At 47.3% G+C, this 978,233-nt stretch overlaps 2 protein-coding genes and 1 non-coding gene across 4 annotated transcripts; 1 reads left to right on the forward strand and 2 right to left on the reverse strand.

The window, feature by feature from the left end:
• Nucleotides 1-1,344: 1,344 nt before the first annotated feature.
• VAMP3 (vesicle associated membrane protein 3) lies at nt 1,345-10,936 on the reverse strand. The gene is made up of 5 exons (XM_065935841.1): nt 10,832-10,936; nt 8,566-8,647; nt 4,746-4,904; nt 3,950-4,001; nt 1,345-3,149 (listed from the first exon to the last, which is right to left on the reverse strand). Coding segments are annotated over exons 1-5 (315 nt in total). The 5' UTR covers nt 10,834-10,936; the 3' UTR covers nt 1,345-3,129.
• A 1,539-nt stretch (nt 10,937-12,475) lies between these two features.
• On the reverse strand, nt 12,476-956,065 carry CAMTA1 (calmodulin binding transcription activator 1). 2 transcript variants are annotated; one of them, XM_065935842.1, is made up of 23 exons: nt 955,946-956,065; nt 951,507-951,576; nt 946,526-946,644; nt 680,824-680,891; nt 514,389-514,524; nt 300,024-300,095; nt 141,794-141,947; nt 119,018-119,158; nt 115,508-117,357; nt 108,877-109,003; nt 101,805-101,939; nt 45,018-45,169; nt 41,527-41,723; nt 41,076-41,154; nt 40,509-40,824; nt 39,554-39,738; nt 36,224-36,411; nt 35,494-35,740; nt 34,347-34,418; nt 32,834-32,854; nt 31,059-31,252; nt 29,538-29,612; nt 12,476-15,770 (listed from the first exon to the last, which is right to left on the reverse strand). In XM_065935842.1, exons 1-23 carry the CDS (start codon nt 956,027-956,029, stop codon nt 15,707-15,709), a joined length of 4,746 nt encoding a protein of 1,581 aa, XP_065791914.1. In that variant the 5' UTR covers nt 956,030-956,065; the 3' UTR covers nt 12,476-15,706. The 2 variants fall into 2 exon arrangements, with proteins under 2 accessions (XP_065791914.1, XP_065791915.1); XM_065935843.1 differs by lacking the exons at nt 32,834-32,854; nt 101,805-101,939; nt 108,877-109,003; ... (7 more) ...; nt 951,507-951,576; nt 955,946-956,065 and adding an exon at nt 73,929-74,097 and having other exon boundaries at nt 39,554-40,080.
• On the forward strand, nt 358,690-358,762 carry TRNAR-UCU (transfer RNA arginine (anticodon UCU)). The gene has a single exon. It is a non-coding gene; the product is annotated as a tRNA-Arg (tRNA).
• Nucleotides 956,066-978,233: the final 22,168 nt, after the last annotated feature.

Raw genomic sequence — 978,233 nt, forward strand, 5'->3', positions numbered from 1 at the left:
CATTTGGGTGACAGGTAGGACTCCTTTCCACCTCTGAGGTGAGCCACGGTCAACTAAGTCACTTTGGTCGATGAAAGTGAGCAGAGCTGCTGGCTCCATATCCAGACGGGGGCTTTGAGAGCCAGTGCACAATTCCTGATGGTTCATTCCTTCTGCAGTGATAAACTAAAACCAATGTTTACAGGAAGTTCCCCACCCCGTCTGCAGGAGTTGATGATAGCGCCTTCCTGCTGACTGGCATCAGACGCAGAGCACAAGCGAGGAAAAAACTTGAAGCCATTGCAATTTCGGGGGTGTCTGTTACACAGCACACTTCCAGCACATTGAGTGATGACAGATGGTGACCAAAAATACCAGCAAGTCCAGCAGATGTGTCTGGAGTGACCCCAGGGTGGGTGATGGGGCCCTTCTCTGCAACAGACAGTTAATGACAGGAAGAGTGTGAGGAAGGAGGGGTTTCCTTGTCTGGTAAACACTGAGTCTGAGAGGCTTCTATCCAATAGGCCAGGAATCATCAGCAGATTCATGAATGGAGAGATCAAGAGCAGAAAGATTGCCTGGAGGCAGGTGGTTAAGTAGAATGAAAAGAAGTTGGCTGAGGACCCACCGTAAGGAACCTTGACATTTAAGGGATAAGCAGCGAAAGAGGAGCCCATTTATGGTAGATTTTCCTTTAAAATCTTGAAAATGATACCAAGGGTTCATATGTATTTCACTCTCTCAAGGTCCTGAACAAAAGGCAGAATTCTCAGTGCTTTTCCAAGGACATGACTGCCTGTTAGACAAGAAATGCAGTCACCATCTACCTGAGGCAATGGAAAGAAGTCAACCTCTTTTTCACTGGATTCTACTGAAAACTGGCACTTCATTGTAAACATAAGCAAGTCTCCTTCCACCCATATTATATTGTTCTGTAGGGGTTGTAGAATAAGTGTGGAAATATATTCAAGGGGAAAGAGATATGCCGAATGAAAACAAGAGACACAGCTTGGAGATATCTATCCCCCACCTGGGTCAACTTCCCCACGTCCCACGTGGGCAGCTGTCTGATCCAACACATACTGGCCAGCTCTGCACAACTCATTTCTGAAAGACCATCTATTTAAGAAACTCAAAAGCCAAATCCTAAGTGTTTCAGTGACCATAAGGAAGCCAGTTCCCCAACATCTCCTCAGCTGAAGAGCACTTTTTTACACAGGGAGTGGGGTGTGAGGACATCAGGGTCCTCAGGCAATGAGGAAGTGGAGTCAGGGTCTATAAGGGAGGGGGGTGAGCAGTAGGGAACGCCGTTTCTCAGGACTTGGACCACACGCTACTCCTCTATCAGGGACACAGGCACCAGAGTTATGTTTATAAACACTTTATTCAGTTCATTATAGCAGGTGAGTTCCCAGCTAAACACACAGATACAGGTGGGGTATTCCTGGGTTAACGCAGCAGCCAGTGGGTTACACGGGGCCAAGCACCAAAGCTGCAGAGTCAGACCTGGCAGGGACCTGAGACGAAGGTGGGCCACTGTCCAGACACTGACTGCTGTCCCCTTCTCCCAGCAGGGCACACCGCAAGGCACGTCTTCAACTTCATACCATCGCACTGACGTCAGGGGAGCAGATGTTAAAGAAGTGGAACCCGGGTCCTGATGCACCTTAACTGCTGTCGCTTTGTACGTCACCAAGTAGCATGTGACCGAGACTTTGTGAACATTCTGGCCACGGTAAGCCCCAGGGTGCTAAGACTTCTTCCCCCCTCGGTGCCTCCTCGCCTGTTTTCATTCCTACCTGACTTCTTGACCTTAAGCCACACACCCTGGTGTCCAAAGTCTCACGTACACAACAAAAGTCTCTCAGCTGACAACACCTCTACCCAAAGCAGCGTCTCATGCAGAAACTCTGTGACATCAAAGAAAATGTCTCTTGTTAGCTGTCCCCTGGGAAGAGGGTCATCTACCCTGACCAACTGCCTAGTAGAAAGTGAAATTTACAAGACAGATTTAGGGAGTGGAATATGGATCACAATTGGAAACAAACTCCAAGAAGCTGTTGTCCATGGGGACTGGACCAGAAAATGACCCGTCCACAGATGGTCTCAAGTGAAGGCTACACAACTGCTGCTCACATAATTATTAGAAACATACTGGAGCTTACAGTTGATAATCTGCAAACTGCTGAGTAAAATGCTGCCCACAGGTAGGAGACGGTCAGTATCAAGCTCAAATCCTCTGTAAACCTCAGGAAAAATGCTAGATTGGAAGGGAAGTTGCAAGATCTATAGCCTTTCAAGGGCAAGAAAGGCCTGCCAGGATGTCAGAGGTTCACACACAACATTACAAGTTTAATTCTGAAGGGCACCTTGAGTTTCACTCGTCACTTTTCTGAATTTATCTGTCAGGAACAAACTTGATGTCTGACTGGGATTTAACTTTTTGGCAAGATAGAAACTTTGGTCATAGCCATCGTTCTATAAAAATGTTTTAAAGAAGTTATTATTTCTGATTAAAACAATATTTTTAGCAAGTGATACATAACAGTAACAAGAAAGTAAACATCTTCATATCTAATGTAAGAGCAAAAACTCTTTACCAGTATCTTATTTTAAAATACAGCAAAGGAGTCAGTAGTGTCTATAAACAGTAGAGAGTTCTGCTATAGGGAATCAGAAAAAGAGCAAAATAAGGCACAGCCTGTTATTGTCACAGATTTGTGTTAGGCAGTAGTGTTCTTTCTGGAAGGCACAAATTGGAATCTGATTACCCAGAGGTTTAAAATGAGGGTAACGTCATATGATGAGGACAGTTAACTTGGAACAAATTTCCTTAACTGCAGTCAATGGCAATTAACCAGACAACATTACTGCTAGGTTATAACACTCTGCAACTGAAGAAGTCCTCTCCATCAGCCCACTTGTAAATCTGAAAAGGCACTGTGCAAAACGGAGGCTGGGCTGACCATGCTTCTAGTTTGGAGTGCATATTACAAAACAAAGGCACATCTAAGAAACAAACTTTACAGTCACTAACAGAAAAATAATCATTTTAGATAGAACAGTAGGCAAGCTTGATAATATAGCAGGTTCTAAATCAAAAGTCTTGACGAGGTTTCTTGAACAGCAGGCTGGAGTTTCACTGGTTCTTCAGGAAGAGATACTCCACACTAGTAAGCAGAGAAGATTAAAAAAAGGAGGGGGGAGCGGGAAGAATATCTGTTTAGTCTTTCAGTGCAAACACAGAATAAACACCAAACACTACAGTCTAAGTGTGAATAGAAATTCAATTTCTGGCCAATTTCCTACTAGTGGTTTCTCTACATCTTGTGGAAGATTAGAGGAGGCTGCTGAAGAAAGGATCCAAGACATGTTTCTTTAAATAGTTCTCATGTACTGGGCTACTAATGGCAATGGGCTGTTCCGATACTGTCTACAGTAGTAGTAATGGTTATGATGATACTGTTAATGATAGTGTGGGTGTATATATGTTTCTTTATATAACTATTATTATTATATGCCAGGTACCATTCTAAGCACATTTTATATATTAACAGCTTTGTCCTCATAATAAACATATGAGGTAGGTAGTAGTATTATTGTCCCCATTTTATAAATGAGGAAATGGAGGTTCAGAGATATGAAATACTTGTTGAAGGCCACACAGCTGGATTGTAAAGTAGAGTGATCAGAAGTAGTCCATGCTCTTCATCACTAGGCTATACTATTTCTCATGAAAGGAAATATCTGATGAAAGTATATTCAGAGATCAAACTTATGGATCAGGATAATGTTTATATTGAAAATCTCAGATTCAGCACTCAAGTATTTACAACACTTACTAACGAAAAGGAAAACCTTTGGGATACATTAACATCTCCAAGGGAACTTTTATTCTGAGCTCTTGTACATGGAGTCAAATGTGAACAGACAAGACTTTCTGCAATGAGTTTGGAGCAGGAGAACTCACCGACGATGATAATGATGATGATGACCACAACGCTGATTCCTATCGCCCACATCTGTAACCAAATATACATCCACTTCACATTCAAACCCAGAGATTAATGTGCCCACTGAAGAGTATCATTTAGTGTCATTCTAGTCACAGAAGGAGAAGTTAAGGTGCCCACCCATCCCAAATAGTCATAATTATTAAGGCCTAAACTTAATGTTCTTATTAATGTAAATATATGTGCTGACGCTCACCTATCTGCTTTTTTATAACACGTTCAAATGATTTATGGTCCCTAGATAGGCATGTCTGTGGATACATGGATTGAGCCTGTGTCAGGTATCAGAAAGTGTCACTCTTCCAACCCAGGAAGGGATGTGACTGCGGTCCACTTTGGGCCCTGCTCCTCATGTGGTGCTTCCTGTTTTTCTGTGGAGCATGCTGCAGCTCTCCAGCACCTCTTTCCTTTTACCCTGGAGCCATTTGCACCTGTGTGCAAACTGACCTTCCTGTTCCAGCCCTCTCCTGTCAGTCTGTGTGCAGGGCTGGAAGGGGTTGCTGTCTGTGACTGATTCTGGACCTGCCTGGTTCTACAAACTTCTGAAGGTCAGCCACAAAGCATGGAGCATTCTCAATTGTGGGGGCAGAAAAACGATATGTAGTCAGAGTTTTAGATTCAAAGTCAATGCAAATTTCTGTGTGGGAAGTCAGATTCACCTCTAAGGCTCATGAAAGTCCAGTATTTGTAGCCTTTGTCTACCCCCGAGACAAGACGGTGACTTGATATAAAGACCAGTTAAAAGCGAAGTACCTTGCAATTCTTCCACCAGTATTTTCTCTTCAACTTGGCAGCACTTGTTTCAAATTGGGAAGCTCCTGCCTGCAGCGCATCTGCACGGTCATCCAACTCAGAGAGCTTCTGGTCTCTTTCCAACACTTTATCCACATTGACTCTCATGATGTCCACCACCTGAAGAATATGGTCACATTCAGGTACAAGGAAAGGAAGGAAAAACGCAACTCCTCAATGAAGTGTACTGGCATTTTTTTTTTTTTTCAGGTCAGCTCTTTACGCTTTTGAGTCAAACTTTCATTAAAAACAAAAAGAAAAAAGGGTTGACTGTTTCAGGATAAAAACACTCAGCCAATTAGGATAGAAGGGAACTTCCTTAACATGTTACAGGTTATCTGTGGAAAACAAACAGTTAACATCCATGCTCAATGGTGAAAGACAAGGAGGCCCACCTTCACTACTGCTGTTCAACATTGTACTGGAAGCTCTGGCCAGGTAGGAAAAAGAAATTAAAAGGCATCCAAATTAGAAAAGCTTCCTGGTGGCTTCCCTGGTGGCTCAGCTGGTAAAGAATCTGTGTGCAATGCAGGAGACCTGGGTTCGATCCGTGGGTTGGCAAGATCCCCTGGAAAAGGGAACGGCTACCCACCCCAGTATTCTGGCCTGGAGAATTCCATGAACTGTATAGTCCATGGGGTTGCAAAGAGTCATAAACAACTGAGCAACTTTCACTTTCCTTTCAAATTAGAAAAGAAGTAAAATGATCTCTGTTTGCAGATGATTCCATGTACAGAAAATCCCAAAGAATCTACCAAAAATCCCTACTAGAGTTAGTAAACAAACTCAGTAGTTTTAGGGTACAAGATCAACAGCCATAAATTAGTGTGCTTCCATAATTAGCAATGAAAGGGAAATTAAGAAAACAATTCCATACAATAGCACCCCAAAAAATAAAATACCCAGGGATAAATTAAACCAAGGAGGCCAAAGACTTGCACGCTGAAAACTACAAAACACTGCCAAAAGGAATTAGACCTAATGAAATGGGAAGACATCCCACTTTCATAGGTTGAAAGACTTAATTAACAGTGTTAAGATGGCAAAACTCCCCCTGGTGATGTACACATGTATAGATTCAATTCAATCTCTATCAAAATCCCAATGGCTTTTTTTTTTTGCCTAAATGTAAAAACTAGTCCTCAAATTCATATGGAATTCCAAAGGGCCTTGAACACTCGACACAATATTGAAGAAGAAAAACAAAATTGGAGGAGTCATACTTTTGAGTTTCAAAACTTGGTGCTTAGATAGCCACATGTGAAAGAATGAAGTTGGACCCTTACCTTACCTCACGTGCACAAATTAACTCAATATGGATCAATGACCCAAATATAGAGCTGAAAACTATAAAACTCTTAGAAGAAAACATAACTCTTTACAACTTTGGGTTTGACTGTGGATTTGACCCCAAAAGCGAGAGCAACAAGGGAAAAAACCAGATATTCTGAATTTCATAAAAATTAAAGTCTTTTGTGCTTCAAAAGACATAATCAGGGATATGAAAAGCCAATCCACAGAATGGCAGAAAATATTTGCAAATCATATATCTGACAAAGATTTAACACCCAGAATACATAAGGAACTCTTTATCAACAACATTAAAAACAGCCTACCCATTTAAAAAACTGGTGATGGTCTTGAACAGACATTTCTACAAAGAATTTATACAAACAGCCAACAACCACACGAGAAGATATTCAGCATCTCTGATCACTAGGAAATGCAAATTAAAACCACAAAGAGTTACTAATCCATACTCATTAGGATCAGTTCAGGATGGCTATAACCAAAATAGTAGAAAATAACAAGTGTTGGTGATAATGTGGAAAAATAGGAACTCTTGGACATGGCTAGTGGAAAGGCAAAATAGTGTAGCCACTGTGGAAAAGTGCGACAGTTCCTCAAAAAGTTAAATATAGCATTACTATGGTGGTGGTTTAGTCACTAAGTCATGTAGACTCTCGTGAGCCCATGGACTGTAGGTCACCAGGCTCCTCCATCCATGAACTTCCCAGGCAAGAATACTGGAGTTGGTTGCCATTTCCTTCTCTAGGGGATCTTCCCTACTGAAGGATCGAACCTGCATCTCCTGAATTGCAGGTAATCTCCTCCATTGCAGGCAGATTCTTTACCACTGAGCCACCAGGGAAGCCCTTAGATACATAACCAAGAGAAATGAAAATAGATGTCCGCATAGAAGCTCACGTGCAAATGTTTACAGTAAGATGATTCACAACAGCCAAAGGGGGAAACAACTCAAAAACCTACCAACAGATGAATGGATAAACTGAGGTATCCATCTGCAATGGAATACTATGCAGCTACAAAAAGGAATGCTGTACTGATGGACGCTACAACAGGGATGAATGTCGAACAAAAGATGGTTAAGTTCAAGAAGCCTGACACAAAGGCCACGCATTGTATTATCCCTTTTATATGATATATCCAGCACAGGCAAAACCATAGAAACAGAAAGTCAATTAGAGGCTACCACTCTGGAGAAGAGGGAATGGGAAGTGATTACTAACTGCCTATAAGGTGTTCTTCAGGGGTGATGAAGAAACTGGAGCTAGACAAAAGGCATGGCCACAGGGCATTGTGAACACACCACATGCCACTGAATTACACAGTCTAAGGCGGCTATTATGCAAATTTACACATTGTGAATACATCACATGGCATGAATTACACACTCTTAAGGCGGCTATTATGCAAATTTCCACTTCAGTTAAAAACAAAACTCTCTGGTAAAGAAAAAGTACCAAGGGGATCCCCTTGGTATCCCCTCCCGGGATATGTGTATACCTTTGGCTAATTCATGTTGAGGTTTGACAGAAAACAACAAAATTCTGTAAAGCAGTTATCCTTCAATAAAAAATAAATTAATTTTAAAAAATGTAAAAAAAGAAAAGGGACCCAATTAGAGTTCGTAAGTAAATAGAAGTTTCATGGAAGATGGAATTAGAATGGGTTTCTTAGCATGAAAATGTAAAAAATTCAGAATTTAGTTCATAAACAAAACCATCGGACCAAAATATTGCCATAAGATTTAACAACGGGATCTAACATTAGTTTAACTCTGCTTTTTAAGATAGGTAAATGCAGAAAGACCAAGACAGCCTTGCTCAGCTATGATGGCTTTTAGGGCTAAGGAAATATGAGCCTGAATTTCTCAAATAATCTTCCATTGTAGGTCTGCATGTAGAGGGCAAAAGAAAAGATGCTCTGAGGGCCTCCCAACCTAACATTTCCACAAACACAGATCTGCTGGGTTAGAGCAGTTTGCCAGCACCCACCTCCTGCACAGCACTGGATGGCAATCGATAGAGATTTGCTGGGCTGGGTAACTGGTAAAAAGCATCCTGATGAAAAACTTGTTCAGAAGGATTCATCCTAACTTCTGCAACCTATAGACCTCATCCTTAAAAATTTTATTATTTTATAAAGCAGTTCTTTTTTCTTCTCTAATGTTTAATTTATTGTGGCAAAATATACATCACCAAGTGATTCTTAGGAGGAATGTCCTGAGGGAGAAGAGCCTGTTCTTTAGGTGTGTGATTCGGTTTAAGGAAAACAGGCCTGAAACCAGGAGGATGTGACTTCTCAGAAGCTTAGAAAAGGGCTCCCAAAACAGTAGGGGTCAGATTTTTGTTACAGTTAGGATAGTCCAAATTTACTTTACGTTCACACTTCTATGATACTGTTCCTAAACAGAACTATTCCCAGAGTGTTTTCATGTTGGCTTATGATTCAGGTTTTCAACATTTCAGAGCAATACCTCATCCACTTGATTTTGTGTCTGCTGAAGTCTTCTACTACTGCCAGCGGCAGCGCTTGAACCTGCTGGTGCACTTGTAGTCCTGAAACATGTAAAGACAGGCAAGAGTAAGTTAGGATTCCAAACACATTTCTGTTAAGTATGTGGATATTTTCCAGGACTCTCAGTGTTAGAAATTTCAGAACTAAAGCTGAAAACGAACATCCTTTCTGCAGCAGTGAACAAAGGTTCTAAAGACATCTCTTCTAATTCCTCTAAAATTTCAAAGATTCACCCACATGTTAAAAGTGACCAAGGTCTAAAGTGAAGGTTTAATAGGTTCTCCTTTGTATCACTGAAGCATCTGATCCTCACATGAAAGTCAAAGTGTTAGTCATTCAGTGGTGTCTGACTCTGTGACCCCATGGACTGTAGCCCACCAGGCTCCTGAGTCCATGGGATTCTCCATGAACTGAAGACAAGTTCTTCAGAGTGGTGAACAATTACAGAACACCCTTTTTCCAGTACAGAGAAATAGACTCACTTAGAGAAAGAGAGTCACGAACACTAGGATACAGGGAGTGGGGGCAGTCTGAGTGGCAAAGATAAGATGAAGCAAGGCTCCCTCTCTTGAAAGATACTTCTTTTATTTTTTTTTTCATTTATTTTTATTAGTTGGAGGCTAATTACTTTACAATATTGTAGTGGTTTCTGTCATACATTGACATGAATCAGCCATGGATTTACATGTATTCCCCATCCCGATCCCCCCTCCCACCTCCCTCTCCACTCGATCCCTCTGGGTCTTCCCAGTGCACCAGGCCCGAGCACTTGTCTCATGCATCCAACCTGGGCTGGTGATCTGTTTCACCCTAGATAATACACATGTTTCGATGCTGTTTTCTCAAAACATTCCACCCTCGCCTTCCACAGAGTCCAAAAGTCTGTTCTGTACATCTGTGTCTCTTTTTTCTGTTTTGCATATAGGGTTATCATTACCAGAAAGATACTTCTTTTAAAATCCTCATTGAATGCTTTACTTTTCCCCCAGACAGATATTTTTTGAGCACTCTGGCTTGGAAGTCCTAATTGCTTCCATGACCTGGTTGGCAATACTTTTGATTTTTCAGAGATACCTATATACAGTCTTGCCTACAGCCTTGCCTTCTCCTGAAGATCCTTCCTGTATCTTAGAGAGGTCTCTTCCCTGTGTCTTTCCTATAACACCCACTGATTCATTGATTCAATAGACAGTTATTTTATACCTACCATGCTTCAAAGGTCAGGGATGCAGCAGACCCCGCCAGGCACTCAGAGTTTATTGTCTGATAGATAACAGTAAAGGGTCATGTACTATGCATTTGCTGCAAGCATTTTCTCATTTAGTCCTCAAAACTCTTTGAGGGGGACACTGCTACTATTAACCTCATTTTACAGAAAACTAAAGTAAGGTTTAGAAAGTCAACACCACCGGCTGCACTGGAGCCTGTGTTTAGACCAGGTTCTGTATAATTCTACGGATCTAGACTTTAACCGCTGCGATCAGCTGGCACAGCAGCCTCAATCAGGAACCCTCCAGAGGAAGGGTGTCCCTAGTTCCGGGAGGAACCGTGGGAAAGCACCCATTCCTTTCTCCTCAGTAGGTGAGCGACGAGCAGTTTGAGGCGGTCCTTGTGATTTCTGACCCTTAGCGTTCTCTGAAATGTTACCACGGGAAATTCCTGTTTTCAAGGGCCACTACAAGAATGCTTCTATTTAAAAGGAGAAGGCCCACAGTTCTGCGCCTGAGTCCTCTCAGACCACAGGTGCTTCAAGCCAGGGCGGAGGTCCTTCTTCCCCTTGCAACTTCCGGAGTCCAGCCCAACACCAGGCGAGGAGCGCGCTCCAGGACGAGGGCAGTGGTCACAGTACCCCTCAGTGAACTTGGGGGGCAAGAAGGGGAAGGAGGGAAAGAAGGGGAAGGGGGTCGGAGACGAAGCAGGGGTGGCGGTGGAATTCTCCCTACCTCTGGGAAACCCCGCCGCCCCGCCCTCACCCCTTCCGCGCCCGCACGACGGCCGTGGGGCCCTCCAGCGCGGCCGGCGGCGCCGCCGACCTGGCCCGTATGCAGCCCGCACCCCCGGGGGCCGCCGCCCACCCCTAGGCCTTGGGAGCCCCCGCGCACAGCCGCGCGGAGAGCACCCGCGTCCGAGAGGCGGCAGGCGGGAATCGGGCCGGGCTGGAGTCCCAGGCGCGGGCCGCGGTCCCCCGGGCCAGAGGGCCCTCCGCGTCGCGTCCTGTCACTCACATTTTGGCAGTGGAGGCAGCTAGCGTCTCAGGATCGGCTGACTGACACTGAGGAACCGGGGGCCGGGGACCTGGGCGGGGCGCCGGCGGCGCAGGGGCGATGACGTCACCGGGAGGGGCTGACGGGGTGGGCGGGACGTGCGAGGCCGCGAGGGTCGCGCCGGAAGGGGGCGGGGTGTGTTAGGGGCGGCTCCCCCCACTGAGCGCTGCGGCCGGTTGCTGGGCGACTGCTGGCTGTCGGTGCCCGCGCCAGTGCTGACCTGGGGCACGTGAAAAGGCACAACGGAGATAAATGAGGGTGTGGGCGTTTTACGTTTTTCTGGGCCCGTGAGTTATTCCTCTGACCGTGACAGCATTGGAGACAGCCCTTGGGCTTCTGCTTAAAGTTCCACATTAACCCAGTGGTCCTGGAGACACATTTTCGCAAGAAACTTGTTAAAATGGGAGAGGAGGTTCATTCGTAGTATTTGTTACAGGCGTTGATTGGGTTAGGTTTCCTTTTCGTGTGTTCATTTGTAACACAAATATCTGTTATTGCACAGACCTTATTATTAATATAATCTCTTCACGGAATTCTTGATATCAGGGACTGTACTTTATACCTTTACAGGTCCTCAACTTCTGAATTTCCGGTTGAGGCTGAGGCACAAATCTGAATGTAGTGATTTACTGTGCAAGGAATTTCAGTTGTACTAAAAGCGTTCCCACCAGCAAAGGCAACTGCAGCGTTAAACAGAACACCAGTAGGGCAACTGGAAAAATAGATGAGAAATGAAAAAAATAACATCAAACTGTCTTTTCCAACTCTAAATGGGATTTGAAAAAGAAAATATTATTGTATGTTAGAATAAGAAAGAGAGTGTCACAGAGCTGAAATTCGGATTGGGTTAAGTAGGTAACGAGAGAAGTTTCCAGGCATGGGAGGAACAAATCATGACCCAAGTCATGACCTGGACACGGTTTGAACAGACCAACCAGAGGGTGCAGGTTGGGGCACAGATGAAAATAAGACTGAGTTGAGAGTGAAAATAAACAAAGGAAAATGTCATTTCAGTGCGGTGGGCTCTAAAAATCAGTGAGGCTTCAGGAAACTGGGAGATCTATCATGCAAAACTTGTCTGACAGCAGCTCCAGAATGGTTTAGAGGGAAGAGGGACCGCCAGGGAGTTGAGTTTCTGCAGTGAAAGGGAAGGAGACTGATGCCAGGGTTCCGGGAAAGAAGGCTGGGCTTAGTCAGCTGAAAGGTGCATTTTTAAAAACATCAGAGGATTTTAACTGAAAAGGTGAATTTCGATCCATATTTTTATCTTTCCCGTAAGTACACTTGGGCTGAGAAGTGCCTGAGGAGGTATATCAATAACTCAAGGACAGTGAATATTGATAGATGTAATATACACATAATCTAAAGCTTTTTGAGATCCTCCTTGAATCCAACAGTGGACAAGCAGGTGTTCTAGGAACAGTGGCTCTATCAAGAAATGTTCTCTTTCCTGGACAGACCTGAAACTATGTAGCATTCCATGTCAAAAACACTGCATCAAGAAGGAACTATTTGAAATGATTTTGTAAGGTTTAAAACCTGCTGATCACCTTGGACTTCAGTATCAGGTGAAGTTAAAGCAACACACACATAGTATGGGGAAATTTTCTTCATTTTTAATTTACAGCAGAAAGAATATAAAGCATTCAGAAAACATTTTCCATATTTTAAGGGCAATTCAAAACATTTTGCATGGTTTCCAGCAGCTGAGTTCTTCAACAGATCCATTGATTCAATGATGCTTTACATGCACAATTACAAAAATAAAACTTACAAAAAAGAAGACATCTAGACTAGTTTTACATGCAAGTCTCAGGGACCCCCCATTGGGCGCCAACTACTGTGTGGAACTGCCATAAGCGACCGTGCAGCCAGAGAGGGGTTCGAGTTATTGTCTCGATTTCGTTCACACAGTACAGCTGATTTCAAATGGGTAACAAGTGTAGCAATTAAATCATCAGGAGACAGAATAAGATTAGCTATTAATTTTATAATGAAATCCTACTCCTGGCACTTGGGAATTCAGATTATCCAAGAAAGCTGCGCTTACCTATCATCTTATATTCGAAATTAAGATTCACAACCAAGAAAAAGCGGTCAAAAATGTTTCATTTCAGTGGAAGTGCATTTGTACCTCACCTGGGATTCACAGTTGTACTGGTAGATGACACTGGTAGGTTTTGAACCTACTTCTATCCTCTCCGTAAGAACGCTCCTAACTCTATGTCAATCTTTTATCTTCCAGATTATCTAGCTTACTCAGCTAATAATGTAGCATGTGAGACATTAAAAAAAAAAAAAAAAAAAGTGAGGGTTTAAAGCAAATCCACTGAGGTCATTACTCCTGTCAAAAGATCGGCTATTTGTACCACAATGGAATAAACGTACCTAAATTCAGTATTACTGAAGGATATTCTGAAAGAGCTGGCTTTCACATTCTCTTCCCATTGATGAATGCAATTGTGTGTTTGTAAATTACTCAGTGTACTCCTGTAGGTCAAATTGTGGGAAAATAATGGGTATTTGGGGGAACTGCAACAGTTGCAACAAAACCCACACATTTAAAAACAAAATTGAGTCAGGTCAGTTTACAAATGTACAGGTGGCTGCTAGCTGTGGGGCTGTCACCGTTGTCAAAGCTGATCACAAGCAGTAAGACATATACTGTACAGTAATTCGAGGTTGGCAGTGAAAGGAAGTAATTAAAAAACAAGTACAATTATAGAAAAGGCACCAAGAGCACTGACCCCAGTTGTTACCACAACTTTTTGTATCTACCTTCCTTCTAAGACACCAGTTTAAAAGCTGATTTGTGAATATTTTTAGGCTTCACAACAAGCCTTGAGTTTTCACTTACAGTTGGCAGCCAGAACCAAGGGAAAAAAAAAATACCAAAACTATTCTCTCAGCTTTACACCAACTGATCCTGAAACTTAACCTGGGAATTTTAAACTGGCATCAGCAAGTGCGAACTTGATTCTCTCAATTTAACATTAGTAGTTGAATTGTTAAAAAGCATCAGATTTCTTTGGCTCCTCATTATGTGGAAATAGTAATATACCATGACATTCCTACGAGACCAGTTTGCATCCTTTTAATTTGTAGTTATTTTGTGTGCAATTTTCATTACATTTTCTGATTTCCAGCAGGAGATATGAAAACGTGAGATATTTTTCTATTTTTCATCCTATTTCTTTTGTCATGTTTTGACCATTCTAAGTGTTCTTTGTTGGAGTGAGTGGATGGTGTTAAGCTATATACTGATTCATCTTAATGATTATCTGTTTAGCAAAAGTAACTTAATTTTCTTAAGCAATATCAGCATTCACATTACTTGGCACCATTGGCAAAAAAATCATTTAAATAAAATAAAATAAACTCCTGGTAGCCAAAATTAAATGTAAACATATCCTTTTTTAAGTAATGTTACTCTGCCTTTTTTCCTAAGTCTTAATACAGTAGCTCTTTTTTTTTTTTTTTTTGCAGTTTAGTCATGCTTTAGCAAAATGTTCTTCTAAAGAACATTTAAAATAAAGTACTCTTATAGTGAAATAAAGTTTTTTTTTTCATTTTACAGACCATAGCCACTAATGCTTTGCTTTTTTCATTTCTTTTTTCTTGATTTCATGCACATATCTCTTTGTTTTAATATATACAATATATACAAACAATACATCCACAATTTTTTTCTCGCTCATTCAGACAAAACTATACAAATAATTTTATCTTGCCATGTTATTGACCTTTGTGAATAAAATATTTAGCAATTAATATAATCCCTTTCAAATATTTTCTCACTTTCCATTTCTACCTTCTATATATACACAGAAACTGCTCAGGTTGGATGAGATATAGCCAAAAATATGGAATTTACTGGCCAGAACGCAGCACCACACTGATCTTTTAGGTGGCAAATGTCCAGGCAAGGTTCATGATTCCTTAGAATGACTACAGTTTCCAAGGCTACTAAAAAAAGCTACATGCTTTACCAACTCTCTAAGTAATTCTCATTGCACAAGAAAGTAAGGCAAAAAAATTAAAGTGCTGAACATGAGAAAAGGGATAAGATGATGACTCTCCTCGCAGGTTCTTGGGAGGTGGTGGGGACAAGAAAATAAATTTAAACTGTACGCTGTTCCTCATCACTTCCCATGCATTACCCGTGTACCACGCACCCGCCCCCTCTGCAAACTTCCACAAAACACTAAAAACCTGCAGATTTTTAAAAGTTGCATTAAGTGTGCTGTAGAGATTGAAACGCAAACAGACAAACAAATTAAGATCAAATAAACACAGTGAAGGAAATGAGAACACACGGACCCAATAAAGATTTATAAGATCTAAGCCCTCCACTGAGAATCAATCCCAAAAATTCAGCTTCTTGGAAATAACCGACAGGTGCAGGAACAGCATTCTCTTCGTTGCTAGTGCATCCCCACCTTTTCTTATCTATATTTTTGGTATAAATATTTGTACAGTTCCACACGATGTTTGAATACAGCCCTATGTGAGAAGGAAGACGGCTTCTTCCTAAGAGGAGGAAAGCCTCTTTCGATTCCTCGTGGTGTCTTGTTTGCCCATGATCCAACAGAAGATTGAGTTCCAAGATGTCTTTGCTGATCAAATTAAAAGTTGTCCATGAAAGTGCAAATGCAATGACCAAAACATTCCTGTTAAAATCCTGCAGCTGATCTCCCCAAAACTGCAGAGGGATTATGTGTGTGTGTGTGTGTATGTGTGTGTGTGTGTGTGTGTGTGTGTGTGTGTATGTGTGCATGTGTGTGTTGTTGCATGTCTCTGCTAAAAACAGAAATGAAAACAGTCTGAAAAGCAGTGTCACATTGCTAAGGGATGCTGTTGTATGTCTTCAAGTTCCTTGGCCTTTTTCAATTCTTTCACTCTGGAAGAGAAACAAAACAAAATACCAGGTGATAACTATAGAGTGAAATTGTCGCCAGATAAAGGAAAGGGTGTGGCCATTTCCCCAGGAAGTGAAAAGCCAAGACAAAAACCCTTCTGAGGACTGATGGCTAAGGAAACTCCTGTGAAATTGCTGGGGAAAATATTCAAGAGGAAGACTGCAGCCTTCCTGAAACTCTCCTCTATATCAAGAGCTCTAAACAAAAAGCAAAACCAAAGTTGAAAGCATTAAATCAAGTCTAACAATAACGTGCTCCTTCTAGAAAAAGTTAATTGATCAAATAACTCTTTTTAGCCTGGTCGACCCCCATGAATGCCCTGTGATTCCACAGGATGCAAGCTAGGGAGACTGCACACACATTTGTTCATTAGCTTTTGATATACCTAGGGCATGAGTTCTTGCTTTGCTCACAGAATCAAGATCCTGAGCTATCTTGAACCTGATGGGCTTCCTTGCACAACTCTGATTTTGCCCAGGTATTATTCAGTCTTTCTGATTTTCAGAATTGCTTACTTTCCTCCCATTCCACATTGTAGCTTTGAAAGATGTTTGGGTCACTTCCCACCCCCTGTCCCACCTTGCCCCTGGGTAGACAGCACCAGGGTGCAATACCAATAAGGTACTTCATTCTGTTTATCAAATGTGTTGTGGTAAACAAATTTAAATTGCTATAAATAGAGTCAGGGAAAGTTCACAGCAAATTATTTGTTGATGACTATTTTCAGTTGAAATTTTTTAATATAAAACTTTGCCTTGGCTTTTGAATGAATATGGCCACCAGATGCAAATGGGGACCTGGGAAAGAGGTTCTAAGCTAAAGAATATATTTCTCTTTATTGTCGGATAACTAAGAGCTTGCCTGACTACTGGATTGGTCAAAGGCAAGTGTGACTTTAGGATCTAACTTCTGAAGTCCGTGTGTGCTGTGTTAGGTCACAGATTGTTTGCAGCACTGTATGCCATGTGGTAACATTTGTTTACTAAAAATGGGTGTGAGAGGATGATATTAGCCACACAGAAGCGGCAGTTTCTCTAGACACATACATTCTACCTCAATAGTATGACAAGAAAAAAATTTGATTTTTTTTCCCAATATGGTCCTGTACAGAGCTAATTCCCAAATACCGTTTTCTCATTCTCTAAGAGAAGGGCCTCTCCTGTTATCTCAAGTTATATGGATAAGTTTAAATTTTAAGGCGACTATTAGTTCCCTTTCTAGAGAACACTCCAGTGGAAAGAAAACATTTTGAAAAACCAGTAATAAGTTATGGCTCTATTGACGTTGGCATTCAATGAAATGGCACATGTGCTATCATAGCGATTGAAAAAAATTATATTTACCACCTCCAAGCAGAATCATTTCTGAGTATTCTGTCAAGTTGATATGACCTCTTCAAAGAGAAGATGCTCTCTTTCAGAAAAAAAGCTTTGTCATTTTATCATCACCAAAAAGAATTATAATGTTTGAAAACGTACTTCTTTGTCTGATTTATTTACTAAATATACCAAGCCCAGTTTGCTCAAACAGTATATCTTTGAAACTATGAAAGCCTTCTTTCTTAACAGATACACTTAGAATACCCTGCTATATTCACAACTGCATCCAGGTATCACTTGAACTTTACGATTAAGTACATTATAGATTATTAAATTTTGGGGTACTGTGGGTCATACTGCAGTACAAAAATGCACATCATTATAGGTCCCTAATTTTGGACATGCATACTTGATAAATAAATGGCTTTTTAAAAATTGAAACATGCCATATTCTGTGTTCAATTTTTAAACATGCAATATCTATACTAACAGTCCTCTGGCTGGAAGAATGCAAGGCATGCACCGATGCCACCTTTCCTTCTGGGCATGCAATGTACCCGGCCTTGTGCAGACCTCCTTGGTGAATTACCGCAATGTGCATGCTACTTCAGATATGACCCCTGACTTCTGCACTAGCACAGAACTCATTCACAAATGTGCAACAGAAACTCCATCACCGGTGAGACGTCTAGGATTGAAAGAGCTCTGAACTCAAAACCTGAGAGCGTAAACACAAAGATCTCCATTCACCATGTCTCTAGTGGGAACAGGAAGGCTTTACAAATCTTTTCTTTTTAAGTAAAGTGTTCAAGTTTTTATTTTTATATTTTTATTTTTTGGCCACGCCGCCCAGCATGTGGGATCTAGGCTTCCTGACCAGGGATCGAACCCAGGTTCTCTGCAATGAAGTGCAGAGTCAGGCTCAGGTCCTTTATCACTGGACCACCAGGGATGTCCCACTTTACAAATCTTAAGTTCATCATTGGGATGAACTAAAAAGGAACGTGAATTATAGACCAAAAATGTTTTATAACAAATGTTCATACCAAAAATCTGTAATCAGTTGGTCATGTGGGTATACTGCAAACTTTTTTAAGTTAAAATGGTCACATTTGTTTCTGCGGCATTTTTTTTTTTTTTTTTGGCTAGTTTCTTTTTGAGCTAATTAAAGTGTCAACTAAGTTTTTAAAGTTACAATGTAAATATGGTGCTATAAAACTAGTGCTGGCTTCACACACCATTGTTAAAGAGAGTTGCATGTCCACACACAGAATGACCACAATTATCAACTTAGGAAAAATGAGACATTGCTATTTCCAGATATATTTCCTAGGCTTTCCGAACTACTGAATTCTGGTGGAAAATTCAGTTTTTAGTTTCACGGTACAGTTTTCACAGTCTGCTCGCATTATAAATACAAAACATCAAAACGAATTAAATGGCAAAGGCATTTTTTAAAAGGAAGTTGTTAAAGGAGAAATTAGCAAAAAAGGAAGAGAATGCATGTTCCAATAGCTTGATGGGTTCCTTTGTGTGTGTTACCTTATTTAGTCCTCACAACCTCACCATCTTCTCCAATTTGTAAATGGAGAACTGAGATTTGCAGAATTGAGCAGCCTACCCAAAATTATACATAATAGTTAACGAATGGCAGAATAGTTAACTATGTTACACATAGTTAACAAATAGTTAACAAATGAGGCATCCACTCTGATGCCTCAAACAGTATCTCAGGGCAACAGCAACAAAAAATAAATTTTTAAACACAATTCTTGTCTTTTCCAAAAGTCTGTACAGAAAACAGGCATTTAGAAATTTCCTGTGGCATGAGGTGAATACATTGTTGAAACTGATGACAATTCCCTTTTCTCAATTCTAAGATGCCATCCTTTATAAAACCATGTGTTGATTTTATTACAGTGTTTTAGAGTGAAAAAATAGCTCCATGTAAAATGTACACATGGATCTGAAGCAGATCTGAAATGTGAAAGGAATGGGTCTAAGAATCAGGGCAGCCAAGGACTGTTAGCCTCATTCTCCAATTTCTTGAGCATATTGATTGTTAACATACCCCTGGAATTGGCTTGTACAGCCTGCTCTACTGAGATCATAAATTGAGGTTTATGTGACTCAAGGGTAGGTTATTAGGGTAAGACAGTGGTACCTAATTTTTTGTTTTGTTTTGCTTTAAGTCAAATGTCAATTGGATAAAGTATGTTTGACTGTTAGGCTGACTCCCAAAGAAAAACAGAAAACACTTATATCCATTGAAGTGAATGAGAACAACTTCTGATGCAAGGATTTTTAATAAATTCTAAGAGTTAGATGTTTCAAACCAGAGTATTTCGAATAGTCACAGAAATTTGTGTCTGCCTTGTTTCACTCATTCAAGACGTGAACTAAAAGGCATAGGTTAATTGAAAATACTTCTACCATGAAAAGGATGTACAATAAAAGTTTAACAATTATTATCTCTGGGTGATATCCCTTGCTTATTTGTATTTCCAGAATGTACTACAATGAGTATGTGTTTCCTTCATAATAATGATCTCTGCTTGTCATTTTATAAAAAAGACTTATATTTTTCTATCCATCAGTTACAACTACTATGTCTTACAAATATTGTAGTTATGTGACATTAAAGAACAACTGAAAAATTCAGTGGAGAGGAAAAAGATCATTTTTATAGACCGAAACCAAAATCAATTGATGGAGCTAGTTTTATTGATCCTGCCTATATTGTGAGCTTCTTTTCAGTGTGAAAATTTGGCAAATGTAGAGCAGAATTTTTGAAATTGGAAGTATACTTGAAATTTCAGTAACTGTAGTCATCACGGCTACAAAACTGAGAATACAGATATGCAAGTCACCACATTTATATAACCGAGAAAACACATGCCCAAGTCACCACATCTACAGAACTGAGAATACAGATGTCCAAATCACCATGTCTACAGAACTGAGAATACAGATGTTCAAGTCATCACATCTACAGAACTGAGAATACAGATGTTTAAGTCATCACGTCTATAGAACTGAGAATACAGATGACCAAGTCACCACATACAGAACTGAGAATACAGATGTTCAAGTCATCACATCTACAGAACTGAGAACACAGATGTCCAAGTCACATCTACAGAACTGAGAATACAGATGCCTAAGTCATCACATAAAGAACTGAGAATACAGATGTCCAAGTCACCATGTCTACAGAACTGAGAATACAGATATTCAAGTCATCACATCTACAGAACTGAGAATACAGATGACCAAGTCATCATGTCTACAGAACTGAGAATATAGATGTCCATGTCACCACAAATACAGAACTGAGAATACAGATGTCCAAGTCACCATGTCTACAGAACTGAGAATACAGATATTCAAGTCATCACATCTACAGAACTGAGAATACAGATGACCAAGTCATCATGTCTACAGAACTGAGAATATAGATGTCCATGTCACCACATCTACAGAACTGAGAATACAGATGCCCAAGTCACCACATCTACAGAATTAAGAATACAGATGTCCAAGTCACCACATCTACATAAATGAGAATACAGATGCCCAAGTCATCATGTCTACAGAACTGAAAATACAGACATCCAAGTTGCCCCATCTACAGAACTGAGAATACAGATATCCAAGTCATCACATACAGAACTGAGAATACAGACATCCAAGTTGCCCCATCTACAGAACTGAGAATACAGATATCCAAGTCATCACATACAGAACTGAGTATACAGATGTCCAAGTTACCCCATCTACAGAACTGAGAATACAGATGTCCAAGTCACCACATCTACAGAACTGAGAATACAGATGCCCAAGTCATCACATACAGAACTGAGAATAGAGACATTCAAGTTACCCCATCTACAGAACTGAGAATACAGATGTCCACGTCACCACATCTACAGAACTGAGAATACAGATGCCCAAGTCATCACGTCTACAGAACTGAAAATACAGATGTCCAAGTCACCATGTCTACAGAACTGAAAATACAGATGTCCAATAACCTTTGGTTACATTATGTTACACAAACTCAACTAAGGGTTACTAAGTTTTGTGTTCTCTTAAAGAATTACAGGTGTTAGACTCATTCAGGTTGAGGAAAGAAAAGAATCTAATAATGTCCATGTTAAAAAAACAAGGCCTGTGATAATTACACTTACTTCTGAATTCCCTTGCATGGAAGACAGGCAAAGCAGTCTTCCTTGAGATTGTGAATACAACCATACAAATAGAAACTGTAGCTTCTGCAGGTACAAAGAGATTGCTACTCTAAGGAGAGCTGCCAGGACCACATATCTGAACTTTGCACCCATAACTTGGGAAATGGTCCTCGTGTTACTGGCTTAGACTTATACAGTAATTAGAAGAGTAAGACTTTGGCCTGTGACCATCCAGCTATTAAAATTAAAGACAACCCTGAGATTACATCCCAAACATTCTAGGCTGAAAATAATCACTTTAGGGTATTGCTTCAGTCTCAACCCAAACCGCGTTGCACTGTAATGCACTGAAGTGAGGAAGAAAAGCAACAGCATTGAAAGCCAGCAGAAGCCCACGGGGTTTCTGTCCATCAGACGTCCCATGATCATTTATGGATAAATGAAGTAGGCCTGCTTCAGAAACTCGTAGCAAACAATGGCTCCATGGGTAAAGCATTAGGCAAAGCGGCCTCATTACATCTACTTGGTGATGCTCAGCCAGGGAAATGTGTCATGAGTCAGTGCATCTTGGCAGGTACATTCTTGCAATGCTGGACGTCAGAAATGTACAGGGCAGCCAGAGGCGGCTTTCTGCTTAGTTACCTGTTGTTCTGAGAGCTGCAATAGCTCGTGGGGGGGTTTAGGAAAAGAGAGGTCTTGCCATTTTCCGGATACCTCATTTGGATTGCAAAATGAAAAAGACAGAGAGGCCCAATAAGAACAACACAGAGCATGTTGTCTGCAATGTAACACACACCACTGTGTTCCCAAAAGATTCATTTCCTAAAAGAGGCAAGTAAGACAGAATTACTTTGGAGATTTTAATGAGATTCCACGTCCCACCTTCATCTCTCACTCCTCCCTGAGCCGACTGGGCCACTTGGAAATTCACCTAACGCCATGTTTAACTAGAGAAGTGAGACATCCGAATTGCTGACAGACTCTGTTACTTTCCTCAATTAAACAGCTCACTCGCAGGCATTGTTAAAGAGCTGCCCTTTGGACGAAAGTGGAGAGAACCACACGCAAAGTCTATGTGTGACCTGCAGAACTTGCTAGTGACCCACTGCAGATATTTGGCTTGACTGCTCTCAAGAATCTGTGCTGTCAACGCTACTTACCAAGATAACTAGCAGCATCTGGTTAAGTGTTTGGAAACTCAGCTGTCAAATAGAAAACCTGTCGTTTAAAAATCTGTGATCAGAAAATGTTATTTCTTCTTCCTCCAACCAGGGCTCTTTTCCTTCCAGTTGCATGGTTTCACCCACCTTTATCAAACATGGGTAGCTAGGCCAGCAATTTATAAGAAATTAGTTATTTCAATACCAGGAGTCCTGCTGTTTACAATACCTGCAGGGACTATAACAGGTTATAAGGCTCTCTTGCAGAAATCTGATCTCATCAGGGAAAGAAGAAATTTGTCTAAGGCAATTTCTATTTTAGTCTCAATACCTTGAGAATAAACCCGTTAGGTAATTCAGCTGTTTTCTATCTTCTTTTTCATCTGAAGCATCCTGGTTTTCTGCTGTAACACTGAATAACACCCTGTTCGAGACACTCAAAATCCAACTGGAATGCAGAATTATTTTCAACCTGTGCACTAAAAAATTTCTTCAAGCTTAGCAATCCTTCAGCCATTTACTGAAGTTGTATCACACCTCAAAGAACTAGGAAAATAATAATTAAAACTGTTGACTCAAATGTCTGTGTTTAATGCTTTCTCAAATAGATAGTTATTGTGTCCAAGACAAAACAAATTCCTCTGACGGCATTAGGATTTGGATGACTCCATTTTAAATTACTGGATAAATTAGGGGTGAAGTCTGGAGGAAAGACTTAAGTGAAAATGAGCTAGATTCAGTGAAGACCATTTGGTGCTTTTTCTTAGCTTTCCCCAAGACTGATAATTTGAATGGGTATTTTCTGATTGCTCAGCTGCTGGAATTAGCCTACTGGCTCCCAATTCTGATGGCTGACATCACTTCCCTTTATATTATCTTTCTCCTTCATTAACTTAGGAGTTGGGGTCAAACTGCCTTTTATATACACTATACCATGAAATTTCATTCTTTCACTTTTCAAATTATTATCTCTGAATATGTAAACCTTAAATGCCTTAACTATGGTCTACTTTATACATTAGTAAGTATATTATCTTCTTTGACATAAATTCCAGGAATATAAATCCTCCTCAGAGAAAGCCCTGCCTCCCACGGGCCACTTTAATCCAGGGACTCAGAGGAAGGGCCATCCCGACTTCTCCAGTGGACAGAGAGGACAGAAGATCCTACTGGGAATTAGACAAGACACAGATAAGCTGTTCCTCGATTCAAGGGAACAAACTTGTTTAGTTGCTCAGTCCTGTCAGACTCTTTTGTGACCCCATGGACTGTAGCCCACCAGGCTCCTCTCTGTCCATGGGATTTCTCAGGCAAGAATACTGGAGTAGTTCACCATTTCCTTCTCCTGGGGATGTTCCTGACCCAGGGATTGAACCTGCGTCTCCTGCATTGCAGGCAGTTTCTTTACCACTGAGTCACCTGGGAATTCATACGTCAGAGAAAAATAACCATGTTGGAGGGAACCTGAAAGCTTCTCAGTTCCTCTCTCTCCAGCCCCCTAAGACTTGAGAGGGATGGGGGTATTACGAAATTCCAAGTTTTCATGCATGAGGAGGAGTTTTAGGAACTCACAGCAGAATGGAAATGAAGGTGGGGACTCTGGTTGGCATGGAAAAGCACTTCTAGAAAATGTACTCTTAAAAACGATCATTAACATACCAGACCCTAACAAGCTTCCAAAGTGCATAAGCAACTGCTTTTACTAAACTGTTGGATCCTTGCAGCGAACTATATAAATTGCACAGAACATGCAAGATACTATCACTTATAATTAAATTGAATACTAGGGCATGCATTTGTTCTCTTGGGAGGTTTTTTTTTTTCTTTTTTTTAATGGAAAGAGATATTATCTATGTATGCAGAGAGTGAAAGGGAATAGAAAAAGACAGAAATGGAGATTTGTGTCCCATTTTTCTCTTGTATTTCAAACACAGAGAAATCTGCTCAAATCTCTGAGCCGGCTCCATCATGTGGGACCTGAAATAATTCAACTGTAAGCAGCTGCCTAATTCTAGAGAGCTCTGACTAGTTAAATTTACAATGGCATGTAGCTGCTTTACATTTTTAAAAACTAATTTCTCCTTCAGTGTCAACTTTTTACAGGGATAACTAATATATATATATATATACACACACACACACATATATATATTTATCCAGTTGTGTCCAACTCTTCGTGACCCCATGGACTATAGCCTGCCAGGTTCCTCTGGCCATGGGACTCTCCAGGCAAGAATACTGGAATGGGTCACCATTCACTTTTTCAGGGAATCTTCCTGACCCAGGGACTGAACCCAAGTCTCCTGCATTGGCAGGCAGATTCTTTACCACTGAGCCACCTGGGATCTTGATGTAGGAAGAACGTATAAAAACTCAATTCTCCTGTCAACCTAGGTCAGCAAACTACAGCCTGTGGGCCAAATCCAGCCCAATGCAAATGTGTATAGTAAAGTTTTATTGGAATACAGCCACGACTCTCCACTGATGGGACTGTTTGTGGCTGCTCTCATGCTTCGATGGTGGAACTAGATACAGTGATCCTCTCCTTATCCGTGGTTTTGCTTTCCAAGGTTTTAGCGGCTCACAGGTCAACTGTGGTCTGAAAATATTAAGTGGAAAACTCCAGAAATAAACAATTCATGAGTTTTAAATTGTGTGCTGTCTGAGTAGCGTGGTAAAATCTTGGTCCTGCCTGGGACTTGGATCACCCTTTTGTCCAGCACACCCATGCTGTATATGTGAACTGCCTGTCAGTATAGGCGAAAACCTAGTATATACATGTATGTATGTTTAGGGTCTGGTACTACCCATCCACTAGGCATCCATCAGGATCGTGGCATGTGTCCCCCATGGATAAGGGGAACTGCTATATTGCAACAGATGTTTATTACCTGGCCTTTTAATTAAAAGGCCTTTGAATGTTTGGATTAAAATATAATGAACAAATATTAGCATCAACACAAATGTGGTTATATGGGAAATAACATCTCCAAAGACATTAGAAGTTTGGGAATTTCTGAAGCATGATCTTTTCTCAGAAATCTTGTAAATGATTAAATACAGTGTTAGCATAAGGTAAGAAGGGAGGATGTTGGATGTAGTTGATAGAGGTAACTGCCATGTTTTATTTTACTTTATTTTTCTGCCATGTTAGATTTTTAAATGCATCTTAAGACTATCTCTAGGACAAAAGTTGTCTAGTTAACCTAAATTCAAGTCTGATTATAGTGAATTCAATTTCTGGCTTGTAAAAAACAGTTTTCTGCCCGTTACATCCTTTATTATAACTTAAGATGTGTTTGAGCAAACTCCAGGAGACAGTAAAGGACAGGGAAGCCTGGCATGCTGCAGTTCATGGGCTCACAAAGAGTTGGACATGATTTAGTGACTGAACAATAACAGCAAAGACTTGTTATAGTCATGTCTGCATACTTACAAATCAGCATCAGATTCTAAAAATCTCACTGACACTCACATGGTCCACTGAACTACCGCTATCATTTCTTTAAAACACACATTTTCTTGGAACATCCACTCGGGACCGTAATATAGAATGTACAGGTTTCAGACACTTCACACCACCCTATCTTTCTTCAGCACTGTCATTAAAGTTGGAGGTCGGGTTCACTCCCTTTTGGATAATGAACGTACTGGGCCGGTTCAGGAAGCGCAGCTCTGGGTACTGACTTGGCTCTGGGTACTGACTTACCTCCTAGCACTAGGAAAGGAAGAGTTAGAAAATGAAACTATGTAACTCTAAATAGGAAACAGATGAGTTAAACGAAAAACATCAGTATCACCTAGCAAGCCTTCTTGCTTTGGAAATTTCCACACAGAAGTAGTTGAATTTCATGTAGATTGTTTTCATCACCAATTACCACTTGCTTAAGGATTTCCTTCTAGTGCAGCCTTGTTTAGATTTAAACGTGTCCCACCAGCCACCGTTTTCATACGGAAGGCTTCTCCCACCAAGTGCTAGCGTGGCTTCAGGGCCTTTCACCTGCTCATGCATCTTTGTATGTCTGTATGTGACTGTTCTCCTGTTGTATAAAGTAGCAGTGTTAGTAGTCAGGGTTAGTTTTTATCTTATTTCATTCGAAATGGATGTGAAACTTTACTGGCATACCTAGGCTGCAGCCCCATGCAAGCAAGCAAAAAGCAAAATATTGAAAATGGAAGGTAAAGATAAACTGGCTAGCAGGCAGCTACACTCACCCTTTTGTACAGCCTATGGTCCACCAGGGGGCTTTAGACAGTAAAACAACACCAAAGAGCTATTAGCATGTGAGGGTCACAACAGAAATCTTATAAATAGCTTTATTTCAACAACAACCAAAAAAAGACTATAAAGTAGTTCCTTTTTTTTTCTGGAAAGAAAGAAAAGGAGAGTGGTGGTGGGAGATGTGAAATGAGCAGGTAGGAAAGTCACCAATTTATTTTTCGGTCTAAAAATGTTGAGGTCACATGACTTGGTAAAATCCTTAAGAAATGGGACACTTGCTGACTCCTGATGCCTCTTCCTACCTACCTTTTCTGAGAGGGCATCATAGGTGATTTCCTGTTTTAATGCTTCTAAGGGACAATACAGATGATAGTCTCTCTTAAGATAATATTCAATAACCTGGATGGAACAGCAACGAAGTGACACTTATTCTAGGGGAAGTGAGTTCAAACTTCCAGGATAGATTTTCAGGATTTCTTCAAGTTCCTTCATTGACTATATAGGCATGGAAAGTGAATACTGACCATGCCTAGTAGACAAAGGTTACTCCAATTTACCTGCACATTTTTTCTAACATCTGGAATATCAAGGGGCAAGTGAAAAAGAAAAAAAAAAAAGAGCCAAGAGAGGTCATTGTTTAATCCCAAATACTGAACAGAAATTCAGACCCAGAATCTGATACTCTCTTCATAACAAATCTTCTTGTTAGCTTCATGAGGTTATTCCTGGTAAAAAAAAAATAAAGGCTGAAGAAAGACAAAATCCTCATGAAATGCTTCTCTACCAGTCTGAAAAAGGAGAACTCTTAACAACATGAGTGAAACCATTCCTTCACCCAGGCTCCTATATGAAGCAGACTTTTGGGCATTTATAAGTTCTTACCCTCTCAGTTCACCCAATGAAAACACAGTAGGTTGAGGCCAAAAAAAAAAGGAGAAAATAGGACTGTATTGAACAGCTTTGCTCACATTCACCAAGGAGGCATTGGTTGTTCAGTAGCTCAGTCGTGTCTTAGTCTTTGCGACCCCATATAGCCCACGAGGCTCCTCTGTCCAAGGGATTCTCCAGGCATGAATACTGGAGTGGGTAGCCATGTCCTCCTCCAGGGGATCTTCCCGACCCAGAAAGCGAACCCGCATCTCCTGCATTGGCAGGAGGATTGTTTACCCCTGAACCAACTGGAAGCCCAAGAGGCATTACGTATGGATATTTTCAAAGTTTGAGGATACAGAAGAACCAAGGAGAATTCAACTTGAGAACATATTTGTCTGATGTGGCTTAAGGAAGAGCAATGTTGAGGGGGTTTTTCTTGAAGATCAAATCTGCTGGGAGAGTGTTAACCACAGATTCAGTGGTGCTGGGGAGAATCCTCCTGGGCTTTTTGTTTTGCGGGAAGAAGAGGGAGAAGGGAGCAGACTGTGAACACGCATGGAAAAAGGCACAGGGAAGGCCCTGGTATTGTCACCAAAGGAGGGGCAACTCCTTGATTTGGCTGCAAGTCCTCTAAGGCAGGTGTGACTAAATCATAAGGAAGAGACTGATTTTGGTAAGGCCTGGAGAATTCCTTTTGTTATGTCCTGGTCCTGCCCCATATTTTGATATGCATTCTCTAACAAGACTTGCTATTTCAGAGCATTGATACAGGATGTCTCATCACTTAGCTAATCATGGGGAGAACCCCCATCACCGCAGGTGGAGAGCAAATGCACTGCAGAGGAATATGGTAAAAGTGCCTCAGCTGCCCTGGCAGCAACCCTGGCTAGAGAGCACTGTATATATCCTAAAGAATGTTCCTTTTAATTATTACCGTGCATGTGTAGCTCTGTCCACTTTCCCTTCCGTGTTCATATGAACAAATTATTTTGTTAATTTAAGTAAAAGTGCACACAAGTAGCCCATTAACCCCTAGTAAGTTTCAGAGTTAAAATATTGCCAAAGTTAGCAAGCAGACAATTTGAGGAGGAAAAACACTAAAGTGAAACCTCTGAGGAGTCACACTACACCCAGAAAGCTTGGGCTCTGGGTACAATTAAATGGGAAGAAATCAGACATTAAAGAGCTTGCTTTCAAGTTTGGGTCTGTGAACTGCATGGCTCCTGATGGACGGAAAAACAACAAAACCACGTGGAGAGTCGTCTGAACACAGCTCAGACGGCCAGTGTCACAGAAGTGAGGACAGAACATTAACCCATGTAAAGAAAACAAACACGCGGTTCACCGGCCCCTGAAATCTGAGTCAAGGACCCAGTCTTCACCAAGGCATCTCAAGCTCGGGAAAACAGAGCGAAAGGTTTAGCTCTCAAGGTGCCTGTCCTTTCTTGCACAGTTTCCTTCCAACCACCTCTCCTGTTTCCCGGCACAGAATACTGGGAATTGATCGGTTGATGGAGGGTGTTAGGCCTGACACCACCAGCAGAGGGCACAAGTTATCCAGTGGAAACTACATCAGAAAACTTGGTACTAGTGATTTCCCATCTTTCCTTCAGAAGAGAACCTCTTTCGTCTTTTCTGTTTGGACACCCATTAGCACAGTAAGGGTTTAGAGTGAAGAGCACACTGCTGAAGAAAAATCTGGAATGAAAAGCTAGTCAGCTAAGTTCTCCTCGAACCAAAACAGAAAAACACTGGCACGATCCCTGTGATTCAATACACACACAGCATCGTCTGGAACAGAGAGCAGGGTCCTCACGACTCTGTCCCTAGATAAAGAGCTCTGTTATCCTGGTGTCGTTTTAGCCTGATTATTTGTGGGGCGAGGGGTTGGTTAGCTTCACCTAGGAGTTTATGAGTGGTTAAGGCAATGTGGGTGGTTTCATTCTTCTAGATGAAGAACATGTCAAAATGAGAGTGAATGTACCTGTGGCGACAACGGCGTAGAAACCTCATTATTTTTCGAGCAGCCTGGTCCTGCTTTTTGGTTAGCAAACTGCTCCTGAAAAAGCCAGAATATGAATTACTGTCACGAGAACGGTGCTGTGAAGTTTTGTGTGTGAAAGCTAAAAGCAAGTCAGTGGTGCGAGAGAATTTTTAACCCAACAGTTCATGTAGCAAATCCAACAGCACAAGCCTGTCTCACTGATTTGAGTCTGGGCATCACTGGGAGAGATGGAAGGAGGGGAGTGCAAATGCTTTCACCACTCAAAGGGAGACAACGGAAGGACTGAAAATAAGATATCCTGTTACTACTCCTCAAGTCTTTATAAGCTCGATTTGTTGAAAATGGAATTAGACAGACACTCATTTGCCTGTGTTTGGGCTTTCTCAGTTAAGACATTCATTCTCTCTTTGGGCTATTATTTTAAAACTTTTTTTTTTTGATGTGGACCATTTTTAAATTCTTTATTGAACTTGTTCAATAAAGAACCGAAGAGCTGACTCATTGGAAAAGACGCTGGTGCTCGGAAAGATTGAAGGCAAAAGGAGAAGGGGGCAGCAGAGGATGAGATAGATAGCATCACCAACTCAATGGGCATGAACCTGAGCAAACTCTGAGAGATAGTGAAAGACAGAGCAGCCGGGTGGGCTGCAGCCCATGGAGTCGCAAAGAGTAGGACACAACTTAGCGACTGAACAACAACAAACTGAACTGGTCACCCCGACTGCTTCTACTTTATGGGTTTGTTTTTTGGCTGCAAGGCATGTGGGATCTTAGCTCCCTCACCAGGGAATCGAACCCGCACCCCCTGCATTGGAAGGTGAAGTTTTAACTACTGGACCACCAGGAAATTCCTGGGCTATGGTTATCTAAACTTTTGTCACTGTATTTTCTAGTGCTAAAACTCTTTATGACTCTCTACAAAATGGAATAGCTCAGCTCTACCTACTTTTCCAAGGTCTTGGGTCTTGTGTGCACCCGCGCACTGTGTGCTAAGTCCTGTCCAACTCTATGCGACCCCTGGACTGCAGCCCACCAGGCTCCTCTGTCCATGGGATTCTCCAGGCAGGAATACTAGACAGGGTTGTCATTTCCTCCTCCAGGAGATCTTTCTGACCCAGGGATCGAACCCACATCTCTTTTGTCTACTGCACTGGCAGGCAGGTTCTTTACTACTGCGCCACCTGGGCGGCCCCAGTTGACTATATTAGGGTGCCACCTTTCTGAGTAGGAACTGTGGTCCTTGCAGGTTCTGATACAAATTAAAACCTGGTGGGGCATCAGAATTATTAGGTGGGGAGTGGAGAGAGACAGAAGGAGCTAAATGGACCAAACTGGGCAAAGGGCACAGGTGTAACTACGGTAACACAGCCTCTAGACTGCTCTGGGAGGAAATCACTGAAGGATGCTTTGCTCCCTGTACAGACAGACCCGCACATCTGCAAGGGGCTGCTCTTTTGCCCGAGTCGGGCTTCTCCTGGCTGCCTCCGGATCTCCACCCACCTGAGCTTCTGCTGTACGATGACTGCTGTCCGGCGCGCCTGCCGTCTCTTGCCACACTTCTTATAACTCCGGTAGAACTTCTGGATCAGCACAGCGGCACGCCGGCTCTGCTGGAATTTTTTTTGTTCATAGTAACTCCGGAATTTGCTCTGGATCAGGATGGCAGCCTGGGTCATCTTTTTGTAAAGTGCATACTGTGGGGGCACAAGAAGCAGAGCAGTAACAAGGGGAGCCACACAGGTGGGCTGTCCTCCGAGCCGCCCGGGTGAGGATGGCAAAAAGGAAAACTACTCTTCTCTTTCTTTTTGTGTTCTGTTCTGGTTTTCATCACAAAACAGGCAAATGAGGCTTCTTTCCACCTACCTTTCCAAAAGGCAAAATGTTACTTTAAAAGTCGCCTTCAGACAATGCACTGCTTTAAATGTGTTTTCCCCCACCTCAAATAGCAAAACTGCTTACCCTTCTTGCAAAAAAGTTTTAACAGCAGTAAATTGAGACACTTGAGTTGAAAAAACATATTTAGGAATTGAAATTTAATGATTTTGTTTGTTTGTTTTTTGCTTTGGCCAAACTGCTTGGCAGGTGGGATCTTAGTTCCCAACCAGGGATTGAACCCGTGCCCCCTGCATTAGCAGTGTGGAGTCTTAATCTCTGGACCACCAGGGAAGTTCCAGAAAGTAAAACTTTACATGTTGAAGATGAATATTTCCTATCCGATATGGAAACACTTTTAATCAATCCTTTTTGGATGCTTCCCAACTCCTGCCAAACACAAATCCACTTAGCAGGCATCTGACTTCTAACTAGCAGTTCCACACGACATATTTCTGAGTTACAAGGTCCCAAATACAAGGCTTATCATGAAACGCTGACACCTTTAAGCCACTTTAACCTGCAAAAGATTAATGCTCATCAGACCAACACAGGGGTGAAGCATGAAACCTGGAAGGTGGCCCCAGAGCCGGGGACCACTTAGGAGCCAGTCCCTGTGCCCTCTGGCCAGCCTGCCACAGAGATGGAAAGTGAGGCACGAAGGCATGCTCAGGGAGAATGAGTCCTCTTCCCTGCCAGGCACGAAAAACGCAGAGCTCTGCAGATGTTAGCAAAGGCTCTGTCCAGATTGCTAACCACTTTAGACTATGACTCCAGGGACCAGAAGTCACAAGCGAAGGCTCTGCTCACAAGAAGCCAACTTACCATGAGAGGGACAAGTGCTCCTCAGAACACCCCTGTGCCTAAGCTGCATGCCTCTCTCTGCATGTAGGAGGTAGAGTGAGGGGCAAAAACTGACTTCTCAAAAGGTTCCAGACACAGGGCCCTGCTGCAAGAACCTTCTTGAGTCTTATCTGATCCACTTGACATTTTCATCTGGCCCAAAGTCTTTCAAGACAAGGGCACTGCATCCCACAGTGTCTCCATGACCTTGGCCTGCGTGCTCTGCATGGTCAGAACCTTGCAGACACAGCGCAGCACAATGGGAAACAGGTAAACTTCCTCGGTGGTTCACTGGGTTCACAGTAATTATCTTGGATGGATTGCTTAGATGGACACTGGCCAAGAAAATGTCCAAAGACTGCTTGCTGAAACCCACTCCAACAGCATAACCACGTGGTCCCCAGAGGATAGATGTGCTGTGGTGAGGTGGCTGGGTGAGGGGGGGATATGCCTACTGAATGACCGTGCCATCCTAATGGCCCCTTCTTGTAGCTGGTGATGGGTGTGAGGTTTGTGACTCTGGTGGAATGGTTTGTGAGAGGACTAGGGTGTGTCATTACCTTCAAGGCTATCCATGTCAGCTTGGGGGAGAAACAGAAAATATAAGATTAATGTTAGATTGCTGAATAGAAGGAAATGAAAAACCAGAATCAGAACCAATGAAATGCCCAACCAAAGAAAGAAAGAAAAAAAGGCAATCTGACTATATTCATACCTTTCATCTTCCAAAATACTTGTCTTATATTTGCCAGTATTTTAAAAAATGCCTTCCATCTTTCTGGTTGTAGCCAACATTTCTTTGGGTGGGGATTAAAAAAAACACAACTAACAAACTCACATTTTGGAATAAACTCCTGCTGTAATCAAAGACTTGAAACTCTGATCCTGAGTATCGCTCTTGCTAAAAAGAAGTCCTCTCGCCAAACAAAAGCCAGGATGGTTCCCAACAGGGACTGTGGTGTCAGCGTTTACACAATAAACCTTCATTTTCTGGGATCATGAACTCAACTGGCTATAAGCTGAAGACACTCCCCCCTTTCCCTTCACAATTAAGGCTTAATCCTAGAGAAATCTGAGAAAGTGGCAATCCACATGAGGCATCAAGCAAATCTTAGAAATAATAGACAACAGAATCCTGATATTCTGTGTGGCTGGTATCTATCTCAGCATTTATTATTCCTTAAACAAAAGTGTAAGACCTACCAAAAGCACAACCTAAAAAATGGTTCTACTAATAGGACTGAACTTTACTGTATGAACCAGTCAAAATGCAATTCAGCACTTTTTTAATATCACTACCTAGGTGGTTAGAAAGGTCTAATGTTTACTTAATCTCTCTGAGTCTCAGCTTCTTCACCTGCCAAATGGAAATAAAATTGTTTACCTCAGATATTTTTGTAAGGAGAAAATGAAATGATGAGTCTGAAAGATCTAAGGCATATTAGGCGTTCTCTGAACAATTCCCTTCCTGTCTGATGGGAGCTCTGTAACCCTGCAGGTCATTTCACAAGCAGTAATACTGAACGAAAGAGTAATTCAGGTGCTCCTCTTACAACGCTTAACTAAGGAATGCTCAGTGTAAGACACTCTGGGCTTCTTCCCATTTTCAAAGATTTTTTTACAATTCTTCATTTTACACTGGGTAAGAAGAAGCCAAAAAGGAAAAGTGGCTGAAGGTTATGTGATGTGTATGATTCAAGGTCAACGATAACAACCAGCATTTACCTTCTCCCATCACCATACCAAACCTCCTCAAGCTCTTTAATTACTAATGACTCACATAGAGTCTCACTTCAGACCCAAATAGCCTCCTCTGTATCAGACCAACATTGCAGGAAGTGATACCACTAAGAGGTCGTCTGAACAAAAATTATTTTGTGGCAGTAGTTGCAGACAATTTTTTGTTTGTTTTTCCCTCTTTTGGAACATTTTCCTCCGGTCTTTAACCAAGGTGACTCGAAGCCAGTCTTTGGGTCAGGCATCGGATGCCGTGCTCTCTGCCAAACATCACACAGGACTCTCCATGCCTGATAGGATGCTGTGTGGGTAGGACGCATTCACAAGCTGTCTCACCTGTTTATATTTTCTGTAACAACGCTGAATGACAGCTGCCGCCACTTCCTGCTGCTCCCGTAAGGGTCGGCCCTTCAGGGGAAAGCAACGCAAGAAAAGAAAAAAATGATACAGTATAAGAAATGCAGCTTTCCCAAGACCTCAATGGAATGACCACTCATTTCATTGACTTTCTCAGAACTGAGACCTGAGGTTTACCAAAATATGACAAGTTAATGTCAGGATAAATTAAGAAAAATGAATTTACAGAATACCTCTCTGACTATTCTGGCTTCTAAACAGAACTATCATATTTGGATGTTAGGAGGACTAAACAACAGTCGAAGGATTTAAAGAACTAGGTATTGTGCTATTTGTCTTTATAAGTTGTTGCTCTGCCTGTCCTTCCTAAGATAACACTAAGTCCTCTACTTCTGGGTCAAAGATTGATGGCTTATAACACCTCTCTCTTGTTGTTGCTTAGTTGCTAAGACATGTTTGACTTTGCAGCATGATGGACTACAGCATGCTAGGCTTCCCTGTCCTTCACTATCTCTCAGATTTTGCTCAGACTCATGTCCAGGGAGGTCAAAGACTCCTCTGAGAAATTGTGGAAGGCTCTGGACATTGCCCACCAAAAACACACAAGACACTTCACCATAAAATTTTAGGAGTTCATGGGCAGCCAACAATCAGTCTCCAGGCCTCCAGCCAGAAACCCTCGCTCCAGGTCATACATTCCTTGTGGCAGCGATGTCAACTTTGTATTAACTAAATAATGGATATCTATTATTACTCTGACAGTAAGTTCAGATGGTAATAACCATCGCATTACTTGTTAGTTTTATTCCACTAAAGTTTCTGACAACTCTTAATAATCTCATGTGACCTAATTATAGAATCTTTATTTCAAATTATAAACTCAGAAAAAAAAAAAGAAATGGCATATATTTCAGTTTGAATGAATCTGACTTTTCCCTGATCACAAGAGGACTCTGTTGTCTGTTTTTTTGGGTTTTTTTAAGAAGTTCTTTATTTTTGGCTGCAAAGCATGTGAGATCTTAGTTCCCTGACCAGGGATTTGAACCCTCGCCCCCCTGCAGTGGTAGGATAGAGTCTTAACCACTGGATCACCAGGGAAGTCCCTAGGACTCTTGTTGTCTTTTACCTTGTATTTCCGGAAAGCTGTCTGGACAAGCCTGGCCGCTTCATAGAGTTCTCTCTGTTCGTGATCAGACAGGGTCAGCTGAGCAAATTCATTCTCCACCTTCTCACTGGTGGATGCACTCAGAAACTCAGACCAATCTGCTGCAGAGGGAAGGCTGGGCTTCTCAAAAGTTATTTCACTGACTGGTGAGCCTACAGGGCTCAGGCTGGTATTAGAAGAAGGGGTGAGAGGCTCATTATATGCACTTCTGAAACAAAAGAAGACATGAGGGAGAGGTTGGTGATTGGTCTGCAGGATTTATCACACACTGGTCAAAGAGACAAGATGGTACCCACTGTGGACCATAAAGGATACACCTCTACTCAGTCCAGAAAGATGCTAAGGAGACTCCGGGTGTCCTTCAATTAGTAACTTCATGCTGAGCACCTGTTATGAGTTCAGTACTGGGCTAAGTACTAAACCCAGTAAGTCCACTATCTAACTGTGAAGCTTCGGTTGAACTGGGGAGAACATGCTATGACACGTTACACTCTGCTGTGGCAAGAAAAATCACAGCAGAGGTGAGGAAGAGAGAGGTCCTTGAAAGAGGCAATGGAATCCATCCTAATGCTTCCTTCCTTCCTCGATAAGGGCATCCACTACCCAGATCTCCTCAGATCCAGTGGGTCTCCTGCGTCTCCAGGTAAATCCAGGAACTTGCCCTGGGGAGAGGTCCATGGACTTTACTGACCTGATTTGGGCAGCATTTGGCAGATGGTCTACGTCAGCCAGGTAACCGGCCAGCCAGCTCATGGTACTGCTAATGGTGGCCGCGTCTGTCCTTTCCAACGCTGGGGACTCCATGGGCACAAAGTTCTCCTGCTTGATCCGCTCAGGTGTGGCTTCAATGATGTGTTCTGCCAAGGTCATCATGTTCACCTGGAACCCAGAGGTCACAGAGCACTCAGGTTAGGATGGGGCCCTAGAAGCCAGCCAGGCCTACCTCCCACCCCCTACCTGGGAAAGAGAAATGAAGGAGGGTGAGCTTACATGTCAGTCCAGTGCCCTCTGAAATTACCTAAAGGCTTCACATGATTCACTCACATATGCTGAGATCCCAGATCTGAGGATCTCCAAAAATCACCTCAGTCCAAAACCTTAAGTCTTTGAGAATATCTGAGAATATCTGGCTTTCTTTCCTCCTTTCTTCTCTCAGTTAGGATCAACTGATTAAGGATACTAAGGCCTGGGCTGTTCTAGAGGACGTGGTCATGTAATTATAGTTATATGGCTGGTTACCTGACCACTTGTTGTTTAGCTGCTGAATCGTGTCTGACTCTTTGTGACTCCCATGGACTGCAGCCCTCCAGGCTTCTCTGTCCATGGGATTTCCCAGGCAAGAATACTGGAGTGTGTTCCCACCTGACCACTATGCTCACCCCCGCCACCACTTTGTCCTGCCCAGGGAACCCTAGTTTTGTAGAGAGCAGCTAAGAGCCAAAGCCCAGGGGACAGCTGGTGACTAAGATAAGCCACCCGTCCTGATCCTCTTCTGTTTTCCACCTTCCTGCACCAAGGCGGGGATCTGTGACCAGCCTCTGGACAGGGAGACTATATACAAGTCTGCTGGGAGATATGTAGGCAGAGCTTATGCTTTTCCCAGTGAAAGGTGCCTGATGCATTTGGCCCTGCCCCTCTTCTCCTGCTCTGACCTCAGCTGAGCTCAAGAAGTCACATTATGATCATAATGCAACAGGAGTGAAGAGAAAAGCCAAAAAGAACAGAAAAAAAAAAAAAAAAATCCAGGTCCCTGATGGCATTACTGAGTCACCAAACCTCTGGACTTGTACAAGAAAAAGAAATCACATTCTCATTAAGCCACTGGAGTCAGGCTGCTGACACAAACATCCCAAAATAAATTCCTAACAGATATATTTAGGAATCCTCACAATGAGTCTAGAGTAGATCTATTCGATTAGAATCAGAGATATGAGCTTGGTTTTAAAAGTTTTCTTGCACATCTCTTGAAAATGGAAGTTGAAATACAGCAGTTTTTAAGTGAACTGAAAATGTTCAGAAAGGATCTATACAAAAACGAGTAAATGCTTATCTTACAACATGCATGAACGTCACAAATATTATGCTGACTGAAAGAAGCCAGACACAGAATGTAACGGTTTATGATTCTATTTATATAACATTTCAAGAAGCAAAATTCTAGGGGAGGGAAATCAGATCCATAGGGCTGGAATGGGGTCAGAGGTTGACCGCAAAGGGGCACAGGGAACTTCTGTGGGGGGAAGGAAGTGTTCTAAATGGGACTTTTTTTTTTTTCATTTATTTTTATTAGTTGGAGGCTAATTACTTTACAATATTATAGTGGTTTTTGTCATACATTGACATGAATCGGCCATGGATTTACATGTATTCCCCATCCCGATCCCCCCTCCCACCTCTCTCTCCACCCGGTCCCTCTGGGTCTTCCCAGTGCACCAGGCCTGAGCACTTGTCTCATGCATCCAACCTGGGCTGGTGATCTGTTTCACCCTAGATAATATACATGTTTCGATGCTGTTCTCTCGAAACATCCCACCCTCGCCTTCTCCCACAGACTTTTGTGATGACTGTGAATTTTGTACAAACTCACAAACATTCATTATGTTGAACACTTAAAATAAATGAATTTATGGTGTGTAAGTTATACCCCAATAAAACTGTTAAAAAATATTTATCTTGGGTAATTTTCAATATTGTCAACAAAGAATTGTAACAGGAATACAAATGAAAACATTTAGGGAAGAAATATCACAGCTTTTCTTCTCCTATATTGACCGTCTTGATTGGTGACTCAAACAGGAGGAAGTAAGTCCTACCTTGATTCTTTTCCCATGAAAATATTAAAAAGTGGAATTTCTGGAGACTAAAGGTTATAACTATCTGTAATCACTCCTCTTCCAAATCCTCTATTTCATAAAACTGCGTTAGTATAAGAACACCTTAACATTGTAAGTGCAATACTCTGAGATACCAAGTAGATGATTTCTTAGTGTGACACCTACAAAAGGCAATGAAATTTAAATGACTTTAGGGCTTTTTATTCAAATGACATTGGAATTTTATTAAAATTCTCTTTGGATTCTAATATATGAGCAGTTTTCACAAATGTGCTTGGATATCTCAGAACAATGATATGTATATTTCCCATGTGTATTCAAACATTTACATAATTATACAATCATATGTTAAGTATATATACTAAATCAAACTTTCTAATTGTATTGTCAATTTTTTTCATTTTCTCTTCACATGTACCTCAGCTGACAACTTTTGAGATAGTTGCGTTAGTGTCATACTATGATTGTGGTTCTGGTACCACATTTCTTTGTATTTATTTGCTTTAATATTTAGAAACTACGTTGTTAGGTGCACAATGGTTCATTATGGTCATATCTTTTTGATAAATTGTATATATGTAATATTTGCCTTAATTATACTTTTTGTCTTTTTTCTTTTTATACTCTTCTGTCTGCTACATCTTCACCTGTCACTTCATTTTCATCCTTTCTGCTTCATTTTAATTCTGTCTTTTACAAATAGTATATAATACACTTTGCTTCCTTTTCTTTTTATCCAGTCTGAGAATCTTTTAAGAGAATTAACAGTTTCCAGAGTGGGAATGACTGATGTTTGAAAATATTCCTATAATATTATGTTTCAGAGTATTATTTTTGTTGTTGCTTTTTTCCCTTATTACCAATTTATGAATTTTTCCCAAGTGAGCCAAATTTTCTTTCCCCCCCCTTTAAGTGACTTAGAAACCCTGAGCCTGTTTTGACACTATCTACTAACTTGACATTTCTAATAAGCATATTTCAGTTCCTGGTTTTCAGGCCCAGTTCAGAATGTTTGATTCATGAGTGGCCCAAGTGAAGAAGACAGTCCACTCGTCTTATACATAAGCCCAGACTTTGAATCAGTCACTGGTGAGAAAATAACAAGACCTCTAGGAAACTGGCAGTAAAGGTCAAGGAAGTGCGGGTGGACGGCCCAGCCCCTGCAAGCTTATCTCCTCCGCGCTCACCTGTATGTCATCCACGGGCTGCGGGCACTCCTCACCCTCTGTGCCATCACGGTAGGACCCCAGCTCGGCGTTCACCGCCTCTCTGTTAGCCATCATCAAGACGCTCATGGGTTCCCGTGGACGCACCTGTGAAGGTGCTGCATCCTTGCCTACACTGGTCCCCTTCGGATTTCCAGTCACCTGTACTGTAGACACACCAATGTAAAGATCTTTGGGGTTCCATTTTACTACCGGCTGGGCTGCAGAGGCGTGGAGGAATCCTGCAGTCTCTGGAGTGGGAGGGGAGGCCTCCCGGCTGTAGTCCCTCAATCCTTCACTGGGGCTGATTGTCTCGGGGGCAGGCTGCTTAGAACTAGGGCTTTGCTTCCTGATATTTGGCTGTTCCAGACTCAGTGCAGTGGACAGCAGCTTCTCCTGCCTTGCCTGGAAGTACTCGGGGTTCAATTTATGCTTTTTGGGAGCTGGATAATCTTTGTGGCTCTCACTGCTGTAGTAATTAGAGGGTTCAGACCGAGGTCTTCTCAGCTCTGAAAAGTACAGTAGAAAGGACAGTCAGGACAGATGGTACAGTGAGGAATGCTAAAGAATTAACACGTTCTCTATGCCTGAGAGACACAGAGTGCAAAGCCAGAACTCAAGACGCATCCCTAACGTTTACTTATTCCCCAGCAGTATATACTGTATTCAAATAATCCTCCTCCAAAATTTGTAGTTCTTTCTCACATTAACATAGTTTTTTTTTTTTTCCCCCACAGTTTTAGGGGTGGGATGGGTGAACAGGGTTGGGGGAAGCACTAGGCATTCTAACAGCTAAAAGGAAAACTAGAAACACTAAAAAGAAAACCCCAAACCCTTAAATGTATGTGAACATCCTACAGACTTTTCTGAGCGTAGTGGCATGACAACAAAAGGGGAATCCGCCAAGTGCTGAGATGTCACCATTTAGGACTCTTACCTGGGTTGGTACTTGCGATGACAGTGACCCCTTTGGGTATTTCTGGGGAGTTGATGGCTTCGCTGTGCCACTGGCTCACCCAGCTCTCCGTGCTGGGCTCGTCGCCTGAAGGACAGTGAACTCTAGGGTTCTGTCCCAGCTGAGCCTGCTCATCCCTCTGCAGGTGCTCCAGACACTCTGCTAACTTCACGTGACCCCGCGACCTGGCAATTCCCAAAGGCAGCCTTCCTAGAGAGTCTGGAATAGAGATGGCCCGACGGTCCCACTTGTACAGCACGACAGCTGCTTCCAAGTGCCCGAGAGCACACGCCCACATCTAAAAAAACAGAGACAGAATGCGCTTCCTCAATATGAGTTAAAAAAAAAAAATCCTATTTGACTTCTGCCACTGCTGCCAATTGACAAATTGGTCCTTGGCAGCAATCTCAACGGTACCATAAAACATTTCCGTTACAAAGTGGCTCCAATATATGTCATGTATTAACAAGGGCGAACACAAAGGGAGCCAGGCATATCCCTATGCCAGCCCAGAAGAACAGTTTGGGGAAAAATGAACCCATTTCTTACCAGAGGAGTACAGGAGAAGTGGTCCACATTCAAGGGGTCGACCTCCAGTTCCAAGTCAATGCTGTCTGCATGCTTTGTGCTGGAACAGAGAGCATCACAAGTTACTGCACACAGAATCAAAGTTAAAAAATACCACAACATTATAAAACCCAGAGATGAAACCAAAGCGGACAGCCAACATTCCTGATGGGAAGAAACAAAGTTCCGGGTTTCCTGGTGGTTTGGATGCTCTGTTCTGCCAGGAGCCAGGAGGAAATGAAAAGTCCAAAGTTTACTTTAGCATCTCGCTCGGTACTTCTTGGGCAGAAGTTCACAGAACTTTGTGGAACTGTCCTCAGAGAGACTCCTTTGCTGTGAGGATCCCATCCTCCCTGAATGGCCAGATTTCCGTCCACTAGTGGACACACTAAGAGAAGTGCCTTCTGATGGGTGAGGAGGACACCGGCCTTACCGCCACTTGATGAGGGTCTGGATGAGGGTGGCATAACCCTGGGCAGCGGCCAGGTGGAGGAGGGTCATCCCACGGAAAGTCTTTGAGTGGATCAGATGCTTGGACTTTGCCCAGCAGGCTCGGCTCATCATCTTCTCACACACGACAACCACGCGGCTCTCGAAGCAGCTGCCCAGCGTCCCAGGGCCGGACGCGCACTGCAATGAGACAGGACGTGTTCCGATGACCGGAGGCCCGAAGGCCCACCACCACGTCAGCCTTCAGATGCCAGAGGGGAGAGAGACTCTTTGTGATTAGCAACTGAAAACAGGAAGCACAGAACTGAAGATAAGGAGACATCATGAAAGGGAGACAGAACATGCTGAGCCCAGCTTAGCGGCACCCACAGTCGGGCACACAGGAATCTTCCACAACTCTACGGGCATCAGAGTCTGTCTACTGCAGCTGACAGTGTGATTGTGAACTCCGTGCTGATCCAGTTCAGGGAAAGCATATACTATGAAACAACAAACAAAAATGTGGCCTAGCCTCCCGGGTGATGTAATTAAACACTGCAGACAAGAAACCGGCAGAGGAAAGAGAAGCAGGTAACTCTCTTAATGCTTCTAGGGAAGTGGGGTTAACGGGGTGCTGCCTGGACCGCTGACTCCCCAGCTCCTTCTGGAGAAGAACTGTCACTTTGGGATTTTTCTCCCTAAAGAAGAACTTTAAAATATCCAATGATATATTTGCAACTGCATGGATGGACCTTAGAGGCATTCAGTGAAATAAGTCAGAGAGAAAGACAGGTATATAATGTATATAATGTATGTCACTTATATGTGGAATCTTAAACAAAAACCAAACACACATACACAGAAAGCCTTCTTGACTTCATGGATCCAGAGAACAGACTAATAGTTACATGCAGAGGTGCAGGGTAGGAGGTGGGCAAAATAGTGAAGGAGTCAAAAGATGCAAACTTTCAGTTATCAAATGAATAAGTCCTGGGGATGTCATGTACAGTATGGCAACTAAAGTACATAACACTGAACTGTATATTTGAAAGTTGCTAACACAGCATATCTTAAAGGTTCTCATCACAAGGAAAAAATTATAAGTGTGATGACAGAAGTTAACTAGGCTTATCACGGTGATCATCTGGCAGTGTACACAAATGCTTAATCATTCTGTTGTACACCTGAAACTAATATGATGTTATATGTCAACTATAGCTCAATTGAAAAAATAAATTTAAAGAATCCAGGAATAATCCAGTCCTTTATAGAAAGCAAAAAGGAGACTGGGGAAGGTATTAGAGACTTCCAAATTCAAGTGTTATTACAGTACTAACAACAACAGAGGCACATGGGAAAGAGAAATTCACTCATTTTAGCCACCTGGCTTTCTTCTCTTTGTTGTAGGGAAGTTGTACAAGAAGAAAAATAAAATCAAAGTTAGTAACCTCAACAGTTTATCTGAGTCTCTGTGATAGGTTTTTTTTTTTAATGAAATTTTATTCAGAATCCCCAGCATCTAAACAAATGACATTTTACTAGCCTCAAATACCATCTGTGTTTGTCTATAATATTTTCTTTTTAAAAATTTGTTATTGGGGTGTATATTTTATTGGGGTATATTTTATTGTTTTACAATGTGTTGCTAGCTTCTGCTGTACTGCAAAGTGAATCATCTGTATGTTTATATATATATATATCCTCTCTGTGATAATTTTATGTTTCACACCCTCTCTCCCAAACAAATGGCACTCTGGTCCAATTCTCATTTCTGGTGTTTTTTAAAGATTTTTTTTTGATGTGGACTATTTAAATCTTTATTGAATTCATTTCAATGTTGCTTCTGTTTTATTGTTTTGGTTTTTTGGCCGAGAGGCATGTGGGATCTTAGTTTCTTGACCAGGGATCGAACCTGCACCCCCTGCAGTGGAAGGTGAAGTCTTAACCACTGGACCACCAGGGAGGTCCTGTCTCTGGTCAACATTTTAAGTTATTTTGTCCAGTAACGAACCCCATGAAATACTGTTGTTCCTCATTGTTTTTTTTTTTAATGTGGAAAACAAACGCCTATAAAAATTTTTTTAAATACCCAGAAAACAGCTATAATGTCACCCTCACTAGAAATGTCATGACATGTTAGAGGAATGTAGTCAGGCAACCCTGACCTGCTGCAGAATGGCCTTGACTCGAAAGACCGAGGCAGGGCTGCTCTGTATACACCAGGCAGACGCATTTGGGGCACGTGGAAGTCACCAGGTAAGGAACAAAAGGAATTTTTTTTTTTTTTTTTTGCATTAACAAGACCAGCTACATTTCTCTCACATAGAGTGGAGAGATATTCCTTGACGCCAACTTAAACTGATGAAAGAGTATTCAGTAGCAGTTAATATGGGATCAAATAACAGGCCAGGGGCCAAACAGCTGAGCTATACAATGGACATTACACTCCAGTCCCTTTCTGTAGCCTTTGCCAGTGAAAGAAAAAGGGCTTTGTGGGACTCTCTTATTTTAGCCATGAGATACATAGTACAATGATTTCTGAAGACAGGTGAGAAATAAGAAAATTTTCTAAAAAAGGTTGATATTTTTGGGAGGGTGGTGGTACCCTATGCTTTGTTTTCATCTATTACTAAAAATATTACTAACACTTGATATTTATAAGTCTCATAAAACTCAAAATGTTCACTTAAAAATGTGAGTGTTCAGGGAAAATCATCATCTTGAAGGGAAAGAGGGAGAATTAGGTAATGACTCAGTGGAGAAGGTGATAAACCCCATCGGTCCCTCTACCTTTATTCTAGAGTCTCCTGGGGAAAAAAAATGTCTACCTAGGAGACTTTCCCAAAATGAAGCTCCTACAAGAAATTGATATAAAACTCTCAAGACTACCGGGACTCTAGCATTTGGTGATTTCCCTGTACCTGACAACACTAATTCATCCCTCATGAAATTGATGAAAAAAGCATCTGTGACAGTGACGGAATGTATAACGTTGTTCTATTGTTCTCTACTGAAAAAGCACAAACACAGTGTCTCTGGGCCCTGTTCCGATTGAACTCCCGGAGTTTATAAAAGTCTTATGAATTACTGAATTCAATTACGGTTTCTATTTATACTTAAGATAGAGATAGAACACAAGATACAAAATAGGTCCTAACTGGACTCTGAGCCCAGCAGATCTGAGTCATCGTTTGGCCTCTGTCCTGTCGCTGGATGCCCTCCCTCCCGCTGGCAGGTAACTGCGGTGACTTCTGAGATCAGTAGGTGATTTAAAGCTTAGGAGGGTGAACAACCGAGAAGGCCCGCAGTCCAAGGCTCCTTCCCTGTTGAACAGACTTAACTACCCAGAAGCACAAGGACTACAGAGCGCCCGGCCCTGCCTTTCGCCTCCTCCAGGAAGCACGCCGGCAGAAGAGAAGCGGCTTGTGGCCGCCTGCCTCGCTCCCCAGGGCGGCGCGGGACGTCGGGAAGGCGGCGGTCCTCCAGGACTCCTACCTGGGCCTGGCCGCCTCCGCTGCTGCTCCCCGCGCCCCCACCGCTGCTGCCTCCGCCGCTCCCCTGCTTGTGCTGCTGCGACCCGGTCATCTCTGCCATCCTCCTCTCCATCTGCTCCAGCCGCTCCAGGATGGACATCCTGAACTGGTTATCTAGGGCAGGACAAGGAAGGGTGAGGCTGTGTTCCGAAAGAAGGGGCATTAACCCGTGGCCCAGTCCAGCCTATAGGACGGACATCTGAGACGGTCACCGACTCAACCCGATCAGCGGGGTTTGTCCAGGCTGGTAGTGACCCTGACACCTCACGCAAGACTGTACTGCTACCGCAGTCCAAGTTTTCAACGAAAGGGACAGAAAACCCCTTTCTGTCAATTTTCTGTCAAGGTTCTGGTTTCAGGTTCTGGGACCCCATTTCTTTGTCAAATTCCCCAGTGGAAACCCTGAAGATAGATCTGGTGGACAGGCCCCTAGAGCAAACAAATGAAATGAACACAATTTAAATCGGTAGAAGAAAGCAATCACTGGGACTTCCCTGGTGGTCCAGTGGTTAAGGATTTGCCTGGCAATGCAGGGGATGCTGGTTCAATCCCTGATCAGGAACTAAGATCCCACCTGCTGTGGACCAACCGAGCCTGTATGCCACAACTCGAGAGCCCTTGCATTGCACTGAAATGTCCTGCATGGCGCAATGAAGATCCCTCGTGCCGCAGCAAGGACCCGACACAGCCAAATAAATAAATAAAATTAAAAAAAAAAAAAGCTCAAGTTCTTCATTTAAAAATAAGAAAGCAAGCAATCACTGTGAGAAAGAAGAATATACACAAACCCACACACATATAGTTACATATTATATATATATATATATAAGTCATATCTGTTTTATCCAAACACTGAAAAAAAAATTTATTTTCTGATCCAGGCTCTAGCTGCACACACACATATGACAGCTGGGGTTAGGTAAGAGTTATGCAAAGCCCTGAGGCAGAATGTTCAAGGAGCAGAAACCATTCGACTGGACCACACCAGAAAGGACAGTAGAAGATGAAGTTGGAGAGGTGAGGAAGGACCAGACGGGAAACAGTTAGAACCCTGGCTGTGCCATATGATAGTTGTATAACTCTAAACAAACCCTTTGGTGCCTCAGTTTCCTTAACTCTTAAATGGGCATAGTAACGGTCCTTATCTCCAAGGGTTGCTGAGAGAATTTAATGAATTAACAGATTTGTAAATGCTCAAGACATGGTTAAGTCCCAGACAAGGGTGCCAGCCATCAGCATCATCTTGTGGCAAGGGAATAAAATATCTTGGGAAATTGATCAACCTGCTGTAACAATGCAGCTGTCACTCGAATTGCTAATGGAGGCGCTATTTCCAAAACACAGCCATCTGAATCATGAAAAGGAGTATCTTGGAGAAGACATCTTTTATCAGCCTCCCTTGTCATCCGGATTATAAGTCCTGACACCAGGGAGTAAACGGTACTGCTCCACAACTAAGCCTGTGCCCCACGACGACTGAAGCCGAGTGCTGCGACCACTGAAACCCATGAGTCCAGGAGCCCAGGCTCCACCACGAGAGAAGACACAGCAATGAGAAGCCTGCACACCACAACTAGAGAAAAGCCCCTGCAGCGACGAAGACCCAGCGCAACAGAAAAGGGCAGAGGGCACACTCCGTGCACTAGTCACCCATGAAATAACTTGAAAACATTGACCCGTGAACCCTCGTGACCATCAGGTGAGTCAGGTGTGCCGTTCTCACCTTACAGACCAAGATACTGAGGCATCCATGCATGCAGATAGCATCTGACTCTGTGACCCCACGGACTGCAGCCTGCCAGGTTCCTCTGCTCATGGGACTTCCCAGGCAAGAATCTGGAGTGAGTTGCCATCTTCTACTCCAGGGGATCTTCCCAAACCCAGGGACTGACCCATGTCTCCTACATCTCCTGCATTGGTAGGTGGGTTCTTTACTACTAAGCCACCTGGGAAGCCTGACTGAGGTATGAGAAGACACTTTATCTATCGGTCTCCATGACTCAGAGCTTGGCCACCAGGTGCTAAAATCAGGAAGGGAAAGTCATGGGAAGAGAAGACACACAAGAGTTAGCTGATCTTACCCCAGGGAACAGAACTTTTTTCTCAAAGTCAAAAGGTAGTAAGCACCTGTTTCAGGGGCAAGTTTTCAATACTAAATGTCAAATTGATCTCACTTTCCTAAACCACAGAAGCAGGACAAGGAAGACTGCTTTGCAAGAACCGTGGTATTATTTTCTTAGTAAGCTATTTCCAGGAACACCACGAAAGGAAAAGTCTTCCTCTTTAAAAGAGAAAGGTGACATCTTTCCCCCCAATTTCATACAGACTGAAAAACTCTTGAGACCCCTCTAAGCATCTCAGTGGCATGGTCACAGATGGGGGCTCAACCCTGAATGAATATCTGCTTGTGATGCACGGGACATGGCTCGTCATCCTGGGATCACTGATGGGAAACTTCTGAGTTGGTCCCAGAACCCTTTCTCTATGCCCTCTCCACTAGAAAATGGGAATTTTGCAGAATGCAGCACTCCTCCATCTGAAGCCAACAGAAGACAAAGAATTTTACCTTTTAAAAGACCGTGAACTCAAGCAGAGCAGCAACTATCCTTCAGGTGCGTTTTTAAACTCTCCTTGCTTCTTCCTGATCCTGCCAGCCAGATAACCACCCAACTCTGAACGCATGCAGAGAGCCTCACGCAGACTGCTGAACCAGCTTAAATGTCCTGATGGTTTCTTCTGCCAGCCTGCAAATCTTGTGTCTCTTGAGCATGTGTTTAGAATCTTTTCGCTTCTTTTGGAGCTTGGTTTGCACTGGTCTGGAGTGCGGTGGCCAAGATTAACATGCCATGTCATGCCAGCAGGGAGAAGGGCACGCCACGTGGCTGCGCTCTGCCTGTCGAGGTGGTTCTGTTTCAGCTGCATGGTGACAGTGCAGGCGGCCCTGGTTTGCGCCCCCAGCCCATCCCCTGTCCAAGTCCCTGCCAATGCAGCTGCCTGTCAAAACCGAACGACCTTGCAATCCCACTCCTGGGCACGGGGCCAGGGAAAAACATGATTCGAAAGGATACACGCACTCCAGTGTTCACTGCACCGCTGTTTACAATAACCAAGACGTGGAAGCAAACTAAATGTCCATCAACAGAGGAATGCATAAAGATGTGGTACATATATACAACGGAATATTTTACTCAGCCATTAAAAAGAATGAAGTAATGCCATTTGGAGCAACATGGATGGACCTAGAGAATATCATACTGAGTGAAGTAAGTCGGACAGAGGAGAAGTATCATACGACATCTCTGATATGTGGAACCTAAAAAGAAATTATACAAATGAACTTACAAAACAGAAAGACCTGCAGACTTAGAAAAATACCAACTTATGGTTGCTGGAGGGAAAGGATAGTTAGGGAGTTTGGGATGGTCATGCACACACTGCTATATTCAAAATGGATAACCAACAAGAACTTATTGTATAGCACAGATTGGGGGAGAATGGATACATGCACGCTGAATCCCTTCCCTGTTCAACTGAAACTATCACAACATTGCTAATCAGCTAAAACCCAGTAAAAATAAAAAGTTTAAATTTTGAAGAAAAAAAATATATTAAGGTCAGGGGAAAAAACACTAAGTCACCAGTGCCCTGTCTGCCCCAGGGGTCACTGGCTTCTGCTCCCAGACTGCGTGTGCAGTGCCGGCCCCACAGTGGACTGTGAGTCAGCTCTCATATTATCAAGCTGTTCTAAGAAGCACTTAGTGAAGATACTCAAAAGCAGTTACTTATCTCTTAAGAAAACTGTATCATGCAGAAGGGCATCGCTGAGCCTACTGACTCCAAATGGGGGAGGTGGTGATGATTAAAATAAAAAACAATTGAGCTGGCATCCTGGAGCATCAGGACCATGGTACCCCGTACACCAGGAATCAGATCACACTTCCTTCATCATCTTAAGATGATGGTCTACACCTCTCCATGACTGGCAAGTCAAGAGCAACAACATGATGCTAGTTTTGGCTTTATAGCTTTATTAGTTAAACCTTTATTGTAAGATACTCGGCAAATTCAGAACTATCTCTCATGTTAATTGTGCTGCTGTTGTTGGCTAGTCATTCAGTTTTGTCTGCCTCTCTGGACCACATGGACTGCAGCATGCCAGGCTTTCCTGTCCTTCACCATCTCCCAGAATTTGCTCAAACTCATGACCACTGAGTTGGTGATACCATCCAACCATCTTATCCTCTGTTGCCCTGTTCTCCTCCTGTGTTCAATCTTTCCCAGCATCAGGATCTTTTCCAATGAGTTGGCTCTTCACATCAGGTGGCCAAAATATTGGAGCTTCAGCATCAGTATTTCCTGTGAATATTCAGGGTTGATTTTGACTGGTTTGAAATCCTTGCAGTCCTAGCAACTCTCAAGAGTCTTCTCCAGAACCACAAATTGAAAGCAGCAATTCTTCAGCACTCAGCCTTCTTTATGATCAAACTCTCATATCCATACATGACTACTGGAAAAACCATAGCTTTGCCTATACGGACCTCTGTTAGCAAAATGATGTCTCTGCTTCTTAATATGCTATCTAGGTTTGTCATAGCTTTCCTTCCAAAAAGCAAGCATATACATCTTAATTGTGTATTATTGGATAAAGGTAATATAATTACTTAGAAGCAAAAGACTTCTGATTAAAAACTAGCTATAGATCCACTTATTCATGTGCAAATATTTATGGAACACCTACTGGGTACCATGAAATTAAAAGATGCTTGCCCCTTGGAAGAAAAGTTATGACCAACCTAGACAGCATATTAAAAAGCAGAGACATAATTTTGCCAACAAAGGTCCATCTAGTCAAAGCTATGGTTTTTCCAGTAGTCATGTATGGATATGAGAGTTGGACTATAAAGAAATTTGAGCACTGAAGAATTGATGCTTTTGAGCTGTGGTGTTGGAGAAGACTCTTGAGGGTCCCTTGGACTGCAAGGAGATCCAACCAGTCCATCTTAAAGGAAATCAGTCCTGAATATTCATTGGAAGGACTGATGCCGAAGCTGAAACTCCAACACTTTGGCCACCTGATGTGAAGAAGTGACTCATTGGAAACGACCCTGATGCTGGGAAAGATTAAAGGCAGGAGGAGAAGGGGATGACAGAGGATGAGATGGTTGGATGGCATCACCAACTCAATGGACATGAGCTTGGGTAAACTCTGAGAGTTGGTGACGGAAAGGGAGGCCTGGTGTGCTGCAGTCCATGGGGTTGCAAAGAGTCAGACACGACTGAGCGACTGAACTGAACTGAACTGACTGGGTACCAGGTACTGATGCCTTAGTGAAGAGATCCCTGTCTTTCTTTGCTGACCAACAAATAATTTCCGCAGCCTGAAAGCACCTGAGTTGTTGAATTAACGCAGTGTGGAGGCAGGGAGGAGAGAACAATGTGCGGATGGAGGGGGCTGATGACTGTTTGCCCCAGTCTCATCCATGATGTTTCAAACAAAGCCAATGGTGATTCAGTTCTGAGGGGTTGCAAGCCCCCTGTCCTTGGGACAGTCTGAGTGAAGTGATCAGACTGCTCCCTTGGGAGACCCCGGCTGCACGGAGAGCAAGCCGAGAGCGCAGGTTTCCTGGAGCATGTGAGTCTCCAGGGGTGTGTGCTTCTGCTCAGCCCAGTGGTTCTTGGGTGTTCGCAGGCAACAGAATCACCTGGAGGGCTTCTTGGTGGGCCCAATACCCAGTATTTTTTGGTGTTGGGTTTCTAAAACATTTATTTATTTATTTTTGGCTCTGCTGTATCTTTGTTGTCACGTGGGCTTTTCTCTAGCTGTGGAAATCAGTGGCTACTCTTGTTTGCGGTGCATGGGCTCTAAGGCACCACTTGGGCTTCAGTAATTGTGGAACACGGGCTCAACAGTTGTGGCTCCCAGGCTCCGGGACACAGGTTCAATAGTTGTGGGGCATGGGCTTAGTTGCTCTGTGGCATGCGGGATCTTCCCCATCAGGGACCGAACCTGTGTCTCCTGTGTTGGCAGGTGCATTCTTTACCACTGAGTCACCATGGAAGCCCCTGGTTGTTGGTGTTGGTAGTCTTAGGTGAGCCCAGATGTTGCATTCCAAGTAAGTTCTCGGGCGATGTTCTGGTTTGGGACCACATCTTGAGGACTGCTGCTCTAAGACCCCATCCTCCCTCCACAAGAATGAACTCTCTCTTTGCCCAGTGTTTGTTAAAGAAAGACCCCAGGACTATCTGCTCCAGCGGAGACACAGGTTCCCACCCAAGGTGGACACATGAAATGTCATCTCCTGTACATCATGCAGGGATACCCAGTGGCTTAGCGGTAAAGAACCTGTCTGCTCTGCAGGAGCCGTGGGTTTGATCCCTGGGTCGGGAAGATCCCCCAGAGAAGGAAATGGCAACCCACTCCAATATCCTGGCCTGGAGAATCCCATGAACAGAGGAGCCTGGCGGGCTATAGTCCATGGGGTCGCAGAGTCGGCTACAACTGAAGCGACTGTGCATGCATGTACACACATCATGGCAGGTCCCTCCACACGGCCTTCAACAGCATCAGCTGCACATCTTCTCAAGCACACGGCCAATTCACACCTGACAACACTTGAAAACGATTTAAAATACACCTCCTTGCCCTGCTTCCTGCAACTAATCAGGCACTACTTTCTCAACCTCACCAAACCTTACCTCTTCATTGCTCTCTCCTCTCTCAGTGGGATGTCTTCCCAGTGTGTTTTTGTCTCCCGCTTTTTTCTAAAGCAGTTTATTTACTTGGATGGCTTCAGGGGATGAAAAGGTTCAACTGCCATGCAGCAATTCTTTCCCACTACATTCAAGACACGTGCACCCACCTACCTGTACCCCAGATGAAAGATAAATGATGCTGATGGCTTTGTAGCCAGTCTGGCTCACGATTCATTCCAAGCCTCTTTATGAGCCTGTTGGACCTGTTTTTTTGTTTGCTTGTTTTAGCAGAAGCAGCATTTCTAGACTAAGCAGAGATGAAAGAGTAGAAAGAACACTGGAGTAGAGAGAAGGGCTACAGGTTTAAATCCTGTCACCGTGTGACTTTGGAAAAATTACGATCACTTTGCATCTCAATTTTCTCATCCGTAAAATGAGAATATCACTATTTATCTTATTGTTGCCTATGAGGATGATGAAACAAAGTAAAGTTTTAAAAAAGTGGTCAGGGGGAGGAGCCAAGATGGCGGAGGAGTAGGACGGAGAGACCACTTTCTCTCCTAGAAATTCATCAAAAAAATAACTGAACGCAGAGCAAACTTCACAAAACAACTTCTGATCGCTAGCTGAGGTCATCAGGCGCCCAGAAAAGCAGCCCATTGTCTTCGAAAGGAGCCCTCTAGCACTCCTTTTACTACGCCTTAATTTTCATTTTCAATCCACTATAACCTTACAGAAGAAAGAGAAAGGGAAGAAAAAAAAAAAAAAAAAAAAGAAGAGAAGCCCTATTTTTATACCAAACTTCATATATATTTCTAAAATTTCTTTTGTGTGTTTTGGTTTTTGTTATTAATATAGTATTTTTAAGAGTCTAACCTCTACTCTAGATTTTTAATTTTTGCTTTTCAGTATATGATATAAATTGTGAACATTTAAGAATCCAATATTCAGCTCCCATTTTTATTCACGAGTGTGTTGATTATTCTCTCCCAATCTTGACTCTGTTTTCTACCTCAGAACACCTCTATTTCCTCCTTCCCCCTTCTCTTCCCAATCCAATTCTGTGAATCTTTGTGGGTGTCTGGGCTACGGAGAACACTCTGGGATCAGACAACTTCGTAGATCTGTCTCTCTCCTCTTGAGTCCCCCTCTTTCTCCTCCTGCCCATCTCTATCTCCCTCCTCCCTCTCCTCTTCTCCATGTAACTCGGTGAACCTCTCTGGGTATCCCTAACGGGGGAGAAACTTTCCACCATTAACATAGAAGTTTTATTATCAGTGCTGTATAGTTGGAGAAGTCCTGAGACTATAGGAAGAATAAAACTGAAATCCAGAAGCAGGAGACTTAAGCCCAAAACCTGAGAACACCAGAAAACTCCTGACTACATGAATCTTTAAGTAATAAGTGACCCTACAAAAGCCTCCATACCTGCAACGAAACCAACCACCACCCAAGAGCCAATAAGTTCTAGAGCACGACATACCACGCAAATTCTCCAGCAACGCAGGAACATTGCCCTGAACGTCAACATACAGACTGCCCAAGGTCACACCTAACACATAGACCCATCTCAAAACTCATTACTGGGCACTCCATTGCTATCCAAAGAGAAGAAATCAAGATCCGCACACCAGAACACTGACGCAAGCTTCGCTAATCAGGAAACCTTGACAAGCCAATCGTCTAACCCCACCCACTGGGTAAAACCTCCACAATAAAAAGGAACCACAGACCTCCAGAATACAGAAAGCCCACTCCAGACACAGCAATCTAAACAAGATGAAAAGGCAGAGAAATACCCAACAGGTAAAGGAACATGAAAAGGGCCCACCAAGTCAAACAAAAGAGGAGGAGATAGGGAATCTACCTGAAAAAGAATTTAGAATAATGATAATAAAAATGATCCAAAATCTTGAAAGCAAAATGGAGGTACAGATAAATAGCCTGGAGACAAAGATTGAAAAGATGCAAGAAATGTTTAATAAAGATCTAGAAGAAATAAAAAAGAGTCAATTGAAAATGAATAATGCAATGAATGAGATCAAAAACACTCTGGAGGGAACCAAGAGTAGAATAACGGAGACAGAAGATAGAATAAGTGAGGTAGAAGATAAAATGGTGGAAATAAATGAAGCAGAGAGGAAAAAAGAAAAAAGGATCAAAAGAAATGAGGACAACCTCAGGGACCTCTGGGACAATGTGAAACGCCCCAACATTCGAATCATAGGAGTTCCAGAAGAAGAAGACAAAAAGAAAGGCCATGAGAAAATACTCGAGGAGATAATAGCTGAAAACTTCCCTAAAATGGGGAAGGAAATAGCCACCCAAGTCCAAGAAACCCAGAGAGTCCCAAACAGGATAAACCCAAGGCGAAACACCCCAAGACACATATTAATCAAATTAACAAAGATCAAACACAAAGAACAAATACTAAAAGCAGCAAGGGAGAAACAACAAATAACACACAAAGGGATTCCTATAAGGATAACAGCTGATCTATCAATAGAAACCCTCCAGGCCAGAAGGGAATGGCAGGACATACTGAAAGTAATGAAAGAGAATAACCTACAACCTAGATTACTGTACCCAGCAAGGATCTCATTCAGATATGAAGGAGAATTCAAAAGCTTTACAGACAAGCAAAAGCTGAGAGAATTCAGCACCACCAAACCAGCTCTTCAACAAATGCTAAAGGATCTTCTCTAGACAGGAAATGCAGAAAGGTTGTATAAACGTGAACCCAAAACAACAAAGTAAATGACAACGGGACCACACCTATCAATAATTACCTTAAATGTAAATGGGTTGAATGCCCCAACCAAAAGACAAAGATTGGCTGAATGGATACAAAAACAAGACCCCTATATATGCTGTCTACAAGAGACCCACCTCAAAACAAGGGACACATATAGACTCAAAGTGAAGGGCTGGAAAAAAATATTTCACGCAAACGGAGACCAAAAGAAAGCAGGAGTCGCAATACTCATATCAGATAAAATAGACTTTCAAATAAAGGATGTGAAAAGAGACAAAGAAGGTCACTACATAATGATCAAAGGATCAATCCAAGAAGAAGATATAACAATTATAAATATATATGCACCCAACATAGGAGCACCGCAATATGTACGGCAAACACTAACGAGTATGAAAGAGGAAATTAATAGTAACACAATAATAGTGGGAGACTTTAATACCCCACTCACAACCATGGATAGATCAACTAAACAGAAAATCAACAAGGAAACACAAACCTTAAATGATACAATGGACCAGCTAGACCTAATTGATATCTATAGGACATTTCACCCCAAAACAATCAACTTCACCTTTTTCTCAAGTGCACACGGAACCTTCTCCAGAATAGATCACATCCTGGGCCATAAATCTGGTCTTGGAAAATTCAAAAAAATTGAAATCATTCCAGTCATCTTTTCTGACCACAGTGCAGTAAGATTAGATCTCAATTACAGGAAAAAAATTGTTAAAAATTCCAACATATGGAGGCTAAATAACACGCTTCTGAATAACCAACAAATCATAGAAGAAATCAAAAAAGAAATCAAAGTATGTATAGAAATAAATGAAAATGAAAACACAACAACCCAAAACCTATGGGACACTGTAAAAGCAGTGCTAAGGGGAAGGTTCATAGCATTACAGGCACACATCAAGAAACAAGAAAAAAGCCAAATAAATAACCTAACTCTACACCTAAAACAATTAGAGAAGGAAGAAATGAAGAACCCCAGGGTTAGCAGAAGGAAAGAAATCTTAAAAATTAGGGCAGAAATAAATGCAAAAGAAACTAAAGAGACCATAGCAAAAATCAACAAAGCTAAAAGCTGGTTTTTTGAAAAAATAAACAAAATTGACAAACCATTAGCAAGACTCATTAAGAAACAAAGAGAGAAGAACCAAATTAACAAAATAAGAAATGAAAAGGGTGAGATCACAACAGACAACACTGAAATACAAAGGATCATAAGAGACTACTACCAGCAGCTCTATGCCAATAAAATGGACAACTTGGATGAAATGGACAAATTCTTAGAAAAGTATAACTTTCCAAAACTGAACCAGGAAGAAATAGAAGATCTTAACAGAGCCATCACAAGCAAGGAAATCGAAACTGTAATCAGAAATCTTCCAGCAAACAAAAGCCCAGGACCAGATGGCTTCACAGCTGAATTCTACCAAAAATTTAGAGAAGAGCTAACACCTATCTTACTCAAACTCTTCCAGAAAATTGCAGAAGAAGGTAAACTTCCAAACTCATTCTATGAGGCCACCATCACCCTAATTCCAAAACCAGACAAAGATGCCACAAAAAAAGAAAACTACAGGCCAATATCACTGATGAACATAGATGCAAAAATCCTTAACAAAATTCTAGCAAACAGAATCCAACAACATATTAAAAAAATCATACACCATGACCAAGTGGGCTTTATCCCAGGAATGCAAGGATTCTTTAATATCCGCAAATCGATCAACGTAATACACCACATCAACAAATTGAAAGATAAAAAACATATGATTATCTCAATAGATGCAGAGAAAGCCTTTGACAAAATTCAACACTCATTTATGATTAAAACTCTCCAGAAAGCAGGAATAGAAGGAACATACCTCAACATAATAAAAGCTATATATGACAAACCCACAGCAAGCATCACCCTCAATGGTGAAAAATTGAAAGCATTTCCTCTGAAATCAGGAACAAGACAAGGATGCCCACTCTCACCACTACTATTCAACATAGTGTTGGAAGTTTTGGCCACAGCAATCAGAGCAGAAAAAGACATAAAAGGAATCCAGATAGGAAAAGAAGAAGTGAAACTCTCGCTGTTTGCAGATGACATGATCCTCTACATAGAAAACCCTAAAGACTCTACCAGAAAATTACTAGAGCTAATTAATGAATATAGTAAAGTTGCAGGATATAAAATTAACACACAGAAATCCCTTGCATTCCTATACACTAACAATGAAAAAACAGAAAGAGAAATTAAGGAAACAATACCATTCACCATTGCAACAAAAAGAATAAAATACTTAGGAGTATATCTACCTAAAGAAACAAAAGACCTATACATAGAAAACTATAAAACACTGATGAAAGAAATCAAAGAGGACACAAACAGTTGGAGAAACATACCGTGTTCATGGATTGGAAGAATCAATATTGTCAAAATGGCTATTCTACCCAAAGCAATCTATAGATTCAATGCAATCCCTATCAAGCTACCAACGGTATTTTTCACAGAATTAGAACAAATAATTTCACAATTTGTATGGAAATACAAAAAACCTCGAATAGCCAAAGTAATCTTGAGAAAGAAGAATGGAACTGGAGGAATCAACCTGCCTGACTTCAGACTCTACTACAAAGCCACAGTCATCAAGACAGTATGGTACTGGCACAAAGACAGAAATATAGATCAATGGAACAGAATAGAAAGCCCAGAGATAAATCCACGAACCTATGGACAGCTTATCTTTGACAAAGGAGGCAAGGATATACAATGGAAAAAAGACAATCTCTTTAACAAGTGGTGCTGGGAAAACTGGTTAACCACTTGTAAAAGAATGAAACTAGAACACTTCCTAACACCATACACAAAAATAAACTCAAAATGGATTAAAGATCTAAATGTAAGACCAGAAACTATAAAACTCCTAGAGGAGAACATAGGCAAAACACTCTCCGACATAAATCACAGCAAGATCTTCTATGACCCACCTCCCAGAATATTGGAAATAAAAGCAAAAATAAACAAATGGGACTTAATGAAAATTAAAAGCTTTTGCACAACAAAGGAAACTATAAGTAAGGTGAAAAGACAGCCCTCAGATTGGGAGAAAATAATAACAAATGAGGAAACAGACAAAGGATTAATCTCAAAAATATACAAGCAACTCCTGAAGCTCAATTCCAGAAAAATAAACGACCCAATCAAAAAATGGGCCAAAGAACTAAACAGACATTTCTCCAAAGAAGACATACAGATGGCTAACAAACACATGAAAAGATGCTCAACATCACTCATCATCAGAGAAATGCAAATCAAAACCACAATGAGGTACCATTACACGCCAGTCAGGATGGCTGCTATCCAAAAGTCTACAAGCAATAAATGCTGGAGAGGGTGTGGAGAAAAGGGAACCCTCTTACACTGTTGGTGGGAATGCAAACTAGTACAGCCACTATGGAAAACAGTGTGGAGATTTCTTAAAAAACTGGAAATAGAACTGCCATATGACCCAGCAATACCACTTCTGGGCATACACACTGAGGAATCCAGATCTGAAAGAGACACGTGCACCCCAATGTTCATCGCAGCACTGTTTATAATAGCCAGGACATGGAAACAACCTAGATGCCCATCAGCAGATGAATGGATAAGGAAGCTGTGGTACATATACACCATGGAATATTACTCAGCCGTTAAAAAGAATTCATTTGAATCAGTTCTAATGAGATGGATGAAACTGGAGCCCATTATACAGAGTGAAGTAAGTCAGAAAGATAAAGAACATTACAGTATACTAACACATATATACGGAATTTAGATAGATGGTGGCGATAACCCTATATGCAAAACAGAAAAAGAGACACAGAAATACAGAACAGACTTTTGAACTCTGGGGGAGAACGTGAGGGTGGGATGTTTTGAAAGAACAGCATGTATATTATCTATGGTGAAACGGACCACCAGCCCAGGTGGGATACATGAGTCAGGTGCTCGGGCCTGGTGCACTGGGAGGACCCTGAGGAGTCGGGTGGGGAGGGAGGTGGGAGGGGGGATCGGGATGGGGAATACATGTAACTATATGGCTGATTCATGTCAATGTATGACAAAACCCACTGAAATGTTGTAAAGTGATTGGCCTCCAACTAATAAAATAATATTAAAAAAAAAAAAAAAAAAAAAAAAAAAAAGTGGTCAGATTCTCTTAAGTCTGAATTATTATTGGGGCTTCCCAGGTGGCTCAGATGGTAAAGAATCTGTCTGCAATGCAGGAGATCCAGGTTCAATCCCTGGGTCAGGAAGATCCCCCGAAGGAGGAAATGGCAACCCACTCCAGTATGCCTGCCTAGAGAATTCCATGGACAGAGGGGCCTGGTGGGCTACAGTCCAGGGGGTCGCAAGAGTCAGACATGACTTAGCAATTACACCACCACCAATTAACATTTACCTAAAATTTCTAAACAATACCAAAGTTTTAAACACATACACACAAAAATTTCATAAAGTCAGGTACCCACAGGATGCTCCAAGTTTAGGCTTGTGATTTGCAGCTGTCAAAGTGAAGAATCCCAAGTGTTTGGGCATCTAATGAAAGAAACTGGCTGTGTCAGGAACCAACAACTACCCAGACTCAGGCTCTCGGGATTCAGCCACACCTACTGTCACCTACAGATTTTGTACAACTCACTTTAAATCTGGGAACCGAATGGATTTTCACATTGAGCAATAAAACATGAAGCAATTTCTGACTTTATATCAGATAATCTGGTTTAAAAAAAAACTTGAATCCCTCCCCTGTGACCCACAAAATAAAAAGGTGTTTGGCAGGAATTGGGTCTTTGCTGACAACCTTGGGTAACTGTTCAGGGGTCCTCTCATTCTCACTGGTCTACAAAGCGACCAGGAATGTCATATGCTCTGGGGTCTTGGGGTGATGCCCATCTTTCTCCATATCCACTTGGCGACCTTCTTATTTTTCAGGGTGTGGCTCAAACATCCTTTCAGATTTATTATTCGTAGCTATCACTGAGCATCTACATGGGCTAGACATTCCACAAGTTTTATTTGTAGTCCTGGAAACAACTCTGATTTTCCTCTCCCTTTAACAGATGGGGAAGCTGAGGCTACGAAAATGTGTTATTTACCCAAGGTCATGAGCATCAGAACAGGGACCTGAGCACAGGTTAGACTCTGAACCCACTTCCTAGTCCACCCAGCAAGCCTCCATGTCCTGCTCTGTGTCCTTAGAGCACTCAGCAAATGAACCTGTCGTTCTTTATTTATCTGGCCGCATCGGGTCTTAGTCAGGTACTCGGGATCTTCCATTACTTCATGTGGCTGAGTTGCCCCAAGACACGTGTGATCTTAGTTACCCGACCAGAGACTGAACCCAAGTTCCAGGCACTACACGGCAGATTCTTCTCTTTTAAGTTTTTCTAAAAAAAAAATTTATTTTAGTTTTTTAAATTAAAGAATTCAAAAAACTATTTACGGCTGCACTGGGTCTTTCTCTAGCTGCGGCAAGCAGGGGCCACTCTCTAGTTGCAGTTCAAGGGCTTCTCACTGTGGTGGCTTTCCTCATTGCAGAGATGGGCTCCAGGCTCGTGGGCTTCAGCAGCTGCAGCACACAGACCCAGCAGTCGTGGCACATAGGCTTAGTTGCTCTGTGGCATGTGGAATCCCCCCGGCTCAGGGACTGAACCCGAGTCCTCTGCATGGCAAGGCAGACGCCGAACCACTGGACTGCCAGGGAAGTCCCTACAGGTACTTTCTCACATGTGTCATTTCTTCCAGAGCGAGCTTTCTGCAAGTCTTGTACCCTTGGTACCAGATCCAGAGTGGGTAAACCCTGTCAGCGGGAAGAAATATCATGTTCTAATTTAGGCTCCTTCAGAAGCCAACTGATGGATGAGGTCAGCCAAACTCTGGAACAAGGGCTCCAAGTGACCTCTATTCTCCACAGTGGGCTCCAGGGGGCTTTATACCCACTAGCCCATTTTATCCCTTATTCCCAGGGAGAGAAAGAGCATTCAAAATGACTGAAGCCCAGTGGAGCTGTCGTGCAAGCACGTGAGAAAGCTCTAGGCGTTTACCTGGGTGGCTGCCCTTTCCGTGGGGCTCAGGTAAGAAAGTTACGTAAGTGCCATGTGTTGGTGCAAGACTCTGGCAGAAAAGCTGAGGAAGACCTGACTTCTCCACAGACACAAGCCGGGATTTCACGGCAATGTCACTTTTCTTTATCCACTGAAATTCCCATTATCAATACGGATCCTCACCTTTCAGGTAATCCCACTTTCCCCAGGGAAATGAAGTATTTGGATCGTGGTGCCTGGCAGCACACCTTGATGAAAGGACTGCCTCTAGGTAGTTACACAAGTGCTTAACAGGTTTGGTTGTTGGAGAAACGGGACATTTTTACTGTGAGACCAAAGAGGTACTTTTGAGAACACCCTCAGAAAGTGGGCAAGGATTTGCACAGCCTGAAAATCAATAAATGAATAACATCTGGAACCCCGAGAGCTTGTTATGACAACTGCTCGACCTGGGTCACCGCTGGTCTCGCTGCCAGAGCAGGAGAGAAAGTTTTGCCTTGGCAGGTAAATGAATGAAGGCGCGATCATCAAATACCATCTGCTATTTTAAAACGCGTTATTTGTGGCTCTGGCGCACATGTGCCCTTCGGTTGCTATTTGGACCGAGGACCAGAGGCCGTGTCTCCTGTTCCGTGGTCAGCCCTTGGCCATGCTGGCAGGAAGGGCTGCTGAAGCATAGGAGGCATGACTCCGGCTATTTCTGTAGAGAACTGTAACTGTCGCTGAGGAAGCTGCCTGCATTTTGCAGAGGACCTCAGAAGGATGGGAAACACGAGGTCGCTTAATTCCTTCCCAGAATCGAGGGGCAGCCAGAGTGCCCAGAGCAGCTCCTCCCAGGAGAGCTGTTGAAGACATCCAAGTGCAGGGGAGAGGGTGAGGCCCGCCTGGAGATAAGGCACAAGCTGTACCACTCTGATTTTCCAAAGCAACGGCTAAATTTAGCCTTAGGAAAAACTGCCTTCCTCCACTTCTTCACAACTCCCCAACTCTACGGACCAAGACGCCAGAAACGGACGTCAGCAAGCCTTCTTAAGACCGTCTTCACTGGCCGGGATGGGGGATTCGGATTTCTTCCTGGTCTATGGTTCATACTGCTCACAAAGTCAGAGTCTCAGGTGCAACAGGGAAAAAACCCTTTAAGCTGATGAAGAGCGATGAGACGGACTTATGAGCAGTGCACAGTCAACCTATAAGGATGTCTCCTTTGAAATCTTTCAGTGCAAGGCGAGCAGAGGCCCAGCCTCTATCCTCTAAGCACATGAAGGCTCAGTGGAGCCCAAGGAGCTCAGCTGGATCATGACACGGCAGCCAGAGTGTAAGAGCACCCGGATTACGCAGGAGCCAAGCCCACTGTCGATCAAATGGCAAAGCAACTGCAGCTCAAGGCCACAGAACTGCAGCTAATGAGCATGAGAGCAAAGGAGATGGGAACTCTGACAGACTTGCCACCTACCTTCATCAAATCTACAAAAGAGGAGGCTCACTAATGTCCCCCAAAGCACCACACTTGGAGGCCACGGCCTCAACAATTTCACTACACGCACGATACGTACAGATTGAGACATTCAAGAAATGGATGGAGTGATGGAGGAAACCACTGACACCAATGGGGTATTTTTTTTCCAATTATAAAATGCAGTTTATTAAAAAGTTAAGGCTGATATTTCTTTCCTAATACATGTCTTAAAATTATATTAAACTTCAGAGGTAACCACTAGGCAAAATTTTTAACTTTTTATTTTGTATTGGAGTAGAGCTGATTAACAATGCCGTGATAGTTTCCGGTGGACAGCAAAGCGACTCAGCCACATACACATGTATCCATTCTCTGCCAAACTCCCCTCCCCATCCAGCTGCCACATAACACCAAGCAGAGTTTCCTCTGCTATTCATTTTAAATATAGCAGTGTGGACATGTCGATTTCAAACTCCCTAACTATCCTTTCTCCCCCATCTACCTCCCCCCCTCATCCCGCCACCGGTAACCATTACCATAATGGGGCCTTTAGAGGGAAAAGATGTTAGGATGTGAGTGAGTGCTGAACTTTAAATGTCTCGCCCAGATGAGGTGGTAAAGGAAAACCCTGCATTTAAGAACCACAACTGCCAAGACGGGAACTTGTACAAAACACATGGGAATTGTCAAGGGGCGAGCATCCATTAATTAACTGCCAGCAGGTTGTCCTGGGGTGCCCAGCTGTACCAAAAAAACTGCTCCGAGTCCTCAGGGAAGAAGGACGGGGAACCAGGGCCAGGACAGACTCCTGCTTTGAATGTCAAGTGCATACCATACCGTTGCTGGGCCTCCACTGCCTGGTGCTGGCGTGTCAGGGTCCGAGGGGTGGACTCAAGCTGTCGTGGTGGCCACGAGAGACACAAAAACCAAATGAGATGTGTGCCTTCATTTCCAGAACCTCATCCGGATGGAAATGGAGGGCGATGAAGAGAGACCTCGACAGTTCTATGGGGCCGGCACCTGCCTTAACTCTGCTCACTCATCTCCCTGAGGCCTGGCACACAGTCGGCCCTAAATAAACATTTACTGCACAAGGGACTTAATTTCCTCTGTTCAAAATAGAAAGAGTGAATTTCAAGCAGGACAAGGTAAGGGAGATTGCGTAGGACAAAATATTTGTTTCCTGTCATCATTTCCAGGTGACTTTCCTCCAGCCGGGTTATGAAAAGCAGTTCCTTCCTTTCTCTCTTCCCTAATCGCATCAAACAGGTTTGGGGACCAGGCGTGCGAAAACACCAAACTGAGCCAGACACATGATAACGCTTTTGCCTTAGCAGCAGTGCTCCACGACAAGGCTGGGGGACAGAGACGATGGGGGGGAAAAGTCAAATGTGCAATAAAAAGGAAAACTCTGCAAATGAGAAGTTTTACAAGGTACCTGGGGCAAAAGTTTTTGTTTTTTAAAAAGCCCTGGCTGCTTCTAGAGAACACTGCTAATCACAAGAGATGCTGTTTGCCCTGAGTTTCTGGTGATTTTCAGTATCTGAGTAAAACACCGTGTACTGTGCATTCAGGATTCTAGTTGAAAGAAGCCTCTCGCTCTTTCCAGCTCACTCCCCACACACTGCTTAGAGCTGCCTCCGCAAAGCTTTCTCCCGGGGCTAACTGTAGGAATGCCGGAATGCGATGTTCCCAAGCTGTCCTGCGACCTCTAGAGAGTTTAAGTCCAAGATGTTCCACAAATACACATTTTTTTAAACTCTGGATTCTACACAGAACTCAAAAGTGTACTAACTACAGTTGCTTTTTTTCCTACAATGCCATAAGATTCTGTAAAACCCTGGGATAAATACAGACGAAGAGGTCCTTTTCAAATCAATTGATTGAAATGTCTATATTTTAAAAGAAATAGCTATACTGCTTTAAAATACTGGATGTAGTTTTTTTTAATGTCAAAACAGATAAAATGATCTAGAGATACTGTTTTACAATTTATCATAGGTCTTTCTGACAGAGAAATAGTTTTAAAGATCAAAGTTATACCACTTTAACCATTTTATTCCAAAGTAAAATACTTCTCCAAGGGAACCACCAGACCCATAGAAAAATTTTAACCAGTAAATTCCTTTATTCAGCACTGCTGTGATCCCTGTGAGGGCCATTTTGTGTCCTGGCTCGAGAAAAAAAGTGAAAGTAAGTGAAAGAGTTAAGTTTCTTAGCTGTGTCCGACTCTTTGGGACCCCATGGACTGGGGTAGCCTGTCAGGCTCCTCTGTCCACAAGATTCTACAGGCGAGAATACTGGAGTGAGTTGCCATTCCTTTCTCACTGCTTAGAAACACATCAAGGGCTGCTCTCCTGTGTCTGCAGGCGACTCGCTTCCACACTTTTTGAGTTGGGGGGGGGGAGGGGCTGCTGATACTATTTGATATTACTGGGTTGGCCCAGAAGTTCTTTTTGGTTTTCCCATAAGCACGTACAGAAAAACCTGAACAAACTTTTTGGCCAACCCAATACATCTGCCATCAGCACTCCATCCCTAGATTTGAGTCATCTTCAAATTTTTACAAATTCCAAATGAGTGAGGCCTCAATGAATGTATTAGTGAGGCCACTATTCAAATAATCCTTGGATTAAGTGGAAAAGCTAAAACCTTATAGTGCTTTTCACTAAATGGGGATGCAACTTGACAGCAGGGAGATGTAACAGTTGTTGGGTTATCTTGCTATCCTCGTGGACGTCTCCAAATTGGGCTTCTTTAATCATCCTACAGGGGTTCTCTGGTGGTTCAGAGATAAAGAATCTGCCTGCCATGCAGGAGACTTGAGTTTGAGTCCTGGTCCAGGAAGATCCCCTGGAGGAGGGCATGGCAGCCCATTCCAATCTTCTTGCCTTGGGAAATCCCATGGACAGTAGAGCCTGTTGGGCTACAGTCCATGGGGTCACAAAGAGTTGGATATAACTTAGCGACTAAACAACAAAAATCATCCCACTCCAAGTATAGCTGGTCTAAAGGTTCAGGGAGCAGTTAATGATGGAACGAAAGGTGAATAACCAACTCAAAGTGCAGTGGGAGCTAACCCTGCTACACACCCATCAGAAATCCCTGACATGCCCCCCCCCCTTTCTTCCCTGCTTCTTCCCTTTCCCTGGTCTCCCTTCCCTGCCTTCACCTATCTCCCCCACCCGAACCTCTCTAACTCCCTCCCTCCTCACTTAACCTGGATCCAGGTATGTCTCTTTGAGACGACTGATAAAAACACTTATGCTTAACAAGAGATTAGGGAAAATGGAAATTCATGAAAAGAGTAAACTAAAGCTCACATAAAGCTGTTATATAGCTTTATGTTGTATACTAAATATCCTCTAACATGGCTAACTATGAGCCTCAAATTTGGCTGAACTTAGCAAACAAAGCAAAAAAAGGGAGGCAAGATCAAGATCAAGATCACTGTCAATTGCTGTGGACAGCATGGCTCTTCTAGGTACTGAGCGCTGAGAGAAGATACTAATAAGAAAGGCTGTGACATAATGCAGTGGTCCCCAAACTTTTTGGGAACCAGGGAGAAATGTTTCCATGGATGGGATAGAGGGATGGTCTCAGGATGATTCTCAGAAGGAGCACACAACCTAGATCCCTCGAATGCACAGCTCCTACTAGGGTTTGAGCTCCTACTAGGGTTTGAGCTCCTACGAGAATCTAATGCCACTGCTGATCTGACAGGAGGTGGAGTTCAGGCAGTAATATGAATGATGGGGGGCAGCTGTAAATACAGAGGAAGCTTTGCTCACTTGCCCGCTGCTCAACTTCTGCTGTGCAGTCGGGTTCTAAAAGGTCACAGACTGAAGTTGGTCCATGGCCCAGGGCAGGCGGGAGGGGGACCCCTGATTTAACAGACCTCAACATCCTTGCAATAAAGGTAATGCATGTGTGCATGCTAAGTGGTTTCAGTCATGTCCAACTCTTTGTGACCCCATAGACTGCAGCCCGCCAGGCTCCTCTGTCCATGGGATTCTCTAGGCAATAAAACTGGAGTGTGTTGCCATTTCCTCCTCCAGGGGATCATCCTGACCGTGGGATGAAACCCATGTCTCTTGCGTGTCTTGCAATAGCAGGCGGCTTCTTCACCCCTAAGCCCCCTGGGAAGTTATTGTGCTAATAATGTGCACTATTAACTACTGGTGGAGAGCTAATGGCAGGCGTGTCTTCTAACACTTATCTGATCATTTTTTGTGGTGGGGAGCATCTTATATGCATGTCTTTTAAGTAATTCCAACAAAAGAGTTTAGGAACTAAAACTAGTCCTAAAGGATACCTTGATACAGACACTCTCTGAGTGAGGAAGCTCCTGGTCCACTTTAACCTACCACAAATCCCAGCAAGGTCATGTAGGTTAATGGTGAATGTCACCCAGGAACTAGTGTGGGAAGCTGCTTGACCCCACATCTCTTCCCACTGTCTCCGGTCTTCCTTCTTAGGAGGCTCCTCCTCTCATTGCTTGTGGTTCAGTCAATTCTTCCTCAGACAACCTCTGACACACCGAACTACCTCTTTAGCCACATTTTCCTTCCCTTCTCCTTGTTCTAACTCTTGGAGATACAGCAGAAGGATTTCTGTCATTCTCTCTTTTGTTCAATTTAAGAATAAAATTATGACTGTAATGATCATGGATTGCCAAAGAATTGATGCTTTTGAACTGTGGTGTTGGAGAAGACTCTTGAGAGTCACTTGGACTGCAAGGAGATCAAACCAGTCACTTCTAAAGGAAATCCATCCTGAATATTCACTGGAAGGATTGATGCTGAAGCTGAAGCTCCAATACTTTGGCTACCTGATTGGAAGAACTGACTCACTGGAAAAACACCTTGATGCTGGGAAAGATCAAAGGCAGGAGGAGAAGGGGACAACAGAGGATGAGATGGTTGGGTGGCATCACTGACTCGATGGACATGAGTTTGAGCAAGCTCCGGGAGTTGGTGATGGACAGGGAAGCCTGGTGTGCTGCAGTCCATGGGGTCGCAAAGAGTCGGATATGAACTGAACTGAAAATCATGGATAATAATATTGTTAGGATTATCAAGAAACTGAAATTATTTACTTTCTCTGGGTTTATTCCTCTAAAAAGTTAGAAAGCTGGAGTCTGTAATTTCCGAGAATCATTTAGGGTTCCACCAGTAAATTAAGAATCTTCACAAATAAGTTTCCACTGACTGAAATTCTTTTATGTATACATTTATTATTATTCAAGAAGCTTCATTTAATATTCCAATGTGCAGTTCATTTTTCCATTTGTTTTGGAACATGTAAGTGTAGGCTATGTATATACAGTATGTAGATTAGGTAGTTCAATGTTTTATAGTTTACACGGGTATATGCATGCACACACATTATTTTAAATTTTTATTCTGCAAATTCTGAGTATCTATTATGGATTCAAAAGGTTTTTGTTCTCAGTCTAGCCTGGGAATCTACCCACCATTTACTGCACTGTTTGTCTGGGAACTATTACTCAATTTACCTATAAGCTTTTAGAATATCATCAACTTTAGGATGGGCCCTTCCTATTTTTAACATTGTTAGATAAAACATCTTTCACATGCACACACAAATGCCAGAGGCATCGATTCTGGCTAGAATGGAATGTGTGGTTTCTTTCACTAGAAAACACAAAAGTGTATTTAAGGAAATCTTTAGTGGATAAATCCAAACCACAGAGTGCAATATTAAGGACCTGAATCCTATTTTCTGAAAATAATCTTAGGGAATGTTAGTCAGTACCCATTTAAAGTCTATTGAAAGGTGATGATTCTGGGGAGTCTTCAGTTAAAATGGGACCACAAAAATGGGAGTATGGAATGAGCCTTGTTGTAAACTTCTGCAGTTTCAGAATGAAGGATGCTTTCTCAAAGAATATGAGACTCAATGGCGAAGATCAGCGCAGTATGCCTGCTCAGCATCCCTTCCCTGGACACTGGCCATGACTCTGTGCTTCTCCTCCGTTCAGGTGGTTCTAACTCCGATTCTTGTCTCCAGGGGTGGGTGAGTCAGGTCTCGCTAATGAGGGTACCACCCCTCCTTATTCAAGTGACTGGACAAAGGAGTCAAGGTGAGCCAGTAACAGAACATTTCCTGGAAGTCCTGGGAAAGAAGTGCCATCTTCCCAGAAATATCTGCTAAACTGGCAAAATATAAGCCTGGAACTCGAGAGGGCCATCGTGCTATGGCTTCGGGAACTTCTGCCTGAGAAGAAAATCAACACAGAGGAGAAGAGAGCCAAGAGAGGGACAGACAGGTTCCTGACATCACTTGAGCATCTGGAAGCAGTTGTACCTGAAGACAACTCCAAACTGGACCTCATGAGAGCCAATAAATAGCTTTTTTTTTTTTTTTTTTTAAATATAAGCTAGTTGGAGTTCTGTCACCTAAGGCTAAAAGAGGGGCCTGAGGTGAATCCATCAACTGAAATGTGGATCTTTCCACTAAATAAATCCTGGAAAAGTTCTACTTTCACTTACCAAAAAAAAAAAAAAAAAATCAGTTTCATTAAGCAGACCTTAGTGATAGTACCTAAGAATCACTCAAAGATCCCTATTAAACATGGGACAAATTTTGGCAGAAATAAGCTGTCATTCTCATTTGAAACATTCTGATTACCCAAATAAATCAGAAAAACAGAGAAAGGTACACTAAGCTCCTGCCTAGCTAGACACCTTCTGCTGTTGAATTAAATACTTACAGAAGTATTTTAACTCTATTGGGCCTTAACCTACTGCCAAACTGCCAGTCATAACAACAGACACATCTCAGAAAAGAGAATCACTACAAAACTGCTGCTGCTGCTAAGTCACTTCAGTTCATGTCCGACTCTTTGCAGCCCTGTGGACTGGAGCCTGCCAGGCTCCTCTGTCCATGGGATTCTCCAGGCAAGAACACTGGAGTGGGTTGCCAGGCCCTCCCCTCCAGGGACCGAACCTGTGTCTCTACGTCTCCTGCACAGGAAGGTAGGTTCTTTACCACTAGTGCCAGCTGGGAAGACACTGAGATTTAAAGACAATTATGAATGATCTAATCCAGGGGCTTTCAACAGGTTTTGGCTGTGGCCCACAAAAAGAAAGAGCTCAATACGTGCATGTGCACACACACACCCCTCTGAAACAAAGACTCCCCAAACATACTGACCATACTACATGCAATGCATTCTGATTTTAATAACTAATGACAGTGACCACTAAGTTAATTTCCTGAACCACTACTAATAGGCTTAGAAAACAGGTGAGGCACTGATCCAGGGCTATAAGGTGAGTTACCTAGGATTTCTCACTTACTGAGAAGTAAGCCAAAACAAAAACCAAGTATTCATCTTACCATATTATATTCAAGCAAACAGCTGTTACCTATGCACATTTCAGCAAATTTCTGGCCAATCTTATGAGCCCCAAAGATGACTCAGGTGTTAGACCCTGCTATTTAACATGGCACGGGCCAAGACTTTTACAGCCACTTCACGGCCACTTAAATGGAAACCCAAATCTACTAGGGATGGTGAATGAACCTGAATGGGAGACCCTGTGGAGTTTGGGTCTGAATTACCAGCAGGCAAGACAGAACTGAATGCACGAAATAGGATCAGAGTCATGTTTGTTTCAGAAAATTCCTCTTACGTTCTTCTCTCTCTACCTGAGGAGTAACACCAGGCATACAATTTTGTGGTCAATGACCAGTATTTATGAAAGCCCACCTCCCAGGTCGCATGATGCTAGGGTCAGTAGGGGAAGACACAGCTTCAGCATTAGCCTGTCCTGCAAACAGCCACTAGTCTAATCTGGGAGCTGAGGGTAAAGGGTTCATTAATGAGATCACGTGTGAGTTGGGCTCAGAGAATAAGAAGGAAGAATTTCAAATGGTTCATGCTGAGTAGCTGCTGGGGGAAGGGGGAGGCTGGGGGGAGCAGAGTGGGGGATCAGGTTTGGAGGGTGGGGAAGGTCAGAAGAAGGAAGGTAAAAAAATTAGACTGGTTCATTTTGGTAGTTGATAAATGTTCATTTAATATATTTGGAGGCACTTGTAACACAGAAAAGTCAGTCATTTGACTTCAGGGCAACCCACTTAGGCAGGGTAAAGCCCCTCACCGTGACTTTCAGGATCAGGAGCGCCAACGTCCTCAGGTGAGGGGTAACCCGGCAGGTTCCCAGGCACTTCCTAAATGTTCAAAGTGACTGATATTAACCTGCAGTCTTTAAGCTGATTCAATGGACCTCGTTTAGACTTTTCCCACCAACAAAGTTCAGCAATGGCTGTCAGAACTTCCATGAAATATAAGAAAACGAAAGGCATGTGAGAATGAGATGGCTGGACAGCATCACCAACTCAATGGACATGAATTTGAGCAAACTCTGGGAGATAGTGAAGAACAGGAGAGCCTGGCATGCTGCAGTCCATGAGGTCACAAAGAGTCAGATATGACAGAGCGACTGAACAACAAATGACAAGTGAGAGGTAATAAAGAGAAAATTAAGCCTGTGTCACTTCTACAATGGCCAGAGAGCTCAGAAGGCAGTACAAGGCATGCCTCTAGAAGGTGTGGAAGACTTTATGGAACGGAGATCCCTTCCTATCTTCATTAGCGTCCCCAACTCACTTCCCTGGACCCTTCTTTCCTTTGCCTACTCCCTCTTTATTTTACCTATTTTCACGACGTAATATGTATCTCTGTAACCTCCCGTATTGTTCAGTCACTAAGTCGTGTAAGCTCCCTTCAGTTCAGTCGTTCAGTCGTGTCCGACTCTTTGCGACCCCATGAATCGCAGCACGTAAGCTCCCTTAACCCTCTTTTTAAAAAAAAAAAAAAAAGGTGAGGTGTATGCAAATAAACCGTCACATGTGGATGCCAAAAGCTTTCTGGCAAAGGAATATATAACTGCAATAAACACTCAAATATTCAGCTTATGTAGTGTGACAAGATGCCACGGTTGATATTTAACAATGAACACTTGGCACCACTCTGAGAGCCTTCTGTTTAAAAGATCGATGGGATACAAATACTAACCCACTTTAAGTCAGAGAGCAAACCCTTTTAAGTGTAAGAAGATATGGCAGCCGCACAAAAACATTTGTGAAAGGGGTGGGGTAGTGGATACCGCTAAGGAAGAAGAAAAGACTTTCCGAAAACCACTGCGCCGGCGAGAGAATGGTGGCAACTTTAACAGGATGGTCTTTATTGACCCTTCTGGGTAAAACCCAAAGTTGAGTCTTAAAGGAATGTAAATATGAAAATAAAATATAAAAATAAAATTTCCCTTAAACATTTAAAACAGGCAGCCTACAAGCAGAGCTCTGCAATGTCAGAAGTTCACAATGGCGAGGCTAGAAAACATCAGAAAAATTATGATGGTTTCCAAAGACAATTCTCGATAACTGAAAAGGACATTTCCGGCAGTGCCAGAATGCACAGGATCGTAAGCCGAGCTGAGCACTGGAATTTTGGCCATCAGTACATGCTTCACACCTTTCTCACAGCAAACTTTCAAGGTCAACTGATTCTTTAATGTCACCATCTTTCTCCGGTGAAGTAAAAAATTTTCAGTTCCACCCATTACCCATGCTTTCTAGGACAGCCCAACATGAATGCCCTGCAACGGGGCCAGCTGCCGTAACAGGCAGGAAGGCCCAGCAGAGCCCTCCACAGAAGACTGAGGAAAATAATAAGGGATCTCTACATGTTTACCACAAAAGCACAAGAGTTAGTAAGAATCCTTAAGTGATACGATGTTGTTATTAACCACTGCACTAAACACTGAGCTTCCACTTGGGTTATTTGGAACATAATTAGGATGCCTGGGTCCAGGTCCCTTAGGAATTCGAGGCAGTCCTCTGCTTGTTTTCACCTAGCTAAATTTTGGGGAAATGCATACCCTATAAGCAAATGTTGTTTCTAGAACATTAAACATCGTTGTATTCCTGAAATCTAAAACTAAGAAAAAGAAAAACATAAGTTTGTTTGCTGGAGAAGGGAATGACAACCCACTCCAGTATTCTTGCCTGGAGAATCCCATGGACAGAGGAGCCTGGCGGGCTACAGTCCATGGGGTCACAAAGAGTCGGACACGACTGAGTGACTAACACACACACACACAAACACACACACACACACACACACACACAAACACACGCTTCTTTGCTATCATCTGATTAGAGTCTTAAAATAAGAAATATCTTTCTATAAACAAACACCATGAAAAGTGATACTGCTTAATATATTTCTTTTAATCAGGTTCTCAAGCAATAGTTCGTATGACACAGATTCTGTAGAGAAACTCTGAAAAGCTCCTTTAGACCGAGAAAGAAAAGGACTCCTTTACATGAACCAGCCATTTTATTATGTGTGATAAAACTTTGGCCCCACTGGTGGAAGAAATACAATGCATTCAAGCAAACAAACAGACGAGGCACTTCATATCTGAAAGCTCTTCTGTTTATTGCATCTGCTTTGCCAATTAGGTACTTCAGACTTACCAATAGTAATCATAATAAGAAACGGTGCACAAAATACAAAACGGGCTTTAAAGCTGCCATCGTTCCCTGGTGAAGCCACTAATTGAGAAGATAATTTGCAAGGGTATTATGTTTTCAGATATTTGATGCCTGCACAAATCTAAAGATTGAAAAACGGTCCCAAACATTTGAAAACCACCAGGGCCGCCTCTGACATTGTGCAAATACCAAGGCGACCAAAGCAGGAGAGATCTTATAAATGCAAGAAGGTTACGCTGAGCCTGGCTGGTGGAAGATAGGGTCAAGGAACCTCTCCCGTCCTTGGTCTGCAAGTAAGCAAAGCTCTCAGGAAGTTCTTCCAAATCTTTGGGTTCTGAACTCAACCAACTTTCCGCGCCGTGTTCTACGCACAGATTAATAAAACGTTCATTCACTCCATTGGCCTGCTAGCAAAAGGCAGCCTCCAACCGCCGGATCCGCAGAAGCGCCGGGGGCGAGAGCCAGGCAGTTCGGCCCCTCTCCCCGCGCCCGGTCGCGGGAGCGAGCACTCCGTCCGAAAAGCCCGCCGCCCGGACGCGATTCGCAAACAAAAACCAGCCGGCGGCCCACGGGCGCTCGCGCCCGCGCTCCCCCGACGCGGCCACTCCCCGTACGCGCGTCGCCAGACCGCCACTCACCCAAACACTCCCACTGGCTCGCGCGCACACTTGTGTCCGCACACCCACGCCCGCCCCCCACCTCCCCGCCACACGTGCGCGCTCTCCCGGACTCGTCCCTCCATCATCCCCACGCGCCCCCACGAACACGCGTGGGCCCACCCCACCCAGACACACTCGGTAAACACGCCGGGACCCACGCGCACTCACGCGTCAAAACACACCAGGCCCCTGCGCTCTCTCCATCAGCTCGCGCGCCCCCTCCACCCTCCCACTCACTCCGTAAACACCCGTGTTTGCACCCCCGCCCCGCAAACATGCGCACGCCCTCCCCCTTGTTCCATCCACACGCGCCCCGCATGCTCATCCAAACACCCCCTCCCGCACGCTCGCCCCGTAAACACTCTCGCTGGCCCCCACGCGCACCCGCCGTCCAAACACACTCCTCCCTCCCGTGAACACGCGCGCCCCTCCCACGCCCTTCCCCCGCGCCTCCACAAGCGCGCGTGTCCTCGCACCCGCTCCTCCGACACGCTCCCTCCCCCCAACTCCGCGTAAACACGCGCGCCCCCGCCGCGAGCACGGGTGCTCCCCACGCCCCGGGCGCGCGCGCGCGCCCGCCCCCGGCCCCGCCCCCGCGCGCCGGGCCGCCCCGCGCGCCCCCGTCGGCCGCCGCCCTCGCCCCGCACGCGCCAGGCCGACTCTCCCCTCGACCGCACGCACACTCACTCGGACTTGGTAAGCACGGCCAACGCTCCGTCGGGCTGGCGCCGAGCCGCCTCTGTCTTCCTCCTCCCGCGCGGCCCCGCCCGGCCCGGCCCGACAGCCCAGCCCTGCCCCGACCCGCTCAGCTCCACACGCCGCAGCTGGAACGACTCGGGCTCCGGGTACCGTTGTCTCCCCGCCACAGCCCGAGTGCACCGCCCGGGCCAATGGCGGGGCGCGGCGGTGAGCTCACCGGCCTCGGCCCCGCCCTCCTGGCCGCGAGGGCCAATCGAAGAGCGCTACGTCACCCGGAGCCGGGCAGAGGCAGGTGTGGGGCGCGGAGCCGCTCGGCGCGGGGACTGCGCCGGAACTGCGCCCGAGCCGCGCGGCGCCGCGCTGGACGGCGGCGGGCCCGGCCCAGAGGGTGCGGGCGGAGCGCGGCCCCGCGGCTCCAGGCGCGCCACGACTCTTCGCGAAGCCGCCGGGCACCCCCAGCCCAGGTTCCAGGAGACCCGCCAGCCGAGTGGCCGAGGTCCACTCGAGGGCAGGGACGACTCCGAGCCCGACGGCCGCGCCCGCTGCCCCGGGCCCACGGCCACGGGGGCCCGTGCCGCGCGGCGGGGGCGCTAGGGCTGCGTGTTCCCTGCTCACCGAGCCGCCCTGCACCCGGCCGCCGACTCCGGGCCCCGGGGCGCCGTCGGGTCCGCCCGGAAGCCCCGCACCCAGTGGCCTTGCGTGCCCGGGCTCCCAGCGCATCCCCGGCGCACCCTGCGGCGGCGGCGTCTGCAATGCAGCCCCGGGAGGAGTCGGCGCTGCGCCGCGAGCAGGGGAGCGCGGAGGGCTGGGCGCGAAGGAGGGGCGCGGCCGACGGCTGCGGACGCGGGACGGCGCTCAGGAGGCCTCCGGGACATTTGGGCGGGTCCCCGAGCCGCAGTGCAGAGGGGCTCGGGTCGTCTACCAGGGCGGGGCCGGTGCAGGACGGCTCCCGTGGGAGTTCAGGAGCATCCGAGACGCCCATTTCCCATTTCGGTGGCGCAGTGCCCGACCTCCTTAGCTGGAGTTCCAGGGCCTCCGCCCATCCCTCGACTCTAACCCTGGTGTCCAAAAGTTCTGGCTTCGGCTTTCTCACTTGGATACTTCTGCATAATATCCTCTCGTTTCCCGCCTCAAGCCCGAGTCACACCTCTCAGTCAAGATTCACGTTTCCAAGCAGCCTTCCTAGGCATCTCAGATGGATAGCACCACCCCTTCTGCTTTCATTTAAGTTAACCCCACCCACGGCCTTGCACAGAGAAAGTACTTGACCCACGCAGGCTTATGATGAGCCCATCTTCTCCTTTTTTCTTCATATTCTTAATTATCTTAAAACTGGTTATATCTCTTCTCTGCCATCTGGGTTAAAAAGAGTCGCAAAAGATGGGGGCGGAGTCTCTTTTTTCAGAGCCTACCCAAACACACACGAAAACAACCAGAGAAAATTGCACAACCCTCGAGACTGTGTGGGCTTCCCTGGTGGATCAGTGGAAAAGAATCTGCCAGCCAATGCAGGAGATCTGTGTTCGATCCCTGGGTCGGGAAGATCTCTGGAGAAGGAGATGGCAACCGGCTCCAGTATTCTTGCCTGGAGAATCCCAGGGACAAAGAAGCCTAGGGGGCTACTGTCCATGGAGTCCCAAAGAGTCGGAGACGACTTAGTGACTAAACAGCAGCAAAAACACACACAAAAACAGCCAGAGAATTTTGCACAACCCTTAAGACCATACAGCCAAAACAGAGTTCTCCTTTAGGGAGCAAGCCAGGATATCTTTTGGGGAGTGGGTGGGCTGGCTCCATCCTGTGCCACGCCTCTGAACCAGGAATGCTAGCAAGTGGATCATGGCCTCACTCTTGGGGGCTGACCACCGACTAAACCCCAGCGGGTGCCTCACCTGCCTCGGCAAAGTCAGAACACTCTTGAGCACTCACAGTCCTGCTCCAACAAGTCCTTCATACTGCTATCCCATACTTCCTCGCCTGCCCCCTACTCTCACCACACTGGACCCCTGTACTTCCCAACTGTGCTTATGCACATCCTCCCCTTTATCTGCTAGGTGCATTCTTATCCATTAAGGCCTGACTCAGATCCCCAGGCTGCTCTCCGCAGAGCAGCCCCAGGATCATTGTTATGCATCAGTATTTCAGCACCGGGTGAGCAGGTTCTATTTGTTTCCAGGGGAGGCAATGTAAGGGTAGTAGCTGTTAGTTAGATTTTCCTGCTTGCTAACTGTGCCTTTCTATCTGTGGGTGAGAATTAGATGAGCTGGTAGATGTAAGATACTTACATCAGTGCCTGGCACTTGAGGTATACTTATTAAAAGTTAGCTCTCTCGATGCTATTAGAACATCTTGGGGTGGTGGATAGTGACTGGAAGGAGAGGGGGCTTCTGAGTTTCTTCTGAGGTTCTCTTCTTGATCTGGACACTGGTTTTAGATTGTGAAAACTCACTGAGCTGAATTTCACATACTTATGATATATGCAATTTCCACATGTATAGTATACGTTAACACGTGCTAAGCCTGCTAAATTGCTTCAGTCATGTCCGACTCTTTGAGACCCCAGTGGACTGTAGCCCGCCAGGGTCCTCTCTTCATGGGGTTCTCCAGACGAGAATACTGGAGTGGGTTGCCATTTCCTATTCCAGGGGGTCGTCCTGATAATAAGTATTTTTTAAAGTTAGTTATTACTAGCTAAGAAAGAGACACCGCTCATCTCCGTGACAACAGAAATGGAATCTCAGCTTATCCTGGCGCCTTGCCCAGCATCATGCATACTGGAAGGACCCTGCTAATAGGTGTTGAATTGCTCTGAGTGAACTGGGAGCAACAGAGACCAACTGGGGAGGTGGAATCACAAGGGGCAACACCTGCCTTTATACTTGACAGTGCAGGGAACTCAGGATGTTGGGTCCAGGTTCAGCTACCTGGACCCCAACTAAAGAGAACGCCTCTAGTCTTTTCTATCTTTCATGTGGGGAAGTTGGTTTTTACTTCCCGCCCTCCTTGGATTTGCTTTTAAAAAGATGGAAGTTCAGCTCTGGTTCAGACCTGGCCATCCCCACTGCCTGCCATGACCCTTCACCCTTCCTGCAGCAGCCCGTGTCCACTTGGCATGAAAGAAATGTTATCCAAGTATCCATGTATCCAAGTATCCATGACTATGGATGTTTCAGCACATTGGCTGTGCCCTGGTGTCAGAGTCAGGGACAGCAGCCTGGAGCTCTCTTTCAGGCAGCCCGAGGTGACATTTCTACACTAGGAAAGTCCTCTTACTTTCCTCTGCTGGGGTCACCCACTTCCTGGAAGATCTCCCCCTCTCCTTCCTCTCTAAATCTCTGTCTCAAGGTAGAGGTCACCAGAGCAAGAGTCCTCCATGGGCCCATGCCTGGAAGGCAGGCAGAGCTGGGAGGTGGGGAGTGGGGTGAGCTGGATGCTTCCAGACCAAGCTCAGAGCTTGGGCAGCATACTGGATCCAAGTACCCACAGAGTATTCATGCTCCTCTGTTCCAGGTTAGGAAATGACAGGGTAAGACAGGCCTGCGCTTCAAACAAATTCTTCCACTCGGTTTTTATGGGGCTTACCTGAGTTTACCTGGAGTAAACCTGGAGTTTACCTGAGTCGGTTTTTTAAATATTGAAGAAGAAATCTTTGCTCAGTGATCAGTTCACTTGGCAGCATCCAGACCAATGCAGTTGTTGCATCTTAACACATTATATTTTTGCTTCAGTATTCTTTCTTTTTTAACATTTTATTGACCAGGGGCTTTTTACAGAAATTAACACCTGTGACCGATGATTTGTTATGTAAGTGAATATTGAAATGTCTCTGGTCAATAATGTCCAAGTAACAAAAGATTTATTAACATGTTTCTGGTCAATAAGTTGTTTAAGCAGAAACCTAACCTCTGCTCAAGGTCTCAGGAGGAACTAAAGGGGAACATCCTGCTGCAGCTGAGGATAAAGGGAACTACAGTTTGTTGGGTGCCTGACATCTACCTGCTATTACACTACTCACATACACTGCTGCTGTTTCTCCCGCAAGTTGGATATTGTCCAGAGAGGGGGAAATGAGACTGCAAGGAGTTAGATAACTTGCCTAAAGTCATATCGATGGTAAGCAGGAGATCTGGGTTTCAAGTTTTAAACCTGCACTCATCCTGTCCCTCTGATGGTTCTCCCAAGTACCTGAAAACTCCCGCCATCATTTAGATTCCTGTTAAGAAAGCAGTCTGGGAAAGTTCTAAGAACCAGGACCTGTTCATGACATTCTTTTCTTCAGCCCTGGCAGCTGTGAGAGCTTGTTTATGTCAAGAGGTAGACTACTGGGTCAGGTACCTGAGTGACTAGGGTGATTGGGGCTCTTCTTACCAATTGGCATTGAATTTGAGCATGAGAGAGAAATAAATCACTTTACCTTGGGTTGTCTGTTACTGCAGCATAACCTCACCTCTCCTATCACATCAGAAATCAAATATGTTTCTGTACATATCAACTTCTAATAAAAACAATCAAATAGGAGTTTTCCAAAATAAGTGACCACTTAAAAATAAGTACAAGATGCATAATCAGTGCATCTTTATGGCCTTAAGAAATAAAAAAGTATTTTTAGAAACCATGGGCAAGAGTGACAAAATAATTCAATGAAGAAAGAAAGCCCTGTATGTCTTTGCAACAAATAGGTCTGGGGCAATTGGATGTCCCCATATAAAAGAATGAAGTTGGGCTCCTACCTCACCCCATATGTAAAAATCAACTCAAAATGGAACAAAGAGTTACATGTAAGGACCAAACTACAAAATTCTCAGAAGAAAATGTAGAGGTAAATCTCCCAGTCTTTTGAATTTGGCAATGGCTTCTCAGCTATGGCATCATATGCCTGGACAACCAAAAATAAATCAATAAATAAATTGGGCTTCATAAAAATTAAAAACATTTGTGCTTCAAAAGACACCATCAAGAAGGTGAAAAAAATAAACTGAAAAAGACAATTCACTGAATGGGGAAAATATTTATAAATCATATATGTGATAAGAAAATTCTGTCTAAAATATAAAAAGAGTTCTTACAACTCAAGAATAAAAAGAAAGCCTAATTTTTTTTTTTAAATGGGCAGAGAATCTGAATAGACATTTCTCTAAAGAAGAAAAACAAATGGCTAGGTGAAAGAAGCCAGAACTGACACCTGCTCCAACAAGGATGGACCTTGAAGACACTATACTGAGTTGAAAGAAGCCAGTTCAAATGATATGACTCTAGAATAGGGAGGTTTATAGAAATTTGGAAGTAGATGAATAGTTGCCTTAGGCAGGGGGGAGGGTGGGGGCTTGGGGGAAGGACCCTAGGGGCAGTGGGACAGGACTATTATGAGTAAAGGGGTTTCTTTTTGGAGGAATGAATGGTTTCAAAAATTGAGTAATGGTATTGACTGTACAACCCAATGAATAGACTAAAATTTTTGAATTGTACACCTTAAGTGGGTGAATTATACAGTATGTTAATTATATCTCAGCAGAGCCAATTCATTGGGAAAGACCCTGATGCTGGAAAGATTGAGGGCAAGAGGAGAAGGGAGTGGCAGAGGATGAGAGGTTGGATGTCATCACTGACTCAATGGACATGAGTTTGAGCAAACTCTGGCAGATATGAAGGACAGGGAAGTCTGCCGTGCTGCAGTCCATGGGGTTGCAAAGAGTTAGATATAACTTAGTGACTGAATAACAAAGAGTTGTAAAACACAAACACAATAAAAGGAAGAGAAAAAGAATGAAGCATAAAAAGAATCAATGGGTTAACTTTAGAAGAGAAGACCAAGTGATGGAAAAAGGAAAACTGAGGTCAGGAGGGTCTGATGGCTGACCCTTGGTCAGTGGGTCCCCTCCTGCTCACCGAGTCCCCATATCCAGCCCTTGGTGGGATATGGTGGTGACGGAGAATGCGGATAGAGAGGCTGGGCCAGGTGACTGCTCAGTGAGGAGACAAGACAGACACAGGAGAGGCGCTTAACACCATGAGGAAGACCCCCCGGGGGCCTCCAAGGAGGACCTCAGAAGAGGGTTCATTTCTAATTGTGCTTCTGAAGGATTGTGGAAAGTCCAGGGGTGAGTCCATCCAGTTCCCACTTGCTTTGACTGCCTCCTAGACACTAGGGATCCTGGAGAGAACTGTGCCCTGAACTTGGGGTTCCTCCTGGAGAAGTCCCTTATAGACCAGGGTCTCCATCATGGTTGAGTGATTCAGAGGTGAAGGCGGGCTTTCAGAGAACAGTAAACACTTCAGCTGAGTTGCCAGTGTCCTGGCCCCTGAACCTTCCATAGGAGGGAGGCACTGGGGTGGGGGAAGGCAGCCTGGACTCTGGTTCCTGCCTCACCACTAAGTACCTGTGTGCCAAGCTCCTTACTCTTCATGTGCCTCAGTTTCCTCTTCTGCAAAATGAGATCTGAAGCCATGCAGATGGGGTCCTGGCAGGTCCAGCAGAACCTGACAGAGCAAGGGCCCCTGAGCTTCGACCGCAAGGACTGTTGGATTGGAAATGACCAGCCCTGTGAATGCAGCTGCTTGTGTGCGCCCAGGCAGCCCACAGCATGGAGGGCACTGATGCAAGCCTGCTTGCTGTTTTGAGCCACTCAGCTTTGGGGTGGTTAGTTACACAGCATTAGATTACTGTAGGGGACAGCTGTAGGAGACAAGATGTTTGCTACCTGGGCAAACCATGCTGCCACGATCAGTATTAGACCAGGAAGGCTGTCAGCGCTAATCTAGAGGAAGGAAGAAGTTCATTAGCCATCAGCCTAGGAACTTGGAGGTCTCTCTTAAGGACTGTGATGCAGGAAGAGACTCCAAAGAAGTTGGGTGAAAGAAACCACCTTCACACATTCTCCTTGGTGGCTTATACAGGCCCATCCATAGTTATACATGGATAATATATAATCCCTCTGTGCCCAGCCCCAGGATGGTACATGTGCCAGATGATAAATAGCATGGCTAGTCTATCAGAGTGGGGGGCAGGCAGAGATGTGCTCAGCAGCAGAGTCAAAAAATGGATAATCCGACGTACACTCAGGAAGTGATAACATGCAGTGATAAAGCACCCATTCAATGGGCTTTACTATGTGCAGCCCTGAACTGTGTGACAGAACAAGTCACCTGGAGAGATTCAGCTTCCTTGTCAGGAAAATGGGGATGAAACATCTCCTGGAAGCAGGGAGAGGATGAAATTGGATAATGAATGTAAAGTGGGAGCCCAGGGGCAAGAGGACACCCAGTGTGGGCTTCGGGATGAGGACCAAGGCCAGGGCTGGGACTGTGATGGTCTTCATGATAGTCTCCAGGGTCTTTTGTTGTGGCAGATTCTTTCCCACCACAGTTTACTACCTCTGTTATTAAAACGAGCTGGAGTGCATGGTTGGTGTATGAGGGGGACTGGCCTGAAAGCCTAAGGCACAGCTAGGAGTCACACACAGATGGAGGAGAGGGACCTCTAACCAAATCCTATTTTGTAGTCATTCAGGAAGAACTGAGGCAAGAGGACCCAGACCCCTTAACCCATGCCAGCGTGGCTCATGGTTCCACCCAGGCCTTCTACCTCACCAAGGTCCCATGTGCTCTAGGTCTCTGAGTGAAATGGTCCTCATGGACAAGGAGGTGCAGCCTCCATGGACGGAGAGTGAAGACAGCTCAATGAGCAGGTGCCACCTGGGGAGGGGAGAGACCTGGTTCTTCCTCTTGAGATGGGCACTGCCATCACCACCATCATGATCACCACCACCATCATCACTATCATCATCACCACCATCACCATCATCACCATCACCACCACCATCATCATCAAGACAATATTTACTAGGTACCAACTCCATTCTTTACACATGTTAATTCCTTGCATCCTCACACCAAGTTTGTACGGTGGGTGTTCTTATTACCACAGTTTTACAGAGGAAGAAACTGAGGCACAACGGGTTGAGTAACTTGCCCTGGACTATGCACTAGTGAGCAGCAGAAGCCCCGAGCTTCCACACTCCAGAGTTGGAGCTGTCAGCTTGGCCTCACATGGAAACTAGAGAAACAGCTTCCATGACAGTACAAACAGGTGAAGGGCCCCTCTTTGACCAAAGGATAGGTTTGGCGGCTTGGCTGGCAGGGCCACTGCCCCTTCCTTCCCCAGCTCACTTCCTGAAGCTGCGCTTGTTAACACCACCTTGGTGCCAGGAGTCTGGATGGCACACAGCAGACACACTCAAGGAGACAGGGTCATGTCTGGCCTGAGGACCCTCTAAGCAGGGCCAGCCAGGCCAGTCTGTGCCCGGGCTTTATTTTAACCCAGAACCCTAAAACCCCTAAAAGACAGAGTAGCCAAGTGGTAAGTGCTCAACTCAGGAGGCAGAAGGGCTGGGCAGTGTTTCCAGCTCTGACACTTTGGAAAGGCTCTCTTCTCTAAGCCTCAGTGTCTTAATCTATAAAACAGGGATGATTATAGGAGCTGTATCCCAGGGTAAGCTCGAAACCTGGTGCCCAAAAGGTGTTAGCTCCTTGTTGTAGCTAAACAATAGGGCAAGGTGACTTGACTAGTCCATATCTTGGCCAAGGGAGCCGTAAAACTCAAGCACAAGCCAGCAAAACTCCAGCTGAAGCCCCTGGCCTGGGGATCTGAGTGTCAGACCCTCCATGGGGTCTCAGAGGGCAGGCCTGGGGACTTGGCAAAGCCCTCATGGCAGGGATGAAATCCTCTTCATGCAGGATATCTCAATTTTGGAGAATGGCTCTTTTATGGGCTGAGTGGTGTCTTCCCCCTGCCCCTCCCCCACCAAATCCATGGATTGAAGCCCTGATTCTCAGGACTTGAGATTGCTACTGTAGTGTTTGGAATCAGGGCCTTTAAAAAAGTGATTAGATGAAAATGAGCTGTTAGGGTGAAGCCTAACCCAAAGTGACTGTGTCTTTACACAAAGAGGAAATCTGGACACCAAAGAGACAGCAGGGGTGAGCACACTGAGAAAGGCCATGTGAGGATACAGCAAGACGAAGTCATTTAGCAAGATACGGAGAGAGGACTCAGGAGGAACCAAACCTGCTCACACCTTGATCTCAAACTTCTAGCCTGCAGAACTGTGAAAAAATAAATGTCTGTTATTTCAGCTGTTAGGTCTGTGGTACTTTGTCACCTGGCAGTAACAAAGACAAACTGACTAAGACCATCTTTGTCTTCTAAGTTCAGCTCCTCACCTATCCATGCATCTCTTTACCTGGCTGAGGGATTATAGACCTTCAAGTGCAGAATTCTATGGGAATGAGATGATTAGATAGCATCACCAACTCAATGGACGTGAATTTGAGTAGACGCCAGAAGATAGTGAAGGATAGGGGAGCCTGGCGGGCTCCAGCCCTTGGGGCTGCAAAGAGTCCGACACGACTTAGTGACTGAACAACAACAACCATGTTCAAGGCCACCCTTGCCAAGTCAGGTTCCAACCCCACCCCCAGTGGATCTTTCCAGGGAGGATCTTGGGAAGTTCCAGGCTTTCGGGTCTCGAGAGTATCACAGGCACTTTCCAGGCTGCAGATGGCCTCTCTGCCATGCACCCTACTGCCCAGTGGAGTCACAATGAAGAACACGTATGTCAGGACTTCCCTGGTGGGCCAGTGATTAATTAACAGTCTGGCTTGCAGTGCAGGGGACACAGGTTCGACCCCTGGTCAGGGAAGTAAGATCCCACATTCCTTAGGGCAACTGAGCCTGTCCTGCAATGAAAGATCCAGCATAACGCAACAAAGATCCTGTGTGTCACAACTAACACCCAACACAGCCAAATAATAAATAAATATTTTTAAAAAGAAGAATAGGAGTGTTTACCCAGAAGGCACACTCAAAATACATTTATTAAAACTGCTGTGTTGTACTTTTTTTTGATGAACAAATACTATTCATTTTTTTTAAATGTGATAATCTGATTAAAGAGAAATGAGCATATTCTCTTGAAGGTGACAACAGAGTCAAAAGATTGGGTGTCTACAATGAAGACCACTTTGAAATCACCATCCTGACAACTGCTGTGACCAAACCCTGAAACTTCAGCATCAGTGGTAACAGGAGCTGGAAAGTCCCCCGTTTAGAGAAGCAACAAGCAGCTTCCTACAAATAACAGATCATTACCGAGGTCACTAGTGGAGGCTTGTCAGATCATGTTCTCGAATCATGTGTTACCGAAAAGAAGAAAAGGCTATCAAAAGGGAAAGCACAATGGTTTAAGCTGCAACCATCTCGGAGAAGCAGAACTGACACAGTGAACTCAGGAAGTTTTAGACACCTTAGGTGCTAAACGTTGCTACTGAGAAAAACAAAAACAGCGGCCAAGGAAAAGCACAGATGTGTTACACACACATGTGTTGCCCCCCCGACCCCCCAGGCTGGTCTCTCTTTGACACCCTGGTTGGTTCCTCACAGTGTGGCCATGACCCCACGCAGGCCTGCAGCTCACCAGCTTCTGGACCGTTGATGCCGAGTCAGCAGCCCCTGGTTTGGCCCTGCTGCCCACGGGCCTGAGAAGTACCATCCACATCAAAGTGAAATCCCCTGGGATGCTTTCCTGAGAAATGCAGCCCCACCCATAGATCCTCCACGCTTTAACTCGCTTTCAAGTAACTTAATGTCAGGGCCTTTCAGCAGATATAAAATGAGCTCCTCTTCACCTTCTTACTGGGAATCAAACCTGAGGATGCTGAGGAAGAAATGATGTCTGTGGGCGCAATCAGAGGACCTGGAGGTTCACATGTCCTGCTGCATGACTGCTCTCTGCTCTGAGTTTTCTATTTTCCTGCCACTTTTCCAAAAAAGTGAAGTGAAAGTGTTAGTCGTTCAGTTGTGTCCGACTCTTTGCAACCCTATGGACTGCCCCGCCAGGCTCCTCAGTCCGTGGAATTCTCCAGGTAAGAATGCTGGAGTGGACAGCCATTTCCTTCTCCAGGGGAACTTCCTGACCCAGAGACTGAATCCAGGTCTGCATTGCAGGCAGATTCTTGACCATCTGAGCCACCGGAAAGCCTCGTGAGAAATGCACCAGCCATCTCCAAGTTCCAGGGCACTGGGGGCTTTGAATGCGCCAGGCCCAACCTCATAGGGCCATGTCTACAGCACTTCTGGGAAGGCCCTGCTCAGAGTGTCCCTGGCTTTAGCTTATTTCCCAGGGGCCCTGGCCAGGCCTTCTGATGTCATAATAAACATCATCAAGCTTATAAAATTAGAGCATCAATGCATTTTTTATGTCTTGGAATCTCACTGAATTGTTAACATCATAGAGGATGGCTGAACGCTGCATCCATGTCTTCCTTTTCTCTTAACGGTGAATTATTGAGCAGGGATGATCTTTGCCCAGGCCCCCACCCCAGCTCTGAGATTCCTGTCTACACTTGGTTTGTCAGATCCATTTGCAAGGTCAGATCCATTTCTGTCAGTGTTGGGGGAGGAAAGGAGCATTGTTGGAGGAGGGGGCACTGGTGAGGGGGCTCCCAGCCCCCAGTACGGGAGAGGGAGATGGGGAGAGCTTAGGGGAGGGAGTTGACTGGGCAGCAGCTTCAAAGGGAGCCGCTCATAACCCTTCAGCAGCAAATGGAGCCACCAGAACACTTTAGTGAGGAGAGAACACTGCTGGAGCGGGGGGGTGGGGGTTGCTGTCTGCAGAATGGAGACAGGATGAAGGTTCATTTACAGAGCATCACGGGCCATGGCACAGGTGAGTAATTTAAAGAGGTAATTGAGATAATATGTCAGAATAATAACCTTAGCTGTCAAAGGCTCTTAAAATTTCTCATTTGATTTCACATTTAAGTGGATGGATCTGCAATCTAGTGAATTTCACATCCCTGCCCAGGAAATCTTGAGCTTTGCACAGTATTCTCTGCAGAAGACAAAGTAGTCGCCCAAACCATTTTTCATAATAAAATGTGTTCTTTGGGCCGAAAGACTTGCTGAGTGCTACACAAGATCTGCATATGGGCGACACTTTAAAAACAACAGCAACAACAACAGCAAAAACCATGTCAGACACATAGCATTTCTTCTCTCAACAAGAACAGCAGAAAGGAATTGGTCTGCTGGGGTGAGGAGCAGGGGAGACAGGCAAGAACCAGGTAGGGGCAGAGGAGGGGAGGTGCAGTTCTGCACAGTAGAGATTTTAACCTTGACTGAAGAGAAGACTGGCTTTTGTCCTTGCCTTCTGGGAGGTGAGCTCCATGCCCTTGAAACGCCACATCAGCTGGGAGTGGCTTAGTTTGCCTGAGTCACTGGATAGTCCTATAATATGATTTAAGGTAAGAGCTAGTTATACTGGATAGTTGTGGGGTTGGGGCTGGCCAGTCTAGAAGGATCAACTATGTGATTTAGGGTAAAGGCTTTCAGTCACATGGTATCAACCAACTCAGGAGAGACTGGAGACTCAAGCTGAGATCAGCCACATGGGCAGTTGCTCACATCTATGTAACTGTTTTTCAGTCACTCAGTCATGTCCGACTCTTTGCAACCCCATGGCCTGCAGCACACCCAGCTTCCCTGTCCTTCACTGTCTCCCACAGTTTGCTCAAAGTCATGTCCATTGAGCCGATGATGCCATCTAACCATCTCATCCTCTGTTGCCCCCTTTTCCTCCTGCCTTCAGTCTTTCCCAGCATCAGGGTATTTTCCAGTGATGTTCTTTGCATCAATGGCCAAAGTATTGGAGCTTTGTGATGGAGCTCCAATACTATGTGATGGAGCCCCAATAAAAACTCTGGACACCAAGACCCAGGGGAGCTTCCCTGATTGGTGATTCTCCATTAACACTGTCATACATTGATCCAGGGACATTAATGCTGACTATGACTCCATGGGAGAAGACAGGGGAAGCTGGATGTTTGGTGCCCTCTTGGATCCCGCCCTGCACACTTCTTCTCTTGGCTCATTTCCATCTGGGTCCTCTTAATGGAATTAACTGTAACTATGAGTATAACTTGGAGAAGGCAATGGCAACCCACTCCAGTACTCTTGCCTGGAAAATCCCATGGACAGAGGAGCCTGGTGGGCTGCAGTCTGTGGGGTCGCTAGGAGTCGGACACGACTGAGGGACTTCACTTTCCCTTTTCACTTTCATGCATTGGAGAAGAAAATGGCAACCCACTCCAGTATTCTTGCCTGGAGAATCCCAGGGACGGCAGAGCCTGGTGGGCTGCCATCTATGGGGTCGCACAGAGTTGGACACGACTGAAGTGACTTGGCAGCAGCAGCAGCATGAGTATAACTTCAGCTTCTTCGGCATCAATGGCTGGGACATAGACTTGGATTACTGTGATATTGAGTGGTTTGCCTTGGATACAAATTGAGATCATTCTGATATTTTTGAGATTGTACCGAAGTATTTCAGATTCTTTGCATTTTGGATTCTTTTGTTGACTATGAGGACTACTCCATTTCTTCTAAGAGATTCTTGCCCACAGTAGTAGATATAATGGTCATCTGAATTAAAATCACCCATTCCAGTCCATTTAAGTTCACTGATTCCTAAAATGTCAGTGTTCACTCTTGCCATCTGTTGACCACTTCCAATTTACCTTGATCCAGTTTCCTATGCAATATTGTTCTTTAGAGCATCAGGCTTTACTTTCACCACCAGACACACCCACAACTGTCATTTCTGCTTTGGCCCAGCTTCTTCATTCTTTCTGGAGCTATTTCATCAATCTTCCGCAATATTGTATTGCACACCTACTGACCTGGGGGGGGCTTGTGAGTATAACAGCTTTCAGGAGCTCTGTGAGTCCTGTCAGTGATTAAAACCAAGCATGGATTGTGAGTTGACCAACTCTTTGCACATTCTTTCTACCTATGAAGGGCATTTCTATGAACAAACATCGTTTCCATGGTCAGCCCCTATCAAGTGCATTCTCTTCCTGATGGAACACAGAGGGACTCCCAGGCCCTCATACACGCTCACCTAATGCTCAGAACCTGCCCCTATGGGGCACTCATCACACCAACTGTCCTGTCTGGCTTGCCTCATGTCCTGGGCCATGCCCTCCTGGAAGCAGGGGCATGCCCAGTTGACCCATAAGGCCCTGAATCCAGGAGAGTGCCCTTCAGATGGCTGGGACTCAGCAGGTACCAGTGACAGTGGGCAGGTGTACAGGTTGCCTTCTGCCAAAACTGCTTCTTCCAATGTGGTTTATGACCTGGTTGAGGGGTGAGGTGCCTACCTAAGAAAGCGGGGCCATAAGTGCCAGAGGAGGTGGGTATTATGAGGCCTCAACAGGAGCTTGAACATGCTCCAACATGAACATGAAGCTGCTGGCATGGGGCCTCGCTGGAATGGCTGTCACCATCATACCAGAGCATTTTGGTGCGCTGAATTCCATGGGAATGACTGTGGATAGGCAGGTTTTCATGGCCCCCAGCTCTGCTACCCACCTACCAACTCATTCATTCACTCATTCATTCACTGACAATGCTAAGCTGGGACTGAGTCAGGCAATGAGGAAGTCACAAGGGGTCAGATGAGGCTCTCCTCCAGACCCCAGAACTGTGACACACCATATGATGACTTGCCAGGGACCTGTTGGGAAGTCCCATCCTCTCTGAGGTCCAGAGGGGAGATGGGTCTGAGTAGCTCGGGGAGGAAATTTGCTTTTTATCTTTTCCAACTCCAGGGAGCTGAGCCGTGAATTCTCTGTTCTCACTAAGTGGCACCATAAAAGCTCTGAAGGCAGCCTCAAGGACACATTTAATAAAGGTCAAGCATCTGCATTCTTGTCTTAGGTTTTTTGCCTGAAGCTTGTCCAGTGATGGAGAGACCCAAAAGGGGTTGATGGTGCCTGGTCAGCTCTAGACACCTGCCCCAACCGCTTTTGACATCAGGGGCCATGCAGCCTAAAGCTGCAGTCAGTCAGCAATGAGGACGATGGTCACAAAGACATCACTGGCTGTCCACCGACCCATCTATCCATCCACCTACCCATCCATCCATCCATCTATCCTCCCATCCATTCACTCATCCATCCACTCACCCATCCATCCATTCACTCATCCATCCATCTATCTATCCCTTGAAGAAATACTTATTGGGCAGGTACTATGTTCATGGCCTCTTGGGGCAAGCTTATAATTAAGATAAAAACCCTTGGCCTTAGGACTCAGCTAGATTCTCCCCTTTGTCAATTTCATCCACACCCCTTGACCCACTTCTTTCATGCAGACATGTCACAGACATCCCCTGCCCACATGCTTCTCTGAGCTATGGATCCTAAGTCCACTTACTTGCTATTGACTTCTCCCATGGAGAAGGCCCTGCAAACTCAGCCCAACTCGTGACAGGTCTTCCTCCAGGGTGAATGACATGGAGCCCCCTTACCTAACCAATCTATAAGTCCTACTGATGCTACCTCCTGAATCTCTCTTGACTGCCTCCCTTCTTTCCAGAACCACCAAGTCCAGCATCATCTCAAACCTGGAGGATTCACTGGTCTACCCTCGTCTGCTCTGGCCCTCCTTCAATCCATTCTCTATCCAAGAGCCAAGAGCACTTTTCGAAATGCAAACTTGGTCATGTCTCTGCCCCTCCAACCCTCCATGGCTTTCCTCTCCTTGGGGATAAAGCCAGTACTTCTCATCCTGGCTGGTACTTGGGGATCCCTCTAACCTGTCTGGTCTGATCCCCACTCCCTCTCCACCTCCGCAGCCCTCACATCCTTCCTTCAAAGCTCCTTCCCACCACAGGGCTGTCTGTTCCCTGAGCTTTTCCCTCCCTCTTCATGGAGTTAATTTCTGTCCCTCCCACAGATCTCAGTTCAGGGGTGACTTCTTCAAGAAGTCCCCCCACCCACACACATCTCTTCCTAACCCTCCATCACATATGTGCATAAGCTTGCTTGTGCACAGGCTTGATGGTCAGTTCTGACTTTTTTCCTCACAGGGACCTCATCTGCTCTTGTTCATCCATTCCGTTGTTCCGATTCCAGCCCTGGCCCAGTATCTGGCATCCAGTGGGGGGTTCCAGCACCAGTTAGTGAATAAATGATAACACAAAAAGGATTGCTAGGGGAGGAATTTACAAACGGTAGTGGGAAAGTCAAATAAAAAGAAGGCATCCTGAGTGGCAGGGAGGAGGGCAAGGGGAGGGGAAGTCAGCCTTCAGAGCAGACAGGCCTTAGAGTAGAAATTTTCAATAGAGCCAGAGTTCTTTAAAGTGACCACAGGGGAAAAAAATCCTGAGGGGCCAGAGGGAAGAGCATGTGTGAAGGCCCAGAGGTGAGAAACAGTACAGTATGTTTGGGGAAGTCTGGGTATTTTGGTAGAGAAGAGGGGAGAGCCTTGTGTAGGGGCAGAGGTGGGAGAGCGGAAGATGAGGCAAGAAAGACAGGCTGAAGTCAGCTTAGGAAGGGTGCTGGGGTCAGATTGCAGAGTCAGGATTGACCCTGACCTTCCCAGGTGGCCACGCCCCTCCCCACAGGTGCTACTGGCAGCCCTGCCTCCGTCTCTAACTCGTTGTGCGGCACTGGGCTACAGTCACCAGTTTTCAGGTCTTTCCCTTCCAGGGGACAGCACCTTGCACTATGCCTGGCACACAGCAGGTGCCTGGCAATCTTTTCTGAAAACATCAGTGAGATGCAGCCTGGATGGGTGTGGTGGTGGAGAAAGTGGCAGCAGGAATGGAGCCCTCCCAATGGGGAGGCTCAAGCCCCAGGGATGTGATGCTCAAGGCCTGCAATATAAAAATGGCAAAGAAACGGAAAATGGGAGGAGGAAGCCCTGTGGGTTTTATAGGTCTTCACTTACAAACTTCTTGGCTTGGTAGAGAGAGGATCGTGGGGAAGAAAGCAGCAGGAACAAAGGCTGTTTCTAGCTTTGCAGGCCTCTGGCAGATGCAGCACAATTACAGCAGGGAGAAGAGGCCAGAGGAAGACTCCCATTGTGATGAGGTCAAGAGCAGATGGGTGGGTTGAGAGCCACGTGTATGCACTGCTATATTTAAAACAGATAACCAACAAGGATCTACTGTACAGCACAGGGAACTCTGCTCAGTGTTATGTGGCAGTCTGGATGGGAGGGGAGTTTGGGGGAGAATGGATACTTGTATATGTATGGCTGAGTCCCTTTGCTTTTGTTGTGCACCTGAAACTATCACAACATTATTAATCGACTGAGTGTGTGCTAAGTTGCTTCAGTCATGTCCAAGCCTGTGGCCCCGTGGACTGTAGCCCGCCAGGCTCCTCTGTCCATGGGATTCTCCATGCAAGAATACTAGAGTGGGTTGCCATTTCCTTCTCCAGGGGATCTTCCTGACCCAGGGATGGAACCCAGGTCTCTTATGTCTGCTACATTGGTAGGCGAGTTCTTTACCACTAGCACCACCTGGGAAGTCCCATAACTGGCTCTACTCCAATACAAAATAAAGTTAAAAAAATAAAAAATAAAAGGAGGGTTGATCCGGAAAAAAAAAAAAAAGAGCAGATGGATGGGGTCAAACCACCTGTGTATGATTCTTTCTACATCACGTGCTCACTACATGTCTAAGTCCCCATCTATATGATGGGGACTTTGTTGTTTTGTTCTTTAGTGACTAAGTTATGTTCGTCTCTTTGTGACCCAATGGACAGTAGCCCGCCAGGTTCCTCGGTCCGTGGGATTCTCCAGGCAAGAATACTGGAGTGGGTTGCCATTTCCTTCTCCAGGGAAACTTCGTAGGTCGTTGGGAAGTCTGAGTGAGTTAGTACACATAAACGCTTCATGGATAAGGCCTGGCAGTTGGTGGCACATGGATGTCAGCTACCGTAACCCCTGGCTGGACAGCTCTGTGCCAAGAGACAGGTTTTGCTAAAAGGGATAATCACATGGCTCAGAGGTCTGTCAGCTCTCCTTCACGTCTCAAAGCCCAGGAATGCAGCTTTGGTGCCTCTGACGTGACACAAGACATCAGCAGCGCCACCGAATGGGGTGAGGACCCATCTCAGACCCAGACAGGAGAAAGGACACTCGGGAGCCCTTTCCATCTTTCGATGGAACTGGCCCAGGGCCTTGACCAGCTGGTTTCTCACCTGCCCTGTATCACAGCTCCTGGAGTCTGTGAGTCTGGCCGTGGGATGGAGAAGGGGAAGTGGGTGGGGGAAGTCGGGCCCACTGATCTAGAGTCAGGAGGACGTCTGTCCTGATTCAACAGTGATTTGTGGCCAATCACTGCTCTTCTGTGAACCCAGATTCCTTCCACGAGGATGAGGAGGTTGGAGGATGTGACAGCTGCTTCTTTCAAGTTCTGTCTCTCAAAGATTCTGTTTTTGGTGTGTCCACTCTGCCACGGATTTTTAAAAATCTCTCCCATTATTAAATACAGAACATCTGACACATGCCTGCCTATCCGTTTTTTCCCCTCAAACAAGGACTTCGAGTTCACAAGTGGAGCATGTTGGCAATGGAGAAAGCTGGTCTCCAGCCTGTCAGACTATTCTGAAAGTCCTGTTTTCACAGAGGCAGGAGACAAGGTCTGTCACTGGGCTGCTTGGAAGGGATCAGAAACGTGTATTTTTAGGAGTTTTTAAAAAGAGAAGCCTTACGTGGGGCCCCAGCCAGAGGCCATTTTGCCTTTTCAGTCCTGTGAGGAGCTGAAAGGCTCGTGGGGGAGGCTGGGGTCTCATCTCACTCAGCTCCTGGACTCCAGGACCTGGCTTCCTCCCAGAGACCGCACCAGCACCCACTCCACTCCCAGCCCCTTCTCTTTGCTGACGGATGCTGTCCTGGGCCGCCCCATCTCAGGACCATGGTTCCTACTGCTGAGTCAGCAGATCCGCACCTCTAGTCTTTCCCAGGGAGGTTCATTCTGGGAGCCGGATCCCAGGAAAGGCCAAGGAAGCCTGAAAAACCCTGGCCCGAACTGGCCATATCCCCAGGCCTGCTGGTCTCTCTGGGATCCCAGCTTTACCAAGAGGTCTTTCTTTGAGTTTAGGCCCCCTGGAGGAGAGCTGACCCATGTCCAAATGATGTGGTTTGATAACAGGAGTCTGATGTAATGGATTTAGGAGCGAGGGTGCTGCTGCCTGAGCAGGCCTGTGGGGCAGCCATTGGGGCCACCTATAGGATTTCTGCTTCCAGCCACAAGTGGTGGGGGCAGAGAGGCGTCTCCACCGGGTCTGACATCTACACGCCAGTTGGACGTGAGTCTCATTCTGTTCCTGCCTTGGGATTTGCCTCCATTCCCACACCCCAGTGGAGAGTGACTGGGAGGGAGTCAGTCTCTGGGACTCGAGCAGGTGTGCATGCCTCCCTGAGTCCGGAAGACATCCCCAGGGACCACAGACCTGTGTGCTGGTTTCCTGGGCCAACACCAGAGGGCCAAACAGGAAAGGCAGGGCCCAGGGTCTTTTCTCTTGCAGCACGAGGAGGGGTAGAGGCACAAGGTCTCCTGGGCCAGGTTTTTCCTGTCCTGTCCCAGCCTGGGGAAGGCCAGGGCTCCGAGCTCAGAGACAGGCTCTGGGAGTTTTCAGCCACTTTTCTGGGTTCTGTAAACTCAAGGAGCTCCTTCCTGCCTTGGGGTCTTTCTGTATGTGGTTTGCTCAGCCTGGAATACCCGACTCCCCTACTCCTGGCATTGACAGGCCTCCACTTCTCTTTTCTCGAAACACCCTCTTCTCCTGGTCTCCCTATGGTCAAATCCTCCCTGTTTTCCTCCTGCCTTGCTGGGTGCTTCTTTTCAGCCACTTTGCTAGCAGCTTTTCCACTTGACATCCAACTACTGCAGGATGGACTTCCTTGGAGGTCCACTGGTTAAGACTCCTCACTTCCAATACAGGGGAATGGGTTCGATCTCTGGTTAGGGAATTAGATCCCAAATGCCTCGCAGCAAAAAAAAAAAAAAGAAAAAAGAAAAAGAATACTGGGGGTGCCCATGTTTGGCCCTATGCCCTCTCTTGTCCTTTATCTGCCCTCCTTCATGGCCAACCACACCCAGACCCAGGCTTCCCTTGTGAATCAGCTGGTAAAGAATCTACCTGCAATGTGGGAGACTTGGGTTCAATGCCTGGATTGGGAGGATCCCCTGGAGAAGGGAAAGGCTACCCACTCCAGCATTCTGACTGGAGAATTCCATGGACTGTATAGTCTATGGGGTTGCAAAGAGTCGAACACAGCTGAGCAACTTTCACTGCCTGTACCCAGACCTATGACTTTAAACTCTGTTGCTGAGCAGATGACAGCTAAAGTTTATCTCCATTCTGGACCCTTCCCTGACCTGCAGACTTTCAAACCCAATGGTTTGCCTGGTGACTCTAACAACCTGTCAAACATAACATAACCAAAACCTACTCGAGAGTCCCCTCTCTCCCACTTCACTATTTCTGCAAACTCCTCCAGCTCAGGAAGTGATTCCCTGAGTCCCCAACCCCTGTTGTTTAAGCTCCAAATCTAGGCAACATACATGCTTCTCCTTCTCATCCTCCATGTTCAAATCATCAGCAGGGTCCTTGGCTCTACCCTCAAATATCTCCAAACTGTGTTTCCTGTGATTTACCATTCAGCCTCACTGGCACCACCCTCATCCCTCGCCTGCATAGATGCAGAGCATCTGGAGTGGATTCTCTGCGGGTAGAGTCACAATTCAAGCTCCAGACGACAGCTGGGGGCAGCAGGGATCTTGACAACAGAACTGAGTGTGTCCCCTCACCTGCTTATAACTCCCCCACCCCACCCTGCTGTCCTCAGGATGAAGCCCCAGCTCCCTGCCTTGGCTGGTGGCCGCCCCTCTCCCAGGCTGGGTCCCTTCTCCTTCTGCTATGCCTCCCCTTACTCTGCTCAGAAGCACAGCCCCCTCAAGTCCCCCAACTCACCAGGTGACTTTGTTCCTGTGATTCCCTCTACCTGGGATGTCCTTTCCAGGATCTCAGCCTAGCTGGCTCCTTCCCGTCGCAGCATCTTCCCAGGGGGGCCTCTGCTGGCTCCTAACCTCAAGCAGCCACCCTGGCTGCCCTCTACCAGGCGGCCACCCGTTGTAAGTGCTCTGACATTTCCTCTGTGTGTGTCCGTTATCTTTCTCCCTCCTCTGAATGTAAACTCCAGGAAAAGAAAGGGCCGCTGGAGTCTGAGCAGTGCCTGGCGAGGCAAGAAGGAACGACCTTTGTGGAAGGAGCCAAGACGAGAGGCCAGAAGCCTGATTAAGATGTGCAAGAATATTTGGGACTGAGTCAAGGTACTGGTGGGTTTCCCAGGTAGCTCAGTGGTAGAGAATCTCCCTGCCAATGCAGGAGATGCGGGTTTGATCCTTGGGTCAGGAAGATTCCCCTGGGGAAGAAAATGGCAACCCACTCCAGTATTCTTGCCTGGGAAATCCCATGGACAGAGCCTGGTGGGCTGCAGTCCATGGGGTCACAAAGAGTCTTGGACATGACTTAGCTACTAAACAATAGCAAATTAGTTAATAACAAATCTAACTAGTTAAGACAACTTCACTGGATTGGATGGGGCCCTAATCCAAAAATGGGTGTCCTTGTAAAAGGAGAAAATAGAGATACAGATACAGAGAAAGAAGATGCCATCTGATGATGGAGGCAGTGATTAGAGTTATGTTGCTACCAGCCAAAGAGCACCAAGGATCGCTGGTGGTCACCAGAAGCTGGAAGAGGTAAGAAGGATTCTCCCCTACAGCCTTCAGGGAGTGTGGCCCTGCTGACATCTTGATTTTGAACTTCCAGCCTCTAGAATTCAAGAAACTATGCTTGTATTTTAAGTCCCCAAGTCTGTGGCCATTTGTTACGGTATCAATGAGAACCTCGTGCAACGGTCAAGGATAAGTTGGTTGATGTTGGTCGTCAGAAGTCGAACCTCCCACCTTCAGGCCTCAGGATAAGCCTCCTATGGCCCGCCACCTCCCTCCCCCAGGTGGCTGGGAAGCTGACCCTGTGAGAGTGGCCACGTCTGCCTGAGCTCCAGGGCTTCCCCCATGGGTTTTACTCTGCTTCCCGCCCCAGCAGCCAGGACAAGGATGCAGAGACTGCCTCCGGGCCTCTGCAGATGCTGGGCTTGCCGGTTCTCTGCGGGGCACCATTCGTCACTGCTGCAGGGAGGCGGCTGAGGCCCAGCCCCAAGGTGACCCATGCCTGCTACACAGAGAGCTCTACACAGATCTATTCGGTGGGGCCCCGGCTGTAAACCGCGGGAGATCACATCCCCTGGGGGCATCTGAGTACCAGGCCCCTTGGTTTCTGCCTAAGGAGGGCTAAGGATTGACACCTACCCCAGTCTGGAATGGCGCAGACCCCACAGAAAACAGAACACTGATGAGGAGGAGGGAGCGAGGCCCTGGCTGGGCTGCAGCTCAGACCGGAGGTCCTTCTGGCCACTGAGCTTCAAGACCCAAGTGTAAGACTGGCTCACAGCCTTACAGCTTCTTTCTGCCACTGCCATCTTATCTCTTAGGTCTCTGCTGTGCAAAGAAATACCCAGAGGCCCGAGAGCTAACCCACGTTGGCACGCCCCAGACCCCAGTGTAGGTGAATGCCAGAAGATTCTAGGCAGTGCTTCTTCTTACTTACAGAGCAGACCCCTGTGTCCAAGCCTCCGAAGTGTGTGCAGAGTGCTCCCAGAGGAGGAGGGCATGGACCCTCCTCGGGCACCAACTCAGCCTGTAATTCAGGCACTGTCCGAAGTCAAGACCATTCACAGATGCTCTATGTCTGATCTGAAAGACTTTTCCTGAATTTTGTATTCTACTCCATGAAACAAACCTTTGTTTTAGTAAAAAACAGTGGCCTTTCAAATTAGTTACAACTAGATTACTTACCCCGTGCTCCTCCCCTGCCCCCCAGCATCTGGTAGAAGTGATGCGTTTTCTGATAAGCTCTGTGGATGTTCTCCCTTGTTGCTGGTTTGTCACACAGTAGGCCCAGAGGAGGGTGACTGGGAGGTGGGCTGGTGAATCTGCAGGAGGGAGGGAGCCAGGCCAGGAGGAGCCAGCAAGGTATACACATCAGAGAGCCCTGGAATGTCCCCATGTGGGCAGGAAGCATCTAGAAGCTTCCTGGGGCCAGTCTCACAGCTGGAATGGCCCCTCCTGTTGCCCCTGGGCTGCGCCTCTGACCTCAGGGTCAGAGTGTGGTCTCCCACTCCTGGTGGGTGGAGGCTGCTATTAGAAATCAGCCGGCCGGGGAGAGGCTGGCAGGAGCATGGCCACAGGCCAGGGACAGGTGGCTGGGAGGTGAGGGGAGGTGGACAGAGCTGGGGACCATCCCAGCTACACACCTTCTATCTAATAGCAGTAAAGGTGTGGTCACAGAAGGCCAAACAGGGAGACCAAATCCTGCTTTTTCTTCTCTCCACCTCCTTACAGAGGGGCAAGGCTCGCATCTTCCACACTTCTAATCCGGAGCCTGGCTGCCCCAGAGGGCTGGCTTACTGGGTACTCTACTCTGGGCCTGGTGACCTGGACCAGAAGTTGCCAGGGTGTCTGCCCTGCCCCCGAAGCAGGCCCCTAGGGGATGAAATGAGAGCTACTGCTCACCGCTCTGCCTCAGATGACAAGGTCCTTCCCCTACTGAAGGTCAGCAGGAGACCTGCCCAGATGGCTGGCCGGCTGAACCCAAGAAAGCTGCATCCACGCCTCCCTTCAATCCTCTCACCCGGGCAGGAGGCTCAGCCACCCAGAGACAATTGAAAATAGAGTCTAAGAATAAGCTGCTTAGTGGGGTTTGGAGAAGGGCCCAGCAGGTGGGGGTGGGGGGGCAGGGCCTTGGGGAGCATCAGCTGGTTGCAGAGGAGAGAACCAGGCACCCCGAACTTCCAGGGATGGGGTTACTTAAAGGTGTCCCAGGGTCCTTGACCAGATGGGAGCCCCATCCCCTCGGTTCTAGAGCTGCAGGATCAAGCCACCTGGGTTTATGCTTTTTGCAAACACAGGCCCAGCTGAGGCCATCTAAACATACAGCACCTCTTCCCCACACTCAGCAGAGCCTTGGCTGTCTGCACTGGACCCGAGGCAGGCAGGAGTGACACTTCCCAGAGGCCTTCCCGAAATGGTCTCCAGGGTAAACTGGCTGCTTGACTGCCTCTAGTCTGGAAGAGGTCCCATTGCTCCCCAAATGCATGGCTGGCCCGCCCCAGAACACCCTGGGGTCCTGGGTCAAGCAACCTGTGGAAATTTGCTCTGAGTCTGAACCTCTGGGAGAGGAAACGGTGAAACTGGTAGCTCCCTGAGAGCCTTGGGTAAAGGAAGCGACTGTTGCACCTCCTGGGATCCTTGCTACTCCCCACCCTCCGCTCTTTCCCATTCCTCCCAGCCTGGCTGCCTGCTCAAGCTGGAGGTCTCAACGGAAGAGTCACTTCCTCCGCGAAGCCTTCCTGAGCACCGCGCTGGATGTAGCTCTCTTGATGTTTCCCGTGGCACTTCATTCACTCACGCAATCATCCCTAAGACAGATAGGAACCGTGGCCCGCAATCTGCCAGCCTGTTCTAGGCAGGGGGGCCAGGCACACGGGACCTGTGCCCCCTCCAGAGCTAACAGAGCGGGGCGGGAGTTGGGGGATGGAGGCCCCTAGGTCTGGGGGAAGCGATGCAGCACCCGCGACCCCAGGGGCTGCGCTCCCCAAAGTCGGCCTGGAGCCGGTAGATGCCGGCGGCTGCGGCTCTTCCCGGTTCTCCCCCTCCCCCGTTTCCATGCGCCATCTCCGCTTGGATGGCAGTGTCTAGCTGAGATTCGGGGGAAGCGGAGCCCCTGCGCAGATGACACCCTGCGGGGACGATCGCCTCCCACCCGCTCTGGCTGCTCAGACAAAGGCTGCGCCCCAGCTGCGGCCGCTGCGCGTGTGGATTCCGTGTCCACGTCCCCCACCCAGTCTTCAGTTTGGCAAGCAAATCGATATTTTAAACAAACGAAAGCAGAAATTCTCTTCTCAAACAACTCTCCCTCTCTAGGATGGGGGAGGGGCAAAGAGCGCCCCCGGGATCGCGAGCGGGGCAACTGACGTGGGGCGGGGGCTGGGTCCAGAAACGCGCGCCTCCAGAGGCGGCCGCCAGCACGGGAGCGCGCAGCCCTGGCCGCGCGTCCCCGCTCTCTCCCCGCAGCGGGCGAGGGCCGAGCGGTGCCGCAGTCCGCGGGGAGGGCGCGGGCGCAGCTTGCCCGCCGCTTCGCGCAGGGCCACTGCATTGCAGCTGCGCCGGGTGTGCAAGCGTGCGTGTGTGCATGCGTGTGTGCGCGCCCGTGTGTGTGCACGCAGCCGCGCCCCAGTTTGCCAGGCGCTGTGGTCCCCGCGCCCCTTCCCTTTCCGCCGCCGCCCCTCCCCGTCGCCGCAGCGCGCGCGCCCGCACGTCCCCGCGGCTCTAACAGAATTTGCCCGGTAACCGTGGGGGCGGGAGGGACTGAACTGAGGAGCTGCGGAACCCGAGGGGAGGGGAGCCGAGAGGAAGGCTTCACATAGCCTGGCCGCTGCGGCATCTTCTGCGACACACTTCTCCACTGCCGGGTCACAGGGTTGGCCAGAGCACCGGGGACCCCCACCCTCTGGGCTGTCCCAGCCGTCCTCTCTGCACTGAGAGGATTATGCCCCGGGCGCTGTGGTTGACCCCCGACCCCCGCCCTCGTTATTATTTATCGGGCTGGATAAATGAGGGTGGCTAAGTCACTTATATTCATTGAGGGGGTGGAGAACTAGGAGAAGGACGCTTTACTCCTCTACCCTGGCAGGATGGGGGTAGGGGGGGGGCGTCTCATGGTTCCTGTGCTCCGGACCCCTTTCACCTCCCACTATTGAAAGGATGCCTGGTCAAGCCTAAAGGGAAGGAGATTCACGGGGTCCTTCCAGGTCCCCATCTATTCTCTGTCTGAGGGTGGTCCTGCCTTCTCCCTGCCCCACCTCCTGTCATCTCTCCTGTGTATTCTGCCAGGGGCTGGGGGATGTTTATTTCAACCGGAGGCCTAGGGAGGTCAGAGCTCCAAGTCCCTGCAGAGGGGGCTGCTGAGGAGCAGTGTCCAGCTTGGCCGAGGACTCGGGGGTGTGCTTCTCATGGAGCAGTTAAGGTGGCTTCCCTTCCCCATGGTTCCTGTCAGAGCATCTTCCCCTGCAGGCACCCTCCTGGATAGCTGGCTCTCTGTCTTTCCCCCTGGGAGGCAGGGGGCAGCTGATATTTCCTGTGCTTCCAGGTGAGGCACTGCCTGGCTGGACTTGGCTCTCTGAAGTGCTCCATCTCCCAGGTGGGTCCCACACTGACTGGTCCTAGCATCCTTCAGTCACCCTGGAGGTGACCTGGTCACTGAGGGAGAGCCAGGGCTCTGCAGAGTTCCCTGTTCCCTTTCCCATTTGTCCTGCAAAACTGAAACCGGATTTCCTGAACGGGAGCCCCTGGTCACCCTGCCCTTCTCCGTTACATCCTGCGGGTCATCTGGCTGGCTGTGGCCGTGGCCAGGGTGGCTGCCAAGGCCAGCCTGGTGCTTCCAGGCAGCCACTGCCAGGCGCAGATGCCTGCTGACCCAAAGCCACCTCTGGGAACAGCTCAGTGGGTTCAGTGGCTGGGGTGGCTGCCAGGCACCCTGTCCCTTCTGGGGCCAGGGCTGCAATGAGGCTGAGGTTTACACCCTGGGTGGCTCAGGAAGGCTGCCAAGGCATGTACCCATGCCCAGAGATCCTCCAGTGGCCAGCAGCAAGGGGAGGTCTGAGAGGGGAGAAGGCAAAGGGGTGCTGTGGATGGGAAAGGGGAGCTTAAGGAACTGACCCTACAGAGGGCCCTGGGTGAGCTTAGCTGAGACCTAACACCTTGGGTTGGCATGGTCTCCAGCAAGGGATCCCACAGACGGGCACCTCTGCAGCTGCCCTGATACTAAGGGCAGGTTCGGTCATTCTTTCCATTCTGTCTCTGTCCAGAGAAGACCATCAGCTCAGCCCTCCAGCCAATTTCGGAGCTTCCCTTGAGCATGTTCAGGCATGGAAGGGCAGTCTCTGACCTTAGCGCCCTCTTCCCCAACCCCCTGCCACCCCTGTGGAGCAAGGCAGCTGCTCCTAGAGAAGCAGCCTCGGAGGTCACATCCAGCCTCCTCCCTTGGAGCCACCGGGGGCTCCCTGGCCCTCCACCCTCAGCCCTGAAGGTGATCCTGGGCTTGTGTCAGATGCTCTATAGGACAGTGCGAGCTCAGTCGCTCAGTCATGTCAAACTCTTTTGCAGCTCCATGGACTGTAGCCCGCCAGGCTCCTCTGTCCATGGAATTTTTCAGGCAAGAATACTGGAATGAGTTGCCCTTTCCTACTCCAGGGGATCTTCCCGACCCAGGGATCGAACCTGCGTCTCCTGCATTGGCAGGCGGGTTCTTTACCATTGTACCACTTGGGAAGCCTGTGCAGGGCAGAAGCCAAAGTAAAAATAGCCTAGATGCAGGAGTGATGGGTGGGGAAGAGTTTCCATAAGAAGGTTTGGCTTATGGGCTCTAAAAGGCAGAAGCACTGGGCACACAGCCCCGAAGTCCACCCTTGGAATCAGAAAGAAGCCCACCATGGGCTGCCTTCCCCCCGGCCTTGCCTCTGAGAGGCTCAGGGCTTGGTGATGGCCTCCAGGAGCCCCTCTGCTTCCAGGAACTGCCCTGAGTGGGTGGTGGGGGGGCTGTAAAGGATGCTTGGACCTGGCTGCTCCGGGGCTATTGAGAGAGGCTCAGCAACTTGGGGGTTTGTCTGGCTGCTCAGATCCCCTGGCAGCCCTGGGCCCAAGCTCACAGACTCACTGTGTCCCAGGGAAATGCCGAGATTAAGGTGAGTCTCGCCAGGTGAGACTTGGGCCCCGGGCAGAAGTCAGGACACCTGGGTGCTTCCTCGTTTCTCACGCCTTGTGCTCAGGGTTCCCAGGTGTCCCTTTCCCTTGGGGCTTGGCAAGGTGACCCGAATGCCCTTCTTACCGTCCAGTGACAGCCAGTCGTGCTGGGAGGACGGGAGTGTGGGCAGGGCCCGAGCTTTGTACTCAAACACCACCGAGTTGGAGATGATCTGGTTGTTGAAGGCAACTTGTAGGGTCACAAGACCAGTGTCATGGGCTGAAAGCAAAAGAAAGACCAGTCAGGGCGGGGGTGGGGGTGGGGCACGGACCGCCCCCCGCTTGTGTACCACCCCAGGGTCTGGAGGAGCCGCTTCCCTCTGTTCCTCATGGATTAGCCCTGTCTGGGCCTGCTCATTCCTCGAGGCCAAAATGCAGTGCTGCTTCTACTAGAAGGCTTTTCTGGGGGCTGCACTCAGTCATTGCCCCTTGATCACTCTAGTTTGTCATTGCCTGTTTGCTCCCCTGCCCTGTCGGGAGGATAGGGACTGGGAGCTCAGTACAGATTTGTTGAATGAATTAGTGAATGGATGAATGAACGGTCCTCCACTCCACCGCATGGCTGACTGAATCCTCCCCCTCCAGTCCATCCTGGGGGAGAGGTTGGGTTCATGTCCAGCATTTCCTTTGGGTTCCTTTGTGCTCATATCTGTTTGGTCCTTTCCTGCAAGCATGTCCTGACTCACTTAGCATGGCCTGCCTTGTATTTTCAGAAGTTCTGCCTCCCTAATGGAGGCAAGGGCTTCGTCTGTGCCTGTTACTCTGAGTCCAGTAGGGGCTGGGCTGGGGGCTGGCAGGAAGCTTGTGCCTCCCTATCAATGCCTGGACATCAAACTTTGGAAAGACAGGCCCTTATGGGCCTCAGCAGCTGTTCTGACCTCAGTACAGGGCCCAGTGAAAACTCCTGGTTGAGTAATGCATGGGATATTCTCACTGTCTCCCGGCCTCGGGCAGAGACCTGCTTTGTTTCTGGGGGAGAGGCTGCTGTTGAAGTCTTGCGGGCCGGGGGGACTCTGTGGGCTGCTCCACCCCTCCAGGCCTCATCCCCCCACCTCCACTGGGATACAACAGGGTTCTGTGCTCTCTGCCCTGCTTGTCTGGAACCAGCGATTGGGGCCTCCCCAGGACAGGTTTCCAGGGAGGACGCACCCAGGGATCGTGTTACTGTTTGGGCTCTTGGTTTTTCGAAGCTTAGCTTGGAGGAAGCTGTCCAAGTCAGCTGCTCCCGGGGGCAAAGGAAGGCTCTGGCTTCCCTGGGAGGACGGGTGGTGTAGGCTCACTTCCCGTGGGAACACCAAGTCATTCACTTGTGACAGCTCTCCATCCCAGGTGGAGGTGTTACATCATTGTCCCCAGAGTGGGTCTTCAGGAAGTCATTGCCCCAGGATGGCCCGCAGTCTTATTGTCCCCCCTGTGCTTTCTGCCCTGGTGTGGCTCCTCAGATCCGGGTCACAAGCTGGCTTTGTGGTGGGTGGATGGGTGGGGGGCAGTGTCTGCAGGACCTCCTGCTGTGCCTCTCTGGGCAGGGAGCCCCAGCCAAGTCCAGGCTCCAACTACATCCACGGGGCAGACCTCCGAGCTCGTGGTCACGCGCCTTCCCTGGTGATTTGCCTGGTTCACCAACAGAAGGGCGGGGCGTCAGTGCTCATCCGTCTGACCGCTCCCAGCTCTGCTCCTCTGAGCATGCCTTGCTGGCCCTGGGGAGTTCAAGGATTCCCTGCACCAGATGTTCCAGCTGGAAGGTCCTCCCCCTCCGCTGCTCATCTTCCACCATCTCCTGGCACCTGCACAGCCTGCAGTGACATTGGAATGGTGGCAGATCCAAAGGTGCCCTGTCTGTCCCCAGAGAGATGCAACAGAGAGCACCTGTCACCATCTCCTGGGTCTCAGTCTAGCGGTCCCACGCACACAGGCCCATCACTCAGGGTACTTCTTGGATTCTTTCCTTCCCCTGCATTCAGTCCATTAGTGTCCTGGGTCCATTGACTTCTCTCCATCTCAATAGCCACCATGCCAGCCTGGGCTGTCATCACTTCTTCCTGGCCAGATGCCTGGGCATTAGCCTGCCTTAGCCTCCTGCCCAGGGCATCCTCAGCACACCTGAGACCTACCTGTCCCTGCTGGGATGGTGTCGGGGGGCCACACTCGGGAGCCTCCACAGGACACAGGTGGGAGTGTGTTCCCCGGGAGATCCCTCCTCCTTAAGTTGGGAAGGATTACCCCTCTGCTGCTTCCTGTGGTTTCTCTGCTTCCTTCTATCCTCCTACAATCCATTCTTCCACACACCCAGAATAATCTTTAATTTTTTTAAGAAAAGGTTTTTTTGTTCTTTGTTTGGCAGCATTGGGTCTCAGTTGTGGCACATGCATCTGCGTTGCGTCATAAGGAATCTTTTGTTGCAGCATGTGGACTCTCTGTGGCTCACAGCCTCAGTAGTTGCAGCTCGCAGGCTTAGTTGCCCTACAGCATGTGGGATCTTAGTTCCCCGACCAGGGCTTGAAGCAACATCCCCTGCATTTCAATGTGGATTCTTAACCATTAGACTGCCAAGGAACTCCCCACCCAAAATCATCTTTCAAAGACATAATTTAGATCAGGCTACTCCCTACTTAAAACGAGTGGCTTCCATTGCAGATAAAACCAAATCAGACTCCTTCTTGTGACTCAGAAGGTGGGACATGATTTGTACCCTGCCATCTTCTCTACCCTAGCTGTCTCCCACCTTTGTATTTCTTCAACTTACCCAACCTGTTCCTGCCTCAGGGCCTTTGCACTTCCTTTGCCCACAGCCTGGAGGCTTTTCTCCTACTTTTCCCAGGACTGGGTGCATCTCATCATTCAGGTTCCAGCCTAATGTCCCAGCCTATGGGAGGCCTTCCCTCATCAGTCTGTCCAAAGGAACTTCTCTTAATGCATTATCATATTCTAGTGTTCTGGTATCATTTTCTCCAGTTACCCTGGCTATTTCTTTGTTTCCTTGTTTTGTTTTGTTTTGTTTTGTTTTTGTCTCCTGAAGTAGAATGTAAGTTCCAGGAGAGATGAGCTCTGGTCTGTTCTGACCTCCTCTTTATGTCCAGGGTCAAGGTCAGTGCCTGGACTGTTACAGTCTCTCAATAGGTGTTTGTTGAATGAATTGCTTAAAAACACAGTGCACTCGCTCATCTTCTTCTTTTTTTTAAGTGATGGGAGGAAAGAAGATATACAGGGGGAACATGGTTTTTTGTTCTGTTTTTTTTTTTTGGCTGTGCTGGGTCTTCATTACTCTGTGGGCTTTTTCTAGTTGTGGTGAGAGGGGGCTTCTCTTCGTCGCTATGGGGGGGCTTCTCATTGCGGTGACTTCTCTTATTGCAGACCATGGGCTCTAAGTGTGAGGGTTTCAGTAGTTGCAGCACTCAAGCTTCAGTAGTTGTGGCTCCTGGGCCCAAGAACACAGGCTCAGTAGTTGTGGTGTATGGGCTTATTTGCTCCTTGGCATGTGGAATCTTCCAGGATCAGGGATTGAACCAAGTCTCCTACATTGGCAGGCAGAGTCTTTACCACTGAGGGAAGCCCTGCTCATCTCATTTTGAACTTCATTTTGCCTTTGGTGCCTCCAAGGACACCAGGAGAGAGCGCCAAAGAATTGATGCCTTTGAACTGTGTTGTTGGAGAAGATTCTTGAGAGTTCCTTGGACTGCAAGGAGATCAAACTAGTCAATCCTAAACAAAATCAACCCTGAATATTCATTGGAAGGACAGATGTTGAAACTGAAGCTCCAGTACTTTGACCACCTGATGGGAAGAACTGACTCATTGGAAAAGACCCTGATGCTGGGAAAGATTGAAGGCAGGAAGAGAAGGGGACGACAGAGGACGAGATGGTTGGATGGCATCCTGGACATGAGTTTGAGCAAGTTCTAGAAGTTGGTGATGGACAGGGAAGCCTGGTGTGCTGCAGTCCATGGAGTCGCAAGGAGGGACTGAGGGACTGAACTGAAGAGATTGACTCCAAGGACTCCAGCATGGGGCTGTCAGAAAGTCCCAAAACAAAGTCTTCTTGTTGTTGGTAGCGAGGGTTGGGTGGGAGGGGACTCCGTCATCTTCTTCTGAGCCTGGGTTGCCCTTCCTAAGTCTCAAGTCCTCTTTCACTGCTGCTTCACTTGGGCTCAGTGGCCTGACTTGGTGTCTCCCTCCTGACCTTGGAACATTCCTGGAATCTTGCAGGAGGGTTTCCATGCCTGTGTCTTCTGCAGCCAGTGATGGAGGGGGAGCTGACCAGAAGAACCGTGTTCTTGGTCAGGGTCAAGTCTCTCCATCCATGTTGCCCGGCACATGCACCAGGCCGGTGGGTGGGGCCAATTTGCACCCCCTGTGCCCCCTTCTCCCATTCTAGTTCCTCAGGTGGCCTGGCTTGTGCTCACAAGCCTCTGAGGCCTTCTTGTCAGCAAGGCCAGTTTGGTTCTCCTTTCAAATGTCCTTCATTTAAGATCAGTTCCAATTTCCCTGAGCCTTTGGGAGACCCAGGGCAGAGGTCTTCAAGCAACCAGCATCATCCCCCAAGCCAGGGTGCAGCTTGTTTGCATGACCGACTCCTTTCTGACTGAGAGTTCCTTGGGGTCAAGGTCAGGGTTAGGGGCTGGGTCTTGGCCTCCATTCCAGGTACCTACCAGTTCCTGGCATACTGCTTGATGAATGAATGAGTGCAAAAACCAGGGCTATTTTACAGAGTGACATGTTTCCATTTGGGCCTCAAAAGAGGGATGTCTAAACGGGATCCCCTCTTTGTGGTCAGGGGTAGAACAGGGCAGGTCCCCTGGCTCTCAGGCTACCTGAGCCTCCCTGGGTCCAAGACGCAGGATGCTAGGGGAGCCTGAGCCACTGGGAGACATAGTGGCCTAGGCAGACTCTCCTGCAAGCTGCCTGCTCTGGGGACCCAGAGATTCTCTGGGTCCAGGAGAACTGCCTGCTGAGACCTAAGCAGCCATGGACCCCTCTCCCCAGTCCCCTGCCTGCTGCTGAGGACAGAAAGAGCAAGGCCTCACTCATGAGAAGCTTCATGAATTGAGCCTGTGAGCCTGAAACTTCCTGAACCTGCCCTCCTCTCAGCCCCTTTGCCATCTGGTCGGTGGTTTTTAGAGATGCAAAAGAAGGGGCTCAAGAGGTCAACCCCTGGGCTCAAGCCATCACATGGTAACTGGCTGATCTGGGATGTCTGATGTGACTGCTCCACCGCTCGGGGTTTGCCAGGTCCTGGCCTGGGACACCATCCAGAGGGCACACAAAGGCCGGTCTTTTTTTATTTTTTTTCGGAGGGGTCAGATAACTCAGGACAGGCAAGGTCTGGGTCCTCAGCCAGGCAAGAACCAGGTACAGGAAGTGGTATCTATTTATAGGTCGGGCCAGTGCCGTTCCAGCAGCAGGTGATAAGTGGGTAGGTTAATAACACACTGCCCCCTCCCCCTCCCTCGCCAGCAGAAGTTGGGGGCTGCATTAGCGACAAGCCGCCCCGAGCTGTGATAGGCTGGCCCAGCCTGGCTGACATCCAGATGGCTGTGTTCCAGCCCCAGGAGGGCTGCTGGGAGTCTGGGAGCAGCAGGACCGAGTGGGAGCCAGCCAGGCCGCCACTGGTGGGGGCAGGGCCAGCAGGGGAGGCCGCCAGGGGCAGCAGCCCTGGCTCCCTGGGTGTTTGTGGTGAAGAGGTTGCTGTATTCAAGTGGAAGCTGAGCCGGTGAGCCCAGCCCTGGAGCCAGGCATTCTGCTCTGATGGGCTTTGTGGGGAGATGGAGAGACAAGAATGTTCCACGTCAGCTCGGGAGCCCCAGGTTGGGGGCATGGTGGGGGCGAGGCAGACATCTAGGGTGGCCGGAGGTTCAAGCTGGACCACCCCAGGTGAACCAGGCCCCTGGCACCGACCAGTTCTACACCTGACTTGGGGACCCCCGCCCTCACTTCTCTTCCCCCCCACCCCTAGCTCCACAGGGAGCTCTCTCTCTCTCTCCACTTTTGTAGTCACCGTGGCTTCAGATGACATGGAGTGGGACTCTTCACCCTCACCACCCACCTCCTCCTCTGCCTCTCTGTCCGTCATCTGGGCCAGCCGAACAGGTCATCCCTGGGACAAATGGTATCTAGGAAGGGCAGGTCGAGGGGTCACGTCAGCACCAGCCCAGGGAACAGAAAACTATGAGCAGATTGGAGTAGATATCCATCCCCTTTCTGTGACATGCCAGGCACTGTTCGAGCCCCAGGGGACATATGACGTCAGCACCAGCCCAGGGAACAGAAAACTATGAGCAGATTCGAGTAGATATCCATCCCCTTTCTGTGACATGCCAGACACTGTTCGAGCCCCAGGGGACATATGGTGACCAAAAAAGACACAGACCCTGTCCTCCTGGAGCCCACAGGCCAGTGGGGAGGCAGTGATGACTGGAGGTCAAGGGCAAGTTGACCAGACAGGGATACCAAGCTATGTGGACGACGATGAGTGCCACCTGAGCGAGAGGAAGGTCAGAGCCGTGGGAAGAGCACACGGGGTGGGGGGCCACTGTCCCCCCAGAATGGAAGGAAACCATGTGCTTGTACCTCTGGCCACGGGGCGGCTGGAATCACCGATGTATAAAAAGGAGTTTGTGCGGATTACTCTCAGTTTGACGCCCCCTCTCCCGTGGCCTGCTGGGTCTTCTCCATCCCTCTTGGACCTGCTCTGTGTCCCAGGGGACTGGTCCTGTGGAGCGGATGGCCTGGGCTCTCTCGTTCTTGTGACTTCTGCTTGGCTTGGGCCATGGGAGAGGGCTGCGGTGTGGCCCCAACCCCAGAGGTAGCTCCTGTCTGGACCCCTCCACCCACCGTGCTCTCACCAGCTCCCATCACCCTTCAGGTGGAGGAGAGTGGTTAGAGCTTTCCGCTGCGGCCAGTCCTGGGAGTGCCCACCTGGCTCGCGGGTTGACTAAATAGTCCTCCATCAAGGTCTCTTCAAAACCCAGCCAACCTCACCTGTGCCCCCGTCTCACTGACGTTCTAATAGCTGATCTGGGACTCACTCCTTCACAGTGCAGGAAACTGAGGTCCAGAGAAATGCCACAACTTGCCCCAGGTCACCCTCCTCCCCCGGCTGACCCAGAGCCCAGCGCTCTGGGGCCCCATGGCCTCTGCAGACAGGCGGCCGTCTCTCTCACCTGGGCAGTAGCAACGCAGCACGCCGGGCTGAATCAAGGACGCAGGCACTGAGATCTGGTCGAACAGGCAGCTGTAATTATTGCTGGCTTCTTGCCAAGGGCCTGTGATGAGAACCTTCACTCCTCCCTGGAGGGAACAGAGGCCAGCAGGGGGAGGGGGTCAGCCACAGAGGGACACGGGCCTCCATGGCTGCACCGCTCAGACGGTGGTCCACACCCCAGCCCACATGCTTGTGGAACATGCAGGCTCCCCATTCCCATAAGCCCTACTTTATTTGTTTTTAAACTTTTGTTTTGTGTTGGGGTATAGCCGATTAACAATGATGTGATAATTTCAGGTGCAAAGCAAAGGGACTCAGCCATACATGTACATACATCCCTTCTCCCCCAAACTCCCCTCCCATCAGGCCGCCACATGACAGAGCAGAGTTCCCTGTGCTGTATAATAAGACCTTGTTTGTTATCCATTTAAAATGGTACAAATGAGCTTATTTATAAAACAGAAACAGACTCACAGACTTAGAGATCTGACCCATAGTTACCAGGGGGGATGAGTGGGGGGAAGGGATAGTTACGGAGTTTGGGATCCATATAAACCCCACATTTGAGAACCACTGTCTCAGGACTGTGTCAGGGAGAAGGGACCCAGTTCTCCTCCCCCTGGTGTACCAGGGTCTTCAAGACGCCCTTTGCCTTTCTCAGCTGGCATCCTGCAGGGGGATGGCAGTTCTAACCCCTGATCCCCTCCCAGAAGTGGAACTTTCAGCTCTACCCAGAAGGGAGCTGCTGCTGCTGCTGCTGCTAAGTTGCTTCAGTCGTGTCTGACTTTGTGCAACCCCATAGACGGCAGCCCACCAGGCTCCACCATCCCTGGGATTCTCCAGGCAAGAACACTGGAGTGGGTTGCCATTTCCTTCTCCAATGAAAGTGAAAAGTGAAAGTGAAGTCGCTCAGTCGTGTCCAACTCTTCGCGACCCCATGGACTGCAGCCTACCAGGCTCCTCCATCCATGGGATTTTCCAGGCAAGAGTACTGGAGTGGGGTGCCATTGCCTTCTCCAATGCATGAAAGTGAAAAGTGAAAGTGAAGTTGCTTAGTTGTGTTTGACTCTTAGCGACCCCATGGACCGCAGCCTACCAGGCTCCTCTGTCCATGGGATTTTCCAGGCAAGAGTACTGGAGTGGGGTGCCATTGCCTTCACCTAGCCAGAAGGGAGCACAGTTTGTCAAACCTTTCCCCTCAGGATGCAGCTGAGAAACTGGCCGGGGGGGACCTGTGGAAGGTAGAGGAGGGGAAGGAGGGGGCGTTCTCTTTCATTTGCTTGTGGACAGATTGCGGGAACTCTGAGCTGTGGAAACAGGCCTGGGCATCTCAGTGGCCCTCCAGGGAGTGGACATGGTGGTGGCGAGGATGAGGGGAGACCCAGGATGCCCAGGGTGTGGTGGGGAGAGCCAGGGAGATGGATGATGATGGCGATGGGAAAGACAGCAAAACAGAACATTGGGAGGAGCACTCTGAATGGGAGGGGCTCAGAGGTCACTCTGGGCTGGATGGGGGCTTCCTGCTGGGGGCTGGGGATTGGGTGAGACTGCGCATGGCCTCCTGACTCTGGGCTGAGCCACGGAGGGCACCCCTCTGTACCGCCCGCATGGCTGGCCGCCCCCTGACTGTGTGCACATCATACACGCAGGCCCCAATGTAGCAGGGCTGGGCTGCAGCTGCCCTCACAGGGCCAGGGTGGGGCAGGGGGAGGGAGGAAGGGGGGTGGCGGAGGGTGGCTCAGATGACCTTGCTCAGCTCAAGGGGAGAGGGCCCCAGAGGCGCCCAGGTGCAGGAGGGCGCAGGAGAGGAATCAGCACTCCCTGACCGCCTGCTGGAACCAGCCAGGGCAGACACACAGCACACGGATGGCCTCATGTCTCGGTCCCCTGGGCAGTCCTGTTTTACTGTCCGAGCCTTATGATTTAAAGCACCCTGTCCTGCCTGATGGGGGCAGCATGGTGATGGTGTAGGTACCCCACTCAGGGCTCAGACTGCGGTCACTGAGTCGGGGAGGCTTGCCCTGGGGGTGCAGAGGGTGAGGTGGCTGGCCTCTAGGGCTCCCCCGGCTCTCCTAGGGTGGGCCAACGCAGGCTCCAGCCTCCTTGCCCAGCAGGGGGCCAAGAGCTGCCCAGGACGGCATGGAGGGCACCGCCTAGTGTCCAGGCAGGAAAAGTCAAGAGGCGTACCTGCTGGAGACCAGGGTGGTGGAGGGCGGGTGAGAAGCGCCTCACTTCTCCAGGCCAGAGCCCAGATCCCAGCTCCCCTGCTGCTCCTAATGCCAGTGAGACACTCTCTCCTGCTCACTGACCCGTTCTTGGGTGACCTGTCCTTGGCACTGGCCCATCCATGCCCCCAGCCTCAACACAGCACTTGCTCTGGAGGCTCCCCACAAGGCTCCTTGGAAGCAGACCTGGAGCAGGACTGGCCTTGGGTGTCCGTAGTGAGAGGCCGAGAGGTGGGCCCCCCCACGGGCCAGCAAAGAAAGGAGATTCCCCCTTGGAAGGGGCTCTCCCAGACTGCAAGGGGCTCTCTGAGACTGGAAGGCATTTTCTGTGTGCTCTTAGAGGGGCCTTCCTTCCTCTGCCCGGAATGGCTAGGAAAATCAGCTTCCTGCTAGACAACCAAAGTTTAGAGGGTGGTAGAGAGATCTCAGGACCAAAAGCCAAAAGCAGGAGGCCCGCCCCTGCCCTCCAGTAGCTGTGTGTCCTCAGGCAAGTGGCCCACCCTCTCTGGGTGGCATTTGAACTCTAGGCACGCTCTGGCCTTAACAGTCTTTGGTTCTGACATATGGCCCCAAGGAGAGTTTTGGAGTTCTGTCAGCATGGCAGGGCTGGGGCCGCATCCATGGGTCCCTGGGTCTGAGCGTGGGTGCCTGGCTGGGAGTTGTGCCACATGACTCGGGAGAGCCTAACTTTGGGGTGTCTTGGAGCACCCGAGACCAGTTCAGGGTACAGTGGTCCCTGGATCCTGGGTAGAGGAAGTGCAGTGGCTTCAAGAGGCCACAGAGAGTTACTCTGTGAGAAAAAAGGAAAAATTAAAAAGAAACAATAACCCCAATCAGTAGCTGCTAGCATGAAGCCAGGGCTGCTGTGAGGAACAAAGGACTGCAGAGATTACTGGAGAACATCAAGCCCTTCTCCATGGAAACTGCTGTGGGAGGGGCTCAGCATCCATCCCGTTCAGGAGGGGGTTTCCATGGCAACATTGGCCTGGCTGGGCTGAATCACTGTGACGCGGGCACCTGATAGCTCTAATTGCAGACTCCTGTGCCTGGTGTGGCAGGAGCGTCAGTGGAGGGAGATGACGCAGAAGGGCTTGGGGGAGGAGAGACAGCAACACATGCTACCTGCGGTCTCTGTGCCCCTGGAGCCCTGAAATAAAGGCCCTGGACTTCTGATGCACCTAGGGAGGGTCCTGGAGGCCTGGGGGAACATCAGCATGTGTGTGTGTGTGTGTGTTAGGTGAACAGGTGGACACAGCAGAGGGGAAACGGGAGCAACCTGTGGACAGGTAGAGGGACACTCCAAGAAGAGACAGAAAGATAGCCCTAACCTTAGCATCCCTCTGAAGTGGGTGCTTAGACACCCTCAAATTTTAGAGCCAGGTGAGGACACTGAGCCACTGACTTCATATTTACAGACGAGGAAGCATCCCCAGGCCTACGTCTTGCTGCAGAGCCCTCCACAAGCTTGGCAGAGCCTGGCTAGAATGGTGCCCCTGACAGGTGGAAGTGGGATTCTTCCTGGTGAAGGGGTGAGCATCCCCTGCTAGCTGATGGGGGGGGGGCTGTGATGGGAGTGGGGAAAGGGGACAGTGGGGAAGATGCTGTCTCCTGCAGGAGAACCCAGGAGGGCCAGTTCCTGCTGCTGGACTGGGCAGGGGGGAGGAAATGGCTGCAGACCCACTGGGGCCTCTGCCAGAGGCCTCCCCACGCCCCCACATCGGGCTCCAAAGCGCCTGGCTGGGTGGCATCTGCCCATTTCCCAAATCAAATTGAGTCTGAGCTGCTTTTGTTTCTGGGTAGCTGGAAGCAGCGAGAGCTTCTGCAAAAGCAGGCTGGCTGCTCCCTCCCGACAGTAAAGAATCTGCCTGCAATGCAGGAGACCAGGCACCCAGGCTGTCAATCCTTTCCTGTTCCCGTGCCGCCCTCTCGTGGCGAGCTGCTGAACTGACCTTCTCCGAGATACAGTTCAGCGATCCGCAGGCCCGCGCTTGGATGTTGGAAGGAGAGGGCCAGGCTAGCCAAGGGCCCCTGACCAGTGCCCGCAGCTCCCAGGGCCTTGGGGTGTGTAGTCAGCTCACAGGCCGAGCGCAAGGGCAAAAACCTTCGCTTCCTTGGGCTCCAGGGAGACTCAGAGCATCCTGAGGACCAGATCCCAAGGCTGTGGACTTGGGCCTGGAGGCCACCCTGCTCAGCAGGACACCGAGGCCCGGAAAGCAGGTTTCAGAGTCAGGCTCAGGGAGGCAGCACCCCAACTCCCAGCTCTGACCCCCCCACACCCCAGTCCCAGGGCTCCCTCTTGGCTTCTCTGAATTGCAGGCTTAAGCCCCGCGGGGGGCGGGGGTCCAGCTGCTGGGCTGAGCTGACTTATCTCTCCAGAGGGACAGGGTCACACTGAGCCACACCGAGGGCAAACTGAGTCAGAATCTTGCAGAGTCTTAGAGCGACCGTGGGGATGGGGGGGGCCCATGGCGGGGTGCCCATGAATATGGACGGAAGAGGCAGGCACTGGTGAAGCTGTTCATTGAGTCCTGACAACACCCCAGTGAGGAAGACAGGAAAGCAAGCCACCTTGGCTGAAGCCACCACCGGCCAGCCAACAGGGGACAGGATTTTAATTTGGACTGTGTGCTCCCAGCCCCGTGGTCCTCACCACATAGGGGAGCCACCTCTGGACACCTGAGCTTTGAAGCGCCTGTTGCCTGTGGACCCAGAGCTGCTCTGATACCTGCTGTATCTCTGGGAAGCTCCTGTCCCAAGGTGGGGTCACTGCCTGGGCTGACAGAGCATCTGAGAGCTGGGGACATTCGTGCACAATGAGCAGCCTCTGCCATGACCACGGCCACGGCAGGAGGACACGGAGAGGAGCCTGGGCCTTGAGCTGCGAGGTCCACGGAGTAATAACCAATAACATAATAATGAACTACTGATTACTTGCTATGGACCAAAGACTTTACCAAGCCCTTCTGGCACCTCGCCTCACCCCGAGGCAGGCACTGTTATCACCTCCACCTGATAGGTGAGGAAACCGAGTCACAGGGAGGGAAAGTCACAGCAGAGCCAGGATTGACACCCAGAAGTGGACCCCTGAGATGTGTCCTTCACTCTGGGCATCACTGGTCCCTTCACCAGGGCCTGGGGGAGCCTCAGAAGCAGAGATGGGCTCTCAGGAGAGTTTCATTTCTCAGGAACCCCGTAAGCTCTGTCCCAGTGTGAGCATCAACCAGGGAGCCCCTACCAGTGCCTGGGTCTGTTTAGCCAGCACCCCTGCCCTGCCTGTGCTGGAAGATATTTTTGGGGTGTGTATCGCTGCCTTTTGGTACCCTTTGAGCTTCAGGGTCTTTTAGGAGCGCCCTTCCTGGTAGCAGTCCCTGCCCCGGCAACTAGGCAACGTGTCAGTGGAGCCAAGGGAGCCATGGGCACCCGCCTGCAGCCTGGGGAGAAAGTGCCGATCTGGGCCCCAAGGCGCTGCTCCCCAAGCACCTGGCAGGTGGCCTGGGAGGGGGCAGGGGCATGGCCTAGTGGGCAGCAGGGGGTTAGGGAAGGCTCGGGCCATTCTGTCCCTTTCCTATGCCATTCTACTTCACAGGAACAGCAAAGGTTCCTTCCTTCACTACCTGCACCAACCTGGAAGACCAGGGTTTCCTGTGGTCCTGGGCTTTGGAGCAGTGATTCTCGACATCAGATCTCAGCCCCCCAGGAACCAAGGACAGACCCAAGGAGGGGGCTGAGGCCACAGGCGGGAGAGCCTGGGTCATGTAACATGCCTTTGATCTTGTTGAGGCTGGATATACCCCCAAATCTCACAGATGACTCTTCAGAAACTGTACCCGCCCTCTCAATTTGATGGGAATTAGTTTTGTTGAAACAAATCAAAAGCAATGGATACAGACGGTCTATGGTGGTGATGGTGGATTTTCAAATGGTTTTCCAGCAGCCCTAGGATGCTTTTTCAAAAAAAAAAAAAAAAAAAGCAAAGCAAAGCAAAATATGGATGGAATCTTAACATATCAGCCAGGTGACAGTGGTGATAGCAAACACTGATCCTGGCCCAGCTGGGAGGGCCACCTGGCCTCCGAGGAGACCCCTGCTCCTATGAGAACTGAGAACACTCCTTGAGAGAGGTGGGGGTATTTCTAGTGCCATGGGGACAGAGGTAGGGGACTTGGCCTGCACCGCCCAAAACTTCAAAGGGAGGGCAGCCACATGCAGACGAGCATCTCTTGCTACATGCTGGCAGGTGGGCAGGTGGTGAGGCAGGTGGGGCAGGTGAGGCAGCTGGGGAGGTAGGCAGGTGAAACAGGTGGGCAGGTGAGGCAAGTGGGCAGGTAGGGCAGGTGAGGGGTGGTGACGGCAGCAGCAGCTTACCTCCGGGTAAGACCACTCTGGGGAGTAGTCGGTCACCATGAACACCCGTCCGCTCTGCTGCAGCATCCCCAGGGTGCCCGAGGCCGAGGCGGCCGAGACCACCTCAGCGACGTGCATGTAGGCCATGGTGCCGGCCCCGCCCTCGGCGCTGCTCAGCTGCAGGCCCCCCTGCTGGGGGCTACAGCAAGGGATGCACATCTCAGCCTGGGTGAAGGGGGCGCGGGCCCCGTCCTCCGACTGTGAGAGTGCTGTGCCATCCCCCGACACCAGCTGGTGCCCGTAGATGGTGCCGCCGCCCCCCTCCACGGAGATGAAGTCATTGATCAGGTCGGAGAACTGGTTGCTGAAGGAGATGTCAAAGTGGTCCAGGCTGAGCTCCATGTTGGAGGCGTTGCCAAGGCCGGGCTGGGCCACGGGGTAGAGCCCCTGCACCACATTTCCCGGGAGGAGGGGGACGCCCCCGGCACTACGGATCACCCCGGTGGGCTCTGGCTGCAAGTAGTGCTCAGAGCTACAGGCCTGCAGCTCCCCGGACTTGATCAGGCCCTCACCCCCTTCAGCCACCTGTGAGGTCTCCATGGTGACCTCTCCTTCCGTCGCCATGGCCTGGAAATTGGCCTGAAACTGCATGAGGTGGAGGGAGGATGTGGACTCGATCCGCGTCTCCACGTGGCCGCTGCAGGAGCTGGTCTGTGATGAGGCCTCCGTTTTCACTGTGGGCATCACGAAGGTGCCCCCAGAGTCACTCAAGCTGCTGTGGGCGTTCTGCTCGATGGGGAGGGGCTTGCTGGCATCCTGCAGGAAGAAGCTCGGGGAAGGGGTCTGGTGGACGTGGGGGCTGTGGCCCGTCTGGCTGAAGCTGGACGTGTAGTCCTTGTTGGAGTCTATTGCACTGAAGTCCATTTGCTCCAGCGTGGTGCTGGGGCTCAGGCCGCCACCCGACGGCAGGAGGCTGGAGCCGGCGGTCAGGGTGAGGGAGCTGGACGCTGCAGCTGCTGCGGACGAGGAGTAGGCTTCTTTGGCCATCTGCTGCTCAAAGGAGGTGTCCTCGGTCTTGATCTCCTTGGTCAGGACGGTGGTGAAGCCAAAGCCCCTCTCCACGGGTGGCGAGTGCCGGACGTTTGTGCTGACCATCTCGGCTTTCAGGCCTCCGCCCCCATACGTCTGGCCCTGCTTTGGGTTATTGAGGAAACAATCGGGGTCAAAGTTCATGGTGGTTTCTGGAATCTTCCGGCCCCCGTCGAGGGTGGTGGAGAGGACGAGCTCTTCGGACACGTTGGTGGGCAGCATGGACAGGCTCTCCGAGCTGCCCGTGGTGGGGAAGGCGAACTTGTGGCCGTCGGAACTCACAGCCAGGACGAGGCCCTGAGAGGCGTCGGGCGAGAGGAGGTGGTGGTTGGGGCCGGCGGTGGGGGACATGGTGTACACGGCCTCGTTGGTGACCTCGGACATGAACACCGTGGCGCTCTGGGACAAACTCCCCATCACGGACGCCACCGCCATGCTGGACACGCCCGTGACCACGGGGCTGTCCACCATGTCCGGGTCGCTGTTGAGCCCGCTGCTGATGGACACGGGGGAGCTCTGGGTGGTGTCGGGGACCTCCACCTGGTTGGTGGAGGAGACCTCCGTGCTGTTCTGATGCAGCAGCACGGGCTTGGCCACCTTGCCGTTCCTCTTCTCTCGACTCGAACCCTTGCCGTGGTGGCTGTGCTCCTGTTTGCCCTCCGACACGTCATTGTGCTGCACCTCCGCGTGGCCCCCGTACCCCCCCGCCCGCGGCTCCACCTTCGGCGAGATGATGCGGTGTTTGGCACTGTTACACTTGTGGTGCACGCTGCTGCCCGCTCCTGTGGAGATTGCAAGCACAGCACACACGTGCACACACACACGGGTACACATACATGCACACGCACCAGAGAGTCAGAGCAAGGGCTGCAGGGGGCCCCGTCCCTGAGTGCTGGGGTCAGGCAGAGCCCAGCCTGGGAGTCCAGGCAGGCCCTTCGCCCCACCCTGTCCTCGAGGCTGGCATGGGACAGACTCTCAGGGTGTCGGGCCAACTTACCCCACCTGGGTTCTCACATGCCCTCTGTAACCATCTTCCCGACCTGGACTCTTTGTCCCAAATGGTCTTTTCAAATAGTAATCGAAGCACCCCAGTGCATGTGTGGTCGGGAAGGAGGGGCTGGGAAGAATGTAATCCTCTCGGAAAATCCTTCCCACCCTCGGAAGCATTCACTCACTGAACTGGGCCTTGCTGGCCAGAGGGGCTCAGTCCAGGATGCTGACTGGGGCCCTCCCCCCTCCCAGTAAACGTTCCATGACTGCCCAGCAAGCCCCTCTGGGACTGAAAGCCAGAGGTTGATGGTGTGTGTGTGTTTGGTGGGGTAGGGTGGGGTGACTGGGAGGGAGGTGGAAAGCAATGAACTCTCCCTGGACTAGCTCTTAGGCCCCAGGACCAAAGAGGGTTCTAGACTTCACTCCAGAGGCAGAAAGGTTTTTGGGGCTACCACCGCCTGTTTAGCTAGCCTGAGCCTGTCCTTGGCTCTTTGTAGAGTGAGATCCCTCTAAGACCTGAGCAAGGACGGAGCCCTAGCTCTCAGTTGAGTGGCAGAAAAGAAAGAGCCTCGGGCTCTGAACATTTCTGAGCAAGCTGCACTTAGGGCTCTACCTCCAGGCCTCCACTCCTGTGTAATTTTCATTCCATCTGATAAGGGTGACTCTGCTTTTGATGAAAGGGTGGATTCTCCCCTGATCTTATTCCAGCCTCACTAAGATTCCTAAATGCATGAAGAGTTCTCAAAGAAGCAGCATGACCCTCTAATGGAAATAGCTAATTAAGGCAGCTAGGGAGTGAAGAACTACATTTCAAAGAGCAAACACCATTATCAGAAGCACAGACACTCGGGATGGGGGTGCAAGACACTGTGTTCTTGGAGGAGGCAGAGGTGAAAGTGAGAGGCTTAGCTTGAGCGGTCCTACTCACTCAAGGCTGACTCCCTGAAAAAGCCTGTTGGCCCAGTGCCCCAGGGACCTGGGCTCCTGCTTCTGATGCCTGAGATACTGGGGTCTGGAAGGCACCTGGGGCGGGTGGATGTGCACGGTGGCCCAACCCCGTGCACTCCTGACTGTACTGCTCACATTCCAGAAGGAGGTGTTTATCTGAAGACTGTTCTCTCCTGCCCAAAGGGGGCTGCCCTGCCAACCTCACCAGTCCCACCAGCCCCACCAGCTTCATCAACCCCACCAGTCTCATCACCTCGCCAACCCCACCAGCCCCACCAGCCCCACCAGCCCCACCAGCCCCACCAGCCTAACCAGCCTCACCAGCCCCACCAGCCTCACCAGTCCCACCAGCCCCACCAGCCTCACCAGGCTAGCCAGGCAGGATAAAGGAGGGTTGCCCTGCGTGCTGTGGCCTGCTCATGACTGACCCCTTCCCCTCCCAGACGTCACACCTGCTGCCTGGTAGCACCCCTCGCCCACATGCCCGCCGGTGGCCCGGCTCACCCAGGCTGCCGGTGCAGAGGCAGTTGTGAGTCCGCGGCGGCGGCTTGGTCTGGTGGCTGTCGAGGATCTGCTGCACCAGCTGCTCCACGGAGAAGCCCGAGCTGCTGTTGCCATTGCTGCATGTCCACTTGATGCCGTGGACTGTGGGGAGAGAGGCGGGCGAGGGGGGGGTGAGGTCAGAGGCCACCTGTGCCTGGGGGAGGTCCGGGGAGGGATGGGGCCTGAGCCTTCCCCGGAACGCAGCCCACCTTCTGCTGGCAGGCTGACTCCAAGCACCACAAAGCGATGTCTGTAGGAGGGGAGAAGGGAGGGAGGAGAGGGGAGGGCCAGGCTGCCCCATCACAGCCCCTCCCCTGGGGAGCTCTGTGCCCCCCACCCCTGCCCCCCGCCCTATCTCCCATTCTTGCTTCCTGTGGTGCCGCACGGGGAGGGATGGCCCAGAGAGTTGCTTTGGTTTTGCAAAGCTCAGGTGCATCTGGTGGTTCTTCAAGGGGTCATGGAGTGGAGGGACAGAGAGCAAGCGTGGGGAAGGAGAGGTCCAGGAGGCTGAGGGACCTCCCCAGAGTGCAGGCTGTGGAGATGTGGAGGAGAGATGTTGGCTGGGGGGTCCGGCTCCCAGCAGGATGGACGGCCAACCCTGGCGGAAGGGGCACTCCAGCTTCCTGCTCTCACCAGACTTTTCAGCCTCAAGGGGCCGCAGGTTGGGCTGGGGGAGAAGGGGCTGGACCGAAGGGCCCACACAGCTTGGACAATGGGTGCCCACTGATGATGACCGGCCACCTGGATGACCGCCCTGGAATTTTAGCTCCACCCTCCTCTACCCTGGACCGCTGCTGTCCCTGGTGTTGGAGTGGGGGCCCGGGATGGCTGAGGGTGGGCTCCCCACCTGCCTGGCAGGACGGGGCTGGAGGTATAAACGAAACGACCTGCCTGGCTGAGTGTGTGGACTGACTGAGCTTCACGCCCGCTTGCCCTGCTGTCCTTTCTCAGCTGGAGCAGACCCGGCCGAGAGGCGGCTGAGCCCGGGCTGGCACGCTGGGCACATGGCACATTCCAGCTCTCTCTGGTGGCTCCGGGGGGCCTGGGCCTGGAGGCAGTGAATTCACAGCCCCAGGGTTGGGGCTAGTACTGGGGATTGCAGGAGGGTCCCAGGTCCCTCTGAAGGGAGGATGGTGGGAGCTGGTAGTCTGGGAGGAGGAGCAGGGCATCAGGGCACAGGGTCAGAGTAAGGAGAGACCAGGGGTTTTGCCAGGCAAGAACTGTTTCCCTTCTTCATTGGTTAAGCTGGTCTCACGTGAACTCCAGGCAAAGCACTGTCACAACTTGCAAAGCCTTCCTTTGCTTTGTGAGGGGCATAAGGAAACACATAGGGAAAGTCTACACAGCAGGTAACTTCCCTGGTGACACAGATGATAAAAAATCTGCCCGCAATACGGGAGACCTGGGTTTGATCCCTGGGTCGGGAAGATCCCCTGGAGCAGAAAATGGCAAACCACTCCAGTCTTCTTGCCTGGAGAATTCCCTGGACAGAGGAGCCTGGTGGGCTATAGTCCATGGGGTCACAAAGAGTCAGACACGACTGAATGACTAACACAGAGCAGGTGGGAGCTGGATTGGATTCAGACCTGGATTGGAGCCCAGGCTGTGGTCTTTACTTGCAGTGTGAATTTGGGCAAGTCACTAAACTTCTCTGAGCCTCAGTTTCCTCATCTGCAAAATGGGAATACAGGAGTAGCCACCTCACAGGGTGGCCTGGGGGAAACCCCGATCTCCTGCTTGGCATTCTGTGTGGTCCCCACCAAGAGTAGCTGTTGTCATCAGCGTTAACGGTGATGCAATGGTGGCAACACAGAGCACAGGATGCTGGCCCTGCCCTGCGGGTCGGCTGATGCAAGGGGAACAGGCCGGGACATCCACAGATCGCTCAGCCTTGGGACGGGCAGGGAGAACTCCATGGTGCTGTCCATCTCACTGCTGCTCGTCAGTGCCTTCATGTAGAACTTGAGTGGTTTTTCAAAGAAATCCCGTGTGTGAGTGTTGTGATCTGCCGGGACTCCCTCGGGAGCACCGATTTTCTCCTGTGTGCACCTGTCCCCGGTGTTTGTCCAGCATCCTTGTCCACTCCATTCTGATGAGCCTCTGGCTCCTCTGCTCCTGCACCTTCGACAGCACTGGGGCCATGGTCCTGTGCCGGGTGGGTCCTGAATTGTGATGGGTCATCCAGACAGGGTGCTGGCTGCGTGGCTTCTGCTCCAAGCTAGCTCAGCTGCCTGGGTTTGAAGCTATGGGTGCCTGTTCAGAACCCTTTGTGATGGCGATGTTCAGGGGTCAGGGATTTACAGCGCACCTTTCTGCAGGTGGATGGTATCTCCCCTGGGGATCCCCTGGGAAATTCTCCAGCAGCCCAGGATGTTCGAGCTCCTGCTGACTCAGGCCCTCCTACCTGGCTGCTGGAAGGCACAGCCCAGGCTGGGGGTTTGTAAACCCATCATAGTCTTGGAGTGCTTTTCTCAATTAACCTCTGCCTGGAAATCCACTATGGGAAACGGATCATAGTGGAAGGGGCCTGGCTCAGGTGGGAATTGAGGTCAGGGCCTGACACCCATGTCTAGGATCTCCTTTGACTCAGGACCTTTTCCAGAATCCTCAATTTACAGATGAGAAAACAGAAGCTGGGGGGCACAGTGGGGGCCAGAGGGCAGGACTCAGGACCCCTTCCCTTGAACCACTGTACACACAGATGGCCTTTCAGCTGTCCATTCCCTGCCCCAGCGTGGGCATTCTAGAGGGGGTGCCCAGGCTTGTTTCTAAAGCCCTGTAGGAGTTCCTCCCTTGCAGTCAGGACGACAGTCACAGAGCTCTGTCCTAGACCCAGAGCCTGCAGGTTCTGCAAGCCTGGGACCAGAAACATCTCCAGAGCTCATTGAGGTGTGTCTCCCTGTGGGGGCGCTTGGAGCAGGTGCTCATTGCAAAGCCAGACCAGCTGTTCTCAGGGAAAACCTTCCATGAGTCTGAACTTGAATCTCTGGGGAGATGAGCTGGGCTCAGGCAACCCCCTCCTGGCATCTGGCCACTTGGCAACTCCCCACCCAAAGCTCTGAGGTCCTGGGGTTGGGCGGCTTCGCTAATCCCCAGATGGGCCATCACCTTTGCTGGAATGTTCTGGCATTTCTGACCAGGACCCCGTGTGCTGACAACTGTCACTCAGACCAGTCTCCTCTGCCCCCCGTGAGGGTGTGGCTCCCGAGTTCTCTCTGCCTCTTGCTTGTCTCCTTATGTTGTGAAGGTTATAAAATGAAAACCCAGTGAAGGGTGACAGATTGCAAGCAGAGAATTTCTGGATGCATAATGCAAATTGCCTACTGTCTTAGCACATCCAATATGCAAATTGTCTCCCTCCCACTCCGGTGGGGGTGGGGAGAAAACCCCCCTCCTTGGAGGTGGTGAGCTGTTAGTACTGAATATCAAATACTATCAAGATGGCTTTTAACATGTCACGCTCCGCTTCCCGACACGTAATGAATCAGCGGGAAAGGAGATTTCTATGGGGAAAAGAGAGCTCTGCGGAAGAAAGGTTAATACACGTGCACCGGCCCCTCCCCCTCCACCGCCCCTCCCCCTTCATAAAAGCAGCAGAAGGGAAACTGCATTGAAAGTACAGATGGTGAAAGGTAAGCTCATGACCTGGGGTGGGAGGCACAGAAAGAGGAGAGGGAATTCCCCCTGCCCCCCAAGTCACCTCCCGGTGGCTCTGGGCCACCTCGTCCCGTCTGCTCTCTGGAGGGCTCAGGGGTCCTGATTCCCAGACCACAGTTGGCAGCCCTGCCTGGGGTGGAGGAGGAGGCTGAGTGTTTCCTGCTGAATTCCAGGCAGAGGGGGGCCTCTATAGCCCCTCATACATGAGGAGGCCTGGGTGATACTCCCTGGCTGCTCAGGTGATGTGCTCAGGAAGGCTAGGGCGGAGAGGCACCAAAGATGGGGAAGGTGGGCGTGGGTGATTCCTCACAGGCCTGCACAGGACAGAAAGTGGCCAGAGGGCCACGCTGGCCAGTAGAAAGTGGGGCGCAGCAGGGCACTCCTGCAGCTCCGCCCACAGTCTTGCTGCTGCCCGGGGAACTCCACACTGGCTCTGCCGGGCGGCCTACAGCAGGCCGGGTGGGAGGACTGGTCTGTGAGCTGACAGCGCTGACCCAGCCTTTCCACAAGGCTCACCCTAACGACTTCCTGCTGCCAGGCAGCCGTGGGAACACTAATCTGAATAATCAAAATGAAATCAATGACAACAGCATGGCGCCATGCTCTGGAGGGTATCTTCTGATGAGCAATTCACCCGAGAGGTGGCCAACTGGCAGGAAGAGTGTAATTGAGATCTGGAGGCAGGGCTGGGGAAGATGTGGGGGTTACGCCCCGCCCCCAGCCCCGCCCCTGCCAGGGACTAGCTGATATACAAGGGCTATGTCTGCTCCTTTCCAATTTTGGGGGGGTGGTGGTGGAGAGTTTTGGCCAGGCAGGCTTAACTTGACCCCACACTGAGCTGTCTGTCACCCTGTTGTGGACAGAAATGTGTATCCCCAAATTCTTAATTTTGAAACCCTGACCACCAATTTGAGTATATTTGGAGATAGGGCCTTTCAGGAGTTCATTAAGGTTAAACGAGGTCCCGAGGGTGGGTCCTAGTCCAATGGGACTGGGGTCCTTATAAGAAGAGGAAGAGACAGTGGGGGTGGGCACACAGAAGTCATGTGAGGACACAGCGAGAAGGCGGCCTTCCGTCAGCCGAGGGGAGGGGTCTCACTGGAGACCAGCCCTGCCCACACCTTGACCTTGGACTTCTAGCCTCCAGCATGTGAGAAATAAATTTCTATGGCTCATGCCGCCCAGGCTGTGGTGCTCTGTTATGGCAGATGACCAATTAATACATTAATAGTTTCCATCAGGGCTTGGGCTTCCCAGGTGGCTTGGTGGTAGAGAAGCTGCCTGCCAATACAGACGCTGCAGGAGATGCAGCTTTCATCCCCTGGGTTGGGAAGATCCCCTGGAGGAGGAAATGGCAACCCACTCCAGTATTCTTGCCTGGGAAATCCCATGGACAGAGAAGCCCGGAAGGCCACAGTCCATGGGGTGGCAAAGAGTCGGACACAACTGAGCGACTGTGCACGCCCGTATGCCATCAGGGCTCAGGCCTCCCTCTCCCCAGGCTCCCTGGCTAGAGCTCTACGAGCCAGGAGAGATCCACCCTGTCCTTTCTGCTGCACACATAGGCTGTGTACATTTGAGGGACCCTGAAATCTTTTTGGAATGCCTCCCTTTGAGACTGAGTGGGACCCTGTGGGGCTCCTGGGTTCCCCTCTGTTCCCCACTCCTTCTTTGTAAAGGAGCAGACTCCAGTCTCCTCGACCTTCCCTGAGTCCCAAAGGGCAGAATCAAACAGTTGCTAATCAAGGGAGGAACAGCCAAGGAATGACCTGAGACCAGAGAAGAGAAATCAGAGGAGTTCATCAAGAAGATCACCTGAGAGCAGACTGGAGGGCCCGCACAGACCCTGCACACAGCCTGTCAGCAACCCCACCCTTGAATCAATGCTATAAGACTCCCCACCAGATCCTCCTGGGTGAGGATACACAGGTTTACAGGGCAGGAGCCCACTGTGCCCCCTTTGCCTGGCAAAGCAAAAAAACTATTCTTTTCTACTTTACATAAAACTGTCTCTGAGATTGGATTTGGCACTGGCGCCCAGAGGCTGAGCTCTTGACCTCACTTTTGCGGCAGACTTTTCCTTTTTTTTTCACTTTCTAAAAATTTTCTGATTTTTAATTGGAGGATAGATGGTTAGATAGCCTCACCGACTAAATGGATATGAATTTGAACAAACTCTGGGAGATAGTGAAGGACAGGGAAGCCTGCCATGCTGCAGTCCATGGGGTCACAAAGAGTCGGACAAGACTTAGTGACTGAACAACAACAAAATTGCTTTACAATACTGTGGTAGTTTCTGCCATACATCACCATGAATCGGTCATTCCATCCGTCTAGGTTGTCACAGAGCACTGGGTTTGAGCTCCCTGAGTCATATAGGAAATTCCCACCAGCTATCTATTTTACACATGGTAGTATATGTTTCAATGCTACCCTCTCAATTCTTCCCACCCTCTTCTTCTCCCGCTGTGTCCACAAGTCTGTTCTATGTCTCCACTGCTGCCTTGCAAATAGGTTCATCAGTACCATCTTTCTAGATTCCATATATATCCATTAATATACATTATATGTTTTTCTTTTTCTGACTTACTTTACTCTGTAGCTCTAGGTTTATCCACCTCACTGGAACTGACTCCAATGCATTCTTTTTTATGACTAATATCCTATTATATACATGCACCACAGCTTCTTTATCCAGTCATCTGTCCATGAACATCTAAATCTTACTCTTCCATCCAGCACATGCCAGCTCAAGTGTCACCTCCCCCTGGAGGCTCTCCTGGTTACTCCAGCTCTAGTCCCCACTACAGCCAGAGTCTGAGTCATGGGGACAGGATGTTGTTGAAGGGACCTGCTCTATTCCCCATGCTTTGAATGATTCCTGGCACATAGAAGATGCTCAGTGAACATCAGTTCAGTCAGTCACTCAGTTGTGTCCGACTCTTTGCGACTCCATGGACTGTAGGACGCCAGGTTTCCCCGTCCATCACCAGCTCCTGGAGCCTGCTCAAACTCGTGTCCATCGAGTTGGTAATGCCATCTAGCCATTTCATTCTCTGTTGTTCCCTTCTCCTCTTGCCTTCAATCTTTTCAGCATCAGGGTCTTTTCCAATGAGTTAGTTCTTCAAATCAGGTGGCCAAAGTATTGGAGTTTCAGCTTCAGCATCAGTCCTTCCAATGAATATTCAGGACTGATTTCTTTTAGGATTGACTGGTTTGATCCCCTTGCAGTCCCAGGCTCTCAAGAGTCTTCTCCAACACCACAGTTGAAAAGCATCAATTCTTTGGTGTTTAGCTTTCTTTATAGTCCAACTCTCACATCCATACCTGACTACTGGAAAAAACCATAGCTTTGACTAGATGGACCTTTGTCAGCAAAGTAAAATCTCTGCTTTTTAATATGCTATCAAGGTTTGTCATAGCTTTCCTTCCAAGGAGCAAGCGTCTTTAAATTTCATGGCTGCAGTCACCATTGCAGTGATTTTGGAGCCCCCCAACATAAAAAACAGTGAACATGGGTGGAGTGGGTGAATGAATGGGCAGTTTCTCAGTCACTCATACCCTCTCCAGCACTGCTCTCTTTTTGTTTTATCCATTCATTAATTCTCCCAATGAACTGGAAGCATAGCTCACATCTCAATAACAACAACAACAACAACAAAAAATGTTTACTGAACTTACACTACATGCCAAGCAATTTGCTAGGTTCTTTCTGCGTTAATTCCATTATAAAAAGAAATAAATCACAATAGTATCTACCCTGAGTTGAGCATCTACTGTGGACAGGTCACTGGGCAGTGGTTCTCAAAGTGTGGTCCGAGTCACGGTATAATCACTTGGAAATATGTCAGAATGCACATCTCCTTGCTAGCCTAATGATGAATCAGAGATTCTGAGGGGGGGTGCGGGGCTCAGATCTGTGTTCTATCATCTAGGGAAATTGATGCTGGGAATTTGAGGCTCATTGGTCTAGAGATTACATCTCTCATCTCTCAATGACCTTTGAGGCAGCATTATTGTTCCATGTTATTAACGTGAGAATCAAGACTCAAGAAAGTTATGTCACTTGCTCAAGGTCATAGAGCAGATAAGTGGGAGTGGCGAGGGGTTGTAGTGGTCTGCTGGGCCATCTGCCTCCCGTGGGTCTTCCCAGCCTGCATCCCTCCCAGACCAAGGAATGGCTGGACGGTTCAATATGGGTGGAGGAGGGAGGGCAATGCCTATCAGAAGGTCAGGGGTTCCTTCCACTGGCTTCACTTCCTAGAGAGATGGGTTCGGATTTCCTGGGGGCTGGTGAGTGTGCAGGAAACCCAGGCTGCCCCTGAGGCTGGGTCAGGTGCTATCCTCCCACTGCCCACCCTGGGGTCTCCTGCCCTCTCTGACTCTGGAGGGGGCTGGTTTTCTCAGAAGGGCCAGGTGGGCTTGGGGTGGGGAGAGGACAGAAGTTCTAAAGCCTCTGGCTCTTCCTTCAAGATCATCCTCGCCTGGGACCAGGCCAGGTGGGCAGCAGGGTGGGAATGTGCAGCCCAGAGCTGACTGTGTCACCCAGACCAGGACAGAGGAAGCCTGCCTTGGGCTCCTAGGGGCGGGGCAGGAAGCGGGAGGCAGGGCCTGCTGTTCGCCTGCTCTTGGAAGAGAGGGAGGGAGCCCGTGCAAGGAGAACATCTCAGCACCAGGACCTAGATGGCTGGGGCTCCTGAAGGGGTGCCTGGCCTCGTTTATCGCAGCCCACTGGAATGTTGCTGCACAGTCACTAAGTCAAGTCTGATTCTTTGCAACCCCATGGACAGAAGCATGCCAGGCTTCTCTGTCCTTCACCATCTCCCAGAGCTTGCTCAAACTCATGTCCTTCGAGTCAGTGATGCCATCTGATCATCTCATCCTCTGTTGTCCCCTTCTCGTCCTGCCCTCGTTCTTTCCCAGCATCAGGATCTTTTCCAATGAGTCAGCTCTTTGCATCAGGTGGCCAAAGTATAGGAGCTTGAGCTTCAGTTATCAGTCCTTCCAATGAATATTCAGGGATGATTTCCTGTAGGATTAACTGGTTTGATCTGCTTGCTGTCCAAGGGACTCTCAAGAATCTTCTCCAGCACCACAGTTCGAATGCATCAATTCTGCAGCGCTCAGCCTTCTTTATGGTCCAGCTCTCACATCTGTACAGGACTACTTGGAAAAAACCACAGCTTTGACTATACTGATCTTTGTTGATGAGTTTTGGGGAAATTTCTATGAAAGGCAGCGAGCCCAAACTCTTTCTGGAAAATGTGGGATTTATGGGGACAGCATTTGTCTCCTTGCTTGGATTTCTAGTCACTAGGGGTAGGGTGGGGTGGAGAAGGGATCCCTGGAGTCACAGGAGGGGGTGGCAGGTAGGGGTAAGGGTCCAGGGGTAGCCGTCTTGGTTGTCTGCAGAAGTCTCAAACATTTCTTCTCACTATGGGGACCCTGGGCAGTGGTGGAAATTCCCTGATGGGCCAGGAAAACCTGTGAGCTCAGTGCCCAGCCAGTTGTACACAAAGGAAGGGCTGGGATTCAGGGACGTCCAGAACCTGTGGGATGCAGGTCGGCAGGACCACGCTGGCCGGGGGGTCATGGGCCCCAGTGGCTGCAGCTGTTTTCCTAAATGCATGTGATCTTGGGCAGATCTTTGATTCCTCTTGGCCTCAGTTTTATTGTCTGTAAAATTGGTGCCTCTCATGGGTTCACCTGATGACACGTCTCTGTTCCCCACGGGACTTGAAGACAAAAACAGGCCCCCACACCCTGCATTCTGATTGGGTGGCATCCACAGGAGGTCTGAGCAGGACAGGGTTGATGGCCCTGAGTGAGGTGACCATTTCTGCTCTGAAATGTCACACCTGGAACACTTTGGAAAAGAATTAGAGAAGTCCTCTGGGAGTCCCCTCACCCCACAGTGGCACTCGGACCTGGGGAGAGCAACTGCCTGCCCGCCTTTGCTCCGTGGGGCAGTAACTTCTGGAAGGATACCTGGAGCTTGGGTCGCCATGGCAACAGCAAAGATGGCACCTGCTGGGATGGATATTTGGCCTTTTTTTACATAGGAGGAGATTGCTTGGTGCTATGGTGAGCAGGTGACAAGTGGCATGTTGGTGACAAAGAAAACCCTCCTGCCTCTTGATAGAGGCTTATGAGGAGGACCTTTCTCCTGGCTGCCATCAACCTGGGCTCATTCAATTCCTGCCCAGAGACTCAACTCTCCATAAAGACCCCCAGAGGCGACCATTTAACTGCTGTCCTAACAGGTCACCTTGGAGACCAAAACGGGCACTGTGATAATTTGTCTGGACAATGGTGTCCCCTGGAGGCTCCCAGGCAACCCAGAAAAGTGGTCATCCCACAGAAGAACCACGTGACAGAAGTGGGTGGGAGGGGGGCCCCCACGTGCCTCTCAGGGCTTGAATGAGCCCGTTCAGATGCCTCCCAGTTGTTGACACTAGAAGGCTGTCTCTATGGCAACAAGGTCAATGGGAAATGGCAGCCGAGTTGGTTTAATTTTCACTGTACTCTTGTTGACAGGATAAAGGCCCAGCTTCTGATTTCTTGGTTCAACTGGATAAAATTTTCATTAGATTTAACTGCTCGTATCCAGACACCCACATACGATTCAATTTGCCCATCTCACCCTCAATTCTCATTCTCCTACGGGTCCTGAGGACAACATTTTCAGAAATCTCATCTTGAGAGGTGTGGAGGCTGGGCAGGGCAGGGACTGGATGGCATATGTGTGTGGGGACACATGGGCTGTGTCCCAAGTGAGTTCGTAATTCCTGGTTCTGAATGTTTGGGGACATGGGGCACAAGATCCGCCCCCCAAGCTTTTACCACTTTCTACCAGGAGGCATAGGCTGTGTTCCGACAGTGAACAAGTCCAGAGAAAGGCAGAGGGTCTGGGGACTTCTTCCAGGTGGGAGGGACCTCGGGTGGGGGGTAGGGAGCTGGTTTGGGTTGCTCAGGCATCACAGCAGGAGATTCAGGCCACGGTGGGGAATGGGGCTTCCTCTATATCTGCACTTGACCTCACAGGCAATCTCCTAGGGGCTCTGCGACATTAAAAAGTGGCCTTGGCTGAGTGTTTCTGCGCTGGCTCTGCTAACTGGGCCAAGGATATGCATCGTGGAGCAATTCAAGGCTTGGAGAATCTCCTGACTTGCTAAGTGGCATTGTTGCCGAGACAGGGAATTCTTTGTGCTATAGTGAGAGCGTGAATGCCCTTGAGGTTCTCTGATTGTCTAGTGATATCGAATGGAAACCCTATTTGGCAAGGGGAGAGGAAGCTTGAGATTTTCTTCTTCACCAGGGAACCATGTGGGCCCTGAATCTTCTTTACTTTTGGGCTCAACTGCACCATCTTGTCCCAGGCCCTGCCCAGGGGCAGAGGTGGTGGGAGGGACTGGCCGTCCACCAGCCCCTCCAGGCCACTAGCAGTGGGGGCAGGGACCAGGTGGCGTTCTGTATGGTTTCCATCTTTCTTTTGGGAGACCCTTCTAGGCTCAGACGCCTCCTCCGTGTGCCCAGACATGGTGCCTGCAGGGAGGCAGGTGCCCTAGAAAGGGGGTAGCTGCCCCTGGCTCTTAACGATGTGGGCCAGAACCCTCGATCTTCAAAGAGAAGCTGAAAATCTGGGCACTAAAATGCTGGCAACAAATTCTAAGTTGAACGAAATCACCCCCCAGCTAGAGCAGGGCTGTGTCAGTTCTAGGAGGCAGTCAGGCACCCCCCAACACCACCACAGAGAGGCCCCCATCAAAGCTCATGGAATCAGTGGGTGGCAGAGTTGGAATTGGGGGAATTCTGTAGAAGCAGGGGGTGCATGGCGCCCAAGTGGCCTTGAAAGGCAAGTAGGCAGGGAGAGACAGGAAATCAAAAGAGCCATTTCTCTTAGTGCTTCGGGTTGGGGGCCAAATCAGCTAAATAAAATTTAGCCTGAGGGAGAAAGGCATATTTGCAAAACCACCTGGATCCTCCCAGCAGAGTTGAAGAAGAAAGTAAGCCCGTTTTAAAATCAGCCTATCCTATTAAGTGAAGTAAGCCAGACAGAGAAAGACAAATATCATATGGCATAGCTTATCTGTGGAATCTTAAAAAGAAAAGATACAAATGAACTTATTTACAAAACAGAGATTCACAGACACAGAAAACAAGCTTATGGTTACCAGTTGTTCTTTAGTTGCTAAGTTGTATCCGACTCTTTTGCAGCCCCATGGACTGTAGCCCACCAGGCTGCTCTGTTCATGGAATTTCCCAGGCAAGAATACCACGGGTTGCCATTTCCTTCTCCAGGGGATCTTCCCGCACCAGGGATCAAACTTGTGTCTCCTGCATTGGCAGGTGGGTTCTTTACCACTGAGCCACCTGGGAAGCCCATGGTTACCAAAGGGAGGGATAAATTAGGAGTTTGGAGATTAACATATACATACTGCTATGTGTAATAGCACACTTGACTCGGTATTTTGTAATAATCTGTAATGCAAAAGAATGAAATACACACACACATATTTATGTAACTATATCTATTGTTGTTCAGTCACTTAACTGTGTCTTAGTCTTTGTGACCCCACGGACAATAGCACACCAGGCTCCTCTGTCCTTCACTATCTCCTGGAGTTTGCTCAAATTCACGTCCACTGAGTTGGTAATGATATCTATATATTTATTTGTGTGTGTGTGTTTAGTTTCTCAGTCATGTCTGACCCATGGACTGTAGTCTGCCAGGCTCATCTGTCCATGGGATTCTCCAGGCAAGAATACTGGAGTAGGTAGCCATTCCTTTCTCCAGGGGATCTTCCTGACCCAGGGGTCAAACCCTGGTCTCCTGCATTGCAGGCAGATTCTTTACTGTCTGAGCCACCAGAGAAGCCCCTATATCCAAAGCCACCAGGGAAGATATCAATGTCGTTGCTGCTTAGTCGCTTCAGTCGTGTCTGACTCTGTGCGACCCTATGGACTGCAGCCTGCCAGGCTCCTCTGTCCATGGGATTCTCTAGGTAGGAGCACTGCAGTGGTTGCCATGTCTTCCTTCAGGGGATCTTCCCGACCCAGGAATCAAACCCAGATCTCCTGCATTGCAGACAGATTCTTTACTGCTGAGCTACCACGAGAGCTGAAAGATATCTATATCTGTTATATCTATATCTATATATCTCCATCTAAGTCACTGTGCTCCAATACTTTGACCACCTGATGCAAAGATCTGATTCTTTGGAAAAGACTCTGATGCTGGGAAAGATTGAAGGCGGGAGAAGGGATGACAGAAGTTGAGACGGTTGGATGGCATCACTGACTCCATGAACATGAGTTTGAGTAAGCTCTGGTGATAGACAGGGAAGCCCAGTGTGCTGCAGTCCATGGGGTCGCAAAGAGTCGGACACGACTGAGCGACTGAACTGAAATGAACTGAAGTCACCATGCTATACACCTAAAACTAACACGTCACTTGTAAATCAAATTATACTTCAATTAAAAAAAAATCAGCCTTGTGTCTCTCCTGTCTCTCCACTGCCTGCTCTCCCTCATGCCAGGCTGGGAGGTGCCAGAAGGCATTCCGGTGGAGAATAGTGAATATAAGGAGACCCATCCTGCCAGCTCCTCATCTCAGCAGCTCCTAACAACAGGGACAAGCAAGGATGGACAGGGAAATCCTCCCCTATTTCTGCTGCACTGAACCATTCCCCCTGTGAACCACTGAACCGCTCCCCCAGTAACTCTAAATCCAGCCAACACAGGCAGGGAGGGGGAAGAGCCTCTGGGTCTTGCAGGCTCTGTGCACGGATGAATGCCTCTGCACTTAGGACAGAGCCTAGGTCCCGGGCCCCGGGCCCCCCAAGGGGACACAGATGTGCTCCTCTTTATGGTGTCCTAGAGTTTCTCATCAATAGGGACCTAGTAAAAGGACAAAGTAGGTCACTAAACAGTTAACTCTACTAGGGGATTATAAGAAGAGAAAAAAGTATGAGAGACCCCTGTAAGTTAATGATCACTCAAGAAAACAGGTTTGCTTACCCACAAGGCCAAGCAGGGTTGCTTAGCAATAAAATTCATGCAGCAGAAGGAGGAAACATGCCCCCCCCCCAAACAATAAAACAATGGTGGCCTGAGACCCACATCCTGCCCAGTGAGCTCAGTAAGTTAATGACCCCTAGGACATGTTCTCTGCCCACATAAAAAACAATAATTTGTGGAAAGATGACATTTCACAGTAAAGACCCTCATTGTACTGAGACCTGAAATAATTTTTCCATAGTGTCATGCTGTCTGGCTTGATGGTGTGGGGACAAGAAAACTCTCCTGTGTTTGATGTGGACTCAAAAACAAGGAAGAAGGTGGTCATCTTCTCTCCCTCCCCACTTTTCCTTTGATTATAAAACTGCAGACCGGTAAGTTTTTAGGGTAGCTCCCTCTTGCCTGCCTGCTTGTAAGCCTCATGAGCGTTCTATTCTAATAAGTCACTTCTTATCTATCACTTTGCCTCTCACTGAATTCTTTCTGTGCCGAGACATAAAGGATTGGAGCTCTTTGGAGCCCCCTGAAACACCATCCAACAGTTTCAGAATGACTTCAAGTCCGTAAGTATTTGGCGAGACCCCATTATGTTCTTGGTCCTAACATCTAATTTTCAACACAAGGAAACTCCTTATGTAGGTACCATGTCTTAACCTAGAGTCTGGAAAGACGTCACGGGGTCCTAAAATAGCCAGAAATGATACACCATGTTCTTTGTGCAAGTTTGAGAGCAGCATTCCCTGGAGCCTCCCTTCTACCTGAATCTGAGAAACAGTTGATGCTCAAGGAGGCCTGTGGCTCCACCAAGGGGCCAACCCTGATCTCCATGGCAGGGCTCCTTGGCTGACCTTTTACCAGAAACTGTGTTAGACTGGAATCTTGCAAGAAGCAGGAGAATCTTGCTCCTTAGAAAATAAATGTTCCCAGGGCCCAGTCCCAACCTGTGGAATTAGAATGTCTTGGGGGCAGGGGTGGGGGTGGGGTACAGGAGTCAGCCTTCCAGCAACCTGCCCCAGAGGTTCTGATGGGGACCACTGTTCCTAGCACTGAGACAATGTCTGTGCCCTAGTGCTATGGGCCACAGATGACTGGCAGGGATAGGGTGGTGGGGTTGGGGGTTGAGAGGGAGGGAAGTATAGCTCCCCTGAGCCCCGCTGTTCCAGCCCCACCCCAACCCACAGAGCAGGTCCCCGACACCGGGTCCATGGGCACGCGTGCATCATGGCCCCTGCCTGCCCCAGGCTGGGGAGCAGGGCTCCTGCAGAGAGCTTGCATCCGCGCTGCTCTGCTGCTGCGGGCCACCAGGTGGCGCTAGTCGACCAAGAACCGGTTTGCCGTGGGGGCCCAGAAAGGAAAGCCTTTGTTGATTTTACTTCCTGATGTTCTATAATCACCAGGATTACAATCTAAGCAAAAAAGCAAAACAAATAAACACCACCCCTCTTACTGGGTCTTTGGTCTTTGTCTGGAAAATGATGAGAAAACAACAGACGCCTTGACTATACAACCCGAGGGTTGGTGTTACAGCAGTGAGGTCTCCCCGGGCAGGGGGAGGAAAGGGTGGGGGCTCTGAAGACCCAGGAAGTTCACTGTTGGTTTAACCTGCAGGGCAAGGAGCTCCTGGTAGAGGCCCCTGAGGACCAGCTTCTGTTCTTTCCAGTCTGATGCAGCAGCCCCATCTCAGCACGGGGGTTCCTGTCTCCAACTGCCTATCTTTGCAGGGTCCTTGTGGCCTGCTGCCCGGCCTCACCGCTGCACAGAGGCTAGGAATGCATGTGAGGGCTGACACCCTGGCTCCTGGAGACCCCAACAGGCTGAAGGTGCCCAGGGACCAAAGGCGATGGGGGTAATTGAGGATTGATTGTGGACAGCTAGGAGGGCTTATTTGATCTGCACACTCAACATGGCCTCCACCCTCAATGCCAACATGGCCTCCACCTCTCTCTACACACAACATGGCCTCCACTCCTCTCCACACTCAACATGGGCTCCAGCCACTATCAAAATGGTCTTCCATCACCTAATACTTGACATGGCCTCTGCCCACTTACACTCAACATGACTTCCACTCCCTACACTGAATATGGGTGGCCTCCTCTCCCTCCACACTCAACATGGCCTCCATTCTCACTGCCAGCATGGTCTCCACCCTCTCCACACTCACCATGGCCTGCACCCTCACTGCCAACATGGCCTCCACCCCTCTCCACACTCAACATGGGCTCCAGCCACTATCAAAATGGTCTTCCATCACTTAATACTTGACATGGCCTCTGCCCACCTACACTCAACATGGCTTCCACTCCCTACACTGAATATGGGTGGCCTCCACCCTCTCTACACTCAACATGGCCTCCATTCTCACTGCCAACATGGTCTCCACATTCAACATGGTCTCCACCCTCTCCACACTCAACGTGACCTCCACTATCACTGCCAACATGGCCTCCACCCTCACTGCCAACATGGCCTCCACCCCTCTCCACACTCACCATGGCCTCCACCCTCACTGCTACCATGGCCTCCACCCTCACTGCCAACATGGCCTCCACCCCTCTCCACACTCACCATGGCCTTCACCCTCACTGCTACCATGGCCTCCACCCTCACTGCCAACATGGCCTCCACCCCTCTCCACACTCACCATGGCCTCCACCCTCACTGCTACCATGGCCTCCACCCTCACTGCCAACATGGCCTCCACCCCTCTCCACACTCACCATGGCCTCCACCCTCACTGCTACCATGGCCTCCACCCTCACTGCCAACATGGCCTCCACCCCTCTCCACACTCACCATGGCCTTCACCCTCACTGCTACCATGGCCTCCACCCTCACTGCCAACATGGCCTCCACCCCTCTCCACACTCACCATGGCCTCCAATCCTACTGTCAACATGGACTTTATCACTTCATTCTTGACGTAACTTTCTCCCTCACACTCAACATGACTTCCTCAACATGTCCTTCACTCCCTTATACTCACTGTGACTTCTGCCTCCTCTTCATTGAGCATGACCTTTACTACCTCATACTTAACAGGCCTCTATCCCCATCCTTAACATGGCCTCCTACCTTTATGCTCACATGACCACTGTCACCTCAGACTCTGCATGCTTTCCGTCACTTCACACTTAATGTGCCCTTAAAGCCTCAAGCGTGACATCACCTCAGTATCACACCCATGTGCGCTGTTTGTTTCCTCCTTTGTGCTGTCCCACCCAGCCTCCCTGCCTCCTGCCCGTCCCACGTGTTCATCCAGGCTGGGTGACAGGAAGCTTCCTGACTGTCCCTGCCCCAGGTTCTCTGAATGTCTGGGTACTTGAAGGCAGAACCGTCGACTCTGCTTCAGCCTCCTCAGCTGGTCCAGCCTCTTGGATTTGCCTTCCTGAGGGCAGGGCCTCAGCGTTTCCCCGGGCAGCTTTCCCCCAGGGTTGGGCTCAAGGCAGAGGTTCTAGAAGCCTGTTCTGGGCTGGTGTTGGTGGTGCAGGAGTCCCTGAGGGATCATCAGCTGGTCTTGCAGAAGGCTTAGCAGGGGTTGAGTGCTGAGCACTCACCCTTATCCTGAGTCTTCAGGAAAAGGGACAGGCTTCCTCCTCTGGATGCAGCCCTGACGCCTACATTCTTTGTGTCCGCATTGTGGTTTGATGGCCATGGGGCTGCAGGGTAGAGGCCATGGCCCTTCCTGCCCTGAGGAGGACAATGCTGCTCAGAGCTGGGGTGACCTGTGCAAGGCCCCTCGCTGTCAGGGGAGGAGCAGGGCAGGATCCACCCCCAGCCCCAGGTCTGTCCTTCTGCACATCCTCCCCTCCCCCTCACTGCCGCCTCACCCACTTTCAGGGGGTGGGCGTGGGATGGTCATGTGCTCGCCCTGGCCCAGATGGTGCCGGTGTCTCCTCCTGAAGGCTGGTGGTCTTTGTTTCCAGCCCCAGAGGCAAGGTGGTGGTGGTGGTGGTGATGGAAGGCCTGTGGAGAAAACCGTGTGGCTGGAAGGACTAGAAAACCAAACACTGCCCCTGCTGTCCCACGAGCGTGTCCCTGAGTGTGTACCTGTGGGTGGTGAGGGCAACTGTGTGCACTCAGGAGTGTGTGGACATTTGCGTGGGTGCTCCTGTTTTGCCCACCCAGTGCTACTGAGACCTGGGAACCCCTGGGCAATAACAGAGGGGCTCCAGGAAGGCAGTGGGAGCAGAGTCAAGCCCAGAGGTGGCTGGTGGGGCTTCCAGATGGCCTCTGGGGCCAGGCAGGCCTGTGGGAAGGTCCAAGGTTGCTGGGTAATGCAGGGCTACCTGGCCAGCTAGGGTGCTCCAAGAGGAGCCCTGAGTGGGGACAGCTGGGGGCAGGGCTGAGAACAAAGCTTAGAGCTCCTGCCTTTATCCCTCACTCTGGATGGAACAACCTTGCCACCTGCTAGCTGGGAAGCGACTGGCATGCCTATCCCCTCCCAGGCTGCCAAGGAATGGGACAGGGCAGAATGCCATGGCACTCAGAGGTGAGGGTCCACTCCAAGGGAAGCGGCTCCATCTGGCTTCCTGAGGCTGGAGGGTATGGGCCAGCCAAGGATCACTGAGCAAGTTTCCTGCCAGGCTGGCGGGACTGAGGCGCAGGGCTCATCTGACCCGTCATTGTTCCCACTTAAGGTTGACCTAGAAGGAGCCGACCCTGTCTGCCCAGCCCCGCTTGGATTACGGCAGTGTGGGGGCCAAGGCGGGTGTTCTCTCAGATCAGCTGCACTGCAACAGACCCTGGAGTCTGCAGGATGAGACCTGCTGAGTTTTAGATCATGTTCACTTGAGTTCTAAAAACTCCAACCCTCAGGAGTTGGGGCAGAACCCAGGGCAGCCATCCTCAGGCCTTGAGTTGAGCTGAGCCAAGCTGTTCTCAGCTGAGGCCTTACAAGAGGCACCCTGGCTGTACTGAAGGACTCAGTACAGAACTGAGAACCTTATTCCCAGAGGAAGTGAGGATGTTAGTACTTAGAAAAAACTTCACTTCCCAGACTCCCTTGCCAATGAAGGGGTGATACCACTGAATTCTAGCCAATGACATATGAGTGGAAGCATTGTATGCCACTTCTGGTCCCTGTCTTTAAAGTTAAGAAAGTTGCTCTCCAACTTATCTTCTTTTCCCACTGGTTGGAATGCAGTTATGATGGCAGGAGCTAGAGCAGCTATCATGAAGCCACATGAAAGATGGGAATACCCTAGGAATGACAGAGCAACCAGCTAGAAAAAGCCAGGGTGGCTGATCTGATTCCTGTCCCTGTGAGGCTGCCCTATCAACCCTGAATGCTCTGTGAAAAAGAAATAAGATTTAAGCCACTGTTCCTTTTGTCTTCATCACAGAAGCAGGACCCATATTCTAAATACTGCTGCAGGGATTGGAAAAGACAGAAAGCATCCTTGGAAACATACTGGGAATTCCTATCAGATATCTGAACATTTTCTCTCTCCCTGTTTTTTAAATCTGGAGGAGGCATCTTTCAGTTTGCAAACTGAAGGAAAGTCCCCGTTTGACAAAAGGTCATCACTGCAAGAGTCAATGTGGAGTTCTTGGAGTCAGTCTGGCACAGGAGCTGGGGTCTGTGAGATCCTCCCACCCATCTTCAACAGGTGAGGCAGAGGCTGAGGAGCAGTTTCACTTCACCCCCGATAAGCACAACATTTTGATTAAACCACTGACAGCTCTGCTGTAGGGCAGGGAAATTTGGAAACATCAGGAAATCAAACTGTGAAGTCTTTGAAGGAATGTGATTTATGTGAAAATGTGATGAAGCTAATGTGTTTGGCTCCAGCGTTGGGTGGCATGCCGGATTCTGGAACCAAATCTGATGCCTTCCTGGCTCACAGCACACACCTCTGCTTTCCCCGACCACGGGGAGCTGGTGCCCTGTGTGTGTGTTCCAAGCCCGATCGGCATCTAAAGCTTTTATTGGAGCCATATTTCCTGGGCCGTGTTTCCAGGTTGTGCACGTGTAACCAGAGCCACACACACACACACACACGCACGCACGCACGCACACAGATATACACCCCCTGAGTGACTGCACTGTGCTGCTCCCAACCCTGGACACCACAGAGCCAAGTGTGATTAGATTTATGGGGAGGTTGTTGTAGTTTAACATAATTTCTAAGATGCACTGCAGACTTTTGAAAAGGCGTTCACAGTTCCCTCCAGTTAGGTATCAGAGTTGGACCGAGGTCTGGTTTCCAGCCCCTGGAGTTCATGGCTTAACCCCCTCCCCTGCTGTGGGGATATGCACTCCTATCGGGCTCCTGTGGGTTAGGGTGATTTTTCTGGGGAAGGGCCCCTTCTGAGGACGGGGGATGTTGTGAGGAGGTAGAGACAATGAGGAGAGAAGGAAGCAGCTCAAACAAGAGAATGGGGGAAGGAACTGGGGTGATGGAGTGACTTACAGGAAAGGGCCCTCTGTGTGTATGTGAGATACACTGGGAGGTCCCAGGCTGGAGCCTCTGACCATGGTGACCACCTCGAAAGGTGTCTCTTTCCTTGGGAACATCCCCTTGGCTAATCTCTGGCTAACTCGGTCTCTGGAACCTCCAAGGACATGGGATGAAATAATGACCTCAATGCCTTGGACCTGGGTCTGCAGAAACCCAGGAGCCAAGCCCAGCCCTGCGGAGCTGGCTGGGTGATGCTGGACTTGGTAGAGAGAACACTGGACTCTTTCTCTCACTTTACAGAAAGGGAATTGGGGTGCAGTGAGGGTGAGTGATGGGCTTGAGGTCACACAGTGGAGCAGTCACGGAACCAGCACACCCCACTTCTGAATGCCCAGCTCTCGCTCAACTAGCCTGACTGAGTGGCGCCAGTGCCCAAGGTTATCTGAGTCCTTGCTGCTGCCCAGCCAAGGCTCTGCCAAAGAGGAAGTGTGGGCAGCCCTGGGGAGGAAACCCAAGGCCAAGGGCAAGCCCTACACATTTAGACACCACTGAATGGAAGGGGTGGGTGGGCAGAGCTCAGAGTGGGGCCCCTGGCACCATTACCTCACTCTCCACCCTGCCTGACCTGGCCATGGAGGGTGCCACTGGGCAGCTCTGGCCCCCAGGGCCTGGCCGCTGGGGTCTTTGTCAGGTACTCAGGTCCCTGTGGGCAGTGGATCAAGTTGGGTCCGGTCACATTCATTCAGCGCCCCACAGATATTAGAGAGAGCCTTGCATGTGCCAGTATGTGAGGGGCCCCAAAGAACAGCAGACAGGAAGTACCCATGGGAATGAGCTGGGATGTCTCCCAAGTTTCCAGGTACTCTGCAGAGCTTTGCAGAGGCTCGTGTGATCCCTTCCAGTTAACTGTGGGAGACTGGCTTCAGTCTGGTGTCTCCCTGAGAGGTCTCAGGAGGCTCGGGGTGCTGGGGCTGTGAGGTCCAGCCTGGGTGGTCTGGGATGGTCAATGGAAGAGGCACTGTTTGGGCTGAGGTGGAAGGAGGAGATGGGTGAGCAGGTGAGGGTAGAGGAGAGCCAGGCAGAGGAGGGTTGAGAGGCCGCAGTTCCCGTGGAGGGACCCCTGGCTGGGAGCCCAGGAGGGCGGGGGCAGCAGCGTGGGACCTGAGGGTGGACGAGCTGTGGGCACACCTAGAAGCTTGTGCTCCGTCCTGAGGGCACCAGATGGCTTTAACACGATGGGTCTGGTCTGAGTTACCGCTCAGGAGGGTTCCACTGGACATAACCCGAGCCTGGAAGACCCTGGGCTTCCTGGCTTTACTTCTTGGTGGCAGCAGCAAGGGCAGGCTGGCCAGACCCTCACCTCGGGTCCAGAAGGACAGCATGGGGCAACCTCAGTCTTGGGGTCGAGCCCCTGAGGGGGCTAGCCCATTGGCCTACTGGCGTCTACTTCTCTATATAGAGGCTTCCCTGGTGGCTCAGATGGTAAAGAATCCACCTGCAATGCAGGAGACCAGGTTGACCCCTGGGTTGGGAAGATCCCCTGGAGAAGGGATGGCAACCCACTCCAGTAGTCTTGCCTGGAGAACTCCATGGACAGAGGAGCCTGGTGGGCTACAGTCCATGGGGTCACAAAGAGTCGGACACGACTGAGCGACTCACACTTTCACACTTTCTCTGCATAGAATGCTGTCCTTCCTGACTCCACCCTCAACCTGTGGCTGGTGGGGGCAGAGGCCATCCTCATCTGAATACTGAGGGCCTCTTTGGGTGAGCCGGTCACTGCAGGTGCCACCTGGCCGCGGCTCAGACACCCAGTGACCCAATACTGTCCCCAGGAAAGGACATTTCACTGGCTCTCTCTACATGCTTCTCCCCCGCAGCTCCACTTCCAAGGGGGCACAGGTTCTCAGGACCCCCTTGACCGGCTAAGTTAGGTCCCGTATCATGACTGGTCTTTGCCCTGAGCCTCAAGAGATCAGTGTTCCAGAACCCAGGGCCCTGTGCACTGGACAGCTGTCCTCGGGTCTGCTCTCCCTGAGCCCTGCCATGCGGGCAGCAGGCGAGGCCGCTGAGAGTCCCCGGCGGCTGCCCGTGGAAACGAGACACCGGCCGCGTCCTGGCTATCTGGACGCACTTGGTGTTTTGCATTCAGTGATCTGCACCTGACAGATGCTCCCGAAAGCATCACTCCGCTGACAAGATGAAATCCAGCTCAGCTCCCACGTCTGTGTCTCCGCGTCTGGGAGCAGGGCAGGCCCCGTGCCCAGGAGCAGATGGGTCGCAGCCAGAAGGCAGCCAGCCCGTCCTCAGCCCATGGGCCTCTCCCTCCCTGGACTGCCACCATGATCCTGTCTGCAGCCTCCAAGACAGCGGTCGGGGCACTCCCAGCTCTGCTCCTCGATATAGGTTTTGGGCTCTGGAACCCCCTTTCTCATCTGTAATGCAGGCTGACATCCAGGTCCTGGCTGTGGCTTAGGGAGTCCCCCCACAAGGACTGCGGGCTGGGCGGGGTCCTTGTAAATGCTGAGTTCACTGTCACCTAAGCAGAATGGGTCTCCCACACCTGGGTCTCCACTCCACGGAGGACCGCTGGCCCTGTTGGGGTGATGCTGGCCGGGCCCCAGTGCGCCCTGGCTGACTGGCCAAGCCTACTCACACATGGGCTTCAGCTGCCCAATGAGCTCCTCCTTTGTCCATTTCGCCCACTCCTTCTTGTCGGTGTTGATGGAGCAGAGGATGGGGCCGCAGGGCTTGCCGCAGTCCTCGATGGCCGGCACGTTCAGGTAGTGCACCAGGACGATGTCGGGGTTCTGGGGGAGAGCAGAGACACTTGGCAGCGTGAGGGTGGCTGGGAGCCCGCCCAAGGCCGCCCCGCCCAAGGTCACGCCAGCAGGCCCCACGCCGGGCTTTCTCAACCTGGGCACCCCTCACCATTAAACCAGCTCGTTCTCTGTTGTGGGGGCTGCCCTGCGAAATGCAGGATGCCCACCAGTAGTGTCCCTGGAGATCACTTGCCCGAGGCCATGAAGCACTGCCTCCTTCCTCAAATCTCCAGATTTTGCCCATTGCCCTTTGGGGCACCAAAATTGCCCCGAGTTGAGACCCACTGATCTGCATGTGAGCAGGTTCATACATAACTAAAGACCACATGTGCATGCTCAGTGGCTCAGTTGTGTCTGACTCTTCAGGACCCTGTGGACTGTGGCCCGCCAGGCTCCTCTGTCCATGGAATTTTTTAGGCAAGAATACTGGAGTGGGTTGCCATTTCCTCCTTCAGGGAATCTTCCCCAACCCAGGGATGGAATCCCAATCTCCTGCATTGGCAGGTGGATTTTTTTTTACCACTGTGTCACCTGGGAAGATGTAGTTAAGGAACACCTATGAGGTAAACGTATCTCCAGCCCCACATCTAGGACCTGTGCCCACAGCTGCCCAGCAGCACCGGCCTCTGTTCTGTGCTCTAGGTGCATTTCCCCATCACAACTCTCTGGACTCCCCCCTCATGGGCATCACCACCACCCTCCTTCTTCGGGGGAAATGGAGTTCCTGGAACTTAACACATAAGCATCATTTTCTTTTGGCCATCCTGTGTGGCACGTGGAACTTGCCCCACTAGGGATCGAACCCGTGCCCCCTGCAGTGGAAGCATGGTATCTTAACCACTGGGCCACTGGGGAAGTCCAAGGCACCCGCTTCTAAGAGTTGGATACCCCTCTGCCCCTCAGCCTGTGGTCTCCCTACACAAGCATCACCCAGGAAACAGCTGTCACTCAGAGTCTTTGGAAACTCCTCCTCAGAAATTTCTGGATCTTATGAGTGGAAAGAACTCTCTCCGTGAAGATGCTGAAGACACAGTTTTGTCCTCAAATGGTTTTATTGAGGTGGTTCAGCCTCTTCCCATCAGATCCAACTCAAAGTGCCCTCCATGGCTCTCTGCCCATCACCAGCTCTGGTAGCTACTTGCCAAGGGGGCCTTTGTGGGGGCAGCAGCTACACTGCAAAAGACCAAAGGCCCCTCTGTGGCTTTCAATGACCCCCCATCCCAGAAGGCCAAGCTGTTCATTGCGCCACGTTGGACCTGATAAGGTTGTTAAGAGAAAGCAGCTATGTCACTGAATAAACCCAGAAAGGCCTCCTACCCCAATCAGAAAGTATTTCTTTGCTTTCCTTTCTTTTTTCGGCCATGTTGTGTGGCAGACAGGATCTTAGTTCCCCAACCGGTGATAGAACCTAAGTCCCCTGCAGTGGAAGTGCAGAGTCTTTGCCACCGGACCATCAGGGAAGTCCCAGAAAGTATTTCTTGAAGCATCAAGAAACATATGATAATATATTAAGTATAGCAGGAAGCTATAGAAAAGTCACTTGGAAGACCCCATCCTCCGTTAGTTCCCAGATCCATCTCTTCAACTTTTCCATTCTAATACCCAACAAGAGGAGTCCTGGGTGGGTGGGTATAAAGACCCCCATCATAGAGTAGCTTAAGTCTGCCATCACCTTTTTGGATCTGATCAGAGCAAGAGTAATACATGACTCTGTGACTCAATCGATGCGTTAATAAATAAAGACTCAAGACGACACCACGACCGGTGCAGGAAGGTACACTGGCATCATTTTAAAAGATTTTCAATAAGGGTTGAAATGCAGAGTTTTTTTCTGGCCAACGCTCAGTTAACCAGGAAATTAAATCAACACGAACAGGAGCTTCTCGTTAATGGCGGCGTTTCTAGATTGCAGTAATCATGCTTCTTAATAATAATGATAATCCCTGACAACGGCACTGCACTTTCTTCTTCTCAAAGCACTTTCCATCCATTATCTCATTTGGTGGCTGTGCAAGCCGGGAAGGCAGGCTGGGCAGGGCAGGGCACCCCTGTCTACAGTGAGGACCCTGAAGCCCTGCGAAGTTGTGTGCCCAAAACTGTATGCCTGGCAACGGACAGAAAATGGGGCTGGAAGCCAAGGTTCTGACTCTGCTTTCAAGTCCTGCTGAGATTTGGTGGCCTCTCTTTGCCCGGTCTAACTGCTTTCCCATTTCCTGTTTTACTTCATCCTTGCAATATGCCCACGAGGCAGGTGGGCTGGCTAGATCTGCCATGCTCGTGGCCTGGATGGGGTAGTCCAGAAGGGGAGGAGCCATACACCCGCGTCCCAGCCCTGCGTCCTTCCTACCAACAAGCACGCTGGCCTCCCCAGGCTGGGAGCGCCTGACTGAGCCTGTGTCTGGCCAGACAGCAGCGCCAGCCGCTGAGCGAGACGGAGTAAAGATCAAAGGGACACAGGGACCCCAGGGCTTCCTCTGATCCCAGCCCCAGGAGCAGGAGCCCGGCCCTGCAGGGAGAAAGCCAGGATGCCAGATGTCTGAGAGATGAAAGGCCCACAACTTCCTGCCCCACTGCCCCACTGAGCACGTCCTGGATGCTTGGAAAAGCTGTGGGAGGGCATGGTGGTGGGTGGGCGGGCAGGTGGGGGCCTGGGGAGCAAAGGGCAACCCTCACCTTGCATCAAAACTCCCAGAACTTGAGTTCCTGCCCTGTGGCACTTGGACTCTCCTAACTCAGGAAGCCCCATCCCTTCCTTCCGGGTCCCACTCCATTTCTGCATAACTAGCTTCCACCTACCCTATAAGAACAGGCACAAGGCTCTCCTCCTCCTCCAGGAAGCCCTTCTGGACATCTCACCCTCTGTACTTCCACCACAGCAAGTGGAGATTTGGCTTGTGTCTTAATAGTCTGTGTGCCTCTTTATCTGCTCAAAAACAGAGACAGTGCCTGGGAGCTATCACTGTGTTGGACAATGCCTGCTGCTCATTTCATGTTTGTAGAATTGCATGAGGCTGACTTTGGATATTCTGTTCTTACTCGTCCCAGACTTGTGTTCAGCTGACACCTGGCTTTAGTTTTCAGTGTCTTCGAAGGGCAGGGCAGCTACTCTGAGCATGGGGTGTCCATAGAAAGCTAAAGGCAAGGCTGGTTCTTAACCTTTTCTTGGTCTAAGGCCCCTGCGAATCTGATGAAGGCTGGGGCTTCCCAGTTGGGAAAGAATCTGCCTGCTAATGCAGGAGACCCAGGTTCCATCCCTGGGCCAGGAAGGTCCCCTTGAGAAGGGACTGGGAACCCACTGCAGTATTCTTGCCTGGAGAACCCATGGACAGAGGACCCTGGTGGGTTACAGTCCAGAGATCACAAAGAGTTGGACACGACTGAACGAGTAAGCATGCACACACGTGGCTTCTCTACTCCCAGCCCCGAAGGATGCCCAAGGTACATCAACACTGCATTTTAGGAGCTCACACATCCAGTGGTCTGTGGATGCTCTCTGCCTGCTGCCAGTGACGTAGGGACTCAGGATCCACCATAGCCCCTTTCAATACACCCCACACGTACATCTCCTTCCTAGGTGCCTCCATTCTAGGCCTTATGCTTCTTGGCAGCCTTGATAGCCTCAGTCCCTGACGGCTGCAAGGAGGCTGGATTTGGGATTAGGAAAGGCAGAAGCGGGCTACGTCATGGTTTATATCTTTAACACAAATTCCATCCCAGGGCCTGGAGTTCCCGCAGCTGAAACTCCTGAGTTGAATTTTAAGTAATGACTTCCTGGCTTGAGGCCGGTTTTAAGACACAGAGTGATTGAGGTATTTTTGGAAATTGGGGGCACACATCACTTCTTGGCAACGCTGCGATTTTATTCATTAGTTGTACATTTTATTGGGTGTTTCTGGCAGAAAAATATATTAGGCGTAGAGCTCCAATGCTTCAGTTTCATGGGGGAGCTCATAACAGTGTCAGATCCTGAACGAGTAGGGAGCTGCCAGCCGGGTGGGGCTGGCTGGCTCCAGGGGACATGACTGAGGACGCACCCCACCAGACCACCCAGACTCTCGGTCCTAGGCCGCTGTAAAGCCAGCCTGCCTTCATCTCCCTGTCCCCACCCCAAGCAGACATCCTCTGAGGGTTCCCCAGGATTTACCACCCAGGTCAGACCTTGCAGGTCTGAGTTCTCATCCAGAGGCTCTGCTCTGGGATACGGAATTTCCATGAAGATGCTACAGGCCGACCCTGCAAGGTGAGGGTGGCCTTTGAAATGACCTCCCTGAGTGTCCAGGAGGCTTTTCTGCTGTTAAAGGCCTGGGGGAGCTCGATGGGGTGGCTGTGGAGGGGAAGCTGAGGTTAAGAGAAAATCTCAGAGAAATTTCACAGTATGGAGGTTCCTTAAGAAAACTAAACATAGAGCCATTATATGATCCTGCAATCTCACTCCTGGGCATGTATCCAGAGAAAACTATAACTTGATACATGCGCCTAGCAGCACTGTTCACAATAGTCAAGACATGGAAGTAACATAAGTGTCCATCCTCAGAGCAATGGATAAAGAAGATGTGGTACACATATACAGTGGTACATCCCTCAGCCATAAAAAAGAATGACATAAGGCCATTTGCAGCAACATGGATGGACCTAGAGATTCTCATACTGAATGAAATAAGTCAGACAGAGAAAGACAAATAGCATATGATGTCACTTACATGTGGAATCTAAAAAAATAAGGGTATGAATGAACTCACCTACAAAACAAAAATAGAGGTACAGATGTAGCAAACAAACTTATGGTTACTAGGGCGTCAGAAGGGGGAGAGATAAATTGGGAGATTGGGACTGACATATACACGTTACTATGCAGATGGCTCCAATCCTGGGGCCACCTGATGTGAAGAGCCGACTCATTGGAAAAGACCCTGATGCTGGAAAAGATTGACGGCAGGAGGAGGAGGGGATGACAGAGGATGAGATGGTTGGATGGCATCCCTGACTCAATGGACATGAGTTTGAGCAAACTCCTGGAGATGGTGTAGGGCAGGGAAACATGGAGTGCTGCAGTTCATAGGGTCAGACATGACTTAGTGACTGAACAACAACAACAAATGCAGTAACTAATAAGCCTGGCGAGCTACCGTCCACGGTCTCACAAAAAGTTGGACATAACTGAGCAACTAACATACACACACACAATAAGAACCTATGTGATAGCACAGGGAACTCTATTCAATAACTCTGTAATGGCCTATATGGGGAAAGAAGCTAAAAATGAGTGGATATATGTGTATGTACAACTGATTCACTTTGCTATATACCTGAAACTAACACAACATTGTACATCAACTCTACCCCAGTAAAGAAATTCTCAAAGAAGTTCCAGAACTTTCTGGGCGGAGCCATGAACTAGGAGACCCCCTTCCTCTCTTTTGAGCTCTTTACCTATGAGGGTCAGAGCCCCCGCTCTTCCGTTGTAGGGGCTGTGATGGGGCCTTTGTGACGTTCAAAGTCCCATCCTGGAGTATCCTGATCGTCTAACTACTAGTTGCCACCAAACCCCAAACCAAACAGAACCCTGGTGTTTTTCTGGAGAGAATGACCAGAGCAAGCATCTAACAGGCAGTTTACCCACTTACAACGCACACCTTCTCCACTGATCGTCCATCTGTCCTGATTTTCCTATTATGGCTGTCTTGTCCCTTCCTCCTCAGGCCTTGCAGCGGGGTCTTTGTCCCCTGGCCCCCTTACCACCCTCCTCCAGCTTCATGGCCTTCCACCTGCCATGTTCCGAGGAAGCCTTTATTTCCCCCTCCAGCCCGCCTCCCTGCTCTGCTCCCAGCTCACCTGTCCCATTTCCCATTGAGGGACCTCGGAATGCCCCCAACTCACGTGACCCAGCCTTATGGCTGCCTTCCCCACACCTGGTCCACCCCGGCTTCACCTGATGACTAATGGCACCACCTCCCCACAGTGGCCCCAGTTAAAGCCTTTCTCCTCTCTGTCTCTCCCTCCAACCCACCCATCACCAAGTTCCATCAATTCTCCATCCCCAGGTAAGCCTGCCCACCCCCCTACTCGGCCCCACACTCTGGAGACCACCCAGTCAGAGCCCCACCCCCTGCCACATGGACCCTCCTCCGCCTGCATCTCCCCACTTCCTCCCTCCTCTCCTCCCCATCCCTCTTGTGACACTAGCCGGTGGACCCTAGGGTTCTGGCACCGGCTCCCTGGCCCGAGAATGAACCCCACCCTCTGACTTGGTCACGGGGACCCACTATCTGTTTTCCTTTCCAGTCACTTGTGCTCCCCGGGGTCCACCCTGCTCCTGCTGCCTTCATTCTCTCCTGAGCTGTTCTCTCTGACTGATGTGCTCCTCACCACCCACGTCTCAGTGCCCCCTCCTCTTGGACACTGTATTCAGAGATGCCGCCAGACACGCATGGTGCCTCCCTGCCCCTGCCTGGGCCCTCCTGCCTTCTCAACCTTTATTTTCCTTACTGTGGCACCCACCCCAGTTCATATTTCTGAGCAGTCACAGCTGGGTTTGGCCTGTTTTCCCACCTTGAAGCGAGAACTCCAGTGGCCGGGCTCCATCCTGTTCAGGGTGGGCTCCCAGAGCCCAGAGGGGGGCTCTGTCCACCTGCTGGGTGCTGAGGGTGGGGGCCACTCAGCCGCCCCCAGAGCCCAGGCCCTGCTGGGGAAGGGGTTGGTGTGGGGCAGCTCCCTTCTCCTGGTCTCCCTTCAGCTGGTCCTCAACCCAGCTCTTCCTCAAGTTTTACTGGAAATGAGAGGTTTGGGATTGCTATAGACCTAGTTCCAGGCTGTAGGCTGGGCCTGCTGGCCAGATAACTGTGGGCTAGAGCTGGTGGAAGAGGGTCTCCTGGGGCCGAGTTAGGGCTTGTCCCCTAAGGCATCTTTCCTAGTCGGAGTCTTTCACCTGAGCTGGGGGGACAAACGGAAGCTGGCCCAGGAGGGGTTGTGAGAATGTTCCACAGAAAGCATGTGGGGATAAAGTGAAATCGGCTCCTTAGCTGCAGGACTTGTCAGAACCTTGGGGATACCCTGCCTGGGAGGATCTCTGGGAGGGCCTTGTGCGGGCAGGATTTCCAAGCTTATTTGACCATGCACCTGACCACCTCTTGGGACCCAAGTGTTTCCTGGAACACAGTTTGGGAACCACTGATAGAGTTCAAAGTCAAGGGAAAGTACCATTAGCTGGTACTGGAAGGCAGGGGCCCGCTGTAGTTTCTGGGTACCTTCCCCCTGGGGCCCATCCCTGGCCCGGCCTGAGGCTCACCAGGCATTTGAACTGCTTACAGGTGACACCAGGTTTCTAAGGAAAGCTGACCAGCTGGGTGCACTGTCCCCACAGCCCTCCCCTCTCCAGAATGCCCCTTTCCTGGCATCTATGACCACAGCCGTCTCTCCTGACCTGGGTACTCTGGGCTGCTGGGGTAGACATGGGCAGACATGGGACTGGGGTGGATTCCCTGCTCTCAGGCTAAGCAGGTGGGGGAGAGGCAGGCAGGAGAAGGGCATTGGACTGGTAGGGGGAAGTAGATTTAATCTTAATTACAGGTGATGGGGACTTCAGGAGGGGAGACTGTGGTGAAAAAGGAAGTACCCCTCATCCTGCTCTTCCACGAGGGTTAATGCTCTAGTGGGGTGATAGTGGCTGGGGCAGCAGTGGAGGGGGTGGCCGGGTGCCAAACGTGGCATCAATGATCTAAGTTAACTTGCAGTAGCTCTTGCTGCTAACAGGAGAGATCCCCAGACCCTGGTGGCCGGGGCGAGCTGGGTGCAGCAGCCCAGGAGAGCATCAGGTGGGGGACGGCTGCCAGGAGTTTCTCTGCTCGCCCCCACAGGTCCTTTTAGCACAGCCCCCATGAGGGAGAACTGAACTCAGTCCCCCACATCATGGTAGAATGTGGGCCTGGAGGGCTGGACCTCAGGCCAGGGCTGAAGCTGGGAGGGGAGGCGGAGGCAGTGTGGGAGAAGGAGAGAGAAAAGGAAATAGACCAAGGTGCTCAACAGAGATATGAGAAGCCAGGGAGGTGGCAGCCAGGGGGAACGCAGGCCTGGAGGGCTGGACCTCATGGGCCAGGAAGAAGAGGTGAAGGTAGAGTAGAAGAAGGAGAGAGAAAAGGAAATAGACCAAGGTGCTCAACAGAGATGTGAGAAGCAAGGGTAGTGGCAGTCAGTGGGTGGGGGTGGTGCAAAGACTGGGGGTTGGGGATGCCAAGCTCGCCCCTTGAGAGCTCTGACTTCTAACCTTGAGGTGATGCCCACAGCTCCTGGGACTTCTTGGCTCCGACTGCTCAGGGCTGGGGTGCAGAAGCATGCATCAAGGGCAAACACTTGAGCCGGCTGAGCCCTTGTACCTGCTCCTTAGGCTGGAGGAGATGCGTGTACAAGTGGTCTTAACCTTGTTGGCAGGGAGGCGAGGCAGGTAAGGGGCTCAGGAGGGGCCTGACCCACAGCTGATTAGAATGGGCGTTTGTGAACTGTTACTGGTTTGAGATGCAGGTGGGGACGCCTTCCAGTTTGCAGGGGGAAATGGCGCCCTGTGCCTCCTATAGATCAGGGCCGCTCCAGGGTTTGTGATGCAGGCCCTGGAATTGGCGGAAAGCAGCGCAATTTCACCAGAGACCCAAGTGGCCTGGAGTGAGAACCTTCAGGAGCTCATATCCTCCTGGCCTCAGCCAGTGGTGGGCCCCAGGTGCCTGGATGCCGTGGGTCCTGCAGCCCCAGCCTGGGCTCCTAGCCTCCGGCTGGGAAGCAGGAGGCGGCTCCCCTTTCTGCGGAGGAAGCAGGACGGTGGTGCAAGCAGTGGTTAAAAATGCAAAAAGCTGTTGGTTTTGATAAAGAAAAATGCAGCTGCAACATCTGTTTGACTCTTGTTTGCAGCTTCATCAACGCTAAGTGTTCAATAAATCAGGGTGGCATGGCGTGCCGTTTCTTCAGTGGCTCGGTCATTAATCTCGTGCCAGTTCTCATGAAAAATGAAGGAGAGAGGCCGTGTGATGGTGAAAATGTATACATTACCCAGAAAGTCATAATAGCATGTAATAGTGGCCACACACCTCCCCACTAGGGCTGGGGGGAGGGGGTGGGGGCCGGGACTGAGCGCCACTAGCCTGGGAGGAGCAGGGAGGCAGAAAGCAAGTCTGCAGCGTTCGCGAGTCCATTCGGTGGTTGCATTTGTTGTCTGAGCAGATTCTGAGAGCCCTCTGACCATCAGAGGCAGAGACTTCCCCATACCTGGGTGCTTCTTGAACGAAGCGAGGCACCGATAAAACAGGAGTGCAAAGCCGGCAGAAAGAAGGGCAGGATTTATTAGAGAAGGAATAAATGATGATACTAGGCAGCTCAGGGCCAGGGGTGTCACCACACTGCAAAGCAGAGAGAAATCCTCTCGCATGGGCTCCAGCTGCTCTGGGAGGCCTGGCACCTGTCCACAGCCCTGGATAAAGGTATGGGGTGGGACCACGGTCCCCATTAGGTCTCCAGGGGCCTGTTGGCCCCTGCAGCCTGCCAGGCCCTCCTTATTGTCTTTTCCCTACCTAGGGAAACCCAGGTGTTCCCTTGACTGAGTCCATACTTTACCACCATCTCTGGAGGTGTGCTGGGTGCTTCTGGGGGGGCAGGACCATGCCTGTACCCCTCAGAATGCACCTCCCAATGGACACCTCTATTTGCAAAGATTGCTTTCTGAGTGTCAGCGATGTGTGGGCCATACCTTCAAGCCCCATGAAGGTCTCTATTCACTGCCTTCAACAATCCACAGAAACAGGTGCCATTGTTATGTGTTTGAGGGCTGCAGATGCTCATGCTCAGGACTCCGTGATTCAACCCAGCCCTGAGCTCCATGCCAGTATCACCTCCCCTCCTCGGGGGCCCTGGGGCTCTAAGGGAGCTTGCCGGACAGCAGGTGGAGGGCTGCGGCCCCAGCCTTGATGCCCTGAGCAGCCACAATGAAGATGGTGCTGTACCAGAGCATAAACAGATCCAGGGAGCCTGGCTGGGTCCGTGGGGTGCTGGGAGCTGCTGGGAAGTGGGGGGGGGCGTGGCTGTGGCTCCACGGGGCACAGCCAAGGCGGCAGAGCCCCTGTCTCAGCGTCAAGGACCTGTGGTGGTCAGATCACCCTATGTGGTCAGGCAGGGCTGTAGAGTTGAGGGGGAGGTTGGGGACACCTGGAACTGAGCACATGGCAACTGGGCGGGGGACAGAAGCAGGTCCCCAGAGTTGGGGCCTGTTGAAGAAGCCAGAAGAGAAAGAAAGGAGGCAGAGCAGGATATGAAAGAGGTGCCCCTGGGGGTCCCTAGTAAAAGGCAAAATCAGCTGTCAGTTGCGGGCTTCCTGGGAGCCAGGCCCACATCCCCAGCTGGGTACCAGATGCCCTGCTGCAGTCCCAGAGGGCAGGGGACACAGAGAACCTCCTTGCTCCTCTGCCAGTGCTCAGTAGTGTGGGGACCTAGAGATGCTTGGGGGGCTCATATGGAGCCTCACCTCCTGCTCCAAGCAGGGAAAAGAGGCTAGTAGCCGTGGGGGAGCTCCCGCGGCCCCTCGGCCAGGCAGCCCTCATTAAGCCCACACGTGCACCAGAGGGAGTCGGGGGCCTGCAGCCCATCCCTGCTTTGGAGGGAGGCTGGGAGACTTAATTAGTTAATGTGGGTAAAGTGGTCTAAAGATGAAAAACCCTGGGTAACTGCTGAGTGCTGCGGCTGCTGCTGCCGCTGTTACACAATTACCAGAATTTTCCAGTCATGGGAATACAGTTAAACAATTTCCACCTGGTGTGGGCTTCCAGGAACCCTGCCAGCTTAGGGGATGGCCTGCTCGGTCCTCTTTCACCCACAGGTGATGTAGGGAAAACACACAAATTGTGGGAAATCGCACCTGGTGCCGTCCTGACCACCCAAGGACACTGAAGTGGAGAACGCGTTGCTCAGCCTGGGAAGATAAAGATGCCTGGCTCAAAGGATGCTGCTGCTCCAGACTTTGTGGAAGCCTCTGAGCAGGTTCCATCCAAAGGCCCCTGGAAGGTCAAGCAATCCTGGAGGATGCCGCTGGGAGGAGGTTTAACTGTGCAGGTGGACCTTGAGGCCCCACCACACCTGTGGGGTAGGAAGTGTGGGCACGTTTCTGGATGGACAAATGGAAGCTAGGAGATTCACGATGGCTCAGGGCCAGGCCATGTCTTACTTAAAATCATTATGATTTGGGGGAAGAAATTCCCAATAACATCTCCACATTTGCAGATGATGCTAAACTGTCCCAGGTGACGAAGCACTGCGTCATTTGTGATTGGTCGTGAGAGGACTTGTTTAGTGGGTGCAAAGTGACAGATGGTACCAAGTGCGGGGGAAGTGCAGGGCCCTGGAAGCTGTTTGAAACTAGTTTTTAATTAAAGAAATGCATTTTGTGCCATTGGGCTTCCCAGGTGGCACTAGTGGTAAAGAACCCACCTGCCACTGCAGGAGACATAAGAGACTCAGGTTCGATCCCTGGGTCAGGAAGATCCCTTGGAGAAGGAAATGGCAACCCATTCCAGTATTCTTACTTGGAGAATCTGGTGGGCTACAGTCCATGGGGTTGTAAACAGTCCGACACAACTGAAGTGACTGAGCATGCCTGCATTTTGTGCTGTTAAACTTTGTCCTGAGGGTGGAAGGTGGGGGCACTTTGAGGATGGGTTAATCCAGTCTGGGCTCTGAGCCTGGCCCTACCCTGTTCACCAAGGCCAAGGCTCTGGCAAGCTGGCTCCTGCTGGGTCAGCACGGACCCTGCCTGGAACCCTGCTTCTCCACACTCGGTTGTGGGTGGGTTTAATGGGCTGTGCCTCTGCTCACTGCTATCCCCAGGCCAGGAAGGAAAGCCAATGTCATGGTGGGAAGGTCACGGGAGTCACAGAGAGGGGAGAGCCTGGGAGTCAGAAAAGAGGGTTCAGGAATTCCCTAGTGGTCCAGTGGTTAAGGCGTGCCAATGCATGGGACATGGGTTCAATCCCTGGTCCCGGAAGATCCCACATGCCTCGGAGCAACTAAGCCCATGTGCCACAACTACTGAGCCTGTGCTCCAGAGCCCGTGCTCCACGAGAGAAGCCACTGCAATGAGAAGCCCCTGCTCACAGCCAGAGAAGCCTTCATGCAGCAGCAAAGATCCAGCGCAGCCATAAATAAATAAAAATTTTTATAAAAGGATGCTAGGAAGAATGAAATTTAAAAAAAAAGAATAACACAAATTGCCTGTGGATGCTGGTGGGCCTGTCCACTCAGGAAGACACCTGGGGTTTCTGGAAGCCGGTGTCCAGAGTCATGGCTGGGACCAGGAAGAACCAAGCCTGGACAGCCTGGCACAAGGGCTCTTCATCACAAACCTTGACCTGGGTCAGTGAGTGCGGGGGCCAGGGGCGGCTCCCTTGTGGAGGCGCGTGGGTGGCCATGGTGAAAACAAGATAAGGATCTTTCTTGCCAGAAAGACAAAATTGCTGAGAGGAAATGTGACTCAGGTCACATTTCAGGTCAGCGAAAGAAGAAGGTGAAGGCATGCTTTTCCTCTCTAGATTCCCGAATGCTAAGAATATGGGTCCCCGCCTGGAGCTCAGGGAGGCAATTTAAGCGCACACTCTGCACAGCGGGCAGTTAATGTAGGAGACTCATTATCTCCAGGGAGACATGGGCTGAAATAATATGAAATAGTTTTTTTTTAAAAAAACAGGCGACATTAGTTCCTGGATGGCTGATCCATAAGGTGTTACAGAAGGAGGAGAGGAGATTGGGGGTCATCTCTCTCTTGGAGGTACCGAGATGCTCAGTGTCTCCCATCCCCTACACACACCCCACCTCAGGAGGGGCGGATCCAGGCTGGAAGTGTCAGCTGGGGTGTTTACTGCCTGCTGTTTCCTGCCAGGCACTGGACTGGACACCGGGGTCTGGCAGAGCCTGATTCTGGATGAGATTACATTTCTGTCTCCTGTTTGTCATCTGATCGCACCTTGAATTCATTTTTGAGTTATTAGAAATCACTGCAAGGCTTGCTGCAACCACCCCAGGATAAAAAGCCCTGGCACTTTCACTGGGACATGGAGCTTGAGGGATGGGATTGAGCTCAGGGTGGGCAGCCCTGGCCCAGCAGGACGGAGGGTGGTGCAGCTAGGCATGGGGTGATCAGCTGTCAGCGGGTTGTAGCCCCTGCTCCTCTGACCTCCTCTCCACCCCCAGGAGCCAAATCCTTGGGCCACATGAACCCACCCTTCCCCACCAGCTTCAAAGAAACTGCCTGTGTCTTAGACTCACTGCGGCCTCCTGGGAGGCTGGAAACCAAGCCCACTGCTGTCCCCTCCCTGACCCTCCTGCTCTAAGGATGGCACATTAGCTGTACTCCCAGGGCTGATGAGTGTGCTCAGAATCCTGCCCCATTAGGCAGCGAGTCAACCTCATTAGGGGGCTTCCCAGGTGGCTCAGTGGTAAAGAATCTGCCTGCCAATACAGGAGACCTGAGTTTGGTCCCTTGGTTGAAAAGATCCCCTGGAGAAGGAAATGGTGACCTACTCCAGTATTCTTGGAAAATTCCATGGACAGAGGAGCCTGGTGGGCTACAGTCCATAGGATCACGTAGACTGAGACATGACTGAGCACATTGCCAATCCCATCAGATGACAATGACCCCAAACAGTCATCCAAGAGTCTCCAGAATGGCTGAGATGTTCTGGAGCCATTCCTGTCCATTGGCTCCTCACACCAGCTCTGGAGGAAGCTGAGCATTGCCACCGGACCCACCAGTCCCATGAGCCCCCTCTGACTGATATGATCTGCTACTGGGCTAATGGGAGGCAGAGCTGGATACGACTCTGGTACATTTGGTGTTCTCATGGTAAGAGTATCCAAGTGTTCTTTAGGGAACCAATCATCTCTTCCCAACTGAGTCCAGGGTCAGAGCATGTGATTCAGACTGTGCAATCAGAGCCCTGCATTCTCTGGGCCACAGTGATTGGCCATGAGTCCCAACCAGAGGCAATCAGAGATAATCCCTGGACTTGGGAGGAGTCCCTGGGTCAGGGGGTTGGGGGTGTATGGCAGAGATGATGCTCTTTCCCACCGGACATGAACCTGGGATGAGGAAGCCTAGAGCTCCTGGAAGCCACCTCTTGCCAATACATAGAGTTCAAGAAGGAAGACATATAGAAGAGACACGGTCAAAAGAAGGAGACCATAAGTCTCCATGCCAGTGACCGAGTACCTGGATCCAAATGTGCCTGAGGCCAGGCCACCTCCAGACTGTTCAGGACCTTGAGTGCCCAAATTTCCTCTTGTCTGGAGCCAGTTCAAGCTGAATTTTTCTGTTGCATCAACCGAGAGCCCTAACTCCAAAACAGATCATATGTCTTCCTTTCACTAAGTCTGTCCTCTGGTTACCACAACAACCACCATCACCATGGTTACCAAGAGCTACCAGTTATTCAGTATGTTCCAGTGGTGGGTGCTGAGTGTTTCACAGCTCTTAGTACATTGAACCTTCAGGAGGTAGGACTGGGTACATCATTTGTACTTTACACACAAGGAAAATGAAGGGATAATTAAGTAGCCTACCACCCCCTGCCCCTACCAGGTCTGTCTGATGCTAAAAGTGATGGTGAGGTAGGGTGGTCCAGATTTGTGCTCTGGAGACCACTGCCTGGGTTTGAGTCTGGGTTCTGCTGCTTCCCCGACATGAGCATTAGGCAAACACATCTCAGAGCCTCAGTTTTCTCACCTATAAAAATAATAATACCTACTCCACCAAGTTGTTGTGACAACTAAATGAGATAAAGCATTTGAACAGTGACTGACACATAGTAGACCTTCAACATTGCCAAGTATTCTCACAACTGACTTCTTGAACCTGTGTTACTTTGTCTCACAATATTGCTACAGATAATGTCTCCCTAAGATCTTTTGAGGGCTTACATATGGAACAAAACCAAATTGATCCAGACATTGCTTATTTGGAAGTGTAATTCTTAGGCAGGAGCCCATCTAGGCAAAGTCAAGATATTCTCTTCAAACACTGAAGAAGCATCTTTGTCCCCAGTGGATGCTCAAGTCATTGGAGGGTCTAAATGAGCTAAAACTGGTTATTCTTGTCCAGACAACAGGATCACTGAGACAATTCTTGGCTATCTTCCAAGCGCTGGAAAGAAACAAAACCACATTTCTTGAAAAAAAATTTGTAATTTAAATGTCCATGAATTTAAAGAGATATCTACCTCACCCTTATCCAGCCACATCCCCTGGTGTGTGGGATTCTCCTGGGCCTCTACAGTCATTTCTGGTCCTCAGCCAGATGATACAAGTGTCAGATGATTGGCAGGTCCTTGAGGAACCCAGGTCTTTCAGTCTCCTCCTTAACGATCACCAGTTATCTCCTCATCTGGTTATGGTTCTGTTGCTCAGTCATTTCCAACTCTTTGCAATAACATGGACTGCAGCACCCCAGGCTTCCCGGTCCTTCACTGTCTCAATGTCCATTGAGTCGGTGATGCCATCCAACAATCTCATCCTCTGTCACCCCCTTCTTCTCCTGCCCTCGATCTTTCCCAGCATCAGGGTCTTTTCCAACAGTCGGCTCTTTGCATCAGGTGGCCAAAGTATTGGAGTTTCACCTTCAGCATCAGTCCTTCCAAAGAATATTCAGGGTTGATTTCCTTTAGGATGGACGGGTTTGGTCTCCTTGCAGTCCAAGGGACTCTTAAGAGTCTTCTCCAACACCACAGTTTGAAAGCATTAATTCTTCATCAAGACATCTGGATGCTTTACATATTTTAATTTGTGCAGGAGAGATCCTCAAGGATTGGGCAAATCACAGGATTTGAACTGAACTTGTCTGCATATTCCTCTTGGAGTAGAGGATGACACAGGTGAGAGGAAACTTGGGGATCATCCAGGCCAACTGCTCCACCCCTTTCCGCTTCCAGTTGAGAAAACTGAGCCAAGGGAGGCTATTGCTTGTCTCGTATCTCCCAGTGAGGACACGGCCCCTCCAGCACCTCTGCTGGCATCCTGCTCTGCCCCTTCCTGGGGCTTTAGAACCATCTGACACCAACAGTCACACCACCCTAGCTTCACAGAGAGGATGTGCAGAAGGCCAGAGCTGGTCTGTTCACCCACATGGCACTCACAGTGAGACTGGCTTCCCGGCCACTGCCCTCCTTGGCAACCTTGACTGTGAATAGGCTCCTGAGATCCTCAGTGGCTGGAGTGGGGTCCTGGACTTATTCTTGAGAGCTTGTGCTTTTTGTTCACCATCTTCTTCTTGGTGGGAGCAATGGTGGGGCAGGTGCTCCAAGCAGGAAAATCTGGGAGGCTGAGACCTGGGCCACCCTCCCCCTATTCTGAGGGTGCACCTCAGGAGCCCCTCCACTAAATCCTGTGTGTGCCTTGCTGTCACTTTAGTCATGTCCGATTCTTTGTGACCCTATGGACTGAAGCCCACCAGTCTCCTCTGTCCATAGGATTCTCCAGGCAAGAATACTGGAGTGAGGTGCCATGCCCTCTTCCAGGGGCTCTTCCCAATCCAGGAATCAAACCTGCGTCTCTTGTGTCTTCTGCATTGCAGGCAGATTCTTTACCGCTGAGCCACCAGGGAAGCCCCCCACTAAATCCTAATAAAGATATAAACCCCAAGGCTCTCCCTTGACTGACAAATAGGCTGGCTGTGGAGGCAGCAGGGGATGGCTTGTGACTGGCCCACACAGCATCTGTAGGACTTTTATGCTCTGGCAACTGTAATGGTGAGTTGCCAGCAATTGTCTTAGAAGGAATCATGATTAAATTGAGCTGTATGTTTTTTTTTTTTTTTAATGTGTTCCCCAGTTTCTCTTTAATACCTTGGTAGGACAAGATAAAGTGTAATCACTGAAGTAAATGTGGCATTCAACAGTTGATGCCTTGAAAGAGTGACTGGGGGTTAACAGAGCCACGGCGGGGCGAGGCTTGGATTTGAAATTTGAGTTTTTCTTTGTGTTATTTTCTTTGGAAATCCTTCTTTATCTTCTTTCTTTCTCCAGTGGCTTCTGGAGCTCACTGATATAACCTGTAAGCCTCCCCGGGTAATAATGGGACCTGCCTTACAAACGACACGGGCAAACTGGGGGCCACCCCCTCTGCAGAGCTGCTGTGGCGGGGCCCGCCTTCCCCAGAGCCTGTGCCCTGGGAGCAATGCCGACGTCCCCTAAACTGGCAGGGCTCAACATCCTGGGTCCCAACACCAATCAAGACCTGCTCACTGAGTCCTGAAACCACCGACTGCAGCCAAGAGGCTGGGTTGCCCAGTGCTGGCCCCCGCTAGCTCACCAACTCTGACAATTCCTGGAATCATTCCCCGTCCTGGCAAATGTCAAAGGTGCCTTTGGAGCAGAGGGCTGTGGCCCTCAGGGGCCTGAGGACCTCTCCAGATGGCCTCCCCCAGCTTCCTCTGGGATCTCCAGGCATCTGCGAGTGGAAGCGGAACGGAGCCAAGGGACTGGGGAGTCTCAGAATGATGGGGGTCACCGTGGCCCCCACGGTGCCCAAGTCTGCAGCACCATGACACCAGCAGAGCAGGAGGGTGGAAACTTGGGACCGCTGAGGCTCTTCTCTCTGTCCCCGAGGCCATGGCCCCAGTCTGGTCCTCACAGCCTTAGCCATGCAACCTGGCCCAGCCCTCCTGTGGGTCTCTCCGCCTGAAAGCCAGCCCCTCTCATTTGCCTCCCAGAGCCCTCTCCCCTCATCCCAGCTCTGGTGGTGAGTCCACTGGCTGCTAAGCTTCCCTGGTGCCTCATTTCCTGTGAATACAGCTCACTCCTGATGACAAAGTCCTCACGGTGGGCCAGGTCTGCCTTTCATCTACGCCCCCTTGAGTACCGCCCTCAGACCCCCAGCTCAGTCCTCGGGGCCACTCAGCCCACTCTGCCCACCTGCTCTGCCCACCCTGTCCCAGGGCCTGGAACCTTCCACCCAGCTCGGCAAGTCCCCATTCCACCTGCTTGTCGAGACCCCGCTCAGATGCCACCTTGTCCTTGACGCTTCCCTTTATCCTCCCAACCAAAACCATCTGTACTCTCCTTGGACGCCCAGGTCGGCCCCCGGTGCCTCCCGCAGGGTCCTCTCGAGTTCCCTCCACCACACTGATCGTGCGCCGAGTCCACGCCCCTCTCCAGACACCAGGCTCATCTGCAGCAGCACGGTGGGCTTGGAGGGTGCTGTGCTCAGTGAAATGTCGGCCAGAGGAAGACAAATCCTGTGTGCTATCACTCAGATGCAGAATCTAAAAATACTCAACCAACTAGTGACTCTAACAAAAGAGAAACAGACCCACAGATAAAGAGAGCACTCTAGTGGATACCAGTGGAGGGGGGGAGGGAGGTAGGGGGAGGGGGTTAAGTGGTACAAGCTACTACATATAAAATAAATAAGCTACGAGGATATATCATACAGCGCAGGAAATATGACTATAAATGAAGTGTAATCTTTAAAAACTGTGAATCACTATATTGTACACTGGTAATTTATATAATATTGTGCATCAACTATACTGCAGTTTAAAAGATAAACAAACTCCAGGCTTCCTGAGAGCAAAGTCTATGACAGAAGGAAATCCATTCCTTGGTAGGTGACCAAGTGTTGGCTGAATCAAGGGCTGGTGGCCTCTTCTGCCCTGGGGGGTGGTGGTGAAGGGCGTGCACAGCCTGGACGGGCACAGGCAGGGATGCTGTGCCTCTGGAGGAGAGCAAGGATGTCAGCCGGTGGGTCACACACACCACACACAGAGAGACACACCCCGCCACACACACACACCCCTCCCATCCACACACACACCACACACAGATAGACACATCCCGCCACACACACACACCCCTCCCATCCACACACACACCACACACAGATAGACACACCCCGCCACACACACACACCCCTCCCATCCACACACACACCACACACAGATAGACACATCCCGCCACACACACACACCCCTCCCATCCACACACACACCACACACAGATAGACACACCCCGCCACACACACACACCCCTCCCATCCACACACACACCACACACAGATAGACACACCCCGCCACACACACACACCCCTCCCATCCACACACACACCACACACATATATACACACATCACACACATACACATACATACATATGCCCCACAGCACACACACACCACACACATACACACACCTCCCATCCACACACACCACACACATATATACACACATCACACACATACACATACATACATATGCCCCACAGCACACACACACCACACACATACACACACCTCCCATGCACACACACCACACACATATATACACACATCACATATATACACATACATACATATGCCCCACAGCACACACACACCACACCCATACACACACCTCCCATCCACACACACCACACACATATATACACATATCACACACATACACATACATACATATGCCCCACAGCACACACACACCACACACATACACACACCTCCCATCCACACACACTACACACATATATACACATATCACACACATACACACATATGCCACACACCACACACACCACACCCATACACACACCTCCCATTCACACACACCACACACATATATACACACATCACATATATACACATACATACATATGCCCCACAGCACACACACACCACACACATACACACACCTCCCATCCACACACACTACACACATATATACACATATCACACACATACACACACATATGCCACACACCACACCCATACACACACCTCCCATCCACACACACCACACACATGTATACACACATCACACCTATATACACACATGTGCCACACACCACACACATACACACACCTCCCATCCACACACACCACCCACATATATACACACATTACACACATACACACACATGTGCCACACACCACACACATACACACACCTCCCATCCACACACACCACCCACATATATATAGCACCCATCCACACATATCACACACACATATACACATATCACACACCACAAAAACACCACACACACACCACACACACACCACACTGATACACACACCTCCCATGCACACACACCACACACATATATACACATATCACACACATACACATATCACACATATACACACATACATGCCACACACCACACACACACCCCATACATACATACACCTCCCACCACACATACACACACATATGCCATGCACCACACAAATACCACACACACCACACACATGTACATATACCTCCCATCCACATATACCACACACATATATACACATATCACACATACATGCCACATGCCACACAAACACCACACACATCACACATATACACACACTGCCCATTCACACACATCACACACATATATACACATATCACACACATACACATGACACACACCTCCCACCACAAACATATATACACTTATCACACACACATATGCCACACACCAAACACACACACACACACGCACACACACCTCAGTTGTGAGGCTCACAGCTCTCCTTGTTTGTTTTCAGGACTCACGGCTGCTTGAAGCTGAGAAGACAGACGCCGGGCCGAGGGCCTTGGCGCCAGCCCAGGGTAACTGGGACACCCATGTTTGCAAAGAAAGCGTTTGTGAAGTGTGAAGAAATCAGAGCAGTGCTGTTCAAAAACTGTTTAAATTTCGCTCAAAATGTTCTATTTTGTGTAAGGAGAGAGTTCCTTTAGAAAAACACTTGCTGGCATTTGCGAACTGATGTTGCCATGGAGCCATTAAGGGGAGTTGCTACCAGGGATGGCAGTTAATTCTGTGTGTGCTAAGTCGCTTCAGCTGTGTCTGACTCTCTGCGACCCCATGGACTGTAGCCCACCAGGCCCCTCTGTCCATGGGAATTCTCCAGGCAAGAGTACTGGAGTGGGTTGCCCTGCCTTCCTCCAGGGGATCTTCCTGACCGAGGAGTTGAACCCACGTCTCTTACATCTCCTGCATTGGCAGGCAGATTCTTTACCACTAGTGCCTCCTGGGAAGTTAATTCTGTGGTTGTAGGTAAATTGAGCCCACAGCTCCTTTTGGGGAAAGCTGATGGGAAGGGGAAGCAAAGAGGCAAAAATTGAAATAGTAAATCTTGTGATGGAGGATTTTCAACTCACTGGAGCAAGGTGCCTTTTTTTTTTTTTTTTTTAAAGCATTTTCTGTATGCCCCCTTGCTGCATAGGAGAAAGGATGCAAAGCTTTCTCTCCAGTTATCTTGAGATGAGGGGTCCCACTCCCCCACCCCTCAGTGAGTGCTCTAGGGGAGGACTCCTCGCCCCTTAAAGGGACTGTTGCCTCCTCTACAGAGTGAAGAAGAATGCAGTGCTCACTCCAAAGGGCGCTCATTTGTTCATTCACTCATTCAACACATATCATACACATGTACTTAATGAGCTATGATGTATCGGGGCTGGTCCAGGTTTGGAGTCTGTGGTAAACAAGTCTAAGTGCCTTGCTCTTAAAAATCTTGGGAAAGGCAAACTAGAAATACTTGAGGAGGTGCTGGGACTTACCTGGTGGTCTGGAGGTTAAGACTCTGCCTTCCAATGCAGGGGACATGGGTTCAATCCCTCATCAGGGAACTAAGATCCCACATGCTGTGAGGCAACTAAGCCCATGGGCCACAATTAGAGAGACCTCGTTCCACAACTATAGAAAACCCACAAAGACCCAGTGTAGCTAAAATAGAAAAGAAGAGGTGCTTTGAATACTGCCGGGTGCTATGCTACGAGGGGCTTCCCTGATATCTCAGTTGATAAAGAATCCATGTGCAATGAAGGAGAACCCAGTTCAATTCCTGTGTCGGGAAGATCTGCCGGAGAAGGGATGGGCTACCCACTCCAATGTTCTTGGGCTTCCTTGTGGCTCAGCTGGTAAAGAATCTGCCTGCAGAGCAGGAGACCTGAGTTTGATCCCTGGGTTGGGAAGATCCCCTGGAGAAGGGAACGGCTACCCACTCCAGTATTCTGGCCTGGAAAATTCCATGGACTGTATAGTCCATAAGATCGCAAAGAGTCGGACACAACTGAGTGACTTTCACTTTCAGGTGCTATGAGCATAAAAAGAACCGGTAATGGGTGAAGGTGGGTGAGTGCATTTGACCAAGGAACTGAGGAGGTGACCTTGAACTGAGTTTGAAATGGTAAGAATCCAGCCATGGGAAGTTCTGGGGAAATAAGGGTTCAGCCCATGGAAGTGTGAAAGAGCGAGCCTGGGGCAGCTCAGGGACATTCAGGAAAAAAGGCTTTGAAAAGATGAAATGGAGGTTCAGGCCGAAGGCTGAGCTTTGGGGCTGAGGTCTACCCTCCATGATGGGGACGCTGCATCTACCCCATGTCCAACTGCTGCCTGGCCCAGAGCTGGGCTCGGTTAGTCCTAGTCGCTCAGCTGTGTCCAACTCTGCGACCCCCTGGACTGTAGACTGTCAGGGTCCTCTGTCCATGAAATTCTCCAGGCAAGAATACTGGAGTGGGTTGCCATTCCCTTCTCCAGGAGATCTTCCCAACCCAGGGATTGAACCTGGGTCTCCTGCATTACAGGCAATTTCTTTACCAGCTGAGCCACCAGGGAAGCCCCCTGGGTTTGGTTAGTATCTTAAATAAGCAACACAGTTCAGGAACATTGATGTTGGATGAGCTTCCACCTGGAACTTAAGAGTCAGTCTCTCAGCGGAAGGAAAGCCTGCACATTTTGACATCAAATCACCGGGAAAGACTCATATGGGCAGCCAAGATGCTGCAGAGACAAACATACGATTTTACCCATTACTAAGAAAATCTACCTTGTTCAAGGCTTGTTCTGGAAAAAAAAAAAGAGAGAACATTTTATTGGCTATTTGTTGAATGAAGACGTAAAAAAAAATGGGTTGTAATTAAGTCAGTAGTTTTCAGTAGTGGGAGTCCCTTGTGCAGCAAGATCAAACCAGTCCATCCTAAAGGAAATCAACCCTGAATATTCACTGGAAGGACTGATGCTGAAGCTGAAGCTCCAACACTTTGGCCACCTGATGTGAACTGCCGACTCATTGGAAAAGACCCTGATGCTGGGAAAGATTGAGGGCATGAGGAGAAGGGGATGACAGAGAATGAGATGGGTGGATGGCATAACCAATTCAATGGACATGAGTTTGAGCAAACTGTGGGAGATAGTGAAGGACAGGGAAGCCTGGCATGCTGCAGTTCATGGAGCTGTAAAGAGTCGGACATGACTTAGTAACTGAACAACAACAGAAACTAACTTTGGAATTACTGTTAGATAGAAAAAGCGTACCAATCTGTTATCTTGCCAACAGCCAGGAGATGGAAAAAGCTTGGACTTGAAACCAGGCCTTGGCTCAGACCCCACAAGGGCCACTGGAAATGCTGTGTGATCTTGGGCAAGTTATTCAACCCCTCTTAGTCTCACATCCCTCACATATAAGACACCTGACAGGGTGATTGTGAGGATCCAAGGAGAAAATTAAAAAGGACCCCCAATACCATTCCCAGCAAGTAGTAGCCACTCAGTCACTGATTGATGAATCACAAAGAAACCACTCTCTGCCCTTCTGCCCCCTCTACCTCTAGGGCCAGGGACTGAAAGAGCCTGGTCAACTTTATAGTGACTTTGGAGGCAAATAACTCCCTATCTGAGTCATTTCTGTAAAACCATAATTTTGATGTGACTCCAATGTCGCATGAGGTCACCCTGCAAAAGATGCCATGTTTTGTCCTTAGCTGTATTCTCTCTAGAGGTGGAGGGGGTTGGCTGGGAAGCCAAGATGTGGTGGAGTTGAGTTGAAGCCTAGAATTTTGCAACAAACCAAGCGAAAAAAATCAAAGAAGCAAGGGTCCCATCACGGCCAGTTGTATTGCTGGCATTCCCACCCTGATCTGAACTGCATGGATTTTCCCCTCCCTTTTCCAGCAAACCTCCAGCAAGGCCAGCATAGCACTGGACACCCTACCCCATCCCCAATTCCTTTGCCATTTAAATACACTCCCAATGATGGAGAGGTTTGAGCTGTCACTGCTGGGCAGAGGCAACTGACAGGAAATTAATTTCTTAGTTTCCTGTTAACTTTGAGGGGAGTATCTTTGTGAAGCAGCATTGCCAGGACAAAGTGGGCCAGGACTTCCAGCAATTTTAATATTGGAGATTGGCACCAAAGTGTGATGTGCAGTCTCCTTTGTCACCTTCTCAGGCTGGCACTGGGCTTAGCAAGAGTCTCTGGAGTGAAAATTCCTGGCATCTGAGACTGTAGCACCTGGTGGAAATTCTGCTGATGCTGACAGGTGACAGTGACAAGATATTCCAGCTGCAGCCTGTCATTCTGAAATGGAAGGGCCCTGGGGCTCTTTGGTGCCCACCAGGGTGGTCTTCCCAGAGCCCTTGGTTGCTCTTGGACCAGGGGCTGCACTCCTCGGGATCTCCTCCCTCTGGCCACCCCTCTTTCCCTTGCTTGGCCTTCGCCCTGCTCTCTCATCCTCCAGTCCCAATCAGGGCTTCACTGCCTCCTGTGGATTTTCACCTTCTCTGCTGGCCCTGCTCTTCCTGTGATGAGATGGAACTTTGACAGTTTCCATTTCTGGCTCTGACCTTTCCCCAGCTCTTCCTCTCTCCTCCCGCTCCACCTTCTCTGGCCCCATTCATCTTGCAACTGTCCTCGGGCTGCCTCTTCTGACCTCCCCACCTTCTCATCTCTCCTTCCCACCTTCTCTTGTCAAGGGACTCTTTGGTTCGGTCTGAACGGTCAGGTTCAATTTCTCAAGCAGAACCTTTGAATCTCCCTGACCAGCCATTGAATGTCTTTGTTCCCTAGCTGAGCATCAGCTGATCTCAGCCCCAGTCAAGGTTTGCCTTGAGGGCCTTGGCTATAAATCATCTTCTTTACTCAGTCCCAGACCTTTCCTCCCACCCCTTCTCTCTTCCCCTTTTCCTCCCTCCTTCGAAGCCACATTTGTGGAGTACCTACTATGTGAGTGCTGGAACTGATGCAGGAATGCTAAACAGGTGTCTACCCTTCAAATGCTTAAGTCTCCCAGGGAAACACTCATATGAAACTAAGCTGAGTCAAATATATGCTCTTTTTGCCAGAATTCAAAGAAAGCTCTGTGGGAGAAGGAGAAAGAGGGGTGATGGCTAGTTCTGTCTTCCAGCTTCCCATCACTTCTAATTAGGAAGCCATTTTCCTTTCTCCCCTCCCACAGGGAGCAAAGCATCATGGGAATATCCTGGTTGCAAGCCAGGCTTAAACACAGTTTTTCAATCTCACAACTGTAGACATTTGGGACTGTATGATTCTTTGTTACAGAAAGCTGTCCTATGCATTGGAAGATATTTAGAAGCATCTCTGTTCTCTAATACTAAATGCCAGTGCATCTCAGAATAGTGACAACCAAAAACATCTACAGACATTGCCAAATGGCCCCTGGGGAGCAAAATCGGCCCTGGTTGAGAATCACTGGGCTACACAATGGGCCCAGGTCCAACTCACTCTCCAGGTAACCATTTGGTCAGCATTCAAGACTCCAAGAGGGATGGGGAAGAGTCAGTCTGTCCTTAACAGTGCTAGGGCTGCTTCTGGTCTGTTCTGGTTTTAGTCTTATTTTTGGTTTCTTACATATACATTTCTTTGTGTTCAACATTTAATAGGAGTATTAGATGGTGGACACTGAGGGGTTACCTACCAGCATTTATTCTCCACCAAAATCCAACCCCCTCCACGTAACCATGAGTCTGGGGAGAGGGGTAAGTGGGGGAGAGGTGGGCCCAGCTGGCCAAGCGACTTTCTGTCCACCCCCCACATCAATGGGAATTACTTAGGAATGAGTATATGGCCCAGCTCTGGCTAACAAGGCAACAGAAGTGTGAGGGCTTCTAGGAGAGACTTTCTCACTGGCAGGTGCTGCAGGAGATCCCACCTATTCTTTTTCCAACATGGCTCGTGTGCCGATGTAAACTTGGGCTTGCTGTCATCACCTTGCTCCTAGCAGGAGGTTGAAGCCACCATTAAAGATGGTTGAGTAAAGATTTGGAAAGGACCTGGGTCCTTGGTGTCATGGCCAAGGCTCTAAACAGCCTCAGCCTGCCTTCCCTTTGAGCTTCCTTATAAAGCATCAGATTCTCTACTGATAAAGCCAGTTTGAGCTGGGGTGATACCTCTGGGGAAGGAATACCTTGCCATGGAATCATTTGGAAGAGAAGGTAGAAGGCTCAGTGGAGGAGAGAAGCTGGATCATGGCTTTCCCCCTAAACTACCAGATCTCCAGCCCCACCTCCTCATGCTTTTGTTGTCATCAGGCAAAGTAGGAAGCCTGATCCTTGTCGGGGGACATGAATGGCCTCAGCTTATTCCTCAGCCCCAGCCTCCCCAAAATCTGCAACCACTATTTGCATCAACTCGAGATGGAAATATCCTAACCAAATTTCAATGAATCCCGATTTCCCTTCCTGATTTCTAATCCAGGGTAGGCAAAGAGAAAATTAAAAAAGAAAAAAAAGAAAAGAAACCCTTTGAAATAGATGGTTCTAAATTGAAATCCACATAACATAACAGCTTTCAAACTGGCACTTGCAACTGGGCTGAGCAAACCTAATTCCATATCAAAGGAACAAGGAAGTATTTTAATTATCTCATTCTCATAATGGGAGAGGAAACTGGTTCCACAGGAGGTAAACACCCTAAGCCACAAGGTTTCCCTGTAAATTACAATGCTCAACTTGAGCTGACAAGGAGCGGGGACGCTTCTTCCTGTTTGATGGTGTTCCCTGACGTGTGGCCTTTTACTATAGTCATAAAAAGGCAGTAAATTAGGAAGACGCTATAAAATATCATCAGAACCAACTGGGATCAACCATGAGAAGCCAAATTTCCAGTCAAAGCCTTGAAAATGAGGGAAACATGAAAGGCATTCAGCCAGTTCCCAGGGCAGAGTCCCCGGCCATGGAGAAAGTAGGACAGAACTTCCAAAAGCGCAGAGTTGCAGGTCTGGAGCCACACACAGAGCAAGATGAGAGGGGCCCACGGAACTGGGAGAAGAGGGCTGCCCTCTCTTAAAACATTATTCTCTTGGGGTGAGGTCTGCTCAGGCTTAGCACAAGTTGCAGAAGCAGCTTGGACTGAGATGCTGTCTTCTTATTTACCACTCAGGTAACACTTTCTTGAGTTACTCTGTGCCAGGCACTATAGGCATGGAAATAGAAGAGGGAGCCTCTGTCCACAGGGTCCAGAAGCGGGAGACAGATGATGTATCAGCCACATAGTCTGATGAGATCAAGGTTAGCCGAGACAACAGTAAGGGATGCTAGAGCTGATGGCTGCAGTGGAAAAATGCCTGGTTGCTGGGCAAGCACTGCCTTTTGGAAGCAGCCTCAAGTCCACCTGAATAATTCAGGAGTACCTAGTCTATAGCATGGGGTAGAGCTGAGTCCCTGCCTGGCCAATGCTAATAAAAGTAAATGTTTATCTATGTCAGGCATGGGGCTATAGGCTATATAAGCCTTTCTCTCTTGAATCTGCACAAGAACCCTATCAGGCCCTGTTATGATGATTGGCTCCTCTTAAAGGCTTAGGAAATGGGCTCAAAGAAGTTAGAGAACCTGCTTTTGATGACAGTTTCATGCTAGAGGTACCAGTCATAGAACCCAGGGCAGTCTCATTTTGCTCTGACTGGTTCGGCTCCCATGATAAACATGTGAATGGTTGAGACTCTGGACTCTCCACTTGTTGGATGATTTCACATTTGAGAAGACTTCAGATCTAACAGCAAATCTGTGTGAGGAACATAGATTCTGGTCTGCTGGAAACAGTGTCTTGGACACCTTAAATAGTGTGTGTGTGTGTGTGTGTGTGTGTGTGTACGTGCATGTGCATTGGCCAACATCTTCAGGGTGAGCCCTACCAGCGGGACATTCATCCCTTGCCTGGGTACCCTGGGTATTGGAGTATCTGATTAGTGGGGGAAGATGCTACCCCAAGATCTGAGTACTGGTCAGCTTTGAGGCCTTATTTACTCTTCTGATATGCTAGTCTGAGAACCAGAGGGTAAACTCAGGTCCCTCCAGGAAACTCCCCAAGCTTTTGAAGTCTTCTCACCTTTCCTTGGTTCCAGAAAGGATTGCCTTGAGCAACTTCAGTCCAAAAAGTGGCTGTTGATAAGCCCTAAAGTTTTCTTCCTGCTTCACTCGACTCTGCTTCTACATTTTTGTGCCATCACCTCCTCCCCCACTGGAGGTGGAGAGGGTCCTATAGACAAGTCTTACTGATGTTTAAAGCCAGGATTGAGAGACCCCTCAGCCAAGAGTGGGCCCTCATGACCTATGTAACTTGGTCTCCTGGATTCCAGGTCATGGCACTGTGATCCAGCAGCCTCCTGGCTGGATAAGAAGGTCAAGGTCACCAAAAGAGCTCATAACTGAGCCCACAGGAGGCCTGGATATCATTCCTGGCTCCTTCTCTTGGCTCCTAACAGCCTCAGTTCCTTGTGGGAAGGGCTGTTTATAAAACAGAAAGAGCAGTTGCAGCCACATGTACCTAGAGAGCTCAGTCCTCCATGTCTTAGAGGGGAAATTTCACTGCAGCTGACACCTGTGGGATGGCAGGACTTATTTGGGAGACAGATTTATAATAAACAGCCTTATTTTATAGAGCCCCAAATATTTGCACAAAAATGAGCCCACCGTATAACTTGCTCCATTTATCTCCCCACTGTCACTGGGTATCTCTCTCTGTTTTATTACTTTATTTTCCAGTTCCTCCAGCTCTGCACTCACCTCTCTCTTATTCCCACAGCTGTCAGTCTGGTGGCTCCATCCTCATCTCCTTCATGCTTCTGTCTCTTTTAGTGACCCACCTCCACCACTTCAGGGGCCTTGACCTCCCCCAGACCCCTTCCTTCCTTTAGGAATCTGGGCAGCAACAGCGGTGTGCCCTGGAGAAGGAGCCCTCCCTTAGAAGCCTTTCCATCCCAGTCTGCCGGCCAGTCTTCTTTTTCAGCACCACGGACAGAGCTTCTGGCCACTGTTCTTTTAATAGACTTGGCCTTGGCCTTGAGCCTTCAGGAAGCTTCCTTGCCTTATCTCTTAGCATTCCTAACACTATACTATAAAGTAAACCCCAAGTGGTTTCTAAACTCCTACTACCCCAAGACACAGGCTCAATAACCGAGTGAGAAATGTATGAAAAAAAGGAGTGATTTTAATTTCAAAGTTCTGCTGACATGCGAGTGCTCTAAAGGTTTATATACACAGAACGCCCTGCTTGAAATATCACTTTGAATTCCATCCGTGCCATCGTGCCTCTAATGTGCTTCTGTTTTGGTTTCTCTCAGCAATGGGAGCTTTTGTGTTTTAATAATCGGAGGCACAAGGAAGAGGGAAAATTATAGCTGGGGACGCCCAGGCTTGGCTTTTCATCATGCAAGTTAAATTTGGCTGAATTGAGGGAAAACATCCTTTTAAAGGGGTGGTAAATGGGAATAATAATCTCTTACATTTACAAAACACTGTGTATTTTCAAAGCCCTCGTGCATTCATTAACTCATTAGATTTTTTTTCCCCAGCAAACCTGTTTCAAACATCCCACAAATAGGAGTGGGAGCCTGAGGAGGCTAGCTTGGCAAATGGAGAAACTGAGGTTGGGGGTGTGTTAGACTGGCTAGAGGTCATTCATAGTGGCCAAACTGAGCAGGTTGGACAAGGCCATGAGGTGGCAATGCCAGCCATCCCCTTTAACAGCCACCCACCTCTCTGTGCCTTATCCACTTCCCCAAAGTGATCTTTCATCTCTCCTCCTATCAAACAGTCTCTCCAAACAGAGATGTCACCCAAACCCATCACAGGAGTGCCTGCTTTTTTAGGAGAATTAAAGTCCAAAGCAGAAGGAGAAAAATCTGTAAAATCAGCAGTGAGTCTTTGTCTATTGAGCATTTACTTTGGGCTAAGACATGTGTTGTGGGATTCCCAGGTGGTGCAAGTGGTAAAAAGCTTGAATGCCAATGCAAGAGATGCAAGGGACTTGGGTTTGATTCCTGGGTCAGGAAGATCCCCTGAAATAGGAAATGGCAACCCATTCCAATATTTTTGCCTGGAGAATCCCATGGACAGAGGAGTCTGGTGGGTTATGGTCCATGGTGTTGCAAACAGTTGGACACAACTGAATGACTGAGCACACATACATAAGACATATGCGGTATCCTTGACAGGCATTATTTCATCCAGCCTCCTCAACAACTCTGAGGATGCTTTAGTCCCATTTCACAGCTACAAAAACTGATGTTCAGAAGATGATAGCTAGGTACTGTTTGGTCACATCCACACCCAGATAGCCGACTACAAAGCCCAAGCTCCCCATCTACTTTCTGTCTGTCTCCAAGGGCAGTTTTTAGCATCAGCTCCTGAAGGACTTGAGAGGGGGTATGAGGTCTGCTTTGCACATGTGTCCTATGAGTGGCCAGCTTCCTTGAGCTGCTCTTGGAGGACCAGAGTGCTGCAGTTTCTGACATCCCATGTCCTGAGGCTGCCCCTCTGACCTGGCATTGCTCAGGATGGGAAGTCCATGGACCACATCCTGAATGTGGCAATGACATTCATGCAGCATTGTAACATTTCAGAAAACGAGTTGCTGTGTGGATGGATGAATAAGTGAATGAATGAATGAATGAATGAATGAGGAAGAGCATCTGATCTTTGTAGGTGTGCAGACTAGGGGCCAGGCAGCAGAAAGGCAGTAGCAGTCAGGATATGTAACACCTGACCTGGCTCAGAGCCCAGATCCTGAATACAAGACCCCCTCACAGGGCCCCTGAAGCATATGTTCCTCCCTCCCCTGCCCAGCAGCATCAAAAGTGCCTGACAACCAAGGGGAAGTGAATGCAGCTGTCCCAGTTTTCCCAGGGTTCAAGGTGAGTGAGGAGGGCGGGAGCCTCAGAGTGTCAGGAGGGCCCCATCAGATAAGCCTGATATGACGGCGTTCATGGTCTAGCCAGGGTTGGGAAGGCTGATGGCTGATTGTTCCAGGCTGTCTCTGGGGCTGGTGTCATTTATAGGTTCTGGAAATTTGTTACTGTTGATAACAGTGACGAGCCATAAACATCTCAGAGTGAGGAATGTTAATAACATGGGAGGCATTTTTTAAGTGGTGGCTTTGGGGAGCCTTCGGCCTGTCAGAGCCAAAGGGGTGGCTGTTGTCACTGTCGTATATCTGGGAAGTTATTCCGGGAAGGTCGTGCAGGGCCTCTGTTGTCATTACGTACAAAATATTTCAATTTTCCAGAATAGAGTCAGTTCTGGCATCAATGAATCTTCATCTTTTCTCCTTTTTATGTCTCCCTGTTTGTCTCTGGGGTCTGGTTTTGTGTGAGTAGGAGAAGATGGGCATAAATAGGTGGCTGGGGCTGGAACGAGACACAGAGTTGTGAAGTAGGGGGCACGGTTAGGGATGCAGGATGAGCCCCCAAGGCCCTCTGGGGGGGTGGGGAGAAGCTTGACTGGCTCAGGGCCTGAAAGGACCCCCTCAAACAGCTTGCACCACAACTCATCTGCTCCAGACACACCGCTCCCTGATGCAGCCTGAGCTTCCTGCCCTTGGCCTTCTGCTCACAAGGCCATTTCTCCTGCTAGCATAGCTTTTCTGCCTGCCCACCCCCTGAGTCCAGCCTGCCCCTCCGCCTCCTACTCTCATCCCGTGGACAGCCAGTGCAGTCGGTGCGATTCACCCAGCTCCTAATCATGTGCTTCGCCATGTCACAACTCCTGTTCCCCACTTGGCAATGGCTCTTAACTCTCATCCTATTTAACTTGTCCTCAATTTGTCATCACCTCCTTGTGGGCAAGGACCATATCACACATGCTTCCGCAGACTCTGAAGGGAATGCCTGCTGTTTCTGCACCTCTGTGCATCCTCTCCTTAGGGGCCTGTTGAACCACTGCCAGTTCTCAAGACCCTGACTCTGGTTTTCTTGGCTCCTGTGCTGGTCTGGGTGCTTCGGGACCATATCACACATGCTTCCGCAGACTCTGAAGGGGATGCCTGCTGTTTCTGCACCTCTGTGCATCCTCTCCTTAGGGGCCTGTTGAACCACTGCCGGTTCTCAAGACCCTGACTCTGGTTTTCTTGGCTCCTGTGCTGGTCTGGGTGCTTTGGGGGCAGCCACACCGATCGTCTTCCAGCCTGCAACCATGGCTTAGGACTCTCTTCCCTCCTGGCCTGTCCAGCACAGTGCAGTGCTGGGCACACAGTAGGTCTTCACTAAATGAGTGGGTGAAGGACAGGACTTCATTAGGGCATCAGCTAGGATGCAGGGGCTTGGCTCTGCATTCCACTTCCAAGGGGAAAAGCTAGTTGCATGGCCAGAACTAGAGTTCACACCCAACCCCCGGGTTATCCATGGGTTAGACACTATTGCTGGATGGCTCCCAGCTCCCTCTCTCCCAGGTCTTTTAAGCCGTGGGTCATGGATCTGGTTGGGCACCTGCTGATGTCATGAGGGAGGGACATAAAGATTCCCCATCTGGGCCTCCGCCTTCAGGAAACACACACTTGGAGGGAGGTGATAAGACTGGTGTGATCAACAAAGAACGTGCAGGTGTTTAGAGGAAAAGAACATCCAGGGTGCAAGGGGGCTCTTGGACAGAGAAGGGGGTGTGGGGCTGGGAATCTTTGCTTCCCACAAGTCTCTTCCACTGCCTCATACTCCACCTGAACCTTGTCTTTGAAATGCCTTATTAAGCGACAAAGGGCAGTCATAGCCCCCTTAAGTCCCAGCAGGATGGCTCCAACCCTTTGAGCACTGGCCTGGCTTGGACTCTGGGCTCTAGAAATGTCAGGATGGCCACGCCTGGCCAGCTTCCCTCCAGTGCCCCCTCAGCGAGCTCCAAGCAACACGGGCTGGCCCTGTCAGAGACTGAGGTGGAGCTGGGGGAAGCACAGAGCCGCGAGGACCAGGCGGCCACACCAGGGATGGCCCTGGGGGTAGGGGTGCGGGTGAGGGGCAACCGGAGGCAACAGCAGTCCTGGCTCTGCCCGGGTGCCCAAGCGTCTCTGGGGAAAGAAAGGCACCTGACAGGTGAGGCCAGAGCAGTTTCAACTGCACACAGTTTTTGTAAGACTCTTGCTTGCGATTTGGACTCACCCATGGCGGGCCACCCTGGACCTCCTGTCACATTCCCTGTCGGGCACAGCCGGCCTCCTGCTCATTCAGGTTCGCCCTGATCAGGCTCAGGCCCTGGCACTTCTCACACCTTGCTCCTGATCATTTTAGGGAGAAAGCGAAAACCCACAGCTGGGCTTGAATCCTGCTTCCGGGAGCAGAGGTCAGCCCTGGAGAGTGCAGTCTCTCTGGCTGCTTGTGCCTCCTGTCCTTGGGGTCAGGGATTGACCCTTTGCTCCCTATGACACTGCTGACAGGCTCCCTGGGAGGGGCTGCACCTCATCACTTTAGAACCGCAGAAAACGGAGTGTTTGAAGTATAAGGGATCTAACCAGCTGGTCTCCGGCCTTATTCCCATGCCAAGGCTGGTGGGAGGGCTTGGCTAATTACGTCGGATCAGCCTGGTTCACTGTGTGTCCCCAGAACTCAATAGCTAGCTATAAATTCCCTTCATTTGACCCATATTTGTTAAGTATGAAGTGGGTTTCTGGCACCACGTGTTCATGAGTGGCAGCCCCGCCCTCCTGAGGGAGCTGGCTGTGAGAAAGGCAGATGGGGAGGTGGGCGGCAGAGAGAGCCTAGGGCTGGTGCCTCCTTGGAGCCCCTGACTTCACAGTCTCTGCCTGAACTAGCTCTGTAGGCATTCGAGAGTCCTCGGCTTGTCTGCTGATGCTGTTGTGTGTGTGTGTCCATGTGTATACTGTGTGCTTTTCTGTTCACACGGGTGCACAAGAGTGCCCACGCATGTCTGTGCATGCATATATGTGTACATGGGTGTACTGTGTACATGTGTGCTTTCATATATGTGCACATATGTATGCATGAGTGTGCTGTGTGCTCACACACTGCACATATGTGTCTGTGCATGCATGCATCTGTGCACGAGTATACTGTGTATATGCTCACTTTCATGTGTGTACATACATGTGCACGGGTGTGCCATGTGCATGTTCATGTATATGCATAGCACACCCTGCATGTATGCCTGCATGTGTGCACCGTATGCATGTTTACACATGTGCACACATCCCTGTTCACAACATGTGCTAGTGCACTTTCATGTGTGTGCACATGTGTGTATGCACACACATGCCTATTCACACATGTGCACACACATCCCCATGCGTGCATGTGCATATGTGTGCTATGTGCCTGTGCATGTGTGTGCACACACAACTGCTCTCTGCACTTTACACTCTTGGAGGGTGGGGCTGAGTCTGCACCTCACCCCCTGCCCCCAAGGGATCCCCATCCCAGTGTTTGTCAAGAAATGTCCCCAAGAACTTGCTTAGCAGCCAGAAGCAGCTCTGCTCTCTCTTGGAATCCACTCCCAGAAAGGTAGAAGGCCTGAGTTGAGAGCAGGGCAAAGAAGGCTGAGGGACCACCTGGCTTAACCCTCTTGCTTTACAGCCCAGAAAAGAAAAGAATAGGTGAGGTAAGAGTGCATCATGTCATGTGCCTGGGTGCTCAATCGTGTCCGACTTGGTGTGAACCCCTCGGTGTGAACAGTCCCCTGGACTGTAGCCCGCCAGGCTCCCCGTCCATGGGATTTCCCAGGCAAGAATATTGGAGTGGGTTGCCATAGTGAACAATAATAGCCACCATATTTTGACTGTTCCCATGCACCAAGAATTGCATGCCCACGAGCTCACTCATGTTCATGGCCACCCTGTGGGGGAGCTGCCTCATCTGGCTTCACAGGCAGGAAGGGAAACTTGGAGAAGCAAGCGACCTGCTCAAGGTCACAGAGGCTGTCAGTGGTGGAGGTCCAGCAGAAACTGAGGGCTGGAGCTCTGACATCCTCTGCAAGGATACTGGGCAAAGGGTGACAACCTGCACCCGACCTCAAACTCCATTCCCGGCTGGTGCAGCCTCCTGGCTGCATGCACCTCCTCTCCCTGGGGTCAGGGTCTGAGTCTCCGCTCCACATGGCCACTGCTGACAGGCTCCCTGGGAGGGGCCGCTCCTCATCACTTTTGAACTGCAGAAAAGAGAAGATTTGAGATACTAGGGATCTAACTGTGGTCTCCTGCTTTAATCCTACAGGGGAAACCAAGGCCAGGGGAGGTCTTGGCTAAATATGTCAGATCAGCCTGGTTCCTGTGTGTCCCCGGAACTCAATAGCTGGCTGTGAATTCTCTTTACTTGACCTGTGCTTATTTAACATGAATCAGGTGTCTGGAACCCCGCTCTTCTCCCTGTTTGCACTCGGCTTGGTGGGCGTCAAGCTAGACTGGGGCTGCAGGGATAGCCCTGAACATCCCCGAGGAGCTCGGAGGCCAGAGCCCAAACGCCCTTCCCACTGCCACTCAGCTCCCGTGCACAAGGACTTTGATTTTCTGTTAACACCCAAAGTTGATCGGAGCCTTATGAATCATTCATGAAGAGGCTCCAACGAGATCATTATTTTGAGTGTTGAGTGTCAGGAAAACAGTGTCTGACGGGTAAACATGATGTCTGATGACAGAACAGCCGATGGGGTCACCCGGCAGCCGGGCACCTGCCACGCTGTGGGGAATTTTTAAACATTAAAAAAAAAAATCCAAGCTAGGCTCAGGGAAGAGCAGCAGACTCATCACCAAGCCTTTGTCTGGTGGCTCCCCAGGCCAGGAGGAGGCGTGTAGCGGGCAGGGCTGAGGAGGGCACAGAGCATCCTCATCCAGGAAATGACTCAGCGTGGCCCCCGGTTCCCAGTCACTGTGGCTCCCGGCCCTGCAGGTCCCAGGCTGCGCTGCCAGCCTTCCTGCCAACACAAAATGCCAGCCTCTTAGTCAGGCAGCCCCTGCCTTTGCTCTCTCTTAGGATTTCCCAAAAGACCATCCTTTTGGAAAAAGCCAGGGAGGCCTCAAGCGCCTGTCCATCCACCTGGATCAGGAAAGGGTCTGGCCTCTGCCTGAAGGCTGTGCAAGCACCTGGCTGGACCAGCTCGGGCCAAGGCCCCCGGGGCTCTCCCAGGCCTCTAGCCATGTCGAAGCCACTTTCTAGCAGATGACAGTTTGTCAATAGCTTCACTACCTGCATTATTTAAGCAGAACAAGGTGAACCTCAGCTGTACCCTTGAGCACAGATCAAATTGATGGTCAGACTGAACGCTACAGGCAATTAGGTTTTCTAAAGAGAAAAAGGGCCAGAGGGGACCCTACTGGCTCCCTTCCCTGCTGCCAGCCCTTGGCCCTCCGCCCTCCCTGGTCATCCAGTCCTGTCCCCAGTCTGTCTTCTGCTCCTTTGGGCCCTGGATTTCATGAGGGGAAGAGTAGATGCTTGCTCCCAGAAAAGAGTTCCTTTGGCCCTGAGAAACCCCCAGAAGAAGGTCCAGGAGGCTCAGCCCCAGCTCTCTTCCCAGCATTTCTGCAGGGATTTTCCTGGCTGCCTCTCCTTGCCTCCCCAATTGTCTCCTCACCTCACCTTTCTCAGGACCAGGCTCATGCTTGGCCATCATGGGCTTTCTCTTCTCTTTACAGATCCCCTTTGACCAGGCTTATTCCAGGTGAGCACCAGGTATTGCACGGGTCCCCCTGCGAGGGTCACAGCCTGACCTAGAAGAATCGATGCTTTGATCTAGCTGAGGACTTGGTCCTAAGAGGGATCATGACAGCTCAGAGCTGGGAAGGCCCCCTGGGGTCATCCAACCCTGCCTCCAATGAGCATAGACACCTTTGACTCCACCCGGCAGGCTCCTCTGCTTCATCAGGGACAGGGGCTTGCTCCCTCACACACCATCTGTTCCACCCAAAGCACTTGGAATCATTATCATTAGAAAGTTCTTTTATAATGAGGCCAAATCTCCTTCCTTAAACGGTCTGGAATGATTCTGTCTTTCACATCCACACAGAATAGGAACTCTATGCCTTGAGATATGAGAGTCCTTCAAAGATCTGAAGAAGATTCATGTCACTCATCCATCCACACATTCATCCATCCATCCATCTATCCACCACCCACTCACTCATCCATCTACTCATCCATCCAATTTCCTTTCCATCTATACATTTATCTATTATCTTCCCATGTGTCCATCTATCTACCCAACTACTTACTGATCCATCTATCCATCCATCCACCTACCCCTCTATCCATCCATCAACCCACATATTCACCCTCCCATCCATCCATACACTCACCTATCTATTTTCACATCTACCTGCCTATCTACCTAGTCACCCACTCCTCTTCTATCTATCCACCTACCCATTCATCTACCTATATATTCATCCATCCATCCATTTGCCCACCCAATCATTCACCCATTCATCCTTTCTTCCATTTGACATGCATTGAGGAAATGCTGCTACCACTCTGGGTATTGAAAGATGCAGTCTCTGGCCTCAAAGAGCTTACATTCATAGTGCTGAGGCAGAATTACAAGGTAGCCTCTTGCTAGAAATATTGTTGTTCACTCACTAAGTGATGTCCAACTCTTTGCGACTCCATGGACTACAGAACAGCAGGCTTCCCTGTCCCTCACTATCTCCCACAGTTTGCTCAAACTCATGTCCATTGAGTCAGTGATGCCATCCAACCATCTTATCCTCTGTCACCCTCTTCTCCTCCTGCCCTCAATCTTTCCCAGCATCATGGTCTTTTCCAATGAGTTGGCTCTTTGCATCAGGTGGCTAAAGGATTGGAGCTCCAGCTTCAGCATGTCTTTCCAATGAATATTCAGGGTTGATTTCCTTTAAGATTGACTGGTTTGATCTGCTTGCTATCCAAGGGACTCGCAGGAGTCTCCTCCAGAACCACAATTCAAAAGCATCAGTTCTTTGGTCCTCAGTCTTCTTTATGATCCAACTCTCACATCTGTACATGACTACTAGAAAAACCGTAACTTTGACTATATGGCCCTTTGTTGGCAAAGTGAAGTCTCTGCTTTTTAATGTGCTCTCTAGGTTTGTCATAGCTTTTCTTCCAAAGAGCAAGCGTCTTTTAATTTAGTGGTTGCAGTCACCATCCACAGTGATTTTGAAGCCTGAGAAAATAAAATCTGTCACTGTTTTCACTTTCACTATAATAAAGGAATGAAAACAGCATCTAAGGCTTCTGTTGCTCAACGTTCTCAGTTTCCTCCCCATTGGTTCTGAGGACTCCAGACCCCTTCTGACCCTGAACAACCTTCTTTGATGACTCCTGGTTTAGAAACTATTCTCTTCGAGCTCAACACAAAAAAAACGGTGTTGGGCATTATCTGGTCTACAGCCAGTCTTCACTGGTTAGGGTCAAGCCAGGCTTGAGCCCGGGGAGTGACTCTTCAGCTCAGAGGGTCTGGCAGGATAAAGTCTCCTGCAGTTTAAGGGGCATTCTCATCACCAGGAGGGGGGAAATATTTATGCCATTAACACAAACATTCTCTTCCCAGCTCCTTTGTAGATCATGTCTGGTTGCTTTCCGACACACCAAAGAACATTTCAAATGAGTCTCTGGCAGGCTCAGTTGGGAAGTTCTTTCAGCCACTTAAAATCTCAGCCTCTGAATGTGAGGCACACTGGTGGTAATTGTTCAAGAAAATCAAATGAAAGCAGATATAGCAAGTTTCTGGTTATTTATTAGCCGCAGATATAGGCCACTTTTCATCATGCTGAGCCTCAAGAAAAGATAAAAGCAAGAGAATTGATCTGAGCTTCTACTGTGAAAGCGTCAGGCATTGCCGGTGTCCAAGTTCCGTCATAAAGGAACCACTTCCTGGTCTGTGAATTGTCTTGGGTGGCAGCTGTTGGGTCTCAGACCCTTCTCCAATCACTCCTGGGTGGGGGGGCAGTGTGGTAGACATTGACCTCTGGCATCACTTTTTCTGCTTCCTAAGAGCCCCCCAGAGGCACCTGTGAGCTGCAGCCTGGCAGGAGGGGCTAGGAATCTGGACCTGGGTGGGATCTTGCTTCAGGATCAAGGCTGGGGGCCTGTCCATGCTCCACTCACAACACTGGCCTCTCTTCTCCCAGACCATCCAGTACAACCTCGTTACTCTCTGCCCAAGGGCTTTGCTTGAGTTATATGACTCAGAGGGCACTGGAATTCTGATGCAGTGCCTATCCTTTGCTGAAGTCCAGGCACAAGCTACCCCTGAGGGTGGGAGGTCAGGGGTGGGAGAGAGGCAGACCGGGCAGATGGAGGGCCACCATGCCCAAGAGACCACAGTGTTGGTAGAGGACAGCCAAGGGCACTTGGCTCTTACCCCCCCCCCCCGCCCCCCCGTCCCCCGGGGTGGTTAATATCATGCATAACTCGTCCATTCCATGGGACATAATTATTTGGTCAAATACCTGTCGAGACATCACGATGAATGTATTTTTTAGTTACTTTGGGTAGGCAGATCAGCCTTCATGATGTGAGTAGGCCTCATCCAATCAGCTGAAGGCCTTAAGAGAAAATGACCAGGTGGCGCAGCGGTAAAGAATCTGCCTACCAATACAGGAGATGCAAGAGATGCTGGTTTGATCCCTGGGTCAGGAAGATTCCTCAAGAGGAAAGTGGCAACCCACTCCAGTATTTTTGCCTGGAAAATCCCATGGACAGAGGAGCCTGGCAGGCTAGTCTATGGGGTTGCAAAGAGTTGGACATGACTGAGCCCACATCCCAAGGGAAGGAAGAATTCTGCCTCCAGTTGCCTTTAGATTGAAGACAGATATATCAACTCTTCCTGAGGTCTCCAGCCTGCTGGTTTGTCCTGTGGGGTTTAGATTGCCAGCGCCACAAGCCTGTGAGCCAATTTCTTTTTAAAAAAGTTTTTACTGGAGTATAGTTGCTTTGTAATGTGTTAGCTTCTACTGTATAGCAAAGTGAATCACCTATACATATACATACAACCCCTCTTTTTTGGGTTTCCTTCCCATTCAGGTCACCACAGAGCACTGAGTAGAGTTCCTTGTGCTCTACAGCAGGTCCTCATTAGTTATCCGTTTTATACACAGTATCAATCGTGCATATGTGTCAATCCCAACCTCCCAATTCATCGTATCCCCTTCTTCCCCCTTGGTATCCATACGTTCGTTCTGTATAGCTGAGTCTTTAATTCTTAAGATAAATCTCTCTCCCCATATATATATTGCTTCTCTAGAGGACCCATCCACCCAGGAGGAGACTCGTACCATACCCCACTGATTCCGTCAAAAGCTCAGAAGTTTTCCTGTTTAGGCCAGGATCTCTCTTCTTTCCTGGGCTGCACTTGGGACAACAGTTCAGTTCAGTTCAGTTCAGTTCATTCGCTCAGTCATGTACAACTCTTTGAGACCCCATGAATCGCAGCACGCCAGGCCTCCCTGTTCATCACTAACTCCTGGAGTTTACTCAAACTCATGCCCATCGAGTCGGTGATGCCATCCAGCCACCTCATCCTCTGTCGTCCCCTTCTCCTCCTGCCCCCAATCCTTCCCACATCAGGGTCTTTTCCAATGAGTTAACTCTTCCCATGAGTTGGCCAAAGTTCTGGAGTTTCAGCTTCAGCATCAGTCTTTCCAATGAACACCCAGGACTTATCTCCTTTAGGATGGACTGGTTGGATCTCCTTGCAGTCCAAGGGACTCTCAAGAGTCTTCTCCAACACCATAGTTCAAAAGCATCAATTTTTCGGTGCTCAGCTTTCTTCACAGTCCAACTCTCACATCCATACATGACCACTGGAAAAACCATAGCTTTGACTAGATGAACCTTTGTTGGCAAAGTAATGTCTCTGCTTTTTAATATGCTATCTAGGTTGGTCATAACTTTCCTTCCAAGGAGTAAGCATCTTTTAATTTCATGGCTGCAGTCACCATCTGCAGTGGTTTTGGAGCCCCCAAAAATAAGGTCTGACACTGTTTCCCCTGTCTCCCCATCTATTTCCCATGAGGTAATGGGACCAGATGCCATGATCTTAGTTTTCTGAATGTTGAGCTTTAAGCCAAATTTTCACTCTCCTCTTTCACTTTCATCAAGAGGCTTTTTAGTTCCTCTTCACTTTCTGCCATAAGGGTGGTGTCATCTGCATAGCTGAGGTTACTGATATTTCTCCCAGCAATCTTGATTCCAGCTTGTGCTTCTTCCAGCCCAGCATTTCTCATGATGTACTCTGCATATAAGTTAAATAAACAGGGTGACAATATACAGCCTTGACGTACTCCTTTTCCTATTTGGAACCAGTCTGTTGTTCCATGTCCAGTTCTAACTGTTGTTTCCTGACCTGCATACAGGTTTCTCAAGAGGCAGGTCAGGTGATCTGGTATTCCTATCTCTTTCAGAACTTTCCACACTTTATTGTGATCCACACAGTCGAAGGCTTTGGCGTAGTCAAGAAAGCAGAAATAGATGTTTTTCTGGAACTCTCTTGCTTTTTTTCATGATCCAGCGGATATTGGCAATTTGATCTCTGGTTCCTCTGTCTTTTTTAAAACCAGCTTGAACATCTGGAAGTTCTTGGTACACATATTGCTGAAGCCTGGCTTGGAGAATTTTGAGCATTTCTTTACTAGCGTGTGAGATGAGTGCAATTGTGTGGTAGTTTGAGCATTCTTTGGCATTGCCTTTCTTAGCAACTAATCAACCAGTCAATAGTTAAGAGGAAATCATGGTGCTTCTGGCTACTTGCTGAGCACTCATTCTGCTGGACACAGAGCTAACTCTTCATTCTCATCACCACCTGTCCTTATGCCAGTCCTAGGAGGCAGGTGTGTCATTGCTCCCATTTGGGAGCAGAGGAAATGGAAGCTCAGAGAGGTCAAGCATCTTGTCCAAGGTCAAGGGCAGCTGGTAGCTGTAGACCAGACTTGAACCCAGCATTGTCTGAGGCCCCAACTCATTTGATGGATTCTGGTACTGGTATTTGTTGGGAGCAGATAGGTGGTATTAGAAATAAGCAGGCCAGGATCTCAGGGCAATAAAGAGGGAGAAGATGGGACTTCCCTGGTGGTCCAGTGGTTAAGGATATGCCTGCCAATGCAGGAGACATGGGTTCCATCTCTAGCCCGGGAAGTCCACGTGCCACGGGGTAACTAAGCCTGTGTACCACAACTACTGAGCCTGCCCTCTAGAGCCTGACTGCAATGACTAAGTACACATGCCACAAGTACTTAAGCCCGTGAGTCTAGAGCCTGTACTCTGCAACAGGAGAGCCACCACGATGAGAAGCCTGCACACTGCAATGAAGAGTAGCCCCTGCTTGCCACACTTAGAGAAAGCCTGCACACAGCAACAAAGACCCAGTGCAGCCATAAATAAAGAAATAAATACATTAACTAATTAATAATAAAGAAGGGAGGAGGTGACCACAAGGATGAAAGCCTGGGCTCCCAGGTGCCTAGGGGGACATAGCCGGCCCCTAGGGACATCAGTTCTTGTTGGGAGTTGCCAAGGGCTGTCACCTTGTCACTCTCTCCCACACATTGAGGTCTGGGTGGGGGTGGGTGGGGGGAAATAAAATCTAAATTGCTAAGTGATCCTGGGAAGCCAGACCCTCACTGCTCATCTGAAGAGTGAGCGCCTAGCATGTTTGGGAGCAGGCTGTGCATGGCCCAGGCGAGGGCAGTCCTGGAGCAGAGCTGCAAGTGGACACAGATCCTGAGGAAGGTCAGCCCATGACACACATGTGGTATGAGCAGGCACGAGGGGTAGGGAGATACAAGGAATATTCTGGGTCAAGGGCCCTAGAGGCTGTCCAGGTTTGTTTTAAGTCAAGCAAGAGATGATCCCTTGTTCCCAAGATCCAGGTGGCGTCTGGCATGGAGTCATTCTCTCTGAATCTGCCTTCATTTCCACTCAGACCTCAGTCACACAGCCTGGCTGCGACAGGACAGGCCCGCCCCTCCAGCTCTGTCTTGGATTTTGGCAGGTGTGACAGACAGGCCACCAGCCTACGTGGACTCCACAAGCCCACCTGCATCAACTTCCCCCGCCCCGCCCGCTGGCTCCTGGGAGCTGAACAACAGAAACAATAGTTGCTAAACCTGCTCAACTTCTTCTTAACCAGTCTGGCCCTCAGTTTTCCCATCTCTCAAATGGGGGAACATATATCACTGGTTCCCCCTCATGGGATTGCTGGGAAGATTAAATGTCTTCATGGTGGAAAGTGTTTGGAGCTCTTCTTGCACAGAGCATCCTTGGAAATGTCCAGGCTCCATGACACCAAATGAGAACCAGTCTCTAGATTCAGCAGAACCGAGGGAAGAAGCAGCCACCCACCTTCTTTGTATTAAGAAGAGCCAAAGGAAGGCACTAAGTTTATACATTCATTTTGCTACAGATGGGAGGATTTAAATAGCTTTCTAAAAGGTATTTTTAAAAACTGCTCTTCAATGCTCCATTAAAAGATTCTCTGCCTTGCCTTGGCGTCTCCAGGGCTGCCAAAAATACTATGAAAATTACTAAAATGCAGTCTGTGGTCGGCTCTAAAAGGGTTTGCCAACTGGCTTCAAATAATCTAAAACCTGATCCCATCTGATCTGGAACACAAGAGCTTGCATTGCTCAGAGCGATGATCTGGGAGCCTCGTGGAAGCACCTCCTTACTTAAGAGACCCACGTGGACCCCATGGGCCTCCTTTCTGAAGGGCTCTCTTCTTGGCTTATGGAACCCACAGCCGTCCGTTCTCTCCAGCTATCCTCTCCTCCTCCTTCTCCCCCTCCTGTCATTCCTAAATGTTGGGAACTCTCAGCCTCAGTCTCTGCCCCATTCTTTTCTTTCTGGCTGACCTTCACACACTGACCCTTGACTCTAATTCCTAATCCTGACTCAGATTCTGACGCTATCACCCAAATCCAAACCCACAGTGTGTGTGTGCGTGGGCCCAGTTGCACAGTTGTGTCTGAATCTTTGCGACCTCATGGACTGTAGCCCGCCAGCCTCCTCCATCCACAGGATTCTTCAGGCAAGAATACTGGAGTGGGTTGCCACCTCCTACTCCAGAGAATCTTCCCGATCCAGGGATCAAACCTGCGTCTCCTGCATTGGCAGGCAGATTCTATACCACTGGGCCACCAGGGAAGCCCCAAACCCACGCCTATTTGATAAGCGTGGACTGAATGTCTGTGTCTCCCCGAAATCCCTATGTTGAAGCCCCAACTCCCAGTGTGATGGTGTTAGGAAGTGGGGCCTCTGGGAGGTGACTAGGGCTAGATGAGGTCTTGAGGGTTGGGCCCGTGATGGGATTAGTGCCCTTAGAAGAAGGTGAGGCCAGAGGGCTCTCTCTTGCTCTCTCCGCCATGGCCCCCTTAGGACACCGGCAGGAGACAGCCCTCTGTGAACCAGGAAGCAGGTGGCTCCTTGATCTTGGACACCCAGCCTCCAGAACTGAGAGTGATAAATGACTGCTGCATAAGCTGCCCTTTCTGTGGTGCCCTGTGAGTATAGCCTGGGCAGACTAAGACAACATGGCATGCCACCATGATCAAAATACGGCCAACGTGGTCCTTGGGAGCCCACCTTGGTCCTCTCTTCTGAGCATCTGGCACCACCACTCACCTGGTTCTTCAGCCCTGAGTCCATCTGATTCCTCTCTTTGCCTTATCCTCATGTCCAAGCCTTTGGCAAGTATTGCCAACCTCACCTCGAAACGCTGATGCTGGGAAAGATGGAGGGCAGGAAGAGAAGGAGGTGACAGAGAATGAGGTGGTTGGACATCTCATCATTGACTAAATGGATGTGAGCTTGAGCAGACTTCAGGAGATAGTGAAGGACAGGGTGTGCTGCAGTCCATGGGGTCGCGAAGAGTCAGACATGACTTAGCAACTGAACAACACCTCAAAACAGATCCCAGACCTCATCCCTTCTCCCTTCCCCACAGCTCCCGCTCTGGTTCACCTGGTCATCCTCTCACCTCTCAGGATGCTGCCTGTCTCTTCCATCACCTCTTCTTATTTGCCTTCACCTTGGCTTCTCTACAAACAACCATTTAGCTCTTACCAGCTAGAAGAAGCCTCTAAAACACATCAGCAGGGCCTGGCACTGCCCCGATTTCAATGCTTCCAAGGCTTCGGCTGAGGTGAAATCCACACCCTGCCCTCCTTCCTGGTCGTCCTTGACTCCCTGCCCCCCCACCCTCGCCCCTCCCCTGGGCTCACTGTCCTGCTCCTGCCTTCTTTCTTTTCCCTTCTTCCCAGCCCAGGTGACTCTGCATTGACTGATTGTTCCCTCTGCCTGGAACATTCTTCTGGGTTACTCTACCACCTCCTAGGAAGAGAAGAAGTCATGGAGAATCCTCATTTTCCAAGGAAAAGGCCCCAGGGAATGCTGGCTGGCCTCAAGGAGGGCTCTCTAGGCCCTACATAAAAGGCACAGACTAGAACCCTTCTGACCGGACTCAAAGCTCCCAAAGGCGGTCCACACTGAAATGCCTGCATGCCCACTGTCCATTCTCCACTGGTGGGATGCTCACAGGTAGCCAGGCCTCTCACCTGCTTGGTCCTGTATCCTTAAGCATCCCTGCCTTGGGCACCAGGGGCGGCCCCCATCTCTGGAGGGGGTTCTGCCCCCTTCCAATGGGAAGCCACCCAAGTCTCATGTTGGAGCCATCACCAATGCAATCCAATATTGATGCTCCTGTTAGGAGGCGAGCAGGCCCTGTCCACTGTAAGGTCCTGGGGACAGCAGACCCTGAGCCCAGGGGATGTGCTGCAGGGGATCTGTGAGCAAGACAGAGGTAACCAAGGAGGACCATGGCTGCTGCTGAGCCTGTGCCAGAGCCAATGGGGCTGCAACTTGGACCACAGGCAGAGAAACTGCAGATGTAACATGGGCAGGTGGAAGCCCAGCCATGCAGGGCACATTTTGGCCAGAGTAGTAATCTGCATTTCTCCGTGAGAGCAGAAATCACAGGAGGGATTCCAGTGGCCTCTGATCCCTTGGACAGAGGAGCCTGGAGGGCTATGATCCTTAGGGTGGCAAAGAGTTGGACATGACTGAAGGGACTCAGCACGCACGCACGCATTGCTCCCTTGGACATCACTGCTGGGCCCAGGGTTTCCCACCTGCTGTCAGCAGCCCTCTCCCACCATTTGACTGCCTCAAACAATGAAGAACTGATTAGAAGTTTTAATTGTGTCTGGAAACTTGGAGGCCTTGGAGCTGTGTGAAAGGCCTACTTTAAATGTTTTACAATAACAGTCTGTTAACAAATTCCAGACTTAATTTATCCAAGAACTTGTTAAAATTCCCTCTGTGCAGCCACGCAAGGAATGCGATTTTGAAGTCATTTACTTACCAATAAATTACAATGGTCTGAAATCATTAGCAGCAAAGTAAATTGTTTTAATTGATCTGAACTTCCTTACGATCCAGGGACTCCGTTTCTTTGCCGCTGCACTTTCTAAAGGTCTAAAATAACAAATTAATCTCACTTGAATCCTGTCATCTTTGGAGCAGTCCTTCCTCTCAGCGACCAGGAAGCGGGAAGAATCCATGGTGGGAACAGGACTTCCTGCACTGGCCCAGGACTGCCCAGAAACAGTTCAGCCTTGAGGTTGAAATCTTGCTGCAGGTTACCCTTTCCACTGTGGGCAAGTCTCAGAACCAATTGGGTTTATGTTCCTTCTCTGGTCCTAGGCTTAGTCACATACTTTATTGTTATTTATCCAGCTATTCATTTTCATTTTGTGCAATTTTCTGTATGTCTAGTATGTGTGACTCGTTGGAAAAAACCCTGATGCTGGGAAAGATTGAAGGCAGGAGGAGACGGGGACGATCGAGGACGAGATGGTTAGGTGGCATCACCGACTCGGTGGACATGAGTTTGAGCAATCTTTGGGAGATAGTGAAGGACAGGGAAGCCTGGCATGCTGCAGTCCACAGGGTCGCAAAGAGTTGGACACGACTGAGCAACTGAACAACAACAGTATATATGACAGGAACAAGAGCAAATATAAAAATACATAAAAAGCTTCGAGTCTGCCTCGAGTGACCTTGATTCTCAGACAGGTCCTTGGGAGAGTCCTGGGATTGTGTGCTAAGCCATCAATACAGTGAAAAGCAACCCTCCTCTGGTCTTTTCCCCAGCACTTCCAGAGTCTGAGCCCTGTGTCTGGTCACTACAGGTGTGCAAAGGTGCCAGTCACTTCAAAAGTAGGACCAGAGAGTGACTAGGGCTGCATTTCAGGACTCCTCTGGGTCCTCTCGAAACCCATCCAACCTAACCCTGACCCTGACCCTGACCAGTTGAGGGGGAGGGAGCGGGAAACTAGGGTGACTGCTAGTGGTCCAATCCAAGTGCGGCCAGTGTGTGGGGGTCACCTCTAGTCATAGCCTCATAAACTACCTCCAAGGTTGAATGGGCCCAAGTCACGGTCCATTGTGCAGAGATGCCGGTCCGGAGGGCTGCTGTAGTGGCCCTGGTCTCCACTGCTCTTAATTTCCTAGAACCAGGGTTATACAGGGAGATGGGGTGGACCCAGCATCCATCCAAACTGCACCCCCCGCCTGTGCCTAAGTCCCTGTTCTGCCCCTGTGGAATACTTTGCTCTTTCTGCCTGGAACTATCCTTCTTCTTAACTCACTGCTCCCAAGTAAGGGGCTCAAGATGGGCCCTGGGGACTTCCCTGGTGGTCCAGTGGTTAAAAGTCCACCTGCCAAGGTAGGGGACACAGGTTCGACCCCTGGTCTGGGAGAATCCCACCAACTGCATAGGGACTAAGCCCATGTGCCACGACTACTGAAGGCTGTATGCCTAGAGCCCATGCTCTGCAACGAGAAGCCACTGCCACGAGAAGCCTGCGCACCGCAGCTAGAGAGTAGTCCCCACTCACCATAAACAGAGAAAGTCCAAGTGCAGCAACGAAGACCCAGCACAGCCAAAAAAAATTAATTAAAAGAAAAAGCTGCGCCCTGACCAGGCTGGATGATGCCCAGCTGTGTACGCGTCCTCCCAGAGGTGCACTGGTCCCCAGTGGTGGTGGTTACTGTTCCAGAGAACACCCCATCCCCACTCCCGGAAGATGGGAGCCCTAGGATGGTCTGCACAGGTGAATAGGGACCTCAGGGTTCAAGGTGGAGATGTCCCAGGACAAGAGTCCAAACCCAGTCCTGTTTCCAGAGCAGGTTTGGCGTGATGCCGCTGGCGAGGTGTGCAGAGGGCTGGCAAATCCCATCCGCACACAGCCGGGCCTCCTGCAGTCAGCGCAAGGGAGGCTGATCAAACAGGAGGAGGCCGGGGCTGGAGCCGCGCCCGGTGTAGACTATCACAACAGTTTATCTTGCCGAATTGACTGACGGGGGAGCCTCAGGAGAGAACTATGAAATCCACAAGCAGAGATCCATTTACATCCCAGAAATCGCTCCTCTTATTCCCCGGATGGAAGGAGAAGCCAAGCCAGGGCTCTGGCGTCTGTCCTGAGACCTTGCCTACTTTCCCGCTGTTGACAACACAAGGGCAGAGATTTCTTTTTTGGGCCCCACTGTGGAGCATGAGGAACTTTTCCGACCAGGGATTGAACCTGTGCTTCCTGCAATGGAAGCATGAAGTCTTAACTGCTGGACTATCCAGAAAGCTGAAGAGCAGATATTTCTTTCTTAGAATTCTGAGCAAACCTCGTGAGACTAGCCCTGTAGGTGCTGAGCGGCAGAGGCTGGCAGGGTGTCTGCCAGCTGGGTGGAGAGAACCATCGCCAGCACCAGGATACCAGGGGTCTGGCCTCAGGACGACAACAGAACGTGTCACAGACAACTCCCCACTGTCAAACCCAGGAGCACTGACTCTGCACCCATCAAAGTCTGTCTTCTCCTCATTCCCAAGCAACCCAAAGACGAACTCTGCTCCTTTGTGGGAAACAAGACAGAAATGTCCCAAGCCTGGAGAACATGTGCCTCTCAGTGTGGAGGGATGCGAGGAGCCCTGCCAAGGTGGTGGGAGGTCCGGAGCCCCTTTCAGAGCACCTCTCAGCTACACCGGGGGGGCGGGACAGGGTCTCCATCTCTGCTGGCTGACCGAGCCAGTGACCCAAGGATGGGCAGAAAAAATGGAGGAGGCAGTTTTGCCAGCTGGAAGGGAGGTGACCCCAACACTCTTAACCCTGTCATCCCTCAAGAAAGAGGCACTCGAAGGCAGGTTTCCTTGGCCCACGGAAGCGAGTGGGAGATACCCTCTCCACCAACACCCTCCCCGCACCCCAGCCAAACCCCAATCTCAGGCAGGAAACAAATGTTAATGGAAAGCACTTAAAATGGAAAGGGAGTCTATTTCTCCTTAACTGTCTCTGGCTGCACAAAATTCTGAGAAGCGATTGAAGGTAAATTGCTTGGTTTTCAATTTTAAGCTGCACTTATCCAAGCACGATCAGTCTTCCCTGATAGTGGCAGAAAATAATAAGCGTCTGATGCCGAGTTGCCCTGGTGCCCAATAACACGGGGGGATCGCATCCCCATTTCATTATGGGAAGACAGAGTGTGCCTTACGTGAGTTTATTGAGATGATAAATTGCCCCGTCACTTCCCTTTGGGTGAATCTCCTGCCTGGAGGCTGTCAGCCCTGCTCTGGGGGCAGCACCCAGTGGCGAGGCCAGGGGAGTGCCCAGGTCACAGCAGCAGGGGCCAGTGGCCCATCTGGTCAAGCTTGCTGTGGACCCCAGAGCTCCCGAGGGGCATGAACCACATGGCTGGGGCCAGGGCGTGCTCAGCTCCCAGCCCCAGCCCTTGCTCTGCCAGGTGACCTTGGGTTCCAGCCCCTCGATGTCAGCTATAAAGTGCAGGTTGCATAAGCAGTGGTGGGGTTAGGTAGAATGACCATGCAGAGCCACTAGTGTAGTTCCAGCACCAAACTCTGGAAGCTGGGAAGATTATGAAGCCTCTGGCAGCTCTTCCTTTTCCTTCTGTGCTGCAGAGCTGAAGGCTCAAACCCGACAGAGACCCCTGTCCCCCAACCCGGTAGAGGCTGGATGCTCTTGCAGGACTGTGCCAGCTGGGGGCGCTACAGGGTAGCAGCACTGGGGTGGGCTGTCAGGCTGGTCCACCCTGCTCAGCCTCATGGCCCTGGGGGTTGATTCTGGGCTTGTGAGGCCCAGGCAGCCAGTGTCCCTTTGGGCTTCCCTGTTGGCTCAGATGGTAAAGAATCTGCCTGCAATGCAGGAAACCAGGGTTCGATCCCTGGGTGGGGAAGATCCCCTGGAGAAGGGAACGGAGAATCCCATGGACAGAGGAGCCTGCTGGATCCATGGGGTCGCAGAGAGTCAGACACGACTGAGTGACTAACACTTTCACTTTTAGGGTGAGGCTTCTCCTGGCTCAGGGGACAGGAAGGTCCTCCAATAGAGCCCCAGATTGGGCTGTGTAGGTTGAGCTTGTGCCTTTCTATTGGGTCCTAATACCAGGGGATACTCCCAGAATGCCCTAGGGCCTCGGGTAGCGTTCTGGGCTGCCGGTAGGCTAGCCCAGGCCTACCTAGCACAGTGGAGGCAGGCCACAAGTGTTTGCATGTTTGAATGGCTGCATGCTGGCATGCATGAATGAATAAGTGAATGAATGAAAAGAGAGGGGCATGATGGGGGAGCAAGGATCTGTCCTCAGGAGCTGCTGTTTCCTGGACCGAGAGAGGAGGGAAAGTGTGGGTGCATTTTGTGTTTCTCCCAGGAACATGAAACATTTCACATCTCTGAGCCTTCTGGCTCAGCTGCCTCTGGGGGCCTCTCTGGTCCTGACGACCCTCCTCCGGGGGAGGGGACGCCTCCAGGTCCCTACCAGCCTGGGACAAAACCCTGGCCGTGCCTGCAGAAGAAGAGGTTCTTGCAGAAGCCGAATGCTCGGGGAGGCCAGGTGTCTGGGACCTGTCTGAGGTTTTCATCTCTAAACACTTAATGTGAAGATAAATGGGTCTGAAAGGAGCGTTTCCCCCTCAACCATGTAAACATGGAGCGGCAGCCGAAGCAGTCACATTAGGTCTGACACGTGGAAGCTGTGAGGTATTACTCACCCTGATAAGTTTAATGTATAATTTAGAAACATATCATCAAAATGGGAAAAAAGGGAAGAACCTCTTAAATAACTCTGAAAGATATTCAGCTCTGAAATCACGGGCGGTTAGAGCCGAGGGTGAGCAGCTCCCTCCCTGCAGATGCGCACCCCACGCCTGGAGTAATTGGATTTAGATAGATCCTCAGGCAGAGAGCCTCAGGGAGGGATGATCCACCCTGTCCAGAAGCGGGGAGCTGGGTGGGTGGGGGCTTCCTCCTGAGCCCCAGGGCTCTGCTGGGCCCAGCGGGACTGCCTGCAGGAGTCAGGCTGGGCATGGGATGGACTCAGCTCAGCTGGCAGGCTGCAGCTCCAGAAGCCCAGGAAAGGTGAGCGGCCCCATGAGGCTCCCCTCCCCTGCTTCTGCCTCTTCCCTCTCACTTGATCCTGGGGGGTGAGGGTTGAAGAGGTGCACACACGTGTACCATTCCTGCATTTCCTTTTCTCTCTGCCAGGGGAGCTGGTAGTGCCTACACGGAGCGGTCCTTAGGGAGCTGTATGCAGGTGTCACAGAAGGTGAGCTGCAATGGGGGGAGTTCAGGGACACCACGGGCTCCTGTCCCGGGAAAACCTGCCCACCTTGGTCACCCAGCCCCTGTGGGTGATGCAGTCCCATCCCCCAACAGCAGGGTGGAGGCAGCCCCAATTGGCACCACTGTTGAACCCCCACCCCGCCCCTGGCACCAGGTAGACATGGCATCAGGGGACTTGCTCCTGGTTCAGTGTCCACCAGCCATGACTTGGAGCCCCTCTGAGCCCATGTTACCTTCTCTGCAACATCTCTGGTTATTGACACCCCACCTGGAAGGCTGTGAGTATTGAGGGAACACCCCTGGGAGGCAGTGCCCGCCCAGTGTGCCCCAGAGGGCAGCCTTCTCTCCTTTCAGGTGTTTCTGCTCTGATGAGATCAGGGCAGAGCTTCCTGGGAGGTGGGCTTCAGGGCACACAGGGACAGGTGAGGGGCAGCTGGGGTGGGGGCTGCTGCCAGATCCCCTCCATGTGGGGTTTTAGGAAACACCCTGTCGGGGCCCTGCACCTGGGTTTTCAGGTCGTTGGTAGGGGTAGACTGCGGTGCTGGTTTGAAAGCTCCCAGGGTGGTCACCCAGGGAGTTTGAGCACACTCTGGGAGACGATGAAGGACAGGGAAGCCTGGCGTGTGCTGCAGTCCAGGGGTTGCAGAGTCGGACACGACTGAGTGACTGAAAACAAGAGGTGTCACCATGTTTTTAGCTTCAGAACTCCGGCTCAGAGGGTGATTGGAGCCCTTGGCCCATGGGGCTGTGTGGGCTTCATCTCAGGCCCTGGGAGTCCAAATAAAGCTCCTTCTCTGGTAAAGGGGAGGAACTGGTATTTGGACCAAGGATGTTTCCTTAGCATCTAGGGTTTTATCTTCAGAGTGTGTCCAGAGTCACCACTGGCTCTGCTTAAACACAAGTTACTGGCACCTGCCACTTGGGCCTAAGATGTAGCTGCAGGGCACAGTCGGCCATGAGGGGGGCAACGGGGGGTACCCTAGGGCCAAGGGATGGACGTTAAGATGCCTGGGGCAGAAGAGGACCTCGGCGAGAAGCGAGCACCTTCCCAGATGCCCCCTTCACTCTTCTAAACCCCCCTGTCACTTTGGTTCCTTTGCTCCAGGGCCCGTGGCCTCCCTGAGAACTGCCCTGACCACCTTGCCTCTACCAAATGTCTTGAGGACTTCTCAGGTTGAACTCCATCCTTGTCTCTGTGAGCAGCTCTGAGGAGCAGTGGCCGGGGTACCGGGAGATGCAGAATGAAGGCTCAGAGCTTTCTGACATCAGAGCCACTGCGTCACTCACAGAGGTAGTTCTGTGGGGGGAGGAGTGGGACAGGGAGTTGTGGCAGGGAGGATGGGGGTTGACTTGAGCAAAGGCCTGCAGGCAGGAGGCTCATGGTGGATTAGGGCCCCAGAGTTGGGTCTTGTAGCTTGTCTGAGCTTCAACACTGACCTGCTTCCCTTTACTTCTCAGCGTGAGCTCCCAGGAGGCATGAACCCGGGCCCCTCAGTGTCCCTCTTTGCCTTCTTTGTCTCTTAAGGGCACCTGTTCTTACATCCCCATAGCCCATTCTCCACTCCACAGCCAACACGATCCCAACTCCATTGGCCTCTGGATCCCAATCCACTGGCCTCTCTCCTTACTGACCTCAGAGCCCCAAGTCTTTGATCAGCTCTAGGCTGGGCCCATCTGTTCCCTGGTCACCTCTGCAGCCCCCCTGCCCACGTGTCTCTTTCTGGCATGTCCTATGGAGGTGCATAAGCCTCCTGGTTGTTGGAGTGTCAAACACTCCAAATTCACTCCTGCCTCAGGACCTTTGCACATGCTCTTTCTGCTGGGACTCATGGCCCATCCCCTCTGCTTCTTGCAGGTCTCTGCTCAGAAATCACCTCCACCAAGACCCCTTCCTGGCTACTCTCTCTAAAACCCTGCATTCCTCCCTCCTCACCTTCCTCTGTTTTCATTATAGCATTTATCACTATCTGAAATGACATTACAGGCCCACACTCCAATTCCAAAGTCCATAAGGCTCTGCAAACCAAAAGCTTTGTTCATAGCTCATTTGGTGGCAAAACAGGATCTGGACTGATATGAAGCTATTTATAGTCATGGTTCATCCCTCTTAGCGTGAATATTCATGTATTTTCCTGCAGAAATATTAATGCTTTTGATTACTGGGAGTTACTCCACACCCTGCTGGGGACAGACCATAATATATGGTCTATGCACCATAGCACGTTTCTCAAGTGCAAAGTCTGAATGCCCAAACCAGGCTGCTAAACCTGGGTGCTGTTGGTCTCATGCACCCCACAGTTCTTTGCTCTGGGAGCTGCCCTGTGCAGTGTAGGGAGTTGAGCGGCATCCCTGGCCTCCACGCATTAGGTGCCAGCAGCATGCCTTCCTCTCAGAGCTGTGACCACCACAGATATCGTTAGACGTTGCTCTCAGTTGAGTCTGACTCTTTGAGACCCTATGGACTATAACCCGCCAGGCTCCTCTGTCCATGGACTTTTCCAGGCACGAATACTGGAGTGGGTTGCCATTTCCTCCTCCAGGTGATGTTCCCAACCCAGGGATCGAACCCACGTCTCCTGTGTCTCCTGCACTGCAGGTGGATTCTTTCTCTCTGAGCCATATCACCATAGTGGGGGACCACTGACTGAAGTACATCTGATCCTCAGAGTTTCAGGTGATGGATTATGCACCTCTCTCTACTGGTTTGTTTACTTACTTGGAATGTAAATTCCACAGGGGCAGGAATTGTGCTAGTTCTGTTCTCTGCTATATCCACAGCACCTAGAGTCTATCTCAGGGCTGGCAATTAATAAATAGCTGTTGAAAGACATAAAGGATTCTATGGTTCCCGCAGCAGGCTCCTGTGGTCCTCAACCCATGGGTCCATCAGAATGCCCTTCAGGTGCCCCCTAGGAAGAACACAGTGCACACCCTACCTTCCATCCTGGTTCATCTCCAGGGATGCAAATGTACCCTGAAGGTGTGGGCCCCAGAGCAGCTGCCCAGATCCTTCACCTGATCCCACTGCCACTAAGAGGTCTGGACGTTGTTAACCTTGGATTCTCCATCCTTAGAGCTGGGACAATGATCTTTGCCCACATCTTGGGAGATGATGCCTTATGAATGACTAGACACTCATTCACTGTATGGAGTTGAACTTCCTCTATTTTCTTGTGTACCTGACACAGGTGTGGGGGGTTGGAAGGGCCTTGTGGACCAGGGCTGACCTGTGAGGGGACAGAGCCTCCAGACGATGCTCAGAATGTGATCATGGGCAAGCTTAGGGGAGAGGGAGGGTCAGGGATGGGAATCCTTGATAAGCCTTGGTCTTTGGTTTGTACTCTGCTTAAAAGTGCTCATGGGAGTTCACAGGAGGTGGGATAGGTTTCTGGGTCCCATACACATCTCTTTCCAGTGATAGTTCTTTCTTTATTTGATTACTCCCAGTGGTGGGGAGCTCATCCCCTCCAGTGGCAGCTTAGTCTACCAGAGGACAGTTCTAACAGTCAAAAAGACCTTCCTTCCATTGAGATGAAATCCAGTAGCCCCACTGTTGGTCCCACCTGCTCTGCAGAGCTCAGAGCCCCAGACCAATGCCCCCCAGCACACCCTTGTGTTTCTGGCATCCTCAGACTCCCTTATTTCCTGTCCACACAGGGAGGCCAATATTCTTGGTTCTCCCAGGACAGTCCCAATTTTAGTCTCCATGTTTTATTAACAGCAGCCCTTTCACTCTTCAAGGAAGGTCGCCTTTTATCCAGGGCTCCTATTTCACTTCTACCTTCTCACATGTATTCCCACATGATGTGGAATTGAGTTCCTTGTTCCCCACGGTAATGAGAGGATTGGGAAAGGATCCTCTTCAGAAGCAGCCAGACCTCCTACTACAAATAAAACCAGCCACTCTCCACCAAGGATCTGCTTGATCCCCAGTTTTGCCTTCAGATTCCTGCTTAGCTGATTTCCTCTGGAAGGTTCTGGGGAGTGTGTGCTTAGGGTCTGAGTGGGGCTCATTGACATCCAGCATATAGGGGTTTGGCAATAAAGTGATAATAAATGTAGAGGGGTGGGCAGATGGAAGGTGGCCAATGAGATGCAAGTGAAAGGGGCGTGTGCAAGTTCTGGGAAGTGTTCTTAAAGGGAGGAGCTGTGCCTGGGATGCAGGCATGATGACTGAAGTTAGAGCAGCCATATTGGACAAGAATGAATGAATAATGGAGTGAATACCAGAGCAACAGGATAGAAGTCTAGGTGCCCTGGAATTGTGGAACTACCATCCTAGCTCCTCAACCACTTCTATTTACAGAGAGAAATGAACCTTGATACACTGAGCCTAAGTTTAGGTTTTCTGACAGTCATAGCTGGATCAATCCCCAATGTATCCGCAGCCCAAACATGATGCAGATAATCATAGAAGAGTCATGCATGGCCACATGCAAGGGTGCAGAGCAGGGGCTGGCAAAAGTCAAGGTGGCGAGGCCCTCAGGAGTGGGATGGGGAGGGGATTTAGGAAGTCAGGGTACCAGTTAAAGCACTGTGTTATTAGAAGGACAGAGAGTTTCTGGCAGATCAACAGGAGGCAGTTTATTCTTTGGCTGAGCAGCTGCCGCATGGGTTGTCATTTATGGGAGTCGCCAGTTCCCAGCAAAGCGGGGCTTCACTTTCTCTGGAGTCAGACTCCTAGAGCAGGTGCTCCAGGTTGAGGGGATCACAGCCACCTCTCCTCCCATCACTGAGAATCATAGAAGCAATGAACGATGCCCTTGGTCTTCTAGGAGAAAGCATCCAGGAACTGAGAGCTCATATGACCAAGAAGAAGCCTGCTGGCAGGTGTACTTGTCAAGGATGTGGACAGAATCCCCGGCTGGAGTTGCTAGGAGGCCAAGGTCCAGGGAGACTGGGAGCCACACCCAGGGTGCAGGGCCGGTGGGAGGCTCTTCCCTGAGGGGCTGCAGCCACGTTGGGGCTGTCCCATCTCTGAGAAGCTGACCCATGGTCTGGTGGAGGATGGAGAATCCTCCCTGTGGCTCTTTTAACACCTGCCTCTGGTCCTCCTTGCCTCTTGTTTTCTGGCTCCTAGCCCGGCCATTGTTTCTGTACTTTCTCCAAATTAAAAACCCATTGCTGCCCCTTCCTAGGTAAAAAGAGTGAATTTTCAATTCGAGTATGTGGGAGGGTGTCCCCAGGGAATGGAGTAATGAAGCCGCTGGTGCTAGTTGCAAAACAAATAGATAAATCAATGTTTCAATTTTCTCCATGTGAGAGAGCGGACTGCGTTGCTTAGCAATTCAAAGAACATTACTGCGGGCTCTTGGAGGCAGCCATAAATGCTCCAAAAGTTGCTGGGGTTTGAGCCATATTAGAACGACAAACTAACTTATATTCTTAGAGCCGAAGCCAGTTGGAGCCAAGGATGCGGGCTGCTTCCAGGAGAAAACCCTTCAAACTCATTTTTTGTCCTCATGGCACCCAGCAGGATGAAGGCGGGAGCCCCCATGGGTGGGCAGGTTGGGCAGACCCAGAGCCCCCAGTGGACCAGTGGTACCAACAACACCCAGGCAACCCGCCTCCGAACCTTCTGGGCTGCCAGGGTACCACAAGAAGGGAGCCTGCTTTTTCCTGGGCCCAGAAACCTCAGCCCAGCCAATCCTGCCAGGGTGCCTCCTCCCTCAGTCCTGCATATGGAAACACAGCCAGCTGCCTCCCCCAGGTCCCTGCTTTCTGCTCCCACACCTCCCATGGCTCCCCAGCACCCTGCCCACTGAGGCATTGAGAACTACCTTCCGTATTGTATTTTATAAACACTGCACATCATCCCTCGGAGAAGGCAATGGCACCCCACTCCAGGACTCTTGCCTGGAAAATCTCGCGGACGGAGGAGCCTGGTCAGCTGCAGTCCATGGGGTCGCTAAGAGTCAGACACAACTGAGAGACTTCACTTTTCACTTTCATGCATTGGAGAAGGAAATGGCAACCCACTCCAGTGTTCTTGCCTGGAGAATCCCAGGGACGGGGGAGCCTGGTGGGCTGCTGTCTATGGGGTCGCACAGAGTCAGACATGACTGAAGTGACTTAGCAGCAGCAGCAGCACATCATCCCACCTTCTCAAGGACCTTTTGAGATAGCTTCCTTTATTATCCCCATTTTACAGGTGAAGAAACTGAGGCTTGGCAAGGTTATGTGGGTTCCTGAGGTCACAGTCAGGGCACAGCTCTTCCCACTATATGTCACTGAGCGCCTCTATGACTGAGGCTTGTGATGGACGCTGGGCTTGGGCACATTTTGGTTGGGGAGGGGAGACTCAGGCCCTCCCACCGCACAGAGCCTAATGCCAAGTTCGCCTCCAACCAGCCGCCTAATCCAGGAAGACAAAGCACAGGAGGGGATTTGCCCAGTGCTTGGCATGAAGTCAGCCCTCAGGCTCAGGTGCAGTGGGCATGAGTGACAGCATCGCCCCGACACAACTGTCCTAAAGATGGTATGAGTCTGTCTCCATCCACCCAGGCCAAGCATCAGGACACTGTGTGTTGAGGGCACTTTGGAGGTTGCTGGGTCCATGATGAATGAGGCTGGAAATGGGATCAGGAAATGAAACCCCAATCCCTCAGCCTGGATCCTGGTTCCCCTTGTGGCCTGAGCCCCCAACCTCCCCACCTCCTCCTCTTGAACTTCTCCTCCCCTCATTCTGTCTCTGGTCACACTGTTCCCTCCCTATGTGTCCCCCCACCTGGGCCTTCTGAGGTCCACCGGAATCCCATGTGATTCCCAAAACTGTGACTCACCAGCAGGCTGGGCTGTGTGACCCAGGCAGGAGGCTCCACGTGTGGGTGTCCTGTCGGCCACCTGGCCCCCAGAGGACAGCCACATGTTTCTGTGGCCTCCAGGGTGTCTGCCATGTTCCAGACAGGCCATGATGCCCATGTGACCCCACCAGGCTGCCCACGCCTGGAGGTCAGCTCCTGCCAGCCCCTCTGCTGCCTTGCTCCTTCCCCATCCCTCTCTGGAAGGCTCCTCTCTCTTTTCCACTTGTCCCACCCCCCAAGCTCCCAAGGTCCCACCCAGATGTCACTTCCAGCTGACACTCCCCCCACAGCCCCTGCTGGAACCGACATACGTCCAGAAAATTCTCTTGCTACCTCAGTTCACACATCTGCCTCCTCTCTTGGACTGTGAGCCCCCGAAGGCCAGGGCAGTCTCGTCTCTCCCAGATCCCAGCCCTGGGCCTGGCTCAGAAGTAGACCCTGGCTGGATTTAGCTATGCAGCCCAAGGCTTAGGGTCTTGCTGCCTCTCACAGTACATGCCTCTACTTGTTGCCACAACCCCTCTGCATCAGGGCCAGAGATGAAAATGAAGCCCATCTTTCTCCAGAGCACTGTCAAAAATTTAAGAAAATGGGCTTTGGAGTGGAACCAGCTAGCACTGAGATCTAGTGCTATCGCTGAGAGCGTGGAAAATTCCTCAGCTCTCCATCCCTCGTCTCCGGGTCCCCAGTGGCAGGAGGTAACTGTGCCGTGAGGCTATGGGGCACACTCTGTGATGTCCAGGCCCCGATGCCCCCACTGTGACCGCTGTTACTTCCTGATGGCCTTGAGCTTCATTCTTTCTGGAGGCTGTGCTGGCTTCTCCAGGTCAGAAGAGGGCTGTCAGTCACGTCACCAGACTGAGGGCCCAAAGACTCAGGCCAGCGGCCCTGTCCTGTCCTGGGAGCTGTGGTCAGCCCAGGTGCCCCCAGCGTATGCCCAGTCACCCCTCGGCCACTTCCTGGACACTCCCCTCCCCAGCCCGCACCCAGGTCTCAAGCTGGCCCCTTGATGGCAGAGTCTGGCCCTTTCTCCTGGTTCCTTCTTCATTGAACCTAAAGCTCTGCACTCTCCGAAGAAGGAGATTGGGCTAAACCTGCTGCCCATGCTCCAGGGTGGGGTAGGGGAGGCAATGGGAGAGCCCCCACCAAGGGGATGGTCTGAGTGCCTCAGCCCCATTTCCTGGGGGGCGTGGCCACCTGTGGCCATGGAAACGGGGGAAGCTTGGGTCCCGAGTCCGTGTGTTGGACACCTCATCAGTGAGGCTGAGGACAGGTGGGCAGCCTTTGCTGGCAGTGACTGTAGGACCACAGGTCACGGGGCAAGGCGCCCTCCCAGAGGGTTCACTGGAAGAGCCTGGGGCTTTGGATGTGGGGAGGCAGGCTCCAGGCACTCCCGGCTCCTCAGAGGACCCAGGGCTCAGGTTCTCCCTGTGAAACGGGGAGTTGGGAATCACCGAAGCAAATGACTCTGTAGCTGGGCCATGATGCAGGCCCTTCATCACCCCCTTCTACAGGTCCAGACCTGGAGATGACCTGGCTGTGACCACCTTGAATCCTCCAGGGAGTTCTCCTTAACTGCCGCAAGAGAGAAATAACAGGTGTGTGTAGGAAGATGAAAAAGTTATCTGGTCCAACTGGAAACAAGGCTTCCAAAGTCAGATAAGTTTGGGAAGCAGACTTCTTACCCCACTTGGGGATTCTTGATGTGATGTTAGCTTGTTTCTGGGAAAACCTGTCAAATTTGATTTATCCAGTGTTTCCCAAAGTCACCCGGTCATGGAACCCTGTTTTTGTGGGACAACAAATAACGGTGACTGTTATTTATATTTTGAAATACATCACTTGAAGATGATGATTTAGATCATGGGGTGGCAAACTACAGCCTATGGACTGAATCCAGCCCACCACTTGTTTTTGTAAATAAAGTTTTATTGGAACACAGCCAGCCCATCCAGGGGCACATTGTCTATGGTTGGCTTTCCTGCTACAACATAGACCAGAGTAGCTGTGAGAGATCAAGAGGCAGGAAATACCTACTATCAGACCCTTTAAGAAAGTCTGTTGACCTTTGTTTTACACCTTATGAGGGTATTTTAACAATGCAAATTTCTGTGGGTGTAAAGAATACCAACCTATTTTTATACCACCAGAAGCATTTCCAGTTAGGAAGGAAATCTGATGCTTAAAAAAAAAAATGCAGCTCATATTCCAAACAAAATCCTGAACCTATATCTGCTGTTAGAGCAAGGAAGGGAGGCCAGCAGTGAGACTGGCTAGAGCAGCTGTCCCCTGTGCCGTGACTGACAGTTAGGGGGCGCCCTGGTCTCTTGGTGACCAGGAGCTGAGGTGTGATGTCTATGCTTGCAGGCATCCCTCTGGGCTATGGTTGTGGGTGGTGGTGGGCAGCTGGGTGGTGAAGCCTGAGTATAGGCTAAGAAAGATTGGGGCTTCTCTGCAAAGCTGTAAATCTTAAATAATAAACACCACTGGGGGTGGTGGGTGGGGAGTTGGAACCTTCAGCCTCACTCAACACACCTGGGTGCATCTAGAGCATCTTGGGAGGCCTGGACAGCCAGAGGTTATAGGGATCTGAGGACAATCTCCTCTAGGCTTCTAAGGACACAGAAGCAGCCCTGTGGATCCTTCACGTTGATCAGTCCCCGGGGCTGCTGCCTGCTTAAATTCAGCCCCAGCCCCTATTCTCAGAGTGACAAATGGGGGCCTCATTGGCAAATACCCAGTATTTGCACCGATGAGCCCTTAACCCTCTAACTGCCTGCCCAGGTGGGAGCCTACCTCCCTACACAAGTCTCTCTAAAATGTGGCTTTCATGCTGTGATGCCCCCTCTCAAGGATTATCGCTGGCTCCCTAGTGCTGCTCCTCTAAACCGCAGCCAACTTGGCTTACTCTCCATAACACAGCCCCACTCTGCATGCTGAGGTGCTAATGTCCCTGGTGCCCCAGGGCTGAGCCTCCCTGAAGTCAGGCCCATCCCCCTGCTCCACTGCTTTGAGCTTTCTCCCCTTCCATTTTCCTCCCTGAAGTACTCAGCGAGGCATGACCTGGCAGGATCCCTTAGCAATCATGGAGAATGGTTATGACAAACACTTTGGCAAGTGCACCTCCTCGTCCCCTGCCTACTCCATGCCAGACATTGCTAATCGATCACAGCACTCTTCTCTGAGCTAGAACTCAGACTCTCCCTTGACAAATGTTACTAAAAGCACCAAACCCTCTTTACCATCATTTTCCTGGGGTGGAAATGGAAGCCTTGGAAGGGGAGGTGACTGGCCCAAGATCACATGACCATTTGGGGCAGAGTCAGGCTGAGTTCCTTCCTCCTGGACTGGTGTTCTACACATGACAGGCCATCTGCAAACTCCAGATCCATGTCCTGTAAGTTGGATCTTGCCTGAGATAAGCAGGAGGGACTAAGCCTAGCAAGGAGCTCAAGCTCTTGTAATGGGTTCTGACCTGCCGCCCGAACTGTCTGTTCTATGGGTGTGATTCTGATGCACCAGGAATAGGCAGGTGTCTGAGGCAGCGGGAAATGGAAGAGTTAAGTGCAGAGGCTCAGCCCAACACTGAGTCAGGTCACCTTGGGCTTGATCCCCATCTCCTGGGGTTGTGAGGCTCGGCAAAGCATAACCAAAAGAAAACTCACACTTACTGACAACGTAAGTTCAATCCTTGGATCGGGAATATCCCCTGAAGTGGGGCACGGCAACACACTCCAGCATTCTTGCCTGGAGAATCCCATGGGCAGAGAAGCCTGGTGGGCTACATTCCAAAATATGTCGCAGAGAGTTGGACACGACTGAAGTGACTTAGCACAAAGCACAGCATTGAGCATCTAACAACCACCAGGAATGGAGCCCAACCCTCCAGGCAAGTTATTTCTGTGCTCTTCCCTGCCTTTTGAGACAGCACTATGAGCCCATTATACAGATGAGGACACAGAGGCACCCAGAGGCAGAGTCCTGCCGGGTGGGGGAGGTAAGGGTTACACATGAAGCAGCAGCCAGGGAGCATCACATAAGAGCTGTTGGCATCATTATTAAGGCTGGATCTACACCTACGTTCTTCCCCAGGACCCCTAAGCCCAGGCCTCAGAGGAAGCCAGGAGTTGGTGGGCCTGTGTCTGGGAAATGGCAACGGAAGCTGGACACCAAGCTGGTTGGAGTGGGGAGCCTGGAGCTCTGGCGCCGACTCAGCCAAGTTGACCCCAGAACTCTTTCTGCCGACCCCTGAACATCCAGTGACCTTCCCCAGGATGGTGGCTGGACTGTAGCTCATGGAGGGCAGAGCTGGCCAGGGAGACTCATCCGTGGGGAAAGGGAGCTGAGTAAACAGCCCTCCCTCTCCGGAAAATGACCCTGTTGATCCCAGAATTAAAAATAGAGGCACATCGATTGGGCCATGCCCAGCAAAAGCTATCAGAGCTTCATTGGCAAAATGACTGGCTTAAGTCAACCCCCTGGGTAATTAGTTTTTCCGCTCAGCCACGAGGGCGCATCCCACGCACATGCTGGTCCGTGCACAGGAGGCCTGCCTATCCCCAACGCCACGGCTCTCTTGCCAAATGCCCCAGGGAGGAGGGGGGCTGCCGCTCCCTGTAGTTCCGTTCAGACAGCGCACCGGTGTAATTCATGACACCGGGAAGTCTGCTCAGAAGGTATATGGGACCAGCTTACAGCCCTCTGTGGGTGGCGCTGTCTCCTCTCCTGTCATCACCTGGAGGACCTGCTGCTGCCGCCTGGGTGGCCACTTACACTGGCGCCCCGAGCCCTCTCTGGTCCCTGGCAGTGGTCAGACCTGGCCCTGGCCTAGGTGGACTCTCCTGCTTCCCGGAGGGGCTCCCAGACTGTGGGTGGGGGCAGAGACCACATCAGTGGCTTATCCACTGATGACACTGGGGGCCACATGGTTCCCCATCCTTTGGGCAGCACCTGCCTTGCAGGTGCACGTTTCTTCTCTAAAGCAATTCCTTTCAGCCTTCCTCCTCCCCAGGGTCTCACCTAACTGGATGCTAACATCACCACGGAACTGCAGTGTCAGGTTGAATAGTGGTCCCATGAGAGTCACGTCCTTCTGGCACCTCCGAGTGTGACCTTATTTGGAAATAGGGCCTTGGCAGAAGTAATGAGTTAAGGCATTCTGGATTGGGGCTTCCCAGGTAGCTCAATGGTAAAGAAGCTGCCTGCAATGCAGGAGACATGGGTTTGATTCCCAGGTCAGGAAGACTCCCTGGAGGCGGAACCCACTCCAGTGTTCTTGCCTGGAAAATCCCATGGACAGAGGAGCCTGGTGGGCTATAGTGCAAGGGGCTGCAAAAGAGTTGGACACAACTGAGTGACTGAGCATGCACGCATGCACAGGGAGAAGGCCTTGTGAAGATGGAGGTGGAGACTAGAGAGATGTGGGAACCAGCCAAGTGATGCTATGGATGCCAGGAGCCATCAGATGCTGGGAGAGGCCTGGTGTGGATCCTCCCAGAGAGCTTGTAGAAGGAACCAACCTTGGTGACACCTTGATTTCAGACTTCGAGCTTTGTGAATTCAGAAATGTTTCTGTTGTTTTAAACAAAACAAAAGGGTCCTGCTGGACCTTAATCTGGGACTTTCAGCCTCCGGAGCTGTGAGAAAATAAAATTTCATGGTTTAAGCTGCCCTGTCGATGGTGTCTTGTTATGCCACCTCTGCTGACTGAGACACATCTAGTGAGTTTAGGATGACTGCCCCTGGGATTTCCCTGGTGGTCCAGTGGTTAAGACTCCAAGCTTCCACTGCAGGAGCCGTGGGTTTGACCCCTGGTCAGGGATCTATGATCCCACATGCCGCATGGCCAAAAAACTAAAAAATAAAAAGAATCACTACCACTGTTTTTCAGTTGAGGCAACAGGCTCAGAGAGGTTAAGGGACCTCCCTAACTTCACGGGGAGCCAGGATTGAACTCTCTTTTCTGACTCCGAAGCTCTCTTCTTCCTGTGACTCCCTGCCGCTTCCTCACCATGACACTGGTTTTCTTTCCTGGCCTGGGGTTGGTGGTGAGATGAGGCACCACCCATCAACCTGCCAATGACCAGACTTAGAGAAGCAGGGTTCTAGGCAGGGTCCATACTGACCCAGTAGAAGCCAGCCCATCAGGACCTTGGCCTTGGTGAATGGGACAGTGCCAGGCTCAGAACTCAGACTGGATTAACCCATCCTCAAGGTGCCCCCACCTTCCACCCTCAGGACAAAGTTTAATGGCATGAAACACATCTCTTTAATTAAAAACTGGTTGCAGAACAGTTTTCTGGGTCCTGGCTGAGGCCCCATGCAACCAAACTCACCCCCTGCTGGTAACAGCCAGCACCCTGGACTAGCCCTTAGCACAGACACATACCAGCAAGGGTTCACCCCCAGCTTCCCCTTCTCTGTGCTGCCTCTCTCTACTCTCCCAGACCCTGAATACTAAGTTCTTCCAACCCTCTCCCAAAGAACCCTAATTCATACTAGAGTGTAAATGACTTGCCGTGGAATGTGGAAGGTCTGTGAAGGAGGGTTATATTCCACCAAAGATCAACATGAGAAGCTCTCCTGCATGGACTTCAGGATTGAGTCAGAGGAAGGAGGCAGCGTGAGGGTCATGTGGGCCTGCAGGGAGCTTTGGAACCCTCAGGGAGCTCTGTTCCCCTGCCCAAGGTCATGGCAGATGGCTCTGAGGCCTCACAGGACCCCTAGTTACCAAAGCAAAAGCCGTTTTTAATTGATACACTCTTTTTAATAAGGTAAAGAGCTAGACACATGGTTTTAGAAAATTCTCCACTCAGTTAAAAGGATTAGGGGGTTCCCTGGTGGCTCAGTAGTGAAGAGTCTGCCTGCCAATGCAGGAGATGCAGGTTTGACCCCTGGTCTGGGAAGATTCCCCAGCCTTGGAGCAGCTAAGTCTTTCTGAAGGTGACGCCCCCACACCTCGTCCTTCTCACTCTGCCCACAGTCCTGCAGACCCTCCTTGTGAGCTAGGCATGCTGTCCCCCATTTTCACTCCAGCCACTTCCTCTGCGGTCATGACCATCAGTTTCTGGAAGGCACGGCCCCCCTGACCTCACAGCCCTTCCCCTGGTGTTTTCAGCGTGTGTGTCCTTCCTCGGTCAGCACTGACTGGCTCCTCCTCCTCCATCAGTCACCTGAATGTCACCTCCTCAGAGGGCCTCTGTGACCACACTACTGAAAGTTGATCTGCCCACCCCTCCCCGCTGCCCCTTATTCTGTGTTCTCGTGGTCCCCAACACACGGTCTCTAGGCCGACCTCATTTACTCTCTAACAGCTGTTTGCTCAGAGTCTTCTCTGTCCCAGACCCTGTCTTGGGTACTGGATGACCCACAGGAAACCGCACGAACCCGTGTTTTCATGGGTCTGTGGTTGCCCACATGTTTTCAGTCTTTCCCATCACATGCAAGGTCCTTGGGGACAGGTCCACTTTAACATCCCCGGCACCAGGTCCATGTGAGCAAGAGGAGCCTTAGGAAATCTATCTGGGTAAGGTCTGAGCGTGTGAAGTACTCCCAGTACCAACCACACAGATTTGGGGCTTGAACCGGTCTCACCGGCTCCCTAGCCTCGAACCTGGCCCCCTGGCTGTGGGAGGTCATGTATGGGCGTCCCACCACCTCCCCTTGTGGAGATCAGGGGGCTGAGGCCCAGAGAGGGCAGGAGACTTACTAAGTGCGACACAGCCCAGGGACCTGGAGCTCCTGTGGGGTCTCTGCAGCCTGGCTGGGCTGAGGTCTGGGTGTCACATTGGTTTAACCAGGTGTGCAGAGCCATGAATGCAAGATCTTTCTGAAGCTGGGCCCGCCTGTGTGCGGCTTAGGCCGTGCTCTCAACCGTGGGGAGAGAGGGAGGTAGATGAGGCCAGCGGGAAGTTTGGCAGGAGCTGGGCGGGGGTCTCTTTGATATTCTGTGTGTTGCCTGGAACTCGGTGGGTGTTTAAGAAATGTTTACTATTAATAATAAAACCAACTTTATTTACACTAGGCCTGTCTCCAAAGACCACTTTACATACTTAGAAGTAACCTTAATTACTCTCCCAGCAGCCTCGGGAGGTAGAATTGATCCTTTAAGGTTTGTAAATGGAGGGAAAGGCCCAGAGAGGGGCAGCAAGGGCCTGGGGTCACACAGGGGCCCAGCCAGTTCCTCCCAGAGGCCTTGTCTCCAGCTTCCAGGGAGCACGAGATACAGGAAAACCTCCATTTTTCTTTTAAAAGGGATTACAGGGACAAACTAAGCCCCAGAAAACACCAGTGGAGCTTCACGTGGTGGCTGAGGCCCCGACAGTGGCAGAATATGGTTCTCCCGGGTCCCAGCCAGACAAGGGGAGCTGCGTCCCAGGCTCTGCTGCCCTGTCCCCATCATGATGGCAGTTTTGTGCAGAGCTGGGCACCTACTGGGGCAGCTCCAGGCCCCTAGCGTGGACCCCAGCCCAGCCCTCTGCTCCTGGCCTCTCGCTCCAAGAGATGGTCTAGGAACCAGGTTGTCTAAGAAAGGGTTCCCATGGCCCTCATCGGCCCCTTCCCCCTTCCCCAGGGCCTCACTCCTGTTGTCCCAAAGCCTGTCCTGACCCCACTCTGTATGGTACTGTGAGAAGCGAGTTCAGACAGAAGGATGGACCTGCCTTCTACCTCAAGGAGCTCCCTACATGTGGGCGGTGGGCCCTAGCCAACTACATAGATGCCCCCTTGTCATCTGGTTTTATAAGAATGAAGTCACCAGTCACTGCAGTCACTGCCCTTCAACACTCCCTGGAAAGTGTTCAGGGTGGAGATCAGGAATGGGGTGCTCTGGGCTCTGGGAAAAACTGGCAGAATGGGCTTTTGAATAGTTAGATATTCTTAGGAGAAAATTGGATGAACCTAATATCTTGCATTTTCGCATACTTAACAAAGCACTAAAATTATTTATGGTGACATCTGCTCCTTGTGATTAGCAATAAGCATATGCCAAAATGTGTGCCTGACTTCACGCTCCCCTTCATCAAAATCACACAGACACTGACACCACCCCCCCACCAGCCTCTCTAAGAGGCTGTTTCCTGGGCCACAGTCTTCATTTTGCCCCAAATAAAACAACTCACAACTCTCACACCTCCCCAGCCTTTTTCTTTCTCCATTTCACTCTCTCCTTGTCTTTTTCTCTGTCTCTGTCCTTTTCACGTCATTTTTCTCTGTTCGTTGTCTCTCCTCTGCTTCCTTTCCCAATTCTTGCCTTACTGTCCCTCTCCCTTCCTCTCCCCTCCTCCTCTGCTCCATGAACCTTACAAGACTCCCCTGCTCCACCCTGGTTCCTGAGATCTTGCTCCCCCAGAGACACGGAGGGCAGTAGCTTTCTAGATGACGACCATGTGAGGTGGAGACCACACACACATGCGTGTGGACACACATCCCCGTGACCCGGGTATCTGCTCTGTCCTCTGACACGCGGGGCCATCCCAGGAAACAGGCAAAGGAGGATGCTCTCTAGCAGCGGCTGGGAGTCTAAGGAGCGTGTGACTAAAGAGCTCTCCACTGCCTGCCAGGGGAAGACGCTGTCCTCTCTTATCAGTTTCACAGAGTTCACTGTCAACTGCAGAATGGAAACCCCTAAAACCTGAGGTAGCTGTCCCTCCCTGGACTCCAACTCTCCCTAAATGTCACAGCAGGGACTATGATCCCCTCAGAGTGCCATCTCTAGGGAGGGGACCGTTAGGGCAGTCCACTCCAGTATTCTTGCCTGGAGAATCCCATGGACAGAGGAGCCTGGCGGGCTATAGTCCACAAGGTCGCACAGAGCTGGACATGACTAAAGCGACTTAGCATGTATGCACCGCATCTCTTGCCTTGGAAGCTGGTCTGCTGGAGGTGATGAGGGTGGCCCTGTCGAGGCCAGGGCTCCCCTCTCCAGGAGGAGCTGGAAGGACTAGAGGGAGGATGATGCTCAGAGAGGGAGATGGGGCCTGGCCACCCTGTGAAGCCTCTGGGGCCCACTGGCTGCCCACATGGCCCATCAGGTAGAAGACCTTTCTGTGGAATAGGATTTAACTTCTACCTGATCCTCCTTATTTGGATTCAAAACACTGAACACTGAAAGTATTACTCACTCAATCATGTCCTACTCTTTGTACTGTGTGTAGCTCACCAGGCTCCTCTGTCCATGGGATTTTCCAGGCAAGGAGGAGTGGGTAGCCATTCCCTTCTCCAGGGGATCTTACCAACCCAGGGATTGAACCCAGGTCTCCTTCATTGGCAGGTGGATTCTTTACCATCTGAGCCACCAGGGAAACCCGAATACTGAAAGGGGCCTTACAGACCAGTGATGCAACTTAACGCCTCCGTCCACACGCACTGCCTGCCTGGCCTGCTCTCCTCTGTCCCCGGCGCCCACCATGACAGAAGTCTCTTCCTCTGGCATGTCAGTGCCATGGGGCAAGGGGTCGGGTCTGCTTTACCCTCAGCATAGGTATCCGGTAGGCACCCAATAAATGTTTGTTGAGTGGCTGGATGAGCCCCCAGTTGTCACAGCTGTGACATCAGGCAGGTCCCTGAATCTCTCTATGCCTCAATCTCCCCAATGAGCCTAATGAGATACACGGTCCCCGGTGCTGGGGTGTCCCCATGGGTGAGTAGCATGGCCTTCCCTTCAACTCTGGTGATTCAACCTAGACAGTGCACTGGCTGCCGTCCAGTCTCAGGATGGAGGTCTAAGCTAAACCCAGACCAGGAGCTCGGAACTCTACGTGGGGAAGACAAAACTCCCTTGAATTGCTTGGGTAGGCTCCTCTCTATGTGACGAGGCTGCTGCCTCCTGGATCTTGCCACCTGCTAGCTTCAGTCCTGACTGTCACCCAGAATAGGCTTCTGGGGGTGCAGACCAGCCCCCTGAATCCACTCCCTCCTCTGCTCCTGGGTAAGGACAGGGGCCAGGTTGAAAACAGCTTCATTTCTAGCAGCCGAGTGGAAGGCCCCAAGACAGACCCTCATGTGGGCTCAGTAGCCTGTTGGGTCTGGCTGGACTCGGTGGCCATCAGCTCCCCTCACAGGTCCCCATATGCGAGGAAAAGCCCAGAAGGGGAAGTGACTGGGTGAGCCCAGCTGGATGGGGTGACCCAGACACTGTAACTCAGGACTGAGGTCACACTGGAGTGTGTATGGGGGAGAAGGGGCATATTCAAAGGTCACAGCAGGACAGTGGTGGGGGCACCCAGGAAATGTGTCTGTGATGGGTCTGCCAGCCTCAGGCCAAATCAGGATGTGAGCCCAGCAGGGTGGGCAGCCCCTGAACTCCAGCCGAGCATGGACCCAGAGGCATTGGGGCGATGTGGAAGGTGGAGCTTTGCAGCCCGTGGGTAAGTGGACTTGGAAGGAAAGGACCAGCTGCTGCCTCATGCAGACGTTTGGGGCCAGAAGACGAGAACCAGGAGGGCAGCTGGCCGGCCTCGAGAGGGTTAACGGCAGCTGCAGGAAACACCTGCCCTGCTCCATGAGAGCCTGGGTGCCAGCCTGACTCAGATAAGCCATCTGAGCAACATCGTCCAACAGCTCGGATATCGCTTCCAACGGCAGTGGGTGACGTCTCCGAAAAAGAGGAGATAACACTTCTGGGAAGCGCGGGTAGCATGACAGCCGGAGTTACGACAACCTGTCAAGGGGGTTCAGGAGCTGCAAGCGGGGTGGGGGGGGGGCGGGGGGGTCGGAGCAGAGGGAGCGGGGAGTGGGGGAGGGGGGAGCAGTTGATGCAGCCACGGGGATGAACAAGGCAGAGAGGGAGGAAGAAGTCCCAGCATCGCTGGCAAACTAAGCTTAAATTACCCAAACTGCCTCGGCCCTTCCAGGCTGCTGCTACCAGCCGCTGGTATCAAACTGAGTTATGCCTCCAAACTGTGCAGGAAAGCGTTGAATTAAACAGCTTAGTGCTTTTACATATTCAAACTGAGGCAAAACACCATAAAATACACTGAGTAACAGTTGTCTAATGCACATTCCTTCAAGTTTTTTTTTTTGGCTACAATAGCAGGTTTGGGGGACCTGGAAGCCTGGGGTGTCTGGACCTCAGGACAGGGTGGCTGTGACCCGCTCCTCTTAGCTTGGAAGTGAGTCCATAGGCAGGCAGGTGTGGGGTGGGCAGGGTGAACTCAGGTGGCTTTTCCTGGGGCACAAAGACATCCTCTAAGCCCCCTTTCTGAGTCATCATCTCGGCCATGACCCTTTGATGTTGTGTAGTCGCTCAGTCGTGTCTATCTCTTTGTGACCCCATGGGATTAGTAGCCCATCAGGGTCCTCTGTTCATGGGATTCTCCAGACAAGAATACTCAAGTAGGTGGCCATTCCCTCCTCCAGGGGATCTTCCTGAACCAGAGACTGAACCTGGGTCTCCTGTATTGCAGGCAGATTCTTTACCATCTGAGCCACCAGGGAAACCTTGACCCTTTGATGGGGGTAATCTAAACGCCCTTCCTAGGGTCTGCCTCCAGAGACCCTTCTGAGCCAGCACACGGCACAGGGGGGACAAGGAAGCAACAAAGCCAAGGAAGATGGGGGCTGTTGGGCCGGGCCAGGCCAGGCTGCAAGCCGGGGTGCCAGACCGGGGTGCAAGCGGGTCTTGCGTTTATTCTCTCTGACCCACAAGCCACTTCTGCCCTGGGCGGTAGGCAGGAGTCATTCTAGGACTGTGGCCTGGGGGTCCTGGGAAGGCAGTGGGTGGTCTCTGTCAGGCAGCAGCATCCGTGGGGCCCTGCATGCCAAGCTAACACCTGGCAGTCAGCTCCGCTTTCCAGAATGCTCTGTGCCAGTGGGCCTGCTGTCTCACTGCCCCCCACGAGGCAGCCCCTCTCTGGGCCTGATGGAGGGGCACTGCTGTCAGATGCAGACCATGTTCCTGCCGTTGGTGATGTCCTTCAGGGACTGGGAATCCAGCGCTCTCTGGTGCCAAGTGATTCCCAAGAGGAGGCCTTCTGCCCTGCTGGGCCCTCAGCCATCCCTCTGTCTCTCCATCACCCCAAAAGGGGCCTCTGGAGGCTCCTCCGAGGGTGCTGACCTCAGCTCTGGAGGCTGAGCACACGGCAGGGGCCTGAGGTGATTGCTAACCAGATGCTGCTGATGGGACCCGGCTGGGCCCCACCTGCCTGCAGGCATGGGTGGGGGAGGGAAGCCCTTACCCACCCACCCAGCTCCCCCAAACCAGCACCCAGCTGTGCCTGAGATGTATCTGGTCTCGTATGGGAGCACAAAGAAGAGGACCCTGTCAAAAGATGAAATGCCTTGCTGTGGGTCACAGCCCAGGTCCCATTCATTCTCTCCTGACCTCCAGCTGAGGGCCCCGAGAGGCCGAAGAGCGATCTGAGGTCATTTCATCCGCGAGTTAATGATTACCAAGGTGGCTGACACTGGGTCTTGAGCCAGCTGCGGTGCATACCTAACCCTGTGACCTTAAAACATGATCTATCAGGTCATGATCCTGCTGATGACACTTGGGCCACCTGGGCCAGCCTGACCACATGTGTCCAGAGAGCCCTAATGGCTGGTTTCGGAGGCCTGGCCTTCATCATGGCCAGACATCATGGCAGTGTCTGCTCAGGGCCTGATGGAGACACAGACCAGTGGGTTTCATCCACTGGCTGATTCACAGAAAGTGGGGAGCAGGGGTGTCTCATGTCTTGGGGTCCCTGCCTGAACGCCCACAGTGACCTGCACTTCTTTCTCCCTCCCCTCATCGTGGGCTCAGTGCTGGAGACCAGGCTGCAGGGGGCTTCCGCTCACCCTGTGATATGCCCAGCGCCCCGTCTCAGGGCACACGAGGGGTATGGGGCGGGAGGACATGGTGCAGGTCCCCACGCAGGCGCAGACACCCAGCCCCCCTTCGCCCCCTTGCTTTGGGGCTACAGGATCCCGGGTGTGGATCTTAACCCCACAGAGGGAAGGGGAGCGTCACCCTCCAGCCACTGGACCTCAAACCCTTACTTGGAGTCAACTGCACCCTGGCCTTGATCTCCTAGATTCACCAGGACTGTGGAGGGAATACATGCTTATCTTTGCTGGGAAAGATCAAAGGCAAAAGGAGAAGAGGGCGGCAAAGGATGAGATGATTGGATGGCATCACTGACTCAACGGACATGACCTTGAGCAAACTCTGGGAGATAGTGGAGGACAGGGAAGCCTGGTATGCTGCTGTCCATGGGGTCAGACACGACTTAGTGACTGCACAACAACACCATGTTTCTCTTATGTAGAATCCCCAGAAGGATGAAAACATCATGTATGGCCATAACAAGTGAGAACTGATCTCTCACCCAAGACCCTTGCCATGTTCCCAAACTCGCTGCATGTTCAGCTGTGCTTCCTTCTAGAGCTTTCCTCCAGCCAAGCCTCGAAACCCTGTCTGTCTCTTTACGTCCCAGAGGCTGGAGGCTCAGTCTAAACCCAGGGTGGGGGTGCTCACGCTTCAGCCAGGACCCTGAGTTCACAGAGCTCTGCTCTGGCCCCCAAGGGACTGTGACCATCCTACACCCGCCCTGTGACAGAGTCGGGCTGGCCCACCTGACGTCATAGGAACCCTCTAGCTCCGACCTCCACCACACTGGTCTGTGGCTTTAACCGCCCCTTCCGGGCAGCTCCAGCTTTTCTCTGTGCAAAAATATGAGTGCAGGCAGCCGGGCTCCCTGCCTCCCTCTGCTCTCTGATCCTTTAATCTGAGACTATTAAAACTTCATTCCACTCCTATTGGTAAACCATCAATCACCGTCACCAAGCGGCCTCTGGCTTCCAGAGCTCGGCAGGGGAGGGCAGTAGGGGGAGCGGGGGAGGCCACGGCTGGTCACTGAGGGCCCGGACTCAGGAGGGATGCCCTGCAGGTCGCTCTCCCCTGGGTGCAGCCCCGAGCTCCGAAGCTGCTGTGACCTTGAGAAGGACTGAGCTGCTGGGCGACGGGAGGCAGGCAGGAGGCTCATGTCCGGGGTGGAGAACGGCGCTCCATATTGGCCGCTCAGGGCCCATCGCAGTGTGGTGGTTGGCAGTGCCACGTGTGGCCTCCTGGGGGGCAGACTTCCGCAGCGGGGGCAGACGGCGCCATTAGCACCCGCGGCCTCCTCTTTCTTGAGCTGCAGACACACCGAGAACCTTGACCTTTCTTTCTGAGCGGCCCCCAGCTTCCTTTCCGGCTCAGACCCCAGGCTCCCGTGTCCTTCTTCCCGCAGTCACCCTGACCTCAGGCAGGAGGGATGGTGGTTCTGGGCTCAGCTCTTAAAGGTTAACTTCCGACCAGGCAGCCCCAGCCCAGTGCTTACAGGATTATGGGTCTTTTTCTTAATTAAAAAAAATCCAATTAAATTAAGATATCAGAACTAAATAACACTCGAGTCATTACCGCGACTTTTATCTTAATGACTACAGCTGCCGAATCCTTTTCCAGTCCCGACGGCCTCCTGCCACAGCGGAGGACGGTCATTCACTGCAGAGGGGGCTGGCCTGAAGATGTAGGGTGGGGTGGGCTCAGTGATCCCCGGGCCCCCTGCTTCTCCTCTGCGTCCCCACAGGTCCTGGAGCTGGGGCTTCCCTTCCCGTCCCAGCGACTGTGTTCCCTGCCCTTCAGCCTGGTGCATTAAGGCCGCACAGGCCACTTCAAAAGGAACAAGGGCGGGGGTCCCTGCACACGTTCTGATGACTCTCCCCGAGGAAGGAACAGAGTCCCCTTCTCTGTTCTGGCCCAGGAGCAGCTGTCGAGACCCTGCGGGGTCTCCTACTCTGAGAGGCAGGGTGGAAGGGCTGGCCCCCAGGCCCTCAGGCCCTCTCTGTGGAGAGGCCCACGCAGGGGCTCCTGCCTGTCCCCCTGTTAATCCCCAGGGCCTTGGTCCCCTCTTCCTGCCACGTCCTAAGGACCTGCTGGTTATTCCAGGAGTGAATCCCGCCCTGCTGGGAGGCATTGGACTATGCCCAGAGAGAGAGATCAGACCCAGCACAGGCCCACGTAGCCCAGGCGTTTGGGGCTGGGCAGACAGGGCCCCTGAAATGGGAGATAAAAGGCTGCTGGAGCCTGAGGGGCCTGGAGGGGGTCTGAGTCGCAAGCAGGGGATAGGGGGCGGAGGGTTATCACTTTGTCTCAAGAATTCCCAAAAGACAGGGAGAAGGAGGGAGAGTCAGAGAGCTGGAGGCCCCCCGATACTGCATCTCTACAGGGGAGAAACTGCTCAGTGGAGGCTAAGCAGACTCCCCGCTCCACCACCACCTCCTCCATGGCAGCTCCAGACGGTTTCGCCTCAGTTCTGTTTCCTCCTTTCAGAAGCTCACAGATAAAAAAGGCCCTCACTGGGACCCTAGACTACCACTTCCACCATAATGACATCAGGATCTGAGGCTGCAAGCCCCCCCCCCCCCCGAGGGCAGGTGGCAGTGTGACCTCACTCAACTGTTCCCTCCCACCCCCATCCAGACCAGAGTCTGGCACAAAGTAGGTGCTCAAGAGATGTATGGCACATAGTAGGTGCTCAGCACATGTGTCGCACATAGTAGGTGCTCAAGAGATGTGTGGTACATAGTAGGTGGCAAGCACTCCCTGAAAGCAACCATGATGAGTGATGGACCGGGTCTCCCCCCGAGTTCTCCCATCTCTCCATGTGTATTACTGCACCAATCATTTTAAAAAGCAATGACAATGATATCTTTCATTTGTTTTTTTACTAAAAGACAAAGACCTATAAAGAAAGATACTCTGGAGCATTCTGGATCTAGAACGTCACAGGTGAATTAGTGTTGTCTGTCAGTTGCTAAGTCGCGTCCGACTCTTTTCGACCCCATGGACTGCAGCAGGTCAGGCTCTTCTGTCCTTCACTATTTTCCAGAGTTTGCTCCAAATCATGTCCATTGAGTCACTGATGCTATTTAACCATCTCATCCTCTGTTGCCCTCTTCTCCTTTTGCCTTCAATCTTGCAGAGCTGAATAACAGCTGGGAAAACATGTGTTCCAAGTCTCTCTGTGCATCAAGGAATTGAGGGTCCTGGGGTGGGTGGAAGTGGGAGAGAACTGGTCCTGCAGCTTGCCAGGCCTCTGGACTCTTGGCCCAGGCCTTTTCTGTGAGATCATTCCTAGTTTGGACATAGTAGGACCTGATGGAGTCCAGGTCAAGGCCATTCAGTGTCCCAGGTCTTGGGGTACACTCAGGAGACAGGACATAGGGGGAGAAAATCCCCAGGGTTGGCTTGAATTGTATCTACCCTCCCCCTGCCTCAAATTTATGTCCACCCAGAACCATAGGATATGACCTTATTTGGAAATAGGGTCTTCGGAGCTCTAATTAGTTAAACTGAGATGATATGATAGTGAATTAGGGTGGGCCCTCATCCAGTGGGGCTTTCCTATTGGCTCAGAGGTAAAGAATCTGCCTGCTAATTCAGGAGACATAGGTTTGATTGCTGGGTCAGGAAGACACACTGGAGAAGAAAATGACAAACCACTCCACTTCTTGCCTGGGAAATCCCATGGACAGAGGAGCCTGGTGGGCTACAGTCCATGGGGTTGCAAAGAGTCAGACATGACTGAGTGACTGAACACCCTACATCAGTACGACTGGTGTCCTTATACGGCTAAGTTGCTTCAGTCGTGTCCAACTCTTTGTGACCCCATGGACTGTAGCCAAACAGGCTCCTCTGTCCATGGGATTCTCCAGGCAAGAATACTGGAGTGGGCTGCCATTTCCTTCTCTAGGGGATCTTCCTGACCCAGGGATCAAACCCACATCTCTTACATCTCCCCCATTGGCAGGTGAGTTCTTTACCACTAGTGCCACCTGGCTGTCCTTATAAGGGGAAGGAAACCTGGGCGCAAACACAGACACACAGGGAGAAGGCCATGTGTCCACAGAGGCAGAGATGGACATGATATATCTATAAGCCAGGGAATTCCTGCAGCTGTCGAAAGCTGAAAGAAGTCTTCGAAGGGAGCAGAGCCCTGCTGACCTTATACTTGGACTTTAGCCTCCAGACTGTGAGACAATCAATTTCTGTTGTTTAAGCCTCTCAGTGTGTGGCATTTTGTTACAGCAGCTCAAAGATACTAATACACCCCTAGCCAGCTTCAGCAGGGGGAAAGCCCCTCCCCCGTCAGACCCTCCCCACCATCCAACTTGCCAATCTCAGTTCTCTTGCCCAAAATAGAATACAGGAGCCCGAGAGGTGCGTTCAGTGCTGGCTAAGTCTCCTGGGGGCTGGGCATTGATTGTCCCCCCAAAGGGTATCAGCAACCTCACTTGGAGTGCTGGCTTGGTCCCCTTCTAGCTGTGTGTGACCTGAAGCCATTGAAGCTCCCAAGACACCATCCGTTCATCTGAAGAATAGGGGTAAGCAAGAATCTCCACCACCTCTCCCTCCCTTACAGTTGACAAGATGTTTAGAAATCCCTTTGCAAACATCTACAGAGTGTCTGCTGTGAGCTGTGTCTCGTTAGAGATGCTGGGGTCCCTAGGTGAGTGCAGCCTTGTGGGGAGATGCTTCCAATCTGGGGCTCACACCAGCAGAGGACCGTGCTGAGAGAGAGAAACTTGCTTCTGTGAGCATCTTCCTCCAGAGACTGGATGACTGAGCAGGTGTGAGCAGACGGAGTGGTAGGGGTGAGTGACCAGGCAGGTGGAGCATGTTTCTACGGAGCACATTTGAGGGCCTGCAAGCTGGAGAGGAAGGAGGGGGCATACGGTTCCCACTGGAACTAGACAACACGAAGGGACGTGGTGGTTTTCAGACTTAGAGGGAAGATTTTTAATCAGCAAGGGTGTGTGTGCACGTGTGTATTCCTGTATGAAATGACCAGATGAGCATTTTTTATTTTTTCATTTTTGGCTGTTGAATGGAGAGGAGTTTTGGAGGACCAGAACTGGGCAAGGGTCCAGGGGAAGGCAGATGATTAAACATGCCTTTTCATTTTATGAATTTCTGATGTGGGGCTTTCTGGGTAGTCCAGTGGTTAAGGCTCCACACTTCCACTGCAGGGGGTGTAGGATCGATTCTTGTTTGGGAGAACTAAGATCACACATCCAATGTCACATGGCATAGGCAAAAAGTAAAAAAAAAAGAAAAGAAAAAATGGAATTTCTGATGCTTTGACATCTGGGGTCTCCCTGACCCTGGAGAGATCACTCCTTACAGCTAGTTCCCAGAGCTGTTAGAAGACTAGCCCATGCGCTTTTATATGCAAACCAACACCTGCAGAGCCGCTCACCTCCTCCGGTATCAGACTCTCTAGCCACTATCCTCCTGCCTTACTCACCTGAGACTGGTACCAGACAATGAGGAACAGCCCTAGTGCCAGGACCCACTGAAATCTTCCAAACTAGCCAACACTAAACCAGTTTTCTTTGCCTTGGCTGTTCCTTCCCACCCATTGCCCATTGTTCAGATGCTCAGTTGTATCTGACTCTGCAATCCCCTGGACTGTAGCCCGCCAGGCTCCTCTGTCCACGGGATTCTCCTGCAAGCATACTGGAATAGGTTGTCATTTCCTACTCCAGGGGATCTTCCTGACAAAGGGATCGAACCCAGGTCTCCTGCATTGCAGGTGGATTCTTTACCACTAGTGCCACTTGGGAATAAAGCGAAAGTGTTGTCACTCAGTCATGTCTGACCCTTTTGGGACCCCATGAACTGTATCCCACTCTGTCCATGGAATTTCCCCGGCAAGAATACTGGAATGGGTTGCCATTCCCTTCTCCAGGGGATCTTCCTCACCCAGGGATCGAGCACAAGTCTCCTGTATTGCAGGCAGATTCTTTATCACTGAGCCACCAGGGAAGCCTACGGAAAACACAATAAATGTCCTGCCCACCTTCCCTCCCTTCCTCTGCCTCCCTGGGGCACCTCCCTACTGTGTCCTCCCCTCTGGCCTGGGGACCTGTGAGTCACCAACCATCTTTTCAGTAGCAGTCATCTCCAGATCTGTTGGCCCCACCCCACTGGAATAATGATAAAGCCTATGTGCTAAATCAGAAGGATTGTGGTGGGGGTTAGCAGTGGGCAGGCACCAGTGTTGGGTTTGAGTTGTTCAGAAGACAAGATGGACAGACTTGATGGTGAGTTGATGAAGGACAGAGAGAGAGGGGTGGCATGGGTACTTTCTGGGGTTTAGGCCTGGTTTGGGGATACTCATGCCAGGAGTTTGACTGTTGAGTTGGGACGCTGATACCATCTGCCCGGGGCATTGAGGAAACAGTGGGCCTGCAGGAGGGTCCAACCTTGGGTCTCAAGAAGGAATGAGAAGGCAGAGGAGAAGACTGCAGGTGGATAGTGGACCAGGAGTCCAGCTGACCCTGTGGAAGGAGATGGGATGGAGGCTTGGGATTGGGTTCCAGTCCCAGCTACCCTCCTGGGCCCTGCGGGTGAACCCCAAGAAAAGCATCACCACTTCAAAAATGGAAACACATGCTCCTTTGCTTTGGGGGGAGGTTTCTGTCAATCCAAACTGTCAGTTTCCTCCAGTTCTAAATAAGGGAACATTCTGTGGATCCCATAAATAGATTTTCAAAGATGCATGCCAATACAGTCCCCAGAACAGACCCCACCCCCCTGAGGGCCTCACAGGGGCTGCCAGGCACCACCCCTTTCGCCGGAGGGCCCCACGACTGCAGGTGCCTGGAAATGTCTGCAGGCTCACAGTTTATTGCGTGGTGCCAGCTTTCGCACCTCATTACCCAATGTTGACAGAGGCAGCTGATAACTCTGTGAGCCTCCTTCTCGCCTCCATTAGCAGATTGCTGGAACACAAAGTCTGAAAAACTCAGCTCTCAGATGTGGGCCCCACCATCTGGCTGGGGGAGTCAGCTGGGTTTGGATTCTGCCTTTAAAGAGGTTTGGCTCCTTCTTTGAGGGGGGATGGAGCAAGCCAAAGAAAGGGATCCTAAGAGTGGGGGAAATTCTGGAAGGTCAAGGAAGCTTAAGTCCTGGGGAGGAGGACAACCCCAACTTGGAGTCAAAAGGGGCTTCCAAGGAGGGAGCCCTTTGGAGAAATGTGTGCTGGGTGTTCATGTGTGGCTGAAGATGGGAGAAAGCAGAGGGCTAGAGGCCAGCAGGCTGGAGGCAGTGACAGGAGGGGATGGAGCAGGTAGGGCTGATCAGTTCCATGTTATTGGCCAGCCTGCCAGCTGTAGGGCCAGCTTGAGGATTTTGAGCCCACATGCAGGCAGGTAGAGCAGGAAACAGTGCTGTGATCGATTAGTAATGTCTGCCCTGGGCTTGGGAGGGGAACGGGGCAGGCAGTAGATTAGTCATCTCTGAGCTTAAGGCAGGTGGTTTAGAAGATGTGGAAGAACCATGTCACCTTCCAGGTGGCACCTGGAATGTGGGGCTGAAAGCCATCTGAAAGGACTGTTGGGCTCTGTGCTTCTTCTTCATGGCATCCTCTCACTTCTCATGAACAGAAACTCCCTGAGGGCAGCTGTGTCCATCCTGCTGACAGCTGCACTCTCAGCACCTAGAACAGTGTACTCAGTCATATCTGACTCTGCGACCCCATGGACCGTAGCCCACCAGGCTCCTCTCAGCGTCTGACACATAATTGTTGTTCCATCTGTTAGTCATGTCCCACTCTTGGTGACCCCATGGACTGCAGCATGCCAGGCTTCCCTGTCCTTCACCATCTCCTGGAGTTTGCGCAAACTCAAGTCCATTGAGTCAGTGATGCTATCTAACCATCTCATCCTCTTCCGCCCTTTTCTCCTTTTGTATGTAACAGGTCTCCACAAAAGGCTGTCGAATCACTGACTTAAAGAGTGCGTGATGTGGGGGGATGGAAGGAGGGTGGACCCTTCTAAAAATTCCTGAGCCCCAGGCCAGCAAGGGCGACACCATCTCCTTCTGCAGGTTGAAATGAACCAACTGTGACTCCTGGCCCTTCCTTCTACTGGGGTAAGCTTTGGCTTCCAGCCCCAGGGCATCCATCCCCCACACTCATGTCTCTCCTTCCCTCCTCCCTGCAGCACTAAGGACAGCACACACCAGGGTGCCGGTGTGAAGAACCCATCGCTGCGTGCCCAGCAAGGGACACATTTTCCCGGATGGTGCGCTGGGTGAGTCGTGCTGGTCTCAGGGCTCACACCAATTCACAGCGATGTCTGGGTTCAGCCCTGCCTCCCCAGCACTTGCTCAGACCCAACTCTCAGTCACGGTCACAGCAGTGCTCTGCCCTCTGAACCCGAAGCCCAGCTCCCCCGTGCAGGTGAGAGTCTCTCCCCTCTGAACCCCACGCCCAGCCCCCCACTGCAGGGAGTGTCTCTTCTTGGAGGTCCCTGTCCTGGGGGTCCTGGCACTTTGTCGATTGACTTCTGGTCTTTCCCTTTCCTGGGGCTTAAACCAAGGAAGAAGTTTCTCTTGCTTCTTTCAGCACCCCACTCCATCCCCCATGTGGGCCTCCAAGAGATTTATGGAGAGCCTGTCCTAAGCCAGGCTCTGTGCCGGGTTGGGGAGAACCAGAGAGGGTCAGAGGGTGGCAAGCGCAGACCAGCACAAGCTCTACCACTGCTCTGTGGACCTCTCAGGGGAGCAGCGGCCTGGCCCACAGCAGCTCTCCAGAAGGGTCTGTGGCCACCGTGAATGGACGCTGCACTGCCTCCAAAGGGCTGACTTGGTCACATCCCTCCTTCACCACCAGCCTGCTCTCCTCATCTGCCAGGGACCTGGATTCACTCGTCCACTCATTCGTTCATCTGTCCATTCATTCCACATACTTCCTGTAGGCCGGGCCCTGTCCTGGACCAGAGTTCGGCCTCTCTGAAAGCCAGCTAGACTGTGGGGACCCCTTGAGGTTCCTCCAGCCTTACAAGCTGGGAGGTGCAGTTTTATCATGAAGACTTCCTGTTCAGTTACTGCTGATGCCCGCAGACCCAGAGGTCCTCGAGCTGTCTCTCTGTTCAATGGATCATCACCTCCTGGCCCCTCTGTGCTTCCATGGGGGTCACCCTGGAGCACACAGAGGGCAGAGCTCAGCAACTTTCTGTTAAATGGGAACTTGCTGAACCTGCACGGATGGCCACCCCAGTGGATGGGGCTCTGAGTGGCCGGGCCAGGAAGGCAAGCTTCTGGACCTCCTCCCAACCTCCTTCCTCCTGGTCCTCCCTGGGTGTCAGGCTTACACAGGATGGTCCATAAAAGGCCTTTCCATTTCCCAGGTCAGGCCAAGACCGGCACGTCCACTGTTCCAAGTGAACAGGAGTGGAGGTAGCTCCTGGGAACCTGGAGAAATGGAGTGTCACTTGCCTGACCCTTGCCCAGTACCCTGCAGAAGGCTGAGTGAGATCAGGGGTCAAGGGTCCTGTCATGGGAAGCAGGGGGCAAGGGTCCAGAGATGCTCCCTGGGCTCCAGAGCTAGGCCAGGAAGACACAGGGGACTAGATAACCTTGGGAAGGCCACTTGCTAAGAGTTAGGCCCATCCTTCTGTGGTTTTGAAGGAGGTTGGCATGCACAGCTCCACCATCTCTGGGCTGGGTGACTGCTGGCAAGTCAACAAACCTCTCTGAGCTTCTCTTCACTCATGCGCAGAAGAGGATTACACGTGCCAGCTTCGGGACCCTGGTGAGGATTAAATGAGAGGATTTGAGAAGTGCACAGCCTGGCACCTGGCCCGATCTACACAGGGTCCCTGGACCATGACACGCTCCCTCCTCAGGGTTTCCTGTGCTTGGCTCTGAGCTACGGCCTTTGGGCCTGCAGGGGTGCCTGGGATGTGGTCTCTGCCCCCGAGAAGGGACCAACCAGCTGGAATCAGAGGTTCGGGAGCCCTTCTGGCAGCAGGGGCCCAGTGCCAGGCAAGGCACAGGGGAGTCAGGAAGCTTCAAATCCCTCCCTGTGTGTCAGAAGCTTCCTGAGCCAGAGTCCTCTGAGTAGGGCAGGGGCTACTGGGAGCCCAGCTGAGGGTCCACCCCACAGGTGCAGGGAAGGATGCTCAATGCAGCTTCGTGCAAATCCTGTTGGAAATGGAGGGAGTGAATGAGGGTCTGGGAGTTGGGGAGCCAGGTGGGTGTCCCCTTCCCTGACCCCCACAGACACCCATGCAGGCACATATGCAGGTGCATGCACACACACACACACACACACACACGTGCACATGTCTTGCTGCCTCAGTCCAGCTTCCAGAGCCTGGCTTGGCCTCAGAACATGGTAGCCTCCTCTTCCCCTTCTCAAACCTTCTTCTTTTCCAATGTGGGTGAGGGAGACTCAGGGAGGACTGAAGGGGAGGGGCCTGTGAGAGCCAGCACTAACTGTACCCCGTGTTGCCCTGCTTGACCTGACTTTCCAGGTCAGTCCTGCTCCTCCCGTGAACCTTCAGTGCAACACCGGGCACAGTCTTCACGGCTGTTCCAATCAGGAACTGAAGAACAATCACAGACGAGCTGGGGATGCTCCGCCCTGTGGCTCCTCTAGTGGGAAGAAGTTTTCCTCCCTCCAGCATCCTTCTGAGGGAACCAATGGAGACGCCTCATGGGCAGGGAGCAGGAAGAGTCAGCATCCTCCTGGCTGAGCCAACAGCTATGAGGCTATGAACCCAGCTGCTGGGCCTGGGAGGGAGAGGGCCGATGGGAGGGCTCAGGTGGGAGGGGCCAGTGGGAGGGGTCAGATGGGAAGGACCAGGTGGGAGAAGCCAGGTGGGAAAAGCCAGAATGAAACTTTCGATGGAGCCATAGTGGGAGCTATAGAGCTATGAGTGACCCTGACAAAGAAGGTCAAATGTCACAAAAGCAGACCTAGAACATGCTTTCCCAGTGGTCAACAGGATGACCAGATGACCTGGTTGATGCCTGCTTATTGTTGTTGTTCAGTCGCTAAGTCGTGTCTGACTCTTTGCAACCCCATGGACTGCAGCACTGATGTCTGCAGTGTAATTATTAATTTATATTAATTGTAATTGTGAATTATTATTTTTCTCAAAATTCTATGGCCAGCTGATCAATATGCGTGCTCCTATTGATTATCATAATTCAGGGGTAGCATATGCATGGCAGGTCATCCCATACTTCCTGTTCCTCCGTCCATGGCAGACATTGCTAATCAATCACATTACTCTTTCGTCCAAGCCTGGAGACTTTCTCATGAGCTTAAGAATCCTCACAACAACATTAAGGGCGTATTGATAGGAGAGGAGGGTATCCACGTGGGAGAGGAGATGGTGGCAGAGAGGTGAGATTCATTACATATGAGGAGACTGATCAAACGTGTAATCATATTTAAGGATCATGGGAGACAGTTTTCTTACTATTGGAGAAGATAGTTACAAATACGGAAAGGGAGAGAGTAAGAATGAATGCTCTGTAGGTAAATTGAAACTGGCTATATTGGAGTAAGCTAATGGTTTTCAAAATATCTACCTCTGTATGTAGAAATAAGATACAAATTGTATCCATATCTGTATCCACATCTATATCTATGTTTATATCTATATATCTATGTCTATGGGCTTCCCAGGTGGCACAGTGAAAAAGAGTCTGCCTGTTAATGCAGGAGACACAGGTGTGATCCCTGGATTGGGAAGATCTCCTGGAGAAGGAAATGGCGATCCACTCCATTACTCTTGCCTGGGAACTCAACTCCCAAGTGGCGCCTAGTGGGCTACAGTCCATGGGGCTACAAAAGAGTTGGACATGACTTAGTGACTTAACAACAACAACAAATGTATATGTCTATATCTATATTTGTACCTATATCTATCCATCCATCCATACACACAAACACATGTATATTATTGTTTAGTCACTAACTTGTGTCAGACTCTTTTGCGACCCATGGACTATAGCCCAGCAGGCTCCTCTGTCCATGGGATTTTCCAGGCAAGAATACTGGAGTGGGTTGCTGTTCCCTTCTCCAGGGGATCTTCCCAATCTAGGGATGGAACCCAGGTCTCCTGCATTGCAGGCAGATTCTTTACCACTGAGGCACCAGAAAAGTCTAACACATGTATATATGATACATATATTCCTCAGCTCTATCCAGCAGTGACCTCCCAATAACCATAAGTGCACTCACACTCGGATCTTGGCTTCTAAATACCACCTTTCACTAAGAGGATCAAAGCTTCATTGGACAGATGGCTGATCCCAGGAAAGTACAAAATGTGCCTGGAACATCTTGTTCACATAGCAAAAAAGTGGTCAAAAAATGATGATTTTAACTTACAGGATATTGTACATCAACTATATTTCAATCAGAAAAAAAAGAATGATAGTCTTATAAGAAATGACACTAAAGTCAGCTTGAATGGGAACCCACCCACCAAATCTGAGACCATTTAGGCATCAAAATAAATAATGACAGTAATGGATTATAACCCATGGAATAGTAAAATGATGAGTCAGTACAATTATAAATAAATAACTGACTATTCTCAACATTTGATGAGGAATAGTATATTTATGTGGTCTTAATATATTTCCTGACAAAATACTGATTAACTGCAATAGGAAAAAGAGTAACTTCACAGTGGAGAATCCTTGCAGGAGCCACCTTAATGGGGCAATCTGAGTGATCATCACCAGAATTGAAATTCTGCACCACCCAACAGATGTTAGCATTGTTTCTGTGAGATTTCTGCTAAAGATGTACAACCTGAATCTAATCATGAGAAAACATCAGACAAACCCAAAGAGAGAAGTCTATGAAATAACAAGTCTGTACTTTTCAATAATGGTAACATCATAGAAGTCAAGGACAGAATGAAGAACTGCTCCAGACTGAGGGACATGACAACTAAATATTACACACGATGCTGATATTATTGGGACAATTGGCAAAACTTATTTTGCTCTTTGGAAGGAACACTATGACAAACCAAGACAATGTATTGAGAAGTAGAGACTTCATTTTGCTGACAAAGGTCTATATAGTCAAAGCTACGGCTTTTCTAGTAGTCATGTATGGATATGAGAGTTGGACTGTAAAGATGGCTGAGTGCCAAAGAATTGATGCTTTCAAATTGTCATGCTGGAGAAGACTCTTGAGAATCTCTTGGACAGCAAGGAGATCAAACCAGTCAATCCTAAAGCAAATCAACCCTGAATATTCATTGGAAGGACTGATGCTGAAGCTGAAGCTCCAATCATTGGCCACCTGATATGAAGAGCTGACTCTGGAAAAGACCTTGATGCTGGGAAAGATTGAATGTAAAAGGGAAAGGGGGTGGCAGAGGATGAGATGGTTAGATAGCATCACTGACTCAAAGGACATGAATCCAGGAGGAAACTCTGGGAGATAGTGAAGGACAGGGGAGCCTGGTGTGCTGCAGTCCATGGGTTTGGAAAGAGTGGGACAAGACTTGGAGACTGAACAACACTAAAGATTAGGTGGTAGTGATGCAGCAATGTCAGTCGCCCGATTTTGAGAGCTCTGCAAAGGTTATGTAGGAGAATGCTCTTGTTTGAAGAAAACACATACAAAAGTATTTCAGTGTAATGGGGCATCAGATCAGTGACTTTCAGATGGTTCAAAAAAAATTCTTTCCACTGTAGTTACAATTTTTTAGTTAACTGGTGTTTGTTTTAAAAATGTTAGAAAAAAAAAAGGACAGTTTAGAAATTCCTCCAACACAAATTACTGCATTAGCAAATTATGGTTCAAATTTTAGTGCTAAAATGAAACAGATGATGCCAATAATGTGCACATTTTGGGATTTGAAAGATAAACCTCAGCTCTGTGGAAAGTCCTTGTGTCTTGTGTGTGTTTGCGAGTGCTCAATCGTGTCTGACTCTTTGAAACTCCAGGGACTATAGCCTGCTAGGCTCCTCTGTCCTTGGGATTTTCCAGGCAAGAATCCTGCAGTGGGTTGCCATTTCCTACTCCAGGGGATCTTCCTGACCCAGGGATCGAACCCGTGTCTCTTGTGTCTTCTGCATTGGCAGGCAGATTCTTTACCACTTCGCTACTTGGGAAGTCCTGGAAAATCCTCATTGTATGGCAATTCTCAGAGTCAGCAGATCTGGGCATGTTTTCCCACGAGTGAAACAGGTGGAGGCAGCCCTGGTTTTTCTATGCCAGCAGCGAAGTATGCTACATAATCAGGACTGGCTACATAATTTGTGGGGCCCAGTGCAAAATGAAAACGTGGAGTCATTTGTTAAAAAATTAAGAATTTTAAGAATGCCACGGCAGAACCTTAAACCAAGCAATGGGCCCCACGTGACTGCATACGCTTGAATTGGTTCCTATAGTAACAACCTCCACGGGCTGTTGCTTTAAGAACTTGACCTTTTGTAATACCCAGAGATGGGATGAAAGATTTATGAGTAACTGTGTTGATCAGAGTATTATCTCTAATGCTGAACACTGACAACAGAATAAACATCCAACAACAGGAAATGACTAAATAAATTTCAGTATGTCTGTAAGAAGGAATATTATAGAGCCATTAAAAATCGTGTTTTGAAGAATGCTGAATGAAAGGAGAAAATACTGTTGATCTAATGCCAAGTGAAAAAAAAAAACAAAACATTCAACAGCATCTATATCATATTATCGATTTTGGAAAAAAATATTTCATACATGTGACTGTAGCAAAAAGACTGGCAGGAAATAAACCAACATGCAAATGGGGGTTCTCTCTGGGTGATGGGTTAATAGGTGATTTATAGGCAATTTCTATTATCTTTTTTCATACCTTTTCACATCTTACAAATGTGCTACCCTGAGCATATCTAATTTTTGTAATTAGAAAAATATTTTTAAATATTTAAAAATAACATACCATTTGTTATCATGAGACTGTTTGCTTTGTAATTAAAAATTTTTAATAAAGACAAAAGTAAAATAATAAAAGGCCATTCGTTTACTTTTAGCCTATATTTATGGGATATCTCTGCCCAGGCACGATGCTTGGCTCTGGAGGAACATAGAGGAGGCATGAGCTCATCATCTCGCTGGTGAGACAAAGGAGTAAACTGAAAGACATTCCCAGGTCTTCCACACACATCTGCTTGGGGTCCAGAAAGACCCAGGGCAGAGCAGGACCCAACATGGGCGTGGCTGCATGCAGAGCCTGGCGGGGGACAAGCACGTGACCATGTGCCCCTCCCAGGGGACCCCCGCGTGCTTCAGTAGCAGGTGCCAGGGGATGTATTTGTTAAACATATTTCCCTTTAATAAACTATAACTTAAAAAGCTATGGCAGGCTCTAAGTAATCAATACCACATTGCAATAATTTCAAGCAAACAGATTTATATTCCTTGCACCTTGGACGGCACGCATAATCCTTTATTCTTTGAATATACTTACGAAAACTGGGTTTATTTGCACTTAAACCCATTTGCTTTATTGACCAAGTGAAGCCGGGTGCCCATCACACCAACCTCTCTCCCATTCTCTGACTCAGCAAATCCAGTTCACGTCAGTAACTATGACAAGGGTGATGGTTCATTCCTCTGAGCCCACTTCACATTGATGTGTATATACACACACCTAGAAGTATCATTTTCCTGTTCTTCCTTCTCTGAGCTGGGGAGAAGAGAGGGGACTTGCCCATGCAGCGAGGCCAATGGTCAGAAAATAATTTCCAAAATGTCACAATGAGAATGTGTGGAAGGGAAGGATCAAGAAAGAGCAGGAAGGAAGGAGGAAAGTGAGAGAAAGAACAGAAGCAGCCTGGGGGAAGAGGGGAAAGCAGAAAAGCCACCTTGTCCTTCAGCTTAGCTCTGTGTCCTTTCTGGGTGGAAGTCATGTTGCGGGGGGACCCTGCACCCCGCAGCTCTGCAGGCCGACACGCCAGGGCTGTTGGAAGCAACCCACCGGGGCATGTCATTAGCTGAAGACCAATGACCTGCTCCCTCCTTGTGGTTGCAAAACAACTTAATGCAACTAATCAACTAATTCATTAAACCTCAGAGAGGTAGGTCAAAGCCTCTATGATTTAGTCAATTAATCAAGGACCGGAGTTTCACTTGGTATTTGGTTCTTAGCAATAGTTTTCCTGACCTTTTTTTGACTGTTTAACAATCCCTTAGAAGCCTTTAACTTACTGCATTTTTCATCCTCAACTGGTCCATGGTTCCCACCTGCATGCAAGGCAGGGCCAGCAATTAGGCCTCTGTGTCCAGGCTGGTGCCTGTGAGAAATGGGGGGAGGCAGAAGGAGGGCGCTAATCCAGCTGTCCTGCAAAGACGCACAGTATTTCCTGCATCAATTACACAGGCCCCTGAGAAGTGGGAATCTATTGAACTCACAGCCGGGGGACGAGAAAGCAGAGCAGGTGCTTGGGAGGTAGGACTGGTACCCTTCCAGCTGCTGCTCCCTCTGGCCGGGGCTGCAGTTTGGGGGTAGTGGGATGGTAGAAACAAGTGACCCTCAGGAACTTAGAGATTTAGGGGCAAGACTGGGGGTTAGTCCTGCTTTTATGGTGAAATCTGCATCCAAAACTGAACTCACTCCAACTAAGTCTTGCCTGCTTTCCAGTTCTAATGTTGGGCTCAGTGAGTCCCCAGGACTCGGATTCCTATATGTTCTCCATCCATTCTACCCAGATACCCATTCACCCGTCCATCCACTCACCATCCATCCATCCATCTCTCCATCTACCCATTCATCCATCTACTCATCCATCCATCCACTTATTTAATTAATAATTATTCATTGAGTCCCAACAATGTACCAGGCACTGTCCTAGGCACTGGGGCACATACAACACACAGTGGATCAGATCATGTTAGCAGAATCACAGTGCATAGAATATGTGCAACGTTCTTTGGGCATGTACAGAGGGAGCCCAGAGAAGGGTGTTGCTATCTCTCTGGAAGGGAGCATTCCTGGAGGAGGTAACCTTCCTAGAGGAGGAAGGTAACCTTCCTGGAGGAGGTAGCATTCTAGTTGGGTTCCGTAGGAGGTACAGAAGTTTGCCAGGCAGCCCAGGCGATAGTAAGGGTGCCCCCAGCAGAGGGGGCTGCTTGGTTCCCTGCCTGGAATCTCAGCTCCAAGGTCAAACTTCTGCCCACCTTCTAGTATTTCTCGGATACGGGACCTGTCTACCAGGCCCTTCTCATGTTGCCTGTGCAGGGATCTGTCACACTGGGGCTGCTGGTCTCTGGGCTCTGCCCTCATCATGCCCTGTCAGAATTTCCATGAGGCCTTGGAGGGTCTGCTCAGCCATGTAGGCAGATGAACAAGAACCATGGTATCCTATGCAGACTTATTTTGATACTGATTCAGTTTGCAGAGTAAGCACCCAGAAATCAGGCTGTGTAGGCTGTGCGGGGCACAACCCCAGGAGGTGCCATTCCCACAAGCTGTGATGTGAACGTGTCCCCACGAATGGCACACTGCAGCGGCTCCAAAAGGAGTATCCTTCACTCCCACAAAGAAATATGCTGCGCACATTTCTCATGAAACACATGGCCCGCTTGCTCTATCTTTCATTCCCCACTTTCGAAAGAGACCTGGGTAGAGGAAATATTTCTCTAAGAAAAACCACAGTGCAGGCACCATGAGAAATGGCAACTGCTCCCTGGGCCCAAGCTGGGGAGGCAGCATGGAGGGGCGTGGACGGGGGGAGCTGATGAGCCGAACCTCATCTTGGGAGCTGTGGTTTTTTAGCAACCCTGGCTGGTTGCTGCCAGGTGAGGATTCAGGCCAGTGAGGCCAGGTCTTCTGGTTTTTCACGAAAAGTCAGAAATCTTGACTAATAAATTCTTTATACGTTGGCTCAAGTCTTTATAAAATATTATGTCAGCCAAACATGTTGGAAGGCCTGGGGTCTCTGTGTTTGTAACCCTGGTCTGGGCAGGTACAGACTATTGAAAATTAGAGGTCGCGATCTCCATGATGAGCTCTGATCACTGGTGGGGAGGTGGGGAGTTTAAGGCAGGCTGGGACCCAGAATTTAGGTGCCTCTAACTGGGACTTGCTGGAAAGTGGTGGTAGTTCAGAGCTTGGATATGTTTTTGTTGCTGTTGTTCAGTCGCCCAGTTGTCTCCGCCTCTTTGTGACCCCATGGACTGCAGCATACCAGGCCTCTCTATCCCTCGTCATCTCCCAAAGTTTGTCCAAGTTCATGTCCATTGCCATCTCAACCTCTGATGCCCTCTTCTCCTTCTGCCCTCAATCTTTCCCATCATTAGGGACTTTTCCAGTGAGTCAGCTATTTGCATCAGATGACCAAAATACTGGATATGTTGTGGGAGGCTCAAAGAACTAGAGGACTGGGAACCCATCTCCACAAGTAGAGTAGAAAGTTGGGGTTCATTGGCAGTAACAACTCCATGCTGTCGGGCCTGAGCCCAGCCTTGTGCAGGGTCGTCACTGGGGAACCAGCAGGTCTTACCATTACCTCTTTCAGAAACCCCACTTCTATGTCATCATTAGGGACAGACTCAGCTTGTTGGGTATGAGGTTTAGACAACTTGACGGGTCTCTGTTAAGAAAAAGAACACATAACTATAGAGGACCTGCAACCATGATATGCTGGTGTTGGCTTTTACAGACACAAGGGAGCCAATGATGTGGATTCAGTCCCAGCTCTGTTTTTAGTGACTTCATGTTGGTAGCTTGAAATAGGCCGCAGTGGGACTATTTACAGGCTTTCCAGGTGGTTCAGTGATAAAGAATCCACATGCCAATGCAGGAGACATAAGAGACTCAGGTTCTATCCCTGGGTCAGAAAGTTTCCCTAGAGGAGGAAATGGCAACCCACTTCAGTATGCTTACCTGAAAAGTTCCATGGACAGAGGAGCCTGGTGGGCTACAATCCAGGGGGCTGCAGAGTCGGACAGGACTGAGCGGCGCATGTACATGAGTATTTACACGATAGAAATCGGCAAATGACGCAAATCAAGCCCCGCCCCTCCCCCACTCCTGCCAGAGAGTGGAACCAGCACTCCACTGCGTGTCCAAATGAGGACCCCTGAAGCTTACACCTCATTAGCTTCACGGTCAACCTGCCTCTGATCAAAACACGCTGATTAGGCAGGAATGCGCTGAAAGACAGAGGGGAAGAAAGAGACAGAGCAGTGATGACCAAAAAGGAGGAAGGATTTCCTTCTACAATAGAAGAAAGTAGAAAAAGATTCTTCTGAGAGCAAGAGGTTTTCCCTTCTTAGTTTGAGCTGGGGGAAAAAAAAGAGAGAGAGAGGGGGAAAAAAAGAAATCTTCAATTCCCCAAAGACTCCACTGAAGCCGGAGTTTCCCTTTGAAAAGTACATGGTTTTGGGGCATTTGCTGAATAAAATCATCCTAAATTAAAATCTCATTTCTTCCAGGGGGCTGGAGAGTACGTCTATTTGTCTGGGACCAAAGGATTTAAATTCGTTTTAAGGGAAGAGATTCATCACAGGGACGGGCTGAAAAGCTTCTGGGAAAATCCGACTCCAGCTCTTGCGTCCTTATGCCCTTCAGCAGCCAGAGGGCCCTCCTGGGAAATCAGGCTGGAGGCCAGCAGCCCCAACCCTGACCCGGGTCCGGTTCCATCCAGCCCTCCATCCTTCCTCCCCTGAGGCCCCGCCCCTGACCCATTCCAGCTGGAAAGCCTGAATGCAGCCCTGGGGGGCGCAGATGCCTTTAGCGCGCTGCCAGGGAGGGGCCCCCTGACCCTTGGAAGCAAGAAGGGCTCCACGTGTCTGCTGGACACTCTCCACTGAGGCCGAGGGGGTTAGGGCTCAAAGCGTCCTTCCACAGGTTGGGGGTGGGGGCACTTCACTGATTCGAAGGGGTGGGGGCTCTGCCGGCTCCAGCCTGCTGCCCAATGGGCAAAGGGTCACAGAAAGAGTGTCCTCGCAAAGACAGCCCAGGGACTCCCCTCTGTTTAATCACGTTCTGCCCCATAAACTGTGGGCAATGCGTCCCTCCAAGTTAGGCCATATGCCTCCGCGCTTCCGAATGCAGCAATAGTCGGCTGGGGGACGGGGATGGGGCGGGGGTAGAGGCAGAGGGGCCGCCTCGGCCCCTGCAGCCTGGAGCAGCTGCTAGATGTCACCCACCCCCTCTCACGCCCCCACGTGTCCCTGGGCATCTGCTAAGCAATGCTTATCTGGCTGGACGAGAACCCTCTCCCAAGTTGTGAGCCCACAGGGAGGGAAGTCAGGAGCCAAGGCCCAGATGTAGTCCAGGGAAGCTCCCTGGAGGAGGCAGTGTCTGAGGTGACACAAGAGGACTCAGCAGGCAGAGGACAGGTGAGGAGAGCATGGGGTGGGGGTTGGCGGCTGCCAAGTGTGCTCAGGCACTCAGCTGTGTCCACCTCTTTGTGACCCCATGGACTGTAGCCCACCAGGCTCCTCTGTCCATGGGATTCTCCAGGCAAGGATACTGGAGCAGGTTGCCGTTTCTTCCTCCAAGGGATCTTCCCAACCCAGGGATGGAACCTGAGTCTTCTGCATCTCCTGTTTTGGCAGGCAGGTTCCTTACCACTGAGGTAAGTGTGCCAAGGCCTGGGATGAACAAGACCCTGCGTTGCTGAAGACACTGGGGAACTTTGGGGAATTGGAGCTTCAAGCTGCAGGCTGAGGAGCAGTTCCTGGAGAGTCAAAGGCCTGGGACAGACCTGCTATTTACAAAGAGCCCTGTGTCTGATGCCCAGAAATCCACACATGCTGTGAGCACCCACCCGGAGACACATCCCACATCGCACCCCCGCCTCTGCCCTGGTGGTCCACGGAGAGACCCCTTTACACAGGTGGCTAGAGAAAAGCCAGCCTGGGGGACCAGGAGCCTGCGTCCCAGGTCTCTCCAACCCCAGCCCAGCCCTGCCCTCTGGGAAACTCTCAGACCTGCCCAGATCCTAATCCTGGCATCTCCAGAACCTAATGGCCTTTGATGGAGGGGGAACTAGAAAGCAGATAAACCAGAGCTGTAGTGAAGGCCAGAGGCGGCGGGCACCGGGGCCCCAACTTTGGGGTGAACTGAAGGGCCCGGAGCCTCCTCCTTGTCCTTAGATTTTACTACAAAGCACCTCCCCACCTACGTCCGAAAAGTGCTGAGTCAGATGCAGGGTTTTATGTTTTTTTTTTTTTTTTTTAATGAAAATGCACTGCAATTTATTTTGCATAAGAATCTCCAACTATGTGCCCCCTGGGATCCAGACTCCATGGCGAGGGAGCATGGGGTTTACAGCTTGTCACTGAATCCGCAGACCTAGTGTTGGGGTTGGAACCCCAGTTCCCAGCTGCCAGGGATGCTCAGCCCACCTCTGCCTCCGTCAGCACTTATGTCACACCAGGCGGAGGTTGTTCCGGGCCAAGTCTATAAATAAAGGATTTACAGTGAAGATTATTAGCCTCGGGTGGAGCTGTAATCTCAGGACCCTTGAGTCTCATGGGCAGAAATAAGCGTGTGGCACTTTTTGTTCTGGTTAAAAAAATAATGACTAGAGGAAATGAGGGCCGGCCCTGCTGAGACAGGCAGTATCTGGGTTCCTGGAGAGAGGTGTCTCTTTGACTGAAGGCCCCCCATTACCCCCCCATTCCCAATCTCAAAGAACCAGTGCTGGGGGTTGGCCCCCCATACCCCCCCCAATTCCCGGTCTCAAAGAACCACTGCTGGGGGTTGGTCAGCTCCTGGGCGCAGGTGGTGAGCAGAAGGAGGTGGTTGTCTGTCCAAGCTGTGAAGTCAGTTCCCCCGGCTCTGTCTCTGGTCAAGCCCACATTCGTATCAACGGCACATCCCGAGGAGAGACTGCCATCCACTCCTGTACCCGGGACAGCAGCGCTGCCCACCTCTCCATGGTGACTGAGCCATGCCCAGAACCCCTCAGATCCTAAATTTAGGATCACAGAGGCCCTGAGCCCATACGCCCCCCTGTGTGAAAATCAGCCTGCTGTTACAAACTAGCAAGTGGTGGGTAGGGGGAGGGGCCCCCACTCCCTGGGACCTTAGAGGAGCCTTAGAGGGGTTGATGTCTGGACGGGGTGATGTCTGGCCTCAGAAGAAACGTGCCAGCCAGTTGGAGCCAGTGTCATCATTCATTCATTCATTCACTCATTCACTGAAATTCAGGGAACTCCTCCTGAATTCAGACCCAGTCCTGCCTTGACCCTGATGTGAACTGGTGGTTTTGGCATCTCCAAGGCCTGGAGGGTATGAGCAAGGGGCTGGCCTGTGATCCCAGGCATCACCCTGTCAGTTGACTCCTGTACTCCAGTAGAATTTCCTTTCCTGCCCCCTCCCCTCTTTTTTTTTTTTTTTTTTCCATTTATTTTTATTAGTTTGAGGTTAATTACTTTACAATATTGTAGTGGTTTTTGTCATACATTGACATGAATCAGCCATGGATTTACATGTATTCCCCATCCTGATCCTCCCTCCCACCTCCCTCTCCACCCCATCCCTCTGGGTCTTCCCAGTGCACCAGGCCCGATCACTTGTCTCAGGCATCCAACCTGGGCTGGTGATCTGTTTCACCCTAGACAATATACATGTTTCGATGCTGTTCTCTCAAAACATCCCACCCTCGCCTTCTCCCACAGAGTCCAAAAGTCTGTTCTGTACTTCTGTGTCTCTTTTTCTGTTTTGCATATAGGGTTATCGTTACCATCTTTCTAAATTCCATATATATGTGTTAGTATACTGTATTGGTCTTTATCTTTCTGGCTTACTTCACTCTGTATAATGGGCTCCAGTTTCATCCATCTCATTAGAACTGATTCAAATGAATTCTTTTTAATGGCTGAGTAATATTCCATGGTGTATATGTACCACAGTTTCCTTATCCATTTGTCTGCTGATGGGCATCCATGTCCTGGCAATTATAAACAGTGCTGCAAGGAACATTGGGGTACATGTGTCTCTTTCAGATCTGGTTTCCTCAGTGTGTATGCCCAGGAGTGGGATTGCTGGGTCATATGGCAATTCTATTCCAGTTTTTTAAGAAATCTCCACACTGTTCTCCATAGCGGCTATATATGACAAACCCACAGCAAGCATTACTCCCCTCTTTTTTTGATCCTCTCTCTGCCCCGCCCCTGTTCCATGTCTCTCTCTTTCCTCATCTTTTCTGAAACCTAGGCAGAGTTGCTGGTAATGGGCAAAGCCAAGTCTGCTTTATGTGTCCCCGCGGCAACCCCCAGGACGGGCCATAAATAATGCTTTCTGCTGACCTCTTTCTAAAGCTGAGGACTGTTGGAGCCCTAGGTAGGCTCCCCAAGCCCCCAGCTCAGTCACTTGTGGCATTTAGGGGTCTTAGGGAAGAGGGGGGAGGAGGTCCTGCTGGAAACTCCCCTTCTCACTGCTGTGACCCGCCAGCTGTCGGCACTTTGCAGTCAGAGCTCGATGTGCTGCCGGGAGGAGATGGAGGGTGCTGGTCAGCATGGGGAGGGGCTGCAGGTGCCTGGGGAGCGAGCAGGGGCGCGAAGAAGGGGTGGGAGCAGGCAGCGGCACCCCACGGGGGTTGCCGTGGGGACACATAAAGCAGACTGGGCTTTGCCCATTTCCAGCAACTCTGTCTAGGCGAAATGAATCCTGCGTGAAACGTGACACAAATTTATTTGGACAATTAATACACCATTGTAAGCTGCCTCTTCCTGGGCGGCCTCCCCCTCCAGGGTCTGCAGCGAGCTCTCCTGATGTGGGCAGAGAAGGCACCGAGTGTCAGGGAAGATTTAATTCCTCTCTGTCGAAAATGAATGTTTGGAGCAGGATGTTGGTACAAACTAAAAATAGCCCCGCGGCCCCCAGCCTCGGCCTCCAGCCAGCTCAGGCTTTGCGGAATATTACGATGATTCTCACGTAAAGGAAAGACTAATGGATTTCTTCCTTGAGGCAATTAAAAAGTGATTTGTCACACACCAAGATGTATGGCTTTGTATTGGCAGATAGGAGACTGTGAGAGGGCCGGGTGTGTGTGGGGGGTGATGGATGGTGGGGAGGGGTCCGTGGGGCCTGTGTGTGGCTGCGGGGTCCCAAGGGCTCTGAGGGGAGCCCAGGTAAGTGAGGGAGGGAGGAGGTGAGGGGGTGAGCACAGGGCAGGGGTTAAGCACAGGCTCCAGGCCCATTTCCCTGAGGCCTGGCCCCTCAGCCTCTGGAAAGGCCAAGGGATCTGCAGTTTCCCACTTTTCAGCCCCTTCAAAGAGTCCAGGAGCCCCCACCCCTTCTCTGACCTGACCAACAGGGAGAAGGCTGGTCTTAGGCTGTTCCTGCCTTTGGGGGGGCCCTGGCTCCCCTCCTGGTGCTTCCTTCCTTGAGGAGGAAATTATAGAGGACAACAGTGACCCTTACCCCCCCTCACTCAAGCTCAGGAAGGAGTCCCTTGACCCAGGAGACGCAAGTCCCCCTCCCACCCCTCCTGCAGAGGGTACGGCCATCCTGACCCCCACCCCGAGTGGAGCCAGGTGAGGGGCTTGCCCAGAGGAAGCCTTGAAATGGACATAGGGCAGCCCAGGGAAGTTCTCCACTGATTCTGGGGGCCCTGAGTCAGAAGCCCACTGCTGCCCCCCACCCCTGGGCATAGCAGCTCCATCAAGAGTAACACGGGGTGTCAAGCTCCCTCTGTCTCTCAGTTGGTTCAGGGCTCAGCCAGGTGGACATGGTACCATTCATCCTCAACCTCCCATCTGCGCCCACCCTCTTGAGCTCCAGTCAAAACTCTTCCTTTCTCAAAGCGCTGCCCACTCTGGTCCCCCAGCCCTTCTGGAGTCCTGGGTCAGCCTCACCTCATCCCCCTTGGCCACCCCACCAGCTACTTTGGCCTTCCGTCATTCTGTTCTTCCTTCTCCGTGTTATTCATCCTCATCCATCCCCCAGTGGGCAAGTGCACCCAGCCGATCCAGTCTGTGTTGGACTGGGATGGAAGAGGGTGCCACCTTCAGGGGTTCCAGGAGAAGATGAGGGATGCCCGAGTCCTATGCTTGTTTGTGGTTTTCCATACCCAACTGGTGAGACTCACCGACTGAGCAGGATTGAGAAAGAAGCAGAGAAGATGGGGAGGCTATTTTGGGGGCGGGGGTGGCACTGGTGGTCAAGAAGCCCCTCTAGGGACTTCCTTGGTGGTCCAATGGTTAGGATTCCACCTGTCAATGCAGGGGACAGGCGTTCAATCCCTGGTCCGGGAAGATTCCACATGCTGTGGGGCAACTAAGCCCCTGGACCACAACTATTGAGCCCACCCACTGCATCCTCTGAAGCCTGTATGCTCTAGAGCCCGTGCTCTATGACAAAAGAAGCCACTGCAATGAGGAGCCCATGCATGGCAACTAGAGAGTAGACCCTACTTGCTGCAACCCAGGAAAGCCTGCGTACAGCAACGAAGACCCAGGGCAGCCAAACATTAATTAATTAATTAAATTTAAAAAAACAACCCCATCAAGATCCCAAAGTTGCATGGAGAGGAGGGGGTTGCTCTTGCTGCTCCTTCGTGGAGCCAGAGGGAGGCCCCTTGGGATGCAGTCTAGGGCTCCTGGTCAGTGGTCACCCCAGCACCTCAGTGAAGATCCCCAAACCTCTACTTCCAGTGTCACCTGACCTCTTTTCCTCCACTCATTTCACCCCCCCTCCCTCCTACTGCTTTCATTTCTTTTGTGGCTTTAGACATCTAAGAGACCAGCTTCGTTTGAAGCCACAAGTATGCCAGCAGTTTAGGGGCATTTTGTAGGTAGGTTGAAAAAATAAAAAGCTTTCCTCTCACTCTGAAGCTAATGCCCAGCTCCAAGTTTCTGTGGCTGCCCTGGATGGACACTCAGAAAGGAGGAACAAGGACAGCCGATCGGTTCACAGGGGGTCCCAGCCCATCAGAGTCCCTGAAGTGTTGTGGACGGAAGACTCAGCATGGAAGTGCTTTGCTTATTCTTCGAGGTTTATCTAAGAAACTCTTTGCTCTCGGAGGCAGCTCAGTTTCAGAACTTTTAGGAACACGGAAAGGCAGAGGGTGCCCAGTGTCAGAGTCTGTGTTCTGGGACCCAGTCGGTCCCTCTCCCTGGAGCCAAGCCCCTCTCTTCTGAGACCCACCCCTCTCCTTAGATCCCCTAGCCCTGGGGACCTGGGTACACCTCTCCCAGGCCTGCTTTCTCTCTGGAGTCCTGGTGGGCCAGAGCTCATCTCTTATCTGAGCCTGTGGTTCCTCTGTGAGGGCCCCTGGAAATTTGAGCTTTCAGGTTTTGCAGCTGTGCAGGTTTGCAGCATAATGACAATGTCTGACATTGCTGGAAGGCTCATTTTGCCTGGCACTGTCCTGAGTGTGTCTGCATGTGTTAGCTCATTTAGTCCTCCCAGAGACCCTAGGACTTAGGTGTTGTGATTACTCATCCCATTGTACAGATAAGAGTGAGGCATGGGGAGGTTGAAGAATATAGAGACTTTGAAAGACACACAGTGGCATCAAGGCAGAAAAACGATGAATCCCTTGGATTCCACTATTCTTTGCTGGGCACTTTGACCAGAGCTCCCAGCCTCCATCCCTCCCTTTCTTCTTTCATTCATACCGTTCTTCCACCTTAGTACTTCCTGAGCATATTAAGAGTTCAGACTCTGCTGGAGATACTTCAATGAGTTAAAAAACGAACACACAACAAACACGTTCTGTTCTCGTGAACACAAAGCTTACATTTAGGAGGAAATGATAATGCACATTTAATGAGTCCCTACTGTATGCCTGGCACACAGCTTCAGAGCACCAGAGACTTGACTCAGATAGACCCAAATCTGAATCCTGGTTTTGCCACCATCTGCATAGCCTTAGACAATGTCCTTAACTTCTCAGACCCTCCAGTGCTGCTGGGGGGAACCTGGGGTCCACTGGATGGTAACAATCGTGAGGTCACAGAGCTCCTTGGAGTGGGCTTGGTCTCCATAAATTCAGAAATGTGTGCACGTCCCTAGCTGCTGGGGACCGACTGGCGCACCACTCCACATGAAATCAATAGACTTAATATTTAATAATAATCTGCTGAAATGCACTTCGGTCAGCTCATTGCATCAATGCTGCACTAATAACAAATCACTTCTTAAGTTATTAGCCTCGGTTCCTTTCATGAAGCTCTGGTTCACTGTGTGGCGGGGAGGGAGGAGAGTGAGAAGGAGCCCCGCTGCAGCCCGGGAAGCCAAGGTGGCCCTGCACGTGCTGTGTGCTGGGTGCCCGGGTATCTGCGGGCGGTCACAGGAGGCGGGGGTTGGGGGTGGCGGCTGGGGACTGGGCACTGCTGCTGAGTCCACCTGGCCCAGGAGATCCACCTCACTGCTAGGGTCATTCCTGACCATAACCACCACTCAGCCAACACCTGCTGTGTGCCGAGCTCTACATTACACCGTTCCGCTGAAAAATCTAACATTATCTTTATGAAGGAACTGCTTTCCCCAGTTTACAGATACAGAAATGAAGCTTCCTTGTCTAAGGCCAACCACTCAGAAGTAGCAGGTCTGGGCTGTACACATAGGCCAGGAGGACTCACATGTGAATGTTCGAAACCTTTACACAGAGGAAGGATCTCAGAGCACAGAGAACATGGGCCCAGCAACAGGGTTCCGGGCCCAGCTCTTTCACTTCCTCCCTGTGTGATGTCAGGTAAGTGACTTAATTGCTCTATGCTCTAGGTTTGTCATCTGTAAAACAGGGGTGACAATAGTGGCACCTGCTCCAAAGGATGCTGTGTGGACTAAGAGTGTTGTCAGGGTGGGGCTGAGATCAGGATGAGATGTCCTAATCCTGCCTGGAACCCCGTGCATCACACACACATTCTCTATCTTATTCTTTCACAAAGAATGGAGGGGAGGGCTGCAGGACCCTGGGGTGAGGAGGAGGGATCAGACAAAGTTGCCCCACACAGAGAAGCAGGTAGAGTCATGTCCAAGGTCACAGTCACCCTGTCCATGCTCCACACCTCCAACCATGCTGAGTCACGCTTCCTCTGGTCCTCTCCACCCCCAGAGTTACTCAGATCTCCATAAAGCTCTGTGAGGCACCATCGTTCTGTGCTCAGGGCACCCTGGAGATGGACAGGACTCAAGGAGCTGGTAGAAAGTTGGGACTTCAAGCAGTGAGCTGAAATCCCTGCTAGTTACAAGCACAGTGGATGTGGGAGGGGGACCAACTTGGTTATCTTTCTATCCCATGCTGGGGGATAGGGCCCATGGAACATATTCTCAGTTACTGTCAGTATTATAGGCTGAAGAATGGTACAATCTTTCTTCATCCATTCACCCACCTATCCATCCATCCATCCACCCACCCATATGTCCACTAGTCCATCCATCTACTTATCCATCCATCCATCAGCTCTTTGGTTTCTTACATATGAATGCTGACTTTCTCACTAACCTGGTGCAAGTCTCCAGGCCTCAGCATCCTCATCTGTCAACTGGGTGTGCCATTGCCTCTTTCTGGGACCACTGTGATGGCACAGGCCACAACCCACATGAAAGCTCCTTGTCCAAACACACACTCAGCAGCAAGATGTCAGATACAAACTGGAATCACAGCTGAGTAACCTGGGCTCTTGGAAAGGAGGCAGGCTCCCTGGGTCCCTGAAGGACTCTTACTTGTACTTTTCTTTAAGAATGAAGATTTTTACCGAAATATTAACTGTAGTCACCTTTGAATGTCAAGTTTTGAGGCTACTGCAGTTTAAAGTTAGACCTGCCTGTTTTGTCTGAAGTTTCCAAACTTTCATCAACAAGCGTGGATCATCAGTGCCATGGAAAAGATAATTGAGGTGTTAAAATATCTTCCAGCCATTTCCTTTGGGGGTTAAGCCATGACCCTTGCCTTCTATTTTTTGATTTCCCAAAAGGGAAAGGAACCACATGAAAAATGCTTAAGAACCAGATGGGTCTCCTTGTGAATCCAAAGGAAGCAGATCCTCTCAGCCTTCTTCCAGGCTGAGATTGCAACCCTTGTGTCATGGTGTCAGCAGCTGGGAGGCTTGGGGGCTGCTATGCTCCCTGCCCACTCTCCTTGACCCCAAGATAACTCAGGGAGACCCAGGTCAGGTTTTCTCTAGAGCTAGAAAAGCTGTCCTTGGCTCTGGGAAGTTCAAGTTCAGTCCTGCTCTGCACCCTGCAGAAACTCAGGAGCATCAGGGCAATAGTTCAGGGAGAGGGATGGAAATGCAGGCCATTTATCTAGGGGGTGGGATCAATGGATGGTGCTACAGCAGGCAGTGAGCATGGGCTTGCTGAATCCACTCCAGGGCTCCTGCTGTCTGCACCTTGAAAAGCTTCCCCATCCTCTGGGAGCTGAATCTGGAACACCAGCACTGCTATTTGCCCCAATCTCTGGCTATTTTCAGTAAGAAAGAGGGATCTGGAGTAGAGTGGGTGCAACAAACAAGCACAGGCTGAAGTTTGTGGAGTCCCAGAATCATAGCTAGTCATGGGGCTCTCAGGTAAATGCCCTCTCCCCTTTAACTGATTGGGGAATAAGTTCAGAACTGGGCCTTCAGTTCCTTGGCTCTGTTTGGGTCAAGACACCATCTTCCAGTGGCTTCTAAGAGACGGCCTGGGCTGGACTAGATGAGTGTTCTGGCTACTTTTATGCCCAAGGGGCATGACCCCAAGTCAACCAGGCTATTTTTTCTCTATCTCCCTTGACCATCCACTGTCCAGGTCACCTCCCCAAGGTCAGGCTCCAGCCTCTGTGCTATGCCCTTGGCTCTGGTCCCACCACATCATATGACTTCCCTGTTCCAAGAGTGAGTTTAGGTATCTCAGTATCCCGAGGAGCTCACAGGGGGAGCTTCTCTGTGTTGTGGGGCCAGCAGAGACTGACCTGGGGCTGCCCATCTTCCACCCAAATATGCATTGTCTGAGGGATGATGGCTCTCAGCCACAAACATGACTCCATTCAGATCCCAACCCCTTACTAACTGGCAAATTAGGTCAACTTTTTCAACTTCAGCTTCATTCTTGGAAAACAGTCACACCTCCTTCATGGGTCTGTTTTGAGACTCACACAAGGTCATCATCGATCAAGCTGATATGATGCCTGGAATTGGTTGACGCAGTCAGGGCAGGCCTGGGACCCTGCTCTGAGCAGAAGGGAAAAGCCGGTTGGTGGGGGCAGGAGGAGGCAGGCCTGTGGAGCCCAACAATAGCTCTGGGGGTGGGGAGACGTTCCTGGCACTCGGAATCTCTGTTTGAAAGGACAGTTTCTGGGAAACAGAGGCCCTAGCAGCTGCATGAGTTGGAAAGTGGTCTGATGCCCACTGATGCAAATAGAGTCAATTATTCAAACAAAGGTCCTGGAAGCAGCCAGCCCAGGGACTGGTAAGGCTGGAGCTGAGCCTTGTTTGCTGCTGGAGTGCAGACAGGAGAGCCAGGATCCTCATTCAAGGGGGGTCCCTGAGGATGCTTAAATAGTCCATGTCCAGAACCCAGTGAGTGGCTGACTCCACTCCACTCCGCCTCTACTTCCTCCAGGAAGTAGGTGCCCTCGCTGCTGTGAATTGACCCAGAGAGCCATCTCTGGTGGAAGGAGCTCTCCAGTGGTCATGGGCTGGTGCTGTCCTCCCACAATTTACCTCATCTGGTCTCCAGGTGCTTCTTCTTGGAAGTCACTAGGAGAAGGTGTCTCCACACTGAGCCAGAGCACTGAGGCTCCATCCCTCATCACTTAAGGGGGGAAGACTTTAATTTTTTTTACTTTTGAAAATGGATTTTTATATAATTTTTTAACTTTATTAATTTTAATGCCTTTTTTTTTTTTTTTTTTTGCTATACCTCATGGCATGCAGGATCTTAGTTCCCTGACCAGGGGTAACCCATGCCTCCTGTAGTCAGAGATGCAGAGTCTTAACCACTGGATCACCAGGGAAATCCCTAGTGGCTCTTTATTTGAGAACCCCACAACTGTCTGAGACTCTCAGGACATGTGGTCCAAGTGCTATAAATAGCTCTTTCATAAGGAGACTTGGAGAGGTGACCACTCAGAAACTCAGGTAGAGTGGTAGACCAAATAATGGCCCCCCTCAAAGGTCCCTGACCTGATCTTCAACACTGGGAATACGTGATCTTACATGGGAAAGGTGGCTTTACAGATGTGATTAAGGCCCTTGAGATGTGAGACCCCCCAGACGATCCTGGGGCCCCATGGAGTCATGAGGGTCCATATAAGAGGGAAGCGGGAGGATCAGAACTGTGAAGGTAATGTGACAGCAGGAACAGAGACTGGAACGATGTGAAGTCACAAGACCAGGACTGTGAGCAGCTTCTAGAAGCTGGAAAAGGCCAGGAAACAGATTGTTCCCTAGAGCCGCCAGAAAGAACACGGTCTTGCCCGCAGCTTGCTAACACTGACTTTCCACTTCCAGCATCCAGAACTGTAAGATAATAAGTGTGCATTTTTCAAACCACCAGATTGGTGGTAATCTGTTATAGCAGCCACAGGAAATTCACATAGACCCTTTCCTCGCAGGCATCGAGTCTAAGGAAGCTGAGAAATCGGGAGATTTTAACCTCGCTCTCATCCTGGTCTATTCTGATGTTGGTTTCAGCCATGGCTGATAAATGACCATCTTGTGTCAAAGTCACCTGACATAGGTGCTCAGATGACCAACATCCAAATCTCAGTGACCCAGGGCTGGAGATGGGGGTCGGGTAAGAGAAGAGAGACACCCTGCGCACGCACCCCCTCGTTAAATACTCCTGCTCTGTGCCAGCCCCTCCCTGGGCACCTTTATGACCAGAAGCCTCAGGTAGTGTCACCAGACCTTGGGGACAGATGTCATTCATTCCATTATCAGGTGAGAAAGCACGAGAGATGAGAGCTGTTGAGTAGCTTGTTTGGGGTCAGACAGCTAGGAAATGCTGCAGGTGGGCTTAACACCTATCTCTATCTGGCTCAGAAATTCATGCCTTCTAATCTCCCCCTCCACTGTGACCCCCGCTTTCTTTTAGATCAAGTTTTGCTTTTTCTGGAACATGCTCACCTGAACGGAGGACCCAGAACTTACTGGGGGTTAGGGGCATATCCCTGCCTCTCCATTCAGAGCTACCTTCTCATCACTGGCCAGCCAAGGAGGTGAACTGGAACCAGCAGTTCCCAGCAAGTGGAAGCTGGGACACAGGTGTACATCCCCTCTTGTTCATCATCAAGCCTGTAGATGGAGCCCTGCATGCCACTGTGGCCTCTAGACTTTAATTACTCGACTCCCCTAAGAATAGTGAATAGGACTTCCCAGGGAAGGTGGTTAAGAATCCACTTGCCAATGCGGGGGACACAGATTTGGTCCCTGTGACTTCCTGGTCCCGGAAGATCCCGTATGCTGCAACTAAGCCCATGCACCACAGCTATTGAGCCTGAGCTCTAGAGTCTATGCTCTGCAACAAGAGAAGCCACCACAATGAGAAGCCTGAGCACCACAGCGAAGAATAGCCCCCATTTACTGCAACTAGAGAAAGCCCATGTGCAGCAACGAAGACCCAGCACAGCCAAAACTAAAATAAAGCTAGAGGAAAAAAAGCATAGTGAGTAAGTGGACATGTGACATGGATAAGGTGTGACCAGGCATATGAAGCCACATCCTAGAGTGTGGAACCCGCTGCCGACAAACTCTGCCTTCAGCTGTAGACACTTTGAACCATACTCCTCCTCTTGAATTCTGAACATTCATTAGAAGGACTGATGCCAAAGCTGAAGACTTAATACTTTAGCCGTCTGATTCAAAGAGCCAACTCATTGGAAAAGACCCTGATGCTGGGAAAGATTGAAGGCAGGAGGAGAAGGGGACCACAGAGGATGAGATGGTTTGATGACATCACCCATTCAATGGATGTGAGTTTGAGCAAACTCTGGGAGATGGTGAAGGACAAGGAAGCCTGGTATGCTGCAGTCCACAGGATTGCAAAGAGTTGGACATGACTTAGACACTGAACAACAACAACTTTCTCTTGCAAAGCGTCAACTGGCACTGTATTCCCCATTCTGGATCTTTCCAGGCCTGGCTAGCTGGCTGCAGATGTGTCCCACTCCTGGGAATCACAGGTACCCTTCCCCTCTGAAGAATGGGTGGATTTCACCTCTCCGGGCTCCTGAGAAGTTCGGGAGGGCCTTGTGCCTCCAATCATGACCTGAGGGTTTCCCCTGTCCAGCTCCCCCAAGTCCTCCAATGCTTGGTCAAGTAGCAAGAGAGGTGAAGTTTGAGGCATCTTGTGTTTTGGGGTCAGACAGACTGGCTATGAATGGTGACTGTACATACCTGCTGGGTGACCCAGGCAAGTGGTTTCCCTACAGTTTCTTCATCCATAACGTGGGTGTAGTGACCCCCCCCCCCCCCCCCACCAAGTGACTGCTGTGTACATCACAGGAGATCCCTCCACAGACGGAGCCCATTGGAGGCAGCAGCACCTGGAGGCTCAGAAGATCCCTGGTGGAAGCGGGTGGGGGAAAGCCCTCCCAGATCCTGCTCTACTCTTACCCTCCAAGTCCCTGTCTCATGTGGCCCCAGGTGCCAGCAGAAGGAGGTCAGAATTTCACAAATCCCAGGAAAAGAACTATTTGACCAGAGCCAGTCCTGGCCGGGACCAGTTGCCAATAGGGGTGGGTGGAGTCTTATCTCTCTCTGGAGACTCCTGCCATGAGGGACCCCTTATGGGGCCCCTCTTTTGGCTTGCAAGGATATCTCCAGAGACGGGGCTCAGAGATGAGCTGTGGGTTTAGGAGGGGTCTAGAAGCTTCCATGTGTGAGCACAGATCCTGCGCTGGGCCCTGGGCTGGGAGCTTCACAGGCGTCACCTCACTGAACGCTCATGCCCCCCCGCCCCCACTCCATCACGGAAGGTGAGACAGAGGCAGCTTGTGTTCACTTACACAGCCATGGGGGCTGGAGACAGGGCCTGAAACATCATCCGTGACCACTGCGAAGCCCAGGGTAGCCTCTCTCTGAGCCTCAGTTTCCTCACGTGAAAAGTAAAGGGGTCAGACTGAATCCAAACCTGCCAGGGTCATCCACAAAGAGAAATAGGGCAGAAGTGCCAATGGGCTGGGGGTGGGGCAGGGCCCTCCCTTTCAGCCCTGACAATCTGAGTCTGTTTTTTGTTTTTTTCAATCCTATCCTATTCTATTTATTCTTTTAGCCTAAATGAGGCAGACTACTCTTGCTCTGCATCAGGCCAAGACTGTAAGAATTTCCCTGTTACATGAAGGCCATATGCTTTAATGAAATCATTGAGGGGGAAGAAATCCTTTGTAATTTTCTCTAGTTCATTTCATAGCATATGTAAATCCTCAAGAAGAGAGAGATAGGGAAAAGAATGAGGGCGAGTGTGTAGGTCAGACGCGCCAGCTAGGTGAGCATCCCTACTCCCCGAAAGAACTTCCTGACATTTCTGACCATGCCCTAGGCCACATTCAGCCCGAACAAAGCCACCCTGACCCCTGTGATCTCATAGCCCTCCATCCACCCTCCCCAGCACAGACATAAGGAGAATGAACCATCAACAGGCCTGTCCACGCAGGGCAGGCTCCCACTCCCTTGGGAGGGTTTACACTGTGCAGAAGGGGTGACCAGGGGAACAAGGAGAGGTCTGACTCCTGCAGGGCTGTTCCTCGGATGGAAACTCAAGGACCAGCTGTTTCGGGCCATTATGTCAGAAAGAGAGGCTCCCGGGCTGCCTGCATGTGCCCCTCTCACTCTTGGCCCCAGGTAAACGTGACCCTGGTCTCCCCAGATGGCATGGAGCTCTGGTGGGTAAAGAATGAGGCAAGGCTGGCCCCTGTCCCAACTCCTCTGCTGTCCCCTCTGCTCCAGGCCGGCCTCCCCGGGCTTCGTCCCCAGTCACCCTGGCTTTCCACTGTCCCTGAGTCCCCACCCCTTCCTTACCAGGTCCTGCTGGGACAAACCCCTTTCTATCAGAGGACCTGGATTCTTTCTGCTCTTGCCCAGAAGCCCCTGCTTTGGGTATCTTTCATCCCACCTGTCCTTTAATTTGCAGGGAAGGTGTCCTGTCTTTGGGGAGTCTTCCCACAGGCTTCCTGTTCTTATTTCAACTTCTGATATTTTCTTCATCATGGATTTTACGCATTCATTTTGATTTTAAAAAATAATTGTTGGGACTTCCCTGCCGGTTCAGCAGTTAAGACTCTGTGCTTCCAATGCAGGGGATGTGGGTCAGATCCCTGGTTGAGGAACTAAGATCCCATATGCCTTGAGGTGTGGCCAAAAAAATAATAAAATAAAAACAGCAAAAACTAACAAAAATCCCACTGTTACCTGCAAAAAGTAACTTGTGCAGTGTTGAGGATGGTGTTTCATTAAAAGAGAAGATGTTTAAAAAATATTGCTTTACATTACCAGTTGGCTTGACCACTGAGGGTTTTTGCATCCCCTTAAATCTTGTGCCTGGGGCTTCTCCCATGGCTCAATGGTAAAGAACCTGTCTGCCAACGTAGGAGATGCAGGTTCCATTCCTGGGTCCGGAAGATCCCCTGGGAAGGAAATGGCTACCCACTCCAGGTATTCTTGCCTGGGAAATCCCATGGACAGAGGAGTCTGGTGGACTACAGCCCATGGGGTTGCAAAGAGTCAGAAATGACTGAGCGGCTAAACAACAACAATAATTCAAACCTTGTGCACAAGGAGAGGCAAGTTCTTTACTTCTCTTACCAGAGTCTGGGCCTCCCAAGTCTGGGTGGTGGAGGCACTTGTGGGGTCGTGGGCCGGAGGAGCCACACATTCTGCACTGTTCTGTTTGCCTCCCCTTTGGGACTGTGAGCAGCTCCCACCATCCCTGCCTCTGTCCCTCCCCCACCCGAGGCCTGGGCAATAATCGGTGGGTGCTCTGTAAGTGCCCGTGGAGGGAGGCCCTGGATCCAGGCTGCTGCTTGTCAGGGCCACCCAAGCTGGGCTGAGGCCTGAGTGGGAAGGATGGGCAGCATGGGGACCCAGGGAGGGTGGGCTGACTTCTCAGATCTTCAAATGAGAATGTAATAGCTAGGTATCTCTGGATACCTGCTGGGATCTTCCCAGACAGGACTGTTCAAGGAAAACTGAGCTTCCCTCTGCTCCCAGGAGCTGGCATGATGCTGCTCTGGGCTGTGATGTTGAAAAACCATAAACTCACCCGTTCTCCAATTTAGCCAGACTCTGCCTGAGGCCATACTGATAATAATAATATTACTATTGAATAGACTTGCATTTAGAGAAATTGTTACCTTGATTAAAAAAAAAAAATACTGAGGACATCAATAGTGTTCTATCCTGTGGCTGTGGCTGTGGGGAGGAGGGTCGTTTGTGGCTCTGCAGAAGCTTCTGGTGTTCTGCTTGGGGGTAGGATGGTGTGAGGAGGTTAGTCTGTCCTCCGCCTGTGGTGGGCTGGAGGCTCTGGTACGGGAGGGGGCTGACAGACAGCTGGAGGGCAGTCAGGGGAGGGTGGGCTCAGGGGGGCTCTTTAGAACATGTGCTTCCTGGACAAAGAAAATGGTTGAGTGGAGAAAGCTGGAGAGCCATAGCCCCGGCCAGCCCCAAGGGGAGCAGGGGGACAGATAATCACACTTAATGGAATGGGCGTGGCAGGGGAGGTGCAGACAGAGCTCCTGTGTGAGACCCAGTTTCCAATGGGCACAGTGCGTTCCCTTATTTCTATATCCAGGGCCTGGTCTGGAGGGCTCCAGGCTCGCTGAATGAATGAAGGGATGAATACATGAATGTGTGAATGACCTGCACTGGCCTGTCAGAGCTCCTTTCTCTGACTCTTGCTGGGAACGTGACACCAAAAAGGAGCCTCAGTGTAGGAGAGTGGAAGGGGTGGAATAGAAGATGAGACTGTTAAAAAAATTTTATTTATTTATATGGCTGCATGGGATCTTAGTTGCAGCACAAAGGGTCTTCGTTGCCTCATACAGGATATTTCATTGCAGCTCAGACTTTCTAGTGGTGGTGTGTGGGCTCAGTAGTTGTGGCACAAGGGCTTAGTTAGTCTTCAGCATATGGGATCTTAATTCCCTGACCAGGGATCAAATCCATGTCCCTTGCATTGGAAGGCAGAATCTTAACCACCGGGCCACCTGAGAAATCCCAGAAGATGAAATTTAGAATCAAAGACCTGAGCTCAGAGCCCTGGACCCCTAACCTGCTACTGTAGACCCTTGAAGATGGAATGAAAGGATGGCTGTGACGTGCAGCACTGTGGACGGTACAAGATGGTGATTCCCAAAGTTTCAGACAATATGGAGAGCCGTGTTTAACAAATGAGGGACCTCTCTCAGCAACAGGAATAGAAGGAAATTATCTCAACTGAAGATAAGCATCTACAGAAAGCCTGCAGCTAACATAACAAGTAATGGTTATACTGAAAGTTTTCCCCCAGAAGAGGATTTCTGCTTTCACAATGTAGAACAGCGAGTTCAAGCAAAATAAGGCAAGAAAAAAAGAAAAGGTGTATGGATTGATCTGGAGGAAATAAAACTGGCTTTTTTTCAAATGACATGATTGTTGACAGAGAGCATCCTGTTTTGAACAGTGATGCTGAAGAAGATTCTTGAGAGTCCCTTGGACAGCAAGGAGATCAAACCAGCCAATCCTAAAGGAAATCAACCCTGAATATTCATTGGAAGGACTGATGCTGAAGCTCCAATACTTTGGCCACCCGGCAAAGAGCCAACTCATTGGGAAAGACCCTGATGCTGGAAAAGATTGAAGGCAGGAGGAGAAGGGGATGACAGAGCAGGAGATGGTTGGATGGTATCATTGACTCAATGAATATGAGTTTGAGCAAACTCAGGGAGATGGTGAAGGTCAGAGAAGCCTGGCATGCTGCAGTCCATGGGGTCACAAAGAGTCAGACATGACTGAGCTACTGAATGACAACAACAAAGGAATCTACAAAATCTACCAAAAAAATCCCCTACAACCATTAACTGAGTGCATTTAAGTCACAAATTACAAGATCAACACAGAAACAGCTATTACATTTCTACATACTAATAATGAGAATGTGGAGACTGAAATTAAAAACACAGTGCCATTTATAATAGCTCCAAAGAAAATTAAGTTCTTCAGCATACAGTTCACAAACATACACAATACATATGCTGAAAAGTACAAAATGCCGATGAATGAAATAAAAGATCTAATAAATCAAGAGACATACCTTGTTCATGGGTTGGAAGACTTAGTATAGTGAAGATGTTAATTCTCTCTAAGTTTATCAATGGTTTAGTACAATTCCCATCAAAATCATAGCAATATTTTCAATAGTCATAGACAAATGTATTCTATAACATAATGGAAAGACACAGGTTGTAGAGTAGCCAAAACAAAGTAGGAGAAATCACTTCATCAGTCCTGAACATTCATTGGCAGGACTAATGCTGAAGCTGAAACTCCAATACTTTGGCCACCTCTTGTGAAGAACTGACTCATATGAAAAGACCCTGATGTTGGGAAAGATTGAAGGCAGGGGGAGAAGGGGACAACAGAGAATGAGATGGTTGGATGGCATCACCGACTCAATGGATATGTGTTTGAGTAAGCTCTGGGAGTTGGTGATGGACAGGGAGGCCTGGCATGCTGTAGTCCACGGGGTTGCAAAGAGTTGGACACGACTGAGCGACTGAACTGAACTGAATTATATACATACAATACATACATATATTTATTAAGAAAGTGATGCTGGAGGAGGTCTAGACGCATAGATCAACTGAACACCATATAGAACCCAGAAATACCCCACAAATATGCTCAACCAATTTTTGACAAGGTATGTAAGCAATTCACTGGAGGAAGAATAATCTTTTCTATAAAAGATGCTAGAGTCATTGGACATCCATAGACCAAAAAAAAAAAAAAATTAACCTGAACCTAGACCTCATGTCTTCTGCAAAAATTAACCAAGGATAGGACTTCCCTGGTGGTCGAGTGGCTAAGACTCTGTGCTCCCAATGCAGGGGACCTCAGTTCAATCTCTGATTAGGGAATTAGACCTCACATGCTACAACTAAGAGTTTGCATGCCACAGCTAAAGATCCCACCTGCTGCAACTATGACCAGGTGCAGCCATATAAATAAATATTTAAAAAATTAAACAAAAATGAATCATAGATTAAAATATAAAAAGGAAAACTGCAAAATTTTTAGATAAAAAATAGGAGAAAATATTTAGGATCTAGGGTCGGGCAAAGAGTTCTAGATGGGACATTAAAAAGCATGGTCCAAAGAAAAGAGAAAAATGGATAAACTGGACTTCATCAAAATTAAAAACTTTTAATTTGCAAAAGCCCTTTAAAGAAGACAAAAAAGCAAGCTACAGACTGGGAGAAATGTCTGCAAACCACATATTCAACAAAGGACTAGAATATATTCTCTAGTATTGAGACTGTGTAAAGAAACTTTCAGAATTCAACAGTAAAAGCCATCAAGCAATCCAATTAGAAAATGGGCAAAAGATGTGAATAGACGTCTCAGTGAAGATGATATACAGATGGTAAGTAAGCACATAAAAAGATGTTCACCATCATTAGCTTCAAAGAAATGTAAATTAAAACCATAATGAGACATGACTACACACCTATCAGAATGGATCGAATAAAAAATACTGACAACCTCAAATGCTGGTGAGGAAGTGGAGAAAGAGGATCCCTCACACACTGCTGGGGGAATATCAAACCACACAGGCCTTCTAGAAAACAGTGTCTCATAAATTTAAACATGTACCTACCATATGACCCAGCGATTACACCCTTGGTCATATATCCCAGAGAAATAATGAGTTATGTTCACAAAAATCCTGTATGGGATGTCAACAACAGCCTTCTCTGTAGACTCCCAAATGGGAACACCCACATGTCCTTCAATGGATTAATGGCTAAACAGTGGGACCTCCACACAATGAAGTATTACTCAGTCGTATAAAAGAGTGAACTATTAATATTGACACATGCAACAATATGAATGAATTTCTAGTCAATATCTTGATTGTGGTGGTGGCTATACAAATATATATGTATATATACATATATATGATAAAACTGTACAGAACTAAACACATACAGGCACGCAAATAAGAACAAGTAAAAAAGAGCACTGTATCAATGTCACTGACTCACTGAGTGAGTATCAATGTCACTATTCTTGTGGTGTACTAACATTTTGCAAAATATTACTGCTGGAGGAAGCTAGCTAAAGGGTAAATGGGATCTCTCTGTATTATTTCTTACAACTGCTTATGAATCTACAATGTTTTCAATAAAAATTTTCAATTACAGATGAGAGAACTGCTGGGGATGTTGCCTTTTAATTTTGCCAAATAAGTCATTAAAAAATAATCACCCCATCTACTGTTGCCATACTTTCATAAGAGAAAGGGCATTTTCAGTGTAAAAAAAAAAAGCAGGAAGGTCACAGTCTCAGAATAAAAGATGGTCTTTTCAAAATGAACATTTAGCTTATGAAAAGCTCACCACATTTTTCGTATTTCTCTCATTTCTCCAAGGACTGATAAGAATTCCATCCCATGAGATAAAGGATTGACGACAAGCATTTGGGAGTCACTAATATTAAGTGCTGGCTGGTCAGATATGATTCTTGGGAAGGTACCGATTGTGTGTGTGCGCGTGTGTGTGCGCGTGTGTGTGTGTGTGTGTGTGTGTGTGTGTGTGTGTGTGCGTGAGAGAGAGAGAGAAAGCACGTATGCACATGTGCCTTTGTCTGGAGGGGATTTTGCAGTCTCCGCAGGCTGTGTTTAGGATAGGCTGCTCTGATTACAGAAAAGGATGCTCTTGTAAGTTCTATGGACACCGGGGGAGTCAGGGATGGGTACCTTTCTTAAACTGGAGATGTGGGACATCTGCATCCCCCTTTCATTTTGATGCAGAGGCTGCATGGAACTTTGGGTCCTCAGTGTGGGAGCCCAGGACAGCTGGGATCATCCAGGTGAGGGCCACCCTCAGGAGCCAGTGCACCACGACATGGTGCCCGGTGAGATGCCCTTACTGTTCTGGGCAAATTCTGGGTCCTCAGAGGTTTCTCTCATGCTGCAGGGAGAAGCATCCCTTTCAGCTGCATCCTCCCTGTGGCGAGTCACCCTGTGACCCCCGTGATTGATGGCTTGATGAGATTGGAACCCATGCGATGACCCACTCACCCCGCCTCCCGGCCAAGAAGCTCACACTCAGCACTTCTGAGAAAGGCCTCACCCCAGTGCCTGTCCTAATTGAATAACGCTCAGCTCTGAGTTCTTCCATTTGGTCAGGAATTAGATTTCGCCCATCCAGCTCTGGGTATCACGTTAGCAGAACTGTACAGAGGAGAGTGCCCAGAGGAGGGAGGCTGCTGTCAGCCTGTGACTGCTCAAGGTGTGCTGAATGACCCCAGCCCACACAGTGACCACATGCCCTTTGAATATAGGGAGTGCCTGTTCTGGAACTTTCCTTGAGTGGACTCTCATGTGGCTGAGGGGCACTGTGGGGGCTGAAGTGTTGGAGAGGCCCATGTCTCACCAGGTGGGGTGATGGGCAGAGCAGTGGGTCACAGCAGTGGGGACTGAGGTGTCCTCAATGAGCAAGGGGCCTGATTCCACACTCCTCCACAAAACAGCCACCATGCGGGGAATGGTTGTTTGGCACAGAGCCTCAGAGCCAAAGCTGGAGGTGCGCATGTTTCCTAAATACAAACATGTGTCCCTTCATCCAAGCAAGTGGTCTTGCCATGAATTTGTCCACCCATCTGTCCATCCACCCATCATCCATCCACACATCCATCCATCACCTATCCACCTATTCATCATCCATCCTTAATCCATCCCTCCATCCATCTCTCCATCTATCCATCTTTCCATTATCCATCCATAATCCATCCATCATCCTTCCATCATTAATCCATTCCTCCATCCATCTCTCCGTCTATCCATCTATTATCCATTCATCATCCTTCCATCTATCCATCCATCCAACCATCCATCATCTAGTATATCCCAGGCACTGGGAGGGAACCCATAAGAATGGTTGCAAGCTCAGAGTTGGAACTAGACTGACTTGGTTTGAATTCCAGGTCCACACCTTACTAGCTGTGAATTTACCCAAGTCATTCAACTTCTCAGCACCTCAGTCTCCTAAACTGTGACACAGAGAAAGCGACAGCATGACATTCTTGCATGGATTCAAAAGTGAGGTGATTTAATGTAGGTAAAGAGTTGAATACAGTGCATGAGAGAATAAGCCCCCAAAGAAGGTTAAAAAGAAACATGACCTGCATTAGATATTGGGACACAGGGAATGGGTGTGGCAAGATGCCACCCAGGCCCTAAATAAAACTTTTAACACCTAAATGAAACAATTAACACCTAGCAAAAGCACTGGACAGAGGTTTCTGAACTTGAGTGTGGGGAGGATTCTAAAGGCTGATCCCACAGTGCCATGGCAGGGCCAGGATTCTGCATTTCTAATAAACCCCTTGGTGCTTCTGATGCAGTGGTCCAATGGACCCCATAGGAGCCTCAGGGCTCCTTACCAGAGTGGGCTTTTCATTTTGAGGTGATTTGGGGGAAAAAAAGAAAGAGGAAGAAGAGGAGGCGGGCGGTCCAGGTGAGGGGCTGCAGCCTGAGAGGCAGCCAGCTGCGATCGGGGAGCCACAGGGTGGATCTGCAAACCAGAGCCTGGTGTTCTTGGTGACAGAGCTGGCGTGCCAGCCAGGGGCAGTGGGAGTCCCCAACGGGCAGGGGCGCTCTGTGCAGGAGTCCTTTTCTCTCCCACAGGATGAGGGGTCTCTGTAGACTGCTGGGTGGGGAATGGCATGAAGTGGCGTGTGTTGGACAGACCACCACTGAGGACACTGTGGGCTGTAGAGCAGAGAGGCTGAAGGACACTGATGTCCCCGAGATGAGCAGGAGATGATGCCAGCAGCTAAGGGCTGGGCAGGAAAGCTGGGGAGGGCACAGCCTTGTGGACAGAGGCGGGGACAGCCTGGGGGAATGTTTCATGGAGAACTGACAGGTTTGAGCGGTGCAGGGTGGTGGTGAGAGTGGGGTCAGGAGGGAGGGGAGAAGGGTGGATGGTGAGCTCAGCATCACCCCAAAAATGTAGAGGGTTGGGGCTGCCCAAGTGATGTGTCCAGCAGGTGTGGAAACCGGGTCTGCAGCTCAACTGGCTCAAGGCTGGGGATGGAAGTTTAAGCATCAGTGACCCAGATCCTGGGGGTGATCCAAATCTCAGGTCCATCTACAGTGAGGCAGGAACAAGGAAGGTCCCGGTTGAGGAAGATTCAAGGGAGATTCACAAAGCCAGGAAGAAGCCTGCCTCCAGCTGGAAGAGCTCCTGCACTCCGTGATGGAGCTTCCAGGCTGCCCTGGGCACAAGGGTTCCAGGTGTGTGGGACTCCCTCTGCCGAGAACCCCAGGGGCGTGTGGCTGGGCCAGAGAGCCACCTGTAGAGTTGCCCTTCCTGGGACGTGATTGAAGAACTTGCCTGCCCCTTCTGCCTCCCCCGGCCCTTGCCCGCCTGCCCAGGCCACAAGAAGACAGATGCGCCCTCCCCAAAGTCCTCGCCAGCACGGAGTGCCTCGCAGCACCCGGACATTTCTGGCACCTCACCTTGCAAATGAGCTGTGGACGACCTGAGAAGACTTCTAATTAGAGCATCTGTTTATGATCTCAGCTTCAACTGCATATGAACATTTTTCTCCCCTCTCCTTATCTGGAGCAGGCTGTCTGGGGTGGCGGGTGGGCAGGGAGGAAGGTGGGAGATTTCCTTGGGGACCCCCTTTCTCTGGCAGGGGGAGGGGCGGGTCTGCTCTTGGCCCCTCCCCACCCAGGGCTGGCAGGCATCACAGGCAGCTTTCCCCAGAACACTTAATGCGGGTATTGCCAGATTCGACCTCAGAAGGTAGATTAGTATTCGCCAGGCTCCCTCTGCCCATGGGACATGATGGGTACCATGAATTTCTGCTGTGACATTTGGCTTCTAGAGAGATGGCAGCAGGGAATGATGGACATATTTCATTTCAGGAAGAGTCAACTCAATGGAGCTGTAAGACAACATGGTCCTCACTAAGTCAGGCAGGTGGGTCCTTCTCCAGAACCTGCTCTGGATGGGCAAAGGGCCCATCTCCTCCAGGGCAGTTGAGAGGGACCAGGCTCCCACTCGCCAGGCTACCCAGCCTCATGTTCCATTCACTAGCTGACTTCTGCAGGGCAGGCTGGGGGTGCCAGACCCACAGGATGCTGCCCTGAAGGACCTTACCTGCTAGGTCCCTCCGCTCTCGCAACCCCATTGCCCAGCACTGGACTCCTGATGAAGTTGGTGAGGATGAGGGCCGCGCCCAGAATGAAGAGGCCCATGGAGAGGAGAAAAGACGAGTATAAGGAATGGGGTGGCTCAGTTTCTGGCAGGTCCTCACCTCTGGAGGAGTTTTTAGAGGTCTGGGGGCTAACTGCCAGCTTTAATTTACCAGGTACTTTTTCAAATTGTATAAGAAGCAGAGTCTATTACCAGCCATGGGAATTGCTAGAGTCCCAGTCCCTAATGGATCTTCTTAAATATACCCTGACTCTCTGTGGCTACCAGAATACCTTCTCATTCCCCCCAGAGAAGCTTCTCTGCATCCTCTGCCCTCTTCTCCAGCCAGAAAATCTGTGTATCTGATGTTCCTGTTGATTGCTCAAGCTTTGTTTTTGTTGGTTTTCTTGGCCGCCTGGCATGTGGGACCTTCGTCCCCTGACCAGGGATCAACCCTGCATCTGCTGCATTTGAATTGAAGTGCGACTGGATGGCCAGGGAAGGCCCTACTGCTCAAGCTTTGTAACTGAGAGGTTCAACCTCAGGATGGTCCCTGGGTCAGACCAGAGTCACAGGTGCTCAGAGGTGGGTGTGGGAGGGGTCTTCCAGGCCACCCTGGGGGCCCACCACCTACCATGATAGCACTTCTTTTTACAGACTCTTGTATCAAACTTCTGCTTGGACTCCCCTAACTGTTTTGGGGTGAGTCTCATCATCAGAAAGAAGGTTCTAGGACTAAAGGATACCATCTTTCTCTCTCTGAAGGCAAGGAGTCGGGGCAGAGAAGGGGCATGGAAGCATGTGTTGGCTGCCCTGAGCACCTCTGACCCTGAAGGTTTAAGGACAGACCCCCTACATCACCCCTCCACCACCATCAGCTAACTGGAGTCAACCACCCAGGGATTCAACCAAGCCCCTCATAAGGTGGCATGTCCTTTTGACTTATTCTTCCCTTTGGAATAATGATCAGAAGAGATAATAAACCCTAACAATGTGTTAGTCAGTCGTGTCTAACTCTTTGCAACCCCATGGACTGTAGCCCACCAGGCTCCTTTGTCCACGGAATTCTCCAGGGAAGAATACTGAAGTGGGTTGCCATTTCTTTCTTTAGGGGATCTTCCCGAACCATGGATTGAACCCTGGTCTCCAGCATTGCAGGTGGATTCTTTACCATCTGAGCCACAAGGGAAGCCCAACATACACTAAAGTGCTTTGTAAACTAAGTTAGCATATCAGTTCAGTTCAGTTCAGTTGCTCAGTCGTGTCCGACTCTTTGTGACCCTATGAACTGCAGCACGCCAGGCCTCCCTGTCCATCACAAACTCCTGGAGTCTACCCAAACCCGTGTCCATTGAGTCGGTGATGTCATCCAGCCATCTCATCCTCTGTTGTCTCCTTCTTCTCCTGCCCCCAATCCTTCCCAGCATCAGGGTTTTTTCCAATGAGTCAACTATTCACATGAGGTGGCCAAAGTATTGGAGTTTCAGCTTCAACATCAGTTCTACCAATGAACACCCAGGACTGATCTCCTTTAGGATGGACTGGTTGGATCTCCTCGCAGTCCAAGGGACTCTCAAGAGTCTTCTCCAACACCACAGTTCAAAAGCATTAATTCTTTGGCACTCAGCTTTCTTCATCATCCAAATCTTACATCCATACATGACTACTGGAAAAACCATAGCCTTGACTAGACGGACCCATGTTGGCAAAGTAATGTCTCTGCCTTTAAATATGCTATCCAGGTTGGTCAGAACTTTCCTTCCAAGGAGTAAGTGTCTTTTAATTTCATGGTTGCAATAATCACCATCTGCAGTGATTTTGGAGCCCCCCCAAAATAAAGTCTGACACTGTTTCCACTGTTTCCCCATCTATTTCCCATGAAGTGATGGGACCAGATGCCATGATCATAGTTAGCATATAATGACTGCAAAAAAGAAGCTCAATTTTAGCAGCAACTACAGGTGCCAGTCTCTGTCCTGGGTGTGACCATCCTCATCACGACTCAGAAGAACAGCATCATTATACCTGTTTCACAAGTAGGGGAACAGATTCAGGGAAATCAAAACACTTGGCCAAGGTCCAGGTAGAAGTGGACCCAAAACTTCCCCTTCTACAAAGAAGTCCCTTTGGTACCCAACAATTCCATCTCTAGGAAACTATCCTGAATATATAACCAGACCAACATACAGGGCATGTTCAGAAGAGCCCTGACAATAGCTATGAATAATTATAAATAAGACCAGTGGCTCAGCAGTAAAGAATCCACCTGCAAAGGAGGAGACATGGGTTTGATCCTTGGGTTGAGAAGATCTCCTGAAGAAGGGAATGGTAACCACTCCAGTATTCTCGCCTGGAGAATCCCATGGACAGAGGACCCTGGCAGGCTATAGTCCACAGGATCACAAAGAGTCAGACATGATTTAGTGACTAAACGACAACAACAACAGTAAGTATAAATTATCCAATTACCAACTACCAGAGACTAGTTAAAAAAATTATGGTCTATTTGCAGAATGGAATATAATGTGGCCACTAAAAAAGATCATGCAGATCTATACCCACTAGCCCAAAGAGATGCTCATGAAATGTTATGTAAAGAAAAAAAAAAGCAGAGTTATAAGATAGCACTAAATAATAAAGTATATTTTAAAATAAAAGTTCACATATTCACGTGCCTAAAAATAGCCTATGAACTTTAAGTTCGTACACTAAAAATATTCAAGGTGTGATTTCATGTGATTTATGTTACCTTTTTACTTTTCTGTATTGTTGGGTTTTTGAACATGAGCATGGAGTAGAGCTGTACCCATTTTACAAAGAAGATACTACTAAATGTCCTTTCACCATAGAGGAGGGTTCCCCTCATTTATCTAAAAATATGCAAGCTCTCCTTTGGGGCCCCTCCCTCTGGATTCTGGGGACGGGGGAGCAGGTCTATGACAGTCCCGTGGGACAACCTTGGTCCCTCTCTCTTTCCATGTGAGATTCTCAGAAAAGAGTCTAGATTTCTTCCCATCTTGGGGTAAAGGAATGAGGAACTCTGAAACATCTGAAAAGAAGGGGGTCTTGGGGAGCCATTTGGTCAACTCTTTCCCCCATCCACCTGCTCTTACCTTCAGCTCAGCCATTTTGGATGGTCCACATGCTGGGGAAGACTGAGGGCAGGAGAAAGGGGCGACAGAGGATGTGATGGTTGGATGGCATCACTGACTCAATGGACATGAGTTTGAGCAAGTTCCAATAGTGAAGGACAGGGAAGCCTGGCTTGCTGTTGTTCAGGGGTTGTGAAGAGTTGGGCACGACTGAGCAACTGAACAACAACAAACTCCAAAGAGTCTGCATTACAGGCTGGAGGACGCTTCTCCCAGGTCACAGGAGGGGCGTGCGGGCTCTGGACTCTGGCCAGTGAGCTGCCTGGCGGTCACTGGCTCCCCCCATGGCCCCTTCCTCCTCCTAGCCCCCATTCTGCAGCATGACTTCAACAGGAGGCTTCAGGACAGCAGAACAATTTAATTCCTATTACAGTGTAAAAATTAATAACATTAAAATGTCATGATCATCCCACACTAATTAAGCATCTAATGAATAATTAGCTGTGGACACATCTGACATTTTTGGTCATTAATCTGAGCAAGTGTTTTAAGTTCCAAACAAAAACCCCCTCTGTGGTGGAGCTTGCAACTTTGTGTGCAGTGGCAGAGACACACAAAAGCATCCTGCATTTCCTGCTCAGCAGGGAGGCAGGAGAGGGGCCAGAGGGGAGGCTGGTGCAGACTGGCCCTCTCTAATTGAGTAGCTTTCCTGGGGAGGGGCCCTTGTGAAGATCGGGGGCCATCAACACCCTGAGCCCCTGGGTCTGAGCCTCTGGGTCCATAATCCCTGTACATGGCTGATGACTCAGAGGCTGGGATCAAGCAGACTGTCTTACTGGGACCTCTTGTCCTTCCAGCTTGTGAAGTCTCAAGGAGGCGCGAGGGCCTGGGGTCATTGAGCAGACTTGCCAATCTGACCCTGCAAAAGTGAAGTCAGGTGTCTGAGGCTCATGCGTGGCATCAGCAAAGCAGAGACCTAAAGAACAATTGCTTGGGATATTGCTGGGGCCAGGACTCCCCTCTTGCTCTCTGGTGCCTCTCACTTCAAGATAAGCTGGGGCACTCAGGCAATGTCGCAGTTGCAGAGAGGCAAAGTTGCAGAGGGACAGCCTGGGATCCCAGCAAGAGCCCAACAGGGTTGAAACCCAGGTGCCAACCCCTGGCTGTCAGATCACCTCTCACTTAGCCCCTAAGACAGCTCTGTGTTATTGAGTCTCTCAGTCATGTCCGACTGTTTGCAACCCCATGGATTGTAACCCTCCAGGCTCCTCTGTGCTTAGTACTCACACACAAAACTCCAGGGGGAAATGGGGGCCCAGAGAGGTTAGGTGACTCCCCCAAAGTCACACAGCTGGATAGCAGCAGTGTCTAGATGAGAATCAGGGTTTCTGGCTCCAAAGTGTGCATTTTAGATGCTGCTCCTTAAATGACTTTCTTTCTAATATCTGAAGGAACCCTCCCTAGGTCACAAGAGCAAGGAACTTCTGGAGCTAAATGAGAGTTGCCCACGAGTAAGTGATGCTCATAAGGGCATGTGATCTCAGGTGGAGGGAGCCTTCAAGGACCCCTCTGGGCTCTCAAGGCCAAGCAGAAATCAACAGACAGCTTGTCCTTCTGGTTTTCCTCCAAGACTGTCTTGAATCTAAGGCACACATCTCAGCTGGTGTGTTCTGCAGCTAACAAAGAAGGACCCCCAGGGTCCCGCATGAAACAGCCTCAGCCCCTAGGACCCACAGCTGTTGGCTATGTGCCCAAGGCGCCCCGGAGGGAGGGTGTCTTCCCTCCCGCTACTGCTTCCACAGAACCTGAGAATGGGACTGTCTTAATCTGCTCGGAATGCTATTACTAAATACCACACTCTGGGGGGCTTAAACCACAGATATTTATTTCTCATAGTTCTTGAGATTGGAAGTCTGAGGTCAAGGGCAGGAGTACTTGGTTCCTGGTGAGGGCGCTCTTTCTGGTTTCACATGGCCAAGAGAGATCTTGTGTGTCCTCTTCTTATAAGGACACTAATCCCATTGTGGGGCTCCACCCTCATGATCTCATTAACACCAATTACCCACAGAGGCCCCGCCTCCAAACACCATCATATGGGGGGTTAGGGTTTCAAGATATGAGTTTGGGGGGGACACTCATTCAGTTCATGGACAATCATTCAGTCCATGGCATGACCTTACTTGGGAATAGGGTCATTGCAGATGTAACAGGTTAAGATGAGGTCATACTGGAGTAGGGTGGCCCCTGATCCAACATGACCTGAGTCCCTATAAAAAGGGGAAATGTAAGGCTTCCCTGGTGGTCCAATGGTTAAGAATCTGCCTTGTAGTGCAGGAGATATGGATTCGGTTCCTGGTCCTGGAAGATCCCACATGCTGCAGAGCAACTAAGCCTGTGTGCCATGACTACTGAGCCAGTGGTCCAGAGCCTAAGAGCCGCAACTACTGAAGCCCTTGAGCCCATGCTCTGCAACAAAAGAAGCCACTGCAATGAGAAGCCTGAGCACCACTAGAGAGTAGCTAGAGAAAGCTTGCTGCAACTAGGGAAAGCTCATGTGCAACAACAAAGACCCAGCACAGCCAAAAATAAAATAAATTTTTAAAAAATTTTTAAAAAGGAAATGTGGACCCAGTGCACAGAGGGAGATGCCACGTGACCATGAAGGCAGAGGTGGAGGCGACCATCATAAGCCCGGAGATCGTCAGCAAACCATCAGAAGCTGAGAGAGATGCCTGGACCAGATTCTTCCTCAGAGCCTTCAGACAGAACCAGCTCTGCCATCACCTTGATCTTGGTCTTCCAGCCTTCAGAGGTGAAAGACAATAACTTCTTGTTGAGCCACTCGGTCTATAATGCTTGGTGCAGCAGCCTTAGGAAGCTAACACAGATGTCCACAGGCATCTCTACTATATCTAGGGCAGCTCTCCTGACCTCCTACAGCCTCCATCATTGCTAGTGAGACCCCTGCAGCCAGTCTGGAAGCTTCTCTTTCTCTACATCCTGCATCTGATTGGTCAGCAGACCCCATGGCTCCACTGAGCATCCATCTGGAATTGGACTGCTTCGGTTAAGACAGCTGCCCCATGGGCACCACCGTGGTCCTCGGAAGCACCTCCCACTTGGTCTCCAGCATTGTCCCCTGCAATCTCCCTCTGATAAGCAGTGGGATGGTGTTGGAATATAAGTCACTCATGACCCACAGAACTCCCATCTCACTCTCATCCTCCCTCTAGGGCCTCCGCTCCCCCTGCACTGCAGCACCTTCCCTTCCATGAAGACGCCATGAACACTCAACGCCTTGGCACAGTCTGTTCTCTTTACCAGATACTCTTTCAGCTTCCCCTGGCCCCTTTCTCCCCACTCCCAGGAGAAACCTGCCCACGTGGAGAAACCTCCCCAGCGGGGCCTGTGGAGTCACCTTCAGGAGATTACACTGCTGTCCAGCAGCCATCACTCCTCCACTCCAATTTTTCTGCTGCCATTGCTGGCTCCACCCTGTGATTCACTTTGGCCACTGCAAGCGGTGGGGCAGACGTGACTTCCCAATAAGCCAGGTCCTGGAGCAAGGCAGATGGAACAGCCCAAACCTTTCACTCAGCAGGGGCAGAGCCCCAGAAGCTGCTATGATTGGAGGGAGAAATAAATACCTGTTCTTAGCTTCTGAGATTCCCAAGCTGCCTGTTACACAGCAAACCTGACTAGTAAGTTGCCTCCCTCCCCTCTCCTTGAAATCACAACTCATCCTCTCTTGGGGACACTCCAGGTCTCCCCTGCCTTCTGCTTTACTGGTTCTCGCCCCAGCACTGAGTCCCTCCTCCACGTGGTATGACTGACTGATGATGCTTGTTGCTCGGTTTCATCACCCTTGCTGGGGGGTAAGCTGAGTGTGTGGGGCCCGTGGTCTGCTCTGGTCTTCTGCATACTCTTAATGCCCAGAGGTGTGAGTGTCAGGAGCAGGTACTCAGTGCTCGTTTTTGAGCAATGAATGAATGAGAGCGTGAGTGAATGAATGAATGAAAAGCACCTTCATGGATCAGTAATGGACACTCTCTACTCCACTATGGAGGGAAGGTCTTAGCTATGTGCAGGCAGGAGACCCTGAAGAACAGTCAGGCTCTGAGCTGGGAAAGCCAGCGATGTGGTTTCAATTGTCCAGAAAACTTGAAATTCTCGAGTCTGGATCAGAAATCCCGGGAGCCTCAGAAGGCATGGAGAAAACAGGGCAGGCTCCCTGCCGCCCAGCAGTCCCCCAAGTCTGTGCTCTATCCCCATGGCTCCTGGAAGAGGCTAGAAGGGGCTCCTAGACCTAGAAGGGGCTTCCTCTGCAAAGTGAGGTCAGGGGCCAGGAAAACCTCTGAGCTGCAGTCCCTGCACAGGGTCCCAGGCACCCAGGAGTCCCAGCAATGGCTGGGTTCTGGGGAGACAGGGTCCCAGAACCATCACCAGCCTGTGGGGGTTTGTCTCCAGGGCTATGCAGTTCCCCAGCCCCTGCCTGGGGCATCTCCTAGGGAACTGCTGAATGAAACAGCTCCAGACCAATCCAGTAAATTCTGGGGTGGGGATTTGAAAGGGGGGTCAAGAAACTGTCATTTCTTTTTCAGGCTCCCCAAGCCTGAGAACTGCTGGGCTTCATTCTTCCACTTCTCAACACAGGCATCTCAGTAACCAGCACTTTAATGAAACTGGGAGCCTTATTTCAGGTCCTATGATAGTAATACCATGTGGCACCTCTTTCTAGTGTGAAGATCAGTTGGAAAGGTGTCTGTCTGGTCCCTGAGTCAGTGTGCTTGCCCAAAGGGAACTGTGTTGCCAGGAGGAGGCATATTTTGGGGCAGAAGGACTTAAGAATGACAGTCAGAAACTGTGAGCAGGAGACTCACTGGTGGAAAGAAAGAATGTGAAAACGACCCCATGGACTGTAGACCTCCAGGCTCCTCTGTCCATGGAATTCTCCAGGCAAGAATACTGGAGTGGGTGGCCTTTCCCTTCTCAGGGGATCTTTCCAACCCAGGGATAAAACCCGGGTTTCCTGCATTGCAGGTGGATTCTTCATCATCTGAGTCACCAAGGAAGCCCCTCAACTGGTGGGCAGGAGCACTTTACCCCAGTGGTGGCCCTCCCACCAGGAGGCATCCTGACTCTGCTAAGTGGTGACAATTTTTAATGGGCAACCATTTGGAGAAAGCAGCTTGCTGGCAGCATCAGAGGTAGGGAGAGCCCATCTTCTCATCAGATTTGCACCCACATGCCCCAGTTTCTGTTCTGTGGCTTGCCGACGGCGGTCCCTGCCCAGAGACCAGGAGGAGACCCAGGCAGCTGCTTGTGGTCCAGTCTGGGCCTCGGGCCTCGGTGCATTTTTACGGCCGAGTTATAAACCTCTGAGAAATGGGGTTTATAATGGAAACTCTGACACCACCAGAAATATATCAGCTCTACTGGGTGCTCTCAGCATACAGCCCTAATTTATAAACCACTCAGGGATCCCGGGTCATTTTGAAACTTACAGACAGTAATCCAGAGGCAGAGTAAACCAGGAGGAGAAAAAAATGGCGCAAGCGTCCGTGGACTATGAAGTGTGCAGAGGCCGACAGCTCAGAAATCAACCCTGTGTCACAGGCTCTGGTCTCTACCCTGAATCCTGGTACTCCCCACCCCCGCCTCCATCCCCGAGGGACCTGGAGGAGGCCTGCGGCTCCTTCATTCACCCAGATGCTGCTCCGGGCATCTTCCAGCTGTGTCTTTAGTGTGAGGATTGCAGAGAGAGGATGAGGGAAGAAAGGGTCTACCATGTGGTTTGACTTGGAAGATATGTGTCTTCGAGATGTTTTCCAGTGTGTGTTCTCCTTTACATTGAAACAGTGGTGGAGCAAGCAAACTGTTTACCCACCAGAGACCCAAGCTTATCTCTAAAGGGGGCAGAAGGCCCTGCATCCACTCCACTTATCGCCCCCAGGTCTTGGCTCTGACACCCTGGGGACCAGCCTCGTTCCCAGGGGTCACTCTCCTGCCCATCTGCTGGGGAGGGACCCGCAGCAGTGAACCAGAAGCAGGAAGCCCAGCCCATCCTCACTGACGGCTGCAGACTGGGCCTGGACAGCCTGCAACCCATGTCCCCCACCCCACCAGCACTTAGCTCCCTGTCTCAGGCCACAGCCATCTTTCCATGTGTTTTCCAGCACCCTGATGACCCTCACCTTCTTACGTAGCAGCTGCATGTGTGGAAGAAATCAGGTTGGAGACAAGGGCCCTGGAGGTAGCCAGAGTAGTAGTATAATTTCCTCCTCTTTCGTAAGGACAGTGATGGGCATCCTGGGGCATTTTCACTTACTCCCTCTTCCTGGGTCTCCCTCTCTCCCTCCCTCCAGCCTTCCTTCCTTCTTAATTCAGCAATTCCATTCAAGGAGTATTTTCTTGGCATGGCGGTAAGCTGGGCTCAGTGCCAGGTGCTGGGGACGAGGGACGACTCGGGGAACCTACGTGTCGTCTGAGTCGCTTTGTGAGAAAACCAAGGCACTAAAGCAGCCTTTCCTACCCATTTCCACCCACGTGTTTTCTTGCTATTCCTCTTTAATTCCATGTGGAATTTCAAAGTAACTATTATGACTAACAACAAAGTCACTTTGTGGGGGTGTTTTCAAACCACACCAATCCTGCATCCAGCTTTCAGGGGATTCCTAGCTGCCTCTTCTGATGGAGAAGTAGACCCCTCCCCAAACCACTGGCATTCACTAGGGGCCAGCACGGCCAGTATGGGGGTCTGCGAGCGGGAGAGCAATAGACCTGGCACAGAGCATGGGCTGAGTCACCCTGCTCTTGGGTGGGGAGCCTCACTCTTCCAGTTCCTCTACCTGTAATCCACCTGGTAAGGGTTTCCCAAGGGGCACTAGTGGTAAAGAACCTGCCTGCCAATACAGGAGATGTAAGAGATGCGGGTTTGATCCCTGGGTTGGGAAGATCCCCTGGAAGAGGGCATGGAACCCCACTCCAGTATTCTTGCTTGGAGAATCCCACAGACAGAGGAGCCTCAAGGGCTATGGTTCATAGAGTCACAAAGAGTCAGACACGACTGAAGCTACTTAGCACACATGCAAGGGTGCCAGCAGGTTTTGTGGGATAACAAGCAAAGTGCTGAGCTCCCTGTCTGAAACTTAGAACATGGGGTGTCCACAGTAAACCTTGCTGCTGTAGCCATTTGTCAAAGGAACAAGCAAGAGCGGGAATCGTGTGAGCAAAGGCCCTGAGGCAGGTCTGGCATTCAGTCAATACTCACGAACGGTGGCCGTGAGCTGGCAGAGGTACCACCGTGTGACCAGCAGGGAGACGATAACAGTCTTTCCAGGAAGATGGTGGGGCATCTCTTAGGAGGGGTGTACCTGCCGGCTCAGAGCTCCAGTGTTCTTTGCAGGAAGTGCATCAGAGTTCTGCCCTTGTCTGAGTGTAGACACCCCAGGGAGCCCCCTGGTGACTTACAGTCTGCCTCCAAGGTGGAGAACTGCATGCCAACTCAGCGCCTAGCCTCGAAGTTCCCTCCGCCCCCTCCTCCCTCCTCCTTTTTGGGAGTGTGTCTCTCGCGGCTCCTAGGAAAATGCAATTTGAGTCAAGCCACTTTCAATTACTGCGATGCAGTGTTCTGAGCCCATGAGGTGATAAAGGGCTGGTTTTCTCTCCTGGGAATGTTTGGGGTTTTCCAGGCCCCAAAGGAGAGAGGGAAAGGAAGTGAAGTTAACCGCTTCTTAGAGGAACAAATGGTTCCGATAAGATCCCGGGGCTGGGCTAGTGCCCCCCTCATCCTGCTCTGCAAACTGCGGGCACCCCCGCCCTTATGTGGAGACTGGCCTCCCAAAAGTGGAGAAACCAGAGGGGTGGGGATGAGCCCTGGAGCCAGAGCTGGGGGCGGCGGGCCCGGAAAGCTAGGAACGGTGGGGCAAGTGTGTGAGTGTGCAAGGGTGTGAGAGAGGCAAAGAGTGTGTGCATGTGTATGTATGTGTGGGATCATCAGGCGACCGATGTGCACCCGAGTGTGTGCTCCCACCTGTGTGCATCTGCTCTCCACATGTCCCATGAGGTGCACACGGGTGTGAGCCTGTGCATACCCGTGACGGAGGCTGAACCACACTGAGCACCTCCCCCAGGGATTCTGAGTCTGGGTCAGGGGAAAGGCAGGTGGGACATGGATACCCACATCCCTGGGGAGTCACTGTTTGGAATGTCCCTGCTCTCTGGCAGAGTCTGGTCTGCTCTCCAAAGTGACCAGGGCAAACATTCCTGCTGGCCATGGAGCATCTTTGTCCTGTGCACTGGAGCAGTAAAGAGATGAAGGGCCAGTGCTCTAGAATGTTCTTGACCTTGCTCCCTCTCTAGTGCAGAAATGTGGCCCGTCCTTTGGTGCATCCCAGCTCTTTTGCTCCTGTAGGTAGCACAGGTGGGTGGGGCCCTGACACAGACACGGGAAAGGCTGGAACCTCCTGGGTCTGTGTCTTGGAGTAAGCTGGCAGACAGACCAGGTGAATTCCTACTTTTTGTTTCGAGAATATTAATTTTTATTTTTTAAATAAAAACATTTAATAAAATATATTTGTGATCTTGTGGTAGGGCAGGAGATTTTTTAACTTTTTATTCTGTATTGGGATATAGAATCTGCCTGCAATGCAGGAGACCAGGGTTCAATCCCTTGGGTTGGGAAGGTGCCCTGGAGGAGGGCATGGCAACCCACTCCAGTATTCTTGTCTGGAGAATTGCATGGATAGAGAAGCCTGGGGATTTACAGTCCATGGGGTCGCAAAGAGTCAGACACGACTGAACAACTAAGCATAGCACATAGCCAATTAACAAAGTTGTGATGGTTTTAGGTGGACAGCAGAGGGACTCAGCCATACATTTACATGTATCCATTCTCCCCCAGACTCCTCTCCCACCCAGGCTGCCACATAACGTTGAGCTGAGTGCCCTGTGCGATACAGCAGGTCCTTGTTGGTTATCCATTTTAAACATACCAGAGTGAACATCAGACTAGGTGACTTTCTGAAGGAAACTGAAAGCGGGGCCTGTGCTGACTGACAAGACTGTGCGGTCCTAGGTCCCCTTCCTCCCTAACACGTGACTGTCTTGCTCACAAGGGTCCCCCGGAAGCCACAGGGAAGGCTGAGCCTCATGTGCTGGTGAGCTTAGAGGCTATACCCAGGTGGCAAGGGAGCAGGACAGTGGGGTCAGCGTGCTCCCCATAGCTGGGAGCCAGGAGCCACACCTGGTGATTTCTCTGGGCAAGGACAGCTGTGGCTGTGGGATGCTGGGGAGCAGAGCCGTGAGGACCCCCGGGAGGCTGACTGCCTGGGCCCCTCCATCAGTCAGGCTGGTTCTCCTGCAAATGGGGCCCCGACAGTGTGCTTTGCCCCTGAAGTCCTAGGATGTGGCTATTTCTCTGGTTTACTGGATCTCAGTCACGGCCAGACGTGGGTTGTAGGGAGCAGGCTTCTGCTGCTCAGAAGGTCCCCTCTGGCCATGCCTGGAAGTCCTTGAGCCCTCTGGGCTCTGGCAGGCCCCTCTCACATCACCATCACCTGGTTTTCTCCTTCCTGGCTGCCTACTCCTGCCCTGCTTACCTGCCTCCTCCCAGCCCTTCCCTCAGGTCCGCCCCCTCCGTGGTTTGGTCCCCAGAGACACAAGTAGGTACAAGCAGAGGGGGCTCAGGGGAGGGCATGTGAAAAGGTCCTGATGGACCCCAGCTGCGGGGAACATGGGCAGGAGGTGTTGCCAGGACAGCAGTGAACATCTTGTGTGACACTAGCCTCTGGGTTAACCTGAGCCAAGTGCGGACAGGCTGGCCTCCCCACCATCTGAGGGCTCAAAACCTATGTGATTGCAAGCCTTGCTGAACCCTGTCGAAAAGGGGAAACCTCCACAAGAGAGAAAGCTGGGATGGTTCCTTGGCACCCAAAATGAAGCCTGGGATGGCCTGAGACTCTGGGTTTGGTCCCTTACCCAGCATAGCTCATAGGCAATGACCATAGGCAGAGCAGCCCTGAAGGAGGCTGGCCCTGTGCTCAGCTCCGGGCAAGTCTTTACATGCATGTTCGCATGGAATGTTCCCGGATGTATAAATGGACTATAGAAAGCCAGTTCCTTCCTGGAGGCTGCCCAGTGGACGCAGATCTGACATTAGAACCCATTTCCGTACCCTCCTCTCGTGTTGCTCTCATGATCTGCCCCTGACATCAGTGGGTGAAGGTGGTGACCGTTCCCTTCCCTTCGAGTGAGGAATTGGCCTGGGCCAGGTCAAAGGGACATGCAGGCTGGCTCCCCAGACCTCTAGCTGGGCCAGTTGTGTTTCTCTGATACACAGTGTATACACAGTGGATACGCTGGCTGGGCTCTGCAGAAAAATCACTCTGAGTTCTGAGATCTGAGAGCCATTTGGTGAGCACACCCCGGCTCCCCTGCCCTGTCTCCAGTGACATTTTCCACATTTTCTGTAGGAGGGGCCCAGGTGGGAGGGCCCTCCATGCTGCAGACTCTGCTCATGGTCCCCAGGCCCGCCCTGTTGTTCAGCAGAACTTGGGAGCCTTTTCCAATGACTGGATACCATTTTACCAGGATGAAGGCCAAGGCTATTGGGGTCAGGCCTGGGGTTTCCTAGCAAGCCAGAGGGTGACCAGCAGGCTCCCCCATACTGTGAGGCCCACAGGCAGACCCCCGCTTCCTTCCTCCTTTTTTTACTTTGGCCACACCATGCAGCTTGTGGGATCTTAGTTCCCCTGTACCTGCATGCGTGCTCAGTTGCTCAAAGGTATCCGACTCTTTGCGACTTCATGGACTCTAGCCCGCCAGGCTCCTCTGTCCATGGAATTTTCCAGGCAAGAAGACTCGAGCAGGTTGCTGTTTCTTACTCTGGGGGAATCCTCCCAATCCAGGGATCAAACCCCTGTCTCCTACATCTCCCGCACTGGTCAGTGAATTCTTTACCACTAGTGACACTTGGAAAGCCCCTTACTTCCCCCACCAGGGATCAAACCCAGGTACTTGGCACTGGACCGCCAGGGAATTTCCTTCCTCCTTCCATTGATGCTCCCTGGCCCCGCCCTCTGTCCAGGCAGGGCTAAGAGCCTAGAAGAGAGGAGTGAATGGGGGCTGTCTCACACCCAGAAGCTTAGCTTCCAGCATGATTTTCCCTCTAGGCTCATCGGTGCCCACCGGGACACTTGGGAGACCAAGCAGGGCTCACACACCTCTCTTCAGCCCTGGAACATCTTTTCCAAGTGCTGAGCAAGTGTCCAAAGATAATAAGTGAAAATTTATTACACTTCCCCATGATCCACAGTGGATTCATTTCTGTTCCTTCGCTGACTTCAGGTCCTCGTACATGTCAGGTCCCCCTGGAGCATCCTGTGTCCTGCTCTTATTACAACAGCCCGGGTTCCCAGAGCCCCCAGGGCCTGGGGCTCAGCTCCTCCTCCGAGAGGTTCCACCTCCTCAGCCTGTGCTCCCCCAAGGAAGCAGGGGGGCTGTGGACAGGTCGTTGCTCCAAGGACCTCCCACTAAAGGAGGCCATTTGCAGACTGGAGCTGGGCTCCTGCCCAAACCAGGGACCAAGCAAACACTTGGAATTCGTAAGGAGATTCTGCTGAGCTGCCGGAGCCCATCAAATTTTTATTGAATGCATTTCCTCTGGAGAACTTGTGTACTAAATCCTGCCTCGGCCGTATTAGAGGAATAAAAATTCCATGCACAGACTTGACTGCAAATGTTCCTCCTAAGGGCAGAGGACACACTTTCTCAAAGCCCACATTTTTTTTTTTTTGCACAGAGCCTGGGTGTGGGCTTATCCTTGGCCAGGGCCTGGAGTGCTCCAGAGGGGTGGGCTCCTTCCTTCCACGTGGCAACGGGTGGGATGGAAACCACTCAGCATCCTACCAGCCCACATTCAGGACTCCTGCGGACTTGGACCTGTCCCGGCAAATTCTGCTCACCGCTGCACCATATGCTCCAGCCCAGGGTGAAACCCACCATTCTCTTCCCAAGGGGATTGGGGGAACCCTTGGCTTCCTCTCTACCCTAGTGGCTCAGATGGAAAGAATCCACCTGCAAGGCAAGAGACCCGGGTTCCATCCCTGGGTCGGGAAGATCCCCTGGAGAAGTAAACGGCAACCCATTCCAGTATTCTTCCCTGGGAAATCCCGTGGACAGAGGAGTCCATGGGGTTGCAAACAGTCAGACAAGACTGAACGACTAAACAACAACCACCCCATTAAGCTACATTCCTGGCTGTCCTCCACCCTCCTGGATGGGCTCTCTCATAATTCTCTTCTGGACTCTGACTTTGTGCGGCTGTCTTCCCAGAGAGATAAGTCCCTTGAGATAAGGTACAGTGGGGGAAATGAGAGAGATAAAGCTCAGGAAAGTACTAGAATCATAAGCAGAAGGTCTGCACGAAGTGGGAGATTACTGTACAATATCACACCGAGAACTTGCCAGGATAAACCAACCCAGGGTGATTTGTGGCCTCGAGGCAGCATGCCAGCAAGTGTGGACGGCACGCAAGTTGGGGTTGTCTTTCTCGTTCTCTGGACTGGCTATGACTTATCCAGGCTTCCCTGGTGAGAGGATGGGACAAGTGGCTCACAGGATTGGGGATTGGGTGGGGAGACCGTCTCCTGGCCCCAGGCTTCCTCAGGGACAAGGCGGTGCTTGTGAGCAGCATTGTGGCTGATGGCATGGAGTGTGGGCCTGATAGAGGCTTCATCTTTGGGGGGACGGGGGTGCCAGTAGCTATTCCAGTCTGACAGGTCCCTCCCTCAAGGAGCCCTTTAGGTAAGTTGCCTCGGGCGAAACTGCAGCCACTTTTCTTTCTGCCTGTCTTGGGGGATGGAGTTAACATTCCGTGAAACTGAAAGGACAGTGGCCTTTGTGGGCTGGGCTATCTGTCCTGATCCTGAGTCCCTAGCGGGTAGCACCTGGCTTGACTTTGTTACTTCCCCAGGCTGAGCCCAGGAAGGGAGCCCATCTGTGTTTCCCCAAACTCTCTGGACAGAGGCTCCTGGGCTGAGCTTCCTGACCACATGGAGGGCGGGTGATGGGAGAGGGGCTGAGGCAGGAGGAGCCTGCTTCCCGATGTGCTTGGGGTCAGCATGCTCGGAGGAGGAAAGCTGGACCGCAGTCCTCTGGGAGACAGAAGGATGGATGGCATGACCTCTGAAGTGCCTTCCTCTAATGGGGACCACAAGCAACGGGCTGGGCAGGCTGCATTCTCTCTGCCCTCGTTTCCTGAAGCACCCACTTTGTAATTACGGCCGACACCAGACGAGCCAAGCCTAACTTAGATGCTGGGGATCAGTTCCCAGGGAAACGTTATAGTGGCTGTGAGATTTCAGCACGGCGGCAGTCACCAGGGTATCGAGCAGATGCTGCAGTCAATGAGTCACGATTCCCTGTCCCAGCGTGGGGACGCAGACGCACCTGTGCATGTATGAGTACCCAAACACGTCAGAGCTTGCAGGCAGTGATGGGCTCCTGGTCACCATCGATGCTCGCCACCCCACCCCCAACTGGGTGCAGGCCACCACATCTGGAAAGTCTTATACATAAACCTGCATGTCCCACATACAATTCTATCCCAGAAGGAGCTATCCTGGCTCACACACATCTTTCTCTCTCCTGCATGCCTTCCCACACATGGGCTGCTTTTCAAGTACAAAGGAGACCCGATCTATTCAGACAATCCGTATGAAGCTGACCTCGCACAAAGACCAGGCCACCACGCTGCTCTGAGACATCCCTCCGGGTCCAGATAGTTCTGCACAGGGTGCCTCCCGCTGACTCCCAGGAGCAGGTGAGGGGAGCTCTGAGAGCTGGCCTCGGCCCAGGGGAGAGAGAAAAGTGGCTCGACAGTTCTGAGCAAGAAGAAAGACGCTTTCATCCACCTGAGATTAAATTATAGCCGGGAGGCACTTCTGAATAGGACCAAAATAGATAAGTGAAACAGGCAGCCCTACTCTAAATTCCCAGAATCTGCAGTCTTTCTGGGCTGGGTTATCCTTGAGAAGCTCTGAGAGTATTTCTGTTTGAACAAGATCTAGGGGGTTCCACGTGGAAGAGTGTGATCTTCGGGTTAACAGAAGCCGACGTGTTAGCAGAAACCTCCCCGACAAAAACTCAAATCTTCACTTCGCACCCAGTCGGGGGCTCATAGAGACTCCGGACTGGATCCTACTTGGCCTGGAAGGGGCCAAAGCGCCCAGGGCATTACTTCTACCCCTGGTATGCCAACAGCCCAGCTGGCACTTGAAATGAGAGACCGGAGGTCAAGAGTCTGACAGCCTTGGACTCCCTGCCACACCGAGGAGGGGGGATGCTGGTGGTGTGTGTGTTCTCAGTTCGTCAGTCGTGTCCGGCTCTTTGCGGCCCCACGGACTGTCGCCCACCAGGCTCCTCTGTCCACGGGATGCTCCAGGCAAGAATACTGGAGTGGGTTGCCATTTCCTCCTCCAGGGGCTCTTCCCCACCCAGGGATCAAACCCATGTTTCTTTCATCTCCTGCATTGGCAGGTGGATTCTTTACCACGATTGCCCCCGGGGAAGCCTGGATGCCGGCTGGTGGTCAATGCAAACCACTTCTCTGAATGGAAAAATGGGTGCCAGGACAAAGCATCTTAGAAGGGACTCTGATGTCTGAGGAAATCATTGCTACACTTCCACCACTCCCCACCTGAACTGGATCCTCCCTGCAAAGAACCCGGAAGGCAACCTCAGGAATCAAATGAACCCTAATAACAATGATCGAGGAGAAAGAGAGCCAAAGGAGAAAAATTGCTAAATAGCAGTTTGTCAGCCCTGAAACACTCTTCTGTCCTTTGTCTCTCACCAGGATGCAGGCTTGCCGTCTGGGTGCAAACAATGATTAGATTTTTAATTATTGATGAGTTTGCATCTCTTACTCCTCTGCAGCAACCAGACAAGAGTCTAATAAGTTTGCAAGAAGGTTTTCAAAGATGGGGACCATTCTTTTGGAGTGACAGCATGTGGGTCAACAGAAACTTGGGTTCCTTGGCTCTTGTTAAGAAACAGGAGTGGTATTGGCCTCAGTCACCTGCCATCCTTGGCCCTCCAACCGGCTCCAAGGGCATACAAAACAGCGCAGGTCAAGTGCTCTGTCCAGGACAAAGAAAGCTTGCCAGTCAAGGCTTCTGGGCTCCGGGACCCTCACTATTGTCCTTTGTGTTTCCCATGTGGCTGCAGGCTCCTGGCTGGGGACCAGAGACTCTAGATTCTTGACCTATACATTCCCAGAACCCAGCAGCCTCGCTCGACCCTCTTCATGGTTTCAAGTCCCCAGAGACTTTCTGAACTGTCCCCCTTCCCCCACCCTGGGAGGCAGTCTTTCTGGTAGATGCCTGCAGCCTGGGAGATTGAATTCATTCTTATTTCCAGGTGCTATACATTCAGATGAAGTTCTTCTTCGGATCTTCTGCCCAGAAAAGGATAAATATTTCTGATCTATAGCAAATGTGTTTTCCTTTAGCTAACATCTTGGCAGGCAAGTACACTAATCTCCCAGGAAAATCTAGGGCCTGAATAGCAAGCAGATTTTTTTTTTCCCTGAGCAAATAGAAATTCTGAGTTGCTTTTTTAATGCTGCTTTTTTTTTTTTTTAAACAGCAGATCTAGAGAAAAATCACAGTCCATTAAATCTGCATCTCTTGAAAGAAAAACCCAGAAGGCCACCTCCCCATCAAAGGCAAAATGAACAGAGTTGGGAAGTGTGTTTAAAATGCACCAAGGGAGCAGCCGCCATCCTAAATTACCCCACTCAGGCTGTGGATGCAGGGGTTCAAGCATCCCCTATGAGATGGGATGAGAGAGGCCGGTCCGCACTGCACAGCCCGGGAAGTGGAAATTGGACCCGTCTGCTCCTGCCGAAGGCTCAGCAGTGCCCCACCCTGTAGGTGCCAGGGACCCCAAAGTTGAGCAAAAAACATGCCTAGCAAGACCCCAGACTCCCCAAACCATCCTTGATTCACATGCTTACATTCTATAGGCTCCTTCTGTGACCAGACCTGGGGCATGAAGTGGCCCCGGACTTAATCCCTGGGGGATGGGTAATAAAAAGGAAGTCAGAAAAGGACCTAAAGCAGGTGGGTCTGCTGCCATGGGCCAACCACCAAGCAACACTGAGGAGTGCGTGCAGGCTCAGCTGTATCCCACTCCTTGCAGACTCGTGGACTGTAGCCCGCCAGGCTCCTCTGTCCATGGGATTCTCCAGGCAAGAGTACTGGAGTGGACTGCCATTCCCTTCTCACCACATAGAAACACATCAAGGGCTGCTCTCCTGTGTCTGCAGGCTACTTGCTTCCACACTGAGTTTTGGGGGGCTGTAAGTTGATACTATTGGGTTGGCCAAGAAGTTCTTTCAGGTTTTCCCATAAGCGCCTATAGAAAAACCCAAACAAACTTTTTGGCCAACCCAATACATCTTCCATTAGCACTCCATCCCTAGACTAGAGTCATCTTCAAAGTTTTACAAATTCCAAATGAATGAAACCTCAATGAATGTATTAGTGAGGCCACTATTCAAACATCCCTTGGATTAGGTGGAAAAGCTAAAAATTTATAGTGCTTTTCACCAAATGGGGATGAAACTGTTGTAAGGTTATCCTGATGTCCTCATTGTTGCTGTTCAGTTGCTAAGTCATGTCCGACTCTGTAACCTCATGGACTGTAGCCCACCAGGCCCCTCTGCCCATTGGATTTCCCAGGCAAGAATACTGGAGTGGGTTGCCATTTCCTCCTCCAGGGGATCTTCCCGATCCAGGGATCAAACCTGCATCTCCTGTGTCTCCTGCATTGGCAGGTGGATTCTTTACCACTGAGCCTCCAGGGAAGCCAGCACAGAGGAGCAGGCATTGCTATTCCCACTTTCTTGTCTGGAAAGGTCTTTCCATCCCACTTGACTGGCTCCTCCTGTGAGCCAGAGGCAGGTGGAGGGACTGTCTGAATTGAGGATCCCAGGACCACAAAAGGCTGAGCCTCTGTGCACACTGCCTGGCCCAGACCAGGGCAAAGCAGGCCCTTTTGGAACCTTCCATTACTTCCCACTCACTGGGTTGACCTGTCTGCCTCTTTCACTCTAAAAGGGGAGTGGGTGGAGTAGGGAATGGCAACCCACTCCAGTATTCTTGTCTGGAAAATTCTATGGACAGAGGAGCCTGGCAGGCTACAGTTCATGGGGTCTCAAAGAGTTAGATATGACAGAGCACAAACAAAAAAAAAAACCAAACGGTCCACTCTAAACTAGGGTGATCTCATCTAAAAATCCACAATTACACGTGCAAAGATCACTTTTCTAAATAAGGTCACTTTTGCAGGTTCTGGGGGTTACAACTTGGGTACACCTTTAGGGACCACTGTGAAACCTGGTAATGAAACCACTATACACCTGGTACAATCCTCCAGTCCATCTCACTTGGATGATAAGCAACACCTCCACCCAGGAGGCTGCTTCATGCCTTCCCAAGTGGGCAACCCATTATCTTGTCTGCAAGAAGGTGTCCTTGACCCAAGTGGGAGAGCACCCCACACTCTGCCCGCTCCCCTGAACCAGCTGGATGCTACCAGCTTCTGGCTCAGAAGCTCAAACCGAGTTGGTGAAAGTCCAACACCAACAATGTGGACAAAGAACTCCACCGAAGACAAGGGTTGGACCACAGTGTCCGTTTCTGGTTGGAACACAGAGAGCTTGCAGAAGGGAGCACATTAGGCCTGCGTTTTTCATCACGGAGACGGTAAACAAACCCCGAGGAAGAGCTGCCCATCACCCGAGCTGGCTTCCCGACAGGAAATGGTATGAGTGACTTCGTTTTTAAACATTATTATCCTCTTGAAAGCAAAAGATAAAGGACGCCTTGGAGCAGCCAAATTGCTTTGGCTCAAAAATCATTTTAAATACCATTTCCTTTAACAAGCCTACTGCCTGGGCAACGGATCAACACTATCCATTTTAACCTTAGTCAGTAGGAAAAAAAAATCACTGAAGTGCTTGTAATTATTTAGCTCTCTCCCTCTCTCCCCACCTAGATATGTTAACTAATGACCAAACAATGCATACCCAAGTCCTATTTTAAACAACGGAACACATCAGGGATCATTTTCCCTCTGTGTCTACTATCAACCCAAACAAGGGGGATTTGGGGCTATTTTCAACCATTCCCAGAAAGTACTGAAAACAGTCTTCCCCTCTTGCTTAGGCTGGTAAAGCACTAAGTTAGAGCTGGCGTTCACCTTTGCCCTTAAGCTGAACAAGTCTCCTGAAAGATGTCTTTATGAATGGGAAGGATGGAGCCAGTCTGCCTCTGCTGGGGAGGGTCAGGCATGGAAGGGCTCAGACAAAAGCAGGGGTGGACAGGTGACCTCTCAGGATGCAACTCAGATAGAAATGCTGTAAAAATAAATAAATACATAAAGCTTGGAGGTTTTCAAATGTGTGAGTAGAAAGTGTGCTGTGGTCTCCTTTTTGTTTTGGAAAGAAAAGGAGTTTCCATTAGGTTATTTGCAAACAAACAAGCAAAACATGCATAACTTCAAAGTAAATGACTTTCACAGAGAAAAGCCTAGGGGGTGGAAGGGATCCAAGTCTATGGGTTTGTTCTTGTTTGGGTCGAGAGACACATGCACAGGAGGAAGTGTCTTTATTGCTGAAACGGGAAGGTCTGAAGAACTTTTGGGTCATAACCTCCCCTGGAGGACTCTAGGTCTCCCCAAGGAAGAGTGTCCAACCTGGGAGAGGGTGGTACCTCCGCCTGCAGTGCCTGCAGAGGCCACGTCCATCTCCAAGGACCTGGCTCAGGACTTCATCTTCACAACTAGATCGGAAGACCCTGCAGGACACACAGCATCTTACAGCAGTGACCCAGCAGGAAACTCACTTTGGTGCCTATGCCTCTGGTCCCACCAGCCCCTCACAAGGTGGAGGGGCAGCTTTTAACACCGCTCTTGGTAATTACATTTTGGCTCCACTGAGGCCAACTGTGGTGCCTCTGGGAGGATCGACTCCTTCCAGGGTGATTGCCCATTTTACCTGCATCTCTTACAAAAAATAAGAGCTCAACTACAGCCACTATGGAGAAGAGTATGGAGATTCCTTAAAAAAAAAAAAAAAAAAAAAAAAACACCTAGAAATAAAACTACCATATGAGCTAGCAATCCCATTACTGGGCATATACCCTGAGAAAACCATAATTGTAAAGGACACACGTACCCCAGTGTTCACTGAAGCACTATTTACAATAGCTAGGACATGGAAGCAGCCTAAATGTCTGTTGGCAGATAATGGATACAGAAGCTGTGGTATATATATACAATGGAATATTACTCAGCCATAAAAAGGAACAGATTTGAGTCAGTTCTAATGGGGTGGATGAATCTATAGCTTGTTATACAGAGTGAAGTAAGTCAGAAAGAGGAAAACAAACATCGTATATTAGCACACATATATGGAATCTAGAAAAATGGTACTGATGAATATATTTGCAGAGCAGGAATAGAAACTCAGATATAGAGAACAGACTTATGGACACAGTGGGGGCAGGAGATGGTGGGATGAACTGAGACAGTAGCATCGAAACATCCACATTACTGTATGTAAAATAGCTAGTAGGAAGTTGCTATATAACACAGGGAGCTCAAAGCAGTGCTCTGTGACAACCTAGAGGGGGACGGAGGTTTAAGAGGGAGGGGATATATGTATGCTACTGCTAAGTCACTTCAGTCGTGTCCGACTCTGTGCGACCCCATCCCTGGGATTCTCCAGGCAAGAACACTGGAGTGGGTTGCCATTTCCTTCTCCAATGCATAAAAGTGAAAAGTGAAAGTGAAGTCACTCAGTCATGTCCGACTCTTCGCGACCCCATGGACTGCAGCCTACCAGGCACCTCTGTCCATGGGATTTTCCAGGCAAGAGTACTGGAGCGGGGTGCCATTGCCTTGATTCATGTTGATGTGTGGCAGAAAACCAACACAACATTGTAAAGCTATTATCCTCCTATTAGAAACAAACAAAAACTACCAAAAGAGCAGATAGGAAGCCAGGAAGCCCAGAGAGGGAAACTCAGCTACAGATTTAGGATCAAAAGAGTCTGATTCTGGGTCTGGGGGAAGAGTTATTCATTCCGCAGCCCTCTGCTACATTAACCAGAATGTTGCACCACTTGGGGAGGAGAGAGCATCCCCTGGGTGGAGAGGGGGAGGGCTCTGCTTTCAGTTGCCTGGTGAGGCTGGCCCTGCGGTCCAGCAGGGAGCATGGAGCTCTTCCACTGGGACCCAAGTGCCCTCTTGTAGCTGCTGAAGGTCATCCCGTGTGCTGAGCAGCAGAAACAAGCTGATGACGCCAGTATGCCTCCTCCCTTCTGTCTGGCACAGGTGTGTGTGTTCATGTCCCCACCTTGGCCAAGGGTCCTCAGCATGGAAGCGTGGAGTGGAGGGTCGGACAGTTGGGGCGTGCTATTCCCTGCTAACATACCAGTCTCACAGAGAGGCTCCACTCAGAGAGTCTCTGTACACGAAGGCCCTGTCAGCAGACTGCATGCATCCAGGGTGACTCTGCTTCCCAAAGGACTCCCACTAGGGCCCCCGGGAGCCTGTGTGCTATCTGTGCCACCTCTGGACTGTAAGCTTCCAGAAGGCAGGGTACCCGCTCTGCCTGGTCATCCCTGGGTCTGCACTTGGCACAAAGCAGTGATATCTGAGGAATGAATTCTTCTAGCGCATTTAAAACAAGATCTCAGAGCCTAGTAGGTGCCTTGGTGACCCACGGTGGAGCAGATCTGCCGATTCTCTAGGGAAAGCTCTGTCCTGCCCCACAAAGACCCCATGAAAAACCCCTCCACTGTGGGGTTTATTTAAGACCTTCTGGACCATACTGTATAAGATGTCATCTGGAGAGCTAAATAGGACAAATAGGAGCCTGGCTAGGGGATGGGAGGGTGTCATTGTCCCTTCCCAGGCCAGGGCCACTACTGGGGAGGAGGGTGGGCAGAGAAAGGGTGGGGACTTCCACAAGGCCACATGGAAGGAGAAGCCAACATTAACAAGCACTAAACTTTACAGACGATTTCATGACATTTTTATAAGGTCCCTACAAAACAAGTCTCTTAGCATCCATTTACAGTCAGGGGAACCAAAGGCCCAAGAGGTTAAGAAGTGTGTCCCCAGGTCATGGGGCTGGGTGGCTGAGGAGAAACTTCTACAGTGGTAAAAGGCCATGAGCCCCCTTGGGACATGACCTCAGACCCTAGACAGTCAGGTTTGTGGACTGGAGAACCCACGTTCAACTTGGAAATGTTTTCTAGCTTCTATGAAGGGCATCTGCAGGAGAGGCTGGGGGCAGGGTCTGGCAGGACAATGCAGAAAGCTGCTCAGGGAAACAAAAGCCATCCATCCCTACGGGGCAGAGATCCCAGGCAGGCCCTGAGAGGAGCTGGCAGCTTTTGCTTTCCCTGTCCTCTTCCCGAGAGGAGGCATAGAACTTCAGTGACCTGCTCAAGGTGGCCTGTCCAGGGAAAGGGTCCCCAGACCCAGAGGCAGGCCCTTGGGTCTGGGATTTGCCTGGCCCGCCGTGGGGAGGAGCCCTGGGACTCTGGGCAGGTCCAGTCCCTCTGAGCCTCTGTTTTCCATCCTCAGAGGGTGTCCTGTGCTTCCCAGGGGCAGGAAGGAGGAAGGGGGAATGTTGTCACTTCCCCTGTCTTCCCCCAGCAGTTCTGCAGAATCTGTGGCTCCTCTGTGAGGTTCCACCACAGATGCTCATGGGGGCCGGCAAGGAAGGAGGGTTTTCTTCCCAAGCCGCCCACCTCCTATTGGCTGTCTCCTTCACCACCCCCGAGGGAGAGAGCCGCGCATCAGGTAAGGGGCTGTGGTGATGCCCCAGAGGACCCTCTGCAGCCACAGGTGGGATCGGCGTTCCCCACACCTGCAGGCCTCTTTCTCCCCAGGGCCCTACATCAACTGCCTGTTGGTAACACCCTGTCTCTTGGTCTGATTTTGCAAATCTGGGTGGGCTTTTGACCTTTCTGAGCACTTTGCTGGCATCAGCACCTGGAGGCTAGTGAAGCTGTCCCTCCCCACCCAGGTGATCAGAGCAGGAGGAGCATGGTGTGTCCACCTGGCTTGCAGCCACGTCCATCTTCCATGGAGCCGTGATGCCCGTTGTCAACTTGGGTTCACACAAAAGCCCGACGGGGTCACATTCACTTGGTGCTTGGCCACGGTTCCCCTCATAACCTACACCTCCTCCACCCGTACCAGGCTTTCGAGTCAGTTTCTGAGAGAAATACAGTCTAAGTATTAATAAATACTGTATAAAAACCTCAGTGAGAAAACTCACATTCCATGGAGCGTCTTGGTCTTCAAGACAGGACCTGGGTGCCTCCTTTCCCGCCTTAGTGGAGATGAGGTCGGGGCTCTGCATCTGCAGGCTAGTCTTTCCCAGGATGGGTGTGTGTGTGTATGTGTGTTATACGTATCTCGGTGTGTATATGCATGTGTGTATCTGTGCATCAGTGTGTGTGTGTGTGTGTAGCATATGTGTGTGTGTGTATATATATATATATATATATCTGTGTGTATATGAATGTGTATATCTTTGTGTATCTGTGTGTCAGTGAGGGTATCTGTGTATCTGTGAAGATATGTATCTCTGTGTATCTATGGGTGTGTTTGCACGTTGGTCTGTCACAGGGGGGGTTGTGTGTGTGTGCATGTGTGTGCGCATGTGTGCGTGTGCCTGTGCATCAGTTTGCAAGTGTATCTGTGACATGTGTGTATATGTATGTCTCTTGTATGTGGGTATATATCTCTGTGTATGTGTGTGTGTATGTATCTGTGCATCAGTATGTGTGTATCTGTGTATGTGTATATATATATACGCATCTCTGTGTGTATATCTATGTGTATATCTGTGTGTATGCCCGTGTGATGAGATGGGCAAAGAGGCTGGGTAGACAAAACAAATTGCAGCCTCTGGTTCCACACCCTCCCAGGCTCCTTTGGTCCCTGAGGCTTGAAGTGTGAAGCTGGGGGTGGTATGAACTCTTTGGAGGGGTGCTGGGACCAAGGTCTGCACTCACTCTGGATGCCCCAGCCTGCACCCCAGCCAACAAGAGCACACCCAGCATTGGGACCCAGCCTCCAGGTGGCCGTGGAGCTCCAGACCTGCCTTTGGAGAGGTTCTAGCCACCTGGGCCAGACTGACCTGGAGTGTCTAGAGTGAATCAGATGGCAGATGGGCAGATCCCAGAAGAAGAGGCAGGCTGCTGTGGTCTGTTCTCCCTGGGGAGGTGAGGGGGGGCGAGAGAAAGTGACCATGGCTCCAGGAAACAGGTCAGAAGCCACAAGGCAGGTCTGCGAGCAGAGCTGAATGTGTGGACAACTGAGGGGAGCCCAGCTGAATCACAGCAAAGAACCCCAATGGAAGACAACTAACAGGACCGAGAACAGGCCAGGGTCTGGGATCTCCTCTTTAGGGGCCTGGTTCTAAAGATCCTGGAAAGTGCAGCCTTTGGGACTTTTCTACGGTCCTTTGCTTCTTGTCCCTCAGCCGAGGCTTGGACACCGACCGTATCCCGGGCCCCGCTATGGGCTGGCATCTGAATGTAGTTTCTTCTTGCAAGTTTTCTTGCATCACCCCATTAGCAATACTTGCAGGCCCAAGCTGGTCCTCAATGGACATCTCAGGCAGGGTTGGAACTAGGGTGAGGCAATGGATTGGTCTTGTGCCTTGGGTTAAAATTTAAATAGCTGCCCAAATGCTCATCACTGAGACAAATGCTATTTTAATGCAACTTTCCAAAGAAAAATTAATGCAAAAATTCTCAATGAACTAAATTCTAAAACTTTAAATAAAGACAGGATGATCATCACTGACTTCTCATTTTGCTTTAAAGCTCTGATATGGCTTAGGCTGGCCCCGAGCTGAGGGGTAGTGGCTCCACCCCAGGTGAAGGTTTATCACCCAAAGTGCTGGCTTCCTAGTCCCATCTGGGTTGCCACAACTGCTTCTCTCCATGTTAATTCGAGGAGACTGAAGCACAGATGGCAATTGCTGAGGGGCCTTTGTGCGTTTGCTACATGAAGTGAGGAACACAGGAGGTACAGGTGGTCACATGTCAGAACACAGTCATTGCTACCATGGATTCCTGTTCATTGAGCATGTACTATGTGCTCCATGTCATGCTGAGTGCTTCACACGTGTTGGGGCTGTTTTTTCCCCTCCCAACAACTGCCCGAGGCAGGTACTATTATCATGTCCATTGTGCAGGTGAGGAAACTGAGGCACAGAGAGGTTAGGCTACTCCACAGAGGACTACGGGCAGAGCTGGGATTTGAACTCAGAACCTGAGTGTGCTAGGAAGGTGGGCAGGGAAGCCCCTGGTCCTGCCTCGGGGAGAGAAGCAAGGGGAACTTGAGAACAGGACGGTGCCTGGGGAGGGACAGCCCTTACGGGGGAGGAACCGACCATCCAAGTGGAAGCCAAGGGTGGTACTGCCATGACCCTGATGAAAGGTCCACTGAGTCACTCCAAGCACGGGGGTGGCGCAGGGTGACCTGGAGGCTGGGGCTGGCATCCCATGGAAGGTGTGGGGAGCTGTGACAAATACAAAGGGGACAGTGACCATCCTGGAGGCAGCTCTCAGATGCCCAAAGAAGACCTCATTCAGCCTTAGAGATCACCATGGGGGCAGCTAACTTGTCCCCATGGAGACTCAAGTAGGAACCTCCTCCTTTCACTCCACAAGGCAGGAGCCTTCGTCGTGGGGGCAAGGACTGGGGCGGCCCAAGCAGGTCCTGGGGTGTAGGATGTGGGCTCCAGTCTCCACATGTGTGCTGCAGAGAGGTGACAGAGCAGTGGCATGCTGAGCTGGATGTGACAGCTGCTTGTTATGTTTTCAAGAACGCTGTAACCAGGGCTTCCCTGGTAGTCCAATGGTTAAGAACCTGCCTTGCAATGCCGCAGACCCCTGATCGGGGAACCACATGCCGTGGGGCAACTAAGCCCCTCACTGTACCTACTGAGTCCATGCAGCACAAACTAGAGTCTGTGCACTGCCATGAAAGACCCCACATGATGCAAGAAGAACCCATGAGCTGCAACTAAGACTAGACCCAGCCAAACAAACCTTTTTAAAAAAGAGAACATTGTAACCAATGGCCATCAACTTGGAATCCTGAGATCTGCTAGAGTGGGAGTATTTACACCTTGGAAATTGGCAAATAAAACCCATCAAGAATTTGTTTTTGTTCTTCCCTCCACCCCCCACCCCCACCACAGGAGACCTGGTTGTTAAATATTTACCAGCACACCACTGCATTATGGAACAAAGTCTCAACACCTACAAAAATCTGGCCAGCTCTCAATTGGCCATACTAATCATGGGAGCATTTGCGTGTTTCTTCCCCAAAGAGGCAATCATCATGCCAAACAGGGGTTAGAGTCCAGTGTCGTTTCTGGGTCTGAAAACACGATCTGTTTCTGGCAGCAGAATGGTCTTTGATCTAATTAAGCTTGACTCGGGCTGCTGTTGTAAGCCTGCATCCTCTGATCAGACACCATCGGCTGGAAGCTGAGTTGCGTGCTGGGGTGGCCGGGAAGCCAGCCTGGAATTTTAAAAGGCTGTGGGTTGTCTGTGGTCTCCACGTAGAAGGGTGTCACAGAAAGAGAGGCCTGGCCTTTGGGAAGCAGGGTTCAAGCCCAGTTCCTCCTGTAAATTGAGGTGTCCTGGGTGAGTCTCCCGACCTCCCTCTGACAGCTGTCCTGTGCAAACAAAGGGGTTGGGCCAGCTGGTCTCAGGCCTTTCAGGCTCTGCAGCCCATGAAGCTGAAACCTCCCAAGTTGAGTGGGGCCTGGCTGGTACCCAAGAAGCCCCTCCTGCAGAATCAGGGTTACTCCCCGGGATCCCTCTCCACCTGGCTGCCCAAAGCCTCACAGGGTCTCAGCAACCCAGATCCTGCTGGTGATGCTGACCAGAGATGGCAGAGCCTGCCCAGCCCCCAGCCTCCAGGGACCCTTCCTTTGCTGTAACTCTCTGCCCCGTGCTGTCCATACTGCTTAACTTTGCAGGAGCAGGGGTTGGCTGAGGAGGTGCCACGCTATTCCTGGGCAGGCTCCAGCCCCTCCCAAAGCTCCAGCCGCCACCAATGGCAGCTGCTCCTGGGAGTCAGAGAGAGCGGTGTGTCAGGGAGCATCTCGGGGGCTGTCACTCGGTGATGCCTGTCGGGGGCCGGCCTCCTCCCCCCTCTCCCCTGGGGCAGTGGAGCTGCCTGCTCTGGAGACAGGAGACACGGGTGATACACAGCAGACTACAGCTGTGGATGCAGCCACAGGAGAGCCTGGGGTTCAGTCCAGGGGTTGGGGAAGGCAGGGAGGGACTGGCAAGGAGAGGTCAGGGCTGAGCTGGAGGGTGCGGAGGAGACCTTGGGGCAGGACCTCTCACTTTTAACTTCCCAGAAGCCACAGAATGATCTGGATCTCTGGGGACTCAGCTGGAGCGAGCTGGGTCAGGCATGTCCCATGGGGATCATGGACTCGGGCTCAGCCAAGGCCTTCGGCTGTGAATGCCAGAGGCATGGGCTTGACCGAGGCAGAGGGGCCTACTCTGCTGATGGTCAGAGAGGGGAGGATCCCAGACGGGGGCTCGGCAGGGCCCAGCAAGGCGTAGGTGACTCTGTAGGGGTGAGGGCTGGGTTTATAACAGTTCAGGAGGGGACAGTGCAGAGAAGGCTGGATTAACAGTAAGGTGCTGGCTGGCAAGATCAGGGTACAGGTGTAAACATGGGAGCATTAGCGTAAAACTGGTATGTGAAGCCGTGGACCCAGGTGAGAGGACCCAAGGAGATGGTAGCTCAGGGATATTCCAAGATCTAGGGCTTGAGGAAAAGATGTGGGGTCTGCAAAGAACCAGCAGTGTGGGAGGTAGCCAGCAGTAAAAGAGAACACTCCAGAAAGAGGGAATGGCCAACCTCATAAGTGTTGCTAGAGGTCAGAGGAAATAAGGATGGAGTGAGGTGACCTTTGGGTTCTGCAATGCGGAGGTCACAGGTGAGCTCGAGACAGCCCCACCATTGCACAGAGGAGGAGAGCTGAAGGAGGAAAGAATGGGGATGGGCAAAAAACAATGACAAGCAGACACATATCTGAGGATTCTGCTGTGTCCAGAAAGGAGAGGTAAGAGCTCCCAGGAAGTCCAGTGCACCTGCGGGTTAGGGGTGATGGCAGTAAGTCTCCTTCAGGACCCCCAGAACCTTTGCCTGGGAAGAAAGCAGGAGAACCGAGAGGGGAGGTGAGAGGAGCATTGATGTCTTTGTGTACGTGTGTTCCTCTGTGCACACTTGTATTCACCTATGCACATATGTGTTCACCTGTGTATAGCTGTTTACCTGTGTATACTTGTGCACACCTCTGTATACATATATTCACACCTGTGCCCACCTGTGTGTACCTGTGCATGGCTGAGTTCACTTGTGTATACCTGTTTACCTATGAATGCCTATGCACACCTATCTATACTTATGTTCACCTGTGTTCACTTGTGTACACATGTGTATACCTGTGCACACCTGTGTACACCTGTGCACATCTTCATATACCTGTCCAGCTAAAACCATCTGTCGTGAATCTGGGGTGTGTGATGTATCTCACATGAGAATACTTGTATCCTGGAGCCATCGAAATAGTAACGGTTGTAAAAGCAGCTATGATGTCACGTTGGGGGACCAGAGTCTACAGCACCCCCAGGCAGTCTGACTGCACGAGCTGGGTGCCACCAGAGGCCTGAGCAAGCACTGACGTTCACACATGGAGTTTGTCACCAAAGACTCACGTCTGCCATTTCACTCTATTAAATTACATCTGAATTTCATTCTTGGCCCTTTGAGTTCTTTCAGAGGCAAAATAGAAAGTGTTTCCTTGAGGCAAACTTTTGTCTTTTGCTTTGGAAACAGCACTTTCCCCTTTGCTCCAAAGAAGATTAGGATATTAAGGACAGAATGTCAGTTGAAGATTACATGAAATGGATAATTAAACAAAAGCCCACATTATAAGCCATCCAGAAGGGAAATTAAGCTGCTTTTGCCTTCTCCCCGTCTTTGAAGGATGCTCTGTCGAAGGGGAGCAGGAATTGTTTGGCTTGATAAATAAAGATAGTAACCAAACTGTAGCACCCATTGTTCTGCCTTTATATTAAAAGCAATCGCTTAGCCAAGCTGACAACACACACCATGGAGGCATAAACCCCTCTGCAGACGGAAGGATTAAGAGGCTGACAAGGTCTGGATAATAAGTCTAATTAATAATTTCCATCCTAAGGAACTGCAGCTCTGGCAGCTTCATTCTTCCTCTGCCTCCCAGTCTGGCCTGGGCAGCCCCGTCCTCTAAGGGAAGGACAGAAGGTTTGCAGGATGGGCCAGGATAGATGGCGGTCAGTCCCAGCGGGGCAGGGAGCCAAGGGGGTCCCGGGGGAGGGGCTGCAACAGATGGAGGGCTGCAGTGTGGAGGCTGCCTCTCACTAACCACGCAGAGATCGCAGAGTAAAAGAGGGAGCTGGGTTTGCTGTCACACGGTCGCATCTGATAGACTAGTATTTCTTCATTTGAAAGGTGGTCTGGATGGGACCTTCTCAAGGGACCCCCTCCTCAATTACACCCCCCCAACCAACTCCCTGGAGCAAAAATGGCTGGAAATGGAGCAAAGGCATTGGTCAGCCACCCCTGTTTGGGGCCAAGATTGACACAAGATTTCTGCAACCCTCTCCCAGCCCCCAGGGAGGTATTTTATGCCTGTTTTACAGACAAGACCTAAGATTCAAAGAGGTTAATTGACTTGCCAGAGTCACATGGCTAGTAGACGGAAGAGCTGAATTCAGATTTCAAACCTCGGGCCTGGAAGGACCATGGGTGTGGGGGCCCCAGCATTTAGCCAATGAGTTCAGCAGCCTCAAGGCCTCCCCCACACTCAGAAGCCCCCCCTCCTTCCATATCCACAAGGTGTGGGCAGAGCATTCTGCTTCCCCAGAGGACCCCAGGAGTCCAGGCAGCTATGATTCCCAAAATGAAGGTCAAGCAGCTGAGACCCGATCACTGGGACTTTCTGGGTTGCCCCCCCAGCAAGGTGACCAGGTGAAAAGACCAACCACCTAGGAATGCCAGAGGAGGGGACCAGGATGAGGGAACCTTCTGGAAAATGCCCAGCGACTTTCCCGAGCGAGGATAATGGCTGCTTTGGGCAGGGGGACAGACATATTTCTCTGGAGGCTTTAGGTGGTAAGGCAGAGACCTTGGCATCGTAAATTGCAATCAAGCAAAGATGTCTGAGAAGGAAATAATATCGGCTCTGCTGCGCAGCCTTGGCAAAGATCCTGAAATCTTAATGGAATTGAGCAATTTTTTGCATAGCGCCGTAAATTCCTAGCGTCTACCTTATCTTCTCATCACGTTCTTCAAGGCACATTAAATGGAGAAAGAAGTGGAAGCTGCTAGTTAGAATGAAACCGGAACACGAAAGCGGCTCCCTGGATGATCCGTCTGAGACCACAATTCATCCCCACGCGCGCCTTCCCCTCCGCAGAAGGCCTTCACCACTTACTGCTTGTCTGCTTCTGTCTCCGCGGGTAAAAAAAGCTCTCCCGGGCCTCTAAGCCCAGGCTTCGGTCTAATTACCCATCCCATGGTCTGCAGGGTCTCTGCTCGGCTCCACCTGCCTCCCGCCTCCACTCGCCTCTCCTTCAGCGCCAGACCCCTTCTGAAACTCTGGCCTAGAACCCCCAGCCCCTGCGCTTCTTTCCAGGCCTTGCCTGTCTCCATAATTTGCCAACAACCATCACTTGGTGGGCCATGGCAGCCCTGACTTACGATGGCTATTGTTACTATTACTGATAACCATCACGATAAGGATAAAAGGGTCTCATTTCAGCCTGGGAAGGCTTTCCAAGCCTCTGCTGGGCTGGCCCCCTCTCTCCTGCTGTCTTCTCCTGGGTCCAACCAGACATCGGGGCACATTCTCTCCCCATGCTCCCTCCAAGTCACTTAATAGGCACCAGGGTCTGAGACACCTGTCCTGAGGTCTCTTTCTTAGACAGCCCTGTGCCTAGCCCATGGATCTGGACCCCCACATGTCCTTATTGCTGTACACTCTGGCCCAGGTCTGCCATGTGTCAGAAAGGCCATGGAAGAACACCCCCGCCCCGATCTTCCACCCTTGAGTTCACCTCCTCCTCCAGGAAGCCCTCCTTGATCACCCAGCCCATGCTATGCTCCCTTCTCTGGACTCATCGCATTGATAGGCTCCCAGCAGCACTGATTATGGTCATAATAGAGTTTATAGGTCACATAAACTCAGGGTCAGAAATGACTTTGATGCCACAGGGCCTTTCACACATCTCCACACAGGAGATTTCAAATGTTCCAGGCCTGACAGCTCCCTCCCCTGTCCTGTTCTGTCCTTGGTAGACTGGAGAGAGCTCAGTCAGTTGCGGAAGGAGGGCCAAGAGTGCAGACCTACATGAGGCATCAGATCCTTCTGTCCTTCTGGACATCTGGACATCTGGACCGACGCTCAGAGATCAGCAGCTCCAGGACTGTGAGCCACCGCCCTTCCCATCCTTGCTCCCTGCCCCTCCTGTGTCCCTTGGCCCGGCCACTGTGGCCTGTGAGCTCCGGAGGCTGGGACCACGTGTCTTTAAGGGGCCTGGATCAAGCCCTGCTTTCCCTAGTCTTTGGGGGGTCCCATATTCTCCTGGACCCTCTTTTCCTTAGAAAATCAGGGTGAATTCACCCAGTCCTGACTTTCCTCCTAGGGCAGCTGTGAGAACCCAAAAACTAGATCTGGAGCCTCACCAAGTGCCGAGGGTCACCAGGTGCCCAGGCTATGGTTCCCCTGAGTCTTGTACCCTCTGCCCCGGCCCAGCCCACACATGCCATCTGCCACATCCACTCTTGTGGCAGAGGGTGCAACATAGGGGCTACACTGATCCGAGCTGCCACTTCCTCCATGCAGGGTCTGCAGGATGGAGCAGAGAGGGCCCAGCCGGCCTGGGCCAGGGGCCAGGGACCCCTCAGGCACCAACTTGCTTCTGTTCCCTGAACTGCATGGCTCAAAATGCCCTGTTTGGGACAGAGTCAGCCTGCCGGCAGTACCTCCATCTCTCTGAGCTCAAGCAAAGCCTTGTTTGGCGGCGAGCCCGTAAGGCCTTGTTCAAGGGCCACGTGCAGGGCGGGCTCTGGGTGCTTTATTTCCCGACCGATTCGATTTCACCCCGATGAAACATAAAAGCGGTTACTGAGCAAGAAACCATGAGTACATTTTATGAAGCTATAATATCTTCCATTAAAAAAAAAGATGAAAGAGAGAGAGAAGGAAAGAAAAGAAGGAAAAAAGGAGGAAGAAAGGGAGAGAGATGGATTCCGACATCTCACGGGTGGCCCCCTGGTGGAGCCCAGCTCATCCCACGTGGAGACGTCCCCCCATTAGGATAAGCCTGGGGATGGGGGGGCGGGCGCAAACACCTTCTTCCAGCTGCCACACTGGTCTCGTCTGGTAACCCAGCTCACCTGCAGGGCCACCCTCAGGGCTGTGGGGCCTGGTCCAAGGAGGGGCCACGCTTCCAGACAGACCGAAGACGACGATGGGGGAAGGGGAGAGGCACTTGGGTTGCAGAAGAGATGACCATTCACCAGATGGAGTTCAAGTCACTTTGAGGCTGGGAGAGGGGGAGGGACATTTATAACTGTGACAATGCTGTCGCTGCAGAGTAAGTGGAGGGAAGGATGAGAGGTGCCCTGGCCGGCTTGTCCTGACCAGCCCCACTTCGGTGGGGGGTGTGGGTGTACCATGAGAGATGAAGAGGTGGTGGGAGGTGGGGTCTCAGAGCTTCCCAGGGGTGTCAGGATGCCCCCAGAGGTCTAACCTGGAGCTGCTGGTGTTCAGCTGTCCATGATCCATGGAGCACTTGCTGAGAGCCAGAAGCTGGGCTCCCTTTCCATATGCTCTGTGTTTCATTTATAGGGAATTCTCACAACAGCCCTGAGCAATCCACACCATCCTCAGTCCTGTTTTACTGATGAGGAAACGGGGATTCAGAGAAATGAGATAAACTGACTAATGACAGCGTCATCAAGCAGCTAATGATGCCATCCCACTATTTTAAGGGGTTCACATGAACACCATCCCAAACTTCTGTCCACTCAGTACTCTGGGCGGGCACTAAAAGGGTGACCTCTGGGCCACACGCAGGTGACCAGGGGGCACGTACTACATGTCCCCTGCCTGACATCCCCACCCCGCCTCACCCCAGCTTTGCCATTTCAGGGAAGCGATGAGATTGGAAGATCCTTCTTAGGGAGCTGGAGGCAGTGGGCTCAGAGAGAGGCCCTCACATCCACAGTCAGGTCTGTGCCGATGGACAGAGCTACACCCTGAGGCCCCAAGGGTGTGGTGTCAGGACACGGTCTTGGCCCCACGAGATGCCCCAGTCCCAGGCCAGGAGGGGAGGCCTGGGCCCACAGCCTGCTCCCCCTGCCCACGGGCGGTGCCTGCAGTGCTACCCAGATGCCCTTGGGGGCCCGAAGGCCTTGTCCAGAGGCGAAGAGGCCCCAAGGGCTCTGGTGAGAGCCACACGAGGTGAAGGATCCCTCTGAAGGAAGGCAGGGCTCCCTTGGGACACGCTGGGGTCCAAGCCTGTATCTGGTGCTGTGAGCAGAGGGCCTTCTCTGGGGCCCTGTCTGACCACCTGTGAAGCTCCAGAGACCTGGTTCACCTGGGGGGTCACAGGCCACTGCCCCCGCCCCTTGCCAGCAGTCGCCCTGGGAGTCCCCTCCTCCTGGCAGAAGGAACGCCCTCCTCACAGGCTCCCCGCTCTGGGTCCTCCGCAGTTCTGCTATCAGGATTGGGTGGACGGAAATTGACCACGCTGAGAGGGGAAGACCAGCAGGGGGCCCACAATCCAACAAAGGGACTAAGAGCTTCAGTTCGACCCCCCAGGTCTTGCCAGGCAGGTGGGAAAGTGGTTCTCATGGGCATTTTTCAGGGGACCCTGGGCTCGAGCAAGAATGGAGGCCTCCCCCATCCTGGAAGGCAGTCAGTCCTGAGGTGGAGCTTCCCTCTTCTCCAGGGGTTGGGGGGGGGTTGGGGGCCAGGGCAGCCTACAGTGAGCCCCCTCGGTGAGCTGGCTTCACCCCATCACCCCTGCACTCCTCTGTGATGACTCTGCACTCACTGTTTCTGTGGTGGCTGGGGTGGCAAAGCTCAAGTTCAGGCAGGAAGCAGCGAGGTTGGGGGTGAAGGCAGGTGCCCCTTTCCCTGGCTGCATAGCCTGGGACCAGGTGCTCAAAGCTGTCTCTGCTCACAGACTTAGAGAACTGAACTCATGGTTGCTGGGGGTAGAGGAAAGAATGGGGGAAGGGAGTTTGGGATCGACATGTCCACACTGCTGTATTTAAAATAGATAACCAACAAGGACCTACTGCACAGCACAGGGAACTCTGCTCAGTGTTAGGGGCAGCCTGGATGGAAGGGGAGTTTGGGGGAGAATGGATACAAGTATATGTGTGGCTGAGACCTTCGCTGTCCATCTGAAACTATCACAACATTGTTAATTGGCTATACCCCAGTACTTTGGCTACCTGATATGAACAGCTGACTCCTTGGAAAAGACCCTGATGCTGGGAAAGATTGAGAGCAGGAGGAGAAGGGGGTGACAGAGGATGAGATGTTGAATGGCATCACCAACTCAATGAACATGAGTGTGAGATGAGGACGGACAGGGAACCCTGGTATGCTGAAATCCAAGGGGTTGCAAAGAGTCAGACATGACTTAGCAACTGGACAACAACAATGCAAAATAAAAAGTAAAAAGAAAAGCTGTTTTTAGTGCCTCCCAATAAGAGGTGACAATGGCACTCCAGGGAGACAGAGATGGGTGCCCTAAAGCAGGTCTCTGGGAGGGCAGGGGGCTGGTGGTGAGGGTCAGGCGCACTGCCCGGTGGGAAGTCAGTCCCCAAGGGCCTGGCTGTGTGGTCCCAGATTGCCATGTTCAGGGTTGTCAGGGCAAAGCTAGAACCCCGCTCCTGCTTACAACCCATGTGTCCTCGAACTGGGAACCCGAATGCCTGCCCTTCTCAGAGGTCCGGGAGACCACAATCCCAAGCTTCCCCCCAAACCCCAGGGTCCCTGTATCTGCACAGCAGCACCCAGGGTCCTGCAGGCCTTGGTGTGAGCTCTGACGTGGCCAGGGAGCAGCCCCCGCTGCCTCTGCCCCGGTGAGCTGGTCTTCACAGCCTCACAGCCCAGAATGAATGGTGGTGGCAGACACACAGGGACACACCCCCTGCTTCACTTGAGCACGGAAAACATTCATTAAGCATTTTAGAGGACAAGGGCAAAAAGAAAAACACTCATTAGAAGCAGAAATAGTTTCCAAATGAGCCATACAGAATCTGCTGGCAAGTCTGGCCTGAAGTGAGGGCCTGGCCTCCTGGGGGAGGAGAGCACAGAAGGGGGTGTGTGGGGCCCAGGAGGGGGACACAGGAGGAGGCAGGGAGGCTGGAGCCTAAGCACTGGAAGATTCCCAAATAGGAGAGGCCACAGTGGCAGAGATGGAGGTTGACGCCCCTGGCTGTCTGGCCCAGCCAGCAGGTGGGGCCACACCTCTGTGGCCCCAGCAAGACTCAAGGCCTGGGAGGCTGCAGTGGCAACCATGATCAAGGCCGCAGGAGGCAGAGCAAGAAGGAACAGGGAGGCCTGATCCCAGCCCAGCTCCATCGCTGACCAGTTGGGTGACCCTGGGTCTCACCCTGACCTTTCTGGGCCTCAGCATCTATCTAGGAAATGCGGCGGCTGAGCTGGGGGCAGCCTATGACGGCCTCGCCAGCTGGGACACATGGAGCCCTCAGTGGTGCTGGTGATGTGAGGAGCGGAGGTTGGGCTGGCCGGGCACAGGGGCTTCTCTAGGTCCCAGGGCAAACCCCCCAAAGGCCCTGGAGAAGTGGCCTGAGCTTGGGCCCTCTGGGGGTCTCGAGATGCTGCCCATGCAGGTGACCATGTGGTACCCGCAGAGCACGGCGATGACCTTATGCGCCCTCCACTCCAGGAGAGGACTCCGGTTCCTCAGTGTCTGTCGGCTCACATCCTCATAAAATATTTATCAGCAATGGAGAGAGAGAGGGGGGTGTCACACCCTCCCCGAAGCCAGGTCACAGGGAAACTCCTACCCTTCCCTCACTCCTCCTGCTCCCCGACCCTCTGCTTCTAGCTGGGGCAGCCACCTCCATGCAGGCTCTGACATGCTGGCCCCTCCCCTGTCCTGGAAGCAGAGCATGGTAACAGGGGGGATGTGCTGGCCCCTCTTGATCTGTGCTGGGCACTCAGGGCAGACGGAGGAGGCAGGGGGCTCCCCGGGAAGATGACAGTCTGGTTGGAGAGGAAAACCAGGCCTGTGTGGGTGGGATCCCCATAGTGCTGACAGGCCTTGGAATTATCCATGTCACTTTGAGGATCTCAGAGGCAGGAGTGAGCTCGCAGAGGCTGCCTGGCAGAAGATGGCCACTCAGCTGGCACGGCAGCTGCTGGATGGGTGGGGCTGCTCCCAGAGGAAACTCTTCTTTATCCAGAAGCCCTCCTTCCCTCCTTCCTTGTTCTCCAAGCCCCCTTCCTCTCATGGGGGCCCCCACCCCAGCCAGCCTGCTCGCCTGGGCAGTGGGGCATGAGAGGCATGGCTGGTCTAGGCACCATTGGCCAGCAGCATGCCATGGGTCCCCTAAGACCTGCTGGCTTCTTTGTTGCCACATTGGCACCAAGCTCCTCCTTTCTCAGCTCTCATCCCATCAATGCCCTGACACCTTCACTCCCACCCAAGCCTTTTCCTTGGTAATTGGTGTCAGAGGCAAACTTGGGCCGATTTCCATCTGAGCCAGTGTCTCATGGCTTCTTTCCTATTTAATAGCAGAGAAATTAAACCTGGCCACGCATCATTATCCTGGTGGTGTAATTAGCATCAGAACAACTGCCCTGAGCTGGGCAACTGCCACACTCTCTCTGGGGCTCCACACGGGCCCTACACTGTGCCTATTGCTTTTGGTTTTTGCTCCTTAACATCCTCCCACCTGGGACTGACCGGGCACAGGAGCCCCTCCCCACATCCATGTACATCCTCACTGTGTCACCTGCTTACAGAAATAAGAATGATGCTTGAGGATGCAGAGGAGAAGGTGGAGAGACAATCCCCCAGGGACCAGGAGAGGAAGGCTCAGATCAGCCCTGGAGAAATCAGATCATGTGATCCTGGCCTTTTGGGAGACTCAGGTTCCCCGGCAGCTGAAAGGTAGCAAAGCCCAGATGCATGTGGGTCACCCCAGGTACATGGCTAGCACACAGTGGCCTGGACCAGAGCACCAGGGAGGGGAGGGCTGAGACAGAGGAGCAGGATTCCTCCTACTTCTTTCATGGTCCCAGGAGAAAGGCGAGGGCAGCCCTGTCTAACAGTGAGCCCGCTCCAAGGGCGTGAGTGACTGGAATCCAATTTGGGAAGCAATTGGCTCAGACATCATGGCTGCTTGGAGATGTCTGAGATCACGGAAGGAGAGGGAAGGAGAACCACTGAAATTTTAGAGTCATCGAAGCCTGATGGAGTGGAGACAGGGGTGCAAGAGAAGGGCCTGGAGGAGAGGGAGCAGCCTGGGAGAGCAGACAGCTGGGGCTGCCGGACAGGCTGGCTGGCAGGAAGTTGGCTCCTCGATGGATGCTCCACTAACAGGAGGGCAGTGGCCAGGCCAGACAGAGGAAAGAGGTACTCTGATGGGGCCTGGAAGGTACTCTGATGGGACCTGAAAGTGGAAAATGCCAACACGGGACCTGGGGTTGGAGACCCAGGAACGAGGTCATGAGGCTGCTTGGGGTGACAGTGATTCTCTGGCAGCCATAGTGCAACCCTGGGGACAAAGCACATTCCAACTCCACCAGATCTCTGCTCTCAAGGAGGAACCCACACCCCACCCCTGAAGCTGTGTAGAAGACCCTTTGCAAGATGGAGAAATGCCTTGGGCTCATTCTTAGTTACAAGACCTGGAAAGAATCACCCCAGGACCACGTTTAAGGTCCCTTTCACAAGGACATGGGGCTGAGCAATTAGAGAGGCAGGTGTTGCTATGCCAACCTCCAAGGGGGACAGACCCTGGGAAGCTGACCCTGGTCAAGGCGTCGAGGAAGTTGTGTCTGCAAATTAGCACCTCCTCCTTTGGACAGTCTCAGGTGCTACCCATTAATGAACGTACTGAACCACCTACAGTTATTTCTGAGGACCAAAGAGAACAGAAGTGTTTGAAGCCAAGGGACTTGATTGGCAGAGGTAAGGCAGATCTGATGGGCAGAGGGCTGGGTTTAGGTGTGGATGCTGAGGCTGCTCTGTGCCTAGCAGACATCTTCTAGGCTGCCTTTCCTGGAACCAGCTGCCCTTCTGCACTCCATGGCATTTGCAACTCTCTTCTGTCAGAACACGTGCCATGAACAATGGGGGGTGGGGCTTGCTTTCCCATCTGCTGGACCCCTTCCAAGTGCATCCTTCAGGTAGAGGAGCTCCCCAAACCCCTGGGGCCCAGGCTAAGTTGAACCAAAGTGGATACAGAAAGTAAGATCTATGGAGGGCAAGACCAGAGGCAGCAATTCCTGGGCAGAGGCAATAGCAAGAAGTTGCAGTGATGCAGACAGGGCCCCCCAAGGAATGCGTTCTACAGAAAGCGGCTGAAAATCACAGGACAGGGTTTGGAAAGGACCCAAGTCCAGGCTGACTGGGTGGATCCCTCAGACCCTTCCACTCACAGCAACACCTTCTACTAGGCAAGAAGATCATCAACACAACCAATCGGCCAGAGGCTGGGCGGCCTCAGGGCAGTGCATCAGCACCATGGACAGAGGACCCGCCAGGCTTCCCTTGGAGCTTCCGGATTGGGTGGCTCCTCCCTCCTGTCTCCACACTGCTCCGCAGCAGACATCACAAACCGATTACAGAGCACCTTCCCCCAGAGCCAGGGGCTCCTGCTCTGCCAACAACTGTCCCAATCAATCCGACAGCAAAAGGTGTGACTCTGGAAGCCGATTTTACACGCCCGCCGACGACAACGAACCCATTTGAGAAAACAAATACGTGGTTTTCAGCCAAAAGTCTTTTCTCAGTCAGGGGCATGGTGCTCAGCCTTCCCTGTCCTCATTCGGAGGAAACTGAGGTACACTGGAAGCACCTGCAGGGATTTTATCCTCGCGAGGCAGGCAAGGACTCTCCCCGCCAGAGTTTCTCCTTTTCCTGGTACCTGACATTGCACCGGGCCAACTGCATAGCTGGCCTCAGTGCCACACGCCAACATTCCTAAGGAAAGCTGACCAGGGCGCCTGGGCCTGAGACCGCCGCACGCAGGAGCCCCGCCCGACTCAGCCCCCTCCGCAGACCCTTCCCCAGTACCAGAGACGGAAGAAGAATCCAGTCCCAGCCACCTACCTGAAGGAGCCAGTAGCACCTCCGGTGGAAGGTGGGGATGATGGAGGAATGGACATAGCAGCCGTACAAGCACTAGGGAGAGAGGAAAAACGAGAATTCAGTTGGAAAGAGGGAAAGGAGGGACAGAGAACAGAGAAGGAGCAAGAAAGGGCCACGCACGCTGCCACCACCCCAGGGGACCGAGGGGTGGGTGCCTCCATGTCTGGCTCTAGGACCAAGGCTAAGGTCTGGGATACACCTAAGAAGCACAGTTGGGACATCCCAGTGGGCAACACAGATGGACAGCTGGGGTGCTCACCCTTGTGGGTCATGGGGACATGTGGGAACCCAGATAAGCCAGGGGCCAGGAGAATGCACATATGTGTACATTATGCCCATCACTTTAGGGCGGTTACCCTGGGAGTTACCCTGGAGCTCATGCAGAGAGTCTGGGTTAAGACCCCGTGGTGTTCGGGGAGAGACTGAACATACACACCTTCCAGACCTTTCCTGGTCAAGGAGAGTCCTCCCTGGTGGCCCTGGCTGGGAGGAGCTTGAAGGCTAGAGGGCTGGGAGGAGGTAGCACTCCCTCAGACTAACCTCTGGAGCCTGAGACCTCTTGTGCACACCCCCCACTTTCTGGTTTTTATTTAGTTTTCTATTCATACATGTGCTTGTTGTAAGTATCAACCTGCATCTTTTGCAGATGGATCTGGTTTTAAAAAGCAGCTTGAGGCAGGATGAAGAAGGTGGGTGAGGATTCAAGTTCAGGAACAGCATAGAGACAGGACATGAGGAGGATCGGCTCTCATGGAGCTTGTCTCTTAGATCCAGGTGAGCTGACCAGGACCCGGGGAGGGGCAGCACATCATATAGTGGGTGTTGTGGGGACCGGCCTGCCGGCAAGGCTGAAAAAAAAAGAGCTAATGAAAACAGTCAGATCTCTCTTGAAACAACTCTCTGAGTCTGAGCGGGAGGAAATTTGTCTTTTCTTTTGGAGTCTCCAATTCCAAACTAGAATGAACTCCTTCTGTTTTCCTTGGAGTTCCCCGCTTCCCAAAGCACAGGTTCCAGAAGGGGCAGAAAGAGAAGGCAGGCCACAGAGCCTCAGAGGACGAAGGATGGGAAGGTCTTCCCCTCCCTTCTCACCGAAGTCCCCCAACACCCACACCAACTCTGCAGAGAGCGATGACCGGCAGCTCTGCATTTACAGCTTTCATCAGTTATTTTTCACACCCCCAAAAAGACCAAGTGCAATTTGGTTCAACTAGGAGTCCATTTGAGCCCTGCCTGTCTGATTAGCAGAGCTGAAAGAGAAATCATTTTGGACTATGGGACTCTGGCTGCAAGAAAATCAGATTTCCAATATGTTAGAACTTTTACAGATTGCTGTCAGCTGGGACTAAGCCCTGTACAAACCAAACAAACAAAGCGGAAATTAATTTAAACGATTCCCTTGCAATTCTTGCCCACAAAATGTGTATTTATTATTAAGAAGGCAATATTCTTTTCTGACTTTTTTGGTTCTCAATAAACTGTTTCTTTCTTTAAAAAAAAAAAAAAACTATTTTTTTGATAGCTCATTCCTTCCTGCCAAAGGAGCCTCATGTTTGGACAGTTTCTATGAGCGTTTGGTTGCAGTGGAGGAGTAAGCCACCTGCAACTTACATCAGCCCCTTCATTTGGATGCGGTGTGTCCTTGTGGGCAGTTTCATCGCTTTCAGTCAGGCCATGAGCCGGATGGAGGGAGACATAAACTGTTGGGAGAAGTCTCTCCCTTCCTTTGAAATGAAAGCCTCTTTTTGCACTGATCATCCTCTCGAGAGTTTGCAATGACTGCCCCTCTTCACCTGTCTCTTTTTCTTTCCACCGCTTTTCTTTGAACTTGAAAAGAACATGGCCGTTTGCAGCACCATCTGCCCCTCCATTAACTGTGTTCTGTCTGGGTTGGTCTGCAGCATCCTTGCACCAAGTGCTCGGTAATCACCGAGAGTTTAGCAAACACCTACTGTGTTTCCCTCCCATGAGAGCACGGTCCCTCTCCCCAGCCATCCCAGCAACCCCGTCTTGGACACCCTCCCCTACCCTGAACCTTCCAGAACCATCCAATAAACAGAGTGATGTTAAAAAGAAAAATCACCGTTTCTACATCAAGGCTCATGCATTTTAATCAGAGGAACCCTCCGGGCCTCTCTCAGAACCTAGTTAGTCTATTTTTAGATGTTACTCCAACCACCCTGGTGATCTGATGTCTCTGGTCTCCCCAGATGAGAAGCACGATCTTAGAAAGGTGGAAGAGAGGCACCCTGGACGAGAGCAGCTGTGTCAAATGGCATCGAGGGAGGAAGTTCCCCAGGGAGACCCAAGGACTCAAGAAGCCTGAAGGCATCAGACAGTCCTGCTAGATAGTGTTGTCCTGCCTAGCACACCAGTCACTCCATAGCTGACTTGTCTATCTGTATTTCCTGGAAGGGAGCTCCTGGCAGGCAGGACCTTTAAATGAAGGTGGCCCATATTTCCCCCAAACAGTACCCTCAGAACACTGGCCTCGACAGCCTGGTGCAGGGCAAGACCCACAGACAGTACATGTTTAATTTCTGCTTGTGAGGACTTCCCTGGCAGTCCTGTGGTTAAGACTCTGAGTTCACAATGCAGGGGGCCTGGGTTCGAACCCTGGTCAGAGAACTAGATTCTGCATGCCACACCTGAAAGACCTCACATGTTGCAACTAAGACTTGGTGCACCCAAATAAATAAATACTATTAAAAAAAGAGGTGGGGACTAAGCTTCAGTTTCAAGGAAAACTGACAACTGTTGGACAGCTGTCTCGAGGGAGGCTTCCAGTGCCTGGTCTTAGTGAACTAGGGCCAGCAAGGGATGGATTTCAGAGCAAGGCATCCTGCTCATGGTTGGAGACCTGCCATCCACCTGCTGGGAGGGCTCTCATCCAGCCCAGCTGCAAAGTGGGCACCGTCCTCTTTCTGTCTCCTGCGCAGCTGTGAAGGCTGATTTCACATTTCTACTGGAGATTCTGAGGAGCTCGTAAGACCCCCAAGAGAAGACACACAGAAAGCGGAAAGTTGCCGAGCTCTGGATCTGGGCTGCCAGTAGAAATCTCCATGTCCTCAGCATAGGAATGTTGTGGGATGCCCAGGAAGGGGGTCCATCCATTCAAGCTGGTTTTGGCAACACAGAGCCATGCCTGCTGGGTCAGGTAGGGGGAGCAGACAAGGCGTGAATTCACAGATTCTCTGACCAGTGGGTACGTGCCATACCGGGTCGCCTCACTGCATGCCTATACACCTCACAACTCCAAACCACCCACGGCCCCATCCTGGTCCAGGCTCCCTGGTCAGTTCCCATGGTCACCATCGTCCTCACGCTGCAGCCTTCCTGCCTGTTTTCAGTCCGCATGACAGAGTCATCCCCAAGCCAATCATGGATTAATTGCACACAGCATATCAAATCCATTCCTTTAACCACTAATCAAAAAAGCCATCAAGTTTTTCTGTAGTCATCTGTATTGTACCAGCTCTTGGTGCTTTTGGATCAGGCTCTGGGGGTCCCTTGGGGTGGTCCCTGGGGTGAGTTTTGCATTTGGGGGCTGTGACATGATGGAGGGGGAAGAGTTCCATCTGGGGCTGGCGGGTGCTGCTGAGTGTGCACGTCTATGTGTGTGTGTGTGAGCACAAGGGATAAGTGCACCCACGTGTGGGGGTGTTTGCAGCAAAGGACACACAGGGCCCCTTGTTTATGTGCATCACATAAAACAAGGAAAGAAAAAAAGAAAACAACTAGCTATTTATAGGAAATGCAGGCGAACATCACCCTTTAGATGAAAGTAACGTTCAAATTAGTTATACTCAAAAAATTAAGGTATGACAGCTTCCCTTTCACATGACAGTTGAGCAGGGGAGAGTTTTTTTCTTAAATATTCAAAATTGCTTGTGTGACACTATAGACTGTTTTTCCTTTTTTTCCTTAAATAAAGAGGAAAGATACAATTACAGAGGGAAACCAATAGCAGACAAGAGCTCCCTTCACTTTGAAATATATGTTTTGGAAAGGGATGTTTCTGAAGGCAGTGTCAGCCTCAAATCTCCTCAAAGGGATTTTTTTTCCCCAACAGGCTCAGCTGCTGGGGGTCCCCCAGGTGCCAGAGGGTCCATCAGGGTTCAATATCCACTGGCCTTGGTGGACCAAGAAGAAAATGTCTCAGGTGGTGAGATGTTTATTGGTGGGCATGGGGACTGGAGGGTGGGCCCCTTTCCTGTCCAGCTCTCAAAGGCTGCTTCTCCATCTCCGTCTCCAACTGTTTCTCTCCAACAGGAGCTCAGCCCCTCCCACCCCCCATGGTTTCTTCCACTCTTGGCTTCTGCTCTAGAGAACAGTTGACTCATTGTTCGCAAGCCAAACCAGTGCTTCCCACGTCCACGTGTTCCCTCGTACAACCCCACACCCCAGGGTGGGCTCCGTCCTCTCCTGTGCAAACTCCACCCCTCCCGAGTCCATCTCAGGTCCTCCCTCCTCCATAAAGACTGTCCTGACGCAGCCAGTGGGAGGAATCCCTGGAAATGACACCTATGGAGGCAGGGGGGAGCAGGGGAGGTGGGCTGTGTCTCAGAGTATTAGACACCCCCTCTGCCATCCAATGTTCCCATCAGCAGCTCACCTATCACAGGGATTGGCAGACTTTCTGCAAAGGTCCAGAAGTAGATATCCTCAGCCTTGTGAATCAGGTGGTCTCTGCTATTGCTGCTCAGCTATATTCTGGAGGGCAAAAGCAGCTTAGATGACAGGTAATGAATGTGTCCCCAAACTTTATTTATGGACACTGGAATTTGAATTTTGCATAATTTTCACCTGTCATGAATATCATTCTTCTTTGGATTTTTTCCCAACCTTTAAAAAAAAATGTAAAGACCACTCTTTAACATCAGAGTAATCCAACTCTATGCCCCGACCACTGATGCCAAAAAAGCTAAAGTTGACCAGTTCTATGAAGACCTACAAGACCTTCTAGAATTAACACCAAAAAAGATGTCCTCTTCATTATAGGGGATTGGGATGCAAAAGCAGGAAGTCAAGAGATACCTGGAATAACAGGCAAGTTTGGCCTTGGAGTAGAAAATGAAGCAGTGCAAAGGCTAACAGAATTTTTTCAAGAGAATGCACTGGTCATAGCAAACACCCTTTCCAACAACCCAAGAGACGACTCTATACATGGGCATCACTAGATGATCAATACCGAAATCAAATTGATTATGTTTTTTTGCAGCTGAAGATGGAGCTCTATACAGTCAGCAAATACAAGACCTGGAGCTGACTGTGCCTCAGATCATCAGCTCAGTATTGCAAAATTCAGGTTTATGTTGAAGAAAGTAGGGCAAACTACTAGGCCATTCAGGTATGACCTAAATCAAATCCCTATGATTATACAGTGGAGGTGATGAACAGATTCAAGGGATTAGACCTGGTAGAGTGTCTGAATATCTATGGATGGAGGTTCATAACATTGTACAGGAGGCAGTGACCAAAACCATACCAAAGAAAAAGAAATGCAAGAAGGCAAAGTAGTTGTTTGAGGAGGTTCTACAAATAGCTGAGGAAAGAAGAGATGTGAAAGACAAGGGAGAAAGGAAAGATAAGCTCAACTGAATGCAGGGTTCCAGAGAGGAGTAAGGAGAGATAAGAAACCTGTCTTAAATGAACAATGCAAAGAAATAGAGGGAAACAATAGAATTGAAAAGATTTGAGATCTCTTCAAGAAAACTAGAGATATCAAGGGAATATTCATGCAGGGATGGGCATGATAAATGACAGAAAGAGTAAGGACCTAACAGAAGCAGAAGAAGTTAAGAAGAGGTGGCAAGAATGCACAGAAGAAATACACACAAAAAAAGGTCTTAATGACCCAGATAACCATAGTGGAAACCTAAAAAAGGTCAATTTTTATTTCAATCCCAAAGAAAGGCAATGTCAAAGAATGTTCCAACTACTGTTGCACTACAATTGCACTCATTTCACACGCTAGCAAGGTTATGCTCAAAATCCTTCAAGATAGGCTTCAGCAGTATGTGAACTGAGAACTTCCAGATCTACAAGCTGGATTTCGAAGAGGCAGAGGAACCAGAGATCAGACTGCAAACATTTATTGGATCATGGAGACAACAAGGAAATCCCAGGAAAACCTCTACTTCTGCTTCATTGACGCTGAAGCCTTTGACTGTGTGGATCACAACAAACTGTGGAAAATTCTTAAAGAGATGGGAGTACAAGATCACTTGTCTCCTGAGAAACCTGTATATGGGTCAAGAAGCAACAATTAGAATTGGACATGGAACAATGGACCAGTTCAAAATCAGGAAAGGAGTACAACAAGGCTGTATATTGTCACTTCTGTTTTTTAATTTATGCAGAGTATATCATGTAAAATACCAGGCTGGAAGAATTACAAGCTGGAATCAAGACTGCCAGGAGAAACATCAACAATCTCAGAAATGCAGATGATATCACTCTACTGGCACAAAGTGAAGAGAAACTCTTGATGAGGGTGAGAGAGTGAAGAAGCTGGCTTGAAACTCAACATTAAAAAAACCAAGATCATGGCATCCAGTCCTATCACTTCATGGCAAATAGAATGGAAAAAGTGCAACCAGTGACAGATTTTCTTTTCTTGTGCTCCAAAATGACTGTAGCCATGAAATTAAAAGACATTTTCTCCTTGGAAGGAAAGCTATGACAAACCTAGACAGTGTGTTAGAAAGAAGAGACACCATTTTACCAACGAGGATCCAAATAGGCAAAGCTATGACTTTTCTAGTAGTCACGTATGGAGTTGAGTTGGAACATAAGGAAGGATGAGCACTGAAGAATTGATGCTTTCAAACTATGGCACTGGAGAAGACTCTTGAGAGCCCTTGGACTGCAAGAATATCACATCAGTCCATCCTAAAGGAAATCAGTCCTGAATGTTCATTAGAAGGACGGTTGCTGAAGTTAAAGCTCCAATACTTTGGCCAACTTATGTGAAGAACTGACTTGTTTGAAAAGACCCTGATGCTGGAAAAGATTGAAGGCAGGAGGAGAAGGGGACGAGAGAGGATGAGATGGTTGGATGGCATCACCAACTCAATGGACATGAGTTTGAGCAGGCTCTGGGAGTTGGTGATGGACAGGGAAGCCTGGCGTACTGCAGTCCCTGCAGTCGCAAAGAGTCGGACATTACTTAGCAACTGAACAACAACAACAACTGAATATATCACACCTCCCCAGCATCATTCACAGGAAGCTCAGAGGACCTGATTGTCTTTCAAACTGGACTCAGTAGTAGAAGTGTTTTTGGGGCCAGAGTGTGACATGCATCACCTAAGTGTGAGATCAACAGACACTTGGGCACCATGCTTGGCATGGAGGATGACCTGGCACGTAACAGGTGTTCACTGAGAACAAGGCTTCCTCTCTTGGTCAAACATCTTCATTTTATGAACTAAGCAGAATTCAGTGAAATAAAGTAAGGGCAGCTGAAAGCAGTCAGAGCAGGACTGGAGAGGTGAAGCTGCTTTTCATCCCCATGGCCTTGATCACCTATGAAATTTCTTCTCTGGCAAGACCTTTGCATTCTGCTCTTTGGGGGCTTCCTCCCACAGGAGGCAGGGAACCCCCAAAGCCAAGGCCTGCTGTCGACCTCCTCCTCTGGGGAAACTTGAGCCCAGAATCTTATTCTGTGGACTGTGGGAATGCACATCCCTAGCATCACAAGATAGGCCTCTCTAGAGGAGGGCATCACAGTTAGGAGAATTCGTTCAAATTCAGATTACGTAGAATGAAACAAACTAGAAACTAGAAATTCCAGTTCCTTGGCACTAGGCTCATTTCAAGTAATCACAGGAGTCAGTGGCTCCCCGTTGTCATGGAAAGTTCTATTGGACCCTGAGGTTCCAGAGAACATGAGCAGGGGCCCAGTTCAGAGATGCTCAATGGGGCCCCCTAGAACCTGGGATCCCTGGACCCAAGATTTGGAGAAGCTATGCTCTGGGGGAAGAAGTGGAGGCTGGGGTGTTGGGGGGGCAGCTCCACTTTGGGGGGCTGGAATGTTTGATGGTTGGTGCTCACAGTGAGTGAATCCCTGAGCCCCTGTGTTCAACACAGAAAAGCTCACTCCCCAGCTTCTCCCCCTGCCTCCTGTCTCCCCACCAAAGACTCCTTTAACACAGAGATAATACCTACTGTGTCTCCAGACTAGGGTGTTTACAGCAAATCTCCATCTCTAATCGTCTTTATGGGGTTTCCCAGGTGGCTCAGCTGCAAAGAATCCACCTGTCAATGCATGAGAGGCAGGTTTGATCCATGATCAGGAAGATCCCCTAGAGAAGGGAATGGCTACCTACTTCAGTATCTTGCCTGGGAAATTCCATGGACAGATGAGGCTGGTGGGCTACAGCCCATGAGGTCAAAAAAGAGTCGGACATGACTGAGCGACTAAAGGACAACAATCCTCCCTATGAGGGTCCCCTTGCCACCTCCTCTGCAAACAGTCCTGCACCAGCCCCTAGCAGCCAGGCCACCAACAGGGGTGGGAGCGAGACCTGGGTTAGGCTTGTGGCCCACATGCCTCCTCAGTGGCCTGGTCTCAGGTCCCCCAGTGGCCTCGCCTGTCTCTCCCTGGGGAGATGAAGATCTCCACAAGGGAATCAGAGTACAAACAGATTTTAAGTGCCTGGTTTATCTCACACTTGAATCTGATGCACACATGACAAAAATGAATAGATTTAATAAGATGTGTCATGGTAAAGGGGCTTCCCAGGTGACTCAGTGGGTAAAGAATTCACCTGCCAATGCAGGAGATGCAGAAGACATGCATCCCCTTCCCCTGGAGGAGGGCATGGCAACCCACTCCAGTATTCTTGCCAGGAGAATCCCATGGAGAGAGGAGCCTGGCAGGCTAAAGTCCGTGGGGTCACAGAAAGTCAGACACGAGTGAAGTGACTGAGCATGCACACACGATATAAAGGTGGCAGAAGAAAAAGAGATAATAGAAGGGAAGGGAAAATCCACCGAGATGAAGATTTCATCCTGCTCTGAGGCAATGACAGGGCAGGGCCATTCACCCAGAATATTCCAGGCAGGGCAGATGAATTTTCCAGTTCCAGTGTCTGATATGGTAATGACCACACTCAAAAGTCACCTGGGTTGAGCTAGGCCTCGGCTCCCATGTAATAGGAGGGCGTGTAAACCACACTCCATATTGTCTGCTCTGTGCCTGGCCTGCACCCTTGCCTCCAGGACCTTCAGTCTTGTGGTTTAGAGAGAGGATTTGGTTTGTATTAATCTAAGATTAGACTAAATGATTCAATTCGCAGGCTGCCTGCAAAAGCACAAGGCCTCAGAACTTGTTAAATAGCGAATTGCTTTAAAATTAGTTTGAGCTAAATGGATTGCAGTCTGATTCAGCCTCCGGGGTTGGGTGACAGGAGAGACCTGGAATATTAGATCATCATTGACTGGGCCTCCAGCCCCACGCCTCTCCTAAGACGATCTCTGATGGCACCTCCCAGAACCCAAAGCCCTGTGTGCAGATGTGCAAATGGGGTCTCAGAAATGTCAACACCTTGTCCAGGGTCACAGAAGTGTGTCCTCAGAGCTGGGGGGATTGAGGGGCAGAGAGAAACTGATGTGGGGATGACAAACTGCCACCCCTCCCAGATGGGCAGCGTGCAGGAGAGAACAGGGTAGTGCCTGGCAGGCCCAGCACGTGTGACCTCGCCCCATTGTCCTGCAGGAGATGCCTGTGGGCCCCTAGTCCCTGGAGACAGGAGAGGAGCCCCCCCCCAATCCCAGGCACCTGCACTGGCGGGAGCTCAGAGGAAGGGCACATAGGATGTGGGGGTGGCACTTTGGACAAGAAGAAAGCACCATGGAGACCCTCCAGGTAGGGGCTCTGTTGGGGGGAGGACAGGTGGGCTGTAGTCTGGGGGGAAGGAGGGAGGCAGTGCCTCCCACCTCCACTTCAGGCTTCATGGCCCCTGGTTCTGGGTAGGAAGTGGCAAGAAACACAGGCAGTGGTCTTGGAGAAAGGTGCTCAGTTTTCACTCTGGAAAGTTCTAGGCCATCTTCACAGCACAAGCCCTTTCAGTAGCTATGAAGGAACCTGAAGAGGAAGTGAGGGGCAGAGATAAGGGATGAGGGGATGCTGTGTGTTCTGGGAAGTCCCCTCACTTCTGGCCTTTTCCAGGGACTGGAGAGGAGACAGTCCTGACCTGGGGCCACTGCACAGCATCAAACCCATCTGCCTCCGCTCACCTGGACTGCCTTTCCACGGGGGAGGCTAAGCATTTGCGGGAGGAACCCATCTAAATTGAGCTGCTGCAGCCTAACCATGACATGAGTGAGGAGGGTGATAAAAATTAAATGAATTTTTAGATAAAAAGGCATAAAAATCATGTTTAAAGATATAAATAAAATCGCTTGGAGCTTCAGCTTTATTGTTTTTGGGGGTTTCCAGGATTAATAAATTAGTGGGCATAAAATGGAATAATGGCTAAAAATTGATAACAAGGTAAATTTGGATTTAGGGAAGGAGTTGATCTGAGTCATGAATCTCCAGCTGGAGACCAGGGCAGGTGGGAGGGGGCCATGGGTTTAACCCTCTGTGGTCTCTACCAGCATCTGTTCCCATACGTGACCCCAAGGGTAGAGCCTCTGCCGGGGTCTGTCCAGGTATTTGGCCGCTTTCACCTGCCCACTTTCCCATCTCCTGGGTACCCTGAGCTGGGTCTGTGGGCTCCTCTCCTTCTCCCCATCCCCAGCATTTTTCAAACTGCTCTGGGAAACCAGGTCAGCCAGGGCATTTCTGTGTCTCAGAAGTCCCTCCTGGCACCTGATCCCCAGGGCCCCCATGAGGGTGTTCATTCACCTCTCTCCACACTGGGTGTGCCAGGCAGCACCCCCTCCCCCACCCTGCCAGCAGCAGCAGAAACGCCTGTCTGTCTCTTTCTCCCTCTCCTCCTCCTCTCTCTCTCTCTCCCTCTCTCTCTATATTCTGATCTGGTTACCTTCCCACTCTGAAGTTCCTGTTCTTTTAGCCTGTTTCACTGTGTCTGGGCTGTTTTTATCCCAAATACTTCCTAAGAGTACTGGGCATAAATAATAAATAAATAAAGTGAAATTTCCTCTCTCTCATCAAAGTGCATTGCTGAGACCTGTTTCTTGGAGCCCCGCCAGGTGGCTGGACAGGATCTTGAACGTGGTGTACACTGATCATGGCCTCCTTCCTCTGCTCTGTCCCTCCCTCCCCTGCCCCCTGCTTCCCACCAGCGGTTTCAGAGCCCCTGCGTTGCCCACGGGCCCCCACCTGCTCCAAGTGGGGACTCTGATGAGGAAAATGAACTCCCATGAGGAATTCTCGGTCTGACTGGTGTTCCCCTTGCCCACCGACCTGTTCAGGCTGACACATCATAACTGGATCTTGCCGGTTTTAGGGTATGTGGTGACTAATTAGAGGGGAGGGTCACTGAGCCTCTGTAAGGGGCCAGGGGCTGCCTCCATGGTGCTGGAGGTTTTCCGTGTGCATTCCCGGGTAGTTGGCCTTGCCCTTCTCATCTTGCGTGCCTTGGTCCCCTGTTTTCAGAAGGGAGGCCACCGGGAGCCCACCCCACAGCCCCCAGAAGACATTCAGAGGCTAAGAGCTGCCCAGAACTCGACTGGCCCTCTGACGACTGCCCTGCTCAGCACTCGCGGGCTGGCACTTTGGCTGTAATTACCGCTTCGCTCTGGAGCCCGCTAGAACTCAGCTCCCAGCGCCGCCCCATCCAGGCACCCGTGACACCATCCTGGTACCGAGGGCTCCCTTCAACACATGCAGCCACTCGCAGCCAGGGAGTCCAGGCAAGGAATTCTTGCGTAAAGCAGCCGATGGGGTTTTGTTTATTACGAAGCTGGAGGAAAACGCCAGGACTCTGTCTGGCTATGTTAATGCAAGGCTGGGCTCCCTGCCAAGACATTAAGTGGAATCGAATTCCTGAAACCAGCTTTAATCAGCAGATTTTTAAGGTTAGAATTACTCTCTCCTCTCAAAGCCTTGCCAAGGTTAATTCGGGCCTGAGAATGCAGAATTAATGGGCTGGACAGAGGGAATTGGCCCTTTCCTGATTTTTTCTCAAGTTCACAAAACATTCCTACAAGAGAGAGAGGGTAGTGGGGCAGTGCCCAGATGTGCAAGGAGCTCCCAGCATCCGGAGACGGATCAGGGGTGGTGTCAGAAACTCACAAATCAGAATCACACCGATGGCTGGATCTGGCCGAAGAGAGACGCCAGGATGGGCAGGGAGTCGGGCCCATGGGAAGCTGAGGGACCCACCAAGCAAGGTGAGCTCAACCACACCCTGGCCCCTGGAAACAAGTGTGCTGAAGACGTCTATGGACCTAACAGGAGCAGAAGATATTAAGAAAAGGTGGCAACAATACACAGAAGAACTGTACAAAAAAGATCTTCATGACCCAGATAACCATGATGGTGTGATCACTCACCTAGAGGTAGACATCCTGGAATTCGAAGACTAGTGGGCCTTAAGAAGCGGAAGCATTACTACGAACAAAGCTAGTGGAGGTGATGGAATTCCAGCTAGGCTATTTCAAATCCTAAAAGATGATGCTGTGAAAGTGCTGCACTCAATATGCCAGCAAATTTTAAAACTCAGCTGTGGCCACATGACTGGAAAAGGTCAGTTTTCATCCCAATGCCAAAGAATGTACAAACTACCACACAATTGCACTCATCTCACACACTAGCAAAGTAATGCTCAAAATTCTCCAAGTGAGGCTTTAATAGTACATGAACCGAGAACTTCCATATATTCCAGCTGGATTTAGAAAAGGCACAGGAACGAGAGATCAAATTGCCAACATCCGTTGGATCATCGAGAAAGCAAGATAGTTCCAGAAAAACATCCACTTCTGTTTCATTGACTACACTAAAGCCTTTGACTGTGTGGATCACAACAAACTGTGGAAAACTCTTAAAGAGATGGGAATACCAGGCCATCTTATCTGCTTCCTGAGAAATCTGTAGGCAGGTCAAGAAGCAACAGTTAGAACCAGACATGGAACAATCGACTGGTTCCAAATTGGGAAAGGAGTACATCAAGATTGTATATTGTTACCCTACTTATTTAATTTATATGCAGAATACATCATGAGAAATGCTGGGCTAGATGAAGCATAAGCTGGAATCAAGATTGCCTGGAGAAATATCAATAACCTCAGATATGCAGATGACACCACCCTTATGGCAGAAAGTGAAGAGGAACTAAACAGCCTCTTGATAAAAGTGAAAGAGGAGTGTGAAAAGGCTGACTTAAAACTCAACATTCAAAAAACTAAGATCTTGGCATCCAGTCCCATCACTTCATGGCAAATAGATGGGGAAGCAATGGAAACAGTGACAGAGTTTATTTTCTTGGGCTCCAAAATCACTGCAGATGGTGACTGCAGTCATGAAATTAAAAGACGCTTGCTCCTTGGAAGAAAAGCTATGATGAACCTAGTCAGCATATTAAAAAGCAGAGACATTACTTTGCCGACAAAGGTCCATCAAGTCAAAGCTATGGTTTTTCCAGTAATCATGTATGGATGTGAGAGTTGGACCATAAAGAAAGCTAAGTGCCGAAGAATCGATGCTTTTGAACTGTGGCATTGGAGAAGATGACTGAGAGTTCCTTGGACTGCAAGGAGATCAAGCCAGTCAATCCTAAAGGAAATCAGTCCTGAATAATTATTGAGAGGACTGATGCTGAATCTGAAGCTCCAATACTTTGGCCACCTGATACAAAGAGCCGACCCATTGGAAAAGACCCTGAGGCTTTGAAAGATTGAAGGCAGGAGGAAAAGGGGGCAACAGAAGATGAGATGGTTGAATGGCATCATCAACTAGATGGACAGGAGTTTGAGCAAGCTCCAAGAGATAGTGAAGGACAGGGAAGCCTGGCATGCCACAGTCCATGGGGCAGCAAAGACTCAGACACTACTGAGTGACTGAACTGACCAAACTGAAGATGGTCTCAGAGCTTCCCGGAGCCCCCTGCCCTAGTGTGACATTTGTGGTTCAATCACTATGTCGTGTCTGACTCTTTGTGACCCCATGAACTGCAGCACACCAGGCTCCTCTGTCCTCCACTATCTTCTGGAGTTTGCTCAAATTCATGTCCATTGACTTGGTGATGCTATCTGACCATCTCATCCTCTGTCACCCTCTTCTCCTTTTGCCTTCAATCTTTCCCAGGATCAGGGTCTGGAGAAGGAAATGGTAGCCTACTCCTGCATTCTTGCCTAGAGAACCCCATGGTGACATTTAGCAGCCTATGAACATTGCCTACACCACTGGTCTCCCTGAGCATTGATTTCTTGATCTGATCCACATCCTTCTTGGGACCGATGGTCTGGGGGAGGACATGGGTGTTGGAGCCAGACCTGGGTTGGAAACTCACCTGTATGTCTGGAGTCATAGGACAATGACTAGGGTGGGCTGGGCTGGAGGTGGGATCAGGATGGATTGGGTGACTTTGAACCTCAATGTCCTGATTAGTACAAGACAGATGGACAATGACCCCAGTCCTGCAGGTTTGTTGGACTCTGTGTGTTCAGTTGCTCCGTTGTGTCTGGCTCTTTGTGACCCTATGAACTGTAGCCCACCAGACTGCTCTGTCCATGGGATTCTTCAGGCAAGAATACTGAAGTGGGTTGCCATTTCCTTCTTGTTGGACTGAATGAGGATTAAATGACAATGTGTGTGCAGTGATGAACACATAGGAGGTCTTCAGTAAACACAGGTTCCCTCGGTTTCCCCAGGTAAGCTCTCCTTCTGCCATCTCAGGGTGCTCTTCCACACAGATAACATCTCACCTGCCCTCCTCCCTGGGATCACAGAGGCTCTCCTTCAGCTGCCCCTGACAGCTCAGGGCAGCTATATGATGGAGACCCCACTCAGGTTGTATGTGGGGGCATCACCTTCATCATTTCTCTCCAACTTTCACAAATATTCAGGGCTCATTTTAAAATAAGCAGCAGAGGCTGAGCTTCCTAGAACTGGCCAAAATGGACATGGAAGAGGGAGGGGCCAGAGTCAGGAACTCCGGGGACCTGGAGCCAGAAGTCTGCCCCACAGGGATGAGTGCTAAGACCCTCCTGTTGGCTGGGGGAAAAGTCGGATCCTCTGGGATTCTGTCCAGGTTTCCCTTGACATTCCCAGTTTTCCTCAAGATGGGCTGGACTGGCCTTTATGGAATAGATCACATGCTAGGATACACTCCTTCACTGGGGCCTGGCTATGTGGGGCAGGCTGCAGGGTCCAGGGAGGCCTGGGGGAGCAAAGACCCCACAGCAGTCCCCAGGGCAGACAAAACTCCTGCCTGCCTCTCCTCTCTCATAAGGTGGGGCTTCTGCCCCCACAGCCAACCCCCCTCTCCTGCCTGTAAGTCTGCTCTGCAGGCATTGCCTTCTACTCTGGAGGGAGGAGGGCAAGGTGGCTAAGGCCAGACTGCTGCCCTCATATCAGGGACCACCGCGTGGAGGAGGCAGTACAGCGCCAGCAGACCCCCAGGGCACACCTCGGAAATGGCCCCACAGAATCTTCCTCGCCCATCACCCCACCCCAAACCTGGCAGCTCCCTCCTGTCAGCCCCTCTGCTCTGCCTGTGTGAACTTCTTCACCTGGCTGGCTTCACAGCCCCCCCGCCCCTGCACCACAGGTAAGACTCTAACTCAGCCCCTTCACTACTGTGAATCCAGAGGTGGCCATCCCTCCCTCAGGATAAAGGCCCACTCACTGCCTGCCCACCGCAGTCTGGGTCCCACTTACTCTGTCTCATTTCTCAGCACCCACCACCCCATACTAGCCCCTTGAATGGGGAGTGTCTACTGCTTCCTCAGAGCCTGGCAGTACCAGGTGATAGCAAGGCGATTCAAACATCTCTCGGAACCTTGTAAAGAAACTGTCCTGTTCCTCAAAAAGCTAAACGTAGAATTAGCATACAATCTAGCAATTCCGCTCGCAGATATGTGCCCAAGGAACTGGAAAAGATTCTCAAGCCAGTGCACGTACACTCATGCTCATGGCAGTGCTCCTCAGGAAATAGTCACGTGGCCATCCATGGATGCACAGACAAGCATGAGGTGGCCAGTCACATAAGGAGTGTGGTTTGGCCATAAAGAGGAACAACTAGTGATACACAGTACAGCTTGGGTGAGCCTCAGAAACAGTGCTCTGACAGAGAACCAGACCCCGAAGGTCACAGACCGAATGATTTCTTTTATAGGAAATATCCAGAGCTGGCAAATCCATGGAGTCAGAAAGCAGATGGGTGTTTACCAGGGGCTGGGGCTGGGGGCTGGGGAGTGATCACTGGTGAGTACAGGGTTTCTCTGCAGGCAATGAAGATGTTTTGGAACTAGACAGAAGTCATGACCGCACAACACTGTGGATGGAGTAGGTATCTCAGAATTGTCCATGTAAAAATGATTCATTCTTGTGGACGCAGTAGGGGAAGGAGAGGGTGGGACAAATAGAATAGCATTGAAACAGACACGTTACCAGGTGTAAAATAGATAGCCAGTGGGAATTTGCTGGATGACAGGGAGCTCAAACCCCAGTGCTCTGTGACAACCTAGAGGGGTGGGGTGAGGTGGGAGGTGGGAGAGAGCTTCAAGAGGGAAGAGAGATACGTATGCCTGTGGCTGATTCATGTTGATGTTTGGCAGAAACCAACACAGCATTGTAAAGCAATTATCCTCCAATTAAAAATAAATACATTTTAAAAACCCGTTCACTCTAAGTTCTGTGAGCTTCACCTCAATTTAAAAAAACAAACTAAAGTAGTGGCCCAGGCACAGACATGGGGCAGGGACCCCACTGCACCCCTTCCCTGGTGCCACTGCCTCAGCTCCGGGACCTCAGAGGATGGAGGACAGACCGACCCACCTGTGAGGGCACCTGTCCCATTGACACACACTAGCTGAGCACCTACGCATGCCGGGCTCTTTTCAAAGAGCTAGGGGTTCCATGGAGGGCTGGACAAGGCTGACCCAGCCTCTGGGGCTCAGGTCCTGGGGTGGGGGCTGGGCCACCCTCTCTGGCTGGCTGCCCAGCACCTGCTATCTGGATCTCAGCCCTGAAGTCAAGCTGCCCTGCCTCTCTACATCTCTTCTCCATCACTTTCTGAAAGGTTCGGCTGCTCAGAGAGGCTGTCCCCTCCTCCTGGGTGTGATGTATATCTATATCCATCTATATCCCCTCTGCTGACCCTCCACTCCCTTGTCCTGTGCCTGCCCTGGCCTGGTAAAGGAGAGGGACCTGGAATAGCCTGTAGTTGGGACCTGCTCAGAGGAAACCAGGGTTTCAGGGGAGGAACATGGGATGTCTGGGGGCAGGGACTCCTCATGCTGGAGCTCTGTGGGCTGAGGGTCGGCCCAAACTCAATCCCCTACACCAGCCATGCCAGCAGCCTGCACAGAGAAGGCAGGCAGGCATGGAGGCCTTCTGCCCCTTTGAAAAACTTCTTAAGGAGGTTTGGCCTCCTGTTCCTCTATGCCTCCCAATCCTGGCACTGAATGTTCTAGAAAAGCTGTTTGGGCAGAGGACTAAAGGAGGAAACATCCCTCAGGAGATATGGAGCCTGAGCTTTGGAGAAGGAGGGGTGTCCTGATGTTGGCACCTCCGGGGTGAGGTCTAGGCCCCCTTGGGCAGTGCCTTGGCAGGGAGGGTGGCCAGCTGGTGCTGGTGAGGCCCACACATGGTGGAGCCCAGGGGCTGAGCTGCTCTGGGCAGTCCAGGCAGCCGTGGCCGCTCCACATACTGTGATCTGCAACCCTGGAAACCCACCTTCTGAAAACCGGCCCTGTAGGGTCTAAGAGTGCAATCTGCAAGAGAACATTATGTAAACGTCTCTGCCCTGGAAGGGGGCAGAGGAGGGCAGGGGGCAGACTGGGACTGGCTCCTCCCTTGAACAGGCCAAGGCAGGAGGACGATCTCCCTAGACCAGGAGTCTGAGCACAGAGACGGGGGGATCTCAGGGCTCAGAGCTGTGTACTTAAGTCTAGCAGTGGATCCTCCATCCATTAAAGCCCTGCCCTGCCAGGACCTCTGTAATTACACCTGCTTCTCCCAAGCAAGTGAATGCCTTCACCAGCTTCCCCCATCTGGGGAAATAACTGATTGTCTTGAAGCCTCAGGAGGGAAGTTCCCCGGGGGTGGGGGCTGCAGGCTGGATTCTTACTGTGAGATGCAGATGCCCTACATTTAGCTGCTTCCTCTGGGCCCCACGGAGGGGCTCTTGGGTGGGGGAGGAGCTCTGTCCCCAGCCCTGCATTCTACCTGCCTCCTGATGGATCTTCGGGTTTGAGAGAGAGAGAATGCAATATTTTAAAGTGTGTAATGACATGCAGGCTGCATGTGGTACAAATTTCCTGGATGTATAAAATGGGAAAGAAACAGGTTTTCTGTCGCCTGCAACTATTCGGCAGCGTTAAAATATGACTCTTCGGAATCCAATGTTCTGCTAACCTGCACAGGGCAGTATCGAATCTTGCAGGCAGTTGGGGGATGGGGGGGGGGCACTCACAGCCCCAGGCACCTGTGGCTAATTCAATCCCACCTGTCTTCAACTCTGCATCTGTGCTGCCTGCGAGGCCAGTGGGCCGCAGTGGTTCCCCTCTCCCCCACCATGCTCCTCCACTCGAGGCAGAGCTGAGGCTTCGGGGTCCTGCTTTGCTTCCTGCCGCTGCTGCGAACAGAACTCTTGTGTGACATCACACTTTGCTGTGTTCTGCATTCAGCTCAGCTACTGAGGTCCTCTCTCTGGGACTGTGTGTCTCTGGTCACTGTTTCCTGAGCAAGTGACACTGTAGCTGGCTCACAATGGACACTCAAGGCGGGGAATTAGCATCCATCCCACTTGGAGGATGGCTCAAGCCTCAGAGGAGCCAGGACTTGCCCAAGTTCACAGGGATTCCACCCCAGGGCTTGCTGGGTAGCCTCAAAGCTGGTGCTGAGTGGCCGCTGGGCCAAATGGTGGGACTCCACTCTTAGTCCGTCTCCCCAGGCAGAACCCATGGCCTTATGGGTCATGTGCTGACAAGGCCAGAACTGGGACCACTGCCCTGTTTCACCCCTTAGCTACTTCTCCATTTCAAAGCGTGGAGTCAGAGGCCTTTCTCAGCCAGAAGCTGCTCTGAGAGAGGAGGCGGCGTTTACTCAGGCCTGTTTTCTAGGAGAAGAAAGAGGCCTCGCAGTGGAGGGGTAGAGCTCGGGGGTGGCCTTGCCTGTCCTAGGAGCACACTGGCTGCATCCTTGCTCAGCTCGGGGGGGCGGCCTGCCTCTCCCGTTGCTTCTGTCTTCCCTGATGAGAGGTGGGGGTCTCATGTTGGGGAAAACGCCAGTGGCCACCTCCCCCCTCCCCAGTTTGGGTGCAGTTTCAGGTTAAGAAACCCGAGTCCCATCCTGATGACAGATCCAGGCTGGCATCCATCATTTCAGCAGCCCTGTGACATCCAGAGACCCCACATCCCTGGACAGAGCTTCTTCAACAGTTTTCCTTAAAACCAGGTGAACCAGCATCTTCCTGGCCCAGCAGTACCTTCAGGCCATTGCCCTGAGCCTCTGGCCCCACCATTGTCGCCCACCCCCTGGTTCCAGACAGGCCACACTGAGATCAACAGTCACACAGCTTACCGCTTTGTTTGGGGAAATGTTTTGCTTCTCTACCTTGGAGCCATTTTCCATCCATAGGTGGATGCAATAGCAAAACAGCCCAGCTGGCAGAGGAAGCAGGGCAGGCAAAGGCCTGCCAAGGGGCCCCATCCCCACCCTGGACACACAGTGCACCGCCTCTGCTGGGGACCTCAGTCGGGTCAGCCCCACCCCAAGGTCAGGCTCTCTCCCAGCACGTGGGCCTTCCTCCAGGACATGGAGGCTTGAGAACATTCCCGATCCACTGAAGCATCGCATCTTACACCTTCCTGTCTGTGGGCATAAGGAGCTGAGGATGGAGTGCTTACAGCGGGAGGCCTATATCCGAATTCTGCTCCAGGGAGCCCCTGCCCCACCCCCATGCCTGCTGCTGGTGAAGGAAGCCTGTCCATCCTTGCAGCCCCTCCCCAACCAGAATGCGAGGGCTGGGTGGGGGGCGAGGAGGGAGCAGGGGAGGTGGGGGAGGCCTACACCTGGGTATCTGCATTCTCTATGCTGAAAACACCTGGAGCTGGTGTGAGTGGGAAGGGAGAAGAGGATAGCACAGGTGATGGTGCGGGGGGAGATCTGCTTACCTGCTGGGGGACTCAGTGACATAGGAAGTTGGTGAGGTGTTACTGAGAGCATGCGCTCTGGAATCAGGCTGGCCTGGGTGTGAACCTGGCTTCCTTGTACATGTGACCTTGGGAAAACAGCCTAGCTTCTCTGAGCCCAAGTGCCCGTGTGGAGGGAGGGGGAGAAGGATTGCTCTAGCCGACAACCCTGTGGATGCCAGCCTGGGGTCAGAGGGCAGCCCCGGAAACCTGGCACTGAGTCCTGCATCAGCCCCAGCCTTTGACCCAGGAAGTAGGAGATGATGGGGTCCCTGCCCTCCCAAGTGCCTCACATTCAGGTTGGAGAGGCTGCCCGAACCCCCTAACCACTCAGATGGATAAGAGGACCCAGGGGTGAGAGGGCCCTGGCACCCACCAGGCCAGGCAGAGTCCTTGCTATTCAGCTGAGACCCAGCCCTGGGGAGGGGAACTGGTCTGTGTTCCCAGCGCGTTGAGTGGAGGTGAGTGGAGTCCAGGCCCCCAGCCCATAGCCTTGCGCCCAGCCCCCTGCCCCTGGGTCTGGAAAGGGAGATGTGGGGGAGCTGGAAGGAGGCAGGGTTGGGGAGGGGCTCTGTGGCTGTGAGGTGGGGGTAGGAGGGGGTAGAAAGGGGGTGGAGGCCCTTGGCCCCCAAGCCTTCAGGAAGGCTCTGGGTGGGGAACTGTGAGCAGCGGTATCCAGTGCTCACCCCCTTCTACTTAAAATCCTAAGACAGCCCACCCTCCACCATGACTGGCTTAGTTTCCCTCCTCCTCCCCCCAGCACCCAGCCATCCACGCACAGCACGAGCTCTCCCAGAGCCTGTCCTGCAGAGCAGGGTTCCCTACCAGGGATGGCTTTGCCCCCTCGGGGACACCAGGCGGCATCTGGGACCATTTTAAGTGGGCATGACTTGGTGTTGCTGCTGGCACTTTGGGGGGTGGGGGATGCCGGGGTTGCTGCTACATGCCCTGCAGGGCTTGGATGGTCCCCGCCATAAGAGGACCCAGCCCGATGCTCAGGAGCTCTGAGACTGAGTCAGCCTGCTGCAGAGCCCCCTGCAGACCCCAGCACGTGCCTGGGAGGCTGGAAAAACAGCTGCTGGGGACTTCCTTGATGGTAGAGTGGTCCACGCTCCCAATGCAGGAAGCCCTGGATCCATCCCTGGTTGGGGAATTAGATTCCGAAAACCACAACTAACATCCCATATGCTACAACTAAAAGAGCCCACGTGCAGCAATGAAGATGCCATGCACCACAACTAAGACCGGCACGGCCAGATGAATTAAGAAAGGAAAAAAGGAGGGAGTTAAAAAAAATTGCTGGCCACAGAGAACTATTTATATCCCTCTTTGGCAGACAAGGGGCTGTCTTCCCTGGTGACTCAGATGGTGAAGAATCTGCCTGCAATGCGGAAGACCTGGTTCGATCCCTGGGTTGGGAAGATCCCCTGGAGGAGGGCACGGCAACCCATTCCAGTATTCTTGCCTGGAGAATCGCCATCCACAGAGGAGGCTGGTGGGCTACAGTCCATAGGGTCACAAAGAGTCGGACATGACTGAGCAACTAAGTTTCTTTCTTTCTTTCTTTTTTTCCTTTGGTAGACCAGATGTCTATTCAAGGAATGGCAGGAAAGTAAAAGTGAAATTGTTCAGTTGTGTCCAACTCTTTGTGACCCCATGGACTGTAAGCCACAAGTCTCCTCCATCCATGGGATTTCCCAGGCAAGAATACTGGAGTGGGTTGCCATTTCCTTCTCCAGGGGATCTTCTCAACCCAGGGATCGAATCTGGGGCCTCCCTCATTGCAGGCAGACACTTTAACCTCTGAGTAGGGCCATGTGCAATTTGGGGAAGCTATGGATGACAGAGGACGATATGGTTGGATGGCATCACTGACTCAATGGACATGAGTTTGAGCAAGTTCTGGGAGATGGTGATGGGCGGGGAAGTCTGGCGTGCTGCAGTCCATGGGGTCACAAAGAGTCAGACAGGACTGAGTGACAAGACAACGACAAATAGAGAAACACCGCCATTACCACCACCACCCCAGCTCCCAGAAGGGACCTAGTGTTTCTAGCCCATCCACTAGTTTAACAGAGGTTCTTTTCACTGCACCTCCCAGGGTGGGATGGCTGGATCCCACAGGTGGAAGAGGCCCCTTCTCGGGGAAGATGTTCCTCTGGAGCCTGCAGAGGCGCCCCTAGAGGAGGACCCCACCAACCCAGGCTTAGTTTCCCCTGAACCACTAATCCTACAAGATCATGACTGTGGATGTCGCTTCATTTCTCCTCAGGCTCGCATACTCCATCAACCGACCAAAGACCCTCCCTGGAGGGCGCTTCCCGCCTCAGTCCTTCTTGCCCAGTCTCCTCCCCATGAGCTGGATTCCCCATGCCCGTGGGAACAGTGCCCCAGGCAGATTCTCACCCTTTCTGATCCTCTGTCAGGTCATGCAGCTTTTGTGATCAAATATTGTTATATTTACCTAAGGATCTGTTAGGAAGCAATTTTTGAGATGATGAATATTTAATGTAATATTTAAATATTTAATAGGAACTTTTTCGAACCTGACTTAATAATCCATGTCACAGGGAGAGGGAAATGGGGGTCATCTTTTTAACATTGTCACTTCCTCTAGTCCTCTCTGAGGTTTGCTAGGATTTTTTTTCCCACGGCAGAGTTTTAATTATACTCAATATTCCGGAGAGAAATTCTTTTCTCATTAAAACTTAACTCTTGCCAACAGCAAGGTGAGCGGGTGGGCGGAAGATGCATGGAGTCAGGAAAATGTCTGGAGTTGAAAGTACTGAGGGATCATCTACTCATGAGCTTGACACCTTCATTTTCCAGCAGAGGAGAGTAGGACCTCCTAGGTAAGGCCAGGTTCACCCGGATGCGAACCCAAATCTTTGGACACCCAGACATCAGGAGCCCCATTTATGACAGCATCTTGACTCCTGAATATTTGCTCAGTTCATAGCCTGACTCCCACCCCACTGGAGCCAACATAGTTGGCTAGTTTACACCTCCAACCTCAGGTCCCTTCATTCCTAGCCACTGTAGCATCAGCAATTTGAGATTCTGATCACTTAGCAGGTGACCTCAGACCTTCTTGGAAGACTTAAAAAATTCAAACCAAGTGCCAGATTCTTTCATGCGAGGGTAGGTATGACTGAAGGTCATGCCCCTGCTGAAGCCAAGTCTTTGCCAAGTCCTGAGTGCCCCGCCATCTCCCTGGTTCCCTTGGCATCAGGCAGCCTGGGTCAAACAGTGCAAAGGCAACTAAATCTGTCCATCATGCAGGATCTTGGGTCTAACCCCTTGGATCTAGAAAGGGCCTATCCCAGTCCAGGGTTACCTGGGGTAATTCGCTCTGGGCACTCACCCCTACAGGCCCCTCCGACCCAGCATCCAGCTCCCCTGCAGGTGGTGGGCACACTCTGCTGCCACCCCCCCCACACACACACACACACTTGGCTCTAACCACAGCTCCCACAGGCTTCCCTTCCCCTAGTTCTGCCAGCATATCATTTCTGCAGTCTCTTCTCAGGGCAGCAGCCTTTCCTGCTTAGATCATTCTAGAAGGCTCTGGTTCCCTCCTTCCCCTTCACTTCTCAGCCTTTTCTCTGATCTCCTTCAGCGACACATCCCTCCATGACCCAACTGTGCAGGTTGTACCAAAACCCTCCACATTCCCAGTGAATGCGGGCATACCTTCAAAACCCACTCAGACGTTCTTTCCTCCTGGAAGGCATCCATGCCCCTCCCACCTGACACTTAGACCTAATCACTCCTCTCTTTGTGCTACAGAGGTTGCTGGAACATGCTTTCATTAGGGCAGATTTGTGGTGCTAGTGGTAAAGAACCAGCCTGCTAATGCAGACTTAAGAGTGGGGTGTGATCCCTGGGTCAGGAAGTTCCCCTGGAGCAGGGCATGGCAACCCACTCCAGTATTCTTGCCCAGAGAATCCCATGGACAGAGGAGCCTGGCAGGCTACAGTCCATAGGGTCCCAGGGTGGACACGACTGAAGTGACTTAGCAGGCATGCACAGCTTACCTGTCCTGGCCCAGCCCAGTGCTTGGGTTGGAGGCAAGTGACACATGGAACCCTGGGCTGAGCAAAGTATACCTTTATGCCTCTTGCTCTTCACATCCCTTGAGCCCTACTCAACTTGTCACCAGCAGAAACCACCCAGAGAGGCCCAGTCTGAACCACCAGAGGTTTGTGTCTCATCCAGCACTGGGTGCACAGTAGGTCCCCAAGGCCATGCTTGAGATGATCTCGGGTCCTGGGACAAGAATCATCCATGGCTGGATGCTTGGACATGGCCCTGAGGCTGAGCTCCAGAGGAAGGACATGACAGATGAAGAGCTGACATCTTTAGGATGGCAACTCTTTTAATAAAGGTCCTTTAATTATTCAGTGAAACAGAGGAAGAGGCCAATTCAACAAGGAGTGATAGTTTTAATCTCTCCGAGCACCAGTGGTTTACTTCCAAGGGAGGAATCCAGCTTCCCCCTGCTCTCCCCTTCGCCCCTCCCCTCCCACCAGACTCTTACAGTTTCTTTCTGGGGGTCTGAAGGAGGGCAGGCTTGAATGGCTCATCCGTTGATCACGATGTGTGAACCTCACCAGACTAAGAATGACATTTCCTGGTCATTGTGTCCAGGCAGAGGTGTGTGTGAGAGGCTGGGCCTCCTGCTTCTGGCCTGTGTAACTGGGGACCCTTAGAGGCTTAATAGGATATTGGGAAGTAAAAATAGACAGAAAAGAAGGCAGGAACTTGAGGGGCAGGGGAAGCTTCGTGCTGCCACCCCTTTGCCTAGAATTCATTTCTCAACTCCCGCATCTCCTAAAAACCCAGTCCTGACACTGGCCCATCCAGAACATCCCCTGACCCCTGCTCTGAGCCACCCGACACTAATCTCAGTGCACTGCAATGATTTCTTGACTTGTTCATTTCCCCACCCCACTGGAGGTTGCAGGAAGGCAAGAGCAGGTGCCAGCCTCTTAGCATAGCCATATGCCAAGCAAGAGCTCAGTCCTGAGACCTAGAAGATGCAGACCTGGATGCCCAGGGTTAGAGGTCCCCTATCCTGCCCGCTGTCTTCTGGCACAGCCACCACCAACTCTCTGATGCTTCTAAGCCACCTTGATTCAGCATCTGTGAACTCAACAAGCATCTGCTGAGGTTTGCCTTGCGTCAGGCCTTATGTAGGGTATGAGGATGCACTGGAGACCAGAACAGACCTAGTCCCTGTCTCCTGGGGCCTACACCCCACATGTGTAGGGAATCAGGCATCAGGGAGAACATCACACATGTATCAGGGGCGAACTGCCTCTCTGACTGGGTTATGAACAAGAGACTGCAGCGCTCTGTGGGACTGTCATGGCAGTAAGGGGTGGGGAGTGGGGAAGAGGCTTTGATCTGAGCGGGGAAGCAGTACACTTGAAGCTAGAAACTGAAGTTGTGTTGGCATCAAGACCAGAAGTCAGGGAGAACATCCCGGAGGGGCAGGAACCACAGGCAGGAAGCAGTGCTCAAAGACGAAGGACTGACATTGTGTGTCTGGGTTCAGAAAGTCAGCAGGGAATGTGACACCTGGGAAAGATGGGGTGGTGGACTGGCCTGGGCTGGTGGGATTCTCCCTTTTGTGCCTCAGTTGGGATATCCTTCTCCATCCCTGAGTGACTCACAATCAAAGCTCCCACCTAGGCAGTACTGATTCATAAAACCTGGCTCCTCAACATGGCCAGAATCCCTGAGGAATCTGGCTACTGCTCCCACTTCCCAGCCTCACCTGGGGCTGCCAGCCTCCTCACCACCCTGACCTCCAGATGGCTCCCATCAATGCCCTACTCCTTCCCAGGTCAGGGCCTCATCTGTGCTTTTCTCTCCCTCTGACACAGTCTTTTAGCTGACCCCCACCCCGCCTCTTTATCCAACTTATCCCCAGGCTTTCCTAAGAGCTCAGACCAAATGTTCCTTCTTCTAGCAAGTCTCCCTGTACCTGGAGCAGGTCAGGCTCTTTGGTTCCTGTCTGCTCTCTCAGTCCCTGGGCTTCTTCCCAGCCCTTTCCAGCACCAGGATCCTGTCAAGCAGGATCAATGTCTGTTCTCCATTGGAATGCTAGTTCCAAGAGGGGTGGGGACCATGCTCACTGATTCCTCACAGATCCCTACATACAAGCATGACACAGGCATACAGTAGGTGCTTAATAAATATTTATAGAATGGATGAAAAGTGCCTCACAGATCTCGCTTCATCTAATCTTAATAACCATCCCATGAGGGAGGCGGCTTTAACATTCACATCTCACCAGTGGGGAGATGGAGATGAGCATCTTAGCTGAGTACCTAGTGCATGAGCCATGGAGGAAGGATTTGTTTTTAAATATATATTATCTAGTTGCATTGGGTATTAGCTGTGGCACGTGGGATCTAGTTCCCCAACCAGGGATGGAACCCAGGGCCCCAGCATTGGGAGCAGAGAGTTGCCACTGGAGGAAAGTCCCTGGAGGCAGGATTTGAACCTAAGGCTGGTCCTCCTCCGAAACCCAGATTCTGAACTGGTGTGCAATTCCAGACATCCAGTCACATCCAGGAACACAGCGTCCATTGGTAGGCAAACCTGCACCCTTCCCCCACCCCCGGGGCTGCCCACTCATCTCTGCATCTCTCTTTATTAAAACAGAGATTCTTTAATCTGAGTCTAATTCTGTCTTCAGGGAAACTCTGTCTCCAGGCTGCCTACAGCTCCTCAGGGGCAGGCGTCTACTTGTGATTCAGGCCGTCGCATCGATCTGTCAACACGTTTGCCTCCTGTATCTGCCATCTCTTATTTATAATCCCGCTCAGATTAATGAATGACAGTAGTTCTCATCACAGGAAATTTGATTAATCAATTTAAGTGCTTAATCACCACAGCCTTGTTGAGTGCTGAACAGAAGGGATTGTGCTTTGATGTAGATGGATTCCAGAAAGTGATGGGAGAGCGGAAACAAAACAGTCAGCACTTCTCCGTGGAAATGGGAGGGGTGAGGGCAGCACTGGGAGGTCCTGGGAGGTCCCCAGGAGCCAGGGGAGGGGTCTTTTGAGAGAGGCCTGCTGACTGATGTGGGCATGAAGCAGCCCTCTGAACCTTCTGGAATCAAGGCCTCCCCTGGGCCCTGAGTCTGCTCAGAGTCTGCTCTTCCCTTTGGCTGGATGACAGGAGTAGGTGGATGCAGCAGGCAGATCCCACCTTGTTCTAGAAGCCAGGGGGAGCAGGCATGGCCAGGCCACCGTGTGTGGGTTGGTGGGGGGTGGGGGGCAGGGGGTGGCCGCTGCCAGCCATAGTACAGTATCTCTCGGACTTAACATGCAATGAATGAACAACATAAGCCAGAACATGATCTGTTTCCTATTCTTTGCTACTGGCTGCCCTTTATCTGGGCTTCCCAGGTGGCACTCGTGGTAAAAAACCCACCTGCCAATGCAAGAGACGTAAGAGACAAAGCTTCTATCCCTGGGTTGAGAAGATCCCCTGGAGGAGGACATGGCAACCCACTCCAGTATTCTTGCCTGAAGAATCCCCATGGACAGAGGATCCTGTCAGGATCCCGCCTGGAGGCTTTGGTCAAGATCATGACTCTGCCTGCAAAGCTATCCCTTCCTCTCAGCCGACCCCAACTCTGCCAACTTTCAGAGCTCAGCTCATGACCTCGCCTCCCAGGAAGCTCCCAGGGCTTCCCTGGTGGCTCAGATGGTAAAGAATCCACCTGCAATGCACAAAATCCGGATTCGATCCCTGTGTCTGTAAGATCCTCTATAGAAGGAAATGGCAGCCCACTCCAATATTCTTGCCTGGAGAATCCCAGGGACAGAGGAGCCTGGCAGCCTACACCACAGAGTTGCAGAGAGTAGATATGACTGAACGACTAACACTTTCACTTTTCTCCCCTCTTCCAAGCTCAGCTTCAGGCCCTCGGCCACTACCCCCATCCGTGGGCACAGCCCCAGAGCCCGCACCTTCACCTCCGCTGTTTCACATCCCTTAACCTCTATCTCCTTCACCAGAGAGAGGGCTAAGAGGACCCAACATCCCTTTTGAGTCCTCAGGCTAGCCCAGCACGGGGCAAGCACACAGCAGGCATTTAGTGTAACACCAGCAGCTTTTACACCCACGGGCAGATTTGCGATAAGGTGTCAAGGGAACATGACCTTGCAAGAGCCAATCAAGACGCTGGACGTGGGGAGCGGTCTTAACAAACACACTCAACATTATACCCCCATTGTATATAGCGAATGCGGAAAGATCTTACTGCTTTGAATCACAGACAACAGAAAAAGAAAACTCAGCAACAGAAAATCTTGGCTGGTAGAGGAACTCAGAGGCTCAGAGAAGATGAGCACCTTGGTCTGGGGGGAGACTGGGGGCCCCCAGGGGGAGACTCATGTTCATCCAAAGGGGATGTGAGTTAAAAGAAGGATTTGAAATCTGGCACCAACAGAAGCAGTAAAACAGACAGAATCAGTTTTCCAAAGCCACCGGAGGGCAAAGAAAGGTAGAGGAAGCTATTGCTTTCTGTACATGTGTTAAGGATCTATTTGTTTAAATTCTATATTATTACTTATTTTAACCCCCAAAGAGCTTCGTGAAATAACTATAACCATGGCATTTTACAGCTGAGGAAACCAAGATGCAGAGAGGTGACATCACCCGCCCCCACGCCATGGGAGGAGGGGCCAAGGGACAGCTCAGAGTCAGCGGGCGGGCCCCTTGCGTCCCAACTGGCTCGGGACCTCCAAGAGGATGGGGGCTGGACACTCCCAACTTTTGGGCTCTGGGACCCAGGGGCAGTGCCTCCCTCTACTCTCTCTTTAAGGAAAACAAACATCTACCACTGGCAGGTAAAAAAGATGCATCCCAGGCTGTTTGTGATCGCTGCTGTACAGAGAAAGGCTAATTTTAGAAACAGATTATTAAAAAATATATCCACTCCGAAGAGCATGATCAATCAAGCCCTCGAGATGCAGATCCACCCTGCATTCTGGGCCTTCCTGGCCACACAGGGCTCCTACAGGCTGTGGTCTGGCCTGTCCAGGCCTCCTTCTCACTGGGGCCACCCTGGCTCTGCATGTCCAGACCTTTGCTTCCAGCCTCCCAGGCTCCAGGGAGGATGAACAAGGAGGCAGGGCTTCCTGTGCTGACTGTCTGGACCACATTGGTCCCCAGGTCCTACACCCTAACAACACTGTGGGATGCTTTGGCTTCCATGCCTTGAATTTAAAGCCTCCTTCCCCCAGGTGGGGGGCATAGAGAGGCTGAGATGCCCATGGGAGGGGTCCAGTGACCCTGTTCTCACCTGCGCTGGGCTGATGATCGGGGGTCTAAGCGGCATGTGTGGAGACCCCGGGCAGGCATGCCCACTGCCGCCTCCCTGCTTCACCACTAAGCCTGGCCTGCTGGGCCTCCATAAAGCCTAGTGGAATTCTAGAGGTGATTACCCCAAGGGGCCTCAGAGTTCCGTCAGGCCTCCTTGTTCTACAAGCAGGAAAACCAAGGGCAAAAGTGGAAGCAATTTGCCCACGTGGATAGTGCAGTCTGAGTGCGTCATCTGCTCTGCCCCTTGCAAATCCCCAGTCTCTGCTTCCTTAAGGCTGGGTGCTCAGCACCCTCTCTTCCTTCACTCACATAATGTGGGGGCAGAGGTCAAGGTCCCTGCACCCTGAGGCTTCCCCCATCATGTTCCTGCCCAAACTCATGGTGGTAGCAGTTCTGGCTGAAAATCAGGCCAAGAGGAGGTTCAGGTGAAGACCTGGGTTCAGGATCCCAGTCCAAGAATGGGGGTCTGGATTCAAGAGGCCCTGCAGGGTGGCTGGCTGAGCCCGGTGACCCCAGCATGGAGTCTTTCTCATCAGCCCCGCCAGGCTGCCAGCCCATAGCATGATGCTGAGGGGACTTCTGTGACACCCCTTCCATGCAGGGGCTGACCCAGTGTTCCCATTGGATCTGCATGAAAACATCAATGCCTCAAGCCACCCTGTCCAGCCTCTGTGGTCTCCATATTCCCCACCTGAAAGAGACCCTCAGCTCGTTGCCGTATCCTGCATCCCACTCCCTGTCTGCCCACAGGGATCCCAGACCTGGTGCCTTCCCAGGTCTGCAGATGGGGGCTGACAAGTTCACAAGAACTAGCATCGAAACTATACTGCCTATCCTGGAATTAAATCCTCACGATGCTGCCAGCCTGTGGGCAGAGGGTCAAGTCCCAGGAACCGGTATTAAATTGACCGGACATCTGGCACAAGGGAGCCGGGGATGAAGGGTCAGGCCTGACTAGGAGGGCCTTGTAATCTGCAGGTAAGGGAGGCCAGGGGGACACCAGCCTGCAGGTTTGACAGAAAGAGCCTGCAGCCCGAGCCCTCACCAGGCTCACGAGACAGCTTCAAGACCTCTTCAAGATGCTGTGGGGTCCTGACAGGGTTCCTCCAGGTGGGCACCAGAAGGGGTCCTCACACCTGTGTACTGGAAATCAGTGTCCAACTCAGCACGTCATCTGGTCCAAAGACAGCGCTGCATGGAGACTTCCCAGCCTCGGGCATCTTCTTCTCCCGGCCCAGCCCCCTCTCACCTCTGACTGCTCCCAGAGCTCCCAGAAGGCCAAGGCCTGGGGCACAAAGGGAGGACACGCCTCCTATCAGTATTCATCCCGGATTGTGGTGTCAGCAGCTGCAAAGCAGAGAATCTACTCAATAAATAATGGGCTAAGAAGCTCAGAGCCTCCCCTCCTGCTTGTAGATCGGTGGTTCTGTGGCATGCTCCAGGGCTGGGACACTTTCCCACCTCTGCTCCCTGCTGACTTTGTGACTGAGGAAGAGCCTCTCATGGGGTCCTGCCCAGCCAGGATCCCAGCTGAATGTTGTGAGCAGGGTTCCTCTAGCCCCTTCCAGAAGCCAAGGGAAAAGAAGGAAGGGTTCAGCCCCTTGGGGAGGTCATCGAGAGGGCCCTCTGCAGGGTCCACCTTGACTTCCATGGATCAGCCTTTGAGCCACGGTGATCATGTGCCCTGGGGCAGGGACTGGGCTCTAAGGTCTCCACATGTCCACCAGGCTGGGGTTGCTGTGGGCAGAGAGCCCAGGGCCTGCTGCTTCCCTAGTGATGAGGATTCCTCTCTTGAATGTCTGCAGGGCAAGGGTCCAGCTGGAGGGATCCCAGGGGAAAAGGCTCTGCAGTCCCAAATTTGGGATTCTGGAACTTTGGAATTCCAGGCTTTAGGTGCACAGGATTCTGGCCTGAGCCAGTGGCTGAGAGAGAAGAAGGCCTGGGCCCGGTCTCTCTGCTAGACTCTGAGCTCACTAGGGCAGGCAAGCTGATGTCAGTCATGCTGAGAACACCCAGTGGCCTGGGAGGGTCCTGGAACCTAGCGGGGTCAGCGGGGATTTGCCAGATGAATGAATGGTGCTTTCCTCCCTAGGAGAGCCAGGCCTGCACGTGGATGGATCTGTCCAGCCAGCCGAGAAGGCAGATGTCTGGCCATGTGTTTGGGCTTAGCCCTGCTCCCATGGCTCCTGCGTTCCCACAGTGCTTTGAAGTGAGACAAGGTCATGACTGCCACTGCAAGCTGATCCCTGAGGAAAGAGCGGAGTGCTCTGCAGACGCTCAGAACTGTCCAGGGCAGGCTTCTCTTGTTTGGAAAGGAAAGGAGAGAGATCAAGCCAAGGGCAGGAACACTAGGGGAGGGCCATGGAGGGTGGAGCCCAGGTCAGATCACAGACCTGCGACCCCTTGCACCAGGACTTTCCCCTTGAGGAGGGCCGACCCGCACCTGTGTCCTCTGGGCTGAGAGCAAGGCTGCCTGCTGTCCTGGGACCAGGAGCCTCCATGTCTTCCTCCCCAGGTGTTGACCCTGACACAGTTAAGATAGAACATTCATAATCCCCACAAGGATTGCCCCCCTGGCCCCTCTTGAGCCACTCGCCCCCTTCCTAACTGCTGCCAGCCACTAATCCATCCTCCATTTCTGTGATTTTGTCATTTCAGCAATGGTCCTGCTCAAGCTACCAGGAGGGAGGCTTGGAGGAGGCAGAAGGTGGAGGTGGGCCAGTGGCCTCCCCACCCTCTCTCACCCCTTCCTCCTTTTCTGACACCCACCTCCAGCCTGGGTCAGAGACAAGCCTCAGGCTGGCCTGGTTCCTGGGAAGTTCCTCCCTTGGGTAGGAGGCAGGTAGTCTGGGGTCTCTGGGAGTGTGGGAGCTGGGGCGCTAATACATGACTTCACCGTGAGGGGGGCTGCCTGCTTCCTTCTGGGGGGGCTGATTTCTCCAAGGCTGGGGGCTGTCAGGTTTGAAGACCCCCTTGGGACTGGCCCTGGTGCAGAACCCGTAAACAACACGAGGCAACCCCTGTCTGAGCCGCCCACCTGGCCCACTGCTACCTGCTTCCTGGCAGAGCCCAGTCTGGGCATTTCCTGCAGAGAGTGAAATAAACAAGGCCATAAATAATTCTCTCCTGGTGAAGCTGGAAGACAGAAGGGCCCTAGATAGAGATAACAGGAGATGCAGGGCCACAAGGGGACAGCAAATTTTGTTTGACTGTGTGGAAAGCAGACAATAGAAGTTGGCTGCTTTATGGAAAGGTGCCAGCTGCCTTTTCTAGGGCCATGCTCTGGTTATCGGGGCCTAACCCAGCACCAAAGGGCGAGCCCTGCTCTTGAACCTGCAGGCACAGCCCAGACAGAGGCAGAGCCATGCCCCAGTCCCCAGCATTCTTGCATTGGTGGCCCCACTGGAAGCCCTTCTCAGCCAGGTGAGAGCCCTTGGTCATCCTCCCTGAAAGGTCTGGTCGGCATGCCCCACTTCCTCCACCACCCCAGGACTTATTCCTCCCACCCTTGCTGGTCTGCTGGGTCGTGTTGGAAACACCTTTAGAACCACCCAGACTGAACTCCCTGGGACTCCAGTTGATAGTTCAAGTCCTGGGTTCCATGTTCCTGGCTATGTGACCTTGGGGAGGTCACTGTGCCTCTCTGGGCCTGTTTCTCAACTATAGATGTAACAACTAGCTCACCAGGTAAGCGTGAGGGTGAAAAGAGGGCGGAGATCCTCCTGGGGCCTGGAACATGCTCATCCAACAGTGATTCTCATGGCCCCAGCTTTGCCCACAGCCCCCTAATTTCCCACTGGGCAGTCTTGCTTCTGGTCTGCTTCATGAAGGCTATTCCATCATTTCCTCAGATTTAGGTCCTGTTCTCCACATCTGCATGTGACCTTGAAGAGCAGGACTGCCTTTGTCTGGCTCAGGGCTCAGGTATTCCCCAGGGACCACCATCTGTGAATCGCCTGTGTGCTCACCACATACTGGGTACTTCCTACCATCCACTCCATCATTGGAGGGAGATGAGCAGCCAGCACATGGGCGCTTGCCCTGTGGTGCTGGCAGTGGGGGTGGGTGAGGACAGGGTGTCCTCAGGGGCTTCAGGTATCAGAAAAGGGTTGCATCTCAAAGATCAGGAGGAACGAGAGCAGCCTGGGGGACAGGGAGGGGGATTCTGAGCAGGAGGGTGCCCTGAACAAGGGTGCAGGGGCTAGGGACTCACAAGGGTCCTGATCTGCAGTTGGGCTAGGACCAGCCTGAGAGATACAATGGTGGGGGGGGCGGTAGAGGCCACCAATGGGTCTACCTGCCTTGCATCCCCCCCCCCCCCAAAGTGGCCATCTGTCCAGGGAGAGCCCTTGGGAATGCCCCTTCCTCTGTTTTCCCAGTAGGGCTGCCCAGAATGGCACCGGGCCTACTCAGGTAACAGGCAAGGACCTAGACCTGCCACATGCCGGGAGCTGCAGCACAGTGGGAGGACATGTGCTCCAGGTGGAAACTGGAAATCTGGATGACCAAATGACCAGGTCCTCTGGGGTTGGCTGTGATGGCCCTCTGGGGACAGCCAGGGCCATCCCACATACCCCCTCCAAATCAAACTTCCTGACCAGACTCCTCAAGGACTCAGCTACTGACTGGTCCCCAAGGGGATATCTCTGAGTTCTCAGAAACGATCTAGGGGAAGGAGACCTCGTGGGTTGGAAGGGTTTACTCTCACAGCCTGAGGTGGTACCTCTGAGTCGGCAGAAAGCTTCTCTCTGTGAATCCGCATAAAGCGTCCTGCGCTTTCACTAACTCATTGATCCACATGTTTTCCCAGGCCTGAAGATTTCTTAACTGTCATCACAAGGTTAGAAGAATTGTGAGTTGGAAAACCATGCAGCATATTAAAGTCAGCCTGAAATATTGCCACAATACACAGAAATATTTTATATTTATTCTCTTTTAGAAATTGTTATAAAGGGAATATAATGAGAATGTTGCAAACGAGTGGAATATTTTCTTCTAACCTGACAATAAAAATATGTCAATGGGATGCATGAAACTCTAATAGGAAATAGTTGATGGGCCCTGGAAGTGCAGGGATTTAGCAAAGATTTTACCTGGTGCCTTGACTGGCCCACAGGGCAGAAGTGGGGGCTTCAAGAGCAGTTTTTTCCTGTGGGTAAATACACAGAGGATGGGAGGAAAGACAGGGTGGTCTGTGTGCCTGGTCAGGACCTGGAACTGATCAAATATCAGATATGCTCCCAAAGACCTGAAGACATAGAGCCTTACTGAGCCTCGAAATGGCAGAAACATTACCATCCCCATCCCCATCTCCCTCCTCCTCCTTCTCATGATCCCCATTTCCATCCTTCTTATCATCATCACCAACAAACCCCTCATTATCATCACCATCCCCATCATCATAACCATCAACATCATCATCACATCATTGCCATCCCATCATCATCACCAATCCCATCAACACCATCCCCAGCATCTCCAAATCCATCGCCATCCCCATCATCTCCATGACAATCATCATTATCATCATCCCTGCCACCATCAACACCCCATCATCCCCATCATCATCATGACAATCATCATTGTCATCATCACTATCATCAGTACCCCCATCATCATTATCATCACCACCCCCATCATCATCACCATCCCATCCTCATCACCATCTCATCCTCATCACCATTCCCATCATCACCATCCTATTCTCGTCACTGTCCCCATCATCCCCATCACCATCACCACCCTGTCATCATCACCAATCCCATCAGCACCATCCCCATGATCCCCAGTCCCATCACCATCCCCATCATTTCCATGACCATCATCATTATCATCATCCCCATCTTCATCATCCCCATCCCCATCATCCCCATGACAATCACTGTTATCATCATCACCCCCACCATCACCATTATCATCAGCACCATCACCACCATCATAACTGAGCTAATAGTTTCAATTTGTTGAATAACGTGCCACACACCATGGGAAGGGCCTTACATAAATGATCATATTTCAACCTCACAACAACCACATGAATCACTCTCATGTTTACCAAATGTGGAAACTGATGTTCAAAGAGATTTGGAACTTACTTAAGCTCACACACATGTAGGTATGAAGTTCAAATTGGAATGCAGGTCATTCTGGTTCCAAAGTCCTGACAACTCTGTCTCAAATGGAAGAGCTTTTCATTAAATCTAAAAGCAGCCCAACCAGCCTCAGGATGGTAAGGAATCTTCTTCCCAGAGGCCTCTGTGCTAGGTGTATATTAACTACAGGCTGAGATGACTTCAACCATCACTGTCGGCTACCAGAGGAAAGCCCATTTAATAAATGTCATGACTTCCTGCCATGTGCCAGGCGGTGGGACCAACTGAGGGAGTCAGACATAGAGACAACCAGCCCTGAATCAAAATACAAAACCCACACATCAGGAGACACAAGTGAAGGGAACTGTTCTGATTCAGCACAGAGGTGGGGGAGGGGGGCAGCCTACATGAAAAAGGAGGCACTTGAACATGGCTTAAAACTCAACATTCAAAGAACTAAGATCATGGCATCCGGTCCCATCACTTCACGGAAAACAGATGGTGAAACAACAGAACCAGTGACAGACTTTATTTTCTTGGGCTCCCAAACCACTGCAAATGGTGCCTGCAGCCATGCAATTAAGAGACTCCTTGGAAGAAAAGCTATGATGAACCTAGACCTATGATAACCTAGCATATTAAAAAGCAGAGACATTACTTTGCTGACAAAGGTCTGTCTAGTCAAAGCTATGGTTTTTCCAGTAGTCATGTATGGATCTGAGAGTTGGACCATAAAGAAAGCTGAGCACCGAAGAATTGATGCTTTTGAACTGTGGTGTTGGAGAAGACTCTTAAGAGTTCCTTGGACTGCAAGGAGATCAAACCAGTGAGTTGTAAAGGAAATCAGTCCTGAATATTCATTGGAAAGACTGATGCTGAAGCTGAAGCTCCAATTTGCCACCTGATGAGAAGAGCTGACTCATTGGAAAAGACCTTGATGCTGGGAAAGATTGAAGGCAGGAGGAGAAGGGAACAACAGAGGATGAGATGGTTGGATGGCATCACCAACTGGATGGACATGAGGTTTGAGCAGGCTCTGAGAGTTGGTGATGGACAGGGAAGCCTGGTGTGCTGCAGTCAGTCCATGGGGTCACAAAGAGTCAGACAGGACTGAGCGACTGAACTGAACATGACTTTGAAGGACTCATACAATTTCACCAGGTGAATATGGGAAAGACAGTGTGGAAGAGCAGGGGAACAGCCAAGAGTTCTGAGAGTTTTCAGAATAGAATTCTCAGGAGGATGGTGGGCGGAGACCCGGTGGGAAGTGAGGCTAGGGCATCACTGCAGAGAGCCCTGACCTGTGCTATACGGGGAGGGCTTTGGACTTGACTTTGTGCAGGCACCTCCTAAGGTAACCGAGTAGGGCAGCTTCATGAGAGCCCCCTAGTGCCTGTTTGGGGATGGATCCTTGGCAAAGCCCCAGAGGTTGTGAGCTCTGCCTTAAACACACTTCTGCCTCCTCCCCTCTTCCTGAGTCCCACCCCAAGAATCTATTAATATCACAAACACTCTCTGCATTGATGCTCCACACTGGGCACTGCCTAGGGGCTGAGGTTGGGAGGGTGAGGAAACCAGACAAGGTCCTGATCTCTGGGGATCCACCTTCCACTGCACAAGGACAACATTCCCAGGCCAGGCCATCCTGACCAATTTCGTTGATGTCCTGGCAACTCCGCAGCATCTGATGGGTGCCAATGGCCTCATCCTTCCCTAGGCAGCACACCTGCATGCTATCCTGAACCTTCCAGGGACGTGATATCTTCCCCAGACACCAAATACTCTGATGTTGACCATCTCAGGCCCCCGGTGAGTTGGGAGGAGAGGCCGTGCCTTAGCGGGGTGGGCGGCAGCACAGCCCCTCTCATGCAGTGCTGTGGGTCTCTTCTCTAGACCTAGGCTCATCTCCAGAATGCCCTAGGACAGCCCCAAAAAGAAGTGACGGGCAGCTGGGAGCCTTGAGAACACTCTGGAATCCATAGCTAACTGTCCCCAGGGTCTGACCCTAGAAGACATGCAGTGTGCGAGGGGCCGGCTCGTCGGCAGTAATGCACTCTCTCCCAGAGGGTCTGCGGGGATGATCAGTCTTCTCTGGGCTAAGGAACATGTGCAGAGGGTGGGAGGGGTGCTCCTAGGGGAAGGCTTTCTCAAATTGACATACAATTTCCCTTCACTAAAAATACATCTGAAGCCAAGCCACTCAGGATTATAAAAGAGACCTGAGATTGAACACTAAGTACATATGCACTCAATGTTGGGAAGGCTTTGACCTTCAAAACTTCCTTTTGATGAATTCCCAAATAAAATAATGTTTATACAGCTTAAAGTGAATTATTGTGCAGCCCACGACTCAATCTTCACATCCTAATTTAGACTCTACAGATCTTTCTGGAGCTTAGCTCTGCGGGCAAGCACAACCATTGGTGAGGACTTGAGAAGGTCTTTCTGAACTCATTGCTATAGAATTACTGAATTTGGATCACTCACAATCAACTTACAAATATTGCATTCATGTTTCCTGAACCCAAACAGCAGAGCATTAATCTCTTAAGATTAGTGACTCAGTGCATTGGAATTCACAATACACAAATAGGACCAGAGCTTTGCTGATATTCGTGGGCCACTTGAATTCCCATGGACAGAGGAGCCTAATGGGCTACAGTCCATGGGATCGCAAAGAGTCAGACACAGCTGAGTGACTAACACTTTCACTTCAGGAAGCAGCCAAAAGGTTGACATCATCCTGGTTTTAATTTTTTATCAAAGATGGCAGAGCTCATTTTCAGGATCTTAATAAACTGCTCTTCTTGGCTGGACACCTTCTATCCCTGAACTGCTGGCACCCTCCTGGTCTCTGGGGATGTGGACGCCACCTTTTCAAACCTGTAAATCGCAACTCCACCTCTGGAAGATTCAACCGGAGCAGCTGAAGAGTGGGTGACCACAAAGAATGTAAAGAAAACTTGGCTCCAAATGCCACTGCTGAGCAAAAAGTCCTAAGAGGTGCCCTGATAAATTACCAAAAACACCGGCCAGATTTAAGGACCAAATTTCATTTCAACCTGCCTCCAGGGAGGATAATTCCCAGGTCTTTCTAACTCTGGTTTCACAACTTTACGGAAGCCCTTATTTATAAGTCAAATGCTAGTGAATATGCTGAAACTAAGCACAAAATGATCCAACTCAGAACTCCCTCTTCTTCAAGTCTCAGGTCCTCCTCCCCAAATGTGGTGAGTGAAGGAGTTTTCTCTACTCCTTTCACCGCCTCTCCTTTTTTGCAGACTTGTCACCAGCCCCCAATTACAGGAGCTCTGAGTCAGGCTGATTAATTATGGATTTGCCAAACCTTGAAGCTTTCACTAAAGTTAATCTTTGAAATGATCTCATGCAGATCAGGCCTTGCTCGGCCCCATCCAGGGCCCTCTGCTCTATCTAACAAATAGTATCAATTGAATCAATACAGTTATCTAGGAGATAATGGACTGCAAGCTGGAAACCCCAGGTCGGTAGTTCTTGGGGAAGATGGTTTCTGCTCGTCTAATATCAGCACCAGGACAGGGGTCAACATGGCCCCCAGCCAGCCTGCCCCTTCCTGGGCCCATTCCCCCAAAAGGGATACCACTTCAGGCTGTGCACCACTCTCTGGCCCCTGGGTACCTGGTGGTTGCGGTGGTGTGGGTGTTCAGTCATATCCTACTCTTTGCAACCCCATGGACTTGTAGTCCACCAGGCTCCTCTATCCATGGGATTCTCCAGGCAAGAATACTGGAGTGGGTTGGGTTGCCATTTCCTCCTCCAGGATATCTTTCCCATCCAGGGATCAAACCTATGGCTCTTGCCTCTCCTGCACTGGCAAGCAGATTCTTTACCACTTCAGCCACCTGGGAAGCCCTGGGTACGTGGGGATGCAGTTAAAGAGCCAGGCCTGCAGGGGGTGTCTGCATCTTTTCAAACTTTTAAGTCAGGCTAGAAATGTGATCCACTCATGGTCCTTAGTGATGGCGTGGATGCGGGGTTGGAGGAGGAAGAACTACCTTCAGATGCTGAGAGCCCTCTTCACCTGCCGTGTTTCCCCAGGGCCACAGCTCACCCACACATCTGGGGGCATGGAGTGCTCCATCCTCACTGTAGACTTTTTCCCCACACCTGCATCATGCCCAGCCAGAGGGCACTCGGAAAATAAATGCATGTTGGGTGACCAGAAGGCCAAATCTGATCACTGATGACTGACCCAAGTTGTCTGCTCCACCCAGAGGCTATCTGGGGTGGGGTGCAGGGCAGGGAGAAGATGGGAGGCCAGGAGCCATGCTATGGCACCTCTTGCTGGACAGTGAGACCAGACTGCAAGGTACCGTGGACCTTAGAGTCCAGGGATCCCTGGTGCCCTCACCAAGGAGGCCAGCAGGTGAGATGGGACACTGTCAGCTCCCCGTCCTGCCAACAGAGTGAAGTGTGCAGGGCCTGCCAGTCCCAGGGAGGCCCGTGGGTAGGTGGGGCCCCCTCAGAGCCTAGGGGAGGGTGGTGTGGGGATAGGCTCTCAGCCCTTCTCTGTCCTGCGCTTTCAACATCTCCTGTGCTCTTTTGATGCCGTGACCCGTAGGCCCCCAGCAGACTCACCCGAGGACACTTTCTCCCTCATCTGCAAGAACCAAATGGCTGGACGCTTTTGGCCAAGACACAGCCATGGGGCGGATCCCAAGGACCCTGGCCTTACAGTACCTGCACCAGAAAAGCCCCTCAAAAGTCTGTCTTTCAGCCCCCAACTGGGATTCACAGAGATGAGGGACTCGGGGTCACAGAAGGCCAGGGCCTCTTTCCCTGTGGTCAAAACACCATCTCCATATCCAGACCACATTGCCCCAAGGGCCCCACCTAGACCCCCAGGAGACTGTGTTGTCCTTCCTCAGGGCTCCCTGGAGATCCAGCAGCTGTGTCATCTGGGGAGGAAGTTGAGCCCCCAGCTACTCCCTGTGGTTGCCAGAACCGTGAACCTGCCACCCCCACCCTGGACCCTTGAGGCCAGCTCTTGTCTGCTGCCAACTCTTGCACTTGGCTGGGTGCATAGAGGTCTGTTCAGCAAAAGTGGATGGATGAATGGACGGCTATGTGGATTTCTGCTTCAGCCAGTACCTTTGTCTTTGAGTGAAGCAGCCCTTCCTACCATCTCTGAGCAGAAAGCCTCCTTCTTGAATGAGGGCAGCAGTCAAAGCCCATGTCTCAGGATCAAAGTCTCTTAGCCTGGGGACTGTGGTCCTCTGAAGCTCTGCAGACACGAGTGTGGGGGGCACGTTCCCCCCCTGGGGACCAGGTTTATAGCTTAAGTTAAATTCTCCAATACATTCAAGTTCTCCCAGAAATAAACACGCACTAAGGTCTCATGGCTGAGATTTGATTCTCAGGCTCCCTTGGAAGTGACTTTGAAATCATCTCCACTCTGCCTCCCTCTGTGCCTCCCTCCTCTCCCTCCCTCCTTCTTCTGACACCTCCCTCCCCAAGCAGGAACACAGCATCCTGGGGAGGAAGCTATTGCCACATGCAGACTGATGCAGTGCTGTGTTCATTTCAGGGGAGAGCAGTTTATCAGGCATGGGGCCTTCTTCCCAAGGTGAGTCCCCTGACAGCATGGAGCTTGACACTGTGGCCATCCTGTCTTGTCACTCAGCTGTGACATGATGCTTCAGACATGATGCTTCCCTGGCCCCTGAAGCCACCTGGCACCCCCCCAGGATCCTGGGCCATGACTCCCAAAGGATGTGTTGTTGTTGTTCAGTCGCTCAGTTGTGTCTGACTGTTTGTGACCCCACAGACTGAAACACGCCAAGCTTCCCTGTCCTTCACCATCTACATGAGTTTGCTCAAACTCATGTCCATTGAGTCAATGATGCCATCTAACCATCTCATCCTTTGTCACCCCCTTCTCCTCCTGCCCTCAATCTTTCCCAGCATCAGGGTCTTTTCTAACATGGTCCATGCTGTGTAGGATCACCCAGAGGATTTAGCCCATGAGAAAGGAACTGTGGCACAGCTAGCCTGATGGCGCCTGTTCTGACCCCACCCCACCTTCTGCACCTAAAGACTCAGCTTCTGGCCAGGACAAGCCTGCTCAGCTAGTGCTGTGAGATAACACAGTGCCTTCCCCAGACGGGCAGAGCCCCAATCTCCCTCCACACTTGCCCTCCTAAGTGTGTGTTAGTCGCTCAGTGTTGTCTGACTCTTTGCGACCCCATGGACTGTAGTCCGCCAGGCTCCTCTGTCCATGGAATTCTCTAGGTAAGAATACTGGAGTGGGTTGCCATTCCCTTCTCCAGGGTATCTTCCCAACCCAGGGATCGAACTCCAGTCTCCTGCATTGCAGGCAGATGCTTCACCAACTGAGTCACCAGGGAAGCCCCAGTTACCCTTCTAGCTCATTCAAAGGAAGAAAGCCATTTCATGGGGGATCCCTTACCATGACCCACCAGGCAAAACAGATGTTTCTAAGATCTGGCTGAGAGCATGAAAAGCCAAAGTGGTTTAATTTACAGAGCAGGGGAGATAGGGGACGAAGAACTCTTACCTGTGTTTCTTTCAATAAAATTTCTATTAATGCTCATATGATAACTGACTTTTAAAAGTTTCTTGTTGATTCAAGACAGAAGCTGCTATGCACAGATGGTTGTATCCAAGGGGCTTCCCCACCTCCCCCTCCTGCACCTCCAACCTTTCACCGCCCCCCCCCCCACCACCCCCACTGCAGGGAGGAAAGGAACATCCAAGAGAAGGTAACCACCACTGCAGAGGACAGGTCCCTTCGTCAACAGCCAACCAAAATCCCACTGAGGCTGCAGAGGTGAGAACACTGACCCCGCCACCAGAAAGGCATAGCCCCGTGCTGGAGCAGACAGTGAGTGCTAACTAGACAGCACAGCTCGTAATGTTAAATTTCAGTAGCATCACATAATCTCTCCCATCATTGTCACCAGCACTGGGTTTTCATTTCACTTCATTTTTCTATCTCTTTAACGTGATGCTAAGGGAGAAAATGCTATTTACTTGTTAGTAGAATTTACCTTTCACTGATTATAAGTGAAGATGCACCTTTGCATGTAACTGTGAACCTGTTCCTTGATCTTTCAAAAGAGTAAATTATTTTCCTTTCACTTTTTGTCTACTGTATCTAATTTTTCTTGTCTACTTGCAAAGTCTTCCTTTTAGTAAGTATTTTAACATGATTTCTATTCTATTTTCCTTTAAATTTTCATTTGAATATTTTTGGTTAATATACACTTTAAGACTTCTAAATAGTCAAATCCATCAATACATTTCATCTCCATTCTTAGTAAGCTGCTCCGCTGGAAATTTGAGAAACATCTACTTTTATTTTATTTTGTGTCCCCAGGAGCTTGGCTGTGTCCAACTCTTTGCAACCCCGTGGACTGTAGCCTGCAAGGCTCTTCTGCCCATGGGATTTCCCAGCCATGAATACTGGAGCGGGGTGCCATTTCCTCCCCCCGGGGATCTTCCTGACCCAAGGATCGGACCTGTGCCTTTTGTGTCTCCTGCATTGGCAAGCAGATTCTTTACCACTGAGCCACCTGAGAAGCCCAATATTTATAGTTTTTAAATAGCTTAATAATTTAAGTTTTAACTAACTCTTCAATCTATTCAGAATTTATTTTAGCATATGGTAAAGATTTAAGTTAACTTTCTCTACCTAATGAGCTATTGTTACAACACTACTTGTTCACCATATTATATGTTTACATCTACCAAAAGAATGTAGGATTACAGCTTTACCTCTCAATGTAGATTGTAGTTACATTATAATTTTTAAGATATTTTCATTTTTGTTACTTCCTACAGAGTGTGTAATTATATTTTTAATTTCCTCTTTGACCAATAATTGCTTTAAGAGAATGTTTTAAAATGTCTATGCATTTATAATCTTTCTGCATAAAATACCTTTTTTTATTGAGGTGTAGAAGGCATAAAACATTATATTACTTACAGGTGTACAACATAATGATTCCATACTTGTATATATTGCAAAATTATCACCACAATAAGTGTAGTTAACATCCATCATTACACATGGCTACAAATTTTTTTTTCTTGTAATGATTTACTCTCTCAGTAACTTTCAAATATGCAGAGCAGTATTGTTAACTATAGCCACTATGCTGTACATTATATCCCTAGGACGTGTTTATTTTATAACTGGAAACTTTGTACCCTCTGACCCCTTCAGCCCATTTCATCTGTCACCATGCCATACCTCTGGCAACCACTGATCGGCTCTCTGTATCTGTGGATGCCTGCTCAGTCAGTTCAGTCATATCCAACTCCTTCTGACCTTATGGACTGTAGCCTGCCAGGCTCCTCTGTCTCTGGAATTTCCCAGGCAAGAATACTGGAGTGGGTTGTCATTCCCTCCTCCAGGGGATCTTCCAAACCCAGGGGTTGAACCTGACTCTCCTGCATTGCAGGCAGATTCTTTATTAGCACCGAGCCACCATGGAAGCCCTCTCTGTATCTATAAGCTTGGTTTCCCCCACGTAGATTCCACATCTAAAATGAGATCATTATGGTATTTGTCTTTCTCTAACTTATTTCTCTCAGCTTGATGCCCTCAAGGTCCATCAAGGGGGAAGAAGGCAAGGTCTTGAAGGATGAATAGGAGTTCACTTGGTAGATACAGATGAAAAGCGTTAGACTCCCTTGCATTCCCATCCCCATGACTCTCTCCCCCCACAGCTACTACATTTTTATTCAGAACACTTTTCTCCACCCAACACGTTATATATTTATTTGCCCAATGAATGAATGAATGAAAAAAAGAAAGTACACAAAATCCTCAAGGCAAAATCTCTACCCCCATTATCACAATTGATTCAACAATTGTAGACAAAGAAGATAGCGACTTATTTTATTGATAAGGAAGAAGCAGAGATTAAAGAGTTTGACCACTATGAAATCTGTGTTGATTGACAAAAGCAGGAGATAAACTTGAATATGTGGCATCACCTCACAAGAACATGTGTGCATGCTCAGTCCTGTCTGATTGCCATTTCCTTCTCCAGGGGATCTTCCTGACCCAGTGATTGAACTCAGGTCTCCTAAATGGTAGGTGGTCTCTTTACCACTGCATCACCTGGGAAACCCTCACAAGAACAGTAGGCCCCAATGTTCACAGTAGCACTGTTTACAATATTCAAGACACGGACGCAACCTAAATGTCCATCAAGGGAGGAATGGATAAAGATGTGGTCCACAAAGTCAATGGAATATTACTCAGCCATTAAAAAGAATGAAATAACACTGTTGGCAGCAACAAGTATACACCTAGAGACTATCATACTGAGTAAAGTCAGAGAGAGGAGAAACATCATATGACATCCCTTACATGTGAATTCTAAAAAGAAATAATACAAATGAACTTACAAAACAGAAACAGACTTGTGGGTTTAGAGAATGAACTTACATTTGCCCTTGCCAGGGGGGAAGATGTAGGGAAGGGATAGTTAGGAAATTTGTGATGGACATGTTCACATTGCTACATTCAAATTGCATAACCAACAAAGACCTTCTGTATAGCACAGGGAACTTTGCTTAAGGTTATGTGACAGCCTAGATGGGAGGGGAGATTGGGGGAGAGTGGATACATGTATATATATATATGACAAGGGTCCCTTCCTTGTTCACCTGAAACTATCACAAAATTGTTAACCGGCTATACAGCAATACAAAAAAATTTTTAAAAAAGAATAGTAACACCGAATGAGGGAAATATCCCAAAATGATAACAGCAGGGGTGGGGGTGGGAGGTAGCCCTTGGAGGGTGTGTGTGAAAGTTTCCATTTTCTTTGCTACACTTCCAGGTGATTTCAACAAAGCACAACAGCCAGGAGAGGCTGGGCACCTGTAGATGGCACCGTCCATGCCTGGTTCTAAGCACTTAGGTAGGCATGGTTCCTGCCCAGGCCCGACCCTGCCGCTCTTTCTCCCTAAGACTCTGCCTGACTCATGCTATGTCTTCATTAGCCTTATTGGCAGTAATCAGCTTCCGATCGAGATTAATAGAGAAAATATTTCCAAAACATTTAAACAAGCACTCCCATTCATCTATGCTCTGAAAAGTAATCTTGAGGGGCAACCTCTGAGAAGGGTTAATTGCAGTTTCAGACAGAAATCCATATGGAGCTTGTGGGGGCCACTCACACCCGCTGGCCAGCCTCTGAGAGCCAGAGGGCATGTCTGTCCCCAGCTTGGCACTGTGGATTCGGTGGCCGTGGCTTGGTTGCGGGGGCTGCAGGCAGTGTGGATAGCCTGGCCCTGCGGGTTGTGAGCTGCCTGGCCTTGGTCTCACCTTCTCCAGGCCATACTTCCCTTATGCATAAAAGGAGGATATTAAAACACTTATTTTTAAAATATTTTTAGTCCATTGTCTAAAAGAGGTATTTTCATCATGGCAACCTACGTCCTGCCAGGCAGCTGGGAGGAGAAGCCCAGTCGATGTACAGAGGAGGTTAGAAGGCTATGCCCACAGTGCTCTCTAGGTGGAAATGTCCTCCCAACTGTCCTTAGAGGTGGCTATGGACTGGATGTTTGTGTCTGTCCAAAATTTCCATGTTGAAGCCTTAATGTGATGGTAATTAGGAGGTGGGGGCTTTGGGAAAGCTTAGATGAAGTCATGAGGGTGGGTCCCCTAATGATGGGCGTGTGTGTGTGTGTGTATGTGTGCGTGAACATTCAGTCATGTCCAACTCTTTGCGACCCCATGGACTGTAATCTGCCAGGCTCCTCTGTCCATGGGATTTTCCAGGCAAGAATACTGGAGTGGGTTGTCATTTCCTTCTCCAGGGGATCTTCCTGACCCAGGGACCAAACCCACATCTCCTGCATCTCCTGCACTGGCAGGCAGACTCTTTACTGCTGAGCCACCTGGGAATATTAGTGCCCTTCTAAGAAGTGAGACCAGGAGCCCTCTCTCTTCTCCATGTGAGGACCCAGCGAGAAGGTGACTGTCTGCAAGCGAGGAAGACAGTCTGCAAGCAGCTGCCCTTAACAGGTGTATGAACCAGGCCCTCTTTGGAGCTCGACCCTCCTCTGACTCTCTCTTCTTGAGTGACTCACTGTTGTCCTTGAACGTGCATTGTGTGGGTACACATCTGCAGCTGCCTTGGAAACTGAGCCTTGCCCAAGTATAGGGCCCACAGCACAAGCCTGGCACAGGGTGGGATGGGATTCATCCACACCTGTCGAGCTCTCACTCCCTGCTCACCCTTGTACCCCCATCTGTGGTGCCAGCTTTCAGCACATTTATGCTGCTGTGGTTTCAGATCCATGGCACGTTGCTCCCTTGGCAGCCTGCAGGTGTCTCATGGCCTGAGGAGGGTATCAGGAAATACCCTCTCGTCTAAGGGCTGAGGAAATGGGGTAAACCGTCACAGGAGCAGGTATCCAGCAAGGAGAGAGACCTGATGGGCCATGTCTCACCTGCCCCAAGCTGTGGGGTTCACTGTGATAATTGACTGTGGATGCGCATCCCTGGGAGAGCAGCCCTCTGCCTCACTGGTCCTTAACTTCTTATCCTCCACCCTGAAGTGAGGGCTAAGTCGCTTCAGTCATGCCCAACTCTTTGCAACCCTATGGACTGTAGCCCGCCAGGCTCCTCCATCCATGGGATTCTCTAGGCAAGAATACTGGAGTGGGTTGCCATGCTCTCCTCCAGGGGATCTTCCCAACCCAGGGACCAAACCTGCGTCTCTTGTGTCTCCTGCACTGGCAGGCGGGTTCCTTACCACAAGGGCCACCCGGGAAGCCTCCTCCACCCTGGACCCCCTGCCTAACGGCACCAACGTGGTGATCAACATGAACTCAGGCATCTGGGCCCGGTTGTGCTGCATCACTGTTCCAATGGCTTCACACCAATTAATCCTCCCCATGGCCCAAGGCAGGGCTGCCATGGTCTCCAGTTCACAGACTGGGATCTTGAGGCCCAGGGACTTTAAGTGACTTACCCGAGGTGGGACCACTAGTTAGTTACAGAGCCCTAGTCCCTGGGCTCAGCCACGGTGCACACCCCCTGCTTACAAACAGTCAGCCAGCACATATGCAGCATTTGGGGTACCCGGTCTTGATTCTAAGGGGTGCTCAGGGTCCCCCGATGAAGGCAAGATGAGAACAAGAAAAACCCAATGGTTCTCCCAGGTGGTGGTGAGAGACAGTTGGGCCTTTATCCCCAAGGAGCACCTGTGAACAGAGTCCTGATTTCCCCAGGAAGTGTCCCAGGAGTCCTCAGAGAACTGGGTGCTCAGTCCCCAGGGTGCTCCAGGCTCGAATCTGGGACAACACTCGGACCCGACCCATGGGTTGTAGCCAAAGCCCCTCTGCCCACCTGGCTGAGGGCCTGCCCTGAGGCCCTGCTGCGCAGACTGATTCATCCTGGAATGTTCTAACACCACCAGCTAGGAGGCGCAAAGCTTGTGCCAATTTGGTTCTGAAAACTGTTGAGGTTTGGACCATGCAGTAACATGCATGGATTTCCAGGAGACTGAGCAGTGAGCAGAAGTTAGTCAACAGAACTCTGCAAATAAGCTGGGTCAAGGGCTTGGGGCACATGCAAGGCGGGGTGTGAGAAAGGGATGCCTTCCCAGCCACGTACTTACTCACTCATTCATTATGGGAGCTCCAGAGTGCCACATGCTATTGAAGGCCCTGGGGATATGCAGCAAACCTGCCCAGACCCCAGGAAGCTCCACCGTAGTGGAGACAGTAAACAAACAAGAGGGCAGAGAATCCAGAAGGTAATGAACGCCATGGAGAAGAAGAGACAGGGCAGAGGACGGGCAGTGCTGATGGGAGGGCAGGGGCTGATTTGGCACCGAGGCCCCTCCACCGAGGGACCCTCTGAGCAGCCCTCGGAAGGAAGAAGATGGGGAAGAATAAGCCGGGTACTCCAGTTGCACAGAGTAGCCAGTGCGAGAGCCCCAAGGAGGGACGTGGCTGGACGGAGAAGACCAGGGGCTCACGTCCGCAGGTGGGGCCCAATGCTGGCAGGCCCCGCAGGCACGGTGATGCCGTGGGCCCTCCTGAGCTGCGGGGCCATCCTGTGACTTCTGAGCAGAGAAGCGACATGAGCTGATGCCTGCCGTGATATAAATAGATCATGGGGGGCCAGTGGTGGAGACGGCAGCTGCAGGGATGAACCAGAGAAACTCGACAGGGGAGGGCTCCAGAATGAGACAAGTCTAAGGGTGAGAGACTCGGAAGGAAGGAAGCACAGTGGGATTTGCTGATGGATGGGAGGTGACACGGAGAGGAAGGGAGGAAAGGTGTCAAGGATATGATGCCTGTTTTTGGCCAAACACTTGGAGAGTTAGAGTTGTCATTTTCTGCTTCAGGGAAAACTGCAAGAAGAGGCGTGGTGGGAGGTGGGCAGGGGTCTGGGGGCTGAGTGTGCACTAGTTTAGTCTTGATACATAAGCATTCAGTGGGGAGGTTGATTACACACTCAGGTTTGAGTCTAGACTTCAGGGGTGAAGCGAAGGCCTGGAAAGGGCCTGGGAGTCAACGCTTACATGTAACATTGAAAACCGTGAGACTGAGTAAGCTCATCCAGGGTGTGTGTGCAGATGGCGAGAAGGTCGGCAAGGGAGCCCTGCATGAAGCCAGCCAAGGAGACTTCCAAGGGGCCACCAGCAGGTGAGAGGTTAACCAGGATGTCGTGGAGTCCTGGGAACAGAGGGAAGACAGCATTTCAAGGATGCGGACGTTGATGGGTGGTGTGGAGTGAGTGCTATAGACTGTGGGATGAGGGCTGCAGACGGAGCTCTGAGTGTGGGGTCGCAGAGGCCACTGGTGACCATGACGTGGGAGCCATTGCAGGACTTCGAGCCAGCAGTGACCTGATCCCACTTGCACCTGAAGACCAGTCTGGCTGTGGTGTTGAGAACTGACGGACGGGGTGCAGGAGGACAGTGGCCAGACCCAGACACCCATGGACATAAAGAACCAACAGGCTCACTGACAAGGGGGGACGAGGGCAGCAGAGGAGAGGAGCCAAGGATGGTGCCTAGGTGCTTGGCCTCGGAGCCTGGGAGGATGCAGTTGCCGCCGACCAAAGGCTGGGTCTGAGCAGGTGTGGCGGAGGGAAGGGTCAGGACAGACAACATTTGAGATATTTGACTAGATGGCCAAGTGCAGCTGTGGAGCGGACAGTTAAATGGTCAATGGGATGTTCAGGAGAGAGGTCTGAGCAAGGACAGAAATGGGAGACACTGGCATAGAGACAGCGTTTCACATCTGGGGTGGCAGGAGGTCCCCAGGAAGTGTGCTGATGTGATAGGAGAGTTATATAGGTAGCTATGGAAGTCCCAATAGGGGCCCATAGATAAGGAGGGAAACCTAGGGAACTTTGGGAGACTGTTGCAAGTTAACATTCACTCAAGAAAGCTATTGGAACGTCACAGAATGAAGCAGGCTTTCTTTACTAGAAAGCCATAAAAAAAAAGCCACGAGGTGGCTTTTTTCACCCAGGCCATTAGGTGAAAGAAAAACGCCATCACCCTTCTACTGATGTGAATAAGCACTAAGATATTTGGGGCTTCCCGAGTGGCTCAGTCAGTAAAGAATCTGCCTGCCATGCAGGAGACCCTGGTTCGATTTGTGGGTGGGGAAGATCCCCTGGAGAAGGAAATGGCAACCCACTCCAGTATTCTTGCCTGGAAACCCCATGGACAGAGGAGCCTAGAGGGCTACAGTCCATGGTGTTGTGAAAGAGGTGGGCACGACTTAGCGACTAAACAGCAACAACCCTGGTTTGACCTGACAGGGTCAGACCCTCTCCCGCCTGATAGAAAGGAGGACTGAGTGAGTAAGCTTCATGTCTACTGGAGCCAGGTGGTCTTTTCCCCGGCCCCTGTCCTTTGACTGTAAAATCATAACCCACTTAATTCTCAGGGCAGAGCTCTGTCGCCCCCACCTGCATCTCTTACAAGCATCCTATAGTCATAAATCTATTTCTTGCCTATTGCTTTCCTCTCACTGAATTCCTCCTGCACTGAGACACAATGAACCTGAGACTCAGTATGTCCAGACACCAGGGGGAGAGTGATCCTAATTTAAAAATTGTGGGTTGGAGACCCAAGCAGCATTAGGGTTTTGGGCAGGTTTGAGTCCAGGTACATGGGTTCAAGTCCCAGTCTGAGGAGAATGGCTTCGGATGGAGCAGCAACTGAGCTCTGGGCACCCCACCTGCTGTCAAGAGTCAGGAGAAAGGATCATGAGAAAGAGTGACAGAGAGGTAGGAGCAAGGCCAGGAGAAAGTGGTGTCACCAAGTTAGGGCAGCGAATCAAGAGGCTGGGCGATGGACAATGTCAAAGCCTCCAAGATGGACTGAGAGATGACAAATGCTATTGGGAGGGAGGGGCAAGAGGGAGGACCCAGGTCTTCAGACTTGGTTTTCTAAATTATGGCAAAAAGCTGACCTTATTCTATGATGATCTTTCACTCGACCTTATTTGGATCCTAACATGGATCAAGGTTCCCTCTCTTCACCAGCGCTTCCTAGCAAACAAAGGCCATCGAGATCAGCTACTGTCAAGGGTGGCCTCAGCCTTCAGAATTATCCCTGTCATCAATAAATTCTCCTTCGATTGAGGCCTTTAATTTAATTTCCTGAAATGGCAACCCACTCTAGTACTCTTGCCTGGAAAATTCCATGGACTGAGAATCCTGGTAGGCTACAGTCCATGGGGTCACAAAGAGTCAGACAAGACAGAGTGACTTCACTTTCACTTTCAATTCTTTAAAGGGTAGTGATTCTCATCAAGCAATGAGCTGCCTTGAGTGACCGGACTGCATGGGCACCAAATGCGGTGGATGCAGGCCCACCTAGGACTGGAGCTCAAGTGCGCGGCCTGCCAGAATGCAGGAGAGATGCAGAGGGGGCTGGGAAGATCTAGAAACGCCCCTGTACCAATTCAGTCCTGTCCTTACCCAATTCCACCTTACTGAGGAAGTTGACTGTATTTCCTCTTCACTTGGAAATCAGTTGAAATGTACGCTTTCTACTTTCCTTCAAGGAGGAGAAAGCTGTGAGATAAAAAGCTCTGGCCACATCCTCTGCCCTTTGTTGAAACACGAAGCTTTGAGTCACCTTCCCCATCAAAGCCCCTGTCCCAAGGCAGTGGCCGAGCTCCCACAGGCGGGGCATCAGCTCCTTCCTAGGCTGTTTTTTGTGACCAGGCCCAGGTTCAGCCCTCAGACCAGCTGGGAAAGTTCCTTGAGCTTAGAACATCGTGCTGTGATGTGACTGAAACCAAAATGCTTGGGGGCCCCTCCCCAGGTGCTCTGGAGAGAAACCTGGACTAGGGAGTTAGATGTTCCCCTCTGAGAAGAAAAGTTATTTATTTCTCACTTGAAAGCTAAATGAGGCATCACCATCTCATCCTGGACAAAATGCTTCACTTCTGACTTCATGACCTTGAGCAGGTGCACACGACCTTGGGTAGGTGAGTTAGCCTCTGAGCCTATTTCCTCCCACGGAGACAGTAATCACTTCTCCCCACATGCTGCTGGGAGGGGTCAGTGCTATCTTGCCGAGTGTCGGGCACACACTTGGCCCAGGTGATGGTCACTCAGCATCAGCCTTCAGTATTGCTGTAGCCTGGAAGGCATGTGGGACCCTGTAAGGGGAGGACCTCGGCAGGTGGGGTCCTCATGCTTGTCCTTTCCCACCAGGGAAACCTGGGTGTCCTTTCCCAGACTGTGCAGTGGAAGGACTGGGGGCTGGTGGTCACAGGGGGTGGACTGGTGACCGCAGGGGCGGGGATGGCAGTCTTTCCCGAGCAAGGACAGGGAGACTAGGAATCTCCAGTTGGCTTGGGCTAACAGGGGGCTCCCCCTGGAGGCAGAGCTTTCAGACACAAGCTGCCCCTCCTGCTCCCCTCTGTTCTCCATCCGGGAATACCAGGAGATGAAGAGCAGTTCCAACCTACTGCCTCTCAATACATTGGCCTGTCTCCCTCTCCAGCTCTTGGTGGCTCAAGGCTGGGAGTGTGGAGTCACTGGGCTCATGAAGCTCCTCCGCCCAGGCTGCCATCATCACTCTTTGGAGAGAAGGCCACGAGTGGGCATGTGGGGGAACTTAATTACTACCCATTGAGGGCTCACACTAAAGTCCCTGGCTGTGCACCTACCCGGGCCCATTACTGGAAGGGAGAGTGGGCCATGGGACCGTCTCAGGAGGAGATTCTAGCCAGGCAGAGGTGCCACCTATGATGGCTCCCCCCATGCCCTCCCCACCTCCCAGTGGCCTCCTGTGATGCTTCCATGAGGGGCTGAGGGGCACGGAACATAAAGACGCTGATGAAAGAAGAAGCCAGGATGAGAGAGAGCGAGGGCTGAACAGACCTGCTCTGATTTCTCTCTGTGCCACTTGCGACCATCTGGTGTAAAGGGGACCCTGATGGCCCAGAGGAGCACCAAACTCTGCCCCCTGACTGGCCTCCTGGGCAGAGCAGGGATGGACAGAGTGGATTCTAGAGTGTCACCCAGGAGCCTCACGGCCCTGATTCTGACTTTCTGTGAGGGCCAGGATCTCTGGCTGTCTCCTTGTCATCACTGGATGCCACCTGGGTCCTCTGTGGATGAAGACAAGTCCTCCTCTGGGAGGTTGGGCAATCTGTCTTAAATGCAGGGGTAACCCAAGGCAAAATGGGGTGTAGACTAAGACAGCCCTGGCTCCTTCCCTTCCGTGGGGGCCGTCTCCTGCCCCTAATGCCCTACAAGGGCCTCACTGGGCCAGATACACACCTGCATCAGACTCCCCGTGGCCCCGGAGTCCAGCTCTGAAGGTATCTGTTCCCTCTCCCTGAGTTACTACCCCAGCAGCCCCGCCTTCCAACAGGTGCTTGATGGTAATTAGGCAAGAACACATTATTGAAAACCTATGTGTGTGATTGTGCAGCAAAGTCACCAAAATCCGTTCAGAAGGGTTTGCTCGACCAATCTGTCTTCAGTGAATCAGTGTTTAGCAATCATATAATAACAGCCTTTCAAGTGCCATCACAGGGTTTCCCTGGTGACTCAGCTGGTAAAGAATCCACCTGCCATGCGGAAGACCTGGATTCAATCCCTGGGCTGGGAAGATCCCCTGGAGAAGGGAAAGGCTACCCACTCCAGTATTCTGGTCTGGAGAATTCCATGGACTGTATTGTCTATGGGGTCGCAAAGAGTCGGACACGACTGAGTGACTTTCACTCACAAGTGCCATCAGAAGCCCAGCTGGGTTTAAAGTGGGAACAAGTTCCAGGGGCAGTTGGTTGGAGCCTGAGATTCAGAAGTGACAAGTGCCTTCCCCTGGTTAATCCAACTCAAACCCCCAACTCTCAGGCAGGTGTACTTGCTGAGGGGCTAGTTTCTGCACAAATAACTCAGAGATAAAACCAAAGAAGAGTCATGTGCGGTTGTCTGAAAAGTCCACACACCAAAGAACTGCAGCCGTTGCTGGGGCAACAGCGGGCTGCCTGGTCAGCCCCGTGTGAGCATGAGCACGTGGTCACACAGGAGGGGGGCACTGGAAAGTGGGGGAAAGAGGCAAAACCAAGGGCACCGCTGACAACTCCAAGGGCACCTTCCTAATGCCATCGGTAAAAGAATATTTCACACCCTCCCTGCTCCTGGCTACGCGTCTCAGACACAATAGCATCTGGGCTTACATTCCACCTTCTGGGAACACTCAGTGTTAGTTAACTGCAGCACAAATTGGCTCCCTACAGTCTCTTCCTTCCTTGCCAGATTCTGGGCCCGGGCGGTCCTGGGGCTCGGAGACCATGAATGCTGGGTCATGCTTCCCGAGGCCATCCCCTCCATGGCCAAGAGGGGGTTCCCTCTGCATAGACCATGTCCTGGGGGTTCCCTTTCCCATTGTCCTGGTCCAAAGGGATCTGGAGATGGGACTAGATTTGCAGGTCATGGGAGGAATGGGCACAGCCAAGCCAGTTCTGCTGCAGAAGCCCCAGCTCTGCACTCAGGCAGGACCCTCCACCCTGACAGCTGAACCTCTGTCCTGGCTGCTCTCCAAACCTCACACTGCATTTCTGGGGTGAGGAGCACTGGTGGTCAAGTCCACTATCAACTGCAAACAGTCCCCACCAGCAGGGAGCTTTGTACGGAGAGACACTCCCTCCCGGCCCCTGCAGCTGGGAGGTGCCATATCAGCCAGCACCCTGTTCTCACCCAACTTGAGTCACACTTGTTACACCTCAGACCCCCAACTCGGGGCTAATTCTGTCCTGTTCATGGAAGCCTCACACGCACCCACAGTAGTGTTCTCCCCATTTACAGATTAGATAATCTGCAAGTGAGGCTCAGCAAAAAGAACTCACATGTCCAAGGTCAAAGCCTGTTGTAAGTGAGGCATCAAGTTTTGAGGCCCTCCTTGGGGACCACAAGTCTACTGTTTCAGGGACATCAGACTCCACTGTGGAGTCAGAAGGTGGCGCTGGCTTGTGCAGAAGCTTCATGAAGGCCACAGGCAATAAACCCCGATAGCAACTCTCACCTCTGAACTGCAGTGAGTACCAGGTATGTATGCAGTGAGTACCAGTACTGCACAATTGCACTGATCTCACACACTAGCAAAGTAATGCTCAAAATTCTCCAAGCGAGACTTCAACAATATGTGAACCGAGAACTTCCAGATGTTCAAGCTGGATTTAGAAACAGCATAAGAACCAAAGATCAAATTGCCAACATCTGCTGGATCATGGAAAAAGCAAGAGAGTTCCAGAAAAACATCTACTTCTGCTTTACTGACGATGCCAAAGCCTTTGACTGTGTGGATCACAACAAACTGTGGAAAATTCTTGAAGAGATGGGAATACTAGACCACTTTACCTGCCTCCTAAGAAATCTATATGCTGATCAAGAAGCAACAGTTAGAACTGGACATGGAACAATAGACTGGTTCCAAATGGGAAAGGAATATGTCAAGGCTGAATACCATCACCCTACTTACTTAACTTATATGCAAAGTACATCATGAGAAATGCCAGGCTAGATGAAGCACAAGCTGGAATCAAGATTGCCTGGAGAAATATCAATAACCTCATATATGCAGATGACACCACCAGAAAGTGAAGAGGAACAAAAGAACCTTTTGATGAAAATGAAAGAGGAGAGTGAATAAGCTGGCTTATAACTTAGGATTTATAAAACCAAGATCATGGCATCTGGTCCCATCACTTCATGGCAAATAGATGGGGAAGCAGTGGAAACAGTGACAGACTTTATTTTCTTGGGCTCCAAAATCACTGCAGATAGAGACTTCAGTCATGAAATTAAGAAAAGCCATGACCAACCTAGACAGCATATTAAAAAGCAGAGACATTACTTTTCGACAAAGGTCCGTCTAGTCAAAGTTATGGTTTTTCCAGTAGTTGTGTATGGATGTGAGAGTTGGACCATAAAGAAAGCTGAGCATCGAATAATTGATGTTTTTGAACTGTAGTGTTGGAGAAGACTCTTGAGAGTCCCTTGCAAGTAGATCAAATCAGTCATTGCAGGCAGATTCTTTACCAACTGAGCTATCAAGGAAGCCCTAAAGGAAATCAGTGCTGAATATTCATTGGAAGTACTGATGCCGAAGCTGAAGCCTCAATACTTTGGCCACCTGATGAGAAGAACTGACTCACTGGAAAAGACTCTGATGCTGGGAAAAACTGAAGGCAGCAGGAGAATGGGACAATAGAGGATGAGATAGTTGGATGGCATCACCAACTTGATGGACATGAGTTTGACCAAGCTCCTGGAGTTGGTGATGGACAGGGAAGCCTGGCATGCTACAGTCCACAAGGACAGGGAAGCCTGGCGTGCTACAGTCCACAAGGTTGCAGAGTCCGAGATGACAGAGCGACTGAACGGAACTGAATTGATGAAGTTCAGTGCTGCCCCATCTTTAGGATATTTTTACTTCAGCTCAATTGTAAAATTAACGGATAAATTATTATTGTACTTAAAAGACTTTTATTTTATGCTGATCATTAAGGAGGGAGGCTTCACACTCCAGCCTGGTTACAGAGACCTGAAATTGCTTATATTAATCTCCTTGTTCTGCAGGAATGGACTCTCTCAAAATGTGTTTTAAATTGTTTTCCAATGGAAGGGAAGGCTGTGAGGAGGGGGGGCTGGTGACTAAGAGTGGCCCTACATTTCCAATGGGAAACCCTTAGCAAGACTCCTGGGAGACCCTGTGGGGAGCCAGGGCTCTCAATCCAGGATGGGGTCCCTGGAGACCCTCCAGCACAACGTCCCCCAACCAGACAACACAGATGGCGCTGTAGCACTTCCAATCCGAGAGCTCACGTTCTCCATCAGCTGCATGCCCAGCAGCAGGCCGACCTCATGGGTGAGCAGACAGAGGGCTGTCGCTGCCCCAGGGTGCTCACCATCCTCTGGGGGAACCAGAAAAGGTCATCTACACCAGGGGATGTTGGAAGCCAGTCTCTAAATCCACGTGGAATTGCTCAGAGTGCCGTGGGGAGCATTGTAGGCACCCTTTGGAGAGGCAAAGTAGAAGGGTAAGAGCCACACAGCAAAAGCAACAGGGGAAGGAGCAACCTGAGGACAGGCTCCGAAACTGGACTGGGATGTGCCCATGGGACCAGTGGAACCACAGACTGGGCCAGAGCGCAGCGGGTATTGAGGAGAAGTGAGATGAGATAGGTCAAAACCACGACATCAGATAAGGTAGGCGTCAGGTCAATGAGCAAAAAATGAGGCCAAAGAGACACTTTATGATGTTAAAGGCTGCCATTCCCAGTGAAGATACAACTGTTAGAGGCCAAATTGAAAAAACAGCAACCTTAATAAAGCGGAAATTAAAGAAGATGAGTGGAAAAGTAGAAACACACTAATGACAGAAGACTGTAATTCTCTTGCTCAGTCTAAGATAGATAAAGGAGACAGAAATATGTGAGAACAGAAATATAGAAGACTTAGCAAGATCAATCGCAATTATTGAAGAGAAAAATTACAAATGAGTCATTACCCTCTGACCCAGCAAACCTGTTTCTGGAATTTATTCTTCGGATATATTCAGAGTACAAAATGACACATGCAGAGAACTATGCAGTAATGTTTCTTGCAGCAAAATATTAGAAACAATAATACATCATGGTACTGGTACACACTGGAGTATTATGCTGTATTAGAAAGAATTAAAAGGGAAAAAAAGAACAAGGAAATCCTCTATGTACCGTGGAAAACGTTTTCTGGGATTCATCATTATAAACCAAAGGTCCATCATGGTGAATAAATAAATGGGCAAGAAGTGTAAGAAAGTGGGAAAGTAAGTATACATGGGCTTCCCAGGTGGCGTTAATGGTAATGAACCCGCCTGCCAGTGTAGGAGGCACAAGAGATACAAGCTCCATCCCTGGGTTGGGAAGATCCCCTGGAGTAAGAAACAGCAACCTACTCCAGGATTCTTGCCTGGAAAATTCCATGGGCAGAGAACCTGGCAGGCGACAGTCCATGGGACCACAAAGCATCAGATCCAATGAGTGAGCACAAGTAGTATATACTTGCAGCTGTACACAGAAATGTTGGAATAATATGATAAAATCAATACAGGTTTGATCAAAATCAAAACGTCACTTTGAATTTTGAGCCATATGAATACGTGAATGTGCTGGCAGAAGAGTGACCATCTAAAAATGCCCATGTCCTAGTCCTTGGAACCCATGACTATGTACTTCCTGGCAGAAGGGCCTCAGCATATGGGAACAGAGTTAAGAACCTTGAGATGAGATGGTTCTCCTAGGTCATCCAGGTGGGCCCCAGATAATCTCATGCGTCTTTAAAAGCAGAGACTCTCCCATGCTGGGGTGAGAGGGAGCTGTGACTGCAGAAGAAGAACCAGAGAGGGACGTCCTTGGTGGTCCAGAGGTTAGGACTCTGTGCTTCTACTGCAGGGGGCCCAGGTTCAAACCCTGGCTGGGGATCGTAAGATCCCACATACCATGTGATAAGACCAAAAAAAAAAAACCCCTGAAAACAACAGACAAATATACAAACAAAAAACCTCTCTGAGGAGAGAAGAAGGGTCAGAGAGATGCAGCACTGGTGGCTGTGAGGATGGAGGAAAGGCTACGAGCCAAGGACTGTGGGCACCTCTGGAAGCTGGAAAAGGTAAGGAGTTTCCTCTAGAGCCTCCCACCCTGCCCACACCTTGACTTTAGCCCTGTGAGATCTATATCAGACATCCGACTTCCACGACTTTGAGATAGTAAGTATGTGTGACTTTAAGCCATTACATTTTTGATAACTTGTGGCAGCAGTTACAATTTATTTAATAAATTAATAATTCATTTCAATAAATTATTTATTAATAAATAGTAAATATTTATCAATAGATAAATAACACAATTAATTATCTTAAAAAATTAAATTGAAAGCATCAAGAAGACATTTTTGGCTTGTCCTTGGCTGGTGGTGAGAAGTCCCACCTTGGTGGGTCAAGATTGAGTGGGTGCACAGCTCGAAGTCCTGCCCTTACCTCGACATCCCAGGAAAGCCCATCTCATGTTCACCCAAGGACCTGAGGACAGGGTGAGAGCCAGGAGTTCAGATACCCCAGGCTAGGAGTGGCCCTGGGAGGGTGCGGTCCTCGGAAACAACCTTGTCCAGTGGACAACTCTCACATCCTTGACCACTTGGCAAGAGAGGCCAGGTTTAATGGGGAGGCAAGTTTGTTGCTGCAGAGTTAGAAACGGTGCTTTGTTCAGATAGCTTTTGAAAGTCTGCCTGGAGGGCCTGCTGATGGCCAGGACAGGAGAGAGTTAGTGACTCACAGGTTCGTCCTGCCCAGACTCTCTTTGGAAAAGCCAGTGCAGAGCTGCAGCAGGAAGGTCAGGGAATGTGGCCGGGGCTTCCAGGGAGGCTGGGAGCCTGGGGTCGTGGGGGGCAGCCCTGGTCAGCACAGTGCCTGGAGGCAGGTCTGACCATGGTTGGGGCAGATGGCAACAGGCCTGGGTGGAGGGGTCAATGGTGGAGCGACCTAGGGCTGGGGGGGAACCCAGAGTGCCCAGGTCACGGGGAGAAGGGAGGAAGACCCTCATGGGGCTTGTAAGCTAGAGTTTTAGTTCCTAAACCAGAGAAGCAAACACCATCATTATCAGGTTTGACTTGCAGCCCAGGTGTCAGCATGGATCTAAACACTGTGACAGGGAGCCTTGCCCCCACTGCCCTTATGTCATCATCTGCTTGTGACTGGGAGCTGTCACTCTCACCCAGAGGCCTCTGGGGGCATAAGGGTCTGGCCAGATGACTGTAATACCAGAGCTTTGGGGTCATGACCAGCTTCCATTCATCCTTAAAGGCCTAGTGTCACCTCCTCCAGGAAGTCTTCCTGAGGAACTTTCCTCTCCCCTATCCTCAAGGCAATGGCAACCCACTCCAGTACTCTTGCCTGGAAAATCCCATGGACAGAGGAGCCTGGCGGGCTGCAGTCCATGGGGTTGCGAAGAGTCGGACACGACTGAGCGACTTCACTTTCACTTTTCACTTTCATGCATTGGAGAAGGAAATGGCAGCCCACTCCAGTGTTCTTGCCTGGAGAATCCCAGGGATGGCGGAGCCTGGTGGTCTGCCGTCGAAAGGGTCACACAGAGTTGGACACGACTGAAGCAACTTAGCAGCAGCAGCAGCAGCATGCTCCCTACGACCACCGGCAGAGATCTCTACCATTAGGCTTAGCCACAGTTATTTTTGCGTCTGCCTCCCTCACTAGGTTATGAGCTTCTGCAGAATTAATACGACTTACCATTCATCTTAGTATCGCCAATACCTAGCATAGTACCTGGCACAAAACACGTGGTCACTCACCTATTCATTTATTCTCTAAGCACTTACTCTGTGCCGGGGACGATTTTGTGAATGAAAGAATCATGAATGGATGCTAGTTTGCCTGCTTCATTCCCATGATAGACGATGCTTTGAGAACATTTCCTACTGACAGGGTCCAGGCAAAGGTGTCGTCTGAGTGAGGGGCCACTCGGGCGACTGGTGGGACCACTTGCAAGGTTGGTGTGATGGGTTCTGGACTTCACTTCTTGTCCAGTTTTAACAATGAGGTCGTGAGCAGCACCCCAGCTCCCCCAGTTCTCACTCCCCATGCTCTTCACGCTGATGCTCACTGCCAGTCTAGCAAAATATCCTCCCAAGCTCACTTCAAGTCTCACAGAAAGGAGAGGAAGGGGAAGCTGGGAACCCCAGGCGAGGCAGAGCATCACTCATCACAGCTGAGGCCCCACACTGACCAGGGCAGCTGATGGGACTGTGACCTCAGAAAGGAATCTGATGTCCTCCTAGTGCCTGTGGTTTGGAGGACAGGATGGATCACCAATACCAATGAGAATGGAGCACCAGCGGTCAACTGTTGCCGGGAGGCCTGCTGCGGTGGATGGTGAGGAGGGAGGACTCCCAGGGTCTCCAGATGGGCAGAAGAGAAAGGCGATGGAGAGGGTGCCCTCGGGTGGGGGCTGGGCACAAAGAAGGGAGTCCCCCCATGGTCTAAGCCTGCCTGAGAGAGTGGCTGGAGGCAACTGTATTCACTCCCGCACACCTATGCCCTCTGAGATGCAAATAATAACAGCTAGATTAGAGGAAAAAATGAAAACGACTTGATCTCAGTCATGTGAGACCACTCACGCCCAAGAGTTGAGGCCTCTGCCACCTTAGTCCCTCATCTTTAATGCTCCTGGGAACAATAGTGGAGCAGGTGGCTCCATCGTTGTTCTAGAGAGAGGAGAACTACAGACAGAGACTGGTGACTCAGAGTCAGGTGTCAGAGTGATAACCAAGGGACTCAGCTCCAGGCTCTGCTCCTGGTGCCAACGAGACAGCCTGGGTGGGACAGGGATACTGCACGTGGAGCCAGAAGGAACTGAACTCAGCTCAATACACAACAACCAGAAATCAATCACATTTCTACATGGAGGCAATGCACACCTAGAAATGGGTAAAAAATCAGTATCATTTATGATAGCAACAAAAATATACCCAAACATTAGGAATAAACCCAGCAAAATATGTGATTGATATGCTGAAAACTACAAAAAGCTGGTGAAAGAAATCAGAAAAGATCAAAATCATTGGAGACATAGTCTATGCTGATAAAGTGAACTACAATTCTACATCTACTGACTACATCAGTAGTGTTAAGATGCTAATTCTTTCCAAACAAATCTATAGATTCAATGTAATCTCAATCAAGTTCCCAGCAGGATTTTCATTTTAGAGAAATCAACAAACTGATTCTAAAACTTCTTTGGAAACACAAAAGAAGTGGAATTGTTGAAGCAATTTTGAAAAATAAGAATGAAGTTGGAAGACACACACTACCTAATTTCAAGACTTACTATAAAACCGCAGTAATCAAGACAGCATGGAATTGGCAAAAGTACAGATATCAATAAGTAGAGTCCAGAAATAGAACTATCTATATATGGTCAATTGATTTTCAACAAGAGTGCAGAGGCAATTCAATGGGGAAAGGACAATCACTTCAGTAAAAGGTGCTGGAAAAACTGGATATCTATAAGCCAAAAAAAAAGAAGAAGAAGAAGAAGAATTCTGGCCTATACCTCATACTGCATACAAATATTAATGCAAAATAGATCATAGACATAAAACCCCAAACTAGTAAAAGCAAAGAAAATTCTTGTGATCTCAAGTGAGGCAAAGACAGCTTCAATAAGATTTTACAAGCATGATTCATAAAAGAACAAGTTGATAAATTTGATTTCATCAAAAATAAGAATGAACATCTGTTCTTTGAAAGACACTGTTAAAAGAGTAAATTAAGCCACAGACTAGGAGAAAATATTTGCAAATCACATATATGATCAAGGACTTGTAGCTAGAAAGTATAAGGAACTCTCAAAACTCAACCATTAAGAAAAAAAAAACTCAACAATTAAAAAAATAAGAAAGCAAACAATCCATGGGAAAATGGGCAATAATAATCTGAATAGACATCCTCCAAGTAGGTATATGTATGGCCAATAAGCACAAGAAAAGATGCTCAACATCATTAATCACTGTTGCTGTTTAGTCATTAAGTCGTGTCGGACTCTTTTGCAACCTGTAACCCATCATGGACTGTAACACACCAGGCTCCTCTGTTCATGGGATTTCCCAGGCAAGAATACCAGAGTGGGTTACCTTTTCCTTCTCCAGGGTATCTTCCCGACCCAGGGATAGAAGCCAATCTCTTGCATTGGCAGGAGGATTCTTTATCACTGAGCCACCAGGGAAGCCCCTTCGCTGGTCATTAGGGAAATACAAATTAAAATCACAATGAATAAAATCACTAACTACCAAATATCTATTAGAATCACTCAAAAAATGACAATACCAAATGCTGGCAAGGATATGGAGAAACCACAACTCTGATACACTGCTGATGGACACATGAAATGGCAATCTTTTTGGGAAACAGTTTGGCTGTTTCTTAGAAAGTTAAACAAATTTACCAGATGATCCAGCAATTTCACTCTTAGGAATTTACCCTAGAGAAATAAAAACTTACGTTTACACAAAAACCTGTATATGGATGCTTATAGTCCATTACTTGTAATAGCCCTAAGCTTGAAACTGCTCAGATATCCTTCAACAGGCAAACAGATCAATGAACTGCTGTGTATCTGTACCATGGAATACCTATCACTTATAAAACAAAGGAATCAACTGTTGATACACGCAGCCACATGTATGAGACTCACGATCACTATGCTCAGTGGAAGAAGCCACACTCAGACAGCTACACTCTGTATGGTTCCTTCATAAGGGACTCTGGAAGAGGCAATGCTATGGGGACTTTAAATACATCAGGGGTTGGGATGTAGGGAGGGCTTGAGACCCAGGGACATTTCTTGAGGTGATGATAAAGTTCTATTTCTTTCTTTTTTTTTTATCCCAGATTCTTAATTGCCTTTTTTGTACAAAATCAGGGTTTTGGAATTTCTGTTTTTAAAAATATATTTTATTTTGCCTATGTTGGGTCTTAGTTGATACGCTTTGGCTTCTCTGGAAGTCCGACTTCTCTGGAGTTGTGGTGTGCTCTGGAGCCTGTGGAGTAGTTGTGGAGTTGTAGTGGAGTAGTTGTAGCTTGCAGGCCTTTGTGGGATCTTAATTCCCTGACCGGGGATCAAACCCATGTCCTCTGCATTGGAAGGCAGATTCTCAACCCCTGGACCACCAGGGAAGTCCCAAAGCTCTAGGTCTTGATTGTCGTGGTAATGACAAGGCTCCATGCATGTGCTAAAGCTCTCAGGACTAAACACAGGGAGCGGGGGGTGGTTTCTTGTATGTTCTTTAGGTAGGCAGGAGACCAAGAATGTCCAGGCCATGTGACTTGGGGCAGGGGTCTTTCTGAGCAGCAGTTTCCTTATCTGTATAAAGGGGATAGTAAAATAACTTAGGGACTGCCAAGGATCAGCTAAAGGTGTGCCTATGTGCTCTGAGTAAAGGGTTCCATGAAACATCTAGATACTTGAAAGCAGGAAGCTTTCCTCAGCACCAGGGAACCAGCTGGACATGCTGCCCAGCTCCTTCCCATGAGGGAGCCCAGAAGTGACCATCTTGAGAGGAATGGCCACTCCATCCTGGCGGCCCGGGAAGTATTGAGATATCTGACCCAGACCCAGCCCAGACAAAGGTTCTCGGCTACAGTGTCATATACTGCAGGCTCCATATACTCCAGTCTGCAGGCTACTCATTCCTAACAGGAGCTCGCGAGGAAGATTTGCTCTTTTTCTTTATAAACTTGGTGGGGGTGGGGTGGGGGCTGGTTTACAGTCATCGCTCATTCTTTCTTTGGTACTGAGTGTTCACCAGTACCAGGGTGGTGCCCCTGCCAGGAACTTGTCATAGATGGGTGTCTGTGTTAACTGTGGTTTCTTATTTTCTGTGTTCTTGAGGCTCTGGCATCGGGGTCCCTGATGACCTGACATGGGAGGGACTTGCCCCTCCAGGTCTAGCTAATTCTTGTACAGCACAGGAGTGTGCCTTTCATATGCAAACCAATCAGTCCAGGGCCCATCCTGAGAACCACCTCTTCTCTATGGCTCCAGGAAGCAATACTCCTTTGCCTTAATCATCCTAGGGTCAGCACCAGACAGCTTGGATAGTCCTCCACCCAGAGTCCACTGAAATTACTCAAACTGGCCAATCCCTGCTTACCCTGCCTCACTGATTCCTTCCAGTGGAAACCATAATAAAGGCTCTTGTCCACATTTTCCTCCTGCTCCTTTCTTCTGATCAGCCCTGGTGCTTCCCCACGTGACCCTGCACTGCATCCTGATTCGAGGTGCCCAAGAGTACAAGCTTCTCTACCACAGTCATTTCTGTGTCTGCATGACCTATGGTGCCTGATTAAAACAGAACTTGGAAACACATTAAAACAACATCTAGAGAGTAATCAACAGATACAGGCATTATTATCACTTCCATTTTATACAGGGAACTGAGGCCCAGAGAAATCATCTGCACTGTCCCAGGGCTGGTAGGGAGTAGGGTCATTCTCAGAGCCTCGGTGTCTGCTTCCCAAAGCTGGTACCTGCTCCTGCTGCTGGCTCCATGGATGGCCATGGTGTGTGTCATACAAGGAGTGACACCCACCACCTGGATGCAGGTGGAATGCCAGAAGGAGGCTGGTGTGGAGTGTGGGGCTAGGGGGCCCACCTGCAGAGTCCTCAGAGTGCATGGGGGAGGGGTGGGAAGGGACCAACAGTGTACAATCCTCAGACTTTTGGCTCTGCCAGAGCTGCACCATAGGTAAGAAGCAGGTAAAGGTGAGTGAGTCCCTAATTCAGGGCTGCAGACCAGGCAGTAGGTAAGTCTACACAAGTTATGCAGATGCTGAAACAGTGGATGGTGATCAACAGTGACCATGTGCTAAGTTAGTTCCCTGAACTTGGAAAGCAAAACCCCTGCTGACATGGATCCCCTCAGCGGACCTCAACTGACCCCACCCTGACTCCTCCCATCTGGACTGAGCATCCAATCTTCTCCTCCAAGGCTCGAGAGGTCCCCAAGTTTCTCCTACCTGCATCCCATCTTCCCTTGGTCTCAACCTCTCCCCGGTGTTTAGATTCCATACTTTCCTATCTGGACCACTGTGAGGGGCTTCTGTCACCTCCTGGAGAACAGGTTTTCCCATCCTGGCTCTCACCCCCACCACACATACACATGCTAAGTAAAATTGATTACCCACCCACCAGTTGCCCACACATGTCTCACTGGAGCCTCATCCAGAGCAAATCGGCAGAGAAGCTAGGGTGGTGCTCAGCCAGAGGCACTCAGGTAGAGCCACACACCTAACCTTCCTGCTCAGCCTGGGTCAGGTGGTATCTGGGAGCCACTCCTCTCTGATATCTCCCCACTCTGGTCAAAGAGCTGGCTGCTTACAAGAGGTGCCAAGGGAACATGTTGGATATGCTGACAGCAACGATCTGGACCCCTGAGCCCTCTGGGGTCCAAAGAGAACCAGCAAGGGCTGCAGGAGGGAACGCAGGCCGAGATCAGAAGGGAGTGACCCCAAAGGGACAGGCTGAAAAGGATGGAGCCAGGAGCCACAGGCCAGGGGAGAAGAGGCTTGGGGTTGGGAGAGCTTCTTCTTTAGGAGACTGAAGGACCATCTCATACTAGAGTAGATGCCAGGGAAGCCCCAAGGGGCCGAAGTGTGCAACATGGGCTGAGCAGCCGCATAGAGCCCCCAACCCTCCCATCCTTCATTTGGCCCGCCTCCACCTCCTTTCACTCATGGAGCACCTGTCCAGCGCTGTGAAGCTCCGGGCCTGGCACTGGCCCCACCCTGGCCACACATGCAGGCCTAGGCAGACAGAAAAGCCCAGGTCCAGGGCACACTGCCCAACCAGGAAAGGGCGGGTGCAGGGGTCCGAGGCCCTCCAGTCCTGCTTTGGGCATCTGGCTCAGCCAACAGCCTGGCCTCTCTAGGCAGGAAAGGGGAACTGCCAACTGGAAGCAACAAACGCTCCACTGAACTCCCAGCTGCGACCAGAAGAGCGTCCCCAGCAGGTGCATCCTCAGCGGGAGCCAGGTGCTGTCCCCAGGCCATGGAGGCCAGAGAGGCAGGGTGATGGCCTAGCACCCTGGAATGGGAAGTCCAAGGCCAGGATGTGCACCAGGGCCCCAGCACAGTGCCTCCAGCTAAGGCTGGGCCGCCTCTGCTTCCAGCTTCCCAGGACCATCCCTCTCAGGACGTTCCCTCCAAGAGGAGAAAGGGTGTTTTTGTTTGTTTTTAATTTCTTGGCCACATCACACAGCATACGAGATTTTAGTTCCCCAAACAGGGACCGTGCCCCTTGCAGTGGAAGAGCAGTGTCTTAATTACTGCACCACCAGGGAAGTCCTGAGAGAGGATGTTAAAGCCTTCCGACCTGATGACAGGGACGTTCAAATTTTGTGACATGAGAGTTCTGTTCACCTTCACCGTGACAATGATGACCACAGAGCAACGTGACACCTCACACCTGCTAGAGCTAAACGTCTCCCGTGTGTCATCCCACTGAACTGTCACAAGGACATTATGGGGAAAGGACTGTGCCCTGTTTTCCAGATGAAAAGCCTGCTCTTTCCAGTGGCAACCTGCCCCAGACTAGTGGTGGGGCTGGGAGCTGAACCCTCCAAGGCCCCATGTCACAAACAAAGACAGACACATGTCCCCTGGGACAGAGGAGGCAGTCCTGGGAGAGGAGACCACGAGGATTCTGAGGGCCACCTTCATAAATGGTTCCAACAACAGAAAAGGGCTTTCCAGGCATTATCTGCCAAAAAGCCAAGTGAGGAGGAGGGAGGAGAAACAATAAAAGCAAAGATCAATTGTGCTGAAGACAAGGTGGCAGGAAGACAGATCTCGCTGGAAATTCCTTCTGACTGGACTCTGCCAGGATCAGGGTATTTTTCATCCCAAGATTAAGCAAAACCCTTTTCCATCATAACCTCCTACCCATCTGTGTCCAATCTCCCACTCTCATTTCTAGAACAGGCACATTTAAAAATCTATTTTGCAGCTTTCTATGTGTATGTGTTGGGTGAAGGACGCTGCTTCCTAGCTTGAAGATGATCAGAGAAGCGTGGGAGGCCTTGGGAAGTCAGAGCACCCCCCAGGCTGGAGGACGTGACAGTTACAGGGTTCAGGGTGCTGGGACCCAGCCTGCTGGTAGGGGGCGCTGCAGTCATGGAACCCAGAGGCATGGCCTGGCTTGGGCAGAACCAGACCATCTGGGAGACGAGAAGTCAGGATTCTTCATAAGGACTGAACTTGGAACGTGAGGGTGGGGAGAAATGGGGAGGATGATGGCTCCTGGTTCAGGACTGTGAGGATGGTGATGCTGCCGTCACCATGGGAGAAAAAGAAATCAGTCTGGTGGTGGTGATGGCCGAGGGTTGAGGGATGGGAGTTAAGAGGATATCGTCTGAGGGTGTTCAGTGACCGGGGTGGGGGTGGGGGCCTGGGGTCACGAGAGCAGGTGAGAGTCCCCAGGGTCAGAACATAGAGATCTGGGGAAGGAAGGGAGGAGACAAGGGCAAGGTCCCCAGGGACTTGGACATTCAGGAGATGTCAGCAGAAGAGTGTGTGTGTGTGTGTGTGTGTGTGTGTGTGTGTGCATGCGCGCACACGTGCACCCGCGTGTGCACACACTCTCAGTTGTGTCCAACTCTTTGCAACCCCATGGACTGTGGCCCGTCAGGCTCCTCTGTCCATGGGATTTTCCTGGCAAGAATGCTGCAGTGGGTTGCCATTTTTTTCTCCAGCAGATCTTCCCATCCCAGGGATCAAACTTGTGTCTCCTGAGTCTTCTGCATTGGCAAGAGAATTCTTTACCACTAGCGCCACCTGGGAGGCCACACACCAGCAAAAGGAGACTGGGAACCAAAAAGGTAGCAAGATAATGTTTCAGTGAAAAAGAACGAGAAATGAATTTTTCTTTCTTTTCCTGAGAACAAAAAAGATAAAGAGAACAGTGAATAGGCCTGATCACTACTAGGTTTTACTTCAACTGTTCCTAATCTGGGGGTTCCCAGGTTGCTCAGTGGTAAAGAAGCCGCCTGTCAGTGCAGGAGATGCAGGGTGAATCCCTGGGTTGGGAAGATCCCCTGAAGGAGGAAATGGAAACTCATTCCAGTAAGGAGGAAATGGAAACTCATTCCAGTATTCTTGTCTTGGAAATCCATGGACAGAGGAGCTGGTCTCAAAGAGTCAGACACAACTGAGCAAAAGTGTATCTATGTTCCTAATCTGTAGTCTGTAAATTGTTTACTTTCCTCACAGTAAACAGGGAGGTGTGGTGTGATGCCAGGGGTGCCTGGAGTTATATGCATCCCTTGGGCACATGGAAAGATGCTCAAAGTGCACAGGATGGTACAGAACCCCCAGCTGAGCCTTGAGTTCCAATCAGACCATCAGAAGCACTTGGAGCTGGAAGGCAGGACAGGGATGGAGTGGCTGGCAGGGTGGAGCCTGAGCTAAGCTTTGTGGGGAGCAGAAGGGGTAGAGAGGACACCCCAAAGTTACCTTGAGAGTGCCAACCCCATAGGAGGAGTGAGTATGGCATCAGCTCAGCAGATGTCCAGGTCATCGCCCAGCCAAGCACCTGAGAGGGATCTCCCAGAGGGTGGTACAGCCTCACCTGCCCATGTCCCTGGGGTCTGGTGGATCTTTCTGTGGCAGCTTCACCCACTGCCTGTTTGTGGGTGTGGAATGGCCCCTCAGGACCCTCCCCAGCCTGCCTGGTTCTCATCACTTCAAGTACTGGCATGTGAGCAGGAAATTTAAACATCCCAGACATCCCCACGGAGATGCTATTCAAACAGCAAGACTGAAATAAACATATTCAAGTTGAAATGTAAAATGCCTAGAGCAAACGTCCATGCAGCTTTATTTGTTCTGGAAATATTGCTTGCTGCTGTCCAGCTAAAATCAAGTGTCCTGTTAATAGCAAACAGACAACAGGGATCAGGGAACAGTAAGGCGAGGATGGAGGGCTAAGTCCCACAGTCAGGGAGGCATTTGCACCGTATGAAGCCGGGAGGCCCTGATGCCCATGAGGTGCAGCCAGGGCTCACAGCTTGGAGTTCTGGGTCCATCCCCAGCCAGACCCATGAACCATTCCTAGACAGAGGCATCGACTGGTGGGGTCAGGGGTAGCAGAATGCCCCTGTGGCTTGGAAAGCGACCAGTTGTATTTCTAAAGATCTCAGCACCACCTGCTCCGCTCAGCCCTTCTGGATGCAGCATTAGGAGCCACAGGATGAATTCAGGACTCCAATGAGGGTATAGAGACAGCTGGGGGCTGATAGGGCCAGCAATCCCCGGCTCCCATCCCAGAGCTGTGGTATGTGCTTGTGGGTGTGCTCAGCACCAGGCGCTTCTCCCTGGGCCAAGCATTCTCCACAAATGAGGGAGCTGGGCTGACAGGTGCCCTGGGGCTGCCTCATCCTGAGAGCCTATGGAATGGCCTTCTGGCCAGAATGCCACACACTTAGGACCTGGGAGAAGAGGGCAGGAGGAGAAGGGGACAACTGAGGATGGGATGGTTGGATGGCATCACCAACTCAATGGACATGAGTTTGAGCAAGCTCCGGGAGATGATGAAGAACAGGGAAACCTGGAGTGCTGTAGTCCATGGGGCAGCAAAGAGTCAGACACAGCTGAGCGACTGAACAACAGCAACGGGGCCTGGTGAGGCGGGGGCAGGGGGCAGTGTGCGGTGGGACATCCCATCAGGCCCTGAGTCAGAGATAAAGACAGCAACTTCTAAGGGAGGAGAGGCAGGCAGTGGTGCTGGGGAGTGAGAACCCCACAGGGGCAGAGCCCTGTTGGAAAAGGTGGTTTGACCTCAGATTGCTAGTCTTCAGAAAGGCTTTGAGAAGGGGAACATCTCCCACAGGAGAGTAGGGGGCCCTAGACCTCCTTGGAGGCCTGGGGCAGGGGACAGAAGCTGCGCTAAAGGAGTCTAAAGTCTGGGGAGGAAAGGCAGGTGTGTCTCTGCTGGGGGGCAGCGGGGAACTGGATCCCCCTGAACAGCAGTTCAGGGTCCCTGCCACAGGCCCAAAGCCACACACTGTGCCCCTCCCGATCACGCACCCACTCACATACCACAGTGATGGATGGGGCTTTATGGTCTGTGATTTAGCACACCTAGACTTGACTATCTCCATCCTAATTAAATTAACAAAAAAATCAGGAGTGACAAAATGGCAAAGATGTACTGATTTATCTAATGCGTGCCCTTGCTGCTTAAATGGGCACAAACTCCTTTTAACTTTGAATGAATTAAAGGGAAATTTCAGGCAGTTGAGCTACTTGTTGGCTAAAAAATTAGCACTGGATCAGAAAAGGCTCTCCACGGCTCACGCGTTCACTTGTGTGGATCATTGCACAGTGTAAGGGCCTGCATCACAGTGTAGAAGGAACAGACCTGGACACTCAGGACTCACACCAGCTGAGGACCTCCACCAGAGACACTGGCCACTTTCTGTCCATGAGAAGCAATGCATGGTGCTGCAAGTGAGTTTATAAACTCCTGAATGCATCCATTCCCACCTTTCAATATATTGTCCCCTGTGACCATATGTCCTGCATAGAAATCTTCCCATGAAAGTTTCCACAAAAGGAGGCCACAGCTTTCCCATGCCTCTTGTCTCTTTCCAGGCCCCATGTGGGGAGTGGGGGAGCAGATGAGCCCAGCCCTGAATCCCAGATCCCTTTTGCTAGTCTACTGAATTTATTCTGCCTTGTGAACATCATTGGATGTGTTCACTCCCTGCTATACTGGGGGGGGGGGGGGGGCGGGTAGAGGCAGAGATTCTCTCTGTTCCCCTCTGCACAACCAGCACCTATGGTAGTGGTTGGCACACTGTGGAAACTCAATAATCTTCTACCATCAACATCACCATCTTCCTCCTCTTCCTCAATGTCACCGTCACCCACATCATCTTCATCATCACCTGGATAATTCTCACCATCCTTTTAGTGCTTGCTTACACCTGGACCAACACAGTCTGCACAATGTAGAGTGTCTTATGTGTTTTTCCTAACAGCCCTATCAAGTACCAGTATTTACCTAATTTTATGATAAAGGCATAATATTCAGAAGGCAGATCCTAATTTGCCTAAAGTAAACAACTAACTTGCATCTAAGTCTGTATAGCAGAGACAGATATCTGCACCCCTTTACCCATTCTCTTCTTCCTTGAGTACTGGGACCCCCAAGTTTAGTTGGGCATATGGATACCCTAAAGAATGAAAACTATCTTTCCCTACCTCTTCTGTAGTTAGATCTAGTTGTAATTGAGTTGTGGTCAACGGGAGATAAGGAAAAACTATTGTTCTTTCCTTTCTTGCTGTTGGAATGTAGTCACTATGGTTTGAGCTCAAGCAGCCATCTTGCACCATGAGGTAAAAGCCATGTATTAGGATGATGATGCTGAGTTATGAGAACCTGAGTCTCTGATCAGCCACCAACTGCCATGCTGCCTCTGGGTTCCTTAGCCAAGTTTTTTCAAGGCAGGGAAATCAAACTATCCTACTTAAGCCACTGCTGTTTTGAAGTTTTGGTTACTTGCAGCTGAATTTCTCTTAACTAATATGGTCTGTTTGATTCCAGAGCAATGTTTTCTTAACCATGATCTTTAGAAACTAGCATATCTTCATCACCCTTCCAGGACCCCAGGACAATAGGACAAAGCCCTTGGCACAGTGTCAGGCTCAGAGTGAATGTTCGATAAAGGCTAACTAGCCACTGTTCTCATTACTCTAGTGGCTGCTGCTGCAATCTGCAGACATGCACCCCTCCCTGCCCAACAGCTGTGTTTAGCAATCCAGAATGACCGCATCAAGAAGGAGGGCAGGAAAGACAGTCTTCATTAAGCCCAAAATGCTTCCTCTCTACCCAGCATTAGAATGGAGGTCTCTTATTTCAGCTCCAAAAAGAGTCTTCAAACTCTTTGTGCCAATTGTGTATTTATGCCAAAGTCTTACTTAGGTGTGATGGAATTAGGCTATAAAGAGGGAAAATTTTTCCAGCTCAGCAACCCCAGTGGACGTGTGGCCAGGAGTGGTGAAATTCAACCTCATTGGGAATTATTTTAAGGACTCCCAAGGAGAGAGACGTGCCAGGCAGATGGACAGTCACCTTCTGGGCTTGCAGGAAAACTAACCCATCGGTCTCTCAAGAAACCCTTTTACAAAAGCCAGATTTGCATATAAATAATAGACATGTCAGAACATATGATGTCTGGATTTGGGTATTTATCCTAAAAAGAGTTGAATATACAATCTGTAATAATTTCCTCCAACTCTAGAGAAGCTTCTGCAGACTCGGTCCTCAGTACCGGAGTCAGGCAATTAATTAAATTGCCTTTTTCTTCCCTGAAGTGGTGAATGCTGATTAAGAATCACCCTTCCCCTCCTGCTCACTTTGGCGGCCCTTTTTCAGCCTGGCCGCAGCCTCGTCAAGTCTGCTAGAGAACACAAGACAGACAGATGCAGACAGGCTTTCTCGGCTCCCGGCTGGGGTATGGCTTGAACAGTGAGAACACAGGAAATGTTTTCCTGGAAGGAGCAGGGAGGAGAGGCAAGCAGGAAAACTGAAAGATCAAAGTGAGGAATCAGAAAGAAGTTCAAGTCCCCTTTCAACCCTGCCACTCCTTTGGACAACCACTGCCTCTGCCTTTTCTTCTAGGGAATTCTACTAGTTGAGAGGTTCAGAGGTGGTCCAGAATTCCCCGCTGAAAACCCAGAAGGAAGACAACCCATAGAGAGAGAAAGCGCTTGTTTTACATTTTCCTGGACACCAACACTAGCAGACTTTTCTGCTACCAGCTCGAAATATGAGACACCGGTGTTTGTTCCTGGCTCCCGGAATTTCAATTACATCATCGAGGAAGAACCTTCCCAAAGGAAATGAATCTCTGCAGATAATGATCCCTCACAATGGACTTCAAATTGTAATAAAAATATAACTTGAATGTTAAAGGTGAATTTCAATTAAGAATCATATCTCAACCACAATAAAAAAAAAAAAACTTATTTCACTGCCAACAGAAAGTCTCCTGCGACATCTCTTTGAAAACCAACTATTTCTGAAAGCCAAGTTAGAAAAACACATGTGCTCTAGGGTATAAAGAAAGCGGCACTGTATATAAAATGTAACGCAGAGAAGTAGATCTTAGTATATTGACATTATAAAAACCAGGTAGCAATGGGAAATAATATTTTTACAAAGGTGGCAAACATAAATGCCAAACCTGCAGGCAAATTTATAGACCCCGTCATGCACTGTGGCATTTCACCACCAGGGTGCTAAAAAGAGCCTGGCAAGGAAGTTGCCCATGGTGCCCCTCCTACCCCCAAGACCCACAAACCGCTGTCAGAGCACCCTTGCGGGTCGGGCGCCAGTCCTGCCTGCACACTCGGCTCTGGCAGGGAACTCGTGAGAGACAGGAGGTCAGGAAAAGTGGGAATAGAGTTCTGCCAGGGAGCCAAGTCTGGCCCCGGGGCTTCCTCTCTGAATAACTACAGAGCCACAATCCTTCCCACCAGTTCAGTGCTGATTCGGGCTCTGTTTTTGTCTTCTTTTTTTTTAATTGAGTTCAAATTCACATACCATAAAATTCTTTTTTTTTTTTTTTTTTTTGGCTGCAACCCACAACATGTGGGATCTTAGTTCCCCGACCAGGGATCAAACCCATACCCCCTGCTGTGGAAGTGTGGTGTCATAAACACTGGACCAGCAGGGAAGTCCAAATTTAACTATTTTGAAGCATACAATTCAGTGACATTAAGCACATTGCCACCCACTCCAGTATTCTTGCCTAGAGAACCCCATGGACAGAGGAGCCTGGTGGGTTACAGGCTATAGGTTAGCAAAGAGTTGGACACGACTGAAGTAGCTGCCCCCCCACCCCCCGCCCCATACACACACGCAAGCACACTGGCAATACTGCAAAACCATCAGCATTTCCTAGTTCCAAGGCAATCTCATCACCCTCAAAACAAACCCCTTACCTGTCTATCACGTGCTCCCTATACCCCTCCTCCAGCCCCCAGCCACCACCCATCTGCCTTCTGTCTCTGTGAATTTACCTATCCTGGATACTTCATAGAGATAGAATCATGTAATATGTGACCTTTTATGTCTGGCTTCTTTAATCGGCATCCCACGCTTGAAGTCATCCATGCTGGAGCATGTGTCGCTCCCCTTTGATGAGTGAATGATGTTCCATTATGCGGAGAGATCACATTTATTTGTCCAGTCTTCAGTTAAGGGACATTTGGTTGCTTCCACCTTTTAGCTCTTCCAACTATTTAATGTAGCTTTGTTCTCTCTCCAAATCAAGCTTTCTCTGGCAGAGCAAAGGGGGCCATTCCCACACAAGCCCACCAAGCTGCACTTGCTGAATGAATAAATAAACAGAGGGTGCTAAAGGGAACAGATTGAATGCCTCTGCAGCATTTATTCCACCCCATGCCCTGCTGGGTAACAATCATAACAGCTGTGGAGTTTCCGCTAACACCACCTTCCAGGATAGACTCAGATGTGGTTAAGCCAGTGGTTGGCAAACTTTTACTGTTAAAGCTCAGCTAGCACATATTTTGAGCTTTGTAGGCAACACAGTCTCTGTTTACCTTCTCAATTCTGCAGTCATACACAATACGTAAACGCATGGCCAAGGTCATTTTTCAATAAAACTTTATTTACAAAAACAGAGGCAGCCTGGATTTGGTCCATGGGCCATGGTTTGTCAATGCTTAGGAGATCAAACCAGTCAATTCTAAAGGAAATCAATCCTGAATACTCATGGGCAGGACTGTTATTGAAGCTAAAGCTCCAATATTTTGGCTATCTGATGTGAAGAATTGACTCATTGGAAAAGATCCTGATGCTGGAAAAATTGAAGGCAAAAAGAGAAGGGGGTAGTAAAGGATGAGATGGTTAGATAGACTCATAGATTCAATGGACATGAATTTGAGAAACTATGGAAGATAGTGGAGGACAGGAAAACCTGGCATGCTGTGGTCCATGGAATTGCAAAGAGTCAGACATGATTTAGCAACTGAACAATAGCAATAAAGTCTAAATTAATTGCACCCTTTCAGCCACAGTGATTGGTTCCAAGAGGTCAGATGGCCTAAAATGACCCAGTCAGAATGAAGCCCAGGACTTTTTGCTCGATGATTTGCTTTTCTTTTGGACAGTGAAGTATGTATCTATAAGGCCTGACAAGCCTACTGCCATCTTACTATACAAGATAAGCCAGCCAGGGCTACAGAAAATCCAGGGAGGAATGAAACATTGCAACGATCAAGAGAACCTGACCAGAGTCTTGATCAAGCCATGTCTGAACTCCATTTCTTATCTGAACATTCACTGTCTAACATATGTATTGCCTTTATACATTTATTATTTTTTTCTCTTCCCATTAAGAGGATTTTGTTAAACGCTATATTCCCAAATGTTTAGCGCTTAAATACACATTTATACTCATTTCTCATTTCTCTTTCCATTACAGGATTTTGTTAACTGCTATATTCCCAGTGCTTAGCACTTTTTATCATTCTGACCATTTGTGCATGCCCAGTCGTGTCCGATTCATTACAACCCCATGGTTGTAGCCTGCCAGGGTCCTCTGTCCATGAGATTTTCCTGGCAAGAATACTGGAGTGCGTTGCTATTTCCTTCTCCAGGGAAACTTCCCCACCCAGGGATTAACCTGCATCTCTTGTGTCTCCTGAACTGGCAGGCAGATTCTTTACCATTGTACCATCTGGGAAGCCCCCAGCACTTTCTCAGTGCTTAGCAAAAAATTTCCAAATGAATGAATGCTTGGAGACATTTGGATCTCTCCTGGAGTAGAGGATGAAGAGAGCAGGGACGGAGCCAGGACAGCTCACTCTCCACTGTGAACCTACCAGGCGAGTGGCTCACCACGTGCTGGGACCCAGGTGGGGTCTTGCTTGGGGTGCCACGCCGCCACAGCAGAGCCCTCTTGGGAATGCACGTGCAGCAGGGGCCAAGTCCGCAATCTCATTCACAAGAGCCTTTAGACTCAGGATAAAGCAGCCCCAGGGAGCAGCGCCCATCTGAGAGGTAGTTTCATTCACGTGGTAGGAGGTAATCAACGAAGGGCAGACACTGGCTTCTGACTCCAGAGCAAAAACAGTATCAGGTCTGGACAGCAGAGGGTGCCTACAGTCAGATGGACCTGGGGCCAAATCCTAGCTCCACGAGGAGGCAGTAGTTTCCTCCTCTGGCCTGGAGTATTAAGTGGGTCTGTTCATCTTGAGCTTTTAGCAGGGCAGTACCATCAGGGGCAGAGGTGGTGGGCGGAACGAAGCAGAGTCTCCATCAGCGCTCAGCAGCCCCATGAGCTTACCGGCTCAGATGGACCAGGTTGCCCAACATGGTACTGCCTGCCTCTCTCTGTGGGGCACCTTCTATGCCTCCTCTTTGCAGACTAGTTCCAGGTACTGGGCCACGATTACCAAGTCGACTGCACAGCCCGTCTGGTGCTCAGGTTTGGTAGCAGCAAGTGCCCCCTCCTCAGCCCCTGGGATCAGCTAGCTTTATGCTTGCAGTTGAGGACAGAATGCAGGGCAGGGCTTTCATTTAGCTAAAGAGCAGGCAGGCAGCTGTCAATGCCGGACAAGCACACAGGCCCGCCCAGAGCTGAAGTCCCTTGCTGTCCAGGGACACCCAGACCCAGCTGCGTGATGGAAGCAGCAAAAATAAATAAATTCATAATCAAATAAATAAATAAAGAGCTGTGTTCTTGCTATTCGTACTTCTGCAGTTTGAGACATTTCTACACTGAGGTGGCCAAGGTGCTGTTTATAAACAAGGCCCAAGGGAGCCCTTGGGTGACCCTTGAAATATTTATTTGGCCTCCCCATTAGCAGTTTAAAAGCGAAGAACCCACAGGCCTTTTGGTCCAAGGCCTTTGATCCAAGTTGGGGAGGAGCCCGTAGTGGGGGAAGTCCTTAGAAGCTCCCACAGGAAAGAACCAGTTAGGACAGCCCTAAGTGGTGGTCCCTGCCCTCAGCCCCCCAACTCCATCCTCCCAGGGCCCTCTCCCCTCAACTCCATCTCTGCTAGTATTGGGGGGCTTAGAGGAAGATGGTCCTAGCAAGATAGCTGCCTTAAGGACTTCCCTGGTGGCCCAGTGGTTAGGAACCCATCTTCTAATGCAGGGGATGCAGGTTCAATCCCTGGTGGGGGAACTAAGATCCCACATGCTTTGAAGCAACTAAACCCACGTACCACAACTACTGAGCCCGGACATCATGACTAAAGTGACCATTCACCCCAACATCAACAAAAAATGACCCCACATGCCACAATGAAGACCTGAAGCAGCTAAACAAACAATAAATATTTTTTAAAAAGAGATATTTACCTTAATCAGTGGAAAGACCATAAGGGTTCAAACTATCTGATCCTCAAATTCACAAACAAACCTGAGTCTCACATCTTTTGGCTGGAACTGGGGTCCCTGTATTTATTTATCACTGTCCTACGGTGTGGGTAAACTTGGGGATGTGGGTTCCCCACCAAGAGGGGCTGTGAGCTGGGGCCAGGCCAGTGTGGAGGAAAGGTCCCACCACTGCTGCTCAGGGAAGGGAGATGCATCAGGATAGCTGAGCTCCTCGGCAGACTCGCCCCTCCTCACCGGGTGCAGACCCTGCGGCTGGGTTCTTCCCTTGCCTGCTAACACACTTATTACCTGCATCCACCTCAGACCCCCAGGGGCAACCAGGGAGTGCCTGAGGGCAGGTTGCCATAGTAACAGTTACTCTTTGAAGGATTCTGCTTCCAGAGATCCTGGGTGAGGTGGCCCAGTGCCCTGTCAGGGTCGGGGGTGCAGTCCATGGTGGGTGGAGGGTGGTGGGGTGGCCCAGGACCGGGTTGAGTGGCCCTTTGCCAGCTGGCTCTGGAGGCTGAGGACAACGGCCCTGCTTGCAAGGGTGTCCTCTCTGACTGCCCCAAAATGCCCCTTCTCACAGAAGGTCACCTCGGCTCTCTCAGTGCCCCCCGTGGAAATGACCCAAGCCACAAACTCTGCTTCCAGAATCTTCCAGTAACTTCTAGAAACACACAGCTCTACCAAGCAGCCCCTCCCTGCATAGTTACGAAAACATGAGGATGCAGGGGGGTTGGAGGAAGGAGACCGCGTTGCGTCTCTGGTCCACCCAGCCGGGCTGGCAGCTACCTGCCAGTTATTTAGCATGAATGGGGGGCAGTGGGTGGGCCCAGAGAGCACCCTTCTTCTCCTAGGGCCTCCACCATCTTGGCATCTAACGATTATGCAGATCCTTCACTCAGGGTCTCACATGCTCCCTCCGCTGCCACTCGGCTCATTGTAAACAAGCCTCCTTCTTTTAGAAAAAAACTTTTTATTTCATATTGGAGTATAGCCAATTAACAATGCTGTAACAGTATCAAATGGACAGCGAGGGACTCAGTCATACATATGCATGAGTCCATTCTCCCCCAAACTCCCCTCCCATCCAGGATGCCACAGAACATTGATCAGAGTTCCCTGTGCTATACAACAGGTTCTTGTTGGTTATCAATTTTAAATACAGCCATGTGTACCTGTCCATCCCAAACTCTGTTAACTATCCCTTCACCTCATCCTTCCCCCTGGCAACCATAAGTTCCTTCTCTAAGTCTGTGAGTCTTTTCTGTTTTTTAAGTAAGTTCATTTGTATCACTTCTTTTTAGAATCCACATATAAGGGATGTCATAGGATAGTTCTTCTCTGTCTGACTTCACCCAGTATGATACTCTCTAGGTTCGTCCCTGTTAAAGGAGCCTCCCGGTTAACCTGGAGCCACTCCACCAAAACGTGCGGAGCATCTATTCCAGGGAATGCCCAAAGACTTCTTGAACCTTCCCCCTCTGACCAGGTGAGGTTGAGACCATCACTTCTGTGCTCAGGAGAGCAAATCAGCAGCCCCTTCCACTTCCCTCTATACCTACAGGATTTGTCAGCTCCTTTGCTGTTTGCCCCGGGACTGCAACGATTCCCTTTTATGTGAAACGTGAAAGTTCTTCCATTTCCAGTTTGAGGCTATTACTCTGATTTCCCTTCTCTCAGCAGTCTGTGAATTTTCTAATATGGAGAAAACATGGTACTACTGTGTGTGTGTGTGTGTGTGTGTGTGTGTGTGTGTACACACGCGCACGCACACACACACACAACTTGGCTCAGCCCCAAACAGTGGTATTGAATGAAGCCTCTGTTAGAATTGCATCTCTACGTGGGAGAGAGCAGTTTGGACAAGGTGCAGCCTTGCCGTCTGCACTTAGATGGGTGGTTTTCCATCAGGGACCGGGCTGCTTCCTGAGCAATTTGTCAATGCCACATGCTAACCTGAAGCTGCGGTTGCCAGTGCCAGCTAGGAGGCCATCTCCCTTGCAGGGGCCACCAGTCAGGACTCCTTCTGGTTTTCTGGACTTTGCCAAGCTCAGAGCAGTAAGTCCTCCCTGTTCATCCTGTCCTTAGGAGCATTCTTTATCACTACCAGGAAACTGAGAATGTCCAATGGTGAGGGAGGAATAAGTCATTGCTCTCGGCTAAATGGAGGAGTGCGGATCTGCTGGGCATGGCTCCTTTGTCAACAGTGCAAATAATGAAGATTCCATGTGCTGAGGACAATGAAATGAGCCCCTGTACTATTGATGGGGTATTTGTACAACACCGTGAGTTATGTTTCAAAACCAGGCTCTATTAAAGATGCAGAACCCTTTTCAGAAGCAAAAAGACTAATATTGCTCTCCAAATAATTTATAAGTTTCCCCACAAGGCAGAAAAGCGAAGTTGTCTGGAAGCAGGCGATCGTTGTTTGGGGTTTCCTGCTGTCTCCGGGCTCCTCGCTCGGCTCCGCTGGGCTCTGACGGAGTCTGGCTGTAACACTCCCCACCCGTGGTGATGGAGGAGGGGTGCAGGGAGGCCAAGAGCTCCCACCTGCTGCCTGTGCAGAGCATCCATGCCTGGGCCTCACTTCATCCAACGCACGGGTCCAGGGGATGAGGAGGACTGAATCCACTGCCTGGCACATCCTGCTTGTCTCCTTACACCTGAGCTATGCCGGTGGTCCGCAGCCCCAGCGATTTTGCAACCCACCCCCCCCCCAACCAGGAACACTTGACAAAGGCTGGAGACGCTCGTGGTTGTCAGGAGTTGGGCAGGGAGGGGAGATGCTACGGCTGTTCAGGTGCTCAGTCATGTCTGACTCTTTGTGACCCCATGGACTGCAGCACGCCAGGCTCCTCTGTCCTTTGCTATCTCCCGGAGATTTCTCAAATTCATGTCTGTTGAGTTGGGAAGGCTATCTAATCATCTCATCCTCTGCTGGCCCCTTCTCCTCCTGCCTTCAATCTTTCCCAGCATCAAGGTCTTTTCCAGTGAGTTGGCTCTTCGCATCAGGTGGCCAAAGTATTTATTGGAGCTTCAGCTTCAGTCTTTCCAATGAATATTCAGGGTTGATTTCCTTTAGGATTGACTAGTTTGATCTTGCCATCCAAGGGACTCTCAAGAGTCTTCTTCAGTGCCACAATTTGAAAGCATCAATTCTTCAGCACTCAGATTTCTTTATGGTCCAGCTCTCACATCCATACATGACTACTAGAAAAACCATAGCTCTTACTATACAGACCTTTGTCAGCAAAGTGATGTTGTTACTGGATAGAAATACTCTAGTAGGTGGAGGACAGGGGAAACTGCTGATCATCCTTTGATGCACAGACAGCCTCCACTACAAAGACACCCCCAGTCCCAAAGGTTGGTTGTGCCAAGGTTGAGAAGATCTAGACTAAAAGTTCCCAATGCATTTCCTCCTGCTAGCTATGTGTGGGTGGAGAGAGCCAGCAAGGACATTCAGAGGGTCCATCTGGAACACAAGGCTGATTACAAAGCCTTGGAGCCATCAAGGCATTGCAGAATCACCTCGAGAGCCCAGGGCCACTTGAGTGACATCTGACCTCCTTGAAACATGAGGTGTAGCCATTGAAAACTGGAAGTCATCAAGGGTGGTGACTTAAGAGGCCAGGATCTGGACGGCTGTTCTGGGTTCAGATTCTGGCCCTGATGCCAAGTGGCTCTGTGACCTGAAGCCACTTGTTTACTCCCCTTGAGCTTCACTCTTATGCCAGGGAGTAATAAGCATGCACACGGCCTCATCCAGCTGCTGTGGACGCTGAAAGAGCTCACACGTGCAAAGCACTGACAGAGTGAGGCACCTGGGTGCTCCATGACTATAGGCTATTATTATTAATACCGATGACGATGAAGTTGACTGAGAAACACACAGAAGAGCTGCTCTTTAAGGCTAAGTAAGAGAAGGAGACACCAAACCATGTGCCCGTTATGCCTGCTGCCACTTGGCAGTGAGTTTGCAGTAGACCCAGCCCAGGAAGGGCATGCACGGCCGCTAGGTGGTGGGCCAGGCTGTAGACTTCTGGCTATTTATCTTTGGAAAAAGAAATTAAATGCTAGTTAAACAAATAAGGTCAAATACCATAAACACACCACAGTGGACTCCTCACCAAAAAAAAAAAAAAATCATCATTTTCAGTCTTTTTTACCTGGATTTGTGTTTATTGGCAGAAAGTGCTGGGCTGCCCCCTATGGAGCCTGCAACAGCCTCATCAATAGTGGAAAGGAGCAGGGCTAGAGAAGGAGGGGAGGGGTCAGTTCAGGTGGGATTTAAGACAGGAAAGACAGATTTCCCCTGGTGGTCCAGTGGTTAAGACTCTGCACTCCCACAGCAGGGGGCCCAAGTTCAATCCCTAGTCAGGGAACTAGATTCCACACGGCACAACTAAAGATCCTACATGCCACAATGACATTTAAAGATCTTGCGTGTCACATCTAAACCTGATGCAGCCAAATAAACTGTTGCTGTTCAGTCACTCTGACCCCAAGGACTATAGCCCTCCAGGCTCCTCTGTCCATGGAATTCTCCAGTTAGGAATATTGGAGTGAATTGCCATTTCCTTCTCCAGGGGACCTTCCCAACCTAGGGATCAAACCTGAGTCTCTTGCACTGCAGGTGGATTCTTTACACTGAGCCACCAGGAAAGCACAAATAAATAGATAAAAAAAGAAAAACCCACGAGAGAACTGTGGGGCCAAACCACATAAGTAGCAGCAGAACTTGAGGGACAGGAAAGAGTAGGGGCCCCCATTAAAGAAGAGAGGTTCCCACTCAGCTCGGGACTTCCCCAGGTTGGCAGCTCAGGTCTGGCTGAGATGTGGGAACAACCCAGGGGTTTCCAAGAGGCTCTTATCCAACTCAACCACTGGCTGGTTATACGATTGCAAAAGGCACAAAACCTTCCTGGATCTTTGGTGCCACTAGACACAGGAGCCCCACCCCCCACCCCAGGTGTGACCTTTGAAAATATCTCCAGGCATTGCCAAGTGTCCCAGGGGGCAAAATCTCCCGCATCCCCCCCGCCCCAGTGTCGAACCATCGAACTGACTAGTCTAGAGGATTTCTTCAGCCCTCAAATTCGAAGATCCCAGGAACAGATTCACACTTCAGAAGCATTTTGAAGATGTGTGCAGATTTCTGCAGGTAACTGCTTTCCTGCCAACAGAAGCAGGATGGGGCTGATTCCTGGAGAATCTTGGCTGTTTTACAGCCATAGAAACAATCACGCAGGTGATGAAGCCCAAGAGATACTAAACACAGGGTGGTGCAAAACACAGAGTGGGACAGAGTGTGGGGTACCCCAGGACTCAGAGCAAGGAAAATGGAATTAGACAGTAAGGACTCTGCAGATGGCGAAGATGCACAAAAGGGTTGGAATACATTCTTGATGCAACGCAAGAATGGGAGGTTGGCATCATTTCTCAACTGATATTAATTTGTACGCCATGTGATTGAAAACACAGGAGGAAACACATTAAGCAGTAGCAAGAGGTCCACGGCTTCCCTGGTGGTCCAGTGGTTAAGAATCTGCCTTGCAATGCAGAGGACATGGGTTCAATCCATTGTCCGGGAGGATCCCGCATGCCATGGAGCAACTAAGCCTGTGGGCTACAACTACTGAGCCCACGTTTTACAGTCTGTGCTCTGCATCAAGAGAAGCCACCCCAATGAAAAGCCTCCACTCGCTATAACTAGAGAAAACAAAGACCCAGAGCAGCCAAAAACAAATAAATTAAATTTTTAAAAAATAGTAAGTGGTCCAATGAGGCCGAGTGTGAAGGCTCCTCCCCCACCCCACTCTTCCCTCTCACTTGGCCAGGAGTGCATCCTCACACAATAACATGTGTCGATAAAGAACAGTCTGTGGGATGTGAAATGTGAAAAGCTTTCCCCGTAATGTATGCCTTGCCTCGAATCCGACCTGGATCATAATGGATTATTTTCCTCCATTTCTGGATATGCGTGTTTCTGACGTCTATTTTAAAACCCTTGGGTTCAAATGTACCTTATTACATTTTAAAGTCTTTGGATTGTAGCAGAAAAATGTTCTGCACTATAAAACATAGAGCATAGTTGAGGTTTGATGGGTTTGCTTCTATTTTCTACCCCACAAAACGCTTTCTAAATGCCATTAAAATTTAGCATACACCATAATAACCAAGCTGCATTTGTTCCATGTTTAAGTCAATTGGCTTCTGAGTTTTATTTCTTTCATATACATCAAACCCAATAAAGTTGTTGCCGCAGCCGTAGGTGAGGAAGACACCGTTGTTCTGTAGACTGATCCCCTAACCAATCCCCCTGTTCTGTCGCCCCCAACAGAGGGCTGGGTGGGTTTCAGAGCAGCTGCTGCTTACAGGGAAAAGGAAGAATGGACGGGGGCAGAGGGAGAGTCAGGGATGTCGATGTTGAGAGCCCATAGAGGAAGGGAGAACGTGTAGAAGTGAAGGTGGTCTTCACTAACTCTCACACGTGGAAACTGGGGTGTGGCAGAGAGAATTCAACTCTCAACTCCGTCCTGCCCCCGGCCAGCCAGGTAATCTTAAACATAGGGCCAGGAACAGCCACATCTGAATGCCATCATGGATCGCAACTCAAACCAGCGTGGCAACTGGGAGTCCCCCACTTGCTCCTGGGCTCCCCAGGTGGCTCAGTGGTAAATAATCTGCCTGCCAGTACAGGAGACACAGATGCGGGTTCCATCGCTGGGTCAGGAAGATCCCCTGGAGGAGGAAATGGCAACCCACTCCAGTGTTCTTGCCTGGAGAATCCCAGTGGCTACAGTCCATAGGGTCGCAAGGAGCTAGACTTGACTGAGCATGCACACACACACATCCTGCTCCTAGGCCTGGGGCTGACCCTTCTCACCACGGTCACTACCCTACCTCCTCCAGGTCCCTGGGATGGGGTGGAGGAGGGGCAGGAAGCAACTCACCCAACCTAGGACCTGGCCGAGTCTCCTCCGGTACCCGAGCCTCTACCTGTTCCTCTCCAGTCTCAGCAAACATGCCAGGTCTGACTGAACCCCTGAACCGGAGGGAGAGGAGGGGAGGTGTGGGGGTCAAACTCAGCATGACAGGGTGGTGTGATGGGGAGTCAGGAGGGGCAGTGTCTGTGGCCTGGGCTTTGGGGTAGAACAGCAGGGCTTAAATCCAGACTGTGTGGGTGACCAGCTAGGCAGCTGCGGACAGGAATTCATCTCACTTCACTTCCATTCAATCATCGAACAAGAGCATATGGGATGCCTGCTGTGGGCTAGGTACAGTGTTGGGCACTGAGCTATGGCAGCCTTCCAGAAGAAACCGGGGAGGACGAACCAAGACAGTACAGTTGCTGCCCCTATCCTAGTGCGGGGGGGCGGGGGTCTGGAAAGGCTTCACCACCTGTAACCTCACTTTGCTCATCCATCAAAAGGGCACTGAACCCCTTTTGGGACTGCTTTTATGGACCAGCAGTCTGGACCCATTGAGACCAAGGGTGCCAGGTGTCTGCTCAGGGTCTTGGCAGGGTGAGGCTCAAGACATGAGGTCTAGAGCAGAGTTAAGCCCACGGCTGTATGCCAGGTCCACCCGTCCCCCTTGTAATGGCCCAAAGCTGTGTATGGGGGTGTGGTATGGGGAAAGAGCAGGAGAGTGTGGAGCACCCAGGCCTACCCACGTTTTTCCAAAGGGTCTCCCCATCCTCTACCCAGAGCAGGGCCAGGCTGACGGCATAGAGCCCATGTCAGCGGCCAGGCAGTTGGCTGGACCGGCCAAGCCAGCCCTCACCCCAGGCAGGCGCAGCCACCCGAATGTGTTATGACAGGAAGGAAGTACAAATAAACATAATAAATCTGGTGGCGTGGTCATCATGATGGAGAGTCCGGACGGAGGCTGGGGACAGGGGGCAGTCGGGTCTCCTTTATGTCAAGGGAGCTTACAGCCGGCTCTTCCGATTTACCTGGGGCTCTGTTCTTTACAGCAAATTGGACCTTTCGCTCTGAAAGAAATAATTACTCTCCTAGGAGAAGAACGCTGGCCGTGAATGCTGATGCGACATACAATGTCACCTTGCCAGTCAAAAGAGTTCCAACTCCTCAGCTTGGGTCCCGGCCAACAAACCGTTTCTTTCTCATAATGGAGGTCACCTCTCTATAGAATTTGTTGATGATCTCCAAAATGACAAGGAAGAAAGCTCCTGTCAGCAGGATTTTTTTAAAGAGGAAAGAAAAGCACAGAGATGAAGGCAGGCGGCAGCATGGGGTGAGGGGATGGGAAGAGACCCGGAGATGAAGGCAAAGGTCAGATTTTGCATCATCAGGAGGAAGCCATCTGTGAGGTTCTATCCCAGATTAATTTGAGGACCAGAGACCCAGGCAGATGGGCTGGATCGGAAATAGGGTGCCGACCCTCACCCAGCTCAGAGGGGGAGGTGGCTTGGCTGGCCAGTCCGAACCAACGCAGGAGACCAGCGCAGGTGCCTCCAGCTTGTGTTCCGAGAGCCCTTCACTGTAGGTGCAAAGGTTTAGATGCTGACTTGCCTGGGGAAATAAACATATCCCTGGCCACGCCACTGAAGACACATCGGTGGGGAGGGATTGTTGAATGTTATCATTAGCTCCCAGCAGGAGGAGAGCATCAGCTTCACCTGCTGCAAGTTGTCTGTGGAGCAGGGAAATCTTGGCCCCGGCGGTTGTAAATAATTCCATCTGCTGAGAGTCCAGAAAAGAATTCTAGCTGTGTGCGCACCCAACCAAGTGCACGGGTGGGGCCACAGAGCTATTCTGAGCTTTCTCCCAGGCAGACTGTGGCCTTGGCGGAGCAGCCCCTGGAGTGAAAGGGGCTGGGTCCCCACCAGGCTCCTGCCAGCCAAGGTCAGGAAGCTCCTTCCTCCAACGTAATCCCCAGCAGACCTGGCGGGGGGTGGGGGTGGGGGTCTCTACCCCAGGCTGCATCGCTAGGACTATGTATCCACGTGGAAACATACCTCAAGGCTTAGATCCGCGGACTTAACCAAGAACAAAGAGAAGCAGTGAACGAAGGTAGGAGTGTTGGAATTGACTGGTCAGGATGTCTTTAGCCCGGGGGACCCAGATGTACCAAAAACATCACCTCTGTCCTTAACAAGTCCTAAGCCCACCTCCCTCCCCAAACCCACGCTGCTTTCTGGGTGCTGATGTTAACTGCTCTCCATCAGACATTTTCTGAGCACCTCATGTCAGCGGCTGGGTTGTGTCCACCTGGGTCACGTGAGCACGCAGAGAGAGATCAGAGGAGACAGAATCCTGGCAGCTAAGTGTGTGATGAAAGTTTGTGAGACCTGTGGAGTCCTGAAGACCACCCAGGTCTGAGACTCAGATCCAGGAAGCAGGAAGGCTTTGGAGAGGTGGAAGAAATCCATGGAAAAGACAAATTTTCCCAGGGGTGGCACTTTCCACAAGTCCCTTGACCTGGGTCCTGACCGCCCTCTGGGAGACTGAGCCAGCTCCCCTGAGATCCTCAATCCGGGGAAAAGCCAAACTCTGGACTATATATGGCCAGCATTCCCAGAACTGTCTTATTGGCAAATGACCCCAGAGTTGGCTCAAACCAGTAACAAGGGAGCTGCCATTTCAGCAAAAACTACAATGAGAATTTCATGTCTAATCTTAGCACATGATAACCATTTTATGAAGCAACCAAGCCAGAGGGAGAAAAGGGGATCATCCTTACCATGCAGGCTCAGATGGTAAAGAATCTACCTGCAATGTGGAAGACCTGTGTTCACTCCCTGGGTTGGGAAGATCCCCTGTAGGAGGGCATGGCAACCCACTGAAGTATTCTTGCCTAGAGGATCCCCATGGACAGAGGAGCCTGGGGCTCCAGTTCATGGGGTCGCAAAGAGCCAGATGTGACTGAAGCTACTAAGCATATCACAGTACTCACCATGCAGGAGTGCCAGAAGGGGGCCCAGCCCCCCAGCCCAGCCAGGGCCGCGCTCTCCCAGACTACCCTCGTGAGGCTATACCCTGGCACAAGGCCCCGTTAGAGAGACCTTGCAGCACATTTAGAATTTTAGAAGCATAGGGGGAAGAAAAAAAAGAAAGGTCTGAAATTATTTTTTTAATATGAACAGGAGGTTTTAATCAGAACAGGAGAGAGGAATTCCTTTCAAGTAATAGCCTAGTAATAGCACTTCCTAAAGTAATGAGATTTCAGTATTCAACAATAAAATGTGATCTATTCAGGTTTCGAGGAAATAAAACTCTGGAGATAATTTTTAGGGTGATTTTCAGATGTCTGAATTGGTGTTACAGGTTCAGGCCATTAAGCCCACCTGGGGGAGGGGCAGCCACATGTATGGAGCTAGAAAGACCTCTTCATAGAGGCAGGAAGGCAGTGTGACCTCTGGGGACCACGGCCCCAGGGTCAGTCCTCACAGGGCTTCAAGGCCAAGTGTGAGGCTGGCTGGAGGTCACAACTGCTCCCTAATAAGGTCACCCTTTGGGATGACTCTCAGTCTTTCATCATCAGTCACATCGAGCCCAGAGGTCATGCACTCGGAACCAATCACCACCTCCACTCCTACTCTTGACCTGCCTGGTTGGAGAGGTCATGGTGGACAGGTGGCTCCCTGGCTGGATCATTCATTCCCCGTGAACATGTATGCGGAGCCCCTGCTTTGTGCTGGGGACTCTGACGGATGCCGGAAGCAATGTGCAATATGTCCCCTGGCCTTATCCAAGTGCCACAGACAGGGGACCTCATCTTTGCTGCCTTAGTGCACCACCCAGAGGGATACCCTTCTCCCACAGCCCCCAGGACATCCTAACCATCTTTGTGTCTCACTTCAAGGCTGCCCTCAGGGAAGCCTTTCCTCACTCTCCCTCCCCCCTAACTGCCGGACTCCCCTCCCTTCCCCGACACAGCACACGCTGGAGACATGATGATCACTGTGGGATGCTCGGTTTAACAGGCATCATCCTGAAGGGCAGGGACCCTGCTCTCTGCAGGGTCCCCAGGATGCTGTTTACACTTAATAAACATTTGTTTACAAACAACCCAAGTGAATCTAGAGCCATCCCATAATGGAGAGGTCTGGATACAGAGGCCAGAGTTCAAGAGTCAAACAGAAAATCTGCTAGGCCCCATATGTGACCTGGGGAAACACTTTCAGCTTTTTTGAACTCAGTTCCTCTCTGCAAACTGATGGAGATAAGCTAAACAAACATCTTGGGTTTGGGGGTTCTTTCTTTTTCTGATTTTAAACTTCAGTGACTTAACAGTTCTGTTGACCCTCCTCTGAGAGTTGGCCATACATATCTGGATCCTTGTGCTGCTCTGCCTTGCCATGCCTTGGAGGAGGGCTAGTGAGATGTGAAAGATTTAGCAGAGGGCCCTTCTTCAGAAGCTCCTTCGAGAGACACCCACACCTGGCTGGCTGGCCACAGGGCTGCCACATCCAGACACACAGAGCCCCTCTGGGGTCAGCACCTTGAAGAGACAAAGAGCCTTCCTCCTCCCTGCTCTGCAGATTCCCCAAGCAGACCTGCCATCACTGGGCCTAAATCCTCCTAAGATCCCAGAGACAAGCAACGTCCAATGTTAGCTGTCTTTCCTGCAGAAATATCACTCACTGGCGGGAATCAAACCAGCTGATCTGCAAACTGCATGCATATCCTGCAAGCCAAGACTTGGTGTAAAAGGAAGGATTAAGTGAAGTTTGGCTGACAGATGATGTCCTACAAAAGGTCACCCCCCAGATCATCTCTCCATTCATTATTTATTAACAAGCCCTGAGACGTGAGCATTACATCAAATGTCCAGCGTGGGGAAGAAGATAAAGTAATATTTTATAGCTGGAGGCCTCTTAAAGGTGTTAACGAAAAGCTTACAAAGTGATTTCAATGTGTTACAAAATAATTTATTAAGAATTCACTGCAACTGAACATTAAAAAAGATATTAATCACCCAACAAGATGTAGCTAAGAAAAACAGCGCCCCATGTCCATGAGTAATATGATGACTGAGTACCACATCTGCAATGACCTAGCACTCAGGTCAGACAAGGGTGTGGGATCACCCACACACAGCCCATGTGTTTCCCACTTGGCATGTCTGCATTACAAAATTTCCCCAAATCCTCCAGCTTCTAGACAGAGCTTCCCTAATCTGAGTGGATTGGTGAAAATAGTCAAGTTCCTCCAGTCATATTCTGACATATTGCCTTTGTTCCAAGAACCCCAATTCACCAACTCTATCCACACTCATCAACTCAACACACCAACTCCATCCACACCCACTGACTCCACCCAAGACCATCAACTCTACCTATACTCACCAGCTGTGACCAAAAGGCTAAGACAGAAAAAGTAGAAGTTACAAACCCAGGTGACTACAATGAGAAGCAGGTCAGGACCATGTGACTACATTGAATCATTTGGGAATAACTGTGACTATTTGCAAATGGGCTACCTGGCCCTGCCCAAGTACAGAGAGAACTTCATGGTTGGGCTTTCGAAGATAGATGGACTGTGGCTCATTTATTTTAGGTATATTAAATTCCCCAGGTTCGATCCCTGGGTTGGGAAGATCCCCTAAAGAAGGGAATGGCAACCCATTCCAGTATTCTTGCCTGGAGAATTCCAAGGATGGAGGAGCCTGGCAGGTTACAGTCCATGGGGTTACAAAGAGTCAGATTTGACTAAGTGACTAACACTTTCACTTTCCAACTCCTAGACAGTGGATATCAGAGATTCCTCCTCAAAGGGTGGGCAAGGCTGAGGGCAGCCCAGACCACTGGGAATCAAGTCAGAGATGCAGATGTTGAGAAAAGGGGATGGAGAACCAAGGATGGTTCCTGTGCATGGACGCCACCCAGAGGAATGGGGGCACCAGGGGACTTTCACCAAGGGAGTTTTTCACCCCCAACTCCTTTAACTCATAGCAAGTCCTCTCTCATGTAAGAAATCGATTGTGATGTATAAAAGTTTAATGTGCCCCAACCTTCCAGGTTAATATTTATTGCATGAAATGAGATTCACCTTGACTTTTTAAAAAGTCAAGCCGGTGGAAAAGTCATTTAGGTGACTGGGTACACAGGACCTGTATATTCTGGCTCCTTCTATGCAGTAAACAACGAGAATCACAGAAGTCCTTGAAGGAAGAGGAGTCGTTTCCTCAGGGGCCCAGGTTCTGCAGCCTCCCCTTCCAGCCTGGCCCACTCTGACTCACCACCCAGCAGGGGTCAGCCAGAAGGCCACCTCCCCAGAGAGGCTTTTTCTGACCACCTCCACCCTGAAGTTCTCTGCTTGGCTTTTAAAAAATGCTTTATTTTGTAATGGAGTAGAGTTGATTAATAGGCTTCCCTTGTGGCTCAGTGATAAAGAATCTGCCTGCAATGCAGGAGACCAGGGTTCGATCCCTGGGTTGGGAAGATCCCCCAGAGAAGGGCATGGCAACCCACTCTAGTATTCTTACCTGGAGAATCCCAAGAACAGAGGAGCCTGGCAGGCTACAGTCCATGGGGTCGCAGAGAGTTAGACACGACTGAGCGACGAAGCCCAGCAGCAGATTGACTAACAACGCTGCATTAGTTTAGGTGCTCAGCAAAGGGATCCAGGTATACATATACACGTATCTATTCTTTTTCAAATTCTTTCCCCATTTAGGTTGTTACAGAATATTGATCTGAGTTCCCTCTGCTTGACTTAACGTTCCATGACGTTGGGACCAAATCTGCCCTGTTCCCTTTCTATCTCCAGTACTGATGACTGGCTTGGCCCAAGCTAGGGGCTCAGGAGATATTTGTGGAGCAAATGAATAAGCGTATGTTGAGAGAGAAGTGTGGTACACACACCCCTTTTTGTTAACCCTAGGGTGGCAGCTTACTACACCGAGGGATCGCAAATGCCAAACAAACAAAGCATCCCTCCTATTTTCTGTCATAGGCAACCCCTTGGCCAGGCTGGCAGACAGCACCTGAAGAGCCAAAGCAAGTTTCTATTACTAAATCTTCCCATGAGCCATAGCCCTTCTCAAGGAAGAAGCATCCAGAACAATGCTCTCACACCCACAGCCCTGCTTTCCAGGGGGGCAAGTCCCATTAACAGTGACTGGTGTCCCAGAGCCCGGAGACCTCAGCCGAGCGCGGACAGATTTATGTGCTGCAGAAAATCACCCTATTAAGTTCAGCAGTAAACTCCCTTCAACCAAGCCGTGCTGTGCCCTGACTGCCAAGTGGCTGCAGACGCATCCGGCAATGAGGAGGTGGCAGATGTGGCAGGAGAGGGGGTGGCCTCTGGCTTTCTTCTCTCACAGCAAATCCCCGTGCCTGTGTGGCTGGCACTGACCAGACACACTGCCAGGCCGGGCGAGGACGTGGGTGAGAGGCCCGGACGGAAAGGAAGAGCTTCAGGGGGAATGTGGTCCGGGGGGCAATGCACAGTCCGTGAGCACTGATCATGTTCCCAGCACAGGGTGGGTGCAGGGACACTCTTCATTGTTTATTTCACTGGACCCCAGGTCAGCCTTCCAAGGTGGGCGGTCATACGGTCTACAAATGGGACTGAGCTTTGGAGAACTGAGATCATTGGACAGACATCATTTGATCATTTAGCAGTAGACCTGAGATTTGAACCGAGGTTTAGGGGGCCTGTCTTCTTGGTCCCACACTCCACTGCCTCAGCACAGCGGTCCCGTTGGACACATTCTCAGTGAGAGTCACTGTCGGAACCCGCCTCTTTGGCGAACCCCAGCCGGGCCAGCAGGCTGTCTCTCTCCTTTCTTAGCTGTTACGAACTGAATTGTATCCCCCTGAAAATTCATATTTTTCAACATTTTAATGGGTAATGCATTGTAAATATGTGTTACTTTTATTTTTTGGCTCAGCAGGATGAAGGATCTTAGTTCCCAGATCAGGGATTGAACCCATGATCCCTGCAGTAGGAGCGCAGAGTCTTAACCACTGGACCACCAGGGAAATCCCCAAAATTCGTTTGTTAAAACCCTAACTTTGGTATCTCAGAACATGATCTTACTTGGAGAGAAGGTCTTCATGGAGGTAGTTAAGTTAAAATGAATCCATTAGGGTAGTCCTCACCCAAGACAATCAGTGTGCTTAAAAAAGGGGGAAGTTTGGATTCAGATGCACCTGGGGGGACACCTTGTAAAGATGGAGGCAAAGATGGGGATGCTGTATCCCTAAGGTGAGGAACGCTGAGGACCATCAGCAGAGTCCCAGGAGCTAGGAGACAGTCATGGACCAGACTCTCCCTCAAAGACTCTGGAAGGAAGAAACCATGACAACCCCCCATCCTGGACTTCCAGACTCCAGAAGGGGGCGAGGATGGGTTTCTGTGGTCCAAGCTGCAGAGTCTGTGCTGGTCTGTCACAGCAGCCTCCCTCTAACAAACTAACACACTCGCTCTGAAAAATCCCACCCGAGCCTGCTTCAGAAGAACGCAGGTGTTTTATCTTCTCTCCTCTCACACACAGCCTTCTCACTTCCCTCTCAGAGTTTCTACTCCAAGAGCACGGCTGGAGTTCCTGTACCAGCTTGAAAGAGACACTTGAGCACGGCCCACGGGTCCATCTGCAGACCTCCATACCTCTGCAAATGACAGTGAATAAGACTGTTTCTTGCCACAAAAAGAGCTAAAACCTAATTGCAAAAGCAGAGCAGGGGAGAGAGAAATGAATTCAAAGTGAAGGCTGCAAGAGGAAGGGGACTATGTGCTGAAAAGTGGGGATGGTTCTAAGACTCACAGAGGGGGTGGGCTGCCTGAGTCCCCCTCCTCTTGATGCGCTGGGTCCACCGTGAGGAGTACCAAGGGGGCCAAGAGAAAAGTGGGGTCCTGACAGCCTCTCTGGGGGGACAGCAATTGTCTTCTCTGTCCTGGGCCTCGGGCCATCGGCTGCCCAGCTCGCCTGTGAATCCTGGTACCCACTGGGGCCCCTCCTCGGTGTGGGAGCATCCTTAGGGCACAAGGACGAGAAAAGGCTAGCTGGTCTCTGCATCCTCGTATCCCCAGAATCTCATTGGAAAGGCATCACCTGGTCCCTCCCAGGGACAACGGGGCTATACAGATAGAGCAGGAACCCACGAACTCTCGGCCATCACCCCCTGGCACACTGCAAGCCCGCTCCACCCAAGTTCTGCAGCAGAATGAGCCTCCCAGAACTTTCTAGAAGGGAGGTTCCCCCCTTCCTGTGTGCCTTCCAGGTTGCTGAAGGGGAGACTTTACAGCGAGAGCTGCAGCTGGTCTGCCAGTCCGCGGGGCCTGCAGCCTCTCCATCGCTTTTCAGAATGGTCAGTGCCAATCAGAGGCTGAGGAGACAAAGTCGGGCGACCTGCCGGCCCATAAACAACGCAGTTCACGGCAAGGAGCCCCGTTAACAAGACCCTGAGGCCTCGTTTAGTCTGGAAATAGCAGTGCTTCCCTTGACTGTGAGGCTGCCGCTGCACGTGAGGGTGGCTGGCTGACATGAGAAGGAAGCTGCAAATCACTTTCCCTTGGAGGAGGAGGAAGGAAAATACAGCTATATCCAGCACCTAAGATTTATTTCTGCACAGGTAGCCAGGTCTGGAGGGGCGAGTCCAAGCATAGAGATGAAGGAGCAGCAGAGGCAAATGGAGGGAGGGTGGTGAGGCTGTGGGGTGTGGAGGGACCACGAGGCCCCTGGAGGAAGAACCCAGCTCCACACCCTAAGCAGCCTGCCATCAGTGATGGCTACCTGAGCGTGACCACATCAATAAAAAATACAAACAGTGTAAAAAGTCATCAAGCGGAGATGAGTTTATTACTAATTACGAGAAGCTTGACATGCTCCAACTCCTCATAAAATAAATGAAGTCCATTTTTAATATCTGCTTCCATGACTCCTAGATAATAGGCGAATTTACTTCAAGGTCACAACTCATTTATCAAGTCAAGATTTTTAGCTGAAGACACAGAAAAGCAACTGGACATCCGACCTCCTCCGCTGGAGGACAAAAGCACCAGGGTTTGTACTTTCTAGTTTCCTGGGACCACTGACCACAGCCTTGCCATCGTCTCTCTACTGGCAAAAAGGCAAACTCAGAGGAGCCGGGAAAAGGCGATGTTTTCTGTGTCCATTCGTCTTTCAAAGATCTGGGCTTGGACCTTCCTTTTGAAAAGAAATTCATGATCCTCTCATTCTCCCAGCACACAGACAGCCTCAGCACAGCCCTAAAAACCGCCGGGCCCATCTGCAGCCAACCAAAAGGATACTGAGGGTGTGCACAGCCTTGCAGGAATGATGATGGTCCCCCACCATCCCAGGTGGGGAGGGGGTCTGGGGATGAGGCACCTGCTCAGACCCTAAATGGAATCCCACCCAGGGATTTCTCCAAACCAGAGGGAGCTCTGCACGGACAGGTCCAGGGGCGCAAACTCAGCAGAGCCCAGCAGACAGCGTGGGAACACCAAACAGGGATGGGAGGGAAGGAGAGGAGCCCTGTGGCTGGAACAAGGCAGGACAACAGGCCGGCTCTCCACGCAGACCAGCCAGCAGCTGTGTCGCTTGGCAGCACACCGAGAACAGGCCACCGTCATCCAAAATGAAGTCTGAGTCTTGGTTCGGCCATCAGGAAGGGTTGCCAATGGAGATGGCATATGGATCCCCTCCCATAAAGCTACTTCTAAATAATAACGTTTACCTTTACTGAGTGAGTTGTGCTAATGGTAAAGAACCCGCCTGCCAATGCAGGAGAGGTAAGAAATGCAAGTTCGATCCCTGGGTCAGAAAGATCCCCTGGAGGAGGGCATGGCAACCCACTCTGGTATTCTTTGCCTGGAGGATCCCATGGACAGAGGAGCCTGGCGTGTTACAGTCCATGGGGTCGCAAAGAGTCAGACAGAACTGAGCCACTTAGCAAGCAGGCAAATAATAACATTTACCTTTACGGAGCAAGTTCTAGGACCCAGGGTGTTTCACATTGAATCCTCAAGCCCAGTCTGGAGGCAGGTTTGTTTACTGTTCCCATTTTCTGGGGGTGGAAACTGAGGGGGTGGATGTGTTAAGTAACTGGCCCAAAGTCACTGAACTAACAGGTGGCAGAGTTGGAATTTGAAAGTATGTCTTCATGGCTCTAAACTGGGCTTTACCTCGAGCTATTTTCGAGAAGCAGAGGGATGGAGAGAGGGAGGGACAGAACAAAGGGAGAAGCAAAGAAGAGAAGGAGAAAGAAGTAAGGAAAGAACTAAAAAGAAAGGAAGAGGAGTAGAGAAAAGGGAAGAAGAGAAGAGAAAAGAACAAAGCCCAACATGGTCAAACATATGATGACTGTGGCAGGGGAGACCAGCAGGTTTCCCAGCCAAGGTTCCTGCTGGAAGGACAAGAAGATGGATGGACAGGACAAGATCACACCAAGAAGAAAACCATGACCTCTCACCAAAAACTCTTTTCAGTGTTCAGCAACAATGAGCTAAATTCCCTTCCTTGGACTTCAAAATGCTCTAAGGTTGATTGTATGAAACCAACAAACTTTAACTCACTGTATCTAAATTCAATGAAAGTGCAAAGAACCAATTTGTTTTCTAAGCCCTAAGATGGGCTTCCCTACCTCACAATGAGCCATGATTGCCTAGGACCCCCATCCACCCACTGCTAGGCACACACAGCCCCCGACCTCAGAGCAGCCTCACATCCTCTTCCTCCTAACTGGCAGCTGTTTCATCACACATCGCTGGACCTCAGCCCCCAAGATAAAGGCACACAAGGACCTACAACTATAGATGAAACCCTTGTCCTTTGAAATGGGATTTCCAGAGCTGATGCGCATCACTTTCATTAGGAAGACTAGCTGCTCGTCCAACCATTGCCATGGTGAACATAATAACAAGAGCCCATTATACAGAGTGAAGTAAGCCAGAAAGATAAAGACCATTACAGTATACTAACACATATATATGGAATTTAGAAAGATGGTAATGATATCCCTATATGCAAAACAGAAAAAGAGACACAGATGTACAGAACAGACTTTTGGACTCTGTGGGAGAAGGCGAGGGTGGGATGTTTCGAGAGAACAACATCGAAACATGTATATTATCTAGGGTGAAACAGATCACCAGCCCAGGTTGGATGCATGAGACAAGTGCTCGGGCCTGGTGCACTGGGAAGACCCAGAGGGATAGGGTAGAGAGGGAGGTGGGAGGGGGGATCGGGATGGGGAATACATGTAACTCCATGGCTGATTCATGTCAGTGTATGTCAAAAACCACTACAATATTGTAAAGTAATTAGCCTCCAACTAATAAAAATAAATGAAAAAAAAACAAAAAAAAGAGCCAGTGCTCCTGGATGTTTACCATAAGCCAGGAACTGTGCTACCTGCTATGCCTGTGTCTCACTCCATCCTGACAATTTCCAACCTAGTCCTCACCTATGAGCCAGAGTAATCTTTTAAAAATACAAACGAATGACAGTCCCCTGTTTAAAAATTACAAAAACCAACCAATAAACCAAAAACCCTTCTATGGCTTTCAGAGCCCTTTGGGAAAACGGTGAAATTTTTAGGACCACCTAGTCAGGCCCTGCATAAACCCATCCCTCCCAGCCTCCTCACAATCCCTCTCACATTTGTTAAATGGAAGAATGAACATCCCTGAGACGGGAATTGTTATCCCTCCTTTATAAACAAAGAAGCTGAAGACCAAAGAGATTAAGCAACTGGCTCAAGGTTGCCCAGCTGGGAGGGGCAATGTCAGGACTTGAGATCCTAGTGTCTGGGCAACTTAGTTCTTCTCCCTTGAGGCTGCCCCTCCACCAGGTCACACCCTCCCTTCTCATTAGGAGCCCTGGATGACCCCTGGGGAACCGAAGCAACAGTGCTTAAGAAGGGAGCCTGGGGTTTTCCTGGTGGCTCAGATGTAAAGAATCCACCTGTCAATGCAGGAGACACGTGTTCAATCCCTGGTCCAGGACGATCCCCACATGCCATGGAGCAACTAAGCCCCTGTGCCACAACTACTGAGCCTGGACTCTAGAGCCAAGGAGCTGAAACTACTGAGCCCGTGCCCAGAACCCATGCTCCAGGAGAAGCTACTGAAATGAGAAGCCTGCACACCACAGCTAGAAGGCATCCCTTGCCGCAACTAGAGGAAAGCCCATGTAGCAATGAACACTCGGCACAGCCAAAAATAAATTTTTTAAAAAAGGAGCCTGGATCTTGGGTTCTCTGCATTGCTAGGTAAGGAAGGAACGCGATGGAGGGAACCCGTGAATGTATTCGCACCAGCCCCACCCCCCACCGCTGGATGTGCTATGATGCTAGACAACATGATAAGGCCCTTGGCTTTATCCCAAACCTTCTGTGAGCCAGAAACCCCACCAAAGTACCAACAGGCTCTGCACATTGGACCCAGAAGATGCCAGAACAGATGGAAGATTCCAGAGAGCATCTGATTTGGCTGTGACCCAGCAGAAGACCGTGCGGGGCAGTGAGCAGGGAGGGCAGCCACCAAGTCAGTGACTGATGAGCATGGACCATCACAGAAGCCACTGGCTGACATGAACTTGGGGCCCCATCGCATCCTCAGTCCAGTCCCGAGGGGCAGACACTAGACTGGCTCAAGCACAGAGCAGGAGCCGGAGGCTCAGAGAAGTAACTTGTCCTCAGTCACTCAGTCAGTAAGTGGAAGAGGCAGCATTTGCATCTGGGTCTACATGACTCCAAAGGCCTGGTTCTAAACCAACCTCCTATCTCTTCCCTATAAAAGCAGCCACTGAGAAGTGGGCAGCCTGGGTACCTGCAGAGCTGAGCCCTGGTGGGCTACAGGGACTCCCAGGGACAGGCAGCCTGCTGGAGGCCCCTAGGCTTAGAGCTTCCCCTTCACCTCGATTTAGGGATTTGAGGAGGAAGAGAAGTCACCCCACAAACTATCTGTAGTCTCCACAAGCATCTTGAGGTAGAAAAGGCTCGGAGACTCTGTAAACACAAGTCTCACACACGATCTTCCAGTGTGGATGACTTAGGATGGAGCCAGAACAAAGTTCAGTCAAAGCCCAGAGCCAGATCGGAAAATTTCCCAACGAGTGAGTGCCCAGATGTGGAGTCGACACTTTGTCGACAAAGGTCCATATATTCAAAGCTATGGTTTTTCCAGTAGTCATGTACAAATGTGAGTTGGACCATAAGGAAAGGTGAGCACTGAAGAATTGATGCTTTTGAACTGTGATGCTGGAGAAGACTCTTGAGACTCCCTTGGACTGCAAGGAGATCAAACCAGCCAATCCTCAAAGAAATCAGCCCTGAATATTCATTGAAGGACTGATGCTGAAGCTCCAATACTTTGGCCACCTGTTGCGAAGAGCCAACTCACTGGAAGAGACCCTGATGCTCGGAAAAATTGAGGGCAGGAGAAGAGGGCAGCAGAGAATGAGATGGTTGGATGGCATCCCTGACTCAATGGACATGAGTTTGAGGAAACCCTGCGAGATGGTGGAAGACAGGGAAGCCTGTCATACTGTAGTCCATGGAGTCTCAAAGAGTTGCATATGACCGAGTGACTGAAAAACAACAGATGTGGGGTACACAGAGGCCCTGGGAACTGCCTGAGGCATGCACCCACCTCTTCTGTCTACCCAGGATAGGGAAGCAGGAAAACTCTGTGAGAACACCCCAGCCCAAAGGAGCAAGTCTGCTGAAGGAGCACCTGAGGTTTTCTGCCCAGACCATCATCCCACCAACAGCATCCCTGACATTATTCCACAGTCTCTGCTTTAGTTCTCTCCATTCTTCTGGATGTGAGGAGAGGGGTAAAGCTTTTGTCTCTGGGCCATGAATACTGATGCCATCCCTAAGTTCTCCAGGGGAAGAGGAGGGAACATTTGAGCTTAGTCTGGATAAGTGAAGCCAGCTGTGCAGCATCTGGAGTGAGGGTGTTCTAGGCAATGAGAAGAGCATGTGCAAAGACCCTGGGGTGTGGTCAGGCATAGCCATCCTGAGGACCAGCAGGGGAGCTTGGTGTGAGCTGAGGCTGGACTGCAGGCCTGACCCAGCAGGGGTGGGAAGATCACAGGAAGGAGCTTGGATTATATTCTAGGCACAAGAGGAGCCATACATGCATGTTCAGTTGCATCTGACACTTCCATTCTGCCAGGCTTCTCTGTCTGTGGAATTTTCCAAGCAAGAACACTGAATCAGGTATTGCCATGTCCTTCTCCAGGGGATCTTCCTGACCCAGGGATCAAACCCATGTCTCCTGCGTCTCCCGCATTGGCAGATGAATTCTTCACCATGGAGTCACCTGCAAAGCTCCATTAAGAGGAACTACTGGAAAATATTAAGGAGGAAAATATGATTTGATCCATATATTGGCTGCTGAATACAAAGTGAGTCATAGGGAACTCAGGAGGGAGCTTCTGCTGCTGAGGAGGAAAGAGGTGGATGGACTTGAGCAGTATTCAGGGACAGAGTCATCAGAGCTGAGTGATTCAATGGGAAAAGCGGGCAAGATAGAAATCCAGGGAGCCTACTTGGTTTTTAGAGAAAATGGATGGGTGGGCAGGTGAGGAAGACTTGGAAGGAATGAGTTCGGTCAATATTTATTTAGAAAGAGTTCCACTTTGGGTGTTAAATTAGAGAGGTGATAGCTCAGTTAGTAAAGAATCCACCCACAACGCAGGAGACCCCAGTACGATTCCTGGGTCGGGAAGATCCACTGGAGAAGGGATAAGCTACCCACTGTAGTATTCTGGCCTGGAGAATTCCATGGACTGTATAGTCCATGGGGTTGCAGAGTCAGACATGACTGAGCAACTTTCACATTCACTTCACTTCATTAGACCCCCAGGAAGAGACTGAATAGATGCTGGATGCAGGAGTCTGGGGTTCAGGAGAGAGGTCAGAGTTGGAGAAATAAATTAGGAGGTTATGGCACAGAGGTAGCATTTGGTACCAAATATGGGTCTGTTCACCTAACAATGAACAGATAGTGACACTGGGAGAGGTTACATAACTTGGGAGACACTGGGAGAGGTCACACCAGGACCCAGGCTGACTGCCTAGGTTCCTGACCACTGATCTCTCTGTGTGCAGCCCTTTCACCCGGTGGTGACCCTGAGTGTCTCATCCAGTGTCTGAACCTCCAGATGCTCCATAAACGTCTCTGCCATCTTGACTACTGAGGCAATCCCTGGGGGTGAACAGGGCTCCCTCTGACCTCAATGTCTGTGCCTTGGTGGGATGGCTTGTTTGGAAAAGAAAGAGATTTTTCACACCAGTTTTATGGCATTTTCTCACCAGATTGAGTCCAGCCGGCGAGGAGGGGGAACTTCTGATGGGTCCAGAGTGCCCCTCCAAGTTGGACCCCACAGCAGGCCCATGCTGAGACCCCACCCACTGCCCCTCCCACCAGAAGGTCCAGCTGCCCTCCTAGGGCCAAGTAGGAACTGGCCTGCTGGACTGAGGCCAAGAGGCCCAGAAAACATGTGGCTCATCATAGCTGACTGCAGATCCCTCCCCTGGGCAGGGGAGCCCTGGCCAATGGCCGTGAAGTCTCCCTGGAAGGGAAATCGGCCAGGACAGATACCTTCTGACACAAACCCCACACAGGACCCCTGGAGCCTGGAATCATCCCTACTGTGGCCACTCTGTCCCTGTCAATGACTCAACAAGAGAGTAACCTCCAGAGGGCTTTGTGAAGATGACAGGACAAAAACACTTGACGATGTCAACAGCGCATCTGCTTCTTGGAGTCCACAGCCTGAAGAATCCTCTCATTTATCCTTATTAGGAGGTATCAAGGCCTACCCTCCATCAAGCCTCCTAGATCAGGGGTCTCTAAGCTCTGGGATCTAATGCCTGATGATCTGAGGTGGACCTGATATAATAATAGTAGAAATAAAGTGCACAATACATGTAATGTGCTTGAATAATCCCAAAGCCACCCCCCCACCATCTGTCAAAAAATTATCTTCCATGATACTGGTCCCTGGTGCCAAAAAGCCGGGACCCCTGTGACCGAGATGATAAAAGTCATGTCCCCTCCCCCAGAGGCAACTAGGAAGCTCAGGGTGGACTAAGTGGAGAAAAAAATTCAATGCCAAGTTCTGTGACGACTGACCCCCTTTCTCCACTCTCCCTCTGCTTTGGGCTCTTCTGATTTTCTCCATCTTTCTCTCGCCTCCTTCCTGTCCTTTCCCTCCTCCTCCCTTTCCTCCCTTCTCCCCCACCTCCTTGTTCCTCCCCTCCCTCCTTCCTCCTCCCCCCCCTCCCAGAATTGGGGCGATCCTTGAAGGAGGAACCAGCCCACTTATTTCATCAGCGTCGACTCTGACTTCTGTCTTGGCTGCCCCGGAACCTGACGCTTTTCTGATGGTTTCAATTTTCTGCTCTTCGCTTCCCTGCTTTGGAGCAGCAGTATTAAAAATCAGGAGCTCATCGCTCTGCGCTCTGTTTTTTTTTGTATGAAAACTCCTCTCTTGCTTCTGTGCTCTCAGCGCACTGCCGTCCCTGTGGTCGGAGGCTCATGATTTGGTAGTAACAACGCTCTGCTTATCCATGCCATAAATGTCAACCCAAAGAATACACTGTGTTTGCATCTTACCCTGCACCTCAGGGGCTTACACACAGCTCCAAAGGCATTTAAAAGGTTTCCCAAATGATGGTTGCTCCTCGAAGGCCCTCTGACTGACCCACCCTGGCTGGATATGTACCCAGAAGGGAGTGATGCCCTGGATGAAAGATGGATTCGTTCCCCTGTCTCAGTTTCCAAGTTCATCTCCCCACCTGACCCGCCTCCCCTAGAAGCCCACCTCAGGGTGCAGCCACGGGGCCAAACCACTGACCTGCAGACCAGAGGCCACTGTAACATTCTTGCTGAATGGTTGGACTGGCTCCCTCACTGGTGGGTGACCTCTGAGTTTGGGGAGATGCTGTGGATCTTTGAACCAGGGCAGCACCATCCATGCCATCTGCATTTCGGCCGAGTCAGGAGCCGGGAGGCATTTCTGATCTTTGTTCTGCTAGAAGTTTCTACCTGGCTGTTTCCAGCTCCCAGAGTGCCTGGTGCTGAGATTAGAAGGCAGAACGCTTTTGCCAGCTCTGCACACTCCTCAAATGAAAGTAATTCTTCAGACATGAGGGTTGTGCCTGAGAAAAGTGCGAGGCCACTTGGACTCTCTCCTGGAGAAAGCGCTTACCTGTCTGTGTCATGTCCCAGGGTCTCACTGTCCAGCCCCATGGGTCCCAGGTGTCCTAGGACAGTGAGGTCTGTACTGACAGAGCGCTCCAAGGGGGCTCTGAGAGGAGCCGCAGTGGGTGAGCCCTGCCCTTGGCAGAACTGGAGGACCCACTAAGCAGCCGAGAACGAGAATCTGAACAGTACAGCCAAAAGACACATTCTCAAATGGCAGTGATCCCTCCCCATCAGCCCAAGAGAAAGAGTGGGACCTGGGCAGGACATGGTGGGACACAGCCCCAGCTCTAAGAAGGTTCTGCCTTGTACAGTAGTTGCATGTGTGTGTGTGTGTGTGTGTGTGTGTGTGATTCATACACACCTGGACCCACGCATTCACACCTGTATACCCACACATCCTTAGAATTTCTTTTGTATAAACTCCCCTCTATGATTCTATACCACCAGTTCAATATGAGCTAGCAGTCCTGGGAGATGGATTTCAGCTCAGTACAAAGAAAATAAATGAGATTTTCTGACAGTTGGCACTTCCCAGCACAAAAGCAGGCTGCAGTGAGCAAGGGGTTATGAGCATCTCATTACAGGAAGTTTCCAGAGGCCAAGCTGCCTGCTTCTTGTGGGTGACGTCACAGAGCCAACACGGCCCACCTTATATCTTCCCCCTAACAAGGGAGGGTGAAATGAATAACATAAGAGGTAACATTTCAGGTGTCCCCCAAGCCTGCAATCATGTGACTGTGTGTGATTGTGGGCTCAGGACATGGGAGGGTCAGGAGGACTGGGTGTGAAACAGCATCACCAATTAGCACCCACTCTGGGCACCTTCCCAGCTCCAGGTGGGTCACCACACCCACAGTTTCCAGGCCAAATTGTCCTTGTTGTGGGGAAAGAGGTGGAGGGGGACATGAGGTGCCAGGACAGAGGGTGGCAGGAAGCACCCAGGAGGGAGCTCCCCGACCCAGAAGGCTGGGCTGGAGCCTTGCCAAGGGCCAGGGGTGCAGCCAAAGAGGAAGGGGTGGCTCTGAAGGATCCACAGCAGAGGCACTTGGAAAGGTGTGCCCTCACCCTAGAGTTAGATCCCAGGGCAGACCCATGCTGAGACCCCACTCTCTTCCCTCCCACCAGAAGAACCATCTCCCCTCACAAGTTCTACATAGGAGTTGGCATGCTGGCTTGAGGCTTTAAGGCTGGGAAGACAGTGACTCATTATGGCTGACTTTATAGATGAGGTCCTGGTGCTATTATGGGGTGAACAGCATCCCCCAAAAGATGGTGAAGTCCTAACTTCCAGCCCTAACCTGTGAATGTGACCTTATTTGGAAATACAGTCTTTGCAAATGATCAAGTTAGGGTAAGGTGATCAGACTAGGCATTAACCCAAGATGACTGGTGTCTTTACAAAATGGGGAATTAGGACACAAAGACATGCATGGAGAAGATGACGTGAAGAACCAGGACAACACCATCTACAAGCTAAGGAGAAAGGATCCGAGGCCACCAGAGGTTGGGAGGGGCCTGGAGCAGATGTTCTCCCATGGCCCTCAGAAGGAACAAACCCCACTGAACCTTTGATTGATTGATTCTGACTTCTGGCCTCCAGGACTGTGAGACAATCAATTCCTGTTGTTTAAGGAACATTTGTGGAACTCTGCAGAGGCAGCTCCAGGAAACTAAAGCAAGAACCAACATTACAAGCACCCTAGCCTGATTCTGTCAATTTTGTTTCATTTACAGGAAGGGAAACCAAGGCAGTCCAGCTGGGATCATGGCTCTGTCTCAAGTTACTCATGAGTCAGTGACAAGTGTCAGAGACTTTGGAACTGAAAAGATCTGGGTTCCAATCTCACTCCACCACAAGCAAGCCTGTGTGACCTTAAGCAAGTTACTCAACCACTCTGAATTGAAGTTTCTACTTCCAAAAGAATTATAATAAGATCCTACACAGGGTCACAGTATGGATAATAAAGGAACACATCTAGAAAGCTGTCCAAAAATATCCCACGGACAGAGGAGCCTGGTGGGCTACAGTCCAAACTGTTGAAAAGAGTTGGACATGACTGAGCAACTAAGCATTACATGCACTGCATAGAAAGTTGTCCAAGGATGGTATTTCCACTAGTCATGTACAGATATGAGAGCTGGACCATAAAGAAGGCTGAGAGCCAAAGAACTGATGCTTTTCGAATCATGGTGCTGGAGAAGACTCTTGAGAATCCCCTGGACTGCAACGAGATCATACCCACCCATCCTAAAGGAAATCAACCCTGAATATTCATTGGAAGGACTGATCCTAAAGCTGAAGCTCCATTACTTTGGCCACCTGATGCGAAGAGCTAACTCATTGGAAAACACTCTGATGCTGGGGAAGATTGAAAGCCAGAAGAGTAAGGGGCACCAGAGGGTGAGATGATTAGATAGCATCATGAACTCAGTGGACATGAATCTGAGAAAAATCCAGGAGATAGTGAAGGACAGGGAAGCCTGTCATGCTGTAGTCTGTGGGGTTGCAATCCAGGAGATAGTGAAGGACAGGGAAGCCTGTCATGCTGTAGTCTGTGGGGTTGCAAAGAGTCAGACATGACTTAGCAACTGAACAACAACAACAACAGAAAGTTGTGGTATGGTAGTTCGCACACACTAGTTGGTCAATGTTTCAGATCAAGGAAAAACAAATCTATTCTAGCACCCAACCAGTGCCTGACACAAAGTGTGGACACATGGCACCCAATCCCCAGTGAGCTGGCCTCTGTTGTGCCTCTGAGCAGTGGACCATCTGATTCTCTCCAAGCAGGAACTCTCCCAACTCCACCCGAAAGAAGGACCATGGGATGTATTATCCAAATCAGAATACTTTTGACATGGGGGGAGGTGGGTGATCAACAATTACATGGCATCAACAGATACATCTAGGAAGTTTAATGCCTCATAGACAAAGGCAGCTCTGTAAAGAATCTCACTTGCTCAGAAAAGGCTGTCACCAGGCCCATGGGAATTTGGTGCATGTTATGGACTGAACTGAGTGCCTCGCAAATTTGTATGTTGAAGACCTAGTCCCTAATGCCATAGAATATGGCTGAGTTTGGAGGTAGCATATTTAAAGAGATAGTTAAGGTAAAATGAAGTCATTGGAAGTGGGCCCTAACCTAACATCTTCCCAGGTGCCGTAGAGGTGAAGAATCTGCCTGCCAAGCAGGAGACGCTGGAGACTCAGGTTTGATCCCTGGATCAGGAAGATCCCCTAGAAGAGGAAATGGTAATTCACTTCAGTATTCTTGCCTGGAAAATCCCGTGGATTCTCCAGAGGAACCTGGTGGGTTACAGTCCATGAGGTCACAAAGAGGGGGACACAACTGAGCACATACATACCCCAGTCCATATGATAAACGTCCTCTAAGAAGAGAAGAGTAGTGCATCAATGTTTTCTTATGAAATATAAGCAAAAATAAACAAGTTGGACCAAATCAAACTTACAAGTTTTTGTCAGCAAAGGAAACCACAAATAAGATGAAAAGACAACCTATGGACTGCAAGAAAATATTTGCAAATAATGAGAAATGGGCTTAATTTCCAAAATATACAGACAGTTCATACAACTCAACAACAGAAAACAAACAACCCAATAAAAAAAATGGGCAGAAGACCTAAATACATATTTCTCCAAAAAGACAATATAGCTGACCAACAGACACATGAAAAGATGCTCAATGTTGCTAATTGTTAGCGAAATGCAAATAAAAACTACAATGAGGAACTGCCTCAAACCAGTCCGAATGGCCATCACTTTAAAAATCTATAACTAACATACACTAGGTAGGTTGTGGAGAAAAGGGAACTCTCCTGCATTGTTGGTAGGAATGTAAATTGGTTACAGCCACTATGAAAAACAGCACACAGGTTCCTCAAAAAATTAAAAATAGAGTTGCCATATGATCCAGCAATCCCACTCCTGGGCATATATCTGAACAAAACTATAATTGTAAAAGATACATGCACCCTTGTACTCATAGCAGCACTATTTACAATAGCCAAGACATGGAAATAACCTAAATGTCCACTGACAGATGACTGGATAAAGAAGATGTGGTGTATATGTATATATACAATGAAATACTGCTGCTGCTAAGTCACTTCAGTCGTGTCCGACTCTGTGCGACCCCATAGATGGCAGCCCACCAGGCTCCCCCATCCCTGGGATTCTCCAGGCAAGAACACTGAAGTGGGTTGCCATTTCCTTCTCCAATGCATGAAAGTGAAAAGTGAAAGTGAAGTCGCTCAGTCCTGTCCGACTCTTAGTGACCCCTTGGACTGCAGCCTACCAGGCTCCTCCGTCCATGGGATTTTCCAGGCAAGAGTACTGGAGTGGGGTGCCATTGCCTTCTCCCCAATGATATACTACCCAGCCATTAAAAAAAGAATGAAATAATGTCATTTGCAGCAACATGGATGGACCTAGAGATTATCATACTAAGTAAAGTAGGTCAGACAGAAAAAAGCAAATATAAGATGCCACTTTTATGTTGAATCTAAAATATGACACAAACGAACTTATCTATGAAACAGAAACTGACTGACGGACGTTGAGAACAGGGAGAGGGATGAGAGAGGGCTGGAGTGGGAGGTTGGGGTTAGCAGATGCAGACTATCATATGTAGAATGGAGAGACAACAAGGTCCCACTGTATAGCACAGGGAACTATATCCAATATCCTGTGATAAACCATAACATAAAAGAATATGAAAAAACGTATATATAATACATATAAATATATAACTAAGGTGAACATATATTATGGTTGCATGCTAGCTACAAATACTCTTTAAATTCACAGTAAACATTGTCCTCAAGAATTGAAAATTCCTAATTAAAATTTCAACAAATTAAAAAAAAAAAAAGATGAGATGAGGATACAGACACACAGAGGGATGGCCGTGTAGGGACTAAGAAAGTAGATGGCCATCTACAAGCCAAGGGGAGAGGCCTCAGGACACCCTGGATTTAGTCTCCAGGACTGTAAGAAAATAGATGTCTGTTGTTTAAGCTGCCCAGGTTATGGTGCTTTGTCAGTCAAATGCGGCAGACAAACACAGACATTCCTAGTGGCTGAGCAGAGGGCGCATGTCCAGGGGTTCTGGGATGGGAGGGACAGGAGGAGATTCCTAGAAAGAGGCTGGAGGTGCATGTTGGGATCGGCAGGCTCATAAGACAGTAATTAACAGTCGCAGGATATTTTTCTCATCGGATGCTTTGGGATATTGTACAAGTCTCCATTTTGCTGACTTTGGAGAAAGAAATGGCGATAAATAAATGTAAAGCACACTGGTGATGGTGTGAAATGATGCTTCATCTAATTATCACCATTCTGTGGTGTCATTAACATATACTCGAGGAGAATGGTAATGACTTTTATGTTTATACCACAGTGCAGATTTGCCATCTTAAGCCCACAGTCTGGGGACACTGTATTCCCTAGGACGGAATCTTACAGACAAACGATAGAATTAAACAACTAGGTAAGAAGAAATGACTCACTGTGGCAGAACTGCAAACAGCATCGTGATAAAGAGGAGTACAGAAAAGCCCAAAGAAGACCTGGAGAGTTGAGAAATGAGGAGTAGGTAGCTTTGATGGGTACCCAAGAGTGTTGCTGGAGATTCTTTCCTCAATCACAGATACTGTTTCCTGCCTAATGAGGGTCATGATACAGTGCGCGTGGCTCCATCTCTCTTTGATGCTTAAAGGACCACAGCATCCCTGGAAGTCACTGTTTTCAGTTTAGGGGAGACTTGCAATGAAGCTAGAACATTCTCCTGTGGTTGCTTTTTTCCAGGTCCCTATTATCTGTCTCTTTCTTCTCAAACTAGAATAAAACTGGAAATATTTCAGTTAACTGACAACTTGACAATTACACTTGGTTGGATTCCGGTACCTTGAAGTTCTCCTGCATGGAGCAGGCAGTCACTCTGTGCCCTCGTGGGTGTCCTAACCTCCACCACGTGCCTGCAACACTCCTGACCCTTCTAGGAGGTGAGGAGGAAGTGCGCACTTGGTATCACTGCTCCATCCTGCTGTTGGATCAAAGGTTGACGCACAACCCCATGACATCCAGTTGGCCGGCTGGCTAGGGTGGGGTCACCTTGCAAAGGAGAAAAATGGGTGCAGCCAATAGGACTTCCCTGCTTAGGAATCAGAGTGGGAAAAGGTATAAGGAGGAAGTGATTAGCAGCAGATACTGGAATATAGAAGTTGCTTAGATCGAGGTAGGAAGAGCTGAAATGAGGTGATGAGAAATCAAGACAAGTGATGGGGAAGGGGAAGCAGATGTCACGGAGAGAAATACAAGAGAATGTAGAAGCTGACTGGCAGTGAAAAGAGAAGCAAGCCTGCCAAGAAAGGCAGAGACTCAGAGACACAGAGAGCTGAACATTACAGAGCATCACAGCACAGATCCCTGCCGGCCCCTCCCTGGGGCTGCCCATGGCCCGGTTTTGCCCCGAGGTCTACCCTCCACCCCGTCTGTCAAACCACACTCCATCCACTACCTGACTCTTAGAACCTGTGACTGTGAACTTATTTGGGAACCGGGCCCTTGCAGACCTAGTAAGGGGTGAAGATGATATCATACTGGACTAGGAAGGTCCCCAAGTCCAGTGAGACTGTCCTTCTGTGGGACAGAGGAGGCAAGTGAAGATGGAGGCAGAGGCTGGGGTGATGCACCTACAAGCTAAGGACCACTGGCAGCCACCAGAAGAAGCCAGGGACAGAGCCTCCTTCAAAGCTTCTGGAAGGAACCAACCCTTCCCATACCCTAATGAAAGCGCACCTTCATTTGAAGCTCAGCTGGCTCCTGAGCTTCAAATGAATAATCTTTATATTGCTTTAAACCACCCAGTTTGTGGTTTATTTGTTACAGAAACTAACACAAGTTGGTCTGAACCAGTCCCAGCTCCTTGCAACCAAAAGGAGAACACTTAAAAAAAAAAAAAGAAAGAAAGAAAACATAACTGAAGGTCATGACCTGGGGCTGGGTGTGACAGGAGACGCCTCAGGTGACCCGGCTCTGGATCGGCCAGGCCACCACCCACTCTGTGACCTTGGTGAATCGGTCCCTTCAGTGGAGCTAGTCTCACTGTAGAAAACAGGGGCTGAGGCTCAAAGCCCCTTCTTGATGAAATGGACCAGGCCTCTCTGTCGATTTCTATGGAGAAGGCGAAATGGGGACAGGCCAGGGACTAGGGGACAAATCCCGAATCGTTTCTTAGAACCTCTGGCCACTGTCCTCTCCGAGGACCGTGACTCACACAGCATGAGGAGGAGGTGGCTGAATACTTCCTGCCATAAATAGCTCGGGATCTCTTTAGCATCTCGCAGTTGGAGAGGAGCCTGTGGGATCTGAGACCGTTACTGAACAGCTGAGCAGCTCAGGACAGGTCACCCCGCAGAGACGGAGGACAAACGCATCTATGCCGTCTGCCCGATTCACTCTGGGCTCCAGAGCGTGACAGCCAGTGGGTGGAATCAGGACACGGACTCTCAGTGGCTTGGCTCGGCCCCATGGGGCTCCCGAGAAAATCTGGGGGTCAGGAGCCCGGCCTCCTAAGATGAAGGGGCCTGGGTACCTGCCGGAGTACCATAGCCTTCAAGTGAACAATCAGTGCCCTTCGGGTGTCAGAGCTCTGAGAGGCCGCCTCTTGCCCAGCCCTGAGGGCTGGGAGGATGAGCCTCCTCCTGGCACTGAGCCCACCTCCATTTCAGAGGCTCCAGCCTAACTTGCCCCTCTCTTTCACGCAAATTCATTAAAAAATAGCAAGTAGCATCAACATATATATATACATACACACACACACACATATATCCATATACATATATAATATACATCAGGTGTAAAACAGCCAGTAAGAAGTTGCTATATGACACAGAGAGCCCAGCCCACCCCTCTGTGATGACATAGAGGGGTGGGCTGGGGGGAAGGGAGGGATGCTCAACAGGAAGGGGATATGTACAGCAGAGACCAACACAACGTGGTAAAGTGATTTTCCTCCAATTAAAAAATAAATTTAAACACAGGAAAAAGAAATAGAGAAAAATATTTCAAGTGGCGGAAATGGGGTGATGTGGGTTCAAGGGTACAAACTTCCAGTTATAAGATGAACACATTCTGGAGACCAAATGAACAACGTGGTGACCATAGATAATATTGGGTTGTATACTTGAAATTTGCCATCAGATCTTAAGTTTCCTCATCATAAAAAGAAAACGTAAGTATGTGAAGTGTTGCATGTGCTAATTAAATTGATTGTGGTAATCACTTCATAATATGCGTATCAAATCATGTTGCATGCCATAAATATATACCATGTTTGTTTGTAAATTATACCTCGGTAAAGTTAGGAAGAAATAAGAAGTAAAACAAAATACTCCAGATTTTCAAACTAATACATGATGATTGTTATAATTCTGAAGGGAGAAAATCCTGTTGGCTGAACCCATCTTTTCGCATCCACCCACCTCCTTGGGTGGCCAGGTCAGTGATTTTTAAAGATATGGAGGTGTGCCATTATCTTTTGAAGCTTACCCAATTAAGAGGAAAGCCCTCAGCTGCTTACATTTAAAGTGAATTCTTGGGCTTTTCTTGCTCTGCTTTCAATTCCTCAGTGTGAGACAGGTTGGTATCATCAAACACTTGCCTCCATTGTAGATCCAGAGACCATCAAGAGGAGGACACTGAGAGACTGTCCAGGCCACTGATGGCCCCTCCAGTCTAAGGAGAAAAACCTGGAGATCAGAGATGGAGAGTGACCTGTTGAAGGTCACACAGCGGGCAGAGGTGAAGGGGCACCAGATCCAGAACTTGGGGGCCCATTTCTCTTCTCAGTTTCTAGTTTCCAAGGAAGAATGTTCTGACTCCTGGGCAAGAGATGGACTGACTCACCCCAGCGGCTTTCAAGCCCTAACACCACTACCCCCACTAAAGCCAGCCCCACATTATCACTGCAACCAGCCCTTCTTCAGCTTCGCCCACAAATGCAATTGATAGCCGGCCTGGTCCCTGGGTTCTCTGACTTTGAGGGATGAACCGAAGCTGTCTACAACTGGGAGACCAACCCTCTCCGCACACCTGAAACACCCGCTCAGGATCCAGCGACCCTGTTGTTTCTCACTCCCCATCTCTGCCTCTTCACAGATGTGGTGCGATTGTTCACACCTGTTTGGGAGCAGGAGGCAGCTAGGTCAGTTACAACATTTCAGCCAGAATGACTTACTGGAGCCCCCGTGTAAAAAAATCAGACTAGATGGAGAAGGAAATGGCAACCCACTCCAGTATTTTTGCCTGGAAATCCCATGAACAGAGGAGCCTGGCGGGCTACAGTCCACGGGGTTGCAAAGAGTCAGATAAGACTTGATGGAATGGCGGCGGCAGCAGCAGCAGCATTTAGGACAGGACACAGTTTAAATAGAGAGACAGAGATGCTAAATTTTAAAAAAAAGTCAGACTAGAGATGACAGCTCCCAGGCATTAAGCACTTATCACATGACAGACCCCAGACAAAATGAACTAGCCTGAATCTTCACAGTGGGGATGGGGAGTCCAAGCACTTCACTCAGTCTGGGTGTGGGTTTGAGCCAAGCAGTCAGACTGGGAGACTGCATGGTTCACCCTACCCTCTTGGCCCATCAAAGAGTGAGGGAGGTGTGGACAGTGAGGCATGGAGTTTAAAAATCAATGTTCCCGTGGGTATGACTTGGCCTCAACCAAGTCACTGCTTTTGTTGTTGCTGTTTTTCCCCTAGAATTATTTGTAAGATTTTGTTTGCTTTTAATTTTTACTGGAGTATAGTTGCTTAACAATGTTGTGTTATTAATAGGTTCTGCTGTATATTAAAGTGAATCAGCAGTTTGTACACATATATCTCCCTTTTGGGATTTCCTTCCCATTTAGGTTACCACAGAGCATTGAGCAAAGTTCCCCGTGCTCTACTGTGGGTGGGCTCAGTCGTGTCCAACTCTTTGCCACCCCATGGACTGTAGCCCGCCAGGCAACTCTGTCCATGGAATTTTCCAGGCAGGTTTTCACTAGTTATCGATGAATATTTTATACACAGTAGTGTAGGTATGTCATGTCCAACCTCCCAATTCATCCCACCCTCCTTTTCCCCCACTTGGTGTCCATACATTTGTTTTCTACATCTGTGCCTCTATTTCTGCTTTGCAAATAAGATCATCTGTACTATTTTTCTATATCACACATGTATGCATTAATATATGATGCTTGTTTTTCTCTTGCAGACTTACTCTTTCAGTCTGCATGACCAGCTCTGGGTTCATCCACGTCATTGTGGATGGCACAGTTTGTTCCTCTTATAACTGAGTAACATTCCATTGTATGTATGTGCCACATCTTCTTTATCCATTCATCTGTCAGTGGACATTTAGATTACTTCTGTGTCCTGGCTATTGTAAACAGTACTGCAATAAATAACGGGGTGCATGTGTCTTTTGGAATGATGGTTTTCTCCAGGTATATGCTCAGGAGTAGGATTGCTGGGTCGTATGGTGCATGCATGGATGCTAAGTCGCTTTAGTCATGTCTGACTCTTTGTGACCCTATAGACTGTAGCCCACCAGGCTTCTCTGTCCATGGGATTTTCCAGGCAAGAATACTGGAGTGGGTTGCCATAATCTCCTTCAGTGGATCTTCCCAACCCAGGGATTGAAACCATTTCTCTTATGTCTCCTGCACTGGGAGGCGGGTTTTCTTTTTTTTTTTTTAACCACTAGTGCCACCTGGGAAGCCCAGTTTATATGGTGATGGTGGTGGTTTTAAGTCACTAAGTCACTGACTCTTGTGACCCCATGGACTGTAGCCTGCCAGGCTCCTCTGTCCATGGGATTTTCCAAGCAAGAATACTGGGGTGGGTTGCCATTTCCTTCTCCAGGGGATCTTCCCAACTCAGGGATTGAACCCAGGTCTCCTGTGCTTCAGGTGGTCTCCTGCATGGCAGGCAGATTCCTTACCAACTGAGCAACCTGGGAAGCTTCACCAGGGAAGATTTAAAAACCAAATCACTCATAAAAGCTTAGAAACTTTTATGAGTGAGCTCTCAGGATGTATCTACCATTGTTGATGCATCAGAAATAGCACAGCAGATCTTGGGAAAGGAGTTAGCAACACTGGTTTTCCCCAAAGTGAAAAAAATAAGAAGGAAATCAACTCCAGATAGATTCAGAATTAAACTGTTAATGTCAAAACTTTAAGAAAAGTGATGATGAACATCCATCTGACTTTGAGACAGGGAAGGATTTTTTTTTTTTTTTTAAAGAAGATTAAAACATGCTAACTGTAAAATAAAATATTGATAAATCTGCCATATTAGAAGAACTTCTGTTCATCAAAAGACATCTTGAAGAAACAGAGAAGCTACAAACTGGAAAATAAAAGATATTTGCAATACATAAAAAAGACAAAGGATACACATCCATTAAATACAAAGAATTCTTCCAACAACAAAGAAACAACCAAGTAGAAAAATGGGCAAAGGACTTGAACAGGAAAGAGGAAAAACATGTGGCTGATAATTTTAGGAGGAAACATCTGTCTCACTTTTCTCATGATCAGAAATGCAGATCAGACCAGCACCAGATCCCAGCTGGTATCCACTCTGCTGACACCAGTGAGACCCTGACAAGGTCTGCAGAGCGTGACGAGCTTGGGAATCATTTGTAAATGGCCAGCATGGGGCAGGAGCTGTCAGTGGTGTGATCTGTTAGGTTAGCTTGTAAAGATGAGGAGCTGCCTGTTGCATGGGATCTAGTCAAGACAAGTGCTTTGCTACTCCTCGGAGAGTTGAGATGCTATTCCTCTGCCCTTCAATCTGCTCTGCCCCTAGTGACCATCTTTACCCACAGAATGGGATGGGAGTGAGACTCCTACTTGAGTTCTGAGACTTTGGGGTTGGGTTGACCATGGAAGCCAGCAGCTTCAACCTGGCATCTGGAAAAACTCACTTGGGGAGCCCAAGTTGCCATGCTGGGAGGGACGAGGTGAAAAGACTGCATGGAGAAATCCTGGGCTCCACAGAGAGGAGAGGTGCCAGGCCAGCTCCAGTGCTGTGGCCCCAACAACTCCAGCCACCCCCATGGGCCCTGTGAAAGGCATTCATGACGGGTAGTATGTGTCACAGCAGTAGCTAAGTGGTCACCCAGCATGGCCCACTCCTGGGAGAAACTCCCAATTAAGTAACAACCAGGAGACACATAGACACACACAGTGACTCTGAGCAGTGCTGTTTATAAGAGCAAAAACCTGTTGTTGTTGTTGTTCAGTTGCTAAGTCACGTCCGACACTTTGTGAGCCCCTGGACTGCAGCACGCCAGGCTTCCCTATCCTTCACCATCTCCTGGAGTTTGCTCAAATTCATGTCCATTGGGTCATGCCATCCAACCATCTCATCCTCTGTTGCTCCTTTCTTCTCCTGCCCTCAACCTTTCCCAGCCTCAAGGTCTTTTCCAATGAGTCGGCTCTTTGCACTAGGTGGCCAAAGTATTGGAGCTTCAGCACCAGCATTAGTTCTTCCAATGAACAAAATGTGGTCCACTGGAGAAGGGAATGGTAAACCATTCTAGTGATTTTTGCCTGAAGAACCCCATGAACAGTATGAAAAGCAAAAACCTAGCAACAACTAAATGACCACAAGCAGGAGAAGGGTTAAGTGATTTGTAGCAGAGACTACAATTGTGGAATACAACTGTGGGATATTATGCAGCTGTGAAAAAGAGTTGACTCTGGCTACACACCAACATAAATGGGTCTCAGTGACATGATGTTCAAAAACAGGTGAATCCAAATGACATATTATTTAGGGACACATGTAGAAGTGATGACAGGAATAACAGGGAAGGAGATTTAAGCATGAATTCAGGACTGTAATGATCTCCAGAAGATGGGAGGCAGGGAAGGATGGTGCATCCCCAAGGAGCACAAAGGGAGCTACATTCATTGTTATAAAAGTGAAACCAACACGGGAACCCAAACAATAATGGTCTGTTGTGAACTAAGATTATGTTTACTTGAATTCCTGATTTAAAAGCAAACCCCTCACTGGACAGATAACCAAGGCCCTAGTTCTACAAGACCACAGGAGGATGGCCAAGATGACCCAGGCAGAGGGCTCCAGCTTTAGCTGATAGAGCATGACGTGTCATCAACCAACTCTAGGTGCCACATACCCCACAGTAGAGGAAGGCTGAGCCTAGGAAACATGCCACCATAAAAGGCAGCATTCCCCCAAACCCCTCAAGTCACTCGGCATCCCCAAGCTTTCAGTTTTATTTCACAATTGTGTGCTTACCACTTAACACACAAGGATAAGACTTAGAAAAGATGATTCCTGAAAGGAAAGTTTGGGGGTTTATTATACCTCTGGGTGATCTTTGAAGAAATGAGGTTGTACCCTTTTCATTTCCTATCCACAGGGCAGTATTTTAGCAGCGCTTGGGGGCAGGGAGAAGGGGCCCAGGGCCCGGCTGTGAGCTGCAAGGAGGAGAACCAGTGCCCGCAGAGCAAAGGGGACTTCAGGCTTTCACAGGAGCAAGGAGACAGCGTCTGACTGATGGGCCCAGTGGAAAACACCTCTCAGAAGACAGGCGTGGTTGATGGGAAACCACTAGGGAGCTGACAGTCAGGACTAGGGACACTCAGGCTTGAGCCAGCCTTTGTCTTCAGCCCCTGAGTTCCAGGTGAGGCCCTCCAGGGACCTATGGTGGCATTTGGACACCATCCTCCCCCTGAACCACTTCCTATTTCCAATACAGAAGCCGAATTATGTTTCCTAAAGATGGCATCACCAACTCAATGGACATGAGTCTGAGCAAACTCCAAGAGATGGTGAGAAGCCTGGCGTGTTGCAGTCCATGGGGTCGCAAAGAGTTGGACACAACTGAGCGACTGCAGAACAACAAAGAGGTTCCAGCCCTGCATTCTAGGGTCCTAAGTGCTGTAGGACTTTAGGAGTTCAGGGGGCAGGAACAGTCTTCTCTGTTACGATGGGCACCTTCTGCAAGTACCATGAGTCAATCTCTCCCCATCCCAGACCTCTGAGCCCTCGGTTCCCACCTCCTCTCCGCAGCCTGAGCAGGTTTTGAGTCAGTTCCCATGCAGGTCATGGGTTAGCAAGGAAAGAACTTAAATCCTGCCACCTTGACCCCCAGATGGTTCACCAGGAACCCTGGAACTGCAAGAGGAGTAGTCAGGTGAGTTTGTGCTGGGAGGGTGGAGGGGGTATGCTTCCCACCCCAGGCCCCTCTGGGCTTTGCATCTGCCTCCATGTCTCTGGACAGACCATGGGGCCTGGAGGACTCAGAGGTTACCTTGCAGCAGTGGCCGCCCTCCATCTAGGCCATCTAAGACCTGCAGCCACTCCAGAGAAGGCCCCAAGGTGTCTTGGACAGCCCTCAGAGAGCAGACATAGGACTCTGCACAGCTGGCTTCCAGAGAGGGAACCGCTATGCACTCCAGTTTCCGCTTTTGTAAAACAGTTGACGACAACCTATCTCATAGACTGAGTGTGAAGACAAAATGAGGCAGGTGACAGTTCAGGAGGACAGGGCGAACACATGCTCTACCCAGTGCTTCCCAGTACCATTCAGCATCGTCGCTCCTGTGATCTGCCCTCCCACCTAGCACAAGGGTACCAGACGACACCCAGGCTGGCCGCCCCCCTCTCTCCTTACAGTGGGTGGTCAGTTCCGCAGTGCCTTCTAAAATTTAATTCTGCTTCCTACCCAGGGTGTGAATGCCTCATCTCATTTCTGCCATGGAGATGAGACAGCCACGATTCTGGGTTTCTGGGGAAGAGAGAAGCCCTGGACCTTGGCCAAGCGGCCGGGCCCAGCCTGTCTGAAGATAACACACACACAGATGATGTTTATGGCAGAACAATCACGCCGACATTAGGCGGGTGGCAGCCGGGAAACCCAGGCTGGCAAACGCTTTCACTGTCGTTGGCAGGGGAGCCAGCTCCAAACTGGGCGAAAGCTCAATTCAGGGGAGCCATGGGCGCCCCTCACAAGGACTCATCCTAGCTGTCATTACCCAAAACAACCCCGACCTACTTTGTTTGCTCCTAGATGACAAAGAGAAAGGAGATATTTTCATTTCACTGGACATGATGACAGCTGCTCCCCACCTCCTGGAGGGGGTCCCACTCTGCTCAGAACCCATGGGCTGGTCCCCCATTTCTGTGGGGGGAGGAGAGAGGTGACATTGCTTCCCTTCCTCACGACCCCACCTCCCTCCCAACAGCCAGACCCTCCTCAGCACCACCTGTGTGTCCTTGGGGACTGGCTCTCTTCCCACTCCAAATCACAGGGCTCCTGAGGGCCCTGCATGATTGAAAGGCAGGCCTCTACCTGCCCGGGACAGAGATCCGGAGCTCAGTGGGCAGGTTGGCCTACAGTCCTATGGGAAAACTTCTATCTCAGAGACCATTTAGGGTTGAGGAGCTGGGGTCCTGAAAGAATGCGAGGGACTGCTGATAAGAACCGGCCTCAGTTTGGTCTGAGAAGGAAGTGATCCCAGGGTGAACCGTTCAGGCTACTCCATGCCTTATCTCTATCATCCACTCCCTGGGTTTATAGACTATGCTTGGGATTGTTTGTAGTGGGAGCTCCTTGAGAGCAGGGAATCTGTCCTGTTCTCCACTGAAGACTGAGGGCCTAATTCACGGCCAGGTGCAGAACAGGAGCTGAAAATGTTTGAGAATGAGGTAGTGCAGACAGATGGAGACATGTGTGGATGGATGGATGGATGGATGGGAGAATGCCTGTGTGTATACTTGTATATATGTATAGATGAACGTATGGATGGATGGATGACATCTCATGGGCTGTCTATGGAAGAAAACAATAGACATAAAGGGCTACTTCCTGGGCCTTCCCTTAGCCTTGGCCTCTGTGCAGAGATATTTCTATGTGTATATTCCTCCTTCATCCTGTTGCCCTGGGGAAATTCAGCAGGTTAGAGCACTTCAAATGCCTTCTCCTGGACACACGTTTAAGGGGGAGAGACTCCCTTCTTCCTTAACAGGCAGTCCTTCCAGAGAAGAGAAGATGACAAGCTAGAGCAAGAGTTGGCAAACTATGGTCCTTGGGTCAAATCCAGCCTGGTGCCTGTTTTTGTAAATAAAGTTTTATTGGAACACAGCCTGTGTGTTTTCAATTCTATGGTTGCTTTTGTGCCATAACAGCAAAGTTGAGGGGTTGCCACAGAGCTCATACAGCCTGCAAAGTCTAAAATACTGCCTCACTGGCCCTTTGCAGAACAAGTCTGTTGACCCCCGGGACAGTATTGCGTGGGTCCCTGGCACTGACAGTGGGACTTGGGTCAAGCCCTGAACATCTGCTTCTCACTCTGTCTGCTGGAAAAAAGACAGAAAACGAGGATGCCTGGAACAGAGCAGACTGATATGATCAGCATGAAAGGGCTTGGAAAAGAGGAAAAACAAACAAAACTCAGAATGGGCAAACAGAGAAGTCTGAGCTCTAGAGGTGGCAGGCCTGGGTTTGCATCTTAGACCTCCCACTGTGGGCAGGGCGTCCACCTCCGCGAGACAGTTATTTCCACCAAAGTTCACCTTCTTAGATTGTTCTTCCCTGCCCACTGTTCTGAAATAATCCACCCTCATCTGACTATCACTCTTTTTTCAAAAACAACTTAAAGACCATTCAATTCATCCAATTTAAACCCACAATTCAGTGGTTTAGATTTATTTATAAACTTGTGCAGCCATCAGTACAATACATTCTCAGTTCAGTTCAGTTGCTCAGTTGAGTCGACTCTTTGAGACCCCATGGACTGCAGCATGCCAGGCTTCCCTGTCCATCACCAATTTCTGGAGCTTGCTCAAACTCAAGTCCATCGAGTAGGTGATATTATCCAACCATCTCAGCCTCTGTTGTCCCCTTCTCCTCTTGCCTTCAATCTTTCCCAACATCAGGATCTTTTCAAATAAGTCACTTCTTCACATCAGGTGGCCAGAGTATTGGAGATTCAGTTTCAGCAAAGAGTCCTTCCAATGAATATTCAGGACTGATTTCCTTTAGGATGGACTGGTTTGATCTCCTTGCAGTCCAAGGGGTTCTCAAGAGTCTCCTCCAACACCACAGTTCAAAAGCATCAATTATTCAGTGCTCAGCATTCTTGATGGTCCAACTCTCACATCTATACATGGTTACTGGAAAAACCATAGCTTTGACTAGATGAACCTTTGTTGGCAAAGTAATGTCTCTGCTTTTTAACATGCTGTCTAGGTTTGTCATAGTTTTTCTTCCAAGGAGCAAGCATCTTTTAAATTCAAGGTTGCAGTCACCATGTGCAGTGATTTTGCAGCCCAAGAAAATAAAATCTGTCACTATTTCCATTGTTTCCCCATCTAACAATAAATTTTAGAACACTTTAAAATTTTGTTTAAAATTGTGCCAGAATATGCCTAATGTGAAATGTGTCCTCTTACCCATTCTAAGTGTGCCATCCAGTGGCATTAAGTACAGTCACATTGTTTGCAACCATCACCACTACGGGGCCATCTTTTTGTTCTACATTTTTTTTCTCATGGCACTTACATCTACCCGCAAGATAAACAACACATGTATTGTTTATTGGGTGTCTTTTGTTGTGTAAACCCCATGAGGATTTGGTCTGGTCCACTATCCCCAATGCTTGGAAGAGTGTCAGGACCTGACAAGTGCTCAATAAAGCTTCAAATAAATGGAGGAACAATAGGTCAGCATACTGAGCCCATCACTGTGCACACAGAGTACTTTACATAAAAGGCTTAGGCATGTGCCTGGTGCCTTTGTGAGGCATTTCCAGTCCCTATGAGCAGGTATCATCCCTCATCACCTGGTGTGAATGTGTAAGTCATGTGGTCACTGGCATGCAGTTGCTTCCACCGAAGGGAGTATGCTCTTGTACTTCTAAGTCCTTCCTTCTGGGTCCTAACTCCAGGCTGGGGGCTGGGAGGGTCAAAACGCAGGAGGGTCAGGAGCGGAACCCCAAAACTCTGGAGGAGGGGACACCATCATCCATATACTGGTCCAGGTTCCCCAGAGAAGCAGAATCAGAAAGACACACACACACATGTGTGTGTCCTCAGTCACTCGGTCATGTCCGACTCTGTGTGACCCCATGTACCATAGTCCACTAGGATCCTCTGTCCATGGGATTCTCCAAGCAAGAATACTGGAGTGGGTTGCCATTTCCTACTCCAGTGGATCTTTCCAACTCAAGGATCAAACCCGCATTGGCCTTTACCACTAGCACCTCCTGGGAAGCCCTGCAAGTCCTTTTTACCCCCTTGCAAAAGAAGGGGGCCATGTGGTAGTCAGAGTGCACACCTGGTTAAAGGCTGCAGAGAGGACACAGGCCCTCGGCGTCCATCCCTCACAGGCATCGGGCAGCCGGCTCCAGGCCAGGCCTCCAGGAACAGCAGCATGACTGTGGGCTTGCCAACAGTCCAATCAATGATCTATCATAGCCTGTGTAAGCAACCACTCAGAGAGTCAAATCCTCAGAAACTGTGTTCATTATGAATTGACTGCTGCTTCTGTGGCTTCAGAGACATAAACCAAACAGAAATATGGCCTCTGGGCCCTGCCACTGCCATGCGCTCTCTTCCCGAATGGGCCCTGGGAGCTATCACTCACAGCAAGATGTGAAAGGTGGCTTCCGTTTCCTCAGGACACAGAGGGATGGATGAGAGAAAGACCTGCTCCAGGGGCTCTGTGGACCAAGCCCAGCATTGAGCCTGAATGGTTCACTCTCAGCCACCCTTCCTTTCTCAGGCCACGAAATGTGGTGATCACGAACCGTGATCATTCAAGGCTTCCCATGGGGGGAACTTGCCCTGGCCTTGTCCACCTCAATTGCTCTGCTGGTCACTTTTCAATAAAACTTTCTGCACCTCTTCAGCATTCCCAAGTAGTTTACATAACAAGCCCTGTGCTTGGGAATTAACTAACCATTTCTGGGCTCATGTGCTCGTTCTAACTAGGTTGATTCCCCCACGCCAGGTGTCCATGTCGGAGTCCCACCAGGCAGCCCTGGGCTTTGTGGATGGCCCAGGCCTCTGGTGCTCACACACACATGCACACACACTCTCTCCTGTATACACACACCCTCTCTCTCTCTCCTGTACACACATGCACACATACACACACACACACACACACACACTCCTGCTCCAGCCCCAGGCTGCCAGCTAGCAGAGCTGCTCAGTCCCACATGGGGCTTCATGGCAGGTCAGCTGCGCTCACCCTCTCCAGTGAACTGAACCATCCCAAGTAACCCCTCCTGACATACATCTAGGTTGGCAACAGCCAGGCAGACGCTGGGAGTGTCTACTCCAGACGACCAACCTAGGCCTTTGTTGTCATGTCTCCCTGTGGGACAATGAATGAAGAAACATCCCAGGTGCCCAGAACAGGGCTACTGCTTGGGCAGGAAAGCCTAGTTATTGGAGTCAGTGAGTCAGTGGTTACATTTAAATTAATTTGATAAATAATTATGCCTTTGAGATGCTTAATCTGCCTTACAGGTGCGCTTTTCCACCACAGATAGATTAATCTTATTTAACCACATTTTACTCACTACTCAAACCTATGTCTGCCTCTAAAACGCCAAGGTGGCAGAGGTCTCGTTTTCTGCATTATCTGTGAACACGTCTACCTCCCACAGAATTCCTGTGCCCCGAATCCACCTGCCAGGTCCCCCCCTCCCTGCCCTGTAGGACACACACGTAGTGTGAGTTGCCATCTCTCTGAATCCAAACACTGGCTTCTCTCTGCCTCCATGTGAAAGCCCAGCCTTGGTTTCCAACCCCACCCCCATGCCTCCAACGCGAGATGTTTATGACTCTCAGGTGCAGGGTCATCTTTTTATCCAGAGCATCAGGAAGCTGCAGGCTGGAGCCCAGCTCAGGGGCATCAGGCTGGTGATGAGCAGAGCTGAAAGCACTCAGCTGTTCTGATGGGCATCTCGGGGACTGTGGGCGTCCCAAGGAACTGACAGGTGGCTGCTGGGTAAACTGTGATTTAACCTACATGTTTACTTTGATAAATACGCCGATAGGAACATGCTGCCTATAAATTTCAGTTCTCTGCAAAAGAAAAGAAGGCTTCTGTTTCCAAAGACATGAGTTCCCAGCCCTTAGCTCCGCAGGGCACACCAGGACTGCACTGAGTCTGAGATCTAAATCACTTGCAACTTACTGGGAACTTTCACAGCAAAAAAATCAAAACGGAACCCCAGAAGGGTGGCCTTCAGTCTGACTTGCCCCCCACCTCCCTGTTGGTGATCTCTTGTGTTTCAGACACTTGATGTGCCTTCTTGTTCACAGGGCCCGGGTCCAGTCAAATCATGGCAGGTGCATCTCAGGCCTAGATTCGGCTTGAAAAATGGTTTGTCCTAAAGGGAGCTGTATGAGCTTCAGCAAGCAGACTCATCAGTCTAAACTGTCGGCAGAGTACAAAATCCGAGCTTCCTCCTAAGTCACGCTATGACATGTTCTAGTTAGAAGCGAGAGTCCCGAACTCCAGATGTCAGGTGATGAGAATTACTGATGCATTGCTTTCAAAGCAGTTGGTTTTATGGCTTGGCGGGGCTGGCTTGGAGGGTCTGCTGGGCTTCATTTGCATACCGGATGACAGCCGAGGAAAAAGCCACGGGAGGCCTCAGACACGCTTAGCCTCTTCTATCTCTGCTGCCAGTTATAGGTCATTTTAAACTAACATCTGGTGAGTGTACTTTTAAACCGTCTCTGTAGCTTTAATTGGGGATCTCCCGGGAATATCAGGGGAGGAAAAAAAGAGAGACATCCCCAGGGGAAGATTAAGACATTGGCAGTTCCACTGATGCAAAGCCCTGGAAGCTGCCTTGGCCTGATTTTATTAAACCGTATGATCCACTGTAATAAGGGGGCCCTTTGTACAAGAGAATCTTAATATTAGTGAGATGCTGGGATAAGCAGAAATTCTGTCTCCACATCTGAAAGAACCTATTGCATCCAGAAAGTACCTTCTGTGCCCCAAGATCCAAGAAGGGTTTCCCTTATATGTTGTTGTTCAGTTGCTCAGTTGTGTCTAGCTCTTGTGACCCCAGGGTCGGTAGCCCACCAGGCCCCTCTGTCTATGGGATTTCCCAAGCAAGAATACTTGAGTGGGTTGCCACTTCCTTAAAGCAGTCACAGAAACTAAATCTGTCCCTAAAATGCCGCCACGTTGTTGAGATCACTTCCAAATCTCTTGCCAAGAGCATGGGCCCCAAGGAAACAGTCAAGAGGCTTCTCGGTCCTGCAGCGGAAGTTATTTTATTTTATTTTTTTCCTTTCTTTTCCATAAGGATGATTCTTTTTAAAAATATTTATTTATTTATTCAGCTGCACTGGGTCTTAGTTGGGCACACAGGTTCTTTAGTTGCAGCATTCAAACTCTTAGTTGTGGCATGTGGGACTAGTTCCCTGACCAGGGATTGAACCTGAGCCCCCTGCATTGGGAGCGTGGAGTCTTAGTCACTGGACCACCAGGGAAATCCCCTCGGTAAGGACAGTTCTTACATGGTACCTCATTAAATAAAACAGGTGTGGCCTTCCACACTGGCCAGTGAGATTTCATATTCTCCTTACACATGCTCATTTCTTTCAGTGATGTTTGAGACCCTAAATTACTACTTTAAAATCCTGCAACCTCACAGGGATGTATATCTTAAACCGAAATTTTAAAAATGGGCTTTCTCCTCCTTCTGCTTAATGGCATGCTTCACTTACATGAGGCTGTAACCCACTGATGAAGAGAGAAGCGGGTGGGCTAGAGAGAAGGCAGCCCTGCCATTTGGCGGTTTCCATCCCCACCTCCTCTCCTGATAAATGTAAGTTATAAAAAAAAAAAAATCCTCCATTTCACTGGAATGCCCATTAAAATGTAAACACAGAGAGAGGATTTTGAGTAGGCTACAAAAATGCTTTATTCAAGAGATTGCAAAAGGCAAAGCAAATCTAAAGTTGATTTTAAAGCCTAGTACACAGTATGTAAATATGCAGTGCTCTTCGTTCCACAGAGGTACACGGAGACTTGACGTATTTACTGGAAAATCTGCAGTATGGTGTCGGGGGGCTGTCAAGAACCCCTGCAAAGATGCCAGCCTAGACTTTTCCCTTCACAGGCTGTCTGTCTGCATCAAACACAAAGAAGCCAATGCCCAGGGCTGCACGTGGCAGGAACCCCATGCCATTTCTCACTGGTAAAATAAGGACCTCTGCCTCGTAATCCCTCATGAAAAGGGAATTTCAGAGCAGAAAGAAGAGTGTGTTCTATCTGCACCCATTCAGGATGCTTTTTGTTCCAGGTGTGACCTTGAATGAAAGTGCACCTCTGTAATCACCCATGGTCTTTTCCTCATTGACAGGAAGGACAAGTGGATTCGACTGATGCCAATTTCCACGGCTCAGTGGTAACTGCCGAGAGCCCAGGCTCATCGGGGAAGCTCGTCATCCCGTTCAGAGTCAAGTTCTGACACATGGTTGCCATTTCTGTCTGAAAACTGCGAAGGGTGCCATCCCCAAGTCTCCTATTGGTTCAGCTCTGGAAAGCTAATTAGCTGTAGGGTGCCCACTGCTGTGATTAAGGGGCATCCTGTTGCCAGTGGCATTTCAAATGGGCATAGGAAGAAATGGCTGAGAAAAGAGAGCAGGTAGGGTGTCAAGGTCACTGTGCTTACTCCCTTTGATGGAATCTCCTGGCTGCCCCCAACTCTCCATAAGCTCACGGTCCTCCAAAGGGCCATCCACGGAGTCTGCTGTAAACTTACAAAACCCTATGTCAGCTTTCCCTGTTCACCATGAAAGGGCAAATTCATGTCCCTTGATGTCAAGGGGGCAACAGGCTGCTAATAGATATGGTGTGTGCATGTATCCACGGATCTGTGCATATTTATATAATCTGTGAGTATATTCTTTATTTTTACTGCCTGCTTTGCTCAGGCTGCAGACAGCTCTAAGACCATCAGCAGCCTCCTAAATTATAGATCGCCTCACCAAGTGCACTGTGTCACTCATTAACCACGTCGTCTCGCAGCTCCGCACAACAATAAATTAAGGAACACAATAGCTGCGGGAAAATTAGGTGAATAATTCTCACATTAAACTACAAAGTTTGGGTTGCCTTTAGTTTTTCTTCCAGGCTGCTCCTAAAACAATCCAGGACCATGAAGAGATAACAGACAGGACTCTAAATTCCAAGGGTACCATCCTTCAGAGCAAGTTAGGTGTGGTTTACATTAAAAATAGAACAGGCTCCCGCAAACAGACTTGTATTTATATAGAATGTTGCGACAACTGTCATTTTACATTAGTCAGAGAAATCCCACAGGACCAGTGTAAGTATTAAATGTGGCAATTTTTTTTGTTTACCGACAAAACATAATAAAAAGAACACAGCCTCCTGGATGACATTCTGGATGATTTTTTTTTTTCCTCTCTCCCTGAAGTCATTCATAAAATAAACATGTGTTCCCAGTCCTGGCGGGCTTCTTTATGAGAGCCTCCTGACAGTGAACTAGGAATGATGGGCAAGAGTGGGCCCCCCCGCAGCCTTTGAGGCCCCAGACCAGCAGTTCCCACTCCAGGACCTTTCATTGCATTTCTATTTGTAGCTCAAGCAGCAACCACAAAGTGCTATCCCAGGATCTTCCTCGAACCGTGTAGCAAGGATGGATTTACAGGGGTTGAGTTATGGGGATTCAGTTATATAGGGATGTTGACAACATGGGGAAAGCCAGACTTCCTGCACAAATGAGTCAGGGAGAGGAATCTAGATCATGAATCCCAAATAATTCATAATGTGCTTCCTGTTGGAGAGCTTCAGAAAACTCCAAGGAAACAGGCAAATAAGCAAAGAAGGTAGACTGGGGACGGGAATACTGTTCATACAGAGTCAACAGCCTTTGATGGCCACCTGTCCAGGCTGTTGCCGGCAAGACAGCCAAAGAGGCAGCAGGCCAAGGGAGACATTGACCATGGCATAAGGTCGCCTCTGGTCTTGCCAGGGACGTGGTCAGCTCCCTCTGGCTGGTTCTCAGGGGTGTGCCTAATACAGAGGTTCTCAACGTGTGGCCCGGGCACCCACACTGTCCCTGTAATGTCCCTAAGACCAGCAGCTCCCACTTCAGGCCCTCTCCAGTGGGCAGCAGTGTTTTTCAAAAGCTGTATGATGTGATGATGAGGTCACTCTGACAGCTCGTGGAACATGTGATGCTGTGTATTCTCACACTTAACAATTCTTCCAGTTTTAACTCAAAGACAGTGACTATTGATAGATGCAATACACACATAATCAAAAGCTCTCTGAGGTCCTCATTGAATCCTAAGAATATGAAGGGCTCCTGAGAGTTGTCTGAGGACAGGACGACTGCTGCTGTCAGGGGTTGGGGGGAGCTGGCTGAATGGGCACAGCCAGCGTGGGAGACCTCGCTGAATTTTAACTCTGACCTCGTGAGCCAAATACGTTCTGCCTCCCAAACCCACTCCTGCCTCTGGCGGGCACCTGTTGCCATGACACCTCTTCCCCCAACCTCTGGCTGAGGGGATGAACATAATCCCTGCTTGGCCATGCTGGTCTGCACAGACAATCCCTACATTAAAGAGAGAGAATGGCCATAAGGAAGCCTCTCAGCATGTAATATTTTTCTCTTATAGCTTAACAGCCAATTAGTACAAGTAAATGTGATTGAATAATTGCTTTACACTTTTTACTGCATATTCACTCATCCTGAGTAATGTCCTCATTTAGAATTCAGGTGTGTGGGACTGAGGTCATCTTGAATTTGCAAGGAAAGATCTGATTCAACAAAGAAACATGCTCGAATCCTGTTGGGGTCACTTTGGCTCATGCAGGTACTACTGGTTTCACCCCCAGTCTCCATTCACATCTGGGACCAGAGGAGCCTCAGAAAACAGCTCATACTTCACCTTGCAGCCAAGGCAGAGAATGCCAAGGGACAGAAGCAGCTTCGAGTAGGGAAGGAACTGGCCTCTTTTGCAGAGTTCGCTTTACACGAGGCCTCCTCCCACCAGCATGGTAGGGACAAGAGTACCCTGGGTTTGTTCCTATTACCACTGCCCTTGTGGCTGTGGGCTGGCCATTTGGTGGCTTAGATCTTTGGTCACTTCACTATAAAATGGGGAAAATACATCTACCTCTGGGAGCTGCTCTCAAAACTGAGTCCCCCTAAAACTGAGTTCCTCTGCTGAGTTTATGGTTGAACCTCTCTACCTGAAACTTTACACCCTTTATTTTCCTGAACCTCAAGCACATCCCCTCAAGATTAAGGAGTAGCAAAGGGGATAATGAACCCATAAACAAGTGCCTGATTTCCTGTTATCTGAACTAAAAAGGCTTTTGCTTTAGTCTCTAAGACCTCCCTTGAATCTCAAAAGACTGGCTCAAGAGTTGATGATTAAATGTTGGTAAACTGTTGCTTAACAGGTGAAAAAAATAGTCCCCAAAATTAAACCATGAAATACCATTCATGGTTTTCTGTTTAAAATATAATTTTAGTCATGTGTATTTTTGTATATTTCCAAGTATGGGAATTAATTATATTGAAATACAAGTGTTTAAAATAGAACTTTTGTTAATCGTAAAAAAAAAAAAAAAAAGAGTTAATGGTTAATAAACGTGAAGATGTAGAAACAAAAAACAGCTGTTCTGCTGGGGAACTGGTAACAATTTAGTCTATAATTCTGCCACATAGCAGAATCACCAAACTTCCAGTTCCCCTAAAGATATGGATAAAGGCTTGACACATCTTTGTATGTTGTTTTTTTAGGAAGCAGACCCCTGTCAGATGAAAGCTTCAGACCCCAAGAACATACAGCTTAGACTGGTTGAAACTAGATAACCGATGACACTTTAAACTTCACCTTGATGCCAACCAGTCTGAGAATTATGCCTGAGCTGATCACATGCCCTGCAGCCCCCTCCCTCAAACTGCCTTTAAAACTCCTTCCCTGAAAGCTGTGAGCAGGGTTGGGTCTTTTGAACATGAACTGCCCATTCTCCTGGCTTGGTGCCCTGTAATAAATGCTGTACCTTCTTCACCACAGCCTGGTGTCAGTGGATTGACTTTACCGCACACAGGCAAGCAGACCCAAGTCTGGTTGGGTAACCCTCTGAAGAGTAGAGAAGATCTCATGAGCAGAGCTTCAGCCCTGCACCTGACAAATAGTAAGTGTACAGCCTACCCAAAGTTCTCTCCTTTCCATCCTGCAGGAATGGCCCAAAGCTGAACTGCTTGACCAGCAGTCCAATCTCCAAGTCTGTTCCCTGACTAGAAGCCAGAAGAAAAGGGTTGGGGTAGAGCGGAGGGGAGGGCTGGGACACTCCCATCAGTAACCTAAAAACCAATTTTGATGCCTGTTACCTCTGAGCACGGGTCTGGGGGAAGTGGTGAGAGAGAGACAAGTTTTATTACCTATCCTTTTGTACTATATTTTTACCAGGTGTGTGTGCTTTCATAATGAGGCTTGTCTTCATGTTGAAATAATCATTAAATGAGATTTCATTTCATTGTCTATTAAAGTGACATTTTTGCAAGCCTTGGCATTATAAAACTTCAGTAGCAATGAATTTGAGGATACACATAGAAAAGATAGGGGATCACTTCTGTCACTAAAGGGATTCCCTGCAGCTTCCCAATACCACTCCATGAATATGAGGTGCTTAAGTGAGACTTTCTGGCTGTTTGGTTTTCAGGGAGGGATGGACCTCTAAGCCCCTTCATCTCTCAGGTTTGTGATTCTAGAGTGATTAACCCTGAGAGAAATACTGAAGGAGTTTTCCAACTGAGAAAACTAAAGTCTGAAAGCAGAACTTTATTGCTCAAAGGTGTGACAATTTAGCATCTTAAAGTGGCAACTTTTTAAAAAGCAATCTGAAAATCTCTTAGTTCTAAGTTTGATTTAAAATCAAACAGGTTTTACAGGAAGGGGGTAATGATTAATTATGAACATAACTGCAATGTCATTATTATTAAAAATATTAAATTTAATTATTTAGACAATATTTAGTCACAATTTATGTTCATCTGGGGAATGAGATTTAAAAATCCCAACATAATTAGAAATTGCATTAAGTTATTAATTTAGAGTTTAGGAATTTATTCAAGATGTTACTTTGACTTGTTTGATTTAACACATCTGCAGCTTAGATTATAGGGGATAATCACACTCCTTGGATTTTTAAGGGCAAATTCAGGAAGGATGGAGATGCATTAATTGGAGTTAAAGCATTTTTATTTTATCTGTGGTGCAGCTTTTAGAGCACGAGGTCATAAGAAAAAATCACCAAGCACAAGAGGAAAGAATTGTCTGTAAGTAAGAACTAGCATGGAAAAAAAGTTAAGAATCAGAACTGAAAGACTCAGGTATTGGAATGATAAAAAACAGGCATATAAAATTACTTTAATCTATTTAAGGAAAGATAGGGAGAGGAATAAAAGTATGAGGGGAGAACAAGTGAATCTCAAAACTGACTAGGCAGATTTGAAGAAAAAGGTGGACTGAACTCCTTGAAACAAAAATACAAGCCTTAAAATTTTCAAATTCAATGTAATATTAGTCAAAGAGAGAATATCATTTGATATTACTAAGAAGACCAATAGATGTGGAAAATGTTTGAAAAAAATGAACTGTAGGTTAAAATGTGGAAAAATAAACATGGTTGCATTTGAGAGGGAGTGAGGACAATCCAGCAGGAAAAACTGAGCTTGTCTGAGAATTTTTTAGAACTCAGAGGTTCTGAAAGTCATCCAGTCATCCACAGGTTCAAGAAGCCTGTTGTACCTGTGAATCCCAATCAGAAAACGCAAAAACAAAGCCTTGCCTGATACATCGTAGTGAAAACACAGAAAGCAAAGATAAAGAGACTATCTCAAGTGCAGTCAGGAAAAGAGAAATGACAATTAGACGGACAGCTGATTTCTCAACTGCAACAATAAGTCTCAGGAGACATTGACTAAGATTTTCATGTGCTGAGAGAAAATAACTGCCAACTGAAGACTATACGTCCAACAAAACAGTCTTTCAAGAAGGGGGATGAAATGAAGATATTCAGCAACAGAACAAAAACAAAAACAAACCTGAGGGAGTTCACTACCAACAAGACTCCACTAAGGAAGCTTCTCAAGGATGTACTTCAGAAAGAGGGAAGTGATCCCAGAAGGAAGGTCTGAGACATGAGAACAAGTGGTGAGAAAGGAAGTGGTGAAACTGAGGTTCCTTATCCCATATACAAGCCCTGCTCCTCCTCACTGGATCAAGGACAGGCCTCTGAAGTTATCCCCTTCATCTCCTATATTATCAATATTTTAGTCTCTACCAGATCATTTCCACTTGTAACCAAACATGCCATTCTTTCTTCCACTAAAAAAAATCTTGTCCCTATGTCTCTGACAGCTACTTTCTCATGCTTTTGCTTTTCTCTGTAGTTATCCTTAAAAACATCACCTTCACTTTCTGCCTCCCAGTTCTCTCCTCCTGGCCTCTCTTTTAAAAAGTGAAACTGTTAGTCACTCAGTCATGTCCAATTCTTTGCAATCCCATGGACTGTAGCCTGCCAGACTCCTCTGTCCATGGGATTCTCCAAGCAATGTATAGCCATTCCCTTCTCTAGGTGATCTTCCAAACCCAGGGATCAAACCCAAGTCTCCTGCATTGCAGGCAGATCCTTTACTGTCTAAGCCATCAGGTAAACCAACTCCAAAAAGACCATCACCATCAATATTCCACCAAGGTCATTCTTGACTGTGACCTCCTCTGGGCTGAGTCCAATGGCCAGGGCTTGGTCCTTCTGGAGTATGACCTGGAGATGGCATTTCACCCCTTCCTCCTTGATATTTTTTGTTCACTTGCCATCATAACACTGCCCTTCTCAGGATCCCTTCCCACCCCATGGTCACATCTTCTCCACCTGCTCTCCTACATCTCATCTTTCCCTGATGAACCTCAGGCCTGATTCTGGTGTTTTTCTTCCTCACTCCCTCCCTCATTGTGTTAATTTCCCAGGTTGGTTTCATGGTTCTGGAAACTACAAATCTGAAGTGAAGGTGTTGGCAGGGTCATGCTCTCTCTAAAGACTTAAGGGAGAACCCTTCTTTGTTGCTTCCCAGATTCTGGTGTTTGCTGGCAATTCTTGATTTTCTTTGGCTTGAAACTGTCTCCATCATTTCACATCTTCTCCACTATGTGTCAGTATCTAATTTTCCCTTTTTTGACAGGTACAACAATATTGGCTTTACGACCCTCCACAATTCAATATGACCTCATCTTAACTTGATTACATCTGCAAAGGTCCTATTTTCAAATAAGGTCACATTCACAGGCGTCAAGGTTAAGACTTGAATATATCCAATCTAATGACAAGAAATACCACCCCTGTGCTAATACATACATATTCTTATTTCTAGCATGTACTTTCCCTGAAACTTTCCCAAAGGTAGCTGTCTATGAGCTAGTGGAGCTAAAGCTTTTGAACTTCTCTTGTATGTGATCTTTAGGTAATTTTCATCTTCTTCCTTAAAGAAGACTCCTTTAAATGCATAAGGGTCAAACCCATGAAACCTGGCTCTACCTCTGAAACTCCAAACTTGTGTATCCTACTGCCTATCTGAGCATTGAGACACCTCAAATTCAGCATGCCTGAGGCAGAATTCCTACTCTTCCTCCCTCCCCAAACCTGCTCTTCCTACAGCTTCCCCACCTTGGTTGATGGACGCTCCATTCTTCCAGCTGCTCAGGACAAGAACACTCAGAATCATGCTTGATTCTACCCCACACCTGATACTGGAGGAAATCTATTTGTGCCACCTTCAGATTACACTCAGTATTGAACCCTTTATGACCATTTCCCTGGCTATACCCTAACCCAAGTCACGATTATATCTTGCCTCAATTACTACATTAGTCTCCTAACTAGTCCCCTTTTGCAATGGGATGAATGTTTATGTCCCTCACCCCCTTCACATGTTGAAATCTTAGGTCCCTAGGTGATGGTGATAGGAGTTAGTGCCCTTGGGCAATGAGTGGGTCATGAGCGTGGAGCCCTTGTGAATGGGATCAGTGTCCTTATAAAAGGAATCTCAGAGAGCTCTCTCACTCTATTTCTACCTTATTATGGTACAGCAAGAAGTCATCAGTCTGCATATGCAAGAGGATTCTCACCAGAATCCAGCCAGGATGACATCCTGCTCTTGAACTTCTAGCCCCCAGAACTACAAGATATAAATGTCTGTTGTTTAAAATCCACCCAGGCTATGGCGTTTTATTATAGCAGCTGAAATTAAGATACCTTGTTGATCCTTCTTTCTCCTCCTGCAGTCTTTCTCAACACAGTGGTGGAAATCAAGTATAAGGCAAATCTGCTGCTATTATATTCAAAGCCCTCAAGCAGCTCTCCATCGTGCCCAGTTTCGAAGAAGACAAAGCCCTTACAGTACACAGCCTACAGGCTTTCTGGGACCTGGCTCTCTGTCTCCTCTCTGCTCTCATGACCTCACTCACTCTGCCCCAGTCACACTGGCTTCCTTGCCACTTTGAACATGCCAGGCACATGTGTGCATGAATGCTAAATCCCTTCAGTCATATCTGACTCGTTGTGACCATATGGATTGTAGCCCACCAGGCTCCTTTGTCCATGGGATTCTCTAGGCAAGAATACTAGAGTGGGTTGCCATACCCCCCTCCCAGGGATCTTCCTGACCCAGGGATTGAACCCATGTCTCCTTCATTGCAGGCAGATTCTTTACTGCTGAGCCACCAGGGAAGCCCCATGCCAAGCACGCTCCCACTTTAAGACTCTGCACAGCTGTCCCTCCCCATCCATGGCCCTCCGCCAGGTGGATGTGGCTCCCTCCAGCCCCAGACCTCCACCCCTCACTGAGGCCAGCCTTGATCACCCACAGAACTCTGCATTCCTAGACTCCCCTATCCTGTTCTATCATTTTCTCATACTATTACCTCTTTCTAACATCTTATAACATTTACTTATGGAGTATGTTTATTGCTTAGACTCTGTGACCCCTCCAGCTAGAATATAATGTCCATGAAGGTGGAGACCTTTGTCTACTCCACTCATTATGTGTCCCAAGTTCCTAGAAGAGTGTCTGACACATCGTGTTCAATAAATACCTGTAGAAATACTAACTGTGAAAATTATGATGTCAATAATTTCTATTATGTGGGATATTAAAAATCAAGATACAATCAGCATTTTTGTAGATGCTGAACAAATGTGTTGGATGAGGAGGGCCTTTGTGGGAGTTGGTCATGGTCAAGTTCCTTGTGTTGTTTCTTGTATTGTTTGAAGGATGGTCAAACTAGTGATTAACTTTAGATTCTGCTAAGTTAAATATCTTGTCTAAATTTCTAAGGTAACCATTTAATAAAAAGAAATAAAGGAGACAACTTCCAAACCATAGATATTTTTTAAATGAAAAAGTGAAAAACACATAGCTCGATCAATGGAAAATATGGCAAGAAAAGAGGAAAAAAAAGAATCGCACACAAAAACCCAGAACAGATGGAAAGTACTAGATGGGCAACAGAGGATGAGATGGCTAGATAGCACCATTGACTCAATGGACATGAATTTGAGCAAAATCTGGGAGATAGTGAAGGACAGGGAAGCCTGGCATGCTGCAATTCATGGGGTTGCAAAGAGTTGTACATGACTTAGTAACTGAACAACAACAACAGATGGCAAAAGTGAATTCAAACTGATCAATAATCACAGCCAATACAAACAGACTCAGTTCATAAGTTAAAAGAAGAGAGTGTCAGCCTGGACCAAAGATAAAATCTTATTATATGCTATTTAATCCTTGCATACTAAAATGTAAGGAAATAAAATGTTTATGGTAAAGAGATGGAAAGAGATATACCAAGCAGAAAATAAATAAAATAGACTTTAAAGTCAAAAGCATTCCTAGAGGTAAAGAGGCTCACTACATAGCAATGAAATATTCAAGAGGAAGATTCTAGTCTTGAGAAGGTGAACTTGGGGCAAAGATTTAAAGGAGGTACAGGAACAAACCTTGTGGATATCTGGAAAAAGAGTGTTTTAGGATTTCTATTACGGAAGTCTTTACCACCCTCTTCCTCGTGTCTTGCCTGGATTATATATTTGGAAACCTTAAAATAATTCAGACAAGCCATGAGTCTTACAGAAGAAATAAAAGTGAAAATCAGAGAATATATAGAACTAAGTGACAGTTCAGGAAATGCTCTGATGAAACTTGTGGGTGTGCCCAGAACACCACTTTGAGGGAAAAAAGTATACGTTTTTTAAAATTGAATCAGGGGTGGAAAATAATGAGTTGAGTAATAGAAAAAATATTTTAAAGTAAAAAGAAAGAGAAAAATGGAATCAACACAAAGAGTAGAAGGAAAGAAAAAGGAAGGAAGGGAGGAAGAAAGAAAAAGAAAGAGGGTGGGAGGAATGAAGTGAGCAAAAGAAAACGGACTGGAGCTAAAATTTATGAAGTAGAAAACAAACATACAACAGAGAGGATCAATGAAGTTAGAAGTTGATTCTTTGAAAAATCTAATATTGACAAACCTCCGGCAATTTTTTATCAAGAGAAAGAGAGGGAAGCCACATTTAAATGATCTTAGGAACAAAACAGGCACAAAGTACAGAGGAAACAAGGATTAAAGACATAGGAGAATGTTATAAAGGCTTTTATGCCACCTAGTTTGAAAATGCAGGATAAACTGAAGAATCGCTAGAAAAATGCAAATAACAGAGTGTGACTCAAAAAGAAACAGAAAGGAGCTCCACCATTTGCATCCCTGAGCAGTGTCAGAGTGGTATATTTGCGGTGATGGGACCACAGACCTGTTCCCTCTGATGCTCTGCAGCTGGGACAGGCAAATAAATGCCTGCAGGTGGTCACCTGTGTCTGTAAGTAAAGTTTTATTGACACAGTCACCAATGCACGCCTGCGAGACCAGGGCCAGGCACCAAGCTGGGAAAATTGGAAATCTCTGACATGTGGAATGAGACATCTGGGTAGACGCCTCCAAAGATTCTCCAAAACAACCTGAAATCTCCCAAACCTGCAGAATGGTCCCCTCCTCCCTAGGAAAAACGCACCCACCTCCACCTCTCATCCTAGGAAATAATGTAGAGACCTCAATGCAAGAAATGTTCCCACATTCCCTACTAAATATTGGGCGGACAACTTGGGTTACGTAACAGTATAACTCAGAAGGCATGTGCTGGCCTGATAGGAAAGGAGAGATGGCACCCCAAAGGAGCTGCAAGTTCCAGCCAGCAAGCTCTGGCAGGAAGGAGAAAAGGCTTGGGGGATGGATTCTGAGGGCACTTGGTGAAGGGGGCCTGGCCATAAGTGGAACAGTGAAGAACACATCAAAGAGATGAGGGGATCTCTAACAAAATCTGAGGAGATGTTTTAAACTCTCTACTGGGATGGTTCCTAAAATTATGCAAAGAGAGAAATTTAAATGCCAAGATTGCCCTGGTCAATGGCAGAGATGAAAGGGCAGAGAAGCAGGTATGTTAGAATGGACATGAGGTTCAAAGTGATTTGAGTGTCACTGTCATCCCCCTGTTAGAGTAGAAGCTGGGTAATAAATGGAATCCTGCCTAAAATCCACTTACAGTCGGTCTGCTGGGTCTGTGGATCCACTGGATGATTGTTTTCTCCATCCTCAAATGTATAATTAGGATTAATCTACTTGGTTGTTAGCACAGCCCCACATTGGGTCCATGGTCTCTGAGGTACAATGAGGGGTAACCAAATCTCTCAAATATCTGAAATTACTCCCCCTCTTCACACTTGCTAAGGTGGAGAGCCAAGAATAATATCACATCTGAGGGGAATGGCAGAGGTGCCTGTGATCTTTAAAGATCTAAAGGAAGCAAGGGTGGTGGTCCCCATTATGTCATCACTTAATTCACCAGTGTAGGTCTTATAGAAAATGAATGGATCCTCAAGGATGAATGTTGACTACTGCAAACTCAGTTGAGTGGCAGCCTCACCAATCCACAGCCACCATGCCAGATGTTTTTCCTAGATGTCCTTTTGAGATTTTAATACAGCCTCAGATACAGGTCACAGGCTGATTGATTTGATGACTGTGCTCTATTCTATCTCAAAAAGATCGGAAGAAGGTTTCATCCACATAGAACTGACAGCAATATCCATTTACAAAAATAAAAAACTGAGCAAACTGGTAATAGAAGATAATTCCCTTAATCTGATTTAAAAAAAAGTGCATATCAAAACCTTAAAGCAAATACTACAACTAAAAATGACTTATTGGAAGTTTTCCTTCTGATGTTATGAGCAAGACATAGATGTCCACAACCATCATTTCTATTTGATATTGTACTGGAGGTCTTAGCCAGTGTAATAAGAGAAGAAAAAGAAATCAAAGATATAAAGATCATAAAGGAGGAAATAAAACATTCATTACTTCCAGATGACATGATTATATATGTAGAAATACAAAATATTTAGATTAGCTATTAGATTGAATATAAGAATTTACCAAGGATACTGGATACAAAGTCAAAATACAAAAATGAACTGACTATCTCTATATTGAAAGTTAAAGTGTTAGCCACTCAGTCATGTCCCACTCTCTGTGACCCAAGAGACTATAGCCTGCCAGGCTCCTTTGTCCATGGGATTCTCCAGACAAGAATACTGGAGCACTTGCCGTTCCCTTCCCCAGGGGATCTTCCCAACCCAGGGATCAAACCCAGGTCTCCTGCATTGCAGGCAGACACTTCACCATCTGAGCAACCAGGGAAGCCCCTTCTCTATATTAGCAAATAAAATACAGAAGATAAATTGTGCAAGATAAGATTTAGTGTAGAATCAGAAACACCAACTCTCTGAGAAGAAAACTAACAAAAGATGTACAAAACTTAATACTCTGTTTTAAGATCATTTAGGGCAAGGACCTTATTTTACCTACTAATGAATTTGCCCAGCACTTGGAACATGCACCTGGAACATAATGGGTACTCAATAATTATTTGCTGAATGAATAAATGAATGAATGAATGAACAAATGTATGTGTATTCCCATCATATTTTCCTTCTTTACTACCCAATACTCACTCTTCTTTCAGGTCTCCATGTAAATGTCACTTCCTCAGATAAATTTTCTATCATCACTGTACAACATTAGGTCCTCATGTTTTTATTACCTCTCTTTTGAAGTGCACACCACAACTGCACTTAAGTAATTAACTGTATAACTCTCCAATGTCTACCTTCCCCACTAAAAGGCAGATTCCATGAGGACAGGAAATTTACTTGGTATAAAAAGGAAACCCCAGACTTCTTTAACTAATTTAATGAATCAACATTCCCTGCAATGCAATAAGGTCTTTGAGGTTCTTCAACTGTTCATTTTTACCCATCCAGCACACATGACTCCATGCTGCCTTCATCTTTTCCTAGTTTTCCCTACCATGCTCTTCTTCGCCAATCCCTATTCATCCATCCACCCATGCATTCATTCAAGGAATACATTCTGAGACACCTGCACATGCTGGGGACTGTGCTAGGACTGAGGGATACAGCAGGTAAGACACACTGCACCCAAGGGCTGGCTTTCACTGGGAGTCGGTGGGCCCACTGAATGACAATAGAAAAGATCTGGGCTGCAGAAGAGAAGGGTTCTCCTTTTTCACAACATTTTATGTAATTCCCCCAAAATAGCTCAAGAAAAACACTCCTCTGCTCCGATTTGTCACATCCAATAATCCTCTCCCATGGAATTCCAATTTGGTGGCTCCCTCGGCTGAGTAGTCATCGAAGAAACCCCATTAATACAGTCAGAGCTCGTAGGAGCTGTGATTCATTTAATACCAAAATGGAGGAGAAAAATCAATAATACTTATCTCTGGTCACACTACATTTTTCTTTAACCAAGGTAAGTGTCTCTCATAAATATTCTCCCAAAATGGAAGTGAAACTCACTGCCCTTCCCCCTCCATTAACTTTGCCCAATGTTGTGTTTCATTCAGTATATATATACAAACGACCCAGAGGAGAGACTCCAAGCCCAGTTGCACTGACCAAGTTCACATCCTCCGGTGAAGCCTGGACTGACCCACTCAACAGGGAGAAGCCAGGAAGCTACGTGTGCCACTGGTACTGAACTGTGCTTTCCTGTGTCGATGCCATGCAATTTCTGCCTCACTGGGAAGAACACAGCCTGCTCTTAGAGCAGAAGTAAATTCTAAGCAGGAATGGCAACCCCTAGCACTGTCTGGAAACACGGGGGCTCTGACATCGACTTTGCAGTGGATCCCTTTTTTATTTTTTTAAAATTTTTTCCATTTATTTTTATTAGTTGGAGGCTAATTACTTTACAATATTGTAGTGGTTTTTTTCATACATTGACATGAATCAGCCATGGATTTACATGTATTCCCCATCCCGATCCCCCCTCCCACCTCCCTCTCCACCTAATCCCTCTGGGTCTTCCCAGTGCACCAGGCCTGAGCACTTGCCTCATGCATCCAACCTGGGCTGGTGATCTGTTTCACCCTAGATAATATACATGTTTCAATGCTGATCTCTCGAAACATCCCACCCTTGCCTTCTCCCACAGTCCAAAAGTCTGTTCTGCACATCTGTGTCTCTTTTTCTGTTTTGCATATAGGGTTATTGTTACCATCTTTCTAAATTCCATATATATGCGTTAGTATACTGTATTGGTCTTTATCTTTCTGGCTTACTTCACTATATAATGGGCTCCAGTTTCATCCATCTCATTAGAACTGATTCAAATGAATTCTTTTTAATGGCTGAGTAATATTCCATGGTGTATATGTACCATAGCTTCCTTATCCATTCGTCTGCTGATGGGCATCTAGGTTGCTTCCATGTCCTGGCTATTATAAACAGTGCTGTGATGAACATTGGGGTGCACGTGTCTCTTTCAGATCTGGTTTCCTCAGTGTGTATGCCCAGAAGTGGGATTGCTGGGTCATATGGCAGTTCTATTTCCAGTTTTTTAAGAAATCTCCACACTGTTTTCCATAGCGGCTGTACTAATTTGCATTCCCACCAACAGTGTAAGAGGGTTCCCTTTTCTCCACACCCTCTCCAGCATTTATTGCTTGTAGACTTTTGGATAGCAGCCATCCTGACTGGCGTGTAATGGTACCTCATTGTGGTTTTGATTTGCATTTCTCTGATAATGAGTGATGTTGAGCATCTTTTCATATGTTTGTTAGCCATCTGTATGTCTTCTTTGGAGAAATGTCTGTTTAGTTCTTTGGCCCATTTTTTGATTGGGTCATTTTTTTTCTGGAATTGAGCTTCAGGAGTTGCTTGTATATTTTTGAGATTAATCCTTTGTCTGTTTCCTCATTTGCTATTATTTTCTCCCAGTCTGAGGGCTGTCTTTTCACCTTGTTTATAGTTTTCTTTGTTATGCAAAAGCTTTTAAGTTTCATTAGGTCCCATTTGTTTATTTTTGTTTTTATTTCCAATATTCTGGGAGGCGGGTCATAGAGGATCCTGCTGTGATTTATGTTGGAGAGTGTTTTGCCTATGTTCTCCTCTAGGAGTTTTATAGTTTCTGGTCTTACATTTAGATCTTTAATCCATTTTGAGTTTATTTTTGTGTATGGTGTTAGAAAGTGTTCTAGTTTCATTCTTTTACAAGTGGTTGACCAGTTTTCCCAGCACCACTTATTAAAGAGGTTGTCTTTTTTCCATTGTATATTCTTGCCTCCTTTGTCGAAGATAAGGTGTCCATAGGTTCGTGGATTTATCTCTGGGCTTTCTATTCTGTTCCATTGTAGATCCCTTTTAAAAAAAAATATTTATTTATTTGTTCTTGGCTGTGCTCAGCCTTCATTGCTGCATGTGGTCTTTCTCTAGTTGTGCCAAGCAGGGGCTACTCTTTAGTTTGGTGCATGGGCTTCTCTTGTTGAGAAGCACGGGCTCTAAAGCACAGGCTCAGTGATAGCAGTGCCTGGGCTAGTTGCCCCGTGGCATATGGGATCTTCCTGGACCAGGGATTGAACCAGTGTTCCTTGCATTGCTAGGCAGATTCTTAACCATTGGACTACCAAGGAAGCCCTGTAGTAGACCTTTTTCTTCTTCCTTTCAGATATGCCAGCTCCACACACCTTCCCACCCTATGGGCTTCTTCCCACACACAATAGACTCACTAGCCAGCAGGGCCTTTGCTAGGAATGGCCCCTATGAGCAAAGCACTGGCCTCCCCCTAGGGCTTTATAAGGGTCAAGAAATGTGCCCAAAACAAGGAGGGATAGAGACAACCCTATGATACTTAAGTTCTGGTCACACTGTGTTCTTTTATAAGCAAAATCAGTATCTCTCATAATTACCCACAAAAGGGTCATGAAACCTTCTGCTGCTGTCTCCCTGTTCAGTTGCCCAATGTTGTTCTCTATTCAGGGCACACTGGTGGGCCACCCAGGTGAGGGACCCAGCCAATTTGCCACTAACCAAGAGCATGGGCTCAGATAAGGCATCTGCCCTATGAATGTCATTCAGCTCAATGCCTTCCAGCCCTTTGCCATCTCCTCGACCTCCTGTGTTTGAAAGCCTCCAAGCATGATGAAGACACGTCAGCAAAAAGTTGTTTCCAGCTCATTTAAAAATCCCTCTGATTGGGCAGTCTGTTAGCTAGCAATGTGAGTAAACCTGTAACTGTTTTTACTTTGTGTCAGGCACCACTCTAACTGCTTAGGTGTATTCACTCATTTTGGCTTCCCCAATGGCAGCAGGTAAAGAATCTGCCTACAATGCAGAGGACACAGGAGACATGGGTTCAGTCCCTGGGTTGGAAAGATTTCCTAGAGAAGGAAATAGCAACCACTCTGACAAAGATCTGTATAGACAAAGCTACGGATTTTCCAGTAGTCATGTACAGATGTAAGAGCTGGACCATAAACAAGTCTGAGTGTCGAAGAACTGTTGCTTTTGAACTGTGGTGTTGGAGAAGACTCTTGAGAGTCTCTTGGACAGCAAGGAGATCAAACCAGTCAATCCTAAAGGAAATCAATCCTGAATATGCCTTGGAAGGAGTGATGCTGAAGCTGAGGCTCCAATACTTTGGCCACCTGATGCACAGAGCTGACTCATTGGAAAAGACCCTGATGCTGGGAAAGATTTCGAGCTAGAGGAAAAGGGGGCAACAGAGGATGAGATGGTTGGATGGCATCACTGACTCAATCGACACTGAGTTTGAGTAAACTCCAGGAGATAGTGAAGGACAGGGGAGCCTAACATGCTGCAGTTCATGGGGTTGCAGAGTTGGACACGACTTAGTTCATTCATCTAATCCCCAGTGATACTGTCATTCCATTTTGCAGATGAGTATAGGCTGCTACGAGAGAAGGAAATGGCAACCCACTCCAGTATTCTTGCCTAGAGAATCCCATGGACAGAGGAGCCTGGTGGGCTGCTGTCCATAGGGTCATACTGAGTCAGACACTACTGAAGTGACTTAGCATGCATGCATGCATTGGAGAAAGAAATGGCAACCCACTCCAGTATTCTTGCCTGGAGAATCCCAGGGACAGAGGAGCCTGGTGGGCTGCCGTCTATGGGGTCACACAGAGTCGGACATGACTGAAGCGACTTAGCAACAGCAGCAGCATAGGCTGCTACAGAGAGGTTAAGTAAGTTCCTCAAAGTCACACAGACAAGTCTGAGGTTATTCATTCTTTCAACACGTACAGTCAACAGCTGCCCTCAGCATCCCTGAGGTTCTGGGCCCCAGGCTAAGAGCTGGGGAGAGCACAGTGGCAGCCATCTTGAGGTCACCTTTATGGGACAAACGCATCCTCAGAACCCACCCACCTTGGCCCTCTTTCTCCACTTGCAGGCTTTCTGTTATCCTTTCTCAGTCACAAACCTTTCTTACCTGGGCTCCCAGGCAAAAGGGCCCTTCCCTTTCCATGGGCTCGGTCCCCAGAAAGGAGAAGGGGAAGTATGCATGATCAGTTCCAGGAACAGAGTCACGTCTTGGTCACCACATTTCTGAACCCCAGTGACACCACAGAATCTGTCAGGGTCAGAGCCTTGCACAGCACGCAATGCGCAAGTGATACTCTTTCACACATGGCTGCTCCCTCAGTTATTTGGAGGTAACCCTTACTGTACCTTGAGTCTCATGTGAGAAGTCACTTTCTCTGAGAATTTTCCTGATTCCCACAGGAGGCCTGAGAACAGCTTTCCCCCAACTCTCCTGGAGCACAGGCCCTTCCTCACACAGTTATCTTGTTACAAGTTTGTCAGTTACGTGCCCAGTTGTGAGTTCCTTAAGAACAAGGGGCCATGCCTTTCAGTTCTACACCCACCAGCCTAGCAGAATGCCTGAAATATAAAGGTCTGTGACTGAATGAATGAACAAAACTGTTGCCAGTATTTAGAAGTAATAGTAAAGCCATCTCATAAGGGCTCTATAAAAGGTGTAAGTAATAATAACCAAAGTAACAATAATAGGTACCACTTATTGAGTACATTCTGTGTATTAGACCTTATGCTAAATACTTCACAGGTATTATCTCATTTAATTGTTCACAGCCAGACAAGAGTACTGAGCTGACAGCAGAGATAACGTGTCTGCAGCTCCAAGTCCTAAATGTTGCCACCTTGGGTGGATTGGAATCCTAGGGTATGTAGGTAAGTCCAACATGAACTTTGGCCTCCATGCTGCTCTGTAAGTCAACCACTACTGATTGCTTTCCAAGAGAGGGAGCAATGACATTGAAACTTTGAGCATCTTCTTATTCACTCATTGTACCTGATGACACCCATCACTGACCTGCAGGTCCAAAATCCCTCCAACACCCTCACCCTTGGCCTCTCTTTCTCAGAATCTAATCATTCCTCTTATAGATGTCTCAAGGTCATGTCTGACCTTCAGCAAGAAAGAATCTCAGGATGATTAAAACCTGGGGATGCTCTCTGAGACTTAGAAAGTTCCCTGGGGGTCAGATCTCAGAGGTACAACAAAATACTTTAGGCCTTCTGGGGGTCTGACTGTAACTCAGCCTGATAATCATAGAATTGGGGGTGGGGTAGAATTAGTTATGTTCCAGAGGGAGAAATATAAGTGTCAAAAATGTGAAAGATTTGTCAATAGAACACTGTTGTTTTTGTTCAGTCACTAAGTTAGGTCCGACTCTTTGTGACCCCATGGACTGCAGCAAGCCAGGCTCCGCTGTCCTTCACTATCTCCCTGAATCTGCTCAAACACATGTCCACTGAGCCAGTGATGTTATCTAACCATCCCATCCTCCGCCACCCTCTTCTCTCTTTGCCTTCAGTCTCTCCCAGCATCAAGGTCCTTTCCAATGAGTTGGCTCTTTGCAAGTGTATCAGTTACCTGAATTGTGAAGCCTAAGTCAGGATTCTATTTGTTCTACGATCATTTAAAAGCACAACTCTCTCACTCTTCTCTTTGCACTTCACTTACAGCCTAATGATTCATTTTGTTAAGCATTATTGGAAGCAAACACCTTAAAGATACCTGGGTTCCACGATTAAAAGAAACAACTACACCTTATCTGGAAATTGCCATTGAGAACCATGGACAGCACCATAAACCATGATTCAGAACCATGGACAGCATCATAAACCATGGTTGTGGGCCAAAGACAGTAACATCAACGAACACAAGCTACTCCTGTGGGCAGACCAGCCTCCCAGGTCCCTGTCTGGTACTGGGAGCTGTAGTCTTTGACCCAGACAGGGTTCTGTCCAAGCAGTACCAGGGTCTGCCATTCTCGCCACAGAGAGCTGCTGTTGTGAAAACCTTCCATGGAGTATTCTGCCTTCCGGTATGGGAACAGCTGCCATATGTGTGGCGAGGAACAGATTCATGGGGCTCCCAACTAAAACATCACCAAGTAACTGAAAGGCATATGCCAGGATCTGCATTATCCAGCTCAAGAATAGTTCCCTTCCAAGGGAACAAGTTACCTATCCTTGCAAATAATCCCCTCTCAAGATTATTGGGGTTAGTTGCCCAGCCTGCCCTGAGTGGGAGTTTAGATTCCTGACACAAAAATACCTTCAGCACATGAAATACTTTAAGTGATTATTTATTGTCTCTAACAGCTCTCTTTGCCCTCATATGACCCTCTGCCCTGCTTCCTAGGGACTTCCCAAATGGCACTGGTGGTAAAGAACCTGCCTCAGTAAGAGATGGGGGTTCAATCCCTAGGTCAGGAATATCCCCTGGAGGAGGCCATGGCAACCCACACCAGTATTTTTGCCTGGAGAATCCCCATGGACAGAGGAGCGTGGTGGGCTACAGTCCATAGGGTTGCAAAGAGTCAGACACAACTGAAGCAACTCAGCACAGATGTACACCTGCTTCTTAACTGCCTACCCAAGGATGACAGATGCCTACAGCTAAGTAGCTCACCTTTCCAACCTGTCTTCCTGCTTTTTCATATTTACTGTTTCCCCACATACCTCTTCATACTTCCCTAACACATCAAGTAAAATTTATTTAAAAACTCTACAGACTCTAAGACTCCTGAGGGTAATTTGATAATGTGTATCAGAATTTTATACATACTTTGATAATGTGTATGAAAATGAGCCTACCCAAACTCTAGTTATAATAATGTAGAGTAAATATGATGTTATCTCCTCTTCTAGGAAATCACTCTCAAATCTTATGGAGAACAAGAGAAATCCAAACCCTAAACTTGGTATCTAGAAAAGATCTCCACTCTCCTATAATAGTGTCTGAGGAAGGGCTAGCCAATGCAAGAAGGGCCGATAGGGTTAGGGGAAGATGCTTAAAGAGAATGTCCTCAATGGCAGACCAGGAAAAGCCTGCAGAGTTTAATTCATCACAGCAGAAAGCATATGCCCTAAGGTGCAAAACCAACGTGCTTATGTCTGAGACAAAGAAAACAGGATACACACACTGGCATCAGAGAACTGCCAGGATTCAAGGCTGGTCCAGAGAGCTGCATGTGGGAGGAGGTCAGAGAAGAGGATAGAAGAGATTGAATTGGCAGCATCCCTAAAGCTTCTTATTTCTATTGGCTGGGGAGAAGTAAAAGTTCATGGAAACATTCAATTCCCTGTGATAAGGACCTTGACTGTGATTCAGGGAAAATTCCTGCTAGCCAGAAACAGTGTCACAGATCATCCCCTTAAGGAAATTCCCTCCAAGAAAGACTAAAATAACAAGAAAGAAAAAAGTCAAAAGAGTATAACAGTACAGAAAAAAGTAGAAGCAAAATAGAAATACATGGATTTAGAACACTCACCAGAAAAATGCCATGGAGCCACTAAAAATGTTGGAAAGCATTATCATGCACTCAGAAGATTAATAAAACAAATGTCTCTTCAAAATGAAAACTCAAAGCAGAAATACAAAAACTCAGGAAAGACATAACATGGCATCAAAGGGAGGTAAAACAAAAACTCAGGAAAGAAGTAGGAAAACAATATAAAGCTTTTAGAGACATGAAATCATATTGGAAGCAGACCAAAGGAGAGCAAACCTGTTGGAAAATGAGCAAAGGTGAATGGAATTAGTTCTGGTTCTGGGCAAGATAGAATGACCATGCAAAGAAGGTATAAAACCCAGAGAGATGCTAGACAGCAATTTGAAGACTCTGAAAAGGAAAGAGCAGCAGACAGACTGGGGGAAAAGAATAAGAATTAGAAGTACAACAGAAGCACCTATGAATCACCATCTTTCCTTGAGCCTGGACTCAACACAACTGAGAAAGTGGCACCAGCATGTGTAAAGAGAGCTCAGGAGACGCTATCTAGCTGTAGCTCAAGGAGGCAAAGGGGGCTCCTGATACTCAGAGAAAATAAAGGAAATGCCCCCACTCTTTTTTCTGTTCCCTTCTATCCCAATCCCCTGGGAATTTTAAGGGGGTGACGGCAGCAACACCAGGGCCCTCAAGTGCCTGGAACCATGAGGGAAGAGACGCTGCATCACCAGTAGGAAGATCTGAGCCAAACCCCTGGTGCTGTCTCTCTCCCTCTGACCCATGGCTGTCCCTTGATGTGGATGGTCACTGGATCTGCACAACAGAACAAGGTTAGTAAAGCCCCTGATTTCTGGCCAGAGGACTGAAAAGGAGAAGTCCGGGGAGATGGTCGAGAGGGAGAATCCCATTAGGCTGTTCATGAATTCCTAGACTCATCCCTAAGCTGTGTATATATGGATCTGATCCTAAATAGGATGCCAAAGACTTTGAGTTAGACTGGCCACTCTCCACACACAGGACAGCTCCTGGTAGGAAACCAAGTCTTTGAAACAGAATTAATAATGAAATCACATCTCATAAAATATGGTTGGAAATTATAGCTTGAATCCAACTATGCCAATTGTCTTCTAAAGCAACAATATCCAATATTTCCCCTGGGATTTGTACAAAACCCAGAGTCTTATACTATAATAGTTGAAATATACAGAATATATTCTAAAATTGACTGGTACAGTAAGAACTAGAAAAATTTCAACTTTTATAGGGAAAGATACATAGATAATGAAATTACCTGACAAAGACCTCACTGCTGTTATAAAGTTATTCCAAGAGGTAAGGGTAAACACTCTTAAAATAAATAGAAGCATAGAAAATGCCAGAAAGTAATTTGAGATTATAAAGAAGAAATAAATGGAAATTTTATTTTATTTATTTATTTATTTATTTTTAAATGAACATTTTATTGTATGTACAATTAATTGCACATTCAAGTTTCAAGCAGCGTGCTAGGAGAATCTTGTAAAATGTGTCAGGAGCAACCCACCCAACCCAAAGAATGCCAAAAATCAGAAGTCAAGTGCAAACAATCACATAGGACCATTACTATTACTAGCATTCACTAGAAGAAAACGTCGTAGGGGAAAAAACGTGCTTTTCAGATATCACTGGCAAGGAGATCTAAGTCTTTTGTAAATATTCATCTAAACTGCATAAATACGACCCCAGGTCCGAAAAGTATTAGGTACAGATTTAAGCAGAGGAAAATCCATTTAAAACAGCTGCAGCTTCTTAATTGGCTAAAAACAAAGACACTGTGAAGTGGCATGGCAATATTTATCTTTGTTTGGTTTCGGTATAGTTAAATGGAAATTTTAGAACTGAAAATTAACAACCCAAATAGAAAACTCATTTGGTGGGTTAAGTAGCAAAATGGAGCCTACAGAAAAAAAAGAGCTAAGTGACCTTAAAAATAGAACAATTGGAATTATCTAATCTAGAAGACAGAGATGAAAAAGACTGAAAAACAAAACAGAAAACAGAACCTCGGGGAACTGTTGGACAATACAAAAGGTCTGTCTTTTGTGTCACTGGAGTTTTGCAAGGCGATGAGAGAGATTGTGGTGTCAGGGCCGTTGTGGGGTGGGGAAGGGGGATATATATTGATATGTGTGTGTGTGAGTGTGGGTATGAGTGTGTGTGTGAGTGTGGGTGTGGGTGTGTGTGTGCTAAGTTGTCTCAGTTGTGTCCAACTCTCTGCAATCCTATGAACTGTAGCCCACCAGGCTCCTCTGTCCATGGGATCCTCCAGACAAGAATACTGGAGTGGGTTGCCATTTCCTTCTCCAGAGGATCTTCTCAACCCAGGGATCGAACCTGTGTCTCTATGTATCCTGCATTGGCAGGTGGGTTCTTTACCATTAGCGCCACCTGGGAAGTTCATATGTATATAAATAATGGGTGAAAACTTCCCATGGATTTGAGAAGTTGAATGAACTACAAACAGGATAAATCCAAGAATTCACAATCAGACACATCATAATCAAACTGCTGAAAACTGAAGACAAAGAAAAAAAAATTTTAAAGTGGCAAAAGGAAAATGACATTACTTATAGGGCAGAGGTCAACAAACTATGATCCATGGGCCAAATCTGGCTCACTATATGTTTTGGTAAATAAAGTTTCATTGAAATATAACCATAACTATGCCTTTATGTATTATCTATAATTGCTTTAGTGTCACTATGGCAGAGTTTAAGTAGTTGTGACAAAGCCATATGGCCGGCGAAGCCAAAATATATTTAATATCTGGTCCTACACAGAAAAATGTTGCTGACCCTTGTTACCGGAAATAGAAATTTAAATGACTCCAGATTTCTCATCAGAAGTCATGGAGGCCAAAAAGAAGTGAACTAACATTTTTTAGGTGATTAAAGAAGAACAATCAACCCAAGATTCTATAAACAGCAAAAAAGACTCATCAGGAATTAAGGAGAAATAAACTCAATATCAAATGAAGGAAAATAAGACAATTAGCTGCCAGAAGACCTGCTTTTAAAAATTGCTAAAAGAAGTTCTTCAGATAGAAGGGAAATTACATACCAGAAGGAAAATTGGAACATCAGTACTGAAGGAAGAGCATCAGAAATGGTAAACATCTGGGTAAATATAAAAGCTTATTTTCCTCTTGAGTTCTTTAAAAATCTTTTGATGGTTGAAAGCAAAAACTGTAACACTCTCTAGAGGGATTTTCAATGTATATACTTGCAATGTATTAAAAATCTAAAGTATAAATTGAGGAGAAAAGGGACCTAATAGTGGCAGAAATTCTATAGTCTACTTGAAATGGTAAAATATTGATTATAATAGATTGATTCTAAAAAAGTTTTAAAATGTATATTGTAATCCATAGAGCAACTGCTAAAAACTGTAAAAAGAGATGTATTAAATAATACAACAGATAAAATAGAACACAAAAAGTTTTAAATAACACAAGAGGGGCAAGTGAAAACAAAAGGATAAAAACATAAAAACAAATAAAAAACAAATAATAAAACACATTAATAAGTATATTAAATATAAATTGCTTAAATGCACAAATTAAAAGATAAGAGGTTTTTCAAAACAGAAAATAAAAAACATGACCCAACTATATACTGTTTACAAAAAGCTCACCTCAGTTATAATAGCATGGGCAGATTAAAATTTAAAGAATGAAAGAAGATACACTATGTAAACACTAGACAAAAGAAAGCTGGATTGGCTTTATTACTATTAGAAAAAGTAGACTTCAGAGCCAAGAAAATTATTAGGGATAAAGAGGAACATTACATAATGATAAAGGATCAGTTCACCAAGAAGACATAACAATCTCCAACAACAGAGCTTCAAAATATATGAAGCAAAAAGAACTGAAGGGGAAAGAAGACAAACTGACAATTGCAATTGGAGGAATCAATAATTTTCTTTCACTAATAAAAGGAATGAGTAGATAGAAGATTGACAAGGACACTAATAAAGACTGAATAACATATCAACCAATTGAATCTAATTGAAATTTAGAGAGTATTTCACCCAAAAAGAGCAGAATATACATTCTTTTTAAATATACAAGGAATATTCACCAATAAAGACCATATGCTGGATCATAAAACAAACCTTAAAAAGTAAATGTACTGAAATAAAGTATGTTCCCTGATGGTAATGGATTTAAACCAAAGATCATAACAGGACCATAAAGGAAATATCTCTAATGCTTGAAAGTTAAAAAAAAAAAAAAAAAAAAAACTGTTCTAAATAATCCATAGGAGAATCCATAGGTGCATCCAGAGAAAGTCTCAAAAGGAATTAGAAAATATTTTCAATTAAATAAAGTTAAATTACAGCATATCAAAATCTGTAAGATGAAGCTAAAGCAGTACTTAAAGAGAAATTCATAGCATTAAATAAATCTTTTTAGTAGAACAAATTCCCAAATCAATAATACAAGCCTCTACCTCAAGAAACTAGAAAAGTCAGAACAAATTAACCAAAGTAGGTTTAGTGACTAAACAACAACAGGGCCAAACGAGGGAGATAATAAATATAAGCAAGAATTGCAAATGAAATTGAAAACAGAAAAATAACAGAGAAAATCAATGAGAGCAAAAAGTGGTTTATTGAAAGATAAATAAAAATAACAAACCTCTTACAAACCTGACAAGAAGGAAAAAAAAAAACTTATATCAGGAATGAAAAAAGAGATAGATAACCTGAATTGTTCTATAACTAAATACTAAATAAATTGAATTAGTAGTTTAAAACCTTCTGAAAATAATTCTGCAGACCTAGATGGCTTTGCTGGCAAATTCTACCAAATAAAAGATGAAATAATATTGATTCTACCAAATCTTTCTCTGTAAAGAGAAAAGAAGAGACCACTCCTCAATTTACATTATGAGTCTAGCATCACCTTGATTCCAAAACAAGGCAGAGATAGTACAACAAAGAAAACTACAAATCAATATAGTTTTTCATAAATGCAAAAATCCTCAATAGAATATTAGCAAGTCAAATTCAGCAATATGTATAAAGGATAATATACCATAAGCAAATGAATTTTATCCTGGGAATGTAAAGTAGGTTCTATATTGATAAATCAATGTAATATAAACAGTTAAAAAAAGAAAAACCATATGATGATACCAATTGATGCAGGAACAGCACTTGAGAAAATTCAACATTCATTCATGAAAAGAAGTCTCAGCAAAATAGGAATATAAGGAAACTTCCTCTTCTTGATGAAAGGCATTTATAAAAACCTACAACTAACATCATACTTAGTGGTGAAAAACTGAAAGCTTTCTCCCTAAGACAGGTAAAAATACAAAACTCTTACAACACCTATTCAGCATTATATGGAAGTCTTAGCCATTGAAAGAAGGCAAGAAAAAGAAATGAAAAAGTCATATAAATTGGAAACAAAGAAGTAAAACTGTCACTATTTTCATACAACATGATTGTCTACATAGAAAATCCCAAGAAATATATCCCCAAAATTAACACTCTTAGCTATCACATGAGCTAGCAAGGTCACATGCACAAGGACAACACATAAAAATCAATCATATTCCTATACACTAGCAATGAAGAATTGGAAATCCCCCCCAAAAAAATTCTTAAATACCATTTGGAATTCCAGTATTCCAAAAAATTGAAATATTTAACAAATTTTTACAGGACCCGTATACTGAAAACTGCAAAACACTGGGGAAAGAAATCAAAGCAGACCTAAATAAATGGAGATATACATCACAGTCATGGATCAGAAGACTGAACATTATAAAGATTTAAATCCTCCCCAAAGGGATGTTTAGATTTACTGCAATATCAATCAAAAATCCAGCAGGAATTTTTGTAGCTATAGATAAGCTGATTCATAAATTTATATCAAATGGCAAAGAACTAGAATACCAAAACAATTTTGGAAAAGAAAAATCACACTGGAGAAATCTAATTACACAATTTAAAGACTTATTACAGGAATGCAGACAGTGTGGTATTGGAGGAAAGATAGGCATATCAATTAAAGTACAGAACATAAAGTCCAGAAATAGACATTAATTAATTTTGATAAAGGTGCAAAGCCAATTCAATGGAGAAGGGACAGTTTTTTCAACAAATCGTGTTGCAACAATTGGTTAACTGTATGAAAAAAAGTAAGGGCAGGGGGACCTTGACCTAAACCTTCATATAAAAATTAACTCAAAATCGACCATAATCTAAATGAAATATATAAAATCATACAATTTTGAGAAAGGAATACAGTGGGGAAATAATTGTGACCTGAGAGTAGGCAAATATTTCCTAGACAAAACACCAAAAGTAAGATGCACCTACAAAATGAAAAATTGGATTTCACTGAAATTTCAAAACTTTTGTTCTGTGAAAGGCACTCTCAGGATAATGAAAAGTCAAGCAACAAACTGGTAAGAAAAAAATTGGCAAGTCACATTTATTACTCAAAAACATAATTTTAAATGGGCAACAAACTTGAACATAAGCATCATTGGAGAGGATACACAAATGGCAAATAAGCACATGAAAAGTCTTTAACATCATTAGCCAGTAGAGAAACACAAATTAAAACTACAATGTAATACCAACACACATCTAGTAAAATAACTAAAAAATGAAAAAAAATTATAAAACCCCAAACAGTAAGAATGGTTTATCTGTTTCTTATAAAATGAATCAAACATCTACCATATGAGACACAATCTCATTCTTACATTATCCTAGCGAAATAAAAACTCATGCTCACACAAAAACCTATACACAAAAGTTTGTAGCAGCTCTGTTCATAGTCACCAAACATGAGTTTATTCAGTGAATGGGTAAACAATGGTAGTTCACCCACACAGTGGAATTCTACCGAGCATAACAACTTGGATGAATCATAAGACATTAAGCAGAATGAAAGAAGCCAGTCTCAAAGGTTCCACACTGTGTGATTCCACTTATAAGACATTGTGCAAAAGACAAAAACTATGGCATGGAGCACAGATCACTGGTTGCCAGGGATTCAGGGTGGGGTGAAAGTGTGACTATAGTCAAAATACCAACCAGGACTTGCTTTTAGGTCTGGTAGCTCATTCTAAAGCTCAATAGAAAAATAAACAACCAAGATTGTCAAGAACATTCTGAAAAGTATGAGTAATAAAGGTGGACTTGCTCTATGAACATGAAAATGCATCATATAAATGCAATAATTTGGAGTATATCAGTGAAACACAAGTAAACTGACAAATCATTGGAAAAGTATAGACCATCCTCAAATAGATTCAAATACAGTTGGAAATTTAACATATGGCAGAGAGAAGACATGAGCTTCCCTGGTGGCTCAGTGGTAAAGAACCCACCTGCAATGGAGGAGATGTGGGTTGAATCACTGGGTTGGGAAGATTCCCTGGAGAAGGAAAAGTCAACCCACTCCAATATTCTTGCCTGGGAAATCCCATGGGCATAGGAACCTGGCAGGCTACAGTCCATGGGGTCATAAAAGAGTCGGACACAACTTAGTGATGAAACAACTAGAGGACATGCTCATCAACAGGTTAAAAAGCAGATTTATTCAATAAATAGTTTGAGAATACTTGAGTATCTCTCTGGGGAAGAAAAAAATGTATACTGACTTCACTTCTTCTACATCAATAAATTTCAAATTAATGAATGATTTAAATTAAGAATAAAATGAAACCATTAAAGTTCTAGAATAAGTTTTTTATAATTTTAGAGTAAAAAAGGAATTTTCCAGTATGCCATACACATTGAAAGTCATAAAAGAAAAGACTAATACATTGAGCTACTTAAATGTTTTTTGAACTGGTAAAATAAAGTTTTTTAATCAAATAAAAACTCAGGAATTACTTAAGATACATATTACAGAAAAGGGGCTAATTTCTGTAATATATAAAGAGCTCCTAACTGATAAGAAAAAGACCAACTATCTAATACAAAATTTTACTAATATGTGAATACATAGTTAATAGAAAAAGAAAATATGCTCAACTTTCTTAATAATAAGATAAATGCAAAATAGGACTGTAAGATAACTACTTGTATATGCCAGATCACATGAATAAAATAGTACGATAGTTTAATGCTTGGGTAAGAATGTAAGGAAACAGACACTTTCATATGATGTTGCTTGGAATGTAATTTAATTCAGCATTTATCCTCAGCAGAGTGTTGATTAAGTCAAGTGTGGTACATTCCAACTCGAGCCTTTTCTTTGCTGTCTTAAAGGAACACTTCTCTCCTGGAATTCCATAGAGACTTTTGTGCTCCACTAGTTCTTTGCTTATCTATCACTTTCTCAGTAGGTCTTTCCTGGTCTCCCAACTTAACATTGCATCCACTTCCTTGGACACCAAGGAGATCAAATCAGTCAATCCTAAAGGAAATCAACTCTGAATATTCATTGGAAGAACTGATGCTTAAGCTGAAGCTCCAATACTTTGGCCACCTGATGCAAACAGCCGTCCCATTGGAAAAGACCCGGATGCTGGGAAAGATTGAGGGCAGGAGGAGAAGGGGATTGACAGAGGATGAAATGATTGGATGGCATCATCAACTCAATGGACATGAGTTTGAGCAAACTCTGGGAGATAGTGAAGGACAGGAAGACTGGCATGCAGCAGGCCATCATGTTACAAAGAGTTGGACACAACTGAGCAACTGAATAACAACCTTTGTTGTTTCTGCTTTGTTTTTCTTATTGGTGCACACCACCATCTGACTTACTATATAGATAAATTTTTCATAAGTTATTGTCCATGTCACCTCTCCAGAATCCATCAAAAAGATCTACTCTGTCTTTGGCACCTACAATGATGCTGAGGCATATAGTAGCTGCTCAGTAAAGCTACTTATTAAGAATGAGGCAGCTTTGTATGTACTAATAGAAAACAATCCACAAGTTATAGTGTTACACTGAAAAAGTAAGATACAAATGTATGAAGTATGCTACATTGCACAAGAGAAAAGAAAGGAAAAAGTGTCCATCACTGGAAGGATCCATGAGGAATGGTAACATGTTGGCCTCTGGGGAGCTGACTGGAGAAAGGGGAAGTGGGAGAGGGAGCTTTCCTTTTTACTGTATAGTTTTTCTACCTTTTCAGTTCTTTATCTTGTATTACCCCTTCAAAGTTTGTATGATTTATAGTTTAAAAATACACGACAATTTTAAAACTTGAAAGTCCTCTATCCCACAATACCAGTTCTAGAAACTTATCCTAAGTACGTAAAAACTGCTCAAGAATAATCATAGAAATATGGATAGCAAAAATCTGGAAACAACACAATTACCCAATAGTAGTTTGTGGTTGTTCAGTGGTTAAGTCGTGTCTGATTCTTTGCGACCCCATGGACTGCAGCATGCCAGGCTCCCCTGTCCCTCACTACCTCCCAGTGAAAGTGAAAGTCCTCAGTTGTGTCCAACTCTTTGCAACCCCATGGACTATACAGTCCATGGGATTCTCCAGCCAGAATACTGGATTGGGTAGCCTTTCCCTTCTCCAGGGGAATCTTCCCAACCCAAGGACTGAACCCAGGTCTCCTCCATTGCAGATAGATTCTTTACCAGCTGAGCTACCAGGGAAGTCTTACTATCTCCTAGAGTTTGTTCAAATTCATGTCCATTGAGTCAGTGACACTGTCTAACCATCTCTTCCTCTGCCAGTCCCTTCTTCTTTTGTCTTTATTCTTTCCCAGCATCGGGGTCTTTTCCAATAGTAGGTTAAGTCCTTGCAAAGAACTACTGTACAGCTGTTAAAATACATGTATTTGTGCTGATTTAAGGTTCACAGTATTTTGCTGGTTCAAAATGATACTTTTTGAGGGTGTGTGAAAATGTGCGAGTGTTCCCTGGATTTAGGGGGGATATTTACTATCTGCACATTTTTGTACTGATAGCATTTTTATAATAAATGACTTTTGAGATCAAAACAAAGACAATGGGAAAAGTCACTTCTTCAACAGAAAATTTTATAAGATAAAACATGAAAAATAAGTTATTTTTCTTTATAATTATTTTAAATATTTCTTTAAATTTCCAAGCTGCAAAAAAAAAAAAAAAAAAAAAAAAAAGGATAATACTTTCATGTTACAGAGAAAATACAATGTCTCTAAATACAATGTCTCTTTCATTCAAACCTTGCAGTGCTGAAGGCCATGCTCTTCAACCAAGAAAGAAAACACTCTTTCCATGATCTCAGCTATTAATTTTGGGCATAAGACAGCAAGAAATCAAGTAATAATGAGTGTGGTTATAATAGTTAACATTTACTGCAAGCTTAATTTGTGCCAGGCACTGCTCTAAATTAATGCTTTTATGCACAGAATGTCCCCAACAGCACCAAGAGGGAGGCAGGGATACACCCCACTCCCCTTCACAGATTTTAAAAAAATCATCTTTAGACCCTGCACAGCTCCTGGGTACCCTTCTCCCTGGGTCTCATCCCTTGCACTGCCATTACCTGATAATCTGTCCATCTCTTCAAACAGGCCATTCAAGTTTTCAAAATCCCAGTCAGCTGTGGATTTCCAGCCTAGCACAGTTTGGAAACACAGCATATGCTATTGAACCTTTGTTTATAGACTCCATGAGAACGACAAACAAAGGAAGAGCTCCCAACCAGGACAGCCCAGCACCTGAGAGGTGCTCCCTGCAGGACTCCCCTTGGAGGAAAGATCCTCAAGAGGGCCTCCCAGGAGAGAAGCCCAACCTGCACTCTAACTAGGAAGCACTGTGGAACTGTGAAGTCCCCCAGCTCCTCCCAATTTATAGCATGTGCATGCAGAATTACAAATCTTAAAACTGCAGATATTAGAGGCGCATATTTCATTACTCTCAGCATTGCATATTTATAATTTAGCGGTGTGTAAAAATTTATAAAGGCACAACTAGTGGTTGGTTAATGACAGTTACTGTGGCAGCCCATATTTAGTGTATTTTTCACGTCACGGAAATCTGGCCTGGGAACAGAATGCCACATTCATAAAACAGGTGATGAAAAGGGGGAGGTAAACGGGCTAGGGTCTTTGTGACAAAATGCTCTTAGACTCACAACGGCTGTCCCCTCTACTGTCAGTGGGAGGCGAGCTGCTCCAAAAAGGAGACCTGAGGGAAAATTCAAGAGGGAGTCAGAGGCATCTCTCGATGAGCCAGATGCATGGGAGCCCACTGCCAGCCGGCTTCAAAAAGAAAAGCTTTCTGATGGAGAATAATTAAGGCGAGAGACCCCCAAGAGAAAGCGGTCGATGCTATTGCTGTATTGACAAATGCATAATTTTATCTTGGAAAAAGAAATCCCCTGCCTTTCCAAAAGTGAGTCCTGAAATAGCTGCCTTTCAAGGACCAGCGTCCTAATTGAGTTTTTATTCATCAGCGGCTGCAGATGAGCCAGAGCTGGTCCTGGAAGTTTACCCCCGAAGCCATGGCTCTGGTCTCACAGATCATCAGTTCTCGGCATTGGGTGACATGGGGCGAGGCCCAGGGGCCAGGAAAGCCTGCAGCCCAGCCCCATCATGGAGCTCAGAACAGCTCAGCCCTGGGTGGGGCTGGGAAGGTGGGGGTCTGATGCTGCAGGAGGTAAGAAATAGCTGAGTGGCAGTGAAAAAGGGAATGGAAGCTTTGCAGCAGACACCCCAGGAGCATCCCTCCTGCCCCCAGCACATATCATCTCTGCCCTGCCCTGTCCTCCAAAGATGATGAAGAGCTTTGGCTTTTTCTGTCCTATCTATACTGGCTTCCTGGGTGGCTCAGTGGTAAAGAATCCACCTGCCAAGGCAGAAGATGCAGGTTTGGTCCCTGGGTCAGGAAGATCCCCTGGAGAAGAAATGGCAACCCACTCCAGTTTTATTGCCTGGGAAATCCCATGGACAGAGGAGACTGGTCCTCTAGTCCATGGGCTCACAAGAGTCAGATATGACTTAGCAACTCAGCAACAACAGAAACAACATCTATACTGTGGGGAAGAGGAGAGGGGACTTCGGGCAGATGTCATTACATCCATCTGTAGCCTAAGCACTGCCACGCTCTGCTCAGGTCCCCAGGTTTTCGGGCAGCACTCAAAGTGCTGTCCAGGCTGAGAGGGATTCACTCCAGGTGCTACCTGGCAAAAACACTCTGATTACTGACAAGGGCTGAGAAACCATAAGACCCCCTTGTACTCCCCAATCACAAAGTTAAGAGATTTATTAAACAGATTCATCTACTTTCACTTAGTACAATTAAAGCAGATCGTATTTTCAAACCATCACCCTTGAACAAGTCAAACCACACTACAAATCAAAAAAGAATAATTAAAACCTACACTTCTCACAATACCACAGAGTAAGGCAATTACAAGGCACTTCTAATGAGCAATTTATGTAATTTAAAAAGTCAGACTCATAATATGCAAAGAATGCTTGAGTGAATTACTGCTGGTGACTCCGTGCCCTTTGATCCTCCTGCCTGGGCCCTGCCCGCTGTGACTTCTCTGTCGTCTTCTGCTCATATTTCTGGGCGCCTGGATAACGGCCACAGAAGATTTTCTGCATCAGCTGAGACTGTGCCTCATACTTAGAAAGCACATTTAATACCGAGTTGTATAAAGGATGGTGGGTAATTGCTGCTCGCATCCAATGTGAGCGCTGTATCTCATCTATGATATGCAATTTAGAAGCTATATTCTAGTAAGAGAACTTTATGACTTGCTGTCATGATAAATAAAAGTTTATGGCATAATGGAATTAATATTTACTTTGAGTGCAACACAGACTATTCAAATAAAGTTGTTCTGGAATCACTTTACACCACGAGAGTTGGAAAATGTCGCCAGCCGACAACAGGACTTGAATTCGCTCCCCCTTATCGGCCCGCTGGTGACTGACAATCTTTCCGTTTTCTGCTTCAATCTGTTTCTGGATCATTTTGTAAACAATGACTGTAGTTAAGACATTGGTGTTGGGTGTGATGTGTGAGACGTGGAAGGGGGTCTGCTGAGCTAGCAGCACGTGCAGGGGTGGGGCAGGAGGAGAAGGGAAGAAAGAAGCCGGGAGTGGATGGAGCTCTGGGAGGGCTGGAGCAGCCTCGGAAGAAGGAAAAGGACGTGTTCTGAGTGAGTCTCTCTAATGCCACTGTTTTCAGAAGGGCATCTCTGACTCACTGGACATTCAGTCTGTTGCTTTTATGTGAAGGAAATTTGTTTAAAAAAGAATACTATCTCACACCTAAATTCTGCAGCGGGTGCTGAATTCTCACATAACAATACAGCAAGCAGTTCTCTTACTTATTCCTAAGTAAATAAGTAAGAAATTACTTATTCCTAAACTATAATCTACCAAAGGTGCAGGAAGCAGTTATAGCTGCTCTGAAATGAGTCAGAATCATGGCATGTTTACCATGAAGCGCCTAGCACCGAAGTTCCAGGACGTCCCCACCACCCCCCAGCCCAGTGTTGCATGGACAGGCCCCTTTCAAGATGCCAGGCCTAATTCTATCTTCATTATCTTGAATTTATACAAGACCCCTAATTGTACTGGCTTAACATCCCATTAAATTGGCATCTGCCCCTGATCAGAAATAAACTTACATTTCAAAGCAAAACACAACAAACCCCTAAGAGGAGTGGGAAATCCTATCCCAGGGTGGGGTTGGAACCTCTCGGGGTCCTTGGCATGGATGTTCTTGATGACACGAGTGGGGTTGGGGCAGTGCCGCCTGAAGGTGATGGGAAGGGGAAGGAGATGCAGGGCTTCATCTGAAGGGTCCAGGAGACTAGGACACAAAGGCCAGCCTCCGACCCAGGGGAGCCACTGGCTGCCAGGCAGGCTGGATGCTCTCCGAGTCTGAGTCATCAGCAGCAGGAGGCAAGTTGCCCAGACTATAAACAAGTGGAGAATTCCAGAGAAAGCAGGAATTAGTGGGGCGGGCCAGAACCCCCACCCTCTCCCCCTGCCTTAGTCCCTATGAGTCACATGTAGGATTGTCGTGATCAGGGAGACTGCTGATGACGCTGTCACAGGGCCAAGTCTGAAGCTCTTGCTCAGACACTGAGATGATTTTAATAATATGTGAATGTAAAAAGTGCCTTTAATATAAAGAAATCAAGTCATGGTTTCATACACTTTTTGCTAAGAAGAATAGTTTCACGATTGGTCTTCTTAATGACCAATCCATAAACACAGAGTGAGCTGGGTAAAGATCCACGTCTTTATACTTCTAGCTCATTTTTTCTTTAATTTTTTAAAAATAATTTTACTTATTTATTTATGGCTGTACTTGGTCTTTGTTGCTGCAAGGGTTTTTCTTCAGTTGCAGTGATCAGGGGTACAATCACAATCAGGACAGTATTTAGTTGTGGTGAGTGGGCATCTCTTTGCAGTGGCTTCTCTTATCTCAGAGCACAGGCTTCAGGGCACCCGGGCTTCAGTAGCTGTGGTTCTCAGGCTCTAGTGCACAGACTTAGTAGTTGTGGTACACAGGTTTAGTTGCTCCAAGGCATACGGGATCTTCCCAGCCCAGGGATTGAACCCATGACTCCTGCATTGGCAGACAGATTCTTTACCACCGAGCCAGCAGAGAAACCCCAGTCCACAATGTGAAATAGAATTTTCAGATATTTTGAAGATGGGAAACCCAGCCCAGAAAGGGGACAGTACTTCTTAAGGTCAGACAGCAAGTTCGTAGAGAGAGGCAAGATACAAACCTGAGACATCTGACTCTACCACAGTACTGTTGTTGTTCAGTTGCCCAGTTGTGTCCGACTCTTTTTGACCCCATGGACTACAACACGCCAGGTCTCCCTGTCCCTCAGCATCTCCTGGAGCTTGCCCAAGTTCATGTTCATTGCATCGGTGATGCCATCCAGCCATCTCATCCTCTCACGTCTCCTTCTCCTTCTGCCCTCAATCTTTCCTGGCATCGGGGACTTTTCCAATGAGTTGTTTGCTTGCATCAGATGACTAAAATACTGGAGCTTCAGCTTCAGCATCAGTCCTTCCAGTGAATATCAGGATTGATCTCTCTTAAGACTGACTGGCTTGATCTATTACAGTAGCCCCTTCCTTAAGGCAAGTGACCTCCTTAGGACACCGCTGGAGAAAGAAGGAGCCAGCTGTGCATCCAGACACCCTGAACCTGGTTGGCCATGGAGAATACAGGAATGCTAACAGCTCAGGGGTGCCTCTTTTGAATGCTTTGATGTTCCCATCTCAACACATGAGTTCAGAGTCACCCATCTCTCTGAGATGGTCCCTGAGTACATTTTTGAGGCCCTCAGTCAAGGATTTGCTGGCTGCAGAACCTAGCACAATGTCTGGCATATCACAGGTGCTTAATAAAAGTTTGCCAGATAAACAACTCAGCACTTAATAGGTGGTACTAGTGGTAAAGAATATACAAGCTGGTGCAGGAGACATAAGAGATGCAAGTTCAACCCCTGAGTCAGGAAGATCCCCTAGAGGAGAAAATGGCAACCCACTTCAGTATTCTTGACTGGAGAATCCCATGGACAGAGGAGCCTGGTGGGCTACAGTCCATAGGGTCACAGAGTTGAACACAACTGAAGCAACTTAGCATGAACACATAGAATGTATTGATACATCTATAAAAGATTCCTCAGAAGTGATAAAATATACAACAGACTTTTGGTACTCCAGGGCCATTTGGGAACAATGCTCTAGAATTTCCTCTGTAGCAAGTGAGAGGAATTCTGAACCTGTAGATGAAAAAAGGTACCTGTGTGAACAGACTCCCAGGAGAGAGAGTGACATGCACTTTCTCAGAGAGAGTTACCCATCCCATTTCAATTAACAGGCAGAGAAAACTGTCCTCTCAGTCTGAAAAATTCCATTCCTGGCAACCCCAGGAGCCCTGGGCAGAACCTGTCTGTGGCCCTTTGTAGAGCAGAAAGCATCTTTGCTACAAGGAAGAGGGGAGCTGTGTTGCACATGAGCATCCCGGAGTGAGGGGACCATGCATCTCTGGGGAAGGCCAAGAAGGAATTTAGCCCCTACAGCTGTGCTCAAGACCCCTGCCATGTTCCCCTGACTCTTGCTGTGGACCTCCCCCGAAGGAAGCCCACCCATTCCTCAGCCCTGGAGCTCTCTGTCCAACCACATCTCATTGAGTCTTCCTTGAGAATCCTCCCCTGTAAGTTCCCTACAGACTCCAGCCTAAAAGTGCAACCACAACGTCTTTACAATGGTCTTTGTTTATTTTGGATTCCAAAATGTCTGAGTTGATTTTATTTCAATGAAAAGGACGGCTCTGCATCACACTACAGACACATACAGAACTGTCCCTGATAAGGGTGATGATCTGGTGCAGGGGATGGGAGGAAACAGTAAACATTAAATCAAAGTGACTTGGCTTCCAGCCATGATGAAGTGACTGATGCTGGATTGCCCTCCCTCTGGAAACAAACATAAAACTCAATGAAAATATCTGAGGCTACTCTTTGCAGGCACTGGATGACAGGCAGTTCAGGACTGTGATCCTATGAGAAACAGAACACACGAGGTGAGCACTACATCAGCCGGATTTCTGGACCATTACACAGGGAGGTAGGGTCCTAGCTCAGCACGGCAGTCAACCTAATCAGCAAAGGTGAAAATCAGAGTTTGGGCCTGCTGAAGCAGACAGAATTCGTAGGTCTGAACCCTGGAGAGAAGTGAGCTGTATAGAAGGAAACCTGCTTGGAGGTTCCTGGGTGGGAAGGGTACCGAGTTGAGGGCAGAGCTGCCCATAAGCAGGGCAAGATTCTATTAATAGATACTATAGCACTGAAAGCTAAACAGTGGTACTGGAGGTCATACAGGGCTGTGGGGACCTTGAATTATGAACCAGGCAGATGTGAGAACTGTCACTGGGTACCTGCAGCATTCACTGAAGACTCCAGAAAGCCCAGGCTTAAGAGAAAGGACTTCCCACTTGCATAAGTGGCAGAACCTTTAACTAGGTGTAAAACCAAAACAGACCAACCCTAACAAAAGAGTAGAACCAAGTCATCTGTCAGAACAAAAATCAATATGCTTTACAGGAAACAACACAATCCAGACTCCCTACAACATAAGTTCCATAATATCTAGAGTATACCATGTTCATAGATTGAAACTGGTCTGAAAGTGAAAGTGAAATTGCTCAGTCGTGTCTGACTCTTTGCGACCCCATGGACTGTAGCCTACCAGGTTCTACCATCCATGGGATTTTCCAGGTAAGAATACTGGAATGGGTTGAAACTGGTCTACAGACTTAATAATCATAATCAAAAAGAGCTTTTTTTTGGGGGAGGGGAGAAATTGCCTTAACAAAATTAGGATCTTTCTGAATATAGTTTTGTAGTTTCTTTTCCCATTGGTCTTCCATCCTGGTCCAAACCATAATCCTATCAGGCATCTGGCACAGCTAACCACTTCCTCTTCAAAGTTCCTCTTCACTTTGCATCCAGGTCATCATACTTTCCTGGTTCTCCTCTCTCTTGGGTCCCTTTGTCCCCTTTTCCTGTGCTGGCTCTCCCCATTTCTTCCAGACTACCAAATGTTTTAGATGTCATAGGGTTTCAGTCTTTGGACATTTTCTTTCCTTTGTACTCCTTCTCTGAGTGGTCATCCATGGCTGATGCTTACAAAAGTCTGTATCTCTGGTCTGACTGCTTCCCTGAAATTCAGATCATACCATCAAAAGCTTACTCAATATCCTCACTTGGATGTTGCATTTAATGTGGTTGAAACATATGTCCTAATTTTCTACCCCAAGCCCTCTCCTCTCTTATGATTCTCTATGTCCATTAATGGCACCATCCTTTATCCAGCTGCTTAGTCTGCAACCTTGGAATCACCTTCATGGATTTTTTCCCCCTTTATCACACATTCGAGTTATCCACAAGTTCTACCAACAATATCTTCAAAATGTATCCCCTGTCAGCTCACTCTCAACACCTCCACTGCTGCTAAAGTAACTGAGTCACCATCTTCTCTTATCTGGAATACAGAAAAGTGGAGCAATAGTGTAATGAGATAGACAGAGGCATGGACACTGAAGTCAATCAGCATGAAGCCAAACACTTGACTTGCCACTCACAAGCTGCATGAAGTGAAAGTGTTAGTTGTTCAGTTGTGTCTGACTCTTTGTGACCCCAGGGACTGTAGCCTGCCAGGCTCTTCTGTCCATGGAATTCTCCAGGCAAGAATACTGGAGTAGGTAGCCATTCCCTTCTCCAAGGGATCGTCCCAACCCAGGGATCAAACCCAGGTCTCCTGCATTGCAAGCAGATTCTTTACCATCTGAGCTACCAGGGAAGCCCCATTAGCTGCATAACCTTGGGCAAAATACTTAATCTCTGTTGGCCTCATTTTCCATCGGTAAAGTGGAGTTCATATAGTACTTATCTCACTCAGAAGACTGGTACAAAAGACTCTGGGTCACGGGTCCTAAAAGACTCACTCCCTGTGACTCTTCTCACTTGCTCTGATGAAGCAGGTTGCTGTGTTTTGAGTGTGAGCTACAGAGGTCCACATGGCAGAAAACTGAGGGGGCATTCAGAAAACAACTAGTGAGGAACTGAAGTCCTCAGTTCAACAGCTCATGAGAAACTGAATCCTCCCAATAACCACATGAGTGAGCTCAGAAGATCTGGGCCCAGCTGAGATGACCACAGCCCTGGCTGTCACCTGGACTCCACCTTGAGAGGGACCCTGAGCTGAAGGACCCAGCTAAACCGTGCCTGGATTACCAGCCCACATAAATGGTTAGGCAGTAAATGTGGCTGTTGTACTTCACTGAGTTTTGGAGTAATTGGTTATAGAAAGGTAGATAACTAATGGGGCTTCCCAGGTGGCACAGTGGTAAAGAATCTACCTGCCGAGGCAGGAGATGCAAGAGACACAGGTTCAATCCCTGGGTCAGGAAGGTCCCCTGGAGTAGAAAACAGAAACCTACTCCAATATTGCTGCCTGAAAAATTCCATAGGTAGAGGAGACTGGTGGGCTACAGTCCATAGGGTTGCAAAGAGTTGGGACACGACTGAGCACACACACAGTATGTAACTAATATACCCTGCCTTCTTTGAGGCACTGGTCACCTCCTGGATTGTTTCTGTCCCTTACCTGTCTCCCCTGCTGCCAGTAAGCTACACAAGGGCACGGATACTATCTGTTTCATTTCTGAATCCCCAGGAACTAGAACTGTGCCATGGCAAGCACTCAATAAATATTTGTTGAATAGATGAATAAATATCACACAGTGATCACACAGTGGGCCTTCTCCTGTGTGACTGTGCGATGTTGAAATGGCAAACACCTGGAAGTAATTTGGAGAAGAATTCTTAATCTACACCCCTGATTCACAGTACCACTAGCCATTCAATCAGCCAGTGTGGATCAGAACTCTGCCAGGCACCATGGTGCAGACAGGAAACATGAAGCAAACCGTCCCCTGAAGGAGTTACAGTTTGGTTTAAAGGAAAAAGTCCACTCATGAAAACATGTAGAGGGGTTTGGTTTTCAGTCCTGGACCGCTGACAGAAAGATTTTATATGGAGATGCATAGGTCCTCTGGTGACACTGAGCCACTAGCATCAGCCATGTGCAAGTGCTGGGCACATGCTGCCCCACATGTGTAAACCTCCAACCTCCGGAGACGTAGGTGCCACTACGATCCCCATTTTACAGACAGAAAAACAACGCAGAAAGGAGTTAAACAGCTGCTCGTGGTCACAGGATGGGTAAATATTGAAGCTGGTGCTTTGACACCTGAAGGCTGACTGTGAGTCCAGGCCATGCCCCACCCACACACGATGATTGGCCCATGCCCCACCCACATACGATGATTGGCCAGGCAGCCAGGAGAAGGTGGGTGGGGTGTGAGTAGAGGAAAGTTGACACCAGAATGACCTTGGAGACCAGGTCAAGTGTGGAGAGAAGTTATGGGGCACACCTGTGACCAAGGGCCTTGGCCTCAGAGGCCATTAGGGAAAGGACTCTTAAGAGTCGCTGCCCAGGGACTTTACCCAGATCCTCACCTACAAGTGTGATGGCAGAGTTGGAGAGAGGCTGTCTTCCCTTTAACCAGCTTCACAAGGCACAGGGATAAGATGAAATACCTGCTTATTAACGTCTGACAAGAAATCACTACTCCAGGGACCAGAAAGTTGTATGATTTAGAGCATTCTCTTAGGGAGAGCAAAGGAGAACAGGTGGGCTCTGGGCAGACAAGGTCAAGGCAGCCCTTTCTCTATGGGGCTGGTCTCACCATGGACTATGCATGAGCTGGCTGCTGGCCAAGACTGCCTGTTCCTCTGACAAGCTCTCTTGTCCCACGGACACCTACCATCAGGTGCAGTTCAGTTCTGAGGGCTTGAGACCACTGTCCTTTAAGGTGACTTCACATCTCTGCAGTTTCACAATGATTTATCAGATCTGTTGAGTTTCCCTTCTTGCTGCTCCCAGGAGAAACTCACTGTAACCCCAAATGCCTACAATCAGCAGGTGGTCGACGGTATAACCTCCCCAGAGGTGAAACCAGGTTGAAGAACATAGCCGCATCCACACACACACAAGGAAGACACCACCACCTGAGCTCGCCTCCACCTGCCTCCCCTGCCCGCTCCTGAGCACCCCAGTCATTTGCGCTTCTAGGGAGAGCTTGTTCAGCAGTGATATGCTCAGGCACCTCCTGTGACAAGCACCCAGGATTAAAACTGGTACCCTCTGTACAGAGATGATAGAAGCCTGGAATACTCTGGGCTTGGGGCTCAGCCGTTTCCCCTGGGCAATGCCTGCTGATGGTATCTTTGCAGGCTTTAACACGTGGGAAGCATGAGCCTGCTGGCATGGAGCAGAAAAAAAGGATTACAACTGCCAAATACTCAATACTATCAAAATCTCCTGCAACTACCTCTAAAGAGGCCCCAAGGGTGTTTCTGAGTTTTTGGAGAAAGATGAACCTATTTGCAGGGAAGGAATGGAGACACAGATATAGAGAATGGACCAGTGGACACAGTGCAGGAAGGAGCAAGTGGGACGAATGGAGAAAGTAGCATGGACACATATACAATACGGTGTGTAAAACAGATAGCTGGTGAGAAGTTGCCGTATAATACAGGGAGCCCAGTCTGCACTCTGTGATGACCTAGGGGGACAGGGAGGCTCAAGAGGGAGGGGATATGTATGGCAGAAACCAATACAACTTTGTAAAGCAATTTTCCTCTGATTAAAGAATAAAGTTTTAAAAAGAAAGAAGGGTGGGAGGCACGACAGAGCTCAGGACAGCAACATTAGAGCCGCTGTTGGACAGAAGACCTGATCGTATTCCTGTCCTCGTCCCCAGGGGAAGCCCCAATACCTTGAGGCAATAAGCTGGGGTAATCCGTGTCTGAAGTGCTCCATCCAGAGTCCTAAGTGGGATGTGATCCATTTCCAACTCCCACCTCCACCCCCGCTTCAACAGCATTGAGCATTTTGTTATAACAGATGAAAGCAGACCACCGCATTATGAAAGCTGTAGTGATAGATAAATTTCCTGGTGGATGGTGAGAAAGCAGATGACAGACAAACCCAAACAGGAAGATGTGCGTGGATCACAGAATGACCTGGGCCTTCAGCCACAGCCTTCTGTCTGCTCTATAAATCGGCTCGTCGTGACTCCCGTCTCGCCTGATGAACGACCAAATGGGCTCTGCTCACAGTGAGAGCCAGAGAAACACTGGCCCAGGAATGACCTCCAGGTGCAGGCAGGGATGGTTCTCTCGGGCCGGCTGCTGGCCAGCACACGTCATCCGGGTTGCAGCAGGTCTCAGCGGCAGCTTCTGCAACTGGAGGCCTCTGGTCACTGGGACAAGCTGCGCCTGTGTTCTCCATCCTTTACCAGCGCCCCCACCCCCAGCTTCTCCAGCCCAGGCCTTCCCAGATCTACTGGAAAGTAGCCAATACATGAGGTGCAGCAGAAGAATTACTGTGGAAATCAGCTGGGCTTTAGAACGCCCAGCAACCCAGTTGGACCCCACGGCCAAGTGTTTGCTGCTTCCTAGGGTGGTTCTTCCCCAGGATTCCCAGGAAAACAGGTCAAAGACTGGCTTTCCAGTAGGGATGGATGTCTATGTGGGGACGGAGGACGGGGCTGGGGTAGGCTGGTGCTCTGCAGGAACTCCTGTGCAGCTCCCAGAGGGAAGCAGAGCTGCAGCAATCACTTGACTTTGAACTGGGAGTCCTCTGGAAGGGAGCTGTGGGCAGGATGGCAATCATGCCAACTCATTTGGGCAGAGTGACTGAGTTTCTTGAACCGGCAAATGCATACCAGGCTGTAGGGGCCCCTAACAGGATGCGGAAGGAACAGTAACCCTCAGTGATTTGTAAGGGTTGGAAGGGGTTTAACTCAGAAGGATTTCAATCAAGGATCAGTTGGGATCTATCAGGGAATATGAGCATCTTGCCCCCGAGTACAGAGAGTTGGGGACCTGGCATCTAGACTGACCCAAGAAAGAAGCAGTACCATGAGGTATCATCTTTCAGAAGACAGTGAAGTCCTCAGAGTGGATGGCCAGGCTGGGATAGCAGAGGTTGGGCTTTTTAACAGCACCCCAGCCTCTCCAGTGTATTCAAGCTTCCCAGAAAGATCAAAAGAGACGCACATTCACCAGAGTTCAAAACCAAGGTGGCTTCCAGAAAACACAGAATATTGGCCCTGCCTGCTAAACAAGTTCTTTCAAATAACTTTTCCCCCTCCTTTACAAGCCACTAGCAAGTGAGTCATTCAGAATTGGTCCCCAGAGAAGGCTGTCCAATAAACTTTGCCTCCAGCTCACATCCCAGGAAGCCTCCGAACAAGCCACAGCTTCAGCAATTTAATCTCCATATATTTTATTTTTAAAATATTTCATTTCTGGCCACCAGTTCTTAGATCTCCAATTTGATTTGGTTTCTATAAATGGATTTTTCATAGTGTTGGTGGAAAGTAGATTTAATTTCAAATTTCTGCAAACTAAAATATTCAATATCAACGTCAGAGTATGTGCAGGCTATCCATCCTCCCTGCGATGCACCCACCAGCTTTGAGATGGGCGTGTGCGCCCTTGGATGGTGTTCTCAGATGTTTCCATTTACAGAGCCCAGTCCAAACAGCGGGGGAAGCTGGCATCTGGTTTTCTTCCCTGCACCACTTTCTGTTTCCAGACAGTTGTTGGAAATGCGCCTCTAGAATTCCAACTAAGAAGCCAAATTTGGGTGACGACCAAAAATGTCTGATGCATTAGCATTACCCGCCAATGGAGCAGATCCAGGCTGGCTCCCCTGTCTACCCTGGTCACTGTTCCTGGGCTAAGTTCTCTGTTCTTCCACTTCTGCCAGCACAGAAGAGTGAAGCATAAAGCCCAAGGCAGGCTGGAGCTGTTCAGGCAGCTGAAATAACCCCAGGGAGCATCCTGCCAACAGTCGCTAATTCATCATCAGGAAATAACTTGGGCTACAAGACAAGTAGACCATTCACTAGATGTGGTAGGAGGGTGAACTTAAAGGAACCATCAGCCTACTAGGAGGAGGCATCTAACAGACACCTTCCTTCAACAACTCCTAGGAGTTACACAGTATTAATTCTATTTTAGATGAGGATACTGAGGTTCAGAGAGGCCCACTGTGGCTGCATAATTCCTCCATGGCAGAGCTGTCTCAGATTGGTTCCACAGCTCACGTCCTCCTTACCGTAGCGGCATTCCGTCGGACACAGGTCTCCCGAGAGTCCCCACTGTGGCACGAGGGTAGTCGTGCCAAAGGGCAGCTTACCCTGTGTCTCTCTACCGGTTCGAGTCTCCACCTCTCCCAGTCATGGGGCACTGCGTCAGTTCCTGGAGCAAAGGCCCATCTGGAGCTTTCAGTGGGTGCACCATGAAGAAACTAGACCTGGCATTGCATACAGCTTCCAGCATCTTCCGTGGCCCAGCACAAGTCCATGGTTATAGCAGACTCAGGAGAACATGAGAGCCTGTATTGTGCACTCAGCACCCGAGAATCAGGAGTCAGTTCCCATCCTGCCTTTGAGAGTCATTTCACCTTGAGGCCCTTGCCTCACCTCCACATCAGGAGAAATTCCAGAATAGTCAAGTCCGAAGGAGTCTCAGGGGACATGCAGGCAAAGGCACAAACTGAGAAAATATTGTGGGTTTCCCAGTGATTGGGACTTTGATTCCTCTGCTCTCTTCAATTGGGAAGGACAAGTGAGAGCCACTGTCCCCCCCGGAACTGATGCAACAGTGAAAAGAAAGACGGTGATGATGATGACGAGGATGACAGAAAATGGATGAGAAGGATTTTCATTGACTCAAGAAAATATAAGCTGAAGACAGCAGCAGTTTGAATGTGGAGAAAACAGTTAAAATCTTTCTTAATACAAGCTAGAAGATTTAGGCAGTCAGTACCTTGATGAAGCAAGTTTTAACACTTCCATCTGGAAATACAGAAAGGACTGACAGAGGCCAGGGTTGTTTCTTAGGAAAACCACACACCCCAGTTACCCTCCCAGAAGAAAGGCAGGGGAAATGCAGTAACAGGAGCCCTACCCCACAGCGCCTTCAAAATGTAAAAGTGAAGCAGATGAACTGCGTCTACTGAAGCTGCAAGCAACCAAGAAGGGGGAGGAAAATGCTTTATTAAATCACCTAAATCCAGAGAGTCTGCATTTAATGCAGAAGGAAACCGCCAAGTTGAGGGAAAGTATTTTCGAAGGTGGGCACTCTGATTTCCCTCCCATTCACAACTCGCCTCGGTGCAGCACTGCCTTACTCTGCCTTTTTTGGTGACTTTGATGAAAATACCACACATTTCATGGCAAGTGTACATTTCCCGCTACTTTCAAAGGCATCTCATGTGTCTGCCACTATATTAACTCCCTGGGGGCGCTGCACAAATGACTGCAAGCTAAGGTAAGGTGGGGACTTAGAGCAAAAGAAATATATCCACCCACAGCTCAGGAGGCCAGACCAAGAGCAAGGTGCTGGCAGGGCCCATCTCTGTGTCTGTCTTCATGTGGCTTCCCTCCCAGTGTTGGTGTCCAAACCTCCCTCTTCTTATAAGGACACCAGTCACTGAATAAGAACCTCCCTAAGCTAGTACAAATTCATCTTGACTTGATCAGTTACATCTGCAAAGGCCCTGTTCCCAGATAAGGTCACATTCTGAGCTTCCCGACTGGGGGGGCAGGGGAGATACTATTTAACCCCAAACACCCTAGTGGCTCAAACAGTAAAGAATCCACCTGCAATGCAGGAGATCTGGGCTCAATCCCTGGGTTGGGAAGATCCCCTGGAGAACAGAATGGCAACCCAATCCGGTACTCTTGCCTGGAGAATCCCATGGACAGAGGAGCCTGGTGGGCTACAGTCCACGGGGTCTCAAAGAGTCAGACAGAACAGAGAGACTAACACTTCCCTTTACACCCATGGCAACTGTGAGGGGTACAGGGAGAAGTACCCTCCTTTCATGGATGAGGGATCTGAGTCCATATTCCTCTCTTTCACCTGTCTCAGAGAAAAGGTTGTCCTTTCCTCTCCAAGGTTAACCCTTCACCTCTGACCGTTTTGAAAAATATTTGTTTATTTATTTGGCAGCATTGGAATCTTCAATACCCATTGTGGGATCTTTTGTTGTGGTGTGTGGAGTCTCTAATTGCAGCATGCAGGCTTAGTTGCTCTGAGCCATGTGGGATCGTAGCTCCTTGAACAGGGATGGAACCCATGCCCTTTACATTGCAAGGCAGATTCTTAACCACTGGACCACCAGGAAAGTCCCCACCTCTGATCTTAACCTCTTGCTTCCTTGCATCCTCTGGGACTGGCTCTCAAAACCAGTCCTTCCCCTTAAACCTTCACTTTTGCCCCCTCTACTCATGTTCCCTCACACAGACACACACAGAAGACCTCACCTTGACTTTGATTCTTTTGATACTTCTCCATCTCTTCTGTTAATACCATATGTCTGACAAGAGGAGTCTGTACCAACTGGCTCCACCTCCCACCCCTCCCCACCCAACTCCTGGCACTCTGGCTTCTGTCCATCATGTGCTGTGTTTTCCAAGGGCACCAATAACTTCCTGGTTACTGTTCTCCCCCGATATTCCTCCCCTCCCTGATTCTGCTGCATGCAACACAATGAACTACCTCCCCTTTCCCAACCCTGGCTTTGCCCTTGGCTTTCCTGCATCCGGCACACTGCCCTTCTTCTGGGTCTTCACCCGAAGTCTTCTTGCTTCTTGTCCTGTCCCACCCTTCCATGCTCACAACCCCAAACTCTCTGTTGACTTAATGACCCACACCATAGGCACTCCATTCAGCTAGTGTTCACTAAGGACATTGCAGAGATGCATATCCAACACTGATTCTGAATCTTAAAGTCAAATAGAGAAGATAGATTGAATAATCATTGTTGTTCGGTCATATTGTTGTCCAGTCGCTCAGTCATAGCCAACTGTTTGCAACCCCATGGACTACAGCACGCCAGGTTTCCCTGTCCTTCACCATCTCCTGGAGCTTTCTCAAACCCATTTTCATTGAGTTGGTGATGCCATCCAACCATCTCATCCTCTGTCATCCCCTTCTCCTCTTGCCTTCAATCTTTCCCAGCATCAGGGTCTTTTCGAATGAGTCAGTTCTTCACATCAGGTGGTCAAAGTATTGGAGCTTCAGTTCTTCTAATGAATATTCAGGATTGATTTCTTTTAGGATTGACTGGTTTGATCTCCTTACAGTCCAAGGGACTCTCAAGAGTCTTCTCCAACACCACAGTTCAAAAGCAACAATTCTTCGGTGCTCAATCTTCTTGATGGTACAATTCTCACATCCATACATGACTACTGGAAAAACCATAGCTTTGACTAGATGGACCTTCATTGGCAAAGCAATGTCTCTGCTTTTTAATACTCTGTCTAGGTTTATCACAACTTTTCTTCCAAGGAGCAAATGTCTTTCAATTTTATGGCTGCACTCACCATCTGCAGTGATTTTGGAGCCCAAGAAAATAAAGTCTCTCACCGTTTCCATTGTTTCCCCATATATTTGCCATGAAGTGATGGGACAGATGCCATGATCTTAGTTTTTTGAATGTTGAATTTTAAGCCAGTTTTTTCACTCTCCTCTTTTACCTTCACCAAGGGGTTCTTTAGTTCCACTTTGCTTTCTGCCATAAGGGTGGTGTCATCTGCATATCTGAGGTTATTGATATTTCTCTCGGCAAACTTGATTCCAATTTGTGCTTTATCCAGCATGGCATTTCACATGATGTACTCTGCATATAAGTTAAATAAGCCAGGTGCCAGTATTCAGCCTTGACATACTCCTTTCCCAATTTGAAACCAGTCCATTGTTCCATATCCAGTTCTAACTATTGTTTCTTGACCTGCATACAGGTTTTGCAGGGGGCAGGTAATCATAATGTAAAATAAACTAGAGGTAAAGTGCTCTGAATGTTTTGGACAAAAAGCAACCGTTTTGTGTTGGAAAGCACTCTGGGTGTAAAGGTCTTCATGTGGGCTTGTCTGAGTGTGGACCTAAGAGCTATGATTCCTGTTCCTGAAGCCTGGCTCTACCACTTACCCACAGAGGTCAGGTAACCTGTCTGTACTACATATTTCTCTCTTACAAATAGGAATAATAGTGGCACCAAATCTTGCTTCTTTGGAAAAGGAAGCGAGATAATACAAATGTGGTGGAGACTTGCCAGACACCCATCAAGGTCATTTCCTTCCCCTGAGTCAAGAAAGACTACATTTCCCACCCTCCCTTGCACTTAGACTGGCCACATGACTAAGCTCTGCCCAATAAAATGAGGCTAAAAGTGATGTACACCACTTCCTGTCCTAGCTCCTTCTCTCTTCCCTGTCCTCAGAGCTGTGAAAGAAAGCCTGTGAGATGGTGGAGCCATGCAAAGGAAGGATAGGGATCCCTGAGTCAACAGCTGGAGAAGAACCACTCTGAAGAGGTATCTGCTCTACCAGGGTTGAGTGTGAATGAGAAGTAAACTCATATTCAGCCACTGGTATTGCAGGGTTTATTTGTTACACAGCAAAGTCTCAACTATCCTGACCAATACAACATGAAAAAATATTAACTATGGTGATGACGAAGGAGGAGGGATAAAGGAAGGTGGAGGACCTTGGTCAGAATTGCCCAAGCCAGTCCCAAGAACAGTTTGGTACACACACTTTAGAAATCTTATGAACCCAGGCCTGCTCAGAGATCTTTGCTCCCAGATGACTACCATGTCCCATGTCTGCACCATCACAATGAGATAAGACCAAGCTGGAGTCCTAAAACAAATGAAGACTGATGTCATGTCCAACCCTTCTCACATCAACATGCATTCTGCAGACACACAAGTGCTCTTGCCCTCTCAGGAACTGCTCACTTTGCTCCAGCTGCTTCCAGTCCTCATCTGGAGCATCCCCCTCCCCCAAGCCTGCTCTCCTTCCCAAGTTTTTCATGACTAAAAAAACATACTTTCCCCTCATTCTCTAATTTTCCCTGCCCCACAACTGCTGTTTCTCAGGGCAGGCTGATCTCAGCTAGGTAGAATCAGATGGACTGAACTTATACACATGGAGTAGGTCTCACTGTGACAATCACAATTGTTCTGGACACTTATAGAAATGAGAACAGGAGTAGCAGCTCCAGCTTCTAGTCACTGAAGGCCAACTCATTGAAAAACCCTGGGCTGAACTCTATACCCACAACCTGAAGTTCTCAGCACACTTCTGCCCTTAGAACCAAAGGAGTAAGCTGAGGCTCAGGAAGTCCATTTAACTCACCTGAGGTCTCACTGCTCTTGAGTATGAGTCTTTCACTCTATCTTCTTTCCACTTAGCCCCAAGAGCCCCTCAAATCTCTAACTTGTAGACTGTTAGACAGAAACATTTGGGGTCACTTAACACCCTTCCCCTTGGACAGTGAGATCAAATCAGTCAATCCTACCGGCAATCAACCCTGAACACTCATTGGAAGGACTGATACTGAAGCTCCAATACTTTGGCCACCTGATGCAAAGACCTAATTCTTTGAAAAAGACCCTGATGTTGGGAAAGACTGAGAGAAAGAGGAGAAGGGGATGACAGAGGATGAAATGGTTGGATGGCATCACTGACTCAATGGACATGAACTTGGGCAAACTCCAAGAGATGGTGAGAGAGAGAGAGGCCTAACATGCTGCAGTCCATGGGGTAGCAAAGAGTTGGAATAGACTGGGCAGCTGAACAACAACAACAAAGACCCTTCCCACTCTGAGCCTAACAAACTTTGAGACTTGAGAGCCTGTCTCTAGCCTGCTGGTCTCTCTAGGAGTCTCCCCTCCCCTCCCAAGAATCACCGCCCCCTAATCACTCAGGCTGCAGGTGCCCTGAGGGCAGAGACCAGGTGGCATTGGTCCTCAGCCTGGTACAAGGCTTGGGATGCAGGAGGCTTCATCAGCACGGCAGTGGAAGCATCAGAAAGAGCCACTTGTGAGAACACATGAGAGAGGAACAGCTCTTTCCTGGCCTTTCTGCTGTGAATAGAGGACACGTGTGGCCTGTGAATTTTTAAGAGATTTAGAAATGTACATGGTCACCTGCACATGAGTCTCCTGCTGGTCCCAGTCCTGCATGGTAGGGACCTCAGCCAGCAGTGGGGCTGCGAACTGAGGATGTACAATTGCCATAGCTGCCAGGTGCTGTAGTCGCCAAGTGTCATTGTGGGACTGCCTGATCCTTTTGGGACCCTGCTTTCACTACAGAAGGAGGCCTGTGAATCTCTGGTTTAGTAAAAAGAGATGAGGCAGATCTGGCCATTGGTTCACCTGAGTGCTGGTTTCCCTTCCTGTGATGTTTAGATTAGAGAGTTCCCTTGCCCCAAATAAAAGAGCTCAGCTCTTCATAAACTGTAGAATTTGTGATCTGTATTTCAGAAAGAAAAAGAAGCCTTTGGGTGTCCATGTAGAAGGGCTGCCACGAGATGAGCGGGAAGTAGCACTAAGACAGGACCTGCTTGGAGAGAAACATGGACGGTCCTGGAGTCACAAGTCAGTAAAACCACCAGCCAGAAGGTTCCTGCAGAGGTGACACCAGGGTGGGGGTCAGCCCACACATCACAGAGCTTCCCAAGTATGTGTCACCATTATGCACCATGAACTCGGTGTGAATCACAGACTCGGCCGGAAAGTTACTCCACATTCTCCCCTCAGGGATGTAATTACCTGACAAGGTTCCATCTGTCTTCTTTTAAATTAAAAGAAAACAAAGAACAGGAAATTGGCCCTGAGGATTCTCACAATCCATTTTCTCATCAGCAGCTTGGCTGATGGGGGCAGGGGCAACCTGGAAGTGAGTTGCCAGGTGCTCACGTGACTCTCTATGTCCAACTCAGGCTAGACACCGCCTCTCTGGGACTCATGGCCACTGGGACCACCTGGCCATAAGGAACTTTAGGATGGTGAGTCATCAGGACACTGTGGGGGAGCCTCAAGGAATAATCTGATTGCAAGAGATCTACTAGAGTTATGTCTTTCCGCCACATGTGGGACTGGAAAGCTGAGCTCCACTCACCAAGTCACCCCTCTTTGGACAAGTTCTACAGATTCTCTAGGAAGAAGGACCCAACATCAGGGAGATGTGGCCTGATCAGTGAGACCTGGAGGTAGCATTAAGCCAAGACCTGAGAATACATAATTAGAAAAGGAGAGGGAATGTTCCAGGCAGGAAGAAAAATGTGTGCAAAGGTCCTTTGACAGGCAGGCATTGGTGAGCACAAGGTACTCAAGAAGCATGTAGATCATAGGGATAGCAGCAGTATATGGCACAGGATGAGGCTGGAAAGACCATAACGACTGCCAACAGCAACCAAAGGCTTACTCTACAGCCCTTATAGCATGCTGTAAGCATTTTGCCCATGTTGACATGTGAGTTTTTTGCTACAATCCCAGAAATATAATCTGTTATTTCACAGATAACAACAGAAAATGCTGAAGGAGCCTATTTATCAGCCTTCCCAGGGCTGACCTAGGACCGCAGACTGTGATAGGTTCACCCAATCCTCACAGAAGACAAGAAGTCACTGCCCTAGGCAGCTTGGGCAGTGTGATGACCAAGGGGATGATGGATTGGGCTTCAGGAGGTAAATGGATTGGAGTTTATCTGGATCATGGACTGACGGAGATGAATGTGTCAAGAACTTCTCTGGTTCTTGGTTTGCATAACTGGGTGGATGGTGCTGCCTTTCCCTGAAATATAGGCATGTGAAGATGAAGGTCATGCGTCTGGTCTCAACCTGCTGAGTCTAACAGGAGAAGTCAAGGGGGCAGGTGATTAACCACCTGGAGCCCAGAGAAGAGGTCTGGAGAGGGGGGCAGGATAGAGAAGTTCAGGTCACCCACCTATCGGCCGGTACTGATGGAGGGGTAGGCACGGATGACGTGGCCTCAGAGCAAGTGGCTATCAGGAAGGGAAGGTCTCTGTCCAAACCTGGAGAAGCCCTGTACCCCCAGAACAACTCAGAATTGCAAAATGTATTCAAGGACACTAGAAGCCACTTACAACACAGTAGCAAGTAGAAAAGCTATAGAATGTCTAGTAGCGTCTGGATGCCAGTGTATGCAGTGTACCTTGTGTGGAGGGTAGGGAAGAGATAAACACACAAACATTAAAAGTGATGTTGGGGGATAGAATTAGAGATTATCTACTTTCTTTTTTCTCTTCTTATTCTCTTCTACATAATCATCTATTCAACAAATATTTGAGCACCCTGATTTAGTTAACTGGTTCCTTGTTGTCAGAAATTTAGGCTTTTCCAAACTCCCTCTGTTATCAATACTGTGGTAATGAATATCGTCACCTGTAAACCTCATGGACATATGTCTTATTTCTGTCCTGTTCAAAATCTTCACTTGTTCACTACAGCCCAAGACAACAGAATCAAACCTCTCTGTACCCAGGATACCTACGTGTCAGCCCAATCTTCCTTTCCTGTGCCTCCTTCTTTACTCAGCCTTCGAGTAGAGTCACTCTCAAGGCTGAGGCCAAACCTTAACAAAGAGGAGTGATGAGATAGAGATCACCAAGCCCCAGATCTCTGAGTTGAGGACGAAAAGGAAAAGGAGGTTCAAGGAGGGCGGGATGAAATGGTATCAAAGGTGGCTGAGGGCTAGCCATAATTCTTAAAGAAGGAAACAGCCCCAAAGAATTCCCAATTTACTTCATGTCTGATTCTGTATCTAAGAGAAATATATTTGTAATGATTCATACTTTCTGGGAAAGACAGAAAATGACTATCAGAAATGCTTATGAAGCAGATGTTTAAGATTACATACAAAAAGAGTATTTCTTGGATCTGGACACATGGGGCTTCCCAGGTGGCACTAGCAGTAAAGAACCCACCTGCCAAAGCAGGAGACATAAGAGACATGGTTCTATCCCTGGGTCAGGAAGATCCCCTGGAGGAGGGCATGGAAACCCACTCAAATATTCTTGCTGGGAGAATCCCATGGACAGAGGAGCATAGTGGGCTACAGTCCATGGGCTCTCAGAGAATCGGACATGACTGAAGCGACTTAGCACATGCACACCTAGAAACACAGCTAATTGTTTCAAAACCTGAAGAAAATTAAATTATACAATCTCTAAACGAAAAAAAAAAAAATGGCTGAGGGTCCAGTGGTTGGGACTTCACACTTCCAATCCAGGGACGTGTGTTCGATCCCTCATCCAGGAACTAAGATCCCGAATGCCATGCGGCATGGGCAAAGAAACACACTAAAAGATAAAAGTTGCTGAGAATGCATGTGGGCTGAGGAACGATCAGTCTTCCACTGAGCAGAATGGAGACCGCTGAACCACCAGCCTAGTGGTTCTGATCTGAGGGCAGGTATCAGAGAGGCAGGAGTCAGGGGGAGCCAGGAGGAGGTTTTATGGGGGCCAAAGAAGGTTGGATTGGGCACAAGGGCGAGAGCAATGGGATGTGCAGAGCAGCCTCAGAGGAATGGAGAGCCAGAAAATCTGCTGTGTCAGGAGGTGAAGGGACTCGGGACCACAGGATCCTCGTAAAGTGCTCTGGACAACAACCATCTGAAGTTCCTCTCCAGAGTGCAGGTGCTTTTATTGCCCTGCTGCTGCTGCTAAGTCGCTTCAGTTGTGTCCGGCTCTGTACGACCCCACAGACAGCAGCCCACCAGGCTACTCCGGCCCTGAGATTCTCCAGGCAAGAACGCTGGAGTGGGTTGCCATTTCCTTCTTTATTGCCCTAGGTCAACCAGAAAATTCACAAGGAATAAGCCTCTTGAAAAGTCCCTTTGTGTAATAATGGGTCAACTGTCTGCCTCGATTGCATAGTGAAGGGTTAACCGGGATGTCCCTAAGGTCTCTCTGCTCCTAGAATCTCCACGGGAACTGCCCTGTTTCTTGTTAAACTGATCATTTTGTTAGAGGAAGCACACTGACTGAAACTGCCCACCCTGGCCAGTAACCACTTGCATGAGCTGTTTTACCACAGGCAGTCCTGGTAAGGAACACGGAACTAATAAGCCACCACCAACCGGAAGAGTTCAAAAAGAGACACCACATGTTCGACCACCTCCCAGAATCCTTCTTGCTGGCATCCATCTCGGCTGAACAAGGCGCGTGCCACCAGGAAGGGCTCTGAGTCAGAACGACTGGCTAAAGACAAGAGGAAACTAATCCCATCACCATAGAACCCGAGACCGTGAGCCATGTGGCAGAGCAGTTCTCCTGGGTCCCCTTACCTTACTGTTCTCAGCCCAGGCGCCCTTTCCCAATAAAATCTCTTGCTTTGTCAGCACATGTGTCTCCTCGGACAATTCATCTCTGAGTGTTAAACAAGAGCCCAGTTTTGGGCCCTGGAAGGGGTTCCCCTTCCTGCAACAGTTTCTTGGGAAAACACAGAGAGCTCCTGACCTGGAGAAATGCTGATTCCTGGCACCATTGGCAAGAAGGACTGCTTCTCATCTGTCCTACAAAGTAGGAATTTGAATGTAGACTCATCAAACATACATACACACATTTCTCTTACTCTTTCCATAAACAACAATAACAGAAACTATATGCATTTAGAAGACATTGCAATGACAATTTAAAAGTCACTTAATACTCCATGAAATTCAAGCTGGTAAACTGAATGGACAGTGATATTAAAATATTTCATTAGATGCTTTTTATGCCAAATTAAGCTGCTGCAATTATATTGATATTCACAGTCTGCATTAATCTAAAACTATTTTAATACTTTTTCTAATTTGGCATGATTAATTCTTTCACTTAAGAAGACACTCATTTTCAAGTTTTTGATTGTTTTCCTACTTTGTTGCTTTGACTTCTCTTTGCTGGAATATTTAATTCACAGGGATTTGTACTCAAGGGAACGGAATCCAATTTTTCAGGGCATTTGCTTACCCAGGAAAAAGGTTTTACTCTTGTTTCTCCAACAGTTATTTTCTCAGTGTGGTGGACCAGGCCTTTGACACATTAACTGGAAGTACTTCAATTTATTAAATATATATCTACAACCTTGAAGCCCAGAAGGCCATTTTTTAAAGAGATTCCTGAATTGGTTTGCAAGATTAATATTCTGCCTAGTTATAAATTTAAGTTACGCGTCTGTGTTTTAAAAACTGAACTAATGCCTTTAATATAATTTCAGCTGCCAGCAGGGGGCTAAAAACAGAGGAGACCCATGTCCAGGTGGAAAAACAACTGATGGGGAGACGTGAGAAGAGAATATCTCCATGTTTGCCAGCACGGATAATTTTTCACTGGAAAGTTCATCAAAGGAATCATTAATTCTGTGTTTGTGGAGAATTCGGCTCTTTAGGCCAAAACAAACAGGTCACGTTTTGGATTCTTGCTTACAAATAATTGCTTTTGTTTAGCAGTCATCTCCTTATTTCACTTTAATAATAATAAAAAAAGCGTACAAGTTACAGTGCCAATTTCTTTCTCCAAGATGTACCATGCCATTGTTGTATCAATTATTCAGACAATTCCAATCTATCCAGATGCTAATGTCATTAGCCCATGGAGAACCTTCCGAAATCATTTACACAGAAACTGCCTTTCCATGCTAAATGAAAAATATGCAGCTGTAGTCAGTGGAATTTGAATTACAATCCCACCACATGCAGGTTGGTTTTATTCCTGCTATTTATTAAACTGGAAGAAGGTGACGCCGTCAATTACAAAGCTATTACCTGAGCAGTTACTGCAAACTTGTGCCACCTGACAACTAAGATGCTGCCTCCCTGAGAAGAGCTTGCCTTTAACCCCTCTCCTCCATGCCTGCCTGGCACCCCGAGCCCACCTGCCCTCTGTGTTCTCCCACCAAGTGTCCAGGGACAAGCTGCTTCTGCAGAAGCCACTTTTAAAATAATTTTATTTATTTGTTTTTAGCTATGCTGGGTCTTTGTTGCTAGGAGGGCCTTTCTCTAGTTGCGGTGAGAAGGAACTACTCTCTAGTGGCAGTGAGTGGGGACTACGCTCCATTTGCAGTGCATGGGCTTCTCACTGGTGGCGTCTCTTGTTTCCCGGGCTCTATAGCATGCGATCAACAGTTATGATGCACAGGCTTAGTTGTTTCTGAACATGTGGGATCTTCCCAGAATAGGGATTGAACCCCTGGCTCCTGCATTGGCAGGTGGATTCTCTACCACTGAGCCACCAAGGAAGCCCTAGAAGCCCCCTCGTAAAGTCAGTCTTCGCTGTCCCCAGTACTTTTATCCTTAGGATAGGAGGGTCTTATAAAAGTAGGGAGACTTGGAATCTTTCCAGCATCCCTCAGATGAACCAAGGGGAAGCTATTTAGATGAATCCTTCCATTTTCTTCCTGGTGGGGACCATTCAGAAAACCAGACGGCTTCCAGTGACCTGCTAGCCAGACAGGGCAGATGAAATTAGCATGAGGCCAGGCACCCAGGTGGGCAAGAGGCTTGTCTATGCACGAGGCTAGGAAGATCATTCATGGTCACTGGGTTTTTTTTGTGTGGTTTTTTTTTTTTTTTAAGGCCAGGCATTTCTGACATTTACAGGAATAAAGGCATCCAAGGATGGCTAAGTGGCCTTGGCAGGTGCTGTGAATGAGGTTTCTGCAGCAACCAAAGGCTCCTTCTCTGATGCAGGGCACATTCTCCCCTCTGGGTCTGCCTGACGTGGCATGGAGGGTACTTCCTGCCCTCCCTTCCTACCTGGGGGGCTCTGGGATGATAAGGAGCCCACTGGGCAAGTCCCTTCTCTCTAAGTTGGGGCCCTGCATCAGTAACAGAGGCTGTGGTTCAGCCTCCTCCTGTTCCTGAGAACAGACACAGCGATTCCTGCTCCTACCTTGGCCGGGCATTTTAGCCTGCAGGCTCCACAGCATCCCAGAGCCCCGCATCGAGGGTTTTGGAAGTACCAAAAACAGATGCTGGAAGAGAAAGCCTGGCCCGCAGCAGGGGAAGGGCGGGGGTGGAGGCCAGGAGGTTATCTCTGCAGAAACCTGATCGTTTTGTTTATGGTGTTCTGACAATGCTCAGAGCCTCTCCGAGCAGCTGCTCCGCGTACCCAGCTGCTTGACATTCTGCCGGGAAGGTAGCTGCGGCTCTGGAAGGATGACTTGTGTGACATGTGACAGCTTTCGGGGCCGCCAGTCCCCTGGTTTCTCTGCTCTAAGACCCAAGCCATCTGTAGCCTCTCAGTTCTGAAGCTGGGGCCCAGAATGGTAAAACAGAAGGGAGAAGAAACGAAGCAAAACAGAAAAAGAAGAAAGGAAAAGAGCAGGAGCCAGACCACCTGTTTTGAACAACTAAAAGAGAAGTCCCTCTGATGTGAAGCCTCTTTCTGCCCCAGTCAATCTTCTATATAGCAGCCGAAGTGTTGTTTTTTAAAACAGTAAAATGAGGACTTCCCTGGAAATCAATGCAGGAGACATGAGAGATGTGGGTTTGATCCCTGGGTCAGGAAGATACTTGGAGGAGGAAATGGCAACCCACTCCAGTATTCTTGCCTGAAGAATCTAATGGACAAAGGCTACAGTTCATAGGGTCACAAAGAGTCGAATATGACTGAAGTGACTTAGCCAGTGATAAAGGCATTGAGCTTCCATTGCAGGGGGCGAGGGTTTGATCCCTGATGGAAGAATTAGGATCCCACATGTCATGCGGCATCATCAAAAATTTTTTTTAAAAAAACAATAATGGCTGCCATCTATGGGGTCACACAGAGTCAGACACAACTGAAGCAACTTAGCAGCAACAGCAGCAATGCCACTCATGTAAAACATATCAGTGGCTCCCACTGCTCCAATGCTAAATTCTAAAGGCCTTAACACAGCCCCTTTGTACTCTGTGCTCCATGTGTATTAACTGGCCTTCAAGCCTGACCTCTCATCCTTCCTCATGCCCCAGGGCCTTTGCACAGGCACTCTCTCTGCAGGAATGCATTCCCCCTTCTCATTGCCCTCCCCACTGCCAATCTCAGTGATACATCACTTCTTCCCTGATTTTCAGATCAGATCAGATCCGCCTGATCTAAGATCTTAGCAGTCCTCTACTTTTCCTTTACAGCCCTAGTAATAGTTCTTTTCACACAATTGAGTAATGAAATCTGTCTCCTCTTCATCAGACTAGCTATGCTTTTTCCAGTGGTCATGTATGGATGTGAGAGCTGGACCATAAAGACAGCTGAGTGCCAAAGAATTGATGCTTTCAAATTGTGGTATTGGAAAAGACTCTTGAGAATCCCTTGGACTGCAAGGAGATCAAACCAATCAATACTTAAGGAAATCAATCCTGAATATCCATTGGAAAGACTGATGCTGATGCTGAAGCTTCAATACTTTGGTTATTATCATTTTTTATGTTAATATGCTGAATTATACTGATTGATCTTCAAATGTTAAACCAAACCTGCATACCAGCAATTGATCCCATTGATCACTGTGTATTATCATTTTTACATACAACTGCATTCAATTTGCTAACAGTCTATTAAGGATTTGTACATCTATGTTTATGAGATATTGGACTGTGGTTTTCTTTTCTTGTAATATCTTTGTCTAGTTTTTTGTATTAGACAATACTGGTCTCATAAAATTAACAGAAGTGTTCCACCATACTATATTTTCTGAAAATGTTTGGTAAGATGAGTAGTATCTGTGTTCTTAAATACTTAATAGAATTCACTATGAAATAGTCTTCTTTATGGAAAGATTTTTAATTATAAACTCGATTTAATAAATATAAAGCTATTCAGATTTTCTATTGTTGTTGTATAAATTTTAATTATACTTGTCTTTTAAGAAAATTGTCCATTTCGTCTAAATTGCCAAACTTACTGCTGTTCATAGTGCCTTCTTATTTTACCTTTAAAGCGTGTAGCATCTGTAGTGATGTCTCCTTTTTTATTTACAATATTTTGTGTTTTCTCTCATGTTTCTCAATCCAACTAACTATAGGTTTATCATTTTATTGATCTGTGCAGAGAGCCAGCTTTTGTTTGGCTATTTACAAATTGTTTTTCTATTCATTGTTTCATTGATTTCACATTTATCTTTACTATCACTTTTTTTTACTTTGGTTTTCATTGGCTCTGCTTTTTCTGAGTTTCTTAATGTGAAAGCTTAGATCATTTTTAAACCTTTGTTGATATGAATTACATTTATTGATTTTACATGTAAATATCACATAAGCAATTAATGAAAGCATTTAAAACTGTAAATTTTCCTCTATGGTTTGCTTCAGCAGCATCACACAAATTTTGTTATGTTTTCATTTCATTCATTTAAAAATATTTTTTAGTTTCCTTTGTGATTTTTAGAGCTTTACACTTAGAAGCATGTTAATTTCCAAACATTAACTGAAATTCTGAATTAATCCAAATTACTAAATCTAAATTACTGTCAGAGAAACAATAACCTTTTAAGTTTAATGAAACTGAGACTTCTTTTCCAGTCTCAAGGTCTAGATTAGTAACTGTTCTAGGTACAGTTGAAAAGGTGTATTTTTCTATTGTTATTTTGTTTCAAAATGTCAATAAGATCAAGTTGGTAGGTAGTGTTATTCAAGTTTTCCATGTCTTTACCGATTTTCTGTCTGTTTTATTCCGTACTGAGAAAGGAATATTAATGTGTTCCACTATAATTGTGAATTTATCCATTTCTGCTTTCAGTTCTGTCACTTTGGCATGTATTTTGAAGCTATGTAATTAGGTATACACACATTTAGAACTATTATGTCTTCCTGATGGACTAACCTTCTATTATGAAAAGTCTTGCTTTGATTTTTAGTGATTTTCTTTGTCCTGAAGTCTACTTTGCTTGAAAATATAATCGTTTTCATCATCTTATGGTTAGCGCTGACACACTATATCTTTTTTCTATCTTTTTACTTATAAGTTTTCTGTGCATTTATTATTAAAGAGTGCTTCTTATAGATAGCTTGTAGTTAAGTTTTGCTTTTTTTGTCCAGTCAGATAACCTCTAACTTTTCACTGAACTGTTTTAGTCAATTATGGTTAATGTAATTATTTATATAATTGGGTTATCTCTATTCTACAGCTACTTGTTTTCTATTTGTCCTGTTTCATTTTCCTCTTTTTCTTGACTTTTTTTTTTTTTTTTTTTGCATATTTCACTTTATCTCCACTATTGGTTTGTTGACCATTTCTCTTCGCTTTTAGTGCTTGTTCTCGGATAGTTTGGCCACCTGATGCCAAGAGCTGACTCATTGGAAAAGACCCTGATGCTGGGAAAGATTGAAGGCAAAAGGATAAAAGAGTGGCAAAGGATGAGATGGTTATACTCAATGGACATGAATTTGAGCAAACTTTGGGAGGCAGGGGAGGATAGAGGAGCCTGGTGTGTTACAGCCCATGGGGTTGCAAAGAACTGGACAGGACTTAGTGACTGAACAACAACTAGGATTTACAGTATGTATTTTTAGTCATAGTACTCTATCTTTGAATAATTATAGCACTTCATCAATAATGCAAAACCTTCCAACAATATACTTCCATGTCCCCCATGCTTTCCTTCGTAGTGCTGTTGTACTGGAGTTTGAGCAAGCTCTGGGAGTTGGTGACGGACAGGGAAACCAGGCATGCTGCAGTCCACAGGGTCACAAATAATCGGATACAACTGAGAGACTGAACTGAACTGTTGTCATACATTTCGCTATTATATATTATTATTTGGGGGCTTCCCAGGTGGTGCTAGGGGTAAAGAACATGTCTGCCAATGCAAAAGACATAAAGAGATGTGGGTTTGATCCCTGGATAGGGAAGATCCCCTGGAGTAGGGCATGGCAGAACTGAAAAGAGAAATGGACAAATTCTCCAGTATGCTTGCCTAGAGAATCCCATGGACAGAGGAACCTGGCAGGCTATGGTCCATAGGGTCACAAAGAGTTGGACATCCATGAAGCTACTTAGCACATAAGAATTACTTATGCTTTAGACAATCATCTTTTTTAAAAAATTGGGGTGTAGTTGCTTTATATTGTTGTGCTAGTTTCTGCTGTACACCAAAGTGAATCAGCTAAATGTATATTTTCCCCCTTCTCTTGGGCCTCCCTACCCTCTCAGTCATCTTATTGATATATAGTTCACACATCATACAGTTCACCCAATTAAAGCGTGCACTCAACAGTTTTAGTATCTTTACAGCCTTGTGCAACAGTCACCATAATCTAATTCTGGAACATTTTTATCATCCCCAGAAGAAACTATATTCCCAGTAGCTGTCATTCTCCATTCAAAATACACCCCTTCAGCCCTAGGCAGCTAGTAATCTACTTTTTGCCTCTATAGACTGCCCTATTCTGGGCATTTCATATAAACTGTATCATATAATATGTGGTCTTTTGTGACTGGTTTCTTTCACTTAGAATAATGCTTAGCAGTTTATCTTTACTGTAGTATGTATTGGTACCTCATTCCTTTTTGTTACCATTTCCTTTTATGAATATACCACATTTCATTTATCAGTTCTTCAGTCAATCAACATTTGAGTTGCTTCCACATAATGGCTATTATGAATAATACTGCTATGAACATCGATGAACAAGTTTTTCCATAAACATGTGTTTTTATTTCTCTTGGGTATATACATACCTAGGAGTGAAATTTTTTGGTCATATAGTAATTCTATGTTTAACATTTGAGGAACTGATAAACTGCTATCTATAGCGGCAGCACTATTTTACAACCCCATCAGCAATGTATGGGCATTTCAATTTCTCTACCTCTGTGCCAACACTTATTATTATCTGTCTTTTAAAAAAATTATGGCTATCTTAGAGAGTGTGAAGTGGTATCTCACTGTGGTTTTGACATCCCTGATAATTAATATTCTTAAACATATTTCCATGTGCTTATTGTACATTCATAGATCTTCTTGAGGGAAATTTCTATTCAAATTCTTTGCCCATTTTAACTATTTTTCTTTTTATTATTAAGTTAAAAGAATTCTTTATACATTTTAGACACAGGTCTTTCATAAGTTCTATAATTTGAAAATGTTTTCTCCTAGGCTGCAGGTCATGTTTTGACTTTCTTGACAGCATCTTTTTTTTTTATTATTATTAGTTGGAGGCTAATTACTTTACAATATTGTAGTGGGTTTTGTCTTGACGGCATCTTTTGAAGAACAAAAACTTTTAATCTCCGTGAAGTCCAGCCTCTCAGTCTTCTTTTTAATCAGCTGTGCTTTTGGTATCACAAAATAAATCATTCCACAGCCTAAAATTACTAAGATTCATTTCTATCTTCTTCTAAGATTTATATTTTTAGCTCTTATATTTAGCTCTGTGCTCTACTTTGAGTTAATTTTTGTGTATGATATAAGGCAGGGCCCTAAATTCTCTTTTATGCATGTTGTTTATCCAGTTGTCCCAGAACCCCTTGCTAAAAAGACTATTCTATCCTGGTAGTATTGTCTTGGCCCCTTTGGAGAAAATCAATTGACCATAAATATTGAGGTTCATTTCTGAACTCAATTTTACCTCATTGATCTATTGCTGTTGTTCAGTTGCTTAGTTATGTCCGACTCTTTAAAACCCCATGTTGCAGCACAACAGGCTCCTCTGTCCTCCACTATCTCCCGGAGTTTGTTCAAATTCATGTCCAATGAGTCGGTGATGCTATCTAGCCATCTCATCCTCTGCCACCCCCTTCTCCTTTTGCCTTCAATCTTTCCAAGCACCAGCATCTTTTCCAATGAGTCAGCTCTTTGCATCAGGTGGCCAAAGTATTACAAATAAAAAGTATTTGTAATAAAATCTGTTACTGCTTCTACTTTTTCCCCTTCTATTTGCCAAGAAGTGATGAGACTGGATGCCATGAACTTAGATTTTTTTTTAATATTGAGTTTTAAGCCAGCTTTTTCACTCTCTTCTTTCACCACATTGATCCATATGGCTATCTTTATTGCCAGTACTGCACTATCATGATAACTGTAACTTTATATTAATGTAAGTAAGAGATTAAAATTTTTGAGTCTTCGAACTTTATTCTTCTTTTTCAAAATTATTTTGACTCTTCTAGGTCCCTTGCATTCCCAAATTATCTTTATGTTCAGCTTATCTATTTCTGCAGAGAAGTCAGCTGAGATTTTGATATGGATTGCATTGAATCTGTCCGTCAGTTGGGGGACTATTGCCATCTTAACATTAAGTCTTCTGACCCATCAGCAAGGGATGTCTTTCGATTCATCTAGAACTTTCTTCAATTTCTTTCAACAACATAGTTTATAAGTTTTGTACTTCTTGTTAAAATTGTATTACTAAGTATTTTATTCTTCTTGATGTTATTATAACTGAAATTGTGTTCTTATTTGATTTTCAAACTGTTTATTGCTAGTGCAATGAGATTCAACGGAAGTGCTTTGAAGTGCTCCCTCCTCTTCTACCTCCTGGAATATGTTGTCAGTGATTTATGTTAACTATTTTTTAAATGTTTTTTTGCATTCACCAACAAATCTCTCTGACCTTTGGCCTTTCTTTGTCAGAAGATTTTTAAACTGCTATCTTTCCTTCTCTATTCAGATTTTCTATTTCTTGAGTCAATTACAGTAATTGATTCTTTCTAGGAATTTGTCCATTTCATCCTAGTTATCTATTTGTTGGCATACACTTGTTCATCGTACTCCTTTATAATCCTTTTTATTTATATAAAGTCAGTAGTGATGTTTCCTCTTTTATTCTTGATTTTAGTTACTTAGGTCTTCCTTCTATGTATCTATCTATCTATCTATCTATCTATCTATCACTGTCTATCACCTATATCTCTCTATCTACCCATTTGTCTATCATCTCTGTCAGGTCAGAGAAAGGTACATCACTTGTTGATCATTTGCAAGAAACAACTTTTAGGGTCATCAATTTTCTCTATTATTCTTTTATTCTCTATTTCATTTAAGTTGATCTTTATTACTTCCTTCTTTCTGCACACTTTGGTGTTAGTTTGCCTTTCTTTTTCTAACTTTCTGAGGTGGAAACTTAGATTAATATTTAAGATTTTCCTTCTTTTCTTGATATAGCCATTAAGAACAAGAGCTTTCTAGGTTGTGGTCAATTATTTTTAAAGAAAATTTTAAAAACAAGAAGGAGAGTATTTTATATCTACCTACATATTTATCACTCCTAGTGCTCTTTATTCCTTTGTATAAATATGAGTTTTCATCTACTAACATTTTCCTTCAGCCTGAAGAACTTTCTTTAATATATTTTGCATTTTTGTCTAAAAAGGTTTTCATTTCACCTTCATTTTGAATAATATGTTTATTGAATATAGAATTCTTGCTTGAGGGTTTATTTTTTTTTAGCAATTTAAAAATGTTTTGTCTTCTACTTGCCATGTTTATGATGAGAAATCAGTAAAAGCTCTTAATTTTGTGATGTGTCTTTTTCCTCTGCCTAATTAAAAGATTTCCTCTTTGTTGCTGCTTTTTAGCAATTTGATTATAATACTTCTCAGTGTGCTTTTATTTATAGTTATCTATTTCAAGTTCAAGTTCATTAAACTTATTGGACCTGTGATTTTTATAGTTTTCATCAAATTTGGGAAAACCCTGGGCTTTGTTCCTTCAAATATTTCCTTCTGACCCTGGCCCTCCCCCAACCATGGTCTGGGTCTCCACTTGGTATTGTTCACTGAGTCTCTGCTATTTTTCTCTTACTCTTTCTTTTCGGATGCTTTAGTTTGAAAAGTTTCTACTGGTATATATTCAGGTTCACTGATCTTTTTTCTACTGCGTCTAATCTACTATTAAGCCCATTGTGATAACTAGACTCTAAAATGGTCCCAACAACCTCAACTTCCTGTTATCCATCCCCTTGTATAATCCCCACCTCCTCTGTGCAGGCATGTTAGTAATTTGCTTCTAATCAAACAGATACATCAAAAGGGATGCGAAGTCACTCCTATGATTAGATTACCATAGGCGGTGACTCCTGTCTTTCTAGTAGACTCTCTCTATTGTCTTTTCAGCTCACATCCTTTGGCAGAAACAAGCTTCTGTTTTTGAGAGGCCCAAATGGCAAAGAACTGAAGGTGGCCTCTGGCTAAAAGCCAGTTAGAAACTGAAGCCCTCAGTCCATCATCCACCAAGGAACTGAATTGTTACATCATGTAAGATGGGTACATGTAGATCCTCCTTGTAAAGGGAACCCTTCTACACTGTTGACAGGAATGTAAGTTGGTACAGTCTATGTGGAAAACAGTATGGAGATTCCTCAGAAAACTAAAAATAAAATTACTATATGATCCAGCAGTCCTGCACCTGGGCATCAGTTCAGTTCAGTTCAGTTGCTCAGTTGTGTCTGACACCCGGGCACATATCTGCACAAAACTATAAATCAAGAAGATACATGCACCTCTGTGTTCACAGCAGCGCTACTCATAACAGCCAAGACATGGAAATAACCTAAGTGTTAAGTCTCCAAAAACAAATGAATGCATAAAGAAGATGAGCTACATATACACAATGAAATAATGCCACTTGCAACAACATGAACACAACTAGAGATTATCATATTAAGTGAAGTATGTCAGAAAGAGAAAGACAAATACCATATGATATCACTTTTATGTGGAATCTAAACTAGGAAACAAATGAATCTATCTAGGAAACAGAAACAGAATCAGAGACATAGAGAACAGACTGGTGGTTACCAAGGGAGAGAAGACTAGGGGAGGGATGAAGTGGGAGGCTGGGGTTAAAAGACGTAAGCTGTTATATACAGAATGGATACACAAGGTCCTATTGTATAGCCTACAGAACCATATTCATTATCCTAGGATAAACCAGGATGGAAAAGAATATTTTAAACCAAAATGTGTTTAAAATACGCATACAAAATGGAATCACTTTGCTGTACGCGGTATTTAACACAACATTGTAAATCAACGTCAGTGTTAAAAACAGAAGCTGACCCTCCTCAGCTGAGCCTCCAGATGAGACCTCAGCCCTGACTGGTGCATTGATTGCAGCCTATGAGAGACCCTGATACAGCAGACTCAGCTGAATCACTTCTAGAGTCTCAACCCTCAGAAACTGAGAATCAACCTGTCATTTTAAGTGGCTATGCTCGTGGTAATTTTTAATACACCAGTATTTAGCTAATACACTCATCTGATGAACTTTCACTTTAGATATTGTATTTTCCAATTCTAAAAATTCTACTCAGTTCTTTTTTCTTTCTTGTGGTTCTCTCCTCACACTGTTCATCTTGTCCTTTAAATCACTCAGGATATTTACAATAACTGTTTTAAAGGTTTTGTCATCTGGAGAATTCCCTGGTGCTCCAGTGGTTAAGAATCCACCTTTCAATGCAGGAGACTTGGGTTCGATCCCTGGTCGGGGAAGTAAGATCCCATATGACGCAGAGCGACTAAGCCCACACGCCACAACTAATGGCCCTACACATGACAACTAGAGAGCCTGCATGCCACAACTAAGACCTGATATAGCCAAATAAGTAAATATTAGAAAAAATAAATTCCTTGTCTCCTAATTCCATATCTGCACTACTTGAGGTTTCATTTCCATTGATTTTTATCCTGAACATGGGTCATATTTCCTAACCTGTTTAATAATTTTTGATCAAACGCAGGGCATTGGGGATGAGTGTGTATTTTGCTGTCTGACTTTAAAGAATATTGACTTTTCTTATGTAAGGCACTTGCATTACATGCAGGTCAACCTGTTCATTTTGAAGTTTGGTTTTATGCTTTGCTGGGGTGCATCTAGAGCAGTCTTTACTCCTGGGAGAGCCTAAGCCCTATTATTAAGTTGTGAGCCTCTAGGGTTTCTATTGAAGGCCCCAAGGGTTCAATAACATCTCTTCACACGGCCTCTTCCAAAAGTGAACATTTCCCAGTTCTGTATGAGCTTTGAGAATTTTTAGCTTATAGCTTCCAGTGGTTGTTTGTGGACCAACCTCACAGAGCTTCACCTTCTACACACTCAGCTTAATATTTAGCCAAAGACAGGGGGACCTACTATGCAGATTTCTGACCTCTTTCTCTGTTTATCTCTCCTCTTTCCAGTACTCTGTTTTACAAATTCCAGTTCCCTTGACCTCCCAAGCTCTGAGGTCCATCTCCTTAACTCAGCTAGACCACCATATTCTGCTTGTTCACCCACTCCCATCCCCAAACTACTGGAAATGGCTCCATCCAGAAAGCCAGAGTTCTTATTTGTATAGTCCCCTCAGGTATCCCAGTCCTGCACTGTCTATTTTCCAGTGTTTGACAACCGTTGTTTCACATTTTTTGTCCAGGGTTGTAGTTGGTTTTGTTGAGGTGGGAAGTTTGCTATTAATCTTTATCATTTCCATTAGAGGCCTATGGGTATTTTTAGAGATGAACAAGAGGAAATAGGATTGCCACTTGGCTCCATCCTTGGGTTCTTAAACATTTTACAGACACTCGGCTGGCTTACTCATGTTGGGGAGGGGAGGGGGGGAGGCAGATGTACCAGAAATGCTCCTCACTGGCTGGGTCATAACCCCTAAATCCCAAATCCTCATTAGCAGCACTCCTGAAAATCCATTCCTATGCCCTCTCAGCAAATAACTTGCCAGTGTGAGACAAAAAATCCTTAGTCCACCACAGATTTATTTATTCTGTGGGTTGCATCAGATTCCCTTTGTATAAAGTGATGTGAATATAATTTCTGAACTAAGACCCTTGATCTGATAATAGGTCTAGATATTTGAACACAGGAGGGGGTGGTCCCAGGAGACCTTGTCCATCGTAGGCATCTGGCCATAGGGACCATCTTTGTCCCCTCTTAGAGACCCAATCCTCACTGGATCTCCAAACAGGCTGATATGTGGAGTCAATCACCTGGCAAGCTTTTAAAAATTACAAATGCCCAGGTCCCATCCCAGACGACAAATGAGAACCTTGGCATCCCACGGTGATTCTGAGGCAAAGTCAAGAATCACTCTGTCTTCTTGTATCTTATGAAGCCAAAGGACTCTCAGACATGGAAGCTGATGGAAATGTCGGCAAGTCATCCAGAATCAGTCCTGGGGACACGAAGGTCACTCAACTTCAAGATGGGGAAAGACCGAGCTCTCTGAGTCACAGCAATTTGAAGCAGAACAGAAACTTCCTATTTGGAGAAGGTTTGGGCCAACTTCCTCCCCCTCCCTCAGCCTGTCCATTTTGTAGATGAAGAGACCAGCCCTAAGGGATTAAGTGACATGCCCAGCATCCCTCGGCCCAGGGCCAAGACACCCAACAAGACTTCCCCCACTGCCTCTCAGGCCCTCCTAAAATCCCATGAGTGGCCTCTTATGGCTCTTAGAAAAGAATCCAGAATTCTTACCGCAGCTGAACCTCCATGCAACCTGGCTCCAGGCCCCACTAGCCACAGCTGGCACTACCCTCTCCCTGTCCACCACTCCCCAAGCACACAGGTCCTCTCTGTCAGAGAAAACCAAGGTCCTTTCCAGCCTTTGGGCATCATGCTGTTCCATCTGAGAATGCCCTGCCCAGCTCTTCACAGCAATGGCCCTCCATGCTGAAAGTCACGGGTTGACTGTTCCTGATTCCTTTGGGCCCCTGGACTACCGAAGGCGAGGCACGCACACATGCTCAGTCGCTTCAGTCATGTCCGACTCTTTGCAACCCTATGCGCCATAGCCCACCAGGCTCCCCTGTTCAGGGGATTCTCCAGGCAAGAATACTAGAGTGGGTTGCGATGCCCTTCTCCAGGTGATCTTCCCAGCACAGGGATCAAACTTGTGTCTCCTGCATTGCAGGCAGATTCTTTACTGCTGAGCTGACCCCAAAGGCCAGGGTCTGGCCTTTATCTGGGGTTTTTCACACTCAGCACTTGTTTGTCACCCTCACCCCTTGCCAGGTGGTTCTGAGGTACTTACTGCTTACCCCCACCATGTCTGTCCCAACCCCACTAAGTTGGGGGCTTCAAGAGGGCAGAAAATGTACATGATTTCTACACCACTGTGTCTCCAATGCCCAGCCAAGGGCCTGGCATAGCGGGTTTATCATAATGTTTCTTGGATGGATAGATGGATGGATGGAAGAATTATGCAATTAATCAACAACTAATAAGTGACCAAAATCACTTTGTGTCTAACCTTCCAAATGCTAGGAAGGCAAAGAGCTTCACTTGGACCCGGTAGGAGAGTGCCTGGGATTTAGGGTCTCAGGCTCCATCTGTGGTGAACCCACAGCGGCGTCAGCCAGAAGACTGGCCAGCATGAGGTTATACTCTGAACACAATGATGCCAAAAGGCCAACCACCCTGGCGCCTGGCAGGGCCCCGGTTTCCCCATGAGTGAAACAATATCCATCCTTCCCTCCGCTGGTAAGCATGTATCCATTCTGCAGCCCTGCCATGGGGCAGGCCTCTTCTCTCGCCCTTCTGATGGGTCTGCATGAGCAAGAAGGAAGTTTAGATTCACCAGTTTCCACTCTGAACCAGCGTGGGAGCTGGGCTCCTCCACCCATGGGCAAAGGCTTTAATATTTAAGCTAGAAGCATCAGCCAAGCACCACCAAAAGAAAAGAGCTCAGTTTTCTTGTATTTTCTCCCACATGCCCCTCCAATCCCCAGCCACACCATCAGACAAGACCTACCCTCCCTACTGCGTCGCCTCCGAAGTTCCTGTTTATGAGGCAAAGCCTGCTGTGGGGCCGGCAGAAGAACAGAAGCAGAGTCTAAACAATGATCATGCTTATTAACAGTCATCGAGGGCCCAGCCTCTCGATTAGCACAGGATAGTCCTAACACTGCCCAGCAGAGATACAGTATAAGCCACATTTTAAATTTCCTAGTAGCAATGGTAAAGCAGTAAAAAGAAACTGGTGAAGCTAATTTTAATGATGTATTTTATTTGGCCAATATATTTAAAACATCATTTCAACATGTAATCAATAGAAACAGGAATGGGTTATTTAACATGACTTTTTTTTTTATGCTACATCTCAGAAACGCAATGTGTGTTTAATACATCTAGCATGTTGCAGTTGGGACACCTGGTGCTTGGGGACAGTCCAGGTGCTCAGGGGTGACAACGTGCCTGGTTGGGACCAGGCACCAGGAAGAGTCCAGTTGCTCACAGGTGGCAAATCTGGCACCCAACCCAAGCTGCCTGAGAAGGTACCGACAGAGAAAGCAAGAAAGAGGCTTGAAAGCCCAGCTCCCTGGTCCGCGCAGCCCCGCTTCCTGTCCTGCAGGTGCAGGTGCCATGTCGGTAATCAGGCAAACCCAGCAGAGGAAGCCACACTGCTGCTCGGGGCTCCCTCCAAATACTTGGATTAATTCACTTGTATTTATTTGCTTTTTATAAACAAAAGTCAGACTTAATGCATTCCATTCATCATGAGGAAAGGGCAGTAATCCTAAGGGGATCTGTCAAACAGACGCTCTTTCTGTAAATAAATAAAAAGGTGACTGTGCGGGAAAGGAAAATTACACTGAACTGAAATCTGGCAATTTTTTTTTTTTTTTGCCCCTTTTAGATCCATAAGCCAAAATATTGCTAAGGCTTTTTATAAACAAAGATAATGAGTTGTATAATTTATGTAAATTAAGTAATGCTGCTGCATTTTCTAGAAGTAACATAAACTGCATTATTTATTTGACGTGCCTTTTGGAGTAAAAATAATTATAATTGGATATTATACCTAACAGGTTTCTCCCATTGTTTCCTTATTAGTATCGCTGGTTTTGAATATAAAACACAGAATCACTGAGTTCACTGCAGGTGTGACTTTCCTTTTGCATGTATAAAGCCAAGGATGAGCTTTTGAAAAGATAGGAGTTAGATCAGGGCCCTTGACCACAGCTTTTGTGCCCAGAGGAAACTGCCCTGAGGCCTGGGCATGGCTCTGTCAGCAGGTATTTTCAACTAGCAGGGGGTACCAGTTTTTCGGCAGCTTGTGGGATACAGTTGATGTCATTTTCATTGCCTGACATCTTCCCATCGTCGCTATTCAAACTATGATTTATGACCAGCAGCATCAGCACCACCTGGGAGCTTGCTCTGAACGCAGCATCTCGAGGCTCCACCAAGACCAACAGAATCAGTATTCCCTGGGGACTTGTATGCACATTAAAGTTTGAGAAACCCTTTCTACATCATTTGCAGAAAAGACCCAGCCCCTCCCCGGACCCCAGTTGCAGGAGACAGACCTGCCCTCAGGAAGGCACAGGGCTGGGTCCCCCAAGTCCAACTGTTCCCGGCATCCACCCACATCTCCCCTTGCATCTCGCATATATTGTAATCAGCAGTACATAATCACACCCTGCAATTCTTAATATTATCATATTAGGAGCATTAAAAATGCAAGGAAGGATAATTAAGCAAAATAAATTAAACAAGGATCTTGAAATATGCAGCCTTGGAAATCCTTTCGTTGCCTAAATGCTTGCTAACATCTGTTAGCCTCTATCACACTTGCTAGCCTTTTTCTGATAGTCAAAGCACAAAATACGATCAAATACCAAATGTAAAAAGTTCTAATTCGTAACCTTGTTTATGCAGCAAAAGATGGCCCTAAGGAAGAGGCAAGAACTTTATTGAAAACCCATTGATCTTTGGAAGGACTGTCTTGTTTGGGAACAGAGGTCGGGGTACCTGCTACCCCCACTGCCCATCCTCCCACTCATTCAGTACCAGGGGCAGGGGAAAACAAAGCAAAAGCATCACAGCCCAAAAAGGAATGGAGGGTAATTTACTGAATTTATTTCATCTCATCTCCCTTAATCATGTAAAAACAAAACCCAAAAATGTTCTACATTCTGGTTTGTGTCCAACACAATGTGCAAACTAATTGAGTGTAAAAAGCATTCCTTTGCATTATATCAGTTAAAGTAAGTGTAACAATTGCTCTTCCTACCCCCAGGCTCTGTTTCATTCCTGTTTTTGTTATAATTCAGTCCATTCACAATATGTCATTGCAAACACTATTTGCAAAAGAAAGTATAAAAAACAGATTCTTTATTTCTTAGTGCATTTATTTTCATTTCCCTTCTCCAGTTCTCCACATTTATCCCGGGCTTCCATCTGGAGGGCTTAAAAAAGTTATAGACGAAGTTACTATACATAATGAGGCGCATGCTCATCTGGTATTTAGCCCAAAAATTTTTATTGCCAGGTGTTGTGAAAGGAAAAAAATGTGTGTGTATGGCCAAAATGCCATGCTGCTTCACATTTCCAAACATTTCATATTATGTCTGAAGGTGTTCTTTCATTTGGGAGGGGAGCAACTTGCATGGGCTTCCCAGGTGGAGCTCGTGGTAAAGAACCCATCTGCCAGTGCAGGAGACATATGACACGCAGGTTCAATCCCTGTGTTGGGAAGATATCCTGGAAGAGGGCATGGCAACACACTCTAGTATTCTTGCTTGGAGAATCCCACGGACAGAGGAGCCTGGCGGGCTACAGTCCATGGGGATGCAGAGTCAGATACAACTGAAGTGACTTAGCATGCAAAGTGTAAAAGCATCCATCATCCCCTACTTGCATGGGACTTACTTAACCGCCTCTGGGGAAAAGGCAAATGTGAGGGTTCTTCAAGCCAGCAGGAGGCTGCCGCTCTTAACCCACACTCCGTGGGAATGTCAGGCTCGAATCAATCACCAGGCAGACCACCGCCCCCATTGGGAACCTGAAATTGATGGGTTAGCTCCCCTCCACGTTCACTTCTGTTGTTTGGGAAATATAAACTGAGTCCCCACAGTGCACGGTGCTGGGGAGATAGAAGCTGATCCGCAGACAGGGAATCCAGAGCATCCTCCAAACCAGCATCTTCAGAGCAGCCCTGGGGATGTAGGCTCCAGGGGCAGAGAATATGATGAGAGCCGAGCAACCCAACCCCGCCCTGCTGTAAAGAGCCAAAGAAAGCCTCATTATACCTACCCTTAGGTGGGGGCTAGTATATAAGACTCTTTCAACTATTTCCCAGCAATTAAGGAATTAAAGGTCAGCAACAAGCTCCTTTCCTCCTGGACTGATTAGTCCAGTGGAAAGTCAAGCAGATCCTGTTTGTGAGAAATAACTGCTGAGCAGTTCGGGGTGGATTCTTTGGGGAAACTGAACCTAATACGGCATCACACTGACAATTAGGTCTAATTCCATGTATAAAAACACACAGCAAAATGAGGGAGGTTAAATAAAATTTCAGAGTCAGGGCGTCACACCAAAGAAAGTGCTAAGCGTGTGTTTCAGCTGCACTGCAGTTCTCAGAAGGAAGAGGGGAAAGACGGGTGTCTTGGGGTTTCCCAATTTCATCTCCCACAGTCTCCTATGGAAAAGATTACGGTATTTAACCATCTGTCTATTATTTTGGAAAGAGAAAGAGGTCATGGAGTATTCTGAAACTCAAGCTATCAGACAATGCTAATACCTTTGAAATGTCACCATAAGGCAGGCAGATTTGTCATCCTTGCTACGCGTCACTTGGGAGCTCCTTCTGCCTGGTCGGTCCTGCACTGGCGGCTGGATGGTCACATCTACGCTGCCTTCAGCAGTGCCTGCTAATCCCCCCTGGCTCCCCATCACCTGAGAAGGGGCGCAGGCCCAGGGCTTCCCACCTGCTGTCCTCTGCACAAATGCAGCCCACCAGATAAGCCTGGCTGCCCCATAGCTTCTGCAAGAACAGGGTCAGGGTAGCATCCTAAATTCCATTAGAGCTCTGAGGTCTCATAGGCATCCATAGTCCCCTCCAAGATTTATCAAACCGTTGAGGAAATTTCAAGCAAAGGGGGCAGTACCCTGGTCTCCACCAGCATCTTGTGTGCTAGAATACTTAGACCTCAGCTGAGCTTTTCAGCATTAAGAATGAGAAATGGAGGAACTTCCCTGTTGGTCCAGTGATTAAGTATCTGCCTTGCAATGCAGGGGACACAGGTTCGATCCTGGTCGGGGGACTAAGATGCTACATGGCTCAGAGCTACTGATCCCAAGAGCTACAAGTGGAGAATCTGCGTGCCCAATGCCACAACTAAGACCGGATGCAGCCAAATAAATAAATACTACTTTAAAAAAAGAATTAGAAGTGGGAAGACAAAGATGCGGAGATTAAAGGATTGTAAACTCTAGACACTGAGGAATAAAAGCAGATCATCCGTAAGGAAAGGATGGAAGGAAGCAAAGGGAGGGAAAAAAAACACAGCCACTTGGTTAGAATTTATGTTTCCGTAAGTGAAACATTAGGATTCTTGTACGAAGAAGAAATTATTGATACGTGTGTTCCCTTAAGGAAGCCTTCTCAGGAGGCCCGTTCCGGATTTAATAATAATCCATATTCTTTCCCTGAAATGGCAAACCGAGTCTCTGATTTCCTTATCACCTCCGCGGATACATGAATCATTAGGCTGCAAACCAGCAGTGGTTCCGTTTATCACATGCCACCTCGAATATTTAATAAAATAAATTCTAGATAATCAATTCGGGAAGAGTCAACATTTCTTAGGCTTTTGTAATAAATGTCTCCCTCTCGCATCCATCAGAAACCTGGACGTAAATCGTGGCAGTCGAGATGAAAGAGAAAGAGCCCGGTTTTCTCGTGCTGTCATGTAAACACTTAAACACGGACAAACAGCATTTGCGCCCTCCCCACGGCCTCTGTTCCGGGGGCATGTTGGCACATCAAACACATGCAGGCTGCTTCCAAGGCACTTCAAGCCCAAGGATACAGGCAGTAGTGCCTTTCCCTCTTCTGTGAGATCCTTCCTCTAACCCACCTGGTCTCAGCAAGGCCACACACCTTTGATTCAGCTGTCCCTGGACAAGGGACCTCTGAGCACATCACCGGGACTTGCCCACCCTCTCAGCAGTACCATGGAGCAAAGCCTTGGGCTCATGGGAGAGACAGGACTGGTTCCCAGTTTTCACCTCAAGCTCTGCTTTGCAGGAGGCTCTTCCTAGTTTCTTTAGATGGAGAACAATTATCCTATGTCACATGAAATAAGTGGAATTGTCAATAAATGTCAGGAGAAAGGAGAGACCCTAGTTTCACCAAGACAAATACAACTAACAATGCTGGCATGTTGTGCAGAAAAGTGTTAATTACTTGCAGAATTATAAGCCAAGTAGCAGAGACATTAGTTTGCTGATGAAGGTCCAACCAGTCAAACTATGGCTTTTCCAGTAGTCATGTATGGATGTGAGAGTTGGACTATAAAGAAAGCTGAGTGCTGAAGAATTGATGCTTTTGAACTGTGGTATTGGAGAAGACTCTTGAGAGTCCCTTGTACTGCAAAGAGATCAAACCAGTTAATCCTAAAGGAAATCAGTCCCGAATATTTATTGGAAGGGTTGATGTTGAAGCTGAAACTCCAATACTTTGGCCACCCGATGCAAAGAACTGACTCATTGGAAAAGACCCTGATTCTGGGAAAGACCGAAGGCGGGAGGAGAAGGGGACGATAGAGGATGAGATGGTTGGACAGCATCACCAACTCAATGGACATGAGTTTGAGCAAGCTCAAGGAGTTAGTGATGGACAGGGAAACCTGGTATGCCACAGTCCGTTGGATCGCAAAAAGTCGGACAAGACTGAGCTACTGAACTGAACCATGAATACCATCAGGTTGCAAACATGAATCCTAGGATGCACCAGTGATCGAATTTAAGTCTGTAAGAGGATTTGTGGCAAGTCCTTCATCATTCCTTGCCCATCTCTCACAAGTGTCCACAGCCCCTCCTATTTCTTCCACAACCTGCTGCTGTAACCTTGAACAGAAGTCTGTGAAGTTCATCCACAGTCCAAATCCAGCCCTCAGCATGCCTTTATAGATAAAGTCTTATTGGAACACAGTCACATCCATTCCTTAACTATGTCACCTACGGCTGCTTTCACGTTACAATAGTTGCCATGGAGACCTCTAAACTGCAACACCAAAACTATTTACAGGTTTCCATGCTACCCTAAAGGAACCTATTTCTATGAAACCTTTTGTAAGTTGCAACAGTGTAAAGCAAAGAAGCAATTACCTTAGGACACATCTAGCTAACAAAGACACAAAATAAATGGAGATAAAGCACAGGTGCTCAGACCCAGGTCACAGCTCTGGCAGCTGAATCCTGAGAAGCTGTATGTGGTTCTGGGGGAAGAAGCTTGGTGGCGGCACTCCCATCACTCAGGGTACAGCTTTCTCTACAATGATATCTGCAAAACCAATGCTGAATGCTATTTTTGCCTTTTTTCCTAAAAGTGAAAATTGTCTGGATTTCTTTTGGCTAGTGAAAACAGGTGCTAACGTAAGTCTTTCATAAAAGTGATGCAGCATAAATTGAACTTTTGAAAAGCAGGGAATTCCTGTACTGTCCAGCTCTTCACAAAAGAAACGCATTCATGTTATCCATTCATTCCAAAAGTGTTTACTGAGCACCAATTGTGTACCAGGTACCACGCCAAGCCCTGGACCACAGGGGGACACTGGATCAGTGCAAGAATGGGCTGCTTCACCTGGAGGAGAGAGGTCGAGGCTGCTTCTCGGTCATCGGCAGCCTCTCTGTGTGCCCTGTGTCCAGAGATTCGCTGTCCTACCCACGTAATGGCCAAGGGCAGAATAAGATCTAATAAGCTCAAACATCAGAGCCTATTCAGTGAGACATCTATACAGGATGCTTAGAGTCAAGTAATGAATTACCAGATGAACTTGTAAAATCTTCCTTTGGACATTTTTCTTAAGATAAGATTTTTAAAACTACCTGCCTAGGACTGAGTCACCAAGGGAGGATCCCACCAACAGCAATCTTTTTCCAAATCCACACGCCTCTGAATCATGGTGGGTAGGGGGTTCGTGCATGCATGCTAAGTCACTTCAGTCATGTCTGACTCTGTGCAACCCTATGGACTGTACCCAGCCAAGCTACTCCGTCCATGGGATTCCCCAGACAAGAATATTGGAGTGGGTTGCCACTCCCTTCTCCAGGGGATCTTCTCCACCCAGGGATGGAACCTGCATCTCTTTTGTCTCCTACATTGACAGGTGGATATTTTATCATACCAAAAGCAGATTTGGATTCAACAGAACTTGGGGAAGGACCTGAAATTCTACCCTTCTAAAGGGCTCCAAGCGGGCTGATATTGCTGACCAATGGACCACATGTGGGAGCAAACAGCCACGTGAAAACATAGGTGTCTCTGCTGGTGTTGGCCTTTGCAGGAGTTTTTTTTGCAACAAGAAGGAAAGGCAAACCCTGAAGGGCACACAGCACTACGAGGTGTTAGAATTAAGAAGAACAAAGAGGAAGTGCAAGGACATTTCATCTGTCTGGAAGAAAAACTCCAGAACAGAAAGGGGCTCTTTTGTGAAATTGCCTGCTTTATGGTTCTAACCTTGAGTCCAGGGAGGGCAAGTGTAGAGCAGCTTAGCAGCCACAAACTCCAACAAACACACATGAGAAACCAGGCAACCAGAGCCAGCCACCATCGAAGCGGCCTCCACCCTCCACTGCATAAGCCGTGTGAAGAGCTTCTCTGTTTCTCATTTACGCAGTAATGCTTCTCTCTGCCCCACTCCAGGGAGCACAAAAGCCCTTCACCTCATCTTTATTTCCCCATGGTTTTTGCTGGCCTGTGGGAAGTGGGCAGACAGAGCAATGGGGGCCCGATTACTCTGCAAGCCACATACCTTCTTCCCCTTGATGGTTTCAACTAAAGGGGGGCCAGGTGTGACTCTTCTAGGACAAGGCTGGTGATTCATGCTCTCCGAGAACCAAGAGCACAGCCCCACTGGAGACAAACCGCAGTCACCGATGACAGAAGTAAATTTGCCCAGCAATGTGAGGGAATTGAAAGATGTGCAGAAGATCAATAATTTACTATTCAGTCAAGCGAAGGCCAGAGATATCCTTTACCCAACGCAAACAACCAAATCTGGTCATTTACTGAGGTGGGTAGCAGTTAGGATATATATCATGTTCTTAAAAGGCACCCCCAGCCTCCAGACGAGGCCATAAATAATGCTTACAAATCAAGGCTGTGTGGCCTGGGTAACGTCTAACTTTGCGCCTGCTGAACGTGGAGGCCAAAACAGAGGAAGGCCCTGGGTGAATTTTGACAGTGGTGTTCAAGGGTTTCTGTTGTAATTGAATATGCTAAAATTTCCATTCATGTCCTTGTGGGCTAATCTGCAATGATATTAAGGGACTGTTATGATAATAATTAAATACAAGCTCGGCATACCAAGTTGGCATTCTGCAGCTCCACCTTCTCGGGGAGTTTCTAGTTCAGTAAGGCTGCAATCAAGTTTAAAAAGGGAATTGCAAAATATTTTACATGTTGTCATCTACCAGAGATATGAGGAAGGCAAAAACTATAAACGTGTTCCTTCAAAATCTTCCTGGCACCTCCTTGATTAACAAGTTGCTTTCTAAACACTGCTGGCAGGAGGCCTGCCTTCCTCCAGGCAGTGGTCTGTAAGGGCACGGAACTCAGGCTTCCGCAGACCTCCTGGGAGAGGAGGCACCTAGGACTCGCTTCTCAGAGAGGGCAGGAAGGGCCCCAGCCTGGCAGCATGTGGGTTCATCAGCTAACTAACTGCCAGGAAGTTCTTCTTTCCTAAGCCAGGGCCAGTGTCTGTCCTTGTTTTTCTGGTTCCTGTATTGATGATGTGTCTGGAGAGAAACCAACCCAATTCCTCAAGTCTTCAATGAGACCGATACCCAAGCAGCCAAATCTCTGTCTGCGAAGACACCCAGGAAACTGCTCTGATGGTGAGAGGGTAGCCAGACAAAATACAGGACTACATGTGAGCTTCAGAGATGCACCAGATAACTTTTCAGTATAAGAGACTTTCCTGGTGATATAGTGGATGGGGATCTGCCTGCCAGTGCAGAGGCCACAAGTTTGATCCCTGGTCCTGGAAGATTCCACATGCCATCTTAGCCCATGTGCCACAGCTATTGAGCCTGCACTCTAGAGCCTGGGAGGGAAGCCACAAACTCCTGAAGCCCAAGTGCCCTAGAGCCCATGATACACAAGAAAAGCCACCACAATCAGTAACCCGTGCACTGCAATAGAGTAGCCCCCACTCACTGCAGCTGGAGAAGGCCTGAGCACAGCAAAGAAGACTCAACACAACCAAAAATAAACAAACTATTAGTAAAAAGCTTTAGTATAAGTATGTCCCAAATATTGCAAGGACCATACTTGCACTAAAAAATCAATTTTTGTTTAACTCAAGTTCAAATGGGACTGAGCATCTATATCTCATGTATGTGTATGGGTGTGTGCATGTGTGTGTATGTGTGTGTGTGTGTGTGTGTGCATGCATGCACACTAAATCTGGCAACCCTACATGGGGAGAGTGAGCACACAGACCCTTATCACTATGGTGAGAATATCCTGTAGCTTCAGGAGTAATGGAAATGGGCAGTTTATCCCGGGAGCAGATTCACATAACATGGAAATATAAGAAGCTCCTAAAAGACTGGGCTGAAACTAGAGCTAAGACAGGTCATGTAGGGTATTCAGAGTGTTGAGGACAAACTCCCAACCTCGGAAGTGGATGACATCCAGGTCTTCTGCAGCCCGTGGTCGCCTGACAGAGCCAGGCTCCTGGACTGGAGGCTCAGTGAGGTAAGAGCTCTTTTCCCTTGACTGGTTGGAGTTATGAGGAAGGGCTGACCAGTGACCAAAAAGGGGCCCATCACTTCTCCGAAAGGCTTTCCTGATCCCCAGTCTTGATTTTGACCCAGGCTTTTGTGCTCAGTGCTATATCTTAATCTTTTCATTCCCAGGATTCTGTGGACCAAGAACACATCTTCTGGGGATCCAGGTACTTTGGAAGTCAATGAGGTATAGTGATGAGGAAACTGGGAATTTGAAAGACAATTTCTCAGACAGACCTGGGAGGGTATGGTATCTTGACTCTGATATTAACCAGCTAGTGTATCCTTGGATACATTTCTTTGTGTGCTCAGTTGCTCAGTCATGTCTGGCTCTGTGACTCCATGGACTGTAGCCTGCCAGGCTCCTCTGCGCATGGAATTCTCCAGGCAAGAATACGGGAATGGGTTGCTGTTTCCTACTCTAGGGGATTGTCCCGACCCAGGAATTCAGCCCATGTCTCCTGGATTCTTTACCACTCTATCACCTGGGAAACCCCCATTTTTTTACCTCCAGAAAATTAATTACTTTGTCAAAAATGAAGATCATGGGACTTCTCCAGTGCTCGAATGGTTTTAAGAATCTGCATGCCAATGCAAGAGTCACAGGCTCAACCCCTGGTCCCGGAACATTCCATGTGCTACAGGGCAACTAAACCCATGTGCTGCAACTACGAGCCCGTGCTCGCTAGAGCCTGCGCTCTGCAACAAGGGATGCCATCACAACAAGACGCCCGTGGACCGCAACAAAAAGCAGACTCTACTTGCCACAACTAGAGAAAGCCCACACATGACAGCAAAGATCCAGGAGAGCCAGAAATACATAAACACAAAGAGGATCATGGCAGTACCTACCCATGCTTGGTAGGCATGCTGCCAAGTCACTGAATGAGATGGTACTTATCAAGTGCTAGGTACAGGAGCAAGTATTGAATAGATATTCACTAAATGACACATAACATCCTTGCTGTTGCATCATCAGCTGGCTGTGGTCAGGGACGAGGGAGCCCCAAGAAGAGAAGTAGAACCAGCACCCTGGTCAGGCCTCCATGAGCTGGCGGATTGTGAACAGAAAGTGTGCTCTGGCCCCTTCAAAATGTAGCTGGCTTATGTTATTTATTAGTTAAAATTTAATTATATGAATTGGGTAGGGACGTGCCACCAGGGATGCTAAGTAATTAGAAATTAAGGAGAGACTATGGATTTGTGTTCCTGAATTGATTCCACCAAAACACACCCAGGTAACAGGAAATTAAGTTTAATGTGTGCGCGTGCCAGCAGAATGTGGCACAAAAATTCGGATGATTGAAAGTCAAAAGAGAACCCCGGGAGACTCTCCCAGCTACCATTTAACAGACTGGCTCCCAGGGCTTCCCTGGTGGCTCAGTGGTAAAGAATCCATCTGCCAAGTCAGGAGACACGGGTTCAATCCCTGGTCTGGAAGATCCAACATGCCGCAAGACAACTAAGCCCATGAGCTGCAACTGCTGAAACCGACATGCCCTATAGCTTATGCTCTGCAACAAGAGAAGCCACTGCAATGAGAAGCCCTCGTACTGCAACTAGAGAAAACCTGTGTGCAGCAATGAAGACCCAGCACAGCCATATGTAAATAAATAAATCTTCAAAAAAAAAAAGGGACTGGCTCCCTGAACTGGAGACAGTCATAAGACCAGACACCTTGATCACATCTCTCAGAATCAGATGGGAAGGGTGGATGAGACTGGACATCCCCAAGATCTGAGTTCGATTCTCAGACATGTGACCAGCAGGGATAAAAATACCTGCTGTGACTGAATGGCAGGGCTGGGGCGAGGCTCAGAGGAGGGGGTACCTGTGAAGGCGGGTGGTCCTTCAGCAGATCCCCCTGCTCAGAGCAAGTTGCCGTGGGTGACTGAGGAGAACCTCTCCTCAGATAGAGAAACAAGTTTGTCCCCAAACCATTTCTCGATCGCAACAATCAACATACCATACTACAATGACAGTTTCAAGTTTCTGAAGGTTCCCCAGTAGGATCCTCTGTCTTACTTGCCTGTCTCTATCCTCTCTGAATCACCTGGTATCTAGACAGCAGATAACAGCATTAAGTATCTAGAAAATCTGTGTTGTTTAGTCACTAAGCTGTGTCCCACTCTTTGCGACCCCATGGACCCCATCAGACTCCTCTGTCCATGGGATTTTTCACAGCAAGAATACTGAAGCAGGTTGCCATTTCCTTCTCCAGGGGATCTTCCTGACCCAGGGGTCAAACCTGTGTCTCCTGCATTGGCAGGTAAATTCTCTACCACTGAGTCACCAGGGAAGCCCAATCTAGAAAATAGTATATGTTTATTAAACTGGACAGAACTCATATAGACTCACAGTGAACACTTCCTCAAGGGAGGCGCAGGTGGAGTGCTATAGCAATTAAAAACAGGATAATTTCTTCTGGCTGTAGAAGATCAGAGAAGATACCCTGGAAGGTTCAGAAGTTATTAATACAAGGCTGGCAGACGTGGAAAAAAGAGGTTTTGAGCAAGGAACTCTTTATACAATGTAGACCAGTGGGCTCATGGCAAGTCTGAAGAGGAATGGGATGACATAATACATCCACAGACCAAAGCCACATGATCATTTACAGAAGGCAAGAAAAAATCTGCATTCTTTTTAAAAGCACAGAGTGCCAACACAGACTCATTTGCCCCTCCCTGAGCTTCTGCCACTCAGCTGTTTCATCAGTCAACTCACTTCCTCCTTATCTATTCATTGCCATTTCCCAAACCTGATTTGAGCACCATACATGTTTGTGGCTGACTATTTTAAATATTTCCCATCAGCTGCAAGCAAGATACCTATTTATCTTATTGCTGCAAGCAGAGCTGAAATGATCTGGCATCGCCACGAGGCAGACAGTTATTTCATGCCCTGCTAATTCCTAATGTGATAACTACAATATTGCTCCTACTTTTAAAAGAGGTGCCTTTTTTGTTCCTTCTTAATATGTGGCCTAAGTGTCCAAGTAAAGAACCTCACTTCTAATAAGGCCAAGTCCAAAAACATAACGTTGCCTACTGCTGCCATGTTCCAGATGGGGCATTGAGCTTTCAGGTGTTCAGTTGAGAAGTCAAAGCAGTTTTTCATTCTTTCAGGCGGCACAAACAGGTCAGCAAAACAAAACTCTCTCTTTACAACTGAAAATTCCAATCAGAGGCAATGGCGGCCCTTTCTGCAGGGCAGATGATCCAGACGAGGGGGTTCCTTTCCACCTCGGAACAGGCTCGGGAGGAAGGATGTGTTTGTTCATGCTAACCACGGTCAAATCAACAACCTCTGGTTCAAGTCAAATACCCACTGGTTCTAAAGGCAGGATGTCTATGGCAAGGAAAACCTTGTGACCAGAGCAGAGAGAGCCTTGTCCCCAGGGGGTGAGCGTCTGGTGTGCAAAGGACTGGAAGAGACGCTGACACGTTGTAAGTCTGGGCACCTGTTGCTTTAAATCATCTTAGCTATTTTTCAACAGCCTCTGTCTCTGTTCACTGATACTCCCCATCCCTACCTTGCCACTGTCTGGCTCCTCCAGCACCTAGTGCCCTGTGTCTATGTCTTAAGACCAAGTCTGCCTTAGACACCTATGTGTCCTCCTATCCCAGCCCTCAGGAACCCCCAGTTGTGAGCTTGATTTTTTTTTTTTTTTTTGGTCCCCACGAGATGGGGAGTGTTCTTGATGACATTACCACATCTTCAGTACCTTCCCCAGTGATAGTGGGTAGAAAGTATTTGACAGCAGGCTGATGAGCAAAGGGTATGTGCTGGACTTGACCCGAAACCCCACCAGAATGCCCAGGGCAAGTGTTCACACTGTAGAGCCAGGCAGGTCTTGGCTCAAGTCCCAGCTCCACACTGATTCAGGGTGGGATGTGGAGCAAGAAAGACCTCTCACGGCGCCATCGCTTCATCAATGAAGTGGGTGTAACAGTATGTACCTAGCATGGATGTTTTGAGAAGGGTTGAGTGAGATAGCATACCAGGCATATAGGAGATTCATAAGCCTGCAGCCAGGTGTAGCTCCTGTTATGACAGCGGTCCCCAAACTTTTTCGGCACCAGGGACCAGTTTTATGGAAGATAATGTTTCCACAGACCGGTGAGTAGGGTGGGGATGGTTTGGGGATGATTCAAGAACATTATACTTATTGTGTATTTTATTTCTACTATTATTACATCAGCTCCGCGTCAGATCATCAGACATTAGATCCCGGAGGCTGGGGATCCCTGAGTGATTGGACCCCAGCAGTGAGGGTGTTGGGAGGTCGACAGCCTGAATTCTGAGACACTGGGCACTTTCAGGAGAGAGGTGTGCAGACACGGCTGAAGACAGCCAGAGAAGAGCACCGTGAACTTGAAAAGTGCTCTTCTAGATCAGCTTGAAGAACATCTCCCTGGGCTGACTTCACTCAGCTCATCCCAGCCGTGGTGTGGCAATCCCAGGGGCACGGGGTCACAAGATGTACCTCTCTACTCTCCAGGAATACCCCCCACCTCCCTGCCAAAAACAGCTCGTCTCCCCCACCCAGGCCCCAGGTAAGCAGGCATCAATCTACCTGGTGAGCAGGACCCGTTTCAGGCCTGCTGAGATTTCATCTCACGAAACATTGACACCACAACCACCTTCTTTTTTCCTCCCTGCCAACCTCTGTCATCCCTAGAAACCTTATCGAGCTGGCTTCTCCTTGGCTTACAGACAAGACAACTAATCACGGACCTTAGAGCTCAACAGCCTCCAAAGCAGCTGCCCCCATCCTGGGCCAGGATGAGAAAATCAATGTGCCTCTGAGTTGCTGTCTGTGCCGAGGGCCCCAGCCTCTGAGAACAAAAGCAGCCAGGCCTCAAGCAGTTCTGTGAACAGGGCTGGAAGTTTTCCTGGCCTGAGGGAAGGCTTACAGCAAGTGATGTGTTAAACGGTGGATCCAAATATCTTTATCATGCCCTTGAAGAGAGGAAACTGGGCGGGTGGTAGAAAAATCACAGCCCCAAGACCCGGGCAGGGCTGTCTGCCTCACCCAGCAGTAGGGGTAGCTGGCGGGCACCGTGTCTGGCATGATATAGGTACTCAGTCCACAGAAACCACTGGATTGAATCCAATGAAGAAGAAAGTGAAAGTGTTAGTTGCTCAGTCCTGTCTGACTCTTTGTGACCCCATGGACTGTAGCCCACCAGGCACCTCTGTCCATGGAATTCTCCAGGCAAGAATACTGGAGTGGAGTGCCATTCCCTTCTCCAAGGGATCTTCCCAACCCAGGGATCGAATCAGGGTCTTAGGCATTGCAGGCAGATTTACCATCTGAGCCACCAAGGAGGACTGAAGAAGGAAGAAGGGTCCAAACTGGGAAGCCCCTCCCCTTATGAGATTCAAAACCCACCTGTGTTCACATGGCAGTTTCCCAGGTGCAAAGGACCACCTGCCTACTGTCCCCAGAAGGACCACTGGGCTTCAGTTACTGGTCTAGCTCAGAACAAAGGCAGGAGAAATGCCACTGAGAAGTGGAACTTGTCTTGCCAGAGAAGCCTTCCTTTGGGACTGTTTACAAATCCTGCCCAGGGTAGACAATCCGCAGCAGAGGACTTCCATGAACACCAGAATGAACAAGCTCATCTCCACAAGTAACTGAGAACAACTCGAATTCACACTGAACAGGGTACCTTCTTTCACCTCGCAGCACACAAGAGGCACAGAAGAAATGCTCATTCTCAGTGCTGGTGGGAGGGCGGTTGGCACAACCACTCGGGAGCAATTTGGCCATATCCAGTAAGACTGAGGGGCTTCCCAGATGGCACTGGGAACCCACCTGCCAATGCAGGAGATGCAAGAGACGCGGGTTCGATCCCTGGGTCAGGAAGATCCCTAGAGGAGGAAATGGCAACCCACTCCAGTATTCTTGTCTGGAAAAATCCCATGGACAGAGGACCCTGGCATGCTACAGTCCACGGGGTTGCAAAGAGTCAGACATGACTGAGCAACTGAGTAAGACTGAAAATTCTCAGACCCTACACCCAGCAATGCCAAGTCTTGCACAAGCAGGCAAGAATCGTAACATTGACCCAAACATCATAATGTTGGAAAACTGGAAAGAATCCAAAGTTCATCCACCAAGGAGGGTCTCAAATGCTGCTAAGTTGAATACTCCAGAACAGTTCAAAGGGATGAAGGACTCTCAGAACCACATGACTAAATGAGAAAGGTAAGCCAGGAAACACTATGGAAGTTATGACACACAGTTCCACCCAACTGTAAGATCTTTGCTTACAGGAAGCTTCTTCTCACCCAGGAAGCTTCTCTGATTATCCCAGGCCACTCTGAACCCCCAGAACATGCCTCTTTAAAGCTCAGCCTTCCATACTGCTCAGCACTGTTAGTGACTTTTAGACACGTATATGGCTACCTCCTCCATTTGAAGGTGAGTTCTTGGGACCCAGAACACCACTCCTGTTTCCTCAGTGGACACCACAGGGCCCTCCCTGCACAAGGCAGGGCCACAGGGAGGCGTTTGCTGATCGACTCAATGGGACAGCTCCCCAGACTCACTGGGATCAGCCACCACATCTCACTGGGTGAGAGCCTCACTCTCACTGTGGGGCCTCACTCTCCAAGAACCTGAAAACATACCCCCCTTGTGATGCTGCCAAGGCTCCTCCAAGCCTGCCTCCCATCACTATCTCCCCACCGCCACTCATGCCCAGAAAGTCATGGAAAACCGCCACCACCTTGTCCATTCATCCCTTTCCTCGGTGGTCTGAGGGTCCAATCCACCTCCCCACCATGTCTACACATTAGCCTGCAGGAAAGGGAGCCACAAATCACTCCAAACATAAATGTGACCTTAAAATACCCATAAATCATTCTGATTCCATCTAGTGACGATTCTAATTTACAACAGGAAGGAAGAAAATGAACACTGGGGCTTTTTACCCCCCTGAGCTTTGGCTGCTGCCAAGCCAGAATCCCACCCCACTGTTATTAATACTTACAACCAGAAGTTCCAGAGTTACATAGCATAGAGATGAAATCTACCAGATGCCCATGGGCACAGGGGCTGAGGGCCATGGTTTGGCTGTGAATTCCCACAGCCTGGGTGGCCCTTCATTAGGGGCTCCACCCACACTTGTCACTTTCTACCTATCCCTTCATCAGGGGAGATCAGAGCAAAACCCTGCCTTCTTTTGATCCCTGTAACAATGCCTAATCTGTTTCCACAATCACCAGCCACAGTCCAGGGGTTGGGTCTGGAGCAGCCTGTTGAGGTAATCTGCATTTGAATGTTCTCTACAGTTGCTTTTTCCTGGCTGTGCAAGCAATGAACCCATGAGAACAGAGGGAACTGGGGTTTCTCCTACCCCAGCTTTTTCTTTGTTCATCATCATAAAGCATTGTTATTAGGTGTTTTTTAAAAAAAATGCAAAAGCATAAAACAAAAGTTATCTCCCTCTGTGGGGCAATATAATAAAAGCCATTGGATGCTATTTTTAACAGCCATAAAAGCACATGATTAATATAGAAGAAGTCATAATGACAAAGTGCGTCACAAAGAGCATCAGCGTGGAGGGTGAGCCGTTGAACTCGAGTGGGTCCCAGCCATCAATCCTGATATACTGGAGGACCCAAAGTACCAGTGGACTCCGGGAGGCCCCTTTCTGGCCACTGTGAAATCCCAGGTGGATCGTGGCCAACTTCTGGTCCTGGTCCAAGACAGGAGCTGTCAGATTCCCAGGGAAGGTCCTTTACGAGGACCAGCAAGAAAAGCAAAGAGGGTTCTCTCACTAACTTGCAGGCCAAGACACACCGTGATTCAAGTTCTCTCTCTCCTGCTATGACATGTGGCTCAGCCCCTCAAACAATGGAAAAGAGGAACCAGGGGACTGTCTCCGTGGCTCCCTAAGGGTGAGAGCGTGCGGGGTCAGGACGATAGCAAGGAAACCAGACCGTGCCCTGTTCCCCCGCAGGCCCCAAACTGAAGTTGGCACAACATTCCGAGATGCCCTCTGCAGTGCCCACCTCTGCCCCAGCCCTGAGACACACCTGTTAGCCCATCTAATGATCTGCAACCCCTGCGAGCTCCCTGAGGCTGCAACACCCAGCGGGAAACAGAAGGGTCTGTCAGTAGAGGGAGGGAAGCCAGGTTTTGGGTGGGGACCGCCGGTTCCCAGGGGACCCGCTCAACTGAGCGCCACCTGGAGAGGAAGATGCCACACACAGCTCCCCGTTCTCTCACAAACTCTCAAAGCACCAGTGGCTCCCTGGGATCTGCAGGAACCTTGCAGATCCCAATGTATATGCCAAGGACTCTCAAGAATCAGAAACACCTTAGTTAAATCTGATTTCATGGAAATTGTAAATGGAGACTATTAGGGTAAGAAGGTAGGAAAAAAGAGAAACAACAAATGGGGTCTTGGCAAACAAAAATGCCTTTGAACAATACGGGCCTGGCATCAAATAACCCCAGAGCAATCCCTTCCTCTTGCAGCCTGGAAATGACGTTCGTGAAGCAAGAGAGCTTTTCTGTTCTTTACCTCCACTCCCTGGACCTTCAGTTTCATGTGGTCCTCTCGGGTCGTTTTGCCATCTTTCCTCTTTTTCCAGCAATATCCATCTTTCCTGTATTTCACTTTCTTCCTGTTGTAGAGAATCATGGAGCCATTCTGGGGTCTGGAAACAACAAATGGTTAAGTCACCAAGAGAACCAAGCAAGAAAAAAAATTTATGAAGAAAGATATCATAGACCAGTAAAAGTCTCTACAGAAAAGCAATATTCCACATTTGCTGGAACATAATTTTTCACCTTTTATTGCAGCTCCCTGGATTAACCGTGTTTTACGGCCAGCCAAAATTTGCTTGTGGATTTGGTACCTAATGAATTAAATGTGTCAATGATAGGCTTAAAAAACATCCCCTTAGTAATATCCACCGTCTAATCAGGATATACGATGTGGGGGCCTGAGCTCTGCCCTGAAAAGCAGGAAAAAGAGAGAAAGCAAAAAAGAGCCGGGGGTGTTGTCGCAGCCTGCAATATCTTATCTCTTGTGGAAAGATTTTCTGCACATCTTTTAATCCATCACCCTACATTAGGAAATAAATAAGTTTAACGCAGACACTAGATGACTATGTTAAACGCAGACCAGTGGAAGAACTAGACGCCGAGGCCAGATGCTCTGATTCATTGCCTGCATTTAGATTCCTGCTGGATGGGGAAGAGCCCTACAGCACTTCTTCCCAAGCAAGCTAAGTACCTGATTTTTTCCCATTTGGGCTTCAGCTGTCAAAGGGCTCAGCACCGCCAGGTAATCTGTCTATTCTGTCCACGACCATAGTAAGTTAGAAAAATAGTTACCCACATGCTCATGCTAAGAGCAGGAGGGCTGTTCTCTGTGCCCTTTACAAAGAACAAAGAGAATTTTCCTGAAAGACCTCAAGTGGCAACCACAGAGAGCAAAGGATGTTTACTCTCATCCTCATAGCCCTGAAGAAAGTGAAAGTGTTAGCCACTTAGTCCTGTCCCCCCAAGGCTCCTCTGTCCATGGGATTTCCCAGGCAAGAATACTGGAGTAAGTTGCCGTTTTTTTCTTCAGGGGATCTTCCCAACCCAGGGTTCGAACCCAGGTCTCTTGCATCATAAGCAGATTCTTTACCATCCGAGCCACCAGGGAAACCCCTCATAGCCATCACCTTGATGTATTTTAGTTTGGGGACATCAAGGAAACAAAGAACTAAACTCTCCTGGCTGCTGAGGGCAGGTATTGTGGCAAAACTTCCAGAATAAAGTTCCAATAGCTGTAGCCTGGAACATCCTTCAAGGAAGATGCCCCTGAAAGCTACAGCACACGGTACACCCACCCTGGTCAGCTCTGTATCCCTCTCCACCTGAAGGCTCAGCACAGAGAAAGGAAAGGCCAGTGATCTGAGTACCCAGGGGACCACACAGGCCTTCTAGCTCCCTCCTAGCCAGTGTGAGACAGCTCCTGACACAAACAGGGCAAAGCAAGGGCTTTCCTCTTTTTTTAATTTAATTTAATTTTTATTCCTTAGCTGCAAGATGTGGAATGCTGGATCTTAGTTCCCTGACCAAGGACTGAACCCACACCCCCTGCAGTGAAAGCGTGGAGTCTTAACCACTGAACTGCCAGGGAAGTCTTTTTTTTTAATCAATATATTTTTTATTGAAGTACAGTTGATTTGCAATGTTGTGCTAATTTCTGCTGCACAGAAAAATGATTTAAGCATACATACATATACCCTGATGCTAGGAATGATTGAAGGCAAAAGGAGAAGAGGGTGGCAGAGGATGAGATTGTGAGATAGCATCACCAACTCATTGGCCATGAATATGAGCAAACTCCAGGAGATAGTGAAGGACAGGAAAGCTTGGCATGCTGTAGTCCATGGGGTTGCAGAATCGGGCAGAACTTAGTGACTGAACAACAACATATATGTATGTGTGTATATATATAAACACACATACATTTTGGGGGCTTCCATGCTGGCTCAACGGGTAAAGAATCCACCTGCAATGCAGGAGATGTAAAAGATGCAGAAAGATCCCTGGAGGAGGGCATGGCAACCTACTCCAGTATTCCTGCCTGGAGAATCCCATGGACAGAGGAGCCTGGTGGGCTACAATCCATGGGGTCTCACAAAGTCAGATGCATGCATACATTTTTAAAAATACTCTTTGCTATTATGGTTTATCATAGGATATTGAGTAGAGTTTCCTGTGTTATATAGTAGGATCTTGTTTATTCACTCTATATATAAAAGCTTACATCTGCTAACTCCAACCTCTCACTCCATCCCTCCCCCAACCCCCTCCCCTTGGCAACCTCCACTCTGTTCTCTGTGCCCAGGATTCTGTTTCTGTTAGATAGATTCCTTCTGATGCAAGCTGGCTGCTGTTTCTCTGCTGCAGTAGAGGTGAGGAAGTTTGCAACCAGGCTTCCCTGGGGCCCAGGGCAAAAGCCTCCATCCCATTCTGTTCTTTTCCTTTGAACTATGGGCCATTTCACAATTGGGCACAGACCACTGACTATTGATCTCTTACTATTTCATTGTCTATAGGGAAGAAAAAAATCACTCTAGGGTGACAGTGGCTAATTGTATTTCCCACCCACCGGGTGGTGTCATTCAGCAGCAAGGTGATGACTAACCAGCGATTCCATTGGAAATTACAGACTTTCCGCAGTGACTCCCAGCACTTCGTTGTTTGCTGATCACCGTGCAATTGGTTTGTGTCAGTGTTGGTTTCCTCCTTTAAGTCTGCGCCGACTAAAACAATCTGGAAACAGCTCAGCACGCTTGTCACAACCTGTCAGCTGATGATATCTGTCTTGCTCTTACCAGTCTGTATTGAAAACCTTACAGTTCTCTTTCATTTCTGAATGGCAGGGAAGCTGGAATCCGGGCCCCACTGTGCCAGGCCCTTTCCACTGCAGCCCTGTTCTCATCTTCAGAGAGCTGGCTCCCTAAAAGACCCATGAGACGGACTCTGAAGTCCAAAAGCTGTACTTACCCACTTCCCAGGGACTAAGCAAAGAAGACATCCCATCAAATAGATGGGTGCTGCTTGTCTTGTCCCCTCCAAAGAAGAACAAAGAGACCCACAAGAGTGTTGCAGGAACCCCCTCCATCCCAGAAAACTCATCTATTGGAGAAGATGTGACAATAACCCTATCAGCTTCTCGTGAGCTGAGACAGGATTTGTGATTTGTTCTGTCCTCTTGGTCTTCCTAAACATGGTCACTGACACTCTGCAGTGTCTTCAGGCCAACTGTCCCCAGATCATAAATGGTATGACCCAGGGAGAGTGGGCATTCGCAGATACCATCATGTCCACAGTCAGAACCACAATAGCACCCACTGAGGAAATCTGCCTTCTTCTGGTGACCCACCCTTTGCTTTCTGGGAGGGCGAGGGGCCCTGTCATCCGACACTTCTGGCAGGACATAATCCCACAGGGGACCTAAGTGTCCAACTTAAATGGCCTTAATAAATGGAATCATCATTTTAACTCGCAATAATGAGCAACCTAATAGTGTTTAATCCACCACTCTGATTTTATTAGAACTTGCTCTGCTCTGCATGATGGGGAAAGTCCCTCCGCCCACAGTTCACAGGTCCTGAGGACAGAGAGGGAAAGCCACGGGGCTGCAGCGGGGCCCATGTGCGCCCCCCAGTGCAAAGGGAGTGGGGCTGCCCTGCCTGCCAGAGAACACTCAGGAGTGAAAAAGAGCAGAGGGGAAGATCCGAGGAAGGAGTGTGGCTGGGGCAATACTCTGGGGGGAAGGAAAGGTGGGCTAGATCCCATGAGAGGGGCCCCATCAAGGGAGAACTAGAGTAAGTTTCATTTCTGCCTAAAAGGGAGCATCCACTTGAGAGGAGCAAAGAAGTGGGAATGGACTTGAGGACAGAGGGTGATGCAACTGCAAGGAAGATGCACAGAAAAATCAGTGTTTTCTTTTATGTTACCAGCTCCCAGTGAGCACCAGCTCTAGGGGGAGCACGCCATGTGCGGTCTAGGTTTGTTTCTATTTCTACATCCACAGCTACATTTGTGCTCAAGTCACTCAGCCGTGTCCAACTCTTTGCAACCCTGTGGATGGTAGCCCACCAGGCTCTAGGTCCCATGGAATTTTCCAGGCAAGAATACTGGAGTTGGTAGCCATCTCCTATATCTGCATCTGTATCCATGCCTATAGCCACATCTGTCTCTCCACCCCTGTCTACATCTATACCTATATCTATGTCTACACCCACGTCTGTATCTGAATCTATGTCTACGCCTGTATCTGTATCTACATATACTTCTTTATCTATGTCATTTTTTTCATCCTCATGGCAACCCTATGAAGTAGCTACTATCACCATCCCCAACATAAAGATGAGGAAATCAACTCTTTCTAGCCAGAAAGTGACCGAGCAGAAGTCACTTGGAATCACTGTGACTCCAGAGCTTCCTCTGAGGCATAGACTGCCAGTCCAGGTTTGAATCCTAGTTCTGCCCTCCTGGCTGGGGGAATCCTGATGCCCTGAAAGCACCCTTCATCCAGCAGATGAGGACTTGGTGGTTTCCTTCCAGGCTTCCTCACTTCCTGTCTGGGTGGAATAATATGGAAGCCATCCAGACCTCCTTATACGCTCCAGTCACCCATGATGGTGACATGCTGGGGAAAAGTACTTTTTTTTTTTTTAATGCCTCCCCTTCCTCTCTCATGTTCAGACTCCTCCTCCAGTGTTTCCTGGGACCACCTGTCAAATAAACTGCCTGTACTGAAATCCTTGTCTCAGGAGCCCCAACTGAGAGAAACTGAACTAGCAGTGACAGTCTAAGAGAGTCTGGGAAAAACAATCCAAGTCCTCCATGGCAGCAGGGAGGGGAACATTAAAAGAAGAAAGGTGAACATCCAGGAGCTTCATTCTCACCAGGGAGGTTTCTAGGCAAGAAACCTTTCAATCGGATAACCTATCTAAAGGGCAGCAACAGAGGTGCAGACATAGAGAACGAACTTGTGGACACAGTGGGGGAGACAGAAGATGGGATGATTTGAGAGAGCAGAACTGAAACATATACATTACTGTATGTAAAGTAGATCGCCAGGGGGATTTGGCTGTATGACTCAGGGAAAGGCCGTGCTCTGTGACAACCTAGAGGGGTGGGAGGTGGGAGGGAGGTTTAAGAGGGAGGGGACATACGTATACCTATGGCTGATTCATGTTGCTGCATGGCAGAAACCATCACAATATCATAAAGTAATTATTCTCTAATGAAAAATAAAATTAAGAAAGAAACATTTTAATCTAAGAAATTAATAGTTATCAAAGCCAATAATGCTCTGTACAATATAGTAAAAAGATTATGAGATCAATGGAAAAACTACTGCAGATCATCGAAGTAAAGACATAGGTGTAAAATTAAGATACATCATCTGTAAAATAGATATGTGCTTATATAATAGCTTATATATGTGTGTGTGTGTGTGTCAGATACACATACCAACATGTTTGCACACACACAAGACAGAAGGAATGTCAGAAGACTCCATTAATTGAGAGAAAAAGAAAATTAAATACCTAGGCATACATTTAATAAGAAATTCCCAAAACCTAAGGACAAAAACTATAAATATCAAAAAGACACAAAAGTAGTTTTCAATAAATGAAGAAGAGTAACATGTTCTTGGTTAGGAAGTGTGAGGATCATAAAAATGTCAATCTTCCCAAAGTTAATTTATCAATGTAACATAATGGAAATAAGAATCCCAACAGAGTACTTTTTCTGTGTCTAGAACAATGTATTATCAAATTCATCAGGAGGGGAAAGAAACACCAAAGACAGCCGGAAAAACTTCAATAAGGAGGACTAAGGTATAGAGGCCTGTCCTAACAGCTATTAACACATTCTGTAAAGCCTCTATATTTTAAAAAGTATGGAATCATCATACAAATAAGTAGCCAACAGAACAGAACAGAAACTCCAGAAACAGTCTCACTTATACACATAAATTTAATATATAATAAAGGAGGCATCTCAAGTCAGTGGGGGAGGGAGACTGACTTTTTAATAAGTGATGTTGGCATGTGGAAAAAGATAAAACTGAATGGATCCTTCACACCTTACAGTGGCATAAATTCCAAATGGACCAGAGATTTAAATGCAATAAATATAATCATACCTAACTCTAGAAGAAAATGCAGGTGAATTTCTCTAACCTGAAAGTGGGTTAGAAAACTTTAAGTTAAAAAACTTTCCTAAACATAATTTCAAAAAATCTAGTAACAAAGTGTGAAAGGTATATCTGATCACATAAAAATAAAGCTGCCAGACTGTTTTCCAAAGAGATTGCACAATTTTACATTCCCATGAGAAACATATGAGAGTTGCAAAGTCTCCCTACCCTCCCCAACAGTTGGCATTGTCTGTCTTTTGGATTGTAGCCATCCTAGTGGGTGTGTGGTAGGGTTTTAATTTGCATTTCTCTAATGACTAATGATGTTGAGCATCTTTTCATGTCCTTATTAGCAATTCATGTAATTTCTTTGATAAAATGTCTATTTGAATCCTTTGCCCATTTTTAATTTAGTTGTTTGTCTTCTTCTTTTTGAGTTGTAAGGGTTATTTACATAAAATCTGGTTACAAGTCCTTCATCAGATATGTGATTTGCAAATATTTTCTCCCAATCTATGATTCTTCTTTTTAAAAATTGTTTCTTTTAAGGAGCAAAGGGTTTCAATTTTTATGGAGTCCAACTTATCAATTTTTTCTTGTATGAATCATGCTTTTAATGTCATGGGGTTTCCCTGACATCTGCCTGCAATGCAAGAGACCTGGGTTTGATCCCTGGGTCAGGAAGATCCCCTGGAGAAGGGAATGGCTACCCACTCCAGTATTCTTGCCTGGGAAATCCCAAGGACAGAGGAGCCTGGCAGGTTACAGTCCTTGGGGTCACAAAGAGTCAGACATGACTGAGCAACTAACACTTTCACTTTAGTGTCATACCTAAGAATGTTTTGCCTAATCCAAGGTTACAAAAATCTTCTCTTGCATTTTCCTCTAAGAGTTTCATACTTTTACCTCTTACGTTAAAGTCAATGATGTGTTTGAGTTCATTTTTGTGTACAGTGTGAGGTAAAGGCCTAAATTGGTTTGGGGCACATGCATATTCAATTGTCCCAGTACTGTTTGTTTTCTGTTTTTTTTTTTAAGGGCTCTCTTTTCCCCCACTGAATTGCTTTTGTACCTTTGTTGAAAATAAATTGACCATAAACATAAGGTTTTATTTCTGGACTTCATATTCTACTCTACTTTTTATCTTTATGTCAATAGTATAATGTCTTCATTGTTGCAACTTTATAGCAAGTTTTAAAGTCAGGGTATAGTCCTCAAACTTTGTTCTTATTTCTCAAAATTGTTTTGGCTATCCTAGGTCTTTAATATTTCTGTATACATTTTAAGGTTAGTTTTTTTCTTTCCATTTTGTTAATGAAAAGAAATCTTAAAATATATACAGAAATACAACAAGCCTAAAATAGCTAAAAATTTTTTGAAAAATAAGAACAAAGTTGGAGGACTTAGAGTAAAAACTATTTGCAAATTATATGACCAATAAAGGGTTAATATCCAGCAAATAGAAATAGCTCATGCAACTCAACATCAAAAAAATTAAAAAAAAACCAATTTAAAAATGGGCAGATGACCTGAATAGATATTTTTCCAAAGAAGAAATGCAGATGGGCAATGGGCACATGAAAAGATCTCAATACCACTAATCATAAGGGAAATGCAAATCAAAGCCACAATGAGATAGCATGTCACATGAGTAAGAATGACCATGATCAAAAAGAACACAAATAACAAACGGTGGCAAGGATGTGGAAAAAGGGAACTCTCGTATAGTCTTGGTGAGAATGCAAACTGATGCAGTCACCATGGAAAACAGTATGGAGATTTCTCAAAACACCAAAAATAGACCTACTGTATAACCCAGCAATTCCACTCCTGGGTATATAACTGATAGAAAACAAAAATACTAATTCAGAAAGACATATGAACCCCAATGTTCATAGCAGTATTATTTACAATAGTCAAGATAGGGAAGCAACCTAAGTGCCCATCACAGATGAATACATTAAAAAGATGTTGACTGATACATATAAATATATATCACAAACATATATATCATATATATATCAGTCACAAAAAGAATGAAGTTTTGCCATTTGCAGCAACATGCATGGACTTGAGAAGCATTATACTAAGTGAAATATCACAAAGACAAATACTGTATGATATTACTTATACATCAAATCTAGAAAATACAACAAACTATTGAATACAATAAAAAAAAAGCAGACTCACAGATACAGAGAACAACTTTTAGTGGTTACCAGTGGGAAGAGGGAAGGGGCAAAAGGCAATATAGGGGTGAGGAATTAGAGATACAAACCATTACATATAAAACAAGTTACAGGGATGTACTGTACAACACATGGACTATTCAAACTTTTATAATAATTCCAAATGGAGTATAACTCTTAAAAGTTGTGAATCACTATATTGAACATCTGTAACTTATATACTATTATATACATTTATATATATTATTATACATTACCTATACTTCAATTTTTAAAAAAAGATTCATTTGACAATTTCTGCAACAACAACACACAAGCCCATAGGAATTTTTATAGGGGTTGCGTTCAATCTTGAAATCAGTTTGGAAATAAGTGCCATCTTCACAATATTGACTGTTCTAATTGCTTCCAATCACAGAACAGAGACTGTCTTTCCATTTACATAAATCTTTAATGTCTCTCTGTAAGACTCTGTAGTACAGGTTTTACACTCTGTAAATTAATCTAAGTACTTTGTTCTTTTGGATGCTACTATGAATGGAATTGCTTTCTTAATTTCATCTTTGGATTGCTCATTTCATTGTATAGAAATACAATTGATTTTTGTATATTGATCTTGTATCCAGTGACCTTCTAAACTTATTTATTAGTGCTAGGAACTTTTTGTAGATTCCTGTAGATAGCCTACATATATAATAAAGTCATTTGTGAATAAATATTGTTTCACTCTTCTTTTCTATTCTAGATAGCTTCAATTCATTTTTCTTGCCTTATTGCACTGGCTAGAACCTCCAGTACAATGCTAAATAGAAGTGGTAAGAATAAACACTCTTGTTTTATTCTTCATCTTAGAGGGAAAATATTGTTTCACTGTTAGGTATAATTTAAACTATATCAAAGACTTAAAAATCAAGCAAAAAGGACTCAAGTTGGTCAAGAACCAACTTGAAGAGGCTCCCACTGACAAAAGATGGGACAATTTGAACATCAATAACAGTAGTAACTCCAATGGATTAAAACCTCTTAAATATATTTAAATCCACAAGTTCATATATGATCTTAAAGCACACAAGCAAAAAACTAACTGATTATTGGAGGATGTTAAAATTGCTGGGAGAAATATCAATAACCTCCTTATGGCAAAAGTGAAGAAGAACTAAAGAGCCTCTTGATGAAAGTGAAAGAGGAGAGTGAAAAAGCTGTCTTAAAGCTCAACATTCAGAAAACTATGATCATGGCATCCGCTCCCATCACTTCATGGCAAATAGATGGAGAAACAGTGGAAACAGTGACAGACTTTATTTTTGGGGGCTCCAAAATCACTGCAGATGGTGACTGCAGCCATGAAATAAAGAGATGCTTACTCCTTGGAAGAAAAGTTATGACCAACCTAGACAGCATATTAAAAAGCAGAGACATTACTTTGCCAACAAAGGTTCATCTTCTGAGGTCTATGGTTTTTCCAGTAGTCATGTATGGATGTGAGAGTTGGACTATAAAGAAAGCTGAGTGCCAAAGAATTGATGCTTTTGAACTGTGGTGTTGGAGAAGATTCTTGAGAGTCCCTTGGACTGCAAGGAGATCCTACCAGTCCATCCTAAAGGAAATCAGTCCTGAGTGTTCACTGGAAGGGCTGATGTTGAAGCTGAAACTCCAACATTTTGGCCACTTGATGCCAAGAACTGACTCATTAGAAAAGACTCTGATGCTGGGAAAGTTTGAAGGTAGTAGGAGAAGGTGATGACAGAGAATGAGATTGTTTGATGGCATCACCAATTCGATGGACATGAGTTTGAGTATGCTCCAGGAGTTGGTAATGGACAGGGAAGCCTGGTGTGCTGCAGTCCATGGGATTGCAAAGAGTCGGACATGACTGAGCTGAACTGAACTGAAAGGAAATCAACCCTGAATATTCATTGGAAGGATTGTTGCTGAAGCTGAAGCTCCAATAGTTTGGCCACCTGACAAGAAGAAGCAGCTCATTGGAAAAGATCCTGGTTCTGGGAAAGATTAAAAGCAAAAGGAGAAGGAGGCAGCAGAGGATGAGATAGTTAGATAGCACCACCACCATTTAATCGGCATGAATTTGAGCAAACTCTGAGAGATAGTAGAAGACAGAGGAGCCTGCTATGCTAAAGTCCATGGAGTTGCAAAGAGTCAGACACAACTTGGTGACTGAAAAACAACAGCAACAAGGAATTAATGGGTTATCAACAGTGACTGACATCACAAAAGAAAGACAATCAGATAGTGTGTGTCCCCAATGGAAGAACATTTTGCTGTATCAAAAAGAAAAAGGAAAAGCTTGAAATTATTCTGATCTCCTAAACTAACTCCCATTTTATCAGCTCTACAGATGGCAGATAAACACAGTAAAAAGGACACCTTGGGAATATAGACAGCAAAATCCAGACTGTAGGAATCTCTATAGGACAAATGACCTGACTTCTTCAACAAATTCAGTGACAAAAAGAGTAGAGTGGAGGAAGTGGGAACATATAGAGTAAAAGAGACAAAGAGATAAATCAACCAGTCACAATGTATAAACCTTACTTGGATACTGAGTCAAACTTTGAAAAAAAAAGGATGGGGTATTTTTGCAAAATTGGAATTTTGAACAATGACTGGATACTTAATGATGTTTAGAATTATTACTAATGTTTAGAGAGACAATTGTAGTGCAGAAGTATTTTTAAGGTGATCATGTTCAGATACTAGAGAAGGAAATAGCAGCCCACTCCACTGTTCTTTCCTGGCAAATACCATGGACAAAGGAACTTTATGGGCTACAGTCCATGGGGTCACAAAGAGTCAGCCATGACTGAGCAACTGTGCAAATGCACATATACATCAGGGCTTCCCAGGTGGCTCAGATAAAGACTCCAACTGCATCTCTTGCAGGAGATGCAAGAGATATGTGTTCAACCCCTGACCCATAAAGATCCCCTGGAGAAGAAAATGGCAACCCAATCCAGTATTCTTGCCTGGAAAATCCCATGGACAGAGAAGCCTACTGGGCTGCAGTCCATGGAGTAGCAAAGAGTCGGACATGACTGAGCTATATACACACACATTTATATATATAGAGAGAGAGACAGAGACAGAGAGATGCCTATATGTATTAGAGATATATACTGTAATATTCACTGATGAAATTATACAGTCTAAAATAAAGTGTGCTTCAAAATAATATGCATGGTGAGGTGTGTGTATGTGGTTGAGACAAGACTGGTTGTCTGCTGTCTCCCACAGTTGAAAGTGGGTGATAAGTATATGGAATTGATTATACTAGTCTTTCCACATTTGCAGATATTTGAAATTTTCCATAATAAGAAGTTTTTAAAAAGAAGATGCTGATGGGATTTAGAGCAAACCCTTGGTAACATCTTAAGTCTTGACTCAGTTCCTGATGAGCTGTGTGACCTTGAACAAATCACTTGACCTCTCTGTCGAAGGAGACACAACATATACAAGCTGCCCAGCATGCTGCAGGCCATAGAATACATATTCTTCATGACTCCTGATGATAATAAACTCAGTTCCCTTTTGCAGGGTTCCCTGCAGGAAACGGGCTTCCCAGGTGGCCCTAGTGGTAATGAACCTGCCCGCCAATGTGGGAGACATAAGAGACAAGGGTTCAATCCCTGGGTTGGGAAGATCCCCTGAAGGAGGGCCTGGCAAGCCACTTCAGTATTCTTTTTTTTTTTTTTTTTTTCACCTTTAAAAAAAAAAAAAATTTCATTGGAGGCTAATTACTTTACAATATTCCAGTAATCTTGACTGGAGGACAGAGGAGCCTGGCAGGTGGCAGTCCATGGGTTTGCAAAGAGTCAGACATGACTGAATGACTAAGCACAGCACACACAGCCAAAGTACTGGAGCTTCAGCTTCAGCATCATTCCTTCCAATGAGTGTTCAAGGTTGATTTCCTTTAAGATTGCCTGGTTTGATCTCCTTATTATCCAAGGGACTCTCAAGAGTCTACTCCAGCACCCCAGTTTGAAAGCATCATTCTTCTGTGCTCAGCCTTCTTATGGTCCAGCTCTCACATCCATACATAACTACTGGAAAGACCATAGCCTTGACTATACGAACAATGTCTGGGTGACTTCTAAAACAGTAAGCATCTCCAAAGAACTTCCCTGTATCCGGCTGGAACCCAAGCCCCGGGCAGACTCTTCTGTTCTTGTCCTTGCCTTTGGTCACATCCCTGCCACAGTGAGGCACACGGCAGGGACTGGCTATAGGAAAATGCTGCCCATGCAGCTCTAATGGACTCCCGGCCCTGACCCCAAATGTAAAACAGGCCCCTGTGACAAGGCGCAAATGCAGTGTCTGGGAGCCATGGCTGTTACTCCTGAAACAGTGCTAAATCTCCGTTCCTGTGGGCAGTTAGGAAATGAGAAATGCCACCCCTAATTGCAGCTCACATATTTATGTACCCACACCTTTCTTCCTGATCTTCCCGACACAGAACGACCTGATTTAAATGCACCATTACAAGTACACAGCCTGGTCCAAAATGTCAATAATAAGCATGGCAACAATTACTATGACAACAAGAGGCTCTGTTTATGGTGTTTCAGACACAGGGGAAAGCCCTTTACACCCATTTCTCAACCTAATCCCACAACCACTTTCGTGGGTAGGTATTGTTACCCTCGTTTTCCAGATGAGAAGGTCTGAGGCACAGCGAAAGGAATTAACTTTCCCAAGGTCACACAGCTCGTATGGGCAGAAGCAGCAAGCCACCCACTGCACCCCTTCCCAGCATCTTGCTCTGAATCCCCAGCACATCCCAGGGACCCTCTCTCCTTCTCTAGCAGCAACGAGCCAGGGCATTTTCAGAACCCCCCGGGAACCATTCAAACGCTTCATACAAAGAAAGGATCATTTGAGCTTGATTTAAATTGTTCCTATAGTTCTTCCTTTTGTTGCAAGGGGAGGAAAGAAACCTGGAAAAGGAATGTCTCCCCTGCTTATCTCCCTCGCACACAAACCCAGCGAGAGTGGTAATTGATGGCGAGAGCATAGCAAGGTTGACGGGACGCCGAAGGGAACCCCGAGACTCCATGGCGACAGCTCAAGTCTCACGGGAAGGGGCTGGCTTATTACCTTTCAACCCGGCCTCTTCTTCTGCCTTGTTTATAGGGTCTTCACAATTTGGGGGATCAGGAGCAAGGGAGCGGGTGGGGACCAGCCTGTGTCCTCCCCTCCCCTGCCCCAGTCTGGCCACTCTGGGCTATTTATGGAACGATCAGGAAGAAAGGGCTGTCAGGCCCGGCCTGGGCTGCAATCTGCCAGATATGAAAACCAATTGCTTTTCATAATAAATTCCAGCTGGAGCCATAGAAATAATAAGGACGAGGAGAAGGTAACACCAATTTGCTTTATTTGATTAGCTCCGTCTTGGGCGGTCCAACCCTGGCTCCTTTTCATCAGAATAAGGGCAAATTGAAAATCATAAAAGAGGCTTTCTTATCAGGGGACAAACGGCTGGGGAGATTCATATGCCTGAGAGCCCCCCGCGAGCCACACCGGCATGGCTGCTGCGCCTGCCTGCACTGGCTTCGATGAGTTGATCCCAGAAGTCGCTCCCACAGCCAGCTGGAGGACCCCTTGGCATTGCTGTCACTTTTCTGAATAAAGGCAGAGATGACCCCAGTGGGGGCATGGTCAGCCATGTGCAGGACCACGTGGAGGCCTGCCCTCTACGGCCCTACGCAGGGTCTCCCCCTGGCGGGTAGCCCCCAGGCACTCTTCTCCAGGGCCCACAGTCCTCCTGGAGGGCCGAAAGCAGGAGGGGGCAGCTCAAGCTTCCAGAACTCAGAAGCAAAGCTGGTGGCTTTCCCAAGGATGTCCACATGCAGGCTGCTAACCACAGAGCTGCACATTTCAATGGTGGCTGGAGGTCACGAAAGAGAAAGGGCTGCCTGGACCAGGGGACGGTCATGACTAGGAATCGCTCCAGAGCAGGTCTGCAGGGACTCACTGATGGTTTCATGTCTAAAGCTCCCAAGGCACTCAGCTTGAAATTCTCTTGTGACATTTGGTGATTTATTCAACTAATATTTACTGAGCAGCTATCACGGCCCAGGCATTTGCGGAAGGCCGATCTAAGTACTGGCGAGAATAGAGGGGTCCAAATCCCCGCCTTTGTAAATCTCGGGGTGGGGCCAGGGGGCGGGTGGGAAGAACCTGCGGGTGGAGGAGCAAGAAGCACTGGGGCTGCAGGAGCCCACGCTGGGGTGAGGGGAGGGACAGGGGGCACCAGTGAGCGCATCCTACGACAGCTGGCAGTGATGGGTGACGGCACCTGGGGACACCTCTCCCAGGACAGAACACCTGAACAGAAGCCTAGAAGAAGGCAGGGGCTCACCTGCGGAAGCTCCCCAGGAAAGAGCTTTCTCATAAAGAAGATAATAAGATGGGGGCCCCATCGGTGCTCCTGGGGCATGGCCAGAGAGCAGCAGCAAGTAGTGGGGGCATGCGGGCAGAAGAGGAGGCCAGAGAGCAGGGTGGGCCTGGATGAGGGGTCCTGAGCGAGGCTGGATTTTGTCCTAAGCATGATGAAAGACACAGGTTACCCAGGTAACGACTGTGTTACCTGCCATAAAGGAGAAGTGAGGAGCCTAGGTTTTAAGGCAGGCATGACACGCAACTGAGCAAATTTCACTTCACTTCACTGCCACGCAACACAAGGCGACATCAATGACTACAGACACGTTGGTAAATGCAAGGAAGAAACAGTAGAGGGTACAGAAAACGGTATACCAGGAGGGTCTTGGCTAGGTTGGGGCAGGGGGTTGTGCCCTCCAACCTGCAGCCCCCCACTCCTCTAAGAATTCTGAACTTGACCTTCGGGGGGATGGGAAGGTTTTAAAGCAGAGTGGGCCTCCCTGATGGCTCAGTGGTAAAGAATCTGCCTGCCAATGCAAGAGTCATGGGTTCCATCCCTGATCCGGGAAGATTCCCACGTGCTGGGGAGCTAAGCCTGTGTACCACAACTACTGAAGCCCATGTGCCTAGAGCCTGTGCTCCACAACAAGAGGAACCACCGCAGTGAGAAGCCCAAGCATCTCAACTAGAGAGCAGCCCCTGCTCATGGCATCTAAAGAAAAGCCCAACCAGCAACGAAGACCCAGCACAACCAAAAGATTTTTAAAAAGCCAAGAGTGGGGTGACTTTAGACGTGACATGTCTGCCTCACCCAGGTTGTCTTGTTCTTATACCTCCTCCCCCAACATAAAATCTTGTAAACAGCAAACACTCCATAAATGCTCAACGAGTGAGGTAATCAAGCAACTCAGTGGCTAGAACAAAGGAAATCCTCTCTCTTCTCTTGAAAACAGAACATGCAGAAAGCATCACTTTGGTTTAAAGTGTTTGGCCACTGAGGAAGCAAAGAGAAAAAGGTGAGAGGGAGAGAGAATGAATGACCTCCCCATCTGTGGACTCAATATTATCCGAAAGAAAGCAGACCTTCCATTCCTGCCTCTGGCTGCAACCCAGGTTTGGGAGGTGAGCCCAGAGGAGCAAAAAAGGGCATCATCGTTCAAATGCCACCAGGTGTCTGGGTCAAGTTTGACCCCACCGACCTCTCATTTGGCCCTAAATAGAGCCGGGCACGTCCACAGACCCTTACTGTCATTTTCCAACACTGATATTTTATTAATAATCCAATGTAAATCTGAGAGAAAATTAATGTGTCAGCTCCTAGCAGGAAGGACCGAACATCTCAATGTGATGGTCTGTTAGAGTTGTCATTTATCATTAGCATGCAATTCAAGGCAAGCTTCCCACGTTCTGGCGGGAGCTTCCGAGACAATGAATCTCTGGGAATTAGCTTCTGGTCCAATTATTCGTTCCCCCCCCACCACCCCCACCACCTACCTAAGAGATAAATTCTGTCTCAGTGGGAGGAAAAAAAAAGAAGAAGAAGAAGAAGAAAGGGGGGAGGAGGGAGTTTGCTATTCTCCTTCCTGGTTGAAATCAATTTTTCTCAAGGAGACAAGGCAATATTCATTTTGTGAGAAGGGAATACAGCTATACGCTAAAGACCAATAAATGGAGCCCTTCTGATGAAAACTTCCTCAAATCAAATGTAGGGGAACCTCTTAATGGGCTTTGTTCTTCTTTCCCATAATCCATAACTATTAAGAGAAAGGGGCAGAGAGAAGGCACTGCCAAGGGAGGAGATTTCGTGAACAGCAGCCGGGACCACCTTCCAGCTGACCCAAAGAAGTCACCGCAAACATTGGTCTCTCCATCGGCTCAGCACACCTTTCCTGCGGCATCACTGTTGGCCCTGGGGGTGCAGCACGGCACAGACAGGCACGCTCTGGTCCTCAGGGAGCTTACAGTCTAGTGAGGAAATCCATCGGTAAAAAACTCGTAACAGATAAGCATATCAAGAAAATAACTCAAGATAGGAATTCTGGGCATTGAAATAGAACTGTTCTGCCTAGGAACTTTTTGTTTTCAACCTTTAGTGAGAAACAGAAAAATGCAATCTGGAGAAAATCAGGCTTCTGGTTCTAACGTGAACAGGGTAGTCAGATCAGATGGACGGCAGCTTCTGGAGGCAGATGTTGGCTGCTCCTGGCCGAGGTGACTGGAAGCCCTGCTCAGGCTGACCTCGCAGTCCCGCACAGGCACAGCCAGGCCTTGGGGGTCCAGGGGCCCTTCCACCTTGAATGGAGCCCGGAGTCAACCACACTGTCTGCCCCAGCAGAGCAATCAACCTCAGCCCGCAGACCTGTGCAAAGGGCCAGGGGCTCTGCATCAAGGAGAGATCCTCTGCCTGGGGGTCCTTCCACAGGCCCCCACCCATGAGGGGGGTGTCTCCCCACAATGCCAGACCCCTGCCACATCCTCCACCAGCACCGTGTGCAGCCCCAGCACAACACCAGGCAGCTGAGCTCTCCCCGCTCCTGTAACCTCATGAGGGGACCCCACTCGCTTTGTTTGAGCTCACAGGGTTCTCTCCTTCCACTCGCACCACCCCAAAAAGCCTCTGTTCTTAGTCCCCCTAAACTCATCTCCCTCCCTTCCTGCGGAGCAGGGTCGGGTGGGAGAGCAAACACTGCCTCACCACCCCCACCTCAGGATTCTGGGACCCCACAGGCTTTGACTGGAAATCCCACAGCTGAGTATGGCTGCACCCCTCCCTGCCCGATACGCCTCCCCCAACCACCACCCCCAGCCAGCCAGCTGTCCTCTCTCTCCTGCCCGTCCTTCCTCTCCAGACCTGGCCTGGACGGCATCTGGCTTCTTCCCATCTTCAAACCACATCACAGGGCAAAGACGCTGCCTGGGCGGATCCCTAAGGGCCTGAACCAAGACCTCCTGCTCCACACGGGAGGGACATCAGTGGGGGACTCTCATTCAGGGCACAGACTCAAATGTTCCCTGAGTTAGGAGCCCCCGCCCAGGTGGACAAATCTGCCTTCTTTTGCATACAAACGCCTGGAGACCCAGCGACGGCCCCTATTCTGCCCACCATGTCTCTCCTGGGCGCACAAGGGTACCTCCCACTCTGACTGCTGATTGCTCCCAGTGGCAGTGGGCATGGAGCTGGCTCATTCTGAGCTCAGGAGAGAGGACCCTGGAGCAGGAAACATGTCATCTGCCCACAGCAGGACAGGCTCTGATGGCCTACACCCTCGGCTCTCAGGGAAGCCGTGGGTACGGTTCTCCTGCCTAGCTGGCCTGGTGCCCAGGAGCTGCAGGTGCACCCCAAAACCATCTCAGCTGCCCAGCGCCCGAGCCCAGAAGTGATGACCCTCTCTGCCCGACCCCTCACTGGGTCCCAGGCAGAAAAGCTGGAATGATCACCTCCAAAGCCAGGACTTGCAGCCATTACCTCCGTCATGACCTGAACAATGATTTTTTTGTTTTTTTCCAACATAAGACAAAAACCCCCGCAAATGCAGCCGGATTAATAACAGAATCAGGGAAGTGACCTTTGGTGCAGATGGAGGGGTGATGAGGCAGAGAAAGGCAGAGGGATGTTCCAGATGGCAGGAGACAACAGAGAAGGAGTTTTCTCAGAGGAAAGGGTCAACCTGGGGAGGGCTGCGGGGAGGTGGGGGTGGTCTGGGGATGGGATGAGGCCCTAGGGGCATGGTGGGATGCCGGGAGCCTTGGGGCCAGAGAAACCGGGCAGAGAGCACTGGGCCAGAGCTGGTGCCCACACCTCAGCCCGTTGACTCAGCTGCACAGGGGCCATGTTCCCCAGGGACACTGACACTTCATCCCTGAAGTTAAAGAACCCCAGGGAATTCTCCACCAGGGGCCCACGGGGCCTTTCTTTGGACTCAAGTCAGCCTTTCAAAACCCCTAAAGGGAATATTTGGATACGAGTAAGAATGAGTCCCAGGCTCCACATTTTCCTCAGTGGTTCTCTGTGGCCCCAGGGACTTTTTACCTACCTGGGTTCCCAGTTTCCCACAATGAACATATACTGTTTTCTAACAAGAGAAAGGGGGCAATTCTCCCATTGAGCAGCTGGATTTTCAGGGAGGTATAAACTGACTCCCTGCCATCTGTGCACGGGGTCTCCTCCCCTCCAGACACAGACTGCCTCCCTCCCCGCCCCTCCTCTTCTCTACCCGCACCCACTGGACCCCAACCCCTACTCTGGTCCTCACTTCGCCGCTGCAGGCCCTGCCTCACGGGCACTTGCCTTCTGCTTCCTTGAGAACAGGGGCCATGTCTTACAAATTTCTACAGACTTGAGAAAGTCCTCCCGTACAAGTGTCAGGTTTTCAGCTGGTGACGGTGGCACAAACAGGGTGGTGATGCTCTGATGGGTGGGTCAGACAGCCAGAGTGCCGACCCCTGCCCTCACCTCCCACCCCGCCCCTAGATCTTAGAGCCACCTCTCCCCCCCGGCCCCAGACACCGAGTCTCAACATGGCCTCCTCCAGGGTGAGGCTCCCCACACTCGGGGACATGCTCAGAGACGGACTGAGTCACACTCTTTCAGCGCCCCTGGCACCAGAGCGTTCCTTAGCTTGGCATCCACAGCCCTCTGCCAGCTGGGCTCAGCCCACTTGGCCACCCTTTTTCACACATGGCCTTAAGCCCCAGTGGCCCCCAGGTCATCACCTCAGGCCTCCACGTCTCTGTGTCGCCTTAGCCCAAAGTCCCTTTCCTCCTCCCCAGGCCAGAGTTCAGAATCCTGTTTGGTTCTTGGAGGCCCATTTCTAATGCTGCCACCACCTCCCTCCCCAGCGTGAGATTAAATGTGGCACCTCGACCCTCCCAAAGCACAGGGTCCCTCAACCCCAGCCCTCCCTGCACTGGCCCTTGGTTTTTATTCCAGTGGGTTCCACGCATCTGCCTCCCCAGAAAGCTGCAAACCCTTGGGTGAAAACCATATCCATTTGGGGAGTGGTCTTCTATGAACCTAGCAGTGTCTTAACTATGGAAGGTCTTCAGAAAGATCTCCGATGGGTTCCCGACCAGGGTTGAGAGCAGCAGTGACCTGTAGGGACTGCTTCCAACCCCAGTGAGGGGTCTTCCCTGGTGGCCCAGTGGCTGAGACTCCAGGCTCCCAATGCAGGGGATTAATAACAACTCAATGTTCAATCCCTTGACAGGGAACTAGATCCCTCAGGCCACAACTAAGACCCAGCACGGCCAAATAAATAAATGGTTTTTTTAAAAAAGAGAGAGGCAACAAGTCTTGAGCACTAAGTGAGGTTCGGAAACTGTGTGTGACATGTATGCACCCATTTGATTCGTGCAATGACTCTGGGCAGGAAGTAATACCATCACTCATCTTCATGGTCAGAGGCCTGAGGCTCACAGCGGTTAGAAAATTTGCCCAAGTCCTCTAGCCAGGTACAAGTGACACCAGGATTCTGGTGTAGGTGGGTCTCACTCCAGGAACATGCTTTGATCACTGTCCTATGCCATTTCCCATGGAAGATGGTTACAATTTCACAGAGACTCACAATGCGAACCAAACCATGGAGACTAGGAAAAGCTGTCCTCTATCTTGCCCCCGACCCGGGAGGCATTAAGTGCCCTGGGTGCTAAATTCCCCCACCTCCAGGGAACACACTCCCCAATGGAAACATGCTGTCCACACTTTCAGAGAGCACTCAGCCCCACCCTCGAGTTGCAGGGCTGCACCATCTGGAAAATCCTTGACTTTCATTCATTACAACCTGAATTGTGCTGAAGGTGTTTTGGTCAATAGAGACCTCTCGCTTCCTCTCTTCCGAGCTCATAAATCAGAGCCCTATGGTCCAATAGCCATGATGTCCCCCTAATCACCTCACTGCAATATTAATAAGGCTGTTCAATGCAACTGGTTCCTTCCAAATTGTCACATAAAGATTTGGTAAATGTCAGACACATCATTTACTAGAAAACGATGTTTCACTGCCAGGGGAGGTAGGTGGCTGAGAGAAGGAGGTAAAAGGCCCAGAGATGACCTTAAGGCAGCTCACGGCATGGAGCCCTCTAGCCTGGGGCTCCTAACTTGGGTCCTTCTCGCCCCGCAGGCAGCAGTCACCCTTGGAGTCCACTAAGCCCAAGACACTGGGCAAAGAGGGGCAGGGTTAGGTTTGGCTCAGAAAGAAACAGCAGTCCCTGTCTGCAGGCAGCATATAACCCTGTTGGTGCAAGAGAGAACTCCTCACGATGCTTCTAGCAAATTATTATCTCCATTTTAGGAAGCTGAGAAAGTTCCAAAAACATTGGACCACATGTAAGCAACTTAACATTTACAAAGGGATGGGTTCCCAAAAGCAAATTAGTGCCATGTCAACTGCTTATACCATAGTCAACTGTGCCAGGTATCCCTGGGATATAAACCCAGGATCTCTTATTTACTAAATAGTCATTTAACCAGCTGGAGTTGGACTATAAAGAAGGCTGAGCGCCGAAGAACTGATGCTTTCAAACTGTGGTGCTGGAGAAGACTCTTCAGAGTCCCTTGGACTGCAAGGAGATCAAACCAGTCAATCCTAAAGGAAGCAATCTTGAATATTCATTGGAAGGACTGATGAAGCTGAAGCTCCAATACTTTGGTCACCTGATGTGAAAAGCCAACTCATTGGAAAAGACCTTGATGTTGGGAAAGATTGAAGGCAAGAGGAGAAAGGGACAACAGAGGATGAGATGGTGGGATGGCATCATTGATTCAGTAAACATGAGTCTGAGCAAACTCCAGGAGACAGTGAGGGACGGGAGCCTGGAGTGCTGCAGTCCGTGGGGTCACAAAGAGTTGGGCATGACTGAGTGACTGAACAACAACAGCTGCTCATAAAAGGATCAGGAGGGAATTCCCTGGAAGTCTGGTGGTTAGGGCTCTGTGCTTTCACTGCAGGGGACCTGGGTTTGGTCCCTGGTCAGGGAACTAAGATCCCACAAGATACCTGGTATGGCCAAAAAAACAAACAAAAAAGAATGGAGGCTGGTCCTACCAATTGGGCTGGACAGCTACACAAACAGTGATACTCACCACAGCCTAGTTTCTGATGGAGAAAGTGGGAACCACCTACAAATCGCTTCACTGAATTGCTTTGGCGAATGAATCACAGTATATTGATATAATGGAATAGGATACAATTATTGTTCTTTAGTTGCTAAGTTGTGTCTGACTCTTTCGTGACTCTATAGACTGTACTTTGCCAGGCTCCTCTGTCCATGGGATTTCCCAGGTAAAGAATACTGGAGTGGGTTGCCATTTCCTTCTCCAGGGGACCTACCTGACCCAGGGATCAAACCCATGTCTCCTGCATTGGCAAGATTCTTTATCACTGAGCCACCAGGGAAGCTGAAAAATGTTTTATAGGACTTGTTTATTGTTGTTTAGTCACTAAGTCATGTCAGACTTTTTTGTGACCCCAACGACTCCAGGAGGACAGAGTAACCTGGCTGATGGGGCTGCAAAGAGTTCACTTTTGCACTGGGGAGGCTCAGGGCCCACTAAGTCTGTGCCTCTGGGATTATGACCTTCTCTGGAGAGGAGACCAAGGCAGAGACCAAGGCAGAGAAGTGAACCCCAGAAATCATGCTAACTGTCCTGGGGATCCTCTGTGTTTCTCTGGGGCCACCTGGCACATCGCACTGGGGTACAAACCTCGACACTCCTCCTGCATGGCTAGAATCCCTGGAAAAGAAGTGCCAAACTTCAGAAATCCAATACATTAGATGCTAATTCCTACAGCTAGTCAGAGAAGCTCCCAGGATATTTTTGGTTGGCAGGGAAGAGTGATGGGAGAGGAGGGGGCTATGTGGGAGAATAAAACATCTGACCATTAGTGAGAATTTGCACCATTATGGCACGTCCCACCCCCCACCAGCTGGCACCCTTTGGCTCCCTCCTGACACTTCTAGACTGTCCTCAAACTCTTTGTGGGTCATGAAGAGGGAGGCACTTTCTGCCACTCTGCTGGCTGTGGGCGGCTGGAGAGGCACCTCGTGGATTGAGGCTCATCACAGTAGCAGCCTGTGTGGAGAGCAGCAAGTGAAGCTGCAGCCTGGTGGGCAGGGTTCCATCAATCCATCCCGATGACTTGGGGGAGCTATAGGAACCCAGGCAGCTAAACCAGCAGAGGTGCATCCGCTGAATATTCCCATACCCAGAACCCCAGGGGTGCCTCACCAGCCCTAGAACTTTGCCCTTGACAAGTCATTCAATACCAGGAGAGAGGAACCACCTCTCCGTGCCTCCAACCTGCTTCAGGAGGCATCTGGACCCACCGGAGCAGGAGGCGGAGAGGGACAGGCGGGCTCTCGAATTTTGTGCTGCTATGTACCACTATCTGATATGATGATAATATCTCATGATGAAAACCATTACATGGCAGATTTCCTTTAGGGTTAATTTTAGTAAGTGGCAATGCTTTAGAAAGCCTGCACCATGGACCTTGTTGGGGGTGTGAACACAGCTGCCAGGACTCAGCAGCTCCCGGTTTCTCCCTTTGCCACTGGGTGGAAGTTGAGCCGCCCCCTGAGACACCCCTGCCAGCTGGGAGAGGCCTGCAGACTGGTGCAAAGCTAGGCCGTCCAGTGGCAAGCTCACCAAGTACCTCCGCTCTGGCTTACAGTCTGACCTTGAGCAGCTATTACATTTCCAGCTAAGCCACAGTCATTCCTGCTAATAAAATGATGCTGGCGAGATCTCAGTCAGACCTCACCTGCAGGGAGTCAGCCTCTGTCCCCCCAGGAGACATTCAAGGATGCTCTGGGCTCTCTGACTTTATGGCATATGGCATACGTCAGGGGGTCACATATGCCACTCTACATCACGATGGGCCATGCTAGTGGTTGTAATCATGGCTATTCTGTGGTCATAATAAACCCAGCATCTCTCTGGTCATCAGGGCTGATCAAGGTCTTCAGGAATTTTTCACTCAGGACATTACCTACTGGACTAGCTGTCTACCCTCTACTGACCACACTGAAGATGGAATGATGCCTTAGTTAAATTTCTCATTGATCCAAGTGAAAGACAGGTCTAATGAATAAATTAAAATACATCTAATAAAATAATATTTGAGATTAAAAGGAAGCTTGCTTGCATATTCATGAACCAAGTGAAAACTCAGATGAGCTCTTCTAAGCTTCTTACTCATGGGGAGTCACAGATTGAGCATGTGCTGAGAGTATTTCTTAGCAAATATAAGCCTGGCAAAGGCACATTCACCCATGGATTCATTGAACAAGCACTTATTAACCATTGCTTTGCATTACTGTTTATTTTGTATCTTCACCCCTCTTCGTAACCCCAGGACCTCATAGAAGTAGTAGGCACTCCACTGCCTGCCTGTTGATGACACTAAAATGCACAGTCCCTGTCCCCAAGTTGTTTATATGTAGTCAAGGAGGTAAGAGTCACTTTCTCCATGAAGTCTTCCTGATCCTTCTGGACCATGTTTGGTGACCCTGCCATGCATTTCCCAAGCAGTCCTTACTCTCCCTGCCTGGCACCCGCCACCCAACTCATACAGACACACACACCCCCCTGTTTAATCGTTTCTATCCGCTGGGGGACTATAAGCTTGGGGAAGGTAGAGAATCTGCTTTGCTTCTCACAATCTGACATATAAATAAAGGGAATGTCCAATAAATCATTATTAGATGAATAAAACAAGGAACGGATGGACATAGGTGTGAATGGATGAATAGATAGGTGGAAAGGTTGGAGGGTGGGTGGGTAGATGGATGATGGATGGGTGGGTGAGTAGATCATGAATGGATGGGTAAATAAATGCATGGATGATGGATGGATAAATGTATGATAGATGGAGATGGATGTACAGATATATGGATAAATAGGTGAAGGGGTTGGAGGATGGGTGGGCAGATGGACAAAGGATAGATGGGTGGGTGGGTGGATGGATGATGGATGGATAGGAAGATAGGATGATGGATGGATGAAAAGGTAAGTAAAGGCAAGAAAAATGTCTAAGCTGTACCCCATGATAAAATGTACTGAGATGGTGGCCAGCAAGGGTAGGCAGGAGTGAGGGTGTTGGTAAGATCTAGAAGGAACTGTCTCCCAGATCTTAAGAAAGCAAACGATTTGGCTTCCTCTGTGCCAGACAGTGTGCTGGGCAACTTATCAGCATCGTGTTGCATCCTCTCCAGGCAGGGGTTTCACCCATGTGGGGAAGGAAACCAGGTCCTGCAGATCAGCCTGCTCAACTGCAGAGCCCACATGCAGTGGAGCTTGGATGGAGACCATCTGCTGACATGAGCTCCCTCCACGATGGCTGGAAGACCAAAGGGCATTTCCTGGCCCAGCATGGGACAGTGCTATGAAGAAAGAGGTACCCGTAGGAATCTCTGCAGTGGGCAGAGATGAAGTTGCTGGCATGGCAGTCGTGCCCCTCAGAACAGAGACAAGGAGTCAGAGTTCTCCAGGGGGGCCCAGGATGCATGATCCCCTCCAGTCTACAAAACACAAGCTCCCGCTCTCCCCAGGCACAGCTGCTAAGTCATGGTGGGGAATGGAGTGGGGTTTCCTAGAGAGGTAATGTAACTTTCCTAAGTAACATTCTACAGTTGCCAGAGTCAGGAAACAAGAAGACAGAAAGGGAATGCTGCTGCTGCTAAGTCGCTTCAGTTGTGTCCGACACTGTGCAACCCCACAGACGGCAGCCCACCAGGCTCCCCCATCCATGGGATTCTCCAGGCAAGAACACTGGAGTGGGTTGCAATTTCCTTCTCCAATGCATGAAAGTGAAGTCGCTCAGTCGTGTCTGACTCTTAGCGACCCCATGGACTGCAGCCTACCAGACTCCTCTGCCCATGAGATTTTCCAGGCAAGAGTACTGGACTGGGGTGCCATTGCCTTCTCCGGAAAGAGAATGGGAGGGGATGAAAGAGAGCAGAGCCCAGGAAAGACCAAGTGATCCATACAGATCAGATCTCCACCCCCCTCACAAGGACACTAGGCATCAGGTGTCGTTACAGCCAGGGGCCCCCAAGGAGCCAGCTCAGGAGATGCAGCATCAGCCTCCCCAGGTCCCAGCCCTGACACAACACTCAAGGATTCTCTCAAAAGCATCGTCTATTTAGCTGATAGCCCTGAGGTGTTTCATTTAACTGGAAGTCATGGTTGGTCTATTTCCCAGATTTAACTGACATTATAAGAACCCCGCACATCATGTCTGGTAAAAAAGCCGTTCAATAACCCAGAGTCCCCACCCCATCCCCAATCTGGAGAGCCAGCAGTTCAGACAACTTTTAGAAGGCAGAGCCACTGCTGCCTCCCAGGCCAGATTTATTACTTTGTGTCTGTGTGCATGTGTGTGTGTGTGTGTGTGTGTGCGCGCGCGCGCACGTGCATGCAGGCATACACTTCGGGAGGAGGAAGAGATACCACATGGCAGTTACTATCCCTTCTGACCACGGGGTAAAACTTGCCAATTTCTTTACCTATTTAATTCTCCCGCTGGGGTAAGAATTATTATCCTCACACCACTTATGAGAAAATCAAAACCTAGCGAGGTTCAAGTGACCCCAATCCTACAGCCATGAGCAGCAGAGCCGGGATTCTAACCTAGATCTCTCAGGATCCAAGTCCATGCTCTCGCCCATAACCCCGTGCGGCCCTGTTCAGCAGACCTGGCAGGCATTGTACGGTGTGTCCACACTCTGCCCATCACAGTGGAAGGAAGAAGGGAGCCCACAGTCGAAGGAATCTGCAAAATTTTCAGCTTAACAAAACTGAACAGGTTTGGGTTTCCCTGGTGGCTCAGTGGCAAAGAATGTGCCTGCCATTGCGGGAGACATGGGTTCATCCCTGATGTTCAAATGCTGGGGAGCAACTCCCCATGCGCCACAACTATTGAGCCTGTATTCTGGAGCCAGGGAGCCACAACTATCAAGCCCGTGAGTCACAATGACTGAAGTCCGTGAGCCCTAGAGCCTGTGCTCCGCAACAGAGAAGCCACTGTAATGAGCAGCCCACCTGCCACAACTAGAGAAAGCAGCCAAGACCCAGCACAGCCAAAAATAAAGAAATAAATACAAATATTTGTAAAAATGGACCAGGCTTGATTCTGAGCAGACTTCCTCCTTCAAAGGGTCACACACTGTGAGTCCCCAGGAGCCACACTGCTCTTCAAAGCTCCCCAAAGACAAGGGCTCTGAGTCTGTCTTTTGTTCTCCAGAGCCAGTGGTTTGGGGCACAAGGGAGAAGAATGCAAGAGTCACTGAAAGTGTGAATGAATGAATGAATGAACAAGTAAATAAATGCCATGAATGACAGTGTTGTCTAAAGGTAAAACAGTGGGGCTCTGGGAGAAAAACATGTGGGGTCTCAAGGTCTGCCCATCACCCAGAGCATCTCGCCTGGCACCTGACCTCCTGGGGTGGCCTGTATGTCCACACGACGGATTCTGAGGACACCACACTGTTCATCAGGGTCAGTGCCCAGTGGGCTTCCAGGGCCTCCTGCCTCTGGCCCTCCTGCCTGGCAGGAAGGATTCCCGGCCAGCATCCACAAGACGCCACTACTGAAAGGTGGGGGAGCCCACCTGGTCCCGTCTGAGGGTGGGAAGAGGCTGTCGTGACTGAAGCCTGCCCCTTCCTGTGTCCTACAGCTCCTGACCGTGTCCCCTTGTCCGGGCACACAGGGACCTTGAAACCCCAAATTGGAACGGGGGTGCCAGAGTGGAGGGTTCTGTCTGGATGCAGGGACACCAACCCTTGACCCACTGCCTGTGAGCTGACGTGAGAATGCACGGGACTCTCTCCCACCTGGTGCAGATGCCCCTTAGGATGCCAGGGCAGCTCAGAATATGTGATGTCCTTTCAGAGTCTGTCTGAGCACTGTTCCTCCTCCAGAGGGTCAGAAGCCACAGAGCTGACATGGCCCCTTTTCCTGGAGCCCACAGACGACAGAGCAGATGAGCAGCATCTTAGGGACATCAAGTGACCAAACGCTTCAGAGGGTCTCCAGGGATCCTGTGAGTGAGTGCTCCTGTGCCTAGAAGGAGGGCATGACCCAGAGGGAATGGGGGGGAGTGGGGCAGGACCCACCTGCTGGCAGGAGGCCAAGGCAGTGACCCGGCTGTCCCCCCAGCAGAGCTGAGGTTCCTGCAAAGGGTGGGTGTATGAACGGAATTTCCCAGTGTGCTCTGCCTCTCTCTGTTGCTCGTCTGGGGCTGAAAACAGATCCCTGACAAACTCTCCCTCTCTTTCCAGGGGCCTCAGTTTTCCTACTATAACAAGTCATAGGTGGTCTATTTTCAGAACAAAGATGGTTGATTCATTCCTTCCACAAACATTCTTAGGCCCCTGTTATGTGCTGGGCACTAGGCCATTTCCCCAGCCATGGAAGGCAGAATCCAACTCAGGTTTTGGACCCTGTGTGAAAATTCTGTAAAAAGTATGCTTGGATGGGGAGCAGCCCCTTCTTGACAAAGACCTGCAGACATGGGAATTCCCTGGTGGTCCAGTGGTTAGGACTCTGAGCTTCCACTGTAGGGGGCACAGTTCTGATCCCTGGTCAGTGAACTAAGATCCCAGAAGTCACACAGTGCAGCCAGAAAATAAAAGATCTGCAGTTGTGCATACACTAGATCACACTCTAGCAACAGAACAGCACTGCTCCCTCCCATGTGCCACCAGCAGTAACAGCCTCATCCATTCCAACCTTCCCAGCAAATGCGGAAACTGACAACTCTCCAGTATCACACTGAAGTATGAGAAAAGGCTGGCCAAGCAGATGAGATGTGGGTGATCTTCCAGGGGGGACACTCAGCCATCTTAAGCAAGCACACCTTTTCAAAGATGTCCACAAGATTAATCTGTGTACAATCAACATGAAAACACTGTGGATGACAGTGTTTGCTATAAACTTGAAATTGATGTAACTGCACGATCTCTCAAGATGCTCTACAGGCAGCTCTTCCCTGGTGATCTAGAGGCTAAGATTCCATGCTCCCAATGCAGGGAGCTTGGGTTTCCATCCCTGGTCAGGGAACTAGATTCCATCTGCCAGAACTAAAGATCCTACATGTCACAGTGAAGGCTGAAGTTCCTAAGTACCGCAACTAAGACCCAGTGCAGCCAAATATATACAAATTTTTTAAGCTCTATAGGGCTCTTCTCGGTAGCTAAGGCACTGGTGGTCACAGAAACCTAAACCTCCCCCCCAACATGATCCACCCAAACAAGAGATCAACAAAGTTAATAAATAAAACAACACACAAGCCATAGCTTTAGCACAACTAGAAGACAGAGACATTATAATGCCAAATTATCTCTAAATAGAAAGATAGACATTCATTTTCCCCATTTCCAGTAAAGCGATTTCTTGAATTCCCACCCAAAATCTTTGTAGAGAGCTAAGAGGTAGGAAGGGCTTCCCAGATGGCTCAGTGGTAAATAATCTGCCTGCTAATGCAGGAAACGCAGGAGATGTGGGTTCGATCCCTGGGTTGGGAAGATCCCCTGGAGGAGGAAATGACAACCCACTTCAGTATTCTTGCCTGGTGAATCCCAAGGACAAGGCAGGGCTACAGTCCACAGGGTCCCAAAGAGCTGGACATGACTAAGCACATGCTCACCGCTACAAGGGGTGGGAAAGGGTCCCAAAACCACGAGAAGAGAGGGGCAAGCAGTGGAGGGCTTGGGAATAAACCACAAGCACCTGGAGAAAGAGAAAGTGTAACCTAAGTGGGAAAAAAGAAAAACTGGAAGAAGAATGCAGAGCATTGACCAGGGTTCAATAGGTTTAAAGGGAGGGGAGAGTTTAAAGGTGGGCATGAGCAGGAGAGAAACGAGGGGTGGGCACCACTCAGAAAGTGTGCAGTAAAGGGAGAGAAAACAAGAAACTGACATTTACAAACCTGCAAAACCAAAATAATAAAATATATCCAAGGACACACTCTTCTTCACTCCCCTCCCCCCACCAAAAGTCAACCATTAAAGAAACTGCACTCTGCTACACTGACAGAAGAGGGGGCACTTGAACTAAAAATCACACGAACCACTCAGCCTGTGAAATACAGAGGTGGGAGCATCTTCATCTATATAAAGGCTGCTCAGAGAAGGAAGACAAAAACGAGAATCCAAATATTTCAACTGATGAAAATCACTCCACAAAGCAGAAGGAACCATGCAACCATAAAGCAGAAGGGAAAAAAAAAAAAACGGAAACATAACACTGCAAATGGAATTAAAAATCTCAAAGAAGCATTTGAGAAAATATCCTCACAGCCTGCAAACCAAAAGATCAAATAACTTACAAGGGCAAGAGATTTAGACTGTCATTAGGCTTCTCAACAGCAACCTACAAAGCAGAGCAGTGATGGAGCAACGTTCTCATGAAACTCAAAGTAAGACGGTGTGAATCGAAAAGTTTATATCCAGCAAAGCAGGTCTTCTAAAATCAAAGTCAGAGGGGAAAAAAAGGTTTTAAACACATAAGAACTCAGGGAATAAGGTACCCATGAGCCAGCCCTTCTTAAGACATCTACAGAGAATTAACTTCAGCCAGCCAGGAGATAACGGGGACTCTTCGCAAACGGATTTACAGGGAATTTTTTATATATTTAATTATAGGCCTAAATTAAATAGGGGAGTATAGAGAGAAGAATAACGTACACATTTTACATGTTTGGTCAAAGTGAAAATAATACAACTACGAAATGGCAGGCAACAAGAGAAAGACAAAAACAGAATAAGCTCAATCACGGTGGTACAGGGAATTTTATATAATATATACACTTTGTACAATGATGACTGTATAGGAAGCTAAGGGATTCCATATGCAACTGACAAGCCAGGTAGTAAAAGCTTATAGGGGACTTTAAAAGATTTTAAGCTAATAAGTATCAATACAAAGGTAGCCAGTAGAACAAAAATGGAAGCTTTCTGTTTACCAAAAGAAATTAAATAATAAGTGAGCAAAGAAAATGTGTCATGTAGAGAAAGAAGTACAACAAATAGAACATAAAATGTATTATTCATAAAATATTATGAAAATGTTAAGACCAAGCTTGTCAGTCATATAAATATTGGACATATAAGTGATTGTGAACAGGCTTAACTCCCCTATCAAAAGAAATAGATTTTTGATTTGGCTTAAAAAACATAATTCAACCATATATCACTTACAAGAGGCACACTTTTAAAAAGGGATTTGGAAAGGCTGAAAATAAAGAGTTAGGCAAAGATACATCAGGCAAATAGGAACAATAGCAATGCAAGTATTGCAATCTTGACATACAAGTCAAATATGTAGAATTCAAGGGGAAAAAGAAGCCTAAATGTGGCAAATATATTTCAATACTAAAAAGAAAAAAATTCAGATTTCACAATGAAAATATAATGGGAATGACTATCAGTGCACAAAGAAAGACTAATACTACCTTTATTAGTAGAAACTGTAGGAGATGAAAGAGAAAACAGATGGAAATACACTAATAATAGAACACTCTAACACACCACTTTTCGCACAAAAGAGATCAGGTAGGCAAAAATGGAGGTAAAGACACAAAGTCTAGAAAACATAATCAGTAAAACAATCATATGGAGATATTTAGATACCTAATATTAGAGATCACAACTTCTTATTAAGTGCACATAGATTATCCACAGAAATTGATCATGTATTGGGTGACAAATAATCAGCATGTCGACCTTGATGCTGGGAAAGGTTGAGGGCAGGAGAAGGGGGCAACAGAGGAGGAGATGGTTGGATGGCATCACTGACTCAATGGATAAGAGTTTGAGCAAGCTCTGGGAGATGGTGAAAGACAGGGAAGCCTGGCATGCTGCAGTCCATGGGGTCACAAAGAGACATAACTGAGCAACTGAATAACAACTCATAAACGAGAAATGTTTCAAAGAATGTTTTCTGATCACAGTGTAGTAAAACTAGAAATTAACTTTTAAAATAAACTATTTTAAAGATACAAAGAAGTATCTCTCTTTTGTGTAAGGGGGGAAAAGGAGAAACTAATAAAATATTAGCAAAAGACAGTCAGGACAGATAAAGTGAAAATAATGATTGGTTAACACTTCTCTGAGTCTACCCGTTTTGCATTGTTTTGACTTTTGCAACATAGGAATCTATTATATACTAAAAAGAAATAAACAAAGATGGGGTGGGACCCTAAAGTGGAATAAAAACAAAAGAACCTAACTCTTTCTTCCAAGAATAATATAAGCAGAGTGAATGGGAGTGGGGAGAGAAACATTAATCTGAGTAAATTTAAACAGAGGATCTCAACTGTTTTACTTCAGACTAAAGCCCAAAAGTGCCATAAACCAATTTTGAACTCTAGTTAGTAGGTTTGTTTTCTTCCATGGTGTGGGTTAACTCTTACTTAGCTACTTTATGTGTATTTTGGGACTTGGAAAATAATGTATTTGGGAAATTTTCTCCTTTGTTGAAGGAAGTTCCATATATGGAAAGATTAAAGGCCAGAATGAACCTAAGGTATTGGATTGGAATTGGTGCCATTACAAATGCATTGGAATTGGTGTCATTACAAATGCATGAATTCACACATACATGAACGAGTATATATGTGTAGAAATAGTTAACATGTATGTGTATGTTTGTGTATATCTGAGTGTATACTCACACACGTTTCTTAGTTCTTTCTATCAAAAGAGCGAACACCTAGAAGCAATGATACCAGTAGCAACGAATACACCTAAAATCCAGAAACCATTCTCTACTGAAAGAAGCCAGGGCTCCTTCAAGAGAGAGCCCAGGACTAGTGGGAGGACAGTACAAGGCAACCTTGGAACAGTTCGTTGTACTAGAAAGTGAGGAAATGCTCGAAAGTTGATGGAATGAATGAATGACTGATATAATCAATGACACGTACAAATCTCAACATCATAATGATGAGAATAAATCTTACCCAGAAGAATACATGCTGTACATGTTCCATTTATATGAAATTCTAAAATAGGCAAAACTAATTTATGGTGGGAACAAAATCAGAACTGTGGCTGCTCATGAGGTAGATGGGGACAAGGACTGATTGGAAAGGAACATGAATTAATTTTCTTGGGGGTGATGACAGTGCTTTATATCTTGACATGAGTTTGAGTTATGTGGTGAACACATTTGTCAAAATGTATCAAAGGGTATACAATATTTGTATATCACACTGCATGTAAATTTTACCTAATAAAAGAGCTGTAAAAAATATATATCTATAGACAATATCATGTCTGCCCAGTGTTTAAGGATGCCTACAGCTTACTATGAAATGCAATTAAAAAATAAGATGAATTTCTGGAAGGTATACAAGTCACTACACTAAGGTAAAGCCTGCTAAAATGTTAAAGAATCTAGGTGATAAGCATATGGATGTTCACAAAATATCCATTAATTTTCTGTATGTTTGAAATTTTTCAAAATAGCATGCTGTAAAAAATATCATGGGGATTTGTCAAAAGGACAGAGCAACCAAGTAGAAGGTACTCCCACTGGCCAAAGCTGTGACAATTTAACCATTGAAATAACTGGACTATAAACCATTGGACCAATATAGAACCCACTGAATATAACTCAGTCAATGTAACCCATTGAGTAAAATGAGAATACATGATTACACATGGGTATAAATAAATGAGTAAATAAATAAATGTAAGAAAGCAGAAGCTCTTCAATACAGTAGAAAGAACTAAGCAATAAATAAATTTAGAAATAAAAACCACCATCTGGCAAATATTATAATAATTCAGGCAAGAATTATCAATAGATGCCAAAACAAGTGGGTAAAAGTTTAATGAAAAACAAGATATTTACATAGACCTAAACTATTTCCTCACAGAATGTTAATCAATTACAAAGGGGGTGAAATAACTTTACACTGAGAAATGTAGCAGATACCATCTTAAGCAACAATCAGTGTTAACAGCTCCAGGAATAGGACAGCCGGTACCATGGACCTCCTAACAAGACACATTGAAAGGACCCCACATGACTTCTGTGGTCTTCCTGCCTGAAATGCATGTCCTGAACCTAGTCATGAAGAGACGCCAGGCGAACCCAAATGGAAGGACATTCTTCAAAATAACTGGCCTGTACTCTTAAAAACGAGGCCAAGGTCATGAAAGACAAAGAAAGACCGAGGAACTATTCCAGATGCGTGGATATTGAAGAGTCACGGAGGGCTTCCCTGGTGCCTCGTGGTAAAGAGTCTGCCTGCCAGTGCAGGAGACACAGGTTTGATCCCTGATCCCGGAAGATCCCACAGGCTACCAAGTCTCTAAGCCTGTGCACCACTACTGTTGAGCCTGTGCTCCAGAGCCCAAGAATCACAACTGCTGAGCCCACACACTGCAGCCACTGAAGCCCATGCACTCTAGAGCTCATGCTCCATAACGAGAAGGCTGTGTACTGCAATGAAGACTAGCCTCCACTCTCTGCAACTAGAGAAAGCCCACACTGCAAAAAAGACCTAGCCAGCCACAAATAAATGAGATGATTTTGAAAAGGGAGAGAGACATGGGAACCAAATATGTGAGATGTTAGACTGGCTCTTACACCAGATGATGGTGACTATGATGATGATGGTGATGACGATGATTATGTTTTGCTATAAAGGACTTTATTGGGATGTAATTGGTTACAGGAAAGAGCCTGTAGATTGGATAATGGCGTTGCATCAGGGCTATTTTCCTGATTTTGATCATTGTACTGAGTTATGCAAGAGAACACCCTAATTCTTAGGAAATACACACCAAAGTGCTTAGGAGTAATGGGGCATTGTGTCTGGAACTTACTTTCAAACGGCTCAGGAAAAATGCACAGGCATACACGCACAGAGAGAGTGACAAAGCAGAAATGATAGCCTGGTGACAACTGGGGAATCTAGGTGAAAGGCATATGGCATTTCTTTGTACTATTCCTGCAACTTTTCTGAAATGTTGGAATTATTTTGAAATGTAAAAGCTTTTAAAATATAAAAGAGAAAGAAAATGCTAGATAATGTAGGTTATTCTCTAAGTCTAACTGGTCTCTCCTGGTCCAAAATGGCAAGATGCCACCGACTTGAAAACCTCTAAAGATTGAGAGCTGCTCTGTCCATGTGATAGACCCTGAAGAGACATGGCACTCGAGGTATGAACCAGAAGCTAACCAGGCAGGATGACCTGCAGAGTAGATGGGCAAGGCTCTTGGGTTGAAGACCGAGATTGTTTCACACGTTACTCTGGCCAATTCCAACAGATTGCTGCTGACAGAGCCCTGAGTTCTCTCAGAGAGAGTGCCAGAGAACAGGCCTGACAGCTGCCTCCCCCTCCCAGCGCTGGAACCACCATCAAAGACGCAATTAATCATCCAAGGGCAAGGCTCCTCTATCTCCTACAGCTTCAGATACAAATCAACCCCAAAGTGTTAATAGATCAACAGTTATCTCTAATACCAAATACAATTTGCATTTGAGATGACATCTGCAATATTTTAAAAGCCAAAGTCTAAAACAACAAACTTGGCAGTTTTTCTGAGTAGCAATTAACACAGTGACTAATCCTATCAAGGAGATGGTAATTGGCATGGAGATAGCCTCTCACACCAGCAGCAGGTTGAAAACCTTAATCCTAACCTCTTTTTAACAGCACAGACTCTGGAGCATCTCTGCTCATCAAGGAAACTAATGCAATTATTAAGGACAAGGGTAATTACCCTACAGCTTTAAGAACAACAAAAAAAGAATTAAAATCTTCAAACAGCAGTCACACAGGAGAAGGATGGGAGACTTGACTAGTGGTTGAAGGCTATTTTCTGTGTCATGGGCAGTCTAGGGTTAGGCTATGCCATCTCCAGACCCTGCCCAGGATAGAGAGTTAACCACAGCTGGTTCTGCCCAGCAGTGGCCACTCCAGGACAACCTCTTATACAAAGGTCCCAAGTGCTAATCCGGTCAAGTAGGCGGTCCCAAGGATGTGACATTTGAAACAGCTAACAGAGCATCAAGCTGGTCTCTTCAACGTCTCTAGAACCCATTGTGCAATTCAAGTTACTCTCAAGAGTTAAGCCTTTTCCTAGATTCTGTCTAAAGTCTACTCATCCTTTAGGGCTCAGCTTAACTTTTAGGAAGTGGTCCTAAGCCACTCCAGCCCTCAGTAAACCCTAAACAATTTAAGCCTTTCTCGTCCAAACCATGAGAGCAGAGGTGCCCCGTTCATTCAATATGTCTTGATTCATTACTGGCTTGATTTGCTTCTCAACAGAACCACATGGTTTTCAAGAGTCAAGATCCTGCCCTGTGCAGGGTTCAGGTTGCCTAACACAAGGCTAGAAGACAGGTAAAATTCTGGCAATAAGTTGACAGCTCTCAGAGGCTCAGAGACACCCAGTGCTCCATGGGGTAAAGAGAGAGGGTTGGGAGGCTCTTTGCATGTGTGTGGCTGACAGGGTAATTGTAGAACATTCTGTGAAGCCCACAATAAGGGTTTAACACATGCATGATTGGTGAATCAACAAATGAAAACGTGAACAAACCAACTAGCATGAGTCCTGCTCAGTTTGCTTGGTAGGTGAGCAGATAGATCTGCTAAGGTCACAGCTACAGACAAAATGTCTGCACAAGCCAGCTGGCCTCCCCTGAGAGCACTGCTTGGCAGAAGCCAAATCTACACCTGCCATGCTGCCCAGTTGCCTGGAGGGTGTGCTGTTGGCCACAAGAGGACCAGGAGATGCAGAGAGAGGTTTCTAACTCTGAAAGGATGTCACTCTTGTGTAAAATGGATGAGGTGGCATGTTATGAGCATGCAAACTTCTTACCCCCAAGCTGTGACCAGACCCTCATCATCACTCCAGTTTTGGCTGGCAGCAGAAGGAGGAAAGAGCTAATTGAGGCAAGACCCAGACTCCGGGTTTGGGGGTACTTGGCATTGAGAAGCCCAGGAGAGGTGTCAGGGCTTCTGACACCAAAAGGAATGGAGAAGCACTGCTATCAGGAAGGTTACAGAGATCGAGGTAAGGCTTCAGTCTTGGAAGTATTAGGAGCTCAGCATAAACTCTAGTGTGGGGAGAAGAAGCACAGAGCCAGCAATCTGGTCACAAGAAACAAGGATGACACACCTGGTGCAAGGTCACAGTTGAACCAGCCACCAGATCTCATGATGCAGAATCCTGAGATATGCACACCTAGGAATAAGGCTGATCCTAGATCTGCCCACTGGAGGTGACAAAACTTGCTTCAAAGGTGAAATTTAAGTTGCTGGTGATTGTGCACATTAGAAAGAAAAAGGAAGTATTTTAAATGGTGTATACCTTTTTATTAGGATGAACTTAGCCTGTCTAAAGGAACAAAAAACACAATGACAGCTCTTCCTCCTGAATTTGTAAAACAATATGAAGCAAGAGATATGCCCTTTTCTTCTTACATTCATTTTTATGTAGACCTTTCTGTTTGCATCAGTGACCTGACACATAACATCCTCACAGGGTGTCATTGGTGTCACCTCATGGCATCTTCCAATGTAAGTGTTTTCTTTTCCAGTTAGGTTACAAGCCCCTAGAGGGTGGGAACTGGGTCTAATTCATCACCAAACCATATACAGAGCCTAGCAAAGTGCTAGGTACAAGTTGCTACTCCATTAGTGATGATTGTTGATAATTATATAGCAATTATAAATGCAGGTAACTGAGCAAAAAATTCCACTAGGAGGCTTGACTCATGGCTGAGTATTCCTCTTCTAATAAAGGATACATTTAATTGTTATAGAAGTGCCTTTCCCTCTCAGGGGGTTATGAAAGAGAAATCACAGTTTCCAATTCTGAGCAGCAGCCAAACACTTCTTAGTGAGAGGAGGGCATAGAAAGGAAGCAGACACACAGGGTGTACAGCCCACGGACACTGTCCTTGTGGGAGAGATCATCTGGCTCAGAATTTGGAACCAAAAACTTAAGAATAGCCATGTAAAGCCACACTACTCCACCACTTGCTATCCATCAGACTGACCAAATTTAAGGATAGACAATAGCTAATGCTGGGGGCTTTCCTGATGGTCCAGTGGTTAAGACTCCGCACTTTCAATGCAGGGGCCATGCGTTCACTTCCTGGTTGTAGAAATAAGATCCCACATGCCATGTGGCCAAAGAGTTAAAACAACCAAACAAATAAATAAATAAAATTGGGTCTTATAAACATTTTACTGTTTAAAAAAAAAGTTATGCAGGCAGAACTGTGAAGCAACAAGGAGTCATACACTACAGATGGGAGTGAAAACTGATATAACCACTTTCAGAAACTACTTGGCAATTTTGACAAACAGTAAACAATCTAAATGTTCACCCACATAGATATATTAATATGTCTATACTCTGATAATATATACTCTGGTATATTCATACAGTGGAAAATAGAGTACAGTAGTTAAAATTAATAAACTAGAACTATAGGCATCTACATACATGAATCTCATGAAAATATGCTTAAAACCACATTAATGACTTATTTCCCCCCAAAAGAAGATTAAGTAAGTTAAGTCACTCAGTCGTGTTTAACTCTTTCCAACCCCGTGGACTGTAGCCCACCAGGCTCCTCCATCCATGGGATTCTCCAGGCAAGAATACTGGAGTGGGTTGCCATTTCCTTCTCCAGGGGATCTTCCCAACCCAGGGATTGAACCCAGGTCTCCCACATTGCAGGCAGATGCTTTAACCTCTGAGCCACCAGGGAAACCCATAAAAAGATTAGCAGAATATAAAATCAACATTCAGAAATCAATTCCAGAAAGAAAAACCTAATTTACAATAGCAACAACAAGATAAAGTAAGTAGGAATAGACTTAGCAAGAGATGTACAAAACCACTATGAGGAAACTTTTTTAAACACAAAGTATTTTTGGACAAATGAGAAGATGTAAGTAGATCTTAGGTGGGACAAGTCAATATTGTTAGGATATCACTTCTCCCTAAGTTAATTTATAAGTTCAATGCAATTTTGTGGAGCTAGACAAATTGATACTAAAGTTCAGATGGAAAAATAAACTTTCAAGAATTGTCAGGAAAACATTGAGAAAGAAAAGCCTCAATGGGGAAGTAAGGTAGAGGCTTTTATTCCTCAATGTTTTTCCAGCTATTCTTGAAAGTTTAATTAAAACAGTGGTATGGGTATATCAATAGATATAGAAGTTAAAAAAAGTTCAGATATAGATGCAGCCACATTTGGAAATTGTGTATATAATAAAGGTGGTCTCTGAAATCACTGAGGCAAAAAGGGACTTTCTGACAAGTGTTGCAGCTAACAATTTTAACACACCAAATACAAGAATAATTTCCAAAAAGATCAAAGATACAAATAGAAAAACTAAAACCATACCAGTACTAAAAGGAAATGTAGGTGAATTCCTTTACAATCTGAGTGTAGGTAAAGATTTTATTACTATGATTCAAAAATACATATGTTATAAAAGAAAAGATTGATAAATATGACTACATAAAATAAAAAAATTTTGCACCTGAGACACATTTCAGATTCAAAGATACAAATACATTGAAAAGAAAAGAATGGGTAAAATACATCATGCAAACAGCAACCACAAGAAAGTGGAGCTGGAAATCTATACTAATCTCAGACAAAGTAGACTCTAAATGAAGACTGTCACTAAAGATAAAGAGAGACATTTCATAATGAAAAAAAGTGTCAATGCATCAGGAAATATAACAATTATAAACACATATGCACCTAATAACAGGGCATCAAAATACATGAAGGAAAAAAACTGACAGAAATAAAGGTAGAAATAGACAATTTTACAATAGTATTTGGAGGCTTCAATATCCTACCTCCAATAATGGATAGAACAACTAGATAGAATATCAACAAGGAAAGGGAAGATCTGAGTAACGCCATAAACTAACTAACCTAACAAACATCTTTAAAACACTCCACTCAACAACAGAATATACATTCTTCTGAAGAGCATGTGGAACATTCTCTAGGATAGACCATATGCTAGACCATAAAACAAACCTTAAAAAATATAAAAGAATATAAATAATACAAAGAATTTTTTCCAACCACAATGAAATGAATGTAGAAATAAAGAGCAAAAAATGGGGGAAACTCTCAAATATGTGTAAATTATAAAAAACATTCCTAAATAAGCAATGAGTTAAAGGAAATCAAATGATACATTGAGATGAAAGAAAAAGAAAGCAGCAGACATCAAAACTTATGGGAAGCAGCAAAGCAGTGCTTAGAGGGAAATATATAAAAGAAAAAAAATCTCAAATCAATAACCTAATCTTCCACCTTAAGACAGGAAAAAGAAGAGCAAAGTAACCTTAAAGCAAGAAGAAGGAAAGATACAAAAAACATGAAAGGGAAAGTCAATGAAATACAAAACAGAAAAAAAATTTATGAAAAAATCTGGTTCTTTGAAAAGATCAACAAAATTCACAAGTCTTAGCTATAATGACCAACAGAAAAAAGAGAGAAGACTCAAATTACTAGAGCAAGAAATGAACAAGGGGACATTACACTAAGTCCCCGACATACGAACCTTCAAGTTGCAAACTTTCAAAGATGCAAACATGCATTTCCATGTCCAAGCACATAAGTTAGTTCACATGTCTGGCAAAAACTGTCAAGCATATGCATACTCCACAAGTTCATGTGTTTTTGTATACTTTATCGTACAGTGCTATGTAGAGCACAGTAATACAGTATCTTGCATTTCAAGCCCAGGATGTCCAGAAGCAAGTGTAAAAGTAGCGGTGATGTAGCTGGCACTCCTAAGAAGCATCAAGTGATAACAATGGAAACAAAAGAGAAAATAATTGAGAGAGTGGAGCAACAAGAAAAAATAACTAAAGAACTGAAGAGATTCACAAAACAGGAAATGACAGGTAGATTTCCTTTCTTTTAGGCAGCACAGTAAGTTTTTTGAGGCACAGGACTTGAATGTAGAATGGAACACGAAGGTTGTGGCAGCCATTCAGAATGTAATCTGTCATCTGTGATGGGAAGAAAAGAGCTACTACCCAGACATCACTGGATCATTTTTTTTTTGAGGGAGTAGATAGAATTGAATCCAGCAAGGAACCAGAACCTATGCCATCAACATCAGGCTCATGCCTGATGTCAAATTGCAGCTTGCCCTCCATCTCCTATTGCTGATGATCCTTCAGCCCTACCATCTCCCACCTCCTTTCTCTCCTCCAGTCAGTAACTCTTCTTGCCTCTTCACTCGATATCAGCCCCTGTGTGCCAGTTGTTGTGCTGTACTACTGTGCTTTTCAAGGTATTATACTGTAAGATTAAACATGTTTTCTTTATTTTTGTGTTTGCTTTTTATGTACTATCTGTGTGAAAAGTATTATAAACCTATTACAGTATAGAACTATACAGCTGATTGTGTTAGTAGAGCAACCTGGGCTAGCTTTGTTGGAATTATAAACAAGTGGGACTTCCGAACATGCTCTTGGAACAGAACTTGTTTGTATGTAGGAAACTTACTGTACTATGACTCTACAAATGTTAAAAAATATATTATAAAGGAATATTATGAGCAGTTGTACACCAATAAATTAGATAACTTAGAGGAAATGGATGGAAAAATTTCCAGAACACACAAACTACTGAAACTGTCTCAGGAAGAAATAAACAATCTGAATATACCTGTAACATGTAAAGAGATTAAATTAGCAATGAAAAAAAAAATACCCACAAAGGAAATCCCAGGCCCGGACGGCTTCGCCACTGAATTCTACCAAACATTTATAGAGTAAATAATTCTTTATAATTCGTTACAAACTCTTCCAAAAATTGTAAAAGGAGAGAACACTTCCCAACTCACTTTGTGATATCATTATTACACTGTTGAGAAAACCAGACAAAGACATCAAAAGACAAGACAACTACTCACCAATACCTCTTGTGGATATGCATGCATTAATCCTCAACAAAGTACTGGCAAACTGAAACTAGCAACATAGAGAAAGAATTATATACTATGACCAAAGTGAGATTTACACCAGGAAGTCAAGGTTAGTTCAGCATCTAAGTAATACATCAACTAAATAGTACATCATATAAATAGACTAAAAATCACAGGGTCATCTCAACAGACACAGAAAAAGCATTTGACAAAATCCAAGATGATTAAAAAAAACATCCAACAAACTAGAAAGGAATTTCCTCAACCTCAATAAAAGGCATCTACAAAAATATCTACAGTTAGCATCATACTTAATGATGAAAGCTGGATACATTCCCTCCAGGATCAAGAACAAAATGAGGATATCCACTTTCATCACTTCTATTCAACATTGTACTGGAAGTTCTAGCCAGAGTGACTTGGCAAGGAAACGAAAAACAGGCATCTGGGTTGGAAAGGCAAAAATAAAACTATTTGCAGATGAGATGATCTTAGAGACAGAATATCTTAAGAAATCCACTTAAAAATATTAGAACTAGTTAACAAGTTCAACAAAGTTGCAGGATTCAAAATCAACATACAAAAGTCAATTGTATTTGTATATACTTGCAATGAACAATTTTAAAATAAAAATTAAGGAGATTCCATTCATGATAGCATCTAGAAGAACACAATACTTAGGAATAATTTTTAACAAGAAATACAAAATTACACTGTAAAACCTAGAGAACATTTCTGAAAGAAATTAAAGACCTAAATAAGTGAAACAACATTAATGTTCATGAATCAGACAACTTAACACTAAGATGGCAATACTCTCTAAATTATTGTACAGATTCCCATCAGAATTCTATCTGACTTCTTCATTGATATCAACAACCTGATTATAAAATTCACATGGAATTGCAAGGGATATAGAATATCCAAAACAATCCTTTGAAAAGAACCAAGTAGGAGACACACATCCCAAATTCAAAATTTACTACAAAGTAATGATAATCAAGACAGTGTGGTACTAGTACAAGGATAGACATGTAGATCAAGAGAATAGAATTGAGAGTCCAGAGATAAACACACACTTCTGTTGCCAATTGATTTTCAAAAAGGCAGCCAAAACACTTCAATAAGCAAAGAATAATCTCTTCAACAAATGGTACTGGGACATCAGGATAGCTGCAACCAGAAGAATGAAACTGGACCCTTACCTCAGACCACTTACAAAAATTAACTGAAAGTGAGTTCTGTACTTCTGTGTCTCTTTTTCTGTTTTGCATAAAGGGTTATCGCCACCATCTATCTAAATTCCGTATATATGTGTTAGTATACTGTAATGTTCTTTATCTTTCTGGCTTACTTCACTCTGTATAATGGGCTCCAGTTTCATCCATCTCATTAGAACTGATTCAAATGAATTCTTTTTAACGGCTGAGTAATATTCCATGGTGTATATGTACCACAGCTTCCTTATCCATTCATCTGCTGATGGGCATCTGGGTTGCTTCCATGTCCTGGCTATTATAAACAGTGCTGCGATGAACATTGGGGTGCACGTGTCTCTTTCAGATTTGGATTCTTCAGTGTGTATGCCCAGAAGTGGTATTGCTGGGTCATATGGCAGTTCTATTTCCAGTTTTTTAAGAAATCTCCACACTGTTTTCCATAGTGGCTGTACTAGTTTGCATTCCCACCAACAGTGTAAGAGGGTTCCCTTTTCTCCACACCCTCTCCAGCATTTATTGCTTGTAGACTTTTGGATAGCAGCCATCCTGACTGGCGTGTAATGGTACCTCATTGTGGTTTTGATTTGCATTTCTCTGATGATGAGTGATGTTGAGCATCTTTTCATGTGTTTGTTAGCCATCTGTATGTCTTCTTTGGAGAAATGTCTGTTTAGTTCTTTGGCCCATTTTTTGATTGGGTCGTTTATTTTTCTGGAATTGAGCTTCAGGAGTTGCTTGTATATTTTTGAGATTAATCCTTTGTCTGTTTCCTCATTTGTTATTATTTTCTCCCAATCTGAGGGCTGTCTTTTCACCTTACTTATAGTTTCCTTTGTTGTGCAAAAGCTTTTAAGCTTCATTAGGTCCCATTTGTTTATTTTTGCTTTTATTTCCAATATTCTGGGAGGTGGGTCATAGAAGATCTTGCTGTGATTTATGTCGGAGAGTGTTTTGCCTATGTTCTCCTCTAGGAGTTTTATAGTGAATGAATCAAAAGACAAAATGTAAGAGCTAAAACTAAAATAAAGTGGATCTTCATTACCTTGAATTCAACAAAGCACTCTTATATGTGACACCAAAACCATGAGCAACAAAAGAAAAATTAGTAAATTTGACTTCATCAATATTTGAAACTTCCGTGCTTCAAAGTGAAACACACAAAAAAATGAAAAGACAATCCATGGAATGGGAGAAAGTTTTTGCAAACCATATGCCTGATAAGGGAGGGACTTCTATCTAGAGTATATAAAGAACTCTTACAACTTAATAATAAACAGAAAAGGAGCTTAATTTTAAAATAGGCAAAGGATCTGCATAGACTTTTCTCCAAGGAAACTATGCAAATGGAGGTTATACAAATATATACAACATTGGAAAAGCCCTGATGCTGGGAGAGATTGAGGGCAGAAGGAGAAGAGGGAGTCAGAAGGTGAGATGGCTGGACAGCATCACCAATGCAATGAACATGAACTTGGGCAAACTCCAGGAGATGGTGAGGGACAGGGAGGCCCGGGGTGCTGGGGTTGCAAAAAGTCAGACACGACTGGGCAACTGAACAACAACAGCCAAGAAAACTATGCAAATGGAAGTTATACAAATATATACAACATCAGTCATCAAGAATACACACATCAAAACCATGAGATATCACTTCCCATCCACCATGAAGACTAGAATGAAAAAGGCAGATGTTAGCAAGTGTTGATGGAGAAAGAACTCTCATGTACGGCTGGTGGGAATATAAAATGGTGCTGCCACTTTGAAGAACTCTGTGTCTCTCAGTTTCTTAAACAATTAAACACAAGAGTTATCGTGTGACACAGCAATTTCACTACTAGGTATATACCCAAGAGAAATGAAAAATATGTCTACACACAAAAAATTTTTTTATAGCATAGCTATTCATAAAAGCCATAAGGTAGAAATCTCACAAAGTCCATCAATAGAGGATTGGACAAACAAAATGCGTGGAGGAGTGCTCTCCCCATAAAAAGAATGAAGTGCTGACACCTGCTACAACCTGAATGAGCACTGAGAACATTATGCTAAGAGAAAGGCCACATATCATGCAATTTCATTCACGTAAACGTCCAAAAGAGGGAAGAGGAGACTGCAGGTGATATCATGGTCACATAAGACTGAGGGATAGGGAGAGGTGTGGGGAGGTAGTGAGCTGACAGCTAAATGACATTTGGTTTCTTTTTAAGGCGATGAATATGTTTAAAATTCATATCTGTGAATACACTAAAAGCCATTGAATTGTATACTTTAAATGGGTGATTTGTATGGTATGTGAGCCATATCACAATAAAACTGCTGTTAAACACATTAAATTTTTAAGTTTGATGAGAAACAAGATATTCACACAGTCCCCAAGTTTTATCTCATGAGATACTAACTACAAAAAGGAAGTAACATCTTTACAGTGGAGAAAACTAGCAGACATCACCTTAATCAAGAGATTAGATAATATCACCAGCAATGAGACAAACAGACATCACGTACCTAGAAGACCGACTGAGAAGGACGCAACATCACCAGCTGTTGCATTTTGAACGAAACCGTGTAACTTCATCAAACCATGAGCAAACATCAGACAAAGCAGAACCAAAAGGGCACATACAAGCTATCATATCAAAATCAAGAATCAAAGAAAAAACTGAGGAACTGTTCCAGATGAAGAGGCTAAATGCCACTCAAGACAATTAAATGCAATCCATGATCCTGGATGGTTGGATAGCATCACTGACTCAATGAACATGAGTTTGAGCAGACTCAGGGAGTTGGTGTTGGAGAGCAGCCCTGGCGTGCTGCAGTCCATGGGGTTGCAAAGAGATGGACATGACTGAGCAACTGAACTGAACTGAATATGATCCTGGATTGGATTCTGGACCAAAAAAATGTGGGGGTACCCTGATGGTCCAGTGGTTAAGACTCTATGTTTCCACTGCATGGGTTTGAGCCCTGGTGGGGTAACTAAGATCCTGAAAGCCAAGGGGTGCAGCCCCAAAAACTGTCTTCCTTTTGCTATAAAGAGAATTTGTGGCACAATTATTGAAATTTCTGTAAGGTCTGAGGGTTAGATAATAGTGTTATGTCAATGCTGATTTCCTGATTTGGGTACTTGTACTGTGCGTGCATGCTCAGTCAGTTCAGTCATATCTGACTCAGCAAACCTATGGACTCTTTGTGACCTAAGGACTGTAGCCCACCAGGCTTCTCAGGACTGGGATTCTCCAAAATATTGGAGTGGGTTGCTATGCCCTATGCCAGGGTATCTTCCTGACCCAGGAAATGAATCTGGGAAGCCCACTTGTACTGCGCTTGTGTAAAGGTATAGCCTTGGTCTTAGGAAACCTACACTGAAGTGTTTATAGGTAAGGGAGCATCCTGTCTACAACTTATCTCAAATGTTTCAGAAGAAAATTAAAATATTACACTTGTACACCATTTCATGGGCTTCCCTGGTGGCTCAGATGGTAAAGAATCCTCCTGCAATGCAGGAGCCGCAGAAGACATGGGTTCAATCCCTGGGTTGGGAAGATCCCCCAGAGGAGGGCATGTCAACCCACTCCAGTGCTCTTACCTGCAGAATCCCATGGACAGTGGAGCCTGGCAGGCTACAGTCCATGGGGTCGCAGAGAGTCGGACATGACTGAGTGACAGCACACACATTTCACATATGTGTGTGAGCGTGTGTATCACACACACAAGGTGTGCATGAATGAAAACACAGAAATGATTAAGCCTATACAGTAAAATGGTAACAACTAAAATCTGGTGAATATTTGCACTATAAGTACAAGTGATATTTGTACTACTTTTGCAAATTCTCAATATTTTGAAATTGTTTTAAATAAAAAATTTAATTTAAAAAGCGTTTGCAATACATGCAGTGATTTGCATAGAGTTTAAAAACACATGAAAGGAAATTATTCACTGTTTAAGGATACATATACATGTAGCAAGAGTACAGAAACATTCATGATATCAATTATCATGAGGGTGGAGCAGAGTATACAACTGTTGTTCAGTCGCTAAGTCGTGTCCAACTCTTTGCGACCCCGTGGACTGCAGCACACCAGGTTCCCCTGTCCTTCACCATCTGTCCATTGAGTTGGTGATGCCATCCAACCATCTCATCCTTGTGGCCCCCTTCTCCTCTTGCCCTCAGTCTTTCCCAGCATCAAGGTCTTTGCCACCTGATGCAAAGAGCTGACTCATTGGAAAAGACTGTATGATGGCTGTGCTTTATTTCTCAAGCTAATGATGGAATAGGGCTATGCATTTCATTATTATTTATATGCTTATATATATATAATATTGAAAAATAATTTTTAAGTAATAAAAATCTTCCTCTGCTTCCTCCACCACCCCATCCCTTCCTTCATCCACTATCCTTCCCTCCTCCAATGATGCAGGATTTTACAGAGCAGGAAATTCCCTCCAGCCCTCAGACATATTTCAACAGCACTGAGAAATTCTCAGTGCACACAGAGGATGGATTCCCTGGAGAAGAAGACTAAGGAGGGAGAGCCCCACAACACACTGTTCTCCTTGTGGAAAAGAAGATGTCTCGCAGACAGCGGCTGAATGCTTCTGGAAAGGCCTAGGGAGGGAAAAGACTGCACAGGACTGGGGTGTCTGGGGTTGCAGAGGCAGGTGGTTTCCCAGTCTCAGGAAGAGCCTGCAGGGGAGGCCCAGGTCTGGGGAATGGTGTGGGGTTCCCACTGCCACCCAGGAAGCAGGAATTCCCAGCAATACTAAGCCAGCAGGGCGCACTCCTCCCTGGATAGGAGCCGCCACCATCACCAGCAGGTAATAAAGGACAGGCATCTGCTTGAATGACAACTGGGCCTCTGGACCTGGAAGATCCTACTGGCCCCCACTGGCTTCCCTGACAGTCAGGCTGCAGGAGGCCTGTCCAGGCAAGAGACAAGACCTGTCTCTCAGGTGTTCAAAGCTGCCATGTCCAAGGGGGTCAGCGCCTGACTCTGCCAACGAACCCCTCATTCATGTCCTGCAGCCTCGCTTCCCATGAGAATAAGGGACAGGGCCAGGGGAGCAAACTCTCAGGACAAGCTCCTTCTGGAGTCCCCAAATGCAGGGTCAGCCCCTGAGAGTCCTGACCCCACCAACAGTGATGAGCAGAGGAGGTCCACATGGGGGGAGGTCTACACACTCCAACAATTCTACTTTTCATGGCAGAGAAGAACAAGGACAGAGGCTGGGTTCCTGGGCTTGTGGCACCCCCATACCCTAGAAGTCACTCAGAAGTGAGGTCCTTCCAATCCTTTGACCATCTGATACAAAGGGCCAACTCATTGGAAAAGACCCTGATGCTGGGAAAGATTGAGAACAAGAGGAGAAGGGGGTGACAAAGGATGAGATGGATGGATGGCATCACTGACTCAATGAATATGAGTTTGAGCAAACTCCAGGAGATGGCAAAGGACAGGGAAGCGTGGCATGCTGCAGGTCATGGGGGTTGCAGAGTTGGACACAACTGAGCGACTGAACAAGTGAGGCCGTCCATGGGGATCCTGAAAATGGATGTGGCCTGGACTCTCTGCAAACTTCCAGCTAAGTGGATTGCAGTGGGATTTCTAACCTCTGGAATCTGTCTTCTCGTGTAAGAAAAGGAAGTCAAAAATACCCCGGGGTTGAGAGGATTCAGTAAGATAACAAGGGCATCAGCAGGACCCTTCGGGGGGACAACACTGCAGATGTCCTTTGCCCCTTCGTGTACTTTATTCCTCCCTCTCCCCCTCTCCCAGAAACACACCATGCTCTGGTTCCTAGAAAGACCAGTCATCTCAGACTCTGAGAGCTGGAAGCTCATGGCTCCTCAGGAAAGAATGCTAAATCTTGACATGAGAAATGCCCACGTATGACAAAACAGACATCCCAGAATAGTGCAGCCTGGGCTTCTGGGAGAGCCTCTCCATCTTTGGGAACTCCGAAAATTCCTTCCTGTGTTCAAAGGTTAACCAAATGGTTCCTCTCCTTGCCCCGGTCAAGCCTAGGCAGAGAGTCCAGACTCCATGTCCCATCTCTGACCAGAAGCTATGTCAAGTCTTTCAGCCCCAGGTGACCCTTCCCACCTCTCGCTCAGCAAGTGTCCATGGTCTGCTTCAGTGTTCTTAAATAGTTTCACAGTTTAATCTTCCCATGAAATTTATACTTCTGGAGTTCAAGAACCACATACATACTCTATTTTTTTTGTACTCTCCAAGGTTCCTGGCACAATGCCAAACCACCAGTATGTGAATAATAGGTACTTATGGACTCGAAGGTAATAAAATACGTGCTCATTTAAATTTTTTAATTAGAAAAAATGACTAAAATTAGATAATGAAAGTTCTGCCTCATGTACCAGATTTGAACTTTTTCTAGAAACACTTTTTTTATGAACTTCACAGGGAACCAAGCAATTAATGCCTTTTCATTACAATTTAGGACTGAAACTAGAATATTAAAATTGCCATTCAGTGGGATGTGCACGAAATGCTAAAAATCTCCTGGTGAATAATTCCTGGTTATAACGACATGCTATATACTTAAATCTTACTCCTAGACACGGAAAAAGACAGTTAAATCAACTTTGTCCATTTAAATATCATTTTAAGATATCTAGAACCCATCTCTTTATTGCTCAACAACCCTTAGCAATTTCTTTTGCCCTCATTTATTTCCGGTTCCCAAGGGAATCCTGTCTGATTTATTGGAAATTAGCTCCTACAGCTAGTAAATGCTTTAAAACTGTTTTCGTACAAAAATCACTCTCAAATCCGCTAGTGCCCTGACACCTAGTCTGAGACATCTCCTCCAGCAACGCTGAACACCCCATACCCCCTACCCTGGGCGAGGCAGGTGCCTTCACCGGCCGGTTGCTCCAGGAAGCAGCCAGACAGGTCTCTAAGGAAACTTACACTTTCTTCACATCACATACATCACAGGCACATACACACTTACTCAGACCCCCTCTACCTTCCACTTGTATAAGGATGGGCTGTCTGTCAGTGTGTGAGCAAGCCAGCTTCCACGTGGGACCAGAGTTGTCCCTAGAACAGTCGAGGTGTGTGGATCAGTGACTGAGTTCGATGGGATGCTGCATGTTTTAACCCACCTGCGTCAGTTAGGGGAGACTGGACCACACTGCAGGAACAACACGGGCTTATTTCCTGCTCACACCACACAGCCGTGATGGCCCCACTGGGGCTCTGTCACACTCTGCCCTCACTCAGGGGACCAAGTGAGGCAAGCCTGTCTCCATGTGCGCTCTCAAAATCACCCCAGCAACAATGAAAGTGGTGAGGGGCTTCCCAGGTGGGCCAGTGGCTAAGATTCCATGCTCCCCATGCAGGGAGCATGGGCTTGATCCCGGTGGGATGACTAGATTTTGCTTGCCGCAACTCAGACATGTGTGCTCAATCGCTCAGTCGTGTCTGGCTCTTTGCAACCCTATGGACTGTAGCCCACCAGGCTCCTCTGTCCATGGGATTTCCCAGGCAAGAATACTGGAACACGTTGCTATTTCCTTCTCGAGGGAAACTTCCTGGCCGGTTCTTCACTGCCAGCACCACCTGGGAAGCCCCACTAAGACCTGGTGCAGCCAAATAAATTTTTTTAAAAGTGTTTAAAAAGACAATGTAGTCAATGACTCTGGGCTGCTTAAAATGTGTGCCTTGAAGTGACAAATGTCATACTACTCACATGTTACCAACCAAAGCAACTGACACGATCAGGCCAAACATCAAACCCCCGAGGAAAAGGAAGCCCCCCATATATGCCCAAAAGGTGACCAGTGCTCACAAGGATCAAACTACCCAATCCTTCTTGCAAGTGTGCTAGACAACAGTAATCCCTCCACCGTTTCTGTCTGTCTGCCTGTTTGTTTGTTGTTTGTATGTTTTTACCATAAAACCGAATCTTCAGCCTGGCCAGCGGGCATCCTCCCACTCTGAAAAGTCTGACAGTTTGCCACATTTTAGCCCTTGAAATCCCTAATGTACTCTTCCTAGGAATCAATTTTAAAAACAAATGGTTGTTATCTAGATAACTACTAGGAATAGAAAGAGAGCTCTTCAAATTGACAAAGAAGGAGGATGGAGGGAGGGAAGGAGGCCTTGGAGGCATAAGTGGAAAATAAAAAATCACAGGATTCTGAGACTCTTAGCGGAGGAGAAGAGCCACATCCTTCTCATTGCCCGGAGACACTGCGCCAGAGCTCGGGGAAGGTGGGGGTTGGTCTGGGGACCGCATGCTCCTCCCAGGGCTCCAGGCAGATGAAATACAGTGAGTCCTCTTCCTTGCCCTCTCCCTTTCAGCTTTCCACAAATAAAGAGCTATTTTCAGAAGAAACCCTCCTGTAAAACAGCAGGATATAATGCTCACCGCGATAACAAATGTATGTAAAATATCATCTGTAGAAATCATTTTTAAGTTGAGATACCGTTCAAAGGCAAAGTGATCTATATGCTAAAAGACAGTGCTCGTACATCTTGCAGAGAAATGATGGGGCCTTATTCAATGATTTAAAGAACAGCACCATAAAAAAAATAATTCCACATATAAATATTTAAATATAGTTTATTATATTCAATACCTGTCCAAATATATCCTCCATGTAGATCTTTTCCAAATGCACTCAAAGCTGGCAAACTCTAGGAAACTAGAGAGAATCCCAAAAAACATCAGCTAGAAAACTTTGCCATGCTTTTAGAAGATAGGGCTGTTTCTTAAAAACCAAATTACCAAAAAGGTAGCTGTATTTTGACCAGATTTTAAGAGAGAAGGGGATTACAGAGGGAAGGAACTGGATAAAAGTATTTTTATTCATTTTCATGGCATGCTTCTGCTTCCCTGGTGGTTTAGTCAGTAAAGAATCCACCTGCAACGTAGCAGACCCAGGTTCGATTCCTGGGTTGGGAAGATCCCCTGGAGCAGGGCATGACAACCCACTTCAATATTCTTGCCTGGACAGAGAAGCCTGGCAGGGAATAGTCCATGGGGTCGCAGAGCCCGACATGACTTAGCAACTAAACCGCTGCCAACCACCACACGGCGTGCTTCTAAAGACCACATTTCTTGAGCTAAAATAATATTATTAGGTACAATTCTGTATTTAAAAATAGGTCCTTTAAATTGAAGCCACCTGTATTAACATGTATATGTATGTAATGCTTCCATTCATACGTATCTATCTCTGAATCAATGCAATATGGTGCAAAGGGCATAAGAGATTTTGGATACAGCATAGGTTACCACTTGTTCTGCTGCTGTCTTCAAGGGCCCTGTCATTTCAGCATCAGAGATTGTAGAAATCACTAATGAAAATCTGACAGCTGGTGACAACTTCAGACTGAGAGCCTCTTCTGTAAAATCTACCCCAAAAAACCAGAAAAGAAAGAAACAGCACACAGAGAAAATAATTTTGCAAATCTCGTCTCCCACTCGCCCAGTTATGGAAATTTGAGCATCTACAATGCCTGCGTTCTGAAGAGTGGTCCAGCATTTACCTGGGCTTTCTGCTCAGGGGCCCAAGTTCCTGCCCCACTCTCCCTACGTCTCAGAGCCTGTTTCCTTTACCCGCCTGTTCGTGTCCCATCTCCAGCAGCTGAACTTCAGAACTCACCTACTATTATCAGAAACATGGACAATTTTTGAGAAACAGATGCAATTGGGCTTCTACTTAAGTACCATAAATTTCAGAAGGCACTTGGCTTTCATTGCAGATGTGTGAATTTGTGTCCGTAAAAAGGAAAAAATGAAAGAGGAATGAGTTTTTTCTTCCCTTTCCTAAGAAGGAAGAAGATGAAGAAAACAATGAACAGGCCTGGACATTCCTAATTTTTACTTCAAGTGTTCCTAGTCCATAATCTGTAACTAAATTTGCTTTTCTGCCCCCTAACTCTGCAGGAGCTACATTTCGCACCTATCATCCTTTGACTCTATGCTAAATACATCCTGTATCTGATGTTTACCCTTACAACACCCTTCTTGCAGTTACATATCAGAAAGAAGGCCACAGAGCCACCAAACTGCCAGACTCAATTACTTGGTTACTGGTGCCAGCCTATGACTGCTTTTGAAACAATGCAAGAGGAAGAAGACAAGATCCTGACATCTTTGTTCCTCATCACCGACCCCTGACTGTGAGTCCTCATGTTATATAAGCCCCTTCATGTTATATAAGCCCCTTCATGGTGAGGGGAGCACAGTTTTTGAGACCTGAGCCTACTGTTTCCCTCTCCACTGGCTGAGAATTAAAAGCCACCTTTCTATTTCCTCCAAACTCTGTCTCCGTATTTTTCATTTGGCTTCAGTGGACAGAGAAAGCCAAGATTTGGGCAAGCAAAAACTTGAAAAATGACACGCTCTCTAGAAAGCAAACGACTGTTTTGAAAGGACTAGCAGAAGATGCTGAAGTGCTCAAAAAGTTTTGGTACCAGTAGGGATCTGTCATGCAGTGTGGAGTCCCACCCCAGAGCCTCCAGGGACCTGAGCTCTCTGCAGGATGAAATTGAGAGACTAGGCTCTTAGCATCTGATTTAGGACCTCAGTCCACTGCTCACCCAACACTGATCATCCTCACAGTCTCAGTTCCTTCTCCCCCGGGGATTCTGTATTCAAGATACTCACTCCTGGTTCAGATCCTTAACCTGCAAAGAAGTGAGGTATAACCACACGAACCCTCACTTCTCAGTCTGTAGAACGCAAGTCATGTGCCTGACCTGGAAGGGCTGTGAAGAAGCCATGATACCAGGGCTCCCAGCTCCACGCCTGGCCAGGAGCAGGCACTCAGGACCTGGTCTTTCCCAGAATCACCATGGCTCTGGCATGGGGAACTCAATTCAGTGGTCAGCAATGGCCACAAGCACAGATGGTCCATCGGGGTTACTTCTGGCCCCAGGTTCCAGTTCTAATTCAAGAGTTCCAGAATATGAAAGCCCAGGTGGCCCTTTCTACAATGACTGTATTTCCCCTGCCGGGCTCTCTGGCTTCAGCCCCTTCCCTCTTTGGGATTTGCCCATAAAGGACTGGCCTATTTCTCGTTGAGAAAATATAACACACCTGGAGGTCGTAGCCACTTGTGAATAAAGTGATGCTGTTCCAGCCGAAGGCCAAGTGCCTCCCAGGTGGCGCAAGTGGTAAAGAATCTGCCTGTCAACACAGGAGATATAAGAGACTCGGGTTCCATCCCTGGGTCAGGAAGATCCCTTGGAGGAGGAGATGGTAACTCACTACAGTATTCTTGCCTGGAGAATCCCATAGACAGAGGAGCGTGGCGAGCTATAGTCCATGGGGTCACACAGAGTTGGACACGACTAAGCGACTGAGATCAAATCAAAGCAGTCCCAGCCGAAGGCCAAGTGCCAAGGCCCTCGGCCAGGTTAGACCCCCACAGCACAGAGTGAGGTTCCCGGGCTTGTCACACCTTAGCCTCAAAGTGGAGAAGGATGCAGGCCAAGGGCCTGGCTGCTAGCTCTCCTGCAACATCAGCATGCGAGTCTTACAGATCTCATCCTGCAACCCTGCTAGAACAGCAAAAGTACCAGGAGGTCAGAAGCAAAGAAGTCAAATGGATATCAACCTGTGATTCTCCAGATAATGCCCCTTAGATTGTTCTAGTAGCTCCTAACAACATATGTGTGCGCTAAGTCACTTCAGTCATGTCAGACTCTTTGTGACCCTGTAGACTGTAGCCCGCCAAGCTCCACTGTCCGAGGGATTCTCTGGAGAGGCAAGAATACTGGAGTGGATTGCCAGGTCCTCCTCCAGGGGATCTTCCCAACCCAGGGATTGAACTCAAGTCTCTTAAGCCCCCTGGCATTGGCAGGTGGGTTCTTTACCACTGGTGCCACCCAGGGAAGCCCCAACTCCTAAGCAGAGATGGCACTATTCCCCCAGCAGCCCCTGAAATGCGCTGAAGGTACAGGACACCTTGGATATCACCCATTTCACAGGGGAGGATGTCAAGGCACAGAGAAGCAGGAACACATGTCTAGGATGACACAGCACATTTCTAAGCATCTCAGGAAGTGGCCCCAGCTGCCTCGATGTCCAGCTGTTCTGTATTGTCCTTCACGCTGCAAGAAGAGAACGTTCTTGGAGAGGTAATGCAGGGCCTCATGTTTCACCAGGAAGCTTATTCCTGGGGCCTGCAAGCCAGTGGTGCAGAAACCGTCAAAGACAAAGTGCTCCCCCACCATTCCTGCATTTGTTATCACTGCTCCGTCCTCATCCCTCATGGCTTGCAGCTGCACCAGATGTGGAGAAAATTACATGTTCCCTGAAACTTAATGACCAAATTTAAAGCAATTTCAAACTAATCAGGGTTCTGTTAAGCTGATTTTATTAATTTAACAGTTTTAAGAGTTTAACAAAATGATGCACTTGGAAATCTTTGTTGTGGAAGCTGTGCGTTTAGGTGCAGAAGGCACGGTGCTGCCCAAGAAATCCCCCTTCAAATAGAAGAATGGTGTGGAGAGCAAGAGAATAATGATTCTCAAAAATGCCTAACTATTGATAACATGGTGCATGGCAGAACACCATACCCACCACTTGGGCTGTTAGGAGTAATTTATATGAGGTGCCTCTACAGAGGAAAGTTCATAAGACACTTAAAGCCAGAAAAGGAGACTTCATTAGTAACTTTAGAATAATCTGTCAAGTCTGCATTTCCATCTAGGGTTCAGAACAAAGCTATGAGCTGTCCTACCTAGTAATTCTTTTTATTCAAAATAGAAATGCAAGGACTTCCCTGGAGGTCCAGTGTTTAAGACTCCATGCTTCCAATGCAAAGGGTGCAGGTTTGTTCCCTGGTTGGGGAGCTAAGCTCCCACATGCTGTGCAGTGTAGGGGCGGGGGAGGGAAGAGAATTTAAAAAGTACTTAAAAAATGAGAATGAATTCAGCCTTTAAAAAATAATAATAAAATAGAAACACAGCACCTTTAATTTCTGATGGAGATAGCTGACAAGTTCTTGGCTTCCTTCCCATGACTGAGGGCTCTTATTTAAGGAGCTATATTCAAATGAAGTCAAACAGCAACCAGAACAAAAAGCCAGACCCTAATGGTCCTTGAATCCTGCAGGCACAGTCTGCAACATCTTGTATTTTTTAAAGATAAATCAGAAGTTAAAACCCAGATTAAAATATATTACCCTTGTATCTGTATGGAAGAAAGTATTCTCATCACTAAAGGACTAAATATGCACCAACCACTAGTTGTATGACTCTAGGTGAGTGACTTCCCCTCTCTGAGTTTATTTCTGCACTGGTAAAGCACAGATACAATCCTTTACTGTGAGGTTTTGGTGGAGGTATATGAGTGAGTGCTTAGAACAGAGCCTGGCTCTCAGTGAGCACCGGAATAATATAACAATTACTACTATGTGTATCCCTTGGACTGCAAAGAGATCCAACCAGTCCATCCTAAAGGAAATCAGTTCTGAATATTCATTGGAAGGGTTGATGCTGAAGCTAAAACTCCAATACTCTGGCCACCTGATGAGAAGAACTGACTCACTGGAAAAGACCCTGATGCTGGGAAAGACTGAAGGTAGTAGGAGAAAGGGACCACAGAGGATGAGATGGTTGGATGGCATCACCAACTCGATGGACATGAATGTGAGTAAACTCCGGGAGTTGGTGCTGGACAGGGAGGCCTGGCGTGCTGCAGTCCATGGGGTTGCAAAGAGTCAGACACCACTGAGCGACTAAACTGAACTAAACTACGTGTATCTGAGCTACCTGTGGTTGTCTTGTGTTCAGACGCTCAGTCGTTTGTAACTCTTTGCAACCCCATGGACTGTAGCCCACCAGGCCCCTCTGTCCATGGGATTCTTCTGACAAGAATACTGGAGTAGGGTGCCATTTCCTCATCCATGGGACCTGCCTATACCAAGGATCAAAACTGCCTCTCTTATATCTCCCACACTGGCAGGTGGATTCTTTACCACCAGCACCTGGGAAGCCCAAACTTCCTGGGGTGCCACTGTTGAAAGTTTGTGCATCAGGTTTACTGCGTTTGTTTGTTTTTCTTTCTTTGTTTCTATTTCCTAATTACATAAGTAATACATTCTTTTTAAAAAAAAATATGAACTTGTTCATTTATTTATTTTGTTTTTGTTTTGTTTGTGGCCGCACCATGCAGCATGTGGGATCTTAGTTCCTTCACCAGGTATCGAACCTATGACCACTGCAGTAGAACCACTAAACCACTGGATCACCAAGGAAGCCCTGAAGTAATATATCCCTATTTTAAAAAAAAAAAAAACCCTCAAACAATTGGAAGCATCACAAGTAAATATTGAAATTCCCCCCCTCTCTAACTTCAGTCTCTTTCTCAGGAAAAGTCAGTCATCAACCTTACACATGTTTTTCCAAAGCTTCCTGAGGATGTGATTGTAAAAACATATAACTATATATAGAGAGATAGACAGATGTCTATGTTATATGTGTACATATATAAAAATAACTTACATTGTACATACTGCATCCTCCTAGATACCAAATATTAACATAATCCACATACACTTGTGGGCTTTCCTGGTGGCTCAGACAGTAAAGAATCCTCCTGCAATGCGCGAGACCTGGGTTTCATCCCTGGGTTGAGAAGATCCCCTGGAGGAGGAAATGGCAACCCACTCCATATTCTTGCCTGGAGAATCCCATGGACAGAGGAGCCCAGTGGGCTACAGTCCATTGGGTCGCAAAGGGCCGAACATGACTGAGCAACGAAGCACAGCACATATACACTTGCACATGCGTCTGTTCGCACACAGGATTTTTAATGTCTTCTTCTCTCTTTTCATTTAACAATACATCACGGATCTCATCCTCTGTTGGTACTTGCAGATATAACTCCTTCTGTTGAATTGCTGCATGATCCTTCGTGGTTTGTGTGTGGCATACATTCTTTAACCTTTCCTTTACTGATGGGCATTTGGATTTTCTCTAGCATTTCTTTGTTAGAAAACCACACAGCAAAATATTGATGTTCACCTAACAGTGCCTTCAACTTTGCTGTATCTGAACATTTTCATAATAAAATATTGGCAGGAAAAACACGCAGCAAGGTCTGTTGTGTTACAATTTCATGCACACAGCAACCATGAGGAGGATAGCTGAGGCTGAAGGAGGGCAGAAGTCAGGGATAGAGGTTAGATGTCAGGCTTGCACATTGCTTGGTAATAAAAGAGCTTAAAGTGCAATGGTTTTTTATTGCTTTACACCCACTAGGTTGGGTATTAAAAAAAAAAAACAACAGAAAAAAGTAAATGGAGAACTGGAACCCTTGCTATTGGAGGAATATAAAATGGTATAGCCACTGTGGAAAAGTGTATGTTGGTTCTTAAAAAAAAAAAAGTAAACATAGAATTACCATATGATCCAAATGGCTCAATAGGTAAAGAATCCACCGGCAATGCAAGAGATACAGGAGACGTGGGTTCAACCCCCTGGTCGGGAAGATCCCCTGGAGGAGGAAATGACAACCCACTCCAGTATTCTCACCTGAAAAACCCCAGGACAGAGGAGCCTGGCGGGCTACAGTCCATGGGGTCACAAGAGTCAGTCATGACTTGGCAAATAAACCACCACCAACTGCCACATGGCATGGTTTGAAATACCACATTTCATGAGCTAAAGAGTTGGACACAGCTGAGCAGCTAAACACAAGCACAGCGCCACCGATTCTATTTCTGGGAATATATCCCAAACCACTGAAAACAGGCACTTGGACAAATAATTGTACAACCACGTTCACGTTCATAGCAGCATTCTTCACAATAGCCAAAACTACTCAGATGTCCACGGACAGATGAACAGATAAACAAAAAGCGGTAAGTTCGCACAGGGGAATATTATTCAGCCTTAAAAAGGAAGGCGCTTCTGGCGTCTGTAACAACATGAATGAACCTTGAAGACTGCTAAATGAAACAAGTCAGACACAAAAGGACAAATACTGAATGGCCCCACTCACATAAGTTTCCCTACAGCAGTCAAATTCCTAGAGGCAGACAGTAAGAAGGGTACATCAGGGGCTAGGGGAGAGGAAACAGCCCACTAGTGTTTTATGGCAAGATGAAAGAGTGTACATATATAAAAATAATTTACATTGTACATACTGCATCCTCCTAGATATCATATATTAACATAATCCATATACACTTGGGGGCTTCCCTGGTAGCTCAGACAGTAAAGAATCCTCCTGCAATGTAGCCCGCCAGGCTCCTCTGTCCTGGTTGAACCCACGTCTCCTGTATCTCTTCCATTTTGGGAAGATGAAAAAGTTCTGCCAATGGATGGCGCTGATGGTTGCACGAGTGAATCACGTATGCCAGTGAACTGTACACCTAACAATGGTTAAAATGGTAAAATGTAATCTTACATTTATTTTACCACCATTTTTAGAACATGAAATGTTTTGTTTTGTTATAAGCTCACAGTCCAAATGTCCCTGCATCAAAACCTCTGCCTCTGACATGGATGGATCTACAGAGTGTCATACTGAGTGAAGTCAGTTCAGACAGAGAAGGAGAACTATTGCATGGCATCCCTCATATGTGGAGTCTAAAAAGAAAATGATACAAATGAACTTATTTACAAAACAGAAAGAGACTCACAGACATAGAGAACGAACTTATGGTTGCCTATACACACTGCTGTATTTGAAATGGATAACCAACAAGGACCTACCGCACAGCAGAGGGAACTCTGCTCAGTGTTATGTAGCCTGCATGCAAGGGGAGTCTGGGGGAGAATGGATGCATGTACGTGTATGGTTGAGTCCCTTCCCTGTTCTATGAAACTAGCACAACATTGTTCATCAGCTATATCCCAAAACAAAATAAAAAGTTTTTTAACAAACCCAGCTGCCTCAAAGAAGCAGTTTCCAGAGAGCTTTATAAGAACTATACTCAATATTCAGGGACCTGAATAAGATCTGGCCCCTGCCTTCCTGTGTGTTACACCACCATGGGTTGCAGGAGGGAGGAGCAGCCAATTAAATTATCAGTGACAATAAAAATAGCAATAATCCTGCCAGTACAAAGGAGCCTGAGCTCTTCTGAAATCCAGAAGGTAGGACAAACCAATGTTCCTCTTATTTGCTATAATTTTCTGTATGTTTAAAGTACAATAACAATTCTAAATACATGTCTTTAAAACTGGAAAGTGCCATGAAATGCTCTTCAGGACGTCTGGAATGCCTAGGTTCCCAGATGTTTCGATTTTATGATCCACTTTTTAAAAATGTAATAGAGAGACAAATATGGGGTTGACAACTTTTTATTTTGCTAAGTAAGGAAGTTTAAAAAAAATTCCATCTGTCTTCAGTAGTATAGTCAAAGAAGGTATATTTTATGTTTAAAAAAAAATGACCCTGGGGGATTTCCCTGATGGACCAGCATTTAAGACTCCCAATGGAGGGGGCGTGGGTTTGATCCCTGGTTGGGGAACTAAGACCCCACATGCTTAACAAAGAGTCAGACAGGACTGAATGACTGAACAACAGCAAATGCTTAACAGTGCATCCTGAGCATTGAGACGCAGAACTGTCCTTACCAGAAAGAGAAGACGCACCTCTTCCCACCTCAAGTGTTCCAATAAAGATACCTAATTGCCCTAATCTTGCACATTTCACCGCAGCCTAGCCTACCAGGCTCCTCTGTCTATGGGATTCTCCAGGCAAGAATATTGGAGTGGGTTGCCATGCCCTCCTCCAGGATCAAACCCATGTCTCTTACATCTCCTGCATTGGCAGGTGGGTTCTTTACCCCTAACCCCATTTAGGAAGCCCACATTCCTCACCTGCAAACATGGAGTCATTTCCAATCCCAGCTCAAAAGCCCTAAACACTCCCCTTGCCCCCTGGTCACCCTGCCCTGTGCTCCTCCTGCAATGAATTCTAGCCACTCCCAAGACTGTTGCCAGCTGATATCCTCTCTCATGGGGGACCGTCCCCAATCCTCCTCCCAGACATATTGGTAAGGACTCTCCAGGGAGACTCCTGACTTACCCCACTGGGAGACTCTGAATTGCACCCAGCAGGGAAATCCAAAATTACCCCCACCAGGGAGGCTCCAGATTATACCCAGCAGGAGACTAGGAACAGACCCACCAGGAATACCACCCGGATATGTGTATTTCTCTACACTCATTGTTTTGTCTGTTTCTTTCCCTTAAACTATGGGGTTCATTCTCTCAAAGTTGGCTTATTGCAAGGAATAGTGCCCACCACCATTTTTCAATAAACAATGCTTAGTGAATTGGGAAGATCCCCTGAAAAAGGAAATGGCAACCCACTCCAGTATCCTTGCCTGGAAAATTCCATGGACGGAGGAGCCTGGTGGGCTACAGTCCATGGGGTCGCAGAGTCAGACACGACTAAGCGACTAACACACACAGTGAGTGAATAAACAGTCAATGACCGAATCTCATACTAATATAGGTCTTTTAGGAAGACTGCTCCCCCCCAAAAATGATGGTGTCAGTGAAGACTACCCACTTGCACAGTCACACAGTGGGTGGGGGTCAGGGCTGAGACATCAGCAAGGCCACCACCCACCATCACTTCCCAATCACAAAGGGATGCCCAACAGGTCAGGTTGCAGGATTCTCATCACGCTCATCACTCCACTGAGAGCAGGGCTAACATTTCCTTGGTGGTTCCTACGTACGATCCCGGCACTAAGCATGTCTATGCACAATCTCACTGAATTCTCCAACAGTACCAGGAAGTGCATATTGTTGAACCTTTTTCATAGATGTCTATTTTGAAACACTTTACAATTTATGGAAAATCTGCAAAAATAGTGCAAATGGTTCTTGTATATCCTTCACACAGATTCCCCAAATGTCAACACATATACCTCACTTGTGTTCTCTCTCTCCAGACACGTGCACATGCACACACACACCACACAAATACTCCCACGTACACATATTGTTTCTGAACTGTGTGAGAGGAAGATGAAGTTGCAATGCCCCTTTATTTCTACATACTGCATATTTATTAAAACTCAGAATGTTAGCATTAACATAAAACTATCATCTAATGTGTAGACCTCCCAATTTTACCAATTATCCTTTAATGTCCTTGAGAGCAAAGAAAAAGAGCAAACATGCATCTGGCCCAGGATCCAATCTGGCATCACACCATGTCCAGTTTTTATGTCTTTGGTCTCCTGTAACCTGGAAAAGTTCCTCAGTTTTTGTTTTGTTTTTTTTTTCTTGAATGACCTTGACATTTTTCTTAGAGTACAGGCCAATTATTTCGTGGAAGTCCTTCAGTTTGGGTTTGTCTGATGTCTCCTTGTAATTAGGTTCAGGATGTACACTCTGCCAGAAAGACAACACTATACCTTCTCAGTGCATCGTATCAGAGACACAGGATGGCTACTGTCCTGTTATTAGTGACATGAACTTTGATCGCTTGATTAAGGTAGGGTCGGCCATAGATCACCACCAATTACAATTTCCCACAAAATTGCCCACAAAATCATAGCAATTTTGTGGGGAGATATGCTGGGACTTTATAAATTCCTTCAGCATTGCCAGTCTATTCTAAGGAAACACTTTTCTCTCCTCCCCACTTATTTATTTGTATTAATTTGATGCTCAGTTATCCCAGATTTGACCCGTGGGAGCCCAGCTCTTATGTCCTTTTACTGGCTCCATCTCTCCTTACTTTCTGGTCTTCCAGGTTGCTCCAAGCTCATCTTGTCCTCTTTACGCCCTAGCCCTGCAATTAACCATAGCTCCAAAGACCCCTAGTACCTCTTAGTGGAGAAATTATTTAGCAAACAAGACGTGGGTCCTTGGTTTGCTACTGGGGTGTCATGGCTTTTAGGCTTTCTTGGCAGACACAGCCACATCAGTGCACTCACATATATATTTGAAGGTCTCTGTGTGTGCCAAAACCTTAAATTCCAATCTGATATCACGGGACTAAAGCTAGCCTTTCACCTTCGAATACATGTATCTTCCTCCACTGATTTGGAGGGAACTGGCTTCCATTACTGACAATAAATTTATACAGCTCCTCAATCTTCAACAGAAACAAAGTAATTTCAGAACTACAAGTCCATAACACCTTTAAACAGCAAACCTACTAATGAAAGTAACAATATATTTGTTTACAACTATTTTTTTGTTATTAGCCTGAGGATGTATGGTCAAAATCTGAGTGCAAAAGTTGCTTGGGGAGCCGGCTTCACCCTCAGCATGGTTTATTATCTATTTGAAATACAGCTAGACTCACTCTGTTTTGGTATTTATTCCACACTAGGTCTTGATGCTTTTTCTCTCGCTTTTTTTTTTTTTTGAGTTGTGAAATATCAACATGATTATAAATGTCAAAGAAACACAAAAAGTCATACTCAGAAAAATTCTACTCGTTATTCTTCTGACCCATTCTCATCCTCCCATTCTTTCAACTCTGGTCCCAACCAACCCCATAGGTAACCAATCTCATTAGATTCTAGTTTACCCTTCCTATATATTTTTTTGCTTTGCTAAAATACACAGATACATGCTGCTGCTACTGCTAAGTCGCTTCAGTCATGTCCGACTCTGTGCGACCCCAGAGATGGTAGCCCACCAGGCTCTGCTGTCCCTGGGATTCTCTAGGCAAGAATACTGGAGTGGGCTGCCATTTCCTTCTCCAATGCATGAAAGTGAAAAGTGAAAATGAAGTCGCTCAGTTGTGTCTGACTCTTAGCGACTCCTTGGACTGCAGCCTACCAGGCTCCTCCACCCATGGGATTTTCCAGGCAAGAGTACTGAAGTGGGTTGCCATTGCCTTCTCTGATACAGATACATATATACATTTTAATTTCACCTCCTTTATTAAACAACAGTAACAAAGTAAAAATGTTCTTTTGTTTTTACAGCATTGTTTAGGTATTTTTTAATATCATAAAATTCACCCTCTGTAGGTGTAGGATCTGGTGAGTTTTAATAAAAGTATGTAATGTGCAACTGTCACCACCATCCAATTTTAGAACACTTCTGCACCCCTGATCAAACCCTGCTTCAACCACTCTAGAAGATATTCTACTGCCCTCTAATTGACATTTTTATATCTTAGAAGTCATCATTTATTACTTCATAGTAATTCCCCTCCTTTTTTATGGTTGTGTAGTACTCCATTGCTCCAGTACTCTTGCCTGGAAAATCCCATGGATGGAGGAGCCTGGTAGGCTGCAGTCCATGGGGTTGCTAAGAGTCGGACACGACTGAACGACTTCACTTTCACTTTTCACTTTCATACATTGGAGAAGGAAATGGCAGCCCACTCCAGTGTTCTTGCCTGGAGAATCCCAGGGACAGTGGAGCCTGGTGGGCTGCCATCTATGGGGCTGCACAGAGTCGGACACGACTGAAGCGACTTAGCAGCAGCAGCAGTACTCCATTGACTGTATTTACCAATGGTCACTCAACCAGTCCACCAAGTTTTGGAATTAGGTTACTTCCAGCAATTTGCAACTACAAATAATTCTGGAATGAATAATTTTGTGCAGGAATATTTTTATACTTTTAAGGTATATCTTCAGGGTTAATTATTACCAGTGGAATTTTTGGTGAAAATGCAAACGCACAGGTAGTTGTGATAAATATTGCCAAATTTCCCCTCAAAACAATCGTACCTGTTTGCATTCCCAGCAGCAATGTACATGAATGACCAAAAGGCTGTATTATCAAACTTTGTCAATTCTGCCAAATGACAGGTGAAACATGTTATCTCAGAGTCATTTTAATTTGCTTTTCTCTAATTAGGACTGACACTGAACATGTTTTCATATGCTTAGAAGCCATTTGTATATCTTATAGGTGAATTATCTTTTCATTTCTTCTGCCTATTTTTCTATTTGGTTCCCTTCTCCTCGAATTTCAATAGTGTTTTATATATTAAGGATGCATGCTCAGTCCCTTCAGTCATGTCTGACTCTTTGCAACCCTATGGACTGTAGATCACCAGGGTCCTCTGTCCCTGGGATTTTCTGGGCAAGAACACTGGAGTGGGTTGCCATTTCCTCCTCCAGGGGATCTTCCTGACCCAGGGATCGAACCTGGGTCTCCTGCACTGCAGACAGATTCTTTATTCATGAGCCACTGGGGAAGCCCATATATTAAAGATGTTAATCCTTTATATCTGAAGTATTTTGCAAATATTTTCTCCCACTTTGTCATTTGTGTTTTGATTATGCTTAAGGTGGGGTCTTTTGTGGGTTTATTTGTTTGTTTGCCATGCCAACAGTGTTCATGTAAAAGTAATTAGTTTTATGTAATCAAATATGTCAATCTTTTCTTTTACCACATCCAGATTTTGAGCCACAGTTAGAAAACTTTTCCTCACACCTATGTTGCTGGAAAATTCATCCATGTTTTCCTCTAGTATTTTTATGATGTCATTTTTTTATAGTTAGGTCTCAGATTCATTTGGAGTTTATTCTTGTACAGGTAAAGATATACATCTAATTTTATCCTTTTTCAAAAGGCTACCCAGTTAACCCAACACTGTATTACAAAGTTAATCCCTGCTCCCACGATAAGATGCTGCTCCTGCTAAGTCGCTTCAGTCGTGTCCGACTCTGTGCGACCCTATGAACAGCAGCCCACCAGGTTCCTCTGTCCACGGGATTCTCTAGGCAAGAATACTGGAGTAGGGTGCCATTTCCTTCTCCACCCACAGACACGACTTAGCAACTAAACAACAACAACAAAGGTGGGATCCCACGGTATGAGATCTCACCTTTGTTGTTCTTGTTTAGTTGCTAAGTCGTGTCCACCTCTTTGCAACGGCATGGACGGTAGACCGCCCAGCATCTCTGACCATGGGATTTCCCAGGCAAGAATACTGGAGTGGGTGGTCATTTATCATACACTAAATTCCATATGTAATTGGCTCTGCTTCTGGACTTTGCATTCATTCCACTGCTATTTTGTTTCTTCACGCACCAATACCACACTAGTTTAATTACAGAAGGTTTATCCTTCATTGTAAAGTCTGGTAGAGCTGTTTCCCCTTATAACTTTTATTTTTCATGATTTTAATGGTTATTTTATGTCTGATTTTTCATATGGACTGAAGTATCACTTGTCTCGCTCCATAAAAAAGCTTATTTGTATTTTCACTGGGATCATGTTAAAGTCATAGATTAACTTTGCAGAAACTGTTTTTTTTTGATGTTTAAGTTAACCCATCCAAGATCAAGGGATGTCTTTCTATTTGCTTGAGACTACTTTTGTGTCTTGCAGAAGTGTTTTAAAGTTTTCCTCAGTTAGGCTTTACCTGTTTCTTGCTAAGTTTATTTCTAAGTATTTTATCTTCTTTGTTGTTGTTGTTCCCTCTAACTGATTTTTATTTATGTAAAAGAAAGCTATTGATTTCTATATATCAAGTTTTCACCCTGCTATCTTAAAATTTCTTTTATTGTTTGATTTACTATTATCATTGATTTCCTATGGTTTTCCTATTATCATATCATTCACAAATTGAGATGGTTTTGATTCTCTTTCTCTATAACTTACACTTCTAATTGATTTCTCTAATTGCTGATACTTCTAGTACAACTTTGGAACAGTAATGAAGATAGTGGGCATCTTGCCTCTGTGGAAATGCCTCTAGTATTTTCCCATCACTTTAGGAAGTTGACTTTAAGATTCAGGCATACAAAATATTTTATCATGAGAAGTGACCATCCATTCTTGTTTTCTTAACTAGGTGTTGGTTTTCTTAACTAGGCATGGGTGTTGATTTCTATGAAAAGTCTTTCAGAATCTGTGGAGATACTTACATGATTTTTTCCTTAAGTGTATTGTTATACCAGTGGATTTCCTCATGTTGAACTAAGCTTGCATTCCTGGAAAAAATATCATTTGGTCAAGCTGCACTGATTTCTTAGTTGCATTTGATTCAGCTTATGAATAATCTGTTTAGCACTTTTGCATCAATATTTATGTGATATTTTTCTATAATTTCATTTTTGTACTTGCTTTGTCAGGTTGAGGAATCAATGTTTTTCTTACTTTCAAAAAAGAATTAATATGTTCTCCTTTATTTTCAATGCTCTGAAACAATTAATAAAGACTGGAGAATAACTGGTCTTTGAAGGTCTTGTAAATTTCCCCTGTGAAACTGTCTAGACCTGGTGCTTTTCTGTGGCATAGTTCTTTTATGATTTTTTCTAGACTTTTAAAGAAATTGACTTTTTTAGGCTTTCTCTATTGAATGGAGCCCATTATGATACTATATTTCATCTAGCTTTTCATATCTATTTTTATAGAGGTCTGCATAATATCTCATGATTTATTCAATTTCACCTGTTTCAATAATTATGCCCTCTTGTCATACCTTATTTTATATATTTGCACTTTCTCTCCATTTTTTTTATTGTTAGCAAGTGTTTCACCCACTTTGTTACTGTTTTAAAAACAATATTTTAGAATTGCTAATTAGATCTATTAGTTCTCTATTCTCTAACTTATTTTTTCGGCTTTATTTCTTATTATATTATTTCTTGTGCTCTCTTTTAGTTTATTTTGTGGTTCTTTTCCTAGATTGTTGAGCTTAGAACTTAATTCATTTGTTTTTCTTTTTCAGTCATTATTCATAAAAGTGTTTAGGAATGTGAATTTTTCTGTGATCATTGCTCTAAATTTAGGAATGTGATTTTTCTTTGATCACCACTCTAAATGTGTCCCATAAATTCTGATACATAGTGTTTTCATTTCATTATCTCTTTTTTGTTCCAAATTTGTTTCCCCTTTATCCAAAAGTTCTTTAATAGAGGGCTTCTCTGCTAGCTCAGCTGCTAAAGAATCTGCCTGCAATGGGGGAGGCCCCACTTCGATTCCTGGGTCGGGAAGATCCCCTGGAGAAGGGATACACTACCCACTCCAGTATTCTTGGGCTTCCCCTGTGGCTCAGCTGGTAAAGAATCCTCCTGAAATGCAGGTGACCTGGGTTCGATACCTGGGTTGGGAAGTTCCCCTGGAGAATGTAACAGCTACCTACTCTAGTATTCTGGTCTGGAGAATTCCATGGACTATACAGTGTTTTCATTTCATTATATCTTTTTTGTTCCTTATATGTTTTCCCCTCTTCATCCAAAAATTCTTTAATGGAAGGTTTTTAAATTTCCAGAAGAAAAGTTCTTTTTGTTTTTATGTTTTTGTTAATAATGCCTAGTGTATTGTAAAATATTGCCTGTAATAGTTCTACTTCATATAACTTACTGAAGTTTTTTTGTGACCTAACATATGATATATTTTTGTAAATGTTCCATGTGCACCTATGATGGTAGATTCTTAAGAATCTACCATCTTAGGTATATGCATATATATATGTATACATACACTCTTCCCTGATGGTTCAGTGGTAAAGAAACCCCCTGCCAATGCAGGAGACACAGAGACATGGGTTTGATCACTGGGTTGGGAAAATCCTCTGGAGGAAGAAATGGCAACCCACTCCAGTATTCTTGCCTGGAGAATCCAACGGACAGAGGAGACTGGTGGGCTATAGTCCATGAGGTCACAGAGTCGGACACAACTGAGCACTCATGCATAAGTGTAAGTGTATATGTATATATATATATATACATATATATATATATATATATATATATATATACACACACACATATATATATGTATATACACACACACACGCCTCATTGATTATGCTGTTATGGTTTTACCCACTTATGCTGAGTGTAGCCTGTTAATAATCGCCCATTATTAGTGTGTTTCTACCCGAGTCTCCTCATTTCTTTATATTTTCTGCTCTATAAACATTGTTCCTGTGCTATTTAGTACATAGCTATTCATAACCATCATATAACCATTTTGAATTGCCAGGAGCCCCCTTTTTTCCTAAATACATTGACAGAGCACCCCGCTATGGGCAAGGAAGTGACCATAGACTGCCATTTACTCTTCCATGTATCTGGCAGCAGTGGCCACAGAGGGACAGACACAGGGATGCCTTTCTGGTCATGAAGACTCCCAGGGCTCTGGTACAGGTGTTTCTCACTTAGGGCACCAAATGTTCTAGGAAGAATTCGTGACTTCTGGGCTATTCCCACCTGTCCAGCCAGCCAGCATCCTGCAAGACACCTCCACAGGCAAAGCCAAGCTACCTACTGCTGCTGAGAATAGATGCTTCCAGTCCAATCATATTCTTAAAAACTTAACACCACACAAAGCAAGGAAATCCCCAGGTTAAGGCTTCCTGACACAATACCAAGTTCTGTTAGCTGAATTACACGAATTTCTTGTGAGGAGGCTGAGAAGGGCTTCATCCTGCACCCAGAACAACTGCAGGGAGCTCTCTGCACCCTGGTGATTTCATAGCACCCTTTCTCCTCTGCCTTCTTACAGAAAAAACAGTGAAAGTCAGTTGCCAAGTCATGTCTGACTCTTTGCAACCCCAAGGACTACACAGTTCATGGAATTCTCTAGGTCAGAATACTGGAGTGGGTGGCCGTTCCCTTCTCCAGGGGATCTTCCCAACCCAGGGATCAAACCCAGGTCTCCTGCATTGCTGGCAGATTCTTTACCAGCTGAGCCACAAGGGAAGCCCAAGAATACGAGTGGGTAGTATATCCCTTCTCCAGGGGATCTTCCCGATCCAGGAATTGAAACAGGGCCTCCTGCATTGCAGGTGGATTCTTTACCAACTTAGCTATCAGTGAAGCCTCATGCAAATTCAGGCTTCCCTGGTAGCTCAGATGGTGAAGAATCTGCCTGCAATGCAGGAGACCTGAGTCCAGTCTCTGGGTAGGGAAGATCCCCTGGAGAAGGAAACAGCAACCCACTCCAGTACTCTTACCTGGAGAATTCCATGGACAGAGGAGCCTGGCAGGATACAGTCCATGGGGTCACAAAGTGTGGGGCACAACTGAGAAACTCACACACAAGTTCACGCACATTCAGGGGCCACTCCTTCTATAACAGTAGCAAAGCAGAGAGGCACCCTCTTTGAATACAGAAAGCATTATCCCTTGGCTAAGAGTCAAGCCAGGATGTAAACGCAAAGACAGTCAACTAGACTTCATTGATTAGCAGAGTACCAGACAGCCCCAAGTGAATCTGGGGTTAATCAGCAGACGGGGGGAGGGCTGTAGCTCAGTTCAATGCCATAAACACACCACGGTCCCTCTCCGCCCCAACACACAGTCAAAATGCTATGGAGAACTTGCCAGCCCTAATTACAAATTCTGAGCTTTCATTTGGTAGGCAATTAATAGCCACTAGAAACATAAATCAGGGCAGAGACACAAACAGGGGATAACTGTTCACAAACCTTTCTTAAAATTATCAGCAGAGATACAGGGTGGCCAGCTTTCACATTATAAGGGCAGAGAACTTTTGGCCTGGAAAGATGAACACACTTACTGTCTGGACCTTTATAGAAAAATTTGTCAACCTCTGGACTAAGAAGCAAACAATATATTTTTTAATATGCAAAACCCATGATTGAGGGGTTGCTACTGCCACTTGAATCAGCCACCCATGCAACAGTACCCATGCCTGTAAATACTACAGCTGGTAATATTTCAGCTGTTGTGATGGTTCAAGTTGGCTACGTGCACCAAATCTTGGCTTCCAGTACCACTTTCCAATAAAAGGAACCAGAGCTCCTTGGAGAAAAGACTGACTCTAGAGCTGTGGCAGGAAATATACAAGATGAGCTGGAGCCTGCCACGGAGTAAAGAAGCACTTTAAAAAAATACACAGTGGATATGTCAATGTGACACAGAAAGAGGGCCCAAAGATGGAGCAATTTGGGCAAAGAAAGGGAGAATGTAGCACTGCCTGACCCACATCCAAAGCATAAATATCCATCCATCCATATTGATATAAATAAATAACTGGATAAATAATTACAGGAGAAGAAACAAATCTCCCATGCGAAAAAATTTTAAATAATTTATGTAGATACTCTGCCCTGAAGGAGTGGGGCTTCTAGACGGCCCCAGGGCTGCATAGTGACCTCTTTCCAGAGGACAGTATGGAAGGAGGGTGGGGGACAGAGGGAACACCTGGAGATACCTGGTAAACACCACCTCAGTCAGGTGACCATAGTCAACATCAGTAAGGGTAAGGGTAAGTCAGACTGATAGTGGGTACCCTCGACACAATGTGAATAAAGTGGTATTGCACCTCTGTGGTGTTCCTTCCCAAAATGGATGAGCCCAGTCTAATTATGAGCAAAACAGCAGACTGATCACAACTGAAGGACAGTCCACCAAACACCTGACCAGCCATCCTCAAAAGTGCCAAGGTCATCAACAGCAAGGAATATCTGAGAAACTGTCACAGTCCAGAAGAGCCTAAGGAGATGTGATAACTAAATGTCATGCAGTGTCCTGGATGGGATCCTGGAACAGAAAAGGACAGTTTACTAGCTTTCATCAAAGAAATCTGATTAAAGATTTTAACTGAACATTATATATCAATCGCATGTTTCCCTGGTGGCTCAGAGGGTAAAGAATCTGCCCACACCCGGGTTCGATCCCTGGGTTAGGAAGATCCCCTAGAGAAGGAAATGGCAACCTGTTCCAGTATTCTTGCCCGGAAAATCCTATGGACAGAGGAGGCTGGTGGGCTACAGTCCACGGGGTCGTAAAGAGTTGGACAGGACTGAGCAACTTCCCTCACTCAATGTATCAATCCCCTATTCCCAGGTGGCGCAGTGGTAAAGAATCTGCCTGCCAGTTCAGGAAATGCAGGAAATGCGGGTTGGCTCCCTCGGCCGGGAAGATCCCGGATGTAGGAAATGGCAATCCACTCCAGTATTCTTGCCTGGAGAATTCCATGGACAGAGGAGCCTGGCAGGCTACAGTCCATGGGGTTGTAAAGAGTTGGGCTGGACTGAACACAGAACAATGTATCAACATCAGCTCATTAAAAACAGTAAAAAATGTACCATTCTAACATAAAACATGAACAACATGATAAACACAGCTGGGCAAATGTCCCCCTGTGTTACCTTCACATTCTGTAAAGCTAAAACTGATATAAAATGAAGTTTATTTAATTTCTCTTTTTAACTAAGTGCTGCAAAGGCATACAAAGGTTCATTCTAAATATTTGACAAAAACACATCAACTCCACAACAACACAACAGTTTTATGGAATGAGGTAGACAGTGTTCTCTGCTTCTGTTTTGACAGATATTGTAGAAAACTGGTATAATTTATTCCTTAAATGTTTGATAGAATTCACCAGTGAACCCATCTGGGCCTGGTGCTTTCTGTTTTGGAAGGTTATTAATTTTTTATTCAATCTCTTTAACAGCTGAAAGCCCATTCAGACTATCTATTTCTTCCTGTATGATTCCGGCAGATTGTGTCTCTCAAGGAATTGATCCATTTTATCTGGGTCATCAACTTTGTGGTCATAGAGCTGTTCATAATTTTTCTTTTTTATCCTTCAGTGTCCATGGAATCAATAGCAACAGCCCTTCTTTCTTTAAAGACATGAATAATTTGTGTCTTCTTCCTTTTTTTTCTTAGCCTGGCTAAAAGCTTATCAGTTTTATGGATATTGACAAAGGACCAACTTTATTCTCTTTGATCGTCTCTGTGCATGTGTGCATACTAAGCCCCATCAGTCCTGTCCGACTCTTTTGCAACCCCATGGACTATAGCCCACCAAGCTCCTCAGTCCATGGGGGTGCTCCAGACAAGAATACTGGAGTGGGTTGCCATGCCCTCCTCCAGGGGATCTTCCTGACGCAGGGATCAAACTTGTGTCTTTTACAGCTTCTGCATTGGCAGGTACTGAGTTCTTTACCACTAGTGCTACCTGGGAAGCTTGACTGTCTCTATTGAAGCCCTATTTTTGATTTCAGGTGAGAATTTTTATTACCTTGAGCTTAGAGGTGAGGTAACTGAGTTTGGAAAGCCTTAAGGGAATCTCAGAGTGACCTGACCGTTGCTACAACTCACGTTCATCACTATACCATACTGCCTCCCAGCTCATCTGTTCTTCCAGAATTTCTTGATTAAATATTATATGCCATGATCTGGGCTTTCCAGGTGGCACTAGTGGTAAAAAATCCACCTACCAATGCAGGAGACTTAAGGGACGCAGGTTCAATCCCTGGGTCAGGAAGATCCCCTGGAGGATAGCATGACAACCTACTCCAGTATTCTTGCCTGGAGAATCCCACGGACAGAGGAGCTTGGCAGGCTATGGTCCATGGGGTCACAAAGAGCTGGACACGACTAAAGTGACTTAGCATGCATGCTTGCCATGATCTGGTTTAGAAATCCACAGATGTACCTTATGCCCCAGAGTAGACACCCAGCAAGGTGTCCTGAACAGCCAGTCTCAGGACCTGCTTGCCCCACCCGTGACCCAGGCCAGGGAGGAAAAAATGCAAATGACTCAGCAGATCAGAAGCCTCTGGAGCTGGTGCCCAGAGTGGCTCGGAAGGCTGGGGTCGAAGGGCACATGGACTCCAGCACGCATCCATTCCTGACCTAGAGGACACCCACTGTACAACTGTGTGGGATTCCTGGGGGATCCTAGGAGCACCTCATCTCCTGAAACCACTTAGCTCTTCCAGACCACAAGAGGATCAGCCCCTAGCGTAACTGACCAGGACCCTAGGAGGACTTCCCAGAATGGATCCCAGTCCATGTCCTCCGCCTGCCTTTTGTCTGTAGAAAAGCTTTAGTCAAGGAATAAATTTAACTAGAAAAGTGAGAAAATGCAGAAAGGAAAACAGTCAAGCAAGACAAAAGCACAATACTTTAGCCATTAAACAAAGTCAAGGACCTTTAGCTCTAACTCAAGGACTATAGGCAATATTCTGAGCCCTGTTCTTTGAAATGTTCTGCAGATACTGAAATCCCCACCAGGTGGAAGAAGTTAACTGTTTGCTGCCCACAAGCAGGTAGACAGACCCCAGACCTGTTGGAACCAGAAGGTTGATGACGCTGACTCCTGATTACCTCACCACCAACCAATCAGAAGAAGGCCCATGAACTGACCATGCCCTGCTCCTTGGACACTGTAAGACTCACGACTCCCTCCAGGGTTGGACACAATTCTGAGGGCGTTGGCTGACAAAGCAATAAAGCTCTCCTTTTCTACTTCACCCAAAACTCTTGTCTCCACGTTTCTATTCAGCACTGGTGCACACAGGCCATTTCAGCAGCACCCAGAAGAGGGCCTTCACATTGACTCCAGGCAGGCGGCAAGAGTTAGCAGGTGCCTCTGAGTTTCTCAGGGCTTCTTTAGACCCTGAAATCCCCAGGTGACCCCAGGAGCACTCATTTTTCTGGGTTACCAGCTCCATATGCTCTGAATATGGGTTTTTTGTCCCTTTAGTGTTGCTTCCATGCCTAACCCCCCTGGCCAGGAAGAAATACCCAACACTCAACTCATTGAGACCAAAAGCATCTTACTTTAAGAAAATCCTTACTGCAAAAATCTCACCTTACAAAATGTAGCGGGGATGGCTATCCATAGCGTTACCAAAGGATTCCATATTATTGTTATTGTTCAGTCACTAAGTTGGGCCCAACTCTCTGTGACCCCATGGACTGTAGCCCAGCAGGGTCCTCTGTCCTCCACTAACTCCTGGAGTTTGCTCAAATTCATGTCCATCGAGTCGGTGATGCCATTCAACCATCCCATCCTCTGTTGTTCCCTTCTCCTCCTGCCCTCAGTCTTTCCTAGCATCAAGGTCTTTTCCATCAGGTTCTTTGCATCAGGTGGCCAAAGTATTGGAGCTTCAGCTTCAGCATCAGAATCTTATTAAAAGATTCCATACTTTTCGTAAGAGTAGAGAGCTACTCCCCACCCCACCTCTGTGTCCAGTAGGGAGGACTCTGGGGTCAGAATAGACCAAGGAGGGTGGGCACCCCAGGCCAGGTGGCAGAGCTGAGGCCCTGGGAGGCCCAGCACATCCTCCAGGAGTAGCCTGTGATCCATTTCAAAGTTTGCCTATAGATCATTCAATCCACAATGCGGGAGCAGAGAAACTGACACAAAGTGTGGGAAAGGGCTGATAAGATCAATAACAACAAAAACAACACATTTTTGAAATCACGGTGTTGGTCAGCAGGAAAGAGCTCTCCCTGAGACCCAATTTTCTGAAACCATGATGGCATGAGGCAGAGCCTGCACCCAGAATGGCCAGAGGGACCCGAGGGGACCTCGCCCCCTCCCCTCAGCTCCCATTGCCCAGAGGAGTGGGGTGGAAGACCACGGCCAGGGGAGCTGTACACACAGTGGTGTCCCACCAGCTTGTGGTTTGACTCAGAGCCGGACTCCGGGATGCATCTCTGCTTTGGGCAATGCGGAGTGGCGGTGCCTTTCAAATTTTGGTTTAGAAAGTGGGGTTGCTTTCGCAGATAAAGAAGAGATGCAGTCTGGGTGACATGGGGATGGGTCCAGCATCACCCCTTCAACTCCTCCCTTGCTTGTTGTAACACCAGCAGCACACGGCACTGCCATGGAGCCTCACTTGGGGTCCTCAGACTCCCTGAAATCCAAAAATTTTGGGGCCAGGGACTTCTGTTCAGGGAACAGGGATCTGGGCCCAGCTTCTCCACTTACCATGTGAACTTCAGAAACTTCCCCTAGGCAGACCTCGATTTTTTCATGTATAAAACAGGGCCATGTACATATAGGTGTGTATCACGAATTTGAGTAAACTCTGGGAGATATTGGAGGACAGAGGAGTCTGGCGGGCTACAGTTCACTGCATCACAAAGAGTCAGACACAACTTAGCAACTGAACAACTATATACACACACACATATATAGCATAAATAACATATATATATATGTATGTATGTATGTATATATATATATATGTTGTTGGAGGTCCAACAACAAGCATTTATGAAGCATCTACTATATGATTGACTGGTTTGATCTCTTTGCTCCAAACCAGTCAATTCTAAAGGAAATCAACTCTCAATATTCACTGGAAGGACTGATGCTGAAGCTGAAGTTCCAATACTTTGGCCACCTGATGCAATGCAAAGACTCACTGGAAAAGACCTGATGCCAGAAAAGATTGAGGACAGGAGGAGAAACCGGTGACAGAGGATGAGATGGTTGGATGACATCACAGACTCAGTGGACATGAGTTTGAGCAAACTCCAGAAGATGGTGAAGGACCGGGAAGCCTGCTGTGCTGCAGTCAATGGGGTGGCAGAATCAGACAGGAGGTAGTGACTGAACAACAACAACTATGTGATTAGCCCCCAAATACTGTTATGAATACAACTCAGGCCAGGAAATGTCACCACAGGCAGGACAACCCGAGGTCAGGCATCAAAGACCAGCTGGAACCCAGAGAGGTGGGGCTCAAGGAGCAGGGGGCCAGTGGTGAGCAGGGATTCAGGCAGGTGGCGGGGATGCTGCGGCCATGCGCACGCACATGCGCAAACACAAGGCCCAGAGCTGAACTCATCGGTGTGACGTCAGCCCCTACCTCTGAGTGGCGCCCACTCGGAGTTCCCTGCTGACGACTTTGACGGGGGCTGCAGCCAAGAGTTGGGGTGGGGTGCCTTCTAGGTGGAAGGCCTACAGCCAGGTGGCAGGGCTCTGAGGAGTATCATGGGCCCCGAGAGAGGAGCTCAGCAGCACCCCAGGGCACCCCACCTCGCACCCAGACAGCGGGAGCATCCACGCAGGTAGGTCCAGCTGCCCGGCCCCTCCCCCACCTCTGTCCTCCGCGGCGCATCCCATTCACTCAGCTTGGAGAGAAAACACATTTTGGAGAGGTTGGGATTCCGCAGTTTAATTCTGATTACGGCTTAATACGACACGTTAGGCCATTTGGCCTGGTGTCTTTCTGCTGAATGTAGGAACATTTTAGTGGAATTGGGTTATCCTGCGCATGTGTGGCCAACTGTTCAAACAAAACACTCTCTCTGGCTTTTCTTGAAGAGCTTAGCAGGTGATGGGAGAACCGAACACGGAAGAATAGCAATTCCAGAACCAGACTTTTATGCACTGAAATAAACATTACCGTTGTTTTATTGACATGCATCTGACGTTCCCACGACATACTCCACTGCATTAAAACTGCCACGAGTCTCAGAGCCAGATGTCAACAGCCCTGTCTATTGCCCTCCCCACAGTGTCCACAGGGACTAGAGGGGACACCGGAACACCTGAAAGGTGCCAACATCTAGGCATGAGCTTCACACCCAGGCCAGTGCCGATTCTCTCTCACTCTCCCCTACTTCCCTCTTAAACACACACACATACACATGACACACTCCAGGAAGTGTCAATATAATTTATGATTTTTCCCCCTAAATGTCTATTTCTCCAGGTTACCTTCAGTTCAGTTCAGTTCAGTCACTCAGTCGTGTCCGACTCTTTGCAACCCCATGAATCGCAGCACGCCAGGCATCCCTGTCCATCACAAACTCCCGGAGTTTACTCAAACTCATGTCCATCGAGTCAGTGATGCCATCCAGCCATCTCATCCTCTGTCGTTCCCCTCTCCTCCTGCCCCCAATCCCTCCCAGCATCAGGGTCTTTTCCAGTGAGTCAACTCGTCGCATGAGGTGGCCAAAGTATTGGAGTTTCAGCTTCAGCATCAGTCCTTCCAATGAACACCCAGGACTGATCTCCTTTAGGACGGATTGGTTGGATCTCCTTGCAGTCCAAGGGACTCTCAAGAGTCTTCAACACCACAGTTCAAAAGCATCAATTTTTCAGCGCTCAGCTTTCTTCACAGTCCAACTCTCACATCCATACATGACCACTGGAAAAACCATAGCCTTAACCACACGGACCTTTGTTGGCAAAGTAATGTCTCTGCTTTTTAATATGCTAGGTTGGTCATAACTTTCCTTCCAAGGAGTAAGCATCTTTTAACTTCATAGCTGCAATCACCATCTGCAGTGATTTTGGAGCCCCAAAAATTAAAGTCTGACACTGTTTCCACTGTTTCCCCATCTATTTCCCATGAAGTAATGGGACCAGATGCCATGATCTTAGTTTAGGGTTAGAATATTTGAAATTATTTTGCATTTTCTCAGTAATTTTCAAAAAGAACTTAGAAAAGTGCCACACACTAGACCTGGGGAGAGACGAGCTGGATGCCAAAGTCTGGTGGAGGACACTGCGTGCCCGTCCTCCCTGTGGACCGCCCATCCTCCGGGCTCCTGTCCTTCCACATCAGCGAAACAACCAGCTGAGAAACAGCCCCAGAGAATCAATGACCTTCTGCTGGTCCCTGGCTCGGAGCAACAGGGATCATGAGAACTGGGGCTCAGGTCCTTCCCCTACTTCTCCTAAAGTAGTTTTCTTGGCGTCCCCTCAGAAGCAGTCACTTGAGCCAATGGCCGGTCTCCTCAGCACCAGTGGGAGGGCATCACCCTCCCCTCACCCTACAGTCTGAGAGTGGGGGCATGTTCTCAGCCCCACCCTTTCTCCTTCTGGAACCTTCTGTCACACAGCAGCTCTTTGGGTTAGCTCTTCTGTCATCCAAGGCACTTGTAAACAGTGACTTTTTGAAAAAAAGCCTTGTGTGTTTTTCTGTACTCGAGATTTATGGAAATAATTAAGAAATTTGATTACGATTCCATTGTGGCTGTTTACTCAGAGAACAAACCCTTCACGTGAACACTTCCTGGCGCTGACTAATGGACTCGAGTTTCTTTTTATTCTTAAAGCATAAATTTTCCTTGTTGATAGTGACTTTGTATAGCGGTTGCAGCTGGGGCTGTTTCTACTAGGTTTCTCATCTAATAAGTTCTGCAGAAGAATAACACAGCCGTTCACGCAGCCTGTCAGGGCTGCTCCTTCAGGAGATGGGGGCCCGGGGAGCCTGTTTTGCACAACTGCTTGCTGGGCTGATTTTGCTCAGGAGAGGGAGGTGGGGGACAAGGAAATGCCTCCTGTGGTAACTGACTACAGGGCTTGACAGTCACGGCAGTAAGGAAAGGGACGGGGCAGAGCCGCCAAAGGCACCTTGGAGGGTGGGGGCGGGGGACCCGCAGCGATCAGTGACCTGCAGTAAAGGCTGGGTCCCAGCAGGCTCCAGTGAGCCTCACTGGTTTAGGCTGGGCCTCACTAGGTTCCCGTAAGTCTGCTGGAGTCTGCTAGATTTCACGAGAAGGAGAGTCTACTGTTACCTTCCTGCCTGCACCCTCCTTCCCACCACCAAAGGGTCGCACGGAGTCAAGAGACAAATAAACTTTAAAAAAATTATTCTCTTTTCTTTCATAACCTGGCACAAAGATTTAAAAAGAGACCCAGGGGACTTCTCCAGTGGTCCAATGGCTGTGACACCATGCTCCCAATGCAGGGGGACTGGGTTCAATCCCTGGGTCAGAGAACTAGATCCCATGTGTATGTTAGTCCCTCAGTCGGGTCTGACTCTTTGCGACCCCATGGACTGTGGCCCACCAGGCTCCTCTGTCCATGGGATTGCCCAGGCAAGAAGATGAGTGGGTTGCCATTTACTTCTCCAGGGGATCTTCCTGACCCAGGTCTCCTGTGTTGGAAGCAGACACTTAACCATCTGAGCCACCAGGGAAGTCTTATTAGATTCCATATGCTGCAACTAAAGATCCGACATGCTGCAACTAAGAATCCTCGTGGCCAAATAAATAAATATTTTTTAGAAAAGAAGAGACCCGGACTTAATTAAGCACCTATGATAGCCAGGCACTGAATAGTTGTTGTGCCTTCTATATCCCCCTTAATCATAGCTCCATAATGCAGGGATTATAATTCCCAGTTTGGGCACATGTACCAGGGAGCAGAGGACTGGGGTTCAAACACAGGCATGTAGACTCACAAGAGGACAGGGGAGCAGCAAAATACTGTGGCCGTGGCCTCAGAGGACAGAACAGCTGAGGGGGCTCCTGGGGGAACCCCAGCCCATAGCTGAACACTGAGCCTCGCCGCCCCCAAGGCTGTCACCAGCCACGTTTTGGTGCGGGACGGATGGACAGAGCTGGCCCATCCTCCCCCGAGCGCAGGGGAGGGATTCTAATTTTAGCTCTCAGCGTCTAAAACTGCTGGTGCAGAAGAAGATCATTAAACACGCGGCTGTCCCCAACCGAGGGGACTGCAGGCAGAGAATCTGCAGAGACCCAGCCGTGGGGAGCTTCACTGTCCACGCCGCTGTCCCTCACACCTCACTGCCCAGAGCCCCAGGGATGCTGGCCACTCTCGGACACCTTCCCAGGAAGCAACCGTCTTTCCTGCTCCTGAGTACGAGCATCCTCCAGCTCCCCCGGGAAGGCCTGGCGGGGATGAAGACATTGGGCCAGCAGGGATGTAGTAGCCTGGTGAGACAGTGGCTTATAAGTCAAGGACAGGCTCCGACGCTAGTTCTCCTCACCAGAGAGGCACATGCAGAAACTTGGCTGCAGTTTCCTGTTCATGCCCTCGAAGCCCTAAGCATGGGGACCATGCAAGCCTGGCACTTCACCCTCCCCGTAAGGATGCTCCCCACATCTCCACCTCCCCAGAAGCACTTCGGGATTAATTAGCAGGGGGTGAAGAATTCCATCTCCACAAACTTCAATAGGAACCCCCCCTGTCACAGTCAAAATCAAAGGGTTGGGGGCTTCCCTGGTGGTCCAGTGGTTTAGAATCTGCCAGTCAATGAAGGGGACATGAGTTCGATCCCTGGTCTGGGAAGATTCCACATGCTGCAGGCAACTAAGCCCACGTGCTGCAACTACCGAAGCCCGGGCATCCTGAAGCCTGTACTCTGTAACAAGAGAAACCACCGCAGCTAGGCAGCAGCCCCTGCTCACCACAACTAGAGAAAGCCCTCGTGCAGCAACAAAGACCCAGAACAGCCAAAAACAAATAAATCTTAGGGGCTTGGGGGTGGGGGAAGGATTGCATGAGAAGCAGAGTGAGAAGAGAGGAAAAATAGGGCAGAAACAATCCAAATGTCCATCAGCAGATGAATGGATAAACAAAAGATGAATGGGTAAACAAAAATCCATGCAAAGGCAGATTGCTCAGCCTTAAAAAGGAATGGAATTCTGATACATTTGACAACACAGATGACTTAAAAACGTGGTGCTAAGTGGAAGAAACCAGACAAAACAGGTCATGTATTCTATGATTCCACTGGTATGAACTGTCCAGAGTAGGCAGATCCACAGAGACAGACAGAAAGCAGATGAGTGTCTTCCAGGAGCTGTGAGGAGGGAAGTATGAGCCAGGGTACTGCTTAATACACTCAGGGTTTGACTCTGAGTCATGAAAATGCTCTAGAACCAGATCGATGTGCTTACCTAACATTGTGAATGCATTCAACGCCACTGAATTACACTTTAAAAGGACTAATTTTAAATAATGTGAATCTCACCTCCATTTAAAAATGTGTATCAGGGAAGGATTTGATTTGGGAGGGAAATAATTCATAGGAAGGAGGTCCTTGAGGGCAGAACTTTTTCAGTCCAGTCAGTACATGTTGACCACTTGGTTGGTGTTGGTCCTGTGCTTCATGCCGGTGGTGGTGGAGGACACAGAAGGAGACACAAATAACGGTGATAGGAGGCAAGTGCTGAGCAGAATGTGGAAGGTAGAAAGTTCACCGGGTACACAGAGGGTAGAGAAAAGAGAGTCAGAGATGTTCTGGGCAGAAGGCATAGCATGAACGGAAGTGCAGTGGTGAATGTGTGTGGCCAGGTTTCTAGATCAGCACAACTGAACAGACTCCTGACAGCTCATTGCTGCTGCAAATGATGCATGTGACTCCAGCCCTCCCTGGACGGGCCCTGAACACATGGAACAAGGAACAAGCTGTGTTTTCCTCTAGTTTCAGGAGAATGGGTCAAAAGCAAATTTATCAAGGAGTAATGCATTCAAGAAAGGAAAGCTTTGACAGAAAGACCAAGGAGAAACTGACAAATCCACCATTACAAATGGGAACAGTTGTAGCACAACTTTCTCAATCATTTGTAGATCAAGTAAAAATTAATGTCAGTAAAGATGAATCAAATCTGAATGACTTAACAAGCTTGACCTTGGGGACACACTTAGAACCCTGCACCCACCAAATGGAGAATACGTGTTCCATGACCCATATTTACTGGAACCAATAATGGGTCTCAAAAACTTCAAAAGGACTAGCATCAGAGAGATTGCGTTCTCCAAACAATTATTTATTAATTAAACTAGAAATAAAAAACTAAATTAAGGATCATTCCCAGGTGACTCAGTGGTAAAGAATATGCCTGCCAATGCAGAAGACACAAGAGATGCGGGTTGGATCCCTGAGTCAGGAAGATCCCCTAGAGAAGGAAACAGCAACCCACTCCAGTATTCTTGCCTAGAAAGTTCCATGGACAGACAAGCCTAGTGGGCTACAGTCCATGGGTCACAAAGAGTCAGATATGACTGAGCACACACATATGCGGAGCCAGCAAAAAGACACTACAAAAATCCCTAAAAGAAGTCCCTTTTAAAAAACTCAAAAAATAAAATAGAATGGAAGTTGTAAAATATTTAGAACTGAATTATTAACAAAATACTACATAAGCCTGGGACACAGCTAAAACATATTTGGAGAGGAATTTACACATTTAAATGCTCATCTCAAAAAGAGGGAAGGTTAGAAATCAATGAGGCAGGCTTCCAACTTCACATGTAGAAAAAGGAAAATAGATAAACAATGTAAGGAGCAGGAAATAAATACAAAAGGGAAATTAATAAAATAGAAAACATAAAATGTAAATGTAAATAGATATGAACAACAAAGTCAAAAAGTTGGTTCTCCAAAAAGAACAACACTGTTGACAAAATTCTGATGGAAAAAAGTCTAACAGTTATCAGGAGCGAAATGAGCATAACCAGAGAAACATCAAAAATTTTTTAAGTTATTAAGTGGATATATGACAATCCTGTGGCAATAAATAGAAACTCAAATAAAATGGACAAATTCCATGAAAAAAAAAAAGCCTATCAAATCTAAGAAGATATAGACAACTGAATATTCTTAAACACCAAAAAAGTGAAGCAGTAGATAAAAATACCCAGCCCAGATGATTGTACCATTTAAACAGTTCTATATAGAATCCCGCCTGTAATGTGGGAGATCTGGGTTCGATCCCTGGGTTGGGAAGATCCCCTGGAGACAGGAAAGGCTACCCACTCCAATATTTTGGCCTGGAGAATTCCATGAACTGTTTAAGTCTGTGGGGTTGCAAAGAGTCGGACATGACTGAGCGACTCTCACTATACTATATTAAATATTAAGGCAACAAATAATTCCAACCTTACACAAACTATTCCCAAGCATAATTATTCCATAATCTCAAACTAACATAGTTGACACCAAGCCTGTTAAGAACAGCATAAGAAATTTAGAGGTTAGTATCATTAATTAATATAAGATGCAAAACTCCTAAACAGGGGGAGAGGGAAGGACTGGGAGTTTGGGATTAGCAGATGCAAGCTATTAAACATAGAATGGATAAACAATAAGGTCCTACTGTAGAGCACACGGAACTATATTCAACATCCTATGATAAACAGTAATGGAAAAGAATATGAACAATAACACATACATATAATTAATCACTTTGATGTACAGCAGCAATGAATACAACACTGCAAATCAGCTGTACTTCAGTGGCTCAGATGGTGAAGAATCTGCCCACTGTGCAGGAGACCTGGGTTCAATCCCTGGATCAGGAAGATCCCCTGAAGGGAATGGCAACCCACTCCAGTGTTCTTCCCTGGAATATTCCATGGGCAGTGGAGCCTGGCCGGCTTCAGTCTGTGAGATCGCAAAGAGTCAGACACGACTGAGCAACTATCATATGCCTTGCTGGCAGCAGAAAAGAACAGCGTTGCAAATCAATTATACTTCAGTATCATTTTAGAAATAATTTTTTAAGTCTCAAAATAGAGACATTTGCAACACATATAACTAAAGAGCCTTACAAATCAAACAAAGAATTCTTACAAACCAATCAATTACTAAAAGCAAACGATTCTCTCTTATATGTGGAATCTAAAAAACAAAACCAATGAACAAACACGACAAAGCACAAACAGACTCATGGATTCAGAGAATAGATTAGTGGTTGCCCGAGGGGTGAGGGGTTGGTCCAAATAGGTAAAAGGGATAAAGAGGTACAAACATCCAGCTATAAGATATATAGGTCACAGGAATGTAATTCACACATAGGAATACTGGCATGAACACATGGGTCAATAATTGTACAGATTTTTTTTTCTTTAGCAAAGATGATTGCTAGACTTAGCATGGTGATCAATCTGTAATGTATATAAATGTCAAATCACTACATTGTACACCTGAAGCTATTAATAATATAATACTGTTTGTCAGCTATACCTCAATTAAAAAAAAGAGACAATTCAGTAGGGGAAAAAATGGGCAAAGGAAATGAATAGACAATTTACAGAAGAAGAAACTGAAATGGCCATTAATATACACAAAAGCAGCTCAACTTCACTGACAGCATGAGAAATGGAAATTAAGACCTAATGAGATACTTTATAATCTTCAGGTTGGCAAAATTGTTTAAGTCTGCAATGGGAATGTAGACAAATGGGAGCTCTCATACTAGTAGTTGGGAGCATAAGTCAATACGATCACTTTGGAGAAAAATTTGACAATATCGGGTGAGTAGAAGACAGATATAGCCTACCACCAAGCAGTTTCAGTTTCAGGAAAGTGGGAAAAGCTATGTACATACACAATTTCTAGTTCACTTAACTGCTACATGGAATTTCCTAGCATTAACATGAATGTGCTAGTGTTTCTCTACTGGGTGTGTGTGTGTGTGTGTGTGTATGTGTGTGTGTGTGGTGCAGTGGGGGTAGGGGCCACAGGGGATGGAGAGAATGAGAAAGGATAAACTTAAGAACAATGCTGCGAGAAGGTACTGGATGGTCCAATTGTTAGAGTTTTCAAATGTGCAAAATGATGTTATATATTGTTAATGAATGAATAAATATGTGATAAAAATATAAAAAATACATTGGAATGAAAAGTATGCATGAGAATAAATAACACCATTCCTAGAACAGGAGGAAGATGTGTGTGTGTGTGTGTATGTGTGTGAGGGCATGCATGCTAGGCTTTATTTCTTTTCAAAAATATCAAGTGAAATGGGGCAAAGAGTAAGAGCTCATAAAGTTAGGTGCTACAAAAACAGATGTAATTATATATTCTCTATATTTGTCCCTAGATGTCATGTTATGAAACAGTCAGTAATCCATTTTAAATAAAGATCTCCAACCAATAGTTTGTATATTGACAACTTTTGTCTACCCTAGGGTGATTTTGTAATCTTCACCAATTTTAAGTGATGTGTTCAACTTTTAGTTGTCTTAAAAACCAGGTCTTTTTTTCAGCCACGACTGTTTATTATTCTCATACTTTCAACATTTTTCAACTATGTTGTATTTAAGCAGATTTCCAAATACTTTTTCATAAAGATGGGTGACAGCTCCGAAAAAAAGGACCAAAGGACAACCAGTTTAACATAGGACTGTCCTGAGAAGAACAGTAGCGTTACAGATTTTTTAACATTGACGGGGGCGCAGAAGTGTTTGTGTCATGTCTCACAGTGATCACAGGCATCACTGGCCCCTTTAGCCCTAAATGCATGATCACATGATTAAACAGGGTTTTTCTCTTAGCTCCATTAATCATCCTTTATAGATGTGAAATAGACCTTCCTGGCCAAAAAGCTGCAGAAACAAGTTAACAATTTTCATTTTCAAACAATCTGTCCATTTCCATTTCTCCTGTTTTCCAAAGTTACAGTGTAACTTTAGCACTTCCTGTGGGGTCTGACCTCCAACCCAACCCAGCACATGACCGATGTTCCAGTCCTGGGCACCAGACCGAAGACTGGCTGCTCCGGGTTGCCGGCTCCACAGCTTCAGAATTAATAAAGCTCCAGGCCGCGTGAGGGGTGCCAGCTCAAACATAGACCATGCTGGCAGCCAGCCGCCTGCCCATCAAACCCCTAGCACTTCTCTAGAATCCTCCGATTAAATAAATATTTGGCAAAGCACCACTGGCAAAGTGATAATAAATTCAACTCAATTCCCACCACCAACTGGCAAACTCCTTCAACAACCCAATCCAATCTGTCTGCCTCAACTTCCAAATAGCTAGTAATGGGGCCAGCTGGGGCCTGTGGGATCCTCGGAGCTCTGGGTCAATATCTTATGCCTCGTTATCTGCCAGAATGTCTGAGATAAAATGCAGGACAGCACGGACTTCTACGCAAGGGTCAGAATGCTGAGGAGCTCAAGGAGTGGGGGATGGGAAAGGCTCTGATTTGAGATGCCCTTCACCTCCCGGCCCCTGCACCCTGCTAGACTCACACTGTAACAGCATCACCAGAAGTGTCTCAACCCCCACCCCCACCCCCCTCCTGCACTCATTCAACAGATGTCACTTAGCCCATACTAGGGGCTTGGCGGCGCAGTGGTAAAGACTCTGCCTGTCAATGCAGGAGATGCAAGAGACAAGGGTCAATCCTTGGTTGGGGAAATCCCCTGGAGGAGGTAATGGCAACCTGCTCCAGTATGCTCACCTGGAAAGTTTCATGGACAGAGGAGCTGGCGAGCTAGAGTCCACAGGGTCGGAAAGAGTCCGACATGACTGAGCACTGGCTTCAAAGGTGCCAGACTCTGTGCTAAAAGCCAGACAACAATAAAGATACGTTCCCTATGAAACAGAACATCCAAGGACTTCCCTGGTGGTCTAGTGGCTAAGACTCTGAGCTCCCAGTGAATCAGGTTCAATTCCAGGTTGGAGAACTAGATCGTACATGCTGCAGCTAAGAGTTCGCATGCCACAACTAAGACCCGCCACAGTCAAATAAGTAACTATTTAATAAAGTCTAGGGGAGGGCAGTCATACCAATGCCATCAATCTGTTTCCAGGTCTGCTCTTACCCCAGGACCCTGTCCATCTGTGGCCTTCCCAGATGCTACCTTTCTCTCATACCCCAGGTATCTCAGATTCTAAACATGAAGCTGGTGCCTTCCGTATTCTCAATTAGCAGCTCCCAAAATAGTTTTCCCTGCTTTCTCCCCCAGGCCCCCGTTCCTTTTAGGCTGGGCATGGCGGTCCCTCCCTCCCCACTGCTGTCCTTGTAGGTCTCCTGGCTGCACCGCCCACCCCCTCCCCCCAATCCAGCTCTGGTCTGTTACACCTGGATCACTGGCATCCTCTCCAGTCCTGTGTCTTTCTGGGTGATCTCAATGCTCGTGTGATGACCCATCCCTCCCCTCAACCCTCAGCTCCTCAACCTGCTTCCCTCCACCCCAGTGCCGGCCACCCACTCCTCCAGACACCTCTGAAGCTACCGTTGCGAACCTTCCTTCTCTGACCAGCATCTCCTGTCCCTCCAGCTCTCTTGTGTGAGGACGGATACCCAGCACTTCTTGGGTTAAGGAAGACCCAACTTCACTCTCCGTCGCTGGCTTCATGGCCTCACTGGTATCCTCCCCTGGATTAGGGCATGTTGCTATATTTCCTCCTAGACATACTGCCCACCTCACTCCTTTTCTTGCATTTGAAGAAAGAGGAGGAGAGGAGAAGGGGAAGGAGACAGGGAAGAATGTGGAAGGAAGGGAGGGTGAGAGGGACGGACAGGCAGAAGGGGAAAGGGCACACCAAACCCTGGAACTCCACCCTGGTTTCTGACAATGGCACATTACTGGGAATGGTCTAGGCAACTGCTCTGACGAGTCTCGGGTAAAATCTATCACCTCCTCCCTCCTCCCTTCCCTGTGAGTCCACTTGGCTGCACTCAGATGTAGGTCACATGTCCTCATCCCCCAAATGTCCAACATCACTTCTGCCCCCAGTGCCCAGATGAGAGTCGAGCTTACATTTCTCTGAGAAGGTACGGGTGCTCCCCAACCATCTTCCACCCTGCCCACATCACTTGTCCTTTCTGGCCTCTCTCCTGCCCCAGGAGGAAGGGCATCCTCGCCCCTCTCTGTCCTCCTGCCCCAGCCCCTCCTCAAGGGCTCTTCTCTCCAGTTACCCTCCTTTCTCTGACTCACCGTGTTCTACCTCTCCGGTGGGTTACATCCATTGGTATTTAAATACACTCTAGAGTCTCCATATTATAAAGTTCCCTCCTCGACTTCATGCTCTGATCCAGGTACCATCCCATTTCTCTGCCAACCTTCACAGCACAATTGAAAAAAGATGTTTCTCTGTTACAACTTATTCCTCTTTATCTCAGTCACCCACTCATGTCATTTCAACATGCTTTCTGCACCACTGAAGTTGCCGTGTTTGTAGCCACATGTTATGGTCACTTAGCCTTTGAACAATATGACTTTCTGTAGCACGTGACACTGATGCCTGCACTCTCCTTAAAACATCCCCCTTCTCTGTTTCTAGGATGCTGTCCATGGCATCTGGATTTTCCTCTTCCCCTGATAGAGATCATTTTCAGTCTCCTTTAGTGAATTTTTCTCTGCTTAACCCCCAAATGCTGGAATACCCTATTGCTATAATCTGAGACCCCTTTCTCTGCCTCACTCCCTCCATAGGTTAATTAACATCCTCTGACTTTAAATGTATCTGTGTGCTGATGCTCCCAAAAGTGTATCTGCCCTCCTTGCCTGTATGCTTCTGTATCAACCGCCTTCTTTCCATCTCTTCTTGGAATGCCTAATAGGCATCTGCAACTTAATTTATCCTACAGAGAGCACTTGGCTGAATCCCAGTCCTCCGCATCCCTCACTAAATGGCACAACCTCCTGCTCCCTTCCTCCCGTGGAAAGGACGTCTCTTTCTCCCACTGTACGTCCAGTCCCCTGGGAGCTCTGGCTTGTCTCCACGATACACCCCCTCCCATCCGCCTCCCTCCAGCCTGTGCGGTACAGCCCCTTTTCTCCCGTGGGGCACGGCCCCTATTCTCCCGTGGGGCACAGCCCTTCTCCCACGGGGCACAGCCCCTCTTCTCCTCTGGGGTACAGCCCCTCTTCTCCCGTGGGGCACAGCCCCTCTACTCCCCTGGGGCACAGCCCCTCTTCTCCCGTGGGGCACAGCCCCTCTTCTCCTCTGGGGTACAGCCCCTCTTCTCCCGTGGGGCACAGCCCCTCTTCTCCCGTGGGGCACAACCCCTCTTCTCCCCTGGGGCACAGCCCCTCTTCTCCCATAGGGCACAGCCCCTCTTCTCCCATGGGGCACAGCCCCTCTTCTCCCCTGGGGCACAGCCCCTCTTCTCCCCTGGGGCACAGCTCCTCTCCTCCCGTGGGCACAGCCCCTCTCCTCCCGTGGGCACAGCTCCTCTTCTCCCCTGGGGCACAGCCCCTCTCCTCCCCTGGGGCACAGCTCCTCTCCTCCCATGGGCACAGCCCCTCTCCTCCCGTGGCACAGCCCCTCTCCTCCCCTGGGGCACAGCCCCTCTCCTCCCGTGGGGTACAGCCCCTCTCCTCCCGTGGGGTACAGCCCCTCTCCTCCCGTGGGCACAGCCCCTCTCCTCCCCTGGGGCACAGCCCCTCTCCTCCCGTGGGGTACAGCCCCTCTCCTCCCGTGGGCACAGCCCCTCTCCTCCCCTGGGGCACAGCCCCTCTCCTCCCGTGGGCACAGCTCCTCTTCTCCCCTGGGGCACAGCCCCTCTCCTCCCCTGGGGCACAGCCCCTCTCCTCCCGTGGGGCACAGCCCCTCTCCTCCCCTGGGGCACAGCCCCTCTCCTCCCCTGGGACACAGCCCCTCCTCTCCCGTGGGGCACAGCCCCTCTTCTCCCGTGGGGCACAGCCCCTCCTCTCCCGTGGGCACAGCCCCTCTCCTCCCCTGGGGCACAGCCCCTCTCCTCCCCTGGGGCACAGCCCCTCTCCTCCTCTGGGGCACAGCCCCTCTCCTCCCGTGGGCACAGCCCCTCTTCTCCCCTGGGGCACAGCCCCTCTCCTCCCGTGGGCACAGCCCCTCTCCTCCCCTGGGGCACAGCCCCTCTCCTCCCCTGGGGCACAGCCCCTCTCCTCCCCTGGGGAACAGCCCCTCCTCTCCCGTGGGGCACAGCCCCTCCTCTCCCGTGGGCACAGCCCCTCTCCTCCCCTGGGGCACAGCCCCTCTCCTCCCCTGGGGCACAGCCCCTCTTCTCCTCTGGGGCACAGCCCCTCTCCTCCCGTGGGCACAGCCCCTCTTCTCCCGTGGGCACAGCCCCTCGTCTGCTGGGAGTCATGCCCCAGCTTCTTACTTCCCCAAATTCACCCTCTACAGCAGGAGAGAACCGTAACTTATAAATCTTTAAAACGAAATCTCTGGTGTGAAAACAAAATGGTGCAGTCACTTTGGAAAACAGCCCAGCAGCTCCTCAAAAGACTGAATGCAGGGTCACCCTGTGACCCAGCAGTTCCACTCCCACACATATGCCAAAGGGAAGTGAAAACATATGTCCCTGGAAAAACTTGTACACGAATGTTCACAGAACCAAGACGTGGACACAGCCCAAAAGTCCATCAACTGATAAACAGATAAATAAACCGCGGCCTGTGCCCACAGTGGGCTAGTATTCAGCCATAAAAAGGAGCGAAGAACTGAGACACACCACAACATGAGTAAACAGCACACTAAAGGGAAGAGGCTGGCCCCAAGGGACCGATGTTACATGATTCCATTGATGTGAAGTGTCCAGAACAAGCAAATCTGTAGGGAGAGAAAGTAGTTTCATGGTCGTGATGAAAATTGATTGTGGTTCTAAAATCAACAGTAGTGATGTTTGTGTAACTCTGTGAATATACTTTAAAAATCACTAAGATGTACATTGTAAATGGGTGGACTGCATTGTACATATGAATTATCTCAATAAAGCTACTGTATTTTTAAAAACCTAAATCAGATTTTATCACCCCCCCCCCCCCCGTTAAAACCCTCCAATGTACTAAAAACAAAATCAACTCCTTAGTGTGACCCTCAAGGAAGTATGTGATCCTGCCCCTGACAATCAGGAAACCAGATATCTTATTTCTCTCCCTGGGGCTTGCTGTACTCCAAAACTCTGGTTTTCTCTCCATTCCTTGAACAAATCAACAACCAACCCCCTCCTCCCATTTTGAGGTTTTTTGAGGTGTTCCTTCTGCCTGGGCTGTCCTTTCCTCTGATCTTTCCACAGCTGGTTTTTCAAGTTCCATCAGGTAAAAGTTCAAAGGTCACCAGGGGCAGGTATTCAATGCTTCCAACACAGAAACACATGTAAACTGTGTTGCATCACCTCATTCTGTCTTCACTGCCATTGTCGCTGCTGGAACCTGTCATATTAATCATTTATTCACTTACTGTCTTTCTCAATAGAGGTCAGCTCTGTGAAGGTAAGAACTTGCCACTCTTTTAGGGTCCTCCATCCTCAGCAAAGGAAGTGCTCATGAATGATGCATGAATGAGGCAAAAGATCAGAGAAGGCTTCCTGGGAGAAGTGACCGCTGAGCACTAGCGGATACTGGGAGTTATCCAAGAGATCTGGTGGAGGAGACACGTCACAAGAAGTGAGAACAAGATGTAAAAGCCCGCAAGAAGAGAGCACACAGCACTTAGAAGACTTGAAAGATGAAAAGGAGGATGGGGGAAGGGCAGCCTGGGGCCAGATTAGGTAACACCTCGTGAATCAAATTCAGGAGGTTGGATCTTGTGAATGAGCAGTGGAAAGGTACTCTCATGTGTTAGGTAGGAAATGACATAATAAAAATGGAGATTTCAAGGGTGAATTAGGGCTTCCTCGGTGGTGCATCATGAGAATGCTGGTTGGATGATTGGATGGCATCACTGACTCTATGGACATGAGTTTGAGCAAACTCTGGGAGATAGTGAAGGACAGGGAAGCCTGATGTGCTGCAGTCCTGGAGTGGCAAAGAATAGGACATGACTTGGTGACTGAACAACAAGGTCGAGCTAGTAGTGAAGGACCCACCTCTCAGTGCAGGGCATGCAAGAGACACGAGTTCAACCCCTGGGTCAGGAAGATCCCCTGGAGGAGGGCATGGCCACCCACTTCAGTATTCCTGCCTGGAAAACATGGATGGAGGAGCCTGGCAGGCTATAGTCTATCAGGTCGAAAAGAGTTGGACATGACTGAAGCAATTGAGCATGCACTCCCTGGGGGTCTAGGTGTTAGGACTCAGCCCTTTCACCACAGAGGGCTGGGGTTCATCCCTGGTCACGGAATTAAAATCCCATAAGCCAGACAGTGCAGTCAAAAAAGGTGGGGGGGGGGGGCATTAGGAAAACAATGCTGGTTTCTGCAGAGAGAATGAATTGAAGGAGGGCAAGAGAGGGGCCCTGGAGAATAGACTTTGCAGCAGCTGGAAGGGAGATGATAGAAGCCAGGTCTAGGACAGGTGCAATGAGGGCAGAGGGAAGGAATCTAGTTTTAGGTGTTTAGGAGGGAGAGTGGACACAAGGGTGATGGATCAGGTGTGGGAGCTGAGAAGCAGGAGAACTCAAGTGGAGAGTGCTCTGCGGTAAAGAGCTCAATAGGGGAGCACACAGTGGAGGGGGAGGGGGATGTCCAAGTGCAGGTGTTCCCTGTCCAGGGGTTCCAGTTCTGAAACCAGGAGACTTGTTTAGGCTGTCAATAAATATCTGGTTGCTGTTGTTCAATCACTAAATCATGTCCGACTCTTTGCAACTCCATGGACCAGGCTTCCCTGTCCTTCACCATCTCCCGAGTTTGCTCGGGCTTGTCTCCATTGAGTCAATGATGCCATTCAACTGTCTCATCCTCTGTAACTGTCTTCTCCAGCCCTCAATCTTGGGTGTCATCATTAAAACGAAAGCTATAAAACTAATGACACTTCCCAAGAGAACTTTTTTCCAAGGAAGAAAACAGACAGCCTTCGGGCACATCCTGAGGGCCACAGACATTCAAGGGATAGGCTTACAGATAGCTCACTCACAAAGATAAGAGAGAAAGCAGTCAGAGTGTCAGAAGGGAAGCCAGAGAGTGCGGTGCCACAGAGGAGCCTGCCTGCAGAAGCAGCAGCTGCTGAGATCTGCAGAGGGTGAGGACAAAGAAGCGATGGGTTTGGTCATAGGGAGTGTGTCGGTGGGAGGCTTTTGAGGCCAGGTGACAAGGTAGCAACAGCCAGTGGGAGGCCATGTCAAGACATTCGGATGAGGGGCAGATTGGAGGCAGATTACAAAGACATTTTACAGAAAGATATATAAAGGAGGTATAATGGGTAGAGTCGAGTCATAATGTTAGTGGAGGTGATGGAATCCCAGCTGAGCTATTTCAAATCCTAAAAGATGATGCTGTTAAAGTGCTGCACTCAATATGTCAGCAAATTTGGAAAATTCAGCAGTGGCAATGGGACTGGAAAAGGTTAGTTTTCATTCCAATCCCAAATAAAAGCAATGCCAAAGAATGTTCAAACTACCACACAATTGCACTCATCTAACACGCTAGCAAAGGAATGCTCAAAATTCTCCAAGCTAGACTTCAAGAGTATGTGAACCGAGAACTTACAGATGATCAAGCTGGATTTAGAAAAGGCAGAGGAACTAGAGATCAAATTGTCAACATCTGTTGTATCATAGAAAAAGCAAGATAGTTCCAGAAAAACATCTGCTTCACTGACTATGCTAAAACCTTTGACTGTGTGGATCACAACAAAGTGTGGAAAATTCTGAAAGAGATGGGAATACCAGACCACCCTATCTGCCTCCTGAGATACCTGTATGCAGGTCAAGAAGCAGCAGTTAGAACCAGACATGGAACAACAGACTGGTTCAAAATTGGGAAAGAAGAACATCAAGGCTGTATAATGTCATCTTGCTTATTTAACTTACATGCAGAGTAATCATGAGAAATGCCAGGCTGGATGACGTACAACCTGGAATCAAGGTTGCCGGGAGAAATATCATTAACCTCAGATATGCAGATGACACCACTCTTATGGCAGAAAGTGAAGAAGAACTAAAGAGCCTCTTGATGAAAGTGAAAAAGGAGAGTGAAAAAGTTGACTTAAAACTCAACATTCAGAAAACTAAGATCATGGCATCCGGTCCCATCACTTCATGGCAAATAGATGGGGAAACAATGGAAACAGTGAGAAAACTATTTTGGGGGGCTACAAAATCACTGTAGATGGTGATTGCAGCCATGAAATTAAAAGACACTTGTTCCTTGGAAGAAAAGCTATGACCAACCTAGACAGCATATCAAAAAGCAGCTACATACCTTTGCCAAAAAGGATTCGTCTAGTCAGAGCTATGGTTTTTCTGGTAGTTTTTCTGGTATGGATGTGAGAGCTGGATTATAAAGAAAGCTGAGCACCAAAGAATTGATGCTTTTGGACTGCGGTGTTGGAGAAGACTCTTGAGAGTCCCTTGGACTGCAAGGAGATCCAACCAGTCCATCCTAAAGGAGATCAGTTCTGACTATTCATTGTAAGGACTGATGCTGAAGCTGGAACTCCAATACTTTCGCCACCTGATGCGACAAACTGACTCACTGGAAAAGACTCTGATTGCTGGGAAAGTTGAAGGCAGGAGAAGAAGGGGACAACAGAGGATGAGATGATTGGATGGCATCACTGACTCGATGCACATGAGTTTGAGCAAGTTCCAGGAGTTGGTGATGGACAGGGAAGCCTGGTGTGCTGCAGTTCATGGGGTTGCAAAGGATCGGACACAACTGAGTGACTGAACTGAACTGAACTGAACTGAACTGAATGTTTACTGAATTTGCATGGTGTGCAAGGCCCCCTTCTAAGCACTTGAGAGATACTGTCATTTAATCTTTAGCCAACAACACTGTGTGGTAAGCACAGCAAGATGAGGCCCGCGTCACTTGTGCTTAGTCGCTTCAGTCGTGTCTGATTCTTTGCGACCCCATGGGAAGTAATGCACCAGGCTCCTCTGTCCATGGTATTCTCCAGGCAAGAATACTGGACTGGGTTGCCATATCCTCCTTCAGGGGATCTTCCCACCCCAGGGATCAAACCCAGGTCTCCTGCAGCTCCTGCATTGCATGTGGATTCTTTACTGCTGAGCCACCAGGCAGCCATCGTACATCTATCCAGTGATGGAGGGAGATGATGATGGGGGGAGCAGAGCTCAGGTAGATGAAGAACAGATAGATCCCTCTCTCAGATTTCTAAGGGGAACCAATGGGGAAGTTGGTAGCTGGGGGTGTAGTTGAGGACTGTAGTTTCATATCTTCCATTTTGGTTGGAGAAGCAGAAAGTGAGGTCATTTGCAGAGCATGAAGAGGAAAGGTTATTTTTTTTTTTTTGAGGGAAGGTTATTATTGAATTTGAGGTTTGAATTATCAGAGTTTGAATTCCAGATGTATTAGTTTATATGGTTTTCTACATACATTTAAAATAAGCACATGGAAAAGAGCCATCACTTTGAACTCTTGCAACTAAAGTCAAAATTTGAAGAGCCGGGACTTCTCTGGTGGTCCAGTAGTTAAGACTCCACCCTTCCACTGCAAAGGGTGCAGGTCCAATGCCTGGTCATGGAAGAGCCCTTCTTGGACCCAAACTATGCAAAGTCTATTTAAAACTGAGTGGCCTAGTTTTCCTTTCAAACTTTTCTTCAGAACCTTATAGATTCTTTAATATTTGTGTAATACTTAACACACAGTAGGATATGTACTCTGCATATGTAAATTACAGAGTTTAAAGAAAAGACCCATTAACCCACCCAACTTAGAAACCAGAATATTTCACATAGAGTCGCTGTGGGCATTTCTTTGGGATCAAAAGCCCAAGCAGAGAGATAACTACTATCTTGATTTCTGTTTATAATTTCCTCAAAAAAATTTAATCTAGTTTTACCAGATATATATGAATCCATGAAAGATATATTGCTTAGTTTCCTTCCAACATTTTATTATGAAAACTATCAAACATACAGAAAAGCTGGAATTTTTCAGAGAAAACCCTTGTTCCCACTGCCTAGATCCTACAATGAATATTTTGATATATTTGCTCGGTCTTATAATTATCCAACCTTCTATGTATACATCAATCCATTTTATTTTCTGATGCATTTCAAAGTAAATTGCAGAGATGACTACACTTCTGCCGGCATATCATTAACTAGAGTTCAATATTGGTTTGTAGGGGAATTTTTAAATAAAATTTACAGAGAATAATATAAATGCATGGATCTCAAATATATCATGGGATGTATTTTGACAAATGCACATATCTGTGAAACTTAAACTTCTGTTAAGGTATAAGACATTGTTATAACTCAAAAAAGTTCTCTCATGTCCTTTCCCAGTAAATTGCAGACACTATCATCCACAGTAGAGGCAACCACTGTTAAGATCCTTTGTCATCATAGATTAGTTTTGCCTCATCTAAGGGTTCATGTAAATGGCACATATAATATGCACTCTTTTGTGTCTGGTTTCTTTCACCCAGCATGATGATTTTGAGCTTCACCCATGTTGTGGCATGTATCAATAAATTCTCCCTTTTTAATGCCAAACAGTATTCTATTTGGCATGACTATATGACTGTATCTCTTTATATCCATTCATCTTTTGGTGGATACCTGAGTTGCCTCCCATTTTTATGAATAAAGCTGCCAAGAACATTCTTGTACAAGTGTTTTTATGAACCTATAGTTTCATTTCTCTTGGTAAATGTCCAAGAGAGAAATTGCTGATTCATACAGTAGATACATGTTTAGTTTTGTTAATAATAACTTGCCACACAGAAGTCCTAAACAGACATATCTCCTAAGATACAGATGGCCAACAAACACATAAAAAGATGCTCAATACCCCAATGTTCATTGCAGGACTATTTACAATAGTTAGGACATGGAAGCAACCTAAATGTCCATCAACAGATGAATGGGTAAAGAAGATATGGTACATACATACAATGGAATATTACTCAGCCATAAAAAGGAATTAATTTGAGTCAGTTCTAGTGAAGTGGATGAAACTAGAGCCTGTTATACAGAATGAAGTAAGTCAGAAAGAGAAAAACAAATATCATATAATAATATATATATATGGGATCTAGAAAATGGTACTGATGAACCTATTTGCAGAGCAGAAACAGAGACTCAGAGGTAGAGAATGGACTTGTGGACACAGCAGGGGAAGGAGAAGGTGGGACAAACTGGGAGATTAGGACTGACATACACTACCACAGGCAGAACAGATAGCTAGTGGGAAGGTGCCGTTATATATAGCACAGGGAGCTCAGCTTGGTGCTCCGTGATGACCTAGAAGGGTGGGATGCGGGGGTGGGAGGGAGACCCAAGAGAGAGGGGATATATGAATACATATAACTGACTCATTTCATTGTACAGCAGAAATTGTACTCCAACTAAAAACTAAATTAAAAAAAAATTTAAAAAGAATCTGCCATGTATTTTTCCAAAGTGTTCATACTATTTGATTCCCCACCAATAATGTATGAGACTTTCCATGATCATCAGATTTGTCAGCATTGGTGTTCTCAGTCTTTTTACATATTAACTGGTTGACTGAGTGTGTTGTGTATCTCATTGTGGTTTCAATTTGCATTTTCCCATACTATGGATTTTTGACAGTTACTGTTACCTTTCATCACACTAAGTTCTACCCTAATCTGCTGAAAGTTTTTATCATCAACATGTGTTAATTTTTAGCAAATACTTTTTTTCTGTGTAAGAATTCTTTCTAATTCATGATTTTCTCAGAGACAAGTAAGGTGATTGAGAATTTTTGCCTTAAAATAGTTCCTGCTGGTCATAAGCTACTGGCGAGAATAAGAAAACCTAGTAAATGGTAGTGGTCTTATTGTAAAGAGTAGCACCAGCAATAAAGGAAATATTGTCTAAAGTGTTGACAGTAGGACCTGGTTCAGATAACCTGACGTGTAAATGATCTGCTTGCCATAATATTACACACTGACCATAGACCTGTCCAAAGGATAGAAGTGACAATTGGTGTCCACGCTTCTGTAATCGCCTAGGTCCTGGTATGAGAAAGCTCGGCCAGGCTGAACAAAGCTGTAGGCAGTTTGTGACCAAACACCTTACACTATTTTATATTTGCTGCAGGGCTTCAGCCTCTTGCAAACAAGATCAGCACCCTGTAACATCTGTGGTACACCTGAAGAATCAGTTCAGGTCCCAGGGAGCCCATTTGGAAGGGAACTCAGTTCAGGTGTCCCCTCCCTGTCCAGATGCCCTCTCTGGTCCTCAAAAGCCTGCTCAGGACCTTTCTGTGTGCTCTCGCATGTGTATTTTCATAAACGCCCTTCCTGCGTCACATTATATCTAGATTTCCATGTGTCTCCTTGCTCCACTAGACTCTGAGTTCCTGAGACAATCTCTTGTTCATCATGTCTCCTCCTGAGCACAGAGCTGGACCTAGAAGAGGTGTCCAGTACCTGTGGAGCTAAGTGACAGAAATGTGATCACCCACTCGGAGGCACAAGCAGGGAAAACTGGACACAGGAGACATGTGGTCTGGACTTGGGGTGCACCAGGCTCTGAAACCCCAGCACCTACAAAGAGGAGCTTTAGGTGGGGGTTATCCCGTGGGTTCTATTCTGACTCCAGAAAAGGACACCCCTAAATTATGCTAGTGAGTGGGCCCAGGCATCACTTGCATTTTTCACTGATCTCTCCTATAAAAATCTTTCAAACTGTCTCCCGTGAGTCTGACCTAACTCTGCATAGTGATGCGGCAGAGGAAATCAAGACTTTCTGGCAGTCGGTCAGAATCCCCAGCACTCTGGCTGATTTCTAGCCCGGCACCTCCTGGTGTGTCTGCGACACCAGGTGCTCCAGAAGGGATCTGCTGCCTCCAGGACCACCTAGGACGCCAGGGCAGGACGGTGACAGCCTTCAGTCTTGTTCCACGTCACCACCCCCACTATTTAGGGTCTATGACCTACCTTCTACCTTCTGACAGCACAGGCAGGTCATCCAAGAAATGCTCCCAAGACCCAGAATGCCTTCCTCTCACTCTGAGGGCCCTACACCAACTCTCCAGGTGTGCCACGGGTATCACCTGACGGCCCTGCACCAACTCTCCAGGTGCACCATGGACTTTACCTCTGAGGGAAGAAGAGCGTCGGAGAGCCCAGGCCCAAGAACCTGCCATGTCCTCATGCAGGGGGCCAGTGGGGGGAGCAGCAGGCTCCAATCCTGCCCACCGCACATCTCACATGAATGGTCCACTGCGAGGAAGAGAAGGCAGAGTTCTAATCACTCTCCCACCCCTTCCCTCCTCTCCTGTTCCAAGCCCTTCCTTCTCACACACCTGGCTCCTCTCCTCTGGTTGATGTCAGTTCTTCAGAGGGTCAGCTTCACTGGAGGGAGGAACACAGCCTCACTCACGATGGGCTGGGGCTCTGTCAACCTCTCCTTCTCTCCCTCCTGCTAAAATGACCTTGTAAATGGGACACTGGAGTTGGACAGAGGCATGTGCCTTTCCAACAGGGACCTAAGAGGCTTTCAATCCAGTCTTTCCATTTTATTCTTCTACCAGTGACAAAGGTCGCTGCTCCCAATATAGATATTGGGTTCCATACTGCAGCCAAGCTTCCTAAGTAGTGGACATTTTGGGTTTTTTTCATGAATACAAAATCATTTCCATGAAAGGTCTCCTTTTTTTCATTCCAAACACTGAAGGAGACAGGAGCGGGTTCAAGACATTTATTATGCATCTCTCACGGTGCCTTGCCCAGCAGAAGTCTGATGAACCACTGCGATTCAATCCCACCGCATTCACCCAACTTGCTTCCAGTGTCTATGCAATGACCCCGAGGTGCTCGCCGTGTCTGCTGCTGATGCAGTATGCAGATTTCACAAACAAGATTTAGGTTCACAGCTGGTTTTCAGAACAGCTTAGAGTCAAAGATTCAAAATACAGAACTCGGCGAATGAGTTCTTATCAAAATGTCAGAATCGATTTTGCCAGAAAAACCTTGGCCTGAAACATCTGTAAGAGGCTAGAGGGGAGCACCCCTCCCTCTGGCTCATTCAGATGCCAAATTAATCAGGGCAAATGGAACATGACAAAGCTGCGTGAGGCTCCCGGGTTCTCTGGAGCCCACTCAGCCTCTCCCCCGAGAGGGACCCAGTCTCAGGCTCTGCAGCTGGGAGGAGCCTGAGAGGCCTCCGGGGAGGCAGAGATGCTGCTGGGAGCTCAGTGGAGGGAACAGTCGCCCAGGCGTGGAACACCCCTGTCCCCCCCGGGGCCTGGAAACCTCAGAGCAGGGACGAGATATCACTGCCCTTTTCAACTTTCCCCTTTGCCCTGTACAACTCAGACATAGCCTCAGCACAGAAAGAGGGGGAAAGATAGCATGTCAAAACCAATAATATCCAACGAAAACCTCCAGACACATCTTTCCAATGGGCAGCTGCTGCTGCTGCTAAGTCGCTTCAGTCGTATCCGACTCTGTGCGACCCCATAGATGGCAGCCCACCAGGCTCCCCTGTCCCTGGGATTCTCCAGACAAGAACACTGGAGTGGGATGCCATTTCCTTCTCCAATGCGTGAAAGTGAAAAATGAAAGTGAAGTAACTCAGTCGTGTCTGACTCCTAGCAATCCCATGGACTGCAGCCTACCAGGCTCCTCCATCCATGGGATTTTCCAGGCAAGAGTACTGGAGTGGGGTGCCATCGACTTCTCCGCCAATGGGCAGCATCTTCTGTCAAAAAATAGACCTGGGCACTTCTCTGGCAGTCCAATGATTGGGACTCCTTCCACTGCAGGTGGTGTGGGTTCGATCCCTAATCAGGGAGTTAAGATCCCACGTGCATCATGACCAAAGAACCAGATCATTAAAAAAAAAAAAAAAAAAAAAAAACACCAGAACCCAGGGCTCTTTAACAACCTACAGGGGTGGATGGGGTGGGGAATGGGAAGGAGGTTCAAGAGGGAGGGGACATATGCGTACTTCTGGTTGATTCACATTGTGTGGCAGAAACCAACATAGCATTGTAAAACAATTATCCTCCAACTTAAAAAAAATTTAATGAAAAAAAACAGAAGCAATATTGTAACAAATTCAATAAAGACTTTAAAAAGGGTACACATCAAAATAAATAAATAAATGAAATCTTTAAAATGAAAATAATACTGGGAAATTCCCTGGTGGTCCAGTGGTTAGGACTCTGCATTTTCACTGCAGGGAGCGTGGGTTCAACCCCTGGTAGGGGAACTAAGATCCTGCAAGCCAATCAGAGAAGCCAAAAAAAAAAAAAAATAGAGCTGGAGTGGAAACCTGAATTTGGGGGCTTCAAAGTGTCCATTTGCAGATGGGTAGAAATCACACCTGCCCTATGTGTTTCCCCTGAGGGCCCTGTCTAGACAGGAGATGCTTTCCACAAAAGGAAGAGCTTTAAGCCATGATAAGGAGAAAGGGGGAAAGGAGAAAGATGTCATGGTCTCATCGCTGCTGAGACAAACATGGCCTCACCGGAAGATTCTTTAAACGCCGGGCGCTTTGACTCTGTAATCGGCATGTCTCCTGCCCAGTGCAGGCTTGTGTTGAGGTCAGAGCTAATTACTGATTCTAATTTTTTTTCACTTCAGACAGAATCATAACACTATTAAGATCTAATACATTTATGGCTGTGATTTTCAACCGGGCAGTATTAAAAACTTGTGAAAGTGACTTTGCAAATTACCAAACAGTCACCAAGCTAATGAAGCAGGACTTTTAAAGTGACTGAGAAATAATTCCTATATTATAAAGACAGCAATCTGTGAAGGGAGATTTGGTTTGAAAAAAACACATTAGAACGTATAATGGAAAATGTTAATCTGCGGTGAATCCAATCAGAGCTGGTTGAAGAGAAAAACATAAAGGAAGCGAAATTTACAAATGAAGTGTGTGCACTTGAACCCATGGAAGGAAAAGTTCCCAGGAAGGAAGCTCCCTCCAGGGCCTCTGGGTGGTCACCTCCAGGTGGTCACCTGGACCAGTGGTCCCAGGACCTTTCCACTGGAAAGGTCCTCCTAAAAGTTCAAGGAGGAAGTAGTGGAGACTCCGCTTAAAAGCACAGGGACCGCCCCTCTGCCCTGACCCCTGAGAACATCCCTTGGACATGTTAGAAATCGGTGATGCCTCCGTGGCTTTCTAAGTTGCAAGGCTTAGAGGCTCTGGCAAGAAAATGGAGCTCACATCATAGAGGACAGTAACACTCAGAGATCTGGCTCCAAGCAACAGACAGCAGGGACATGGCCAGAGTCCAGAGGGGAGTCATCAGGATGGACCCTCCCCACCATCCAAGATCCAGACAGGCTTGCTAGGCAGTCGGGCTGCCCACCGCCTGCTGTGAACAGGAGATGAGCGGAAAGGGAGCAGGTGGAACCAGGCCTGCCTCGGTGCTAATGATGAATAATTAGGGTGGGTGCTCCCTTTCAGAAGAGGTTCTCCCAGTAATGAAAACACTTGAGAAGGTGCCACATCACAGCACAGAGCAGAAGAAAACCAAGGAGACGGACATACAAGCCAACGCTGGCCAAAAGGCAGAGAAGACCCATGTTTCTTGTTAGCATTTGACAGTAAACACCATGTGTTACTTAGTGAACCAAATCCTCCTTTATGCAAAAGTGTTTTTCTCATTCTTGGCCCAGTGGTTTCAATGGTTGCTCCCCTCCCAACCCCCCGTCCCCGAAACAGATTTCAAATCCTATTATACAGTAAACATCTGTGGCATTAATTTTCACCCTGTAAACAAATGCAGGCAGCTGAGGCAGATCATTTGATGAGTCAATCAATATATGAACAGCACACAATGCCTGCTTTCTTTGCTCCGGTAAAATGAGATGATGATTTCTGAGCTCATCTGCAGCAACCACAGCAGGAGAGAGACAAACTTCCCACTTTACGTCCACCCAGGACCCAGGTCCTTTCCCCCGGAACATCCAGAAGGAATGAGCACTGCCCCAGCCCCTGGGATCCATGCCCTGCCCTCTGCACAGGCAAATTAAAGTGTCAGTCACTCAGTCGTGTCTGACTATTTGCGACCCAATGGACTGTAGGCTCCTCTGTCCATAGAATTCTCCAGGCAAGAACGCTGGAGTGGGTAACCATTTCCCTTCTCCAGAGGATCTTCCCAACCCAGGGATGGAACCCAGGTCTCCTGCATTACAGGCAGATTCTTTATCATCTGAGCCACCAGGGAAGCCCGTATTTCATCCCCACAGAACCTAAGTCTTTGCACCATGTGGAGTGGGGCCCGACCATCCACAGAGAACCCTGTATCCAGCATTGTCTCCTATTCTCCATGTCCATCTGGGACCAGGTGGGAAATCCAGCCCTGTGTTCAGTCCCAAGCATGAAACGACTCACGTTACTGAAACCCTGCCTTCACTGACATTAACTCATCTGATCCCTGAACAGACTTGGGAGATGGGTGTTATTATCCCCAGCTCAGAGAGGTTAAATAACTGGCTTAAGACCACATAGCAGCTCAGTAACCCTGTCACTTGGGCTGAAGTTGGTATTTCTACCACTGAAGGCTATAGAAGTGAAAATATATCTCCTGCTACATTTGATCACAATAGAGAGGCAGAAAATGAGCAAATTCCCTTAGGTAGGAGGCCCCCAGGCCCCCCACCCCTGACCAGGCTGCCCCAGGAGCTGTTTTCAGGGTCAGGCCCTTCTAGGTTCCAGCCCCGCCCCCTCCTGGCCACAGACACTTGTCTGCTCAGAAATGAAGGCCACATCTTCAGACACAGACACCCCCTTCCTCCAGGGAGAAGTGCCCCCTTCCAAACTCAGAAGAGAGGCATCTGGGGCCCCCAGTTCCCTACAGGGGTAGCTGTCCATCTCCCCCCGCCCCACCTTGCTGAGGCTTGGCTGGGAAGCAGCAAGACAGGACCCCAATCCCATCTTGCCCTGTACAAGCCTCCCGAGGAGACCCTGCCCCCACCTCTGCCACATCCCAGTCTCTGGAAGCTGGCAGTGACAGCAGCCAGTGGAGGTGCCAGACCAATGAGCCAAGTGCCCAGGAACCCAGGCTTCTTCCCTCCATCCTGTTCCTCGGAGGTGGGCCCACAGGGGGCATGGGCCCCCTGCACCCACCAGGCATGCTTGTCCTCCGACATCTGCCAATAAGACAACAGCATTTCTGTGCCCTTCTCTTTGCTGACACCGTGGCCTATGGACAAGCAAGCCGGGCTCTGACCACAGGGACCCTCAGTCAAGCCGGGCAGAGAAGTAAGTGACCTACCATCCTGACAGCAGGGCAGCTGACAGGGTGGTACCTGCCCGCACTGTGCATCAGCGCATGCAGGGCTTGTGGAACATGGTGACCACACTCGAGACCTGACTCTGTGTGTGGAACATGGTGTGCTGGAACTTCGTGGCTTAATTGCTCACTTCTTTTTAGCACTGAATAGTATTCTGTTTTTTGGTTGTATCACAGTATACGTATCCAGTCACCTACAGAAGGATATCTTGGCTGCTTCCAAATTTTGGCAATTGTGAATAAGGTTGCTATAAATTCCCATGCCCATAAGTTTTCAGCTCCTCTGAGTAAATACCAAGGACTGCCATTGATTGCTGGATTGTATGGTTATGAGTATGTGTGCTGGAACATGGTGACCACACTGAGACCTCAGTGACTCCCCCAATCAAGGAGGGGAGGAGCTAGAGCCTGGGGACAGCAGACACCCAGACCGGTTGGGCAGGCTGGCTGTACCCCAGTGGAAGAGGAGAACCCTGGGTGCACACCCAGAAGTTGGTGGAGCTGGGACTGGACCCACTCCACCCTCTGCAGGGTAAAGACACCTGGTGGTGAGTGCAGGAATGTTCTATGTGGGGTGAGCTGAAAAATTAGGGAAAACGCCTCATCGCAGAAGATACACACGGTGAGTAAGCACATGAAAATGATGCTCCACGTCTCACGTCATCAGGGAAATGCAAACTCAGAACAACAATGAGACACCTCCACACGCCTAGGAGAATGGCCGAGATCCAGGACACCCATACCACCAAACACTGGTGAGGATGTGGGAGGAGCAGTGAGTCTTGGTCTCTGCTGGTGAGAATGCAACGCGGTGCAGCCACTGTGGAAGAGAGCAGGTGGCGCTAGTGGTAAAGTACTCACCTGCCAGTGCAGGAGACGTGAGAGATGAGGGTTCGATCCCTGGGTCAGGATGATCCCCTGGAGAAAGAAATGGCAACCCACTCCAGTGTTCGTGCCTTAAAAATCCCATGGACAGTGGGGCCTGGCGAGCTACAGTCCGTAGGACTACAGTCCATCGCAGAGTCAGACACAACTGAAGTGACTGAGCACAGACATACTCATAACCATACGATCCAGCAATCAATGGCAGTCCTTGGTATTTACTCAAAGGAGCTGAAAACTTATGTCCACACAAAACCCTTGGGCATGGGAATTTGTAGCAGCCTTATTCATAATTGCCAAAATTTGGAAGCAGCCAAGATATCCTTCAGTAGGTGACTGGAGAAATATACTGTGATACAACTAAAAAAAATAATACTATTCAGTGCTAAAAAGAAGTGAGCAGTTAAGCCATGAAAAAGACATGGAGGAAATTTAATGCATATTACTAAGTGGAAGAATTCAATCTGAAAAGGCTCCATACTATACAATTCCAACTATGTGACATTCTGGAAAAGGCAAAACTATGAAGATAGCAAAAAGATGAGCAGTTTCTGGGGGACCGGGGGATGGGGACAGAGATGAATAGGCAGAGCACAGAAGGTGTTTAAGGCAGCGAATATACTCTTCATGCTTCTACAATGATAGACACAGTTATTACACGTTTGTCCAAACCCACAGAAGGTCCAACACCAACAGTGAGCCCCAAGGTAAACTATGGGCTTTGGGTGATTATATGTCAGTGTAGGTTCATCAGTTATAAAAGAGGCCCCCCTCGAGGGCTTCCCTGTGGCTCAGATCATAAAGAATTTGCCTGCAATTTGACCCCTGGGTGGGAAGATCTCCTGGAGAAGGAAATGGCAACCACTCCAGTATTCTTGCCTGGAGAATCCCATGGACAGAGGAGCACAGTGGGCAACAGTCCACAGGGTTGCCAAGAGTCAGACACGACTGAGAGACTTTCACTGCTCTAGTGGGGATGTTGATAAAGCGGGGGCTGTGAGTGCGTATGTGGGAAACCTGTACCTTCCCTTCACTTCTGCTGTGAACCTAAAACTGCTCTAAAAAGTGAATTTTTTCAAAAAACTAGGGAAAGGAGCAGGATTGAGATTTGGAGCAACAGGTAAGACACCCAGGAAAGGCAGGGGAAGGAGCACACTCATGTGTGTGAGTGTGCATGTGTGTGGTGTGGGAGTGTATGAGAGGGTGGCCCCAATGTGCCAGCCCTTCCTCCCTCCTCAATCTGACAACCCCAGCCACCCTTCCCACAGCAGCCCGGGAGGACCCAGCACTAGCGTAGGACAAGTCTGCCCTCCCCAGTGCTAGGGCTCCAGGCCCTGTTCTGAGCAACCCCCTTTGGGATGCGGTGGGTTTCCCCTGTTGGCAGGAGAAGAAAGGTCTGGGAGGCAGAGGGAGGAGGGCTGGGGATGGGGGCAGGGCTGCTCTGCAGTGCTCAAACCAACAGATTTTGTTCTCATTCAACCACTGCAATGATATTCCCAGCAAGACTCCTGATGGGAAGAATCGCTGCCTTTCTTAATTGAAAGATAACCTTCTTGCATGTTATCTCTTCAATTCATTCGTACGTGTGTGCTTTCTCCTCTCTGTGAAGATGAGCATCTGTCCCAGCTTATCAGCGAGGCCAGGGGTGGAATGCGCTGCTGAGAGGATCAGGGCTGAGGGCTGTCAAGCCTTGGTGCGTGCGAACCACGCAGGACCCAAGGCCCATGAACGGCTTCTAGAATCACCCCCTGCCCGGCCCTAAGGATGGGGAAGAAGGATGCCCTGACCAAGCATCCCCCGGGACAATATTCTCAGCAGGGCCTTTAAAAGATCAGCACTGGGTAGGCTCTGGGTGTACAGGAAGTGCTCAGTAAACGAAAGCACGGTTCACGTGGTGTACAGGAAGTGCTCAGTAAACGAAAGCACGGTTCACGTCCCTGGCAGTGCTCTCTGCTGAGAAGGCTGAGGTTCAGGGAGGTCTACAGAGCAGCCCAAGGTCACACAGCTTAGAAGCAGCAAAGCAGACTGAACCCAGGATGCGCCTAGTCCAACACCCTGTCCTCTTCACTGTGAAAAGCCCCCAAGCGCCCTACATTCCTCCCTCCTCAGTGGGAGGCTTCATCCTCCCAGCCAGGAAACCACTATTAAAAGTCTGACAGCAAGAAAACCAAATATCATATATTAACAGGTGTATATGGAATCTGAAAAAAATTGCTATAGATGATCTTAATTACAAAAAAGAAATAGAGACACCGACGTAGAGAACAAACGTATAGACACCAAGCGGGAAAGTGGGGGTGGGATGAAATGGGAGCTTGAGATTGATCTATTGATGAATACGTGTATGCTCAGTCACCAAGTCATGCTTGACTCTTTGGGACTCTATGGACTGTAGTCTGCCAGGCTCCCCTGTCCTTCACTATCTCCTGGAGTTTCCTCAAACTCATGTCCATTGAGTAAACTATATTCCAATTACAAAAAAAAAAAAAAAACAAAAAACAGGCTGACTGCATGCCAACAACTGGGTCTGGATGCCGCAGTGGTGATGACGGTCCCGAAACTTAGGGGCTCGCAGGCTGTGGGGTAAACACTGCTCCATCCTGTCAATCCAAGCTCCGGGTCCTGCCACCAACCCAGGGCCACTGGACACCCAGCTGCCATTCCTGTGCCCTGACTTCCCCAGGACAGCCGTGGTCTTGGTGTTCTTCACCTGGCCTTGGCTCCCCCACAGCCCCAAATCGCCATCCCTCTCAGCCCAGTGGCTTCCCTGCTACTTCTCATCTCTAGTTCCAATTTCTTTTTAAGTTACAGGGCAGTTCTGTTCCTCCTGTATTAAAAGCCCAATTTTCCCTGCACTATTAAACAAATTTCTTCAAAGATAGAACCTCACATTGAATTAAATCCTTTTGTGAAGACTTTAGTGGTTTCCATAAATACAATAGATGAATAAGCTGGCAGCCTACTAAAACCCTTATTTAAGGTAAAATGAAGAGGAAAGTGGAGTCCTGCACAAGCCAGGAGTTGTGGGGGCGGGAGGGTCCTCCCTGCCCTGGCCCAGGAAGGAGACAGGCTGGACCCCGACAGGTGGCCTCAGCATAGAGCAGGCACCTCAGGCTCTTGGGAATAATATAGAGTTTAAGGAGACACAGCAAGAATGGCCCTGGACCCAGGAATCTCTGTGCCGGAAGATCTTGGCAGTGACACTGAATCTCTCTCTCCTTCCTGGAGCCAAGTGAGACAGCAGAAAGGAACAGAACTCTGGGAGGAAGAGAGCCCATCCAGATTCAAGTGTGAGCTAGTGACTGGACTTGCCTCTCAGTTCAGTTCAGTAGCTCAGTCGTGTCTGACTCTTTGCGACCCCAGGGACTGCAGCATGCCAGGCTTCCCTGTCCATCACCAATTCCTGAAGCTTACTCACACTCATTTCCGTTGAGTCAGTGATGCCATCCAACCCTCTCATCCTCTGTCATCCCCTTCTCCTCCCACCTTCAATCTTTCCCAGCATCAGGGTCTTTTCCAATGAGTCAGTTCTTTGCATCAGGTGGCAAAGTATTGGAGTTTCAGTATGAGTCCTTCCAATGAATATTCAGGACTGATTTCCTTTAGAATTGACTGATTGGATCTCCTTGCAGTCCAAGGGACTCTCAAGAGTCTTATCCAACACCACAGTTCAAAAGCATCAATTCTTTGGCGCTCAGCTTTCTTTATAGTCCAACTCTCACATCCATACATGACTACTGGAAAAGCCATAGCTTTGACTAGATGGACCTTTGTCAGCAAAGTGATGTCTCTGGTTTTTAATATGCTGTCTAGGTTGGTCTTAGCTTTTCTTCCAAGGAGCAAGTGTCTTTTAATTTCATGAGTGCAGTCACCATCTGCAGTGATTTTGGAGCCCCCCAAAATTAAGTCTGTCACTGTTTCCATTGTTTCCCCATCTATTTGCCATGAAGTGATGGGACTGGATGCCATAATCTTAGTTTTCTGAATGTTGAGTCTTAAGCCAACTTTTTCACTCTCCTTTTTCACTTTCATCAAGAGGCTCTTTAGTTCTTCTTTGCTTTCTGCCATAAGAGTGGTGTCATCTGTGTATCTGAGGTTATCGATATTTCTCCCAGCAATCTTGATTCCAGCCTCTGCTTCATCCAGCCCAGCATTTCGCATGATGTACTCTGCATATAAGTTAAATAAGCAGGGTGACAATATACAGCCTTGACATACTCCTTTCTCAGTTTTGGAACCAGTTTGCTGTTCCATGTCCAGTTCTAATTGTTGCCTCTTGACCTGCATACAGATTTCTCAGGAGGTAGGTCAGGTGGTCTGGTATTCCCATCTCTTTAAGAGTTATCCACAGTTTGTTGTGATCCACACAGTCAAAGGCTTTGGTGTAGTCAATAAAGCAAAAGTAGATGTTTTTCTGGAACTTTCTTGCTTTTTCAATGATCCAGCTGATGTTGGCAATTTGATCTCTGGTTCCTCTGCCTTTTCTAAGTCCAGCTTGAACATCTGGAAGTTCATGGTTCACGTACTGTTGAATCTTGACTTGGAGAATTAAAATTTTAAATCCTGCATAACGTTTTTATATATTGAACCTTGTGGCATGACACTAGGAGCTGAGTTATGCTGCTGCTGCTACTGCTGCTGCTAAGTCACTTCAGTCGTGTCCAACTCTGTGCAACCCCATAGATGGAAGCCAACCAGGCTCCCCCATCCCTGGGATTCTCCAGGCAAGAACCCTGGAGTGGGTTGCCATTTCCTTCTCCAGTGCATGAAGGTGAAAAGTGAAAGTGAAGTCACTCAGCTGTGTCTGACTCTTAGCGACCCTATGAACTGCAGCCTACCAGGTTCCACCGTGCATGGGATTTTCCAGGCAAGAGTACTGGAGTGGGGTGCCATTGCCTTCTCCAGCTGAGTTATGCACCTCCCCCCAAATCTATATCTTGAAGCCCTAACCCCCAGAGTGACTATATTTGAGAAGGGATTTTAGAAGGTAATTAAGGCTAAATGCTGAGCACTGAAGAATTGTTGCTTTCAAATTATAGTGTTAGAGAAAACTCTTGAGAGTCCCTTGGACTGCAAGGAGATCAAACCAGTCAATCCTAAAGGAAATCAACCCTGAACAGTCATTAGAAGGACTGATGCTGAAGCTGAAGCTCAAACACTTTGGCCACCTGATGCAAAGAGCTGACTCACTGGAAAAGACTTCGATGCTAGGAAAGTTTGAGAATAGGAGGAAAAGAGGGTGACCGAGGATGAGATGGTTGGTAGGCATCATCGATTCAATGGACTTGAGTTTGAGCAAACTCCAGGAGATAGCGAAGGACAGGGAAGCCTGGCATGGTTCAGCTCAAGGGATTGCAAAGGGTCGGACATGACTTAGCTAGCAACTGAAGAACAGCAACAAGGTTAAATGAGATCATAAGAGTGGGGTCCTAATCAATATGTCTGTGGCCCTATAAGAAAAGGAAGAGAGGGATTTTTGTTCCAAGGAAAGCTCACTGAGGACATGGTGAGAAGGTGTCTGTCTGTAAACCAGGAAGAGTGCCTTCATCAGGACTTGACCCTTCGGGAACAGGGACACAGACGTAGAGAACAGACTGTGGGCACAGGGTGGGAAGGGGAGGGTGGGACAAACTGAGACAGTAACACTAACATATATACGCTACCGTGTGCAGGACAGATGGCTAGTGGGAGGCTGCTGTATCACACAGGGAGCTCAGCTTGGTTCTCAGGGATGACCTAGAGGGGTGGGGTGGTGGGGGGTGAGAGGGAGGGCCAAGAGGGAGCGGACACATGTGTGCTTACAGCTGATTCACGTTGCACAGCACAAACTCACACAACACTGTAAAGCAATTATACTCCAATTAAAAAAAAAGACCCCAACCCTTCCAGTTTCCAGAACTGTGGGAAAATAAACTCCTGCAGTTGAAGCCACAGGGTCTATTGTATTTTGTAGGGCAGCTGAGCTAAGACTCGTGGGACACAACTTCCAGCGCAGCGTAGCATCAAAAAGTGGTGCCTCTCAAACCACGGAGGGTAAACAACGTCCTGTGTCCAACCACATTCAGATTGGTTCCACCCAGGAAGAATATGAACAAAAACAACTTCAAGAAATGACAAGATAGAAAAAAAGCTACATTTCTACAAATAACTTATTTCATATACCTATGACTTTCTGCATGTCCATAAGACTAAATCAGTTCAATAAGTCACATAAATTGACATCTGACTACTTTACCTAAATCCCTAAAAGTCAAAATTTCAAATTATTCAAAAATTCATTTTTCAGCATGGAGATTCCTAAAAACAAAAAAAGTTAGAAATAAAGCTAGCATATGACCTGGCAATCCCACTACTGGGCATACACCCTGAGAAAACCACAATTGAAAAGAATACACGTACCCCAATATTCATAGCAGTACTGTTTACAATATTTAGGACATGGAAGCAGCCTAGATGTCCATTGACAGATGAATAGATGAAGAAGTTATAGTACATATATACAATGGAATATTAATCATAAAAAAGAACACATTGAGTCAGTCCTAATAAGGTGGATGAACCTAGAGTGAAATAAGTCAGAAAAACAAATATCATATATAAATGCATATATATGGAATCCAGAAAAACAGTACTGAGGAACCTATTTGCAGAGCAGCAGTAGAGACACAGACATAGAGAACAGACTTATGGACACATGGGGGTGGGGGAGAGGTGGGGGTGGGATGAACTGAGAGAGTAGCATGGAAACATATATGTTACCATATGTAAAACAGATAGTAAGTGGAAATTTGCCGCATGACACAGGGAGGTCAACCTGGTGCTCTGTGACAACCTAGAGGTGGGGGACAGGGTGGGATATGGGAAGGAGGTTCAAGAGGGAAGGGACATATGTATACCTATGACTGATTCATGTTGATGTATGGCAGAAATCAACACAATGTTGTATGTAAAGCAATTATCCTCTAATTAAATAAAATTTTTAAATTAAGTTTTTATTCTATCACAAGGAAAGGGGGTATTGCCTTGGAGCTAGGGTCACCCATATTTAGGGTGTGCAGTAACTGCCCTATAAGAACTCCTTCGGAAACACGAGAAGGTTGGATAAAACAACACCCAGGGCATCTTGATTCCTTGATTCAGTGTCAACTGTCGATGTGCATTGTTGCCATGGAGCTGATGGTTCCCTCCTTAGGTGGTTAGCAGGAACAGTCCCCTCCAAGGTGCAGGTAGGAACTCCCATGTCGGCCAGAAGAATAATCAGGACAGAAGGGCCGGTTCCATCCACAGACAGGAGAAAGCCAACCGCTGACACAAAGAAGTTGGATCAGGTACACAGCGTGTAATTAATTTTGCTTTCACCCACATCTAAAGAGGCTCTGAGTGATGCTAACTCTGGAACATTCAGAGATGTCTCCAGGAAGGTTTTTAGCTTCTCCTGATGGTGAGTCCTTGAGGACAGGATTGATACTCAAAATACATAATAATCTATTAGAATGGAGACCAACACCTGTGCACCAGGTCTGACCGTCCACCTAGCAGTCTGAGGGCTCGGACATCACCAGTCTGGAGCGTGTCTGAGTCTGGGCCCAGCTCACCTTACTGTCGACACCCCTCCTCCCACCTGGGAGCCATAGACTTGCAGAGCCAGCACCTAGGGCCCTTTTCTGCATGGAAGCCCCTTGGTTTCCACATGCTTAGGCCTGAGTCTCCTCACCACAGCCTGTGGATGGATCAGCATGGAGTCAGATTAGCAGCCCATCTTCCTCTAGGGTCACCTTGAGGGGGAGAGGTCTAGACCCAACCCACCAAGTGGATGTCAGACTGGGAAACCAAGATCAGGGCAGGTATGAAAACACCAGATCAGAATGGACATGTGCAGCCTGAAAGCACCTGGAAAGGCAGCTGGTCAGGGAAGGAGTCCGGGGCCCAGGGAGGTGATGTCACCTGCCCGTGATCACAGGCCCAGCTGGCCCAGCTGACATCACAGAGTGATGTCACTCTGCCCATCATGTCACACCATCAGCTTTCACTATGCTGTCTCTCCAGAGCCATCCACCTCCCCATGAGGGGTCCCTGCCCTTTCCAGGCAAGGGGAGCCACAGCCTCGCAATCGACATGCCAGTGACCATGAGAAGAGCCAGAGGCAGCCCAGACAGTACGTCCCACCCAGACTGTCTGTGGTCCTAACGCAAAGCAAGAGATGAGCCTGTCCCTGACACACAGTTTCACTTGTCCGTCAACCATCCTTCTGTTATCCCCCACGTCTTCCTCACTCCTAGTTCACAATGCCCTGCGTGAGCCCAGGATGCCACCCAAATGGGCCTGCCCACCCGCCATTCTGCCTTCACAGGCTCCCTCCCTTTCTAACCTCAGGTTCCACCTCCTCCAGGAGGCCTGCCTGCTTCCCAAAGCAAACACAACACAGTGGGCCCCAGGTTTACAGGTGATGTCTTGCAGCATCCACCCTAGATCAGACACTTGCTTGTTGTCTCCCAGGCCAGCCAACCGCAAGCACCCAAGGAAGAAGCCTGGGTTCTCCTGAGCCCCCAGAGCAGGCTCCTCTAGGCTGAGCTCCAAGCAGAATCCTTTTTTTCCAGCATCCGATCCCCTCACAGCAAACCTCCTACAGACACACCGAGAGTCTAGAGAATGGCAGGTCCTGGACCACAGCTTTCAAAGACATCATCACCAAAATGCTCCAGTGCAAGGGCCAGAAGTGGCATTCCCCGGTATGGAGTGTGGGTGGTACGTGATAACTAGTAGGATTGTGAAGAAGCAGAGAGGCTGCTGCAAACAGGAAAATTCCTTAATGTTCAAGGAGACCCTCTCTGGCCAGCCATTCTGCCCACAGCCTGGAAGGATGCTGGCAGTGGGCAGGGCTCTCTAAGACAGCAGGGGACACCATCATCCCAACACAGTAACCAAGCAGCTTAGCCTTGGCTCTGCCCCAGTTCAGAGGAAGCTGCGATAAGGTTCTCAGCTTCAAGCTACTGGAATGAACAAGGGATGACAGGGCCCCAACTCCACCGTAGCTCGCTGTATACACAGAGTGAGTCTCTTCTCTGCTAGGAGCTCTGGTTTCCTGTCCTGAAAACACAGAGCCAGGCGATCTCCCCTTGGCTTCTGTACTCCCCACCTGATGGCCAATAGGTCCTCCAGCCATGTACAGAATTGCTTATCCTCCTTCTTCCTACCCATTGGCAGCTTCCATAAAGATCCTAAATAGAGCCTAGCAGGATGTGACTACAATTAAAACAATTAAATATTCATCATCTCAATAATAGCCAGTATTTACTCAGCGCTCACTGTGTGCCAGGCTCTATCATAGGTGCATTAGAAGACGGATCTCATCTGAAAAGTAACACTGAGCGTGTTTACAGCTGTTAGTTAGCTACAGCCAGAACCAGGCTACAGAAGGACCCTGGCGTCCAGCCTGCCCTTCTGTGTCCTCCCCTCTCTGAGAAGGTCAGCTCCTGGGCACTGATATCCACTGTCTTCATGATCTTTCAGAAGGGCCTGGGGACCTCAGCTATCTCAAAGGCTCAGTGATGGATGAGGAGACAGTGATCTATATTTTAAGAGAAACTGAAACATCAGGTCAAAGGGACAACCACCCCCCTCCCCCAAAACTAAGATATCGGAAAGAAGGTAAAAAAAAAGAGACTAAAGGGAGAAAACATGAGCAAAAGGATCCACTGTGTGTGTGTCACTCTGGGGGGACACCTTCTAAGGCTGTGCACACCTGGGCCAGGTCAATAAGGGCTGGGCAGGTGTCATCCCTCTGCCTTCACAAAGCTCTTATCACTTTCTTCCTCTATGGAATGAGCTGCAAGTGGTTGGAAGGTTTGAGCCACCAGACGCCTCATGGCCTGGATAACACCAGATATGTGAAGGGCTACCCTTTGGCCTAGAGTGGGCCCAAGCCCAGCTGAAGAGCCACAAAAATTAATATTTAATTGAAAAGTGATTTCGTGCATAAACATTCCCAAAGGTTCATAGAACAGCCAAGGTACTTCATCTCCTATCAGTAAATTTTAGGAAAGAGGTGAAGATGTAGCAGAGAGTGGGGATGGTGCAACTTTAAGGTACACTTTTAATTAAAAGAAAAAGATCGGAGCTGTGATGCGGCGTCATAAAGCAGATAATTTTACAGCTGGATGGTCTCCCTCTGATGTACTTGAAAACCATTTTCAAGCGACATAAAGTTTAACATACCGGTACATCTGCCTACCCACTAGATTCTACATGGAATTTAAAATTTAATTATATTAAAGCTTTGTTACAGTGTGCATTGCAAGCATGCTAACCAAGTGGAACTTTCACAAAATCTCTGCAGATAGCTTTTTTTTTTTTTTCTTTTAAACTCGTTTTGGTAAAAGCAAGGGTTTGACAAACAGTTGATGATTCTGTCCAAAGTGTTTATTGCTTACACAACAAACCACTTGGGACCTTGGTGTTTATTCTCCTGGGTATAATTCATGAGTTCATCTTCTCTTTGCTAAAGCAAGAAGCAGCCAAAGAAATTAAGTAGTCAGGGAGCTGAGATTGACCCTTTGAATCCATGTAAGGTCTGGTTTTGTGTTTTTTTGTGTGTTGTTGAGAGGGAAGATTGGGAGAGATTTACTTATTCTGGAGAGGGTCTTTTCACTACTAGTTTTACATGCAAATAAAAGAACTACCTTCTCAGGGTGACAAGTTGTCGTATTAATCTGTTAACCACAGGTTGGGTGATTTCTGCAATTAAAAATGCAACCAGTTCCAACAGAAAGAAACAATTCCTTACAAACTTTGTTCCCAACAGAGAAGTGTAAGGTTGGGCTTGAGAAGCTGGCAGCCTAGGTTAATCCTTAGCTCTGTCATTAACCAGCTGTGCATTTTTGAGCAAGTTACTTCACTTCCCTGAGCCTATTTTACAAAATGAAAATAATCATTGTATCTAATTCATATTGATGGTTGGAAAATTAAAGAAGACAATGTATATAAAGCTTTGAAGCATAGTGCCCTTACAGCTTAAACACTCAAGAAATGGTAATTGTAATTTCTACTGTTGTTGTTTTTTTTGCTATAATTTGTTTTTTAAAAAATGCCAATTGGACTTCCCTGGTGGTCCAGAGGTTAAGACTTCACCTTCCAATGCAGGGGAATTCAGAAATATAAGATCCCAGAGATAAGAGATCTCAGAGATATAAGGTTCACAGATATAAGGCCTCTGGCCTATCAAAAAACAGAAGCCAACAACTGTAACAAATTCAATAAAGACTTCAAAAAAGATGCCAATGCTACATCACAGGTGAGCAAGTCAGCAACTTCATCTGAACTAAAGTAAGAAAGCTCAAGTTGCAGCTGGCAAAGATGCACAATTTGAGGTATGAAGCATTTTGAGGTATCATTCAGGGGAGAAAAAGGAACAGAACTTCGTCTTTTCATTCTTGTACCTATCCATCCATCCATCCATCCAACAAGCATCCCACAACTGTGGAAGACACAAAACTACCAACATACACACTGCTTGGGTCCCCAAGGAATTATAATCCAACGAATTAGACAAGTAAGTAGCAACATTACAGGCAGAAAGAAGGTGGTGGAAGAATAATGGGAAACAGTCCCATGAGGGTTTTGAAGTGGGAAATGTCACCTCCATTCAGAGAATCGAGGCTGGAGGGAGTGAGAAGAGAGCAAAACAGAACCCCAGGTGTCAGACTAGTCACAGAAGATGTGGAGGCACCAGCACAAAAAAAGTATCTTTGGTAAATTTTTAAGTAAAAAAGGGGATGAACTATATAGTACAAAACAAGATATCATTTTTAAAAATAATCCATGTGCATATGTTTAAAAATGTTCACATGTGTGTGTTGGGGGTTTCCCAGGTGGCGCTAGTGGTAAAGAACCCACCTGCCAATGCAGGAGACATTAAGAGATGCAAGTTCAATCCCTGGGTCAGGAAGATCGCCTGGAGGAAGGCAGGGCAACCCACTCCTCTGTTTTTGCCTGGAGAATCCCAAGGACAGAGGAGCCTGGCAGGCTACAGTCCATGGGGTTGCAAAGAGTCGGACACGACTGAAGCAACTTAACATGCACGCACATATGTATTATCTTTAGAGAGCAATGATGTACACAGAACTGTCAACAGAGGTGTACAACTGTGGAAAATGCAATGGCAAGAAATAAAGATGGGAGAAAATGTGGAAGGGGCCATCTTTCACATTTATCATGCATTTCAGTACAGTTTGAATCTTTAAAATTCAGCATAAATGTTTAATAATAGTTATTAATGATAAAAACGCACATTCAAACTTTAAGTGATCTTATTTCTTTTCCATCATCATATTTAATTTCTGAAATTTAAATTAATAGTAAAAGAAGGCATGGGATTTTTACGTTTATTAATTTAGGATGTGGGTTGAAATTTATTCACTTCTTAAAAGTTTACTGAGTCCCTACCACACCTAGGCACTTGTCTAGGTTCCAGGGAGCTCAGTGGACAAGGAAGTCAGGGCATCTTCCCCTTGTGTCCCAGATGAGGACACAGACAGTGACAAATGTAACACCAGATGGTAGGAGAGGAAGGGATGGGGTGAGAAGGTGACACTTGCAGAGACAAGTGAAAGACCCAAGGACATCTGGACAGAGTGAATCCCAAGCAGAGTAAACAGAGTGTGCAAAAGCCCTGAGGCAGGAACATGCGTGGTATATTTCAACAACATGGCTGGAGCAGAGTGGGTGAGCAGGAGATGCACTCACAACATTGGCTAGATCCAGGTCCCCAGGACTCAGTAGTCCTTGAGTTGGACACGAGTCCCTGGGGGCTTCTGAGCCACAGGGTGATATGACTGAATTCCCTTTTATTTATTTTTTTTTTATTTTAGAAATTACTTTATTATTTTCACAAGACAAAAAAGAGTCAAGGTTATCAGAGGAAGTGTCTCCAGAATTCTCAATCATATTACACCTCCTCACATTTCAAGTGTTGATAAAAATTTACTGAAAATAGTTTTAAATCAGATAAATGGCATTCTACCAACAGTGGAAAAATAAGTATTACTTAGGAACAAAGCTACCCAAGTGGTCTGAATTCCCTTTTAAAAGGAAACCCTAGAACAGGGCTCTAATGACAGTGCACAAGAAAGACAAGATAATGTAGATGACAGTGGAAGTAGTGTGTATTATGATGTCAGTGGATTCTGGGTCAATTTTGAAGGCAGAGCCAGTAGACTCTGCTGATGGATTAGATGAGGGAAGAGAGAAAATGGACTCAAGTTGGAGCTGCCATTTCCCGAGATGGGAAAGCACAGGGTATGAGCATCTTGTGCTCAGTTACTCAATCGTGTCCGACTCCTGTGGTCCCATGGATTCCTCTGTCCATGGAATTTTCCAAGCAAGAACAGTGGAACGGATTGCCATTTCCTACTCCAGGGGCTGTTCCAAACCCAGGGATAGAACTTACATCTCCTGCAGCTCCTGCATTGACAGGTAGAATCTTCACCATGAGTGACTCCTGGGATGTACCTCGCATGCATGCACGCATGCTAAGTCGCTTCAGTCGTGTCCAACCCTGTGCGACCCCATGGACCGCAGCACGCCAGACCTCCCTGTTCATCACCAACTCCCACAGTTTACTCAAACACATGTCTATTGAGTCGGAGATGCCATCCAACCATCTCATCCTCTGTCATCCCCTTCTCCTCCCACCCTTAATCTTTCCCAGCATCAGGGTCTTTTCAAATGAGTTAGCTCTTCGCATCAGGTGGCCAAAGTATTGGAGTTTCAGCTTCAATATCAGTCCTTCCAATGAACACTCAGGACTGATTTCCTTTAGGATGGAATGGTTGGAACTCCTTGCTGTCCAAGGGACTTTCAAGGGTCTTCTCCAACACCACAGTTCAAAAGCATCAATTCTTCGGTGTTCAGCTTTCTTTATAGTCCAACTCTCACATTCATACATGACTACTAGAAAAACCATAGCCTTGACTAGATGGACCTTTATTGGCAAAGTAATAGCTCTGCTTTTTAATATGCTGTCTAGGTTGGTTATAACTTTCTTTCCAAGGAGTAAGTGTCTTTATTTCATGGCTGCAGTCACCATCTGCAGTGATTTTGAAGCCCCAAAAATTAAAGTCTGCCATTGTTTCTACTGTTTATCCATCTATTTGCCATGAAGTGATAGGACCGGATGCCATGATCTTTGTTTTCTGAATGTTGAGCTTTAAGCCAACTTTTTCACTCTCCTCTTTCACTTTCATCAAGAGGCTCTTTAGTTCCTCACTTTCTGCCATAAGGATGGTGTCATCTGCATATCTGAGGTTATTGATATTTCTCCCAGCAATCTTGATTCCAGTTTGTGCTTCATGCAGACCAGCGTTTCTCATGATGTACTCTGCATATAAGTTAAATTACCTTAATTGCAGGGTATAAGCAGGGTGACAATATACAGCCTTGACACTCCTTTTCCTATTTGGAACCAGTCTGTTGTTCCATGTCCAGTTCTAACTGTTGCTTCCTGACCTGCATACAGATTTCTCAAAAGGCACATCAGGTGGTCTGGTACTCCCATCTCTTTCAGAATTTTCCACAGTTTGTTGTGATCCACACAGTCAAAGGCTTTGGCATAGTCTTGTTTAGAACATGTTAAATGTGAAGTGCCTGTTTGACCTCAAAGCAAATAGAGAAGTCGAAGTCTGAAGTTCAGGGAAAGGTCAGAGTCAGAACTATAAACTTGGGGTCATCAGCAGAGAGATGGCGTGTAAAGCTAAGGGCCTGGAACATTTGGGTGGAGGAGCGCAGACTGTGCACTCCAGCCTGCGAAGGGGGCGGAGATAGGGAGACCCTCGAAAGAGACTGCAAAAGAGCAGAAGGAGAGAGCCAGGAAAGGGTGGGTTCATGAGAGAGGGGGACCGGTCATGTCAGATGCTAGTCAGAGGCCAGTGAAGCGAGGACAGGAAGACGAGCATTGGATTCGGTGCCCGCAAGGAGAGTGGAGTGAAGTAGGCCAGAGCATGACTGAACTGAGAGAAGCGGAGGACAGAAAAAACAAGACCGCCATCCAAGCTGTTTTGCTCCCAAGAGTGAAGCCAAGAGAAGCTTCAGTAGCTTCAGAAGCTTGCAGGAGCTGCAAGGATGGACTTCTCTCTCTTTTTTTTATTTTTTTGAAGATGAGAGAGCCTATAGACTATTTTATGGTGATAAGAATGATCCAGGACTTTGCTGGTAGTCCATTGGCTGGGACTCCACACTCTCAGTGCAGAGGGTCTGGGTTCAATTCCTGATAAGGGAAGAGCTAGATCTCACATGCCACAACTAAAGAGTCCTCACGTCAAAACTAGGGCCTGGTACAGCCAAATAAATAAATACATACATTTTTTAAAAATGATCCGGTAGGAGGAAACTAAGGCTGAAGGAGAGAGAGGGAACATTTGCAAGAACGATGTTCTTGAGTAGGTAAGGAGGAAAGAAATCAGCATGCAAGCAGAGGGGGCTGGCTGTGGCCAGGGGTACAGACCAGTTGTCCATAGGAACAGGAGAGAAGGCTGCTCCCAAGAATGTCAGTACAGGAAGGCAAGTGGCTGGGCTGATGGGAGCAAGCAGAAATGCTCTAATTTGTCCTACTGTCTCAGTGAAATAAGAAGCAAGGTCTGAGCTGACACTGAGGAGGAGGAGACACTGTGAGATGTTTCGCATAAGCACGATCAGAATTGTGCATAGAATCTCTAGGTAGCACTAGGGCCCGGGGGAGGGATTCCAAATTTAAAATAAAACCAGGTAGTCTTGGTGTGTAATTTTATCTGGACACATTGGGCTGCTTGGACGCAAGACTTCAGAAGAGAGAAAGTTGGACTTATCTAGGCCTGAGGTTTTGCCAGGTGTGTGGCAGGGAGGTGTATTAGACTTGGCATAGGCAAGAAATAATCTTTTATTGGTTAAGCAACTGAGATTCTGAGGTGTGCTAGTAACAGCAGAAAGCATTACTTATTGTAACTATTACTCCTGGGTTTTGAGAGGATCTTTATGTGGCTATTAAAAATCTCCAAGAATTATAAAAATGTGATGTTGGAAATAGTGAACTAGGGGCTAAAATCATCAATGAATAAGAGACAGCAGTGCAAGAAATCTGTGATAATTGCAAGAAGGAAAGATATTGGATGATAAGACCTTGAAGGCACAAGCTGTAAGGGAACAGGAAGGTTTTCAGGAAAGAGAGGATGACAATGGTTTGGGAGTGAAAATGGGGACCAAGATAGATACCTACACTGTCTCCAGGTTCAGCGATACCTGAGTGTGGGCAAGAAAACTGCCACTGTCAGGAGGGATAGAGGAATGACCTCGGGAAACAATGAATACGCCTGTGAGAGCAGCAGTTCTCCAGATTTTGTACCTCAGAAATCCTTCACATTCTTAAATATTACTGATCACTTCTACTGTCAGCCATGATGGAGTGCCAAGGACTGGATTTATTCTCCCATCTTAAGAAACTTTTTTAAAAGGATGTAATATATAAAACAGTAGTTTTCAGACACTGACAGTACAGGACAGTACAAGTGAAAAATCAATGGTTATTTGAGAAGATCAATAAATTTGACAAACCTCTAGACAAACTGATCAGGAAAAAAGAAAGAAGATACAAATTACCAACCCCAAGAATGCAAGCAAGTATATCACTACAGGTCCTACAAACATTAAATGTAATAAGGGAATATTATGAACAATTTATAGCAATAAATCCAAAAACTTAGATGAAATGAACAATTGCTTAAAGACACAATGTATCAAAAAAAGATAACCTGAATACATCTCTATCTATTAAAGAAAATAAATGTGTAGTTAAAAGCTTGGCCACAAACAAAACTTCGGATACCTCCACTGGTGGAATAAAGCCAAACATTTAAAGAACAAATAATACCAACTGAACACAAATCCTTCCAGAATATGAAACAAGGAAATTTCCTATCCAATCTAATGGATTTAGCATTGCTCCAATACTAACACCAAACAAAGACATGATAGGGAAAGATAACTGTGACTAATAATCTTCATAACATATATGCTAGATCCTTAAAATATGAGCAAATAAAATCCAGTTATATATAAAATAATAATACATCATAGTGAAGTAAAATCATGGTTTCACATTTGAAAATCAATTAAGGTAATTCACCATATTAACAAACTAGAAGAGGAAAATCATATGATCATCTCAATAGGCACACAAAAACTGCATTTGGCAAAATCCAACACCTATTGATGATTAAAAACTCAAAAGAGATATGCAAGTAAGGTCTGCAGTCTAGCTAATAGTATTGCACCAATTGCAATTTCCTGGTTTTGATAACATCCTATAGTTAAATAGGTTCAGATATAAAGAACCTGGCCCATAACACAGGAGACTTGGATTCTATGCCTGGGTCGGGAAGATCTGCTGGAGAAGGAAATGGCTACCCATTCCAGTATTCTTGCCTGGAGAATTCCATGGACAGAGCAGACTGGAAGGCTACAGTCCATGGGGTCACAAAGAGTTAGACACAATTGAGTGACTAAACTTTCAGTTTCACACTTTCTATAGCTGTGTAATATGTTGTCATTGGAGGAAGCTAGATAAAAGGGTACAGGGAATCTTTGCACTATTTTTACTCTTTGAGTCTATAACTACGAATGATTAAGAGCCAATTTCCTCCCAAAAATACGTTCAGTAAACCAGAAGTAGAAGAGAATTTCCTTAACCTGATAAAAGGAACCTATTTTTAAAAACCTGCAGTTAGTATCATGCTTAATAGAAAAAGACTGAATGCTTCCATGCTAATATCAGCAATGAGGCAAGAATTTCTGCTTCACTATTTCTTTTCTATATTGTTTTGGATGTCCGAGCCAGTGCAATGAAGCAAGAGAAAGAAATAACAAGCATAAAGATTAGAAAGGAGAAAATAAAACGGTCTCTATTCACTGATGCATAATTATTTAGGTAGAAAAACCTATAGCATCAACTAAAACATTACTAGAACTAGTAGGTGAGTTAAGCAAGTCAGGGGGAACACAAGGTCAGTACATAAAAATCAATTGTATTTCTATATATTAGATTCAATAATAAATAGCTTTTAATAACCACTTACAATGACATCAAAAAACATTAAGTACTGAGGAATAAATCTGGCCAAAATATGTACAAAACCTGTACAAATTTTGTATAGGTTGGACTTATTCATTTATAGTTTTATTGAGGTGAAACTCAATAAATGAAAACCATCACACAATGTTAAAAGAAATTCAAAAAAACAAAAATAGAGAGATATACCATGTCTATGGAAAGGAAAATTAAGTATAGTTAAGATATTAAGTCGCTCTAATTTTATCTATACATTCAACTCAATCTTAATCAAAATACCTACCAGGCTTTTCATAGAAATTGGTAAGCTTATTCTAAAATAAATGTGGAAATCAAAATGACTTAGAAAAGCAAAGTTAATCTTGAAAATGAACAAAATTAGAATATTTACACTACCTGATTTAAAGATATCTTATAAAGGTATACTAACACAATGTGGTATTGGCACAAACATAGACATATAGAAAAATGCAACAGGATTAAAAGTTTAGAAAAAGACCCACATATATATGGTCAATTGATTTTCAGCAAAGGGGCCAAGGCAATTCAATGAGAAAAGGTTAATCATTTGAACAAATAGTGCTGGGAAAAAAGAACTTTGATCTTTATCTCACACTACATATAAAAACTAAGTAGAAAAGATGACAGACCTAAGTATAAGAAGTAAATTTTCTGCAGGAGAACATAGGAGGAAATCTTAGTGATCTAGAGTTTGACAAAGATTTCTTAAAAATGACACACACAAAAATTAACCTTTTATGAAAGAATCAATAAACTTGAGCTCATCAAAATTTAAACCTCTTTATCTTCAAATAAACCTGTTATGAAAATATACAGAGAATTATTTGTTTGTTTTAGTCACTAAGTCATGTCTGACTCTTTGTGACCCTATGGACTGTAGTTTGCCAGCCTCCTCTGTCAGTTGGATTTCCTAGGCAAGAATACTGGAGTGGGTTTCTGTTTGGGGGATCTTCCCAACCCAGTGGTTGAACCTACATTTTCTGCACTGCAGGTAGATTCTTAACCACTGAGTCACTTGGGAAGCCCCTCAAAGAATAATTACAACTCAGTAACAGGAACACTATCCAATTTTAAATACGCAAAATACATGAACATAAACTTCATCAGAGAAAATATATGGATGGAAAACAGGCACATAAAAGATTATCCACATCATTAGTCATTAGGGATACAACTATACATCTAGTAGATCAGCTTTTAAAATGTTTAAATAGGCAGAGAGCCACCAAGATGGTGAAGTAGAAGGACCCTAAACTTATCTCCTCTCATGAGCACACCAAAATCACAAGAATCTGCATAAGAATCATCCTTGAAAAAGTCAAAACTCTCAGAAAATATCTTCTACAACTAAAAACATAAAGAAGGAATCACAATGAGACAGGTAGGAAGGGTGGACCAATGATATAATCAAATCTCATTCACTCCAGGTGGTCAACCCACAAATTGTAGAATAATTATATTACAGAAGTTCTTCCACCAGAGTGAGAATTTTGAGCCCCAAGTCAGAGCCCTCAGTCTAGGTGTCTGGCATCAGAAAGGGGAGCCCCAAGAGCATTTGGCTTTGAAGGCCAGTGGGGCCTGATTGCAGGAGCTCCACAGGGCTGGGGGAAATAGAGACTTCACTCTTAAAGGGTGCAGACAAAATCTCACATATACGAGGACCAAGGGCAAAAACAGAAATTTCATAGAAGCTTGGGCCAGACCTAGCTGCTTGTCTTGGAGGGTCTCAAAAGGAGGTGAGGGGTGGCTGTGACTCACTCTGAGGACATAGACACTGGTGGCAGATGTATCAGGAAGTATTCATCTGCATGAACTCTCCTGGAAGACATCTTGCTTGAGTCACTAGCAACAAGACCTGGCCCCAGCAAGAGCTTGTAGTCTCAAGAGTTGTGATGCCTCAGACCAAACAACTAATTGACAATCCCTGCTTGTCAGCAGACAGGCTTTCTAAAGACTTGCTGAGCCCACAGCCACCTTTAGGTACATAAATAGAGATGGTTCTGCCCACCAGAAAGCCAAGACCCAGCTCCATCTACCAGTGGGCAGGCACTGGTCCCACCCACCAGAAAGTATTCACAAGCCTCTAAAGCAACCTCACCCATCAGGGAGCAGCGACCAGACATAAGAAAACTATGGTTCTGTAGCTTGCAGACTGAATCCACAAACACAGGCCAGATACTATCCTGGGACCAGCTAGCCCCTAGACTTTGGATGATGACAAGGGAGTGCACCTCTGGGATGCATATGTCTCCTCCAGAAGGTCACTACTCCAAGGTCGAGAAATATAACTACTACATACATTAAGCTACAAATAGCAATTTAAGCAAAATGAAGCAACAGAGAAATATATATCAGACCAAGGAACAAGATAAAACCCCTAAAGAAGAACTAAGTGACATGGAGACAGGCAGTCTACTTCAGAAAGAATTCAGAGTAATGATCATAAAGATGATCAAGGAATTTGGGAGGAGAATGAATCCATGGGATGAGAAATTAAGTTTCTAACAAAGAATTAGAAAATATACACAAAGAAAAACCAAATAGAATTAAAGAGTACAGTAACTGAAATGAAAAATATACTAGAAGAAATCAATAATAGACTAAATGAGACAGAAGAATCAGTGAGGTGGAAGACAGAGCAGTGGAAATCACAGCTGCTGAAGAGAAAAAAAGAATGAAAAGAAATGAGGATGGTTTAAGAGATCTCTGGGACAACATCAACTATGCTAGCAGTCACACTGCAGGGATCCCAGAAGAAGAAGAAAGAAAGGCCTGAAAATATGTGAAGACATAATAGCTGAAAATTTCCCTAACCTTGGAAAGGAAACAGTGACCCAAATTCAGGAAGACAGAGTCACAGTTCAGGGACCCGAGACAGAGTCCCATACAGGATTAACCTAAGGACGGACACACCAAGACACATTGTAATCAAAATGACAAAAATTAAATTTATAAAGATAGAATATTATTAAAGGCAAAAAGGGAAAAGCAACAAATAGTACACAAGGGAACTCCCATAAGGCTGTCAGCTGATTTTTCCACAGAAACCCTGCAGATGGGAAGAGCGTGGCACAATATATAAAAAGTAGTGAAAGGGGAAAAAAAAAAAAAAAACTGACAACCAAGAATACTCTATCTAGCAAGGCTCTTATTCAGATTCAATGGAGAAATCAAAAGTTTTACACACAAGTAAGAGCTAAAGAATTAAACACCACCAAACCAGCTTTACAACAAACGCTAAAGGTACTTCTCTAGGCAGAAAAAGAAAAGACTACACAGCTAGAAGCAGGAAAACTATGAAATGGAAAAACTCACTGGTAAAGGCAAGCATACAATAAAGACAGGAAATCATCCACACACAAAGCTAGTAGAGAAGTTAAAAGACAAAAGTAGTAAAATCATCTGTATCCACAACAGGAGGTTAAGGGACACACAAAACATTAGATGGAAAATTACAAAAATCAAATATAGTAATCATGAGGGGAGGAGCACACATGCAGGGTTGTTAAAATACATTTGAAATTAAGAGATCAACAATTATATATATATATATCAGTTCAGTTCAGTTTAGTCACTCTGTCGTATCTGACTCTTTGTGACCCCATGGACGGCAGCACGCCAAACTTCCCTGTCCATCACCAGCTCCTGGAGCTTACTCAAACTTGTGTTCATCAACTCAGTGATGTCATCCAACTATCTCATCCTCTGTCTCCTCCTGCCTTCAATCTTTCCCAGCATCAGAGTCTTTTCCCCTGAGTCAGTTCTTCGTATCAGGTCATCAAAGTATTGGAGTTTCCGCTTCAGCATCAGTCTTTCCAATGAACACCCAGGACTGATCTCCTTTAGGATGGACTGGTTGGATCTCCTTGCAATCCAAGGGACTCTCAAGAGTCTTCTCCAGCACCACAGTTCAAAAACCTCACTTCTTCAGTGCTCAGCTTTCTTTATAGTCCAACTAGCACATCCATACGTGACTACTGGAAAAACCATAGCTTTGACTAGATGGACCTTTATTGGCAAAGTAATGTCTCTGCTTTTTAATATGCTGTCTAGGTTGGTCATAACTTTTCTTCTCTTCCAAGGAGCAAGCATCTATATGCTGTGTGCTTAGTCATTCAGTCATGCCAACTCTCTGCAACCCCATGGACTGCAGCCTGTCAGGCTCCTCTGTCCATGGGTATTCTCCAGGCAAAAATACTGGAGTGGGTAGCCTATCAATTCTCCAGGTGATCTTCCTGACCCAAGAATCTAACCAGTGTCTCCTACACTGCAGGCAGATTCTTTACCAGCTGAGCTACCAGATATATGTTGTGCTGTGCCTAGTTGATCAGTCACATCCAATTCTTTGTGATCCCATGGTCTGTAGCCCACCAGGCTCCTTTGTCCATGGGGATTCTCCAGGCAAGAATACTGGAGTGGGTTACCAAGTCCTCCTCCAGGGGATCTTCCCAGCCTAGGGATTGAACCCAGGTCTCCCACATCAAAGGTGAATTCCTTACCAACTGAACCACCAGGGAAGCTCAAGAATACTGGAGTGGGTAGCCTATCCCTTCTTCAGGGAATCTTCCCAACCCAGGTACCAGATATATATTCATAGACAAATGAAATATATCCCTATCTATAGACAAATGAAAACAAAAACACTATTATCCAAAATCTATGATACACAGCAAAAGCAGTTGTAAGAGGGAAATTTATAGTAATACACACTTACCTCAGAAAACAAGAAAAATCTCAGATAAATGACCTAAAGCGAAAGTGAAAGTCATTCGGTTTTGTCTGACTATTTGAGACTCAAAGGATTATACAGTTCCATGGAATTCTCCAGGCCAGAATACAGGAGTGGGTAGCCTTTCCCTTCTCCAGGGGATTTTCCTGACCCAGGAATCAAACTGGGGTCTCCTGTATTGCAGGTGGATTTTTTACCAACTGAGCTATGAGGGAAGCCCAAACAACCTAAACTTATGCCTAAAGCAACTAAAGAAAAAACACACTAAACCCAAAGTTAGTTGAAGAAAAGAACTCATAAAGGTTAGAGCAAAAGTAAATGAAATAAAGACTAAAAAAACAATAGAAAAGAACAGTGAAACTAAAAGCTGTCTCTTGGAAAAGGTAAACAAAACTGATAAACTTTTAGCCAGACTCATCAAGAAAACAAGGGAGAGCACCCAAATCATTAAAATCAGAAATGAAGAAAGAGAAGTTTCAACCACCACCATAAAACTACAAAGGATCATAAGAGACTACTATTAGCAAGTATATACCAATAAAAATGAACAACCCAGCAGTGGACAAATTCTTAGAAAGGTACAATCTCCCAAGACTGAACCATAAAAAATACGAACAGACCAATTAACCAGTACTGAATTTGAATCAGCAATTTAAAACTCCTTTTATTGGAGTTCAGGGCCAGATGGTTTCACAGGTGAATTCTGTCAAAAATTTAGAGAAAAGTTAATACCTACTCTCTAAAACTACTTCAAAAAAACTGCAAATGAAGAAATAATCTGAACTCATTCTATGAGGCCACCATCACTCAAAACCAGAAAAATATATCACAAAAGAGAAAATTACAGGCCAATATCACTGATGAACATCACTGCAAAAACAGAGATGAAAAATCCTCAATAAAATACTAGCAAACTGAATGCATACTATACATTAAAAGGATCATATGCACCATGATCACGGGGAATTGATCCCAGAAAAGTGAGAATTTTTCAATATCCACAAATCTATCAACATGATATATCACATTAAAAAATCAGAGAATAAAAACCATATGATCATTCTAATAAATGCAGAAAAGATTTCTGATAAAATTCAACATTCATTTAGATTTTTTAAAACTTTTCATAAAGTAGACATAGAGGATATATGAAAAAGTGAAGTAAAAGTGTTAGTTGCTCAGCCATGTCCAACTCTTTGCAACCCCATGGACAGTAGCCCACCAGGGTCCTCTGTCCATAGAATCCTCCAGGCAAGAATACTGGAGTGGGTTGCCATTCCCTTCCCAAAGGATCTTCCTGACCCAGGGATTGAACCTGGGTCTCCTCCATTGCAGGCAGATTCTTTACCAACTGAGCCACCAGGGAAGCCTAGAGGAAATATACCTCAAAATCATAAAGGCCATATATGACAAACCCATAGCTAATATCATACTCAATGGTGAAAAGCTGAAAATATTTCCTCTAAGACAAGGAACAAGACAAGGATACACACTCTTGCCATTTTTATTCAACATAGTTTTGGAAGTCCTAACCACAGCAATGAGAGAAGAAAAAGAAATAAAAGATTCCAAATTGGAAAAGAAAAAGTAAAACTGTCACTTAGTTTGCACATGGCATGAAGCTATACATCCTAAAGACAGTACCAGAAAACTATCAGCATTCATCAATGAATTCAGTAAAGCTTCAGGATACAAAATTAATACATTGAAATCTGTTGCATTTCTATGCATTAAAAACAAACCATCAGGAAGAGAAATTAAGGAGACAATCCCATTTACCACTGCATCAAAAAGAATAAAATACCGAGGAATAAACCTGCCTAACGAAGCAAAAGACCTGTTCTCTGAAAACTGTGCCACTGCTGGACGAAACTGAAGGTGACACAAACAAATGGGAAGATATACCATGTTCTTGGATTGGAAGAATCAATACTGTTAAAATGACCATATTACCCAGGGCAATCGACAGATTCAATGCAATCCCTATCAAATTACCAAAGGCATGCTTCACAAAACTGGAACAAAAATATTTAAAATTTGTGTCAAAATACAGAAGAATAGAAAGCCCAGAAATAAACCCAGCACTTACAGTCCATTTGTCGTTGTTGGAGAAGGAAATCACAACCCACTCTAGTATTCTTGCTTGGAAAACCCCAAGGACAACAGAGCCTGACATGCTATAATCCATGGGGTCCCAAAGAGTTGGACATGACTTAGCAACTGAACAATAGCAACAACTTATGGTCAATTAGTCTATGACAAAAGAGACAAGAATATACGATGGAGAAAAGATAGTCTCTTCAATAAGTAGTACTGGGAAAACTGGACAGCTACATGTAAAAGAATGAAATTAGAACATTCTCTTATACCATATACAAAAATAAACTCAAAATGGATTAAAGACCTAAATATAAGACTGGATACCATAAAACTCCTAAAGGAAAACATAGACAGAACGTCGCAGCAATATTTTTTTGTATCCATCTCCCAGAATAATGGAAACAAAAACAAAAATAAACAAGTGGGACCTAATTAAACTTAAAAGCTTTTGCACAGCAAGGTAAACTGCAAACAAAACAAAAAGCCAACCTATGGACTAAGAAAAAGTATTTGCAAACAATGCTACTGACAGGCATTAATTTCTAAAATATACAAACAGCACAATCCAGATCTGAAAGAGACACGTGCACCCCAATGTTCATCGCAGCACTGTTTATAATAGCCAGGACATGGAAGCAACCTAGATGCCCATCAGCAGATGAATGGATAAGGAAGCTGTGGTACATATACACCATGGAATATTACTCAGCCGTTAAAAAGAATTCATTTGAATCAGTTCTAATGAGATGGATGAAACTGGAGCCCATTATACAGAGTGAGGTGAGCCAGAAAGATAAAGAACATTACAGTATACTAACACATATATACGGAATTTAGAAAGATGGTAACGATGGCCCTATATGCAGGGCAGAAGAAGAGATGCAGAAGTACAGAACAGACTTTTGAACTCTGTGGGAGAAGGGGAGGGTGGGATGTTTCGAAAGAACAGCGTGTATATTATCTGTGGTGAAACAGACCACCAGCCCAGGTGGGAGGCATGAGTCAAGTGCTCGGGCCTGTTGGGCTGGGAAGATCCAGAGGAATCGGGTGGAGAGGGAGGTGGGATGGGAGACCGGGATGGGGAATTCGTGTAACTCTATGGCTGATTCATATCAATGTATGACAAAACCCACTGTAAAATTAAAAAAAAAATAAAAGAAAAAAAAATAAAATAAAATTCAAGGCTCACCTATCAGCCATTGAGAACTCATTAAAAAAAAAAAAAAAAAGCTTAATATCAAAAAACCAAATAACCCAATCAGAAGATCTAAATACACATTTCTCTAAAGACATAAATAGCAAAGAGGCACATGAAATGATGTTCAATATCACTATTAGAGAAATGCAAATCAAAACTACATTGAAGTATTACTTCATACCAGTCAAAATGACCATCATCTAGCATAATAAATGCTAGAGGGGTCATGGAGAAAAAGAAACCCTCTATACTGCTGGTGGGAATTTAAATTGCTGCAGCCACTATGGAGAACAGTATGGAGGTTTCTTAAAATACTAAAAGTAGAGTTACCATATGATCCTACAATCCCACTCCTGGGCATATATCCAGAGAAGGCTATAATTCAAAAAGATATATGCACCTCAGTGTTCATAGCAGCAAGTATTCACATCATAAAGTTCATAAAGAATATATGAAGTTTAATTCAGAGAAAACACTATCCACAATCATAAACAACTCCTCCAGCAGTATATGTATACACACACACACACACACACACACACACACACACACACAATGAAATACTACTCAGCCATTAAAAAGAATAAAATAATGTCACTAGAAGCAACATGGATGGACCTAAAGATTATCAAACTAAGTGAAGTAAGTCAGACAAAGACAAATATCATATGGTATCACTTACATGTGGACTCTTAAAATGATGTAAATGAACTTATTTACAAAACATAAATAGATTCATAGACATAGAAAACAAACATGGTTACCAAAGGGTATAATAGTGTGGGGGTGGGGGAGAGATAAATTAGGAGTTTGAGACTAATATATATAAACTACTATATGTAAAACAGATAAACAACAAGGACCTACTGTATAGTCCAGGGAACTATATTCAATATCTTTTAATAACCTATAATGGTAAAGGTGCTGCAGTCCGTGGGGTCACAAAGAGTTGGACACGACTAGGCAAGTGAACAACAACAATGGAAAAGAATCTGAAAATAACATATGTAACTGAATGACTTTACTGTACGCCTGAAACTAACACAATATTATAAATTAAATATACTTCAAATAAAAGCAGTTTTTTAAAAAGCAGTAATACCACACTCAAAAAAAATGTTTAAGTAAACTGACTATACCAAGGGTTGGCAAGGATGTAGAGCAACTGGAACTCACATGTCTGGTAGGATATAAAATGAATACAACCATTTCAGTGATTTCTTATAAATACACACCTACTATAACAATCCAACAGCTCCACTTCTGGGTGTTTACTTGAAAGAAACACAACGTATGTCCACACAGACTTGCTCATGAATGTTCATACCAATTGTATTTGTAGAAGCCAAAAGTTAGAAACAAGCCTGTGCATCAGCAGGTGAATGAATAAATAGGGGAAAAACCTGTGGCATGGCTATGAAGGACACACGACTCCTCCAGCAGCAGACTGTAACAACGCATCAAGGTGCTGTCCACCAGGGAAGCCCATGAGCGTCTCAGCATGTAGGGTTTTTACGGGAAATCATCACATAGGCATCTCCAGCTTAGCATGGACTGAAGTCCCAGACTCCAAGAAGGAAAGCCGATGTACAGCATATACTACACTGTTTGTATAAACAGTTCAGAAAGAGTGAGTCTCTCTTACTGTTCAGGGAAAGTTTAATATGAGAATCGAGACCTTCTTCCCAGGTGGCACAGTGGTAAAGAACCCACCTACAAATGCAGGATATGTGGGAAACATAAGTTCAATCCCTGGATCAGGAAGATCCCCTGGAGAAGGAAATGGCAACCTGCTCCAGTAGTCTTGCCTGGAAAATTCCATGGACAGAGGAGCCTGGTGGTCTACAGTCAATGGGGTTGCAAAGAATCAGACATGGCTGAGTGCACACAGGTAGGTATAGAGACCTGTTAACCAACTGGGTTCCCAGACACCAGCCAAGGACCAACACTGCCAGCAGGCCTTTCTAAGAGTATGCAAGGTTAATTCTTTCCTGCATACCACCACAGACTAGAATTAATCCCTTTGAAGGTTTCCTGTACAGCCTCTGTCACACCCAGAATTAACTGGGTTGTGCATTAACTATTTGCATAAACTACCTGTATGATGTCTGTCTCCCTTTTAGGCTATAAGTCCCATCAGAGCAGGCATGGAGCCTGCCTGCCTGGTACTGAGTTAAAGTTTAATAAATAAATGTTGAGTGATGAACAAAGAATGAAAGAACATAGTCTAGCACTAGCCCATGGCAGCTGTTTTCTCTTTTGTGCTTGATTCCTGAGCCTCCGTGAGACTCCCTGCGGAAGGTGGGTAGCCAAAGCAAAGCAAAGTCAGAATTGTAATCCTGTGGACAAAGACACAGCCCTTGATGACACCATTGTCCAAAGTCGTCCCAACAACAGAGGCCAAGGTGAGTTCAAAGGGTGGGAGCAGAGCCCTTGGGTTCAACTGTTGAAGATGAACCATCCTAGATAAAAATGGAACAATTTTGGGCTCAACACAATGAAAATTAAAACATCCCCACAAATCCTCTCTGGCCTTTCCTTTACTTCATGTGCCCAGGAAACGTGGAAGAGTCTAAGAACTCCCCTGGACTTCCCACAGCATCCAACTGCTGGGATAACCCCACATACAACAGGTTCCCACATACAAGGAAAGCCACCTGTCTCCCAAGACCCCTGACTTCCAAGCCCCCCAAAAAAGCAGGCTTGAGGGATGATAGAAGAAAAGCATGTAGACAGGCAGATGTAGGAATTTCAAAAATTTGTTGCAAGTTAGGCATTGGCTGGATCTTCAGTTATTCTGAGAAACATAATTTTTAAAAGGATATCAAGGTCTAAGGATTACTTGATTATTTTAATAGAGCCAGATACTTCATGATCAATATGAATTCTTGTATTTTTAATGTGAATCATTATTCAAAATATGTCACTGCCCAATCAATACAAAAGTTAAAACTCATCAATATTTAAATTTTTCCAATTGATGTCTTATCATTCTATCCAGGAAAGAGCTTGGTGGATCACAGAATCCATTATTTAATCTTTCAGGTTTGCAGAGTTCAGAATTAAACACCACGCTGTGTCATTAGCTGCCTGAACGGTGGCAGATCAAATTGGGGAGGAGGGCAGGAGGAGTGGGAGGGGAAATCCATGCAGGGCTCTCAGTCTGAAGTGACCTCCAAGGACAGGGAGGCATTCGTCCAGTGTCTGCAGGATGGCTGGGCTCTAGGGAGGGAAGGTGGAAAGCAAGGACCCTGGAGCCTCTGCCACGTGACTCAGCGTTGGACCAAAGTCAGGATTCCTTACCTTGCTCAGGTGACCCATGAGGTCCACTAGAGACTATTTCCTCCACTTCCAGTCCCCTCCAACCCTACGCTCTGGTCCCTCCGCACCCTAACCCTCCAATCACTGCAGGCTAGCCCTCCTGCCTCTAGACTTTTCAATACTGTTTCAGCCTGAAATGTGAATCGTCATCTTCCCCTTACCACTGGTCTGGCTAACACTTACCCTCCTTGGGAATCTCGGCTTCAAGGTCACTGAATCAAGGAAGGCATCCGTCTGGGATGAGTAAGTGGCCGTCACATAGGCCACATGGGACTCCGTGCTGACCTTGAACATGGTATCTGTCTGGCTACTTCTCCATCATCCGAACCCTCCTGTCACAGGGACTGGTCCCGTCTAATCCTGTATCCTTGCTTCCCAGGACGCGGCCTGGGACACAGGAGAGGCTTCATCAGCCTCTGATAGATGGATGATTGGATGGTCAGCATCCCTAGAGCCAGCAGATCTCCTCACGGCCCTGAGGCTGACTTGGAGGAGAGTGACCAGGGGAAGGGACAGTCCCTGCAGGTGGTCAGAGGGTGACACCCTCACCTGGCCCAACCTTTCCAACAGGTGTACTCCTCCATCCCACGGCAGTGTGGAAACAGAGAGTTGTTTCCTGGGGACTTTACACAGGGGAGCTGGGGCAGCTTGGAGTAGACAGTGGAAGACTGAGGGGGACTTTCCACTCTGAATTCGAATATTCAATCTGATGAGGAAAAACCAGGCTCAGAGCTCCCTGAGGGCTCGCAGGTAAGAGGACTAAGGTGCAGACTTTGAATAGATTTAAGGGCAATGGGAAAGCCCCCACACAAAATCTCCTCCCATTTCCATTCTTGATCCCCGCTTCTCCAAGCTTCCACTGATAAAAAGTCCTTTTCTTTGAGCCTGAGTGTCTTTGTTTGCTCAGAGTTCACTGCTAAATTGCACCAAACCTGAGAGGCAGACATTAAATCTCAGCAACTTTATTCATTCCATCCATACTTCCTGAGTCCCACCTCCCTGTCAGCATCGTGCCTTCCCCCAGGACTCAAGAATGAAGCCCACGGTGCTAACTTTAGAGAATCTGCTTAACATTTACTGATGGCAAAGCCTGAAAAATCAGTCAACAAATCTACTGGGTATCCCCATCTGCAGCATAAAGTATTAAATAACACATCATCCCTGACTTTAAGGAATTTACAGTCAAGTTTAGGGATGGACAGAGAATATCTGTCTACTGAATGAGTTACAGCTGCTGAGGCACCATATCCACGCCGCGTGAAGTGTCCTAAAAAGGAAAGAGCAGCTGAATGGCGCTGAGGATGTAGCAGAGGACACCAAAGAGGAGGGCATCTGAGCCAAGCCCAGAGGATGAATAGAATGTTCCAGGTGGGGAACTTTCTCCAACAACAGGAGGGAGCAGGAGCAGGACGCATCAGTTGTCTCCACGGCCAGAGGGAAGAATGCAGCAGAGCAGAGGTGTCTGGAGGGTGGAATTCATTCCAGGAGGAGGAAAAGGAGCACAGAGAGAAGGCGGATGGGATCCCAGAACCAAAGCAGCACGAGGCCAAGTGCAGACCCAGACACAGGGCTCTGGACACTGCTCCACAGAGCCACCCGCTGGGACCCAGTTGAGAAATTCAAAGAATGGCAAAGTGCCTGGCAGACCACTGAAGACCAGGCAATAGGGGTGAGGTGGGCGGGCTATGGTCCAGCGCCATCCCATCTCTGACCAACACATCCCTGCCGATGAGAAGCAGTGGGAGCGGCTGAGTCTGAACCAGCCGTCATGGTTCGTGACCAAGTTCGCCCCCTTGGACTGACTGCATGAGACACACCTTCCCAGTGAAGCCCACGGCCACTCCCCTGGCTGCCCCTGGACTTGGACGTGACCTCGACCTCACAGGCTTCTCCAACTGCAAGTCCTCAGTTCCCATCACCCACCAAAGGGACACAGCAGCAAATGGGATGGACACAGTCTCTTCCTTCGTGAGGCTGACATTCCCACAGAGGGGACAGGCCAGGGAGGTGAGGGTCACAAAGGAGCATTCCAGGTGCTAGGAGAGTGACGGCAGTGTTCTCCAAATGAGTCAGAGGTCCAGAGAAGGAGCCCTGAGGGCAACCCAAGAAGTTAATTAGGGGTCAGCCAGGCCAAGGTCCTGCCCAGGCTGGGTGCCTGGGGTTTATCCAAAGCAGAAGGGGCACACATGTGCCTGGGTGAAGGTGGCAGGGGAGAGTTGGACCCATCCGGGGGACAGAGAGGGGGCATGGAGAGAGTGGGGAGCACACGGCACACAGCGTCTGTTGCTGGCAGAGCTGTGTCCCCCAAAATGTGTTGAAGTCCTGAACCCCAGTACTGTGAATATGGCGTTATTTGGAAACTGGGTCTTTACAAATGATCATGTTAAGATGAGGTCACTGGGCAGACCCTAATCCAAGACGACCAGTGTCCTAATAAACAGGAAATCGGGACATAGAGACAGACACTTTCAGAGGGAAGGTGACACCATGAGGGGATTGAAGGACCAAAGAGGAGGGAGCCTCTCACTCCCAGACACAAACCCTGGCAAGAATAGGGGACATGAAGATACCCTCAAAGACCTCCCAGGGCACCCAGTCCTGGCTCTCCTCCCTCCATCAAGGATCACTCATTGAGCCTGAGACCAACAACCAAGTTCAGGGAATTCACCTAGAGAAGGGTTTCCAGGGCCCAATGTGTGGGTCCTCCCATCTCAGGCTGGGAACCCCCTCCCCAGGAGCAGAGAGGAAGAGCAGGCTTGTGCCTTGTTCTTTGCATTGGCCCCGTCAGGTTGGAGTTGACCCAACACTCCAGGAACCCAAGAGTGAACCTTCAAATCTTCAGAAATGCAACCCAGTGATAAGGACATATTCATCAGTGCCCTTGAATCATCAAGGAAAGGGAAATCAATGGTCAATGACCGTGGCTCTCATGTACGTTTATCAGCAAAGGAACCACACACATAACCCTATGGATGTCCTAATTCTCTCAACACTGACCGCTGCGGTGGATGATTACATGGCTGCCTGCTAGTAACAAGAATATTCCAGTAATGAGAACACCTATTTCCTGATCACCTTAGAGACTTACTGAATCCACCTTATTCACCGACTACGTCAGAAATCGTGTCTTCATGTCTCTCTGTGCACAGTATCTACCAGGATGTCCCACTGTTCCCCACTGGGTCTCATCTCACACAGCGCTCATTGTGTTCTCTTCCATTTAAACTCAGTCCTGGGGCAGCAAACCAGGGTGACTCAACACCACAGGAGTGTGTGGAGCTCTTTGCTCCCCACCACACTTAAGTCCTCAGTCACTGTGCTTAACTCAGCTTCCTTTGGAATACCTTTTTTTCCCTCTAATTGTGGGCATGAGACCCCGGGAAGCATGTGGACGCTGACACCACCGGCAGAATCGGGGGCTTTTCTTAGCTGCCAAAAGTGGGAGAGCCTCTGCAAAAGGGTCCATACCCTTGACATCCCTCTTGGAAGCAGGTTTATGTTCTTGGAAAGATCTTTTTATGAAATGTGTAATACTGTATCTCATACATTAATCAAAAATGTGGCACAGAGATTTTAATTCTGTCCCTGATAATATCAGAGACGTAGAAAACAATGGAAACTGTATCAGCTGAAAGAGATGGTCCAGTTAAACCTCTGGGCCCACCTGAGGTGTCTCCAATCTGTCACTGAGTCTGGACATCTCCACTCCACAAAGGTGTGGGGCAGTGGGGCTGGGCTGGGTAGGAGGCTGTAGTGGACAGACTCCAAGAGGTCCCCAGTCACCCTCTCTGCCTGGAGCCCAGACCCTTGTGTAATTCCCTGCCCTCGGGTGTGAGTAGAGCATATACTTTGCTTCTAATCAACAGAATATGGCAAAGGTGAAGACCCAGCACTTATCTGTGATAATTTACATAAGACTGTAACTCCTGTCTTGCTGGAAGGCTCTTTACAGCCTTCTTGACTGACACGCTTTGATGAACAAGCATCCAGGTTGGAGGGACCGTGTATTGAGAGGCAGAGGGGCTCCGTCCAGCAGCCAGTGAGGAATCAGATCCTGACAATAATAACGTGAGCTTGGAAGCAAAGCTCACAATCATTGGAAGGATCCTGCCCCACCCGAGCCTTCGTATGAGACTACAGCCCTGGCTGACACCTCAACTGCGGCTGTGGGAGACCTTGACACAGAGGACACAACCAAGCTGGGCCTGGACTCCTGACCCGCAGACATGGAGAGCTGTGCTCTTTTAAGCCTCAAAGTAGTTGGTAACTTTTTAGGCAGCAACAGATAACTAACAGTCAGAGGGATCTGGGTCCAGTCCTCAGTCCACCACTGACTATCTGTGATCTCAAGCAAGTCACGCGCTATCTTTAAGCCTCAGTTTCTTCATCTTTAAAATGAGGATAGTAATCATACCTAGGGCTTCCCAGGTGGTGCTAGTGGTAAAGAACCTGCCTGCCAATGCAGGAGATGTAAGAGATGTGGGTTCAATCCCTGGGTCAGAAAGATTCTCTGGAGGAGGGCATGGCAACCCACTCCAGTATTCTCACCTGAAGAATCCCATGGACATAGGAGCCTGGCAGGCTATGGTCCATGGGGTCACAAAGAGTTGAAGCAAATTAGTACAGCAAGCAAGCATACCCATCTCAAGGAATGGTTGTAAGGATTACATGAGAGGAAGTATCAAAATGGTTTAGTATCTTTATGTTCGTCCTCCTCAGGATTCCCCAAGGGAGCCAGCCTAATGCATCCACAAAGGTAAGAAATTCACTTCTCTCTGAGAATCAGAATGGTATCAGCTAGGTACTCTCCTTGAAAGAATTGAGAAAAATCCACACACAGGATTTTTTGTGTAGCTTAACTCTCTCCTGGAAGCCCAGGTAAGAAAGGCTACATGTAAGTTCTCAATGACCAGTATCTTTTATCACTGTTGTGTGCTCCATCAGGTGCCCTGTTCTCCAAGGCAGAACTTCAGTAACAACAGCTTTAGTGTCAAGGGGCCTCTCCCGAGCCCTCTTTTTTGTGCTACAGAAACAGTGGTCCACCCTCTCCACCAAGTAGCCTGGAAGACCCCCAGAAGATAGATCTCAGAGTGGCTTAATGACAACAGTACTTCTTGCCAGTAATAAGCATTTTCCTCTATATTTTTGGCTCAGGGGCTCATCCCAGCTAGCACCCTAGGACTCACATCGGACGGGACAGAAACAAAAACACTGTTGCTGCGTCTGTGCTTGGCAATGCCTTCCCAAGGATTACACTGGTTTGCAGAAGACAGCAGATGCAGGGAGGCTCAGAGCCCTGGTGGTGTGTGTGTGTGGTGTGTGTGGTGGTGTGTGCCGTCCACTTCAGAGCTTTGAGTTCGTGTGTGTGCATTTCGGAGACATCTCACCAGCACCTTCTGCACCAGTTTTCATCTGGGTCTCAACCGAGATGACAGCTAGACCTAAAGATGGAGAAGAGGGTGTTGGCAGTGCCGCAGCTGCTCTTCACTGGTTTATGGGGGGCAGTCACCGCACCCAAGGAATTATTTTGATGAAAGCGATCAAGTGCGAGTCAGTCTTCAGAGAAAACAGAAAGCATTTAATCCTTTAATTTCTGGAATTTGAAGTGTCATCAGGGGTCCTTTAAGAGCTCTGTGAAGTCAGGCGGTTTCCGGCGCTCTAGACCCTGGGCTGTAAGGGAGCCACGCGGGATCTGGGAAATGCAGAAGTTACTGGCTTAGCAAATTATTTCTCATCCCACACCAAGATAAACTCTCTTCATTACACATGCCACACTCTGCTCTCTGGCATAAAAATCAGCTTCTGAAGTCAGTCTATCTCCTAACAAACATGGTTTATGATACAAAGGGGTCTGTATTCAGTGAGTCTGAATAGCAAGTTCTGCATTATGTCAGCTCACAGTCAAGGTCTCCCACCTCAGTCCCTGACATGTACATGGTTCTGGTGCCACCAAACCATTGCCCCCATTTCTGATGTTTAGTGCGTGTTTGCAAAAGCGAGTGGAGAACCATTCATTTAACAGACTAGAACATGCATTATTTTTATCACAATGAAAAATTTCTAATGATGTGTAAAAACACAGTCATTAACATCTCTGATTTCAAAAAGCACCTTTTGATTAGGATCAAAAGCATCAAAGACCAGGCAGAGTGGGATGCCAAGAACTCAAAATCTAATTTAGACCCATCTACTCCTGAGTAGGGCTTCCCAGGTAGCTCGGAGGTAAAGAATCCACCTGCCAGTGCAGGAGACATAGATTCAATCCCTGGATTTGGGAATATTCCCTGGGGGAGGAAATGGCCACCAGATCCAGTATTCTTGCCTGGGAAATCCCATGAACAGAAAAGCCTAGTGAGCTACAATCCATAGGGTTGCAAAGTGTCGGAAATGACTTAGCAATAAACAACAACAACTCCTGAGCAAGGAGAGCCTGGTTCAGTTGACCCCCCAGGTGACAGGAAGAAGAGGGGCAGGGTTCGTTCCCAGCCATGAGAGATGGTTGCATCCATCCACAGGGACAACCACAAACACGTGGAGATGTGGAGTAATGTCCTAGGACCAGTCAGCCTGCTGTCCAGGCATGCATGGAGGCCCATGACACCTTTTTAAGCCAATGCCTTGAATGAAAATGCTGATTAAATTAATCAGCCTACTAGGACCCTAAGGGGTTGTGGGCTAGATGGAGACAGGGTAACATGTCATAGGAAGAGTAGAGTGTCATCTGAGGAGAGTGGCCCAGTGGGGATGTTAACAGCAGAAGGGCACTGTGAAGGACCTGGAGGACAAGAAAAAAGAAAGCAGGGTAGCCATGGAGAAATGAGGAATTTCTTTAGGTTAGGAGCATAAGAGGCGATAGTTGCTGAGTGAAGATGAAGGAAGGCTGACCTGTAGGTGCAGGAAAAGCTTGAACTAGCCTCTCCTTCATCAAGGACCCAAATAAACCACCTCCCTCCCCTCCCTCTATGAAATCCAATGCCTGAGGCCCATCACCTGCCCGGGATGGGAGGTGATGACTCTGTGCACTGGGGTAAATCTGTGCCCACTCAGGTGAGCCAGTTGTCACTATTTGGGGGGTCAGGATTTGAGCTGGTTGGATTGTTGAGCCATTGGTCACAGGACATCAGCTGGGTGGGACTGTTTGCACCATGGGAACTGGCAAGTGCTACAAGTGAGCAACCCCACCCCCCATCTGTTGAACAATAGCTCATTGACCACAGGTAGTAACTACTCTCTAGCAGGGCATTGTCTAATCTGTCAATTGCATTTGTATGTGTCCCAAGAGCCATTTATGTTGATTCCCAAGCCTGTTTGTGTTGGCTGCATTTTTTCACTGTAATTATGTAAATAAATAACATATAGAATAGTGAAACATGAGTATAAAAGGAAAGTTGATGTCTTCTGTGAACACTAAGTCAAATACTCAGAAAGATTCAATAAAAGTGAGTTGCCATGTTGAAGAGGATTGATTCAACAATAAAACATTGGGGGAGTTCATAAAACTCTAGAAGGACTCTGCACTCAGACTGCTTCACAAGTGTCCTTAGCTTCCCCCCCCCCCCACACTTTGATGACATCTAAATTGGAAATGATACACAAGGTATTGCAAGGTGACCTGTGAAAAAAAGATGGAACGCACCCACAAACAGCAGGCCCACACTAGGGAAAACCAAAAAAAGAAAAACCTTGGCCTCAAGTTAAAAGACTGCAAAGTCAATATGTATTTATAGGTTTTGGAGCTTCCCAGATGGCCCAGTAGTAAAGAATCTGCCTGCAATGCAGGAGACATGAGTTCAATCCCTGGGTTTGGAACATCCTGTAGAGAAGTGAATGGCAACCCACTCCAGTATTCTTACCTGGGAAATCCCATGGACAGAAGATTCTAGTGTGCTATAGTCCATGGAGTCGCAAAGAGTTGAACACTACTGAGAGACTAAATGACAACAATAATTTATAGGTTTTAAGTTAAAATTTGCAAGGCATGTATCTATCATTATGATGATTCTCTACTTTGAATGATTTTTTATTTTTTATTTTTAATTAAAACCAGTGGGGTCAGCAGCTGAGCACTGAAGGCCACTTCCCTAGGATGGCGGAGGAGGACACAGGGGTGGAAAGCAAGGAAGAACCAGCAATTGGGACCAGAAAGGGGACTCTGAAGGCAGGAGGCTGTGATGGCTGCTTCCTGGGTCAACATGACTTGAGAGCCCAGACATCTGGTCACAGTATTCTGAGTGTGTCTGTGAGGGTGTCTGGGGATGACATTAACATTTGGATCATGGACTGAATACAGCAGATGGGACTCCCAATGTGGGTGGGCCTCTCCCGATCAGTTGAAGGCCTGAAGGGCTCAAAAGCCCTATCCACCCCCTGTACAAGGCAAGACTCTGGCCTGCCTGCCTTGATCTGGGGCTTCAGTCTTCTTCCTGTCTTCAGTCTGGAATGAAACACTGGCTCTTCCTGTAGACTTTTGGACGGGAACTGCCTGCCCATCAGCTTTCCCGGGTCTCCAGCTGGCTGACTCCAGATCTTGCGATGTGTCAACTGCTAAAGTCATGTGAGCAAACTTCTTCTAGTAAATACATTCACACACAAAGACATACACAGAGACACACACAGAGACACACATAGACACACAAACATACACACACATAGACACACACAGAGTCATACATACAGACACACATACACACAGACATACACAGAGACAGACACATAGACACACACAGAGTCACACATACAGACACACATGCACACTGACACACACACAGAGACACACACACAGACACACGTAGACACACACAGAGACATACACAGACACACACAGAGATACACAAACACAGACATACACAGAGACACACACAGACACACACACATATAGACACACACAAAGACAGACACACATAGACACATACAGTCACACATACACACTGACACACACACACAGATACACAGAGACACACACAGACATAAACAGACACAGACACACACACACACACACACACACACACACACACACCCTACCGGTTCTGCTTCTCTGCAGACCCCTGCCCAACACAGAGGCCAGCTGGGCCACAGCAGAAAAGCCCTCCCTCCCTGACAGCTCACGGAAGTGGCCGTTCCCTCTCCTGTGCTCCCCTCCCTCCCCTGATCGTGGTGCTCCCCGTCCTCTCTGCCACTGTGGTCTGTGTATCTGCAGCCCCTCCCCACACTTGAGTTCCAAGGGTAGGAAGGAGCCTTTTTCATAGCAGTTGTCTCCAAAAAATCAACTAGAAACAACTTTCACAAAGGGTAAATCAGTCCATGGGGTCAAATACTGCAAAGGTCAAGGGGAAAGAGGGCAGAGGAAAGGTCCTGCCTTGGCACAAGCCACAGTGGGAGGGGCTGCGAGGAGCGAGGCTGAAGAATCAGAAACCACGGCTCATGACCGATCAAAAGAAGGGTCCACGTGGTCACAGGCCCAGGGCTCCCATAGTGATGTCACTATTTCACCTCCCAGACAGCTCTTGCCCAAGACTCCTGAGGAGCAGAAACCCCTGTGTCCGAGCAGTTTTACCTCTGCCAGGCATCTGACTGCAGGAAGCACCCACCTCCTCTATCTGCTACATTTTTGAGGCATAAAATATATCGCTAACGTGAGAGAATATCATTAAAGGTTAATTATGAGAAACTTAAAGGTTATTTTTGCATATCTCACCTCTTGGACAAAAGCTGCTTCCTCATTACCACGTTAGACTATAAATTAATCTGAAAAGCATTTAAAATGCCAGCAACTCGTTAACTTTATTATGATATGAAATACCATGAATCAGTAGTGGTGGCTCTGGTCTGTCCAGGGAGGGAGGTCAGCCTGAAACCCTTCTTCCTCTATCTATTCCTGGATGCTCAGACCTCAGTCATGCCAGCCCAAACCCTCCTCTGGGCCCAGGGAGCCGGGTCAGGACACCCCAACCCCTCAAGGAAGCTGTTCACTCTCCTCCCTCCAGGCAGCCCCGTCAGGTTAAAGGAGCCACGTCTGCACTCAAGGTCAAGGGAACAGGTGGGATCCCAGCTGGAACCCCACTCGGGTGCTCAGTCCACCACAGACACAGTCCTCTGGCCCCCAGGAGCCATCGGGTCCCGGGGCTTCCTGTTGATCCCACCCCGTCCGTGGCTTCTGACAGAAAAGGATGGTTCTGGCCTTAATAAAGTGAGGCTGAGTCCCCTGAATTATTCATCTGCACATGTTGCATTTCAGAAGGTTGCTGTTTCTCTTGCTGATGCTACACTTTCCAGGGTGGACAGGGAACCCGTGGAAGGACCTGGAGGGGCTCGGCTGGTGTACTGAAGGCAGGCTCCCCAGGAAGGCTTCCACGGGCATGCGGGGGAAATGAACCAGTACCTTCACTAGGGCAGCCACAAAAGTGTAAGAGGGCCAAACCCAGAGTGCCACCACCCCAAGCAAGGTAGTAAGTCCTGGAAGATGGCAGAAATAACCCAGTGGTCCCTGTGATTCAGCCCCATAGCCCGATCCTTTGAGGACAGCAAAGGGACAAGGACCCTGGAGAAGGGGTCCCCCTGAGAACCACTGAGGCCACAGGCCAGCTCCATGTGATCACTGCCACACCATTCCCGTGTCAAGGACAAGAGTGAACAGGGGTCGGGGGAGGACACATGGAGATTCGGAGAGACTGGCGTCCTCAGAGCACGGATTCTCCACTGTCTTCCCATACCCTGCCCTCTGTATTTTTTCCAGCTGGCCCCCTTTGTCTAATAAACTGGTAATCTAGCAAGTAACAAAAGACGGAGGAGGCGAGAGAACCCACCCCAAGAGGAATGTCAGGAAGATTATCTACAACCATCTGGAGACAGACAGAGGACAAGGTCAGTCCATTCTTCTCGGGGCATACAGTCCTGTCCCTAAGGGTAAGAGAATGGGCTTGAATGAAGCCAGACGTGGGAGACAACAGTGGGGGTGGGGGCGGGGCCAGCAGTCCTGCAGGAAATGCACCAGCCCCAGAATCAGACAGATGCTCCCAGCACCCCTGCATGGCCCCACCCCCTGCACAGGGCTCAGGGAACAAGCTAATGAGACCCGCTAACCCCTCCTCCTGACAGAGAGGTGCCCCCACACTCAGACTGAAAATAGACACATGATGATGTATTGGGTTGGCCAAAGCATTCATTCAGATTTTTCCATAAGATGTTATGGAAAAACCCAAACAAATCTTTGGCCAGTTAATAGATCCCAGGAAGCACTACCGCCTCTGGATGGCTCAGCCACACATCTCATTGACTCTTTGCCACAGCTCTGGAATATGGACATTCACAAGCCTGTTTTACAGGGGGGAAATTGCTGTGGCTCAGAGAGATGGAGCAACTTGCCTGCTGGCCATCTGCTGTCTCTGAGCTCAGAGGTGGCAGAACTAAGACAGACCCACATCCTGTCTGTCTGTCTGTCTGTCTGTAACACCCACACTTAAAATTATATGAGGCTGCTGCTCAGGGGAGTTCTCAGAGGTTCTCTTCCCAATAGAAAGTTCCATAAACTCAGCAACAGTGAAACCAGGGCAATGGTAGGCGTTGGATGCAACATTTTGCCCCCCAAAGATATTTACATCCTAATGTCTGGAACCTGCGACAGTGTTAGGTCACACGGGAAAGGGGAATTAAGGTGGTGGATGGAATTGAGGCTACTAGTCAGCTGATCTTAATGCAAGGAGAGTATCCTGGACTATCTGGTTGGGCTCAAAGTAGTCATAAGCATCTTTAAAAGTAGGACAGGAGGGACTTACCTGGTGATCAAATGTCTGAGATTCCACCCTCCCTACACAGGGGGCCCAGGTTTGATCCCTGGTTAGGGAACTGGATCCCACATACCACAACTAAAGATCCTGTCTGCAGCAACAAAAGATCTCACGTGTGGCAACAAAAATTGAAGATCCTGCATGCCACAACTAAGACCCAGCAGAGCCAAATAAAGTGGAAGAGGGAGGAGGAGAGGCGATCAGAGGCAAAGAGTCACAAAGATGCTACACTGTAGCAGTGTAGAGGCTACACTCTCTGTTAAGAGGGAGGAAGGGGCCGTGAGTCAAGGACTGTGATGCTTCCAGCAACTGGAAAAGGCAGTGTGTTAGTTGCTTAGTCATGACTCTTTGTGACCCCATGGACCCCACCAGTCTCCTCTGTCCATGGGATTTTCCAGGCAAGAATACTGGAGTGGGTTGCCATTTCCCTTTCCAGGCAATCTTCTGGACCCAGGGATCAAACCCAGGTCTAGCGCACTGCAGGCAGATTCTTTACCATCTGAGCCACGAGGGAAGCCCGGAAAAGGCAAGGAAATGCTTTCACCCCAGAGCCTCCAGGGGGACCCAGCCCTGCTGACACCTTGATTTTAGCCCGGTGAGAGCTGTATTGCACGTCTGACCTACGGACTGGACAATAACAGACATGTATAGTTTAAGCCATTATGTGTGTGGCAGTCAGTTATGGAGGCAACACAACATCACTACGGTAGAGATGAGAGTCAGCCAAGAGTCCCTAAACTAGGAGGAACCCAAGGTCACTTTCTACGGGCACGTGCAGAGGACCAAGCACAGGGGAGCCTGGACAAGCCCGAGGATCAGTGTAGTTGTTCCGGGGTCAGAGGACAAACTATCCTCCTTGAAAAGGCAGAACCTGACCCTTGTTCTAAGAATGCCCATTCATCTGCCTGAGGTGAGCAGCAGCTGTCTGCAGAATGACGCTGGCCTCCTGGGTTGCTAATTAGATATTACAACGAGGAGACCCACTCACCCCTGCAAAAGGGCTGAATAATTCATAGCGGACGAATTTGAATGAAGCAGCAGAAGGCAAGGAGCCGAACTGGGTCACGCTGGCCTGGCCTGCTCGAGCAATTCAGCTATTAGATCATTTTAAAACAAAAGGGACGAGCTGTTGAAAGGATTAATTATTGGCTTCTCAACTCTCCTGAAGCACAGTGGCTAAAAATCATTGCAAATCGATGTCTATTAAACTGCCTTTGAATATTCCAGCCCTTCAGGAAAAGAAACTTTAAGAAAAGCAGAAACGGAGAAACGGGGTGGGGGGGGGGGGCTGGAAATTCTAATGCATTGGGATAAACAGTTACTTGGTCCAGAAAATGGACTCTGCTCCTTGTTAACAGAATGCCCCCAGCAGCTCCGAGAAGCAATGAACGGGTAGTATCAAGATCTCAGAAGCAAATTAAGCCAACACCTGGAGCCCAGGAACACGACCTGGGGAAGTAACAGAATAAATCACTCAAAAGTCTGATAAATTGAATGCAGGAATGAAGGCTGCCTCAAGCTCATTTCCAAAATGACCTGGGTTCCCTTTCCACGGACCCAAATCTGCTCCCACGAGGAACCAGACAGATTCCTTGGCCCACCCACCAATGCCAAGGCCAGATCAGGCCAACCCCACGCTGGGTTTCAGACCCCACAGCTCCTCAGCCAGTGTCCTCGCCAAACCAGCCCCTCTGCAGTCTGGGTGTGTGGTAGGAGGAAGGGCTGGGCTAGAGCTAGGAGAGAGAGCAGGGCCAGCTGGGATCCACAAGCACTAAGCTGACAGCTTTCTCTCTCGGGCCGGCAGGAGGATGGTCCACCCGCCCTTTTCTGCTGTAACACCTTGATCTGAGCTGCCATAACCATAGACTGTCCCTTTAGAGGTCACTCAGAGATGGCAAATGGAGTCAACACAGCTAGGATTGGCCGTCTGAAACAAGCGCTGTTTAGAAAGGCTTCTAAAGGCTTCGGGAAAGTGGTGGCATGATCCGTGACAGGGGCGCCTGCCCTGAGCACTGATGGGTCACCCACACTTGCCATCCCAGAATCCAACTCAGCCATGCTAAGGAGAAGGTAACTGAGTCCCAGAGAGGGACTCACAGGGTCAAGGTCACACAGAAGGTGACTGTGAATGCCTTGACTAGCCCTCCAGATGCCCCTGGCCCTTCTCATCAGTCCTATGTCATCGGTGATTGTGTGATGCCACAGCCAAGTTAGCCCTCAGTGACCCCGCCCCCTGGAATCCATGCCCTTGTAGGATTCCCTCCCCTCTGTGTGAGTTGGACCCCTGGCTCACTTCTTAGAAACAGATTCCAGAAGAATTCATAAAAAATCTGACTTGTGAGGTCAGATCCCAAAGAGACACCAATGCTCTCTCCCTAAATGGTTATGCTGAAGCTGCCACGTTGGAGAGGCCATGTGGCAAGCATCCCAGGTGATCTCTGGCTATCAGGCAGGAGGAACCAAATCGTGCAGAACCACACACACAAGACTGGAAGTAGGTCCCGCCTCACTCGAGGCTCCAGATGGGTCTGCAGCCCTGGAAGATACCTTGGCTGTGGCCCAGTGACACACGCTGAGGCAGAGCTGTCCTAAGTTCCCAAAGCACAGAAATGGTGAAATGATAAGTATTTGCTACTTTAAGACACTAAGTTTCTAGGTAAATTGTGATACAGCAATAGATAACTAAAACAGTGATGAGTAAACTCTTTCAGCACACAGACATGAGTCTGGGCTCTGAGCTTGGCCCATGCAACTTTTGACTCTCATGATAACCATCCATTTAAAGGCTCTCCTCTGCTAAGTGTTGTGACATGAACCCCCATAGTTCTCTCTCCCCCTCCTCTCTGAAATGTGTTTATCCAAGGATAATTTTTGTAGCTGAGAAGGGCATGAGACTTCGGACCATCACCCTGCACAACCACAGAAACAGAAGCGGGGAACAATTGGCTGTGTGTGTGCAGAGTCCAGGGTCATCTGGATTCCTGGTGAGAGTCATAATAACACCAATAACAACATGCCATCATTCCGTGGCAAACAGAAGAGGAAAAAGTGAAAACACTGACAGATTTTATTTTCTTAGCCTCCAAAATCACTGTGGATTGTGACTGCAGCCACGAAATTAAAAGATGCTTGCTCCTTTGAAAGAAAGCTATGACAAACCTAGACAACATATTAAAAAGCAGAGACATCACATTGCAAACAAAGGTCTATATAGTCAAAGCCATGGTTTTTCTAGTAGTCATGTATGGATGGACCATAAAGAAGGCTGAGCACCAAAGAACTGATGCTTTCAAACTGTGTTGCTGGAAAAGACTCTTCAGAGTCCCCCTGGACTTCAAGGAGATCAAATCAGTCAATCCTAAAGAAAACTAACCCTGAATATTCACTGGAAGGACTGATGCTGAAGCTGAAGCTCCAATACTTTGGCCACCTGATGCTAAGAACTGACTCATTGGAAAAGACCCTGAGGCTGGGAAAGGTTGAAGGCAGGAGGAGAAGGGGATGACAGAGATGAGATGGTTGGATGGCATCACCGACTCAGTGGACACGAGTGTAAGCAAACTACAGGAGATAGTGAAGGACAGGGAAGCCTGGAGTGCCGCAATCCATTGGGTCCCAAAGAGTTGGACATGACTTAGCACAACAACAAGTGCTCCCCACACTTCAGCCACAACAGGAGTTTCCCTATTATAAATTCCACTATACAGATGAGGAAACTGAGGCTGCTAATAAGTGGCAGGACTGGGATTCAGATCCAATCTGGCTCACAACCACCATGCACTTCAGCATGCAGTCTCTAAACTGATCCCAGGAGTCTCAAACTCAGCACTGCTGACACTTGGGGCTGGATGATTCTTTCATATGAGGGGCTGTCCTGGGCATGGCAGGATGTTTACCAGCATCAGTGACCTCTACCTGCTGGCTGCCAGTAGCAAGCTCCCTCCCTCCCACCAGAAATGTCCCCAGACATTGTCAAATGTCCTGGGCAGAAAGGGGGAGGGGTGTGCCAGAGTTACACCCTGTTGAGAACCACTGTTCTCATGGGAAAAATCAGCACAATCTCCAAGACCCATCAGGGTGACCCTGTAAATGGTTCTGCTCATGGCCCCACTAGCCTTATGAGTCAGAAGAACAAATAGGCCTTCCACTCAGACAGAGAGGGTCTGACTCCCCACTTGGGAAGGGCCTCCAGCCTCAACCTCCCTGCACCCATGTAGACACGCCATCAAAGGTGATATGTCTGTGTTGAGGGCAGCTCTTCGGCATCAAGAGCAGCTGTGCCTCCCCACCCAGGCTCATCCAGGCTCCACACACACTGGGCACAAATGAAGACATCCAGGGACCTCCCTCCCTTCTAGAATGGACCCATCATGGGACACCCGGGGGCCCTCTAGAGCCTTACAATCATTTATGCCAGAGCCATTAATTAACCACTCCCTCCATGATTCCAGGGTAGGAAATGTCCAAGTGTTGAGTCTTCTGTCTGCCATCAGGGCGCACCATTCCCCCACCCAAATTCACAGTTTTCTGATTGAAATTCACCCTTACAAATGTTGCTGTGCTGTTTTTCCCAATGAAATCAATAGAATCCAATTGATCTTGGCCCCATTTTGCATTCTTCCTATAGCTCTGTGATGGGAGGGGAGCAAGTGCATGAGTACACACACATACAAACACACACACACACACACCCCAGGTGCTCCCGAGCACTCTCTGGGAATCACACTAGTTATCTCAGACACGCGTGACTTGTCTCTCCAATTGGATTAGGGGCCATGTTTTCCACCGCCTTTGTAACTGCACAGTGCCTAGTACAACCCATGTATGCAGCAGGCACTCAAGAGAGGCTAGTTGAATGATGCTAGGCACCCTGGAATTGCATTTCAATGCCCCCTCTCCTGGCCCCACCTGCTTTCAGCATCCCTGATAAGACAGACTGCCCCGATAGTTTCCACGCCACCTCCCCTGAGACAGCACTTCAGTCTACACCTTTGTGATATCATCTCATACTCAGAGTTAACAAGACCACTATCACAAACCGGATCGAACCCAGGCACCTCCCTGAGTCACAACCAGAAAGTCAAGATACTAAGCCAGCCGCCTGTTGGAAGCCACTTTCCAAGCCAATTAGGGATAATTTTAGGAGAGTAGGTACATGAGATGCAGCATCAAATGCTCCCTTCTGAAAGGAAGGCTTACCATAGGATCAACTTCTTCAGAGCAGAAGTCTCGCTGGAAAATTATAATGAATACTTGACGGTGCAGAGAAAACTGTTCCACGGGGTTATAAATACTCCCAAGTGTCCCACTATTCCGGGTGGTTAAAAAATTATTTTCAAGCACTAAAGATACTGAAGTTGGGGAAAAAACCTCAACTGTGAGTCAGAAAGACCTGGGCTGTGGTCCAACTTCCATGGCTGATTAGCTGAGTGACCTTGGGTGGGTCACATAATCTCTAAGACTCAGTTTCCTGGAGCTTAGGGAAGTGGCTGGATGGCTGGGTGGGAGAAAGAAGGGCTTTGTTTAATACATGACTCTCTCTCCCTCTGGCTCTCTCTTGCTCTCTCTCTCTCTCTGCCCAAGATTTGTCCATTTTGCAGGGCTGTTGAAGATCCTCTGGAGGAAGGCATGGCAACCCACTCCAGTATTCTCGCCGGGAAAATCCCATGGACAGAGGAGCCTGGCGGGCTGCAGTCCATGAAGGTCGCAAAGAGTCGGACACGACCGAAGCGAAGGAGCACAAGCACATATGAGGATTAAGGGCCCAGATCTGAAGGGGCTTTGCGAGTTATCGACAGCCTGTGAGGCACTCAGAAACCTTCCGTACCAGTGTGTGGTCTGTGCTCCAAGCAGTTTGACAAATTAACATAACATAAAAGAAATTGGATAGCTAGAAACTGCAAACAAAAATTGAAGCTGTAGTTAACCCTTGGCTGCGAGCATTTACAGATAGGAAAACAAGCACCTCCTAAAACTCTATGAGAAAACCCAAAGTTATGCTAAAATCGACTCTGAAACATGTGCATTTAGAATTCTTTCACCAGGCTATGTACCCTCATCAGCTTTGGTTTGGGCTCCTCTTAAATCCTGTTGCAGCTCTTGAACAAACAGCTCAAAGTCACAGTCAGATGCTCCTTGGAAAGGACCCCAGACCTGCCCTCTCTGCTCACCCGCCTCACTACGCCCATCTCAGTGCCCCAGTGCCCAATGTCGTGAACTGGGAATGCAGAAGAAAACCCCAGCAGACTCGTGGAATTCTCCTAAACTGATGGCTGTGTCACTCCTGAGAATTCAGATACTTCTCTGAGAAGATGAAGCCCTAACTCTCTGGCAGGAGGTAAACTCACAAAGCAATGACCTTAACTTCGTAAATTAATTCCAAAGCACAATTGTTTTCGATCTTCATTTAAAGTCAGCCTTTGTTAATCTAGATTTAATGACATAGGAAATGGAAATTCCCTTAATAAAATAAGTTATGAATATTTATCGTCCCATTTTACCTGAAAAATTGAATAATTCATCAATTAACTTTACTATTAATTATTTAATGCAAAATTAATAAACTGCGAAACTCTTACATACCCCTACAGACCCTCTGGCGCTGGGTAAGAAAATTAAACACCAGAGGAATGGCATGACTGTGGGTAATTCCAGACATACCCCGATGGGATATAGGGGGTTACAGGTGGAATTTTTCTCCAAGAGGAACAATTCTCACCTTGGAATGCTGTACCACAGCCGGTGAAAAAAAAAAAAACACCTCAAAGTTTGGTGATTATTGCAAAATAGTGTTTCTCTTGTGCATCCGCCTGTCACCATCACCATCATCATCAATACTTTTTTCACACGTTCGTGGATGGACTGTGATGTGAAGCCATCCCAGCCACAGATCCCCTCGCCCTGGAGGTCCCATCCTCCCCCATGGTCTCAGACAGGACCCCGGTGTGAGGAGGATGGAAGGAGGGGGAAACAGAGTACAAGGGACAGAGGGACAGGTGGGGGGGTGACGTCAGCTAAAAGCTGAGCAGTTGACATTAGAGAGAACCAAAGCTTTGACTCACTGAACACCCAGCTCACCACGGAGCCTGGCTCACTGAGAGCTCTCTGACTCTCCAAACTCAGAAGGTCTGTCCCTGTAGTAACAGGACACTGATACTTTCCACTAGATGGAGACTCGGTCTTTTCATCATTAAAAAGGGCATTCACAGACACCAGTGCAGGCACCCTCCTGTTTCTCCCCTTCCAGTTCGTTCTCCACCTCCAGCATGCCCAGGACGAGGCTATCATCATACCTGCTCATTTAACCGCCTCACTCAAAACCCTCCCATGCGGGTCCTCACTATCCAGCACTGTCCCTGAACCCTGAGCTTGGTCTCCATGCCCCTCCCTAAACTCACCCCCACCTGCTTCTCCCCAGCTTCACTACCTGGGCTGCAAGGACCTCCTATCTACTCCTACACTCTCCTGGCACCTTCCCGCCTCAGATCTGTACAGACTCCTCCAGCACGGCCAGGAACAACATGCTTGCCTTCTGCCCCCATCATCCCACCCAGCACACACACATACACAGACACACACACACACTCACACCCATCCTTCAAGTCTCCATCCAAAGCTCAGCCCCTCAGGAAGGCAGTCTGACCATCCCCCCACACTGCCTGCTGGAGAGGCAGCCTCTCACTGCACCCTTGCAGCGTCACCATTGGTGTAAACCATCCGTCTCATTCGCGACTCCATCCCCGAAGCCCAGCATAGCACCTCGCACACCGTGAAGAACCAGAAAGTGTCCACGGAAGAAACAGATGAACAGAGCAGACCAACAGCATGAGAGGTGACCACCGGATTCAGGAATAAAAGGTTCACATGCAACCCCACGGGAGAAGACGATGCACCTGCAAAAAGAGCACCATCAACACCCAGATCCAGGGGCAGCATCTCCCAGAGTGGGTGGACAGAATTAATTATGGCCAGCCTGTGACACGGAGGTAGGAGAGTGGCATGTGGGTGTGTGTGGGGTGTGTGTGTGTGTGTGTGAACACATCTGGAAATAGCACATATCCCTGTGCAGGCCGAGCGCCAGGGTAGGGTGACCTGTCTCCTCTGCTCTTGCTCCTCCATTGCTGAATATGTTTTGTGATTTTCTAATTTCATTGTCTTCTTCTCCAGCTTTCCCAAATGCATGGCAGGGCTCTGGTCTCCCTGACACTTCAGCCTAAGTGAGAGCTGCCCTTCTGTGTACAAATCCAGTTCCACCACAATCAGAAAGTTCCTGTTCTTGAAGATTTCTAAAAAAAATAAAAAAATAAAAAACAAGATCCCAAATTCCTACAGACCCAAATTCCCATCACAGGGCCGTGATGGGAATCACAAAACAGCCAGTTGCGTAGCACCTTGCCCAGCAAGCAACTATCCCAGCCTCAGGCTCCCCTCTGCCCCCTGGAGTCACCTCAAATTAAACAGCTCAATCAACCCTAAGTTCCATCCATCCCAGATGAGGTCAGGGCTGCCAGGAGAGAAGAATTCCTCTCTTCTAGGAGAAATTTTCCTCCACCCAAAATGTTCCCATGGTCCATCTTATTAAATCATTGAATAAAAAGAAGGAATGTTTTCCCAGAAATTTTCTTCTCTTGCAAGACGGCCATGAAATGGACAGTGTGGGGAATATAGTCAATAATTATTTAATATCTCTGTATGCTGACATATAGTACTAGATACTGTGATGATCAGTGCAAAACGTATAGAAATATTGGATCACAATGCTATGAAACAGGAAGTAACACAGTGCTGCAGGCTGATTCTACTTCAAAAACAAACAAACAAACTCACGAAAAATGAGATTCGAGTCGTGGTTACCAGAGGTGGGGAGTTGGGCTCAGGGGGGAATTAGATGAACGTGGTCAAAAAGTACAAATGTCAAGTTATTGAATAAAAAAGTGCTAGACATGCAAAGTACATGATAAATATAATTAGCACTGCTCTAGGTTATATATGAAAATTGTTAAGAGAGTAAATCCCAAGTTATCATCACAAGGAAAATTTTTTTCTGTTTCTTTAATTTTGTATCTACTTGAGATGAAGTATGTTCACTAAAGTTACTGTGACAACCACTTCATGAAGTATGTAAATCAAATCTTATGCCATATGCTTTAAATGCATACAGTGCTGTGTGTCGATTATATCTCAATAAAACTGGGAGACACAAAAGAAAAAAACAACTCAAGTGGCCAAGTATGTGTTGTGTATGCATGTGTGGGGTGTTGTGTATTTGTATATGTTGTGTACTTAGGTATATATGTATAAGTGTCCATGTGTGTACTGTGTATTTCTGAATGTGTATATGAGTGTTGTGTGTACATATGTATACACCTGTTTACATGTGTGTTAGGTTGTGTATCTCCACGCATGTCTGTGCATATGTGTGCATGTGTGTTGTGTGTATGTATGTATGTGCTTCTGTGTACATGTGTATCTGTGCACGTCTGTATTGTGCATTTGTATGTGCGTAACTGTGCATGTCTGTATTATGCATTTGTACATGTGTGTATGTGTATAAACACACACCATACAAAGCAAACACTCATGTGGAAAGCAGGATACACAGTAGAGTTGGAGAACTAAGAAAGATATTCTTCCTTTGTTTTTGGCTTATTTTGAATTTTCTGAAGCCCCACAATAAAAGACTAGACAATCTAAGAATAGCAAAGATAGTACTACCTCTTAGCCAGAGTGAGAACAGTGAGAGAATCTCCAGCTGATTTGAGAATTACTCATCACACGGAAAATGATGAACTGCAGAAGTGATCTGTTCTGAGAATACGACTTCCAGTCTCCCGACCCCACCAGACACCCCCTCTCCCCGCAGCCAACATCGGTTTATTAGATAAGAACTGACCGAGGGCAAATACCAGACACCAATCCAGATCAGTTACAGAAACACCAGACAATCCTAATTTTCCAGATTCGGGAGAAGGAAGTGAAGATGATAATAAACTGGTAGGCCCCAGAAAGAAAGCAAGATTCCAGTCAATGGACTCACTGGCAGGGTAGGTAAACGCCTATGCATTTGTGCTACTTCATTCTCAGAAACAGTCTTTACTGCCGGGTTTCTCTGCTTACAGATGCCAGCAGGCCTCCCTGGGGTGAGCAGTCTCCGGCAGGGTGTCTGCACCCCAATTTGCATCACGGGCGTGAGTGCTAAGTTGCTTTAGTCATGTTCAACTCTTTGAGACCCTTTGGACCATAGCCAGCCAGGCTCCTCTGTCCATGGGATTCTCCAGGCAAAAATACTGGAGTTGGCTGCCATGCCCTTCTCCAGGAGATTTTCCAGACCCAGGGACTGAACCCATGTCTCTTACATCTCCCGCATTGGTAGGCAGGTTCTTTACCACTAGGGCCACCTGTGAAGTCCGGCAGCCCATATGAGAAGCACCCTGCCTGGAGACTAGGACAATCATAGAAGACACTTTCATAGCCAGATAGACACAAAAAGCATCAAGGTTCCATTATCAGGTGACATGCATGGCATACTGGGTGGCCCCGGAAGCCCCCCAAGACTCACAAAATTCCACGCAGGGAGAGGCCATGCACCTTGCACCAACACCAGGAATGGCTCTGAGCCAGGGTTACTGCATTGAAGTGAGCGTAGTGTTGTTGGAGCTACTGGCTTTGGAGTCACCTCCCTGCACCCAAGAAGCCTGTGCATCCCAGGAACAGGGTTTCCTGGGTCCTGACTGGCTGTGCATTTAGAAATCTGAAAACTGCATTGTGAGGCATTTCTTTTTACAGACTAAAACAAGAGAAAGAGAAAAAGCAAGACAGTGAGACAGCAAGAAAAACAGAGTGAGCCTAGGAAGAGGAGAGAGAAAAAACAGAGGTGGCACTAGTGGTAAAAGACCTGCCTGCCAATGCAAGAGACATAAGAGACCCCGGTTCGATCCCTGGGTCAGGAAAATCCCCTGGAGGAGGGAATGGCAACCCATTCCTGTATTCTTGCCTGGGGAATCCCATGGACAGAGGAGCCTGGCAGGCTACAGTCCATAAGGTCACAAAGAGTCGGACACGACTGAAGCGACTTAGCACACACACACAGTTCTCCATCAGAAGGGCTGAGCCGTGGTCAGCCAGGAAGACAGGGTTTCTTGACATGAAGACAGCATCGCACCTCTGATCCAGTGACAGCAGAGGGATGAGCACGGTGTAAACCCACAATGACAGAGCAAAGGGTGACGGAAATGGGAGGGGGTCAGGGATGTTAACACACTCTAGAGAGACAAACAAGCAGATGGGGTGTGCATAGCCAACACTGCAGAGTAGAAGCAAAGCCCACCTGCTGCCTAGGGGCCACCAGGAAAAACAAGTCAGTTTGCCTTCAGAGCCCCAGAAAGACCCATGCACTGGGAGCATCAAGTACTGGAGAAGCAGAGACTCGGGAAGGGAGGGAGGAAGGAAGAGGCTCAGGTCTGTGCAGGGAACAGATAGACCCTCCCAGGGCCCTACGTACCCCACCTGGCCTCTACCCCCACTGGAGGCACATTTCTTCTTGCACAAAAGGATGCCGAAAGACCCCAGACTTGAGACAGCAGAAGAGAAGCAGGCAACACAGATATAAACCAGGAGAATTCATGAATTGATGGTGAAATTGCAAGCGCCCTTCTTGCCTGGTTCCCAGACCCCTAGCAGCCAAGCCCAAACCACCAGGCACCTGCAGAGAGATCCTTTGCTGGAGAACCTGAAAGACCTCTGCAGACGCCAGCATCTAGAGATGCAGACTCTAGAATCCCCCCACCGGAAGCTGGCTGCCTCCACTGATGAGCCCACTGTCGAAAAGCGGAGTGAGAGGACAAACTCTCCTTTAGCAAACAGGGAAGTCAGAAGATAACATCTGAAACTGACAAATCAAGAAAGAGCAGAACAAACATTGAAAAGGCAGGAGGTAAATATTAGAACGAAAAGAAGTGGGCGTTCCTGGGAAGTGGGATTGAGCTGTAGAGAAGAGGGCGGCTACTTCTTACAAGGCTTTTCGGATCATTTGATTGATTAAACTACATGCATGTGTGCTAAGTCACTTCAGTCCTGTCTGACTCTGCGACCCCATGCACTGGAGCCCACTATGCTCCTCTGTCCATGGGATTCTCCAGGCAAGAATACCAGAGTGGGTTGCCATGCCCTCTGCCAGAGGATCTTCCCAACCCAGAGATTGGACCCAAGTCTCCTGCATTGCAGGTGGATTCTTTACCACTGAGCCACCAGGGAAGCTTCAGATGCCTGTGTATTTGAGTTTAAAAATAAAAAGAGTAAAAGGAAGCAGAGACTGGAGTCAGAAGCCGGCAGCTGCCTAACCCAGGGAGACACGAGACACAAACACCCACTCCCCCCTCTCTGCTCCCTCCCAGGAAGCAGAACCTGCACTCCTGGCTCCAGGAAGTGAGGAGGAAGGTGGAAGTTGGCAGGACACAAGAGGACACACGAACCCCGGAGTGTGACAAACGCCCCATGCCCACTCGCAAAAAGGGCAGTCACTTAAGACTGTGCAGACAGAAACCTGAAGGAAGCCCTGGTTTACTCCCAAGGGCACCAGGGACCGGGGTTCTAGGCAGCCAGGATGCCTGTCTCAGCCCCCTTCCTGGGCACTGAGGGGGATCGGTGGCCTCCCCATCTCCTCTGGCTTTGACACTCTGCATCCTGTGATTCTGGGAAATGCACCAAAATCTGGGACAGTCCCACTTTGATACCGTCGAGACACCAGACATTTTATCAGGATCCAGGTCACAGCTTCATCCCTACCTCATTCAGAAACTTATCCCAACTACTGGGGCCCCCAAGGCACATGCCCTCCAGGAGGCCAGGGGCTCTGAGGCTCCTCAGGAGTCCTTAGCCAGCAGCCGCCACCCACTGCTACTTTTGTTCTTTGGTTAATGATAAGAGTTTGGACTTTGTCAGGAATTTGCTCAGTGCGTTAGGAAATGCTGAAATGGATGTAACATGACACATCGTTATGCTAATTTGATAGCAGGTTCCCCAGTTCAGCAGAATGCAAAGGTCACCACATTGAAACCGTGGCCGACTTGGTTTATTTCTTCTTTGACAAAAGGACAGAGTCCCAGAAATGATCTATTTATAGAGCAGACCTCCCAAACTCTATTCCTCCATAGTACCTGCTACACACATACACACACACACACACACACAAGACCAATCCCCAACTCCCCACTCTGCCTGACTGGACACAGCTACAGAGGCAGCTCAGGAAGTCTTTTTTTTTTTTAATTGTTGTAAAATATATATAACATAAAATTTTCCTTTTATAAGTGCACAGTTCAGTGACATTAAGTACTGATAAATCCACATTGTCGTGCGCCCTGCACTACCATCCACGCACAGAACTTTTTCATCCTCCCAAAGTGAATTCCGTCCCATCAAACACTAACTTCTTGGCCCCCAACACAGCTGCTGGCAACAACCATTCTACCCACTGCCTCCATGAATCTCACAGCTCTCAGCATCGCCTATAATTGGTGTCAGGCAGTATTCACCCTTCTGTGGCTGGTTTATTTCACCAATCAGAAATGTCCTCAGAATTCATCCATGTTGCTGTCTGTATCCGAACTCCACTTCTTTTTAGTTCTGGGAATGTTTTAATCTCTCAGATGGGATCTCCACGTGATCTGTGCAGCTCCATTCTAGTCACTTCCCAGGAATAGGGGCTCCTCAGGAAAGTCCTAGAACTGCCCCCAAGGAGCAGATGCCCTAGAGGTGGCCAAAAAGGTCACTCTCCTGTGCCACTTACAGGTGGCACAGAGGTCCTGGCCAAAGCAGCCCACCTGCCTAGGGACTCATCTGGGGCTTGATGAGACTGGATTTCTGGGTGGAGCACTCTGCCCACACCTGGTCCCACAGCCCAGCCCCTCTCTGCTGGTCTGCACAGGTGCCAGCCTACTCGCCCACAAGCCTGCACCCCACCATGCACACCCCTCATCTAAGCTCCTGCTCCTCTGTGCACAGAGACAACAGAGGTGGCATGGCCCTGCCCATGGGGAGCACGCTGTCCCCCTGGGGAGGCAAGGCTTCCACACTTGTTATCATTTAATTGTCAAAAATTGATGACAAAGAACCTGGGCTACAGAAGCTGACAGCAAAGAGGACTTCCCGTGAGCTGGTGTGCCTGGGGGACTCCAGGAAGACCTCAAAGCCAAAGGATGGGCAGATTGGGATGGACATGGGGCATTGGAGGGAAGATCAGTGGCCGAATAAAAGCCAAAGCAGGGGACACAGAAGGTGTGTCTGGAGAGCAGTAGCAGCATCCTAACTGCAGTGGGTACTTTGCGGTGGGGAGTCAGAGAAAATGAATGAGAAAGAGAGGTGGAGGAAATGCGCTAGGACCCTGAACACAACACTGGACTCCATCCCATAGGTTTTCAAGAACAATGATGTGATGAAAGGAGTTTCTTAGGGAAACCAGGGGGAGGAAGTCCAGCCTGGAGAGGGATGTGGTTGGAGCTGTTCAGTTACCCAAGAGTGATGCAGATGGCCAGGGCCAGGCCACAGAGACAGAGGAAAGTAAGCATGTGAATTACAGTCTGAAACCCTGGCAGAACCAGTGACTAATTCCATGCAGGGGAGGAAGACAAAGCCACGGAGGAGGACAAGCGGTAAGCCCTGGAGCCTTTAAGATGAGGTGGCTCTTCTGAGAGCAAGAGAAATCAGAGAGCAGAAACAGAGCCAGAGTGAGGGCAGGAGGAAGAAGGAAGATGATGAGTTTGAGGTGATACTATGACAGCCAGGTGTCCAGGAGAGAAGTTCAGGCTTGGGGAAGGTCCACAGAGGGTGAATAGTCAAACCCTGTAGTTCTTAAGAGTCCTGGGAGGGAGAACTTTGGAGGTAAGAGCAGAAGACCCAAGACTTGGTCTCACTTTCAGCATGGGAAAGACCCAGGGTGGAATATGCAATGGACCTGTGGGGTCCTGAGAGCCCAGAGATGAGGGTGGGTCTCCCACTGAGTCCCTTGGGTCTTCTTGAAACTCAGGTCTCACTTTTCTTCTCCTTTCCCTCTGGACCCCTCCTACTTAGCTGTTTTATTGCTTATTGACCAAGAAGCATTCAGTGTTCATTATAGGAAAATTCTATTATTAGACCTTTGGTGATTCAGTGTTAAGGTGCTATCTACATAAATCTAATTAATTAATTAGATAATTAATAGCATTTTCCAGCCTCCTAACAGAAACAGACAAGATTCCTGGGAAGGAAGTGTTTTCAATTCCATTTTGAGCTTCATGTGTCCCCGGCTTCCAAGGAAGGTTGCATGTTTCCCAGGGGAGGAGGAATAAATTATTGGGCTTGCTAAATTTTGCAGCCTGCCTGCCTGGGCTCTGCTGGGCTCTGCTCTCTGCCCTGTGGGGGAGTGTGTGCTTCTCCACACTGCCTGCAACTCGGAGGCTAGATCAACTCCAGAGGTCAGCACAGGAACTCAGAGCCAAACTCACCAGCAAAGGGAGGCTGGGTCTCCCAGGTGGTTCAGAATCAACAGAGATGGGAGGTAGAAAAAAGTAGTGGGACCATTTGCGGGGCCACCTTCACCTCCCACACCAGCGGAAGTATAGCCTCAAAGCTAAGACTGTGGGCTTTGCTGTAAGATAATCCTGGGTTCAAATTCTAGCTCTCACATTTGGCTGTGCCATCTTGGACAGATAATACACCCTCTCTGCATCTCATGTCTGGCAGAGCTGCTGAACAGACTTAAAAGCCCATCATGGAAGTGCCCCAGAGCACAGCACTAGGAAACCTATACAAGACAAAAATTAAGTGGAATAAAACCAGATCTCTCCCTCCACAACCTTCAGACTCACTCTCATTCATTTCACGAATATTCATGGAGCACCCACTATGTGTCCAGCAGCACTGCAGGCACTGGAGAGACCCCTTGAACAAGCCAGACAGAAAATCCTTCTCCTTGTGGTACTTCTGGAGGGAAAGGAGGTCATGTGATGAATAAGTGAATTCAATAAACAGGGGAATTACACCATGTCTCAGGTAGTGAAGGGCGCTCTAGAGAAACAGAACACGGGAATAGAGGAAAGGAATTCCTGCTGGATGGGAAGGGTGTGATTTTTAATTCATGTGTTCATGGAAGACCTCGTGGAGAGAATGACACCGAATCAAGGCCAGAAGGAGGAGCTGGAAGAACGTTCTAGATGGAGGGGTGGAATCTCTCAATTCTAAGATTCTAAATTCACCTGGCATGGTGGGGAGCGTAGAGTCTCCTGGGGTCTCCCAGCGGTATTATTATAGTGCTGAGCACACAGCAAGTGCCAAATAAAGACGTTCTAAGGGTGATTTTTCAAGCTGCCACTTTCAGAAGGTCCCAGTTGCTGATAATACAATACAGGGCTGCTTCAACAATCTGCGTGCAGCCCTGTTGTGACGAAGCTGCCCTAGGGGCCCCCAGCCCTGGGAGCCTCTTGCAGCACACCTCATTATTAAACAGGTGAGCGGGGCTCCTGGGACCTTCACCGTAATTAGGGCAGGATCTGAGTAAGGGTCTATTTATAACCCCCAGCCATCAGCAAGCCAGGGAGACGACGAGTGGGTCCCTCTGCAGCTCCTATACCAACATCTATATGTGAACTGATTACGACAATTAATTTAATAGGGATTCCTCCACACAAACAATGTATCATTTTATTAGGAAACTCTATAAATGTCAGTGGTGCAATTCATTTTTATTAATTTTCTGAAATGAAATTAGCAGTGGCAGCGGCAGCGGCAAACAGAAGTTGTATTGCCTCCTCATTCAGCAGAGTATTGGTGTCATTAATTCCTTAATACCAGGAGGCCGGTTTGCATGAACTCAGCAGTTAACTGCACCAATTAATTTCAATACAAGAGAAGGGAGGGGGGTGGGGAGATCCAAACTCAACCCAACAACTAATTTAGGAAGGTCCTTGAACAACCACAGCAACTTTTCCGCCTCCTGGGACAAGAAGCTTTCAAGTGTAAACACGGACTGGATGTTACAATACTAATAGGAATCATTCTATCTTTACCCTTCGCTTTCAGAAAAGAAACTCGTCCTTCCAAAGCCTGGAGAGATCGTGGCAAGTACGTCCAAAAATCAAGGACAACAGGAATCCTGGGGATGGCCCCTTGCAAATAGACCTGCTTGGGCACAGACCCTCATAGCATGCAAAGCAAGATCACAAATACTGTCTCATTCAATCCTCATCGTGACCCAATGAAGACACAATCAACGTTGGCCTCTGTCTCATGCATAAAGAAGAAAAAATGGAGCTTTGAAAGGGGCTGAAACAACTCCCTTAAAGTCACAAAAGTACTAAGTGATGGGGCCAAGGCTCAGACCTGGATGTGTCAATATCAAAACCCTCATCCCTTTTATGCCCCCAGACACCCCCCTTGTGCCTCGAGACAGGAAGGCTCTTGGCTCTATTTATACTCCCCCAAAGTCAAGTGAGTCAGGCACGACCATGAGTGACATTCGCTTCTCAACGGAAACCCGAATTCAGGCTGAAACACGAGGCAGGATCCCCGCCCTGCTGTGCCATCAGGGAGCAACTGAAGAAGGACTCGCGTCCGCACATCTAAAATCAGATGTCTAGCCCAGGAGGCGTGACAGAGAACCTCGTTCTCTGGCTAAAGAGAAGCTCTTTCCTTCCACTTAGACTCAAGAAGTGTTTGGCTGAGGAATGAAGGGCATGTGGAGAGCCTGGAGGCTGCTCGAGATGAGGACCACGGTGGGGAGCCGGGAAATTGTGCCAAGGTGGAAATCAGACAGACTTCCTCCTGCCCAGAGAAACTAGAGCAGCGGTTCTCAAAGTGGGGTCCCCAGCCAGCCACACCCCATCACCTGGGGCTGGTTAGACTTACAGAGGATCAGGCCCCACCCGGACATCCTGAATCAGAAACCAGGGGTGGGGTCCAGCATGTTACTGGAGCAAGTGCCCCAGCTGATTCTGATCCCTGATTAGGTTTGGAAATCACTGCCCTGGAAGAAGTTGCCCCCAAAGAAAGGAGAGATGAGTGGGCCAGGCTCTCCACACTACAGGACACAGCTGTGCTCACAGACAGTAGATGGGCATCACATTCGCTCTCCCTGCCCCCACTCTGACCACACTCTAGCAAAGAATATCCTTCTTGGCCTCATTGTTTCTGGGCTTGGCCACAGGAATTGCTTTGACTAATGGATTGCAAGCAGGTGTGATGTATGATGGGCTAACTTGGTGGCGCTAGTGGTAAAGAGCCCACCTGCCAAAGCAGGAGACATAAGAGACCTGGGTTCGATCCCTGGGTCAGGAAGATCCCCTGGAGGCGGGCACAGCAACCCACTCCAGTATTCTTGCCAGGGAAATCCCATGGACAGAAAAGCCTGGCAGGCTACAGTCCATTGGGGCCACAAAGAGTTGAACATGACTCAAGTGACTTAGCACACATGCACCCATGTGACATATGATGCCACATCCAAGGGACTTCACTGTGCCAATATGGACTGCCTTGGCTTTTAAGCTCCTGCCATTCTCCATGAAACCCAGATGTCCCAGACAGGGAAGAGGGGTAGTAGACAGGGGTTAGGGGAAGCTTCTAGGCCTAGGTCCTACAATAAGAAGACACATCAAGTGGTCCTGAACCCAACCCAAAACCAAAGCCAAGCCACAGACCCATGAGCAGGAAATAAACATTTATTGTTATAAGTTACTTAGTGTGGAGATTGTTTCTTACAAGGCATTATCACATCAAAAACTGACTGATACAACCCATTTGATCTTATAGCAAAGGAAACCATGGCCCCAGAAGGCTGAGAAGTTGAAGAGATCCTACAGAGGGGTTCAGGATGAAAGGTAAAAAGATTAGAGTCAACCTCTCCCCCGACCTGGGAATGCAGATCTCAGGAACTCACCTCCCTTTCCTCAATATCCTCTGATACACTATTTCAAAATGGAAATTTTTGTACTCATCTAATGGATGTGTGTGCGCTAAGTCATTTCAGTCATCTCTGACTCTTTATGATCCTGTGGACTGTAGCCCACCAGGCTCCTCTGTCCATGGGATTCCCCAGGCAAGAATACTGAAGTGGGTTGCCATGCCCTCCTCCAGGAGATCTTCCTGACCCAAGGATCAAACCCCCATCTCTTATATCTTCTGCATTGGCAGGCAGGTTCTTTACCAGTAGGTCACCTGGGAAGCCCCATCTAATGGATGCTAACCAGTAAAAACTGAAATGTCTTGAAGAAATATTTTAAACTTCTAAATTGAGTAAATATTTTTCTTCCATGGCTCGGAAGGACAAGCTGATGGCCAAGTGGGCAGAGGGCACACCCCCACCCCTTTCCCTGGTCTCCCAGTTAACAAACAGGAAATTTGGTGCTTCTGGCCAAAGGAAACAGGCTGGGCTTTCCACCTCTCAGGTTCAAACCCATAGCCCGGTTATCCTGTAAGCTGTTCTCTGGCTAATACCACTCAAGCTGTTAAACATCTGGGCCTATCACCACTAATAGAAAACCTGTGGCAATTGGAAGAGAGTGGCTGTTTTTCCAAAGCTCTAGGATGGAACATACCAAAAACGAAAAACTGAGAGCTGGGGAGGAGAAGAGACTGCCTTTAAAATCAACCCTAAATCCCAACGCCCCCATTCTTCACAAAATAATATCCCTCGCCCTGACAGAACACAAGTTAGCTGAATCCTTGCCAATTCCCTCTGTTCCCAGGTGGTGAGATGAGTCCGATGTCCATGGCAGTTGGCAGGTTCACGGACGCGGACTAAATAATAAATTGCAAACAGCCATGCCTTTCTGATTGGGGAGATCTTAATGCCATCCAGAAAAACTGGACTTTCAGTTTGTGAAACGTGTTGAGATGAAAGTGAACAGTTAAGGTAGTTTCTCTTTTTGAAAGTACGTTTATAGAGAACATCGGTGGCACTTTCCCCAAATAAACTTCCCCTGACAGTCCTGCCTGCCAAGCCTTTCCAAGCACCCAGCTGAAGGATCCAGCCTTAAGCCAGCAGGTTAAAATTTCCAACTTGCATGATGGCAACTGCACTGGTTTTAATCCATCTGATTGCATTCACTACCATGATCTTGGGGCAATGAATGAGACCTCAGTGTCACAAGCTATCAGGCACAACATGGCATTCTGAACTTGCTCATGAATGAACTGACCAAACCAAGTAATCAATGAAAATCAATACGTTTACTGCACATATTCAAAAAACCATGAGATCTGGGACATTACCTTGTCTTAGGGGAGGTGGTTAGCCATTCTTCGTGTTTCTCAAATGTTATTAAATAAGCTGCAATTTCCTGAAACAGAGGAATAAAAAGATAATAACAACAATTAGCTCACTTAGGATCCTGAGAGGTAAGAAGGATGATTTTATTTTATTTTTATTTTTACTTTTTTTTTTTTTTTTTTGCTGTTTTCCCAGCAGCCAACCTCTTTTGTGAGGTTGGAACCTCATCTCTGGTGGAGAAATACTCAACTTGGACTGCGTTTCTATTTTGATTTTTTTAAAAGACCTTCCCATTCAACCTGCCATACCGTAATAATCAAAGCACTGGGTTTCAAAAGATGAGTTGGTGGCAAGGACAAAGATACCTCTCTGTGGAAGGAAAACATCAGACACCATTCCAGCTTATAAATGTCATTAATTTGAAGCAGGAGAAAACACATGCCAACAACAGGTCTCCACTCGTGCAAGGTCAGAACTGGAAAGTTTAGTCGGTCTCCCTCTGAAACTGGAGTAACCTTTCATCATTGTCACAAGGAGCGTTGCCTTCTCTCAGCATGAGCCCCAAGCGCTGAGCCAAATCACACAAAGATTAAAAAAAGGAAAGAGAGAGCCATATTACAGAGACAGAGACAGGGAGACAGAAAGAGAGAGAGAAAGAGCGGGGGGCAGGGAGGGTTAACCTTTCCTACTTCTGATAAAGTACCGAAGATCGCTTCAGAAAGACGAGCCGTGTCAGCAGAGTTTAAGGCAAAGATGGAGAAAATGTGGGCACCTGAAGGTAAATTAAATATTTATAAACACAACAACATCACTGCAGATAGAATTACTGATTTATTAATCATTTCCATAAAAAGCCAGTGGATGACATCCACATAAGTCATCACTCGGGCTCCAAGGCATGATATGGCCCATTACTTCCAGCTCCAAAAGGACCTGCTGATGTGAAATTGGCAGGAACTGTAAGTTAAATTAAGGCTGGACCAGTATGCCATTCCCTTGATCTTGGTGATGATACAGCACAGAGCTGCCGCCCTCGACAACCAGAAAAATGCAGGGAGCCAGCCTCCCGTCTCAACTTCCTGTGCCACTGGGGTTCCGGAAGCACTCCTGGGGATGGAGTAACAGTCAGCCTCCTCCAGGCTTGGACGTCAGGGCATGGACACCAATGCCACAGAGATGCTCAACTTAGGCTTGAAGGAAAAGAGACACCACCAAAACCAGGGCAATAGGGCAGGTCAATGTAGAAAACACCACCCAGGCCACACAGTATGATGGTTACAGGCCCAGATGGGGGTCAGGGCCTCTCATCATGGTGGAAACTGGCCACAACCACAAGCTAGCCATGACCACTAACCAGGGCCCCAGCTACATCAGTCCTTTCCCCAACAAGCTGGGAAACAGAAACCTATGACAAAAACAGAGTTGCCTTGTACAGATTACTTTTTTTCCTCCTCTGGCAGTGCTCTGTGACAACCTTGAGGGCTGGGATGGATTGGAGGGTGGGAGGGAGAGTCAAGAAGGAGGGGACATATGTGTACTTATGGCTGATTCATATTGCTGTATGGCAGAAACCAATACAACATTGTAAAGCAATTAATTAATGGCCACCTGATATGAAGCGCCAACTCACTGGAAAAGCCCCTGAGGCTAGGAAAGATTGAAAGCAAAAGGAGAAGGGGGTGACAGAGGATAAGATGGTTAGATAGCATCACCGACTCAATGAACATGACTTTGAGCAAACTCCAGGAGATGGAGGACCGGAAAGCTTGGCATACTGCAGTCCATGGGGTCACAAAGAGTCAGACATGACTTAGGGACTGAACAACAACAATCCTCCAATTAAAAATTTTGAAAAAGGTTTCTATTGTTGATTTCAGTTAAAGAAGCTGATCAATCAGATCATTCTCTTCCCTCTCCCTGGACGATGTCCTCCCTAAGGTCTTATCATAGACAGATACTGCCTCCCCAGGCTGGCCCTCCTAACTCATCATGACAGGGCTGGCTGCCCATCCTCAGTGTTTGCATGGCACCTGGCACCTTCCTCCAGTACAAAGGATTGATCACTCTGCATCCTAATGGCTTGTTTACTTGGATGGCATCCCCAACTAGTCCATGTACACCTCAAGGGCAGGGACTACGTCACCACTGATATATCCCCAGGACCTAACAGTGTCCTGATAAATGTTTGCTGGATGGATGAATGGATGGGTGGGTGGGTACATAGGAGGGAGGTATGAAGAATAGGCACTGGAGAAATAAAAGTGCCTATATAAGGGAGGGATATATGTATATACAAGACTGATTCACATCTTTGGATAGCACAAACTAACACAATATTGTAAAGCAATCAGCCTCCAATTTAAAAAATATTATAAAAAATCACCAAACTTCAAAATACTGAAATTCTAACCTAATGACTTTTTTCCGTGAATAAATCCTATTGTCTATAATGCTATGGTTTACTTTTTCTAAAAATGTAGATTTCTTGGTGAAAGAAAAAGTGTATACATAAGTAATGGTGTTTGTGTCTGTGTCCTAAGTATGTTGAGTGTTTGTATATGCTTATTACTTAAGATAGTTGAGTGTTCAGTGCTCAGTCGGGTCGACTCTTTGCAATCCCATGGATTGTAGCCTGCCAGGCTCCTCTGTCCATAGGACTCTCCAGGCAAGAATACTGAACTGGGTTGTCATTACCTCCTTCAGGGGATCTTCCTGACCCAGGGATCGAACCCTCGTCTCCTGTGTCTCCTGTATTTGCAGGCAGATTCTTTACCATTGCACCACCTGGGAAGCCTAAGAAAGTTGAAGCAAGTGCTTAAAAGCAGCAAAACCCAGCAGCTCCTAGACAGACCTTTACTGGTGAGTTAATTAACTCTGGTCACCTGGGAAGGTGATAGAGTCTGACGGTGAAGAACACACGCTCTGGAAGCAAACAGACCCAGCTTGGGGGCTGGCTCTGCCACTTACTCACTGTCTGCCCTTGAGCATGTTATCTGACCTGTCCAGACCTCAGTTTCCTAGGAAACTGAGATCAAACCACTTCGTGGGTAGTTACAAGGAGTGAAAATTCTTAATACCCTGCCTGGCATATAGCAATGCCCAACAATCATTGCTGCCACGATTATGATTAGAAGGTCTATGTGGTGCAAGCCGGTTCTACAGAGACCCCTGATGAGGTAGCAAGTACCCAATGGTCCAGCTGCCTGTGCTGCTGGACTTATCTCCATCAATCCCCACCCTCTACTGGCCTCCACCCCCAATATCCACCGTGAATGCTAACATCACAATGACTCTTCAGAGTTAGTTGGCATCAATCCTTCCCCTTTGCTACTGGAGCCCACCTTGTTGCACAAAGCACTAGGAACTAACAGTGGCTGGAGTCGGGAAGTGGATAAACTGGGCCACTTTTTAGGTGCTCATCTACCTGAACTTCAGTAGTTTTGATATCTGGGGAAATGGTCTACACCAACTGGAACCCCTGGGACCCAGGCTGTTGCCCAGGCTAAGAGCTGAGAGTTAAGTGACCCCTAATAGCCCAGAAGGATGGGGGCACAGAGCACCCTAGCCACCTCTAAATTCATCACAGTGTTCCAAAGACACAGAGCCCCAGAGAAGGCCTTGGTGAACAGGCAATGCTTGCCCCAACCTGTCAGGGTTCCCCACTACTGCTACTGTTGTGCAAGGAGAAAAACTCCCTGGACTGCTTATTGTATTCACTATTTACTCTACAAATGTTTATTGAGCACCTAATAGGACCAGCCAGTGAAAAAGACCACATGAAGTCTGCCCTTAAAGAGCTCACAGCTGAGGACAAAGACAAGTCATTGTAATAGTGGGGCTTTCATGTCATCACAGGGTCAACTGTCCTGTCAACTCTGTAACCAGACCCAGTGGGTCATCTCAGACCTGCCAAGCTGCCGTGCAAACAAGCAGAGGCCCCAGGGAACCACACCGATTCATGGGCTGCTTTCGAGCACTGGCTACACCCTCCTCCACTCTCAAGGTAACAGAGACCCCACCACCACATATATCCCCCTGGTGGAGCACCTGTCCCCCTTAAGAGCAGCCCCTCCAAGCAAAGGAAACTGAATGCCTAGCCTCAGGCTCCCTATTCTGTGGTGCTCACCTTGGCTAAGCCTGAAGCTGGACTTGACCAGCAGGGAGCATCGCTCTGTTACTGCCTGACTCCCAGCTGGACTGGGAGTGCCTGGGTCACCTGTCAAATGGGCAGACCATGGGCCAGACTCTGCCTCCACAAAGCTTAGAATTTTGTTGGGGAGATGGCTAGGCACATCCCAAGGAACCTCACAGAATAGTAGATGCTAAAGAGTGTGAAGCAAAGTGAGACCCATCACGACTCAAGAGTCATCTGGGCTATGAAGGGGATTGATCTCCAAGGGAAGGGGGATTTCACCATCTGTGTCATCGTAATGGCTGGCGCTGGCAGTGATGTCCAAGGCCAGCAAGTGCTCCAGGACTTCACACAGGACAGACTCACTTAATCTTCAAAACAAACGATGCAATGGGAAGCATGCCCATTTTACAGGTGGGGAATCTGAGGCTCTAGGCAGTTCAGTGACTTGCCCAAGGTCACACGGCTACGCTCTGCAGAAGTAGAACCTGAATCGATGTGGAATGGCTCCAGAACCCACACTCTCCACCACTGGTCACGATTTCTTAAAAGAACAGCTACAATGTGCTCAGAGGAAGGAAAGGAAACCCTGCCCATGGACAGTCATGCTTCCCCCAGCTCAGGCTAACAAGCCTCCTGGTCTCTGCTGAGCCAGAGTTACCTCACTGCCCCACCTCCCTTCAGGAGATCAGGAGCAGTGAGACTGAGCATCCGTGAGCAGGATTCTCTCCTTCCAGCAGGATCAGGCTCCTTTCCACCCCAAAACCTGTGTATGATTCATGGGATCATCTATTTTGGTGACAGGAGAAGTTTCCTATATCCAAGAACTTTTTGTTTTAAATGCCTTACAATACAGACAAAACAGACAAAAAGAGAGAGATGCTGTAGCTGTAGTTGAAAAACGGCATCTTCAGCCCAACTTTCTGGCCCTCCCCATTCTTTCCCTAAGGCTCTACCAAGCTAGGGCTCCAAGGAGGTCAGATGGAAACACAGATCTGGGCCATCTCATTTGCATAGAGCAGGAAACAGACGCCCAGAGACAGGGAGGGACTTGGCCAAGATCACATGTTTGTGACTGGGCCAAACTGGGACTCAGGACTCCCCACCCCAGTACAGGATGCTCTTTCCCCCTCATTTGTGGCCTCTCAAACACAAGTCTGGCCCAGGAAATTCACACAGTCCTCAGACCAGAAGAGAACATGCCCCAGAAAAGTGACAGCTGGGACTCAAACAAAATCACATACACAAATGTTCCCAGCAGCATTGTTCACAATCCCTATTGTCCATCAACAGACAGACAGACAGATAAACAGAATGTGTTCTCTCCACACAAGAGGTTATTCAGCCACAAAAAGGAGTAAAGTTCTGACACATGCTACAACATGGATGGACCTTGAAAACATGCTGGTGAAGGAAACCAGACACACAAGACTGCGTGTTGTATGAGCTCATTGATGTGAAATGTAGAGAATAGGCAGATCCATAGTGATAGAAGATAGGTTGGTGGTTGCTAGGGGCTGGACAAAGAGGGGCCATGGGGAGTGACTACTAATGGGGGTTGTGTCTCCTTTTGAGGAGATGAGATTGTCTGGAGGGAGACAGTGGTGAAGGTTATATGCAATATCGAGAATATACTAAATGCCACTAATGGGAAATTTTATGTGTATTTCACCACAATAAAAACAAGAAGAAAGTGTGGACGTCCAGCTCAGTGGAGCCTGGCATGAAGAAAATGCCAGCCCCCCCTTCCTACAAGGTCGGACCCTGCACCCACAGGGCCACCCTGCATACCTGCAAGTCTCCTCCAGCTCCTCCCTGGCTCCCTTGAGATCTCTCTCTTCCTGGATCCTAAACACTGCATCAGTGCCGAGAAGAACGACTCAACTGTCAGGATGAAGGAATTCACTGCAGGATCCAAAGCAAAGACTGTCCAGCTTGCAGATTTTAAATGTTTAGTTTGTCCTTTGGATGTTCAAATAGAAAAACTACTGCCAAGATACAACGTCTGTGTGTGTCGGGGGGCTCCGGGAATCCCACAGGCCCCTGTATCTGCTTGGCATCGGGTTCCATCCCTGCAGACCAGGGAGGAAGGTGGCCCTTCCCCAAGTGAAGTGAAAGTCGCTCAGTCATGTCCGACTCTTTGTGACCCCGTGGACTGTAGCCCATCAGGCTCCTCTGTCCACGCAATTCTCTAGGCAAGAATACTGGAATGGGTTGCCATTTCCTTCTACAGAGGATCTTCTCAACCCAGGGACTGAACGCTGGTATCCGGCATTGCAGGCGGATTCTTACTATCTGAACCACCAGGAAAGGGAGAACCGCCAGGCATGTAAATTAGCCCCAGAAAGCACAGTGAGCTCCAAGAGTGGTGCAGCCACTGCTGAGAAGGTTCCAGAAGCTAGAGTTCATTCTAGAGTGACACAGCAGGGAAGACTCCCTGGAAGAGGTGGCCTATGAACAAGGTCAGGAAGAGGCATGGCGTCTCTCCCACTGAGAAGGACAGAGTGGGCAGGACTGCCTTCCATTGTTGCCTGATCACACGCCACGTCGCTATGCATCTCTGTCATCCAAAGTCATGCTGACCGCTCACTGTCCAATTGCCAGGTGGGGCTGGTCCTGTCTGCCCCCAGGTGATGGGTCTGACAGAGGACTGCAAAGCCCATCTTGGTGGTGAGCCAGCTTGGGCCAGCGAGGCTCAGGGTCATCGTCGGAGGCTGCCCTGAGACTGAGAGATGGCAACACAATGTGCCAGCCTGGCTCCCCTTGACCTTCCCACCTCAGCTCCTGTGTGCTGATTCTTCCCACATAAACTTCCTGACCTTGTTCATAGGCCACCTCTTCCAGGGAGTCTTCCCTGCTTTGTCACTCTAGAATGAACTCTAGCTTCTGGAATCTTCTCAGCAGTGGCTGTACCACTCTCAGAGCTCTCTGTGCTTTCTGGGGCTAATTTACATGCCTGGCACTTCTCCCTTTCTTGTTTTTCAGTGTCTGGGGAGGGTCTGAGTCTCAGTCCCTCCATCTCCAGAGCCCTGAGTGGTTCTTGTATCTGAAGGTGACTGTTGGCAGATAGAGGCTGATGAAAGAATACAAAGTTCTCTTCTAAAGGATGCAGACAGAAAGAGCCTATGTCTGAGCCAACTTTGCTACAAGCTGGGGGGTTGGGAGTGGAAAAATAAAGGTGCACCTGCCATCAAGGCTCAATGCCCTACATGAAGAGGCTCGACAGAAATGTTCTGCAAAGCTCTCCACATCCGGAAAGGCAGCACCCGGCCAACCCATCAGCACCAGGGCAGCACTGGCCAGCAGAAGCAGAATGTGAGCCACAAAGGCAAGCCATGGGTGTGACATTTTTTAAACAGTATAAAGAAACAAGAGCAATTAATTTTAACAATATTTTTTTCAGACTTCCCTGGGTGGTCCTATGGTTAAGAATCTGCCAGCCAATGCAGGGGACACAGGTTCGGTCCCTGGTCCGGGAAGATTCCACCTGCCTCAGAGCAACATGTCCATGGGGAACAAATACTGAAGCCTGCGTGCCCTAGAGCCCATGCTCCACAACAAGAAAAGCCACCACAGTGAGAAGCCCATGCACCACAATTAAAAAGTAGCCTCTGCTCACTGCAACTTAGAGAAAGCCACACAGCAACAAAGACCCAGTGCAGCCAAAAATAAATAAAAATTTGAATAATAATAATATATTTTTAAATATATTTTATACTTTAATCCAATATTATGATTTCACTAGTTCTATTTTTTTTAAAGCAGTCATGAGCTATTTCACAGTATTTTCAAACTAAGTTTCCAAACCCCAGAGTGTATTTCCCATTTCTGGTCCATCCCAGTTGCGAGCAGCTGTATTGCAAGCTCTGGACAGCTACCTATGGCCGCCGTGTTCAGCAGAGCAGCTCCAGATACAGACATCAGAGGAACCTGCAAATCTCAGCGTGCTTCCTGGAGCCCAGCCCCCTGCCTCCACAGGGCTGCGGTGGAGCCCAGGTGTGAATAAAGAGGCAGTTGCAGCAAACCGCTGCATTTGAAGCAGGGCTCACTGGCCCCCTGGTCCACCTTGGAGGTAAGGAGCCGTGTCCTGCCTCCGAGAGGCTGTGCCTATTTGGAAGAGGATATGGGATTCTCAGAGGAGCTGGATTCACCTCCATTTCTCAGCCTGAGCACACTGTCACAGCCATTCCTTCTCCAGAAGTAACTCACTGAGGACACCCCTTACCCCTGCCCAGCCCAGAGCAACTGACTCTCCCTTCAGCAATTTCCTCTGAAGCTGCCCTCAGAAAAAGGACCGGGCCCTCCCAGGCCTTCCATCAGCTCTCCCTGGGGCAGTCCATTCTCTATCTGGGTGGCCGGTATCAAGGAAAGAGCAAAGTCAGTCTTCAGGGGTTTTTAGTGCTTATTGGGACAAATTCAACAAACAAACGAACAAAAGCAACAACCAGCTATACAGAGAGATGTTTTGTTTTTTTATTCTCCTGACTCCAAGTAAAGGAAATATCTGTGGTTTATACAATCTCAGATATTTTGTACACATGCACACACACAAAATATACAGATCTTTCAACCAAGGGATAATTTTTTAAAGATTGTTTTTTATGAGAATTTTGCACAAGGATTTTATCTGTAAGGGACCGAAGCTGAGGGGGAAAAAAAAAAACAGGACTCTCCCAGCAGCTGGCCCCAGCATCTGCTAGAGCCACAAAATGCAATTATATTACTCCCAAATGAGAAGTAAAAATATCTTGCTTCCAATACTCTTGGTTTTAAGATTCATACTTAATGTCCTCTGGGTATTTCAATGGTGCCAGATCTCTGTTATGTACTTTATTAGGGATGTGTGAATGTCATATTAATGACTTCTAACCAACATGTTTACAGTGGCAGGGAACTTTCTCAGAACCCACTACTCACTGCATTTTACCAAAAATAAAAATAACAATAATAATTGGCCTTAATTTAAATAAATAAATAGCCATTCCATACCCTGCTCCCTGTGGCAAGCCCCACCTGCTGTCAACAGGGCACCCCATGCATGAAGCCTGTGGGTCTCCTCCTCCATGATAAAGATTCCAACATGGGGTTCAAGAGCACCATACCCCTCTGTATACATCCTGCCTCCAACTTTGAAAGTGAAAGTGTTAGTCACTCAGTCATGTCCAATTCTTTGCAACCCCATGGACTATAGCCCCCATGAACTATAGAGTTCATGGAATTCTCCAAGCAAGAATACTAGAGTGGATAGCCATTCCCTTCTCCATGGGATCTTCCCAAACCAGGTATCAAACCCAGGTCTCCCACATTGCAAGAAGATTCTTTACTATCTGAGCCACTAGGAAGCACATCCCAAAAACTCAGATGGCCAGGCCAACACTCTCTATGAAATGTTCTCGGTCCCCACTCGAAGGTCAAACCAACCCCACAAATCATGCTTTCGAAATGACCAGCTCTTGTGATAAACAAAATCATATAGAATAATGGTTTATACTTTTATTTATATAAAGGGTAGCATAGTTCTACTCTGACGATTTATGAGGGTGCTGGCGATTAAGATCTCAGGGACCCAAGGGTGTCTGGAGGACTTTCTATGAAATGGTAAGTAGCAATTCAGGATAAATTCCTAACAGCCCAGACTTGTGAAATAAAGCCTGGCTCAGTTGGCTGTTATTTAGATGTGGGAAAGCATTCTCATGACCATCAAAGTGCCAATCAGAGCAGAAACAATGAGCTATCATAAAAAGTCAGAGAAAGATTCAGGGAGGAAGCAGTTCCTCCAGTCTCTCCTTCATTTCATTATCCACTCATTGGTTCCATCATTTGATGAATTATTGAGCACCTACTATATGCCAGACACTACCCTAATGATACAAAGACATATGAGTGATGGTCTTGGGAAATACAACCGGGAAGACAGACAAAGCCGTGGGATCCAGGGCTATTGTCAACTGCAAAACAAATGATGAATGCTAAATTAGCAGCATGAATAATGTGGTCATACTGGGAAGAGAAGAGAAGGTTTCTCCAATGAACCAACATTCAGACTGGGTCTTGAAGAATGAGTAGGAGGTTGCCAGACTGACAAACGGTAAAGGCATCAGGGAAAAGAAGAGGCCGGTGCAGAAACAGGAAAGTGGGGAAAGCAAATGTGCTGGGGAGACTTTGGGTAACGTGAAGTCGTAGAATCTGCAGGGCATGGGGAACAATAGGACCCAGAACTGGAAGGGGCAGAGAGACTGCGGAGGAAGGAAGATGCTGGGCAAATGAAGCTTTATCCACAAGAGCCAAGGGAGCCATGGAAAGCTTTCAAGTGGAAGGGAGACACAAAAAGAGTTATGCTTCAATATTTTTTTACCATGCTGCACACGATGTGGCATCTTAGTCCCCCAGCTAAGGATCAAACCTGTGTCCCCAACATTGGAAGCACCGAGTCTTAACCACTGAACTGCCAGGCAAGTCCCAAAAGAGCTGTGCTTTATTTCTTTTATATATTTTTTAATTAACTTATTTATTTTAATTGGAGAATAATTACTTTACAATATTGTGATTGTTTCTGCCATACATCAATATGAATTGACCACAAGTATACATGCATCCCCCACATCCTGAACCCCCCTCCCACCTCCCTCCCCACCTCCCCGCCCACCACCTTATCAACTGTGCTTTAGAAACATCAGTCTGATGGTGCCGGAGCAAAGAAGGGGCTACCAGCCAGAGACTATGATGAGAGCCCAGGAAGGAGAGGCTCTGAACTACGACAGTGGGGATGGGCAAGGTGGAACTAAGTTGTATTGTTTCATAAGTGAAAAAGCGGGGCAGCTTGAAAGCCAATTGACTGGAGAAAATGAGTGAGAGGGAGGCAGTGAGGGCGCTTCCAAAGCAAACAAGCCCAGGGGCTTAATCAACCCCAGATGTGCTTGCATGGTGAACATGGCATTTGTTCCCATTTGGTTTATTTGCCAACATTAAAGACTGGGAGATGGGGATTTGCAGTTCCCTTGAAATCAAAGGGAACCCACATCCCTCTGAGCCCACATCCCTAGAGACTACCCACTGCTTGGAATTGAGGAACAGCCTCCTGGACTCCCCACCTGGCTGATCTCTTCACCCACAATACACACCTGGACCTAGAAGGCAGGCATCTTTGGGGATCCATCTTTGGAACTCTGATGTTTCTGGCATTGAAACTGAATAGCTTGTAGGACCATGAACAGTATAGATTATCCAGAAAGAAATACATTTAGATCAACAGATTTTAGAAGAGAGGTATGTTAACCAGAATACTCACTGCTTCTAGGACAATGACATTTGCTGATTTGACTGGACAAAGATAACCCCAACTTCTATTTAAACACTGTGCTGGTTGTCAATTTATTATCTCTCAGCTCCAATTTCGCCCTTATTTGTCCTGCACTGTGACACTGAAGGTGGGCCCTATGCACATTTCTCCCTTGCTGGATCGGCAGGATGTTAGGCTTCTTTAATAGAGTGATGAAGTGCCCCTGCAAGATGATGGTGGCGAAACATCCCTTCTGGTGTCTCTCCTGGGTCACTATTATTATGATCATCATTATTATTCAGAGCAGGAACCCAGTGGCCATGCAGATGAGTGCCAGCCATGTCCCCATGGCATGCCTCCCCTCTAGAGGCAGGCTGCAGCTCTGGTCTACCCGATGCTCTCAAGTAACAGTGAGCCACTTCTGTAGACCGCCTGCGGCCCATGGCCTTTGGCAGCCAGCATCCTCCCTGTAGTGACCCTGCGACCTGAAGAGGTTTGAACTGCAGCCTATGCAGCAGGGGCAGGGCACTCTTCCAGTCCTTAGTTTATTTATTGTCTACTCTTTCTCAGCCTACAGGTGGTTACTGCTCTAAGAAGTACTAGAGACTTCCAGAACTCTTACGATTCTCTTTTATCCCTCTGAGCAATCACCTTTTACAAGTTAACAATTCTTTACATTAAATTTTCTCTGTTCAAATAACCAATATGGTTTCTGTGTCCTGATTGCACCCTGAGTGGTGTAAGAATTGTCCACAGCCTGAAGATAAAATATTTACAGCCTCACTGCTCTGCCATCTTAGAAGACATTCTAAAAAGTATAGGGGGAATAAAAAAATCACCTGAAGGGAAAAAAAAAAAGATTCTCCAAGGGAAAATATATAAATTGCCCTAGTGATCACTCTATAGCAAGTTTTCTAGACACCAACCACACAGTAGTTTGAAAGGCATTGGAACAATGTGTGTCCTCTACTTTAATTTGTAAGAAGATCAAGTATGCCTATATGGAGAGATAAAAAGCAATTCTTGCAGAATAGAATAAAGGTACCCCTGTCTCCCTTTGTCTGTGTGATCTGGGGGGGTAAGTCACCTGACACATCCTCACCTGAAATGTGGGATAAAGAACCCGCCTGCCAATGCAGGAGATGTAAGAAACACAGGTTTGATCCCTGGGTTGGGAAGATCCCCTGGAACAGGGCATGGCAATCCACTCCACTATTCATGCCTGGAGAATTCCATGGACATAGGCGCCTGGCAGGCCACAGTCCATAGAGACTCACAGAGTCAGACATGACTGAAATGATTTAGCAAACACGTATAACATGGGGTAATATATGCAGATTCTGGGCACACAGGGTTAAAACTTTCAAAAATCAGCTCCATTGAGGTATAATTCACATGCTATAAAATACAACTCATTTTAAATGCATAGTTCAATGAATGCTAACAAATACATTACGTTATCTATCATCACATTCAAGATATAAAACATTTTCAGCACCAAGGGAAGTTCCCCCATACTCCTTTTCTGTTAATCTCCCTCATACCCCCAGCCTCAAGCAAGCATTGATCTGCTTTCTGTCACTGTAGATTAGTTTTGCCAGCTCTCCAATTTTATATAAATGAAACCATACAGTAAATACTCTCTTTGTTTCTGGTTTCTTTCATTCAAGTTAATGTTTTTGAGATTAATCCATACTGTTGTGTGTACCAGTAAGTAATCCATTTCTTTTTATCATAGAGTGTTATTCCATTATATGGATATATCATAATTTGTTCAGCAATTCAAATGCTGATGAACATTTATGTTGTTCTCAGTTTTGGGCTGTTATGAATAAACTATTATGAAAATTTATTTACAGGTTTGGGGGCAGACATATGTTTTCATTTCTCTTTGGTAAAAACCTAGGCATGAAATGGCTTGGTCATAAATTAAATAAGTGTTTAATTTTATGTGAAACTGCCAAAGTGCATTCCAAAGAAGCTGTGCTATTTTATATTTCAATCATATATATGAATTAAAGTCACGCCTCATCCTTGCCGATACTTGGAACTGTCTTTCCAATTTTAGCCATTGTCATAGAGGTGCAGTCATCTCACTGCAGCTTCACTTTGCTTCTCTCTAGTGACTAATAATATGTAAAGTTATTCATGCACTTGTTAACTATTTATATATTTTCTTTTCTAAAGTCTGTTTTAATGTTTGCCCAACTTTTAATTGGGTTGTCTTTCTTTCTATTGTTGAATTTTAATAGTTCTTTTTGTATTTTGGATTTGAGTCCATTAGATTTATGCATTATAAATATTTTCTTCCAGTTTCTGGCTTACTTTTTCATTTTCTTAAAGGTATATTTTGAAGTGAAAAAGTTTTTAAATTTGGCTAAAGTCTACTTTATCATTTTTTCTTCTTCTGACAAATTTAAGAAATGTTTGTCTACTCCAAGTTCTCTGGTTTTTATTTGAAATGTTTAGACAATTTGTGTTTAGTGTCATTGTTGATATGATTGAGTTTATGTTTATCAGCATGCTATTTTTTTTCTGTTTATTTCATTTGTGTTTCTTCCCTTTTCCCACTTTTCTTGCTTCTATTGGATTAACTGATTTTTTTATTATTCCATTTATCTTCACCATCGACTTATTAGGTTTGTTCCTGTTTTATTTGTGGTCACTCTAAGATTTACATTATGTATCCTTAACAGAAAGTGAAAGTGAAAGTGAAGTCATGTCCGACTCTTTGCGACCCCGTGGACTGTAGCCCACCAGGCTCCTCCGTCCATGGGATTTCCCAGGCAAGGATACTGAAGTGGGTTGCCATTTCCTTCTCCAGGGGATCTTCCCGACCCAGGGATCAAACCCAGGTCTCCCACATTGCATGCAGACAAAGGCAGATGCAGGCAGACACTTTAACCTCTGAGAATCTACCTTCAAATAATATTATCACTCTTGGGTATATCGTATGGACTTAAACAATATGCTTCCAGGTTGTCCCTTCTTTCATTCCTGTTATTGTTTGTTGTCATATGTCTTATATCTCTCTGTGTTCTAGAACCCCAATGCAGTGATTTAAGCAACTCATTATCTTTTAAAGAAATTTAAAATGAAGAAAATTCTCTGGTGCTTAACGTATGTATTTGCCATTTCAGCACTAAGTCCTCACTCTTTTTTTATAGCTCCAAATTTTTATCTGGTGTCATTCTTCTTCGCACAAACTTCCTTTAACAGTTCTTACAGTATGGATCTCCAGGCAAGTAGTTCTCTGAAGTGCATGGAGGAGTCTGTCTGTCTGTCTATTGGAAAACATCTTTACTTCGCTTTCATTTTTTAAGGATAATTTCACTGAATATAAAATTCTAGGCTAACAGGATTTTTCCCTTCCAGCACATGAGATATCATTCTATTGTTCTCTGGCTTGCATGGTTTCTGATGAGAAATCTGCAGAAATTCTTGGTCCCACCACCACCTTCTCACTCAGGTTGATTTTAAGACTTTCTCTTTATCCCTTATTTGAAGCTGTTTATGGTGTTCTTTGCTTTGGTTTTCTTTGTATTTAACTTTCCTGGGGTGTGTTGAACTTCTTGTACCATTGAGTTTATAGTTTTCATCAAATTTGGAAAGCTGTCAGGCATTACATCTTTAAATACAGACAATTAGACTTTGTTCTGGCAGGTATCTGATTTACTTGTGGATCAACCTGATCCTCTCCAGACTTATTTATAATCTTTGTAAAGGTGGGTCTGCAGTACCTCTTACTCTAAAATGTTTTAGCCATACTTTTATTTTTCCTTCTGTACTAAATGTCTCCTTTATTCAAGGAGACTCTCCAATCTGGCTGGTCAGAATTTGAACACTTCCGAGTCCTATATGAGCTCTGGGAATTTTTCACCTCATAGCCTCTAGATGCTTTTAACCCAGATTTTCAGATTTTATCCTTACACTTCAACAGTTTAGAAATCAATAGAACTTTCCAGGGGACCCATGCAGATATCTGGAACACTTTTTCTCTTCAAGGTTCTCTCCTCCCTGAGAGTCTACCTTCTGAATTTTGGCCATCTCAACCTCCCCAAACTCTGATATCTGTCTCCTCAACTCAGCAAGATGACTGTATTCTATGTGGGCTGCCTCCCTGAAGCTGGTCTTGAAATGCCTTGAAACAGAAATACAGAGTGACTGTCAGAGTCACAATCTTCTCTTGGGAATCATGGTCCTATCCTGAGTATTGTATAACATCCAAAAATATTTATCTCATGTATTTTGTCCAGCTTTATCATTATTTATGGTAAGAGGACAAATCTGGTCCAGTCACCCCATCATGTGAAAGTCGCTCAGTCATGTCTGACTCTTTGTGATCCCATGTCCATGGAATTCTCTAGGCCAGAATACTGGAGTAGGTAGCTTTTCTCTTCCCCAAGGGATTTCCCCAGTCCAGGATCGAACCCATGTCACCCACATTGCAGGCAGATTCTTTACCAGCTGAGCCACAAGGGAAGCCCAATCATTCCCATCATAGACAGCAGCAAAAGCCTTATCATGGTTTCTTAGATTTTTGTTTTAGTCTTTGAGAAGTCAGCAATTTTTGGACAAAAGACAAAGCCAGTCTAAGACAAAAGGGTTAAAACTTTGAGGGTGTCATTGTGGCCTCAGAGAGAGACTTCATGAAGCTTAGGCAGATCCAGGCTTTCTCAAATACCAAAAAGCAGATTGGGAAGATAGCATCCAGGGACAAATGAATCCTGATTCTGCTTTAATAACACCCACCCTTCACCTCTACCCCTGGATGAAGATGTAGACTTGCTGCTCTGAAAGATTCAGTTCAAGAATCAGAAGAGCCTAAAAGAGCACAGATTGTTGTTATAAGTCCTACCAGAACAGCAATATAAGCCTGAATATAAAACAGAAGTAGTGTTGCAAGAATTTGGCTTCTTTTTCAACCCTGGCAGGATTCTATCTGCACAGAGAGTGTCGCTGACAGCCACATACTGCCAACTCCCATTAAGAACCAGGGACAAGGGACAAGCTATGTAAAAATATCCTGTATCCATTTGGTCTTTGTGTATATACTTCCCTTTGAGATAAATCCTGAATCCCTAGTTAAATAAATCAGGGATTTATATCAGGGTTTGTGTGTTCTCTTCCTACAGATAGATAACCCCACCCACAATGCCCAAACTTCTACCTCTGATCTAACATATTAACCAATAGAGCCTTTTGGAAGTGGGTTTTAAATCACTCAGAGAGATTAGAAAAAGGCTTTGAAGGTAGCAGATGATGGCTCCGGTACCTATAGAGACAAAGTAGAGGTGAGCATCTTGCTTGGCACCTGTCCTTTCTTGCCTCCAAGCAAAGAAGAGTCACTCTGGGGAACTGAATTTCCTTGCAGAACAAACTCCAACACTTACCCTAACCCCTCTCCATCCCCAGACCCAATAAAACTAATAAAAACAGAAGCAAGTGATCTTAAAATTAACACATCCAAGATACAAGCAGAAACCATTGATCAAAACCTGCTATCTTCCTTCACAGCCGACAGTTCCAGAACAGCCTAACATCCCATAATGGAATCCCATTATCTACAAAAGAAACTCGTTCCAGAGGACAGCCACAAACAAAGACAGAATCAAAGGCAGCATGCAAAGGGGGGGACTCTGGAGTTCGCCTCTGCTCCCACAGAAAGGGTGCGACACTCAAGCTGAGACAGCCATTAGAACAGCAGCAAGAAGAAGGCACTCTCCACAAGTTATGAAACTGAGAACGAAATTAAGGAAGAGTCCAGTGGGGAAGGAAGGCTGGGGAGCCTACTTCTTCCCATCTGTGCAAAAAGCAAAACAAGCTGATTTCATGAAGGAAGAAAATAGTCAACAAATACCTCTCCTTAAGTTCTAGAACTGTCTAAATTCAGAAAATACAGGGATTCCAGCTAAAGGAGGGAGGAAGATTCATTAGCAAATGCCTCAAATCCTTAATTCGCACTTCAAACAAACAAGTTAATTGTGTAGCTAACAGAGTGTGACTTGATTATAAGCCACTGGTGGCCATTAATAGATGAAAGGTGTTTGGATTTCAGTAGTGTTTGGATTTCATAACCTGCCTTCACAGGCGAAGTTAAGCTTAGTCACCACCTCCATATGCAACACCTGTGATCATGAGTCCCACATGGCAAGCAAGCACCCCAGCTTTGAGCTTTCAGAAATGAAGAGCAAACAGGAGGAGAATTCATGAATTTTCTAGAGCTAATTGTTCTACCCTCCTTTGAAGCACAGTAGAGTTTGGTCTCATAAGGCCTTAACATATGCATGAATACAGCCTTCCCAGCTGACATACAACTCAAAAGGCCCACTGCTATGCTGCTTCAGCAGGAATTCCATTCAGAAAGCTGAACAGGACCAGGCTCCAATCCTCAGATATTATTGATCAATCATGCAGATGCCCTATTCCCAAAGACATAAGCCTAAGTTATATGAGGCCTTAATTAAAACTACAGAAATAGATGCATCCAAAAACTGACCACTGGCAAATCTAAGTCAGTCTTTACATTGACCAGGTGGACCCTACCCTCAGAGTTTCTGATCCTATTAAAAGGAAAAAAAAAAAAAAAGATCTTCCTCTTTCTTGCTTCTTGATAATGTCAGGCAGTAATATGAAAGATAAGGAACCCAAAAGCACCATGTTGTGTTCATCTGAAGAGCAGCAGTGGCTGCAGTCAATCAAGTATACCTTCCTAAGAACCTCGGGATGTGATGATGCACGTAATGTCAAAACTTTCATATTTTGTAAAAGGCGACTTTGCTTTTCAAAGAGTCCCAATAGGGCAACATCAATAGTAGGAGGACAAAATTGGTCCTTTTCTTCTGGTCATGTAAAAAAAAGAGAGAGAGAGAGAGATTCCAATAAAAGGAGTCTCTCCCTGTCCAATGTGATGACCATCTACCAAGTCAACCCCAGTGGATCTGTATCTAGCAGCACCTCCAGGAGAGCAGCCTCAAAGAAATATTCTTATCCTCACTGGTTGGGCTCCATTAATTCCTTGAGAATCTGGGTCAAGCATTATGGGGGATACAAGCCATGGAGAAGACCTAGCCTTCTCTTCATGAAGCTTATGATCTCAGAAGACTAGGCACCTTTAGAGAGTGACACAAGACCCTAAGACCGCTAAGATCCAAAGTGGGTCATGGGAAGCCCAGGAAGAGACAGGGCAACGCAGGCTGGAGGAATCAAAATAAGAAACCATAAGGTAGCTGTCCTTGGTACTGAACCAACTTGTGTTCAAGGGTAGCAATTTCTTACTGCATGTTGTAACACATTTGCCTATTAGTGAATCTTAAAATCAATCTAGGGTGGATTGTGGTATTTTTTTAATGAAATATACTGGATTGGGATGCGGTGGGTGGAGTGGAATGGAAAATACAGTGTATCGTGGATAGTACTGTTTCTTGAAAATTCTGTTCAGGTATTTGATCACAGACGAATATACACATGTGTTTTCTGGTCATGATATGAAATGTCTTTCCGGATGTGAGGGGCAAAGTATTGGATAATCACATTTCCAGGTACAGCTGTTTCTTTCCATCCCTGAACACTGAAGACTTCTGTCCCAAGAATTCTACCTAAACTTTCAACTAAGAGGCAGTGGCACTAGAAAACATGGGATGAAAATCACAAGAGACAAATAAACAGAAAACTTCAGCCACTGACAGACTGTGAAGGGAGAGATGAGGGAAGAATTTTGGTGTGTTTACATCACAATTACCAAAATTGGGGCGACTTTTTCCTGAAAAGTTGAAGCGCAAAGCACATCTTCAACCTCTGCTCCCGCTACGACAGGGGTCTCAAGAGGAAGGCGGCATCAGGGCAAACCCAGGCAACCCAGCATTTCTCTCACCCTTTGGTCCTCACAGTCAAAGAAGGGCTTTAACTCAGCACTAAAGGCTTTTCTGTTAACTGGGGGAAATAAGTGTACCTGTGTCAGAAGGTGGTCATGAGGATTAAACGAGTTAATTTATGTAAACTCCCTGAAGCAGAGCCTGGAACACAGTCATTGCTATACAAGGGCTAACTATTATTATCAGTTTACTTTGATATAAGTTCAGGTGGTAAACTAAGATTCTATACCACATAGTTATTAAAGACGTTCATGAGATCCTCTGGAGAAGAAAATGGCAACCTACTTCAGTATTCTTGCCTGGGAAACGCCATGGACAGGGGAGCCCAGTGGGCTACAGTCAGTGGAGTCTCAGAAGGGTCAGACATGACTTAGTGACTTAACAATACAATGCTGAGGAGAACCAAGAAACGAAGCTGTGTAACAGTATACAATTTCAAGTATATTTTAAACATAGAACCAGTATAACAATCTCAAATCTGTTTTCAGATTTCATAAAAATATTGGAAGAGAATTTACTAAAATGTTCACAGCAGTTGGATTTGGGTGTGAGGCCCTAGATAAATTTCTCTGTTGTACATTTTCTTCATCTTTCCAATTTACTTTTTCACAATTAGTATGTGCTTTTGTAATCAGAAAAGAAAAACCTAGACTTCAAAGCCTCTAACTCAAAGTCAAAATGGCTTTCATCTTGAAATGTGCCATTTTGCAAAGCAGGCAATAAAACTGAATGTAGGAAGGAGGGTAGCTACATGTTTCATCTGTAGACTCATAGAGATGAGCCAAGCGCTTAGCAGGAATATGGCATTGCTGACTTTCTGATCTTCTTATGACACTGAGTGACTTCTGAAATGGGGGATTTACCCAAACTTTCAATTTACTTCTACCCCAGAGGACAGAGTAACAGAGATCACCTTACACATTCCAGGATGCAGATGTACCAGGTTCTGCCCACACCTTATCCAAAAAAAAGCCAGTGACAGTACTGAAAACACACTCATAAGTCCCTTGTTGTTCAGTTGCTCAGCCGTGTCTGACTCTGCAATCCCATGAACTGTAGTATGCTAGGGTTCCCTGTCCTTCACTATCTCCAGGAGTTTGGTCAAACTCATGTCCATTGAGTCAGTGATGCCATCCAACCATCTCATCCTCTGTCACCCCCTGACCTTGCCCTCAACCTTTTCCAGCATCAGGGTCTTTGCCAGTGAGTTGGCATTAGGTGGCTGAAGTATTGGAGCTTCAGCTTCAGCGTCAGTCTTTTCGATGAATATTCAGGGTTAATTTCTTTTAGGATGGACTGTTTTGATCTCCCTGCAGTCCAAGGGACTCTTAGGAGTCTTCCAGCACCACAGTTCAAAAGCATCAATTCTTCAGCATTAAATCTTCTTTATGATCCAACTCTCACATCCATACATGACTACTGGAAAAACCATGGCTTTAAACTGAGCTCCCCCAAACACCTCGTTTAGTCCTTGATAATAACTCTGTGATGTAAGTATTGTCATTGTCCTGATTCACAGCTCAGGAAACTGGGAATTTTAAAAGTTAAGTAACCTTATCATTCCACCTTTATGCTCCCCTTCAGAGCAAATTTCCTTTAAAGAGCATCCATACTTGCTACCTCCAATTTCTCCCTTCTCATCCTTTGTTTTTTTAACCACTAGTTTATTCTCTATATCTGTGAATCTGCTTCTTTTTATTTTATTCATTAGTTTGTTGTCTTTTTAGATTCCACATACAAGTGATATCATACAGTATTTGTCTTTCTCCAACTTATTTCATGTAGCATAATACCCTCCAAGTCCATCCATTTTGCTGAAAATAACAGAATTTCATTTTTTTATGGCTGAGCAGTGTTCCACTGTATATATACACCACATCACTGATCCATTCATCTGTTGATGGACACTTAGGCTGTCCCTCTCATCCTCTCCTAAGCCTCTTCCTATCAGATTTTTGTGCAAACAGTGACAGATTTTATTTTCTTGGGCTCCAAAATCACTGTGGACAGTGACTGCAGCCATGAAACTAAAAGATGCTTGCTCCTTGCAAGAAAAGCTATGACAAACCTAGACAGCATATTAAAAAGCAGAGACATCACTTTGCTGACAAAGGTTCATATAGCCAAATATATGGTTTTTCCATTAGTCATATACAGATGTGACGGTTGGACCATAAAGAAAGCTGAGCACCGAAGAACTGTGGTGCTGGAGAAGACTCCTGAGAGTCCCTTGGATGGCAAGGAGGTCAAACCAGTTCATCCTAAAGGAAATCAACCTGAATATTCACTGGAAGGACTGATGCTGAAGCTGAAGCTCCAGTATTTTGGTCACCTGATGCTAAGAGATGACTCATTGGAAAGACCCTGATGCTGGGAAAGATTGAGGGCAGGGTCAGGGGGCGATAGAGGATGAGACAGTTGGATGGCATCACCACCTCAATGGACATAGGTCTGACCAGCCTCCGGGAGATAATGAAGGACAGGGAAGACTACAGTCTGGTGCGCTATAGTCCATGGAGTCGAAAAGAGTCAGATACAAGGTAGTAGCTGAACAACAACAATCAGGTTTTTAGCCCATCAAGACAGCTCTTATCAATCACCAATGGCATTCACGTCCCCAGAACCAGTGGTAAATTCTTAGTCTCCATTTCACTTGCTCTCTCAGCACCTTTTGACATCACTTCCCCGCTCCTTGTTGAAACACCATCTTTCCTCGACCTCTAAGACTCCCCATCCTCTCTTGGTCTTCCGCTTCTCTAGCTGTTCTTCCCTGTGTTTGCTTGTTCCTCCTCATCCTCCTTTCTACCTCCTTACCTTGGATGGTTCCCAAAGCTTGATCCCTGGACCTCCATCCATTACTCCTCTGCATCCCCAGCCACTCCTTGTCAGTTCTTCGAGATTTGAAGCTTGAAACATCGCCTCTACACTGCAAAATATGTATTTTCAGCCTGAACTTCTACCCTGAACTGCCTGTTAAATAACTCCACCTGAATACCTGTTAGGCCTCTAAACATCACACATCTCATTGTGAAGACACACACAAACCCTTGTCCTATAGTTTCCCCATCTCAGCAGATGAGGGCTTCACACTTCCTTTGGGTCAGGCTAGGGTTATCCTGGTCTCCTCTGCTTCTCAAAAATTCATGAGCAAATCCTGTTTCCTTTACCTTCAAAAGATGCCCCAAATCCAACACTTCTCCCACCTTCCTGGCTGCCCCCTTGGTTCAAGCCGCTAGTACTTCCTACCTGGAGGATGTGATAGATGCCTACCTGGTCTCACTCTTCACACCCTTGCTCCCTGCACACTAGCAAGGGACATCCTTGAGATGGCTCCCACCTCATTCAAAGCCAAAGCCCTCCAGCCCTGCACGATCCATTCTCTGCACTCTGCTGCAGCCATACTGCTCCTTGCTGGTCCCCTAACAGATCAGCACATTCCTTTGAATTTGCGAGTCCCCTGTGTCCAGAAGAGCCTCTTCTCCGGAAGACTCACACATGGCTCACACCCTCCCTTGATTTGGGTCTCAGAGCAAATGCCTTTCTATCGGTAAGGCCTTCCCTGATCACTGTGTAAAAGAGCAGCACTCCCTACACCCTCTCTGTCCCCCTCACACCCATGGCATTTTCTCCATGGTATATATGCCTAACATTCTGCAATATACTATACTTGCTGCTATACTATTTTTCTTTTTTTGCCCCTCTCTGTTTGTTAGCACCACCCCCTCTGGAATGCAGATATTTTGTTCATTTGATCACAGCCTCTAGAACAGTGCTCAACCCATAAATATTTATTGAATGAACGGACCAACAAATAAGCCCATTCAAGGCCATCTGGCTAACAAATTCTGGTGGCAGGTTCAGACCATGACCTTGTGTCTCCAGAGCCCACATACCTCTCATCTCCTGCCTCTGGTTGCCAAGATATGTTGCCTGACAACCTTGCAAAGTCAGAAATAGCCAACCAGCATGTAGCCAGGGAGGAAGCTGGTGTGAGCCCCCATGTGGCTAATGGGACCAAATATTGGAAATAAGGGGTTTGCACTGAAAAATTTCAGACAGCTGATCATGACACTAATACCATTACCATGTAGTGCAGCTCAGGTGAGTTCAATGTTGAAACAGTGGTCAGGGAACTGATCTCTGTGAGATCAAGACTGTGCACAAAGCCCCAGCAAGCATGTAACAAGGATTTGCCCTTGACCTCAGGAAGGCCCAGATAGGCCAACACAGTCCACCTTGGTGTGTATGCATGCTCAGTTGCTCCATCACATCCAACTCTTTGCAACCCCGTGGACTGTAGCCCGCCAGGCTCCTTGGTCCAGGAGATGTTTTAGGCAAGAATACTGGAGTCGGTTGCCATTTCCTCCTCCAGGGGATCTTCCTGATTCAGGGATCAAACTCATATTCCCTGTATCTCCTGCATTGGCAGGGGGACTCTTTACCACTGCGCCACCAGGGAAGCCCCTCAGTCCATCTTTACCACTGGAGAAACAGCCCCCAACCCCAATCCTACTAGATCCCACCAACAGAGCCTCTAGCTACTACTTCATCCCTCAAAGTCAGGGTGGACAGTCACCTCCATCCTCTCAGCTCATTTCAATAATGATCCCCGAGACAGGGAGGCATGAAATACTTTCACCACATTACAGCCAAACACTTCGTTTTAATTGGTCCCAGGCATTTCCGCTATTAGAGCTTCCTTCAGTTATTTGGTTTAAAAAGTCAATCTCCACATGATCCAATAGGAGTCCAGAGAATAGATAAGATGGTGGGACTAATCTATAGCATTTGTGTTTAATGGTTAGATATTAATTGGCTTTTTAAAAAGTGTGTAAATCGGTCCATTTTCAGTCTTTGTAATCTGTTTGTTCTCATTAATGGACGAGCAGTAGTCATCAACAGCTCTGCCCCACACATCACCTTGTAAAACTATAGCCCATTTGTTTCAAAAAAATAAAATAGATTTATCACGATTTGAAATACAGAAAGTCATTAAAATAATAATTAAAAACACAACTACAAGCACAATAAAAGTTCCATGATAATAAACTACCATTTTAATGTATACTAATTCTCCTAATGATTTACTGGGTATGTCTTACAGGGTCAAATCAATGTCTGCACCAAAAAAAAATTCAATTAAACTCTATTCACTGCATCTTTCAAGTGAGTCTATTGTTTGCTTTTGTTTCCTATCAGGCCATTTGTCAGTTGTTCTAGCCCCAGGATTACAAACCGAAGGGACATGGATGGCCCCATCAAGGTCGGGAGAAACATACCCAGATCCTACCCAATCCACCTCCACAATCACCTGTTCATTTGTCCTTTATGACCTTGTTGGAGGAGGGGAAGGGAGGGTGCCATTCCACCCTCTCTCCGCAGCAAGCTAGGGCTTGGGGCCTGACTCACCGTCCCCTCTCCTGCTCAACCAGCACAGGTATCCCCTGAGAAGGCCCCTGGGAGCCCCACCAATAGCTAGTTTCTTCTGCCAGGGGCTGCAGCCTGACACTCAGACTGCCCTTCTTTAAACTTCCTCTTGCCCAGAAACACAGCCAAAATCAGTCCTCCCTTCTGACCATGCACCTCACCTGAGTGTTCAGAGCCAGAAAAACCACATCTGTGTCCCAGCGCCTTGCACAGATGCAAACTCTTCACCAAGTCTTCAGCTCCCCTGAGTGACTTTTCCAGAATTAAAACACGCACACACAAATGATTTCTATGCTTAGAAAAAAGTGGTGAATACTGACAGTGTGATGAGATGAAGGGATGTATGGGGGAGGTGGGGCAACTGGGGAGGACTTTCCTCCTATCACCTCCCTGCTGCCAACAGAGAGCGCATCAGAGCCGACAGGAAGGTTGGTCCAGGTCGAGGCCTAGGTCTCAGGTGACCACTCCCTTTACTGTCAGCAGTAGGGTCACTAGGGGTAACCTGCATATTAGAGAGAAAGCTGAGTTCTCAAAAGACATCTGTTTGGTTTGGTTTTGCTTTGTTCCTTTAACTTTTATTAGAGTAGAGTTGATTCACAATGTTGTGTTAGTTTCAGATGTACAGCAAAGTATATCAGTTGTACACATGCATATGTGTGCGTGCGTGCTAAGTAGCTTCAGTCGTGTCTGACTCTTTGCAACCTTATGGACTATAGCCCACCAGGCTCCTCTGTCCATCGGATTTTCCAGGCTAGAATACTGGAGTGGGTTACCATGCCCTCCTCCAAGGGGATCTTCCCCACTCAGAGATTAAACCCGAGTCTTTTATGTCTCTTTTATCTCCTGTGTTGGCAGGCAAATTCTTTACCACTAGGGCCACCTAGGAAGCCCACCTATACATATATCCACACTTTTTTTAGATTATATTCCCATACAGGTTCTCCCAGGTAGCTCTAGTGGTAAAGAATCCACCTGCCAATGGAGGAGATGCAGGAGATACAGGTTCAATCCCTGGGTCAAGAAGATTCCCTGGAGAAGGAAACCACAACCCCCTCCAGTATTCTTGTCTGGAAGATTCAATGGACAGAGGAGCCTGGTGGGCTACAGTCCTCGGGGTTGCAAAGAGTTGGTCAAAACTGAATAACTCATATGGTTCATTACAGAGTACTGAGTAGAATTCCCCATGCTATATGGTAGGTCCTTATTAGTTACCTATTTTATATATATATATATATTTTTTTTTTTTAATGCTCCTTGGAAGAATAGCTAGGTCAAACCTAGACAGTTTTAAAAAGCAGAGACATCATTTTGCCAACAAAGGTCCTTATAGTCACAGCTATGGTTTTTACAGTAGTCACGTATGGATGTGAGAGTTGGACTATAAAGAAGGCTGAGCACCAAAGAACTGACGCTTTAGAACTTTGGTGCTGGAGAAAACTCTTGGGAGTCCCTTGGACTTCAAGAAGATCAAACCAGTCAATCCTAAAAGAAATCAACCCTGAATATTCATCAGAAGGATTGATGCTGAAACTGAAGCTCCAATACTTGGGCCACCTGATGGGAAGAGCCAAACTCACTGAAACTAATAAAACACTGTGAATCAACTATACTCTAAATAAAAACTTTTTTAAAAAAGGCTGACTCTGATGCTGGTAAAGACTGAGGGCAAGAAGAGAAGTGGGTAACAGAGGATGAGATTGTTGGATGGCATCACTGACTCAATGGACATGAGTTTGAGCCAACTTGGGCGGATAGTGATGGACAGAAAAGCCTGGCATGCTACAGTTCATGGGGTCGCAAAGAGTCAGACATGACTTAGCAACTGAACAACAACAATTTTATATATAGTGTATATATGTTTTGCAAAGCCCAAGGAGCTTTAGAATCTGGGAAGGGAAATGAATGACCCCAGGACCTCACGCTGCAGCAATGGGGCAACAACAGTGACCACCAGTGGCACTGCAAGCCCATTTTTTAAATGAGGAAAAACAAGTTACAGAATGAAAGACAATTTATTTCAGGACCTAAAATGAATTAATGACAGAGCATTAATTAATGACAAAGAATTAATTTTTTGACCAAGCTGCTCAGCATGTGGGATCTTAGTTACCTGACCAGGGATCAAACCCTCACCCCCTGGGTAAGAAGCAGGGAGTCTTAACCACTGGACCTCTAGGCAAGTCTGAGCTGCCCAGGTTTTGCTGTCTTTCTTTTTGTTGGCAGAAGAAAGGAGAGGTGTCTGCAGCTGCTGAAGCTCTCATGCCCAGGGAGCTGGCACTTCTGGGTACTTCTCGGCCCGCCTCTCAGGGGAGCCCTCCTTCCTCCAGAGAACACAGGGCACATCGTCCCAAGGAACCACCCTGGGACCCTGAGACCCAAGAGCCTTGGAAGATGAGGAGCAAGGCTGGGGAAAGGAGGGGACAAGGAAATGAGCAGGGAGCTGCAGAGGTTCTCATTAACCAAGACAGCCTCACACTGGCATCAGACTTTATAAGTCTCAACTGCACGATGCTTTTTAAAATATAGGTGCAATTTGGGCCTGTGGTTAATACTGTTTAATTTTATTTTGTACCATGTAATATTTTCCCAAGCTGGGCCTGGAGTAAAGTCTTGAGTTTCAGTTCAGACAGTCAGCAGCCGTGTACACGCCCACGGCCACCCCAGTGCCTGGCCCACTTCCCGAGTTTCAGGCAAGGCCCACAGTGACTGAGAACATCGCTGTTCAGATACTGCAGTGCTCCCACTCCCAGCCCACCCTCCAAAGAAGGAGAGACCTGGAGGTCTGAGACAAATGGCCCAGAAGTGTCCACTGATGCACATCTATCCTATTGACTGAACCGAGCTCCCATCCCTTTGTTTATTCCTTCAACAACTATTTATGCCTCCTGACTCTGCGCCAGGCGGTCTTCATCCAATTTTTGGTCTGGAAAATATGATCACTGTCATCTCAATGAAAGGAGGTGAGGCTCCAAGAGAGAAACTGCAGCTTCTAAACCCAGTTCCTGCACTTCCAAGCTGTGTGACCCCAGGCAAGGCCCCCAAATTCTCAGCATCGCTTGTTTGTCTTGCGAGGGTCTCCGTGAGGTCTGAGGGAAGGGAAGCCGGGAACACCCTGGCACGAAGCTGGGGCTCAATAAACGGCAGCTGCTCCTTGGTGGCAAAGGAAGTCAGACTTTCCCAGCTGCATTTGGGTTAAGGCCCAACCCTAAAGTAAAGATGTGACGTGAATTGGGAAGACACCCGTAAGCCACCAGGGGCCTAGCGGGGTCAAGGACGTGGAAGAGGGACCTGGAGGGGAGTGAGTGTCCACACTCTGCCCTTCCTCCTTTACAGCCCTGCGGAGGCCAGGCCTCTGCTGGCTCCAGCTATCCCTCCTACTGACTCAAAGGTTCTCCAGCAAGAAAATGAAGAGGCCAGCACAGAAGGCTGCCTTCCCCTCCCCTCTGTCTGTTATCTACATGAAAACATGGCAATAATTCCACTCGCCTAAAACTCCCCTTAAATGCCAGTGTGTAAAAAGAAGATGTTCATGCCTAGCATGCTGGAACATAAGAAGGAGTCTCAGTCTCTGGGAAGCCCCTGGGACAGCCGGAGGGGTCCCTTGATGGAGCGCAAAGCCCCCAGCTAACTGGAACCTAAGGAGCAAGACTGGGCTGAGGTTCTGTAGCCATGAATTTTTCTGAATTCCAATAAACTGCCTTTTATTTTATTTGTCCAGATTATTTATAAATGGATTTTTCAATAAAAGCCAGAGCTCAGGAGACATGATGGATTTTCCCTGGCACTTTGCAGGGACTTGTTCATCCCCACGGCGTCAGCCTAGCCCAGCAGTAGAAGCTGTCCTCCCTTCGGGCCACAGATTGGCTTTCAGTAATTTCTCAGAAGCCCTGGGTAGTCACTAAATTTAAACTCCTGTCCTAAAAACTCAAACTCAATAAGCACATATTGATATCCTACTGCATGCAAGACCTGAGGCTGGCCAGGTGCCGTGCTGGGTGGGAAACTTACAGGAGAGAGAAGCAAAGAGGACCCTAAGCACTTACCAAGTTAGAAGAGAAAATGCTTGTACAAAAAATCAGGCACAACACAAGGAGCCACAGTGAGGATTACAATGTGGGCCATGGTGACAAGTGGATACTTTTAGTTGCAAAAAAAAAAAAAAGGATTCTAGAAATCTAACCTACTGCTCCTTGGAAGAAAAGCTATGACAAACCTAGACAGCATATTAAAAAGCAGAGATATCACTTTGCCAACAAAGGTCCATATGTCAAAGCAATTTTTTTTTTCTGGTAGTCATGTACAGATATGAGAGTTGGACCATAAGGAAGGCTGAGCACCAAATAATTTATGCTTTTGAATTGTGGTGCTGGAGAAGACTCTTGAGAATCCCTTGGACAGCAAGATCAAACCAGTCAATCTTAAAGGAAATCAACCCTGAATATTTACTAGAAGGACTGATGCTGAAGCTGAAGCTCCAATACTTTAGCTACCTGATGTGAAGAGCCAAGTCATTGGAAAAGACACTGATGCTGGGAAAGATTTAGGGCAGGAGGAGAAGGGGATGACAGAGGATTAGATGGTTGGATGGCAACATCAACTCAATGGACATGAGTTTGAGCAAATTCAGGGAGATGGTGAAGGACAGGGAAGCCTGGCGTGCTGCAGTCCATGGGGTCAAAAAGAGTCAGACACAACTGAGAAACTGAACAACAACAACCTAAACATCAAACAGGAGAACAAGTGAATATCTCAGATCCTAGGAGGCCTGGAGGCAGAGTTGGCCTCAACAACATCATTGGGAACCTGGGCTTCTCTTTTAGCTGAGCCCTCCTCTGACTTCAGGCTTGACCCACGCAGCTGCCCAGAGATCACAGCAGCACCCCCTCCCCATCATCACATCTTCCAAACCGCAGAAGACACAACTCACAGCCTGCTTTTTAAGAGGCAGGAATTTCTCCAGGAGCTCCTACGCATCTCAGTGGCAATAACTGGGTCACAGGCAACCCCTAAACCAATCATTGGCATGAGAGGCTGAGACTGATCCATATTTACTCCCTGGGACTGGAGAGGGGCCTGCTCCCCCTACCAAAGAATCTGGCCACTGATACCCATGAGCAAGAAAGGAGAGGGGTTTGCAGTTGGACAAACAATCAAAAGTTGCCTGGCCTGGAGAAACAGATACTTTCCAAAGAGGTTTTGTGTTAAACTGGCTAAATATTCACACAAGGAAATCAGGGAACTGGTCTATGTTGTTCCTTGCAAGGTATATAGTAGACATCCAAATGTTTGCTGGAAGGAAGGAGTAAGGGAGTGAGGGAGGAAGGAAGCAGAAAAGAAACAGAGATGGCATTAAGTCAAAAGACTGCCTGGAAATAGGCTAGAGAACATTCAAATCCCTGGTTGCACCCAGGGAATCAGAATAGCAAATACCATCATGTAGAGAAATGATATTGGAGAAGGAAATGGCAGCCCACTCCAGTATTCTTGCCTGGAGAATCCCAGGGACAGAGGAGCCTGGTGGGCTGCTTTCTATGGGGTCACACAGAGTCAGACACGACTGAAGTGACTTAGCAGCAGCAGCAGAGAAATGACATGCTTCCCAGGTGGTGCTAGTCGTAAAGAACCTGCCTGCCAGTGTAGATTTAAGAGAGGCAGTTTCAACCCCTGGGTCGGGAAGATCCCAGAGAAGGAAATGACAAGCCACTCCAGTAGTCTTACCTGGAAAATTCCATGGACAGAGGAGCTTAGCTGGGTGCAGTCCATGAGGCCACACAAAGTCGGACACAACAGAGTGAGTATATATAGGGAAAGGAATGCTGATGTGGTCCTCTAAACTATGGGCCTGTGCTACCTCCACAATGAAAATTTAGTTCAGTAAGGAAGCAGAACCTCCTTTCTCTTGATTTCACCTATTATTTGGGTCCCTCTAGCCCAGATGCTCACCTGAGATATCACAGGGCTAACAGCCATTTGGGAAGCTGACTGTCACATGTCCAATGTGGCTGGCATCAAGAAAGGAGGCAACCATTTATTCAAGCAGACAAATGGCCCTAGAACCCATCTGCTCTTCCTTTAACCAAGACTTCAGCTTCAAATCCCTACATGTGCCATCTGATGCAAGTTCTACCGAATCCTTCAGATCATGGGGAGCAGGTAAATTATTTCATTGTTAGAGGTAAATGGGTATCAGGCATAAGCAGGTTGATCTTGAAAGCAGGAAAGTCAAATCTATAGATAACTAAGTCAAAGGTTTGTTCAGAGACCAGAAAAATCCACCTCGACTTTTTTAAATGACATGTCCTGTTTATCACACACAGAGACAGATGTGCCATTCACGCTTCATAGGGCCAGGGGAGCTCACAGACAGCCCACCTAATACAAGACTCTGGGGGCAGAAGGGCCCCATGCATCCAGCGAGGCAACCAGCCGAAGCCTCAGGAGCTGAGGATGTGGCCAGCGAGGCTGTCACCCCAGGTGGGAGAAGAGGGAACCACTGGGAAGAAGATGATTGTCGACCAGCAAAAAGGCAGGAGAGAGAAAGCCCCTGGGCAAGAGTGGGGGCTCAAAAGGGGAGTGGGGGCTGGACAGGACTTGAGAAGTGTGACGTCGAGGTCAGCAACCTCAGATCCATGCTCAGATCCACCCCTCCTCCAAAAGCCGGTCAACCCTGGGCTCAGCACTGCGCCTGTCACTTCTTCATTCAGGATGGGGAGCGGCCCCTGGTGAGATCAGATGCCCCAGTAGGGGTGAAACAAATGCTGCCTTCCTCTCTACTTCACTTTACTCAGTCCAACTACTACTGCACTTTCAGACATGGTAGGTGGTGGACATTGACAAACATGCCTGAGGCCACCTGCTCTTTGAAAGGAGGAAAATTCTTCACTGGGTTGGAAGGGAAAAATTATTTCCCTGGTTGGTCTTTACTACACTCAGATCCTGTGACTTCGGGCTCCCACCTGCCCAGCAGCCCCTCTCCCTTCTCTGGATCCCTCCAATTAGCTGGCATGGAACCCAGCAGCAGGACACCCTTGCGTCCTCCTCCAGCCCCCTTGCTGCAATGGAGTCAGCATCATGGCTGTGTCAAATCCTCCAAATCTGCCCTGCACCTCAATTTCTCAGGCTTTCCCAGGGCCCTCACTCCTGAGGCTCTCCTTCCTCTGCCTTGTCCCTCAAGTAGAATTCCCTTCTCTCCTCTCCTCCCTCTAGCCCTCCCTCTGCCAACTCATTCCACACCTGCCCCTTTCAACTCCTCCACGTTCACTAGGAAACATCTCCAGGGCCACACTCAACCTCTAGACACTGAACCCAGTGCTTCTTCTCTCTTATCTTAGCTTCTCTGTGGCCTCCCAAGGAGTGGCTGCCCCTCCACGCCCCCTCCCCTCTGGGCTTCTCCAAAACCATCCAGACCTGTCTCTCCAGGAAGCCCTGCCCGGTCTCCAGCCCCAGGGCTCTGTAGGACGTCTCAGCATCTGAGCACAGTAGGGTCCACCCTGGCCCCCTGGCTCTTCTGTCTGAACTTTCTGCTCTGTGTCGGGGGGAGGGTCCTCTCCTGGTTTATGGCTTTATGCACCAAGTCCTTGTTGATGACACACAGACTTACTTCTCTGGGCCCCTGACTCTAGTACCCATCTGCCTGCCTGCCGTCTCCATGGGGACGTATGACGAATATCTCACATTAAACGTGTCCAAAGAGATTTTTTTGTTTGTTTTTTTTGGCCTCCTTCCTTATACCTGTTTCTCCTCAGACTTCACCTTCCCCATATACTGCACTGCTGATCATCTGGCTATGTGAGTCAAAAACCTACAAATTCTTTGGTTCTATCTCTAAAGGAAATCTCAAAGCTGTCCACTTCTCTCCTCCCCCACGGCCAGGCCCCATCCTATCTCACCTGGACAACTGCTGTATTCGCCCAGCCGGCCCCCTGACCACCCTCAGGATGCTGTCATTGAGAAAGACCCAGGAGGGACTTCCCTGGTGGCCCAGTGGTTAAGACTCCGTGCTTCCAATGCAGGCCGTGTGATCCCTTGTCAGGGAGCGAAGATGAACACACCAAAAGACTAAAGCATAAAACAGAAGCAACACTGTAACAAAGTCAACAGAGACTTTAAAAATGGTCCATATCAAAAAAAAAAAAAAAAAAAAACCCACACAAGAAAGACCCAGAAATTCACTCAAGTCACTCTCCCAACAGCTTACATCAGGCCCAGATAGCCCCACCCCCTTCCTTTGTGATCTCAGGGTTCCAGCCCTCCCCCCCATCACCTCACCCTTCCCCCAGGCCTGGGAGCACATTGAACGCTCTCCCTCCCAGGTCCTTCTCAGTTGCTATTCTCTTCACAGCTATCTTTCTCCCTCCCTCCCTAGAATATAAACTGCAAGAGGCAGAAAATGTCTCTGATTTTGTCTACCATGTGCCCCATCACGTGCTGACAGGACAACCACAAATATGTACCCCCCCAAAAAAGTGTGGTTGCTGAACTTGTAAATACAACTTGCTGGGATTTGTAAAAAGAAAATGTCTAATACTCTAAATCTAAATGCAAATTTAGAGCCAGAGAAGATACTTCAGATCCAAGATAGCTTTAAAACCGAAAAAAAAAATAAAAGGCGGGTGGCGGGGGCGTGGTCATGCAGCAATAATTCTTGAGAAGAAATCTTTCATTTCAAGAGTTGGAAGGTCTGTCTGTCCCTGCTTCCAGTCTGCAATGCAGCTAAGCCAGCATCCCCTGTAGTATGCGTGGCCACAGACAATTCTCCTCGCTGATGCTCTCCTAATATGGGGGCATTTGGGAGGGGCAGACAGGTGCTTATGGCCAAAAAAGTTAGTAAAATAACAACCCGAGATGCTTGCCTCCGGGGAGGCTGTGTTTCTCCACACCAACGTGTCTTGAAAGGTGCTGCAGTTTTCATTTCTTTCCACCAGCACTTGCAGACCAGCTGCAGTGATGGGCTTGTGCTCCCCAAAGTAATTACTTTGAAGTCCTAACCCCAGTCCCTGTGAACGTGGCCTTATGTGAAAATAGGGTCTTTGCAGGTATAACCAAGTCAAGATGGGATCGGAGTGGAGAGGGTGGGGCCTGGTGTACACTCTGGGGTCCTACTAACTCGTCTGGCACAGGAGATCAGATGCACAGGAAGAAGCCACAGAGCAGAGACTGGAGGCATGAGGCTGCAGGCCAGGAGCGCCAAGGATGGCTGGTCCCCACCCGACACAAAAGAGGCGAGGAGGCTCCCACAGTCTGAATCTCAGCCAGCCCTGCCAGCACCTTGACTGTGGACTTTGAGCCTCTGGAACTGGAAGAGAATAGATTTCTGTTATCAGCTGCCCAGTGTGTGATCTTTGTTACAGCAGCTACAAGAAGCTCGTACACCTACAACCCTCAGAGCAAAGATGCCCGGTCATCTCCCAGAGCCTCCTCTTCTTCCCTGTTACCGACTGGGTGTGAGCCCCAGGCCTCAGGTCCACTTGATGAAGAGTCCCTCCTGGGAGTGCCTCCATCAGCCGTTTCCCAGTATCCTGGCCTGACACTCAAAGACCATTTCTCGATGCTCCAAACATGCAACCACACCTGATAGACAGTTACACGTCACGTATTTTAATCTTGCCTCATCTTCTCTTCCCTTTCCTCCTTTTATGCACCAAATATGTTCAACTGACTGTCTTATATGTCTCTTGACAATTTCCCTTAAATGTACCATTTGTTACACAGCTATTTATTGAGCACCAGCTGTGTACCAGAAACCTACATCCTTCCTGGAACAACGTAGCACATAAACATTTATACATTTTAAAAATAGAGCAGGACCATAAGTCATCAAAACAAACCCTTCAACCCCCTTCCTCCTGGCTCCTGGCTCCTGGCATTTCAACTTGTGTCCTCTGAATCCTGCCCTTCTTTCCAGCTCCTTCTTCTAACAGCGCTACTCTCAACTCTGCTACCACTGCCCCGCCAGGCACTGCATCACTCCATCCTCATCATCCAGCCTGTCATTTCCTCCTCTCTCCTCTCCCCCAGGGCTCCATCACCACTTTATAAAACCCATCGCGAGAGACTTCCCTGGTGACCCAATGGATAAAAATCTGCCTCCCACTGCAGGGAACGCAGGTTCGATCCCTGCTCAGGGAACTAAGATCTCATATGACATGGGGCAACTGAGTCTGCATGCTCTAGAGCCCACGCACCATAACTAGAGAGCTTGAGCACCACAACAAAGATCCTGTGTGCCAGGACCAATGCAGCCAAATTACTTAATTTTTTAAAAACCCGCCATGCTATTTCCTGCCTCAGTGCCTTTCACAGTCTAGATCCTTGACTTAGAATGGCCTTCCCCTGCTCTTCCCTGGTCTGTCTTGACCTCCTCGAAAAGCCCTTTCTAAGCACTTGACATCAACCCAACCCCTCCTATCCATGTGCCCTCCATGGGGGTAACATTGATAACACTGAACACCTGGACCAGCACAGACAGTGGAACTTAGAATGCATGTGAGCCGGAGCAGTGGGGGCACCCAGGGAGCATAGGGTAGCACCTTCTTATTAGCAGTTAGGAGATACTCTCCGGGCCCATAGCCTGTGAACCCATGTGGATACATATTCCAGGGTTGTGAGGGACACACTCTGAGAATAAGTGCATGTTTGCTTGTCTGGCTCACTCAGGACAGGACTGGGTTTTACCCAACTTAAGAGCCTTGGCACCTGACCTTGTACCTGGCACACAAAGGAGGCACTCAATTATTATTTGTTGAACTGAACCAAACTCTTTCAGGCAAAGACAAAAATGGAAAGACTGGGGATTTTCCCAGACTGTCACATCGACGCGGCGAGCCAAATAAAACCTGTTTTTGGACAGTCTGTTTGCTCAGATGGTGAGTCTGTCAGATTTCACAGCTTCAGCGACCTCATGAAGCTCTGACCTGAAAATAAATTGAGAGGGAATAAAAAAAGAAGGAGAAAGAACAGGAGAAAATGATCTACTTCTTCGGAGGCCGTTCTTTTGGCAAGCGCCCTCCAGTCAGTTCCAAGAAACAAAGGGAAATCTTCGTTATGTCAGAAAAACCGACATAAATCTCCAACATTTCTGCTTTCCTGGCAACACTTTACGTGCTCCTGGGAAATTGGAACCCGATTCTTGAACAGTTTCGATGCAGAGGCTTTTCTTGTGCTATACAAGAGGTCACAAAACTTTCCACAGTCTGGAAAAAACAGACGCTGTTCGGGATGGGACATAAAATCCGGGGGCAAGGGTGTGGGTGGCCCTGCATTCATGACCCGCAACTCTCAGCTTGCTCAGCATCCCCAGAGGCCTGAGGACACGTACACAGGTAGAAAGGGGTCCCGTATAATGTGAAGCAGAGGCCCCTATTCTAGCCTGAGTCATGTATCCCCAAAATTCATATATTGAAGTCCTAACTCCCCAGCACCTCAGTCTGCAACTGTATTTGGAGAAGGGCCTTGAAAGACAAGATTACGTTAAAAGAAGGCCATTGGGCCCTAATCCAATGTGACTGGTGTTCTTATAAGATGAAATTTAGACAGAGAGGGACACCAGGGATGCGTGTGCAGAGGAAAAGCCTCGTGAGGACACAGCAAGGTGGAGGCCATGTGCAAGCCAAAGGGAGAGGCCTCAGGAGACACAAGCCTGCCAGCACCTTGACCTTGGACTTGCTCTCCAGGACTATGAGACAATACATTTCCCTTGTCTAAGCCCTCCAGTCTCTGGGATTTTGTCGTGGCAGCCCAAGCACACAAACACAGCCCCTTAGAAGGGGAATTTACTAACCTTAAGGTGCACCAATTAGCCACTGCAGATATGCGGGCACTACAGCTCATGCACATAAAGGCACAGAAACACCCCCAGCAGGCCTGAAGCCAGGTCTGGGGGCTGCAGCTGCTGCCCGGCCTGGGGCAGAGCCACTCAGGTTCCAACCCCAGCTTCTCAGCTGGTTCACTGTGTCCCCTGCGCCTCAGGTTACCCTCAGCTAAAATGGGGGTAATTGTAGCACCTGCTTCTTAGTGTTTCCATGAGATTTGGATCCAATCATATCTTTAAAGCCCTAAGCGAAAGTGCCCAGCGTAATGGAAAGCACAATCAATTCCACTTGTTATATCTTATTTTCAATCCCTCCTCAACACACGATTCCACTCTGACCGCTTCAGGCATAAGGACAGGGAGGAAGTTCCCATGAGAGGGAAAAAGGAAGAAAAGAGGGCCCATTTGAACAAGACTGGGCACAAGGGGACCTGGACAGTCATCAGATAAGATTTCTCGAGCCCTTCTAACTGCCCCCAGACTAGTCACCACCACCCCGTCCACCCCACCAGCTACTAGACGACATTCTTAACCTGAGCCAGACTGAGTTTCTGAGTCAGTAAAGAAGTCTGGTGTTCAGTGGGGTTCTCCTCCCAAGTCTTTCTAGGGAGACAGAAATATCTAGGGACAGGACAGGAGTGGGGATATGAGATGGAAAGGATGGAAGGATAACATGAGGCGGTCTGAGGAGGTGGTCTGAGGTGGTCTGAGCAGGTGAAAGAAGAGCCCAGGGACCAAGCAGTGATACTGGGCCAGGCCCTGTCAGAGGCCAAGATGACACAAATGTGGAACTCCCCAGGAGCTCCTCTCACCGAGCCTAGAAGAATCCAGCCTACAGAGCATACAGAGAAGTGGCCCGAGAGAGCCCTACACTAACTTTAGTCATTGGAATTGTCTGATTTATCAGAAATATTTGTCACCTTTCCACAGGCCAGGATGATATCTAAAATATGCTAGTGGTTTAAGGAGAGGACAGGATTAGGTGCCCTCAGGTAGAAAAAGCTCCTCGTAGCGCCGGTTCTGAGGAGTCCCCGGGTCCATCCCAGCTCAGAGGGGAAGGATTTATGATCAGAGAAGGGACTTTGTCCACAGGAGCAAGAACAAACTGTGAGTACCCTGGGCTAGGAGATTGGCTACACTAGAACCCCATCTGCATGTCAATCAGGATGTTGTCAAGACCCCTGCCTCACACACGAGGAAACAAAACCACAGGTCTGCACTTGACCTGCGTGGATTTCTCCCTCATGGGTCAGTTTAGTTCAGGGGCAGCTGCACATGAGGAGGCCCGGGAAATCTCAGCCTTTTTCTGGGAGGAAGCAGAGCACAACCTGAATGCAGCAAGAGCCATCCAGCCAACTGGAGACACTGCCGAGCCTGCAGCATAGAGGTGTTGTAAAACCCACTTTAAATCTATGTTTAAATACCTGTGACGCTGGTCTTTTAATCCACTGCCCTGGCAGGGGTACAAGCTCTTGCAAAGATTGATACCCGGGACCACATCTGCCCGGATGGACAGCATGTGCATGTGGCGGTGACCACGCAATGCAGGAAGCAAGAGCCGGACACAGGGCACCCAGCGTGGCTCCATCTCCAAACTGAGAGAAAACTGCTGGAAGGACCTCAGGTTGCAAAGCACCAGACAAAGGCCCCAGAGCTGGAGCCTGGACCCCTGCCTTGGGCCAGGTTGGGGAGGGCAGAGTGAGAGGTCTAGCATCTCCCCACTTGTATCCCACTGCCCCAGAAAGAGGCCAGTGTGGAATCTTGAGAATAAAAAGGAGGAGGAAGTGGGGCCCAAAGAAGAGGTGAGCAGAAAGGTGAGGGCATGAGCCTGGGATGTCAGCTCTAAGGCCTGTAACTCAGGTGGGGTTCCAAAAGGGGATAGGATAAGCTCTCACGGTCCCCACAGATAAACACGCTTCCTCCTGTGTCCAGTCCATGGAGACACCCCAGGCCTTGGACTGCCCGCCAAGCTGCTCTCCAGAGCTATCCTCCTACTGAAAACCCCTCCTCAGCACCTACAAAGTGTTCCTCGGTGACCTGCCTCCTGTCCATCCATGAACTCTGGCCTCCTCCTTCAGGGGCCATCAGGTCATTCCCATCACTGCATGGTTAGGGCCAAAGATAGGCCCGGATTTAAAAGGCGCTCAGCAAACACCAGCTATGTTCCCCTTCCTCGAATGCCTATGTCTGGTTTTCTAGGGCATTGTTTTCAATGTCTTTGTTTTTATCAGAGTACTTTTTCCATTTTCTAAAATAAAAAGAGCTGGAACAGAAGTTCCTCCCAGACGCCCTTCAGACAATCACACACAGCTTGAGCAAATAGGTCAGACCACAGTCCCCTTTCCCACCTGGCGGCAGCATGTTCTAATTGCAGGTTCAGCTATTGAGTGGTTAAAAATAAATTATTGAAACTGTAAATTTAAATATTCAAAAGCGCCACGGTAACATCAAAAGAGGTCAGCAAACCATGCGTGTCTGTAATGCACCGTTTTCCTGGCCAGCTCCATAGAATGGACGATCCTAAAGGTGTGTAACTTGAAGCCCCCTGAGCTGTCACTCTCTGGCGTCCTCTGCGTTCCAGGGACCAGACCCATGTCTTCAAGCCTTGGCACAGTTGGTAAAGAATCTGCTTGCCAATGCAGGAACCACAAGAGATGTGGGTTCAATCCCTGAGTCAGAAAGATCCCCTGGAATAGGAAACGGCACTCACTCCAGTATTCTTGCCTGGAGAATACCATGGACAGAGGAGCCTGGAAGGCTACAATCCATGCAGCCCCAAAGAGACACAGGACTGAGCACACGTACTTCTGCCCTTGCTGAGCACTGGAGGAATTACTGGACTCACAGGGGGTCATCTGCAAACTGGGTGAGAACTGAAACAGCCCAGTTTGTGTCTGTGGGACAAGACCTCATATGGAGGGTGCCCAGGAAGGAAACTGGGAGCAGGGTGTTCTGCACTGGAATGGCAGATCCTCAGATTCCCAGATCCTCCGAGTCGGGGCTCATGGTGGAGAGAGATGATCTCCACCTCTGAAGGCTTGAGTGTCCAGGAAGGTAAATCCCTGCATGGGAAAGACAAGAGAATGGCCTGGGGCCTCCCCTGGTGACGGGGCCACAGCCCCCAGATAAGGATGGAGCCGTCTGAGTGAAGGAGCCATGGGACACTTGGCCACTGCCCGGGAGTCTCTCTACATGGGGGTTGCCGCCCCCCCCCTCCGCACAGCTTCTGAAACAGAAAGGGCATGAGGGGCGTTCACTGCGGGACTGAAGATTAGGAGATCACAGCTCCCAAACATGAGCTGTGCCTTAGATCCCTTCTCGTGCGTCCTCTCACCTGTGCCCCATCTCACACGAGAGGCAGCGGTGCTCTGGGTGCTAAGTTCCCCTGGAGCCACTGAGAGGCAGAGCTGAGCCAACCCAGGGCTTCAAGAGGCCTCACGGTCGTAAAAGGAAACCCCTGGTTTGTAGGGCTTTGCTTGAAACGAGTTTCCAGTTAATACTTACTATTCACCAGTCACCTGTTCTCATCCAGTCTCAGAGCAACCCAGCAAGACCATCCTGGAGATGACAGCACTGACCAGAGAGGCTGCCTCTCCTGGGCTCACAGGAGTAAGTGGAGGGCTGTAAGTCAAGGCTAGGTCAGCCTGTCCCCAAAGGCCACGCTGCTGTCTACTCTGACCAGCGGCCTCGCAGTGAGATGGAGTCCCCCGCAAGGCACAGACTGCCTGCACCAGAACTGGATCTTTTCCTGGGGTGCCATCCCAGAGACCAGGAGAAATGGTCCTGACTCTGCCTTCTGTCACCACAGTGCTCACCAAGCCCTTCCTCAGGGGAAGATGAGTTGTCACTTGGCCTCACTAGTTGCTAAAGAATTAGAAGATGAACACGTACATAATGTGCTCTAGCAGGAATAAGGCCCTGAATCGTCCATCAGTGTTGCCTACCATCCTCAAACTCAGAAAAACCATAGAAGACCTGCTGTTTGTTGTAGGAACCAAGAGATGTGGGGCAGCTGTCCTCTCTTCCCATCATTCCTCCTGGTGGAGGATGGAGTTTCTTGAGGGTGGGAGTGGGGGAAAGCTATCCATGAGATAGCAGGAAGCCTCTGGTCCCCAACCCCCAGCTCATGGTGCTACGCTGGAGAACAGCAGGAAAAGAAGTGAAGAACGCAGAAGTCCCCTGCCTGGGTGTGGGGGAACCACGTGCCAGCAGCGACTGACTCAGAGGTGATGAGGGTGGACGGTTTGCAATGAGCCAGACAACAAGGCTGTCAGAGCACACAGCCAGCTGGGAAGGGGTCCCCAAGGTGGGTGAGGACAGAGGGATCAGGGGACAGCAGCAAGATCAAAACCTGAGGCCAGATCAGGGTGAGGGGACTGCTGGATGCTGTTGCTAAGAGCCAGCTCTTGTCAGGAAGACTTGGTGCTCCTACAGGCAGCAGTCATTCATTCATTTGTTTGTTCATTCCACCAGTGTATGTGGAACATCAAACACTCACCAGGCCCTGTTGGATGTGCTGGAGACACAGCAAAACAGACAGACACCATGTCCATGGGGTTGAGGGACCCACACACATGTGCAGAAGAGGAGCACTCCAGGCAAGAACAGCTAGTGCAAAGCCCCTGGGATGAGAGTGGTCAAGAAGCCCAATGACCAGAGTGAGAGAGGGGAGAGTCGAAGGCGAGCTCAGAGGGACACCGGAGGAAGGTCCCGTGAGGGCTTGTTGGTCATACCAAGGACTCTGGCCTCTACTCTGAGTGACAAGGGGACCCCAGGAGACTTTATAGTCAAGAAGTAAAATGACCAGGTGCATGTTCTAACAAGACCTCTCAGGCAGGTGTGGTGAGAGTGTAAGACAGGAAAGCAGAGAAACAAACTGCAGGAAAGAAGAGAGGAAGCTGCTGCCATGTGTCCTAGTATCTAACCACAGGGTGGAGGTGACCCGGAGAGAAAACATGCCACTCACCCTTCAAAGCTGTTGTAAAGCAGAAAACAGAAATCGAGTCAGAACTGGAGGTGGAAATGAGTGGACAGGCAACTTTCTATGATGGGAGCACATGTGGACACTGATGAAAAAGAAGAAATGGAAAAGTAAGGCCGTAGAGGAAACTGCCAGCACTGCACAGAGAAAGGAAAATGGCAGAAGCTATGGCTCAGAATAATTGGGACTCAGGGTCAAGTTCTCATGTAAAATGTGTCCTCAGCCAAGGGCACAAATCGCCCATCTTCCCACTGGTCCAGTAGTGTCTTCTCTGCCCTGCACAGCCCTGTTCCACCCTGTGCCTCCGCTGAGCGAGCCAGGACATGGGTGAGGACTGAACATTCTATTCTGACAGCTGGGCTTCCTGGTGAGAAAGGAGGGAGGGAGTGAGAGGGAGGAGCGGGTGGGGCCTGGGGAGAGAGGCGAGGAGGGATGATGGATGGAGTGGAAGAGGAACAGTGGGGAGGGTGTCAGGCCAGATGAAGACTGCACTTGAGGTCCAAGGTCATGAATTCAGAGCCAGCTAGGCATCAAGACACTGCAGTTGTCTTCGGGGCCGTGAGGCAGGTGCAGACACAGAGCAGGAAGGAATTGGGTCTAAGGAGGGTGACATGTCTGATGACGTGAGAGAGGGCAAGGGACCCGGTGGGGGATGCAGGGGAGCGAATGACCGGTGGTGGGATCTGAGCTAAGTTGGATGGACCATCAGAATATGAGGGACAACGAGGATCACTGGGTTCCAGGGGATTCTGGTGACTGAAGAAGGGAGGGGTTTGGGGCACTAGGAGGAGGGAGCACAGATGCTGGGGGTGGTCCCCAGAGGGTTTCTGGAATCTGACAGCATGAAGGGTGAAAAGGTACTGACACCAGATCCATGGCAATGGGAGTGAGTCAGTGAGAATGTGGAGGAGGAGACCGGGGCGGGGGGAAGGTCAAAGTCCTGAGAATCTGAAACAGAGAGGCTTGGGCTGGAGAGCGAGCCAGTCAGACTGGCAATGCAACATCCAGGGAAGGAAGGAGAATGACCACGACCAGTCGATGACCCCAGCATTGGTCTAGAACAGTGGCCCCAGCCCCTCGCAGCAGTCTGAGCCCCATGCAGCCCACCACTTGTCACTTCTCTGCCCTCACTTCCATCCATGTTCCCCCTCCTGCTCACTCAGTTCCACCTCACAATCTCCCAGCCATCCTTCAAGGGGGTCGGGCACAATCCCATCAGCAGGACACTGTACTTGTTGTTCGCTCTTGAGCGGACGTCCCTCCCCAGATGTGCACATGGCTCACTCCCCCCTCCCAGGCTTTACCCAAACGCTGGGGCTGGCATGCCTGATAGCCAGACTCCCTACTTAATGTTACCCAGCCCCCATCCTGTCTATTCCCTGCCCTTTCCTTATTTTCTCTCATGGCAAGGGTCACCCTCTGAGACATCATGAAATCTAGCTATCATCCCATTGACTGTCCCAACCCTCTCCTCCCACTGGAGTATAAGCTCCACGAAGGCAGGCACCTAGACTGTTCCAACTGCTGCATCCCCAGCATTCAGGATGGTGCCTGGCATACACTAAGGGCATAATAAGTGTTTTGGGGATGAGTAAACACTTTGAAAAGCATCTCAGCTTCCTGGCTCTTAGTTGCTTCTTTGTAAACAGGAGACACAAAAAAAGGACACAAAAACCAGAAAGTACAGCATCCTTCATCACAATTATCCCAAATTGAGGATCCAAGTGAAGGTGGGAGAGAGGATGGGCTGTCCACACGGGTGGGGGTTGGTCTTCCTAATAATGTTTCTGGCTTTCAGAGACAGACCAAGCAGTGTACCTCTGTATTGTTCATATTGACCCCACTGACCTCCAGCTTGGGCCAAAACCCCAGAAACAACAGGCAGTGAGTGTGTGATCCCCATAATGAAACCCACTGAGCTCACGATCCAGCTAACAACTGACATTTGGGGTCAAATTAACCAACTTGACTTTCAACTATATTCCCCTCGAGTACACTATTGGGGAGCTACTTGTGAAAATGAAGCCGCACACTGTACATTTCTGAGTCGGTCTGGGACTCGGGAGATTTGGCCTGTCTGTAACTTTAATTTTCAACTAATTCCTAAAGCTGGAGGAGATTTGCAACACAGGTTGATGGATCATCTCCAAGTCTCGAAAGTCCTATGAAGAGTTTCAAGTGCATCTGGGGAAGTCTCATCACAAAGCTGAGCTTCCAGGGGTTGTCCCTGCCTCGTTAAGACTCAGAGACCATTCAGGCATCGTGTCTCCACACGTGTACAGAGCTATCTGCACAGGCACAAGCCACTATCCCAGTGACAGATGAAAAGAAGGCAAGGGCTTGGTTAGGAATGCTCAAGACGCTTCTGAGGAATGCTGGATTTCTGGCAGAGCTCAACAGGATGACAACTCATGGGTGACACAGAAAGCTTCTCCAGGCAAAGGTTGCCAGGAGCAGTGACCACCACATCCCCAGCTCCCTGGTCCTTCCAGAGCAATCAGTAGATCCATTTGTCTCTCTAGAAGACCCATTTTCCTGCAACTCTTTGTTTTTTAAGTACTTTTTCACTGTGCTGGGTCTTCATTGCTGCACGTGGGTTTTCTCTGGTTGTGGCAAGCACAGGCTACTCTCCAGTTGCAGCGATCAGGCTTCTCATTGTGGTGGCTTCTCTTGTCACAGAGCACAGGCTCTAGAAGGTAGGCTGCAGTAGCTGTGGCAAACGGACTTAGTTGCCCCATGCCATGTGGGATCCTCCCAGAACAGGGATAGAACCCGTGTCCCCTAAATTGGCAAGTGGATTCTTAACCACTGGATCACCAGGGAAGTCCCATTCCTGAAACTCTTAATTTACTAATTCCATCAAATATTAAACTTTTAATTGCATTTTGTTTTTCAAATGACCCCCACTGTGACTACCTAGTTAGTGTTTGTCTCACTTGAGCAATTACCTGGACTCTAGCAATTGCAGTGGTTTATTTTACCTTGGAGTGACTCCCGTCCCTTTTTCCACACTCAAAAATTTCTCCTTGTCATAATAATTAATAGATTCTCTTCCTGCAGCGATTATATTCAGATTATCTTAATAAAGCACAGCTCTGAGTGCCATCCAGCCAAAGTCTTATCCCCACTAGACCAGAAAGACTCCACTTTCCCTGCACGAAAAAAGAAATTCTCTGCCTCCCAGGCTCCCAGATAGACTGTACAATTATGACCAGGAGCATTCCCTGCTCTCAGGATGACTTAGCTTGGAATTCACTAACTGATTAAATGGAATTAATTGGAGAGAAGGGGTGAGAAAACCAGAAAGTCATATGGCAATAGAAATTCCAGAGTTTTTACAGAATCTAACCAGGGCACAAGAGCTGTGCTCCTAGGGAGGTGTTAAACTTGGGTGGACGCCATTTGAACATATCTCTTGCATGGGTGGCACTCACCACTGTGCCCACTCAGCCAGTGGAGAATTTGCACTTATCAGCTTCACTATCATCACTTCTGAGAAATGAGACAGCAACAAGAAACTCAGGAAACAGAAGAAAATGATGCTGCAAAGAGCTTCAACGCAATCTCTCTGGGGACAAAGGCCAGTTAGATGACAACTTCCAGGAAGACCCAAGCCTCAGGATGCCTGGTGAGAGAAGCAAGCAGAGGGAGGCTGCTGGAAGGGAGGAGATGGAATAGGGAAGAGAGAAAGAAAAAGTAGATGGAAGAGAGGAAGAAGGGGTAGACAAAGAAGAAACAGAAATCTACTGGAGAGAGCCTGAGACACCACCCTCCAGACCTCGGTGTTCGTCCCTCCATCTAGAATCTTCTCTACTTCCTCCTAGATCTAGAAGATGCTGTGTCCTGACTCCAGGCTGTACCCAAAGCTAACCTTCTCTGTGGAGCACCAGCCTCTCACCAAAGGGGGAAAATGCATCCTCACAAATGTCTAGTCAGTAACAATCAACCCTTAAATTTCAGGGGGCTTAAAACAAACAAAAAGCTTGTTTTTGCTCAGAGATCCAGGTTGATTGATGGAGGCACTGAATCCAGGCAAGTAGCAAACAACATACTGGCTTTTAAAGCCTCTGTCATAAGAGACCCACATCACTCTGCTCATGCTGCATCAGCCAAAGCTGGTCGTATACCCACCTGTAACCTCACAGCGGGGAAGGAAGTGCACATGCCCCTAGGGGGACATACATATATACTACAGTCAGCACTGAGGCCACCTCCATGTCCCCCTAGGCCAGCAGCCATGGTGGGCATCACCCCATGACAGCCATGGTACATTGTTTTTACAGTTCATCCTTTTACCAAGCCTGAAGAAAAAGCATGACTATGTGCATTTTTTACAGATGAAGAGACCAAGGCCCAAAGAAGTCAAATATCTTCACTGAGGTGAGATGTTTAGTAAGAAAAGAGCTGTCTTTGAAGACTGTCTTAAATGAGCACAACACGCCTAGTCCTGCCCCCACTCCACACTGTTTTCTAAATGGGATATCACTAGCTCTTCTCTCCTGCTGTGAAGGATGCTGTAGCCTTGCTCCCACAAGCACTTTTTCAGCCCATTCCCCTCATCAGGAACCTTAGACAGTTCCTGTGGTCACCAACCTTTGGGAACCATGGACAACTCCTGTGAGCTCTAGGTTTTAGGAACCACGGACAGCTCCTGTATTCACTAGCCTTTGGGAACCATGGACAGCTCCTGTCATTTCTACTCAGTTGCTAAGTCCTGTCTGACTCTGCGACCCTGTGGACTGCAGCACACCAGGCTCCTCTGTCCTCTACTATCTCCCAGAGTTTGCTCAAATTCAAGTCCATTGAGTCGGAGATGCCATCCAACCATCTCATCTTCTGTTGCCCTCTTACTCCAACAGCTCCTGTAGTCACTGATTATGCATGCCGATGTCTCAGGCACCTGAGGACAGTGTGGGAGTTCTAAATGTCCAAGTTCTGCTGTCCTGGCTTCCTGCTGCTCCCGACGACCATACTCAGACCCAAACAAGCCAGTTGGAAAAATCTGGAAGACAGGAAACAAATACCCTGCCTCCAAGTTTTTATCAGTGTGAGCTTAACTTAACCATGTTGGCTGCCAGCTTATTAAATAAAGTAAATTAGGTCTCAATTATTTGCTTACACACCAGGCTGAAAAAAATGAAAATTTCAATTTAAAAGTAATATTGCTATTATCATGCAGAAGTGGTTTTGAAATTGGACTTTTTGCACACTTCTGCCAAGAGAGGTCAGAAGTGAGAGGTTTCATGAAGCGGTCTCTTTCCTGTCAAGGTACCCAGTCAGAGGAATCTCAGGCCCTTTCAGAGCACCTGGGTTCTGAGTCTCTGAAAAAGCAGTGTGGACAGGAATAGCAGCACCTAAGCTGTTCATTTAAGCTATTTCCTTTTATTCGGGTTTAAATTCCACATCACTGTCAAACACCCTGATTAACATTGCCTTTCAGTATCGAAAAATCTAAACCAGGTACATTCAAGGCCTCTGAATTTACACTTTCTAATGGAAAGGGAGAGCCAGTATCAGGTAAAGATGTGTTAACTCCAAGCCCTTATCAGTCACACAGTCACACAGTCACACAAGAGCAGACATTGGAGGACATCTTCAAAGAGGAAATTCTTGAAATGCACTCTTTCCACTTTATTCAGGCTCCATCAGCACAGAGTGCTTGAAAAGCCAATTTCATATCTTGAATTGGAAGAACTAGGATTCTGAAATGTCGGTCACATTCTAGGGTCCCCCTTTACAGAAGCCCTTTTTCCTCAAGGGCATCTACAATAAGCATGTAATGGTTCTAATGGCATAAAAATAACATTTCAAATGTAGATATATTTAAAAGTTTAAAGAGCTTGAGGTTGGCCTGGGGCAACTTAATGACTAGTCAGATGTACTTGAAGGGGGATTTTGTGCAGGATGGAGATCAACTGGTTTCTATTTCAGCTGGGGTAGAATAAGCAGGAAAGATGCTCCCAAGTGCAGCAGAAGGAAGGCAGACAGGCAGGTGTGGCTAGCGACAGTCAAGACTTCCAGGAAAGGTTGACCAGCACTCCAAGAGGCAACATGTCAGAGGGAGAGAAGGCAGGCTTTAGGGTTCTGCAACCTTTCAGCTAGGTGACCTCAGGCAAGCTATCTTTTAAATGCACCCAAACTTCTGTTATGTGCTTTTTTAAAATGGGGATAGCATCAGCACTGGCTCTTTGGGGTTTTTGGAGGATTAAAAGATAAGCATCTAACATTTGCTTGGAGTCTGGCACATAGTTACAAGCATGATAGACTCTTCAGTGCACAGTTTGTGGGTATAGGTTCTACTTTACAAGGTCTCTTTGTGTAGAAGTTATCACCAATCAAGAGATTGATTCATTGGCTTTATAACGATGGCTGCTTCCAAAAAAAAAAAAAACAAACCTCCAGAATCTGTATAGAAATCCCTTACACATGTGGGCTTGGGGCTTTGTTTTAAGTCAAAATGACAGGATGAGGTAGGAAGAAGAGATACAGCTGGCAGACAGGAATAGAAAAGAAAAACACAAGAGGGAGGAGGAGGGAGCGGCAGAGAGGAGATAAGGAGGAGACTGGAGGAAAGACACCAGGAGGATGCGAGGGGACGCCATGCAGGGATAAGATCCCTCTCCAGAGCAAGTGAAGAGCTGTGCTTCAGAAGGTCACCAGGAGGCGGGGGAAACTTCCTGCCTGGGGCTCATTCAGGCTCTAAATACCACGTCTTCAAGGTCGGGGAGCACGGCTCCTCTCTCTCGAATCTGCTACATCTGTTTACTGCATGCCCGTCCTCATGTGCTAATCACGCCTGTGCCTGTCCAGCCTGAGCCTTTCGGACCTGCTGAAGTCCCCCAGTCCATGCAGAAGGCACATTGCAGATGCCAGGCTTCCCCAAGAACACTGCTTTCTCTCTCTCTCTCTGTTCTCCCACCTCCCAGCCAATCAGAGTAGGACCCTACGACCAGTCGGTGGGCTTGAGTTCACAGGCCCAGCAACTGCAGCCCCACGGTCATGGCGCTGAGCACCTGCTCTGTAGCCCTGGTGATCTTCCCTGTATGTGCGTGTCCATGTGTCACCCCTGCAGAGGCATCCAGGGGAAATTCCCGCTGAAGGCGGATGGCAGCAGTGCATCCCGTAGATCACTGTTCCTGACCTCATCCACTGGCAGCCCCAACAGCCCCCCAGAGGACCCAGGAAAGGCATCCACCCTCCCCAAGACCCATCTATCCTCCAAACATTCCCTGTGAGGAATGTGAACACCTGCCTCCCAAACCGCCTCTCCCCACGCAGCCTGGCTCCTCGCAGAGATTTGTGTGCATCTATCATTCCACTGTGTTCAGGCAACTCAGGCATTTAAAACTGGGAGAGAAACACGCACATGAGAAGCCTCACAGAGGCTCAACCAAGAGGACCCCAGTGTTTGCTAAATGCAGCCCACCTCTCTCCCACCTCAAAGCCCTAAAGTTCTCCTACCAGCCACCCACCAAGGACAAGAACATCTTCCCCGGAAAAAATATCCCGGAACTGCTGCCAGTAAAGGCCAGTATTTCTGACTTTGCACTAACGGCATCAACATACAGGGAAGATGCCCAAAGAGGGCAGGGAGGGGAGCCTCCTGATTCCCTGAGAAAGAGTCCAAGCCACCATCTGGGGGTGTGAATGTTGCTTTTGATCCTCCCTCTAAGGACGGCACTATTCTGGCTGACATTCATCAAGCGTGAGATATGGGCCAAGCACTGAGCTTTTAAGCTCACAACGTGCATCATCCCTTTTTAACCAAACAGCTCTAGGTGGACAGCAGTATTACTGAACCCACGTTATAGAGAGAGGAGTATACACACACACACACACACACGCACGCACTCCTGAGAGAAGCTAACCCCCAAGACTGCTGCAGGAAATGGGTTTGGAGGATGAAGTTCAGGGCAGGGAGGGGAGTCCCTCCCACCAAGTATGGGCTACTTCAGCACCAGGAGAGTCAGGCTGCGTGGGGCCTGCACAGGGCCTCAGACTTGAATGTCCCCAAGCATCCACCAGCCCCCACTGCCAGGCTCTGCAGCTGGGTGGACCCTCCACAAGTGAGAAAGCGAGCAGGGACTGCAGGCCCACACCCTACAGCACACCCAGGCCAGTAAGAAAATTTAGGGGGATTTTGTCTGGGTTTTGTTTTTGTGTTTTTTTTTTTTTTTTTTTCTCTTTGATCCAACTGTCAACTTAAGACGCTCTTAAACACCTGCTTTCTACCTTATTACAGTGACCTCTGGTGGTCAAGAGCCAGACATTGCAGGCCCAAATTAGAATTACCTAAATTGCTTAATATCTAGCAACTCTAAGTAACAAAGGGCTTGCGGTCCTTTAACAGCTTCCAAGAAGAGCAGAAGCAAAGAGAGTGAGAGATGGGAGCAACCACGCGGTTGCTGGCTGAAGACTGAGCTGGCTGTCACCTGACCCCGAGCAGAACCCCGCACGGGCTCCTCAGATGACGCTCCCCGCACCAATGCCAGAGGCTCCCCAGCTCCCACCGAGGCTTCACCCCAGCCTCCGTTCCCCTCCCCCGACAGCTGGTGGCCTCTCAATGCCGGGCTTAAGGGCACAGGCTCTGGGAGGTTGTTGGAAAAGCTTCAGTCCACCAGAGATCCTGCTGGGAGGAGGTTTTCTAGAAGGCCTGCGAGTGCAGCGCTGCCAATCAGCTCTGCCCCAGCTGCCCTGGACCTCCTGTGCGTAGGCAGAGGCCTGGGACTGAACCCAGAAGCAAGGAAACAGCGCTCCCTTTCCCGGAATCACAACTTCAGCCAAAAGGTCGGCAGGAACAAGATGGGGAACAAGGATTCTGCCCACAGCCCAGCCGTGTCAAGGGGCCAGAGGAGCCCCAGTGAGGGGTGAGGTGAGGCAGCGAGAGAAGCATTTGCTCTGGAGTCATTTTGGAGACTGGAGCCTCGGGCTTGATGGGTGGGCGGAAGGAAGGACAAAACCCCAGCGATGTGTGACAGATACCCTTTCTGCCCTAAGCCAGATCACTGGGCATGTGGGGGTCCGGGGCAGGGTGCTTCCAGGGGAGATGAGGCTAAGCATGGCCTCCTGTGGAGTGGAGAGCAATCGTCATGAGAAACAGGGCCCTGCCCCCAGCTGCAAGCAATAAAGCTTAATCCCTAAGACTTCCCCTAAACCATCCTAAACAGACACTTTCAAATCCTAAAAACTCTTCAGATAAAGGAACAAACAACTCAGAGTCATCCAATCTAGGAGCCTTCTAGAAGCCTCTAGAAGCTTCCAGGTCCTCATCCAGAAGGTAACATGTGATCTCAACCTCTTGGTCCATGCATGGAGCTTTGGCCAAATCCCCAAACGCAAAAGAGAGATTCTCCCGAGGTCCCTGTGAGCACCAGTCTGGACATTCCAGGCCTCAGTATTTAGAACATGAAACAGACTGGGTCGCTCTCCTGGTCTTCTCTGAAAATCGAGCTGGATGTAGAATATCAATATTGTCTCAATTTTCCTTTATCTGCGAGGAGACGTCAGCAAACCTTTCTGCCAAGGATTGTACAAGGACCATTAAAAGGAAAATGTCCATGGTAATTGTGCCTTTCTGCATATTTCTTCACTCCAATATTCTATAACATAATAATGTTTCACATTTCTACAGAACTGTCTTTTCAGCATGTTTTCGCATTATGCTTAATTTCGTAAGAGTTTCTCAGCCCCGCATAACGACACAGTTCAATGCAAAATCAGATATAAATCTAGCTTAAGAGACTCTCAACAGGAATTTCATTTAAAACTGTAAATGTTAAAAGATTCTAGCTCTGATTTATGTTATGTTGTGTGTGTTTCAAAGAGCGAGCTTCACCGGCCCTCTTAAACAATAGATACACATGAAATCCAGGCTTTCGTGGGTCTAACTCGACCTACCACGCAGGCAAGAGGGCAGACAGGCCAGACTGTGGTCAAAAACACCAGCCCCCAGCCCAGCTGGGGCCACGTGTGTGAAACGAGAGGCGTATCTGACTCCATCACCTGTGCTGGCTCAGGGGCCACTTTTAAGGAGTAGTTTTTCAGCATCCTCTCATCTCTCTGTTCCTCCAAACACTGGGGCACCACATAAGGGCCCTCATGTCTCTGCTCCCACTTGGCCCCGTCTTTAGAAAACACAGACAGAAATGGAAGAAGAGGCAGAGAGTCCTGAGGATGGTTTTCACCTGCATGCTACCGGCTGTGTTCACGACCCTGCACGGTAAACTCCAGTTCCTATTCACAAATAGCTCTTGGGAGATTGGCAAACCGACAGTCCCGAACGCTATTTGAAATGCACAGGTTCAAGTCTTCTGGAGCTGTGAGCTGCAAATTCTCCATGGAATGAATGAAGCTGGGGAAGGCATTCACATCCATTGTCTCAGCACATTTAAGACAATTTTAGAATGCAGCTTATTTACATACTGGGCTCTAATGACTCTGAAACAACTATCATAGGCCGTCATGTAAAACTGCATCCAGGCAATTTTATTGCAGCCTATCGCACACATGTTGAGTTTAGACGACTTGTAATCCACAAATTATTTACATTGCACAAACATCACTGTGGCCCTGGCATTATGCTAGAGACAAGAGACAACACAGTGGAATAGATTAAACTGAAATATGCTGGAGGCCTCTGAAACTTTAAACTCTATTCCAAAATGCTAAAAGTCAAAAGACTCCCAGTTAGCATTTTGGAACTCACCATGTCTAAAATTTCACTTGAAAGGCGGCGCTATTGTGAGTTGCAACTCCAAAAAGAGTAAGCCACCACTTTGTAACTGTAAAATCCATTTATTTTAGGAAGATTGAGGGATCCAAACCTTCTGATAGCACTTAACATATTAAAAAATATGCACTGCAAAGCTCTAAAAGTTCCTGAATTCCTCCAAAAGAAATATTTTTGCCACTTCTAATGGACTCCACCCAACTCCAAGCAGGAACTGTGGGATACACGCCCCCAGAAATAAAGCAATCGAAATGACTTGACTATATGTCTTTCCAGGAAAGTAAATTATATATAGGTCTGTACTCACACCCCCTACTCCCCTATAGGTTACCCATTTTTCCTCCCACACTCTGCAGCCCACAGAGATGAAGAGAAAATTATCAAGTGGGCTTAAGCACTTGGATACCTAATTGCAATAAATCTCAGAGCCTCATCATTCCATCTTTCAGAACTTTGGTTTCAGACTTTAAAGCGAGTCCCATTAGCCAAGTTGACACATGCCAATTAGTTTCATGAGTTTCACAGAATAAAACACCCCTTGAGATAAGTCACCCCACATATGTGCACGATTCCTACATAGTCCCACTGGTTTTTCAGTATTTCAATAAAATCAGGCATTTATATGACGATGTAGATGGGCTTCCCAGGTGGCACTAGTGACAAAAAACCCTCCTGCCAATGCAGGAGACATAAAAGACACAGGTTCAATCCCTGGGTCAGGAAGATCCCGTGGAGGAAGGCATGGCAACCCACTCCAGTATTCTTTCCCAGAGAATCCCATGGACACAGTGTCACAAAGAGTTGGATACAACTGAAGTGACTTAGCATGCAGATGTTAAGAAAGTGCCCTTTGTTTTAATCCTTTGTCCTCAAAGATATCAGAAAGGACACTGGACTTCACTAAGGACAAAACAAGGGTCTCCAATCAGAACAGTGCCCCCATTTTTGTCTCTTTTGCCACTTGAAATGCAGGGGACGCCTGAGTGTTTATGTCTTTACAACAAAAGCAGAGCTTCCTGTAACTATGCTTGATGATGATGAAGGTGATGATGATGGAGGAGAAGGAAGAGGAAGAAGGAGAAGAAACCAAAATGCCCAGCTCCAAGAATATATTAAATGGTACAATTCAAACTTTATCCACTTACAAAGTACACTGCTCGGTAACTCTGCTCCTAACACATGACCATCCAAAGTTGTTTGCCATGATCCATGTGGACCCACATATAAAAATATTTTTGCTTTTTACATAAATGTGTCTATATAATACCTATATTGTTATAAAGCTAATTTTTCAAAAGAACTGTAAACAAATAATTAACTCAAATATATGCATGTTTAAGTATTTGGGAGGGAAGTGTACTAATGTCTGCAACAATCTCTGAAATGAATCAAAACATTAAGATGAGTGGATGAATAGATGGATGAGTGGATGAATGGATGGATGAATAGATGGATGGATGCATGGATGAGTGGATGGATGAGTGTATTAGGGAATGAGTGGATGAATGAATGGATGGATAAGAGGATGGATGGATGGATTAGTGGATGGATGGATGGATGTTGAGTGAATGAATGGATGGATGAGTGGATGGATGGATCGATGAGTGGGTGGATGGATAAACGTGTGGATGGATGGGTGGATGCATGGGTGGATGGATGGATGCCTGGGTGGATGGATGGATGGGTGGGTGGATAAATGGACAGATGAGTGGGTGAGTGGATGGATGGATAGATGGATAAATGGATGGGTGAGTGACTGAATGGATGGATGGGTGGATGGATGGATGAGTATGATATAAAGAATAAAATGTTAATTGTGGAAGCTAGTTGGTGGGCATATAGGTTTCACCACAAAATTATTTCAACTTTGTTATTGTGGTCCAGTCATTAAGTTGTATCTGATTCTTTGCAACCCCATGGACTGCAGCATGGCAGGTTTCTCTGTCCTTCACCATCTCCCGGAGTTTGCTCAAACTCATGTCCATTGAGTCAATGATGCCATCCAACCATCTCATCCTCTGTCACCCCCTTCTCCTCCTGCCTTCAATCCTTCCCAGCATCAGGGTCTTTTCCAATGAGTCAGATCTTCATATCAGGTGGCCAAAGTATTAGAGCTTCAGCTTCAGCATCAGTCCTTCCAGTAAATACTCAGGGTTGACTTCCTTTAGGATTGACTGGTTTGATCTCTTTGCTGTCCAAGGGACTCTCAAGAGTCTTCTTTTCAATTTTACAGTATATTTAAAATTTTCAGAATGAAATGGCAAAAAAATTGATTTTTTTCTGTAATAATATGGCATGGATCTCTTTCCATGTCAATACATACAAATCTCTTTATCCTCTTTAATGATTGCACAAGATTCCCTGGCATGGGTATACCACAATTGGGTAACCAATCCTTCACTGGTGAATATTCAGGTTACTTTATTCACACTGACAATGCCACTGTGATTATCCATGTAAATATGCCTTTAAATACTTATGACAACTTTTCCATAGGATAAATTCCTAAATGTGGAATTGTTCACTCAAAGAATATATTTTTTTTTACTTTTGCTATATAATAATAACAACAGTTCACATCTACTGTAAGTTTACTCTGTGCCCAAACTGTTGTAAGTACTTTTCATGGACTGTCTCTTACTCTTCATAACAACCTAATCAAGTAGGTACTATGTAGCCTCACTTTATAATTGAGGAAACTGAGGCTTGAAAATATAAGATGACTTGTGCCAGGTCTGACAGACAGCAAGTAGTATTCTGACTCCAGAGCTTTTCACCATCATGCTTACAAATTATGGTCAAAAGATTAAATCAATACATACATTCCTACCAACAGTGTTTGAGAGTCATTGCTTTCCCAGGTTGTACTGTTTTCAAATTTATCTGAAACATAAAGAAAACACTGTCCATATTTCCAGATACCATGAAGACAGATTTGAAGACCACAGAGAAAGCACAGACTGGATAAGGCAGGGAATGGAAGCCTTGTTAATTAGACAAGGGCACAAGGAAAAGTGCAATGTTCTGCATCAACATGGGATTCTCTCTGTGGCAGGGACCCTCTCCTAGTTCTGCAGAAATACTGTCAGGTGAACATACCTACCAAACTCTCAAACTTCTATATTTAAACTCTATAAATCCCCAAGCCACCTTCCTAAATGAACTGATCCAATCGCAAATATTCTGCCTCCATTTTTCTTCAGCAGGCAGTTGTAAGCAGAAAGGACTGCGTGAGTATGTATATTATCTCTCTTCTCATCATCCCTTCAATTAATTCAAATAGATCTTTAGACAATGTTTGATGTGTGAGTGGGATCAACAACTTCAATGGGTTCTTTTGTTTTATTACCTAAAATATTATAAACAGTCCCATTACAATCGGGTGGAGAGGGAGGTGAGAGGGGGGATCAGGATGGGGAATACATGTAAATCCATGACTGTTTCACGTCAATGTATGACAAAAACCACTACAATATTGTAAAATAATTAGCCTCCAACTAATAAAAATAAATGAAAAAAGTAAATAAAATAAAAACACAAACAAACAAAAAAACTAAGTCTTCCCATGGCAGGCTACAGTGCTCGACTACTGAGTCGTGTCCAACTCTTTGCATCCTCATGGACTGTAGCCCACAAGTCTCCTCTTTCCATGGAATTTCCCAGGCAAGAATACTACAGCAGTTTGCCATTTCCCACTCCAGGGGATCTTCCCGACCCAGGAATGGAACCTGTGTCTCTTGTGTCTCCTGCATTGGCAGGCAGGTTCTTTACCACTACCCTCCACCTTAGAAGCCTCAGCAGGCTAGACAGTACCAGCCCCAAACTTCCCAGGTCTCACCAAAACACAGCCTGGATGCAATTAACCTCAAGGACAGGAAAGCTACAGCCACTGAAATGATCCCTTTCTAGACAGCAAGGCATCAGCCAAGCTGAATCTAGCTGAATCTTGCAATACAACCAAACAATAGTGATATCTAATAATACCACTGCATAACTGTTGCTGAAGGAGCAAACACAAGGTAACAGATACTGGTTCAGAGAGTAGAAACATACGAACAACCAAAAAAATAATGAGTTTGGAAGAAAAGCTAAAGGAGAAAGAGAACAGCTTCAGATGAAAAGTCAATCATCTCAGACATTAGCAGAGAGGAAAAAGCACAGACCTAAAACCCAAAAGACTTGGGTTCCAGTCATGGCTTCACAACTGACTCCCTGTATGATCTTGGACAAGTTATCTATTTCAAGGAGTCTCAGCTGCAGAACTGGGATAACAATTCCCACTTCATAGGTGATCAAAAAGCTAAGTGTGAAGCTGGGTGAAGTCCCTGGAAGATCACAGTCTCTCCACACACAGCGGCTGTTGGCACCAGGATAATACATGGTGAGCTCACTGAGTCCTCAATGAGAGGTTTTCACATAGAACCTATGAGAATCTATCATATGCTCACATATTTCCTCTTTTTGTGTACTAATTGAGGAGGGGAAATATGAAGAATTTTAAACTTTCCAAAAGTAACAGAGAAAACTATCATAAGAACCCACCTGCCAGGAAAGTAAGTTGGTTCAGCCACCATGGAAACAATATGGAAGTTCCCAAAAAACTGAAAATAGAGTTGCCATATGATCCAGTGATCCCATTCCTGGATATATATCTTGACAACACTCTAATTTGAAAAGATACACGTGTCCTTATGTTCCAGGCAGCACTATTCACAATAGCCAAGACGTGGAAGCAACCTAAATGTCCATCAACAGATGAACAAATAAAGAAGATGTAGTATATGCATACAGTGGAATACTATTCGGCCATAAAGAAGAATGAAATAATGCCATCTCTGCAGTAACATGGATGAACCTAGAGATGATCATACTAAGTCAGATATAGAAAGACAAATACCATGGGATATCACTTATATATGGAATCTAAAATATGACATAAATGAACATGTCTATGAAACAGAAACAGACTCACTGACATGGAGAACATACTTGTGGTTGTCAAGAGGGTGAGCAAACCAGAGAGGAACGGATCATAAGTTTGGAACTAGCAGATGCAAGCCAATACAGAATGCATAAACAAGGTTCTACTATAGAGCACAGTGAACTATATTCAATACCCTGTGACAAACCATAATGGAAAAGAATATAAACAAGAATGCATATATATGTATAACTGAATCACTTTTCTGTATGGCAGAAATTAACACAGTATTGTAAATAAACTATACTTCAATTAAAAAAATACCACCTGCCAACAAACCACATATGAGTCTTAATATTCTGCTAGATTTCCTCAGAGTCATATTTTAGAAATAAAAACAAGAACTACATACATAACTAGATCTCCTGTTACCTAGCCCATTTCATTCTCTGTCCTCCAAGAGGTAGCCACTATTTTCCATTTTATTTTTATTTTACTACATATGTAAGTACCCATAAACAACATACACTTTTTACATTTAGGCTTTTATAAATGGTACCATACAATACATTACTTTCTGCAACTTGTTGTTTTTCCACTCAGCTGTTTGGATCTCTAAACATACAAACAGGTATCACTTTAGCGTATCCATTTTACCTGCAACATACTATTCTCTATATAAATATACTACGATTTATTTATCCATTCTACCACCGACGACCATTTAATTGTTTCCAAAATTTGTATTAGTATAAACAATACCACAAAGAACATCTTGTATATATCTCTGTGCACACATACAAGAGTGTCTATAGGGCAACACTTCTCAATATACAGTCTGTGGCCCCTTGAGGCATCCCCAAGACCCTCTTATAGGACTGTGAGGTCAAAATTATTTTTGCAAAATACTAAGAAGTCACTTGCCTTTTTCACCGTGTTGACATTGGCATTCCTGGAGCAAAAGCAGTAGTGGGCAAAAACTGAAGGGCTTTGGCACAAATTAAGGTGGCAGTGACAGGCTGAACTGGAAGTCACATATCTTCATCATCATGCATGTACAAAAACACACTCCAGTTCTACTCCAGGACTCCTTACTGAAGCAGTACAAATTACTGATTTTATTATATCTCAATCTTCAATTAGATGTCTTTTCTACACTCTGTGTGACAAAATGGCAGTATACATAAAATACTTGTGCAAACTCAAGTATGACGGCTGCCATGAAGAAGAACTCTGTGTCACTGAGTTGCAAGCTCGCCTGGCCACTTTTCCCACAGAATACCACCTTTATTTGCAAGCATGGCTGACAAACTGGTTAATTAGACTTGGGTGTTTGGTAGGACTTCTTCTTCTGGTCAAAATGGACTAATAACAAGGGCTGGATATAACTTCCTGCTCAAAACAACTAAAAAGCTGGACAACATACAGGAAACATCAGTTTTCTAGATAGCGGACATCAGGCAATGAAGGGAAGTAATCTCTGAGAGATGGATAACAAACGAACTGAGCTTCTTGCAAGTGAAAGTTTCCAGGCCCTGACACAGGAAGGGAACGAAGGCGGAGCCCAGCACTCTCCCGAGGAGCAAGAACTAGGAGTACTTAAGGGCATCAAGCCAGCTGGAAGTCAGCAGGGCAGAGAACTGGAGAACTCCAGAGCTCTCAGGGGTTCTCTCTCAAGTATTCAAATACAAACAGAGCAGTGTCAGAAACTACCTGAGGCCATGAAATGAATCAACCAAAAGAATTAGAGGAAACAACCACCATCATCCATACTTGGACCCGGAAAGTGCCTGTTTCCACCAAAGCATCATAGTACCTAGGGCTCAGGGTGGAGTACACAATAGAATATTACATCAGTAGTAGGGGGAAATTAACTCTAAATCCAGTGATGCTGTGGACCCACCTAACAAAGTGAAAAGGCAAGGCCCGAACAGATGAAGCTTATTCCAATAATATAAGCACATTCCAGGAAAAAGCTCAAGAATATTTATAGGAACAAAAAATGTATACAGTAATCAACATGGTGAAATTTATAATATCCATGATCAAACAGAAATTTTCCAAGCATGCAAAGAAGTACGAATCACAATGAGAAAAAAAATCAGTCACAGCCAAACCAAAAACTACACAATAATAATATTAGTAGATAGGAAGATTGAATATGTTAAGAGGAGATCTGGAAGTTTTAAACATGTCATTCCTAAAGAATAAAGATGTAATAAAAACCTAAGATGCAATCTGAGATGGAAAACACACTGAGTAAGATTAACAGAAAATTAGACTTCATGAAAAGAAAATATTGGTGAACTTAAAGACTTAGCAATAGAAACTAACCAAAGTGAAACACAGTGAGAAAAAAAGTGAACAAAGCAGCAGTGACAACTTCAAGCAGTCTAATATATATATAAAGTTCCCAAAGAGAAGAGGAGACAGAAAAAATAATGGCCAAAACTTGTCAAATTTTACTAAAACAATGATAAATCCACAGATCCAAGAAGTTCAGTAAATCTCAAGCACAAAAAAAAAAAAGGAAGAAAATCTATACCAAGGCACAACATAATCAACTTGCTTACAACCAGTTATAAAGAGAAAATCTTCTGTATACCTGAAACACTGTAAGTCAACTATATCTCTATTTTTAAAAAGTAAAAAATAAGAGAAATCTTCAAAGCAGCCTACAGATAAAGTACATATTATGTCCAGAGAAACAAAGATATGAAAACTTCAGACTTCTCATCAGATACAATGCAAGCAAGATAGAAGACAAGGAGCAACTTTTTAATGATGTAGAAGTTGAAAACAACTTTCAAATATAAAGATTTTTTTCAGAGATTCAAAAGCTGAAAGAATTCATGATCAGTAGATATGCAGTGCATTAAATGTTAGGGGAAGTCACTCAGGCAGAAGGAAAAGGATACCAGACGGAAATCTGGATCCACAAAACGAAATGAAGAACACCAAATACGGTAAATATGTAGGGAAATAAAGAGATTTTTTTCATTGTTTTACTCTCTTTAAAACAAAATCAATTATTCAAACTTCCCTGGTGGTCCAGCAATTAAGACCCCAAACTTCCACTGCAGGGGGCGGGCACAGGTTTGATGCCTGGTTGGGGAACCAAGATCCTGCATGCTGTGCCGTGCAGCCAAAAAATAGAAGAAAAAAAGTTAATCAACTATTTAAAGCAAATACAGTAAAAATGAATCGTGGGATTTTTAACATATCTAGAAGTAAAATGTACGAAAAGAATAGAAAAGGATGGAAGAAGAAATGGAACTATAATATCCTAAGATTCTCACTTGTACTACTTATGAAGTGGTATAATATCACTTGAAAGGAGACTATGATAAATTAAACATGTATACTAAAAATTCTATAATAACCACTAAAATAATAGTCATAGCTGATAAGCAAACAAAGGAGATAAGATTGTATCATAAAAATTCTCAGTTATTTCATAAAAGAGTATAAAATGAGAAAAGTGGAAAACAGGAGATGGGAAAAATAGAAATCAAATGGAAATTCAACCATATCAATAGCCACATTAAATGTAAATGGTTTAAATACTTCAAATAAAAGACAGAGATTATAAAATGGCTTACAAAGCAAGATTCTAAAACCCACTTTAAATATAAAGACAAAAAATAAGTTGAAAGTAAAGAAGGAGAAGAAACTATACCATGAAAACGCTAACCAAAAGAAATCTGGAGTGGCTTTATTAATATCATATAAAATAGATTTCGGAACAAAAAATACTATCAAGGATAAAGAGGATGATTTCATAATGATAAAGGAGTCATATAACTAAAAATACCTAATAGTCATAAATGTTTAGGCACCAAACAAGAGAGCTTCAACATATATGAAGAAAAAACTGATAGCAATACAAAGAGAAATAGACAAACCTGCAATTCTAGTTAGGGACTTCCACACTCTTCCCTTAATAATGGGCAAAGCAAGTTCACACAAATACAGTAAGGATGTAGAAGACCTGAACAACGCTATCAACCAACTTTACCTAGCTGATACTTACAGAACATTCCAACTAACAACTTCAGAATACATATTCTTTTCAAGTACACACAACATTTACCAAGGTATATTATATTCTGAGCCATAGAAAAAGTCTTGGTAAATTTTAAGTAATTGAAAGAATTCAAGTCATACAGAGTATGCTCTCTGACCACAATGGAATAGATTTAGGAATTAATAACAGGTAATGGGCAGACATTTTTTAATGAACATTAATGAACATTTTAATGAACATACTCTTACTGAGTATCACTTTGACTACGCATATGGTCTGCAAAAGACAAGATTTGAGTTTTCAAATAAAAGCTAAAATTTGGGAAAGCTTGTAGTCACCATCATGAGCTTGACCGCTTACAAAACTTGAAAACTTTTCTGATTAAATCTATTGGTAATGATGTTAACAAAGATTTTGGCATTGTACAGTGAAATATGTCATCTTTTGGAGGGTCCACATAACTGAGTGAATCAATATTTTCAAAATGACCAATATGATTTTACAAAACCATGACAGTAGATTGTTTCAAAGATTCATATTAAAGGATAGATACCTCCTTTGATTAAAAAAGGATAGACCAATGGATTTTAATGTAACAGGACACAGAAAAATTCATTGACATAATTTCAGATTCCATAATACAATTAACATCTGAGAAAGTACCACTTGTCAAGTTTCGGCATGGTATTGAAGAATATTCACAATTCTCTGAAAAGGCAGTTAAGATACTTCTTTTCTAATTACATATCTGTGTAAGGCTAGACTTCATCTACTTCAAATATTGCAACAGAGTAAAGACAGAAGGAGATATGAGAATTCAATTGTCTTTTATTAAGCTAGACATTAAAGAGATTTTTTTTTAATGTAAAACAATGTTACTCGTCTCACTAAATTTTGTTTTGTTTGGAAAATACAGTTACTTTTCATTATAACATGCTATTTATGTGAACACGAAATGAGCTTATTACTGTTATGTTTTAATGAATTAATGTAAATTTTAATAATTTCTCAGTTTTAATTTCCAGTGCAGTAATTATTATAGATATGTCCCATAAGCAAAAGGTCTTCAAGGTCCTCAATAAGTTTTAAAAGTGTAAAGAGGTCCTGAAACCAGAAAGTTCAGGAACTGTTGCTCTAGAAAGGTTGAGTTGCTCAGTCACAGCCTATGCAAAAAAAAAGGAGGTATTTCTCGATATTTGCAAAATCACTGGGAGATTCCAAGCTAAGCAACAGACAGTTCAGTGAGATGACTGGTGGAGCCAGCCCTTGATTTTATAGGAATAATGATAATGCTGACCCATGTATTAAACTCTTACTGTATGTCAGCTGCTATTAAACTGAAATCTTTTCACTAAGTCGTGTCCAACACTTCTATGACCCCATGGACTGCAGCTTGCCAGGCTCCTCTGTCCGTGGAATTTTCTAGACAAGAATACTGGAGTGGGTTGCCATTTCCTTCTCCAGTGGGTGGCCGTTGCCTTCTCTAGTAGATCTTCCTGATGAGGGATTGAACCTGTGTCTCCTGTATTACAGGTGGGAAATGAGCATTATTTACATATTATGGTACCATCCCTGGCGGCTCAGACGGTGAAGCATCTGCCTGCAATGTGGGAGACCCGGGTTCGATCCCTGGGTCGGGAAGATCCCCTGGAGAAGGAAATGGCAACCCACTCCAGTACTCTTGCCTGGAAAATTCCACGGACTGAGGAGCCTGGTAGGCTACAGTCCACGGGGTCGCAAAGATTCGGACACAACTGAGCAACTTCACTTTCACTTTTACATATTATCAATAAAGAAACTGAGGTTCAGAGACTTTAAATTAGTTGCCCTAGAAGATGCGAGAGTCAAGATCTGAGCCCATTTCTGTATGACTCCAAACCAATAATATCTCCCACTTCGAAATTTCTCTAACACTCTGCCATGACATTCTCTTTTTACGTGGCTGTGTTTCCCTTCTTAGCACCTGCCTGTCATGTCACACGGCATTTGTGTGTAGTCCTTCTCTGTCCCATTAGACTGTAACTCCATGAGGTCAGCAGAGACTTTTATCCGTTCTCCTCCGTTCCAAGGTCTACAACAGTATCATCATAGCAGACAGCTAGTACATAGTTGCTGCATGCATGAATGAGTGAATAATCACAGTAGCAGACAATTCCGTAATCTGTGGTGCTTAGAGATCCAGCTGCACTGATGTTTGTTTTTAATCCTCATCAATTTTCTAATACAGCTTAATTTATGCAGACCACATATTTATACAATGGATAAGGGCAGGGATCAATCCCCCCATTTTATGGAAGGTGAACTCAAGTTCCTGATGGTTGCTTGCTCCAGGTTCCACAGGCTTCAGGAACAGTTCCCTGGCTTCAGATCAGTGTTCAATCCCCAGATCTTAAGAAAGGAATTAAGCATTCAGGCTTTTATCTGTTTCTAAATGCATGCTAGTCATTAAGTCATGTCCGACTCTTTGCAACCTAAAGGACTGTAGCCTGCGAGTCTCTTCTGTCCATGGGATGTTCCAGGCAAGAAAACTGGAATGGGTTGCTGCTTCCTACTCCAAGGGATCTTCCCAATGCAAGGAATGAACTTGCGTCTCTTGTGTCTCCTACACTGGCAAGCAGATTCTTGACCACTGTGCCACCTGGGAAGCCCTTGATCTGTTTGGGATTATTTAAAGTCATTAAAAATCCTAATTTCAGAATACTTTGAGGACCAGGTCAGAAAGAACAAGAGTGCACATTTATTCACCTTCAACAGCCCAAATACTTAGTGATCATGTGCAGAATGTCATGTGATGCTCTGGGTACACAAACAAGTAAGACGGACTTTGAAGCTGGGGGTAGGGGTGTGTGGGACACACACGTGCACTATGACTAAAGCGCCTCTCTAAGCCCCATGGGGATGCCGATGAACAAGTTCTGTAGTGAGTCCATGGCCAAGCATGGTGGCCAAAGTTTAGGATGATCAGCGAAACGTCAAGAGAATGAGTAACTTTGAGGGGAGGACTTAGATTCATGGGCAGAAGCAAGAAGGAGAAGCTGAGGGCAATTAAATTATAGTTTCAGAGAGCAACTGGGGACCTGCCTGGAGAGGATACCTGTGCCTAAAACAGCTTCCTAAGCTGGAGGAACCCCAGACGGAGTGTGTTTGGCAGTTCTCATTGGCTCATGCTGCGATCTGGGGCTGTAGGTCCACACTGACCATCAGCTCAACCATCACTGGTACTAATTCTGTGCTACAGAAAAGAAGGCAATGCCTGATGGCCATTTTGGTGCTTACTAGTCCACACTTTTCCACTTCAGCTTTCTTTCTGCCAAAAACTTGGACTCAGAAAAGGTGTCAGGAAGAAAAATGCTAAAGAATATTTCTGGCTGACAGTAAATGCAGACCCAGGCCTTCTTACCTAAGGGAACAAATAAAAAGTCAAAGAATCACCACATCCGCCCCCAATACCACTAAGTTGATGGAGGACATTCTAGAAATATGGGCCCAAGGGAGGGTCAAGATTTAAAGAACAGATAAGAAAATGTAATCTGGCATATATTGATCTCTAGGGTCATTAAAATATATAACTAAGGTTCAATCCATCCCCTCCCCCAGGTCCAACGGGCCTCCCAGGAGTCATCCTTTCAGGCTTCAACCTTAATTGCTGATATTTAAATGCAGCACGTGTATTGTTATCGATCCTCAAAGCAGCTTTTCATGCTGATATTCATGATGTTATCATGAATCTCAGCAGCTAGTGAGTGATGTGTGTCTGTGTGTGTGTGCTTGTGGGTGCATGCATCTGTGTCCAAATTCAACCAGGAAAGGTGGAGTTTTTGCCTTTAACTTTTGGACTTTATCCCCCAAAAGGGAGACAGAGAACGTGGACGCTGACCCTCCAGGTGTTTTCCCACCCCCTTCTCCATCCGTCAGAGATGGAAATTAAGCACTGACTCCGGCCACAGCTCAAAAGAACCCTGGGGGCTCCCTGGGGGCTCCCTGGGGGCTCAGTGGTAAAGAATCCATTGCAGGAGACTCGGGTTCAATCCCTGATCCTGGAAGATCCCACATGCCTCAGAGCACAAGTGCCTGGGCCCACAACTATTGAACCTGTGCTCTAGAGCCTGGGAGCTGCAACTACTGAGTCCACGTGAGAAACTACTGAAGCCCCAACATCCTATAGCCTGTGCTCTGCAAAGAGAAGCCACCCCAATGAGAAGTCAGTGCACTGCAACTATAAAGTAGCCCTCGCTTGCCACAGTTGGAGAAAGCCCACGCAGCAAGGAAGACCCAGAACAGCTGAAATAAATAATTTTTTTTTAAAGAATCCCAGGACCAGGGATTCATGCCCAACCTGGCTCTGCCACCTCTGAGGGAAAGCTACCCTCACAGGATAAGACCTACAGAAGTGTCTGCGGGACTTCATGCCAGAGAAGGAGACAGATAGCTGTGGATGCTCCTTGCCCTTGGTTTCTGGGTCCAAGTTTAGAGAAATACTTCCTACCCACCTCTACCTTTCTGTTACTGGAAAACCCCACCATGAAGGCCACTAATACCTTTCAAATTAATTTTACGGTTTTTGCTTATATCCACATTCTGGCAAGAGGAGCCACAAGATAACAGAAAACCTAGAACTTCTGCCCCAAGTCCCTTCCCTTTTTCCTCCTGCCTCCCACCCTCGGAAATCCATTCACCTGAATTACATTAGCCGTACCAAGCATGGCTGTCTAAACATAAACCAGAGAAGAGTGTGATTAAGTCCAAGAACCTCACCCATCTGAGCAGCAATCTACTGCCCTGCTCTTGAGAGTCTCATCTCCCTCCACCTCGGACTCTAAGCCACCACCAATGACACCCTCGCAGCCATATCCTGGCTGTGGTGCCAGGTCTCCTTTCCAGGCTTTTGCCCACATGTCCCCTCCTCACCCACCCTTGGTCAAATCTGAGTGGCTCCTTGGGCTTCACTCAGACACCACTTCTCCAGGAAGCCTTCCCAGATCCAGATCACCACTTCCACCTTCACCCACAAAGTGGGGAAGCAGGGGTTATCTGTGCATGGATCAAACCTCTATCACTACACCATCTGGTTCACTGAAATTATCGGTTTGGGCCTCTGCCTTTCTTCCCCCTCCCCCTTGGAGCATCTTGGAGGCAGAAGCAATGTCTTAATTATATAGGGTAAGGGTCCCCAAATCTCCAGAATCTAATGCCTGATAATGTGAGATGGAACTGATGTAATAATAATAGAAAGAAAGGCACAATAAATCTAACGCATCTGAATTGTCCCGAAACCATTCCCCAACCCGTGTTCATGGAAAGAGTGTCTTACACAAAACGGGTCCGTGGTGCCAAAATGGTTGGGGACCGCTGATATAGGGGTGTCCCCAGTATCTGGCCCAGAACCTGGCACAGTTGCTCATCCAAATTCCTGATAAATACAGCCACACCCATCCTCCTCAACCACCCCCGCCTGGCTGAGACCAGAGGGGCTGACAATGGACCCAGAAACAGATGGCAAACCCGACATCCCATCTACATCCCACAGTTCCTTCAACACCCTGCAGCCCTTTCATTTGAGAGACCAAAGCTGTCCACCCATGGCCCCTCTCTCACAGTGGGCACCTGATTGGGGCCCCCAGTCCTCCAGGGCCGGCCCTCCTGTCCTGCACCATCACCCCCACAGGGGAAAATCATTGCATTCAGATCAGCTGCCGCGGCAATAGGTCAGACTTCCAGAAGCCTCCCCCAAAGGCTGATTAATGGGCAGGAGCGGCTCCTGCGCATCTCATTACGCACAGAGCTGCAATGAAACCATCTTTGCTTTACAGTTTTGTGCAGGACATAAAAGCGGGAAATATCCCGGCCTTCCGAGGGAACAGGCTATGAATATTGAAGCAGCCCTGGGTTATTAATCCAGCACCATTAGTCTTAGGGAGTCACCCTAGCACTGACCCCCTGGAAGGAAATTTCTCTTGTTGTCCATTTCTCATTTCAAATTATCCGTAGAGCCACCCTACCTACCACCTGTGAATTATTTGATATTTTGGAGAGGAAAGTAAACAATATAAAAAATCAGCAGAACTTAGGGGATCTATAAATTTTGAGCAAGTTATTTTCGGAGTGAGGAAAGCTGATTCATATGGCACTTTACTTCCCAAGATTCATTTAGTTTGCTTTTTTCCCTCTTATTAATAGGAGGTAAGCACCCCAGAAAGATCACATTTTTGTTCTCAGCAGCACCTGTCAAGGGGATCCCAGCCCCACAGCCCATATTTGAAAGTTTATCCCCGAAAGGTGTTCATGGAGCAGACATCACACTAGCAACACGTCTGGTGAACAAACTTCACAAGGTACCAGAAGCAGACACATGCGATGCTTTTGTTTTTAACGGCTGGCAGAGAAGGCAATGGCACCCCACTCCAGTACTCTTGCCTGGAAAATCCCATGGACGGAAGAGCCTGGTCGGCCGCAGTCCATGGGGTCGCTACAAGTCGGACATGACTGAGCGACTTCACTTTCAATTTTCACTTTCATGCATTGGAGGAGGAAATGGCAACCCACTCCAATATTCTTGCCTGGAGAATCCCAGAGACGGGGGAGCCTGGTGGGCTGCCGTTTTTGGGCTCGCACGGAGTCAGACACGACTGAAGCGACTTAGCAGCAGCAGCATCATTACAGGCTGGGGCAGACCAACAGAAGAAGCAAAAGCATCACCTTTTCCCCTGTAAATTTCCTAGCAAGATCTATTAAAATAGAGAAAGCAGCTCCTATTATGCATTTTCCCCATTTTATATTTATCCAAATTAATGAAGTCCTAGTGTGGCTGTTTTACTGGTGGTTTTTAAGGTCATCAGTAATGTTCATCAGTTTCATCATGATATAGCCACATGCAGATATTTTGCTCAAAAAACAAAAAATCAACCCATGTGCAGTTTCAGTAAAAGGGTTTGTGACTTCATTTATTCCCTCAGCAGTATTTCTTTCAAATATAAGTCCTGGGGTAGGAGTAGATCTGACTGAAACTGAGAATAAGAAGGGGCCTTCTTTTCTGTCAGTACAAACGAGAAATATTCTGTCCATTGGCCCACTCTAGCTTCTTCTTCACTCTGTCTTCTCCTTTTGAGACTCCCATTAGATACGTGTTGGACCTTCTCATTCATCTTCCCTGTCTGTACTTCCCTGATACAGCCTGGATGACCTTCTCTGGGTTACTGTATGGTTTGCCAACTCTTTTTTTAGAAGTGTATCTATTCTTTTGTTTATTCCATCTGTTTAGGTTTTTTGGTTTGTCTTTTATAAGTTTCAAGTATCATATTTTTTTATTTCTAGAATAACTAATTGATTCTTTAAAAAAAAAACTGCTCCATTATCTCCCTTTCGAGTCTTATGAATTTTGTTTCTTATTTCATCACCCCAAACATTATAAATCTATTGGATTGGTCAAAACTTTGTTTGGTTAGTGAATACCTTGTTCAATAAAGTTCTCAGTGAAAATCTTTTACTTAAAAGTGAGCAAACGTTTTTGCCAACCCAATATTTGGTCTAATATTCTTCTCAGATTGCTCTGTTATCTTTAGTTCCTAACACATGAATCCTCCTTTCACAGCATCTGTTGATTATCTCTTGTGGGGATAGGTCTTCTTGTTTGCTATGTAATTTTTGTCTAAGAGCTTAACTACTTTGGGAGTCTCCCAGTTCTTTTTCCCATAGGAGCTCCATGTGCACTCTATGTTGAAGAAGCATCTCTGAAGGTTTGTTGTTCTGTCACTAAGTCTTATCTGATTCTTTGTGATCCCAAGGACTGCAGCACACCAGGCTTCTCTGTCCTTCATCATCTCCCGAAAACTGCTCAAACTCACATCCATTGAGTTGGTGATGCCATCCAGCCATCTCACCTTCTGTCATCCTCCTCTCCTCCCACCCCCAATCTTTCCCGGCATCAGCGTCTTTTCCAATGAGTGGGCATTTATGCCTGACAAAGCCCTAGGGTTGTACTAGTTCTGGACCACATTTATCTTTGGTCCTCAGTTCAGGGTTTCAGCTCTACACAGACAGTGCATGATATGGTCTCGTATCTATAGACATTGTAGGCTTGCTTTCTCTCTTTCTTGTAGGAAACTGTTTTTACAGCTACACGTTGGGATAGGGGCATACCATGCCCTGGGCCAGCTGACAGAATCTTTCTAGATTTTACTGACAGAAAGGACAGCCCCCTCTTGTTCCCAGTTTCACACAGAAGAACTAGTCCACAACTCCAGGACCTGTGAAAAGCCAGCCCTTAAGGGATTTACTGTGAAAACCCCCGAAGGGCTACTCCACTTTATCTCTGAATTTCATCTTCAATTTCTGACACTTGGAAATCTCCCAGTCTCACCTTTGAATTCAAATATGTCTGTGCTGCTGTTACAACCCAACATTCCGACGGCTTTAGAGTTAGAGGGGCAAGATCCACATGTGCAGGGTCTGAGTCTTGATTGAAAGGTCTGCTGTAATCCCTCCACCCAAGGGAATTATTTTCTTGCCTGATATTCCCCCAAGCACACACTAAACCAGAGACATAGCTGGCCCTCCTTCAAATACCTCATATCAACAAATGCCATTCAATTCAACAGAGAAAGAATAACAGCAAAACAAGCCACCCAGCATCTCAGGCCCACTTAATATCCCCAGGGTTTCAGAACTTGTCATGGCAATTCTGCCTGGATAATCCAAAAACCTGGAGAGCAAGAGCTGACCAAATGTGACCTTAATTTTTAGATTTTTTTGACGTGGACCATTTTAAAAGTCTTTATTGAATTTGTTACAATATTGCTTCTGTTTTAGGTTTTGGTTTTTGGACCACAAGGCATGTGGGATCTCAGCTCCCTGAGCAGGGGTCGAACCAGCACCCCTCGCATTGGAAGATGAAGTCTTAACCACTGGACCACAAGGGAAGTCTCTAAATTTGACTCTTTTCAAAGACAGGCTGTTTTATGTCTTCCTGGACTCATCAGGGAGGCCAAACCAAGATGAAGGTCTCTCTCCTCATGTCCCCCAGTTGTATAATCAGCCACTGCATCCAAAGCTTGTGTCAGGGCCATCCTAGGACTTCCGACAGTCAGTTGGACAACGTCTGGACAACAGGATGACCAAGAAGACCCTCCCCTGGTACAGTGGCACCCCGCTGGGAATGGGGACCCAGCAGAGAAGCAAAGGGGCAACACCCATGAGCAAGAGGAGCAGACACCATATTCTCTGAAAACACAAACTCCATCTCCAGGGCATATGACAGGCAATTTCCAACATTCTCTGCTGACTGTTCTAAGTGGCATTTTGTCCCATCCCACGACTGATGGTGAAGGAGAGGTCACTGTTTGGAGACCTGGGTGTGATTTGGAATTTTTCAATTGACCTGTTTTGTGGCCTTGGACAGGTCATGCCACACTCCCTCTCTGAGTATCTGGTGACAGACATGAGAGCTATTTCTGGTGATAGACATGACAAGACAAGTTTGTCATGCAGATTCAACTGCTCCCCAAACTGCAGCAGTGAATGCTGTTAATGGTCATCTTAGAGAAACTCACACAACGTTGTAAACCAACTCAACTTCTATTAAAAAAACAAAAAATAATGATCTTAGAGCACCCAAACCCCAGAAATAAACCTCCCTGTGCTGGCTGGGTCTCAGCCTCTCTCTTACAGGGAAGCAGAATGCAGACTTTTCTAAAAGCTAAATGTTCAAAACATTTCCTCACTGCTCTCCTACTCCAAACGGGTGAGGTTTTCAGCTTAACTGGAGTAGAACTGACAGACAATGAGCTGCACACACTTAAGGTAGGCAAGTGATGAGTTCTGAGTGTCCACACCTGCAAGTGCAGAGTGCTCCTTTGTGCAGTCCTGTTCTGGCTCTTTGCCACCCCGCAGGCTATAGCCCACCAGGCTCCTCTGCCCATGGGTTTCTCTAGGCAAGAACACTGGAATGGATTGCCACACTCTCCTTCAGGGGATCTTCACCACGCAGGGATTGAACCCTCATCTTGCATTTCCTGCATTGGCAGGCTGATTCTTCACCACTAGCGCCAAGTAGGACGCCTCCTATGCCTACAAAACCATCACCTAAGCAAAATAGTGAATTTATCCATCTTCCCCAAATTTCCCTCCTGCTCTGGTCACCCCTCCCTCCCGCCTCCACTCTCTCTGTTCAATAGGGGCTGGGGGTAATTATAATAAAATTTTTTTTTAAAAATCTGAGAAAGAAGGGAAGAGAAAGATGGAAAGGGAGAGAGAGAGAGACACAGGGGAAGCGAGGAAGCCAGAGAACATGTGTTTGATGGCCCCATGACGGCCCAGAGACACAGAGCGAGAAACAGAAAGATGAAGTGTGTGCAGGTAACAGAGAGGGACAGGCGTGCCCATCTGTCTGCTTCCCCTCCGGGGCGAGGGAGGCACCCACCACTTCCGGTGGCTCGAGGCACCGGCTCAGCAGGGACCCCGTCGTCACGCCCCATCGCACTGCCCCATTTTTCACTGTCAAGGCCCTGCTTGAGCACAATTCATCACGGCCACGTTCGGAAACTACCCATGTAAATGCCGAGCTATTCCACCTGGCAAGGGCCTGATTGCCCTGAAGGGGGTTTCTCAAAGCGTCTCCGACACCGTTCACTGGTCTGCATCCGCCATCACGACCCCGGCATCAGGGAGGGTCCACGGACTCTCTCCTGAGCCAGAGCACAGACAAGGGTCAGTTAGGAGCAGGGCTGAGCAGGCCGCGGCGGCCCATGCTTCTGCAGGATGCAACAGCCCAGGCCTGAGCCTGGAATCCAGGAGGCCCCTCCAGGGTCGGTGAGGTTTCCAAGGGCCCAGAGCAGGAGATCTGCCCATCCCGGTGTGACCGCCTGTGAGAGGAGCCTGGATCTCAGGTCCCTAAAGAAGGAGGGCCCATGGCTGTTTCTTGCAGCTGTGGGTCAGCCCCACGCATCCCAGACCTCACAGAGCCGAGACAGGGACCTCTGATCATCATGCTATCTGTGTCACAGCTCAAGGCCAAGCCCAGCACTGTGACATCCCACAGGCATCCTCAGAGGGTCCTAAACCCCTAAGCCTTGGGCATCAGATGGTAGAAAATGACTTCTTTATCCACATATTGATTTGTTGCCTGTATATGTTTTGGAACATACAACTGGCACTCTTGATGACAGCAAAAACTCCTTCAGAGCTCGAACAGAACCGCCTGTTAGAAAACACAGGGCGTCTTCCAGCGACTGATATTGACACCCACGTGTCACATCACCATGGTGCTCCCAGAAAAGCAGACACGTGCTGTGTCGGCTTCAGTCACCCCCCAGGGAGTCCCCAGGATGAGGAATCATCAATGTCTGTTACTCTGGCGCTTGAGCCTAAATCATTCCTGAAACCACAAACCCCATAATCGGGAAAGAGGAAGAAAGGGAGTCATTGACCTTCAAGACTGGGTCACAAAACACAGGGATGAGGCAGGGAGGGTTCGGGTGGAACTGGGTAGGGGTGATCCAGCCACAGCTGCCTGCACACAATGGACCAGGTTTTCCCAGGAAAGTTTGGTTTCAGAGTGGAAGGGTTGTGTGTCCTTGTTTTCTGTCTTAATGAAAATTTCGACCGTGTTTATACAGTTGTTGTTCAGTCACTCAGTCGTGTCCAACTCTTTGCGACCCCATGGACTGCAGCACGCCAGGGTTCTCTGTTCTTCACTATCTCCTACAGTTTGCTTAAACTCATGTCCATTGAGTCAGTGATGCTATCCAGTCATCTCATCCTCTGTCGTCCCCTTCTCCTCATGCCCTCAGTCTTTCCAAGTATCAGGGTCTTTTCCAATGAGTTGGCTCTTTGTATCAAGTGGCCAAAGTATTGCAGCTTCAGCTTCAGCATCAGTCCTTCCAATGAATATTCAGGGATTGAATATTTAGGATTGACTGGTTTGAACTCCTTTTACACAGTAGCAGAATAAACAGACTCTGGCTTGTGGTTCTTCATTTCTGCAGGTGATTTCTTCAGACGGCCTTAGAGCATTTCTGACAGTGAAACACTGTCCCCTCTGGATAGTCGTGTGGGCATCCAGTGCTGGACCCAGGGTGTTGCTAAAAGGGGCCTCCCTCGACCACTGCACTCCTCACTGAAGGCTGGGTGACTGCTGTCCCACCGCCCACCCATCTCCACCCCCCAGAGGCTCCCCTGATCTGTGTGTCTCACAGATTCACGGGAACCCTGTTGAATTCACACGCACAGCCTAGAATCCCATCCCCAGCCTGATCTTACTCCTTTGAGAGGTCTTTCTAGTCAACAAGGGGGCTGCTGTTCAGAGGGCACCATTTCCATATGTCCCCAACACGCCTTCATGGGACTGTTCAAGTTGACAACAGAAGCTCAGACTATACAAACAGCTGGGGAGTTCACCTAACCCACCCTATCCCAGAGCAGGTCAGCTCCTCAACATGCCAGCCTGAGAACCTGCCAAAGTCCGAGGGTTCAGGATCGCTCTGAATAGCAGCCCCAAGAAGCATCAGTGGTTCTGAGGCATCCATGTGCTCCTGGACCAGTCCACCTCGCTTCCAGGCACCAACGTGGTATAAGCGTCCACTCTGCCCACCACAGCCCTCTTGCCAGGAGGGCAGCCCATGAAGCCAGCGCTGGACCAGACATCCTGATGCCAGGAATGTCAGTCCCCTGATTTCATCCCGGGGCCCTCCCTCTTGGATCCCTGGCTGCTTCCTCGATGCTGAGCAGAGACGGTAGTCAGGGCACCGGGTCAGGCCAGCTTTCTCTTGGGATAAAATGATGCCGGAAGCGGCTAGAACCTTTAATGGCTGGGAGGGAAAAGCGTGGACTTGAAAACCCAGAAATGACCTCCAAAATGGCTTCAACCCCAAAGACAGGAAGCATTTCCTCAGATATACATGCTCTGTGATTACCACAGCTATGTGGCTGCAAGGGGGATGGAGTCTAGTGTTTGTTATTGAGACCATATTGTTAGCCACTGAAAAGACATCTATAAAAGCAGCCTTATTCTCCAAAAGCCTCCTCTGGCTAGGCTAGTGTAATTGGCAGCATAAATTTGGGTGGAGTTGGGAGGGGGGTTGGAAGGATAAAGGGTGCTTATAAAATTACCATGGAGTTCTCCAGATGGGGGAAGGCGAGCCCAACATGAATCTCACCCCTACCTGTTCTTTCTGGGAAAAAGATAACAACGAAATGTTGTACCCCCCACCTCACCCCTAGGCAAGCCCACTGGGGACAGAAAACATCCTTGCTTCCTATACTACAAGCACGGCTACTCACAGGCATATCTAACACTTGCCCTCTGTGGCCTTCAGCTGGGTTATTTCCAACATGACTTCTTTCTTGTTAAACCCATTTGAGACCATAAAAAATTTACTCAATGGGGTGACTGTCTGATGTAGGAATCAAGAGATGAGTCCTAACCCCCAGCTCTACCCAGCAGCTATATCACCTGGACGAGTCTCTTGACCCCTGGGAGCCCAGGAGGACCAACAGTGGTCTAGGCAGAGATTCTGGAGACCACCAAGGGTGGGGCAGAGGAATCCTCAATAAAGGAGGCCCCCAAAGCTCTCAGAAACCAAGGCCCAGAGGAGCGAGCCCAGGCATTCACACAAAGGACCTCCCTGCACCCAGCGCTGTACCGAATCCCCTTCGGAGCAACAGCAACCACCAAGGAGCCCCTCACTCTGCTCTTCGGCTGCATGAGTGGAAGGTGCTCAGAGAGCAGCGAGGCTGGGCGCAGGCCCCCGCCATGCTAACCCACGTGCTGGGGGCACCTGGGCATGCCATCCTTAGGAGGCTCAGCTGAAGGATATTAATCTGAACTGGGTCATCTCAGGAAAAAAGGCAGGAGAAAAGAGATGGCCCATAAAAACTAGACAGGGCCCTGATAGCACAGACCTACTCTTTTCCTGTCCTCTCTTCATTTAAAAAATAAATATAAAGGCGTCCCTGAATCCACCCGCAATACAAGAGGCCTGGGTTCTATCCCTGGGTTGGGAAGATCTCCTGAAGGAGGACATGGCAACCCACTCCAGTATTCTTGCCTGGAGATTCGCCATGGACAGAGGAACCTGGCGGGCTATGGGATCGAGAAGAGTCGGACATGGCTGAGCGACTAAATACAGCATAGCACAAAGACATCAGTTTTTCCAACTTCTGCTGACACTAAAACTCTCAAGGTCAAACTTACACCTAATAAACACTTGCTAAGTGAGGATATTCAGGAATAAGCAGGAAGTCAACATTTCACAAAGAACCAATGCTCCTTCGTTAGGAAACCCTCCTTCTCGATGTTTGTATTTATGGGCATGAGTGCGGCATTCATGTCATGTAGTCCCAAAATCATGTTGCTTCAGAGACCGAAGAGACCACAGAAATCATCTGTTGCAGTTCATCATTTAACACGTGTGTACAAAATAAAGAAAAGAAAACAAAGACAAGAGAGGGGAAGCAACCTAAGGAAGGTCCCAGCAGAGATCAGCAGAGCCCAACCACATCCAGGGGTCTCAACTTCCAGGCTGAGCCAATCTCATTCTGAACCTCCTTCCCGGGAGGTTCAGAGGAGTGAAACGGCTCAGATTCAGGCCTGTTCAGGAGCTTCCAAGAGTGTGCCCATCTTCTCCTGTACTTGAGTTGCTGAAGACTATTGACAATGAGTCTTAAGAGAAGGGAAGGATGGTTACAGATCCGATGACACAGCCAGAAGTTATCTGCCCCCCAAAACAGAGATAGAAAGGTGGACAGGTAGGTGTAGAGACATCCTTGTCATTAGGCTACTTAGATTTCTTTCCTCCTGTATGTCCTACCAACAGATTATGTGTGCATGTGTGCTTGAAAGGTGAAAGTTGCTCAGTGTTCAACTTTTGGTGGTCCCATGGACTGTGGCCCACCGGGTTCCTCTGTCCATGGAATTCTCCAGGCCAGAATACTGGAGTGGGTAGCTGTTCCCTTCTCCAGGGGATCTTCCCAACCCAGGGTCTGAACCCAGGTCTCCCACATTGCAGGCAGATTCTTTTCCATCTGAGCCACCAGGGAAGCCCAAGAATACTAGAGTGGGTAGCCTATTTTTCTCCAGGAGATCTTCCTGACCCAAGAATCATACCGGGTCTCATCCATTACAGGCAGATTCTTTACCAGCTGAGCTACCAGGGAAGTGTGCTTCGTCACATCCAACTCTTTTTTTTTGCGACCCCATGGACTGTAGCAAACCAGGTTCTGCTGTCCATGGATTCTCCAGGCAAGAATACTGGAGTGGGTAGGCATTTCCTCCTCCAGGGGATCTTCTGGACCCAGGGATGGAACCCATTTCTCCTGTGTCTCCTGCACTGCAGGTGGATTTTTTACTGCTGAGCCACTGGCAAAGTTCAGTTCAGTTGCTCAGTTGTGTCCAACTCTTTGCGACCCCATGGACTGCAGCACACCAGGCCTCCCTGTCCATCACCAACTCTCAGAGTTTACTCAAACTCATGTTCATTGAGTTGGTGATGCCATCCAATCATCTCATCCTCTGTCATCCCCTTCCCCCCACCATCTTCAAACTTTCCCAGCATCAGGGTCTTTTCCAATGAGTCAGTTCCTCACATCAGGTGGCCAAAGTATTGGAGTTTCAGCTTCAGCATCAGTCCTTCCAATGAATATTCAGGACTAATTTCCCTTAGGGTGGACTAGTCAGATCTCCTTACTGTCCAAGGGACTCTCAAGAGTTTCCAACACCACAATCCAAAAGCATCAATTCTTCAGTGCTCAGTTTTCCTAATTCTCACATCCACACATGACTACTGAAAAGACCATAGCTTTGACTAGATGGACCTTTGTTGGCAAAGTAATGTCTCTGCTTTTTAATAAGCTGTCTAGGTTGGTCATAACTTTCCTTCCAAGAAGCAAGCATCTTTTAATTTCATGAGTGCAGTCACCATCTGCAGTGATTTTGGAGCCCCCAAAAATAAAGTCTGTCACTATTTCCACTGTGTCCCCATTTATTTGCCATGAAGTGATGGGACAAGATGTCATGATCTTAGTTTTCTGAATGTTGAGTTTTAAGCCAGCTTTTTCACTCTCCTCTTTCACTTCCATCAAGAAGCTCTTTAGTTCTTTGTCGCTTTCTGCTATGAGGGTAGTATCATCTGCATATCTGAGATTATTGATATTTCTCCTGGCAATGTTGATTCCAGCTTGTGCTTCATCCTGTCCAGCATTTCTCATGATGTACTCTGCATATAAGTTAAATAAGCGGGGTAATAACATACAGCCTTGACCTACTCCTTTCCTGATTTGGAGCCAGTCTGCTGTTCCATGTCCAGTTCTAACTGTTGCTTCTTGACCTGCATACAGATTTCTCAGGAGACAGGTCAGGTGGTCTGGTATTCCCATCTCTTGAAGATTTTTCCACAGTTTATTGTGATACACACAGTCAAAGGCTTTGGCATAGTCAATAAAGCAGAAGTAGATATTTTTCTGGAATTCTCTTGCTTTTTCAATGATCCAACGGATATTGGCAATTTGATCTCTGGTTCCTCTGCCTTTTCTAAATCCAGCTTGAACATCTGGAAGTTCACGGTTCATGTACTGTTGAAGCCTGGTTTGGAGAATTTTGAGCATTACTTTGCTAGCATGTGAGATGAGTGCAATTGTGTGGTAATTTGAGCATTCTTTGGCATTGCTTTTCTTTGTGATTGGAATGAAAACTGACCTTTTCCAGTCCTGGGGCCATTGTTGAGTTTTCCAAATTTGCTAGCATATTGAGAGCAGCACTTGCACAGCATCATCTTTTAGGATTTGAAATAGCTCAACTGGAATTCCATCACCTCCATGAGCTTTGCTCACAGTGATGCTTCCTAAGGCCCACTTGACTTCACATTCCAGGATGTCTGGCTCTAGATGAGTGATCACACCATCATGATTATCTGGGTTGTGAAGATAGTTCTTTTTTGTATAGTTTTTCTGTGTATTCTTGCCACCTCTTCTTCATATCTTCTGCTTCTGTTAGGTCCATACCATTTCTGTCCTTTAATGTGCCTATCTTTGCATAAAATGTTCCCTTGGTACCTCTAATTTTCTTGAAGAGATCTCTAGTCTTTCCCATTCTACTGTTTTCCTTTATATCTTTGCACTGATCACTGAGAAAGGCTTTCTTATCTCTCCTTGCTTTTCTTTGGAACTGTGCATTCAAGTGGGTATATCGTTCCTTAAAGTAGGGGAAGGTTAATTGTTTTAAATTCAGGAAATTGAAGGTTATGTTTATTAGAGAACTTTGTAGGCAGAGGAAATACCAAAGTTCTATAAAATGAATTTCATCTCCATGACATGTGCTGGGGTTCATTCATTCATCCATTCCACAACCAAGTTCCTAATATTTGCACAGCACTCGGAAGGTTGTAAAAATGAATGAGTTGCTGACCCTGCCCCCTGCTCTAGTGACACAGGACATGGACAAAAGAAGGTAAAATTCACCAGGAGAAGGTGCAAATGTGCTGTGGTAATGGATTTGTATACCCAGTCACCACAAGGAGACACGTGACTTGGATGAATATCAGATGCACTGGGCTGAGAAGAGGCAGCCTCTACATGACCTTTTCATGAGGACCAGATGCTGGGACAGAGGGCAGCTCAGTCCGTGACCTCGGGGTTGGGAAAGGAGCAGGATAGGATACAAAAGGGGGCAGCACCAGGGGCCTGCGGGGGAAAGAGCTGTTCACATGCTGACTGCAGTGGTGCTCACATGAGTTGAAGTTCATAGAACCACACACTCCCAAAAGAGTCAATTTTACAGAATGACACTTCAAAAATAAATTTTTTTTGGACCTCTGTGGTGATCCAGTGGTTAAGAACCCACCTTCCAATGCAGGAGACAAAGGTTCGACCCCTGGTCCAGGAAGGTCCCCCATGCCACGAAGCAACGAAGCCCATGCACCACAATTACTGAGCCCACAAGCCTAGAGCCTGTGCTCTGCAACAAGAGAAGCCACCGCAACAAGAAGCCTGCGCACCGCAACTAGGGGATAACCCCCGCTTACCATAACTAAAAAAAGTCCATGTGCAACAACAAAGACCCAGCACAACCGATAAATAAATAAATGTGTGTGTGTGTGTTAGTCGCTCAGTTGTGTCTGACTCTTTGCCACCCCATGGACTGTATCCCCAAGCTTCATCTGTCCATGGAATTCTCCAGGCAAGAATACTGGAGTGGATTGCCATTCCCTTTTCCAGGGCTTCCCTGATAGCTCAGTTGGTAAAGAATCTGCCTGCAACGCAGGAGACCCCAGTTTAATTCCTGGGTCAGGAAGATCCCCCGGAGAAGGGATAGGCTACTCACTCCAGTATTCTTGGGCTTCCCTTTTGACTCAGCTGGTAAAGAATCCGTGTGCAAAGCAGGAGACCTGGGTTCAATCCCTGGGTTGGGAAGATCCCCTGGAGAAGGGAAAGGCTATCCCCTCCAGTATTCTGGCCTGGAGAATTCCATGAACTGTATAGTCCATGGGGTTGCAGAGAGTCGGACACGACTGAACGACTTTCACTTTCACTTTCTCCAGAGAAAATGAACAAAATTGTTTTTCAAAAACAATTTCTATGAAAAAATAACTTTAAAAAACAAAAATAAAAAAATTTTAATTGAAACACAAAACAGGATGCGCACTCAGAAGAGAGGCAGACCATGTCTGGCTGTGGCCCTGTCAGAAGCCTCTGATCAGAGCCTGCAGGGTGGCAGGATCAGGACTCGGGGAGCAGTGAACACTCGGAACAGAAGACAAGCCAGGCGGAGATGCTGCTGGGACAGCATTCACTGGCAGGAGATAAACTGCATTTAACTGTCTCCACTCAGTCCAACGAAACGGTCACTGTGTGGTAATGACTACGGCTCACCGAGCCAGAGATGTGAGCCTCTGAAGATTCGAAATCTTGACGATTCCGAGCAGCTGGTCCATCCAGCAAAACCACTGCAGCACTGGGAGTGGAGACTTCCAAATGCTTCGCCTCTGCTCTGAGAGGGAACAAGCTCCTGTCACCTTCAGCATTTCTTGATTTGGAATCATAGGGCCGGAGATGATCAGGCTGGCAGAAAACTTACAGTTCATTGAATCTGAGGCTGGTGAGTCAGGGAGCCTCTAAAAATCTGGAAGAAAAAGCTCCATAGTCTTTCTCCAGAAAAAGACATATAGGGATGCAGTTATGCAAACAATTTTCAGACACTGCTCAACTCCCTGACTCAACCCTGGACACTCAAATGTGGAAGACTGTCCACAGTCACAGGTTAAGAATCCAGACAGGACCCTGAGAGGCCCGGCTTCCCCAGGTCCCAGATCGCGCACAGAATCTTGGGCTCATCCAACCCCACCCAGTCCCAACGGCAACGGGGAGCCTGAAGAAGGCACCAAAGAGAAGATGGCTCCTTTTCGGAACCAACTCAGATGTTGAGTTACCAGAAATAATTCGAGGCTGGGAGGCTGGGGCCTGTGCTCACAGTGTCTTGCCACATTCAAACAGGAGCATATTTCAACCTGCAGTCGGTTTGGATTTTAGTTACCAGCGGGTGGGTCCCTGCAGCCACCCACTCTGTCGCTGAGGTGCGTAATGGGGCAAGCTGGCTCGGGGAGTGGGGATGAGATCACATTTCTAGAGGGCGTTGGGATTCCCGGCAAAAAGGAGCCTGTCTCCAGCTTCTTCACAGTTGACTGCACCTCCACCCCGCCTCAGGCCTCCTGGGCTATTTATAGCCTCACACCCAAAACACAAACTGTTGTTTGCAGCTTTTCCAAGGTCTAGCCCAAGGCTCTGCTTCAGTTCTGATTTCCATCTGTGCAAACACCCAGCTCCTGATGGGGTTTTAAGAGCAAGGATGGGGCCAGAACAGGAGACCCTGGAATACAGCATGGGCCCCACCTTCCCCAGCGCACACAATGTCCCAGCAGGCTCCAGCCCCCCAGTACAGCAGTCCCATAGAGCCTGCACCAGGGGCGGGCTCCCCCCTCCATGTGGACAGGTCTATTTTAAGTGCTGTATTTTTAGGACGAGCAAATGCACTGTGTTTGTATAGTCCAAGATCACGGCCTCCCCTCTGGCAGCAGCTGCACTGCCAGGCCTCCTTGTCTTTGACTTTGGAGGCTGGTGTCAGCTGGCCATCTGTGGTCTGGGCTTAAGGGAAGGCGGGGTGATGGGGTGGTCTGGGCCTGGAAGGTTCAGGCAGCTCGTGACGGAAAATTCCACCAGCTCCTGGAAGCTGAGATGGCCCCGGCACCCGTGGCCTTGCCACCAAAAATACCAGGAGCCCACAAGGGCCCCATCCACACTGGGGAGGGGGCAAGTCAGCACCTCCAGGTTCAACTCCTGGCTCCAATCTGATTCCAGGAGCAGAACACCCCTGAGCCCCACCTGCTCACCTGCGCTGAGGTCAGGACAGCCAGGCCTAGCTGGTGGGGTCACTGTGAACGATCGAGATGAAGCAGCCAAGCTATTGAATCCTGATGGCTCACCTGAGGGAAAGGGATTCCGCAAGCATCACTGTGATGCCTCTGGGATCCCTTCATCGCGGGGAGGAGCACAAGGGCAAGACTTCCTCTCAGCTTTCTCCCCCAGGCCACCAGGCCTGGTGACACTATCTGGGGTGTGGGCGTAGCTGTGGTCCTCCCTCCACCATCTCCCTGCCTTCAGCAGGGCCTTCCCCAACCATCACCTAACACCCAGCTCAGCCTGGGTCTCCCCCCCGCCTGGTGCAGCCGGTACCACCGCCGGGGTGAACATTCCAGAGCACAGATCTGATCATTGCCGCCTCTGCTCAGGTTTCCATTCCCCAGGTAAAATGCAACATCTTTAGGCCTCACAGGCAAACCAGGCTCATGCAAAACCTCCCCCAACTCAACAACCAAAAAAAAACAAAAACAAAAAACAAACGACCTGACTCAAAAGATGAGCAGAGGACTTGAATAGACTTATCTCCAAAGCAGACATGCAAAGGGCCACCCAGCACACGAAAAAAGGCTCAACATCTCTAGGACACGCATTGCAGGAGCTGGCAGCACAGGAGGAGGGAAGAGCGCCTCCTTCCAGAAGGAGGCAAAGAAAAAAGGGCAAACACAAACAGCTGAGACTGCGCGGCCCTCTGATCCAGGAGTGAACACAGGGGCCAAGGTGACCACCCTGAACCAGCAAGAGTGAACACGCAGGCCGGTGTGGGTACAGCAGAGGGCAGGAGGGGATGGAGCCAGAATGGAAGTGAAGGAGACAAGCAGAGGAGTGAGGCAAACAGAGCCCCAGGCATCAGTGAAATGTGTTCGGAACAAAGCCCCTTCCTCTTGGTGAGACAGGAGTCACTGGGGGCTGTAAATGCACAGTGACCTTCATCTCAGCACAATCGTTCTGGCTGCCGGGGCAGGAGAATCTGAAGAAAGACAAGGGCAGAAGATGGCAGGGAGGCCACCACAACCATCCAAGCACCGGATGCTGGCCACGCGCGTGTGTCAAAAGGCAGGAGACGGAAGAGGCCTTGCACGGCAGAGCCAGCAGGTTTGTTGATGGGCTGGGTGTGAAGACAGAGAGAGGATTCAGAAATGTCCCCAAGGCTTTTGGCCCAAGACACCGGAAGAATGAAGTTGGCATGAACTGAGACAAGAGAGAGAATCACAGGTTTGGGGAGAAGTCAGAGTTGGGCTTTGGGCCGTCAACAAATGGAGACACATCAGAAAAGCACTGGCCTGGTGAGACTGAAGTCCAGGGCCATGGACACTGGGTTGGGATGATATTCAGAAGCGTAAGAGTGGGTGTGAGTGGTAAACATGGGGACTCCAAGGGCAAGCCTGGAGCACTACAAGATTTACAACAGGGAAGGCGAGGAGGAGTTGGCAAAGGAAGCAAGGAGAAGAAGCCCAAAGAGGTGACAAGAGGTGAGTGGAAACCATGCACATCCAGGGGGCAGTCAGGCACTGGGAGAAGGGAACAAGATGGGGAGAGTCCAGTGCTGTGGGTGCGAAGGAAGTGATGGAGAACAGACCACAGGGCAATGCGGAGGTCACAGAGGGCCTTGAGAACATGGCTTTGGTGGAGAGCTGGGGTGGGAGGTAGAGGGCCCTCGGGAGAACAAAGATCAGCTGGCCCTCTGGGGCAGGGACACCCCTCAGTCATCACCAAGAAAAAGGAAAGATGGGTGTTACCTGGAGAGGAGTGGGGTCAAGAGAGAGAGCATGTATTTCAATTTCCTTCTTCACAGCTTTCTAAACTTTCCAAGCTTCTGTGTATGACTTTTTTAAAATTCTTAATTATAGTAAAATACATGTTACACACACTTTTGCCCTCTTAATCATTCAAAGTGTAAAGTTCAGTCTTGTTTAATACATTCCTATGGTTGTGCGACCATCACCACATCCATCTCCAGAACTCTGCGTCTCGTAAAACTGAAACTCTGTCCCCATTAAACACAAACCCTCCTCCTCCCCAGGCCCTGGCACCACCTCTTCTGCTTTGGGTCTCTGTGAATTTTGACTGCTCTGGAATCCACGGGGTCACAGAGTTGGACACAACTGAGCAACTGAACTGAATTGAAAGTAATCCATACAAGAGGAATCATAGAGTACTCGTCCTTTTGGGGACTGATTTATTTCACTGAGCACAATGTCTACAAAGTTCACTGATGTTGCAGCAGGTGTCAGAACTCTACTCCTTTTTAAGGCTGAATGATATTCCACTGTATGGACCTACCACATTTGATTTATCCCTTCATCCCTTGATGGATCTTTGTGTTGTTTCCACCTTCTGGCTAATGTGAAAAATGCTGCTGAGAACACGGGTGTGCAGATACTTCTTTGAGACTCTGCTTTTAGTTCTTTTGCATCTGCACCCAGAAGTGGAATTACAGGATCATATGGTAACTCTATTTTAATTTTTCAAGGAAGAGTCATACTGTTTTCCATAGCAGCTGCCCCACTTTATGTCCCCACCAGCCGTGCGCAAGGGTTCCAATTTCTCCACATCGAGAGGGATATTTTTAAGATGGGAGGAATCATGGAATGTTTGTATGCTGATGGGAGGCTCCAGGAAAGAGAGAAAATAGCTGCTTGGGAGGGTAGCAGAGAACAGCGAGCACCGAGCCAGGGCCTCCCGGCGACGAGGAGAAGGCCGCGGGGCGCGCAGGTGCAGGAGCTCAGGTTTGGCAGGAGGAGCCTGAGGAAGTTCTCGCTGATGGTGTCTGATGAGCAAGGTCTTCAGCCAGGAGAGGGCAGGAGATGTGCTGAGGAAGGAGGAGAGGGAGCGGGTGCCTAAGTGTCACCTTGGGGTGCAGACGGGGGACCACGGGCACCCCTGAGCAGCGTCTTGGGACTGCCAGCCCGGCCTGGAGAGGAGCAAGCAGGAACTGATTTACTCCGGGCTCTGGTTTTGCCAAGTAAGAACAATGCGGTGAGAAAGGGGCAGAGTCAGAAAGAGTGTGAATGGTGAAGTGAGAAACAAGAGAGGGGTGAAGCTGGAAGAGGCCCCAGACATCAACAGGTCTTACCCCAAGGACCTCAGGGAACTGGGAGGAGGCGTAACTGTTGGGAAGGAGGTCTCGGATAACACATATTTTTAGGATGGGTGGAGTTTACGTTCCGAGGTTGAATGGCCCAAAAAAGAAAGGAATGAAACAATAAAATAACTACGTGAGTGTGTGCTCAGTCATGTCCGACTCTTTGCAGCCCCCATGAGCTGTAGCCCACCAGGCTCCTGGGTTCATGGGATTCTCCAGGCAAGAATATTTAAGTGGATTGTCATTTCCTTCTTTAGGGGATCTTGTGACCCAGGGATTGAACCCGAGTCTGTGTCTCCTCCATTGTCAGTTGGGTTCTTCATCACTGAGCCACCTGGGAAGCCCTAAAACAGCTACAGACCATAATAAATGCCCTGAGAGAAACAAACCAGCCTGGAGATAGGGGATGGGGAGGGGCTTATTTAAACAGAGTGATCAGGGGTTGCTCCTTGAGGAGGTTGGAGCTGAGACCCGAGTGTCATATTGAGGAAGGACCCCTGGTATCTGCAGAATGCAAAGCATACGGAAGGGGCAGGAGACAGTGCTAGAAATAGGAAGAAGTTCAGAGGCTGAGTTTGAGGGTTGCTGGAACACCTGAAGAACTTTCAAGGCAAAATAACACAATCCACACTGGAATGTCTAACCGCCAATTCAAGTCCAACATTACCAAGAATCCACGAAACCTGCGGTGGATTCCTTCTGCAGTGACAGGGCAAGATGGAAGTCAGTAGCTAGTGCGCCCACACACGACAACAGGCGCCAAACCAGGAAGGTGTGTATGAATGCTACAAGGACAGCAGCTGGGGTGTTTGGGGCTAGAACTTTTACCCCCAAATTAAGGACTGGCCAGCAGAAGCTGCCCTCTGTGGGCATCTGCACCTGGGCCAAGATGTAAGCTCTGGCTCTTTCTGCAGACTAACCAGGCTGCCCAAAGAGGCCACAGAGCTTCCAGCTTCCTCCCACGCAAGCCCCTTCCAGCCCCCACATCTCCTATCCCACCGGGAAGCAGGCCTGGCCCAACCCCAGAGCTGCCTGGGCTCCTGAGCAGCTCCAAGGCGACAGGGAAAATGGGAAGATCCCCTCCCCAGTCCTGGCCAAGCCCTGCCTCTCTCCACCAGCAGGACCAGTGCTGAACTGGGGGAGAGAAAAGCAGAAAGAAAAGGGAGCAAGAAGAAAAAGGGCAAGCCAGTCAGGAGAGACGCAGCAGAAATTCCTGGAACTCTTATTTCCACCAGAATCATCTGTCCCTACACTACCCTGAGAGCTCTAAGGGCCTCTGCCACCTGCACTGCCGTCTGCGGGCCAGGGATTGGATCCAAGTTATGCCGTTGAACCCCCACACCTCCCTGAGGAATAAGGATTGTCACGCCAGGTTGAAGATGGGGAGGTTGAGACTCAATAAGGGATGTGACCTTGACCAAGGTTACACAGCCCAAAGTGATCTGCTAGCTTCCTTGCTCCCTCCCACCTGTACACAGCCACTACGGGAGAAAAGGCAGATCCACAGTGAAGGGGAGGTGACCCCAGCTTCCTTGCCCAGGGCCAGGGGATAAGCGGCCCCTGCGGATACCTGCTGAGGGGTAGACAGGTATCCAGCTCCCAAGGGCTCCTCTCCCAAGAAAGCTGGCAGGAGGCCTGAAGCATCTGTTTATTTCCCTTGGTCTTGTCTTCAGCACTAAACCATAATGTTTATCTTTAGGTCACTTAAAGCATATAAATTAGGTTAAATATTTCATTCACTAAATAGCTCAGATAGTCATGGATTCTACCCTAAGTGAGCAGGAAGTTAATTCTCTCTACACTTACTCAGTAATATGAAATAATCATCTTAAATGAATATTTTACAGTTTGCATTTATTAGCAATGCAATTCCTTTCAGAGCCACTTGTAAGGGGTCCCAATGCCTTAGGAAATTTAAACAGTCCAGATGAAGCCATCATCTTGTAAAGATTCTACCCATTTGTTGTTGATGCAGGGTTAGAACATGCCCTCCTGACCAGGCCCAGCTCCTCACTTCTCCAGGGACCTTCCAGCTGAGGAGGACGGGTCTCCTGCCCCACACGGAGCCAAGCTCATCCCTGGCCTGTCCGGAACCTCCCTAAGATCCTGTTCATGTCAACAAGAAACCAAAACAAGAAACCAACAAGCCACTGAAGTTTGATTCAGCAGGTGTTCTGTGCAAGGGCTGTGTCTGCCTGTCCCCACCACCACCCTCCTGTCACCATCAGGCCCCCTCCCACCTCTGCCGACAGCTCTGGCTCAGAGCTCCCTTCACCTCCCCTCATTTCTGCACTCTCTGTTTCTCTGCATGACTCACCTGGCGCTTATCTTGTTCCCCCATGCGGCTCTAGGAGGATCTCACTGGAATAAATCTGAGGACCCAGAGAGGAATTAAAAGTTCCTTAAGAGGCTGGCTCCCTTTGCACCTTCCTCCTCCCCCCAGGGTGCCCCAGATGGCAATGAGCACAAGGTTGACCCCCCATCACTGTGCCAGCAAAAGGCACAGACAGAAGTGGGGCTCCACGTCTTTCCTTTCAAAGCCCTCCTTTCCTCCTCTTGAATGAGGAGGCCTCCCCCGCCCCCATGCTCCTACTGTCCACTCTGAGTATCTGTCTGCACTCAGGACTTTGTGCACTAATTGTGTGGGATGCTGTTTTTCAGGTCTTACAAATTCTAGTTGCTTTGCGGGTCAACTCAGTTAACAATCACTAAGTGCCTTTTAAGTGCAAAGGCCTGGGGGAAGGAAAACAAGTACAAAGAGCCACAGCCTCCCTCACTGTGGAGTTTACAACCTGGTAAGGGGGCAGTGGACAAGCACAGAGCCACTGCAGGCATTGGTGCTGTAAGGGCAGCACCAGGAATCTGGGAGCCCACCAAGGGGACTTCTACAAGGATGCAGGGCTGGGCATTCCAGGGCAGAAGGACGGAAGCAGCAGGAGGCCTCAGGTGTCACCAGCCAGAGCCAGAAGTGATCTCAAGTTTGGTTTCTAGTCACCAAAAAGTCAATGTTCAAGAGATAAGGGTTGGTGGAAAAAAGAAAGATGCTTTATTCAGGAAGCCAGCAACCTGGGGATTCGTGTTCCAGAAAGCATCTCCCCAGGTTTCTGGCTTCCTGACTAATACATCTTTCTTTCTCCACCAACTGTTATCTCTTGATCATTGACTTCTGGGTGACTAGCAACCAAACCTGAGTTTGGTTCTAGATCTGGCTGGTAATAAATTCTGGCGAGCCAGCCACGAGACTTGCACCCGAAAGGCTCCTCTTATTTCCTGCCAGGGGCTTCCCACAGCAGGATGATCACTGACACCCAAGGGTGCCTGTCAGCTGCTCGCTGCTACCCAACCCTAGAACAGCAACTTGTGGGACAAACCCAAGCAGTTGCCAAGACTATTTTGCCTGACAGGTGAAGGATGGAGAGAGAAGGAGGCAGGTTAGAGCTAAAAGCAGGAAGATAAACTGAGTTCCAAACATCAGGACCATGAAAGGAGTCCTAAGGAGTTTGAACTGGTTCCTCTACTGGGAATTGGGAATACCCTCAGGGGTCTTGAACAAGCGAAGGACCTAGGAGTGATGTCCATCTCTCCAATTGGACTGGAAGCTCCATCAGCACATCCAGCACATGACTACTTGCCATGAGCACTCAACACAATGGTCCCTAGCAGGAGTCCCTATTTTCACACCCCTCATTTCCCAAGTCCTGCTCTAAGAGATGGTTGCAGGAAACACCTAACATTCCAGGTTCCTACACAATATTGTTCTTTACAGCACTGAACTTTATGACAAACCAAGACAACGTATTAAAAAGTAGAGACCTCATTTTGCTGACAAAGATTATATAGTCAAAGCTATGATTTTTCCAGTAGTCATGTACGGATGTGAGAGTTTGACCATAAAGAAGGCTGAGCACCAAAGAATTAATGCTTTTGAATTGTGTTGTTAGAGAAGACTCCTGAGAGTGCCTTGGACTACAAGATGATCAAACCAGTCAATCCTTAAGAAAATCAACCCTAAATTCATTGGAAGGACTGATGCTGATGCTGAAGCTCCAATACTTTGGCCACCTAATGCAAAGAGCCAACTCATTGGAAAAGATCCTGACACTGGGATTGAGGACAGGAGGAGAAGAGGGCGGAAGGGGATGAGGTGGTTAGATAGCATCACTGACTCAATGGACATGAATTTGAACAAACTCTGGGAGACAGTGAGAGACAGGGAAGCCTGTATGCTGCAGTCCATGGGGTTGCAAAGAGTTGGACACAACTGAGCAACTGAACAACATTAAGAAATATGCATGTGCTCTAAGCCATGTGAGGCCCAGCGTGGCCCTTCTCTTGGTTAACGTCCCTCAAGTAAGAGCTGGTGTGACCACTCATGGAAGGACGTAGTGATGACAGAATTGCCCTCTGCTCAGAGCTGGTCTATCTCCATCCAGATAAAAAAATCATACATCTGTCATCCTTCCTTCCTGCTCCCAGGGCACTCGTAGTTACTCCTCATAGCTCCCAGCTACTCCTGCTCCCTCCTACCCGTAGCTAAATGAAAAGCCAATTACAATAATGTTAGGAATACTGTTTTTTTCAGTTTTTACTTTCATCTGGCAGCTTTGTTGAAAAGTAAATTTTATTACAAGCCATTGCAAATCCTTCTCTAGGCAAAACGGAATGAAACCAAAGTAAATAAGTACATCCTCCAACCAGGGGGAAAAAAACTAAAAATTATACATTTCCAATGTTTGATTTCATAAAGAAGTTGGAGTAGAAATCATAGAATGTGGATGTGGAGAGGAAGGAAAGAGAAGTCGTGCAGCTCAGATGGAGGCAGACTTCTGCTCTCCACACTGGAGCTGAGCTCGGAAGTGTCAGGTGCAGACGGTCCTCCAAGGTGGGTGATCTGAGCTCAGTCACGATCATTGCCCAGTGCCAGACGTGGCCCAGAGAGGACTCACCCAGCTCAGCGTTTTGTAGAAGGTCATCATTTTCACTCTCAGCTGTGTTCCTAAGCTTGCCATAGGGATGAGCAAGCTTCTTCTCAGCTGTATCATTTTTCTTGTAATTACTAAGCTAATTTTCTATGCCTGAGTCTCAGGGTAATTCTGAAAGGACTAACAGGCTTGTTATTTGGGGGTGGGGGCGGTACAGAATTCATCAAATAAGCAATAAAAGGAATACAACCTGCCATCTTCCACTTAAAATTTCTAGAAACTAACGCCACACTTCAGTAAAATACAGCCACTTCTTTTTTCTTTCTACTTTCTATACATTCTAAATTTTCTGTAACAAGCACATATTAGTCTATAATGTGAAAAAGTAAAGTCGATTCTTAAAAATTTCTTTGCTTACTGATCTTACGATCCAGGGTGTTAAGAACAGAGTTAGGAGAATCTGAAAACCTCCCATTGTCCGCAGCAAGACTGGATTTAAATCTGGAAAGTTTCCAAACCCAAATACTGTGGGCGGGTCTAAGAAGCAATTCGCAGTTTTTCTCCAAGTCTAGCTAATCCCAGATGGAGAAGGCAATGGAACCCCATTCCAGTACCCTTGCCTGGAAAATCCCATGGACAGAGGAGCCTGGTAGGCTGCAGTCCATGAGGTCGCTAAGAGTAGGACATGACTGAGTGACTTCACTTTCACTTTTCACTTTCATGCACTGGAGAAGGAAATGGCAACCCACTCCAGTGTTCTTGCCTGGAGAATCCCAGGGACGGGGGAGCCTGGTGGGCTGCCGTCTATGGAGTCGCACAGAGTCGGACACGACTGAAGTGACTTAGAAGCAGCAGCAGCAGCTAAGCCCAGAACACAGTGCTGGCATGCCATCTTCCCTTCTCCATCCTCCAAATGCTTCAGCCAGCCTCAGTCATGATTCCTCTAACCTTCCTTGGCCTCCCAAGAAAGTCTTCTACTCTGTGAATGCTTTTTCCTCCTCCATCACACTCCCCGCCCTGTCTGGTCTACTCCATCCCCTACTCAGCCAGTTCTGACAGCTGCCACTCCACCAAGGATGCACCCTTGTCCAGACCCGGTGTCCAGTTGCATGGATTCTGCAAATGGCAGTGTGTGTTGAGTGCTCAGTGCACTTGTTGGAATAGCTTACAACACTCTGAGTACACAGGGCTCAAGCCAGCCTGGATGGAAACATCTCATGCTGTCTGTCTTAGACTGCTCAGGCTGCCATAACAAAATATCCTAGATTGAGTGGCTTAGACAACATAAATTAACTTTATCATAGTTCTGAAGCCTGAGAAGTTCAAGATCAGGGTGTGGCAGGGTTTGGTGTCTGGTGAAGCCCCCTTCCTGACCTGCAGATGGCCACCTTCTCACTGAGTCCTCACGTGGTAGAGAGAGTGCACTCTGATCTTTTCTTCTTCTTACACTTCCCTCATGGTCCAGTGGCTAAGACTCTGTGCTCCCAATCCAGGGGACTCGGGTACGAACCCTGGCCAGGGAACTAGCTCCCACATGACACAACTAAAAGGTCCTGCTCATCACAACTAAGACCCAGAGCACCCAAATAAATAAATACAAATATTTTTTTAAATTAAAAGATAAAGGCACTAGTCCCGTCTTGAAGGACCCACCCTCAAGACCTCATCTAACCCTAATTAGTCGCTCAGTCATGTCCAACTCTTTGCAATCCCATGGCCTGCAGACTGCAAAGCTCCTCTGTCCGTGGGATTTCCCAGGCAAGAATACTGGAGTTTGTTGTCATTCCCTTCTCCAGGGGATCTTCCCAACCCAGGGATCAAACCCAGGTTTGAAGGCAGATTCTTTACCGTCTGTGCCTGGGATTGAACCAAACAACCAATTACCCCCTCCCAAAAGCCTTATCTCCAAATACACTGCAAGTCAGGGGTTCAACATATGAATTTGGGAGACACAACTCATTCCAAAGCAGCTTCATCCTTCTGTCTTGAGGTCCCTGCCTGCAGGAAGCTGCCCTGGCCCTGATAGACGAGGCTGGTCCCCTTCCTAACTAACCTGAACTCCCTGTAAGACACTTTCTGTCACCTTCTGTACACTGATCACATCAGGCTTCCCCCTACGTAGTAGGTGAGAGCCATGAAGGCAAAGATCAGACCCCTCTCACCTACCTTGTACTCTAGCTCCTGAACACATACTGTGATCAGAAAGTATCTGCTGAAAGGAAGAAAGGAGAAGAGAAAGGAAGAGAGAGGGAGGGGGAAAGGGAGGGAGAGCTTAACGAATTAATTCATTGATGGGTTGACTGGTCATTTTTCCCAGATAACTAAACTTGAACTCCTGGTGGCTCCAAAGAGGCCGCACCCTCTTCACTCCACCAGGAGCCTCAAATGGGCACTGAGCACCCGTCTGAGCTCCTGTCTGGGAAACTGACCTGAGGGCAATCTGACAACACAGAAGCCTGGCTCCAGGGTTGGCATCTAAGAATTTCTCGGGTGACAGAAAGCAGATGTGGCAGAATGACGACAATCGATCCTTTGAGGTGAAGAGTGGGCAGGTACTCATTACATCCCTTTTGCAACTTCTGTGTAGGTTTAAAATGTTTTAAGCTCAAAAAACTGAGAAAACAGACAAAACTAAATTATAGGGTTAGAAATCAGAGTATTAGTTGTCTTTAAGGAGTGGGTGACTAGAGGAGTGGGCTTCTGAGGTGCTGCCTTGTATATTCTTGAAATAGATGCTTTTCACACTCTCCCTGACCTGCATAGTTTTGTCTGACACCCTTTTTTTGTGTACATGCTTAATGTCACAATAAAAAGACTTACTTAAAAAAAAAATCAAACAGAATACACATATTTCTGAAAGGTCCATAGGATCATAAGGACGCTCTAGCATGTGGACGGGACCATGTGAGCTCTGCCCACCTGATGGGTCAGGCCCCACGGTGGATTCCAGAAGCCAGTCCAGGGCAGCTGCCTCCTCTTCTAGACACAGTTTTGGGTTCCCACCCAAGTTCTCATAGTCAAAGCTATGGTTTTTCCAGTAGTCAAGTACAGATGTGAGAGTTGGACCATAAAGAAAGCTGAGCACCAAAGAATTGATGCTTTTGAACTGTGGTGTTGGAGAAGACTCTTGAGAGTCCCTTGGACTGCAAGGAGATCAAATCAGTCAATCCTAAAGGAAATCAGTCCTGAACATTCATTGGAAGGACTGATGCTGAAGCTGAAGCTCCAATACTTCGACCACCTGATGTGAAGAGCCGACTCACTAGAAAAGACCCTGGCGCTGGAAAAGATTGAGGGCAGAAGGAGAAGGGGGTGACAGAGGTTGGATGGCATCACTGACTCAATGGACATGAGCTTGAGCAAATTCCAGGAGATAGTGAAGGACAGGGAAGCCTGGCGTGCTGCAGTCCATGAGGTCACAAAACGTCAGCCACAATTGAGCGGCCGAACAACAACAACCAAGTTCTCCAGCTGAGGTGCCAGTTGCCTCATTCGAAAAGTCCAAGTGAAATTAATGCCAAACCCCTATTTTTGAAAAGCAAAAAAAAAGCAGAATTGGCCTCTCTGTTCCCCAGCAATTATTTTCTCTTCAAATAGACAATATTTCACCATTAACAGGATGACAGGACTTTAGTGGGTAAGGTGATCCATCTAGAAAATAATGTAGTTTCCACCATAATTCCCATTTCCTAAGCATGTTGGGCTGTTTTTTATTTCAAGAAAAGTGAGGGAAATTATTTTCTGTAACTGGATGCATTCCTGTACTCAGATCATCTCAAAACAGCTTACATTTAAAGTGGAAGTGTACCTTCGAGAAGCATAGCACAGCCTGGACCGTTTGGGGAGTGTGTTTTCAAAATAAAGATAATAATGATGAATAATCTCTTGTTTGACAGGCAACGACAGGCTTCGACTCACCTTGCACAATTGCTATTGCCTCCCAGGGCATAAACCAGATACTTCAGGAAAATTGGAGATTTCCCACTATTCTCCTTCTCAGCCTGGGATAACATGGGTTTGTTCTTGCTGGTATATGAAAATCATTACTCTTTCTAATGGAAACAATAACTTCCACACAAAGCACCTGTGTGGCCTCCCCTGACCACCAACCTACCTGCATGAGTGATTACTTAAAACCAAAGGAGCTTAAGAGCTCCCCCTTTATTTGCTTTTGTTGCCTCCAACCACAGTAATAAAGTCCCGAAGCTCCTTCACAGGAGTCATGCACCAATGAGATCTGGAATTCCATCAACATCTCCTCCAAGTCCGACTCCAGCTGCTCTCACATGGACCACCCACTTAACCAGTTATCTGGGCCCCAGGTATTCATCTCAATCTTGCTCCCCATCCCCCACCCCTGCCCCACTCACCAAACATGCTTCTGGACCACATTCCTCGATGCTGACAGAGCAAAATCAAAGCATACGAACTTGTTTCAGTACTGACATTTGGGCTTCCCTGGTGGCTCAGTAGTAAAGAATCTGCCTGATGATGAGGGAGACATGGGTTCGATCCTTAATCAGGGAAGATCCCACAGGCTGCAGGGCGACTAAGCCTGTGTGCTGCAATAACTGAAGCCCTCATGCCCTACAGCCCATGCTCCACAACAAGAGCAGCCAGGGCAGCAAGAAGCCCGTGTACTGCGACCAGACAGTAGCCCCTACTCACCACAGCTACAGAAAAGTCCGCACAGCAATGAAGACCCAGCACCGCCAACAACAAAATAAATAAATGAACATTTTTTTTAAATCAGTTACCTTTGCAAAACACAATTAGGACAGCAAACCTGTGTTATTCTGAAGCCAAGTTCAGACAACACGATGGTGATGGTTGGTACCATTGATATCATTCTAAATATTTCTGCCCTCTCTCCTTTAGTTGGGCTTCCACTGTGACTCAGCTGGTAAAGAATCCGCCTGCAATGCAGGAGACCTGGGTTCGATCCCTGGGTTGGAAAGATCCCCTGGAGAAGGGAAAGGCTACCCGCTCCAGTATTCTGGTCTGGAGAATTTCATTGACTGTATAGTTCATGGAGTCGCAAAGAGTTGGACATGACTGAGTGACTTTCACATCACTTCTCCTTTAGTTAGTCCCATGGTTCTCAACAGGGGCAATTCCACCCTCACCCCCCACCCAAAAGACATTTGACAATGTCATGAGACATTTTGGACTGTTCCAGATAGAGGTGAACACGCCTGGTACCTAGTAGTAGGCAGAGGCCAGGATGCTGCTAGACATCCTACAAGGCATAGGACAATCCCTCAACCCAGCGAAGAGTTATCCAGCCCAAAATGTCAGTAGTGCCAAGACTGAGACCCTGAGTTAGATGAGCAGCAATTCGCCATGGTCTTTACCATGTGCCTTCAGGGAGCTGCTGAGACTTGCTTGTTTTGTCCTCTGTGATGAAATGCTGTGGATTACAAGTTTGGGGAGGGGCACTTAGAAAGAAGCTGATCTGCATCATCAAAGTGAGTCATGACCAACCATCTCATACCCTTATTGATAGGACTCACATTCTCAGTGACTCTAGATTTCAGCAAGGCAGCCAGCAAACTCCCTCGTGTTATACTTGGGAATTAGATGGTGGTACTGGCGAGGAGATTCATCCTTGGTTGAATGACCAAACTTGCAAAGCAGAGAATAATAGAACCCAGTTACCTGGAGGGAGGCCTATAAGGACACATCACAGGCTTTGCCCTTCACCCCATCACGTGGGACATCTCTATCAACAGCCTGAATAGGTTCACAGTATTCTTCTGAGATCCCATGAATAGCATCATTGAGAAGGATGCTGATATTCTGGTAGGCTGAGACAGAATTCAAGCAGACCTCAAGGGATTTATGACAGAATAAACCAGCTCCATGGCAGTAATAGGTAGCCTTGGATGTCTTTATGGCTTTCAAAGCATTTTTCACTAGGCTATTTCATTTGATCATCATCATCAGCCCATAATATAGGTGGGTCTCCTGACCCCCAGCCCAGCATCCATTCTATATCCCGCCTTGCTTAAGGGTCAAGAGCCTGTACCTCTCCTGGCTGGAATCCAGGACTGGGGAGAGAGTCCTTTGGAAAAGAGTTTTAGTTTGAGCACCAGCTTGAAAGGCGTTCATCTGGCTGGGTTAACTTGAGGATAATGTCAGGAAAAAGAAGGTAGCCAATGCCTTTCCTCTGCTCTGATCAGCAGCCATGTATGTGGTTTGGTCTCAGTTTGGCCAGCACATTTCAAAGCAGAACTGAAAACAAGAGCTTGCCCAGAGGAGGATGATCAAGATGGAGGAGAAGAACAACAGCAAGTCCTATGAAGGAGATAGAAGCAGCAGGAGACATCTGCTCATTAGAGACACTCAAGGACAGCCACAATGCTGTCTTCAAAGACAGAGGTACTGTCCTGGACGAGATAGATTCAAGGTATTCCCTGTGGTTCCAGAGGATAGACACAAGGCCCCTGTTCGGGGCAGGGGGGGGGGGGGATTATTTAATCTCAGCAGGCAGAACTTCCTAACCATTTATTATACCATCAGAAATGGCAGGCAGGGGACTTCCCTGGTGATCCAATGGCTAAGACCCTGTGCTGTCAATGCAGGGGGCCCAGGTTTGTTCCCTGGTCAAGAAACTAGATCCCACATGCCACAGCTAAGACTGAGTGCAGCCAAATAAATTAATAATAAATAAAAGAATAAATAAATAATTTTTTTAAATGGCAGGCAGGTCAGTATCCCAGGTGGTAAGCCCCCAGTCTTGAAAGTGTGCAAGCTCAGGGTAGAGCTAATAGAAGGGCTTCAGAGGTAAGGTTCTAAACCATGCCACTAGTTCATTCAGCAAATACACATTGAGAGCGTGGTCCTAGGAGCTGGAGGGGAGAGCAGTGAACACAAGACAAAATCCTGCCCTCCTGGAGCTTAGAGGGCAATGGTGATGAGGTGGTGAGAAGTGCTATGAAGACTTGGGGCTTTGGTAATAATCAAGAACTTCCCATCAGATTATCACTATTCAGGTCCTTATACTATCAATATTATCAATATTCAGGTCCTTAAAGAAATTAGGAATGTAACAACAAATAAATAAATATTTAAGAGTGCAGCTAAAAGAAAGTGTGAGGGTTTTCCCAGTAGCGTGGGATCTGGGTTCCTCAAATGAGTCATCAGTGAGTCAAATAGAAGATCATCTGAGACCAACAAGGCCCATCACCTCCAAAATCCCTTGCTGCCCAAAGAATTCTATAAAAGCACATCTATGGCTTCCCACAAAGTCTCTTTTTGAAACAAGCCAAACCATGTGACAACACTGAGCTGAGAACAGGCCTTCCTGGTGGCCCGTCAGGCAAAAGGAGAAGCGGGCGTAGGGGTAGGTTAACAACTAACATGGGAAAGTGGAGAAACTGAGTCTGAAAGTAACTGAGTCAAAAGCACCGAGGTCAGAGCCAAGAGAAGCCAGAGAACCCGAACCTCGGAACTCAAGGGGAAGAGATCCCAAGGAAAGGCACCTGCCGACCGACCACTCAGTCTGGCAGGACTGTGACCCCCGAGCCCTGGCCTGCTCCAAGCGATGTAGGGAGATGTAGCTGTCCCTCAGCTGCTCTTGGATACAAAATAAAAAAAGAATGTTATATATATGAAAGCGAAAGTTGCTCAGTCGTGTCCGACTCTTTGAGACCCCTTGGACTATAAAGTCCATGGGATTCTTCAGCCCAGAATACTGGAGTGGGTAGCCTTTCCCTTCTCCAGGGGATCTTCCTAACCCAGGGATTGAACCCAGGTCTCCCACATTGCAGGCAGATTCTTTACCAGCTGAGCCACAAGGGAAGCCAACTGAGCCACAAACAATGTTATGAGAAATGACAATTACAGGTCCACTATATCTATCCATGCAAATTAAGACATTATCTAATCAAATAAAAGGGTATATTAAAAAAATTTTTTAAAGGGTCAAGTTGGCCAGGGGGGCAGGCAGGGGGCACCTGACATCAGGGAGCGAGCAAGCCCAAATTTAACACACCAAGTCTCCACAGTGAGGGGCACCCCTGAACCCACTTGTTCTCCACAACTCACCAGGAAAAGCCCAAGTGGGGGTCTGACACCACCTCTCCCCAGTCTGTCTACCATCCAAGGGGGCTGGGGCTCCCAGGGGAAGCCCAAGGCCTCCAGGGAGAGTGGCCCTCCCAAGAGAAAGATGGGAGAAACTGCCAACCATGAGGCAGAATTAATAGACAAAACATAAGAATTCAAACTAAGAAAGACATATCCTCAAAAGATAAGTGGGGACGTCAGGAATAGGCGTCAGGCGGCCGTAAAGAAGAACCAGCTGGAAACACTGGGTGTGAAACACATAAAAAAGCTTTGTTTCATGGGGACAGCGTTTCGGTTTGGGAAGATGAAAAAGGTCTGGAGGTGGATGGTGGTGATGGTTGGACAACATGAAAGTACTCAGTGCCAACAAACTGTCCACATAAAGTGGTGAGTTTAAAATAAATAAACAAAAATTTAAAAGTAATTAATTAATTAAAAATAATAAGTAAAATAAAGTGGTGAGTTTTATATTATATACCACATATTTTTCCACAATAAGAATAGATAGAAATTAACAAATAAATTAATATGTAAATAATGCCATGAATATAAAGACCCTAGCACTCTTTCTGCCACAATGAAGCTCTCTGATAAAAGGTAGCTCTAAAAAAATTAATAATAATAAATAGGTGAAATTAATAAAGAATACGGCATTGGGTTGGCCAAAAAGTCATTCCGTTACAACAACCCGAACAACCTTTCTGGCCAACCCAATACCAACACCGATTCACTTTTTGGGGCTTCCCCGGGAGTTCAGTGGTAAAGAAGCCACCTGCAATGCAGGAACCACAGGAGACTCCGGTTTGACCCCTGGGTAGAGAAGACCCCCTGGAGGAGGAAATGGCAATCCACTCCAGTATTCTTGCCTGGGAAATCCCATGAACAGATGTTACAAACAAACTCTTTGGCCAACCCGATATAATCACTGATTCATTTAGCAAGTATTTATTGAGTATCCACTACATGCCAGATTCTGAGACAACATTACAGAATGAAACAGACAAGAAGTGCTGCCCTCCTGGCCCTCACATTCTGGCAGGAGAGACAGAAAATAAATACCATTAAGAAATAAAATGCAGCAAATACTAGATGGTGATAGATGTGATGGAGAAGCTAAGAAGGAGGGGAGTGGATTCCCAGTGGACCAGTGGGGAATGGTCCCCCTGAGGAGGAGAGGTCCTGGGACTCCAGGCCCCTTGTGGTAGTTGATGACAAGGGGCAGGGAGTGGGTGAGGGGATGAGTGACGTATGGGAATGGTGGGGACACAGCCAGGAGCGTGCAGAGCTCCGGGCATCCCTCTGGATTCACGAGAGGGGATGAAGGCTCCCGAAGGTGCAGATTCATATTTTATTCCTAAAATCAAGCACTCCATAACAACCGAAGAATGATTTAGTGAGCTAGAAGGTGACGTCAGGCAACTTTCCCAGAAAGCATCAGGAAAGGATAAAGGATAAAGTAAATAATAAAAGGAAATTTGACAGACGTTGACCTGTCAACACCCATATCCTAGGAGCCTCAGGAGGTCAGAGACATCATTGGTGGGCGAAACAAGTGAAGAACCAATAAGAAGAACTTCCCAGAATTAAAGAGAGATGTGAAAACCTCACACTGGAAGGATGCACAGAGCGCCAGAGGATGGAGAAGAGAGATGGACAGACACGAGATGCTTCTGAAAGGAGAAATAACCCAAGAAGTTATACTAATGGTGAAAAGATACAAGCCCTAAGAATTTGGCCTAAGAAAAGAAAAAATTAGAGTAATAACTGACACAACTGAAAAGAAATGAATAAATCAATACATTTGGTTGGAGACTTTTACACACTCCTCTTGAAAACCGATGGCTTAAGCACACAAAAAGCAAAAAAACAAAGATAAAGAGATTTATTAAGGTTAAACTAATAAACACATGCAGAATTCACCCAACAGAGAACACACATCCTTTTTGAGTGCACATAGATCGTTCACAAAAATTAAACATACACCAGGCCATAAAGAAAGACTCAGTAAATGCCAGAGAGTCAACATCCTACAAACCATGGTGAGACCATGACATAATAAATTTTTTAAATATTAACAAAAGGATCGCTTGTAAATCCAATATATCTGGGAACTTAAAAAACATTCTATTGATCCTTCTTAAAGAAAAAATCATAAGGGAGATTTTTCAATGTTCAGAGGACATAGTAAAATCACTATCTGTCAAAATTTATGGGACACAAAAAATTCCTCTTCCAATAATGGAGGAGTAGCTAGTATTGGACCAACCCTCCAGATTTAAAATGTATATCTATTCATCTGAAGACACCTAGGAGAGACTAAAAGCAGACAGAAACTGGAGAGATTCAGAGACTTAGAAGGTCAAAGTACTGGGTGAGTTTCTGAGTTTGTTTTCTTTTTTTTTTCTTTATAGTTTTTTTTGCCTAAGGCAGAACCCAGTCAGAATCAGGGAGCAATTAATACTCAGATAGAAATCTGTAGTTTGCTGGTTGTAGAATCAGAGGATAGAGTGTGGGTGACCGCACCATCTAGAAAATGAAGGAGGAAACCCCCAAAAGGAGAAAGTCGAGAGCTGAAGTCTCAATTCTGTGTGTAAACTTGGCCCAAATCTCCAGTTAATCCTGGAATTACATATGCATGAAGTAGGCTCTGAGCAACCCAGCTGAGGCTGCAGACTTGGACAGAGATTTCTGCTGCTACCCAGTTCGAATGGAACAGTTTAGGGTTTGAATTTGGCAAAATTAAGTGTCTGCTAAAACGCAAAAAAACTCACTATTATTCAGAATAACAAAACAGAATCCCAAGTCCTTGCACATTATCATTCACAAGATCCAGACCATAGTCTCGCATTATAAAATATACAAGCAGGAAAATGTGACTCCCACTGAAGGAAAATGTAAAGACTGACTCTGAGATGCCACAAATGTCTATATGAAGCTAGTCTTTTTTTTTTAAGAATTTTTTTTTGGGGGGTGTGGACCATTTTTTAAAGTCTTTATTGAATTTGCTACAATATTGCTTTCATTTTATGTCACATTTTTGGGGGCTGAGAGGCATGTTGTATCTTAGCTCTCCAACCAGGGATCGAACCTGCACCCCCTGCATTTGAAGATGAAGTCTTAATCACTGGACCACCAGGTAAGTTCCTAAACTAGTCTTTTTGTTCTGATGTTATGACACCTTGGGGCCTTGCTGACACTGGAAGAGACTGTCCCTCCTAGGGTTGGTTAATTCCCAGAGACAGCAAACAACTTTCCCAGGAGTGTACCTTTCATATACAAACCAACCAATCTGAAGCCCACACCCCAGTCATCTTTCACTGGGCTCTTGGCCCTCCCAGGGCTCTTACATACAGACCTCAGGGTCAGTACCAGACGAGGAGGGACAGTCCTTATACCTCAGAGCCCACTAGAATTATTCAAACTAGCCAGTCCTATCCCTGTTTACCCTGTCTTGTTTTGCCCTTCCCTCAAGAACCATAATAAAGACTCTTGTCCACATTTTTTTCCTTGCTCCCTCTGCCTCTGGACCAGCCCTGATGCTTATGCATGTGGCCCAATGTGACATGCTGTACCTCTTCCTATTGGGGAACTATGAAAAACAAGTTATATTTTCAGGGACTTCCTGACAATCTAGTGGTTATGATTCCACACCCCCACTGCAGGGGGAGCAGGTTCAATCCCTAAGTGTAAAAAAAAATTTATATTTTCAATCACAATCATCTCCTGATGGATCAGTCTCACCATATCTGAATAATAATAAGACCTACATTTTAAAACAATGTTGAAATTAGAAGACAAAGATTTTAAAGGAACTATAACTATACTCAAGTGAGTAAAGGAAAATATGTTTGTAATAACTGTACAGATAGGTCACCTCATTAGAGGAGAAACAACAAAAAGGAACTAAATGAAAATTCTATAACTGAAAGATAAAATGCCTGAAATGTATTCACTGGGTTGACGATAACAGAGGAAGAGTTAGTGAACTTGAAGAGTGGACAATTTCTGTTGATTTATCTCAATTCCAACTGGAGGCGATTTTTGTCCCCCATAAGATATTTGGAAAAATATCTTGGAAAAGACCCTAATGCTGGGAAAGACTGAAAGCAAGAGGAGAAGAGGGTGGCAGAGGATGAAATGGTTAAATAGCATCACTGACTTAATGTCCATGAATCTGAGCAAATTCTGGGAGACACTGAAGGACAGGGAAGTCTGATGCGCTGAAGTCCATGGGATCACAAAGATTCAGATACAACTTAGTGAATGAATAATGACAACAAGAGATATTTGGAAATGTTTGGAGACATTTTGGTTGTCACAACTGGGAGGCTATGCTGTTGGCATCTAGTGGTAGAGGTCAGGGATGCTGCTAAACATCTGACAACACAGAGGAAGCCCTTCCCACACAGGACAACTAATGATCTGGCCCAAAATGTCAGTCGTGCTGGGATAGAGAAATCCTGACCTACTGGGAAAACAAAAATGTTTTTTAAAAGTGAACAAGTTTTGGTTATTTGTGGAAAAAAAAAAAAACACAAGGTCAAAGACACATATCTTTGGAGTCCCAGAAGGCAAGAATGAGAGTAGGTCAGAAAAAAATTGGAGAAGGCGATGGCACCCCACTCCAGTACTCTTGCTTGGGAAATCCTATGGACGGAGGAGCCTGGTAGGCTGCAGTCCATGGGGTCACAAAGAGTCAGATACGACTGAGTGACTTCACTTTCACTTTTTTCACTTTCACGCATTGGAGAAGGAAATGGCAACCCACTCCAGTGCTCTTGCCTGAAGAATCCCAGGGGAGCCTGGTGGGCTGCCGTCTACGGGGTCACACAAAGTTGGACATGACTTAGCAGCAGCAGCAGCAGAAAAAATATTTGAGGAAATAATGGACCGAATGTTCCCAAATGTGTTGAAAGACATAGATTTTAAGATTCAAAAAGTTCAGTAAACCCCAAACAAAATAAACAAAGTAAAAAACACCTCAGGATACCAAGGTCAAAGTGAATAACAGTCAAAGATAAACAGAAAATCCTGAAGGCACCCAGACATAACACATTACCTAAAAGAAATAAATCAATAAATGCTGAATAACTTTTTATTAAGAACAAGAGGACAGAAGAGAGGAGAACATCACCTTTCATGTGCTGAAAGGAAAAAACGTCAGCCAAGAATTCCGTACACAGTGAAAACATCTCCCAATAATGAACACAAATAAAGACATATTCAGGAAATTTTTTTAAAAAATAAGAAAAATTACCACCATAAAATGTTCCCTATGAAAAAATTTATGAAATCTTCAGGATGAAGAGAAGTGATTTCAGGAAGGAACAAAGAACCTCATAAATGTGAGCAATTATAAATATATGTTTCCCTCTCTTATTTTCCTAAAATATATATGACTATTTATATCAGAAAGAAAAGAAAAACACTATATCAGGTTTATAGCATATATATAACAAGTAGAGCATGAGGAGTAGAGATACATTAAACTATATTTTTTCAAGAGTCTTACAATGAACAATTCTTACAATGAAGTGGTATAAATATGAACTATAAATAGACTGTGAAAAGTTAAGAATATATATTATATTCCCAGTGCAACCATCCCCAAAAATGCAAAACATGAAAAGAACACAGCTAAAATGAGAAATTAAAATGAAACTCATTTTAAAATATTTAATTAACCCAAAGAGAAATAAAAAACAGGTGAGATAAATACAAAACCATTATCAACACTGTAGACATATTTCCAACCATATCAATAATTACATTATATGTAAACAGACTAAACACTCCAATTAAAAAGCAAAGATTGTCAGAACAGATGAAAATAACAAGACCCAACCATATGCTATCTACAAGAATAATACTTTAAATATACAAAGAAAGAAAGTAGCATGTGAAAACAAACCATGCAAGCTATAAGCATAAGAATATTGGAGTGGCTATAAAAATGCTAAGATAAACAGAATTATCAGAAATACAAATATTCCACAATGATAAATGGGGTAATTAAATCAGAGAGACACTCCATCATAAATTTGAATGTGCTCCATAAAAAGGCCTAAAAGAAGCAAAACCTGACAGATATAAAGAAAGAAATAAATGAATCCTTTGTCTTAATTGGGACACACTAATGCTCCTTGGAAGGAAAGCTATAACAAATCTAGACAGCATACTAAGAAGCAGAGACGTCACTTTGCCATCAAAGGTTTGTATAGTCAAAGCTACAGTTTTTCCTGTAGTCATGTACAGCTGTAAGAATTAGACCATAAAGAAGGCTGAGCACCAAAGAAGTGATGTCTTCGAACTGTAGTGCTAGAGAAGACTCTTGAGAGTCCCTTGGACTGCAAGGAGATCAAACCAGTCTATCTTAAAGGAAATCAACCCTGAATATTCATTGGAAGAACTGATGCTGAAGCTGAAGCCCCAGTACTTTGGCCACCTGATGTGAAGAGTCAACTCATTGGAAAAGACCCTGATCCTGGGAAAGATTAAAGGCTAAAAGGGAAGAGGGTGGCAAATGATGAGATAGTTAGGTAGCATCACTGACTCAATGACACAAATCTGAGCAAACTCCAGGAGATAGTGAAGGACAGGGAAGCCTGGTGTGTTGCAGCCCACAGGGGTCTCAAAGCAGACACAACTTAGTGACTGAAAAACAACAACAAAGTATCCAAAAAACACAAAATGTCTGGAAATAAAGCAAACAACAAGCAAAACCTCTACACTGAAAACTGCAGAGCATTAGGAGGAAGATTAAAAAAGACCTTAATAAATGGATAGACCATATTTATGGATTGAAAGCCTCCATATTTTAAAGATGACAATTGCCTCCAAATTGACCTATATCTTTAACACCATCCCACTGAAAACACCTGCAGGATTTTTTTTTTCATATATTGACAAACTGATTCTAACATTTAAAAGGAAAATGAAAAGGAAGTAGAATAGCCAATAACATTTTTAAAAAGAACAGAGTCAGAAGCCTGTCTTTTAAGATTTGCTATGAAGCTACAGCAGTCAAGATGGCAGCACATTGACACAGGCGAGACAAGTAGATTGGTGGAACAGAAAAGAGCCCAGAATAGATGCATGCTTACATGGTTACTTAACTTTAGGTACTGGAGCAATCCAATGGGGAAAAGAAAGTCTTTTCAACAAATAATGTTGACACAACTGGACATCAACATAGAAATTAACAAACGCCTCCTACCTCACATCATACACGAAATTAGTTTAAGATAGATAATAGACTCACAAGTAAAAGCTCAAACAATAAAGCTTCCAGAAGAAAACATAGAATATCTACAGAATGAGGTAACAAGCAATGATTCCTTAGAGAGGATATGGAAAGCAATAACCATAAAAGGGAAAGAGTAATAATTTAGACTTCAGCAAAATTTAAAACTGCTCCTGAAAAGACATCATTATAAAAATGAATAAGCAGGCCACACCCTAGGGGAAAATACTTGTAAAACATACAACTGACTAAGGACCTGTATCCAGACTAGATAAAGAACTCCTATGAGCCAATAATAAAATGAAAATCCAAAAATTTAATGGACAAAAAACTGGAACAGACACTTCATAAAGGAAGATATATGAATGGGCAATAAGCACATCAAAAAATATTGTTAGTCATCAGGGAAATGTAAATTGAAACTATAATGAGATCCACTCTACACCCACCAGAATGGCTAAAATTAAAAAGACTGACAACATTAAATGTTGGCAAGCATGTGGAGCAACTGGAACCGTCATACATTGTTGGTGGAAATGTGAAACAGTCCAACCACTTCAAGGGCAAAGTCTGCCAGTTTCTTTTAAAAGAAAAAATAGCACCCAACAATGTTCTCTTGAGCATTTATTCTAGTGATATAAAAACACAAATCTCAGAAAAAGATTTGTACAAAATATTCACAGCAGTTTTATTCATAATAGCCAAAAACTGGAAACACACCAGATGTCCATTAACAAATGGATAAACAGACTGGTACATTCATACAATAGATTACTACTCATCAATAAAAAGGAAAAAAAAAAAACTACTGATACATGCAAAAACATAGATGAATCTCAAAAACATGCTGAGTGAAGGAAATCTTATCCAAATAAAGTACATGTGATAATGAATTCCCTTATATGAAGTTCTAGAACAGGCAAAAACAATCTGGTGAAAAAAATAATTGGAACAGTGGCTGCCTGTGGGAGATGTGTATTGACTGGAGAGAAAAAAAGGGGGGTCCTTTTGGGTTAATAGAAATGTCTATATCTTAACAGACATGTCATGTGAGTGTTCGCATTTGTCAAAGCTCATCAAAAGGCACACTTCAGGTTGTGCATTTCACTGTATGTAAATTTTACCTTAGAAAGTAAATAAACAGTTCACAATATGCATTCCGAAACATTTAGCAGTGACATGTAGTGTTATTTGCAGTTCACTATGAAATGCATCCAAAAGTAAGATGAACTGATGAATAGATACATGAACGGATATGTAATCAGGCAAATAGAGTAAAATGTTAAAGAGATGGGTATAAGGACGTTGGCTATAATTCTCTCCACTTTGTGTTTGAGATTTTTCATAATATTAACATTGGGAGAAAAACAAAAAAAAAATGTGGAACACAGCTTAAGCACTACTTACAGAGAATTTTACTGTTCAAATGCATTTAACAGAAAACAAGAAAAATTAAAAATAAATGCACTAAGCATTTGTGCTACCAGTATCCATTGTCTCCTCCTCCTAAACAACACACCCCAACTTTATCACTGGCAGAAAACTGATGAGTAATAGACCACCCGTCCCAGCCCCCTGCTCTAGGGGCAGTCAACAATGATGACAAAATAAACTGAAATTCTTCACAAAATACATCCAGGTGGTGGAAATATTTAAACCTCTTTTAGTCATCAGCAAACCAGCGATGTGACCTTCCAGAGTCAAAAGGCTCTCCTTTCAAAGTAGACTCCTCACAGCAGCACCAGCATCCCCACAGGGCTCTTGGCCAGGGCAATGGCTCTTCGAAAAGGATGCAGGCACCACCCAAATGAAGAGGTTTACTGCCTCACTTCGGAGCAATAACAAAGCAGATACCTTGAACCATGGGTTGTTTGGCAGAGGAAAAAAAAACCCTTTCAATTCCCAGTCGAAATATGCAAAACAGTCTCCACACTGTAAATCTTCCTTTTCAGTTCTAAGGAGATAAGTCAGACCTATTAACCTTCCATGCTATTTTCAACTTCATTATGTGAACTGACACAACGAGGGAGCAGTGACGGCTCTTTCTGGCAGAGTGCATGTAAATCGCTTTCTCAAAGGAAATTACTTCTCCGGCCTGAATGTTATTAATCTAAATTCTCTGTTAGTCAAATTGTTGCCCAAATAAATATGGAACAGGTTGTGATACTTATCAAGCGTGGCAACTTGGTGGCTGCCACATTCGTCCCGTGGACCTGTCCCTGGGAGAAGCATAGTAGCGGATGGGTCCCTGATGGTGGGAGGTGGGAGGTGGCTCACCCGAGGAGTGGTCCTTGGCTCTGCTCTAGTGTGCCCGAGGCACCTCCATCCTTCTTGTCCCCCTGCTTCTCCAGCCTCAACAGAAGAGAAAGCACCTCCAGGTCGAGGGGACCACTTCTGATGGCCTCCCACATTGGAACAGTATCTTTCAAGGAAAACTACCAGGAGGAAGCTTGAATCACCTGCTGAGGAGGATCACCGTCTAGACTCTTGTCTGCCCGGGACTTCATAGACCAGGTCTCCCTGACCCCCCCGGGCACCCAGCCAGATCATGGCCAGGTTGACATGGGGTCCTGGGCAACACTATCCCAGTACCACCTCAGTCACATTCTGTTTAGCATGAAAGTCTTTGCAAATCACTCTATTGTCAGAATCTGGGGCGGGAGGAAGGACTTGGATAATCTACATGTGGCCCAGCCCTACCCGCTGGCCAGGCCCCCAAGAACTCTTCACAAAAAGATGCTCATTTCCAGCAGGGCAATCTTAAAGATGGAGAAAGCTGGCTGGTGTGAAGCAGGAGGGACTTGGGGGGGTGGGGGGTGGGGGGAATACAAAAAGCTTCCTTTTTGGTTTCTACTGGGGTTTTTTTCCAGGGTAATTACAAGAAGTTTAGGATCCATTTGGGGACTTGTAGTTCATTAAATGAATTTCCATCTGTGTCTCCACCACCTAAGAAGTATCGCTTGGTACAATACTCGGGTTTTTATTGTATATAAGTCAGATTGCTAATTTGCAGCATGCAGCACTGGAAGGATCATTTCAATAGCGCCTGATTATGCAAAATGAGACTGGGTTTTCATTAGGTTTGGCTCCTGAGCTCCTTAACACTTGATGGGGTGCCAGGATGCAGGAGGGAGCCCTGTACAGGGAAGGAAGCCCAGAACCAGCTCTCAGAGCATCCCAGTCCTGTTCCCAGCAGAATCCTCCAGCCCAGCACACCCATGCCACCCCTCCACAGCAGGGGAGCCCATCTGAGCCCCTAACTCTGCACACACTCCTGCTCTCCCAGCCCTGCATGGCCCAGTGATGGCCAACTAGGAGAACTCTGATAGGAAAACAGAACTCAGGAAAGACGAACTTCTAGATTCCAGGCATGTCCTGGGTCTATTGATTTTAGTTAAAGGATAATGTTCCCGGGAAAGGGGAGGGGAGGCCGAGAAGCCTCTGCTGATGGTTCAGCACCAGAGTCAAACAGAGATGAGCCCCACAGAGTTACAGGAGGAGATCAAAGATTACAGAAGCCAGCTCTCACTGCAGATGATGCTCACCAAGGGACCACGAGGCTGCGCGGGGTACCACATGGCACAGGCTGGGAATGGAGGAGGGAAAGAAGGCGTGATGGGGAGGAAGGGAAACCTGGATTCCTGGGACCAAGGTTAAGGCGGGCTTTTCACACCATCCTATGGGATCTGGTCCATTGAGGACAAGAGGAAAAGGGGGTGACAGAGGATGAAATAGTTGGATGACATCACTGACTCAACGGACATACATTTGAGCAAACTCCAGGAGATAGTGAAGGACAGGGAAGCCTAGAATGCTGCAGTTTATGGGGTCACAAAGAGTCAGACATGACTTAGTGACTGAACAACAACAAACAAATCCTTCATTGTATCAAATAGCAAAGGCTATCTGCAAGTTGTCCAAGTAGAGCAAGGAAGAGCAAGGGGCACTGTTAACACCCCCACTTGTCCATAGCAGAACTGTTGTTCTGGTCAGACCTACATTCCTCCAGCTAATGCATCAGAAGCGCAGTTCACCTACCTGAGTGATCACAGGAGTTCTCCACCTGGGTTGGACATTAGATTCTTTAGGACACCTGAGCCCCAGCTCGGACCATTTTAAGTAAAGTCTCTGAGGTCCCCTGGCACCAGTGCTTTTAAAAGTCCCCATAAGCGATGATAATGGGCAGACAGAGATGAGAAGGCCTGGATCAGATGATCTTTGAGAAGTCTGCTAAAATGTTCATCTGAAGTCAGAGACCCAAAGGAGCACTGGGGTGAACTGACCTCATTGGTCCCTTATGCCACTGGGGGCCCAAACAAATCACAGAGTCTCCATGAGAATGTATAAGATCTTGGCCCCTGAGTCACCAAGGGTTTGTGTCCTGAAAGCAAACAGCCAAGGGAGGTTGGGCTGAAAAATTCACCCCACTGCTGCAAAGGAGCAGGGCAAGGGAACATTCTCCCAGCATTAACTCGTATCCTCGGTGTTTTTGTAACCCACCAGGAACCACATTCCTAGAGACGTGAAGACTTGCAGACTCTTCCAGGAAGCCTTCCCTGATTGATGGGGTGACCTTGGATGGCATTTCTCCACAAGCCCAGTGCTCACTATTACAGTTTGTATGCAACCACAGACAATTGTTAGTAAATGAGCCAAGAATGATACCCTTTCATCCACATCTTCAGTTATTAGATTATAATCCCTCTGGGGCAAGCACTGTGGTATTTAAATCATTTGTAAAATGCTCAGCCCCTCTCAGGACAAGACTGTCCCCATGGGTAGTCAGTCTACCCTGACCCTGATCAGAGTCCATTTCCCTCTGTCTGGGATCTGGTCTGCCCAGCAAGCCCTGACCCAAACTCCCTCTGTCCCATGTGGGCTGTTTCCTTCCTTGGCTGGGGAACAGAAGGCTGCTTGACTTTTGTTAAAAGAAAATCTAGTCTTTTGGTAGCCTTTGTGTATGAGTTCAGTCATGTCCAACTCTTTGTGACCCCATGGACTGTAGCCCACCAGGCTCCACTGTCCATGGGATTCTCCAGGCAAGAATACTGGGGTGGGTTGTCATTTTCCCCCTCCAGGGGATCTTCCCTACCCAGGGATCGAAATCAGGTCTCTTGTGTCTCCCACTTGGCAGATGGATCCTTCACCACTAGCACCACCTCCATCAAACAACCATCCCCTGAGGCTGAAAGGACCCCCACCCCACCTGGCAACTGGAGCACCTAAACAGGGATGGTCTTGGGAGGAGGCTGCCCTGAGGGGTGCTGTGAGGCAGCAGAGCCCAGGCCTGTTCTGACCTGCTCCCTTGGACCCTCCATCCTCTCACATCCACCCTTGGGGGTGCCAACAGGGAAATGTGTCCCAGGAGGACTGGACCCGGGAGCAGCCCCTTACCAGTCCACTAGTGCAAAGCCTGTGTTTCCAGAATGTTCTCCTATCCCAGAAGGAAGCAGGTCAGTCCAGGAAGAGTTAATCTGCCGGTCGTCAGAGGTGAAAAGACGAAGCTCTTGCCCATACAGAGGTGCAGAGAGCACCCGGCACACGATAAATCTGAGAGTCCAGAGGCCTCTCTCCTCATTTGTTAGCCAGCGATGTGTGAAAATGTTAATGAAGGGAGTTATAATCTATGAGAATTTCACTATTAAAATGTAGTTCACGTCCGAAGGCTTCTGCTTACACGCAGCCCACTGTACATCAATCCTTCCTGGGTGCTGCTAATAATAGATGTAATTGCCTCACTCTGTCTAGCCACCTTCGCCCTGGCAATTCTAAGATTTGCTACAACTGTTATTGTAGAAATTATTTTCATGCTATTAACTTTGAGTTTTATTATATGTGTTCTTAAAAGAAAATAAATGCAGAGAGATTGTAAGTGTATATCGGGCCCCCGATGAAAGTATTTTTAAAAATACAACGTAATGACAAGAGGCACTGAAGGAGGGTGATATAATGGTGCCTTCCCTTATTGAAACCGAAATTAGATTCTGCATTGTAAAAGCGCATAAAGAGGTTTCTTTATTTTCGTGGAGAAAATTCCTGTTCTGAAATGGCAGCACATTGCCTGATGCAAAACTCGATTGGGGTGGGGAACAGCCAGGCTGGTCTGAAGAAGCTGGACTCTGGCTGCTTCCTGTTCCACAGTGGGTGTCTGATGCACCCCAGGGCAAAACTACGAAGTCTTGACCAAGAGGTGGGGGGCACTGTAGCTACAGCTGCCGTCCTCTTCCCAAAACCAGGCCAGGCTCATGTCAGCTCTGCAGGTCAGCCCCGCTGTCCCTTTGCTCCAAATGGGCAGGTTTCCCAGGCTCGCAGCTGAGCTGGGAGCCTCACAATTAGTGCAGGCTTCCAGGCCTGGGACCTCACAGGCTTCCGGCCAGACGGTCATCAAGCGGGAGCTAAGAACTTCAGTCGGAGCTGGGCATAAGATCCACAGCCAGCATTTGATCCCTTTCTCTGGGAGGTGACCCCCACACCACAGGAGGTGCCCCCACAGCCCACACTTGTGATCCTGCCCCACCCCCGACCCCAGACTCTCTGCCCCGGGCATCTGGGACTGGATTTGAGGGCCTGCCAGTTGCCTCTTTATGTGGCTGGCTTGATAAGGTATGAGTACAGGACTAAGGGATCAGTGTCCAGGCGTGGGACGGAGAACAGAACCAAGCCCATCGGCCGAGAAACAAAACAAAGCAATGTGCAGAGAGACATGAAGGGCAGAGAGAACCTGGATGGACTTCCAGTCTTCTGCTCCAGTTTCTACCTAAGCTTACTTCCCTCTGTAAAATATTCCTATACCCTCACAATAAGTTCTTTCTTCTCAAGATGGCTCAAGTTTTCTTCTGAAATGTGTGACCAAAACAGTCAGAATACAGTTGGCTAATGTAATTTAGAGACATTTTGAGATGCTTAGCTTAATTTTTATGGAATACCCCAGATCTATTTGGTATTTTGCCATCTATCCACCCATCCATCCACTTATCTAGCTATCCATCCATCTACCTTCCCATCCTTCCATTCATCCATCCATCCATCGATCCATCCTTCCATCCACCCCATCTTCCACCCTATCATCCACCCATCCATCCACCCTCCCATTCATCCATCCATCCATTGATCTATCCGTCCATTCACCCAATCATCTATCCATCCATTCAACAGATCTAGTTATTGATTGACCACCATCTGCCAGGCCTTAGGCTAGAGAGGTGCACAAATTATTTATGGAGTTTCGTAGATAAAATAAATATGAAATAAAACAAAACACTAAAATAAATACATAAAGACATGATGTGATGGTATTTGAAGGCAAAGCACATATGATGGCAGATTTTGATGATGTACCTGATAAGTTTGGGGGGTTGAGATTCAAGCTGAGACTTAGCTAAGAGTTAACAAATGAGGTAAGTGGGGAAGAGGGAGTGTGGGTACCACAGACCTGCATGGGCTGGAACAGCATCAGTGCCTTGGGAACCTGAAGGTGGCCAGCAGAGCCAGAATGTGATGGAAGGACTGGGGTGGGGGTTGGGAGGGACAGGGCTTAAAAACTAGCTCCTTCTGAAAGCAAATATATTTTTCTAAAGACACTGAGATAGGAAAGATTTCCAGGAATATGGGTTTCCCAACACACACTCTCGGTTTCTTTCTGGAATTCACATTGGACGACCCACCTCGGGGGAGAGTAACACAGAATAAAGACAGCAAACAGGACTCAAGCACCCGGCACATTTCATAAGCTCTAGTGGCTCTTCCCAAACCTCATGCAGAGTTTTGGAGGATGACCATCTAGAAAAGTATAAGGACAGCTCAGAGGCTCCCCACCCAGAAAGGACTTCAGAGTCAGTAGACTGAAATCCCCATTTCTAGGAAGTCTGCCGGCCTGGACCAGTCATCTCCAGTGACCTGCCCCCCATCAAACCCAAGGTCGGGCAGGCAGAGCTACTGAGACAGGACTGCCTCCCCTTCTTCTCAGACCCTCCCAGGTGAGCGTACTCACCTGGGGCCACTTCATGGAGCTGAAGAAGGACCCCTGCAGGTGGAGGGGAGGTGGCCAGGGTGTCCTCTCAAGGACCCATGTCCTGGAGCCACTCTATACTACCTCCCTAGGGACAGGGAGCCAGCGCCTGGATGATGCTGGCAGTGACTCTGAGCAGGGGTCCTGGGTCCCGGGAGATGTACTTGACACCCCAATGAACAAACAAGGGGCTCTTATGTTTGAAATACAGGTAATACAGGCCGGAAACAATCGCTTCAAGGGCTGTTCCACCCACTTGTTGGAAGCCTGGTGAAGATACCCCTCTACCCCTCCTTCCAGGCCGGAAACAATTGCTTCAAGGGCTGTTCCACCCACTTGTTGGAAGCCTGGTGAAGATACCCCTCTGCCCCTCCTTCCAGCAACCACATGTGCAAACACACAGCTACCTCTCCAAAACCTGCCCTCGATGTCCAAGCTGATGCAATTCTCAGTTCCCTGCATAGAGAGGGAACATTCTGGAAACAATCCCTGAGCTCTGCCCCAGAGATGGCTCCCCCAACACAGATCCTGGAGGCCTCAGGCAGGCCCATTCTCATAGGGCCTCCCAGAGGCTGGAGAACATTCTGGGAGCTAGGAGGATCCCCTGGGTGGGGAAGAGGAAGGAGCAGGAAGTGGGGCAATGGTTGATCGGTGGAGAAGCAGCAAGTGCTATAGGCAGAAAAGCTCCAGGCTGAGAGTCAAGACACCCAGCTCCCAGCACTATGCACTTCAACAGGGCTTGAGAATTCAAAAACATAGAAAAGTGTTTATTTTGTAAAACAAAGTGGAAAAAGCAGGGTACAAAATTGTACACAGTAAGAATCCAACTATGTCTAAATACAGAGGCAAAGTCTAGGAATTGGTAAAATTGGGGGCAACTGCAATGTTCTTCTAAAGATGTATTTTTTAACCTTTCAATTTTTTCTCCAGGAGTACATGTCACTACTAGACCTGGATGGACACATCCTTTAATGGAAATTGTGAAAGCTGAAAAGCTCAAGAAAGTCAGTTTTCCTCTTAAATTTGGCGGCATGGGCTGGTGAGACTTAACCTGAACTGACACAAGTTCTGCCATTACTTACCTCACTTGGTGTGAATATTCATTTGTTTTGCTGTGGAAATATCAATGAGTTTGCTTACTGGAAAAGACCTTGATGCTGGGAAAGATTGCAGGCAGGAGGAGAAGCGGGGAACAAAGGATGAGATGGTTGGATGGCATCACTGACTCGATGGACATGAGTTTGAGCAAGCTCCGGGAGATAGTGAAGGACAGGGAAGCCTGGCGCACTGCAGTCCATGAGGTCGCAAAGAGTCGGACACGACTGAGCGACTGAACAACAACAATTGAAGCCACTGGAGTTGAGCCAGCACACACACCCATGACTCTTCCAAAATCCAGAGGATTCTGAACTCAGCAAACAACTGACCCAAGGGTTCCTGACGGGAAACGGAAATGTAAAACACACATCAGTCACAGAAAGGAAGCCCCAGGGTTTTGACCAAGCCTTGGGTCTGTGACTGACTTGCTGTGCCGTCTTACAGGAGTCACGTCCCTCTGGCTTCAATTTCTGGATTCGCACCACAAAAGAGGAAGGGCCTAAGTCACTCCTGGGTCTGCCTTTCCACGAGCTCCTGATTCCTGGTGCTGCCACGATGGCAAGAGTCCCCAAAGGGGACCCATCTCCTCAGCCTACCCAAAGGCTCATCCATCCCTTCCTGGCCAGACAGAGGAGTCCCAGGCCCACAGGAGGAGAGGAAGGCTTCTGGATGTCTGGTGGCTGCAGAAGGATAACTGCCCATCAGGAAATGCAGTGCCTGCCCTTGACCCCACCCTGAACTCATAGGCCCCCCAATGGCAAGCCCTAAGCATGACTGCAAGTGAACTGCATCTTCAGTGAGTGCTCCTGCCAGACCATCAGTAAGGGGCGGTGGGAGGAGCTAGCCAGCTGCCTCTCCCAGGGGCTTCCTCCCAGGGTGCTTCTCCCTGGAAGAAAGTCCAGGGGAGACAAGTCTCAGCAGTAGGGTTCTAGGGACTTGAATGAAGTACAGGCGAGGCTGGGGGGACATTCCTTTAGGTCCCACAGTTCAAAGCACTAAGATACCCCTTCTCCACGTGCAGGTGGTAAATGCTCCCCACACCTGTGGTGTGCAAAGAAAGCATGATGAACTTGAACAGGATGGAGACAGTACCCATACACCAGGGGTCCTCTCCCCCAAATGACACCGACACCCCCCACAGCTTTGTGATTTTTAATTTTCTTCTAATTTTAGGATCATCACAGCATTCTGAGAACCCCTCTAAGTGTTTCAGGGAGCGGTAAATGGTCCTACACTAAAATAATTCAACCAACACTATAATTTTAGTGCCACCATCAAAATGAAATAATGGCTGTTTACTATGTTACACCTTTCAAATGACCTTCATTTGAATACAAATTGTGGCTTGAAATTCTAAAAGCTGCTCAGTTCCAGAAGGCTGCAAAATGCAGGAACTCAGTGAGGACTCCTCTACCCAAGCCTCCTCCCCAGGACCCGCAGTTTAAATGGGTCTCTTTCTCTGGAGCTGCTGGAGACCCATTTAGCGCCTCCATACAGAATGGAAGGGCCCTGACCAAGCAAAGCAGGATGCTGGGGTAGGTGGTGGAACAGGTAGGGGGTAATCTGGGAAGCCCCACTGTGCTGGGACTGGTTACACAAGGGGCAAGGAAGGTTCAAGAAACTCCCTCAGAGGAGACATGCTGCTCTGCCATCACTGGTCCACATGGTGCATCCCTCACCTGCTTCTTCCCGTAGCATCCTCACTCACCTCCCTGCTTGCTCCCCACGCTGCCCCCACCATGCACCCACCTCCACCCACACCAAACCCCTTGCCCGGGGATCTCACCGCACTTTCTCTGCTCTGTGTCTTTGCTCAGATGCCCACATGCTGGGTGGAAGAGAGAAGGAGCTCCCCAGGCCAACTGCTGTTTAAGAATTCATGCATCAGTTCAACAGTCGTCTCCTGCACAGCGTGGAGGTGGAGAGAAGCAGGCAGGCTGTGTATATGAGGTTGTCCTTTCTCTGCTCATCCAGGAGACCGGGGTCAGGAGGGTGTTTTTCTCAGCTTTGAATCCCAAATGCCCAGCCCCCAATTCATGTTCCTTGGACTCAAATCTTAACTCAAGAAGCTTCCTGGTGCTAAGTTGCTCAGTCATTTCCAACTCTTTGTGACCTTATAGACTGTAGCCTGCCAGGCTCCTCTGTCCATGGGATTCTCCAGGCAAGAACAATGGAGCGGGTTGCTAGTCTAGAAGCTTCCTAGACTCTATCTACTAAATCTGTCCAGTCTAAAACTGCCATTATCACTGTCTTTCCTTTACATCCAAATGAAAGTTTGTTAAGAACCCAGGTTCAGCAATTTTTAGATGTATGACTTAGGATAAGCACTTAATTCCTCTAAATCTTAGTTTCCACATCTGTAGAAGAGTAATATGAAATCTCCTCTGTAGGTGTTTCTTTGTTGTGTTGACACCACCCCACCTGCCCTGTTGGTTTTCTGAGCTTCTCTGCATGGTGCAGGTTCCAGCCTAGGGCTGGGCCCACATTCCCTCTCTCCTATCCAGTGCCCCTGTTCCTGCTATTTGCCTGGCTAGGATCCAGAATATTCCTTCCCCCCCTCTCTGCCTATTCATGGCTCATCCATCCTTCAGAGAAAGTTTGGTTCCTGCCTCCCAGAAAGCCCCCTGGACTATGCTGGTCTGTGCTTACCTCCCCATGGGCAACTCAGCCCCCATCACAGCCTGCCAGCTGTTCCAAGGGTCTGACTTTCAGGTGGATCCTCTCTCTCTCTCAAAGGCAGTTTCCTCAAGGAAAGAGCCCTTGTCTCCCAGGTCCTCCCTCCAGAGCCCTCCAGCCAACTGAATGCTGTACCTGCCATCACTCCAACAGCCAAGGCACAAGTGAAAACTTGTCTCTTCTTGTTCCAGGTCCCTGCGTCCCAGGTCAAAATGCCAGCTCTCTATGCCAGGTCCCTTAAACACATTGTAGAAGGTCCTGCTGATGTGTCTTCCTTAATATCTTGCCTGCTCATGCTTCTCTTTCTTCTCCCTGGTTCTGACTTTCCTCACGTCCTACCAAGAAACCCACGTAAGCTTGTTGATGTCTGTCTCCAGACATCCCCCGTTTCATTTGATGATGCTGCCAACTCTTGTGTATGTGTGTGTGCATGTGCACTCAGTCGTGTCTGACTCTTATTTGACCCCACAGAAGGTAGCCCGCCAGGCTTCTCTGTCCATTGAATTTTCCAGGCAAGGATACTGGAGTGGGTTGCCATTTTCTACTCCAGAAGATCTTCCTGATCCAGGGATCAAACCTGCATCTCTTATGTATCCTGCATTGACAGGAGTGTTCTTTACCACTGAGTCACCTGGGAAGCCCGCTGAGATTCCCATAATACCCATGTGATTCAGTCAGGCTCCTGCCCCAAGAGCTTCAAGGTATGGGTCCCTGTGCCTAACTTGGGTACATTCCAGATGCCCATTCCACACCAGAAAAGAAGGGAGCCCTGGCAGATACCACAGCACGGGAGAACCCTGAAAACAGTACACGAGTGAAAGAAGACAGGCACAAACCACCGTGTATTGTAGGATTCCATAGACATGAAGGGCTCAGAGCAGAAAAAGTCAGAAAGACAGAAAGTAGATTGGTGATGGCCAGGGGCTTTGGGGAAATGGTGGGCTTGGGGGATGGTGTTTAAGACTATGGGGGTTTATTCTTGGGGTGATGAAAACATTCTAAAATTGAATGTAATGATGGCTGAACAACTCTGTGAATATACTAAAAACCACTGAATTGTGCATCTTAAAGGGGTGAATTCTATCTCAATAAAGCTGCTTTATGCTCCAATCAGGCTTTAGTTCCCTTTTTTCCCCACCATCCTCCCCTACCTGCCTGAACTGTGATTGGTCATTCCATTCAGTCCATCCAAAGAATACCCATCTTTCAAGGCCCACCCCTCAAATTCCTATGGCGCTCATTCATTCATTCATTCACTCGTTCACTCAGGCATGCTTCCAACAAAAGATGACAGTGGACATACTGAAACTACAAGAGCACCTGCAGTCTAACGACAAACAAATAATAACAAGAAACAGAAAAGTAAGTCAAAGGCGAGTTAAAGTGCAGTGGTGCTAATCATGCTGTTTCCTTGGTCTTTAACAATCTAAGTGAATTTTCCAGGTTTCTCTTGTTCCTCTTGAGAAGATCCTGAGACAAGAACAATTTTCTGTAGGTCTTCCTCCCACCCCCACCCAAGTCCCACTGCTTGTGGCAGGTGGAGAAAGTGCTGGAATTGGCTTCAGAAGACCTGAGACTGGCTTCCTGCTCCATTGACTCTGCAACTCTGTACACCGGCTTCATCTCTGCCCAAGTATCCTCCTAGAACACAGTGATGGCATTTCCTTCACAAGAAAAGCTGTGTGTAGCAGGGTGATCTACTGGGAATTTAATTTGGTGAGATAAGCTGTTGAAAAGTTACCTGTATCTTGTAGACTTATCAGAAATGAAAGGAAGATGATTTTTCCTCCTCCCAGGAGGATGGCAAGCCTTTTATTCATTCTGACAAATTCTTGATACTTATTGGATGAGTGGATGATTCTTTTTTCTGATTATTTACCCCTATGGGAAAGGTTTCAGGGCTGGAAGAAGTTGTTTGTCTGCCCTGAAGGAATATCCCTGGACAGAGGTGTCTGTACTTCCAAGGCCTCTGAGCTGACTCCTGAGATGGGAGAGGGCTGAGGCTCCCTCCCAGGGAAGGCCTGGACCTGGGCATCGGCTTGTTCATGATCTGAAGAGCACGCACGTGGAGGGTCTCAGGGTATGGGGACCTGAACTTGACCAGAACACAGCAATGCTGAGGTAACAGGCCCTCAGAAGTGGGGTGGGGGCCTATGAGGATCAAGTGTGTAAGCCAGGCTCACAGTGATCCTGCTTGGCAAGGAGTGGGACTGCTCAACCCCACAGTCCTCTGCTGGCCTGGGCAGAGCTGGGTGAGAGTCATAATAGCTGGGTGAGAGCACAATGCAAGGGCTCTTCTGGGCTCTCCTACAACCCTGGGGGAGCCCTGAGAACTCTGGATGCAGAGCCCAACTCTACTTGTGGCAGGTGGATCCTGGAGCTGGATTTAATCGAATTTAAGCAAAAAAAAAAAAAAAGTGACGTTGCCCTGCTTCAGCAGCTTTGAACGGTTCCAACCTGACATTTAGGGGGATCCTCAGAGATGATTAATTCATAACAGCCTCACCAGTCAAGCACACTAGACTGGAAAACAACAGGGGTTTTAATTTTTTTGAGACAATGACCAAAGAACCATTCAGAGAACTGGAGCAGAGAGAAAAGTGGCCTCTTACATGGTCCAGCTGGTTGTGGGGATCCCGGTGAAGTAAGGAAAAAAACAAGATGAAAAGGATTGAAGAATGTTTCAAAATCCTGGGACAGATAGACAAAGAGGCAACAGACTGTTCAGGGAAAAGGCAGGAATAGAAGAGAGTGAGGACCCTATTAAAAAGGAAAGAAACCAAGCCCTGTGATTCCAAATACTGGAATAAGAGGCTAGTCACTTGACTATGATTTATTAGTTAATACTACTGAAATCTTGGAAGATTAGGACAAGCTTGAGGACAGCCTGTGGCTAGGGGTCCTGTTGGCAGGGGTCCCAGGAATACATCATTGCTGTTGCCAGAGCTTAGGCAGGTGGCTGTGAGTATCAGTGGAAGAATCTTATCCAAAAACGAATAGGTTTTATTATGGTTGCCAAGGAGCAAGGATGGGGGGAAGGGATAGTTAAGGAGTTTGGGATGAACATGTATATACTGCTATATTTAAAACGGATAACCAACAAGGATCTACTGTATTGCAGGGAACTCGACTCAATGTTATGTGGCAGCCTGGATGGGAGGACAGTTTGGGGGAGAATGGATACATCTCCGTGTATGGCTGAGTTCCTTGGCTATCCACCTGAAACTATCACAACGTTGTTAATCGGCTCTGTTTCGATATAAAGTTTTAGAAAATGGGTTCTAGACAGCAAAGGCAGGGATCTACACTCATGGGAGATGGACCAAGACAAATATCCCAATTCAATGTGGCTCAGAGTTTGCCCTGACTCCTGCTTCAAACCAGTCAACAGAACACAGCTCCCTAGTGCCAAATGTAAGCCTGCAGTGACCCGTTCCAAAGGACCAATAGACCACAGTACTGATGCCAGGATGATCCTCCAGGACATCACCAGGTGAAAGGTGCCCAGCTTCCCCAAAGCCTCCTTCTTGGGAGCCTCCCTGCCCTCTGGGGCCCCAGCGGGACACCAGCTGGCATGGACCATGGAGCCGACAGGAGACCGGTGGACAGCTTCCCCTGCCAGCTCCCCAGCCACCACTCAACTGCCCAGTTCACAGAGAACCCTTTGCACTGGGCCTCCATCATCCTCCCAGCTTATTTAAGAAAACTTGCTTGCCTAAGACTGCAGGCCGACTTGCTGTGGGCCACCCCGTTTAGAGTTTATCTTACATTAAATCTCCAAGCCAGAGACCCTCCAGTCGGTCTGCATAAAGCGGAGTTATTGGTCCAAATGTTTTTAAAAATAGATGCTACTCCAGACCCCGAGAAACTGAAGGGATATTATGGGAATACACAACTGTATTATTGTGTTACTCTATGAAAAATTGAGTTCTCAGCTTCTCTGTTCCCCTCCTGCTCCTCCCTCTCCTGAATCCTCACCTGAGAGTACAGCTTCTGGCACCAAAAACAGTAAATATTACAAACTAGCTCCCCATCAGAATAGTCCAGACCATGCGGCAGGAGACCAAGCTGCCCTGTGCGCCGTACATGGGGCCCGATAAGCTCCAGAATGCCATTCCAGCTCAAATTTCAATTAATGGTGAGCCCACAAAAAAAGCAGTCATAGGGCGTCCCTGGTGGCTCAGTGGTAAAGAATCTGCCTGCCAATGCAGGAGACACAGTTTTGGTTCCTGGTCCGGGAGGATCCCACATGTCACGGAGCAAGTAAGCCCGGGAGCTGCAACTACTGAGCCTCTGTGCTGAAACCACCAAAGCCCACACGCCTACAGCCTGAGCCCCACAACAAAAGAAGCCACTGCAATGAGGAGCCCACTCATCACAACTAGAGAGTAGCCCCCACTTGCCGCAACTAGAGAAAAGCCCTCACAGCAAGGAAGACCCAGCACAGCCAAAAATAACTAAATAAAATCATTTAAAAAAAAAAAAAGAAAAAAAAAATCAACCACAGCTTCAGGCTGGATTCGGGAATCACATTTCATCACAGGCCTCCCAGGCAAGCTGGTCTTGACAGGGGAAGTCCATCTGGACTCTGAGATTTGGTGTGAAAGTTCCTTCCAGGGCTAGACGTCCTGGGTGTGGCAGCCTCTCCAGGCTAGGCTCCCCACCAGCCACAGCAGAAGTCAGAAGAGAGGAGTCTTTAGTCCCGCAAACGGCCCCAGGAACAGCCAATGCTCAAAAGCGGTGGCCACAGTCCACAGTCCACAGTTCAGGCTGTGTGTGGACACAGGAAATAAAGTCCACCTGACTGGGCTTCCCTCTATTCTCAGCCCCAGCTATAAACTCACACAGTGAATTCATAACCCCTAAAGTGAAGCGTTAGGTGATGGAGCCTCAGAATGTCCCAAGGTCATGAGGGTGGGGCCTTCATGAATGGGATCTGTTGTGGTGGTTGCTGTTCAGACATTAAGTCATATCCGACTCTTTGCAACCCCAGGGACTGCCGCACACCAGGCTTCCTTGTCCTTTACTATCTCCTGGAGCTTGCGCAAACTCATATCCATTGAGTCAATGATGATATCCAACCATCTCATCCTCTGCCACACCCTTCTCCGTCTGCCTTCAATCTTTGCTAGCATCAGGGTCTCTTCCAATGAGTTGGCTCTCCACATCAGGTGGTAGTGTCCTTATAAAAGGAATCTGAGAGCGAGACTCCCCAGCTTTCAGAATTATGAGAAATAAATGTCCATTGTTGATGAGACACCTGTTCTATGGCATTTTGTCACCCTAGCCCAGAAAGCTAAGTTCCCTTCACCAAGATCTCCCTAGCCAATTGCCAGTCCCTTGAGTAGCTGGAAAGGCAGCATTTTTCTCAGAACACAAGCTCGATGAGGGCAGAGAGCACGCTTGCCTCATGAGCCACCCTAATGCCTGAGAAAAGCAGCCCGGAACGCAGCTGGCACTCAGGGGATCAAGCAGAATGAATAAAGCTTCACTGCAGACACTGGCACAAGAAACTGCTTACTAAACATGGATCCTCGCTCCAAATGCAGAAAAAGTAAAAATTCAGACACGTGTCAAGTGTCAGATCAATATTAGTTTACTTACAGGCATGAGTAAATGTCTTAAATGAGGCTTTTTGGTCTTTATTAAAGATGAATGACCAGGTGTGTCACTAAGAGTACACACAGGACTTTAAGTTGCTTCCTATGCTTCCCTGTAACTTGCAGAAGCTTACACTCCCTAGACACTCTAGAGACAAGGTTCCCTTCCCTCCAGAGTGAAGGAACAGTTCTTTGCTCCCTGTGAGATGCTCCCTTGTCAAACCTTCTCTTTGAAGACGCTCCTCGCTGGGAGGTAGGGAGGAAGCACGTGCTCCTTCCAGAACCCACAGCATCACCTCCTGCTCTTTTCGTTCCATCCAACGCCAAGTTTCGTTCCCTCCAAGTGCTAAGCTGGGCTGGCACTGTGCCTGCCCTTAGGCATGGTGGTAAGACCATCCGCCTCCTGCCCACAGCCTGCCAGAGACACACACGATCTCCTCTCATAAAAGCAGCCAGCAGCTCCACCGGGAGGCTGAGGGTGTGCCAAGTCACACCTGGGTGGAGCAACAATGCCATCAAAGCACCTAGGAGCCCCACACAGACAAGCCCCCCTGCTTCTCCAACACAGCCCTGTCCTCCACCTTCAGGGACCAGGAATTCCATCCCCATCACTTACGTGATAATGATGGAGAACAGTCATGGGTATTTTCATCCTAGCCACAGATACCGTTATCCTGCACCAAATAGACTCTAATGCAACAAAGATTTAAAAGGTATTAAATGCCTTTTCATCAAAGGCCTGCCTGTGGATCTATTCTTCAGTTAGAAATCTACCCAGGAGGTGATTTTGCCACTGTTCAGCTCACGAGACAACCGCAAAATCTGTAGTAAGGGTGGAGAGGAATACTCCCCCCACGCAACCCCCTGCGGGTGTGCTTACCAACTCCTTAGGAAATTACAACTGCAAATTCTGCTTTCTATTTATTTGTAATCCTAACTGAAGTTGCAGCAGAATGACACAATACAACTGCACATTCTGCTATTTGATTACCTACCGTCTCATGAGCGTAGTGCCACAAAACAGAAATTTTGGCACTCCAGCAAAAGAGGCGTTGCTATAAACACGCCCACTCCCAGACACCTACGTGTAATTACTCAAAAAAATGAGGAGCATGAGGAGACAGCAAGGACCTATTATATGCTTTCCTCTTCAGAAACTTTTTGTTCTCCTTCTATTCATTACTTTCAAGGTTTGCTCTACCTCGGCTCTCTGCTCCTTGATAGTCCGAGGATGATGGTGAACCAGCAGTGGGGTGATCGAAGAGGCAGGCCGCTCTGAAAAGCAGAAGGTGTCAGAACCCCAGGAGGGTGGAATCCACCGCCTCCCATCCAATGCCTGGTCTCTGCCCCAGCCTCCATTCCCCTGCAGTATCCCCAACCCTGCCACCCGATGCTACATCCCACGATGCTATTTGCGTCTCACTACTCTGCTCCCCCAGCTTGTATGGAGAATGCATATGGGATGTCAGGCAGAAAAAGCAGGATATGAAATTCTATACAGAGTAGGATTGCAAATACATTCAATATATGCATACATACAAAAGGAGACTAGAAGATGTATATCGGAATGACAGTTGTGGGTGGGCACATGAAGAGATGCTCCACATCACTAATTATTAGAGAAATGCAAATCAAAACTACAATGTGTCACTTCACACCAGTCAGAATGGCCATCACCAAAAATCTACATATACTAAATGCTGGAGAGGGTGTGGAGAAAAGGGAACCCACCTACACTGTTGGTGGGTATGTTAATTGGTGCAACCATTACGGAGAACAGTATGGAGGTTCCTCAAAAAACTAAAAATACAGTTACCATATGATCTAGCAATCCTACTCCCAGGCATACATCTGGAGAAAACTGTAATTCAGAAAGATACATGTACACCAGTAGCAGTACTATTCACAATAGTCGAGATGTAAAAACAACCTAAGTGTCCATAGAGAGATGAATGAAAAAGAAGATGTATCATATATATGTGATATATATATATATATATGGGCTTCCCAGGTGGCGCAATGGTAAAGAATCTGCCTGCAATGCAGGAGACACACGAAGCCGTGGGTTTGATCCCTGTGTATATACATATTAATATATAGGATATATCCCATGTATATGGTGTATGTATATATCTCCTCTATTTCTCTGCATTGTTCACATAAAAAAGCTTTCTTATCTCTCTTTGCTATTCTCTGAAACTCTGCATTCAGTTGGGTATATCCTTCCGTTTCTCCTTTCCTTCCACTTCTCTTCTTTTCTCAGCTATTTGCAAAGCCTCAACCACTTTGCCTTCTTCATTTCTTTTTCTTGGGGATGATTTTGGTCACCACCTCCGTAAAATGTTATGAACATACGTCCGTAATTCTTCAGGCACTCTGTCTACCAGATCTAATCCCTTGAATCTACTCATCACCACCACTGTATAATCAAAAGGGATTTGATATAGGTCATACCTGCATGGCCTAGTGATTTTCCCTACTTTCTTCAACTTAAGCCTGAATTTGGCAATAAGAAGCTCGTGATCTGAGCCACAGTCAGCTCCAGGTCTTATTTTTGCTGACTGTATAGACACCTGGGGCTTCCCAGGTGGCGCCAGTGGTGAAGAACACACCTGCCAAAGCAGGAGATGGAAGAGACATGGGTTCAATTTTTGGGTCAGGAAGACCCTCTGGAGGAGGGCATGGCAACCCATTCCAGTATTCTTGCCTGAAGAGTTCCACGGACAGAGGAGCCTGGCGAGCTACAGTCTATCTGGTCACAAAGAGCCGGACACGACCTACGTGACTTAGCACGCATGCACACATAGACCACCTGATGTGAAGAGCTGACTCACTGGAAAAGATGTTGATGCTGGGAAAGATTAAGGGCAGGAGAAGGGGGTGGGTGACAGAGGATGAGAAGGTTGGATGGCATCACTGACTCAATGGACATGAGTTTGAGCAAACTCTGAGAGATACTGAAGGAAAGGGAAGCCTGGTGTGCTGCAGTCCATGGGGTCACAAAGAGCTGAACACGACTGAACAACTGGACAACAACAACAACTATATATATTTATATGTGGGATATATATATGGGTGTGTATATATGGGTAGCAATATCACAAATATTACAGCCAAAAAAATAATGAAATAATGCCATTTGCAGCAATATGGAGGGCCTTAGAAATGATCATACTAACTGAAGCAAGTTACAGAAAGAAAAATATCATGCTATCATTTATATGTGGAATCTTAGAAAATGATACAGATGAACTTACAAAACAGAAACAGACTCACATAGAAAACAATCTTAAGGTTACCAAAAGAGAAAAGTAGGGGGGGAGAGATAAATTAGGACTTGGGGGTTTGCAGATATACACTACTATATACAAAATTGATAGACAAGGGAATTCCCTGGTGCTCCGGTGGTTAGGATTCCATGCTGTCACTACTGACAGTGTGGGTTCATCCCTGGTCAGGGAACTAAGATCCCACAAGCTATGCAGTGCGAACAAATAAATAACCAAAATAAAATAGATAGACAATAAGGACCTACTATATAGTACAGTAACTATATTCAACATCTTACAATAACCTGTAATGGAAAAGAATCTCAAACATATATATATATATATATATATATATATATATATATATATATATATATATATATGAAAAGTGAACTAAAATTGGCCAGAATGGGAGAATTTAATTCAGATGCCCGTTATATCTACTACTGTGGGCAAGAATCCCTTAGAAGAAATGGAGTAGCCCTAATAGTCAACAAAAGAGTCTGAAACGCAGTACTTGGATGCAATCTCAAAAATGACAGAATGATCTCAGTTTGTTTCCAAGGCAAACCATTCAATATCACAGTAATCCAAATCTATGCCCCAACCACTAATGCCAAAGAAACTGAAGTTGAATGGTTCTATGAAGATTTACAAGACCTTCTAGAGCTAAAACCAAAAATGTCCTTTTCATTATACAGGACTGGAATGCAAAAGTAGGAAGTCAAGAGATACCTGGAGTAACAGGCAAGTTGGACCTTAGAGTACAAAATGAAGCAGGGCAAAGGCTAATTAGAGTTTTGCCAAGAGAACACACTGGTCACAACCTCTTCCAACAACACAAGAGAAGATTCTACACATGGATATCACCAGATGGTCAATACCAAAATCAGATTGATTATATTCTTTGCAGCTGAAGATGGAGGAGCTCTATACAGTCAGCAAAAACAAGACCAGGAGCTGACTGTGGCTCAGATCATGAACTCCTTATTGCAAAATTCAGACTTAAATTGAAGAAAGTAGGGAAAACCACTAGGCCATTCAGGTATGAATTAAATTAAATCCCTTATGACTATACAGTGGAAGTGACAAATAGATTCAAAGGATTAGATTTGATAGACAGCGTGCCTGAAGAACTATGGACAGAGGTTTGTAACTTTGTACAGGAGGTGGTGATCAAAACCATTCCCAAGAAAAAGAAATGCAAAAACATCAAACGGTTGTCTGAGGCGGCCTTACAAATAGCTGAGAAGAGGAGACGTGAAAGGCAAAGGAGAAAAGGAAAGATATACCCATTTGAATACAAAGTTCCAAAGAATAGCAAGGAGAGAAAAGAAAGCCTTCCTTAGTAATCAATGCAAAGAAATGGAAAAAATAGAATGGGAAAGATTGGAGAGTTCTTCAAGAAAATTAGAGATACCAAGGGAACATTTCATGCAAAGATGGGCACAGTAAAGGACAGAAACAGTCCAGACCTAACAAAAGCAGAAAGAGGAGAAGAGGAGGAGAAGGGAATGACAGAGGATGAGATGGTTGGATGGCATCACTGACTCAATTGACATGAGTTTGAGCAAGCTCTGGGAGTTGGTGATGGACAGGGAAGCCTGGCGTGCTGCAGTCCATGGGGTCACAAAGAATCATACATGACTGAGCAACTGAACTAAACCGAAGTAGAAGATATTAGGAAGAGGTAGAAAGAACACACAGAAGTACTATACAAAAAAGATCTTTATGACTTGGATAACCACGATGGTGTGATTCTCACCTAGAGCCAGACATTATGGGGTGTGAAGTCAAGTGGGCCTTAGGAGGCATCACAACAAACAAAGTTAGTGGAGGTGATGGAATTCCAGCTGAGCTATTTCAAATCCTAAAAGATGATGCTGTGAAAGTGCTGCACTCAATATACCAGAAAATGGAAAACTCAGCAGTGACCACAGGACTGGAAAACGTCAGTTTTCATTCTAATTCCAAAGAAAGGCAATGCCAAAGAATGTTCAAACTACCACACAATTGCACTCATCTCACATGCTAGCAAAGTAATGCTCAAAATCTTCCAAGCTAGAGTTCAACAGTATGTGAAACAAGAACTTCCATATATATAGCTGGATTTAGAAAAGGCAAAGGAACCAGAGATCAAATTGCCAACATCTGTTGGATTATCGAAAAAGCAAGAGAGCTCCAGAAAAATATCTACTTCTGCTTCATTGGCGATGCTAAAGCCTTTGATTGTGTGGATCACAACAAACTGTGGAAAATTCTTCAAGAGATGGAAATACCAGACCACCTTACCTGCCTCCTGAGAAACCTGTATGAAGCTCAAGAAGCAGCAGTTAGAATCAGACATGGAACAACAAGCTGGTTCCAAATTGAGAAAGGAGTAAGTCAAGGCTGTATATTGTCACCCTGCTTATTTAACTTCTATGCAGAGTACATCATGCGAAATGCTGGACTGGATGAATCATAAGCTGGAATCGAGATTGCCGGGAGAAATATCAGTAACCTCAGATATGCAGATGACACCACCCTTAATGGCAGAAAGCAAAGAGGAACTAAAGAGCCTCTTGATGAAAATGAAAAAGAGTGGAAAAGCTGGCTTAAAACTCCACATTCGAAAAACTAAAATCATGGCATCTGGTCCCAGCACTTCATGACAAATAGATGGGAAAACAATAGAAAGTGACAGACTTTATTTTATTGGGCTCCAAGATCACTGCAGATGGTGACTGCAGTCATGAAATTCAACGATGTTTGCTCCTTGGAAGAAAAGCTATGACAAACCTAGACAGCATATTAAAAAACAGAGACATTTTTTTTTGACAAAGGTCTGTCTAGTCAAAGATATGGTTTTTCCACTGCTATGAGAGTTGGACCATAAAGAAGGCTGAGCACCAAAGAATTGATGCTTTTGAACTGTGGTGCTAGAGAAGACTCTTGAGAGTCCCTTAGACTGAAAGGAGATCAAACCAGTCAATCCTAAAGGAAATCAACACTGAATATTCACTGTAAGGACTGATGCTGAAGCTGAAGCTCCAATACTTTGGCCAGTTGATGCAAAGAACTGACTCACTGGAAAACACCCTGATGCTAGGAAAGATTGAATGCAGGAGGAGAAGGGGACGACGGAGGATGAGATGGTTGGATGGCATCACCAACTCGATAGACATGAGTTTGAGCAAGCTCCAGGAGATGGTGGACAGGGAAAGTTGGCGTGCTGCAGTCCATGGGGTTGCAAAGAGTCAGACATGACTGAGTGACTGAACAACAACAACATAAAAAGTGTTAGCTGCTCAGTCGTGTCCAACTCTTTGCAACCGCATGGACTGTAGCCCACCAGGCTCCACTGTCCATGGGATTCTCCAGGCAAGAATGCTGGAGTGGGTAGCCATTCCCTTCTCCAGGGGATTTCCCAACCCAGGGATCGAGCCCGGGTCTTCTGTGTTGCAGGCAGATCCTTTACTTTCTGAGCCACCAGGGAAGCCCATGTATATCTGAATCACTTTTCTGTACATCTGAAATTAATACAACATTGTAAATCAACTCTACTTCAGTTAAAAAGAGAAAATTTAATAGCAGATGATATAAACTTTTATAGCAAAGTAACAGATATATTTTCACATTCCTAAACTTCTGGAAGATTATTACTATATATTATTATAATTAAAATAAATCCATAATTTAAAATGATCTTACCAAGATAGAGAACAACTAGTAGTTGATTAGGGTTAGAAACAGCAGGAAGGTGCGGAGGCTGACCCATGCACTGTAGGCTGATTAGCAGCATCTTTGGCCTCTACCCCAGATGCCAATAGTACTCTCTTCCTTTCCAAATTGTGACAATCCAAAATACCTTCAGATACTTCCAAGTGTCCCATCAGTTCAGTTCAGTCACTCAGTAGTGTCCATCTCTTTGCGACCCCATGGACTGCAACATGCCAGGCTTCTCTGTCCATCACCAACTCCTGGAGCTTGCTCAAATTCATGTCTACTGAGTCAGTAATGCCATCCAACCATCTCATCCTCTGTTGTCCCCTTCTCCTACTTCCCTCAATCTTTCCCAGCATCAGGGAAAGATGCTCTTCTTCTCCAATGAATCAGCTCTTTGCATCAGATGGCCAAAGTATTGCAACTTCAGCTTCAGCATCAGTCCTTCTCCTTGCAGTCCAAGGGACTCTCAAGAGTCTTCTCCGGCACCACAGTTCAAAAGCATCAATCCTTCAGCGGTCAGTCTTCTTTATGGTCTAACTCTCACATCCACACATGACTACTGGAAAAACCATAGCTTTGACTATACCCACTTTTTGTCAGCAAAGTGAGGTCTTTGCTTTTTAATATGCTATCTAGGTTTGTTATAGCTTTCCTTCCAGGAAGCAAGCATTTTTTAAATTTTGTGGCTGCAGTTACCATCTGCAGTGATTTTGGAGCCCAAGAAAATAAAAGCTGACAGTGCTTCCACTTTTTTCCCATTTATTTGCCATGAAGTGATGGGACAGGATGCCATGATCTTAGTTTTCTGAATGTCTGGTTCTAACTGTTGCTTCTTGACCCGTGTACAGGTTACTCAGGAGATAGGTAAAGTGGTTTGGTATTTACATCTCTTTAAGAATTTTTCACAGCTTGTTGTGATCCACATAGTCCAAGACCATAGTGTAGTCAGTGAAGCAGAAATAGATGTTTTTCTGGAACTCCCTTGCTTCCTCCATGATCCAGTGAAGGTTGGCAATTTGATCTCTGGTTCCTCTGCCTTTTCTTAACCCAACTTATACATCTGGAAGTTCTCGATTCATGTACTGCTGAAGCCTAGCTTGAAGGATTTTGAGCATAACCTTACTGTCATGCTAAAAAAGTGCAATTGTGCGGTAGCTTTAACGTTCTTTGGCATTGCCCTTCTTTGGGATTGGAATGAAAACTGACCTTTTCCAGTCCTGTGACCATTGCTGGGTCTTTCAAATTTGCTGACATACTGAGTACATATAGCTAATTCACTTTGCTGTACAGTAGAAACTAACACAACATTGTAAAGCAACTATACTCCAACAAGATTAATTTTTAAAAAAGAAACATTTGGAGGCAAAAGCAGGTTGACCATGAAGGGTGAAGGGAAAACTGTGGTTCCAGATCTTGATTGTGGTGGAGACTACATAATCCACACATGTGACATGAAGTGACCAGACATATGTATGCAAGCTGTGTCGACTCCTGGTTTCCGCTTGTGACACAGTACTACAGTTAGGTGAGAGAGGACCCTGGGGGACGGGACTGGGTGAAGACTCTCCATAACATCTTGGCAATCCCCTGTAATTTTCTAATGATTTCAAGATAAAAGTTTGAAATAGATCTAACTGGTATACATCTCATGCAGAGAAAGACAGGTGAAGCCTGAAGTGGGGGTCTACACTAGCTTTTAAGGCCAATAAACACCCACTTGACCTGCATCTGATAAACGCAGAAAGACCAAGATGGCACGCTGTCCTGTTATATTCAGCCTCCAAGAAACCCAAAAGGTAGGTCGCCATGTTACAGATGATGACACTGAGGCAGAAAATGTTCACAAAGCTTGAATAAGCCCATCTGTCCATGGTCTGCATCCAAAGCTCATCTCCTGGGTACCACTTCCATCCAGCACATCACTGAGCCTCAGTACAGTCTTGGGGTATGGAGCCCCATCAGGTCATGGTGTAAGAAACAGCACAACTCTGCCTGTGGGGCACTCCCACCCTAGCCCAGCTCCACTCAGGTCACAAGCCTCCTACTGTACCTCCACAGACCTTGAACACCACCTCCTTCCTACCCAAACTCCAAGTTCAAGCCTACAACCTGTATCCTGCTCATAACTGGCCTGATTTAGCCTGGCACGGGCTGATGGGAGAGCACACTTGGTGGTGGATGAGGCAGCTAGTTTAGCTCGCACTGCAAATGTTCACAGGTGCCAAGCAAGGACCCTCCCCCCACACCCCACTGCCCCAGCACCAATGCATCTCAGCCACCAGCCTCGCCTCTTTGACCCACTCACGAAGCTGCAGCCAGGAGCTTTCTAAGGAAAGACAAGGGTCCCCCTCAGTAGCTCCTCTAATTTAAGATAAAACCCCAGCTTTTTAAATGTCCCCCAACCCTTGGAGACAGACCCCTGCAGATCTCTACAGCCCCCCTCACCACCTCGCACCTCCCCTCACTCCGGCTGCATCGTTCATTCACCCCTCCAAGCCACGCACATTCTATTCCCTCTGCGCAGCATGTTCTTCCCTGTACCCCACCCACCACCTCCACCCTCCATCCACCACCTTCTGCCAGGGTGTCCCCAGTTCATTCTCAGCACTTCTTAGGGGACTCTTTCCTGACCCACCAGCACTGGATTATATGCCCTGAACAAGTGCTTCAGGAACCGCCCACCACCCCCTCCCCCCAGGCTTCTCAGGCACACTTTGATCACATGCTTTATTCTGCCTGCTTGCTAATCTGCCACCCCCAGCAGACTGGCAGCTCCAAGATGGCAAGGACTCCATGCACTGCCCAGCACAGTGCCTGGCACACAGAAGCAATGGAGTAAATAACTGTCAAATTCATAAATTTCAGACAAATAAGCTGACACGACTTCCCAAGGCCACATTCACGGGTGCAAAGTCGGGACAGGAACTCAGGTTGTGTCCACCGTGCTGGCTGAGACCTTTCCAACTCACAGAGGACGAAAGGGGCAAGGTCAACCCCGTCAGCCTTGATTTCTGGTCTTGTCCCAGCACAGACAGAAGCAGGGGGCAGGCCAGGCCACGGCACAGCCCTCTGCCCTCGGGAGAGACCGGGGGCCTGAGGAAGTCAGCCAGAGCTTCATTACGAGGGCTCCAGGGACTCAGGAAGGGGGCAGACAGCTGCTCCTGGGGGTGCCATCTGGGGCGGATTGAGCTGAGGGAACTCTGGGGATCTGTGGCTCAGGGCGGGGAGTGGGTTTCGGCAGCAAAGGGAACAAGCTGCCGAATGCTGCAGTTTGGCCATTTATTGATGTTCTTGGAGTTAATGCATTATTATTAGTTTGCATATTTATAATGTGCCCTCTAGTTATTAACGGTGATATAATGCCAACTGAGAAAACCAAGAGACCTCAGAAATATTTACATAGCCGCATAATTAAGACTAAAAGCTGAGTTACCCAGGGATCCTACTGATTTTCCTGGGAGAGGAAAAAATGGGACATTCTGACTTCACATGCTGCCCTAAGACACCCCGTAAATCTGCATCACGTAGAGCCCCCTGCGGCCCCTCCAGAGCACCCTCTGACATCAGCAGAAGACAGACCCTCCATGAAACGCACACACACAGCACCCCCTCACAGACTCAGCCCAGACCTTCAAAAGGAGGATGCCCCACGTGCGCAGCGTGGCTACAGCTTGTGGAGAGGAGGGGGCCAGGACAGGAACACGAGGTCCCTGACCCAAGGACCCCCTCCACGCTGACACCGCCCAGGGAATGCTTGAACACAGCAGCTGAGGGGCCCCTTCAATACAGAAAGCTCTCTGAATGACAAGCAGTAAAGCCCCCTGGGAACCCTCCCATCAACTATGGGGTCACTCCCTAAGTGAGCCCCTTGGCCAGGTCTGATGGCAAAGAATCAGCTCCGTCTTTTCAAGAGGAAACGTCATTGCAAGACCCATCACCCAGCCCCACCCCCCATTCTCTGCTTCTTCCCCGATCCAGAATTCCACTCTCCGGTGGGAAAACTCACCTTTGTCCCAGTGAGTTAAACCATGATTTTTTCACCATCATCTTTTAAAATAAAAAAGGAAATGGATTTTTTAAGTGAGGGAAACCCTCTTACACTGTTGGGAATGTAAACTAGTGCAGCCACAACAGAAAATAGTATGGATGTCCCTTAGAAAACTAAAAATAGAGTTGCCATATGATCCAGCGATCCCATATCTGGGCATATATCCGGTGAAAAACAAGATCCAAAAAGATATACGTACCACAGTGTTCATAGCAAAACTATTCACAACAGCCAAGACATGGAAACAATACAAGATATGTATGTGTATATATATATATACACACACACATATATATTTATATACACAATGGAACCACTCAGTCATAAAAAAAGAATGAAATAATGCCATTTGTAGCAACATAGATGGACCTAGAGATTATCATACCAAGTGAACTAAGTCAGAATGAGAGAAAGACAAATATCATATAATATCACTTATATGTGGAACCTAAAATATGATACAAATCAACATATCTGTGAAACAAAAACAGACTCACAGATATAGAGAATAGACTTGCAGTTGCCAAGGGAAAGGGGGTGGGGAGGGAAGGATTGGGAGTTTGGGATTAGCAGAGGCAAACTACAATTTATAGAATGGATAAACAACAAGGTCCTATTGTATAGCACAGAAAACTATATTCAATATCCTGTGACAAACAATAATGGAAAAGAATGTGAAAAAGAATACATATATGTACACACAACTGAGTCTTGCTGTACAGAAAAAATTAACACAACATTTTAAATCAAGTGTACGTCAATAAAAATTTTTAAATGAAAGAAATCAACTGATGAAATGAAAATAAAATGCGGTCTATCCACACAGTAGAATATTATTCAGCCACATAAAGGAATAGAACACAGATATAAGCTACCAGGTGGGAGAACCTTGAAAGCATGATGCTAAGTGAAAGAAACCAGACACAAAAGGTCAAAAACTGTATAATTCCATAGATATGTAGTGTCTGGAGTAGGCAAATCCACAGAGACAAAACCTGGATTAGTGGTCATTGAGGGCTGGAAGGGATTAGAGGATTGGGGGTGACGGTAAGGGGTGTCTTTGGGGGTGATGAAAATCTATAATTGAGGTGATGGTGACACAGTTCTGGGAATACACTAAAAGTCATTGCATTGTACACTTTAAATGCGTGGATTATTTTGGGGCATGTGAATGATATCAATTTTGAAAAAAAGAACTTGGAAGAAATTCCTGTTTCTCCTGCATGGGGCCTGATTCTTGCTGTGGCAATGACCCTCAGGTCAGGCTCCGACAGGCACCAAAGCAAAGCATAATGCCCCCTGTCCTGTCCGAGGCGGCCCGCGCCCCACCCCACCCCCGCCCCCACTCCCAAAGCCCTAGCTTGCTCTCGACACCGGAAGCTGCTGCGACAGTCCCAGAAAGATCCCCAGACTGAAAATCTACATTCCACAGGACACAACAAGCAGTAACTAATGCCAGACACGCGGCATCGAGCTTGCAATAAATGTCATCCTGTTTGGCTTCTGAAAGGGTCTCTGATATGCAGTTAATGCCGCATTCAGGCTCCATCCAGCCTCCATCACGGGCGGTATGCAAATGCGGCTTTTGTCACAACCGGCACTAACTCTAATAACTCCCAAAGTGAAAATGTTCCCATAAAAACCACCATAAAAAGTCCCTTATTTTATTGCCAGCTAAGTTTTCTTTACTTGTTGTCAGGACTTTCTCCTCACTGTTGATTAGCTAACAGGCGGCACGCCGTTCTTTTCTCCTTTAGAGAAATCAGGGCTGGAAGTCGTCGACCTGTCCCCTCCCTCCATCTGGAGCACGACTGGTTTCAGCTGCCACCACTGCCCAGCCCCCCTGAGCCAGAGGGGTATTATAAACCACATTTACCTTCCCCCACGGGCAGCTGAAATGCATTACCTTTGGTCTGCTAGCTGCCCTCCCTGGTCAACTGGGAATAGAAAAATCAGTCTTATTTATAACAATACAGTGTTCCGCTCCGCCAGTGAGACTGGCCCCACCACACACACGCATACATGCACACACAGCACACACCTGCACATGCACACAACACACAAACAGAAGCACACACAGGCAAGTGCACACATGTGTACATATGCACATTCACACACACACACACACACACACACACACACACACACACACACACACACACACACATCATGCTGCTTTTCCCAAAGCAACACACATCACATACTCCCAGCTGGACCCTGCCTCTCTGTGCCTTGGTGGAGAAACCTGCCTCTCCTCCCTGCCCCCACACACCCCAGGCACTATGCACCCAGGTAAGAGAGAACAGGTGCCTTTCCAAGACAAGGCCCTCCCTCTGAATGAGAACATAACTAGACCTCCACCTGCTGCTCTGAGATCCTTGGAGAAAGGCCTCGAACTCCCCAACACAAAACAGCTCTTTCCCTGGCTGACCCAGCCTCCTCTCTCTGAACCCTTCCAGAAGAAGACATGATGGAAGATGGTCCCCTGCTTTCAGCCACAAAGGCCCGCAGGCTCACACCTGACTCATCTTTGCAGACAGCTCATGGTCCTTCCAGAGGATTCCGGTAGCAGTCCATGAGCAAGACTCCCTGCTCTCACCGAGCTGCCCCGTGAAGAAGAGAATGTGGGCTCCCGCCAGGCTCTGCACAGGGACCAAATAGCATCTGCAAAGGATACTTATGGGAATATAGACAGGAACCAGTGAGTCCATCACCACTGCCTATGGGAGCAGGGTAGAGAGGACATGTAGCCCCTTAGTGTCCAGCGCCCATGTGGACCACTGAGCAGACACTGCTCTCCTCCATGGGCGGGGGAGTGGGGAGCAGACACGACTGCCACCCAAGCAACAAAGACGCCTGGCCTCAGGTTATGTGGGGCTGAGGTACAGTGATCCTCCCAGGCTCTATGCCAGTCCCCAGGTCCCTGCATACAGGACACCAGGAGTTCTCAAAACTCTCAGAGCCCCTACCCAGGCTCCTAGAACACTGGCCCCCACCAGCCCAGGACAGGGCAACCTTCCTAGGGCAGTCTCGGGCTTAGTTTGGTGACAACAGGATGAAGCAGGACCCCCAGACTTCACACGGAGCCCTCTGCAGTCCCCCAGAGGACTGTCTTTCCCCACTAATGCCATCAGGGACCCGGATGTGGGGAGGATCGTGTCCCACTCACTGGTTTTTCGCCCAGGATTGGTGATCACTTGCAGGAATAGGTATCAGGGTACAAGTCACTACCTCTAGTCCCCAGCAGGGGCCACCAGTGTCCCCAGCCCCTCCACCCCGCTGAGAACCGCATCCCCATAGCCCTGAGCGGGTTGAGAGGGGTGGTCATAAAACCCGCTGCTAGGTGCAGCCCGGTTCAGGCGCCGCCCGCCCCATTCTTCTCCTCCTGGCAGCTTTGATTCCTTTACTTGGGGTTTTAAAGGTCATGTTCTCCGTCAGCGGAAACATTCTACATGACACTTCTGAGGCAGAGGCTCCTTTCAGAGGCATTTAATCCAAGAGCGGGCACCCTCTGAAGAACAGGGTTTATAGGTCACCGCCCGGACTGCCTTATAAATCACTCCGGCTCCCGTGGGCGGAGGGGCGGAGGCGGGGCAGGAAGGGTGGGGCCAGAGGGCGGGGCGGGGCCATGGAGGGAAGGGCCAGAAACGGTCAGAATAGAGGGCGTGGTTATGGGCGGGGGCAGGAGGGAAGGCAAAGGGTCAGAGGGAGGGGCCAGAAAGGGGGCGGGGAAAAGACTTGTTGGGGAGGGGCCACGTGGAGTGCCGGGGTCAGGAGGGAGGGGTCAGATGAGAGGACGGGGCCGGGAGGTGAGGCAAGAGGCCAGAGGGAGAGAGGGGCCCGAGTCAGGGCTATAAAGGAAGAGAAAAGAGGGGCAAAAAGGGCATGAGGGGTGAAGCCAAAGGGGAGGGTCCTGAAAGGAGGGGACAAAGCGGGAGGAGAAGGGTGAGACCATACAGACAGGGAGAGGCCGGGAGCCCTGGCCCCCGACTCTGTGGCCTGGAACACAGGGCTCTCACATCTAGGCCCACCTCCCGGCAAGGGCGAGCTGACTTTGGCCGGAAGTGAAGTGGGATCAGAGGAGAGGTTAGAGGATCGGCGGGCATCTCACCGGGAGAAGACAGTGGGGACCTGGGCTACCTGTCTGTCTGTAAGCAGAGACCCTGTCCGCCCCCCTTCCCACTGAGCCTCTGTGCCGAAAACAGTGCAGACGCTCCTTGCCTATCCGTGTAATGAATAAAGAAAGGCGCCTTGGAGAGGCAGGAAGGCCATCGGACCAGCAGGTGCTGATGCTCTGGTACCACAGACACCCAAGAGACACAGCCGGGTCCTGGGCAGGGACCGGATTGGGTCCCAGGGAGCAATTCACAGTCGCCCCCTCTATCACTCTGGGAAATGGGTCTCCCTGCCCCACCCCTCTCTAGACCAGGGCAACAACCTGCAGCAACCTCTGAGAAAGGTCTGCTGTGTCTGCCCATGGCCCCTAGGACACCCAGCCTGACCCCACTTCCCCAGTTTTAGAGGCTGGCACCATCTTAGTGAGAAAGAATCCATCTAGCCCTGGTTTACCCCTGTCTCCAAACCTCCAAGCTGGGCTGGCCCTGCGGTATTCCTGTCCTTTGGAGGTTGAGAATGAATGGGCTTGGATCAATTCAATCAATCCCCTGAAAATGTTAAAAACCTACGAAAGGTCACTGCCAGTGAATATTCCTTTCAGGGAGAATCACCCTGCCCACCCCCAACTCCACGACTATGCCTCAAGGAAATATGATGGTGAGCCTTGGGTCCTTGTGCCCCTTACCCCTGGCCCCATGACCACAGGGTAGGAATGGAAGGGGGTGGACAGAAGGGTGATGAAGAAGCATCCAACCATGGTCACAGTCCTAACAGCGCCCTGAACAGCCTGGGTCTTTCCCATGTCACCACATGGGAACAGTGGTGAAGGGCCCCCCAGCCAAGGAACCCACATGGGGTTGGGGGAGTGGTGACATGAGGACAGAACAGGGCGAGTGCACCTGGTAAGTCTGTCTTTGGCTCCTGCTAAGAGTTCCGCCTGGCCTTCCCAAAGCCCTTGCTTCCAGCATGTCCACTCTGCATGCTACCCAGATCCTCACATAGAATCCACTTTTCCATAATTTAGCTGGAGCTGACTTACAACAAAGGAACCTTAACTGCATCACAGCCCAAACCTACCTAAATTCAGGTATTTTTGTAAATGAAATAAGAATTAATTGCAGAAATTCCCTTGCTAAGAGTCACCACTCGCTATCAGAATGGGCTGATCTGCAAGGCTGCTTTAAGCAGATGTGTCCCCCCAGACAGTCTGGGGTTTAATCCCAGAGACACCGCTTACTAGTTGTGTGATATGGAGAAGGTGCATAACCTTGCTGGGCCTCAATTTCCTCACCTGTAAAATGGAGATGATAACAGAACTGATCCCACAGGGCTGGCACAAAGATTAATAAGTTCATCCATGTGAGGGACTCAGGGTAAGTACTATAACTACTGTAATGTGTCAGTCGTGTCCAACTCTTTGCAACCCCATAGACTGTAGCCCTCCAAGCTCCTCTGTCCATGGCATTTTTCAGGCAAGAGTACTGGAGTGGGTTGCCATTTCCTCCTCCAGGGGATCTTCCCAATCCAGGGATCAAACTCACGTCTCCTGCATTGGCAGGTAGAATCTTTACCACTAGCACTACCTGTGTCTGTTGAATTAAATCAAATTCAATCTCCTCTTACTCTGTCATTTCTACCCTCATCATTTATTTAGTGCCCACTGCATACACAGCGCTGCCTGGGGCACAAGGACACGAAGGCAGGGTGGCAGAGGACTTGCGCCTGAGAAGTCCCTGTGAGCTAGAGAGAGACTTGTAAACACATAAATCCGAGTCCGCTGTGATGAGACTATTCTGGAGGTACCACCGGAGCTGTAGAAGCAGAGGAGGGTGATTAATTTTGCTTCGGGGGCTGGGGGAGTCTTTGCAGAGGAGGTGACATTTGAGCTGGACTTTGAAAGACGAGCTCTCCGCTGAACTAAATCTGGACCCAGTGCCAAGAGAGTCATCCTGGAAAATCAATCCAGCCACCCGGGGGGAGGGGCCATGGGCTGTGGGCCGGCAGGGCTCCCTTCCCTGAGGACCGCTGAGCCCAACCCTCCCTGGAGGCCCAACCAGGCCCCTGTTGACACCTGCCATCTCGTCCAGCAATCTGAGCGTCCACTTATCTCCAGCTGAGACTTCCCTGTCCCAGGCAACCTCCCCTGGTCTCTGCCCCTTGAAGGCAACTGGCATTTTCTTCCTCCAAAAATAAAAATAATCACGATTGCATCTAAATTACATCCTTCCTTTGTAGAATGCTTTATAGATTTCAAGAGAGAAGAAATGACAGGATATTGGTCAAGGGCACAGCTTATACTTATTTTTTTCCTTTTTTGACTGTGCTGCACAGCATGTGGGATCTTGGTTCCCCAACTGGGGATCAAACCCGTACCCTCTACAGTGGAAGCACAGAGTCTTAACCACTGGACTGCGAGCAGAGTCACAGTGGCAGAGCTTAATCCCAGCTCTGGGGTCAGTGACCTAGTGACCTCTGACTCCTCAGGTGGCGATAGCAGTAAAGAACCTGCCTGCAAATGCAGGAGACACAAGAGGCACAAGATTGATCCCTGGGTCAGGAAGATCCCCTGGAGGGCATGGCAACCCATTCCAACATCTTGCCTGGAAAATCCCATGAAGAGGAGCCTGGTGGGCTATCGTCCATAGGGTGGCAAAGAGTCGGACACAACTGAAGTGACTTGGCCCGCATGCCCACCTCAGTTTCCACATGTGTAAAATGGGGTAAAGGGTTGCTATGGGGATGAAACAATTCAGAGACAGGAAGTTCCCAGAACAGTATCAGTCCGACAGTAGCCACACAGGGATTTCTGGTAGGCTCCTGTGTGCTTTCTCCCACCCCCGGTCTCCGTCCTACCGTGGCATCCTGGTTACCTTGTGATCTAGTGCAGGGGTCTGCAGGAGCCCAACCTGGATTGATACCCCGGCTCAGCTCTGCAATATGTGACCTCAGGCAAGTGCCTTAATGTCCCCAAGGAAGATGGGACAGCAGGGGCCACCCACAGATGATGGGAAGGGACTAGGAGAATGCAGGCCACACACTTCACACCTGGTATGCAAGACACACTTGCATACACACTCAAAACCATGAGCTATTTTTATGAACAGTTCATGCTTCCCGGGCACCTGACTTCTGTGCCTCATCTCCTCAGCGAGACGGCAACCTTCTGGAAGTCTGGGACACGTCTTAACCAGCACTTGCACTGGTCTGATTCTCAGGAGCCCTGGACCTGCTCTGAGCAAGTGGACCAGGTCAGGGTCAGAGGGGAAGCAGTGGTGACAGGGGGCTTCCTGCAGACCCCATCAGGGTGTCCCCACGTCCTGTGGGGACCCTCCCTGCCTACACAGGCTCATCTTCCCCTGGTCTTACTTGAACTGCCTGTTTGGAGACGATTCTGGCTCCCCTTTTCTCCCAGAACACATTGTGTACAAATCTGTGATTTCCCCTGGATATCTAGATCATTTTTTCTCAACACAAACTGAACCAAGGATGAACATGTTTTCAGGACTCTCTGCAGAATTGCTGATGTTATTTTCCAATTGTTGGCAGCAAGGACTCCGCCAAAATACTCAAGGTCAAGAGACCAGCATGGTTCTAGGCAATCTGTACCTCTTAAAACAGTGACAAATATGTTATTTAATTTTAATGAGCTTTTTTGCATCTCAAATCTAATTACAGCATTATCAAGTACTGCTTTGAACTGCAGGTGGCTTCTCATTATGTGTGCGAAGCCTGCCACGAGCATTTTTCGTGAATACTAATAACTGCTTAATTTTACTATCTGCTTAAAAAATTAAAAAAAAAACTTTCAGCAACTTATAAGGCTGGGCTTTATAAGGCATCTGTGGAGGGTGGGCCACACAGCAACGCAGCTTAATTAAAAAAAATAAATACTGTATGTGGCCACCCTCAAAGATGACAGCTCAGGAGGCTGTGGCGGTGTAGCAGACGGGGGCTGGGAGAAGCTGCACCTCCCGCACTTCGTGGAGGCTCTGTTTTATTGCAAACTTATTGCATCACATTCAAATCTCCCAATTTGCTTGCAGTTCAGAGAGAACAGTTCCGTCAACAGATTTTCTGGGTGACGGACTTCAGTAATAGGCCTGGAGCTGGCGGTCCCTGAGGACACGCTCCAGAAATCTGTCATGTGGACGGGGTCCAGGGAGATGCCTGCAAATCATCGCGAGAGCTGTCTGTCTGAGACGAGGGTTCAGCTGCCTCTTATCCCAGCTGGGTCGGGAGACGGGGATGGCAGCGCATTGGTCCACGGCAATGCATGGGAAAACTCCGCAGTCCCCAGATGGGGAGTTATCAAGCCCACGGTCAGGGCTCCCATCCAGGGTCTACAGCACATCTGGGGTTTGCTGTGGGTTCCTTTATTTTGAAAATTGTTAATGGCAAAGAGCCAGCTCCTTGGAAAAGACCCTGATGCTGGGAAAAACTGAGGGCAGGAGGAGAAGGGGACAACAGAGGATGAGATGGTTGGATGGTATCACCGACTCAATGGATATAAGTTTGAGCAAACTCCAGGAGATAGTGAAGGACAAGGAAGCCTAGTGTGCTGCAGTCTATGGGGTCACAAAGAGTCGGACGTGACTTAGCGACCGGACAAAAGAACAGAACTCAGTCTTGGACAGGCAGCTTCCTCATCTGCATCTTCTCCAGGCAGGTGGTCAAGGAGGAAAAGGTGACCACGGCCCCTCCCCACTGGTGATTTTCATTCAGGAAGCTTCCGCACAGTCCTTGACATGTGGGGGGAAGGGGGTTGGTAACCTGCTCCTGGTTCTGTTCACGCAGGTTCACAGTCTCTCTGACCCGGAGTTCTGAGAACAGGCAAGTCACGTGTGCAATGTAGACAGTCCTGTGCACAGCTGGGCCGTGCCACAGGTCCAGCTGCACTTCCTTCTTTCTGATTTCAAGTAAGACCAGCCCGGCTCTACCCTGCTCAAGTGCAAGCCCTGCCCGTGCTGAGTTCAGAAGGCACAGAGATCAAACTGGCCCATGACCCTGCTCCTCGCTGGCCTCTGACCAGGAGAAAACCACCCCACACATCATCATGCTCAGAACCTGTGAAAAAGTCATGTTACACGGCCAAAGGAAATTCAGACTGCAGGTGCAGTTAAGGCTGTTAGTCAGCTGACCCTGACATGTAAGATTATCTGAGGTACAGTGTAATCACATGCCTCCTTGAGAATGGAAGAGAAGAATGAGGCAGGAGACAGGGTCAGAGAGAGATGATGGGGAAAGGATTCCACCATTGCTGGCCTAGAAGATGGAGGAAGGGGCCACGAGTCAAGGGACACAGGTACCCCTAGAAGCTGCCCCACCCACATCTTGTTGATTTTAGCTGGGTGAGACTTAAGTCAGGCTTCTGACTCTGGAGCCCTAAGATAATAAACCTGTGTTGCTTTAAGCCATTGAGTCCAGGGTAATTTGTTAGGGCAGCAACAGGAAGTGAATGCTCATCCAATAGGTATATGGAGAAAGAGATTTGGGCCTCCTATGACAGCGTCACTGAGTCAGATGCCAACTGAAGTCAGCAGGTGGGTTGGGAGGAAGGCAAAAATCTGTTACCACCTACGAGTCTCCATCCTCCTTAGATCTGTACTAAGCTTCAATACTTTGGCCACCTGATGCAGAGAGCTGACTCACTGGAAAAGATCCTGATACTAGGAAAAATCGAGGGCAGGAAGAGGAGGGGGTGACAGAGGAAGAAATGGTTCGATGGCATCACCAACTCAATGGACATGAGTTTGAGCAAGCTCTGGGAGAGAGTGAAGGACAGAAGTGAACCCTGACATGCTGCAGTCCATGGGGCCTCAAAGAGCTGGACACAGCTGAGCGACTAAACAACAACAAATATGATGTTTGCTTCCAGATAACCAATTGGAAGCAGGCCTTCTTCATCCTCCATTGAACCCCACAGTGTTATAGCTCCCAGATCCTCATCTACGGTGCCCTGCCCCAGGGATGTCGTCTTTAATGGGTTGTCAAGTTTCAGAGTGGCAGGCCTTCCTAGCCCATCTATAGGCTGCAGAAGCTCACCTGGACCCAGCAGTCTCCACGCCAGCCACCCACTACTCACTAAATCACACCCAGGCCTCACGCTGGCACTGCCTCCATGTGAGGCTCAGAGACAGCCACCCCTCAAGGCAGGAGTGAATGAATCCCTAGTGTCAGCGCGTCGGACGACACCCTGCAGCCCCATCCCTGACAGACAGAGGGAGTTAATTGGCCAACACTGAGCCCTTTGTTTTTATAAGAGAACAAGTGGTTTATGGCAAAGAACAAAGTTTCCTTCTTTACGAGGCCATCCTGGGTGCTCCCTCTCCAAGCCTGTTACGTCTAGTTATCTCCCTCCCAGCCTTGCCACACAGGTACCGTCGCCACCGACAAGTTCATTTAAGAGAATTTATAGCCTAATTGTGCAGCTGTTGCCTTCTGAGTCAGTTTTAAGAGATTGTTACACAAGCAGTGTCATAATTTAGTCATGTTTTCATCTCACAACTATACTGTAATTACTGTTGTTAACAGCGAATGGTAAACAAGAGAGTGAGGCAGACCAGCCAAGAGAGCACTAACAAATCATGGATCAAGCGGGGCAGAGGGAGGGAGGGCACCTGGGACCCTGAGCAGCTCTCCCGGAAGTCCACTCCACCCGGCAGACCCTCGAGTGGGCCGTGAACTTTAAGCATGTGGTGTGCGTGCGCCTAAGCACGCACCTGGCCGAGGTAAGGGGCAGAGTGCTGTCTGCCTCCCAAATTCCTATGAGGAGCTGGGGCACCCACAGGGCTGCTGAGGGCAGAAATGGACAGGACTCCAATGGTTCTGGACCCTGTGAGTAGGGAGCCTCAAGCAGGGTGCCCAGAACACACTGGACGCCCAAGTCGTATACGTCGAGTTGAAAAAAAGATGAGCTCTGGCTCCTAAATGAGACCCTACTGAAGCACCTTCTCAGTCTGAAAATGCTGGAAAGTACTGCGGCAAAGAGCTGAGGGCAGCCCGGAGCAGTCCTGAACCTCACTTCCTCTGGTACCTCCCAGCACTGCCTGGAGGACTGTTAGTTTGCACAGAAAGACCCAGTGGAGGAAATATCCCTGAGAGCTCTGAGTCCTCTCCCACTGGCCAAGGGGCAGGAAGGAGTCAGACCCCACATCCTGGTAGCCACAACCCACCCCATCCTAACCACTCCCCCCACCACAGGCCACTAAATGGGGAGCCCCAGACCCAGCTAGAACACAGCTGGGTTCAGTGAACCACAAGCCAGGTGCAAAGCCAGGGGCAGGGGGCACAGGTGTGGCCCCACTCCTCCACCACAATGACACTGACAATATTCTGAGTGCCATCAGCCATGGTAGCATCAGCACCAGCACTATTACCCTCCCCCAACCTGGGCATAGAGAGATAAGGCAGGGCCTCTTCCCCCAGATCTAACTGACCCCTGTGCCATCTGTGGACCTGGGCATAGGGCTCTCAACCAGCAGCAGCCCCTCCCCAACCCCACATCTGACTCTGAACCTCCACAGCCCCTGGACGTGATAGGGGGCAAGTGCCTGTGGTCCCTTTGACCCTGGGCAGAGGAGGTGACAGGAGAGGTGGTGGGACAGGCAGCAGGCATGGTGCCTGGAGCCTGGTGTCACCCATCCCTCCGGGCAGCCCCCAGCAGCACAGCCCCTGCCCCCTGCCCCAGCTCACTCTGAGCCACCGGCCATGACTAGTTGGGGCTGATTAGGGAAAGGTCGGATGCTCTTCAGAATACAGTAGCTAACGAGGCTGGAAGACTCATTTTCAGACTGCAGGAGCTGCAGAGAAAAATGAAAGGTCCGGAGACAACAATCAATAAACACAAAACCCTTCTAACAGAGGAGAATAAAGACCAGGACGTGAAGAGGAGTCAAAACAGCGACCTAGAAATAGGAACACACAACAGAGGAAGGTCAGGGTAGTCCAGAGAGGGGGCAGCTGGAGTCCGACCAGGAGACTGGGAGAGGTCAGCCCACCCTGCCTCCTGCCCTGCCCACCCTATCAAGGAACCACCCTGCCCTGGGCAAGGAGAGGGAGGGGAGTGAACTGGGAGGTGGCCAAGTCGCAGCCAGTCTCATCCGCTCAGAAACACATGCTCACTGGCATTGGTCCAACTCCCAGCTGCCCAGGGGCCCCTGGGCTGCCCACTGCCCTGCCCAGTGCCCAGGCCCCTGCCCTGCCCACTGGGCTTTCCAGGGGACTCATCCTTAGTCTTAGAACTAGTCTGCTCCGAGCTCAGGGCCTGTCTCCTATGTGGTCTTGGTCAAATGACTTAACCTCTCTGAATCTCTCATGGTCTCACTGATAGAGTCCCCAAAACCTGAGCTGCTCCACACCAGATACAAGCTTGGTACAGAGCAACCACGTCATAAACAGGAATGCTTATTCCTATTCTGCAAAGCAAGACTCAGACCTCAAGATCTGACAAACTAATTGTGTGCAGCTTGGGGGGTTTAGGAGGTAATCTGGGAGACCCACTTTGGATAATGAGATATCGGAACCCGCAGGACTGGAGGGACAGCAGTGTGGTGTGTGGAGTCATAGTTATGAGGGTAGTACTGAGAACTGGAGCTTCCCCACGCCCATCCAACGTGGGCTTGAGCCACAGATGTGTGCTCACCCACCCTGAGCACCTCAGCACTCTACGGGGGGCCTCCCAGGTGTGTGTGCCCTCAAACCCCACCATGGACTGGGCTCTGTGGCCAAGCAGGGTGACACTGAAAAAGCCACCACGTGGGTCCAGCTTTCCCAGCCCGGCTCACAGAAGCGAGCAAACTGTGCACGAACGATGAGAAAATGGACAAGGACAAAGCAGCATGTGCAGCTGACTGGAGGTCAGGGTTCAAGCCGCATCAGAGTCACCCTCCAGGAACGGGGCCTGAGCCTCCCACCCCCAGGACTTGGGGTCAGCAAGGGCACGCCTTGCCCTCCAGTCCCCGTAGGACTGGAGAACTGCGGCTTCTCCCACGGAAGCAGATCCATAACTCCAGGGCTGTTCACATCAGCACTGGGTTTTTACGCCAGTGTAACGTTCAGCCATTTCATGTGGGATTATGTGCTGTGTGTACCAAAAAGCTCATAAAAAAAAAAAAGAAAAAAATTGAATGAACATTGTTTTTAAAAGGCCCTTAAAAGGCTATAAAGTGCAGTGACTTTCATACCCTTGGGTTTTTTCCATCTTGTAGGAGAGAGTTCCTCCATCAAAGCTGAATCTGGGTGGAAGAAGGTAACAGGGAGGTGAGGAGAGTGGATTCCAAGGTCGGGGAGATGGGAAATTCCAAGCAGCCTGGCTCCCCAGTGTGCGAGCTTAGATCCACAAGGAAGTCAGCCTGAAGCCAGGAAGGCAGGTCACTGGGTGATCTCTACTTCTCTAGGCATGCAGCTGTGATGGTGAGGGTGCCCCCCTCCCCCCACCAGGGCTGAGAGGAGCATGCACTGGGGGAGGGTCCACAAAGCAGGGGACTGAGGATACAGAGGAAAGGAACACAGAGGGCTCTGGTCTCTGCCAAGTCCCCAAGGTGAGACCCTGGCCCCTCCAGCTTCTTCCCATCTCTGCCCAGCTCACACTGGCCAGGGCTGTTCCTGGTTTCTTTAGTTTCTAGAATCTTCCTCTCTCTCAGATTGGGCTAGATTCACTCCACAAAGGGAATCTATACTGAATTCCTCAAAGCTAGAACAGCGACCTGCATAGAAAGTGACCGGATAGCTGCAGGATGGGCTATTAGGCAAACAAAAACAAGGTTTGCACGAATACTTAATGACCAGGGGAAGTGCTCACAGTAGGTTGCTAAATGAAAAAGTAAGCTATGGACAACACGACCCCAAGTTTATGAAAGAAAATAAAGCAAACACAGGCCTAAATAGAAAGGGGCAGGGAAGAAGTCAACCACAAAGTCAATATGTGTCCTCTGGGTGGGGAAGGCTCCGCATCGGCCCATTAAGGCCCTCTGTCTGTTGGGGATGCGGTTGGTCAGCAGAGAAGTGGGAAGCGCAGTTTCCTTCTCTGGGCCTTTGTCCTCAGGCCCCATGGAGACTCCTGACCCCAGAACGGCTACAGAAAGCATGTGTGCAGCTCCCAGCCTCATGCTCCAAAGAAAAACACAGCAGAGTTCATTCTGCAGCCTCTTTGTTCTGCTCCAGGACAAAGGCTGGGCCCTGTTTGCTGTCTCTCCCTGACCAGAGACAACACAGACCCCCGCTGGAGGCCAGCACAGGCCTCAGGGACACCTGCTCGACACCTTGCTGGCTGGGCAGCCTGTGATGGACCATGTCCCCACCTCTCAGAGCCCGCCCCCCTGTAGTGGTCATCACTGCCGTGACCCAATCTCCCCTCACAACATGTGGCAGGATTGCCACTTGGTCCCACCCTGGTTAGGGGTGGAGGCTGGGGTGGGACTAGTTCTGGCCAATAAGCTGTGAAGTAGCCCATCCCTTCTGGCTGGCACATTTCATACCCAGCTCAGGACACCAGGGCTCTCGCTTGCCCACCAAAGCAGTGACCAGCACACTTGAGGTGGGGTTGCTCCATCAACCAGGTCCCAAAGGGGCCACACAAGCCCTGTTACCTACATGACCTGAGGCCCGTGTAAGCATTCACCTACTGCTCCTCCCAGTCTCTCCTGCATGTCCTCCAACCTGGCACAGAACACCCGCGGGCTCCTTTCCCACCACGCCAAGTCCCCAGATTCTCAGCCCTGGATGCCAAGAGAACACCCCGCATCTATAATCTAAACATGTAACATACAACACCCGTCAAGTTAGGAGGCTGCCAAGATGTCTCAGGAGCTGACAGCCTCCACAGCCCCACGCTCCTCTTAGCAGTGAGGCGTGGGTGCAAATGGAGAGCATGCAGGGTGGTCTGGGAGCAAGAGATGGCCACCCCCTTCCTCACCACCTCCTCTCCAGGCTCCCTCAGCCCACCCTAGGCCCCGCCCCAGGCAGAGGAGGCCCTGCTCAGCACCTAGGAAGCAGTGGTGGTGGTCAAGCAGAGAGCCACCAGCAGAGAGAACGGGCCAAGGACTCACACATCCATCGTGGGACCCACTGGGCCTGGAGTCAGGCACACATGAATTCCAGGTTTTGTTGTGTGGCCTTGGCAGAGGAACCCACCCACCCGAGTCTCTCCTTTCCTGTCAAAGGCAGTAACGCCAGCTCTTCTGAGCCTGGTGGTGAGGAGTGGAGGAGAGGGTGGACCCAGAAGAGCGTGGCATATCACGGGCCAGTCATCAACTCACTACTCTGTCCTCCTATCACTAATGTGTCATGTGGCTTCAGCGATATTCCCCAATTTCAGTGCCTTCTTTTGCAAAATGAACTTGGACAAAGTGAGCTCTAAGATGAGAAAACTGAGGATCAAAAATATAAAATCATTGCTGAAGGTCATACACAGAGTGAGTTGCCCATGGCTCTGAGTCCAGCGTCCAGGTTCTACAAACTCCAACCTGGGTCTCCAGACTGTGAGGGTCGGAAGGGCGGGCTGGAGGGGTGGATTCCTGGCCAGCAGCCTCTCCAAGCATTTCTCAACTTTGTCAACTCTGTCCCTGCCTAGAGGGAGTTTTGGCGAGGGTGGGGGGATAGCGGTAATTTTTTAAATTTGTTTATGCTAAAGCTCCAATACTTTGGACAGGATCCGAAGAGCCAACTCATTAGAAAAGACCCCGGTGCTGGAAAAGATTGAGGGCAGAAGGAGAAAGGGGTGACAGAGGACGAGATGGTTGGATGGCATCACCAACTCAATGGACATGAGCTTGAGCAAAGTCTGGGAGATGGTAAAGGATAGGGAAGCCTGGTGTGCTGCAGTCAATGGGGTTGCAAAGAGTCAGACACAACTTAATGACTGAACAACAAGATAGTTAATTTGCAATGTATTTGTAATTTCTGCTCTACAGCAAATTGATTCAGTTATACACACATGTTTTCTTTCTTATATTCTTTTCCATTATGTTTTATCCCAAGATATTGAATATAGTTTCCTGTGCTGTACAGTAGGACCCTGTTGTCCATCCATTTCTACGTGTAACAGTTTGCATCTATTATCCCCAATTGGGCTTCCCAGGTGACTTAGTGGCAAAGAATCCACCTGCTAAGCAGGAGATGTGGGTTTGATCCCTGATTTGGGAAGATCCCCTGGAGAAAGAAATGGCAACCCACTCCAGTATTCTTGCCTGGGAAATCCCATGGATGGAGGAGCCTGGTGGGCTACAGTCCATGGGGTTGCAAAGAGTCGGACAGGACTTAGCAACTGAACAACAACATTAACCCCAAATTCCCAGTCCATCCCTCCCTGACCCTGCAGGGAGTTCCATAAATTTGGAGCAGAATCCTGGCTCTTGGAATACAATGTGGAAAGGAAAGTCACAGAGGCCAGAGTCATCTTCCCAGAATTCTCACCCACATCTTAACCAGCAAGGTCTGTAAAAAGGGGCCCATCCTGCGTATGTCTGTCACCATGGCAACCAGTGCTGACCTGACCATCCTAAGGGAATCACCTTGCCGTCAGCAGAAGAGATTGCAATTCCCACACAGGATCTGGATCTGGCCCCAGGCCTGTCTGCTGGAAACTTTGAGATCCCAGCAGTTCAAAGACCCACACGCCTACAAGGCAGCAGGCCTATACTGCCCTCCTCCCCTAACTCCGCTTGCCCCTAGGGAACAGCCAGGTGTGGGGGCCAAAATGGGACCGACTTAGCCCATTTCAATTAATCATCAATTCTAAAGATAAAGTCGGGGAGTGGATTAGTCACAGGGACTGGATTAGTCAGACTTCTCTCGGAAAAGGCAGGAGTTCATGTGAGCAGGTCTCTGCTTTTCTCTGAAAGATTATCCAACCTCTCTTGACAGCAGCTGATCTGCAGTGGTGGGAGGTGGGGTGACACAGGGAGGGGACACATCTCAGGGAGGGGTGGACCCTGGCAAGGATGGCCTTCTGGGGGTTGCTCTTTTTCCATGTTTGTTTCCCCTTTAATGAATTTCCTTAATCATCTCAGGCCTCGGGCATTTATGGAGTCACTCACTTGGCCCCTTTACCCATCAATTTTCTGAGCAGTATCAAGGGGATGGTGATGTTGCCTGCGGATTAATACAAACGGTATGTAAAGTGTCCGGCGGAGTGTCTGGCACCTGGAAGATACTCAGTCCCCATCAAACTCCCATCCCTCCCTACCAGGCCAGCACTTGCCAGCAGCCAGGCCAGCCACCCTCCCTTTCTGAGCACCAGCTCTCTATCTGTAAAACAGGGACAATGAGGCTCAGCCCCCTTATGTGACAGGGCTGCTGGAGAAGGAAAGGAGATATGGAAGAGGAAGCCCTTGCAGTGTTTCAGTCTTCTTCTGCTCTCTTGCCTACACATGTCTCTATTGGGCGGGGGGGGGGGGGGGCGTCATCCAGCCCTACAGAGAGGGGCTTAGTGCTGCTAGTGAGACTTCCAGACTTTGTCATTAAACTCTCTGGATGTCATCAGCCAGCTTGGCCTTGGTCTTGTCCAAGTCCCCACCATTTATAGAGATGGCACTGCAGGAGGAGAAGGCATTCCAACAGGTAAACTGCAGGCAGCAGATCTGGGCTGGCCCCACAGCATACCACCTGCCAGCCGTGCATCCTCAGACAACCTATTCAACCTCTCTAAGCCTTAGTGTGGCTACCTGTCAGATGGAAATTAAAGTTATAGTTGCTTTACTGGGACTTCCCTGGTGGCCCAGTGGCTAAGCCTCCACCCTCTGGGTTAGATCTCTGGTCGGGGAACTAGAGTCCACATGCCACAACTAAGAGTTCTCCACATGCCACAGCTAAACATCCTACACACCCCGACTAAGACCTGGCACCATCAAATAAATAAATATTAAAAAAATAAAAACAGAATAAAGGAAGGGTATCACTGTGCAGGTTTATGTCTTAACCTGCCCTATGGATAAGAGTTTCACAAGACTGCTCTCCTTCTATTCCTGGTATAGGGAAGGTGTGTGCGCGCTCAGTCACTCAGCCGTGTCCAACTCTTTGTGACCCCACGGACTATAGTCCGCCAGGCTCCTTTGTCCATGGAATTATCCAGGCAAGAATAGAGAAATGGGTTGCCATTTCCTCATCTAGGGCATCTTCCCAACACAGACCCAGGGATTGAACTGCGGTCCAGACTTCCTTTCAAATGGAGATTTCCTTTATAAATTTAAATCTGACTCATAGAAGAGACATGCTGACTTGGGTTTCAGAGATCATCATGTGTCCTCTTTTAAAAAAAATTAATCAGTCCCAAATAATTCTGAAAGTGAAAGTGAAAGTCACTCAGTCGTGTCCAACTCTTTGTGACCCCATGGGATACACAGTCCATGGAATTCTCCAGGCCAGAATACTGAAGTGGGTAGCCTTTCCCCTCTCCAAGGGATCTTCCCAACCCAGGAATCAAACCCAGGTCTCCCACATTGCAAGCGGATTCTTTACCAGCTGAGCCACAAGGGAAGCCCAAGAATAATTCTGAGGCCAAGGGTTAATTAAAAATTCACTTATTTCTTCCATCCAACATTGTACTTAAGGTTCTAGCAAGGGAAATTGGGCAAGAAAATAAAGGTATCTAGACTGGAAAGGAATAAATAAGACTACCTCTATTTGCAGATGAGATGATCTCATATATGGAAAAGCCTAAGAAATCCTCACAAACAAATCTACTAGAACTCATAAACAAATATAGTGAGGTTGCAGGATACAAGATCAAAATACAAAAATCAACTTGTAGACACCTGCAATGAACAAGTCCAAAAATGAAATTAAAAAAACAATTCCATTGGTATTAGCATCAAAAGGGTAAAATATTTAGGAATAAATTTAACAAAATTGTGCAAAACCTATACTCTGGAAACTACAAAACACTGTTAAAAGAAATTTAAGATCTAAATAAATGGAAAGACATCCCATGCTCATAGAACAGAAGGCTTAACAGTGTTAAGATGACAATATTCCCCCAAACTGATCTACAAATTCAACACAATCTCTTTGCATAAACTGGCTTCTTTGCAGAAATTGACAAGTTGACTCTAAAATTCATATGGAAATCCAAATGACCCAGAATAGCCAAACAATCTTTAGTATAACAAAGTTGGAGGCCTCACATTTCCCAATTTCAAAAGTTACTGCAAAGCTATAATAATCAAAACAGTGTGGTACTGACATAGACCAGTGGAAGAGAAGAGAGAGTTCAGAAATAACCCTTGCATTTATGGTCAACTGGTTTTCAACAAGGATACCAAGATTGTTCAATGTGGGAAAGAATTGTTCTTTTAACAAACGGTGCTGGGACAACTAAAATCCACAAAAGAATGAAGCTGGACCCCTACTTCAGACCATATACAAAAATACTCAAAATGGGCCCAAGAATGTAAGAGCTAAAACTATAAAACTCTTAAAAGAAAACATAGGAATAAATTTTCATGTGTTTGTATTTGGCAATGGTTTCTTATATGTGACATCAAAGCACAAGCAATCAAAGAAAAATAAATTAGACTTCATCAAAATCTAAAACATTTACGCTTCAAGGAACAGCATCAAAAAAATGAAAACACAATGCACAGAATAGGATGAAACGTTTCAAGTTATAAGGAATTCATGTCTAGAGTACACTTAGAAACTCTTACAACAACAATAATAAAAAGAGATAGTTTTTAAATGGGTGAAGGATGTGAATTGATATTTCTTAAAAAGAGATAAGCTAATGGAAGACATACAAATATACAAATGAAAGATTCTCAAAATCATTAGTCACCAGGGAAATACAAATCAAAACCATAATGGATACCACCTCACACCCAGTTGGATGGCTATAATCAAAAAGAAAGATAATATTGGCAAAGATGTAGAGAAATTAGAATTCTCATATATAGCTGGTAAGAATGTAATATAGTGCATCCACTTTAGAAAACAATCCAGCAGGTCCTCAAAAGGTTAAAAGTAAAATTTCCATATGACCCAGCAATTCCACTCCTAGGTATACACCCAAGAGAAATGAAAACGTATGTCTACACAAAAAGGATTGTGCATGAACGGTCATAGAAGCATTATTCATAACAGCCAAAAGTGGAAATAACCCAAATGTCCACCAGTTAATGAATAGATAAACAGAAGGTATCTGTCCACTGGAATATTATCCAGAAATATAGAAAGGAATGAAGTACTGATACATGTTATGGCATGGATGAAGCTTGGAAACATTGTGCTAAGGGAAAGAAGCCAGACACAAAAAACCACTTGTTATGTAATTCCACTTATATAAAATGTCCAGAATAGAATAATCTATAAAGACAGAAAATAGATTAGAGATTTCACAGCAAAACGTTTTTTTGGAGGGTTATGAACATGTCCGGAACAGGTTGTGCTGACAACAGCACAGCTCTGGGAATATACTAAACCCACTGAATTTTGTGCTTTAGCGGGTGAATCATATGTTTTATGAATTATATCACAATAAAGCTATTACAGAAAAAAGAATCATGTATTCATTCAACAAGTATTTACTGAGTACCTATTATATACCAAGTACTGTTCTAGGTGCTCAGGAAACATCAGTGAACAAAACAGAAAAGACTATTGCCCTGTAAAAGTAGGAGACATATAATCCACAAAATATATAAAGTAAATCACATAATATGCTACAAAATGATCAGTGCTATTTTGGAAGGCCACATGGACTGATATGCCTTTTTAATCTTTTTTTTTAAAGTATAGTTGATGTACAATATTTCAACATTTTTCAAGGTTGTACTCCTTGCATATTGTTGTTGCTATACCCCATTTACAGTTATTATGAAATATTGGGTATATTCCATGTTCTACAACATATCCTTGTAGCTTATTTTATATAAAACAGTTTGTACCTCCCATTCCCCTACCTACCTATCTCTATCTTGCCCCTCCTCCCTTCCCTCTTCCCACTGGTAACCACTAGTTTGTTCTCTGTATCTGTTGAGTCTGTTTTTTTTTTTTTTTTTTGGTCATATTCACTAATTTGTTGTTTTTATATTCCACATACAAGTGATAACATATAATGTTTGCCTTTCTCTGTCTGAATTATTTCACTTAGCATAATATCTTCCAAGTCGATCCATGTTCTTGCAAATGGCAAAAATTCATTCTTTTTTATGGCTGAGTAGTATTTCATTGTATATACGTAACACATCTTCTTTACCCATTCACCTGCTGATGAACACTTAGGTTGCTTCCATATCTTGGCTGTTGTAAATAGTACTGCTATGAACATTGGGGTGCATATATCTTCTCAAATTTTTGGTTTTTTCAAATATATATGCAGGAGTGGGATTGCTGAATCATATGATAGTACAACTTGTATGGTAACTCAGTGGGTAAAGAATTCACCTGTAATGCAAGAGACTCAGGAGATGTGGGTTCAATCCCTGGGCCAGAAAGATCCCCTGGAGGAGGGCATGGCAACCCACTCCAGTATTCTTGCCTGGAGAATGCCATGGACAGAGAAACCTAGTGGTCTACAGTCCATAGGGTGGCAAAGCATCGGACATGACTGAGCACGCATGCATGCATGCATTTGTTTCTTTAATTTTTGGCCATGTCTTGTGGCATGAGGGATCTTAGTTTTCCAACCAGGGATCAAGTCTGAGTCCCCTGAAGTGGAAGCACAGAGTCTTAACCAATGGACTACCAGGGAAGGCCCCGACTTGTGTTTTAAACAATCACTCTGTATGTGGGCACCCACATTCATAGACCATTGTTCATAAAAGCCGATGGGTAGACACAACCCAAGTGTCCATGGACAGATGAATGGACAAACCAAATGCGGTCCAACCACACAATGGAATGTTATTCATCCTTAAAAAGAAGGAAGTTTTGACACAAACTACAATGTGGATGAACCTTGAAGACATCATGATCCGTGAAATTAGCCAGTCACAGAATGACAAGTACTATATGACTACACTCACATGAGGTGCTTAGAGAGGTCAGAATTGTAGAGACAGAAAGTAGATGGTCAGGGCCAGGAGCTGGGGGAGGGAGAAACAGAGGGTCAGTGTTTAATGGGACAGAGTTTCCGTTTTGCAAGATGGAAAGAGTTCTGGAGATGGATGTTGGCAGTGGCTGCACTACAGTGGGAAGGCACTTAATGCCACTGAACTGCACACTTAAAATGGTTAAAATGGTCAGTTTCATGGTATGCGTATTGTAATTACCACAATTATAAGTAATTTAAAAGAAAGAAAAGAATCACTCTGGCTGCCTAGTCAGGAAGGGACTGAAGAAAAGCAAAGACAGGGGTGGAAATGAGTTGGGAGATTGGCGGTCAGTGGTGTCCACCACCTGTTTCTAGCATGTTCCTGGAAGCAGTAACATTCCAGAGTAAAGCAGCCCCCAAGAGAGTTAGTGAGAGTGAAGGGGACCACAGCCAATCCCTGAGGCCTCAAGTGGAGACAGAGAGGCAGTGGCCACCCACCAGGGTGGGACGAAACCAGGAACTGTGGTGTCCTGAAAGCCAGGTGCAATGCCCCAGAGAGGAGGAGGGATCAGCCGTGTTAAATGTTGCTGGCGGTCAAACGATGTGAGGACCATCACCTGCACCAGCCACGAGCAGGTCACTGTGACCTTGAGGAAGGGTAACACCCTAAGAGTGGTCTGCACAACTCCCAGCACGATCTGATGAGGCGCCTAGAAATTGCTGGAAGCTGGAAGGGCTGGGCCTCCCTGCACTGATGTTCTCATTCTGCCCTGAGGCGCCGTTTCGTGCCCCACCCCAACACTGCGCAGGCTGTCCAGGTATGCGCTGGCGGCAGCATCACAGAGTCCAGATTGCCCAAGATCACTGCCTGAATTCCCGCCTCCCAGCACATGCGCAGTGGAATCATCGGGGGCCCGTCCTCAGGGCCCTGGGGTCTGCCTGGCCTGCAGGTTACCCTCCTCCTCCTGAGCTCTCTCCTTTCTCTGCTTGTTGCACAAAGAGCCCACAGTTTTAACTCTGGGGTTTATCCACCAGCCAAATGAAGAGGAATATTTTATGGAATTATAATACTGCATGAAATTGCTAAGTACATATATAAGGCTAATGTCATTGTAATATTAAAATACTAAATTCATTTATATACTTTTTATTTAAATTGCTGGGGCAACTTGCCATCGTTGATTAAAAATTCTGAACAGGGTGTATTGTATGGGCCAATTATGAAATAGGGTGTAAGCGCTGCGAACGGCCCTTGTAATGTGCAGGAAACCATTTGTAAAATGAGATTTTTTTTTTTTTAATGGTGGGAAGAGAACGAGGCCATGGAGACAGGCTTGTGTGTAGCCTGTGGAGTTGCTGGGGCACACAGCCCCACGCTAAGCCTGGGGACAAGGCTTCTCCCAGCGACGGCAGCACAGCCCCCCGATGTACCCGTCCTGCAGCTCCAGTAAGGCCAGCTCACTCCCCTGCTTTTCAGACTCTTTAGTGGCTGAATTTCTCATGACTCAAGCCTCCCACCTCTCCTTCTGGGGTCCTGGGAAAGAGCCCTGAGAGGCCACACCTGACTTCTGCCCGCCCCCAACCCTCAGGCATTATCTGGCCAGGCAAAGCTACAGGGCAGCCAAGTCCTTCTGTCCTGCCTCCACCTATCCAGTGGTCACCTACAGACCACTCCAAGCATGTGATCACTGCTCTCAGGACAGGCTCAGCTGGTCTTCAGGGCTGCCCAGAAGTGCCCCTGGGCCCATGGGGGCAGAAGCTGGTGGATCACTGCCCCGGCTTCATCACCCTGCACTGGGGCCACTCTGCGGTGTGCTCCAGCTATCTCTGAGCCTAAGTGCTAACTGCTCAGTAACTCTGGAGGGGTCACCGCCAACAAAAAGACAAATTGGTGCCTCCAGGTCCAGAGACACGTGATGGCATCAAGGCCCTGTACTCGCCAGATCACAGCCTCCTTCATGTTGGGTGGACACACTGGCATCTGGTCCCAGAGGGACCAGGATCAAGGAAGGGCTGCTGGAGGGCTGGGGACCCGGAGATCCCAGGTGGCGGGTCTCCCGATGGTGTCCTGCAGCTTTGAGCATGTCGGTGCCCAGCGCCCGTGGACAACACTGAAGTTGACTGAGTTGTCGCTGCTGGGAGCCCCCTACAGTTGTGAGATGCCCCTGGGGTGTGCCCAGAGAGGTAACAGCGGAGGGAGGAAGGAGAGGGTCCCAAGCCCCTCCCTGCCCCGCACTTACTGCCAGGTAGGCTCCGCTGCAGGAGGACTAACCACACCCACTTTTCAGGAGGCAATGAAGATGCCACAAGCTGGTGGGGCTCGTGCAGGCCTGACCCTGGCACGAGAAGAAGTAAGTGGTGATGGTGACTCAGAAGGAGACAAAGGCAATGATGGCACCTGCAGGGTGGACACCGGTCTTCCATGTCCTCCCTACAATGACTCTCATCATACCATTGCATCCCTGATGCTACCCCCCTGGAGTCCCTGGATTGTTACTTGTTTTGGACTCTTGGCTCCCCAAAAAGCTCAGAAATCTCTTCTCTATGCTAAATAACCCGCAGCCTCTAGCCCAGCACTGGTTGCCCAACAGGGGATCCGTCGTGGCCTACTGGTTGGTCTGTTTAAGGCTCCATGCAGATGCAGGTGGAGGCACTGCTTGGCACTGCCCTCCAGGAGCACACAGTCCTGGTGAGCAGATATTCGTTCATTCATTCATTCATTCATCCAGTAAATATCTGCTGCTTGCCTTCCAGGCGCTGTGCACTGCTCTAGTTGCTAGAGATGCTGGGATGGACAGATCTCATGGAGGTCCCTGATCTCATGGCGCTCAATGGCAGTGAGGAGACAAACGCTGAGCAAAAACTCTCCAGGAGTAAATTAGTGCCATGAGGAAAACAGACCTCACCCTGGGATGAAGGTTACTTGATTTGGGCAGAAAGAAGGCTTCCCTCACGGGACACCTGAGCAGCAAGAAGGACCTGTGTGATGTGTCCGGCGATGAAGTAGAAAAGGGGGCAGGCAGCAGAACCCCTGCAGCCTGAGACAAGGGGTCGGGCGATGCCACTGTCCTGCAGCCGGGGCAGTACTGGCTCCAGAGTCCAGACCTTGGGCAGAGCTGGTGGCTCCACAGCCTCTCCACACATCACCATGGTGATTCCCTTCTATTGGAAAACAATCATGTTTATTTTCTTTTCAACCTCCTGGACAAAGGCCATATGATAATTACAAAACTCACAACTCATAATGTGTTCTAAACTGTCTCTGCATACTCGGTGGTTATGGAATAATATATAAAATGCTTAATAAAAATTAATGTGGAAAGGAGTCATCAGCCCCACTTGGAAATAAAATCAGCATTAATTTCTTGTCTATCAGCTTATCCTGATAAGTTATTCCTCACGTGGCCCGTCTCCTCGGCCTCTGATACAAACCATAAGGGAGATGCCTACTCCTCTGGCCACGGCTGCAAGTCCCGCTGGCCCCAGGGTCTGGTGATGCCATTGTAAATGTGGGGGCAACCCTGTGAGTCAGCAGGACCCCCCAAGTTTCCTGGCCTCCAGCAGACAGGTGACTTGTACCTGCCAAGAGCTGGCCCCTGAGACACAGTGCCGTCAGGCCCTGTGGTCGTGGGGAGTTGGTGCAAACCCAAGGTCTTGCTGTGAGTGTGGGGCAGCAAGCAGCAGAAGAGAGTGCAACGTGTCCCCGTTGCTCTGGGGCTGCCACCTGTCACGAGTCCAGGCAGCTCAGTCAGGAACACGGAGTCACAATCCTGCTCAGCCTACACTGCAGTCAAGAGCCCCCAGCGGGCCAGCCACTGGGCGCCAGAGAGTCTGAGAAATACAAAGGTTGGGCCTCCTGGAGGCCAAAGGGCCAGGGTGGGGTAGGTGAGGGGAGATCAGGGTGCAGGCCACTCGGCATGACCCCACCTGCTCGGACTTCTCACAGGAAAACAAGCGGCACCACCAAGACCAACACACAGCAGGGACGGGGCTGCGCAGCTTGTAATGGATGGTGGAGACCACTTAGGAAACCCGGGAGGACAGCAAGGTGGGGTGTCTACGCCCGGGCTGCCAGGCCAGCTCCCAGGGCCCCGCCTCATCCTACTCCAGGGGCAGTGGCCCCAGCACTGCTAGGGCCGAGTCGAGGCTGCCCTCCAGCTGAGGCTCACCCCTACTGGCTGCGACTCTCCTGAGGAGTCCTGCAGCCAGGACTCCACAGCACCCCCAGCCAGCCTTCTCCTAGGGGTCCTAGTCCCCAGATGGAAGGGGTGTCATCCACATGGAAACAGAAACCCCCAAGCCTCAGTCTTCAAACTCAAAACTGTGATGTCCTCAAAGTTTTTTCTTGAAAAGAGCAGAGTTGACTTGCTCTTTCTTTCTTTTAACCTAGAAAATTAAATACACGTATAATATATGTGTGTATATGTGTATGTGTGTATATGGGTACACACATATTTAAATTTCATACACACACACACACACACACGTGTATATATATATATATATATATATATATATATATATATATATATATTTCCTAAATGAAAAAGTATAATTGACAGAGTGGGCTCTAGGGCCTGGCTTAAGTCCTGGCTCTGTCACTTACCTAAACTTCAGTTTTGTCATCTGTAAAATGAACATGGGATTACAGGAGATGACAAATTTAAAAGACTCAGCCAAGGGCCTGGTATATGAGTGGTGATGGTGATAATGATGGTGATGATGGTGGTGGAAAAGATGGTGGCAAAGAGGATGGACTCTGATTTACAAGCAAGATCTGATCCATACATTGAAAGCTTGGTGGCTAAGAACTCTGCTCGCAGCCCAAATCCCTAAGCCAGAACTCTCTGTCCTCCCCCAAACCTCAGGTCCTGCAGGCTCAGCAGATGCAACCTTGCATCCTTGTTCATCAAAGAGAAGGTCAGAGGAAGTGAGCCCCTCCCTGTGACAGCCCACGTTCACAGAAACCTCATCCCCTCCTGCCCCACCCACAGGCATCCGCCTCCGGCCACCGGCAACACCGGGCACCATCAGAAACACTCGGCGTCGTCTCCCCCTGAATCACGAAGGCTAATCCGGTTATTGTATTTTACTTTCAGTGGAAACTCTATCGCTTTGTACTAAATCCCACCACATACAAAACATCGAGTGGCTTCTCCTGATAAGGAGAGATACAGCCAGAATATTGCCACATTATGCACTGCCTATCATCTGGGCTATTTTTGTTCAAAATTGCCTCATCTTCAGCATTGTCTAATGGCACAGGCTCCCGACAGCCACGCCAGAGTCCCCCTGGCCTGCGCTCCATGAAATCTGACACGTCCCACCCAAGCCAGAGCGCTGCTGCCCTGCCCAGGGTTCCATCATCCAGAAGGCTCCAACAGAAGACAAACCAGAGGGCAGTTCTGTGAACTGTCCTCTGAGCCCAGGCTCATTCCCCCAGACAGCTGGACCACTCGCAGACACAAGTCACAAGAATACGGGGGCTGCCCGGGAGCCAGAGACCAGGCCTGCAGTCCCAGACTTCCACCCTCCGAACCCTGAAGCCTGCCCTCTGGATTCTGTCCCCATCTGGTGAAGAAGAGAGTTGGGTCCAGCCAGGGCCTCTTTAGGACTCTCCCCATGCTGCATCTGAGATGCTTTCCCAGAAATGTGAGCATCCACCATTTGCTCCACTGTCCAGGAAGGAAAACCATACATTGCGGCCGAGAAAGGCCATGGAAAAGTTTACTTCCTGCAAATGTTTTCTTTCCAAGAGCTGATATGATATGGGGTGGGGGGTGCGGATGAGACAATTAAAACAGGCACGTGGAATACAAATCTGCATTTGTTCAGCTGGGTCTGGAGGAGATGGCCACCCCTTCCTCCCACAAGTCAATTTACTCAGAGCAAGCAGCCTTTGCTCCAGATAAGCACATTGACTCTAAAATAAAGTGGGTACCAACAGCTGCAGCCCTGTGACTGGAGCAGGCAGAGATGTGGCATGGAATGATAATTAAATATATTTTCATCATCCGTCAATTTTTTTTTTTTTTTTTTTTTTTGCTGCAGGTGCCAGAGTAATAAATCTGGACTCGCCTCTTTTGTCAGCTGGCAGTGAACACATTTTAACGTGAAATCTCCTGGGAGGAATTAAGAGTCACTTGGCCTTGTAAAGGAGAAAGGGTTTTACTTCCAAACTGCCAAGTGGGGAGCTCACAGCTGATTGGTTTCATAATACTTTATTATTTGACAATATATATGCCCCAGGTTGTATTTCAGAATACCACACCTATGGGATATCCAGCGCTCTGGGAGACCTGTCATCCCATTCTAGAATAAAAACTTATTTGGGGAGATTTTCACCACTATTTCCTTTTATGAATCCCAAATTTCATGTATTATTGACTAGGTAGATTCCAGTATTTTAAAACTTTCCCTCCATTCACTAAATTCCCCAACAGCCGTTCTCCCCCCAAAAAAACGCATTGTGGGGTAATCTGTGGCCTTCGCTGCCTGCTGTCTGAGTTAAGTGCTCTCGATTGGCCAAAGGAATTTGGTTTACTTTCTATTTTGACACTTTAACAGTTCCTTCTCCCCAGGGGCAGCCTCTAGTGTGCAGTCCTTGGAAAAGCCCACTGAAATAGCCCATCAGAGCTCTCCTGGAGCCTTTCTTTCCTTGATGATCACACGGCCCCAGCAGAACATCTTCCCTGAAAAGCTGATCCAGGAAAGCGGAGGGAACGGGGCACCTGTCACAAGGCCTTGGCCACACGCCACCCCTGGAAGGAGGTGAGGAGCTCTACGCACACCTTAAGGCCGGGAACACAGAGGCGCGTGGCCAGCTGAGCAGGACTGCAGTGACCAAGTCTCCTCCTTCCCCCTCAAAGGAATGTTCTAGAAGGAAACCCTTGCCTGGTGCCCTCTCACAGGGTCACCTGTGGCTCCACCTAGGTCAGCGGGCATTCACACTTGTGGAACCTCAGTTAGGCAACCCGGGTGGATTAAAACTCCACGTGTACTCCTTTCAAGGCCTGACCCTGGACCACGAGCAATGGAAGCTTCCACAAGCACAGTGGAATCTGTCAGGTCTGCACTCCTCAGCAGGGACCCCAGCTCAGCAAAAAAAGAAAAAAAAAATCACATCTTGACACATAAGCTCAGTGCAAAGTATCTTCAAAAGCGCTTTATAAATACTAACACCCTCTCCTTCAACTGACTGCAGTGCCTTCCCACCCAGTCCCTCATTTGACCCCGGAGCTGCCCCGTGTAGGGGGTACCAGGTGACAATTCCAGAGAGAACCCACAGAGAATACAGTGTAGGCCAGGATCCCAATCACAATCTCAGCAGGCTTTGTTTTAGAAATGGGAGCCAATTCTAAAATCCATATGGAAGCGCAAAGGACCAGGGCTGCCAAAATGCTCTGAAAGAGGAGAATGAAGTTGGAGAGCTAACACGGCTCTGAGTCTAAGAATCTCAAGACCCATTATAAACCCACAGCAGTCAGGGCAGTGGGACTGGAGCAAAAATAGACAACCGATCTCTGAAACAGAACAGGGTCCAGAAACAGACCCTCATGCCTGTGAGTATATGCTAAGTCACGTCCAACTCCTTGCAACTCTATGGACTGTAGTTGGCCAGGATCCTCTGTCCATGGGATTCTCCAGGCAAGAATACTGAAGTGGGTTACCATGCCTTCCTCCAGGGGATCTTCTTGACCCAGGGATTGAACCACGTCTCCTGCAGTGGCAGGTGGATTCTTTATCACTGAGCCACCTGGGAAGCTGTCATACCTATAGATGAATGCTTTTCCATAAAGTAGTGACGGTCAACTCAGTGGAGAATGGGAGGTTTTCCAACAAATAGTTCTGGAATAACTGAACATCCACACGCCAAAAAAGAAAAAGAGAATGAACCTACCCCATATCTCACACCATATACAAAAATGAACTCAACATGGCTTATAGACTTAAGTTTACATCAAGAAAAGTTGGGGAAGAAAACTCAGGATAAAATACTTGTGACTTTGGGTTAGGCAAAGACTGCTTTGACACGGCACAAAAAGCATGAGCTATGAAAACAAAATGATCCATAAATTGGACTTAATCAAAATTTCTGTTCTTCAAAAGATACTGTTAAGAAAATGAAGAGAAGTCATGAACTGGAAGAAATTATTTGTAAAGCCTGCATCTGCCAACTGGCTGTATCTAGACTATATATAAAGAACTCTTGAAACTCAATAATAAGAACACAGATAACCCAATGTTTTTTGAAATGGATGAAAGATTTGAACAGATACTGCATCAAAAAGATACAGAGGTGGCAATTAAGTGCTTGAATATCATCAGTTATTAGAGAAATGCAATTAAAACCACAACCAGACACCACCTATGACCTGTTTCAATGGCTACAATTAAAGTGAATCCAAAGCAGAAATAGACTCACAGACATAGAGAATAGACTTAGAGTTGCAAAGCGGGAAGGAGGAGGAGAGAGTGGTCGGGTGGGAGTCTGGGACTCGCAGATGCAAACTATTATATATAGGATGGATAAACAACAAAGTCCTACTGTATAGTACAGAGAACTATATTCAATATCCTGTGATAAACAATAATGGAAAAGAATATGAAAAAGAACATACGTATGTATAACTAGGGCTTCCCTGGTGGCTCAGATAGTAAAGAATCTGCCTGCGATGCAGGAGACCTGGGTTTCTTCCCTGGGTTGGGAAGATTCCCTCAAGCACAATATGGCTACCCACTCCAGTACTCTTGTCTGGCGAATTCCATGCACAGAGGAGCCTGGTAGGCTATGGGCCATGGTGTCACAAAGAGTCAGGGACAACTGAGCAACTAACACTATGTATACCTAATCACTTTACAGCAGAAGCTAACACGACATTGTAAATCAGCTATATGTCAATAGCATGCAGTTTTGAAACATAAAAACAAAGCAAATGACCACACAAAGGGGTGGCAAGGATGTAGGGGAACAGGGACTCTCATGCCCTGCTGCTGGAATGTAAAACATTGGGGCCACTCTGGAAAGCAGTCTGGCAGTTTCCACATGATCTGGCCTTTCCACCCCAATGTATTTATCCAAGAGAGGAGAAGGCACATGACCACACAGAGACTTGCGTGCAAATGTCCACAGTAGCTTTATTTGTAATTGTCAAAAACTGGGAACAACCCAGAGGTCCATCAACAGGACCAATCAACTCCCATCCACTCACAAGGAACACATCTCATTGATAGAAAGACATGAACTGATACACACAAGGTGGATGAGCCACCAAGTAACTGCGTGGAGTGAAAGGCAGCCCAAGTAAAGAGTGCAGACTGTATGATCCCATTACCATAAAACTCCAGAAAATCCAAACTAGCCAAGGTGATGGAAAGCACAACGATGGTGCTGGGAGGGAGGCGGGGAGAGCCTGGAGGGAGGGATTACCTAGGCGACCGGGACATTTCTAGGGGCTGGACGTCTCATTCTCTTGAGCCAGTGATGTCAAAACTCGCCAAGGTGTATGGGGATTTTTTGTTTAATTAAAAAAAAATTTTTTTTTAATTTTTTGGCTGTGCCACATGGCACGCGGGATCTTAGTTCTCCAACCAGAGAGTAAACCTGCACCCCTTGTGGTGGGGATACAGAGTCTTAACCACTGGACTGCCAGGGAAGTCTAAGGTGTATGTTTTAAACACGTGGCGTATATATGTCAATGATGCTGTATTTAGATGAAGACTAACTTCAATGTGAAGGGGCCGCTGGAGCTGTGGGCGGGGCTCCAGGATGTGCAGGTCCTGTGAGCAGGGAAAGGAAAGAAAAGGAATCACCAGAAGGAACAGTAATTGTTTGCATCAGAATTCATTCATTCATTCATTCATTCAGTAAATTGGTGTTCCCTGAGGACACAGAGGAAAACAGGATATGGCTCCTCTCCTGAACGAGATCAGGACAAGAACCCTGACTGGTGGCTGCATCATTGTGTATCTTCACCACAAAATCGCACCGTGTGTGCCCGTGTGCGGTGTGAGTACACAGCCCAGCTGCGCAGTGGACGGACTTTCAGCAAATCACGCCAGCACTCTGCGTCGGCGCCCTCATCTGTGAAAGGAGGACAACAGTGTGTCCACCCCACCGGGTTGTTAGGATTCAATAAATTAATATCTGTGTGAGTCTCAGAAGGTTGCATCGTAAGCTCTCAACACGAGAGCTACCCTTGGTGCTGTAATTGTCACCGCTTTTATGACTAAACCTTCTTAGAGACACCCACCAAGATGCAGAGATAAATCCAGGTGCTCAGACAAATGACTCTGATTCTATTTGTTTTTCTGTTTTTTCTTGCTTTTCCTCATTAAACATGTATTGCTTTTAAACTGAAAGTTTTAAGCAAACACAGATACACAAATGAACAAATAACCGAGAACACTAGACAGCTCCGGGAGGTACCAGCCCACTTCCCCAGGCGATTCTGAACAAGCTCCCTGTGGGTGCTCAGCCTGCACCCTCCCTCCCTCCTCAGACATCCTAGACATCTCCCCCAAGAGGCGCAAATCAGAACCTTTTCCTGCAGCAGGTTCACACGTAGAAGGTGTTAATAGGGGTTTCTCTTGGCCCCCTTCCTTGTGGCTTTGTTTTAATTTTTGTATCTGGCTGCATCAGGACTCAGTTGGTGCATGCAGGATCCTTATTCCCTCTTGCAGGATCTTTCACTGCTGTGCACAGACTCTCTAGCTGTGGCACACAGGCTCCAGAGCTCACAGTCTCAGTACTTGCAGCACACGGATATACTTGAGCTCTGTGGCCTGTGGAATCCTAGCTCCCCCACCGAGGATCGAACTCATGTCCTCTGCGTTGCAAGGCAGCTTCTTAGCCACTGGACCACCAGGGCAAGTCCTGTAGGCTTTTATTCTAATCAGATTGAGGGCATCTGGACTCGAGGCAAGGGCTGTTGCATGGAACAGAAGAATCAAAGCCATGTGGGGCTTGGCCCACCTGTTCCAGCCCTAGTGAAGGTAGAGGCCATGGGGCCCAGGTTTCCCTGCAGGGCCTTGTTCCTCACATGGCCCTGACTGCACGTACAATAAACCCCAGAGAGCAGAGTAGGCTGCTGGGGGTGAGGGAAGGGCGAGGACAGCCCAAGAGTTCCTCAGCCCCCAAGAGGGGTGTAGAAGCTTCTGAGAAAAACCTGGCCCTGGAGAGGCCTAGTGTGGGAATGAAAGGGAAGAGCAGTGACCCATTCCGGCTGACAGTCAGCCAGCCAGACCCCTCCCTCCACCTGCTCCTCACACACCCACAAACCCAGCGGTGAGTTAGAGGAAGATTTAAATTGGCTGAGAAATCCCAGAATTAAATGAGATTATGTTTCCACAGCTGGTGGAAGGAGGGATTGAAATAGAATCTAAATTCAGTTATCGAAAGGGAAAGAGCTCCATGCCGCCTACCCTGAGCTGTGGCAGAAGCTGGTCCCTGCCACAGACCTGTCTGCGGCCACCACCAGCAGAGGGGTCACCTTCGATGGACTGAAGCAGCGCTCGGCACAGATAGGAACGGGTGTGCCTGCCCCGGCACCGAGCGGAGAGGGCCCTGGACACTGCCTGGGCACCAGTCGTCCATCAGGGGGACAGGCGAGTGGAAGAATGTGGACAAGTCACCAGGCAGCAGAGGGAGGCAAGGCCGGCTCACAGCTCCAGGAGAGGTCATCTGGGCAGATCTGGAAGCTTCCAGAGGCCAACACGGGCATGTGATGCACAGAAAAGCCAACTTCAGCCTACAATGTGGTCCCCAAGGGGGATGGGTGGGACGAATTGGGAGACTGGGGCTGACATATATACACTACTACGTGTAAAATAGATAACTAGTGAGAACTTACTCTATGGAGAGAACTCTACTCAATGCTCTGCGGTGACCTAAATGGGAAGGAAGTCCAGAAAAGAGGGGATATATGTATACATATAGCTGGTCCACTTTGCTGGGCAGTAGAAACTAGCACATTTGTAAAGCAACCATGCATGCTCGCATGCTAAGTCACTTCAGTCGTGTCTGACTCTCTGCAACCCCATGGACTGTAGCCCACCCGGCTCCTCTGTCCATGAGATTCTCCAGGCTAGAATACTGGAGTGGGTTATCATGCCCTCCTCCAGGGGATCGTCCCGACCCAGGGATGGAACCTGTGTCTCTCATGTCTCCTGCCTTGGCAGGCGGGTTCTTTACCACAAGCACCACCTGGGAAGCCCCAGAGCAACTATACTCCAATAAAAATAAATAAGAATAAAATGTGGCCCCTCCACCAGAAGTTCACAGCCAAGTGAAGGGGACAAACGAAGGAGAAGGAAACAAGGACGGTGATGGAAGGGCGAGTGGGGAACCTCCCAAGTGCTCACTGCTGGACACTGCCGTGTCGTGAGGATGTCCCTCCATCCTTTTCGAGATGAGGAAGCAGATAAGGCAGCACATGCTCAACAAAGCCAAACTGGGGGCTTCCCTGGTGGTCCAGTGGCTAAAACTCTATGCTCCCAAAGCAGGGGGCCTGGGATAGATCCCTGGTCAGGGAACTAGGTCCCACCTGCCACAACTAAGAGCTGGCACAGCCAAACAAAGCCAAACTGATTCCATCTAAAGAACTGTCCTTTATCCTGAGATTATGTCCTTCCAACTTTTCTTTTACGAAGTGCTGATGATACAGGGTGGCTGGAAGTTTCAAAGTCTTACTTGGCAAAATTAAAAGGTGGCGACCCTGGAAATCCCTTCCATTAAAAAAATCCCCTGCTCTAAGAAAGTGCTCACTCGTGTGCCCACAGGGGCTGGCCTCTGGGCTGGTGCTGATAAAACAGCGCAGCACATACAGCACCTCTGCCTGGACCAAGTCACGGGGAGTGGGCAGAGGGGCGAGGGGACTTCTTTAGACAGGGGGCTCTTTGGGAAGCGACATTTAAAGTGAGACCTGGAAAATGAGCTGGGGCGGCATGGGAGTGACTGAAGACAGAGAGGCCGGAGAGGTGGGGTGGGGATACGGCACAAGTTCCAAAGTGAGAAGGAGCTGGTGAGATCCTGGGCAGGAGGCAGAGTGTAGCTGCCACAACTAGGACCGCAGGGACCAGCCTGTCTGGAAACAAGGCAGCTGGGGGCATTTTCCCCGGTTGGGGTTGGGGGAGACGGAGGTCAAGATGGGGAAGGCAGGTGGGAGTAAAGGTGAAGAGGAGGGGCTTGTGAGAGCAGGAACTACACAAGCAAATGCCCGGGGGCAAAGCAACTGTTAAGTAAGACACAGCCCAGCCCACCCGGTTTACAATCCACCTAAGACACAGGCACTTGCTGAACAGGAAGGGGCAGACACCTGCTTCCCCTCTGACACTTGCAACGTGGGCACAGCATTTTAGAAATCTTTTCACATTCCCTGTCTCGGAAATCGAGTGGTTCGGGGAGCGCCCTGCCAGTTGAAGCAAGAGGTGCCTGTAGTTCGGGCAGAGGAGAGGACACTGTACCCGCTGAAACAACAAAGTTTCAGCTCGAAATGGCACGCATGATTTTCGTTAGTGTCAGCAGCATGGCCGCAGACTAGAGGGCATCTTCTCCGGAGGGAGGGCTTTCTGAAGCTGGATCCTGGGTTCTCCCACGAGCATGGAAAAGATGGCCCTCTACACCCCCACCCCTGGACTGATGGCCCAACGGGGAACAGAGAATGAAACACAGAGGGAAGAGAGGCAGAGAACAGCACTTCCTGTCCCCAGAGACAGGGAGGGGCCGAGAGGGAGGATGCAGCTGGGCATGAGATCCTCATCACCTCTGCTGCCCACGCCACCCCCCAGATGGGTACCAGGAGTCTGAGAGCCTGAGGGCCCACGACCTGTTTCCTGGGTGACAAGGAGAAGCCAAGGTCCTAGGAATGTGGTTCCCAAACTGTGCACCTAGGCACCCTGGAGAGCCCCTGCAAACCCTTGAGACCGCAGGGTATTTCAAGTTATTGAGGGAAGCAAGCAACGCTAAGTATCTGTCGCACCTGCCAGACTCCACTGAAACCACTGGCTTGGGGCAGGGGACAGTTTCACCTTGCGGGGAGCCTACGTGCCTTTTGAGTCTGTCGTGTCACTGTGAAGCTAGGTTTTCAGTGGTTGCTGAGACAGGAAGGAAGGACCTGGAAAAAATCTGGATGGAACAGGAGGTGGAGGTGGCAGCACCCCATCTGACTCTGGAATTTGAAAAGTTGTCCAACCTCCAATGGGAGCACATATTCCATGAGTAAACGATTTGGTAATTTAAGAATAAAATAATCAGTAGGATATTTTCAAGTGGCTGTTATTAGGACACAAATACTTAAGGCATTTGATCTAACTGCTTCATAAATGGAACTATTAATTATCCTTTGGGCCTAAGAATGCCATGATAAAAAATCACTTGGGCACCCAGGGTGCCAAGACCCAGGAAAGTTTAGGAATGTCTGCTCTGGGGCAGGTAGAGGGCCAGTAAGAAGAGCCATGGTGACCGACAGACCCACTCGGAGCTCACACACTCAGGCTGGCGGGAGATGTTCAGAGCATCAGACTTGGATCAACTGCTTCCTCCTCTAACAAGCCCTTTTGCCTTGAAGAGGAAACAGCTCCCGAGCTTTCCAGATGGTGCCGGCGGTAAAGAATCCGCCTGCCTGTGCAGGAGACACAGAAGACGAGGGTTCAATCCCTGGGTCGGGAAGATCCCCTGGAGGAGGAAATGGCAACCCACTCCAGTAGTCTTCCCAGGGAAATCCCATGGACAGAGGAGCCTGGTGGGCTACAGTCCACGGCATCAGAAAGAGTCAAACATGACTGAGCACGCACGAAGCTTCTACACAGAGGGTGCAGGCTTGACAGAGTAAGTGACTCTGTGAGTGATGACTATTGTCACTGTTATTATTATTACCTTTATTATTGACGTATGATACACCTAGGAGGTGTAGGCACAGAAAGGAAGTAAGCACCAGCCCCCCCACTGTTCAGCTGATGAGGGAAGGAGCCACTCATGACCTGCCTCTTACCCCCCCCACACACCCACTGCTCCTGGTGGATAGAACCCCTAAGGCCTGCTTGGTGCCCTGCGACCTGCAGCGCCCATGCCTTGGCCAGGAGGAGGAGGACAGGCTGAGACCTCTGACTGCCAGGATGGAGAGGCTGCCATGAAATGCCAAGATCAAAGTGGACGGGCGGCACCTATAGGGCTGCTTCCTCTGAGGTCCAGATGGGCAGTGGCTCCTGGGGCCCACCCAGCCAGCCTCTCTGCAAGCAGCACCCCAGGACTCGCCCGCCAAGCTCAGGGACCCCCTCCCTCAGCCACCACCAGGTCAGGAAGACACATCCCTCCCCAAACCCCATGCAGCAGGAAGGAGCCGGGGAGGGGCACTCGGAAAGATTGGACAGGAACCCAAAACAGCCAGGCAGAGGCACATTCCCTCAGGGGCAGCTGCAAGCCACTTGACTAAACCCTTGGCATGGACCCAAAATCCAGGAGCTCAGCCCTCCTCTATCAAAAGCAAGGTCAGGCCACTCAGGGTGAATGAGGAGCACTACATATTCTCTGCACACACTAGGTGGGAGTGAGCGAGTGGAGGAGCCCATGGCACACAGGCTGAGGCATGAGAGACAGAGGACTTGGGAGGAGTGGAGCCCTGGGCCAAGCCAGCAGGGCCTGCCGTGGAGTGGCCTGAAGACCCGGTTCACCGAGGGATGGATGATGTTGTTGTTCAGTCACTGAGTCAAGTCCAACTCTTTGTGACCCATGGACTGTAGCATGCCAGGCTTCCCTGTCCTTCACTATCTCCCAGAGTTTGCCCAAACTCACATCCATTGAGTCGATGATGCCATCCAGCCATCTCATCCTGTTGCCCCTTCTCCTCCTGCCCTCAATCTTTCCCAGCATCAGGGTCTTTTCCAATGAGGCAGCTCTTTGCATCAGGTGGCCAAAGTCTCGGAGCTTCAGCTTCAGCTATCAATCCTTCAAATGAATATTCAGAGTTGATTTCCTTTAGGATTGACTGGTTCGATCTCCTTGTTATTCAAGGGATGGATGAGTGATCCTGAAATTCCATAAGACCCCAGGCTCCAGGAGCCACCATCCAGGGGACCCACCGTCCGGAGGGCCCAGTGGGGCCAGGGCCAGGGCCATGTTCAGTAACTCCACCGCACCCAGGAAAGATGGACTAGGTCTCATAAAAAAAAAAAAAAAAAAAAAAAACGCCCAGAGAAATCAGACCACGAGGCAAAGTCAGGCTGCCAGAGTTCATCAAAATCACTATTTGCAAGATTTCTATCTGCCCTAGTTGACTCGTTTCAAATCCGAAGTGCCACATTCCCCGGTATAGTAATAGAAAGGGTATTCATAGGCGCTCCAGCTTCCAAGAAGATGCAAAAACTTAGCTCACATTTTTTAAAGTTTATAAATAGCCTCAGAAAAGGAGCTGGAACACGCTTCTTAGTAAATACAGCTGACCCATTTTCCTCATTCTTCACCAGGAATAAAGAGACTGTTACCACGGAAAGTACAGAAGAGTCTAAATATATATTTCCTCCTCGCAGGCACCCAGATCAGAAAAGCAATGTCGACACCCAGGAGGTGAGGGAGGGAGAGGCCAGGCCCCCAGTTACCACCCCACGCTCCTGATGGCCAGGGTGGGAGTGGGCAGCCGCCGGGGAGCCCATATCCCAGGCTCAACTCCGGGCTCCTGCAGCCCTCCTCAAGGCCACATAGCTCAGTCAGGCTTTCCCCGACTGCCCCCTTCACAATAGCTTCCCACTGTCTGTCTCCCCAACTAGTAGGAAAGCTCAAGATCGGGGATTTTGCCCCCGGGCTTCACTACTGACACCCGTTCCTGGAACTTGGCACGTGGTAGTCAGCACTATGAACTGAGCAAGGAGGTGACAGCCGGGTCTGTTGGCCTGTGCTCACAGCGCTGTTTCTAATCCCTGCCAGCTGCCATTTCCTTTCTGCGTGGGATGTACCCTCGTCACCTTCCACTTGGGAAGCTGCAGGCCAGGCTGCCTGACGACCTGGGAGGGGGCCCTTGTTTTTGGTAAATTCCATACATAGGGGTATTGCTTCTTCCCTTCCTTTTGGCACAGGTGATGGTACAAAACAATTATGCAGCAACCCAGCAGAGTTCAGTGATTCAGAAAAGGAACGTGACCTCTGGGCAGACCCTGGGGAAGGTAGGTGTGTCTGTCTGTCCAGCGCTCTATCCTTGGAGCTGGCACCTCTGTCAGCTTCTCTGAGACCCCACTCACCGCCCCAGTGCTTCATCTGGAACTGGCAGCAGATCCCTCTCTGGAAGAGCAGTCTCAGGGGGCTGCAGGCAGGGTAGAGATGAAAAGCCTCCTGTGCTGTTTTCCCAAGAGTCACGGGGGATGCAGAGGAAGGGCAGGTATGTGGTGGGACCAGCTCTGCAAGACCGCCCAGGGCTGTGCCTGCCACCCTGAGGACAGATGCCCCTCTGGGGTTTCAAAGGACTGAAGTCTCTGGGGTGCATGCCAGCCAAGCAGGGAGACACATGAGCAGACAGCCCATGGGGCAGACGCCAGGGATGCCCTGGGAGGCTTTCACAGGAGCTGGGGTCCCCATGGAGTCAGAACCCTGGGCCAGACCTGGGGAAAGGCACCCGGTTTCCAGTAACTGGCAAACAATTACGGACATGGACTTCCTGCCCCAGCTGACCCTAAACACACCCCATATGGCCAGCTCATCCCCACAGAAAGAACCATGTGAGACCATTCCCAGGCTTCCCACCCCACCCACCCACCTCCACTTCACACAATGAGGCTTGACCAGGTGGCCAACCCCATGCCGTGTGCTGAGCTGTGGGCATCCCCACAGTGCCTGGCTGCATGGCTTTGGGGGTGTCTTGTTATTTCTCCCCACCCTCCCGAGAACCCTTACAAATCTCCCTAAATGGAAAACAACCGCCCCCCGCCGAGAGCCGAAAGTCAGCAGCCCGCTACCCCACCCAAGCAGAGGGACTTAATACAGGTCTGCTGTCCCCCCCACCATACTCTGGTCCTGACGGGGAGACAGGGGGACGCCCCCAGTCTGATCATGGATATTCGGAGCTCAGGCTCGCAACCCCCTCACCCCTCCACAGCACTGGACTCCCGCGGTGTTCGCCCAGGGCCCTGCACACAGCAGGTGCTCAATCAGGAACGCAGGCCTCCTTGTTGCAAACAGTGAGTGCTTGGAATCCTGGGAGTTTAGGCCATATTTCTGGAGTCTCTGGTTCTTTATCGGTTATTTCTCTAGATTGACTTTTGAATTCATCATCTCGCTTATGACCATAAAAGAGCTTAATTGATACTTATTTGATGGAATCTACCTTATCCATGAAATTTATGACTTCAGAGAAGTGCAAGTAGCAACCAGCAAGCAGAACTTTCCACCCATCACCTGAGAGCCACCGGTTCCACCCTACACCAGACTCTGTTCCTGCAACAGGCAAGGGGATGAAGGGCGGGAGGTCTAAGATCCCAGCACCCCAGACTGAAACCTGGCTCTCAAGGGAGCTGGGGACCCACATGGTGGCTTTAGAGCATGTGGGCAAACCCTTCAGCATTTCTCCCAACAAGCATGCGTGGATGCATGCTCAGTCACATGCGACACGCAACCCCATGGACTACAGCTGGTCAGACTCCTCTGTCTACGGGAATTTCCAGGCAAGAATACTGGACTGTCTCCCAACAAGAAGAGGGTGAAATTCCCCCTTCTTTGAAGACATAAAAGTGACACTGTATGATGTCATGAGGCCCCACAGGTCCCCCCACCCAGGTTCTCCATCAGGAACCCCACCTCTGGGGCCCCCATGAAAATGCTGGCCAGCCTGCAGATGCCAAGGGAGGCCCAAGGAGCCACCACTGCTCTGCCCCCAGAGGCTTGCGTCTTTCCAGATAAGGAGTGAAGGGCCCTCCAGACAACTTGGCCTAGCTACTGTCTGACTCAGTGGCTCTGGGACCCCAGGTGAGAGTCCCCAGCCCAGTCCACCAACCCCCACAACCAGGACAGGTGACCATGATAAATGATTCTTCTAAGGATGGGGTGGGTGACTTGTATGAAGCCAGCAACAGCTGGAACGGTACACAAGCCTTAGTGGCTGTAGGACCCTGGTCAGACGTCTTTCCTCCTTCTGCTCGTCTGAAATGAGGGGACTGGGGACCCGGAACAACAGATTTTTGCCACCCTTTTAAAATTAAGATGAGGGGAAAAAAAAGAAAAAAAGAAAGATGCAATGAAACAATTCTTCATAAAGCTAAATTTATTCTGTTTGAAGAAATACTCTTTATCTTGAAATTATGTTCCTCTTAGGTTGTTGGTGCTGGAATATTCTTCCACTTATGGAATGATACAATAGCTTGCCCCTGGCTTTTTAATGGCCTCGCTTGGTCAAATTTAAATCTTCAAAACTTGACCAGCCTGTGATATTTAAAGTCGGGGACTCCCCTGGACTCAGATCACTTCCACATCTGTTAGGCCCTGATTTATGAAATTCCCTACAGAAAAGGGGAGCTGCCTCTTCTCCCATCAAGTAGACTCTATAAAGCCCAGTCCCAGCTTATCAGCTCAGACACCTGGCTCCGGTTTAATACAGCTCATTGGTCACACAGAGTCAGTCCTTAAGAGGCCTGCAAGCCTTTCCACCCTAGGCAGTCCCCTGCCTCAGGCCCTTGGCATGCCCCCTCCCCACCTGCCGGCTTCCAGTGGCGCCCACTCTCCCCACCGAGCCCTGGAAGGCTCTAGGAACTCTGTGTGGAAGGAGAGCTGGAAGCTCAAGCAGAGAGAATCCCTTCAAAGCCCAGCATAAAAGGCCTTGTCTCCTAATCCCGTGCCTCCTCCAGCAGCATCTGGTCCGTCTGAGGCAGGACAGCTCACCCCGGAGAGAAACACACAAACCGCCAGAAGAGAGTGTCAGCAGATCCTGCACTTTCCAAAAACAGAGTGTTTTCAGGTCATGGAACAGAGAGATGCCAACCAGAAAACGCTGTGGGTTTGATTTCTCAGTGAAGCAGCTTCGAAGCGTCTGACTCCCTGGCCTGGCTTCTCTGTGGCCTCCAGAGACACTGTGCCTTGCAGCCCGGCCAGGTTCACATCCTTTTCTCCTCTGCATCAAAGGGTCTGTGGTCACGGAGAGGGGAGGTGCAAATCCCTCCAGCCACAGGATGATGGCCAGGGTACCATGGCAGGATTACTGGGCTAGAGTATTTTCTAACCCTCAGGGCATCAGTCATCCTAAAACACATCCCTGTGCATGTGTGCTAAGTCATTCAGTCATGTCCGACTCTTTGCAGCCCCACGGACTATAGCCTGCCAGGCTCCTCTGTCCATGGGATTCACCAGGCAAGAATACTGGAGTGGGTTGCCACTTTCTTCTCCAGGGGATCTTCCCAACCCAGGGATCGAACCTGCATCTCTTATGTCTCTGACATTGGCAGGCCGGCCCTTTAACACTAGTGCCACCTGGGAAGCCCAAATCACATCCCTCCCTTTACCCAACTCCAGCGGTGCGGTGGTCCCCGGGGCTGAGGCGCCTGGTAAGGGAGGGGATCCGGGCTTCCTCTGGAGAGTCCGTGAGCAGGACGGGCTGGTGCTGGTGGCTTCCTGACCCCAGATAAATACCACTTTGAAGCCCCCACAGTATTTCTTGGGCACAAACAGTACAGTGAGGCTGGGACATTTATATGCGATTGGGAGACAGTTATCCTGTGACAACATTCTATTCCAATGACTTTTCTATTACCGCCCATGATTAATGATGGAAATTCTGTCACTTGGGATGATGGATGCGGGGCGGGTGAGGGCCTGGCATAGATTACCCAAGCCCCAGCTTCCCATTGGCTCCCAGGACAATGCGGCCTGTGCTTCAGTCAAGCATAAATGTAAAGTTCCTTTGGATTAAAAAAAAATTCATCTTCTCCTCCAGAAGCAGCTGGCTCAGGACTAGGGGAAAGGTTCCACCCCCTCAAACCTGCTTTCTCTCGTGGGGGGTGTGGGGCGGGGCAGTAGTGCTGCTAACATGCCCTGCAGTTAAGAATAAGTGCATAGTGAATAATTCTTCACAAAGGGAGCTGAGAAGGCCTTTGCTACAACAGAAAAGTTAAGAGATGGCCAAGCAGGGCTCAGGCATTCAGGGCCCCAGTGCTGGGTCTGACATAACCCTCCTCCCCAAGCCTAGGTGCCAGGCAGACCTTCCCTCCGTTCCTGCCACTCCTGCCGGTCAGGGGCCGGCGTCTTTCCCAGGGCCCCAGGGTTTCTGAGGTCCTGCCTCTCTCCTGAAGCTAAAAGGCTTGCAGACGTTCCCCTGGAGGAGGCCTCGCTGGCTCTGCTTCCCAGTCTGGTCTCTGTTCTCCCCTTGTGCCCCTAGTGGGGGTGGGGGCAGACGCAGAGCCTGAAACTCTCCTTCCCTCTCACCCCACTGCACCCCTTGGGGGTTTCTATTTGCTCCCCCAGCTGTAGCTGCTGCTGACTCCTGAATCTGCATTTCCCAGGCCCTCCTGGATTCTGAAGCTTGATGCTCCCCGATCCCACTGCCCGTGAGCGTCTCTGAGGGCCTCCACCTGCAGGCTTCTGTACACTGACCCCCACCACCACCCCTGGCCCCACGGGCAGTGAAGGCACCCTCCTCCAGCCCAGATGGCTGAGACGGAAGCCCTGGAGCTGCCCTGGCTCCTCTCTGGCCCTCACCCTCCAGGCCCGATTGATTCCTCTCCTTTACAGCATCCTCAATCTGTCACTTTTCTCACTCTGGCCCAGTTGTCACCTGGATTAATGACAGCAAGATCAGGGTCTCAAAACAGTTTTCCTTATGCCCGGTCTTACCACCCTGGGCTTTCCTCTGAGCAACAGAAACCTCATCAGCCTCCTGGTTCCTGGGCCCTCCAGTGCCTCCACAGGCACATAACAAAACTGGCCACCGCTGCCGTCTGGCCTCTGCTCCTGGCCTCTGCTCCGCCTGGGTCCTGAGATGGCTCCAGCCCAGCCTCCTCCTCATTCCACGTTCCACGCTCGGTACTTCCTGCGGCTTCTCGGACACACCACGCGCTCTCTCTGGAGGTTGCATCTTAACCGGGCAAATCCTCCTCCCTGGAACAATGTCCCCTCCCAGCCCTCTTCACCTGGTTGCCTCAGCCTGCAGGTCTCAAACATCACTTGCTCAGAGAAACTGCCCCAACCCCCACCAGACCACACGGGCTTTGCTGAGGGCTCTGGGAATGCCTGTGATCCTGCCCTCCCTGTCACCCCTCCTCCTCCCTGGGGTGGGGGCGGGGGGACTCAGAGTCCACTAGGGGCTTGGCCATCAGGGTGGCCCTGGCACGTCACACGGCGTCAGCACAGAGTACATGTCCATTCCAGGAGCCACCAGTGGGGTCCCGAGTAGGGAACTTCTCTGCACTTGGGGCTTCTTCCCACCCTCCCACTATCAGAATGCAAACTCCCTGAAGCTCAGAACTGTGATGAGTCCATCTCGGGTCCCCAGGGGAGCCCGTCACGGGTCTTGTGCAGAGCAGGTGTTCAGAACATGTTTCTGGAGAAACTGGCAGAGGTGAGAGAAAAAGAACTCATATCGAAGCACAGGGAACCTAGAAAATCAGTGGCCTCATTCATAAGGCAGAGGCTTAAAAGTTTAAAGAAGGAGAGAGAATGGATGTGAAGTGTGCGGGGAACATGCTGGCCTGTAAATCAAGCTGTTGTAAATGCCACGGGAGAGCGGGAGAGCGCCGGATTTCTCTGCAGAAACGCAGAAAGCAGCTGTAATTCAGAGGGGGTGGGGCGCCTTACAGGAACTCGCGGGTCTGGATTCCTGGCACTCCTAACTCAATTTGGCCATCTCTCTCTCAGCATCCTTTCTTGGAAAACGGATGCGCTTTCTGCTCTGTGATCCTGGGCAAGGCCTGGCTCTGTGCTGAAGGCGGGGGAGTCCCAGCCAGGGGACACCCAGGGATCTCTGCTGTCCTGGGGATTCCCACCTGGCAGCAGGAGAAAGCACAGAGGAAGAACACAGGGACACCCCATGCCCTGGGCCCCTCCCCAGGCAGCAGTGTGGTCTCCTCTGAGGCATCTGGGCCTGGGAACAGGAGGGCGTTCACAAGGCATGCCCTGGAAACTTGGGCGCTCTCCAAACACCTAGACTGGGCGGTGGGCAGATTGGTCCCACACTGGAGACTGGGAGTGGTCTGATGGTGGGACCACGCTACTGCTTGTAGGGATGCTTGCACATTGCTGACTCTTCCTCCCCAGACTCACTGGAGCTGGAAGCCAGAGGATCACGGCTGCCTCTCTCATTCCCCATCTGGGCCCTCAGGCCCACCACTGCACACCCCCTACACCCACCCCCAGGTTCTGCCCCCTACCCCACGGACCTCCCTCCAGCAAGCCTCTCCTGGCAGACCACCTCCTCCAGCCCCCGCTCTTCAACCAGGCTGCCCTGGGCTCCCCCATGGTGAGAAGCAAGGTTCAGGCAGCTCCACTCTTGCCCCACCCCCGCCAGCCCTGCCACTCCTCACCTTCCTGGGAAGCTTCTCAAACTGAAGTCACACCGCCATACCGCCACCTCCAAACTAGGAGGCCAGGCAGGAGAAGAATTCAAGCCCAAGTTCCCACGAGGACAAGACAAAGGAGTTTTTATGAAATGCAGAAATTCAGAGACATTCTAAAACTGCTGTATTTCTTGGTTGAGTGAATGCATGTACCCCACAATAACAAATTATTTTCCAAATTTGGTTTTTAGGTTCCTGGAGGAAAAGGAGTGAAAAATCTAATTTTTGAAACCTTCATAAATATATGCATTTTTTTTTTATAAAACTACTTAAATGAATCCACTTTTGCCTGACAAAGTAGAGAAATCCAAAGCTCCTGGATTTTAAAAGCTTCCATTAAAGCAGCTTTTCTTTTTTTTTTTCCCAAAAAAATAATGAATTGAAAAATAAATCAGAAGGCTTAATTAAGCCCAAGGCCAATAGCAGACGGCCAGAACGAGACTCCCTGACAAGCCCAGGAAGCCCAAGCAGAGCTGTGTCTCCTGCTTTTCTGATTTCTGAAGCATCTCCAACCAAAGGCATGCCTGTGAATCGTACAGAATTAGAATTCTGCTTGTTTTTTTTTTTTCCCAAGCAGTACAGTATGTCTTCATTGGTGCTATAGCAGGCTCGTAAATTAAGATAAAAAGGTGGTGAGATGGAGACAAGCATGTGTTCCTGGGGAGGGAAGAGGAATCAGCAGAACACTGGCCCAGTGTCTGCAGCTCCAGGCACCTCCCTGGCTAAGGGCTCGCTGTTTCCTCGGACCTGCTAAACTGAAAGCCTCAACTTCCACCGGCCAAGCCTAAGCTGGCTGCATCTCAAAGAGGTAAAGGTCTGTGACCCAACCACGCACACATGCCACCCTCTCCAAGGGTCCGCCTGGGGCCAGGTGCAGAGAAGGGACGGACAGCGCCCCCCACAGCCTACATGTGGCAGCACTGGTCAGAGGGCACAGTAAGTGGCCACTAGCTAGGCGCTCTGTGGCTGTGTGCCCTGCCTTAACTCAAGTCCATGGCGCTCACTCGAGAACTTACTCAGCACCTGTTAAATCTATCAGGGGCTGCCCCTAACACCAGAGATCCAACAGTGAAAAAGCCGGAATGAAAAAGCCTTGCCTTTTCACAACCTACATTCAACAGGGGGAGGCAGGCAGGCAGTGGCCAGAAGCCCGCAGAAATGATCAGTTGTGATTATGCTCAGCACCCCTGAGGCAGTTTGAGACCATGTGAGCAGAGACCTTTGCCGGAGGGCAGGGCCCTTGCCCCCTCTCAAGATGCTGACACAAGCCCTATGCTCCAGATGAAATGGACTATTCCTTTGCCTCCAAACCCATCCTTGCCACTGCCCTGCCTGCATTCGTGCTATTCCAGCAGGAGGACCCCTCTTTACTCTCAGACAGCCTCCTCTGCCTTCAGAACCCGGATCCACGCTGCTTCCTCCAGGGGCCTCCCCAGTCCTCTCCCCTCCATCCACACCCCGCCCCCCAGCACGTTCCTCAGCGTGGTCTCCAGCATGGAGCACAGAGCCTGGTCCTCTCCCCTCCATCCCCCCCCACCACCCCGGCACGTTCCTCAGCATGGTCTCCAGCATGGAGCACAGAGCCTGGTCCTCTCCCCTCCATCCCCCCCCACCACCCCGGCACGTTCCTCAGCATGATCTCCAACATGGAGCACAGAGCCTGGTCCTCTCCCCTCCATCCCCACCCCCCCATCACCCCGGCACATTCCTCAGCATGATCTCCAACATGGAGCACAGAGCCTGGTCCTCTCCCCTCCATCCCCACCCCCCCAATCACCCCGGCACATTCCTCAGCATGGTCTCCAGCATGGAGCACAGAGCCTGGTCCTCTCCCCTCCATCCCCACCCCCCAATCACCCCGGCACGTTCCTCAGCATGGTCTCCAGCATGGAGCATAGAGTCTGGTCCTCTCCCCTCCATCCCCACCCCCCATCACCCCGGCACGTTCCTCAGCATGGTCTCCAGCATGGAGCACAGAGTCTGGTCCTCTCCCCTCCATCCCCACCCCCCATCACCCCGGCACGTTCCTCAGCATGGTCTCCAGCATGGAGCACAGAGCCTGGTCCTCTCCCCTCCATCCCCACCCCCCCATCACCCCGGCACATTCCTCAGCATGGTCTCCAGCATGGAGCATAGAGCCTGGTCCTCTCCCCTCCATCTCCCCCCCCCCAATCACCCCAGCACATTCCTCAGCATGGTCTCCAGCATGGAGCACAGAGCCTGGCCCAGCACGTCTCTGGGCCTCACACAGAAACGTCCACATGTAAAGCTACTTGAAAACCGGCAGGAAGAGCAGCACAGCACCTGGTGGAGGAACTGGTCAGTGGAAACTTCTGGGAAGAAGCTGACCCGAGTCTTGGCTGAGGGAAGCTACGTGGGTGAGGGAGAAGCAGGGTTTTCTGGGTAGGGGCCAGGAACTGGCCAACTCCTCCGTTCAAGCAGGTGCCAGCCACCAGGGGCAGAATGCCTCCCTGGCTGTGATGGCGCAGTGCTTGGGAGGGCACCCCAATAAGCTGGAGGAACGGGGGACCCCAAAGGCAAGAGGCTCTGGGAGGTCCCAACGGGCTCCCCAGCAGAGCACACAGTAACCTGATGGAGCTGGTGTCCAGAAGTGTGGGGCTCACAGGTAAGAGGGTAGGGGGGACTCAACCTCCCCAAGCATCTGAGCCAGAGGATGTGGCGCCAAGCAGTGGGGGGCCAGACCAAAGATGAAGGCTCAGAACTAGGGCCCAGGGGAGAAACTGGCCCCAGAAATCAGACTCCCCCTCCAGGGCCTCTGTCCCCAGGGATGTCCCCACATAGAGAGAAGGATGGCACCTGGGCCCTTTCAGGCAGGGGGAACTGAAGCATAGTTAATGTGACAGCACCCAAGGTCACAGCACATGGATGGCAACTTGGGCAGGACACTTAACCTCATGGAGCCCAAGCTGCCTTCCCTGCAAAGTAGGAACAGAAATGCCTCCCCAGCTGCCCAGTCGACAAGGGGGGGTGGGGGGAGGGGGGGGGATGGGGTAATGCTGTGACACACACATGGTGATTGGCAGTGGCCTGGCTCAGCCCAGAGCGGCTATGATACCACATCCCCTGAAAACTGGGGTCAAGTCTCTGCTGAGAGGGTGGCAGAGGGGACCTGGGGGAGCTGGGAGAAGGCGTTAGCCTGGAGGAGAGGTGCTGGGAGGACCAACCACAATCCACACCCACCCCCAGGTAGAATGACCCCTGCAGAGGGAGAGCACCTCACCCCAGCCAGCCACCAAATGTAAATTATGAACTTCTCTACTGTAGCAGCAGAAATACCAAGGTTATTTTGAAAAGTACTAAGAAATGTGAATTCCCTGGGGCTCTTTATGTAAAGAGAGACTAGAATCAGTGGCCCCCAGGAGACTGACAGGAAGAGAGATGCACTTTAATATTTCATTAGTGTCCCATTAGCAAGATAACACACATTTTCACACTTGGTGACTTCTTGGGAATAATAGCTCATTCAGAAACAAACGGGAATGCCACTGCAGCTTACCCCTGCTGGCCCACTAAGCATCCTGAAGCAGCCAATCAGAAAGGACTTGACCTTCAGGGTTACAACTACTCAAGTCAATGAACTCAAGAGTATGTGACTTCCTGGGAGGCTCCCACAAAACCTGTTAATCCGGACAAGAGCCAGGCTACTGAGCTGAGGAGGTGAGGAGTGAAGTGAGGAGGTGAAGCCTTTCTTTTGCTTCTCAAGCCAGGCTCACAGCGCTCACCCCTCCAGGTCACCCATCAATGAGGGGACCCTAACAGACCTTCAGTGACAGCTCTGGTGGCGGGAGGGGGAGAGGAGCAAGGGGGCAGGGATTCAGGAAGACAAGGGTGGGGTGTCCTTAGCCACCAATGTGCAAATCATCGTCACTTTCATTTGCTCAGCAAATGTAAGCATGTGCTAGGAACAGGCTTGAGGTTGGGCACAGGGCAGGAAGCATGCAGACAGCAGACATGGAAGCAGAGAAACAATGAAGCTGTAGGTTTGTTTCACAGCAGTCTCCGTGTTCCCATTCTTCAGATAATGAAAACAGCTCAGGGAAGGTAAGTGCCCTCCACTGTCCTTGCAGCAGAGGTGGGACGTGGTAAATGGAGGGGCCTGGGCGGGGGGGGGGGGGCGGGGGGGGTGCTCTGGGTCCTAGACCTGCTCTGCCCCCACTGACCTACCTTATGGAATATTTATAGACAACACAACACATGCAAAACAGTGCAGGTGAGCTTTGTCTCTGGGCTCTCAGACATACTGCTACTGTCTCACTTCCTGGATGGACAATAATTGCTGGGGGGTGGGAGGACTGCTCAGTCCCCTCCTCCCCATCCCTCAGAAGGGCACGAGGCACCAAAGGCAGGATCCCTGTGGCTCAAATGAGCCACCTTCATACAAGAGGCCTCCTAGGACCGCACTTCCTGGTCCTGAGCAGAAGTCATCACCCATGTCTGAGGAGTAGGGGGCATCTGGCCTCCAGGGACACCCTCCCCGAGTCCCTCTAACTCGGTCTGTTGTTAATTTAAGGCAGAGGAAGCTGCCCGAGTGGTGGACACAAGGGATGGCTGCGAGCATGTAATTAACGCAGCTGCTCTGAACACAGGTGACGCCTCATCTCCTCATTAGCAGGTGTGCAGCGATTTAGGATGACAGCCTGGAGGATGGCAGTGGGGACGTGCAGCCCCCTTTCAGGTCCGCGCCTCACCTGGCACTTCAGTCTCCTCACTGTCAAGCAATGACAAACACAGCTCTTCCAGCAGAAGGTTCCGGGATGCCAGAAGACCAAAGAGATGCTGGGACCACAAAGGCTGGTGTCCTGGGGGGCCAGGCACAGAGCACCCCAGATCCAGCAACCACAGGGTCCCACTCAGAGAACTGTTAGGTGACAGGAGGGCACAGCTCAGTCTTTTAAATTCATCCCCATTAAAGATTCGGCAAGGGCTCCTGACCTTATTCACTGTGCTCTGTAAACACCGAAGGAGAAGGTGAACCATGAGGATGCAACGACCTCCCCAGCTGCGGTCTGCTGCAGGGACACCAGGGAGCAGAGAGCTACCTCCCAACAGAGTGAGCTCACACCGAGTCATCTCAGCATCTTCCCTTCAAGACACAAGACCAGCTAACTGGCAAGGGGAACAAATATGAAAAAGGATAGATGAGCAGACAGATGGATAGAGAGACAGATAGAAATATAGTAGAAATACAGGTAGACAGAAATATAGATAAAAATACAAATAGAAATATAGAAAGATAGGCAAATAGAAAAATAGAAATACAGACAGAAAGAAATATAGAAACAGAGACAAACAGAAATATAGATGGATAACTGAACCACTGTGCTGCAACCTGAAACTGACATAACACTGTAAATCAACTACACTGCAATAAATAAGAAACTGTGGCTTGGATAATGAAAAAAGAAACAAAACCAGCATTTCTCTCCACCTCACCCCTCCCCCACCCCACCGACAAAAAGAATTTGGCACTGGCTTCATCTTATAAGCCTCAAGGGTGGCGGAAACATCTCAGTAGAGAGGGTTAACCCTGTAAAGCCATGTTCCAGCCTGGCTCTGAAGGGATACACCAAGGCGTGGGGCCAGCCTGGTGACTCCATCACACAGGAGCTGGAAGGTAACTGGGGGAAAAGAAGAAAGCAAGGTGCCATCCTGGTGCTTTGAGACGACAGCCCTTCTTTCCTTTCCCAGGACGTCACCTAGGAAAAGCCCCTGGGGGCTCTGGAACCCTCTGGATCATGAACTTGGATGGTGACCCAGCAGAAAGATGCACAAAAGTGCTCCTAGGATTGCTCAGCAGCCACCTGGGCCCAAAACAGGTCCCACGGCCTTAGCACATCTGCTCCACAAGGGCAGTGAGGGGCTGTGTCCAAACCACATGACATGGTCCATGTACAGAAAGCCAAAAAGAGGCAGCTGCAGCCTCCACATGGGCGCATCAATTTGGGGATCGGAGAGTGGGACAAGGTTGGCCGCTCAGAGATCCATGCAAGCTGGGCCATGCTCAGGGTGAGCAGCTAAAGAAGATGGGAGAGATCTTCCTTGGTGTTAAGGTCACACCAGGGCGGGGGTGAGGGGACCCAAAAGTCGCCATCCTCCCTGAGAGCTGAGCCTGAAAGAGATCTGGAGAGTTCATTTGTGTGTGTGTGTGTGTGTGTGTGTGTGTTGTTTAGTCACTCAGTTGTGTCTGACTCTTTACGATCCCACAGACTGTAGCCCGTGTAGCCCGTGTGTGTGTGTGTCTGTGTGTTGTTTAGTCACTCAGTTGTGTCCGACTCTTTACGATCCCATAGACTGTAGCCCGTCAGGCTCCTCTGTGTGTGTGTGTGTGTGTGTGTGTGTGTGTGTGTGTGTGTTGTTTAGTCACTCAGTTGTGTCCGACTCTATGATCCCACAGACTGTAGCTCGTCAGGCTCCTCTGTCCATGGGATTCTCCAGGCAAGAATACTGGAGGGGGGAGCCATTCCCTTCTCCAGGGGAATCTTCTGATCTTCCCGACCTAGGGATCAAACCCAGGTCTCCTGCATTGCAGGAGAATTCTTTACTGTCTGAGCTACCAGGGAAGTCCGGAGAGTTCCCTGAGGGGAGGTTTTCACAAGTCTTTTCTACGCAAACAGATTAGTTTCACCTGGTCACACACCCAGACAGACCTCACCTGTCAGAGGACGGCCTCCTGCTGGAACCCCCACCTGATGCACTCAGATCCACATTGCAAACTGACGTCCCCACAGCCTCACCGGCTCCTGAGACAACTAGAACCTTCTCTACCCTCTGGGTTCTCTCCCTCTCGCACACAACTGCACCTCTGCCAGGTACAAGCTTGTTCCTCAGCCGTGGCAACTGGCCCAAAGGTCTGCTCTAGGGCCCAGCTCAGGGTGGAGACCCCATTCCCCTGGGAACTGCACCCCCTGCTAGAGAGGCCCTGGGGCGCAGCAGCCCTTTCTGGCTGTGAATTTTCAGATGACGCCTATTCCAACCCACCCCAAGCGGCCAGCAGCATTTCTACTTAAGATTCTGCTTAGGAAGGACAGTGTTTTGTTTTTTTATTCCAAATGCAGGTGGAACAGGGAGGCAAAACTGACCTTCCACGTGAATTTTGCATTACTTCAGAAATACTCTATCCAAATAAAGAGTATTAGGTGACTTATGCACCCTTTCTGGAGAAGGAAATGGCAACCCACTCCAGGATTCTTGCCTAGAGAATCCCGTGGACAGGGGAGCCTGGTGGGCTGCTGTCCATAGGGTCGCACAGAGTCGGACACGACTGAAGCAACTTAGCAGCAGCAGCAGCAGCTCCCTTTCATCTAAATTATTAAAAGTCCACATATAACAACACGGGATGACCAAAGCAGACAAACCCAAGTTTTCTCTTAAGGCAAGGAAATCCTCATTTTCCTGGAGAGTAAAAGAGAATGGGGCAAGTTGGCCTGCTTAGTCCTCCTTGCCTCCACTGAAAAAATAGAAAAGGATTATGATGTAAAATGACCAAGATGCTTGTGGTTATTATTGTACTTCTTCATGTTATTCTTTGATTCGATGCCTTTTAATTAAATTCAAATTGATCAAGCAGTTTCAGCAATGACTTCTCAATGCTCATGTGTGATTCTAAGATGCTGGAATCTGGCTAAATTAATACTGCATGCTCACCTGCCAATAACAACTCCTGGTGAAAAATTGCACATTCTGGAGCCTGGCAAAGCCTGTCCCGCTAAGCGGTGCTGGAAGGACGAAGCTGGGAACACCTCGGGACAGACCCCAGCTATCCGTGGACTCTGGTCTCACAACACCGTATGCACTGCCTCATGAATCCTATTTTATCCAAGCTGAATCAAGGCATTTTTTTTTAAGTTTTATGTCCACCTTCCCAACTCCACTCCAAGAAAATAAAATGGATGCAGGCCGTGGTTCATGACTATGAAACCTGGAGAAGGGTGACGTGACCACTGTCCTAGGAGGCTTGAGTTTATCGGGAGAATCAGGAGGTGAGCAAGTTGTCAATGCGCCAACACACAAAAACCTTTTCTGGAGAAAAGTGCACTAAACTTTCAACCTGTTTCTTGACTATTCTAGCTTAGCATTTGCAGTGAGCAGTGAACAGCATTCTGTGCGCCAGGAAACAGATAAGCTGTGGGTAGACGGACCGCGTGGTGGGTGCAAGACAGAAGCCCCGGCCACCCGCCTGCATGGCACAGAGTGATGGGGAGTGCCCCCGGAGGCCAGGCACCTGCTCTGCCAGGCTCGGAAGCCAGGGGCCACAGAGGCAGTGGAACAGTGACAGCCCCTTCTTCCCGTGCCTCATCTCCAGAGACACAGATAAGATACAAGGAGCGGATGCCTGTCAGGCAGCTGAAACGCCTGGGTAAGGGGTGCGCTTCAGATGGGGTGGTGAGGGGAGCAGTACGAAAGGGGTGTCTGAGGGGAGAGGGTCTGGTGAGAACTGCCTCCAAGCAGAAGGAACACAAGAGGATGGGGGGCCAGGGAGCCAGACCCCCCGAGGCCTGGAGGTTACAGGAGGGTTCGGGATCACACTGCCAGTGTGAAAGGACCACACCAGCTCCCGGCTGGCTGGCTCTCCTTCTCTGAGCACTCAGGGCTCTGGTCACCGGGGTGGCTGCCCGTTCCCTCGTCGGGGTGGCCCAGTTCCTGCTGCTCCCTCTCCAGAGTCTCACTGGGAAGGGACCATTAACCGAGGGAACCATGCAAGCGTGCTACCTGTCAAGAGTCGCCTGAGTCCCGGGAGACACCCTGGCTAGTGAAGGTTATGGAGCGGCAGTTTGGACAACATCCAGGATTCCCTCCCTGGCCTGCATCTAATGCTCACCCAGCAAGCAGGCCGTGCCCAGGGTGAGTTCCTGAATGCAGCTGCAGTAACTCTCTCTCACCCTTCAAAACCTCTGCATCCCTCCCTGGAACCTGGGGGCAGGGGAGGCAGCAACTGAGGCTGGACGTTGGCTTGTCTTGATTCCTCCCAGCGAGCATCCCCAGAGGTCAGGGACTGTTCCCTCATCCATCCCAGAGCCCAGATGTCTGGCGATTCAGCAAATAGTTGCTGCTGCTGCTGTTGTTGCTGCTCAGGCCAGGACAGCCCATAACTCTTACTGTTTCACCAACTCAAGGACACACTGGAAACCACATGCCGAATTTGTAAAAAGCAAACAAACTGCAAAGCAATAGAGCAGACAAATCACAAATATTTAAATATTGAGGCCTAAAATTGACATCTCCATTTCCTCTTCCCCCCGCCCCAGGGACCCTGCCAACGCAGAGCGCGCCAGCCCCCACCTCCTTGTGGGTCACCTCCGCCCTGCCTCTGTCACCTGCAGCGGCTCAGCCAGGGAGGTTTTCAACTTCGCTAAAATGCATATTTTGATTTACTGAAGAAACCTGCGCTGCCCCCGGGCAAATAATAACTGTGTGAGAATATTTCACAGAGCACCTTCCTCCCCCACTCCCTTTAGGGAAAGACTGCCGTGCTCAAAAACCAGGGGGAGGGGAAATGAAATAAAAAATACATGGAAGTAATGGCCACTAACTGGGGAGGGGAAACAGATTTCTGAGCCAACTTAAAAACTCCTGTGGCTCTGGTGTGCCTTTGAGACAATCTCACTCTGCATTCTATTGCTTAAATAGTAATTGTTAAAGGCATCAGTGAAAAATGCCCACTCCACCAGGGCCACATCCCTGACCGTCCTTCCTTCCCATGCCAATGGAGTAGACGCCAGCTACAGTAGAGTTGCTTTTCAGGCTCCAAGTTCCACTTCATTTAAGGCCAGAAGAGGGACCACAGCCGACCCACAGCCCTGCCAGGAGTGAGGAAGGAGCAGACATGGCTGTTCTTGGCGTGGAAGACAATTTCTCTGTAAGGAGACCAGGCTTCCCATCTCCTGTGGGAAGACTCCAGGCAGGGCGTGGGTTTCTCCCCAGTCTCCTTCCCACCTTTCCCCTGGAGAAGCCTGGGAGAGTTGGACTGCCAGGACCACTTGGACATGACATAAACAGGCAATCCCTCTTCTTAGCATCGACGCTGGAAGGCATCCAGATCCCACAGTGGTCCTTCCTGGTCATCCGAAGAGATGGTGGACGAGTCCAAGGGCTCACGCTCCAGAGCAGGCGAGGGGCTCCCGTGGGTGGCCAGAGTGCAGACACTCAGGTGGGACTTGCAACACCAGGTCCATCTGCATCCCTTGGGGTGCCTGGAGAAGCAGGGAGTGTGGAAGCACAGAGCACTTCCTGAAGGAAGGTGGGTGCTCCCACCAGGAAACGATGCAGTTCCATAACCCTGCATGGGCGCCTCTGTGTATGAGACCCTGTGTCTGGGCCCAGAACACACGAGTGAGAAATTCAGCTGCCATCCCCGTGTGCAGACACACTCACAGATTACTAATAAAGAACACATCAAGCACCACACAAACCTGAAGCTGGGAACAATCCATTCCACCAGGGGACGAGGACAACACGGGAGGGAAACTGGAACTGAAACTTACAGGTTCTCCCATCACCCAGGTGCAGACGGGGCGGGGCGGGCAACACGCAGACCCAAGGCTTCAGGATCATTCTAAGGAACTGGGGCTTTACCCTGCAGAGTGGGGGTGACTGAAGGCAGAAGAGGGTTGTAGAGAAAGTGGGTGCAAAGCAGGGAGACCCAGGAACAGGTCAAGGGGTCATGGGGGCCCACTCTGGGGCAATGGTGGGAGGGATGGAGAAGACAGAAATGGGGGAGGGACATGGAAAGACTGGCAGAAGCTTCAGGTTTTCATTCACGGCGGGGGGCACCCAAGGCACCGAGGAGCAGCAGGCCTGGACCACTCGTCTCGGATCCAGAAGTAGAACCAGAGGACACCACAGCTGGGGGTGAGGAGCTTGGTTTGGATGGTGAGTGTGAAGATTTCAGTACACAACATGAAGTACAGACTTGAAACTCAGGAGAGGCAGGGCCTGAAGATACAGATGTGGGGTCATGAGCATACACATGGAAACTGAAGTCATTGGAAAAAAAAAAGTTTCTTTCAAGCCAGAGTCCTCTCACAAGAGAAAAGAGGGCCAAGGACACACACAGAGGTCCTGAAATCTCCAAGGGGAGGCAGGAGAAAGGCAGGGTCTGCACAGTGAGCAGCAGAGAGAACGGTGCCCCAGACCCAGGAAGAGGAGGTTTTCCTTTGAGACAGAAAAGGATAATTAATGTCAACGGTTGCTGCAGAGAAGCCAGGAAGGATGAGGGCTGGAAACCGGCCGTGGGATTTGGTCACGAAGCGTTCTCAGTGAATCCTAAAATGAGAAGGTATCAGGGAGTGGGTGGGGAGGCAGAGCCTGACTTCTACGGTCAAGGAGAAGATGGGAAGGGAAGTGGAAAGATAGAACTGCAGCAGGAAAGGTTTGAGAGAAACCTTACATAGAGTGAGAATGACAGCACATTTGTGAGTAGTGGGGACAGAGTAATACAGAGTAGATACCGAGATATCTTACTAGCTTCTGCTCAGGAGAGAAGCATGAGCTGCAGGTAACTCGGGAATTGTCCCAGAGTGGTGATGGCTGAAGCCACACCCGCGGACGACATGCCTCATGGAGAGCAAAAGCAAAGACAAAAGCAAAGACCCTGATGTTTAAAAGGAGCTGGGCAAGAGCTTCTTTTCCAATTCCCATCCCCCACATCCAGCTCAATCCATAAGGCTGGAATTCCAGCCACATTTGCTTCTAGAAGGGGTTCCCCAATGATTTAGGCACATGGGAAATCTTCAAGCTTTTTGTTCTTTGCAACACTGAGGCTCTATAAATGGTAAATGGGAAAATGAAGGCAGGTCCTACAGGACCCAGGGTCAAAGCCACAGGTTACTTACCTCTCCCCTTGATATTCTGAAGCTTCGAGCCATGTCAAATCAATCAATCACAAGTTCAGCCTTCCCTTGTAACTCCAGTAGAATACTGGATAACATCAACAACATGTACCAAATAGAAACACGTGGGTTATGCGAAAGGCACATCATGATAATCAAACAGAACAAACGTCTAAAAAAAAATCAGGACTCAATAAAATATTGAGTGAGCTCGTAAAATACTTCCACTAACGTATAATTAATACACGATAAAATGTACAGATTTCAATCTGTTCCACAAGTTTTAGCAACTACCTGTGCTCGTGTGATCACAGCCCCAATCCCCGTTTATTTCTCTCTTCTCCATTACCCAGGAAGCTTCCCAGCTCTTCCCAGTCACTTTCCCTCCCTGCCCACTTAACCACCACAGACTGGTTTGTACTTCTTTTGTTTTCTAGATCCATCCATATGGTTATATCAGCAGTTCATTCTTCTTATAGCTCAGTGTTATACAGTTGTGATAATAATTTATTTACCCCATTTTCAGATGATGGATATGTGGGCTGTTTCCAGTCTGGGACTTTATATAAACATTCCTCTGCAAGTCCTTTCATGAACATGTTTTTTCTTCTAACTAGTGGAATTGCTGGATCACAGTGCAGATGTTCAGTTTCATAAAAAGTGCCAAACAAGTCTCCAAAGAGGTTACTGTACCACTGAATGCTTGTAATAGTCCATAATCTCACCAATATTTGATATTGGCAGTCTTTCTCATCTGAGCCATTCTAATAGGTGGTATCTCATGGTGATTCTAATCTGTATTCCCTGATGAGTGAAATGTCAAGCACCTTTCCGCATGTATATTGCCCATTTGGGGATCTTGTGAAGTGCCTACACAAAGTGCATAGGTGTATACATTTTGACAGAGTTGTATAACCACAACCATAATCAAAATATACATATTTATGTCATCCCCAAAAGTTCCCGTGTGCCCTTCTCAGCCAGCACCCCTCCATCTCCAATCCCCAGCAACCACTGATCTGTTTTATTTCTGTTTTATTTATTTCCATCATAATTTGTTGAAAACACCGTCCTTTCTCCATTGAATTGCCTTTGCACCTTTGTCGAAAATCAATTGACCATGTATGTGTGGGTCTATTTCTGGACTGTCTATTCTGTCCCATTGATCTCTGTGTCTATCTCTCTACAATACTACACTGTCTTGATTACGGGAGCTTTATAGGAAGTCTTGAAACTCAGGCAATACAATCTTCTAGCTTTGTTCTTTTTCAAACTTGATTTGGTTTTTCTAGCTCCTTTGTATTTCCATATAAACTTTATAATCAGCTTGTCTGAATTTTGACTAGGATGGCACAGAATTCATAAATCAATTTAAGGAAAAAAACGCATCTTAACAAAACTGAATCTCTCAATCCACAGTAGAGCCCACCATTTATGTAAATTTTCTCTCACTTCTCTCAGCAATGTTTTGTAGTTTTTGGTGGAGAAGTCTTACACTCATTTACTTAGTTTTATTCTAAGGTGTTTGATGTTTTTGAAACTACTGTACATGGTACTGATTAAATTTCTTCCTTTTCCCCCTAATATATAAAAATACAATTGACTTTGTATCTTGTAGCCTTGTTGAATCCACTCATTCTTTCTTGTGGCACAAATACATATATTCCCCCGGATTTTTCATAGTCATGCTGTTTGCAAATACAGGTTACATTCTGGAATTAGATTACTTTGTCTGAAACTACAAAGGATAGGTGCTTTTCAATGATTGGAAAGTGTTCAAAATTTAAAAAAAAAAAAAAGCCTTGGAGAAATTTCACTTAATTTGTGATGGCAAATTTTTATCTCTGAACTTTATTTCCTTCTCTTGCTAGATTAACATCTTCTTACAAGTGAGGTGAGGAGGCTGTGTGGCTATGTGGCATGGGGATGCCATCATTGGGGAGTTTAGGCGTTCCTTCCAGACATCACCTCATTCCCCAGTGTGGTATCAATGCCAGCAACAAGCCTGAAGAACACCCACAGCCCGGGAATGAAGCAGAGGTCTCAGTGCATCTCCACCCTCTATTACCCTCTTTTAATGTTGGATTTCACATGTGATTTTTCAAAGAGCTATGGGGAGTGGGGCTGTTAATGACCTTTTTCCCACCAGCACATGAGGCACGTAATAAGGTCTCAATGACAAGTAACCAGTAATCCAATGATAATAAACACATAGGAGGGTTTGAAATGTAAAAACTGGGACTTCCCTGGTGGACCAGTGGTTAAGACTCCAAGCTCTCACTGCAGGGGGTACGGATTCAATCCTTGGTTGAGGAACTAAGATCTCACATGCTGCTCGGTGTGACCAAAAATTAAAATTAAAAAAAAAAAAAAAATGTAAGACCTTGAACAAGGAGGCAGCATCAAGTTCACCAAGTTTATGGCTCAACTGCTCAAGTCCACAGAAACAAGGAAACAGATCAACTGATGAAAGACTTGACAAAAGATTATATTTTAAATGTATTTCTGCCACCATCTGATTTTTTTCCCATCCTGCATCTTTATATAATTTGACTAAAGTCCTCAGATCTGTGGTGTCAACACTAGGATCTGTCTGAAGTTAATTACTGTCTCCATCACAAAAGTCAAGTAATTATTTATCAAGCTACTGTTTTTGCCCAAATGTCTCAGGCATGACGTCTCTGCTATGAGGTGGTGAGACTATGTATGTGTGTGCGCGTGTGTGTCACGCATATAATTTTTAACGCAAGAGTAACTCTAGAGCAGTCCGCTGCCATTCTATCAAATGCAAGGCAAGTGATTGCCGAGTTCCCAATTATGTTCAACCTTAAATCACACTGTTTGGTCTGGTTGTATATCCAGCCCTACAGGGAGTTGTGCAAAGGCATATATTTGGCAGGCTTTCAAACCACGGCTACAAAACATGCGCTGAAGAAAATGATTCAAAATATTAAGAAAGCAGTCATTTATTTTAGAAAGCCTGTTCACGTGAGACAATAAGCTGCTTCCCAGAATAGGCTCCATCCATCAGGAAAACACTATGAGCCAGCACACGCTGGCTGGAGCCTGCCTCTCAGCCGCCACACGGCCGTGATTACGATCCATCATCCACAGCGCATCCAAGGTGGATAAGCGGCTGGCCACACTTTCATGATGGCGGCCGAGCTGTCAAGGGTGGCAAACCCTCCCCTACCCTGGAGAAGCGCCCCAGGCACAGATGACCTCATAAACCCTAGACACCTACCTGATTTTCCCTATGGATCCTCATGGGAGCACTCTGTGGCACTGGGACACAGAATAAGAATGCAAGCCAGGAGCACTTTGGTGCTTGGTCTAGATGAACTACTTCATTGAAAAATAATACTTCGAACAAAACAAACCAGGGGCTCCACGGCAACCAGGTACCCGTTATCAACCAGGTGGTCTGCTACATGATAAAAGGTTAATAATGTCCATCTAGTCAAAGCTCTGATTTTTCCAGTAGTCACATACGGATGTGAGAGTTGGACCATAAGGAAGGCAGAGCACCAAAGAATTGATGCTTTTGAACTGTGGTGCTGGAGAAGACTCTTGAGAGTCCCTTGGACTGCAAGGAGATCAAACCAGTCAATCCTGAAGGAAATCAACCCTGGATATCCACTGGAAGGACTGATGCTGAAGCTGAAGCTCCAATACTTTGGCCACCTGATGCAAAAAGCCAACTGGCAAAAAGCCAATTGGAAAAGACCCTAATGCTGTGAAAGACTGAGGGCAGGAGGAGAAGGGGGCAACAGAGGATAAGATGGTTGGATGGCATCACCAACTCAATGGACATGAGTTTGAGCAAACTCCAGGAGTTGGTGAAGGACCGGGAAGCCTGGCATGCTGCAGTCCATGGGGTCGCAAAGAGTGGGACACAACTTAATGACTGAACAACAACAATGTCCTTCTAGGGATCAGGCTAGCTGGGCCATTAAGCTTGGACAACTGAAACAAAAGAGATTCTATCTGAGATGAGACTCAAGAAAATCTCATTCCAGCATCCTTCCTGAACACCCACTGGAAACTTGTACCACCCGAGGGGCCAACTGACAAGCCAATTCCATCCAGGATAACTGTCCCCAAGGACCAGCCTGTTCTCTCATCATCTATGAGCTTTAACTTATCTGCCAGAAAGAATTTATATCTTCTCTTTCCATCACTCCAACCTGAGGAATGGGCAACAGATGAATCTTCTATAGATAATAAGTGTGTGTGTGTGTGTGTGTGTGTGTGTATGTGCACACGCGCTCACAAGTCCAACTCTTTGTGACCCCATGGACTGAGGAGCCTGCCAGGCTCTTCTGTCCATGGAATTCTCCAGGCAAGAATATTGGACTGGGTTGCCATTCCCTACTCCAGGGAATCTTCCTGACCCAGGGATCAAAACTGTGTCTCTTTTGTCTCCTGTATTGGTGGGCAGATTCTTTACCACTAGCACCACTGGGGTAACAATTAGTTTTCTCTAAATCAGGACACACTAAAATTTAACAAATACTTAACTTTCTCAACCAACTTAAGGAAGTGTTTAATAAGCCAACCACAGCGCCAAGACAAGGAATACAAAACTGCATTAGCTTAAACACTGGAATCTCAACTTCCCTAAGGCAATGACTTCGAATCTGTGGGGTTTTTCTGATACCACCAAACACAGCACCCGCAATGAGGAGGAGAATTATGTACTGATGGACAGCCAGGAATTTCTGCAAACATCTAAGACAGGACTTACTAGAAAAGGACAACTATGCAGTTTGTAAGCTGGAAATCATTTAGGATCTTTTAAGGGTAAGAAAGGAAAAATGAACAATTGTAAATAAATGAGTGGCTTTCCCTTGCTAATATAAAAGGCCAGTGAAATGCAACCAGTGTGTCTGTCCAGCGGGCCAACCTCACTTTTTCAAGCTGGATTAAGGGGCCCTGTTTCATTTTCAAGCAATTAAATAACAAGGTCCAGAGACACTAAATGTGTGTCAAGCACATTGTCAAGTGTACCATAAACACTTATTTTTTAACAATCCACAAGGGAAAGTCACGGCCCTTCATATACTTAATGAGATTATTGACCACTAACGGGCAAGTATGTATGGCAACATGTTTAGCATATTCAGTTGACTAAACCAGCAAGTTAATTTCAAAAGCAACCAACCAAAGGGTCGAATTGGGAGAGTGAGACAGTTCAGGGGGATGCAGTGGATGGTTTCTAATGTTTGTTATCAGACAAGAGTGGCTCCAGTAGAGACAGCCTTACTCAGTGTTCAGTAACTAGGAAACCAATGATGGACAGGCACTCCCAATGATTCTCCCTGCTACTAGCAGACCCCAAACACACGCCAGCCCACCAGCAACTCATCATGGGAACACTGCCTGCTGTATCACCCACTTCTTACAAAGGAGACCCTCCATAAACTGGTCAAAACCCATCTTCCAGCCCAATCCACCCAGCTTCATCTCACATCCCTCAACCCTGCACAGGTGGGCCGTTCCTCAGCTCTGCCTGCCCGCATCCTGCTTGACCTGTTCTCCATCCAGGCACGGGAGACCAGGCAACCCAGTACCTGGACTTGGGTGGCATTCGGCTCCGTCACACAGAGACGGGAGAGGCTGTCTTCAATCAAACCTGATGAGCTAATGCACAAAAACAACTCAACCCCTCCTGCTCCAGGGCTTTATCCATAGGTTTTGATTCTGAAAAGGCCCATGTCGCCATGTACTAACTGACAAGTTACTATTTTTACTCATACAACCCAACCACCAAAACAATGTGCTGATAAAGATAGCAACGTGCACGGGAAGCCGCACAGGGGTGCTTCTGCCTAATTAGCAGACGGGCCTCCTGGGTTCTACAACCCAGTCCCCGACTGGTACATTGGAGACCAAAGTAAATGCTTTAACTGACAGCGGGAAGTGGCATCATATGCTTGAGATGCGGTGAGTTGGAAATATGAGTCTTTTCTCCCTAAGGAAGCTGAACGTGAAAGGCTCAATGAACTACTTCCAGGAACCATCACCAAGTTTCTAAGTATCAGCAGACTTTCCACATTTTCCTCCTAAATATCTGAGATGTCAAAGGGAGGAAACCCCAGGAACCAAAAGCAAAGTACCCACCAAAGTTCAGATTTCTGCAAATACGGTATCTTAGCAGATTTGTCCCCTCATCCCAGAATGAACACTAAACACTGAAAGCTTCCCCCTCACGCTCATGAGAAAGATGCTATAGGAGAAATCACAAAAAATGAGCCTGTCTCTCAAGCTGCACATGAGTGAGTCAGGGAGGCAGTGCTGTCCTGTCCCATGGCCAGCGAGGAGGCCAAGCACTCCTGATGGGCTCTCACCTTGAGCCAAGAACACTGGCATCGTCAACTTATTGTGGGGGGTGGGGAGGGGAACATGCTCACTCACATCCTTCTCAGGACACAAGCTGATGTTTAAGTATAGCCACTCTGTGAAGCCCAAGATGTCAATTTCCAATGTCTAAAGATAAGATTTACAGCAGTATCTTTTCAACGGTACTTCAAGCCACCTGGGAACAAGGACCTTACGGCTGTCCTTCCAGGTGCCCAGTTATACCAGGTCAGAGTCCCCTAGTAACACTGGCAGTTTCCAGGGTTCCTCGCCTGCATCCAACTTTATCAGTGATGATCTGTGAACTTACGGGCACTTCTAGCTGAGCAGACAAGGGCCCTGTCCTAAGAGTCTGCATTCTAGTGGGGTGGGGAGGGGAGGAGAAAACATTCTGGAAATTAACAAATGCTATTACAAATACACAGAGAGACACACACAGAAACCTGGCGGATGACAGAATGAGGGGGGCTGTGCTAGACTGGGTTGTCCGGGGACGGCCTCTCTGGGAGATGACATTTGAGTGACATCAAGAAGCCAGCATGACATGGGGGGAAGGGGGGAAGGGCACCCACACAGAAGAAACAGCCAAGGAGAGAGAAGCACGCTTGGTGCGTTCTGAGTGCAGGAAGCATCAGTGGGCCCAGGAGGGCCAATGTCGGGAAGTGTAAGACTGGCAGGACCAGACCTCGCAGGCCAACCTCATGCCAAATGGATGGAAAGTCAGCTCAGGGTTCAAGCAAGCTAGTGACCTCCTCTTAATTATATTCTGAATAACTGACCCTAGCCCTGCCCAGGGAGACGAGGAGGCCACCTGGGAACAGGTGGTGGACGTCCAGGCAAAGAAAATGAGGGCAGCGGACTCAGGAGGCACCATGGAAATGTGGGACATGGAAGAGGTCCTGGAAGGGGAACTGAAGGACTTCCAGACAGAGTCCACATCTGGGGTTGGGGGGAAGGGCAGAATCAAGGACACTTCTGAGCTTCTGATTTGGAAGCACTGCTGAACTTGGGTGTTGGCCCTCATCTTCACTGTCACAAGTATCTCCAGGCTCTTTCCACGGATAGTGAACTTCAACCTGCACCAGCCACCTTTTGACAGTTTACAGAGGTCACTGCACTTGCTCCAAAACTGAAAGGGCAGCCTCCGGAACTAATACTCACAATCTGCTCCAAGATGAAAGGTAAGGAAGTTCCAGCCTAAAGAAGAGTCAACAGAGTCCAGAGAAGGTGCCTGAGCTACTCACTCTCCTCCATCCACAACATTGCCCCCTCCACTGAACTGTTTCCTGGCTCTGCCCAAGCCATCCACACAAGGAGCTGCTCTCAGAGGGTTTTCAGCTTCCTTTAATCAGGCTTTCTTTTTTCCCATTTGGTTCACATATTGTTATTTTATCTTCAATTTTTACCTGAGTTGCATGGCATGTGGAATCTTAGTTCCCCAATCAGGGATCAAACCTGGGCTCTCTGTAGTGGAAGCACAGTCTTAACCACTGGACTGCCAGGGAAGTCCCCTAACCAGACTTCACAAAAAACAGATACTTTTTCTCCCCTAAGTTTGTCACCATTTAAAATGCTGTGCTGGTTAGTGGTAATTATGTAAATGCAAGCAGCCATGTCTATTTTTAAAAGGGAACCCCATTTTGCATTCTTACATACTAAAATGTTTAAAATAGCTAGTCCAGCAATGTTTTCACTTTATTCAAATGGTTTGTGTGGACTTAAATACAGGTTCAGCGGAAACCAAAGCAAGTCACACGTTTGCTTTCTATTAAACATCTAAATCAGAAGATTAAAAACCTATTTTACATTTAACAGAAAGAAGCCGTCAAATCAGCACAGCAACAGTCTCACCGTATTTCCTGCCGAGCACGGCTGAGGTCTGAGAGGTAATCAATTTTGGAAGGGAGGGTTGAATTTCTTTAAACTCTTCAAAAAGGGAAAAATACATCTGAGCAAACCTTTTAATTATAGTATCTTCCAAAGAACTTACAAAGCCTTTATTCTTTCCAAACCTAATGCTTTTTAAAGGCAAGTCTTGCCCCTTAATTCCACATGAAATATTCAGTCTAGCATAATTAAATTTTATTCCATGCTATTTTTGTTGGGTTCACAGAAATAGAGGGTGGTAGCATCTTTAAAACAAACTTGCTAGCAACTTCACTTTCACAGGGAATGGTCAGTTCTCAAAACTGAACTTAAAATGCAGATTCCACTCCAAAGGCATATTTCAGTCCAGCACAGATGGGTGGGTTGTCACATTCAACCTGCAAAGAAATCACTGGCCCCTCCTCTCCTCCACTCACTAAACTGTACTTGCCACAAGGTACCTCTGAACATAGATCTCATTTTTAAACATGTAAATACTGGGGCCTAGTTTAATTTTTCACGTGAATCTATCTGGTAAAGAAAGCAGAAAGGAAAAAGGGAAAGTAGTACCCACCCGTGGCTGAAAGACATGTATAATCCAATTAATATTTGAGTAACTACACCATTTGTGGGGAGTCAGCTTGATGTTTTTGGACATTATTCTTATTAGCATAACCAAAATCTTAATCTCTTTCCCAATCAGTGTCTGTAAGCTACGTGTAAACACAGAACACCTCTCTCTCAAACTGGCAGCCCAGATCACAGAACTCAAAAAAAGAGAAGTGGTAATACACTTCTTGAGTGATCCACAGCCAACTTCGCCAGCCACAGGAAGACAAGGACCCCATCTTGTCTGACCTACCCAGCATCAGTCCCCTGGGAGGGCCCCCTCCCGCCGACGGAACAGAACCCTGTTATAACATGCATCTCCCCCACAAATGTGCATGGGAAACAGAAATGCTCATTTTCCATTCTGCACTCATATCAATAGGGACTGTCCCAGATCAATGGTGACCCAACCTCGTCCACTCAGACGGTCCCATTTGTTTTATAACTTCCTAAAAAGCACCAAACCTGAAGAGGGCAACCAAAACAACGACAACAAAGATTTTTTTTATTAAGTGACATCTGATATAACTGTAAGGCAGCAGCTTGCCCACCCGGTGCTAGGGGCCATCAGAAAAATCACCAAGGACGTATCCCAGATGCTGTTCCAATTCAGAGCTGCCAGACTAGAATCAGGTAAATACTCAGATGCTTTGTCAGCATTTAAAAAAAAAAATCATTCTTTAATTAGACTGTTAGAACTTTAAAATGTATATTTTTTAATTAAAAAAATAAAATATACCTTAATTCTTATATTTGACTTTGGCTTTATAGGTTCATCTATGTTATTTTAAATTTTTTTTTGGCTGCACATGGTCTTAGCTGTGTCATGCAGTATGCAAACTCTCAGTGTGGCAAGTGGGATCTACTTCCCTAACCAGGAACTGAATCCGGGTCCCTGCATTGGGAATGCAGTCTTAGCCACTGGACCAGCAAGAAATTCCCTATGTCATTGATTTTAAAAAAGACCACCCACCAAACTCAGCCAAGTGGTTGGTAAGAACTTAACAGCCTGAGAAAAGCTGTCACTACAGCCACCAATGGGTGGCTCCAGAAGAGTTAAGTGAGCTGCAGAAAATGGAAATATAGTCAAAACCCAAACCAAACAAACAATGTGACACAAAATTAAACTTTCATGCCACAGAAACAGGTATTCGAATGTAAAGCATCTACCCCAACTTATCTGCAAAAGATTTCTTTGAGACTCATTTTTGTTTTCTGTTCAGACCTAATAAATGTTTAAATAAGACGTTCTGCTAGCTTTTCAAGAACCTGGCCCATTTATCACTTTTTCAAACTACAGCATCTTCTCGTTCTAACATCTCAGCGGCTCCTGCAGAAAAAATGCAGAGTCGCAGTGTCTCTGCAGCACAGGACACCCGTAGGCAAAGGTTGCAGATTCACTAGGGCCTGCAGAGGCTCAGAACCGCACACACCAGGGACCCCCGGGGCGGGGAATGGGGAGATTCTGTTAAATTGAGCCTAATATTTTACAACACTCAGGAAGGGTCCGGGCTGAAACAAAATACATAAGCTGTTCATTATGTATTGAAGAATTGCTGTCCATATCAAAAGCATAAAAGTGGTCACTGGGGTGAAGTTGGCCAAATTATTTTTTTCAATTAATTTTTATTGGAGGATAGTTGCTTTACAATGTTGTGTCAGTTTCCGCTGCACAACAAAGCGAGTCCGCTCTACGTCTACACGCACCCCCTCTATTTTGGATTTCCTCCCCATTCAGGTCCCCACAGAGCACTGAGTAGAGTTCTCTGAGCTCTACAACAGGTCCTCATCAGTTATCTGTTTTATACATCGTGGTGTGTATACATCAATCCCAATCTCCCATTCATCCCACTGCCCCCACTTTCCTCTCTTGGTGTCCATGCCTTTGTTCTCTGTGTCTCTATTCCTGCTTTGCAAATAAGATCATCTATACCATTTTTCTAGACTCCACATATATGCAGTAATATATCATATGTGTTTTTCTCTTTCTGACTTAGGAAATCAGCCAACTCAAATGGGAGGAAAGAAGCATTTCCACAGCCATGTCCCTGCAGGAGTGCTGGGCAGCCACGGGTGGAGGGCCCAGTCTATGTCTGCAGGGCCTCTCTACTCAACGTGGACTCCAACTCCTGCTATGTGACTTCAACCAGGGGTGACAAAGCTCTCCCTGCCCCTCTCACGATTACTAAGAAACCAAATAATGTGCCTGTGGAATCATTTTCTTAAAACTGTAAAGGCACATAAAATTTGAGTTGCTGCTATTTTTTATTTATATCATAATGCTACTTATAGATTACTGATATATTAAAACTAGTCAGTGAACTTTTAACTGGGAAACCCTGCAAGTTTCTTTCTCTATTTCTGAATAATAGAAATATTTAGGATCAGCAGTGGAGGTCGGTAGCTGATACGTAGAGCTGATTCACTTCATTGTACAGCAGAAACTAACACAACACTGTAAAGCAATTATATTTCAATTTAAAAAAAAAAAAAAAAAAAAAAAACCTCAAAGAAAGAAAATGCATATGCTTCTACCTTGACTTAAATTGTGATAGCATGACCAGTGGCTCTGAGATTGGCAAAAATGCCCAGCTGAAATAATGACATAAACTGCCTATTCTGTCTCTCCTTTGGTTGCACAGCTCATTAACTGCATAAACAGAAAAACTATTTAGGTGTTAAGATCCTGGAAAATCAAAGAAGGTTACTCTAATGTCAAATGGCCACAGACATTTACCATGGTAAAAACAGAAAGGTGGGTTTGGAAGCAAATGCCCCATCTACAGTGAAACTTGAGGTATTAAAGGCAATCATTTCAGCTTTAGGAAAGCACTAAGTTGGCATGTAAAGCCAAATCTGATCAAAGTTCCCAGGGATTATACACGAAAAGTCACCAGGAAACCCCAAAGTATAGAAGTGAGGCCTGCAGGAGAAACTAGGGGAGGAGTATATGACAACTCTGTACCATTTTTGCAATTTTGCTATAATAAAAAATGATTCCAAAATGAAAAGTTCTGTTGTCAAAGTGACCTTTTAAATTTAAAAAGGGAGAGAGAAACTTGCTTCTGAGGAAGAAAAGGAAACTTACATATTTAATAGCACTCTGTGCAGTTCCAGACTTTTTCACATACCTACTCATTTCAACCTCACAACCACATCTTGACACAGCTCAGAATCAACAGCGGCAGCCCTACCTCACAGCGAAAGAAACTTGTAAAAAAATGATATCCCCAGGAGATCCCACAGCTTTTCAGAGGTGGAGGTGGGACCCAGTTCCTGGCCTGCCTGATCCCAAAGCCCAAAGTATAACCCAGTCTGGCCAAGGGACATAAGTGGGAAAGGTGGGGCTGCCCTCTAGGGAAGATGGAGACGGGACACGGACATCCACCTGATACCAATACCCTTGTGGTTGCTCAGAAGCTCAGTCTCGTCCAATCTGCGACACTATCGACTGCAGTGTACCAGGATTCCCTGGCCTCCACCATCTCCCGGAGTTTGCCCAAACTCAGGTCCACTCAGCCGTACAGTGAGTCACCCAGAGACCATCACTCTATAATTATGGGCCCCTCTTTGAACAAGCAAGTTAACAGATGTGTCTAAAAACGGATGTCCTGGTGCCCCGTGGAAAATCTTAATGCTGGTATACTTTCTTACGATAAGTTCACTCGAAAATGCTTTCCCCAAGAAATCATCCCACAAGCTAATAAGCTTCTAAAGAAGGCTCCCTGGAAGGCTGTTTCTAGTGAACTCAGGGCCACAGCTCCATGCAGTAGGAAAGTGACCAGCACGTAAAAACTACAGTGACAAGTGGGCATAAACCAACCACCAAGCGACTTTTCGAAACACACCAAAACGAAAAGCTCAGAGAAAAACAGTCATAAGGTGGCTCCTCCTGAGAAAAGCCGTCTGAAGGCTGGTGGGTCAGCCCTCTCTGCCTGGCATTCTGCGTGCCACCAGAGGGCACTAACTCGTGTCAGCGCTCTGGAGAGCCTCAGGTCACACACTGAACTGCAGGAAGGCTGAATGAAAGCTAGACTTCAAATCAATGAAAGGATAAATCTGACAGGGGCTTTAAGTACTTAGTGGCCATAAATTTCAATTTAATTCCATAAAACTTAGAAGTGCACAGATGATGTGCGGAGTATGCTAAAAAACAGTAAGCTAATTGACGCTTCAGATTTATGAAAATAATGGATTTCAAAATAACGCTAAGAGATACACATTTGCTTCTGCATCTTTTGTCACTGGGGTTGTCATCTGGATAACACGCCCCAGCAGCTCCAACATGTGTACACAAAGCAGCACAAAGAAAAACACTTTCAGCTTCTTCGTTACTTTAAAAAGCCACTCTTCACTGAATTACAAATGGACATTTACCATAATAAAATTATAGTACAGTTTATTATGCATGATTAAAACATGATTTAATCTTTTGTACTAAAACCCCTGTAAGAATAAATAGTGAACATTTACCGGCGCTCATTATGCCCTAGGTTGCTATTCTGAGCACATTACACTTATTTAATACTCACAACGTCCCTCTGAGAGGCTGTAAAATTCTATTTTAGTAAAAAGTTCAACCTTGCATTTCTTGAAGGCAATCAGAAATTTTTCTTTACATCTGTGTCTACCATCAATGATTTATTTGTCCACAAGACTGTAAATGCAGATCTGTGAGTTCTGCCTCATTAACTCCCTTCTGTAATTATTTCTTCACCCCAGAATTCATACTTCTTAGGCTTCCATGGGACGGTAAGATTACATAATCAAAAGGTTTCAGCAAAAAGTTTAATGAAAAATGCATTTATGCCCTGAAACAGATTTCTGTTTTTGTTTTGCTTTGTGGTACATTAAAAAAAAAAAAAGCTAGTCTTGGTTTTTCACACTTAATTTAAGAGAAACTGAAACATATTTAGTTCGATTAGAAATGCTGGTTGCTTCTCTATGTGACACAAAATTCAAGTTCAATTGGGCCTGCTTTCGCTGCTTTTAGTTGATTTCTTCAGTGTCCAATAAATAACTGGAGTTTAGACTGAAATAAACAAAACTGGACCAATAAAGTATGCTACCCCTGAAAAGAAGTTTCAGCTCTTTAGATAATTCGTCACAACTTGATGACACAAATAAACTCACCTTGAGATAAAGGCCCACATCACAGGGTACTGTCTCCTTGGTTTTGTTTTTGTTCTTTGTATTTAAAAAAAAAAAAGAAAGAAAAAGAGAAAAAAACACACAACTTCCTCAAAGAACAACATCTTCAGGAACAGTATCAGCATTCTGGTCTATGCCAACATGCAAATAAAGACAGAGCACCTGTCACACTCATGAAGGTAATCTGGAACAAAAGTGCCCTGTTACTATCACCTAAACAAATGCATCTTTGTTAATGCCCATTTGATTTACAAAATATTTTGGCTTGTTTATTTGATGCCAAATTTTATTGCTATTAAATATCAAGAAAAAATTTTCATCCCTATTTTCAACCTCCCTATATTTGTTTTTTGATGCTCCTTTCCAGCCTCTCATCAGATGTCTTGATGTTAAAATATCCCAGAGACATGACTTACGTACTTCCTACATCTATGTCTTCTACATCTTCATCAGGAGGCACGAACAATGGAACATGTAGAAAGTTTTATTATAATCTTAACTCTGAGGCCTGATATGTACCCTCTCCCAGTCCAACAGTCATTTCAATTACAGCAAAGTCTTTCCATTCCTCCCCCCAAATTTCATTGCTTTGTCACTTTGAGAAGTCATGTAAAAGAGGTATATTAAAGGAAAACATTCAGGAAGGATGAGATGCCCACTCACCCACTAGGCAGCGTGTATTTAGACTCACACTGTAGGTTTTGTCCTGGGCTCTGGGGACACCGGGTGCACATGACAGAGGCCTTGCCCTGCTCTCATGGAGCTTCCACCCTCCTGGGAGTCAGACAGGGACCAACAAGCAGATCATCGCTCTTACATAAAGGGCAGCTCCCTAAGGGGACCGACAGTGGGATGTAGGTGTACAGGTGGTCACTCAGGCCTCTGTGACCAGATGACACGTGGACAGAGACTCCCGTCTCCCTGAGCTAGGTCAGGCCGGAGATCTCTTTCATAACTCTGAATGAAGCAAGACTGGGTCACTTTAATCTATTTCATTTTTAGTAACATTTGAATCAAATTAATGTCGGGTTTTGAGTACAATTAATTCACTAATAGAATTGTCTTGAAGCCAGACATGGCGCTGGCAGGATGGCCGCGCTCTCCCTACGAGTTCTGCCAGCTCTCACTCCAGTGGCAGCCCTCCCGGCTCCGGCTCTGTGGCTCCCTCTTCTCGCCGCGCCCATGAACAAGTGTGTGGTGAGAGCCTGAAATAAATAAGTGTAAAGTGGGTCAAGACCGTCGCTTCTATTTCTGTTTTCAACTGAAGAAAATGTGCCCCATTTCCTGAGGCAGAGAGGAGAGAGCTGGGTAAAAGCAAACTGAAGTCTATACTAAATACTTACATATATACATACATGTACACACATATAAGTAACACACACTACTATATACATAGATATTCCCACACACCTGACTTATTTCCCTGTGGTAACTCAAAATTGGTTCTTTCCATAATCATGAGCGTGTAACTTTTACTGGGTTGCAGGTTGTATCTTTAAGAGGCCACAAAAAATTTTTAAAGGGTCAAATTAAAAATTTAAAGTTTCAAAGATGATCAAGGTTCAGATTCAATTTACACTAATTTCAGAAGAATTTTTTACTGACTCGGCATATTCAGTAAACTACTTTGGTTTGTTTTGGTTTTTTCTAACAGAGCGTCCCAGGGGAGTCATTATGTACAATCAGCTCTCTAATTCAGATGAACGTGTCTAAGTACATATTGATACAGCACAACACAATGCTTCAAGAGGCTCCCCTGCTAGCAACTATTAGTTGAAGCACAGGACTAAAAAGGTGAACTTCTTAAATTGAATTCCCAGCACTTCTAATCGTCACTTCCTTGGCCAGTTTCACAGGTTAGAAAAACTTTTTTAATTTCAAAGGATACTGAATGAGGCAAAGAACTAGCAGTTTCAAATCATGGAAGATTCTAGTGATAAGCTACATAGGTGGTTCCTGCAGTGTCCTATACACTACCCAAATGCACAAGGATGCAGAAAGAAAGCCTTGACAATCTGTTCTCCGGAAATTTACCTCTTCTTTACCTCTCCTTGCTCAAGTACCTTCGGGGGGGAAGACCCATAAAGTCAGTGATCTGGGATCAAACGCTGAACACTGTGCTAATGAGTCTTAATAGGGCAAGTTGGGAACACAGAGTGTCGGGGAGAGAAGTGAAAAAGTTAGTCGCTCAAGCTAACTTCCATGGAATTCTCCAGAAAAGAACACTGGAGTGGGTAGCCATTCCCTTCTCCAGGGGATCTTCCCAACCCAGGGATTGAAGCCAGGTCTCTGATGTTGCAGGTGGATTCTTTACCATCTGAGCCCCAAGGGAAGGAGGAGATGCCACCTAATTTGTTTTTCGAATTTGGGACTGTTTTCCAACCAAACCTCAGACTGACTGACTACAAGTGTGACTACTGAATTCCAGTGAATCAAGGTAAAGGAAAGACCAACCATCATATTCAGGCATGTGTCCAAGGCTGAGAGACCAGTCAATTTCACAAGACTTGAAGGCGGCCCTGAAAAGGACACATCACAAAAAGAAAAGAGCTTCTTCAAGGGGAAGTTCTCATGACATTTATGATCTATTTTCCTAGGTGCTATTCAATTACGTAACTAGTTAATTAATACACCAGAACAACAAATGGAAGATTTCATGACAGCCAAAAGTAAACTTTATATATACAGATATTTTTTTAACATAAAATGTGATTGTCTCCAGGGAATCAGACAGCAGCTTCTGACTTGTTTTTTGTTGCTCTTTGCACATTTGCTTTCTGCTACCCAAATTTTGAGATCTCTATGAATATGGGATTCTCCAGGCAAGAATACTAGAGTGGGTTGCCATTTCCTCCTCCAGGGGATCTTCCCAACCCAGGGATTGAACCGGTGTCTCTTAAGTTCTCCTGCACTGGCAGGCAGTTTCTTTACCACTAGCCCCACCCGGAAAGCCCCTGTATGAACAAAGACAGTATTTACTGTCTTCCCTCAAAACAGTTATTAAGTTTACCTTCTGACTTGAAGGTACATGACCCCAGTGTCACTTGCCCACTCACTCACTCACAGCCACATGCAGATAGTGGACTGGGTGCTATGGAAGTAGAAACAGGTGGGGTCCAGCACCTGCTCCAACCAGAGAGCTCCGGGTTTAGTGAATTAAAGACACCAATACCAAGAGAAGTTACAGTGCGACGTGGCAAGGACCCTCAGAGGGATGTGGAAGACAATGCCCATGAGTGAATCAACAGGACAGGCTGTGCAGAAAGGGTGTGGAGCAGTGACCACTGGGCTGGCCTATACGAGTGCCTGTCAGAAAAAGTCGAAGTGGGGAGAAAAGGCCAGGGTAGGGAAAGAGTCTGAGTGTGTGAAAGGACAGACGTGTGTGGGGAGGGTGAGGATAGGGGAGTGAGATGTGATTGGTGGAAGCACATCGCACTTGATCATGAAGGGTTGTGGGGTCGGGTATTTCTCTACCTGAACCTACAGCGACAGGGTTTCCCACGTATGTCAGCAGTAAAGAACCTGCTTATCAATGCAGGAGACTTGGGCTCGATCACTGGGTCAGGAAGATCCCTGGGGGGGGAAATGGCAACCCACTCCAGTATCTTGCCTGGAGAATCCCATGGACAGAGGAGCCTGGCAGGCTATATACTCCATGGGGTCACAGAGTCAGACACGACTGAGCGACTAAACCACCACCACCACCTACATCTACATTCAGAGATGAGAGTGTCTGGTTAATAGATACTTCATTGGTAAAGGCAAACCCAGATGACAGTGCACAGAACCATCCAGAGAGCCAGCCTGCATGTGGGTTCCCTGTCCCTGTACAAGGGAGGGACAAGTGCTTGCCCACATCAGGCCAAACATCTGCCCTGGCTGAGGTTCCACTGGCTTCGCTGGTTAAAGCGTACATTTCTGAAGGAATAAATTACAAATTTAAATGTTACATTTTGCATTTTCTGAGTCAAGAATTACAGGAAGAGCATGATAGGTGACTGGGTCTAAATTTTAAAAATGAACAAAAGTCCAAAAGCTCATCTTCATGGTCTCTTAGACACACTGACTTTTACTTTCAAAGAATCTAGAATTGTGTGTGTACCAAATTAAGTAATTACGCTAATGATGCTTTTAAAAAGCTAGTCCTCTGGTTCTCTTACATAACTGTGTTATAATTTACAAATTCCATCATAAAATACTTCTTCCTTTGCTGGGACACATTCCAGTCCATTCTTCATAAAGATTTATGTGTAAAGGAGTGACTTTCTAAGCAAAACACCACTTACTGAGCAGGAAAAACCTCAAGACAAACTGTAATTAAGCCATTAATGTTATTTTAATTTCTTGCTTAATTTCCAGCTCTTGATATTCATTTCCCTATCAGATGGAAAACATTTTAATTAGAATAAAGACAGTTTAAGAAAACTTATGCAGTGAGTAAGCTTTCATTATTACTAAATTGTGTCTATTGAGTCTCTTCTTTTGTATGAACATAGTGGGAAAGAAGGCCATGATATTTATATAAAGGTGCACAGTGAGGGACCAGGCGGATTCTCTGTGATGCTCGGGGGTTCCTGAAGTCGGGACGCAGAAAACACAGACTATTGGGGTAGACCCTGCTTTCTTACAACATCATCTCACAAGAAATCAATGACTCCACCAATGACTCCTTCAACACAAAGTCATCCAAGGACAAAGATCCAGAAATGAGGCTCAAGGTGAAAGTCGCTCAGTCATGTCTGACTCTGCAATCCCATGGACTCTATAGTCCGTAGAATTCTCCAGGTCAGAATATTGGAGTGGGTAGCCTTTCCCTTCTCCAGGGGACCTTCCCAACCCAGGGATCAAACCCAGGTTTCCTGCATTGCAGGTGGATTCTTTACCAGCTAAGCCACAAGGCTCATGGTGGGCTCCTCTTAATTTGGGGGCTGGTAGAACTTTTGAGGATTTGCGCTTAACACAGAAAACAACAACAAGGGACAGAATCAGGGTATCCATTCACCTTTTCCCCTGGGGTTCATTACTGGTATGGGAAGGAGTAAGAACATGTGTGTAGCTGAAGTGTTCTGTTCACCCTTTCAAAACAGTTCACTTTCCCTGGGCTACAACATGCTAAAAAAGAACAGCTTTCTGACCTACCATCAATGTTCGTGCATGCATGCTTAGTCGCTTCAGTCTTGTCCAACTCTTTGCAACCCCACGGGCTGTAGCCTGCTAGGCCCCCCGTCCATGGACTTTCTCAGGTAAGAATACTGGAGTGGGTTGCCAGTTCCTCCTTCAGGGAATCTTCCCAACCCAGGGATCAAACCCACATCTCCTGTTGCTCCTGCATTAGAAGATGGATTCTTTACCACTGAACCACCTGGGAAGGGAACATGCACATGTGTGTACACATGCACTGCCCACAAAGGGTTTAAAACATAGCCTTCTGACCACCCATCAATGTTTATTAATTTTAAAAACACACTGTGGATCAAAGCTGACACCTACACACACACACACACACACACACACACACCCACGGGCACATCTCATTTCACTGCACTTCACGATATTCTGGTTTTTTACAAACTGAGGGCTGGGGGCAGCCCTGGATCAAGTGAGTCTATTGGCACCATTTTTCCAACAGGATTTGCATACATCACATCTGTGTGTCATGTTTTGGTAATTCTTAAAATATTTCACTTTTTCATTATTATTTTATTTGTTATGATGATTTCTGATCAGAGATCTTTGATGTTACTCTTGCAAAAAGATTATGACTTGCTAGAAGGCTCAATGACAGTTAACATTTTTTGGGAAAGAGTATGTTTTTAATTAAAGTACATACGTTATTTTTAGACATAATGCTAGTATTCCACACTTAACAGACTATAGTGTAGTGTAAACATAACTTCTAAATGCACTGGGAAACCAAAAAAGTCCATGTGATTCGCTTTATTGCATTATTTAAGTTATTGCAGTGGTCTGGAACCAAACCCGCAATATCTCCGAGGTATGCCTGTGTGTGTCTGTGTGTGTGTATATTTAAATTCTTTGAATAATAAATGGGGTGTGTGTATTTAAATTCTTTGCGTAATAAATGGCTGGCCATGCCTGCCTTTTAAAAGCATCAGAGAGCAAGCAGGGTCTGTATCATGAGACTGTCTCAAAAAGCTACTAAACGTGAGCTTCTTCAGGGATTCAAACACATTTAGGATTGTTAAGTATAACTAATAGAATTTGAAAGGTGAAAGCTTCTTAGTCGTATCCGACTCTTTGCAACCCCTATACAGTCCATGGAATTCTCCAGGCCAGAATACTGGAGTGGGTAGCCATTCCCTTCTCCAGGGGATCTTCCCAACCCAGGAATTGTACCCAGATAGGTCTCCTGCATTGCAGGTGGATTCTTTGCCAGCTGAGCCACCAGGGAAGCCCAAGAATACTGGAATGGGTAGCCTATCCCTTCTCCAGAGGATTTTCCCAACCCAGGATCTCCCACATTGCAGGTGGATTCTTTACCAGCTGGGCTACCAGGGAATCCCACAGAATTCGAGGATTATGCCAAAATCTAGGAATCTAAAGATGAGACAAAACAAAGAATCTAAAGGATAAAAGTAAAACTCACATGAAAAGTTGCCCTACTAGGGAGATCCTGGAAAAACTATGGCCTGTGTTCTGCTATTATTGTGACTCAGAAATCTTGCCATGAATTCCCACTTCCAAGGAATTACCACTCTGATCTGCCTGGAGGCAAGAGCAAGCGTCCAATACATCACAGATGCTTTGAGAAATGACAGGATTGGGCAGGAAACGCTCCACGGTGGGCAGAAGGTGAAGGGTAGGGCCCACTGAAGCAGCAACCCTAACAAGGGTCCCAGCCTCCCTCTCCAACCCTGCCCATCTCATCAGGATCATAAGTGGTTTCAAATCCACGACAATCGATCACAAACCTTGGCCTCCCTGTTCCTGACCCACTCCCTTGTGACACCCTTGGACTGCACTTCCATGGTCATTTCCGAGACTCAGCCTATCCAGTATGGTAGCTACAAGTCATGTGTGGCTTTTGAGGTGTGCTGAGTCTGAACTAAGTACAATTTAAAGATAAAACACCTCAACAATTTTTATATTGACCATCAGTTCAGTTCAGTTCAGTTCAGTCGCTCAGTCGTGTCTGAATCTTTGCGATCCCATGAACCACAGCACGCCAGGCCTCCCTATCCATCACCAACCGTTGGAGTCTACTCAAACCCATGTCCATTGAGTCGGTGATGCCATCGAACCATCTCATCCTCTGTCGTCCCCTTTTCCTCCTGCCCTCAATTCACATGATACTTTAGATACATGGGGCTAAATAAAATATATCATTAACTTCACTTCTTTATACTGTTTTAAAATACGGCTCCTAGATCATTACAAATTACACGTCAGTCACACTATTTCTACTGGACAGCACTGCTCTAGACCTTGATGGCAACCACAACTGCACCCCTTCACAACATCAAGTTCAAGCATCCCGCTCTGACTCTCCCTACTCCAACAATTCCATGGCCCTACTTCCTTGAATGCATGGGCTTCCCTCATGGCTCAGTGGTAAAAGAAAAAGAAAAAAACCTGCCTGCCAATGCAAGAGAGGTGGGTTCGATCCCTGGTCCAGGAAGATCCCCTGGAGTGGGAACTGGCAACCCACTCCAGTATGCTTGCCTGGGTAATCCCATGGACAGAAGAGCCTGGTGGGCTAGTCCATGGGGTCGCAAAGAGTTAGACATGATTGAGCAACTAAACAACAATTCCTTGAATGCGGTGACCCAGGGCCTCCTGCTGCCCCTCCTTCTCACTCACGCTTGGTCCAGAGGCCACTGCCCACCACCACACAGGTGCTCGGCCCCCTTGTCCCTCCCCCGCCAGCACTCCCCAGGGAGACTCCCAAACCTAGGTCAAGTCCAGCTCTCGGCACCTTCCCGGCCCACACTAGGGCAGCAGAAAACACAGCTTCCAAAGCACCTGCTCTACTTCCTCTCCTCCCGTGTGTGCTTGAACCAGCTGCAGTCAGTGACACCCTTACCATTTCATTCATCTGGCTCTTATCAAAGTCACCAGTGACCCACGCAGCCAGACCCAGCTCTCAGCCTGCATCTCACCTGACTTTAGAAGGTTTGACACAGACGACCTTGTTCTCTGCTTTGACACACGCTCCTCCAGGACACCCTACTTTCCTGGTTTCCCTCCGTGGAGCTCCTTCTCACTTCCTTCGCTCCCTTCTCCCCTTCCTCTCATCACTGAGTACCCCTGTGCCCCATCCATCCACACCCCCTACCGGATTCCATTTATTCCAGAGTTTTATGACCCTTCGATCCACTGACAACAGTGAGGAGCCTGGCTCAAGTCAAGACCCCTCCTCTAAACTGCTTGCCTACCACACCCATCCACGTGGTCTCATGAAGCTAACACAGCACAGCGCTGTCTCCTGGCCCATCTCCCTCATCTGCTGCTGCCACAGTCTTCCCCATCTCAGTGAATGGGAACTGCATTTCCAGTTGCTCAGTGCAGAAACATTGGCATCATCCCCAACTCCTCATGTTTGCAGACAACCACTCAGCTCTTCCCCTGAAATACATCCAGCATCTGACCACTTCTTGCTGCCCTGGTCCAGACGAGCCACCACAGGCCTCTGCAACCGTCTCGTCACGAGTCTCCCTGCCTCCATCCCTGACCCCCCCTAAACTAGGGGATCAACAAACTTTTTCTTAAAGAGCCGGAAAGTAAACATCTCAGGCTCCGTGGGCCAGATGGTCTCTGTTGCAACTACTCAACTTGGCTGTCACGGCTTGAAAGCAGCCTCACACACTACGCAGACAAGTGAGCATGGCTCTGTGCCAATAAAACTGGAGCTTGAACGGACACTGAAACCTGTATTTCATATAAGTTTCATGTGCCACAGAATATTCTTACTCATCTTACTTCTTTCCCAACCCCCTAGCAATGTAAAGAACATCCTCAGTTTGCTGGCTGCCCAGAAACAGGTAGGGGCTAGATTTGGCCCTGCGGCCAAGATAAGCCAACCTTTGCCCTAAACTACTCTCTGCACTGCATGGAAAGTGATCCCTTTAAATATATATATATATATATATATATATATAGTTTTGGCCAAGCCATCCAGCATTTGGAATCTTAGTTCCCTGACAAGCAGACCGAACCTGTGCGCCCTACAGTGGAAGCTCAGAGTCTTAGCCACTGGATTACCAGGGAAGCTCCCAAAGTGATCATTTTAATCATGTCATTTTCCTGCTCAAATATTCTTGGCTGGCTCCCCTTCTGATTCAGTAAAACCAAAGAACTGCCCATGCCCTACAAGGCCCAACCACCTCATCTGCTCCCCTCCACTGTCCTTACCCAGTGAGTCCACAGAGGCCTCTTTACTTCTCTTTTGCTATTGCTGAGCCCACAACTACCCCGGGACCTTTGCTTTTGTTGTTCCCGCTGTTTGGAGTACCCTCCGCCCGGATATCTACATGAATCACGGTGTCACTTCCTTCAAATCGCCGTAGGAGAGACACCTGCTTCCGCCACACCAGTCAAGGCAGCGCCCGTGCGCACACACACCCACGTCAACATCCAGAACATTCACTGGTTTTTGTCACACTTATTATCATACAATATTTATTTCTCTATTCAGGTAGAAATAAACAGATAAGGCCTTTTTTTAACAGGCAAACAAGACGGCACAATGTTCATGAAACCTGGAGGCAGACAACCTGGGCTGGAATGCCACCAGCACTGGTGTGACCCCGGGTGAGTTATTGTTAACCTCTCCGTGCCTCAGTTTCCCTCTCTGTGAAACAAGGACAGTGACAGCGCCTATCTCCTCAGGGTTCTGGGCGCTGATGAGGCCATCAGTGTGGGGTGTGTAGGCACTCACTGTCACCTTTCTGTCTGGTGATTGTGACTCCTCCCGGCCAACCAGAAAAGGCTCTTTGAAAGCAGGCCTCGCTTTGTTTACTGCTTTGCTCCTGTACCTAGGACAGTGCCTGCTACCAGGCACTGGGTAAGTATTTATGGGACAAATGGATAAATGTTTTGAATTTAAGTCTCTCTCGAGGAGTGCAGAACACTCCCTTAGCCCCCAAAGTAATACAGGTATCGGGGACGGCAAAACTCTAAAAACCCTCCGCAGCAAGAGAAAAAGACCCTGACTATTCCAGATGGCCTTCTGGTGTTTTGCTCCAGGGTGAAACTTGGACCTGAGCCCTCAAAGTCAGGCTCTGAGCAGCAGCAGTGTCACTCATAGAAAGTCTCCTATAATCACAAACTGTGCTGTATACTCAGGGCTCATGTGTTTGGGTCCCTAACCGAGTTACAGGAGAAACGGACCCCACAGTCAGATTCCAATTCTGCAAGTAAAACACCAACTTAATACCTAGTAGCACAGCTCCGTACAGGTCTAACAACACGTCCAGGGCACAAGCACAAAAGACTACTTAGTCAAAGCAGCTGACACTTCAATGACTTCTAAAAAAAAGAACATCTCATGAAATGAAAGTCTTTCCTAAGCAAAAAGGTGGTTAAGAAAAACTTCCATCCACCCATCACACACCACCAACACTCACAACCACCACAGTACCATGGATATGGCAGCTCTCCTAAGATGACTGAGTTCTGACTGGTAAACAGTACTAACATGAGCTAAAGTACTACGAGTCCTAACATCCTGGGGACGGGCCTTTAATTGGAAGATATTAACACTCATACTGGTATATGAGTATACCAGTCCTGGTATAACATGACTCTTCTTCCAGTGAGAATTCTACTTCCTTTAAAGACACAGGACAACATGGTCACCCGCCATTAAGCAAAGTAGACAACTACTCTCCTGACCCTTTAAAATGCTTCCCCATGAAATAAGAAATGAACACCTTTAGTGTTGGTTCTACCAAGTGGGAACAAGTGAGTGAGATGTCGGTGGTAAAAAAGCACATCTATGTCCATTAGTAGAGAATTCAGGTGTAGAGGTGCCTGCCTGCAATGAATGTCAGAAAAACATGTGCCTGGATACGTAAGTGATTGTGAGGAAGGGTAAGAAACTGGGGTGGGGGGGGGTCAGTGGGGGAAGAACCCCAGAGGTCAGAGTGAACTGCCTGCCCACCTCCTGGTGGCTCTGGCCTCCTGATGACAGGGACACAGCCTGGGGGAGGGTTTTTCTCAGAAGTGACAAGACCTGAAACTCATCTTTTCCTGTTAACCCAGGAATGGTTTCATCTTCTTCACTCTGCAGCTGGCTGGCCACTGAGGTCGCTGTGACCTGGAACAGAGGACACACAGGAGGCAGGCGGCATCCGTCCCAGCTCTGTCCTGCCCTGCTACACGGGGAGCCAAACCTGAACAGTCAGGATGGTAGTCTCTAATTTAATACTGTATTTAGCTGATGATCCCAAATAACACTTTGTCAGCTTTTGTGATCTAGCACAAAACCACATGCCTTGTGATATACCAGCTGGGCTCTGGTAATGCCCTTGACTGGAGGCTTAAAGGCTTTGGTTGGGACGTAACTTTGATGTACTGAATTTCCATTTCAAGCTGCGATGATTATCCCTGGGTTTGGTACAGCAGAGAGTGCTACCAGGATTCGACTGTGGCTAGTTAATAAGACGACCTCTGCCTTCTGGTCTACTTCTGGGAGCGCTATCGCTATTCTGCTCTGCTTGTTTCCAAGATCGAAAAGCCGCGGTTGTTTGGTTTACAGGATGCGGGCATCAGAACCATCTGCCTGGTCTGGTGTTTCTTTAATTAAAACTTTAATTACAGATATATCTCTGCACAGATATGTGCTGTCTATCAGCTCCTGTTCTTAATTACCTGTGTTAATGAGAGCTGAAAGGAGAGTGAATGTTGGCTGGGTGTCTCTTACGTGTCAGCACTCGTGTCAGACGGTGGAACACATGCCAGGGCAGGTAAGAGAAACCCAGAGTCAAATGCTGCCACCAACTTGCCCCCCTCACTGTCAGTCCTTCTTCCACCACTACAGAAGGAGAAAAGTCCTCTGGCTTCTCCCGGGGGTTGAAACAAGGGGAGGAGAAGGGAAAAAAACACTCCAAAGGATCCGTAAGGAGAGAGGGGAGGACTGGGGCATCACAGGCTGACCATCCATGTGTTGCGCGGGCACCCACATCTGTCCCATGGTCTAAAGCCTGTGATTCTGAGGCGTGTCATCTGGTGCCATGGCAACCAAGGCCCCAGTTTCCCGGGAGAGGACAACCGCCAATGAGAACAGACAGGAGCTGCATCCCATGTGCTCTGACTGCACAGCAACCCCACCGCCACCTCAGCCAGCAGTCACCCCCCTACTGACGAGGGCAGATATTCACTGAAGAATGGCAAAAATATCTTCCACACTTGGACCATGTTTCTTATCCTCCTCACTGCCTCCTGAGGGGTTAAATGCTATCGGAACTGCCCCTAAGGGGTCTGCTCAGCCCCTCCGCCACCACCCTCCCCACCAGGGTTGGGTACTTCCTGTCACCTCCCGAGGCACACAGGACACCATGCACGACCACATGACATCCACGCACCCCAGGCAGCACAACTGAATGGGCTGAAGGCCTCTGGGAAGGGCCTTCCTCTCAGGAGCAGCTCCTCAACACCAAAATGAGGGGCCTGACACCTGACCTCAGACCTTCCAGCAGCAAACGCACTAAAAGCTGGATGCAGGTGCCTCTAGAAGGGTCAAGTCCATCACTGCCCCGCACTCTGTCCTAGTTGGTGATGGTGTTTCTCAAACATCCATGCCAAATTATCTACCTGAGATATACCACCCAACTCAAGGTTGATGATCACAAACAAAATCTGACAACTTTTGGAGTGACTCAGGGAACACCTTCACCTCTGAAAACCAAGTCCCAGGACACATCAAATCAACTACGAGAAACACCAGGCCCCTTGCAGGATTTCAAGTGCTTAAAGCCTGATGACAGATACATTCAGAAGTATCTGTAACATGATGGAGAAAAAGAGAAATGGGGGAAGGATAAGAAAGGGAAGGGTTGGGGAGGAGAGGGAAGAAGGGACTGAAGAATAAATGCACACAAGACAAGGAGAGAAAAGAGAGTGAAAAGGCAAAGAAGAGACCACCCACTGCTTCATTTTGCCCCACAAGCAATCTCCAACCTGGTTTCTGTGATGGTAAGATGCCTGCTCTCAGAAGACTACCTCCTACTGAGGTCAGAGACTCTCTCCTCCCACAGGGAGGCGGCTGGTGGGTGAACCACCAAACTGCCCATAAAGCCCACTGTAGTTTACAATGCGACTCAACAACTAACAGCACCGGCCCGTGTGCGAGATGCAGGAGTCCACACGTGCACACATCAGTTCCAGGTTTTCCTTGCTGTAAATACCATAAACATCCCACGTCTCTCCACGCTGCTGACCAACGGTTTCTCTGAACTGGCAGCCCCGAGACTGGGATGGGGTCAGGGCTCCACGATTTAAAGCTGGATGTGTGGTAAAGAGCAAGGAAGCTGCTGCCCAGAGCCCCTCCAGGCACCACGTGAAGGCACGGCCTTCCTGCCCGGGACACTGGACACCCGACCAAGGCAGGGGTGCTGGTAGCTGAGGGACAAGAATGTGTGCAGACGAGGGCAGAATTTCCTGTCAGGGGAGCCGCTAGGTTTGCCAGCAAACACTAGGCAGCGGGTACTGGAAGGGCAGTACCTGGACTGAAGTCCTGGACTCAAGACCCAGTTTTGTGACCCACTAAGGGTGACCCCAAAGGAGCTCATTTAACCTGCTTGCGCGTCAGTGTTCTCAGGGGCCAGGCAGAGTTAACAAACACCACAGAGCTCATAGATAAATGCAGGTAATTATGTGGAAACACTTGGGGAAACATGACACAGAGCAGTGACTTCCTTCTTCCTTATTCTACTGAGGATGGAGCACTGAAGCCTCTCACAGCAAAGCAGAAACCTCTCAATGCTTTCTGACTCTTCAGCTCGCTAGCAGCTGACTGAAGCTAAGAGAACGAGTAAGTGCTGACTAAAAAGATGGGGGTCTCTCCCACCCACGGGTCTTTCGTGTGTCTCTTAATTTAGCCTAAATTAGCTAAAATCAAAGAACCTGTCATTAAAGGGCCAACAGGCTCTTAATTATCTAAACTTGTCTTGTTAAACGGTTAAGAACCCAGGTTTACCTTGAAGCATCTGAACTAGCACTGGTTATTCCCATAAACCTGTGGTCCCCAACCTTTTTGGCACGGGGAACCAGTTTTGTGGAAGGCAATTTTTCCATGGGGATCTTTCCAACCCAGGGATCGAACCCATGTCTCCTGCATTTCAAGCAGATTCTTTACCACTGGGCCACCAGGGAAGCCCCATCAACCCTATTTTAAAGAGGAGGAAACTGAGGCATAGAAAGGTTAGATGATGGTCTCCGCCAGGCCACCTGCGAAGGGTCAAGGTGGGAGGCAGGATTCCACGCAAGGCGGCCGAGCTCCCGACCGATCACCAGAGCTCTCACTACCTCGTCCTCCCAGCATGAAGACTGCGGCTGCCAAGAGCACAGCCCTCGAATGAGGTTCCATTTCAAAGACACCTTTCTTCTGGGCTCCCAGGGTGTCCGTCATGCATTTTCATTTATCCTGCCAACAACCCTAAAAAGCTAGTAGGAGATATACAGTCCCCACGTTTCACACAGGATAAAACTGAAGTCGAATCAATGAAATGTTCTACAAACCCCTGTACATTAAGTGGAACAAATGATTTCACTGATTTCAACCACAACATGAAAGCCTTTTGAAGTCTTTCTATTTGAGTTTTTGAGTCTTGTGCGTCGCTACCTCACAAGAGACCCCTGGCAAATCCAGAGACCCTGCCGGTCCAAAGCAGGTCTTCTGACTCTCAGCCTAGGGTTTTCTCACCGACTCATGCTCACAAAAACTACATCCAGGTGACTTACAACTCACTAGAATTCCTAAATACTAACCAAGTAAGCGCTGCTCACTGACAATAGGTAACAAATGTAACTGTCTGTATACCAGCTCTCTCTGATTAAATTGCAAAATAAAAATTATCACAATAAAGACATTTCTCCTGGGTGCCTATTAACTGTCTCCTCAGCTCCTACTGGACTTAGGAACAAAGTGTCTGACTGTCTCCAGAGGACCTGAGAGTCTTCGGAGAGATGTCAAGAGGCCCTGATTCTGTCAACAGGGTGCTGGGACTCTGGGGACCAGCAGCCAGCTCCCCCTTGGGGGTCGGGCAGGCACAGGACTGCTTTAGCAAGGAGAGTAGATCAGACCACCGCTCACAGCCCCTCCAGCCCTGCCACGTCTGTTTAGCAAACTCCGAGCCACACGTTACCCTTCTCATGCTAGAAGGACAGGGGTCAGAGAGGAACAAATAAAAGGATGCAACCTGGAAAACATTCCCACACAACTCTGAAAGCATTATCATTTAAAAAAATAAATCACCTTAAAATGCAAGGTTGGATAAGTAAGTTGCTCCCACTCCTGGAACATTCATGCCCTTTCTGGCTCTGTAATCATGGGATGTTTTACCTACTCATACTTCACAGCTCTGACATTCTGCAATTCTGTGAAAAGACACCCGACAAGCCAAGGGCAGTTTCCCAGGTACGTTAAGTATAACAGACAAAGACGAGCGAGGAGGCCTGAAGAAGTGTTCGTGAGCGTTCTGATCTCCAATGAGCAGCTCACTACAACTAATTTTAATTTGTGGTTCTAATGAATGACATAAACTTTTATAGGTATCAACAAAGCTCAGAGAGGACTTAAGTCCATTTCAGTGCTCATTTAGCAGCTTCAGCTGTGTGCAATTAAAGCATCAGCATTAAATGTTGGAGAATACAATAATGAGACACTTAGAAAATAATCTGTGCTTCAGCAGGCCATGCTACGAGATTTCACATGATTTCTTTTTTTTAAAGAACATGATTTCTCAGGAATATCTTGCCAGTTCAAAGAATTAACTTAAGTTTGACTTTTATTTTTAGATTTCAGGGTTTTTCTTTTGCTTTAGAATAAGTTTTCTGAAAAGTGGAATACAGTTGCAAATGCACTGTCTGAAAAGCAGTCATGAAATAGCATGTGGCATAAAGCAGTCAGTCTGATGTATAGACCATCAGAGTCAACTAACCAGGTTTCAGCAAAGGACACGTCTGATCACATTAGAAATGTCATTCATTCTTAACTTACATCTCAAATAAAGGATAAAATACTGAAGGAGGGGGAAAGGTGAATTTTGGGAATGAGACAACTTTCTTATCTTCCAGCCCATACATGGAACTCAGGGGCTAAACTTTTTCTTTCAACAACACTTGAGAATATAAAATGTCATGCATGTGAGGTGGTAGAAGGTGGCAGTGGAGACCAGTTAAATTCAAGTCGCCACCATTTCTGAAAGAAGGAGAGTGAATTTGCAAAGGAAGGGGTGTGTGGTGACTGTGGTGATGGTGGGGAGGTGTGTGTGGTGATCATGGGGGAGGGGGGCGCAGGGGTAGGGATGGGAGTGGAGTGGGGGAGGAGATGTGGGTGTCTGGGGTGTGTGCAAGTTACATGTGAACACCAAGTTCATCTGGCTACTGCAAAACATGAATAGAAGAGGAAATATACTGTGTGGGGAAATGCACTCATTAAACTTAAAATTTTTAAAGGATGAAAACACAGATTACACTTTATTTTTAAAACTGAAATGAATTTTAATACAGAAAACGAAGACAGCATTTTGCAACTTTATCGCTTAAAGGGGTATCTCTATTTGAGGAAATCAGCGTGTTACACTCTGAGAGATGAAATGTTACAGCTTGTACACCAAAATCAAAAAATGAAATTAAATTAAAAAATGAAATGGTTACCAAGGTAATGCAGGTCAGGGGATCAAAGGTGAAGGGTCACACATTATTAAAAAGAAATCCAAAAGGACGGCTGCATCATGATCTCTGCAAAACAAAGGAGCTCCAGTAAGTAAAACTCGTACCTCCCAGAATCAAACTCAAGTTCTTGAAAAGACGACGCCCCCTGTAACTGAACACAGTCACTGCTGAGTCCATGTTGAGCCATTTTTAATTAGGTACAAAATCAAATTTTAATTACCTTTTTAAATAAAAATTTAACCATTCAATCACATTAAACCCCAAATATCCCCCATTACAAGTGACTGAAGTACTGACATTTCCACTGGACCCCATGCCCCGTTTTCGGGAAATGACACTGTTTTTTTAAGTTGCCAACATATCAGAAATCTAATTTGGTCACAGCGTGGTGAGTTTTTTTTTTTCCTCTCCTCAAGGAATGAGTTCCAAAATTGAGTTTTTGCAAATTTGTTTCATTTGAAGTAGCTGCATAAAATTTCCATTATTGGAACATTTGGTATAACAATGTTCTAGAAGACAGCAATAAAGTGATACATGATAAAATAAACTGTGTAACTATATCTATTAAGATCTGTTCTCACACTCAACTCTCACTGCACAGGGGGGAAAAGACATTTTAAGCAAAATAACTTGCTATCTCCACTGGAATCACACAAAATTAATAGAACCTTGACATAAAGAATATCTTAACATTGGGAAAAAGTATATGACAGTTGAGGCCTCAATTTCCTGTTGTTATTTACTTATTTCCCTCATTAACAAACTAAAAAGGACATTAATAAACCTTAAAAGGACAGAAAGAGCTAAGGTTTTGTTTTGCATCATGTAGCCACCACAGAAATCATGACAAACACACTTAACTTTGTGGCAAGAGCAAGCATAACAATTAGGAGTTACAGTAAATAATTTCCATATTCCTTTCACTAGTAAATAAAATGACGAATATTTTATTTACTAATGATCTTCAGTCTTCTCTCTAAAACTAAACTTGAGTGGGCTACATTTCCTGACTTAAGGATCCAAACAAATTTCTTCACTTCTTGCTGTATAGTGAGTTGTAACAGGCAATAGAAATAATGCCTCTCCATCTAAGAGGGGGAAAGGGAGCATCACTACAAAGAACTTTAGGTACCATTCCTTCTTCCAGCCTCCAAGGTTAGCTTCAATCTTACAATATCTAACATTTGAGTTTACCTTAATAAAATCAAATTTCCCGAATACTTTCCTATTAAAATAAAGACAACTGCCCCACTGGATTTTATTAAGAGGAACAGGATATTCTTTCTGGTGGCTTAGAGCAATCAATAAATAAACTCTATAAAGATTTTTGTTCCCCCTGATTAGGTTTTGTTAAGAAATAACTGGCAGAGCTTCATGCACTAAATACAAGTGTGTTAGTGCCTCAAGGCCACATTTCTAAAAACATGGCTTTTTTTTAAAGTTTCAGAGCTACTGAAAAGTAAACTAGCCTTTCATTTATCTGGGATGCTCCTCTCCAGTAAAGTCTGTCATATATGAATTTGTTGCTGGGAGGCATGCAAGCAATTTTTGAACACTAGAGAAGGAATCAATACCCCATCAAAACAATGCAGATGTTGTTTTAGTAGCACTGTTATTCAGACCACTTTAAGCATGTTTATAAGCAAAGGCAAGAAGTCAGCAAGTTTACCATTAGCCAAGTTTTGTTTTATTAAAATATTTCCCATTAAAAATGAGAAAAGGTACATTCAGATCCAATATATGTACTCCTTCATTACCAAAACACAAGCATTTATTTAAAAACTTCTTGAAACAAGAGGAGAAAGTACTTATAGACGCTTTTTAAAAGTCTTCTAAATCATTTCTAAAATTCAGACTCAGAAAAATGTGTTAGCCCAAACTTTCTATCAGCTTAACCCCCACTGCAAGCTGCAGGCACCAGTCTAGGCCAATATGGTTTGATTCTCCAAGTGGTGAGGAATTGCTCTCTGAGGTCCTGTAAGCATTACAACCAATCAAGTTTCCACAAATAAATCCATGAAACAGAATATAACCTAAGTAATAAACACAAACAAGGACCCTCCCCACCCAAGCACTCAGAAGTTCTGACAATTTGAATAAATTTGTGCCAGTAATGACATTTTAGGTGACTTAAAGAAAATCTATGAGGGATTTTAGCCAATGTTTTTCACATGTGTTTGCTATTTGGGAAAGGAAGGGCTACCAGGAAGGAGTTTACCACACCTCTAATATTCAAGGACCCTAGAACCTAACCAGGGCTTCCCTGGTTACTCAGGCAGTAAAGAATCTGCCTGCAATGCAGAAGACCTGGGTTCAATCCCTGGGTCAGGAGGATCCCCTAGAATGTAATTTAATAAGTAAAAAGAAGGCAAGACTACCGGGAGAAATAACAATAATCTCAGATATGCAGATGACACCACTCTAATGGCAGAAAGCAAAGAGGAACTAAAGAGCCTCTTGATGAAGGTGAAAAAGGAGAGTAAGAAAGCTGGCTTAAAACTCAACATTCAAAAAACAAAGACCATGGCATCCAGTCCCATCACTTCATGGTAAATAGATGGGGAAACAATGGAAACAGTGACAGACTTTATTTTCTTGGGCTCCAAAACCACTTGTGGATGGTGACTGCAGCCATGAAATTCAAAGACGCTTGCTCCTTGGAAGAAAAGCTATCACTAACCTAGACAGCATATTAAAAAGTAGAGACATTAATTTCCTGACAAAGGTTCACCTAGTCAAAGCTATGATTTTTCCAGTAATCATGCATGGTTGTGAGAGTTGGACCATAAAGAAAGTTGACCACCAAAGAATTGATGTTTTCAAACTGTAGTGCTGGAGAAGACTCTTGAGAATCCCTTGGACTTCAAGGAGATCAAACCAATCAATCCTAAAGGAAATCAACCTTAAATAGTCATTGGAAGGACTGATACTGAAGCTGAAGCTCCAATAATTTGGCCACCTGACGCGAAGAGACGACTCAACTGGAAAAGACTCTGATGCTGGGAAAGACTGAGGACAAGAGAAGAGGGGGGGCGACAGAGAATGAGAAGGTTGGATGGCATCACCAACTCAAAGGACACGAGTTTGAGCAAATTCCTGAAGCCTGGCGTGCTGCAGTCCAAGGGGTGGCAGTCAGTCAGACGCGACCAAGAGACTGAACGACAGGGACCACTGGGGCCAGCACATGTGAGAAGCACGGATTCAGCTGCGACAACCAGGAGCGGCCCCAGAGGCTGGTATGTGGGACACACTTCCTTTTTCCCAGAGACACAATCTGACACCTGCCTACTTAACCAGAAGTCTGTTGAAGCAACAGTTCTGCTCCAGATTCCAGAGGCCATGGGACATGAGTAGCTTTTTATTTTTTCCCAAAAGACTGGCTTAAGGTGAAATTTGAGAAACAAAACACTCTCCTAGTCCCCTTCCTGGGCCCCAAAGAAAGTCCTGCAAGGACTACAAATGGGCTGGATTCATAGATACCAATAAAAGCAAAAACTGAGGGGTGGGGGAAGGGCAGTCTTTGACCCCAAATAAATCCATCAGTGGCAGAACTAGCACTTTCACAGCAAGGGGTAGAGAAAGAGAGGCCTCTTCCAAATGACGATCAGTAAATAAAATAAACAGGGAACGTTCAAAAGTCGTACACTACCCAAATTTTAGGAGCACAACTAGCACATACCCTACCCTCAATCTGAAATTGGAAAGAAAACTGTACGACCACATGGGTGACTTAACATTACTACAGTAAGAAACACACAAGGTTTCACTTTCACAAGACCAATAAGTCATTGGAGTTCGAGCAAAGTAGACGTTTTCCAAAGAAATTCTCACCCACATTAAGTTCTAACTGTCTGGACAACTTTTTAAAGAACACATTTTCCAACATGCTCAATCCATACTCTGAGTTTTGGGGGGTTGTTTTTTGTTGTTGCTGTTTCAGTGTTTTTGGGGTTTTGTCTCTTTATTTGCCAAGGAGCAGTCAGCATTTATAAACACAGAGAATTGGCTCATTCCTCAACTAAAGAGACACAGAACAAAGAACGTCGTTTCTAATAAGGTTAAATCATGACAGAAATGCTGCCATTTTCACCTCAGGCATATACTTTCAAAATACACACAAGAACCAGAAAGAAATAAAAAATAAAGAGCCAAGAAAATCCAGAGAGTCAGAGAAGCTAGGAAACAGCTGAAGAAACCCATTAAAACAGAGTTCTATATATTTTACTAATTCTTCACAAAATGGCTATTAACTCAACAATATAATGCTTTCTGCAGCAGAAACTAATCTCAGCAAGTGTACTCTGAGAGCAAAATGAAAATGTCCAGCCAAAAGTTTATTATAGTGATGGGGCATTAAAAAAAAAAAAAAAAAAAACAACTTGAATCTATAAATATAAATAAATAAATCACCAAAATGTCACTCAATAAAATAGACAATTCACCAGAATAAAATGCACTTGAGCTAAGTATATCCTTCAGTTAAGTGGGGATTATATTTCTATTACCCTTTCATCTTAGAATTTGTTAGTTTTTTCCAGCATATTAGAAATACTGCTTGTTTGAAAAACCAAGACAAGAAAAGCACTTGGTATCCACGAATGTGGTTCCTCCAAGTGCACTCAGGGGGGCACCACCAGCAGAAGGTGTTCCTTCCCACCCCCCCCACTACAGCTACCCTCTCTGCAGTTTTTTTCAACCTTTCTGAAAATAAATATACGCCTGTTTCTTAAAACTTTCTATAAGTAATACAGCAACCTACACCTGCAATCATCATATTATTTCCGCTACAATCCTCAAAAAGAAAACAAAAGCAAAAACTATAAGTTAAATACCTGTCTACCTGGAACTTTATCCTCAACAATATAATTTTCTCCCTAATAGCTTCAAAGATTTAATGAAAGGAGAAAGCAAGGAGGAGAAAGGGGCCCACGTGCCCTGAGCACAAGCAACTTTTAAGAGTGACTGGACCGCTCCTTCTGGTGGAGGGGGGATGGCCATGGGGTGTGCGCGAGCACACATCTCAAAAGTAGGTGCAACTCAGTATATGCCAATTACATCTCAAAACCTATTTAAGAACTGGGGCTTAAGAGACTGAAAAACTCTAAATTCACCAGGCACTGGAGTACTCCTCAAGCACTGTGGAGGCGGCCTCAGGAGTGGGGGAAATCGGCCTGAGGTTGAGCACTGCTGCACACCCACCTAACAAAGCAAGACCTGAAAGGATCAAACTGTTTAAAAGTAACTCAGCTGCATCCCAGAGCAAAGTTCAAGAAGAAATCAAGGGCCCTGCTTCCTTAAATCTAGTCTGTCAATGTTCACCTTCTAATCAGAATATCTGGTCCATATGCAGTTAGTATAATATAATTTAGTCCATATACAGTTAATATAATAAATATGGTTGGGTTTTAGTTAACCATCCTGCGATTTGTTTTCTACTTATTTCCTGTGTTCTTTGTTCCTTTGTTCTTCCTTTCTGCCTTCTTCTGAATGAATCAAATATTTTTAGTTTAAAAAAAAAACTTCTCAAGAACGGGGCGGGTGGGGGGGGTAGGGGAGTGGGCAGAGGCAGGGCAGTGCCCTCTCCCTGTGCACTTTAACCCACCAAGCCCAGCTGCAGCCACCATGCGGGGACAGCCAAGAGTCACGGGGAGCCAGTAGGAGCCACTGAACTAACCAATTCTGGAACCACCTGGTTCTGCTCATCCTGGGTGAAATAATGAAAGTAACCTCCTTGTTTAAAATAAATACTATATATTTAAAACATGTCCTACTGATTACCAGCCTTCATATTAGCCACAAACCTGAAATTACCATAGTTTCTAAATGGAAAATCAGGGTACAATATGACAGTTTCTCTAAAAGACTTGAAAAACCAGCTTTAGACATACTACTAGCTTTACCAACGGTATGCAAATCTGCCAAATACTCTTAAATTTCCCCCTCAGATTTCACATTTATATGTTAACTCTACTACAGTCAAGATCCATTCCTCTCAGGTACTGTCCCCACTAGAGAAAAAGAACAATATGATATATGCCAAATTCCCCCAAATAAAAATTTATAAAAAAAATAAAACAAAAGGGAAACATTCACCGACTGCTGACTTTATGTCTGTATGACCTGTGGAAGGTTACTAACCTGCACACCAGTGCTTATTTTAACTGCTCTACTGGCTTCCTACATGATAGTCGGGTCCAAGACCACATGACAGTCAGGAGTTATGACTCCATTTCCTACTTCCTCTTGTCACCAATTCTCAAGCTTCAGACAAATAAGAAGCCCCTATTTAAACCAAGTCATTTGTAGAAAATAGTTTCCAAGTCTCTCCCTTAAGAGATTATAATTTAGTATATCAAAAGAGGAGCTAAACAATCTGCATGTTTAGTAAAACCCCCAGGTGAAGCTGACTAGAACCTAGGTCCACAGTCCTCACTTTAAGAAAAATTGCCTAGGTGGGTTCAACCCCATCCTCCAGTCTCCACATACACCCGCCTCCTGCAGCCAACAGGCAGGATGTCAGACCTGCCAAGGGTAAAGAAACAAATTCCAGCTGATAACAGCTTAAGGCGGCCCTTACGTTTTTAAATGCCAATAGATGCCTTAAAAGTCTCTAAAACCCCAAGAACGAAGCTATACTGAAAGACAGGGTAGCTATACAAGATACAGAGAATCCTTTTCTAATTAGAACCAACTCTAGGTTTCAGTAATAGCTCTACCGTTTACTACTCTATGACCCTGGATAAACTAATTTTTTTTTAACAAAGTCACACTTTCTTCACTTAAAACATGAAGATAATGACATAGGGCTGCTGTGAATATTAAAGAAAATAAATAATACAAACTAAGCAGCATGGTGCTTAGGTCTTAAAAAGCAATAATGCCAGCTCTGTGATTACTATGATGATGGTGCTGATCATCTTCCATTCTTTTTCTGATCTGATTCTTTACAAGGTTTGCAAGAGGGCTACTGCTCTCTCCATTTTTCAGATGAGCAAAGGTTAACATTCAAGACGTAAAACTTAAAAATGGCAGAGCTAGAACTGAAATTACATCTGTCCAACCTGTCCTGCTCCACGGCTCTGGTCCTGACAGGAAGGTGCTCCACATGGGGCTCTGCACACTAAGGTTCCCAGTCGCGTTTGCGGAGTGAGACAGTGAAAGGACAGGAAGGTCGTGCGGGGCAGCAGAGAGGACTGCGCCCTTCTAGATTCATTACATACCGACCACAGCATCGTACACAGGGCATTCAGGACACTTCACTCAAGGGAATCACAGAAATAAACGCAAGGACTTACTCGCATACAGTAGAAGGAGGAGCAATTATTTTCCATTCTGCAATTCTACTCACTAATTAAAAGACAAATTCATTCAACAAATATATCCCGAGAGCCTAACTACAGGGAAGACTCGGCCACTATGTCCCGGGATGTGCAATGAAGAGCAGAGGAGAGGTTCCAGCTTTGTCTATTTTGACACTGAAGCAAGGATTCAGACATGGAACAAGTCATTTCAAGCACCATGAGCAGAGTTAAGAAGTGCAGGATGCTAGAGAAATGAACAGCAAAGGGTACCTCATGGATTCTGCTGAGGAGAGCGAGGGGGAAAGAGGCAATTTTCCTGGGGAAAATAATGTTTAGCTAAGATCAGAAGGATGACAAGGTGGAGGTGGACCATATCCTAAGAAGAAGAAGAAATGACATGTCATAGGCAATATGGGATGAAGGACCTGAGAGCAGACAAGGAGTTCAGGGGAAGAAACCAAGGGCTGGAAGAGAGAAGAAGGGGAGAGGGACCAGGCGGGAGGCTGGACAGGCGACGCACAAGATTTCACAGGCCTATGCACAAGGCTGAGAAGCTGGATCTTAAGGACAATGGAAAAGTATTCAAACAATTGAGAAATGGGGCACCATAATCCAACTGGCATTTTAAAAAACCACTCCGGCATCTGGATGGGAGCAGCCAAGACTTCAGGCAGGGACAGGGGTCAGGAGCCCTCTAAAAGCCGTTTGGGCACAAGTAATTGTAGAATGACCTGCAGAGGTGGCTGTAAGGAGTGATTTAGATAGAATGGAAATTTATGTGGAAATAGAACTGGTAGGCTTGGATTCAATACGTAAAAGATGAAGGAGGTGTCAAAAATGACCTCTGAGAGGAAAAAAAGTAGCAACTCTAGATTGGAGAAACCTGATAAGCACCGCCTCAGCCAGGTGGTGAAGGTTAAGAGTATCATCACAGTGAGAAGTCTTGTTGATAGCAAGCACCCCTGATCTGATGAGATGAGAAGGGCTCTACATCTCCATGGTCTTCCTTCCCAAAACCCGTAATCCCAGCCTAATCACAGACCAAACAGCAGTCCAACCCAAACTGAAGGACATCGTACAAACACCTGATCCATCAAGGTCAACAGAAACAAGCAAAGTCTGAGCAACTGTCACAGTCCAGATGAGCCTGAGGGGAAAGGACAACTAAATGTCATGTGGCCTCCTGGACGGGGTCCTGGGGCAGAAAAGGACACTAGGGGAAAACTAAAGAAAGCTGAAGAACGTGTGGAGTTTACAGTCCTGTAGCAGTACTGGTTACTGGTCAGGGTGAACATACCACCTTCACATTATTAGGATCAGTGAGAGTGGGGGACACGTGAACTGTCTATGATATTCTTGCAACTTTCCTAGAAAGCTGAAACTACTTTTGATGCAAACGTTTATCTGCCTTGGACACATGGGAGGTGTCCTTTTCTGAGACAGGAGAGACAGAGGGGAACACCACGAGCTCACTTCAGACACACTGCACAGGGCCAGCCTGTCAGACCCTGCCAGAGTGGGTGGGCAGCTCTGGGGGGCCCTCGGCAGCGGGAGCTGAGCTCAAAACAAATCTAGGGTGCTAGCACACCCCTGGAGGTGAATGTGGAGGCAGGAGGAGAGGAAGAAGGCTCACTGAGAGAGAGAGACCTTGGAAAAGAGAGAAGGAAAATAATTACCCCTGGAGAGACCTAGAAAGTAAATGGGACAGAATGTGGGCACCAAAGTTCAGTTCTGGCAAAACGTTTTTTAAAAATATTTATTATCTGTTCTTATTTTTGTCTGCGCTGGGTCTTCACTGCTGGGCATAGGGTTTATCTAGTTACAGCAAGCCGGGACTACTCTTCGTTGCAGCTCACGGGCTCGAGGCATGCGGGCTTTAATAGTTGCGGGTGCACGGGCTTAGTTGCCCTGTGGCATGTGGATGCTTCCCAGACCAGGGATCGAACCTGTGGCCCCTGCACTGGCAGGCAGATTCTTAACCACTGGACCATCAGGGAAGTCCCCTAGCAAAACTCTGGTTTTCCAAATTCCAGTAAGACAACAGAAACAAATAGCAGCAGGTGAGTCTGAACTTGCTGAAAAAACTACCACAAAAATAAAAACAGGTACAGACTTATTGCATATAAGACAGCTCAAGGATGTATTAATACCACACAAGAGAAGATAGCCAATGTTTTGTAATAACTGTAAATGGGAAAAAATAATAAAAATAGATGCAGTTTTTTGTAGCAAAAGTTAAAAAAAAAAAAGAATCAGGGGCCCTCTCAGCAGGCTGAGGGAGAAGGAGGGTCACTGAGAATAAAAATGAGTATCTTAGAGGTGAGGACCTCAGTTGATTCCTGAGAAATATCCACATTTACCAGTCACACACGAAGAAGGTCAAGTCAAGCCCTGAGAAAGGCCCACCTTCAGACGTCGGGCAGAAGACAGCAAGATGGAACATCCTACACTAGGAGAAAATCCAAGGCCACACATCATCCCAGAGGCCAAGGGGGAAGGCACAGTCAACCTGTGTGAATACATCTGAGAAACCAAATAAAATACTGAAAAATGCCCCTCATCTTTACCAATTCTGAGGTCACAAGTGATCTCTCTCTGAAAGAGGTTTCAGCAGGATAGTGGGAATTAAATTCAGATTGGAGTATCTGAATAAAAGTGAAAAAAAGAAAAACCAACTCTCAAAAGAAGTCTGGCTCTCAGACTTGTACACCCTTATTCATGGCAACACTACTCACAACACCCAAAGGTGGATGGAACCCAGGTGTCTATCGATGAATGAATGGATGCACAGTGTAGTGTGTACATAATGAAATATTATTCATCCTTTAAAAAGGAAGGAAATGACGTGTGGCTGAACCATGAGGACATTATGTTAAGAGAAATAGGTCAGTCACAGAAAGACAAAAGCTATACGACTCCCCTGATATGAGATAATTAGCGCTGTCAACGGCTTAGCATGCATGCATTGGAGAAGGAAATGGTCACCCACTCCAGCATCCTTGCCTGAAGAATCCCAGGGACGGAGGAGCCTGGTGGGCTGCCGTCTATGGGGTCGCACAGAGTCGGACACGACTGAAGCGACTTAGCAGCAACAGCGCTGTCAAATTCAGAGACAGGAAATAGAAAGATGGTTGCCGGGGCTGGAGGGAGATGGGACTGGGGAGGTAGTTATACAACTGTGTGAATTTACTTAATGCCGAAGAACTGTATACTTTAAAATGGCTAAGGTGGGAAATTTTATGTTATGTACATCCTACCACAATCAAAATTTTTTAAAAACAATTCTGGCTCTCAAAATGTTAAATTTGTATCAAGCCATAATGATTTACAATGAAAAATATTTAGAGCTGGACACTTTAACCTAGATCAGCACTTTTCTAGACATGTCCCTGAAGACGTGTGTCTTACACACACACATATCACAGATGCTGGTCCCCCCACGCTCTGCGAGGGGGCCTGGGCCCCGCAGACCCTGGGTCAGTGGTCTCTGATCCCAAGAGTACTCATCTATTAACCCTGTATGTCTTATAAATACTTTTATATTTGATGTGTTCTAAGATGTGAGAAGAGAGAGGAAGTGGTGACTACAGAAATGAGAGATCATTTCAATTCTATTTTCAGTGGCAAAAAAAACTTGCTTTACAAGGGGGAAATCCCTGTAAGAAACCTAAATTTCCACTAATAAGTGAGTGTTTAAACAATTTATGGTAACATTCAGGAAAAAAAGTTGCTTTAAATTGGTTTTCCTCATCAACCCACAACTTCTGCTACCAAAAGGAAAAGAAAAAGAACGTGACCTCAACTCACAGAAACCAGTAATAGGTCATTTCGAGAAACAAAGGAATCTCTACTATAAAGTCATACCCCATTTGTGAAAGATAACTTAAAGGATGGATGGACTAGGGGCAACAATTTTCTCTTCATGAATTGTCAGATTGACAAGAACCAAATCAGTGTGTAAGGAAAAAGCAAAGAACAACGTGATACTGATGCAGGCCTATGATAAACAGATCAATGAACAGAGAGCATTCAGATACAAAACCACATATTAGTATTTGTGGAAATTTAGCACAAGGTAAAGGCAACATTTCAAATCAGTAGGAAAGGATCAATGACTCAATAATAAGCATCTATTAATATATGGGGGGAAAAAAGCTTTACCTCACTCTGTCCATATACACAAAATATCTCTGTGTATTAAAGACCTAAGGGAAAAATTCAACACAAAGAAGAAAATCCAGGGAGAACACTTAGGAAGTAGGGTAAAGAAGCCTTTCCTGGCTGTGCTTTCAAGGTCAAAGAGACTCAAAGTTTGAGTGCATGACCCACAGGACTGACATGAGGATGCAAAAATGAAGAAAATTAAGACTGAAATACAGCATGCTAGCCAGGAAAAAAATTAAACTTTTTTTTTTTTAAAAGAAAAACACAGAAATCAGAAAGGGTAAAGAATGTACTAGAAAAAAGAACAAAGGAATGAACACAAACAAAAGGAACACAAAGTGGCCACATGAAGAAAAGCAAATTAAAAAGAAACTATTTTTTCACCCGAAAGAAATAATTTTTTCACCCATTAGACTAAGAAAGATTGAAAAACTGTAATACCTGTGTCAGTCAGTTTAGGGAACTGATCATTTTCATATTCAGCTATAGAGAGTGTAGTTTGGCGCCTTTCTAGAGGGAATATGGCAAATGTTTACACTCTCTGGTGAGTAACTATGTTGGCAGACCTCCTTTCCTAAGACAATAACTAGATAAGTGTGCAAAATACTGAGATAAGCAATAAGGGACTGGTTTACAATTTTTATAGAAAAGTTAAGCTCCTATACTCTGGCCACCTGATGTGAAGAGCCAACTCAGTGGAAAAGACCCTGATACTAGGAAAGATTGAAGGCAAAAGGAGAAGAGGGCAGCAGAGGATGAGATGAGATGAGCATCACTGACTCAATGGACATGAGTTTGAGCAAACTCCAGGAGATAGTGATGGACAGGGGAGCCTGGGGTACTCCAGTCCATGGGATTGCAAGAGAGGAGGAAATGACATAGCAACTGAAGAACCATACTTTTCAGTTATGTACAACCACATCCACACACATGCACTGGCATGCAAGGTGACCACAACAGGTTTTGGGCATGGGGAGAAAACCAGAGAAGAGGTATCCATGATTCCTTGGGGAGGACAGGTGGGGGGAGGGAGTTTAACATACACACACACCCCACTTTGAGGCAGAATAACTCTTAAAGCAAGACAGACTGGAAAAGAACCTCAATATATTAATCAATACATAATTCCAACTTGATTTTTAAATTACTAAAAACAGTCACCTCTCAATTGGTAATAATACCTAGAAGGATAAGTAGATCTGTAAATCATATTAATACAACTGAGAAACATATAATGGACAAAACTAATGTCATGAAACTAAGCTAACTCAAAGAATTCAACACATAATTGAATAATTCAATCTTTTCAAAGCAAATGTAATTGTAACTTGAGTTGCAGATATCAATACTAATATCCCTACCATATGCAGACATTCCCTACAATAAATCTTAATCTACCACTAATCTCATTTGGGTCCTTCAGTGTGAGATAACAGAAAATAACTTGGGTCTCTGGCCCCAAGTCCTGGCAGAGAACTCCTAAAACCCCGTAATTTCTTAAGTGATAAGAAGAACATCTTTGGTCCCAATATCTTGTCTTTGACTTCATCCCTGACCCAGGGTTCCTGAAACCCTTGCAAACTCTAAGTGATAAAAGCACTAAGGAGCTAGTGGGGCTACTCCTGTGGGGGGTGGGGGTGGCGGCGCACAGGTGGGGAGATGGGCTCCAGGATGGCTACGAATGGGGCTAGTCACCAAAAAAAACCAAGCCAAGTGGCAGCTTGGAATTTTCTGCCCCTCCTCCCAATTCTTCAGAGACAGGCTGGAAATGGAATTAATAATTGATCAAGAGGAAACTTCCCCAAAAATCTCAACAGTACCAGATTCAGAAAGCTCCCAGATTGAGGCTGTGAACACCTCCACACTGGGAAAGCGACACACCCCCAACTCCATAGGACAGATACTCACCACTCTCTACGTCCCTAGTGACTGAACAGTGCCTGAAAAAAGGCGTTCATAGACTACAGACTCCACAAAGGCAAGTTCAATGTCTATTTGGTCCTCTCTTATGTATCTGGTAACAAACACGGTATCTGCTATAGAGAGAATGTTTAACAATACTTATTAAATAAATGCTGAATGAATGTGAGAGATGGAGTGGGCTCCATAATTCTATTACTAGGCTCAGTTGGTAAAGAATCCACCTGCAATGCAGGAGACGTGGGTTCTATCTCTGGGTCAGGAAGATCCCCTGGAGGAGGAAATGGTAACCCACTTCAGTATTCTTGCCTGAAGAATCCCATGGACAGAGCAGCCTGGCAGACTACAATCAGTGGAGTCGTAAGAGTCAGACGTGACTTGGCGACTAAACCACTACCAGCTTCCATCAAGATCCCACCAGCGTGACAGAACAGAGACGTCTCTGCCCTGCAGGAAGCCACAGCCTGCCCTGGAGACCAGGCGTGGGTCTCAGCCCTGGGCACCACGGAGACTCTTCCTCAAGGGCTCTGCCTCATCCTAGAGGATGCAGCTCCCCTCTATGTGTGCTATTCTTACATTCTTTACAGTTCTCTTGACTTTTTATGAGCCCACTCCCGCATTACTTCCATTCCCTCATACAGTGAAAAATGGTCATTTTTTAAATTATTTTTTTATATAGGCAAAATGAAAAAACTTGACTGGGAAAAAATTCTGCAAATGATATGACTGCTAAGGGATTAATATCCAAAATATATAAGCAGCTCATGTAGCTCAACATCAAAAAAACAATCTGATTAAAAATGTTCATAGTAAAATTTTTCTTTCTCTTTTTCTTTTCCTCCGGATTTGACCCAGACTGATAGAGATTTATCAGGCTTCCCTGATAGCTCAGTTAGTAAAGAATCTGCCTGCAATGAAGGAGACCCCGGATAGGCTCCTGGGTCAGGAAGATCCACTGGAGAAGAGATAGGCTACCCACTCCAGTGTTCTTGGACTTCCCTTGTAGCTTAGCTGGTAAAGAAGCCACCTGCCATGCAAGAGACCTGAGTTTGATCCCTGGGTTGGGAAGATTCCCTGGAGAAGGTAAAGGCTACCCACCTCAGTATTCTGGCCTGGAGAATTCCATGGATACAGATTTGGGATTAATTTGTGTGTGTGCAGTGAAAGGGTCACATTTCTTTTCTTTCCCCACATGAATATTTAACTGAACACAGTTACTGAGAAGACTGTCCTTTCTCTGTCCTTCTGCAGAGCCTCCTACATGATAAATCAAGCATCCAAATATGAGTGCAACTGTGTCTGGACTATTTTGCTTGGCTGGTCAACTTGTCTAGCCTGTCACTAAAGTTATATTGTTTTAATTACCATAGGGTTAAACTAAGTCTTGCTATCCTGTAGAGTAAGTCTGCTCAGATTGCCATTCTTCAAAACTCTCCAGGGCATCCTTTGCTGTCTACATTTCCAAGCACATGTTAATATCAGTTTGTCAAGTTCATCAAGGAAACAACTGTAGGCATTTTTATTGATACTATATGAAGGCATGCTTGAATTTCAGAAGAATCAACATCTTACAGCATTGATTCTCCCATCTATTAACATGGTATACCCATCTATTTATTTAGACCTTTAACTTCTCTCAGTGTTTATCTTTCCCTGTACAGATGCCTTACATTTTTTTAGACTTAGACTTATTCTGTAAAATCGGACTGTGCGTGCCACCACAAATGATATTTCTACTTCACTTTTTATTTGTTGTTGATATACAAAATTGCAATTGTGTCCAGAGTTACTCTGAATCTTGCAGCCTTGCTTATTAATTACAGTAAGTTATGAGGCTTTTTCCCTCCATACACACACCATCTACAAAACCAGTTTCATTCTTTCCTTGCTGATTCCTGTACCTTGTACGTTTCTTGTTGCATTGAACCAGGTAGAGTCTCTAAAGAAAGTCATTAACAGTAATGGTAAAGATAACTCCTTCTACTCCCAGTCTCAGAAGGAAAACTTTCAACACTTTATCATTAAACCTGCTTTTTGCCAAAGGATTCTTTTAAGTAACCTCTATCAAATTAAAGCAGCTCCTTTTTCCTCATAATGTGTTATGGGATTTCACTTTGAATGGATGCTGAATTTTACCAACGGCAATGTTTACATCAATTGACAGCATCACAATATTTTTCTGTTTTACCCTATTAACTCAGTGATGTCTGACTGATTTTTCAAGTAGTAGACCTATCTCTGTAATAAGTCTAATACTGATTTAAATCTTTTGAAATCTGTCAACACTTGCTTTATAGATAAGCAATTTTGATAAATGCTCCATGTGTATATAAAAGCATGTATAATCTAACAGTTATGGGTGCAGAGTCCTTCATATTTCATTTTATGTTTCATTTTCAATATTTGTTGTCTTCAATCTCCTAGTTCTCTCCTTCTATATCTAATCTACTGGCAAACCCACTGTGATCTCAATTAGGTCAAGCTTGTTAAGTGTGTTACTGAGATCTTCTATATCTTCAAACCAGTCAATCCTAAAGAAAATTAATCCTGAATATTCATTAGACAGACTGATGCTGAAGCTGAAACTCTAATACTTTGGTAATGCAAAGAACTGACTCCTTGGAAAAGATCCTGATGCTGGGAAAGATTAAAGGCAGGAGGAGAAGGGAATGACAGAGAGTGAGATGGTTGAAATGCATCACCGACTCAATGGACATGAGTTTGAGCAAGCTTTGTGAGATGGTGAAGGACAGAGAAGCCAGGCGTGCTGCAACCCATGGGGTTGCAAAAAGACAAACACAGCTGAGCAACTGAACAACAACAATATCCTCAGTGATTCTGTTTACTCCATCAGTTAGTAAACTGTACTAAAAAAAACCCCACTATGATTGTAGATTTGTCTATCCTTTGCTAGTTTTGCCAATTTTTCCCTTGTGTATTTTGACACCATGCTTTTAGGCACATACAGATGTAGAACTACTGAATTGAGTATTTCATCATTTTGAAATGTCTCTATCTCCAATAGTGCTTTTCCTGCCTTAACTTCCATTTTACTAATATAGGTACACCAGTCTTCTACTGGTTAGTGTTTCAGTGATATGCCCTTTTCCATTTTACTTTCCACTTGTATGCATCCTTAGAAGCAGTACAAAGTTGTGAAATCCACTTTTTATAAAAGTAATTTCTCAATCTTTGTTTTTAACTGAAATTTTTAGTTCACTTTATTTAATATAATTACTGATATCCTGGGTATAAATCTATCATCTTACTGTTTGGTTTCTATTATCCTCATATACTCTCTTCCTCTTCTGTCTACCTGTCTTCTTTAGGATTAACCAAGTTAGTACTACTAATGACCCCTCCTTCTCCTCCTTATTACCTTCTATTAGTTTAGTAGATATATATTCTTTTATTGCTCTTTTAATGAATATCCTAGCGATTAGAACATGCATCCTTGACTTATCAAAGTCTGCAGTAAATTAATAATTTTACCACCTCCTGGATAATGCAAAGACAACAGGATACTAACTCTATTTACATCCCCACAGCTTATATGCTATTATTATATTTTTAAACCACATGTATGTATTTTAAACCACACAAGACATTACCATTGCTGTTTTATACATCAACATTTATTTGCATTTACCCTCTCTTTGGTCTCCACTTTTTCCTACATCTTAAAGCTGCCATGCAGGATCAATTTCCCTTCTGCCCAAAGAATCTTTATTATTACTCCCCTTTAGTGCAAGTCTGGTGTGCAATAATTCTCTTCATTTTGTTGATCCAAAAAGATATTTTTGCCTTCCCTTTTGGAGGATGTTTTGCTGGGTATAAAATTTCAGTCTGGCAGTTAACATTCTTGTTTACATTTCAAAAATACTGATCCATTGTCTTTTGACTTCTATTGCTTGTGTTGAAAAATCAGCTGTCAGTCTTATTGCCCTTTTGAATGTAACATATAATTCTTCTTTAAGTATTTAAGATTTTCTCATTATTTTTGGTTTTCAGCAATCTTAAATTTCAGTGAGATTTTATTTGACTTTATCTGGTGTGGGGGTCTACGGTATTTCTTGAATCTGTGATTTGACGTTCGTATGTTGCAGAGAATTTTCAGTCATTATTTCTCTAAATACAGATTCTACACCATTCCTCCTTTCCCTCCGACCGGGATTTTGCTTACACACTTGTTAAATATTCTCACTGAATCCTATGTCTCTTAGAATCTTTTACATATTTCCCATCCATTTTTCTCTATATATTTTATCATTCTAAATATTTATTTTCAATTTATTACTACTACTAATCTACTGTTAAACCCATCTATCAAGATCTTAATCTCAATTTATTTAGTTATAGTCCTTCAAATCTTGAACTTACATTTTTTAAAATTTTTATTGAAGTATAGTTGATTTATGATGTTATGTTAGTTTCAAGTGTAGAGCAAAGTGAATCAATATATCCACTCTTTTTTTAGATTCTTTTCCCATACAGGCCATTACAGAGTATTTAGTAGAGTTCCCTGTGCTATACAGCAGGCTCTTATTAATTACCTGTTTCATACAGAGTAATTGTATATGTCAATCCCAATCTCCCAACTTAATTCATTCTTAATCTTGTCTTTGATTTCTTTAAACATATTATATACTATGTGATGGTGTATCATTACTCCATTATCTGAGTCCCTGAGAATCCATTTAGTCTTGATTTTCAGTCAAACTGTCCTAAATTCTCATTTGGTAGGTAAGTTTCAGACACTGTAAATGAATGTGGAAATCATTTGAGGCTCCAAGTGATGTTATCTTCTTCCAGAAAAAAATCACACTTGGTTCTGTCAAGATCACCTTGATCCAATCAAGGACACAGAGGATTTGAAGTTCAACATCAGTACTTCTGGAAAATCACTATTCCAGGACATAGGCCTTTGGGACTCAAAGCGTAAGGAGTTTTCCAGGGCCCCTTCCTCCTTGACTTATACCAAATTCTAGTTTTTGCCCCCCACCCTTCAGTTCCATCAGTCTATTACAATCTCTTCTGCTTCCCAACTTCTCATTTGCTGCCTCATCTTGAATTGGAAGACTCTTCCAGGGCAGAAGTAGAAGCAAATCTGGTCTCACATCTATGAGCTTCCTTACTTACTCCCCAGATCTCAGTCCCACAAATCTTCACTGTTCTTGTTACCTCTATCACCCTCAAACAAATTTTGCTTTAAATTGTGTTTAGCTTTCCTAACTGCAGGAAAGAGGGAGCAACTGCTTAGTCTACTATTAACAAAAAATTTCCCCACTCCCATATTTTCTATTGTTGTAGGTTTATATTTTGTGATTCTTTTCTGTCATTTCACCAGAATTTTGGAAGGAAGAGAAATACATCTTCAATAAGTAAACTGCTTAACCAATTACTCATCAATGCTTAACCAGAAATCTCCAGTCACTCATTTTACTGAAAGATCTTTTATATATCAAGGATATTAAACCTCTGTCAAATATGTGACAAATACTTCTCCTAGTTTCCCATTTACATTTTAATTTTATCATATCTTTGTTGTTTAGTCACTAAGTTGTGTCCAACTCTTTTGCCGCCCCATGGACTACAGCACGCCAGGATTCCCTGTCCTTTCCTATCTCCTGGAGTTTGCTCAAACTCATATTCATTGAGTTGGTGATGCCCTCCAACCAACTCATCCTCTGTCGCTTCCTTCTCCTTCTGCCCTCAATGCTTCCCAGCATCAGGGTCTTTTCCAACGAGTTGGCTCTTCACATCAGGTGGCCAAAGTATGGGAGATTCAGCATCAGCATCTTTAGCACATAGAAATGGTGAATTTATATGCAGTACAATTTATCAGTCTTCTCTTTTCTAATTCTGATGTCATGATAAGAACACTGAACACGGTATAAATAGACTCATATTTTCTTCTAGTGTGTTATCATTTCCACTTTTTACATTTACTTTCACTTATTTTGATATAAAGGATCCAATATAAAGTTCAGACATAGTGACTGAACAACATGAGATAGACTTGTTTTTTTAGCTGGTAAGCCAACTGTCCCAAGTTCATTTAAATAAACAACCCTCTATTTCCTCCTCTAAAGAGTATCTTAATCTCTTATACATCAAAAAAATACTTTCTTGGCAAGCATATAATTTTGCAATCTGGCATTCTCCTTGCTATTCTGACTTCCTCTGGTTTCTATACCCACCCCCCCAAGTTCTATTCCTCTTCAACATGCCCTTCTGAGTCTCTTTTACAAGCTCAATTTCCTTCCCATTTCCCTTATTCAGTCTCATGCTCCAGAGAAGATGAGGGAAAAGGCTCATTTCTAGGACTTCTTGCCTCTCATTCTCCCTGCTCTCCTTGGGAGATTTCACCTGTTCTGTCAGCTTTTTCCAGCTCTCTCTTGAGTTCCCATATCTATATTCAATCACCTTCTAAGATCTCTTCCTAAATGTTCTACAGGCACTCTCTAAGCTCAACTATACAAATATAATTTCAATACCTCCTCAAACCTATTTTTCTTTCTGCCTTTCCTTATCTACATACCATTATCATTCAAGCCAGAATCTCAGTAATTCTCCTCTCCTCTCCATCACATCTTTGAGGTCATGATGAATCCTACTGATTCCAGCTGTCTGGTCAGATCCTTCTCTACTGCCACTGCATTAAAACAGGTCTTAATTAGCTCTGGGATGGAGTCCTCCCCAATTCCCAACTTCCCTCCAAACCATCCTCTAAACGATCTATCTACAAAATGACTGTGGAAAGTGAAAATCTGATCATCCTACTTTTCTGATTAAAACCTTTCAAGTGATCCTGATTACTTACAAAGTAAAAATGTAAACCCAGAGTGGCAAACAGGGCTTTCTGTGAGCTGACTATTGCCTACTTCACTAACCCTAATTCATCTAACTCGTCCTTAAACCCTAAGCCAGCCACACCTACCTACTCAAGCAAGTCAAACTGCTGCTTTCTTTCACTCCCTTACTCATGGGGTTCCTTCAGCCTGGAAAGTTTTCTAGCTGATTCTCTTTGTCCAGCAAACTCATAATCATCTTCAAAATACAGACTTAGTGTCATACTTTATAAAACATCCACCACTTACATGTCTCAAATTTATCTTATACACACGTCACAATTTCATTATATCCCTTATCATACCACACTGCAATTACACCATGTGTGAGTCTTCCCTATATGACTGTGACCACCTTTAGTGGTCACTCAGTCATGCTCACCTCTGACCCTATGGACCACTAGGCTACTCTGTCCATGGGATTCTCATGGAGTGGGTGTGATTACCTTCTATTTACTTCTGAATGGCCCAGGCTTACCTCAGGGCATGGGCATGCAGTAGGCACTCAAAATGATTACTAAACAAAAAGACTAACAGACATGATGCTTAATTTTATCAAAACTATACTTCTATAAAGAAAACTATAAAGAGTGACATCTGACTCAAACTGTCAGGTCATTAGGTAACAAATGTGTCTCTGAAGTTCTACAGATAGTTTCAGTTCAGTTTGGTCGCTGAGTCATGTCCGACTCTTTGCAACCCCATGGACTGCAGCATGCCGGCCTCCCTGTCCATCACCAACTCCTGGAGTTTACTCAAACTCATGTCCATTGACTTGGTGATGCCATCCGACCATCTCATCCTCTGTTGTCTCCTTCTCCTCCCGCCTTCAATCTTTCCCAGCATCAGGGTCTTCTCAAATGAGCATCAGGTGGCCAAAAGTATTGGAGTTTCAGCTTCAGCGTCAGTCCTTCCAATGAACACTCAGGATTGCTTTCCTTTAGGATGGACTCATTGGATCTCCTTGCAGTCCAAGGAGTCTCAAGAATCTTCTCCAACACTACAGTTCAAAAGCATCAATTCTTTGGTGCTCAGCTTTCTTTATGGTCCACCTCTCACATCCATACATGACTACTGGAAAAATCATAGTTTTGACTAGATGGACCTTTGTTGGCAGAATAATGTCTCTGCTTTTTAATAGCTGTCTAGGTTGGTCATAACTTTTCTTCCAAGGAGTAAGCATTTTTGAATTTCATAACTGCAGTCACCATCTGTGGTGATTTTGGAGCCCAAAAAAATAAAGTCTGTCACTGTTTCCATTGCTTCCCTATCTATTTGCCATGAAGTGATGGAACCAGATGCCATGATCTCAGTTTTCTGAATGTTGAGTTTTAAGCCAACTTTTTCACTATCCTCTTTCACTTTCATCAACAGGCTCTTTAGTTCTTCTTCACTTTCTGCCATAAGGGTGGTGTCATCTGCATATCTGAGGTTATTGATCTTTCTCCCTGCAATCTTGATTCCAGCCTGTGCTTCCTCCAACCCAGCGTTTCTCATGATATACTCTGCATAGAAGTTAAATAAGCAGGGTGGAAGTATACAGCCTTGACGTACTCCTTTCCCAATTTGGAACCAGTCTGTTGTTCCATGTCCAGTTCTAACTGTTGCTTCCTGACCTGCATACAGATTTCTCAAGAGGCAGGTAAGTTGGTCTGGTATTCCCATCTCTTGAAGAATTTTCCACAGTTTGTTGTGATACACACAGTCAAAGGCTTTGGCATAGTCAATAAAGCAGAAGTAGATGACTTTCTGGAACTCTCTTCTTTTTCGATGATCCAACAGATGTGACAATTTGATCTCTGGTTCCTCTGCTTTTTCTAAATCCAGCTTGAACATCTGGAAGTTCACTGTTCACGTACTGTTGAAGCCTGGTTTAGAGAATTTTGAGCATTATTTTGCTAGCATGTGAGATGAGTGCAATTGTGCAGTAATTTGAACATTCTTTGGCATTGCCTTTCTCTGGGATTGGAATGAAAACTGACTTTTCCAATCCTGTGGCCACAGCCGAGTTTTCCAAATTTGCTGGCATATTGAAAGCAGTACTTTCAAAGCATCATCTTTTAGGATTTGAAATAGCTCAACTGGAATTCCATCACCTCTACTAGCTTTGTTTGTAGTGATGCTTCCTAAGGCCCACTTCGCCTTCCAGGATGTCTGGCTTCTGGTGAGTGATCACACCATCGTGATTATCTGGGTCGTGAAGATCTTTTTTGTATAGTTCTTCTGTGTATTCCTCCCACCTCTTCTTAATATCTTCTGCTTCCGTTAGGTCCATACTGTTTCTGTCCTTTATTGTGCCCATCTTTGTTCATGACATTGTACAGGAGGCAGGGAAGAAGACCATCCCCAAGAAAAAGAAATGCAAAAGGCAAAATGGTTGTCTGAGCAGAGGTCTTAAAAATAGCTGTTAAAAGAAGGGAAGTGAAAGGCAAAGGAGAAAAGGAAAGATATGCCCATCTGAATGCAGAGTTCCAAAGAATAGCAAGGAGAGATAAGCAAGCCTTCCTCACTGATCAACGCAAAGAAATAGAGGAAAACAATAGAATGGGAAAGACAAATAGTTGAGAAGGACTCTAAGTAATTCTAACAAGCACTTGTGTTATAAAAATTCAACTCACGTAGAAATCACCTGTTCAAGGGCTCCTGTTAGTTAAGGAGTTAAATCATCTCATTAAAAAAAAAAAAAACTATATATATATATTTAGTTCTACAACAAGAGAAGAAGCTAAAAGTCTATATAACTACAGCAAACATTTTTCTAGTCTTTGCATACAAATGGTATAAGATACTTTGTTTTTGAACTTTTGCAAAAACCTTCACATCCATTTCCTAACTGTGGTACAACTACAGCCCCAGGCAGGAAAGCTGCATATCTTTATTTGGGCAATTGCTTCCTCATTACAAAGAGAATAAAAGAGCCATAACAAACATTCAAATGAAAAGTGGCTCCATGTAAATGGAGAGTAGATAAAGGCATCTTCCAATAAGTGAGATGATGAGAATGTTTTGATTTCTCAGATTATCAAAAAGGATTTGATATGAAAGTTTTACTATATCTGTAAAATGTACTTTTAAGCACAAAGAAATCTTAATTCAAATGTTAAAATCAAATGTATACAGTGAAAAGTGATAGAAATACCCCATTAACCTATTTTCAAAACTCACTCACAGACCTGCCAGGTGACCTGAAGACCTTGTTAGAAACCAGAACACAGGGACTGCCCTCCAGTTCAGAGTGACACGGACACAAACTGACAGGAAACAGTGACGACTGAAGCTTCCAGATCTCCGGAAGGAGCATGTACATCAGCCATGTTAACATCTTCCAATCATTAAAAAACTAGAAAATGTAGACTACAGCACACTGTGCCCCCATACCTTACAAGGGGCACCGATTTCACTGCCTACCCCATTGGATTGTGAATTCATGTCTTCCTTGTGTTTGCAGAGTATGTATTTACAGGCTATATGATACTGAAGCGAACATTGGTAGGAACCCCTCACTCCCACCCATAACAAGGGGGAAAATTTTTTTAACATCCCAAACTCCTTTTCACAACCTCTCCTCTATCCTAAAGGTAACCACTATCCTGACCCTTGCACCAATTATTTCCTGGCTTTTCTTTAGAGTTTTCAACCTGTGGCAGTACTAAATAACAGCTTTATTGAGACACAGTTCACATACCATCAAGAGTACTTTCCAGGTAGTCAAAGAGCTGTGCAACCCTCACTGTGGCAGTGTTTATCTCCATCAGTGTGAATCAGCTGGAATTTCCCAGGATCCCGCTCCCTGAGTCTGCCCGAGATTTAAAAATGAGAATAGAACAAACTCCACTCTCTGAAGGCCTGTGTGGTTACAGGTGGTGACAGGAGCTGAGGTGTCAGAGTGTTTCAGTCTGTCTACCTGTTTCCCCTGTCTCCTCTTCAGAGACCAGTTTCATTTTCCCAACACCGGCAGCTGGGCAGCACACCTATGAAATGAGAGCCCACCCCCCAGAGGGCTCCCAGAGCCCCACAGGCTGCCTGGGCCACCCACCCAGTGTTTCAGGGGGTGGTTCATGACCCTTCTCTGACCTTCTAATTCCTCCTCTGGGCCTTATTTTTTTCAGCTTTTCCAAGGATTATACCGACTACTTCTATAATAAATAAATCCCTTATTCCATAAAACTCACAGTAGTTCTGCTTCCCTGACTGAACACTTATGGGACACCAACTACTTCCGTTTCCCTAAACAAAACGCTTAGTGCTGGCGGTACCCTGACCAAGAGAAGGAGAGGCTGCCAGACCCAGCAAGTCAGCTCTTACCATCTTAAGTATCTACGACTCACGAAGTTGGGTACATGTATACCAAGGGCTCTTACAATCACACCTCGTCATTATCCACACACACAGGACACACACACACACATACATACACAACATGTATGTAACATTTACTCACATACACAGAACACTTCCAGCCCACATTTCAAAAATTAAAGAAGTCAACCTGATTAAAGATTAAGTCATAATCTAATGCAATCTCATAAAAGAGTGAAAAGATACAGGCTAAACCACTAAGACTTGGCATCAACTTACAGAAAATCACAAGCAGATAATTCAATGGTACAGATGACTAATGCAAAAAAATTAAACAGTAAGAAAATAAAAAATTAATGCGTGGGCATGAAGAAAAATGACTATTCTGGTAAAAGTTAGAAAGCAAAGTAAGATTAATCTTCACTATATATTTGTAAAATATTTTAAAACTCATACTGAATATATTGTCATAGTGAGAGTGAGATTATGTCAGTGTCAGAAATAGTAAAAGAAACATGGGAATGTGGAATGAGTATGCTCATAACTACCCTCAGACCAGTAAGATTATCGTCAAGGAAAAGTTACAAAAGACCATTAGTAACCAATACCTTCCCAGACAGCTCCCTCCATGAGGTCTGAGCTAACCTCTTGGTCCTTTTCCCAAATCTCTCCCTGACTAAGGCAACAATATGAAGTTTTCTAACAACTAAAGCTTCTCAGAAACTGACTGGCTTGTAAAGTACAGTGTCTTTACAAAGGGGATGGCCACTGTATCAGAAATGCTCACTGTCACAGTGTCTTGGGACTGGGTGGGGAATGCAACTGACATCAAAGAAGCATAAGGTATGAAGAAAGAGAGCATCTACCTGGTGGAGATGGTCTATGAGAAGAAAAGAAAAAGTGATCTGTTGCAAATGGGTGTTTCATCGCATGAGGCTGAAATAGTCAGAAAGGAGAAAAGAATAAAGAAAGCTACAGGGAAAAAAACAAAAACAGACTACCTCTGCCCCCACCAGACTTTGAATGCTATTCATGGCTTCAGAGTTTTAATCCAAAGTGTCAGTTCCAGTGATCTGTGGTCTAATAACATAATTGTACATTTAATAAAGCCCACTTGTCTATTACAAATGCTCCCTCCAGATTTCCTTTTGCTTACTTTTAACCACAATTTGTTTAATTACAGTGAAGACGTCTTCTGAAAGCAGTCAATAGAAGATTTAAGGTAGTGATTCCCAACCTGGCTGCACTTTAGAATCTCCCAGGGAGCTTTTAAAACCCCAGCCTAGGCCCCACCCCCAGAGACCTCAGTGTAATTGCTCAGAGGTGGGGCCCAGGCCCTGGTATGTTTAGAAAGCTGCCCAAATGACACTAAGAGGCAACCAGGGGAAAGAATCACAGACACAAAGACAGAACTGGGGACAGGGGCAGGCATTGGGCTCTCCAAGCTTCTCAGGGAGGGAACTTTTACCATTTTGCACAGGATCACAGAACACACCCCACACACACTCACTGTGACACGCCAGAAGCACTGTCACTTATTTCTAAACACCCTATGAAGGGTCAGCATCAGCCCATGTGTGAGCCGCTGGTTCAGAGAATGCATGCAGCTTATCTGCACTAACTCGGTCTCCTCCTCAGGCAGCAGCTTCCTGAGTTCCAGTCCTTGTGTGAACACACAGTCACAGTCTAACCTTGCTTCCTAACAGCCAAGATCCAAGGGCTGGCTGTGGCAACTGCCTCTGGAGGAGGCCAGAGGCCCAGGCATGCAGTGACAATGGGAAATGGACAGATCAAACAATGAAGGTGGGCAGTCCATGAACTTGGATGAGAAAAGAACTACACCCTTACATCAATAACCTCCAACTGCAGTACAGTATTTTGTTTAAATGTGAGTACAGGACAACTCAGCAATACATGCTGAACCTGTTACTTTAACCTCAAGACTTTTTAAAATCCCAATTACACTTGTCATTACGTGAAGTTTCATTTGTGTGTATCATTACTTCAAATGTATGGGAGTTACAGACCTACTACTAGATCTGTTATTTAAGAACATTTAAGACGCACAGATAGCACTGTGTCAAAAAGTTTTGTTTCATTAAGACTTTTATAACTATTTCAGTACAACTGGTTTATGAAAAGGTATCCATGCTTCCTCACTCAAATGCAATAGGGCTTGAGCAACCCTGAGATGGGGGGGGTGGGGAGGGGGCAGGAGAAGAGCTGTTCTACAGAGTTTGGGGCTACACTTGCTCTTGAGACAGAAATGAAGGACAAGGAGCACTTTCGAGGCAAAAGATCAGGGGAACGATCCAGAGTTCCGTTTCAGATGACGATGTTTGAGGTGCAAGTAAGGCATCAGAGTCAACGTTTGAGGAAAAGTCAGAGCTTAATCTGACAACATACAGACAGCATTTGCGCTATGTCAGGAGACGACACCACTCAGAAAGAGTGCTGTGTGAAAAGAGACGTTGAGGGAAGAAGCCTAAGGAACTTCACCCCTGAAAGGTTGACTGAGAATGAAGAATCGACTCAGGGTTGAGAGGAGGCAGCCAGAGGAACACATAAAACAGGGTGTCATCACAGAGAAGCATCTTGGGGAGAAGGAGGGGGCAACCATGTTGAAAGCTGTTAAGAGGCTGCACAAGATGACGACCGTGTCCACTGGGTTTGGCAATTTGTCTGAGGCTGGAAAACATGGATAGTTGGAGGGAGCGGGATAGAGAAAGGCTGGACAAGAAGAGGTGAAGAGTAACTGGAAACCAATAAAGTAGAGAAAATATGTGGATTACTTTCTTGAGAAGCTTTGATGTTGAAGCTTTTAAATGGGGCTACTAATGATTTTTCCAGTAGTCATGTATGGATTTGAGAGTTGGATTATAAAGAAGGCTGAGCACTGAACTGATACCTTCAAATTACGGTGTTGGAGAAGACTCTTGGGAGTCCCTTGGACTGCAATGAGATCAAATCCATCAATCCTAAAGGAAATCAACCTTAAATATTCATTGGAAGGACTGATGCAGAGGCTAAACTCCAATCCTTTGGTCACCTGATGCAAAGAGCCGACTCACTGGAAAAGACCCTGATGCTGGGAAAGATCGAAGGCAGGAGGAGAAGGGGACAACAGAGGATGAGATGGTTGGATGGCATCCCTGACTCAATGGACGTGAGTTTCAGCAAGCTCTGGGACACAGTGAAGGACAGGGAAGCCTGGCATGCTGCAGTCCATGGGGTTGCAAATAGTCAGACATGACTGAGTGACTGAAAAACAAACTGATGGAGAGGGAGGCTATTTATTTTCTGCTGCAGACGGAGCACACCCAGAAGACCTCAGCACACAAATCTGAATGATCTGGTAGAAATGAAGGGAACAATGATGCAGGAGAAGGCAAAACCACCACCAGACTGAAGTCCCTGAGACAAGAGAGGACCAGTCCAGAGCTCATGGGAACAGACTAGCCTCCCATAGGAGGAAGGAAGACACAGCCCTGGCCTGTGTGGGGTGCTCTGGCCCACCACTGCCTTGTATTTGCTAAACACTGAGTGGATTCAGGGGCTGAGAGGCAGTGGGGTGGTGATGGTGAAGGGGTGGTTTAGCATGAAGAAAGCAGACAGTATGCTGCTGTGGTGAAGTGAGAATACAAGGAGCTGGAGGAGGATCCTAGAACACGGTAGGCAGTGGACACCGCCCACTTGAAGCTGGGGATCAAGAATTTACAAAGAGAGAAGACCAATCCTTCACCTTATTTTTCTCCAGCAACATTGCACTGCTGGGGGAAGGCATAGAGAAGCCAGGGGACGGGGTCCACTCAGGATGGAGATCTGTCCAGCTGGGTGTGACAGAGGAGATGGGCAGGAAAGTGGCAGGTATCTGTTAAGAGTGTGATGATGGGGCTTCCCTGGTGATCCAGTGGTGAAGAATCCATCTGCCAATGTGGGGATGCAGGTTCGATCCCTCGTCTGGAAAGATTCCACATGCCTTGAAGCAACTACACCAGTGAGTCACAACTACTGAGCCCACGAGCCTTGACTACTGAAGCCCATGCACCCTAGAGCCCGTGCTCCGCAACAAGAGAAGCCACCGCAACGAGAAGCCCCCATGCCACAACTACACAAAGCTGGACCACAGCAATGAAGACCTAGCACAGCCACACACACAAAAAATTAACTAATTAAAAAAAGGGAAAGTGATGATGTACTATGAATGCTAGAATTTAAGCTGGAAGAGGGAGGGAGGGGCTCTGAGCAAAGGCACCCGTGGTAACCAGGGATCAGCCGTAACCCCGTGGCACAGTGGGCAGCTGTGGGTAAGGAGCAGCATGTGGCCACAGTTCCAAAGTAAACTGAGGGTCCGCAGCTGGTCAGAGACCAAGATGTGCAGGAGAGTATGGACCACACAAGCTCAGTGCCTTGCCTCCAGGAAGAGGTCAGCTTTGAGACGGGGCCTCCAGAAGGCAAGCTCCACAGGGCAGGGATCTGTCTTGATCACCCCCATTTTCCCCAGAGCCTAGTGTTCGATAAACACTGTTGAGTATGAATGTCATTAAAACCTAATGAAGTAAAGGAAGGACAGAAAAGGACTGCGGCTCCCCTGCATGCAGGACACACTCTCCCCCCAAGGCACTGTGTCGTGGCCTGACCACAGTTGGTCCCCAAGGGAGGAAAGGCGGACCTTCCATACCGACTTCAGAAACAGGGGCGCCCGCTCATGGGGTGACAGAGCATCTGACATGGTGGGCAGAGGGCCGTGCTACAGTCACTGACAAGGGTTCTGTCCACTGACGCAGAGCAGGCAACAGTCATCAGATAATTCTGCTGCTTATTTCAAAATAACCACATTATTTCTTTCTTTAGATATCTCCATCTCTGCAAACCACTTCCTGGTCTGACTCTGGGTTCTTCGTTCAGGTGACCCACACTCAACACCTTCCTGAGAGAGACGTCTCTGCACCTCGGTGCTACATCAGGGCTCCCATTCTGCGCATCTACTCCTGAATTCATGCCACAACTTTCTCTCATTCACAGCAAAATTCCCGGGAGGATCCTTAACACCTGCCATCCCCAAGTCCTTGCTGCATTTGCTTGCAACCCACATTCCACTGGCATCATTTGCCAGGGTGACTTGGAGCTTTCTGGTGCCCAAATCCAGGGGTCACAGCTCCATTCCCCACCTGACTGAACCTCACAGTCACCTCCTGACTACGTCCTCTGAGGTAGAGAGAACAGTGTCACCCCTCCCCAAAAGAGTCACATTCAAATCACCAGCTCCTGTAAATACAGAAAAATTAAGCTGCCAATCAGCTGACCTTAAAATAGGGAAGGGACTCTGGACTGTCAGGGTGGACCCCATGGAGCCACAAGAGTCCTAACAACTGGAAGAGGAAGGCAAGAGGGGCTGGAGACAGGGAAAGAGATGTGACGACACGAGTAGGGTCACAGAGTCTGCAGTGATGGCTCCGTATGGGAGACAGGGGCCACAAGCCAAGGCATGTGAGCAGCCTCTGTAGATGGAACAGGCTAGGAAGTCTCCCCTGGAGCTCCCAGAAAGGAACGAAGCCTGCCCACACCTTGATTTCAGCCCAGGGTTGATTTCAGCCCAGGGGGACCCCTGTCAGACATGTGACCTACAGAACTCAAAGATGATAAATCTGTGCTGTTTTAAGCCACTAAATTTGTGGTGATTTGTTACAGTAGCAAACCGAAAACTGACGCAGTCCTCCTTGAGGCCCACCTTACCCGGTTCACCACTGCTCCCTGGCTCTCCACAGTCCTCCTGGCTGGCTCCTCCTGCTCCACCCAGGGCTTATCTCACCCCTTCTCCATCCATCTTTCACCCCCGAGTGATCTCACCCCGTCTAACAGCTCTCCAATTTATGTCTCCAGACAAGACCTCGCTCAGACTTCTAGACAGTGGCCTACTCGGCACAGCCACTGCAGTGTCTGAGAAACATCCCAAATCGATACAGCCCAAGAGAACTCCTGACACCCCTCCTTCAGCCTCCGTGGTCTCAATTATGAGCACCAACATCAATGCAGCAGCTGAGGCTGGAAATGAGGAATCCTTCGTGATGCCTGCTCCACCCCCATATCCAATCCCAAGAGTCCTAACACCTCCACCTCCAAAAGTCACCCCACTTTTCTCCTCCTCACGCTTCCATCGTCTCTCACCAAGATTGCCAATCACTGCAACAGCCTCGGACTGGTCTCCCTATCAGTCACAGAGCAGCCAGAGGACAGCTCTGCAAATAAAAAACCCACTTTAGACCTATCACTTCCTGAAAGTCCACCCTCCAGTGACTTCCGGTTACTCGAAAAATCCCAAGTGCTGGTGCCAACAAAGGACCTCAAGATCTAGCCCCTGCCTATCCCAATTTTCCCAGGTCCATTCTGTTCCAGCCACGTTGTTGTCTATTTTGTTTCTCAAACCAAATGCGTTCCTGCCTCGGGGCACTTGCACTTGCTATTCCTTCCGCCTAAAATATTCCCCCATATCCTCAAGCAGTTGTCCTCCATCATTCAGATCTCAGCTCAAATGCTCTAAGGAAGGCTAACCAACCCACTTCAAGTGCTCACAGCTGAGTATTCTGTTCTATTTTCCCCTGACAACTCTCTGAAATTCTTACATACTTACATGCTCAGGTATTGTCTTCCCTTCTAAACTATAAGCTTCATGACAACAGGAAACTTGTCTGTCTGGGAACCTCAGCATCCTCAACCAGTGCCTGGCACGTATTGGCCCTCAGAAACCTTGCTGAACTCATGAAGACATAAAACACAATGGAATACTAACACAAAATCAACAAATGTGATGTTGTGAATCACTGTCCAAAAGGTCTAAGATGCATACAACATGTTGGGAGAAAAGCCAGACTACAAAACTACCTGTACAGTAAACCCCCTGTGAGTTAACAAACAATAAAATACACGGCCACATCAGTAAGTAACATGTCTTCAGAGACATATATCAGAGAGCCGACAGTTTCTTTCTGATGGCAGGCTTTGGGGTGACCTGGCCTTCTTTCTTCCCCTGCTGAACTATGTGACGTGGAGGGTGGGGGGAGGAGTCCTCCCTCCTCCAGGCTTCTTGGTTCCACAGGAAGAGCTCCTCCATGGAGCACAGTCCTGCTTCCAGCCTCACTCCCACTCACACTGCACAAGGAGCAGTTTATCTGACACTGGGTGCCTCATTCCCGCCTCCTACCACTCAGGGAACAGCCTTCGGGGGCAGCTCCCATAGATCTGTTTGGCAACATCAATGACTATCACTAGGCAGGATGTCCAACTCAGGGACAACGTGTTAGCAGCACACTGGGTAGAGACCTAACCAGTATCTGCTGTTGGGCTCTGCATGTACTCATTCATTCAAGGAACAGTCACTGAACACCTGACATCATGCCCCTAAGATAACTCTAAGCTCCCAAGATCCATCCGTGAACAGAACGGGTGAAGACTGCTGTCCATCAGGACCTGACAGCCTAGCAGGGGCAGTCAGACAATACACAGTAAAAAGAAGTAGATTATACACTACATTAGATGACAATAAACGCTAACTTCAGAACACTTACATCTTACTATCCTCATTTATGAAATAAAAAATATATAATCACCACAAAGCAGGTTCTCTGAATTGTTTGAGAAATGGATTGTTAAAAATTACTGGAAAATGCTTAAATATAGAAAGTTTTAATTGATAATAATTAAATCATTTAACAAAAATGATTCTTAAATAAAACGAGTGTTAGGAAGTCTAAATTTTGCTCAACAGCACAAAAATAAAATAAAATTTTAACATGCACATTAACAACTGTCCTCTGATGCTGGGAAAGGGGAGCCTGTCACCACACAGTTTAAAGACATGTCAGGAAAAATGGGAAATGACTACACTCTGACCTCGATTTTATAGATCCTGCTTAATTTCCAGCTATTTTAGTGTATCCTTTCTCAGAAATGGGAAGCAGATGGCATTTTCCCCTTTCGATTCATTCTAAACTATTTAAAAGGCACATGTATTTCAGTGTTTTCCCCCTTCCTCTTTCAGGAAAAGCAGCCTTTCCTAAATAAGAACCCTGGGTCCAATGGGAAAGCATCCCTCCTGGCAGGTGCTCTGACAGACTCCAGTCTCCTACACAGAGCACTAAAACGGTGTGACTTCACGACACTGACTTGACCTTCTGTGTCGACGTCCCTGCCACCACAGGGATACTCCCTGACCTCTTTAAAAAAAAACTATCTCGGCATGAGCTACACACAGAAATGTGGTCTCTCTTTGGGGGCTTGGCTTCTTGAAAAACTCCTGTAGCTAGTGAGCGATTATGCAAGATTGATATACAAAGTCCATCACTTTCCTATACATCAGAAATGAACAAGTGAAATTTGAAATTTAAAACACAGTATTATTTATATTAGTGTACCCCTACCTCCCAAAAAAGGGAATTAAGCATAAATCTAACAAAATATTTACAAGAGCTGTAGGAAGAAAATTCCAAATCTCTGATGAATTAAATAAAAAACTAAATCAATGGAAAAGCAGTCCACGTTCACAGATGGGAAAACTCACTATTATCAAGATGTCAGTTCTTCTCAACTTGATCTCTAAGTTCAACACAATCCTAATCAAAATCCCAGCAACAGACTAATTATAACGTTTACAAGGAGAGACAAGAGACCTAGAGCAACCAACTTAATACTGAATGAGAACAAGAAAATCAGAGGACCGACACTATCTGACCTCAAAACTTACCACAAAGCTACATAATCAAGAAAGTGTCGGGCTTCCCTGGTGGCTCAGTGATAAAGAATCCACCTGCCGATGCAGAAGACCCACATTCAATCCCTGGTCCAGGAGGATCCCATATTCTGCAGAACAACTAAGCCCATGTGCCACAACTACTGAGCCTGTGCCCTAGAGCCGGGGAGCTGCAACGACTGAGCCCAAGTGCTGCCACTACCGGGGCCTGCACGGCCTAGAGCCCATGCTCCACAACAGAAGCCACCTCAGCGAGAAGCCCTTGCACTGCAACCAAGAGGAGCCCCTTCCTGTCGCAACTAGACAGAGTCCACTCAAAGTGATGAAGACCCAGCACAGTCATAAATAAATAAAATTATTCAGGCGGAAAAGAAAAAAACAGTATGGTACTGTCCAAAGAATGGACAAATAGATCAATGAAACAGAACTGAATTGAAAGCCCAGACACAGACCCAAATAAACATAAGCAATTGATCTTCGACAAAGGAGCAAAGGCAACACAGTGGAGTAGAGCCTTTTCGACACTTTCAGATAGTGCTGGAACTGGGCCACCAGGTACCCAAAAAAGGATTCAGATACAGGCCTTACATCCTTCACAAAAACCCAACTCAAAATGAATCACAGACCTCAGCATAAAATGCAAAACTATAAAACTCCTATTAGATAACACAAGAGAAGAACCAGAAGATCTTGAGTATAGCATTACAATACCAAAGCATTATCCATGGAAGAAATAATTGATAAGCCGGACTTAACTAAAAAGCTCTGTCCTGTGAAAGACAGTATCGAGAGAATGAAAAGACAAGCCAGAAACTGGGAGAAAATCCTTGCAAGAAACACCTCTGATAAAGGACCACTAGCCAAGGTAAAAAACCACTGTTAAAACTCAACAGGAGACATACAGATGGCAAGACTGTATATGAAAAGATACTCCACATAACCTGTCACCTAGGAAACACAGATTAAGACAACAGTGAGCTACCACTGTGCATCTATGAGAATGGTCAAAATCCAGAACACAAACAACACCAAATGTTGGTGAGGATTCAGAGCAAAAAGACCTTTCTTTCACTGCTGGTGGGGACACAAAACAGTGCAGCCACATTGGAAGACAGTTTGACAGCTTCTTACAAAACTAAGCATAGTCTTACCATACAATCCAGCAATTGCACTCCTTGGTATTTGCCCAAAGGAGTTGAAAACTTACGTCTATGCAAAATCCTGCACATGAATGTTTACATCAGCTTTATTCAAAACTGCCAAAAAGGAGAAGGAAATGGCAACCCACTCCAGTATTCTTGCCTGGAAAAATCCATGGACAGAGGAGTCTGGCGGGCTGAAGTCCATGGGATGACATGACTGAGCATGTGTGCATGAGGGTGGAGGGAGATGGGTTGGTAGCAATAAACTGGTAGAACTAAAAAAAAAAAACAAAAAGAAAAAAAAAACCTGCCAAAAACTGGAAGTAGCCAAAATGTCCTTCAGGAGGTGAATGGGTAAATGATCAGCAGTGCAGCTGGACAAAGGAGTATTACTTAGCACTAAAAAGAAATGAGCTACCAAGCCATAAAAAGACACAGAGGAACCTTAAGTGCCTATTACCAAGTGAAAGAAGCCAATCTGAAAAAGCTACATGTTTTATGACTCCAACTACTACATGACACTCTGGAAAAGGCAAAACTGCAGAGATAATAAAGAGATGAGCAGCTGCTAGAGGCAGGGAGGTAAAGGGGCAGGGTACAGACGACCGTCAGGGTGGCAAAACTAACCTCTATGAAACTACCATGATGGATGCACGTCACAAGTGTCTGTCCAAATCCACAGAAAGTGCAACACCAACAGTGAACCACAACATGAAGCATGAACTCTGGGTGATACTGATGTGTCCACGGAGATTCACTGCTTATAAAAAGGCATCCCTCTAGTAGGACTAATGCTGAAGCTGAAGCTCCAGCATTCTGGTCACCTGATGTGAACAGCTGACTCCCTGGAAAAGTCCCTGATGCTGGGAAAGACTGAGGGCAGAAGGAGAAGAAGGCATCAGAGGATGAGATGGCTGGATGGCATCACCAATGTAATGGACATGAACTTGGGGAAATTTTGGGAGATGGTGAGGGACAGGGAGGCCTGGAGTGCTGCAGTCCATGGGGTCAAAGAGAGTCAGACACGACTAGGGGACTATACAACAAGAACCACCAGTAGGGGATGCTGACAGCAGGAGAGGCTGAATGGGAGGGGGCAGGGCACCTATGGGAATTCTCCACACCTTCCACTCAATTTTGCTGTGAACCTTAAACAGCTCTAAAACTTAAATCATAATAAAAAGTAAACAGCAAAATCTAGGTGTGGCCTTCCAGGTGGCACTAAAGTTGGTAAAGAACTCATTTGCCAATGCAGGAGACCTAAGAGATGCAGGTTCGATCCTGGGAAGATTCCCCTGGAGGAGGGTACGGCAACCCTCTCCAATATTCCTGCCTGGAGAATCCCACGGATAGAGAAGCCTGGCGGGCTACAGTCCAGGAGGTTGCAAAGAGTTGGACACGACTGAAGCGACTTAGCAGGCATACACACACCTGGAGCCCCGCCCCTCAGACACCTGCTCCCACTGACTCAGGCTCAGGCGGCTTCCCAGTCTGGGTCAAGCTACTTTTCAGCTTTCTGGTTTCCTGGACATGGGAAACCTTTTTATCCCCAGAAACTCCACTGGAATCCCAGTAAAACGAATTCAGTGCTGAATGAAGCTGCCTTGGAATTGCACCCTGGTGGTACTTCGGCTGCCCCACTGAGGCACACACACCTGCTCCACTTTGTTCAATTCCCAGGGCTGGAGCTCCTCCCACTTTCCCCACTTCTCCCTAAATGGAAACTGCAAAGTCTTTAACTGTTACATTTATTTCAGCTCTGCACCCTTCACCAGACCAAAGGACACAGGCAGCCACTGAGAAAGCTTCAGGAAACCCACACAGCCTGCCCATAGAATTCTCCCTAACAGAAAACACTCTCCCAGAGACATAGTTATCTTTCATAACACTCACTCCAGCCCATCTGTGCTTTCTCATCCATCTAGAAAGGAGTTTCTTTTTGCGTCTGTTCCTTTTTCCCCCCCAGGCTTTTAAAAGCATTAAAACTCAGGGTGTCCCTGGTGGCTCAGTGGTAAAGAACCCGCCTGCTAATGCAGGAGACACAGGTTCGATCCCTGACCTGGGAAGACCCACATGCCGCAGAGCAACTAAGCCTGGGCGTCACAGCTACTGAGCCTGTGGCTCTAGAGCACAAGAGCTGCAACCACCAACGCCCACACACCTCAAGTCCATGCAACAAGAGAAGCTGCCACCACGAGGAGCCCGCACACCAATCCTAGAGAGGAGCCCCGCTTGCTGCAACTAGAGAAACACCTGCGCAGCAATGAACACTCAGCCCAGCCAAAAATAAAAATAAACAAAAGTCTTAAAACCAGAAAACAGGTTATTTTTTAGGAACGTCTTTTCAAATTTCCAACAGAATTTCATAATCGAATAATAACTCATCATTAGGAACATTTGATAGGTAATATTAAAAGGACTGGAAGGTGGGAGACAGGTAGGGAGGTTAAGTTAAGTAAATGCTGTCAGCTTTAGGGTGCCACTGCTTTCAGCTCTCCGGGCCAAACAGAGATGGACAGGGAATGGGGTAGAGACGATCCTTCATGTTTCCTCTTTCAGAAGAAAAGGTCACAAAAACTGGAGTATGAACAGAGGCCGCCTGCCCAGGTGGGGGCCAGCTCCACCAAGGCCAGAGGGACAGAAAACCCCCAACCTGCTGGGTGATGAAAATGTGGAATTGATGGAGGTGCACCACATGTGTACACACTACAGACCACTGAATGGTACACTTTAACATACAAATAAATGAAAGGATGATTAAGAATTAAAACAATAAGCAAACTCCCAAGCTCAGTGCTTGAGCCTCCAGAACTGGAGAATTGGGCTTCAGACAAATCTTTAAAGTTCTCAAAGCACAACCTCGCACCACCACCAAAGACACAAAAGAGGCCCAGAAGGCGTCTTACCTAAAGCGCAGCTGCATGGTGGCAGAGCCAAGACTATAACCTGTTTCCAACTGGCCAGTTCTGTATCCTTTCCAAGACATCGGTGATCCTTGCATTCAGTAAGGAATTTTTCATCTCAAACATTAACTCATAATCTGAAAAAGTAAAACCTACAGCAAATATATTCTAGCACACAAACTCACTGCTCAAGTCTGTGATTTGTAATTACAATTGCAGGGGGACCCAGTAGTGTCATTTAAGTTGTTCCTGGACTAATGAGGAAAACCAGAAGTGAACGTAAGACTAAATGATATATTTGTGCCAAGGCCTAACGACAGGCTTAGAGAAATGCTTGCTGAGCAAAAAAACAGTTTATGAATAGCTCGGTGCAGGAGGAGCAGGATAACTGCAGGACACACAGTGGTGCCATGTGCCAAATCCAAAAGACCCTGCCTGTGCTTGGATGGGACAGGGGTTAGGAGAGAATGGATACATGTGTAAGTATGGTGGAGTCCCTTTGCTGTTCAACTAAAACTACCACAACACTGTTAATCGGCTATATCCCAATACAAAGTAAAAATTTTAAAATAAAAATCAATTAAAAAAAAAAGAACCTGCCTGAGAACAGTCAGGACTATATTCACATTGCAAGAAACAATATAGATTTAGCAAAAACATCATCCACTGCATTTAACTAATGCTGTTATTATAAATTTTATTAGTTTTGTGGTTTCTTTTTATGTAATGTATATACTATTTGAGTTTTATATTCACAGAAGAACTCTAAGAATTAAAAAAATTATGCTGAGTTTCTTTGTTTTTCCACATTTCATTCATTCAACAAATATTTACTGAACACAGAGTATGGGCTAAATATTCTTTTGTGCGACATTCTGAAATAATATAATAAAAATAGTTTAGGTCAAACTGCATTGGGTCTACAGAAATTTTCTTCCTTTAAAGAAAAAACTTCTTTAACATCTTAGATTTTATAAACATTACTGGACTCTCTGCAGGTAAGATGTGCTTCTTTTACCGCTCCTCGAGGTCAAACCCATCTATATTGCTCTCTTCACCTGTCTCCCCTCATGGATGTGGGGGGATGCCCTGCCCCTAGCATTTCAATGTCTTCCCTCCCCCCCTTTGCTACCACCTCTGCTACCGCAACACCAGAGGACTGACACAGATTATCTGATGAATAGGCCTGTGCTCACATGGATCTCAGTATCTATCCATTTACTTCACACCACTAAGTTAAACAGAGGAATTATGCTTAACTGCTACAGAATGATCACATTTAATTTAAAATTTGCTACCACACACTGTACTCAAAAATCAAAGGCTGTCACTCTGAAAATATGGCTCTCTGTATGTACTGCTGGTCATACATGCATTTTCCTCCGTGTGTGTGTGTGTGTGTGTGTGTGTGTGTGTGTGTGCGTGTGTGCGCGTGTGTGTGTGTGCGCGTGTGTGTGTGTGCGCGCGCGCGCGCACATGCTCGGTTACGTGCAACTCTTTCCAACCCTATGGACTGTAGCCCACCAGACTCCTCTGTCAACTTAACCACAAAAGCCCTGCTTGGCCTCAAAGAATGATCTGGGACCAGTCAAACGCTTAACACTGCCAAAATCTCTCACTCACCTTTATAATCAAAAATGCTTTTCAGTTTAGTTTAAATGTGGGAAATATAAAAGAGTCTTAAATGGTCTCCAAAAAATGTGTGTCTATGTTTCAAAAAGATAATATGTAAGTACACTAGTACCTGATGCGAAGAGCCGACTCACTGGAAAAGAACCTGATGCTGGGAAAGATTGAGGGCAAGAGGAGAAGGGGGTGGCAGAGGATGAGATGGTTAGATAGCATCACCGACTCAATGGACACGAACTTGAGCAAATTCTGGGAGCTAGTGAAGGACAGGGAAGCCTGGCATGCTGCAGTCCATGGGGTCACAAATATTTAGTGACTGAACAACAAGTACATAAGTAAGACCAATAACTGCAAAAGCTGCAGCCCTCAATCTACAATTTTGTAAGTTATAGAGACAAAACTTTAAAATACAAAAGAATATATACCTTTACAAAAAAATGATTTTAAAAAAATTTAAAGGTGGGTTCTTGTTAAAATAATTGAAATGAAATATAATTTAATAATTTTCATAGTCATAAAGTCCATTTTTCTTACCTGAATATAAAAAGTTGGGGGGGGGCGGTATTCAGGATTTAAAAGACTAATTCTCTCCCTATAAAAGGCATTATACCCGAGGGTTTTTTCTTCTTCAGCTTCTCTGTATGTGGTATGATTCTATCAGTCTGTATGTGTACTGCTCCCTACACAGACATTTTTACCATTAAAAAAAAATGCATTTAATATGAAAATCTCTGAAGCTACCACCACAAACCTTTGCAGCACTTTCTTTAAGATCAATACAAACTTGAATTCTTTTTTGTTTGCTTACTCTAGAGAAACTTTGTGTTAGCGGAAAAACAAATGAAAGAGCATTAATAGTTCAAAAATAGCAGCACACAAAAATGATCTGAACATACTGAAGGAGAACATTTTCATTATAAAAGGTTCATGGTGCTGCATTAACTTCACTTTGGAAGAACGCCACTGGAAACGCAGATCCCACAAGGAGGGAATGCAGTAGTTATAGCTTAAGTCAAACAGCTAATTAATGACTAAACAAAAGAAATTTCAGTCTGGACAACATATATGGAGTACTAATATGTGTAATTAAGAAGTAGTCGTTTGGGCAATCAGAAAGTTGCATTAGCATAATTATTTCTGGCTCTGGGCCTTAAAATTATCAATATTAACTTAAAATGCAGAAATCTCGTAGCAGTTCACCTAATTATGTGAATACCAAAGTGATCATGAAATAAGAGTTGGTTCTCTAACAAATGTGCTCTGTGTTGAATACACTTTTTCCTGCCCAGGAAAAAAAAATCAAGTCTATCAGCCTGCCAGTTACACACAGGTACAGAATTTCTGTTTTTAATGTACTTTCTTCCTGACCTAGAGCCCACACATTAATATTCATTACTAAGAGTCAAAACTCCTTCTCTAACACAATCTACTACTTCTTCAAAAAAATTCTCAGACAAAAATACATTAAGTTTATGTATAATACTAGAAAATGAAAAATGAAGCAAATGAATAAAACAAAATGATAAGAAGTCACTAAACAGGGCAAGACCTTGGGGAAGTCTTATCTGAAACTGTTCTTGGAACAGAAATGCAGAAAGTATGGGCTCCAAGATCAGGGGATGAGCTTGGACTCCCAAGGCCACCATTTTCAGGTGCTTTATTTAACAACTCTGTGGTTCAAGTCTCCTCACATATATACCATGTAAGAATACTCACAAAACCTACCTCACAGGACTAGGTCAAGGAGTAAACGTGAAGATTTACGAAAGAACTCAACAGTGCCTAGCATACAGCAGACGTTCAATAAATGGTAGCTGCCATAATTATCATCATCATTATCATCTCCTGGGAAAAGAGTGTTTATGGCTGAGAAAGCATAAGCTAAAATTGACTTGTTTCTAGATACAACATTTATTTTGCAATTGCAAACAATATTCAAGAAGGGCAGGAGAGTTCACCTATCCCAATGAGTTAGAAAAAGTTAAAAGTGCTGAAGCAGGCCCTACAATCTCTTTTATTGCTAAGAGTCTTCCTTGTCAGTGACTTTCAGTTTTACCAAATTTGCACGTGAATCCACAATACTAATTTTACATTAACTCTTTTAAACCCAAAACTAAATTACACAATTGATCTGCCAAGTACCCTAATGTGGTTAAGGGTTATGGGTCTTTGATTAAAACCCTGAAAGACACACCACAGAATCAATGTTCCTGTGAATTAATCAACAACGTAGAAGAAATGAAGCTCAGAAAGAGACAGGCCCTGTCAAGAGTGCTATCGTGACGAAGTTATTTCACCCTTTTTACCAACAGCCCCTCATCTGCAAAAGGAAACATGCTGTGTGTCAACAGGCACAACCTTGTCTCCCTCTCTCAAGAGATGTACACACACCGTCAGAAGGTGGGCTTTCTCCAGTAACCAACCACAAGAGTGACCGCACAGGTGTGACGAAGGGCGCTTCTCCAAAGTACAGAGGAGTCAGATTCTACCCGGGACTTCAACTGTGCACACCCAGCAGAGAGAGAACAACACGGGTGACAGAGAAAGACGACAGCTGACATCTCATCCAAGCAACCCTGGCCGCCAGTCTCCTTGGCGAGCAGATGCTGTTCAGAGAGTGAGATGGAAAACACGCGTCGGCTGTGCTCACAACTGTGCTCGTGCAACATGCCCCTCTCTACGCGAGCGCCTGGTCCTGGCAAGTGGAAGCGACAGGAACGTCACGTGTGCACAGCACAGCTCCGAAACACCAGCTGACTCCCTCACGCGTCCTCCACCGAGACACGGTCGCCCCTTCCAACCAGAGGGACGCCACGCCCTGAGCCACTGGAGAGATTCCACAGGTCCTTAAGGCTGCCTGACCGTGAACCCACCTCACCCAGGAATCTGTGCCCTTCAGGGCTGAGTGGTGGGTGACATTAAGGACAGTAGGCTGACGGACAAACGAATTCTTTTGTTTTTATTACCCCAGTCAGGAAAAAAAGAAAAAAGGCCGGTAACCATCACCACATAACACCCTACAGAATTAACAACTGCTGTCTCTCTAAGACACCTCTATTTCTCCGGAAGCCAAAACTCAACAGAAAACAAAGCCAAAGTCCTCTACCCTTTGAATTCAGTTATCTCGTAGGAGTTTTCGTCAGGGTTGAGCTGACAGATCACTGAAGGCACCTCAGATCACAGGGGAAGAGGGTGGTGCCTTGGCCCCCACCAGCCGAGGCCCACCCCCCATGCCCCCAACCCCATGTTTTCAGCAGCAGTGACCACTCCTGCAAACAGCCCACAGCTCTGAGATCCCAGCCTCACACCGCACGGGTCAGAGGGGAACACACTTCAGTCACACTGGGACCAAAACCATGGTCTCCGAGGAGCTACCTGAGCTGAGGTTCTAGAAGAAAATGCAGAGCAACTTCTGACCTGCCTTTTAATCTGGTCCTCTCTAAAAACTCCTTATTGGGTATTTTATAACGTATCTAAAATAATCGTAAGGTGGAACAAATCAATAATTTAGAGGTAAACAAATATATGAAAGTTGAAGGCTGTGTTCAAAAGCTCCAAAAATGTTTTGAAACCACTGATCTAAATAATCTACCAACTAAATTTCTGACACTGTTACCTCCAGCTTTATAACTCTTAAGATCACTAATTTTAATTCACTAAGCAATTACTGGTTTCAACTATAATTTCAAGTCAAAGTTAAAATAAATTGCCGATTACATTAAAAATGTAATATTGAAAAAATTATATGCTTTGTTACATTTATAAATAAACCGAAACTGATGTATAATAACATAGCATCAAATCCTCTTTCAGGGATTACTAAGGAACATACTGAGTTTTTTAATATTTCATGACCTAGTTTTGACTTAGTGAATGGCTTCCAAATTGTATTATTTTGCTGACAGAGTAACGATCTATGATTAATTTCCAGCACATTTACTTTGTTTAAATGTCTAAAATGTCTGAAACAATTAATAGATGACTGAGTAAAACAACAAGCCTCTAAGCCAGCTGTTAGTCAAAGGTATCTCGTCTAAGGGGGGAAATATAGTTTATGCAAATAATCAATACATACATACCTTTAAAGTAGTTTAAAATCAGTTGAGACAAAACTATGAGGTTCTAGTGAATATTTAAATATATAAACTAGGATAAGTGAAGAGACTTTCACGTAACCTCTTGTAACAAAAACAAAAGCATTCTAGATCAGGAATTTGAGCAGAACAAATAAAGGTAAATAGGCAACACTATCTTCTTCTTGTATTTTAATAAAACGGAGCACCCAATACAGGGTAGGGTTTTGTTTTTTATAACTTGGAAGTAAATGCTGAACCAGCAATACAAACTGATTTAGACCAATTTTGCAAAACCAATGACCCCAGCCATGTGAACTAAAGAAACAGAATTCCCAGCCTGATGGACACAGACTCGTCTCATCACGTGAAATGGTATCACCCTAAACTGAAACAGATTTCAAAATAAAAAAGATGACCAAAAAAATCCACCTTTAATATTAAAACTTCCAGATTAAGATTAACAAAAAAAAAAAAAAAAACCCCATCATCCAAGAAGATAAGACTCTGACTCACTCTACTTCATCAACCTTCTAATTGGATATCAAATAAACAACCTACTACACAGCCTTCATTATTCATACAAATGCCTTTCGTTAACGTAAACCAGTTAATTCTCCATGCAAACTTTCTTCATCAGAGCGGACCAGAGCCATTTTGTTAATAAGAAGCCTGCCCTTCTCAATTCTACAGAAACTTCACATTGTCAAGACACTGCATGGTCTACGGAACACTGGGGCTGTTCCTCTATTCATGATAAGAACTAAGCTTTAATTGAGATGCAGATAAGAGTCAACCACCAAATGCAAGACACCATAATGCAGGAAAACACAAAGACAGAAACTCATGCCATCTTAGTAAGTCAGCGTGCACATTTGAGATTTTTCAATGCAGGCCAGGCAGATCAGAGATTGTTCAAAACAACATGTTGGTCTCTGTCAAATCCAGATGCAGTATTCTTCTCATTCACAATTTCCTAGTTAAGTATTTTGAATTTAAAGCTAACATACAGTAGTACTGCGCAAGATGACCTAGCAAGTTTGCCCTTAAAAAAATTAATACCCCTAGAAATAGAAATTTATCTACCTCATTAGTGTTCCATCGGTGCCTCTCTTTGGGTAAACTTGAACATTTCGGCAGACATTCAAGCAGCTTTTTCGGTAAAAAGATTTTTACATGACTACTATTGCTGTTCCCATGATCATCTATAAAGAAGAAAACAGTAAATTCAGAGAAGATAATAGAGAAAAGCTCCTTTTAAGTACACTGGCAAGGTCAGAAACAGCAGCTCAGTTTAGTCACTGGGAGACCAAGAGCATCACCCCTTAGTTAACAGAACTCACTGACACACTTTTCAGGTAGCTGGCAGCAGGACTGGTCAAGAGGCTCTACAAAGGATGGAGTTCTTGGCTCCATGGCAACAAGTGAACAGGGAATAGCCCAACAGCTGCCCAGAACCTGAGCATTGCTTTTAAAGGTGCTTTCACGAGGTTTCCATGGAGTACATCAAAATCACAAAATGACTTAACCTCACAAAACCTGGAAATCTTCTGTTAACCAGGTGGAAAAAGTTGTTACATTTTTTAGGAAAGAGGACTTAAAATATAACTACTTACTTTCTTGATAAACTAACGCTACTACTTCATCTTCTATAATACAAACGAGACTTCTCCTTTCCAAAGAAAAGTACAAATCTGATAAATCTAAGGAATTTCAACCTGCAGGTAGTAATACAAAGGCTGGACTTCCTAGCCTAAATTCTAAAAGCATATTTTAATTAATTTGAGTTATATATATATACATATCTATATAATTAATACATTTCATCAAAACGTAAATCTTCTAAATTAATGAGGGACAAGTTCAAGACTCTCAGACTAGATGGTATGTCTGACTACCTTTCCTTTATGTGTTATTTCATTCACTTATTTCTCTGAGTATTATTTCTTGTATTATTCCTGTAACAAAGTCCCTTTGCCTGGCTGCAAATTTCTTGCCAGGTTTGACACATTTGGGTCAAAGTTTCAAATTACCCACTCCAATTTTTTTTTTTTTTTTAAATGCCAAATGGAAGCTCAAATATCTAAAGGGTACAAGGCATAACTGGGTACTAAGGAGCAACACATTAAAATACTGAAGACTGACTTAGCTCCAGAAAGTCACGGTTGACATAACTCACTCTGATATTAGGTGAAAAAGGGCTCCCAGTCAGGAGCCCAGGATTCTGGCCCAGTTCTGCTGCTTTCTAATTGTGTGACCTTGGGTAAGTTACTTAATATTTTCCATTTTCCCAAATCAAGGAAAATGAGATAATCTCTAATTCTCCTCCAGGCACAGATCCCTACAGAATTTACTGTCACGTTCAGTAACTTTAAATGCCTTAGAGTTAAACAACCTTATATAGGCACAGAGGTTTATCAGTTGAGAATACTGAAAGTGAAATACAGTAAGTGTTTTTCCAATCATTTACTACAATTTTGTTTAGCACAGACTACTTTTTGAACATGTGAAAAACATAAAAGAATAAAAAATAATTTTACAGTCCTAATAAAATCTTCTCCAAACATTTTTCATCTGATTAACACATTCCTTCTCAAGGAAAAGATCTTAACAGGAAAATATTGGGCAAAGCCATAAAGTCTAAAAAAATTTACTGCATCATATGGAGATATTTTATAGGAAGGAACTTAAGAGTTTTAGCGTACTAAATCTTTTTTGGTCCATGAACTACACAACCAACTGAATTATAATGCATATCCTCTATTTCTAAAAGCAGTATAAAAAATTTGAAAAACTTAAAAAACTGACTGCTTAGAAGAATCCAAAATTTTAATTTAACAGCAAAATAAAATTAAAACTTTAAAAAAGAAAAATCTTGCTATGAAACTAAAAAAGAAAGTGTTTAAAAGTTCATAGAAAGTTCGTATGAATTACGCACTATAAAACCTTTGCAATTTTATGTGCTTATGCATGCTCCCTGCACTTCATCCTCCCAAGGGAGGTGCCATGGGCCATAAAACTTGAAAGCACAGAATTCCAAATCACATGAGCCTTCACCTCCCTTCTCTCTTCCCCTAAAGTGGTTTTACTCTGCTTTTTAAAAATCTCCCATGATGTGTACAATCCTGAAAATAGAGGTGATATTCTAACATCTATACTCAATTCTGATATTTACCAATTACAGGGTAACCTTTTATGAAAATGGCTCTATGCTACTGTAGGCTTACTTTGAATTGTGTATGACGAGCCTCAGCTCTGAAAAAACTGTTCAAGTGTAATTCTGACAATGAAGAGAACATTAAACCCAAGTTTCTAGTTCTATGTTTGTGATCATAACCTGATGTTAATTATCTGTCCTTTTAGTCTCCTTGAAGAACCCCACTGTCCTGGGGCACAGAAAGCATATGAGAGAGAGAGAGAGAGAGAGAGAGAGAGAGAGAGAGAGAGAGAGAGAGAGAGAGTGTGTGTGTGTGTGTGTAGACAGAGACAGAGGAAGCACTCTTTTTAACAACACACCTAACTGCTAGAGAAAAGGCTTCCATCTTCTACTCTGATACAAAATCAGGCAGTGGTGAATGGGCCCACAGGCTTTTAAAGAGGAAAAGGAGAGTGGCTGGGTAAGCACTGTCTCAGTCGAGATTCTAAATTTAGCACTTTATGGAGCTGTGCAGCCATGGGTTCAAAAGGAAGAGAAGTATAACAGGCCAATGGGTTCCCCTTAATCAGTTTTTAAACTGTGCTGTTTCCAGAATTTCAGGTTCACGCTAAATATAAATTAGATGTCTTTAAGAAACATAACGATGGGTATATTTTCCCACAGTGCATTATGAAGATGGCAACTTTAATACTAGGAAAAGAATATCAACAACTCCAACAGCCAAAACGTTAAAACTCATGTTTTCAATTTCTCTAGTTAAAGTGGGATAAAGAGTAACTCTGCTTTCACATCAGAAAAGAACTGCTCACATGGCTATATTGTGTTTTTTAATTAAATGTTGCTTTTTAATGTTTTTGGAGTAACTATAATTGATATAATAATTAGACAAAACATGTACCAGATATTAAATTCTTGTCTCAGTTCAAGGATTCCAACAGATCTTGAGTAAAACTGAAAATAAGCTATACAGTGGTTTCAACTGCATCTCAGTATTTAAACCCAAAGAGTAAAACTCTGACACTGCAAAATGGAAGTGTCAACCAAATACAGTAGAACATTTCATTATCATTATCTTGCAAAATCTGCGTGTATGATATATGACTTTACAAAATCATTTTCTAACCTACTTCACAATAAAAATAACCAGTGAAGCTCCTGAAATTGACAGATGATTTGTTTGGCTGACAGCTATAATTCTAGAGAATGAACCACTCTTTCCAGTCAACTTTCAAATATTTTCCATATAATAATTTTAGAGGCATAGTATAACTCAACTGGAACTTTCTAAAATGTTCAAGAAAATTCATTCACTTAGTTAATTAGGCAAAACTTATTTTCATGGTTTATTTCTAAATTTGAGATTTCACATTACCAAATCCTTCATTTAAATACAAAGAAATGTATTTGACCTTTTCCTTGGAACACATTGTTGACAGCTGCAAGGTAAGTCATAACTGTATTAACTCTAACCTGGAAATGATGCATCCATTTTATTTTGATTCATAATTAATAAAAATTAAATAATTTTGGTTTTTTGAATAATTATAAACTGTTATTCAATCAAGTTGATGATGATTAACCTCTCAACCTCTAGAACAAACTGTTCAAAATAAGTTGGCCTAACGGTGTATCAAATTGCTAAATCTTACTGGAAATATATTTGATCAACAACTTGGAGTGGTAAAATTAAATGGAAGCTCTACAATTTTCTGTTTAGCTCTAATTATTATGTGCTTAGATTTAATTAGTAGGATAGGAACTGATTCAGGAAAACATAAGCGCGTATTGTTAAATTCAAGTCAGCACAGAGCTCACAGCAGCAAACACTGCCATTACTGACCTAAGACCTGCAAATCACTATTCATCCAAAGTAAATATTAATTAAGCACCAACTATGTGCCAAGCATGGGTATGATTTCCTCTTATTCCTTCCAGAGAAATTCTCCAAAATGAATTAAAACCAGTTGTCATTATCCAAAGGATGTTTTAAAGGCTAAAAAAAAAAAAATTTTTTTAACAGAAATATGTAACTCATTTTGCTATTTCACAACCCCTTTCCTCTTCTTAGAGTGGGTGTGATCATCCAATTTTACCCTTTCCATTTTCAGGTGGCCCAGACACCCTCTCCCTGCCAATCACACTACCAAACCTCTGACCCGGGTTCAGGTCAGCTCAGACTCAGGTTTAATAAACTCCTCTAACTGAATTTACATTTTCAACCTAAGAACATGTAGGCGGGGGCAGATAAAGTGGGGGAGGTCCAGTAGCCTTGAGACCAACTGCCATCAATTTGGGTTTGGGGCATCCTCTCCTGCTTCATTCCATTCAATTTCCATTTGAGCCGCACGTGATCAAGTACATTTATTTTCTACTGTTTATGAGGGAGCAGACATTTGTGAGACTCTATATCAGGCATCCAGAAAGGATTTTACATTAGACTCTCTCGATGAATCCTCGCAATAACCCACCTGGGCATAATTACCCCCATTTTACAGATGAAGAACCTGAGGTTCAGATTAATTTGCCCAAGATCTACAGCTAGTAAGTGGCTCACATGGGATTCAGACATGACCTCTGGTTTTTCTACAATACCACAGGCTCCAACTCTATGGAATTTGACACTAGAATTCCCAAATTGTGGTATTTTAGGATAGCTAGCATTTGCAGAATGCTCTGAGTTTCCCACGTGATTAAACTCTCTTCCTTTTTTAATCCTCACAGAAACTGCGAGGGGAGTTTTGTTTTGCTGCCCTCAGAAGGATTAAGTAACTCATCGAAGATCACACAGCAAGTTTAAGGCAGAACCCAGGTCTTCTCACTGCTGACCCCAGGCCTTCCTGCACTAGTGATGGGGCCACTCTCGCTGCCACGCCCACCCCTTCCTGTAAGTCAAAAGCTTGCGAATCCTACCTTCTAGAGGTGGCACGGTGTTGAGAACACAGTAGGTGCTAGTTCCGCAGAATACACTTTGGGAAACGCTCTAAGGAAACAGAAAATAAAATGTAAAACTAATCTTTGAAAAAGATAAACACTGGCTCTTCTGTGATATTCCTGCCAAGTATGCAAAACCTGAATCTAATCATGAGGAAATATCGGACAAATCCAAATTGAGGAGCATTCCACAAAATGACTGTCCTGGAAACTAAGAGCGGCAAGGTCATGAAAGTCAAAGAGGACTGAGAACCCTTCTGGATTCAAGGAGGCTGGGGAGACAATGAAGTGCAACCTAGGGTCCCACCGGGCCTCGCTCTACCAGGTCAGCACCGGGTCAACCAGCACCACGGGCAGAGCTCAGAGGATTCGACAGTTCAGACGCCTGGATGTTCATTCCTGATTTAGATTCCTGTATTGTGGTGATGGAAGAAAATGTTCTTGCTTGTAGGAAACACGTAATAAAAGATCTGACGCTGACAGAACATACCAGCAGCTTACTCTCACACAGTTCAAGAGGGAAAAGGTGTCCTTTGCGCACTATATCTGTGATTTTTCTGTCAGCTTAAGAGTGTTTCAAAATATAAAACACATGTATGTGGAAAAAGACACATACTGGAACCTATATTACCTGCATAGTCTTTTAAGAGGGAGCAAACATATGTGCTATAAGTAAGGAAACTGATACGAAGAACCAATGCCATTTCATTCTGCAGCTCAGTCAACATTCAACATTATTACCACTTCCCAATAGTAACCCAAACCCAACCCAGTCGAAAGGATGGATCTATGCATGCCCACCAGCAGCACGGCGGGGGGATGAGTCAGGAAGAAGCTAGAGGGCCAGGTCTCTGCCCTCAGGCTGCCGCAGGTAGATAAAATTAAAGCTTTCAAATAAAAACCTACCCCATAGTAACTTAAAAAAAGGGGTGGGGGATTTCTTTCAGTCTTGCCAGCCAATTATTTGGGGTCCTTTTTTGTTCAGCTGCAGTATTAAATAAATTTCTAGACTATTCCTCCAGCACTATAAACCACAGATTTATATACCTAGAAAACCAAAGCTAGTTCAACAACCACCCTCAACATTTTATGTTCAAAATAGAAAAAGCTCAGTTCTCTCACTTACTAGCTGTCCCTAGGAAAGTAATTTAACCTCTATGTTACTTCATCAAAAAAAAGAGTACAGAAGATAACTCTATCCCCCAACTGAGGGTCGCTGGAAGAAATGGATGGGGTAATGCATATGGTAGTGCTTTAGATTCAAAAGTACCACTCAAATATAAAACACTATTGTTACTATGGTTCGTAAGTATAATCTACAAAAATGCAAGCATTTTCTGAGAATAAACTCATAACTGCCTGGATTTTTTGTGCCACGATGAGGGTTGAAATCTGACTAAACTTACGTCTGTGAATTTCCAATTTTCCTCCCCATCGACAGTGAGCAAGTGCTTCAGCACAGAACAAGTCTTTCTCCACACTGTAACCCCTAGCTATCTGGATAACCATCAGTTCCCAATTATTTATTTCTTGTTTCTGGAAAATTCTTGTTCCAGGACTTTTACTGTCTTCCTTCTGCCTGATTTAATCAATAATGATAGCTACTGATCAGCAATCTAGGCCTGAGGATTGCTGTCCCTATGAACCATGGACTAACTTCAGAATTCACGTTCCTTTGAAAAATTCAACATTAGTCTCTCCCCTGACCCCCCAGTGTGGAATTCTAGGCTTCCCGCAACATCCGTGGGCGTCACCAGCAGCAGCCTTCTCATCACAGTAACACAACATCTCATCTTAATGTGGTTTCCAAATGGAAACTGGAAATTTTACCATGTTAAAAAAAAAGTTTTACATTCAAGGCTTAACGTTTTCTGACTTTCTATTATCAAGGGGGAAAAAAAGACAGCTCAGGTTTACCACCAATCATGACATCTCACAAAAGTTTTCAAAACCACTAATGGACAGAGGAACACATTAATGAATAGCTTCATAAGAACTTTTACACCTGACTTCAGAGTCTGATGACAGGTAAATGTGTGGTAAGATATACTGAATAACAAATTGAAAGAAATGAACACTAAAAACAACAAACAACATACGGAACAGAAATATCAAGAGCAACCAACCATGATTTCTCAACAGTGCTACCACAACAAACGAAGTCTTAATAGTTAATTTGACCAGGAAAGAAACTTACTCAACCTGAGAGTGAAACTGAATGTCATCCTAACCTCAGAAACACAATGTTCTCAAAGCAAACAAGGCAAAACAAGCTAACTCACATAAGCAATGGCTGCCTTGCAGTAAGCACCCAAGGGCCAGATCTGAGCTAGGTCCTGTCACGAGACCCCTGAGGTCTATTTCTAGACCTAGCTCTGGAAGGGAGGGAGGAGGGTCTGTGGGTCTGTAGTTCTGAGCCCAGGACCACCACCCCCCAGACGGGCCTGGGGGAGACAGTCAAGCTCCCCGTGCACAGGACAAAGGGGGTGGGGAAACAACGCCAGCCCTGGGCTCCGGTCTCCGTGCTGCCCTGGTGCTGCCCCCGCAGGCTGGCTCTGAAGTCTGATCAGTCACGCACACACCCCTGCCCCCTGTTCCTCGGGAGCCTCTCCCACCCCAACCTCTGACACAGGTGAGCGGCCAGACTGGTGCCACCTGAACAAGCTGTGCTTCTCTCCAGATGCACTCCTCTTTATCTCCTTCCAGGAGCCCCACACCTACTAAGGGAGCACCTCACACGCACCAGACACCGTCCTGGGAGCTGGGACCCAGCAGTGAACAAGAGGAATCAAGATCTGTCCCATGGAGTATCTGCCAATGGGAGAGGCAGGTGGAGAGTGGGATAAGCACTGTGAAGGAATAAAATGGGGTGATGCAGAACGACGAGGAACCGGGTATGGGACGCAATATGAGGAGGAACCGGGTAAGGGATGCACCACGACGAGGAACCAGGTAGGGGAAGCGCCACAATGAAGAGCCGTGTAAGGGACGCACCACGACAAGGAACCAGGTAGGGAAAGCTCTGCTCTGAAAGCATATCCACCTGTGGGTCGAGGGAACTACCCGATTAGAGCATCAGGAAACCCTGACTTGCGCACTTACTAGACTGAGTGGCTCTCAGCATGGCTGCAATTCAGTCATGGAGAAAGATTTTTAAAGTTCTGGTGCCCAGGCTGCAATTCTGACCATGTAATGCACAGGGATGGAACCCAGGCAGCAGTAATTTTTAAAGGTTTCCAAGTGATCCCAAGATGTATCCAGGGATGGGAACCACTAAGATCAACAGCTATGTGAGTTTTCTCCAGAGAGAAGTGGGAGGGTGACCTTGAGCAGGGCATCTCCACTGCAATGCACATGTGGGTCATCTGAGGATCTCTCGGGTTCTGACTCACGGGTCTGAGTGTGCCTGACACTGTGCCTCTAGGAAGGCCCCATGACTCATGGCCACACCTGGGCTATCAGGAACTAGATGATCGGAAAGATCAGGAAATAATCTAATAAAGATCCTTCCAGTCCCAACACTTCAGATGGCACAATCCCATCAATTCTTAACGCCTGCAAAAGGACTCTCGTCTGTGGACACAAACTCTAATACAAAACTGTATCAGGAAAGTCATGCACCAGAACCAAAGCAAACTACAGGGATGGTCACTCAGTTGAGTTCAGGGTCCAGAGTCTGCCAGGAGCACCCAAGAGAGGACAGAGGAGCTCCTGAAAACACACTCCCTGCCTTCAAAAAGTACATTTAACTGGAGACAATGGTAAAAAGAAAAAAAAATAATGAAATAATACATGATTTATTAAAGGCTGAAGTGAATCGATAACTGTGGAAAACCAGTAACTATCTGTGTTTCCAGCACAAACTCTTCAGGGGCATGGAATATGCTTTATCATTTTTGTCTCCCTTCAGAGAACCTAGGTCAGTGTGTTACACATAGCTACATTTATTTTATATATTTACATATATATACACAAACACACACACTATATATGGTTCTGGATGATGGAATAAATGAAACAAAATGCTATATAACAAGAAATGATAAGTGGCTTTTGGACAGAGAAGCGGCATGATGAAAACTGTATTTACAGTTCTTTGAAATAAGCACTGGCAATGTTTAAGACTCTACAGAGTCTCTTTAAAGCCAACTGAGGACCCACAGAAAGGCCACACTGAATGCAATAAACCAGTTGTATCAATTAAAAGTGACACGTCAAGATATTTGCCATGGTGTTTTAAAACTGATTCTTGAAATTTACCGATCATTACATATGGCGTGACATATAAATAATCAAAATGAAGGCAGAGTCCAAAATTCTCAGCACCTTTACTAGACTCACCAGTTTTGCCTAGCATTGTTAGGCAGGCTAACTCTTAGAACGAACTGTATCATGGCTCAAATACCATAAATATTTACTTCTTGCTCGTGTAGAGTCCACAACAGTAGGTCAGAAGGCAGCTCTCCCCCCAGCCATGGCTCTGGCCCCAGATCTCCTTCCATCCTAGGCACGAGCCTTCCTAGTTCACTGGGCTCTTCTGCAGCAGTCAGCAGAGAGGAAAGGGCACGGAAATCCTGCGGAGGGAGGGCCCTGGGGCCAGGCCTGGAAGTGGCCCGCTTCTTGGCTCTCATGCCATTGGCTAGAATACGGCCACTAAGCCACGCCTGACTGTAAGGGAGGCTGGGAGAAGAGGTCTGGCTACCTGCCCAGGAAGAGGAGACTGGTTTTGTGATCAGCTCGCAGACTCTACCACAATGCCATTTGTAATTATTTTTTTAATTACAGAAGAGTCAGTCCTCTCAAAAATGCATTCTGAACCTATCACCTCCACCTTTAATCCCTAAAGTCATTCAGCATCTAAACCCCAATCTAGTAGTTTTTCTATCTTGATAAATATTTTTCTATCATATTCAAAATAAGACTGTATCTAGGGCATCCTTGAAGGGATCTCTGGCTTTTCCAGTACTTACTGCCTGGCACATAATAGAAGTTCAAATATTTGTTGAATTCATGGATGAACAACATTCCCAGAAGTTCATGGAAAGGAAAAAGAGTGATCCCGTCTCTTGCCCTGGTGATTGTAGGGTTCACTGAATAAAGACCATCAGTCTTTTCAAGAATCTCAGTCTCCCTCTTCAAAGGCCACCCCAGGTTGCCACCCATCCTCTGCTCCATGAACAATCAAGCAATAAAAGTTCCTTCTGACCCACTAAGAAGAATAAAGGGGTGAAAATATTCTGCCATGTTCACGGACACCAACAAAATCAAGGCTACCATTTGTGGTGATAGCACAGGCCTGCTTAACAGAGGGTAACACAGGGCCTGTCAGAGACCAGGCTCCAGAGGCCTCCAGAAAAATCCTCCCAGCTAATGACCTCAGAGTCTAGAAAAACACTATGCACCCTAAACATAAACCACAAAGGGTCAGCGGGGGGGAATAATTACATGGCATACTACAAAAATATTTTGTGCTCACATATTACCCTCTTTTCAAGAAGTTTAAAATATACTGTAAGTGTGATCATAATAATCTTCCCAACACTCCTGTGGGATAGAGACAAAATTAAAGTGTGTACTCAAGTTAAAAGGAGTAGTGGCTGACTTCCCACTACTAGGGCCAGCACAACAAGAAAGCAAGGCAGTAACCTCCAAGGTAATTGGGGCACAAACCATTTTAGGCTCTCAAATTGAGTTCAACACCTAGAATAGAGTTCAAAAGCAAACAAGTTGCTAAAACAGACCACAAAACGGTTGTAGGTCTGAGACACTTACACAGGAACTAATACTACAATTTATCAAGCCTGATTTATGACCTAAGAAATCACGTTAATTGATTCACTATTACCAGAGATTCATGTAAAGCGTATTTAAAGTGATTTCAGAATGAAAAAAAAAAATTTCTTCCTAGCTATGAATCACAATATCATTAGAATTTTTATAAATTTAATTTGGCTAGGAAGCCAGTATACTCAATACTCTAAAAATAATCAAAGAGCATTTATTAAACATTCTCATTTGTATAAACAGATTCCAGTAGGACATATTCAGAAAGAAAAAAAAAACTATATAAAATTTAAAATTGCACTTTTTTTAGCAGCACTGATAACTTTTTTAACTCCTCAAAGAGAGAGAGCTATCAATCCAACAGGCTAGGCATTTTATTTTATTTGGTATTATGTACATTTAACAAAGGTTTCCCAGGTGGATCAGTGGTAAAGAATTCACCTACCAATGCAGGAGATGCAGGTTCCATCCCTGGGTCAGGAAGATCTCCTGGATAAGGAAATGACAACCCACCCCAGTATTCTTGCCTGGGAAATTCCCATGGACAGGAGGGCTACAATCCATGGGATCACAAAGAGTTGGACACAACTTAATGATTAAACAACAACATTTAACAAGCACTTTCACATATAAAATCTTACTTTGGCCCAACAGGCAGCAGCGCAGACATTATATCTATTCCAGACACCAAGGCCCAGGCACAGACACTGGTCCAGCGCCACAGGCGGGCCCTTGGCAGAACCCAGCGGCGGTCTCCCTGCAGGACTCCTGGGCTCTCTCTACACAACATAGGCTCTCCCCCTAATAATGCAGGGACTCAACGCAAAAGCTAGGGCAAAGAAAGTTCACAAGCTGCCGTGACAGAGAAGTTCCAGCACACGAGGAACATGGAAGAACACCCTGCAATCCATGCAGGGAGTTCGACACCCTAAAGGAAAGACCAGCTACACACAAGCATGATGCCAACCTGGTAAGAAGGTTTTCCTGATTCTCAAACATTTTCAGTCCACAAATCACAGATCACCTATCACCCATCACCACTTGCTACAGCCCCCTAACTAAAATCTCACCAAAACCAAAGAAGAGGAGGACACCATTTTGCCTAACAGAGCAGTGAGTGACATGCCTCCTGAATGGAACCCAGTGGCATGGGGACTCACCTAATTCAAACGCAACCAGAACTAGAAAGGATACCAAGACATACTTGGAGGCCAAAAGAGATTGGTCCACGCCCGAAAGCTCCCACACTCATTGTGAGAAGGACCCCCCAAGCCCAAATCCAAGCTGGATTACTGTTAAACCACTCACAATTCTACTGAGTTTAACCATCAAGTTGACAAGCCCAGAGGAGGTCAGAAGCAACAAGTCAAAAGGCGATGGACAGACAAGTGGAAGCAAGAGTGACAAGAGACTGCAAGGACAGATTTTTGAAAAATTACACACAAGGACTTGAAAAGCACTGCAGTTTGGGGTCATTTATCATAAAAGCAAACAGTCTACTCCAAAAGTCCTAAAAATATCACAGCATTAAAATAAAGTCCAGTTCCATAACTTAGGTACAACATAATGAACCCAAGTTAACAAGCAAAATGTATGGTACAGTCTATGTGTTCTACTAAACATGGGGGGAAAGAAGTACAGTTAATGCCTTCTGTCTGCAAATCAATTTACATTCCAAAAAATACTTCCATATGAATTACCTCATTTGATCCTCAACAACGTTCTACGGCAAGCAGAGCAGATACCTCCACTGGCCAAGAATCTGCAGATAAATAATTCAACCTTAGCCAAGGCAGAGGGTTTATCAATGGCTGTGATAATCCTGTTATATTCATCTGTCAATTCATCTCACAGGAGAGAGCACTCCTGGAGCATCTATGCCCCTTGACAGGGGATGAAGAGAGAGAGCAGGGAGCTTCCTGGAAAGGGTCACCAGCGTGACATACCTGAATCTGGAACTTCACCTTCAAAACCCCTACCATGCCTCTGTGCCCCACAGCCCTCTTTATAAAGAACCATCCTTTGCTCTCTCATGCCATCACCCTCCCCTTGTAACGCCATGGGGGACTACCCGTGACCCCAGCCCCTTAGTGAGCACACACTCCTGTATAAGCTCCCCGCCTTGAGTGTGCACTGGACTGAGAGACCTGCTTCTCACAACAGAACATGTCACTGAGACAACACCTCCGTGACTAGGCAGTGTATACAGTGCCTCCATCCTGCTGGCAGACACTCCTCTGCTGGCTCTGATGAAACAGCTGCTATGCTGGGGAGGCCCATGAGGACTTATGGGACTCAGAAGCGTGTCCATCCCCAGTTGGGCCTTCAAATGTGATCCCAGCCCTGGCTGACAGCTTGACAGCAGGCTGTGAGGTCCTGAAGCAGCAGATCAAGCAAAGCCCTCCCTGAACTCCTGACCCACAGGGCCAGATAACAAGTGTGTCCTTTCTATACACCACTAAGTTTGTAATAATTTGTTACAGCAGCAAAGATAACTAATACACCGTGCATCAGGGCCTAGTAATTTCTTTTCTCAACTTGGGACATTTCACTATTTAACTAAGTGTCTCACTAAGTTGAGTTTTTCTCAACTTAGTCATTTCACTATCATTGTATCAACATTCTGCATTTATCACCAAAACTCTTGAAAGAATTATCTACTCTCTCTCGCTCCTCGTTCTCATCCTCTCAGCTCACTATCAAACCAGCAAAATCAGTACTTTTTTCTTAGTCTTTGTTCTACTCAAACTCTTGGCATTACAATGGATAACTCCTTACAACCCTGTGCACTGAAGCATCTCTGATTTTGTGTTCTCACTCTCCCACCTCTCTGGCCATTCTTCCTGGTCCTCTCCCCTCCGTCTGACACTTAAACGGAGGCATTCACCACATTTCTGCCCACAAGTCCCTTCTTTTCTCTCATGACAATTTCACCCACTACTATGACTTCTACTAATTCATCTGAACTGATTCATTCCTTCAACCATCAGACACTGTTCTGGGCAGAGATGGAGCCACAAGAAAAGACAAATAAGATCTCCATATCCATGAAACTTACTTTCTCCACCAGAGGCCCCTCCGAGTCTACTCACCACCCTTTTCCACCCTGTCCTGTGCCAGGAAGGCTGACCTCTACGGACTCGATCACCAGGCTCCCTTGCCCTCTGAAAGTTCAATGAAGAAGGAAAACAGGGTGACAGGGCTGACCCCCTAATCTCTGATCCACACTCCCAACGGTCATACTGTACACAGACATGCTACGACAACCCCATTTACCCCTGAAACAGAAATGACACATTTGCATCCAGTCACCCCAAAACATGGACTTCTCTTGTGGCTCTGCTGGAAAAGAATCCACCTACAATGCAGGAGACCTGGGTTCAATCCCTCAATTCGGAAGAGCCCCTGGAGAAGGGAAAGGCTACCCATTCCAGTATTCTGGCCTGGAGAATTCCAAGGACTTACTATACAGTCCACAGGGTCACGAAGAGCTGGACTTGACCAAGCGACTTTCACCCCAAACGATACCCCTCTCCTGACTCCTCACTCAGTTAATGGCCTCACCTGACACCAGTTGTTGAGGCTCAAAAGCTAGAAGTCACCTTCACCTCTTCTCATCTCTCACAGTCCATGGTCAGTCAGTCACAAAAGTGTGTTTCTCTCACACATAAACATACAACTCAATCACACCAGCTTCTTTTTCCAATGGACTGCTACAGACATTCTCATTGGGAGCTGCTTTCTGCCAACTCCAGTCCCTCCTGTTTTCACATTTATTCATTCGAACATTTACAGGTGCCTGGTGCTCGAGCCTCTGACCACTAAAGATACAGCTCTAACTGAAGGATGAAGAGCAGTAAGCCAGCAACTTCAACACAACTATAATGTGCCGTGAGCAGGAACACCATAAAGTGCCACAAGTGCATCAGGAAGGGCACACAATCCAACCTGAAAAGAAAGGCAAGGTCCAGAAGGCTTCTCAGCAAGTGTGATTTAAGGAGAAACCCAGAGGACAAGCAGAGGCAGTGGACAGAACAAACGCCTGAGTATGTGTGTATATTAGAGGAAAGCGCACCTTCTAAGCCAAGGCAATGACAACATGCAAAACCTAAAATCAAGAAAGCATGGTGCCCTGGTACAACCAGAATCTAAAAGAACTGACCACAGCTGGAAAATGGAAAGGAAGCTGGAGCAGTAAGCAGGTGGCCCTTATTAGCAACTTCAAGGAAAACAGACTATCCAATCAACCCCACTCCTATGCTAAAGAAGCAACTGTAGAAGCTGCTCCCAAAGCAGAGAGAACAGAGGCCAGACTCCTCAGTGCGCCTTCCCAGCCTCTACACCTGCCCCCCACCTGCTTCTCCAGGCTCATCTACCCACACACACCAGGAATCCCAGCCCCAGGACTCCTGGCTGTGGGCCTCTGCCCCATCTCCTCTGCTAGGAAACTCTCCTCAAACCACCATGTTTGCCTGTCAGGGATGTGGCCGAATTCTACCGCTTTCCAGAAGTCCTCCGGGGTCCTCCCAGAGTCTGATGACAGCACTCCTCTCTTGCATCCGCATCTGCACCCCTGCATGCTGGAAGCTTCTGGAATATTATGAACAGAAGTGAATCCTAATTTCCAAGACTAGGGAAAATGTTCAGAAAAATATTCGATTTACCAGTATTGCACTCTGAAGTAAACAACCAAAGAAGGTCATGAAAACACAAATATTTTTGAATTGTATAAATACAATCAATGAAAAGCTTAGATTTCTGTATGTTTTCAGAAAGTATCTTTAAATAAAGATGGCTACACACTGCCTGATAAGATTAAAAAACGCTGAGTAAAAAAGCTCAGAAAGGCCAAGTTACTTGCTCAAAACAAAATCACAAGGCACCTAAGGGTTAAAGACCAGAGTCAAGTCTTCAGGGACCCCTCAAAAGCTACAAGCAGCCAGATATACCCAGGATATCCCCACGTATCTCACTAGCCAGCCCTCCAATTACCTAAAGCTTCCCCCATTCTCCCCTCATTAATGCCTGGTTTCCTTCAGGTGCAGCTCAGGAAGGATCTCCGAAGCTCCCACATGAACAGGCCCCTTTCTGATGCCCTATGCTCACCTGCATAGTATGGACTCGATGCAGCACTAGAAGACGTCTGCGGTGTTTCAGCCTTACATAATTACATGACACCTTCCTTAACTGTCTCAGTGGTAAAGAATCCACCTGTCAACGCAGGAGATGCAGGTTCGATCTCTAGGTTGGGGAGGTCCCCTAGAGAAGGAAATGGCAACCCACTCCAGTGTTCTTGCCTGGAGAATCCCATGGACAGAGGAGCCTGGTGGGCTACAGTCCATGGGGTCATAAGAGAGTCAGACACAACTGAGCAACTAAACACACACCTCAATTAACACTGGTCTCCCCATCAGCTGCATGAGGACAGGGGCCATGTCTGTACTCCTCTGGGCTGGCACTTTATTATTATTCGTTGAGTAAATAAACTGCTTTAAGACTGTAACAGTAACTGAGAGTCACACAGCTCCCAGAGGACTACAAGATCCTAAAATATTTTCTGACACCTCCAATAATAATAATATAAATTTTAATGTCACAATATTATTGTAACATATTCCAACACTTTGAAATTAAATGTTCATACATGGAACCTATTAATTCTCTATTAATCAGAATGAATGCTAACCAGATACCACATCTTTTCTAAACATGCAAGGGATCAGCAAACTTTCACATGGTAAGAACACACAGCATAAGAAGCCTACATATACACAGGCTACATGGACAACTATTTGCTCTCTTGGAAACTGAACAGTCCAATTCCAGGCTAACAGGGAATTAGAGTTTTTCAGCAACGCAGCTTACTGCAGTAATGAATTAAAACAACAATTTTTTAGGGCTAGATGCTGCTTGAGTTAGCCAGTGCGTGCATGTGTGCTCAGTGGCTCAGCCATGTTTGACTCTCTGTGACCCCATGGACTGTAGCGCCAGGCTCCTCTGTCCAAGGGGTTTTCCAGGCAAGAATCCTGGAGTGGGTTGCCACTTCCTACTCCAGAGGATCTTCCCAACTCAGGGATCAAACCTGCATCTCCTGCACTGGCAGGCGGGTTCTTGCCCACTGTGCCACCTGGGAATCCCGAGTTAGCCAATACTAGTTCCCAAACACTGGATCCATAAAATGGATTAAAACTGCCCAAATTGATCCCTACATGTAATATGTAAGCCCTATCAATATAAAAACTGCCTTTTTTATAGAAACTGACAAACTGATCTTAATACTCTTATGACAATTCAAGGAACCCAGAACAGTCAAAACAATCTTTAAAAAGAACAGTTCAGAGACAGACATTTCCTGATTTCAAAACTTAGCTACAAAGCTACAGTAACCAAGACAGCAAGGTACTGGCCTAAGGACAGACATAGGTCACTGGATTAGAAATGAAACTCCAAAATGAAGCTCACACTCTTATGGGCAGCTGGTTCCTGACAAGGGTGCCAAATACTTCATTGGAAAAAGAATGGTCTTTTCAAAAATGTACCAGGAAAAAAAAAAAGAAGAAAAAAAAAAATGTACCAAGACAACTGGATATCCTGGATGAAGCTGGAAGGATGAAGGATGAAGCTCAAACCCTATCTACTTCACAACATACAAAAATTAACTCAAAGTAAACCAGAGACCTAAATGTGAAAGCTAAAATTATTCAACTGACAAGAAAACATAGGTGTTGATTTTCATAACCTTAGACTAGGCAATAGTTTAATTATGAAAGCAAAAGCAACAAAAGAAAAAAGCAGGTACATGAAACTCAAAATTGAGAACTTTGGTGCTTCAAAGGAAACCCACAAGAAAGTGAATCCACAGAATGAGAGAAAATATTTGCAAATCCTACATCTGATAAGGGATTGTTATCCAGAATATATCAAAATACGCCTACAACTCAAAAGCAAAAAACTAACTCCATTCAAAAATGGGTCACAGCCTTGAACAGACATCCGTCAAAGCAGACACGCAAATGGCCAATGAGCACAAGAAAAGATGCTCAACATCAGTGGCCTTTAGGAAATGCAAACGAAAACTACTGTAGGACACCACTTCACATCCAGGAGAATGTAGTTGTTGCTCAGCCGCTCAGTCATGTCCGTAAGAATGGCTACAATCAAAAAGACAGACAACAGCAAGTGCCAACAAAGATGTGGAGAAACTGGAACTTTCAAACATTGTTGGCAGGAATGTAATATGATGTAACCATTTTGGAAAACAGTTTGGCAGGTCCTCGATAAGTTAAACACAGAGTTACCATATGACCTAGCAATCCCACTCCTAGGTGTACACTCAAGAGAACTGAAAACACTGTCCACACAAAAGCATGTACACAAATATTCACAGCAGCATTATTCACAGGAGCTAAAAGGAGAAATGTCCATCAACTGGTTAATAGATAAATAAAAGGCGGTGTATATATACAATAGAGTACTATCCCACCATAAAAGAAATGAAGTTTTGATATAAACTATAATGTGGATGAAAACATCATGCTAAGGGAAAGAAGACAGTCACCAAAGGCCACAAAGTGTAGGATTCCATTTGTATGAAATGTCCAGAACAGGCAAGTCCAGGAAGAGAGAGTGGACTATTAATTGCCTGGAGCAGAGGAGAGGGAGCAAAGCAAACCGGCTGCTAACAGGCAGAGGTTTCTTTCAGGAGTGATGAAGATGTTCTGAAATCAGACAGTGATGACAGTTACACAGCTGTGTTTAAACACACCAAAAACCACTTAATGGTATATTTTAAAAGGGTGAATTTTATGGTAAAAGAATTATACCTCAATAAAGCTGTCATTTTACATTTTTTAAATTTATTTATTTTTAATTGGAGGATAATTACTTTACAATATTGTGATGGTTTCTGCCATACATCAACATGAATCAGCCATAGGTTGATGTCCCCTTTCTCTTGAACCTCCTTCCCACCTCCCACCCAAAACAGTTATACTGAAAAACAAGTCAAATCCCTTTGACTACTAAAACCATTTGATGATTATGTTTCTTTCAAACATTATATACTTGCCTCATTTGTTAAGCAGAGCATAGGTGGTGTTGCTTTTGTGAATATACTCAAGGTCATCACTATGAAGCACCAATCACTGAGCAGCTCACAGACCTCAATGGTGGGCTGGCTACTAGCCTCTTACACAGACCTCCAAACCTGCTCTCTCAGCCTTCAACCTGTTTGCTCTCCTTTTCCTTCCTCTTTTACCATGAGAAATCAAGAGAAACCTGAGACTAGATGCAGGAAGGATGAGAAGGAAAAGCAAACAAGTGTGCATTCAGTGGCCACACGTCTTTAAGACACAGGCTACTCCCTGTTTCCTCCTCCGGACCTCCGCCCTCTTCAGAGGCAACATCTCCAGACTCCCAGGTTTCGTGGTCCACGACAAGGGGAAAGGCAAGGAAGCCCACCCAAGCATGTGAACTGGGGGACACCTCAAAAGACACAGGCACACCCTGCCACAACTGCCAGTTCTCCCGAGAACCACAGGGCAGAGGCTGCCAGACCACGAGGCTGCCACATGTATTGCCTGCCTCCTCACCACTGATTTACCCATACACGTGCCCGGGCAGGCTGAGGATGCTGGGCCTCGTGGCTGGAGCCACAGTGAACATTTTCTCAGTAAAAAGTTTACTCGTGGGACTTCCCTGGTGTCTGACGGTTAAAAAATCTGCCTTGCATATATACACTATCATATGTAAAATAGTTAGTGGGAAGCTGCTAAATAACACAGGGAGTCCAGCCTGGTGCTCTATGATGACCCAGAGGAGTGGGATGGAGAGAGGAAAGGAGGCTCAGGAGGAAAACGACATATATATATACACATATAATTATGACTTGATTAGTGTTGCTGTATGGCAGAAACCAACACAAAATTGTGAAGCACTTTTCCATCCCAATTAAAAAAAGAAAAAGAATCCACCTTGCAATGCAGGGGATGCAGGTTCAATCCCTGGTTGAGGAACTAGGATCCCAACATGCCATGAGGTAACTAAGCCCGTGCATCACAGCAAAAATAAAAGATTCCACAGGACACAAGGAAGATCCTGCATGCTGCAACTAAGATCTGACCCAGTCAGATAAATAAATGATTTTTAAAAACGAAAGGAATTTTTTTAAAAAGTTTACTCACTATAGCAAGTGAATGCAGGGAATCCATTTTGGGGTCAGTATTCTTCCTTTTACACAGTTTAACAGACAGAGGTTGAGGCATCAGAACCCTATTGCTATGGTCCCCTCCTCCCAGTCCTTGGCCATGAGCCCCTTGAAGTGATCAGCAGACCAGCAGATCTGAGCCCAACCTCCTTCAGCATAGACCAGACCAGGGTGAACCCCCGACCTCTGGAAACAAAACCACCAACTGAGAGCAGTCATTCCGACCCTCCGTCCTCAGAACTTTAAACACATGCCACAGAGACTGGAGTCAGCGGACAGAGAGCCCCGGGAAGTCACAAGGCATGGAAGGTATGAGCGAGACACCGTGTCAGTGAGGAGACACAGAGGGACCAGCACAGAGGGGAGCCGGCAGGGCCAGGCCCAGCCCCAGGCCCCAGAGTCCACTGCAGACTCTGCGGCTCACTCTGGTCTCCTTCCTGCGCAGCTGAGGCGGCTCGGCTCTCCTTACACAAAAGCAACCTTCACGGCACCTAGCAGGAGTGCCCACGCTCCCTGCGGGAGGAACCGCTCCAACTGCTTTCCCTCTGTGACACCAAGGGTGCAGTGCCCACCCTCTTCTGTACAAAGGAGCCTCAGAGCTGATGACCACTGCGCGTTCACTGTGTGTGTGTGTGTGTGTGTGTGTCCACACACACACGTGGCATGAGGAGGTTCTGAACCTTCATTTAAGGCACCACCTGCCAACTGAGAATAATGAAAATACTGCTACATATTTACTCTCAGCTCCTTATAGATACTTTTATCACTGGGTTTTATATTCATTTGGAGGGTGGTTTTAATCATGCAAAAACATACATAATGTAAAACCAACCACTTTACCCCTTTTTGAACATACAATTCAGTGGCGTGAAGTCCACTCACGCTGCTGTTGTACACCATCCCTGCTCCCAACTGTTTACCTTGAAAAGCATCCTGAAAAATCCTGACTTTTTCATTCTTATTAAACAAATGATTTCTGTCTCTGCTCGGTCATCGAGCGACAAGGGCACCGAGCCTCCGGAGAGGTGGTGCTGCGGGAGGCTGGAGAGGAGGGAGCAGAGAACACCCGCAACCACTTGGAGCGGCCCCAGAGCAGCTAAATTCATCCTCGGATCCTCTAGACGTGGCCACAGAGGCCGGAGACTAAAAATACCTGGAGAGGACAGATAACAGCTGTCAAGGAGACTCAGCCCGGTTAGAAAGGTTGCCACTATCACCAGATTTGCATCAGAAGACAGCCGTGCGGGCAGCAATGGGTCATTTGGAGAATAATCAGATTCAGTAGAGAAAGACTGATGGGCCTCACCTCCCAGAGTGCCTGGAATAAATCTCTGGGCCTTGAATTTGGTCAAGTAATCCATGATCAATTTCTGGAGGACCCCTAGGATAAAAGCAAGTACTTCAAAAATGTTGAGTACCCACTCGCTATCTTCCACTTGTTACAGCTTTCTTTGTAAGCACAACAGCCTATATCAATAAAAGTAAATGAGGAAGAGACCTCCCTCAGAAGCTTCATCAAAGCAAATGGTTCAGCCAGTACATTTCAACATGGCAGAGACAGAAAGGATAAGGCAGTGTGTTGCCAAGAACACCGGGAACTTTCACTTGCCCCTCAGTATCTTTAAACAGGAAAGAAACGTCCCAACCCTGATGCCAGGCCGTGAGCAGCCCAGGGAATGTGCCCAAGTGAAGATGCAGTATGATCAATTACAGTGGCCCCGCCGCAACTCCCCAGTCTACCTGAGTTTCTTAGTAGGAAGAGTCTAGCAATCAATACATCTTCGTAACAGTTATATTAATCAACTCCGGGAAATAAAGCTAAATGAATATAAATAATACTACCTCACACAGAAAATGTCTGAGGTTAGCAGACACTTTTGCATCTGTACTCATGTATTATTTAAGTCTATTTTTCCAAAACTATAAACTCTCATCCATATCAGAATAAAGACCTGAAATGTGTCACAGGGAAGAACTAAGCAGGATGAACATTTTTGTGCTGTGCATTCTTAACAACTTGAACCACCTTTTTACAATTTTTAACTCACAGCATGTTGTTGACCTAAAGAGTTAAGCCCTCTCGGTACACCAGAAAGGAGGCGCCTCAGTAACTACGGTTCAAATTCCTCCTACACTGACAGCCTGAGCCAACACATTAATTCCTGACCTGGAGCAAGTACCTCAAAAGGAAAAGATAGAGTTACACAGGAAAAGACAGCTGCGTACCAGCACAGCAAGCCATGAAGCGAAATCCCACACATCCAGCTTCATTTTCTTATCATGGCAAGTCAGAATGGGAAGGAACTTTAGAGGTCGTCACCAGGACTACCCTCTACCCAACATGTGACTCCCCTTAAAATTAGGACCGACTAACTCATTATGCGAGAGCCGAAGCCTCAGAAAACCAAGAGGAGATGCTGAGTCAAAATGGAGAGTGATGAAGTAGAAGGGGGTGAGGAGGAGCAGGCTGAGGCCAGGGAGATAGGCTCCCCACACCTGGCCTGCAGAAGAGGCAGCCAGGACAGCAGAAAACGCACCTCCAGCTGAAGTCCCTGCTCCCGTTCCCCAGTGTTTCTGGCTACAAAAAGAGAAGGGATGAGCTGGGAACCACTATGGACTTGTTCTCAAAGCCACGCAGGAAACCTAAGCCTCCACGGCCAGAGGATTCATCTAGCGCTGTTTGGTTCAGGGTAAGACAAAAATGATAATGCTGACACCACAGCTAGACTGCCCAACATTTTGAAATCTGAGCTCCAAACCCATAACTTTTCATAAATCCTACAGCAGTCCACAGGAAAGCATGGTTTTGAAAATGAGGCAGTGTTTACGGAAACCCTATACCATTAAATATTCCTTTCTTCAATAGTATTTATAATCAGATTCCTTCCTGGAAATTTATTTAAATAATTTTAAAACGATTTAGTTCTTAGAGAAAATAATAAACGTCATTTGAGTCAGTTTCAAATGCTTATTCATGTCTACTTGCTCTCAGTTTTTTTTTTCTCGGAGCATCTACTTAAAGGAGAACGCCAAACAACAGACTACAAATCTCTGTTCCCCATCAGAGAACTCGGGTCATCCGAAAGGAACACAAAGCTCTCGTTTCATTTAGGGCTGTGAGAAGACAGTATCTCTGAGTTGTCAGGAGGTTTAAGAAGTCATCTAGGGAGTAACACTGGATATCAATCAAAACGGTTGCAGTTCGTATCATCTCTAACCATAAATTGTAACTGAGCTAAAATGATTTCTAAATATAACACACTTTACTTCTACATGTTTCTTGGCAATTAAATAACTGGAAAGTCAACAAACCCCTAAGAAACCAGAGAAAATGAACTTTCTTCAAGCTCGCCATTCATCAACTACAGGAGGCCCGAAAGATGCCAGCCGCTAGAGGCTCAGCCTCCAGCCCGGCCCTGCAGAGGCCAACTCCAAACAAGATTTCTTCAAGAACTGCTCTCAGGCACCACTAAATTACAAGCAGTGACCTCCCTGGAGGAGAAGTCGGAGTCAACAGCTACAGGAGTGCATGATCGAGGAAAAGGAAACCCAACTCCGACACAAGGACGGCCATGCCAGTTACATAACTATAATCACAACATATTGAAACTCTAGGTATCAAACAGTTATTTAAAATATTTCCAGAGCAATGGAACACCCCCCCCAAAAAAAAAAACCCCAAGTGCATTCCAAAAGTAATCTGTGTAGAATGTAATTTAATCTGGAGGCCTAACCTCTATGAAATAAAGCACAATTCTCCAATTCAGTCAAATTATAACAGGAATGCTACAGCATAACAAAGGAGCTACAGCACAGCACCCTGAACTTCATGGTAGAACAAAAAATGTAGTGTCAATATGTTCACAACACAACTCAATCCACAGAATCATGAGATAATTAAATTGACTGTTTTTAGGTTTCAATCTGTTTCACCAGAAACCTGATGCAAATCAGCATGAGCAACCACGGCTCCATCCAAACAACTCCAGCAACTTTTGTTTTACCTTTGATCGCTGACCTATGGGCTGACTGATGGTGAACTGATTTGTGCATGTGCCAGACGTCAGCTCAGGAGCACAGAACAAGAGAAGAGATTTGGAAGAACCGAATTCATGAATGAAAACGCTGACGTCATAGTTCAGCTTCCAGCAGAGCTCCGGGTAGTCTACAAATAAACAGTGCATCTTTGGGGATGTTAAATCACTAGTCATTTACTAGAGGGTACAAGATAGAAAAGGGCTTCCCAGGTGGCTCAGTGTTAAAGAATTCGCCTGCCAATGCAAAAGACGCGGGTTCAATCCCTGAGTCAGAAAGATCCCCTGAAGAAGGAAATGACAACCAGTTCCAGTATTCTTGACTGGAAAATTCCATGGACAGAAGACTAGTGGCCTACAGTCCATGGGGTCACAAAGAGTCAGACAGGACTGATGACTGAGCACACACAAGAGAGAAAAACCCCTTGCCCAACATACGGGAAGGAAAAGAAGAGGTGGGACGGGGGGAGGAGGGAAGGGACAGGGAGAGAAAGAGAGAAAGCCAAACTAACCTTTTCCCGAGACCAAACATGAAAAATACACGGTGTATATGCTACAAACAATCATCACTTCTAAACCATGGAAATATTTCATATTATTGTTAAAAGCACTATTTTTTTTAAAAATATGGTTAGCTATGTCTCTAAATAAGAACATAGTCTCATTCCCATCTTAAATCTTCCTCCCACCATGCACCATCACATTCAAAAAAGAGCACACCATATAGATTAGTTCTTCACTAAAAACTACCTGGCACTGCCAAACCATGCCTAATTTTGAGCAATTCTTAATATAACAGGGAGGGACTCAGTGATCTCAGGCAAGATACAGGAATTTTTATGTGGGGGGCGGGGGGAGAGGAATGCTTTTATCTAATGATGGAATATAAACTAATAAAAAAGAGAGATTCTAAAAATTTGATTTACTTAGAACTATTAAGAACAGCTAGTGTGCAGACTGTCTACATTTTTCATCTCCTGACAGAATTTAAAATACAACTAGCAATACAAACTTCTATAAAGTTTAAACATAATTTACTAAGATCCTTTTATTCAGGACACTTAAGTAAGTGATTCCTAGAGTCCTAATGTTTCCCAGGAAATTTAAGATTACATTCTTAGAAAATAAGTGACCCTCAGAGCCTCAGTAACCTCTCCAGAGCACAGAACTAGAAGGACATTCTCTCTTCTTTACCATTCATGTGGCTTAAAATAGCCACTCACCCAAAATGGACTTTTTTTAAATTTCAGCAGTAAACAATTTTGCCAATAAACATTTTGAAAAGAAGATCTTATTAAGTTAAAATGCAAGCCTACCGGTTTTATCTGTAAATCCAAAGTGTTAAAAGAGATCATCTCACATTTTTACCACAAATATCTTTGATAGAGCATCACTACCCCCTTGTGGATTCACAATAAAAAATCCTTATCTTCAATCTTCACTTTTTAAATGTTTCATTCTCCTGAACTTCCATTAAAGTTTACATTCTCTTCACTAAGGGGTTATTTTATTTCAATTACTTTTTAAAAGAGAAAAAACACTTAACAATTTAAAATCACCCATCCCATCAACTTCTTTATCTTCTAAGCATCCCCATTTCAGGGAGTTTTTCTCATACAATAAGTATATTTGCAGATTTCAACATGGTAATCATACCAACAATCCATTTTTTCCTTAGGATACCTAAATTTACACTTACAGTGATCATTTTGAGATTACTTTTTTAAAAAAATATAATGGGTAATTTCTTCACTATCGCATTTTTTCTCTTTGATAATTTCCCACTTTATACCAATTTCTTTTTATTGCTTCCAAATGATTTGATATCCATGTGCCCCAGAAAACCAGTGGGGCACATATATCCTCAAGAAGAACTTTTCAGATAAGCATTAAAAGCCAAATCTTAAGTCTTAGAAAGACTAATTCTTGATTGTACTGCTGTACCCTCAGAAATGTTTTCTGGTCATCTAAATCAACCCTGATGAAGGAAAAAAAATATATAGAACCTGGCTTTCAAAACTAGAAAAAAAGGCTTTCTTTCTTTTCATTTTCTGTTTTCTAGTTGCATGAGTGTCTCTGGCTGCAGCTGCATACCATTCTAATGTAAGACAGACACATACTGCTAAATGTAAATTTAAATAACTGGTTTACCACTTGGTATAGATACTAGATTTAGCTGGAAGAATAAATCACCTCCACTGTTAACATGCAGGCTCCAGAAGTCTGAGTCCTGAAGGGTCAGACTTCAGTTTTGGGGAGTCAGCGCCCCATTTTCTCACAGATGTTGGACACAAAAGCAGGGACCAGTGATTCACTAGTCCCATGAGAAGACTAACTCCAGTACTCATTTTAACGGCTAGGGAGAAATAAAGGAGGAAGGATCATCCACTTAACAAGTGTTTTTAAGTGACTAAAATACATGATCTTACCTTGTGGTAACTGCTAAGGGAAGACTGGAGAGACAGGCCTGGTCTGTTAAATGACTGAATGCTCCACGTCACCTGCTCAACCCACCAGAGCCTGTCTATGCAAAAGAAGCAACTGACAAGATGCCCAAAGCCAGCAGCTGAGCCACGAGGAAGGGGGTCAGAGCTGGCCTTCGTGGCTTCCTTTTCGGGGATTCGTTCGTTATGACTGCTGGTTTTAGATTTCAGAGGGAGAGAAAGGGAAAGGGAAAGGGGGTATTTAGATGATATTAAGAAGTGAGACCAGGGGTGAGATTAATGCCACTTAATGAGCGTCCAGGTGGTAGCATGTCTGAAACTGTTCCGAACTCAGCCTTGAACATTTACTTCAAGGCACATCACTATGTGCACTTGTAACTACAAAACCACACTGCACAGAACTGAGCAAGGAATCAGCCCCAACCCAGCACATCTTCCTCCTCGCAGCCACCCTCTGCTAACACTCTCAGAAAGGCATGTGTTGGTTACCTGTCTTGAAAGGAGGGCCTTGCTAAATTTTAGGAGTAAATAAAATGTGACTGCACTTTTCCAAATGAGCAAGGGACTCATATATGACAGAACATGCAATTCCATCAAGAGTGAGCAGAACACACACAAAAACCACTTCAAAAATATCTCTGGTCATTCCATCTTACAAGATGTCAATAGGCTGAAAGTAAATGAACCCTCTTTTAAAAAAAAAAAAAGGGAAGTAATGTGGCTGACACTTGGCCTCTCTTTGCAGCGGGGTACATAATATTTCTTTTTTAGTCCAAGGTAATGAACTAAAAAATGCTCAGGAAGCATTACCAATCTTTACACAAGGAGGCCCATGACCTTCTACAAGCAATGGCGTTCAAAGCAGAAAGATGCAACAGAACCTTAGAAACACACAGCCAGCATACTGATAGGGGAGAGGAAAAAAACACCCTTTACTTTGTCCCATCACATAAAAAAATCGAGGATTGCTATCTACTGTCAGTATATACAAAGAAACACTTTTCTTACAAACACATGACAAATATTATGGGATGGAAGACCATCCATACATCTGCAAGTTCCCCTTTCTAACGACAGAACAGCAATACATGTTAATCACAGGACTGACGGCCACGACATCCATGGATGGCACAAAATACAGAGATCTGATGACGTCTGATCAACTAAATCCTGAACTTGATTAGATATTCTGAAAATAAACAAAAAGACAAGACATAGCCATCACATGCTGTAACGCAGAACAGGGCGTGAGTGACCATGCACTCTAACTCATGTTCTATGGACAGAGAAGAGGAGCCAGGACACTCCTTACCCTCACCCTCAGAGACACCAAAGACCACAGAGACAGTACTATAAAAGGCAGTGACAGTACAAGACCCCACACCACCTCCTGGATGAAGGCCCCAGATGAAGTCTAGACTTGCTGGCTCTAACCAAAGAAATGTATCATTATCAAGCCAAAGAAAAAGAAGGAAGTTGGCTGAATGTAGCAAAAAGAAAAATTTCCAAAATCCCACATGGGGAGGCCCAGGCGCTGGAAGGACAGTGTTTCAACAAGGATGCTGTCCAGTCACAGATAGGACCATCACCCCTTACCTTGTGGCTTAAACTCCAGTCCGTCTCCCTACCAAGAAGTAGCACTGCCTCTCACTACAGGACAAAAAGAATTGTGGGCATTCCTCTTTAATGACAGAAAGGCTATAAATACAGCAGATCTACAAATATTTTTTTTTTAATAATGATGAGAAGGGCAATAAAGAAACCTTGTGGGAAGAAAAGGAGGTAGGATTTAAGTCATCCAGAACATCAAAAGAAAAAAAAAAAGGTCATGGTAAGTGATTCTAGAAGATACAGAACATTTTAGAAAATGGTCTGTGATAATGGAAATTCAAAAAGAAACACACATCACCTGCCACCACAAAAAATATTCAGTCCCATCCTCACATGGATAAAGGACCTCATACTACAAGAGTCTTACACAAGAGCTCTTCTTAAGAATGAAATACTAGCAGAATTGGTTTCTACAGACACTGGAGAGGGGAAATCTGATTTAAAATAGGAGGGAAAGAAGTACATTTCAGATTAATTCTCTACTACTACTGTCACCACTATAGACACCAAACCTCCACCCCAAAACACTGAAGCTATGACCAAAATAAAGAAAAGACCTTTAAAAAGCATAAAGAATTAAATCACATAATAAGTAAAAACAGTAATAAGTATACCAGATACCTGGCCTAAGAATAGTCACTAGAATTAGGCACAAAATTTATATACAACACTTTCTGGTAGTGAAAATGTGACAGCAGTTCATACATTCCTTACTATCTGATGATATGAAATGTTAACCTTAAGAGAATATTATTCCTCTTCTTTTATCACTGTTTTCTATAAAGGACATATATGATCTCATATTCTCCACAATACTTACTATGCTGCTCTTCAAATGCTACACAAGCATCAACATATATCTAAATGACCTGAAAGTTACACCGAGACAGTTAGAAAGAAGATTGACTACTTTTTCTACACACACACCCACACCCACACACATACACCCCACACACTGTCTGAAGGAAAGCTGTTAAGTGCTTCTCCCAGTCTGCCCTCCACCCTCTCCACCACCCCCACTCCTGCAGGGATGGGGAAGAGCTCAATGGGATAGTACACTGCTAGAGTATGCCTTTGTAAGATTACAATCCAAAAAAATTAAAGTTCACAAGAGAATTCCTTGCACGAATATATAAAAAGACAAGTATAAAACAAACTGAAATGTCATGCTCACTAAAAACCAAAGGAGACCCCTATGGTCTCAAACAGAGTCACATAAACCCTCACACAACACAGACACACACAGAGACAGAGACACACACAGACACACACTCCTGCATGAACAAGCTCAGTGAAGGGCTCTAGGATGAACGCACTAATGACAGGAACATGGATGTAAAGACAACTTCTATCCATAAGGCTAAATGCAAAGGTCCCACAAAGGAGGCAACAGGCACAACCAGGAAGTGAAAGGAAGAGGACACATGAGAGTCACCTTCTGTTGTTTTTTCCACGAGGAAATTGGAAAGACGTACATCTGCACACAAAGACGTGATTCCCCAAAACTCAGGAGAAGGGAAACGAAGACTGGCCCAGAGGAAATAGGAATGGAGGCAACATCCAGCCAGAAGATGGGCACTGAGAAGCAGGCTGGAAGAAATACAATCCCCCAGGCACGGGGGCCACACCCAGCATAAACAGGAGCTAAATAATGCCACATGCCTCTAACAAACAGGTTATTTTAAGAGGAAAGCCTAAAAACTAAAGAAACGGAAAACGTGGATGAACAGGATGTATAAAGATGTCTCAAAGAGGGGGCAAGAGCAACCCTACCCGTTTGAAAAGGAAAACCGGACCCACTCTGACCTTGAGTAGAGGTTGCTGCGTACACATCAACATTCTAAAGCCACTGAACAAGGAGATGGAGAAACTCAACATTTCCCAGATGCAAGATAAGTCAGATCGTCCAAAAGGCAAGGGAAGAGATGTCCCATGGGTCACCCAACCTTGTCCAGAAAGCTGGGCAGAGGGGTAAGGGGTGCGGGGAGGCGCGAGGGATGCTCTAACAGAGAGACATAAGAGGAGTCCATAAGAGGACAGAACCCGTCTAGCCCGACCGTGCACTGGGAGGGGAAGACTGAGAAGCTGAGCTCTGATAATCTGTGAGGACAGGTGACACAGAAAGCATCAGCGCATTAAACTCACAGAAAGGAACCTAACTTCGCACACTAACCTCGAGCGTGTTCCTCTAACTTTAGCATTTTCCTCCTACTGCCCGCAGATGGAGCGCCCCAGAGGGCAGGGAAAATTCCAAAAGGCAGGCGGCGTTACTGGGCAGGGCAGAAGATCCAGCACTGGAAGGGAGAGCAATCTGCTGGGAACACGCCAACACAGACAGCAGGTAGTCAACGCCTGTTTTCCCGGGTCCTTAATACTATACCCTAAAAATACACAATTCCATCAACTGAATATAGAGGCAGGCAGAATAGAAACAGCACAAAAACTTTTAAAAACCAAATTAATTTAAAAAAAAAAAAAAAAGGAAATTGAGGTCAAAAGCACAACTTTCAGATGTTGAGTATGATGCCCACTGGAGAGCTCAATACTGACTGAGGGGCAAGGTTGTGAAGTCAAGGACTGATGTTGAGCCATCCTCCAGGTAACTGCCTCCAGACTCAGTAACCCAGGTGGAGGGGCTCCTCACTAGAAGAGCTCTTCAAGGACCCCCAGTGCAGAATCCTGACAGAGCTGGGGCAGGGGGATGGTGGTGATGAGGCTCCATAGTCAGCCTGTCCCAAAGTAAGATTCAGCTGATGAATGAGGCAGAAGCAACCACTGGAGCTACAGAAAGGAGGGGCCCTGAGCCAAGGGGAACCGGCCAAATACACAAACTGTGAGGCTCAGAGAAAACCTGGAGGATCATCCCTCCCACCCTCTCACAAAGTGTCACAGGCCCTCCCAAAGGTACCTTTTCCTAGCATGCACAACCTCTCTCAATTATTTAAATGGCCAAAATAAAATAGTGACATATTTATGGCTATTCATTCCTAGTTCTGTCACAGAAACACATATTCTTCTCACCGGTTCCTATCCTTTGCCTAAAAATACAGGAAATCTCTCTCGCCTACACTGCAGTAAAGAAGTCGAAATGAGAACTTTTCACCCCGTGAAGGATCAAGTAGGGATGACCACTTAAATTCAGAATGCCTAAGTCACAGCGGGCAGGGGCGAGTCCTCTACACTTTGCCTATTCAGGGACCTGGTGAACATTCAGGATGTCATTCTGCTTATTCTGTCCAGTACAAATGACAGAGGAAAGAGCGGCAAGAAGTAGCCATTTATCAATGAGTCTTCAGATTCCTCTAAGCTGAAGAGTTCCCAACAACCATGATGCATATCTATGTCCTCACACATTAAGGTCCCCATATACACCCAAGATGTAGAGATAGTCATCTAACCCTTTCAACTTCCTGTATAAATGTAATGAATGTAATTCCACCTATAAACATTTGCCTGTATGTGTATAAATATAAACAAATGCATAGTATCCTTTTTTTTGCCAAAAGAGAACCAAAGCCACAAAAAAATAGAAAGCCTCTAAATTTCCCCTTCCCTGAAACCTGTAAGCTCGAAAGAAATGTTTGGATCCCACAAGAGACAACACCAGGACCCAAGGAAGGTTCTAGTA

This window comes from Muntiacus reevesi, chromosome 5 (assembly GCF_963930625.1).
Source record: "Muntiacus reevesi chromosome 5, mMunRee1.1, whole genome shotgun sequence".
Classification (NCBI taxonomy): Eukaryota; Metazoa; Chordata; class Mammalia; order Artiodactyla; family Cervidae; genus Muntiacus; species Muntiacus reevesi.

Coding starts and splice junctions, on each gene's coding strand:
- VAMP3 (XM_065935841.1), bottom strand. Junction 4,002..4,745: donor ACTGGTGGAAGAATTGCAAG/GTACTTCGCTTT, acceptor ATTTGGTTACAG/ATGTGGGCGATAGGAATCAG. Junction 3,150..3,949: donor CATCATCATTATCATCGTCG/GTGAGTTCTCCT, acceptor TCTGCTTACTAG/TGTGGAGTATCTCTTCCTGA.
- CAMTA1 (XM_065935842.1), bottom strand. CDS start 956,029: ATGGAAGGAGATCTGGGGCCAGAGCCATGGCTGGGGGGAGAGCTGCCT. Junction 119,159..141,793: donor TGGGCAGCTGAAGCCCATGT/GTGAGTAGGCTT, acceptor CTCTCCCCACAG/TCCACGGCATCAAGTGGACA. Junction 32,855..34,346: donor GTTACAGAAAATATAAACAG/GTGAGACAGCTT, acceptor TTCTCCCCCAAG/CTGACATGGATAGCCTTGAA.